Source organism: Triturus cristatus, chromosome 2_2 (genome assembly GCF_964204655.1).
Source record: "Triturus cristatus chromosome 2_2, aTriCri1.1, whole genome shotgun sequence".
NCBI classification, from domain to species: domain Eukaryota; kingdom Metazoa; phylum Chordata; class Amphibia; order Caudata; family Salamandridae; genus Triturus; species Triturus cristatus.
The window spans coordinates 1,087,718,028-1,088,871,460 of NC_140582.1; the positions used below are offsets into that span (position 1 = coordinate 1,087,718,028).

The 1,153,433-nt window shown below is 46.7% G+C and overlaps 3 protein-coding genes and 1 long non-coding RNA gene across 4 annotated transcripts in view; 3 read left to right on the forward strand and 1 right to left on the reverse strand.

Annotated features, from left to right (window-relative positions):
- Window positions 1-160,491: 160,491 nt before the first annotated feature.
- On the reverse strand, window positions 160,492-765,031 carry POLR1A (RNA polymerase I subunit A). Its single transcript, XM_085642615.1, has 34 exons — window positions 764,816-765,031; window positions 742,957-743,161; window positions 651,144-651,293; window positions 644,643-644,750; window positions 643,665-643,750; window positions 642,993-643,105; window positions 615,347-615,433; window positions 607,688-607,796; window positions 574,560-574,722; window positions 557,701-557,874; window positions 545,648-545,770; window positions 468,708-468,935; window positions 459,167-459,421; window positions 455,752-455,943; window positions 447,696-447,845; window positions 401,129-401,312; window positions 400,423-400,505; window positions 389,332-389,490; window positions 388,374-388,472; window positions 387,593-387,745; window positions 382,000-382,082; window positions 362,213-362,378; window positions 309,722-309,943; window positions 267,659-267,873; window positions 230,496-230,663; window positions 224,545-224,680; window positions 224,061-224,218; window positions 220,911-221,037; window positions 218,431-218,547; window positions 213,247-213,558; window positions 191,030-191,230; window positions 167,486-167,603; window positions 165,997-166,161; window positions 160,492-160,959 (listed from the first exon to the last, which is right to left on the reverse strand). Exons 1-34 carry the CDS (start codon window positions 764,908-764,910, stop codon window positions 160,859-160,861), a joined length of 5,205 nt encoding a protein of 1,734 aa, XP_085498741.1. The 5' UTR covers window positions 764,911-765,031; the 3' UTR covers window positions 160,492-160,858.
- LOC146863184 (uncharacterized) lies at window positions 322,721-331,169 on the forward strand. Its single transcript, XR_014978568.1, has 2 exons — window positions 322,721-323,100; window positions 329,546-331,169. It is a non-coding gene; the product is annotated as an uncharacterized LOC146863184 (long non-coding RNA).
- Window positions 765,032-765,677: 646 nt separating the features above from the next.
- Window positions 765,678-821,440, forward strand: MRPL35 (mitochondrial ribosomal protein L35). Its single transcript, XM_085642616.1, has 5 exons — window positions 765,678-765,795; window positions 768,707-768,756; window positions 781,225-781,384; window positions 783,667-783,811; window positions 818,856-821,440. Exons 1-5 carry the CDS (start codon window positions 765,713-765,715, stop codon window positions 819,042-819,044), a joined length of 627 nt encoding a protein of 208 aa, XP_085498742.1. The 5' UTR covers window positions 765,678-765,712; the 3' UTR covers window positions 819,045-821,440.
- A 92,158-nt stretch (window positions 821,441-913,598) lies between these two features.
- Window positions 913,599-1,153,433, forward strand: part of PTCD3 (pentatricopeptide repeat domain 3) — a 367,594-nt gene continuing 127,759 nt past the window's right edge. Inside the window, exons 1-17 of the mRNA XM_085642617.1 lie at window positions 913,599-913,789; window positions 984,227-984,273; window positions 984,365-984,404; window positions 993,215-993,260; window positions 993,351-993,419; window positions 996,484-996,588; window positions 1,013,283-1,013,406; window positions 1,023,051-1,023,163; window positions 1,023,554-1,023,621; window positions 1,046,021-1,046,108; window positions 1,046,219-1,046,279; window positions 1,046,714-1,046,796; window positions 1,070,284-1,070,428; window positions 1,071,095-1,071,145; window positions 1,071,235-1,071,324; window positions 1,087,563-1,087,591; window positions 1,087,734-1,087,840. Coding sequence (XP_085498743.1) covers window positions 913,686-913,789; window positions 984,227-984,273; window positions 984,365-984,404; window positions 993,215-993,260; window positions 993,351-993,419; window positions 996,484-996,588; window positions 1,013,283-1,013,406; window positions 1,023,051-1,023,163; window positions 1,023,554-1,023,621; window positions 1,046,021-1,046,108; window positions 1,046,219-1,046,279; window positions 1,046,714-1,046,796; window positions 1,070,284-1,070,428; window positions 1,071,095-1,071,145; window positions 1,071,235-1,071,324; window positions 1,087,563-1,087,591; window positions 1,087,734-1,087,840 — 1,370 coding nt within the window. The 5' untranslated portion in view covers window positions 913,599-913,685. The remainder of the gene's footprint in view (window positions 913,790-984,226; window positions 984,274-984,364; window positions 984,405-993,214; window positions 993,261-993,350; window positions 993,420-996,483; window positions 996,589-1,013,282; window positions 1,013,407-1,023,050; window positions 1,023,164-1,023,553; window positions 1,023,622-1,046,020; window positions 1,046,109-1,046,218; window positions 1,046,280-1,046,713; window positions 1,046,797-1,070,283; window positions 1,070,429-1,071,094; window positions 1,071,146-1,071,234; window positions 1,071,325-1,087,562; window positions 1,087,592-1,087,733; window positions 1,087,841-1,153,433) is intronic.

Genomic DNA, 1,153,433 nt, shown 5'->3' on the forward strand with positions numbered 1-1,153,433 from the left:
AGCACCAGTGCCATGCTGGCTTTTAGCAAAACTGAAAAAAATATGTAAACGTTTATACTGACTTTCAGCAGCAACTTGTACATATGTATATGCCACGCAGACCCTCGAATCTTAAGCCATTAAGCACAGCACCATGGACGGTGATTGCTTTGCAGTTTTGAGAATCGTTTTAATGTCATGAACCTTGCCAGCACAGAGGTGCCCTCCTCTAAGGCAGTGTTCATTGACTTTACCATGGAATGCATAAAATGTTCTGAATGGGGAGTGCGAGAGAGTTGGCCTTTGTCACCTTGATAACTTGTATGAAGCCCTGTGTGTTTGTTTTCATTTATATTTTTTCCGCTGCTGTCAAAGGTCCTAAACAGACTACAATTAGTCCAAAATGCTTCAGCCCGAATTTTACTGGGAATCCCGAAGTTTAAATCTATTACACCATACATCAGGCATCTACACTGGCTCCCAGTTAGAAGCCGGACAAAGTTTAAGGCACTATGCATCGCGTACAAAGCAGTTAATAACGTTGGCCCACAGTTCCTCAGAAGTGCTTTTCGCCCTCTTGAACACTCCAGAACACTCCGTTCCTCCTCAGCTCACTTACTCAAAGTGGCACGAACCAGGAAGGTCAATTGGGGTGACAGATGCTTTACGGTCTCCACAGCAAAAATTTGGAACACACTGCCTACTCATGTCAAAACTGCTCCTACCCTCTTCAGTTTTAGGAAGAAACTGAAAACTTGGCTTTATTCACCTTGATTTACTTGCTGTAGCACCATCTCCGTCCCTTGAGCGCCGAGACACCCTTGGGTAGTTGCGCGCTTTAAAAATTGCACAAACATAAACATAAACATCTCCCTGCGCGTGCCTGCCCGGAGCAAGCACCTTTGCACCCCCTCTGCTTTGGTAAAAAATGGCTGGTGTGATTATAAAATCTTGCGTGGGGTCCGGTCCAAAACCATTGTGCTTTTCTTTTAAACGAGCAGGAGCTGGAAAATAGTTTGTAATCTCTTGGCTCCAAAAAACATACCTTCGCTTTAACATATTGTTCAAGTGATATCTCTGACCACATTTTTGTTATGTAGACGGCCTGACGCCTCTACGTTTTGTTACCTACACCTCTTGAGGTGAAGTGTTTTGCCAAAGATCACACGGCTCGAACAAGGGCGAATGCTGGGATTGGCATTCGTGTCCCCGGTGACACGATCGATAATTTAGCGGCTATCACATAAATGCCACCTCCCTAAGTGTCCTGCATTGCTTATGTATAAACTGGTATAATGCAGTGAAGGGAGTGCAACATTTCACTGGACGTGGATGCATTCCAGAACATTCTGGAAAATATTGCGCTTTGCCTCTCTGAAAATCTACGTAAAATCAGTTTGAATAACCGATTGCTCCTGCTTCATGGTGTAGACATGCTCTGCTTCCTGTCACCTCGCCGTGCCCTCCCTGCCCTGAAACCTCAGCACTCACCATCAGTAGCAGCTGATTCTCGTACCACAGGCCGCAGCATAAGAAAGCAGCACCAGGCTTGGGCATGTTCAGCTCGGAGGGCCGCCAGTGCCAGGAAGAGCAGCGGGAGCAATCAGTAACACAGGATGCCAGCGATGTGGAGTGCTGCGTGGCGGGGCCATGCTGCTCTCAGTGTCGAGACACACAGAGCCCAGGGGCCCCTCAGCTACCCAGAGAAGCCGCCAAGCCAACTGCTCTACCTCAACCCTTTGCTTATTACAGTACAGTGGTTGCTCCAGGGGCTTGTAAAGGCAGTCCTGTGGCACCGTGGCTGGAGAGGGCCGGAGCCACTGTATTTTTAATATTTTCAAATGTTCCCTCCATAAAAGAAAATACACGCCGTGTGCCGCTATTCAAGTGACGTCAGAACAATGGCAGTGGCAGGAAGCGGAAGTGGAGAGGGGGGCAGAAGTTAGAGAGTGGGGGGGGGGGTGGAGGTGCCGGTTCGAGAAGGCTGATCTTCCCTGGAGGGAGTGGAGACTGCGCTGCTTCTTTTAGGCAGGAGGGACAGGACGGGAGTACAGGCGGAGAGAACGATGTTCGTTGCATTAGGCAGGACCATGGGCAGGCATTGCTTCCCCATGTGCTCTCGGGCAGTCCCTCCCCAGAGAGGCGGAATGTGCCTTATAATAAAGGCATGCGTCCATGCGGCATCCACTTTGAAATATTTGAGGGCGTTCACCGGGAAGACCCGTGTGAACTTAAATGAGTCAATATTGAGTGTAGACCCGGCCCTGAGAAATATGTGCCGGTGCTAAGCACCGGAAAGCACTGGCACAAATTAAGCACTGATCCACAGCAACACCCATGGAACGCCCCTTTCACGCAAAGTGCTGCCTGCAAAGGGGCCATATTTACAAGGACAGGAAAAGTCATGCAGGGTGGCTTTTCCTGTCCTTATAAAAATGAGGCAGTAAAATGCGATACCGGTGCGTCACAAAAAGTGATGCAACAGTGACGCAGGGGGCTTGTAAATCGGCCCCTTTTGTGATTATATTCGAAGAGCTGCAAAGACATTTCCTAAAAGAACAATGTTGTCTACATTGTCCCCAACCTACCTTGTTTTTTTTTTTTTTGAAACATTTTTTTATTATTTTCAAAGCAACCACACAATACAATTGCTCAACGCCCTCCATCCCCCATCGGAGAGTTTATACGAAACCGTGACATCAAGTGTACAAAAGAAAAGTCACCCATCCATCACCCGCAGCAAGCGTCAGATCGAAGTGGCCGTGTTACGCCGGGGAATAAAGCCCGCCTGATCTGTATGGATCAGGGCCGTCATATGGGACAACAGGCGTGAAGCCAATACCTTACTCAGGATTTTGTAGTCCACCGTCAGCATGGAGAGCGGGCAGTACGCCGTGCGGGCACTAGCATCCCCTCCGGTTTTCAGCAAAGGTACCACGATTGCCTCCCGGGCGGAAGCGGGCAAACCCCCAACGCGCCACGCCTCACTGTAAAGGGCTTGCAACTGCGGAGCCAGCAACTCCGTGAATGCCGCATAAAACTCGACAGGCAGACCATCCGCCCCCGGGGTCTTTCGCCGGGCCATATGCTTGATCGCGGCGCGGATCTCGCCCAGCGATATGGCATCCCCCAGGACTTTTCCGTGCTCTGGGTCTAACCGGGGCAGCCGAGCCGCCAATAGGTATTCATCCAAGCCGTCAGGTACCCCCTGCATGGTGCTGTCGTACAACCCTGCATAATAACTAGAGAACTGCTTATTTATCTCTGCCTGAGAGTAGACCGAGGTCCCCCCAGCCGCGACCAGCGAGAGTATCGGGGCACCACGGGCCGTCGGGGATGCCAACCAGGCCAAGAGGGAACCCACTTTATCTCTCTCCGCATGTGCCCGGGTGAGGTAGTCCTTGTAATCAAAGCAACGGAGCTTCTCTACCCGCACCGCCACTCCCTCGCGCGCCTCGACGACCGCGGCCAGCTCATCCTCTCCCTCCTGATGCGCGCGTTCGGCCGTACGCAGTCGGGCCTCCATTCCTTCAATGTCTTTCAGCAAAGTCTTCCGCACTCCGGCGGTGGACGATATACAAACCCCCCGGACGACCGCCTTGAATGCGTCCCATCCACCGCCCGACTCGACGCCGTTCCCGAGTTATTCCCAAAGTACTGCTCTACGCAGGCGCTAACCTCAGCCCGGAAGACATGATCCTCCAGCAGCAAGGGGTTTAGACGCCAAGTAGGGATCGCCTGCCACGGCCTGGCCCATTGCAGCACCCCCACGCAGGGGTTATGGTCCGAGATGGTCTTCGCCAGGTATTTGGTATTTGCTATGCCGCATCAATACTTGGGCATCCGGGGAGCACAGTATACTATCCAGCCGGACATATAACTCATGGGGGGCTGAGTAGAAGGAATAATCCCGGTCCAGCGGATGATGGGCCCGCCAAGTGTCCACCAACCCCCAAGTGTCCTGCCAGCCCGTCTACTGTTGGCCACCCGACGGACCGCCGACTGAGCAAGGGGGGGGGGTGAGACCTATCCAAATGTACGTCAATAACCGAGTTAAAGTCCCCTCCCAGTACCACCGTTCCCGTCAAGTAGGACGCCAGTTTCCCCGACAGTCTTGAGAAGAAGGCGGCCTGGTCTATATTAGGCGCATACACACTACATAAAGCCATGTCCCTCCCATCCAGACGTCCCTGCACTGCTACAAACCTTCCTTCCGTGTCCACTAATGTTGTCAATGGTTGGAAAGGGACCCCCGCTCTCACCCAGATCAGGGCCCCCCGTGCAAATTTCGAGAAGGTAGTATAGAACAATTGGCCCCGCCAGCGCCGATGTAATGCCTTCCCCTCCTCTCGATCTAAGTGGGATTCTTGGAGGAAGGCCACCTGGACCCCTCTCCGCACTAAGTAAGCGTGGACTTTATATCTCTTCGCCATAGAGGTGAGCCCCCCTCACATTCCAGGTCAGAAATCTCAATTCAGGTGGGGTCCCCATCCCAGCGCCTAACCAAATACTGCCCTTTCCTGGCCTTCCTAGGCACACTGACATTCCCCCAAAACCGTGTAACTACCCAACTCCCCAAACTCCCTCCCTTCCCCAGAACAGGTGCTAAACCGCAGTTACCCATCCAAATACCACCCCAAAGAACCAAACACTCTGGTAGCCACCAGGGTCTCACAACGTCCGTGAGGGTGAGGTGGTGGCTCAGCGCCAGCCGGGCTTGTCAACTGTCCCTTTTGGTGCATCCATGCCCAGTCTCTATGGATCCTCCCCCGGTGTTCCTCGCCCCCCAGGCCCCCCGCCCCCGCCTCCAGACCTACCCAGCAGACCATACCCGCAATCCGTCGTCAATTACCGTCAGCACCTCCTGCACCACAGGGCGAGACTCGGCCCCCCCTCCCCAGGCATCTCCCGCCCTGCACATGTCCCTCTTACGGTATGCAATCGAGTCCCGGAGCTTCAAGCGTCTAGCATCTCATCCGCCGTCCCCGGGGTAACAACAGGCAGCAACTCCGCGCCCCCTCCAGTGCCATCGGAGAGGGAAGCCTCAGACCCCTTCCGGGATCCCAATTCATCACTGGGTCCGGATGCCGCGGCCTCCGATATCACGGAGACAGCCCGCAGCGCCGCCCTCTGCTCCAGCGCCGTTTGGGACGCCCCCGGAGACCTGACCCTTGCCGTCCTTGTCCTGGGGGGCCGGCTACGACGGGCCCTCGCCGGGGTCCCCGAGGACTCTCCTCCATCTGCATGTGCCGCGGCTCCAGTACGGAATGATTCCAGCCAACTCCAGGCTGCTGCAGGGTCATTGAAGAAGGATGTCTTACCGTCCAGCACGACCCGGAGGCAGGCCGGAAACAACAGGGAGTACTGCTGACCCTCGTCCCGTAGTGCCTTCTTCACTGCCTGAAAGGAGGAGCACCGGCGCTGGACTTCCATGGAGTAATCAGCGTAGATAGAGACTGGGACATTCTCCACTTGGTAGGGGCCCATTGTCCTAGCCCTCTGGAGAATAATATCGCGGTCCCTATAATGCAACAGGCGTGCCACCACTGGTCTGGGGGGCCGGCCCGGATCCGGGGGGCGAACCGGGACCCTATGCGCCCGTTCCAACGTGAAAAATTGCGTGAGCCCCCCCGGCACCACTACCTCCTTCAGCCAGTCCTCCAGATAGGTCAACATGTCGCCCCCTTCAATCTTCTCAGGCAGACCCACCACGCGAATGTTATTGCGGCGGTTACGCCCTTCTGCGTCCTCAGCCCTCTTCTCCAGGAGCTGCACCCTCCGCAAAAGGTCCACCGTCTGAGCCTCCGATGCTTTCTGTGCTGGGACTACCAGCTCCAACGAGTCCTCCGTCCGCTTGACCCTGTCTGCCAAGTTCCTGTGGTCTGCCCGAAGCAGTCCCAAGTCCGTAGCCACCTGCGCAATATCATTCTGCAGCGCTGCCCGCGTGTCCGATATGGCCTGCAGGATTTGGTCCAACTGGCTTTGTTGGAAGCCAGCCGCGGGCGCCGTGCGTGCCCCTCCGTCCCCACCGCCAGTGGCGTCGGGCACAGGGTCCGTTGGGCTTGGCCCTAGCTTGGGTCGCGGCTTGCCCATGCTCCCAGGTAAGGACGGACACCAGGAGGCCGCAAATCAACCCTCCTCCAGGGCAACTCTCCGAAGCAGCGGTCCCAACGGGGCACCAGGGTTCCCCAACCTACCTTGTTACCCCAGTGTGCCCATATTCACCCCATCCTGACCCAGAGGGACACACAGGTTTTTGTCAACTGCAGTTCTTGGGGTTACGTCCTTCAGGTTGCAGCTGGTTGCTCTGTTTTGGGAACCACTGGATTCAATCTTTAGAATTTTTTATTTGATTTTAGCATAAAAGCCAAAAAGTCTTTAGGGTGCTCCCTCACCTTGGAAACCTACCACGACCAGCTTATTTTGAGATAGGAACCTCTGCAATGTAATATAGTAACCCCAGTGCTAGTGCCATCCAAGCAACTTGTTCCTTTCCAAAGATTGAGAGACTGGGTAGGTCTTTAACTGGTCTCATCCCAGATCTAAGTCTTTTGAGTTTCAAATACCAAATCTCTGGTAGCCCATGAACCACATTAGAGACTGAAGAACTGGGTATAGAACCCTATAAACATAACCAATAGATTGGATTGAACCCTCTTTTGTCGGATTCTGTACATTGTCACATCAGACCACTGTTATCCACCTTAAAACTTTCAAGATCTGTTTGTGGCACTCTAAAACCTAAACTGCAGCACTAGTATGTGACATCTGCTCTCGTATAGATTTTGGGTTCTAGAGTCAAGAGATATTTGGACTGCTTTTGGTGGAGAACAAGACAACGGTGAATTAAAGTCATTGGCCAGTCTAGCCTTGCACCCAGAGCTACAGAGACAGTAAGGCAAAGGGCTGACAATCCATTTGGATGCATTTTGCCATCTTGTCTGGCACCCGTGACTCAGACCCACAGTAAAACTTTTGAAATAGTTTTCGATCCTCCGACCATAGACATTAGTGAATTGAGGTAATCTATCATTCACCTATTGACTAATCAATTCCTGTATCCATTCGAAAACAGCCAGGAAGAAGAAAATAGTAGATTTCCTAGTATCATTTATCACTGATCAAATGTCTTCCAATCCAACACCACTAGTTTTATTGACAGGTGACCTTATTATGATCTTGCTGTAGGCTGCTGCGCAAGACGATCAAATAGTGGACATTCAAAATCAGATCTGACCGATTCTATTGCTTCATTCATGGTGGCATAGGAAGGACCGCAGGGCATGGCCTTTGTCCAGGACCTGGAGCATCTGGAGCGGAGAGCCCTAAACGGGCATGTAAGTCCAGACATGCGTGCTCAGCCAGCTTCCACTTGGCAACAGTGAACTCGAACTTGATTATAGCCTTATAACCCGCCGTAGCGGGCTATACCGGCTATTAAAGGCCCACTCCAGCGTTAAAGGCCCGAGCCGAAGGTGAGGGACTTTAACAAGGGAGCGGAACTTTAATAGCCAGTTAAGTCGAGCTATGAAGGGCTATAAGGCTATTAGAACATTCTGCCACTAGAGGGCAGAATGGTCTAACAAATTAAACAAAGGCTTCAGGGACCGCGAGGGGATTGAAATCCCCTCAGGCTCCCTGAAGTCTTTGTTCACAGCCACAACTACCAGAGACTAAATTGGTCAACAAGATCTATCACTCGTCTGTAAGTCCAAGCTAGGATCCAATGGGAAGCCATTCCTAAGGTGCCAAAGAACCTCCTGGAGCAATGGTTTAATTTCTCAGCCCTCCTCTTGGCTGATCAAGGGCACCAATCGATAATACCAATTCCTCTATCTGAAGCCCGCCCTAGGAGGCCCACAGATTTACTAACCATAGCAAAAAAGAAACTAAATCACAATCCCAGGCTCCTTTGAAATGCTACCTGAGCTGAGAGCTCTCCATAAAAAAGCAACACAGGAGTCTGCTAAATCAGAGTCTGACCAGTTTTGGCATAAGCACTTCATAGCTGTCAAAGGAAAGTATTCCAAGACATTTTGAAGACTGGTGAATCACGCGACAGGCGCTAGACCTACCCCTGCATCTTCCAGCTTCTCGGAAGAAGTATAGATTACTAATCTTCAGGGAATATTTGGGGGCAGCAAGACCGTTTCGGTTTACCGGGAAAGCACTATTACAATCTTGTAGGACAACAAACGACATGATCCTATCCTGTCAGAAGACATTCTGAAAGTAATCCCATCAGGGTACTGTGACGCAACCCAGGCTCTAAAGGCCTACCTCCCGCCATCTGGAAAGAAAACTCCTAACACTGGGCTAAACAAACTCTGTGGCCTTTACAACTACATCATTCTTATCAGGCTGAACCTGACAGCTGGAGGAGAGCGATCAAAATGGGTTGGAAGTCACTGCCGTCAAATTATCGGCTAATAATCCTGTTAGATGGAGAGGCAAAGTACTTTGCCAAAAGTTTGCTCGCTGAACTTATCGAATGGGCAGCTTAAGACTCGATGGTCCCTGTGAACCAAAGTAGCTTCGTCGAAAATACAGGAACAATTACAAACACAATCCCAAACACCCTAATGCTTTCCTTGCTAATTGATAAAACCAGGTCTTGCTCTCAAAATCCACATCTTTGCTTTGTGGATTTCCGCTCCGCCTTTGATGCACTTCAGCGTAACATTCCTTGGCAGAAGCTAAGCCTGGGGAATTCGTCGGACTCTCATCAGAGCCATTCAGTTGTCATACACCAACACATGGACACAGGTAAAGCTGGGCACCGGGTCAACTTATACACCAACAAAGGATTGAAGCAAGGATGCATACTTGCCCCACTCCTGTTCAAGCTGTATCTGGCGGAGCTGGCTGTAATGTTGAATAAAGTTAACTTGCATGCCCCTACAATGCCGTTTTGATCATCTATACCATGAGTACTCACAAAAATGTTCTCAAGAGCCAAAAAGTTTGGTCTGTGGTGTGGCTGAGGATCGCATTGATGCCAGCAGAGTGGTGGAGGTGCTGTTGGGTACCGTAAGGTGGGTGTAGTGGAGGTGAAGCATGCACTGCAGGCCGAGCCACTCGGGCCTTATCCGTCACTCGAGGTGCTTTCAATAGAGTCATGAACTCAGCAGCTGAGAACTTGTCCTCCCTCAGGGACAAAGCCTCGCTGTCAAAAAGATCACAGGCATGGATGACAATATCCTGATAAGGCCTCTCAAGCCCCAGCCATATTTAGGTGAACTATTGGGATTGTGGGCAAAGCTAAAGGCTGGACTGCTTTACCACCTTATGCAACTCCATGGCTTGGCTGTGACAAACCACAGCTACCGCATGCCGGCTGTGCCAATATGTAAATGAGCACATATGCCATATTGTCTGTATCTGCCCAGCACTGAAGGCCGAGAGAAAGACACTGCTAAACAACATATTCGGAGGAATGGAACCCGCACGTGCTGATCGGCAGTGATCGCCTGTTTACAAGAAGTTGTGCTCGGAGGGAAATTCCCGAGGTTCATGACACTGGCTGACAGAAAACGCACTCAGCAAGCCTCACAGTGACAGGCACCACCCCTTTTGCCAGTGTGCTGTGCAACTTTTTGTAATTTGTAAAAACAATTAGTTTATAGTCAAAGCAGATTGCACTTTGCTGTGGGCAGGATGTAATCTTTTTATTTCTGCTACTCATCTTGTAGTTTGCGAAAACAAATAGTTTATTGTCAAAGCACTTTCCTCTAGGGACAGGATATAATCTTTTTACGCCCATGCACTGATCGCACTCTTACCCCCCCTACAAGCCGGGTTTAGAGCTAGAACATCTACAAATTGACCAAATAGTCACGCTACAGCCGATATATTGGAAACCTGTCTACATTGAGGGAGGCAGCCTCTATCTTATTTTTGTAGATTTAAAATCTGCCTTCGATCTGGTACCAAGGGACAAATTATGGGCAATTTTAACAGACCTGGGAGTACCAGAATATCTGTGCCAGCAGCTAAAACGTCTTCATGAGGGTAATTTTGCTCGAATTAGATATGGCAAGAGCGGTGAACTCTCAGCCCCCTTGCCCGTAGAGAGAGGCGTTCGACAGGGCTGTGTCGTGGCCCCAACATTCTTCTCCCTCTTCATTAATGGACTAATAGATTTTTTGATTGCAGGGAAGAACTTTGATGCCCCCAGGTTGGTGCAGAACAAGATCCCAGCCCTGAAGTTCGTAGATGATACGCTCCTGCACGCAAAATCCCCTATGGGAATTCAGAGGACTCTTGACAACTTCAGTGCCTTCTGCAAACACCGGGGTCTGGAGATTAACCTGCAGAAAACTAAGTATATGGCATTTAATGTAGGCAATTCCACCGGCCCCAACCCTTGCTTGGATGGCAGACCCCTGGAGAGAGTAACCATCTTGGAGTACCTGGGTTTGACGCCGACTGAAAGAATGGATTGGAGTGCCCCCATTAATAAAGCAGGGTTGAAACTAACTCAAACCACAGGGTAGTTTAAAACTATATAGGAGCTGCACTGAAAAACTGGTTAATTCAGTGGTGGAAATTTTTAAAGTTCAGGCCAGGAGTGCTGCTCTCTATGGAGCAGAACTTTGGGGTCATTGCGCATCGGGCTCATTAGTCCGCACTGAGAACTCTTTTATCAGACACCTTATGGGCCTCCCTATTAGTACACCGCTAACACCACTTTGCTTGGACCTTGGGGTTAGACCCATTGCGGACGAGATTGCCCTCAGACCTCTTCTTTATTGGCGCCGTCTTTAGTGCACCCCAGAATTAGCTGCATATAGGGATGAATTGATTGATGTTATGGGTCTGCGAGGTTCAGGGAGGATACCTTGGTTGGCCTACATTAAGAGTATTTGTGAGGGTTTGGGCAGGGGTAATCTATGGAGCAACGCAGAAGAAACCTCCCAAATAACTGCTAGAAGGATTTTGGTAGAGAGCTTTAGAGAGCTTAAGTTTAACGAGCTCGAAAGGAGATCCACTGCTGGCCGCCTGACGGCGAAATTCCTGGTAGTAAAAAACAGGTACAGCTTAGAACTGGTGCTGGACGATATCCAGCCACTCCTTGCAAAAAATCTCTATGTACAGTTTAGATACGGAGTCCTCCCGCTGCGTTCCTTTACTAGTAAGTGGGAGGGGGTCAGAAATGGGGGGTGTCCGGCATGTAACGCCTCGGACGAAACGGAACTCCACGTGCTATTTTTTTGTATGGGTTATAGGAGGGCTAGGTCACGCTGGTTACTCCAACTTTGTAGGAACCTGGGTTCTAGACATTGTAGCGAAGTATATAGGCTACTGAAATCTGATACACAAATGCCCATTGTCTTCTCCATTTCAAGGTTCTTATTTACCATGTGGTTCACCGGAAGGGCCATCCTAAAAAAGATGGCCCACCAGAATGGCAATGCAGAATCTGTATGACCGACTCAAATATTGTATTTCTCCGGTCATAATTTGGGCTTGTGGGAGGAGCTACACCAGAAACTGGATCATTGATTATTTTTATACCAAATTTTAATATCAAAATTTTAAACTGTGTACATTTTCTATGAATTCAATGTATTATATTGGGTATTTTTTTTTTTTTTTTAACAACACTTTTATTAATCAAGAAGGCAAAGTCTGCAGGCCCCTGTAGAACCAGGGGATCTGCCACATAGTAAATAGCAACAGCTCTTGATATTTTTACCATAACAAGGAACATTGGAGAGCTATTCATACATCTGTCAAGAAAAACCCCTCCCTTCCCAACACCCAACACCCTCCCCCCCGACCGCACCACCGCCAGAGTCCACCAGCACCATCTCTATACAATTAGTACTCAGCGGCACACTTGACACTCAAATAGGCCCCAAGTCTCCATCCGTAGGGACCGGGTCAAGGAAAATGCCCCTATAATCAGCCCACCATTTCCAGATCTTGAAGTGTTTCCGAGGACACCCACGCGCTTTAAAGATCGGCAACTCCAGGCCCATATTGAAATCTAAACCTAGTTTCCAAACATTAATAGAGGGAGCCGCCGGGGCCTTCCATGCCCGGGCGAGATCCCGCTTGGCTGTCGTTAGGCCCAGAAGCAGCAAGTGACGCTTATAGATATTACTCCCAATATCGGCCATAATATGGAGCAACACCAATTTGGGGTCTACTGGAAGATCCCAGCCCAACACCTCCGATAGGCACCCTAACACTCCCCCCACAAAACCGGCGCACTGCAGGGCAGTGCCAGACCGTGTGCACCAAAGACCCCACCTCTCGCCCACACCTAAGGCAGTCCGGGGAGGCTATAAGACCCGCCTGCCACAGCCACTGCCGTGTGTAATAAGTCCTGTGTAGATACCGAAATTGGACGAGTCGCTGTCGGATCGCTATACTAGCCTCACGGGGGGAGGCCAGCGCCTCCCTCCAATCTGTCTCGTCCAACGGCCCCACAACCGCCTCTCACCGCTCACGCAGACCCTGCAGGGATGGAGCACTATGAATCACCATAGACTGATAGATTTTAGAGACTCTCTTATCTTGGAGATCCGACCTAAACACCTTAGCCTCAAGGGGACTGAATTCAGGGATGGATTGCATACCCTCCAGTCTAGGGGCGAGGGCGTGGCGCAGCTGGATGTATTTAAAGAACTGCGTCTGTGGCATTTGATACTCATGCTGTAAGTCCCCAAAGGATTTCATCACACAGCCCTTAACCACCGATCCCAACGTGGAGATACCAATTCTGTCCCAACCCCTAAATCCAGAGAGGGTCGCCAACTTAGGGAGCAGCCCGTTCTGCCACAACAGGGTTTCTCGGGTAAGCCTACCCCACCAGCCAATATGACATAAACCCCGGCGCCACACCTGAAACACCACCTGAGTGACCGGTGGCAGTGCCTCTCGCAATGCAGTCGCGTAAAGTAGGGTATGTACCGTATGTGGGTCCATGAGACGCCTCTCCACCGCATACGCCGGGTCCCCCCTATCTCCATACCACCATTCGTTTAGGACCAATAAATGGGAGGCGTAATAATAGGATAAGATATCAGAGGTAGCCAGTCCCCCATCATATACCGACATAAAGCAAACCCGCAGCGATACCCTGGCCAGACCCCCTTCCCACAGAAATTGGCTCAGCACCGCATTAACCTTCCGAAACCAACTGGGAGGAATCTCATATGGGTGGTTTTGGAGCTGGTAAAGAAGTCGAGGCAGTGCCACCATCTTAAAGATGGCAGAGCGGCCACAGATAGTGAGAGGCATACGCGCCCAGAGCTTAACATCTCAACATACTTTCTCACATACCGCCACCACGTTGCGCTCCCAGGCGATCGTCGGCACGTCGGTCAGGAATACCCCCAGATATTGCAGCCCACCGGCCGCAACCTGTAATGACGCCGTCCACTCACCCTGTACGTCCCGACCGCCCAGTACCCAAAGGGTGGATTTCCTCGGGTTCATGTATAGTCCCGATGTCTCCCCAAAGACCTGCATCATGCGGAGCAGCCGCGGTCCCGTTTTATCCAGATCCGAAAGGAAGAACAACACGTCATCGGCATATAGGGCAATGCGATCCGAGAGTCCATGTTCCCACTCAAACCCTGTGTATTGCGCATCCATACGAATCCAGGAGGCCAGCGGTTCCATGGCTAAGGCAAATAGGTAAGGCGACAAGGGACAGCCCTGTCGTGTCCCCCGGTTCACCGGGAATCTTGCCGAGGTCACCCCTGCCAGCCGAACCGAGGCCGTAAGATCCGCATACAGAAGCGTTAAATAGGATAAGAAGCGTGGCCCCAGGTTTAGACGTTGCTGCAAGGCAAAGAGATAGCGCCAACTAAGAGAGTCAAAATCTCTATCTAGGTCGGCCAAAAGGAGAGCTGCCCGAGCCTCTCGCCGCTGGACTGCAGCAATCGCCACATGTGCACGCCGGATGTTGTGACGCGTTGCCCTATGTGGCATAAACCCGGCTTGGTCCGGGTGGACCAGGGTATGAATATTTGGCAAGAGCCTGTTGGCCAGGGCCTTGGCCAGAATCTTCGCCTCCACATTAAGAAGGGAAATCGGCCGATAGGAGGCATGTTGTTCAGAAGGGCGGCCCAGCTTGTGGAATACGACGATCTCTGCATGTCGCCAGTCGGTCGGCAAAACCCCCCGCTCACAGACATCCTCCACCACCGCATGATAATGGGGCCCCAGTTGCATAAAGTATTTTCTAAAGAACTAACTCGGGAACCCGTTCGGGCCCGGGGCCTTCCCTAGGGACAAGCTCCCCAATGCCGTCCCCAACTCATCTACCGTCAGCGGTCGGTCCATGTCTGCACGCACCTCATCCGAAAGGGCTCTAGGGGGAAGATCATCGAGGAACCGATCTACAAGCCCCCCAGGTATGGTCTCCCGCGATCTGTACAACTCCGCATAATATGCTGCAAAGCTTTCCGCTAAGACGCCAGGGTCTGTTAGCACGTGCCCCTCTCTATCTGTGATCCCCGGGAGGGTCTGTGCTTGATGCTGCCCCTAACACAGCCTATAAAGCATTGTCCCCGATTTGTCCCCCCACTGATAAACCCGGCTCCTCATAGCTAACCATGCCTGCCTCGCCTCGTCCATCAAAAGCGAGGCGTGTGTTTGCTGGGCATATTGCAACTGACGCCGTGTGGTACCACCTGACTCCCCTCGGCTTCTACTCTCAAGTTCCCTAATCTCGCCCTCCGCCTGGACCAATCCCGCATCACGCGCTCGGCGGGCCGCCGCACTATATGAGATGTCAACTCCACGCAGCGTAGGTTTCCAAGCTTCCCATAAGATATCAACTCCCGACACTGAGCCCACATTCCGAGCCCAGTAAAGATCCAGAGCCTCCGTCATGCGGGCACAGTAGTCTTCCTGCTGAAGATGCCAACCCGAAAGGCGCCAGCGAAATTGCCCACTGACCCCCCCGAGCCGCATACGAAGCGAGACCGGGGAATGATCCGATAAACCACGTGGGAGGATATCCGCCTCCACCCCCCGTGCCACCGCGGCCCCTGAAAGGAAAATTTAGTCTAGCCGAGAAAATGACCCATGAACGGCAGAGAGGTAGGTATACGCCCGTGTATTCCCATTAAGCCGCCGCCATGCATCCACCCAATTAAGACCGTCAGCCAACGCCTGTAGTTTGGTTGGTCGATCGTCGCCTCGCGCACCACTCCCCGAACAGCGATCCCGTGACACTACCATAACATCATTCCAGTTGCCGCCCACTATACCTGCTGCCAACGGCATCTCTGCCCATACAGTCATGATCTTGTCAGCCAGGGTCCATGATCATGGGGGTGGGGCATAGACACTTCCGGAAATCACTACTTCCGCCCCAAACTTCCCTTGAACAAAAATATACCGCCCTTGCGTATCCGCCCATAAGCGTGTGTGTGTATATCGGACCCGCTTGTGAAGGAGTATGGCCACACCACGGGAACCCCTAGTGAACCCAGAATGAAAGACCTGAAGGTACCTGTATCTCTGAAGACAGGGAGCCTTAGTACCCAGGAGATGTGTTTCTTGCAAAAGTAGTACATCCGCCGATGCCCGCTTGGCATACTGCAGGACTGCCCCCCGTTTAATCTTGTCAAGCAGGCCTCTAACGTTCCAACTCAAGACTCCCATCGACCCTAGTAGCTGTATCTGCCATGATCAGTCAATGTAGTCCACTGAGCCCCATCCAGAAGCATCCCAATTCCATTCCTCTCTGGCAGCTCCCACGGGTGTGTGCGGTCCAACAAACCCCATAACCCCAACAACAACAATTCTAACCCCCCCAACCCCCCACCCCATACCTCAAAACCACTGAAGTACCTGTCGCGGTGGATAGCATCGCAAGACCCCAACCTTGAATCTCCAACTCCCCACCAATGGATCCCCAACGCAACCCCACCAACAAGTCGCAGGTGACTACCCCGCTCGCAAGATGCTACAGCGGCACCTGCCCATTACGTACTCTCCCAACCCAGGACCCCCCTCTCCCCACACATCATCGATTACGACACAGTCTACAATGTGATAGAGTCCCCCGCCAATACGGCCACAGCAATCAAGGAGTGGAGCAGCTCCCCCAGCTTCAGGCCTCACTCCACCAGATTTGGAGCGGCGGCGCGACCTGGACCGCCGGACCCATCTCGCCTTCTGCCGACAGCCAGTCTTAGATGCCTCATCATGCGAGGAAGTAGAGTCTCTGCCGGGGGGAGTGTGACAATGAAGTTGCACAGTTTCATCCGTCCATTTAAACACCTCCTCGGGCGTGTCAAAGAACAAGGTCTGGGATTTGTATATCACCCGCAACCGAGCCGGGTACAGCAAGGCGTAGGAGAGCTGGAGTTCCCGCAGCCGGGCCTTAGCCGCCAGGAAGGATTGACGCTGCTGTTGGACCAACCTTGTATAGTCCGGGAAGATAAGAATGCGGGAATTTTCAAAGTGGAGTGGTTCCTTTGCCCTGGCTTGCCGGAGGATGACGTCTCGGTCATGGTAATTAAGGACCCTGGCGATCACCGGTCGCGGTCGGGCTCCCACTGGCGGTTTTTGGACCAGCGCACTATGCGCCCGCTCCACCACGAAGCAGCCGGTAAGAGTGTCGGGGGGAGCCAGGACACCAGCCACTCTGTCAGGAAACGCTCCATGTTGGTACCTTCGCATCCTTCCGGAAATCCTACGAAGCGCAGGTTATTGCGGCGAGCCCTCCCTTCCGCATCTTCGACTCGGCCCACTAAGTTCTTATGGGAAAATTCCAGGGCCGCCATCTGTTTTTTTTTTTTAAGAGTCGCCACGTCGTCCTCCACACCCGAGACCCTAGTTTCAGCCTCCGTGATACGGGCCACGGCGTTCCGCAAGTCCTGTCGCAGCAATGTTACATCGGAGCCCACCGCACCAATCTTCGCGTCTAACATGTCCCTGGACTGGGTACTGGCCGCCAGCAGGGCCACGTTGTCCGGAGCTGCCGAGGCCGCACCCCCGGCCGGGCCCGGGCCCGTGAACTAGTCGAAAGGCCCTTGTTTGGCCGGCACCCCACCAGCTCTATCTTTGGTCATGCTGCGATCGTCTCTCACCCCCGCACCTGGGCACACACCAGGGGACCTCCCGCCACAGAGTCCGGACCAAAACCAAGAGTTTGCTGCCCCCACTCCAGGCGCACTGAGAAGCGTCTGCCAGGTCCCGGAACCACAGCCGAGAAGGGAGGCCCCCGGTGGGGCGAATGGAGGCCGAAACAAACTGCAGTCCCCGGAGTGTGGCTCACCTCCCGCAGCGCACTGCCGGCCACTTTGCCACCACGCACCACCAGTAAGACCCTCCTCGACCGCCGCGACCCGAAATGGCCGCCAAGCACCCGGGCTCTCACTCAAAGCACTACAAAAGGGGGTGGTGATGGACGGAGCATCAGAACCAATCAAACACTCACACCCAGTCCACAGATCTGGGTTTGATCCATCACCGTTCTTTAGCCCACTCTGCCACCCCAGTTCAGACATGGCCATATGCAAATCAGTCTGACCCTGTGCCTCATGGGAACAGTCCAGCCCGAACTGCCAAGCCATGCCTTCCCTGGACCGGAAACAAGCTTCCTAGGACCGGTTTCTGGCATTTCAGCCGTCTTCAGCCAGGCTTGCTTGAATCCAGTGGCAAAGTGAGCAAGGGACTCACGTCTGAGCATACCCTGCCAACTTATGGCGAACAAAGCGGTACAAAAGGGGGTGGTGATGGACGGAGCATCAGAACCAATCAAACACTCACACCCAGTCCACAGATCTGGGTTTGATCCATCACCGTTCTTTAGCCCACTTGCATATGGCCATGTCTGAACTGGGGTGGCAGAGTGGCCTAAAGAACGGTGATGGATTAAACCCAGATCTGTTGACTGGGTGTGAGTGTTTGATTGGTTCTCATGCTCCGTCCATCACCACCCCCTTTTGTACCGTCTCACTCAAAGCACTTCTAGGAGGGTGGCAAGAGGAAGGGGGAAGAACCAGTCCAGTGTCTCCGTTGCGGGCCCTGTACAGCTACGCCATCCGGGGCCCGGCCCCACCAGCCTTGACGCTCAGTGCCGCCGCCATGTAGCCCCTTCACCACCACCACCACCACCACGCGGCCCGAAATGGCCGCCGAGCCCCCGGCCCACCAACAGCTGCAGGCACAAAGAAATAGGTGCACCTGGTGGGGTGGGGGAAACGCCCGCCATCGATGGCCACTCACCGCTACTCCTGCGGCACTGCTCTCCGCACCCCCGCCGGGATACCCGCTGGGCAGCGCCACTCCTGCTGTCGTCCGGATCCAATCCCGGGGAGCCCCGACCTCCGGGCTCCCAGTACACCTCCACAAGGATCCACCTAGGCCAGCGCTCGCCGCCCCTGTCCGGCGGTGGACCGCAGCTCCCAGCTCTCCGCATCCGCCACTCCATCCGACGGGACGACCTCCTCTGCTGCCCAAATCGAGGCCGCGGCTTCCGAGGCGCGGCAGGCCCAGGCCCCGCTCTCACTCCCGGCGCCACCCCACAGACCCCGGGAGACGTCGGGGCGCCGGGGCACCACCGGATGCGGCCACCAATGACCACACACCCCTACCGCTACAGGGGAGAGCCCTGGGTCGGGCAAAAGGATCAATAAAAGGATATTTATCGGCGGGCTGGACGGAGCCGAGCTAAGGCGCGTCCGCCATGCTAGCCTGCCAAGCCACGCCCCCATATTGGGTGTTTTAATTACGCTTTTATGGCATTATGTGCCGAAATAACGTTTTTATGATTGATTGATCGCACTTTGCTTATATATGTCCTTTATTATGCAACATGCAGCAGCAATTAGCGCTCCGCCATACTATATTCCCAAATGGACAGACAGCACTTAGTTCAACCTCACCTTTTTATTGAGGTATTTGCAATTGCTTCTGGCTTTTTATTTCTTTAGCTAGCTGCTGACATTAGGAGTGCAATAACAAACTGTTAACTGCCAGCGCCCTGCCCATACTTACCTTTTTACGCTGCGTGAGCATAGCTAGGTACTCTCATGCAACAAAGAGACCAGCGGCCTACGTCAAATGATCCTAACAGGATCACGGGCCTGGGCACTTTACAGTTAGTTGCTGTTCCCCGTCCTAATACTTTGCCCTTTTAACGCACTTTGATATGCACTAGGTACTTTTATGTAATAATGTGATAATGGTGTGCTCACTTCTCTCATTTTTAATGTGTTTTAATTGTAAGTTTGAACTAACTGAACAAAGTTTTTATTTCATTCATTCTATTGACTAAGATTGGCTGTAGGGCTCTATGCTATTTATTTTGTAGCACCCAGCAATTAAAATACATGATGTTAATGTTTGCTTGCAATTCCAACTGACAGAATCATCGTTTTTTTGTATACATCCTAATTTTAAGTGCCCTATTTTATTTACCTGTAAATAAAGAACTTCAAGATGTGCGCTGTATGATTTAATAAACTCTAATGTTATCCATGTATATTAGCAACCAAGGCCACCCAAAGAGTGCACATAACAAATAACTTACCTCTTAGTTCACTATTGCGATTGTTGTCAGTGTGGGTGGAAGGAAGCATGAATGTTTCTTAACCCGTTGCGTGATTCTGTCGGCCAACGGCCGTCGCGCACCCTACCTCTGTAGTGCTGCACACGTCCGTTGGCCAACGCAACCCCACCCACTGATCAAAGGTGCCGCACCGCGGCGGTAAAAGGGTTAAATTCAAGTTTGAAAAATATTACTTTAAGAAAAACTCTTCTCAAAGCACTGATATACATAAACATATGTACTAAGGTGAGCTGCAAGTTAACGAAATACACTGTTAGAATTTTGAGGAAGCTTTATCATAATTTCATAGGTTTGTTGCAAGATGTCTTTTAAAATTAAAGGGGGAGATTCTCAAGAACGTGTGATAACCATCGCAAAAGTTACGTAACGCAACCCTCAACATCGCAGTCCATCGGGGGGTAATTTATGCCGTGTTAACCAGGTATTCACAACACGGCGGTACCATGCGATAGTCACAAGATAACACGTCAACTGACCGCGTTAAAAATCAAATTCACGCTGCCAAAATGCGAAACACGAACACCAAAAAAGCTGCGATGAGGCCAATCGTGATACAAAAAGCAGCGAAAACCAGCGGCAGGCCTGCAAATCCCACACGTCGGGCGGGATAATGCACTATAAAAGCAACAAAAACAACACACCAGAAAGAAGCCAAAGTGCATAGCAACATGGATGCACCCTGACCGAGCGCAGAGGCCAACGCGAACCCCACAAGCCCCACAGACCACCAGCAAGGAACAACGGGTCGGGGAAGGCCAAGGATAAGAGGGAGAGGAAGACGGGGTGCAGTCCACAGGAAAACAAGACCAGCGTCACGGAGCACAACCAGCAACTGAACCATAATCAGACTACCTTCAATGCAGCCGGAGTGTCAAGGAGGAATGGAGGAGGCCAAGAGGCGCTGGCATGAAAATCTAAACCAGGCACAAAGCCGCTGCCAACAGGAAGGCAGCAACGGGGACAGAAGGTGGGAGTCCTTTGCCACAGGAGGAGCTCGAGGAAACGGAGGCCACAGTCAACAGTGCGGAGAAGGGCGGGGGCGTAGCTTGGCGAGCCATCATGGCGGACGTAAGCTGAGAGCTCTCCGTCCAGCCTCACCTTTATCCTGATTTGATTCCTGAGCAGCCCTGTGTCGATCGGACGCCAAAGACCAGCGCCTGGGCTGGTTTCGGTGTCGCGGGGTGCCCCGTGATGGTTGTGCAGCGCCCGGAGGGGGACGCGGCCTGCCGGTGATATTGCCCTGAGTGCAGCCGGGGATTCGCCCGGCTTCTCGGCCGAGGCAGTGTGGTGGTGTTGGTGGGCCGCGCATTGGAGGTCGCTGGAGCCCCGGCCGGTGTCAGCGGGGCAGAGCTCCTTTCATGCGGGTGGGCTGCCCCCCCCCGGCCCTGAGGTCTCCTGCGGAGATCCAGTACAGCTCGGCAGCCATTTCAGGCCACAGTGACAAGGCATTAAGGAGAGGGTGTGCGGCGGTCGGCTGGCTGCCATGTTGGTCCCGTGTATCTACGCTACGGCAGCCCGGCCAGATATTCCAGGTGAAGGGGCTCTGTGCAACGTCTGGAGCCCTTTTGTCCCAGCGCTTGGCTGGGACATGTGAGTACTTTCGTGCCTTCTGGAAGGCAGGCCCGGCAGTCGCCTGCACCCCCATTCACCCCTGGGCCACGGCACCTCTTTTCTCTCCCCCCCTTCTCACTGCACAAGCTGGCTGGGGGCTCGGAAGTCTTGCCGGGTCGCAGGGGGGGACTGCGCAGATAAGCCTCATCGAGGGGGACCCTAGGAGCTTAAGGGGGCAGGGAGATACCGAGAAGTGGCCATCCAGCATATTGGTGGGGCTAGTGCCCATTGCCTTGTCGTCTCCCACCCCTTCATATATCGGACACCGTCGACCGGCAGCCGGTCGGGCTGTGCTGGGGGTGCCACAGGGGGCGGGTGGCCCCCTGGTGTTGAGGACTCCTGTGTGTGGCGCTACGTGGCTCAGCGGTGTTGAGGTGCTGTGGGGTGTGCATGGCGAGGTTGACTGGCCGCTGTCCTGGGGTTGCATCGTTGAGTGGCGGTGGTCTGGCCGGGCCTGGGCTGTGAAGGAAGCCCACTACGGCATTTGGGGCCTTCCCCATCCCGGCGGGTGGCTGGGGCCCGCGCCCCCTTCTACATCTCTGAGCTTCAACCTTGCTTCCCCCTCCCATTTCTTCTTGTCTCTCTGCTGGGGGTTCGGTGGTCTTGCCGGGCCGCGGGGGGGGGGGTGAAGTGTGCGCTAGGGACACCTTAAGGTGGTCCCGCTGAGTGCCCCTCTTGGTGGGTCAGTGGGCCCCATGGACTGGTGTAGTATTCTGGACTCCGCCTGCTCTGCCGTAGGGTAGATTGTTGGGTCCCTGGTGCTGCCGAGCGAGGGGCGGCGGGGCAGAGGTATTACGTATTGCTCGCCTCTGCTTGACTGCGATCTGTCTGCTCACTTGCAACATGGTGTTGTGATTGTTGGTGACCTCGGCTTCGGGTTCGGCGGGGGTGAGCGGGCCATCATGACGAGGGACAAGCCGGGTGGCGGCCCTACCAAGCAGAGTACGATCGATAAAGTCACGGGTCAGAGATCCCAGGCAGCGACGACTGGGGGGTCCCCGGGCACGGTGCCAGACAATGCCGCCCTCATGGCCACCATCACGCAGTCCAGGGATGCCCTGGAGGCCAAGATCAGGGCAGTCGGCTCCAATGTAATGCTGCTGCGCCAGGACCTGCGGAACGCTGTTGCCCGTATTACAGAGACGGAGATAAGGGTCTCTGGAGCGGAGGATGTGGTCACCACTCTGCAGCAAAAGGTATCATCTCTGGAGACCGCACAACGGGGCCTAGCGTCAAGGGTGCAAGATGCTGAAGGGAGACTGCGGCGCAACAACCTGCGCTTCGTGGGCTTCCCGGAGGGCTGCGAGAGTGGAAACGTGGAGCAGGTTCTCACAGAATGGCTTGAGGGCTGACTCCCCGCTGGGGAGCGGTCAAGATGCTTTGTGGTGGAACGGGCACATAGGGCCCTGATGCAGAAGCCCCCACCGGGAGCCCGCCCGAGGCTTATCATTGCTAGGCTTCTCAATTATCATGATTGGAACGTTATCCTGAAACAGGCCCGAATCAAGGAACCGTTTCTATTTGATAACAGATCCAAGGTATCTTACCGAGACAGGTGCAGCAATGGCGGCAGTCTTTCCTGGCAGCTAAGGCCCATCTCCGGGAGCTCAAGCTCCCTTACACCTTGCTTTATCCAGCGTGGCTGAATGTGGTGTACCAGTCCCACACCCACTTCTTTGATACACCAGAGGAAGTATTCCTATGGACTGACGAGACGGTGCGGCTGTGTCCTCATACGCCACCAGGGAGGGAGTCCAACTCCTCCTCAAGTGGGCCCGCCCGGAATCAACTCAGGGCGAGGGGGAGAGGTGGCAGGCGTTCAAAGTCTAGGCGTCGGTCCCAGTCGGTTGGTGCTTCGACACGTGAGGGATCGACCTCTAGACAACATGCTTTGGCAGACTGATCGCAGGAGGACTGTGTAACTTCTTCAACTTTAACTGTTTGCATTGACCGGAGAGGCGCATACGAAGGCCGGTCTCTCCGTGGGGCTTTACGTACGGAGAGAGAGGGCCAGCTGATGATGGGATGTGTATTGGGGATCCATTGGCGGGTGAGGGGTGGGACCTCCTGTTGGGGTCAGCCTGTTCTGTCTGCCGCGACAGGTACTTCACTGTTCTTGAGGTACAGGGTGGGGGGTGTCAGTTGGGTTGAGGTTGGGGGGAGGTTTGTTGTGTTATTGCACTGCCTATTAGAGTTCCGGAGCTTGTCAGCCTATATGGAGTTTTGTTGCAACTGCCATTGAGTTACATAGGGCCTGCGCAGGATAGGAATGACTGATAGTACACGGGAGGCCTCTGGGCTCCTCCAGGTCCTCAGCTGGAATGTTCGAGGGGTGCTTGATAAGATCAAACGGGGGGCTATCCTGAAATTGGCCAAGCGCGCCAATGCTGACATGTTGATGTTACAGGAGACTTACCTCATGGGGACTAAGGCGTTGTGTTTCCAGCGCTTTGGATTTGTCCATGTCTTTCACTCAGGGTTTGTTAGGGGTTCCCGGGGGGGTCGCTATTCTAATACATCGTAGAGTTGCATACACACATGTTAAGTCGTGGGGGGATATACAGGGCAGATACCTGTTTGTGCATGGTACAGTAGGTGGAGATACCTTAGTTCCGGGAAGCGTATATGCCCCCCCGCCTGTGTCCTGGGGGCTGGTGGAGACAATTATGACCATATGGGCAGATATACCAGAGGGCCTGGCGGTCGTTGGTGGTGACTGGAATGACGTGCTGGATATGGCCAGGGATCGATGGAAGTCGGGGTGGTCAACTTGAGGGCCGACACCCTACCAAGTTATATTCCCTAGTGACAAGTCTCGATTGGGTCGACTCCTGGCGTAGGCTGCATGGTACAATGAAGGGATACACCTATTTTTCGGCAGTTCATAACTCCTTCTCCCGCCTTGACTATTTATTTGTTCCAAGGGCATTTGATTCCAGGGTGGTGGCAGTTGATATTCTCCCATGGGGGCTTTCAGATCATTCCCGAGTGGCCCTCACTATACGGGCTCGAGGTTGCCCGTGGGCCCGTCCGGTGGCGTCTCTCAACCTGGAATCTCCAAAAGGAGGATTACAGGGAACAGTTGGAGGATGCCATAGATCAGTACTTGACGGTCAACGTATGTTAGGTTCGGGGGCCGGCTACCCTGTGGGAAGCAATGAAGCCCACTATTCGTTGGCTGGACATTTCTTTCTGTGTGGCATCCCGTAAATCGCGAAGAGAAGCCCTGGTACGGGCGGAGACTGCTATCCTTGAGCTGGAGGCGTGTAGTGGGAAAGAGGAAGGGAGACAGGCTCGACGCCAGATGCTGCTGGCACAGCAGGAATACTCTCATTCTCCTAGACGTGGCTCGTCAGGCGTGGTTGGCTACCCGTAGCAGGATCTATCAGTGGGGCGATAAATCTAGTAAGCTGCTGCATAGGTTATGTCAGGGGTCACTTCGCCCCCAGGCTCTACCAGGTATTGTGGGGTCGGAGGGGCTACCCTTTTCGGATGCGTCGGCTGTTGCTGGTAGCTTAGCTAAGTATTACGCTGCCCTGTACGCCCCTACGGAATGCATATCAGCGGAAGTCATCAGTCGTTTCTTGGACGACCTTCCGCCTAAAGCGCTCTCAGATGAAGTACGAGAGGAATTGGAATACCCACTCACAGAGGAGGAATTTGGGGTGGCCCTGGGGGACCTGAACCCTGGCAGGGCTCCTGACCCGAATAGCTTCCCGAGTGAATTCTTCAAAAAATATTTTCTGCAATTGGGGCCCCACTATCACAGGGTAGTGGAGGAGGCAAGGGACCAGTGGGGACCGCCTGAGGACTGGAGACATGCGGAGGTAGTAGTCTTTCACAAGCCCGGCAGACCACCCGTGCACCATGCCTCGTATCGTCCCATCTCCCTTCTGAACGTTGAGGCCAAGATTTTGGCCAAGGCTTTAGCAAATCGTCTCCGGCCCCATATAGCCTCGCTCGTACATCCGGATCATGCTGGGTTCATGCCCCAATGGGCGTCCCGCCACAATATTAGATGGGCTCATGTTGCGGTGGCGCAGATCCAGGGACTGGGGGTGCGGGCAGCGCTTTTATTGGCGGACATGGATAGGGCCTTTGATTCTTTGAGCTGGGTTTATCTATTCACTCTTCTGCGACAATTGAACTTTGGACCCCAATTTAGGTCATATTTAACCCTGCTGTACATGGACTTAACGGCGTTGATGCGAGTTGCGGGCTTTGTTTCCTCTACATTTCCCATCAGGCGGGGTATGAGGCAGGGGTGTCCGTTATCTCCCTATCTATTTGCCCTAGCAATGGAGCCCATGGCCTCTTGGGTGAGGATGGACGCTCAGGTGTCTGGCTTTGAATGGGCGCATGGATTGTCCGATTGCATAGCTCTGTATGCCGATGATGTGTTATTCTTTCTCTCCAACTTAGATAGGACGGGCCCTTGACTGTTGCACATAAGGCAGATTTTTGGGGAAACCTCGAGATTATATATGAACCCTCGGAAATCCACCCTGTGGGTCCTGGGAGACGGGGGCACGCTTGGTTCTTGGGCTTCGTCAGTGCAGGTGGTCCAGGGGGGACCGAAATATTTGGGGGTGTATCTGTCGGACTCTCCCGCCATGGCGTGGGATCGTAATCTTGCACCCGTATGGGACCGCGTGCGTGAGGCCATTAAGACCTGGTGTCACATGCCCTTATCTATTTGTGGTCGGTCAGCCATTTTTAAAATGGTCTCGCTCCCGCACCTTTTGTATCAACTGCAGAACCATTCCTATCCAATTCCCTCGCAGTGGTTTCGTCCGGTGAATGCGGCCTTGGGCCAGTTCCTCTGGGATGGTGGGGCGGCTGGGGTGGCGTTACGGACCTGTTTCCAATCTACATATTGCGGGTACTGGCAACCTCGGATATTTGGTCTTATTATATGGCATCGCACCTGCTAGTCTTAAATGAGTGGTGGTATGGGGACAGGACGGACCCGGCAAATGCTGTCGAGCGACGGTGCATGGGGGATCATACTCTACATACGATTCTATACTCCGCCCCACTGAGACGCTCGTTATCGTCTGCCACGCAGATTGTCTTTCAAATCTGGAGGCAGGCGCTACGGAAGATGGGTTGGTGGAACAAACTGACTCGGGAGTCCCCACTTTGGCATAATGGTCGCTTTCCACAACTGGCGTCCCTACATGGGTTACATGGGTTACATGATTGGAATAATATTGGGATTTCCACCTTGGGTGACGTTATGCAGGGCCCGATCCTAAAATCCTTTCAGGATATCCAGAAAGACTTTCAGATGCCAAAACCCAATTCTTCAAATACTTACAGTTCAGGCACGCTATCTTCCCCAGCCTGGAGCGTTTGGAGTCCCTGCCGGAGTTCAGCCCAGTAGAAGCCAAATTATTTATGGGGGACCTCCTTGACCATAGGATCTCCAAAATCTACCAGTCCCTGGTTACACATTGTTCCCCTTCACTACAGCGCTTAAGGGAGGCCTGGGAGGGCAATGTGGGTCAGTTGGAAGAGGAAGACTGGACAGAGTACTCTGGCATCTCCGCGTGGGGCAGCCACTGCAATGAGCCTACGGCTCATTCAATTTAAGTACCTCCATAGAGTTTATTATACTAGGGTTAGGCTCTGGAGGGTGGGCTTGGTGGCCTCGCCGCTGTGTCTCCGATGTAATCATGAGGATGGGACCCTGTTGCATACTATCTGGCACTGCACGGCACTGGCGAGGTTCTGGAGGGGGTGTTGGCCTGTCTCTCTGAACTGCTGGGGTGGGAGCTCCCCAATTTGCCGAAGCTAGTCCTCCTACATGTGATGGAAGGGATTGGGGGCAATATCTACAAGCGCCATCTTATGCACCTGGGCTTTATCCTGGCGAAGAGGGACATAGCTAGGGCCTGGAAGGCAGCAGTCGCTCCCTCGATCTCCGAATGGAAAAACGGTCTAGACTTTTGTATGGTCCTGGAGATCCCGGTGTTTGAGTCCAGGCGATGTCCCCAGAAGCATTTCAAGATCTGGAGGCGCTGGGCTGATTATCGGGGCCTGGAACTTGAGCCGCCCCAGGGAGATCAGAGTTGAGACCCAGAGCGACCTCTATATTTCCTGCTGTTTGTTCTTCTCTTTTCGTTTTGTTTTGATTTGTGATTCATTTATGGCCCTTGGGCAGGATAGTGGTTCATGGCTGATGATGTCTTATTTTGTACAATGACAGTTTGTGTAAGAGATATGTTGCTCTGGAATAGATGGCAGTGTGTGGGGGTGGGAGGGGGGTTGTTCTAAGGGTTTGATTTTATTTGCATTGCCTTTCATTTTCTCCTAATCTTTATGAAAAATGGTCAAATTCTATTTTTGTATCTTGCATGCGGCTGGTGTCTCTGGGGCTCAGAGATCTGCGTCATATGTGATATTTTGGCAAATAAAATGTGTTTTTTTTATTAAAACAGTGCGGAGACGGTGCAAGGAGTCTGGAGTGCGGACACAGCTCAGGAGGACCTGACACAACATCAACAGGGTGAGTAAAGACCAGGGACTGGGGGGACTGGGGGAGATGGGCACAATGGCACACATGCACAAATAAGCAGAGCACACTGCACACCCACAATGACCCTGGATCATGTCCCTCATCCCCGTGGCCCACTGCAGCACACACACATAGCAGTAACAGCACATCCACATTGACGACAATGTGTTACAATGTGCAACCCCAACACTGCAGAACAGAGGACACAACTGACTCCGCACACGCGCAGAAACAGCCCCATTACATCTGACATAGCTGGAAACTGTGAAATGGAAATGTACGCGTAAAACCTCACACCCATCATGTAGTCCAAATGTACACTGTCCCACATCTAAATCCTGCACCTCCAAAACAGTCACAATGTACATTGTCATACAGTCTGCATGTAAACAAGAACAATGCGCCAACACACGTCAACACAATGTCAACATGCATCTCCCCTCCACATTGCAGCGGGACACACAAAACCTACAGCAGAGCACAGAAGACCACACATCAGTGATGCCGGAGAGGACCACCACACCTTCGACACCGATGCCCTACAACAGCCCATGGACATCCCATGCAACCCACCACCAGGACCAGGGCAGCCAAGCTACTTAGAGGAGAACCCAGCCCCTGCAACAGACCACACAGCATGAAGCACCCGCAAGCGGTCAGCGCGGGCCAGACGCGGTTCAGCGAGCTCCTACCGGAACTCTAACACATGACATTGACATGACATTTGGGGGTGACTTGTGGTCGACGGAGGCAAAAGCACCAGAGCCAAGCAGGTGTTCAGTCAGCGATGATGACGTGTCCTGCCTGGTACGGACTGGATTGGTTTGGCATGAGGCCTGCAGTGAAGTCAGACGGCATAGTCATCAAGGGCCCACAGACACGTGCAGTTGGGATGCCAGGCACATACTTGGTGTCACCACATCGAAGGGAGTACAGTGATGTAAACTCTGCATTAATGTGCATACTCGGACAATGTCTGATCAAGATTAAGTCCCAAATGTGTGACCTACTCGCCCGTAGCGTAAGCCGGAGGCAGCGGTCAGCAAGAGCCCACAGCCAGTTAGTGACACCAGGGCAGTTGTTGGTAGTGTTTGATCATCTCCACAACGATGATCCTTTTACCCTCGGGAAGGAAATGCATCATCCTCTTACACCTCTCCTTGCGTGCAATGATATGTACTCTACCATTGACAAATCAAGACTCAATCCCACATGTGCGAATGACTCGAACGCAGTGTTGCCCGAGGGCAGTAGTCCGCTTGGGCCCACGGACACCTGTGGATGGACTGCTATGCACAGACTTGGTGGCACCACATCCATGGGAGTATGGTGAGATAAAATCTGCCATAATTGATGTTCTCTGCCATAGTGCAATCAAGACTCAGTTCCTAATGTGTGACCTACTTTTCCCCTGTGCATGCAGGTGGAGTACCTCAACGAGAAGGGAGTACAGCTTGCCGGTGTCGCGGAGACCGTGATGGTCTGAGAAGGCTGCCAGGGTCGTGGCACTCGGGCTTGGAGCTTGCACCGGCATGTGGTGGGCACTCATCGACACACGCCGGTGTCAGCAGGTGTGCATTGAGGCCTGGGTGAGCCGGGCCTGGCCGGACTGGTACGGGGACCTGCGGCCCGTGGTGCAGCAGGCACACAGGAACACAGTCAACACCGCTCACGGCGACGGCCTCGTGGCGGGGTGAGGGGCGCCGTCCTGGCAGAGTTGTTGGGCATTCCGGAAAAGGACCACGCCCAGAGCTACGTACTTTTTATTCACACCCCTACGTGTGACCGGTGTACGCCGGGCCAGCCCACTCCGCTCACGCTTACAGGGGGGGACGTAACAAGCTACATTTCCGGGATCTTCCCCACTGGATGGGGTGACATGGTTGCGTCCACTGCACTCCATACACCAGCGGTGTATGTTGACATGGATATGCGTGTGGTCTGCATACTGCAGTCTGGCCATCGCTTTGATGCCACAATTGGCATTGTGTACACTCTCGTTCATCGGTCAGTTGCCTCCTTCGCCCATGCCTGGTCCCCACCTCTTCGCACAATCTGCTATCGTGTGGCTGGGGTTCCATGCAGTTGATGGCTTATGTGCATGGCTGGCCCAGGTTGCCAGAGTGAGTTGTGCTGTCGTGTCTGGTGGGTGGGCATGTTGTATGTGAGTTTGTCAACACAACAGAAGTAATGCCAGTGCTGCATTAAATTAAGAAAACAATTTTCACCATGAACTGAACAGAACAGTTACACTCTCAACCACTTTTTCCGTTGATTTTAATCAAAATTATATTCGATACTGGATTAACTCATTAGTTTGCACGGTTTCATTAAGACAATTGTATCATTTCAAGAAATAGAAAAAACAGTACACCATTGATATTTACATTACATAGACATATGAAAACGACACAACCACTAACATACTAAAATCAAACAACAACACAAACATACTTATCAATCATACATATAGGACACTTTATTGTGACAATCAATAACAATTTTGAAAGAAGGCCATCGAGAAATGGTATTTGACAAAATTGAAATAGTTGAAGAATATTGAATTTGATTGTTTAGTGCATGATTAGCCCAAGGCGAAGAAGGGGTCTACGCGTTTCGAATCCCTCAAGTTGTGGGGATTCTCATCAGGACCAAACGCTCTCTAAAAAATAGATGGAAAGCTTAATTAGACCAAATGACCCTAACACACTAAAACTGCCTAATCACACGCCTTATTCTGGAATCTTACCTGTCATTGAGTAAAAACAAAGGAGAGACTTGGGAATATGGAAAATCAAACTTTCGAAATCTTAACAGAAACAGAAGAGAAAAAAGATCAATGAAAGTATCGCCTAGAGCGCAAAGTCACAAAGAGACAGCATTGAAACAATGAGAGAAGTCTTACTTGTCAGCCTAACGTTGTGTCTCTATCGTGTATCTGTCACCTGGCGGGAGGGTTTGAAGGGACTGCGTGGCCCGAAGCGGTCTCAACAACTTTAGATGAATGAGTATTCTTGCTTGGAAAGGTTATGGGTTTTCTCTGGAAAAGACCGACCAACATTTGCATGAGGTCTTTGCGCTAGTTAAACATATGAGCGGCTCGCAGGATTTTAGCAGTGCTGCTGGAGAGAGTGTCGCTTACCTTCCAATAATCTTTGTAAGGTTTATGTGGAACCCTCGATCCGTGCGTGTTGCGCCATTGAAATTGAAGTTCTATTTGGAACAGGAAAACCATCTCTTTTCACTTCCTGTGTTTAGACCAAGGTAGGAGTCTGGGAATTGTAGTTTCGTTGAACGTAAAAACTGGTTGGAGCCTCATGTCAGACGGCTTTAGTAAAGAGATTCCGGGGCCGATTGTGGGCAAAGATGTATAGAGGCTCATGGGAAATGGAGTTTAATGAAAAATTTTGACAAAACTTTCTTGACGAGACCGGGTCGGCCAATTCGGAGGCTCATAAGAACTATAGTTGGAAATTGAATTGAACAAGGATGTTAATTATGTATGGAGGACCACTTATAATATAAAATTTATTATAGTGGCCAGGTCCACATGGAAGCTGTAATTTAGCAACAATGTGATTGGCGGGTGTTTGGCCAAACTTAAATACAGATGGTGGATGGCCGGGAAGCACCATCAAGGCCAGGTCAGCATTACATTAAAGTGATAGTGATAGGCCTGGAGAAAATCGTGGATGTATATAGTTCATGAAGACAGTGTTGACATACTAGGAGCCTAAGTTAGGTCAAAAGAGAATTCACAAATTGAAGATCTCTGAAATTTCATTCAAACCGTCAACGGACGTGTTGAATTTGATGATCAGCATCGCTTCCCTTTTTAATAATTTGGCATCCAGGTCTCCTCCTCGACTGTCTTGTGTAACTTTTGAAATGACAGTCCACTTTAAATCTTTTTCTGTGTGATTATTGAGCTGCCAATGGTTAACCAAAGGGGCGTTTTGTACATTCTTGCGTATTCTGGATTTGTGCTGTTGAATTCTGAACCTTATCTCCTGATTAGTTTTTCCAATATATAGTTTGTCGCATGGACATAGTATTCCATAGACTACAAATTTCGTTTTGCAATTTGAAAAGGAATCATGTTTCCAATGAATTTCCTGATGGGTGAAGTGGTTCCCTTCCAAAGTGGACTCACAACATACACATGTTCCACATTTATGGTGGCCTTGAATTGGAGGGAGATTTAGAAAACTTCTCATATTTGGACTTTTTGTTTTAGGAAGAGCAGCTCTCACAATCTGATTGGCTATACTTCTGTCTTTCCTGAAAGCGAATAATGGGGGTTCTTTGAGTGAGGAATCAAGATTTTTGACCAGGTGCCAATTTTGGGAAATGATCTTTTTGAACAAATTGGACGTGGGGTTGAAGGTAGACACAAACAATCCTGTCCATTTTGGATTTATCTCTCCTTTCAAAAAGTACCTCATGCGGGGTCCACCAAGCACGTTTAATGGCTCTCTTCAGTAGTTTTTTGGGGTACCCTCTAGCTAGGAGGTTGGTTTTTAATTTTTCAGCGTGAAGAAAGAATTCATCCTTAAATGTACAATTCCGACGGATTCGCAAAAATTGGCCATAGGGCAAGTTGTCCCTTAGGCTGCGTGGATGGTTGCTTGAATAGAGCAAAGCTTTATTTCTATCGGTTTTTTTCTTGTACAATGTGGAGACAAGGTGACCTTCGCTGGGGTAGATTTCGACGTCCAGAAATGGTATTTTAGTTTTGGAAAAATTGACATTGAACTTTATGTCTGGTGTTCTATTGTTCAGCCAATTTACAAAGTCTTGCAGTTGGTCTTCTTCTCCAGTCCAGGTAAGAAAAACATCGTCGATGTACCTTACCCACTGTCCGATGTAAGTTGAAAAAGGATTATTGTTGTATACGAAACGATCTTCATATTTTGACATGTAAAGGATAGCCAGCTCTGGGGCGAAAGGACACCCCATAGCGACGCCTTTAATTTGTAGAAAGAATTCATCCTTAAAACAAAAGTAATTAGTTTTTAAGGCGAAGGTGGCTAGTTCCAAGATAAATCGTGTTGGGACTTTTTCGGGCTTGGGTCTGCTGTTTAGGAATGTCTCCAAGACTGCTAGCCCTTCGTCTTGAGGAATCTCCGTGTACAAAGAAGTCACGTCTAGAGTGACAAGGAAGTATATGTTTTCTTTAAACTCCATTGTACTCAGTTTGATCAAGAAATCCGTGGTATCTTGGATGAACGATTTAACCTCTTGCATGAAGGGTTTGAGGAAGAAATCCACGAATTTCGAAATTGATCAGTTAATGACTCACAGCCCGAGACTATTGGACGACCCGGGGGAACATTTTGGTCCTTGTGTACTTTGGGGAGTACATAGAAGATGGGTATGCGGGGGTTTTTATTTGTTAGGAATTCATATTCTTTTTTGCCTAAAAACCCTTCGTCTAAACCTTTTTGAAGAATATTGAATAATTTGCCTTGCAATTCGACCGTTGGATCTTTGTTTAACTTCCTGTAGTATAATTCATTTGAAAGTTGCCTCATAACTTCTGCCGTATAGCGTTCAGTGGCCCAGATGATGAGGCAAAAAAGAATATGAATTCCTAAAAAATAAAAACCCCCGCATACCCATCTTCTATGTACTCCCCGAAGTACACAAGGACCAAAATTTTCCCCCGGGTCGTCCAATAGTCTTGGGCTGTGAGTCATTAACTGAATCAATTTCGAAATTCGTGGATTTCTTCCTCAAACCCTTCATGCAAGAGGTTAAATCGTTCATCCAAGATACCACGGATTTCTTGATCAAACTGAGTACAATGGAGTTTGAAGAAAACATACACTTCCTTGTCACTCTAGACGTGACTTCTTTGTACACGGAGATTCCTCAAGACGAAGGGCTAGCAGTCTTGGAGACATTCCTAAACAGCAGACCCAAGCCCGAAAAAGTCCCAACACGATTTATCTTGGAACTAGCCACCTTCGCCTTAAAAAATAATTACTTTTGTTTTAAGGATGAATTCTTTCTACAAATTAAAGGCGTCGCTATGGGGTGTCCTTTCGCACCAGAGCTGGCTATCCTTTACATGTCAAAATATGAAGATCGTTTCATATACAACAATAATCCTTTTTCAACTTACATCGGACAGTGGGTAAGGTACATCGACGATGTTTTTCTTACCTGGACTGGAGAAGAAGACCAACTGCAAGACTTTGTAAATTGGCTGAACAATAGAACACCAGACATAAAGTTCAATGTCAATTTTTCCAAAACTAAAGTACCATTTCTGGACGTCGAAATCTACCCCAGCGAAGGTCACCTTGTCTCCACATTGTACAAGAAAAAAACCGATAGAAATAAGGCTTTGCTCTATTCAAGCAACCATCCACGCAGCCTAAGGGACAACTTGCCCTATGGCCAATTTTTGCGCATCCGTCGGAATTGTACATTTAAGGATGAATTCTTTCTTCACGCTGAAAAATTAAAAACCAACCTCCTACCTAGAGGGTACCCCAAAAAACTACTGAAGAGAGCCATTAAACGTGCTTGGTGGACCCCGCGTGAGGTACTTTTTGAAAGGAGAGATAAATCCAAAATGGACAGGATTGTTTGTGTGTCTACCTTCAACCCCACGTCCAATTTGTTCAAAAAGATCATTTCCCAAAATTGGCACCTGGTCAAAAATCTTGATTCCTCACTCAAAGAACCCCCATTATTCGCTTTCAGGAAAGACAGAAGTATAGCCAATCAGATTGTGAGAGCTGCTCTTCCTAAAACAAAAAGTCCAAATATGAGAAGTTTTCTAAATCTCCCTCCAATTCAAGGCCACCATAAATGTGGAACATGTGTATGTTGTGAGTCCACTTTGGAAGGGAACCACTTCACCCATCAGGAAATTCATTGGAAACATGATTCCTTTTCAAATTGCAAAACGAAATTTGTAGTCTATGGAATACTATGTCCATGCGACAAACTATATATTGGAAAAACTAATCAGGAGATAAGGTTCAGAATTCAACAGCACAAATCCAGAATACGCAAGAATGTACAAAACGCCCCTTTGGTTAACCATTGGCAGCTCAATAATCACACAGAAAAAGATTTAAAGTGGACTGTCATTTCAAAAGTTACACAAGACAGTCGAGGAGGAGACCTGGATGACAAATTATTAAAAAGGGAAGCGATGCTGATCATCAAATTCAACACGTCCGTTGACGGTTTGAATGAAATTTCAGAGATCTTCAATTTGTGAATTCTCTTTTGACCTAACTTAGGCTCCTAGTATGTCAACACTGTCTTCATGAACTATATACATCCACGATTTTCTCCAGGCCTATCACTATCACTTTAATGTAATGCTGACCTGGCCTTGATGGTGCTTCCCGGCCATCCACCATCTGTATTTAAGTTTGGCCAAACACCCGCCAATCACATTGTTGCTAAATTACAGCTTCCATGTGGACCTGGCCACTATAATAAATTTTATATTATAAGTGGTCCTCCATACATAATTAACATCCTTGTTCAATTCAATTTCCAACTATAGTTCTTATGAGCCTCCGAATTGGCCGACCCGGTCTCGTCAATAAAGTTTTGTCAAAATTTTTCATTAAACTCCATTTCCCATGAGCCTCTATACATCTTTGCCCACAATCGGCCCCGGAATCTCTTTACTAAAGCCGTCTGACATGAGGCTCCAACCAGTTTTTACGTTCAACGAAACTACAATTCCCAGACTCCTACCTTGGTCTAAACACAGGAAGTGAAAAGAGATGGTTTTCCTGTTCCAAATCGAGCTTCAATTTCAATGGCGCAACACGCACGGATCGAGGGTTCCACATAAACCTTACAAAGATTGGAAGGTAAGCGACACTCTCTCCAGCAGCACTGCTAAAATCCTGCGAGCCGCTCATATGTTTAACTAGCGCGAAGACCTCATGCAAATGTTGGTCGGTCTTTTCCAGAGAAAACCCATAACCTTTCCAAGCAAGAATACTCATTCATCTAAAGTTGTTGAGACCGCTTCGGGCCACGCAGTCCCTTCAAACCCTCCCGCCAGGTGACAAATACACGATAGAGACACAACGTTAGGCTGACAAGTAAGACTTATCTCATAGTTTCAATGCTGTCTCTTGTGACTTTGCGCTCTAGGCGATACTTTCATTGATCTTTTTTCTCTTCGGTTTCTGTTAAGATTTCGAAAGTTTGATTTTCCATATTCCCAAGTCTCTCCTTTGTTTTTACTCAATGACAGGTAAGATTCCAGAATAAGGCGTGTGATTAGGCAGTTTTAGTGTGTTAGGGTCATTTGGTCTAATTAAGCTTTCCGTCTATTTTTAGAGAGCGTTTGGTCCTGATGAGAATCCCCACAACTTGAGGGATTCGAAACGCGTAGACCCCTTCTTCGCCTTGGGCTAATCATGCACTAAACAATCAAATTCAATATTCAACTATTTCAATTTTGTCAAATACCATTTCTCGATGGCCTTCTTTCAAAATTGTTATTGATTGTCACAATAAAGTGTCCTATATGTAGGATTGATAAGTATGTTTGTGTTGTTGTTTGATTGATTTTAGTATGTTAGTGGTTGTGTCGTTTTCATATGTCTATGTAATGTAAATATCAATGGTGTACTGTTTTTTCTATTTCTTGAAATGATACAATTGTCTTAATGAAACCGTGCAAACTAATGAGTTAATCCAGTATCGAATATAATTTTGATTAAAATCAACGGAAAAAGTGGTTGAGAGTGTAACTGTTCTGTTCAGTTCATGGTGAAAATTGTTTTCTTAATTTAATGCAGCACTGGCATTACTTCTGTTGTGTTGATTATATATGACTTGGCCTTGCTGCTTTTTTTTTTTTTTTTTTTTTGGAAACCGTTTATTACAAAACTCAAAAAAATATACAAAGATGGGCCTACAACCTTCCGGCCGGCCGCTAATCGACAAAAGGAGCATATGATACACATTGTAGAGCGTGCGTTGCGGCTGAGGAAGATGTACAGGAGTTAGCAGCATTGATAGCCACCCCATCCGGACCCCACTGTACGGTTTCATTTTACACTGAAAGAAAAACAACCAGAAAAAACAAACCCACAAGGCAATCCACAATCCGAAATAGCAGCATGTGCTCCCCTGAGAGGGGGACTCTACCAGTCCATAGGAGTATCAAGAAGGGGAAGAGATCAGGACTAGGGCTGGGTAAACTCAATGTCCGGAACAAGGAAGATGGGTCGGCTAAGGGGATGGAGCAGGCGACGGATCGGGCAATAACGGCGGAGCACAAATTCCCCCTCGGTAGGCGTTCCAGGGGCCCCATACGGCCTTGCTGCTTTTTGAGTCAAAACCCAAGGCTGTTCCTAAGTATGTGAGTTTGTGACATGTGCATTCCCAGTGTTGTGAGTTGCATGGTTGTGGAGTTGAGGTGTGTGGTGTGTTCATTTGGACTTGCCAACGAGCAGCACAGTTACGTAGGTGCCAGCCAGGAAGCGCCGGGTGATGATGGGCTGTTGGAAGATGTAGGACTCATGCACTCTGAATTGGTGGTTGGCGCGAGGTTGGTGGAGATTCCTAGGTGGTCCACTATTGCCTGCACAGTGATGGTATGCGTGTGCTTTCGGGTTGCGGATATTGTATAGTGTCACCAGGGGGCACAAGTAGGACATGTGTGCATTCAATTGCCCCCTGACACGTTAAGGAATCCAACTATGGCTTTGACACCTTGCTTGGTCTACAGCTGTTCCTGCGCAGTGTGGGGGAAGGATAGGTAGTATCGTACCAAGCTGATGATGGCATCCAAGACTATTGGGGGGGGCTTGGATGTGGCTGGCTGTGAGACTCCTCAGACTCTGAAGGTTGTTGGTTGGTAGGTACCAGAGGCCAACAGGTGCGACACAGCCAGCAGCTTTGTCTGCGGAGGAATGTTGGTTGTCCGCTGTGTCGATACTGTCGGCCTGTGGACAATGGTGGCCAGGATGCATAGGATGGTTGTCCTTTTGAGCCTGTGGTGGGCAATGACGTTCCCAGGTGTTGGGTCTGTGAGGTTGGTGCGTTTTCCAGGTCGCGGTCTTTGTCTGCGCTGCCTCAGTGTTGAGCTGGGTGGGGGGGGCCTGGTGGTGGTGGCAGTGGGTGTTGTTGCCCTATTAGGGCTCCGGGCTGCATGTTCAGTTGCCCGGGTGCATCTGTTCTTCATGTTTGCCTCTGGTCTGTGCTCCCTGGTCTGTTGCCGGTTAATTTCCTGCTGCTAACGCGCCTTATCGCATGTTTTGTGATCTTATCGCTGATGTGGCTGGTCGTTGAGAATGTTGTGGAGTGGTGTTGTCGTGGCTTTTTGCACAGGATTGCCTACTCTGCATCTCATTAGCGATAGTTGCCGGGGTCATCTGTGGCGATGTTTTTTGCGGCTGCTATCGAAGGTAAACTGGTGCTATGGCCCGTTAGCACCAGCTTGTGAATGGGGTGATAAATTGATTGCGACTTCGGCTGCGCTAATATGCTGTTAACTCAGCGATAGGTCCTTGAGAATATGCTCAAAGTGTTCCTAAAGTTAATTGGGTGCAAGAAACCTTAGTTACTACCTTTCTATAACAAAAACTTTGTCAGTTACCAAAAAACAAAGCCCCCCACCAACATTCCATCTAGAAGGCTCACCCTTGGAACCAGCGGAAGAGTACTTTGGGGTAATTTTTGACACAAGTGCTACATTCGCTAGCCACTGCCCTTCAATCCTGAGGAAAAGTAATTCTCTGATGTCAGCTTTTTCCTCACTGAAGAACACCTTTCCTTTCCCCCGCATTTCAGGGAGGACATCTGGCCTGAACGCTACCCTATGCCCAGTTCCTCAGGGTGCCCGGCAAAAAATCTGGGGGTTTGGTTCGGTGAGGATTTGAAATTTCTCCCCCAGATTAATAAATTGGCAGGTGTGTGTTTTGGTACACTAAAACGCTTAAAGACGTTTCTGCCCCTCTTGCTGCCTGAGCAATTCAGGAAAACGCTGGTGCAGGCCCTTGTCATGAGTCGGATTGACTATTGTAATGGTCTCCTACTTTCTGCAAATGAGGGAGTACTGAATAGACTTCAGGTTATACAGAACACCGCGGCTCGCCTCGTTCTAAATGCCCCCCCAAGAACAGCATCTAAGCCTCTGTTAGAAGAACTCCATTGGCTTCCTATCCGTCAAAGGATAAAATTTAAAACTTGCTGTTTAATACACAAGAGCCTACATAGACAAGGTCCACTCTATTTGGAAAAGAAATTTATTCCATACATTCCATCTAGAATGCTCAGATCCAGTAATGGGCACTCACTGGTAGTGCCGCGTGCTAAGAAAGCCAGGCACGGAAGTAAGGCACTCTCAGTGTTGGGACCTAAATTGTGGAACTGTCTTCCTGTAGCCATTCGCTCCTGTTCTGAACATTTGGTGTTTAGGAAACATCTAAAAACTCTGTTGTTCACAAATGCAATCTAATGCCTTCCACATGCTCCACTCTTGATATAGGATTCTTATGCCAGTAGCGCAGAGATACTCCAGTTGGAGTCGATTCTAGCGCTTTACAAACCTGCAAATAAATAAATAAATAAATGGCTAAGGAGATGGTGACCCGCTAGGTTACGCCAATGCCTTGTACATTGGTCTCCCGGCGTATCAGTTAAAAAAGCTGCAGATTGTTCAGAACGCCACTGCAAGAACTTTGTTGGGTATGCCTGGTGGATCCAGTGCTAGTCAGAACCTTTGTGATCTACATTGGCTCCCGTTCGAGCAGCGGGTTCTGTTAAAGGCTCTCACACTTGTTCATGGTGCCCTTTATAAGACAGGGCCTCAATATCTTAGGAGGTGTTTTTCATTCTACGTACCACCTCGACAGCTTCGATCTACAGGCCAATCCCTTGCTGTTGTTCCTAGGTACCGCCAGATTAGATTAGGCGGCAGTTCCCTGTCGGTTAAAGCTGCCTTGGCTTAGAATGCCCTGCCCTTTGGACTACGCAATATTGAGAGCCTTAGGCTGTTTAAAAAAACTGTTAAAATCCCTGCTATTTAAGTAATCTTATGTCGGGCCAACCTTTTTTTCCTTTTCCACCATTTGGCATTCGCGCCGGGACACTTCCGAGTAGCTGTGCGCGCTATAAATGGAAGCTAACATAACATAACATAACCTTCAAGGGCTTGACTCTCCAACCTTTGTTGTAGGTCATGGCTGCTAGATTCTTAGCCTCACTAGCATATGGAGTAGAAGGTATGAGGGGAGAGCAGTCAAAGTGATTGAGAATGCAACAGCTGGCACCTATCGGGGGGGGTTTAACCTCCCACCGCACACTTCCCCAGGCCATGGAAGACTTGAATTTGGCTTAGAGAGGCAGAACCTTATCAGCCTTGATTTAAAAATGTGCTATAAACTGAAAAACGAGATGGGAGGCACACTAAGTAGTACTGAGTGGAGAGCCATAGACGATCCTAACAACTCCCATACACATGATTATACAACTCTAGCCTTAACAACACTGCAGGCCGAGCCACTCTGGTCTTAGCCCTCACTCGAGGTGCTTTCAATAGAGCCATTAACTCAGCAGCTGAGAACTTGTCCTCCCTCACTGACAAAGCCTCGCTGTCAAAAAGATCACAGGCCGGGGGGGGGGGGGGCCGACAGCCGACAAGTATGGCCGCTAGCTAAGGGAGCTCCCACTTCCCCGCCAAATATCCTGACTAATCCGGTGTCGTATGGTGTGGTGAATTCGCTCCGAGAGTGCAACACAGCCTGGGAATCCAGAAGTGGGTGAAGCGACGGTTAAAAAAGCCATAAGGGATACGCTTAGAGTGAGCCAAGCGGACGTGGAGGAAGGCTCCGACATGGCGGCACCCAGACAGGCGACTAGGGCGTATTGTTTCCAGTAGTGCTTCCACGCTGAGGCCCCGTCGAGGCGCGCTTGCATCAGAGTGCGGGTTGGAGGAGGATGGCTGACCCGGCGGAAGGATTGAGTGGGGCCCAACATACAATATCGGCTGACCCGAGGTAAGGTGGTGGATGTACCGGGGCGGAGGCTACAAATCGAGGACCCGGCTTTAAAGACCGGCTGGACCTTGACCAGACCCAGCCGTAGAGAGACTGTCTGCGGAGCGGGGGAGACTGGATAAGGAGATCGGAGTGCCCAGGGGGTAGAAGAAAATGTTTAATGGGTGCTGGCGCGGCAGTCCAGTAGCAGCCCCACCCGCCTCCGCGAGCAGACTGAAACGAAGACCGGGTCCCTGCACCGCAAGAGGAAGCATTAAATGACCTGTCTGACGCTGTGAAACCCAAGCGGTCCGATCATGCTCAGCCTCCCTCCCATGTGAACTCTGTTTTACTGCGGTCTCAGGGCCATTTGAGGCGAACTCTGGTGATATTGGGGATGCAGGCGAACTCTGGTGATATTGGGGATGCATGAATAAAATCCAAGCAAAGCACCTGAGGCTGGATCAGCAGCGAGTGGCAGAGTCCCTGAACCGGGGGCGTCCCAGAGGCTGGCAGAGTAGCCTGGAAGGGTCTAGGGCACAAGTGGAGACAAAGGGTGAGCGTCACCACCACCACCGGGAGCGGTATGTACACTGAGCGACGTGGGGCTTCGCTCCCCCACACCCCCTCCTATCTTAGTCAAAGAAGCCAGCAATCTCCTAGAAGATAGTTCCGTGTATCCAGAAACAGCCCGATCCAGGCGCAGCTATAATTGCAGAAGGAATAGACGACAGCAACACCTCTCCTGACCGGTTATATTCGGGGGGTGAGATTGGGGTGCGGCTGGAGTGAGAGGAGACCTGCCTACTTGAAGTTGGAGAGAAGGGACCCTAGAGAAACCCGACAGGCCAACGGCGAGACTGTCTAACTCGCTGAGTAGGTGGCGGGGATTACCGAGGCTTTCCCCGATCTTGTGATCTGTCTGTAAGACTCCAAGACGCACCCATGGCAACAGGCAGGGGTCCAAAGGCCAACGCACAAAATAAACTTGCTAAATTCGCCTGGAATAAAGCAGGGGACGATCGAGAAGCGCATCTAATGGACAAAACAGAGGCGCATACCACCCCTAAGCCGGGATTGGAGCCAACGCTCCACGACGTTATGGCGGCCATAAACGGAGTATGCACCTCTCTGGACTCAGTTACCGGAAAGGTATCTCTCCTTAGAGCAGACTTTCGCAAAATGGACAAAAAAGTGAAGGACCTCAAGATTGTTTCGACAGTGCTGCAGACGGACACTTCCCAACCCCAAACAGCAGTGGCAGGAGCGAATGGCGCAGCAACTTGATGAATATGAAGGACGGGCCCGTCGCAACAACATACGTATACTAGGCGTTCCGGAGCGGGCTGAGGGGCCAGCTACTGACCTCTATGTAGAAGAATTGATAACCATGCACCTACAACCCAAGACCCTGTCAAGATACTTCTCGATAGAGAGGGCACATAGGGTGCCAGGAGACAGGCCGAAGCCCGCCAGCCCCACCCCACCCTCCCCCGAGACACCTCATTGCCTGTGTCTTTAATTATCAGGACAGAGATATCATACTGCAGTAGGCAAGACCCAGCCCGCCTCTCAGGATTGACAACAATGAAGTCACATTCTTTCCGGGCTTCACGACCAAAGTGCAGGCCCAGCGACGTAGCTTTTAAGCAGTGAAGAAGGAGCTCTGGGACCGGGAGGTGAAATGTTCATTTTCTCAATGTTTGGTAGATCTGCAACGTTATAATGGTATATTGCAAAGTACAGCTGTTCTAGCCGGTTTCAACAGCTGGGGAAATATGCAGGGGACAGTTAATCAGGGTCAGCATGTATTGCTCACAATTTGTCTATTATTGTTGAATTACTCTATTGTGATTTCCATCATGAGCTCTCCGTTCTCACCTGGAATGTGAACGGGATGGGGGATTAAATCAAACGGGGAATTGTCCAACAGTACTTGAAGAGACAATCTCCAGACCTCATATTACTGCAAGAGATGCATTTGGTCGGGAATAAAAGCAAAGCCCTTACTAGGTGGGGGTACAAACTCTTAATACATGCAGACCACACCACAGGCTCCAGGGGAACCGGTATTCTGGTTAAAAGAAATACACCTCTTATAATGCAACGTACGTGGGCAGACCCGTGGGGACGATTCGCAGTCTTGGAGGCCCAATGGAGGGGAGAACGCTTAACGTGATTTCGCTATACCTGCAGCCAGCTTTAGGTAAGGAAGCCCTGGTAGACCTTGGTAGTATCCTGATCGATCTTCCGGTGGGCACCACAATCTTGGGAGGTGACTATAATATGACGATGGATGACACAATCGATAGGCACCCACAACGGCCAGGAGCGAGACCGAAGGGGCTCATGGCAAAATTTACCATAGCAATGGGGCTGACTGATGTGGGACGAGCACTACAACTGACCGGCACACACTTCACGTATTTCTCCATTGCACACAAAAGTTTATCTCGTATCGATTATTTACTAACACATACAGCCTCATTAGGTAATTTTAGACACCCCCAAGTCCAGCCGAGAGGCATTTCAGATCACTCAGGATTGAATTCACGCACTGGGAACGACAGACAGTTCCCACTATCGTCCTATGCCTGTGGCTACTGAAAATTCTTGATATAAAAGAGGAATTATGTACACAAACCGGTAACTATTTTAAAGAAAATCTGGGTTCAGTTAATTCGGCACAAACCATATGGGAGGCATATAAAGTGGTTTTGAAGGGGCAATCCTTGTCTTTAAAAACAGGGTATATTCACAAGAAGCGCAAATTATTGGTTCAGGTGGAGTCAGATCACGCTAATAGTCCATCGGAAAGCACCCAACATCGTTTGACACTTAAACAGGAAGAGTATAGAATTAAAAGTAGAGAACATATGAAGGCTAAACACCACGGAATTCAACACAGATTGTGTGAATTAGGGGCCAGGGCTGGTAAAACCCTAGCAAGGTTGGAGAAGCGAGAAGAGGGAACAAGATGGGTGCCCAGGTTAACACTGCCAAGTAATGAGACACTTACCCACCCTAGAGACATAGCAGAGGCATTCGCAGACCACTTGGAGAAGCTATACTCCCCCTCTACTAATTATACAGCAGAAGACTCTCGACAACTCCTATCGGACAGAGACTTGCCGACGCTCTCGGACTCAGAAAGAGATACCCTTGAGAATGACTTAACGGATGACGAGATTCAACGGGCCATCGGTCTAATTAACTCTGGTAAGGCGATGGGGCCGAATGGCATCCCCGTTGAGTTTCCAAAAGCAACAGCATCTCAAGTAGCCCCACACCTATGGGCTAAGTACAATGAAAGCTATGAGAAGGGACAGCTGCCCAACGACCAGCGTCTGGCTACCATAGTAGTTGTTTGCAAGCCTAGGAAGCCTGGGGACAGTTGTGGCTTGTATAGGCCTATCTCGTTGATTAACGTAGAGGCTAAAATCCTAGTGAAAGTCCTGGCCATGCGGCTAGTTGCAGTTATCTCCTCCCTAGTCCACCCTGATCAATCTGGATTCATGCCAGGGAGAAACACAGCACTTCATATCCAACGTTTCCATAACATGCTGGCGCTCAGACATTTTTTGGAGGAGGATGCAGTGGTGCTGTTGTTGGATGCCTCCATGGCATTCGACTCTATAGAATGGCCAAACTTATTTGAGGTGCTCAGTAGGGTGGAATTTGGCCCCAGATTCCTGGGTTGGATTAAACTGCTCTATACCAATATACAGGGACAAGTGAGAGTCAACAACTACACGTCCTGCGCATTCACGCTTCAGAGGGGTACCCGACAGGGATGTCCTTTATCTCCACTGATATTCTCCCTCATTTTAGAACCCCTCACTGCGTGGATACGTCGTAATGTAATGGTTTGGGGGCTGAGGTGGGCAGAGGGTCAGGAAGACCAAATATCCCTGTATGCCGACGACATACTATTGTATCTTGCCTCCCCCTATAAATCTATACACGCTGTTTTGAATATATTCACAAACGTCGGAAAATATTTGGGATATGCAATTAATTGGAGCAAGTCGGTATTGTTCGTGCTTAAAGGGCAGATCCCCCATTTTCCAGTTAACTGTTCCATAGAAGTGGCTAGAGAAGTGTTCCAATATTTGGGAATATTTGTAACATCAGGGTTAGCGCCCCCGCTGGCCAGGTTACGAGCGGATGTAAAGCATTGGCAGTCCCTACCCTTGTCACTAGTGGGCAGCACTGCCCTCTTCAAGATGCTGGCCCTTTCGCGCTTCTTATATATTCTTCAGAATTGTCCAAACCGTGTCCCAGATGCATATTTTACAGCAGTGGAAAGTGAGGTTCACACACTGCTGTGGGATGGTAGGGCTCCCAAGGTGGCACTTAAAAAGCTAACTAAAAGTTGGTATGACGGGCGCACTACCAGACCTTAAGCTTTACTATTGGGCCTCACAATTGATAGCGGTGAACCATTGGATGTATCACCTCCCTAACGATCCGGCGTATGCTCTAGACAGATACCAGACAGACCGATCGGGCTATCTGGGAGCCCTATCTTCCAAAACTAGGAAAGGTAGATATTTTGGACCTACTGCACACACACTAGGGATTTGGCATCAAGTGAACTCACAACTGGGCTGGGCTAGCACCCTCACCAAAGCAACGCCATTGTGGTACACCCAGAAACTTGGCATGCCATGTCATCAACCAAGATTCGACAAATGGGACATGATTGGAATCTCAGTGGTAGGAGACTTGGTTAAAAGGGGTTCTATCATTAGATTTGAGGGACTCCGGGAACATCATCAGATAGCCCAAGGGGAACTATTTAGGTACCGGAAAATACGGCACACCTTACAGACAGCTTTTCCCAATCTCAAAGACATACCAGAATCATCTCCATTAGAAGATCGATTGTTAGATGGGCCACTACACTTGAAAGCCATATCTTTAACGTATAAAAAACTATGTAACAACCTGCCCGACACCTTTAGTACACTTAGAGAGCAGTGGCAGAGAGACGTGGGACCCATTGACGATGAGGATTGGCAATCTGCCCTAATGTCCCCCAGAGAAGCAGCCATCACACTACGCTTTCGACTAATACAGCTTAAGATTCTACATTGGTCCTACATGAGGGGGTTCACCTTGGCTAAAATAGGCGCAAGACCTGATGATCTCTGTCAGAAAGGGCTGCCGTCAACCAGCCACCTACTATCATACTATCTGGGACTGCCCTGCTAGCCAGCATATATGGAAAAGAGCCACACACTACATGCAGACCGCTCTGGGGAAAGAGTTGGCTCTCATACCAAAGCTGGGACTACTGAATATCGGGGCAGCGACTGAACTTACGGAAATTGAACAACAGTTGGTGACGCTAGGGTACACACTTGTGAAGCGGGAACTGACGAAAGGACTGGGGGGCAACCACACCATCCACTCCGGTGTGAGCGAAAGAACTTGACAGGTGCATGGTAGCAGAGAAGAAAGCATTTATCACCCGTGGATGCCCCAAAAAATGAGACAGAAAATGGTCTAAATGGAATGTCTATCACGGAGATATATACATATCCCCAATGGTGGAGTTGGAAATGCGTAGAAGTGAGAATAGGAGGATATTTGATTAATGAATATGTTTTGCTGACCCCTGCATAATATATAAATGTTGGGATAACTGTACTATTTGCATATTGATATTGTATATATGATGACTATTAAAATCAATAAAAAGATTTATAAAAACAAAAATCAAAAAGATCACAGGCATGGATGACAATATCCTGATAAGGTCTATCAAACACCAGCCATATTAAGGTGAACTATTGGGATTGTGGGCAAAGCTAAAGGATGGGTTGCTTACCATGTCATGCAACTCCCCGGCTTGGCTGAGACAAACCGGCTGAGCCGATATGCCAATGAGCACATATGCCATTTTGTCTGTGTCTGCCCAGCACACAAAGCCGAGTGAAAGAGACTCAAACAACACATTCTGCGGAATGAAACCCGCACGTGCTGATCGACAGTGATCGCCTGTTTACAAGAAGAGGATCTAATGCTCTGTGGGATATTCGAGGTTCATGTCACTGGCTGAAAGAAAACTGACTCAGCAAGCCCCAAAGTGGCAGGCACCACGACTTTTGCCAGTGTGCCAGGGCATCTTTTTGTAATTTCCAAAAACTATTGGCTGACAGTCAAAGCACTGATTGCACTTTGGTTATCTTTGTCCTTTATTATGCGTTCCGCAGCAGCAATTAGCGCTCTCCCATACTATATTCCCAAATGGACAGACAGCACTTAGTTCAACTTCACCTTTTTATTGAGGTTTTTGCAATTGCTTCCGGCTTTTTATTTCTTTAGCTAGCTGCTGACATTAGGAGTGCAATGACACGCTGTTAACTGCCAGCGCCCTGCCCATACTTACCTTTTTACGCTGCGTGACCATAGCTAGGTACTCTCATGCAACAAAGAGACCAGCGGCCTAGGTCAAATGATGCTAACAGGATCACGGGCCTGGGCACTTTACAGTTAGTTGCTGTTCCCCGTCCTAATACTTTAACCTTTTAATGCAGTTTGATATGCACTAGGCACTTTATGTCATAATGTGATAATTGTGCGCTCACTTCTCTCATTTTTGATGTGTTTTAATTGTAAGTTTTAATTAACTGAACAATAAAGTTTTTAATTCATTCATTCTATTGACTAACATTGGCCGTAGGGCTCTATGCTATTTATTTTGTAGCACCCAGCGATGAAACTACATGATGTTGAGGTTTGTTTGCAATTGCAGCTGACAGCATCATTGTTTTTTTGTTTACGTCCTAATTGTAAGTGCCTTATTTTATTTACCTGTAAATAAAGACCTTCAGGATGCACGCTGTATGATTTAATAAACTCTAATGTTATCTATGTATAATAGCAACCAAGGCCACCCAAAGAGTGCACATAACAAATACCTTACCTCTTAGTTCACTATTGCGATTGTTGTCAGTGTGGGAAGAAGGAAGCATGAATGTTCCTTAAATTCATGTTTGAAAAATATCACTTTAAGAAAAACACTTCTCAATGCACTCATATATAAACCCATGTACTAAGGAGAGCTGCATGTTAATGAAATACAAATTTGAAGAAGAAGCTTTATCACATTTTCATAGGTTTGTTGCAAGATGTCTTTAAAAATTAAAGTGTTCCTAAAGTTAATTGGGTGCAAGAAACCTTAGTTACTACCTTTCTATAACTTCAACAAATCTGAAAACAAATGCTTGTCCGTTTATTTAACATCTTTTTAATGTTAGAGCTGATTGGAGTAAACAGCAGCCCAGTGCTACTGTTGACCAGGGGGCCGCTTTTAAAGGTCAGGAGGGCCGCATGTGGCCCCCGAGCCCTACTTTGAGTAACACTGATCTATATGAAGGTTGGCCTGCAAAGGCTAATTAATGCTACAGCGACATATGCGGCATAGCATGGGCTCCAAGTGAATCTGAAGAAAACAAAAACTTTGTCAGTTACCAAAAAACAAAGCCCTCCACCAACATGCCATCCAGAAGGCTCACCCTTGGAACCAGCGGAAGAGTATTGGAGGTAATTTTTGACTCAAGTGGTACATTCGCTAGCCACTGCCCTTCAATCCCAAGAAAAGTAGTTCTCCAATGTCAGCTTTTTCCTCCCTGAGAAACACCTTGAAGGGCTTGACTCTCCAACCTTTGTTGCGGGTCATGACTGCTAAATACTTACCCTCAATAGCATATGGAGAAGAAGGTATGAGGGGGACAACAGACAAAGTGATTGAGAATGCACCAGCTGGCACCTATCGGCGGGTGTTTAACCTCCCACCGCACACTTCCCCAGGCCATGGAAGGCTTGAATTTGGCTTAGAGAGGCAGAACGTTATCAGCCTTGGTCCTTCCTTAAAAACGTGCCATAAACTGCACAAGCATTTGCAATGCAATAGGTCTCGCATTTACTCGATTTTGAGCTATTGGCATTGTAAATGACAATGCTTTCTGTTTATTTTTTGGTTTTTAAAGCATAAAATAAAAGGCATTGTCAATTACAATGCCAATAGCTTAAACCCACGTAAATGCGAGACCTATTGCATTGCAAATGAAGTATAACTGAGCCAAAGTAGTGTCACATCAAAATTACACTGAAAATGAGTGCAGCAGTATAAGCGCTATCCTTTGTATGCTTGGACTGGGGTCAAGACTAGTAAGCGCTACTTTCATGCCTCACCTATTTCAGAGAAGGGGAGTCAGGTATGTGGGTAGTGTATTTACGATAGACGGCGCACACTCTTTAGAAATGATTTTATTTATGCTAGGGGTCAGTTCTTTTTCATGCACAGTGCACACAGCAAACTGAATTACTTGCAGGCACTTACATGGCAAAGCCAGTACACTTGAAGCGCATACTCGACTATGGCGAAGGAGTCTGTGACGTATTGCATGACAGAGTACAGGCAGGGTGGCTTAATTCCGTTCAAAGCACCAAACGCTTTAAAATTAACTGCCGGCCAGGTTCGAGTCTACGCATTGGCTCAACATCCTGTGATTGTGAGTAAATCACTTAATCGCATGTTACTTAAACAAACACACACAAATAAATGAATATAACAAATGTGTTGCTGTGCCCAAATAATTATAAAATAATAATACAATGCTGTAAGAGAAACAAATGCTGATTAGAAACCAAATACGAAACGGGTAAAACCAGGGGGCATGCCATGAGAAGGATCTCCCACCTCCCTCACCCTACTGTTGATGCATCTAAGAAGGAAAGTTTTGCAGTCGTGCCTCAGACAGCGAGGAATTTTCCCTCTGAACAGTCCCATGGTCAGGCTCGAGAATCTCTTCAAAAAATACTGATCTCTGCTGAGCTGCTGGGCAGAGGGCCAAGGGGGGCCAGCTCTGGGAAGCACTAAACTGTGCAGCCCAGGTTATCTGCCCGCACAAAGACCGGGTGGAAAACAAGCGTCAGGGGCAAAGAGACAACGGAGTGTGAGGGAAAGACGGCGCACCCTCCAAAATACGTTAAAATAAATATTTAAAAATCATGATCTAAAACCAAGTGGGAGCGTATATGCAGTGACATGGGAGGAGGTGGGAGAGACAAATTCACCCACCAAACACAGGCAATCAGGAACACGAAGTAACACAAGCAGAAAAGAAAGTAAATAATAGTCCCAAAAACAAGAACATAAACAACCACAACGTAACGATTCAGTACGTGGACGGTACTGCATGGGAGGAAACAAACCACAAACCAGGGAGCAGCGCCTCCCTCCACGCTCGCTCTCACACAATAACCCCGGCTGTTATTTCTGTCACGTTGAAATACAAGCACGTGAGTGGTGCGCGCGCCACACCGCTGCCATGTGGTTTCAATTATTGCGCCCGTGTCTGGGCACGATAATTGAAACCACATGGCAGCGGTGCGCGTAACAGACACCAATAGGCCATGGGCGGAGCAATGCACCCGCCTTTGGCCAATTGCGTGCTGTTTTGGATAAAAATATGCACGCAAAGGCCAATAGCGTGGCCCAAAAGGAAAAGCACACGCACGAGCGTGTGCGATTCCTAGGGCTGTTTTCAAATACCCTACAAGAGGTCTCTCACTGCGTGAGCAGTGCTGCGCACAGCAACGCTAGGCACGAGACCTAAAAACGAAATGGGAGGCACACTAAGCAGTACTGTGTGGAGAGCCATAGACGATCCTAACAACACCCGGACACCTGATTATAGGACTCTAGCTTAAACAACATTGTAGGCTGAGCCACTCGGGCCTTACCCCTTACTCAAGCTGCTTTCAATAGAGCCATCAACTCAGCAGCTGAGAACTTGTCCTCCGTCACTGACAAAGCCTCACAGGCATGGATGACAATAGGCTCATAGGCCATATTGTCTATCTGCCCAGCACTGAAGGCCGAGAGAAAGACACTGCTAAACAACATATTCGGAGGAATGGAACCCGCACGTGCTGATCGGCAGTGATCGCCTGTTTACAAGAAGTTGTGCTCTGAGGGAAATTCCCGAGGTTCATGACACTGGCTGACAGAAAACGGACTCGGCAAGCCTCACAGTGACAGGACTCCACCCCTTTTGCCAGTGTGCTGTGCAACTTTTTGTAATTTGTAAAAACAAATAGTTTATACTCAAAGCAGATTGCACTTTGCTGTGGGCAGGATAGAATGTTTTTAGGTCTCGCCTGCGAACGCAGCGCGAAGCGCTGCTTTCGGGGAGATCTATTGTTGCCGACTTGCCTCGGAAGTGGGACAGGAGATGTGCACGCGCAGGCTTTTGGCGGATTTGAGTTGGTGTACGCGCTTACAGCCACGCGGCGTGCACATCTCCTGTCCCCCTTCCCTCGCAAGCCAGCAAGCAGTTTCACTTTCGTCCTCACCAGCCTCGTAATTTTTTAGGTCTCGCTCTCGCTGTGAACGCGCTTGCGCGTTGAGTGCCTGCTGAGTTAATTATAGGTCCGCAGCGTGGGGCGCCTGTCGGCATGCTGTGATAATGACCTTTGGTTTTTTAAAGCACGAAGGCTGTGTTTGCACTTTTTTTTTTTTTTTAAATAGGCGGACACGTGCAGAGAGACCACGACTGATAGAAGAACTTCCGGCAGCAAGGGGGACCAATAGTTAATTTCCCGTGATTTCGAAGATACCAAGTTTTGCCAAAGCGCAATAACAATGCTTCAAAATAAACTATTTTATGCACATCGCGTTACAGTTTTCAACCCGATAACTAAACAGTTGACAGGCTTATCTACCACCGCTTATCGCTGCTTAAAATCATCCCCCAGGGGCACAAAGAAAACAATATCCGCGGAATACTGGGGGGGAGGCAGGGCTGACCCTGCTCCCTGAGGGCACAGTCCACAATGCCGCAGATCACAGGCAGTTATGGGGGAGGGACAAATGGTTGTAAGAAGGCTGAGGGACAATATGGCACGAAAAACGTTTGAGTTCCTACCCATACCAGGCGCACCCAACCCTCCCTCCCCAAGATGCCGCGGTACTCACAGGGATCTCTGCCATGGCCAGCATCAACTCTTCTTCCTCCATAGCTGCTCCCACGGGTGCAGGCGCTCACACGCCCCGGCAGCAGGGATTCCGTGGGCGGGGCTTGAGGCGGGGAGGAGCGGCCACGCGCCGGGACTCACGCGATTCTTGTGATGTGGCGGTTGGGGTCCAAGCGGCTGGAACGGTAGACAACGCGCACCCTCCGTACAATCCGCCACTTGCTGGGATGGGGGCGGAACCGCTGTACACTCACCCCCGGCCCGAGCGGTTGAAATCCCTGCCCGCAGTGCCGGATCCGCGGGAAAGCAGAGGGGGTCTACTGCATCACAGCCAAACCAACTGCACAGTTTGCTGACACAGGGAGGAAGTAGCCCAACTAATGCCCGCGTAGAGCAACAGCATCGACGGGCTGGTAGACGGTTGGTGACCGGGGCTAGTTTCAAAGTAGCTCCTGATGTGCACCTTTTAAGATTATTTTAATGGCAGGTCTATTGTCGAAGTGTGCCCAGGGTTTTACGTGGGGTGCGTCCTTCCGCTTCTCAGACCTAGCAGTAATTAACAAGCATTTGCCATGCAATAGGTCTCGCATTGACGCGAGTTTGGGCTATTGACATTGTAAATAACAATGCCTTTTCTTTTCGTTTTCTTTTTCAAAACAAAAATAAAAGGCACTGTTATTTAAAATGCCAATAGCTCAAACTCGTTTTTAGATGTCATTGAAGAGCTTTCTGCCAGGTAAGCCTGCATTGTGTTTTTGGGGAGATAGTAATATGCAGACGTGTTTTAGCGATTGGACGAATTTTAAGTCTGGTTAAAATGAAATAGCACACGTTTCATAACTTAGTATTACTTTGCACAGTTGCTGTAAAGAGTTGGTTTCCCAGGCTTTTTGCACGTTTAAATTGTTTAGCACTCGGTGAAGCTTGACAGAGTGGGCGGAAACTCGTTTTCGATCTGCTTTTCTCAAGCTGGGGACATAACAATAATTTAGTGAGCCACGTTTTGCAATCTTGCATTCATGCCAAAAGCCGATAACACATGATTCTTGCAAAAATTGCTGTTTGGTCAAGCAGAATTCCAGACGTAGCTTTGCCTGAGATGTGGAGGTTGGACAAGAAACAATCATTTGCAATGCAATACATCTCGCATTTACGCACGTTTATGCTATTGGCATTGTAAATGACACCGCCTTTTATTTATGTTTTAAAAACCAAAACATAAATAAAAGGCATTGTTATTTGCAATGTCAATAGCTCAAACTCGCGTAAATGCGAGACCTATTGCATTGCAAATGCTTGTTATATCTGCTACTCATCTTGTAGTTTGCGAAAACAAATAGTTTATTGTCAAAGCACAGAGTGCACTTTCCTCTAGGGACAGGATATAATCCTTTTACGCCCATGCACTGGTCGCACTTTGGTTATCTTTGTCCTTTATTATGCGACCTGCAGCAGCAATTGGCGCTCTCCCTTACTATATTCCCAAATGGACAGACAGCACTTAGTTCAACTTCACCTTTTCATTGAGGTATTTGCAATTGCTTCCGGCTTTTTATTTCTTTAGCTAGCTGCTGACATTAGGAGTGCAATAACTCACTGTTAACTGCCAGCGCCCTGCCCATACTTACCTCTTTACGCTGCGTGACCATAACTAGGTACTCTCATGCAATTTATATTTTTACAAATTAAGCACTGCTGAGGTCCCTGCTTAGCCTGTCTCTTTGCAATGCTGGTATACGTTCACATCCATGTTTAAATCCGACCCGGCAGCTGCCACTTCTAATTCCCTGATGGTTCGTGTTTGTGAGCTTTAGTCCTCCAGGTGCGCTGCATCCTGCAGTAGAAATTAAAAGAGCGTATGGGAGGAGCCAGGAACCCGCGTTTGAGCACACCCATCGCACACAGGGAGTCGCACTACAAACAAAACAAGCATTTGCAATGCAATAGGTCTCGCATTACTGGAAGTTTGAGCTATTGGCGTTGCTTTAATATTAGCAATGCCAATATCTCAAACTTCCAGTAATGCGAGACCTGCAAGGAGTGCTGAGACTGTTCTTTTGTCTAAGTGGAGAGAGAAGAGAAAGAGAAAGAGAAAGAGAAAAGGGCGCCTGTCTGAAACTCCGTGGCGGCTGGTGAAATTTGAAAGTGAAGGGGCACACATCACAAAGGCTCTTTACACTAGAGGGCCAGGCCTCTTCTCCGCCTTAACTTGGTTTACACATCGTTATTTTTCTCAACACGCATGCATATTAGCAGTGCTTTGACTAAGAAGTTCCCTTTTCAAAGCGCTTACTATAAATCACTGCTGCAGAAGTCATTACTGAATTAGGAGTCTTCTCACTGGAAATATTACCACGGTGCCCCTCTGGCACTGCTTAGCTGTTACTATTTCACTCTGCAAACATGAAAACACTGGAAGGTCACACATGCAAAATACTGCAAATGAACATTGTTTAGGAGGCTCAGAATAAGGCTAAAGGATTTTCGAAAGGTTATTATCATGTAACACAAATAACAGGGTTAGCTCAATATGATAATTACTATTATCAGCCTCTTTACGTTTGCAAGTTATTTTCCACGCAACTGTTATCGGAGTCATATTAAACAGCTCAAGGGCTCTTAAACCAGGTGGCCTCTTCTCCAACTGTGTCTGCTCTGAATATTACACTCAATTAAGACCAGCTGGATTATGGTTCAACAATTAACTAAGCATTGAAAAATGTGGCATAACACAATGAAACGCATAAAAACAAATCTATTCATGGGAACGTTAACTGCAGCTGGATTGTTATTTTCTTAAGCCGAGTTAACTGAGTTTTCGCTACTGCGAGGTCTGGAGAGGGGTGCGATGGCGGGTAGCAGCAGGCCTCTGCAGCCTCTTCCGTGCAGGACTAAAATGCGACTCTCAACTCACAGACCGAGATCAAACTTAATTGCATTCACCAATTCAAATATGTTAACTTTTTTTTTTTTTTACACTGCAGTGTCCGAGTCCTACTGTCTGCCTCACTACAAGTGCTGCCTTGCAGAGTTGTGGACTGACTTGTGGCGATGGCCACGCATCCTGGGTCAGAACATGCGAGGTTGAGAGAGGTGACGGTCAGTTTAGAAGGAGGAACATAGGGTATCTACGTCCTAAATCCGTTCTTAGCCTGGACCTTCGACCCCCAGAATGCCTCAGCAGCACCCTTGACCAGCTCTATAAGTTGGCTGGCAACGCCCCTTAAATGCACCCGCAGCTTTTGCAATTTGAACCAAATGATCCATACCTGTAGGTGCCAGCACCCGCCCCGCGAGCACACCCCGACTCTCACCCTCTGCACCATGTGAGCCAAAGCAGCTTGCCTCCTTTGCGACTCTTGTGTGTCCAGACCGGAAGTGATCATTAACAAAAAGCAGCGGTCTTCAGATTTATTATGCAGTCTCCTTCATCAAAAAATGAGGTCTCCCCTCCCAACAACACAATACTTAATGTTTTCGTACCTCAATTTGCTAATTTTCAAATGTTTTGCTACATTCCAGTCACAGTGCCTCGCCAGCCCCTCCCCGAGACCTTCTGTTGCATCCCGCATTTTAATGACCATAGTTTTAGGATTAAGCATGCGTGCACTGTTCACGTCAGTACCCTCCAGCCGTTCACTAGAATGACCCAATAATGTCATAGCTTAATGTCCTTAAACGTGGGGCACATTTATGGCAGACTCTCCGCTCAGCAGTCGCGACCGGCAAGACGGGGGGGGGGTGAGGGGGGGAGTTTGTTGGGGGGGGGGGGGGAGAGGACGGTAATCTAAATAAAGTTAAAAAACGTACCTCCTTTCTCCCACTGCTTCCTCCAGGTCACTGGCCACCGCCTCAGCTCCTGCTGCTCCCGCCGGACTGCGTTTAACCTAGGCAGCCTCCCTCCCGCTCCCTTAAGCCAATCACATCGCTGCAATGGCAGCGTTGTGATTGGTGTGGCGAGGCGAATGGCGCCCTACCAGGCGCCCGTAGGGCAGGGAGCCATTGCCTACATAGAGAACAAGCATTTGCAATGCAATAGGTCTCGCATTTGTGAAAGTTTGAGCTATTGGGAGTCTAAATGACAATGCCATTTATTTATGTGTTTTGGAAGCCAGCAGCCGGTGTGTAAACACACTTTGTACTTGTAGTCCTTGCTTATGAGAAGCAAGGTTGGCAGTGAAAGAGGTGCACTTGCTGCCAGCTTTGCATTGCAAATGCTTGTTTATTTTTTATATTTTACAAAGCACACTAATGCCTTCATGGTTACCATCCCACGAAGCCCACCAAAAACAGTACAGAAAAAGAGTAAAGCATGTCTATTAATCAAGAAAAAGAAATTTAGAAACAGATTTAGTGACAGACTTGTAACCTGAAGTAAGATTCAACAAAAAGTTCAAAAGTTATTACACAAGAAGAAGAGTTTTATGTCCTGGCCGTTGCTTAGGAAAAAGACCTACCTACACCTCTGCATTTACAAACTTTATGAAGAACTAATAGTCCAGCTGATGCTTCAAGTTTGGTGATGCAGAGCCTAGACCTCCAGAAAGATGGTAAGGAATGGTCAAACGCAAGGCCATTCTCAACGCTGGCTTTAGGACAAATGCACTACATTTTTAATTGGACATGCTTTCAAACGGGAAGCCCTTGACTTAATTGACATGTCGGTAATAAACCTGCCCGTGCCCCTTGGTATTGGTTGCACATAATGTGGGCAGGTCTCTCTCTAGATGGAACTGTAGTCTGCTTAGATTCCCCAGTTCCTATGTCCACCTAATGTACCTTCACTCTCACCAAGGTAAAGGTTTAAGGTAGTGTGCCACCTATCGAGTAGTTCACCCTGGTGGTAGGTGGGAGGAAAGGTGTAAGGGTAACCGGAAATAGAAGCGCCTGTCAGGTGGAGGGGGGGGGGGCTTGCAATTTGAATACCTTAAGAAGACTTTCGGTCACAGCATTAAGGATCTCAAAGGTCCTCAGCAGCAGAATGACTCTACCTCTGTTACAGCACTAACACAGTGGGGTGTATTCTGCTGTTTAGAACTGCTGGTGCTGAGCACCGGTAGGACCCGACACACTTAAAGCCCTGCTTCCACCTATGACTACTATGGAAAGTAACCTCTTTTATTTCAGGATACTGAAGCTACAAGGTCATGTCTGTGCCGAAGAGGTCAGAAAGGCACCCCTGCTGACTTTCAATACACATGCCTTCACACCCTGTCACCCCCGAACATCAGTGGTCACTCATCCCGGTATCACAGAAACGGTGCCTCACCAAGACGGCCCATGCCGGTAACACGTCATTTCCCTCAGATACAAAGTCTCATCTGTGTGTAGGTGCGCACTGGTGATGTATTTGGTATTTTAGTCTCGGCAGGATCATGCGCCACAGATCTCCAGTGAGTGGAAACTGCCCCCTCTGTTTAATGTCCGACCATGACTGTGTACAGCCGCGGATGGGTGCAGACATCTATTTCTTTTCTTTTGCTATTATCGCGGCACCCGCGCTTTACGTGCCGCGATTATAGCAAAAGTAAACATACTTATAAGGTCCCAAAAGCGAGACCTATTGGCTATGCCAATGCTTGTATCTCTCTGATGTCAATAATATATTCCAAAATTGTAATGTTGACCGCGTGGAAATATAATATTAGGCTGTTTGTTTTGTCTGCATCCTTATCACCTGTGTCATGGAAAACTTTGGCAAATTCAGTACTTTAAAAAAAAAAATGGCCTTCAATACCATCCCAATTCTGTATTCCACTCATAAATAAGAATAAAGGATGTATGGATTCTTCACTGCTTTAAATGAGGCAGAGATTGGAGTTGGATGCAAAGATTAAGGTGACAACACTGTTGCTATTGGTTATCTTTAAACCTATATTGCACTTCAGTTTAGTGGACTGACTGAGAGCACAGTATGTTTGTTTTTTGTGCAGTTTCATTTAGCGCTAACTCGACCCGTAGGTATGGGAGCGCTTTAAATGAGCATCAATTAGTCTTTACACAAGGACACATTCATTTTTGTAAACACCGGGAGATTAAGAGGATGTGGTCCGTCGGCTTAAACTGCCGACTTTAGTGCAGGAAACCAGGGTTCGAGCCTCGAGGTCGCGTCCACATCCTGTGATTCTGGGCAAATCACTTAATCTCCTTGTGCCTGAATGTGTAATGTAAATACGGTGCTCATGTAAAGCACTCCAATACCTTGGGTCGAGTTCGCGCTATATAAATATGGCCCCAAAAAAAAGGTGTTTTGCCCAGAATCACAGGATGTTGAGTCGACGCCGAGACTCGAACCTGTTTCCCCAGTTCCAACGTCGGAAGCTCTGGCCGTTAGGCCACAGCTGTAACATACACACCTCCCCCCAGATTGGGAGGAGGGAGGGCAGGGGATGTGTATAAATGTCCACATAGCTAATTCGCTGCCTCGGTCTTTATACGGTCTGGCTCTATTAACCTGCCAGCGTCATGGAAGGTTTATTGACAAACAGCTGTGAGAGTGTTTAGCGTGGGCTAGGAGCTGCTAGTGAGCTCAGAGGAAAACGCGGGCAATGTCCCGCGGAGAAGGCCGTGGAGGTGCCGATTTTGAGTCGGGTCTGCTGCTGCAATATTCTGCCGACTCCAACTGAGCTAAGCTGATGGGAAATAGCATTATCCTTTTTGTGTGGACTCTGTCTGCTTCTGTTGTGCTCCATCGAGTACGCCAAGTTGTAAATGAAACTCACTGGGCGGGATACAATTGTGCAGAAAAACACAAAATTAAAGCAAATGGAGACTTGCATCCAGGGCTTTAAGTGGGTCAGGTCCTCCCGCTGCTCTGCACTGCCAGTTCTAACAAGCAGGAAGTGGGATAAGGGAGGGGGTAGGGGAGAGAGGCACGCAGGCTGGCAAATGTTCTCAGTGGCCGCGCGGCTCACTGAGAACATCAAAGCGGCCGAAAGTGATCATGCAGGCTGCCAAATGGTGCGCGCGCCCGGCGCACATGCACTGTATTTGGAGGCCTGCAAAGCACTAGTTTGCACTTCCAAATCCCCCATTTACAAAAGCTCTCGCGAGAGCAGCGCTAAAGCGCTGGCTCAGGCGAGACCTAAAAAGAGAGAGCGCTCAACTGCGCATGACTGGTTTGTTCGGCCCTGGGGCCGAACAAACAGTCAGCACCCAAAGACATTGGGTTAGCCACGCCTCCCCTGCACTCGAGGAGGAACGCCCACCCGCCCGCCCCCAACCAGGCACTCCCGGCACTTCCGCTTTCTCGCCCTGCGAGAAGCAGAAACATGAAATGGTAGTTTAATCATTTCATGTTTCCGCTTCTCGCACTGCGAGAAAGCAGTGGGGCAACGCCCCCATAGAGGAGCCGCCACTGGGAGTCACTGACTGCGCCCGCCTGCAAGGGGAACTCTAATCCCCTTTAAAAGTGGAGGCGGGTGCCGTCTGCACTGTGAAAACACAGAGCAGCTTCAAAGCAGCTGCTCGTTTTTCACCTGAATGCACTATTGCGCCTGGCCTGGGGGTAGCACATTCATCAAAATATGATGCATATTCCTTCATTGCGCTGGGCGCACCTTTTACAAAAGGTGTGATCAGCGCAATAAAGGAAAATGCGCTGCATGTATAATGCGGCCCCAGATGTTTCTACCTGGCAAAGGCGCAATGACTGGCATTACATCATTCAGAAAACTAGTTTAAACGAGTAGTTTTTAACCTTATGACTTCTAGGGACCCCCACTGAATCATTATTGGAATATGGGGAACTTTACGGAATCATTTTTGGAAGGCTTGTGGTCATGGGCTAACAATTTTCGATGATTTTTACTGCAAAGCTATCCACAAAAAAAACGAAAAAGCATTTATCAAACAAATACACAAATGATAAAATATTCTATTTAATTCACAATTTTTTTGTTAAAAATTGCAAACGGAAGGTTGGAGCGTGTCAAAATTTAATAGGGACCACTCATTGCCTATGCTTCATTCTGTTTGATGCGCTTGCACTGCTCCCACGGATCAATCGGAGGATACCAACAATTTTTAGGCACCAATTTCAAATTCCTTCACATTTACACAGAACGTTTTAAAATTCTCAGTTTTACAGTTCACTTCTTTATTTAAATACACTTTATCATTCGTCTAATTTTCTAAGAAGCCATGGGCCCCCTGAGTAGGCTTTGCGGACCCCCAGGGGTCCTCGTACTACAGGTTAAGAGCCACTGGTTTAAACCATTGTTTTCTCCCCGATGGGATTTGTGGTGGACACCAGCAGGATACTTTGAGTTGGATAAACACAGCTTTGCCTGTGGCAGGAATACCTGTCTGGTGTGCACCAGGTGCGTCTCTCATACATGACATTTTATGGTAGATAGAAAATTTGCTATTGATTAATGGTCATTGATACTGTGGCAGAAACATCAGTATTGGAATATTTGTGATTTCCCCTTCAGAACGGCCTATCATACCTTTGCACTGTTTTGTCCATCAAAGCTTCGTTGAGGCAGATACCCCTCTCAAATTAACTTGGCTGAGTGGGCTTTCTCTCTCTCTGATCGCTCGCCCTATCCAGACCGTGGCTGGTAGTTTATGCCCCATCCAGTCTCCAAGTTCACCACTGGCCGCAGCTCTAAAGCTCCCCCTCTCTCACGTTGCGTTGAGGCTGTTGAGTGAGGATTGAACGGCCTCCTCCCAACTGGTGCTCTATGCCCACCTCTATGATATGATTTACCCACTCTGCAGCAGGTGACAGAAGCTAGCAGCAGGAGTATGTCAGCTGCCCTCATCCATCCAGGCTCCCAGCCTCCTCTGCCACGTGGCCTACCAATTGGAGACCAGGTATTCTCCTTCTGGATCCCATTACTGGCCTGTTTGTGAGAACCCTCATGGCTTCTGGTTCACGCTGCACCCCATGCTAAGGAACTGACAGTGCTAACAGTGGGAGGTGGCAAAGAAGCCACGCACCAAGAGCAGTAATATGGGCATTGCCCTTTGCGAAACAGTTCCATTCATAAAAACATGTGGCGGTGAGTCCGTAACACTGTGAGCGCAAGATAATTCATCAATGTTTCTTTGATAATGCTTTCTATTAATTTGGCAACACTAAGTTCATATGTATTGGCTTGTGCTTGAAAGACATGCGTAAGCCCTTTTCTGATGCCCCCAAGATCTGAAAGCAGCCAATTACATTACTCTTCTTTTCTTCTTAGAACATTCTTGGAATCTTCCATCGATTTACGACTCAACTGTTAAAGAGCGGGTGTCATCATGACTAGATCATGGCAGTCCTCTACATGCTGTTGTACCTAATGAACTAATCCCCTGAAAGGTGTCCTTCATATCACCAACTTAAAATGTCAATCAATTCATACTGGACTAGACCTTCTCTGGCTCTTCTTAGAATAATAGGGTTTCTTCAACTTCCTGCACTTGAACTACAAGGCCCATTACCAAATTCAACCAATCTAACCAGATTACTAGGTTAATGCGGAAGTGAAGAACCTGAGGCTAGAAAAATCTAATTGCCTGATATAGAGCTTGATGGTAACAAAATATTCTATGGTTATATGTATGTGTGTATATGTAAATATACTTATTTAAGACAAATTGAATTGAATTGAATAGGCTCTTATATAGCGCATGGCTACTCGAAAGCATCCCAGCGCTCAACAAGGATCACCCAAGGACAAGAAAAGTACCATTAACTAGAGCACGGCTCTATGTCCTCGGAAAGAGCCAGGTTTTCAACTTCTGCCGGAACACAAGCAAACAAGGCTCCTGGCGAAGAGTCAGAGGAAGGGAGTTCCAAAGCTTGGAGGCATTTAATGAAAAAAGACGCCCACCAGAACGAGATCTATTTATTCGAGGGATCACAGCCAAGTTTTGATCATTGGACCGAAGATTTAGAGGGGATTTGTGGGGAATGACCAAATTTTCTAAGATGGGAGGGCCTTTCCCATGGAGGAGTTTGTGTGTCAAACACAAAGATTTAAAGAAAACCCGCTCTTTCACCGGAAGCCAGTGAAGGGATTTGAGAGAGGGTTTGGCTGATGTGCGGTGGTTGACACCCATTAAAAGTATTGCCGCCGCATTCTGAACGACTTGAAGTCGCTTAGTCGTAGAGGCTGGTACTCCTAAGTACATGGCATTCCCATAATCTATCCTAGAAAGGATCAGAGATTGTACTAAGATTTTTCTGGCCCTTTCTGGCAGTTGTGGGAGGATTTTTCGTATGGTTTTTAAGATCCCAAAGCAGGTAGCAGCAACTTTTCTGGCCTGAGTTCTGAACGTAAGTTCCGCATCGAGCCAGAGCCCAAGGCTTTTAATTTCTGATTTAGAAGTAGGGCCCGGCCCCATACACGCAGGCCAGAAGGTTGCGTTGTCAAAGCTAGCCTGCCGTCCCAACAACAACAGCTCTGTTTTCCCACCATTCAGTTTGAGGTGGGACTGGTCCATCCAGCGTGCTACAGCCTCTAGACAGTTACGCAGCTGCAGCGGAGACTGTCTAAACTGATTCAAAGAAAGCACCAGCTGAGTATCGTCGGCGTAGCTCACCAGCTGGACCCCGAAAGGGGCCACTATCCCCGCCAGAGGAGCCATATACACATTAAACAACGTGGGGCTGAGGGACGACCCCTGCGGAACCCCACATTGTAATGGAACCGGACCAGAGCAAAAGTCATTCTCGAAGACCTTAAAAAATCTGTTCTCAAGGAAAGATTCCAGCCACTTAAGAGCCTTGCCCGTGATTCCCACATTACTAAGACGGGTAACCAGAGTGTGATGGTTAACTGTGTCGAAGGAGGCACTGAGGTCCAGGAGGATAATGGCTGCGCTGCCACCGTCATCCAGAATCCTCCTGGCATCCTCCACCACCCTCAACAGGGCTGTTTCTGTTCCCTGTCCTTTCCTGAATCCAGTTTGTGATGGATGAAGCAAATTATAAGTTTCCAAAAAGGAAGCTAATTGTGAATTGACAAATTTCTCAGTAAGTTTACTGATGCCCGGTAGTAAGGAGATAGGGCGATAGTTGGAAAAATCCCCTGGGTCCAAACTAGGTTTCTTAAGTAAGGCCCTAACCATTGCTATCTTCCATTCTCTAGGCACAATGGCAGAGATCAAAGAGGCATTTACCATATTCACAATTGATTTGCTAACAGTTGGAAGGACAGCATTTAAGATGCTCATCGGGGCAGGATCACACGGGGAGCCACTCTTTATGGCATTCAGCAAGGTAGGCAGGAGGTCCTCCCTGAGAGGAGAGAAAGCGGAAAGCCTAGGATGATCCGATTGATACTGACTAACAAATGGCGCTTTAGAGTCGATTGAGGAAAGTGGGGGAAGCGTATCAATGATCTTTTTAATCTTGGTACGAAAGAAAATCGCCAATTCCTCACATCGACTAGCTGCTTCATCTGAATCAGGCCGCGGATCGGGGACTTTAGTCAGTAATTTCACTAGTCTAAATATCTCCCTGGGAGCATTGGCAGAGGACTCGATTTTACTAGCAAAGAAAGCAGATTTAGTATTAATCAGGGCGGTCTTGTATTTCTTTAGAGCCGCTCTGTATCTGCTTTTTTTTTCACTGCTATACTCTCTCCTCCATTGCCTCTCTTCCCTCTTACACTCTTGTTTGAGAGCTCTTAGCTCCTGATTAAACCACGGATGCTTGGTGAGGCTTTTCTTAATTGTGATCGATTTTTTAGGCACCAAACTGTCCAAGGAGCGTTCTATCCACAGGTTGAACTCCTGATTAGCTCTCTCCACGTCTAAGAGGATTGAAGGTTCAGTATGCTTCAAGATGTTTATCCATTTAGAGAGGTCGAGCTTGGACCAATGCCTAGCTAGCCCTTTACAAAGATTTGAGGACGAGCTAGGCTGAGCCACCTTCCAACCAAAAGGAACCACCATATGGTCTGACCAGAGGACCAGGACGGGTACCTCGATGACGAGGCCAGGAATATTACAAAAAAACAGGGTCCAGCAAGTTACCCTTTGAGTGAGTAGGATGTGATACCTTTTGGCTTAGGCCATAACTACCTAGATCCTTTATAACTTCTAAACCTACCTAAGGTGCAGATTAATGCGGATCATTACCAAGAACCCTGGGGTTCAACTCAAAGTCATTTATTGCAGGACGGATACCATAGGTATATCATGTGAGATCGATGAGCTCTTTGAAGAAAACCAATCTCCTACTTATTTCTGTGTTGCACGAGGACAGAAGCAGTTCTGAGGTGAGTGGAATCTTGTTCCACATCCTGGTTAGGAGGATGGGGAAGTCCTGCTTTCTAGTCTTGAGGCACCACATTCTGGTTATAATACCTTGGCACCTAGGCCTATTTTGCACAATACTAGCACCAACTCATGCTGCACATGGCTCATGTACTGATAGAATTGGCTAGCGTCCATCACATTCCTGTTACCTCCTTGGTAGACATGCCACTTTTGCAGCTGCCTAATGAAAATACAGTTGCACTGTCAGAGCATGGGAGGGACTATGTATGAATACAAGGTGAGCCTATATGTATTCACCTGACCTGTCCTTACGAAACCGCCCGCTAATGCTAGCCACACAAGGCCTGCACACAGACACTCTGGGTACGGTGAAGTGGGGTGACCTATATCTGAAAAGAACATTCCGCACACTGGTACAATTCTACAGGGTGCCTTTCATATGACCCCTGGAAGTCTTCCTGTGCCATAGACTGCAGGGAACCTGTCGAACAATAGACTTGGGGTTCCCCTCTGAGCCGCTTTTACTACCACCACTGGACACATTACATGCTCACTCCTCTGCCAGACACCTGGTTTCCAGACTCCATTGGGTGGAGCTGGAAGCATTGTCGGAGATGGCAAAACCGGTGAAAACTGAGTGAGAAACTGACACTGGCTCGGAGGTCACTCCAAGAACATGGCGATATTGCTGTACTTAAACAAAACAAGCATGCTGTCAACAGTAGACTGCAAATCATGCACTTTAAGTTCCTCAACAGGACATATTGCACCCCGAAGACCCTGCACCGCTTTAGGCTCTGGACGTTCTTGGAGCACGCGCTGCGGAGCACCAGAGGCAAACGTCCTTAATTTGGCTTGGTTGTGCCCCCTGGTAATGGCATACTGGATCGACACAATAGACACTCTGACTGCAACATTCCTTTAGACCCAAGGATAACCCTTTTTTTTTAGGCAGAATCGAACAGATTAACACACCCTACAAAAAACCACTGGTGCTGGCGATGATCCATGCTAAGCGGCAGGTGCCATGTCGCTGGGGGCGTTGTCGATGTACCAAGCTCAGACAATGGCTATATGAAATGACCTACTGTGATGAACAGCTGGAAATCTATGCAGAACTCATCCCCCAGTCCTCTGGCAGAGATATATGGGACCTGTATAGGTTCTATCTCGCACAGAGAGTGGGGAAGGGAGAGGCGCAGATGCCGATCCCAGATGGACCTACCCCATTGCATGAGGAAGACTGGATTGCGGAGGAAGGAGAAATTGCGATTGGATCCCAGTTGGGAGAGGCTGTGACTAGCGTCAGGACAGAGACCACATAGACAGGTCCTGACTTTGAAAGACAATTACAGAAACTCGCGTCCTGGCTGATCCCAGACTGATGATAACCGCCGGCATGAGGCAGAAGACACAGACGCAAGATGTTACAGCAAAATGCTCTCTAGGCTGTTCAAATGCTGTCAATGAGCAAATAAAATAACTAGCCCTATTTAATAAAGCAATCAATAAGCATTTGTAGAGCACAGCACTGTCACCCCTAGGGGTGTCTGGGCACTCTGTTCCATTGAAGAGCCAGGTCTTGAGGCTCTTTCTTAAGCCTGCCAGGGAGGGGGCTGTACGGAGCTGGAGGGGAAGGTCGTTCCAGGCAGGCCCGGACTGGCCGTAGCGGGCACCGGGCAATCCCCCGGTGCGCCGCACGGGTGGGGGCCGGTTTTGGCCCCTTGGGGCCGTTTTTGTTACAGGGCCGTTTTTGCAGAATAGCTGCAAAATTGGCCCTGTAACAAAATCGGCCGAAAACTGGCCCTGGCAAAGCGCTCGGTGGCACCCCCAAGCCCGGGGGTGGGGGCCGGCCGAGCACTTTGCCAGGGCCGGTTTTGGTTCTCAGTCCGGCCGTGGTTCCAGGTTTTGGCAGCTATGTAGGAGCAGGATAGGTTACCGCTACGACGGATGCGGGGTTGTGTGTGGGGCAAGTGAAGAGGAGCACAGGTGTCTAGCGGGTTGGTGGAAGGTCAGTCGATGGTTGAGGTAGAAAGGTCCTAAGTCGTGCAGGGCTTTGAAGGAGTGAGTGAGGAACTTAAACTGGCATCTTTTCTGGTTGGAGAGCCATAGAGGTCTCTCAGGTGGGGGGTGATGTGGGTTTGTTTGGGGAGGGCCAGGCGGAGTCTTGCTGCAGCATTCTCTATGGTATGAAGTCTTGAGGAGCTGGTGTGGAGATGCTGGCGTGGAGGGCATTGCCATAGTCGAGGCAGTTTGTGACAGGGCCTGAGTGACGGTCTTTCTGGTGTTGGTTGGGATCCATCTGAAGATTCTGCGGAGAATGCGAAGTGTGTTGAAGCAGGAGGAGGCAACTGTGTTAACTTGTCGTTTCATGCTCAGTTGGCTGTTGAGGATGATGCCGAGGTTGTGTGCGTGGTCAGCCAGGGTAGGTGTGGGTCCGAGTTCTGCAGGCCACCAGCTGTGGTCCCATGCAGAGGTATTCTTCCCGAAGAACAGTACTTCAGTTTTGTCAGAGTTCAGTTGGAAGCAGTTGTCTCTTATCCATTTGGCTATATTGGTCATGGCATTGCAGAAGTTGGTTTTGGCATTGGAGGGGTCCTTGGTGAGCGAGAGGATCAGTTGAGTGTCATCTGCGTAGGAGATTATACTGAGTCTGCGGGATCTGGTGACGTCTGCTAGGGGGGTCATGTAGATGTTGAACAGGATGGGGCTGAGGGATGATCCTTGTGGTACGCCACATGTGATGTCTTTGGCTGCAGAGGTGAAGGGAGGCAGTCGGATGCTCTGTGTGTGTCCTGTGATGATTGCAAACATATTTTTGTACCTGTACATGAAAAATGCTAAATAAAGAATAAAAATAAATTAATTAATTAATGATGATAATATTCGTGAAAATATTCTCCACAAATGCCTAATACGAGTAATAAATATCGTTTGAACATCACATCAATGTTCTAAACTTAAGATACCCACTGTTGGTACAGAAATATTCTCTGCATGCTGTACTGGCATGTTTCCCTGCCCTAAGTCAATAATTGCATGTGTATCGGGTTTCCTGACTTTTATTTTAGCCATGGTGTCAAGCCCATTTAGTGTGTGTATAGAGGTTAAGGGCTGTTCCTGACTATGTGAGGTTTAGGACCTCTCCTGTGACCCTGAGGGGCATACCAAGCATGCCCTCATGAAAGACAACTGTCTGTGTCTAGGGTGCTGCGCATAAAGCAGCGGTGGCAACAAATTGCACGTTGACAATACCTTTTATCCGTGTCAGTGAGACCATGGTTTACTCGCACTTCCTGTGTAAAGTTCTGCTGCTATGTGAATAAATTGAACCTTGTGATAAGAGAGAGATAGAGAGAGAGAGAGAGAGAGAGAGAGAGAGAGAGAGAGAGGGGGATCCAATTGAAATGCCTGTGGTTCAGTATAGCACAAGATGGAGGATTAGGACAGGTTCCTCAGTCAGTGGAAATGTATTGCCTGCATTCCCGATGGCCTGCTGCAGAAGGCTTGAGATTCAGATACTAGTGAGGAGTGGATCGAGGCAGGGCTCCCTTTGGAAATTCCATTTAGAGTTGTTTGATTAGTTCTTCCTGAGCACTGCCATTTTGTGGGCGGTGCCAATGGAAGGTGGGGCTCCTTTTTCTGTTAGGTTAAGAAATGTGTCAGGCCTGTCATTTTGTCTATCATCCAGGAACTAAAGAAATATGTTCACATCTTGCCCATCCTGATGGAAGTCCATTGTCTCCGCTTTCTGGCTTACACCATCTTCAAAACCAGTGGCATCATATCCAAAGCCATCACAACCAGAACTCTTTTTTTGTTTGCAGACAAGCGCATCATCTCCAGTGGTTCCTGGAGCACCCACAGCCAGGACACTATTAGACTAAGAAGTGTAAAACAAGGAAACAATGAGGCAGCAGACCTTTTCCATCTAAAAATCCAGGGGCAGATTTACAAGCCCCTTGTGACACATTTAGCCGCTGTTGTGTCACTTCTGTGACGCAGCGGCGGTGTAAACCATGCGCCACGTTGCGAGTTATTTACAACGTGTGCATCTAGGGAGATGCGTCACGTTGTAAAGCCCTGCGCCACATTAAACCTGCGTCAGGTTTAATGTATGCAGGGTGGGCGTTCCATCATAAAAAGCTTCATAAAAGTGACGCAGTGAAATTTACAAGATTTCACTGAGTCACTTTTTAGAGGCCGTTGCGACAAAACCTTATGCCTGCTTTAAGCAGGCGTAAGGAGTGGCGTTAGTAGTGGAGTTAGGTATGGGCAGTCCCTGAACATTGCTGGAATTACGTCACGCTTGCGACACAACTCCAGCAATGCGCCGCCCTTACGCCATCAGATGCGACACGCATCTGTCTATCCCTGCGCCATGGTGCGCCGTATTGTAAATGCGGCTCATCCGTGGTCCTGCAAGGGTAGAATTGCGTGTCACATCGGTACTGGCGCATCTCTGCTAATATGCAGGGATGCGCTAGTCCTTGTAAATCTGCCCCCCAGGATCTGAAACAACATCCCGTATCCATCAGGACTGCTTCAGTTTAAGAAAGAGTTCGAGACTCACATCTTGTAAGAACACAACATGAGAATGCAATAAGCGTCCATAACCCAGCTACTGCTTCGATTACTCGCTAACTTTATGGTTGTCTCTGACCTTTGCAACCCTCCGCTGCTTTTGATTTGGTTCACGCTATAAAAAATTCAATATAATACGTGTCAGTGTTTATATAAATATATATATATATATATATCCACAGGAAAACTGCTCTCCCAGTAAGGTGCCTGAATAAAGATGGTAAAGAATTTACTTCGTGTGAGGCGCCTTACTGTGAGAGCAGTTTTCCTGTGGATATATATATATATATATATATATATATATATATATATATATATATATATATATATATATATTACCTACTGGCGGTCGCCAGTAGGTAGTTATAGTTAGGACCACGTTTCCATAGGAAATCCGCAACATTCTATTTTGAATAACTTTGGCGCCGGTTGACGAATCCTCGCGAATTTTTCAAAATAGGTGGGGCGCTACGCTCCGCTCCTACCCTGAAAGTCTCGGGGGGATTCGTCAAGCGGGGGCTGAGATAAAAGGGGGGTCCCAAAACGCGTTTTTCCCATGCATTTTTCCATAGGACCTTTAGACACAGCTACAGCTCGAACGGCTGAACAGAATTACTTGAAATTTGGCAGAGAGGTAGTCCTCAGGTCAAGGAAGTGCCTTTTGTAGGTTTGGTGTAAATCTGTTCAGTAGATTCTGAGAAAATAGCCTTTAAATCAATATATATATCTGAGCCAGCTTACGGTGCGCTTACGGTACGCTTACCGTACGCGTACGGTGGCGTGCGCGAGCGCGATTCTGATTGGCCCTTAGATCTTAGTAAACATTCGAATCGGTCGAAACCAGGAAGCGGCGGCCGCCATTTTCTCTCTCGCACTCTGAGGGGGGAGCTGATAAACAAATGCCAAAAACATATAAAGGGGCTGTTTAGACAGCGCCCATGCACATAACCATGTTAGTTGAGTCTTCAAAGATCCCCCAAGGCAAAAAACGGTAATTTTTTATTTTTCGAAAATTTTGCCGATTACGCTTACCGTACGCTTACCGTACGCGTACGGTAAAAAATGATTTAAAAAAAAAAACCCACTCTCTCCACCCCGTGTGCAAATGGTGGCCGAAGGCCACCAATTGTGCATGGCATATAAGATCACAGCATTTCCCCCAAAAATTTCAACAGATTACCTATCACAAGGAAGCGCATAATATGTCCTCCATGTGCGCACGGTGCGCGAAGCGCATCGTGCGTACATGGCCCATCTAGCGTAACGTGGGCACGCGGTGCGCGTAGCGCTCTGCGTGCCCACCATGCGTGCACGGCACTAACTGCGTAAAGTGGGCGCGCGGTGCGCGAAGCGCACCGCGTGCTCACTGTGTGCGCACGGTGCGCAAAGCGCACCGTGCGCGCACGGAACGAACTGCGTTAAGTGGGCGCGCACGCCACGAATGGCGTAAAGTAACTTAGCATTTAAAAAAACGTACAAATTCACTGAAAAAACCATAGGTTTCACACACGTTATAGTTAGGAATTAGCATTTAAAAAACCTTGCAAATTCACTGAAAAAACCATAGGTTTCACACATGTTATAGTTAGCGGAAATTTTACTGATAAAAAACCAATGAAATTCCCCCGTTATAGTTAGTGCAGGAAACTATAACTCACGCGACCGCAATCTTCTGCTGATGACATATGTGTCTTTATGAAAAAAAAATATTTGTAATATATGTATAGCTAAAAATTTATGGAAGAAGACATGGGCAAATAAGTGTCTAAATACAGTATTAGCATCAGCAGAGGATTGCGGTCGCGTGAGTTATAGTTTCCTGCACTAACTATAACGGGGGAATTTCATTGGTTTTTTATCAGTAAAATTTCCGCTAACTATAACATGTGTGAAACCTATGTTTTTTTCAGTGAATATATATATATATATAGGTACATACATACCTGCATACATACATACATTCATGCATATCCCTGATTACTAATTCAGAGGGGCTGATGACAAAAAGGTGCAAAGTGCCATGTGCCTATGTTGTGCGTGCTCCAGTTTGAAGGCAGCCCCAGTGCTATCTGCTATATGAAGCATTACTTTACACCAAGACTGTGTCTGGGGAGCAGCACTTGAAAGAGAACCACCTCAAATCACTTCTGACATTTAAAAAAATGGATGCACATCCCTTGTCTAGAAACTTGCATTAAAGTGGGACAGAAATCATCACACTTTTTTCCAGTTCCATGTTCTTCATGATCAAGGAAAGAAGGGAGCGCTCCACGGAATCCTTTTTGGACTGTTGTGTAACCAACCAGTCTCCCTGGGGTGCGTGGATATCACAATTTCTTCTGGAAGAGCTGAGGGTCTGCTTCGTAACTAGATGCCTGATTCCCTGCTGCGACAGGGATTGAGGACGTCTGACCCTTCAGGATAGAGAGAGTGTCAAGGAGGGGGAGGCCCAGCATTTTCTAGGTTGGAGGAGGCCAGGGAAAGTGGATTCCCTGAGAGCTAAACTAGGAGTAACCCATGCTGCAGAGAGTCTGACGGCATCTCCTCACTTCCTAGCGAAGACCCTGAAATGTCTACATGCTTCTGAATAGCTGCCCAGTCGGGCTGGAACTGCCTTGGTGTTTGCATTGGCCCAGCCAGGGCTAAAACAGAGATGGTGTTCTCATCAGCCCGGTCCGGGGCTGCACCTACCTGGATGACCTCGCGGGCATGGATGAGCAGAAGCTGCTGAACCTGTACCTGGACGGTGGTGCCTGAACTGCTAATTGACACCATACTCATCTGGGCAGCAGCATGTAGAAAGACACAGGCTGCATCTTGCCTCCAGTGACTGCACCCAATCAACGCAGGCCTCCACTTGCAGTGAAATCAAGTCAAGGATTTTGTGCTAATCCAGGGCAAAGAATTAAGAGATTAAGGGCCTGATGAATACTTTGGCAGATGGGTTTCTCTGTCACAAACACAATGGATATTCAGTCCGCCATATTACAAATGACATAGGATATAATGTCATTAGAATACTGCGGACAGGATATCCGTCACGTTTGTTATGGAGTATCCTATCCGCCAGAGTATAAGGCCCTTAATGTCTACCCCTAACCAAGCATAGGTAAGAATTTGACCAAACAAGTGAACTGATTCTGCATTCAACCTGTGGGACATTAAATCTGCAGCTGAGCTTTCTACATGCTTCTACCATAATTTACCGCGGGGCAGCTTCATCAAGGTTTACCCAGGAAGGAGGTAGCACGAAGGGTGATTATGTGTATAGTGCCATCAGAGAGTCTTGACTGGATTTACTACCTATATACTGAATTGGACTCTGCAGTATTGAGTACTAGTGGGAGATTAAAAAGTACTTTCTTTTCTAAAAAGATAAGCATTGGACAGGACATTGAAGTTATTGAGTCTGCTGGTTGATTTGTGAGCTTGTGCTCCACACACTATCTCCCTGAGAAACCTGTGACTGCTCCCCTCGCTACACTCACAGCCAAGGAAGTAGCCTGAAAATTAAAACACCCCCAACATTGAAACAAAAGTCTGATGGTACCAAGCAAGCAAAGCAAGTGAGCCCGAACCTCTTTAGAGGAACTCCCTTGTCTTTCCATCCATCCAAGAGTGGAAGAGGTTTGGCGCTGCGGCCAGGGCGACTGACTCTGGAATCTGGGGATCACGGTTCGATCGCCGGCGCCAGATTAGCCCAGCACCATGTGACTCTGGGCAATAGCTTGCTTAATCTTCCCAACGGCCCCCAGCGCCTAGAGGCCCTTGCGGGTGATTGTTTGCGCTTTACAAATGTGGATTATTATTATTTATTATTATCCACCCACAATGCTTTTTTCAGCCTCCCACCCATGCCTCTCTATCCACCACTTCACCTTTACATTCTGTCGCCCATGTATTCTTTCATCCATCATTCACTCTTACACCATTCAATCCATCCATTGACCAGTACATCATCCAGCTATGCACATATCCATTATATATGCATGCACCCATTAATACATCAATCCATCCACCTATCTGTCCAACCATCAACGGAGCCTTTTTCCATTAATTGATCCTTTTGTCCTTACATTCAACGATTTGTCCATCCTCTCAGAGTTCTAATTACGGTGCTATCCATCTATCCTCTTAGATTTCCATTTACTATGCCATTCATCCTCTCAGATTTCTATTTACTCTTTCATTCACCCAACCATACTCATATTTAAATTTACTCTGCCATCCTATCATGCACTCACCCATGCCTTCACCCATCCATCCACCCATCATCTATCTTCTTAGATTTCCATTTACTTTGCCATCCTTTCATTCACCCAACATCATCCTCATATTTGAATTTACTCTGCCATCCTTTTACACACCCATACATGCTTTCACCCCCTCATCCATTCATCCATCATCTCAGATTTCCACTTACTCTGCCATCCTTTCACTCACCCATCCATCCATCCATCTATCCTCTAAAATGTCTATTTACTCTGCCATCCTTTCATGCACCTATCTACCCACCCTCTCACCCAGTCATCAACCCATCCTTTAACCCACTCATCCATGCATGCTTTCACACACCCACCATCGTTTCACCCACACATTCCATCTTTTCACTCACCCATCCTTTCATCCACTTATACATCCTTAATTTTACCCAATCATGCATCCTCTTGTCCATCCGTCTTTCTTTCTTAATCATAGCTTTAATTATAAGCTTTTATCTGCCAAGTTGCCCACCCCACTGCAGCTGCTAAAGCAGGGGTTTACAGCGCCCATGCTCACAGCCAAGTATGGAAAGGGTTCTGCTTGGCCCATGACCTAGATTTCCGAGCCATAGCAGAACGGGCCATAGTAGCCAGAGGCAAATGGCCTCAACTATGAGGGTTGAGACCCAATAGCACCGGCCTGCCCTCTGCATGACCTCCCCCCACCCCCGCGACCTCGGGGGCCCCCGTGGTGCACTTGTTACGTCACTGGCGAGGAGCCTTTCACCTAGTAATGCAGAAAAGCAGGTCTTTCTAAACATAGATGGCGCACAATAGAGGAAGTGTAAACAAAGTCATAATCACATGATATGGCAAAGGTTTGCAAAAAGAAATACTAGAAGCTGTCATTTGTTCCACATGATGTGCTAAGACTTCCTTGATCTTGTGTTTGTAACTATGGAAACATTTGTTAGGCTGCCAGAGTTAAGCGTTTTCAATACTTTTGTCTAATTGTAGGACATCATGTCTACAAAAGCCTGAGTGCAGTACTAGCTAAAAAGCTCAACCCGGCAAAATATTTTAGTTTTTAATGAAAACTTTATTTTCACATGTTAGCAAATCGAAAGTGCTTTTTTCTATGATGGGGAGTCAAGAAATAGGAAATAGTTCACTTTTAAGTGCTAGTATTTCATTTTTCTATTTTAGCCTTATTGGGATAACTTTACCTAGCAAAGAATCTTAGGCAGAATGGCTTGTGAGAGTGCTTAATTGCAACATGATGTGCCACCAGATAATATGAGAGGGTTTTGCATCATAATGGCTATCCCCATCATGTTTTTCTACAACCTTTGGATTATGCTGCCTACATATCAATCAATCAATCAATTCAGTTTATTTCACATAAATACACATGCTGAAAAACTCAATCAATGGGACAAGTTGATCATATACGAAGTGCCAATACAATACAACCCATAAGTCACAAGCAGTTTAAAAACGTATTGTGGCCCAGTCCAAACTATTTTTGCGCACAACATAGGTGTCCAAAAAGCATAATATGTGGCACAAACAACAGATCTTGATTTTTAGGATAATGATCGACAAATACATATGTAAGCAGATGTAATTCACTGAAAAAAATCAAATGTAAATTGATGTTATAGTTAGGAATATAACATTTTCTAGCTATTGTAAAGGAAAGTTTTAAATCTATTAAGGACGAGGAGGCAAGGATTATGCTTTATGCTTTCTTTCTTCGCATTTATTAAACAGCAGCCATGTAACCACCAGAAAAACTACTAGTCCCATGAACACTAGGGAAAAAGTTCCTCAGAGTTCAACAGGTGTCAACCAATCAGGACATCACAAGGCTATCATAGTTTCTCCATTAAGTCCTTTATTTCGCTTTCTTCACGTGACAAACACCAGAACAAACCATTAATCATGTTTGCTTGAGCCATTTTCTGTGATATAGACAAGAGAATTGAGTTTATGCCCTAAAACATTGGTAATAATTCCATAGAACATGAGCAAGTTATATAAATGTAACTTTCCTTTAAGATAGCTAGAACATTTTATACTCTATGTCAGGACCAGAGGCAAGGATTATGCTTGTTCAAAGCTTATTTACCACCAATGATGCCATAGTATGAAAAGGCTTGAAATAAAAGTTCTTGAATACCAAGTCTGATGACCAGTCCGCCACGTTCATAATATCCAATAGCTGGCTCCTAAGGAAAAAGCCTCAGAAGTCATGGCTCCTCTGGTGGAATGAGCTCTGAAAGTCTGTGTATTGATGCCTGCCTCTTGCATCACGCATCTGACCAGGGCCAGACTGGTCGTAGCGGGCACCGGACGTTTTCCCGGTGAGCCGGAGGGGTGGAGGCCGGTTTTGTCACTGGGGGCGGTTTTGCAGCAGAGCTGCAATAAAGCCCTCTTGTAAAAAAAAAGAGGGAGAAGTATTTTTAGGTCTCGTGTGTCATGGCAGCACATGCGCTGCTCGCCTCGCGAGATGTATTGCTAAGGAGTAGTTTCAGAAAAGGGCTTTAAGCCCTGCCCCTCATTTCCATTGGCTGGCGTCACCGTTTATGCTAAACGGTGAGCCTGACATTGGAAATGAGGGTTTTGGGTTCCTGCCCTTTCGCCTGGGAGCCGGACTGGCTCGCCTGCTTGCGTCTGTCGTGAAGACATTTCTTATCAGCTTGTTTATTTAACAAGATGATAAGAAATGTCTTCACAAGAGCCGTGAAGGAGCATGCACCAGGCGTCCTGCAACCAAGCTGGCTTCACGCCTGGAGCATGCGCCAGTCAGCTCTCTCATTGGTCTGTCGGGGCAGAGAACGCCGTGGAGTGGAGCTGCGGGTCTGTGCTGAGAGACCCACTGTATGAGACCCAGCTGCTCTGCAGCAAAGATGGAAAACACCGGCTTCTTTAACTAGTTAATCTGGACACGACACGGAATGGGCAGTGCTGATGCATGCACCAAACTTTGCAGATGACCACTCCTGTTCATGCGTGCTTTCTTTCCTTGCCGCAGGCTGAAGGGTTCCCGGCTGGATCATTTGCCAATGATTTTTTTGTTTTACTGTGCAGTGCTTTTGTAGCTCAGCATGGTGCCCACTTCATAGATGCCGTGCTCTCACTTTTACATCTCTGCTCACAACCCCCCTGCGCTCTCCCGCACCCCAGGCCTTTCCAAATTTACCCCCTATCATTTAATTTCATTTTTCCCAGCGCTATGCCTCTTTCACTTTTATAAAGGCGCACGCTCTTGTGCACACGCATGGCGTCGCTTCATTTCTCTATGCTGCCTGACAACCCCCCTGCTCTCCCGCAGCCCACGCCTTTCCAAACTTACCCACTATCATTTAATTTCAATTTCCCAGCACCATGCCGCTTTCACTTTTATCAAGGCGCACGCCCTTGCTTTACAATCCGGTAGGAAGAGTGTGCAGTCAATGCAGCGCGCTCAACAGTAAGGCTACTGTGACCTTTAATACTTTACTAATTGTAAATCATATTTCCTGCACTGCTGGCAGTTTGTGGGTAGTTTACTTTTTCCCACGTGTACCGTAGAATGAAAGAGGCTTGTAAAATAACTTGTGTGAAGCTCGGGGTTAGCACCTGATAATAACAAACGGAGTTTGACTGCCGTCTACACAGCGTACTCTGTGGGGCATATCAGCAACAACCGGCGATAATTATCACGGGCTAGCGTGGATTTTTATCGCTGAGATAGCGTGCTATTAGCAACGCTTATCTCAAAAGCGATAAAAAGCAGCCCATCAAGGTTTTGCCCTTTGAAGGACACATTTCGCTAAAGTTGGCCACCTCACACACCAGTAAAGGGCACCTTTTCCCAGCCCTCCTCCCCACCCCCTCCCGTGCGGTGCGCCCCAGGCGCTTTCTGGGCCTGGTTGCCTCCTCACACTTCAAACCTTCCTTCGCCGCCCGAGGAGGCTCTCAGAAAGGGCTTTTCTTTCAGTCTTGCAATCTCAATGAAAGTTGCGACACAATACACCAACAAGCATTTGCAATGCAATAGGTCTCACATTTACGCAAGTTTAAGTTATTGGCATTGTAAATAACAATGCCTTTTATTTTTTTTTTTAAACGGAAACAAAAATAAAAGGCATTGTCATTTGCAATGTCAATAGCTCAAACTCACGTAAATGTGGGACCTATTGCATTGCAAATGCTTGTTTACTCTGCATTTTGCATCTTGTCTGGGTGACACGCTTCAGGTGCAGCAGCTTTGTGTGAAGTTTGCTTTGCCAGCCTGCCCCCAGCAGGAAGGGGGTTGAAGGTTTTATTCATCATCACGTTGGTGCCCATTCATATTGGCCTGTAAAAGCTTCTTGTTGAACTATCTGTATGGCAAAGCATTCCACCACACACAGGACAGCAATGCCACTGCCAAGGAAACAAGCATCCAGCTCTCAGTGAGCCGCACTTTCTACAAGCTTTTGCAATGCATTAGGTCTCACTTTACTAAACGGTTGAGCTATTGGCGTTGCAAATGTAAAACCCCTGAAGTGACAGCTTTACTTATTTCTAAAGGTTAAAATAAACTCAACAGCTATTGCCTCTGCGTTATTTAGATCATACTACATCACTCCACCTACCTACAGATCTTTCAGTATATACTATATACATTTGCAATGCAATAGGTCTCGCATTTATGCAAGTTTGAGCTATTGACATTGCAAATAACAATGCCTTTTATTTTTGTTTTTGTTTAAAAAAACATAAATAAAAGGCGTTTTCATTTACAATGCCAATACCTTAAACTTGTGTAAATGCGAGACCTATTGCATTGCAAATGCTTGTTTTACTAGTAACCCTCCCCCCCATCACTCCCAGGAGCGGTCGAGCTGCCATCTGCCAGGGCTGGTTGCTGTTCCCAGTACGGCCCTCCATCACACCCATCTTGCAATGGTGGGGGATTAAACTACTTGTGCGGTTTTGTTAGACTGATCAGGAGTTGTCTTTCTCCATGGGGACGGGGGTTATCCGTCACAGCTTCATAAGCCTTAATGCATCGGACCCGGCATAGTTTGCAAGAGTGCAGCAAGTCAGATAGGAGATTAACTTGGAGTTGGTCTTAGTCGGTCTGGTAATATAAAAAGTGATGACCTCTGGAGACCCTGCCAGAGATTTCCAGGTCCCTGACATCGGATACCCTCCTACAGGAAATCAGACAGAACAAGGATGCTAGTTTGGCTGACAACTGCTTCCTGGACAGATATTTGCTCCTTGGCCATGAGAGGAACAGATTGAGAAGCACATTCACATCCCAGAGTGTCTAATATTTTGGCGTTGAAGGATTGGAGAGGCATAGTTCTCTAAGGAGTTTCCATATCATAGGGGTTTCGCCTACCGGAAAGCCCTCGATAGGGGGATGACCGGCCGAAATCACGGAACAGAAGGTAATGATTTTTTGTAGGCCAGACCTTCCGAAGTCAGAAAAACTAGAAAATTCAGGACATGGACAATGGAGGTCCCCAGGGGATCCAAAACTCATTGATTACACCAGCCATCTGGACCAAGCTGATCCATAACTTTCAGTGGTATTGTTTGCCCTTTCTTTGGAGAGGAAATCTGCAGCCTGGTGCAAAAGGGCCTGACCCCGGTAAACCTCCACGCAATGAGCTGCAGGGAACCCACCGGGACTAGATGATGGGGATTGCTGGAAGCATCCCGGAGAAGAGTTTGATACAATGGTAGACGGATTGGAGAATCCTAAGAAAGTTACATCAGAACTGGAAACCATGTTTGAGACCTCCATAGGGGAGTGATCACCACTAATTCAGCGCCCTGTCGTCGGATTTGCGTAAACAGCCTCTTTATCTTTGAGACGGGAGGGATGGCGTAGCCCTTCTCCTCCCAATCTTGGGTGAATGCATCGGTCTCAAGAGCCAATGCATCCGGTCTCCAGCTGAAGTATTTGTCTAACTGGTGGTCCAGGCTGGATGCAAAGAGGCCCACCGTGAAGGGGCCCCAATGGCGGTTCGGCTCCTGAAAGTTAGAGGGGTCGAACTTCCAAAGGCTGAGGTCTCTCAGGTGGCGGGATTGCCAGTCCGCCACCTGATTGTCCACGCCTGTAAGAGTCTCCACTGTGACCGAAATCTGATGATCTAGACAGTATTCCCAAAACCTTCTCACCAGGTCCGACAGGGGTTTGGATCGTGTCCCCCCCATATGATTTATGTACCTGACCACTGCAACATTCTCCATCTTCAAGAGAACATTGCATTGAATCCTGTCATTTGTAAAGCATTTGACTGCAAACAAGCCCGCCATTAGCTTTAAGCAGTTGATGTGAAGAAAGCTCTCTAGTTCTGACCATCTGCTTCCTGTGGAGAAATCCCCACACCTAACCCCCCAGACTATTCCGCTGGCATCCGACTCTATAACTAGGTTCGGTTAGGAGCAAAAAATGGCACAGCCGTTCCACTCCTCCATGTAGGATAGCCACCATTAGAGTTCCACTTTTGCTTCGTCGGACAGAGTCACTGACTCTGAGTATGTCAGGACTCTCTGTAAGTGAGAAATCTTGAGTCTCTGGCAGGCCCTGTAGCGCAGTGGGCCTGGGAATATTGCCTAGATAAATAAGGGGAGAAGGCTGACTACTCTCGTTATGTGGCGGAGAGAAGTGGATGGTTTCACCAGGGTGCGGACTAGCTTGTGTCATATCTTGGCAATGTTGCACGAGAGAAGACTTAGAGTCGCCTGGATGGAGTCCACCACGAAACCCAGGAAGACAATTGACTGGGTAGGCACCATTATTGACCTTTTCTTGTTGATGGGAAAACCCAGTAATTGCAGGAGGGGCACTGCCTATTGGAGATGATACTGTAAGGCTCTCGGGTCTTGATTCATCAGAAGGAGATCGTCCAGATATATGATGAGGCGAACTCCCCTGGCTCGAAGGTGTTATACCACTTGTCGAAGAATCTTGGTGAAGCACCAAGGAGCGAGGAGAGGCCGAATGGTAGGGTAATAAATTCGTAAGTGGTCTGGAGTCACTAAAACTGGAGGAAGCAATGGTGAGGGGGAAAAATAGACACCATCAGGTATACGTCCTTTAAATCCAGCCGGACGAGCCAAGGGGAGGAGTAAGTCTTGGAGGAGGTGAATGCCCTCCATTTTGAGGTGGCAGTAAACCAGCCACTCAATAAACTGTTTGAGATTGATCACTGGATGCTTGCCGCCATTGTGTTTGCCTACCAAGAAGATGTTGCTGAGGAAGCCAGGATGGCATGGAATCATTTGGACAATGGCTTCTTTAGCTAAGAGCTCCTGGCTCTCCACTTCCACCAAGATGAATTGGTCTGCAGAGAAGTGAAGCAGCTGAGGGGGATTGAGCTGTAAAACTCGATATGAAAAACTTGGATGGATTGTAAGACCCAAGCATCAGATGTAAGGGCTTTCCAATTGTGCACAAACTGCGCCAGTCTGCCCACCAATTGAATGTGGGAGAATGGGATGACACTCACCATGAGAGTTCAGTTGGTTTCCACCTCTGGATCTGCTTCTAGAACCACAGTGCCGAGAGTTTGAGAGGGTAAATTAGAAACCTCCAAACCTGGACTGTTCCTGATACTGTCCCCTTCTAGATGCTACTTCCCAGAACAAGGCCTGCTGTTGCCCGTGGCCACCAGGAATTCCCTTCCACGGCGAGCCCCTTTGAAAACCCAGGGATAAAAGTTCTTTTTAGGCGAGCGCTGCGTCTTGTCCAGGGAATTAACTGTTGCAACAAATTTGCTGAGCTCATTGATCAAGGGCTCACCAAATAAGCCACACTGCACTATGTGACCCGCCTCTTGTCGTGTAGTTTCTATAAACCTATACAGTGTCTGCACGTTTAGACATACACTGCAGGCTTGGTGTCCAAACTGATTATGGACACCCCCACCAAGTATGTCAGCCTGTAGCTCATACGTTCAGTAATGCGACACCTAGTGCATTGCAAATGCTTGCGTAGTGAGCACCACCCATGTGCGCTGACATCGCCTATTTTCTTAGGCTGTCTTCAGCTTCAGATGCAAAGCCCATCAGCAGATTAGCATGACCAGTGTGCAGATCTCTAGATTGGAACCTTTTTAGATGTAATAGGAGTTCAATTCACAGAACGGGGAGGTGGGAGGGTCGGTGAGGAATCTGCTCTTAGAGTAGCTACCAGAAAGATTGTTACTAAAGGTAAGTAAGTTGTTCTTCTGTTGTATACTTCCAACTGCAGATTTTTCATATTGTGAATTGATCAGTGGTCGAAGTGGGCGGGATCAGAAGGGCACGGCGTGCCCCTACTTCTTCAATTCCAAGGATTCCGTTCCCCTACTTTTTTATTTTGAAAACGCGTCCCGGGACGCAAGAAATCACCATCGCCTTTAAATAAAGCTGGACGTTTCCTGGCGTTGGAGGACGGGCGGCAGAGAAGTAACAGGACTCTGTCTTTTCCTTCTTGCTCAGAGAAGAAAAATACAGTGTCCACTTCTGCTATGCCGCTTCAGCTGCCCCCCCCCCACTCTTTCATTCTTCCCTCTCTTTCTGTCTAGCAGTTCTACTCTTACTGAAAACCGTGACTTCAAGATGGGGTTCTCACTCTCTTTCCTCTCCTTTCTTTTATTTGCTCCCCTGTGAAATGGATCCAAAAAAGAAAATCATTTTTGCTGGAAATGTCGTATTTAATTCCAAAGTGCAGCATCTGTAATAAAAGGTTAAAAATATGAAAAATAACTTAATAAAGTAAGACAGAGTGATAGCAAACTGGCCAGATTGGTTTTATTCACACCCAAACACATTAGCGCCACTTTTACAGAGTTTGCGAGTGAAGCGCTATTTCTGTTTTCTTGTCTTTGTTTTCCCTGGGCTTGCAACTAGTGCACCAATCCTGGAGGTACTGCAAAGTGTGGATTGGAAAACAAAATGTGTACTGCAGCTCTGCGTCCAGGGATGTGGTCTTTTTACCATACTGCTAACGTTTTGTAAGGATATCAGCAATGGACATTGAAATGGGTCCATTCAAGGCCCTGTAGTCCTGTCCTTAACTTTTCAGGCAAAAGCACTCACTGATTTCTGAATAGTGAGTGTAAAAGCGTTAAGGTAACCATGTTGTTCCTGCTTACATTTCACATGGTTTGCTAAATTTTGCATCCCCCTATGAGTGTTTGCTTTTTCCAGGATGATGTTACTTTTTTTTGTAGGCCGCATATTGCTCTTGTCTATTGTGTCATTTAAATTGAGCCTCATCCAGGTGTTTATAGCCGGCAACAATCGGGTTGTAGTTGAAGGCAGTGTGAGTTTTTCTCAGTGGGGCAGTATGGTGTTCAGTGGGGGAGAGGATGTGGCACTATGGCCAGAGCTGCTGAATTTGGAACTGGGGAACCAGGTTCAGCCTAAATAACCAGTCCACCAGACCTGAGAGAGCACAATCCCATGCTAAACCTTAGAAGGCTTTGCAAGAGCTTAGAAGCCCTGGTATCCTAGCCCCAGCAGGTGGACCCTAGCACTGGCAAGTCTGGGTTAACCTTCAAGGTTTGTCCACCACAATCCATACTGAAGTTCACCTCCAGTCTTGCTAGCAGGCCTATGAAGCAGCACAGCCAAGAACAACAGTGACTCTGTCACTGAGGTCACAGGACCCTTGAGAAGGGCCAGCTCTAGGGCAGTGCAACCGGTGTGACCGGGCACTGACTTTGGGTGGAGGCATTATGTTTGCAAGTATATTAAGGTTTTAAAAGCGCTTGCTGCCTCCTTCCTGGCCTCCACCAATTTTCGGCAACAATAAAAATGTCATGATGACTCTGGTGTTTAATGTTCTTCCTAGAGAGAGATCGGAGTTTTGTCTAGTGGAAGTTTTGACTCATGGAAAGGTAGCACATAGGGTTAATGTGCCTGCTGCAAAGAACATGTACCATGCAGATCACAAAGTGCACATAATGTAAATAGGTCAGTGGGCTGCTGCTTTTGTCGGTGAAATCCTTTTGTTGCTTGCAGTTTATAAGTTAAAATCCTAACATAGAACAGTGGCTATTAACCTATATGGCCTATTAGTATGGTTGTCATGTGACTCCTACACCTTGTAGTCCTTAGTCTTATGTAACATTTTCTATACAGTGATTTACACACATATTGATTGTCTCTGAGTAATGTGTGGGATGTAAAGTGCTCTGACACCCTACACTGGTATGAGCGGCGCTGTAAATCAAATTAAATGCATCAGAGAGAGTGTGGTTATGGAGACTTGAGGGGCACTGTTAAAGGGTGCTAGTGAGGGAATCCATGGCAGAGGTGGTCATTGGGGGGCAATAACAAACATTAATGCACAGGGCACCACCAGTGCTAAGGCCGGACCTGCCCTTGAGGCCAGTCTGCCTCAACCATAGGTGCCTCCATTGGCCTTGTTTCAGAGATAGTAGCTGCAACTTACCAGGGATTGGCAATGCAGAATGTGCACGAACACCAAATTAAGTTCGCAAACTTCATAGTCTCTCTGCTTCATTCACAAGCACTTTTAACATGTGCTGCTTGCTGTGGGGCCACTGGAATCAATTATGCAGCAAAGGAGGACAAAATTATGCCGCTGTGTTGACTAAATTATGCATTAAAAAAAAGGCTACAGCGTAATGCAGTATATTTTCTGATATTTTATTATTTTGACATGTGTACACATGCTAACAGTCTCTGGAAAGATTTTGCCGTATTAGTACCAGTGTAACATACACATGCAACAGTGAGAAAGGTGATCAGTCAACCTTTGCAATAAGCCATCTACTCCGCAGCAAAACAAGTCACATTTTTTATTAACGTTTGATACGTTTGAGCTATAACCAATTTATTAGTTTAAATGGGCAGATCATTCAGCAGATCTTGCATTATGAGCCAAATATGGCAGAGCCATAATTATATAGAAAACATTTGCAAACTAGGATATTTTGCCATTCATGTTTGAACTGCTGTAGTGGAAAAAGGGAGAAGTGCTGATGACAAACTCCTTGGCTCGGCGACAAATAGCCTGTGCTTCCACATTTTATCGTATTTGGGACATTCTGTGATTAGAAGCATATCCCACTTTGTGAATGTGTTTTAATGTCAATAACTCATTATAACCTTAAATAATCATGTGTATCCATTGGTTGATTAAACTGGGCAGTGAAATGCCAAACAAATACTAAAAATTGGAATGTCTGCGCATTCTGGCCACACCTCCGACTCCGCCCACTGATCCAATCCTTGGTTTATTCCCGCCCTCTGATTCTCCGCCCACAGTTCCCCTACTTTTTTTCCCCCACTTCGACCACTGGAATTGATACTTTAACAGTACCTCCCCAGGTGGTGGGTCTGTGTGCTGGCTCAGAACAAAAAGTCCTTCAGAAACAGGTGGACCAAATGCCGTTCACAACGGACCTCATTGTCGAGCAAGGAACATGTGCATCTGTGCCCACATAGCCGCTTGACAAATATTCAGGACAGGCATTCCGTATGCCAGCCCAGTAGTAGCTGTACAAAGTATACAGGGTTGGGCCCATAGTCCCCAAGGCTGGGCCACTCAAAACTCAAACAACACCAGAATTGCCAGTACTGACACACATTCACAAACTCACTTATATTCGTGATCACACAACTGAATCACTGCGATCACCATTTATTTAAACAATTTTAAAGATTTTTTTAGAGTCCGTTTAACACAATCAAAAACAATTTCACATGTTTATACATATACATCACAGACATAGTCACAATAATCATAACAGTGCATCGTCAATACAACAAGAACATAAGCAAATATGTAGAAAACAACACAATATAATGCTCAAAGAATTACTGTACTCAGATTCTGACATTTTGTGTTGTTGCCCAGTGGTAGCACATTAGCTCTGGGGCAATGAGCTCTGAGGCCTTTTGGTGGCTGTGTCCGCTAGGGCATAGCTGACCTTTATGCACAGAACAATCCACTGGGAGAGGATCTGTTTTTGCACTACCTTGCCCTTCTTTGCCCCAGAGAACACCATAAAAAGCTGGTCATTCACCCGATTTTCTGTGGTACAATCTATCTAAAACCTAGTCCCTTCTTATGGTCCAAACAACGGAGTCTCTCTTCCTCAAAGAGATGAGGTGAAGCAAGCAACACCAGGAAGGTGACAGACTTAATGACATGAAATAAAGTGACCGCTTTCATCAGAAAAGAAGCTGGGGCCCTCAATGCCAACGTATCTGGGAAGAATAATATGTAAGGAGGGTGAACAAAAAGAGCTTGCAGCTTGCTCACACCTGGCCAAAGGTATTTGTAATGAAGTATGAAAGAATGTAGGACATCAGGTAGGGATACTTCAAGATGTGTGTTTATTAGCCACAGCTGCTGCAGTCCAGAGTAACTCACACAGTACATTCCACATTCCAATGACATGTCACCATGATGGAATGAATGCAAGATCACAACAGTATTTCTATGAGAAAAAACATTTTCAAAGTCAAAAGTCTCAATGGACAACTGTGCAGCAGATCAAAAGCAGCGCACATCAGAAAAGTGAGTACTGTGGCATCACAAAGGGATTTAGTGGAAATAAATGTTGCAAACCTTTTCAGAATCTCACCACAACACGTCACTTAAACAAAGAAGGCTGTTCCAGGCACCACAAGCATGCTTAACTGGCCCAAAAAAATAGCCTTTAACAGTGCCCAAAGTAATTCCTTGCTGGCACAGGGACAAAACAAACAACAAAATATCAGATAACTTGGCTTGTGGTGCGTCAATTGGATAGGTGCCACATCAAGCCACAGAATGTTCCAACAACTGGTAAACATCGATTTTCTTGATGGGCGGCTCACCGACAAGATGATAACGATGACCTCAGGCCCAGGGAAAAGATAGCTATTCTGGCCTCGAAAAATATCGACAGAGTGAACCTAGATAAGGCCCTGAAAGATACGGTCCCTAATCTCCCCAGTAATGTAGAGGAGGCCACGGCGGCCTACGTGAATTGGATTAATGCCGCCTGTAACAAATTGGCCCCAGTCAAATGGTGTACCCCTAGGCGAGGACTTCCTTCAGCTCCCTGGTTCACTCATAACCTGCAGGAGCATAAGACAGACTGAAAGAGGTTGGAGCGGGTCTGGAGGAAAGGGTACAGAATGGCTAATAAGGAAGCATATAAAGCAAGCCTCACAATTTACAAAAAACTACTTCAGGAAGCAAAAAAAAATATATTTTTCTGAACAGATCACTGAAGCCAAATCCTCTGCGAAGGATCGCTTCGGAACAGTGACTAATCTCATGACCCCCCCCCCCCCCCAAACCGATTACTCACAGTAGTCCAGCTTTCTGTGATGCTCTAGCCTCTTTTTTTCTGAATAAAGTAGAAATCATCTTCTCCTCATTCAGCAATCAACAGGGTGAGGCCAGGGAACTGGCTGTCGGGATAAGGGCAATCAACAATTCTCCCACGTTTGACAGTTTCACCCCATTGGAGATCAAGGAGGTTACCAACCTGCTGTTGGGATGCCGCTCCGGATCCTCCTTGGACCCCTGTCCGGCAACAGTAATTAAAAACTCCCCTGCGGTCATTGCTAACACCCTGATGCCTTTATTGAATCTCATATTGGAGGCAAGTCATTATCCAACAGCATGGAAAACTGCCTCAGTTCTGCCACTGATTAAAAAACCTAATCTGAAGCCTAGTGATCCGAATAGCTATAGACCCATCTCCCGACTTCATTACCGGCGAAAATAATGGAGAAGGCTATTAATATGCAACTCAGTTTGTTCTTTGAGAACAACAACACGTTGGACCCTTCTCAGTATGGGTTCCGCGCGGGACAAGGCGGGACAAGGCACAGAGCTAGCATTGATTAAGCCACGGAGGAGGTTCCCGAGGACCAGGGAGGTTCAGTCATCTTGATCATGCTGGATCTGTCGGCAGCCTTCGATACGGTCCATCACGAAGTGTTGATGGGCCGATTATCGAAGGCGGGGGCCCAGGGCAAGGCCTGTAACCTACTGATATCATTTGTGGCTGACAGAGTATAAACGGTGGATCTAGGAAGGAACAGGTCAAAACCGTTCTCCCTCCCCCGTGGAGTGCCTCAGGGGTCGTCTCTCGGTCCAACGCTTTTTAATATATATGTGAGCCCGCTGGCTGCCCTCATAAGATCCTTTGGGCTGCTATTAACTTCTTATGCAGACAATACACAAGTCGTGCTGTCCTTCAGTGGGGCAAAGAAGCGGAAATGGCCCCTAGTTGTCACGACTGCATGTTAGCAGTAACTGGCTGGATGTCTGCGAACTGCCTGAAGTTGAATGCAGGCAAAACAGAGGTGAATATTTTTGGGAATAACCCCAACCTCTGGTCACCAGCATGGTGGTCCAATGAAATGGGCAACCCCCCACTCCCTTCACTGAAAGTCAAGAACTTGGGGGTGATCATGGACAACACACTGATGTTTGGGGACCAGGTCAGCGGGGTGGTTTCATCAAGCTTTTTCATCCTGAGAACCCTGAGGAAAATAAAATTCTTCCTTGCAGAGGAAAGCTTCAGAACAGTTGTCTCAGCCCTCATTCTGTTCCGTCTGGACTATTGTAACAGCCTGTATTTGACTATTCAAAAGAAACATCTTAACAGATTACAGATGGTGCAGAATGCGGCTGCCAGGCCGCTAACGGGCACACCAAGGTTTATTTTGGTTAGAAATGGCCTATGATACCTTCATTGGCTCCCGATAAAACAACGGGCTCAATTTAAAGCACTATGTACGTTTTTTAAGTCCCTGATGGGTGTCGGCCCAGAAGACCTAAAAAAGTGCATTCAATGGTATGTCCCGGGGAGAATGCTGCGCTCAATGGAAGCAAAGCAAGTGATCATTCCAAGAACAAGGCAGGCTAATTGGGGTGGTAGGAGCTTTGTCCGAGGTGCCACCAATGCCTGGAATGACCTTCCTATACATCTAAGGACTGCCATGGATCTACTTTCTTTTAAGAAAGGTCTGAAAACCTGGTTGTTCTCAGTTTAATCTCAGTCTGAGCTCAGGGGCAGAGGAGTACCAGTTAGATAGTGCTCAGCGCCAGGACACCCTTGGGTAACAGTGCGCTTTATAAGCCTAAATAACATAACATAACCTCAGGAGGAAGGTCAAATGCTGTCAACTGCCACTGCTCAAACCCCAAGCATGGACATGCAAACTGGGGAGTCCCGGGTGCAGTACCCTGCCCAGCTGATGGGGCTGAAGCTGCTCCAAAAGCAGCAGCTAGATCAGAGGACAGATACTCATGGCAGGAGTTCCAGCAAGCACACTTTCTTGGCTCAATCCAGTGCCACTAAAATGTCTTGGGCCCAGTCGTTCTTGTTCTTCAGAACTCAGGTTAGGAAAGGCTGCAGGAGTCCCGAGCTCCACTCCAGGCAGACTGAGCCTCCAAGAGAGAGCCTTCTTGGGAACTCCAATGCACAGAAATGCTGTTATTGCACATTGTCAGCAGGGGCAAAAAGATCGAGCCAGGGTTTTCACCATTGATGGAAGACCCCGCACCTCCTCCTGGTGTAACTGGCATTCGTAGCCCGCTATACATTGGCGGCTGAGTTGGTCCGTCCTGATGTTAACAGATCCTGCCAGGTGGTTCCCTTCCAGAGCAATTCCCTGGAGGCCTAACTACTTGCAGAGGCAGAGAGCCTCCTGGCACTTGACCCAAGACCCCACCCTTCCCTTCCCTGATTGTTACAATACCAAATGGCAGTGGTATTGTCCGTGAGCATCTGTACCAGTCTTCCTCTAATGCTGGGCAGGGAAGCCTTCAAAGCCTTTCCCAGATGGTCTCCCCAAACCAGAAGCGCTGCATCCGTCACCGCTATTAAATCAGAGTGAGGTAAGGAGAGGGGTCTGTCACTGACCAAATCAAGGTCCAGCAATAACTACTGCAGGTCTTTTCCAATCCCCTCTGAATCCTACAGATTCCCCGGATGCTGTGACCACTGAGATTTCAGGTCCACTGCACATGTCCATATTTCTCCAGCAGGATGCAGGATGCCAACTGTCTCAGCAGCCTCAGCATTATCTGAACTGAGATCCAGGACAGAGCCTGAGACATTGGGATCATAGCAAAAATTTCCTGGACTCTCCACTCGGGTGGAAAAACACTGAACCGTACCATATCCAAAATGACTGATGAAAGGAAACATCTGCAAAGGATTCAGGTGTGACTTTTGCACGTTAACAGTGAACCCCCAACTATATGAGCAGGTTTATAGACATCTGATGGTGGTTGATGACTGCCTGGGGCGAGCCAGCCTTCAGCAGCCAATCGCTGAGTAAGGAAAGACTGGTACCCATAATCTCTGAAGGTGTACTGTGACAACTGTCACCACTTTAGGAAATACCGAGTGTGTCACGATGGCCGGGGAATTCTCTCCTCAGGATGACGCTGAAGTTAATGGGGTCCACCTCCCATCCGTCCCCAGTCCGGAGAACGTGTAACACACACGGACTATGGAGACAGGTGGGCGAGGGAAGGAAGGGAAGGAGCAGCTGGGAAAGGGATCTGGAACGAAACAAGCACACCGTCAGACACCCGTCAGTAGTGACCCACTTGTTGCCTCCCCCCTCCCACTTTGCAGTGGTTCCTCACCTGTCACCTTCCAACCCGGGGTTTTGAGGGTTCTCTGGCCTGGCCTGCGTGACGCTCAGTTGAGGTTAGCACTGACGTATCACCGCAGAGCCCGGGCGAACCCTTGGGATCGTACCGGACGGGCAGAGGGACGCTGCCCCCTGGGAGCAAAAGCCAGCACTTGAACGGCAGTGCTTGATGCCCCCCAGAGCGCGTCCTGGATCAGGGTCACTTCCAAAAGAACGAGGAAATCGCCTCCCAGAAGGCTAAAGGAAAGAACAGTACTCACAGTTGTGCAGTGCTGAAAAAAGGAACGGGCGCTGCTACTTAAAACCCGGAACTCCATGGGCTGAGGAGCGCCCCAGTTCGCGCTTCTACTCTGGACCCGGTTCTCCGTGGGCAGAGGAGCGCACCAGTCCGCGCTACTACTCTGTACCCGGAACTCCGTGGGCAGAGGAGCGCGTGGAATGGATGAGGGACGAAAACAGGAACGTGGAAAGTTGTTCCGACGCGTACCCGCGTCGGGGCTCACCGGCGAGGTTTTCACCTTCGCGCTACCACTCTGGACCCGGTAATCCTTGGGCAGAGGAGCGCTGATGGGGTTTCCCTGGAGTCTGGAACGTTGAAGCTTGGGAGCTCCCCGCGGTCTTCCTTGCTTCAGGGAAGGCGGCGAGGTAACACTGCTGGAGACGGAGAGTCTGGATACAAGGACGAGGGTAAGGCCGAGGACGCAAGGCTGGAACGTTGTTTCCGAAACAAGAGTGCGAACAGGACTGGCTGGAATCATCGGCACCGCTTGGTGTCTGTTGGCGGTTTTAACCGCTGTCGCGCTCAGCGCCGAACACGTGAGGCGTGTTCTGCCGGGCGTCCTGGGAAACGTAGTTCCCCCGCGTGGCGGGGATGCGAGCGGTGTACTACCGGTTCTCGCCACCTGACAGTACACCCCCCTCCCCACCGAGTCAAGCACCGCGAGGGGCACCGGGCTTCCCGGGGCAGCGGCGGTGGAAGGCAGCCACCAGGCGGGGGGCGTGGTTCGCCGACGCTGGCTCCCAGGAATGCTCCTCCGGCCCATACCCCTTCCACGCCAGGAGGTACCACACCCTGCCCCGCACCAGCTTGGAGTCCAGCACCTTCTCCACCACGTACTCCCGCTCATGCTGCACCCAAACCGGAGGAGGAACACGTTTCACAGGACAAAAGGACGGTTTGAGCAACGAGACGTGGAACACGGGGTGTATGTGCATGTGTGGTGGGAGGCGGAGCTGTACGGCCACGGGGTTGACGTGGCGAACCACCGCATAGGGGCCTATAAACTTGGGATTGAACACACTGGGTTTCTTGAAGGTGATGTGTTTTGTGGACAACCATACTTTATCCCCCTTACGGTACACGGGATTGGGCCTACGGTGCTTGTCGGCCTGCGCCTTGTACCTGTCCTTTGCTATGCGGAGGTTTTCGCGGGCCGTTGTGAGGGTCGAGCGTATCTGCGCGAGTCGGTGTTGGAGATCGGGCAGAGTGACGCCAGAGCGAGGGAGCAAAAAAGGGGTGAAACGAGGGTGAAACCCAGAGGAGAGGTAGAAGGGAGTGTGTTTTGTGGATGCATGAACGGTGCTGTTATAAGCTATCTCAGCCACCCATAACCACTCCACCCAGGCTTCCGAGGCTTTGTTCACATAGCAACGGAGGTACTGCTTCAGGGTTTGGTTGAGGCACTCGGTTTGACCATCGGATTGGGGATGGAAGCTGGTGGACAGGGACGATTGAATCCCCAGCTCGGTGCACCAGACCTTCCAAAAGCGGGCTGTGAATTGGGACCCCCTGTCCGACACGATCTCCAATGGAAGGCCGTGTAGCCTTACGATGTCCTTCAACATGAGTTTCGCCAAGGCCCCCGCTGTGGGTATCTGCCTGCACGGGATGAAATGCCCCATTTTGGTGAGGTAATCGATGACAACCACTATAGCCGTGCAGTTCTGATCTTTCGGCAGTCCCACTATGAAATCGACGGAGATATTTTCCCACGGAGTCATAGGGGTCGGTAGTGGACGTAGGAGGCCTTGTTGCTTGCAGTGGTCGGTTTTCATCTGAGCGCAGACGGTGCAGTGCTTGACCCATCGTAGGACATCCGGTCGAACCGACGGCCACCAGAACTGTCGCAGTACTTTTTCCAGGGTCTTGGAGCCACCCATGTGACCGGCGCGGGGGGCGTCGTGACACCAGCTGAACACGAGCTTTCGGAGGCGAAGTGTAGGGACCAGAACTCGGGAGCCACACAAGGGGATGCCTTGCAACAAACGCCACTCCTTGTGGCTGCGCAACCAGGACGATCAGGCGAACGATTTGATACCCCGTTTCACTCCGTCGAGGAACGATCCGGTTTCCACTCTCCCCACCACGTTGTCGGGGGTAATGATGGCTCGTTCGGCGTCTGCCAAGGGGAGACAGGTCATACCCTGGCGGGATAAGGTATCCGCCTTTTGGTTCTGGGTTCCTGGTCGGAACGTGACGAGGAAGTGGTACTCCGCGAAGAAGAGCATCCACCGTTGTTGTCTGGGGGTGAGATGCCTAGCAGACCGCAAAAACTGGAGGTTGCGATGGTCGGTATAGACCGTGACCTGGTGTTGTGCCCCCTTCAGCCAGTGTCTCCATTCCAGGAAGGCTTCCCGAATTGCTAGCAGTTCCTTTTTGGCGATCGTGTAGTTCTTTTCGGCGGGGTTGAGTTTCCTGGACAAGTAGGCCACTGGATGGAGGTGGCCAGTGTCTGGATGCCGCTGTGACAGAACCGCCCCGACTGCGATGTCAGAAGCGTCCGCCTCCACTATGAACGGGAGTTCAGGTTTGGCATGGCGTAGGACCGGCGCGGTGGTGAATGCGGTCTTGAGCTGCTCGAACGCTCTCTGTGTCTCGGGTTGCCAGGAAAACGGAACGCCTTTGCGAGTCAGTTTCGTAAGAGGTGCCACCAGTTGGGAGAAATGATGGATGAAGCGCCGGTAGAAGTTGGAGAAGCCGAGGAAGCTTTGCACTTCCTTGACAGTTGTAGGTGGCGGCCACTTCACCACTGCTTGAACCTTCCGATCCGACATGACTTGTCCGGCGGGAGTCAGGAGAACACCCAGGAATTCCACTGTCGTCACGTGGAATACACATTTCGTGAGCTTGCAGTATAAACGGTGCGCGCGGAGGGCTTGCAAGACCTGTCTCACGTGGACGACGTGTTCTTTCGCGTTGGCCGAATAGATAAGGATATCGTCGATGTAGACAATGACGGACTTATCCAGGTAGTCTCTTAAGGCCTCGTTGAGGAAGAACTGGAAGGCGGCAGGGGCGTTGCAGAGCCCAAAGGGCATCACGAGGTACTCGAATAACCCATACCGCGTCTTGAATGCCGTCTTCCATTCGTCTCCTTCTCTCATTCGAACCAGGTGGTATGCCCCACGGAGGTCCAGCTTGGTGTACAGGGCTGCCTCCCTGACCTGCTCGAGCAGCACCGGGATCAACGGCAAGTGGTATTGGTTCTTTATTGTCACTGCGTTGAGCGCGCGATAGTCAATGCAGCAACGCAACTCACCGTTGGCCTTTGGGATGAAGAAGAGCGGAGAGGCTGCGGGCGATCGAGAGGGGCGAATGAAACCCAACGCGAGGTATGTGTCCAGATACTCTCGGAGGTGGCTCGTTTCGGGTCCAGTGAGAGCATAGACACGGCAACAGGGGATGACAGCTCCAGGTTCCAGGTCGATGCGGCAGTCATATGCCCGATGGGGTGGCAGCTCTTCGGCCTTCCGTTTGTCGAAAACGTCTGCATAGGCGCTATACCAAGCCGGGAGCACTACGTCTTTCTCCGCCGCCGTGGCGATATGTTGCTGAGAGACCAACAGAGTGGGTGGAGGCGAGTCAGGCACCGTACAGTGTTGACGGCAAAAGGTGGAGCAAAAGGAAATGGTGTTCGCGGACCACTCTATGGTAGGTTCGTGTTTTCTTAACCAGGGTAGCCCCAGAATGAGTTTGCACCGGGGAGCTTTGATGATGTTTAAGGCCAACCATTCGCCGTGGGTCTTCCCGATGGTCATCCAGAGGGCTGGGGTAACATAACGGATGGGCCCCGAGTCCAACTCTTTCCCATCTACAGCATAGACGAGTTCAGGCGTGTGTTTGGGGAGAAGAGTGACCCCCAGCTTCTGGGCTTCGGTCTCGTCCAAAAAGCATCCTGTGGCCCCAGAATCAATCATGGCCCGAATGGTCCGTGTGGTATGGTCTATCACGACTTGAAGCGTGAGGAAGAAGGGGTCCGGCTCTGCCTCAGCATCGGCTTCCACCGAAGGGATGGAGTGGTGGCTTGAAGGCTTCCCTTCGAGGTCCTTCAAGCCCGGGCGTTTCCCGCCTCCACTTCTCCCGTCACTGCCGCGGCTTGGCCTGCGCGAGGCCTCCCGACCTTAGGACGAACGGGACATTCTCTGAGGTAATGGCCTTTCTTGCCGCAGTACAGACAGAGGCCCTGCTTCCGGCGGTAATCCTTCTCACTCGAGGTTAGGGACGCTCTCACTGCCCCTATTTCCATGGGTTCGGGCCGGGCTGGCCCGTGATCAGGTGCTCGTGACAAATCCGAGGACGGAGGGGGCCTTTCCTTTCTCCTGTGGTCTCCTTTCCTTTCTCGGAGGCGGTATTCCAACCGCGAGGCAAGTTCCATCATCGCGGCACAGGAGCGTGGTTGGGGATCTATTTGTGCAATGACGTCCTTCAATTCTTCCGTCAACCCCCGGTAAAAGATGGCTGACTGTTTTGCTTCAGGCCAGTCAGTTTCCGCTACCAGCCTCCTGAAACTGTTGAGGTATCCGAGAAAATCGGAACTGCTCTGTTTGAGGTCGAGAAGATCGCGATCCGCGGAGAAGGTATCAGCTCTTCGGTCGAAGGTTTTCTCGAACTCTTCGCGGAACGTATCCCAATCATAGAGCAGGGCGTCGTCCCTCCTGACGATAGGAACCGCCCATTGGGCCGCTTCTCCTGACAGGTACGAGATGAGGAACGCTACCCTAGCCTGGTTAGTAGCGAACAGCTTGGGTTTACAATGGAAGTTGAGGAGGACCTGAGTCATGAAGACCTGTACTTTCTGCATATCCCCATGGAACCGTTCAGGAGGGGCCAGGGGAACATGTGCGGGCATCTCTACCACTACCTGGGGCGTGGAGGCTGGGCCAATACTCCCGGCATCAAAGGGATTCCGTTGGATACGGTCCATCCGGGAGTGTAGGGCAGCGGTTTGTTGACGTGAGGTGGCTAGTTCACCCTGGACAAGAGGCAGGGCCGCCACTACGTCCTCTAAGGTGGTCATCCCTTATGACAGCGTGATCGGGAGGAGCGGTAATTCGTGGGCCGATGATTCTGTCACGATGGCCGGGGAATTCTCTCCTCAGGATGACGCTGAAGTTAATGGGGTCCACCTCCCATCCGTCCCCAGTCCGGAGAACGTGTAACACACACGGACTATGGAGACAGGTGGGCGAGGGAAGGAAGGGAAGGAGCAGCTGGGAAAGGGATCTGGAACGAAACAAGCACACCGTCAGACACCCGTCAGTAGTGACCCACTTGTTGCCTCCCCCCTCCCACTTTGCAGTGGTTCCTCACCTGTCACCTTCCAACCCGGGGTTTTGAGGGTTCTCTGGCCTGGCCTGCGTGACGCTCAGTTGAGGTTAGCACTGACGTATCACCGCAGAGCCCGGGCGAACCCTTGGGATCGTACCGGACGGGCAGAGGGACGCTGCCCCCTGGGAGCAAAAGCCAGCACTTGAACGGCAGTGCTTGATGCCCCCCAGAGCGCGTCCTGGATCAGGGTCACTTCCAAAAGAACGAGGAAATCGCCTCCCAGAAGGCTAAAGGAAAGAACAGTACTCACAGTTGGGCAGTGCTGAAAAAAGGAACGGGCGCTGCTACTCTAAACCCGGAACTCCATGGGCTGAGGAGCGCCCCAGTTCGCGCTTCTACTCTGGACCCGGTTCTCCGTGGGCAGAGGAGCGCACCAGTCCACGCTACTACTCTGTACCCGGAACTCCGTGGGCAGAGGAGCGCGTGGAATGGATGAGGGACGAAAACAGGAACGTGGAAAGTTGTTCCGACGCGTACCCGCGTCGGGGCTCACCGGCGAGGTTTTCACCTTCGCGCTACCACTCTGGACCCGGTAATCCTTGGGCAGAGGAGCGCTGATGGGGTTTCCCTGGAGTCTGGAACGTTGAAGCTTGGGAGCTCCCCGCGGTCTTCCTTGCTTCAGGGAAGGCGGCGAGGTAACACTGCTGGAGACGGAGAGTCTGGATACAAGGACGAGGGTAAGGCCGAGGACGCAAGGCTGGAACGTTGTTTCCGAAACAAGAGTGCGAACAGGACTGGCTGGAATCATCGGCACCGCTTGGTGTCTGTTGGCGGTTTTAACCGCTGTCGCGCTCGGCGCCGAACACGTGGGGCGTGTTCTGCCGGGCGTCCTGGGAAACGTAGTTCCCCCGCGTGGCGGGGATGCGAGCGGTGTACTACCGGTTCTCGCCACCTGACAGAGTGTCAGTAGTGAGGCCAAAAGGTAGCACCGCAAACTGAAATTGCTCCTGGCACATTGTAAAAAGCAGTTAGCACCTTTGGACCTGCATTAAGGGGATATGGAAATAAGAATCCTGCAGGTCCAATACCACCATCCAGTCTCCAGGGTCTAGGGCAGACAGGACCTGGACTAATGTGAGCATCTTGAAAGTTAGTGGATAAAGTTTGATGCCTGGGAAATATTCCCAAGCTGTGGAATCTGCAGTTAGAAGTATACATCAGGAAGCGTGCGGCGGCAGCGATGCAAGATGGCCGCTCCCTGAGACGCTCCGAGGCATCGAGCTCCGCTCGTTAAAAAAGGCTCTCCTGGTTTGGTCAGTGCAGTTTCAGTCATTGTGTTTGACTGTTATGATCTTTACCACATCTGAAAATTGTTAACTTTTTTTCTTTTTGGATTCTGTTGTCCTTCATTTCCATAACATGTATTCCTCTACTTTTAATAAGTAATCGCAAGCATCCGGTTCTACTATGTCTGGCCGGAAAAACTTTGGCAATGTTAATAAACGTGCCAAGAAAGACCCATCTTCTCCGACGAAATCACCTATCCCGCTGACTTTGGAGGATATTATGGATGAACTTCGCAATATTCGTCCTTTTTTGTCAGAAACCACTGCGACACTTCAACGAATTGAAGAGAAATGGTCTGGTCTAGACTTGAGGCTCTTGGATGTCGAGCAAAGGATTAGTGATTCGCAAGATGTTGCTGCCAAGGTGGTTACTCTTGCCCGTGAGGTGGAACAGCTGAAGAAAACCACTGAGGATTTGGAAAAACGAAATAGGCGCAACAACCTTCGTGTTTATGGTGTTCCGGAGGGTTCTGACGGTTCAGACATGATCTCCTTCTTGAAGATTCATATCCCTCAGATCGTCGGTTTGCTGAAATCTACAGATCTTAATATTCAAAGGGCCCACAGGATTGACCCCCATCAATCCGCCTCCTCAAACAAACCAAGAGGAATTATTGCTTATTTCCTCCTATACTCTGATCTTATGGTGACTCTCAACGCAGCAAGACAACACATACAGATGCTCTGGTCTGGTCATAAAATCTTTTTCAGTCAGAATGTCTCTAAACTCACCGCTAACCGCCGCAAGGAGTTTCTCGATCTTAGACCATCACTGCGCTCCATGAATGCTTGCTACGGCTTGATTCACCAATGTTTCTTCAAGGTGACTCACAAGGACAGAACCTACTCCTTTGATGATCCGGCTGCTCATAGGACATGTATTCATACTCACAGGGAGGATGCCATGGAATTGAGTAAAGTGTGACTGTTCTCTTTTATGTTTATAATCCATAGGCTTTCCCTCTGAGTTATGTTGGATGTTGCCACTGGCCCTCGTACTGTTTAATTGCTCTATTTAGTATGCTTCACTGTGTGCTTAGTATTGCCTGTTTCATGCATGTTTCTTTAAGGTCATTTACACAGACTGCCCTTAGTATACTTATTTAAATTCTCGGGTGGAGGCTGTGACATTCAATACAACTTGTATTGGTTGCTTACACTTTTTACTTTTTCTTCACAGGCTCCCCTCCTTGTGACTTGTTGGGTGGTGCTGTGGTGTTTCCCTACTAGTTATTTATTTTGTTCTGTAAGACTACATTTGTTGTGTTATCCCCTTCATCGTTCGGTAAGTTCCCTTAAATTTTGTATGTTCTCATTTATATTCATAGTTTTTTGGAATACTTTTGTGGTGATTATATTTATTCTTCTTGTTGGGGAGGCGGAGCTTGCAGACGGCAAGATGACCGCTTAAAAGCCCGGCTCCAAGAAACTGCCACACAATCCGCCCAATATCCTCCTTCTAATGCCCTCGACGACCCTACTCTGTCGCTGCACTTGACACTGAAGAGGCTGGCACCACATGGAACTGTTCGGGACCTTTCTGCCAATCGGCATCCCGCTGATAATGCGAAGCGCTCAGCTGCGGCCTGCACAACACGCTGAAGCACTGGCCTAAAGTGAGTGGCGTCGGGTGCGCCACGGTGCAGTGCAGGCACCCGCAACACCACATCCCATCGGACATCCGATAGGCTACGAGCGGCAGGGAATGGGCTATTGATGCCGAGATCGGACTCTGCGGACTGCCGCTCGAGCCTTGACGCTGCTTTCAGCCACCAGCATAGCACACTATGGATCTGAGATCGGGCTGCTGACAGAGTCCTGCACCGATCCCTGCTGAGGTGATGAGGTGAGTGCATAGCTGGGGACGAATAAGTTGCTGCGCTGGTGATATCAGCGCACTGAAGACCGCGTGAGTAGGGGCCCTTATAATCAAAGTGAGGTGACCCAACCCGGTGGGGAGACCAGAGCAGCTACATTACTGTGAGTTGGCTGTCTTACAGTGAGCTCCGGGGTGACAAACAAGCTTTCCCACGCAGCTCCTTGTACTACATGTCCCCCCAGCAAGACATAGCACGATCTGCATAGACTGGCTGAGATTACGATAATAAACTGAACCAGCCTATTACAGTGACGATCGGGCAGCTGACTAATCGAAAAGAGCTACCGGCTGAAGCATAAAGGAGCTGTTGAGCGCCACTTCTACCCTGTTATTGTTTCCTAACTACAGGCTGGGCCGTGACAACATTTGCGAGCCCGCCATTGCCCGTGCAGCACCACACATGATGGGCAGAGTTGATAGAAATCAGCCCAAGCTCACATTTGACCATAGAAAATCCAAAAGCCGAGACACTGCGGTGGAGGAACAGGATACCGCTCTGGACCAGCCGCACGACATGGCGGAGGGCGATATCCGCTCCATGTTGGTCACAATGGAAAAGAATCTTCAAGGCAGTCTGGCAGGCCTGGGCAATAAGATAGATGCACTCTCTTACTGTATGGACAGGATGTCCGAAAGAATAGACAAACATGCGGAGAGATTAGACATGGCAGAGCGCAGGATCACCAAGGTGGAAGAGGCACAAACATCGCTCGACACGAGTCACCTAAAAATGGAAAAAGCCCTGCAAGCCCTTCAAGACAAGGCCGAAGATTTGGAGGCGTGTACGTGATGTAACAATCTGCGCATCATGGAGGTCCCAGAATCGACTCCAACGGGCAATATGGAGAAGTTTGTTGAGGCGCTGCTGACCACACTACTAGGCAAGGAAGTGTTTTCTAACATTTTTGTGGTGGAGAGAGCGCATAGATCGTTGGGCCCACGCCCTCCTCCCAGTGCGCCACCTCGGCCCAATAATAGCACGATTACTGAATTACAGAGACTGTGACTTGGCATTAGCCACAGCAAGGTCCAAGAAGGCTCTGCAATATGAGGGGTCCAACATCTCCCTATACCCAGACTTCACGGCATGTGTGCAAGAAGCGTACAAGCAATTTGCTCCATTTAAGCGCCAGATGAGAGACCTAAATATAGACTACGCCATGTTATATCCAGCCAAACTTCGAGTTAACAGAAACGGCTCTTCACGGATTTTTACTGAACCTAAATCCCTGCAAAAAGCTCTGAAAGAGTGGGCCAAGGAGACTCTGAGTAGCCAGACACAAGTAGTACTGGAGGGAGCAGTCGGCGGTAGCCTTGAGGAACAGGACTGAGTTGGACATTGCGATATTTTCAGTGAATGTTTGCGGGGTGTTGTGAGCAGTTGGGGCTCGGGTGGAGGGCGGGGGTCTGACCAATGAGAGATTACGCTATTGAGAGACAGGATATCAGTTGCAGTAATCTCGATCTATGGTTGCCAAATGGGCGCACTATGTGCAGCATGGGGAGAACCCTTGGAGGTATCATTGCATTTAACAAAGTATCAAAATGCGGGGGAAGTCTTGGTTACGAAGGCTAGTTCATATTGGCGGTGGATTGCGCTGTGTGCTGGGGATACAATAGGTAAGAAAATTAAGAAAGCATACACAAAGTCAAACGATCAATTAGGTACACTGTTATTTAATCACAATGAACCTGTAAATTGTGTCTTGCATAAACATTACATCATTTATTCGTAAAGATGTAAGTGCCCCAACAAGTGAGGGGGAAGGGATGGGGGAGAGGGTCGGTGAATTTGCGTGCAAGGATTTACGGGTATTTGGGAAGGGAGTACAGTGCAGGTCAAGTGACCCTTATCAAAAGAAAGTACAAATAGCTGTCTTTCACATAGAGCCACAATCAAAACAACAAATGTCAACAATTTTTACATCACCATGCTTCAAGAGCCTTCGTGAACGTATTCTGACTGAGGCGTGAGCTGGCAGATTTAGAAGGTTGTCGACGTTTCGACCCCAAAGCATTCTAGGTATCAGTGAAAACCTTAATGGGGGTCTTCCTCAGGACAAGAGGGACGAGGGGTGGGGCGGGTACCTAAGGTATGGACAAAGACAAGGAATTAATTACTGAGGACACAAGGAATTGAACTATAAAAAAGACTGAGCATAAAACAAAGGTTTACCGTGATGGGGTTATCACGGCGAGTTACTCATGGTCAAGTGGGCGCGTGGGCTCCACATTAGAGAAAACGGATGCGGCAAAAGGATTCCCTAAAACAGACAAGGGAAAAGGGAAAACGGGCTCAGAAACCTCGGAGAAACATAACTTCAAGGGCAATGAAACAAAAGTGGCTGTATCACATACACATACAGGGGATGGAGTGAATCAACCGTTCCTGCAAAGGAAGTAATCACTTGAAGGCCGCCATGGTCGGTCAGCCCAGCTGCATAGATTCTAGGGATACATAAAACGAGACCCAGCATTTGAGGATACAAACACCCTAATGATTTACGAAAAGAAGATTTGCGAAATCAACCACCCCTCGGTTGGCATGCTGAAATACCTGAAGGCGGAGAAATGCTAGTCAATCGGCTGCAAGCGTCCCGAGGATCACAAGGCAGTACCCGTGCAGATGAAGAGGGCCGGCTGGATGACAGGGCCGATTATATGCAAAAAGGGATGCTGCGCGCTTGCACGTAGTGGCGCGCTGTATGCGTGCTAGTCATGGGGGTAGCAGGTGAGGAAAGACTAAGCGGCCCCAATCGGGGGTGATTCTAAATTTAAAAAGTAGTTGCACCACAGAGATGGCCGCCTGAGCCCTCGGCTCCGCCGACTCGTCCGCTTCCCTCCCGTACCGCTTCTTCTCCTGATTGCGGAATCGTGCCTGTTGTGCGGTAACGGGTCTGGGAGGCGACGCTGCATCCGATGGTAGGCTCCCCGTCGTTCCTCCTGCACCGGGAATGAAGAAATGCCCTGAACTCCTGCAGACGGCTGCTGAGTGGGTCCGGTCCTTTGTTCTCGGCAGCGTCCGGCTGGAAGGCAACAGCAGCGGCCATTACATGAGAATCTGAAACCGCCGGCGAGACACGACAAACCACCGAGATCCTCAGAAGTGGCGCAACAGTTTCTTTTGGAGTCTCGCCGCTACGCTGCTTTACTACCACCGATGCAACAAATGTATCCCCCTTTTTGGAAGTTTCTCTTTGATTTCTCGCTACGTAGTGTAATGGAAGGGGCCATTTGTATTGAGTGATCGGCGCTTATACACGGCGCCTGGTTGGACCGTCACTGTGCTGTCCCTGTGCGTGGCGCTGGACTAGAGGTTGCTGCCCTGTCCCCGTGGCTTGGCCCTGTCTTTCTGGGAGCTGACCTACTAAACAACGCCTGGACATGTATGCTAAAGACTGGGCTCGAGGGTCGCCATACGCTTGCGGATTCCGGGGACAGGGAGCTGGCATCTCTTCCTCTCACGTTATGCCCGTGAGCATCGGCGACGTCCTGGAAGCTTTGGCTGCTATGCGAGCTGCTTTTTGTTCCAACGCCCGTGACCTGGAGCGCCGGTTGGACGACGCTGTGCCCGTTCTCTCCTTGGCTGACCGGACGGGCGGCTGTGCGCGGAGCGGATCGCCGAGCCCAGGACTCGGCAGTCGTGTGCAGCCTCTCCGGGGAGACGTAGAGGAACTGACTGTGAGTGCACTTAACATCACCGCCGCTCGGACTGTCGCAACTATGGAGGACACAGTGCATTCTATATTTGGACGGAAACTAGAAGTTCGCCGTCGGATGCCAGGACTACCACCGCCAGCGGGTGCTGCTGACAAGATTGCTCTGCTTACTTTGAACATGTTGCCCGGGAGTGAGTTGCCTAATTTCGGTGGGCTATCACTGTACGCCTGCCCGTACTGCACTCTTGGGGATACCACTGTCCTGCTTTGGATGGCGATTACTGGCTGTTGCCATCTCTCTAGGTGGTCACATCGGATGCTCTTCCTACTCTACGGGGCTACGCCGCAACTGCACTTTGCTGGCGCACTGGAACGTAGGGGTCAGGGTTGAGTTTGTCTTTTTCTTGCCTTGATACCGGTCACTACATTCCTGGGACTGTGCTGGACTGACGAGGAAGCTGGACTTTGGGTATGGTTTGCATAGGGGTCCGGGAAGCGATGGCCGGATACACTCCTGTCGATTATTTTTGTTATCATGGGTTGGCCCTCCTCCGTCGATAAATGTTTTGCACCGTTCTGGCGAGTGGGGCAGCCGGGGACCTAGTTTTCTCTGAGTGACCGGGACATGTATCGGTGGTGCTAGAAGACTATTGCGGGGGCTTACGCTTATCAATCATGGCTTGAAGATTCCTTGTTGATATTTTGGATGTTTCGGTTGGGTGTTGCTGCCTTACTTACCCTGCGCGCTGCTGCTGTGACCCCAGTTTTCTCGTCATATTGGGCATGTTATTATTATTGGGTGTCAGACTACTGTTGCTATTATTGGTGCGAGATGGCGGAGCTGGGGGACGAATAGTGGGCTCCTCCCCACCTTTCTCAATTTTATGAGAGTCTTAGGCTTCTATCCTTTTCTTACTTTCTATATTTCGGGACTCCTTTTCTTGGGCGACAGGCACACTGCTAGGGGGGGACAGGCCGTAGCCAGCTGCAGGGGTGCAGGGTGGGGGGTACTTGGGGGGTGGGGTTGCTTTCTTTTTTGTTTTTCTTTTTTGTTCTATGGGCCTTCTATTCTTTGTCCTTTTTCCTTCCCTGGGGTTTAGACGTTCCTTTCTGGGTGCCACGCAGCGACTCTGGTGTTTTCTTCTGCTATAAGATTATCTATCCTGATTGTCCAACACCAGTATTGACTTGTTGTGCTACGATATCCTGCTTATGTCTATCCTACAAGGAAAACTTTTAAAACTAGACCTCAGTCCTTCTGTAATGTATCCTCTGTGCTTTCAGTAAGTTGTAATGTACCGTATGTGTGAGCCCCCAGGGCTCTTTGTTGATTTGTATTTGTTTTTTCTCTCAATAAAGGTCTTTCAAAAATAAAAAAAATAAAAAAATAAAAAGTAGTTGCACCGAACATCACTGGAGTACATATGTGCATGAATGTGAAAAAGATCATAAAAGTGGGGCAGATTGTAGTGATGCCTGAGCAAACTCATAGTGAAAGACTCGGAAAGGCGCCTGGTGACTATAGGAAAGGGGCTGGCTTGTAGGTGTGGGAGAGCAAGGCACTGGGACACAACTTATTGTTAAGGCGGGTATAGAACACACGGGTGGCGTTGTATGGGCCAGTGTTCGACATTCGGAGAAACATATGTGTGCAGATTCATATAATCAGACAGGATTACAGTGTTACAGCCAATAATCAGTAAGGCGCGTACCTCTCACACAGGAGGGTAAGGTGTCTGCGAAAATAGATTACGGATAACCCTTAATGACCATAAATGACTAATGTACACCTCTTCACACAGGAGGGTGAAACATTGGAGGGAGCCTCAGCTCGATCCTTACTGTGTGCATGTGATTGTAAAATTGCGATATTCCTACAGTTTGCAAGACGTGTACCTCTCAACACAGGAGTGTCTTAAGGAGGCCTATCCTTTAATGGCCATAGATGCCCAGACGTGCACCTCTCACACAGGTGGGTGGAACATTGGGGGGGTTTCAGCTCGATCTTTACTATGTACATGTGATTAGATTGCGATGTTCTAACCAGTTTGCAAGACGCGTACCTCTCAACACAGGAGGGTAAAGTGTCTGGGGGAGACATGTTCCGATGGTGAAGGTCTGTAGCAGTCTAGGGACAGAGTGTGGCTAATTGTGCATGGCTACTATCCACTTCGTTGAGACCATTATTGATTGAATCAAAAAGGGACATCCTCTTATATTCCCTAGTGTTCAATATTTGTTCAAGGCTGCCCCCTCTGGGTCCCAGAGTGGCCTTTTCCAGGACCAACCATTGTAGATTGTCAGGGGCATGTCCCGCTCTTCTGAAATGGTCTACTAGAGGCGCTCCGGGTACCTCACAGCGTATACGGCTACAATGTTGTAGTACCCTTACTTTGATCTTCTGCTGGGTCTGGCCGATGTAAATCAGGCTGCATGGGCACATAATCCCGTAGATGACATTACTTGTGTTGCAGTTAGTGTAGCTCATTCAGAATGATCTTGTGTTGTTTGTATTCGAACTCCTTGGTCTGAATGGTGGTAGCGCATGCCTTGCATTGCCCACAACGATGTCCCTAGACCTTCACCATCTGAACATGTCTCCCCCAGACACTTTACCCTCCTGTGTTGAGACGTATGCGTCTTGCAAACTGGTTAGAACATCGCAATCTAATCACATGTACATAGTAAAGATCGAGCTGAAACCCCCCCAATGTTCCACCTTCCTGTGTGAGAGGTGCACTTCTGGGCATCTATGGCCATTAAAGGTTAGGCCTCCTTAAGACACTTTCCCCTCCTGTGTTGAGAGGTACGCGTCTTGCAAACTGTGAGAACATCACAATTTTGCAATCATATACACACAGTAAGGATCGAGCTGAGTGTCCCTCCAATGTTTCACCCTCCTGTGTGAAGAGGTGTACATTGGTCATTTATGGTCATTAAGGGTTAGGACCCGTATTCTATTTTCGCAGACGCCTTACCCTCCTGTGTGAGAGGTACGCACCTTACTGATTATTGGCTGTAACACTGTAATCCTGTCTGATTATACGAATCTGTACACATAATGTTTATCCGAATGTCGAACACTGGCCCACACAACGCCACCCGCGTGTTCTGTACTCGCCTTAACAATACGTTGTGTCCCAGTGTCTTGCTCTCCCACACCTACGAGCCAGCCCCTATCCTATAGTCACCAGGCGCCTTTCCGAGTCTTTCACTACGAGTTTGCTCAGGCTTCACTACAATCTGCCCCCCTTTTATGATCTTTTGCACATTTATGCGCGTATGTACTCCGGTGAGGTTCGGTGCAACTACTAATTTAGAATCACCCCCGATTCGGGCCGCTTAGTCTTTCCTCACTTGCTACCCCCATGACTAGCACGCATCCAGCGTGTTACTACGTGCATGTGCGCAGCGTCCCTTTTTGCATATAATCGGCCGTGTCATCCAGCCGGCCCTCTGTATCTGCACGGGTACGGCCTTTTGATCCTTGGGACGCTTGCAGCCGATCTACTAGCATTTCTCCACCATCAGGTATTTCAGCATGCCAACCGAGCGGTGGTTGATTTCCCTAATGCTTCTTTTCGTAAATCATGAGGGTGTTTGTATCCTCAAACGCTGGGTCTCGTTTTATGTATCCCTAGAATCTATGCAGCTGGGCTGACCGACCATGGCGGCCTTCAAGTGATTACTTCCTTCGCAGGGACGGTTGATTCACTCCATCCCCTGTAAGTGTATGTGATACAGCCACTTATGTTTCATTGCCCCTGAAATTATGTTTCTCCAAAGTTTCTGAGCCCGTTTTCCCTTTTCCCTTGTCTGTTTTAGGGAATCCTTTTGCCGCATCCGTTCTCTCAAATGTGGAGCCCACGGGCCCACTTGACCATGAGTAACTCGCCGTGATAACCCTTTCACGGTAAATCTTTGTTTTATGCGCAGTCTTTTTTAATTCAATTCCTTGTGTCCTCAGTAATTAATTCCTCGTCTTTGTCCATACCTTAGGTACCGCCTCCCCCCTCGTCCCCCTTGTCCTGAGGAAGACCCCCATTAAGGTTTTCACTGATACCTAGAACGCTTTGGGGTCGAAACGTCGACAACCTTCTAAATCTGCCAGCTCACGCCTCAGTCAGAATACGTTCACGAAGGCTCTTGAAGTATGGTGATGTAAAAATTGTTGACATTTGTTGTTTTGATTGTGGCTCTATGTGGAATCCAGCTATTTGTACTTTCTTTTGATAAGGGTCACTTGACCTGCACTGTACTCCCTTCCCAAATACCCTTAAATCCTTGCACGCAAATTCACCGACCCTCTTCCCCATTCCTTCCCCCTCACTTATTGGGGCACTTACGTCTTCTCAAATAAATGATGTAATGTCTATGCAAGACACAATTTACAGGTTCATTGTGATTAAATAACAGTGTACCTAATTGATCGTTTGACTTTGTTTATGCTTTCTCAATTTTCCTACCTATTGTTTTCTTGCTTTTAATGAACGTGTACTGGGACCCCTTTCTCAATGTTCCGCTATACACCCAGGTCCCAGGGACATTAATTGGGTATATCCTTCTCGGTAACGTGTGCTGGGGATAGCCATTGCTTATGTTTTTCTTCTGTGCGCAACATCTGCCCTCGTGTGAATCACACTGTTCCTGTTTAAGTTGGGATGAAGAGGGATGGGAGACTGAAATCAGTTTAAGCGAATCTGCATATGTTCTTTTGCTTCTTGCTGGGGTTGGGTGGGGAACAAATTGTCGTTCGGGCCCAGTTGGGAATAGCCTGACTTGGGTGGCGGGAGGGACAGTATTGAGACTCTCATGGATTGTTTTTACTAGTGTGGCATTTTGCGGTGTATTGTACCATACGCATATCAGACTGATGGTACTAACAGTATGGGAGCTATGCGTGGAACAGACCCATGACAGATACGACTAGATCCCGTAGGGACGATTGCCCGGACACTGTTAACGCGCTCACATGGAACGTACGAGGCCTAAATGACCATAGGAAAGTTCGCAAGATTTTAAGTTACCTACACAGGCATGACATAGATATCACACTATTGCGGGAAACGCGCCTCCCGCAAGACAGCCCTATGCTACGCACTAGAGGGTTGCAGGGCAACACACATGCAGCTGGATTTACCACTCATGCTACGGGGATTCTCACATGGGTGAACCCTAAAAAGGCGTTCAAGTTGGAGCCCTCAGGGACTGACATGTTGGGTAAATTTGCGATCACTAAGTGTAAAGGGAAGGGGATGGATCTGCTTTTGGTAAATGCTTATGGTCCGAATTTTGATAATCCCGACTTTTACAGAAAATTGTCCGACGTGGTGCACCTACGCACATTTGGACGTCTCTTATGGGGAGGGGATTTTAATTTTGTTAGGGACCCTACTTTGGACAGGTCTAGGGGACCGGAGAGATGCATATCAGCTTCAGCTAAAGTTATGGGCACCACATTGGTGAGTTTAGACATGTGCGATGTCTGGTGCCAGCGACATCCGGGACAAGGGGGATACACACACTACTCTGCGTACCATGATGTTCACACTAGGATCGATTACTGGTTTGCTACTAGGCAACTGCTTACAAATATTAAGGCATGCAAGATTCTTCCGCGTACTTATTCTGACCATTCCCCCCTCTTATTGGTACTTGACGCTCCTAGGGCGCGTATTCCCCCCTTTACCTGGCGATTCCCCCCCTATTCCCTGCTGGACGCTGTCTTCAAGGAAGAAATGGCCACGGCTATTTAACTGTTCTTCGAGAAAAACGTGGGGTCGGTTGACTCTTTCCAGACTGTATGGGAAACATTCAAGGTGTATACAAGGGGTGTAGCTATATCCAAGCATGCGGGTGTCCTTAAGTCGATTCACAACCGACTTACTGATCTAGAACGCAAGATAATGGCTTTGGAAAAGTCCCTGCTAACTGGACCTGTTGAAGCTCTCACTCAAGAATTGAAACTGACCCTAGAAGAATATAATTCAGAGGCTGACACAGAGATTAAACACTTGGGCATGTATGCCACTGCCCGAGTCTATGGTGAAGGGGAACGCCCAGGGGCGGTGCTTGCGCAGCTCCTAAAGCAGCGTAGAGACAAGACGGTATTCCCAGAACTCAGGACTGAAAATGGGGATACCTTATTGTTGGAAGCGGAGGTTGCGGAGCAATTAACCCAATACTACTCGGAATTATATGCCTTGAGAAGTGGAAGTACGGAGGAGCAAATGCTTGACACATCGGGAATTTTTGATGCGGCCCATTGAAAGGGGAGAAATACTGCTTGCCCTATCTCATATGAAAGCGAGAAGTGCGCATGGGAGGGGATGGCCTAACAGTCGCCTTCTACAAGGCGTTTCTCGAACTCTTATTACCCCACTTGACAACGCTTTTTGAGGATATGTGTGTTACCGGTACGATGCCACCTTCTATGAGAGAGGCGATTATAGTTGCTATCCTCAAGCTGGGCAAACCTCCGAAAAATTGTGCATCGTATCGACTTTTATCCCTTATGAACATGGATACAAAAATCTTTGCAAAATTGCTGGCCAACCGGTTAACCCCTCTTGTGCCCACCTTAGTAGCCCCGGAGCAAGCAGGTTTTGTGCCGGGCAGAAACCTGACGTATACTAGGCCAGAGATACCTGCCTTAGCAGTCTTTCTAGATATGGAAAAGGCGTTCCACTCTGTCGAATGGCCCTTTTTACGACAGGTTCTCCTTAGGATGGAAGTAGGTCTGGTATTTATTCAATTGCTTGGGGTACTGTATAATTCTCCCACTGCACGTATAAAGCTCCTTGGTTACTAAAACTATCCAAATAACCAGAGGTACTAGACAGGGTTGGCCCCTGTCCCCTATTTTATATGCCCTCGTGGCTGAGCTTCTAGCTTGTGCACTTAGGGAATATCATAACCACAGAGGCATACGTTTCCCGAACTATGACCTGATCGTCTCCACTTACGCAGATGACACATTAATGTATGTCCGCAATCCTGAGACCAATCTGTCTCCGGTACTGCGGGAGGTTGTGCTCTTTGGTTCCATGTCTGGTTTGCATGTCAATTGGACTAAGTCCATTATGTTTCCCCTAACACCTGCCACAACGATTTTTGAACCCGAATACCCACTGCAGTGGTCCACAGATGCGGTGCGATATTTGGGGGTTAAATTGCACACAGACTCTGAAGTGGTCTTCAAGGAAAATTATGGTGTGGCAATTAATAAGCTTGAGGAAGACATTGCACGATGGGTGCGCCTCCCATTGTCCTTGATGGGCAGAGTGTCCCTTATGAAAATGGCCATACTACCACGTTTCCTATTTCTTTTCGCGAACATCCCTATGGTATTATCACAAGTGTTTTTTCAACCTCTACAGTCCCTTATCATACACCTAGCCTGGGCGGGCAAGCAGGCCCGCATCACGTGGCGAATACTTACGCTCCCATATTCAATGGGGGGACTAGGGGCACCTGATTTGGACTTATACTATAGAGCCGCGCAGAGTGCGCAGGCATACCATTGGATACACGGACCTTTTGACATACCACACATCCATATAGAAATAATAGTTGCGGCTCCTAAACCTCTTTCGTCCTTGCTGTTTATGCCCCCTGATAGGCGTACAGGGATAATCGATTCACTTAATACTGTTACGCACGCTTGGCAGTACTTACTGAAATTACAAGCAGGGGTCATACTGTATTCCCCAGTGGCCCGACTAGACTGGTGCCGATGGCTCGCGCCGTGTATGGATAAAGGGGTAGTGACAGCACTCCAAACGCTTGGTGCACAACATATAGGTGATCTCTTCATAGATGGTGCGGTTAGGAAATGGGGAGACATGGTGGTGAATGAGGACTCACTGGCGCTTCTCACAAAATTCCAGTTCCATAGAGTTAGACATGCACTTAGTGAGCTACTTGGGGACGACATGGCAGAACCCCCGAGATGCAGGCCTTGACAAACCTCATTAAAGCACAGCCACCCACTAGGATGGTATCCAGAATTTACCACGTCTCGATGTTTAGCAGAAGGCATGAATACACTAAAGCTAGACTTACCTGGCAAGGAGACTAACAGAGCGACATTGCAGACGATATATGGACATACTGCTGCATGAGCACAAAGCGTATATCCTTGAATGGGAGACATAGACTAATACATTTTAAATTTCTTACTAGGGTTTATTATACTCTGGAGCGACTGTATAGATATGGCTTGAGAGAAGAGTCTACATGCGATAGGTGCAATGCCCAGTCTGCTGACTTCTTTCATCTGGCCTGGACATGTCCAGGGATAGCTCACTTCTGGGGACAGATTTTTACTGAACTGAACCGAGTTACGGAGCTGTTGTTAACGCCGGATCCGAAGCTCACACTGCTTGGGTATTCCAAACCTATCCCCAAGGCAAAAAGGAGGCTAATAGATATGAGCTTATTATTAGCAGAGATGTGTGGCAGTATGCTGGTCGCGTGGACCCCCTCCTACACTGACTCAGTGGTCAAGGGATATTCTGTATTGTAGTACCCAAACTGAAAATTATAGCGACATGTTACCATCACGTAATAGGCCAAAAAACTTCTGGGCTTTGTATAAAGCATTTATGGCAAACAAGGATTCAGCTGAGGTGAGCGCTGGTAACGCGGTACAAGATGCCGCTCCATCTGGACCCCAAAACGGCTCGTAGAATTGACACTATATTGTATGTATTATAAGCTGAAATGTTATGCCCTCATGATACGACGAACTTGGGTAAGAGAACGTGAGTTGCGGCAAGATATAACGGTGGTCATGTGGTCTGTATTACACTTTATTGATGTAAGTGTGGTACTGAACTGTATCTAAGCGAATTGCCACTGTGATGACAAGATTATTGTATGAGTCTCATGTTATGGTTGTATAAAATCAATAAACATATTTTAATTTTTTTTTATATTCTTCTCGTTGTCCTTCTTGGGGTGGCCTCTGTACTTCTCGCCCCTCCCACCCACTTAAATGTTCTTCTTTTTTTTGTTCATTGTGACTAAAGTCTTCTGGCTTCCCGTCATCTCCTCTTTGATTATCGCTCCGGGGAGACTGTGTTCTACTTCCACATTCCTTTTCTTATTATTATTTCCTTACTTTCCTTTAACATTTTTCGCTCTACTCTTCGTTGCAGCTTTTTTGTGGTATTTTGTCTCTTTTGCTTTTGTGGTTCTTTATTCCTCTTTCTCCGATAAATTTATTTGGTTCCTTCAGTCTTGTCTTTTATTCTCTTTCTCACTTTCAATTCCCTTTTTTCATGAATGGCCTGTTTTTCTTCCTCTCCTTTCCATATCCTTTCTCATTCGACGTTTGTACTTCTTATCATTATTCTGCCTTCCCTTTCTTTTTTATTTCTCTTCCTCTTAACTTTTCTTATTTTACTCAATTTACCATGGAGTAAGCTTTTTTATGACTGGTTTACGCATAATTTCTTGGAATGTTAAAGGTATTCGTAATCCAATTTAAAAATAGCGTGTCTTGTCTCATCTTGCTAAATTGAAATGTCAAGTAGCGTTACTACAAGAAACGCATCTTAAAGAACAGGATTTATCTTCATTACGTAAACAATGGGTGGGTGATGTTTTTTGCTCCCCAGCAGTTGACAACAAAAATGGTGTAACAATCTTGTTCCATAAATCTTTATCTGTTTGTTTACAGCAGGAGGTCAAAGACAATAATGGTAGATGGCTCTTTTTGAATGTTAATGTTAATAATACTCCACTTTCTTTTTGAAATATGGATGGTCCCAATGGTATTGATTTAGATTTTTGGAATGACTTTTCTATCTCCTCATGACTCTAAGGATTTGATTTTGGGGGGTGATTGCAATCAGTTGATGGACCCCTTTTTAGATCATAAATCCCAATCTAAATTTATCCCCAATAAAATGCAAAAGTCTTTCCACAGAGGAATTACTTCTAGAGGGCTTTTGGATGCTTGGAGAATTGCCCACCCAGATGTTTTGGAATTTTCTTTTTTTTCCCCAGTTCACAAATCTCATTCACTAATTGATTATCTTTTCCTTACCCAATCCTCTCTCCAATGTATGACGCACATTGAAATTGGTTCTATTCTTATCTCGGATCACACTCCTATTATCATGGATATGGATTTTCTCTCACACAGATCCACTGCATGCAGATGGCGTTTCAATAATGCTCTTTTGTTGGACACTCTCTTTGTTTAACTATTCTCACAATTCATGCAGGACTTTTTCGATAATAATCTCTCCTCTGTGACACAATTCCACCTTATTTGGGACGCTTTTAAGGGCACCGCTAGAGGGTTTATCATTGGCTATGTCTCCCGGAGAAAGAAGAAGGCACTCTCGGCCACCAGTCTACTCCTCAAACAAATTAAGACCCTAGAGCATGAATATTTTACCACTAATTCTGCTACCACTTTGTCCACTCTTATTTAAACTAAAATGTAATATAACAAGCAGTCCTGGGATTGAGCATATAACAATTTACTTAAATTCAATGCCAAAATGTATGGTGTTCGTAATAAAGCCGGTAAATCCCTAGCCACTTACCTTAAAATGAAAAAACTAAAATATAAGATCGCCGGTATCACTGACAGTAGCGGTTCTAGACACATTACAGACACTAAAATTCTTGAATGTTTCACTGATTATTACTCTTCCCTCTATACCCCTGAATTAATCCCTTCTGCTGATCAAATCGACTCTTTTTTCCAATCCATTCCTAAATCCTCTGATAATCAACCGGATCTCGCGTCCCTAGATGATCCTATTTCAGAACAAGATCTTATCAATGCCATTCTCCATCTTCCTAAAGGTAAAACTCCCGGCCCGGATGGATTTATTGTAAGTTTCTTTCTTCAGTTTAAACAATTCTTGGTCCCTCACTTGCTCTCCCTCATAAATTATTTCTTAGCTTCGGGTATTGCTTACGGCTCTTTCACTCAAGCTATGTTATGTTTACGACCTAAAAAGGATAAAGACCCTTCCTTGTGTAAAACTTATCGACCCATTTCTTTAATTAATACTGATTGTAAGAATTAGCCCTTCGTATCAATTCGGCCATTCCAGATTTAGTCAACATATACCAATTAGGATTTTTACATTGTAACATTATACATTTGGCTTCTAAAGTGGCTTTACCAATTGCAGCAGTCGTGTTGGATGCTGAAAAAGCATTCCATAGGGTAAATTGGGAGTTAATCTTTGGAGCACTCAAATGGCATGGTTTTAGTCCAACCGTTATCAGATATATTAAATTGCTTTATTCTTCACCTTCTACTTCCATTTGGGTTAATGGTTGCCAATCCAAATATTTTCTACTTCACAGAGGAACCAGACAAGGTTGTCCCTTGTCACCCCTTTTATTCATTTTGGCTTTGGAACCTTTTTGGGAGAAATTACGTCGCTCTCCTCACTACACAGGTTTCCACTTCAAAGATACTGAAATTAAGTTTACTGCTTATGAGGATGACATTTTAATATATCTCTCCAATCCCACAACTTCTTTGCCAACCTTCTTTTCTATTTTAAAAGAATATTCTCTTGTTTCTGGTTACAAACTCAATCTTGACAAATCCGAGGTTATGCCACTAAACAAACATTGCTTTTCTCATTTTTTTCATTACACTGGTTTTAAATGGAGCGCTAAACATATTAAATGTCTTGGTGTCCTCTACACTAACAATATTAAAGAAACTATCAAAATCAATCTTGCGGATATCCTTAAAAAACTCTCTGCTCTCACTGATAGCTGATCTCCACTTTTCTTGTCCTGGTAGGGCAGACTGGCTATGATTAAAATTATGTTACTTCCGATTATTAATTTTTATCTTTCCATGCTCCCAGTTCAAGATTTTTTATTTAGGGAGATCGGTCTTTTAATAAAACAAAAACCATTACACCAAATGACATTTAAAAATAGTACTACTACATACTTATATAAACACATAAAATCATTAGTAGAATTTTACTCTTAAGGTACTTTTGTGCAACAGATGTTTAAAATTTCATTTAAAACAAAGGTTTAAGAAGTTCATGTCCTTCTAACATCCTTGTTTTTAACGGCATTTAACTCTTCGAAATTTTTCTGCTTGTCCAATAGTATTTGAAAATGTATTTTGCTCTCCACAGAGTTTCAACCGATTTCTTTTAAATACACATTTAAAAGTTTCACCCCCCTGCATACTAGGGGGATTGAGGTCCCGCTGAGCCAAGTGATTACAGCTTCTCTACATGATCGTATAATTCAAACTATTCAGTAGTGTTTTTAATAGTGACTTCCATTCTTTTAATAACTTTGGGCATACACAAAAAATGTGTTGAATAGATGCGTCTTTGTAGCCGCATAGTCTGCAGTCTCGATTTTCCCTTTTATCCTTTAATGCTGGGATTAAGTCTTTTGTTTCCCACATGCCAAGACGCAGCCTCATAAATTGATGTTTTAGGGTAAGTGAGAAAAAGGCTGATAAATATTCCTGAGGCTTCCTTTTCCCATATGAGCTGATAACCGTCCAGGCATGCTGTCTTTGTAGTAAGGTATTCTCATCCGTTGCGTGAGACAAGGATTTTATTGTTGTGTTTATTAGTTTATTGAACGCCTTTTTCCCTATACTGAGATTCCAAATGTCTTGGGCAGAGAGGTCCTCTATCACCTGGTTTAAATAACTATCCCAGGATCCTTGCTTTTTCTTTTCTTTTTGTCTGTCTATTTCTTTCCAGCATAGGTGGTCAATGGTCCCGTTTTCAGAAGCACGCAACCTCCAGCATAATTTCATGAAGGCGCCTTTGCTGCAAAATTCCTGATTTAATAAGCCAAACTCTAGCCGCACCTGGGCAGGCGATGCACTTTGTTGGATCTGAAAAACTTTTTTGTAGACTTTTGTTTGTATTTTATTCAAGGCGGGAATGTCACATCCTTTCATTATTTCAGTGCCATAGGTTTCTGTTTGCATTAACTGTGCCTGAATGACTGTCAATAAATTGCCGTATGATGGACAGCTTAGTTTCTTTTTGAATACGTTAAAACCATGTATCAGGTTTTGAGATTTTGACCTCATTGAGATGAGCTGTGATTTATAACTCAATTTTCGTTCTACCGAGAATCCAAGATATTTGTAGGAGGCGACTGCATCGACTTTTTTCCCCTCTATGCTATATGAATTTCTTGTTTTTGTTTTTGGCATCCACTAGCCATATGACCTTTGTTTTTAATAAAAATCAATTCTAGCCCTTGTGCTGTCAAATATTTTGCTAAGGCACTCTTTCCTCGTTGTAAGCCGATTGGAGTCTGACTTAAGAGTACTAGATCGTCGGCGTACTGAAGACACCTAATTTCCTCATTAATTAACGACTTAGGATGACTATTGATTTCCACGAGGGCATCTTCAAAATCAGATATATACAGATTAAAAAGAGTAGGAGCTAACACGCCCCCCTATTTCAGACCATTTTGGGTATATATTTTCTTTGCTATCCACCGGCCATCTCCTAACTTTACCCAGCTCCATGTGCACGAATATAATTCTCTGATGGCCTTTAACAAATTTATGGGGATGCCCCAGCTGGCCAGTTTATCCCATAGACAGACGTTTATGGGGCACGCTGTCGAAAGCTTGCTTAAGGTCCACAAAACAGGCGAACAGGCAGGTGTTCCTAAATTTAGCTTTTTCGGTTAACAAGGTTAATGCCGTTAGGTTTGTTAAAGTGCCTGCTCCAGCCAGAAACCCTGTTTGAGATCTTGGGATGCAGTTGTAATCATCTGACCATTTTTTCAATTGGATTAACAAGCAGCTCGCATATAACTTTGCTTCAACATCAATTAATGCGATTAATCTGTAGTTTATCGGCTTTGTTGAGTTCCCCCTTTAAAAATTGGCTGGATAATACTTCCCCTCCAGGATTCAGGAATTCCATTTGTCTTAAACAGCTCATTAAAGAGTGGGGTGAAGTAATGGGCCCAATATGAAGCTTCTTACTTAAAGAAAAGGGCATTGGGGATTCCATTGGGACCTGGTGCATCTTCTGAATTTAGTTTCTTTACGATTTTTATTAATTGACTTACTTCCATTAATTTGTCGGAGTTTTTACATTTCGGGGCGATGGGTTTATTGTTCGCATTGATGACCTCAAGGACAATCTGCGTTTTTTGTTCTGCACTCCTCCTGCTGTCCTTTTTTACTATTTGACTTACTGGAGTTGATATGAGCTTTGGTTCTTTATACATACTCATTATGTGAGCTACCCATGCATCCTCATTTATCCCTGCGTTTTGATGTCTATTTTTTCCGAGTGTCTGTAAATTTATCTGATACCAGAAGTGTTTTCCGTTCCGTTGTTTACTGGCCAGAAGGAGTTTATGCTCCGCGGTGCCGGTGGGCCGGGGCACCAGACAGGGATGTCCCTTGTCCCCACTACTGTTCGCCTTGGCGATGGAGCCCTTAGCGGAGGCTCTGCGGACGACCCTGGACGTTGGGATACCACTGGGAGACGCGGTTCACCAGGTTTCGCTTTACGCGGACGATCTGCTGGTGTACGTCAGAGACGTAGGTAGTATGCCGGAGCGCCTGGCCCCGCTACTGCGGTCATTTGCCACTATTTCGGGGCTTCGCGTTAACGCGGGTAAGTCTTGTCTATATGCTTTTAGCGAGGAGACTGCGGACCCGGGTTACAGCCTGAATGGCACGCCGGTACAGTGGAGAGGCGGCACCTTCCGTTACCTGGGGATACACATTTATCGATGCCCAGTCGACTTGTTTGATGGCAATCTGGGGAGGGCGGTCGCGGCGCTTGGGTCGCAGGTGGCCTTCTGGAATACGCTTCCGCTAACCACCACGGGCAGGGTGGCGCTCGCCAAAATGGTCATGCTCCCCCGTCTACTCTATTACTTTGTCAACCTGCCACTGTACGTTCCGCCCGCCTTCTTTGGCAGGCTCAACCGGATGCTGCGGGACTTTGTCTGGGGTGACGCCAGGCACAGGTTGGCGCTCGCAAAGCTTTTCCTCCCGACGGATAGGGGTGGGCTGGCGGCGCCCTGCTTTGAACATTACTACCTGGCGGCACAGCTGCAATGGATTGCCCGCTGGTTAGCCGACAGGGGCAGGGACGACACAGCCACGGGGGCTGCCCCCTACTCATTAGAGCGCGTGACCGGGCTTTTCCACCCCCTGGCAGCGGCGGCGGGGCCGATGCCACTCCTCCTGGCAGTGGCGCACAGGTGCTTTAAGAGGGCCTTGTACCTCACACGCGCGGTGGTGCCATATGCGCCGGCGATACCCTTAGAGGGTTCACCTGGAGGTGGGGGGGTGCTCGCGGCCCCCGTGCTGACGGACTGGTGGGCGGCGGACGTGCACACGCTGGGAGACCTATACAGGGATGGTGTGCTGATCCCGTACGAGACCTTGGTGTCGGAGGACGGGCTCCCACCTGGTGGATTCTTATTGCACCGCTCACTACTGGCGAGCCTGACCGCCAAATGGGGGAACATGGCCACAGAGCCCGCTCAACATCTGACCATGCAATATCTGCATGTCATGGGACGGGGCGGGCACTTGGTCCGCTGGTTTGCCGCCTCGTTGCGAGAGCACACGGCGGTTGATCTGGGCCCACATCGTGGCAAGTGGGAGCTGGACCTGGGACGGCCGCTGACAGACAGGGAGTGGGAGAGGGTGCTCAGGAGCCCAGTGCGTATCCCCCGCAATCTGCGGTTTCGCCAAATTCAGTTGTTCATCGTCCACAGGGCCTACCTCACACCAGAGCTGATTAACAGGTATTTTCACCGCGTGGATGCGTTTTGCCCCAGGTGCCGCGAGCTGGGGGCGGGGTTGCTACACATGCTGTGGGGCTGCCCTGCGCTGCACGCCTATTGGAGGGCGGTTAGTGAGCAGCTGCAAGGGAGTGTGGGGCGCAGCGTTCCCTTTGACTGGCCCGAACATATCCTACACCAATTCACCAGATCGCCCAAAGACAAGGTAGTGTTCAGATTTCTAGACCTGGGGCTCGTAGTGGCGAAGCGCCTCATCACCAGGAGATGGAAGGCGCCTGACCCGCCGCACGCGAGGGCCTGGAGTTCATCGTTTCAGGCGTGGGCCACAGCGGAGGGGACGGCCATCCGCAGGGAGGACACACTGGGGCTGCGGAGGGAGCCCATGGCGGACCGCTGGGAACAGTTGCTTGCCGAGTTCCGGCGCTCGATGGGGGAGGGCGCCACAGGCAGCAGGGATGGGGCCGGGCAGGACGGCAATGGCGCAAGCGGCGGCGTAGTGTAGGCAGCCTCGCTGGCGAACCAGTGCGGCCCCCCCCAATGTCGCAGGTCCACTGGTGAGGTGGTAGGGAGCGATTGGGGACACCTGCGCCTATTAGAGCTTGGAGGGGTGCCCCTGGGGCTGATAGAAAGGGGGGGGGGGGTCGGGGCGGACTGGGGGGTGGGAGCACACCAAACACGTTCATACACGCGCTGCCTTTGTTATGGGTTCTTTCCTTTATGTTGCATGTCACCTTTTTGATTATATTGCCGCCTCAGTTGCACTGGCGAGTCTAGTTTTCCTGAACGGCTCCATGGCTGGTGGGTGGTGGGGCTGGCCCCCTCTAACGAGATGACATCTGAACTCCTAAGGATGAAGAGACTGGGCCTCGGGAGGGCGGTGGTGGGCGCGCTAGCAGGCACCTGACTGCTCCCTCCCATCCCCCCGACAGTTGGCATGATTCACCAGTATGTCTAAATTTCTGACTTGATGTCTATGTAATGTGATGCCGTATGATATGCTTATGTACTATGATCTAAAAACTTAATAAAACAGATTTGACAGAAGGAGTTTATGCTCCCAGTCACTCTCCCACTCTCCTTTTTTAACCTCATTAACCGTTCCCTGACCAAATTCCTTTGGAATAATCGTAAACCTAGGATCTCCCTTGCTCGACTTCAACAACCTAAAGATTTAGGAGGGGTTAATTTTCCTAGTATCGGGTGTTATCATTCTGCATTTACCCTCAAACAGGTATGGATTTTTCTCTCTGACTCTTCACATACACCTCTCACGGCTTGGAGTTCATTGGAACAATCTCAATATGCCCCTTTTCCATTTCCTGTGTTTACTCGTTTATCTCAACCTCCCAGATGTTTCATATCGCCTATACTCACACACTCTATTTCTGTAGTGAATTCCCTGCTTAAGGTTCATCCTACCCATTCTGATACTTTTTTACTTACTCCTATTTGGTACAACAAATATTTAAAGATTAATAATCGAGCCTGGTTCTGGAAAGAATGGATCGATAAAGGTATTTTTATTTTTGAACACCTCTTGTGCAATGGGTCCTTCATGACTTTCGCGGAGGTTCAACATAAATATAACTTATCTCCTTCCCATTCTTCTCATTATTCTGCCCTCCTATCAGTCCTTGCTTATATCCAATCCCAACACTCTTCCTTCTATCAAAAATTCTCAGCCATCCTCTACATCCATGGACTTCTCCAATCAATTTAAGGCTTCACACATTTCCAGGATGTTGTCCCATTCACCCGTTCCTAGGTCCAAATCCAGTGTTGAACTATTATGGGAAGAAAATCTTGCACAAGAATTTTCACTTTCCACTTGGAATTCTATTTGGACATAGATTCATACTTTCTCACACTCTGCTAGTACTACGCAGACCCTTTATTATTTTTACAATAGGCTTTTCCTCACTCCCACAGAACTACATAAGTTCAAATTATTGGATAGTCCAAAATGTTGGTCCGTCCCTCACACTACCAGTGATTTTTTTCATATATTTTTCTATGCCCTAGGGTTAAGACTTTTTGGTCTCTCATTTGGAGGATGTTGAATGAGATTTTATTTACTAATGTTCCTTTTGAAGTTGTTCATCTTTTTTTGGGCCGGTCTTGGGGCGCTCAGGGAAATGTTTGTAAGTTAATTGATTTATTTATAGCCATTACTTTTCAGATTATTACCACCAATTGAAAGGACACTTCCAAAATGTCATATCAAGCCTGGTGTCATCACCACAGACTGTATCGTGCATTTGCTACTTCTACATCCCTACTGATTAAAAAGGACATACCTTGGTCACCACTTACTACTTATCTTTCCAGGTCACATATTTGATTTTCTCTTTACTTATACTGTTAGGAACTGTTTTAATAAGATTATGTTCTATTTCATCCATACTGTAATTTTCTTTCCTTATATCATTATTTAGCTGCCTTTTCTTCATCTTTATTTCTCTCTTTTCTTCTTTCCTCTTTTTCTTCCTTTCCTTTCCTTTTTTATAAAACCTTAACATTGCATTTGTCTAGGTATTAGCTTTTATAGTACATTTTGTTATCATTTTTACACTTCTATCATTGTAATTTTGTCCTTCTTGTTACTCATAATTGTTTTCTGATTATGTTATCCTTGAACCTCTGCTGTTGTATGATATTTTGTTCCTTATACCTTGTTTTTCAATTTAATAAAGCATTTTAAACTTAAAAAAAGAAGTATACATCAGACATTCTATGTAAATTGAATTGCACTGTTGATGGCATTTACCTAAATGTACCACAGAGCAGGGAAGATGAGGTCCTTTCTCTGCTGTGTAATAATAATTGTCAATCTTTTGCTGATAGTTTTAAGGTGTCTGAAGATCTGCCTCATTTACTTGCACAAGTGCCTCTAACTTTATGCTCCCCTTGTGCTAAGGACGTAGGTTGCATCCTTTCTATTGTTCCTGTAAGAATAAAAATAAACCTCATGAAGAAGTTACCCAATATTCCACAATATCCTCTGAAGCCTGAATTCGACAAGTCATAGCAGACCTTCTCAAAAAGGGCTTTTGGTACCGATTGTTAGCAGATGCAAGACTCCTATTCCCCCTATTGAAAAGCCCGGAAACACCAGTGTGTACAGCATTAGTCCAGGATGTGAGAGCTACCAATAATATGGTTATCCCTAGCCTTCCTTTGGTCTCCAAAACCGCGATCCTCCTTTCCTATATTCCTGCAAATGCTCAATGGTTCCATGGTGGATATGTGTACTGCTTTTCCTCCACATCTATTCATGAAGATAGTTAGTTTCTTTTTGTTTTCTCATCCTGTGGATCCCAACTTGCACTGAAGAGGCTTTGTCAAGGCTTGACAGAGTCTTCTTTAATCTGTTCCCAAGCATTAAAGAAAGATTTGGATACCTTGGTCTTTCCCGTAAACTTCACTTTGGTTCAATAAGTTCATGATCTCCTATTACCTCTGTTACCTTAGACCAATGCATGATCTCCTCCCCAAATTGGCGTATAAAGGGTACAATGCTACTAAAAGGCACAATGCTTCAAAGGAAAATACAATTTTGCCTTTTTCATGTATGATATCTAGGTCATGAGATCTCTACAGGAAAGAGTGAATTGAAGTCACCAGGTACAAACTTTCTTGGGAATGGCTGGGCATTGTAGACATTAGATCCTTTGATATTCCACAGTGAAAAAACCTTTTGAAGAATTGGGTTAAAAAGAACAACTCTGAACCCTTGCAATGCTCTAAAGAAGCTGAATATGTATTCTTTACAAATAAAGCAAACTCTCACATTTATGAGCCCCTGACGGCTCCTTGATTACACCAAACAGTTTATGGTCTTTTGTGATGAAAGAGATGGAGATCTCATAGTGTCCTAGCGCAGGATCATTGTTGCCAGATTGCACAGAAATGAAATTCTATTTTGTTGGCCGACCAGAACACCTTAATTTTCTGCACCACTCTAAATGCCCATATGCAAGCAGAGACAGACCCAAGGATGACCACTCCCGCTGCCCATCCACCATCTTTCAGCCCCTTTGTCCAACTGCTCTCCTCAATATTCCAGAACTTCTAGCTACACTATGGCTCGCTTGGTACCAAAAAGTAACCTACTTTCTCCCAGGTGGCTTAGCCACAAGCTGATGTTCTAGGATGTTGCCACTTCCTATAGATTTTCCAAGGATTTGCTGTGATTGGGCCCAACTCCTCAACTGAAAATATTTAGACCTTGAAAGGCCTTCTCCAACTCTATCTCTGAGTTGTTCCCAAGACATAAGAGTGCCTTCAAAGGCCAGGTCTCCCCAGACCATCAGCCCAGCTTCTCTAAGAGGTAGTGCCAATCTGTCTCTCAGACACTCCGGAGCGCCGGGAGAATCCCAAAGCGGGGCCAAGCTAGAAAAATAGTTGAGTCCAACCATGCTTTTAAGTTTGCCCATGTTTTGGCAAGACCCTAAAGAATCTTCAGCTTAACCTTTTTTTTAAAAATGTGGGTCCCCAAATTTAAACAGATAGCCCTCCTCAGGTAAGTTAGCTCCTCTAAGCATGGCCAGGAACATCTCACCTACTCCCATACTTACTGGCATTTTCAAGAGCATACGTGAGTGTGAATGCTGAAAAGCCCAAGCATAAAGCTGCAAATCTGGCAGAGCAAGGCCACCTTTCTTTCTCCTATGCCTCAACTTTTTCCAGGCTATTCTTGTTGCCCTATAAGCCCAAACAAAGGAATTTATGTCCCGCCGTAGCTTATCTATAGCTGATTTTTCAAAATGAAGAGGGATACAATTGAAGAGAAAGGTTACATTAGGTAATATCGTCATCTTAACCAAATTCACCCTCCCAAGAATGGTTAAAGGGAGATGGGCCCAGGACTTCATCAGCTTCTGACACTCTTTAGCCACCAAAGTTAGATTTACCTCAGCTATCTTTGTTATATCTTGGACGATTCTAGTCCTCAAATATCTCACATTGGAACTAATCTGGTGCTGGGTCCTCTCAAGATTCCAGGCCATAATTTCAGTCTTTGCAGTATTGTTCTCATAACCCGAGACCAACCCGAAGTCTTGTGCCAAATCAATCACTGCTGAAAAAGCTGGCAACAGGTCGGCAGAAAAAACTAAAATATCATCCGGGTACAGGGCCACCTTCCTCTCCCAATCCCCAAATTTGAAAGTCTGAATACTAAGATCTTCCCTGAGCCGTTGGGCAAGCGGCTCAATATACAAGTCAAAAAGGAGAGGGGAGAGTGGGCAGCCCTGCCTGGTCCCCCTGGATATCTTAAAGGATTTGGTGATATTACTGTTAACCAGAAGTCTAACTGTTGGCTCCTTGTATCAGTTGGACAGTTTGGCAAAACTTTTTTCCTAAGTTAAACTTTCCCAAGACCTGCGACAAGTAGATTCAATTAACCCTGGGAGAGGGAGAGGAGTTGGCCTAACGGCTAGGGCGCTCGACCTCAGACCTGGGGAACTAGGTTTGAGTCTCGGTAATGACGCTGAACATCCTGTGATTCTGGGCAAATCACTTAATCTCCCCATGCCTAAGAAAGAATGAATGTGTGTCCTAATGTAATGTAACTGGTGCTATGTAAAGCGCTCTGATACCTGATTGGATTCGGATCAAGTTCGCGCTATATAAAACTATGCAAAAAAAAAGAAGAAAAAAACCCTGTCGAAGGCCTTGGTGGCGTCTAAAGTCATAAAAGCTAAGGGAAGTGAGTACGTGGAAGCCAGGTCAATCGCCCCTATAAGATCGTAGATAAGGTCCGCTAATAGCCTTCCCTTGACAAAGCTCTTCTGATTGGAATGAAGAATATTACCAGCCACAAGCCCTAACCTGGCTGCCAAGATTGAAGTGAAGATTTTATAATCCGCTTTCAAGAGCGAAATGGGCCTATAAGAACCACAGCTCGATGGGTGTTTTCCAGGTTTCAAGATCAAAATGACTGTGGCATCATTCCAAGATATTAGGAGTTTTGTAGTATCTCATTGAAGAGCCTCGTCAAGGTAGGAACGATCGTATCGCTTATTAACTTGTAGAGCTCGGCTGGAAGCCCATCAGGCCCTACAGCATTCCCTCTCTTACAAAGAAATATAGCCTTCCTAACCTCTTCTTGCGTAAAGTCCTGATCTAAATAATCCTGCTGTTCAGGTTTCAGGGAGGGGAGTGAAATTTTATCCGGCCAATTCTTGGCTTTAGATCTATCTACCACGTTATCATCTTGGTAAAGATCTTGAAAGAAGTTAAAGAAGGCATCTCCAATGTCTTCATCCGAAGAGAGAGTGACAACTTCGCCTTCGATAACAATTTCTTTAATCTGATTTCGTAACCGATCTGATTTGGCTTTCCAAGCATGGAGCTTGCCTGCCCCTTCACCATATTCAAAGTGGGCAACTAACTTGCCTCCTATCTTCGAATAAGCCTAGAATGCAGAATACTCTACAGCTGTTCTTTCAATTTATTAAATTTAATCAAGTATTCTTGCTGTATTTCGGGTGCAGCCTGGCTATTAAGGTCAACCTCTACTCCCTTCAATTTAACCTCAATTGACACAATCTCCCCTTTATACTTTTTATTTCTAAAGCTCATCCTGCTTGTAATTTGACCCCTCAAAAATGCCATTAAGGAATACCAGAAGGCCGATATTGTAGCTGAATCTAAATTTGCTTTTAAAAAGAATTCGGTTTCCTGTGATGAGAAAGATATCTCTTCCTCCTCCAAGAGTAAGGATCGGTCAAAAGACCATGTTCTAACCTGGTGAGACTGTGGCCACTCGAAATTTATTAAAATACCGGAATGGTCTGAAAGATGAGATGCCAAATAGGTAATGTGCTTTACTCCACCCCTTAGAGCTTGACTAATCAAGATATAGTCGATTCTTGATTTGCGGCGGTATTTGTTGTTACAATAGGAAACACCCAGCTGCTGACCAGATCTTTCTCTCCAAATATCAGAGAGACCAGTTTGCACCATCATGTCTTTTAGGTAAACCCGAGATTTAGATACAGCAGCAGCTCTGTTGTTTGGAGATTTGTCTAATATAGGATTAAGTACGATGTTGAAATCTCCAGCTAAAACTACCGGGGCTGGAAAATCTAACAGGTGAGAAAATATGGTTTTGAGGAAAGAGGGATTGTCTTGATTGGGTCCATAATAACCAACCAAGGTAAACTGGAACTCCAAGATAATAACTTTCACAATGACCCATCTGCCACATGTAACAGCCTCAGGTACCGGCTCAGAAATTGCTGTATCTTTATGAGGCAGCTCCTGCTGTCCTCTCTGCTCGCCCCCCGGGAAGTGAAAGCCGCTGATGCGGTCTCTGCCACTGCTAACCCGGAGGAGCCTGCGAGCAACCGCTCTGCGACCCCTCCGGAGCTCCAGGGCGGCCTCGGACCAGAGGGGCAAAACGGTAAACCTCGGAGCCGCTTCTCCGACACACATCCCCGACCAAGTGTCCTCGGCAGCAGCAACGATGTGGCCAGAAGAGATATCCACAAAAAGACGCGGTAAGATAGGGCATGAAGGACTTGAAAGGGTTTTGGAAAAAAAAACAAGTGGCGGGAACGGGAGCTCCGGATGCAGGCGGCTTTCAACACGCAGTCGCCATGTTCTCTGACCACAGGTGAAAAAAAAAAAAGAAAATTAATTTGTTGTTAATTAATTTTTATTTGGTAATTAATTTGTATTAATTATTATTTATTGGTATTTATCATTAATTTATTGTTTATTAATTGGTAATTATTTTTTATTACTTTTTTATTGGTATTGATAATTAATTTATTGTTTTTTAATAATTAAATCATTATTTATTTAAAGAAGTTATTTTAATTATAAGTATTTTATTTTTAACCCCTACTCTGTCCTACACTTTCCCTACTGTTGCACTCACTGGATTGGGAATAGTAATTTTTATCCCTACTTTATCCAACACTTTCCCTACTGTTGCACTCTCTGGAGTGGGAATAGTAATTTTTACCTCTACGCTATCCCACACTTTCCCTACTGTTGCACTCATTGGAGTGGGAATAGTAATTTTTACCCCTATGCTATCCAACACTTTCCCTACTGTTGCACTCTCTGGAGTGGGAATAGTAATTTTTACCCCTACGCTATCCATCGCTTTCCCTACTGTTGCACTCGCTGGAGTGGGAATAGTAATTTTTGCCCCTACGCTATCCCACACTTTCCCTACTGTTGCACTCTCTGAAGTGGGAATAGTAATTTTTGCCCCTACGCTAACCCACACCTTCCCTACTGTTGCACTCATTGGAGTGGGAATAGTAATTTTAACCCCTATGTTATTCAACATTTACCCTACTGTTGCACTGTTTGGAGTTGGAATAGTAATTTTATTCCCTGCACTATCTAATATTTTTGTATTAGTTTAGCTAATGTAGTATATAATTAATTTTAAAAAGATTAAAAATATTTTTTTTTTCATTTGTTACATATATTTATTTAATTGTTATTTATATTATTGGTTTATATGTATAGATGTATTTATAATTTATATAGTTTTTAATGATTTATGTTATTAAAATAATTATTAAAACATATTAATAAGTAAGTGTATATATTATATGTATATATTGAATGTATTTATAAATTATATATATATATTTATAATTTTTAAACATTTTAAAATATTTTTAACTATGTTTATTTTAATTATAAGTATTATTTACTTTATCTTACTTTTTTTTTTAACTAAAAAAACCCGATATTTTTAACAACAATATTTTTGGGGGATATTTTTGTACTTACCATAATGTCAATATTCTTGACTTCGATATTCTTGCTGCGATATTGTTGTAGGTCGATATTCTGTCAGTGATCCGCACCCAACATATGAAGAAACTCCAGGTGATACAAAATTCAGTGGCAAGACATGACTAAAAAGCCCTTGCGCGAATAAGAGCCGGCATTCATCAACCACCACCTGAACTTCCACCAACCGTCCAGAGACCTTGGCTCCGCCTCCCTCGCACAGACACTGCACGTCCGCCGAAGCCTCAGTGAGGCCTTTTCTTCTTCTACCTCACCGCCACGTCCTGGAATCACCGTCCCCTCCACCTCTGGACATCCCCCTCTCTGACGGAATTCAGGACAAGACTCAAGATCTGCCTTTTCGAATGAGCTTAGCATATTGATTGATTGCCAATGCTTGTTTATCTTGTTGGTGAAGTGGGCATTCCAGCCTTTCGCGTGTGTTTCCTGACAGTGGCCTTGCCCACGGAAGTCTGGTAACCAGTTCGGTAGTGGTGAATACCTGCTCGGTGACTTATTGTCCACATACCTTTTGACTACAAGAATAGCTCGACGGGGCAAGCGAGCGAGGATGGGTTTCTTTGGGAAGCTGTAGTTAATAGTCGTTTGTTTTTATTTTTCCGCAGCTGTTCTGCTTTGAAATTTGTATGTTTTTGTCTTAATTGCCATAACGTAAAAATATGCAGCGAATGTTGGCTCCGCCACAAAGCCTAGGCAAATTCAATTGTGTTGTTCCAGAGCTGCCGACTTTGGATGTGGTGAACCAGGTTCAAGGCTCAGCTCGACATCCTGTGATTCTGGGCAAATCCCTTAATCTGCCCATGACTACCAACAATGAATATGTCCTTGTGTAACGTGACTGATGCTCCTGTAAAGCGCTCCAATACCTTCGGGTCGAGTTTGTGCTATATAAATCTGCAACAAAAAAATGCGTTAGGTTGGGCTGGAGCTGATGGCCTTGAGGCCAGTCAGTCACATCCGAAACTATTGCTCTTGTCGGCAGTGAGGTTTGCGGACTCCGTTGCCCTCTGTTTCGTATTCTGTGAGCACCTTTGCTCGCGCCTGTAAACCTAAGCTTTTCAGCTCCAGGGTAACGAGCGGTGAAGTGCAGTGTATAATGTCAGTGGGGTGGAGGTGTGAAGTCACAGCAGGGCCGACTCTGCTCTTATCACATCTTTCCTCATTGACAAACAATAGGGGTACCAAGCAACCACCCACAAAACCAAAAGACACAATGAGCTACCTTTAAGTGGTAATTAAAACGTCGACAGGGACCTGACAGAAAGATGCTGCCTTCCCATGGATAATTATGTACTCTTAGGCGGAGGAACTTGAACATGCATTTGAATGGTGCTTTTACTTTCTTTGACCTGTAAGACCCAACATAAAGAGCGGCGCTATTCCACCTACAACTGAACTAAAAAAGATTGCATTCTGAAATCTGGTAAAAGAGACGGCTATACATAATGATAGGTCATGTAGTGCTCGCAGCTTTATGTAGGTGGGCACAGAGGCCAGGACTGAGCCCCCTGCAGACATCTATGTGAGACTGCAGCAGGGTTATCTCATCCATGTTATCGCTCTCAGAAGGATGAAAGGCTGGTACACAATTCATGTCAGAACACTTGTATTTACAGAGCTTGAAAATGAGCACAAGCGGTCCTGGGCTAAACATTATAAAGTTGTTAAACGTAAAAAGGAAAGGTTTCATGAAAGGTAAGGCTCCAAAAGCTATAGACAAAAACACCTAAAGAAACTTCTTTAAAATAGCAAAGCGCATCAGTTAAGGTGCTTTTAGTAAACAAATAAAAAAAATCACAGCACTAGACAAGAATAATGTACAGTTGTGTTGTGGGGTAATGTAACGCCCTGAACGTCTCAGGATCGTTTAACAGACACGACAATGAGGACGCAACCACTTGTGAAGGGTTAGTTCTTTTAATGAAGGCAAATAAAATACAAAGAACAAACAAAAGTTATAGTCACTGGAATCCTCCAGGCTAAGTACGTTACCAGCCCACAGCACGGATGGTCCTAACCGTCCTCTGCATATACGCCGGTCCCGGCGTATGCCAACAGAGGGCAGAAATGAAATGGCCGACAATGCCAATCGGTAGGCTGTGAGGGGCACGAAGAGTGTTGGGGAGAATCGAGGAGTCAGGGAAACACCCAGCCGGGGTCTCTACCTGAAGGGAGCAGCCGCTCAACCTCTTCCTCAGACTGCACCGGGACGCGGAGTCACCTCCTGGTGATGCGTCACCGATACCCCAATCACAAGCAAGAAGACTGAACCGAGAGCAGCCGCTCGATCGATCCTGTGGACTTCCGAGTCTGTAACGCGGCAAACACCTCCTGGTGTGCGTTACAGCTGGCAGTCCCTGTGTCTCTGGTCGGGCTGGGAGTTACGACTCCAACCAGCAAAAGCGCCACTGCGCTTGGACTCAGCCGAGTCAAAAAGCGAAGCTCAATGGTTGACCGGTAGAGCTTCCGGGTCCTTCACAGGTGACGATGGGGCAAGACACGGCCCAGGGAGTAACGACTCGACCTACCTCCGTTCTTGCCTTACTGGAGCACCACTCCGGAACACTGCTCTTCACGAAGCAGGTACGTCGGTGTGAACACAATATCCGACAGCGTTGTACCTCCCGGTTCCTCCCTTTATAGGGCGTGTTTTCCTTGAGTTATGTAACAGCTCTCCTGTTTACATAAGGGCGTGTTTCCTTGAGTTATGTAACAGCTCTCCTGTTTACATAAGGGCGTGTTTCCCTTGAGTTATGTAACAGCTCTCCTGTTTACATAAGGGCGTGTTTCCCTTGAGTTATGTAACAGCTCTCCTGTTTACATAAGGGCGTGTTTCCCTTGAGTTATGTAACAGCTCTCCTGTTTACATAAGGGCGTGTTTCCCTTGTATGACAGGAATTCTTGACAGGTAATAATGGACATTCAGAATTCAAAATCGTTTTTATGTAGCAGGGTATTTCTTCATTAAAGGGTACGGATTTACTTCAGTGCACTTGCAATATATTTTTAAAGTGTTGAAATCAATACCCATTGCGTCTTTTGACACCCTTGAAAACTAGTAGATAACGCACGGTACAGTTCTGTCATGTCTGAATATGTACCCTTTCTATGTTTGTCAAGTAACGCGGATGTGCATGCAATATTGAGCCCAGTACACAGCGGTAGTAGTAAACCTACACAGAGAGATATACATCCTCCTTCAAGCGTAGATATGCCTGTTTTTTTAAATTCACAAATTCCGTGGCGGAGAGCTCCGCACGAGGGGAATGGAATTGCCTATGTAAATGCATTCATAGTATCTCCTCTGGGAATATTTCTTCTCCAGGTGCAGATTCGTTTACACCCACACCGAATTTGGAGGTGAGACATTTCCCTTCCCACCCTAGAACAGGATTTACGCCCGCCTTTGACTGGAGTAAAAATATGCCCCTTTACAGGCTGTACATGGAATTGTGAGAAGTTTGTCGATACTCACAACAAGGGTAACCATGCCCTGAAATGCCCAAGAGCGCCATACATCCCCCGTTGACTGATTTGTGGGTGAGGCGAACTCAACATTCATGGCCGAGATCTCTACACCTGTAAAAGGGCTTGCGACTGCCAGAAATCCTTTTGTGAAATCCTGACAGGCGGAAGTCAGGTTAATTGGTTGTAAACTTGGGTTTACAACCACATTTATTTGTTTGAATATGATCCATTGTGTTTGTATAAATATGCGATTGCGATTTATTTGCTTTATTCGAGATAAAAAACTCATAAAAGCATGAAACATTTACAACATATTTACAATCTCTTATAAAATCTTTAAAATGATAAAACATCATGGCATCAATAATATTAAAATTCATCAATGAAAACTAAAAATCATGTCAAATGCAGTTATTTAGCCAGTATAAACACAAAGAGACTAGGTTCTCATTGACTGGTGGAACGGGCAATGGGCTAATGTTCATTTCACCTAGCCTACTATTAGGCAAGAGATTTCCTTCTAATGGCCCAAGCCCAACCCAGAAATTCAGCAACTGCCACAGCAATGAATGTTGAAGGACTAGTGCGAATGATCCTAAGAGCGATGCCGCTCTCTCTCGTGCCTAGCTGTTTGCACATAGCCCTCAGCCAGACACGTCGGGGGACTGAATAAGCCCCACACACAAAGAGTAAGTGGGCAGTGGTCTCGGTACTTGTTTTACAGACTGGGCAGGCTTGGGAACTACCCTCTGCCCATCTTCCAGTTAGTGATCTAATTGGGAGAGACCCCACTCTAAGTTGGAAATATAGCTTCCTATCCAGGGGTTTGGTTATAGTATCCCAATAGGGCTCAAGGAAAGGAGAAGCTTTTACTTCAAGAAATAGTCCCTCCATGGTAGAAGAATCGGCTTCATTCCAATCCCGATGTTCTACCATTTCCCAATACTTTGTTTTTATAACTGCTTTGGTCGGGAACAAGGCCTCCTCTGGATTCTCCCATAGCTCATTCATGCCTAGAATCCCCAGCATTCTGCGCAAATCCCCCAACCAACCTATTTTGTGGAACTTATCACAAGTAATTAAATCCAGGAAGCCCCTTGCGTAGTGAGCGAGTTCAGGAGTGACCCAAATGCGCCGCCAGTATAAAATGGGTCTTAGTCTAGCCATATCTGAAATGGCTTTCCTGCCTAACTCACAACGCAGAGGCCTCATGGGTGTACTTTTGGGAAGGCCGATGAGGTTTCGAAGAAATTTGTTCTCGGCCAGCGTTAATGGTGCTAGATTGCCATTGCCCCAAAGCTCTGAGCCATAGAGCGCCGAGCTAATGGCTTTGGCCTCATATACTTGAAGTGCTGGCGCAATAGGTTTGGTCAAAGACCTTTTGTGTTCAGCACTTATAACACCAGTGTTTTGGCGAAATTTAAGAGCCGCCACTTCTGTGTGTTTTCCCCACTTTGCGCCCTTGGCTATGTGGATGCCCAGATAAACAAAATCCGAAACCATTTCTACCTTTTGGCCATCCATGAAGAAGTTCTCTCTAAAGCTGGAGTGGGGATTGAATGTCATGAGCTTTGTTTTGGCTACATTTACTTCTAGGCCTCGATCAATACAAAAGCCCTCGAAGATATTCAGGGCGCGCTGCAGGCCGCTGGGAGTTTTGGATAGAATGAGCGTGTCGTCTGCAAATAATAGGATTGGCGTTTTCGCTCCATCCAATGTTGGAGCATCTACAGAAGCAGACAACATACGCTCCACTACTCCGTTAATATAAAGGGAGAAGAGCATCGGGGCCATGGCACAGCCTTGGCGTACCCCCCGTTCTACCGGGAACTAATCAGATATTTGCCCATGTCTCCCCCACTGGATCCTTGCAGAGTTTGACTCGTGCAATCTCATCACTAGCGATAGAATTTCAAGTGGCATACCCATCTCAGCTAAGACTTTCCATAACAGGGAGCGAGGGACTAGGTCGAAAGCTGCACGTAAGATAAATATGCTTTTTTTGAGGGCCCTGTGATTTATACATGTTTAGCTGCCTTCTTCAAATGTCTTATTGCTCGGATACTGTATGAATGTACATTTCATTACCCTAACTTCGAGGACTTTCAGTGGTAATGGCTTTCTGCAGTAATGCACGATTCATGTTTGTGTGTTTCTTTAGGTCTTGTCTGGCGTAGGCTGCGCACATGCGCAGTCTCGCTGACGAGATTTAATGATTTTAGGGTATTTCTGTAAAGGGCATTAAGCCCCGCCCCTCTTTTCCATTGGCTGGTGTCACCGTTTATGCTAAACGGTGGCCAGCCTTTGGAAAAGAGCTGTTGGTGACGTTTTTGCCGGGCTTTTTGAGCCGTCCCATTTGGACGGGCTCCTCTGCCTTCCGTGCGTCGTGAAAGCTTTCTAATCTTTATAGGGCCATGTGTTTCAAACACATGGCCCCATAAAGACAAGAAAGTTTTCACTATGGACGAAAGTGAAAGTGGACCGTGCTTGATTTATGTATGAGACCGCGCTGTAAAGCGTCATGGGCGCGCGCTGCTCGGACAGTCGTCCCTCCTTCTGGGAAGCTTGACCTGGAAAGAGGAAGATTGGCCTTCCCATTGGAGGAAGAGGTAGGTTTGGGCAGGGGCGTAACAAACACTCCCGCAGCCCCCGCGGTGCGGGGGGGCCCCCACTCTTCAGTAAATGAAGGGGGCCCCCTCAGCTCTTCGGTAGAGAGCTGTGAGAGAGAGGCTTGCTCTAAATCAAGCCTCTCTCTCTAACTAAAGCAGCCTGCACTGAGCTCCTGCGCTGACCCAGGACTGAAGAGAAACAATGTAACAAGTTACATTGTTTCTCTTCAGTCAGAGCCACCAGACAGTCCCGGAACAAGGTTGGGGGTGGGGGCCCCAGAGAGAGCAGGAGGCAGCACAGCATTCCCCACAGGGCACTGCCTCTGAGAAGGGAGAGGACAAGGATGGGGGTGGGGGCCCCAGAGACAGCAGGCAGGAGGCAGCACAGAGGAGAGCTGACAGGGGAATGGATGGGGGTGGGGGCCCCAGAGACAGCATTCACCACAGGGCACTGCTTCTCTGAGGCAGCACAGAGCTGGTTTCAGCCAACAAGTTTGCAGCTCCAGAAACAGGATCTGCTGGGACACATCAGAAGGTGAGAGTTAGAGCTATTGATATTGTATTGGACAATGTATTTTACCTATGCGTTTTCTGTTTGGAGTGGAGGGAATGTGTGTGGTGTCAATTGGACATATATGGTTTGGATTGGAATTGTTGGTTGTGGAATTGTGTTGCGTGGATTGGATCTGTGTAGTGAAATAATGTGGCATGGTGTGCAGTGCAATTATGTGGTATTGAGTGGAGTGGGATTGTGTATCTTGGAGTGGGATTATCTGGAATGGTATTTTGTGTTGTGGAGTGGTATGTAGTGGAGTTTCCTTATGTGGTGTGCTGTTAAATATTATAGCATGATGTGGAATTTATGGTGTAGATTGGATGTATGTGGTGTGTTATGCATTTGTGGTGTTAGTCTGAATTATGTAGCTTGTTGTGAATTATGTGGTGTGGAATGGAAATGTGTAGAGTTGAATTGTGTGACGTGGAAGTTGCGGTGTTGAGTGAAATTATGTTGAGTGGTATTATGAGGCATGGTGTGAAGTGTAGCTATGTGGAGTGTTGCTACGTGGCATAGACTGGATTTATGTGGAGTGTATGTATGCAGTATGGAGTACAGCATAATTATGTGGAGGTTAATTATGTGGAGCTGAGTGGTATTATGTGGAGTGTTATTATGCTGTGTGATAAATTGTGTGGAGATGAATTGTGGAATTGTGTGACGTGTGGAATTATGTGGCATGGTGTGGTGTATAATTATGCGCAGTGGAATTATGCAACATGTTGCAGAGTTGTATTTTGTGGAGGGTAATTATGTGTTTTAGAGTTGAGTGTAAATATGTTGTGTGGAGTGTAATTATATGGTTGGGAGTGGTATTAAGTTGTGTGGAATGTGACTCTGTGATGTGGAATTATGTGGTATGGAGTGAAGTGGAAATATGTGTATTTTTTGGATTGTAATTATGTGGTATGGAATGTTGTAGGGTTAAATTATTTATAGTTGAATTGTTCAGTGTGGATTTATAAGCAGGGGCATAACACAGGCCCCCACAGCTCCCGTGTTGCGGGGGGGCCCCAGCGCTCCAGAGGCCCCCTCAGCGGTGCCAGCAAGCACCACAAATCCGTGACTGTCTGGGATAGGTAATTAATTAATATAGGTAGGTTATGTAACTTACGCTTGCTCTAGACTTTTCTTTATAAATTAAATGGTAACATTTAAAAAATGGTAATGGTGCACACTGCGCAGCGTGCAGATGTCTCCGTCGCCGCGGTCTTACTCTTCACCCTTAGGGTGGGGCTGGTGACCAATTGTCATGCGCATTGCTGACTGGTGAAGCGAGGAGGCATCCCAGAGGCCAGAGTGGAGACAATTCAGAGGTAACGTGCGGCAGCGACTACCTGCCATAATTTAATTATTTCTCTGGCTAGCCTTGTTTGCCCTGGCTTCTGCGGCTCGCGCAGGTGAGTCTGTCTGTTCGCCCAGTCTATGTCACCCCCCCCGCAGACAAGTGCACCCCACCCAAAATTAATTGCAACGACCACTTGTGTGCGTAAGGTCTCCAGTTTAGTGTGAAGGCATTTAGTAAAAGAAAGGCGCCTTTGGTACATGAAGGTTGTTTGGAAAATATGGGGGGGGTTATGTTACACATTAAAGATTAAAAGTGCGTGTCATCAGTTTCACCTGCGATTTATATTGATTTGCGGATTTTACAGAAAACACAAAAATCGTCATTGAAGTTTGTGGGCGCAAGAAAATATACCCTTCACCTATGAATTTACACCTTAGTCTGTGACTTTGGGAGAAGTTTCCCGGTTTCGCCCGACTTTGTCAAGGTAAAGTGATACCCACTTCCCCCCAAAACTGACCCGATTTCTTGTCGCTGATTTCTAGTTGTCAAGTGATGTCGGTTCTGAAGGGGCAGGTCCAGCTGAACTGGACATCAGGGTGTGAGTGGGGCAGAGAGGGGGAGGATTGGGGCTGTGGTGGCAGTGGTGCTACATAAATTGCAGCTTGCAGATAAAATGGTTTCTAGCTGAAACAGTTAAAAGTTACTAAAATACAGCAACATGCATTGCTGCACAGTCGAATGCCCTTCGCTAAAATTGACAGGCCATCTTTCAGTTACTCTTTGTTGTTTGGTTGTTAAACTGAGACTGAGGTGAAACATTTGCCAGAACAGTCTTAAAAGGTGCAAAAATTACAAAAAATTAAGTATAAGTATCACAAAATGTGCGGCATTAGACCGCATAATTTGCCTTTTCCTGCTGCATAATTGAGTACCTGCAGCATAATTCTCATGGCACTGCATACCATGTACTTCCCCTCTGTTTACTGCTGTCGCAAACAGCCACCAATCCTACCCCATTGATATGAAAGGAAAAAAATAACATTTACAGCCTTTCTATGTTACCAGAGGTTGCACGTGACTTTCGTGGAAACAGGCACCAACGTGTGTAACTCTCTTCTCTTTCTGGACTTTTTTTTAACACCAGCACAACCTACCTCACTTGCGACCTTTGAACTGTGGGGCGCTCCATGCACTTTCCCGCCCTGAAGCCGTTGTACTCCATTCAGTAGCAGTAAAAGGATCAATGTTTCTGGTCCATAAATGGCTCCAAATCCCTGACTCTGTGGGTGTGACAAGATCACCCAGCATCCTGCCCCAAACACCTGCCAGCCCCACAGACCTCTCCAGGCAGAGAATCCTGCCAGCCCCCCAGACCTCTCCGGCCACAGAAACCTGCCAGCCCCACAGACCTCTCTGGGCACAGAAACCTGCCAGACTCACAGACCTCCCCAAGCAGAGCAACCAGCCAGCACCACAGACCTCCCCAGGCACAGAGACCTGCCAGTCCCACAGACCTCTCCGGGCACAGAAACCTGCCAGCCCTACTGACCTCTCCAGGCACAGAATCTGTCATCCCCACAGACCACTCCAGGCAGAGAAACCTGCCAGCCCCACAGACCTCCCCAAACACAGAAACCTGCCAGCTTCACAGACCTCCCCAAGCACAGAAACCTGCCAGTCCCACAGAACTCAAGCAGAGAAACATGCCAGTCCCACAGACCTCCCCAGGCAGAGAATCCTGGCAGTCCCACATACCTCTACTGGCATAGAATCCTGCCAGACCCACAAACCTCCCGGGGCAGAGAAACCTGCCAGCGCCACTGACCTCTCCAGGCACAGAATCTGCCATCCCCACAGACCACTCCAGGCACAGAAACCTGCCAGTCTCACAGACCTCCCCGGGCACAGAAACCAGCCTGTCCCACAGACCTAAACAGGCACAGAAACCTGCCATCCCCACACACCTCCCCAGATAGAGAAACCTGCCAGCCCCACAGACCTCTCCAGGCAGAGAAACCTGCCAGTCCCACAGACCTCTCCGGGCACAGAAACCTGCCAGTCCAACAGACCTCCCCGGGCACAGAAACCAGCCCGTCCCACTGACCTCCCCAAGCACAGAATCCTGCCAGTCCCACTGACCTCTCCAGGCAGAGAAACCTGTTATCCCCACAGACCTCCCAGGGCACAGAAACCTGCCAGTCCCACTGACCTCCCCAGGCACAGAAACCTGTTAGCCCCACAGACCTCCCAGGGCACAGAAACCTGCCAGTCTCACAGACCTCCCCGGGCACAGAAACCTACCAGCCCCACAGACCTCACCAAGCAGAAAAACCTGCCAGTCCCACAGACATCCCCAAGCACAGAAACCTGCCAGTCCCACAGACCTCCACAGGCACAGAATCTGCCAGCCCCACAGACCTCTCCCAGCACAGAAACCTGGCAGTCCCACAGACCTCCACAGGCACAGAATCTGCCAGCCCCACAGACCTCACCTAGCACAGAAACCTGCCAGCCCCACAGACCTCCCCAGGCAGAGAAACCTGCCAGTCCCACAGACCTCCCCAGGCAGAGAAACCTGCCTGTGCCCTAGACCTCCCCAGGCACAAACACCAGCCAGTCCCACAGACCTCCCCAGGCACAGAAACCTGTTAGCCCCACAGACCTCCCAGGGTACAGAAACCTGCCAGTCCCACAGACCTCCCAGGGTACAGAAACCTGCCAGTCCCACAGACCTCCCCAGGTACAGAAACCTGTTAGCCCCACAGACCTCCCAGGGCACAGAAACCTGCCAGTCTCACAGACCTCCCCGGGCACAGAAACCTACCAGCCCCACAGACCTCACCAAGCAGAAAAACCTGCCAGTCCCACAGACATCCCCAAACACAGAAACCTGCCAGTCCCACAGACCTCCACAGGCACAGAATCTGCCAGCCCCACAGACCTCTCCCAGCACAGAAACCTGGCAGTCCCACAGACCTCCACAGGCACAGAATCTGCCAGCCCCACAGACCTCACCAAGAATAGAAACCTGCCAGCCCCACAGACCTCCCCAGGCACAGAAACCTGCAGCCCCACAGACCTCACCTAGCACAGAAACCTGCCAGCCCCACAGACCTCCCCAGGCAGAGAACCCTGCCAGTCCCACAGACCTCCCCAGGCAGAGAAACCTGCCAGTGCCCTAGACCTCCCCAGGCACAAACACCAGCCAGTCCCACAGACCTCCCCAGGCACAGAAACCTGTTAGCCCCACAGACCTCCCAGGGTACAGAAACCTGCCAGTCCCACAGACCTCCCAGGGTACAGAAACCTGCCAGTCCCACAGACCTCCCCGAGCACAGAAACCTGCCAGTCCCACAGACCTCCACAGGCACAGAATCTGCCATCTCCACAGACCACTCCAGGCAGAGAAACCTGCCAGTGCCCTAGACCTCCCCAGGCACAAACACCAGCCAGTCCCACAGACCTCCCCAGGCAGAGAAACCTGCCAGTGCCCTAGACCTCCCCAGGCACAAACACCAGCCAGTCCCACAGACCTCCCCAGGCACAGAAACCTGTTAGCCCCACAGACCTCCCAGGGTACAGAAACCTGCCAGAAAGAAACGGGGAGATACAACCGGTCTACTAGTGTAGTGCTATAGCACGGACCGCCTCTAATGCGGCATCGAGGCACTCCAACTGTCTCAACCGATGACAGGTGAACCCGTGTGGTTGCCGCATAACCTATGTGGTAAGAGCCGGAGGCGGCGCGCGAAATCCTCGACGGGCTACAATAGTGCCAAATGTTGAGCGCCTTGATCTATATGGGGTGAATCAATCCCAAAGCTGGACACAGTGTCGCCCCCTCCTGGAAACACGCAGACTTGTCCTTGCAGCTCAGTGTTACGTAACAGCCAGTAAGATAGCTGAGTGGGTTAACAGCACCTTGTGTAGAGACCCGTGTGCCGTCAACATAGCATATCTGCAGGTTTCACTATAGCATGTTGCACGAATTCACCAACAATGCATTATGGTAGATGTAGTTTGTTTGTTTGTTTACAACTTAATTGTTCACCCATGCTTCATTTTCTCCGGTAGTTCAGTAATTGGTCAGTCAGTGCTGGTAGTGTCCTGGCAGGTGCCGTTTCATCAGAGCCGAGTATTCCTTCCATTCGGGTGCCTCGGCCTCCATGCAATTCCGCTTCGGTTTGATGTGCTGTTAAGAATGTCTTCGTTGGGCTGTGCTCCTGCGCTCGCAGTCTCAGCCACACACAGAGCCTAGGTGTAGGCCCAAATCTCGGGAAACCAGATAGATCCTAGGGGTAGGCCCAACTCTCGCGACACAGCCTGTGCTCTCTCGTGGAAGCCATTCAGAGAGTCGAGGGAGCAGAAGCAAGCCTAAAACAGTACTTAATTTGTGGCAATGGTGCAGGTGCTGGGCATCGGCGTTCATTTGGGAGCGTGCCACCCGGACTTGCAGAAAAAAAGGACACTAAGGCAGAAAAAGAGGAAAATAAGGGGAATAGAAATGTGTGAAAAACGTGAATAAGGGAGAAGGCAGGAGTGAAGAAGAACCCGCACAAATGAAATAAAGAGACAGAAAGTGTAGGGCGGTGGAAGAAAGAGGGGTGAGGTGAAATGAAGTCTAGGCAGCCTTGGTATCCGTCAGACCACCTCAGCATTCAGTGTTGCTGGTGGCGGGCTCCTAAAACCTCTGTGGCTCAGTGAGTTGTAAGCAGGCCTCACCTGATGAGACTGCTTCGACAGGAAAGGCTGCCCTCACTTCACCAGGGATAGACGGTGGGTTTGGGAGGAGCAGCAATGTAGGCCCAACTGTCCTAAACTCGCGTAGTTCAGTTCAAGTCAAGTTTAAGGTCCTTCCTCTCCTAACTGATGGTTGCTGCCTTTCCCAGAACCGGCCATCTGTTCACATTATGAGATTCTGCAACGGGCCAGACCTGGTTCTTGAGTAACTTTGTATGAAGTCTTGGGCGCTCATTCCCTCCTCATCAGTCGCTCCTCGTCCCAGTGTTAGCTGTTGAGGTTCTACCTTTCAGTCCTGGTCCTTGCTGGGTGCAGTGACCAGCAGGGTAAAAAAAAAAAAAAAAAGCATTGAAAATGCAATAGGTCTCGCCTTTGATCAAGTTAAAACCATTTGCTTCGCTAATGGTATTGTATAGCATAGCAAATGGCTTTAACTTAATGAAAGGCAAAACCTATTGCATTTTTAATGCTTGTTTTCTTTCCATACACACCCAGAATAGGGGTATGTCCTGAATACATGTAACATCCATGCTTCCCAAAATAGATGAGTCAATGTTACCGCCCAATCTGGGTTTTGTAATCCTTGTGCATGGGGGGGGGGGGGGGGGGGGGGGAGGAGTGATGGCTGGAAGTGGTTTGCTGCCGCACTCATAACAGGGGTTCTTGTTGCTCCGTCCTCCTAATCTGCAGAGGTTCAGTGCGGTTCTGATGACTTATTTTCGGGCACATGAAGACAGAATGGGTCTGGCTTTTGCTGCCTCTAGACCAGGCTCTCAAAGGCTGATTGCAGGTAACCAGTAGTTTTCAGGTTATCCTGCAGTAGCTTGCTTGTCAGTGGAGTTCAGGAGTATGCGGCCGCCCTTCTTCAGTGTTTCACATTAGAACACTTGTGCCCACTTACGAGAGGCTTCCAAACGGTACAGTGCAGGAGCAGCACACAGCCCAGCCTCTTCTTAAATAATCAATGTAGAGGTGCTGCCTAGTACGAAGCCTGACTTCCAATAAGTGCCTCCAAGTAGATACTTTGATCTGTTTTTCTGTTATTTCTTTGGCTTCTTTATTTCATTCTTTCTTCATTTTTGCCTTTCTCTCTTCCCTCCCCTCTGTCTCTTTCTTTCTCTTATCTTTGTTTCTGTTTTTATTCTCATTATTTTCCTTTTGTTGTTTAATGCTCTCCCCTCCTTTCTGTCTCTTCTTCTTCTTTCCTTGTTCATTTCTGTTTCTATTTGCTCTCTCTCCTTCACTCCATCTCTTTTCGTACTTTCTTTTCCATTTTTTGCTTTATTCTCACTTGTTCTATCCCATTGCTCCTTTCTTCCATCCCTTCTTTCCTTCACTTTTCACCTTTGTTTCGTTCTTTCACTTTGCATTCTTGCTTCTTTCATTTTTCAATACCTGATTTTTCCTTTCTTTCTTTCCTCTTATTGCACCCATTCTCTTCATCCATTCTTTCTTTACCATCTTTCCTGTTTATGTTCTAACCATCCGTCCTTTCTTTCCCTTTCCTTCCCTTCCGTCCTTCCCTTCTTCTATGTTCCATTCCTGTTGTTTTCTTTCGGTACTTTGCTCCTTTATCACATTCGTTGTTTCTTCTTTTCTTTCTCTTCCCATTTCCCTCCTTTCTCTTTCTTTCTCTCACCCTCTCTTCTTCTGGCATAATAACCACTAAACTTCCTAAATTAAACTTATCATTCATTAATTTGTCTTTCCTCATTGGTTCAGAGGTATTCGCATGGGGATGGAGATAGAGATATGTAGATGTTTACTTAGTTAAGGGTCCTAGTTAAAAATGTAATGTTTGTTTTTTCACTGTTAGTGTCCCGGGGAGTAAACCGGCATTTTACCCTATGGTATATAATACCCGTGTCTATGAAACCTATACTGACCCTTCCAGTAGTAATTCTTAATCTTGAGTCATTATGTCTCGGCCTGTTCCTGGTCAACAACCAATAGACTTCAGCACACTTAGCTAGATGAGTGGTATTTTTTGGGTCCCAGCTGACATAATAAGAGCGGTGTCATCCAATGTATTACATGAGAAAGACCACAAACCCCAGTGAAACACTCACCACTCAGAGGTGGGTCACAAGTAAGAACAAAGGGGACTTCACAGGTAAACCTGCCGGATACAGCTCTGGTGGCCTTGGTGCTCTGGGTCCACTGCATCAGAACTGAGAGCCCTCAAAAGATGGAGGTAAAGTTGCCTCATCCAGATCAGGGTGTAGCTCAGGATGCTTTTCATTGAGCAGTAGTAGCTCTCACTGTACACATGGATGGAGACCTCTATTCTAGACAATCCATCAGTTGGTTGCAACAATCTTGTTAGAGGCATATTGTTACTCAAAATCAGTGCTTGGTAGTGGTGTCATGCGCTCTACAGGTAAAGCCATCTGCCTCATAAGTCCAAATCTTAGCCTAATTGTGGACCTTGCATTTTCAGCATCTATGCTGGCAGCACCTCTTTGCCACATCTGGCAGCTAATTCTTTAGTGCCTACTCTGGGATCCCTGGGTAGCATCCTAACATAAGGTTACCATCCTTTGTGGGGTGCCTGTACCAATCTGATTGCTGACAACACATTTCTGTCACCTTTATTTCATTGTCTTCCTGGAGCACTTTGTTTCTGGTGCTTCTGTAAGTATGACTGGGACATTGCTGAGTCTTTATAGGGTTCACCATGGTGGAGTGGCCCTGTGAGGTTGCTTGCTGCTGGAGTTTGGACCCTCATCTGCCGTATACATTATGGACTGCATAGAGTGCCACTCTTTGTGCTGACTGCAGAGCACTTACCATCTGCCATCACCAGAATGTTTCTGCTCCTGTCTTGTTGCTCTCTCTGAGCCCTGCTGCCTTCGGCCATGACTGTTTTAACACCTTGACTGTCTACATCTTGTTTACACATAGACGTCCTGTGTTTAAATCTGGCAAAGTCTTCCCCTCCATCAGTGCAAAATTAGTTGAGCAGCAGAGTTTTTGACACTCTGTAGCTGTATTTGAGACTTTTTGAAGCCCCATAAAGGGTGTTGCCTGAATCTATGATATTCTCTAACTCGTGCCCACCCCATAGACCATACATGCTCTTGTGTTGGAAGGGAAGTGCATTGTGCAGTGGCCTGAAGTCTGAGTTCCAAACAAAACTTATGTTTTTAATACTCTCCTTTAGTTTGGTCGGACCCCCGATATTGCTCGCATTTGTGAACCCAGTGCAGATGAAATGACATGTTTAGAACCCAAACAAAAAACTTCCATTCTGACACTTGAGATAACATCATTCTATGTATCTTTGGGCCATTGACTAAAGAGTACATTCAATGCTATCAACATATGAAGCTAACTGAGGCCTGTTTGACTAATAAGCCCTATTAAGGGGCTGACACAGACATTAAAGAAAAGGAGACCCAGCACTGACCCTTGGGGACCCCTCATGTGATGGACAGGGCTGCAGAGATACAGGAACAGAGTTTGACTCACTGGGTTATCCCTGTGTTTTATTTCACTAGGGTAATGTGTTTTAAAGCAGTACCATATAATAATGTTCTATATAGTAGAACACACCCCCAGTCTAGAAGTATCATTGGTTTAAGTCTGTAATTTAAGGTGACTAATGTAATTTTCCCAAATTATGAAGAAACAAAATAATGGTTATACTGATCCATTGAAGCAATGCCCTTCATGCTGCACCCCAGTAGACACCAGTATGTTGGCTGCTCAGACTTTTTCTCACACTAGGATTAGTCAGATTAATTCATAGCTTTTTTCAGTGTTTCTGGTTTAGATCCAACTCTCCTGGTAAACTTCAGTTTGATATATTAATCATTCTTTTTGGAAGTACTTTGCTATACTACTACTGAGCATTACCCCTCCCCAAGAAGTCTTAATGAATGATTCCTGGGCTTTACAAAAGAACTCTATTATGTATGCAAAAAGTCCACATATTTCGGTTGTACTTGCGAATCTTCATGTACAGTTTCCGAATATTGCAGCACAGGTTATTAATATTTGATATCCTAGTGTTTAGGAGTATGGTGCAGGTTTGGGTATTGGACTGCAGTGTACTTTAGTAAGATACCAACAGGAGCTGAAGTGACATCATACCATTTGACCAGAAGTGACATCACACACCATTTGACCACCAACTTCATCCAGCGGGTGACCCGATGAGCCACCCTCAACTATTTAAAACCTCCTATTTATACCCTAAGGATAGCTGGAGGCACCAAAGTGTAAATAAAGAAAGAAAACTGGACTTTTAGAGCTGTGTTGACTTTCTCATATCCTTTAGTGAACATTACGACCAGTGATTACGATGGCAGTGCCAGGAGTATCAAATGTCAACCAGTTGTATCAGCTCTCCCACTGCTAGATGCCTATGTTTGAGGCCAATGTTCACTTTGGAGGGATCATGGATGTTCACATCTGGCCAGCTTGTATAATTTTTGTGTCACTTGTACCAAAAAGTCTCGAACACGAACAAAAGAGGCTCCTCCTCTTACATCATATTTGTACATCTAAGAAATCATCCAGCCCTGGCCCTGAGGAAAACCTATAATATATATGGTTTGAAACGCGTAGACTATTCATTTTGGGGTTTCATGTTCAAACTACACTAATATTTAGGACGACTAAGGACTTTCTATGAAAAGCAATTATTTTTCTTTCATTTTCCATATTTGATGATTTTGAAGCCCAGTATCGACACCAAGAGCGTTAAAAGGGGTTGCTCTGGTTTATAACTTTGGACTGGTTGAACACACTGATTGGTGCTATTTTTGATTCGTGTCATCTTGTTTATTATTGTGTGATTTATTTTGGAATATGGAAAAAGTTTGTATAGGTTTGTGATTCTTTTTGCTATCACTGTTCTTAAATATTGAGCAATGTTATGTTAGTATGATAAAATGTTATGTGTCTACGAATATATGACAACACTTAGTGTATAACTCCGAGAATGTACGAATGTCTTGTCATAAATGTTTTAAATGTTAATAAATATATATTAAAAAAATTATAAAATGTTATAATTGATTTACAGGTCATGTTTATTAAATAGAATGATCTTGTGTGAAAAGTAAAAAAAACAGAAAGAAACACAACCACCAACTGCTTTGGTTTTTGATTGTATATAGAGGTCCATGGTGGTTGCAGGTAAGGCCCAACCCCCTGTTGTTGTTTTTCAGCTTTCTAAAAGTGGCATATCTAAAATAGTAATGTGAAATCCAACCTTACTAGTAAAGAGGATTTATCATTGCCATTCCAAAGATGTAAAACATGACAAATGTATTCCTTTCTAACCAGGAAATACAGCTTAAAGGAGTCTATTAAGGAATTCCCAATGTTAATCTATGAGAGGAGTAGGCCACACAGTAGTGAATAATGAATGTAGGTGTTTATTCATTACAATGACATGCAAAACTTAAAAGTACATGTCCTACCTTTTAATAACATAGCACCCTGCCCTATGGGCTAGCTAGGGCCTACCTTAAAGGTGACGTATGTGTAATAAAAGGGAAGTTTAAGGCTTGGTAAGGGGGTTTTAATGCCAAATTGGCATGGCAGTAACACCGTGCACACAGGCCCTGGAGTGGCGGGCCCGAGACATGTTTAAAAGGCTTATTGTGTGAGTAGCACAACCAGTGCTGCGGGCCCACTAGTAGCATTTTAATTGACAGGTTCCGGGTATATGGTATACCACTGTACAAGGCACTTACAAGCAAATTAAATATGCCAATTGTGTATGCACCAATGTTACCATGTTTAGGGGAGAACCACATGAAATTTAGCACTGGTCCGCAGTGGTAAAGTGCTCGGAATCCTTAGGCCAATAAAAAGAATCAGCAAAAAGAGGAGGTAAGCATGCAAAACATTTGGGGGAAAGACCACTCTAAGGCTGGCAGGTCTAATCGTATGGTATATAATTCTGTGTGTGTGTTTGAGTATTGAAGTCAGTCGTATCCCTTTTGGAAGACCCTGGTTTAGCAGGGCACAAGAAGGAGAGCTAGAATAGTTTCTCAAACACTGGAATTTTGTTGCCTGTATTCTTGTGGCTGGACGGTGGGGAAACACTTAATGCATCGCAAAGTATACAACACAATACATAAACGTTTGTTGTCTAATCTATGAGAAGCGTTATTGCACATGGATTATATGAGTGTATAATGCACTCAAACTGCATTAACTTGCACAAAAGTGGAAGAAACCGTATGAGATAAATTTGCAATAAGTATTAGCCTTGTGTGGGATGCTCTCAAAAATGAGATGTACAGTGTTTGTGTGGAAGAGATGCTTACCAATGAAAAACAGGCTGCTGTCCGAGACACATATGAGATGCTCACAGAAGATAGGTATAGTGAGATATGCAGGGTGTGGGCAAAGCTCAGATATAAGGTGTTAGTGATGAACACCAGAAACATAATGTTTGTGTGTGAAGCTTACAAATGAATAGTGGGTAGAAGGTCACAAATGAGTAGTGCGGGGATGCATTAACGCACAAAAACTTTGTTATATGGGAGGTTCACAAAAACTAAAATGCTCAGAACTAGCAATTATACCTTGTGCTATCATTATTCGAGCCAAAATATTGAGCATTTCATTGAAGCAATGATTGAAGGCATGGAGGCCTTGCTCAAGACTGTGATGATTTAGTTACAAGTGACATTGGAGAGTTGCGTGTTAGCAGTGAAGTATTCTTTGGAGAATAGTTATCGCTACCAAGAAAAGGAGTGAACTGGTTTGGCAGGTTTGATATGGACATCATTTTCTTGAGGCTTGTGTATGGTTGGTGTATTTGCTTTTATGTTCAGAAGCTCAGAGGAAAAACACACCCAATGTGTGATAACATTTACAATATTGGGACGTGAGGGGGAAGATTATTGGTGCCTTGCCACTCTGAGGACAATATTTGCCAAAGGTTACAGAATTTAGAGATGCATGTTTTGATTGCTCAGAGAAGCTGGAGTGAAGATGTCCTTTACCTGGTAGAATTAAAAAAATTGGGCCATGGAGGGGTTACTGATTCACTATGCCATTGTTAAACACTATTTCCCATATTTTATGGAATAGTGCGTTATTGATACAACCAAATAACTTCTCATTTGTGGCTGCAGTACTTGATGGCCTTGTGTATTTAACCACCTCTTTGTAGAACTGTTTGTGCTGCTCTTAGGCTGATGATTTCTGTCTTGTGCGACAAATAATGTACAACGAGTTTACTATGAGTAAATATACTATATATATATATATTCACGGAAATAACCATAAGTTTCAGGGGTGTTATAGTTAGCTGGACATTTCCCTCATACAAAACCCTAGAAATTCCCCCGTTATAGTTAGTTCAGCTAACTATAACTTGCGCGCCCCCGCAATGCACTGCTGATGACGTCACATATTATATCACTCATGACATGGTCAGTGACATCACTGATGACATCACTGATGACATCTCAAATGACATCACTGATGACATCACTGTTGACATCATCCAGTGAGTCTGTGTTTCTGTAGAGTTTTAGTATGTTTAATATATATAGGGAAAGACCTATGGAAGAATGAGTGGGTGTATAAGTGTCTGAATGGATGATTTTCTAGTGTGTGTATAACTGTATAGGTGAGTAAATTGGAGTGTGCTTAATTATTTGCATGATTGACTAGGTGTGTGAGTATGTCTATGTCTATAGATGACAGGCGGTGTCTAAATAGGTGTATAAATGCATATGATAGTCCTGTACTGAGTGACTGTAAGTATGAGTGACTCTACAGATGAGTGAGTGGAGGTGTGTGTAGACCTAAGAGTCAATGAGTGGGTATGTAGTTATTGGTATTGTAGTATCTATGGTTTTGAGACTGGCCGTCTGAACTTTTGAGTCGGTGTATCAAAGATTATATTAGGGCGCGAGAAGATGCACTAATTTATTACATGGATGACGACATCAGTGATGTCATCAGTGATGTCACTGACCATGTCATGAGTGATGTAATATGTGACGTCATCAGCAGTGCATTGCGGGGGCGTGCGAGTTATAGTTAGCTGAACTAACTATAACTGGGGAATTTCTAGGGTTTTGTACGAGGGAAATGTCCAGCTAACTAGAACACCCCTGAAATTTATGTTTTTTTCAGTGAATTTCTAAGGTTTTTTAAATGCCAATTCCTAACTATAAAGTGCATGAAACCTATGGTTTTTTCAGTGAATTTCAAAGGTTTTTTAAATGCTAAATCCTATCTATAATTTATCTCAAAGCTATGATGTTTAATGATTTTCACTGAATTTCTAAATTTTTCAATTTCAGTGTGTCAATTCCTTTAATTATGTTTTTTTAAAATACTTTTTTATCACCTTTTTTAAACATATTTTTTCAATTAATTCTTTTAAAAATTAAAAAATAGTTTTTGTTTTTATTGGGTTTTTTTAAAAAAAAATTGTTAATGTTTTAAAATATATTTTTATATTTTTTAAAATAATTTTTAAACAATTTTTTCAAAACTTTATTTTTTATTTCCATTTTTTTGGGATCCGCGCACCCAACGCGTTAGGAACCACGCACCGTGCGCTTTTCGCCGTTTGTTTTTATATAAAAAAAGGGGGCCCCAGCAACACTAGAGGGTCATGGCTTTTTAAAAAAAAATTGTTAATGTTTTAAAATATATTTTAATATTTTTTTTAATAATTTGTAAACTATATTTTCAAAACGTTATTATTTTTTTTCTCCACGCTAGGAACCACACACGTGCGCGCATTTCGCCGTTTAAAAAAAAAAAAAAGGGGGCCCAGGAGGTCCTTCTGGAACCCCCTAAGCAACACTAGAGGGTCAGTGTATTTCTACCCTGCCCCCTTTACATCTTTCACACACTTATTTCCCTTACTTAAACAGCCTCGCTTCTACCGAGGCACAAAATGGCTGCCAACAGTTCCTGGTTTCGAATGTAGACAGACACTTGACAGCCAATTAGCATTCAGCGCGTGATCGGGAGGGTGCGCGTTTGGTTCGGGGAGGGTGCGCTTAGGGTGTGCGGATCCTCCGAGGCCATAGATATATCTATCTTTTTTTAGTCTAATTTTCTCAGGAACTACTGAATGGATTTACACCATTTATGCAAAAGGCACGAGTCTGAACTGAGGACTACCTCTTTGCCAAATTTGACGTAATTCCGTTCAGCAGTTCGGGCTGTAGCTGTGTCAACAGGTCCTATGGGAAATTGCAAGGGGGAAAATGCGTTTTGGGACCCCCCTTTTTTCTCGTCCCCCCTTGACGAATCACCACGAAACTTTCAGGATAGGAGCGGACCGGAGCTGGCCAAAAGTTTGGAAAATTTCGCGAAGATTCGTCAACCGGTGCCAGACTTATTGGAAATAGAATGTTGCGGATTTCCTATGGAAAAATGGTCCTAACTATAACTACCTACTGGCGACCGCCAGTAGGTAATATCACAAATCCAATTCCAATTACGAAAAAAGGATGCAGCACACCAGAGGATAGCACAATAAACTATCGTGTTATCCTCTGGTGTTCCAACCCTTTTAAAAATAAACATTTAAATTAAAGGACATCTAAAATACAGAACCTCCTTTGCTGTATATGTACTGGAATGTCCGTGTGCAAAACAATATTTGGGGAGCACTACGCTTCCAGTACACAAGTGCATATTACAGCATTTATGGGCAATTATAAACAAGGAACGCAGTTATCCGGTTGCGTGCCATTTAAAAAAAAAATACACCATTGTGATCCTACTGACCTGACATGCTGCTGTTTAGCCCATGTCCCTGTGAGAAAAAGAAGGGGGGATGGGGAAAAGGAATTGCGTAGACTGGAGATCGACTTCATTTTAGAACTAGATAGCCAGGAACCTCACGGTTTCAACATAGATGAAGAAATTTACACTTTTTTGGGGTAGCCTGCCCCTACCCTTAACACACTCCTTTTGAATGTTCTTTTGTCTTATCTGTTTGCTTTATTTTGGTTGGAATTGACAATACAGCAACTTAATGTTTTTCAGTAAAATACATCTAAAAATAATTTTCTGAGAGAGAGAAGCATGTAATATGTGGACATAGTCAGGATAACATGTACCCACGGGGAATTTGCAAGTTTATATGTAAAGGATTGCAGTATCCTGTGGCACTTGCCATCTCACACTATTTTCAGTCTGAATGCACTTGTATGACAAGAGTATTAGCAGTATTTAAGCATTTGCACTTTATTGATCCGTAGATACGGCATATATTAATGAACTGGAGCATAGTATCCTTTGATGTATTCTGGCACTTGCCATATTACAGCAGCTTCATGGGGAAAAAAAACCTTTTCCCCTTGTTCTATGTCAATTAATGCATTTGCACTTTATTGATTGTATTCCTGATCGCCACAATTAATTATACTTGTGTGAGATAATATTTATTCTTACATTAGAATGATTATCTTTTGCAGCAGTCGTGTTTAAATGTAATAAGTATTTGATATGCTTTGCATTAAAACGGCAAGTTTAATTTGACAAATCAATAACGTATGATGGAGGAATTCCTACTATAAGATGGCATCTATACATACAATCACCGTGTTAGACCTTTGTTAGTTTCTATGTGTTTATTGTTTGATCACATGATATATACATAAAGAATGACGATGCTCCTATGTTGTGAAGAAAGGTTGTAATAAACAACCGAAACTCGTGCACTAGTGTTCATCTGAAATAAAATATCTTTAAGGAGCCACTACTGGCTATATGACATATATATATATATATACGCAACTACAATCACGTTCTTCTTTTGGCGCACCGAGTTATGTTTACAGTGCCACTATTGATGATGGTATGATTCCAGTCATTGTAACTAAAAAAATAAAAAGGGCATTCCTTATGGATGTTTTGCATTTCTGCTCGTGAGCACCTCCTAGGGTGTACACTCTTGAATGTATGATTTGGGGGAGGCCTTGTGGAATGGAAGAGCTAAAAACCAAGGAGAGTCGATGTTTTGATCGATTCGTGTTGTCTGTAGTCTATTCCCCAATGGGCCTTGAAGCTACTTCAGCATTGTACATGCTGCCAAGGTATCTTATTGTTGTAAATACCTACTGCAATAAAACTGAAAGAGTTCAAACTTTCTATTAGTAAAAAAATAATTTTATTGTAAAAAATAATTAATTTGGTCTCATTTTTCTTAACCTTTCGTTAGAGTGAACAGCAAAATGTTTGTCTTTAATTAGTGTAACTGGTGCTCATATAAAGAACTCCAACAACTTCGGGTCAGGTCGAATTCATGCTGTTCAACAATGCTCTCCCTCCCTTAGCCTTTCCTTATACTGAATGGCAAAATGTTTTTCTTAAATTAATTATGTAACTGGTGCTCCTATAAAGTGTTCCAGTACTTTCGTGTCAGGCAGAGTTCACACTATATAAAAATGCAAAAAAAGAATAAAGACTATCCCAATCACAGCACGAGCAGAGGACGGACACTAATGAAGAGTTATAATGCTGCCAACAAATGGAAAGTAACAGACGGGATAAAATCCCCGTTTTAGGTTATTATTATTTTTAAAGGAAGAGTAAGTCGCTAAGAAACAGTGCATGCACGCTGCCTGCAGGCTCGACCTAAAAAGGAAGAGTATAGTTATGTTTCTGATGAACCTGTGGGTGCTTATGTGGTGATGAACTAAATTACCTGCGTGATATGGTTTTAGTTGTGGAGAAGAGTACATTGAAGAAAGGTGATTAGCCAGAAAGTGTAGATCTGTATGTTGATGTCAAGGTGGGTGACAAGACTTTACACTGGTTGGGGGACTCGAATCGCAATGATCATCCGCAAGCTGTTTTTCGAAGTAACCTTGTATGATAAAGAATTAGAAGCTCCAGATCGTTCCCTTATGTGTCACAAAGGATGCAAAATAAAGCTGTTAGGATTACTCGAGGATATTTAGGAATTCAGGGGCAGGCAGGCGCATACAAGGCAAAACTTATGGAGGCGTCACAGGGCTCACCGTTCTTAAGGTGGTTCAATCAAGGCATCTTTGGTATGGTTTTGAGACCGGGTGTTAAAGGAACAGGCGTTGATCATAAGGGGAGACAACTTACCCAAGATGTTTTTGGGTGATCTGGGAAAAAATAAACGTTTCTGACAAAGGATTAAAACTAAAGATAGCACAGTCCGAGTTGAACATAAGATAAAAGGGGTGCCATTCAGTGTTCAAAATGACTTGGAAAAAGAACTTAAAGTGATGCGTGAGAAAGGAATCATTGTGCTGATAGAGTTTTCATTGTGGATATCACCTTTCGTGGTGGCTCGTAAGTGCAGTGGAGAGTTGAGCGTGTTGATCTCCATATTGTAAGAAAGGAAATCTGGATAGACTCCAACCCCTTGCCCACGATAATCGAAATGTTGGCTGTGCTCAGGGATGCTAAATTGTTCTGCAAACTAGACCTTGTCTCAGCCTACCACGAGGCTGAGCGTGCCCCCGATTCCAAGCATTCCATGTGTTTTAGATGCCTGTCTGGTACATTCCAGTACTGTTGGATGCTGTTCAGGTTAGCCTCAGTGACATCAGTTTTTCAGCGGGCTTGTACTCTTATTCAGCATGTCATCCTGCAATGCATTGCAGGATGGCGTAATGTTGAGGCAGGTCTCACAGTTTGTTTGGGATGGGTAGCCCAAAGAAAAGAGTGTTTATGCAGGGTTACAGCCTTTTGAAAAAGCTGCTGATGAATTGTATGTGGAGGAGGGTTTGGTTATGAAGGCTAATTAATACGTTTGTGCCCCCAAAAACTTCAACTCTGTTATTATCACAAGTGCCCAAAATGGGCAAACAAAGGATGACAGGGGTGCCATTCAGTGTTTACCCCCTCCCATACAATTAACTCACCAACTTCAAAGCTATGGGAGAAAGTGGGGATTGACATAGTTAGACCATTTAATTAATTGTTGTAAGGAAGTGCCTCTTTTTGCATCACCCCCAAATATTTAGATACATGCTGCTGATTTTTCAACTGCGAGGGTGCACCGAAACTTGATAGTAACACCTCAAGGCAAGTATTCTAACCCTTTGCAAAATGTATGTTGAATTTGCTACCTCCAATTGACATAAGCTTACTTACTTAGACGTCCCTGGTATATCTTACCAAGGGTACCCATGGCATGCAAGACAGTGTGCCCCTCCAGGGCTGTAGCACTGGTTTGCCCCATTGTGTGTGACAAAGTACAAAATGGCCCCCAGCCTGCCAGTGGAGGCTGGAAGAGCAGTTTTAAACTGCTAGTGCGACTTTACCATTCAAACTAATGGCAAAGCCCCCACTTCCCTTAGTAATATATAGTAGTCTCCCCTAAAGGCGGCTTATGGAATCCTAAGGCAGGGAGCTGTATCTTCTTAAGTGGGACATATGTTTTTAATATGTCCTAACAGCATCACTTCCAAATTGCTGTTTTTGCTGTGAAAAAGTTACTAGCCTGTAAGAAAACAGGGCTCTTTGTAGATGCCCCATACTTTGTACTCCCATTTGGACTACTATATGTTGGTTTTCGACTCTGATCTTGCACTGAAGCCTGCTAACCAGGCTCCAGTGCCAGTTCTCTCTCCCTAAAACTGTTATGCATGAATTTGGCAATCCCAAATGACAAGGACTTTACTCCCTTATAAGTCACTAGTATATGGTACCAGGGGTACCCAGAGCTTAGGTGGTAAAGGGGTCCCCAGGGCTGCAGCACAGTTTTGTACCACCCTGAGTGACCCAAGTAAACTACTAACAGCAGGCCTGACACTGCAGACTGCAGGAGAAGTGCAAACTGCTTGAATTAAACTGTGCTCCCATCATGTGTGGCACAGCAAGATAAACTATCTTTAAAATAAGTCAGGCACCCCTAAGGAAGGCCTCCTCAGCCCAGGAGGCAGGGTGCAGAATATTTAAGGTGAGGACTTATTAGTGCAAGCCTATATGTCCCTATAGTCGTTTTTCCCATTGGAAACCACCATTACGTGTTAGCGGTCCATTCTGTATGTACATTGTAAATATCAATCATGACATTAATACATTTTTTTAAAAGTGTTGGTAGTCCATAGGAGATCCTGAGCTGAGAATTTAACACAACTGGAAATAATTGTTTTCGACCGAAAAGTACTGATGCGCTCTAGTTGTTTACATTATCACAGAACTGGAGAATGGATGTAATACATCATATCCAATCCCCACATGAGAGTTTAACATAACCGGAAATAGTTGTTTTTGACAGGAAATATAGATACACTCTAGTTGTTTCTTTAAATCACCAAACACGTTATTGCAATTAAGCCTCTAAAAAAGCAGCGCATCGAGGATTCGGCGTTTACAGACCCCCCTAGTGAACTTGAGTTATCGGCTATTGTACCGGTAAGTCACTGATATGGATTTAAGTAGCTTATCATAGGTGTCCTGAGAATGAGCGTATTACTTTGGCACTGTATTTGTTTAGCTTAGTGTAGTAATCAGTGACCACGCTGGAGATATTAAGTTAACGTAGATTTATTCAGGTAGCAGGTAGGCAGGTAAACAAGTAGAACAAATCCAGGTATTCAAGGCTTGTAGATGGTAATCAACAGCCCCACCAGGAGCAGCCTTCTCTCGTGTTTCTTTCCCTCTCGTGGTGCGGTTTTCCCGCCATCCCATCCTCATCGCCAAAAATAAGTGTAGCAATCAGGGACCAGGTTGGAGATATAAAGTTAACGTAGGTTTATTCAGGTAGCAAGTAGGCAGGTAAACAAGTAGAACAAATCCAGGTATAATGCCACAGCAACCCCACCGGGAGCAGCCTGCTAGCTGCTCAGCCCCATTCACCAACTGTCACTCCTCATCCAGTCACACAAGCATTCCACAATTATTCCACACACCAAACATTCCACTCAGAACACTCACACAGGCTGAGCAGCCAGGGACAGGGAAACATGGGAGAGGCAATCCATAACATCAGGATACTACACTGTTGTAGTCATAGTGGTCTGAATTTCGAGTAAGAGTGTTTGGGTTGCCTCTTAAAGATGTGCATCATTTTCCGAGTGATTCCTAAAGATGAGCGAACGTCTCACCACATTAAAGGGTTCAGCGACTGACTGTATTTGTGTTTGTGTACTACTGTTCACACGTCCCCGCGCACTTCTTCCATAGCACGGGACCGGTAAGTTGTAGAAACACCTTTTATTACGGTCAACAATTTAAGTAAGGAGTAAAATAGACATGATTACTCCAGTGTAGTACATTGATGGCTTTGCATCCTAAGGGATGTGAATTTAGTTTAAACTGCGTTCGGTTTATAAATATGAGTGTGTGGTTTGTTTGTAATAAAAGGTATTCCATCTTTCGTGTCAAGTCGAAAGACTTGCGAACCTCTCTCTGCACTTAGAACTTGTGTAGATAGTGAACACCTAGGCAGTCTGTCACCACCATTTATTTAGTCACACTTCAAGCTATATTCAAATAATATGAGTGCATCACTAAATTGGGTTTTCCATTATACTTTTACCTTTTTTCAGATAAGTGTGGCGCTAATCTTCACCCTATCATCCAAACACAACATGTTTGTTCAAAATGTGAGTACTACACTATGTGCCCTTCACCTTCACATGGTGTCTAGTTATGAAATTGGTTCTTTTCTCGCTATTATTGCCATTATTAAAATCATGACCTGTTGATAATACAACTATTAATTTCTCAGCTTTAGGATCAAGATTATTATTTCTTTGCCATACCGTGGCAAGTGTTGAAGATTGCCAGAGACAAATGGATTCCCTCATTTGCATGGAGCATGCCCTCATGAAAATGAGGGAATTACTCCTAAAGGTAGCGCCCGCGCTTTATGTATGCCAGTGCTATTGGTATTACAGAACGGGTTGCACAAGTGTCTGAGGATCCTTCTATGCCCCAAAAGTGCCCTGGGGGCGTGCAAAGCAGGCAGAAATTACCATACCGCCTCCACGGCACTTTCATAATACGGCCCCTGTTGATCTCACCTGCAACTGCATAGACGTAGCTTTTAGTGTCCATCCGTTTTTTTGATTCCCTGCCTATTTTTCTGGTGTCTGTATGACGTCCTCCCCTTATACTGCCCTTGGGTTTCTTTATTAACACATAGTGCTGCTCTTTATTATTTTTACCACTCGTGTATCATTACGAGAATATACTTGGGCAACAATATCTCCCGCTCTGGTCTCATCTACATTTTTCACCTAATGTGCGGTCTCTCTCTTAGCTTAATGAGTTTGTTTTGTTTTATCGTGATAATCTTTTTGACTGCTATTGAAGAATATTCATATTAAATTTACAATTTATTTTCTATTGTGTTTTTTCCCCCAAATTCTTATTATATTTTTTGTTTTCCGTTACTGTTCTTTGTGTTCTTTCTTCTCTAAACATCTATATGTTTAATATGGTTGTATAATTTGTTCGCATCAATGCTGTGTTCAATTAACAGCAATAGTGAAGTATGTATGCTTTGGCCCTGATGAAGCAACATGTTGTCATGAAACACGTGTTGGCCTATGAAAAAATCTTGAACCAACAATAAGAAACTCATGATTTTTTCATCATTTTTACTGAGTATCAATCTTTTAGCCACAAGATCTCAAAATATAGTCTGTATTTATCATAACATGGGCTGGCACCGGAGCATTCTTGAGGATGGCAGCTCCATTATGGTACAGCCGAAATATGTCCTGTTTGGTATCACACAACGTGCCTTGTCACCCCCGACACAAATCTTTTGCCTTGGGTAACATGACATGCACCTAGGTGGCTACCTCAGAGGTTGCCAACCTGGGTACCTCAGTTTCTCTGTGCTCTGGCTGGAAAGCCCACATTTTCCAGTGCCTGCAGCTGCAAAGACAGGATTCTGACATCCTGCCAGGCAGTGTGATCACTCCCAAGAGTCGGGAACAAAGGCTTGAGCAGAAACGGGCTCACACCTCCCTCCTCCTAAGCAGACTAGTGAAGTGGCACATCAAATCAGAGAGTTTCAAGGGCTGCAACACCTCTGATATGCATCAGGGCTCACTTCCAGTGGAGGAAACAGTCCTGCCCCAGGCACATTTGCATCTGGGCAGGTGGGAAATTAGCTATGCAGGGAGGTGTACACCCACAGAAGGCTAGCCACATCTCCAGGTTGAGCAGCCTGGTAAGTACATCACAATTTGATTTCTGCCAGAATAGAGGATTCTGGGTAGAAAAGGTTACCTCAACCGACTGATGTGGTCACCTCAGGGTCAGACACACTGCAAGATCTAGCTGCCCATTGGCTACTAGATCCCACACCCCTAACTCCTCTAAATCTAGAATTTAAGGGAACCACCTCCCCCGACACCAGAACCTCAGAACTGAACAACGTGCATCAAGGACGGAGAACAGGATCTTGCCCACAGCACCAAAGAAAAAGAGGGATACTTTGTCCCTATGGGAACCGACTTGGAACTGAGTGAACAACCATCGTCCTTAGCTAAAACTCATAACTAACCTCCGCACTGGATACTGCATCTAATAATAACACTGAGCAACCTTCATCCGACATCAGCAGCTATCTGTTTTGTTTTTGTATTCTGTTTCTTGCAGCACCATGTAAGAGGTAATATCAGCATCCCAACGGCTCCTGTTCGGTACCAAGGACAGCCAGGAAACATCTACACCCGAACTCCACGGGCGGGGTAAAATTCACTTGCCTGCATAAGGATTCCACGTAACCTGACCTGCAAGTGACGGATTGTCATTAGTGTTTTTTCCCAGTGCACTGATTTGATATTGCTTCAAGAATCTATAACTCCGGTTATATGTATGGTATTCCGTTTGTTTTGGTGTCAAAGTTAAGATAAATACACTCTATTTTCATACATTGGTGTTAGATTTCGCTCGAGTCATATACATTACTTATCTGTCATGTTGGTTAAAATACATAACATATTATCCTCTACGAAAGCCTGACTGCTCTTTGCTACTCTACCAGGACTAAGCTGAGGATTTATTAGTGTGAATCCAGGGACCATCTTTGGGGTATTTAAATAGTATTACACGGTGTGGTCTAACCTCCAAACCCAATAATACTCCACTTTCCTACATAGCCCTATTTGCTAACACAGAAATTTGGTCTGACCACTCAGTCTGGCTAACTTCGGAGTGGGACTACTAATGGGTACGAACTTCAAGGTATCAAATTATTTCTGGCATTAAACCGGACTTTGAATTTAATGTCACTTTTAAGGAACTGCAAATTTTAGATGGCGGCCACTCTATTGCCAGTTTGACCGGTGGCCTCGCACAGTAGCTGGCCACCAGACAGCCATCTGCCCTCCTGGGGAGTTGTGTGAACAATTCCCAGGTTTAAGACCAATGGAAGCCTGATACAGAGAGTTATTATCTCCCCCTTGCAGGAAGTCACTCAGGGTGTTGGACCAAAAGTCGAACTTCAAAGGCGAAACAGCCTTTGGTGGGCAAATGGCGATCACACTCCTGAAGGGTTGTCCCTTTGTTCATGTAGACAGGCTGGCAGCGGGATTAGAGAGGGGAAACCAGTAGCCAAACCGGTTTTCCCATGGGCGTGTAGCCTACGGGTAGCCACCGCCCCAGGGTAGTGACCAATCTCCTAACATCCAAGGAGGGTTCAGACTTCTTGAAAATGGGCAGAACAGGGCACTTTGGTATTGCTAGATGCCACACATAACTGTAAGTTGTCACAGGCCAGGAGTGATCCTGGTAGCCCATTGTGTAAGAACCGCTTCATACACCCAGGGCACTTTCTAGGCATAAATATGGCACCCTGAACCTCAAATCACGACGGAACTGGCAAAAGAACCTAAGGAGGACTGCCTTGCTAACCCCTAGACCTGGCAAGAGAGGCTGCACTGATTTCTGGACTGCACCTGCCACACCCGAGACTAGCAAATAGAGGACTGTGTCTGTGGCTCCTGGCTTGTGAAAAAGTCGATCCCGAGCCCCAGTAAGGTGACTCCAAGGGTCAGTCGGCAGACCCCTTGGAACCCGCGCCATCAAAGCTGAAGAAGCCCATCCCAATAAATCAGTAGGCACCTTCTTCGAATCACTGCTGGGCAACCCAAGGGATTTATTTATTTGAAGAGTTTTTTATAGCGCGAGCATGACCCTAGCGGGTATCAGAGCGCTTTACAATTTTTAGAGAGGATACAGTTATGCAATGAAACATGTAGAAAAGTGAGAATAATTAGAGCATTACAAGATACAGCAACACTCCAATAAGAGGGTGGTGACCTTTCAGTGATATGACCAATAGATTAAACAAGACAATACTATAATAAGCAGGTAGTAAAAATGGTATCATAATCTAGAACAGTACAGTCTGAGACAACACACCAGCTGAGGGTGAACATTTATAATTTTCACAATTCTGGAAAGAGTGCAACATGTCCGAAGTGAAGAAAAAAGAAACCACAATTAAAGCATAGTGGGATCAATTCTCGATGGCCAAAAGTTGCGCCGGAGTCTGCTTGACAGGGAGTATTGTCTGAGTCCAGACTGGTCACCAAAGAAGGACACCATGCTTCACCTTAGAATACCACTCGACCAACTGTGTATGGAAATCAGTAGCCCAGCCGTGGCTAGTCTTCTACTGGCTCAAAGAGGACTTTGAGGGACACTGACCCATGTAGCCAAAGTCATGCTACCTTACCCATGGACTGAGAAATAACCACAAGGACAATCCTGTTGACTGCACAGCACCCGAAACATCTTTCAGCATCCTCAGAATTCTGCATTTCCAGCATCAAGACCACTCCATTGAAGTTTATGGTGGTCTGGAGATAAATTGTGGAACTGGAATTGAGACTGCTTTGGTGACCAGGTATCTGTCCAAATATTCCTTAGTGTCCCCCGTGACCTTCACTCTGCTGGATTTGGTCGCTCCACTTGGAGCAGAGTAGGCAAACACAACTCTTATAAACTTTTTGAAAATTTCTAAACTATACAGTTAGCAATGCTTGTTTGCACTTTGGGCTAAAAAGCTGAGATGTACGTTTTACTTAAACATCTATATCTCAGAAACCCTTGGGTGAAATTGCTCATCTTGGTGACTTGAATTCATAAAAATATCTATTTTTTATTAATTGGTGACGAATTTCTTTTATGTAGTGTGATTTTCCTATTTTGCGGTTTGGTGCTTCTATATGCTTTACACTTGTTTCTTGGTTTAAGTCTTGCAGGTCGAAGCCACAGCAACCCATGGTTGAGCTAAAGGTTTTACAAATAGGCCTGACTACACTTTAGACAATTTTGTGAGTGTATTACACAGTAAGGTCGCACAACCATACCATTTAATACACTAAAATCCTTTACAATTGTCAGTTAAGTCCCGCATTAGTCTTCTTACACTACTAAAGTAAGTGGCTGGAAGTTAGAAAGAGCACCACAGTTTGTGAATGCAGAAGTAATTCTTTTTACCATCCCAAAACCAGCAGTCTTGTTGAACGTATGAAGAGGGTGTTTGGGAAGTGCATTCAACAGGCCTTGACCAATAAGTGTGTGGCACTAAATGATGTGAGGCCTATGCTGTGGTTTTCACCATACCTCACCAGAATCTGCATCAAAGGTGTCGCAATTCAAATTGCTGCGAGTCAGGAATCCCTCAACAGTGTTTGGGTCGAATGTGGTATCTCAAATCAGAATTTTTATATTCTTGTCAAAAATAATGTGCAGAATAATCAGGCAAGACAAAAACTATCCTTTGATATGAAGACATGTGGTAAGTATAAAGAAAATGAGCCATTTTAAGAAGGGGAACATCAATTTTATAACAGATAAGCATCTGAGTGTTCCTGTCTGTGACTAAACATGATATGTTAATGGTTGCAGTGGAGTAAGAAGGTAGGTAGTCCTTGGCTTTGGGTGGCTTATCTGCTCTACCTTCCACCACACTTAATTAACTTATATGAACTGAATTCTGAACAATCTTTTGCTAAAATTACAGAATCCTAACCTTCAAATGTTAGATTTGTATTCTTGGATGATACTGTGGAGGAGCTGTCCTGACCAATTAAATTAAGAAAGGAGGGAATGAAAGATTTAGGATGTGCTTACAAATATAAACAACACAGCCTTAAAAAGGGGTTTGCATTCCTGGGCATCACCTCAGTTATCAGCCTGAAAAAGATAATCTAGGGGAAGGACACAGAAATCTCTTCGAAAGGGGGATGCTTTCTCTCAACATCACATAACATGTGCATTTGCAATGCAGATGTTCACCCAAGTTTGGTCATTTGGTGTTGAAATAACAGATGTTTATTGTCATACAACTCGAAGTTACTCATTTATCAATATCGGAAGGATGAAAGGCTGAGTAACATTTACATTGTAAAAACAAATGGGGGAAATGGCTTCCCTTTTCCGGCAACACTGATCTGCGCACTCCTAGAAACTCCCAAAGCAATACTAATACATAAATAAAATAAACTAGGCTTGGGCACTGACAATCTTTTCCTTATGAGAGTTTTTTTGACCAACTCACTATGCGAATACATTTGGACGAAAGTCACGGATGGGCTCTCTTGGCAGATTTTGATTTTTCTATAATACAGTCTGCATGTAATTTATATATAGTGCTCCAATAAAACACATGTACATTTATTTGTCAGTTGTTTTTTTAATAAAAATAAGCAACATAACTTTTCTTGGCACGCCACTAACTTGTATTAGTTTGCCACTACATCTCACTTCTGTTTAAAAATCCCATAATTCAAAAACTTGACTCTCTCCTGCATACTTCCATTGGAGTATCCAGCTTCATTTGCATATACTATGATATATTTTACACGGGCTTTCATTTATACACAGAATACATCCATTAATTCAGCTTTCAATTCATGAGATTTTGTTTATAAATAGAATATGTATGTATATGGTACATTTTGGCTTGTACATATGGCATATATAATATGACTTTGGAGGGCTCCAGATAATCTTCCAGCCATATTGATGTTTATGGGCAAACTATTTCAAAGGTTGTTTAAGGTCAAACAAGCCAGTGCCTCCTTTCACGACTTTTCCTACAACAATACAAGCAGAAGGGGAGCGAAGGTCATCATGGGCTCCTGAAAAAGAAAATAAACAAAGTCATTAGATGTGAAAACTTGACTAACAATGGAATAAGCACGTTTGATGAACGTATAAAAGGTGTTGAGAAAATCAGGACCAAAATTAGGATGTGTAAGACTTTTGAAATACAATGGCATTTTTTTAATTTAACTGCTTGCTGAAATATGAGAGGACTTGAGGTCGCAGACGATTAGAACAGAGAACAAAAACGCTTGGGCTCGAAATGAGTTTGGTTTAGCTTGAAGTCTTGTCAGTTTATTAAAAGGTGCTCACTCTAACATTTTCATCTGAAAGAACAGGACAAGACAACAAGCAATCCCAGACACAACAGCACAGTAACCACAAACTCAAAATTTGAGAAGGAGTAAGCCAGCCAAAGCATTAAAGGACTATTCGAGGTAATCAGGGTAATATTTGCACGTGCTCTAACACACGGCAACAAGGCTTATCCTGGTAAAATGAACAAATGGTTCAACAAGGTACATTGCAAAAGTTTTACATACATTTTTAAATTACAAACTACAATCGTTCAATCGCAATTTAGGTTATAATTTTATTTCAACAGTTCTTTTCGGTGGATGCTAATTATTGGGTGTGTGCTTCAGTTTCAAGAGTACCCATAAAGTTGGCCAAAAATCGTCCCTCTAGGCTGACATGCATCTTGACATGGGATTTGCAAAAGTTCAGGGACTACTGTATTACATAGTGCACTGAACTCATATGATATGCATGAGAACTGGAATAAAAACACTTTTCGAATCTTTAAATTCCACCTCAAACAGCAGCTGAAGTCAAGGTAATTTGAGACCAATTTGAATACCTTAGGTCTCTAAAACAGGGATCTTCAACCTGTTTAATTATTAGAGCTATTCATGTTCAACAAACAAATCCAGAACTCCTAATACAAATGATCAGTTTTACAATAGTGACCACTTCAGACAAGATTCCATTAGTGGCCACTGCATGCAGGATTACTAGCAGAGACCACCTGAAATACACAATGCCTCTTGGCATCTAAGAAAGGACACCAGTAAAAGGACTTCCCAACACAGCATATTCAAAAATCAGCCATAAACAGATTTGTTATACAAACATCAGCTTATCAGTTCTTAAAATACACAAATGTTAGTTTTAAACACATCCTTTTCAATTTTTTTAACATACCTATAACCAAACAAAAGCTTTTTATTTGCAAGGTTGAGCTACACACAGATGAGCTATTTTCTAGCAGCTAGAGAGCTACCGGTAGCTCACATGCACAATCACTGGAGATTCCTGCTCTAAAATATGTTCTATCTGATTCTGCAATCTGATGTATGAAACAAACTCCAGCCTTATTTATCTCCCCTCATGCATATATATATATACGTTATTTAACAGCGATTTTCTGCAGTGTTGGAAATATCCAATTTTAGACAACAGTTTCAGGTTCTGTCATAATCAACAATGCCACCTGTACCATTTATGCCCCGAAATTCAAGGCGAGAAAAGGTGGTTCCAATAATGTCATCTGTGCATATTAAACATTACCAGTGCAATGTGGCAGCTGAAAAGTGTTTTAACAGCAAATACAGTGAGCTATTTAAATTTGAGTTTCCTCCAAGGCAGCCAGAAGAACTATAGAAGCATTAGGTGATTGAAACAACCTCTCTAAGTTTATAACCCCATACTGTTTAGCTAACTAAACCGAGAAAAAAACTTGAATTCGTAAATACCTTTAATTATGCTAACAATTTGGTAAACTGAAGTTTTGTCTGACGTTGAATCAACAGTGGTGTAATTATCTTCTTCTATATTTTAGTCAAATTGTGAAATTTGTGCTGAATATTTACAATTCATAGGATTTGTTTGCATTTACTTATCTTCTGTATTAATTTTACTGGATGTATGAACATCTACACATATATATATATATTTTTAGTAGTTTTATAGGTCCTGATGTACTAAAAGACTCGTCGCCAAAATTGGATCCAAATTGTCCCCCAACTTTTTGGGACCAGTTTTAATTTATTTTTGCAATGCAACCTATGTACTATTAGGTTGCATCGCAAAAAAATGCCAGTTGCAGGCGGGCACAGAACAACCTCCTTAATGAATAATAATTAGACTAATGTTTGTGGTCGCAAACGCAAACCAAAACCACTGATACATCTCATAATGAATCATAATTAGGAGGGGACGCCCTTTTACACCGCTGACTAATAGTGAATCAGTATTGGCCAGTTAACCCACTGCGCGAGTTTGAATTGTTTTTCTGGCTTGGAAAGTGGGTATAATACATATCAAACAGCCATTTTGTTGTTGAAAGTTGTGTGATTTTGTAAATTGCAGGGGTTGAGACCACAAGATGGCTTACTACATCAGGCCCATACTACATTGTCTGATGGCGTATCCTGCAATAGTTTTAGTTAAGCAAGCAATAAAGATTTACACTGATTATGAAAGAAGCACAGCACCAAAACAGCACTCATCGCTGCCACTGACGACATTTGAATCATCCTGAACTGAGGAGAAACAGCAGCTGTCATCCTGCTCGACCTCTCCGCAGCCTTCGACACTGTCTCCCGTAACACCCTCATCAGAAGATTCCACAAGATTGGCATAAAAGGATCTGCTCTCAAATGGATCTGTTTCTACCTCACAGGAATAACTCAAAGGGTCAGACTGTCACACTTCACATAGGAGAACAAGAGATTGATATGCGGAGTCCCGCAGGGATCGTTCCTCAGCCCCACCCTTTTCAAAATATACATGACAATGCTTGCCAACATCATCTGATCACTAGATATCACCATCATCTCCCACGCTAATGACACTCAACTCATCTTCTCCCTGACGGACAAGACAACCACCACCAGGACCAACTTCCAACTTGACCAACTGCATGACCACAATAACATACTGGATGCAAACCAACTGCCTGCAGCTCCAACCGGACAAGATAGAAGTACTGGTCTTTGGCAATAAGACCGCCGCATGAGACTATCTGGTGGCCGTCGGAGATAGGACCAGCACCCACACCCACAGACCATGCAAGAAATCTAGGGATCATCCTAGACAACAAGCTCAACATGACGGCTCAAGTCAATGCAGTGTGCACCTACTGCTTCCACATCCTACGCATGCTATGAAAAATCTTCAAATGATTGCCTCAGAGCACCAGAAGAACCATCATGCAGGCTATACTATGGCAACACCCTTTACGTCGGAAAATCCAAACAACTTCTACATAGACTCCAGAACCAAATGCGACAAGACTCAAACTTGACCTCCACGCCGCACCCACATCAGACCAGACCTCAAGAAGCTTCACTGGCTCCCCATTCACTAGCGCAGCCAATTCAAACTTCTGACGCACACATACAAAGCCCTACACAACACAAGACCAGAATACCTGAACAGCCACATTTTTACCAACCCACCGGACACCCATGCTCTGCCTCACCCTCACACATTACCTGCATCCGAAGAAGCAAAACTGGAAGTTGCTCATTCTCCTACATCACTCCTCCTCACTTCCTGAGTTCCGCAAGAAGCTGAAGACCTGCCTCTATATATAAGTGCCTTGAGGACCACACACCTACACACCTGATCAAGTGCCTCAGGTGATTAGTGCACTATATAAATCAATATAACATGACAACATTTATTCATATGGTCAAGTATTTTATTCTCTACTCTTATTGACTGTGATCATCAGCAGCAAGTGGAAGGATAGAAGAGGGCATGTAGCAGCAGATACATGCTGATAACGGTAGGCATCAAGAAAATTCTGAAAGTGTTAGGCAGCAAGTATATTCTGAATGTGCCGAACACCAGTGGTCTGGTGTATGGTGGAAGTAGTAGGTAGCAAGAAAAAACATACTGGAAGAAGTAGTAGGATTACTGGGAATTGGGATGCAGAAAATTGTGCTGGAAAAAGAATACAGCAAGAGGATGCTGGAAATGATAGATAGCAGGAGTGTACATAGTAATAGTAGGAGAGTCTAGAGATAGGCGGAGGCTGAAGTCCACAAGATTAAGATGCCAGTCAATAGTTGAGGTAGAAAGAGGGAGTTAAAGTAGGTGAAGAGTAGGAGGAAGGCAGGTGCAGTAAGTAGTGAAGGCACACTAGAAACAGTAAACAGCTATTGAGAGCTCTAGAATGTAGTCAGTAAGGAGATGTTGGAATCGGTAGGCTGAAGGAGGTGGGGAAAGAAACAGATGACAAACAAAAGTGTAGCAGGGAGAGACCAAACGGCACATGCACAAGGCAAAATAGTTGAAAGAGAGAATAGAAGACATATGTGCCAGACAGCAGCTACGTGTATAGAATAGGAAAGCGAAAGATGTAAAAAGTATAGTGTAAAAAATTATATATATCAATCAACAGGGTACTGGAGGTGAAGAGCAGCAAAAGGGTGTTGCTTGTAGCAGAAAGATGTAACTAGCAGGAAGCTTTGTCACTGGGACTCAGCAGAGAAGTGGTGTTTGTGCAGTTAGGAGGAGGCCCAGTGATCGCAACGGTAGGCAGATGGGGTGACAGAGGCAGTTACAGATGGCAGACATGGTTAGTCATAGGCGTTGCACTGTAGAGCATAAGCCGGTGGTATACCAGAGGCATAAGGCAGGAAGTCAGAGGAGACCTTACAGGAGCCAAGCACTTCTGTCACTCTGAGGTCTGTAGGCCCTTACCATGGAAACGCAAGCCCCAGCTTTGGAGTATGGCAGAGACTTCAACTAGTGAACCCAATTTTATAACAATATAGTGGAAACAGCAGAAGAGAAACCAAAGGTGTCTGAACTCAATATGAATACACCTGCCGGTACTAAGTGAAAATTAGTGCAGTGTGTTATTCCCCCGAGTGGCGGCACTGTTACACGAAAGCAATTCTTCACACTATTCCAACACTTAGAAGTCACGCATTAGGCTCTCAATTATTTCAGTTATTTATTCTTCCTGGCACGATAGAGCTCTAAAACCTTTTACCTTCAAGCCCTGTAGGTATGGTCAACATTCCATGGATAATATGAATGCACTAAATATTATGTACCCATCATGGTTGCTTGCTTCAGGAACTTGTAGCTGGTTTCAAATGTCATCTGCTGCAGAGGAGAGGAGTTGGATTGCATTCCCAGACGATTTAATGGCTTATAAACTCCTTCAAAGCACATGTAATCTGCCACAAGCGACAGATGTCGCGGATCGACTTCAATACCTGTATTAAATAATAAAAGGAAGCAATGAAGCGGAGAAGGAGCTGTGTCTTGTATTTCTGCACTTTTTCTCCTCCGTAATACAAAAATGATTGGATTATCAATGATTTCACGCTGCAAAAGTTTAGGGGGTTTCACACTGTGCAACATAATTTTATTTTGTGACTAAGGTCATATTTATGACCACAATCAGGATATACATAGAGCACACATTTTACATTGATCTTTAAACAGTTCAGCTAGCAAAACATATTCAGACAGCTGCCAACAATGCACCTATGAAGAGTAACAGACCACCTAAGAAATGAAATTATACAGGCCAAAAAGGACTTGTGCAAGTCTACACACACAGGATCCAGATTACAAAATTGCTCAGACAACACCATTTGTTGTCCATAATGCACACCAGGGCGTCTGGTGTGCATTATGATGCTTGGTCTGCACACTCAGTAGCTCACCCTAAACGTTCTGTTGCAGTGAACTGGATTGGTTAGGTTTGTACCTTTTGTGATTGGCCATTAAAAACTATCCTTTACTTCTGATACCAGGTGTTGTTTTTGCAACCTTTCTAAATGTAACTGCTTTGAGACACATGCAACGCACAGGGTACTCTCGCTCAAGCACAAAGATTCAATTGTGTGAATAACCTAGCAAACAGGCAACAGTTTTTGAGTTTTGCCACCATCATCAATGAGCAACAAAATCAGACAAGATTCATTTAAGGAGCGCAAAGTTGACATCTAATAACAAACACTCAGAGCCTCTTTATAGAAAATGAACCCTAAAGAACAAAGCACATTTCAAAGGGATGGTTGGGAAAAAGGATCATAGCAGAGTAGTAAAGGGCTAGGAGGGGATGGGGTTGGGAAGTTTGACAGCCTGCAAAGCCCGGAACAAGAAAGGTGAATCGCTTAAGGCGTGATGATCCGGAATTATAGAAGTTACAGATTGGTAAAGTGTTGCTTGAACAGCAGACTCTTGAAGTCTGCAGTGAAGACTCACCAACTGAGATGAGTGTGCGTGTGTGTGTGTGTGTCTGTGGGAGACTGGGTCGGATATACAGACGCGGAGGCTTTATATATTATCTAACAGGAGTGGTTTTATTTTCAGGTGGCACAAACGTCATCCTTGCCCTGAGGGATTCTGGTCCTTGTAGTGGAAAGGGGGAAGTAGTCGTTCTCTCTGGGCTCTCCCTCTCACAGTGTCCCACTCATGAAGAACATGGGCTGCTAAACCCATTCTGGTCTTTAGAGTCATTGCAAGGAAGGATGCTGCTTGGCTTATGAAATTCCCAATGGTTTCAAAATAACTCAAGCGATGACTTACCATACACAGCAAATACATCTTTGATTTCCTTTTCAATAACCCTGAGAGCCGCTTCAATTCCATAGGTATTGGCCATGGCATGGATGTCATTGGAATAAAGTCGTCGGAGGTCCAGAATCTAGAAGCAAGATTGAAGAAGCTGTTAAGTGAAGCTTTCAATCATCAGCATACTACTCAGCCAAACGGTATCCACAGGAAGGGATGTGCTTCAGAAATACTGTGACTACACAGACTGGTGGATCTCTAGAGCCCAACACCAGCTGCTTTGAGGAATGCGCAGAATCCTTGGACACATTGGGCCTGATTCATAACTGCACTTTTGAGCAGGTTTACTCACTTTCGGAATTCTCACACTGCATTTCTGTAGTAACTTACACTGTTGTAGAACGGCCAGCTATCTGGTTCGAGTCAGAACTTAAGAAGCTCTAAGACCCTATTATTGAATCCTCCCAAATTCAATAAGAAAATAACTTACAATCGTGCTTTCTCTGGTCCTGCTCCAAGAATATGGAAAGTTCTTCCACCCGAGATCAGATCTGACCCATCTACTGCCTCTTTAAAAAAACTTGTCAAATCGCTACTCCTGAATGACCATCAACAGCATTAACCAGGATACCATCTCAGTCTACTTCTTTCTCCGGTCCTCTTACTCTTTTTACCGTGTTTCAATTGGTATTATGCTCTTCTCACTTGTCCTTTTGATCTACTTTGACCTGCTGAAACCTTAAAGGTCCCACCAGATTGGCTGACTGCCCAAGCCCCCCTCTGACCTTGTGTGTTCTCCCCTTTTACCTTTTGGATGTTAAAAAATAATGGAGGTAGGGGCTTAAAATAAAACCCCATGGGAAGTAAGGTTACATTTATTTAAATTACTTACACGAAGGTAAAAATATAAATAAATATAAACAAAATAGGACATATTTTCAATTTAAAAATAAAATATGTAATAATTAAGTAATACATATAATTAAGTACATATTATTTCTTTCTAGAATATGTAATAATTCTTTTTTTTTCCACAATGCCTGTTCTGAATTTAAAGAAGAAAGTGAGACTCATCTCGCAAGATGCAACACAGATTGAAAAGCAGATAATAGAAAACGAGCATGTTACTTACCTTTGGTAACTCTCTTTCTGGTGGATACTTCTCACCTTAGAATGTTTCCGAGATGCCAGAGTGGGTCTGGAGAATCTTTCATTGCAGTGCTCCTGCACCTCACTAGGTGGTGCTTTGTGGGTCTGCACTGGCTCAACACCGCCCTGGAAGTTATGGAGCGGAGTTGCAACTAGGTGCCACCCCTGTGTGCTGATTTCAGTTTCTTATCGTTTTACCTTTCCGTGCCCTCAGACCCATAGTGTGAACAATTGGAGGTTACAGTGTGGTGAGTATTAGGTGGGTGGGAGGTCAGTGAGGAATCTGAGCTTAGAGTATCCATCAAAACGAGCGTTACCAAAAGTAACTTGTACTTCTGATGGATACGTCTAACCCCGGATTCCTCACCTGAAAATAGTAACAAAAGCAGTTCCTGCCCAAAGTGGTAGGTCCATATGGAATGGACTCGGACAAGGAAGTCTTGCAGAACTAGGTAGGCAACGTGTCCTTCCCGCCAGACCTGGCTGTCAATGCAGTAGTACTTCATGAATTTGTGTACCGATGCCTGTGTTGCAGCCTGGCAGATATCAAGGATAGACTATTCTCATGCCAATGCAGTGGTAGAAGCCTTAGGCCTGGTGGATTGGGGTCTTAGACCTTACAGGGTCTGCTTCTTGGCCAGTGTTTAGCAGAACTTAATGTAGAGGACTAACCCCTTTGACAAGGTCCTCTTCTGCACAGCCTTTCCTTTCTTTGCTCTGGAGAACCCCACAAAAAGCTGCTCATCCACTCAATGATCTGTGGTACGATCTATGTAAAAGCTTAGCACACTTTTAGAGTCTAACTGAGGAGACTCTCCACCTCTTTGGAGAGATAAGTGGGATCCCAAAAAGCTAGTAGAGTAATAGATTTGGAGTTGCAACTTTAGAAGACCGCCCAAGATCCCAGCGAGACAATGTTTGGTAAACGGTGTTGTATGTAGGTTGCACTGAGGAAGACAGTCTTCAAGGTCAGAAAATGTAGAGGGAAGCTACACATTGGCTTGAGAGACTTACACATGAGAAACCTTAAATGAACCTCATTACAACAGGACATTTGAATAAGGATGGCTAGTCAGGCAAACGTAGAAAGGCAGAAAGGGCCAAAAAGTAACCTTTTATAGTATCCACTGCAAGGCCTTGCTGGGCCCCAAATAAAAGGGCATGCTACAGCTTAGTCTGTTGTAAGGGGCCTGTACGTTGAGTACCACACCAGGTGGCAAATTTGTCCCAATACCCGATATTAATAGATTTTTTTAGGAGAGGCATCTGGTGGCAAGGACTACATCCACCACTTCATGCGGCAAATCAAAAGAAGTCAATTGTCAATCTATACCTCCAGGTGTGGAGCTCAATCTCCATGCCTGGAGGTATAGATTGCATAGATTCAAATAAACAACCCTGCCCTGTTGCTGAGACAGGAGGTCTTCTTGAAGTGACAGCCTCATCTGAGGACAGATGCTCATTCTCAGGAGGTCCGTGTTTATACCACACTATCTTGGCCCAACCCAAGGCCACCAGAATGATTTGAGCACGTTGGAGAGGAAGGGAAGGGGTACAGGTCCCCCTAGTTCCATTCCAGCCAGAATGAGTCTCCTAAAGAGTGCACTTGGTGAAATACCGATGTGCGAAACTGGTGACAATGTGTGTTTGATGGTGGTGAAAAGATCGAGCAAGGGGTCTCCCCACTGGTAAAAGATGCCCTGCTCCACCGCGAGATCGAGCCGCCACTCGTGGAATGCCAGATGACATCTGTTTAGTTCTTATGCCCCTGGCATTCATAGACCCACCGCCATGTGATTGGCGACCAGGAAGAAATCCTGATGCTCCAACCATCTCCACAGACATAAGACCTCCTGACACAGGACCCATGACCCCACTCCACACTGCTTGTTGCAATACTACATGGTGATGTTGCCCGTGAAAATCTGCACCAGCCTTCCCTTGATGGATGCAGGAAGGCCTTCAGAGCCAGATGAATGGCCATAGATCCAGAATATTGAAGTGGGGCTAACTCTCCACTGGAGACTAGATTCCTTTGATTTCCCCCTACCATAGGTCATCTCCCAACCCAACAGTGATGCGTCCATCACCACTATCAGCTCGAGGAGGGGAAGTGAGAGTGGACTGCAGCAGGACAACCTATGGTTGGTCAACCACCACTGCAAATCCTGAACTATCTGATCTGAGACCTGGTTGTTGTTGGAAAGACGTCCTTGATGCTAGGCCCACTGGGATTTCAGGTTCCACTACAGGGCTTTCATATGTCACCTGGCATAGCAGACAAGGAGAATGTAAGACGTTTAGAGGCCCAGAAGACTTGGAGCCACTTTCACCTAGCGCTAAGAACTAGCCTGAAACATTGGAATCACAGCCCGAATGACCTGGCCTTGTTGCTGTGAAGGGAAAGCTCTGCATTCCACTGTATTCAGGATTGCCTCAATGAATTAAAGCCTCTTAGGCAGAATCAAGTGGATTTCAGCTTGTGTATGGGGAAACCCAACTATGTCAAAAGGTCCACCGTTGTCTAGAGGTGGCCTATGACTGACTGAGGCGAACTTACTTTCAGCAGCCAGCCGTCGAACTACAGAAATACAGTGGTTCCTGATCTCTGAAGATGGGCATTGATCACTGCTACTGTTTTCATGAAGATCCGAGGGACGCAGCTGAGGTCTAAGGGAAGCACGGAAAACTGAAAATTCTCCTGGCCCACCCTGAACTGCAGGTAACGTTTATATAAAAACATGTGTTCTGCAAGTCCAGGGACACCATCCAGTCACCCAGGTCCAAAGCAGATAGGATCTGTGCTAACATGATTATCTTGAATCTGACCCTCCGTAGGAGGCATTGAGAGGATAGAGGCTTAAGATAGGCCTGAGGCCTCATCCTTTTTCAGAACAAGGAAATAGAGAGTAACAACACAACCTTTCTCTGAGTCCGGTACCGTCTCTATGGCACCTTTGGAGGGCAACAGGTGCACCACCTCCTGTAGAGAGATAGACAGATGCTCCTCTGAATGTTGTTCTGGTGTGTGAGAGATACTGAGTGGGGTGGATAGAGAGTGTAGGGCATAACCGTTTGGAATAATTTGTATGAATCACCTGTTGATGGATCGGCAACCAGGTAGTAAGTGCCGGATCCTTCCTCCCACTGGGTCGGCATGAGCCTCTGAGGACAAACTAGAGTGGTGTGTTGCTGGTGTAGCAGGGGAGGAGGATTGGGAAAACAGGCGTCCTTGCTGAACTGCAAGTTCTTGCTGATTTTGTGTCCGTGGCTACGAAAGCACTGGGTTGTCTGCTGCATCACTGAATCTGAAGGGTGTCTTTGTCTTTTAACCAGCCCTCTGGAGTAGCCTCTAAATTTCTGAACCTTATGTAACAATGTTTTGCGACATCTCCTAGGAAAGTTCTGTATCTCTACCATTTTAAAGCACCCCAAAGCGGAGTCTGCCTTCTCACAGAACCCAGTGGACCTCCTGCAGGCTTGTCAACTAAAAACCACGTTGTTACCAACTGCCCAGTCTAAGTACCCTCTAGTATCTAAGCCTGCATGGATTACAAAGTTGGCTGCGTCTCCCTCATGTAGCATCTAGGCCAAAGAGACCCTCAAATCTTCCAGGTCTACTGGAAATATCTCACTAGCTATGTCTCAAAAGGCAGGAGTGTAATGTCCCAACAAGCAGACTGATTGACAGACTGCAGTGCCAGATTAGCTGAAGAAAACACGTTTGCCAACAGCAGCAATCCTCTTAGGTGCCCTATCTGGAGGATGGAAGGGAATGAATTGGGATTCACATTACCGGTCGAGGCCTGCTCTGAGGTGGGATGCTTGGTGAGAAAAGCTGAGTCACCAGACACTGCTCTATGATGCATGGCCACTAACCTGTTCACAGGTGGACAAGAACATGGTCTTAAGTATCTGCAAGAGCATCATTGAATGGAAGCAAGGGCTCGGATGTTGTTGGCTCAGGCTGTAGTATGTACATCAGAATAATTGTTTTAGTCTCGCACCTCGGCTGCCCTTCCAAACTACCACTGAGAATGAGTCACTCTCCTCTGTTGGTGGCCTATGTGGCAAGTGAAGCTCTGTCTTGGGGCAGTGTCAACCTTCAGGCATTTTGTAACTTAAGGTATAACTTGGCAAAAGTAATATAGGGAGCTGTTAAGTCTTAAGGAGTTAAACATGGTTTAAGAAAGTAGGTATTAATTAGTGGCAATGGGTTGCCAGACGGAGAAGCAAATGTGAGAAACCAAGAGGGGAAGAGAAGTAATAATGTAATTAATATTAATGCATTGACAAAAAGTATAGATAATATATGGCCCTATTTCCCAGGACAATGTTAGAGACAATCGCAGGAGATCAATCCTACGAAAGCAAATGTGACTGTGCAGACTGTCATGTGATATCGAGGTTAAGGCTGGGAGACAAGCACGTTCTGCTGTGCCAGGAATGGGCAGGTAAATTAGCAGGCAGCATATGCTTGGCAGACCGTATCTCTTGGCAAATTAAGCATGTTAAACATTTTAGGCATCTGTTTTGGTGATCAGATCTCCGTTGCTAAAGAATCAGTAGACAGAAACTTTCTACCTCCAAGACTCCTTTGACTCTCCTTATATATTCAAAGATGAAGAATGTTTCAATTAGCTCAAAGACCCCCATTACTAGTACATACTATACCTTAAGGTTGGATGAAAACCTATTTTAGGTGCATGAGATATCTGCACCTCTAAAAGAGATCTGAGACCTGAAGGACCAGGTTCAAAATCTGCTATTCTCATTGCTGAGGGACTTATAAAGGTTTATTCGAAGGTCCGGATTATTGAGAAAAAAAGGAGTTAAAAAAACGTGCATGCTGATGTTGCTGACCCCCTCAGTTGTTTCCTGGAGTCCTTTTAAATAATGGACTCCTAAGAGACCGAGCACTGGAGATCTGGAGACAAAGCATGCCATCTGCTGATGCCACAGCACTTGTTTATGAAAAGAGCATGTGGAACTAAGGGAATGATAAGAAGAACACCATGCTTTTGCACTGGGACTGGAATGTATGTGATACATTTCCAGATTGTGGAAAATGTGGAAATGGTGACAAATGGTGGCTTAACGTACCACATTCATTAATTACTATGAGTTCGAGATGGGCAAATACTTCCTGAGTCAGGTCTACTGCAAATTCTGGAAACACCTGCACAGTTGCAAACTGTGGGTACGTCTGTCCTAGAGGGGCGTTCATCTTCCTGGAGCGTCCTCCCTGTTTGCACTTGCCGATGTTCTCAATGGTTTAACAGTGCATCCAATGGGTTGCTCTACTTCTGCTTCTTTGTCATTCCTGGGTAGACTCTATGTAATAATGATACTGCCCAGCACAAAAGATGGTACATATGTGCCAGTGGTGCACATCAATCCTCACACTTGCAGCAACCCTCACTCAACACACATTCCACCCACCAGATCATTAATCCTCATGCACCTCATCAGACCAAACGAGAAACCCCCTTTCAAATATATACTTGACGGACACCCTGGAACCTGATATCATTTTGACCACTGGATGACCCATCACCGCATGTCTAGCCTGACACGAACACGGGGTCTGTTGGCTGTGGTTGTTCATCTTTGAGATCTTCATTTATAGCCATTTCCAAATAATCATAGGATAGAGTCGTGTTCATAGTCAAAGGCAATGTCAACATACAATTTACAGCCTTCACAGGCTCTTTATATAAAGTACAATGCATTACATCTTGGACTGTTGTGAAGGGGAGAGTAGAGCGGTCAGGGGTAGAGGAAGAGGGGGAAGGGTTATGGGGCAGCTCTTATTCCAGGCTTAATGATAGTTAAGGTTGTTCATTCTTATTCTAGAACCGTTACAATCTCCTCACTAGATCGCACGGTTCGGGAAATATCAAGGTTTAACAGCACAAAGAAGGCCTAACTCTAAATCTCAGGCTCCCCAAGTGTTACTTGGGTCCAGTGGGGATACGGGACCCAGTGGACACTACTGCGTACCCCAAGTATCAACGACGACTATTCAATTTTGAGATAAGGGCCCCTACATTTTCTACCCACAAGAGACCTGCGGTGAGTGTTAGTCCATTTCACAGCATTAGTTTTCCTCCTGTTCTGACGTTGCAGATCACTTCGAGCACTGAATGGTCTTCCTTCATCTTGGCCGCAATGACAGGAGACAGCAAAATAGGACAAAGGCAAAACCTATAGGTTTTATATTACCATACTTAATGCAAACTAATATTCCAGCTGGCATACTTGATACGCTATATCATTCTATCTGGTTACTGCAGTTCCATTAACAGCGTCCTAATGAAAAGCGCATAGCAAGAGGACTGAGCAGAGAACAGTGTTTTACAATTCACCCAGAAGGTACTTAAACCTCTTGCGCCTGTATTACAATAAGTGCTGTGCGCACCCCCCTCGGGCACTTTGGTATTACAGAAGGGGCCGCAGACGCTTGTGCGTCCCCTTCAGTATTACTGATAGTGCTGGCGCACTTAAAGCGCCAGCACTACCTTCAGGGGCGTTCCCTCATTTGCATAGGGGCTTGCCCTATATAAATGAGAGAATTTCTTTTTCCTCTACGCCCGCGCCATATTGTAGATGCTGGAGCAGAGGCAAAGAATCTATCTTTCCAATGGAGAAGAGAAAGCGGGTCCCATGGACCACCCAGACATCCCTATGCAGGAGGGTGCGGTCTCTGACTACACCCGTCTGCAAGGGGATCTCTAATCCCCTTTAAAAGTGTAGGCAGGTTGCAGCCTGCACTGTGAAAACATGGAGCGGCTGCCAGCAGCCACTCCGTGTTTTCACATGAATGCGCTGCCCCCAGGGCAGCGTGAGTGCGTGGCTGGTCTAGGGGCAGAGCATACATAGTAATAGGGCACCTTTAAAAGGTGCGCCAAGCGCAAACAATGACAATGCGAAATACAGCCCCTTGTTGTTGATATTTTAACTGTTGTACGTGTTCTACATATAGATCAAGGTCTATTTTTATTGACTTTGACTGACATGAACATGTGTTGCAGGTGATCGCTTTCTCATACATATCTGTGTTACAGAACTACTAGCACATCCTGAAGTAATCCGAGACTACTCACCCTGCTCTCATCAGACGGAGTACAAACAGGGTACCTTGGTTACCCAGTTCCAGTGCAACCATACTAAAGCCCTGGGACACCAGATATAAAAGAAGGTACTCCCCACAGATACAAGGTAATAACAAGTGATTGGCCCAGGCCTCTCGAGATTCAATACAAAAGTCATCAGGTCCCAACGCATCTACCATTATTAGTAGTTAAAATACAGAAAAAGCAATGTGCCCTTTAACAAGCATCACACTCATCTGTCATAAATAATTCGATTTTGAAATTCAAAGTAAGTACATTCCAATAAGTCAAAGCTTTGATGTACAAGTTACTTATCTTCGGTAATGCCTTTTTGGGTAGAGATGAACAAGTTACTTACCTTCGGTAACGATGTATCTGTAAGAAACATTAGTTAGTTAGATTCCTCACCTTAGAATATCCCCAGGCGTCAGACTGGATCCGGAAGATTTTTCGTCAGCAATACCCCTTGCGCGCCGCTAGGCGTCGTCTGCGGCTCCGCATCCGTCGTCGGCGTCGTGCGCCGGAATGACGTCGTCGGAGTACTTAGACGCCACCCTCGCGCGCTGACGTCAGTTCTTGTACATAGCCTTCCGCGCCAGGAACGCAGAGCCATGCAAGATACCGACACTGGTGCCAAAAAATTCTAGGGCCCTGAAAGGGATAGCCTTAACCCTCGATGTCAGTTCGCAGAACGGGGAGGATGGGTGGGTCGGTGAGGAATCTAACTAACTAATGTTTCTTACAGATACATCGTTACCGAATGTAAGTAACTTGTTCATCTGAAAGAAACACGTTAGTTAGATTCCTCACCTTAGAATAGATACCCAAGCAATACCAACCCCGGTGGTGGGTCTGCGAACCAAGATCACACCAGAAAGTCATGGAGGACAGAACGGCCAAAGAAGCCATCCCTCCGGACTTGGCTGTCTAGGCAATAATGCCTGGCAAACGTGTGCAGCGAAGCCCACGTTGCCGCCTGACAGATGTCCTGCAAAGGGACCCCCCGTCCCAAAGCAGTAGTAGCCGCTGTGGCCCGAGTAGAATGGGCGCGCAGCCCAACAGGCGGTTCCTTTTTTGCCAAGGAATAACAGAGTTTTATACACAAAACGACCCACCGGGAGATGGTCCGTTTGTGTACAGCTTTTCCCTTCTTTGCACCCACGTAGCCAATGAAAAGCTGGTCGTCCACTCGGAACTGTTTAGTGCGGTCCAAATAAAAGGAGAGCGCACGTTTTGGGTCCAGACGGTGTAGCTGCTCTTTCTCTTTGGAAGGGTGCGGAGGCGAAAAGAAGGTGGGCAAGGTGACAGATTGCCCAAGATGAAAGGGGGTCACCACTTTCGGTAGAAAGGAAGGACGAGGCCGAAGGACAACCTTGTCCGGATGAACAGATAGAAAAGGAGGCTTGGACGATAGAGCCTGGAGCTCACTCACCCGTCTAGCCGAGGTGATGGCTACCAGGAAAGCAGTCTTAAGAGTTAGAAGACGAAGAGGACAATTGTGAAGAGGCTCAAAGGGAGCGCACATCAGGAATGTCAAGACAAGATTCAAGTCCCACTGAGGCATTACGAAAGGGACAGGAGGGAACGTGTGAGTAATGCCTTTAAGAAAGCGTGACACTACAGGGGACTTGAAAAGAGAGGGCTGATCTGGAAGCCGTAAGAAGGCAGAGAGAGCAGCAAGATAACCTTTCAAGGTGCCCAGGGCAGAGCCCTGCCGGGCCAAGGAAAGAAGAAAGAGGAGAACCTCAGAAAGAGGGGCGGAAAGGGGATCCACAGCCTCTGCTGTGCACCATGCCACAAATGTGTTCCACCGGCAGGCGTATACCGTCTTTGTGGAGGGACGCCTGGCTGCCAGAATGATATCACAGACTTCAGGAGGCAAGTCAAATGGCATCAACTGCCGCCGCTCAATCTCCACGCATGGAGGTGGAGGCTGGACAGGTTCGGGTGGAGGACCGTCCCCTGCTGCTGCGACAGAAGATCCTCCCGAAGGGGCAGACGTATCGGAGGATCGGTCAACATACTGTGTAGCTCGGGACACCAGTACCTTCGTGCCCCATCCGGAGCCACCAAGATGACTCGGGCCCGGTCTCGCTTGATCTTCTTCAGCACTCTGGGCAGAAGTGGTATAGGCGGAAAGGCGTACAACAGACCGCAACTCCACTCGCGACGAAAAGCGTCGCCGAGCGAGTGCCGCCTTGGAAATTCCAACGCGCAGAACTGCTGACATTGCGCGTTCTCGTCGGTGGCGAATAGATCTAACCAAGGCTCTCCCCACTGCTGAAAGAGACCTTGCGCCACCTCGGGAGTTCAGACGCCATTCGTGATCCATCATGCACCGGCGGCTGAGTTCGTCCGCTCTGGCGTTCAGAGAGCCCGCCAGATGGTGAACCGCCAGGGTGATGCCCTGGTGTTCCAGCCATGTCCAGAGGCGCAGAGCCTCCTGACAAAGGGTCCACGACCCCACCCCGCCCTGTTTGTTGCAATACCACATGGCGGTGGTGTTGTCCGTGAACACCTGCACGACACTTCCCCGGACAGAGGGAAGGAAGGCTTTCAGTGCAAGTCGGATCGCTCTCAGCTCCAACAAGTTGATGTGGAAGCGAGACTCCGCCGGAGACCAGAGGCCTCTGATCTCCGCCTCTCCCATATGGCCACCCCATCCCAGGAGGGATGCATCCGTCACTACGACATGCTCCGGTAGGGGTAGGGAGAGGCTCTTGCCCGTGACCCAATCGCGGTCCGTGAGCCACCACTGCAACTGCTGTGCAGTGCCCTCCGAGATCAAGACATGGTCGGACAGGTTGCCGTAATGCTGGGCCCACTGAAACTTCAGGTCCCACTGCAGAGCCCGCATGCGCCGCCTGGCGTGATGCACTAGTAGGATGCAGGAGGCCATCAGCCCCAGAAGCCGCAACACTAGCCTGACCGAAACCCAGGATAGAGGCCGAAAGATGGGAATCAGGGCCTGGATATCCCGGACCCGCTGTTCCGGTGGATGAACCCGGAACTGCGCCGAATCGAGAACCGCTCCGATGAAAAGGAGCTTCTGAGAGGGGCTCAGGTGTGACTTCGGCACGTTGATGGAAAACCCCAGCAAATGCAGGAGATCCGCCGTAGTCTGGAGGTGGGAGACGACTGCCTGGGGCGAGCCCGCCTTCAACAACCAGTCGTCGAGATAGGGGAAGACTGGAACCCCTGATCTGCGCAGATGAGCTGCGACCACCGCCATCACTTTCGTGAACACCCGAGGGGCACTGGTAAGGCCGAAGGGGAGCAGGCTGAACTGAAAGTGCTCCTGACCCACCGTGAACCGCAGGTAACGCCGGTGGGCCGGCAGGACGGGGATGTGGAAATATACGTCCTGCAAGTCCAACGCTACCATCCAGTCTCCAGGGTCGAGGGCAGCTAGAACCTGAGCCAAAGTTAACATTTTGAACCGTTCCTTCCGGAGGAAGGCATTGACGTTCCGGAGGTCCAAGATAGGGCGTAGGCCCCCTTTGCCCTTCTTGGGAACCAGAAAGTAGTGGGAATAACAACCACGACCTACTTCTGGGCTCGGAACGCGCTCGACGGCCCCCTTGGCCAAGAGGGCCGAAACTTCCTCGTGGAGAAGATTCAAATGATCCCCCGAGATACGGTGGTGCTGCGGTGGCATGGCTGGAGGGGTCGTCTCGAAGGGGAGGGAGTAGCCCCTTCGGACGATTTGCAGCACCCACCTGTCCGACGTGATGGAACGCCAGTGGAGCAGGTCATGGCGAACTCTGCCGCCCACTGGCGTGGAATGGGCCTGAAAGCTCGGACTAGGAAGGCTTTGAGGTGGATGCTGCCGGGGTGGATGTGGACTGACCGCGTCGTCCTCCAGTACCGCCTCGGCGGAAACCACGTCCGCGTGCAGGCTGGTTCTGCGGCCGGTGGCTAGGCGGACGTGAGGAGGTGCCCCTTCCTTGGCCACAAAAGGAGCGAAAAGCGGAAGTTTGTGGCCGCGGGGCCGAGAGGCCCAAGGACGTGGCCATAGCCCGGGAGTCCTTAAAGCGAGCCAGCGCACTGTCCGCTTTGTCACCAAAAAGGCGAGCGCCATCAAAAGGCATGGGTGCTCTGGACATCCCCTGAAAAAGACGTGGACCGCAGCCAGGCGTGACGTCGAAGCGCCACCGTGGTAGAAATCGCCCTACCCAGCGAGTCCGTAGTGTCGAGTCCACATCGGATTGCATGGCGCGCTGCATCTCTCCCATCGGCCAGGGCCGAGGAAAGCCGCCCCCGGGCCTCCTCCGGGCACAGTGGCAGCACGTCCTCCACCGCATCCCACAGAGAGTGGGAATAACGGTCCAAGAGACAGGCGGTGTTCAAAGACCGCAGGCCCAAACTGAGCGAAGAGAACAGCTTCTTACCAAACTGTTCCAGTCTCTTGGAATCCCGGTCCGGAGGAGCGGACGGGAAGGAGGATTGGGAGGTAGAGGCCTGGATAACCAGACTCTCGGGGGTGGGGTGTTGGGACAGGAAACTGGGGTCGCCCGGAGCAGGGCGGTGGCGCCTGGCAACGTTCCTGTCCACAGGAGGAACTGTGGAGGGCTTGGACCAGGTGCCCTGCAGAACGTCAATGAGGGCCTCATTGAATTGCAGCAGAGGCTCAGTGGAGCTTGCTGCAGACTGAAGCACCTCAGTGAGGACGTTAGTCCTCACAGCCACGGCAGGTAGCTCGAGCCCACGGGCTGCGGCCGCCTTGCGCAGCACCACAGAAAAAGCTGCACCCTCCTCCGAAGCCACAGTCGGAGGAGAGATGAATCCAGTGTCCGGTGAGGTATCCAAACCACTGGCCTCCCCCAGTTCATCTGCCCAGTCCTGTGCAAGTTGGCTCTGAAGGGCCATAGGGTCATCAGACCCCTCCCAGTCGCCCCGTCATCCGATTCCTGGTAAACAGGAGGAATGATTGGAGCCGGTCGATTGACAATATGTGTCTCTAGCGGCGGCGGGCGGCGCCGCATCGGCGTCGGGACCGGACAGGGGCTGAACCGAGGATCGACGTCGACCGGAGCCGGCGTCGGGGGTGGTATCGGTGTCGGCGCCGGCGGAGGAGGTGTAACGAGGTCGACCGGCGTCGACGGGGGCCCAGGCTCGGGCCCCTCGGGGACCTGCGGCGTCGGGGCCGGAGCCTCCAACGGCGCCGGGGCTGGAGCCGCCGGCATGCGAGGTCACCCAGTCGAGTCCGCGGGGCCCGAAGGCGCGCCAGCGGGCGTCGACGGCGGGGCCAGGCTCCTCATGGCCGAGGGGAAGGCACTGACCTCCGCCGGCGTCGCGTCAGTCCCAGGGACCGTCGGGTATGGGGACTTGCGCGGAGCCGCGGGGGTGGAACCACCCGGACCCTCGGCCGAGTCGCGCAACCGTCGAGGGGAGTCCGAAGAGCGGTGTCGCTTCTTGGACTTCTTGGAGTGCCTCGACTTACCCGAAGACTTCGAGCCAGACGAGTGACGAAGCCGAGTGGCGAAGCTCGAGAAGCTTGCGGGACCGCTCCCGCCTAGCTTTCGAGGTCAGGGCCATACAATCGGAGCACGACGCCGCGTCGTGGTCGAGGCCCAAGCAGTACAGGCACCGGCGGTGATGATCGGTCACCGACATCAGTCGGTGACAGTCGTCGCAGGCCTTGAAACCAGGCATCCTACCGGCACCAGAGTCGAGAAGTGACCAAAAAGAGTCAAAAAAGTTAGTCAAAAATTGACTAAAGGGGTAGCTCTCCCGGATCTGCGCTTACTGGCGCGGAAAAAAGAAGAACTGACGTCAGCGCGCGAGGGCGGCGTCCAAGTACTCCGACGACGTCATTCCGGCGCACGACGCCGACGACGGACGCGGAGCCGCAGACGACGCCTAGCGACGCGCAAGGGGTATTGCTGACGAAAAATCTTCCGGATCCAGTCTGACGCCTGGGGATATTCTAAGGTGAGGAATCTAACTAACATGTTTCTTTCAGATTATTTTTTTACTGTAGAATCCTCACCTGGCGAATATTCCCAGGGGCCAGACTGGAACTGAAAACTTTTGCTAGGTTTGCTTTTGCAGGGGGCATCCTGTGGCTCCTCGTTGGATACGTACTGGCCCGGATATGACGTTGGGGCCCCAACATATGTGCCACCTACGCACACACTGGCATCAGTTTCTTTCTGGTCTCTGTCCGTGCTGTCGGACACGCAATTGGTGAAATCAGACTATGGCAGTGCACAGATTCAGATTTGGCATCTTATTAATGGACTGAATGAGAAACTTCCACAGAACAGGGAGGGTCGTTGAGAAACCTGCAGTTAGGTAGTATACCAGGCAAGGTGTTACCGAGGGTGAGTAACTGTTCTTCATATATAGACTTCTAACTGCAGATTCCTTACCTTGTGTATAGATATCAAAGCAGTACCTCCCAGGTGGCGGATCTGTGGAAGGGCAAGTAAATCACACAGGACAGGTTGGGCGAAGTGCCCATCCTACAGAACCTGGCTGTCTAGGCAGTAATGCTTCGTGAACATGTGCAGGGAAGTCTATAGCTGCCTCAAAATGTCCAAAACAGGCACACTGTGTGCTAGTGCAGTTGTAGCAGCCTTCGCTCTGGTGGAATGAGGGCACAATGCCACTAGAGATCTTGAGGCTTAACACAATCCATTGGGAGATGATTCTTATCCGCTCCAGGGGAACCAATGAATAGCTGGTCATCTTGTCAGTATTCTCTGGTCCTGTCTATGTAGACACCAAGGGCCCTCTTTCCTTGGAGGGATGGGGCAATGCATAAAAGATTTGCTAAGCAACGTATTGCTCTATATGGAAGGCGTGACTACTTTTGGCAGTTAGTCTGGGAAGAATGAAGTGTATGGCTTTGCCACAGACAACACCTGAAGCTCCCCAACTCGCCTTGCAGATGTAATGGTGATAAGGAACACCATATTGATGGTAATGAGATGGAGAGGGCAGCAGTGCAGTGATTCGAAAGGAGTGCACCTCAGAAATGTGAGGACCACATTAAGTTCCCCCTACGGCATGACAAACCGTGCTGGCAGGAACAGATGTATCAGCTCCTTCAAAAACTGCATCACAACCTGTGACTTGAAGAGGGATGGCGGATCTGTCAAACGTGAGAAGGCTGAAATGGCCAAAAGATAACTATTAAGTGTCACCACAGCAAGATCTTGCTGAGCTAGGAAAGGCAGAAAATTAGAAAATCAGACAACTGTATTCAAGGGTTGAATGTTGTGAGAGGAACACCAGATAGCAAACTTCTCCCAGCGTCCTGCATAAACAGTTTTGGTAGATGGCCGCCTGACCTCTAACATGACGCCAACCTCTTTGGGAGACAAATCAAAGTTCAGTAATTACAGCTGTTCAATCTCCAAGCATGCAGCTGTAGGTAGGGTCTGGTGGCATAATGGATGGACTAATGCGTCTACTGTAGGGGCCGGTGTTTGACCTCATGGTCACAGGTTCAAACCCTGGTGAGTCCACTCAGCCTTTCATCCTTCTGAGGTCGATAAAATGAGAACCACTGATTGGGTAACAGTAAACATCTGTTATTCAGCGCAAGATACCCTTCTGGGTAAATGAGCACTTTACAAATACACGTTTAGTGGTTGTGCAGACTCGGGTGTAGGACCCTTCTTGGCTGTTGCGACAGGAAGTCCTTCCAAAGCAGCAGTCGGATTGGATGATAGGTGCTCACTGCCAGAAGATCTGGGTACCACACTGTTCTTGCCCAGTCAGCGGCAACTGGGATGACTTGGGCCTTTGTTTTCTGATCTATTTCTATACACTGGGTAGGAGAGGCTGAAAAGCATACAGGAGTCCCAAGCCCCAGTTCAGACAGACTGTGTCTGCCTTGAGACCTACATTGTGCAAATGTTTTGAAAGGGCTCGTTCTCTGCGGTGGCAAACTGATCGAGCCAGGTCCTGCCCGTTGTTGGAAGATGCCCTGTCCGAGTATAACTGAAATTCACTAAGCAACGTCGGTTGAGTTTGTCTGCACTGGCATTTAAAAGTCCTGCCAGGTGATGAGCAATCAGGAAAATGCTCTGTGCTCGTTTCCCATTGATGGTTGTGCGGAATGCCTTTAGTGCCAAGCAAATTGCTCATAGCTCCAGCAGGTTGATGTGGAGGCGCGCTTCTACAGAAGACGAGAGTCCTCTAATCTCCCCCTCCCCTAGGTGGTCTCTCCTACCCATCAATAATGCATCTATCATGACTGTCAGCTCTGGGTGGGGTAGTAAGGGTAAGCCGCTGGTCGGACAGCCAAAACTGCAGATTTTACGCAGTCTTCTTCACTGTGACACCTGGATGGACTCTTACACGACCCCTTGGTGCTGAATCCACTAAGAATTCAGATCCCACTACAGAGCCGGCATTACCCATCTGGCATGGTACGCTACCAGGATGCAGGAGGAATAGAGTACCAGACGCCTCAGGCTCACTCTGAGACCCAGGTCAGGGGGTGAAACATCGGGATCATAGGCTGACTTTCCTGGACCCGTTGAGGAGTAGGGAAGGGAAGGCTCAGAAGAGTACTATATCCAGGATGGCTTTGATGAAGAGGAGCTGTTGTGAAGGAGTCAGGTGTGACTTAGTCACGTTGATGGAAAATCCTAATGTCGCTAGCAGGTTGGCCGTCTTCTAGAGTTGGCTCACAACTGCTTGTATAGGAAGACTAGTATTCCCAATATCTGTGAATGGGCTGCACCCACCACCATCACCTTTGTGAACACCTGAGGTACACTGACTGGTAAGGCCAAAAGAGAGCACTGAGAACTGTACGCGCTCTTGGCCTACCTGAAACCAAAGGCAGCACCTGTGGGTTTGCAGGATGAGGGTGTGGGAACAAGCATCCTGCAAAGTCAACATCACAATCCAGTCTAGTGGAACCAGGTTGAGCTTTTGAATTGTCCTACCGAAAGAAGTTGTTCAGGGGTGAAGATCTTTCTTTGGCACCAGGAAATAACAGGAGTAACAGCTAGTCACTATTGCTGAAGCCAACACCCTCTTGATCACTCTCTTGAAGAATAAAGCCTGGATTTCCCAGAGGAGTATGGACAAATGAGGTGTTGTTGTGTGGGAGGCATATCTGGGGGCTGAGACATAAAAGGTAGGGAGTAGCCCTGTTGCCCGATGTGGAGGATTCGTTGTTTAGATGTGATGTTTCTCCATTCGTTGGGGTGAAAGGTGATGCGACCGCCGATCAAGTGACGGTGTACCTCGTGAGCAAATTAAAGTGGTTTTGCTACGACTGTAGAAGGGGATTCTGCGGTCTGGGAATCACACTGCCCTGGGGGCCTGGATATTGTCGACCTAACCCCAACCTGTTCCCTGAAAGAACTGGGAGGCAGCTGAGGTGCATATTGGCATTGCCTCTACTGGTATCTCCAGCTAAAGGCTCGACAAGGGTGAGGTAGCTGGGGGGACTTAAGAACAGGATTGACTAGGCCCAGAGAATGAGCAATAGACTTGCTCTATTTAAACCTTTCTAAGGCAGCCAGCCTACACTCCAAACAGCCTACAGCAGTTGAGGAGCATGACCATCGAGGGGTGTTGGACGTCTGAGAAAAGCATTTGGAGCAAGTCCAGGTATGGCACCAAAGCACCAAGTTGGTCCCAACTGCCTACCCATACAGTCAGTGTTGTCCAAGCCCTAACAAGTAGAGTTCTTTGCTATGTTCTAACCATACAAAATCAAATCTTGTAATATTGGTCGGATTTCCTCTGGGACAGCTGGAAAGATGTCTGCTACTCTGTCTCATGTGCAATCACATGCCTAGGAAGCACAAGGTATTTATGGACTAAGAGCGGAGGAGAACATCTGCTTGGCAAATGTTTCCACATATTTAGATTCCCTGCCAGGGGAAGTTGTGGGGAATTTATTATGGTGTAGGCGACTAGTGGACACCAAGCTATCAGGTGGAGAAAATCCACATCTCCAGGAGTAGGCCTGTGCCATCTCGCACCTGCCTATTCACTTGAGGGCAAGATGCTGGTTTCAACCAGGCATCCACCAGGGCGTCATTAAATGGTAAGATCATTTTTTACCTAATTTGTGCGGGGACGAGGACCTAGGTAAGTATGTTGATTTTCACCTTGGTGGTCACAGTGGCAAAGAAGGTGGATTCTTCCGTAGCCATATCCTGGGTTGGAATGAAATGCCAATATCCGGGGATGTATCCACCCCACTGGCATCCTAAAGGCCATCAAATATATTGTCTTTGTTATATTGGTCATCATCACTTTCTCCATCATCATTGTGGGGAACATATGAGTCAGATTCTGATTAGGCATATTGCCGAGATCTGAGTGGAAGGTTGTAGCATCGTTGAAGTTCCATGGAATTCAGGCCACATCAGCAGCAGAACCTGTATCGATTCTGAGGTTGAGGCAGACTCCATGGCCTAAAGGTGTCTGGTGCACCACACGACTCCAGGTGGTGTGAGTGGCGGGACGATGGAGACCCATGATTCGAGGACTTCTTATTTGGCAGTTTTTGACTTATCAGATTCCGTGACATCAAAGAAGATTGATCACAAGAGCAGCAGCGTGTGCGCACCCTCAACTTTGACTGGGATCATTTGTTCAACTTGGGAAGCTCGGAGACAACAAGTTTCGCTCTGCAGTCACAGGTGGCCTTATGGTTGATTTTGGTGCTGCAGTCACATGAGGTCAAGTTGTGTTTGGAGCTGAAGCACCAGAGACACATGTTGTTGGTGTCAGTCACTTACATTTGGTGATGACAGTCATGACACGTCTTAAAGCCTCTTGTTTTAGAAGGAGACATACTGCACGCTGACATGTTTTTAGAGGGAAACTAGTTTGACAGGACTCAAAAGGGCATGATCCGATTTGGAAGGCACAGAAAGAAAAGAACTGACACCAGTGCACGGAGCGGCGCATATATGGGGGCCCCAACGTCAAATCCAGGGCAGGATGGATACAATGCTGAGCAGCACATTGCCACCTGCCGTTGTGTGGGGGAATTGCTAGCAAAAGTTTTCAGATCCTTTCTGGTGGCTGGGAAAATTCCAAAGATGAGGAATCTGTGGTTCGAAGTCTCTATCAGAAATGAAAATATATAATGGACACTGTTAAATGTTATGTTACATTATATGTCTTTTATAAAGTCCAAACATCAAACAGTTTTCTTGGCGGGGATTCTGTATATACGTTTCTACTATAACCAAAACAACACTGTCCACCGGCATACAAACAAGCTGCACGCTTTCGTAGGTGGGCAGATAGGTGGGCACTGACGGATGTCTGGAGGGCGCGTAACCCAACAACAAAGCTTTACTCCTTTCACTCCATCCCGCACAACCTGAGAGTTAGACTCGACAGGATCCTGTGCTCCGCGATACTTCTGACCAAAATACAAGACACAGACTATCTAGGCAGACTAGTATCGGATCATGATGCGCACACAGTCGTCCTCAGATGGCGACAGCCTCATCCCCCAATCCCAACATGGAAGTTACCCCAAGAGTGCCTCACTGACCCGGCATTCTGCCAAACCCACGGGGAATATATGCGGGAACACTTTCTACGGAACGATGGCACGGCATCCTCCAGATCAATAGAGTGGGACGCATTTAAGGTTAGCGCCAGGGGACATTGCATCCAACAGGTGGTGGGGGTAAGGAGAGTGTTGGATAATGCCTTACAAAAGGCAGAGGCTAAACTAGAGGAAATATCGAAAAGTATAGACCAAGGGAAAGCCACACCGGCACAACTGTCCACGGCGAAATCCTCCCACGCTGAAAAGATGCGGGATCTGCGCAAATACAACTTCCGCGCTTAGGCGGCTAAAACACACCGGGAGGGCAATAGAACGGGGTCACTTCTGGCCTGGTTAGTCAAACAAGACACAACACCACACCTCATCACAGAACTTACGGCCACAGACGGACAGCCCAAACACTCCCAAATCGACATATTGCACACATTTCACGAATACTATGCGGAAATATACCGGGCCCCACAGCCTGAGCTGCCGAGAGACCTTGTCCGATTCCTAGGCCCATCGCCCATGCCCAGGATCCCCCCCCGCAGACAGGAAGGAACTAGATAAGAAGGTCACACCCGCTGACGTAAAGCACGCGATCAAGTCTTTGGCTCGCAAGAAGGCGCCGGGCACGGACGGATTCCCACTTGAGCACTATAGCACATTCGTGGCCCAGCTGGCGCCCCGACTGGCTTCCATATATGAGGAGGCATTAACCAGAAAGATACTCCCGGAATCACTGAGGACATCGATCCTAGTGACCTTCCTGAAGCCACACAGAGACTCCACACTCCCTGCTTCCTACCGGCCGATTACGCTCCTAAATACAGACTGCAAGATTCTGGGGAAAATCTTAGCGGATCGCTACAGTCAAATACTTCCGGCATTGGTACACCCTGAGCAGTGCGGGTTTGTTCCCCGGCGCAATACCTCACACAATCTACGTCGATTATTTCATCTCCAAGATCAAGCAAAAAATCGATTCCCACGAGCAGCATGCCTGATTCTAGATCTAGAGCAGGCGTTCGACACCCTGTTGAGGCCATACCTGTTCGCGGTCCTGCAGTGCATAAACGTCGGTTCCATGCTCATGGAGTATACCCAGCTCCTATATAGAGGTCTCACCTCCAGGATGCGAGTCGGTAAACTCATATCGGCCCCATTCCCAGTGACACGAGGGACCAGGCAGGGGAGCCCCCTCTCCCCTCTCCTTTTCGCTCTAGCGATGGAACCCTTGGCCATAAGATTACGTCAGGAGGGGGAGACATGGGGGATTCCCATAGCGGACACAACCCATTGCGTGTCACTATACGCGGACGACCTCCTGATATATGTTCGTGACATCTCGGATGACCTCACTCCGATATGGACCACGTTACAGGAGTTTGGGGAGGCCTCGGGGCTCAAAGTAAACTGGGGGAAATCATCGATCTTCCCTTTGGGTGCCCAAATAGCGCCCTTGGAGATCACACTGGGCACCCAGACACTGACATGGGACGCGACAGCCCCCAGATATTTGGGAGTGCGGCTGTACCACTCCCCCCAAGGACCTCTTCGAGGGTAACCATCGCAGGGCGTTAGCAAGCCTGCGATCGGCGGTGGGCTTCTGGAAGACGTTGCCATTGGCACCAATTGGACGTGTAGCCATAGCAAAAATGATCATGGTACCGAGAATGCTCTATTACTTCGCAAACCTCCCGATAATCCCGACACGCTCCTTCTTTCGGGAGTTAGATGCGCTGTTAACAGCTCTGATTTGGGGCGGCGGTCGCCATAGAGTGGCGCTGCGCACGCTATACCTGCCTATGATGGGCGGAGGACTAGGAGCTCCATCCTTTGAATCATATTTCTTGGCGGCACAGCTCCAATGGTTGTCCCACTGGACAGCAGAGAGGCATGTGGGAGAGACAATAACCGAGAGTGGCAGGATGCCCCTTCCCGCGATCAGACGAATGCTATTGCCAGGTACTAAACCGACACGCACGCACCCCCTACAGGCTTCTGTAGCCCGCAGATGTATGATGCGGATACACTGTATGTCGAGGGGACGACCACTATACTCTCCCTTGCTCCCCCTGGTGGGATTCCCTCGGAAAAGCGGGTACTACACTGCGGGAGCCCTACGGGTATGGACCGATCACGACATTACAGAGATGGAGGCGCTGTTTCACGAAGGACAACTGAAGACCTTTGCTCAGATGGTCGAGTGGTAGGACCTCCCGCATGGACAGTTTTTACGACACAGACAAATCTTAGATAGCGGTAGCCACCACTGGAATATGCGGGACGGGGAGCCCCCGACACATCCAGTGTTACACACGATACTGCGCACGGGGGTAGGCGGGCACCTAATCACATGGCATTACAAAGCGATCCGGGAATTGACGGATGTTTCCCTGGATGGGCTCCAAGGGGCATGGGAGGACGACGTGGGCCGAGCGTTCCATGACACAGAATGGCGCCAAGCTCTGGAATTTCCCCAAAAGGTATCCAGGAACGCGCGATTCAAAAACATACAGTTTAATATCCTACATCGAGCGTATCTTACACCGGATAAGCTTCACCGGTTCTACCCCGAGGCGCAATTCCTGTGCCCCCGCTGTCAGACACCAGAAGTAGACTTTAAACATATGTTTTGGCCCTGCCCGTCCATACAACGATATTGGGACAGGGTGCACCATGCAGTCCGAACGACGACCAATCTCCCGAACATTTCCACATGGGAGGCGTGCGCTCTGGGGATAACCCAGAAAAAGAAAACTGCAAAAGTACAATGGAAATTCGCATCCCTTGCCATTCTCTTAGCGAAAAGGAATATAGCTATGCATTGGAAAGCTCCTACGGGGCCCTCGGAGGCAGCTTGGGCGGGAGCACTACTCAAATGGGGTGCAGCAGAGGAAGAGACACTACGAGAGGAAGAGGTAAAGGGCACCCGTAAACATCCAATATCCATGGAATGGGCGCAGCTCCTAATTCACTTCAAGCAGGAGAAAGCAGATGGGGAAACACTGGAAATGACGCAGCCTGCTCCCCACACCCCCTCCCTTTCCCCCACCACTCAGGACCCCATAACAATGATAGCGGTACAATAGACGAGTAGAAGAATCAACTAGGAGAGATGGGCGAGACCCCCTGAGTTTATCGCTCGCCCTTATGAAGGACCACTTCCCCCCTAGATCACCTCGGGACGCATCCGACGTACCTACACACAGTCAACGCGCCACCCACCACGACTGCTTATCCTTGCCCGCCCTACATGTACTCCCCCCCCATGCTCCTCTTATTCATTTCCCGCCTCCCCCTTTTTTCTTTATCCTTCTTTATTGTTTTTCCTCTCCTTCCCATAGTTCATAGTTAATTCCATCGGCAGTTCAAAAACCGATACACTAGTTAAACGGAATAGATGTTCACATACGTCAGAAGGGAAGAGCTACACAGACAGAAACGGGGAGAACGAGCTAACCCTAGCTATCACGTGACACACCGGTACAGTCGCAATGGTGCACAATACAGCCCATTGGAACAAACCAGTAGTAGATATATGATCTTAGCAAGGTCAAGGGGTTCCAGGAACTAGGCAACCAATGCAATCACCCTTTGTAAACAGTAATGATACTTAACAATGATGTAAAAAGTGATTCATCGATGATATATTTGATGTACATTATGGAATGTTGTATGCAAAACCCTAATAAAAAAATTCAAACATGAACCAAAACAACACTGTCAAATGTCAGACTCAAAAGTGGTAATACAGTTGCAGAAGGAACTTGCAAACTATCTGCAAACACTTACATCAGCGTATCTGAAGAGTTCAGGTAAGTTGATTCCTTCAGTGTTCAACATAAGTTCCCGGTCTCCATTTGGTTTGGTAGAATCATTTAAAAGACACCTGGTGATTCCCTTGGTCTCATAGACAACAGCAGTTTGAGCCAGCGTGAACACAACAGAGGAAATGTCAAAGTGAACCTTTATCAAGGGCAGCTTCAGTGTGATCTAGAAAAGAAAAGAAATGGAGTTTTCCTAATTATTACTATTAGTGTTTCCAATAGGGTAAAGCAAACCATGACTAGATGATGCATTAGCTAGGTTACAGACAAAGGCACAAGTTTCTTATTTTGTGTCAACTTTACTTTTGAACCCACCTCAATTTGAATCATGAGCGAATGCGCTAATCAGTCTGCAGCCCTCCAACATCCATCCCCAGCAAGCTCAGTCTCCATTAAGTTATGAATGCATAAAGAGATAGTAGAGGAGTGGGTGGACAGAAGTAATATATTTGTGTACTGTACCATTATTTTACAGTACATACTGCTCCCATGTAACTGAGGACTAATGGAACGACTGATTTCCCCAAGACCCCCATATCTCAAATCGGGTGAAGGTAGCCAGAAATATACTAAAGAACTAGAGAAAGATTCCCTAGCATGGCTTAACCAACGAGAGGTTCGCATCTGTAAAAGAGAATGTTTCCTTTGTAAAGTCTACAAAATGCATTAGGTGTAGCACAAGTAGCAGCACTGTAGGTCACATTCCAGGACACATATCTGGAAAGTCATTGATATTGCTTGATCTTGACTGCACATGCATGAATACCATCTGGGGAAGAATGCAATTGCCTGAGTGAAGCACTTGAAAGGAAAATAGGAGACTGGTGACCATAAGCTATCTTAGACCAGTTTTTCTCCCAACATAGCCATTATACATTACAATTACTCTGTAGGTTTATCTGAAGGCATTTGTGAAATCAGAAAAGAACCAGAGTGCCATGCAGATTGTAAAGTGCCCTTCCATCATTGCAAGCAGGCTTTTGATACAAGCATTGGCAAAGCCAATAGGTCTGGCATTAGCTACCAACCCTCTGGCTGGCTTTTGTCAATGCATGTTTTGTTTTCTTATGTTTTTTGTAAAACTTCATTGTTGGAAGAGCTGAACGTCTCTAGACAATATATAAAAAATAACATTATCTAAAAGCAAAAATATTTTTGGGGTCTCAGAAACCATACATTCCCATAATAATCCATGGAACTGAAAGGAACTACTATATGTGCGGATGAGCCCTTGTGAAAGTGCTGAATGCAACCACTCATGGTGACGTTAGCCGACAGGTGAAGTGGGACGACCCACTGCCCTTTATTATATGCTGAAGTAGGTGGAAGAAAAATTCACAGCCACAACAAAAGATCAATGAAAAAGAGTGCTGACTGAAAGCCCCTTTATGCATTTACATGTACAATTTCAGTAAAGACCAGACCTAAAAAAAACCAATCGTTAGGATCTTTGAACATTTAAATGGTGATTCCTGTAACATGCACAATACCTAAAACAATACACATCATAGGAGGTACTACAACACATTAAACTCCTTACCTGCCATCACTGCAATTATTAACATGACTTCCTCTTACAGTCTTCTAAGAGATAGAATGATCTACATGCTCAAATACTGCTGAGTTATTAAAAAGTGAAGATTGTGTTGTGCAATTGATGCTCAGGAGAGAAGTGGTTTTGCCTCTTGAGCACGTCCACCTCAATGTTTTAAATCCTTGCTTGGTGGATGACAGACAAGCAGATTCTGCCAACATGAATGCTTGTCGATATACACTATTATGAGCTGAAGAAAGCGAGAATGCCTACTTGTTGATGTCAATCATTGCAGTAGGGGTGCGGGTGGCAAGAGGCAGAGTTAACATAGTTATGGTGGCCACTGCTGGCAGGGAGAAGGATACCGATCACTGCCAATTGCCTTTTTTCGCTGGGTCTCCGTCAAGGAAAGGCTAGACTTCATAAGCACCCAGTGGAGCAAAGTGTGGAATGAGGCAGATCCACGGGTTCAACATAGGAGTACCAAGGCTATTCCATAGATCATGGCATTTAGTTAGTAACCCATACCCTCTTTCATGAAAAATGCTCTTGGCAAGGAGCAAATTAGTTTCTGTCTGGAGAGGTTGAGGATGCACCCCATTGCCATCCTCAATATGGGCTGATCTCCCCTTAGCCTTAGAGTTCCTTACAGGGCTCGATTCAGACACAGATGTACATTAAAGATATTATGCCTCAAACAAGTCATAGAAGGACAGTAAGAGTTGTTGAGCTTGGGCAAATAAACTAGGAAAGCATTACCATTTCAGGATTTTACTCAACACAGCACAGTACTAAGGGACTGATATACAAAGAAAGTGGTTAAAAAAGGAAGTCACAAACTGCATGATATTGCCAACCAACCTATGTTTTAATAGGTCTGCAGACAAAATAATGAATCTCAGGGACTTGGTCGCAGAATGTGCCAGGCGCAACTTGTAACCCGCAAGATGATTGGCAATCAGAGGGCTGGTAGCTTGCAAGGGACAACACACTGCCATCTCTATGGTTTTGCATTCCAAAACAGATTTTTTTTAAGGTATCCCAAGTTCCTTAACGGAACAGAAGCTGGTTTTAAGAAAAAAAATAAAAAAGCTTTTTGTTTTGGAAAGTGTTAGTGAGAGCAGGCAGTTGTCCCCTTCACCACTAGCTACACCCGCCTGAAGCAGCCACCTTGATTCCCAAAGGGGAAGTGGTCCAAACCAGACCACTTCCCGAATCAGTTACCACCACAACCTAGGAGTCCATAACTGTGCGTGTAATTAGTTTCTTGTGTAGAAATTACAATAACATAAAAGCATTGAAAATGGATAAATTAACTTGAGAAAATAAAATAAACATGATAAATATAAACAAATTAACAAACTATATGATTGAGATTAATTCTTCAGTAAAAAAGTCACAGACGTATTTGGAGTAACAGTCTTTTGTAAACGAGTGAAAGTGATAAAGTGATGGTGCTTCGAGGGAAAGCAGTTTCTTCCATGCCCGTACGGATGACTATCTCAATGACTGATGCCTGCAGATACTCTTTTATTAAATCCAGTCATTAAGTGATCAATGGTTTGAATCTGAAATTATGGTTGCAAACCACTGACACATAGGATACCGAATCACAATTTGGAAGGAAAGCCCCTAACAATGTGCAATCAAACTTTGAATTTGTAATGATTCTATAACCCATGTGTGAGTCGGCAAAAAAACATTCAAACTGCAAAATTGCAAAAACCCTTTGTATGTCTGGCCTTAGGTTCCTAGTGGACAGAAGATTACATCTATACATGTAGACGCGTTCGCTGTCAAATTCTAGATAAAAGACATGCTTTTCCCTGGGAACGCTAAAGAAACAGCATTACTGTCTTCTTGAAGAAGCCCTACAACATGCATCAAGGCACTTTTCGGATCTCAATATTTTCTGAATTTCACCATAAATGATAGGTGTCGCTCATGCCTGAAGCCACACGGAAGGCCAAGGCTGTATACAGACGTGCTTCTTTTCTGGCTCAAATGAAATAAACAAGATTTCTACATTCTCATTCAGTCTAAGCACCGCTCCACATGCCTAATGCTAAACTAAGCAATTCCTCATTTGCTGCTGGCTACATAGACATGAACGGACAAATAGCGCCCTACACACTTCAAGCAGAGAGGAGATCACCTCTTATTCTTTATTTATAAATACATTTGACATAGACAGAAATATTACTGCAAAACTCACAATGGCCACAATTTGAAAGAGGCAAATAAAGGCTTATGAGCAATAATGACTTTTCTGATAAACTGGAATAAGCCCCCTTGTTTTTGCCTGGTCCAACCAGAATCGGGCCCCTCGGAACACATACATAAGACAAAGACAGGATAAAAGCAAATCAGAACCATAACCTCAGAATTCATTTTTTGAAGACATTGCTAAGTACAGAAGTTTTCAACTTCAAATAACATTATGTGCAATGCAGATTTAAAGAAATACAATTCCTTTCAATAGAAGCTGGATCAGTTATGTCACTGAGAAGTATTTAAATTTACGGATAGTGACTTCATTTTTTAAAGATGCAGATAGACTACTCAAATACAATTAGCCATGGGAAATTAGGCTATGCTTATCCTACTGGAAAGAGTGGTTTGGATCGTTTCTAAAGAACAGACCGCAATCAGTCTAGTTGAGTGCTTTTAGGACCTGCCCCCATCTATTCAAATGTGGAGTCCCTCAAGGCTCCTCTTTGAGTCAGACTCTTTTTAAAATGTATGTCTCCTACCTAGCAAAGCTGGTAAGGAAATGTAGCTCTGAGATCTGCTCCTATGTGGACGACAGTTAACTGGTAATATCCATGGGTGAGAAATATGAGGAAACCTGAGATAACCTAACCAATTGTCATTTAGAAGTAGCAAACTGGATGACCGAGCAGTGTCTGAAACTTAATGGCGACAAATAAGACATCTTACTATTCGGTGGAGCCCACAGAATATGGGACTCTCCTCGGTGGCCCACATGTCTAGGAGAGTCACCGATATCCAAGAAATCAGCAAAAATATGGGGATCATCATTGATGACTCACTTTCAATGCACGAGCAAGTTAAGGCCACTTGCGGGAAATGCTTTGTTATTCTTAAATTACAGAGACGAGTGTTCCGATGGATACCGGTCGACTGGCGTAAAACTATAACACAGGCCCTAATAACCAGCTTGTTGTATTATGGCAATGCCCTGTATGTGGCTATGGCTCATCACCTCTTTGCCAAACGTCAGTTGATTCAGAATGCGGGGAGCAGTAATTCCGAATTACTTTTGAGATTACCTATTTAAATACACTGACAGATGCAACCTCTCCTTCCTCCTTTTTCTCTCTTATCCTTTTCAATTCCGGCTAAGAAAAAGTCTGCATTCTTCTAGCTGACTAAAATATAAGAATATTAAGATTATTAAAGAAAAACTTCATGCCCTTGGTGAATTACAATGATGTCGGTGATAATACTCCAACCACAATTTTCAATATGATATTGGCTTTAAAAGACATAAGGCCAGATGTACAATTATTAGGAATACGATTTCCTAATTGATATTATCTCCAAAATAGAAATTCGGAAATCAGTATTTCTAATGTATCAATTTTTGTATTCCTAAATAGCAAATCATAGTAGGTCGCAAATCGACCTACCTCATGAATAATAATGATTTCCTTAAAGGAAAAACAGGATGTGATTAAAAAAAAGAAAACAAAACGTTTAAGTTTCATATTTTAATGAGCAGGCAGTGGCATATTTTTTCAACATTTTCAAAGAAGGGACTTAGGAGGGCCCCTACCTATTTAACAAACCGTTTTTAAACTGGCGATAAAGTATGATTGTTTTGCAAACGGAATTCAGTTACTGAATCACATTTTGCCTTTTGTACTTTTGAAAAAGCATTTTTGCAGTTTCAAATCGCCCAATGCAGCGAATAGAGCAGTTTGTGATCGCAAAAATGCTTTGTACATCTGTCCCAAAGTCCTTTTTTTTTTAAAGAAAAATGACATTAAATGCCAAATCATATCCAGTGATATGCTATTAAACAGTATACTAAGTACAGCTTGAGCCGAATTATATTTCTTAACAGGCAGACTACTGCTCGAATTACCAAAATGAATAAATTGATTATCCTTCTCTCTCACCATAAAACCATAAAACATAACAATGGAAGAGTTTGAGGTGCAGTATAATCTGATCAACACAGACTTTGAAAAATACAATTTGCTCGAAGAGAAACTTTTATATGAGTCATTAAACATATTTGCCCGACCTGACGAGACAGCATCAGTTAGTGGCTTACAGTACAACTGACTGTTTCATCACAGATGAAACAACATCTCTTTCCAGCTGTCAACTTATTGCACCAGCTGCTGGGTTCTTCTTTGCCCTGTTTCATCAAAACTATTTTAGGAAACTAATTGCAGTCACTCCGATGCCTTCAATGAACAACTTTAAATAAGAATTTGTAGCTAACAACCCTACATTAGAGTCTAGCATTTTAGCAAGTAATCACTTCATCAGACCTTTCGGAGCATTGTGATGTGTGCCAATTTTTCTTCAAGAAAAAAAAGCCAGGAGTGCTACAAGTTAAAAAGGAATTTAACATATATGTAATTTTGGATTTTATTTTTAAATACGTGATCTCGGGGTATTTACAATTTGAATTTTGTAGAATGCAGTTTACTGGAACCTCCCTTTGTTATTCAATGGTTTTAATGATGTGCCAAGCTCCAGGTCATCCAAAACTACGCAGTCGACTATCAATCAAACCTGGACTAAAGAACCTCCATTGGCTTAAAGTTAGGGAAAGAATTTAATTCAAGTCCCTGTGCATTGCCCACCGAGCCCTCTGGAAGACAGGCTCCGCCATTAATCAATCACTGATCACCCCCTACCACCCGAATAGACAACTCAGATCAGCATCTAACTTCCTCGCCACAGTACCCAGGATAAAAAGAGCCAGATGTGGTGGCCACTCCTTTTCCTATAACTCGGCCAGACTCTGGAACTCCCTCCCCTTCCACCTGCAAACAGAGCCCAATTTACTAGCCTTTCGTAAGCTTCTAAAAACTTTGCTCTTCAATAAATCTGAATAGTCTTTAACTGTCCGCCTGCACGCGTTATCTGTAGTGCTAGGGCACCCGAGGGTAGCGATCGCGCTTAACATTTCATTTCAAAATATTTTTTAATGATCAGTAGCTTCATTCAATCACAAAAGTAGAGAAATGAAAATTACAAATCACCCCTCATTTTTTTATTGCACGCCAAGAGATGGTGGAAAAGCCAAAGTTTTAAATTCGGATACTTCAAAGAAAAATCTCTACTGACATGAAATTAGTTCACTTTATGGCTAAGTGACACTGACAATCGCCCAATAATAATATTTTCTCCGAATTCAATTTGACATTGTTTCCATATGGTTACTGTATGCACTTGTTTGTATGCAAAACTCCTAATCTGTATTTACCTTACTGAGCCTTTTTAATATAAGTGTTGAGATTTGGGATCCTCCTTTCTTTTTGTCATACTTTTTTTTGTGGTAGCTTCACCTGAAGTTATTCAGAATTGTCTGTTAACACCACAACCATTCACCAGCATATGAAAAACCTATACAATACCACAAGCTTTATGCTAGAAAATAACATGCAAATCGTTTTTTGGCGCAAATCTGTTAAATAATAAAGCGGATGAATCTAAATAACGTAACAGTTACACATCAATGATATCAGATAACTTTAATTTACCATAAAGAAAAGCAATGACCAGTAAGGGTATGTGGGCCGTTCACTTCTATGGCTGTGACCACGGGAACCTAATCTTGCGCCAGGATAGCACCTAGTCCTAGTTCTGGAACTAGTCTGTAAGGTCCTTTGCAGATAGTGATGTGTATATCCACATTTCACCACGGAAGTCAACCTCTTTCTTAGGAAGAAGATACAGTCTGTTCTGAGGAGCCCATCTGATCTTTTTTTTTTTTTTTTTTTTACAAAGGTAGAAATTGGTTTTAAGTGATTTAAGGCGTGGCTTAAACTTTCGATTTACTTCTCACGGTGGAGTACAAGAAACAAGAACTGGCTGACTGACACAGAATGACTCCAAAAATCATAGTGAAATCAGCAATCTGGAACCATGTCAGACTAGTATAAGGATCTTTATATCCTAGATGCCTAAAGTTCATTGTTGAAGATCACGATAATGCTAGACGGCTTTCTTAATGAAGACATTTTGTATTCCCGTTTTCTAGTTACAGTCTGAATGCCCTATTGCCTCTGATGGGCAGCCTACTTCTACGTCTGTCAGTCAAAGATCTAACTGTTGTGTCTACTGAACATAGCACATCTGTTAGGCGCAGTACAATAGTGTCTCATGCTTCTCTTAGCAACAATCATGATATGTGCTATAAAGTAGAAGGGGCTTTAGTCCTTCTCATAAGTCAAGAAAGACCGGTGTCATAAATAGAGTTGGGGTAGATGAAAGCTAGTATCCAATTGGCTGTTATCCCAAACCTAGTCTTGTGATGATAACAGCTACCAGGCACACCAGTGCAGTGTGGACCTTGTCATATGCCATTTGTTATGTTGTACCAGGTGTCTCCAACCTGTTGATTGCAAGCTACCATTAGCTCTCAGACACCTTCAGAGTACCTCACAGTCTTGAGTTAATGTTTACATAAGCACATGGTCATATTTTCCTTTTAAAGTTCATTTTACATTATCGTCACCAGGCTGCAGATAGCAGGGCCTGATAATTAGCAGTGCTCGCCAGATTGGTGACCCGGGCTGAGGCTGGATCACAGAGGTGAAGATTTGAAGCATTCAACTCTTGAATCAAAGTCCTTGGAAACTCAGTATTGGAGCTGTGAACAAAAGGATGTTTCTGAATGCTTTTAAATGGAAGAAAATGTAAATGGAAAGTTACCTTCATGATTTAGTTAACTCTTCATTTCAATTTTGTCCCATTTCAAAGTGTCCCATTTACAAACAGCAGGCCCAGTGGCCAATAGACACTGTGCCATTAGTATAACAGAAAAATCCAGCATTTTTTTTAATGAGAAAATGTTTTAAGTACAGCCAAATGTTCCATATTATGATTTTTTCTGCAGATTATTTTTCTGCACATTAAATTTCTCCCATTTATAAAAAAATAAATTCTATGTTTGTGCAATACATGTAACGGTGCCACATATGGCTAAAGGTATATCACATTCATATGCACATATGTTCATACATCCCGAAGACTGCACTCTCACTGGCAGCCCTTTCATAGTGCCCTGAGTCATAGTATTTTGTTCAAACCATAGTATGGACATTAAAGTTAAAGAAGCTAGGCGTGGGGGTATCTGGTAACAATGCGCAAGTTGTTTAGCCTTTAGTAGCTCATGATGATTTTCACTGATCAGAAGCAGCTCTCACTACAGACAGTTTTGGAGACCCTTATGTTACACTAAGAATATTATACAAGGCAACATTTGCCAAAAGTGCCCCTTTGGTGCTTGTAGATGGAAACATTGCTTTGTCAAGAAGGGGAGCCCAAGATAAAATATAGTCTGGTGGACTACACAAAGATTAAAACAGGAGTCTTTGTTATACTGTAGGGAGGCACAGATATGCGTTGCTCACTCAGACACGTTGAGGGAGAACGCAGGTCAACGATTCCTGGAGAAAGACTGAATAAGTGAAGGATATTTTCAATGGTTCTATGATTCAAATAAATCGATGCTAACCACACTTGAAATCTGAGGAACTAAATACATTTTTCATCGGCAAGGAAATCCAGATTACTTTTAATCATAACAGATGCGGGACAAAAGCCTGACTGATGAGGACACACATTTACTGGCCAAGCAGATGATAATCCTACAACATAATCTCTGTGATTGCGGGATTTAGCATCAGAAAAAATGTGCTCATCAAATGTCTAACGACAGGTGGAAAAGTTAAGGTGCTTCTTTTAAAAAGAAGGTTAGGCTCAGATGAAGCTCAGTATCATGATCGCAGATAAAAAAAAGGGCCATTTATTTCCGTTTCAGATCATCTAAAATAATTTATTACAGTACTATAGTAATTCGATACATGTGGACATTAATAATTTATTTTAAGCTTTTGCACATGAGGCTATAACTATCCTTCCAAAATTATAACAAAGTTCTATAAGGTTACCAGAGCTTGAGGTGGTAATTGAAGACAACGGTAACCACTCCAAATCCATGACCCTTAACACTTTACAGTGATTTTTAAAAGAAACATTTAATATTTACTCATTGGCTTGCCCACGCTGCTAATGTGGAGTGCTTGCACATGATCTGGGATTGTCCAACTTTGCAGCACTTTTGGCATACCATTCATGCAACAATGCAAGAGGTCACAGGACTCCCGGACATCGATTCCTGGGAAGCTTGCTCTCTAGGCGTATTTAGGTGTAGGAAGCAACTCAAAGAGCAGACACGCTTTGCAGCCCTGGCCCTTCTTTTAGCCAAGCGAGCTATTAGCATGCCCTGGCGTGCGCCAGCAGGCCCCCCTCTAGTGGCCTGGGTAGGGGCTGAATGCAAGTGGGGCACTGCAGAGAAAGCCCCGCTCTGAAAAGAGGAGGTGCATCGGGTAGGCCGAAGCCCCATCTCCCCTGAGTGGGCAATACTGCTCATGCGCTTCCACCAAACGACTGCCAAAGATGCTACACCCCCGCCGTCAAAGAACCCAGAAGGCTTGCACAAATAAATGCCCTCACAAGGGGTGAGAACTGCTTTCCCCATGAGGTCCCTTAAGTCTCACTCTGAAAGTGCCTCTGCTGTAGTCAAGGTTGCTGGGACATCACCGCGCGCTTCCCTGGTTCAGCGCCTGTGCCCCCCGTTATCTCTATTGCTTTCGCAACAATCACCTCCTGGATCCCCCACCTGGGCCCCCCCTCCACCGCACACTCCTGTATTTACATCTCAAGTTGACAGTTATGTTTCCTTTCTTGGGTATGATGCCATGAGGCAACGCTTCTCATAATGGTAGCTTCCAGTTTCTTTGGACCCTAGTAAATGCTTCCTGAAGCCTGACAAGTAACTATTGTGTGCAATACTTCGCCTCGAATGTATCACTGTATCTTCCATGTATTGCATGTAATTTTGTGTGGCAAATTATGTAATGCATTTTCGCATCGAAATCCCAATAAAACGTTTATTTAAAAAAAAGGAAACATTTAATATTTTGCATTTAAAGTATGCAACTGAGTTTTAATGGTGTGGAATGTCATGCTACTGTTGAAAATCGTCACCTGATTCAGAATACCCCAAAGCCACTTTGGAGAGAATGTAATTCTATTTTGGCACTAATTCTTTGGTCTCTTTTCAAATAAAAATGTTTATGTTGAAAACAAGACATGTTGTATCACAGGACAGCCTCCACTTTCTTCCAAAGCTTTGTGTCACTGTTTTGATGTAGCAACTTTGTGGAAAACCCATCTCTTACAATTAAATGTTTACAGACTCGCTGAATGAAAGCGGACTGAAGTCTCTCATGGACTACAGAACGACAGTGCTCAAACTACCAAAATGAAGTCAGAGGATCTACTAACGAAATGGTGCAGTGGTCCAGATTTCCAAGATCATTTAAGTGTTCATTTCTGGTTTTTACTCGGTCATTCTATTTACAAACTGAGATGTTAAAGCTAATGTTTGAGCTGACGGGTTGGCTGTTAGACCAAGTAAGCACAGACAGAAGTGAGACATGGAAAGGTCTACTCTCTGAATTCAGGATTACATCTAAATTCTGTAATGCTTTGTGAGTTAGCGTAGCTACTAATGACTGAAAGTGACATGCTTTCATACAAGACCGGAACACGTTTTGGCTGGGTTAACGTTGTGCATTTCGCCAAAAGACTGAGCTGGTTTAAAACACTGACTTCATTTTGCTCCATTGAAAATTATTTGACAAAGACCGATCAATAGGGACTCTAGGTGGCTTTTAGGCCAACAAGAATAAAATACTCCCAATGCCAGGTTCCAAACAAAACTAAATATCAACTTATCTTATTATGGCTAAATTCACAACATCAAACATATGTTTTGGACCAGAGTATATATTTAAAAGTATACAGTTCAGGTGAGATACTGTGACTGCTGAAATTCAAACAAATGCCAGACTTACCAGAAAGCTGTAGGTATGGGTAAGCGGCTAACATTTTATTATTATTAAAGCAAATCTCAATTTTCTTATGCAGACATACATGTGGGCACCACAAGTTAAGAAGCTCCAGTAATACGTACACATACTGGTCATGGAGGAAGGAGTGCCTCTAGCTTCTAGGCCCACCTTTCTACTGACAAGATGAGAGGGCCTTACACTGGACGCGGTCTGCTGCCATTCAATGTTCTGAATAATTATTTTTGTAAGATTAATGGACAAATTTTGCTATAGCTAGGTAATAAAGAATGCTTCATCTTTAGAATTTACATTTTTAGACATGAAAAGTACTCAGTGTAATATTTGTCCCAGCGCATCAGAGTGACATCACTCATTGTATGGTGGAGATATCAGAGGGATCACTGAGCCAGACCTTTACCTTCTCTCCAATGAGGCTTTATGATGCCAAGCAGGACTGGATGGGCAAGAGCACTGCCATGAACAACTTCACTCTAATATTTGTGTTTTTTTATGAGGGCTAATAGTGTATGGCTTGCCTATTTTAGAAGTTGGTTATGCCAATTCTAAACCATCTGGCTGCATGCATGGAGTGGGCCACTGTTACTCTGTGCCGAGTGCAATGGGACATGAACCTCCTTTTTCAGAGGAAACTGTTCAAGATGTTTCAGTCCAAAGCAACATAGCTTTGCCCACGGTTTTGTAAATATTATCAAGAGGGACTAATTACAGTCTAAATATTCTGGATTCTTGACTTGTGACCATAGTCTCAGTTCTGGTCATGAAGATTGTTCTTTTACAGTAGTTTTGGAGGCTGACAGATCAGTTTGCAGGTAGTTTAACTTTTATGGCTATTGCAGCATGCCTTGTGTTTTCTGTAAGGCCAGGAAATGACCCATGCACTTTTCCATGCATCTTTTCATTGTACCAACAGAAAAGGTTGTGTGCAGACTTTTTCCAGCAGAAAGCTGACTAGGGGGTGGTCAAAAACTGGTATGCGGGTGACAAGCGTTTTAGAAAAAAAACCAACAAAAAAACCCTACATCACTAAAGTCGAAATGTAATGATGATCAACGGGTTGGTTGAGCTCCTTCTCAGTTATTTTCTTCTGTGTTCCCTAACAGACTCATAGTCATTGGAAAGATTTTAGGTTTATTCGTTTTTTCTTTATTTTAAGGCTACACATGCTATCACTCACAACCGACTGCCCTGCAAGGAGCATATTTCTCATAAACAGAAACTAATGTATATATCTTACAGCTCTCTCTCATATCCCTTCCCAAGTTCAAAACTTTGAAATCAGGGATGAATATAAAGTGTGTTGTATTGTAAAAATGTCTCATCCAACCTCACTCTCTAGTTCTAGTATAGTGATGGGTCTCTCTAGGGACTGTGTTGTATTGCAATTTGGGAGATGTCCTCTTTGATTGAATACCCCAAAGTATACTCAAGGTATTGGAATTCCCTGTATCCATAGGACAATACCTACATAATAGGATCCCAGCACGCCTTGCATGCCTCGAGTATGATGTGTACAGAGAGCAATTGTCTCCATAGCTAATATTGCCCACAGTTTTTTAAGCCAGGTCTGTAATATGGGTGCAGTGTTTTACCTCATAAAGCTAGGATCACTTGTGTTGCTGCCACCTGTGTTTTAGTTGACGGTTTCAAACTCAGGACTTCAGAGAATCCAGGTGATGGACAGGACCAACCCAAAAGGATCACATCCGTCTCATCAACACTTAAAGATAAGCTTACGCAGGTAAGCGTCTGCGCCAGTTTGCTATAGCATAGTTTGTAGAAGGTGGCTGCATGCAAAAACATTTGGTCATACTGGACAGCAAACTCGCCATGAAACGACAGATCAGCACAGTCTCCTCAGCCTGTTTCCACACTCTCCGCATGCTCAGGAGAATCTTCAAATGGCTCCCCACAAGCAGAAGAAAAACAGTCACGCAAGCTGTCTGGACTACGGCAACACACTGTACTCCAGTGCCAGCATCAAACTCATGAAAAAGCTCCAGACGATACAGAACTCAGCGGCCAAACTGATTGTCAGCTTGGCCAAACAGACCCACGTCACCCAGCACCTGAGAAACCGCCAATGGCATCCCTTCCAGAAAAGATGCCAATTCAAAATACTGACACACACCTACAAAGCCCTTCAAGATCTAAGATCAGCATACTTGAACCACCGCCTGAACTTTCACCAACCATCCAGAAACCTTTGCTCTGCCTCCCCGCCCTGGCTCAGACACCATGCATCCGCTGTAGCCACATGGAGGATGCTCCGCCTCCCACCTCGCCGCCATGCCCCCCCCTCCACCTTTGAGCAGTACTATGGTAGTGTTTAATTTATGCTGTTATGCAAGTATTTTGAGATGTCTTAACAAAACCTCCTCCCTGGTGTAAAGTTGACAGTAAAAGGCCTGAAAGGTCTCCGCTATCGCTTCATCATTAAGAGTTGTATCTCCTTTATGGCAATAATTTTCTGAAATCTGCATTATTTTTAATTTTCAGCTGGGTGAACAATAGTCTCCATCCCTTATTGCCAGAGATATAGTATTTTTGTTTGGTTCTAAGTAAGGCATATTCCGCTTAATCCCAATCCAGGGCTTTACGTCTAACTTTGAGTGCCAGAATTTTGCACTTTAATCTACTGGAGGTGGTCCTTTTGTGTTCTCTCCCTACATCTGCTAATGAGTTTTCCAGGGAGACTCGGACATCAGCCTACACCATCCTGGATTGCTACTCCCGGAAGGAAGATCCCTCTAATGTAAGGTACGCTTTCCAGGAGTCTTAAAGAGTGGCGGTAGAGTCATCCTGTGAACCATTCTCAGTCCATATCTCAATAGTTTATTCCTCACCTTCAATTTGATAATTTGGTTGTGAAGAGAAGAATCAGTTAGAAGCTAAAATGTAGTATCAATTGCGAGAGTGATCATGGCATAGCTTGCATTGCAACCTATTTCGCTACTTATATATAGCTGGCAGCTGATCTGTGCATGTTCTTAATGCACTGCAGGAACCGAGCTGCTGCTCGTTTTTAATACTGCCTCGTTTGTGTCATTTATTTTAATTTTTCATTTATTATACCCTGCTTTTAACTAGCGCTTATTGCACCTGGCCCTTACTTGCATTTAAATTGGGACACCCACCGCTGTTTGGCGGGTCCGCTTCCCGGCGCAGGTCCGTTTTCAGCGCCATCTTGGATAGGGATGGTTCAACACTAACGCTGATTGGCTGGTATCGCGCTCTAGTCGCCAGGAGGACGCTAGGCGGATACTTAAGAGAGGTAAATCTCCTGCTCTCTCTCTATAGCTGGCAGCTGATCTGTGCATGTTCTTAATGCACTGCAGGAACCGAGCTGCTGCTCGTTTTTAATACTGCCTCGTTTGTGTCATTTATTTTAATTTTTTATTTATTATACCCTGCTTTTAACTAGCGCTTATTGCACCTGGCCCTTACTTGCATTTAAATTGGGACACCCACCGCTGTTTGGCGGGTCCGCTTCCCGGCGCAGGTCCGTTTTCAGCGCCATCTTGGATAGGGATGGTTCAACACTAACGCTGATTGGCTGGTATCGCGCTCTAGTCGCCAGGAGGACGCTAGGCGGATACTTAAGAGAGGTAAATCTCCTGCTCTCTCTCTATAGCTGGCAGCTGATCTGTGCATGTTCTTAATGCACTGCAGGAACCGAGCTGCTGCTCGTTTTTAATACTGCCTCGTTTGTGTCATTTATTTTAATTTTTCATTTATTATACCCTGCTTTTAACTAGCGCTTATTGCACCTGGCCCTTACTTGCATTTAAATTGGGACACCCACCGCTGTTTGGCGGGTCCGCTTCCCGGCGCAGGTCCGTTTTCAGCGCCATCTTGGATAGGGATGGTTCAACACTAACGTTGATTGGCTGGTATCGCGCTCTAGTCGTCAGGAGGACGCTAGGCGGATACTTAAGAGAATCATGCATACGCGCTGCGGATACGCGCTGCGGGGACGCCAGACTGACGCCGGAGTTACGCCAGAGTTCAGCCCGTCTGCGCCCGTCCGCGCTGAGGACGCGCTGCAGGACGGGCTGGACCCTGGGCCCTCCGACGTTCATCCTTCCCCTCCACTAGAGAATCTGTATGATACTCTTCTTTCTTTGAGACCTTGTGCACTTTGTTGCCATCACCGGCTTAGACCAGAAGTTCTGAGCCGGGCCCGTTTATGTCCCTCTTGCAATAGCTTTTTTACTCGTCCTACGCAATCCGGTACTCGTGCTACCCCTCTTCAGTCTACCAGCCACATCAGTCAACCCAAACAGGGTTTTTTGATCAATGCTCGTTCCCTGATTAAGCATGGGATCGAATTTCATGATTTTGTCAGTTTGAGGAATCCAGACTGGGTCTTTGTCACTGAAACTTGGGCTTCTGGGTCCGCTGGTCATGATCTGCTTTTGGCTATACCTGAAGGATACACCTTTCTGAGATTAGACAGAGAACGTTGTAGAGGAGGTGGAATAGCCATTCTTTTTAAATCTACTCTCTCCTGCATAACAAAACCTGTATCAGTTTCTACAGATCCTTTTGAAGCGCTTTATTTTTGTATTACGCATACTCCGGTGAGCTCTTTTTCTGGCATATTACTCTATAGACCCCCTGGGTCTAGAGTCAACTTCTGCCCAGAACTTTTTAGAATTTTAGAACCCTATTTTGGTAGGCCTTACTTTACCATTTTGGGCGACATTAATTTCCATTTAGAGGATTCTATATCAAAAGACACCTCCTCTCTTATTAATTCCTTGGAAGCATGTGATTTTGTCCAACTCGTTCTTCATCCGACCCACCAGGCGGGGCACACCCTTGATGGGATCTTCACCAACGATTCCAGACTAGAAGTCGGTTTGCCGGTACCAATTACATGGTCTGACCATTTAGCAGTCCCGCTGTCTCTAGACATTTCCTGTCCTGATGTCACGGCTGACACCGGTAAAAAACAATCTAAAAGGAGCTTCAAAAACTTTACTAAGGAGACACTTGCACCTTTTATCCGCAACATCAGTATTTCAACTAAACAGAAGGTTGATGACTCGGCTCAAGATTTAACTGATGCCATTATCAAAGCTGCTGATGAGCTAGCCCCCCCTTCCTTTAAATCTGCAGCTAGACAGAAGCCATCCGCCCCTTGGTTCTCTGCCGATCTGCGGCTGCTCAGACAAAAATGTAGACAGAAGGAACGTGGCTGGCGTAAATCTTGGGATTTAAAAGATAGAGAAGGTTATAAGAGTCTACTACGGGAGTATAGAAAGCGAATCATTAAGGAAAAACAGGACTATTTTTCTAACTTAACCTGTTCGTTAACATCTTCCAGAGAGCTTTTTAAAATTGTAGACTCCCTTTGCTCCCTTCAGGTTCCTGATCCAGTAGTTGCTTCCCAGGAGCTGTGTGATGATATATCGAATTTTTTCTATACAAAGATAGACGATATTTACATAGCCCTAAAGACGCAGAGGAACTCACTCAGTTTGGAGGATTCCGTGCAAATCACACGATTGGAGGCCTGGAATGTAGATTCCCCTCAGTCCCTTGCACATTTCCCGGCTCTTACGCTAGAAGATCTCAATAGCCTGCTGGATAAAACTAAATCTTCATCTCCCCTTGACCCACTGCCCCTCAAGGTGCTTAAAGACTGCAGAGAAATCATTCTTCCTCCGATGCTTGAGGTAATGAATGGAGCCTTGGAACAGGGCATTTTTCCATCACTTTGGAAGAGAGCCATCGTAAAGCCGCTTTTGAAAAAGACCACCTTGGACCCTGGAGTGCTGAAAAATTTTAGACCCATCTCTCTGCTGCCAGCCCCTGCTAAGATGTTGGAGACCCATTTGAACTTCCATCTTTCGAACTTCCTCGACGCCTCTGGCTTCTTGGATGGGTCCCAACACGGCTTTAGAAAGCTACATAGCACGGAGTCTGCATTGACAAAAGTCATGGATAACATCCGCAGAAAAGTAGATTTGGGTCTTACCTCCGTTCTGGTGCTGCTTGATCTTTCAGCAGCTTTCGACACCCTGTCTCCCCTGACTTTAACATCTAGGTTAAGGGAGGCAGGGGTAGTCGGATCAGCGCTCAGTCTCATTAGCTCCTTCTTACAACATCGAGAGCAACGTGTCATGCTAGGTGAATACCTCTCCCCTGTCAAGTCGTTGCAATGTGGGGTGCCACAGGGGTCGGCATTGAGTCCGTCCCTGTTTAACATCTATGTGGCCCCCCTTGCAAGACTTGTAAGATCTCAGGGGATGGAGGTAGTGTCGTATGCGGACGACACGCAGATTATGGTATCCCTGACCCACTCTGTCAGTAAAACTGCCTCTAACTTTAGGGCCTGCATGCAACTTGTTGCAGATTGGATGGTCTCCAACTCCCTAAAGTTGAATGGGGACAAGACAGAGGTCCTGGTCTTTGGCAAGGACCAGGACATATGGTCAGATGACTGGTGGCCCCCTTCTTTAGGCAGCTGCCCTATGCCTACCAAATCTGCTAGAAACCTAGGTGTCATCTTTGACACCCAGCTCTCCATGGAGCTACAGGTGAATAGAACGGTGGCGACCTGTTGGGGTGTCATCAAGACCCTAAAAAGGATTGTGAATTATCTGTCCCCACAGGCGCGGAAACAGGTGGTGATTGCCCTTGTTGGCTCAAGGCTTGATTACTGTAACTCTGTGTACGCCGGGGCCAACAAGGGCTTGCTCCAGCGTCTACAGATCGTACAGAACGCTGCAGCGCGGTTTGCCCTCGCTTTGCCTTGGTTGTCATCAATGACATTAGCGAGGAAGAACCTCCATTGGCTCCCCATTCCGTCAAGGATCACCTTTAAACTTCTTTGCCTTACATTTAAGGCTTTAACTGCAGGCTCGGCTGATGCTCTTGGTTCATTACTTACCAGATATGTTCCGAGTAGATATTTACGTTCCAGCGAGCAATACCAACTGGTAATCCCCAGAGCCAAGAAGGCTAGATGGGGGTCCAAAGCTTTTTCCATATTGGCACCTCTTATGTGGAATTCACTCCCCCTTGAAATCAAACGACTTCCTTCCCTTGACCTCTTTAGGAAGTCCTTGAAAACTTGGCTCTTTATTAAGGCATACCAGTAGGTTCTGTTTCTGTCTGCTATCAGCTATATATTTTGGTTTAGGCGCCTTGACGCCCACTGGGCATAGCTGCGCATTATAAATAATATTTCATTCATTCATTCATTCACTTAATATCTCCCCTCAAATTCTAGTGCTAAATAGAAAGTGGTCAAAGCGATCATATGACTTATGGACTGTGGAGTAAAACGTAAGATCTATATTGTTTGGAATTTTCTCACTTCATAAATCCAGTTCTTGTAAGTGAGCAGAGGACCAGCTACCACTTTCAAATTATTGGTGTGATCGGCCCTTTTGTTTGGTCCCTCACAACATTCATGCCACTGCCAACAATTAGGTCATACTGAATGTACTACATAGCAGTGGAAATGGTTAGGAATGGTTCCTTAGAAGCATATAAATATACTATACTCTTTCAAGCCCATTTGTATTAATATCACTAGCATCCTGGCAAACTCATCTGGGAAAACTGCTTTCATGATCACGGTAAATGCAGACTACAAAATATGGCTACTAACGCTCTCTTCGTGGTCCCCAAGGGAAAGTATTGGGCAGGGAAAAACTGCGACCTTTGTCTATGCCAATCACTCATCAATAAGTGGTTCTCCTCCAGTAGACACAAGTATACACCAAAATATTTCAGGATAGCCAATCTTTTAGCCGGTGTGTTCAATCTTTTGACGTTTAGGCTGATTAGCTGAATCCTTGCTGTGGGGTGCTATGAACTGTGACTCAACATTCACCCACATAATGCAAAAACCATTCTGGCACTGGTTTAGGAAAGTGAAACCTCCTCCCACTGCTAGGCTGTTATCTGAGTGTGTCGACCTTCCCTTCCTTCCCCCCTCAGATCTAATGAGCTACTATGCGTAGTAGTAAACAATAAGCAAACCAAAACATGAACCCTCCTCATCACCTGAGCAATGTCCTATTGAAAATCAAATGATGCACTGAAGTTTCTTGCTTATACCAAAATCGTGTCTTAGACCTGATAAGCCTGCAGCATTTAATTGTACCTCATCTTAATACAGATGCTCCTGGCACACCTCCTACTCCAAAAGCATCAGTCATTTTCAATCAGGGGTCTACTCTCCAGAGCTCCCTCCTGTCCTCTTCTACTATGTCAAGTAGCCACCAGGTAGGCCTGTCAAACCAACCACTTTGACATCGGGCATGGTGTTGCTACCAGGAGACTAGTGACTTTCTTCACCTCACTCATTACTTCCTGTTTAGCATTTTCAAGGTCCTGGAGTGAAAGTGACTTCTTTCTCCGGCCTCTTTTCACCAGTCTTGGATTTTATTCATTGCACAGAGCTCAGGAAAATATTCCGGCAACCTAGCTACACCCGTTGGTCACGACTCAAACTGGAATATGGTGTGGCAAAACAAGTATTAGCTAGCAAACCAGCCACACTGAAATACTATATCAGGATCGGGAAAGTACCAGCCAACTCACTAAATACCCAACTGAAAATCATCTTTGAGATTCAAGGAAACCCCTAGCACCAGTATCTGCACAATGCCATTATGTCCCTCCAAATTGAACAATTGGCGCTAAAGAACAGGGAACTGCCCTACACAGCTGAACACACCAACGGAAGGGGGGAAAGGCAAATGCCCTCTACTCCGGCCTCCCCAATCACACAATTATAACACAAATGGGGGAGTAGCAAGTGGTATTAATAGTGTGGCTCATGCTCAGTGTGAAAATACTGCCCTCACTCACAAAATTGTAACATGCTTCATCATTGGGCTGGCTTCAATACACCCTCGTGCAGACCAACGCCTGGGATGGAGCAAAAGGGAGGTGGAGACAATACAAAAACACACAAATAATGTACAGATATATTTGGGATCACCGAAAGAAAAGTGCAGTGAAGGTTAAAACTAGTACGGTGGTGCCTCTGCTCAACAATTTATTCCGGGACCCACCGGCCAAATCTAAAAACATGACGGATGATGGTGATAGGAAAGGATTATGAGTTCCTTCACACTGCCAAAGCTTCAACATGTTTCTGCCATGTTGCAAGCGCCCACAGTGTTGGGTCACACCGGCATTCCTCAGGACTTTCCTGATCCCAATAGCATATTACGCTCTGTACCTGGAATATGGTATCCTTGGAACCAGTGGTTTCCAGAGTGAGAGTACCCCTAAGTAACTAACATCAGTTAATCGAGTTTACATAAGAATTATGCTAAAACTGGCGAGTAAATGGAGTCAAACTTTCGTCAAGGGTGGTGCTCTGCCAGGCCGAAGTTCAATTACCGCTGTGGAGGTATTTGTGTTATAACTGCCCTACACAACCTGGAAAAAGGTTATGAATAGGCAGGTGAAAACAACTGCGAGAGTCCAGGATTTAACTTTAGTAAAGAACTCGATTACCATACTCTCCCATGAACAACTCCCTGGAGAGAAAAACTCAACCATATCTTTTAGAAACTATGAACGAAAGGGTCCATACAGCGCTTCTGTATATGAGACTATTTGTTCTTCCAGTTGCAGAATATAATCTAGCATGGACCAACCAGGGTGAGGCAGGGCCTGCAGACTCTGCGATTACAAACACGAATCATGGTTGCGCCTCCTGAGCTGCTGTCCCACGCTAGATCAACCCAGGAGGAGACTGCTGAAGCCAATCTTTCTAGCACATGGCATTCACGCCTACCAAGAAGCAACAGCGTTCTGCTTTTCTCAAGCCAGTCCATGTAGCTAGGAGTGGAAGGTTTGTAGATGAACTCAGAACTCTGTAGCGCCTGCAGGCAACCATGGCACAAGTTCCCAGGATTGTACAAAAACTGATAACTGATTATTACAGTCATCAGGTCTGAATGGTCATTAGTCTGCTAAGAGGGTATTAGCCAGGTTTAGGGTGCCAGAGGGAAGGCCCAGGGTAAATTGTGATTACAACTACCCAACGGTGTGGCTGCTAGTGGAGTGTGAAAAGTACGATCAACAACTTCACTATCCCACCGAGTTAACATTGCCCTCAACAGTTCCCACAACCACGCTACACCTATCTCTACGTGTATCAACAAAGAATCCTGTGAACTCACTCCAAATATCTGAGATGTCATGATATAGCTTACGGTGATTTGGCCAAAGCTTTCAGTTTAAGGGGCGCACCATGGTTACAGAATACCCATTTGCCTGTTAAGAAACATTTTATTGCATGAAACAATAGGATAAGAATGCATGAGGCTATGACCCAACTCTAGTCCAAACAACTAAAGGAGGCACATTCACATGCTATGTTTGGGGGGCACACGCATGCACAACTACAAAACATCAGCTGTTGTTGAGTCCTCATCCCTGTCTTCGGCCACCGGTACTATTTAGAGTGCAGACTTTTGAAAAACAAGATGCGAAAACACAAAACGCTGCTCCACTCACCTCGCACCACAATCCGTTTTCTGTATCATATGTATAGCTCTCCACAGCCTGCAGACTGCTCAGGACAGCATTTATTCTGAGTTCCTTTGCCTCCTCAGTCTGAGGAGCCCTGATGCCCCCCTTCTTTGTTGCTTGACTAGAGAGCAAAGAAGCAGTTTCAAGATGTTCTTCATTGACGGCTGCACCAATGTCCTCATCTTCATTCTCCGCATCGGAGCGGCCTTGCCTAGTATGGGATGGTTGGTCATCCTCATTCGGTTCTTCTGCATTCTCCTCACTGCCATCACATTCTTCCTCGCTCTCATAGTCAATCTGCAGGGGAAGAAGTAAGCAAAATATATATTCGGTTTTTAAATAAAGGTGTTTGAAAACCATGACAAGTATTGGAATGGAGGAAACGTTTCAGGAAAAGGCTAGTTATGTATCTTTAATAACAGTGTTATGGAGGAAACCTTTCAGGAAAAAAAGGCTAGTTATGAACCTTTAATAATAGTTTTAAAGCTAAATGCCAAGTTATTGTTTTGGTTTTTAACAACCCTTTCTTTGAAATCTTTGCAAACAGGGAGCTCCAGCTTGAAAATAATAACCCGTTCTAGCTGTCCATGAACACAAACAGAAGCTATTGATGTTCAACATCAAAGTCGGCTTTTCTCCCCTGGCTTGAAGGCCTTGGAACCAACAATGGCTCAGCCTGTGTGTCTGTATTCTACTGTGGTTGGATTAGGTTAACTCTTTCATCTTTAGGATGTAAATAAGAATTGCCGCCTATATTAGGACACGTTCATAAGAGTTGCAATTCTTTTGTTTGTTGTACAGTAGAACAATTGAGGTTCTCTTTGTGGAATATATTTAGCTCCATGACCTTTTCTCCAATGGAGGGTGCTTCAGGACTATATTTAGCAGCCTCATGTACCGCTGCAACTGAGAGTAGTGATCTAATTACATTAAGTGGTGTATGTTAGATCAACGTAACAAGACGAATTTTGTACCTGAATTTTCCTACATTAGGAAGAAAGAATTTACAATACATATATACAGCAAATGGTTTAAGTTCTTATCTGATTCAAATAATTGAAATGTTCACTGTTTCTGGGTGGTTTCAGTGATTGATGTGTTACACCCAGGTCTGGCATCCTACTGTAAAGATGCTCTTTTAATACTGTGACATAAATGTTGTTAAAACACTGTGAACAGTTAAACACAACCTTACAAACATCTGATAACAAGACCTATTAAATAGCTATACTGCAACTTAGCTAGTTTGCTAAAACTACAAAAATAAACCATCTACTTTACTGCTCCGAACACCAGAGTGAAGCGACTATATGAAAGCACTGTGTAAACACCTTCTATAGGGGCAGACACCACAGTGGACTTTCTTCGTGCCCAGCGACTGGTTCAGACATGCTCCTGTAGCCTATTTTTATCAGCCCCCTTCCCCAAACTGTGACACAAAGGCCTGGCACCAAGTTAACTTTCCATAACTGCAACACAACTGCAGAATCCTTTTCTGTGCTGTGCCAACGCTCCGGGATACAATTATATTTCCCGTTCGGGTGATAGTGCATCTACAGCCATTCAAGGGACTGCACAATATACAGGTCTGTATCATGGATGAAATGATGGCGAATCCTATTCTTTAGACTGTTAAAGAGAAAAACATCTCAGACACCATCTCAAGAACCAGTGCTTTATATCCAAGTTATTTGAAATACAATATGAAAACAACTGCGTATGTGCCTCATAATTGCCTGCTAAACACATTTAATTCTTCATATTGAACAATTGATTGATAAAACGTTGGACGCTGCTTCTCAAAAATAGTCCTCAAATAATTATTAATTGAACTTAAAAACTACTGAAATGGTGACGAAGGTGAAAAGAATGTTGGGCCATGGGATGTGGAAGTAAAGGGATTTGGCTAATAAGATGTCAGTCAAACTGCTTATACCTTCAAACAGTTTTTACTTTCACATCTGGGTAGAGGTGGGAGCTTGGAAGCCCAGGATGAAGGCATCAGAGCAGTGGTATCACAGGAAGTGTAAAGGGAGTGGGACTCTTGCACATCAAACGGACTTTACTGGGATTCAAGGAAGAAGTTGACACAGAGAAAAATACATAGTGAAAGTTGATGCTGCTTTGGTGGCACAAGGGCTGATCAAGAATGCCTAGTGCATCCCCATCTCCAGTTACTCGTCACGGTTCTGAGGACGAGCATTAAATCTAATACTCAAGCCAACTGTAACCGGGCATCCATAAGGAATGGCTCCCAGATAGGCAACTTCAGCATAAGTTAGCGGATCTAATAAGAAGACTTCAAATAAATATCTTTATACGACAGAGGATGTTCCAAATTATATACAATGCATGAAACCAACCGTCTCCGATTGGCAATGGCAAAATGTTCCTGGAGGTACCAGTCCTGATTTGTGTATTCTGTGTGGGATCACAACTGTATGTGAAATCTTAGGCATTACATAGCTAGCGAAATTATTCACTTAGAGGAGTTAGTGCCAGATGTGCCACAACGGGTCTTCCGAGATAGTGCTAGGACCATCTAATGATAAATTCCTTCTCGAAGCTGGCATAGGTTTTAGTTAATAAACATCTTTCAAGCTGCGTAAATCCAAGGTTAAGCTTAATATGGTAAATGCACATTAGAGGACGGAATTTAGTGAGGCCTCCCTGCAATGTTGAAAATTTATAAAATTACCTTAGGGAATACCAAATCTATAGTGCAGCTGTGCAAAGAGGGTTGTGCAGGGCTCATGAGAGCTGACTTGGGAAACTTGAACAGAGCGCCACAGTCTCCAATTCCATATTCATTTTAATATTTCTAGTTATACAATGTAAAGCCATGTATCATAAACTAGTGATATTGTTACTCCATTTATTGTCACTAGCAGCAGATTGTGGGTTTAAGATAACAGTATCCAATATTTCACACCGAATCAGTCGTATCCTATTAAAAGCCATGTACAGAATGAACAAGTTACTTACCTTTGGTAACGCTTTTTCTGGTGGATACAGTATCTGCCTGTGGATTCCTCACCTTGTGAATATCCCCTGCGCCAGCAACATTCGGAAACTTTTGTAGCAGTCCACGCCGATGAGGTCGAAGACGACGTCACAGAGACACGGCTCCGCTCGCGACTCCGCTGACGTCACCGGCTCCATAAGAAGACCTAGTCGGCGTGATGACGTCAGTTCCGCCCTTTTTTCCGTGCCTTCGAGGCACACGGACGGACTGACAGCAATATATACACAGTATACACAGAACATAATGTACAAGCAACACACATAGTGTGGAAAAATAAACAGAAAGGCAAAAGAGATAACACACTGCCTTTGATAGTAACAAATACATTTTGAAACACCATCATATACTTAAGGTATACAAGGGTGGACAACGGGGAGGCGGGTGGGTCAGTGAGGAATCCACAGGCAGATACTGTATCCACCAAAAAAAGCGTTACCGAAGGTAAGTAACTTGTTCTTCTGATGGATACATCTGCCAGTGGATTCCTCACCTTGTGAATAGATTCCCACAGCAGTCCCACTCCCGGAGGAGGGTGTCCACCCTTCTATACCAGAAAGTCCTGAAGGACGGAACAAGCAAAGTGTCCGTCCCTCCTCACCTCAGTGTCTAAGCAATAATGTTTTGCGAAAGTGTGGAGGGAGGCCCAAGTTGCCGCCCTACAAATGTCCTCCACAGGAATACCCCTAGACAAAGAAGAAGTGGAAGACTTAGCTCTAGTGGAATGGGCCCTTAAACCCTCTGGAGGTTCCTTACCAGCCAAAGAGTAGCATATCTTGATGCACAAGACAATCCATCTGGAAAGGGTGCGCTTGTGCACCGCTCTGCCTTTCCTGCAACCAACAAAGCCCACGAAGAGCTGGTAATCAACTCTGAAGTCTTTTGTCATGTGCAGGTAGAAGCTCACCGCCCTCTTAGGGTCCAAGCGGTGAAGTCTCTCCTCCTCCTTGGAAGGGTGAGGGGGAGGATAGAAAGTAAGAAGGGTAATGGAATGCCCCAGATGGAAGGGAGTTACCACCTTAGGCAGAAATGCAGCCCTGGTCCAGAGTACCATTCTTTCAGCATGAATGGTCAAAAACGGGGGTTTTGAACTTAGAGCTTGAAGCTCATTTACCCTCCTTGCCGAGGTGATTGCAATGAGAAAAAACGTCTTAAAAGACAACAATCTCAAGGGACACTTGTGTAAGGGCTCGAAGGGAGAACCCATAGGATAAGTCAAGACAAGGTTTAAGTCCTATTGAGGCACAATAAAGGGAGTAGAAGGAAACCTGCCCATGAGGAATATAATTCTTCGCTGTCATTACTACAGTTGCTGTGGTTCAGGTTCAGCTTCTAAAAAGTATGAATGAGACTATTTTTGTTATTTCTTCAATTCAAAATAATTTTAACATTCATTTCACTCATTTTCAGCAAATCTACTTTAAAGAAGGTGCACATCTAATTGAAAGGACCCCGGCACTTCCAGATCTAACCTACGTACAACATCCCTAGGTCAATAAAGATTTACCACTTAATTTCAGACTTCAAACATACCAGGCATCAGCATCAAACAATATATTGAAACTAGGAATTTATATATTGATTAATGTGAGATGTCACTGAATTTAACTCTCAAAGATAGGTGTCGCCCAGTATATTAATGTTCTTGATGGCTCATTATATCCCATTCATCAGATACATGTTGAATGAACATATCTAATGTACTGTACTTTCAAAACAGGCCAGATTTTGCGGCCTCCAACTGTTAAAGCAGAACAATATAAAACATTACAATATACAGTGTACATTATACTCCACAATCGACAAAGAGGCGTAGACAATGAGACTGGCAGGAAAAGAATATATGCAAGGAAAAGTAATATGAAGCAGCCTTCTATGCAACATGACAATCAGCAAAGGTAGACGGAAAAGCAACAAGCAGGACCAGTGTAACATTAACTGTAATGTGGCTTTTCACAATATATCCTGCTGAAACATGTTAAGGATGAAAGTGTCTGTTCTATCATTTCAAGTCAATAACTTTCACACTTATGTTTGGAACACTTTACACTAACACATTATTCATAGAGTGTTACATGAACCAATACTCAAAGCCAGGTATTGGAAAAAGAAGTGCACACTCTTTAAGTACTAGACAATGTATTTACCTCATCATCCTGTTTCTCTTTCCTTTTCGCATCTGTGGCATCATCATCCCCCTCATCTGCTTCTGCATCTACAATCCGAACGTCATCGTCCCGCTCGGCTTCGTCGTCATCTTCAGGCTGATGAGCAACAACATCCAAGAATGAATTACTTTTGTAGTTCCAGTTCACATTCCTGGAGACATTCACTTTAAATGATATGTAGTGCGAATGATGTATGTTTCTATAGGACAGGTTATTAGTGGGCCGAAATAGGCAGCAACCAGCGTGGCTACCACCGTTTCCGTCTAATGTCCCACGCCCATAACATTATTGCAATTCAATTAGTCGGGCAAGTTACACATTTGGGGCACTTCAATCTCTCAGAATAGTGGGGCTTACTCTAGGAGTAGGTAAGGGTTAGACACTCAGAATCAGTGTGAAAAAATAGATAACAGTCAAAGACAGCAACATCCTATTATACTTTACATTAATGACCAAGTAACTACATATCTCAACTGAAAATGAAAATATACACAAAAAGCACCACCCAAGTCTGGTATACAATCACAAACATTATAATTGTGGCTTAGCGTGAGCTGCATGATTTCTGTTAATATTGAGCCTATGGCAGTGCCAACCTAAGGGGCTTAGTTTGGGCAGACACAAGCAGCTAAGTGTCAAACTCTCGTAAAAAGCCTGAACGTTTGGCAATGGGTCTCCAGATAGCCCAACGTTTTTCCCTGGCTACTTCTCAGGTACCAAGAGGTCACTCCCTAAAATGGGAAAGTGTCATAGTGAAATAACTTAGCTCTAAAAACAGATGCAACCTAAAACCCCCACCAGTCAAACAACTGCGAGCACACCCAGTCTCCTGGTGTGGATATCTCAGTAACCTCATTATCCAGTCACTAGTATCTGGTTAAGGAGACATCCAAATGCCCAACAGGTGGTGCTGGATTTTGGTAAGGACTAGAAAGACTAGTGAGTAAGCACTCACAAGGGTGATCTTTTTACGTTTACGGCTTCTGTCTTTAAAACTATTAATTGTGGTATCATCTGTAGGTTTTGCCTTCTAGACAGAGCATGTGCTGTCGGTTGCAATACATATTGTGGGCTTACCAACAACATACAGGTGCTTGTAGCCCATCTACTGCTTACCCCTAGCTGGCTTTCTTGCCACTCTCATTTGCCAGATTCTTGTTTGTGTCTCAGCTTGTCAATCTTGTATTTGTCTCTCCCAGGTAGCATTTACTCTTTACCATAATTTTGATTGGTTAGCTTTTATGCTTCAACTTCTTGTTTTTCAAACACTATTTTTTTCTTTTTGGTTAAGCACTCCATCACAGTGCATGTTTTTACCAGCTGTCTTCCTCATATACTTCTCTCCCCTGCACTTCATGTTGCTTTCTGACATTTATGTGCTTCTCCTCACCCTCCTCCATGTTGCACTTGCCTTCATGTACGAACACTGTTGCTCTCTCGCCTGTGTGCTACTCCCTGCCCCGATAGTCTCTCATTCGCTGTGTCTCCTTCTTACCCACTCGCTCCCCTCTTGCCCTTTGCTTCTTCACCCCAGCCTCGTACTCCCTTGCCTGTTCACCCTTATTTATTTATTTACTTTGAGCTTCTCTGTAACCCTTTGCACTCTGCTTTCTTACTCGCTGCTTCTCCTCCATTCCCCCGTTTGAAAAAGAGAAAGAAAAAACACTTTTGCGCATCTTTTTGCTTTTATCTATGATCCATATTGGATCAGCAACTAAACAGAAAAAAGCCTAACCCGCATCATTTTGCAGGAGTGCACATGCATGGTGTGTGTCCGCACAATATTAGTCCAGTAGCCGTGTAAACTTTTTTTGGTGTTATTCTTTGGCCATGCTGTAGAGCATCGGGGATGCTCTGCAGCATAGCTAAAATCTTTTGACAAAGCCAATAGTTCCCAAAGGTGAGACCTATTGGCTTTGCCAATGCTTCTTATGGTAGTGAGGGTGCCAAACAGGACCATGGGTAATCATTAAAGTCAGATAGTTTAACTACCACCAACCAGGATCTGGTCCTTTTCGAAGTTGATATGTCTTCAACCACCAAAACCTCTGGAACCCTAAGGGCTAGAAAGATGGCTTAAAACATTCTGGAATTATGGCAATCTCTACCAATTTGATGCTCCATCAGGAGATGACAGAAATGATGTATAGTTCCCTGGATCCTTGCTGGGCACGATAACAGTGAGGATTGATATGCTTTAGGGGGAATGCACTGACTGTGTACAACGCAGTGAATGATAAATACTATCCCTGTGGATGTTTTGGATAAGAATCATGATATAGAATTGGCTTGCACAGCTTTTTCTTCCGCTTGCTCTGTGTTATAATTCATGTACAAATTATAAAATCCAATAAAAAACAGTAGAGACAAAAAGCACCAAAACAAATAAATCAGAAACTTACTCACATTAACTGAAATTATGGAATGGCAAACACTTTCAACATTGTTCATTTTCTTACCCTAATTCCTTGAGATTCTCCTGCACTGTCGAGATCCTTTCGCGTGGCTTTGCGAGTGTTCACCACCCGTAACGAAGCTGCCTTTGCACTTTTTCTCTTTATGACATCCAGTAAGAGCTTAAAGAACCTGAAAACAGAATAAGCGGTTGAGTCTAGTTTTTCTTCTTTCACAGAGCAAAGCATAGAAACCAAGCAGGCCCAGCATCTCAATCAAACACTTTAGTAAAGTGTCAGATGTGCCTAAAGACCCTTATCCAGATTATATTAACACAGGCTCTGCGAATCGAAAGCACTTGGTGGGTGCTGTGAGGAACTCCAGGCACGAATTACTAAAAATGCCTAATCAAAGCTGTTGTGGATGGCGGTGAGCACTCATCCCAGGTACATGCCCTCACATATGGGGGTGGGGGTAAAGCACCACAAGTCTCATCCCATCTCTGTTGCTTCTCAATCCGGTGCCCTCAAGCTGCAAGTAACAGGATGAGTCTGGAGACATTCTACTCTGTATTGAGATACGAGGCAAGAGACATTATTGAGACAATGCATAACACATATGGATGGCACACCACTGGCTGAGCTACTACAGGACCAAACCCATGAGGGTTAGGACAAAGTTCAATATGAAAGCCAGTAAAGCACATCTAGTAAATCAAATCTCTAGTGACCTGCTTTAAAACCAGAGTCATATATCATACACAAACAAGACCGGACCATGTTCCGGGTCGTTTACACGACTGAAGTAAAACCATAGCAAAAATCCACTCATTTCTTTGTATCATGCAAACCTTTATAATCCCCAATTTCAAGTAATGCCCCCATATGCGGGTATCCAAGAGACATCAGATCCCTTGGCAGAAATCGGATATTTATAAGAAAACCCCAAGATTTGTAACTAAATTGTACCAACTATTGATCATTTAAATGTTTATTTTGTTTTTAGGCACAACAAAAAAGGATAGGCACCTACATGGAAAATATTTGCTAATTCACTCAATTACACCTAGACGATGGAACCTTTAGTTGTCTATATGAAACGTATTCATGATGTTGATAAACCGAGGCAGGGCAAATGCAAATATGGTTAAATAGACTGACAAGTTTTTTACTGCCCAACGAAATCACACTTCGAAAAAGAAAAACTTCAATGACAGCACAACTTCTCTCTAAGGGGCTGCATTGGTACAGCTCATATTCTTTTTTTTCAAGACCTTTTTTGTAATGTTCTACTCAATATTTACACAACAAGAGGAATAAAAGAACACCTTTGCATCTTAAGTCTTGATTATGAAATGGCTGGTATGGGATTCGACAGTTATCTCAACTGATAAAATTAGGTACCTCTAGGTTCTGATTTTACCATTTACCTAATCTGATTTCTGCCCTTCAAAATGGGGCATAAAATGCAAAATTTAGTGTTTTCTGAACCTTATTCTGCATTTCTGTCTTTTTCACCCCTCAAAATCTTTCTGAAATTTATCAGGGTTGTTCACTTCAATGATCTTGTTAGTTACAGGGAGCGAATAAATCTGTACAGTTCAAAATTTCAGTCTGCGCAAATGGTTAGGAATTTTCCAGTTCACCCATAATCAGGGCATTAGTACCCTCATCCAATTACTACTTTTAGGGAGAGAAGGCAGACATCCCAAAAGTCAATGAGTGGTAGCTGGCCCACTTAATATTCACCATAACACCAGTAACAGGTAGCAGTTTGTGAGCCATTTCTGACAGTGCTCGAGCAAAATAAATATTGGAAATAAAATTATACCAATTACCTTTTTTAATTCTCAAGCACAGACTGGGAGTCATAGGGAGGAGGAGACCCCTCTTCAAACACAATCACACAGTATACCAATGCCCATCTTTCCACTAACTGCAGAAACCCGGTAGATGAGCACCTATCTGTAATTAATAGGTCGAAACATTAAAATGCTGGTTATTGGAATTTCAACCTATCTGCTCTCAACCATGTATCTGGGGAGTCAGTAAGCGCCCACCGTCTAATGCAGTGAAAAGGCGTGAAACGTAGGCTCTTTGTTTGTTGCCAATCTGGTCCTGGAGTCTAATCACAGCAGTTTTACAGAGCCTTGCTTAGCTCAGCTTAACTTCAGTAGAAGAAAGTACATAGGTTTCTCAAACAGAAAATAAGAAACTATTAACAATGAATACTAAACCCATAAGATGGCATTATAAAGACCTTTCATCCACTTTAAGGGAATAACTGGAAACTACTGTGCGTCATTCATAGTGACATGAACAACAGTATTCCTCCACAGGATCTCAACATTGACAAGCCACCAATGCGGACATTGACAACCACATACTCACCCTCCCTCTTTCCCACATCTACAAACACAACGTCGGACAATGAACCATGTGAGTCTAGTCTGAAGTATGAACTTAAGTCCTCAAGAAGGACATCTCTTCTACTATCAAACAGTACACATGTCTTATTGATGTCCTTAAAGCCAAAAGTGCTACGGTGACCGAATAACTAACAACATTGCTCACTAAGATACAACCCTGGTTACAAAATTAAACTTCAAGAGACAACCTTCCCATTGCCACAAAAAAGTTTTTATCATCAAACTTCGGCTTTTATCTGGCAATTTGAATAATTCTAAGAGGGCCTCACATCCATCCACTTGTTCAGCACCTGGATACCATCAGGGGTGATTAAAGTGCTCTAAAAATACCTTAACATACCATAAGTATATCCCAGTAACAACTAGACTTAAAGACCACGATTCATATTCTCTACAGTTGTTGTTTTGTTGGGAGAACAGCCTGAAAAACGATTGCTACAGGCTAGAGGCAGGAGCACGTTATTTCCACGTTAAACTAGCAGAGCAATCTAGCTCTTCAGTGAGAATCAATATTCAAATACATGTGCCTGATCTGCATATCACCCTTCAATATTGCTCCACTATCAAAAGGAAACTTAATCATACATGGACTTGATTACTATTATTAACGCCCTAACCATACAGACCCTGGGGTGTACCTCAATAATGCAGATGACTTCTACTTCAATCCATCCCAGGATACAGACACCTTATAGAAGAAACTTTGGAATTTTAAACAGAAGTCCATACCCACATAAACAATATTTTTTAAAACAATCTCACCTCCCAAATGTAAGACAGTACTCACTTGGTTTCCATGTAGCGTAAAATATCATTTGGCCTCAGGCACTTTTCCTGTTGATAAAATCCATGTGGCAAAAAGTGAAATTTTATACAGCAGACATTGAATTTGCTGAACTTGCTTTCCACACGTAATGTGTCCTCCACTTCTATCTTCTCCAAAACCTGAAAAAGTATGCAGAAAGTGGTTTTATTTTCGATAAAGCACTGGATAGTGTACCCAAAAAGGTATGTAGCGGGGTTGTATTGTTTCTGTGACCTCGATTCTGTGTCAGGATGCTGTCCACAGTGAAGAGAGAATCAATTCAAGACTAGGTACAGGTGCAAAGCCTCGGTGTCTGGGAACACTTATCGCTGACTCTGGTCAGAGCGTATCCTTGGACTGTAAGTTGATATCATGATATTTAAGTAGTGCAAGGAACCCTAAAATAGGAAATGGTGGTAGGAAGTGCAGGAGAATTCAAAATAAACATTAAAACTCTGAAATTTACCTCTCCCAGACAAACTCGGGTGAGCTGTTTCTTCAACCTTTTCACCTTCTTTAGGGCTCTCTTGCTGTTGCACACAGGCACGCTCATCATAGGAGTTTTAATGTTCGCACTAGCTACCATAAGAATTTCCCTCAATCTAGAAACAAAATGTAATGTATTATGAACGCAATTGAGTTATGCACACAGTATTTCACATATATATACAGTTTTGTCTACTTTCAAGAACGACCTGGCTATTTTCTCCGGTCTTCTAAGCTGGGTAGGTTATGCATACATGCAATAACAGTAAGGAATCTTGGGCCAGATGTACTAAACATTTTAATAGTACCTAATGCTCCAATTCAGCATTTGTGACTGTTAAAAACCATTTTCATAAAACATATTTCGACTCCTTAAATGGGATTCTGAATGGATATAGATTCGGTATATGGCAGGGGCATGTTGTAGGCATCCCACCCAAATACTGAATTGGTACTTAATGACTTTATGTTTTGTGACTGAAATCTGGTCACAAAACATTGACAATTTACTGACACGGCAAAGGAGGTGGTAACGCATTCTCAAAAGGGAAAGGATCCCCTTAGAACTTCTTCCCCTTAGTGAATATAAAAAAGAAACTTTGAACAGTAGGTAGTGGTCCAGGGGATCATTGAAAACTCAAATAAACTTTTAAAAAACAGAAAACCTTGAATTTACAAAAACATAAAAGGTCTCTTAAATTAAATGCAAACACAGACCTAGTGGTTTGCTGACCCCGGCAAGCCACCATCCATGTGATGGCCTCCAATCGTAATGGTTTACAATCTACCTCATTAGTATTACAATCCACTAAAATTGTAAATTCTAAGAACTAACCAATTATTATATAAGTTGGTTCTTAAATTCTTTACGGGTCACCAATTGCGATTAGTATTTTGCGAGCAGCAGGTAGTACATCTGGCCCTAGTTCCTGGGTTCACGGTCCAGGTTACTAATTATTCAGATTAACTGTCAGTACTTTGGTCCTCCCTTGTGTCAAAGTGGGTCTCTTACTGAAGTTTCTAGGGTCCTTTATTCTGAATCAGCTACTAGTATAGAATTGAGTGTCTACAGTGTAAGAAATATTTTGCACCTAATCAGCAGAATAAGTTGTGTATACATTTTGAAATAATACAGTGGTTTGACCCAAGTTTCACCATGTAGTATCTGGGGAAATATGTGCTGGAGAAAAGCCACAAGATTCTGAGTTTTGGAGCGCAGAACGGGGAAAATACATAATACTGCAGCATTATTACACACAATATGCATCATTGGGAAGTAATATTGCAACTTGGAAAAATGCGGCCTCAAGCAGTATTAGTGCTCCCAAACCCTGAGCCACTCATACTGAGGGCCAATGTGTCTTCTCTGGTTGGCCCTATCCAAATGTTTTTTTGATTTTTGTTGTGTCTTTTAGAGAGTACCTTCTCGCTGGACTGTTTTAAGATCATATCATAAAAGTTTCGGACTATTAAAATAAGTCTAGCAGAAAGAAAATGAGATGCAATTATGTTGATCAAAATAGACCTGATTACATTTCAACCTACTGTTTTATAAAAGAGAAAATATGGGATCTAAAATTACTCACTTCTACAAGCGAATTAGTCAAGCTCCAAATATGTCAAAGGAGCTCTTATATGTAGTATGGGAATTAATGGCCCCAAAGCCATCCATCAGGTTTACCATTCAATGACTTTTCAACACATTTCCTGATTTGTCTCATCCTCTATAAGCAAACAAACAGACTGTAAAAAAAGCTTCCCTCTAGCCCATCACTGACAAACAGTTAAGTAATATTATACGGAATTGACATTCTTCAGGGTCACCTCATGACCTATGTTCAGGTAACATCATGAAAAATCTACCTTGCGTTATAAAGGATCTGCTTTCTAATTATAACCGCTCCTTAGCTAAAACCATAAAATATGCAGAAGTGAAACGTTGTGTAAAAGAACTACAAGACTTGAGCAATTTTTGTCATTTTTCAATTCTGCCTTTTTTAGGATCACTCAAGGAAAAAGTTGTCTTTAATAAACTTCAACAATATGCTGAAGTGAAAGGTCTTTTGCACAAGTGCCAAGCAGATTTTAAACACAGTTTCAGTACTGAGATTTTACTCATAGCTGCCTTTGACAACCTGAAAAGGTTAGCAGCTGGTGGTAGAGTAGGAGCCTTGTTCCTGTTGGACCGGTCAGTGTCATTCAACACCATCACCCCCAGTATCCCTTTGCACACATTACACACATTTTTTTTGTCAGGTACAGTCATTAAATAGATCTCTTCTTTCCTGTCACATAGGACGCAGCTCGTGGCAATGCTCTCATTCACTTCGGCAATTCGCAACCTGAACTATGGAAACCCACAAGGTTCCATCTTTCCAGCATTTTTGTTCAATCTTTAAATGCAATCCTTTGGCAACTATGCGCCACCAGGTAGGGGAAATATTCCACGTTTGCTGATCAGCCTCCAACTGCCAAGCCATTAAGAAGAGTTAAAGTCTCTTTCTATTGACAGGTGGGTAACAGCACTAACGTTTATCAAATTACATCCTGCTAAAATGAAGACCCTTTCCACTACACCCACCCTCTAGTAACTAGGGTCTCGCCAGCTGACCCATGCCACATGTGTTCTCCTCTAATCCAGTTCAAAGCAGTTTGAAAGCTTGGTGTTCAGAAAGATCGAGGGCTTACTCTTGTTGCTGCCTCAGGCTTCTTCAATTGTAGCCTCTCAAGAAAATCATTATATACACTCACAAACCTCTCCACACTCATGTTGTAAATGCACTTGTTCAATATTGATGGATTGAGCAAATGCTATCTACCTCGCATTGTCTCAGAAAAACCTTCATTACCTACAACTTGTACAAAAAGCAGCAACCAGATTAATCACCAAAATCCCACTTCCATCCCCATCACCCCGGTTTTGAGGTCTTTACACTGCCTTCCCATTTAAGCCCAAGACTTCGGCCATTGTCCACAAAGCGGAAATTAGTTAAACTGACTTTCCAACAAATTCACTCTCCCCATTCTCTCCCTCTGTTCTATAAACCTTAATCATCAATCTATTCAGAGATCCCCACAGTCACATATGCAGATCCAGCCTTCTCGGTCATGACAGCCAAGCTGTGGAACATGCTCTTTCCTTCAATTCATTAGAGCAGAAAAAAAGTCTGCATATCAAGACATGGATTTTTAATATGCAATTCTGAATTATTATAGGTTTGTTAGCTTAATATAATTGCTCCCTTCCATCCTCCTATAGGATTTAGCTTGGCATAAAGTATTTAAGTACAGTGACAGGAAGCTATTCTTCAAACATGTGGCAAACAAATAAAATTAACATAACATAAAAACTGGCTATGCCTTTGAGAGAAGTGAATCGCCCACTGAGCTTGGTTTAAAACACACAATTTGGTAATCAGTAAGCCCCATTTGCCTCTGTACCTCCATAAACGGTGGGTCCGATAGCCCTGTGGACTAATACACCACAGGAATCTTTTTATGATCCTACTCAGCTTATTCAAACCAAATCAATAAATTTGTAATAGTGAGTTGGTGAACAATAACTATCTGACTTAGCTCAAAGAAATCAATGGGTGAAGGTGTGAATCATAAATGCATGTTATATAGGCACGTGATCTAAAATCACCACTTCTGATGTGATTTTATGTGATTTAGATCTGCTGTGACCTAGCAGCATCTGTTTCTAGCTAACTATACAGAGTCTCCTTCAGCAAACCCATGGTGCTCTGAGCTGTAACCCCACTGGGGATGCTATCACCATCTTCAAGCAGATACCCTTCTCTCTTATTTCCTTGTCACTTTTGCCGAACAATTTCACAAAATGCTGGTCCACACTGATAATGGCGGCCTGAACCACTCTGATGTCATGATCAGGGACTCACTTTGCAGCACTCGGTGAGCGCATTAGCATCATCTTCCTAGCTGGCCCACGCTAACAGGATTCAAAGGAAGACAAGTCTGGAGGTTGTCACAAAATGTCAGAGATGATCGGATAAAGGCTTTGCATGTCATTTGTAGAGAAACAAACTTTGATAATTTAAACAGGGCTGTGGAATTTAATAAAATATCTACTCTTGAAGGGATGGCTGCCTCAGAAATCAACCTATAACTTTTAGAGTCATTCATGGAGATGAGAAACTATGGCAGCATTCTTTCTATATTACAGCTCAGGTAATTGCCTCTCAGAGTATGCTAGAACTAGTAGGGGTGAAATGGTACTTCTGAGAATGGATGCCACTGCGAGTCTGTGCACATCCACATATTTAATGGTATTCACTAACACCTCTTCAATCTCCTTCCACATGGGAAAAGGTTTGAAATGTACTCCTGACAAAGAAAGGAATACAACTTTTTTTAGGGTGAGGAAAAAAAAGGAGCGTAGGGAAGGAGAATTTCACTAGAACAGAATTTTGCATCAGCAATGCATGCAGATCTGCTCACGCAAAAACAGAATTTACAAAACTCTGATGAGAGTATGGGTTCTCGGCCTACTTGTGAAAACTCTTATGAATGATGCAAGTTGTAAATCGAAACTAATGCATGGATATATAATTGTGGGTCCCTTCCAATAGGAATCTGGCTCTTAAATTATTTTCATTTTGATCAGAATGTTGCTGTAATGGTTTTACACTAATTCTCTTTCAAAGATCTATACTGTGATACTGTAAACAGGCAGCCAAAGATTTTGTTTGTGGCCTCAAACAATATGTATGTGGGTGGGCGAAAGGAAATCCACACTACAGGTTAAAGTTTTGAGTCTGCACTACCTTGAGGCAGTAGATAACTATAATATTTGTTGAATATTCCTGGATCCGTTATATGGAGCAACTGAAGATATTTCTTCTTACTTTTAGAAAACTGTTAAAATATTCACAATGCACATAAGGTTTTTAAATTACTGGTGAGGTTAAGGGAAGAAACTAATTGATATTCAGTGTGAGTTATATAATATTGTTTCATTTGTATTGCATTAGCTGCAGCAGAGAGCATGTACTCACAATTAGATGGTACTTGCCCTTATAGAGAGTCAGAAGGTTATGCTCAAGGATGAGTACCACATTGATTACACAAATATTATTTATCTTCTACTTTTCAAGACTACCAGTATTTACACACAAATCCTAAAAACTAGAGATTTATTCTCATCAGGTCTATAGAAAGGGATAGATCATTATCAAATATTAAATGTTCATCTTGTCTTCAGATATCCGCTGTGACTCACAGACGTGAATGACCAGAAGAGTGATAAGCCAAAGTAATGCTATCCAGTGTCTTTGTTTTGACCTTTATCCCATTCCTCTTTCTCAGTACTGTTAGCTTAGCCTAAATGCGGCAAATGTGTGGTTCCCTCTGGATTTTATGTGGAGATTGACCAACACATGCATTGCTCCCTTTGGATTCAGACTAGAGAGCTAGTGCTTTCTGATGCAGGGTCTTTTAAGAGTTCGGCAAGGCACATTTCTGGCTAGGCTACAACAAGACCGATTTTTAACACATTTTCAGTTTACATTTGAATTTTTAAAAAAACAGACACAGATAAGCGAGAATAAAGCACACAAGTAGCAATAAAAGAAAGAGGAAAAAAGAGAATGGGGGAGCACAATGCAAAATGGGAGGCCAGAGATGGTAGGCCAACAACCCCCTCACCCCACAACCCCAACTAGGGTAAAACAAGAATAATAATTTAAAAAAAGACGCCACAACTTACAAACACTGAATTTCATTGTTAGTGTTCACAAACAAGAGGTGGCTGTTTGCTGTGTTTTTAACTGCATGCAGAGTTTGTGCTCCAATGGTGTAATTCAACCTATAAAATCTCTTCTCTATTGGGCTAGAAGACATTTGCTGTTTGTGGTAAAAATCAAGAGAGGTTGTGCTGAAAAGATAGGAATAGGAAATCAATCTTCTCACCTAGGAATACCCAGCGTGACATTCATTTCACCACGCCCTGCGAAGTGGAAGGTGTTCAGTGTCATCTGTGTGGAAGGCTCCCCGATACTCTGGGCAGCAAGAAGCCCCACTGCCTCTCCGGGGTCACACAAGGCCCGCTGCCATTTCAAATGAAGCAAGGTCTTCAATCTGAAACACAACAAAATAAACACATGTAACCTTATGGACAAGACCAGTTCAACACAAGGCATTTAAGCACATCACTCCATATTTGTACGTTTTACATTCTTCTCTTGCTCATCTTTTTGTGCACTTTGTTCCAGCTCTATGTAATTTTGCAATCCATTGATTTTCAAAACACTGTTTATTTTGATGATTGTGCTTCTAGGTGACCATCAGTTCAGGCAGAGGGAAAGTGGGGTGGGGGGGCAGGGGTTTTCAGGGGTAGAATGGAGGTAACCAGAGAGAATTAGAAAATATAGGACTGGAAGAAAAACAACTGCCTGAAACTACTACTAAAGCATATTCTTCCCCAATGACTAACTAAGCTGCAAGATAAATAAAATCCACATCCTCTTTGGAGAATAACCAGAGATTGCAGAAAAGGCAGTAGAATGCCTTTTGGACTGCAACACCAAACGACATAAGTGTAGAAGAACAAGTTACTTATTCCTTACCTTAGAATTATTCCCAGGCCTCAGACTCGAACTGGAAATTCTTCATGAGCAGCACCACTGTGCGCCGATAGTTGGCCTTATTCGGCTCAGTTGACTTAGCCTGTGCCGGAACTGCCGTTCGCAGTACCTATATAGGTGCCCCCATGCGCACTGACGTCAGTTACTTTTCATGACTTTCCACACCAGAAGCACAGAGCCACGAAGTATACTGACCACTGGTATGGATAACTAGGGCCCTGAAAGGGGAAAGGAAAATGATACTTACCAGTATGCATCTGTTCTTGGCATGTAGAGCTGCAGAGTTGTGCACTTTTGCATAGATCGCAATCTAGTTTTGGGCTCGGATGCTTGCACCTTGTTGTTGTATTGGAAGAAGTCTTTTGTAGTCACAAGATAGGTGACTCCTCCCTTGTACGATAGTGCCCATGGGCATCGACTCCATCTTCAGATTGTTTTTCGCCATAAAGGGGAATGATGGAGTTAGTAAGAAATATAAGAGATGTCCATGTAAGTGTATCTAATTTAGATAATACTGGAACAGATACAGGTCCCTGGGAGGCGGGTGGGCATGTACAACTCTGCAGCTCTATATGACAAGAACAGATGCATACTGGTAAGTAGCATTTTCCGTTCAAGGCATATGAGCTGCAGATTGTACACTTTTGCATAGACTGTATAGCAGTGTCTCCCCTAGCGGTGGTCACCTGTATCTGTTGCAGTGGTTTGAAAAAGTGTGTCAAGAACAGCCTGGCCTACAGAAGCCTGTTGCTTTGCCTGCACATCAACACTTAACTCTACTGATTGGTTAAAATGAAAAGCAGAGATTACTTTGGGAAGGAATTTTGGGTTTGTTCTAAGAACCACCTTGTTACGATGTATTTGTAAGAATGGTTCTTGTATGGTTAAAGCCTGGATCTCACTTACTCTCCTGAGAGAGGTGATTGCCACTAGGAAAGCTACTTTCCATGTAAGGAACTGCAATTCACATTTGTGTAGAGGTTCAAATGGTGGACCCATGAGCCTAGTAAGGACAATGTTTAAATTCCACACCGGAGAGGGTGGTGCTCTGGGAGGAATTACTCTTTTAAGGCCTTCCATAAAAGCTTTAATTGCAGGTATTCTAAACAGGTACAAGTGTTGTCTGTTGTGTAAGTAAGCGGCAAGAGCTGCTAGATGTAATCTTATGGATGAATATGCTAGATTACATGTCTGTAAATGCAGCAAGTAGCAAATGATGTCCTGGATTGAAGCATCCAGTGGGTCAATTTTATTGTTATTGCAGTAAATAACGAATCTTTTCCATTTTGCTGTGTAACAGGCTCTAGTAGTAGGGCGTCTAGCTTCTTTAATGATGTTCATACAGTCCGGTGGAAGGTCTAGGTAACCAAACTCTAGGGCTTCAGGAGCCAGATTGCGAGATTCAGTGGACCTGGATCTCTTATGTCTCCATGGTTCTGGGTTAGTAGTTTTGGGGAGAGACGCAGTTTTTGGTGTAGAACCACTGAGCGTTCTAGAAGAGTGGTGAACCACAGTTGCCGTGCCCATGTGGGAAAAACGAGGATCATTATGAGAGACTGTTGTCTGAGCTTGCGTATTACTAGCGGAATGAGTGGGAGTGGTGGAAAAGCATACGCAAATCTGCCTGACCAGTTCATCCATATCGCATTGCCCTTGGATGACGGGTGTGGAAACCTGGCGGCGAAGGTTGGGCATTTTGCGTTTGCGTGTGTGGTGAACAGATCTATGTCTGGGTGGCCTCACATTTGGAAAAATGGTTGAAGAACCTGTGGATGAAGTTCCCATTCGTGAATTCATTGTGTCTGATGACTGATCAGATCTGCAATCTGATTGTGTACTCCTTAAAGATTTTCTGCAAGGAGATATATGTTTTGCGGGATGGCCCATCCATATGTGTTGCGCTAGTTGATAAAGCTGCAACGAGTGTGTTCCTCCTTGTTTTTGTATGTAAAACATTGCTGTCATGTTGTCCGTCCGGACTAGGACAGTTTTGTTGAGGAGATGTGATTGGAAAGATTGTAACGCCAGGAATATTGCTAGTAATTCTAGGTGATTGATATGGAGCACTTTTTTTTGAGTGGTCTATCTGCCCTGGACTGTGTGGTTTAGGAGGTGGGCTTCCCAGCCGGTGAGGGATGCCTCTGATGTTAGTACTATCTGTGGAACTGGCTCTAGGAACGGCCGCCCCTTCGATAGGTTTTGTGTGTTCCACCACTGCAGATAGCGATGTGTACGGCTGTCCACCAACACTAGACCTGTAAGTTGACCTTGAGCCTGGTTCGACTGACGTGCTAAGCACTCTTGTAAAGGGCGCATCTGGAGTCTTGCGTGAGGGACAATGAAAATGCAAGAGGCCATCATTCCCGCTAGCTGCATAAACACTCGAGCTGGAAGGGAGCGTTGAGGTTTAAACCTTTTAATGAGGGTTTGTATACTGGCTATTCTGGCTGGATTGGGGTATGCCAGAGCTTTGAAAGTGTTTATTGTGGCCCCTAGATACTGATGTATGTAGGAGGGTTGCACGTGGGATTTGGTGTAGTTTATTGTAAACCCCAAATTGTGTAGTAGCTGAATTGTTTGGTAGGTGTGCTGTACACACTGCTTGTGTGACGTGACTTTTATTAGCCAGTCGTCCAGTTACGGGAACACATGAATGTGTTGTCTTCGCAAGTGTGCGACTACTACCGCCAGACACTTTGTGAAGACCCTGGGTGCTGTTATTACTCCAAATGGCAGGACCTTGAACTGATAGTGTTGGCCGTCCACTGTGAAGTTTAGATATTTTCTGTGAGCAGGGTGTATGGGAATATGGAAGTAGGCATCCTTGAGATCTAATGTGGTAAGGAAGTCAGTCACCTTGTTGAAGCAGTGGAAGGACTTGCTGAGGAGTGATCATGTGAAAATGATCTGACTGAATGTAGAAATTTAGGGGTCTGAGGTCCAATATTGGTCTGAGGGAGCAGTTATTTTTGGAGATTAGAAAGTACAATGAATACACCCCTGTTCCTTGATGCTCTAGGGGAACTGGTTCTATTGCGTGTTTTTGAAGCATGAGAAGCGTTAGATGTTCCAATGACATGGGACGCTGTTTGGGTGGTATGTTGGGGGGAGTAGCAGTAAGTTCCAGGCAGTAACCATACTGGATAATTTGTCTTACCCACCTGTCTGTGGTGATGGAGTTCCACACAGGTAGGAACTGTGATAGTCTTCCCCCGACTGGAGTGGAATGGTCTGAGGGAAGTCACTGTTTTGTGGTGGGGGAGTTGCGAGTGTTAGCCCTGCGTCCTCTCCCTCTGCTGTTATTGCCTCTGTAATTTCCTCTAGAATAACCTCTGTTAGGGGAGGTGTGGGTGGGATTTTTATAATTGGAAGAGGTGGTGTCCTTGCCAATAGATTTTGAGGGTCCCCTATAAAAGGAGCGATGAAAGGAACCTCTAGTAGTGGTTGTCTGTAGAGCCCCCATGGATTTGGCTCTTTCAGTGTCCTTTTCCATCTTTTCTAAAGATGTGTCCACAGTGGGTCCAACAAGTGTTCCTGATCTATGGGTTGGTTGAGGATGGTAGACTGCACTTCCTGCTTAAAATCAGAGATGCGCAACCATGCATGTCTACGCAGTAACACACTCGTGTTTATTGTGCGGGATGCTGTATCTGCTGCATTAAGAGCACATTTTATTGAGGTAGTAGTAATTAACTTTCCCTCCTGTATAAGGTTGTTTGCCTTGGTTTTATATGCGTCTGGCAGGTGTTGAATGAGTTTTTCGAGCTCATCATAGTGGGCCCTGTCGTACCTTGCTAGTAAAGCTTGTGAATTGGCAACACGCCAAAAATTTGCTGATTGAGATGCAACCCTTTTGCCTGATGCATCGAGTAACTTGGACTCTGTCTGGTGGAGGGGCCTCCCCTGTGGTTTGGGAATTTGCTCGTTTGCAGGCATTTGCTACAACCAAAGAATCCAGAGGGAGCTGGCTTTTAATGTAAGCTGGGTGACTTGGAGCTGGCTTATACTTTCTCTATTCTAGGGTTAATAACCTTAGCCCTAACTGGGTCTTTGAAAATGTCAGGGGCATGTTTGATCATCCCTTTCAGCATAGGGAGAGTGTCTGTTGACTTTTGAGGCTGAGCGAATGTCTCCAGTAAAATGTCCTACTCCTGGGGGTCTGAATGTAGGTGGACCCAATGGTATTGTGCAGCTCTATTTATTATTTGCGCAAATCCTATACTATCATCTGGGGGGATGGTCTGGAGGGGTATGAATCTGGCTGGGGCACATCTGGGACATTGTAATCGTCCCCAGGGTCCCTAGGTGTAATACTGTGGATATCATCATCATTATCTGTATTATGTGGTGAGTGTGTGTCGTCATCATCACCTCCAATGTCATCATCGTCCCCTTGTGGTGAAAAAGCAGGCACTGGAGAGTGTGCTGGAGAAGGTACAGTGTTTAAAGGCTTTGGAGAGAAAGGCCTCATAGGTGAGGTGGAAGAGTCTTTCTTCTTGGAGGGTATATCAGGTGTCCAACTCCCTTTTGTTAGGTGGAATAGAAATGACCTGTTCAGTAATGGGGTCAATTTGAAGTGTTCTTTGTTTAGGATCTGGTAGATCTGGATGAAAAAGTTCTTTGGATCCACTATCTATTTTTGGTGCCGAAGACTTCGGCTCAGAGTGGTGTTTTGACTTGTCCTCTTTAGCTTTAGGAGGTGTTTTTGTCTCATTTTGCCGTGGTGGAGTTTTCGACCCAGACGGCTTAGCCTATATTTTGGGTTTCGAAGGTTTGTGCTTCGGCGTCGACGAGTCGACCTTGGGTTTCGGTGCCGAAGATTCTGTCGTGGGCGGGACCTTAGGCTTATGCTTCGGTGCCAACGATGGTTTGTGTGAATCATGTAATGGCTGGCTCGATCCCGAGCTGCCTGAAGGCTTTGGATGCTTCGGAGCCGGGCCCGGAGGCGGGGGCTTCTGAAGACTTATCTCGTGCCGACCGAAACCCGAAGGTGAGGGTGTGACCGGAGCCTTTTGTTTTTTCGGGGCAGGGGCGTCAGTACTCACGCTCCGTTGACCTGGAGTAATCATCCAGTCGTCTGATTCCGATTCGTCTCCTTCGGAGGTGTTCGTCTCCTGTGTCTGGATCATCTGAGCCTGCCTCGAAGGTGTTCTCTGGCGCCGGAACGGTTGACCTGGACATTTCGTGTCGTCGGGCCCGGCAATCACGTATAGTCTTTTTGGACCTGAAAGAGTCACAGGCCTGGCAGTGTTGACTCTCGTGTTCTGGCGAGAGACAAAGGTTGCAGACCTCGTGGAGATCTATGTGTGAGAATTTAGCCCCACATTTCTTGAATGGAGTCCTTTCCATAAGCTGGTTGATGGCGCCGATCGGCCCAACAGCCCACGTAGACGACCGGACTCGAGAATGTCTTCTGAACCAGATGCACTTGGAGAGGGATTTACGATCGAGAAAATACCGTAGAGCGGTGGGAGTTTTCTGCGCGTCGAAGGGGAATCGAACGACGTCGACCCGGAGCGCAGCAAATTACATCCGAACCCGATGGCGGAAAAAGATGGAGTCGATGCCCATGCGCACTATTGTACAAGGGAGGAGTCACTTATCTCGTGACTACAAAAGACTTCTTCCAAGACAACAACAAGGTTCAAGCATCCGAGCCCAACACTAGATGGCGATCTATGCAAAAGTGTACAATCTGCAGCTCATATGCCTCGAACAGCCCTGTTCCTAGAAATCAGTCGGCAGAGTGGGGAAGATAGATGGGTCGGTAAGAAATCTGTGTACCAGATAAGGCATTATCGAAGGCAAGAAACTTGTTCATCTGCTAGAGACTTCTAGCAGCAGATTCCTTACCTTAATACAGACACCCAAGCACTACCGTACAGGAGGTGGGTCTGCCGACCAATTTCACATGAGTGAAGTGCTGCAGGACTGAACGGGCAAAGACCTGACTCTTTAGAAAGTAGTGTTTGGTGAATGTGAGCAAGGAAGCCCACCTTGCTGCCTAGCAGATGTCCAGGAACGCACTCTGCAAGCTAACACGGGATGTTTATGGATTTAAAAAGCACATTAGTGCCCGAAGGCTTCCCAGCGCTGGGGAGAAGGTGCAGTCAGGTCGAAGAGGTAATCGGGGAAAGAGCCATGTTTTACATTTTTTCCAAAATACCAGTTCATCTTTTAGCAGTCATGTTTCTTTAGGTAGGGAGTTCCACAGGCTAGGGGACAGATGTGCGAAGGATCTTTCTCCCCTTTATCCTCGTCTTTTTCTTGAGCAGATCTGATCTGAGGATTTTAGAGATCTACCAGGTACATAAGGAACAACAAGCTTTTTTATTTGGGCCGGGCCTTTGTTGTTCATGGCTTTAGAGACAATAAAAAGTGATTTAAATTTAATCCTGGCTTGGATCGGGAGCCAATGCTGTATTTTCAGGGCGACTTTCGCCAAGTTTTGTCTGGGAATGCCTAGCAGTATCCTGGCGGCAGCATTCTGAAACAGCTGTAGTCTGTTCACTACATATTGGGGGGCCCCCAGATAGATCAACCGTGATATCACCATGGCCTGAACCACAGTTCTCCGGGTTTGTTCCGGGATAAGCGGTAGAATCTTCCAGATCATGCAGAGTATTCTAAAACATGTGGCTACCAGTTTTTTGGCTTTTGTCTCCATCAAAAGGCTGTGGTCTAACTATATTCCCACATTCTTTACAGAATCTTTTGGGACTGGGGGGTTGCCTAGTTCTGGAGGCCAGAGGATGAAGATTCTAGGAACAGACTTATTTCCCAGGAACATAAGTTCTGTTTTTTCTCCATTCAGTTTTAGGCTGCACTTGTTGATCCATTCTGCTACTTTTACCATGCAGGGGGGCAAATTGGTGTGTATGGTTTGTGGGCCCTCAGACACTGATAGTACCAACTGGGTATCATCTGCGTATGGTACAACAGATAACCCAAATTCATGCACTATTTTTGCCAAAGGTTGCATGTACAAATTGAATAGTGTGGGACTCAGGGCGGATCCCTGTGGTACTTTACACAATATTTGCAGGATATCTGAGAGGTGCACACCTTCCATTATCTGGAAGGATCTATCTTCTAGGAATGAGGACAGCCATTTCAGCACAGTGTCTGGGATGCACGCTTCCTCTAACCTGAGGGTAATGGTGTTGTGATCAACCATGTCAAAGGCTGCACTTAGATCCAGAAGCAAGATTGCCGCTACACACCCCTGATGTAGGATTCCCTTGAGTTCCTCCGTGACCACCAGCAGGGTGCACTCCGTACTATGCTGTGCTCTGAAACCCATTTGGGTGTGGTGCAACACCTCATTTTCTTCCAGAAATCGGGACAAGGTCTGACCGACATGCTTTTCTGCTTTTTTGCCTAAGAAAGGTAGAAGTGAGATGGATCGATAATGCCCCGTATCTAATGGATCTAAGTGAGGTTTCTTCAGCAGTGGTGGAACTATGGCGTGTTTCCATGTTTTGGGAATTACCCCTTGTCTGAGAGAAAGTGCGAGAAGTTCAGCTGTTGTATTCATTGTAGCTTTATCTCCCTGCAGTAGGATGTGTGGCGGAACCGGGTCTTGCGGAGAACCGGATGTAATATTCTATAGGATCAAGGTCATGGCTTCCTCATTTAACTCTGTGAAATGATCTAAACTTGGCCCCGTTTCGTTCCTGGAATAGCAAGGATCCCTGTTTGCTCAGCAGAGTTGTCTGAATCAGTGTTCCCTTGAAGGGAATTGTATATTTTTTTCACCTTGTTTTTAAAAAACCTTGCGAGCTCGTTGCATCTTTCTTTGGAGTAGTGGCAGCTTTAGCTCTGGTGGAATAAGCACACAAACCCTCAGGGGGTTGCTTCTTAGTCAATACGTAGCAGATTTTTATGCACAGTACAGTCCATTGTATCCTTCTGTACTGCCCATCTTTTCTTCGTTCAGACATACCCCACGAAGAGTTGGTCGTCCATCCAGAACTGTCTTGTGCAGTTAAGGTGGAACGACAGCGCTCTTTCTAGGGCCAGATGGTGAAGCTGCTCTTCTTCCTCGGAGGGATAAGGCAGAACGTAAAAAGTAGTCACAGTGACGGTTTGGCCCACATGAAATGGACTGACCACTTTCGGAAGAAAAGAAGTTCCAGTACAAAGCACCAGTTTCTCTGGGTAAATGTTAAGATAAGTGTCCCTGAGTGAGAGCTGCCTTGGAAACTCCAGCGAGCAGAATTCCTGACATTGCTCATTCTCATTGGTGGCAAACAGATCTAACCAGGGCTCTCCCCACTGCTGAAAGAGACCTTACACTACCTCTGGATGGAAATGCCATTCGTGATCCCCTAGGCAGCTTCGGCTGAATTTGTCCGCCCTGGCATTCACAGAACCCGCCAGATGTAGAACCACCAGGGATATGCCCTGCTGTTCTATCCCTGTCCAGAGACGCAGGGCCTCTTGACAAAGAGTCTACGACCCCAAACCACCCTGCTTGTTGCAGTACCTAATGCACTTGCCTTCCCTGGATGGAGGGCAGAAAGGCGTTCAATACCAATCGGATCGCTCGGAGCTCCAACAGGTTGATATTGAGTCCGGGTTCCACCGAAGTCCCTGTTCTCCACCTCACCCAGATGGCCGCCCCATCCCAGCAATGAGGCATCAGTTACTACAGATCTGGCTGTTGAAGGGAGAGGGGTCTGCTGCTGATCCAATCTCGGTTTGTAAGTCACCACAGCAGGTCCTCCACAGTTCCTTCCAAGATCTGGACCTTGTCGGAGAGATTCCTCTGATGCTGTGCCCACTGTAACTTCAGGTCCCACTGCAGAGCCTGCATATGCCAATGGGCATGTGTGACATGCAGGATGCAGGAGGCCAAGAGGCCCAGCAACCTCAGAGTCAGTCTCACCGATATCCAGGATAGAGGCTGAAACATCGGTATAACAGCCTGAAACTGCACAGTGTCCAGAACAGCTCAGATGAAAGGAAGCATCTGAGAGGAAGTCAGGTGCGACTTTGGCACGTTGATAGCGAACCCCAGTGAATGCAGGAAGTCCGCCGTAGTCTGGAGGAGGGTAACAACAGCCTTTGGTGAGCCCACCTTCAACAGCCAGTTGTCGAGATAGGAGACGACTGGCAAACCTGATCTCCACAGATGAGCTGCAACCACCGCCTTCAGCTTGGTGAACACATGAGGTGGGCTGGTGAGGCCAAAGGGGAGCACAGCATACTGAAAATGCTTGTGGCTCACCGTGAACCGCAGGTAATGCCTCTGGGCAGGCAGCACGGGAATGTGGAAATATGCGCACTGCAAGTCCAATGCCACCATCCAGTCTCCCGGATCCAGGGCAGACAAGACCTGAACAAGAGTGAGCAGCATGAATTCCTCCTTCTTGAGTAAGAAATTGATAGAGAGGAGGTGGAGGATAGGACTAAGGCCTTCTTGGGCACAAGAAAGTAGTGGGAATAGCAACCATGACGTATTTCTGGCGCCGGCACTCTCTCTCTGTGGCTCCTTTGGCCAAAAGAGCTGTCACTTCCTGGCGGAGAAAAGTGGTCCTCTGTCATAAGTAAGTGGCATGAAGGGTGGGGAAGTCTCGAAGGGGAGGGAGTAACTACTTGAGACAACCTTTAAAACACACGTCTAATGTTTAGGGCTGCCATTTGGCAGGTGATGTTGAATCCTGCCACCCCCTGGATGCCCATGATGGTACACGGGCAGGCTAGGAAGGTTTGGAGACGACAGCTGCTGGGGGTGGCGAGGGGACTGACCTGACCGCTGGCCACCCGACCCACAGGGCCAGTAAGTACCACATCCACGGCCATGCAGATGCTGGAAAGCTTGCACGCATCGGTGGCTGGGCGGGTAATGACGCAGCTGCACGCCATTCTGTGGCCGCGAAAAGTGGATCACAGAAAGGCTCAAGGACCTGGCCGTAGCCCTGTTGTCCTTAAAACACTTCAGTGCCAATTCCCCTTTATCTTCGAAGAGACAAGACTATCAAAAGGCCTGTCCATGAGTGAGGGCACCTCCAGAAAAGCCAGTAGTCCTCAACAAGGCGTGGCGTCGCAGGATCACTGTCGACGAAACCACTCTGCCTATTGAGTCGGTGCTCTCTGGTCCACAGCAAATGGTGAACTTAGCAGCATCCCTCCCTTCGGCAACAGCCTGGAGAGCAAGGCCTGAGCCTCCTCCAGAACTGTTGGCAGCACCTGCTCAAAAATATCCCACAGGATGTGGGAATAGCAGCCCAAAAGACACACGATGTTCACAGACCGCTGTGCCAAGCTGGCGGAAGAAAACATCTTCTTTACCAAATTGTACAGCCGCTTGGATACAATGTCCAGGGGTGGGGTAGGGAATGCACCAGAATTTGCATGGGACATTGAGGCTTGGGCCACCAAGCTCTCCGGGGTAGGGTGTTGGGTGAGGATGTTTGGGCTCCCTAGAGCAGGGCGGTGGTGGCGGTCAATCGTCCTATTCTCAGGAGCCCCTGAATTGGGCTTGGACCAGGTCCCAAATTAGACGTCCGTTAGGGTTTCGTTCAACAGGAGTAGCAGTTCTGAGGGGGACACTCGGTTGCAGAACCTCTGTCAAGATATTTGTCTTGACTGCCACTAAGGTCAAGGACCTCAGCCGCCCTCCACACCGCCATAGCATAGGATGTTCCCTCCTCCTTAACCATGGTATGGGTGAAAGCCGGCCAGTATCTGGAGACATGTCCAGTCCACTGGCTTCACCCAGATCCTCACACCAGTCCCTATTTCCTTATAAAGCTGGTATTCGTCAGGGTCCAGTGACCCTTCCCATTCCTCCCGGAGTCCTAGCCCGTAAGACTAGGGCTCAGGCTCCAGTCGGCACCGGATGGCGCCCCATCGGTTCAGTGTTGAGGATGAGAGTAGCACCAGCGGCCCCGGGAGTGTCAGCCTCTGGACCGGCGCCAAGAAAGGTCAGGATGGTATGATCAGTGCTGGTTCAGTTGAATCTGTGGATCCCTGTGGCTTGACTGGCACCGGGGATGTAGCCGCCGATGTGAATCCAGAATGGGCCTTTCTGAACCCTCGGGCCCAAATGCGCGTCGGAGGGAACAGCCGTCCATTTATGAGCTGAACAGCCTCATAGAATTCGCTGAGTTGGGCGAGGGTTGGTCCAACACCCAGGAACTCGGGAAGGCGTGGAGACGGTCTAGGCGCAGACTGAACAGTGTAGCCAGACCTCAACTGGCGATGCTCCCTTGTCTCGACCTGGAGTGCAACAACCACTTCAGGCTCTGCGACTGCTCCCAGGACCTTTCTATCAACCAGGACCTTAATCGTCGTGGCGTAGCATGTCAAGCCACCAGAAGCTTGAGGGTTAAGATCACTCCCTCAAGGCCTTGGGGTCTATGGCACAGCAGTCAGGGCAGGCCTTTGGCCGTGATACCGCTCGAGACACCAGAGGCAAACAAGATGCGGGTCAGTTACCGACATCTGTGGGTGACAGGCGCTGCAGGGCTTGAAGCCGGCCTTCTTAGAGGAGGTAAGACCTCAAAAAAGACTTCGACACATCGTCCAAAAAACCTAGTAAAAAAAATTATTAAGTGGGTCTGCACTGGCTGGCGTGAAAAGAACAGACATCAGCACGCCTGGGTCATGCCTATATAGGTGAACGTAATTTCCGGCGCGGGCGGCACCAACACACGAAGCTGAACAATGCTACCTACCATCACACAGGGATACTGCTCACAAAAAATTGCCGGATGAAGTCTGATGCCTAGGGATAATTCTATGGTCCGGAATCTGCAGTTAGAAGTCTCTATCAGATTTATATTACAAAACCTATGAACATCCAATGAGTTGAGCCAATAAAGTGACATATCATTGAATTGAAAAGGTTGTTAATGGGAGCGTGAAAAACACAGTGCAGAGAAAGGAGAGGTAAAGAAAGGCTTGTGAAGCTTGGGGCTTGAGCAATTTGCCCTAGTAATAAAGGAAAATGCTACTTACCAGTATGCATCTGTTCTTGGCATGTAGAGCTGTGGGTTCGTATACTTGTGCATGGATCGCCATCTGGTGTTGGGCTCGGATGTTTGCACTTTGTTTTTGTCTTGGAAGAAGTCTTTTGTAGTCACGAGGTAGGTGACTCCTCCTTAGGACGATAGTGCCATGGAGGGTTAGGATGGAGTTAGTAAGAAATAGAAAAAGATGTCCATGTGTAATGTATCTAAGTGAGATAATACTGGAACAGATAGAAGTATCCGGGGAGGCGGGTGGGCGTATACGAATCTACAGCTCTACATGCCAAGAACAGATGCATACTGGTAAGTAGCATTTTCTGTTCGAGCCCTATGAGCTGTAGATCGTATACTTGTGCATAGACTATACAGCAGTTACCTCCTTAGCGGTGGCTACCTGTATCTGTTGCAGTGGTTTGAAAAAGTGTTTTTAATACAGCCTGGCCCACACTAGCTTGTTGCTTTGCCTGCACATCTAGACAATAGTGTTTTGTGAAAGTGTGCGGTGTAGCCCATGTTGCTGCTTTACAAATATCATTTATGGGAATGTTCCCTAGGAATGTCATAGAAGCCCCTAGTTTGCATGTGGAATGTGCTCTAGGGGGAATGGATAATGTACGCTTTTCTTTTTGGAAGCATATCTCGATGCATTTAACGATCCACCTGGCAATTCCCGCTTTTGATATAGAATTGCCTTTATGTGGTGGTCAAAAAGCTACAAAAAGTTGTTTAGTTTTTCTGAAAGTTTTTGTCTTTTCAATGTAATCAAGGATAGCTCTTTTGAAGTCAAGTGTATGAAGAGCCCGTTCTGCTACTGAGTCTGGTTGAGGAAAAAAGACTGGCAGTTCAACAGACTGGTTGAGGTGGAAAGCAGAAACGACTTTTGGTAAGAATTTAGGGTTTGTCCTAAGAACCACTTTGTGGTGATGTATTTGCAAAAATGGTTCTTCTATGGTTAATGCCTGGAGTTCACTAACTCTTCTGAGAGATGTGATCGCTACAAGGAAAGCTAATTTGCATGTGAGAAATTGCAACTCACATTTATGTAAAGGTTCAAACGGAGAACCCATGAGCCTGGTAAGGACAATGTTTAGGTTCCACTGTGAAGAGGGTGAGACTCTGGGAGGAATTATCCTTTTGAGGCCTTCCATGAATGCTTTGATGGCAGGTACCCTAAACAATCACAAGTGTTGTCTGTTTTGTAGATAAGCGGCTATGGCAGCAAGATGTAATCGTATAGATGTGTATGCGAGATTACATTTTTGTAGATGCAAGAGATAACAAATAATGTTTTGGATTGAAGCATCTAGTGGATTGATTGTGTTTTTATTACAGTAGATAACACATCTTTCCCATTTAGCTGCATAGCAGGTTCTAGTGGTAGGACGTCTAGCCTCTTTAATGATATTCATACAGTCTGAGGGAAGGTTGAGGTAACCAAACTCTAACACTTCAGGAGCCAGATTGCTAGGTTCAATTGAGCTGGATCGGGATGCCTTATCTCTCCGTGGTTCTGCATGAGAATCTTTGGGCAAAGGTGCAACTTTTGATGTGGAACTACTGAGAGTTCCAGCAGGGTTGTGAACCATGGTTGTCGGGTCCATGTTGGAGCAACTAGGATGATTGTGAGACTGTTGTTTGAGCTTGCGCACCACTAAGGGAATGAGAGGGAGAGGCGGAAAAGCGTACGCAAATCTGCCTGACCAGTCATCCATATCGCATTGTCTTTGGACAATGGGTGTGGATACCTGGAGGCGAAGCTTGAACATTTTGCGTTTAAATGTGTGGAGAACAGATCTATGTCTGGGTGGCCCAACATCTGAAAAAACAGATGAAGGACTTGCGAATGAAGTTCCGATTCGTGGATTTGCTGTCTCTGACGACTGAGCAGATCCGCAATTTGATTGTGTTGCCCTGGAAGATGTTCTGCTAGGAGGTATAATTTTTGAGGAATGGCCCATCTCCATATGCTTTGCGCTAGGCGGGAAAGCTGCAGAGTGTGTGTGTGTCCCCCTGTTTTTGTATAGTACATTGCTGTCATATTGTCCGTACGAACGAGGACAGCTTTCTGTACGAGATGGTTTTGGAATGATTTTAAAGCTAGAAAAATCACCAGTAACTCGAGGTGATTGATGTGGAGCGGTTTTTGCTGATGAGTCCACATACCCTGAATGGTATGGTTTAGGAGATGAGCTCCCCATCCAGTGAGTGATGCGTCCGTCGTGAGCACTATCTGTGGAACTGGGTCTAGGAACGGCCAACCTTTGTTCCACCACTGCAGAGAGCAATGTGTGCGGCTGTATACTAACACCAGATCTGTAAGGTGACCTTGAGCCTGTTTCCACTGACTTGCTAAACATTCCTGTAATGGACGCATTTGGAGTCTTGCATGAGGTACGATTAAAATGCAAGAGGCCATCATCCCTATTAGTTGCATAAACACTCGAGCTGGTAGTGAGTGTTGAGGTTGCACTTTTGTTATGAGAGCCTGCATGGTGGCTATCCTGGCTGGATTGGGGCATGCAAGGGCTTTTGAAGTATCTATTGTGGCGCCTAGATACTGTTGGGTGTGGGATGGTTGAATATGTGACTTGGTGAGGTTTACTGTGAATCCCAAGTCGTGCAGCAGCTGGATTGTTTTGTGTGTGTGGTGTACACAATCGCTGCAGGACTTGGCTTTTATTAGCCAGTCGTCAAGGTAAGGAAACACATGAATGTGTTATCTTCGCAAGTGAGCTGCTACTACTGCAAGACATTTTGTGAAGACTCTGGGTGCTGTAGTCACACCGAAGGGGAGCACTTTGAACTGGTAGTGCTGGCCGTCCACTACAAACCGTAGATATTTCCTGTGAGCAGGGTGAATAGGAATGTGAAAGTAGGCGTCCTTGAGATCTAAAGTGGCAAGGAAATTGCCTTGTTGGAGCAATGGGAGGACCTGTTGTAGAGTGACCATGTGAAAGTGGTCGGATTGTATCTACTGGTTTAAAGGTCTGAGGTCTAATATTGGTCTGAGAGTACCGTCCTTTTTTGATATGAGAAAGCAAAGGGAGTAAACCCATGGGCCTTGATGGTGTATGGGAACCTGTTCTATTGCGTGCTTTTGCAAGAGAGAGAGAAACTCTTGATTTAGAAGCGTAAGATGTTCTGTGGACATCGGACGATGTTTGGGTGATATGTGTGGAGGGGAGGAAGTGAGTTCCAGGCAGTAACAATACTGGATAATTTGTCTCACCCACCTGTCTGTGGTGATGGCGTTCCAGACAGGTAGGAACTGTGACAGTCTTCCCCCGACTGAAGTTGAATGTTCCAGGGGAAGTGGAGGGAAGTCACTGTTTTGTGCTAGGGGAGGAGCGGGTGTTATTACCGCGGCCTCTTCCTTTGTTGTCATTTCCTCTGTACCCCCCTCTCAAATATCCTTTGTTAACCCCTTGAGTGCCCATGACGAGATGGTCTCGTCATGGGCCGCGGTTGCGCTGTGCCCATGACGAGACTATCTCGTCATGAACCCCGCCCGCTAATTCAACACCCGGCACAGGGCGGGGAAAGGGCGGGGCACACAAGGGGTTAAAGGAAGTTTGAGTGGGGCTTTTGTATGAAGAGGAAGTGTTGTCTGTCGCAATGGTTTTGGAGGCGCCCCTATAAAAGGAGCGACAAAAGGAGCCTCTTTTTGTTGATAACTGTAAGGCCTCCATGGATTTAGCTGTTTCTGTGTCTTTTTTCATCCTCTCTAAAGATGTGTCCACACTAGGCCCAAATAAGTGTTCTTGATCAAAAGGCTGATTAAGAATTTGAGACTGCACCTCCTGTTTAAAGCCAGATATGCGTAGCCATGCGTGCCTGCGCAGTAATACGCTTATGTTAACGGCACGAGAGGCTGTGTCCACTGCATTGAGAGCACATTTAATAGAGGTATTCCTAATTAGCTTTCTCTCTTGTATGAGGTCGTTAGCTTTTGACTTGTATTGATCTGGAAGGTGTTGCATTAGTGTCTCGAGTTCATCATAATGCGCCTGTCATACCTGGCTAGCAAAGCTTGGGCGTTGGCAATGCGCCAGTAATTTGCTGCCAGTGACGCAACCCATTTACCAGATGCGTCCAATAATTAAGATTCCTTATCCGGAGGAGGGGCAACACCTGTTGTTGGGAATTTGCCAGTTTACGGGCATTTGACACACTAGAGAATCTAGAGGAAGTTGCCCCTTGATATAAGCTAGGTCACTTGGAGCTGCTTTGTATTTTTTATCAATCCTGGGGTTGAGAACTCTAGCCCTGACGGGGTCTTTAAACACATCAGGGGCATGTTTAATGATACCTTTCAACATAGGTAAAATACTTGTGACTGTGTGAAAGTCTCTACTGAAAAGTCTTACTCCAAAGGGTCTGAGTGTAATTGTACACCATGATATTTGGCTGCCCTGTCTATGAGTTGCGCAAAACCTATGTTATCATCTGGAGGGGATGGTTTAGATGGGTGTGAGTCTGGCTCAGGTATACCTGGGACTTTAATCGTCCCTGGGGTCAGGTGGTGGTATACTGTGGATGTCATCATCCCCTTTTGGGTCTACATCCCCATTTCCATCCCCACCACCCTAGTCATCCTCATCATCTTGTGGTGCAGGTGAAGGAGGAGGTAATGGAGAGTGTGCTGGAGAAAGTGGTATAGTTGGAAGAGCTGGGGGGGAGAGGAGGGTCTGAAAGACGATGTTGCTATGTCTTTCTTCATTAAGGGTACCTCAGGTGCTTCAGAGGTGTCCAATTTTCTTTTTCTAGGTGGTATTGCGGTTACATGACCTGTAACCGGGTCAATGTGTAGGGTTTTCGGTTTCAGAACCGGTGGATCTGGTCGAAACAGGTCTTCGGAGCCAGTGTCTTTTTAAGGCACCGATGATTTGGGTTCCTTAGATTTAGTCTCTTTAAGAGGGGTCTTGGTCTCCCTATGCTTTAGTGGAGTTTTCGATTCCGAAATCTTCTTCGGCTTCGAAGATTTATGTGGTTTTTTGGGGTCCGAGGGCTTGTCCTCAGTGTTTTTCGGTGCCGAAGGGCTCGGCGTCTAAACCGTCTTCGGTGCCAATGTAACAGGGCGTAGCACTGTGTCTGTTTTCGGCTTATGTTTCGGTGCCAGGGGTTGTTTTCCGGAACCGGTACGCAGCTGACTCGATCCCGAGCCGCCTGAAGGCTTTTCTTTGTGCTTCGCAGCCGGGCCCGAGCGCGTGGCATCTGAAGGATTATCCCGGTGTCGACCTGAGTCGGAAGGCAAAGGTGTTACCAGAGCCTTATCTTTTGTTTTAGATGGGGCAGAGGGGTCGAGGTCGGTACTCACGATCCGTTGACCTGGAGTAACCGTCTGATCCTCTGCATCTGGCTCGTCTTCCTCGGAGACGTTGATGTCTTCATCCTCTGTTTGTTGTTCTTGCTGAACCTTGGGGCCTGATTCGAAGATGGCGCCAAAGCAGTTGATCGGGACATTATGTGACATCGAGCCCGGCGATCACGTATAGTCTTCTTTGATCTGAAGGAAGCACAGGCCTCACAGTCTTTGTCCTGGTGTTCTGGAAAGAGGCAGAGGTTACAGTCCTCGTGGATATCCGTGTGTGGGAATTTAGCACCACACAGGGGGCTTTTTTTAATGGAGTTCTTTCCATTGACTGCAGGGCCTGGTGGCGCAGATGGGCCCAACGACCCGCTTCGACGACCGGAATGGAAGTTTTTGATGATTTTTTAGATGAGTGTCGAAAGGGAACGTGATTGAAACAATACCGTTGAGCGGTGAGGGGTTGCGCGTCAAAGGGCGGCCGAGCACGATACCGACCCGGAGCGCAGCAATTCACATCTGAACCTGATGACGGAAAAAAACAATCTGGAGATGGAGTCGATGCCCATGCGCACTACTGTCCCAAGGAGGAATCGCCTACCTCGTGACTACAAAAGACTTCTTCCAAGACAAAAACTAAGTGCAAACATCCGAGCCCAACACCAGATGGTGATCTATGCACAAGTATACGATCTACAGCTCATATGCCTCGAACACATATTTTTTTTAATTCAACTGTATTTTATTGAAATATCAGAAGGCAATGCAAACACAACCAGGTAAAGTGCATAGAACATCACATGTTGATCGGACAATCAAGCGAACCAACTTTTAGAATTAGACTTATATAATGAAAACAGGAGATCCTCCCTCCCCCACCAACCTCGCCTCCCTCTCTGTCAAGTCCCACCCAATAAATCCACAATAGTTCTAGCGGTTCCTCCCACACAATACTCACAGATGAAAAGTGCATCAGCCCGCTACACAATCCCATGGCTGATAAAGGTTCTCATATCATACCTCCATAACCTCCAGTGCCCCCCTCTCTCCTAAAATATAAACCTCAGGGAATGCAACCATCTTGGACACTGTAAGAAGCAGGACTTCTCTTTGTAGATATGCCCCCACTTTTAGCCCCCATTTAAACTACTAGATGCTGATTTTCAACTCTGACAGGGCTCTGAGGCCTGTTAACCAGGCACCAGTGCAAGTGTTATTTCCCCTAAAAACAAAGAGCTAAATTGTAACCCCATTAGCAAGGACTTTGGTACCCTTGTAAGTCCCTGGTAAATGATACCTATGGTATCCAGGGCATGGGTACTAAAGGGGGTCCCTATGGGCTGCAGCATGTATTATCCCACCCAAAGGGATCCACACAAAAACTATATGCAGACGGCCATTGCAGGATGTGTTAAAGGCCGCAAGCCCTTCTGAAAACACGACAATGTCCACTCCCTCTGAGCAATGCCAAAGTACACTTCATGTACTATATGTAAGTCACCAAGACAGAAGGCCTTGTGAGCCCTAAGGCAGGATGCATTGTAATGCATGTGATCGCATATATGGATAAGCAGATATTCCTCTGTGATACCCGATTCCATTACTAAGGCATTGCAAGTGATCAGTCAGCCATGTTAAAGGTATGTACTGGGTACTAGTCATTATGAGTCTCCCAGCTCAGTATCAGATTTATTGTACATGCATCTAGAGGGCACCTCAGAGGTGCCCCCTGAAGCCCTACTTGTTCTCAAGTGTGCTGGTAGCAAGTGTGCTGGCTGACTGGTATCGTCCAGCCTGCCACCACAGACACGTTTCTGACCCCCTGTAGGGGACAGCCAGTGTTCTCAGAGGCCAGAAATAATGCGTGCTCCGGAGGAAGGTGTTCACACCTCCTCCAGCAGAATCGCTAGTGAAATCAGCAAATCAAGGACAGAGGCTTCAAAGCCTCAGCCGCCTTGCGGTGGAGACCATGGCTTCCCCCCAGACCTGGGGAACGCCACTCCCCTACCTGGAGGCCCATTTGGCATCAGAGTAAGCAGGAAATTAGATAGTTAGGAGATGTGTTTCACTCCCCGGCTAGGCACACCTATAGTGGACAGCTGGTTAGTCTGTCAGGAATATGCTCACTCTCCACAGGAAGTGGTCATATAGAGGGTGTAGTTACCATAGGGGTAATTATCCCATTGGCTACTAACCTACCCTCCCCTAAATGCCCCTAAATTCAGTATTTAGGGGTGCCCTTGACACCAGGAACTCAGATTAGTCGACTGGGAACCAAAGGAAGGCTAAAGAAGAGTCGAGGTCGTTATAACAGAGTTCGTGCACCGAAATTTGCGACAAACCCTACCTGGCTGCTTGCACCACGACAATTACAAAGACGACTCATACCGAAGCTGTACCGCCTCCCCAAGTCCTTGGACGACTATTCTCCCCTTCAACAACCAAGCAACACCTCCCTTGGGGAGGAGGCGCAACCCCCCTGTATCTGCAGGCACCGACCGCATCAACACGGTATTTGGTCTTGCGGGCCACCGGGCCCACCCAGGGAGCAACTCACCAGGAAGAGGTTGTCGTGAGTCCAGGAGGTCAGCCCTGTCACGTACACCAAGTTTTGAGACACTGACCCCTCCAGGAGGGTCTCAGGACCAATACCATGGCAACTACCAAGGTGTGTTGCATTTCCAGACACCACTGATGCCAACACAGACCTGCCATTGAGGGACTACAGGATCCACAAGGCCTTCATCGTGAGTGGCCCAGCTTCCCTGTTTCCTCTGCCTCTCCAGGTCACCCAAGACAACTGAGAGCATCTAACTACAGCAACCCGCCGGACAAAACACTTCTGTACCGCAGCCCCCCAGCCTGGGTGAAAACAAATCGACTGTGTCCCTGTGCTCCAGAGATCCTCAAGAGCTGAGCCCCCACCTCCCCCTTTGGGTGAAGCCGTACTTCTCCCCAAGTCCTCACTTGCAGCCTTTCTTTGGCAGGTAATTCTCACACAGACGTTAACATGTAGAGCTCGAGGCTACCAAAGCAACCAGCACCTCTGCAACCAGACACACCAGGGCAGGTAAAACTGAACTGCTAGGGGTTTTTGGGACCTTGGCCCCTAAGCACCTTAAGTCCTAGAAGACATCATCCAAAAACGTTTGCAAGTATTTCTGTGCAGTGTATGTTTCTCCCATAGGATAACATTACCACATTCGAGGCTCATACCTTAAAACAGGTATTCAACTGTACTTTTCTATTTCTACAAAAATTTATAGCTCTGAAAGTAGGTATCTGATTCCGATGATCTTGGTGTCTAAAATTCTATAAAATTCTGTGTTACTTTTCTAAATTGGTCTAAGATTTCCTTTTTGAGTGTGTGACTCATATCTATTGGCTCTGTGTGTACAACAAATGCTTAACACTACCCTCTGATAAGCCTAAACTGCTGGACCACACTACCACAAATAGAGCACTTGGGATTATTAATTTAAGCCCTGTAAACCAATAAGGGTTGTCTGTACTTTTTGCATGGTGGGCCCTTACACTGGCACTACTACAAAACATAGAACCTCCTTCCAAAAAGGGGTCAATTTGGAACGGGACTGCCATATCTTTTCAAGCACAACCCATCTGATAGCCCATACATATGCTGCAGTTGGTGTGGAGTGGTATACCATAGCCTAGAATCATTAATTTATACAGAGGTTCCTCCTGTTGTACACTCTAACGCAAGGATGGGATATCTGCTCAAAGGGTCTGCCACTGCTTCAGATGTATTGGATGCGTTAAATATTGGACCAGTGTTTCATATAGGACTAGTCTGGTTCCCAGAATACTCCCAGTAGGAAGTAAATCTTGGATATAAGGCCCTTGGGGCCAGCATAGATTCTAAAAGCATGCTGCCATTGGGTCAAGGGACGATTAGCTGCTATTTTATTAGGAGGAAAAAGGACCCAATGGTGTCGTTGAGAATATCTCATGCTCTCTGTCTCAGCTAGTAAAAAGTATTTCTTGCACTGCTGGAAGTCCATAGCGTCACCACCATGGTACAGATCTCGCAGCATTCTGCACCCCCTTTAGACCAGGAGGAAATATCTTTTACAATAAAAAGCAAACTGCAATAAAACACTCAAACGACTTGTAATATGTATAAGAAATAATGTTTTAAAACAAAGCACAATAAAATTATTTGACATCAGAAAAGTGTCTTTTGAATTAAATTATTCAGATTAAACACTAAGGCCCTGGTTCCAAGTGGGCTGAGAAAGGGTGGAGAATTTACTACAACCGATAAATACCATTACCACAGATGCACTAGGTGCGCAGATTGTGTTTATCCATCAAGTCCCACATGTATCAGAATGTTTTCACACACGTTCTCTAAAACACTTATCAGAGGAAAATAGCGTGGATTGCATGAATTACTGCAAATATCTGAAGTCTACTCCCTCTGAACTCCCTTTGTGAAAGGATCAGAATTCACTGTTCGCAATTTGTAATCAAGTCCATAAAGTTGCAATAAGCTAATTAATATGAATATACTAGTATGTTTGTCTGTGAATATTTATCACACTTTAAAAGAAGATGTGGACGGAATGTTTCTAAACAACATGAAGCTAGATCTAAAGAAGATCATTGGTAAAGCGGATTTTCCACTACGAAAATAATAACATCTAAAGGAGTATAAAATGAACTGGGTATTTTTAAAACATGCAAGCCAAAATATTTTCCCGCGAAAAAAAGCGTCTGTTACCATCTAACATTTTATAGTGATGGCTTAGAGAGCATGGACTCAGGTCACTAAGGTTTCTGCATCTAAGAATCCCTATTTGACATAATATTTCTCTCTTTTGAACAGCACTCCCTACTTGGTGAACTTCACCACATGAGTAAGTTCAGACTGGAGAAAGGAAAACTGGAGCAGAGGACAGCCAGGGAGCTGGCCATGCAAAAACCTGATAAAACCATCAAAAGTGTGTCCAGGTGGTCAATTGGACACAATCCATGCGGTTTTTAACGAGAAAAACAAGTAACACAGCCACAAAAATCGTTTTAGTCAACGTACTCAGATTATACACTATAATATGCAGGGCACAGAGGAATATCTACTGTACATGACAGTGAAGGAATACATCTTTTTATTTTTAGTTTTTACAGAGTTTTATATAGCGCGAAGTTGACCCGAATCGGGTATCAAAGCGCTTTACATAGCACCAGTTGCATTACATGAGGGCACATTCATTAAAAAAAAAATAATAATAATTTATTAGGCACGGGGAGATTAAGTGATTTACCCAGAATCACAGGATGTTCAGCGGCATTGCCGAGACTCGAACCCAATTCCCCAGATTCAAAGTGTCAGCCCTAGCCATTAGGCCAACCCCTGTCCCCGATAGTACCTGAATTGCTAACAAGCAGATAACTAATTTTGAAGGATAAGATCCAGAGAATCGAGCTGTAATGTCTAATAGTAGATGGTAAACATCTTGGCGAACCACATTTGGCAAGTCAAAAGGTGTATTAAAGCATGGATCATCTTCAAGACCGGGCAAGGATGGTCACTTAAAGTGCAACGAAGTGTCTTGAAAAAGGGAAGGCCCAGGTAGGCCCTCTTCAGGCATAACAGTCCTCAATCACATTTAGAAACTGAGGCAGCCTAAGGAGAAGAATGAGAGCACAGCGGTACTGAGTGTAAGTAGGGCACTTGAAGTACTAAATAGCGTGCAGTAATTTAGTGCTGCCCAAAGGGAAGGAATCAGGCACAGAGTAAGGAGTCCACCTAATGAAACATCTATAAAGCTCACTGGCTTAGACAAGTTAGGTCTAGAGTGACCATCAATGTTCGCGCTGAATGCGTTCATATTGTATATTTTACAAAGTATTGTTTCATATGGACTAACTTGTCTTACAGAGTAGCAGGTAACTCCTCAATCACATACCACAGGCATTCCAGTGCCGGAGGAAGGTGGAGAGCTTTGCATCGGATGTGAAGTCACATGTCACAATGCGTGGGTTACAGTAGTGCAAAGGGAATGTTTACAGCCCAATAAGGAAACTGTGCACCAATCCGGAGACTGAGGTGCAGGAGGTCATTATTGAACTAAAGATCGATTAATAATACACAGAAGTGAGGGCTGAGCAAACATTCACTCTGGATCCTAAGGAGGGACTTAGAAAGGAAGCCATTTCAGTGACGCGGCACAGGGTCATTAAAGATGAAAGATTACTGGAATAAATGATATAGAGTTAGTCACAAGAGGTAAGAAATTAAAGTCCTACGCAGAAGGAATACAAATTGCGAATAGGTGAGAGAATTACAAGCGTAACTAGAGTCTAATGGCAGAAGTGGTGAAGTGAAAATAGATTATTTCTAAGTGATAAACAGATCCTAAAGCAAACAGCAGAATACACTGGAAAAAGACTAACTGAAAAATGAAGGAGATGAAGACAATCAATGATTTGATCAGAGGGTGAAGGGGTGGCAGAGGTCAAGCGGAGGGAAAAGGAATAGCGGAGAGGATGTAGCCTTGCGGCTAGAGCAGTCGACCTCAAAGCTGGGGAACCGGGTTCGAGTCTCGGCAACGACGCTAAACATCCTGTGATTCTGGGCAAATCACTTTATCTCCCATGTCTACCAAGAAATGAATGTGTCCTTCTGTAACGAAACCGGTGCTCATGTAAAGCGCTCGGATACCTGATTTCTCGGGTCTAATTCGAGCTATATAAAACTCTAAAAAAAAAAAAAAAAAGAGAGGATGGGCTAACTTGCAAAGAAAGGTGAGAGACATTACTCCAGGTGGTGGAAGTTGAGGTGCAGACTTAGAAATAACTTAGTTTTAGACAGAAGGCAAACATGAGAAGAGACTAACAGAGAACTGACACAAACAGAGAACAGAAAGGAGCCAGCTACAGAACCTTGCAGGATAGCAGGTATTGGTTAAAGAGTGTGAACACAGACACAGTGTGTGTTCATTTGAACAGACAAGAAGAGCACCAGAAATTCTCACCAAAAGGAAGACTATAACAAGCATTTACAATGCAATAGGTCTCGCAATGACACTGTTGTTAACTATTTGCATTGAAAATGTTATTGTTTTCTTTTTTACTTGGTGAAGCATTAATCAAATGGTGTAATTGAAAATGGCAATAGCTCACTTTGTTGTAATTGCGAAATCTATTGCATTACATTTGTACTATAGTACATTCTCTCTCGAAACTTCATATTCTTTTACAACACGTCAGCAAATATACCAATATACCTATATTAGTTACACCTGGATGCAGAATTGTCAAGTCTTATTAGGTGTAGCCTTAAAAAATTGTGAATTACTGGTGGAATCAGTAATTCTGTACCTAATTCCACGAGCTATTTCTCATTTTACTGGGACAATTAAGCTTTCATCAGCGCAAATATCTGGTTAATTGCATAGGATCCACGGTGGTCCCACAGAGCTTGTTATTTCAATGGGGCAGGTAACTAATGAAGTAAGAGGGCACTGGTAATAAAGAGTCACTGCATCATTTTTGGTAGTATACTTATATTTTTCTAAAGAAATGTTAAAAAGTAGCAGGGGGTAGTAAAATAGAGAGGTTGTGGTAAGCAGGTGGAGTAGAGAAAGCAACCACAAGAGGTGAGATTGGGGGGCTGAGGGACGAAAGACAGAGTTGAAAGTAAAGATGCAGGTGAGATCTGAAGCAAGAGAGAGGAGAGACTGAACTGAAGGCGGGGTGGGGAATAAGTGGAAGGAAGAGGGAGACCGAAGGAGATGTGTAGATCAGAGTGAGGGAGGAAGTGAGGGGGAGGGAGCTGGAAGGGGTTGTGAGTGAGAGGCGCGGGAGAAATAGGATGGAGGAAGGGGGAGAAATAGTGTACTTTGGGAGCTCGGAAGAGGGGGCACATATGAGGGACTCGAGAGTGACGCGAGAGTGTGTGAAAGCGACGATGGACTTAGAGGCAAAGGTAGGGGCAGATGAAGCCACATGGCAGGGGTGTCAGTCTAGAGATGGGGTGAACAGAAAGGAGAGATGGCCTCGGGTAGGGGGGCAGAGAAGGAAACGAGGAGAGAGTCAGGACGAGGAGTGAAAGGGCGAGAGACACAAGGCAGGGAAAGAAAGAACGAAAAGCAGGAGAGGGGGGTTAAAGGAGGGAAGAAGTGGAAAGAAGAAGGCAGTAATGAGACGGATAGATGGAGAGAGGCCCAAGCAGGGTGGAGAGGCTGCCGAGTAAACCCGAGTGGAGAGGCACCCGGAGGTGGTGGGAGGGTGAGAGGCAGGCCCGGCTCCAGGAATTTTTATTTGGGTGGGCCAAGGGTGCATTTGGGTGGGCCACTGCGGGCTCGATTTGTTGCAAATATGTCTAGGCATGCCTGCTTCAGGGCCCTCCTTTATCTCTTCTTAGTCTTACAAGGCCCAGTAAAACGCACTCTTTTCCAAATCTCTTTCTAATTATTAGCACTCTCAAAAAGTGTTTTTTCCATGTAATATTCCTTTGATGGGAAGAGGAGGTTTCTGAGGTGGGAGTATCAGGCAAGTGACACTTCTCAGGCTCCCTTTCTGCAAGCCTTCAGTGAGAATCCCTCTTCATTACTACCTCCACCTGACCCCGGACTCAGCAACGCACTCCCTTACAGGCTTGATTATCCACTACTCCTCTCCAGTGCACCTTATCTCACAGCTGACCTTGGGCCCCAGCCCCATATCAGGCACCATCGGGCTCCACTTTCATTTTTCCCTCTAAAAACATTAGTAAAATCACCTTCAAACGTAAAACATTGAATATAGCGGTAAATATAATTAGCACGCATTTTAAAGTATGTTCCACAGTAGCCCTTATGACCCGACTGCTAACTAAATAAACAAAAACAGAAAGTCCATGACAGGGCCGGCTTCAGCGCTGATGCGAAAGTCTTTTTTGGCGGCACACCAATAACTTCTTTCTCTGTAAATAACCTTTACTACCACCTTCCAACAGTGCCCCTCATCCCTCCATGGCCCCCCTATTGACCTCCTCCTCGGATTCCCTCACTGCCACCCTCCACCAGTGCCCCTCATCTCTCTGTAGCCCCTCCCCCTCATGACCTCCTCCTCAGACTCCCTCACTACCACCCTCCGCCAGTGCCTCTCGTCTCTCCCTAGCTCCCCTCTCCACCCCATGACCTCCTCCTCGGATTCCCTCACTGCCACCCTCCACTAGTGCCCCTCATCTCTCTGTAGCCCATCCCCCTCCTCCTCCTCACACTCCCTCACTGCCACCCTCCAGCAGTGCCCTTCATCTCTCCATAGCCACTCTCTCATATGCATTTCATTTGTTGTATAGCGCAACTCATATCAGTGTAGTGTGTGTCAGTACTTTACACCATGCACACATTATACAGAGAGAATGAATCATACAAGTATGTAAATCAGTCTACGGGGAATGTCACATAAGCCAATGAGGATTACAAGGTGTATGAATCACATGTCATCCATACTGGTGGGCAGTATATTTTAAGAGGGTTTGGTCTGGGGAAACACAACCATATGATTTAAAGAGTATTCCATGGGGCTCAGCTTTACTGATAAAAATGTATATCTGCCCAAACATACTCATTTTAGCAACATTAGAATAATGAAAGACTGGGAAAGTTCTAAGTATATCACAAAAATAGAAGGCGAAGTTCTAACTATACCATTCAGGTTTCTACGCAGCTCTTTGATGACAGTTCATTGGTCACTGTCCTATGTTAGGATTGTAACTTCTGAACTGCAAGTAACACAAGGATCTCTGTGACAAAGGCAGTAACCCACTGAGCTTCCACATTAAATACAGTTCATCTGCATTTAAAAACCGCTAACAGACAAATGATTCCTCTCCAGCAGGATCATTTATCACCAGCGTTATCTGGGCATCTTTTATTGTCTTATTGTTGTCCTGCATCTGCATCGGCCATGATAATGATAAAAACTGTTTAAATGAAGCGCACACGAAGTATGCGTCCTGCTGGGCCTGTGCAGATTTTAAAAAGAAAAACAAATAGTAACACATTCTCTTACCTACTTCATTAGTCAAACTTTGTGTCGCAGCCTGATGTGATAAGCAGCTGCAGGGGTCAGGAAAGGTGAATAGGAATAAACAAACTTCTTTTCTCCTGCGCTGCATAGAAAAAGAAATATCCACGCAGCAGAACATTGTCGCCTTTGCCGTGTGGAGATGAAGGGGTGAAAAAATAAACAAAGTCTCGTTAACATGTAAATGGTCTTTTAAAGACCTGTGAAGTACTCGGGTGCGGCTGCGATAATCTCTAAAACAGTGTGTGTGCGCGCCCGGGAAGCTGTCTCGCCCGGGCTGACACTCACGACGTGTGCTTTGCGCGCCTGCCTTCAAGCCCTCACTGCAAGGGCCAAGGCTCCTGTTTGGGTGGGCTAGGCTCATGTTTGGGTGGGCCTGGCCCACCCGGCCCACCCGCTAGAACCGGGCCTGGTGAGAGGATGCAGACATGGAAGGCAAGGCGAGAAAGACGGAAGGTGGGGCCGAGGGAGGGTTCTAGAAGAGTTAAAGAGAGGGGTCCAGTCCATCAGAAACTTTAAAAGTTGGTAGGTAGTCGTAGTTTCGAAGAGGTTTCTCCATATCTGTAGTCCCCATTCCCATCTATGCGCCTCTCTTCACCGGCGCTGACCCTAGATATATGTCTTAAAAGCAGCCAGTACACCCACTAAACGTGTCTACGCGAAATCCCTCTCACCTTTTAATCCACTGCTTGAAGAAGTGGAGTTCAGGCCTCCTTAGCACATCCGGGTTTTGCTGGCAGAGGGTGCAGCAGCTTGGGTCAGCGTGCGCCTGGCTGGGGGGTGCAGTCTCAGGGAGCAGCACTCGCTCAAGCAAGGAAGCGATGCGAGTACAATAAAGTTTTAGGATGGAGACTAGGGCTTGGGAGCGCAGGTGGTGGTGTAAAGAGACAGTGGGTGATGGCGGGGTTTCTGGGGCGGGGGGCTTAAGCTCGGAACAGCCGACCTTGGACGGGGGAGGGGTGGGTTGGGTCTCGGAGTGGTTCAGGAGCCATTGGCCCGCAGGGGTGGAATGGCGGCAACGGTCTGGCAGTTTAGGAGGGGGGGCAGTGTGCTCGGAGCTGCCGACTTTCAGCGGGGGTGGTATTGGGTTGAGATCTGGGTGTGGATCGACATGGTGTGAGCGAACTGGCCACGGCGGCCGATGTGCTCTGCCTCCCGCTGCTCTTCTGCTTGTTGGCGCTGCGGTGGGAGACCCTGAGTGAGTGTCAGAGACCGGGGGGAGGGTGCAGCACTCCGAGGGGGACTTCAGTGGGTGCATGAGGGGGGCCCAGCTGTGCTCCCAGCCCTGTCTGAAGGAGGGGCAGTTTCACAGCCTGTCAATGCTAGTTTCAAATCACATGCGTTCGCCGCGGAGAGATCATTGAGAGGGGGCAGGTTCAGATGAGGACAATGCGGGTCATGACAAGACCCCCCTCCCCCCACCCGTAATAGATTTGTCTTTCCCAGTGCTTGCTTCTGGTGGATACCTGGCACGGAGGACAGTGCGGGGTGATCTGGGGTTCCATCCGGAGTGATAAAACAAGCTCTTAAAACAGTGCTGGTTTGTTACCGTCCTGTCTCCATTTGAGACGGCCCATCTGGACTGGATCTCACGGCTTGTTTATATAACACGCCCCCTAAAAATAAGAAATTGCTTTGCAACAGCTGCAAAGCAGACGAGCCAGTCCGGATGGGCCGGACGAAAAGGCAAAAGGGCGGCAACAAAAAAACCTCATATCCAATGGCAGGCCACCGTTTAGCATAAACGGTGATGCCAGCCAATGAAAATGAGGAGAGGGGCTTCAAGTCCCCTTCTCAAATCTACTCTCTCACTAGATGTCTCGCCGAGCGAGCAATGCATTCGCTGCAACGATAGGCAAGACCTAAAAAAAGACATGGGGTATAGAGTTCTGACACTCAAAAATCTGCCCTAGATTGCGGAAGAGCAGGATAAAGCATAGATTTCCATGTTATTATGATTGTTTAAAAGTAAGTAAAAGAGAAAGATAGGATGACTTGGGAAAGAAGGGAGGTTTGAGCAAAATAAAAGCCAAGAAGAGAAAAACTGCTATAGAGAGGTAAGAATAAAGAATCAGACAGGTCATCAGGATATAGGCCGCTAGAAGAGGAAGAGCAAGAGAAGGGGTAAATATTTCACTTGGCTTCAATAACTTCCAAATTAGTAACCACAGAATCCACAGGTACAAGTGAAGAGCTCACAGGCGCACCTTTAGAGCAGAGGTTACAGGCCAGGTCAGATGTAGAAAGAGATGAGGGCGAGGAGCAAGAAAACAACCACTGGGTTGGACAAAGCAGATTAGGTGTGATGAGAGGTGAAAATGGAACCAAGGCACATAAGGAAAATCATAAGTGGGTGATTGATGAGAAGGAAAACAATATGATGTTGCTATACAAGATAAAGATAGCAGTGTTTAGGTTAAGATATGTATGGTTACAAGATTATGATGAAACATGTTTCTAGACATTCCTGCTTGTAGACCATTTCTAGGGGCGGTAACACAAGTGCCACGAGAGTGCAAATGTTTGTGCCTATTTTTGCACCATGGAGCTCTTCAGCTTCAAAGTAGGGACAGTAGAGGTTTATGAGGCTACTTCTGTAATACTGTTAGCGTAGGCGGAAATTCGGCACCTGCGCGATCCCATAGAGGCATTTCATCATTTGCACTGAGCTGTGACTCCATGCAAATAAATGAATGAGTGACATGGGCATCTGGGCAAGGAGGCTAATGGGTCACTTAGGACATAGAGGCTAGAGGGCAACCTAGAAAGCAAAGCACAATTACTGCTCCTCCAAAGAATCCTTTAGGAGTGGGGCAAGGGTGCTAGTGACAGCCATTAGCATTCCTATGTAACAAGGCATAGTCACAAGCTGCGCTTCCCTGCGGGATTGTCTAGCTCATTTGCGATCAAATGCCAAGGTGATGGAAGGAATGCTTGAATTAACTAACTTCAGCTGCCAGTGGTCCTATCAGGGCCACATTCCAGTACATTGTTGGACTCTATGCCAATCAATACAGACACCTGCCATATGCAAATAGCCTTGGTCCTGCTTCAACAGGGATGGTCCAGCAAGAACTGTCGGATCCACGTATGCACTTAGGGTGTCTACTGCAACAAAGTGATGGAAAGCAAAATGATGGAAGGAATGCCTGAATTAATATCAGCCACTAACAATTGCACATTGGCCATCGTTTTCACTAGTATTTAAAAAAAAAGGAAAAAAAAAGCAGAAAGGCTCCAGGGGCATGCTGCTTGGGTGCTCACAATTTAATAGGCCTGGTCTCCGTTTCTGATGGTAACAACTGCGGCTAACACTTCTCTCTCACGGATACCAGTATCTGGGATCCATCCATCTCATATTAACAGATTACTGATAAACAGTAACATTTTGACTACTGTAAAAGGCGTGTAAAGACTTCTAATTCGCAAACAAACTGTAATGCGATTCTACACTGCAAGATATTGGCACTTCACAACACATATCGGTCATCTATGGACTTGTGCAACGTGACAGTAAGGAGCTGCATGCTGCATGTTCAGGCCTGCCATGATTGACTCTTACATGACAGTTTGTCTCTTTCTACTCTGCTAAACATCTCACTGTACCTTGGAGGAGGGCTCACCAAGAGCATGAGCTTTCACTAGTGCCACAGGAGGTATCTACCACCCCTGATGACATACTTTAGTAAACTCACTGACAGAATTCTTTAAAGAATGAACCATATAATATCTTGTGAATCTCCCCTGGTTCAGACGCATCATTGGTAAGTTCCTTTAGTTTCCTTCGTTGTTGTATTTTCTTTAGCACAGAGGCCGCGTTATGGGCAAACACAAAGCAGACAAAGAGCAGATATAATGCACTTTGGCCTGAAGATTGTTGTGATGATAAACCAGATTACCAAACTATAAACAAAATGCTAGACAAGTTGAAAATTAACTTTGAGTGCCCCTCGCCACCCTTATCTAGTTGCACAAACAGAACTTTTATCTATAATGGTGCTAGGCTTTGACTGGCACCTGGAGATAGTGTCTACAGCCACCAACTGTCCTTCAGGTTGTGGAATTGTCAACAAGCACAAATACAGAAGACAACTTTGTAAAGCAATGCAAACCACTAATGACTAGGATAGAGATCAAGTAGATTTAAAGTTGACTTGCTTACAGACAGTCCTCAAAAGCACACAATAAGGCAGTCACAGTGTCATCAATGATTAACTCGACTATAAGCATCAACATTACACCATATACAGGTTAATGGTGGTATAGAGCGGTTTAGCTTATCCACTTGATTTATTGCGGGAAGGCACTTGAAAACCATGGAGGGGTATGTGCCTTTACAACTGTCTTGGAATACAGATGTTTAGTGATGGTCACAAGCTGCAACTCAAGAAAGCTGTATGGCTGAGGAATTCTTAATATTTCAATACGTTTCACATGGACAGTGACTCAGACTTGCTGGTTTACTGAGTTGGCTTCAATACTAACAGAGCTATAAGGACACAAAAAAACAGCCACAAAGAGTTAGATACGCCAAGTGATCCTGCATTTTCAAATGCTGCCTGTCCAAGTTATCCCTTTGGCCATACCCTGCAAAGCTCCAGGCAGAATTAAATAGGAGCATGGAACAAGACAATATTGGAAATTATTAGACATCACATTCAAAAAATGTTCACAATAAGCAGTACAAAGGTGACACGGACAACACAAGGTAAGACAATAGGAGCTCAATTAAGAGATTTAATTTGCTTTAATTGGATTTGGCAATTTAGATCATGACATATGCCAGCACAGGTGGCGTTGCCAAACATATATCAGAAATTCTGATTTTCTTGCTAATTAGACCAAGTCCATATTTTGGAAATGGGTTCTGAATTAAGGTAGGATGCCCTCAAAAGAGGAGGCCTGTAGAAGGTTAAAGCCTCCTTACAGCTCCTGAACCTCCAGGAAGCACTGTGATGAGATGTTAACTGTTCAGCCATCATTAGTAGTAGGATGGCCCCCGAGTCATCACGACAACTTGTACAGCCTCATATCATATTTTAGCTTCTTGACACACTTCTAACTTATATGCTTATACATTATTTCTGAGAGGAAAAACTACTTGTAAAGGCCTGACAACTTCAGAACCTCTATAAAGCTCTTTTGAAAGGGGAAGGTCTTTAGTCTGGACAGAGTTTTAGTGCAATCAGTGCATGAAGGCGATTTGTAAAAAACGTTTATCAATATCTAGACTTACAAAGGGGCCTAGCCAAAATGAGTCGCCTTTTGTGGGGATTTAGCAAATGCCTGATTATCAGAACACCACCATGGGTCCGTAGGGTATGAAGGCCCTTAACGTGAACATCAGAAAACTATCAACATCCAACACTGGATCCTTATTAGCCGAAATGTCATACTCTCTACAGATCCATCAATATTATGTTGGAAAGTTGATAAATTAAATCAACTCTGCCACTTCAGAACAGCTGTCCGGGTTGAAGAGGGGATGTAATGAAGAGGGGGCGAGATACAAAGAAATCAGATCTCTTGTAACATATAAATTCTCTCTCTTACATGTAATAGTTTGATATCATTGCTGAACACAACTCTTGCCAGCTTTCACATGGAGAAAATCATCAGAATGGCCCAAGGCATCAGAAAGTCAGGCGTCTCACTGGGTTATGAAGCTGGGCCGGATTGCAGACTCAGATGGGTGTTTTTGTCTCTTCCTTGTGGCAAGAAACTGCAGGATTAGGAAACAAAAACGACTTCTCTCCCTCATAGACACTCGTTTTGACTGGGAACCAAATAGATCCTTTAAGACTAAGGGTTAGCATCTCTTTTTTATGGTCTGCAGGTCCTGTTAGCATTGTGGGGATCTCATGTTACTCATGTCCTGGAACTCATACACAATAGAGTCCCACACCATCACGCCTTTTGTTTGCGGCCAGTCAAGTAACAATTTCACGTTGCCTCCTATTCCCTGGTTTTGTCAACCCTTTATCTTTATTTATCTTCCCATCAACAATGCTCTTGGTGGGCAAATTGGAGGCTCATATCATAGGCCAAGAAGGATCACTTACACCTTCAAGGAAAACGCCCTAAAAAACTGTTTGACCTCTGATTTTAACTCTATCACCATCCAGGTCCGGAATTACCAAGATTAATATACCTACACCATTCCCTTTATTTGCCAACAGTGCTTCTTAGAGGAGTATGAACAGTCCATAAATCTTCGGTCCCCAAAGCAATATCTCAATGTTCCTGCACTGTATTTCCCACACCTGACACTTGACGGTTCAGGATCCTGATCTCACTTTCTGCGATCTCAATGCAGCTTTTTCAAATGTTCAAAGCATCGTATGCTGCACTTTGTTTTTAAAATGCCTCGGGGTCCTCTGCATATCTCTCAGGTGGCCATGATATGGGGCTCTCACCACGTGAGGACAACACCCACATTAGCAGGCTGTTCTTGGTCTTCGTCTAAACAATCTATGGGGGGCAGGGTCCTTCAGAAAAAGGAATCTCCCTTTTCCTTCACTGGGCACTGCTTATTCTCTTTTAGACACACATTTCTTTGTCAGCCACTGCCACTGCTCATGTTGGCAGCGTCTTGTGATGTCAAATGTGGGGCAGGTCATCACTCCATGAAGGACTGGGCTGCATCATAGCCATCCAACTCCATACTCTTGTCTTTCACTTTCCCCGCACATCAGTGACACTACCATCTCCTCCAATGAAAGCTCCCTTCAGAATCCAGTTCAATCAGGTAGGGGACTCACCTGGGCCTCCAGAACTCTCAATGTTGATGCCAGGACACTGGCAGACTAGACGTCCAGGAAAGACTGCTGCTATCTTGGTTGTTGTGGAAGACGGTGTTACTATGGCCTCTGAAGGCCGACAGCACCATCCTCATCGACTGCAACTTCCAACATTGTGGTGAGTACCACAACTGGGTTTGTACCCCACCAGTTACAAACGCGCTTCTGACTTCCAGCCACACAATGCAGATCCAAGGGTGATTTCATGCAAAAACTTCACCAGGAAGTGGTCATCTTGGTGCTAAACAAGTTCAAATGTCCCCTTCTCCCAAAGAGGGATAACCTTTTAAACTCTTGCCATTATCATACATGGAGGAATTAATTGTAGAACCAACTAAGCAGATATAAGTAGAATTCTAAACTGAGGTGCATTATTAGCCACTGTCCCACTAAACTTTATAGCTGCTGACCGGTATCAGGTCCTTGTTATCTAAAGACGCTTGCCAGTGCTAGAAAAGAAGTCCACAGTAACCTCGGGAACTGAACCCAGCCTTTGCACATAAAGAAAACAGTATCTATTCACCAGCACATGGGCAATATCCAACTTTATGCACAGATTTCATCTACTTGTGACACGAATGTGTTATATTGTTGCACCAATCTCCAAGATTAGATGTTGTCAATCTCTTTAAATTAAAACCAGAAAAAATGAATCTATTCTGATCAAAGATCCAAATGACTATAACCCCAATGATGAATGTTAGAAAGACTTGAGTTAAGATGTTTTCTCACTAACGTAGTCAAAAAAGGTCAACTCCTAAGGCATTTTGACTGACCCTCACCTATTGCAAACCTTCACACTGTAAAAAACACTAAAGCACTTTTTGCAGCCTCTCTCAAATTGATTACAGTACTCCATCCTAGCCAGCATCATTATGCTCTTTAAGGGCGATTATACGGTGTGTGCTAGACTCATTTCTGTATCCAAAGAATATGATCAAATCATTACTATATTAGAAGCCCACCATAAGAAACCAGAATAAAATTTAAATTGCATTGCATCACCTACAATAGCACATTTGTGAGACACCTAAATACATGTGTTCTTTATCAGTGGTTTCTAAAGTCTCAGTAGCATCCAACATACCATACGATACTTACAGTGACATGTTATATGTTTCTTTCTTTATGTTCTGTTCAGACCATCTGCTAGCACCATAGTTATTATTGAATATAGGTGTCTGCATTGAAAGGATGTTGATATTTCAGTCACAATTTCTTCCAATGGAGAAGTTTTGATTCAAAATATAACCTTTACTATTTCTTGTTTGAAATGTTTTGTTTGAAAATGTTTTGAGCTTGATACTAAAAGTATTTTGCACTGCAATTTTCAGCTCCATCACAGAGAAAAACACATGCAAGTGTAAATTCTCATTCATTATTTGACAGTATTGTAAGAATCTTTCCCTAACAGTATGTTGCCATTTACCCAAACGCAAATTGAGCTTTGGTGTGGGTTCATGAACATTTCTCTGTGTGTCCTGAAAAAGTAGGTAAAAGCGGTCACCCATAAGCTCGTGGGCATTTACACTTGTAGTTAGTTTCTCATGATGGAAACAGAAGAAAATCTGCTCGTGTCAAAGTAGGTTTCCAAGGCAGAAACTGGACCATAACACTCCAACATTTAAAGGGGTGTAATCACAGTGTAGACAGTGGCAACAAATTCTGCATTTTGATATTTCCACCAAGAGGAATGTCTCAATACACAAACATTTTGCAAGAATTATTTCATGAGTGTATTTTTTTGTTTTTCGAATCATTAGTTTGGCTTGGAGCTATACTGTAAAAAACTCCCAAAATCTCATTTACTCATTAACGATTTTCTAATCATTACAAAATGTAAGAGAGCAAGTATCACGCTGAAGTGCTACTTTTGTAAGAAACAAAATGATCAAGCAATTTACTTATTTCAAGCAAATAGTTTCTCTTTGACATACATCTGGGGTCCTGCAAGGGTTTGCAAAGTATACAAAGTAGCTGTACTCGATGCCATAAACATGTCTTTCATCAAACCTAAAAATGATACAATCTGAGCTAGAATTGCACACTTAAAATCCAATATTTATTAATCATTATTGATACATCGGTTAATTCATGTAGCTAGTAACATTTAAATTGATAGGACACTATACTTCATTGTAAAAGTGCAAATCATAATAAAATGAATCTTTCAGCATTATACCTGTTACCAACTAAGTGGATGCATTACAGTTTGTACTGACAACTATACTCTTAAAATGTTGATTGTATGGAATTTAAGGGATAGTGTTCTTGCAGTCAACCCAAAAACGATATTCCTTCAAACTTTCACAACTTTACAATTTTGACCACATTGTGATCCTTAGGAAACACAAATAAACATTACCTTTCTAAAGACAGGTCCGAAGAGACACAGCTTACACTTTTCTGAGTATCCCATTCGCTGATGTAGTCATCAACTTTGCGTTCAAATGTTTCTGATACAGACCCAAAATAAATATCAGGTTGAAAGATTGCCAGGCATGGATCAGGCAAAGGAGCTGCTCTTTTAAGATATTTCCTTCTGCTCTTTTCTTTCAAGGAATACCACTTTTCCAACAACTATAATTAAAAAGAATGCAAATTGTTATCGTAGAGCTCTACACAGGATCTATTGATGGCCTATTTACAAAGGTTCTAATTGGCTTTTTTGAGGCCGATGCCCACTAGAACAGGCTATTAAGTGTAAGCAGTACATTCTAGCAGCTCAAAGAAATCAGCAGCATGAATCTACAGCACTTGTGTGTGCCCTTGTGTTTTAGGCAATTTACAACCCTGTAGTCCTGCTCATCTTATAGACTAATAAATTAAGAAAATAATCAGCTGCAGGGGCAGTGCAATAGTGAAGGTACATGGGTACAGAGTAGGACACAACCACAGTTAATACATGGTTTAACAGGTTCTGTCCCCCTTCTCACTACCAATCACAAGACAAACATCAAGGTTAGAAAGACAAAATGCAGCTGACCATGGTTCAGCACTTCAGTTTCTAAATAAACAAATTAGTAAATTGTCTGTGCAACCACATCCGGAGTTCACCGCACTTTACTCCACTGGAAACCAGATAAATAAGTTCATAAAAAGAAAATCCGGATGAGGGACTCCTACCGAGAGCGTCGACACTGACCAGGATTGTTGGCCGCTACCCTGGCCCTTGGACCATTTAAAATGTAGAGTTACTAGTGTTTTTCTGACTTAGCCCGAAGGTGAATACGGAGGACCTGGGTTAACATCCTTCAGACGAATTGGTCTGCTTGGAAGTCTGTGGGACGCTGAAACTTGTTTGCGATTTGCAAATCCAGGCCCCTCCCGATTAGGATTAACTTTTGGAATCAATTGACTGTCGTTTACCGATTAAGTGAACCAAGATCAAGATACTTCTGCCCTGACGAAGTTCCATTCGGAACGAAACGCGTTGGCTGATGTCCAAATTTTAAACTGAAAATATTATAAAGGATATATTTTGGAATACATTTGGTGCTCTCCTACTTCATCCTGGTGCACCTTCCTACTTTTTATGAACAAGACAAACATCAAATTGTGAGATTTGGTATCAGAAGCAGAAGTCGACCGTAGTCCACTTCTCCCAACACTCTCTCAAACTTGGTATTTGGGACTTCCCTTTGTACCAATTTACAGTCTAATACACTTCCACCATATTCTTCCTAGTCTCTGGCCTGTAGTGTTCCAAGAGGATGGACTGGTCTTTGTTATTTTATCAACATCTATATACAACTCTAGGTCAAGAACATTAACACATAAAACAATTATCTTTGAGAGGCGGGGCTTGGGCGTCAAGATGGCGGTCGCACTCTAAGAGTGCTCTGGACCCTCTCAGTCATCCACCTTACACCCGTCGCCAACAGCCACCATCCACCTGCAACTCTTACTGATACCAACCTGCTGGCATCTCTCCTACACTTTGGGTCGGTTTCTGGATCCTTTGACATCTTGGCTGACCTGTTTCCACTCCCCTGCCACGGCCACGTGCACGAAATGGCGGACCCGTCGGCGGCCCGGACCGGGGCTGCGGATCTTGGGGGCCGGTGATCTTCCCTTCGCCGCTCCTGTCCAGGCGTTGGGTGTACTCCTGTGAGCCGGTGCTGCCGCATTTTGAGAGGGGCGTGGAGTGGCGGTGGATCCGGGGCCACGAGGCGGGACCTGCCGCAGAAGCTGCAGATCGTCTGAGGGGGATCGGACCCGCTGCCCTGTACTGCGGTGAGTTGCGGCGGCTGGAGTTATATCTCCCGCAGAGGGGACACAGTAATATCACCAATGCTGACGGCGGGAGGAGCGGAGGGCTGAGGGCGGCCCGCCGCTCTGTCTGCAGCCTGCTCCGCCCTGAAGGCCTTGGGCGCTGCTGCCACCTAGTTCCGGGCGGACTGCCAGACAGGCCCTGATTCACCCATACCGACTGACTCGGCCGTCGGGATAGGGCGGCAGCGCATCAAAGGGGGGCGGGCTCGGAGGCTCCCTGGGCCCCCGCTGGGCCTCTGATCTGCCACGGTGTGGGATCCCCTGCTCCCCGGTGAGGGATCATGTTGCTGGGCGAGTCTTTTGCTGGCTCCGGCTGGGCATCTCTGCCCACACAGACGTCGACCTGTGAGGCCCGACCCCCATCGGCTGCTCAGAGGGGTACGAGCGGCCTCGGGGCTGGCTGGACCTGGTGTGTGGGGGCGAGGGGCTTCTTCCCGGACAGGGCCTCGCTCCCTTCGGTGAAGAGTCTGGTGACCTGGTGAGAGGCTCCTCTGAAATCCTGCGACATGTCATGTCGGACTCTGACCTGTCCCGGAGCCTCGAGATCCGTAGTTCTGGCAAAGATGAGAACACTTGAGCGGGGCCATGTGGCTGGAACTCTGGAACTCTGTATCTCGCCTTCAGATAGCTTCTACAACAAGATTGTCCCCGAGGTTCCCGCAGCGGGCGGTTCTGCTTCATGCTGCCTCGAGTCTGGTGACTTACTTTCCACCTCAAGTTCAGGTTTTGCTGCTTATAGTTCTGATAACACTGTTGTCCTGACTGTACAGACAGCTGTTGACGACTCTCTTATCCGGATACATGGAGGGGGGTCCATCTCTGTCATGCTCCAGTTTCGCTAACCGTTTTAGATTAGCAGTTAGCCTCATTGTGGAGTTGTTGGTTTGAGTTGCTTTCTCTTTTCAGGGCGACAGATGCTTCCTTTTCCGAAGTATAGGGTGGGGGGAGTTGGGGAGCGAGGGGGGGGGGGGGGGGGAGGGGGGGAGACCGTTGTCTCCCAACAGTTTGTTGTTTTTAGCTGCCTACGGGCCGCTGTTCTCAGTTCTACCCCAGGCCCTACAACGTCGTTTCACAGGGGTTCCGGGCCTCTTCGCGTTTGCATCCACCCATCCATGCACCGCTCACCTTGATGGCGTCCACCTTCAGTAGGGCCCTCCACATCCTGTCCTGGAATGTCAACGGCCTACTTGACCGTATCAAACGTGCTGCTGCCCTTCGTAGCGCCTACCGACATGCCCCAGACGTCCTGTTTCTGCAAGAAACCCACCTCCTGGGCTCCCAATGAAACTTCCTTGCCAGATACGGGTTTGACAGGGTCTGGCACTCTGGTTTTACACGAGGTTCCCGGGGGGTGGCGGTGCTGCTTCGGCGGGGGCTTCCCTTTACCCTGACATGCACTGAGACGGACACACACGGCCGCTATGTGGCCCTGTCGGGTACGATCGAGGGCCAACCCCTTAATCTCTTGTGTACATATATTCCCCCGCCACCATAGCCTCTACCCTCCATCGCCTCACGCCGATACTTTCATCCTTCCCACCGGGCCTGACTGTTGTGGGGGGCGACTTTAACGAGGCACTCCAACCCATGCGCGACGCAACAGGTATTCCATCGGCCTCCCGTCTGGCCTCTGCAAAACGTCTATCTGACTGGTCCTCTGCCTAGGGTCTCTGCGATGCCTCGAGGGTGTGGAACCCCCGTAAGGAACAGTATACCCACACTTCGGCAGCCCACCACACCCACTCCTGTATCGACCTGTTCCTACTGCCTGCCATGGACTGTCAGCTCCTGTCCGGGGTCACTGTTTTGTCCAGGGGTATCTCTGATCACTCCCCCGTCTCCCTCCGTCTTGGTACCTCCTTTGCAAGCCCCCGTGCGGCATGGTGGATGAATGCTTGGTTCCTGCAGGATGCCGAATTTGTCACGGCCCTCGGGCGGGAACTGAGGCTTTATTTCTCATCCAATACGGGTTCTGTCTCCTCGCCAGGAACATTGTGGGAGGCCGGCAAGGCCGTCCTACGCAGGGGAGGCTAGAGGCCTGGTTCACGCGAAGCGTAAGGAACAGACCGCATGACTCGCGCAGCTGGAGGCCAAGGCGGTGCAGTTAGAGGAGGCCCAGGCTCCCAGCGACAGCGACGACTCCGCTCGGCGACTTACGCTGCTCCGCGAAGAGATCTGTCAGATCTCGCTGGAGTCTACTAAGATGCTATGGCGCTCCTCGGTATGGCGCTCCTCGGTGGCGCGTGTGTATGGCTAGAGCGACAAAAACGGCAAACTACTTCACAATTTAGTGTCCTATCCCAAAGCCAACTGCATTATTCCCGAGATTCGGGCTGAGACTGGAGCCCATCACGTCACATACCCGGCCATCGCCCGAACCTTCGCCGGATATTATGCGGCCCTCTATGCGGCCCGCCCTCCTCGGAGCTCCTTGGCAGATTCGTTGGCTCGGACTGATACTCACCTGCCATGCCTCTCCCCACCGGTCTCGGAGGCTTTGGACCTCTCCTTCACCTCGGAAGAGATCCATGGGGCTATCTCACTGCTGCACTCCGGCAAGACGCCCGGGGCCGATGGATACCCCCAAGAATACTATGCGGCCTATGACGACATATTGGTCCCACACTTAACAGCTCTATTCAAACACATGGTAGATGAGAGGTCCTTCCCACCAGAGACGGATGTGGCCACCATTGTAGTCATTCCGAAGACACAGCCACCCTCCCTTGACTGTGCGGATTACCGCCCTATTTCCCTCATTAATACAGAAGTCAAAATCTTTGTCACTGTGATAGCCCAACGGCTCCGTCCCCACCTGCAGGACCTGATCCATATGGATCAATGCAGTTTTATGCCTGCCCGGGGCACCCGGTATTGCACATCGCCATAAGCTCACCCCGTACCTGGCGTTGCTTTTTATAGATTTTGAAAAGGCGTTCGATACGGTGGATTGGAGTTACCTTGATGGGGTGTTGGAGAGGTTGGGTTTTGGCCTCCCTTTCCGGCACTTTATTCGGGTCCTAGACCCAGGGCACGGGTCCTTATTAATGGCGTGTTATCTGAGACATTCCCCATCCGGAGGGGCACCCGACAGGGTTGCCCGCTCTCGCCGCTCCTCTTCGCTTTAGCGATGGAGCCCCTGGCCTCTCTCCTCCGTCAAGACTCCTTCATCCGAGGCTGGACCTGGGATCCGAGCCACACTGACAAGATAGCCCTGTATGCCGATGACGTCCTTCTGTTCTTGGCAGACCCAGAGAATTCTGGCCCACGCTGTTTGGACGCCCTCTCAGCCTTTAAACGGGTCTCCGGCCTCAGGCTCAACCCAGCGAAGTCCACGCTGGTCCCCCTTCATCCATCCCGGGCATGCTTTGACTGGCAAATGAATATACCCTTACGCAAGCAATCGTTCAAGTACTTGGGGGTGTGGGTCGCCCTCCTACCGGAGCTTGAATGGGCCCTGAACATCAGGCCCTTGGTCGCCAGGGCCAAGGCCGACCTCAGGAGGTGGCAGTCCCTCCCCTCAACCCCCTGGGCAGGAGTGCCCTTTTCAAAATGATGGTCCTACAGAATATCACCGCCCACCTCCCTGGCAGTTGGTTCTGGGAAATGTACGGCGTCTTCACTCGATTTTTATGGGGTGGCGGGAGGCCGCGATTATCCCTGGTCCACTGCCGCATCCCTCCCTATGACGGGGGCATGGGGGTCACTAATCTGCACCTCTACTACTTGGCCACGTGGCTCATTGTGATCCACGACTGGTTCGCAGGCGGCTGATCCGACCCAGCGTATCGGGTGGAACTCAGGTCAATGGACCTTAAGCAGGTTCAAGCTTACCTGTATGGAAGCCCAGTGCCACAGGCTCTCCTCCCCGTCACTAGGACGGTACTAATGGCCTGGCGTACCGCACTACGCCATGTAAAGTGGGACCGGACACTCACCAGACAGACGCCCCTATGGAGCGAAGCATGGTTGAGGGAGGTATCATCTCTCCAAGACTTCTGTCACTGGGATCTTGTTGGAATCTCACTCTTGGGGGACGACTGGGTGGGTGATCATATCAGATCCTTTGCTGACCTCCAACAACGCCATTCCCTCCTTCCTTCCCAACTTTACAAGTACTTACAACCCAGACACGCCCTCCATCTCCCACTGCATTTCCGGAATTTAGCCCTTTGGAGGCCCAGGTAATGATGGGGAGCCTTGGCAGAGGTGGGGTGTCTCGGATTTACCGTTCCCTGATGAATAATGGTCCCGCGTCCCTGGACCGGCTCTGGGCCCGATGGGAGGGGTGGTCAGGCCCCCTGGAAGAAGCGGACTGGAGAGACGCCATTATGGCCCCCAAGACTCTGACAACCTCCTCCAAACTGCGCCTCGTTCAACTCTATTATCTTCATGCGGCATACCTTACTCCAGCAAGCCTGTACAGCGCTCATATGCGGTCCTCTCCAGCCTGCGCGCGCTGCCGCCACACCCCAGCAGATTTTTACCATATGGTGTGGCAGTGTCCCGGTCTCGAGCCATTCTTGGGGCGGTGGAACTTGAGCTTACGCGAGCCGTAGGTTGGGAGGTCCCCCGCGACCTGCTGCGCCTGCTCCTGGGGGTGTTTGATGGCCTTGATGGATCCCGGGCGGACAAGCGCTTCCTGGGTACAGCGGTAGCGGTGGCGAAGCGGGACATAGCGGCACTCTGGTCCCAGGCTAAACCGCCCACTGTGAGGAGGGGGAGACGAGGAGTAGATTGGTGTGGAGTCCACGAGGAGCCCCTTTTCGCAGCCCGGGGCTGCCCCGAACTTTTTGGTAAAATATGGGGCACGTGGTTCCACTTAAGAACCGCCTGAGGGGTCTGTGTGTGTTGGATACGCATATTTCGTTAAGTATATGTCATGCCCATTTCAAAGGTGTCTTATGAGTCACGGTCGTCTTAATTTGAGTGTCTTTTAGCCCAATTATGTGTTTGATTTGCTGCCGATGAATTCTTGTCTTTGTTATGAAAATGCAATAAAGTTGATTATCAAAAAAAATTAAAAAATTATCTTTGAGTTATGTGGATAGCATGCATGTTTTTATTTTGTAAAACATTTTTATTGGCATTTATAAACAGTTACACATATAGGCACAGATGATATCGCTATTGTCATATAGGCTTACATAGTGGATAGCATGCATGTTATCCTGAGGCTGCAGGGTCTAGGAAGTAGTTCAACCAACCATTCAGTCGGGTGCCTGCAAGTGACTGCTGGAAGCAATAATTACCTCAGGCTAAACTTCAGTAGCAGAGGGGACTGAATTTACTTTACTGCTCATTCATCAACGCTAGACCATTATAGGTCATTCACATTCACCTGCCTGACACTGGCACGACCATGGATTTTTCAGAAGCTAGTTTTGAATCAATATTAGTGACCATTAAGTGACCTTCAAATTTTAAGTTCTAATTTTCTCGGCAGTAAGACACCCTCAAGCAAAGCAGTATCAAACACCTCAAAAAGTGTTTTCTATGAAACTACAAGTGCCTCAGAAGTTTGCAGGGCCTGGGTCTCATGCCCCACAATGCCCAGGACTCAATCAGGTGTCTGCAAACCATCCGTCCTCTAGCTTGCTCTAGGGCACAAAGGATGGCTGATGTGACCCACAAAGTCCACCACTCAATGCAGTGCCTTAAGACTGTCAGGTCATTATAGAAAAGTCAAGGCATTCACAGCTAAGGTCAGACAGAGATGCTTGGGTGTCTTCCTGTTCGCACAACTTGCATAGCACACGGCAACAGCACTTTCCATCAATTAATTTTCCCTACCTCTCCAGGTAGCACATTTACCATCTCCCGAACATGCTCCAACCCTGCATATACCCACGTGCCTGCAACTCAAACAACATTAGCCATTAACCAAAGCAACCTCATCGGCACCAAGAACAAACACACTGATCACATCAGCTGACTCAACTCATCAACACACTCAGTGGTCCTGCGCACTTGGCCAACTGGCCAACACAGCTGGCCTAAATTCGAACAATCTTGAAGCTTATGGTCATCAAAGAAACCCAACTTATCCAAAAACGACTTCTATCATTTATGTCCTGTACTTGCAAGTCTACAGCATCCACCACATTGACAGGCCAAATTTACCAGAAATGACAGTGTGGCAGAAAATATTACAGCCCTGCACACTCCAGGAGAACTGTTGTATGCTACCTCCACTATATTGCCATCAATACATTGCCTCCATTATATTGACCTATCATCACTCTATTGCCATTATATAAATTACTATAGAACTACTTTTAATTAAATAGCTTTTAATATTAAGCTACTTAATATAATTTACCTTGTACTACATATTGGCAGGTGATTTAGTGGCAGGTTGATGTAATGGAGTCTATAAAGTGGGGGTGCACTGTTCGGCATTCGTGGGCTCCACATCAGCCACTTTTCGCTGACCAAAACAAAGACTGTCACTTTTCACTTTATTGACCATTCAGCACAAACCAATCATTCAATACCAAGATGTGAGAGTGCATCACTGCAGCTGCACTAGCTTTGCATACAACTGCTTTCTTCATGCCTTCAACTTTCTTGGTGACACATCTACAGAAACCTTGAAATACACCTTGTGTCATGGAGTTGGAAATGGACTTAAAGGAGCTCATTTGTACACGCTATTTTCTGTTTTTCAGGCTCAACACTGAACCAACACACAATGACACAGTTGAGGCCCATTTGGAGGTCTAAGATGTTAAACATGTCATAAGAGCAAACCTGGACGTTTATGCCAGAAAATGGTACCCAAAGGCCACATACATGAACATGAAGTTCCAGGGAGTACTACTGGCTGACAACAATAGCAGCATCCACAAGTATGTGGAAGATTTCCAGTCTGCCTTAGTATAAAATATGGTCAATACACTGCCCAGATGAAGTAGGTCTTTACACCCAGCACTTTTGCCCTGAATCATACAAAATTTAAATGATCAATCAATCATTTGCATTTATAAAGCGCGCTACTCACCCGTAGGGGTCTCAAGGCGCTGGGGGGGGGGGGAGGGGGGGGGAGGGGGGGGGGGGGGTGTCAGTGCTCGAAGAGCCAGGTCTTGAGCTGCCTTCTGAAGGAGAGGTGGTCCTGTGTGGCGTGCAGGTGGCTGGGAAGAGAGTTCCAGGTCCTTGCTGCCAGGTAGGAGAAGGACCTGCCTCCGGCGGTGGCTTTGCGGATGCGAGGCACGGCTGCCAGGGCTTGTCCGGTCGGGTGCGAGGAGCGGTGTAGAAGGAAACGCGGTGGTTGATGAGTTTTGGTCCGATATTGTGCAGGGCTTTGTGTGCGTGGGTGAGGAGTCTGAAGGTGATCCTCTTGCTGACTGGAAGCCAGTGAAGTTTCTTCAGGTGTCCGGAGATGTGGTGGTGGCGAGGTATGTTCAGGATGAGTCGTACGGCCGCGTTCTGGATTCGTTGTAGTTTCTTCTGTAGCTTGGTAGTGATGCCGGCGTACAGAGCGTTTCCATAGTCCAAGCGACTGGTGACGAGGGCGTGGGTGACGGTCTTCCTGGTGTCGGTGGGGATCCAGCGGAAGATCTTGCGGAGCATGCGGAGGGTGTTGAAGCATGCCGAGGTCACCGAGTTGACCTGTCTGGTCATGCAGAGGGATGAGTCCAGGATGAAGCCGAGGTTGCGTGCATGGTCGGTGGGTTGGGGAGTGCTGCCTAGGGCGGGGGGCCACCAGGAGTCGTCCCAGGCGGTGGGAGTAGGGCCGAGGATGAGGACCTCCGTCTTCTCTGTGTTAAGTTTGAGCCGGCTGTCTGCCATCCAGAGCGCTACTTCCTTCATGCCTTCGTGTAGTCTGGTTCTTGCTGAGGTGGGGTTGTTGGTGAGGGAGAGGATGAGCTGGGTGTCGTTGGCGTAGGATATGAGGTTGAGTCCGTGTTTTCATGCGATGTTGGCCAGGGGGGTCATGTAGATGTTGAAGAGGGTTGGGCTGAGGGAGGATCCTTGGGGGACGCCGCAGATGATCTCCGTAGTAGTGGATCTGAAGGGGGGAAGGCGGACTCTCTGGGTTCTTCCGGAGAGGAAGGAGATGAACCATTCCAGGGCCTTGCCTCTGATGCCGGCGTTGCTGAGGCGACGTATTAGGGTGTGGTGGCAAACTGTGTCGAAGGCTGCAGAGAGGTCCAGGAGTATGAGGGCCACGGTCTCTCCTTTGTCAGTCAGAGATCTGATGTCGTCCGTGGCTGCGATGAGGGCGGTCTCGGTGCTGTGGTTAGCTCTGAAGCCGAATTGTGAGGGGTCGAGTGAGTCGTTGGTTTCCAGGGCGGTGGTGAGTTGAGTGTTGACGATTTTCTCAATCACTTTGGCGGGGAACGGGAGGAGCGAGATGGGCCGGAGGTTTTTGAGTATGGTGGGGTCTGCTGTTGGTTTCTTTAGGAGGGTATTGAGTTTGGCGTGTTTCCAGTTCTCCGGGAAGGTGGCGGTGGTGAAAGATGCGTTGATGACGTCTCGGAGGTGGGGTGCAATGATGTTGTCGGCTTTGTTGAAGATGTGGTGCGGGCAGGGGTCGGATGGTGATCCTGAGTGGATGGAGTTCATGATGTGGGTGGTTTCCTCGGTGGTGGTTGGGTTCCAGGTGTGGATGGCGGTGTTGTCGGTGGCGAGTTCTGGTGGTGGGTTCTTGTTGGTTGTGTCGAAGCTGTTGTAGATGTCGGTGATCTTGTGGTGGAAGAAAGCTGCGAGGGAGTCGCAGAGATCCTGTGAGGGGGGGATGGCGTTGTTTTCGGCATCGGGGTTGGAGAGTTCTTTGACGATGCCGAATAGTTCCTTGCTGTTGTGGGCGTTGTCGTTGAGTCTGTTCTGGAAGGCTGATTTTCGTGCGGCGCGGAGGAGTTGGTGGTGTTTGCGGGTGGCGTTCTTGAGAGCAGACATGTTCTCGTCGGTCTGGTTGAGGCGCCAAGACTTCTCGAGGGTGCGGCATTCTTTTTTGGAGTCCTTGAGGGTGGGGGTGAACCAGGAGTTTTACTTGTGGTTGTTTTTGTTTGCTTGGGTCTTCAGGGGGGCCAGGGTGTTGGCGCATTCGGAGATCCAGTTTGTGAGGTTGTTGGCGGCTTTGTCGGGGTCTGTAGTGCTGGCGGGGGGGGTTCTGGGAGAGGGCTGCTGTGAGTTGTTCGGTGGTGATACGGTTCCACTGCCTTCTCGGTGGTTGTTGGACGTGGTGGTGTACGGTGGTCTTCTTGAAGCTGAAGTAGACACAGCTGTGGTCCGTCCAGGAGAGTTCGGAGGTGTGGCTGAAAGAGATGTATTTGCTTGAGGAGAAGATGGGGTCGAGAGTGTGTCCGGCGTAGTGGGTGGGGGTGTTGACCAGTTGTTTCAGTCCGAGGTTGGCGAGGTTGTCCAGTAGGCATAAACGGTTTACATTTCAAAGTTAAATCGATAGACACATATGAGTAAAGTCTAAGGGGATAACATGAACCTGTGGCCCTGCTGAGATCTACAACTTGTTCAGGCGGTATTTATAAAGTGTACATTACCAACCGAAAATTAAAATAAATATCGAATGCTAACATAATTATAGTATGGGCTGGACAACAGACTCCATCAACACCTTGGGCGACAAATTCAGAAAAAGACCCTTGAGATTATTTCTTTTGGATTGACGTCAATATGAGATTACTAGGCCAAATAGATCACTCTTTAATACAAGAATTGAGAATAAACTCTTACGGGCCCCCTCTATTCTTTGAACATTAGAACTATACGCCGGAACCTTTGTTAACCTGATTTGTTAATCAGCATGCTTCATTCTTTCGAAAAGGTTTGCTATGATGATTTACACTTTAAGAAAACTCACCTGTCAGAAAGAATAAAGAAAAAATAAGAACAACAATACAGTGGTTACAACATCAGATGGGCAATGTCTTTTCACTCTTGCAAGCAAGCCTCCTCCAATGCCAACATGTGAGGTGATTAGAAATCAGAGAACAAACAGGAGCGCAGCAGTAAGACTGCCCAAATTTCATGTCTGCTCTGAAAACAGTATTGAAGGAAGTAATTCGATCAAAGACCACATGCATCGCCTATGGACACGGACAAAAAACTATGAATTAATAGAATGGGGGCATTTATGTTTTCCAGTTGAGATGCTGGCTTGATTAAAAACTGCCTCTAATTACTTTTCTAAAACGAACATATCTCCTTAGAGCTGCTTCTGAAGGCACCAATAGCAGACAATATTATCTACAACAATATTGAATGTCACAATGGGAAACAGAAAATCATCACTGGATTGTTAATCTTTGTCAAATTAATTATTATCCCAGAAGACAATGAATTGATGACAATAGTGGTGGCAGACAGAGGGGAGTCAGCCTACCAACATGAGCTCGGACGACTCAGTCTATGCAAGTTCCAACTAGAACATGATGCTAATTATTTGTAAATGCTTATTTTTGGAATTAGCCCACTTCACTCATAAATGGTGAAGAATAGCATTTCCTCAAGATAATGAAGATTGTGTGAATAAGAAGGCTTTCTTTTGGCTTGGTTTATGGGAAGTCATTGGGAAGTCAGTAAACGGCAAATACAATATGTTGTTTGAAAATGAGAACATTTGCATGTGAAAACAAACCACACAGAATTTGGACGGGCTACAATAGGTATCAAGATAGAGACCGTTTGGGAAGGAAGAGGTATGTACTACAGATTGTTTGCTAGGATTTCCCTTAATTGTCAATTTTTTAATAAGTCTATTTTGAAGTTTCCACCTCCATTTTGATTAATTCAATTATTAAACGTATAGATTTCATACTGTAGGGGCAGATATCCTACCCTCAATGCCACAAATTGTCTGATGTTTACAGTTTTAGCATTCCAGTCATTGGTTATCAGAAATAGATAGGCAAACGTTTTTTTGTGAGCAATTTTGGCAGTCCTGCCTTTTATGCAAAACAGTAAACAATTATGTTGGAAATGACAATTTATTCTGTGGTATTCTTCCAGTTGTATTCCTTGACTGTTTCTGTTGCCCATAGAACTCTGTACAAGTTACCCCTCCCAAACAATATTTCAGTGCTCATGCTCCCCTTTTAATTATGATGAAATTAGTAAATTCCAGAGTGGCATATATTACTTTCCTACACCCCTCCATTATATGGTATAACCTGGGCCTGTAAGTTAAATGTCACCAGTGGGCTGCGGCACATATTGTGCTGCCCATTGCACTGAAACAACTAACCCGACCCGAGACCTACCATTGTAGCCTGACAGAGCAGTTTTGACCCTGTCAATTCTATCTGTCAAAATAAACCCTGGTCAAAGGCCTAAAATCTTTCTTTTATTAATTCTCCCCTAAAGTAGACCGTTGTGCCCATAAAGGCAGAGTGCATAGTATTTAAAAGTAGGACATTACAAAGTTTAATGTTCCAAATGTCCGTACAATGGCTAAAGCTAGCAGGTTGGATGTTCTATAGGAAAGCACTGGGTTGCAATATTAAATACTAACACTGTATCTTGGCGATGGGACTAGCTATAAAAATAAACAACTATTCTGATGGTAACTAAAAAAAATAGTTATGAAAAATCCAATAAAATGGAGAAGTCATATTTTTTTCTAGATATGCCATAAAAGTAACATTCAATACATTTTCCCTGCCTGAAGTCCCTGGAAGCTAAATCTGTATTTTGCTCGCCAGCGTCTGCCTGCCTGTAATTGGTATTTGGTGTGAATAAGGTGTAAACTTGCTCCAGGACACTGACAAGGCATAGGTTGTGGGGAGGTGATGTTGTGCCACAGAATGGCCTGTGGGTTGGGCCCCAGGAGTTGATTAACGTCAAAGAGGCCTATCATGTCACAAGCAGAGTTTGCTAACACCCAGGCCTGCACCTTTCTGCTGTCTCCCCAGCCAGTCAGGGCCCTATCACAGTGGGCCTCTTGACATTCCCACCAACTAGTTTGTGTTAAGAATAAATATGGCATCTCCAGACACTCCAGGACCCGAGGAAAATCACAAAAGGACTGAACCAGCCCTGGAGAACTAGACCTACGCTTTCTTTTGTACCCAGGGAAAATAAGTGGACTCAAAGGGTCACAAACTTACCTCTACCTCAAGCTACAAGAGGCTTTTCCTGCACAGATGATCAGTGGCAAGTGGACCTGGACTGGACTCTGCCTGTCTGTAAGTGATTCTCTAAGTGTCTCCCCTGAGGTCCTGGGGGGCTTTAGAAGTGTACCCTGTGATGAACTGGGACTTAAAGGACTAAAGTCAGAAGTTAAAATATTTTTCCAGGTTGAACTTGGTTCAGGTATCCGACCCATGCTCCTCCACCGTCGGCATCAAACTGCACCTAGGGCCCGGGCAACGGCAACCATTAACTATCATTGTCACTTTGTGTTTATACTTAAAAATTCATATCTAGGGTTCCCCTGATCATTTTTTTTTCATTTTGTTTATTAGATGTCGCTCCATTTGCAAAATTCATTTTGAGATTTTTATTGCTTTGCACTTCGACTTCATTACTGATTTAGTACTGCATCAAAACTTTGCCTCTACATTAAGCCTGTCTGCTCTGTGCCATAGCTACCAGGGAGTTGAGCTTAGGTTTATTTAGTGACTTTAGTGGTTCACCCTGACATGGAATATGGTTACCACTTGAAGTTGATACTTAACCCATCCTCAACTAATGCCTGAATTTCTTACAAACCATAGAAAAATATTAAACAGCTTTAAATGTATTTTTTTTTTTTTTTTTTGCATTAAATTGAAATGTACGTTTATTTTGGGGTGCGTTCCAACAAGTTGGTTACATTTCCAGGTTGTGAGCAGAAGCAGCTTAGTTAGTTATTTGGTGTCCTAGGCTTTACTGCTACTGTAGTTCTACTGGCTGCTTAAGATGCAAGACACCCACCCGTCGTTGCCAGGTCCACCGTCACCGGAATATTGTGGTATATAAGGTTCTGTAGGGATATGATTTTTGAAGTTTCCTGAAGAGACTTTGGAATTTACTTTGTTGTCAATTAGCTACTGTCAAGCACAAGGAAAAGAATGGCATCCGAGTCATACTCGACATGTCCTTCTGACATGAGGATGTGCTCAATTGTTTAACTTAATTTGGTATACACGGGTTGAATGCAAACAAAAATAAACATTTTACACAGTTCTATTTAGTGTAAAAACGTGGAAATGCTGTGAGCGGTAATGCAGCAAGACAACTGCCTTTAATGAGTGTAACTGTGAGTGCAACAGCTGCAAAGCCTTTCACTGGCTCTATATATCCTCCGTGAGGACATCTGGGTGGTGACAATGGTACTGCAGTCTTACAATGGCCCTGCAAGACTGCCAGAAATAAGTCTTACTTGTGAGTTAAAATGGAGCACCATTTTATCTCTATGTGATGCAAATGTGTCACTCCATAAATGAAGCCAATGACCACATAATTTGAGGTGTCATGCATGTAATCATGTGTGACTTTAATAGCAGTGCATTGAGAAGGCCTTATGATTGCACAGTTAAATCTAACTGTGGAATGTCTGCGATTTTATAGGTTTTACACTGAACCATAACAACCCTTCAAATTATATAACTTCCAGGAAATACAAGTTGGGTGTTCATTAATAACACAAAATAACAAGGATTAAAACAAACACTACAAACATCCTATTTGATGGGATATTATATTTAAAATTCAATACCAAAAAGCCATAATTTAACTGTTATGGTGAGCTAGCAGCCATAACTTTCTCCAAACACTGTGTAGGATTTCACACAAACCGTCCTTGATGACATTAAAACTTTAAATTCAGTTGTAAGGCTTGAGTACTATCAGCAAAAATGTGTTGTTGCAAAGAATATAGAGAAGAATGGCTGCTGTAAATAAACTCACTCTAATTGCATATTCATATATACTAACTGAGTTGTAAGGGGACAGTACAAGGTATCCTTACACAAGAGACATAGAAACAAAGATATAGTGCCATTGGCAGGGCTTTAAGTGGGCCGGGTCTCATCGGTGCTGAGCACCAGCAGTTTTTTAAAGGGGGCCTCGAAACGGGTCTCTATCGGGCTCTGTTTTGTGCCCTGGTACAGGTGGTCTGTTTTGTTCCGGGCTGCAGTGACAGCAGGCACATCGATGTGCGCGTGCTTACTTCTCACTAGTGGAAAAGTTATGGAATGACGTCATGCCAGGTGAGCGTTATAGAGGAAGGGAAATCCTTTAAAGAAAGTCATTTTCTCTCTGGATTTACCTTCTCTTTTTGAAACTCAGGAACAGCAACATTGTTGTTGTGTCACCAGGGCTTTAAGTGGAAGCTTTTTCAATATAATATACAAGCCATAGTTGCTGCTTATTTATCTTATGCAACTAGCAACCTTTGACAAAGTCAATAGTCCTGACTTGTTGTAGGTATGATGTTACTTGTAGTATCACACATCTAGATGCAATGACAGAAACAGCAAAATACAAGTCGGGTGGCACACTATGCTAAGCACAGATTTTTAGCTTATTTGTTTTTAAGCTACGCCCTTAATTACATTGGCCACGCACCTTTGAGCACCCCCCCCCCCCTGTTTTTTCATCCCTCTTACATCCCTGTCCATTGTCAAGCAAAAGAAGTAGGAAGAGTAATCAACCACAGCTTCATTGAGTTTATCAATGACATCTACGATGAAGTGTTATGTGATGTCATCAGTGGTGTTATTTGTGTAATTTCCTAAGAGCATAAATACAGTTATGGTTGCACCAAAACTGAAAACCACGGAAATTCGCAATTTAAGGTTAGGAGCACAATCTATACAGCCATACAACCCATAACTTATAAACCAAATGCAATGCTGATGTGAACAACACAATTCACTTGTGACTTCACTAATGCAAATGATTATTATGCTGGTATCATGCAGATGACACCCAGCAGCACAATGTCCTAATAGGGTAAGACTCTTTTATATTTCTTTCTTTCTTTCATTCATGAAATGATTTGTAATGCACCTGTGATGCCTTTGCAGAATCATAAGCAGTGCATCACTATAACCATACAATGTTGGATTTTATCTATACCTCTCTATAAAATGAAGGTTTTGGAGGACCTTTTATGTCTTTCACAAAACACATTATTTTGCGCTTTGAATAAACAACCATAGTGCAGCCTTTATTTTTTTAAATGGATTCCCTGGGTTTTGCCATAACATCCTTTGACCATTGACTGAAGTTCATACTTCGTATCCATCAGACACAATGATTGGCAGACTCTGGGTCCTGAGCAAGACTTTCAATCAAGCCATTTACTCACTCGCCCAACCGGCCACATATCCGGGCCCTTCACACCTGGCACAAGGTGTGACCTTCCACCTGTTACACACTTACGTCCTGTGACTGTGGCCACATCCAGCAGGTACAAAGCGCACAGGGTGTCATTTGTCCATCCCCTAAGCTCCTCTTAGTCCAAGCTTCAGCCGCTAAATTGGCACTGAACAGACCTCGTCGATCTTCTGCATCTAATGCAATGATGGAACTTCACTGGCTATCTCTGAAACAGAGAACAGCCTTTAAATCACTCTGTATAGTCTTCAAAGCACTTCAGGGTAAGGGCCCAGTGCCCCTACAAAACAGATTGAAAAGGTACACCCCAGGAAGATGTTTCCGCTCAACAATGACAAATCTTATCTGCATTGTCAAATTTCGGAAGATAAGACAGGGAGGGCGGGCTTTAATAGACAGAGCAGCCCGCTGTGGAATAAGCCAAAAGCCTTCCTCAGAACTTCAGTTGATTTATTGCACTTTAGAAAGGCCTTGAAATATTGGCTGTTCCCCAAGGTACCCATTTGTGAATTTCTCTGTTTAGGTCGAGCCTAGCGCAGCACGCATGCGCTGCCCTATGGGAGGCTTCTTGTGAGTACTCCAAACTTCCCCAAAACTTCTCTGTGTGGGTGTGACTCCTCCCACACATCAGATTGGTGTTTGCGTGTGTCTTTCAATAATGAAAGCACGCAAATGGCCAAAGGCGGGTGCATGCCCCACCTCTACTCCAAAGATTCACACCCACGGCGTTTGAGTCTCAGGAGCGAGCACCAGCGCACAGGCTGGCAGCTACTTTCCTCCCTCGTTGTGGATCAGGTTACTAATTAAACACAGCGTGGGCGCTTTCACTATCGCGGCAACGCTTGTTTAATCAAATAGCTTTTTTGTGTTAAAAGCACTCATTTGCCATGAGCTTGTTCTCATGGGGATTGCTTATGTTTAGTTTCCTGTCCGTGGTTTCTCTGCCCACTTTAATGCTGTGGTGGAAAGAGTTAATTTCTTCTTAGTTTAAAATACAAATATGAGAGGAGCCTTTTTTCATACTGGGTGGCTCAGATGCGCAATTGCTAGTTGCAGCATTTACAGCGGTGGCTGCATTCACATGAGATGGTGTCATGTGACTGCAACAATATACATTGTGTCAATTTGACGATAGTGGAGTCAGGAAGTAGTCACTCGTGAGGTGGGCCACGGCGCAAAAGAGCGGCAGGTACGCTTCTTTAGTTTACGTGCGTGCACAGCTCACATTGCTGCCTGTGCCTCATCAAGCTGCAGCGTGAGCGACTGGACCGAACAGCGGTCACACAGTCTTCATCACAGAGAGACTGCACAGACAATCTTCATTACAAAGAGACTGCCGGAAACTAGTCATGGCCGTGGTTCACTCATGTGATTTACTGTTCTCCGTGAACGCTGCAGGGTCCGGACTCGGCGCAGCTTGCGGCAGCATGATGTGTTTTTTATTGCCTGACAATGGACCTGGGCCCCCGGAAATTGCTACCACCGGCCGGAGTTTGAGACTGTCCTTCCTGACATCGACAGACGGACACTTCAGGGCAGCCCGACGCTCGCTGCAGCACAGAATTGTGAGACTACAGGCCTGGCTGTCTGTGAAGGTTGTTACAGGCTTTCCTCGAAGTGCATGGGCCTCTCCGTTTCCCATAGTTTTTATGGTGGTTCGACTTCTAAGGTAGGAACCCTGGTTTAAAAAAATAAATATTAGAGTACTGTTTGTTACAGCTGTTAGGCCCCGCATGTTGCATTGGCCAGGTTTCCCTCTCCTGACGGCGTTTTCAGTTTGCTTTTACTTTACGTCATGCAGTGCAGAGGGGAGGGCCATGTGTTATGTGTATTTTAAGCAGTAGTTGCAGCCAGTGTTGGGACCGCTTAATTCCGTTTTGGTGGTTCCACCTTCGAGTGAGAAGGACAGGGGAATCGGCCCTTTTAACTACGACCATGTGCTGTGCAGGTGCTGTGTTTTCACAAATAAAAACCACGTTTGCCGAACTCCTTGTGTGTCTAGGAGTTTTCTGGCAACAATTAAAATCATGCCAACATAACTCTCCTGTATAATGTTCCTGCTGGACCAATATCAGTGTTTTGTATTGTGGCAGTTTTCACCCAACCTGAAGCAGCACAGAGGGTTAATGTGCCTGATGTAAAGAACGTGTACATGCAGATCACTAAAGTGCATTTTACGTGGTTAGCTCAGTGGGTTACTGTTTTTGTCACAGAGAACCTTTTGTTACTTACAGTTCATAAGTCACAATCCTAATATAACACAATTACTTATGAACTACGATGAAGGGCCTGTATTCAAACTGTGTGTTATAGGTTAGAGGGCTGTTTTTTTCCCCCAGACTTTCATTATCCTAATGTTGCTAAAAGGTTCTCTCTCGATTTAAGAAATCTGGACATTTCGCCGTCCAGATGGCAGCCATGATAACAAAATGTAATCTTATGTGTCTGGTGTTGGCTGTGAAGTGTCCATGGTATAAGTTGAACTGTTCTTTGCTTACAAGCGAATATTGTAAAACATATTGTGCGTGCAATGCTTCAATCCATGGCGGCACAGCACCCAGGATAATGTGCATGACTAACCACTTATAAGGTCCCAAAGGCGAGACCTATTGGCTATGCCAATGCTTGTTATTCAGTTGCAGCTGCTTCAGTCCCAGTAAAGGCCTGAGCGCCAGGATAACAGTATGGGGATAGTGTCCTTTATAAATCTTTTTTTCTTAAAAAATAAGTGCAGCTATTGTGAGAATTTCAGGGGGGCCTATTAACTATGGAGCTGGTTTCAGACTCTCGCATGCTTCCTCTTACCAACTTTCTGTTCCGCTGCAGATTGTAAGCATGGGGTCCTGCCTGCTACTGGTGCTGCAGCACTGTCCTCTTGACTCTTTGCTGGCCACTTGGGGGAGGGAGGAGAGAGATGCTATTCCTCACCGTAGAGCTGATGTGTTGAATCAGTCCACACAATAATTATCCCTTTTCCACTTCCGTTTTCATGCAGCTGGTAAAACTCTCCCTTCCAGCTCCAGGTACTGGAGAATTGTCTGTCCACGCACCTGGCACATTACATTGAATCAGATGGGTCCTTAGACCCCAGTGCTCCCATCGTTCTTTTTTGTAGGAGCTTCATGCGGAGTGCTTTTATTTTGCAAAGGTGCAAGGTTCTTCTAATGCAGGTCGAAATACTTCTTGTAACGCGCTCTGTGATATCTCTGGGCTTTGACAAGACCTGTGCTTCTCAGGATAGGGCGAGTGGGATCAAAGCACACATGGTGTCCCTGTCAAAGCACAGAAGGTGTCCCTGGAAGAACAGTTTGAGCAGACCAGCAAGAGCATATTTAAAAAGAAAGGAACCTCACACATTAGAACTTTCTTGAAAGGAAAATGCATCATCACAACCTGTATTCAATGATCTACTGCACAGTCAAGCTATCTTTGAGCTCATGGGGCCAATGTATTTAAAGTGTCAACATAAATTATTGTGACTTTAACATCAGTCAGCGGCTACTTTTGTCTAGCCGCTACTCAGGACATCATAAGCAAGCATGTTCAGTTTAGTGTCTTACATACACTGGATCCTTCCATGGATGTAGTATGTTAGTGGATTGGTGGAAGGGCATGTCTCCGAGTGAGGCCCAAACATTTGAACGTCTGTTGGTAGCATGAAGTTCAGAGATGTATCCTAAAATGTTCAGGAATCTATTACACAGACATCTGTTCTCCAAGGGTTATTCTATCTAAGCAGGCGACCCTAAAAGTACTGAGCTATTTTGAGTGCATTCCCAAAACTACTCTATTAACCAGCGGCATTACTTAGTTCGTTATGCTCTGTATCACTCTTCTGTATCACTCAATAAGACTAAAGAGGCCAGGTCGCCTACTTGACAAAAATGTGCTGCCTTCTGTAAGACATTGTGAGGTTACTCAAGAACACGGAGGGCCTTGGTACCTGCCCATTGCCTACCATAGGCGAGCTTTACTGTCACTAGCATTTGCTTGCCTCTTATTCAATGGCTTGCCTTGCCCACCTGGTGTCTGTCCCTCCTCTGCAGCATTGTAAATTTACTTGTATCCTTCACATGCTTACTTTTAGGGAGCTACTTTTTTTATTTCCTCTTAATCACTCCATCTTCCTAGAGGACTTCTCTTCCCCACTCCAAGTTCATCTCTCACCTGGGTTCTTCTCCCCCACCAGGGTACTTCTCCCCCACCTTCTCCACGTTACTCTCTTGCCTGTTGCTTCTCCTAAACCACCACTGCGCTCCTTGTTGCTTAGCCTCACTCGTGCTCTCCTTCTCTCTCGCCCGTTGTTTTTTCTCCCTAACCCCATACTTGCCCCGTTGCTTCCTCTCCCCGTGCATCTACTCCACCCACCCAAAATTGCTCTCGCTGCTGCTTCTCCTACCCACTCTAATCCTCCATGTAGCTTTCCCCTACCTAGGTCCTTCTGTCTCATCTGTTGCTTTTCCTCCCCACCATGGCTCTCTGTTTTGCTTCCGTCACACCAATGCTACTTGCTACCACCCCCAGTTGTGATGATTTCTCCTTGCATCCGGCACTCCATGGTGACCCAACCCAACCTGGCCCTTCATGTTGCTTTACCCCCCGCCTTTTGTGTTGCTCGCCCATCACTGGCACTTCAATGTTCAAGTATGTGTAATTTTGTATGAGCGCACGAGTGGTGCTTGTGCCTGAAAAATTACGCAATTGCTGTGTCACAGCACCTTTTGATTATCCACGCTACACACCATCAGATATGCTCTACAGGATGGCTAAAAAACATTGACAAAACCAACAGATCCCACAGGTAAATCCTGCAGACTTTACCAATGCTTGTTTTTGAAAAGTGCTATTTCATGTCCCAGGTCATAAGTGAAGGCAGTACTTGGTGTATATAACTTTTACTGAAGTATGCTAAAAGCAGGTTTCTGGAGGTAGTCATGGGTGGCCTTTTTTGTGGTGGCAACATGTTCTGTTGGTGTTTGTGCTGCTGTGATTATGTACTGCAGTGAGGTGTTGGGCTGTAGTGTGGGTGTTACGTACTGTTTTGACACTTCTGTTGTGTTTTTCACTATTATGTTTTAATTGGATTTTTATGTTACTTGGGTATGTTACTGTGTAATGTTCTACTGTTTACCTTAGATACGTCAATAAATATAGCTACATAACGTTCCTATGTCTAGCAGCCTTTTACCACTAGGCTGGTAAAATACCTCCAGCTCCTCACCTATTGAGACACCAGTCAGCCCAAAACTGGCAGACGAATTAGCACTTGCTGTGTTCACTTCCATGTGAGACGACCCAAGGAGGTTTTAGCTTTCATCAAATGGCCAATGAGGACACATTTCAATCTTTAACTATATTCAAGAGGTGAAAGTACAAGGCAGCTGTACTGTATATATTTCTGTTTCTATTTCGTGCAGTCGGTGCAGAGTGCATGCAGCTGTACAGCAGATGAGACAGAAGTCTTCTATTTCTGGCAGAAGTCCAGATCAGAGCATGAATAACGCACCAATGAAAGCGGCCACGAGAGACAGGAAGTGAGATCACCTGCCACAAACGTGAAAAAGGATGCAATACGTGCCCGACTCGGATCACTTGAACCGCAGGCCCGTGACAAGCAATGGATGGGCGGAAACTGCGCCTTCCTGCCAGTAGCCACAAGCTGAAAGGAAGAGCTTTTGCTGGGGAAATGTTTTTGCTGTTGCAGTTTGTGACATATTCTACAACTAGCGCCTCATCGATCAAGGCGCTCGTTAAACTCAAATGGCGTGACACAGTCAGTTGCGAACAAAATGCTTCTTGAACCCCTACTTTGCAATAAAAGGGGCCGCCATGCTTGGGTGAAGGGTGCTGTCATTTTACTAACCACAAATGTAGGTAAAATGGAGTCGGACGCTAACTGAGAACTGCATGAAAGATGTGTAAACATTGTGATCATATTGTTGCCTGAGTGATTAGTGTGCACTGGTGATCGCTGTGAGGCGCTGCCACAAATAACCAGTGTGAGGAGCAGACGATACAGAAAAGTGTGAGAAGCTGGCACTGGTTGACTGTGAGAATGTACACAGGTGGGCAGAGTGAGAAGCAGGTACTGGTTGGCCGCCAGACCAGCGAGCACTGGTGGGCCCAGAGACCAGCGAGCACTGGTGGGCCCAGAGACCAGCGAGCACTGGTGGGCCCAGAGACCAGCAGGCACTGGTGGGTCCCAAGACCAGCGGGAGCTGGTGGGCCCCAAGACCAGCGGGCACTGGTGGGCCCCAACACCAGCGGGCACTGGTGGGCCCCAACACCAGCGGGCACTGGTGAGACCCAAGACCAGCGGGCACTGGTGAGACCCAAGACCAGCGGGCACTGGTGGGATCCAAGACCGGCAGGCACTGGTGGGATCCAAGACCGGCAGGCACTGGTGGGATCCAAGACCGGCAGGCACTGGTGGGACCCAAGACCAGCGAGCACTGGTGGACCCCAAGACCAGCGAGCACTGGTGGGCCCCAACACCAGCGGACACTGGTGGGTCCCAAGGCCAGCGGGCACTGGTGGGTCCCAAGGCCAGCGGGCACTGGTGGGTCCCAAGGCCAGCGGGCACTGGTGAGCGCCAATACCAGCTGGCACTGGTGGGCCCCAATACCAGCTGGCACTGGTGGGCCGCCAGACCACCGAGCACTGGAGGGCCACAAGATCAGCGGGCACTGGTGGGCCCCAAGACCAGTGGGCACTGGTGGGCCCCAAGACCAGCGGGCACTGGTGGGCCCCAAGACCAGCGGGCACTGGTGGGCCCCAAGATCAGCAGGCACTGGTGGGCCCCAAGATCAGCAGGCACTGGTGAGCCCCAAGATCAGCGGGCACTGGAGGGCCCCAAGACTTGTGAAGTCAATGATTTGACCCTAATACTAAACACAAAGCAAATAGTATTTCTTTTTACCTATACACAAAACAAGTGCACCACGTCAGCAGAAAATCTCGGTGCGTCAGCATACTTTAGAGCAGGTGTTCAAATGTGGGATATAAGGGAGGCAGCCATATCAGATTTTCAAAATAATCCTTCACTATGCAAATTATTCTCATATGTGTTTCATGTAAACTTAACAAACAAGTTACTTACCTTCGGTAACGCTTTATCTAGTAGAGACAATATCTAGCCGCAGATTCCACACCTTTGAATTCTCCAGGCATCAGACTGAATCTGGAAGATTTTTCTTCGAGCAGTACCCCTGTGAGCCGATAGGTGGTGGCGGTCATCTACGTGTTGTGGCGGCAGTGGCGGCAGCATTGTCCTCGCCAGAAGTGATGTCCGTGGCCCTTATATAGGCACCACCTTGGCACGCTCACATCAGTTACTTTTCATGACTTTCCACACAAGAAGGGCAGTCATAAAGTGTACTGACATTGGTGTGTTTGAGAACAACTGCCCTGAAAGGGATCAGCTCTGACCCTAGAAACCTATCCACAGTGTGGGGACGATAGGTCTATCGATAAGGAATCTGTGGCTAGATATTGTCTCTACCAGATACGACCTTACCGAAGGTAAGTAACTTGTTCCTCTGAAAGAGACATATAGCCTCAGATTCCTTAGATTCCCAAGCAATGTCATCCCTGGAGGAGGGACTGCAGACAAATTTCAGAGTAAAAAGTCCTGCGGGACCGAACAGGCAAAATGGCTGTCCCTGTCGACCCAACAGTTCAGACAGTAATGCTTGGTAAACATGTGCAGGGATGCCCACGTTGCTGCCTGACAGATATTCAGGACTGGCACTCCACGTGCTAACGAAGTGGTAGCTGCTTTAGCTCTGGTGAAATGAGCCCTTAAGCATTCAGGAGGCTGCTTCTTTGCCAGCGCATAGCAAAGCTTGATGCAGAGAACAACCCATCGTAAGATGGTCCTTTTCTGCACCGCCTGACCTTTCTTCGCACCAACATATTGAGTTGGTTGTCCACACGGACCTCTTTTGTGCGGTGAGGGTAGAACAGCCCTTTCTTTTTGGGTTCAGGCGGTGGATTCACTCCTCTTCCTTACAGGGATGTGGAGGAGCATAGAAAGTGAGCAAGGTGACAGATTGTCCCACATGGAATGGTGTTACCACTTTCAGGAGGAAAGAGGCCTAGTGCGAAGCACCAACATGGACGATGAAGACTGCAGCTTACGCATTATCCTGGCAGATATAGTTGCCACTAAAAAGGTTGTTTTAATGGCGAGTAGCAGGCAGGACATTTATGTAGGGGCTCGAAAGCAGCACACATCAGGAAGGTGAGAACCAAATGAAGGTAGCACTGAGGCATAATGAAAGGAGATGGTGGGAACATATGTACATGAACTTTCAGAAATCTAGGAATCTATGTACAACTGGTGACTTAAATAAAGAGGTTTGGTCTGACAGCATCAGGAAAGCAGACAAAGCAGAAATATACCCTTTCAGGGTGCCTAGAGCAGAGCCCTGCTGGGAATGGGTCCAAATAAAAAGCGAAACATCAGAAAAGGAAACAAAAGAGGGTCAATAGACTTTTTTGTACAATATATTACAAATTTTGGCAGGCGTATACCGTTTTGGTGGAGGGACGCCTGGCTGCCAGAATAACATTACCAGCTTCGGGAAGGAAGGTCAAAAGCTATCAACTGCCAACGCTCAACCACCATGCAAGAAGGCAAAAGGTTGACAAGTTCAAGTGGAGGACCCTCCAATGCTGCTGCGACAGAAGATCCGCCCAAAGGGGCAGCCTGATCCGGGGATAAATGCTAATTTGTAGAAGCTTGGGATACCAGTCTCTCCATGCCCAGTCTAGAGCCATAAGGATGACTAAGGCCCAGGCATTGCTGATCTTCTTGAGAACTCTGGGCAGGAGTGGTATGGGCGGAAAGGCATACAAGAGGCGTGAGCACCACTAGAGACGAAAAGCGTGTCCGAGCGGGAGCCGCCTTGGAAACTCTAGCGCGCAAAACTGCTGACATTGCGCATTCTTGGCAGAGGCAAATAGATCTTACCAAGGCTATGCCCACTGCTGAAGGAGACCTTGCACCTCCTCTGGACAGTAGCGACCAGTATCTGTGCTATGTGGCCGGGTGGAGGGAGGGGGGAACCGGAGATGGACAACAAAATAAAAAAAAGAAAGAAATAACTTACCACATACTCTCTCTGTTCTGGCTTCGACGCTCCTTGCACTGCAGACACAGGCTCCCAGAATCCCCTGTGGCCAATCTTAACGTTGCATGAAACAGTGTCAGGATTGGCGTGAGCGCCGTAGGTTTGTGCTCCCAGATAGACTGGGAGCCTGTGCCCTGCTCTTTCCAATCAAGCAACGCAGCTGGGGTTGGACAGAGCTTCATTGTTCATAACAGACTGGTCGGCCTGAGACGGCCAGCCAAACCGTCATGCACACTGATTACAGTCCAAAACACTTCTCCACTAGCCAGTCCTCTCTGGCTCCGCCCCCAAGCCTCGACTCCGACAGCCAAAATAAAATGATAAAACCAACAACCGTTTATTATCGTTTTATTTTTCATATGTTTGCCTGCTGTAAGGGGTGGGGGGGAACGCCACTCGTGATCTGCTGGCCATCTACGGCTGGGTTCGTTTGCATGGCGTTCAGGGCACCCGCCAGGTGTTGAACCACAAGGGAAATGCCCTGCTGTTCCAGCCATGTCCAGAGATGCAGGGCCTCTTGACAAAGTGTCCACAACCCCACCCAACCCTGTTTATTGCAATACCACATGGCGGTGGTGTTGTCCGTGAACACTTGAACTAGCCTTCCCTTGATGGAGGGTAGAAAGGCTTTCAATGTCAATCGATCACTCGAAGCTCCAGCATGTTCATTTGGAGTCCGGATTCCGCCTGAGACCAAAATCCCCTGATCTCCTCCTCTTGCAGATGGCCACCCCCTCCCAGGAGTGACGTATCTGTCACTACTGGGAAATCTGGTTGGGAAAGGGAGCGGGTTCTACCTCTGTCCCAATTGTGGTTCGTTAGCCACTACTGCAGGTCTCGTGCAGTTCCCTCCGAGATCTGGACCATGTCGGAGAGATTCCTCTGATGCTGCGCCCATTGGAACTTCAGGCCCCACAGCAGAGCCTGCATATGCCATCTGGCATGTGTTACTAGCAGGATGCAAGAGGCCCATAGCCTCAAAGTCATTCTTACCGATATCCAGGACAGAGGCTAAAACATCGGTATTGTAGCCTGAATTTCCTGGACTTCCCGCTCTGGATGATAGGCCCGAAACAGCACTGTGTCCAGAATGGCTCAGATGAAAGGGAGCGTCTGAGAGGGAGTCAGGTGTGACTTCGGCATATTGATCGTGAACCCAAGCGAATGCAGGAGGTTCGCCGTAGTCTGGAGGTGGGAGACGACAGCCTGGGGTGAGCCCACCTTCAGCAGCCAGTCGTCGAGATAGGGGAAGACTGGTACCCCTGATCTGCCAAATGAGCTGTGGCTACCGCCATCCCCTCAGTGAACACCCAAGGGGCGCTGGTAAGGCCAAAGGGGAGCATGGTGAACTGAAAGTGCTTGTGGCCTATCTAGCCCACAGGTAGCGCCGACGGGCAGGCATAACGGGGATGTGAAAATGGGCATCCTGCAAGTCCTTCGCTACCATCCAGACTCCGGGGAACAGGGCAGACAGGAACTGAGCTAATGTGAGCAACATGAATTTCTCCTTTTTGAGGAAGTAGTTGAGAGATCGTAGGTCTAAGATAGGATGAAAGCTCTTGTCCTTTTTTGGGACCACAAAGTAGTGGGTATAGCAACCACTGCCTACTTCTGGTGCCGGAACTCTCTCTATGGCTCCCTTGGTCAAGAGAGCGATGACTTCCTCCTAGAGCAAAAGTAAATGATCCTCCATCAGCCGATCGCAGAATTGAGGCATGGAGGGAGGGGTGATCTTGAAGGGGCAGGAGTAGCCCCTCTGGATTATCTGGAGGACCCACCTGTACGATGTAATGTTTTGCCAGTGAAGGAGGTGACGGCTGATCCTGGTACCAACTGGACGTCCATGGCCTTGAAGGGCGAGACGAGGAGGGCTTGGAGGCTGAAGCTGCCGGTGGAATGGTGGTTTAACCGGACCTCTGTCTACCCGACCCACGTGATTGGTACGAACCTCACCCTCATCTGCACAGGGCTTGTGGAACTTGCGCAGTTTGGTGGCTGGGACAGGACTGGCGTGGTTGAAAGCTCATTCCATAGCCAAGAAAATAACGAAAGGCAGACTCGGGATGATGGGTGCAGCTGAGAGGCCCAAGGAGGTGCCCGCAGCCTGTGAGTCCCTAAAGCGCTACAGCACTGAGTCTGCTTTGTCTCCGAAGAGACGGATGCCACCAAAGGACATGTCTATGAGCAAAGCCTGGACATTCCCTGAAAGCCAGATGTCCTCAGCCAAGCGTGGCGTCTACCAGCCACCATCGAAGAAATTGCTCTGCCCAGCAAGATGGTTGTGTCTAAACCAAATCTAATCTAATCAGGAACTTTTGCTGAGTCTTTCCTGTCTGATACTGTTTGGGAGAGAATGGCCCGGCCTCCTCTGTGACCTGTGGCAGCACTTGCGCAACCATTTCCCACAGAGAATGGGAATAACTGCCTAATAACAATGCGGTCTTAATGGACTAAAAATCAAAGCTGGCAGAAGAAAACATTTTCTTGTCCCAACTGTCCAGCCTCTTGGATTCCCGATCCGGGAAAGCTGCAGGGAACGAGCCATAGGAAGTAGAGGCTTAAACTACCAAGCCTCCAGGGTGGGGTGGGTAGTGAGGAAGTTTGGGTCGCCCGGGGCACGGCGGTGGGCAACCGTTCTGTTCACAGGAGCCCCTGTGCTGGGTTTGGACCAGGTTCTCAGTAGGAAGCCCATGAGGGCTTCATTAAATGAGAGCAAGGGTTCTAAGGACGAAGCTCCTAGCTGTAGCACCTCTGTCAAGATGTTAGTCATGACCTGCCACTGAGGGTAGCTGAAGGTGAAAGACCTCAGCTTCCCTCCGCACCATCATTGCATAAGATGCTCCGCTCTCCAGAGCTACAGTCAGGGGGTGGGGTGAATGGGGGGGAGCATGCCAGTATCTAGTCCGCTGGCCTCACCCAATTCGTCATACTAGTCCATCTCCTGATCGTAGTGCTGGTATTCTAAAGGGTCCAGTGACAACTCCCATTCTTTTCCCAAGTCTTGTCTCTCCGAATAAGGCTCAGGGCACGACCTAAGACCTGCGGGTCCTGTTGGCACCAGAATCAGCGTTGGTCAACACAGCTCCGGCTCCGTGTCGTCTGAGATTAGAATAGAGCTGTTGCGGTCGGTACCGGCGTTGGGGACAAGCGCAGAGGCAGATCCATGGGTGGGGCATCAGCATTGGGCATGGAGCCGCTGGCGTGGAACCCAATGGTACCCACGGGGCCCAAAGGCGTATCGGAGGGGCCAGGCCACTCAAAAATGAGGCGCATGGGCTCATAAAGTTCATTAATTTGAGCGGAGGTCGCTCCAATGTCCGGAAAAGTGGGGAGGAGCAGGGTCGGCCCAGGCATAGGTTCCGGAGAACGAAGCCTCGAATGCCGGAATTCCTCCATCGCATCAGCTGACAGACAGGGGGGGAAAGTCGAAGCACATATTGGCTTCTTCTGCTTTTTGTGCATCTTACCGGAGTGTCCAGATGATCTTGAGTGGGATGAAGAGGACTTTGGACTTTTGGAGAGGTTCTGTGACCATCCTTTCAACCAGGATCGAGATCTCCGAGGAGTTGGGTGTTGCGTCGCCTGCTGGGCCTCGAGCAGCTTCAGGGACCGCTCCCTCAAAGCCTTCGGTGCCATGGACTGGCAGTCAGCGCATAACTTGGAGTCGTGGTTGAGTTCCAGACACCACAGGCAAACCCAATGTGGGATTGTCACTGATATGACGCGGTGACAGGCGCCGCTCAGTTTAAATGTTTTCCTCAATGACATGACTCCTACACACCAAATAAAGGGTCGCCAAAAACAAAAAAAACCCTGTCAAAAAATGACATAGGGTAGCTCTCTTCATGGATCAGTGCTTGACTGGCGCTGAAAGAGAAGAAATGGCACCTATATAGATGATGTGGACGTCACGTCTGATGCTGACGATGCCACGTGGAATCAGCCAACACCACCTGGCAGCGCGCAGCGGTAATGCTCAAAGAAAAATCTTCTAGATCCAGTCTGATGCCTGGGGAATTCAAAGGTAAGGAATCTGCGGCTAGATGTCTCTATCAGATTCGAAAACTTAACCTGAAAATCTGGCATGGCTCCAACCCTAAATGACCATTGCTGGACAACCCTGTTCTATAGGCAGACCTCCTGTGGTCTCTAGGAACCTTGTATCAAGGCAAACTTTTTTGCCAATTCTCACCCTTACTGAAGCAACAATCAACGTAAACACCAGTGAACCTAGGAAGCTAATATACTTTAGAAAAGCCATATGAAAGACATGAGCTTTTCTAAGGAGAAAAGAGTAGGTTTTTCAAAGTATGTTAAAACATTAGCCACTCAAGGCATTTTTTGTTTTTGTTTTAAATATTTTTTGTATTTTGTTTTGAACAAGAAACAAAACGTCAAACAAAGCATGAATACACAATACACAGTGAATGTCAATCCAGCACATCATTGTAAAACAGTTAGAAGGGCAAAATGTCTTCAGCAGGTGGGGCTGTGGCCGGGCTGGAACGACCTGGGCGCATAATAATAAAGGGTCATATTGACAGTGCATGTGGGTACCAACATTAGGGTCAAACATTACATCTTTCAATGCTCATTTCCCGGCCTTTCTGGCAGTGATCCCCTGTCTTCTTCCTCCCCTCCCACTTCCAGGTCGTAGTATGCTATCCATGGAGTCCATATTTTCCGAAATTTCCGCGGGCAACCCCTAGCCTTGTATGTTACTTGTTCCGCCACCATATACAGATCTAGACTTGTCCTCCATTCATTAAGTGTAGGCGGTTGCGGGCCCCCCAATATTTAGCTATATTTCGTTTGGCTACTATCAACCCGAAGTTGGCTAGTATAAGTTTGCGTCGCGGGATGTCCACATCTGTCTGAATTCCCAGAAGGAGAAACTTTGGTTCCAGCTCCAGTTGGACTTCCAATATGTTACTGAGCTCTCCCACAATCCTTCCCCAATATCTTTGGATTGCATTATATTCCCAAAGGGTGTGTATAAAAGTTACACTTTCTGTGTGACATCTAATGCAATCCGGGCTTCCAGTTCTCCCTATTTCATGCAGTCTTGCTCGGTCAAAATAGGTTTGGTGCAATATTTTGTACTGGATGAGGCGCAACCTTAGTTTAATCGCCACCTCACGGGGATCCATGAGTGCCGCCTCCCAATAAAGATCATCCATGACTCCAGTGGTTCTTTCTCATTTCGCTCAAAGTGGAGCCTAGTTGTCTGGCATATTATTAAGTAACGTTTTATAGGTAAATGAAATGGCTTTAGCTGGGATCTCCTCCTGCAGGAGTCGACCCTCTAGCGGGGCATATTCGGGTAATGTCTCTCCATCCAGCCCCTCTGCCGCCCATGCATGTTTCAGACGGAGGTATGCATATGCCCGAGTGTCATGGAGCTGGTATCTGGCCTGGAGTGTGCTAAAAGAGGCCAACTCCCCTTTCTCCAAGACATCTCCTACTTTAGAAATACCAATTAAGTTCCACTGCCTAAAACCTTTTAGCTTTCCAATCTCTGTTAATCTAGTTCCCTCCCATAGTGGGGTCTCCCTGGTTGAGTTTCGGTCCCACTTCATTTGCCGCTCAGCGCTTTTCCACGCCTCCAGCGTCCTTTGGGTCACTTGTAACAGTCGGCTACTTCCCTTACCGCCATAAATATAGTGTAGGTGAGTGCATTCTCTAAATTGCAGCCTTTCCTGCCTATACGTCGGGTGGTCCCCAGGTGCGGGAATCCACTTACTGATTGCAATGAGGTGGGACGCTCTATAGTATACCCTTGTGTGAGAAAGTGCCATCTTTCTTGCATGGTATGCCCCCACCTTTTGCTGAATTGCTGAATGTACTTTGACTGAGTGTGCCCTGGACTCCTGCCAATCAGGTGCCCAGGGCCTATGTTCCTTCCCTAAAACCTAAAACACAAATTGGCAAACCCTGGCCACATGTCAGCCCCTGGTAAATGGTACCCAAGGTACCCAGGGCCTTGTGACCAGGTAGGGCCTTGTGACCAGGGAAGGCCTCTAAGGGCTGCAGCACGTATTGTGCCACCCTTAGAGGCCCTGTACTCTAACACAAACACACTGCCCTTGCAGGCTGAGTGTCTGGGTACAAGACAAAACAAAGAGTCGACATGGCACACATCCCTGTGTGCCATGCCCACAACCTACACTGCCCTGGCATACATCAGCCACCCCTCTAGCTGGGTGCCCTATGCTTCAAAGGCATGCAGCCTTTGTGAGCTTCTCCAGGTCACTTGCTGTACTCAGCAACTGGCCCCCACCGGTTCTGTCCCCCACTCTGGTGGGAAGACTGTCCGGTAACTCCAAGTAAGGACAGGGGATGTGCCAGCCCTGCCAACCCCACCCCTCAGGTGGGGGAGGCGAGGTGAAGCACATCTCCGGGCCCTCGCCATCTTGAAGATGGGGAGCCCTACCCAATCAGGACTAGGCCACAGCCCCCCTCCCACAGGAGAGTGGCATGATAGGGGGTGTACCCACCCCAGGACAGGGACCCAGTGGTCCCTGCCCTTTACCTACTTGTAACGCCCCTAAATGTAGTATTTAGGGGCACCCTGAACCTTCCTTCCTCAGATTCCAGATTCTAAACCAGCAAAGAAGATCAAGAACAAAGAAGACCTGCCGTGCAGCTGCTAGGAAGAGGAAGACACCAACTGCTTTGGCCCCAGCCCTACCGGCCTGTCAACCCTCGAACCTGCACCTGCTAAATCCCGGCACCTCCTGTGGCCAGCAACCTCACATACCCCGGAGGACCTGGCTACCTTGTGACTCTGAGCACCTGGGACTCCCACGAGCAGTGGCTCTGCTCAAAGCAAGTATCTAACCCCTGGCATCAGCCCGGAACCGCTAACCCTGCACACTCTTCACCCGCCAAGACTGGCCTGTGCCGGAGTGGACAAAGACCCCAAGGACGTCCCCCCGGCGACTGTGACCCCGAATCCGGCACCCAAGGACCCATCTCGACGCTCCTGACGACGCCTGCAGCCTCAGAACCAGGGACCCCCCCCCAACCGCGATCAACAGAGGGTAAGATTTCCCAACACCAAAAGGCACCCCTACACCCGGCGCCCTGCGACCCCCTGTGCCCGACTCCTGGGTACCTACCTATCCTCCAACTACCCAACTTACCTCTCGAAGTGGTGGTGGCACCTGAAGAATCTTCGTCCCCGAGCTTGCAGCCTTTGTTCGTCCTTGAGCTTTTCCATAGCAATCCATTGAGCGCCCGAAGGCTCGAAAGCACCCAGCGGCACGAGTGGCCCAGGCAGTGCAACTTCTACTCCTATCTACTTCCCCATTTGGCCTGAGCAAGTGACCAGTAGCCCAGCTCCCACAGCCGCGTGGCCTGCTAGTCAGCAGCCACCAACCAAGGGCCCCCTGCCTTCTATCGGATAATATTGGGCCTAACTCACTCTGCACCCAGCTGCCCCTGTGCCGCTGAGGATGCAACAACTGTACTTACCTGACCCTGGGAGACCCCTGAGTCTATGCCCAGGACCTTAACTCTGCCAGTCGAGTACTTACCCAAAAGCCGATAACTCACTTTTCTTACATAGGGTAACATTGACTGGTACTTTTGAAATTTCTTATAAGTGAGGAGTTTCTAAACTTTAAAATATTCACCTAAAATCACCCGAGTAACGAAAACGGAAATACTCACCTGTTATTAGGACAGATCCCATGCTGGATCTTGGTGCCCGGCACTGACCCTAAAAAGTACTTACGACCGAACTTACCACTAACTACATTTTTTCCCATAGGAAACCATTGAGTGTTCTTCAGTGAAATTTCTTCTAAGTGCCGATTTTTGCAAACTACAAATATTCTTTAAAAATCGTACCAACTGTGAAAACGTAATTACTTACCCGTTTTCGATGGATGCGCCAGTACTGAGCCTAGGAGCCCAGCACTGGATTACAAAAGTAACAAGAACATACTTTAGCCGTAACTTGAATTTTCTCCCATAGGAAACCATTGACTGTTTTTCTGTGAAATTTCTTCTAAGTGTCGATTTTGCAAACTTATAAATATTCCTTAGAAATCGCCTGTATAACTTAAACGCAGTCTCTCAATTGCTTACAGGTGGTACACTAGTGCTGGATCCAGGATCCAACACTGACCTAGAAAATGTAATCGTAACCCCACTTACCTGCTAAGTGAATTTCCTTCCATAGGATAACATTGGTAATTTGATCAGAAAAAGTTTCTAAGTGTCAACTTTTAAAATAGCAAAATATTGCTTAAAAATCACAACAGTAACTAAAACGAATTTACTCACTTGTTTCCAAGAACTGTCCCAGGGCTGAATCTAGGATCCAGTCCTGGAGTTAGAAAAATAATCCTGAAAGTAATCAATTGCATATAACTTAAAATTCCCATTGAGCTCAATGTATTATTGTGTTTGAGATTGTGTTGCCTATAGCAACAAACTGTAACTATTATCTACAAAAGTCAATTGCACATTGCAAAGTATTTAACTAAAACATCTCATTCTGAGAAAGTATATTTTAATACCTATTGTTGGTTCTAAAATAAAACAACAATATATTTTTATACAAACCATTGGCCTAGAGTTCAGTTCTTGAGTGTGTGAGACCATTTGCTGACTGAGTGTGTACATCAAATGCTTTACACTGTCCTCTGATACTGCCTTACTGCTCAGTCGACCATCGCAAACAGCTAGGGTAGGCCTGAGGCTCCACTAACCCCCCCCCACTGGGTACAGGGTGGATTTATTCCAGTTGATACCCCGCCTGACGCCCATAGTCCTAAAGAATCTGTAGGATTTGAGGGAGTGTCTCAGTTGGATTTGTCACATATAATTGAATGTCATCCGCATATAACGATATGTGTTCTTCGTCAAACAGTCGGGCTTCATCCACTAAACCACCCCGGGACGGCCCTGATGACACAGGCCAAGGGTTCTAGTATAAGGGCAAATAATAAGGGGGAAAAGGGCAAATAATAAGGGGGAAAGGGGCATCCCTGCCTAGTCCCCCTTTGAATCGGCAAGGTTCACCCGAAATCGAGCTTCTGGATTCGCGTATAACAGTGCCACCCATTACCTGAACCCAGGGCCAAATCTGAATTTCTCCAAAGTGTGTCTCATAAAAGGACAATGGATGGGGTCGAATGCTTTTTAGGCGTCTAGTGAAAGGAGCAGGTGAGCCTCCTCTCGGTCTTAAACAGCATCCATCCAGTTAGCCACACATCGCAAATTGTATCGTATAGCTTGTTTTGGCAGAAAGCCGGATTGGTCTCCGTGTATCAAAGAAGTAATAACAGTTAGGAGACGCATCGCGAGGATGGGAGCCAGTATCTTGGTTTCTATATTTAATAATGAGATGGGACGGTAAGACCCACACTCATCTGGGGGTTTCCCTGATTTGGGTACTACCACCACTGTGGCCATTCTAAGGTCGGGCGAGAGCATCCCATTTTCTTTAGAAGCCTGGAACATTTTAAGTAAGGGCCCGGGGGTTTTCCGGACTTGTCGACCAATGGCCTCTACAACCTCTGCCAGGGTAATATCTTCCTCCAGCCTATCCCTCTCGGTTTGTGCAAGGCAGGGGAGTTCAATCTCATCAAGATACTGGGTTATTTGTGTTTCACCCATTTGCGCCTGTGCTGCATAGAGTGTTGAGTAGTATCAGGCAAAGGCCCCCGCAATATCTTGGGGTGTGATGTAAGTATGGCCTTGTTTCCAAATAGATGTAACCCACCTCGACTCCTGCTCCTTCCTGCCTAACCATGCCAACAGCTTACCCGCTCTATCCCCTGTCTCGTATAATCTATGCTGAACCGCAAGGTGATGTGCCCGCGCCTTTTTATTGACCAGTGCCTGGTATTCCCTTTTGGTAACATCAATTTAACGGAGGGTATGGTCACTCAATGGGGGGGAACCACTATTTTCGAGGTCCATTAGCCTGCGCTCCATCTCCAAAATCTCACGTGTTTCCCGCCTTTTTTGTGGGCAATTATATTTTGGGCCCAATTACGTAGCACCGCCTTTAAAGCCTCCCACAGAGTAACGGCCGACTGCACCGAGCCCACATTTTCTATGAAATAGAGCTCAGTTTCTACCCTAAGTTCTTTGGCCACCGTTTCATCACTCAAAGCCCAAGTATTCAGTCTCCAAGAAGTACCCTGACCTCTCCTGAGCCCCCCCTCCCCCCCACCCATAGGTAGAGTGGCGAGTGATCCGAGATACCCTGGCCAAATATTCCATCTCATCTACTTGCTCAATCTCACCAGCAGGGGCAAGGAGATAGTTCAGCCCCAGAAAAATATGAGTATGCACGTGTTGATGGGTGGTGGCGCCTCCAGAGTTCAGTTAACCCAAGGGCCGCCTGGAACCTTGCCAGGGCAGTAGTTTTATGTGACCCGGATCGAGTCAGTGTACGATCCAAAGAGGGATCACTCACATCATTAAGTTTGGCTGAGAACAGTAACATGTACTGGATCCCGAGGGCTCTAATTTTCGCTTTAATGGGATCAGAAGTGCATCTCAGTTTTTGGACATCACACGAATAATCTGGAAACACCCTCACTCTTGTGTTTTCGTACTTAATCTCCCCCTTCTTTCGTATCTCTCCGAGTATGACATCTCTGTCCTGAAAATTCAAGAATCGGGCTATCAGCCGCCTAGGGGGAGCTCCCGGTGGCGGTCGAGCATTGGGCATCCTGTGTGCCCTCTCTATTACAACGCATGACGAAAACTGTGTCTCCGGGAGAGCGTCCTTGAGAAACATCTGTAGAAAATGTCCCGGATCAGAGCATTCCGCGTTCTCTGGAAAACCTATAAATCTCAGATTATTCCTGCGGGCTCTATTTTCGGCATCATCGACTCTCCAAACCACTTCCTTCATTGTCGCCACAAGTCCCGCAACTTACGTACGTGTAGATCGGGAGGAGTCCTCCAACTGCGAGATGCGCTGCTCTGCCTCTGTGACCCTTTCGGAGACCCGTTGCAGGTCTTGGCGCAGGAACGTGACCTCAGTCCTTATCTCTGCCATCTTACCTTCCAGGCGTTCCCGGGAAGCATGTATGGCCTGTAGTAACGTGTCCCTGTCTGGAAGGGTGGCAGGTCCTCCCTCTGCTCCCCCAGGCGCTGAAGGCACTTTAGTGAAGCGATCGAGCTTCCCTGGTCTTGATGTCTTAGGTTCCTTATCCCTTGGCATCTTAGGCACTCTGTTAGCAGGCCGCAGCCGTTGGTCTCTCCCAACTCCTGCAACCACCGTTATCGCCAGGGATGGGCTCCTTGCGGCTCTCCCCCCGGACTGTCAGGGAGCCCTCGGTACAAGAGTGTCTCCATTGACTTAACCTCAGAGCTCTCTCATATGTGCCCCTTCACCTCTCACAGTTTACCAGTAGTGTGTCACCTGCCCACTGGGTGCCCAGCAGGGCTAGTTCCGGGCTGGTGCTTCACACAAGCACTACTTCAGGAAGGCCCACTGCTCTCTCAGCCACTCTCCTCTGCCCCCAGCACAGTCTTTTCCATGGGCAGTGCCTGCCAACCCAGTGTAGTTAACAACTTCGAGCCTCACCGTGGTGGGCACAGAGTGACGACCAGGTGGCCTTCAATCTAGCACACTATCTTTAAGGGTCTCGCTGGCCTTCTCAGGCCCTGCTGGGGATATTGCGTTGACGTAGGCGAACATCGTTGGAAAAACACAAATCCACCCTCGGCCCAATGACTCAGCTCCGCTACCGGCAATGTCCCGTCGACAGGGTTTCAGGTGCACCCAGCCCTGGACGAGCTGTTCCCTCTGCCCCACTGCGTGGCTGCTAGGATCCAACAAGGGTGAGAGAAGTGGAGCGCTGACCTCCCCCTCCCTGAGTCTCCTACCCGTCTCTTCCTGATAGGAGCAGACTTCGGCCGGGTCCGCTCGGCCGCAGGAGTCTCTCAGTCACCGGTGAGTGGCGACTTTCTCTAATACTCTTTATGGCAGGTGTCGGCACCAATGCATCACTGCTGTGGTCCCTCTAGGCGGGCGGCGAGCCTCCGTCTCTGCCGCCGTAGGGGAGGGTGGGGACACGTCTCAGCGCTGCACAGAGCTGCTTCAATCATCTCGCTGCAGGGCTCACTGCTATCGCGCTGGTTAAGCGTGTCTCCGAGCCGGCCTTCACCTCCAGTCACTCCCGGCAAGCCGCCATCTTGCGAAGGCGCGCATCGGGCGCCGTACTGGAAAAGCCTCGAATCTGCGCGCAGTGTTGCCAGATTTTTAGACCCGTCCCAAGCCCAAAGCCGCTCAAATATAAGCCCAAAATAAGCCAAATCAGACCAGTTCCAGCCCAAAACCCAGCCCAAATTAGCAAGTCTCCAATTATGCACAAATTGTCATCAGAAACAATTTTAACGACAAATATACATTCTATTCAATATACAGATGGTGGGAGGGTGTTAACTGGGCACCTGCCTTAATGCTATTAATTTTTAAGACCAGTTCTCACTGCGACTTCTAAGAGCCCCTGCAGCTCCACTCTGCCTATTGCTTAAAGATTCAGCCCCCCCACCCCCCCCCCCCCCCGAAATCAGCTCCAGTTTGAGCGGCAAACAGTGTGCGTCAGTGTGCGCCTTGGCATCAGCAACGTGGTGAAGCACGGAGTGTCAGATCCATGCCAGGACAGTGGTAAACAGACGCACGCGGTGCTGCCAGCAGGTGTGTGCGAGGTTGGGTGGCCCCTGCACGACCGTTTTCGAACCAGGGCTGGCCTACGAACAACTGATGTGGTCAGTTTTGGTTTGGGTGTTAAAACACTCTTTACCTACGTCAACTTCCTGGCATCTATCAATATTCATCACTTCCTACAAATAGGGTGACCAACTGGTATGGGTGCAAATTCAGGACGGTGAGTGTAAAAATTCAGGACAAAGGGTCAAAATTCAGGACAAAAATTCAGGACGGGAGGTCAAAATTCAGGACAAAACTTTGGGACAAAAGGTACGTTTTACAGACACATCATAGGTGGTCGCGTAATAGTGTATAAGTAATTCCATCTATATCCAAACATTCATCCACTTGAAAACGTACGTATCTTTCCATCCATCATTTCACTCATCCATCCCTCCATCCACACTTTCACTCATCCATTCATCCACCCTTTCACCCTATCCATCTGTACACTCATGCATCCACTCTTCCACCCAACCATCTACTCATCGATCCAGCCATTTATCCACTCACCCATCCAGCCATCCTTTCACTTACTCATCCATCCACCCAGTTACTCATCCTACCACCCAGTCCCCTTTTCAGTCATCCATTCATCCTCCCTTTCTCTCTTCTTTGACCCTTTCACTTAGCCATCCTTTCTTTCTTCGATCCACCCATACTTCAAGTCATCCACTCATGAATCCATCCATTGACCCTATCACTCATCCATCCACTCATCCATCCACCCATTCACTCACCGATCAGCCACCCTTTCACTCATCCATCCATCCATCCATCCTTTCGCTCATTATCCATCTATTCACCCTCCCATTCATCCATTCACCCTTTCACTAATCCATCCAGCCATCCACCCCTCCCTTCACCTACTCACTCGCCCACCTTTTCCTCTTAATTATGAACTGAGCCTTTGTCTGCAGAATTGCAGACAGAAGAGGCCCATCAAGAATTTCGCCCTTGCTGTCTTCCTAAAGAAAGGGGTGGGGTGGGGGAGGGTTCACTATGCACCTGCACATAGGCAATCTGAAAAAGTGGAAGTCATGAGTAATGCTAGATGCACAGCGATGCACAGGTGATTGTGACATGGTGTTTCCAGGGCTTTAAGCGGGATGAAAAAACTGGGGGTCTCTCCAAGGGGCGTATCTGATGTAATTAATGGTGTTGCTTAAAACAACTAAGCTAAAAATCTGTGCTTAGCATTGTGTGTCGCCGGACTGGTATTTTGCCTCTTCTGTCATTGCATCCAGATATATATCACAACAAGTAACGTTACACCTACAACAAGCCAGAACCATTTGCTTTGTTAATGGTTGTTAGTTTCATAAAATAAAAATGCAGCAACCATGGCTTAATTGAATATAATATTGAAACTGCACTTTTCTAAAATGATGAGACGGAAAGAATTCCCTGCCCCAATCTCCACTCTGTCTATTGCTTAAAGACTCAGCACCCCCCCGCAAAAAAATTTCTTACAGCCACCCACCCCCCCGCCCGAAATTTGGCTCTAGTTGCGCCTCTGACTCACTCACATGAGGTCGGGGCGGGCGTCGAAGTCCGACTCCGGACTCAGCAACTGGCCTGGGTGACCACCAGTGGACCACAGTGGGCGGCAGCAGCAGGGACACCACGTGCGTCCGACTCCAGTCCGACTCCATAGTCTGGGATCCCATTTTCCTGGCTTGCACTGGGGCCCATAGCACCCTCCTACACCACAGTGTGCACCTTCCTTCCTGGATGTAGGGAACTTTCACTATGGCAGACAGTCCATCAACAGAGGAGCAGAGAGGCCAAGATCTCCGTTCATCTGGCGGACTGCCACCTGGGACCTCCTTGTTCTGCACAGGACTCAGCAGAAGGCTCCTTTAACTACGAAGCTTTCTCCAGGACAAAAACAGACCCGTCGGGGACACAGTGGCGTTCTTTTTACCCCTCCCTCCTCCTCCTCCACACGTTCTTGCTGACTCTAACACTGCTGACGCAGTTCAGAACAATGTGTTTTTACCATCAAACAGAACGATACACCCAGCGTTAAGCATCGCATTCATGAAATAAAAAAGTTAGATTACCCCTATGCAGGTAATCTCTCCCAGATCAACCGCCAGCATTGGTACAAAGTGTTCTCGTGGCCCAAGAAGCAGCTGGCCTATCCCGGCCCACCCCTATAATGCGTCTCTTGCCAGATGCTTTCGAGGATAGGTCAGGCTTCAAAGACGCCATTTTATATGTCGCCTCTCAGGTGTTGCGCGGCTCTTTTCTGTTGAATTAGGGTGATGACAGCCAGGCCGCGAACCATACAGCGGCAGGAGCTCTCTGAACATGAAATGTATTGTCCTCTGGCGCGGCATTGATGATTGATGAGATGATGCGTCCTGGCGCCGAGCCGAAAGTAAGAGCTCCGTCAGGCCGAGGTCACGCACCGTGACGCACGCACGCAGGGGCTGGCCAAAAAATGATTCCCAGGGCCGTCATTGGTAGCGTTTTCGCGCGCTACTGGATTGACGGCCCTGGGGATCTCCACATTGGCCCGCGCACTCACGCGACTGACTCCTCCTGGTCGGCGCCCGCCCAGGCCACAAAATTGCGCACAACCTTCCAAAACTAGCCCAAAAAGTAGCCCCCCGCCAGGCATGGTTTTTTCCCGCACAACTGGGAAAAAAGTCGCCCAATTGTGCGGGAAATAGCCCAATCTGGCAACATTGTCTGCGCGTAAAGCGCTCCTTAACACCCTGGCAGGTGCCCCTCCCCCGATCGCTGTCGTCTTCCGACTACTGGTGCATTAGTTTAGGGCGTCGAGGATCAGGATTACGGTCAGGATTGAGTTTGGGGCCAGCGGAGCTCACGAAGAGCGCAGATACCCGGCCAGGTTGTTGGCCATGCCCCCCACTCAAGGCATTTTTTACCTTTAGGAGAGCAAGACCTAGAGGGACAAACTTAAAAAGGCAAGAGATATCCTAGACTGCACCTGTCATAAAGGGCAAAGTGGTAGTGCAGACAGATGTATACATTTGGCAGAGGTCACACAATTAACCATATTAAAAAAAAATACCTGTTGAGTGGCAAAACTTCTTCCATTTATCAGTTCTCCCATCTGATCCTCCGTCTGGAGCTCAGCCATTTCTTTCTGACTATACATCAAAAATGCACCTTGCCGTGATACACGCACAGGATTCTTGGCTCTCCACCGCTTGATGAGTCTGAAATGTTCATTCGCCTGCTCTGGAGTCATTTTGGCCAAAACTTCATCTAAGTGCTTAGACATTTTTATCACCTAGTAAACAGGTCCAAAGAATGTATGATGTTGTTAATAGCCAAAAACAGTAGCTTGCATATGCAAAGTGAAAAGAAATGTATTAACAACCTGAAATATATTTTACTGCAATAAATGAATGCTTGGTTCCACACAAATACCAAAAGGAAAGGTCTCATTACGTTTGGAGCTACTTAAATCTGAATATCTTATTTTATATCGGTAAATAAAAGACACAATTACAATTTTATTCACAACAAAAGTACAAAAAAAAAAAGATAGGAGACCCCTTAAACAATGGCCAGTCCGACAAATACAAAACATAAAGACTAACCTTGTAACTGCTGCAGACACATCAAGTCTCTCATTTTTTGGGGGCGTGGCCTGACAAGATGGAGGAGTAGATGTGCTTGAGCAGAGCTACTGCACAAAAATAAAATTTCCTGCAGTATCCTGGCAGAACCGATATCAGAAACCGACCCCTGAACTGCTTGACGTATGACTGCACCTCCAACAACTTCCCTATCGGACCGCCGTACACAGCCCCTGCATTTTTGTGCTCCAAAGTCAAAAGAAGAGAGACGAGTGCGGCATGCCTGATCCGGTAACGGCCTGGCCTGACTAGTGTTGCGGTGGGCACTGATCCGGGGGATGGTGGCATGAATCTAACACCACCCCCCGACTTGGGCGACGGAGTTGTGGGCTGCAGATCCAGCAGGGGACTGCACAGCTAGGGCCAGCGGCACCCGCACGGAGGCTGGGTGATTTATTGAGTGGACGGCCCGGGACTGCGACGCGCCCGACGACAGATCAGGGCGGGGAAAAAGTGACACTTGAGCTGGTAATAATTGGAGACAAAAGAAGGAAACAAGACCTCGTCTGCAGCCACTCAATTGGTGGGGGCCGGCGCGAGTGGCCAGGACTGGAGGCGCGAAGAGGGCCTGGGCCGGGTTATGGCAGAGTGGGGCGGCCCTCCTGCAGTGAGGCCAGACGGACTGCATGGGCCAGCTGGCGGGTGGGCCTATAAACGGGGGGATACCTGTTCAGAGCTGAGGTGTAGAGGGAGCCCTGCAAAGTCCAAAGGGGAGCGGCCTGGTGGCCTAGAACAACTGAGAACCCCAGAGAGAGCCACGTCGCAAGGACCAGGAGGTGAGCAGCACTGGGAGTACAAGCCCACAGCCGGAACATCGTGGGTGTCAATTCCCCTATACCTGTGTATAGATGAGGAAGTGGAGGATGGTTTGATGCAGTTTACATCCCACTTGGGGTCAAAGTATACATTAATCTGCATGAGTGGGCTCTTCCCCTCCCCTAGTTGAAGCGAACCAGAACACATAAGTGCAGAATATGGTCTATAATGCAATGAATGCTGGATTCGGAGAGGAACAACAGGGCCACAAAGAGACATAAAATCACATCTTATAGTGACACACAGCACCTAGCTAATGAGGGAGGAGCTACTGGCATTGAGGAACAACTGTTGGCGATCAAAGATGGTCAAAGACAAACCCCAGAGAGGCGCGCAGGTCAACAAGATCGTACAGTACACTGTCCCGGGCCCTGGAGAGCATAAACAAAGAGAAATAATGGACCCGGAACAACAAAGTGCACAGGTGCGAGATAAGACGGTTATCCTGGAGGCTATCATAGATTCGCGAGTGGCCCTGGAATCCAAGATGTACAGCAGGGCAATCGAAATCAACCAATTACGTCTCGATCTCGGCTAGGTTGCAGAGACAGTCACGAACAAGGAGGAAGAGGTTATGTCACTCCGCAAAAATGTGCAGAAGCTCCGCGACACGGTGACAACTCTCCAAGCCAAAACAAATTGGATGGAGTAGAAGACGCAGAGGGGCGGTCCAGGAGGAACAACCTCCGGTTCATAGGCTTTCCTGAGAAGGCCGAGGGGCCAATGGCAGAATAATCTTTGGAGGAATGGATTGTGTCAGCCCTTGCCAATGTTAGATTCTCTAAATTATTTTCAATAGAGAGGGCGCATTGTGCACTGGGTCCACCCCCACATCCAGGAACACCTCCTTGTGCCCTATTAGCATGCCTGTTTAATTACAGGGACAGAGACATAATCCTGCAACACATCCGGACCCATGGCTCCCCCGGATATGAGGATTGCCCCAGTCAAAATTTACCCCGACTATACTGGAAAGGTCCAAGTTCTCCAGAATGGATTTCTGAGAGTCAAACTGCAGCTGCGGGAACAAAACATCAAGTACAGCCTAGTTTTCCCTGCAAGGCTACAGGCACAGCATGAAGGCAGGGTCCACTTCTATAAATTCTCCCAGGAGGCAATGGAATGGATGGATTCCTTGGGCCTGGGGGGCTGGGAGCAGAACCAGGAATAGAGCGAACAACGGAGGAAGAATAGAAGACAAAGGAGCTGGCTTAGGAGTGTAATGGAGAAGAGGCCACCCACTCAAGAGAAACAGACCAGGGGCGTACTCTGGTGGGAGCCAACGGTGCTCTACAGGCAGACATGGCATGGTTTCCAGTGGAGAAACAGTTTTTGCCCCTTTGTCTAGTACAGGAGACCCAGACAGACGGTACCCCTGAAGACTGATGAATAAGGGGCTGGATAAAGAGCGCTTGGCATTGCTATGGACTGCATGTGACCGGAAGGAAAGTCGTGAGTAGTCACATTAAGTTAATGCTGAAACCTGGGTAGAGTGGGCACTGTTGACACAAATGACACTAGAGCAAAAAAGAAGGTTCTGCCACCATAAACTACATAGGACAGTCCAGCCACCACACATGTGCACATGCGGAGTCCATGACATGGACTTGCAGGACAGCACTGGGTCTGGTAGACTGGTTAAATTGTTGGAAGGTCTTAACTGGGTTATTGCTGAATTGTTGAGGAGGGGTATTTGGGAGTGGGTGGGACGTTATTGCATTGCGGCAAGGTTTCCTGCACTCAAACATCCTGTGATTCTGGGCAAATCACTTAATCTCCCCATGCGCAGAAATTGATGTGTCCATCTGCAATGCAACTGGTGCTCATGTAAAGCGCTCTGATACCTCCAGGTCGAGTTGACGTTATATAAAACCGGAGAAAAAAAAACATGACCCGAGATGGAAGGAAAAAATACCTTGAGTGCTAGGAGAACAGCCATCAACTCCAGAACTCTGATGTGCATGCTTTGTTCCGATTGGTCTAGTACTATCATCTCCCCTTCTTGAGTGGCCCAGGTCAAAAAGTCCTCTGTAAGAACTGTGGCCTAGAATTACGGAGGACAGAAGAGACAACCCACTGTGAGGTTGGAGAGACACAACCACCAATTGAGGTCTGCAAGTGCATATTGGAAGATCCTCAAACAAGGGGAGAGACACCGGTGATGTTGAAGCAACTGCTGTCTGAGGCCCTACTAGAAGTACCTCATGCTACACAAACTGGATGGCACTAGACGGATGCACAAGATCATTACGCCCAGCATTTAATAAACCTTCAAAACTAGAATCGGAGTAGGAGTATGAAACATCAGGATCATACCCTGAATGTCTGAGATCTTACAAAGCAAAGGAAAAGCAATTATGCAAGTAGAGTACTGGATGAAGGTCAGTGTCTGAGCAAGGTCAAAGTAGGACTTCTGCAGGTCACTGGAGTCCCAGCCTATGAGACATGATCAGGGTGCTCCCCAGCTGTTTTGAATGTAGTGCAGGGAAATCTGACTACACCAGCCAAACTGCCAAATAGAGAAACATATTGACTTTGAAATTGTCTGCTGCCACAGATAGCACTCCGTTGGAGCACTCCGCCAGCTGAGAAACACCCCATAAAAAATAAACCAGTAATAAGGCTGGGAGTGGGAAAGTGGGAGCAAACCACCAATGAAAAGGAGTGTGAAAGTAGCCACACACATTGGTGGCGAGATTCAAGACAGCTACCATGCCAATTTGAAAGAACAAAGGGGGAGCAAGACTTGGTAGTTAGAGGATCGCATATGCAAACAAAAAAAACAAAAAAAGGACTGAAGCACCTCAAGAAATACAGTACCCGGAGTGACTAGAGACAGTAGCGTATAGAATCCGTAGTTGTTAGAGCCTGACATTAAAGAGTCAAGAAAGTGAGAAGTGAAGTCTACAAGGCTATGACCAGAAAACAAACTCTTCCAATACGACTCCAAATCTGACTTGCAATACGTCTCCAAATCTGCACACAAAAGGGCATCTTTGAAAACAATGGCCACAAAAATGGCATTCATAAAACATACACTGCATCCCCAAAAGCTGAAGCTCAAAGTCCAGATGTGCAGAATCCCACCAGCCTAGCAAGGATGCTGATTCCACTAATACAGAATTTCATGTGCCGGCCACCAAAGGAGACATTGTTGCTACTTAAGGATTTCCAGAAAGATATACCGTTTCTATGCCAGGAGTATGGTAAAGTAATCTGAGATCTGGGTCATTCTCTTCAGAAGGCAGAGATGAGATTAGATCACATTGAAAATATTCTGTCATAACAGTCACATGAGTGGGATTAGCAAGCAGCCAAACTAGACACTCTCGAAATAAAGCAGAGAGACCTGTTCAATAAAGTCTATGACAACAAAAATCATTCCAGAAGGAACAATATCAGAATAAGAGGCATCAATAAAGACATTATTAATGGAGATCTGGAAGCTCATATATAAGCCCTCTTCAGACACCTCCTTCAATATCCTGACAATGACATCTGTTTATATCACATTTGTGTTCCCTCCTTATCAACAGCGACAGAATCTGTCTCCCACCATAATGACCTACTACATTACTTTACAGAAAGGAGTGTATCCTATTGGCAGCTCACAAGCAAAAACCACTGAATGTCAGGGGAGACACAATCTCGATTTTCCTGGACGTCTCTGCATCAACACTAGTGACAAGCAAAGATTTCAAAGACTCTCTGCTTAAGACAGGAAAAAGTCCCATATCGGAGGGGTTACCCATTTAGATTAAACTTTTGATACAGATAAAGCAGCACATGTTGAAAGAATTAAATTTAGGGATAGAAAATCTGTGAATCAACAAAGTAGAAGAAAAATAAAAAGAGATTGAGATTGTTCAGCCAAAGAATACACGGGGAGCATGGCAAACCAGAGATTGAGCAGAGAAAATAAAGCGACAAAAATGACATGCCATCAACAAAAGAAAGCAGTCTGGCATCTGATGTGACCAGCATTGGATGCTTAAACTCCTCAAGTCAAAGGCAAATTCAAGGTCCAATCCAGACACCTGCATCAAAGCTAGAATGAGACATCGGTTCTACTATAATCAGTAAGACTCAAACATAGATCTCAAACAGACTGTATGTCAAGAAGCCTAGTTTTTAACAAGACAAGTGTGGAACCATTGCCTGATCAAGGGGTTCTCAACTGCAAGACAAAAGCTGATTGGCTAACATGGCTGGGCAAGGACTGGGTGCCTTACACGGACACTGCCATTACAGCGACTATGATGACTGGATTAACACGGTCACTGCAGTAAAATAATTAAAAGTGAGGAAGCAAGGCCGGTCACAACAGATGATGTTTTGTTAATGTTATAAAGGGTAGAATACTTTTCACATTTTAGAGTTAAGGCATACAATCTTCAATAAAGGGAACAAGGGAACATGATGAGCGAACTAAATGAAATATTAGGTGGAAAGAGCATGCAAGCTTTCAATAGAAAGCAAAAAATATACCAGGTAAATGAAAGCCACAGAAACTAGACGAGGGCGAAATTTCCATTATGATGGTGTAAACGGAGTGATTGTGGGGATTTCGAGTTGCACTTGTTTTGCAAAATTCCTGAAATTATGCCATTACACCATATCGCTTAGTTATGCCGCAACTTTATAGCGTGGGGACAAAGCAAATGACCAGAGCGCAAGTGGCTGTCATTTGCACAACTTGCATTTGCGGCACTATGTTTTTTATAAACACAAATTTACTCACACCCAAAATAAATGCACAGGTTTATTTCGCACTAAATGCCAGATTTTGCCTTACACGTTAGTTTTCGTGAACTTTCACGAAATTATGCAAATACAATAGCAAATTACAGAAATTTTGCAGACACCTACTAGACACCCACCAAAAGAGAAAATATTAACCCAAATACATTATAGCTATAAAGGGTGTTATCCTTCTTCATCCTTTAAATGTTATTTGGGGATCCATGCAAGAATGACACCTACCCACTAACCACAAGAGTCAAATTAGTTCCCCACTTATTGCTGATAGCAAATGCAAATACAATAGAAAATTACATACATTTGCACACACCTACTACAAACCTCCCCCAAAAAGAGAAAATATTAACCCAAACACATTACACCTGTAAAGGGTATTACCCTTCCTCTTCATCAGCTAAGCCAGTAATAGAACATCTGGAAACTCCAGACCACTATACCAATACATCTGTGGAGAGGAAAGGTATAAAACATACTTTCCATGGAAGAAACGATCTGTCCTCGTAAACGACAGTATGAATACGTTTGAGAGAGTCTGGACTCCATATAAAACTCATATAAAAAGAACTTATGTCTCTCTGGGTGGGTGGTGAGGGAGCGGGGGAGCGTCTATGTCCCACATATTGCATCACTTCTTATGATGCGAAATGTCTACATCGTCTCAAAGAGAACAATTCAAATTAAACAACAAAGAGATGTATACAAAAGATGAATACAAACAATATGAAAGCGTACTTCAGATTTTGACGATAAATGATGTAAGTCAAAACATCCCTGTAACTGAAAAAGAAAATAATCTAAAATAAAACTGTTGAAACAAAATAAGACCAAATGCAGCCCGCAAACTGGTAGTGCTGGACCCACAATGAGGTGGAGGTAATGCTTATGAACGAGGTAAATCGGCAGATTAAATTAGGCGTACTGGAGATGCAAGAGCGAATCCAAGCCTGTGCACTCAACGTCAAAAGAACTAGAGTCAGGGACAGCATCCTGAATTTGCCCTGACAAACAGAGTATTTGAATCTCAAGTCCAGAATGGGCCTGTGCTCTTCTCCTTCTTGGGGCCAAGAAATAGAAGGAATAAAATCCTGTGCCCCTCTCCTCCACATGCCTTTTTTCAGCAACACCAGTACTTCCGCCTCCAAGAGTAAGGACACAAGATGTTCTGAAGAAGTAAATAAAAAGAAGACGTAAACCCTGCAGAACAACTGAAGCACCCACAAAACCTTGGCAATTGGCTCATAGTGGCCCAAAAAATGCAAAGGCAAATCAATGCAGCTTTGAGGCAGCTAAACCAGTGGAGGAATGGAGGGTCTGGACTTGCTACGGTTTAAATCCACCTCTCTCAGACAAGAAGTGGGGTTTGAACCAACTAAGAGAATTGCTGGGAAGGTTGACACCTGGAAAAGTAGCAAAAACAATGCTATAGCTGGTGGGTTTTACCCAGGAGTTCAGTCCTAGTGAGGGTGCAGCAGTGCAACTGTTGATGAAGCACAACGAGGACCAGTCTGCTTTCTTTCAATTCTCTCACCATTCAATGGCAATCTATTAAGGAAGCCTGAATGCCGCCAGAAAATTCAATGGAGTGCATCCATGATTGCCTATCCAAGGTAACGGCAGTAATGGAGAGGGCCATAACGTCGGCCGGGTCTAGTCCACATTTCAGGATCTGTTTTGCAGCACCAAGGTCATCTTTAATAAACTCAGAAAATAGACATTTAATATGATCTAAAGGGCTAATTATAACCATCTTCATCATTTCTGATAGGACGTGAACACCCAATCCAAGAAGACATGTGGCATTGGTGGTGTGTACAGCCTCACGGCCCAAAGCAAAGTTTTGCACCTTTGAAGTCAAATTGTTTGGGCTCACGATCCAGCTATGGTGTACGCAAAGCATTTGAATTCTTTTTTGCAGAAAAGTCTTGAACAACCATGCTATAAGGACAAGAATGAGGCAACATCAATTACAAATCAGAAGGCATGGACTTGTGGCGTCAATCAATCTGCCCGTTAACTGCTGGGCCAGAAAAGGGTTTTACCACAAGCAGCCAGCACCCTTTCCAACAGAACGTTGTTGAAAGGTAAAAGAGTAAAAGGTAAACGAGGTCTTACACCACATCCTAAGGTAAGCTTTGGCTGCTTGACCTTGCTACTCAAAGACTGAGTGCTAAAATGAAGTACCTGGTCAATCTGCGTCAGTGCCACGGTATTGTGGCCGCAGGACACCACTATTTTAAAAAATATATATTTTATTGATTTTTAAGTGATAGGTCAATGTACAGACTATTACCGTCCAACAAATAATATGAGCATCTTGCATATACAGTAACATATTGTATTAAGAGTATAATATTATGCAATCAACCATAGGATTCTGACCGAACAATCAATACCATACCACCTCTCTACATCAAATATCTATTTCCCTCCCTACCCCAGCTCGCTTCTATAGTATCACATCTTATGTATACCCGGACACGTATGGCTTCTCAATTATGGTCAATGCTCAGTCCACAACCTCGTTAATCTTGGATCTTTAGGGGTTACGCAATGTCCATATCTACCGAGCACTCTGCTTACTTAGTAGTATATGTACTATACATTAGTCAGTGTAGGGAGGGTTTCGCAGAGACAAAGGATTCAAGGAGAGCATCCCACTCCAGTGAGATCAAGTTTGTAATCCCGCGGTGTCCGCCGGCGGGATTTCCAACTTGGCGGCGGGAGTAGGACATCCGGAAGAGGGGGTCAGTGTTCCAGCTTCAACAACGGAAGCAACGCGGTGTGGAAGGGCGGAAAGACACAGCCGGGAGAGAGGAGTAAAGGAGGAAGACGCCGAGGACCACGAGGAGGCAGGAACGAGGAAGAATACAGAGGAACGGCTACAGTCAAGACCAGAGGACACAGGAGGCTGCGAGGACCGGAGCAGGAGCTGCGAGGAGAGCAGGTCAGCGGAGAGCAGCAGGACAGCGCCCGGAGGCACTACGCTCAAATCAAACCGGCCAGAAGGAGAGCAGGGCGGCGTGACTTCCCCAGCCATGACCCAGGAGGGCCGTGGCTTAAGGCAAGTACCGTTTCTTAACCTCTTTTCCCTAGGAAGATGGAGGAAAGGGCACCACTAGGGTTTTGAGGGCACTTTTTATGCATGTGCATGGACACAGAGCACTACGGAGGTGTGGGCGTAACAAGGCACTAAAGTAACTGATTGCTACTCGTGGTAAAGAGTCTGCAACACTGAAGTGAAAGCACCGTGGGTGAAGGCGACGGCTGACCCTTAGATTACGCTAGCCATACAGGCACCTGACCTTTTCCCTGTCTATTTTGAGGGACTTAAACCACCGCTCCTCTTCTTCTGGGACGGCCAAGAACCAGGAGCCCGGGAACCAGGAGCCCGAGAGAAAGGAGTTCTCCTGGAAGGGCCCAGTGAGGAAACTGACCCTGCTAAAGACACTGTTAAAGACCCAGCTGAGAGTACTCTTTTTCCTTTCCCCATCCCCTTATTCCGTATCGTACTCACTTGAACTCTGCTACTTTACTTTAATAAAACAATGCAGATACCAACTGTCTGAGAGTCATACATGACCTGAGTGACCAAAGGGTTCTCACGCAGGCCTCTGTTCTCCTCTCTCCTAATTGCCATACTTTCATCCCTGCCCCAGTGAACTACTTAGTCATGCCACGCCATTGCCGATGGAGGTTTTGCTGACTTCCATTTCATTGTGATGGAGCGTCTTGCCAATATTAGTGCCAGATTGGCGAATCTAGTTTGTGTGCCGTGTGTTTTGCGCTTCTTGCCTAGGCCCAATATACAGCATTCTACTGTGTCGCCCCCCTGTTCAGGAGATGATTCTATAAGTAGGTTGTCCACTATCTCCCAGAATAGAATTGACACCACTGGTTAAAGAGAGTAACCCTAGCAGATACTGACCAGTAACCTCGAACTGCAAAGAACGGTACAAGACAAGTCTGTACTTAGAGGCCCTGAAGCACAATCTGCGGATAGCCAACAGATTTTTTAAAGAATTCATAAAATATGTATATGTGCCAGGAAAGAATAATAAAATTCAGTTGCCAAAAAAACCTATCAGAGAATTAATTATTACAGTTCTTTTTGCTACCCCTGAGGTTGCTTACTTAAAGCCTAACATTGTCCGACAGGCAGGCAAACCCTAACAATTAACTACATGGCTAAGGTTTTGACAGAAGAAACCTAAAAAAGTTTAAAGAGAATACAGTAAATTCACATTTAATAACTACTGCCTTATAATTACCACCAATCAAGGTCTTGTAATGAATATGCCAAGAGTTGAGGACCACTGAGGTTCATTCTCCTATTAAGCTCAGATAATAATGATCTCACTGTAATCACACGAGGGGATGAGCATTCGGTCTCACCTGATGCAATAACAGGACACGCAACAAGCACCGCCTAATTATGCCTCCTTGTATATCTTGTCCTTCTTCAAAAAATATTACTAGACTATCATCAGATCTTTTTACATTAATATGAGATAGACATTAACCCTCAACTAGACAACTTATTCATTTGTAGCACAGACTGACTCCCCCGTATGCTTGGAAACTGACTATTGTTGTAACTCCTCAGTCCCGCTGTTGGAAGGAAAATCAGGAGCTCAGTATAGGCTTCAAAGTGTCTCAGCAGTGTCATGTGTCCCCAATGTGATCATATCTCAGCAAAACAGACAGCTGGAGTGTCTACAGAGAGTCTCATGGGTCCTCTTGTCTCCAACAGCAGGGAGGGATACCTAGTGATGGGACAGGTAGCTAGGGAAAATGCACACGTAAGCCTCCACGGAGCAAAGAGACAAGAAGCCTTAATTAAATCGTCTTTGGCATCATACCAGGTGATCACAAGCATCTAGAGATTAGGCGTTGGCAGATGCTACAGAAACATTTGGGCCCATTGCAGCCACTGTTCCCAAGACACGATGCTCAGCATCATAGTTGGCCAAGCCTTATCCACGTAAAGCTGCCTTTGGGGGGGAAAATGGTACAGGCATGATAATGTCCACTAGAAAGATCGTATCCCACAATGTTGGACAGCTTATTTGCTACGGATTCATCTTGAATACAACAAAGGCAGAGGTGTATCCGTTCTAGTAATTTATGAGCTATGCATGACCAAGCCTATAAAGTCAAAGTGACTTAAATCACCCTTTCTACACAACCTCTACGAGCAGGGAAACCTACCACTGCCTGCTACAATTACGTCTTCCTGCTACCTGCTAGTTCTAGATCCAAAGAAGCTGCTTGTGGCTCAAAAGCCAACAGTCCAAGACTCCCCCGTCCCCAAATGGATGTGATGTACGCTTGTAAGATAAAAAGAGGTAGCGACAACAGGATGCCTACTTATAAAGAAAAGAGTTTGTACACGTTTACAGAGCCAAAAGACCTGGAATCAGAAATAGTATTAAAATCAATGGTAAAATAGGTAAAGGTAGTTAACAGTGGCGCCTGCTGCAATGTCTAAAACGTGCATGACCTACCTGAGCCATTAACAGATACTAAGCAATATTCGAACCTTCTATGGAATGCAGACAATGGCTTAGCCAATCACAAGGCTTAGATTTATCTAGCTACTGTTATTGCCTGCATTCTAAGCTCAGTGAGCGTGTGATCTAAAGACATTCAGCAAGTAGGCATAGTCCGTCTGTTTGTCTACCTGTGCTGGGCCCATTAAGGTGTTTGGGTGCCAATAGCCCAATTGGCAACATGCTGTCGAGGTCTACCCAAACTATGGGCCTGATGTAGGTAGACAAATAGCGATCGCAAACGCAGAAATTTGCAGAATTTCCACGTTTGCGATCGCAAATAACCCATGTGAAATGTAGAGACAGGAAAACCGAATCGCTAAATAAAGATTCGCTAAAAATAAAAGAAAACAGTTAGCGATTCCTTATTTAGCGAATATGCCACACCGACTCACTATTTTGCGAGTCGCTAAATAAGGAATCGCAATATAAAGTCGCAAACAAATTTACAAAAAATCGCAAATAGGGAGTAGCAAATTAACACTGACTCAAAGCAGGTGGTAACCAGGTGCACTGCATATAAACAGCCCCAGAATGCATCTGTGTGAACACAATGGCGGCCCTCTATGTCATTGCATGGCGGATGCAGATGCAAGCAGCAGCACTGAGGATCTGGAGACAACAGGAACGCGTATACAGATTGCGCATCACACTATTCCAACTCAGAGAGGCAGAAATCCATGAGCAGTACAGGCTTCACCCCAACACCATCCTAGACCTGATACATGACCTGCACCCAATCCTGGACCACCACATGTACAGGTCCTTTGTTGCCTGCACCTACATGCATCAGGTAGCTACCAGGGGGTCATAGCTGTGGCTGGGGGTGTCTCACAGAATTGCCTGTCACGCTTCTTCAACACATTCCTGGATGCCATGATTCAAAGAATGCACCACTACTACCGGTTCCCCAGCACACAGACGGAACTGCATAAGACAAAGACGGATTTTTATCAGAAGGACCAGTTCCCACATGTCATAGGGTGCATCAATGGGACACATATTCCAATCTGCCCCCCCCTCTGCTACTGAGTACATATATCGAAACCGCAAATCAAAATATTCAATCAACGTACAGGTCATTTTTGATGCGTCTCACATCATCACCGATATTGTTGCAAAATTTCCAGGGAGCATGCATGACTCCTACATCTTCAGGAACAGTGGGATCTATACACGTCTTGCTGGGGGTGAATTTGGAAAAGGATACCTGCTAGGTAAATCAATGTGACACACCCTGATGTATACCGTGAATGTATCTGTTGCTGACTGTGAATGATGTGTTTTCTTTTACCACTTAGGTGATAGCGCATATGCGGTGCGGTCATTTATCCTGACTCCATATCTCAACCCATCTACCCCAAGTGAGAGGAGATTTAATGTGGCGCATAAATCAACGTGGAATGTGGCGGAGCGTCCATTTGGACTCCTGAAAAGCAGGTTCTGCTGTTTCCACAAAAGTGGAGGTGCACGGCCGTACCGCCCTCTGATCTGCTGCAAGATAATAGCAACATGTGCCATGCTACTTAACCTGGCCACAAAGAAGGGAACACCAGTGGAACTCAGTGAATCAGAGGATGATGATAAGGAATGTCCACAGCCACTGCACCGCCAAGCAGGTGTCGCAGCAGCGCCAGATGGGAGACAGACGGGCTGAGATCACACGCAACTATTTCTGAGTAAGTAATGAGACAAAGCGAGTAATTGCAATTGTGTAACTGTGTTTTATTGACCTTATGTCAGGCAACAGGAATGCACACCGCCGCACCATATGGGCCCCTCAGTGCCTCAACAATCCCAGCATGGCATTGATACACTGCATGCTCATTGTCATCCCTTATAGAACAAGTTACTTACCTTCGGTAACGATGTATCTGTAAGAAACATTAGTTAGTTAGATTCCTCACCTTAGAATATCCCCAGGCGTCAGACTGGATCCGGAAGATTTTTCGTCAGCAATACCCCTTGCGCGTCGCTAGGCGTCGTCTGCGGCTCCGCGTCCGTCGTTGGCGTCGTGCGCCGTAATGACGTCGTCGGAGTACTTAGACGCCGCCCTCGCGCGCTGACGTCAGTTCTTGTACATAGCTTTCCGCGCCAGGAACGCAGAGCCATGCAAGAGACCGACACTGGTGCCAAAAAAGTCTAGGGGCCTGAAAAGGACAACCTTAACCCCAGATGTCAGTTCGCAGAACGGGGAGGATGGGTGGGTCGGTGAGGAATCTAACTAACTAATGTTTCTTACAGATACATCGTTACCGAAGGTAAGTAACTTGTTCATCTGAAAGAAACACGTTAGTTAGATTCCTCACCTTAGAATAGATACCCAAGCAATACCAACCCCGGTGGTGGGTCTGCGAACCAAGATCACACCAGAAAGTCCTGGAGGACAGAACGGCCAAAGAAGCCATCCCTCCGGACTTGGCTGTCTAGGCAATAATGCCTGGCAAACGTGTGTAGCGAAGCCCACGTAGCCGCCTGACAGATGTCCTGCAAAGGGACTCCCCGTCCCAAAGCAGTAGAAGCCGCTGTAGCCCGAGTAGAATGGGCGCGCAGCCCAACAGGAGGGTCCTTTTTCGCCAAGGAGTAACAGATTTTGATGCACAAAACGACCCACCGGGAGATGGTCCGTTTGTGCACAGCTTTTCCCTTCTTAGCACCCACGTATCCAACGAAAAGTTGGTCGTCCACCCGGAACTGTTTTGTGCGGTCCAAATAAAAGGAGAGTGCACGTTTTGGGTCCAGACGGTGGAGTCTCTCTTCCTCTTTGGAAGGATGCGGAGGCGGAAAGAAGGTGGGCAAGGTGACAGATTGCCCAAGATGAAAGGGAGTCACCACTTTCGGTAGAAAGGAAGGACGAGGCCGAAGGACAACCTTGTCCGGATGAACAGATAGAAAAGGAGGCTTGGACGATAGAGCCTGGAGCTCACTCACCCGTCTAGCCGAGGTGATGGCTACCAGGAAAGCAGTCTTAAGCGTCAGAAGACGAAGAGGGCAATTGTGAAGAGGCTCAAAGGGAGCGCACATCAGAAATGTGAGAACAAGATTCAAATCCCACTGAGGCATTACGAAAGGAACAGGAGGGAACGTATGAGTAATGCCTTTAAAAAAGCGTTGAACCACAGGGGACTTGAAAAGAGAAGGCTGATCAGGAAGCCGTAAGAAGGCAGAGAGGGCAGCAAGATAACCTTTCAAGGTGCCCAGGACAGAGCCCTGCCGGGCCAAAGAAAGAAGAAAGAGGAGAACCTCAGAAAGAGGGGCGGAAAGGGGATTCCACAGCCTTTGCTGTGCACCATGCCACAAATTTGTTCCACCGGCAGGCGTATACCGTCTTTGTGGAGGGACGCCTGGCTGCCAGAATGATATCACAGACTTCAGGAGGAAAGTCAAATGGCATCAACTGCCGCCGCTCGATCTCCACGCATGGAGGTGGAGGCTGGACAGGTTCGGGTGGAGGACCGTCTCCTGCTGCTGCGACAGAAGATCCTCCCGAAGGGGCAGACGTATCGGAGGATCGGTCAACATACTGAGTAGCTCGGGATACCAGTACCTTCGTGCCCAATCCGGAGCCACCAAGATGACTTGGGCCCGGTCGTGCCTGATCTTCTTCAGCACCTTGGGCAGAAGTGGTATAGGCGGAAAGGCGTACAACAGACCGCAACTCCACTTGTGACGAAAAGCGTCGCCGAGCGAGTGCCGCCTTGGAAATTCCAACGCGCAGAACTGCTGACATTGCGCGTTCTCTTCGGTGGCGAATAGATCTAACCAAGGCTCTCCCCACTGCTGAAAGAGACCTTGCGCCAATTCGGAGTTCAGACGCCATTCGTGATCCATCATGCACCGGCGGCTGAGTTCGTCTGCTCTGGCGTTCAGAGAGCCCGCCAGATGTTGAACCACTAGGGTGACGCCCTGGTGTTCCAGCCACGTCCAGAGGCGCAGAGCCTCCTGACAAAGAGTCCACGACCCCACCCCGCCCTGTTTGTTGCAATACCACATGGCGGTGGTGTTGTCCGTGAACACCTGCACGACACTTCCCCTGACAGAGGGAAGGAAGGCTTTTAGTGCAAGTCGGATCGCTCTCAACTCTAACAGGTTGATGTGGAGGCGAGACTCCGCCGGAGACCAGAGGCCTCTGATCTCCGCCTCTCCCATATGGCCACCCCATCCCAGGAGGTACGCATCCATCACTACGACATGCTCCGGTTGGGGAAGGGAGAGGCTCTTGCCCATGACCCAATCGCGGTCCGTGAGCCACCACTGCAACTGCTGTGCAGTGCCCTCCGAGATCAAGACATGGTCGGACAGGTTGCCGTGATGCTGGGCCCACTGAAACTTCAGGTCCCACTGCAGAGCCTGCATGCGCCGCCTGGCGTGATGCACTAGTAGCATGCAGGAGGCCATCAGCCCCAGAAGCCGCAACACTAGCCTGACCGAAACCCAGGATAGAGGCCGAAAGATGGGAATCAGGGCCTGAATATCCCAGACCCGTTGTTCCGGCGGATAGACTCGGAACTGCGCCGAATCGAGAACTGCTCCGATGAAGAGGAGCTTCTGAGAGGGACTCAGGTGTGACTTCGGCACGTTGATGGAAAACCCCAGCAAATGCAGGAGATCCGCCGTAGTCTGGAGGTGGGAGACGACTGCCTGGGGCGAGCCCGCCTTCAACAACCAGTCGTCGAGATAGGGGAAGACTGGAACCCCTGATCTGCGCAGATGAGCTGCGACCACCGCCATCACTTTCGTGAACACCCGAGGGGCACTGGTGAGGCCGAAGGGGAGCACGGTGAACTGAAAGTGCTCCTGGCCCACCGTGAACCGCAGGTAACGCCGGTGGGCCGGCAGGACGGGGATGTGGAAATATGCGTCCTGAAAGTCCAACGCTACCATCCAGTCTCCAGGGTCGAGGGCAGCTAGAACCTGAGCCAAAGTCAACATTTTGAACCGTTCCTTCCGGAGGAAGGCATTGACGTTCCTGAGGTCCAAGATAGGGCGTAGGCCCCCTTTGCCCTTCTTGGGAACCAGAAAGTAGTGGGAATAACTACCACGACCTACTTCTGGGCTCGGAACGCGCTCGACGGCCTCTTTGGCCAAGAGGGCCGAAACTTCCCCTCGCAGAAGAATCAAATGATCCTCCAAGATACGGTGGTGCTGCGGTGGCATGGCTGGAGGGGTCGTCTCGAAGGGGAGGGAGTAGCCCCTTCGGACGATTTGCAGCACCCACCTGTCCGAAGTGATGGTACGCCAGTGGAGCAGGTGATGGCGAACTCTGCCTCCCACTGGCGATGAATGGCCCTGAAAGCTCGGACTAGGAAGGCTTTGAGGCGGATGCTGCCGGGGTGGATGTGGACTGACCGCGTCGTCCTCCAGAACCGCCTCGGTGGAAACCACGTCCGCGACCGCATGCAGGTTGGGTCTGCGGCCGGTGGCTCTGCGGACGTGAGGAGGCGCCCCTTCCTTGGCCACGAAAGGGGCGAAAAGCGGAAGCTTGCGGCCGCGGGGCCGAAAGGCCCAAGGACGTGGCCGTAGCCCGGGAGTCCTTAAAGCGAGCCAGCGCACTGTCCGCTTTCTCACCAAAAAGGCGAGCGCCATCAAAGGGCATGTCCATGAGAGTGCTCTGGACATCCCCCGAAAAGGACGTGGACCGCAGCCAGGCGTGACGCCGAAGCGCCACCGTGGTGGAAATCGCCCTACCCAGCGAGTCCGTGGTGTCAAGTCCACACCGGATTGCATGGCGCGCTGCATCCCTCCCATCGGCCAGAGCCTGGGAAAGTCGTGTCCGGGCCTCCTCCGGGCATAGGGGCAGCACGTCCTCCACCGTATCCCACAGAGAGTGGGAGAAACGGTCCAAGAGACAGGCGGTGTTTAAAGACCGCAGGCCTAAACTGAGGGAGGAGAACAGCTTCTTGCCAAACTATTCCAGTCTCTTGGAATCCCGGTCCGGAGGAGCGGACGGGAAGGAGGTGTGGGAGGTAGAGGCCTGGATAACCAGGCTCTCGGGGTGGGGTGTTGCGACAGAAAACTGGGGTCGCCCGGAGCAGGGCGGTGGCGCCTGGCGACGTTTCTATCCACAGGAGGAACTGTGGAGGGCATGGACCAGGTGCCCTGGAGAACGTCAGTGAGGGCCTCATTGAATGGCAGCAGAGGCTCAGTGGAGCTTGCTGCAGACTGAAGCACCTCAGTGAGGATGTTAGTCCTCACAGCCACGGCAGGCAGCTCAAGCCCGAGGGCCGCGGCCGCCTTGCGCAGCACCACGGAAAAAGCAGCACCCTCCTCCGAAGCCACAGTCGGAGGAGAGATGAATCCAGTGTCCGGTGAGGTATCCAGACCACTGGCCTCCCCCAGTTCATCTGCCCAGTCCTGTGACAGTTGAGCCTGAACGGCCATAGGGTCATCGGACCCCTCCCAGTCGCCCCCGTCATCCGATTCCTGGTAAACAGGTGGAATGATCGGAGCCGGACGATAGACATAGTGAGTCTCGAGCGGCGTCGGATGCGGCGTCGGTGGGCGCCGCATCGGCGTCGGGTCCGGACAGGGGCTGAACCGGGGAACGACGTCGACCGGAGTCGGCATCGGGGGTGGAACCGGAGTCTGCGCCGGCGGAGGAGGCGTGACGAGGTCGACCGGCGTCGACGGGGGCCCAGGCCTCGGGGACCTGCGGCGTCGGGGCCAGATCCTCCAACGGCGCCGGCGCGCAAGGCCGCCCAGTCGAGTCCGCGGGGCCCGAAGGCGCGCCGGCGGGCGTCGACGGCGGAGGTAGTTTCCTCATGGCTGAGAGGAAGGCACCGATCTCCGCCGGCGTCGCGTCAGTCCCAGGGACCGGCGGGTATGGGGACGTGCACGGCGCCTGCGGCTCCTGCGGAGCCGCGGGGGTGGAACCACCCTGACCCTCGGCCGAGTCGCGCGACCGGCGAGGGGAGTCCGAAGAGCGGTGTCGCCTCTTGGACTTCTTAGATCGCTTGGACCTACCCGAAGACTGCGAGCTAGACGAGCGATGACGTCTGTCGCGGCTCCGCGACCGATCCTTGGACCTCCTCCTGGACCGGGATCGAGAAGGGCGCGGAGCCGAGTGTCGGAGCTCGAGAAGCTTACGGGACCGCTCCTGCCTAGCTTTCGAGGTCAGGGCCTTGCAGTCGGAGCACGAGTCCACGTCGTGGTCGAGGCCCAAACAGTAGAGGCACCGGCGGTGGTGATCGGTCACCGACATCAGTCGGTGGCAATCGTCGCAAGCCTTGAACCCAGGCATCCTACCAGCACCAGATGTCGATTGACAAAGATCAAAAGGGATCAAAATATTTAGTCAAAAAAGACTAAAAAGGGGTAGCTCTCCCGGATCGTCGCTTACTGGCGCGGAAAAAAGAAGAACTGACGTCAGCGCGTGAGGGCGGCGTCTAAGTACTCCGACGACGTCATTACGGCGCACGACGCCTAGCGACGCGCAAGGGGTATTGCTGACGAAAAATCTTCCGGATCCAGTCTGACGCCTGGGGATATTCTAAGGTGAGGAATCTAACTAACGTGTTTCTTTCAGATATTTGGTTACATGGGTTACCTCACCCATCTCCCAATGTCAGCTGAAGCATGGCTTCATTTCCTGCACCCACGCACAACACTGCTCCGCTCACTCTGCACACTGCCCTCCCTGGAGGACTGTCCTGCGGCTGGACCGTGCCTTACACTGTGCCTCCTGGACTCCGCTATTGGTGGCGTGATGCTGCTGCGGCTTGTTACCTCCTCACTTTCACCACCATCCCCAGACCCTGTGGCAGCGATGTGTGTTGTCTGGAGCTCTTCCAACGCAGTGGTGACAGTAACCAACCCCCTGGCCACATCACGGCTGCAGTGGGCCATCTCCAACTGCATGGCCACTGAGCGTCTGCTGAGGACAGAGGTGGCATTGCATAGCCGGCTCACCGCCTTTGTGTACCCTTCCATGCGCTGTTTCTCCCTGCACCTTGCCCCACGCTGCATGTCCATTTTGCTGCACAACAGCCTTACAGCATCGGCCATGTCCCGCATGCCCTCTGCAACGGTGGCATTTAGAGAATTTATGCCCTCCTTCATGTCCCTCATATGTCTGTTCATGTACACCATCTGGCGTTGCATTGACCGCATTGTTTTACCTTGCAGCCGCTGCACCTTCAACATGTTTCCCTCCAGACCTGCAAATACACTGGAATCTCCTCCCTGTGCATCTGGACTGTGTGCCCTTGGTTTGCGTCGTCGGGCACTTGTGTGGCAACGCTCCATGGGTGACTGTGTCTCTGGAGTCTGTCCTGCCTCTTCCTGCATGGTCAGTGGGGCTCCCGTGCTCTCCTCCTCTGAACCTTCCATCTCCTGAAGACTACCCACTGTATGCCTCCTGCGTCTCGGTGGTGTTGGTGGTGGCGGTGGTGGTGGTGGGGGCCTCATCATCCTGAGTGTTGTGTTCCCTAGGTGCCTCTTCTGTCTCCCTCTCAGCAGTCTGGGGCGCAGGTTCGCCTGTGGATACATCTCCCAAGATGCATTGCTGGTTGTTAGCAAATCATGGACTGGAGTGGGATTCATACTTGCTTAATGGGGATCGGGGATTGGGGGGGGGAGGGGGCTCAGCATGCTGTGCATGCTTCTTACCTTGTCAGTTGTTTCCTCGGGCTGAGCTGTCCGCGTCTCCGATGCCAATGATGCTCTCTGGCTGAAGGGTGGACTCCACCATTTCCTCCAGGGGTGTTCCGCCACCTGTCTGATTGGCTTGCTTGAGCCTGTCAGCCACCCTCTCCTTTGCACGTTTGCGGAGGTCATACCAGCGCTTCTTGAGTTCGTCAGTGGAGCGCTGGGTGACACCAATGGCATTAATTTTTGCCTGTATTACGAGCCATATCTTCAGTTTCTGCGATTCCGGAACATGCAAAGAGTGCTTGCCAAACAACTGGTTGTGATCCTTTACCACCTCCTCAATTAGGACTTCCAACTCCTTCTCAGAGAATTTGTGTTTCCTCTTTCCCTCTGCCTGCTCCTTTCCCTTCTCCTGTGTGTCCATGCTTGTTTTTGGAGTCTGTTTGGGGATTACTGTGCAGCTCCTGGGTCTGTGCTCCTGCTACCTGCCTCTCCCACAGCTTCAGGCTCAGTGAAACAGTATGTGTCAGGCCACTACCTGGTTGTGAGGTCATCAGGCTGCACCTGATTAGCGGATTCGCTAATTAGCGATTTTTTTAAATTGCGATTTTGCAAATACCGATTCGGTAATGCGGATTCGGTATTTCTTTTGCGATAATTACCGAATCGCTAACTTTTCACGTTTTTTTTTTTCTACATCGCTTTTTGCGAGTTCTTAATAGCGATTTGGTAATAATCGCTATTAAGAAATTCGCAATTTGGGTTTTACCTACATACGGCCCTATATCTGCCTGATGAATCCTTTACTGTCCTAGATTATGATATAATGATCACTGCTTGCTTTTATGTTTTTGTCTTGCCTCATCCAAATTCTCCGAACACTCAGGCTGTTGTCTCAGACTCTACTGTTCCGGGATTATGACACCAATTTTACTACCTACTTATTATGGTATTGTCTTGTTTAATCTATTGGTCAGAACACTGAAAGGTCACCACCCTTTTATTGGGGTGTTGCTGTATCTTGTAATGCTCTAATTATACTAACTTCTTTACATGTTTCATTGCATAACTATATCCTCTCTAACAATTGTAAAGCACTCTGATACTCGCGCTATATATATATCTCTTCCAATAATAAATAAATAAATAAGTATATCACTAGGGGTGAGCGGAATTTGTGAAATTCACGTTCGCAAATTATTGCGAAAATGTTAAAAATCTCCGCAAACGCACGGAAATATCGCGAAGATGTGGACGTTTTTTACCCGCCCGTTCGCGGTATTTTCTGCGTGGTCGCGGCTCGCCAACTTACCCATGCGGTTGCTCGCGGGCGCGGCCATCTTGTTTTCACTTGTCTCGCGGTGCATGATCGCGAGAAGAAAGACGTGATCGCGCGACGAATGACGTTACTACTGTGGTAAATAATTTAATTACCGGGACTTAATTTGATACAGAAACATAATAAAATAGCTCAGTAAATAAGAGGCAGAATCCGTGGTATTAGAGGTTCGGAATGGGCTTTATTCCAATGGTCGATTATAATCGGTTGCTCCAGGTTCCATCACCACGAAGGTTCAGGAAGTGAAGTACATACATTATTAACAATCAATTACTTTTATACAATAGGCATTACAGTGAGACAAATACAAGAGGCGTAACAATTGATAGTGATGATAATATATTCATACGTAGCAAAAATAGGCGTAACTGGGAGTGATGAAAGAACGTCATCAAATGTGATGTCATAAGAGGGTGGTTACATGAAAGAATTTCGCAATGTCAGCAGAAATACTTGGCAGATATGCGCGCGCAGCAGCATGATGTGTAATTGACGTGCAACTAGGGGGTGAAGGGGACTTGACATTTAGCTCTACATGTGGCGACAGAAGTCTGGAGGGTCAAGTCAACCTAATCCCAAATCATATCTAACATCCTATGTTTAAAGAACTAAGTTATCCAAAAGAGAGGTCTCTTAGAGTAGAATCTTATTCTATACTGACTATACTGACTGTTAGTGCGTGTACAAGCGTCTAAGTGTCTACACTAGATGCGAGGGCGGAATCTTCCATAGTAACAGGGCTATGAATTACTTGCATGAAGACAGAGAAGTCGGGCCTTTGCTTGGTAGCTGGAAGAATGTTTACTTAAACTACTAGACAGGAATGCATTGGGCAGGGAGCGGAGCAGATAATTTTCGAAGGTGAAATACAGTTCTTGGCAGGCAGCAAGCTGATGTCAGGCTTCATGAGCCGCGCAGGGAATGAGACAAAGTTCATGGTCACAGATGCAGGCTCGGACTGGAGCTTCAGAGACAGAAAGCAAGAAAAGCTTGATGACAGAATCAGGGCCTACTTGCCTGGACTGTAAAATGGCATAAGTGAACCATATAAAGGCGGTGGCCTTTCGTACTTAGGAATGGAATATCCGGCCTATTCATGGCGGATCTGACAGAGGACATGTTAACGGTGGACGCACATATATTTGCGTCTTCATAACTGGAACTGGAGGGAACATACATGTACTTGTAACATGCACATAGAACCGTTGGGGTCCAAGATAGGGGACATAACTGACCAGAAAAATCCATATTTCCACATTCCCTCCTTGTCCCCTACTTGCCCGTCAAGAGATATCGATCTTCATTAATCCATTGATCTGTTCATATAGCATCATTTGTTCTTCTTTCTTCTTCCGGGATTTTGAATGAAAATCTTGATGTGGAATGCACGATGTGGCACACAGACCACAAATCGCTGGTCCACATTGCAGGCATAAGCAGCAACTGAATAGTATGAGAAGGCCAATACCTAGGAAGGATAGGACTCTCCATCCCCAGGCTGATAACACGCTCCAAAACCAACCGGACCAAGTCCAGGTGCCTGGATTCTGGTGTATCTGGCTTACAATCTTATGAAGGCGAGTTATGGCTTTATATACAGATGGTGAATTTTCTGGTATGAAAATGCAACAGCTTGATCCGATGACCCTACAAGCTCCGCCCCTATCGGCCAGGATGACGTCTAGGACAAGACGATTTTGAAGCACAACAATCCGCATAGCAGACTGTTCTTCGGTTAAATTGCCTATGGCGGAAATAGTTTCGTTCACTACTGCTTCAAGGGTTCTAGTTAATCTACGTATCAGCTTACTATTAGTAACGGTACCTATATAGGGAAAGAGACCTTTATTGAAATCTGTGTATTTTTCCCATGCCGTTTCAGTGTAATCGACTATTGGGAGATCTCTCCTTTCTCTATTGTGTACTAAATGAGTATTTCTGTGATAATCAGGAGGAGCTAGAAAAACAGGTGGCAAAAGGAATCCAATGTAGCAGGTACCATCCCAATCTAGAGGCAAACGTACATATGCCGTCTGACCACATATAAAATAGGAATGGCGGGAAGCTCGAAATGTAGACTTGCCTTGATCACTAAATTCTACTACAGTGGTGCATCTACTATGGCCCATATGTATGGAACCATTCTTTCTTACACATAATTCACCTTTTATTGGAAATATTGACATAGCGGGCAAAATTGGAGTAGCTTCGGATTCGACATTTAGGATCATAAGATTAAGCGTAAAATTACCTAATCCATATACTTCATTTTCTAGATCAGTTCCTGTTTTTTTTTTAAATCCCTCCTTGTTAGGATAGCAGACCTTAAGTAAAACTAAATTCAAATTTCCCCATACCCAGTTGTCTTGATAAATTGCAGAATTCGAATCTAGAGAATTAATTAAACTAAACCATGCTCCACAGGAGCCGTTGTGTGTGAACGGGTATGGAAAAAGAGGTAGAATTCCTTTATAGTTCTGATAGGGAGGGAGTCGGCCACATATCCAACAATTTGTAGCATTGCTAACCTGATGGGAATGATGTAACATACTAATAAAAGTGTTATTGCGCAGCGCAAATCTGTATGACAATTCAAGCGGAGGTAATTCACTAAAAGAATGTTCAGCAGTAACATTGTAAACATGTCTAGAAATAGGATAATATATGTGCAATAATGTACTTGCAGTAATTATTAAAAGACTTGAGAAAAACAAAATTAATAACGTTACTATGCAATGACTACGCAGTGATTTACAGTACGCCTGTCGTTTCAACATTTTTCGGGTGCTTTCTCTATTCAGGTCCAAGGGATACATGTCAGAGACAATTCAACCGCTTCACCTTGGTGAGGACTTAAACAATCAAATTGCTCGACTGATTGGGACTGAGCTTTAATTTATAAAGTTCGGAATCACTTTTTTCCACAAAAGGAAGTTTTGAGTCAATGGGTGAAGACACACAAGGTGTGGTATTCACATCTGATTTTAGTCCATGAAATTTCTTGATATGACTTGAATGAATCCATCCTTTTCTGCCTTCGATCTTCACGGCTGTTCTTGTGGTGAGCAACACCAGCTGAGGTGACCTCCACCTAGGTTCCAGCTGAGTCTTTCGATCAAAGTTCCTCACGAGGACCAAGTCTCCCGGAACCACATCATGGGGTTTCACCTCAGTGTTGTCAGGAAAAGCTGCGGCTACCTGTGAACGACAAGATTGTAGTGCAGACATCAAGGAAGCTAAATAATCTGTCAGCATGTTACAGTCAATATCAGTTATTTTGCGTGGTATAGGCGTCCCCCACATATTTGGTGGTCTGCCGAAGATCACTTCATACGGGGATAGCCCTGTTCGAGAGTGTGCTACCATTCTTGTGTAAAAGAGTGCAACTGGTAATGCTACTACCCAGTCGACACCTTTCTCTCTGCATATTTTGGATAATCTTATTTTCAGAGTCTGATTATGTCTTTCTACGAGACCTGCTGCTTCGGGGTGTCGGACACAGTGGAATTTCCACTGATAGCCTAACAAAAGTGAAACGTGTTTCATTAATTCGGATGAGAACGGCTGGCCGTTATCTGAGTGAACAACACGTGGTAAACCGTATCGTGGGAAGAATTCTCGAACCAACTGTTTGGCAGTAGTCGGGGCAGTGTAATCTGAAACCGGGTATGCCTCCGTCCAACGGGAAAGAGCACACACAACTACGAGAACATATTTGAATCCTCGACATCGTTCCATCTGGATATAATCCATCTGGAGGACTTCAAAAGGATGATCAGGAGGATGAAATCCACCCTGTTCTACGGGAACGCTTTTTCCTGGGTTGAACTGACAACAGATCATACAGGTACGAACTTTTTGTTTCGCTGCTGCTCGTAAATGCTTGTTGAACCAAATATGTTGAATGCTGTCTAGCATAGCTTTCTCTCCTAGATGCGCTGGACTATGGATAGTGTTAATAATGACTTGGACCATTGAATCAGGAAGGAACCACACAGACTTTTCCTTCATCAACCATCCTTGATCCGTTTGGATCCCTCCTAATTCAGTCAATTTCTTTATTTCTTCTGATGTAGCATGTGTCTGTATATCAATTACATCAAGAGTAGGATCTTTAACCGTCATACAATGTGTTGGCGTCGGGACTATTGTCTTTGTCATGTCGGATGTTTGAGTTTGGGCAGTCTGTTTAGCTGTTCTGTCAGCTAAATCATTGCCTTGAGAAATGATATCAGTAACTTTCGTATGTGCTTTGCATTTCATAATCGATATTGCAATGGGTAAATGTATTGCATCTAATAAGGCATGAATGAGGGGTCCGTGCTGAATGTGGGCACCGTGAGAAGTTAAATAACCTCTCTCTCGCCACAGCACGCCGAAGTCATGTACGACTCCGAATGCATAACGTGAATCAGTGTATATGTTGACTTTTTTATTTGTGGCTTGAATACAGGCTTGTGTCAGAGCGACGAGCTCTGCTGCTTGAGCGGACAAGGTATTTATGCAATTTGTTTCAATAATTTCAGTATCTGTTGTGACTGCGTAAGCGGCCACTAACTCTCCTGTACTTGTTCTCATACATGAACCATCTACATACAACGTCAGGTCTGGGTCTGATAATGGGACATCGGTTAAATCTTGTCTGGGTTTCGTCGTGATTGTAATAACATCAATACAGTCATGGGCTAGTGGGTCTGTTCCGTTTACTGGTAACAGTGTGGCAGGATTCAATGTGTTACAACGTCTGATTTCTATATGTGGCTGAAACAGTGTTAGTTCATACCCTGTAAGTCTTGCTATAGTCAAATGTTGTGTTTGCGTTCGATTCACAAGAACCTCCACTGCATGTGGTACTTGTACTGTCAATGGATGTCCTAACACTATGGCATCGCTTTGTCTGATTGCTAAAGCTGTCGCTGCCACTGATTTCAGACACGCAGGCAGAGCCTGAGCTACGGGATCTAATGTACTAGAAAAATAAGCACATGGTTTGTGTGCTCCTGCTTGTTCCTGTGTGAGTACTGACAAGGCAGTACCTTCGCGTTCTGTAATAAAAGAGTGTAAACTGTTTACTGTAACATGGTGTTGCTAAAACAGGTGCTTGGCATAGAGCTTTCTTTAAGCTTTCAAAAGCTTGTGTATGTTCCTGAGTCCAAGGGAGAACAGTCGATGTGGCTGCCTCCTGTGTTGTCAACTGAATGAGTGGTTTTGCTAGAAATGCATACTGAGGGATCCACTGCCTACAATATGAAGTGAGGCCTATGAAAGCCCGTACCTCCTTTTGTGTCTTGGGTATTGGCATGCTAGCTATTAACTGAATGCGATCTGGTGTAAGCTGCCTTCCCTCCTTGGACAGCGAGTGTCCAAGATAAACAACTCGCTGGACACAGAATTGCAGCTTAGAAGGGGACACCTTGTGCCCCTTTTCGGCTAGAAATTGTAAAACTGTCAGTGATGCTTTCTCACATTCGGGTTCGCTTCTAGCGGTGATCAGCAGATCGTCGACATATTGAAGCAAGGCAGTGTTAACTGGCATGTGAATACTGTCGAGTTCTCGTTTCAGTGCTTGGCTATAGATGCTGGGGCTTTCTGTAAATCCTTGAGGTGCGCGTGAGAATTTGAAGCTACGTCCATTTAAACTAAATCCGAACAAATATTGGCTTTCCGGATCTATTGGGACGCTGAAAAAGGCATTTTTGAGATCAATTACAGTAAAGAATGTTGCTTCGGAATCAATAGCTGTCAGTAATGATGAGATATCGGGGACCACAGGGAATTGTGGCACAATACACTTGTTTAATTCGCGCAGATCTATAACCAATCGATATACTGGCGGGGCCTTCGGATCTGTTCGTTTGAGAATCGGAATTATCGGTGAATTACATACATTGGAGTCTGTTTCTACAACCACTCCTTGGGCAATGAGCTCGTCAATGATTTGTAGTAAAGCCACTACAGCATCTGGTGGTAACTTGTATTGTCGCATTCGTGGTAGTACCACTCCTGCCTTTAGTGTAACTCGATATGGTGTAATATTCATGCAACCAACATCAGTAGGGCCTTGTGCCCATAGATGGGTAGGTAAAGTCTGCAATCGGGGATCCATGTCTCTAGACACATAATGACCTTTAAAATCACGTAAAAACAATCTTACTCCTTCCGGAGAACAACATATTATAGCTCCTAGAGCTTTCAATGTCTTTATTCCTAACAAGTTTTCTGGACATGATTTAGTAAGCAATAAATCTGTAGTTTGGGTCAAAGGTCCTATCGTAAGTGGAAGAGGTTGTGACACTTCATTAACAATAGGTTTTCCTGAAAAACCAAGGGAAATATTCTGTGAGCCTGAGAGGGGTGCCCCTGGAACTTCACTACGTTTTATAGTTGTTCGACTTGCCCCTGTATCGAGTAAAAATTTTCTGTCTTGGCCTAATAATTCACTATGTACATAAGGTCCTTCTTGATCTACAGGGATCTCGATAAGGGGTAAGTCAACTTCCCTCTCTAGGCTGGTTCATGCATATCGTTGATAATCAGGATAGTCATACTGTGCGGTCTGGTACAGTTGTCGTGTCGTGGTTTGCGTGGCAGCAACAGGCATCGCTGGTGCAGCTGGCACAAACTGTATAGTCGGTTGTGGAGCTGGCATGGACTGTGCATGCTGCAAGGCTCCTTGTTCATTCTGATCCTGTCTAAGTGGCCGTGGTCTTTCTTTTGTGATACCCGTGGCGATATTACGCTTCAGGACTGGACAATCGTGTACATGATGACCTAGTTGTTTACAATAGTTGCATGTCCCTTTTACAGGTCCTGCTAAATCGCCAGAATGTGTCGTACCCTTTTTATGTCCTTCAGCTGGAACTGTCTGGGAGACTAGCATTTTCATTTTCGTGTCTTTCATGCGTCTTTGTTCATGATCTTGTTCCTCTCTAATTCTATTGTGATGATACTGTAACATTTGTAACATTTGTGATGGAGTGTTACCTTGCCAGGTACTCTCGAATTTTAATACTCTATTCTTCACTTGGGGCAAGGAATTTTCAACTAATTTTGTCACAAACAGATGTGGGTAGGACTCGCTACTTGCTTTTATACCACTATTTATACCAAAACATTTTTCGAATCGGGCATAGAAATCACTAGTGTCTTCATCTTGCTTTTGTTTACAGGCTGAAATTGCACCCCAGTCTTCCTTTTTCGTGGTTAATAAACGTGGCAGTACCTGTACTAGTAGACCTGGTAGTGCTTTAGTTTTGTCCCCAAGCCCTGAACCTGGACCTCGGGCCTTTTCTTCATTTTCTAATGCTGTCCAATCTATCTTTTGGTCTCCCACCTCCCACTCTTTTTCCTTGAGTTTTTCATAAATGCCAGCAGGCATTAATACCTTTAATATTGTCATAATGTCGGGATAGGTATACTCTCCCATGAGTAACATGTCTTTAATTTCTCGGTGGAAACCCGCTGGGTCTTTGTCATGACTGGGTACCACTTTCTTCATTTCTAACAATTCTATTTTCGATATGGGCGTATATACATATACACGTTTAAACTCATTGTCCTCGCCCTTTATTGGGTGCACTTCTCGTAAGGGATTCTGTCTGTCCATGTAATACGTGGTTCTTTCCTTGATGGGCAGTGAGACATGTTCTGGGCATATAAAAAGAACGTACTGCTTTCTTGATTCTAGTATCTCTTTAATTAACTTAGTACCTGAACCTCTCCATCTATTCTTGAGTAATTCGGTCAATATATCAGGTAAGGGACCCGGATCTGAATGTTGGCTTTTATATAGTATAAGAAGTTGTTGAATCATATAAATCCCAGCTAAACGCTGTTCATCTGGGGTGAGATTCAAAAATGTGTGTGCTACTGTATCATCACTATACTTCCCGGGACTGTCAACCCAATGGACAGCTGACCTGGCTAATTCTTGTTCATCCATAGAATCGAGAAAATGATAACCCCTTCGTTCTCGGAGTAATTTATCAGCTGCTTGGAATGAATGCTCGTTAGACCTTATATTTATTATTGGTGTTTGAAAATTCCTGTTATTTTCTAGACATATCGGACGTATCGGATCAGTAAGACATCTAGTACTATTACGAGATCTTCCTCTACCTACATAGGCTATAGTTTCTGACTGTCCTGTGAGCAGTCCTGATGCTTCTTCCTCGTTTTGTTCGAACTGGTCTACCGCTAATCTTTCTTCGTGTAGGCGTTCTATTTCTTTACGGATCTTTCGGCACATGGCTATTATACAGTTTTGCTTATCATGTCTCCCTTCTGATATATTCTGGCTCCATCTGGTAAGAATCTGCATTGCTTCCGGGTCTACCCCCGGTCGGTCTTGATTTCTGATCACACAATTTATGAGGAAACGTAACAGTTCCCCCTGTATTTCCACTTTCTGGTATTCCATAGCTCTGTTAATACATTCAGAATCTCGCCCTGTTTGGACAAAATGGTATATATTATCTAGATGTGCAGTCATTCCTGGTAACTTCCCTAAATACACCGCGGCTCGTCTGATACGTAATGATGCTAAGGTCATTTCGTCCTCTTTTCCGGGCACAGGGTCATATCTACAATCTATAAGGAGTTCCTTAAGCGTACGGGCATTTATGAGTTTGGGGGTACGTGAATGTGCTGACTCTTGAAAGGTAAGTTTATTTATTCTGGGTGGCGTAGAAAAAATATTGGTAGCACCTCCCGTAGCCCCATCTGGGGTATCGGGCGTGAAAGGATTCGTAGAACGTGATACAGCAACTATAGGTGTGGACACAGCTATCGAAGTAGCTGTAGGAACAGATGCAGAAACAGATGTGCTTGCCGGAACTTGTGTCAGAACTTGTTGCTGTAAAGATACGGGTACTGGGTCTTGGCGTTGAATATCCCTGGCAGGTGATCTATGCGGGGCGGGATTAGCATACTCGGGAGCTGCGTCATCTAAATATGAGGAAAGAAAAACATCTTCCGCTGTTCTAGGATGCCCCTTAGGATGTACCTTTATTGGAAATAATGGGGGTGGCAAGTCTTTTGGTATCCCCGCAGTAGCCTTAGGTAATCCCTCGGCCAGAAGGGGATACATACCCTTCATAAGGGCATGTCTTTGTCTGTCTACTTGTTCTGATTTTACTCGTGTACCTTCTTCAATTAATAGATTTTCTTGAACTTTATTTGAATTCTCTTTACTCTTCTCTTCCTGTCTACGTGCTTTTTCTGTGCGTCTATACGATTCTTTACGCCATAATTCAATGGCATCTTTCTGTGATTGTCTAGCTTTCTTTTTCCATAACTCTTCCTCTACTTTCACGATGCACTCTGCATCCCAGGTCCCAGCTGCGGGCCACCTCTGACTTTCTGGTAATTCCTTAGTGTAGTCCACCCATAAATCAAGAAATAATATAGCGTCTAAGCCATGTTTATGATACATGAAGTACCCTGGAGTGTCCCTAGGAGGAATAGGAACAGCTTCTTCGAGTACCCCTTTTCTTGTTGTGATCTGTCTTAATTTCGAAAAGAGCGGCATATTGAAAACTGATCTGATACTTGATTTTGAACAAACTTAATACAATAAACACAATAATGAACAGTCATTCATACCACAATATACAGAACGTATTTAAAACATTTAACATTTAACATTTAACTGAGCAACGATGATCTAAGAAAAACTTAATCACTAAACATAATACTCGACTTGAACTGAATTATTCTGAATTTATATACTTGATATACTAGATATACTGCTAAACAGTACAGATACACTGCTGAAACAGTGCAGACCGGATTTGTGTACCCAAACCCGTCTGGACCGGCACAACTTATGTGCACGCCAGAACGCCTCCCCAGTAATGGTACTCACCGGGTAGCTCGGAACGGAAGGCCTCGGAGACTGAACTGAACTTGAACCGGACTGGACTCGACTCGAACACTTCGGACACTGGACTCGACTTGGGACTTCGGAAAACTGGTGGGCCTCTGTATACCTCGGATCTTGCTCTCTCAGCTAGGCTCTGGTCGAGATACTTCGCACTTCTCACCGCCTCGTCTGGGTGTTGATCGCAGCCTCAGTCGCCCCCGCTTGACCGGAGGGAGATACAGGAAATCCTGCTGGTACGCGTTATTGTCCGTCCAGCTGTGGCAGGAGACCGGGCCTGCAACGCACCACCGGCGCGTGAGATGAGAAAGTGTCCCTGTTCGGGCGCCATTCTTGTGGTAAATAATTTAATTACCGGGACTTAATTTGATACAGAAACATAATAAAATAGCTCAGTAAATAAGAGGCAGAATCCGTGGTATTAGAGGTTCGGAATGGGCTTTATTCCAATGGTCGATTATAATCGGTTGCTCCAGGTTCCATCACCACGAAGGTTCAGGAAGTGAAGTACATACATTATTAACAATCAATTACTTTTATACAATAGGCATTACAGTGAGACAAATACAAGAGGCGTAACAATTGATAGTGATGATAATATATTCATACGTAGCAAAAATAGGCGTAACTGGGAGTGATGAAAGAACGTCATCAAATGTGATGTCATAAGAGGGTGGTTACATGAAAGAATTTCGCAATGTCAGCAGAAATACTTGGCAGATATGCGCGCGCAGCAGCATGATGTGTAATTGACGTGCAACTAGGGGGTGAAGGGGACTTGACATTTAGCTCTACATGTGGCGACAGAAGTCTGGAGGGTCAAGTCAACCTAATCCCAAATCATATCTAACATCCTATGTTTAAAGAACTAAGTTATCCAAAAGAGAGGTCTCTTAGAGTAGAATCTTATTCTATACTGACTATACTGACTGTTAGTGCGTGTACAAGCGTCTAAGTGTCTACACTAGATGCGAGGGCGGAATCTTCCATAGTAACAGGGCTATGAATTACTTGCATGAAGACAGAGAAGTCGGGCCTTTGCTTGGTAGCTGGAAGAATGTTTACTTAAACTACTAGACAGGAATGCATTGGGCAGGAAGCGGAGCAGATAATTTTCGAAGGTGAAATACAGTTCTTGGCAGGCAGCAAGCTGATGTCAGGCTTCGTGAGCCGCGCAGGGAATGAGACAAAGTTCATGGTCACAGATGCAGGCTCGGACTGGAGCTTCAGAGACAGAAAGCAAGAAAAGCTTGATGACAGAATCAGGGCCTACTTGCCTGGACTGTAAAATGGCATAAGTGAACCATATAAAGGCGGTGGCCTTTCGTACTTAGGAATGGAATATCCGGCCTATTCATGGCGGATCTGACAGAGGACATGTTAACGGTGGACGCACATATATTTGCGTCTTCATAACTGGAACTGGAGGGAACATACATGTACTTGTAACATGCACATAGAACCGTTGGGGTCCAAGATAGGGGACATAACTGACCAGAAAAATCCATATTTCCACACTACGGGCGCGAACTGTCGCGAGACAGCGCAAATGGCTACCAACAATCCAACATCTCGTGGAGAACGCGACCGGATCGGGAAAACTTGTCGGCGGACGCGGGGATTCAGGTAAGGCGATCGCGCGCACGCGAGAATGTATTATTTTACAGCGCGAGCAAGCAAAAAATGTCCGGTAAAATGCGGATTGTGGAAATGTTGACATTTTCGTTCTCTCCGCAGAACGCGAGAAAAATGTCAAATTATCGCAATTTCTGCGAGCGGAACGGAATTTTAGCCCAAGCCTATATATCACATCAAAATAATACTGCATCCATTACATTACAGGGTAGGTATAGGTAAGTTGAGGTGAAGGTAAGAAATAGTAAAGATATACTTATCCTGTGATATAGCGGCTAGGGTGATGTAGTGGCTACGATACTGCTGTAGGTTGATGTTATTGATCTCAATGTTACGCCATACAACCACTATCTAGCATTGGTTGTTATTTGCTCTTTCCCTCACTATAATTACTCGCCTAAGGACTGGGCTATGACTGCAAGAAGATCACTTATTAGTGGGTAACTCTCTCTGCAGAGGGTGCTAACAACAACTAAAACTCTGAGACCTCAGCAATGAGGTTCAATTCTATACTTACATTATCCGTTTATTGAAAGTGTGGCACAAAGACTTGAAACAGACTAGGAAAGCAGGCACGCGCCTGTTGTGTGGGTTAGATTAGGTGGGCAGGTGACAATAAACGTATTGGTTGAATGCCTCAAACGCAGCACATCAAAAAAAATGGATCCGTTTCTGGGGCCTTGAAAAAGAGCCTGCAGTATTTGGAACTGCTTGGGTGGCAATTCTCTTTCGGATCGATATCTGGATTAACATCCAAGGTACTCAATATTTGTGTCAAATAAGTGGATTTGTCGGCTCCTACCCAACATGCTATATAACTGAGCCAATAATGGACCAACTAGGAGGGGTTAAAAAACAACTCCTGAACTCACGGGCCAAGTAAAAAAATATATAAAACGCACACTCTATATCTCTCTCGTTTTCTCTCTCTCTCTCTCTCGAAACTTAATTTAATACCTATATTCATTTCAGGTCTACGCACTTCTGGGAGTCATGTGGAAAAGGACAGCTAAGTTGCAGAAACAAATCGCAAGTCTTCATTCATTTAGGAAAGGAGAATCCCTAGAGCAAAGGTTCATACCTGTATTTTGGGGACCCCTGAGTGCCTGTGACGCCTATTCAGGGGGTCCGTGGATGGTCATAAAATTCATTAATATTACCTCATTAATAAAGTATTTACAGAAAGGTTTCAAACGTTCTGTGTATGTGAAGAGAATTGAAACCGAAAGCTAAAAGTTAAGTTGATGTCATTAGCTTGATTTGTGGGAGCAGAGCAAGAACAGCAAACAACATTTTGTGTGGAATATTGGTAGCATCAACTGAAACAGCAATGGTATCTGCCGACAAAAAGAGAGCATGCCTTGGGAGGAACACAGGACAAAGTGAAATACTAGAGTCTTGCATATTACTTCGTATTTTAGAAATCAAATTAGATTTTGAAAAGCTCCAACTTTCCGATTACAAAGTTTCGGTTTTCATGTGTTTTTTGTTTGTGAATTAAATATTGGTAATATGGGGGTCTGTTTGATTTATACATGTTTTACATAGTGCTTCAAGGTACAAATCATAGAAATTGCTTTGAAGAGGGTGCTCAGCTTCCATCACCATTCACTGGGGGTTCGTGGAGGTCAAAGGTTTAAGAACTGCTGCAGAGTATCACCAACCTTGGTCTGGCTGTGCATTAACAGGAGGTGGGTACATCATGAGTGGCAGAAATAAAGTTCAGATCAAATCGGGTTACATATAGAAATGGCTATGGCAAAAATGCCCCAGGGTTCTTTGATATTGCTCCACGAACCCAACTGACTTCCTTCTGTGTAGTGCAAGCGATGCGGCTTACCAAAAGAGATGTGATTGACTGCCAAAAAGAGAAGCTTACTACCTACACATCGCCATGGATGTCACTATTGCATAACCAGAGTTTTATCAAAGAGCAGACACTCAACTTCTTCCAGCGATGGGAGGAGCATAGATTCAATAGGACGGCCGATGTTTGCCAGGGACATTAATAGACAGTTCAAAAGAAATAAAGACCAATTTCGAAAACCAATCCAGTGACAAATGAAATATGTGCCAGTTAGGGGCAGGCCGGATCTGGTTGCTCGGAGGAATAACGCATCCACTGATCTGTGTGTGACCTCGTGGTCCCAGGTTCAAGTCCTGGCTAGGCAAGTCAGCCTTTCCTAAAGAGGTCACTATGACGAGTCCCACTCAGTTGAGTAACAAACATTTATTATTCAGGGGCACGGCATGCTAAGAGATGAGCAGGAGTCTTACAAATACACAAGTTATAATTTATGTATCATACACCCTTAAGTAAAATAAATCCACATGCCCCCACATTTGGTTTGCTGTGGTAACTGGATAATGACAGGGGGTGTCATTTCTTGGCTTAATTGCCAAGCAGCAAAGGAGAGAAAGCCCTGGGCAAGATGTGTGCTAACTACGTTTGGCCAGTCATCTAATCTACAATATTCTGTATAGAAGATGCACTCAGCAGTGACATTGTGCATGAACTGTTTATAGGAAGAACTTAGCACTAACCAGAATCAAACATATTTACAAAACAGCATCAAATAAGTGTTAAAGAAGATGTTAGAGGGAGAGATTCATGCTTCCAAATCGTGTTGCTTGTGGATCCTGAAAGGATGCAATTACATTAATCGAGGAGATAAGTGTCTTGTACCGTTGAAAGAGAATCTGGTAATCCTTTTGGGGGTCCCAGCAAGAGGTGCATATCATGATATTCGGATTGGCAGGCTAGACACCGTTTGGCTAACTGGTCCTTCGCTGGGTTGGTTTAGATATTTTCTCAGGGGTCTGACCCCGGTGGTGGCTGAACATGTTTTGTTCAGTTTAACACCCTACGTCTCGTGGTGTCACACAGGACTCAGCTCATTCTCCCAATTTATTCTGTAAATGTCTGTAAGTTAACCTCTGGGTGAGGTCATACAGTCATCCAGTTTCAAGGCACTATATCAAGGCCAAGACAAACAGCTGCTGCTTAAATCGGATCACCATTGGTCTGGTTGTGTGTGCATGCTGTGAGGTGGCCTTGCTGCAATCCAGGATCAGAAGATCTGCAACTATTAGAATAGAATAAAGATAAGATAAAAGTCTTGATCGTCAGAGGGAACCATCCTGCCTGGTCCAGAAGGTTCTGGTTCCACATCTTGCACAAGCTTCCATCCCTGATTGCAGAGCTAAAAAGCAGGGTATTCTGTTTGAGTATGCTATATCTTTTTGACACACAGCTTCACAAAATGTGGTCTTCCTGTTCCCACTTGTGCTGAAAAAGACCCTCCTTTTTTAGTCATTGGTTCCAACTGAGCAACCTGAAACTACTATAGAGAGTGATTATTCTTGAATAGGAGGCAAGAAAACCTTGCTTTTTTTTGTTGTGGAGGGAGAAACTTAAACAAAGCGCTGTTATTCAACAATTATTTAAACTTCAGTCTTCAAAATGAAACTGAACTACTCCTGCCTATGAGGACAACAGGCATATGGCATTCCTTCCATTATTTATCTTTCAATCTGCTGATTTTAGGACCTTCACAACCCTACATGAAGGAACGCGTTACTTACCTGTAACTGCGGTTATCCAGTATTGGTATCTTTCATAGATTCACATGCCTGAATCATTCCCCGTCGTCGGGATGGGAGTCACCGGTAAATAACAAAGCAATGTCTTAGTAGACGTATATAGTAACAGGCCCCAAAAGGCCTTAGCTTAGTAAGCTATCCAAGTCCTTATGTAAAAAGGACCAAAGTTTGGCCAGTAGCCAATCAGCTAGCACCCCCCTCTAGAACCTTCCTGGAAGGAGCTCTAGTCCCTCAGATTTTCGTAAGCACAGTGCTAAGTATTTGTATCACTGAGAGATCCAAGAGAGCCCTTCCAGGGGAGGTGGGTGGGTTGCATATGAATCTATGAAAGATACCAATACTGGATAACCACAGTTACAGGTAAGTAACGCGTTCCTTATCCAGTATTAGGGTATCTTTCATACATTCACATGCCTGAATCAGAGTAGTAAGCAATAATAAGCACATTTCGAAAGGTACAGTAAATATACAGTCACTAGATAATAACATATCCATGTGAAAGATAAAAGCACTAGAAACAATGACTCAGCCAATGTATACATTACAGTGCGAATTGTGCGTAAAGAGGCAAGGATGGTGGGATGAAAGGAAGGGCTCACCTCTACTGAAATAGATGACGGAGTACCGCTTGACCCACTGCAGCATCCTTCATGATGTCCGTGTCCAGGCAGTAATGCTTGGTGAATGTATGCGGCGTCTTCCATGTGGCCGCTCTACAAATGTCCACAATGGGCACCCCTGCAAACAGTGCCATGGAAGTAGACATTGCCCTTGTGGAATGGGAACGAACTGTTGATCGCAGTGGACGTCCTGCCTGCTGGTGACAGAAGGTGATGGCTGAAGAAATCCAGCGGGAGATACTCTGTTTGGTGAGCGGTAGCCCTTTTCTAGGCCTACTGTACGCTACGAAGAGTTGATTAGACTTACGAAATGCTTTCGTTCTATCAATGTAAAACTTTAGGCAGCGCTTAATGTCCAATGAATGTAGAGTTTTCTCCGCCACTGTTTGTGGATTCGGGAAGAATGAACGTAGCACGATAGGTTTGTTAAGATGGAACTGAGATGGAACTTTAGGAATAAACTTCGGATTTGTGCGAAGAATGACCCTATCCTGTTTGAACTGAAGGAACGGGTCTTAGATTGAGAACGCCTGGAGTTCCCCCACTCGCCTTGCCGAGGTAAGGGCCAGCAGGAGCGCAATCTTCCAGGATTCATACTTAAGGTTTGCTCTGTGTATTGGCTCAAACGGGTGTTTCATTATTTGACCCAGAACCGTGTTGTGCTGCCAAGTCGGTGGTACAGGCTTTACTGGAGGAAATGTTCTAAACAGTCCTTTAAGGAATTGCTTAATAAGTCTATTAGACCACAAAGATGGACCTGTAGAGGATCTCCTGAAGCGTGATATTGCTGCTAGGTGGACTTTAATGGAGGCATGAGCAAGACCAGATTTTGCCAGGTGCAGGAGGTACGGCAAGATTTGTTCCGGGGTGGAAGAAAGAAGGTGTAACCTGCTTGTTTTGTACCAGATACAGAATCTCTTCCATTTTAATGAATACGTTTTGTTGGTACTATCTGCTCGAGCCAGAATTTGTCTGCAATCCGGAGGAATGTCTAAGCCCTGAAACTCTCTGAACTCAGGAGCCATGCTGATAACTTGAGAGATGCCGGATCCGGATGCTGAACTTGCGGATTGTTGAGCATTAGAAGAGATGGAAATGGCTTCAATTTGATTGGAGGTTCCAGGGAAAGGAGGTGAAGTTCCGTGAACCAGTGTTGGCATGGCCAAGCTGGAGCTATCAATATGAGAGAGCAGGGCTCTGCTTTCATCTTCCGTAGCACCCTGGGAATCAGGGGAAACGGCGGAAAGGCGTACGCAAAGACGTTGCACCATGCGATTGAAAAGGCATTCCTCAGAGACCCTTGTTGGGGATGCCAGCTTGCAAAGTGTTGGCATTTGGCGTTTTGCTGGGTGGCGAAGAGGTCCAGAAGAGGGGTGCCCCATTGAGCAAATATGTTGCTGAGAACTAGTTGATCCACCTCCCACTCGTGGCATGCTGCCTGTCTTCTGCTCAGTGAATCTGCCAACACGTTGTGGGCGCCTGGAACATAATCTGCTCGGAGAGAGATGTTGTGACGGAGCAGCCAGTTCCAAATTTTTTGCGACTCGCGAGAGAGTGTTAGCGAGCGAGTTCCTCCCTGTTTGTTCAAATAGTGCATTGTCGTTGTGTTGTCTGTTCGGACAAGCACAATGGAGTTTTTGATTCTTGGAAGGAAGGCCACCAGAGCTAGATAGAATGCGCGTAGCTCTAGAACATTGATATGAAGTGCCTTCTCGGAAGGGGACCACTTCTCGCTTATCTGCAGTTCTTGAAGGAAAGCCCCCCAGCCCTCTAAGGAGGCGTCCGTGGTGATTATACGAGGAGCAGCAGGAAGCAAGAAAGGCAAGCCTTGAGAAAGGTTCTGGGGGCAAACCCACCATCGTAGAGCCTTTTTGATCACAGGGGTCACCTGGATGACGTCGTCGAAAGACCCTGTACACTGGACCCATTGATCCGAGAGTGCTTCTTGAAGGGGTCGTATATGAAGACGACAATGCGGGACTAATAGGATGCAAGAAGACATCATCCCGAGTAGGGATTTGAAGAGACGCACTGACAGCATCTTTTTGGACATTATCCGGAGCGCTAACGACTGAAGTTTGTCTTTGCGTTCCTGTGATGGGAATGCTTTCCGTAGTATGGTGTCTAGTGTAGCGCCCAGAAAATTCATGCGCTGAGACGGCTGAAGGACGGACTTGTCGTGATTGAGAGTTAGCCCCAGTGAATTGAAAAGCCTCAGACAAGCGTTGGAAGACCTGGACGCGCCTTCTAGAGATGGAGACTTGACAAGCCAGTCGTCTAGATATGGGAAGACCTGATGATGATGATGGCGTAGATATGCAGCCACTGGAGCTAGACATTTGGTGAAAATGCGTGGCGTCGATTTGAGTCAAAACGGCAGAACCCAAAACTGGTAATGTCTAACCGCCACCATGAATCGTAGGAATATTTTGTGGTTGCGGTGTATTGGTATATGAAAGTAGGCGTCTTGCAGGTCTAACGACACCATGTAGTCGTTCGCATTGAGTAAATGTAATACCTCCTGAATGGTGACCATACGAAACGACTGCTTTTTCAGAAACTTGTTCAGATTCCTCAAGTCCAATATCGGTCTCCATTTTTTCTCCTTTTTTCGGATGAGGAAGAAACGGGAGTAAACCCCTTTTCCTCGTTGACTTGGGGGAACTCTCTCTATAGCTCCCTTTTGGAGCATAATCTTCACTTCTAAGAGTAAAGGACGTAGATTTTTGTGAAGCATTTGGCGGGGAGGGGTTTGAGGAGGGATCTGTATGAATTCTAGAGAATGGCCGAATTGAACTAATTGTAGGACCCAACGGTCCGTAGTTATTTTTTGCCAATTTGGGAGAAAGTGGGAAATTTTTCTGCCAATCTTGGAGGGTGGAGAGAAGTTTGAGACCGGCTGCAGTTGAAGGTCATTGCCGTCTAGCGGCGCCCTTTTGTATTCCTCTCTTGCCATGAAAGGAAGATTTTGGGTATGAGGATTGCTGTCGCTGTTGGTATTGCGAACGGTATTGCTGGGAGGAAGGGAAGGAAGAACGTTGTTGAAAATCTCCCCTAGTTGAAGTTTGACCTCTCCCTCTTGAACCTCGAAAGGAAGGGTTCCGAAATTGTAAGGTACCCAAAGCTCTGGCAGTATCAGTATCTTTCTTAATACCCTGTAATGCCTCATCAATATGTGCGCCGAAGAGAAGTTGGCCATCATATGGCATATCCAGCACTTTGGTTTGGACCTCCGGCCTGAAGGAGGTTGCCTTTAGCCAACCTTGGCGTCGAAGGACCGCTGCGCCAGCAGGTTGTCGAAATCCGGTCGAAGCAATATCCATTGCGCAGTCTATAAGTTCAGAGGCAGATCTTTCCCCCTCTAGCAAGATCTTCTTAGCCTCTTCTTTTGACTCCTCTGGTAAGTCTGCCAAGTATGGCGCAATATCCGCCCACATCTGACGATTGTAACGTCCCAACAGTGCTAGGGCGTTGGAGGCACGCACTGTTAAAGCCGACATCGAGGAAAAACGTTTGCCTATGTTTTCCAGTCGCCTACCCTCCTTATCTGGTTGAGCTGTCAACAGAGCAGCTGGGTTGTTTGACCTCCTCTGTGCGGACTGGGTAATGACAGAGTCCGGCTTTGGATGGCCTGTGAGACAAGCCGGAGCAGTGTCTGGCGCATTATATTTTTTATCCAGCTGTGGTAACACTGGAGGGGCCGAGGAAGGATTCTGCATAATCTTCATGCCTTGTTCCCAAATGTAGTCTATGATAGGAATTGCACGGACAAACTTCTTAAAAGGTTCCTTAAAATCGTAAAGGAAACAGTCCTGTTGGTGCGAGGGCATTGGAATTTGAAAGCGCTGGGCCGCTCGCTCTATGATATTATGAAAGCCGCCAATGTCCTCTGGCGGCGAGTCGGCCGTGGTAGGGGCAGGAGAAACTGGGCAGGGAAGGATGTAGTCATCCCATTCTTCCTGGTGAGATTGGACATCCTAAAGCTCTCCTTCTTCAGGCTCCCCGTCATCCTCGTCATCTGTGGTGGGAAGAAGTGGCGATGTGACAGGCTCTGACTGCAAAACTAATGGAGGCGGTCATGGCCTTGGTGTTGGAGGCCCAACTGGCATCGGGGAAGGTGCCGGCGTCGGAAACCGTTGCTTATAATCAGATATCAGGAATTGGAGATCCGTGACCAAAGACGCAGGCAGACAAACCATGGACGGTGGGGGCTGCACATATTCCGGAAGTGAAACCTCCTGATATTCTTGGTCAATGTCCTCATAGTCAGAGATATCCTGATATTCTACGTGCAGTTGCGATGGACTCGTCGCAGCAGGGAATATACTGCCGTTATCTGAGTCTTCCTCGTCAAAAAGTTGAGCTGGAGGCAAGGTTGGGACCCTACTGGGTGAAGTGAGGGCCGGAGTCAGTGCCCGTTTAGTTATTTTGAGGTGCACATAAGTACTTTGCACATCAGAGTCCATATCCGTCGACGGGCCCGTCGACAGTAGAGTCGTAGACGGTGTAACAGGTATTATTTGCATTTGAGACGTCGTCGACGAGGTCATCGTCAGCGACGAAGATGATGATAGTCTCTTCGTCGACGACGAAGGCTTCGTCGACGGTGTCCTCGTCGACGACGATGTCGACGACGAAGGTCTCGTCGACGGTGTCCTCGTCGATGATGATGTCGACGACGAAGGTCTCGTCGACGGTGTCCTCGTCGACGATGATGTCGATGTTGACGAGGGAGCTTTCGTCGATGGTGTCGTCGTCGATGCTGCCGTCGGCAGTTTAACTGACGATGATTTTTTAATTTTTAGCGTCGACGAGATAGCTTTACCAGCCGTCGACGATGGAGTGGTCGTTGTCGACGTAGTCATAGATTGGGATGTAACAGTAGATATTGTCGCCGTCGACGAGGTAACAGACTGCCGTCGATGGAGATCTCCTCGTCGTTGAAGCCACCGTCGACGAGGTCGTCGTCGACGGGGTGGAGACTGGCTTCTTAAAGGTATGTGGCACATCCTGAGGAGAAGCCGTCCCTGGCAGAGGCGAGGCCAGGACCTCTGAAGACTTTTTGTGCGTCTTCTTTTGAGGTGGCTGCGACGAAGGGCCCGGAGATGACGCCCTTGGTCTTTTATGTGAGGAGTGAGAAGAGATAGTAGAACCCTCACTTTCCTCAGAGGACACAACAGTTTCCTTGTCCTTTAGTCTTTGCAGCCAGATTAAAAGGCACCCTTCTCGGTCTTTCAGGGTCTTAGATGAAAAGGTACGACATACCTTACAGTCTTTCGAATTGTGGCTAGGATAAAGACAATAAAGACAGTCTTTATGCTGATCGTCCACGTGAAGCCTCTTTTTCCCACAGGAAGCACAGGATCTGAAGAGTCCCTTCTTTGGGGTATCAGCCATGACGAAGCCAAGTAAATTTGTAGCAAGAAACACTGGAAATCCAGAAGCAATGAGCAGAGCTCAGTGGAGACTCCCTTAGCACGACGTGCGGTAGAAAATCTGAGGGACTAGAGCTCCTTCCAGGAAGGTTCTAGAGGGTGGTGCTAGCCGATTGGCTACTGGCCAAACTTTGGTCCTTTTTACATAAGGACATGGATACCTTACTAAGCTAAGGCCTTTTGGGGCCTGTTACTATATATGTCTACTAAGACATTGCTTTGTTATTTACCGGTGACTCCCATCCTGACGACGGGGAATGATTCAGGCATGTGAATCTATGAAAGATACCCTAATACTGGATAACATACAACTATCCTGTAAGGATACTGCTCATTGGGTACCTTGAATGCGAATTTTTCTACAACTCCTATATATTCTTCACAAGCCCTTTTCTTCTCATTTTTTGGGGGGGGCCGGCAATTTTATTGATTTTACAATTGTGGTACCACATGAACAAGTTATAAAAAGCGGATCCAGGATTACATGAAAAGTCATAATAGTTTGTTTTCCCTATGGGTCGCAGCAAATTATGATATTGTGCATATTCCTTCAGGTGACTTTTTTCTTCTCTTTTGCCCATATTTCTCCAGTGAGTGGAATCAACTTCCATCCCCACAAAACCATACTTTCATCAAATCTGTTTTGTGTAACAAAAATTGTCTTGAGTGCTCCCTCACTAAGCAATTTCTAAATCAGCAGTGTCTTTGTCACCTAGATACTGCTATCATCACAACTCACTGAACTTTATTTTTGTTCTCACTTCCATACTTTGTTTGTTCGATCATTCACATGTATTCTCATAGGTAAATGTAAGTGCCAGTCACTGAAAACCTACAAGTCCACACAAAGATGTGTTGGAGCTATATAATACAGGCTTATGAAAAGTCAAGATGTCCTTTCAGAACTGGCACCGTAACGCCTTATAGTATTTTAATCATTTATCCACATATCTACTCTAATAAATTCCAAGTGAACACAATATGCCAGAAAATTTAGGAACAAAAAGGTTTTAGTCAGTCACATGACTTAGAATAAAAATTATGTAGGTTCATTCTACTTCGTAAAATATTAAACAAACTAATGGGGAATATTGAGACAAGAGTTATGATCCAGAGACAGGTCATACCGTATGTTAGATTGGAACTGTTCTCTTCTCCTCTTTTTCATGGCTTAGACCAGGAATAACAGAATTGCCTTTCGGTTGCGAGAGGTCTTGTTCTTCCTGGCTTCAGGTGCTAGGGTGCACTTCTCATTTCCACATCTCCTTGCACAACTAACAGTGCCACCTCCATCCGTCGATGTGCACTCTTAAAATCCGACAAACTCTTCCTATGAATCCTCTATTTGTTTAATTTCAGCTCACAGGGCGTGAGCTGCGCCTCTATATTAGCACTTTATTCTGTATTCCTGCTCTTCATGTAGTTAGTGCCTTCGTTTTGGCTTTCATTAGCAATATCCTAGCATATGATTTTTTTGGCAGCAGCCGGGGATTCCGCTCACTAGGCTGCTGATTCCAGATAGAGCTCAGCTAGGAGGCAGAGGTGAAAATTAAACACTGAGGCTCCCTGAGTTTTTTTGTGGAGCTCTCATGTGAGCCAGAAGGAAGAAGAACCTGGATGCAACAACCCTTCACACAGCCCTCTGTTGCCAGGAGTGGAGCTGGCAATGGAGCCGAACCCAAAGGATTATATCTTGGGCCCATTTCAACAAACACCTCCCCTGGAAGCGTGAACCTCTTAATAGAGATGCTACATAAAAATGCAATATAACAGAATGAGCAGTAACTTCTCATCAATCCTTGGGCAATTCGCATGTGAGGAGGCTGCTCTCAGAAACCCAGCTTGGAAGGTTAGTTGGGAGGTGTTGGGAGCCATTTATCCAGCTGGTTTCCAGGTCTGTTTAACATGTCTTTTATTAGAAGTAGTTATAAGGTGCAAACGTAGCACCAAAGGCTTCGGAGCCCTGTACATTGCAACCAGATACAATATACGAGGATATAGGAGTGTGCAGGTACATGCACAACAAGAACTCAGGACAATACCCACATCTGAATAAAGAGTAAGGAATATGCTACTTACCAGTATGCATCTGTTCTTGGCATGTAGAGCTGCAGAGTCACACACTGAGGATAAGATCGCCATCTGGTGTTGGGCTCGGATGATTGCAGGTTGTTGTTGTCTTCGGAAGAAGCCTTTGGTCACGAGGTTGGTGACTCCTCCCCTGGACAACAGTGCGCATGGGCATCCACTCCATCGGCAGATTGTTTTTCGCCATGATGGGAAAAGATGGAGTATATAGAAAAGAAAGAAAGGATGTCCATGTGTAATGTCTAAGTAAGACGGATGCTGGAACAGATACAGGTCCCGGGGAGGCGGGCGGGCGTGTGTGACTCTGCAGCTCTACATGCCAAGAACAGATGCATACTGGTAAGTAGCATATTCCGTTCGAGGCATATGAGCTGCAGATCACACACTGAGGATAGATTATACAGCAGTGCTCCCCTTAGCGGTGGTCGCCTGTATCCGTTGCAGCAGCTTGAAATAAAGTTTTTAGGACAGCCTGGCCCACGGAGGCCTGTTGTTTGGCCTGCACGTCAACACAATAGTGTTTAGTGAAGGTATGCGTGGTAGACCATGTGGCTGCCTTGCAAATGTCTTCTAAGGGAATATTGCCTAAGAAGGCCATAGAAGCCCCTATTTTACGCGTGGAGTGCGCCCTAGGGGGAACTGTAAGTGTACGTTTAGCCTTGAGGTAGCATATTTGGATGCATTTAACTATCCACCGGGCTATTCCTGATTTGGAGATCGGGTTGCCTTTGTGTGGTGGCGCGAAAGCAACAAAGAGTTGTTTTGTCTTTCGAAAAGGTTTTGTCCTGTCGATGTAATAAAGCAAGGCTCTTTTGACATCTAAGGTATGTAGGGCCCTTTCAGCTACCGAGTCTGGATTTGGAAAAAAGACCGGTAGTTCTACTGATTGGTTAAGGTGGAAAGGGGAAATCACTTTTGGAAGAAATTTAGGGTTTGTCCTAAGAACCACTTTGTTACGGTGTAGTTGTAAGAAAGGTTCCTCAAGTGTAAGGGCTTGTATTTCACTTACTCTGCGCAGGGAAGTGATTGCGATAAGGAAAGCTACCTTCCATGTTAGGAATTGCAATTCACATTTGTGCATAGGTTCAAATGGGGGGCCCATGAGTCTTGTTAGAACCACATTGAGATTCCACACTGGTGCAGGTGGCAATCTTGGGGGAAGAATTCTTTTGAGACCTTCCATAAAGGCTTTGATGGCTGGTACCTTAAAAAGGGACAGGTGTTGCCTATTTTGCAAGTAGGCTGCCAAGGCTGCTAGGTGTAAACGTATAGAGGAATACGCTAGATTGCATCTTTGCAAGTGTAGTAGGTAGCAAATGATGTTTTGGATGGAAGCATCCAATGGATGTATGTCATTATTAGCGCAGTAGATGGCAAATCGTTTCCATTTAGCGGCATAACACGCTCTAGTAGTAGGGCGTCTGGCTTCTTTTATGATATTCATACAGTCTGGAGGGAGATTGAGGTAACCGAACTCTAGGACCTCAGGAGCCAGATCGCTAGATTCAGTGTTTGAGGATCTGGGTGTCTGATTTCTCCATGGTTCTGGGTTAACAGATCTGGGGAGAGGCGTAGCTTTTGATGTGGAACTAAAGATAGTTCCAGAAGTGTGGTGAACCACGGTTGACGTGCCCAAGTGGGAGCCACTAGTATTAGTGTTAGTGACTGTTGTTTCAGTTTGCGTACCACAAATGGAACTAGTGGGAGAGGCGGAAAGGCGTACGCAAATCTGCCTGACCAGTTCATCCATAGGGCATTGCCCTTCGACTGTGGGTGTGGAAACCTGGCGGCGAAGGTTGGGCATTTTGTGTTTTCGGGAGTGGCGAACAGGTCTATGTCTGGTTGTCCCCACTTTTGGAAGAAGGGGAGTAGAACCTTGGGGTGTAGTTCCCATTCGTGGATCTGTTGTGTGTGGCGACTTAGGAGGTCGGCCACTTGATTGTGGATCCCTGGGAGATGTTCTGCTAACAGGTAGATGTTTTGGGGAATTGCCCATCTCCAGATTTGCTGTGCCAGTTGGGACAGTTGGAGAGAGTGTGTCCCTCCCTGTTTCTGTATATAATACATTGTCGTCATGTTGTCTGTGCGTATGAGGACAGTTTTGTTCTTCAGGTGAATTTGAAAGGATTTTAGTGCTAGGAACACTGCTAAGAGTTCCAGGTGGTTGATGTGGAGCAGTTTTTGTTGACTGGTCCATCTGCCCTGAGTGGTATGGTGAAGGAGGTGGGCTCCCCACCCCGTGAGAGATGCGTCTGTAGTTAGCACAACTTGTGGAAGAGGCTCTAAGAACGGTCTCCCTTTGGACAGGTTGATGGTGTTCCACCATTTCAGTGAGCGAAGTGAGCGACTGTCCACCAACACCAGATCGGTAAGTTGTCCGTGAGCTTGGTTCCACTGTTGTGCTAAGCATTCCTGTAAGGGACGCATTTGAAGTCGTGCGTGTGGGACTATGGAGATGCATGACGCCATCATGCCTAGGAGCTGCATGAACACTCTTGCTGGAAGAGATGGATGAGTTTGAAATTGAGAGATGAGATTTTGTATACTGGCTATCCTGGCAGTGCTGGGATAGGCAATGGCTTTGGATGTATCTATGGTTGCTCCTAGATACTGATGTAAGTGGGAAGGTTGTAGGTGGGATTTGGGGTAGTTGATAGTGAATCCCAAATCGTGGAGAGTTTGAATCGTGCGATGAGTGTGGAGAACGCATTTTTGGTATGTATTGGCTTTTATGAGCCAATCGTCCAGATAGGGGAAGACATGGATCTGTTGTCTTCTGAGATGCGCTGCCACGACTGCTAGGCACTTGGTGAACACTCTGGGTGCCGTGGTTACTCTGAATGGGAGAACTGTAAATTGATAGTGTTGCCCATCTACCACAAATCGTAGATATTTTCTGTGAGCGGGATGCATAGGGATGTGAAAGTATGCGTCCTTGAGGTCCAATGTGGCGAGGAAGTCTCCCTGTTGTAAAAGTGGGAGGACTTGTTGGAGAGTGGTCATGTGAAAATGATCCGAATGTATATACTGGTTTAGCAGTCTGAGATCCAGTATGGGCCTTAGTGTTTTGTCCTTTTTGGGAATGAGGAAGTATAGAGAATATACCCCTTTTCCCTGCTGTTGAAGGGGGACTGGTTCTATCGCATGTTTTTGTAACAGGGATTGAACTTCTTGTTTGAGGAGAGAGAGATGATGCGAGGACATTGGACGTTGTTTGGGTGGTATGTTTGGGGGGGATTGTATGAGTTCGAGGCAGTAGCCAGACTGGATAATTTGTCTTACCCACCTGTCTGTGGTGATGGAAGTCCAGACAGGTAGGAATTGTTGGAGTCGCCCCCCGACCGGAGTGGAATGGTCTGGGGGGAGTGGTGGCAAGTCACTGTTTGGTGGCTGGTGAGGTGCGGGTGTTGTTGTTGTTGCCCCGCCCTCGACCTTTGTTATTGTTTCCCCTATAACCTGCCCGGAAATAACCTCTGTTAGGGGATGTTTGTCCAGAATTTTTAAAGGTGGACGTGGTCTCAGTTGATGTGTTTTTGGAGCCTCCTCTATAAAAGGAGCGACGAAAGGAACCCCGGTTTTGAGGAGACTGCAGTGCTCCCATAGACTTGGCAGTTTCATTATCCTTTTTCATTTTTTCTAATGCAGTATCCACTGCAGGGCCAAATAGCTGCTCTTGGTTGAAAGGTTGAGCTAGAATTGCGGTTTGAACCTCCGGTTTAAAACCGGAAATACGGAGCCAGGCATGTCGTCTGAGTAAGACGCTAGTATTGACCGCTCTAGAAGCAGTGTCTGCTGCATCTAAGGCGCATTTAATGGAGGCATTAGATATTAATTTGCCTTCTTGGATGAGGTCAGAGGCCTGGGACTTAAAGGGTTCAGGCAGATGTTGCATAAGGTCCTCAAGTTGGTCATAATGCGCTCTATCATACCTGGCTAACAGGGCCTGGGTATTCGCAATACGCCAATGGTTAGCCGCCTGCGCGGCGACCCGTTTGCCTGAGGCTTCTAAAAGCTTAGACTCTTTGTCTGGGGGAGGCGTTTCTCCAGTTGTCTGTGAGTTAGCGCGCTTCCTGGCATTTGATACGACTAAGGAGTCTAAAGGGAGCTGGGCCTTAATGTATGCAGGGTCTTGCGGGGCTGGTCGGTACTTTTTTTCGATGCGTGGGTTGAGAACCCTAGCTCGAACAGGGTCCTTAAAGACTTCAGTAGCATGCTTTATAACCCCTTTGATCATGGGCAGTATGTGCACAGTCTTTTGTGACTGCTCAAAGGTATCAAGGAGAAAGTCCTCTTCAAGGGCGTCTGTGTGCATTGTGACGCCGTGGAATGTTGCTGCCCTATTTATAAGTTGGCCGAACCCTAGGTGGTCATCAGGAGGGGAGGGCTTGGAGGGGTAGGTAGTGGGGTCAGGCATGTCAGGTATAGGATAAGACCAGTCATCCATGGGTGCTGGGTCTGGGAACGTAAAAGGGTCGTTTGGATCAACAGGATCATTAAATAAATCAGGGTCCGCCCCTCCCCCTAAGTCATCATTATCATCCTGTGGAGGAGGTGAATGATAGGGAGATGGTAAAGGTAAAGGTAAAGGAGAATCAGGAGGAGGAGGGGGGGACGGGTTAGGAGGTAAAACAGGAGAGGAAGGACGAAGTGGTGAAGTAGCACAGTCCTTTTTCCGTATGGGAGCTGGGGGAGGTGTAGTGTCCAGCTTCCGCTTTTTATATGGGATGGCAGTCACATGTCCCGTGTTAGGGTTGATGTAGATCCGCTTTTGAGAAGGATCTGGTCGAAAAAGTTCATCTGGCTCCGAAGGTGGTGTCTGCGATGTCCGCTTCGGGTCTTTATGAGCTTTTTTCGGCGGGGACGCAGTTTTCGGCGCCGATGATTTTTTCGGGTCCGATGGATTTTTCGGAGCCGACTGAGTTTTCGGTGCCGACTGAGTTTTCGGTGCCGACTGAGGTTTCGGTGCCGACTGAGGTTTCGGTGCCGACTGAGGTTTCGGTGCCGACTGAGGTTTCGGTGCCGACTGAGGTTTCGGTGCCGACTGAGGTTTCGGTGCCGACTGAGGTTTCGGTGCCGACTGAGGTTTCGGTGCCGACTGAGGTTTCGGTGCCGATGGACTTTCAGGCATCGATGTTGAAGAACGTCTCGGTGCCGGTGGAGACTTCGGTGCCGAGGAACGTTTCTGTGCCGAAGGAGATTTCGGTCTTGGAGCCTGTTTCGGTGCCGACAGTGGGATTTTGGGTGCCGAGGGTGTTAAAGGCACAATCAGGTGAGGTTTGCTCGAGCCCGAGCCACCCACAGGCTTAGATGTCTTCGGAGCCGGGCCCGAGGGCGGGGCTTCTGAAGAGGATTTCCGGTCGCGACTGGGCCCAGCTGGCGGAGTCTTGACCAATGCTTTTTTGGATGGGGCAGGGGCAGGGGGGGTGGTACTCACACGCTGCCCTGGAGTGATGAGGTCATCGGAATCGTCGGCCTCGGACACGATCTCGAGATCTTCGGTGTCGTCTTCGGGAACATCTTGAGCAAAGATGTCCTCCGGTTCTGGAGCTGGTTTGGCCATAATATGGCGTCGAGCTCTTCGGTCCCGGAGGGTCTTCTTCGAACGGAAAGCGGAACAAGCTGGACAGGTGGACTCGTTGTGTTCCGGCGACAGGCAGAGGTTACAAACCTCGTGGTGGTCACTGTGGGGGAACTTCGCTCCACACTGGGGGCATTTTTTGAAGGGTGTCCTGTCCATCAGCCGCTTGCGGAACCGGTCCGAGTTGAGTTCGACGTCGATGGAATGAAGATTAAGTATTTAAAATGATTGCTAGAAGTTTTCTGCTGGAGCGGAAAAAAGTTCATCCGAACCCAATGGCGGAAAAAAACAATCTGCCGATGGAGTGGATGCCCATGCGCACTGTTGTCCAGGGGAGGAGTCACCAACCTCGTGACCAAAGGCTTCTTCCGAAGACAACAACAACCTGCAATCATCCGAGCCCAACACCAGATGGCGATCTTATCCTCAGTGTGTGATCTGCAGCTCATATGCCTCGAACATAACAGTATCACAAAGGAGGGCTGGGTGGTGGCAGGATTTAGAGCATACCTGCATTACAAGAAGGAAGCAGCAAGTCTGAAGTGCAAAAGGGAGGTTGTTGTAGAGTCAATCTTGCAAACGCAAAAATCTGAAGACTACATATAAAAAGAGCCAGGAACCTATAGGTCTTCATTCCATGTACATGCATCATAGAGTTTGGTAGTGACCGATAGAGTCAGTGCACACAACTCTACGCACTCTCAGCCTCTCGCGCTCACAAGGAGCATTACTAGCTGGTCTGAACGACCATCACGCTCAGCCCCCTACAAACAGCTTGGGTCTGAAGCAATTCAGCAAATAGCTGGGCCGTAAGAACAGAGAGAGGATAAACCTTTAGCAGTACTGCTTTGTAGTTCCATGGGCTTAATACCTACCTAGATACCTGCAGGTCAGCTTTGACTCTAGCACACTATGTCAGAAGTGACTGCAAGGTGACAATATTAGCGTGCTACAAACCACTGTAAAAAATATATAAATGACCACTACCTTTATTATGTGGTTGCATTACCCGCTCACATAAATGGTGGACAAACAGCCCTCTCTCACTCTTGCTCACAACAAATGATGGCAGGGCCCTTGACTTAGAATGTGGTACGAACCCTGGAATCATGATGGTACAACTGCACATATGAATGTTTAAGAAACGCAGCGCAAACGATGACCGTGCCAAACAGGAAAACAATAGAAAGGGTCCCAACATCCACCGCACATATATTATACAAAGTCTGGTCCTCGAACATCTGGCAGACAAGATGGCTACAATGACCACAAACTATGCAAATGGTATCAAGCATAAAAAAAGAGCAAAAGGAATTTTGAAGTGAATTTGTCTGCTTTGTCACGGTAATGGTGTTTTCATGACTACATACAGCTCGTAACAATCATCAACAGGCCGTTGGCATATGAGCTGGCACACAAATCACCATGGCACTCTCAGTGGCACAGTACTATTTAGTGTGACAGATTATGATAGGTTGCTTACCGACATTCGGCATCAAACTGGATATTAAAAAACATGAATTCTGAGTGGGTAAGTACGTCTCCAAAATGTGAGCTGGTGAATGATTGTTCGACGCCTCTCAATGTGCCTCTTACACTGTTTCATACATAGATATGTACATGCGAAATACCACTGTGAACTAGTACTAGACACACTAATGATGATAAATAATTATACATTAGTATTTAACTAATCATACGCATCAATGTGTCCTTAGAATACATTAATTGCCGATTACAAGCAAATTAAAGAGAGAATAAGAGCTCAAATTCCAAGAATAATGGAAACCTTCATTGTAGAGAACTAAAATACACAGAACTTGCAGTACAAGGAACCATTTTCAGTCATAAATTCAGGGTTTCTTTGAAATGTGCTGCAGAAACTAATCACAAAACCTATAAAGTCTATCTCCCGCCACCAGACTAGATTATGCCCAGACCCCAGGCCTGTCTCTGCTCTTCCTCTCAGTTTGTTTGTCTAGGGCCATTCTCTCAAAGAACCTGGATGTCCGCCCAGGTTTTACCTCATAGTTTTCAGCGATAAAAGGAAACTGCTTGGGCTGCAGGAACTGTGTCTTTGGGATGTCCAAGCCATCTTCACCGTAAAGGAATTGAACAACGCTTCCATCACTGTCGCGTACTGTAAGGTCGTACTGTACCACCAACCCTTCCAAGTGTTTTATAATGCACCTGAGGGAGAACCACAAGGTAAAAGGATATTTTTGTCAGCTTAGGATAAAAAAAAACAAATATTACATCCCATACCAACAAATTAATGAGAGCATGTTAGAGACATAAATCACACAGTCTGGTCCATTGCCCACATAGGCAGTGAGAATTCCACGGATACTCAATGGGACAGGTTAACAGCCTGCAAAGTATCACAACAAAAAATGTATTGTGTTGGTGCCATTACTAATACAGATGTGCATCCTATACAGTACATTATATAGACCTCACTGTTAGACAGTACACATTTCCAGTCAGTATTCACCTCTATGACCTGTGTGCTGCCTTTCATCAAGTATCAAAGGTCACACTTGAGTTGCACATGCTGTATTGCTGCATTTCAATCTACTCGTCGTATAGCGTGATTCCAAGCAGCCATCCTCAGCCCCTGCACACCAGCATTTCAACTATGAAATCCTGCACTAATCTAACAACGCAACACAAGTTTGTTTCTTCTGACCAAAGAGAATAGGTACAAGAGACAGAGCAGCTAATGAAAACAGTACTACAGGCCCTCGTAGTCTCTAGACTGGACTGTGGGAATTCTCTTTACCTAGGATCCTCTAAGTATGTGATTAAAAGGCTGCAGACGGAGCAGAACGCAGCCGTGAGGCTCCTGCTTAATCTTCATAGGCACACCCGGTAAGAGAGTCCCTTACACAGCTCCACTGGCTACCAATCAATGCTAGGGTAAAGTTTAAGTCCCTAGGCACCGCTCACAAGATCTTGAATAGTAAAGGCCCGGACAAACTCAAAACCTTGATATTCGCGCATGAGCCCACTAGACTACTGAGGTCGTCCCACCTGCATCTTTTACGTTCCACCAGAATTAAAAAGTCTGGGTGGGGGGAGGGAGAGATCCTTCGCCCATCTGATTCCTAAATTGTGGAAGGATCTTCCCCTTGAACTGAGAGTATTGCAAAATGAATTGGCCTTCAGAAAGAAGCTGAAGACTTGGCTGTTTCCCCACTCTCATTAAGTGGACTACACTCCCACCACAGCACTTTTGGTCAGCGCGGGGAAGCCTTCCGGTAGCCAGGCGTTCTATAAATCCCAAAATCAAATCAAATCAAAGACTGAGCAGGACTGAGAAGGAAGGGGCGGGTGCAACGATGTAGCTAAAATGGGAAAATCGCCCGGAGGAAAGTAGCCACGTGCTGGGTAGGTACCAACAGAAGCAGAGGAAGGAAAGCCATCACACAAGAAGTAAGCGAATGAGACGGACAAGCATGTCTCACAAAGAACCAAGGGCAACTTTATTCACTGTATTGTACCCAGCAGATCTTTCGACAACAGATAGCTAAAGCTGTCTACGAGCAATACATAACAAACATTGGCAAAGCCAAGAGGTCTCCCCTACGCAAGTACTATTGGCTTTGCCAATATGTTTTAGTCACGTTGTATACCAGCATGCCTGCTGTTCAGCATGGCTAAATGTTAATGGGGTAAAAGCTAGTGGCGTGGAGTGTCGTAGAGCAGGGTAGAGTGGAGCATTATGGAGTCGCGTAGTGTGGTGTAGAATAAAGTTGAGTGAAGTGAAATTGAGCATTATAGAGTTGTGTGGAGTGTTGTGGAGGGAGTAGAGTGACATAAGGTAGAAGGGCGTAGAGTAAAGTGGGGTGGCATAGTGTCGTGGAGTGGTGTAGAGTGGAGTGGCGTAGAGGGGAGTAGATTGTCATGGATGGGAGTGGCACAGAGTGGAGTAGTGTAGAAGAGTGAAATGGCAGAGTGGAGTAGAGTGTTGCAGAGTAGAGTGGCATAGGGTGGAGTGGCACAGAGTGTCGGAGTGGAGTAAAATGGAGCAGTGTGTCGTAGAAAAAAGTGGCATTGAGCGGCATGAAGGGAGAAGCATACAGCGTGGTAGAGTGGAGTACTGTTGTAGAGGGGCATAGAGTGGAGTTGTGTGTTGTAGAGTGGCATGGCATAGAGTCGAGCAGAGTGTCAGAGTGGAGTGTTGTAGAGTGGAGTGTTGTAGAGTGAAGTGGTGTAAACTAGATTGGAATAGAGTGTAGGGTCATAGAGTACATTGCTTCTGACTAAAGTGGCGTAGAGTGCATTGGCATAAATTTCAGTGACATAGAGTAGATTGCAGTGGCATAGTAGAACGGTGCAGGGCAGAGTGCAAAAGTGTAGACTAGAGTGACGTAGAGTGCAGTGCCGTAGAGCAGAGTGGCATAGAGTGTAGTGGCATGGCATGCAGTGGCGCAGACTGAGTGGTGTAGATTGGAGTGGTGTAGAGTGCAGTGGCATAGAGAAGAATTGTGCATAGTAGAGTGGTACAGAGAGCAGTGGCACAGAGTACAGTGGTGCAGATTGGAGTGGTGTAGAGTGCAGTGGCATAGAGAAGAATTGTGCATAGTAGAGTGATACAGAGAGCAGTCGCACAGAGTACAGTGGTGCAGAGTAGAATAGAGTGGCGCAGAGTGCAGTGACATAGTGCCAAATGGAAAGAGTAGGGTAGTGTGCAGTGGCACCGCATGCAGTAGAGTAGAGTGGCGCAGAGTAGAGTGGCGCAGAGTAGAATAGCGCAGAGTAGAGTGGCGCAGAGTAGAGTGGCACAGAGTAGAATAGAGTGGCATCAATCAATCAATCAATCAATCACTGCATTTGTAAAGCGTGCTACATACCCGAGAGGATCTCAAGGCGCTGGGGAGGGGGGGGGGGTGCTGCTGGTCGAAGAGCCAGGTCTTGAGGAGTCTTCTGAAGGCCAGCAGGTCCTGGGTCTGTCGTAGGATGGTGGGGAGAGTGTTCCAGGTCTTGGCGGCGAGGTAGGAGAAGGATCTGCCTCCGGCGGTGGTTTTTCGGATGCGAGGGACTGTGGCGAAGGCGAGGTTGGCTGAGCGGAGGCTTCGGGTGGGGGTGTGGAAGCGGAGTCGGTTGTTGAGGTAGGTGGGTCCGGTGTTGTGCAGTGCTTTGTGTGCGTGGATCAGGAGGGATAAGGGGCATAGAGTGCTGTGGCAAATAGTGCAGTGGCATAGTGTTGTAGAGTATAGTGGCGTAGAATGCAGTGGTGCAAAGTAGTGGTGGAGAGTGCAGGGCTGTAGACTGCACTGATATTGGCGTAGAGTTACATGGAGTAGATTCTTTCAGAGTCGAGTCATGCAGAGTAGAGTGCAGTGGCCTAGAGTGAAGAGTTGCAGAGTAGAGTGACATGGAGTGGAGTGGCATACACTGGAGTGACATAGACTGGAGTGGTGAAGAGAGCAGTGGTGCATAGCAGAGCGCACTAAAATAGAGTAAAGTGGTGCAGGGTATAGTAGAGAGGCATAGAGTGGGGCACAGTAAATTAGAATGGCGTAGAGTGAAGTGACGTAGAGAGCAGTGGCACAGAGAGCAGCAGAACAGAGTGCAGTAGAGTTTAGTAGAGTTCAATGGTGCAGAATAGAGTGCAGAGTAGAGTGGCGTAGAGTTCAGTTGCAGAGTAGTGTGTTGTAGGGTCCAGTGCCGTAGAGTGCAGGGGGTTGAGTTGTGCAGAGTAAAGTGATGTTGAATGAAACGGTGTAGAGTAGAGTGCTGTGGAGAGGAATAGAGTGTTGCAGAGTATAGTGGTGTACAGTGCAGTGGTGCAGAGTAAATTGCTGTAGAAAGTATTGGAGAGTGTACCGTTTTTTTTGTAAAGTGATGTCGAGTGCATTGGCGTTGAATGCTGTGGCGTAGAGTGGTGCAGAGTGGAGTAACGCAGGTGGGACTGCACTGGAATGGTGCAGAGTGGACAGATTGGTGTAGAGTGCAGTGGCTTAGAGTAGACTGTTTCAGAGTTAAATGCAGAGGCGTAGAGTGCAGTGTCGTAGAGTGCAGTGATGCAGAGTAGATAAGAGTGGTTCAGAGTGGATGGGCATAGAGAGGAGCGATGCAGAGTAGAGTGGTGTAGTGGCATACAGTGCACTGGCACTGTACACTTTGGGACCTCCCAGGCGTGTGTTTGTAACCCCACATACCACAGCGGTGCAGGTCCCAGTTGGTTTGTCCAACTATTGGCTGGCATAAAGTGAAGGCTTTGCCCAAGCAATTTTCCCATATTTAAATCCCTTTATAATTTGGGCTTGCCATGGAATTTGAGGAAGGGGATTATTTTGAAGAAGAGGAGGTTACCTACCACTTAGTAGATGACCACTTTTGTGAGGTAACGGATGCCTCTATCCTGAGGGCCGTGTCTCATGTGGTTTAGAGGAAAATTTCAGCGCTCCAAGCGCAGTGCTCTAAACTCCTTCAGGGAAGGGAAACTATGATGGGTCCGCAAGACCCCTTACCTCCAGGCCAGTTGGCTACCCTGTCCCTCACCCCTCCTCAAAGCATGGAAAAGCGCAAGCGTTCAGAAGACAGGGGGTGTTTGACTTAGATGCGTTTGTGTGCCTTATAAAATCGTTCCTCGACGCCCAACCCCAACTGGACACTCAGGTCCCTGGGCCTTCAGGGTTATCCCCTTCTACTACCCTAGTTGACCCCGTGGAGGGCGACAATTCCCCCAACACCTCAGACAGAGATGGTTCTAGACCATGGCGCCCCTAGACTAATGCCCTACTTGACGCAGTCACCCCCTCTGACCAGGTGCATGACCAGGCACCAGACCTATTAAACCCTGACGATTTGTTGCCCCCACGCTCGGCAGACTGGTGCCCGGCACCAAAGGTGGCAGCCTACATGGCGGACCAATTGAGGAAACCCCTCGATGAGGAAGTTATAGGGTGCCTTAAGGCGGGGTGCCCCAGACCATCCTTGGAGGGGAAGGCTGCCTCCATGCCGGAAATAGATCCTAAGATGGCACCTTCCACATCAAGTTTGTTCGAGGCCCTAAAAAAGACATGGACACCTGACACCTGAATTTTTTGGCGTTCGTGCCAAGACAAACTCTTGGACATGGACGGACCTCTGGCCAAAATTATGGATATAGCGGAGGATGCAAAAGCCTCTGAGGCCCTGGTTTCTCCCAACGCCCTATCAGGCTGAGCTCAGAGAGCCATCATTTTCTTAGGGAATGCCAACTGCGTATTATCCACTGAATGGCGCTGCTCTCTATTAATTAAAATTGACCCCAAGCTAGGGGAGCCCACCATATCCGAGGCAGAGGCCATAGCTCAGGGCAACCTGTTTGGCGATCCCTTCATCCGTGAATTGAGCAAGTTTGTCAACACCTTTGCTTCGCTAGATAAAGCTCAATCCTCCATTAAGAGGATATTTACCTCTTGTGTTTTTGCCGCAACCGGCCGAGGTAGGGGGCGCTCGACAGAAACTTCCAGCAAGCCTCCAGAGGTGGCGAGTCCCATCTTAGCCAGTGGCAGGATCCTAAAAAGTTTGGGAACTTCTACCAGACCAAACCCAACCCGCGACGTTGCGGGGGTAGAGGACCCAGAGGCGGCAATTTCACCAATGCTCAAGGTGAGGTGTCAAAGCCCCGGGGACATTCAGTTTAGAGGTCGTCTGGCTCTTTTTCGAGCGAACTGGGAAAAGCTCTCCTCCGACGCTTGGGTCCTTCAGATAATCGAGGGTTACCACAGAGTTTTATGGCAGTCCATGCCAGACCCACCGTCCAAGGCCTTTGACCTTTTCAACGGAACAGCGAGAGCTAGTGGCTCAAGAGATAAACCACCTTCTCAGGAAAGGGGCAATCGTAAGAACAACGATTCATCCCCAGGGCTTTGTCAGAAACCTTTTCTTGGTAGAGAAAAGGGACGGCAGACAGCGCCCGGTGATAAATCTCAGGGATTTAAATTCCTGGCTCCTATATCTTCATTTCAAGATGGAGAGTATCCATCTGTTGAGAGACCTTCTTCAGGGTTCAGATTGGATGGTTAGATTGGATCTGAAGGACGCCTACTTAGTGGTCCCTATATTTCCTCCTCACAGGCGTTTCCTACAGTTCCTCTGGGAATGCCAGGCTTTTGAGTTTACATCTCTTCCTTTTGGGATATCTTCGGCCCCTTGGTGTTTCACCACGCTCATGAGACCAGTCGTCGAACATTTGCGGGCTCACGGGGTGAGATTGATTGTATACCTCTCCATTTAAAGATGGCAATAGATCTTCTGGAATCTCTCAGCTTTGTGATCAATTCGGAGAAGTCAGCTTTGGTCCCGTCCCAATCGATGGCATTTCTGGAGTTCCTAGTGAACTCGATCGAAGCGTCCCTGAGCCTTCCAAAGCGGAAACTGACAAAAATCAGACACGAGCTCAGGAGAACTATCTGCAAGACTCAGATCTCTCTACGACACTTGGCAAGGATCGTAGGTCTTCTTTTGTCCTCTATCCAAGTCATCTTCCCGGGTCCTCTCCATTACCAGGCGATGCAGAGAATGAAAATAGAACACCTACGAAAGGGCCTTTCTTACTCCCAGTTAGTTCCGCTCTCAACCAAAGCAAAGGAAGAGATGAACTGGTGGTTAACCCACATGGAGGCCTGGAACGGCCGGGCAATCTTCGGTTCCCAACCTGTCCTGGTTATCGAATCAGATGCCACCGGTTCAGGATGGGGCGCTCGTTGTTGGGAGTACTCCACCGGCAGAAAATGGTCATCCACAGAGCAGTCGTTGCACATCAATTGTTTGGAGCTAATGGCGGGCTCCTTCGCACTCTGGTGCTGAACCAAAGAGAAGGTGAAGTGTTCCATCCTGCTGAAGATGGACAATGTAGCGGCAGTCCACTACGTCAATCACTTGGGAGGGACACGTCCAAAACTTTGTTGGATTTAGCTCAGACACTGTGGGAGTATTGTCTGACCAACCAGATTTCTCTGTCGGCAGAGCATCTCCCAGGGCATTCCAATCAGGTGGCAGACTGGCACTCTCGCCACTGGAGGGACACCAGCCTCTGGAAGCTGGACCTGCACTGCTTTCGGCAAATACAAGCCCGTTGGGGCCCCTTTTCCATGGACCTCTTTGCATCGCGCCTGGATGCACAACTCAACCGTTATTGAAGTTGGAGACTGGACCCTCACTCCAGGATTGGAGCAAGGAACAGGCCTATGCCTTTCCGCCATTTGTAATGATAATGCGATTGACGGTTCAGGTGCGGAGGCAAGAGGCGGACCTGGTAATGGTTACCCCAATATGGAGATCGCAAGCTTGGTTTCCAGTGATGATGGAACTTTCTTGGGATTTGCCAATCCCACTACCCCCGATTCCCAATCTTCTCCGGGATTCCCAAGACAATACTCACCTGCTGGTCCTGGCAGGATCCCTTCCGTCTAATGGCCTGGAGGGTTACAGGCAAAGATGGGAAATCCCGGGCCTTTCACAAGAAGCTGCCTCCCTACTTGCTAGAGCATGGGCAGACGGTACGAACAAGCGATATCAATCTGCCTGTAATCGGTGGACCAGTTGGTGTATTCAGCAACAAGTAGATCCCATGCAGGGAGAACTTAACCAAGTCTTACATTTCTTAGTGAGTCTGGTTTCCCAGGGTTTAGCTTATCGAACGGTGAACACCTTTTGGTCGGAAATTTCCGCAGGTCACCTTCCAGTGGACGGTCAACCAGTAGGAGAACATCCGCTGGTCTGTAAACTTTTGAAAGGTATAAGACTTTCCATTCCTCCTGAGCCCACGTATTCGACCTTTTGGGATGTTAATAAGTCCTTTCTTTGTTTAAGTCTTGGCCCTCAAATAAGTATCTGTCGGCGAAGGAGGCCTTGTTGTTATGTTTGATCTTATGCCGACGAGTTTCAGATGTAAGAGCCCTGGACATTACAGGTAAAGTTTACACCCCGAAACTTTCTTGCCAAACAAAAAGTAGTTCTAAAGTGGTTTCCTACCCGGCCTTTCCACAGGTTCCTAATTTGTTTGTGGTTACAGACGAAATTCATCCCCATGGTGAAAGACAGTTGTTGATTGCTCTCACAAAACCTCACAAAGCGGTTTCATCTCCTACAATTGCCAGGTGGGTCATGCAGGAGGCAGGTATTGATACCACACGGTTGGGAGCCCATTCAGCGAGAGGTGCTATGGCATCTAAGGCATTTGGGTTGGGAGCCCGTCTTGAGGACATCCTTAAAGCTGCTGATTGGTCCTCGGACTCCACCTCTAAGACCTTTTACTTTAAGCCGGTTCCTTCCCTGGCAAGCGTAGTGGTGAATAAGCTTTAAACCAGCCTAATCCTCGCCTCCGGGTCCTGCCATAGAATGAAAAATTTCCTAGCTAACGTAAAGGGAAGTTTCAATTCTATTAAGGACACGGAGGCGAGGATTAGCCCACCCGGACTGCTCAGGTATATTACATTACCGTCTTTTCCCTCGCTCAGTGGATGGCCGTGGTACTTTAGTTTATGAAAACGAGTATGTTGTAGTCTAGAGGTTGGCTCATGTGTTATTTGATGAAAATGTGAGCTTCTTGTTCTTCTTTGTATGGTTTTTCTTCAAATCTGCAAATAGCGGATGATAGACATTTTTCTTTTTGATCCATCTAGGTTCAGAGACTAAACAAGAATAATCGGAGTGACAAGACGCCGGCTACGCAGGAAAAAAAAGGAACATAGAAGGGCTACGGCTCTATTGTACCACCCGCTGCACTCCGATTGGATGGACTGTTCTGGAACTTCTCCCTAGTGTTCATGGCAGCTGTAGTTTTTTGTTGTCTTTTTATCTTAAAAAATATGACTGCTGGAGATAAATGTTATAAAAGCAAAGAGAGTTACAGCCCAATCCTCTCCTCCGTGTTCTTAATGGAATTGAAACTTTCCTTTAAATTAGCTAGGAAATGTTTCATTCTTAGTCTAACAAATGTAGACTAGGGCTGGGTGAAAATTTCCGCTCTGCTGGAGTTATGCCAACTCTGCGTACCTGAAGTTCCGGCACAACTCTATCAACTGCCGCGTGGATGCATTTTTTCTCATGCATGGCTCACCAACACGAAGTTGGAGGGGTGCGAATTTGGGTCCCCTAGTGCAATTTATGGGCGCTAGAACACCTTCTGGAGACATTTCTCAGCTCAGGCATGTAAGAAAGTGCCATCTTTCTTGCATGGTATGTCCCCACTTTTTGCTAAATGTACTTTGACTGAGTGTGCCCTGGACTCCTGCCAATCGGGTGCCCAGGGCCTATGTTCCTGCCCTAAAACCTAAAACCCAAATTGGCAAACCCTGGCCACATGTCAGCCTCTGGTAAATGGTACCCTAGGTTCTCCCAGGGCCATGTGACCAGGGAAGGCCTCTAAGGGCTGCAGCACTTATTGTGCCACCCTTAGAGGCCCTGTACCCCAACACAAACACACTGCCCTTGCAGGCTGAGTGTCTGGGTACAAGACAAAACAAAGAGTCGACATGGCACACATCCCTAGGCACACGTCCTAGGCTTTCACATCCCCATGAACACACCGTATAAACACCAGTTTCCCATGACACACCTGTCCTGGTTGAACCAAGTCTCCCCTGACTACGGACTGTCTGCACCCGGAATCAAGGAGGGCGGTAACTGGTTTGTGATTTACGCACAGACTTACATAAAAACAAGTCCCCATTTCCTCGGTGTACAACAGGGGACGGGGTACGTAGCTGACATCCATCGGCCCTTCCGTCCGTTTTTTCGGACACGTACGTGAGATGTGTCCCAATCCCCACACACGAAACACTGGGGTCCTCGGTTTATGGGGATCTCATATCTGGGTTGTTTTACGCGGTCGGGTTCTTTAATGGGGCGAAGCGGTTTCCGAGGAGCAGGAGGGGTCTTGTGTGTTTTTCCGTCTCCCAAGAGGATCCTCTGACCTGGGCCCTAGAGAAGGAAGCTGCCATCTCGACAGCCTGTTCGGGGCTTAGGTTGTTATGTTGACGAAGCCATCGTTGGGTGAGGTATGGCAACGCCTCAATGAATTGTTCCAAGTATATGGCATTCATAACTTGTTCCTTAGTGTTTGCCTCCGGCTAGAGCCAGATATCAGCGGCTATCTTCAGCTTAAAGTATAGGGTTTTTACCGAGTCCCCGGGAGACCCCCTCTCTTTGCGAAAGCGTAACCGATAGGTTTCAGCATCTAGGCCGAGATGATCGAGTATGACCGCCTTAACTTCTTTGTAGGGAGTGACTCCAGCGGGGTTGGCTACCTGGTAAGCTGCCTGGGCATCCCCCGTCAGGAGGGGCGCCAGAAAAAAAGGCCATTTGGCCACTGGCCAACCCGACGCCCTTGCTGCCCTTTCAAAATTCATCAGGAAGGCGTCTGGGTCTTCGCCCGCTACGTATTTCTGAAGTGTAACTGTAGGGACAGAAGCCATAGTCCTGTTTGTCTTTTGGCCAGCAGAGGAATGGGCTGCTCCCCAACCTGCAGTATTGCATCCATCTGTCCCTTCATGAGGTCCTTAAACATTTCACGGTCCGCCTGCGCAGATGTGAGTTGTCTCTCCACAACCCACTCCAGTTTTTTCTGTCCCTCAACCATATGTCGAATTAAGTTCTCCATTTTCGGGCTCCCAATGGAGGGTAAGAGACAGGGCAGAAACACCACGTGTCACAGTGAGGAAGTGGAGAATACGAGGATTTGTTAACGGTTGTCTCTTTATTTCAAAGTACAAGGACATTTTGGACAGTTCACGGAATATTAGATGTCCCTTGGTGAAGCCTTCAGGGATCGTCTCCGTCTTTCACCACACCGCCACGTCCTTGCTCTCAGGATTTCGGGAGGGCTCAGAAAAAAAGAAAGGAGCACGTATTAGTGTACTCTTTAAGGTCAAAGTTATGGGGAAGGGAGTGAGGGAATACAACACCTCCTGCTTTGCTGAGTGCGGGATGAAAAGGGGGGAAAAGCCGCCACCAGGGAAAACTAGGCAAAACGGGTCAGAGTCTACACGCGGGCGGTCCTTGATATTTATAGACCTGCCGTTGCGTACTTTCCTCCCTTTTCCTCTGAGGTCGACAAACCCACCCGACTCCTGTTGAAGCCACGACCCTCCATGCCGTGGCGGGACGATGCGTCCTCCTGCTGGTCTCGGGGCTCGTTCAGCCGGCAGTCGTCTGGAGCTTCTCTCCCTGTAAACGCCGGTTCTCGTCCTCCGGTTTCGTCGGGGGTCCCGCTGGAACCTCTCTCCCTCTTCCGGTCGTCGACGACGTCTCTCACACCGTCGCGGGTTATATGGCTCTCCGGGATTGGTCCTTCCGCCTTCCAGGGGGCGTACCCGGTCTCTGTAGCTGAGTCCTTAAAGGTCCAGGTGCTTTCCTCTCCTCGGGTTCTCTCGACCTCGGTTGTCGTAACTGTGGGGAAAAGATACCGCTAGACAGAAATGTCTTCTCTTTGACCCCCTCAGGCTCCGGAATCTGACACCCTGGCAGTGCAACTTCTACTCCTATCTACTTCCCCATTTGCCCTGAGCAAGTGACCAGGAGCCCAGCCCCTACAGCCGCGTGGCCTGTTTGTCAGCAGCCACCAACCAAGGGCCCCCGCAGCCTTCTATAGGATAACATTGGGCCTAACTCACTCTGCTGCCCCTGTGCCGCTGAGGGTGCAACAACTGTACTTACCTGACCCTGGGAGACCCCTGAGTCTATGCCCAGAACCTTAACTCTTCCAGTCGAGTACTTACCCAAAAGCCGATAACTCACTTTTGTTCCATAGGGTAACATTGACTGGTTCCTCTTGAAATTTCTTCTAAGTGTGGAGTTTCTAAACTTTAAAATATTCACCTAAAATCAACCGAGTAACGAAAACGAAAATACTCACCTGCTGTTAGGAGAGATCCCAGTGCTGGATCTTGCTGCCCAGCACTGACCCTGAAAAGTACTTACGACCGTACTTACCACTAACTCAATTTTCTCCCATAGGAAACCATTGACTGTTTTTCTGTGAAATTTCTTCTTAGTGCCGATTTTTGCAAACTACAAATATTCTTTAAAAATCGTACCAACTGTGAAAACGTAATTACTTACCTGTTTTAGATAGATGCCCCAGTACTGAGCCTAGGAGCCCAGCACTGGATTACAAAAGTAACGAGAACATACTTTACCCGTAGCTTGAATTTTTCCCATAGGAAACCATTGACTGCTTTTCTGTGAAATTTCTTCTAAGTGTCGATTTTGCAAACTTATAAATATTCCTTAAAAATCGCATCTGTAACTTAAACGCAGTTTCTCAACTGCTTACAGGTGGTACACTGGTGCTGGATCTAGGATCCAACACTGATCTAGAAAAAGTAACCATAACCCCACTTACCTGCTAAGTAAATTTCCTTCCATAGGATAACATTGGTAATTTGATTAGAAAAAGTTTTTAAGTATCAACTTTTAAAATAGCTAAATATTGCTTAAAAATCACGACAGTAACTAAAACGAATTTACTCACTTGTTTACAAGAACTGTCCCAGGGCTGAATCTAGGATCCAGTCCTGGAGTTAGAAAAATAATCCTGAAAGTAATCAATTGCATATAACTTAAAATTCCCATTGAGCTCAATGTATTATTGTGTTTGAGATTGTGTTATTGAGGGAGGTAACAGCAACATTACAGTGGCGACGAGACTGGGACGTATCTGCAACCAGGGACAGCAGAGAAGCCCCGACCCACCGCCTGTGAGCACAGGCCAGAGCAGCAGTAGCCAGCCAGGGAGAAGACAGGAGTAAGACCACTCCCAGGAAGAAAACACACACAGAGAGCGTGGCAGAGGCAGCGAAGAAGGTAACCGACCACGTGTAGAGACCAATAGGCGGTACGAAGCTGCAAGAGGCAAACACAAGGCCTAGTCACTGAGAACCTGGTGGAAGCGTCAGCACGCGGCGACGATGGGGTCGGAAGAGGCGCAACAGGAGCAGGCGCAGCCAGAGAGGGGAGACACACCAGACAGTCCAAGAGGCCCAGGGGCGGCGCCAGGAAGACGGGGGGAGATGAGCACCCAAGGATCTTCGCTGACGGCGCTGATACCATTTCTGCCAAGACCAGGAGAACCCCAAATGAAGTGGGAGGATTGGCGGGAATATTTCAAGAACTACCTTGCGGCACCTGAAGATGAAAATGGAGAAGCGTTCCCCAGCGCGAGGAAGAAAAGAATACTCCTGCACAATTTAGGCCCAGAGGGCATAAGGGTGTACCAGAACCTAGTACCGCAACCCCAGCAAAACGCGGACGATGACGTATTGAAACACGCCATGGAGGACCTCGATGCCCACTACTGCCCAGCAGTGAGTGTTTCGATAGATAGGTACAACTTCCAACAGAGGAAACAAGAGCCGGGAGAAACCATTGATGAATACGTAGCGGCATTGAGGAAGCTGGCAGTGACATGCAAATACGGAGCATTGCACGATGAGTTCATCAAGGACCAAATCGTCATGCATACTACCAACAAGAGCATACAAGACAAGTTGTGGGCGAACAGTGAGACGCCACTAAAAGAAGTGATCGCGATGGTGAAGAAAGCAGAGTTGACAAAAAGGTGCGCGGAAGCGGCAAAAAGGGAGGTGCTCCCGAAGACCATGGTGAACAAAGTGGATGATGCAGAATCGCAGGGAAGAAGCAAACCCTCGCCCCAGGAGAGTAAAGGACCTCCGAAATGGAAAGGGAAACAAGGACAAACATGGAAGCAGAATAGGGACAACAACGGAGCTTGCTACAGATGTGGCAGCCTAGCGCATACAGCTCAGGACAAACGATGCCCAGCGTTCCGGGCGAAGTGCATGTTCTGCGGCATAATGGGCCACTACGAGAAAGTCTGCCGAAGGAAGACGAAGAGGCCCATGGTGAAGTACGTGGAACAAGAGCAACGGGAGGAGGAAGAAGAGCAAGAGGAAGACGTGGAGGTACTTTGTGTCGATGACCAAGTGCTGGGGATAGACGGGAAGAGAACCCGCAAACCACAATGCGACATGAAGATAGGAGGGGTGAGAATCCAGATAGTAATAGACTCGGGATCCCCGTATACCATCATCCAGAAAGCAGTATGGAAGTAACAATTCGAACCCAAGTTGGGAACAAGACTAGAACCGCCAGACATACGTCCAGTATCGTATACAGGGGAACCGATACCCATGGTGGGGTACAGGAAGTTGACCTTCGAATTCAGAGGTAGACAAGCCGACTGCAAATTGTACATAGTGGAGAAAGGCCCCTCCGTACTGGGATGGATGGACCAAGGTGATCTAGGGATCAAACTAGACCCAGGAGGCGACACACAAGTACTGATGACAGCGCCAGGGAGCTGGCCGGTATTGGAAGTAATGAAGAGCAAATTCCCGAAGGTGTTCGGAGGGAAGGTGGGGAAGCTGGAGAAATTTACAGACAAGATAGTACTCAAAGAAAACTCCAGACCAGTGTCCCACAAAGTCAGAAACATACCCCTAGCGGTGAAAGACGCAGTGCAGATGGAGCTACACAGACTGGAAAAGGCGGGGATAATAGAGCCGATCTACAGCGCAGAATGGCTCGCCCCCTTGGTAGTGGCGATGAAACCAAACGGGAAAGTCCGTTTATGTGTGGACCTTTGGGAACTGAACAAGTGTCTCATAGTGGAAAAATTCCCGTTACCACGCATTGAAGAAATGCTGGCCAAGACCAAAGGGGTAAAGTGGTTCTCCACCATCGACCTAACGTCTGCCTATCACCAGATAGACCTACACCCGACAAGCCGGAAATTGACATCGTTTATCACACCCTTCGGGTGCTACCAATTCCGAAGAATGCCGTTCGGTCTCGCCTCAGCAGCGGCGGTGTTCCAAAAATTGATGCATCGCTTATTTCAGGACATTGAGGGCGTCCAGTATTTTCAAGATGATATACTGGTGATGGGAACAGATAGGAAAAACCACGATGAGAGGCTGGAAAAGGTACTCAGAGTACTAGAGAACAATGGGCTGACTGCGGAATGGGAGAAGTGCCAGCTGGGGATGACATCTGTCACGTATCTAGGTCATGAGATAGGAGGACGAGGCATCACCCCTAAAAGAGCAAATGTAGAGGTGATATGCAAGGCGATGGCCCCCAACAACAAAGAAAAAGTGAGGTCCTTCTTAGGGATGGCAGAGTATTACAGCAAGTTCGTGCCACACTTTGCCACCAAGACACATCACCTAAGGCAACTAACGAGGGACAAAACGGCTTACAAATGGACTGATGACACACAGAAGGAATTTGAAGCCCTGAAGAATGACATCAGTCAAGCGGTGCCCTTGCAAGGATATGATCCACTCGGCCGGTCAATACTGACGACAGATGCCAGCGAAAAAGGCCTAGGGGCAGTACTCATGCAGGAAAGGAGAGATGGAACGATGGAAACACTCAGCTTCGCGTCCAGAACACTATCGCCCACCGAACAGAAATACAGTGTGATTGAGAAAGAGATGTTAGCTGTGGTGTGGGCTATGGGAAAATATCGCCAATTCTTATGGGGCACAAGATTCCTACTTAAGACGGACCACAAGCCCTTGGTCAAGGTACTCACCTCTAGCGGGCATGCTGGCGCCACACCCCGCATAGCGAAAATGACGCTCAAACTGCTAGAGTACAGATACGATGTGGAGTACATTCCAGGGACGAGGAACAAGGTAGCGGATTACCTTAGCAGGGCAGCAGCCATGGAAGGAGCCCCGGACACGGCTACAGAGGAGGAAGAGATGGTGGCAATAACGGAAGACCCAGAAAGGGTAATAAGCAAACAAGACTGGATACAGGCGTATGGAGAAGATGAGGAAATTCGCAAAGTCAAAGAGTACATAATACGGGGATGGCCGGAGAAGAAGCGTCTAGGAGAGGCACTCCGAAAATATTATGAAGTCAGAGAAGAATTATCAGTGGGGAACGAAGGAACATTCTTGTACAGGAGAGACAAAGTGGTTCCCCCGGCAGCGGTGGTCCCCCGATTAATTGCAATACTACACGAGGGACACTTGGGAATAGTAAAATCCAAGGCGAGAGCGAAGCACATGTACTGGTGGCCAGAAATGGACGCTCAGGTGGAAAGACAAGTGAGAGAGTGCAACCAGTGCCAAAGAGCAGACAAAACACTGGTTCCCCTACGACCAGCACTAGGGAAATTCCCTCTACCGAGTGGGCCGTGGGAAGACGTGGCGGTGGAAATCCTGGGGCCAGTGCTGGACACCCATGGTACGCCCCAATACCTATGTGTCCTGGTCGACAAGTAGTCCAAATGGCCGGAAATACACATACAGGAGGAAATGGAGGCAGAGACAGTGATAAAATTCCTCACCTCGGTGTTCCTAAGAGAAGGCATTCCTAGAACAATCTTGAGCGACAATGGACCCCAATTTAGATCCGAAAAGTGGAACAAGTATGCGGAACGCAATGGGATTAAATTGCTACATACCGCTGTGTACCACCCGTCGAGCAATGGACAGGTAGAACGTTTCAACAGGGTGCTCATGGGGTCCATCCAAGCAGCCATCATGATGGGGAAAGATTGGGAGAAAGAGATACAGAACACGATGTGGGCCTACCGCATCACCCCCACAGGCACGGGGTATAGCCCATTCCAAATCCTGAGGGGGAGACACCCCTTCACCAAGGACAACGTAATGTGGAGGGAGAAGACGATCACCAGCAAATGGTCTCCAGCGGTAGTACAACACAACCTGGAGAAGGCCCAGAGAGTGTACACGGAGTACTACAACCAGAGAAGGAAGGTCAAAGAAGCCACTCTTGAGAGAGGGGAGTGGGTGAGAGTCAAGTTAGTGGTACGAAGGAAGAAGGGAGACAGCAAGTACAGTCCACCTCTACAGGTGAAGGAGGTGTATAAGAGAGCCGCCTTACTCAGCGACGGGAACGTGTGGTCCCACGACCGCATGGCGAAATGCAACAAGTTCCTAAAATGGCCAGAGGAAGAGAACGAGAAATTACCCCAAGAAACATTTACAAAAGACAAGGAAGGGAGTAAACTTCCTGAAGGAAGAGATATACAGGAGGGAGAGAACAGTGAGGAGCAGGAAGATCCGGGGATGAAGGAGTTGGAAGAGTTACCGGCGGAGGAAAGCCGCAGCCCGGACAGAGTGGGGCGGGGTGACCCCCGAGGTATGGAGGGGAGCCCAGCTGGAAGTAGCGATCCTTGAAATTCCTGCACCCCGGTAAGGCGCACCGGAGCCGGCAGAGCGATTGTGAGGCCTAGCCGCTTCAGAGACTTTGAGCTAGATGGAGGGTGTATACCCGAGGGGCTGTGAGGACTGCATGTTCGTTGGGCCATGGAAAAGGAGGGAGATATGTAGTGTGCGCTCTAGTCCTCGCACACTACGTGGCTACGTAGCGCGCGAGGGCAGAGCGCGCAATAATGCAATGCGCATGCGCGAACCGCGGGAACGATATAGAGCGGAGCCGCGGCAGCGAGTAGGTCGTGCTTGGCCCGGCGCTCTCTTGTGTATGAACAATAAAGTATAATTGGAGTTCCTGCAATCCCTGGAGTCCTGTGCTTATTGAGGGAGGTAACAGCAACATTACACAAATGAACTACATTTACCACATGATTGTGTGTCAGGCTGAGACAGTCCTTGGTTTTCACTCATCACATCAGTGCAGGCTGGGAATTGCAGCTTTGGTTTAGTTAAATGGTACTCATTGAACAGTCGAACACCTGAAACCAGTTATTCATGAATGGAATGTACAGAACCGAAAAAGGAGCGCCCTCGGACATGGAGACGGAAGGTAAACCTGTTTAAACATGATCTGTCAGCAATGTATGCATGACACCTTCACTACAATTCTTGGAAACTCCACAGCGAATTCGAGGGAAATGCTACACGAGTACAAAAGAAACAGTAAAGAATTTCAAATTTTTTTCTTGAGATAACTGTCTTTGTTGAAACAAACTTCACAATTTTGCAAAGCGGATGAATTAATCAGTAGGTTTAGTTTTTATTGCTCATTTTAAAGTTGTTCGTGTGTTTAACACCGATCATGGCATCTAACCTCTTAGCAGTTCCAGTTTAATTTGGAATTGTGCAGGGACACGACTGTCTGAAGGGCGCTTCTTTTTCAAACACTTCCTTATATGACTCAGACCGGTTTCATTATATCCCACTTCAAATCTCTTTCCAGAGTATTTCTTTTTGACAGATACTGTCAGATGAAAGCCGCTAAAGCACGTCTACAGGGCGGACCTGATGTTAACCACACGCAATCGTTGAATATTGCAGAGACTCGCTGAAAATGGCCCGAAAGTTTTGCCCTCACCGGAAACCCCTCCGTAAGCAGGAAGCAGCAGACGGCTGTTCGCAGCAGCTGCGCGCGCGAGATGAGGCGCATAGAAGCTTCGAGAGCATCCTGTGAGGGTAAGGCACAGCACCCCTGGCCAGGCTGTGAGTTGTTAGGATTCAGACAGCTTAATGTTCGGAGAGCACCAGAATCGCGGCTTTATTCGGCTGCATTTATTTATTGCAAGGTGAGGTTACAGGGTTAAATGTGGGAGTGTACACTGCTACAAGTAATAAAATACTCACAGCCAGAGAGCAAACCAATACTAGTACAATGCGAACGACCGAATATGGCATCTGATATAATTCCATTCGATCAAAAAGCACATTATTTCTTCTGATTAATGGCTTTCTTTTGAGACTCTGGTAGTGTATTAAAGAAACAACAGAAGGCAAGTACTACTGGCTAAGAAACCAACCGAGGCGATGGGGCAACTGGAATAAACTGCAATGTTGTTCATGGGCATACACTGCTAAAGGCACACAACGACATACAGGCAAACTCATACATACACTCCTAAACATACATAAACTCATACATACACCTATAAACTCATACATACACCAATAAACTTATACATACATCCATAAAGACCCACATACACCCATGAACACATACATACACCCATAAACCCATACATACACACATAAACCCGTACATAGACCCATAAACTCATACAAACACCCATAAACATTGATACATGGCCACTAGCATACAGACACACACCTGTACACACAGACACATATAAACAGACACACATCCACATCAAAAAAGTCATTAAAATGTATTTTAAAAAATGAAGGAACTTCTTCACTAATTGCCTTATTTGTGTTCGTGTGGATTGTTAAATGGATAAATGCAAAACAGGGTCAAAGGGTGGATGGATGAGGGAATTACTGGGTGCCTGGATGGGTAAATGACTGGGTGCCTGGATGAATGAGGATGACTGCGTGCATGTATGAATGAGTGAGTGAGTGAATACAGGGTCACGTGTGGATGGATAGATGAATGAATGGGCGTATAAACTAGCATGATGTTGAGTGGGTACATGGTAGTCCAAAGTCATGGTTGTGGGAGATAGGGAGACTACTTTCCACTCCTGCTGCTCACTCCCTCAACAATGCACTCAGTTATTCAACCAAGAATCAATCAGCAATCACTAGCATACACAAACGTGCACTACCCTGTGTTACTTGACTCCCCATCAACAGAACCCTCAAACACACATACTCACCCATCAGTTACCAAGCACTTTTACTAATAGAAACCCAGACCCACTGCCTTGTCGGTGCTGCATTTTTTCAGCTATGCCTCCTCACGCTTCCCTAAATCTCCTACACGTAAAGTACCATCTCTGGGAGGAGAACTCGAAAGGTTCAGTTCACTAGAAAACACCAGGTTATGAAAGAAAAGGGTCCCTTCAGAAGCTTGATACCAACCAAAATTCACAACAAATCACACAAAGTGGGGAGGGTCACTGGGAATGAGAACTTACCTCTGAAGATATCCAGAGCGGCTGGTTTTCACAGCTGTGTCCACAAGACCTTCCCTACCAGCCATGCAATGAAAGAAGAATTCCTGAAACAGATACAAATACAATTACCATGGCAGACTCCGAATAGCTTTACAATCTCAGGGGGAAGGTTTTACAGTTTGAATATTGGTGATAGATAAAATGTCACTGGAAGACTGGAAAGGGGAAAGTTGGAAAGACAAGGGTTAATGTTACTAAGCACACGAATCAAGCATGTGCACAACCTCCCATTGCCATCTGTTGGGCGCTCAGGGTCCTAAGGAGAAAACGGACAAGTTTGTTAACGCCTTATCTGGTAGAGACATGATCTAGCTGCAGATTCTCCGCACCTAGCTTTGAAAATCTGGAGGCCAGGACAGACCATGCCAGGATGATGTTCCGCAGCTGGGACACTGTCCCAGTCTATACCCGCTGCACACCTCATCGTCCGCCCTTACAGTGTATCTACAAAGCCCTTTATACACTTGATGCTTTATGCTTGGATCTCACCTCACAAGCGCCCAAAGATACACAAACAGTTCTAGTCCGATGATCCAACAAATCTGAAGAAACCATTGAATTCACAACCTCCAGGACATGCTAAACATTAACCACAAGAACTGGTTCTTTCAAGAACAGTAGAGTGAATTTCAAGTCAAATATCGAAATTCTGGCAATGTATACACCCACACAATCATACTGCTTTAAATGTTGAATGGCCACGGATCTATGCTCTACAGTTCTCAAATTCTTTAACTTCCTAAAAAGTTATGTACAACATGTGGAGGTGATGATCTGCCTGTAGAGAACTCTTAACTACCAAACTGTTCACCGGGCAAATTCAAATGCACCTACGTATCTACTGGTAGAGTCAACTTTAAAAACATCTATCATAGACTCAGAGGATAGTGACGCAGCAGAATAGTTGGGGCATGGAGTAGCGGGATGGAAATGGAAAGACTGCAAAATTTAACGAACACAGCGGGTAAAGGGGTGAAAGCCTAGAAACATGAGAATGCTACTGTTAAGAATGTGCCCGTGCAGTTCGTGTCTTGCAATAATATAAAGATATTGTCATAATGTGCAAGTTGTTGAATAAAAAGAATTTACAAAAAAAAAACATCTATGAAGAGAGCACATGGTCAAAGTAATGACTGAAGGCTTGCAAAGGTCTCTGTGAGGCAAGGCTGAACTTCAGCTTCTTCAATGCCCTCCAGTGTACTCTGGCTGCTCTCAACCCTAATTAACTGTGCAGGAAATACTATAAGCCACAATGAATTGGTCCATGACTTCCGGATCGGCCCTAAGCTACAACATTACTGGACTGACATTTGGACTAACATGAGAGATGCACGTGGTTTGGACTTCAAAACATCTGCTCTGCTAGTATTGCTCCATGATGCGTCAGACGTGCAATTTGACGAGAGCTTCAGGAACCTAGTTTTAGTTGTCCAACATATATGAAATCCTCAAGATTTAGTCTTTATGTAGCGCTTCATACTGTGGTTTCTGTAACATTTGAGGGCTTCAAATGATTGGTGTTACTATTACCCAATGCCTTTCATAAAGACTGAGAAGAGTTGATCAGCAGGAGGTCAAGTTAGGACACTGGGTACTTTCTTTTAATAGAAATGAGATGTAGAGGGGAAAGATGGTAACAAAGGCCAAGTTGAGAGCAGCTCCGCTAGGACTCCTCTCCCTTTCCACAGGTGATCCATGAGACTATCTTACAGGGGGTGCGAATGGGGAGCATACAGAACATACATTTGTAGTAGTCCTGTCCATCATGCAGAGTTTTCCATCAGTGTACACAATAAAGCTTCATTATTGCGCTCTGGGAACCGCTCAATATAAACATCTTCATTGCGGGCAGATTCCTATATATAATTCTAATAAATATTTACCGCTTCATAGAATGTTGAAGAAAATAACAGTTTTGTAGTGTTGTAAATTTAAAAAGAAAAAGGAGTTTCCAACTTATGTTATGTCACGGGGTTTTATATAGCGCACAGCTGCCCCAGCAAAGGGTTGTCCCAGTGCTGACCGGCAGAAGATTGGGAGGCCGCAGAGAAAGGGCAGAATCTAGGTCAGAGGGAAAAGGTGAGTTTTCCCTCTGGGCCTTGCGAAAAGTCAGGTAGTTGTCCATACTACGGATGTGCACCAGGAGAGTTCCAAAGTGTAGCCACCAGCGTGCAGAAGGAACGCTCACCTGCGCGCACCTTCCTCACCCGAGGGACAACCGCCAAATGCTGGCCCATAGATCGAAGTTGGCAAGTAGGTGTATAGGGTGAGAGCAAGTTTGCCAGAATGCTAGGGGAGGAGAAATTTATAATTTTGAAGGCAATACAGAGGAACTTGAACTCGACGCGCCTAGCCACCGGCAACCAGTGGAGTTGGCGGATGGCATTAGTCGTGGAACAGGTTCTAGGGAGGCCAAGGAGAGTTTTAGCAGCCACGTTTTCAACCCTCTGCAATCGTAGAATTTAAGCCTTGTTAACCCCAGGTACAGAGAGCTGGCATAGTCTAACCTAGACATGATGGTGGCCTGGATGATGACTTGACGAGTGGAAGGGTCGAAGAAACCAAGCAACGGCTAAAGCCCGCGCGGGAGAACAAAACAGGTCCCCACAACCTTTTTAGTTTGGACCTGAAAACTGAGGGCCATACACCCAGATTTTTAACCAACTGTTTGGGGGTGGGTGCACCTCCCAGAGACGCCGGCCACCAGCGCTCGCTCCACAGCTCAGAGTCTTTCCGTACCAGCAGAACCTCAGATTTGCTGGCGTTGAGCTGGAAATAGTTAGCAGACATCCACTTCGCGACAGCTGCAATATCGTTACGAAACTTGAGGGCATCCTGCATGGAGTCGTCGGAGAGTGCTACTACCAACTGAGTATCATCAGCATATGATACCTCCGTTAGTCCTCTGCTCCTGGCCACAGCCGCCAGCGGTTGGCCATACAAATTGAATAACGTAGGGCTCAATGCTGAGCCCTGTGGAACCCCTTGTTTCACAGTAAGTATCAGGGAGGCGAAAGGGGGGGCCGCCACCTGAAGGGTTCTCTCAGCAAGAAAAGAGGAGAACCATCCCAGGGCCGAGCCCTCGATTTCGGCCTCCTCCAATCATTGTAGCAAGATCTGTTGTGATACCATGTCGAACGCGGAGCTGAGACCTAATAAAATCAGTGCCGAAGTGCTTCCGGTATCTAAGGCTGCCCTCAGATGTTCGGTCACAGCTAGGAGGGCAGACTCCGTGCTGTGACCCGGGCGAAAACCATTCAGAGAAGTATCAAGCGTGCTGTTGCTTTCCAGGAATCCTGTCAGAATGGAATTGATATAAGCCTCAGCGATATTGGACACCCATGGCAGGAGAGAAATGGGGCGAAAATTCTCCGATTTGGCGGTATCCAAAGTAGTTTTTTTTTTTAACAAAGGGACCACCCTGGCTTGCTTCCAAGCCCTAGGAACGACCGCCCTGGACAGGGACATATTAACCAGTTGACACAGAGGTGTAAGGAGCAAAGGCAGGGATTTGAGGAATTGCTGGGCTTAAGTGGATCTGTTGGAGAGCCAGATTTAATTCTACTACATAACATACGCAACTCTTCCTGGGAGATCGAAGTGAACGCAGCGAGAGTGCAGGTAGTGAGGGGGTCTCTGGACGGGGCTTGAACTCATCGAAGTGAGGTGGAAGGTCCTGTAGATGTTTTCTACCTTCTTAATAAAGAAGGTGGCAAGATCCTCACATGGTCAGATGAGATCAGAGGCGCTGTAGATTACCCAGCCGCTTTAGGATCTTCAAGTATCTAAAAAATACTTTTAGGGGGGTTGCTGCTACTCCTCATTTCACCCGCAAAATAGGCCGCTCTACCCTTCTGGATGCCCCCATGGTATTTTTTAATGGCTGACAGATAATGCCCCTTCAAGACCAGGTCATAATCCCACCTCCATGCCCGTTCCGACCTTTTGCATGCTTTCCGCTTAGTAGCGAGCTTACTATTATATCATGGACTGGGTTTGCTATTGCGACTTTAAGACCACCTGGCAGGGATAAGTGCGTCAAGAGGATGCCGAATCCAGTCAGATAAAGCCTTATCAACTGCATCAAGGTCATCAGGCAAGCTAAGAGTGTGCTTGGAAAGGAGGTCATGGAAGTGATCAGTATTCAGTTTGTGCCACGGACGTTTGAAGGATGACTTCTGAACCACCCTCTGTAAGGGCTCTACCCCAGAGAGTGTCATAGGTATCAAATAATTATCCGACCAACTAATCGGGATAGGAGTATTAACTGTGAGGGCAGGAAGATTAGAGAAAATTGGGTCGAGCAAGTGGCCTGCAGAATGGGTGAGGCCTAAGACCAGTTGTGTCAGCTGACAAGCAGCAAGATCTGTTAAAAAACTGCCTGTTTCTACGTCATGTGGACTATCCAAGTGCAGGTTCAAGTCACCAATGTTACTAAAATTGGCAGATCTCATAGCCAAAGAACTAACTACGTCAGTGAGTGCTACCCTAAACTCTTTTGATGGCCCCAGCGGGCAGTATATCAGTAAACCAGACATAGTATATTTAGCGTTAAAGGAGATCCCAAAACACGCACACTCACACCCAACCACAACCTCTTTTGCGAAGGTGCAGGTGTAGCAAGATTTGAAAATAACTGCGACACCGCCACCTCTCGTCTCTCTATTGAGAGTCGCAATGCTGAAGCCCTGGGGAAGTGCCAGGCCTCCAAGTGTTGTAAATTTAAAAAGAAAAAGGAGTTTGCAAATTAAAAAGTTCAAATTTACAGCAACACAAGAACGAAGAGTCAAGGAGGCATGAATTGAAAAGAAAAGGCATGTAGATAATGCCAAGAGTACCCAGTCGGGATGAAACCTTCCATTTAAAGCCAAACAATGGACATTGAAAAATATCTGTAGCAGAAAGCAGCTAACTGGGAGCTCCAGAAGAGTTAGCTAGATGACTAACAAACAATCACATTGGATAGGAGCACACATCAACGACCTAAGAAAGAACACAGAGAACACAACCCAGGTGAGGAAACACAATAAAGAAAGTCAATAAATTGAAAACAAATTAAAAAGCAGGAGCTGACCTAAGAAAAACGCAGATTTCGCACATGTATTTGAGTTTGAGCTGGAGAGTCATACAAAAAACGAGAAGACACATATTGCAGTTATCTTACAATGGCCTTTTGCCAGGCTTTCGATATAAATACGGAACTCTGTAAAGTTATTATGCTGTCTCCCTGTTGGTGCACTATCTTGCTGCCTGTTTTGCTGATTGCACCACAATTAGGAACTTCTTAAATTGGCTGATTAACACTGCAGACAGTGGAGAGGAGTCTACAATTGCGGTCTAGTCAGAAAAACCAGACCCCAAAATTATCGTCTTCACCACAGCGACCAAAAGACTTGAAATTGAGGGAGCAACCACAAAAATCATCTTGCAAAAGTTCAAAATTAACCTAAACTTGACAGAAAGGGCATAAGAGTATACTTATCAACATGCATTTTCCAGCATGTAGTAACCGATTATAATAAAAGAAACATGGTTACATGTTTTGAAAACTCACATATGGCTTAATTCCAGTAAGAAAGCGGCCAGTCACGAAACCTCCTGATCTAGGCGAGAAGTCATAAGGCTGGAAGCAGGGCAAAGATTTACCAGATGCCATCAGTGGGGGGCGCCGGCCTTCTAACTCAATCTGACCAAGGAGGCAGGAAATCTGCAAAGGAAAAAGAACAACTCTTAAAAGGAGACCTTAAGCATGAATACTTTGTTTGCCTTTCAAGAGGGACAGACACAAAAGTGAATGTACGCACTCTATAGACCAGGTCATTCGACAGATACAAATAAAGACTACAAAACTAGTGTTTGAAATGTAAAACATAACAAATAGAAAAAATACACATACAAGTAAAGAACCACTTATACAGCTTTGCACATCAGCAATCAATCAGCCAAGAATATGCTACTTTACACATTTTAGGGCACAGTCAAAAACAAGTTTTAGGAGATTGTAATATCCTTATTCAGCCCTTCAAAAAGTCGTAAGGATTCAGACGTCTACACTTTAGAAAGTGATTACAATGTCAGTCTACGTTCCCCATGTCACGAAGGTGGCATCCAACAGTCCTAGAACTCCAGCCGAAGGCTGGAGCATGACGAGATTTGTAGATCTGTATTTCCAATGATAAAATGTCCTTTCCCTAGCTGAAAAACTTGGAATGGCTGAAGGTCAGCCTCATGACATGGGTCCAATAATATGAAACAACACTGTACCAATGAGCTTCAAATCTATGTACACAAACCCTGAATATATTAAGTTGACAACTTAAAAGAGAACACAATACCTGCATAGTATTTACAGTTGACCCCTTGGCTCCCGACTGCACCATCATCTGTAGGTTGTTGTCAGGGAAGGATCTGTGAAGCCCCAGGGGCATGCACACCTAGATTTAATGATAAACACAGGCAATGTTAGGTAAAACCCCAACTCGCACACTGGATGAAGACCAACCTTCTAAAGCTGAACACTGACAAGACCGAAATCACAATCTTCGGGAAGAACACTTCACCATGGGACTCCACCTGGCAACCAACAGAGCCAGAACTGACACCAGCCCCACCACCCACGCCAAGAATCTTAGGATAGTCATTGACAGTAAACCCAAGATGACCGCCCAAGTCAATGCCATCACAGCCTCATGCTTCCATGCCCCGAATATGCTGAGGGAGATTTTCAAATGGCTCCTGATCAGCACCTGGAAAAGCGTAACGCACACTCTGATCACAAGTAAGCTGGACTATTAGAGCACCCTCTATGCTTGTATCAATAAAAACCTCACCAGAAGGCTGCAGACCAATTAGGACTCAACAGACAGACTCACTCTCAACCTCCCACACCGAACTCACATCACACCACACCTAAAGGAGCTCCACTGGCTCCACATACACAAACGAGCACTATTCAAACTCCTCACTCACACTTTCAAGGCCCTACATAACACTGGCCCAGCATACCCTAACAATTGCATCAGATTTCACAGACTTTCAATACACCTCCCCTCGCCCGGCCTCCTAACTGTAAACATCCCATGCATACAGAAAATCAAGCTGTCAAGACTTCTCCTACATCGCTCCTAAAGCGTTGAGCGACCTGCCACTACACAAAAGAGCCTCCTCCTTACTTCTTGAATTCTGCAAGAAGCTAAAGACCTGGCTTTTCAAGTAGTCACACTAGACTATGTTTCAATGAAACATGTTGAACACAGCACTTCTACTGCTTCAACACCATCCATGCATCCTAACCTTGTTAATCTCATTGCTGAAATGGTTGACCTCTTCCTTGAACTTCAGATCAACCATGTTGAAGTCCCTCTGTTCTTTGCTGAGATGGGCATCCTCCCACTTCCCTTGGATCTCCTCTGTTGACGCAGTTTCTGGCAGGTTGAATGCAGCTCTTACAGCCTGAAAGAAATAGGTGACTTGTCTGAATCATGGGTATTGAGTCATAAGTCCACAACAGAAAATCTGGTACACTGCCCAATTTTGCTAATTTTTTGATTGGTAGCTGCGTCGGCCAGCTGACCTGACTCTTGCGCTCAATGGGAGGTGCACCTATGTTTTTAGGTCTCGACTACGCAGCGCGCATGCGCCGCATAGGAGGAGACCTTTAGGAATCTATCCGCTTTTTCGCCCAAAAACATGCACGCTTTGCATTGCTTTCAATGGCAACGCGTGCACGTTTGGCGATTCCCTTGTGGGAGCGAGCTTTGGCGACATCTGTTAGTAATTAACTTTCAAACAGGTGGTGCCCCTGCTCGCTCCCGCAAGGGAAACGCTGTGTGGCCATGTCAGTTGCCTTTCAATTCGATGCCACCTCGCACACTCCCTGTCTTGCGTTAGTCTCGAACTGTTCTCACCATTCCCTAGCAGCTGCCGCCAATGCCACAGACGCTCGTCTCTCCTCCCTCAGAGACTTCAGTACTTCTCACGCCCCCGTCGGTGGTCACTAGCACGCGACCACCTCTCTTGTGTCTGCCCCCCGCCGCTCCACTATACACAACATAACCCATCTCGGCCTGCCTACTTTGAACACCGGCATCAACCTGCCCCCTACAGATCCAGGCACACAACCTGGCCTCCTCTCCCACACGTGTCGCAAGAAAACACGCTTCTCAACACGCCCACACCAAGCGGCGGCCGAAGCCCCAACCAGCCCAGGCTTCAGCGACTTCATGGTGTACCCGTGGTGCTGGGGCGAGAACTCGCACAACGTGACTCTTAGCCAGGGCCCCCGGGGAGTGGTTGCGCGAGATCCTTGCAGAGGTGCGAGTGGCCCTACTCCAACTGCTACTGCCAGCCCCTGCTGCTCCCCGGAGTCGTACAGTCGAGCACCATGGGGAGAAGGGGGCTGCGCTGAGGGTGAATCTGCCTGCAGTCCAGACAGCGCCAGCTACAAGGTAAGATTGACCCTCCAGGAGTTCATAGTTTATTATGTTTTCTTTTTTTTTACCATACAGGCACCCTTAGTGAATGGATTTAAATATGTTCTGGGGGCGGTATTAGCTGGGTGTTTATGATGTCACCTCCGCACGCCAAATCACTCCAGTGCATCTGAGCGTGTTGTCGGGTTGCTATGGACATTTTTCCAACAAGTTCCGGAACCAAGTGCGTAGAAGACACAAGAGCGTACATCTGTTTAGGAGGCATCACAACTGTGCGCCTTCCTGCTCCCACCAGGAGGGTGGGCTATAGGCTAAGCGAGTGTAGGGCTTTTTTATAGAAAGATTACATGCCACATCACTGACTTGCAGAGCAGGGCTCTGCATGTGAAGTTGTTAAGCTGACATTGCCTGCATGTTTCTAGAGTGTAAGTTGGACTGGTGAATGACAGCTATTGATTTCACTGGGCTTTGCCAGCTATGAGGCATTGTAATCGTGTTGTGTACATGATGGTGTAGGTCTATCTGAGATGAGTTTTGATTCTATTGATTAGTGGGGAGGAGTGCAAAAATGGTATGTGGAGTTTTACTTAATGGTAGAGTGCTGTTGGATGACAAATGAAAGCCCAAACATTTGTGTTGGTTGAGTGTTTTAAGCAATGTCCATTTCATTTTGAATGCATATTGTGTGTTGGTTTGGACGATTAGAGTAGTCATGTAAAAATCTTAATTCTCCAAACCGCAGTCACTTTTACACATTTATGTGATGTTGGTTGGCGCCCCTAGCCACAATACCTTTTATACATTTGTGTGCTATTGGTTGGTTCCCCTTCAGAGTGAGAAGTTAGATAGGCTGCCCTGTTGGAGAAAAGCAGGGGAGGAAGTGCAGTCTCCACTGACATAAAAATCCAAGTGCAGTCATGGTCAAAGCATTAAAACACCAAATAAGTGATAATCAAGATATTTTTTAAAACAAGCATTGGCATTGTCAATGTCTCGCCTTTGGGACCTTATAAGTGTTTAGCCATGCAACAGTTGATGTTGTTGCACCAAGGATATTGTGCTGCATAAGTAAATACTTATAAGGTCCCAAACGCGAGACCTATTGGCTATGCCAATGCTTGTTTGGTATTGCGTTCTCTTGCACAGTTCCATTCTCTGCTAGACTAACAGTACCGTCCTGCTAGAGGGTGGCTAAAATACCCTCACCAGGCTGCCTGTTACCAGCTGCTAGTAATAAATTGCAGGATACAAGCAGAGCTTAATTTGAGGCAGTGGTTGCAGGCGAGGTCCACCAGCAGTTACTTTTGGGTACTGGAATGTATTGTTCCTCATCAGACTTATACCCAAAGCAAGAGAGAGAAAAACACACACAGGATTGAGAAGTAAGCAGATAAAGAAGGAAAAACGGTGACAAATGGAGGAAGTATGTATGAAAAGGACCTAAAAGAGTGAGATAAAGAAAGACTGATTGCCTGATGGTAGATTAAAGAGGCATACGGTTTAATTAAGACTAAGCAACCTTGGAATTTGCCACCTTTGCCTTCAATGGCACTGGCTGAGAAACTTCTGAACAAAACATTGAGCGCTAGCAATGACTATATTACAAATTAAGCACGGGATACAAGCCTTCTGTCCTGCATGTATGACAAAGTGGGTACAGAGTATATTGGCCACAGCAGTAAACACATATCAGTCACTCATTACTCCTTCCTCTCAAAGCCATGTGGTGTATGTGCAGTGCAGTATGTATGATATCCTTTTAAAAGGACCCAGTGATCACAAATGATTAGCCTGAAGGCCACTCTGGCATGTGACCCTTAGAATAAGTACTTGACCCTGGCCCTGCATTTACTGTGCACCCACAGAGAGCATGTTTTCCTTTAGTCGATTGTTAATCTTCTAGCTATAGGTCTGTCCACCAAATACAGTGCTGTGAAGGTCTTCAGCTCTTCTAGTGGACGTAGGCACAGCCTCTAAAATGTGACTATCTTTGACTAAGCTTGAACAATGGAATTTCTTGGATGAGTGGACCCAATATACCTCCCAGACCATCTGGTGCTTTCCTACCATCCACCTTGTGTTTGTTTGGAAGCTAGCCCAATTACATCAATCATATGGTCACCTGAATTTCCAAGGTGGCAGCCCCTACGATTGGGCACTGGGTTTCCCTCTACTGCACACAATGTTTGTAAAAATGTTTTAAAATTTTTTATTGAACAGAAAAGGTAAAAGAAAGCACGACATACATAAAGTTAACTTACAGGCTTGTCAAGGCACCAGCGATCTGTAAAAGTACTTGCACATCAATTGGATACAAGGCAATACAAGGTGTGACATTAATTCTATAGCGACTAAATACACACTTTACATATTAGTATTTGATGTCATAATAGGACGGTTTTGTAAATACGCTGACAGAGGTTTCCAGTAGTCTGTAGGTTTGGACCCCATGGGCAGTTCTTCCTCGTAAGTCCGTAACGTATCCTTGCAATAACACAAGTCTTGCAGCCACTGTTCAAGTGTGGGGCATTTCCTACTGTTCCAGTTCATAGATATCCGTCTTTTCGCCAATAAAAGAGAGATTACAGAAAATTTACGTACTGCACACAATTGCTGAAAAATACTGGCACCACTGAGCTCACGTTTAACTTCTAAGCTCTTAGTACTTGCAAAGAGGAGTGTACAGATCAGCCACACAACTCTGTTGCTACAACTCTCAAGATAAAGAGTAGGCCTAGAACTGCAGAGCCTCTCTGCTGCTGTAAGTTGCAAGGAAGAGGATACAGACTGGCATAACGTGATGATAAATGCACCCAAAGCTTGAGCAACCGAGAATTTGGCAAGTTGTGCTGCGTCTAGGTGGTGTTAGAATGTTGTTTGGAGGACATAGACCCCACCCCCAACCTCCTCTGGTGAAGGAGAATTCTGTAAGCCTCTATAGACCTGTAACCCTGTCTCATGGTAACACTACTGAAAGCCTTCTGAATCACTGCCATTGCTCTTTAAGCTTCTGAATACTGTATAAGCGCTATTTTGTTGTAACGTGCTCACCACGCAAAAAAAATGACGAATTAAACACAGATCTTTTTGACTCAGGGTGAATGTTTGCATTGTTCAGCATTCTGTCCATCATCTGTTCCTTTCGCTTTTGTGGCCCTAAGTGGGACAAATATGCCCAGATCTGGGTCATGTGCTCCTGTGCCACTGGATTCAAGCTAGCCTGGCTGATGAGGGGTGATACCCCAAAACCTGTCCCAGGATGCTTGTTTCCGGTCCAGTAATGGCCTGTCTTGGCAGTTCGGGCTGGACTATTCTCATGAGGAGGAGGGTCCAGACCGATTTGGATATGGCTGGGTGTTATATCCTAGGTTTTATACTATGCATCTTCCCTGTTTCTCTGCCTCAGCTGCTCAGCCAGTGTGAATGGTATGGGTAGAATGTTGGTGTGGATGGTGAGGTCATTGGAATGTGTGGTTTGCTGTGAGGTGGAGTGTCAGTTGAATCCTGGGCTGAGCAGCAGAGAGACTGCTCCTGGTGGGGCCTTATTTCATCTTTACTGGGAAACCTACTTTTTTTTTAAATGAAGTTTTATATAACGCAAACTTGACCCGGAGGTATCGGGTATCAGAGCGCTTTACATAGCACCAGTTGCATTACATGAGGCCACATTCATTTTTTTGTTATGCACGGGGAGATTAAGTGATTTGCCCAGAATCACAGGATGTTCAGCATCAATGTCGAGACTCGAACCCAGATCCCCAGATTCGCGGTCGATCACCCTAGCCGTTAGGCCAACTCCTCTTCTCTCCCCTCCCCTCTCCTCTCCTCTCTCTACTTAAAATCGTAGAATAATAAACGTATTCATCTGTAACCTAACCATGTCTACTGGAACTTCTTACTACGACACAACACTGGGTCCAAACTAGGGTGGCGTGGGGAGCAAACAACAATGGATTAAACGCAGATCTGCGACTGGGGGTGAATGTTTGCATTGTTCAGCATTCTGTCCTTCATCTGTTCTTTTTGCTTTTGTCACCCTAAGTGAGAAGGGTATGCCCAGAGGTGAGTGCCGTGCTCACTGTGCCATTAGATTCAGGCTAGCCTGGCTAATGAGGGCCGATACCCTGAAACCGGTCCCAGGTTGCTTGTTTCCAGTCCAGGTAGGACCTGGCTTGGCAGTTCGGGCTGAACTGTTCCCATAATGAGCAGGGTAAAGACTGATTTTCATATGGCTGGGTCCAAACTGGGGTGGTGTGGCGAGCAAAAACACAATGGATTAAACCCTGATCTGTGACTGGTGGTGAATGTTTGCATTGTTTAGCATGCCATCCATCATCTGTTCTTTAAACTTGGAAGGCCACCCAAACAAGAATACAGCCATAGAAGAAAGTATTAATGAAATGAGGGTCTGTTATGTTAGTTTGATAAAGGTGGGGCAGACTGCCAAACTGCCACATGTTTGGTAATGATGAACTCCATTTGTGTACACTGATGTCATATATTAACCAAGGAGACATACTGTGTATGTATACACCATGCACCTTCACAACTTAAACTGAGAAACATAACCACCAATTAACAGCGTTATAGTAACAAGAGCAACATTTGTGGAAGATAAATGTTGTGTGCACGGATTCTAAACAGGACCGTTTTGCAAAGCTATAGTCGCTGCTATGACCGTGACAGGGCACGCATGTAAGCAGCCTCACAGTAAATAAAATGCATAGAGAACGGAAACCGCTCTCTTACTCACTGGAGTGAAACTCCTGCGTAACGGGCGCTTGCTGGGTCCTTGAACAGAAGGAACCCTCCCTTTAAAAACAACAGGAGTGACGCAGGAGGTGGGGGCTGTTCAAAAAGAAAGATTGTTCGGTTTCCAGAGTTTCATCCTGAGGAATGCAGGTGTAGAGAGATTCTACATTAAAGGAATTCAAGAAGTCTGTAGTGATAACAAAAGGCAGATGCTCCAAGATATTTAGGGTATCATTGGTATCGTGAAGATAAGAGGGTCTCAGAAATACCCCCAATATAACTGCTAATACCCGAGATGGGACACGATTTTGGTTTCTGAAAAACATTGGGTTTTTAGATTGAAGAGTCGTGTGTGGGCTAAATGATGATATCCCTTGGGCTGATCTGCCGTAGCTTGCCACAACTATGCAACATATTTTAGATCTTGATTCTGCTGACATGATGACTTCCTTTATTTGGAGAACAGCAACAAGACCATTCCCTGAAGATCACATCCTCGCTTCCCCACGGCTTAGGCATGTTGATTTTTACTTACTGTGAGGCAAAGAATGAGTCTTTTTTAAATTTTTACTTTTTCAGATAGATGGCTTTGTGGCCCTCTCTAAGAGGATGGAGAACGACCATCTCGCCAAATGTCCAGAGCACTGTAGGAGTCAAAGTCTTGGGATGAAAATACCTTTTCCCAATTTCCCAATCAAGAGAACTAGAAAAGGTATTTGATTTCAGCTTTCTCGATGAAGCGTCAACTACAAAGCTGTCTGATGAGAAATGAAATAATTTGATTACTGTGTCCCAGTCTGTGTTTCTTTTGTTTTGCAATTGTTAATTAAGCAAGGTATGGAATGGGTAAACGTCATCAGACAGTCAGATGTGACAACTTCGTATAGCAGTAAACAGGATGGGATGATACATATTAATAAAAAGGGAGGGGGGGTAGGAAAATAATCGCGGGGTGAGGTAGGAGACAATGTCCAAGGGCTGCTACAGGACACTAACAGATGCTCTTAAGTAGTATCAAAAACCAAGGATGAAGGATGGTAGCCAGCGAGGAGAAGGACAGTAAAGGATTGTGTCGCTGGCATAGGGCTAACCCCCAGGGGCTGCCTTCAACAGTGCTTGTAGGGTCACAAGCTTTCGAGTGTGGGTAGGGGAAGGTGAGTACACTGGGTAAGAGGCATCTCCTGTATCGAGGGGTCAGGTGATACAGGCAGCATGTGGGGCAGAGACCAAGGTTGTGATGTAAAACAGGGAGAGAGAAAAGGAGACACTCCAGTCCTGCTGTCAGTGGTATAACCATGTATTGTTAAAGAAATGGCTGGTGACATAGTAAAAGAGGTTAAGAAGAAGAAAGGAGGAAGACCGGGCTGGTGGGGCTGGCGGGCTCGTCTGCTATCTCCGGTGTGGGGAGGGGGTGGATCATGCCATTTGGTGGTTCTGCGTGTCCAGGGGGAGAGAGGGAGGGATAAAAAGTAAGAGAATGGGGGGTTGGGTCAGGGGTCGGTCAGGGGAGGTACTAGGAGGGACAGGGTAAGGGGTCCATAATAACATGGGGGGGGGGATGGGAGGTAGCGATAAGGGGGAAGAAAAAAGGAGGGGAGGTTGGGGGAGGGAGTTAAGGAAGGGTAGGGTAGGGTAGTGGTGAGGGGGTGAGGAGGGGGTAGGGATCGGCATTATGCAAGTAATAAAGGTAGGGGAGAAATGAAGGAGGGGAGTAAGCATTCTGCGTTACAATAGTAGTCAGTTGTACGATTCAGTATGGCCCCACGTGGGGGTTTGGGCCTTGGGCACCTGAGGCAGGGTGCCTGTCAGTGGTCTCGTCATGGAGGAAGGTTGTCCACATCTGGAGGAACAAATCTAGTCATGCAGATTGTAAATGACGTGTTCGTGTGCAGCTGTTTGGACCATGGCCAAGAGCCAGGCCTCCTGTGACGGGGTGCGGGCGACCTCCATTGGCAGAGAATACATATCTTGGCAGTGGCCAGGGCTGTATGAAGGAGGCGACGCTGTGGGCGACAGAGTTCCGGTGAATTCCGTACATCGTGAAGGAGGATTACTGAGGAGGTGAGTGGTAGTTGTAGAGGCACTCAAGACTGATTCAACGCGAGACCAGAAGGGTTGGATCGAGGGAAATTCACAGATGATATGCGTTATATCGCAGGGGGAGTTTGCGCATCTCCGACAGTTTGCATGTGGGAGGAGACCTGCTCTGTTCAATTTTTTTAGGTGTCCAGTGCCAGTCATGTAGTGTCTTAAAAAGACAGAACTTCAGACGGGCCTCCCTCGTACCCCTGTCCAGAGCTTCTAGGATGTCTGCCCATTAATCGTCTTTGTATGTGGCTAGCAGACGGGTGTGCCATTTGGCACGATGAGCTTGTGAAAGGGGCTGCGATGAGAGGTGGGAAGAAAACATGCCTGGGTAGCCCTGACATCACCACTTTGTGTCTCCCCCATACGTTCAGATAAGATACTACAAGGAGGACTGTAGGGATCATGGTCGGAGGCCCAAACAACTAATCAGGCAATGCTGCAATTGCATGTAGAGCCAGGTTTGTTTCGGGTGGAGGCCGAATTCCTCTTTCAGCTGATCAAATGGTTTGAGGTCTCCATTCAGCAAGAGCTGGTCTGAAGTGTGGATACCCCCTTCCCTCCATTGAGTCCAGGACGGTCTGTCCGTCTATACACATGCTGTTGTTGCCCCACATGGGGGGTTTGTCATACACTCGTGTATCTGTCTCGAGCAGGTGGTGTGCGCGTTGCCAGGCCTTATGCATAACGTGCAACAAAGGATGGGTAGGGCTGTCTTGACGGGTGTGGGCCCCGAATTGGATAGAATGGCCTGTGCCAACGTAGAGTATTTCCCATTCAATGCGGACCCAGTGCGGTGGGTCTGGGACACCAGGCAGCAGGTATGCCAGTTGGGAAAGCTGGAGAGCAAGGGCATAATGTTCCACAGATGGGAGGCCCAGGCCTCCAAAAGAAGGAAGCGCCATCAACTTGGTTGCGGCTAGCCTAGGTTTCGAAAATCCCATACGAAAGACTGAATTTGGCAATCAATGAGGCGTATTGTAGGGAGAGGAACGTGGACGGGGAGCATCACAGGCATTTACGTGAAGCGTGGCAGTGTTACAATCCGTATTGCCTGCACTCTGCCCTACATGGAGAACCCCAGGGTAGAACACTTCTTGAAATCTCGTTTCATCTGGGCTATTAGCGGGTCTATGTTGTCTGGGACCATTCCCTTTGTGCCCCTGTTCACCAGTATCCCCAGGTATTTAAGGCGGGAAGGTTACCAGCAGAAAGGGTAGCCGTGTATGGCCGCTTTAGTGGTACCGGACCAGATTGGAAGGGCTTGTCCCAGTTTACTTTATAGCCAGAAAGGATCAAGAAGTCGTCCATGACGACCAGTAAGGCTGGGAGGGATAATTGCAGATCGGTCAGAGTGAGTAGGACATCGTCTGCATAGAGCTATATCTTGGAGTGACTGGCTGGGAGTGGAATACCTACTATAATGGCAGAGTTGCGGATGGTAGAGGCCAGTGGTTCCATGGCCAAGAGGAAGAGGAGTGGTGAGAGGGGTCATACTCAACGTGTGCCCCTTGGAATCAGAAAAGGGTAGGACAGGAAGCCCCCGCAGTTAACGTGGGCAGTCATACAGCAGCCACAACTTAGCGATGAATTGGTCTACCAGGCAAAGTGTTCCATTGTAGCAAATAGGTAGTTCCATTCAATGTGGTCGAAAGCTTTTTCCGCATCAAGGGAGAGGGCCAGGGCATCCGTCGGGAGGTCTTCGGCTGTCCAGAGGGTAGGTGCTAAGGTACGAAGATGATTTCTGGAGGACAGAGTCCCAGTCTGTGTTGACAGGCTGCCTTTCTATTGAAGATAACTGCTTATTGAGGCAACTCTCAAGCCACCACTCTGATCTCTGTCAGAGCTACATTAAAAGGAAAGAATGCTCTGGAGTGTATTCCTATAAACAGACAAAATGTAGTTTTAACGGTAGAATACTAATAACAAAGGACACTGTACAGGTTAAAAGTTTCCAACCCTGTAACCGGGGTCTCTGCATCAGAAAATAATCCCAACGCTATTTTACAGCAGATTTTAAAATAATGTCCATTATAGGCATAGGTGAAAACTCACAAGTCAAAGCCCACAGGCACAGATTTGACACTGCTGTTGCTGACCGCAGTGCCACTGCAGCAGCTCCCGACATTTCTCACACAAATCTTGAGGCTACGAGCACCATCACAGACACATCACTTTAAGTAATTTTGTTTCAATCCATTGACCAGTATCCTGAAAGCACTGTAACTGGAGTAAAAGTATGGATGAAAATGAGATCTAATCTGCCAATGAAGGTGCCTGTGCTGTCACATTGCCTAAATGCACCTATTAAAGGTGAGGAACACTTGACCAAGCTTGAAAGATCAAAATACTGATCATGAGCTGTCTGGAGGCCTCGATTAGCCACAGGATCGGTAGGCGAAAAGCTTACCTGCATCTGAGAGTGACGTTTTTGGAAGACGGGATTGCAGTTTTAAGAAGAATCAGACTGATCTTCATGGGCCGCCTATATTTATGGGCAAATCCTTCCGGACGCTCTGACCTATGGTACTTATTGTAGCAAGGATGGGAAATTGATCCTTCCCTGTGAGGAGACTAGCCCACAGTAGTAATTGGTCGGCCCGGTGAAGTGTGAGATTTAGACCTAAAAATCCATTCAACGTTTGCCCACCTGTAGGAGGCCATGCGGACCAGAGGTCCCTACAATAAGCTTGTCCCATAACTCACACATGGGGAGTGTTGGTCGGACACAGATATTTACCTCCTGCATTATGAACAGCCTGAGGATTAGCAAAGCAATACTGTGTTTGTTAGACTCTGATCTGTAGATAAAAAGCATTAGAAATGAACAGTGAGTCTTCACGTAGATAAAAACTAACTGACATTTACCACGCCAAGGGTGTCCTTTATGTACCTGCAACTTCATTCTCTGTCAAGGTATCTGACAGATATGTTGTAGGTGCTACAGCAACACTACCTACTGTCAGAGAGGTGAATTACTTACATCCATTCTGCAGCATGAAGACAATGGTACATGAAAAATCTATTTGAAGAAGTATCTATAATAAAGTAAGATAAGTAAGACATAAGAAATTTCCAAAATACAAAAAAGAGATATCATTAAGCAAAACGTTACCCGGGCACCACAATGCATGGATTCTTCAATAATTTTACGTCTTTTCACATTTGCTCTGCGTCGGACTAAAATGTCTTCCACGTCTGTGATAATAGAAAGAAGAAAATCAAATGAAAATATTACCTCTTGAAAGATTGCCTTATGCCATTCCATCAGCTTTTAAAATTCCTGCAAAGTTTAACAACTATATTTTACACAAAATACCTTCAAACTGACCTGTGTTACTTTACACACCTATCATTCGGCTACAGCCTAAGGGTATTGTGTCATAAAAAAAACCTGATGATATAGCTGCTGAATAATACACCCACTTTGAGCAGAGATTTTATGCTGTTTTGCGCCATGAGTGAATATCTCATTGAAGCTGTTTTACTTGCATCATGGGAATTGTAGTCCTGTGTTTATAATGGCAATAGCAAAATTAAAAGTACCAGAATGCAAAGAATAAAACCAGGACTGGTTAAGCTACTCCAGCTTCACACGGAACAACTTCACAGCGGTTTGTGATGGGTAACAAATTTGGAAATGTTGCTGTTGACAAGAATGACTCAGTCATTCATCTTTCCAAAATGAAAAATGAGTCACAATTGAACTGTTAGTTAATAGTAGGGTTATATGGCCGATAATACAAATCTGCCAAACTCCATTTAAGCTTAAAATTACTATTTTCAATCACCAATGACACAAACTTCCACTGTTCCCTTACCCATTGTAAATCCTCGGTAGAGCTGTAAGTACGCCGTGAAGAGCCGAGCCAGACACGTGAGCAGCTTACCACTGGTTTCACCCCCATACAGTTCATAGCAACAGTGCACCAATCCATAAGCTGAGCTGCCATAGTGTGCTTTGTCCAGAACACCGCAGAGTAACTCCCCTTCCCTAATAATAACCTGGAGAAAAACAAACGTATGGGAATGAAGAATACATGTCCGCTTCACCTACAGAAATACCACGCAGAACATTTGATAAACTGAAATGAATAGGACAAAATATTTTTAAAAGGTAGAGGTCTATAGTGCAAATGTTAATGTTAAAGACATTTATAGAGTGCTACTGTTACCCAAAGGTGTCCTGGCCTTATGTAAAGTCCTCCAACTGAAGCATAGGGAAACAGAGAGTGGGGCTCGAGTTGTATAATAAAAAGCCAGGTTTTCAGGGCCTCCCTGAACGCCAATAGATTTGTCATACTTCTAAGATGGAAAGGCAGACCTTTCCGCACACTGCTTACACTACAAGGACGATAATGTGGCAATCAGAGTGTGAGGACAGATCAACGCCTAGAATCTACTAAGGGAAGGCCAACCGAAGGCAGCCATCTTGCTGTATGCACTTTCTCTGTGGCATGGAGGATATACAAGCCACAAGATGGCCCCTTAGGTGGCCTACGTAGTACAAGTGGCATCTATACTATAAAGGGTGTCTAACGCATGCAGGCAATGAGCAGTATGCCATCTAATCCAATGGTTATTAACCTTTTGACTTCAGTGGACCCCCACAATCATTATTACCCCCCTTTAGCAGCTACAGGGGGTGGGGTTCTTGATGGTCCTCTTCTGTCTGCAGATCGGCAGACAGGCTCATATTTAGCGTGAAAGGGTGGGAGGGTGAATGGATAAGTGGATGGGTGGATAGATTTGAAGATGGACTGATAGATTTGGATATGGAGGGAGCAGATGAACGGACGGAATGATGACAGACTGAATGATGGATAAAGATTGAATAGATGACAGAATGTACAGGTGAAATGGTGGATATAAGTGGGTGGATGGAAGAATGAAAGGTTGACTGATAGATACTTGGATGGAAGAGACAAGCGAGCTCTTCTGAGGATGGCTGCGATTACTTGCTTTATGGTTGCTTGCTTGTGCCACACGAACTTCGGTTCAAAGTGAGGGCGTTGGGGGTATTTTAATTTTCTTAACGGTCTTGATTGAGGCCATCATCCAAGGATGCTAAAATAATTTTTACTCTCCAATTTCAAATTCTTTAACATTTAGAGAATTTTATTTAAATGTCAACTTTATATTTTGCTTCTTTATTGATATACACTTCATCAATCTGCTTATATTATTCAATTTTCTAAGCACTAGTGCACCCCCTGAGTAGGCTTCGCAGACCCCCCAGGGGCCCGGGGAGCACAGGATAAAGACCAACTGATCTAATCTACTACAGAATGTAACTCCATATTTTAGGAACACACAAGCGAGCTGAAACTAGGTACAAGAACACCTGTACCAACGTCTTCTGAACAAACTAAATAGGTGTTCGAATAACTTTACTTCTCATGCACAGTGGAAGTTGAAAAACAAGATAAAGGACTGAAAAAAGATGACAGCGTAAGAAAATAAATTGCAACCAGTATTTGGTGATTACTGATATTCACAAATAGTTTACACCTGGCCCAGTTTGAACCTAACAGTCCAGGTTTGAGCTGATTTGTAAAAATTCGAGAAAATGCCTGCTCGGCTGTGGCAAGGAACGATAAAGAAAATGACATACTCTCAGAGCATGTATCATGAAGAACATACAAGGAACACAGGAACAGGGAGAGGACGGGTCAGGGAGCAAGTGGACAGACTAGTTAAGACAGCACCTACAGCGACGATGAAGGACATTAACAGCAAGTGTTACCAGTGCCAGGCGCAATATAAAGATGTCCAATCGAGGCAATCAGACACATACACTGCTACCAACCCCAAAGAAGGTGCAGCATTTGTAAGGTTAGAAAAGCCTGTATGTTAACTGAGTATACCACAGACATGACACCGGTTAGGTCAAGCGTCTTAAAATCCACAGTCACACTTCATTACATTCCAAAGTAACAACTCAAAGATGCCTCATGAGTGTGGTTGGCAGGTCCTCTTGCTCCCCCTCTTACTTCAGAGCACAACCACAAGGTAAACTTAACATCTACCAAAACACATCATGCTGGGCAAGGTCTGTCCACAGGCACCACCAGAGAACCCTGCGGCGGGGTATACCCACAACCACCAACATACACCTTGGTATACTAAAGGGCCACTAATTGGTGTGGATGCCCATTTAAATACCATCATAACATACATGGGTCCATGTAACTGGGACAGCATGTTTTTAGTCCTTCGCTTTCTTTCAACACATCATACTTTCAGGTGTGTTAGTGTGATTGGTCCAACTGAGCTGAAGCCAAGATTATAAGAATTTCACAGTAATGAGGTGTGACTTGGAGAGCACTAAGTTCCCGAAAATAAAGCCCTGGGCAGGATACATTGTGCCCCTGTGGTGTTGTTACCTTAGGTCTGGAGCGTATTCGCCTTGCTAGATATTTTATGGTGTTCATGCCTGGCTTGATCGAGAAGTGTTAACTGTATTTCCCCAAGATCCTGACACAACAATTTAAGTGCAACTGCTCCCTCAGAGTCATTTCATACTGATGGAAAATGCAAGCCTGTGCCCAAGGGTCCATCATGGCTGCCACTCGAAGCAGCGGATCCTGCTGTCCTAAAACAAGAAACGCACAGCGCAGTTGCTCTGTACTGCAACCTATGTAGTAAGGTTGTCAGATGTCCCCATGACTCCAAGGACACAATGCTCCAGTCTTGAGATCATCTTTTACAAATCACTGATTTCAGGTGTGCTAGCTCTAGTGCGTTAACTGAAGTGAACCAGGAACACAACTCCCAGAATGCACAGGGCTAGAGAACCACGTCTTTAGCGGCACGCAGTCTTCTGGCAACCTTGCAACCCAAAAATTGTACTAAGTCGGATGAGTACTAAATTGCACCCACAATACGCGAATGCGGATCAGCAGAATATTCTAGTGAGGGAAACAATATTCTCTAGTAAAACCTTATGAAAGTATGGTAGAGCTTCATGTGCAAGAGTCATGTGACCCGTGGGCGGTACTGAATAACGCCACACTCATTGTATAAGATGTGCAAGAGAAAATAAACGTACCAGGGGAGCTCTGGTGCCTCACGGAGTTTTATGAAGTCACACCAAACTACAGTAGGGTGTGCCACAGCACATGTAATACCTTCTCCAAAGACCCTACCCTCAAATGGTGCTTGTACCAAAGACAGATTCATGGACCTCCTGCACGGCGAGGCCTCGTTCAAATATTTGATCTCTGGGACCACGGATGTTCCAGGGAAGACCAGGTGGGACGGATACTTTAAGCATTCCACGACTCACTAAATCCCATCTTAGAGAGCATTCCCTATAGCTTCTGACTTCTAAGGTGCGCACTTAGGCTTGGTGGAAAAAATGGATTGCTTAAGTGTGAACAAATCCCAAACAGCTCATAAGTATAAAGGAGTGCGAGAAAGGCTTTTCTCCTAATAAAAAATAATTCTTCGACAATAAAGTCAGATGCTCAATTGCACTTTTTCGCCACACTTACACGTAGGGACAAAGTAGCGAGGCGCGCAGGAGCATGCATAGAAATGTACGACATGCTTACTGCTGGAAACTTTACTCAGTCGCTAAAAAAAGGTGTGATACCAATAGAGTCCAGAGGAACAAAATCAGTGATATACATGTTTGCAATTATTTTCCACAGTGTGATTTGGGCCCAAGAGTATGCATAAATTAAAAACACGATCAAAAATCCAGCGTGCGGAGGAAGGCAGGGTACACGAGAAATTTAAACATAGGCAGAAAAAGAATTAATACGTTTAAAGCAAAAATAATGGCTGCTTTATAAATCAATCTTTTATGTCCATATGTGACTAAATCATTTGTGTCCCGTTTTTTTAATAGGGCATGCCACATAAATGTAGGACTCCAAGTACCAGAATTCCTAGAGTAAAACAGGCCTGACTAAGTTACACGTGGAATATGGAAACTTCCGCGCTGTGGTTCCCGTGCGGAAAGGTGGCGCTGTGATGAGACACAACACAATGGTCTCAGGCTGCACGTGGCTTTAGAATGTTCTAAACACATCTTAACAGTCGATCAACCACGCAGTTCATGATACAACCCTGGTAGGAAGATGCGCGCTGCGTCGCTAGTTTTCCACCCCCACTGGTCATTTTTTGTGAGGGTTCCTCTAGCAGATGAAGCACAAGCTGCCTTTTAAGGCAAAACATTTTAATGAAGATATCGCGTGCTGGATACAAAGACAGCTCACAAACCAAACCGCGCACTTCCCGTGCGCACCAGAGCGCTGCGGCGGCGGCCCCGCAACCTCAGGCTGGAAACTGAGCCTTCGACTTAAGAAAACCACGTAAACAGCACGGGAGGCACAAAGCAAAAGGCGGCTTCTGAAGTACATAAAGGTCGCCAGAGTGAGACGTGGTGGAGTTAGTCAGTGGGCTTTCAGCGGGATGAAAAAAGGTGATGAGGTCTCTTAAAGGGTCGGGCCTGCTTCTGCGCAGTAAACATTACTGAGGCCTGTGTGGAAGGGGTGGCGGTCTCCAGAGCGTCTCAATCGCGATTATGTTCACTTGGTTGTGTAGTCCATCTACACATCTCTTCCCTCTTCAGCACACCCTTATTACTCCCCTAAATGCACTTCCTCGCTTCTCCAATTCACCACAGGGACGTAGCTACCGAAAGTGCAGCAGGTGCGGTGGTACCGGTGCCCAAAGACATTTAGGACGGACCATCTGAACCCTTTATTGTTGTATTTTACTAGCTGTCCAGCACTAAGAGGACCCGTTTGCCTTTTTTGGACTTGGCACCCTTGCTTCGCCACTGCTTCACCGTCCGACAAACACACAACGCACCAACTCACCTGTAAGCACTGCGTTTTCTTTTACATTTGCCTTGTCAATATTTTGACAACTCTGTACCTCCCTCACACACATTTGCAGAAAACCACAAATGCAAGTGGAATACGTCACCCTTGCTCTGTGCATTCTGCAGAGAGACCAAGGATTGGAAGACTATGGAACTTCTTAGGAGTTCAATCAATCAATCATTGCATTTGTAAAGCGCGCTACTTACCCATGCCGGTTTCAAGGCGCTGGGGGGTGGGGGAGTGCTGCTACTGCTTGAAAAGCCAGGTCTTGAGGAGTCTCCTGAAGGTCAGCAGGTCTTGGGTCTGCTGTAGGTGGATGAGGAGGGTGTTCCATGTCTTGGCGAGGTAGGAGAACGATCTGCCACCGGAGGTCGCTCTTCGGAAGCGGGGGACTGTGGCGAGGGCGTGGTCGGCGGAGCTGAGCTCACGGGTGGGGGTGTAGAAGCCGAGTCATCTGTTGAGGCTTGAAGGTTATCCTCTTGTTGATGGGAGGAGTTTGGTGGTTCTACAGCGGCAGCAGTCCTCCACCATCCGCTGGAAGACGCCAAACCTGTGGTGTCACCGGCCGTCAGATCAGGAGTTAAATCCTGGTCTGACTGCGGTGGTCTGCAAGGCTCATAGAAGAGCCTATAATGGAGACTGCCGCCTGCACCTGCCTGCATGTGTGGCATACATGCCACAGGGAGGCACTAGATGTGCCCCCCCTACATGCTCCCCATGGGCACTGAGGCTGTGGGGTGCCCTACTAGGGTCCCCATAATTGCCTCGCCGCCACCCTTTTCATGGCAGGCTCACCGCCATGAAAAGGGTGGTGGTGAAGCAACTCGAAATATTGCTTGGTGGTACTGTCGCGGCACTGCCAGCACATTTCTGCCTCTGACCACTGCAGAACACCACGGGATCCTAGGCTGCTACGGGCGTCAGTCAATACGCAGTCTCTCAGATATGACTAACCGCCATTTTAATTATCTGCATTATTTTAATCTTTTTAAATTCTTTTTAAGCTCCCTTTATTTTGCTCACTTACCTAGTATTAGCAGGCTGCACCCGGTTTCCCCACCACGGTCCATCGCGGCTGTGTGCCGTTTGTGTGGAGGGCGGGGCATGCAGCATCAGGGACTCCGGTGAGGCGCTTCCGGTCCAGGTGGGGGCCGAGGAACTTTCCCACGCTTCCCCCTACATAGGGCCGATGTGTCAGCATTTGCGCAGCAGACGTGCGCAGCGGGCGCGCCAAAGGCAAGCCCGTCTGCGCCCGGCCGAGACCAGGGGCCACGACCCCTGCTCCCTCCAACCCTGCATAGACAGCCATAAGCACTGTAGAACACTATTCAAGGGAGTCTTTGTTAGCGATAATCCCTAAATCTGAGTTATAATAAAACACTGCATGAAAGCCCACCCAGGAAACACAGAGGGCCCGTTTTCCTGCCATGGCTGTAAGTGGCAAAGTTTAGCGTCTTCTGACCGCTCCTACACAGAGACAGACGATTAGCAAGCACTTAGATGTTTATATTTTAATGCCAGGTCGATACCTAGACATACTTCCAATATCTGGGACACCTTAAACGAGAGAAATCCCGGCCTGGTTTTCATAACTGAAACATGGTTGGGTGATAACAACCTCCCTGATATCGCCAACGCCCTACCCCCCAAATATAAAATACTGAAACAAGATAGACAGGGAACGGAGGGGAGGGGAGCTGACTATCTTGTTCAAAGACTATCTCGCCTGTCTCCACCCTGAAGTGGTGCCATTTGGAGAGCACGAAGTACTAACGTTTCACGTATCCAGCGAAGGCCACACTTTGCTTGGGGGAGCAGTAATCTATAACCCTCCAGACCACCAAACCGAACTGAGTGCTAAACTTTTTACTCAACTATTACCTTTATGCCTGAAATATAAACATTACCTAGTTATAGGAGATTTTAATGTACACTTTGAGGAAGCACACAGTACCGCAGCAAGGCAACTCGAAAGAGATATGCATAGTGCCGGGTATACCCTAGACCTATTATTTTCCAACATAGAGTCAACAAGCATCCAGGAGATTACGCCCGTATCTTGGACAGACCACTCACTCATATCTTTTACACTCAACCTGCTGGCGAATGCAACCAAACCCCTCAAGACTGTACGAGTGGCAAACAGAGCCTGGAAACTGGTCATTGAGGACCTGTTCCAGGCCCATTTTTCCCCAGATAACTTAACCACTCAAGATACTCTTCCAGCTAATGCGGAAGCAAGAAGACTTGAATCTGAGATCGCCAGTACCCTAGATACCTTCGCCCCCAAACTTAAACCTAAACTAACAAATAAACCTCTATCTGAGAAGTGGTACTCACAGAATCTCAAGATACTGAAAGGGAAGTGTAAATCATTAGAACATTCCCGGAGGCTGTCTAAACAGGAAACAGACAGAACAAGATTTAGGGCTGAATTAAGGATCTATAATAATGCCATCAAGAAAGCAAAGAAGACTTACTTCGCACAACAGATAAACGAGAATTGCAACTCGGCAAAATAATTATTCAGAGTAGTGAAGGAGCTCTGCAAACCAGCCAGCTTGTCTCAAACTTTGTCTCCTTCAGAGGAAAATTGTGAAAAGATCAGCAAATTTTTCGCTGATAAGATCAGCGAAATGTATTCCTCATTTGACACTAACCCTTCCTTAGCCGCAACCAACTGGGAACACCTACCCCCACATCCAGAGGTCGCAATACGGATGGGCAACTTCTCCCTTCTTACAGAACTAGCGGTTGAGAGAGCCATGCTGGAAGTAAAATCAAGATCCCCCCCTTGACCCATGCCCCCACTTTTATATTTTCCCAGATTACATCGACAATATGCCCTTACTTCACTCACCTACTTAATAGATCCCTGGACACAGCAGTATTTCCAGAAATAGGGAAACAGGCCGTAGTGACTCCTCTGCTGAAGAAAGCCGGAACAAATATTCATAACCCAGAGAACTATCGGTCCATTTCTTAGCTCCCATAAGGTCTTAGAAAAGCTGGTGAACAGACAACTTTCCAACTACTTGGAGGTCAACGAACTACTGGACAGTTCTCAGACTGGCTTTAGAGACACTAACAGTACAGAGGCCACCCTCCTAGCCGTCCTAGACGACATAAGATCACTGACTGATCAAGGAAAGGCTGTTGCCTTGATCTTATTGGACCTCTCGCAAGCGTTTGACACGGTCTCACACAATTTCCAGGTGGAAATTCTCTATGAAAAGGGTATCCACGCCAAAGGTCTTCAGTGGCTTAACTCCTTTCTGAGGAACAGAACTCAGATGGTACAAATGGGCCAGTTCTCCTCGAAACCAAAAAACATCAGCTGTGGTGTTCCCCAAGGAGCCTCCCTGAGCCCAACACTTTTTAATGCCCATGTGTCATCTTTGGCATTGGTAAGTAGGAAATGGGGCTTCAGCATCTGCTCCTATGCAGACGACACAGAGCTGATGATAACCATTGAAGACAGGCATGAGGACACCAGGGATAAGTAAAATAACTGCCTCTCAGAGATGGCAACATGGATGTCCAAACACTGCCTTAAGTTAAACGCAGGTAAATCAGAAATACTGCTTTTCGGAGGAGCTAACTTAATCTGGGATGCCACTTGGTGGCCACACTCCTTGGGGGATGCCCCAGCGCCTGAACAATGTGTAAAAAACTTGGGTATAACCATCGACAACACCCTGTCCATGCAGGATCATGTGCGGGTTCTGTGTGGAAGAGGTTTTGCGATTTTAAAGCTCCTAAGAAGGTTTTTTCCTGTGGATCCCTTTAGAATGTAGAAGGACGGTTACACAGGCATTACTCATCAGCAGATTCGATTATGGAAATGCACTGTATGTAGGCATGGCAGACTACCTTTTCTCATGCCTACAAGTGTTGCAAAATGTGGCTGCTAAGCTTTGTGTAATAAAAGCAGATTTAGTTCAGCGTCTGCATGCATGAAACACTCCACTGGCTACCTTTGCACCTAAGAGAAAGATTGAAGCTGCTGAGTCATGCACACAAGGCACTGCATAACCTTGGGCCTAGAATTCTCCAGAATAAAATCGAATTCTACGTCCCCACGAGGTGCTTAAGATCACGACACCAAGCACTAGCCAGGCTCAGGCGTATAAAGAAAGTAAGAGCAGGAGGCCGATCATTCTCATACCTGGCGGCTAAACACTGGAACGAATTACCTCAGGACTTGCGTCTGACCGAGAACTATATAACGTTCAGGAAAAAACTAAAATCCCAGCTTTTTCCTATGACGTGTGAGCAGCTGAAGGCACTCAATATAACCTACCATGTGTTCCGCAAGACAGCGCCGTGATATCAGTCAGGATGAATGTTGCGCTTTACAAATAAATAAAATAAATAAATGATAACACTGGCATATATTAGGTATCAACTGGTGCACTGGCGTCAGTTTGACACGCATTTTCCGCACCCCATGGAGGAAGAGGCAGCCCACTATCAACATTTCGAAAAGGCGCAGCACTGAGGCTGGGACTGCACAGGGTCTGGTGCAGGCACATTCAAAACCTTTTTGAAGAGGTTGGCACCAGGCACCTGTCTAGAGCCTAGTTACTTAGGCTGTGGCTGGGCTGCTCCAAATAACCACTACTTCTCAATGCGTGTAATGTCTCTACATAAACTGCTGGCCCCCAACTGTTAGTAGCAGTCTTTGAAGATGGTGGCATGAAATAGCACCTAAGTGACAATAGTGTCAGATCTCACGTATTCACACACTCATCCACCTATACATGTATGAGTGTTAAGCACCTGCCCCAGAGAACTGTATGTAACCTGTATGTCACGCTACCTTAACTGTAGATAGTCTGTGAATGAGGAAAGCTTGCACTAGTCAGTTCTGCAGAGAATGCAGATTACACTTGCTGCCTTCTGTAATAAAGGGAAGCTTGCTTTGCTACTGCCATACTGTACCTGTTTTTTGAGGAAGAAAATCTTGCACTGCTGCTGGCTAAATGGCACTTGTAGTGTGATGCGGGAAGCTTGCGCTGCCCTAGCTGAACTTGTCCTCTGAAGGACAGAAGCTTACGCTGTTCTTGCCCAAGGGTTACCTGTTTTATTAAGAAGGGGGGTTTCCACAGCTCGGGCTCCAGCTTATGGAAAAACACTCACTGCTAATGGGTTAACATTAAGACTCGTTGGTAAAACAAACCTGTACTTAAAAATATATTTACCAGAATAAAAGAAGCAGCATCTGGCTGTGTCTGAAAAAGGAAAAAGAAGCTGCTATCACCCCTTAGTCCGATCTTATCTTCGGCCTACAGGTGGATATGATTAATTTAGACCACCTGTAACACCAGTGTGATGCACCTTGCCTTGAATAGGTGCAGCATGTGCTGCACTGTGACGAGCATCAGTGTATCGGGGCATGCGGAAATGATCCAAGCAAGCATTAACAGCAGCAGGAATTACAGCACATAAGTTTAAATACCTTGGTATCAAATTCAAAGAACTAACTTATCAGGGGAGGAGCAAAGGCAGAGCATAATTTATCTCTTCCATCCCCAAGTCAAATTGGAGTTCCACAAGGATCAACTCTATCCCCATCCCTATTCAATCTGTACATTGAGCCACTCACTGAAGTACTGCAGCGGGCTAGCATCTCCTTCCAAATGTATGCAGAAGACACACAGCTGTATATGAAGATTACATCACTGGAAGAGATCAACATAATGAACCAAGCACTACAAAAGACCGTTCAATGGCTATCTAGCAATCATCTTAAGCTTAACTAGCAGGAAACAGAATTCCTTCTGATCTACCCCCCGAAATCCTCCACGATGATCAAGGAATGGACCAAGATGATCAACGCGTTAAACTGTACTCGATTCTAGTTGATTCTACCAAGTCTCTTGGAATCACGCAGGATAAGGAATTAAACATGCGAACCCACATCAACACTATGGCAAAAAATGCTGATTCCATCTGAGCTATCTCAGAAAACTGAAACCGTTCATCGACACTGCTGACCTTAAAACAGCAGTCCAAGCTTTGGTAATCTCAAGGATTGAGTACGGATGCACAAATCTAGCATGGCTTCCTAAGATTTCAACAGCTCCACTATAAACTTGCCTCAATGCTGCAGCAAGACTCTTAACGGCTACAAGAAAATGTGACCACATCACTCCACATTTGAAAGCTCCCAAATGGCTACTGTACGAGGCAAGAATACATCTAAAGATGGCTTGTATTACACACAAAGCTGTACACTACAAAACACCACTTTAGCCTGCACAGAAAATTACGATTTCCAGGGGCATTAGATGGTCGAGGGGGTTCGCAGATTTCTTACTGAAACCAGCATTCTTCCATAAGAGGAGAACATATGATAGAGCGTTCTCGGGAGCTGTACCAAGAATTTGGAATTAGCTTCCGCCGAATATTAGAGGAATCAGCTCTGTCTCGCGATTTAAAAAAGAGGCTAAGGCCTTTCTCATGAGTAAACTCCTCCCTAAACTAACAGCGGTCAACTCTTAGGATCCTTCTGAGACCATCAGACAATCCTTGATCTTCTACATTCAGCTGTTCTAGTAAGTGACGGTAAACAGGAGGATAGTCCTGCTAATCTCAGAGCAATTAATCTGGAGATAGTACAAGTCAGTTGGCTTTCATCGATTCATCGCTATTGGCTACAATCAGCTCTGTTGGATACTGTAAATTCCTTTGCAAGATTACATGGACAATGGCTAATGAAAGGTACCTCTATCAAGCCACATGGGTATTTGACTGGACTTGTAAAATTGTATCCAGTTGCGGACTCCTAGTTTTCTTTAGGAGGGGTATTAATTTTAAATGCAAGTATGACATGACATGTACTACTCTTACCCGAGTTGAGGCCTAGTAAGACTCAATATGTATATTATTTGTACATTTTAAGCTGGTGCCAATGTTAGATGAATACGTATACCTGGCTGTAGGCTTCAAGGAATCGTACATAGAAGGAAACTGATTGCTGTTGAATTGTAAAGCGCTCTGACACCCAAGATTGGGTCATGTTCGCGCTACAGTAAACACAGACTAAGAATAAGAAGAAGCACAATCTGCAAGACGATTACATTTTCATCAGAAATGAAAAGTCATTACAGAGGGAAAATAACTTTTCTTCTAAAGGGTACATCTCCATGCAGATTTCTCACTTGCACAATAAATCTCAAAGTAATACTTCCCTGGGAGGCGGCAAAGTACCCATCACTGAATGCCTGAGCCAGGACATAGTAATATTTGGCATAACTATGCTGGGATTACCATGTGGCACCCTGCAGATAGAAGCCTCCGGGAACCCTCTTGAAAGAGCTGTGTATGCTGCTAGGCGCCAGTGCAGTGGGCACAAATGCCTTCATGGCCACAGTGTTAACAAATCTTGATATAGAGGAGGAAACAGCCGCAAATGTTGCACAGTGCCTTTGGTCACAGCCTTACCTTTCTTTGCTCCTGCAAAGCCCACATCATCCACTCAGTCCTGTTGAGTGCAAGTTATGTGGTAGGACACAGTACATCTGGTATCCACTTTATGTACTCACTCCCCTTCCTTGTTGAGATGAGGAGGGGGAAAACGGATGGATGAGTGATAGATTGACCCATGAGGATAGACCAACATCACCAATGCTAGGAAGGCTTGGCGGGTACGAAGGATCAACTCATCTGGGTACAAGACCATAAAAGGTGGAAAATCCGAGAGGGCATGAAGTTCTCCGACTCTATTGGCAGTCTTTAAAGTGAGACGTCAAACTGGGCTACTGCGTTTCAGCTCAAAAGGAGATGCAATTGACCATTAGCTGCTCACACTTTTTATTCCTCAGGGTTGATTCCTTTTTCTGATGCTTGGGGCACTTTGTGCTCAGATGTCAGAACTTTAATTTCACAAAAAACATCCAGGCCGAAATTTGTATCCTTTTATCACACATGTTGGCGAGTCTAAAGGTACCCAAAGTTTGTAGATTACCCTGAAGGGAATCCAGAAAATAGCCAAAATTTAGCGACATTTGTTTTGGGATAAAATAAGAAAATACTACTGTTCAAGAAAGTATATGTTATTTTTTTCTAAAATGGTATCAACAAAAGGTTTGTGTGTGTACGGGAAGATCCCAGCTTTCAGAAACAAAACAGATCTGTTAAAGAAAATCTCCTCAGTTGCATTTTTCTAACTTGCTGTCCATTTTTTCTACTTTTTGTGCTTTCAACCTACTTCCAGTTTGTAGTGGAAACCGGAAGGAAAACCATGAGTGAACCCAGAAAGCCATACATTTCTTAAAACAAGACTGTAAAGACGAGAAGGTCCAGAAGGTAAGTAGGTTTTTTTGAAGCTTTATTTCAGAGCATCACAGTACAACCAGATAGGTTAAAATGGTCCAACTAACTGACATTCGGTGGTTCCAGAACACTGAACAGCAGGCATACAAAGCACGCAGTAATAATTCCAAGAGCGTGACATGAAGAACAACAAGAAGGCAAAAGCAAGAATGCAACCGAGACAAAATTCAGAGTGGTGTCAGTTGTGTAGATCACTCATGGTTTACCCCAAAAAAGCAATATTTGAAATCAAAAATAGTATTATAACATTTTGAAAAAAATAGAAATAGCTGATAAAGTTTTCATCTCTAATTTTTTGTCCTGATGATCAATTTACAAAAGCAATATACTGTTACTTTGCAAGACCCTTTAGGCAATAGGGTATGTAGTGTATTGGTGTCAAAATATGTGGTACCCAGAGCCATCAACTGCAACTTATAATGCTTTTTTATTGTGTACCCACTATGCTTCAATTCATACAGTAAAATCTATTGAATGAAAAACAGGTATAAAGGAAACCTATGCATTATGGAAATATGCCCTAGATACCATGTTTTAGAATAGTGGTGATTTGTACAACTCTAAATTTGGGGTTAACCATACTGTCAAGGGACCCAGAGGGCATTTTGAAAAATGTGTTCTTTCTTGCGCACTGGCTAACATATCCAGATAAAAACAGTACCCCATTTGTGTGGGTGGGCCTAGCACTCCGGCAGGGAAGGTCCCAGAACACAACACAGAGTTTCAAAATCAAACCATTTTGTCAATGTGGGTAGCAATTATATCTGGGCCAGGGCTTAGCCGCCACCCAGGGAAACCAAGATTTTTGAGTAATGATAGTAAAGCCCAAGTTATGGGGAAGAGACATCCTGAGATGAAGTTGCAACTCGACCAGAGGTGGGGACTGGTTTGATCTAGTCAGTCTTCCAAGTATGATAATACAGGGACTCCAGACCACCTCAATAAGCCGCCTCAACAATCAGCCCTTTCTTAAAAACACAATACATGGCTGCCAGCCTGAATGGCACAACCATGACTATGAAATCTCACCATGAACTTCAGGTAATGTCTTTGGGCTGGGAGAACTGGAAGGTGAAAATAGGTGTAATGGAGATCCAAGGACGCTAAACGATATCCCACAATCAGGCCCAGAAAGACTTTGCTTATGGGTAGCACCCTGAACGTGCCCTGCGGATAAGTGCCTTAATTTCTGCGCCTTTCCACATAGATCCAGAACTCCACTCTCAAGAAGTCTTGTCAGTGACTCGGTGTCACAATGTCTGGAGGTGGCGTAACACCTCTGTAGACTCACTACTGCACTACGTACCAGTGTGCGGGAGAAATTGCTGAAAAAGTTAAGATCCAGCCTTGCGACTGGTTGAATTAAAAAGGTGAGGAATGTGTGGTTAGACATATCCATTTGAACAGCACTATCAGGGATGCTTCGAGATATACAGCTATATTCCATATCCTGATGTCAGCACTTGTAGGAAATTGGGCTTTTGCTGCAGTGGTCCTTCACCCCCCACTTTTTGCTAGACAATTGATGCAACTTGGACTGAAGTTCTCTGGGTTCCTACTAACCAGATCCCCAGTGCCAGTGTTCTTTCCCCAAAACAAGTTCACTGGTCAACTGATCCCCAATTGACGAGGCCTTTAGCACCTCTATAAGTCCCTAGTAAGTGGTAACCCTGGTACCTCGGGCATAGGCAGTAAAGAGGGTCCCTAAGAGCTATAGCATATATTGTGCCACTCTAAGGGACACAGCATCAAACCCATGCAGATTGCCACTGTAGGCTGCGTGACAAGGTGCTCTAAAAAATTGAAAACACAACATGGCACACACCCTGTGTGCCATGTCCCTTAACACTGCATGTAATGTTTGTAAGTCACCCCAACAGCAGGCCTTACAGACCTAAGGCAGGGTGCATTATATTACATGAGAGGACATAGAGCAGATATGCCCCTATACTGGCCAGTTCAATTACTGACTACAAGTGAACAGGGAAGCCATCTCAAGGTATGTACTGGGCACTGGTCAAAAAGAGTTTCCAAGCTACATAACGGCTTCACTGAAACCTATAGTGCTTGGTACCAAACACCTTATAGTAATAAACCCAAACTGATTCAAGTGATGGATTTATTAATACTAATACAAGCACCCAGAGGGCACCTTAGAGGTACCCCCTGAAAACCTACCAACCTCTAGTGTGTTGGTTGACTGGTCCTGTCCATCCTCCCACCACAGACGTGTTTCTGACCCCTGGAGATGAGAGACCAGAAACTATGCCTGCTCTGGCAGGATGGCTGATAACTGCATTTCAAGGAAGGAGGCTTCAAAGGCATCCACCGCATGTGGTGTGCAAACCTGGCTTCCCTCCGACAGGGGAAATACCACTCCCTGTCCAGGGCCCAATATGCAGTCGCACAGGTGGGAACATTAGCTAGTCAAGAGGTGTGTTCACCCTCAGGCTAGTACCACCCCTATGGTGGGCTACCTGAGTGAACAAGACAGGAAAATTCCACCAGCTTGGTTTTTGATGGAATGAGGTCCCCTGGGTTAGGGTTATGACCACTTCCCAGAGGAAGTGGTCATATAGAGGGTGTAGTCACCCTTAAGGTAGGTAGCCAATTGGCTACCACCTGACCTGCAATGCCCCTAAATACAGTATTTAGGTGGCATCCCTGATGCCAGGGCCTCAGATTTCAACTGACACAAAAGATGGAGTGGACAAAGACTGCTGGCCTCAGAACCGAAGAGCATGACTGAATGGTCACCAACCCTGCCAGCCTGCCTACTGCACCCGACCCTCATGGAGTAACCGACTCATCCTGTCTCTGTGCAGAATCTCTAGGAGTAGAGGAGCTACTCCCCTGCAGTCGCAAGCACCAAACAAAGCAATGACTGGTTCACCGACCTGCCACTCAGCAGGACTACCGATACGGCAGCCACCCAGGAAGAGATGGCTGTGTTCCCACAGGTCAGATCCGTCCTCCCTCCAAGTGTGAGAACGCCAGGACTTACTGGGGTCACACAGTACAAATGCCTGGGGTACTGGACCCCTTGCAGCAATAAAGGCTTCTTGTGTCCAGCCCGGACATCAACGCTGAGGAAAACCAACTTGCTCATCCAAGGACTTCAGGGACAGTGAGACCCACAATGTAAGTTGCCCAGCTGTCCTGTTTGCCCCCTTAAACCAAAGATAAAGAATGAGTCCCCGACCGCCGCCACCAGACACCTCAAAGCACCTCTGCACCCACACCCCACAGCACGAGTCCAGAGGAGGTGACGGTGACAATTAGGTCCTGACTCCCACAAGTATCGAGCCCATCCTTGGGTCTGGCCAGACTGGACTTCCCGTCGCCGCCTGTAGCCTCTTTCTGCAGGACCCCTCCAAACGCGAGTGATTCCAGCACGCCTCCCCACACCAAAAGTCACCACTCCACCCGAGTCTCACAGTCCAAGGAGAAGTGGACCAAACAGTGTCCCTGCGTGCTAGAGCATCTCAAGAGTCGAGCCCCCTGTGGGTTCCACCCGGACTGGCCCCCTAGTCCCTGCTTGCAGTCTGTTTGACCAGACACATCTCCATTGAAGTGCATGGGGCACCCGACGCTGTAACACACCTCTGCACCTGGAAGCCCTAGAGTAGGTGACACATTGGTGTGGGCTTGGACCTTGCCCCATACTCATCTTAATTCCCAGAGAACAATCCCGTAAGTCGCTGACAAGTGCCTGAATGCAGTACATGTTTTCCCTCATAGGATAAAATTACAGCCCCAAAAACTGCACTGTCATCTTTTAAAAACTGTAAATATTCATTACTCGAAAAGTACTTACCTGATTCCAATGTTCTTGGTATCCAAATTCATATAAAAAGAAGTGTTATTTTTCTAAATTGGAGTGAGATTTCTTTATTGAGTGTGTTTCACACTTACTGTCCTTGTGCGTGCAATAAATACTTAGACACTACCCACTGATATGCCGAACTGCTTGCCCACAATACCACAAAAGAGAGCATTTGGGGTGTCATTTGTGCCTCTGTGATCCAGCTGGGGTTTGCTCGGACTCTTTACACAGTGTACCTCATTTTGGTCCACTGTATAAACAGCCAGCTTCCTACAGCAGTCACCTTGATCTTGTCTTTCTCACACTTGTGTGAAGGTTGAGATAAACTCTATTAATGAGCCTGCTCTTGTGAAGTAAGCGGGGGGGGGGGTCAAATATGTATATCGTTTACCATCAGGAGACAGCATCTGGGATGTCTTTAAGAAAAGGAAAGTTCATATTCCTTTCACCTTTTAGTTCCGAGATGAAGTCATTTACAAAATATAGTTCTGCAATAGCAGCAAACATCAAAGCACAACTCAATATAGACCAGAAGCCTTGAACTCCATGTGAGAGCACAATAATGTGCTGACTGCCTGGCAAAAGAGAACAATGAACACAATAACTATGTTATAACATCAATATGGAACGCGTTACTTACCTGTAACTGCGGTTATCCAGTATTGGTATCTTTCATAGATTCACATGCCTGAATCATTCCCCGTCGTCGGGAATGGGAGTCACCGGTAAATAACAAAGTAATGTCCAGAAGACATAAGACAGCCATAGGCCTCAGAGGCCTTAGCTTAGTAAGCTATCCACGTCCTTATGTAAAAAAGGACCAAATTTTGGCCAGAGCCAATCAGCTAACACCACCCTCTAGAACCTTCCTGGTAGGAGCTCTAGTCCCTCAGATTTTCGTGAGCACAGTGCTAAGCAGCTGTATACTGAGAGATCCGAGAGAGCCCTTCCAGGGGAGGCGGGTGTGTTGCATGTGAATCTATGAAAGATACCAATACTGGATAACCGCAGTTACAGGTAAGTAACGCGTTCCTTATCCAGTATTAGGGTATCTTTCATAGATTCACATGCCTGAATCAGAGTAGCAAGCAGTGAAAAAAGCACATTTCGAAAGATATGGATAACATACAGGTATTAGATAACCACATCTATCTGAGATAAACAACAGTGCTACTGTAAAGCAATGAATAAGTAATGCATACATTATAGTGCGAAATGTGCATAAACTCAGGATGGTGGGATGAAAGAAAGGGCTCACCTCTATTTAAAAAGATGACGTAGAACCGCTTGACCCACTGACGCATCCTTCATGATCTCCGCATCCAGGCAGTAATGCTTGGTGAAGGTATGCGGCGTCTTCCATGTGGCCGCTCTACATATGTCCACAATGGGCACCCCAGCAAAAAGAGCCATGGAAGTAGACATGGCCCTTGTGGAGTGGGCACGGACCGTTGTTCTCAACGGACGTCCTGCCTGTTGGCGACAGAAGGAAATGGCCGAAGAAATCCAGCGGGAAATGCTCTGTTTTGTGAGCGGAAGCCCTCTTCGAGGTCTGCTGTAGGCTATGAATAGCTGATTTGATTTACGAAAAGATTTCGTTCTCTCAACGTAAAATTTCAAGCAACGTTGAATGTCTAGTGAATGTAGAGTTCGTTCCGCCACTGTTTGTGGATTTGGGAAGAATGATTGTAAAACAATAGGTTCGTTGAGGTGGAAGTGAGATGGAACCTTGGGAATGAAAGCTGGATTTGTGCGGAGAAGGACTCTATCCTTTTTGAATTGCAGGAATGGGTCCTGGATAGAGAACGCTTGGAGCTCCCCCACTCGCCTTGCCGAGGTAAGAGCTAGTAGAAGTGCCACCTTCCAGGAAACAAATTTAAGGTCAGCTCTGTGGATGGGCTCAAACGGGTGCTTCATTAGTTGAGCTAGAACTATGTTAAGGTGCCAAGCCGGTGGAACAGGCTTTACTGGAGGGAATGTGCGAAACAGTCCTTTCATGAATTGCTTTATGAGTCTATGAGACCATAAAGAGGGGCCGGAAGAAGATCTTCTGAAACGTGAGATTGCAGCTTGGTGAACTTTAATGGAGGCATGAGCAAGACCAGATTCTGCCAGATGTAAAAGGTAGGGTAAGACTTGTCCTGGGGTGGAAGAGAAAGGATGCAACCTATTCGTCTTACACCAGATACAGAATCTTTTCCACTTGAGTGAGTATGTCTTGTTGGTACTATCTGCTCGAGCCCGAGCTAGAATTCGTCTGCAGTCTGGAGGAATGTCTAGGCCCCGAAACTCTCTGAACTCAGGAGCCAAGCTGATAACCTGAGAGAGGCTAGATCCGGATGTTGAATCTGCTGATCGCTGAGCGTCAGAAGAGATGGAAACGTTTTCAGTCTGATCGGAGGTGAAGTTCCGAGAACCAGTGTTGGCGTGGCCAAGCTGGAGCTATCAATATCAAAGTGCAAGGTTCCGCCTTCATCTTCCGTAGTACCCTGGGGATCAGGGGAAATGGCGGAAAGGCGTATGCAAAGACGTTGCACCATGCTATCGAAAAGGCATTCCCCAGGGATCCTGGTTGGGGATGCCAGCTTGCAAAGCATTGGCATTTGGCGTTGCGTTGGGTGGCGAATAGGTCCAGCTGAGGTGTGCCCCATTGGGCGAAGATATTGTTGAGGACCTGCTGATCCAGTTCCCACTCGTGGCACGCTGCCTGCCTCCTGCTTAGATAATCTGCCAACACGTTGTGGGTGCCTGGAACATAATCTGCTCGGAGAGAGATGTTGTGGCGGAGTAGCCAGTTCCAGATTTTCTGTGATTCGCGCGAAAGCGTCAGTGAACTAGTCCCTCCCTGCTTGTTCAGGTAGTGCATTGTCGTGGTGTTGTCTGTCCGGACAAGCACTACTGAGTTCTTTATCCTCGGGAGGAAAGCCACTAGAGCTAGGTAGATTGCTCGGAGCTCTAAAAGGTTGATATGAAGCATTTTCTCCGAAGGGGACCACTTTCCGCTTATCTGTAGCTCCTGAAGGAAAGCTCCCCAGCCTTCTAAGGAGGCGTACGTGGTGATTATATGAGGAGTAGCAGGAAGCAAGAAAGGCAAGCCTTGCGAAAGGTTCTTGGGGCAAACCCACCATTGCAGAGCCTGTTTGATCGCCGGGGTTACTTGGATGACGTCGTCGAAAGACCCTGTACACTGGATCCACTGGTTCGACAGAGCCTCTTGTAGGGGTCGCATCCGTAAGCGGCAATGTGGGATTAATAGAATGCAGGAGGACATCATCCCGAGGAGGGATTTGAAGAGGCGCACCAACAGAGTCTTTCTTGTCCTTACCTGGAGTGCCAGAGATTGAAGTTTGTCCTGGCGTTCCTGTGACGGGAATGCTTTCCTGTGGATGGTGTCTAGTGTAGCTCCCAAAAATTGCATGCATTGGGATGGTTGCAGGACAGATTTGTCGTGGTTGAGAGTGAGCCCCAGTGACTCGAAGAGTGTCAGACAAGCGTTAGAAGATCTTATCACGCCTTCTTGAGATGGGGACTTGATAAGCCAGTCGTCTAAATACGGGAAGACTTGGTGGTGGAAACGGCGTAAGTACGCCGCCACTGGTGCTAGGCATTTGGTGAAAATGCGTGGCGCCGATTTGAGCCCAAATGGCAGAACCCGAAACTGGTAATGCCTGCCCGCCACCATGAAACGCAGGAACTTCTTGTGGTTGCGGTGTATTGGGACATGAAAATAGGTGTCTTGAAGGTCCACCGACACCATGTAGTCGTTTGCGTTGAGTAAATGTAAAACCTCCTGTATGGTAATCATTCGAAAACGACTGTTTTTTCAGAAATTTGTTGAGATTTCTGAGGTCCAATATGGGTCTCCATTTTTTCTCTTTCTTTCGGATGAGAAAGAAATGGGAGTAGAACCCTCTCCCTCGTTGGCTTTGGGGAACTTTCTCTATAGCTCCCTTTAGAAGCATAATCTTTATTTCTTGGAGCAATGGGCGTAGGGTTTTGTGAGTCCTTTGGCGTGGAGGAGTTTGAGGAGGAATTTGTATGAATTCCAGGGAATGGCCGAATTGTATTAATTGGAGGACCCATCGGTCCGTAGTTATCGTTTGCCAATTTTTGAGAAAATGGGAGATTTTTCCGCCAATCTTGTAGGGTGGAGACAAGTTTGAGACCGGCTGCATCCGGAAGTCATTGCCGCCGCGCGGCACCCTTTTGTTTTCCTCCTCTAGTACGAAAGGAAGTTTTGTGGTAAGAAGACTGTTGTCGCTGCTGATATTGTGGACGGTACTGCTGGGAAGAGGAGAAAGAGGAACGCTGTTGAAAGTCTCCTCTGGTGGAAGTCTGACCTCTTCCTCTTGACCCACGAAAGGAAGGGTTCCGAGATTGCAGAGACCCCAGGGCTCTGGCAGTATCTGTATCTTTTTTGATACCTTGCAATGCCTCGTCAATAAGAGAACCGAATAGAAGCTGGCCATCATAAGGCATGTCCAGGACTTTTGTCTGGACCTCCGGCCTGAAAGAAGTTGCCTTGAGCCAACCCTGGCGCCGGAGAACAGCCGCACCCGCCAGCTGCCTAAAACCTGTGGAAGCAATATCCATTGCACAGTCTATCAGTTCCGTGGCAGATCTTTCACCTTCCAACAGAATCTTCCTTGCCTCTTCTTTTGATTCAGAAGGCAAATCCGCTAGGTATGGGGCAATGTCCGCCCACATTTGTCGGTTGTACCGTCCCAATAGTGCAGTAGCGTTGGAGGCACGTACTGTTAAGGCTGACATAGAGGAGAAACGTTTCCCTATGTTATCCATACGTCGTCCTTCTTTATCCGGCGGAGCTGTCAACAGCGCAGCTGGGTTGCTTGACCTCCTCTGCGCAGCCTGAGTGATAACCGAGTCCGGCTTTGGATGGCCTGTAAGACAAACCGGAGCAGTGTCCGGAGCTTTATATTTCTTGTCCAGGCGTGGTAGAACCGGTGGTACTGATGAAGGGTTCTGCATTATTTTTATGCCCTGGTCCCAAATATAATCAATTATCGGGATTGCCCGGACGGACTTCTTGAAGGGTTCCTTAAAGTCATATAAGAAACAGTCTTGTTGATGCGAAGGCATCGGGATCTGGAAGCGCTGGGCCGCTCTTTCAATGATGTTGTGGAAACCGCCGATGTCGTCGGGCGGTGAGTCGGCTGTGGTAGGGACTGGCGAAACCGGACCTGGAAGGATGTAATCATCCCATTCATCTTGTTGGGATTGGACGTCCTGGAGTTCTCCTTCCTCTGGTTCCTCCTCCTCGTCCGTGGTGGGGCGAGGCGGAGATGCCCTCCTCTCCGGTTGCAAAAGTAGTGGAGGCGGTCGTGGCCGTTGAGTGGAAGGCCCCGCAGGCATCGGTGGAGGTGCTTGAGTCGGAAATCGCTGTTTATAGTCCGATATTAAGAACTGAAGGTCTGTGACCAAGGATGCCGGTAGACACACCATGGAAGGTGGAGGCGGCATGTATTCTTGATGAGGAACCTCCTCATAATCCTGGGGAATGTCTTCGTAATCCGAGACATCCTGGTACTTTACATGGAGCTGTGATGGACTAGTCGCCACAGGAAAGAGACTAGCGTCGTCCGAATCCTCCTCTTCAAAGAGGCGAGTAGGAGGCAAGGTTGGGACCTTACTGGGTGAAGTGAGGGCCGGAGTTAATGCACGTTTCGTTATTTTTACATGCACAAATGTACTCTGGTCTTCCGTGTCCATACCCCTCAAGGGGCTCGATGGTATAGCTGTAACCGACGTTACAGGTATCAATGTCGTCGACGGGATCGTCGTCGGGGTCGTCGTCAGCGACGAGGACGATGAAGACGGTTTCCTCGTCGACGATGGCGTCGACGACGGCGTCGATGGTGATGTTCTCGTCGACGGTACCCTCGTCGTCGACGGTGTCTTCGTCGTTGGCAGCTTCGTCGACGGAGTCCTCGTCGTCGACGATGTTGTTGTCGACGATGGAGCTCTCGTCGACGGTGTCGTCGACAGCTTACTCGACGACGATGACTTTTTTATGGCTAACGTCGACGAGATTGTCTTGCCTGCCGTCGACGATGGAGTTGTCGTCGTCGAGGACATGGAATGAGATGTCATCGTCGATAGAGTCGTCGTCGACGATGTAACTGAAATCGCTGTCGACGGAGATTTTCTCGTCGACGCTAATGTCGACATTGTTGTCGTCGACGAGGTGGCAATAGGCTTTTTGAAGGTGTGGGGCATCACCTTAGGAGACGAGCTCCCTGGAATAGGCGAATCCTGGACCTCTGAAGACTTTTTCTGCGTCTTCTTTTGAGGTGGCTGCGACGAAGGGCCCGGCGATGCCACCCTTGGTCTTTTACGTGAAGAGTGAGACGAAACTGAGGAACTCTCACTCGCCTCAGAGGACACCACAGCCTCCTTGTCCTTTAGCCTTTGCAGCCAGATTAAAAGGCGCCCCTCTCGGTCTTTCAAGGTCTTAGAAGAGAAAGTCCGACATACCTTGCAGTCCTTAGAACTGTGACTGGGATAGAGGCAATACAAGCAGTCCTTATGTTGGTCGTCGATATGTAGCCTCTTCTTTCCGCAAGAGGCACAGGGCCTGAATAAACCCTTCTTAGGTGTATCAGCCATGCTGAAAATCCAGAAAGTTGAGAAGAAATACTGTTAAATCCAAGGAAATGAGCAGAGCTCAGTGGAGACTCCCTTAGCACGACGTGCGGTAGAAAATCTGAGGGACTAGAGCTCCTACCAGGAAGGTTCTAGAGGGTGGTGTTAGCTGATTGGCTCTGGCCAAAATTTGGTCCTTTTTTACATAAGGACGTGGATAGCTTACTAAGCTAAGGCCTCTGAGGCCTATGGCTGTCTTATGTCTTCTGGACATTACTTTGTTATTTACCGGTGACTCCCATTCCCGACGACGGGGAATGATTCAGGCATGTGAATCTATGAAAGATACCCTAATACTGGATAATTACAGACATTTGTTGGACACGGTACCTGAAACGTGGTGTACTTACTACATAAATAACCCACCCACAAAAGAGGAAGTCAATTGCTATTCACAAACTGCACTTGTAATTCTACTACAGTAAAATGGTGCCTAAACACTAGTAAATGTACTCCAGCTCAAAGCTGGAGTGAGTCCAGTATTACGCATGGGCAATCCCTGGTACTGCAACACCCTCCCATGGAAATCAAAGGAGGTAGAGAGTCAAAAAACACACCCATAGGAAATAATGTTAAATTACATTATTAAAACTATTTTAAAATACAAATACATTTATTGCTAAAAAAAAATACAACTGTGAGTGACTCAGCTTAAGGAGAAAGTAAAATTGACCTACTGCAGACAAGAACTAGAGAGTTTCTTGTTTTGCAATGATCACATTTGAAACATGGTCTACTGAATGGACGTGTGGCAAAACCTATAATTATTTATAGCACTACACCTACGCAATATTGTAATCCTCGTCTTCCCAACCCTTGCTTGTACTTCTGTTGTCTACCTTACTCTATTAGATCTATCGTTTTTTTGTTTAAATCTATATTATTGTTTTTTTGGTTTAACAAAATTTCCCGAAGAGGAGAAGGGTGATGCAAATGATATACAAGGATACAGTGAGCGAGGCAGGCATTCATTAGAAGAAGAGAGGGAGACATAATTTAAAGTACCAGAAAAAGGCTTACAATGTCATTTCTGGAAAACATGCTACTAAATCTCCGTACATTTTTCCTGCACAGTTGACTATCAGCGACAAAGCCACGGATGAGGGCCCTTTGCAGGTCAATGGCATAGCAATACATCACAGCGTTAAGAGAAAGGAAAAAAAAGAGGACTTTAAATAAGGCTAAATAACAATGATTCGACCCAACTTGGCTTTCCCCGGCTCCCTTCCACCCTAGCAATCCCCAATGAGAAAAGAAATATGAAAATATCATTGTGTACAATTGCCATTAATGTTCATTGCAGCTCATGTTTAATTGAGTGGGGCTAACCCTACATTACCGTCTCAGCTACACAGTGTACCTCAGTACATTGGGGTATCATGTCCGCCCCAGTCACCTCTGTTGTCACGTCCTCATGTCCTGAGTCCAGCATATTATCTTGTCAACAATCATGCAATATGGTCAACCAGTAAGTGGCAATAGGTGTCTTATGTAGCCCCATACTGTCCTCTCTGTGTAATGCAACGCTTTCAGTCTGGGCCCACCAGCAGTGACTGCCGTCATGCCTGCAATGAGTGCAGTTCAGGCGATTTCCATCGCCTGGTGATTAATCGTTTGACTACTATCAGTCCCAGGTTTAGGAATCTGGATGTGACTGTGTCGTTTGCTCATATGAATGAGCCCCAAGATGCATGCCTCCCATGTGTGTAGGTTTGTGCAACCCGAGTACGTGGCTAGTTTAGTAGTGACATGTCACCAATAAGCAAGAAGGTGAGTGCATGCCTATAACATATGTAGGAGATCTGGGGCCAACAAATTACATCTAGGGCAGCATGCGTCTGTTCACCAATAATATCTGTTGATTTTCTTTTCGCTGGCATGATATATGCCTGCTGAGTAATGTAATATTGGATAAGGCAGAAGCGGGTGTTTCGGGGAATGTGGGTCAGGTCCTTCAGTATGGAGGCCCATTCAGTATCTGTGTAGAGCTGGGTCAGCTCCCCCTCCCAGCGCCTCCTCAGGGGTATAAGAGTGACTGCTGTGTGTTGTCGGAGAGAGGCCGAAAACCACCTCATAAGATGTCGCCCTGTTCCCATAACATGTCGATACTGTATTGTGAGGTACGTGTAGGGCTCGCTCAGCACATCTGCCCACTTGTCACCAAAAGCTGCAAACAGAGAGGGGTGGAGCACCTCCTTGTTTGCCAATGTATTATATGGTACTAACTCGCCGTCTCGATAAAAGTCTCCTAGAGAGTGCAGTCCAGCGTAAAGCCAAGTTGCGATCTCCGCTGACGAGGTGATTACATCGTCTCTGGGTGTGCCTGTATCGCGGGTGCATATGGTGTTATGGAACTTGTAAGGTATAAGCTACGACGGTAGAATTTATAGGCCGCCCCTGTTAGGAGAGGCTTCGGTGCCTTCCCGCACGCACAAGGATGAAAGAGTCGGAGCACCGCCGGTTGATCAGCGCTGCAGTGTCGGATAGCTGTTCCCCGCCACACACTTGGTCACTCATGGGAGCCGAGAGGCTAGGTAATACTGCTGCATATTTGGTACTGGGAATTCCGCCCTGATCTGTGGGAAGGTACAATTTTGCTAGTGCTACCCTACACCAGGATTTGTTCCATATGAACTCATACATGAACCCTTCCAGGGCTTTGAAGTATGGGGGCGCGAGATAGAGATAAGTTAGTGAAGAAATAGAATAGTCTAGGTAAGGCCACCATTCTAAGCCAAGTTACCCATCCCATGGTGGACAGCGGTAGTGTGCGCCAGAATGACATTTGGGATCGGAGGGCAGTGGTCGCCCTTTTGAGACTGCAGTCTAACAAGTCAGTAGTTTGATGGTATGTCCAGACCCGTGGGTAGCAAAGCATGTGGGGTCGCCATTCAACTGGGACCCCATTGAGAATGAGGGCAGGATCGGAAGAGGAGGGGGCAAAGGGGAATAAGCCTGATTTGGCCCAGTTAACCCGTAGTCCAGAGAGGATGGCGATCTCCGTAAGTTTTGCAACAAGGGCATAGGGCACCAGTCTCGTGTCCCTAAGATAAATGATGAGGTCTTCAGAGTATAATGAGATCACATGGAACTCATCTCCCAGTGGGATGCCCCAGACGACCCCCCGTGCCCGGATTGCTAAAGCTAGCGGTTCTATGGCCAAAGAAAAAAGCAATGGGGAGAGCGGGTGCCTCTGTCTACAGGGATATGGCTGGATATTGAAGCTACTGTTTTGACATGAACTAGAGGCTTAGCGTAAAGCAGTTCAATCAATTGCAGGAGGCATCCTCCCATACCGTAACGAGGTAAGACATCAAATAGGTAACCTCACTCCAGCGAGTCAAAAACTTTGAGGTCTAGGACCAAACCTCCAGAATGTGGCCAATGATGCATGGAGTACTTGGAGACCCTTAAAAATCGCTGTACGTTCAGCGACGTGCTTCTGGCTGTGACAAACCCATCCTGGTCTTTAAGGACTAGTTGCAGCACCAGTGGGTCAGGTGGTCAGCCAGGTTTTTAGTTAATATTTTATCATCTGTGTTGATGTCGATACGAGCCCAGCGCCGCAGGATCTCTATCTGCTTTAGGTAAGGAAATAAGTAAGGCCTTGCGTAGTGACTGAGGCAGGGAGTGTGCTGCAAGGGAGGAGCCAACAACGGGGCAAATGCCTTGTAGAATTCGGCAAGTGGGCCAACCGAACCTGGAGACTTGGCTCTAATAGCCCCCCTATTTTCTGATAGAGACACGGGTTCGTTCAGTACCTCACATTGTTCAAGTGTGATTCTGGGAAGGTGGATCACAGAATGAAAGGCCTCCAGCCGAATCGGATCAGGGTCCACCACCCACTTGTAGAGTGAGGCGTAATGGCTAGTTAATTCCGCATGTATTTCGTGCTGAGTGTGAAGGGGCTGCCCCATGGACGAGTTGAGCGTGAGAATGAGCTGTCTCGGCTGGGCCTGCCTTATCAACCACACAAGTAGTCTACCAGTACAGTCGGACGTCGCATGAGTTCACGACTGTGCATAGTTCAGGCACCAGAGCTGCTCCAGTAAGTAGGTATGTTCACATCGTGCCTCGGCAAGCCGCTGGACATAGTCTGGGTCTATTACAGATCATGTTTCGAGACGCATGAGAGTGCGTTCACAGTGCGCAATGTCACCATCCAATTGTTTAAGGGTATTCCATATTAGACCTAGGCAGTGTCCCCTGGCGGTTACTTTAAAAGCGTTCCATTCGATCTGTTTGTTAGTGGCGGTGTTAGCATTAAGCTAGAAATATTCTGCTATGGCTGTGCCCAGGGTCATGAGAAAGGGTGGGTCTTCAAACGCAGAGGGGTGGAGCCGCCCCGTGTAAGCTGTAAATATTGAGGATTATGGCCCAAGTGGGTGCGACCTAGCTAGTCCATGTCCCAAATAGTGGGAAACAGATTTAGGGACCCAACAAAACGATGGAGCCTAACATGTAGCCTGTGCGGTAAGGACTAAAAGGAATGTGAGAGCCTGTGCATTTGAGGTAGCCGGTGTATGCGACAAGGGAGGGAATGAGCTGTCTAGGGCTATGTCAATCGCAGAGTTAAAATCACCTCCCATGGGATCCCACTCCAGTCGGACAATTTATAAGACAGTGTATGCAAAAACGAGGGTTGGTCAGTGTTTGAGGCATATATCGTTCCCAATAAGAGGCGCCGTCCATCTAAGTGTCCATGCAGTAGCTCTATTAGAACTATCGTAGTAAACTATTACTCGTTTATAATGCGGTCTGTTGCTCTGCTGATCTAAAAAACATACTTAGACCAGCCTTGAGAGGAAGGTCTTGCAACAAAGAAAATGCCACAATACATATGGAGGGTACTATTTCAAATGTGGACTAAGCCTAAACTTATAACAATGAAAAACTAACTTCACAAATTTAAGATATCACAGGGCCCTGGTTTTTTTATTTTTAACTTCACACGGAACATGCATGTCATCATGACTAATAGGAGTAGATGGGTTTGTTGGTTTCCAAAGTCACGAAATACATTTCAAAAAGGAGGTTTGTGGTTCTAACACATCTGAAAACATGTTGCACAACTGACAGATGACAAGATAGCAAAGCCTGGATGGTGTCAAACCACAACTAGAAAGCTTTTACAACCACAGAGCCGGAAACCTCATTAGTATAGCTCTAGGACGGTGAGCTCCCTATTGCTTGCAGTGTAAACTTAACTTCTACTGTAGAGAGCAAGCCTTCTTACTGGCTAAAAATCCAAAGGTTTTTACTGGTAGTTCTGAACATTTCACATCTTGTGGGTGTAGGGACACAAAACTTAGTATGGTTTTGAAAATCTGAACGACTCTGCTATTTTTTTTTTGCTGACCTGCCTAGGCTTTTTCGTCCCAGTGGACTAAAAAATATCTGGATTTGGCCTGTGCGGGGTTTAGAAGTTTAAGCAAAGACCCTAGAAAGTACTGGTTTGGCGGGGGCTGTGCACCCAAAGTAAACTCCCACATGGGTTAGTGTGCATAAAATAGACGTTGCTTTTGTTTATTTATTTGAAGAGTTTTAGATAGCACGAACATGACCCTCGCGGTTATCATAGGGCTTTACAATTGTTAGAGAGGATATAGTTATGCAATGAAACGTGTAGAGAAGTTAGAATAATTAGAGCATTACAAGATACAGCAACCCCTCAATAAGAGGGTGGTGACCTTTCAGTGTTGGGACCAATAGATTAAACAATACGCAAGTAGTAAAATTGGCGTCATAATCTAGAACAGTACAGTGCAAGACAACACCCTGACTGAGGGTGGTATCATCTCAGTGATAGGACAATTAGATCTGGCAAGACAAAAACATAAAAGCAAGCAGTGATCATAATATCATAATGTAGGACAGCAAAGGATTCATTAGGCGGCATCCCCAATAAGGGTGGGGTCCACTCAGTGTTGAAACAGAGAAATCATAAGGACAATAGTGGAACAGGCTAGCAGTAATCTTAAGGTGTGGTTGATGAGTATAGACTGCTCGGAAAGGGAGTTACTAGGGTCCAGGGCAGAAATCTGCTCACGAGTGATAGTTTAACTCCTTTCTCGAAGGATGTGGTTGTCCTTAGTTCTATTTCCAAACCAGCCCACCTTTAATGTATTCAAAAGTTTCCTTCCTGTGTTATACATTGAATGTCCACATCTTAGCAGCAGATGCCTGGGCCTCACCTACAATGAAAAAGCTTGATGTATCATTCACTCTATCCTGGCTGGAGATGTGTCAGGACTTTAAACAAGTTTGTACACTGGTGGCTCTGGATTCCTGCTAGTGCTCCTAAAATAGGGTATGTAGGATATGTACCCTGTCCATTGGGCCAGTAATGTATCATTCGCAGTGATTTCAAGGAGACTCTATGCTACAGGTAAGCGACAAAAGGAGTTTGCCAGAGACTGGAACTTGTTGGTAACCAACTGACACACCAGATCTAAATTGTAGAAAAAGCTGTTACTGCAGGAGAGCAGACTGAAATTGCCAATAAGAGGAGAGGAGAAGACCCATGACCAAAATGACAAAGAGCAAGGTTCAGCTGACTGAAGTCTGAGAACAAACTGTGTTCAGTGAAGGAACTGCCCAGGAGAATCAAGTCCAACTAGCGAGAATTGACAAAGCATCTGCAGCGATACCTTACAAGGCAGTGAGCGTGTGGACCTATAGGAGCCCACAGCTGCCCAAATGCAGTTTAAACAGAGTCCATGAGGTTCTTTTTCACTGTCCTGTGTCTTGGGGTAATGGCCCATTGGCTGTAGCCAGAATCACTGATTCAGGACCACCCTGAAACATGCCACCAGATAGGAATTGACTGGGTTTGAGGTCTGGAAGACAGTATCCAGGCTGTGCAGGACTAAGAGGTCCCCACTACACTGAAAAGACCCTCAAAGAAGCAGGCGCTAAAAGAGTTATCTGGGCTACTGGACTAGTTTAGTATGAGGCACCTGTACTGTGGACTCCTTACTATGGGCAGTTCATTAATTTTTTTATTTTACAGGAGTTTTATATAGCGCGAACTTGACCCGACGGTATCGAGTATCAGAGCGCTTTACACGAGCACCAGTTGCATTACACAAGGACACGTTCATTTTTGGCAGGCATGGGGATATTAGGTGATTTGCCCAGAATCACAGGATGCTGCGTGTCCTTGCTGAGACTCGAACCCGGTTTCCCAGATTTTAGGTCAACTGCCCTAGCCGTTAGGCCAACTCCTCTCCCCCATTCTTCGGACAGCAGAGTTGGTACCTTCATGTATTGTTAATGGCAAAGGTATGGAGCATTAAATGGCCTTTATCAATGGCAGATTACTGACTGAGAACAAGAACATGTTTGGGACACCCCAGATGTGCACCACATGAAACAATGCCACTGATCACCACAAAACACCAATACTGAATGGCACTGGAGGAAAGACAAGAGAAACACAGAAAACATACACACTCACATCCACAGTGCTGCCTGGGTTCAGCTTGATCAGCATATTCTTTCTGGGATCAGCTTGAAGCATCACTTAACGTCTGAGAGACCATGGAAAGAACATACACATGCCAGATTGGGAGAACTGACAAGCACACTCAGTGTACATAAAACGAAAACACATCCATTCAATTTTTTTGATGAAGACCCGTATGTATTAGCTGAATTGTGCCGTGAAGGATTATGACTGGGAGCAGAGTGTATATTTTCAAAGGAATATACAATCTCCTTCACATGAAATGGAGATTGTCTATCTATTATAAGTGAGAAGAAGCAAGATTATATTACCAGGCTTGCTCTCAGGAAATACAAATGTAAATATAAGAAATTGGACCAGTCCACTTGAATTCTCAACCTTAGTGTATTCAACCTGTTAGATTATGCTTGTTGATGCTCTTTAATGCCATGTAGAAATAAGCATTTGCTAAGCCATTTTCTTTTTCAGGCGCCATTGTATGCACTGTTCGAAACTAATCCTGTTTGATTCCAAGAAATGCCCTTGCTAAGTTTCGTTTCTGTAACAAGGAACTGTTTGTGCCAGTGCATAGCTTTCTCTTTATAAAGAACTTTTCCCACCTGTCTGGCAGTTTGATCGCAGGGTGGACCAGCCTTGAAAGTGTTCTGAGCTGGGCAAGATACGAGAGTAGAAACCTTTTTTATGTCTTTACGCTGTTCACCCAAATCTGTTGGGAAAATTCCACTGTGAGTGTGTTATTAGTTGACCATGCAATGCATATAATATATCCTTATGCTTACTGTTCCTCAGTTCCCTCTGTAGTACTCTCTCGAGACTGTGCAGACTGAGCCCCGCTCTGAGCGTATATAATAAAATGATTATTGGTGTATATTCTCCAATGTTTCTCTGACTCTTCACTTACCATGGAAGGCTGAAAGGTGGTCCGAGGTGGCCCTAAGTGGGTCACTTCCTTCAGTTGGCGCCCAAACATGTGCTCCATCGGGGCATGACACATCCATTTTTCACAGACCGAGGGTAGGACGAGGATCACATCAGGTCAGATTGACAGCTCAGGGATCCCTGCAGGAAGAGATACTTTTCTCGCAGCTGCTGCCTCTGTCCCACCTGAGGGTGCCTCGCCCAGCGGTCATCCCGGCTGGAGTCCTGAATGGCGAACCCGTGTTCTGACTGTTTGGCCCAAAGAGTTGGCAGTGGAGAATTGGTGCACCTGACACCAGGTGAGTCTGTTTCAGTTTATGTGGTACCACCGTAAATAGACTTTATTTCAAGGACTGTTTTGGTGAAAAGTGTTTGCAAATACTTTGCCAGGTAAAATAAGGGCTTTGTTTCTCTTTTCATTGCAATGCCTGGTTTCAGTAAGATTTGGAGTTTGTGCTGCTGTTGTTTTAAAGATGCACGGTTAGAAGAATCCCAGCCTGCACCTCCTGAAGGTAGTCCTAATTTTGATATGTATATAAAACATGGCCTTGGCCCCATTATGTTTAGTACGTTATGGCACAAATATACGAAGGACATTGAAGAGTTGCAGAGGCCTTTGACCGGCTCCTTTGATGAACAAAAGATAGGATTTCTTCAGGAACAGTTGTTTAAAAGATGCAGTAGGCAGTCTATGTTTGTCTCCCTTCACACTTGGCAGAAGGAGGCCAAACAGAGGCGATTAAAAATGAAGAAACATGCCAGAAAACGGAATATGCAGACCCTTACACAAAAGGCTGTAGCTTACGGTAAGGACAAGCAGGAAAAAGGAATAGAATGCAAAGATAGAAGATTTTGGTTGCAAATTGATAATACCTATATGCTCAGGAAGATGGTGAGCCTTTTATGGAGACCTTATTAGCTACCCGACCCCGCCACCATATACCCCAGAACGGATATATCCCGGTGTTACCCATTAGCAACAACAACCCACACCAGGTGCATTAGTGTTCCAAGCTGTTACACCTACCGCCCCAGTTAACGTACCCTACTCCTTCTCTTCCATCACAACATATGACTGCGGCAATCCCCCTTACTCCCATTACAGTCACTCATCCTTCATCAGCACTAGTTACTGACACACCAGTGCGTGGTCCGGACGATAGAGATTTGATGGGATTCAGGGAACGGTTAGGTCCTTTAATACGATCTGGTGTGGGGGAGGAAGTGAAAAAAGTAATAGCGAAACAGGCAATACAGTGGGCTCGCAACCCAATTTACAGTCTTGAGGACATATGGCAATTAATGCGAGACTTTCACCCTTTTATACAGCAACATGCCCTCAAACATATGTCCGCCGCACTAATTGACCTCTGGCGCACACACATCGAAAAGGAAGCACCCCAAATACTATTTGATATTAATGAAGGTACTTATGTAATTAACATGGAGCCGGCCCAAATGTTCAGGAACATTTCAACTCTAATTACTTATAGTGGCAGACTACATGATAAGAGTCCCACTCAGATAACTCAGTTCCCGATGTTATGTTATGTATGTTATGTTACAGGATATTTATAAAGCGCACGTACACCTGAAGGTCTCTTGGCGCAGAGTATGGAGCTACCGCTAAAGTTGCATCTGGCTGTAAGCTTGAGTAAAAAGCCAAGTTTTCAGTTTTTTTATGAAGCACGTGTAGTTAGTTGTCTGTCTAATGGTGATTGGCATGGCGTTCCAGAGATGAGGTCCCAACATGGAGAAGCATGAGCCGCCCATTCTTTTGCGCTTAAATCTGGAGACTAAAATTAAGTTAATTTGCGCCGATCTGAGATTGCGTTTTGGGAGGTATGGGTGGATCTTTGTAGAAAGAAATTTGTGGCCTCTGTTCCTGATTGCTCTAAAGATAATGCAACCTGTTTTGAACATAGATTGCTGTGCTCCTGGGAGCAAGTGAAGCTCCTTCATCAGCGGCTTAGTATGGCAATGCCTAGATTGTTGGAAGATGATTCTGGCAGCTTGATTTTGGATTAACTGTTGTTTGTAAATTTTATTAATGGGGAGACCTAGGTAAATGGTATTGGCATAATCAATTCTAGATAGTATAAATGCCATGATGATTAATGTGCTGGCCTCCCTACTGAAGAATCTTCTGATTTTTCTAAAATTTCTCAGTTAGTAAAAGCAGGACGACGTGACCATGCTTATCTGTGATTTCATGGAGAGGTCAGCATATTTGGATACAAAGACATTTTACAGCACTCTTAGGGTCAGGTGGAGTGCCTAATGTTTTGGGCCAGTAGGTTGGAGTCCAATGGTTAAGTTTGTTATTGGAGATAATTATCTCTGTTTTATCAGAGTTTAGTTTTCGCTAGTTGTTATTCATCCAACCTTTAATGAATAACATGGTGTCCTGAAAGAATACCTTGGAGTCCTGTGTCTCATCAATTGTGAAAGTCAATTGCATGTCGTCTGCAGAACTGTAAATTTTTACCTTAATTTGTTGGAGGGAGTATATCAGGGGGCGGATGTAGAGATTAAAGAGATGGGGGGACAGGGAGGAGCCTTGGGGTACCCCATAGTTCATGCTGACTATGTCAGAACTATAAGGTGCGAGCCTAACTGATTGGGTTGGATCTTTCAGGAAGGATTCCATCCATTTTAACGCAGTGCCCCCAAGACCTGCTGCAGCCAATCTATCTGCTAGTATCGCATGATGAACTGTATCAAATGCCGCCGACAGGTCCAGTAGGACCAATGCTTGTGTGGTGAGAAGTTCACCCCATTTACCACCCGAAAATCCCGGCAGTAGTGGATCAACATGGGGTGACTACCAGACCGGCTGTAGCTGTCTGCTTTCAGGAACAATGGGTTTATACTCTATGGAAAAGAAGTGAAGTTCTGGCCCTGAAGGCTACATTGCCCGATCCTAGAAAAAATCCTACTACTTATTATAAAGAAATGACAGAAGCTGCCTCTTCTAGTGTGAGGACTCTTGCGGATATTGACATGTTTTTTGGTCTACTAGTCCCAGTTGATATTTGGCAACAGGTCCATACCCAAGATCATATTGCTGAGTTGGGCGGAACGTGGGACGTGATTAAGGGTTGAGACAGAGATAGAAGGCCAGGAGACAGACCAGGTGCTGAGTTATTGCCTTACCCGGTCACATAATAACATACATGCAAACACTAATTTCTCCCAAGAAAATTAGTTGGGACAGACTGACTGCCTGCTGGCAAAAGAAAGACAAAAATATTTCTGAGTGCATCACCAGGTTTGGAGAGACGTTTTTGGATTATAGTGGGCAGGATAGGTCTACAGAGGGAGGAGTCCATCTATTCGTTGATAGGTTTGTCACTCATCTCCTTCCCGAAATAATGTCTAAACTTCAAGCATCTGAAAACACCTGGTCTACGTCTTCCCCTTCTGTGATTCTAAATATGGCCCAATATTACGAGCATAGGGATAATGAAGAGAAAAACAAAACTGATAAAAGAAACAGCCAGTGCCCTGTACGTTTGCACAATGTTTTGTCCACTAGAGGAAGGGGTCTTGGAAAAAGGGGTCGTGGGACCAATCGACAACAACACACTACTACCTCTGTAGGCCGTCCTGACAATTATTTCGATGACACCAGGGAAGGACAATAATACAATGACGATTATGAAGTTGATGATGTGACATGGATGTCTTTTAGCTAGGATAGCCAGGGACAGGGTAAGAGACCAGTTCACATACCTGTTGATCAGCGTGGCCCTTATGTCAAAGCGGATCTGCAAGGATCTACTAAGAAATTCTTGGTTGATACAGGTGCCACAAAGACACAATTTCCCGACACTTGGTCCCTGGGGCGGCCCCGTCTGGCCATAATAATGTTTCAGTGGGTTTCTCAGGAGAACCAGTTGTAAGCTCCATCTCGTGCCCTCTTGCTCTTACTGTTGGTCCTTTTACCGTGGATTCTCCATTTCTTTTAACATCTAATTGTGGTGAAAATGTAATGGGCTTGGAAAAAGAAGTTGCATGCTACCACATATTGTTCACCAGATGGTGTTTATATTACCATGGGTCCTGACGTGGGTACTAGACAAAGCCTATCTAAAGATGTTCCCCTTCCACCTGAATTTGATCCAGTACCATCTAGATTATGGGCCACTGGTGACACTGATATAGGCTTATTGCACATACCCCCAGTTTCTATACAACTGAAGGACAATGCCACATTACCACACACTCCCCAGTATAAAATACTAAAGGAAGGAGAGCAAGCTCTCCTTAATATTGTTCAGGACCTCATACATAAGGGAGTTGTCGAAGAGACCACCTGTAACATATGCAATAGTCCTATTCTTCCGGTCCTAGAAAGTGCGCCTCTAGACTCTCCCAACAGTGCTGGTGATGTATATCATTTTGTGATTGATTTGTGCAAGGTCAATAAAATAGTGGTCCCGCAATTTGCAGTGCTTCCTGATATCCCCACACTTTGAATAATGATTCCATCTACCGCTAAGTTTTTCTCTGTCAGTGATTTGAAAAAATGCATTCTTTAGCATTCCCATAAACCCAGACAGCAGGTATTTGTTATGATTTTCACTGGCTGGAAAAAGTTTCCGATTCTGTAGAGCTCCTCAAGGCTATACTGAAAGTCCTAGCATTTCTAGTGAAGTATTGAAAGGTCAGTTAGATTCACTCTCCCTTTCTCCAGGCAATGCATTGGTACAGTATGTCGACGATTTGTTAATTGCTTCTGATACTGAACAGGATTGCAAAGATAGTACGATGAAATTATTGTTGCACCTGGCACACCATGGTCACAATGTTTCTCTTTCGAAGTTTCAGTATTATCCACAGGAGGTCACCTATTTAGGTCACCTTCTGTCGAAGGAGGGTAGAAGGTTAACGCCAGACCCATCAGTACCATTAATAAAATGCCCTGTCCGCAAACTCAAAAGGACGTGCATGCTTTTATAGGCATCATTTCCTACTGTCGACAGTGAAACCCTAACTATTCCTTACTGATGAAACCCCTGCTTCCAATAACAATAAAAGTAGTCCATGAGCCTTTACTTTGGATGCCATATTGTCAGCAATCTTTTGGAGAATTAAAAACTGCGCTTTGCTCTACTCCAGTACTAGGCACGCCTGACTATAACAAGCCTTTTGTGTTATACGTCCACGAGTTGGCTGGTTGTGCTCTCTCGGTCTTGACTCAAAAATTTGGCGATAGACCTTTTTTCTTTTGCTTTGCTCGATCCTGTCGCAAGGGCCCTTCCGAGTTGTCTGCGAACAGTCGCGACCATGGCTACTTCCATCAGACAATCAGCTGGACTCGTACTCCATACTGACCTCATAGTCATGGTATCCCATGCTGTGGACACACTTTTGAATAAAACAAGGACACAGCACCTCACCAGAGCACGTCTTACTGGTTATGAATTGACATTGTTTGCCAAACATATTACGATTAAAATATGTGCCACTCTGAAGCCATTCACGTTACCAAGCCTCCCTTCTGAGAATGATGCAGTTGACAAACATGATTGTATTTTCCTAGCAGAGGAAGAAACGAACGAATGGGTAGACCTGACTTGATGTTCCCTTATCTGATCCCAAGGAGAACTAAATGTCGATGGCTCTTGTTTTAAATGACCAAATGGTACCACCACCGCAGCTTATGCTATCACTACATTACACACAGTGGTAAAGACATCACGGGTCCTCTATCAATATGCCCAGGCAGCAGAACTTGTTGCCCTTATACGAGCTTGTGAATTGAGCGAAGGGTTAGTTGTCTATATTTACAGAGACAGTCAGCATGCATTTGGGGTTGTGCACAATTTCGGGCACCTGTGGGCAGAGAGAGGGTTTCTTATCTTGCATGGTACTAAGATACAACATGGACACACTTGATATCACGATTACTATATGCAGAACCACTTCCTTAGAACATGGCTATTGTGAAGTGTAGTGCCCACAAGAAAGTGACAGATGATGTAGGTAGAGGGAATGCGTTCTCTGATCAGACAGCCAAAGAGACGGCTCAGAGTAAGATGAAGAGAATGCTTGTAACAGGCCCAGCTAGTTGGGTTCCAGAGAAAACTATGTTTGAAAACACAGTTGAGAGCGTGAAAGAGACCCAAAGCGAGGCCACAATAGAAGATTTCGCTGTATGGCAAGAGAGTACAGCACGTTTAGATGAAGAAGGATGTTGGATTGATTTGTCCAGAAAACAGAAATGGATGTTACCTGATGCATACGTGCTCCCTGTGGTTACTATGGCTTATGGCCCAGCTCATATCAGTGCAAAGGGTATTTGTAAATTATTGGCCCCAGTTTGGTGTAATGACAATATTTCTAAAACAGGTGCACTCTTAGTGAAAAACTGTATGATTTGTTTGATGCACAATCCTGGGAAAGGTACCCCCACACCATCTGGTAACTTTGCACCACCTACATTCCCCTTTGAAGTCCTTCAAATGGATTTCATTGAGCTAGAACGTTGTAACAATCTCACATATGTTTTAGTGGTCGTATGTGCATTCAATAAATGGGTGGCGGCTTACCCCACTACAGCTATCACAACAGCGAAGGTGCTTATTAAAGAGTTATTTCCACGTTTCGGATTGCCCAGAGTTATTTGGAGTGACAATGGCTCTCATTTTAATGGGAAAGTGATTAAGCTAATATGTGAAGGCCTGCACATTAAACTGAAATTCCATGAAACCAATCACCCGCAGTCAGCGGGATTGGTCGAGAAGTATAATGGCGTACTAAAATTGAAATTGGCACAAATTCAGGAGATGACATGGTTGCAATGGCCAGATGCTCATCCTTTGGCCCTTTTGTCCATCAGGACTACAGCACATTCTAGAACAGGCTTGTCCCCTTATGAAATTGTCTTTGGCCGCCCAGCAAATGTCTGGGGGGTCCCTAGACCAAGAAAGCTTTCTGATTTTGAATATCCTGTATTGCTTTATTACCTTGGGCAATTGACAGAAATGTTGCCTTCTATTCACCAACAGGTGCAAGACTCCTTACCTCCTAAGCCAGAGGGTCCTGGCCAGAGTATCCACCCTGGGACTTCATTCTAATCTGAAATTTCCAGAGGAAGAAAAATCTAGAGCCCAGATGGAAAGGTCCTGAACAAGTCCTTCTGGCTACACAGACGGCTGTAAAGGTTGCTGGTCGAAAGAATTAGGTCCACACGACCCACTGCAAAAGAAAACCTTTGCTGTTGCCTTACGACCAGTGGGTTAAGGAGGGAATAGGAGACGTTGAATGTGAGCAGGTGCCCAGATTCGTGCCTTTCAGTGATGCAAAGTTGGTTTGGACACAAACAGACGAAGAGAACAACGACGTTTTGAATGAGGCTGTCCTATCAGAAATACTAGCTATCCTCTGTTTAGTGATCACACAGTGCCTGGAGCTGCCAGGTGCAACTTACGTCCTCAGCTGAGGACCACCGAGTCCAAGGAAAAGAAAGACTAGGGATGGACAGAACAAGGTAGGAAAGTACTGAGTAGCAGTACCAATGAGGGAATGGAATAAATTAAAGAGTTGCATCTGTTTTGCTCTTTTTGTTAGAACATTAGACAGGAAAGTATACTTTGAAAAGCATACCACCTTTATCGACGTGGGATAGATTAGGAAAGAGCTTAGGGTGGAGCAAGCTCCACTGCTGGTGCTCAAGAGCACCAAATGATGGACGATAAGAGCCTGTACCAGTGAGGCTCTGATGGACACTGGGAACACTTACATTTCTTATCATTTTTGCTTTTCTCCTCTTGTTTCGTTATGCATCCTTTTGGTAGACAAATTAATGAGGAGGATCAGCCAATTGCCCCTAGACAACGCAGTGCAATTTGGTCTATACAAAGTAAATTTGCATGTGTCAATGCTCTGGTAATGGTGGTTGTAATAATATGTGGGTTATCATGGTTCCTGGAAGATACACATAGTATACCCCCACACAACATGGGTGAACACATTCCTCCGAGACGTGATAGGATGGCTGCCATAAATAACGTGTTTGTGAAAACTTATAGGGGATTCTTTGGGAAGGGGACCACCTGCTATCCTATCCGCTCTGTCACTAGCCTTTGGACTGCATACCTATTGTCACTTGTTAACTACACATACACTCGGCCACCACAGTTTGTGGAAGTAAAGGGAATGTATGGATTTGGTTGCCCCTGACCATGTCTGTACTACGGAAAACCACAGGGTGAGGGTTACCCTGGCTGTGAGAACACATATTGTGATAATTTTTATAAGGAAGAACAGAATATAACTCTTGTGGGTTGGCATTATAAACAATTGACAGTACCCCGAGAGGCTGGTTAATATGCTGCTTATTGCCCCGCAGTGAACGTTACAGATACTTCTTTGTACATTGTTCAGGCACAATAATGTATAAAAGCCCCCTTTTCCTAGTAAATAAATCAGATCTAAGTACTTCTGGAATGAATTCCAGATAAGCTGCAGTGGATTATGAGGGGCCGATACATGCCCACCCAGGGTTTTTATTTCTGTCCAATGGGACTTGTTTAAATGTCTACAATGGTACTGATGATGTAGCTCTTGGAATGGTACTGGCTTTAAGTGTTGCATGTAAACACCCCCGACCTAATACAAGATGGGTAAAAGGACACTAACAAACGAATTTTGTGAAGAGGTAACAGAGTTGAAAGTGAATTGCTATAGCAACGGTATAAGATTTGGATACATCCTGTCCTCCATATTTACCTGGGGTGGCACTGCTTTGGCCAGGGGTGAAAAAGCTAGAGAGTATTTCGGATGTAAATTGCAGATTCTATAAAACTCTACAGTGGCAGCCTTGATAGCTATTACTACTCAGTTAGAAAGCATGCAAGTGTATTCGGAACAGACTTGATATGCAGTGGATTGTATGTTGGCCAGGAGCGGAGGTGTTTGCGCACTAATTGGGACCTGTGTGTTACGAGTATAGAGAATTGGGAAAAGAACATAACACAACACATTATAGATATCATTGATAATGTCAAAGGCATGGAAAGCGGAAATTGGAGTTGGTCTTTCTTAGGTAGCTAGGGTTGGATTCTAAAGTAAATAGTTTATTTCAAAGCAGTATTAATATTCTGTTGTATTCTCATTCAATGTCTCCCGCTTTGTTGTTCCTATTGTGCCACTGCTGTAACACCCAAACAGAAAATATCTGCCTCTGTTACAAATGCCGCTATGATGTTACAGAATGATATCGATGACCTTATGAATATAGACGAGGGAATATTTGAAGACATCACTCCATGCTGTCCAAATATCGGACATCAACTATAAACTGTGCCCAGAGCTCCACAGTGATCACATGTCTAATTACGATGCTGTATCAAATAATGAGAATGTCACAGTTTCCCCTGAATGTGTGCCAGCCTTACCTACTTTCTAAACAGAAAATGTATTAAGCTCATGCTAAAAGAAGGGTTTGTTAGAATATGCTCGTTGATGCTCTTTAATGCCATGTATAAGTAAGCATTCCCTACACCATTTTCTTTTTCAGGCGCCATTTTATGCACTGTTCAAAACTAATCCTGTTTGATTCCAAGAAATGCCCCTTGCTAAGTTTCATTTCTGTAATGAGGAACTGTTCGTGCCAGTGCATAGCTTTCCCTAGATAAAAAACTTTTCCCACCTGTCTGGCAGTTTGATCGCAGCCCAGGGTGGAACGGCCTTAAGTGTTCTGAGGTGTGCAAGATACGAGAGTAGAAACCTTTTTTATGTCTTTACGCTGTTCAACCAAATCTGTTGGGAAAATTCCACTGTGAGTGTGTTATTAGTTGACCATGCAATGCATATAATATATCCTTATGCTTACTGTTCCTCAGTTCCCTCTGTAGTACTCTCTCGAGACTGTGCAGACTGAGCCAGGCTCTGAGCGTATATAATAAATGATTATTGGTGTATATTCTCCACCGTTTCTCTGACTTTTCATTTAGCATGGAAGGCTGAGAGGTGGTCCGAGGTGCCCCAGGTGGCCGTAAGTCGGTCACTTCCTTCAAGCCAAATCCCTGGGCCTTAGCACTGCTGGCATTCTATGCTTAACTGTTCATCTATCAAATGCATCTACTCAGAAAGATTGTGTTCCTGTACAGAAAGAACTTGGTCTAACAGTTTAGGCTGGGCTGTTCCTATTGGAACAGGGCCAGGACACATCTGCAAATGGCTGGTTCTAATCTGAAGTGGCATAGTGGACAAAAGAACGGTGGGATAGAATGCTACCCTGAGCGATCGCCAGCGGTTAGACTTATTGCAAGCATCCTCCAATCACCTTTTGTGTGTTTGATCTACTCAGAAAAAAGTCATCCAACCAACAAAAATATTTCTTATATCTCAGATAAGCAGACAGGATACCCTTCTTGCAGATTTAACCAAAGCTCCTAATGATTGCGGGCCCAATGATAACTGGGGCCAAAAATAAGATAACAATATCCTTTTAACTAATTAACCCCTGCAGTGCTAAGCCTCTTTTTGATGTTTGGGGCTGTTCACTCTCAAGCCTTCCTAATAATTTTTCCACATAAAGTATGCAAGACGAATTTGTGTCCTTTCTCCCCCAACCCCCACGTGTTGGGTATTCTAAATATACACTAAAAAATCACCAATAAAATAGTTACAAGGTAGAAGTTTTTTATTTTGGAAAAATATGCTGTGCAATAAACGTTTTTTCTCAAGAACTGCATCATTTAAAAGTTTGCTGTGGCTAGAAGCTTCACTAGAAAAAGAATGGCAGTAGAAGCTCCCGGAAGGCCGAACCCTGAAGCAGCCTGATGTAACTGCCTAGAGGTGGCGGAATAGAGACAGCGGATCTGGGAGTGCTATCCAGGTATCAGGAACCCGGAGGGAGTGTAGAGACTTGGAACTCTGGCCAGATGCTCCAAGGTGATGCTGCCCGAGAAGGGAACTGGGGCACACAATTCAAGACACGCCCGGCGGGTGGGGGTTTCGGGAATGGGGGTGGGTGGGATGGGGGATTTGCCAAGTGGCATGAAGCAGGCATAAGCTGTTTATAACACATAAGCTGTCACCTTCCAGAAGCTGATAATGGGGGAAGAGTTCATGCACGGAGATCAGCCATACCAAAACTGAACTTGGACACAATGGGGAACTGTGGGATAGGGAATGAGAAGGTTAACGACTGGAATGTACTGAAATGTTAGCTAGGTCATGAATAAATCTATACTGGTGCCTGTATGTTGACATATGTAAAAGATTAATAAAATCGGTTTACAAAAAAGGTTTGCTGTGCTAAAACCACCTTATTCTCAGTTTTCAGGAACAGGCACTGTTTAGAACATAAATAAATAACTTTTCACCAGAGTTTTTGCCATTTTCTAAGCAGTAGTCAATTGTTCCTATGCTTGTGGTTTATACCTACTTACAGTTACTCATGGAAACCGGTGTAAAGGGTGAACACAAAAAAATATATATTTCTGAAAAGGAGGGACCATTCTGAATTCAGCTAGGGGTCAATTGTGTAGATCGTTCATCGCTTGGCTAAAGAAAATAATAGTTGAAATAAAAAAACGAACAAAGGAAAACACTGAAATAGGTGACAATGTTTTCATCTGCGATTCTTTCCCCCATGGGCGCTGTAGGAAACTGAAATTTTGTTGCAGGTGTCCCCCCACTTTTTGCCCCCTTTGTAACTACTACATACTGGTTTTTAGCTCTGACAGTGTACTGGGGCCTGCTACTTAGATCTCAGTGGCAGTGCTTTTCACCCTAAAACAAGGTAATATGGATGGCCTAATTGTAACAAACTTTAGCACCCCTGTAAGTCCCTAGTAAGCGGTACCCCTGGTACCTAGGGCATGAGTGCTAAAGAGGTTCCCTACGGGCTGCTGCATTTTTATATAAAGGGTGGCAGGTGGATTATACCACCCTAAAGGACCCCCATACAAATTGCATGCAGGCTGCCATTTCAGGCTGCATATCATGCTGCAAACCATGAGTAAAAACACGACATGGCACACTCATTGTGTGCCATGCTAGCGTCCCTGCATGTAATATATGTAAGTCACACCTATAGCAGGCCTTGTAGCCCCAAGGTAGGGTGCACTATATTACATGTGAGGGTATATCTACATGAGCAGCTATACCCCTGTGCTGTCTAGTTCAATTACTAGATAGTACAAGTGGACAGGGAAGCCATCTTAAGTGCATGTACTGGGCACTGATCATTATGAGTACTACTTAAGTACTACTGGGCTGCAAAATTGGTAGCAGTTAGTGACGTGGTATTTACTGATTGTAGCGAACCGGCCTACCTCATGTGGCAGCGGGTCACAAGATCTCCTGTTGCATGCCCAGACTGTGGTTCGTGTATGGAGGGAGGCCACCGACTATTTGGGATGGTGAGGAAGCAAACTAAACAAACCCCACTATGGGACAGCGACTTACTGCAAGAGGTGGGTGGCCTGAAAGGTTTTCGAAGTGGGCTTGATTGGCATAGAAAGCTTGGGGGATATCGGGAGAGGGCAAGTGCTAGTAGGGATTGTGGTCCTGCAACAGCGGTATGAACTGACAGAGACTGAGCGGTGTAGATACTTACAGATTGGGCATGCCCTTATGAGACATATAGTAGAGGAGGAACAACTGCGGGATGCAACGCCGCTTGAAGACCACCTTCTCATGGAGCCTATAACTGTTAAAGCCATCTCTATAGTCTAAAGAAAATCCATAATTCCCCGACCCTATAATGGCATTAAGAGAGACCTGGGTGATTTGGACGATGACAACTGGACATAGGCCCGCCCTCCAAAGCCTGAAAGAGGTAGAGATTCATATCGGTTTTCAACTGGTGCTGCTAAGAATCCTACACAGATCATACTGATCTAGAGTCCTACTTCAAAAGATAGGAAAGGGGAGCTCTGCTCTCTGTTTGCAAGGGTGTGGGCAAGAAGACACATTCTTGCATATCCTTTGGGAGTGTCTGATCATACAGCTCTATTGGGGAGAAGTGATTCGGAGAATGTCTCGGGTATTAATTCTGGAGGTTCCCCTAGACACAAAATAAATGGCTTCTTTTGACTAGAACAGGGGAGGCAGCCTGGCCAAAATATCAAAAGACCTGGCTGGAGGTTGCAGCTGGGGTGGTTAAACGTAAAACTGAGCGGACCCGGGGTGCAACAACTCCCCCTCGGATAGAAGACTGGGAGTCCAACTTAATATCGGTGCCAATGCGCAGAGCAGGTGGTCTATGAAAGCAGGGGCTGCCCGAAGAAGTGGGAAAAAGTATGGGGTAATTGGCACAATTTGAGGGAAGTGAGTACGGGGGTGGAGCCACGGAGGGAAGGATGGACATTGTCCCTTGGAAGTCTGCTACATCTATATACTACAAAATGTCATTGCCCATAAAGGCTCCATTTCAAATGTATAATCATGCTTTACTTTTGCAATTTACTGCTTTAATCGAAATGTATACTGAATGTTCGCTTGTCATTCCTGTGCCTTCTGTATGCTGAGCGGTGTTTCAATAAACAAACAGAGCTCACAAAAAAAATGAATGTTTAAAAAACTAATTTGTTGTATTTTGTGCATGATGTTAACCATGGAGTTGTACAGTATTCGTTGAAATTGTGTAGTCCAGCTTCAGTAACTGAGGTACTCTCATTGCTTACATTTGTCATATGCATACTGTCATTATCTTGATCTTGCATCAGTCTTTGCAGGACTTATTTTAGAATCTGCGATCACTCACGCCACAGTTGAACTGATTCGAAGAAGCAGGAATCAAGATCAAGATTAGGATCAAGATAGTCTTTTGCAGTTTCTGCACCGTCTCACGCAGGTCTGTTGAAAAGCTGAGTGCCGTCAGACAGCCTCCAAGATGCCTGCTGTGCCTTCTTACAGGATTCATGGTCTTGCAAGGACTGCTTGTGATCAGCCATTGGCTATAGACTGTACGAATTGATTTTAATTTAAAATGCACTACGTTAAACTATAAATAAATAAATGTTACTAGAACCCACATTAGATGCTTGGCACTGGACAATGGAAAAGAGAACCCGGTCCACCCAAGTATGTGCCCAATAGTACTACACTGAATCAACTATATGTAAACCCAGTCTGTGTTGGAAGAGACCAACGAATCAACTCCACGCACTACAATACCACACTAAAGGCAGTTATCACTGGCACACTATACATGAACCTGTTAGCATAACATAACAAAGTTTGAGTGTATCCAGATCATTTAAACACCAATTACATCATGGCAATGCAACATTGTAAAGAGATGAATCCTAAAAACAATGATGAATCTGTGTTGCTGAATATACCTTAAGAGCTACTCTAAGAGTACCCACCTGAGATTCACTCATGGTCTCGGGGTCGAATCCGGGAGTCGGGCGAGGGTGTTCCTTCACCCATGCCTTCCCACTAATTTTCGCACTCCCCGTCAAATTGAGTGGAACATGATGCTCTGGGATGACATTTAAAAGCAATGTGGAAACGACCTGAAAAAAGAATAGGTTTTAAACACTTTATTTAAACCTTCAAGAAAAAAAAGACTCAACAAAATGATTATGCGTAATGAACAACATCAATTCCAGATGACCGAAGTGATCAAAAAGAGGCTTGAAATTTGTATACAAGAGTTATAAGCTAGCAAAACAACAGCTTGGCACGTAGAAGGATTTTTGTTTCCCTCTAAGAAATGACATTTTGATCAAATCACAATGTTCTAGGTCAGCTGGTCTCCGAGACAGTGACCCGCAACTGTCTTGAACTTTAACAGCATATCAGAGAAATGTTGTTTTGTTAATGCAGAAAATGATGAGGGACAAAGGCCTGACAACCCAAGATGAGATGATCTAGTTTGTGCATCCCAATTCTAGGGAAGGCCATTGACTTTAGTAATATAACTGAACAAATTATTTGGCATAAACATTCCCTTTTCAAAACTTCAGTCAGGATTCTCTTCTGGCTGTGGCCCCAGAACTGCCACCTTATGAATTGAAAATGATGTTCTCTGTATTCCAATGAAAGGCAAGGCATGCTTATTTATTCTCCCCAAAGTGAACATGACCTTCAACACCATGAATCTTTACACCCTTCTTACTATGTCACATACGCATACAGTCAGTGACGGCAAGTTTGCAAATAGTTTAGATCATACCATAAATGTTCCTACTAACTTGTAAACAAGCATGCAATTGTAACCCTAAACCCAACATGGTCCCGCAAGGGTCTTACTTGTCCTCACATTCTTTAATATCTACAAGGATCCTTCTGGGAATTTACATTCAACTTGGACATATCCATACATCACTAAACTAGCAGGTACTCTCTAGAAAATCCAGGAATAGATGGCTGAAGTCCGAACCATAAATTTCCAAACTCTGGAGTTATTTTTCCTCTACTCTTCTTTTCCTCTTGGGTGTAATAAAGTGATGCAGATAATATACACCTCCGGGCCGTGTCATTATTACAGGCCTAGTGCAAATTTACAGCTATGTTTACAGGAGGAAAGCTGTGTGGTGTATTGCTTCGTTTATGTGATACCCCATGTACAGATGCGTTCTTATTCATTTCCTGAAGTAAATGTATGCTTAATATCAGAGCACTGTGCTGCTAATATGTTGTTTTTCATGTTTTGATCAAGGTGGCTGATACTTTCATTCAAAAATACCATGCATTTCAACCATAGTGAAGCGTCCAATTTTAGCATGAGATTGGTGTTGTATTAAAGAAGAGAAACAGTTTAAGAACTCCACTATCGATGCAGCATGGCCATGAAGATATAGGTCATTCTTTCTTTAGCTCTGCTGCCAAACCTCAGTAATCCCCCAATATCCTGTGCATCCAGGACATGCTGTGCCCACCCCAATAGCAGGAAAGATCTACTGATGAGTAGGTGGCACGGTTATGCCCCATTTGTGGTCCACTGTTCCAACCAGTCTTGGGTGTGCCGAGGCGTGCGTAAGTGCACCAACCAGGGAGCTTTAAACGATGCAGATAGGCTGCCAGCCCGGCAGCTGGTAGGGTGGTTGTGAGGGTGGAGTCACAGCGCTGCTTGATGACGGCCAAGATCCATAACTGGAGAGAGACAAGGCCCGCCTGCATCCCTCGACCGGCAGCACAGATTCGCTGAAGGCCTGTTGGCGTGCTGGCACCCCCTCTGTGGTGCTGCGCGTATACCAAGCACAGTGATCAGCACCCACCCCAACACCCAGAACCACGCACGCCGCAGTGTGAGAGATGGAGTAGAGGCCATGGCGAGGCAGAGTATGGTCTTTCCGCTAAGTAGGAAAAGTAGGACACTCCAAACGTGCAATATGCACAGCAGCATGGTACAATGCGCACGGCAGCATGGTACAATGTGCACGGCAGCATGGTACAATGCGCACGGCAGCATGGTACAATGCGCACGGCAGCATGGTACAATGCGCACTGCAGCATAGTCCACCTTAAAATCCTGCTGTAATTCTGGGATACTCCTCTCACTACTGGCCGCGCGGTGAGACAGAATGCTGTGGAATACCACTGACCCAGGGCTATGTATGGATTGACCTCTGAAGGTAAACACTGAAATCTCACCCTTATAGGAGGAGTAGAGGATTGGGGATTCAAGAAGTGAAACACGACCCTACAGGCAGGGCAGCAGGGAGCGCAGTGATCGTCACAAAGGACCGCCCTGAGTCCCAGTGAGCAGGAGTACAGCCTACCTTCGTGCTGAAAAAGAAACCAGGTAGGGTGTGGTGTGGGTGAGGAGTGGGACCGTGGCAGACCTGGTTCAGGGATATGGGATCTCTAGCGCCAGGGGAAGAGTAAGGAGCCATGGCAGACAGACCGTGCTCGATGTGCAAGCCACCAGGCGGGCCTGAGACACCGCTGCTCTGCTGGATGAAGCCACAGGAGTTTCAGCTTCACCCAACAGCGTACAAGCACGTGTAGCATCTTTCGCCTCAGTGTCTGCGGCAGGCAGCTGTGACGGGCCATGGCGCGGGAGAGCCTGCAGCCCAGAATGCCAGCACTGAATGTGGAAATGAGGCAGGAATGCTGGACGGATCAAGGCGGAACGCACGTTCTGTTGCTTAAACACCTGACAAGGTGGGGCGATCAGATGCATATAGAAAATGAAATAACCAGCTCAGTACATTTGAAAGGTGCTCGTGCTAGGTGTGAACGCCACTTTTACATAAGACAACTCATCGAGGTGCATTGAACAGCCGGACGATAAAGAATGGGCAGAGACGGGGCTTTGGTTACAAAATGGATTAATATAGACTTCCAGCTCCCGCATTTAGGGAGACCTCAGGGAATAGGGTGCTTGTCAGCAGCAAACATGGCCAGCCAGCAATGATATGCTGCAGGGAGAATCCAGGTCGATGAACTATTTCATGGTTAATGGGCCCATCCAGTGCAGAAGAAAAAAGTCCATCTACCAAGCTTTACGCCAGTAACCATGTACATTCCAGAATGTTCCTTTGTTTGATGATCTCAGCTTGGGTTTTGAGAAACATTTTGACATCATTCATTGGATGGCCCTTTTAAAAATAACTTCTGAGTCCAGCTGGGATGCAAGCATAAGACAAAGCGAAAGAGGTAGCGCCGAGAATGAAAGAGGGCCTTTATGGTGGAGGGGGCAACATGCACAATCCTGGCAGGGCCATTAAAGGCTGAGAGGTGATATGAGTCTACAGGGAATCTTTAGACAGACTCTTGTTGAGCTCAAGTGAATAAAGACGTGAGACCCAATGGTGAACTGTGCTGATGAACGCTACCGACTGAACAAGGATGCATCAATTCAGACACCAAAATGGGTACAATAAACATTAATCTAAAAAGTAACATCGCTTTATTTATGTCTGCTCACTACTAAAAAGAACACAGCAGGTGAAAGGGGCGTCTTTATAACCAATCAACAAAGTCATCTGGGTTACAGAAATATTTTAGGACTAAATATCTCTTATCAAAGAAAAAATGCTAACGCAATGGCATGCGAATAACCAATAAGTCATGGTTGCATCCCACCAGGATTACTCATCTTTTCATCTTTCGGAGGCCGATAAATAGAGTACCACCCAGTCTGATAATAGTACCACCCGATACTTGCAAAGCTAGAAATGGGGGAAGAGATTAATTATCATATTGAGCAACCGCAATAAGTCAAAATAACAAATGTATAAAAATCACAAAGTTGTATAAAAAAAAATGTCAGTTATTGTATGGAAAGGCCTGGTGGGATGGCGTGGCTCGGAAGCAGTAAACCTATGAGAAACCAGTTAAGAGTTTAATTGGGGCTAGACGGGCCCACGGTTCTACCAGGGAATTACCAACGCACTGGCTCTATTGTAAAGGTCCCTGTTACGTCTGCGCGGGCAATTCAAACTGCTGAAAACCAGCCGCACACACCTGTATAAAAGGATTGCGTACGCTTCAAGACACACCATTCAGTAAGTGAAATGTGACGAGGGGGAGGAAACGATAACTGACTCACCTGAGCTAATGCAGTCAGACCAATTATAGTTAATTATGCGGTCAAAGCGCTAGACACGGAGAGCGGCGTAACTCGAGCTTCAGATGAAATCCTGGTGGACTGCCCGCTTTTTAAACTACCAAAATCACCAGGCTTTGTGCGATTTAATTGGGTAATGATACATCACGAAGAGCAAGCTTCAAATTACAGGAGCGTGAAAGGAAGTGCTACATAGGCAGTATTTTATTTTAATCTCAAAACGTCACCTATTCGGAAACATTAAGTGTAATAGCAGCTATCTACGAACGGCTTTATTCTGTGACAGACAGCTATGACCACAAATGAACAGTAAGGCATTAACCTTAAGCTTCGGCCAGACATCCACTAACACATACCGGTAGCATCGAAAGAGAAGCTCTACTCCTTGTCAGAGGGTTATTACAGCTGTCAGCCATCACAGTTCGGGCTGGACTGTTCCCCTTGGGTGCAGGGTCAAGACTGATTTGCATATGGCTGGGTTCAAACTGTAACGGCATGGTGAGCAAAAAAACGATGGATTTAGGCCCAGATCTCTGTACTGGAGTGAATGTATGACATTCTGTCCATCAACTGTTGTTTTTGCATTTGTCTCCCAGAGTGGGACGGGTATGCCCAGATGTGGGTCCCGTGCTCTCCATGCCACTGGAGTCAAGCTATCCTGGCTGATGAGGGGTGAAACCCTGAAACCGGTCCTAGGTTGCTTGTTTCCAGTCCAGGGAAGACCTGGCTTGGCAGTTCGGGCTGGAATGTACCAATTGGGTACAGGCTCATGACTGATTTGCATATAGCTGGGTTGTGAGCAAAAAAATATGGATTTAAGCTCAGATTTCTGTACTGGGGTGAATGTATGACATTATTCTGCATTCTGTCCATCAATTGTTATTTTTGCAGCCATCACTGTAGAACATGGGAGATCTCCAGAGACATCAGGAACTTCGTGAGAAAAGCACACCGACACCCCACTGAGCCTGGAGTGGGACTAGTGGCCCTAGGGGTGGGGGCAGGGAGGGCCCAGTGAACCACCAAAACAGAGAAGGCAAAGTCCCACTGAGTCTATAGCCACATCGAGCAGAGTAGGCAGTCAGAAAAGACAAGCATTGGTAATGCATCGGTTTCGCCTATGTAACGAATAAAGAGCTGTTTTCATTAATCATCGTCTGGCAAAAGGAAAGAGCTCCATGACAGATAACACTGGAGTGGGGGTGATGTGGAGCATTGGCCAGAGCTGCCGACTGGCGAGCTAGGGATCCCGCTTCGAGTCTCCGTCCCCGCAAAATCCTGTGATTCTATGCCAATCACTTAGTCTCTCCAGGTGATAAATTGTTATATAAATATGCTGCAAGAGTAAAAGGCAAAACTGTATGAAAATATAGTTTCACCAAAGCAGATGTTAGCAGTATTTCGGAGCAAAAAAAAAGGTTAAGAGACGCCGACATGGAACAAGCATTGGTAAATGCAGGAAAATATGCTACCGTCAATAGAAATGGAGGAGAGGTAAGTGGCATGCACATGAACCAATGAGAAGCCAGGAAAGAGAGGAGGAGGGATGCAAGTCCCTTTTAAGTTTAAATTAAAAACATTAGATTTCTGAAGTACAGCGCTAGCGCTGTGCAGGCGAAACCTAAAAACCAGATAAAAAGGACGAAGGAAAAGTAGGACAACCTACATCTTACTAACAAACCCTGGGGGAGCGGGGAGGATTTCGACATACGACGATGAGGCAAAAATGAATTCTTTATTTAACTTTCCCTCGTGGTAGTCTGTCGAATCCCTTCCCAACCCAGCTCCAGCGCTTTTACCTGCACGAGCCACGCTGGAAAGAAGGTGGGAATCAGAGATGGTGAAAATCCCCCACGATGCAGCCGAACTACTGCGGAGCATTGGCAGCCGATGCTATCCAGACGTGGTGGCATGGAAAGATGTGAAAACCAATTCCATGAAGAATGGCCCCCAAGGAAGGCAACACATTAGTAAACACCTCAAGCGGTCCAGCGCCCCAGGGGAAGACAAGAAACATATAATGTACATTTGTGACAGCACTGCCATGAATTCCAATGGAGCAAGAAGGCGACATGAAGCAGCCATCAAACATGACCATGGAAGGTACGGAAGCCACCAGAAAGAACATCAGAAAAATCCTCTTACGGTTTGCTTGACATTCAGGAAGCAATTGATGTGATAAACCCTAAAATACTCAGAAGTCAATTTTCAAGTGGAACTCCCCCGAAGAGTTGTCACAAAGATGAAAGCATACATCACAGCCCTCATTCATCATAATTCAGGTGCTCATTGGGCAAAGGGATCTGAAGTCATGGAAACAGACAAGCCAAAAGTCTCGGACCTATAAGCCAAACCACATTCTGCTACCATAAGCCTGCAAATGGTTGCCTTCCCACACTGGCAAGTGGTTTTTGAGAGAATGTAAGAACTAGGACAGGAAAGTCAAGATTGCTGTGAGTCGGACGAAAAAGGCAGATTGGCTCGATCTGCATGGACAAAGCCCATTGTCCTCCACCATCACTGATGAAAACAAGGCCTGGATAATTTACAGTTAAGAAGTGGGAAATTATGGGTCATCTTCAAGACTGGAAATTGAGGCAGGACAAGACTGAAACCTGATTTGCCACATGATGACGAAAAGCAGTGAATAACAGATACCTATTGTAGGGTAGAAATAGCCAAGGCAAAATGTTCCTTATACAGAGTAAAATCCACCTTCCTATTAATTTAGACCAATGGGATAAAGCCACAGACTAATGCAGGTGTGGACTGCAAATCGACTTCAAATGAGATAAGTACACAACTCCTTTTAAGGAGTATGCTTTATGCCAAACCTACTAGGGAGCAATGTCCCGACAGGACGTTTCTACCAACAGGACTATGAGAATCCTCTGTTGAAGGGTAAGAAGAACAGGAAGGTCAGTCTCCAAGGCCAGACTGGCTGTAGGGGGAATGGGCGTTTCCCCGGTGGGCCGACGGGGTGGGGGGCGGTTTTGTGGTCGTGGGGGCTGGTTTTGTCACGGGGGCCTGTTTTGCAGCAGTGCTGCAATATCATCCCCCTGTAACAAAAGCAGGAGCAGTGCTTCTTACCAGCAACACTCCAAACTGCACCCCGCTCCCAGGGCCAGTCGAGCAGCAATCTGCCAGGGCTGGTTGCTGTTCCCAGTCCGGCCCTGTCAGTCTCTATCAAGACTATCAGCTTGCTGAGTACTTTCCTGTGATGACGGGGGAAGACCCTAGGACCCAATGTTTTCATCCCCTTTAGCAGAAATGAGCATCATAATACCCTACGGTCTTGCTCGAACGAGAGTACCTTTTGGACACAATGTTAGGGCTGATTCTAGAGGCCATAGACCCTCCCCAACATCAAAGTCAGTAACATCAGCCAACACAGAAACTGGCCAAGAGGGAGCAAGGACATGAGCATGGGTTATCAAAATGAGGAACGGTAGGACAAGAAATACAATGACAGCCCAAGGTGCAAGGGCTTGTAACAGTGGGACAACAACCAGAGGAGCAGAAGGAACTTGAGCCATGTTGAAGGCACTGAGGGCACTTGTGGCAGTATCTGTTCCCACCTCGGAAGAGATGGGTAAAGGTCTTCAGTCCCCCACAGAACACAGAGGTCCTTTTACACCAGCTGAGATCCATAAACCCCTCCCACAGCACAAAGATCACATTGGCGGTATAGCATGACAACAGAATTTAAACATGTGTGGTCCTCACCATGGCAATTCATGCCTAGCATCTCCTTGCTGCCCCACTGCGTACAATTATTTGACACACAACTCATTATGACATCATCTTAAAAAACAAATATATTCAAAGTATAATAATTACAGCAGTTCCAGACACTATAAAAAGGATTCATATCTGCAATTTCTGGGGAGATTTGGTATTACCTGTTTTCCTGTCCACAGAGGACATGGTTTCAGAATAGCAGGTGACAGCATTTTTACACGCCCCTTCTTGTCAGTCAGTCCTCGATAAACCAGAGCCATGTACTGATCTCTTGAAAAGAAGCATCCTCGAATTGTCATGCGTGTCCCAGAAACCATGTGATCTTGAATCAAACCTGCCAGTGGCTTTCCATCCTAGAAGATATGAAGCAGGTAAACACAGTGGAGTATGAGTAGGGAAAATGTATATGATAATATAACGCTTCCTGCCAAAGCCATTAACAATCATTGCCAATATCAGTCACTGATATCAGCAGTATTAGTGATAAGCACCAGGCCCTGGCACCATGACAAGGCAGTAATAGTCCACCACTACTCTTAGAAACTATTTACTCCTGTATCTTTGGCTGCAACCATGTTCAATACTCCACTGCCTTCAGCTAAATTTGCGCTAGTCAAATACCACATACATACACACTGCAGCAGAACATGGTGACCAGTGAACATCTCTGGCCATCATTGTAGTGAACCCTTGCTGTGGGGTGTATGTGAGTTGATGGTCAGTGGCAGGGATGAATGACAATGGGATTTGTTGCATGCCACCTATCAGTGGGAGAAACAATATCTGATGCAGTCTCTGCAGGGGGCTAAATATTGCACCTACTGAGTTAAAGCTTTTCCTTCATGCTACTTTTTGATGAGCGGTATCATTTTAACCATTTAAATGGCTTTGCTTCCATAATATGAATTAACGTAGACTCCTGGATGGCATTACCACCATCTCAGCTGACCTACAGCAAGAGAAGTATTCCATTAGGCTGAAGAAGAGATGTCCCAGCAGTCATATAAAAAAAGCACACATGGACCATACCAAACCCTCACTGCACACACCACCAGCTTTCATGGAAAAACTTTTCCTGTAACTCTTATCCCATAAAACGTACACTTAAATAGCAGATCTCAGCTTTCAACCCAAAACCTGTTGCTGCATTAAAAATACAAATACCTTGGCACTACAAAAAAATGTCAAAAGTCATATTTACATCCATGACTGAAAGTCTCAGATCTACAATCAGCCATACACATGATCCCTTGGATGGACTACTCTGCAATCCCCTTATTAGCCCTATTTTACAATTCTTCTTAACAAGCACCCGCTGGACCAGCTCTGTAAAATAAATATTAATATCACTCTACCAACAGCACAATCCTGCTCATCAAAAGCACAGTACTGCCAAACCCATCTGATGTACTCCATTTAATTCTTTCATAATACAAATTGCAGAGCCAGTTGAAATCCAAGGCACTCTCCAAAATGAGGAACAGCTGGTTCAACAGGATTGAACTACTTGGAAATTATGTAAACACAACCATAAATAGTATACAACAGTACTATCAGAACGGAACAAAAATAAAATAAATGTGGTCCTTATGCCATTCTAAATCATAATCCAGTCAGAGTCAACCTACCATGACCATATATCTAACAAAGTCAGCAATAAACATCATTTTATTGACACGGTCACAAAACATCAATACTCTAATTTAAAGAAAATATTAAGATCATGCTTCTGTGAGTGCTGGGATGAGGGAGTATGACATGGCTGCTTTGGGAAAATTCACGCCTTGCCACCTGGCACCATCACATTTCATCAAAGTCTTCAAAGCCTGCACTGCTGGCAACTTCATAAGTTGTTATCTCACTACTTCAAGTAATCATGCAAAGAGCAAACTGACGTGGTCCCTCTCACAGTAAGCCATGCTCACTAACACCACCATCAACAATAGATTCACCACCCAACCAAATCCAAGATTCTGAAACAAACAATGCCTTCCAAACTCTAGAGTCACTTCTACAGTTGAGCTTCTTAAATAATGGACTATATACCTTCTGGATGGATGATGGAACTGAAAGTGAATTACTGAAGGCCTGGGATAAAGCTCTTAAAGTAGCAACAGGGACGTGCCTTCTTAGCTTCAAGATCTCACTGTGGCCTCAAGCACCCGAGAAGCTAATCTCTCCAAAGTAGCACAAAGTATGGACAGCTCCCTCCCTAGTTGCTCATTTGTTTTGTCTCAGAGAGTTAAACTGCATTCTTTCCTGTCCAACTTCCACTCATATGGATGCGACTTAGTTCAATCTATGGAGCAACCAATGGGAAAGCCTAACATTCCGCCTCGGAAATATGGTGTCAGCTACTGAACCTTGAACTGAACATAACTTCTATTCAGCAACAACGAAGACTACTAAACCTCCCTGTAAATCAATCTCATCTACTTCTTGGCCTGTAAATCACACTGTTATCAAGGTCAAACGCCTTCTAGCCAACCTCAAATCATAAACGGTAGCCAATGCTCACATTAAAAATGTGACTGGCATATCCCACTACGCAATTTGCTAACTCTGAAATATGCTCACTTTCTTTCCAACCAAAGGCAATTCTATCAACTCTGCACCTAGTAACTTTACCTCTGCTTTCCAAAATACCAAATCTCCAATCACTAGGTGGTACAGAACTCCATATACAAATTGGTAAAAGAAAATAAGTCTATTATTGCAATTCAGCAATATGACTCCGTTGAAATGACCATGTCAACTTCAAGGCTCGATCTTTGATATCTTTAAAATATTGTGATGGAGAAAAAGAGAGAACTATGTCACCATAACCATAAGCATGAATATAATAATGTTTATTTTTAAGACATTTTCTAAAGTGTGCTAGTACTCAGAGACTGGGGGTCCTGGCAGTGGGATTGATAAATGGAAGAGTCATGGGATACACATTAAGACCTCAAATTACAGCTCGGAGGAGACAGTCAAAGCTTTAGGATTCTTCCCGAAAAGAAGGTGACCGTTCAATTATCTGACCTGGTGTGACTCCAGGCACTGGGAAGGCAAAATTGCCCAAGTCACAGTGATGCAATGTGGGGACTGCCAGAAGTTTGGCCAAAAGCAACCTCAGGTTCAAGCTTTGGGAATAAACCTATGTGCTGTCTCAGAACATAAGTAGAGTCAAGGACAGAGAAATCCCTTGAAAACGGCCCATTCGGCCACCAAGAAGCAATTTACAGAAATAAGATGATTGGATGAGTGGGCTCATCTAGTAAGTCCAAGCAGAAATCACACTGCTGAGTTAGAAGTTGGTGGCGCTGCAACAGAGGAGGTATCGCGGAAGCAAAACCACTTGGTCTAACCATCACAAAGCACTCATTCTTTTTAGCTCTAACGATAATGATAGATGGAGAAGCTACAAATAAATGAATATTAGAGGCCTTCTATGAATAGTGAACAGTCCATGATATCCTATGTTTAGTGATCATGGAAGACACATCCACAATAATGTTGCTGGTCCAACTTTAGACATTACCTGTTAGTTCAACAGGGAAAAACTGAGATTGAAACCAATAAAATACCTGCCTTGGGTACCAAATACTGTTCATCTGTGCATGCCAAAGTATAGGCTTCAGCCCGACCCAACTCGCTCTGTGGAAAGTGAGCGTTCATCTCATCACCATCGAAGTCGGCATTGTAAGCCTTGCAGTTGGCATAATGAAGGCGCAGCACCTTCTCTCCAGGCAGGACCCTGGCGCGGTGAGCCTGGATGGAGGGTCTGTGCAGGGTGGGCTGCCGATTTAGTAACAGGACATCACCATTCTTTATATGGCGGCATACCTGCAAAAAAACAAACATCAATTAGACACCACCATTTACTATACATTTAAGTAAGATTATTTTTTACATTTGCAAATATATTTTCAGAAAATTAAATAGCTATATACTTTAGATATATATTTTTGGTCTGAATCAAAAAGCAATCTTCCTGAAACACAATACTACTGAAAACAAGAACCAGACTAGGAACAATGATCCATTTGCCTGAGGTGAAAGTGCTCTATTGAAAAATATTTATGTTTGTAATTCATAGGATGATGTTTACTAACTGTGCTGAAAAATGTGTTAAACAAATTAATGCAGTTTCAGAGACTATAGTGTCTACTCTAATAAATCATTTAGGTCCAGCACATCATTTGACCACTGTAGAAGTGACTTTGGAGTAACTTAACTCCTCGAGTGCTGAGCCTCCCTCCTGTCTGCTATCCCACACCGCCCCCTCATTGCTGAGCTCCTCTTTTGTATTTACATGCTTTAATAGGCATGCAAGTAATGATATATAATATTGCATTGATAAGCGTCAAGTGACTTATACAACCCGGATCAGCGTACGGCATTTTCCATAACATTTTTCTATTAAAGAACAACAGAAAACATGGATTGGCAGGCGAATCGTAGCGGGTCATGAAGGTATCTCAGTAAGTAACCTAAATCTGTGTCCAAGGCTCATAAACATGACAAAACAATGAAAATATGAGAGAAATAAAGTAAATGGGGCGAGTACAGTTCGTCTATCGTTGCCTCGTTCAGCCTGAAGCGTCTGAGCCCCCATTTGTTAGGAGTCCTACACCTCTCAGACGTCAGGAGTCCACTCATAGCATCTACCCATGACATACCTTTCAGAAGTCTCAGGTGCCAGATTCTCTCTTCCCCCTTGTTGTGGCCACAGTCAGGGGCTGTACTCCTCCCCGGCCATGGGAGGCTGTATGGGATAGTCTTGTTAGTGGAGGTGAGGGCATCTGTGACCAAGATTGGTCTGAACTATCTGGGGTTGTTATTCGTGTCCGGGGGGCTCAAGGGTAAGGGTCAGGGCTCAATGATAGTCCAGGTAGTTTTGGGCCCGTGTTTCCAGTGTGTGAATATTACACAGAGATATGAAACTGCCCAAGACACAAATTTCCCTATCTGGTCCTGGACCGGCTAGATCACCTTTTCATTCATATGTGGCTGTGTTAGGGTTCAGGGGGTCCTTTATTGTCGTAGCATGCAAGTTTCACAAGCGCTGTAGCAAACCATCTTTGCTTCTGGTGGATGACCTCCGGATAGTCTATGCTATCATGCAGAAGGGCCCTGGGTCTCCAATGTCCTGCACATTTCCTTCCATACTTCCTGCCCATAGTGATTCAGGGAGGGACATTCCCACAGTTTATGCACCAGGCTGCTCTCCACAGAGAAACTCCTCCAGCATGTGGCGCCCGACAAGACAGATGTGTGGAGCTGTTATGGGGTAAACTTCAACTTAGCTCCCTCCGCGCTTTATCATGTCCCACCATGAGATCACGCCAATGCTCATCTGAGTAGTCCTCTTGAAGGTGTTGTGACTACCAGGTCTTTAAGGTGCTGTGATGTAGGGGAGGAGAAGGAATGATCATTGAGTATGTTTTATATGGCGGACTCTGTACCCTTGTATGTTCCCGATTTTGGCAAGTATTGTTATATGGTTGAGTCAGGGAGTTGTGACAGCGTGTAATCGGGCAAGGTGGGGAGGCAGTGATAGAGTCTGTGGAAGTCCCAGAAGTGCTTGACTTTGAAGTGAAATTTCACACAAGCTTTAATAAAGGTTAAACAAAGCGATACCAAAGGGGATAATGGACGGAGCGCTTGAGCAAATCAAACACTCACCCCCAGTCAACTGATCTGGGTTTAATCCATCATCATTCTTTAGCTCACTCCACCACCCTAGTATCCTGGTTGAAGAGGGGTGAAACCCCGAAACTGGTCCTAGGATGCTTGTTTCCAGTCCAGGGAGGACCTGGCTTGGCAGTTCGGGCTGGACTGTTCCCATGGGGCACAGGGTCAAGACTGATTTGCATATGGCTGGGTCCAAACTGGAATGGCATGGTGAGCAAAAAAACGATGGATTTAGGCCCAGATCTCTGTACTGGGGTGAATGTATGACATTGTTCTACATTCTGTCCATCAACAGTTCTTTTGCATTAATAAAGGTTAGCAGCTTTTCACCAGTGTGGAAATGGTGGATCGTTCTTATGCCTTTCACTATGAAATGATACCAGCGTGACTCCGTACCGCCTATAAATATTTGTCCTCTACACCATATTGGGGCTTCCCTGTGTACTACACCATATTGGGGCTTCCCTGTGTACAGCATGGTGTTTGCCCATGCTTTTATGACCTTTTCTCCAGGCATACACCATTGTGTGTAGTATCGGGCTGACCTCCTTTTTTGATGTTTGGGACAGTTCTCGCTTCGTAACGTTTTCCATAAATGGTATCCAGGCTAAATTTGCATCCTTTTCTCCCCACATGTTGGAGATTCTAAAAGTTCCAAGAATTTGTAGATTCATCTAGAGGGAACAAAGAAAGTAGCCAAAATCTAGCAAATTTGAGGGTGTTTTTTTAAATGTGCTAAAAGCACCATCTGCTAGCTCTCAGAAACTGGCAGAGTTGCAAAATAAAAAATAAAAAAGTTTTGTCAAATACGCGTTAGCCGATTTTTCCTATTTTTCAGTATTTTTACTTACTTGAAGGTGTAACACCCAAGAATGAACCTGGCAAGCAATACATTTCTGAAATGTAGACAATTCTGAATTCAGCGATGGGTTAATTGTATACATGGCTCATGGTTTTCTAAAGAAACTAACCGTTGGAATCAAAATGTAAAGAAAATAAGTTGGGAAAAAAAGAAATAGGTGACCATGTTTTAATCTGAAATTCTTTGCCCAATGGCCGATGTATATGGCGTTTGATAGTTGTCCAAAAACACAAAGGTTACTTAGCTTTAGGAGTACTTTTGAAGCGTAAAGAATTTTCTAAATTCACATGCTGTGCATTATTCCGCCATCTAGGGTTGGGTCCAGAACTCTCCTCTTGTATAGTAGTCTCTTTTCTCTTTCCCTCTTTTTCTTCTTTTTCTTTTTGTTGTTGTTGGGAGTGGATGGTCCTCACCATTTGGTGCTTGGTCCAGCCTCTTCTGCCTTCAGGCGCCCTCCCAGAAGTCTCCATGTGTGGTCGCCATTTTCAGATTCTTTTTTCCTCTGATTGTTTTGTCTATTTAATGTCCTGTGGTCTTTCTCTATGCTGTACCTTCTTTATGTCCCATGTTTGCTTATTTCGCCTCATTTCCTGGGGAGGCGGGTGAGTCGCATGAGAATCCAGAAAATTCTTCAAGCTCCAAAACTACTCCTACAGGTAAGTAACCATTTTGTTCAGCAGCATGAATCTTTTTTAGATTCACTTGCTTTGCATTGATTTCATAGTAGTTTCTTCATTGTGGTGGCTAGGTTGAAACTGAGGTTGAGCTTGTAAACAAATGCTTCAGCACTCCCACTTGTGCCTCTCTGTACACCTGTACGTCGATACAGTTTTATGAACATGTGTACTGATGACTATGTGGCTGCCATACATTTGTCATCAATCGGCACGTTGGCCAAAAAAGCTATTGGAGCTACCTTCTTTCTTGTCGAATGTGCTCTTGGTTTAGTCTCTAGCTGTATTCCAGCTCTTTTGTGACACATTTGATTTGTCTGGGTTATCTACCTTGCAATGGTGTTCTTGGTGACTGGTTCTACTTTGTTATTGTCTGGGAATGATACAAAGAGTTGCTTCCCCTTCCTGACTAACTGTTCCCTCTATATAATACATTATTTCCTTGTGGTTGTCCAGTGTGTGCAATGCCCTTTGTGCTTTAGTCTTTGGCTCTTGGAAAAACTCGTTATCTGGATAGTTTGGTTTATGTTAAAGAGGGATATGATTTTCGAAAGGTACTGTGGGTTGATCCTCATGACTACCCTGTCCTTGTGTATTTGCATGTATGGTTCCTGTATGGCTAGTGCTTACAGTTCCCTTACTCTGCAGAGAGAAGTTTTCTGCGATTAGAAACGCATTTTAAGTGTGATGAATATCAAGGTGGCCCTGTGAAGTGGTTCAAATGGTTCTTTCTTCATCTGGGTCAGCACCACGTTAAAGTTCCATATAGGCATTGGCACACTCCTTGGTGGGGCTATCTATTTTGCCCCTTCCAGAAACCTTTAGATCACTGGTGCAGTGAAGAAGAAGCTTCCTATGCATCCACTTGTGTAGGCCATTATCGATGCTAGATGTACCTTTAGTGATGCATACGTTTGTTTTCCGGTGTGTAAGATATCGGAAGACTGTAGTATCACAGGTCCTGTCCTGAAAAAGGCCACATCTGTGGTGCCATCTCTCCCATTTGGCTGTGTAACATTTCCTAGTTGTCGGTCTTCTGGCATCTCTGAAGACTGCCTCCACTTTCTCTGGCAGTCGCAGATGACCGAATTCTAAGTCTTCAGAAGTCATGCTTCTAGGCTCAGTGTGCTTGGGTCTGGATGATGAACCTTCACCCTCCCAACCACCCCATGGATGGTAAGCAGGTATTGCAACACTGGCAGTCTCTGTATGTTGTGTGCCATCCCTATCAGATTTGAGAACCAAGTTTGTCTTGTCCACTGGAGAGCGATCCGTGATTGTATGCACTTGTTAATCACCACTGATGCAGGATAGCGGGAAAGCATAAGCAAATTTCCCTGCCTAGTCTATCGACAGCTCATTCCCTAGGGAGTGAGGGTATGGGTGTCAGGATAAGAAGAACTCTCATTTTGTGTTTCCTGGAGCTGCAAACAGGTCTATTTCTGGTGTCCCCCAACTTTTAAACACCTTCCCGACCAATGCCTGATTAAACTTCTACTCGTGTGAGGTGGATGCTTGCCTTATCAGTTTGTTCACTTCCACTTTGTCTACTACCAGTAGATGTAGTGCTGTTATGGTTATCTGTCTTTGGATGGCCCAACTCCATATCTCCTGAGCTAGCCTCGAGAGGCCGAAGAATTTTGTTCCACCATGCTTGTTGAGGTAGCATATTGTTCTTGCATTGTCTGTTTGAACTTATATTGATATTTTCAACAACTGCTTAAGAAAGGCTTCAAGACCCCTCTTATGTTGAGCTTCCCCAAATGAGCTCCCCATCCCATGTACGAGGTGTCCTTGGTGATGTCACAGTTGGAGTTGGTGGTATGAAGGGTCTTCCTATTATTACATATGTCCTGGACTCTGCGAAACAACCACTATGTCTTACCAGCTCCCCGCTGCCTGTACCATTGGCCTTGGACCATGAGTGAGAACCTGCTTTCAATTAGCCTCCAATCTATATATAAGCCTTTGATTTTGTCTGTTGGCTTGACTGGGCAACAGCAGTTAATTGATTAGCAAGATGTTATATATAGTCTGTACAAATTAATTTAACAAATGAAATAATAATGTAAGTAAAATTACATGCACTAGAAAATAATAGGATTAAAAAAACCTATGTTTCACAACATTCTGGGCTTTCTGGATGATAACATCTGTGTCGAAAATCGCCAGAATAATGTTGAACATCTGGCCAAGGATACACTGAGTGGCCCTTCTACTTTATCACTCTCCCCTCTTTTATTTCCCACAACAGCACCATCAATTTAAAGACAAACCTGTAGTTAAAGAATCCATTGAGATAATGCTGATAGCTGTTGAACTCAGAAAATCTCTCCTTTCTGACACTCCCTCGGCATCACTGTCAATGATTTCCTTATCTCATTTCTATTACCACAAATGTAATTATTTACTTAAAGAAGACACCCTACCACCTTCACCACATGGTAATTAAAACCTCCCCAAAGCTAGGATAGCAAGGTAGGGTGTATGAGCAAGGATTGTTGGAAAAGAAGGGTTCAAGCCCATCTACTGAGTAAACCGAATTGTGGTTTATGTGATCAAGGGTATGGTCCCTTCACGAGGGTCACATATACATCAAAATCGAGCATACTTCAAACCTTTTCGATAAAACATACACTACCCACAACACTGTCCTTTGAAACAAAAGTATATATGTTACAGCATGTGTCAATGGAAGCGTCAATCACAGAAAGAAGCCTTTTTGGGGTAAGGATCAATGGCATTCACACTGTAGAAGATCAACTGACTGACACTGACCAGTTATGAAGCTAGCCAGTTTTGGCTCCGGAAAATCAACGGGGAGCCCATTAAGCAAAGCACAGAAGTACTTTGCTGATCCAGCATAAATATCTGGTCCCTATCAAAAGATTTGATAAACATTGCTGGTTTGTATACAAATAAAAACTGCCTGGGCATATATGTCACACGGGAGGCCACGGAGCTCTTGAGAAGGAACCTCTATGAGCTTCTTGACAGGTTTCAGCAGGATGTGAGTCACTGGTGGACTCTGCTGCTGTCCTTAATGGGTGGGGCTGCCTTATACAAAGATACAGCATTTCCAGTGCCTCCGGCCTTCTTTCGCAAAGTAGACCAAGAAGTTTGCCTTCATCTGTGGGACGGGGGTAGTGCCAAGATAGCCCTTCACAAGCTGCAGACGGGGGATTATGATGGTGGCCTTGCTGTCCCGATATCCTTAAATATTACTGGTCCTCGCAGCTTGTGGTGATAAATGCGTGGGTGTATGGAGATCGACAAGAGCCGGCGCTCCAGGTTGACAGGGAGGCGATGGACCCCAGGGACTACTCTGTGCTACTAAGTAGGTGAGGGCGGAGAGAAACTCTACCAGTGCATACTCGGACAGTGGTGGAGATGTGTCAGCGGCCATGAAATTCCTGGGATGGGCAGTGGGGGTGACAGAACAGACCCACCCTGTGGGGCAGTGACTTACTTTCGGAGGTGGGTGCCTATCGGGTTTCACTCGCTGGAGGCTCCTGGGCATGGAGTGTTTGGGAGATTTGTGGAAAGGGGCGGGCCCTCGCCCTTCGAGACACTTCAGAGTGAATATAGTTTGGCGGAAACGGAGCAATATCTACCTACAGATGGTTTATGCCCTAAGAGTACACATCACAAGCCAAGTACAGGTAGTGGCGTCCTCCCCCTTGGACGACAGGCTTCTACTTGATCCTATGCAGGACAAGGCCATATCGCTAACATATAGGCAGATAATGAACAACACCTCGGATGCGCTGGGTTCCCTGAGAAACAAGTGGGTGGCTGACCTGGGGAGATGGGTGATGAGCAATGTGAGAGGCGTTACAGGGCCCCAGAGTTATAGCAATAAGAGCGGGGTTCAGACTGGTCCCGCTCTGCATCTTGCACAGGTCCTAATACTCAACAACACTGCTGCACAAAATAGGGAAGGCAACCACTTATCATTGCGTCGGGGGCTGAATGCGACAGGGCACATTTCTGCATATTCTGTGGGCATGCCCAGTTACCCAGACCTTCTGGGAGAGCGTGACAAGAGTAACGTCAAGGTTTGTGGCAGCTGAGGTCCCAATGGATGTCAAGTGGCTTCTTCTAAACATACATGGGGAGAGTGACTGGCCTAAATACACAAAGTTGTGGCTAAAAGTGAGGGCTGGGTGGCTAAAAGGAACTTGGTGTGGTCATAGGGCCCATGACCCCTCCTAGGATTTGTGAATGGGAGAAAGACATGGACTGGTGCCAGCAGGCCAAAAGAGTTGTGTATCAGAGCTGGGTTTGCCCCAAAATATGATCAAAGTTATGGGGCGGCTGGAGTGCCTACCGTGAACATGGAGTAACCTAGGGGTTGATGTGCTGAAGCCATTATGATGAGGATGCCTGATGCATTGGGGTCAGGGTGTTGGGGATGTGCAGTCGTTTATGTATTTTTGATTGCCAATGTGTCACTATGCTGTATTGCTGTATATCATTCTAATGTCGTGCACTCTGAAATATGTATCCACTGCACTGTATGTTTATGGTTGTGTTGAAATAAAAAGATGTTAAAAAAAACATACTAAAAACAAATGGGAAGCCTAGAAACAAATGTCAGTTCGAAACACCAGGATTGTCTGTCCTAGTTGTATTCCAGATAGAAGTCATCACAGTCTATTGAAAAAAGCCTGATTAGTGTGTATATCTTGAGCAAACCTACCAATTACTCACTGTGCCCTTGATAGCATTAGGAAAGAATATGGGATCGATTAGGCATCAAACAATCTAAACTCCCTCAATCTGCTTTCCTGCAAAAGGGAAAACGAATCAATACAGGATTACTTCCCAGAAGCAAACACAATTTATAGTGCAGAGACCCGCTTCCCTGATTCCTAACTAGGAAAGTGTCCCAAGGATAAGCAACGCAAAGAACAAGAGTGAAGGTAAAGGTGGAACTTTGCAGTAAATGTACCCGCTCCTTACTTCTCCCCTCACCTGCCAAATGCAACATGAACAGAAATATATGCACTTATTACAAGCTTTTTCACTAGTGCTAGGCGTCAGACCACTACCAGAAGTGGAGGGGATGTCTAATGGGGACAGAGGTAAATTAAGGTCTGCTGAACAATAAATGTAGTCTTGCATGGTAGTTGGCAAGAAGGCTAATATGAAGAGACTGATTCAGCCTGACTTGGAATTCTATAAAATGATATTCAACCCTGAGTTGGAGAGCTTTAGTTGGGAAAGCCTTGCAATGTGGAGGGATCTCCACTGAACCTCCTTCGCTTGACCAGGTGAACAACCATCAGGCCGTGGGAGGCTGGTCTTGGGCATCTGACTAACATGGGAACCTCTCATTTCTTTGTAGCTTTCCCAACACATAAACAAAAGTACTTGGTTCAGTGCCAATATTCATCAGGGCTTCCATATCAGACAGCTTCCTATGCAAACCAAATATGTGATCTCCTGTCTCTCTCGTACATCTCAGTCATCCTCATTCCTCCCATACATCACCTCACCTCACTCCAGAAATCATGTAGGAAGAACTGACCTGAATGCTCCAAGGTGTTAACTAAATATCTGAAGCTAAGAGTGTATATCAGTAGCCCATCGCGGTGAGGATCAGTGCTTCACATTTCATTGCTGCAACCCCGGGGATATACATTTGCCTATTTAATAGACAGCCTGGAGGACACAGATGCTACAAGAGAACAGGTATGATGTGAACTCAACTCACACATAACAACTTTCTGAATTATGTACTAAAGGCTTACAGGGATAAGAAAACGAAGGAAAAATAGGTCAAATGCATCTTTCCTTGCCTAGCACGTCAGGTTCTATCACAATTTATTATACTACAGACTGCTGTGTTTAAATATTTGAGCGTTCAAATATATACAAGATGGTAAGTACTTACAACTTTCATTCCAGTTATCTGAACACCAGTTGGAGGGGTCAGGAGTTGCTTGGCGATGGCCTCCCTCTGTGCCGGGTCGGTCGAGCTCAGGGCTGTACGAGATCCATCTTCATTGATCACCATGGAAGCGCCGGGGTGAACATTTGGACCATTCAGAACAGCTTTCCGCAGCTCCTGAGCATTCCAAGGGGTCACAGGCTGTGGGTATGTCAGTTTGGTAGCAAATACCTGCAAGAGGAGCCATCAGACCAGAAGGCTTTACTATGACACAAAGGGCATACAACTGACTACAACCTATGACTTAAGCACATACACATTTTTAGAGAAAATAGTGCATGCTAAACTTCAACGTAAGTATTTAAAACATTATTTCATCAACCTAAAGAAGAGAGCTCAAACCCTTAGTATTTTTTTTTTTTAAACTAATAGTTTTATTTTGGTACATTCTTTGAAACTTCACAACACAAAAAGTCAACAATGTAATGGCCATAAACTTTCTTCCACACAACTGAGAAGAAACAATTTAAATGTGCTTTTCTAGAAGATCTGAAAAACAGGCGAATCCCATAGTTACATCCTTAAACTCCATTCTTCATGAACAATGCTCTATTCTGTCCAAAAGCTGTTGCTACATGATAGAAAAGAACGGCATCGTGGATAAAATAGCATACAAAAGGATTAATGGAGAGCCCTTAAGGCTGCACCCCACCCATGCTACAAAAACATTTATCAGTATCATGTTACAGATAAACCGTGGATTGCTCTATCTAAACTTAATCCATCAGCAAACGAGCAGAAAATCTTTTCTTAACAAAGGGCCAGAAGATCAGCAAAATAAACAACATATTTGTCAAGAGCCTCACATGTAAATCTTAAAGTTTATTAGATATCTAATATTCATCTGTCTGGACGCTAAGTTCCAAAGTTTTATATTTCAGCAATAATTTTAGTCATACAATGAAACCGATCATCCATAATAGTTACACCAAACATGCTTTTAGCCACAGATCTTTGTTCCTCATCTTATTTTCACCCCTTTACATATTTAAATCTCAAGCCAACATAACACAGATTTTGTTTGGGGGACCATTTTCAATGTTACTGCAGGAAAAGATCCTGGGGCTGCTTCCTGGTGCAGCTAAAAAAATTAAACTGTGGTTCAAGCCCTCTTGGTGTCCAGATTGTCCAGTGCTCTACCTCGGTATTACCAAAGGCAGAATGAGAACGCCCCAACGTGTCCAGACTGCGGCAACAAGGGTGTTGCTTAACATCCATAGACTCTCTTCCGCAGCCACTGCCCTTTGAGAATTACACTGGCTTCCTATGAGGGTAAGGATCTCCTTTAAGGTTCTATGTTTCTGTCATAGAATTCTGAACTCAAGGGGTCTCTGTTATGTATCCCCCCTGATACAACCATACCAGCCCAATCGCTGCTTTGGTTCCCAGGATAGCTCGAGCGCGTCTAGGATGGCGCTCTTTCAGCTGTCTTGCAGCTAAACTTTGGAACACGTTACGGTCAGATCTCAGGCAGAAGTTAAAAACCTGGTTTTTCATACAACTCTAAGACGATAATCCTCTAGGTAGAATCCTTTGTAGCCACCCTTTTTGTAGAATCCTAGCACGCGGGCACTCCGTTGGAGTAACCATTGCACCCTACAAAATGTCAAATAAATAAACAGATGTGGTTATTCAAAACTGTGCAGGGACTGAAACACTATACATAGTAAACCTTTGTATGTATGTGTAAACTCTGGAAAAGTGGTACAAACAACAGGTTTTTGGTAACCACACACACACACTATTATTATTTAAACAGCCGAAGACCTCAAAATGAATAGCTAGGTCCTTTGGGAACAAATTAACCTTAAAAGGAGATTTAGCAGGTAAAAGGAGGGAATCTGAAAACGCACCAGGTACTCACCTGGTTATCCCCCTGTATAATTCTGAAGGTCCACATAACTTTGCTAACTAATTTCAACATAAAGGGTCAGATTTACAAAGGTTACACTTTTGTCACAAAGGTAAACTTACACTTTTGTGTAAATTTACTATTGTTTGCTACTCACAACGGGGTTTACAAGTAATAGCTTTACGAGTGCAGTCTCCGCACATAAAAAGTCCTAGATGGCCCTCAAAAAGAACAAATAAAAAGAAGCATTAACATGTAATACTTTGTAAATGTTAAATGCTGTAATTTGCTAAAAATGTGACTCCTGCAACAATGAATACCTATCAATAGTAAGGGCCTTATTACGAGTACGATGGTCCACAGGACCGCCGTACTTGCGGTGGCGGTCCGACCACCACCACACTGCCAGCCCGCTTGCAGTATTACGAATGGGGCGGTCGGACTGCCGCTGGACCACTGAGGATTCTGGGTGGTCGCGCACCGGTCAGGAGCAGCAATATGCTGGTGGTGCCGCTGCGGCACCGCTGAGCCACCACCAAGCATTTTCTGAGTTGCCCTCCCACCGCTCTGTTCATGGCGGTGAGCCCGCCATAAAAAGGGTGGCAGGGAGGCAACTAAGGGGGCCCTCTTGGGCCCCCTGTGCTGCTCCTGGATCTGGAGGGTGCATGCAGGGGGGGGCACATGTTGTGACACCCCTATAACTGCACCCCAGTTGCTGCAGGCACTCTATCTAACCAAAGATCCCTCATATTGTGAGTATCCCCAGGTGCCATAGTGGATCCAGAAACACAAAGGCAGTGTTCCTGCTCGCCAGTAGGTGGCACTATTCGACTCCGTGTCAACCTTGCTCTGCTTTAGGAGTGATAAACGGAGGTGCATAGAAGCGCCACCCATGTGTGCCGACATCAGTTTTTTCCATGCACTTGTCTGAATACTCAGTTGAGGAGCCCATCAGCGAATCAAAAGAACCAATGTACAGATTTGTAAACTGGAACATTTTAAGATGGAAGAAACAGAAAGGGGAGGCATGACAAAGGGGAGAAATCTGCGTATTCTCCAGAAATAGTATTACCAAAGGAAAACAATTTGTTCCTCTGAAGGATACTTCAAAGCGCAGATTCCTCACCTTGTGAACAGATACCAAAGCAGTACCTCCCAAGTTGGTTGGTCAGTGGAATGGCTTAGACTAAAAAGTCCTGCAGGACCGAGCAGGCAAAATTCCCATCACAAAACACCTAGCTGTAGAGGAAGTACTGTTTGTGAACATGTGCACTGATGACTACTGTAGGAAAATGCTCCTTTTTGCATGGTCACTCCCATATTTTTAGCTGGATTTTGTTGCTGCGTTTTGACTCTGCACACTGGGACACTAATGTCCAGGTCCCATTGCATGTGCCATGACCCCCTAAAATATGTCAAAATGATCTACACTTAGGATTGGCTTATATAACTTACATATAAGTCTCTAGTATATGGTACAAATGTGTACTTAGGGGCTGCAAGTTCAATTTTCACCAGTGGACTGCAGCACATATTATGCCGCCACTAAGGTGACAATGCAAAGTATGTCTCAAGGCCTGCACTTGCAGCCTGGGTATGCAGTGTTGAAACTGCTAATTCGATCTGGCATAATAAACCTGTTGCCAGGCCTAAACCTTCCTTTTTAATACTTAAGATGATCCATAAGGTGGACCCTAAAGGTTCATAGGGCATGGTGCTTATTTAAAAAGTAGCATATGTATATTTGACGTTTTACATGTTCTGGTAGTGAAAATCCTCAAAAGTCATTTTTCACTGTGTTAAGACCGGCCATAAAAAAAGCACTGAGTTCCTTTACAACACTTTGTAATGGTTAACTTCAGTTTGGGAGTAGCTAGCAAAATTATTGAAGGACTAATTTTAATGGTAATTTCAAACCCAACCTAATGGTTAAGTTGGATTCTATAATACTATTTTATGAATGACACTTTTAGAAAGTTGTCTTTTTCTTGCCTGAGCCAAATGTTCCTTTTTGCTAGCGTTCAGGGTCATCCAGGAGCTGAATGGCTCCTGGATTAGGATTGAAGTGACTACCTGAGCTGAGACAAAGGGAGAGGGGTTGACCCTCTCCTGAAATGATGGGCATCTATGCTGTAACCAGGAACTTAATTACCTTCAAAGGATGCCTACCCTGTCACTGGCAGATGTAGGTCACACCTTGGCCTGCCTCCCTTTATTGCCCAACAGTGACGGATATCCCAATATAATAGGATTTATATTTTGGCGGACGGAATATCCGTCACCGTTGTGACGGTGTAACCCGTCTGCCGAGATCTAAATGAGGCCCTAAGTTAGAAGGTAAAGCTTAGGACTTCTTTTCAGTTTCTGAATCCAGTCAGGCACCTGGGGAAATTCACAAGGTGAGGATCCTGCAGTTGGAAGTATCCATCAGAAACAGAAATATATGAAAATGAGTTATTCAATATTACAAAGAAAAACATCCTATACAAGTGTCAATATGGATGTTGGTTATTACCTAGACTACTATATACATTAAAAACAAGGTCTCTAAATGTCCGGCCTGTGATTGATCTGCCACACACAGTAAAATGCTGGACAACTCCTTTGCCAACTTATTAATATTCCATTTTTTCTATTGACTGTAGAGAGAAAAGAAACTATGTCCGCCAAAGGCTTGCAATAACATTAAATAACAGTACGGAAGGTACTATATCTGAAGCCAGTAACTGGCTGAGAAAAGAAGAGCAGCAGTATAAGGTGAGCTACACTTATCATAGTTAGAACTGCTAAATGGTTTCTAAATGGAGAGCTTTTAAATCAGCTGGACTGTGGTTGTCAGCTAAGTGATGCTATCTTAAGAAATAGGCCTTACCTTTGTGATCAACATGGCCAAGGTTATTTAACTCAGAGATCCAAATAACCACAAGGCATGCATTAAGGACGATATGTCACTAAACAATTGATTTGATGTTTCACTCCATGGGGTGAAGCATCCATTCACCTCAGCATAAGAAGAATTTATTTTAAAAATCTTACATGATCAACTCATACGAGGAAGTTAAAATATTGAGCAGGAAATATAAAAGAAGGATTACTGCAAAAAAGGTTTCAGGACAACACAAATGTTGGAAATCTATGAATGAGGTAATTAAAGTAATTTGAGATTCAAGAGTCTTTTGGACGACGGTTGCTAAGAGTGGCAGGTGTACGCAAGCGACATTGATACCTTAATCCATGCATGGGCTTTTCCACACAGCCAGGGAGAAAAAAAAACGTAATACAATCCTGGAAGCAGGTTCACTTAACACAAAACTTCGATAACCAAACAAACCCTTAATTCCTGTTGTACACCTCATCCAAACTGAATTCTGATTGATCCTATGAAACCGGATCTAGCCATACGTAATTTATTATAATTACTCTAGTATTTCAACAAACGGCTATTGGAGCAGAGAATCCAGACCCTTGAAATGGCAACCTATTAGCTCACATTTAAGACAAGCATTTGCAATGCAATAGGTCTCGCAGTTACGCAAGTTTATGCCACTGGCATTGTAAATAACAATGCCTTTTATTTATGTTTATAAAAAGAAAACAAAACTAAAAGGCATTGTTATTTGCAATGTCAATAGCTCAAACTCACGTCAATGCGAGACCTATTGCATTGCAAATGCTTGTTTTTTTTGGGTGGAGTTTTATATAGCGCGAACTCGACCCGGCGGTATCAGAGCGCTTTACATGAGCACTAGTTATGCTACAGACGCACCCATACATTTTACAATAGCGATCGCTTTCAGTGCCGCTTGTTATTGCAGTCTCTTGATTGGTTGACAGGCCAATTCCTGTGTACTAAGGGTTCGTCCCCCTTATAAATCTTTTCGTGACGTCCCGTTCCAACAATCTTGAAATGTTGTGATCTGATGATTGTTTTATAGTCTAAGTTTTAAGGGATCAATTTTTCGAAATAACTTTATAGTGATGGAGCTACGTGAATCACTGCCAGGGGCAGATGCCGGGGGCCATCAGGTGCGGGTCACGAGAGAGCCTGGCACATATCGCCAGCTCGCACCAGTATCCGACCGCTGCTTAGCGCCTGGTTCAAGTTCCCACTAAGTGGCACTACAGGTGGTCCTTGGAGCCAGGCACAACTCTCCAGCTAGCGCCAACGTGTCTTTCTGGCAGCGCCTCAAAGCCAGCCAGTTAGACACCACCCTGACACCCCGGGCTTCAAGGATTAACGTTTCGGGGGGGGTGATCCACAGGGCTGCGCACCCACAGAATCCCATGATCCTGCCTCACGTGACACTACAGATATGGAGGATTCATTCTGAAAGTGAATGAACACTCCGGGGGAGTATAAGCGAGCAGAGCCCCTCTGCGCCCCAACCCTGGCCCTGGCTCAGTGCTTCGAAGGGACCAGCTTCGGAGGCCAGGCACAGGCCATGAAGGCTGTCCTATGACCACATGTCCTCTCTGAGGCCTTTTCTTGGGAAGTCGGGGGACAGTTTTCTAGTGTGTACTAGACGTGCAGAGGAATGTAGTCCCAGCAAGCAAGGTCACCGTATTCCTTCATCTAGATCCGCAGCTAAATTGTTCAATTTGAGTTAAGCCAGAACTACAACTCCCACAATACTTTGTCGTCTACTTAAGGACAAGACAGGAACATAAAGTCTCTGATGACGTGGTGGCCAGTCACCTTAAGGGACCGGTCTGTAGGCGCGCGCCTTACACAGACTCCTGGGTAACAAGCCGGTACAGAAAAACGAAAGGAACAGAGGGCAGAAAGGCACGAAAAACGAGTGGCACAGAGGGCAGAAGGGCACAAAAAAACGAGTGGAACAGAGGGCAGAAAGGCACAAAAAAAAGAGGGAAACGAGTGGAACAGAGGACAGAAAGGCACAAAAAAAGAGTGGAAAACGAGTGGCACAGAGGGCAGAAAGGCACAAAAAAGAGTGGCGCAGAAGGGCACAAAAGACGAGAGGAGCAGAGGGCAGAAAGGCACACAAAAAACGAGTGGAACAGAGGGCAGAAGGGCACAAAAACGAGTGGAACAGAGGGCAGAAGGGCACAAAAACGAGAGGAGCAGAGGGAAGAAAGGAACAAAAAAAAAGAGGGAAAACGAGTGTAACAGAGGACAGAAAGGCACAAAAAGAGGGAAAACGAGTGGAACAGAGGGCAGAAAGGCACAAAAAACGAGGAAAAAAACGAGTGGCACAGTACAAGAGCGCACTGAAGCTGACGAGGAGGGAGTGGGAGGGGGGAGTGGGGGCGGGCGCAGTGGTGCGGGCCGCAGTTGTAAAAGGCAGGGAGAGGGTGAGATTGAGGAAGGGAAAGATAGGGATCAAAGGAAAAAACAAGGGGGTGGCAAATGGTGTGCACTTTGATGTCCTCAGTGGCCCCGCGGCTCACTGAGGACATCAAAGCAAGTGATCAGGCAGTGCTTTTCAGGCTGCCAAATGGTGCGCGCGCCCAGGGCACATGCACTGTATTTGGAGGCCTGAAAAGCACTGTTTGCACTTCCAAAACTCGCTTACTATAAGTCTCGCCAAAGCAGCGCTAAAGCGCTGTCTCAGACGAGACCTAAAAAAGAAGCTAGAAGCTGCCCAAATTATTTCTGTCTTGCGCTCTCTTGGATTGCAAGTTAGGCAAACTACAATTAAAGTATTTAGAGAAAAGGGGCAGCACACACCTAATATGTGTATTGACCAAGCAGGATTTTTTGCATTGACAAAGCAGGATTTATTTTGCAGGACTGAACAAGTACATAAAATTACTTAAAGGCTTTACACCATCATTGTAACTCACAAGGGATTTGTACTCAAACAAAATGGTGAAGATGGGATATGGTCCTAAAAGAATGAAACTATGAGTGGATTTAAGCAGGGCTTGGATACCTAACTCTATTCTGTTCAATCTCAATACTGTTCACCTAATGTAGGAATTAAGTAGTGTTAGAAATGGGTGTCTCTAGTTGGCAGAGGTAGGTACCTTTGTCGAAGTAGGGGGCCCTTGCTGTGAGAAAGTGGCTCTGTATGTACTGTTCCCAAATAGGTACAGGGTGTACAGAGTCCACAGTCTCCAGAGGTTTGGCAGAGGCTAAAGTTAGATATATCCTTACTCTCTAAAGTGGTAGCTTGGTCGACCAGTAAGGCAGTATCAGAGGACAGTGTAAAGCATTTGTTGCACACACTCAGTCAGCAAATGGTCTCACACACTCAATAACTGAACTCTAGGCCAATGGTTTATATATAAAAAAAATATGCTTGTTTTATTTTAGAACCAACAATAGGTATTAAAATATACTTTCTCACAATGAGATGCTTTATATAAATACTTTTGCAATATGCAATTGATTTTTGTAGAAAGCTACAAGTGGTTGCAATAGGCAACACAATTTTACTGTTATGATTTTTAGACAATATTTTGCTATTTTAAAAGTTGACACTTAGAAAATATTTCATAGAAAACAGTCAATGATTCCCTACGGGAGAAAATTCAAGTTGCAGGTATAGTATGTTCTTGTTACTTTTGTAATCCAATATTGGGTGCCTAGACTCAGTACTGGGACCTTTATCCAAATCAGGTAAGTAATTACGTTTCTCACAATTTATACGATTTTAAAGGAATATTTAAAGTTTGCAGAAATCGACAGAAGAAATTTCACAGAAAAACAGTCAATGGTTTGCTATGGAAGAAAATTGGGTCCAGCACTGGGAGCTCACCTAATAGCAGGTGAGTATTTTCGTTTTCGTTACTCGGCTGATTTTTGGTGAATATTTTAAGTTTTGAAAAATCCACAGAAATTTCAGGAAAAACCAGTCAATGTTACCCTATGGAGAAAATTGAGTTATCTGCTTGAAGGTAAGTCCTCCACTGGCAGAGTTAAGGTTCTTGGCATAGACTCAGGGGTCTCCCAGGGTCAGGTAGGTACAGTTGTTACACCCTCAGCGGCACAGGGGCAGCCGGGTGCAGAGAGAGTGAGGCCCAATGTTATCCTATGGGAGGCAGGGGGGCCTTGGTTGCTGGCTGCTGACTAGCAGGCCACGCGGCTGTGGGAGCTGGGCTCCTGGTTACTTGCTCAGGGCAAATGGGGAAGTAGATAGGTGTAGAGGTTACACTGCCAGGGCCACTCGGGCAGCTGGGTGCAGGGTGCTTTTGAGCCTTCGGGCGCTCAATTGATTTCAATGGGAAAGCTCCGGTTTAGAAAAAGACTGCAAGCTAGGGGACGAAGATTCTTCAGGTGCCACCACCACTTCGAGAGGTAAGTTGGGTAGTTGGAGGATAGGTAGGCACCCCGGAGTTGGGCACAGGGGGCCGCGGGGCGCCGGGTGCAGGGGTGCCTTTTGGTGTCGGGAAATCTTACCCTCTGTTGATCGCGGTTGGGGGGGGCACCTGGTTCTGAGGCTGCAGGCGTCGTCAGGAGCGTCGAGGGAAGTCATTGGGTGCCGGACACGGGGTCACAGTCGCCGTGGGGTCGTCCTCGTGGTCTTTGTTCACTCCGGCACAGGCCAGGCTTGGCGGGTGCAGAGTGTGAAGGGTTCGCGGTTCCATGCTGATGCCAGGGATTCGAAGGAGATTTTGAGTAGAGCCTCTACTCATGAGAGTCCCAGGTGCTTAGAGCCAAAAGGTAACCAGATCCTCTGGGGTTTGTGAGGTTGCTGGCCACAAGAGGTGCCGGGTTGTAGCAGGAGCAGGTTTGAGGGTCAACAGGCCGGTAGGGCTGGGGGCAAAGCAGTTGGTGTCTTTCTCTTCTTAGCAGCAGCAGGGCAGGTCTTCTTTCTTCTTGCTCTTCTTTGTATTTCAGAATCTGGAATCTGGGGCAGGAAGGTTCAGGGTGCCCCTAAATACTAGATTTAGGGGCGTTACAGGTAGGTAAAGGGCAGGGACCAATGGGTCCCTGTCCTGGGGTGGGTACACCCCCTATTCTGCCACTCTCCTGTGGGAGGGGGGCAGTAGCCTTGTCCTGATTGGGTAGGGCCTCCCATCCTCAAGATGGCGAGCGCCCGGAGATGTGCTTCACCTCGCCTCCCCCACCTGAGGGGTGGGGTTGGCAGGCTGGCACATCCCCGGTCCTTATTTGGGGTTTCCGGCCAAGCTTCCCGCCAGAGTGGGGGGTTGCAGTGGCCTGGGGAAGCTCACAGAGGCGGCATGCCTTTGAAGCTTCCCCCTGCCCATCCTGGGGGAGGAGATATAGCACCTCTCCCAGGATGTGCATTGTTGCAGGCCCAGGAGAGCAGGGGCTCTCCTACCCAGGGGTCCAGCAACATGTCTGCTGTGTGGCAGCCTGGGCAGCCTCTCAGACCAGACGCGGATTGTAGGTTAGGTTTCAGGGGGCATCTCTAAGATGCCCTCTGGGGTGCTTGGTACATTAAATCCCACACTGGCATCAGTGTGGGTTTAATGTGCTGAGAAGTTTGATACCAAACATCTCAGTCTTCAGTGTTGCCATTATGGTGCTGTGGAGTTCGTGTTTGACGAGCTCTCAGCACCATGTACTCTTAAATGGCAGCACTGCACTTACAGTGCCCAGGAATGGACCTGGGTACTGTAGGGGCACAGGGCTCCTGCGCCCACACCACTGGCATAGGGCACCCAGCTAGAGGGGTGGCTGATGTATGCCAGGGCAGTGTAGGTGATGGGCATGGCACACAGGGATGTGTGCCATCTCGACACTTTGTTTTGTCTTGTACCCAGACACTCAGCCTGCAAGGGTGTTAGGGTACAGGGCCTCTAAGGGTGGCACAATGAGTGCTGCAGCCCCTAGAGGCCTTCCCTGGTCACAAGGCCCTGGGCACCATTTACCAGGGGCTGACATGTGGCCAGGGTTTGCCAATTTGGGTTTTAGGTTTTTAGGGAGGGAACATAGGCCCTGTGCACCTGATTAGCAGGAGTCCAGGGCACACTCAGTCAAAGTACATTCAGCAAAAAGTGGGGGAATACCATGCAAGAAAGATGGCACTTTCTCGCACTTGCTTCTAGTCAGGGTAAAGGGGATACACTCCTAAAATAACCCCTGCTCACCACCTTGGTAGCTTGGCACGAGCAGACAGGCTTATCTCAGAGGCAGTGTGTAAAGCATTTGTGAACACATACAGTAATACAGTGAAAACCATACAAATGGACACCACACCAGTTTAGAAAATAAGTAATCTTTATCTAAACCAAAACAAGACCAAACGACAAAAATCCAACATACAGTATCAAGAATATCCTTAAAAATAGTTTATACACTTAAATAAAGCTTGTAGCAACAAATAAATCTAGTTGCAGATATAACAACGTCGTGACCAGTGTAAACTCCAAAGTACGGCGCCGACCGCAAGCTGGGCTGCGTCGGGCACACAAAGAACGGTACCTTGGAAACTATGAAAATAAAAGACAGTTCACCGCATCAGGGAGGCGATGCTTCGTTGGCGCCGCGGGGCATCGGTTCCTTACCACCCCAGGGGAGGTGAAGCCTCTGTTCCTTACTGCAGCGCAGGGGAGGCGAGACGACTGTTCCTTACTGCGTCGGGGAGGTGATGTCACAATGGCGCCGAATCTGTTACTTACGATGGTGCGCTGTTGATGGATTCGGGAGTCACCCACGTCGAGGATCAGCTCCGCGATGATGAAGTCGGCTTCGGAGTCAAAGCGGCATGGCAGCAGACGTCGGGCCTACGTCGCAAGTCTGAGCAGTGCTCACGGCTTCGGTGCAGGTTACGGCGTCGCTCACCGGCGTCGGTGTTGCAATTTCCTTCCATAGCAACTGAAACAGCAGTTCCAGATGCAGAGAGACAGAAGTGGTGAAGTCTTTGTGTTTCTGAGACTTCAGAACAGGAGCACAAACTCTGTTTCAAGCCCTTGGAGATCTTTTCTTCAAGCAGGTGACAAAGCAAAACAGCAAAGTCCTTCTTCTCCTTTCCTTGGCAGCAAGCAGCCACTGCAGGCCAACCACAGACAGCAAACAGCAAAGGGGGAGTATTCGTCCTCAGCTTCTCCAGCTCTTCTTCTTGGCAAAGGTTTCCTCTTGATTTCCCAGAAGTGATCTAAAAGTCTGGGGTCTGGGCCCACTTTTTATACACACACATCCTTTGTTCTCTGAAGGCAGAGAGTGTCTGTAACCAGCCAAAACCAGTTCTGTCCTCACTGGTGCAGCTTCCTGGCAGGAGGTGGAGACAGCATTGTTGAAGGCAGACCAGGCCCATTCAGGTGAAAATTAAATATCCTCCCCCTACTCTAAATGCAGCCCATCCCTATTCAGCCCAGCCCTGACTCATCAGACTTCTGGAGCCACTGCCCTCCTCCAGCCCCTGTCATCCAAAAGCCAGGCATGCAATACACAAACCTAGCAGAGGCACACTGAATGGTTAGGCAAGAAAATACCCACTTTCTAAAAGTGGTATTTTCAAACACAGAATGAAAAAGTCATCCTCACTAAAAAAATGCACTTTAACATTCTGAGTTCAGGCATACTAAATGTAGGTCTTGGCCCTTTTTGGCTAAAGTCCCTAAACTTTTTGCTTCCCCCCTAGACCTTTTTTGTGACATGGTGTTGCCAACTTAGATGCTTTGGACACTTTGCCACTGCTGATCGGTGTCAAAGTGCAAATGCTCCCTGTATAAAAGTGCAATGGTAATTGGTTGTCCATGATTGGTATGTTTGCCTTACTAGTAAAGTCCCTAGTAAAGTGCAATATGTGTGCAGGGGCTGGCAATGCAAATGCTACTAGTGTGCCTGCAGCACTATTTGTGCCACCCACACAAGTAGCCTTAAAAAGGGAACTCAGGCCTGCCAATTCAGGGCCTGCGTGCAGTTTGGTAAACTGCCATGTTGTTCTGTCAAGTGCACTCACTTGCCAGACCTTACCCTTCCCTTTCTATGCACATCAGACACCCCTATGGTAGGTCTAGGGTACCCCCTGGACAGGGTGTAGTACATGTGAAAGGTAGGACATGCACTAAGGTGTGTGTCATGTCCTGACAGTGAAAAAATCTCCATTGCGTATTTCACTGTTGAAAGGCCATCTTGCCCTTAGGACAGAATGGGAAGGCTGTGTAATATGTTTTCCAGCCTATCTTCCCAAAGGCTTAAGATGGAAAGGTGAAGTTTAGTATGCCTGAACTCACAATGTAATAACACATCTTTTTATGAAGGTGTTTTTTTTATTTTGTGTTTAGAAGCCACTCTTTTAGAAGTGGCTGAGTTTTTGTGCTCTGACATTTGTGTGCGTCTCTGCCAGGCTGTGGATTGACTGTCTGGATTTGAAAGTGATAGGATCTGGGAAATGTCTTGACCCAGGGGGAGAGGTGAGACAGCAACAGGCTGACCTGCATCTGGAGTGTAGGGGGAGGAGAAGCCCCTAGAGGTGAAGAGGCCTGGGTTGCTGCTATAAAACAATTGGCTCATCTCCTGCTGAGTGATTGAGAATCCAGACCCCCACTAATCAAAGGAAGAGAGGTGTCACTGGCAGGGAGGCACCCAGAACTGGTTTGAACAGGGGTCAGTGCCCCCTGAAGCAGAAAGACTTCAAAGCCATTAAGGGGTATAACTATGAGAGCTGAAGCCCCTGAACCTTGGAGAATGGCTTGATCAAGTGTGCACAAGACTGGAGCTACTTCGTGGTCAAGAGGACCTTTGCCAAGGAAGAAACAACTGAAGAGACTGAAGGATAGGACTGACCCTTGCTGTGTGTTCTGGGGCTGGCCTGCAGTTTGCTGTTTTAACCAAGGAAAGGCTAAAGAGACTTTGCTGTGTGCTGTGTCACCCTGCTTGAAGGACTTTGCTGTGTCCTGAAGTAACTTATCCCCAAGGGCCCGAGGTGAGCTGGGTCCCTGTTCGGAAACACAGGAACAAAAAAGTTTCCATGAGAGTCTCAGCAGTACTGTGTGTGTGTGTGTGTGTGTGTGTGCTTGCTGCAGCTTGAGACCCTCGTAAGGCGTGCACTGTGATCGTGGGCACCTGGAGTTCAAGCAAGGATCAGCGACGCGGTGTGCGTGTGCTTTGTGCAGCCTGAACCCCTTTGTGAGTATTGTCCAGTGATCGTGTGCACCAGAATTCAAGTGAGTCTCATCGATGCTGTGTGCGTGTGCGCAGTGCACAGTGAGACCTTCGTGAGGATGTGCCTTGTTATCGTGTGCACCGGAATCCAAGTGAGTCTCATCTACCCTGTGTGCGTGTGCATTGTGCACCATGAGACCCTTGTGAGGATTTGCCTTGTTATCGTGTGCACCGGAATCCAAGTGAGTCTGATCGATGCTGTGTGCGGGTGTGTTGTGCACCGTGAGACCTTCGTGAGGATTTGCCTTGTTATCGTGTGCACCGGAGTAAAGTGAGTCTCAGGGACGCTGTGCGTGTGATCTTCGTGCAGCTTGAGACCAGTGTGTGGAGTGCCCAGTGATCGTGCACCCGAAGCGCAAGGAAGACTCAGTGACGCTGTGTACGTGTGCTTTGTGGCAGCCTCAGATCTTCATACCTGAAGCGGCCCGGACAGGCAGTCCCAGAGGAGCTGAGTTGCCGGCCCAAGCCGCCGTTGCAATTTCACAAAGCTGCATTGGAGGCCCAGCCGCTGGACGAGCAGAGGAGAGTGAGTTTGCGCTCCCCAGGTAATGTGTTTCGACTCCTGGGGCGGGGCGCGGGCTCAGAGTGAGACACTCTCGGCCTCTCCATCGTGTTGGCAGCGCAAGCCTCTGCTTCGGCTCGTATCGCGGCCCGTATTGCCAAGGGAGTGGCGGTACAGGGGCCGGAGTGCGAAGCTGCACTTTTTGATTGAATCGTACCGTGTTGGGGGTAACTGTGAGGAGCTGACTGAAAGTTAGAAGGAGAGGCGGAGAGACCGCCTAAGGCCCGGTGATCAGGGCCTGAGTGTATTATGCATTATTCCATTTCTGCATAACGGAGTACCTGATTAGAGTATTACGCATTGCATTATTCCTGCATAACAAACTACCTGATTAGTGTATGACGCATGGCATTTTATCTGCATAACGAACTACCCGATTGTCGTATGACACATTGCCTTGTTTCTGCATAACGAACTACCTGATTAGCGTATTGCGCATTGCACTATTCCTGCATAACGAATTACCTGATTAGAGTATTACGCATTGCCTTATTTTTGCATAACAACATATCTGGTGGTTGTATTAGGCATTGCAATTATTTTACCTTGCAAAGTGCCTGATTGTTGCGTTACGCATTGCATTCTTTTCATTGCAGAGTGTCTGAGTGCTACGTTACGCATTACAGTATTTTTTACATTGCAAAAGTACCCGATTCTAGCATTACAAACTGTATGACATGACATTAGGAGTACAGGAGGAATATTACACAACCTCATATGTTGGTTTTATATCGTGTGGTCTTATAATAGTATATCTTTTTACATAAAGTTTATACTCATTTTTAGAAAACTCGTGCGGAATCTATTTGTGGTGTGATCATTGGATTATTGTGAGCGTGGTTGCAAATACTGTATACATTTACCTAGAAGATAAGCCTGGCTGCTCGTGCCAAGTTACAGAGGGGGGAGCAGGGTTATCTAAGAAGGTGACCTTCCTTTCCCTGACGTTGGAACGCGGGTCCCTACTTGGCCTAAGGTACCTACCTCAGCCAACCAGGGATCCCGGGTCTAACATTTGGTGGACAGCAGTGCGGGATTTGAATGTGTATTTGCAAATTCACTCACAGTGATTGGTGTACATCATAAACAGCGCAGACCACGACGCAACCACATATTGTGTTCTTGATTTATTGATTCTAGTTGGTTTTGTTTTGAGCAACCTTTAAGCCACACATCAGGTCTCAGAGGAGTCATGGAGCCAGTGAGGCTGCAGAATTAGAGTTCAACATTGAGTTATTGCTCACCTACAAGGTTGATCAATTGAGGCAATTCTGCAGAGCTTTGGGATGTCCCATGAAAAGTAGCGCCAAGAAGGAGGAGCTGCAAACGGACTTGAGGGCCTGGTGGGTAGCCAAAGGGACTTAGGATGCGGGTAATGTTGAGGTGGATGAGGATGACCCAGGGAATGGATTTGGTCCACGGAATTTGCCAGTGAAGGGACCAGCATCAAGGGCTGGTAGTAGCCATTCAGGGAGGAGTTTTTCACCAGAGGAGTTGGAGGAAAACCAAAGGGTCAGAGAGCATGAGTTGGATGTGTTAAAACTTAAAACTCAGGCAGAGGAGAAGAAGCTGCTCATTGAAAGTGAAAAGCGAGCAGAGGAGAGTAGGAATGCTCTCGCCTTGGAAGAGAAAAAGATTCTTTTAGCTCATGGGTTAAGCATGAGGGAACCAGACTTTAAGGTTAAAAAGGCAGAGTCCAGTTTGAATGGTGGCAGCGTACAGCCAGTGGCAAGTGTGGATGAGTACAAGCGTGCACTGGTTGACTGGGTGTTGGTGAGCATGGTAAATGATTTGAAGGGGGTGCTCAACCTTACCCCTAGGGAGCCTAGGCTCAGTAATTATCTTCCAGGATTGCACCAACCCGTGTTAGGGTGCGGGCTCTTTGATTCCCGGGAGCTGGCACAAGAGCCGGACCCTTGGTGATGGGTCCAAGTGCCTGAAAAGGTCCTAGAGAGGGAAGAGAGGCTAAGTGGAACCGGTAGGTCCCAGAGTAGTGGGGGGGCAAGCGGGCTAGCGTCCTGTCTCAAAGGAGAGGGAGGTAGTCTGAGCTGCGTCCCCAGGGGTTTACCACCCCAACCCAGAGACTGGAGTATGAGTTGCCTGCCAGTGGGTCATTAAGGTGTTCAGACTACATTCCCATCCAAACCTTGCCCTCTGCAGACCAGAGAGAGCAATGGCCACCTTACTGGGAACACCCATATGCAGCTTAAGTCGAACGTCACAGTGAACATTAGACCTACATTTTTTCTCATTGTGATCCCGTATGTGCAGTGGTTATGCCAGATGCGGATCCTGTATCTCAGTGGGCCATAGGATCCAAGCTGCCCCTTACTGGTAAAGCACAACAATATGACCCGGGCAGAACATGTACTTTGCAAGTCCTGACAGTGAAGCACACAAAACAGCTGTTTTACTGTGGAAAGACTTGGTCACCCAATTGGCGAGTACAGGGTTACACGCTGACACCTCAGCTGTTCTAACCCCTGAATGGTGTGACCGAAGTATGCGCACTAAGGTATCAGACAATTTGTTACATTAAGCCAGACTTGTATCTCAAGTCGAAATTAATGTAACTTGTTGCAGTCTGTAGCCTTAGCAAAGCTGCCACTTTGATGCCTTTAAACCAGGGAGTCAGCCCCATGAGAATACTTTCTGCCCTCCTTATTGAGGTAGACTGCCTGACACAGGACGCATACAGAAGTAACCAGTTGCCAAACCAGTTCCCTCAAGGGCGTGTAGCCACACCATGGGGGGGATAGTGAGGTCTGGACACTAAAAAAGAGGTCTCACCGTCTTGGGAGTAGGCAGAATGGTGCATCCTGGGATAGCCAAGAGGCTACACTCCACAGGAAGAAGTCACCATTTTGGGAGGGTACCTGTCAGCCCATTGACTAAAAACTGCATCCTGACTTGAGGGCACTTTCCAAGCATACAGAAGGCACCGCTCATACTTAGATCTCAGATCTCTACTAACTTGGAAGAAGGACCAAAGGAGGACTACCCTGCTGCACCGAGGGACCAGCAAAGAGAGGCTACACCGACGAGAGCTGCACCTGCTTGCTGGCAAAGATAAGGACTGTGCCTGGTGTGTCCTGCTCAAGGAAAAGGGGTCTCCAGGGCCAGTCAAGCCAAGATAACTCCAAGGGCCAGCTGACTGGCCTCCTGTTTGCAGCACAGCGACACAAAAGCTGAAGAAGCCTGCTGGGGCAAGATGGTAGTCCAAAGTCTTTAATCTTCTACTACCGCACCGTGCAGCACCGAAGACCAAGACCAGACACACAGAGTTGCACCTGAGACCACTGAGCCCAGGAGTGCTGTTGGAGTGTTGCAGGGACCCTCAGAAGGTGAGTTATCAAATCAGGAAGGATTAGCCTGTGACCTAGAAACTGGAGGCTGGTAGTCCAGTGGCATCCAGACTTCGGCTAGACCAGAGACCCTGCAACCAGTACCCCATCACCATCTTCGTGGACCAAGGAATCTATGCAGGATGACCTCCAACGACCACGTTGCATCCGCAGCATCCTTATAGCATTTTCTGCATCCTTCAACACTTGCATCAGGACCACTCCATAGGGATCCATTGCAGAATGGATAAAGCACCTGGAACTGCTCAATGACTGCTACTTCTCCGAAAGTAACCGCTCTGGAGGACCTTGCTGGATCCCTTGACTAGCTCCCTACAGGAGTTGGTCACCCCAAGTACTTCTAACCAAACGCGTTGACACTTTTCTAAGTTTTCCTTGAAAAACTTTTTAAGTGTGCAATTCGTTGACTTTACCAAGGCTTGTTTGAGGTTGAGTTAAATTGCTTTGAATTATTATTGCTTGTAAAATCTATATTTCTGTAACCCTCCAGTGGATCTTTTACATTCCAGTGTCTAAATTCTTTTATAAATTGGTGTCTGATTTCTTGAGTGTTGTGTCCATTTCTTCTTTAATTGTTTTTTGTTCCTCTCAGTGCACAAGCTACCCAGGATTGAGCTGAGGGTTTGGCAGACAAAGCCCAAAGGTCCTAAAGGGGTTGGTGAGTATATTGCACGGTGAGGTGGCACAACCACACCATATAATACACCCCGTTTCCTCACATTAGCCATACCCTGCAAAGAACTGATGCTTTTAATACACACTCTGATAAAGTTCAGTGTAAAATCAACACCACAGACCTTCATACATAGTAAACTGGGCAAAATGGCAGTTAAGAGAGCTACTGGATCTATCAACCTGGATGTACAGTCTGAGTACAAGGATGGATGCACCAGTTGAGAAGTCTAGCAAATGGGAATAACTTCTCAAGTACATGCTAAGGCAACATTCTTTAAACACGCTGCAAGAACATTATTAAGAATATAGCTAGAAAGTCCCCTCTGTGATAAAATATGAAACAGGTCATGGAATTTAGAGTAGCTAGTTTCTGGCACATTCTGTCTCTATATTTAAACTGAAATCCTATGTAATTTCTCTGGCAAACAGGATGTGCCCTGGAATAACAGATGCTGGGGAACACATTTATTTATAATTATAGGATAGGAGATCCCTCAGTAGACATTACGGCTAATGAGTATGTGACTTTATAGCGGATACTTGTAGTGTGAAGAAGGGTTTGCAGTACTATATTAAGGATATATCTTTTTTTTAGCTAGACATGGGTATATTCTATGAACATGACTAAAAATTGTACCAGACTCATGAATGTATCAATATTAAACGTAAAACTTACTGTAGTGAGTGATTCATTTAAGATTTTAGCTTCTGTTAATTTTGAGTAATTGATCTGAGTCCACATTTACTGGTTTAACTAGTACTTAATGAGTCGAGGCCCTGGTGATTAATATAAATTTAGCTCTGTGACCAGCAGAAGTTTACGGTTCTTGAAATAAATGCTTGATTTTATTGTAGAATTACAAAGATTATTAAAAGTATCGAATCAAGTAAATATACCAAATTAGAAAGATACTCCGCTAACTGGGAGAATTCAGTTGCCATAGATAGGTCCTGTAGCCCTAGCTGAACTTCACTGATAAGACCAAAAAAGACTGAAGTACAAATATGTAGTTGAAGGTCTTCTTCCACAGAGAAAGTTATGACCTAGCTGTTCGGACTTTACTGTCCCTTTTTTTGGGGTGGGCATAAGACTAATTTGCATATGGTTTGTCCCTGCCTGTAGTGTAGTGGCACAGTGAGCAAGAAAGTGATGTAATGTACATGAAACTGGCACATCTCTACTAGCAGCAATGTCATGCATTTATGTGTAATATAATTTCTCTTTTACAGCAAAGCAACAATAACATTTAAGAAGGATGTAGGTCTTGCTGAAAACACAGCCTTTAAGTGTTGAGTGACTGGAGATGTCCTGGCCATAGGCCAGCCTGCTGAGTGGCAACAGTTCATGCACACTAACACACCTCTCTTCAGCAGAGCACGTATAGCTCATGAACCCAGCAAGAAGCAGAGAATAAAAAGAAACCAACGCAGCATCAAAATACAACCAGGGGCAGTAATGACACCAATATACCGTACCTGTGGAAGTCCACCTATATAGTCAGTGATAAAATGTGCTACAGCTCTTACAGCCCCCACTGCCACAAGACCCTCTTTATGACACCAAGACAGACACACTGCAAAGAGGAGCACTCAAAAAGTATTAGAATGTCCGAAAAATGACAAACATCAAAAAAGGGGAAGGTCCGATATATATCCCAATCCAAATCCATTCTTCATTCAGTCCATTCAGATTACTTGAGCCAGTGCCTGTTAAGCACAAAGTTTCTATTCTTCAGAAAAAGATTGTCAACCCAAGCCAATGCGTTTCATCCAACAAATTGGACTTCATCAGAGATCCTATTAATAATGAATGAACAACAATCCTTAATCTCCCAGTACTGCAGGGTTCATATCCAATGCATAATTTAGCTCCTCTCTCAGTATGAAATCAACATAAATCCCCTGCTCAGTCGTAAAATATGCCATTCTGTGTCAAGCAAATTGGGCCAGAAGCAAAAGCTGCAGCATTCAACACTATGAAATATTTTGTAATAAACATTATGAGCATACTACAATAAAACAAGTATCCTCCTATGCAACAGGTGTGAGCTGGGTCCGGTGGCTCAGTGGACAAATGCACCCACTGCAGCTGTGTTCGAGCACATGGTCACAGGTTCAAATCCCAGCGGGTCCACTCAGCCTTTCATCCATCTGAGGTCGATAAAATGAGTACCATCGAGTTGAGTAACAATAAATATCTGTTATTCAGCGCCGCGATGCCTACGGGTGAACTTGCGCTTTATAAACACATGTGATCTTATCCCACCCTTGCCCTAGAACAGGGCATTGTCAAAAACGTATCCAGAGACAGGTTTGGCTTGGCAAACACATGACATCACATTACATTTCAACTCAATAACATCAAACAAATGTATTTTAAGATGCATCCTACCTATATTTACATAATGGTAAGATATTCCTCATGTAGGTGTAAATGGCCATTTTACTTAACACAAAATCAAAGCTAATTTTTGATCTGCCTTCAGTAGCACACGCTCAAGCATGGTATGCAGTATGCCTTTATAACATGCACAGAAACAAACAATTACTTTATTGGTCTTCTGCAATGGGCTTTTAGTACTAAGGTAATCTACATGAAAAAGCAACATAGTGCACAAAATACAGCCACTACCATCCCACCAGTCAACTGCTACCACTCACTAGCCTGTGTCAATTCTGCAGGGTTAACGATGATAAGAACAGACCTGGAAGGTGGCACACTATTTTGCGCAAACCGCCATAATGTCATGAATACAGCTAGACAGCTAGACAGACAGACAGCTAGACAGACAGACAGCTAGACAGACAGACAGACAGCTAGACAGACAGACAGACAGCTAGACAGACAGACAGCTAGACAGACAGACAGCTAGACAGCTAGACAGACAGACAGCTAGACAGCTAGACAGCTAGACAGCTAGACAGCTAGACAGCTAGACAGCTAGACAGCCAGCCAGCCAGACAGCCAGACAGCCAGCCAGCCAGCCAGCCAGCCAGACAGCCAGACAGACAGACAGACAGACAGACAGACAGACAGACAGACAGACAGACAGACAGACAGACAGACAGACAGACAGACAGACAGACAGACAGACAGACAGACAGACAGACAGACAGACAGACAGACAGACAGACAGACAGACAGACAGACAGACAGACACACACACACACACACACACACACACACACACACACACACACACACACACAAAATATAATACAAAATTGCCATTGAAGGGGTTCCGGTAACTCATCAACCACAAGGCAGAATGTCACCAGAACCCCAAGATTGAAATAGATCATATTATAGGTTAACCATTTGGGGTACCTTATAGTACATGTTTATTTGGGGGGATTCCACTTGAACAAGTTTTCTTCAAAGCGCAGCTAACAATGAGCACCGAGGAGAATTAAAATGCCTACGTTTACCTTTTATAGATAAATTGTTGATACAACAGAAAATGGTGGAGGCCAGTAGGTTTATGCGATTCTGTGGCTGCTGCCTTTACCACATAATTATTAATTTACATATTATACATTATTTTAAATTTCATTTAAAAAATTGCTTCTTGCTCAAAGGGATAAAAATAATACGGCTAGATTATGAGCCACATCATTTGCCTGTTTTGACGCCCAATATAGATAACCGTGGTGCCTTACTTAGGATAACTTGCCAACATAATCCTAGTGGCCCGACAATGGTAAAGCTCTGCTGAGCAGTGTGGGGGACTTTTCATTATGAGGATCAAACCCATATTTCACAGGGAACCAAAAAATATTTCGCACATTGCCTTGTTCCCTGTGAAATAAGGGTTGTATACCACTGGATTTTGTGCAATAAATTCTTATATTATATATCATATATTTTACTAGAATATACACACACATACTCACTGAAAAAAAGAACAGGTAAAGTGATGTTATAATTATGTGGAAATTTTAGTGACAACTTGTACCTAGAAAATTGCAGCAACTTGAAAGGCGTCACAGGTCATGCCGATTCAAAAAAAGGTCAACCTTTCCAACTACCGTACAATCTCGCTGCTTCCTCTTTTGGGCACGTTTTTGGAGGGCTAATAAATAAACAACTCACAGAGTTTCTAGCGATTAACAAGTGTCTGGACCCATCCCAATTGGGGTTCAGACCATCAAACAGCACCGAGACAGCTCTAATAGCAATCATTGGCCATATCAGATGGTCACTAGACACTAACCTATCATCCATGCTGGTGCTGCTGGACTTGTCTGCAGCATTTGATGCTGTGTCTCATCCTAGGCTACTCAGTAGACTGCAGGAGATGGGTATATGCGGGACAGCGCTACACTGGCATGGCCACTTTCTGTCAGATAGAAACCAGACAATAACCTTAGGTTCATTCAAGTTTCGCACTTAGGTGTTGGACTAAGGGGTTCCCAAGGGCTCCTGCCTCAGCCCCGTGTTGTTGGATCCCAAGGGCTCCTGCCTCAGCCCCGTGTTGTTGAACATATGTTGCACCTCTAGCCAAGACAGCTTTATAATAATATAGCACGCAGACGATACACAGCTCTTAATCTCCTTTGATACAGATCTGACCATAGCAAAAGAAAATGTTTCTGCTGGAATGACAGCAATTGCTGCCTGTATGATTGAGAATTGTCTCAAGCTGAACATGCAGATTTTTTCCATATGGTGTGGGCATGCCCGATGACTGTTGCCTTTTGGCGAGACCACAGGACCCCTCACACTGCCTCCTTCATACTGGAGTGGTGACTAGGAGGTCAAAGCAGCTAATGCAGCAGATGCTTAACAGGGGTCCTTAAACCCGAACCAGATTACGACTAGAGGGGAGGCAGGATTGCTGGCCTGACGGTGAGTCGGTCGCCTGGGGGTGCAGGTTGTGCGTACGTGGGAGCGGAGGTCAGGGGGATACATGGTGCTGGTGTTGGCGAGCGGCTACACACATAAATGTTTGTCAGATATGGGTGGTACGTGCTGGAGGAGCATGCAGCAGGAGCTAGTTATGTTGGGCTATTTGACTGTTCTACTGTGATCACATGATTTCTCCTTCAAGTGTGAGAGGTCATCCGGTTATGCTGCAGTACTCCTGTACGTTTCCTTTTTGCTTTTCTTGGGACTTGCATTGCTGGGTGCCTGGATAACCTTTGCCTTACTGCTAATGCTACTGTTAATGCAAGTACAAGGAAAATGATATGATAAAAACAAAAGATAAATGGAAAAAAACAAAAATCAAAGGTTCCTTGTTTATCATTCTCGACTGGAGCAGGTACATAGGAGTACCGTGCATAGACAGATGCGATACATTCATTGTCAAAATTCGCTTCATCAGAAAATCCCACAAATAATTTGAGTTTACAGGGTCAAATGCTTTTCCTGCATAGATTGATAATAGATAATTCGGGTCCTGAAGTATTTGCAATGTCTATAACATAGACATATACAACGATTTCACCTTGATGCATCAAACATGATTACCTTTTGAGTACTTATGAATGCATTAATTTAAAGTCAATTAACAGGTATGGATACCTACCAGGTTACCGAATAGTATTTTTTATCACCATTATTTATCTAGTCACTGTTCCAACTTGCAAATTCTCCTCTATTGCACATATTTACATAGAGTGAGTACATTCTTGAGGAGCTTTATAGATAAGGATTTTATATTGTTTTCCTACCGCAAACATCTTTCCTGTGCCCCTGCCAAACCACACTCTATTAATCTGAACTCTTCGCCCTCCCTCCTGGAGAGACAATATATGCACCCAGAGGGAGGCCGAGTCTCGGGGAGGTCATTGTATGAGGAAATATTAACCATTTGAATGAGAGTACACCTATATTTATGCCAATATTATTTTAAATATATAGTTTTAAAAAGGTCTTGCTCAGTAAGTAGAAACACAGTATCGTTTCCATGGGAAACATTTAAGAATTGTACTGAAAAACACAGTATTAATTCCAAAGCAAAATCTAAAACCCCTGAAATGTGTAAGTTGTGGTTCTCCGCCGTGTTGTAATTTTCATACAGACATTGGAGAACTTTCGGATTCCTTTAAACTCTAAACCAGGTCCTACGTGGCTGGCAAACACACACTAGGGTCTCCATCGACTGAATACATGATTCCCATGTTGGCATGTACTTCTATTTCCATTTGCAGGATTAGCTCAGACAGTAACATTTGCCTATAGCTTCAATTGTTACAATTACTCTTAAGACCAAGAAGACATAACCTTACTTGCAGTCATTGGCAGTGTATGGGTGTGAGTTATGCTCTGTGTAGCAATAACATAAATTCGGAATTATCAGACCCCTTCAACTGAGTTTTTCCAGTAAATGTATGCGGGTTTTTAGTTTTAAAAGGAACATTAGAGGTTGAATGGAGGGACACCGCGGGTGCGTCCATAGCCCCTGCTTCACATTGCCTTTGGCAGTGTGCAGCACGGGTTGAACAAAGGGGCAGGCGTCTGGCTAGCCCTACGCCTACCCTCCTGGGCATCCTACCTTCTGGACACGAGGCATCGATGTATGGCGTGCGACTAGACCCTCAGTCTTCATCTGTGCACAGCAGAAGATGGACCCGGGCTTGTCTGTGCATGTATGGCGTGCGACTAGACCCTCAGCCTTCATCTGTGCACAGCAGAGGATGGACCCGGGCTTGTCTGTGCATGCAGCCGCTGCTGTGCATGGCCTTTGGCCAGGCATTGAAACCTGCAAGTACAAGTGACTGGAAGAAAGACCTTGGCCTAAGGCCAGAGCCTGCGCACTCTTGTCTGTACGTCCTAGCAGATGGAAGCGACCAACCACCATGCGTCCAGTCTCCATAATACCCTTCGGCCATGTACAGTTGGATACGGCACATTGTTTGGCCCGCAGCTAGGTACTTCCCCAGCCGCCATGACTGTGCAACTGATGTACTTGCCTTCAGCAATTTTCAACAGGTTCTGAGCACAGAGCTTGGCCGCGAAGAGGCTTTGCAAACTAAGGCACAAGACCACAAACCACACAAAAACCACTGTTTGCTTTTAGGGACACTGCCTACACCCTCTGTCACCTGCATCCTCGCAAATGCTCCCCAGGCCTCTTATTCCTCCAACATTTCTTTTCAACATGCAAGCGTTCGTACCTAGCATTCTCGAATACATGTGGCACAGTTAATTGCATTGGATTGAACCCGAAGGAGGAGAAAGCCAGGGAGACATTATTCTTATGAAGGTGATTTGTATTTCTTTTTTTTTTTTTTTTTTTTTTTTTTTCGAAACCGTTTATTGCAATCTCAAATAGTTACAAGTATGGGCCTACAACCGTCTGGCCGGCCGCTAGAGTGGCAGAAGCATATGACATACATACAGAAAAATCTCTTGGCGGTGCAAAAAGGGTAAATCAGGAGATATCAGTAGTGCAGGCCACATAACTCCAAACCCACAATACAGTTTCCTTTTGTCGAAACACAACAACACAAAAACAACCACACCCGCAAGGCAACCCGCAATCCCAAGTGACAGCACGCGCTCCTTAAGTGGGGGACCCCAACCAATCGCCAAACTCTGAAGAGGGGAATGAGAACAGATCAGGGACTGGGGAACCACGTGCCCATGGCTGGGGGAGGGGGCCGGCTAGGGGGACGGGGCTGGTGAGGCAGCCGGCAGCAGCGGCGGCTCGCAAATACCCCCGCGATAGGCGTTCCAGGGGCCCCAGATTTTCACCCACGCCCCAGGCTTACCCCTCGCAACATACACCACCTTTTCACGAAACATACACCAGTCCATGTGTTCTTTCCAGGCCGACACTGCCGGAGGCCTCTGGGATCCCCACAATTGAGCAATGTCACGCTTAGCTATCATGTATCCCAGAGTCACCCACCGCGTCTGCGGAACCGAGTAGTCAGTTGGCTCCCACACATTCAGCAAGCATCTCCTCGCTTCAGGCAACAGCACGACACGCGTAACCACTCGCAGGACCTCGTGCACACCACGCCAGAATCGCTCCACCTTTGGGCATTCCCACAGAATATGCAAGAAAGTTGCCAAAGCACCACAGCCACGCTTACACAGTCCATCCTCAGCAAAGCCCATACGTAGAAGCCTTGGCCCCGTCACGTAAACCCGGTGGAGGATCTTAAGCTGGACGAAGCGAAGGCGAGCCGGGATGGCCACCTCCTTCGGAGAGGCCACCGCGGACATCCAGTCCTCGTCGTCCAACTCCAGCCCATCGGCAACCCAGGCCTCGCGGAGGCCAGTCAGCAGGCCCGATCGGTCGTTGATCAGTTTTTTATATATAAGGGAGATCGTGCTGTCTGGGACATGGCCATCCAGCACTCTGTCCTCCAGGGGGGAAGACTCCGGAATGGACGCGACATCCGGGAAGACAGAGCCCAGCGCGTGGCGGACTTGTAAGTACCGGAAGTACTCACTGCCTTGCAACTGAAACTCCGTCTGCAGCGTCTCGAAAGTTTTGAATCCCCCCCTCGTCCAGAGATCTCCCACTGTGCTGATGCCGATCGTGTCCCACTTCTCGAAGCCCTTCGAGGTCCACAGGGAGCCCAACCTCGCCGACGCATATAGCGGTGACGCCCGGGTCAAACGGTCCTTCCACCCCATAGCTGCGTTAGCCGCGTGCCATACACGCACCATGACACGCGTCGGTCCCGTCAGGCGAGGGTCCGGCGCGCCAGAGTAGAGCGCTCGATTGTAGTCGCCACCGGGCAGGAGCATCTTGTCCATTTCAAATACCGGGTTCAGGGCGGGCCCGTAAAGGCCATGATTAATCGCAGCTAGCTGGGAGGCCCAGTAATACCGTTTAATATCCGGGAGGGCGACCCCCCCATCGTACCACGGGAGCGTCAATTTAGCCAAGGCAATACGTGGCCTCCCGTCCCAGAACAGGCGACGCTGCAAACTCTCCACCTCCCGGAAGTAGCGCGCCGGGACCAAATCCATAGTGTTCTGGAGAGCGTACAGAAAGCGCGGCAACGACATCATCTTAAACAAGGCCGCTCGGCCGAGCGGCGAAAGCGGCAGACGCCGCCAACGCACCACGTCCTCCCTCAAGCGCTGGAGGGGGGGCAGCAAATTCCGCTCGTAGCGGGCCTCCGGGTCCAGAGTAATATATATACCCAGGTACCGAAACCCCTGGGAGGCAATCTGGATCGGACAGTCCCGTGGTAGGACCGGAGCCTCCCCGGCAAGCACATATACACAGGATTTCGCCCAGTTGATGACGAGGCCTGAGTTGCGACCGAATGAGCGCAAAACATCAACTAGGACGATCAGTGATTTACGCGGGGAGGCGAGATATAGAAGGATATCATCAGCGTAGAGGGACACACGGTCCTCATGCTCGGGGGTCCAGCGGAGACCACGGATGGAAGGGTGCCACCGCAGCCACTCCGCCAGGGGCTCCAGGGCCAGTGCAAACAGGAGAGGCGACAGGGGACAACCCTGTCGCGTGCCCCGTCCCAGTGCGAATGGGGCCGAAACTCGTCCATTCACCACCACCTGCGCCAATAGGCCGGAATACAACAACTTGACCCAGCTGATGAAGCCCGGTCCGAAGCCAAACTTCGCCAGCATCGCCCAAATGTATGGCCACTCGAGCGTATCAAACGCCATGGTGGCGTCCAAGGACGCCAAGATGGCCGGTTCCCGCACGAACGGGACACGCGCTGATGAATACAGGCCCCAGCTAGGCCCGCAGGACACAAGGGTTCGCTCTCCTGTAATGGAATCTATAAGGAAGTTGGCACGGAAACTGCAAAGTACAAAGACAGCATTTATTAACCCTTAAGGGTGGTCCTACAATCCACACAACACTCTTCAGTATTGCATAGAGTAGCACAAAGAACATTCGTACATGGTCCCCTTTTATACACAGTAGAGGGGCTCATAAGTGGGTGGATACAACATGAAGACGAAGAACATTACCATTTATGGTCATTTTCGATACTGAATCAATATGTGGGCGGAGCTAACGCACTCCTTGAGCCCGCGAAAACATGGTCAAGCAAGGCTAACTGATAACAGATGTGGTCAAGTCTGGGCATGCGCCAGATGGACAAAGGAGCTATTTATAGACTGTTACTGGGCAGATTACAAGAGCAACTAACACAGAGGTTGGACTCTTCTCGTGGGGAACACGTGGAGGCATGACAATACAAAATGGAGTCCAAGCTTCGGTCAACATAACAGAGAAAACACGATCTATAACAGGGGAATTAATGTCTTTAGTAAATGCTTAATCACATCGTTGTTTCAATTTACAACAGACGACCCTTTCAGCATTTACTGAAGACATCCGGCTTGTTAGGATAATCATCATATATGTCAATTGTCATCATTCCTTCAACTTCTTTAGCTAAACGTTTTTGGTGGGCAACATCAGCAATAGCTTTCTTATCAGGGATACAGAATGATACACATAATGAGCCGAGTAAGGGACCACATTGAATACAAATACAGCATGAGAACAGAACCGCTACAATAATACAGAGACCAGTTAGAACCTTCCATCCCCAGGCAGTAATTAACGCCCAAAACCATCCAGAAAAAGACCAAGTGCCGTTTTCTGTATGGATCTCAGCTGCAATTTTATGCAGTTTATTGATGGCATTATAAACTGATGGCGTATGATCAGGGATAAACACACAACAGCTACTTCCAATAATTTTACATGCTCCTCCTCTATCAGCTAGCATAACGTCTAATACCATACGATTCTGCAATGCAACAATTCTTGTGATCTGCAATTCCTCCGTAAGATTCCCAAGAGCAGCAGCAGTCTGATTTGTCACAGCTTCTACCACTCTTGTTAATCTTCGGATCTTCCTACTGTTCAGGGCAGCTCCAACAAAGAAAAACAGTCCTAAGTTAAAATCAATATACTGTTGCAGACTGGTGTCAGTCTGATCTATATCATCAATTGATAAAGTACGTTTATACCTATTTACAGTCACATTATTCAATAATTTCAAATCCTTATGATAAGATGCAGGAGCTAAGAATACAGGAGGTAATAGAAATGATACATAACATACCCCAGACCACCCAGCCGGCAGGCGGTAATAACCTTTATTTCCACACACAAAGTACGTATTATGGGAGGCTAAGAAGGTACTATTGTTCAACCCATCAATATTCAAAACAGTAATGCAATCACTAACACCAACAGGGATGAAACCCACACTCTGGACACACAGGTCCGCTTGAGCTTGTGCTACTTGAATCACAAACTTATCTTTTCCCACAGTGTCTCTTGTGTTCGTAAAGATGTAGGGAATGGATTCATTGTCTGGTCGGTACTCTTCCCACTCCCAAATTGTCCCATTCGCTTGTGGATACCCATTCTTGTCTTGATGGCATTCTTTATTGAGTCTAAAAAGCAATCGTCCCACTGTCGGTTTCCGAGTGGCAAAAAGCAAAGTATACCATGCTCTACAAGAGCCATTATGAGAGAAAGGAAGGGGTATAAATGGCGTTCCTCCTTTCTTCTGATGCGCTGGCATCATCCCACATATCCAACAGTTCGTAGCATTCGTAGCAATGTGGGTATGATGCAGCATCTGGATGAAAGTGTTATTCAAGTAAGATTGTCGATGCTTCAACTCTTGATACGGTAATGTATAAAAGTAGTGCTCCTCAGGCACCGGAGTTGTCAACACAAGAATCTTCCGAGCGGGAGTTACATCCTCCACGAACCATGTGGTTATCCCAACAATGGCTACTGTCAACATGAACCCTAATGCACAAAGGATTTTCTTTTTCTCCATATCAAGGTAAAAATAAAACCCAATATCTTCCTGAAACTAAAAGTCTGTCAGAACTCTTCCCCTTGGGCAGCGGTTGATTTCTTCACCAGCGGGCCAAGACGGGTGTCGCTACACTAATGCAGGGCTGATCCCCCCCCCTTGCCTCATCGGCTCTCCGTTTCACTAACCCAAGGGCCGTTCTGACAGTATGTCCCGCTACTGGAAACTCACTTCCTTGGTCGAAGATGATATCGCCTTCCTCCAGGAGTCGCGTGGTCCGGAAAGAGCTCCTTAATGGCGTTTGGCTCCGCAGCACGGCCTGTCTCTGCAGCCAAAATTTCTCGTTGATCGGTCAGCACGGCAGGTTCCACCAGTCCGGGCGGCACCTTCCTGCAGTGCAGAGAGTGGATCCAATTCTTTCGGTTGGAGACTCGCACAGCCGTCCTCGTTGCGAGGAGGACCTGCTCAGGGCCCACCCATCTCGGCTCCAAACTGTTCGTTCTGTCAAAGACTTTCACCATGACATGGTCACCAGGCCGGAGACCATGTCCTTCGCCGGTAGACCGATCAGGGAGCGCCTCTCGGACCTGTTGATGGATAGAAACCAAGTTATCCGTTAACTGTGCCAGATAATCGCTCATCATTACACAAGGTACATCATACACAGCCTTAGGTCTTGGTGGACCCCAAATATTCATTGGGCGTCCAAAGACAATCTCGTACGGCGTAAGGCCAGTTCGAGAGTGCGGTACTGATCTAATTGACAATAACGCCAGTGGCAGAGCGTCTGGCCAAGTCAAAGACGTCGAAGCTTGAATTTTGGCGATCTTAAGCTTCAGTGTACCATTATACTTCTCAACTAGGCCTGCAGACTGAGGGTGAAACACGGCGTGGAACTTCTGAGTGATGCCTAGACCCTTCAAGACATACTTTATAACATCCGCTACAAAGTGAGGGCCATTATCACTCCACAGAAGTCTACAAACGCCATATCGGGGGAAAAACTCCTTTAGCAGCAGCTTCGCAGTAGTCATTGCAGTATTGTCTTTCGTAGGGTACGCTTCAACCCATTTGCTGAAAGCGCAGACCACTACTAGAACATACTTCAGATTATTACAGCGCTCAAGCTGGATGTAATCCATCTGCAGAACCTCAAAGGGTGCAGTGGGTGTCACAAACCCTCCTGCTGGAGTTCGAGTCCCCTTTCCTGGGTTGTACCTCAGGCAGATCATACAGGTCTGCACCACCCTCTTTGCCGTGCTAGCAATCTCTGGATGCTCCCAGACTTGGGTAAGCAATTTCACAATTGCGGAAGCTCCAACATGTGCTAGCCCATGTGCCATCTGAACCATAGGTTGTACAAAGGCCGTGGGTAATTTCCATCTATCCATCTGCTTATTTCTCCAGCAACCCTCGTCATCCAGTTCTCCCTCGCTAGCCCATTGTTCCCGCTCTTTGTCAGAAGCGGTCCTTTGCATTTCTCGCACTTCCTCCTTCGCATCATGCCATCTCTCCACCTGTGACTTCACTACATACATGGCAGTAGTACCGGGCTGCATCGCAGTCTCCCGTGCTACTCGATCCGCTAACGCATTCCCTTCTCCAACTTTATCAACCACTTTCCTATGGGCGCTACACTTAACAATGGCAATTTTCTTTGGGTATGTCAATGCAGTTAAAAGATTATGAACTAACTCTCCATGCATTATCTGTACCCCATGTGACGTTAAAAACCCTCTCTCCTTCCAGAGTAGGCCGAAGTCATGCGCTACTCCGAAGGCATAGCGGCTATCTGTATAAACATTCACACATAATCCTGTACTGAGCTCACATGCTCGTGTTAATGCTATCAGTTCCGCTGCTTGAGCTGATTTCTGTGGTATGCGTGCTGTCTCCACTATCGTTTGTAATGTGGTAATTGCATATGCTGCTGAAGCCGTACCATCTGGTAGCTTCAGACAGGATCCATCCACCCACAGTTCTCCATCTACATCTGGAAAGGGCGTATCCTGGAGATCAATACGACCCTTTGTTTGTTCCTCAGTCACGAGAATACAATCATGCGCTTTCCGCGCCTCTGGCTGGGTTTCGGGGTATGGCAGCAATGTTGCCGGGTTTAGCGTTACGCACCTTTTCAACGTAATATGAGGAGCCAAAAGCGTCAACTCATATCCCGTTAAACGGGCACTGGTCAAATGCTGCGTCTTTGTTTGATTAAGCAGGGCATCAACAGCATGGGGGACTAATACCAACAGCTTATGAGATAACACAATTCCCTCGCTTTGGCGTATTGACACAGCTGTCGCCGCAACCGAGCGAAAACAACCAGGTAATGCTCGGGCGACAGGATCAAGTACAGCCGAAAAATATGCGCATGGGCGCTGCTTATCACCGTGCATCTGCACTAAAACTGACAATGCACATCCATCTTTCTCATGCACATACAACGAAAAGGGTTTTGCATAATCAGGGGTTCCTAACACTGGTGCTGAACAAAGGGCCTGTCGTAGTTGCTGAAAGGCAGTGTCACACTCATCTGACCAAGGGATTGGGATAGGCGTGTCCTTTGTCAAGAGGGCTAACAACGGCTTAGCTATGTGCGAGAACCCCAATATCCACTGTCTACAAAAAGAAACAAGGCCCAAAAATGCACGCACATCCTTCTGTGTGGATGGTCTCGGTGTATCCAAAATTACTTGGATACGATCCGGTGTGAGTGCACGTCCCTCCTTAGACAAAAGGTGACCCAGATAAGTCACCTTTGGTCTACAGAATTGCAATTTCTTCCTAGATACCTTATGATTGCGGGACGCTAGAAAGGAAAGTAAGGACAACGTACTTTTTTCACATAACTCCAGGGTGTCAGCCGCCAGCAAGATGTCATCAACATATTGAATGAGGGCGACCCCCTCGAGCAGAACAAAGGAATCCAATTGTCGTTTCAAAGCCTGACTGTAAATGCTAGGGCTTTCTGTATAGCCCTGGGGAATCCTACAGAAACGATAAGATCTATTATTCAGTGTAAACCCAAAAAGATATCGGCTATCAGGGTGAATGGGAATGGAAAAGAAGGCATTTTTCAAATCAATCACTGAGAACATGGTCGCCGTAGGCGGGACCAAGGTAAGCAACGTCGTGATATCGGAAACCACTGGGTATTGAGGTATCACGATCTTGTTCACTTCCCTCAAATCAATTATAAACCGATAAACTCTGGCATCCGTATCCTTTCTCAGTATGGGAAGAATCGGACTGTTACAAATGTTGGAGGGGACTTCCTCGACTACCCCAACCGTTATCAAATCCTGCACTATCTGTATGAGAGCCTCCTCGCCCTCCTGGGAAATACGGAACTGTGGGAGGCGTGGTAACACCGCCCCCTCCTGGACGCTAATGTGGACCGGCGGAATCACCATTTGTCCCACATCAGTATCCGAAGTTGCCCACAAAGCATGAGGGAGGGTAGCTAACAGCGCATCCTCTGACATCGTACACATCCGTTCAGATCGGGGGTAATTGTCATTCAATATTACCCGCACACCAGCAGGGGAGCAGCGGATAGTAGCCCTACAGTGCTTTAACATATCAAGACCCATAATATTGTCCGGTGTGTACGGGGCAAGCAAAAACGGACAGGGTGCAGAAAAAGAATCAACCTTAAACATGAGGGGCTGTGAAAGAGGGCTTCGGGAGAGTGTACCATCGAACCCTACCGATGTGACCATTAAGCCGGATGGGGGAGCCCCCGGAACCAATTGCTTAGATAGCGCACTACGTGTCGCTCCAGTATCCACTAGGAACTGATCAGTAGAGCCCAGAACCTCAGCCGATACATAAGGGCCCTTCTGATCGACCGGCACCTCAACTGATTCTAACCCCCATCCAACGCAATCCTATGCATGCTGAGAGTCATGGTACCCCGACCGGTCAATTCCTGATGCTTGATACTGATGCTGGCGATCGAAAACATTTGATCTATCTCGGTGCTGCCCCGCAGACTCAAAACGAGCCTGTTCGTTAGAATTCCCTCGAAAGTTCGAGAAACCCCCTCTACCTCGCGGGCCACCATGGGTATGCCCCTGGCGCGATGCATGCAACACCGGGCAGTCCCTAGCCCAATGACCCGATTGCTTACAATACGCACATTGATTCCTATTCAAATCAGACCGGCCCGTGGGAGGACCATAAGATCCTCCCCTGCCTCTACTACTACCCCGTCGAGGCGGGCCATAGACTTGCGCCAACATCACCTTTGTTTTCAAATCTTTAGATTTCTTTTCCTCCTGGCCCTTTGCTTCTTGTTCCTGACGCTCATAATACTGAGCGATAGTCAGGAGGGCCGTCGGCGTAGCGGAGGACCAAGAACTTTCACTCGCTTTCAGACGGGCCGCAACTGCCGGCAGCAGATTAGCTACATATTTATCCGCAAAAAGGTGGCGCCCCGTATCGTCAGTAAGCGACTGTCCACTAAAATCATGAAACGTCTCCTCAAAGCGCGTAAAGAAGTCCGCAACTGACTCATCAACTTTCTGTTTACATGCAGCTAACATATTCCAGTCAATTTTTTTAGGGGGGATAATTGTCTTCAACTTAGCCACAATAGCAGCAGGGAGATCTAAAATATTCTGGGGCGGTTTCTGCGCAGGCTTCCTCTCCCTATCCTCATCCTCCAGTTCAGACCATCGAGCCTTAAAAGTGGCTACATCATCTACCTTCCGCACAGATCGCCACATGTCTGGTGGTAGAATAAGCCCAAAGAACAAATCTATGTCTGCTAAAGTCATGACGCAAGAATTCAAGGCCCCCTCAACTTCTTCATAGAAGGCCGCTGGATTCTTGCGGGGGTCAGGCAGCGCATTCTTCAATGCCATAACATCAGCTCTATGCCACGGAGTGTAAACCCAATTATACACGAAATATCCCTTAGCATCGGCGGAGGTAATGTCCGAGCTAGTCCCCGCTCCTTTAGGAGGAACATACAAAGGCGCCGCCTCTCGCATTGGTTTAACATGCACTACGTCATCCTTATCTGACTGGGAGGTGGATAAGTGGCCCTCTGCTGTGCACGAATCCGACTGCTTCTCCTTCCCTGCTCGCTGGCGCGCTTTCTCTTTATAGACCAGCACCTCGTCCCGCAAGGCGAACAGCCGCCGAACCGTATCTGGAGCCTTAGAAAAAGAGAAAACACCATTACGCAATGCTTTAGCATCCGATGATACTTCGTCGGGTTCAAAAACACCAGAACGTTTCTGGAAAGCATCAATCACTTCATCCGCGAAATGACCCAGAAAATACAATTTATCTCTCTCCTGCCACGACCCCCAAGTATGAAATAATTCCTCTATAGATATCTTGCCGTTAAGTGCACGGAAGGAAATTTGCCGAAGCTCAGCCATTTGGTCGGCTGATAACATGGACCGCGTATCTACCTTACCCGTACCCGGGACAGAATCTTGCGGCCTCGGAGCAGATGCGCCGACATATGGGGGCGGAGGGCGATCTAGTAAAGAAAAATCATCATCGAGATTATTAAGGACAGGATAAAGTGGCTGCCGAACAACGTATTGACCCGAAACTTGTAGCCTACGCTCCTTCTCTTGCCTGTCCGTCTGCTCTCTGTCCTCCCGACGCTTCGCTTCCTGTGCTCGCACATGATCATTCTTCCGTTGTTCTTTATCAAACAGCGCTTTCTCACGCTTCTCTCGCTCACGCACCTCCTTCACCCACAACCGCACACACTCAAACATATCCTGACGAGCACGCCGCTTACACATACACTGTTCCACATACTCAATCTTACGTATATCAAACGATCCATACAAAGGCCATCGCAACTCAGGATCCTTCTTTGTATATTTCCTCCATACTGTGCTGTACATTATGGAGGAAAGACCATGCTTCACGTACATATCCCTATTAGGAGTCCCCTCTGGGGGAGCTGGAGCAGATTCCTCGAGGTTCAACCGGTTTCTGAAACAGCAGCACCACTTACGGAGTGCGCTGAAAGCAGGCATGCTCAGAAATAATGCAAAATATGCAATATTATAGAAAAATGGCACTTAATCGTTGCGCCGTTCAAAGTTACACAGCTCTGGAGAAATCTCTCCACATTACCTGCCTATATGTGTTGCAACGCATATATATTCACAAAGACAAATCCAAAATATGACTAGTCATCACAAATCAAACTCAAATAGCCAGATCAGGCTTCAAAAACTCGGAGCAAGTACCGTACACCGGTTCTTACCAATCAAGAGTCCAGATTCCAACTGCCAAGCTCCACAATCGCCCAAACGGCTTTCACGGCAAGACCGACAGAAGAGGTCTCAGTCGAGGACCGGCGCCACCCAGACGGTCAGCTCGGAAGGGAAGGAAGAAAAACCTTGGGAAGCCAGGGCTAAGACGCCGCTGGCAGTGATCACGTCCCCGGCCCAATTCCTCACCTTCGTCGCGACCAATCCTTCGAGCATCCGAGTCGCCGATGAGCCCCACGTGACGGGCGCCAATTGATGAATACAGGCCCCAGCTAGGCCCGCAGGACACAAGGGTTCGCTCTCCTGTAATGGAATCTATAAGGAAGTTGGCACGGAAACTGCAAAGTACAAAGACAGCATTTATTAACCCTTAAGGGTGGTCCTACAATCCACACAACACTCTTCAGTATTGCATAGAGTAGCACAAAGAACATTCGTACATGGTCCCCTTTTATACACAGTAGAGGGGCTCATAAGTGGGTGGATACAACATGAAGACGAAGAACATTACCATTTATGGTCATTTTCGATACTGAATCAATATGTGGGCGGAGCTAACGCACTCCTTGAGCCCGCGAAAACATGGTCAAGCAAGGCTAACTGATAACAGATGTGGTCAAGTCTGGGCATGCGCCAGATGGACAAAGGAGCTATTTATAGACTGTTACTGGGCAGATTACAAGAGCAACTAACACAGAGGTTGGACTCTTCTCGTGGGGAACACGTGGAGGCATGACAATACAAAATGGAGTCCAAGCTTCGGTCAACATAACAGAGAAAACACGATCTATAACAGGGGAATTAATGTCTTTAGTAAATGCTTAATCACATCGTTGTTTCAATTTACAACAGCGCGAGCACCCCGTGCAAGCGTCTCAGATTAAGGGCCGTGTTGCGATGGGGTATGAAGCCGGACTGGTCTTGGTGGACCAAGTCGCCCACCACGCCGACCAGCCGGTTGGCCAGCACCTTGGCGAGGATTTTGGGCTCCGCGTTCAAGAGCGAGATAGGCCTATAGGATGTGACCCGCTCACGGGGTCTCCCCTCCTTGTGGATCACCACGATCGGGTGATTTGTATTTCAATCAAAGAACATGTTGGACATATTGATATTCATATTTACAGGCACAGGAGGTGATAGCACTGCGTTACATTAAATGACATGTAACCATAAAGATACTGTGCACAAGTGCTCGTGAAGGGCTGAGTGACTGCGCAAGTCACATGTGATGTATATACAGCGGTTTGCGGTGGGCGCAACAAGGTATGTGAAGTTAAAACAATTTCTTTACAGCGCTCTGACCCCTGACTGCCGACTCCTCGAGCAGCACCTTGGTGCTCTCCTGCCTACTGATTGATTCGTCGCTGCTCACCTGACTCGCTCAGCTGTTTGCTTGGGACATCGAGTGCCCCACCGTATTGAGCCCAACCATGAATGTTTACAATGCATATCAAATATCACGTAACCTGGTCCTGATGATGGCCTAACACATCTACAGGCCGAAACGCCATCGACTCCCGCAGCGAAAATCTTGGCGCTTCCACCAAACGAATACCCTATTCAAATCAGTATAATTTTGTAACAATTACTGTTGGGGTATTCCAAATGTAAAGAAATTGTTTTAACTTTACATGCCTTGTTGCGGATACATTTCCTATGTTCACCTTAAAACCCAGGTACAGCGGTGGGTGCACGGCTACTTTAGTGAAAACGGAGGATGCCGGGAGCTGGAGGTACGGTTGATATATGAAGGCAGGGGTACAGAAGAACATTGTTTTCTTACTCGACACACTGTGCCTGAGTCCTGGCACGCCCTACTGCCCAAGGGAGTAGCAGTTGCAAACATCTCAGAACTAGTGTAGCAGAAACTAGTCATTAGCAGTGAACGATAAGATGTAAGAGTTGCCATTCTAGTCACTTGGGATCAGCACCGGAGACCTGCCAGTCCACCGGGAAGGAATTATGACAACGGTGCTACTAAGAGGAAGCACGTGCCTTCTTTACAGAAGCATGCCATAAAAAAAGCACTGGCACACTTGATTCACAAATGAATAAGAGACAAGAGCAGGAAAGGCTAGGGCAACAGGGCAAAATAAAGTACAAAGAAAGGCATTCAGGTATATGATAATGGACTGAAATACAAAAAGTAACCACTTGGCTTTTTACTAAAATCTAATCTCATTCTCTCTGTCCTCCCACTTTAGCACCAAGACACCTCCGGGTAATTGTTTGTGCTTTATAAAATTAAAATTAACTATTAAAACATTAAGCACTGAATGATGTTTTTCGTAGTTGGGGGATCTACCACAGGCTGGCATGAGGGTGGAGGGGATATGTAATTACACCAGAATCACAAAAGGGGAGAAAAAACAGGTGCTAGAGAGACTATAAGGGAAGAACACATTACTGAAAAACAAAGGAAAAAGGCAGACAGGCGAGTGGTTCATTGGTAATATAAGGTCTGTCTGACCCAGGTCACTTATCTTCAGCACAGGAGGTGCAGTAGCACTGTTCCAAGGGGTGGAAGGGTAATCCGCACACATATGGTGGCATTCTTCACTACCCAGCCAAGAGGGCAGGGGTTCATTTTCTCTCTAGCATTAGGGTCAATGGCATGCTTGGTACATCACGGGCCCCGACCCCATCCACACCCCTCCTCCAAAAGCCAACAAGTGAAGCTCCCACATCTGCCCACAATGCAAAAAAAAGAGAAAAAAAGCAACACTTGTGATAAATGAAAAATGTCATGTTTCTAACAGAGAATGCAAAAAAGTTTATACCAAGCTTCTCCAAGCAGTAGCTCTCCTATGTGCAGCCCAGCATATTGAATTAGAAGATTTTGCTTTGTAACATATATATACTAAAATGGAGAGTGTGTATTTGAGACGAAAATGTGTGTATTTTCAGAACTCATAAGCTGGGGTTTGGAGAAAAATGGATAAATGTCCAAAATACATTTAAAGCTGGAATTAGAGTGATAAATCATGTGGCGTTGGGAGACTTATTACCAATATTAGTACCTTCGTGCCAGGGGAATTGGAGCTATGGCTATGTATTAACCATGAAGAGGAATTTCAAATTGATAAAGCCTTTTTTACTTACATTACTGCTGGCACCCTACCCGATGCACTGAGGTGATTACGGATAGTAATCTTGAATAGGGCGACCGCTACTGTAATCTTATCTTATATGGCCACTATTACTACACTAACAATATTAGTAGCTCAGGATAATTTTCTTTGAAGATAAGTAGCTCTTACTATATAAAAGGTTGGAGCCCCCTGGTTTATACTGTGTAAAAGAGGTGTTTTGTAATCCTGTTGCCCCACAAAAAAAGTAATGTTATTGTGCATTACTTTACTGCAACAACAAAAAACACGCTTACAAAACCATTGCAGAACTGAGTTGCTGATCCAGTGAACAGCATCAAAACTAACAATATAAGAAAATGCTAGTGTTTATGTAGATTTGCTAAGTCACCCAAAGGAACAAGACAGTCTTTGGTGACTGCAACCTGCTGTAATCATCAGATAACTTATTACCCAATATTGTAGACCTAAAACAAAGCTACACCAGATATCACAGAAATTCATATCCCAGCCAGGGTTGGAAAGAAGCACAAGCAGCTTGGCGCGCCCCCAGTTGGCGCATGTGCAGTTTAGATCAAGCGCAGCAGCGTACCACACTTGCAGACTGTCTAAGCACACAGGAGAATACAGGGCGCGATTCTTGTTGTCAGGAGGGGAGTTACACAGAAGCTTACATAGAGATAAGCGAGCTTCTTGTAAATGAGATGCGTCATACGTATTGCACTGGGGGGGTGAGGTAAGTAAGGCCTGGCAACTCGTGTGGGAGAGACAATCAAATAGCAAAAGAGTTCCACGACTGCAAAGAAAAACACAATCTCACATTAGTAAAAGTTCTAACACCCATGAATGAGAGAATAAAGGAAGCAGTAGGTTCTCTGTAACAAATGCTTATAGAAACACATACATTAACACCATCAGATGACAGAAGAAAAGCAAGGCGCGTGTTTAGCTACTGAATAAACACATAGCTGAAGAAAAACAGAAAGATGGCTACACTGGCTCCTTAGATATGGTAGGGGCACTTTACAAGTTCTTTTACCCACATCATCTTACCCAGTTCCACATTTAACATTTGTATCTGTCATCGGGATCTTTAATCTTTCTTTAGCTCTCCTTCTGAATCTCTATTTAAAGTCAGCCTTCCTATTTAAAAGCAAAAACAACAGTTGATGGACAGAATGCAGAACAATGTCATACATTCACCCCAGTACAGAGATCTGGGCCTAAATCCATCGTTTTTTTTGCTCACCATGCCATTCCAGTTTGAACCCAGCCATATGCAAATCAGTCTTGAACCTGTGCCTCATGGGAACAGTCCAGTCCGAACTGCCAAGCCAGGTCCTCCCTGGACTGGAAACAAGCATCCTAGGTCCGGTTTCGGGGTTTCTCCCGTCTTCAGCCAGGATGGAGTAGTTTCTTACCTGTAACTCCAGTTCTGTAGTGGGGGTATCTCTGTTATAGTCATAATCTGTGAATAGTCCCGCTCATGTGCGTGGACCCCGGAGCAATCAAAATAGTCTCTTAAGATGTCCTCTTCTGCAGTCCTGCATAGACACTTAAGAGAAAATCAAAGACAAATAATGCAGCCTGACATTAACAAGGCTACACTGGCCAGCACTTCATCCTGAAGTGACAAAAAAGATAGCCAAATAATGTTTAAATGTACACATTTAGATAAGTTTCACACCAAGAGAAACTACCCTTCACAAAACTCCTTTGTCATGATAGAGAGGAAGGGTTGGACAGACAAGCTCCATAGGCTGCCATTATGTGTCTGGAAAAGGGATACCGTGCCTTTAAGGAACCGTCTAGAGACCCTCGGTATCCCATGATGCACAGCCAAAGGCAAGTTACTTTCAGTTCTTTTTGAAGGTGTATAAAGCTAGGTCTGTAGCATTAATGATGTCGATGTTTCATCCACCGGGGAGGAGGGCGGGTCGCTTATGAATATAACCGAGATACCCCCACTACAGAACTGGAGTTACAGGTAAGAAACTACTTTTTCTGTAGTAGGGGATCTCTGTGTATAGTCATAATCTGTGAATAGATTGGCAAGCCCATCCCAAACAATCCAAACCCAGCGGTGGAAGAAACGTATAGAATCACTACTGTGCAAATAAATTCCTCAGCAAAGCCTGCCCAACCTGCGCATCTGCTCTGGCATCAGAGTCCAAGCAGTAATGCTTAGCAAAGGTATGGACGGACTTCCAAGTGGCAGCCCTACAGATGTCTGCAATGGAAACATTACGTAGCAAAGACGTAGTAGCCGCTTTGCCCCTGGTAGAGTGAGCCTTAGGCTTACCCCCTAGAGTCTTGTTAGCTTTCTGGTAACACAATTGGATACAGAACAAAATCTGCCTAGAAATGGACTGTTTAGAGGTGGCAAGACCAGTCCTGACCGATCCATAATTAACAAATAACTGATCCGATCTATGAATCTCTTTGGTTTTATCTAAGTAGAATTTTAATACCCGTCTCACATCAAGTGAATGAAGGGACCTCTCCGCCGGAGAGGAAGGATGTGGAAAAAACGTTGGTAAGGTGATCGTTTGATTGACATGGAAATCAGATATCACCTTAGGGAGAAACTTCGGGTGAGTCCTCATGACTACCTTAGATGCATGAAATACAGTATAGGGCTCTTGGCAACACAGAGCCTGGATCTCACTCACTCTGTGAGCCGATGTTATAGCTACAAGGAAAGCTGCCTTCCAGGATAGATGCTGTAAAGAAGCCTTATGAATAGGCTCAAAAGGCTCCTTCATCAATCTAGACAGCACCAAATTAAGCTCCCACGGAGGCGAAGGACGCCTAATGGGAGGAAACACCTTCCTCAAACCTTCCAGAAAATCTTTGATGAAAGGGATTTGGAAAAAGGAAGTTTGTGAAGGGCATTTCCTATATGCAGTTAAAGCTGCGAGGTGAACCTTAATAGAATGAAAATTAAGGCCAGATTGAGCCAAATGCAGCAAGTACGGAAGTATGACATCCTCCTTGCAGGATGTAGGGTCAGCATCTTTAGAGGCGCACCAAATGCAGAATCTCTTCCATTTGTATGCATAGGAAGCCCTCGTAGATGGTCTCTTTGCCTCTTTCAGTATCGCCATGCAGCTCTCTGGAAGATTTAAATGTCCATACTGCACTAGTTCAGGAGCCATGCTGCCAAACTCAACGACAAGAGGTTGGGATGCACCATCTGCCCTCCGAACTTCGTGAGAAGGTCCGGCCGACACGGAAGCCGAAGATGCGGCAGGAGAGACCGGTGTAGTAGGTTGGTGAACCACCACTGCCGAGGCCATTCCGGAGCAATGAGGATCATCTTGGCCCGTGACTGGGACAGTTTGATCAACACTGTCGGGATCAGGGGAATGGGTGGAAAAGCGTAGAGAAAGCCGTTCGACCAGTTGATCCACGGTGCATTCCCCAGCGTCCCCGGTTGGTAAAACCTGGAGGCGAAGACTCAGCATTTGCTGTTTTCCGCGGTGGAGAACAGATCGATGTCTGGCGTGCCCCACCTTGCGAAGATGTCTCCCAACACCTTGTCGTTTAAGACCCAATCTTGGTTTTCTTGAACGAGCCTGTTTAGAGCGTCTGCCTGAGCATTCTGCACACCTGGCAGATGGGTCGCCGTTATCGTCAGTCCCCTGGCCAACAGCCATTTCCAGATCGCTTGCGCTTCCAGAGACAGTGTGTGCGATCTTGAGCCTCCCTGCTTGTTGAGGTAATACATTGTTGATGTGTTGTCCGTCTGTACAAGCAGGGAATTGGTCCGAAAGGACGGGTGGAAGGCTTTCAGCGCCAGATGAACAGCTCTGAGCTCCAGAAAATTGATGTGATAAGTGGATTCTGTCTGAGACCACGTGCCTTGGATCTGAAGGTGGTCCGAATGCGCTCCCTAGCCCTGGAGAGACGCATCTGTTACAATGGTCTGAGTCGGTATCTCCTTGTGGAATGGAATCCCTTTGAGGAGATTCTCCGGTGAACACCACCACTTCAGGGATTGTAGAGCGTGTTGAGACAGTTGGATCCTGTCCTCCCAGCTCCCTCGTCTCTGGTTCCACTGATCTTCCAGACATTCCTGCAACGGCCTCATGTGGAGTGAGAAAGATACAAGAGGCCATCGACCGCAGAAGAGAGGACACCGTCCCCACCGTCAATGATGGAATGGACATGAGAGTCTGAGCTTTCCGAAGGATCGATAAGCGTCGCTCCTCCAAAGGACACACGCTTGCCTTGAGAGTATCGATGGAGGCTCCCAAGTACTGCAGACACTGAACAGGAGTCGGGACCGATTTGGATAAGTTGATGTGCAGGCCCAATTGGTTCAACAGAGCAGCCATCCTGTTGAAATGTAGCTGTGCCTCCTGGAACGTGGATGCTTTGATGAGCCAATCGTCCAGGTACGGATATACAAACACCTTGTTCTTTCTTAGGTGTGCTGCCACCACTACCATGCACTTTGAAAAAGTCCTGGGAGCAGACTTCAGGCCGAACGGAAGTACTGTATACTGATAGTGGTTGGCACCGACCAGGAAACGCAGGAACTTCCGATGCTTCTTGGCAATGGGGACATGGAAGTACGCGTCCTGCAGATCTACGGCGCAGAGCCAGTCTCCCCGATGCAGCTGAGGATAAATCTGATGCAGGGACAGCATACGGAACTTTTCTCTGCTAATTCATTTGTTTGCTTGCCGCAAATCCAGAATGGGCCTGAACTCGTTTTTGTCCTTTTTCCGCACAAGAAAGAACCTTGAGTATAGACTCTTTCCTCTTTGAGATGGAGGAACAGGCTCTATCGCACTTTTTCTTAACAGGGTATCGGCCTCCGCTTGGAGTTCGCGTAGCAGATATTGTGAGCGAACTGGTGGAATAGCTGGAGGAGGGCTGATAAAGCATAGACTGTATTCATTGCAAACAATATTCAGCACCCACTTGTCCTGAGTAATTTTTCTCTACTCTGCCAGGTAGTTCTGAAAGCTTTCCCCCACCGGAGTGGGTAACAGAAGACGGGGGAAGTAATCCCTCAGGGCTTAGACCCAGCCGGGCCCTTGTTCCCTGATGTGGACTGTTGGTTGCCTCTGCCCCTTTGACATCTCTGGAAAGGCTGCCTCTGAAACTGCTGCTGCTGTCCAGCCGGACGACCCTGCCCGCGTTAGCGCTGGGAAGAATAGCGTCGTTGGTAGGGGTGGAAAGTCTTACACTGTTCCTTGGGCTTCTCCAAGCCAACAGCCTTAAGTATCTCAACTTCCGCCTTCATGCGAGCCATTTCCTCGTCTTCATGGGCACCGAAGAGCGTAGAACCCGATAAGGGCAGATTAGCAATTCGCTGCTGTGCCTCCGGTTTCAGGGAGGTAAGCCGCAACTAGGCGTGTCGTCTCAAAGTCCCACCGTGACAGTATTCATGGGCTGCCAGGAGAGAGGTGTCTGCAGCCGCACTGATGATTTGGTTTGACACCATCATGCCTTCATTAAGAATCTCCTGAAAGTCCTCACGCTTGTCCCTAGGTAGGAACTCAAGAAATTGCTGGAGAGACTCCCATAAGGAGCGGTCATAGCGGCCCAAGAGGGCAGTCGAGCTTGCTGCCTTCATGTAAGTGGCTGCTGTACTGCAGACCTTCCACCCCGCCGAATCCAGTCTGCGGCTTTCTTTGTCCGGTGGTACAGTGGACGATGGAGCCGTAGAGTACTGCTTCTTAGTCGCCACCACTATAACCGAATCCGGAGGAGGATCCGTTCGCAGGAATGCAGGGTCAGAGTCCGGGGGCCTGTACTTCTTCTGAAGCCGTGATGGAGCCGACTTCACAGAGGCAGGCGTCAGGAATAGCTCCACAGCCGGTTCCTCCAAACCGGCACTAGAGGAAGCAGAGGATGAGAGAGTTGCTTCCGTTGTAGTGTCTCGAAGATGACCGAGGTGGACGGGGCAGGCACAATCAGTGCGATCCCTAGCTTAGCCACTCCTCTCAACAGCAAGTCTTGAAACATGGCGATGTCATCGACCGGTGACACCCTCGTAGGAGGAGAGTCTGACAAGGTCGGCAAGTATCTTCCACCACTAGAAGAATCCATGTCTCTGGTGTACCTGGAACGTGACCGCTCCCGGCGGTGACTATGTCGAGACCTGGTAGAACATCTGTGCCGGCTACGAGAGCGATGTCCTGACCTGGATCGATATCTCGGCCTTCTGGGCACAGGCTGCTGAGGCAGTGGTGGTGGCGGAGGCGGAGGCAGAGCCGGAAGAGGCGGAGGAGAAGGAGAAGGAGGTGGTGGAGGAGGAGGAGGAGGAGGTGTCGCCGTCCGAGGTCGTGGAGGCAACAGACTTGGAACCACAGGCTGGGCTGCTTCCGGAGACCTAGATGGTGAATAGGTCCTGGAGTATTCAGAGTCCGAGGTACGAATCCCTCTCCTCCTCTTACGGGCAGGCCTTGAAGAGGGCGCTCTGGAGGCAGTATCCCCTGATGGAGAACGCCGGTGCCGCCTGGACCAGTCTTGACCCTGTGCTTCTTAGGAACAGTCCAGCCCGAACTTCCAAGCCAGGTGAAGAGGGGTGAAACCCCGAAACCGATCCTAGGATGATTGTTTCCAGTCCAGGAAGGACCTGGCTTGGCAGTTCGGGCTGGACTGTTCCCATGAGGCACAGGGTCAAGACTGATTTGCATATGGCCAGGTCTAAACTCGGGTCGCATGGTGAGCAAAAGAATGATGGATTTAACCCAGATCTCTTGACTGGGGGTGAATGTTTGGATTTGTTTTGCATTCCGTCAATCAATTGTGTGTCTTTTGCTTTCTCGCTCTAAGTGCGCCAGGTATGCCCAGACGTGGGTCCTGGGCTCACTGTACCACTGGAATCAAGCTATCCTGGCTGAAGAGGGGTGAAACCCCAAAACAGGTCCTAGGATGCTTGTTTCCAGTCCAGGGAGGACCTGGCTTGGCAGTTCGGGCTGGACTGTTCCCATCAGGCACAGGGTCAAGACTGATTTGCATATGGCCAGGTCTAAACTGGGGTGGCATGGTGAGCAAAAGAATGATGGATTAAACCCAGATCTCTTCACTGGGGGTGAATGTTTTGATTTGTTCTGCATTCCGTCCATCGATTGAGTGTCTTTTGCGTCCTAATTAAAAGAGTGCGCAGTATGAACCGCACAAAAAGAAGAACAAGAAGGGGACGGGCAAAGAGTATGAATGACGTCAGAAAGAGAGAGTGAAACAAGAAACCTTAAATATATGCTGAGCAACTGGGACCAGGGAACCAGAGGGGTTGCCTCTGGGAAACTGAGTGGGGCACAGGAAAAGGGTGATACAGAGACATGAGCCAGGTAGAACTCCAGAAATTAACTATGGTGGAAGACCACCGGAACCTCTGCTACTGGAGGTGGCCTATAAATGCTTTTGCCGTAGCCTTTACATTACACATGCCACCACCCCATACGTGCCTGCATTGCCTCTGCCGGAGAATCCCAGGAGAGACAACATTACCTAGTCAGCAGAGCTCTCCACTTGGCTTGAGGCAGGCCTACACATATTAGGGGACCTCTTCCGGGAAGGTAGGTTGGCACCTTACGACACACTGGTGAAAGAAGAGTGAGTACCACCTGGCCAGTTCCTTCTCCATACCCGATTGATTGCAGCGTTGGGGGCTAAATGAGGAGACATGTCAAGGAAACACCTCACTATTTAATACTTGCACGTTCTTGGGATGGGGAGACACCTCACGAAATGGTTTGCGGACTCCTTGCGCCATCATACTGCAACCCCACTCACATCTCTGCGACAACATTGGGAAACAGACCTAACCCGTCCGTGTGCAGATAAGGAATGGGCTGCTTTACTTGAGAGCCCAGTTCACGTCCTTCCCAACATTCGCTTCCACCTTATCCAATATTACATAACCCAGACAGCCTACAAAACCCCATCCAAGATAAACAGATACTTTAACTGCACAGATGCCCACTGCCCCAGATGCCACTTGCTGGACGCTGACCTCCTTCACATGCTATGGGCATGCCCCACTCTTACAACATATTGGCAGCAGGTCATGACTCAAATATCAGAATGTGGAGGACGCACAATCCTGCACGCCTGGGAGACATGCATGCTGGGCCTGTTTCACAGATGCAAGAGTCAGAGAGTTACCTCCCGTTTTCTTGATCTAGCGCTTAATCACCAGGCGTTGGTGGTCCCATGAGCCACCCCCTTTGATATCTTGGAGGGCGTCACTACTGATTTGAGCCCAGACCGAGAGTAGCGCACTGGACTCCGCAAGATCCTGATCGCTGCGAACTGGGGCACTATACTACTTTACTTCCAAACGGTCCCACACCAGCCCAGGCCATCGAAAGTTGACAGTGCAACAGGAGGAATGGATACAACAACCCCACACATCATGTCGCAAGTAGGAGACGTTATGATGACAGTGAGTCTGCCCCGTACACATTCTGGGACCTGAAGTCCTTGTAGAGAGGAGGAATGTACGCTGAGGCCTCATTCTTTTTAACATTGGGGAAAGCTTGGTGGGCCGTGGCGCCCAAGCAGGGAAGAGTTTTACCCTAGTTTCTGTCCCCTCCACCCCCCCCCCTTTTTTGTCTCCCCCTTTTACCTCGTAATCTTAGACCCCCACTGTTATTGACACCTTACTGCCAACTTTATGCAAACCAACTTCAACAGGATGCTGTGGGGGTTCCCATGCATAGAAATCTCTACACACACGGTACAGATGCAGATAGCTACACGTTTAATATGATCCTCACCACCTCTGGATTTCATGTCTGTTGTAGCATGTTGACTAACTAACACGTATAGATAGAAGTGACTCCAGCAGTTTTTAATTATCACTGGCTACTCGGTACAATGGAATATGAATATGTCAACTCTCTACCGTGTGTGTGTGGGTGTATATTCTGGTTTGTTTTTATTAAAAAACAATTAACAGATTCAAAAAAAAAATCTAAGGAACAGAACAGGTAACAAATTAGTATTTCACTCCAGGTTTTAAGTGTAAAAACACCTTCACATGGGCAACTAACATCATACACAGCACCTGAACACCAGCACAATCATTCACCTAATACATAAGAAAGTACAGCTCACCAAACTGCGCATTAAAGGGCCAATTAAGACTCCACACAAAGGAGCACACCTTCACAACCAAAGGAGTGTGGTCAGAACAGACAGCACCACTGCGATGCTTCTCACATGGTCAGGCCAAAAATACATCACGATACACATAGCTGGCCGCGGCGGAACTCAATCGCAGATAAAAGCCAACACCCACTCTACACCACGCTCATTCATCTTACCAGTGGCACCCTCACGAAAGAACTGTGGTGGGCAACTCCCCAATCGCAGTCTGGATCAGCAGCAACAACAAAAAACATTAAAAGGACAAATAATTGAGAAATAAACGTGCACCACATATAAATTGCTGAACAAATCATCTCAAACTCTCATTTTCAATTCTATGTGCAGTTATGTAAAGCAGAGGAGGATGTGTTAACAGTCAATTATGTTTAATATATGACGTCCTCCGTCATCCTCAACAGCAAGTTTCTCTAGTAACTAATCAGATAAAGAACTGGGGACGCTGCAGACACAATGCCACATTCACTTGGCATCAGGGCTGGCGAGGACCAAAATCGGTCCCAGCAAAAATGTTCAAAGCAGCCCCACGCTACAAGATGCAGCCACTAAAATGTGGCCATTGGGGAATGGATGGGGTATGTCCACTCTTCCTTCTCTGAAAGAATCCAACTGGAGAAGGCCAGCCGGGCTCGGTTCTGCTTTTGAGACTCCCTGACTGAACTACCTGGTTAGGTCCAGCCTAGCGGAAGCGTGCATGCGCTGCTCGCTCTGCGAGGCATGTTGTATTTGGGCATGCGCTGGAAGCCCCTCCCACTCTCCACCCACATTTGTCATTAGCTTGTGTCAATGTTCTTCGTAAACGCTGGCTTCCGATTCATTATGAGGCTTGTTAGTCCCTCCTTCGTACCGCCTTGTCTCCATTTGCTATCGCCCATAACGACTGGACCTTTTACTTGGCTTGTTACACGGTCTGCATTATAAGTGGGTGAGCACTATTTTGTTTATTAACAGTGGGGACAGTGGCGGAAGATTTTCTTATGCAGCGCTATGCCCTCTAAATTGTATGCTGAGCGCGGCATCCGCTGTAGGGACACAGCTTCAGTTTAGATTTTTTTTTTTTTTTTTACTTTGATGACCTTGGTGCCTGCTGTTTTTAGTTTGCAAATCGGAGTGCCTCAAGTCATCATTATTAACAACCAAAAGAATGCCAATACGGATACCCATTCAGACTCAACAGTTATACCAAAATCCAGATGACCTAAACACTCAGATAAGAAAAAGTTAAATTTTATTTTTATTTTTCCAAGTATTTTTTTTCTCCTTCTTATTTATTGAATTGAATTGAATTGAAATAAGCTTTATTTCGATAAAAAAATATCTTAAAAAGCACATACAAATATAAAATGTACAAACATGTGGCACCAACATAAGAATCATGTAAATGTAAACTCATCATATTCCCAAGATCTACAAGGTTCCTATAAAAAACATGTAAACATTATAAATAAGACAATATAAAAAACGTACGCAGGCAAGTAGAAGAAACAATCAGGCTACTTAACCAAGAACTGCAAGGGCTTTAGATCTTAAGAGCCAGGCCCACCTTAGAAATTTTGATAAAGCGCAGACGTACATAGATCGCGTGTCTGATTTAAGAATACGTAGCGCTATGAGGTGGTCACGTGTGCCCAAGCTTCTACATAGTGGTTTGAGCCAATATGACCTTGGGATTTTATATTCTGGACATGCAAAAAGCACGTGTGCAATGGATTCGATTTTGGTTTCACAGAAAGGACAAAAAGGTGAAGTTTGAGAGGGATATTTCCAGCGAGCAGTCAGCTCGCGCACCGGGAGGGTACCAACCCTAAATTTGAAATAAAGGGCTCTATCATATGGCTTCTGAATAATATCGAGATAAGGTTCAAAACGAACAACATCTTTGAGAAGAAGGAACTCAGTGGTACATCTACCGAATTCTGAACTAGAATTCCTTTTGCCTATAACCCAACTCCAGTAGATTTTCTTCAACTCAGCTTTCGGGGGCGAAGTTCTGTTTATCCAGGCATCTCTAAGACCAAGGTCGTAGAGAAGGGTCTTTACATCTTTCAGCCATTTAATTTTATTCCAAGAAGGCATAGAAAGTATGTCGGACAAGCCCGCCGCATACTTAGTTAGCTCCGGGGTCCGCCAGAGCCGTGCCCAGAGGAGTAAAGGGCGTACTTTTGCCAGATCTTTCAGCGCATGGCACCCTAAATCCGATAATAAAGGCACTATAGGTGTACTCTGTGGAAGTGCCATCAGTTCCCTATAGAAACTGGAATCAGATTTGGCAAGTTCCTCAATATTATTTGAGCCCCATAGTTCAGCACCGTAGAGTGCCAAGCTCACGCCCTTTGCTTTGTATATATCCAATGCTGGGGCTATTGGCCTAGTTGAGGAGGAACGATGTTCTCTGAGAAGGGCACCAGTGACCCTCTTGTGGGTTAAGAGCATCTTTTGTACATGAGATGTCCAGCTCATAGTATCTGTGATGCGAATGCCCAAATAATCAAACTCTTTGACCCTTTCAAGAGAAACTGCATTTAAGACTGGAGGCCGACCTAGTTTCTTCGGGGGATTCAAAATTAGGTATTTTGTTTTGATGGTATTGATAATAAGGCCTCTGTCGTTGCAGAAAGATTGAAAACTGTCAAGAAGAGTTTGCAAGCCCATGGGTGTCTTAGACAGGAGGAGAGTATCGTCAGCAAACAGGAGAGTTGGAACCCGTTCGCCCGCCAGGGAAGATGCATCAGCAGGAACTTCCCGCAGGTGGTCCACCACCCCGTTCACATAAAGTGAAAAAAGGGTGGGAGCAAGAACACATCCCTGGCGGACGCCCCTGTTTACTGGGATTCTCTCAGTTTTCTGACCCTGGGGACCCCAACGTACTTGGGCATAATTACCATCATGAAGTTTTACTAGCAGGGCCAACAGATAGGAAGGGATGTTCATATTGGTCAGAACACGCCAAAGAGTATCTCGGGGAACAAGGTCAAATGCTGTTTTTAAATCTATGAAGGCTAGATAGAGACTGCCCTTTCCGAGAAGGACGACCTTCCAATAGATAAGAAACAATCTAAAGACCTGTTCTATAGTGCCTGTTCCGGCCCTAAAACCTGCTTGGTAATCAGAGAGGATACCATTATCATCCACCCAAGTTAGTATCCTCTCCAATATCACTTTCCCGATGACCTTCTGGGAGGAGTCGATCAGGCTAATTGGCCGATAATTAGCCGGATCGTCACGAGCACCCTTTTTGAAAATGGGAACGAGCTCGGCCCCCTTCCAAGATTCGGTGACCGGGGCGCCATTAATGATGGCATTAATAAGGGTAGAAAGTAGTTTCCCCCAGTTGGATGGATCAAGCTTAAGAACGTCACCGGGAATACCGTCCGGGCCAGCTGCTTTCTGCGGGATAATGGATTGGATAGCACTGTGAACCTCTCTTTCCGAGAAGGGGTCGATATTCAGGACGTCCACGAGGGGGAATGCCCCCTCGGGGAGGAACTTCTCCACATTCTCAGAACCGGTGGAATATAATTTGGAAAAATGCTCGTACCATGCTCTACCAGTGATATTATATGTCAAGAGTTCATGGACTGGTCTATTCTTTAATCTAATAGTATCCCAAAAAGCGCCAGGGTTGCGCTTAAGGGAAGCCTCCCTTAGGGTCTGCCAATACTGCTCCTCCCAGGACTTTTTGGCATTAGAGACAGAGGTCTTATAGTCTTTCCTAGCTTTCTGTATCACAGATGCAATCCCGCTTTTTAGGGCCACTATTAAAGCAGATTTCTTAATTCTGCAACTGTGCGTATACCAGCCGTTCTTAGGGATAGGTTTAAGGCCTCCCTTCGATGGGCCACCCTTGTTATGTACTCGAAATATGTTTCCTAGTTTGTGAATGGTGTCTTGAAAGACAAAGGGAGCCCTGTCAAGGGCAACCTGAAGGATATTTGTTTGAGTCAACTCAACTTGTGAAGCATATAAGATTGACCTTATTAATTCAACTTTTCCATCATCCAGCATGACTTTGCGCCATTTAAGGCGCCTCCCACAGTTGGCAGGATAAACCTCAGAGGTTTGTAGAGGACTAACTGCTGGAGGAAACAGGGACCCATGTGGATCTGCCCATAGTGATTTAATACAAAGAGATAGCTGGTTATGGTCGCTATCGTGAGAAGGAATTATTTCCATGTCCACCATGAATGTCCAAAGTTTAAGGTCAAGAAATATATAATCGATCCTTGAGGTGTGATTAGGCCTGTTGTAGGTGTGCGCACCCTGGGGGTCAGAGGGTGTTCTACCATTGGCCGCCCTTAAGCCAAACTCCAAGGTCATGGTGTTCAGGAATACAACAGATTTAGTCCATCTCTTGATAGGAGGCAACGTTAGTAACGGAATCCCACGTTTAGCATCATCCTCAAGTAGATCAGGAAGATCTGCTGAGGCTAGGGGCTCTAAGGAGCAATTAAAGTCTCCTGCTACCAGGACGTAAGATGCATGATGGCACTTGCGTAGTTCGCCCTCTAGGAGTACAAGTGTGGGTGACAAAGCTCCTCCACTGAGGCCCCTTGCGTAAACATTAAGTATTTCAAGAGACTTCTTTCCCTGAGCTCCCTTGAGGGTAAGTCTTAATATATCAGGGGAAGCAGTATGGGCCTGCCTAATGGTACACCCAAGGGAAGTACTGACCCAAATCAACAGGCCACCCGAAGGACGTCCTCTTCCTGTCAAGGGTGGAGTAGCCGGTATGCAAAAGGTAGTATAGCCAATCATATGATGCGGCTCTATTGCCCAAGTCTCCTGGAAAATACAGATACTATAAGTCGTAACAAAGGAGTTCCAATATGGGAGGTCTAATTTGTTGGCGAGGCCAGCTACATTCCAGTTTACAATCCTAAGAGAAGGAAAAGTAGTAGCTGTATCTTGTAATGCAGGTGAGTTAGAATAATTTGGAGTAACCAAGGTCAGAGTGCGAGAAGAAGGTAATAGGAGGTGGTTAGTATCCTGGGAGATTAAAGTAAGGTGGGGACAGTGCTGCTGTGCATGGGGACTTAAGTCGGTTTGAAGGGGATCCCTATCAAGGTCAATAGCTACTTCGAGATCTTTTAAATTGACATGGATTCCAACAGGAAAAGGAATATCTACCACTGCTGGGATTCCGTGTCAATAATGCTCATAGCAGCTATAAGTATCATGGTATCGGCTGGGGGCAAAAATAGGAAACGCCTTTTCATTATTGTTCCCAACTCCCTTGAAATAGCCATCATAAGATGGTTGGAAAAAGGAGTGCAAGTAGTAAGGGTAAGCAGTATCAGAGTAGAAATGGCTTAAATCTAGGCATCCTATGCCACTCATAGTGGATTGTTGGTAGTTGCAAATTAATCTTATGACCCGGGGATCCCTGAAATTTATGATGACACAATCACCAGGCGTATTTTTCGGTTTGTTGCCCACCCAGGATACCCTTCTGACATGGAGGACATGCCCATCCAGGTGTTTTGGGAGTGGCCTATTGGTATTCAGCCAGTGTATTGTTTTGTTACGTAATTCGATGTATGATTCTGGCTTGGCAGCTTTAGGGCGCGGAACTCCAGTCAAAATGGCAATAAAGGGTAGGCACTCCGGTGGAAGATTAACACAAGGTAAGGACTGCTCAGAGCCGGTAGGGGGGACTTTAGATTGAATTTGTATGGATTCATTATTGGATGATTTTAAGAGATTCTGAGCAGATTCTGCACTGCATCCCAATACCCCGGAAATTGGACGGCTACCAGTCGGGCCAGAGGCTTATTTTTTATTTGTGGAAGAGCTACCCAAGGATGATGTGGGTATTGAAGGCCTTAAGTCTGGTGGAATAACTCCATTCTTTGGGCCTAAGCTTGAGGCAACATTTGGGTTCGACAAGGCAGCTTGAGGCATGGATTCATTAGGGGTAATTGAAGAAGGGTCAACAATGGTATCATGATCCTGACCTAACTTTGAATACAACTTAATTAGGGACTTAAGAGAAAAGAAATTGTCAAGAGAGGCCTGCTCAAATCTCTCGAGCCTCTCGGACAATAATCTTACTCTTTCCATCATAGGAAGTAACAAAGATTTAATAGATTTTTCAAGTTGACCAATAAGGGCTAGTTGAGGGTCAAGGTCATTTTGGGATGCAGATTGTTGAAAAGGTTGCTCTGCAAAAGTGTCGGTAGCTAAGTTGACCGGATGAACAGGGGATGATCATATCCTGAGCTGGTGGGGTATAGGCAGAACTGGTCGACCCACTTTCTTACCCATGCCAATACGTGATTTGCTTTTGCTTTTCTTAGGAGCTTTTGTGTGATCCTCCCTGTTGCCACTACCCGCTCTTTTCCTTTTGTTTGGAACAGTTTTTGGGTCCACTACAGTGGATGGCTCAGTGCTCACAAGGATTACAAGAGATGAAGTGACAGTATTAGCAGTATTAGATGTACCTTGGGAGGCAACTAACAGGGGAGAGTATGAAAGGTCCAGCAGTGTCACAGGGGCAGAATCATTAGGCCCAGAAGAATTTGTATCCACACTCGTCAGTAGGCGTGGTAAGTTCCCTGTTAAAGTGTCAACCACTTGAGTATTGGCTTTGGCGGGTGAAGTAGCTAGCGCAAATGCGCCCATTGAGGAGCGTTTATCTTTTATAGCGTCAAGGGAGAGGCGCCGCTCTGTAATTGCAATTTCTTTCTCTAATACAGAGCAAGCACGAATTATAAAGTGGTCAAGAGTGCCACTTACAGAAGTCCCTCCTAATGTGCTTCCCTTGCCCGAGCATGTGGACATTGCCATAGCTAATAAGTAAACGAGATAGTCACAGCATGAAATATAATCAAACAGTCTGTTGTAGAGCACTACACCGAGTCAATCAAGCAGCAATGTTAACGTACCAGTCAGGGGCGTGATGAAGGAGCAAGAGGGGTGGCCCAGCCCGGCCTCAGACGGCCCCTGACGGCCTCAGACGGCCCGCCCTTTGTCCGGGCTTCGTCCGGCGCCCGCCCGCGCGCGTCCCGCGACGCGGAGGGAGCGGCGTTCTTTTGAGCGCCTCCGGGCTCTTTGGTGACGTCGATGGGGCGCTAGGGCGCCTGGGAGCTGAAGTCTCCTCTCACTGGGACAGCAAGATGGTATAGCGGCGACAGCAACGGCAGGGTGAGACCCAGCGGAACACCAGCGGAACTGCAAGGTGAGCGAGGGAGGGCAGGACACCAGCAACTTCCCCGTCGCAGACCAGGCTCTCGGCGATATCAGGGCTCCAGGTTCAAACTTCCCGCTCCACCGAGGGAGCGGCGTTCTTTTGAGCGCCTCCGGGCGCTTTGGTGACGTCGATGGGGCGCTAGGGCGCCTGGGAGCTGAAGTCTCCTCTCACTGGGGCCGCAAGATGGTATAGCGGCGACAGCAACGGCAGGGTGAGACCCAGCGGAACACCAGCGGAACTTCAAGGTGAGCGAGGGAGGGCAGGACACCAGCAACTTCCCCGTCGCAGACCAGGCTCTCGGCGATATCAGGGCTCCAGGTTCAAACTTCCCGCTCCACCGAGGGAGCGGCGTTCTTTTGAGCGCCTCCGGGCGCTTTGGTGACGTCGATGGGGCGCTAGGGCGCCTGGGAGCTGAAGTCTCCTCTCACTGGGGCCGCAAGATGGTATAGCGGCGACAGCAACGGCAGGGTGAGACCCAGCGGAACACCAGCGGAACTTCAAGGTGAGCGAGGGAGGGCAGGACACCAGCAACTTCCCCGTCGCAGACCAGGCTCTCGGCGATATCAGGGCTCCAGGTTCAAACTTCCCGCTCCACCGAGGGAGCGGCGTTCTTTTGAGCGCCTCCGGGCGCTTTGGTGACGTCGATGGGGCGCTAGGGCGCCTGGGAGCTGAAGTCTCCTCTCACCGGGGCCGCAAGATGGTATAGCGGCGACAGCAACGGCAGGGTGAGACCCAGCGGAACACCAGCGGAACTTCAAGGTGAGCGAGGGAGGGCAGGACACCAGCAACTTCCCCGTCGCAGACCAGGCTCTCGGCGATATCAGGGCTCCAGGTTCAAACTTCCCCTTATTTATTATCTTTGTGTTGATGAACAAATACTTTTAGAATTCAACAATACAAATGAAACACAATTATATACATACACCGAGGACACAACAACACTTAACACAAAAAGACACACTAATGTGATACGAATAAAATACAAATCTATGTACAATTGACAAATTATTAATACAGCTTTTTCTAAACAGGTTTTAACCTTCACGTTTCGAAATGAACAGTGCCTCCGATTCTTTTGATTATATACATAGCATTTTTTATTTATAATTCAGAGGTCACATCCAAATGGTGGACTTACCAGGCTCACTTAATATTTTCAACTTTTAAATGCACCTAATCAATAGTGAGCAACATGAGGTCTTCCCATCTTAGTGTACACTCGACACGTTTCGAACCCTTGAGACATTAATGTTGGGTTCTCTTCAGGACGTAGAACATCAAGCTCAATCTTTTCTTAAACGAACATCGATCTCCTTAGTCACCAGCCGGTGAAACAAGTCGCCATAAGCAAGTCATCATTATGCACAGCGCTTGCCCCGTTCTCAAGGCACACCAACATCGCCCGTATCAGCAGTACGAATATAAATACAGGTACTAAGGGGTCCCGAGCGATCTCGACTGCCTGAGTAGCGGAGGGAGGAGATCCGGTTTATTGACATTCCGATCTCTTCGACTGGGATACTTTAAACAAGATTACTGTAAAGGCTCTAAACCGAGCCCTGTTGATTTTATTGCACACTACTGTAACGGTGAAAGTGCGTATCCTGTCACTAACTTTAAAAATATATATATATTTATGTTTTATTGACATTTGCATGGCAACAACACTTTTAAAAGAAAAAGGCATATCACAGCTATTACCATGGTCTTGATTCCAAACAATCGTATCCTGTCACTAACTTAATGTTATTTTTTTTCACCAGGCAGCATTATTACTCCTGTTTTCCAGGTTTTTTTTTGTTGCTTAGTAAAACACCTCCTGTCTGCGCCACAGACTCCTGCTCAGGCATGACGCAGCATCTTAAGCATTGCATGTCTGTTCGTGGCTGCACAGTGCAACCCGATCCTCACAGGGTGCCTTGGACAAGCACTTACACCGCCTCTCCCTTCCCTCTGCTGTGGGATGCAGGACACTGCCTTCCTGTGTTAGTCATGCCAAATGCAGTATATTTGTTTCCGCATGACAAAGAAAAAATACAAATGGAAAATGAACAGTTAGTTTTAAGAGATATATAAAAATGTAGGATATCCCACACGTGCAAATGTATAATCGAGATATTAATACTCGTAGTGTTTGAAATTAATCTATTATTAAACTACCAAACAATCATAGTTTGGAGGGTATAACTTTTCATAAAGCAACATCAGAAATAATTGTATGGTTAAATAGGATTACAATGAGGCCTTCTAGGGGGCTGAATTCAGAAACAAATCATCTTGTTCAATTCGGTGCCCTGACACTGCCACAACCACCACTACAATACAATTGTATTTTATAAAGCACTTTATACTATGGGTCTACCGTTTCTAAACCCCGCAAGTAACAGGTGTTAACATTATCAAATTTGCCAGCCGATTTAGCAGACTCTGGGACGCTAGCTTCTGACCTGCAGAGCACTGCATGTTTCAGCAGTGAGCGTTCAACTCACTGGCTTATCTTGCGGTCGAATATAATTGCCAACTACCTAAAATGAAGTAACCAGAAGTGAAATAACACACGTGGAGACAGGATGAGCCAGTGCAGTCCCGGTAACTGCAGCACAGCCTCTCCCTGTGCAGGCATAGCGCCTTCAGTTCAGTGCGCAAGGTGGAAACCCACAGAAGCTACACAGATCCGGAGGCGTCTCTCGTCTGCTCCTAATGTACTTCCATGTTACCTCAGCAGGAAGTCGTAACAAAGACGCACCAGCAGTTCAGAGACAGAAATGCATTCACCAGAGTAACATGATGTGCGCCCAGACACACACACACTGCACAATTTTCAAATCATAACATTTTTAAAACACAGGAAACGTGTCAACGTAGCATCAGCAAAGCACAGGAGGATACAAGAACACACCTACAATGTTTATTAACACCACATGAAAGATGCAAAGCCCACACTATACACTGAAGCTACATCCGAACTACAAAAAAGCAAAGTGTGTCTACCATCACCAACCTCCATGTTGTAGCCTACCAAGAGTTAACCCTTGCCCAAGTAAGCAATAAGGTGACCGGGTGACAAAGCCTACCTGTGTGTGTGGAATTGGCTTGGGCAAGGCCTCCTCTGTGGGAGATCTTTAACCAGCCAGTCTTGATGTGGAGTTTTAAACATGTAGCGGTCCTTGTGCTCCATTGACACCCATCTGGGAACCCTAGACCCAGTCCAAAAGAGGTCCCATGGCTACTGCACCCTGCAGCATCGGCAGGTAAATAAGCATGTGTAATGCAATAGGTCTCGCATTTGTTAAAGTTAGAGCTGTTGGCGTTGAAAATGACAATGTTTTTTACTTTTGCGTTTTCTACAATCGCGCTATGCAAACATAATTATTCAACTGCAAAGGAAGAAACAAGAAGTAAAAAAACATTGTCATTTTCAACGCCAACAGCTCTAACTTTGATAAACGCGGGACCTATTGCATTGCAAATGCTTGTTTGAACATGAAACGAGGGTCAGAAGGGGCGTTACAGCGGAGGCAGAAGCCATTAAAGGGTTGAAAACCAATAACGAGGAACACTGGACTGATGGTTCACAGAACGGTGTGAAAGGCAATAATGTGTCACAACTAAAAATAAAAACACTGAAGATGGGGAAAGCATGACATCAGATTTGTTTTTAGATGCCTCCAGCAACATCCTGCGCGCGGCCCTTGAGGTTTCTGCCGAGTCACGCACTCGAAGAGCCCGAGAGAGGTCCAACAGAAGAAGAGGTTTGTAGCGACACGGCACACAGGTCTCTGCTGCCCCCTGCTGCCGACAAGACAGATTGTCTCTCTGTCGCCCACACAGGTCGATGCCAGATTATCAGTACTATAAATTGAGCGCTGAACAGCTGCAAAGCTTCCCCTTTGGTTATGTGTGGTATTTGCATGGCTGGTTGAGTGTGACATTTAATGCCTTACGTGTGACACTCTGAGTAATTCTTTATCATAATCTAAACAACGTAGTTAAGTCTGTGCAATAATGTCAGTCAAAAATAACTTTATTCTGCCAACACAATGATGGCATAAAAAGTATTCTACAAATATATCAAATTCCATTATTATTATAAATTAAAATTACGTATATTACGACAAAATTGTTAAAAGAATAAAATCACGTTAAAACATTATTCCTATTATACAGATGATGGTAATTCATAAATATACTCATAGTTATTGCGTAATTCAATGGCTTGATTTGCAAGTTGAATAACAGATTGGCAATTTAGTCTTCTTCTCTTCAATGCAGATAAGAGGAATGATGCCAAAGAAAAACATGTAAATGGATCACACAAAAACTAAGTAATATAAAGCCACACAACACTGTTTAAAATTCATTTTATGGATGAGGGGGACAATAAATCTTTGCCTTTCTTCACCATAGAATTTACAAAAAAACAAAAAGTGTCAATCATTCTGAGCGGATCGATTGTCGCAAGAACAAGGCGCAAGTTCGGACATCACATAAGTGTTCATAATGTTAATTTCAGAATTGCCTTTTTGTGCTATGTAAAGGCCCAGAAAGGACCCATGAGCACGTGCAACACATCTAATGTACTGTGACAGGTTTGTGCCCTTCTCCCTTCACTTTACTTCCTACTGAAAACCATGGGGGCAACATCAAAATATACGACAATAATTTTTTAATAGTACTTCAGTAAAATATGGGCTGTCATCTGTAAACGACCTCTATCATGTGTCACACAGGTAGTTCCCAAACGGCAAAAAACCTCCTTGCCTGGATTCAACTGCCTATCACTAAATCATGATAATGAAACATGTTGTAAATGATATAAAGGTTCATGAAAAACGTCACTCTAAAGCAGAGATCTTCTTATATAACTGAACATTCACTCATAAACAGAGTCCCTGTGAACATGGCTAGCCTGCCTGTTGAGCGTTCATCCTTCACACATTATTATGCTGCTTGTGCCACAGAGGAAACATGTCAGCAGAAGGGCCAGGCCGGCTCAGCCATTTAACAGGTTCTACTGGGGAGCCCATTGCCTGCCAGGTGCAAACAGTGACACTGTCAGCTTCGCAGAAGCTACAAACAAAGTGCATGGAAATGGCATTGATTGTATCTAGAGAAACGAGGGGCCCTCTAAATGTGCCCCAGCGTGGTTTCGGCAAAAAATCAGATTGCAAATCTAGGGTCTCCCTGTGCCACTGAGCTGGCAGCCCTGCAGGAAACAAGAGAAGTGGGGTTACCCGAGTTAAGAAGACTTCAGTGAGAATTCACTGCAAGGCAATAAAGGTGAGACCGAGGCCTTACACAGGCACATTACACCACTGGAGATGTGTGGGTCTATCTAACTCCCGTCTTAGAATGGGGGCTCACGAGTCTGCGTGTGCCACTGCGCTGTCGCGGCATGAACTGCGTAAACCCGTGGGGCCGGTCAGAGGTCTGGATGATTAAGGAACTGAGTCAAAAAAGGAAAGGTAATGACACGTGCAATGGTACTGCAGCAGCTGGTGCATCTGAGGGTACATTAAAAGGCGAGTATTCATCAGACTGAGACTGCAGTGCAGCAAGAAAGCTATTGGCAGAGTTTCAGGGAATGCTCATCACAGGAGGCAGTCCGGCTTTACACTGTCCCTCAGCTTCATTCAAAGTGAGATCCGCGCACCCTGACAGCGCAACACGACGGCCGTAGAGCCGCAGAGTTCTTGGACCGAAACTGCGATACCCTTCATCATCGCACTGATGCAGACGAATCTGGCAGGGGCTCGCCGCCGTGGTGAGCCACCCGGCCTCTACTATTCCACATACATCCCATGGGCTGGGCACGACCCCGAGGGTTCAAATAAAGGGTGCTGCAACCGCTTCTGGGGACAAAAGCAAAACAAGAATTGGCATAGCCAATAGGTCTCGCCTTTGGGACCTTTTAAGTGTTTAGCCAGCAACTAAATACTTATAAGGTCCCAAAAGCGAGACCTATTGGCTATGCCGTGCGGCCATGAAAGTGAACACGATTGCGATCGCGACAAACATCAAAGCGGCCGTGTGGCCGCGAAAATGAAAGTAATCGCGGTAAAGCGCTGTAGCTCTAGGCTGGCCGGTAGCACTTTTTGGAGCCCTCTCAATAAGTCTCGCCAGACCAGCGCATGCGCTGGGTCAGGCGAGACCTAAACAACAATTGATGGACAGAACGCATAACAATGGCATACATTCACCCCAGTACAGAGATCTGGGCCTAAATCCATGTTTTTTTTGCTCACCATGCCATTCTAGCTTGAACCCAGCAATATGCAAATCAGTCTTGACCCTGTGCCCAATGGGAACAGTCCAGCCGAATTGCCAGGCCAGGTCCTCCCTGGACTGGAAACAAGCATCACAGGACCGGGTTCAGGGTTTCACCCCTCTTCAGCCAGGATAGCTTGACTCCAGTGGCATGGAGAGCACGGGACCCACGTCTGGGCATACCCGGCCCACTCGGGGTGACAAATGCAAAACAACAATTGATGGACAGAATGCAGAACAATGTCATACATTCACCCCAGTACAGAGATCTGGGGCTAAATCCATCATTTTTTGCTCACCTCGTGGTTGAGCACGTCACCACCCTATTGACCCTCTCTAGTGTCTGTGTTGCTGCATGAACGTAGGCCCAACACCCTACTGACCGTGTCCGGTGTCTATGTTGCTGCATGAACATAGGCCCAAGTGAAGCCTTTACTGAAAAATTCACCTCCGATCAGACGGTCCCTTGCATTTGCCCAAAGCATTCCCTGGAGGACAAAGGCCATTAGGGCCGCCAGACCCTGTATGCCTAACTATTAGCAGCATAAAAGCAGGACCTCTGCCTGACCCGATCAGTGGTGTAACGAAACTTGAGGGAGACCCCCTGCAAAGTATATGGAAGGGGCCCCATGCTTCGAACCCAGTCGGGAGCTCTCAGGCCAGGGGCTGTCGCTCGTGCACAGAGCCGGAGGGGACCCCTGGTTTTTAGGGGACCCCGCTCTGGGATCTGCTGGGCTGCAGGGGCTGTTGTTAGTCACTGGACCCGATTAAGATGGCGGCCGCAGTATAGCAATCCGCGGCTGCAGAGAAATGCGGAAGGAAGGTAGATTTCTTCGAGACGAATGGCCCATCGGAGACGTTCTGACTGTGGCCTCCTGGACTAACTAAGTGCATGCATACCTGCCAACTCACACGATGCCACAGTGTGTCACATGATTTCGGCTCTTTTCTCACGGTCACCCGGTGAGGAGCCAAAATCACACGGCGGCAGATAAGACGAGGTGAAAACCACTGTAACCAGTAGATTTTCAGCTAGTTTTTAAAGGCTGTAAGTAGCCGATGTCCATTAAAAGGTTTGTAAACACCCCAGGACATCGGCGACAGCCTCAATGACCCTTTGTTTCTATTTTTTTCTGGGAGAGGGGTGGGGGGGCTTGCTGTGGTGCAGCAGGTCTCCTAGATAGCTCTCGGTACGAGGCCCCATGCCTTCCTCATACGGTTGCAAAAACAACAATTGATGGACAGAATGCAGAACAATGTCATACATTCACCCCAGTACAGAGATCTGGGCCTAAATCCATCGTTTTTTTGCTCACCATGCCATTCCAGTTTGAACCCAGCCATATGCAAATCAGTCTTGACCCTGTGCCCCATGGGAACAGTCCAGCCCGAACTGGATTCAAGCAAGTCTGGTTGAAGACGGCTGAAATGCCAGAAACCGGTCCTAGGAAGCTTGTTTCCGGTCCAGGGAAGACATGGCTTGGCAGTTCGGGCTGGACTGTTCTCATGATGCACAGGGTCAGACTGATTTGCATACGGCCATGTCTGAATTGGGGTGGCAGAGGGGGCTAAAGAACCGTGATGGATTAAACCCAGATCAGTTGACTGGGGGTGAGTGCTTGCAATGTTCAACACTCCGTCCATCACTTCCTTTGGTTTTTGCTTTGTTCGCCATAAGTTGGCAGGGTATGCTCAGACGTGAGTCCCTTGCTCACTTTGCCACTGGATTCAAGCAAGTCTGGCTGAAGACGGCTGAAATGCCAGAAACCGGTCCTAGGAAGCTTGTTTCCGGTCCAGGGAAGACATGGCTTGGCAGTTCGGGCTGGACTGTTCTCATGATGCACAGGGTCAGACTGATTTGCATACGGCCATGTCTGAACTGGGGTGGCAGAGTGGGCTAAAGAACGGTGATGGATTAAACCCAGATCAGTTGACTGGGGGTGAGTGCTTGCAATGTTCAACACTCCGTCCATCATTTCCTTTGGTTTTTGCTTTCCTCATACAGTGGCATTAAATTGTACTTTGGCAGGTATGTGTATGCTCGTTTCTTGTCTCCTTGGGGTCTGTTCTTGCTGCTTCAGTGTCCGAGGTCCTGCCTTTGGGGCCGCACAATGTCTTCTCCATTGCCACGGTCGGGGATCAGTGCCTCCAATCTTGCGGGGAGGACAGTTGAAGAAGTGCTAAGACTGTGGTACCCAAGAGGGGATACTGGGGGAGCGTCCTCCCAACTCCCAACTCCCCCCTCCCCTCCCCCCAATGCACAGTTAGAAAGGGTTTAAAAACGTGGCTGCTTGGGCACAACGCTTAATCTATCTGAGCCGAATCCGTCTGCCTTTATGTATAGCGCATAGACACCTTAGGGTATTGTGCGCTTTATAAATACTTTGTCGTCATCATCATCAGTGATCCCCTGGAGGGGGTAATACAGGGGTCCAGAGAAGGACTCTTAGAGAGGATGAACGACTCCCCCCTACCTTCATTGAACGCTACCACAGGGGCGAACCGCGCGGCCCGTGCCCCGAGCAGAGAAGGACTAAAGGTGCCCTGGAGTTCCAACCCACAGCAAATGGAATAGTCGCTGGGGCCCATACTTTAGCATTACTTGTCTGGCGTGAGCTGCGAGTACTTGGGACGACCAAGGGGTGAATCAGTCCTTCGACTGAATTACTGCTTTGGAGAAGCTGCAGAGTTTCTCTATGGTATGAGACAAATGATAGCAGATGGCGGTTGCCACCCTTTTTTAGGGGACTGGCGAGTGCTGGGGGGATATATTATGGTCCAACACTCCCAAGGCACCAAATGCAATTACAACTGATTTACCCAGAATCACATGATGTTGAGCGGACGCCGACATTCGAACCTGGTTCCCCAGCTTTTGTTAGTTTGGTTGGGTGTTAACATGAAGTTGGGCGACTTATGTTTCTAGGGTGGAAGTATAGGGTGGGGGTAAGAGAATACAGATTGTTCTTTTTATTTTAAGTCTGTTATATGGTTCACCTAGGCACTAAGCAGATTCAAAGCCGAAATCGTTTAATGTAGAGATGCTACTTAACAAAGCTTGTTCAGTTCAAAATCATGTCATGGATTGTTAACGGGCTCCTCTACAAAAAAAAAAAATCAAACGAGGGGAGGTCCTGCCATACATTGAAAGACATGTATCTGAAGTTCTCCTTATTCAAGAAACTCATCTCCTGGGCACCGGATGTCCTTCCCTGGGGGAATATGGTTACTCGAAAGTCTACCATGCAGGCTTTGCATAAGGGCTCTTGAGGGGCATAAACGATCTGGGTAGATTAGTTATAGTAGAGGGAATATTGGATGCTTATGCTCCCCACTCGCTAGCAGCCCCTGCACTTCAGGTATTGGCAGCTAAACTCCTAAATGCTGCTGGCGGGGTGGACTTGAACATGCTAATGGATAATACCCTGTACACAGAGTCACGCACAGCAGCTAAAAGACCTCAGTCCCTGCCAAAGTAGGTAGCTTCTATGGGTCTGATCGATGTATGGCCTGCCCGATACCATTTTAGCGAATATAAGCATTACTTAGCCTCACATAACTGTAACTCTAGGGTAGACCACTATTCTTACAACTGACATGTATTGATCATGTTGTGGTAAATTTAAATTACCTAGACTTAATTTATGCGGTAAAATACAATACGAATAACTCAGTAAAAATAAGAGGCAGAATCCGTGGTATTCGAGGGTATAATAGGGAATTTATTCCTTACAAAGGAATGATGGTTTCGAACCAGGCAATCGAGTTCCGTCACCACGAAGGTTCAGGAAGGGATCAGCAATACATTATTGACAGGTTAAAGCATATATAGTAATGTATTACAGTAAAGACAGATGCAGGAGGCGTAACAGCTGATAAGAATACACATACGTAATAGAAAAGGCGTTACAATAGGCGTGCATAGAGGCGTATACTAAAAACGTCATTATGATGATGACACATGTGGGTGGATCCATAAGAGAATCCTGCAAAGTCAGCAAAAATACATGGCAGAGATGCGCGCGCAGCCGCATGACGTGTGATTGACGTGTAACTAGAGGGTGAAGGGAACTTGACATTTAGCCCTACATGAGGAGACAGAAGTCTGGGGTGTCAGGACAACCTAGTCCTAAATCATATCTAATATCTTGTGTTTAAGGAACTATATTATCTGGAAAGAAAGGTCTTCTCGGACAGATCCTATTCTATACTGACTGCTAGTGCGTGTACAAGCGTCTAAGCGTCTACATGAGATGCGAGGGGGCATGGGCCTACCATGGTAACGAAAGTCATGAATTACTTGCACGGGGACAGTAAGGCCGGGCCCTTTGCTCTGCAGCTAGAGGGATGTTTACCTAAGCTACTAGACAGGAATGCATTTCTTGAGGAGCGGAACAGATAACTTGAAGGCTGAATACAGTTTTGGCAGGCAACAGGCCGGGCTAGGCACCGTTAGCCGCGCAGGGAGTAAGACAAAGTTCATGGATACAGATGCAGGTCCAGGCTGGAGCATTCAGAGGCAGAAGCAGGAAAAAGCTCGATGGCAGAATTCAGGGCCTACCTTGCCAGAGCTGGAAAACGTGAAAAGTATACCATATAAAGACGGTGGCAAGGCATACTTAGGAACGGAATATCTGACCCATTCATGGCAGATATGAAAGAGTACATATTAACGTTGGACACAATTGTATTTGCGTCTTCATAGCTTGAAGTGGAGGGAACATACATGTACTTGTAGCATGTACATGGAGCCGTTGGGGTCTAGATAGGGGACACAATTGACCATAAAAATTCATATTTCCTCAATGTGACCAGCATTCACAGTCTTCCTAGAGATCTCTATATCACAGTGATTACAATGAATCTCCACACCCACTTAGGGGGGCTCCGGGGGCATCTGGCCGATGAACACCTGGTGGCATAAAAAATGGGTTTCACAGAAACCATTTATGAAATAATCGAAGAATACTTTGATCTTAATACACCTTTGGTGTCCTATCCGATTAGTCTTTGGGGCGCCTTTAAAACGGTGATATGGGGCAAGGCTCTTTCCCTAGTAAGTGGCAAAGAAATACACACGGAATTGGAGCACAGATCCTCAATCTCGAGTATACGTTAGCCTCAGGTGGAACAGAAGAAAGCCAGGTGCTCATCGTACAACTATATACAACACTCCAACACAGGCTTTTAGAGACGGCTAAACAGGCCATGTCCAAGTTCAGAATATATGAACATGGAGCTAAGGCAGGCAAACTTCTATAATGGCTAGCTCAAGAAGAAGACGTACTAGGATAATCCCCTGGGTCTACACATCCACGGGATAGCCGGTCTGCAAGTCCCAGCGACTCCTGAAGTACTTGCGGACTATAACACTGATCTTCACCATGAACGTACCCCCATCCACCACCAATTACTGAAACAGCTGTATCCCATATTAAAAGACATCTCCTTTCGGTCCCTTTTGACGGCGGACTGTCAATTGCTAGACGATTGCTGGAGGAGATACAGGCTATAACGGGGCCAACCTCTGGCAAGACTCTGAGGCCCAATGGTGCTCCAGAGGAATTGTTTTTATAAGGAGTTTCATTACTGGCTTTGCACGTACTCAACCTTTAAAACTTGTGGGCGACTCAGGCAAACTACCTGACGACCTTTGCTGAGCAATAATTTCAATTATCCTCAAACTGAATAAAACATCCCAGGACTGCGCCTCGTACTGACCTCTATCACTCTTTAACGTAGAAGTTAAAATCTTAGCCATGTTGTTGGCATGCGGGTTGTAGTTGGTGGTGAGATCCCTGGTGCATGAAGACCAAAACAGCTTTATGTCAAATAGGAGAATGAGAATCTGTCTACAGAGGTACCATGTGGCTCCAGGACACCTGGAAGAACTACAGGGCCAGATGGCACTCTTAAAAACAAAAAAAGCATTCCATACAGTACAATGACCCTTTCTGTTTGAAGTTCTCCAAAAGATACATATTGACCCCAGATTTATAGCATTGATAACCTTTACAATACCCCGTGGCACGGGTTCAAAAGAGTGCTCTCATCCTACTTCCCTATTCAACGCAGCACACGGCAAGGCTGTCCTCTGTCACCATTAATATCTGCGTTGTCAATGGAGTCACTGGCAGAGCGGCTTAGAAGACATGCATCGCTGCAGGACTTTCGTGGGCCAAGGCGAGCGGAAGAGAGTAGCATTATATGCCAACAACATGCTATTCTAGTTGTAATGTGGTTCAGTGGTATTGTTTTATAGGGCTAGTGGCGCACTCGGAAACGCAATGGTATGGACATCCACGTAACGGAGATTAGGACTCACGTTTAATTACGAGAGAGATTGACGAAGAAGAAAGCCTTGATAAAGTCGTGGGACGAATTCCCATGTTAGCGGCGAAACACGTGTCGGCTGTTTGAAGATCTGAGGAAATAATAAAAAAGAAAGGAGAACAAGAATACATATACTGGTGTCGAATTTGTGCTCACATTTTGCACCACATTTGTACCATATTTTAATCGTGTGCTGGGGATTTGGTGATTTAACATGCTATTCTACCTACAGCAGCCACAGAATACACATTACAGCGCCTATGGCATTTACTCTGAGTTTATGAGGAGGCCTCCACACCAGTTGTGTATTGGGGCAAGTCCTGGGCGGTAAACGTAGAGGCTTGGAATCATGGGTCGTGATGCTGTTACACCTGATGAGGAGGGTGGCATTATATAAAATGCTATTTTTTCCTCCGTTACTCTCCATTCTACAAAATCACGCATTTGTTGTACCACCTGCATTCTTCTGGGATCTCCAGGCTTTGATCACCCGCTTAGTCTGGGAAGGGAAAATAACCAGGGTCTCCTTTTCAAAGTTTGAGCTACCGGCACTCATGTGAGGTGGGGCCTGGCGCTTCGGGATGTGTGCCTCTATAACTGTGCGTCACAAATGGTACCAATAGGGGACTGGCTGTTTGGGAATCAAGAAGAATGCTCATGGCGCTTGGAGTGGACTACCCTTAACCCCTTCTGTGCCCATGACGAGCTGGACTCGTCATGGAGCACAGTCGCGCTGTGCCCATGACGAGTCCAGCTCGTCATGAGGCATTCCTTGGGGAATCCCTCTGGTGCGGGCACCAGAGGGATTCCTTTTAATTAGAGGCACCCCCCTGCTTTCAGTGTAATGACGATCGGCGCGCACGTCGCGCCGACGTCATTACACTGAAAGTGAAACTGAAATGAGCCAAGAGGCTCATTTCAGTTTCACTTTCTACGTGCTCAGGGGGCTATCTCAGCCCCCTGAGCACGTAGAAAGACAGGAGAGGTATCGTTGGAAAGGGGAGAATCTCCCCTTTCCAATGGTACCCCTGCTTGGGAATTGCCACAGGAGGGCGATCCTCAAGCAGGGATCCACCCACTAGGCACCAGGGAGGGGGGAGCGGCCCGATGGGCAAGGGCCTTTGCTCCCCCCAAATAAATTGGCACCATTGAGTCTTTTTGCCCCCCCCCCTGGGGGGCAGCTGGGGGCAGTAGCCCCCAATCTGCCCCCCCGGGGGGGCAAAAAGCCCACTAGACACCAGCAAATTTTAAAATAAATAAAAATAGGGGTGGGGGCTGCCCAAAACGGGCAGGCCAATGCCCCCACCCCCCAATTACTACAGTCTTTCTGCCCCCCGGGGGCAGATGGGGCATGGGCCCCTAATCTTCCCCTTCGGGGGGGCAGAAAGCCCACTAAATACCAGGGATTCGGGTTTAGTTTTTTTTTAGGGTGGGGGCTGCCCGAAACGGGCACGCGAATGCCCCCACCCACCTGCCACCATTACAGCCTTTCTGCCCTCCCTGGGGGGCAGATGATGCATTGGCCCCCAATTTGCCCCCCCGGGGGGGCAAAAAGCCCACTAGACACCAGGGAATTAAAAAAAAACACTATATAGAGGTGGGGGCTGCCCAAAACGGGCAGGCCCATGCCCCCACCCCACCCCCCCAATTACTACAGTCTTACTGCCCCCCCGGGGGGCAGATGGGGCATTGGCCCCTAATCTGCCCCTTCGGGGGGGGGGCAGAAAGCCCACTAAATACCAGGGATTCGTTTTTAGTTTTTTTTTTAGGGTGGGGGCTGCCCGAAACCACCCACCACCAATACAGCCTTTCTGCCCCCCCTGGGGGGGCATATGGGGCATTGGCCCCAAATCTGCCTCCCGGGGGGCAAAAAGCCCACTAGACACCAGGGAATTAAAAAAAAAAAAATAGGGGTGGTGGCTGCCCACAACGGGCAGGCCCATGCCCCCACCCCCCAATTATTACAGTCTTTCTGCCCCCCGTGGGGCAGATGGGGCATTGGCCCCTAATCTGCCCCTTCGGGGGGGAAGAAAGCCCACTAAACACCAGGGATTTGTTTTTAGAAGGTTTTTTTGAGGGTGGAGGCTGCCCGAAAACAGGCATGCTAATGCCCCCACCCACCCGCCACCATTACAGTCTTTCTGCCCCCCCGGGGGGCAGATGGGGCATTGGCCCCTAATCTGACCCTTTGGGGGGGGCGGAAAGCCCACTGGACGCCAGGGATTTTTTTCGCGCAATTTTTTTTAGGGTAATGGATTTTATTTAGGGTGGAGGCTGCCCGAAACGGGCACGCCAATGCCCCCACCCCCGCCACCATTACAGCCTTTATACCCCCCCTGGGGGGCAGATGGGGCAGCAGCCCCCAATCTGCCCACCCCCAGAGGGGCAGAAAGCCCACTATCCACCAGGGATTTTTTTTGCGCAATTGTTTTTAGGGTGTGGGCTGCCCGAAACGGGCACGCCAATGCCCCCTCCCTCCCCCCCCACAAAAATGACAGTCTTTCTGCCCCCCAGGAGGCAGATGGGAGCTGTAGCTCCCATTCTGGCCCCCCTGGGGGGGCGCAGAAAGCCCACTAGAAACCATGGATTTTTTTGTTTCATTAGTGTAGGGGTAGGGGCTCCCCATAATGGGCATGACAATACCCCCACCCCACCCCCAGAGAAACTCCAGTATTTCCGCCCCCCGGGAGGGCAGTTGGCGGCAGCGGCCCCTGATCTGCCCCCTGGGGGGGGGGGGGGCAGAAAGCCCACTAGATGCCAGCGAGTACGCAGGCTTTTTTTATGCATGGAGGTGGGGTCTGCCCAAAATGGTCATGCCAATGCCCCCACCCCCCCCCCCCCCAAAAAAAACGCCACAGTCTGTCTGCCCCTTTAGGGGCATATCGGGATGAAACCCCCTTCCCTGATTCCCCCCCCAGGGCGGCAGAAAGCCCACTGGGCCCCGACTTTTTTTTAGCAATTTGCATACCTGTGGATTTTGGGCCCTAGCGCAGTTGGCACGTAGGTAAACCTAGCAAACCTGTACAGTTTTTAAAACTAGACACCGAGGGGAATCCAGAATGGGGTGACTTGACCGGCTCTCACCAGGTTCTGTTACCCAGAATCCATTGCAAACCTAAAAATGTGTCCAAAATAACACATTTTCCTCACATTTCTGTGGTGGAAAGTTCTGGAATCTGCGTGGGTCCACAAAATTCCACCCACCCCGCGTTCCCCAAAGTCTTCCGAGAAAAATGGTACCTCACTTGCGTGGGTAGGCCTAGTGCCCACGTCAGGCAAGGGCCCAAAACCAATTGAGGAGACATCAAAATTACCTATCACAAAACAACCTGGTTTTGCAAAGGGGGTCCCATGAGTTTTTGGCCCCGGGCTTGGCGGCTATCTAGGGAAATCTACCAAACCCACACATTTCTGAAAACTAGACACCCGGGGGATTCCAGGGAGGTATGGCTAGCGTGGATCCCCCAACGTTTCCTTACCCAGAATGCCCTGCAAACCTCAAATGTAGATGAAAAAATCACCTTTTTCCACACATTTTTGTGTGGGAAAGTTGTGGCATCACCCGGCAGACACAAATTTCCTACCACCCAGCGTTCCACTGGGTCTCCCGATAAAAATGGTGCCTCACTCATGTGGGAGGCCCAAGTACCCGCGACAGGAAAGGTCCCACAACGTAGTGAGGTGACATGAAAATGCCTATCTTAAAACGACCTGGTTTTGCAAGGGGGTCACTTGGGTTTTTGGCCCGGTGCTCGTCGCCACCTAGGGAAACCTACCAAACCCACACATTTCTGAAAACTAGACACCCGGGGGATTCCAGGGAGATATGGCTTGCGTGGATCCCCCAACGTTTCCTTACCCAGAATGCCCTGCAAACCTCAAATGTAGCTGAAAAAAACACCTTTTTCACACAGTTTTGTATGGGAAAGTTGTGGCATCACCGAGCTGACACAAATTTCCTACCACCCAGTGTTCCCCCGGGTCTCCTGATAAAAACGGTGCCTCACTCGTGAGGGAGGCCCAAGTACCCGCGACAGGCAAGGTCCCACAACGTAGTGAGGTGACATGAAAATTGCCTATCTCAAAACTACCTGGTTTTGCAAGGGGGGGGTCACTTGGGTTTTTGGCCCGGTGCTCGGCGGCCACCTAGGGAAACCTACCAAACCCACACATTTCTGAAAACTAGACACCCGTGGGATTCCAGGGAGGTATGGCTTGCGTGGATCCCCCAACGTTTCCATACCCAGAATGCCCTGCAAACCTGAAAGGCGCACTACGTATAAGACCCTTGCCTGTTGAGGCGCACTACGTTTTGGACCCTTGCCTGTCGCGGGTACTTGGGCCTCCCACACGAGTGAGGCACCCTTTTTATCGGGAGACCCGGGGGAACGCTGGGTGGTAGGAAATTTGTGTCAGCCCGGTGATGCCACAACTTTCCCACACAAAGATGTGTGAAAAAGGAGATTTTTTTCAGCTAAATTTGAGGTTTGCAGGGCATTCTGGGTAAGGAAACGTTGGGGGATCCACGCAAGCCATACCTCCCTGGAATCCCCCGGGTGTCTAGTTTTCAGAAATGTGTGGGTTTAGTAGGCTTCCCTAGGTGCCGGCAGAGCTAGGGTTAAAAAACTACAGCTAGCCACTTTGCCAAAAAAAGTACATTTTTCACATGCGAAATTGAGGTGTGTCCATGATGCGTTTTGCGCCGTTACCTGTCGCGGGCACTAGGCCGACCCACACAAGTGAGGTACCATTTTTCTCGGAAGACTTTGGGGAACACGAGGTGGGTGGACATTTGTGGATCCACGCAGATTCCAGAACTTTCCACCACAGAAATGTGGGGAAAATGTGTTTTTTTGGACAATTTTTTAGGTTTGCAAGGGATTCTGGGTAACAGAACCTGGTGGGAGGCAGTCAAGTCACCCCATCCTGGATTCCCCTGGGTGTCTAGTTTTCAACAATGTATAGGTTTGCTAGGTTTCCCTAGGTGCCGGCAGAGCTATGGTTCAAAACCTACAGCTAGGCACTTTGCCAAAAAAGGGTCATTTTTCACAGCGAAATTGAGGTGTGTCCACGTTGCGTTTTGCGCCGTTTCCTGTCGCGGGCACTAGGCCGACCCACACAAGTGAGGTACCATTTTTCTCGGAAGACTTTGGGGAACGCGGGGTGGGTGGAAATTTGTGGATCCACGCAGATTCCAGAACTTTCCACCACAGAAATATGGGGAAAATTGTTTTTTTGGCAATTTTTTAGGTTTGCAAGGGATTCTGGGTAACAGAACCTGGTGGGAGGCAGTCAAGTCACCCCATCCTGGATTCCCCTGGGTGTCTAGTTTTCAAAAATGTATAGGTTTGCTAGGTTTTCCTAGGTGCCGGCAGAGCTATGGTTCAAAAACCCCAGCTAGGCACTTTTCTAAAAATGGGTAATTTTGCATTGTGAAAATGTGGTGTGTTCACGTTGGGTTATGAGCCATTTCCTGTCGTGGGCACTATGCCTACCCATACAGGCGAGGTACCATTTTTATCGAGAGACTTAGGGTAATTCAGATTTGTAAAGGAACGGTTATTACCTATTGACTTTCGATGCATTTCTGCCTTCCAAATGAAAGACATTGTGTAAAAAAGAAGTCATTCTAAAAAATGACTGATAATTCTCATGCTAGTATGAGTATTCCTAATTTCGGAAATGTGCAAATATCTACTGTTTCTAAACTCTATATTTTGTTCCCATTTCAGAAATACATAGGTGTCTTTCATACCGATTTTTCCATGTACACATTTTTACAGAATAATTACTATATACCCGGTACATAATAAAAAACCATTGCAAGTTGCTGCTCAGTTTTTGGCTCTGGGTTCGTCGGGTTCTTGGTGAACCTACAAGTCCTATATATCCCCACAACCAGCAATTTCCAGCGGATGTAACGGTATATTGCTTTCAAAGAGCTGTCATAATTAGAAGAAGTTACAGGTGAAAACGTTGACACAAAAGGCATTTTTTTCAACAAATTTTCAATTTATCCTATATTTAACTGTTAGTTTCTATAAAGAAACCTTGATGGATCTACACAAATGACCCCTTGCTGAATTCAGAATTTTGTCTACTTCTCCAAAATGTATAGCTTTCCAGGATCCATTATTGCTTTTGTACCCATTTGTACCATTAACTGGAAGGAGGTCGAAAGCACAAAAAATAGCAAAAATAGGCTATGTCCCAGAAAAATGCCAAAACTGTGTAAAATATGTTGGGTTTCTGACAAAAGTCTGGTATCCTCTAAAAGCTGGGAAAAAGGTGATTTCAGCCCCACAAACCCTTTTTTGATAACATTTGCAGGGAAAGACCCAGATGCTTTCATTTGCAGCCCATTTTTCCCAAAAAAAACTAAATTTTGCTGTATTTTGGCTCATTTCTGTGACCCCTCCAGGGGAATCCACAAACCCTGAGAATCTTTAGAATCCCCATGATGTTGGAAGAAAAGGACGCAAATTTGGCGTGGATACCTTATGTGGTCAAAAAGTTACAGGGGCCTCAGCGCGCACTACCCCAAATAGCCAAAAAAGGGCGTGGCACAGGAGGGGGAAAAGGCCTGGCAGCGAAGGGGTTAAGAGACCATAGATTTATTGTATGGTGGTCCGCTCCACTCACTTCAAGGTCACTAGGCGTTCTTTCCTAAGCCGACGTGCAACCCTCACTCACCTCAAATGGTCAGGCAAACTTATAGCACATGACTAGGCTTGCAATGCAAGGAGGTTTTCCGAAGATGAAGCATGCCACCTACAGGTGGGTGAGGAGAACTGTCCTATAAAAGGAATACTCCAGCACTCTTCAACTCTATTACTTCATTCTCTGTGTAGACCCAGGGGCCTTGCTGCGTTTCATTTCTAGTTTTGGGGAGGTGGCCCCTGCAGGTCTTTAAATATCCTCAGGCTCTCCTTTGTGTGCTTATTTTAAACTTACAACACAAACACTCACTTTGGCTGGAAACAGGTTGAAGCGGGTCACAGGAGTGGAGAGTTTCCACCAGAGGAACCTTATGGGAATCATCAGTGGAGTTTGAGCTCGACAAAGTTTCACGGTGCCTTCAGCTGCATCACGCCCTACACACATATTGAGACGCAGTACATGAACTGCCAGTGTACTACCCCCTTTGAAGCCAAACTGACAATGGGGCATTGGTTAGGAAGACATGTATAACACAAGAAGGGGATCGTTCCTCTATTCAGGCAGTGCACTGGGGGTTTCTACCAGGCCGAGAATCACGTCGCTGGAAGATCTGAATTTCAGATCATAACGCCCTCACACACCTGTTAGGGTGTCGTGCTTCATCATAGGGTGCTCCTCGTCAGACCGGCGCTGCAATGTCTGACAGGCCTGGTGGCTTCTTTGGCAGAGTTCTTCAGATCTGAGGACGCCGTATGTGGTGAGTGCACGTGGGAACAATGCATTGAGTAGTGGTGTGCAAAAGGTGACTAAAATTAGTCATCTGAACCCAGAGACTTTTAATTTAATATGGGTCCAAGAGTAAGTAAAAACAGTGGTGCTATCTAGAGGTCCTAAGGTACCAGGATAGCTTATGTGTGCGTGGTCAACATGTTTCGTGCCATTGGAGCCCAATCGTCGGGCGGCACTTCTTCAGGATCGTTATAATCAAAAGGAAAAGAAAAGGCCCCCTAGTGGGGCCGCGGGACTCCCCAGGAATAAGGGATGTCGGATTGAAGTGTGTCTGATCCTAAGAAGGAACCAGATTGACGTCTCCACCTCAAAGGTGGGGTAGCACTACTTCATAGGCGAAAGGGAGGTACCCGACCACTGTAGGGGACACCTGGAAAAAGGAACAGGCAGTGCCGTCTCACCTCCATGACTCTCCCGCGTCTGGATAAAGGAAGGAAGAATGGCTCTTGTGGAAGAGATAGAATGAACGTTGAAATCCTTTTGTTGTGCTGTGTGGATAAACTAATCAGGGACTAAAAACTCAAAGCTTGGCACTAGGTAGGACTGCCACTGGTTACAACAAAAAACGACATGTACTCCAGCTGTGCATAGACACCCATACCTGGATGCTGATTTATTCCATACATACTACAAAAGGCACAGAGAAGGGCACTGCTCCTTGCCCCACTGACAGTTAGTAAAGACACTCTACTCACCTATGTATTTACAAAGTAGTATAAGATCAAGAATGGCACTCAGACAGGATATGAAGTGTTTGCTTGACTTGAAGCAACATAAATGTATCTTAACCTTTAAGACAGCTCTTTTTTAAATGGACACTGGCATCCTCACATGGAAAATGCATTCCATATCATATGACACATGCATACACCAAGGATATTAGCATTCCAGCAACAAGGCATTTACCAGGTATGAGCACACTATGTTTACTTACCATAGGTATCCCAATCTCATTGGTGTTTATGTACATGTCAGGGCAAATAACTGAACGTGCCGCGTAGTCCACACGCTTCCCCATCATGTGCTTCCGGAAAAGACCATCCTTCTTCTCCAAGATCTGCAAGTGTATAAAACACGAATCAGAGAAAAATCACACATAAAGCACAGAACACAACAGTGTCTTGCAATTGAACCAGCCCATCCACCAACAGTCAGCTGCCCAAAAAATCATTCTCAAATTCCTGACGATATGAACTTTTTATTTGGCTTTCAAACTTCATCATTTTTAATAGTCAGCAGATCCCCTGCTATCCTCTGCATACCGCTCTGGACTAGCAATGGAAGGCCTGCAGTTTTAATTCTAGATGCACCCGGTGTACATAAACTTCCATATCCAAAGTCTCTTTTTCTGGTAGCGCGGTCTTATGACAGTTTTTAATGCTACAGCCCTTAGTGTGGCCAAGATCTGCTATGGTAACTATGGCTCATGACAACATTAACAAGCGTTGGCAAAGCTAGTAGATGTCACCTTTGGGACCTATTGACCCTAGGTGCGTGCATGCATGATGCTTATACACGTGCATGGGTCAAGACGCATGTGCAAATGTACTAAATTTGAATTTACAATCCATGATAATTCAGGAAATAGAAAAATGAAATTTGAGTAGCACTACAACGTTTTTTTTCGTAAGGTGAAAGCGTTGACAGCAATTTCCTGCGGCACCCTCAAAACATTTTTACAAAAAATAATTCAAATAAAAAAGGACCGGCAGGGGTATGGATAAGATGGTAGTGGGTGCAGGTGGCTGAAACGTAAAAAGGAGTGGGCAGGAAAAAAAAAACTGGTTGGAAAAAGAGGGGAGAAGCAGCACACAAGGGAGAGAGCAACACAGGAGATGGGAAAGAAATACACAGAGGAGAGCAAACAGCACATAAGGGAGAGAGCAACACAGAGTGCAGGGGATGGGTAGTTTACTGTAGGAGAAGCAAATAAGGGAGAGAGCTGGAAAACACATCCACTCTCTTCAAAACGCTTAACAAAGAAGAAAAGAAAAAAAGTAGTTCCCTAAAATTGGACTGTGTAAGAATACAAGTCAACCAATCAAATGGATGATAAAGAGGAAATGCTCCATGGTTGGGACATGCACAAAATTGACAAGATGGGAAAAAGAAAGCCATTAAATAAGAAACAAGCAGATACAAGTGTCAATAAAGTCAATCAATGGTTAGCTATGGGCAGGGTGTAAGCCCATTGTAACTTCCTGATAAGTTGTGCTGTCTGGTAGACAAGACCTAAAACGTATGCTACTCTTCCACTATACAATGCATGCTTGGACCACTCTGTAACCAAAGTTTCATCAAAGGGATGTGGGAGGTTCAGTTGTCTTAAAACAGTTTTTTGTATTCTTTGGCAAAGTTTAACACAAATGCATTGGACACGTTGCTAGTGTTGACTTCAATGTTGAAAATGAAATGCATTTAAAGCAGCGCACCAGTACCAAAAGGAGGAAGGCTGTGTGGCAAACCATGCTCTCTAAAGGAGAAACTGCATCCCTAAACACAGTAGTTCAGGCTTTGGTAAGTTCAGGGCTGAATTATGGCAATGCCCTCCTCAAAGACCTCAAAGCAGTTCAACATGAACCAGTAGGGCTGATCCCAGTATGTGCCATCTCATCCAAATCTCCCCAGCTCTGACCACTCAGCATCAATGTTCTGTTGCCGCCAATAACACTCCAGTCCAAGCGAAGATGAGCACAAGTTCTTTTATTGGCTTCAGGATGTGAAACATTAAACTATGAACTTTACAACTTGGTCGCCAGCTGCAAATATTGGAACCTCAGTGAGGACACAACATCTTAAGTTCTACGGATGCCTTCACTGGCAAAGCCCACAGCTAATCCACAACACACACACAATTCCCTTATAAAATGATCACAAATAGTTACTAAGATAACCTACACATAAAAGCAAGAACATTAATTAAATAACAAGAATAGCTATGCAGGTACACATTAAGAGAACATTACTTCAGAAATATAATACTTCATGCACATAGACCACCCAACCATTTTGGCCTCCAGTACCTCCTTTACCAAGTCCATACCTTTCATCACAGATAACATAAGAAGCCGTGGAGAATTTGTTAGGAATACCTAGAGCATGATAATCAGAAATTGTCCTTGTGCCTACAATCACCTCTTGAAATTGCAGCTTTGTGTTAAAATTACCCGCCGGACATACTCCACACATCACCTGTGTCAAGAACCAAAACATCCTATGTACCTCAGTATAATGAAGGGTCCCATATAATTGGACTCTTCTTACCTATTGAACCTTCTTTTTTCACCACAACAATATCACCTACTCTCCACAATATTTGTTTCACACACTTCTTGTTAATAATCAGGCATTATATTGTCTGGGATACACTCCTCTCCTGGCAAACAATCTCCCTTTCATTTGGCATTCAACCTCTTTGTTCTTCCTACTGCTGGCAACCAGTCAATCTGGGTTGAGTTTGGAATTGGGGATCCTACCCTTCAAGGCTAAGAAGGAAGGCTTCAATTTTACAGATTTGGGGATATTGAGATGTCCCCTCCAGGTTTCTTACATTACATCTTTCAGCAGAATCATGGTATCTACTGCTCTTTGTACACATGCCTTGGCCATCCTGCGTTTTTGTCCCACCAGGTCACTGACTTGTGGGAAAAAAGGGCAGGTCTTAAAATGTTCAATTGACAAAATGGTTTAAAAAAAAATCACTCGTCTAACTGAAAAAATTGCACTTCACTATCTCGGATGATAAATGTGGGAATTCCCTCATGAGCAAATCCATCATTCAGAAATTCAGTTACCACTTGGGTATTCACTGGACACACACACACACACACACATTTGGTCACTACCCACTCTGAGGTGTAATCGACAAGCAGATGGACAGAAGATTCCTTCTGAAGCAGAATCTCAAACGGGCCATGGATGGCCAAGCCCAGCATCTTCCAGGCTTCAGAAGGAATTTCTGCAGGAGAGACGTACCGAGTGATCTATTTTGTTCTCATCATTCTTGGTTACAAAGACAACAATCTTTTAATACTCCTATTTGCCACCAGCATTGTTTACGCACCCTGGCATTAGTTACATTCTTTCCAAGTGCCTGTCATGTGCTAAATTTTAAAAAGTCTCTTAGGTCAACTGGAGGAACTAAAAGTGTGCCTCTAAACTTTTCCACTCTGTCAGGTTCAATTCTTCCCTTACATTCCAATATCCTTTGACTAGTTCAGAAAGACTTAACGTCTGAACCATACACTAACTACATTTACTTTTCTGTTAAACCTGACAACTACAATCTCTCCAAGACACACTTATAAATCCTGCCATGATCTTCTCTGTCTCGACCCAACAGCAATATAATGCTTTGGAAGAAAAAGGCACTGGAAAAGCCTCTAGTACATTTTTCTGTACTCTGTGAATTTTCAAAGAGTACAGGTGAATGTAAAATTCAAGTTGAAATGAAGATGCTGAGTTTCCAAGTAGCAAAAGCAGTATTAGGTCTATTCCAGTAAAGTGATCCCATCCATCCAGCAGAAGATGTCAGGTGCAACTGACAGCAAACTGCAGAAGCATCATCACACCAGGTTCTATCACCATGGTGCACCTTTAAACATACGCAAGATGTCTGTAATCATTAACATATCAGTGAATTAAGTAACAGTGAATTAAGTAACTTCAGAATATTACAGTAAAATGCTTAGGTTCGGCAAGCAGGGGCACTTAATAGGTTGATGCTAAATAAGTGCTGCTGAATAACGTGGTTCCTCTAAGTACAGTCTCTGAAATGTTTGGAAGCGATTGGCGACCCACCCAGAAGTGTTTGTAGAGGTCCCTGAAGTCCACACACATTTTATGCTTTTGCTGAAAAATGTTTACTGCCCACAGCAGCAAGATATGCATCGAATACACACCAGTGTGTTTAATATTAGACTGTTCCCTGTGTTTGCAACACTTTATTGAACAAAGTATTGTGAGCACAGCCTTTGGTAAAGAAAAGCAACTCTGAGACCTGATGCTTGTCCATAAATGCTCCGGCAGCTTCAGCATCTTACAGAAGCGCGGCAAGCCATCGAGTAAGAGGCAGGCAAATGAGTTTTGTTGAAGCAGTAGATCTCTGAGATCCATTACTTCAGTCTTTTATGAGATAGTTTGCCTTTTGTGGATGTCGGCCTCGACTGATACAGGGTTAGCCAACATGCTGCAGCACGCAGGAGCTGCAGACAACTCGCCCAACCCCATAGGCCGTTACTCCGAGGTCTCGAGCAGGCAGCTTCCACTGCCTAATTGGATATGTTCATGTAGTGCAGCATCAGCAGAAATGATCAAAAGGGGGAAAAAGGTGCAATGACTCAGCTGGCGGTCGCATCATTTGGCTGGCACGAGCATGAATCATGCTGCAAGTGCCTGACGGGTGATAGTTTTAGTTTTTACCAATCCGAGACGGATTGATATATAAAAAGAAAGAAATATTTGATAATGAAGTAGCTCAAAAGCGCTTTTATTCATAAAGGAGAGGGTCTGGCAGCAATTTGCTGCCTGGCCCCTCCTAAAGGAAAACCAAAAACTAAAAGAATGATGGGGGGAAAAGCACACAGACGAGAAAGTAGCAGAGCCCTGGAGGGAAGAGAAGTGCATGAAGGAAACAGATGAAAAACACATGCATTCTCATGAACGGCTGAAGCAAAAAATAGAATAAAAAGAAGTTGCTTAAAAGTGAGCAGTGCGAGGACCCAAGTAAACAGGCTATGCTCCAGGGGAGAGATCTAATAAAGCCATCTAATAAAAGGCAATCAATTGAGAGTGACAAGGCCAACCAAGCAATGGGCATTAAGCAGACTGTAACTTCTTGTTAAGCTGACAAAATGTCTTTTTCAACCAGACAGCTCGAGCCATCTGATAGGAGACAGACAGACAGACAGACAGACAGACAGACACGCGCGCCTCACACGTTCCTCATGCAAATGAAGGAATAACTTTGCCTCTGCGCCCGCACAGTATTACCAACACAGGCCCAGCGACAAGCATGCCCTTAGGAGGCGCACTGAAAGTTACTGGCTGCACCCATATTTATTTGTAATACGAGCCCAGGACACGCTTTAGTACAGTGCGCCCTATATGTAATACGAGCCCAGGTCACGCTTTATGACTGTACAATGCCACATAACTTTGATGAGAGATGTACATCACCCAGGTTTGAAGGATGTTGATCTAGAGGCTCCATCTGTTGGCCTAGAGGGTGAAAGTTTGGAACACTAACAGTAGGGACTTTCAAAGGGTGTAGCAGTAATTGCCAAGGCTTCTACAAATCCTGCAACACTCAAGACTTCTGATCACACTGGGCATCACTTAGATAGTGGTAAAATAATTGAGATGGATTAGTTACTTACCTGTAATCCTAGTTCTCTTCCAGGGGTATCCTCATCAAAGTCATAAGCATTAGAATATTCCCGCCCATGCGCAGGACCCCGGAAACACTATACTATATGTGCTCCACATATATATCCATATATATATACATATATATAGACACACCTATATATATACATACATACATACATACATACATATATAAAAACAAGCAATTGCAGCCTACTAAACACCAGAGCTGAATCATGCCATAAGGAATTTCTACCATAAATGAAAAACATGCATTAGAAACAGGAGAAAACAATAGCAAAATTTGTTTACAAACTATTTTAATGCTCAGCACAAGGTAAAAATCCTCATAAATCACTGAAAGCATAGGAAGCTCCCAGGCTGCATTGCAAACACCCAGTCTAAAAAGACTGAAAAGCTAACTTGTAGCTGCATAGCAATAAACTGACACCGTGCCTTTAAGGCACACCTGACCCCCAACTTCCCATCATGCCTCAGGGGTGACAGTTAGGTCAGTTGTTCTTTGCGGAGACTAAAAAAGCCATGGCACAAAGAGTTAACAACATCTTCAAAAGATAACAATCCTTTGCCCGGGGAGGCGGGAGGGTTGCTCATGACTTTGATGAGGATACCCCTGGAAGAGAACTAGGAATACAGGTAAGTAACTAATCCTCATCAATAGTCATAAGCATTAGAATAGAATAGCGAGCCTCACCTCATCTCCCTGCGGGCAAAGGAGAATAAACAGAAAATGATCAGTAGGCTTAGAAAGAAAAACTAAGCTACCCAAATAGATTCCTCAAGGAAGCTTGGCCTACTTGAGCATCAGCCCTGGAATCAGATTCTAGGCAGTAGTGCCTCGTAAAGGTATGAACCGATTTCCAGGTTGCCCGCCTTGCAGATCTCTGACATTGGGACGTCATGCAAGAAGGCAACTGTGGCCGCTTTCCCCCTAGTGGAATGCGCCTTAGGAGGCAACGGTAAGGGCCTTTTCAGCAGCCGGTAAGCTAAGGTAATGCAGGACACAATCCATCTCGAGATGGATCTCTTAGCAGCTGGGAAGCCTGTTCTCATGGCGCCATAATTGACAAATAACTGATCTGTCTTCCTTATGCCCTTGGTACTTTCTAAGTAGAACTTAAGTACCCTCTTGAGGTCCAAGGAATGAAGCTACCGTTCAGCCGGGGTCGCTGGATTCGGAAAAAAAGAAGGAAGGGAAATGGACTGATTGATATGAAAATCAGACACTACCTTAGGGAGAAAAGATGGATCCGCCCTTAAGACCGCTTTGTTATGGTGAAAAACAGTGTAAGGCTCCTTGGTACACAGCGCCTGGATCTCGCTTACTCTGCGCGCCGATGTAATGGCTACCAGAAAAGCGGCCTTCCAAGACAAATGCTGCAAGGAAGCTCTATGGATTGGCTCAAAGGGCGGGCCCATCAATTTAGAAAACACCAGGTTCAACTCCCACGGAGGAGAAGGGTTTCGAACAGGGGGATACACCTTCTTCAACCCCTGTAAGAAGTCCTTGACCACCTGCATCTGGAAAAAGGAGGGCTGACTAGGAGATCTCCTGTACGCTGTAATGGCAGATAAATGGACCCTGATAGAAGCATACTTTAACCCAGATCTTGCTAAGTACAGAAGGTAAGGGAGAATGACATCCTCCTGCCCCTTCGTAGGATCAAGGTGATGTTCTCTACACCAAAGAAAAAACCTCTTCCACTTGAACGCATACGACGCTCTTGTGGAGGGTCTTTTCGCTTCTTTCAAAATATGCATTCAATCAGGGGGCAGTTTCAAATGTCCGTATTGCAGGACCTCAGGAGCCATGCTGCCAAGTTCAGTGAGGGAAGGTTGGGATGAAGAATCCTCCCGCCCATCTTGGTCAGCAGGTCCGGCCTGCAAGGCAGTCTCCTGTGTGGAAGTACTGACAGATGAAGAAGGTCCGGGTACCACCACTGCCGTGGCCAGTCTGGAGCAATCAGAATCATCGTCATGCTGGATTTGAGTAGCTTGGACACCACCTTCGGGATCAGGGGCAGAGGAGGAAAGGCGTAGGCATATGTGCCTGACCAGTCCATCAAAAGCGCATTCCCCCTTGTCCCTGGACGGTGGAATCTGGACGCGAAGGCATGGCATTTTGTGTTTTCGTCGTCTGAGAATAGATCTATCTCCGGACGACCCCAACGATGGAAAAGGTCCGCCACCACCTTGTCGTGCAGCACCCAGTCTGGCTGGTCTTCGAAGTGCCTGCTGAGTGCGTCTGCCTTGATATTTAGCTCTCCTGGAAGGTGCACTGCCACTACCGAGAGGTTCCGGGCGAGAAGCCAGTGCCAGATCGCCTGTGACTCCAGGGAAAGAGGACGTGACCGAGTTCCACCCGGTTTGTTTAGGTAGAACATGGTCGTCGGTCTGGACCAGGACCGAATCGGACTCTATTGCCGGTAGGAAAGCTTTCAGAGCAAGGTGGACTGCTCGGAGCTCCAGCATATTGATGTGGTAGGTCTGTTCCTTCGCCGACCACCGCCCTTGTATCTGAAAGCACCCCATGTGTGCCCCCCAGCCTTGCAGAGACGCGTCTGTCACCACCGATTGCACTGGAAGTGGCTGGTGAAAAGGGACTCCCACCATCAGATTCCGCTGCTGAGTCCACCATGTGAGGGAGGATCTCGCCGCCTGGAAGAGACATATCTGATCTTCCCAGCGACCTGTTGACTGATCCCACTGGTCCTCCAGAGTTTGTTGCAAAGGCCGCATCCTCAGCTGTGCGTTGGGGATGAGAAAGATGCAGGACGCCATGGATCCCAGCAGGGATTCCACCTGCCGGACTGACGGGTTCTGCACCTGGAGTAGGAGCCTGCACTTCCGTTTCATTGAGGACAGTCGCTCCTCTGAAGGATACGCTCTTCCCACGCTTGTGTCCAGAACGGAGCCAAGGTAGTGGATGGTTTGGGTGGGCTGCTGCACTGACTTCTCCATGTTGACATGAAGGCCGAGATCGTGCAACTGTTGCAGGCAGATCTGGAAGTCTTGCCTCACCTGCTGCTGGGATGGACCTTTCAGCAGCCAGTCGTCTAAGTATGGGTAGACGAAGAGACCTTTTCTGTGAAGAAAAGCTGCCACCAATGCCATGCATTTGGTGAAGACTCGCGGAGCCGACTTGAGTCCAAAGGGTAGGACCTTGTATTGATAATGCTTGTGGCCAACCACAAACCGCAGGTACTTGCGATGACGCTTTGCAATGGAAATGTAGAAGTACGCATCTTGGAGGTCCACCGAACACATCCAATCCCCTACTTGCAGATGTGAACATATTTGATGAAGTGCCAACATGCGAAAATTCTCCTTGACTATGACCTTGTTCAGAAGACTAAGGTCCAGGATCCGCTGAAATTTGTGCTCCTGATCTTTTTTGGGGACCAGAAAGTACCGGGAGTACACTCCCTTTCCAATTTGAGAAGGTGGAACCTTTTCGATAGCCTGCTTTTGAAGAAGGGCCCTCACCTCTTTTCGAAGCAGCTGTAACTGGTGAGGACGGGACTTCTTTGGTGGTATGTCCTTTGGAAGCGCACGGGAATTAAGCGTATATCCATTGCGCAGTATATTCAGCACCCAGCGATCTTTTGTGATGCTGTCCCACTCTGCCAGATGTTGTGAAGCACTTCCTCCCACTGGAGTGGGCAACGGCGGCAGAGGAAGCCACTGCTCATGACTTCCCTCCTGCTCTCGCCGTGGTAGAGGACTGCTGTTGGTGGCCCCCTCTACCTCTGTTGGACTTTCCTTCCCAATACTGTGACTTTCCCTGGGCCTTATTCTGGGACCACTGAGGGGTTTGAACCCTCTGTTGAGGCCCCTTGCGCTGGTTGGGTCTGTAGCGGCGTCTGAACTCCTTCTTTTTCTCCAACCCAACCGCCTTGAGGGTGTCCAACTCGGTCTTCATGCGACCCATCTCTTCATCAGCATGCGTGCCGAAGAGAGAAGAGCCAGAGAATGGAAGATTCTCTGCTGCGCATCTGGTTTCAGCCCTGTTAGTCTCAACCAGGACAATCTCCTGGCGCATACTCCATGCGCGTAAGAATGCGCTGATAGCACCGCTCCATCCGCCGCCATGCTAATCGTCTTATTAGCCACCAAGGATCCCTCAGTGACTATCTCCTCGAAATCCTTTTGGTCCTCCTTTGGGAGCTTGGATTTGAACCGCTCCAAAGAGTCCCAGAGAGCTCTGTCATAACGGCCGAGCAGCGCAGCCGCACTGGAGACCTTAAGGGATGCCGCCGCCGACGTGCAGGCTTTGCGACCCCACGAGTCCTGAGCTCTGCTCTCTTTATCTGGTGGGACAGAAGAAGATGACGATACTGCTTGAGTCTTCCTTGCCGCTGCTACTATTACCGAGTCTGCAGGAGGGTCCATCTTAACAAAGACCGGATCAGAGGAAAGCCGGCTTATATTTCTTATGGATGCGAGCCGGCACCGCCTTGATGGTTGCTGGAGTTAAGAAGGTGTCCATGACAGGGTCCAGGATCCCAGGAACCAATGGAAGCAGCGGTCGAGATGCAGTCTTCTGATGCAGAGTCTCGAAAATCAGCGTCGTCGTGACTTGCGGGACTGACATCTCAATGTTGAGTTTCTGAGCACCCCTCTGCAGAACCTCATGGTATGTGTTGATATCGTCTATGGGCGAGACCCTGGACACTGGGCTGTCCGATAGCGTGGGGGGAGTAATCCCTCTTTGAGGACCGGGTGGAGGAAGTCGAGGAAGTAGATGGCGTTCTTCTACCTCGTCGATGATCACGGGTCCGTGATCTGACTGCACGATCTTCTCGCCTGGGGGAGCGCGACCTAGGGCGCTGTCTCTCAGGTGACTTCTCGCGTGCTTGCCTGGGAGGACTCACTCTGTCTACTTCGTCCACCAATGTTTGAAGCGGAGATCTATGCGCCAGAATGGCATACTCTTGCATCCTCCTTGTCGCCCCTGAGTCCTGCCAGTGACGTATGGGCAGCAGCCATCTGGGCGACAGTGGAACCGCAGAAGTGGTCTCGCGTTGTCTTGAAGGAGACCTGCGGACATGGCTAGCAACTTCTCTCCGTGAGAGACCTTGCGGAGTAGCTGACCTTGGAGAAGCCCCCTTGGATGAGTGCGAGGACGAATGGTGCGAAGCTGACTCCATCACTAGGACCACCGATCCATCCTCAGACCTCACCGAGGACTGTCTCGACGTCGAGCGTGCTCTCGACGTCGATCTGGGCTCCTGCCTTCCTGCTTGTCGGGCCTCTCGTCTGCTCGACGTTGAACGCCGTGTCGACGGCGACCTGTGCCGATGAGCAGGCGAAGAATGTTGCCTCGACGTCGAACGGTGATGTGAAGCCGACGACGGAGGGACTCTCTCTCTCGACGCCGAACGTGGTCTGCGTCCAATCTCGTCGTCGACGGTCTGCGCGACGACGGCTGAGGGGTATTTCTCGCCCTCGAAGCCGAACGCCGTCGAGACGACGACGGAGACCTCATCCTCGACGCCGATCCTTCCTGAAGGAGCCGGAAAGAACAACTGACCTAACTGTCACCCCTGAGGCATGATGGGAAGTTGGGGGTCAGGTGTGCCTTAAAGGCACGGTGTCAGTTTATTGCTATGCAGCTACAAGTTAGCTTTTCAGTCTTTTTAGACTGGGTGTTTGCAATGCAGCCTGGGAGCTTCCTATGCTTTCAGTGATTTATGAGGATTTTTACCTTGTGCTGAGCATTAAAATAGTTTCTAAACAAATTTTGCTATTGTTTTCTCCTGTTTCTAATGCATGTTTTTCATGTATGGTAGAAATTCCTTATGGCATGATTCAGCTCTGGTGTTTAGTAGGCTGCCATTGCTTGTTTTTATATATATATATAGGTATATATATATGGATATATATGTGGGGCACATATAATATAGTGTTTCCGGGGTCCCGCGCATGGGCGGGAATATTCTAATGCTTATGACTATTGATGAGGATCCCCTGGAAGAGAACTATGCTTTTGAGATTGTACCCGCACAGACTTTGATATTTTTTGTGGGGTTTCAGTTACAATTAGCTTCTCCAACCTAACAGTCCAGTGGCTGGTAATTAATAAGCATAGGTACAGGAAAAGTAGGAAGGAGGTGGCGAAATATTCTGAGGTCTAAATTCCTTGAAGGGCTTGACTCCATTCCTTTTATATTCCTAGCCAGTGCAAACAGGCAGAACATAAACATATAGAAAATAGAATATAACATTATGTGGCATTTTAGATATCGAATACCTGCCAAAATTGTGAGTGTTTAGAAAAAGCTGATCTTAAGGAGTCCGATTCAAAAAGCAGAGGTTGGAAAAGTTAGAAATCTACCCTTGTAGGTATCCTCCTATGTATGTTTGTAAAAGATTTCCAACTTCAATGGGGGTCACAAAAAGGTCTGTGATACACATAGATTTCCAAGAGCATACCAACTCGCAAAATGTATTTATGAAGATTTTGCAATAGATGAGAAATCTGATGAATACGTTTTCACATGTAGCCTTATAGCTTTCTCCACATGGAGAATATTTTCTAAATGTGCAAAATCCCTTCCACAGCAACCCGATGAAATATGGGGGTGTTCAGTTCCTCACCTGGCGAATCCCTGGATATTTTTCAGTCATTAATCTATCCATGTCGCTGTCGAATACAATGTTCACGTGGCTCTGCAGATAGATCCAGGCACTGTACAGCTTGTCTGTCAGAGTCACCCCTACGAGATTGGCCAGGAATGCCCGGTCCATAGTATCCAGCTCTTGACTGTCTACCTGTGACAAAAAGGAAAACACAAACAGTCACTACAGGCAGGAACCACAAACACTTCACCAGAAGAAAGAGCTACTCCCCACAGGCTGAAGGCTGAAGTTCATTGAATTCAGATGAAGCAATTATGCATTTCAAGGCAATCTGCTCCAACAATTCTCTCACCACAGGCTTACGCAGTAAGGATGCTCTCACTACAGGCTTACACAGTAAGGATGATCTCACTACAGGCTTACGCATTAAGGATGCTCTCACTACAGGCTTACACAGTAAGGATGCTGTCAGTACAGGCTTACACAGTAAGGATGCTCTCACTACAGGCTTACGCAGTAAGGATGCTCTCACTACAGGCTTACGCAGTAAGGAAGCTCTCACTACAGGCTTACGCAGTAAGGATGCTCTCTCTACAGGCTTACGCAGTAAGGATGCTCTCACTACAGGCTTAAGCAGTAAGGATGCTCTCACTACAGGCTTACGCAGTAAGGATGCTCTCACTACAGGCTTACGCAGTAAGGATGCTCTCTCTACATGCTTACGCAGTAAGGATGCTCTCACTACAGGCTTACGCAGTAAGGATGCTCTCACTACAGGCTTACGCAGTAAGGATGCTCTCTCTACAGGCTTACGCAGTAAGGATGCTCTCACTACAGGCTTACGCAGTAAGGATGCTCTCACTACAGGCTTACGCAGTAAGGATGCTCTCACTACTGGCTTACGCAGTAAGGATGCTCTCACTACAGGCTTACGCAGTAAGGATGCTCTCACTACAGGCTTACGCAGTAAGGATGCTCTCACTACAGGCTTACGCAGTAAGGATGCTCTCACTACAGGCTTACGCAGTAAGGATGCTCTCACTACAGGCTTACGCAGTAAGGATGCTCTCACTACAGGCTTACGCAGTAAGGATGCTCTCACTACAGGCTTACGCAGTAAGGATGCTCTCACTACAGGCTTACGCAGTAAGGATTCTCTCACCACAGGCTTACGCAGTAAGGATGCTCTCACTACAGGCTTCCGCAGTAAGGATGCTCTCACTACAGGCTTACGCAGTAAGGATGCTCTCACTACAGGCTTACGCAGTAAGGATGCTCTCACTACAGGCTTATGCAGTAAGGATGCTCTCACTACAGGCTTACGCAATAAGGATGCTCTCACCACAGGCTTGCGCAGTAAGGATGCTCTCACTACAGGCATACGCAGTAAGGATGCTCTCACTACAGGCTTATGCAGTAAGGATGCTCTCACTACAGGCTTACGCAGTAAGGATGCTCTCACTACAGGCTTACACAGTAAGGATGCTCTCACCACAGGCTTACACAGTAAGGATGCTCTCACTACAGGATTACGCAGTAAGGATGCTCTCACTACAGGCTTACGCAGTAAGGATGCTCTCACTACAGGCTTACGCAGTAAGGATGCTCTCACTACAGGCTTACGCAGTAAGGATGCTCTCACTACAGGCTTACGCAGTAAGGATGCTCTCACTACAGGCTTATGCAGTAAGGATGCTCTCACTACAGGCTTACGCAATAAGGATGCTCTCACTACAGGCTTGCGCAGTAAGGATGCTCTCACTACAGGCATACGCAGTAAGGATGCTCTCACTACAGGCTTATGCAGTAAGGATGCTCTCACTACAGGCTTATGCAGTAAGGATGCTCTCACTACAGGCTTACACAGTAAGGATGCTCTCACCACAGGCTTACACAGTAAGGATGCTCTCACTACAGGATTACGCAGTAAGGATGCTCTCACTACAGGCTTACGCAGTAAGGATGCTCTCACTACAGGCTTACGCAGTAAGGATGCTCTCACTACAGGCTTACGCAGTAAGGATGCTCTCACTACAGGCTTACGCAGTAAGGATGCTCTCACTACAGGCTTACGCAGTAAGGATGCTCTCACTACAGGCTTACGCAATAAGGATGCTCTCACTACAGGCTTACGCAGTAAGGATGCTCTCACCACAGGCTTACGTAGTAAGGATGCTCTCACTACAGGCTTACGCAGTAAGGATGCTCTCACTACAGGCTTACGCAGTAAGGATGCTCTCACTACAGGCTTACGCAGTAAGGATGCTCTCACTACAGGCTTACGCAGTAAGGATGCTCTCACTACAGGCTTACGCAGTAAGGATACTCTCACTACAGGCTTACGCAGTAAGGATGCTCTCACTACAGGCTTACGCAGTAAGGATGCTCTCACTACAGGCTTACGCAGTAAGGATGCTCTCACTACAGGCTTACGCAGTAAGGATGCTCTCCTACAGGCTTACACATTAAGGATGCTACATTTAACAAGAGCCGCTAGTTGGGTAAAGTGACTTATCAGACCACTTGCACTTATTTGATCCCTCTTCCATGCCTGTTGATTCAACAGAATGCCTGGGCTAGTAGAGGTGACATCATGCAAACTTTGACCGAAATGAAAAGCCTGATCCTTTGTAAGACCCATATCTTCTTGACGGCTTCCTATTTGCTGTCGAAGGGCTACAGAAAGGGCAAGGAGTAGAAACTGGACAATGCAAAGAGGGCTGGTACAAAAGTGGTTTACCTTATGTTTTTATTGCTTTCTTTTTTACTTCAGAGACCAGGGAAAGCAAGGACAGGTCTCACAGTGTCCACCGACGCAAGGGTAACTGAGGAGCAGCTTTTCCAAACAGATGTATTTTAGCATCACTCCAAAGTTGTTGGAGTGAACGTTTATTCACAGCTCCATTGGTAAGGCTTTCCACACTACCATGCCACATCAAGATAAACGCCCCTCATTTTTTTTTTAAGTGGACCGTTTGATTGATGGTCGCTGGTCTCACTTTAGGTCTGAAGGATCATCATACGGTTAACTCTGTTCCCATTCAAAGTGGACCAGACTTGCTACTTATTTTGAACATCTTTTGAACTTAGCAGTAAATGCACCGTGCATATACAGCACTGTGCAGTGAATGCACTGTCCTGCCTGCATATACAGCACTGTGCAGTGAATGCACTGTCCTGCCTGCATATACAGCACTGTGCAGTACATGCACCGTCCTGCCTGCATACAGCACTGTGCAGTGAATGCACTGTCCTGCCTGCATATACAGCAATGTGCAGTGAATGCACTGTCCTGCCTGCATATACAGCACTGTGCAGTGAATGCACTGTCCTGCCTGCATAAACAGCACTGTGCAGTAAATGCACCGTCCTGCCTGCATATACAGCACTGTGCAGTATATTAACTGTCCTGCCTGCATATACAGCACTGTGCACTAAATGCACCGTCCTGCCTGCATATACAGCACTGTGCAGTAAATGCACCATCCTGCCTGCATATACAGCACTGTGCACTAAATGCACCGTCCTGCCTGCATATACAGCACTGTGCAGTAAATGCACCATTCTGCCTGCATACACAGCACTGTGCAGTAAATGCACCATCCTGCCTGCATATACAGCACTGTGCAGTAAATGCACAGTCCTGCTGGCTTATACAGCACTATGCAGTAAATACACAGTCCTGCCGGCTTATACAGCACTGTGCAGTACATGCACCGTGCTGCCTGCATATACAGCACTGTGCAGTACATGCACTGTCCTGCCTGCATATACAGCACTGTGCAGTACATGCACCGTCCTGCCTGCATATACAGCACTGTGCAGTACATGCACTGTCCTGCCTGCATATACAGCACTGTGCAGTACATGCACCGTCCTGCCTGCATATACAGCACTGTGCAGTACATGCACTGTCCTGCCTGCATATACAGCACTGTGCAGTACATGCACCGTCCTGCCTGCATATACAGCACTGTGCAGTACATGCACTGTCCTGCCTGCATATACAGCACTAGCAACACTAAGACTTCGGGGTGTTGGAGACTACCTTTCAGAAATGAGGGAGAATGAATAAGTCTTGATAACTGAAGCACACGGAGGCAGCGCGAACTGCATTTAACCTTGAACTGTTCAAAACAGAAAGGTTGCGCTGCTGTACCATTTAGCAGAATGTCAAATGAATGAAAAAACAAGATCACAGACCATGGTTCCAGGACCCCCGAGGACAGCGCATCAGCAACAGACCCAATCCCCAGATGTCCAGGGATGATTCATTTGCAAGCCACGTCTCACAATGTTTCAACAGTGGCGTGTGGTCACACAGGGATCAATGAAGGACTTGGTCATTGGTACCAGATGGCCATAAGTGCGGCACTTGTGCTGGAAACGCACAGATAAAATCATAATGTAAACCTTTGAATGATGAAGGTGTGTACCTGTCACACGTAAAACGTCCATTGAAAGAACACGGTAAACCGTGTAAGGAAGGCGGAGCATGCGTGGAGTGAGATTGGTATATAATCTAATGCATTTACATTACAATTAAAAGCCTGTAGCTAATATCATGTAAGTGGCACTATGAAATGTGTATTGACTAGAGGGCTTAGTTACTCATGCCTGAGTGGCGACCACATTTGCAGGTGTACAACCAGAGGAATATACATCATCAGTGTTGCCAATGACGGCGATCATCACCCCACACCCTTCAGTCATGTAAGAACACTCTTCAATTACTCAAACACAATATATATAATATCAAAGGTCTGCCTAGCCCATAATAGGGTCAACAATTCCAGTCTGTTTAACACAGAATATTACAATCCTATTTCCTTGAGACTATTACAGCGACTGACCACCGCATCAACCTGACCATTGCATGGATAATGACCCCTGGGCACTGACCCTCAAAGGATTCGCTCTGTACATCTGCTGAGTAAACACAAAGGCAGCCTCGGGCAGTGGTCATGGCCCTGGCCAAGGAATCAGTCAGGTCAATGTAGCGATCAGTCACTGTAGTGGAGGACGAGGCTGGCAGATCTGTATCCAGAGAGCACGCATGCCAGCGTGGCAGATGAGTGCTCAAGCGACCAATGATGCCATCCTTGGATGATCAAGAAGTGGAACAATATGAACAGATTCGATGAGGAGTCTCTCGAACCGGACATGTTCCTGGCTCTGTAGCTTTGCAAACCTTAGCCTCATGTTATGTTATGTTAGGAAGGATTTATAAAGCACTCGGCTACTCAAAAAGAGTGTCCCGGCGCTGAAAGTACCTGCCGAACAACAAAAACTCACACACGGCCTATTAGCCTGTCAAGGCGCCATATTACAGTCTAAAGAAGAAACAGCCAGGTCTTAAGATGCTGTCTGAAACATAGAACAGCATAGTTTGAGGCACATTCTCCTAACCAGATAACTACGCCTCTTCTTACTTAAGAAGGGAGTTGTCAGGGAGGGAAGCAGGTTATAAGTCTGTTGTAGTTCTAGTGAAGTAAGACCATGACATGGAACAAGTGTTCACTGAAGCTCCTGTGCTCATTACAACGGGTTTCCAATAAACCTCCACAGCTTTCTTCTGCTTCATTGTGATTCACTCTGGAGAAGACCTTACCTTTCATGCAAGCCATCCTAATGAATGGTTTTGCCAAAACGGACAATGGAAAAAGATTGCCAAGGAATTTTTCAACATCAGGTGCCTTGGTGGGTCGGCAGCTTTCCGTGCCGATTGGTCTTTCTATGCCGCTGTGGAGCTCTTCTTCATAAACCGTGTTGAACTGGTTTTTGCCATCGACTTCCCGTGCCTTTGATCCTCTCTCAAGGTCCAAGCAGGATTTGATGGGTTGCCTCCATTAGGGTCGTTTGTCTTGGACCGTGTGGCTCCTTGAGCTTCACTCTGCCCTCCAGCTTCGATGGTTTTGTCGCCGTTCCCGATTTCTTAGAGTCTGCAGGCCTCGGTTTAACTGTGTCTTGACTCTGAGGAATTACTTTTTGTCTGTTTTTCTCCCTCAGCGTTTTCTTGTGGCTCTTGTTTTTTTGGCCCTCGGTGATATGCTCGAGTTCTGGTTCTTCCCCCTGGCCCTCCTCCATCTCCAGGATGTCCTACTCGTCGTTCAACAGGCCCAGGTCTTTTAAGGGCTCTTGTTCCCTCTGCGGTGACATTATTGCATAGTGTTCCTACCTTTGATTCTGGCTTGCTTTGATGGTCGCACACGTGCACAGTCCTCTTCGCAGTGGTCCTTAGGGAGGCAGAGGTTACAGACCTCATGCGTGTCTTTTTGTGCATACTGATTAATTCTCCCGCACAGGCGGGGAATCAATCGCGCGTGGGCGCATGCTCGTCATGAGCATGGAAGGGGTTAAATATGTTTACTCTGCCTTTGGAGTTCATAGTCCAGGGGAACGTAGCGCTCACCAAAGGTGAACAGAGTGTTCCCAGGCTAGCCCTCAGCTACTCACATTTGTAACTGTACCAGGAAACATGGGGGTGCCATTGCATTTTACCAGGGCTTGCCAAATTATTGCAGTAGTATTGACACGAGGTCCACTTCATTGTGGGCGCATTCAGAGAGGGCGCATTCAGAAAGGGCGCATTCAGAATCCCTCTTCTGGGAACATTTTCTTGGCTGATTTAGAGTACCAAAACCATTGGATCACCCATTAACTCCGAACAGCCACGTGGGGCGTCAGCTGCTGGCACTGAGGCACCCGCATTATGTGCTACCCTAGACAACTCGTTAATGGCAACTATTGCTGAGAACGTGCTAAACTGAAGAACTATCAGCCTGTGGCACATCGTGCGGTGGAAAAGCCTCATTTACCAACTAATAATTTACTGCTTCTGCAACAAATTGCTGAATTTTCCTATGCCATCCGAATCTAAACGAGGCCCTTCACATGTAAAAAAAACAAAGTGTCCCAAATGTACGTTTTTGGTTAGAAAAACGAACTGAGATGATAATGTATCACCTCCGATACTACCTTAAGAAGGAGTGTGGCATGGGAACGAGTTAACAAAATCATAGGAGCTGGAGTCTATTAGCTCCTTGGTACATCATGTAAAAAGCAATTTGAAAACGTTTCTGCATTCCTAGAATTTGTTTTAAAAATCGATCAATTTAGGTTTGGTGAAAGGTAATACACACAAATAAAATCCATCATTAATTAAAAAAAAAAAGAAAGAAACATTGAAACAGGCAGAACATCATCTGTAAACCTACCCATGGAAGAGAGAAAACGGTATATTCTGTCACCAGACTAAACTCGCCTCTATAACTTACAAAGATTAATACTGAAATGCACAAGCTAGGTGAGGCGTGAGGAAAAGGACTCAAGTCTTAAGTGACAACCAAAGAATACCAGGAATTACAAAACAGGCCTATTTTCTAGTAAGTAATCCAGCTAAGACATAGGTCTAAAATGTAAGGATAAGAACTAACCAAAAATGAATCTAGGTCACTACAAGAATGTTTTGGGGCCAGCAGTACAATTGATATCCCATGTTTCTCTGTTTGGGATCCTACATTTGGTTTGAAGTGACAAAACATCACTTCAGACCTAAAATCTTTACGATGGAACACTGTAAAAGAACGTGTCACCTTAATCCAATTGTCTAGACCATAAAATGCTTCATGTTCGAACACTGAACTATGTAACTACACTGTTCACTCCTTTCATCCTGACTGGAAGCCTCAGGTCTGTCAAAACCTACCCGACCGACCAGATACAAGAGAGAGTTGGTCGCCAAACTGTACATGTTTAGGGCTTCTCCATATTGAATTACTGAGAGACTTGAGGATGGCTTTGTTTGTTTCCAAAAATCCATGAAGACTCACCTTTCCTCTTGGCATTTGGATAATCAAGTCAACCCCCAGTTGGTTCTTACAGTCCTAGCTGGTCAGACACCTAAGACCAGCTGCCTCCTTCACTGATTGTATTCAGGGCCCTGTCCTTCAAGGGAATGTCATATTTTCAGACACATCTGATAAGGAAGTCCTGGATATAAACTATCTTATCTGATAGACAAACACGTTCTTCATCACCAAGATCTGCAAAGCACTATACTACTGACATTTTTGTACACCGCAGCACTCTAAACTGCTTTTTACGCCTTTGTTGAGTGGTTTGTAGCACTTTACAAAACATGAACACTTAAATGAATAAATAAACCAGCACAGCGAGGATAAAAACAAAGCTGAACTATTAGACTGATAATCAGCAACCAAATGAGAGCTAGCCAACAAACACATTAAAGCTAACAGAAGTCAGAAGCCCATGAGCATGCCAGCTCATACTTCCAACAGACATCAGCTACCCCACTGATGGAAACCAGCAAATGTGTGGTAACCATCTGATAAGAGTTATAAGCAAATATAAACTAACTAATTGATAGAAGACACAAGTAAATGTAAAAAAACAGCCGCCTGGAGCAACTTCGGGACCTCTAAAATCGTGATCATCAATATATCTGGTTCTGAAATCTTCTAGTCTAGAAAAAGAAGGATAGTCCCAAAGAGACTTAGGGCCTGATTCAGATAATGGCGGCCGGGTTACTCCATTACAACCGTGACGGATATCCTGTCCGACAAAACATAAATCCCATTATATCCTATGGGATTTCTATTCCGGCGGACGGGATATCCGCCACCGTTGTGACGGAGTAACCCATCTGCTGATATCTAAATCAGGCCCAAAGTACCAAAGAGATTTTAAGAATCTTGATGTGAAGTCGGTTCATTTTCTCTCTATTGATCTATCTATTATCAGTGCCCGCTCCAGCTTGGATATTGAGAGTAGTATGGATAACCATGCACACAGATCATGTCTGGAAACACTATTTAACATAGGGTAACTTTAAAGCAGGCTTTTTTTTTTTTTTTTGTCCTTATTTGCCAATACCTCCATCTACCCACGAGAGCCAACCACCAGACGTCTGCCTTAGACTGATTTTGACGGTCTATCCGCCATATCGTATTCCAGGCAGGATTTGTTGAATAAGGCGGGAGACTACCTCATTAGGCAGAAAAACGGAGAAGCACCAGTCAGTAGTAACAAGACCCAGAGCTTACATGTGAGGGGGACCGCTTCCCAGGATCTTCTGGAGCCTAGTTGACATAATCATCGGACCCGGGGAAAAAGGAAAAAAAAAAAACCCCGGTATCCTAGCTCCAATTTATTAGGAGATCCCAGAAAGACAAATTCTTATTGGAGCATGATCTGGCCAAATCAATCTTGGAAGTTTCATACAATGATGTCAGCCAAGCTGTGTGTGATGGGGCTTTAGCTTCTACCCAAACTTTGCATATTTGTCGTCTTGCGAGAATAATGGAGTAAAAAAGAAAAGACTTTGCCTGTCCATTTATGTTTTCCTCCAGTCCAAAAATTATTAACGGGAGAGTAACTTTCAGTGATATACTTAAAATAGATTCCAGAGTAGCTGTTACTTCTTCCCAAAATAACCAAATAACCGGGCATTCCATAAACATGTGTATATCTGAGGCAGCCGCCAAATTACACTTATTACATTTCTTCCCTGGAAGAAACTTGGACAGCCTTAGAGGTGAAAAATAGGCCCGGTGCAGGGTAAACAGGTGGTTACGTCTTAGCCAGGCTGGTTTCACTATTTTATAAAGAAAGGAAAAGGATCTAATCCATAAATCCTCACACTGAAGGGCAAACTCATTTCCCCATAACTTATCTGGTAAGATGAAATCTCCATCCGCCTCCTCTACCATAGACCAGTACCAGACAGCCACTTCTTTACCCCCTTCTTGCTTTTCTACAAGTTGTTTTTCAAATTGGCTATATTTCCCCACTTGAAGACCCTTCCTATTCTGTGCACATACCCACCTGTCCAACTGTAAATATTTAAACCTAGAAAAGGCCATACCCACCTTTTCCCGCAACACCTCCCAATCTTGTACCCTGCCATCCTCCAGTAATTCTCCCCATCTTTGAATCCCAGCGTCCTTTAACGGAATTGCTAACATGTCCTGCATACAAAGTGGGAGCCCGGGAGAATCCCAGACCGGCGCAAAGTTTGAGTAATAATGTAGCCTGACATTTTTTCTAATCTGAACCCAGTTTGATATGGCTGACTGCAAAATCTTTAGTCTAACTTTCTTGAAGTATTTCATGTCTCCAAACTTAAATAGAAAGCCATCCGGTAGTATGTCTACTCCCCTTAACATGGCCCTGAACATAACCCCCAAAGATGATATTGCGGGGGTTTTCAAAAGCATCCTTGAATAGGTTAGCTGAAATGCCCATGCATAATATAACAGGTCTGGCAAAGCCAACCCCCCCTTTTCCCTCCTCCTTCTCAACTTTTTCCAGGCCAGCCTAGCTGTTCTAAAATTCCAGATGAAGGAATTTATTTCTCGCTGGCATTTCTCCAATTTTTTCCGATCGAAGGACAGGGGAATTGAGTTAAAAATGAAAGTAAATTTTGGTATTATGGACATTTTAACTAGATTTATTCTCCGAAAAATCGAGAGTGGCAGAAACGTCCATGATCTCAGAAGTTTCCTACAGTCTGTAGCAACCCGATCTAAATTGATCTGTGCCAAGCTTCCTATATCCTGAGTGATACGTATTCCCAAGTATCTCATTGATGTTACAACTGTAGACTGTATATTTGGAACGTTCCAACACATAATCTCTGTTTTACTGGGGTTGATGTCATATCCAGAAATTTGCCCAAATTCTCCTGCCTTTTTAATTACCATCGGGAAAGCTCTCCGCGGGTCTGACGTATACACCAGGATATCATCCGCGTAAAGTGCTGTCCGCTTCTCCCATTCACCAAATACAAAGGGAGGAATGTCCACTTCCTCTCTCAGAGCGTAGGCAAACGGCTCAATATAAAGGTTAAATAATAATGGGGATAACGGACAGCCCTGTCTAGTGCCTCTAGTAATTTTTATCGAATCTGTTAAAGTGCCATTGACTAATATTCTGGCGGTGGGGGCACTATACAATATCTCAATTACCCGACAAAAGGGATCCCCCAACCCGAATCTTCTCATAACCTCCGCCAGATAGGGCCAGTTGACCCTATCAAAGGCTTTTGTGGCATCTAGGGTCAGGATGGCCAATGGGAGAGAGAAGGTAGTTGCAATATCAATTGCCCCCACTAAGTCTCGAGTATGGTCAGCCAACTGACGTCCTCTTATAAAGCCCCTTTGATCTTGATGGATTATTGATCCGATTACCTCCCCCAATCTTTTTGCTAAGATTGATGTAAAGATTTTGTAATCATTATTTAGGAGGGAAATCGGCCTATAAGACCCACACTCTGAAAGCTTTTTTCCAGGCTTTGGAATGAGAACAATCGTGGCCTCTTTCCATGTTTCAGGGGAATTCTCCCCTCTCAAAAGAATCCCATTAAAAAGACTTGTCAATATTGGGGTAATTACGGGGCTTATCACTCGATATAATTCTCCAGGTAGGCCATCCGGACCTGCCGCTTTCCCCTTTTTTAAATGGCCAATCGCAACTCCCACCTCCTCTTCTGAAATCTCCTTTTCTAAGCTAACCCGTTGTAATGTTTGCAGGAGTGGTAAATCGATGTTATTTAACCAACTCTCCCTGGCTTCCGGGTCGTCCCGGACCTCTTCCTTGTATATTTCTTGAAAAAATTCTTGGAAAGCAGTTCCTATTTCCCGATCTGAAGTCCTGATAGTGGTCTCTCCATGTTTTTGGATTTCTTTGATATATTTTCTAGCCTGTTCTTTCTTAACCTTCCATGCCAGAACTTTTCCTGCAGCCTCCCCAAATTCAAAATCGGAAATCTTGCTCGCCTCCCATCTTTTAGTTAATCTTTCTTGTAATATGGTTTCAAGCTGACATCTCAGATTAGCCTGTTTTTCTGCCACCCCCAAGGAAGCGATGTTAGGACCCAGCTGTTGCTCTATTCTAGCTAGCTCCATCTCAATGTTTTGTATCTTCTGCCGATAAAGTTTCCTTCTATAGGTAGCTCTATTAGTTATGCAGCCCCTAATGAAAGCCTTCATGGTATCCCAAACTAAGTTAATATTTGCCGAACCCAAGTTTATATGTAAGAAGGACTTCACTTCTGTTAACAGGAAATTGGTCTCTTCTACTTCCAGTAGTATCGTACGGTCAAAAGACCAGGAAGATTCTTTCTTAAAGGTGGCCCCTTGAAGATCAAAAATGGTGGCCATATGATCTGACATATGTGAGGGAAGGTATTTAAGCCCTGTTAAAGAATCTTTTAAGATGTAGCTGAAAAGGGCATAATCAATTCTTGATTTGTGTTTATATTTAAAGTTTTGAAAAGAAACCCCCAGCTTATTACCTGACCTTTCCCTCCATACATCTGCTAAACCAAGGTTTTCCATAATATCTAAGAGAGCCAATCTTGATTTCGATAGGACAAGTGCTCTTGAACTAGTGGATTTATCTAACAAAGGATTAAGGGCAATGTTGAAGTCACCAACCCATATAACTGGATCCTGTGAAAGTATAAGGTGTTCCTGAATTACTTTCAAGTGAGAAGGGTCATCTTGATTCGGTCCGTAATACCCTACCAATGTTAGCGGAATACCCTCCAATAGTATCCTTGAAATTAACCATCTCCCACTGCGATCCTCCTTACATTCCAAAATCTGAACCTTGACTGGTTTTTTAAAGATAAGTAGTATCCCTCTGATATTAACCGCTTGGTCCGTGCATAGGAATGTCTCTACCCAACTCTGTTTTTTTAATATCTCAGAGACCTCTAGCTTTAATAAATGGGTTTCCTGGATGACGATGACCTGTGCAGAAGAATCTCTCAAGTACTGTAAGATTTTATGTCTACGGCTTTTCACTCGCAGGCCATTGACATTCCAGGATAGAAACCTGATAGAGATCATCATCTATAAGGGTTTATATTATTCATTCTTTTTTTTTTTTTTTTTTTTTTTTTTTTTCCTCCTTTTTCCAGCGTTGCCTTCGACTGCCATAGAAAATATGATATCACATGTAATGCCACGAGCTAGAATAGACCCTTTCTCTAATGGTGTAAGGCTTATGAAAGGTACAAAAATCCTATCCTTTATGAAGTCTGGCTCTTGAGAACTTTTTATTGCTTTTCCCCACTTCCCCCTATTCCCCCTGTGCCCCCCCCCGCCCCCCCCCCCTGGAAAACCCTACCTTCCTAACTCTTGCCAGATGTATAGCAAGGTTTACGTCTCTCCCTCCCGTCCCGCTCCTTCTTTTAAAGAAAGAAAAATAGTTTCTGTGAGTCCAGGATCTCTTTTCCTTGGGCTCCTCTCTTACGTTAGAGTAAAAAATCGGAGACAATACCTAGAGGGGAAAAAAAAGAAAGAAGAAAAAAAAAAAAAAAAACTAGTGCCTCCAAACGGAAACTTTGCTTTCACCCCATTGCCCCCTTCCTGTAACAGGGAAAGTAGGGAAAGAAAACTACTTGAAAGAAAAGAAAAAATAGAAAAGAAAACTGGAAAAAAAAACTACTTAGACCAGACGTTAAACAACCGTCACTTCAATTTGATCCAATTTTTCCTAGGAATTCATCTACTTGAGTAGGGGAACGAAAGTTATGCATCTTATTGTTATACATGACCCGCAGAAATGCGGGGAATCGCATCTGAACGGAGGCCCCAACCTCCCTAAGCTTTTGCATCCTCTGGCCCAATTCCCACTGCCGCTCCAGTGTTACCTTAGACAAGTCTGACCTAATTTCACAAATGAAGTCAGGACCCTTGAGAGACTTTGATTTTAAAGCAAGAGTCAGAATTTTTTCTTTCAAGGAATAAGTCTGAAAGTTAACCAGAATCTTACGCGGTTTAGTTCTGCCAAGATTAAGGCGGAAGGGGTCACGGTGAATCCGTTGTATATCATTTTCTAGCACCTCTGCGGTCTCATCGAGTTTAAGTGAATCTCTCAAAAGTGTCACCACGAAGGCTTTTAAGTCCCCCCCCTCTCTTCCCTCAGGAACCTTAAGGATCCGCAGATTATTCCTCCGTGAAAAATTCTCCAGCGATTCGACCCTCTCCTTCAAAACTTCCCCTTCCTTTCGTAAAGCTTGAATCTCTCCCTCAGTATCCTCAAATTTTGCTTTTAAGGTCCCTACCTCTACCTCCAAAGAATCTGTTCTGTCACGAAGGATATCCACCTTTTTATCGAGTGTATCACAGACTGCTCTTATTTCCATCTGATTAGTCTTGGATATTGCAAAATCACTCCGAATCTCCTCCCTCATAGCTAACATAGCTGACATAATAGACTCAAGAGAGTAGTTTGACTCTCCTGCCCGTCTCCCACCCCCACCCCCCGTAGAGCCCAACTTGAGCCCTGCGCTCTCTGTGTTTAATGCTTGCATGAGAGTTGTATCTATATTGTCAGAGGGAGCAACTATAGAAGCGGGGGTAAAAGCAGGGGTGGAACCGATAGTAGGGACGGAAATGTGTTCAAGGGTGGTGGAAGAGATGGGAAAGGGAAGAGGGGAGTTGGGGACTACTAGGCCCCCTGAACTAGGGGCCCGTAGCACTTGTAGAGGCGAGAAAGTTGTGGGGGGAGCTATGTAAACTCCTTTGTCCGGGACATCACATACCTCAGGCTGGTAAGCCTCAGCCATACCTGCCCTTTTTGTTAGGCTATCGGGGCCCTCTACGTTGATGTTCAGAACCTGGGGAAGTACTTTGAAGAAGGAGCGAAGGGAGGGAGTTACCCGCACTACGCTATTTGCTCTGCTGTTATTTTTGCCCCTTCTTTTTTTTCTGTTTCTTTACTCAAATCACCCTCCCTGTTTTTATCCGTAAAAAAGTCTGAGCCCCGGCCACATTCAGCTTGATCTCGCCCAGCACAGGAGGTCACGGAGGATTTCTCCACTGCTGATTTACTCAGACCCTCTTTAATACCGGATTTTAAGCATCTTACACTTTTACCTTTTCCCTGTCTTTTCCCTTTGCTTTTTGTGGGAGACCCCCAGGTATTCTCTTTAGGTTATAATCTCTGCTTCTTGCCTCAACCTCCTTTCTCCCCTCCTCGTCCCTCCTCCCCTCCACGAAGTCACACTTCCCTTGAGAAGGGACTGTAGGGCCCCCCTGAGCATCCAATGTGGCAGTCAATGAGGGGGCCAACCCTCCTCCTGCTCTCCCCAAACCTCTACGCAGGAGTCCACGAGCCGCCGCTCTACGTCCTCTCCTCAGCTCCACGGCTGCTTCTCTCCACTTCAATATATATGAGGGAGGGGGAAATCCCTGTAAAGAAGCCAAACACATCCGCTCCGATTCACCATCCACCGGGTGGGGTCCGAAATTACATAGTAAAATCACCGGAGTCAGGTTTGGGTGTCTTGTTGAGGCGGAGTGAATATCCTAGATCATATTTTATAACTTCTACCTAGTAGTGCCTCGCTGTTTGTAGTGAGACTTATGCAGAGAACAGATAGAGGCTTATGTGATGTTGGAGGATTCCCTTCAGAGAGTCAAACCCCGTGGCTGACAGCGGCTGACAAAGGGGAAAAAAAAAAAAAAAACAAAAAAAAAACGGCATAAGGAAATTTGCTGAGTGCTCGGCTCCGTGAACCTCTCAGTGGAGGGGGGGGGCTGGTGGGAGAGTTCACCAGTTCCACCGGCTCCCCTTAACTGCAGTGCCAGCTTCTCCCACACTTTCCCGCACACTGCACCATGAAAAGAAAACTTGACACAGCAAACAGCTCCCCAATCTATGGGAAACTTGAATCTGGAAGCGGGAGGTGCTTCAAGCTGCTTGCAGTGCTCCCCCAGCTACTCAGCTGCTCTGTCACGGCAACACCGCCAACAGCGCGGGTCCGTAACTAGGAATCCCAGAAAGCACTAAAACCAACAGGGTCAACAAAACAACAGTCACGGTAGAATCTCCAGAGTCACCAGAGTCGGGCATTCACTCCGTTTCACAAGCCGCCGGGTAGGACTGAATTGCCTCTGTCAGGCTCCGCGAGGGCAGCCCTCTCCCCCGTCTCTGCCACAAAGCAAGAAAGCGACCACAACCGCCGAAAAACCGTTCCGCAAGACTCCCGGCACTCCAACAAGCCCCGCAGCAGGTAACGTGACAACGACGATCGAACCGGATCCCGACTCACCACCACCAGCAAGAATGAGCGGAGCAGGGTCGGGAGCTCCAAGAGAGACGTGCGCACCGCGCTAACCCGCAGACGCCATGTTTTCCCCCCAGCGCCCCCGTGAGTACTCCATCAACTTTAAAGCAGGCTTGTCTAATTCATTTAAGCCTTGACGGCAGCCACAGCATTCTTCTAAAGAACGACTAGTCTGGCTATCCAAACAGGTCAGTCAAAGACGACACAACATATTTCAGGATTTAAAAATTTACAAGGCCTGCCAAATGTGCAAGAGCAGCCTCTCTGGCGAGCCCAGCCATGAGGAAATCTGCCTGAGGATATGGATTTCCTATGCCTGTGGCCGAAATTGCCAGAAAGTTTTGTTCAGGCATTGCAGTGCTATATTCGCAGTCACTCACCACTAATCAATAACTACATTTGAAAAATGTAAAAAATGATAAGCATAAAGCGTGCTCGCAAGCATCAATGCAATTATTTTCCAGTGCAGGATGGAATTAATTAGCTAAGAACAGCAGGTGCTGTCACCATACTGAGTTAATAAGATTAAGTGTGTCAAGAAATTCAATCTATTGTGTGAATCTGGAACAGGCATATGGAGGGAACATCTCATTAGTGTAACATACGAGTATGAAATTATGGGATAATACTGTGGCAAAAGCCTCATCCACCAGGGACCACACAAAGATGAGTTTCCACAAATCGCCATGCTACTCTGGTCTCCAAACAGCAACATAAACACATTCTCTCTTCACAGATTTTACACTGCAGAAGTTTAAACCTTGACCACCCTTACCGTCTGGATTTCCGTCTCTGTCATATCTGGTGGCTTGGTCTGCTCCTTAGCCATCAGTGCCAACAGCTTCTGTATCACCGCAACATCCTTCATGACAGCTTGCAAATTCACCGTTTGACCATTTGTAAACATCTGATCCCCCATGCGGTTCACAGGACGATACCTGCAATGGAGGAAAAACATTCTTTCATTCAACTTATACAAGCAGTTTTATTTTGGAAAAACACCTTTCAGAACATAGCAGCATATCCTAAATGATGACTGATGATTTTTCTCAATTTTTCAAACCTTTACAATATTTGATACAATAATAAACTTCTTTATTATTCACTTGCTCTCGCCTACAGTGGGGAATTGTTTAAAAAAGTTATTTCTATAAATGGCTATAATTTGGGCTTCTATTGCCAACTGAATGTGCTACATAAATAGAGCATGTACATGCTGGCTTATGGGGGTGCTACCTTCGAGAGGGACTTTGTGGTATGTAATGGGGGACCTGGGCCAGTGCCACATTAATGACACCTTAGCCAGCTGCTTTATATCTTCAAATAACAAGCTACTTATTTGGGGTAAAGCTCTTTCTGTTAGAAACTATCTAGCTGCAGATTCCTAACCTTTTGAATATTCCCCAGACGTCAGACTGGATCTGGAAACTTTTCAGCAGTACCACTGTGCACCGGTAGGTGGCACTGCGCAGCTCCGTACTGACGCAGTTCCTCTGTGGAAATGACGCATGAAGCCTATATAGGAGCCACTTCTGCAAGTTAACGTCAGTTGCTTCAGAGACTGTCTGTGCCCCCAGATTCATAGCCCCAAAAGCAAACTGATTTAACCAGTAAGCAGATTCCTGGACTTGGGATCTTATTAAAGAATAGAGTCCAGTCACAGAATGGGGAAAATGGCAGGGTGTGGGAGGAATCTGCAGCTAAATAGAGTCTTTACCAGAAGGAGCTTACCCAAGGTAAGAAATCTGTTTTGCTGATAGAGACTTCTAGCCGCAGATTCCTCACCTTTTAAATAGACACCATCAGTGTCGAATTGGAGGTGGGACTGTCAATAAGCTCAAACCAGAAAGTCCTGTAAAACTGTTGGGGCAAAATGCCGCTCTCAGTCGGCCGGACTGTCTAGACTGTAGAGATTCATGAACGTATGGAGGGATGCCCATGTAGCCGCCTGGCAAATTTCTAGACCTTAGACTTTACATGCTAATGCAGTGGTCGCAGCTTTGGCCCTGGTAGATTAAGTACACAGCCCTACCGAGGCTGCCTTTTGACCAATGCATAGCAGATCTTAATGCAGCTGAAGGTAGTTCTCTTCTGCACAGCCTACCCTTTTCTCGTTCCAGAGAACCCCTATAGGAAAAGGCCCCTTTTTTGACATGGTCACCCCAACGTTTTGCCTGGTATTTGATGCAATTTTGACTGAAGTGCTCTGGGTTCCTGCTACCAGGTCCCCAGTGCCAGTGCTCTTTCCCTAAAACAAAGTAACTAATCAATTGTTCCCCAATTGGCAAGACCGTTAGTACCTCCAAGTCCCTAGTAAATGGTACCCCTGGTACCTAGGGCATGGTTACTTAAGAGGGTCCCTAAGGGCTGCAGCATGTCTTGTGCCACCCTAAGGGACCGACCACCAAACTCATGAAAACTGCCACTGCAGGCTGCGTGAAATGGTGCAAACAAATGTGAAAACACGACATGGCATGCACCCCGTGTGCCATGCCCACAGACACTGCATGCAAAATTTGTAAGTCACTCCTATAGCAGGCCTTATAGTCCTAAGGTAGGGTGCATAATACTACATGTAAGGACATATCTGCATGAGAAGATATGCCCTTGTGCAATCTAGTTCAATTAATAGATAGTACAAGTGAACAGAGAAGCCATCTGAAGTATATATGCACTGGTCATTACAATTTCCCGAGCTACATGATGGCTTTACTGAAACCTATGGTGTTTGGTATCAAGCACCTGGTCTTAACAAATCCAATCTGATGCCAGTAGTGGATTTAATCAAACATGCACCTTAGAGGTGCCCCCTGAAAACCTACCAGCCTCTTAGTGTGCTGGCTGACTGGTATAGTCCAGCTTGCCACCACAGACATGTTTCTGACCTCTGCAGGTGAGGGCCCATGCTCCTTGAGGTCAGAAACAATGCCTGCTCCGGAGGAAGGTGCTCACACCTCCTCCAGCAGGATGGCTAGCGATTTAGCATATCAAGGCCAGGAGCTTCAAAGCCCCTGCCGTCTTTGATATGCAACCCTAACTTCCCCCAGACCTGGGAGATTCCACCCCCTGCCCTGAAGCACATTTGCCACCAGGACAGGCGGGAAATTAGCTATGCATGTAGGCGTGTTGCGTTACTAGGCTAGTCACACCCCTAAGGTGGGCTGCCTGATGTCTTCCACAAAAGAAGGGCTCTACCATTTTGATTTTGGTGGAATTAGAAACTCTCAGACAGGGTTATACCCACTCCCTACAGGAAGTGGTCATAAGGCGTGTGTAGTGCCCTCAAAGGTAAGTAGCCCATTGGCTACTACCTTTCACTTACCTTAACGTCCCTAAATTCAGCATTTAAGTGGCCCCCTGAACTCCAGTAACTTAGATTCATCTGACTAAAGTACAGGAAGTACAAAGCAAAGCTGAAGAAGTGAGAACTGTGGACTACCTGCCGACTTTTGGTGCCAAACCCTGCCGCACACTGCTCCTTTTTTGACAATCCCAGAGAACTCAACTCGTCCTGCAGCTGTGCATCCTCCAAAAGCCTCACAGAGCTGCCAGCACTTTCCCAACCAGCCAGCATCTCCCTCGAAGTGGTGGAGCCACTTCCCTGCAACCTGCAAGCACTGACCACAACGTCCAGTTCAGCGTTCTGATGACCACCAGGTCCACCTATGCAGCAGCCACCCAGGAGGAGATCACCATGCTCCAGAGGGTCAGATCCGCCTCGCCACCAATGTGTGTGATGCCATGACCCCAGGAACAACCCTGCACCAATACCTGGAGTACCGGACCTCTTGCAGCAACCAAGGCTTGTTTGAAGTTCAATCCGCACTCCAACACCGCAATGACCGACCTGCTGATAAGGATATCAGCATCACAGAGGCCAGCACCGAAATTGGCCCAGCTGTCCTGTTTTGCCCCACTCTGCATGTCTGACCGAGAGACATGAGTGCCTTTGATACACGGGACCAGACGGCCAAAAATCATCTGCACCCGAGCTCTCTGGGTCCACGAACACCAACTGTGCACCCTTGCTCCCAAGACCCCCATGAAAAGAGCCCCCTATTGGGAACTACCAGACTTGTCCCCAAATCCCCCTCTGCAGCTGTTTCTAGGTGGCCCCCGTTCCTGGTCAACAGAGTAGCGCGCAGGCTACCAACCCGTCCAGCACCTCTGCACCAGGGCACTCCAGGGCCGGTAAACCCGAACTTCTGGTGATTCTTGGGACCGTGACACCGTAGCGTCTTAAGTCTTTAAGGTGACCCCGGGAACATGATTGCAAGTATCTATATGCAGTATATGTTTCTTTCTCCATAGGAAAGCATTACTGCGTAAAAATGCATTTGTGTGACATTTTTACTTACCTATAAAAACGGATATCTTGAAGTACTTACCCAATTACGATGTTCTTGGTGTTAAAATATATATAAAAGTACCTGTTATTTTTCTTAATTGGTCTCATGTTTCTTCTGGAGTGTGTGTCTCATTTATTGACTCTGGGTAATCAACAAATGCTTAACACTGCCATCTGATATGCCTAAACTGCTTGCCCACACTTCCACAAAAGAGAGCTTTTAGGATTAGTAATTTAAACCCTGTAAGCCAAAAAGGGTCGCCGGAACTTTCTACATAGTGTATCACATTTTGGTGCACTACAAAAAAAGACAGCTTACAACAACCCAGCGATGAGCTGAACATCCACCTGGTGTTCTTTGGTACAATCTATGTAAATGCTCAACGCTCTCATAAGGCCCTAGAAATGGAGTCTCTCCAACTCCTTAGAGAGGCGGAGCATAGAATGCCGGCAGGGTGATGGTTTGATTGACTGGAAACGGCGTCACAACTTTTGCTAAGAAGCAATCAATCAATCAATCAAGAAATTTGTATAGCGCGCTACTCACCCGGAGGGTCTCAAGGCGCTGGGGGGGGGGGTGGGGTCCGCTACTGCTCCAACAGCCAGGTCTTGAGTTGCCTCCTGAAGGAGAGGTGGTCTTGGGTGAGGCGGAGGTGGATGGGGAGGGAATTCCAGGTCTTGGCTGCCAGGTAGGAGAAGGATCTTCCTCCCATGGTGGTTCTTCGGATGCGTGGGACGCCGGCGAGGGCGTGGTTGGTCGATCGTAGTTGGCGGGTGGGAGTGTAGAAGGTCATGCGGTTGTTGAGGTACCAGGGGCCCAGGTCGTGGAGTGCTTTGTGTGCGTGGGTGAGGAGGCGGAACGTGATTCTTTTGCTGACGGGGAGCCAATGCAGGTCTCTCAGGTGTCTGGAGATGTGGCTGTGGCGGGGGATGTCCAGGATGAGTCGTGCGGAGGCGTTCTGGATGCGTTGGAGTCTTTTCTGCAGTTTGGCTGTGGTTCCGGTGTAGAGGGTGTTTCCGTAGTCTAGTCGGCTGGTGACAAGTGCCTGGGTGACCGTCTTCCTGGTTTCGGTGGGGATCCATCTGAAGATCTTTCGGAGCATGCGTAGGATGTTGAAGCATGAAGATGAGACGGCGTTGACTTGTCTGGTCATCGACAGGGAGGAGTCCAGGATGAAGCCCAAGTTGCGTGCGTGGTCCGTTGGTTTGGGTGCGCAGCCTAGGGCCGGGGGCCACCAGGAGTCGTCCCAGGCAGATGGTGTTGACCCAAGGATGAGGACTTCCGTCTTGTCTGAGTTCAGTTTCAGGCGGCTGTTCTTCATCCACTCGGCTACTTCTTTCATCCCTTCGTGTAGGTTAGTTCTGGCGGTGGCGCGGTCGTTGGTGAGGGAGAGGATCAGCTGGGTGTCGTCGGCGTAGGAGATGATGTTGAGGCTGTGTCGGCGTGCAATGGCTGCGAGGGGGCTCATGTACACGTTGAAGAGGGTGGGGCTGAGTGATGAACCTTGTGGTACGCCGCAGATGACTTCGGTGGCCTCAGATCTGAACGGGGGGAGGCGTATTCTCTGGGTTCTTCCGGCGAGGAACGAGATGATCCACTCCAGAGCCTTCTCTTGGATTCCGACGTTGCTGAGGCGTTGAACTAGGGTGCGGTGGCAGACAGTATCGAACGCTGCGGAGAGGTCCAGGAGGATGAGGGCCGCTGTTTCCCCATTGTCGAGCAGGGTTCGGATGTCGTCAGTGGCTGCGATGAGGGCGGTCTCATTGCTGTGATTGGCTCGGAAGCCGGACTGTGAGTGGTCGAGGGATCCGTTCGTCTCGAAGAAGGCGGCCAGCTGTTTGTTGACGGTCTTCTCGATGACTTTGGCGGGAAACGGGAGCAGCGAGATGGGGCGGTAGTTCTTGAGGTCGGTGGGGTCTGCCGATGGCTTCTTCAGGAGGGCGCTGAGTTCGGCGTGCTTCCAGCTCTCCGGGAAGGTGGCGGTGTTGAAGGAGCAGTTGATGATGTCCCGGAGTTGGGGTGCGATGACGGAGTCTGCCTTGTTGAAGACGTGGTGAGGGCACGGGTTGGTTGGTGATCCGGAGTGGATGGTGTTCATCGTCCGGATGGTGCGCTCCTCCGCAGAACCAGCTTGTTTGAAAAGAAGGTGGAATACAGTGCATTGACACATAGAGCCTGAAGCTCACTCACCCACCGTACAGATGCAATGGTGAGGAGGAGCATGGTCTTGAGGGTGTAAAGCCGGAGGAGCACACATCAGGAACGTGACGACCAGTTAAGGTCCCATTGTGGGAGGTAACAGATGTTGTAACCATTTTAAAAAACACATAACAGAAGGAGACTTAAACAGCAAATGCTGATCCAGCATCTGCAAAAAGGCAGAAAGAGCCTAAAAGATGCCCCTTAACAGTGCCCTAAGCAAAGCATTGTCAGGAAAGGGACAGGACAAACATCAAAACATCAGGCAGCTTCCCCTGGAGGAGGGCTTTCTGGCAAGTGAGCAAATTTGTCCCAACAGCAGGCATATACAGTTTTAGTTGAACGACGTCTGGCTGCCAAGATTACATCAACCCCTTCTGGAAGAAGGTCGAAGGTGTCCAGCTGTTGCCACTCAATCTCCCGACATGAAGGTTGCGATTGCACAGGCTCAGGGGCAGAACCCTGCCCTGCTGCTGCGAAAGCAGATCCTCCCTGAGGGGCAGCCTAATTGGAGGACAGAAGCTCAAGCCCAGGAGTTCTGGATACCATACTCTCCGTGCCCAATATGGAGCCACTACGATGACTTGGGCCTGGTCGGTCCTGATCTTGAGAACTTGGGGCAAAAGTTGTATTGGTGGAAATTTATACAGGAGTTGTTAGTTCCATTCGAGGCAGAAACCATATACGAGCAAGTGATGCCTTGGAAACTTCTGCGCGCAAACATTGCATGTTCTTGGTGGTGGTGAAAATATCGAGCTAAGGTTCTTCCCACTCGCAGAAGAGACCTTGCACCACCTCCATTTGTAACTGACTCTTGCTAGGCGCCACAGATTAGCTCAGTAAACAATCCTGACAGACGATTCTCCATCAGAAAGAGTCCTTGGCAGTCCAGCCATCTCCAGGGGCACAGGGCCTCTTGCAAAAACAACAGTTGATGGACAGAATGCAGAACAATGTCATACATTCACCCCAGTACTGAGATCTGGGCCTAAATCCATCGTTTCTTTGCTCACTTTGCCATTCCAGTTTGAACCCAGCCATATGCAAATCAGTCTTGACCCTGTGCCTCATGGGAACAGTCCAGCCCGAACTGCATTTGACCCAAAACACATAAAAATATGGTGGCTTTTACAACACAATTTTTATCAGTGTTATGATATAAATCAGTGATACGTAATTTCCCAAGATTCTGGCGTGCATCGGGGTAAGCCCAAAAGAAGAATATTGGAAGAGAAAGTCTCACTCACATAATGTGACATGCTTCATCATAGGCAAACTCTCCCCACCCTGGTAGGACAATACCACAAGGGCAGACTCGGCCTGCTAGTAAACCCGATGGAGGGAGTTCTTAAATAAGATAATTTCCTGGACAAAACAGGAGGATACAGATCCATTTAATAAAGTTCCTAGAGGTAACCGGGTTTTCATCTTTTATAGTGGTATCCTCTGAGGCATCTAAAACCGACTACTCGATGGAAAGAGAGCACAATGACTCAGACCATCGTCTTATCGCCAACATATTTCTGCCCTATTCTAAGTCACCTATATCAGTCAGGGGCATTTGTAAGGGCTAAGGCTCCCTAAAGACATAGACTAACAAACCGTCAATAGTAAAAAGTAAAAACCATGACCAGAGTGAATCCTACTGGTCTTAGTGCTAGTAAACCCTCACTAAGGGGATACCCGCCATCCAATCTGGGGAAGGACGATGTCCTTTGTAGTCATACAATCATCAAAAGGCACACCATGTAGAAGCACCTATCATCCATCCTCACTCAGCCGCAGGCACCGCCAGCTTAACCTTCAGGTCCCACTGTAGTGCTGCATATGCCATCTGGCATGCTTGACCAGCAGGATGTAAAAGGCCATCAATCTCAGCAGTCTTAGAATCAACTTCAATGAAATCCAGGACAAAGACTTAAAGATCAGGATCATAGCCTGGATGTCCTAGACTCTCTTTCCTGGGGCAAAGACATCAAACTGAACCATGTCCAAAATGGCTCCTATAAACTAGAAGGTCTGAGAAGGAGTCAGGTATGACTTTGACACATTGATTGCGACCCACACAGATGACAAGAGGCTCGTCATAGTCTGGAAGTGGTTCATGACTGCCTTGGGCGAGCCGGCCCTTAAAAGCCAGTCGTCAAGGAAGGGGGAAGACTGACACCTCTGACCTCTGAAGGCGTGCTGCCATCACCACCATAACTTTCGTAAACATCCGAGAGGCGCTGATGAGACCAAAGTGGAGCACACCGAACTGAAAATGCTCCTGTCCCACCACAAACTTTCGATAGCGTAGATCGGCGGGCAGGGTGGATATATAAAAACAGGCATCCTGCAGGTCGACAACACCATCCAGTCTCCAGTGTCAAAAGCAGATAAGACCTGAACTAGGGTGAGCATTTTTAATTTTTTCTTCTGAAGGAAGACGTTGAGAGGGTACGGGTCTAAAATAGACCATTTGGCCAGAAGGGCCTGCACTTCTTGCCTCAAAATGGAGAGAAGGTCCTCAGTCAGTTGCTGGGGGGTCGGTTGAAGATGTAACAGACGAGAGGAAGGGTAAGGCACAGCCCCTGTGAATGCTGTACAGGAACTACCTGTTTGAAGTTATTGCTTGTCAATCCAGGAAGAATCGTTGGATCATGCCTCCCACTGAGTGGCTGTGATCCCCTATGAGCACACTAAAGCGGCTTTGCAGGTGGGGCTACGAGGGGGTGGTAGACTGGATGACCTGATGACCTTGGCAGCAGCAACGGTGTTCATTGTGGCCTTAACTGCAGAACTGTTTCTTGCTGAGGTTGGGCAGGTTGGCGGTACGGGATAGCTCTAAAACAAATTTGCATAAGGAGTACCAAGGGTGGTGCGGTTGGCGATGTGGGCGGAGAGGCCGAGAGAGAGTGCAGTATCCCTGCTCTCCTTAAAAAGCATTAAAGCGGAATCAGCCTGGTCTCCAACCAGGCGAGTCCCGTTCAAAGGTATGTCCATAAGAAAGGAATGGATATTGCCTAAGAACCCAGTAGAGTGGAGTAAAGTGGCATGGAGTGTTCTCGAGGGTAGTGTCATAGTGGAGTAGAGTGGCCTAGTGTGAAGTAACACAGAGTGGAGTGGAGTGGAGTGTCGCGGATTAGAGTGTTGTGGCATGGAGTGTTGTAGAATGGAGTGGCTTAGAGTAGAGTGGAGTAGAGTGTTGTAGAGTGGAGTATGTATGGCGTAGTAGCACACTGCCATTACAGACAAGACATTTTCAATTGAAATGACCATTACATTTGCACATAAACTTTTGCCGATAAAACTATGCAGTGCACAAATGATAATATACAGAAATAGCATAAGCTAGTGTACTGATTTGTTTTGATTGTATTAAAATGTTTCCACCACACTCCCAGTGCCTGGCAAGATGTCATATAAATCCTCTCACTTTGAAGTCAGTGAAAGAAAAGTACACACCAAGCTCCCTCGGATCACACAGCGTGACACTGACCTCCGTCTTTAAATGCACAGCAAATGTGACAACATAAGAACACATTTTAAAGGGCTGCTTACAGAAAGCGAGGACTCATGGAAGAATGCAAAGAGCGTTGCTTAACAAGCTTTGTTCCACGGGAGCGACGACTACATGCTGGACAGCCTAAAACAAATAAAGCTAACAAACAGAAAGCAAGAAAATGTGAGTTACAAACTGCAAAGCCAATGGTAAGCAATGGGCAGCATGCATTCCATTGGAAGCTTGCAGAATGCCCACAAGAAGTCTTTTTTGCAACAAGATCTGGTAAGCTTCGACCCTAAAACAAAGGCTGGTGACGTACCAGGCCTGTGATCACATAGAAAACAAATTATGCAGCTCCTAATATCAGGATCCAGGAGCTCTTGAATGAACCCAATTAACGATGTTCAACTCTACTGATCATGAAGATAACTCTTATGTGGTCTGATGAAACTGCCTGTAGAGGGATTTGATCTAATTAAGCCATATTGTACAAGATGAAGGACACACATGTTACCAAATAGAGCAATGGGGCTTTCAGGGCATGTACATGGCACATTCATTCCCATGAAAGGAGGACAGCACAGGGCATTATCTCACCCTGGGTGAGGGGAAATAGCCAGATGACTGACTGACTTGGGCTGGGTGGCTTCACTATACAGAATGCCTACGCAGGCAGACACTACCCATCAATAAGCAACTCAGGTGAGCTGGAACTAAATTAATTTAGCACCAGCAGTGCCAGTAGCTGCGTCTCCTGCTTCATGTCTATGGTTTTCCTTGCCAATGCCTCAAGCAGCTTCAGCTTTAACCTCAGCACATCCTTTCAAATCTTAAGGACAGGCATATAGACAAACATTACGGTCAGCATGAAAAAATATTGCCTTATTCAAAGTGAAAAGCATTCTGTTGAAAATGGCAGATTTCGATTGTCCCTCCTTATGAGCCAAAAGGAAAATACAACCAACACCAAACAGGATGGATTTTTTAAACTGAATGACCCAGCAAAACAACGAATATTAGGGGATTGTAATTCATTTATTCTTGGACTGGACTCCACAAGCTCATCCCCCCACGTTCGTAACACATCTGTCGGAGGATGAGTACAGAACATGGGTTTGTGTGAAATCTGGTGCATCATGCACCCTCATCGCACACTGTACACATAATTACCGCCCCAGCGAACCCAGTCTAGACTGGACTACTCTCTCGCTCCAGCTGGCCTGCTCCCGGAGATCATAGACTCAAGCATTCTTCCTAGATGTCTTTAGGACAATTCCCCTATCATACTTGTACTTACACTTCTGAGAGGGGGCGACTGGTCCAACTGGCGCATGAATACTTGGCTCCTCTCAACAGATTGAGGTAGTCAGAGGAGCTCGGAAGACAAATCTCTGGGAGCGGGCCACAATGGAAATATTGGCCTCAAAATATAAAATATATGAGGCTTTAGACCAGGCTGGGAAGTTAATTTATTGGCTCGCAAATAGGGAGGCCGAAGTTTGATTTGTTCCTCGCATCCAAGACCCCGAAGGGGGTGTTGTGACTAGTGCTCAGGAGACAGAAAACATGTCTACCAAGTATTATGCACACCTTTATGAAAAGTGCGAGCCAACAACTGGGACAAGAGATAGGCCCGTTCTCAGGGAACTCCCCCTTACCGAGCTGACACCGAGGACAGTGCAGCACTGGACCTTCTCATTTAAGGAGAGGAAATCTTGGGAGGCCATCAGAGATATGCCTGCTAGAAGGGCTCCTGGTCCTAATGGATTCCCATGGTATTCTTCAAACGTTATCCCTCCCACCTGGTCCCACAACTGACAGTGATATTTGAAGAGACCCTTGGGATGAAGATTTAGCCATTTGACTTGAGAGGAGCCAGTCTGGTGGTTCTGCATAAACAGGGCTGACTCCAGCTGGAGTGCGTCTCTCAGAGGCCCATTTCGTTGATAAATACGGAGACAGATTCTGGCTGAAGAGCTGGTCAAAAGCCTGGTGGGGGTAATTCAGTCATTAGTACACTGGGATCAAAATGGATTAATGTGTAACAGGTGGAGTAGACGCTGCATCAAAAGGCTATAGGTGGCGCTAGATTTGGCACAATGATCCCCTACTCAACTGTACTCCCCGAAGAAGTGCAGTTCTTGATTGATTTCGAGAAAGGGTTTGACTCAATAGAATGTTTTTTTTTATGCAGTCCTTGAGAGTATGAATGTTGGTCCGATGCTCAGGTACTATGTCCATCTGCTATATAATCTCCCATGAGATAAGAAAAGGGTTAATTGGTAATCTTCCACTCCCTTCCTGATACAGTGGGGCACCAGGCAGGGCTGCCCCATCTCCCCTCTTCTTTTTGCCTTGGTTTTGGCACCATTAGCTAAATGGGCGAGATCTGAAGAAGAGGCGTGGGGGGGGGGGGGCTACAAGGGTATCAGGACCACGTGAATGATATAGCACTATCTGCTGATGATGCCCTATTATATGTTCAGCACCCCAAGACTTCTATCTCTCATCTTATACAAATCTTGATGGTTTATGGAGAAGTTTCAGGTCGCAGAGTGAATTAATGTTTCACTGGACGCGAAGACGTGCTGCAAGTTCAAGATTGCCCCTTTAATTCACCAAATGAAGACACACTTCGGGCTCCCTGTCCGCGAAAGAGTCCTTTTTAAGGCCATGTGTATCATCTTTAGGGCAGTTCACAAGATGGGCCCGATGTTTCTTCAAAGAAAAATTAAAGCATATGGACGGATTAGAGTGCTAAGATCTTACTTTGCGAATTTCCTTGTGGTGTCAAATTGAGGAGATTCAGAATAGGAGCCCGGGCCTTTTGGTTAAAGCAAAGATCTTTGAAGACCTGGCTGTTCCTGGTATAGTGATTGTTAATGCTCATTTCTGTATTTGGTTTTGTTCTGGGCTAGAGCCACGATACCTTTTAGGTCGCAGCTGCTCTTTATAAATTTTTATTTAATTGAATTCACTTCCAATTCTGGAGCAAACCGCCGAAGTGGATGATGGACCCGTGGAGGCTTTTTCAAAATGGTAGCCCTCCCCACATATTAGTACACTCTCCATAATTACCCCCTCCCTCTCCCAGGAGACTTTTTCAACCCTCTCCAACGCACTATTCTTAATTACATATGGGCAGGTAAGGCCCGAAGGGTGCCTGTAATATATGCATACATTTCATATGATGGGGGGTTGGGACTTGTAGACATAAGATGGTATTATCTAGCTGTCCAGTTATTGCCAATAAAGGACTAGTTGTTTTCTGACAGGACTAACTCTGCAATCGAATTTGAGGTTGTGGCAATGGGTGTGCCACTCCTCCTAGCCTAATAATACAGCTACCAAGTGGACAGGGAATTGGCCATCGGGTGCTCCGGGATAAGGAGCAGAATAGTCAGATAATGAAAGAAACTCACCCAACCCATGCCCCTGGCATGGTAAATGGCTACCGCAAGCCTCCCAGTTGTCTGGATTTTCCAGATGGGATACCATCAGGATATTTAGGGTAGGGGACATATGGGAAACCTTCAGTATAAAAACATATGGTCAGATACAGTCTGATTTTGACTTACCAAGTCACAATTCTTCCACTATCTTTAAATCAGGTACGCACTTAAAGGCTCTAGGGAGTGCCTGCAGAGAGTTTCTGACTTCAAACCACTCAAGATCAAATTGATACTTGAACAATTAGCCAAAAAAGAAATGTTCAGGTTATATAGAGCCTTAATATTCAACATGCCAGACCCCATGCAGATTCTCAGGGATTGGTGGGAGTAAGATCTGGGCTCCCCAGATGACAATGAACAGGCTGAGGCAAAGATGGCTGCTTGGGAATTGGTGATCCTGGCAAGGCTCCACCATTTCCAATTTAAATACTGCCACAGAGTTTATTTTACGTCATCTTGCTTCCATAGAGCAGAGCGTAATCGCTGCCCAATTTGCACCCTATGTGGGGGTAACGTGGGTACAGTTCTTCATATGATTTGGGAATGTACGGTAGTGCAAAGCTATTGGTCCAATATCCACTCAACCCTGGTTCGGGTGACTTGTGTGGGCCTTGAGATGGACCTGAAGTTTCCATCACTGGGGATTAGGTTAGTGTTAGATGATAACTGGGCTGGAAGAAACTTGTGGCACTGGGACTGCTAATTACCAAACGAGAACTTGCCCTTATGTGGAGGGCCATGTGTAGGAAGCTGGCTCTGTATTTACTATGCCAAAGTGAGGGATAGTGTGCACAGAGTCCAGTGGAACCCAAAGGTAGGCGGAGGTAAAAGTTAGATAGCACCTCACTGTCTATTTGTGGTAGTGTGGTCGAGCAGTAAGGCAGTATCAGAGGACAATGTTAAGCATTTGTTGTACACACTCAGTCAGCAAATGAATTCACACACTCAAAGACTGAACTTCAGACCAACTGTTTTTGTATAAAAAATATTCTTTTGGTTATTTTATTTCTAGAACCAAGCAAGCCTGGCACAGGTAAGCAATAAATATTTTACAGTAATAAATACTGATTGTAAAACAGTTCAATTGCAATTGTAAATGTACGATGGTTTGACTAATAGTATTGTTTCAGAGAAATGCAATCACTTGTAAATACAGTACATAGACATGAATGGGATTTTCAGAAAAGGTAAGTTATTTTTGGATTACTTTTCCTACTCAGTGTTGTATGCCTGGATGCAGCACTGTGACATTTCCTGTAAACAGGTGAGTAAAAGTGTTTTTGTTAAATCATACAATTTTAAAGAATTTCTTTAGGTTTCAAAACTCCACACTTAGAAACTTTTTCAGGAGAAAGTGTCAATGTTATCCTGTGGAGGAAAATATGGTTATCGTTTTTTAGGTAAGTATTCAGTAGTGGGAGTTGAGGTTCTGGGGGTAGACTCAAGGGTCCCCCAGGATCAGTGATGCACTCTTGTTACACCCTCAGCGGCACTAGGGCGGCCAGATGCAGAGTGTTGAGGCCCTATGCTATCCAATGGGGGATAGGGGGTCTCCGGTTGGTGGCTGCTGGCAAGCAGGTCACTGGGTTGTGGGAGCAAAGCTCATGGACTTTAGCTCAGGGCAAATGGGGAAACAAATTAGCACCAAATGTCTTAGGTGTGGCGCTTTTCTGTGTGGTTGGTCAACATGTTTCTTCGCAATCCTACAAGTCTAGAGGCGATTCATCAGGACCTAAAGTTAAAAAACTATCTACACTAAGGTGGACCGAAAAACAAGAATAAACTAGAAATGTATGCCACCATGACTTACTGTCTAATGACTGGTAGTACTGGTTCTACCCTATTTGGGATATACTACTGCTTCATCAATCCCTGGCAGGTCAAGATATGAGGAACTTCCCCATATAGTTTGCTTAATACGCAATATGTCCAAGGACCTACCCACTGCTGCCGGTACTTGCGAAGAAACATGTTGACCAACCACACGGAAGAGCGCCAGACCTAAGACATTAACTTAACATTGCACCTTTCCTCTTTATTTTAATCAGGGTAGGAGACCCCACAATTAAAATTATTTTTGCTGGTACTCCCAACCCTGTTTTAACTCAAATAAACATCACACACCACTCTGTCATCTACACTCACTAAATCTCTCACTCCCACAGCACCAAACGGCTATTTGGAAAAAGATCTCTGCAAAAGTGCCCCTCATCGGGAGCCCGTCAGGCACTGCAGCACCGGCCAGACGAGGAGCAGCCCGATGATGAAGCATGACACCCAACTGGGTGTGTGAGGGCATTATAGTCCAAAGAAATGGATTCCCATCTCTTTGACTCTGTAGCCTACTGTCTTTGGTATATTGCTACATTCTAGATCATTCAGGAACAGCACATCTCTAATTTTCATATTAAATTTGGGCATCTGTGCTGGAACTTATGTATAAAAGCCCTTTGTCCCTCTATTTGTGAACACAGGGATGTGTGCCATGTCGACACTTCACTTTGTTCTGCACCAAGGCACGCAGTCTGCAAAGGAAGCGTGTGAGTGTCATGGTACAGGACCTCTAAGGGTGGCACAGTAAGTGCTGCAGCCCTAAAGGGCTTCTCTGGTCACAGTGCCCTGGGTACCTAGGGTACCATTTACCAGGGGCTGACCTGTGGCCAGAGATGCCAATTGGGTTAGTTTTGAGAAAGAACATAGGCCCCAGGAACCTGATTGGCAGGGACTCAGGGCCCATCAAGTAAAAGTGCATCAGTAGTCTGCCAAAAAGTGTGTGTGGGGGGGGGGGGGGGGGGGTTACTGCAACAGAAACCCACTTTCCTACACCATGGCTGCCTGACTGGACCAGTTCAATGGAACTTTGAGCTGCAGTGAAGGAGAGGATCTATCCGGGGAAAGGTTGCACCCACAAATATGCTAAAATAGGAGTAGCATGGTGAGCAATGTCCTACCGTACTGCTCAATTCTATATACATACAGGGAGAGTACGGCGTGATTGGGTATCAACAGATGAAAAGTCTTCTGCATGTATCATCCTTTGTTTTCTTTTTTAATTATGACGATATATATATAGGGGTGAGCTGTACCGTTCTTAGTTTGCTGCAATGTTTTCCTGCAATTTATGAAATGTAAAACTCAATAAAAGGATTGCACTCTACAAAGTGCCTGACCCCACTGTGACAGGGCGCCTTCGGAGGATGACCACCAGTGCCCCGGGGGTACCACAGAGGTGTGTTTTGCGTCCAAGAAGGGGTGGTGTCCTGGACCTCAGCCAGACCCGAAAGTGGCTTTAAGTATGCCAACAGCACAGAAGGAGGCATTCAGCGACAGCGAAGACCAAGCGGGACAAACAGCGGGAGCCAGAAGAAGCGAGTGCATAGGCCACAGACCAGACGAGCAACAAGGAAGCGAGGGCGGAGGCCGTAGACCTGACGAAAGAAGAGGAAGTGAGCAGCGGACCAGTGGCAGATGTTTCCCCGGGGGAAGGCTCTCTGGACGAGGCAGCCGTGGCTCTGTCAAGGTGCCACGGCTTCAGGCAAGTGACCTGAACGGCTAGGCGTTTAATGGGTGGGTGGGTTTTCACCCACCTTATTTTACGGGCCTGTAGAAAGGTCAGTACGGCACACTGGAGGGGGGGACAGAGACCCCTGGTTTGGATAAAGGGTGGTATCTGGGGTCTGACTAGGCACAGGACATTGGTCGAGGTGAGGAGAAAACCCAGAGCTAGGAGTCACCAGTAGCATGGGGGCCACGTGAAGACTAACGTTCCCTGCACTTCCCTCACGACCACTTGAACCTGGGTTGCTTTGTTTTCTACCTATTATCCCTTCACTCTACTCAGACAGTGTGAAGCAACACTTTGAGTCCCTATTCCGCTCTCACCCTATCTTCCGAGGGAATGATATAGGGTTATCTAGCGTAGTGAAAAGCAACAGGAACACTGATAGCCTCTCCCTTTCTTTTCTCCCTGAAGGGAAGCTCAACACCAGAGAAGACCGCAGAAGAGGAACCTAAAAACGGAGAAGAAGTGAAATCCTGTAGGAGAGAAGACGCAAGCCGAGACGGACTTTGGGACTAATCTCTTACTGTGTGAGCCTTAAAAGTGGGCAAACACCAATAAATACCTCTTGACGTCATACCTACGGCCTCTCATTGTGTGTTGTTCTGTGACACCCACTAAAGCCAATGTGAAGCTAAATAGGCAGATACCACTACCCATCTGCAACAATAATCATTCAACTCATAAAAAAAAGCAACATCAAATTCACAGATCCAAAACCAAATTTACCACGGAGCATACAATAGATTCTTGCAAAACCAAGAAATCAACATGAAAATTTACAGACCTAATTACCTCGCTGATCGAAGTGTCTAGATACACTCTAATGTAGCTGTAAAGGCCACATGTTCAATGCATTTCATACCCTCTATATAAATAAATCTAATTGTAAAGATTCCAATTCGGTAAAACAAGCATGCAGAAAGTCCCACCTACCACAATAGGGCCATAAGCTCAGAGTGGCTTTGCAACTTATTCTTATATTGCTTGTGTTATTCTAACCTTTCTGCAACTCTTAGGTTTCTGCTTACCCTGTTACTTACACTTAACCAGTGTTTCATTTGAGCCGCTGATTGCCACTGGCTTTCATTTTTGAGCACCGACATTAATTTTTCTTATTGGACATATCGGAGAGCAAGAAAGAGTAAACTAACAAAGGGGAAAGAAGGAGAAAGACGGCAAATCCTCACAAAGGGAGTAAACAGGAACATTCAAGAGTGAGAAAAAGGGGCGGGGAGTGGATTAAAGAGGCATGAGGTGGATTCCAGACTACACAGACTTGCTGACAAGTATTAGCGCTGGCCACGGGCTTCTGAGGTCTTAGGGCACCGGCACTCTTTCTTTTGCAAATAAAGCACTGCCCTTACCCCAGCATCTGTGTGCTGCTTGCAAGAGCGCTTGTACTGCTGCTACACCCGCCAGTTTATTTAATTAGTCTACGTTAACCAGGTGGCCATTGTATCATAATATATCACATATTTCTCCACTACAAAGGATACTTATAATCTCTTTTCTGCAGTGTCGCTTGTCTTCTTAAGATTTCAATTATATAGTCTTTTGTATACTATATAATATATTATACATTATATTTCATCATGACCAGCACTCTGTGGGATCAAATTTATGGTTTATTAATACTATCGAGGTTGCCTGTCAAGCTTTCAGAGTGCAAAGCCTCCTTACTGTAATTCTTCTCATGTTCCTTACTATTGTTAATTCTGATCTGTTCCAGTTTAGTTTCCTTACTTCTGATTTCCTCATTTCTTCACTCCAAATAAATATGCTCTAATTTCTTCTGCCTCTGGGGGAAGAGAGAATTCCACAAACTAGAACATATCCAAATATATCTGTAACAGTAGTAAAAATGCTTCACGCTTAAAATACCTCTTCAGAAAAGTGTTCTGCTCAGGCAGCAGAATCTTTTCAGGCCCTCTTGTATGTGACTATTTTAAAGTTTTCAAAGTTTTTGGCGGAGATGCTTAGGATTTGATGGTTAGCTAAAAAGAAAATGCTACTTACTAGTATGCATCTGTTCTTGGCATGTAGAGCTGCAGATCCACACACTAAGCATAGATCGCCATCTGGTGTTGGGCCCGAATGTTTGCACTTGTTTTTGTCTTGGAAAAGTCTTTGAAAGTCACAAGATAGGTGACTCCTCCTTTGGATGATAGTGCGCATGTGCATCGGCTCCATCTTCAGATTGTTTTTCGCCAGCAGTGAAATGATGGAGTTTTGTGAGAAACAGAAAAGATGCCCATGTATGCTGTATCTAAATAAGATCATACTGGAACAGGTAAAGGTAGCCGGTGAGGTGGGTGGGCATGTGTGGATCTGCAGCTCTACATGCCAAGAACAGATGCATACTGGTAAGTAGCATTTTCAGCTCGAGGCATGTGAGCTGCAGATCACACACTAAGCATAGATTGTATAGCAGTACGCCTCATTAGCGGCGAGCACTAGTATTCTGTTGCAGTAGTTTGAAATAATGTTTTGAGTACAGCCTGGCCCACACTAGCTTGCTGTTTTGTTTGCACATCTACACAATAGTGTTTTGTGAATGTGTGCGGTGTAGACCATGTAGCTGCTTTGCAGATGTCATGTAAGGGAATGTTCCCTAAAAATGCCATTGAAGCCCCCATCTGTCGGGTAGAGTGGGCTTTAGGGGAAACTGACAATGTTCGTTTTGCTTTGTGATAGCAAATCTGTATGCATTTGACAATCCACCTTGCTATCCCAGATTTTGATATGGGGTTGCCTTTATGTGGTGGTGAGAAGGATACAAAAAGCTGTTTTGTCTAGCGAAAAGATTTTGTTCTTTCAATGTAATAAAGCAGTGCTCTCTTGACATCTAAAGTGTGGAGAGCTCTTTCTGTGACTGTTTGAGGTTGCGAGAAGAACACGGGCAACTCTACAGACTGATTGAGGTGGAAGGGAGAAGTAACTTTAGGAAGGAATTTAGGATTAGTTCGTAGAACAACCTTATTATGATGTATTTGTAAGAAAGGTTCCTGAATAGTTAGTGCTTGGAGCTCACTAACTCTTCTAAGAGAAGTGATGGTCACTAAAAAAGCAACCTACCATTTTAAAAACTGTAGCTCACAGGGCGTGGCTTGGCAGGCCAAGATGGTGGACGCACTCTAAGAGTGCTCCCGGACCCCTCCACCATCCGCCCGCAATCCTCCCATCTACTTGGCCATCCGGACCCGTTACCTGCTGCCGTTTTGGCACTGCGCCGCGGGCTGAGCTCTTGACCGGCTTAATGGATCTTGCCCTTTTCTCTGGTTGTGGGGCATGTGTGGAAGCGGCCACCATTTCGGGCGGCGGGAGCTGAGTGGGCCCTCTGTCTCCCTAGGTGTCCCAGCAGTACAGCTCACCTATTGTTGACGGCGCTGCTCTACGGGTGACGCTGGGCGGCCCTGGGAGAGGAGACTGACCTGCGGCGCCTCCCGGGTGCATTGTTGAGATTCCTGTGTGCCCGGCGCTCTCCCGCGGTGTGCGGCGCTGGGGAGGCGCCCGATGCATTCCTGCCATCTGCACCGTCTGCGGGGTGCCCGTGGATACAGCCGCCATATCGGGCGGTGGGAGCTGGGTCGCCCTCCTATCTCTCCCCCAAGGAGTGTTTGCAATCTCCTGTGCCCGGCCCGCCGGAAGGAGGTGGTGGGTGGTGCTCTTGGTGACGGGCGGAGGTGACAGCTGGAGTCCTCGGGCCTGCTCGCACCCGCTTCTAATTGGGACCTGCCTGGGGAAGCGGCCGCCGTATCCGGCGGCAAGAGTAGCGGCGATCGGCGTTGAAGCTTGGCGAGGCTCTGGTGGTGCCTGGTGAACTGGGGTGAGACCCGCGTTGCAGCGGCTGGGTCCTGGCGGCGGTGGGGTCCGGGACGGTGGAATTGGGGCCCCCCCGTGCGCACAGGCTGCCACAACCCTGTGTGGTTCCCCGTGTTGCCTCGCTTGATCTCTCTCGCTCAGAAGGTGCACGGCTTGTCTTCGTTTGGACAAGACTCCGGTCTCAAGCCTATGGGCCTGGACGTTTCTGCGACCCCAATTCGGCCGCGGCATCGAGCGGCGGGGTGCTTGGGGTGGACCCTTTGATGTCAGGGAGGTCCTCCTTGGCCGACTGATGTGTCCCGTTCGCCTTCCCACCCTTCAGCCATCCCGAGAGACACCCTTCGCTTACGGCCCTCCTGTTGGGACCTTCAGCGGCTTGCCCCGGGCGGGGCCTGTCTGGGCGGGCTTGTTGGTCCGTAGTTACAATACTGAGCAGTGAGGGCCTTCCCCGCAGCCTCCCCGCGGACGGAGATTTGGACTGCACGGTGCTTCGGTGCTGATCGTTTTGCCTGCTCGTCTTTGGGCCGCCCGCGAGGGGTGTTGCCCGCTGTGGGACTTCTTTGAGGGGGCCCGGGTGCTTGGGCTCTCAGGGGTGCTATTATGGGCAGGACGGATAGGTCCTCTAAGGCCCCTGCCACCCAAACCAAAATGGACCGTTTCACCACCTCGGAGGCGGGTGCTTCTGGGGGGGCGGCGGATCAGGAGCCCCCACCCTCAGCTGAGTTGTCAACCATCCTGCAAGCTATCCACGCTTCGCAAGCTTCGGTGGAGGGGAAGATCACGGAGGTGCGTGTGGACGTGACCCTTATCCGGCAGGACCTTCTTAACGCCAACGCCCGGATCAAGGAAGCCGAATCTCGTATCTCCACCGTTGAGGATGACATCCAGCAACTCAAGGGGCAGGTCACTCGTCTTCACTCCCAAGCTCAGGAGCTGCACCGCTGGGCAGAAGATGCGGAGAACAGGTCCCGGCGTAACAACCTTCGCCTGGTGGGGTTCCCGGAGGGGGCAGTGCAGGGCCGTATGGTGGACTTCCTCGAGAAATGGCTCAGATCGTGGGTTCCCAAAGGTTCGCTCTCCCCCTGGTTTGTGATTGAGCGGGCCCATCGCTCCCTGGCCACGAGGACTCCCCCGGGTGGGGCCCCCAGGCCTATCATAATGCGGGTCCTGAACTTCAAAGATCGGGACGCCATCCTGTCGGAAGCCCGCAAACAGGGGAAACTCCTGTACGAGAACTGCACCATTCTGATCTTCCCAGATTATACTCGCGAGGTACAGGGTCAGCAATGTGGTCTCGTCACCGGACCTCGACACGACAGGCCCCCATCCCCAAGTAGAGTCGCGCAGGCCAAGCAGCTGTGGTCATGGTCCGCCTCTCTCGGTCTGTGCGACGCCTGGCGACTGTGGCATCTCCACGTGAGACAGTTTACACACACCTCGGCGGCCCACCATATACAGGCACGCATTGACGCCATCTTCGTCCCGTCGACGGACTGCCTTCTGATTCAAGAAGTCTCACTTCTTCCGCGAGGTATCTCGGACCACGCGTAGGTGCCGATTTGCGCAGGGCCCCCTCCCGCCTCTGCCCGACAAACATGGAGGCTGAACGCTTGGTTTCTTCAGGACAAAGACTTTAGGAAGGTGGTGGGGGTGGAGCTCAGGCAGAACTTTCTCTCCAACGAGGGCTCAGTGTCCTCTCCGTGCACCCTAAGGGAGGCGGGTAAGGCCACGATCAGGGGGGGTCGCTAAGGGCTGCCTCAGGCTCCAGCGCCAAGCCCTGCTGGAGCAGATTACCTCACGGAAGGCACAGGCCCTGCGCCGCGAACGAGCTGCGACCCGATCCCCAGACGACTCCAGCATGCGACTTCTGGCCCGGCTTCGGATGGAGATTAAACAGCTATCGCTAGATGCGGCGAGGCTCCTTTGGCGCTCTTCTGTGGCCAGAGTATATGGATGGGGCGACAAAAACGGTGTACTCCTTCACCGTCTGGCAACGTATCCCAGAGCGAATCGTATAATCCCTGAGATAGTGACGCCGGAGGGGTCGCCGTGCCGCGCCCCATTGGAGATGGCGCAGGCATTTGCTGCCTACTACCGCAAGCTCTACGAGGCCCGGGTCCCGACCCTCTCCCTTGCGGACCTGATGGACGGTGAGGGCGGCTGCCTCCCGCAGCTTGATGCCACAGTCCAAACCGCCCTGGACTGTCCCATTTCCCGTGAGGAAATTGGAGACACTATCGCTCTCGTCTCTTCTGGCAAAACTCCGGACCCTGACGGCCTCCCCCAGGAATATTATGCCTACTACCGGGATGTTCTCATCCCTCATTTAGCAGCGTTATTCCTTGAGGCCATGGAGAAGGGTTCCTTTCCCCAAGAAACCGATATCGCCACCGTTGAGGTCATCCTGAAGTCCCAGCCCCCTTCGCCGCAGTGCGCGGACTACCGCCCCATCTCCCTCATCAATACTGAGATCAAACTGTTTGCCACCCTCCTTGCCCAACGACTCAGGCCCCATCTGTCCACGTTGGTCCTCCCTGACCAATGTGGGTTTATGCCTTCCCGTGGCACCCGACACTGTCTCCGCAGACTGCATCCCGCCTTGGCTCCCCGCCACCTCCTCACTCCTTACCTTGCGCTACTCCTGGTGGACTTCGAGAAGGCCTTCGACTCTGTGGACTGGGGCTTCCTTCAAGATGTTCGAGGCGATGGGACTTGGTCCCCGCTTTCGGGCCATGGTCAGGGTCCTGTATGCCCTCCCGCGGGCTCGTGTCTTAGTAAACTGGGTCCTGTCGGAGCCCTTCCCGGTCCGCAGGGGAACACAGCAGGGTTGCCCCCTCTCCCTCCTGCTTTTTGCTTTAGTGATGGAGCCTCTGGCGTCCTTGATGCGGTCCTGTGACCGGATGCGGGGATGGGAATGGCCCAGCGTCGAGCCAGATAAAATCGCCCTTTACGCGGATGACGTTCTCATCTACCTGGCAGATCCTACCCAGTCTGGTCCCCATTGTCTTAGTCTCCTGAACCCCAATAAGTCGGTCCTGGTCCCCCTGCACCTATCTCGGGAATGCTTTGACTGGCAGTCCGACATACCCCTGCGCCGTCAATCATTCAAATACCTGGGTATTTAGGTGACCCTACTGCCCGAACTTAGCTGTGCCCTCAATGTCACTCCACTGGTAAAGCGAGCCAAGGCGGATCTCCAGCGGTGGCAGTCATTACCCCTCAACCCCATGGGGAGGGTGGCTCTCTTCAAAATGATGGTGCTCCCCCGCTTCCTTTACATGCTTCAGAATGTCCCCATGTGTTTTCCCAGGGCCTGGTTCCGTACGCTGGATGGCTTCATCACCAGGTTCCTATGGGGGAAAAGTAGGTCCAGATTGGCGCTCGATACCTGTAGGATCCCTTCGTTTGACGGGGGTTTGGGGATGACTCACCTCTACCTCTACTATTTGGCCACCCAACTCCTTTCCATACATGACTGGTTTAATGGGAGATGGTCCGACCCGGCCTACAGGCTGGAGTTGGGGGAACTGAGCCATGACAGACTACATTCCTTCCTCTACAGGACCTCGATTTCATCCCGTCTCCCGGAGGTGACACGTTCAGTGCTGTTGGCCTGGCGAGCCGCACTGTGGCACGTCGGCTGGACACGCACACTGACCCGCTGTACGCCCTTGTGGCGCGGGACCTGGCTCAGGGAGGTGTCCAGGCTGCGGGCTTTGAGACCTGGGACCGCATAGGCATTTCACAGCTGGGGGATGTTTGGGGGGGGAGATCACATGCGTTCCTTCGATGATCTCCAGGCCCGGTACTTGCTGCACCCCTCACAATTCTTTTATTACCTCCAGCTGCGGCATGCCCTCCACTCACACCTGGCGACGGGCACACGCTTGACTGACCATAGCCCACCGGAAGCGCAGATTATGTTCGGGGACCTGGGGAAGGGAGGCATTTCCCGTATTTATCGCACACTGATTAACAACACCCCGACTTCCTTGGACAGACTGCGGGCGCAATGGGAGGGCTCGGTAGGCCTCTTAGAGGAAGAGGATGCCCTTATGGCTCCTAGAATGGTCACCGCCTCCGCTCGACTGCGCTTGGTGCAACTTTACTACCTGCACGCAGCATATCTCACCCCTGTACGTCTTCACTGCGCAGGGCTTCGTCCGTCCTCAGCCTGTACCAGGTGCGGCCATGATCCCGCAGACTTCCTGCACATGGTGTGGGCCTGCCCCCTCCTAGCAGGATTTTGGGAGGGCATTGAGGTTGAGCTTTCGGAGGTTCTGGGGTGGGAGGTCCCGCACGACCCTAAGCACACGATCCTGGGCATTACGGATGGATTGGATGGGTCACGCAATGACAAACTGTTCTTTAATACGGCCATGGTGGCTGCTAAGAGAGACATTGCGGCCTTGTGGAAGTGTCCTAACCCTCCCACCGTGGGACGTTGGCGGAGTGGGGTGGACTGGTGTGCCACGCAAGAGAAGGTTATGTACGCAGCACGGGGCTGCCCCAAGAGATACCGTAGAATTTGGGGGAAGTGGCTGGGGGGGGGGGTGGTCTAACCATGAGGGGCTTGATTGGTTCCATCGTTTCCTTGTCTCGTTATATCTGTATGCGGGGGAGGGGGGATTCTGTGACGGTCATTCTCGATCGTTGACTTATGGTGTGATATGGCTGGTGCATGTCTTTTGGTAAAATGAATAAAGTTGTTTATCAAAAAAAAAAACTGTAGCTCACATTTATGTGGAGGTTCAAATGGAGGACCCATTAGTCTTTTGAGAACGATGTTTAAATTCCTCACGGGTGAGAGTGGTACCCTGGGAGGAATTATTCTTTTGAGGCCTTCCATAAATGCTTTGATGGCAGGTACTCTGAAAAGTGATGAGTGTTGCCTATTTTGTAAATAGGCCGCTATGGCAGCGAGGTGCAACCTAATAGATGTATAAGCCAAGTTACACCTTTGGAGATGTAGTAGGTAACCTATGATGTGTTGGATAGAGACATCTAGAAGATTGATGGTGTTGTTGTGACAATATATAACGAATCTTTTCCACCTGGCAGCATAGCAGGCCCTAGTGGTGGGACGTCTAGCCTCCTTAACGTTCATACAGTCAGGGTGAAGGTTAAGGTAACCAAATTCTAAGACCTCAAGAGCCAGATCGCAAGGTTGAGCTGAGCTGGGTCCGGGTGTCTGATCTCTCCACAGTTCTGGGTTAAGAGGCGTGGGGAGAGGTGCAGTTTTTGGTGCAGGACCACAGAGTTCCAGTAATGTGGTGTACCATGGTTGTCTGGCCCAATTTGGAGCAACTAGAATGAGAGTCAGTGAGTGTTGCTGTAGCTTTTGCACCACCAATGGAATGAGTGGGAGAGGCGGAAAAGCGTACGCAAATCTGCCTGACCAATTCATCCATATCGCATTGCCTTTGGACAATGGGTGTGGGAATCTGGCGGCGAAGCTTGGGCATTTGGCGTTTTCGTGTGTGGCGAAGAGGTCTATGTGAGGTTGGCCCCATATTTGAAAAATGGTTGAAGAACTTGCGGATGACGTTCCCACTCGTATCTGTTGCGTTTGACGGCTTAACAGATCGGCTATGTTGTTTTGGACTTCCGGGACATGTTGGGCAAGGAGAAAAATGTTCTGCGGTACAGCCCATCTCCATATGCTTTGTGCTAGATGAGAGAGCTGTAGAGAATGTGTCCCGCCTTGTTTCTGTATGTAATACATGGCTGTCATGTTGTCCGTGCGGACTAGGACAGCCTTGCCTGATATCTGCTTTTGGAATGCCTTTAGGGCTAGGAATATGACTAGTAACTCCAGGTGGTTGATGTGGAGTAATTTCTGTTGAGGAGTCCACCTGCCCTGCATGGTGTGATGTAAAAGATGAGCTGCCCAGCCGGAGAGCGATGCGTCCGCTGTCAGGACAATTTGTGGAACTGGCTCTAGGAACGGTCGCCCTTTGGAAAGGTTTTTGGTGTTCCACCACTGCAGAGAGCGGTGAGTGCGACCATCTACCAACACCAGATCTGTTAATTGACCTTGAGCCTGGTTCCATTGGCGTGCTAGACACTCTTGGAGAGGACGCATCTGGAATCTTGCGTGAGGCACTATGAATATGCAAGAGGCCATCATCCCTATGAGTTGCATGAACACTTGAGCTGGAAGAGTGTTGACGCTGAAATTTGGTTATGAGGGCTTGTATGCTTGCTAGCCTGGCTGGACTGGGATAAGCAAGTGCTTTTGAGGTGTCTATTGTGGCCCCTAGGTACTGTTGTATGTGGGACGGTTGTAGATGAGACTTTGCATGGTTTACTGTGAACCCCAAGTCGTGAAGTAGTTGAATAGTGGCGTGAGTGTGTTGTACACACTGACTGTATGAGCTGGCTTTTATGAGTCAGTCGCCTAGATATGGGAAGACGTGAATGTTCTGTTTTCTTAGATGGGCTGTAGTTATAGAGTAGGGGGTGCGCTCCTAAAGTTCATCAAATTATTCACGCTTAATGTGGTGCTGCAGCAATCAAGAGTTGTCAGCTGATGCTATAGGAGACCAAGTAAATAACAAGTTTGAAAGCTTGTGTTTGCTGCGCACAATTCACCTGGTGTGTATACACCGCTATGTAAACATAATTTCACAAATGTTCGTTTTATTCTTAGGAATTCATTTTCAATTCAAAAAGGTACATATACTTCTATGCAGTTACACAAAACATTTTTAAAAAAGAAATTTTGTAAACATTGTACATCTGTTACTCATAGATGTAGGTTTCAAGCAAATTTATACATGTACGTCGATTCATAGACGATATTTTCCTGACTTGGATGGATTCTCGCGAAACACTAGAAAACATGATACTGACCAGCAATTCTTTCAACCCCAGAAATCAAGTTACCTACAAAATTCATGATAACACAATTGAATACCTTGATGTGACAATCACCAAACAACTTGATGGTACACGGTTAGAAACTCAAATCTATACAAAACCTACGGATCGTAATAATGCTTTCATTCAAGCTTCCATCCTAGAAGTCTTAACAGAAATCTACTGTATTCTCAATTCATCAGAATTAAGCGAATCTGCTCTAACCCTCAAGTGTGCACAGACAAGATAGAATAATACAAACAAAGGTATAAACAAAGAGGATACCCGGAAAAAATTCTACAAGAGGGTCTACAGAGAGCAGCCAACAAAGATCGCAAGGTATTACTCACCACAAACCCGGCGGAAAAAAAACTAATAACATCGTATTTGTATCAAAATACACGACAAGTTCCCCAGCTATTAAAAGAATAATCAACAGGAGATGGGAACTATTGGCTAATGAGCCAGACTTCAACAATATATTTCAAGAACCTCCATTACATGCTTATACTAGAGGGAAAAACTTGGGAGAATTATTGGCTCAAACTAATGATTATGATACTCCTACATCACCTAAGGGTACCCTCAAATGTTTCAATTGCACACATTACAATAATGTAATTCCAGGAAACATCCTGACACACCCCACCACAGGCAAAGCAATACATTTGAAACACACGAGTGATTGTAATACCAGCAATGTTATATATGGCATAACATGCCCGTGTGTCAGGACCTACATTGGTAAAACAGAACGAAAAATTAAAATAAGACTCACAGAACATAAAAGACGAATAAGAACCAAGAATCTAAATTCAGCATTGGCGGCACATTGGGTAGAAGCAAATCATTCTATTTCTCAACTTAGGTTTCAGATCATAGAACGGGTTAAGATCCAACCAGGAATAGATAATAACATTAAACTGCTCCAACGAGAGGTGTATTGGATTAAGCCTTTGGATACCATGATCCCGAAAGGGATGAATGACAGATTAGATATGTCATGTTTTATTTAAGATTCAAATATGGATGGGCAATGTAGACTTAACCGGCTAAATAATTCACAAACAGGCGCACATACAGACTAAGTTAATAACACATAAATAGGGCACTTGATGATTACTTGTAACACTATCGTGCAGAAACAATTGTTTTCAATGGAACTGGAAAACCATTACGGAGCACGTTTAAAGATACAGAACAACTGCGTTGGGGAGCAAGCACTCTTAACATTTTCACTCATAAAAAACACCAAACACTAGAACATAGTAGGCATGTTACCGCCATGACGGGCATCCATAGTGGCCATAACGATATAGAGCATCGAGCACCATGCATCATGATCTAGACTCGGTAATATTTTATACATCAATCCCAGTTTATACTAGCGCATCATGATAGGAGTTATTCTTATGTCAATATCTTTTTACTGATTTTGGCACTGGTATTGTATTAGGTTTATTATTAGATATAAACGATAATACTCGTTAGCGGCCCGGTTTTAAAACTTCTAGTGCATTTCGTGTGTTTTCCTTCATTTTTTACTTCCTCCGTTAGTTCCCGTTTTACAGGTAGAACAAATCAGCAAGTATTTCAACACAAGGGGTCCATGCTATCATGGCGCTCAAGGATTAGGCGTCACAAAACTGGTATGTTCGATTTAGTCCATCGTCTCGGTTTATGAATATCTACGAACTCGCATGGTTGAAAACGCAAGCACTCGGGGTGATTTTCGCTAACCTACAACACGATGATCATACGTTTAACGCCAAGACCATTTCTTCAGGTATGGAATATATCCGGCATAGATCGTTAATAGATTATTGCGTGACGCTACATTTTACGCTGGGGGGGGTCATCTGATCAGTATTTTTCTTTAATTTTTTAGATATACGTTAGAGTGTGTGCCTTAAAGTTAAGGACGCTTTCTAAACACGTATGTGGGCGGTTCGCCTATTTGCGTGAATGGTAGACTTCAATGTCTTCAACCTCCGATATAGATTGACGTTTTGTTTTTGATGATTTATGTTTCAGACCGCTTACAAGATAAACCCTAGAGAGGTAAGAATAAGCAACGGAAGTGCATTTTTTAACAGATTACCGGTTTGTTTATTTCAGCATGAGCACCAATTGCTGGGTGTTGCATCTAAAGTGATATATGGCTTTTTTCAGTTTTTATCTATTTGGAAAGCTGGTCTTTGACAGTTAAGACTGCCAACCGAAGGTATGAATTTTTCCACACATAGACACTTTACATCATCACATTTGGGTAACATTACCTTTACACCCATTAATTTAATCAATCATGAGACCATACAAAACACAAATATTGTGTTTTTGAGCCTCCATATGGACAAACATTGACAGTTTATCGGTTATTTTCATTTCAGAATTGCCCCTGAGGAAGGAACAGTTAGGTTCCGAAATGCATTGGGCATGACCACTCATCATTGTACATGTATAAATTTGCTTGAAACCTACATCTATGTGTAACAGATGTACAATGTTTAAAAAATTTCTTTTTGAAAAATGTTTTGTGTAACTGCATAGAAGTATATGTACCTTTTGAATTGAAAATTAATTCCTAAGAATAAAACAAACATTTGTGAAATTATGTTTACATAGCGGTGTATACACACCAGGTGAATTGTGCGCAGCAAACACAAGCTTTCAAACTTATTAACTTGGTCTTCTTAGATGGGCTGTCACTACCACCAGGCACTGGGTGAATACCCGGAGTGCTGTGGTGACTCCGAAAGGGAGTACCTTGAATTAGTAGTGTTGACCGTCCACTATGAACCTGAGATATTTCCTGTGAGATGTGTGAATGGGAATGTGGAAGTAGGCGTCTTTGAGCGCTAGAGTGGCAAGGAAGTTGCCTTGTGAAAGAAGAGGAAGGACCTGCTGAAGTGTGACCATGTGAAAATGGTCTGACTGTATGTAGAGGTTTAGGGATCTGAGGTCCAGAATAGGTCTCAGAGAGCCGTCCTTTTTTGGTATGAGAAAATACAGAGAGTAAACTCCTGTGTTTTGTTGGTGCTGGGGAACTGGTTCTATAGCACTCTTTTGTAGGAGGGAGATGACTTCCTGCTTGAGCAGGGATAAATGTTCTAACGACATTGGGCGCTGTTTGGGTGGTATGTTTGGGGGGAGTAGAGGTGAGTTCTAGACAATAGCCTGATTGAATAATTTGTCTCACCCACGTGTCTGTGGTGATGTTGGTCCAAACAGGCAGGAACTGTTGTAATCTTCCCCCGACTGGAGTGGAATGGGCCGGGGGGAACGGTGGGAAGTCACTGGGTAGGGGTGGAGGCAGAGCGGGTGTTGTTGGTCTTGCCTCTGTAGCCACCTCCCTGGTAACCTCTGGTGAATGTAGACAGGGTGGGAGTCTTATAAGAGGTGGAGCAGTTGTCAGAAGAGTAGCCTCTGGAGGTGCCCTTGTAAGAGGGACGATGAAAGGAACGTCTGGGAGCTTGCGATTGCAAGGCTCCCATTGATTTAGCTGTGTCCGTGTCCTTTTTCATCTTTTTAAGGGAGGAATCAACATTAGGGCCAAGTAAGTGTTCCTGATCGAATGGTTGGTTTAAGATGGAACTTTGTACCTCAGGTTTGAAACCTGAAATGCGTAGCCAGGCATGTCTACACAGGAGAACACTTGTGTTGACAGCTCTGGAGGCGGTATGTGCCACGTCCAGCGCGCAAAAAATTGAGGTGTTGGTGATGAGTTTCCCCTCTTGTATTGGCTTTGTCCTTATATTTGTCCGGGAGGTGTTGCAATAGGGTTTCAAGTTGGTCGTAATGTGCCCTATCGTACCTAGCTAATAGTGCTTGAGTGTTGGCGATACGCCATATGTTAGCTGCCTGTGAAGCGGTTCTATTGCCAGAGGCGTCTAAGAGTTTGGACTCTTTATCGGGGGTGGAGCGTTCCCTGATGTTTTAGAGTTGGCCCTCTTTCTAGCATTGGAGACTACAAGAGAGTCTAGTGGTATGGGGCCCTTAATGGATGCTTGGTCAGCCTTGTATTTTTTCTCGATCCTGGGGTTTATAACCCTAGCCCTGACAGGATCTTTAAATACCTCTGGTGCATGCTTGGTAACTCCTTTTAGCATGGGCAGAATAGTGGTGGACCTCTGTGGGTTATCAAATGTGTCCATAAGGAAATCCTCTTCCACAGGGTCAGTATGTAAGTCAACCCTGTGGTATTGGGCAGCTCTGTGTAGAAGTTGATGAATACCCATTGTGTCCTCCGGAGGGGAAGGCCTGGAGGGGTAGATGTCATCCTGTGGAACATTAGGGACATCTGGCGTACTATAATCATCCCAGGGGTCAGGGGAATAAGGTGGATCCCCTAGTGGCTCATCATCCGCACCTCTTCCTGTGTCATCAGAGGTGTCATCATCATCATCCATTGGTGGAGGAGATGGTGTAGGAGAATGGTGTGGTGGGGGTGGGGAGGAGGTGGAGGAGAAGGTGGGGGAGGTGGTGGAGAAGGGACCCTGAGGGGAGATGTGGCAATGTCCCTGGTGGAGCCAGTACAGGCATATCCAATGGTCTCTTCTTTGTACTTAAAGTCAGCTGACCAGTTTTAGGGTCTTTTAGAAGAGTTTTCTGTTTAGGGTCTGGTTTAAATAGCTTTACTGATAGAGGTTGGTCTTTCGGCACCGACCGTTTTGGTTCGGAAGACTTGCGCAGCACCGACTCTGGAACTGTTTTGTGCTCCTTTGGCTTAGAACTGTGGTGTTTTATAGTCTCTGTGGCAGATTGTGGAACCGGGTGTTTTTTCGGATCCGAGGCTTTTTTCGGCTCCGAAGGGTGTGAATCTGAAGCTTTAGGGATCGGCTTTTTGCTCGGCTCCGAGTGTTTTTTCAGAGTCGATGGGGCGGTGCCTGTAGATTTTGGTGCCGAGTGCTTGGATGTGGAGGCAGCGATCGGCATGGAGGAGGAGGGCGGTTTCTTTTTCGGTGCCGGTGTCCGCTCGGTACCGATGGTAGACTGACTCGAGCCCGAGTTGCCTGAAGGCTTAGTAGGCTTCTTTGCCGGGCACGAGGGCGGGGCATGTGAAGCAGTCTCTCTGTGTGCACCTGGGCCCGAAGGTGAAGGTGTGACCGATGCCTTTTTCGATGGTGTAGGGAGGGGGTCTGGGTCGACGTCTCTACTTACGACCCGCTGCCCAGGAGTGATGTCCTCGATGTCGGAGTCATCGGCTTCAGAGGCGCTGACGGGGCCTTCTTCGATGCGCTCCTGTTCAGGTACATCGACACCCTCCTGGAAGATGTCATTGGGAATGGGCGCCGACGAGCGAGCCATTGTTCTCCTAGCTCGATGATCTCGAATGGTCTTCTTCGAGCGGAAAGAGACACAAGCTACACAGTCTCTGGCCTCATGCTCCGGAGACAAGCAGAGGTTGCACACCTCATGCAGATCGGTGTGGGGAAATTTCGACCCACATTGACGACATTTCTTGAATAGCGTCCTTTCCATGAGCCAGATACCAAGGCCCAGGTAGGCCCGAAGGCCTTCGTCAACGGCTGGAATCGAGGACTTCGATGTTGAAGAGATGTTCGACGACTAGGGATCGCGATCGAAAACAATACCGGAGAAGGGTGAAGGATTGCGCGTCAAGAGTGGAATCGGTGACAGTTCCAAACTGAACCGCGAGAAACACATCCGAGCCCGATGGCAGAAAAAAACAATTTGAAGATGGAGCCGATGCCCATGTGCACTATCATCCAAAGGAGGAGTCCCCTATCTTGTGACTTCCAAAGACTTTTCCAAAACAAAAACAAGTGCAAACATCCAGGCCCAACACCATATGGTGATCTATGCTTATAGTGTGATCTGCAGCTCATATGCCTCGAACAGAAGTTTATTCCCAGAGAAACTAATGTACTGTAAAACTAGACTATTATTGTAAAGATACAAATCGAAAATTACTGACATTAAAAAAAACTGTCTCCTATTAGAATATACACTAATATAAGATCAGTCCTAGTATATTGGAGGGCATAAACTTGGTGGTTGAATTCGGTTCAGACAAAAATTAACATAGGTAGTTATTTTATATGGCCTTAATTTTGCAGTCTATAAAATCTTTATGACCCACAAGGAAGAAGGTAGTCATACAAACGTAATGCCTTTAGTAAATGGATGAAATCATAAATGCAAGTTTACCTAGCGGGTGGAACAGCAATGAGGTCGAGAAAGAACATGTCAGGACTGAATTCAGACTCCAAATCTCCACTATTTTCAAGTCCAGAGAAGATGCGATTCAGAAAAAACCCTAGGAAAAAAATCAATCAAGATTACTTGGAGAAACAGTCAAAGAGTGGCACTGAAGAATATATAAAAGATCGGATTATGATTTATTATACTGAATGTTACTCAATAATGGATATATGAGTTTTTATTGAAATAAATAGTTTTAAAAAAGTCAAAAATTTCAGACATTAAATCGAGTTTCTTCCAAGTTGAATCTAGATTTTTTCGAGGAGACCCCACAGAAGACCTGTTTTAGAAAAGGGTGCTCAGAGCAAGATGCGATGCACGTAAAATGTTATTGCTTTTTGGACAATCAAATTATCTATTTGTGTGCAATCATAGGTAAGTAAAGTAATGTAGCAGTGTTAAGCACTGGATGGATCACCCATACCAGGCCTGAGAGGAGGAATTAGCATTCTAGAAGACAAAAGATGGCATTTGTTTGGAACACTTGCAAACCAAGAGTCGCTGCTCTGCCAAAAGAAATGAAAGATGCATAATGTGTGAACATTGTACAGACAGTGCCTATTCCACGTTTTCTATGACACATTAACCGTCACCTGCCATCTGAGAGTCAGATGAAGAGCTAGGTTTAGCAGGCTTGGACTATACAGAGCATTGTCGGAAAATGGGAGAAAGAGGGCAGCAGCACTGATGCAAGCCAGTCACTCTGACCCAGAAGTACCTCAAACCCACCACAGAATTTCTGTGGTCTAGAGTAAGCTTATTATTCAGTGTGTAACAGGTAATACCTTCTTAGCGCCATCATAAGCTACCTTAAACTCTGTAAGCTGTTTAGCTTACTTGCATCTCGCACTCATTGTGCTTTTAAGAGGAGGTGCATGGCTCCTGTTTTGAGCACCATCTTATAAGGGTTCTTCACGCAAGTCCATCTGTGCCCATTCATGCTCATGCGCCCGCCAGCCCCCCCCTGCCTGTTTGGGTCCCCATTCCTTTCCCAACAGAGTCTATTCTAGGGCAGCACTTCTTGGACTGAAAATGAAAGGTAAGTTCCAGTGATGTTTATGTTTAGACCCTGGCACTGCCGTTCAGGACAAAGTTCTGGTTTCCACTAACTGTGATAGCACCTTCACATGGTTAAATGGAAAGTGCAATAGTGAAGTTTGCCCAGTCTTTGGTATCGCCACAGTCACTTCCACCGAAGGGACTTTCAAGTGTGCCCTTCTTAATGGAAGATCCCTGATAAAACATGTTTGAATTATTGGATTTCATAGATAACCATCAATTTGACACTTTATGGGTTACTGAGACTTGGGCAGACCAAACATCAGGACTGGATTTAGCGGGAGCGACACTTTCTAACTTCATGCTTCACCTTGTAGATGGACCCCTGAAACGGGGTGGGTTCTTGCTATGATTTGTAGGGACAATCTGCCATGAGTCTTTAAACAATTGCCCATACCCGAATATGAAGCCTTCAAATTTAATGTGGCACTTTCTAATACACAATCTTTTAGGGGCATCTTAATTTATCGCCTCCCAGGACCCAGAAGTATTTTTATAGAAAATCTGGGTACTCAGATGTAGGTTTGACTTGCCCACTTTATGGCCAATTCACGTTTGGCAAGTAGCAGCACTATAGCAAACAAACGGCACTTGGATTTAGGGAGATCATAAATATAGCCTAAAGAAGCCAATAAGGGTGATGACGCAATCACAGCCTCCACTATCCGGGACAACTCCCTAAAAACCGGCCTCCAATAGTCCTCAAGTCTAGGGCAGGTCCACGCCATGTGTGCAAAATCCGCCTCCGAGGAGCGACATCTCGGGCATGTGTGCGGACGTGAGGGGTCCATACGATGCAGTTTACTTGAGGACATGTATGCCCTCCACAGAAACTTGAAGTGTAGCCGTTTATGCCTATGGTTGGGGGACACGCGGCGCGTTTGTGTACAACACCACCTCCACTGTGTATCTGTCAGGGGGTACCCAAGGTCGCGCTCCCACGCTGCCCGCACATTCACATCACGGCATGGGAGCAATGCCACAGCTGCCTTATGCATTCGGGCCACTGAGTGGCTCCCATCACCATCTCTAATAACCCCAGTTAAAATAGAAAAGTCTTGCGCTTCCAACGGATAACTATTCACACATACACGCAATGCCCTCTGAACCCTCAGCAGTATGAAATGATCCATCAGAGAGGCCGAGCGGAGACAAAGATCTCCCGTGCGCGAGGAAATGTCCCCACCCGGGAACAGGTCGCCCAATGTGGTCATGTGGAATTTGGCCAATGTATGTTTTACCAAGGCCTCCTGTAGGATGGGAATCTAGCTATTTCCTGCAAGGGCCAGTGTGGGGCTGTTATAAGATCCTGTGGGCTGGAACTTACTTCATATGCTGACGACACCCAATTGGTTGTAGCTATGTCCTCATCTATTAACCAAATGTGTGTACATTTTCATGATTGTATGGCAGCCATTGGCAACTGGATGGAACTTAACTGTTTAAAACTTAATTCAATTAAATCAGAGGTCCTCCTGTTTGGTAACAATCCTTCTTTAAGGGTCCCATCCTTGTGGCCAGAGGAGTTGGGTGCCCTTCCCACCCCTGTCCTAAGGTCAGAAACCTGGGGGTGGTTATGGACAATCATTTAACCTTTGGACTACAGGTTAAGGTGGTCGCGTCTTCCACTTTCCTGGTCTTAAGGATGCTCAGAAAGATTTTTCATTTCATCCCCATAAATGTCCGAAAAGCAGTGATCACAGCACTAGTGCTAGCAAAACTAGATTACTGCAATGCCTTATTGTCTAACATGCAGAATCAACACCCCAATAGACTTCAGGTCCTACAAAATACAGCGGCCAGAATGTCAACAGGGACTCCCAAACACAAATCAGCATCTCAAGCCATCAAACTTCTTCATTGGCTGCTTGTTAGGCAACGCATCAAGTTTAATGCCCTTTGACTCGCACACAAATCTCTTCATGGAACTGGCCCAAAGTTCCTTAAACAATCTTTTAGATGGTACAGCCCAAAGAGAAATCGGAGCTCTTCGGGTGCTAGGGAAGTGGTGGTCCCAAAGTTTAAACAAACCAAATGGGGGAGAAAGGAGCTTTGTGAACACCACATCCATTGAATGAAACCTACTTCCCTCCCATATTGGATCTATCCCTAACCTGCTCCATTTCAGGAAGGCACTGAAAACTTTGCTTTTTACCAAGTAATTCTGTTAGAGCTCATGTTTGTTCTCCTGCAGTGCTAGCGCCTTGACACATTCGGGTATTTGTTTGCACTTTACAAATCACTGTAATATTAACATTAACATTTCACTGAGTCAGCAAAAGTGGCATGCAAGAGCAATTAAACTGACAAGGCCTTTTAGGCCCATGCCTGTCGGAGCCACAAGTGATACTCATGATCAGAAGCCAAACCTCGTGAATGTGATTTGCTCTTCCATACCACTTATAAAAGGCTGTTGTTCCCCATAATGATTGGTAGTTTGATAACATGTCTAGCTCATATGATTGCTTTCATGAATCTACTCAGTACTGTGCTGTGAAGTAAAGAATAACATCGCAGCCTGTTGCAAACTGTTTTTCAGGCACAGGGAGAAAAGGAATGCTGCCTCCTGGATAGGGAAGTGCCCCTTTTTGACATGGACACCCCAACAGGTCCCCAGTGCCAGATCTCTCCCAAAAATGTACAATTGTTTCCCCAATTGGCAATACCATTAGCCCTCCCTGTAAGCCCCTAGTAAATGTTACCTCTGGCACCGAGGGCAGGGAGGCGGAAGAGGGTCCTTAAGGGCTGTGGCACGAATTGTGCCACCCTAAGGGACCCCTCACGAAACACATACAGACTGCCACTCCAGGTTGCGTGTCTTGGTGCAGACAAACATGAAAACACGACATGGCACACATCCTTGTGTGTCATGAACACAGACACTGCATGCAGTATAGGTAAATCACCCCTACAACAAGTCTTACAGCCCTAAGGCAGGGTGCACTATACTACATGTGTGGACATATCTGCATGAGCAGATATGCCCTTTGCTGGTCAGATACATTACTGTCAGTCAAGTGACCAGGGAAGCCATTTTAAATAAATGTGTTGGATACAGGTGAAAATGAGTTCCCCAGCTACATGATGGCTTCACTGAAGCCAAAGATGTTTGGCATAAAACATTTTGTATTAATAAGCCCACGCTGATTCCAGTGATGGATTTATACATGCACCCAGAGGGCACCTTAGAGGTGCCCCCTGAAAGCCTACCAACTACTAGTGTGCTGACGGACTGGTCTTAGCCAGCCTGCCACCACAGAATAGTTTCTGACCCGCCCCAGGGAAGAGGGCCTTTGCTGTCAGGAGGTCTGAAACAAAACCCTGCTCTGACAGAGGATATTTACACCTCTCCCACAGGATGACCTGCAAATAGCATTCCAAAGCAGGGAGCTTCAAAGAGCTCACCGCCTTTGATATGCGAACCTGGCTTTCCTCACAGGAGAGGATGCAGACCCCTCTTGACCAGGGCCCGTTTGGCACCTAGACAAGGCAGGAAAATTAGTAGTCAGAGTGGTGTGTGCACCTTAAGGCTATTTAGGCTACTGGAAGTGAATGCGAAGTTTTAGTCTGCCATCTTTGTGATGGCAAACTTAGTAACTCTGGGACAGGGTTATGCCCACATCCCACAGAAAGTGGTCATATAGGGTGCCTAGTGACCACAGGGGTAGGCGGCCCATTGGCTACTCACCTATACTCCACTAATGCCTCCAAATCTAGTATTTCGAGGAGCCCCTGGCCCCAGAAAATCATACCCTGACGACCTGGAAAAAGAAGAAGGACATTAAGAGTCGCAAGAACACAGGACCAGCAACTGACTTGACGCCAACCCTGCCAGCCTGTCTGCTGTCCTTGACAATTGCACCAAAGACGACTTGTCCTGCAGCTGCTGTGTCTCGAAAAGCCTCGGAGAACGGTCAGCACTTCACCCACAAATCAGAAACTCCTGTGGAGCAGCAGAGCTGTTCCCTGCATCCTGGAGGAACCCAAAGAGACCTGAGGGGACTCCAGACCACCAAAACCCGACACCAGAAAGCACCACTGCACCCATGCCGCCTAGCCCGAGCTGAAGTGGGTAAACTGTGCGAGCGTGGTCCCACAGCCCTCCAGAGACAAAGCCCACCATGGACTTGCTCATGTGGACTCACCAACGCCACTTGCAGCCTCTGTTTGCAGGCACCCTTGACTGCAAGTGCTCCCGGTGACAAAAATCCGACACCTCCAGACACCTTTGCACAAGTCGCCCCTGGCCAGTGGAGAAGAGGACCAAAGTTGTACCCACGTCCCTGAGCATCGCAAGACCTGAGTTCACATGTTGGTTCAGTCTGACTGGACTCCCAGTCCAAATCTGCAGCCTCTTTTTGACCAGACCGATCCCCATTGACTAACATTAGGCACCCGAAGCGGTATTCCACCACTGCATGTGGCTGCCCTAGTGCTGCTGGAGGTGACCTGCTGGTGCTGCATTGGACCTGTCCTGTAATCACCTTACACCCAGGATTGGTCTCATAAGTCGCTTTAAAGAACTTATATGCAGTATTTGTTTTTCTTCCATAGGATAAAATTGCCGTTTGTGTTAAATGCACTGTGTCCATTTTTGAAACATAAAAGTATTTCTATTTCGAAATATACTTACCTGATCATATTGATTCTAATGCGTAAATATATAGAAAGATAAGTTACTTTTATAAGATACTGTGTATCTCGTTATTGAGACGTGTGTACAATTGTATTGTGTGCGTCCTTATTTGCAAATGTCTAACACTCTACTCTGATAAGCCTAAGCCTGCTCGCCCACAATGTCCCCTAAAAGAGCACCATGGGATTGCTAGACCAAGCCCCTGTCCACGTATAAGGTAATATCTGGGCTCTTTGCGCAGTATACCTCTTTTTGCTATACTATATAAAGAGCCAGCTTCCTACACCCTGTACTCAAAAGGAATAGTTCTAGGGGAGTATTGCAGCTCGATTTATTTTAGATCATTTTTTATCTATTTTCGAAACATAGTAAACAATTCAGATAAACATCTGTTATGTTCCTTCAAATACGTTACTCCGTGTATCACGCTTATATGGTCAGGCACGAGCTTACCAATAGGCAGCCGACTGGGCCACCCAGTTGAATTATCTTAGGCTTCTGGTAATAAGTGCCATGCAGGAGTGTGCAGGCCCTTGTTCCTATTACTGGGGTGAACAGTATAAATAATGGAGCATTTTTCATGAATCAGTGAGGAAAGACTCTGCATGTACTCACCTTCATAAGAGGCTCCAGATGGAAAAAAGCATTGGCAAAGCCAATAGGCCTTGCCTTTCCTACCCATTGGCTGTGGCAATGTTTACAAAATAAAAAAGAGAAAAAAAGGCACAAAGATGTGGATGCTGCTGGTGCACAAACATGATGATGTACGCATGCATGCTGAAGTATGCACACATGTGTCTCTACATATACACGCACATATGGGATGATGCAGGAGCCATTTTCTATTTTTTTTGTACTGAACAAAGATGACAGACACCACTTGGATCAGTAAATTACAAAACAAAAACAAAAAAAAATTTACTTGTACAAAAGCACTTCTTGAAAGGGCCCTGCTGCAAAAAGCATTGTCCAGATCCTCAAAAATAAAGTAATAATATAATATTTAATTAAAAAGACTGCAAGTAGCAGGGAAGCAGTGAAGGAGCAGGTGGGGAAGCAAGGGAATGAGGAAGTCAAGGAGGTGCTTGAGGCTGGATCCTGGGGGTGTGAGGTAAAACAAATGTGATGACTGATAGGTGGGGAGTCTGAGGTGCAAGAGGGAATGCATGCTGGTGTTGGTGGGGGGTTTGGGAGGTAACAACACACTAGGGAGAGAACTAGAAAATGTGCACTCCTATGGAGTGCTGGAAAAAAAAGAAAAAGTAATTTCCTGAATGGGAGTAGTGTAATGGTAGAAATCATCCAATCAAAATAATGGTAAATAAACAATGCTACAGGGAAGGGACAAACAAACAAACAGGAAGGATATCCATTAAATAAGGAGCAAGCAAATGAGGGTGAGGAGTAAGTGGGCTGGATCTAAATCCACGGTACGATTCTGGTATAGTTCACAAAAAGTAATTTGTAAACAGATAGCTAAAAGCATCTGTTGACAAGACCTAAAAGCACCTTGCTGGAGAATGCTGGGGAGAAGGAGGCGCAGAAATGGAGGCAATGAGCCCAAATTTGCAAATTCTTTGTCCATCTGTCATGACAGTACATCTAGATGTGGAGGTTTGTCATTTGTATGTCTCCCTATTTCTACCCATTTCCCACTAATTAAGTTATTGTAGTCACAGCCATGCTTCTAGATACAAATTTACCTATCTCTAAAACCAACATAATTTTCATCAAAAGAACATTAATGAGAACACCACAAAATGGTATCTTCATTAAAAAAAAGTATTAACCTAAATCTTGCAACAGTCTTGCAACCACAAACAAAATGGAAAGAAAAATATTTAAATTAGAAAATTTACAGATGTTGTTATACAAGACAATAAACACAATAACACAGTCTATAAACATACCTTCATTTTCCCACAAAGACATGATGTGCTCTCTGGCTGTGCTTGGTGTTAAATAACCTCGCTTGTCCAAAGGAGTGTCATCAATCGCTAAGGAAGAAATATATAATAAGTGTGGTCACATTTTCCATCAAATAAGGAGTTTAAAGTTGTCAGATTTAGCAACATTAATGAAAAATGTTATCATCACTCTATTAACAGTCCGTATGAAGACCAAATGTCTTTCTTAAACCTCTGGGTAATTTTTTTGAGGCTACTATTTTGTAGCATTTGCCTGAAAAAAAGGTCATCTAGAAATATATTGCAATGACAAAATTCAGGTGGATAAACAATTATAAAAAATAAACACAAGTACCTTCAATAGTTCAACAGATTTATCAATTGTATCCAGGATAAAAACCCAGAACATGGAAGAATTTCTGAAGTGGTTATTTGAAGCAAAAAACGTGATGGAGCAAGATTACTTTTGTTTCTTAACAATTAGGAGAGCATGGTAGACAGCTGAATAGAATCACGTGGTTGTTTGGTCTCTTAGTGTAATGATCTAGTTTAAACCAAATAAAGTTTAAGAAGCAGTCTATACTTCTCCAAGACTAACATATTCAGCAGGTGGGTAGACCCAGTACCAGCTAGGGCTTAACAGCTACCAGTCTTCTGACTGGTCAAGACTCTTAAGGCTCCCAAATCGCTCCTCTCTCTCTCTCTCTCTCTCACCCACTCCCTCTTTCCCTCTCACTCTCTCTCTCACCCACTCTCTCACTTCACTCACTCTCTCTTCACTAAACTCTCTTTTAAACCCTTTTATTGCAATTGTCCTTATCTTCTGCACCATCAGTCTTGTCTCTGCTGTCCTCAAGAGTGCCCTCTCTTTTCTCACTATTTCTCATCCTTCCGGCCTCTGTCTTAGGCACTGCATGTCACTGTTTTTCATCGTTTGTGCCCTTGATTTTTGCCACTATTGGTCACCGTTCTCGTTGTTTGTGCCCTTGTTTTTTGCCACTGATTATTACTGTTTTGCTATTGTCACAGTTTCTCTACTCATTTGTGCCTTTTGATTTGCCTCTGTTGCGTCCTGGGCTGCTGTCTCTTGCTCCTTCCCATCCTTTCTGCTTATCCTCCCTGCTGCTCTTTACCTGCTCCTCAAGCCGTGAACTGCTCCATACCCACTCACTGCTCCCGGAATCGATCTCCCCTCCTGGGACCTACTTAATGGTGGCTGCAGCTGGCGCTCCAAAGGCAAGCCTGCCTGTGCCTGTCCACACCTAGCACCAGGAACTGTTGTCCTTCCTCGACCAATCACCATCCCACTACGTTCTTCCACACCTGCAATGCCGGCCACCACTCACCGTGCTGCTGCCACGCCGCACCAGAGAACATGGAAGGAGCCTTCACCTGCAGCACACCTACACTCATCACTCCATCAACCACCAATAACACACCAACAGCTCCCAAGTCGCTGACGCACACACAAACCAGGCTCCACTTGCCTCACTCCTCACTCTCATGCATACTCATCAACACCCACTCACCCAGAAAACATACCACAGAGATCTGGGACCTGCTACGCAACTCTGCCAAGACCTCCCTTTCTCATGGAAACATGGCTGACCCCATCTTTGGCTCGGACATCTCCACAGCCATCCCCCATCAGACTAAGATCCTTAGGCAAGACCGCCAACACAGGCCTGAAGGAGGAATCGTCATAATTTTCAAGGATGCCATTTGCTGCACCAACATTATGGAAACCAAATCCAGCTACACGGAGCACCTCATCTTCAAGTTGCGTATCCCAGCAAACTTCACCTTGTGCTGGCCCTGGTCTACAAACATCCAGGGGACCCGTGCCATCTTCATCAACATCGTAGACTTTGTTACCCCTTTAAGACCTCAACTTTCACCTAGATGGCCTCCAGGACCCAAACTCAGTCACACTCATTGAAAGGCTCTGACTCACCCAACATGTATCCAAGCCCATTCACACCACCCATCATATCCTGGCCATAGTCTTCACTTCATTCAACATCACAGTCAACAAACCTACACCCCTTCCCCACACCCTGCCCCCCACCTGGAATGATTAGGATGGAATTTTAGCCCTCTCCCAAAAGCTCCCAGAGAACACTGTCAACCTACCAGACAACATCAAAAAAGTAAATAACTGGATCTCCAACTGCGCTGACACTGTGGACCCTCACAAACAAATCCACCCTGTAAAAACACGCACCCAGGCCAGGTGGTACATAGAAGAACTTAGAATGACCAAGCAGCACCATAAACAACTAGCAAGGAGGTGGAGAACAAACCTGGAAACTGTGGATAAGGACACCTTCACATCTGCCCTAAGGCACTACCACCAGCAAATTCGGGATACCAGATTTCCTAGATGACAGCATTGATAACAGTTCAAACTGCAACAAGGCGATCTCCTCACTTATCAAGGAGTCCAACAACCCTGCAGCAACCGTTCGCAACACCAAACCATCTCAACAATGTGCACTGACCTCTCAGACTTCTTCAGCAGCAAAATCACAGCCATATACGACAACTTCGACCATCAACCTGACCCCAAAAACCTCACAGTCAACCAGCAGATCTCCGCCAGAAAACACATATTGATCTCCTGCGACACCACCACCACAGACGAAACCATCACGATCATGAAGACTATCCACTCCATAGACCAGTCAGACTCCTGCCCCCCACCACGCTTTCCACTAAGGATCCACAGCAATCAGCACAGCACTCACCCACATCCTAAACACCTTGGTCGACACAGCAACATTCCCAGAAGCCTTGGAGCATGCTGCTGACAACGCTCTCCTGAAGAACACCACAGCAGACCTGGCAAAAATGGCAAACTACAAATCGATCTCCGTCCTACCACTCAGCCAAGGTCCTAGAGAAGGACATCAACAGAACCTTGTGAACCACCTTTTCAACCACCAGCTCCTCAACACCACATAATCGGGCTTTAAACCCAAACAGAACACAGAGACAGCTCTCATAACAGCAACAGATGACATCAAGAGGATGCTACACAGAGGAGAAACCGTGGTACTCATCCTACTGGCCCTCTCAGAAGCCTTTGACGCATCCTGATCAGACAGCTGCACAAGACTGATATTCAAGGACCAGCCCTCCGATGGGTCCTAACCAGAAGAAGCCAAACAGTAACCCATATTTATACATTGAACACGGACAACCCTAGCTACCCATGAGAACTGGGGTAACCATATTATGTTTTAACAACTGTCCCATGGCAGTAATTTCTTAAGGAAACCTTGTATGTGACTCTGAGGTATCCAAATCAACTATAAATATCAATCTTAACACTGGAATTACTTGGTATTAAGAACAGGACAAACTTTGTTTCTTTCCAAGATTTTTTTATGAGATCCATTAAAAAAACCAAGGTGTAATTCAAACAAAGGTGATCATAGTGCAGACGACACAGTGCTCAAATTGTGAACATATTTACAACAGATACGGCCAAAGACACTGTACATTGCCAAAGTACTATAATAATGGCCTAATACATTTGTGAAGTATTTAGAATATAATTTCTTGATATTTGATGATAGATGAATGACAAACGTAGAAAAAGAAAACAGATTACTCTAAGTCCTTAACGGAATGGTTATAGTTGCAACTGGCAAAAGTAATGAATGATACAGCATCAGAAACTGATGGAAAGCATTTTTGTATGCCAAGAGCACCTACAGTGTTTGGCCATTTGGCAAGATCATAACCTGAAAAAAAGCGGAAGGGAGTAGGATAGATGCAGCATTAAGCTTTATTTTTTATTCACCTTTCAGCTCCCATTTGTAACAGTAATCGTCGCTGTCAATGGTTTGCCACAAAAGATGGAATAACGAAGGGTTGTAGAATCTCTTGAGGCGTCATTCAGCTTCGGCATGCCAGAGGACTCTCCCTTTTCTCTTCTATATCTCTTAAATTGGTGTATTTCTCCCAGTTTCATTGACTGATCCAAATACAGGCAGATGATACACAGTTGGAGGTCCAGGTGGAGAAAAGTAACAGTTACAACTAGTCTCAGACTTGGTCTCAGGAAGCAGAGGTGGAAATAAGGCTTACTGCGGATGGTGTCTTAGTGGGTACAGATGTGCCTTTCACCAAACCTGCCCACGCTGAGTCCGTTCAAAGGTGGAGAGGTGGGCAGTGTTTGAGACTGCATCCTCAGCGAAAGGCTTTGTCCATGTGGAAAAGACGCTATTTGATGATGTTGGACTGAAGACTACATTTCCCACCAAGCCATAATCTCTTATGATGTTTGAAGATGGTGTCGGTCATCTTGGAAACTCTGGTATAACTTTCCTGGTCACCCCTGCTTGGCATCTTTGTAGGCAATTTGTGATTTCAGTTGGAAACAGAAAAATGTCCTTGAGAGCATGCTGAACAAAAATTCTGTTCCAGAGGAGTATTCTAAATATCAGGTTCAGTTGGAACTAGTACTTTGAACAGTACATAGACATTAATATTTAAAGACTTTTGGAATTAAATAATGTTTGCTCTAGAACTTTGAATTATTTTTTGAAGGAATAATAAGAAAGGAACTTATGAGCACTTCAGTTGTCACATTTCTCACTACATTTCATTTAGGTCAGCTACATATCAAAAACACAGAGAGTTGGTTACACAGAGACATTGTTAAGGTATATTCTTTCATTATTTAAGATAGACGCACAACAATCCTGGGAGATTAATAAGTGCTTCTATTTCCGTTAGGGTACTCATTCCAATATGCGGATATTGATGCACAGCAGAGTGACGTGACAAAGCAGTAATCTCTAATTTTCCGTTTTTCTCTTTTATCCTATTCACCTTACCTGCTATATGTCCATCATATGATACTGTGTGGACCATTTTGATGTGGTGCAGGGGTTTATAACTTCCGTCAAAACCAGAGTACAAGATCAATGCTTTCTGACATTTGGTCATAAATACCAAGTGTAGGAATGTGTCCCTTTTTTACCTGCCATCTGATGTAATTGTGACAAAAGTGAACTCTGGGTTCCTGCTATCCGGGTCCCCAGTGCCAGGTCTTTTTCCCTAAACTGTATAATCTTTCCCCCAATTGGCAATACCTTTAGCAATCCCTGTAAGTCCCTAGCAAGTGGTACCCTGGGTACCTAGGGCAGGGAGGCTAAAGAGGGTCCTCAGGGGCTGCAGCAAGTATGACACTACACTAAGGGACCCCTCAGCACCAACATGCAAACTGCCATAGCAGGATGCGTGTCTTGGTGCAGATAAAAGTGAAAACACCACATGGCACACATCCCATCGTGCCGCGCCTGCAGACACTGCATGCAGTGTAGGAAAGCCACCCCTACAGCAGGTCTCTCAGCCCTAAGGCAGGGTGCACTATTTTATATGTCAGAAGAACTGCTTTTCGCCTCCCACCGATGTCTTTTCAGCAAAGTAGACACAGACCCGTAATTGCGTGCTTAGAGTTGCATTTTAATGTCGGCCATTACGCGTTTCAGTCCTCTGCGGACCTTGATCACATGACAACGCTGTAAGTATCCATAGACCATTTAAAGTGCTACACTTAGACACGTGACTAATGATGTGCAATAGAACTGAAATAAATATTCGCAGGTTTTCATTTCAACAGTCAAACCTCCATTTTTTCCCATCGGGGAAAGAAAACAATTACCATTTATTTTTTACGTGCCCGAAATACCTTTACAATCAATAGAATAGTCACCATTGATGAAGTATTAATAAACAACCTTAAAAAAAAATTCAACATTAAATAAATAATGATATTATTAGAACCATGTATAAAAATGTTTTAAATACATATCAAATTTTAAAAAGGTTTCTAAAAGAGGCATTAATATGTAAAACATATAAAAAAGTGGCCATTCAATGTAAACAATGTAGAGGTTAATCCTTGGTTTGAAAAAATCATAATCGCATGAATACAACGAATATGAAGACCTTCTGTTCTATATGAGTTTCAAAAAAGTGCTGCGTGCTACCTAACCCATCGTATTATTCATCCTCAATTTAAAATGAATAAAAAAACTTGTGTTCTTCTTTGTTTGTTCTTTTCTTTTAAAATTTAAAATATTTTTATCCTGCCTAGCTTCTGAGTTGCCGAGAAAATCTCCTGTAACCCTGCTGAGCCTCTGGGGATCAGTCGCTGCTTCGTGATGTCACGCAATTGACATGCATATACTAGCGGCCGGCCCTGGTGGTTGTAGGCCCATATTTGTAACGATGCTATTTTGCACAATAAAGTTTTTCCCAAAAAAAAAAAACTTGTGTTCTAAACGTGTAGTTCATCTTGGTGTAGTAAATTAAAAAACCATAATGTTATCTGGTTAAAGTGGTTTAGCAGCCTCTGCTTACGTCATAGATATAGATCCCATTTGTTTGGACACAGGTAAAAATCAGCTTCACAGCTACATGATGGCTCCCCTGAAATCTATGGTGTTTGGTATCAAACAGCTAGTATTAATGAACCCACACTGATTACGGTGGTGTATGTATTAATACATGCACCCAGAAGGCACCTTAGAGGTGCCCCCTGAAAACCTACCAGCCTCGAGTGTGCTGGCTGACTGGTGTTGATCAGCCTGCCACCACAGACAGGTTCCTGACCCCCTGCAGGTGAGAGCCTATGCTCTCTGATGGCAAAAACAAGGACTGTTCTGGCCGGAGGTGTTGTCACCTCCTCCAAGCAGGATGGCTAGTAATCAGCATATCAAGGTAGGAGGGTTCAAAGGCCTTTGATGCATTTGATATGAAACCACGGTTTACCCAGACAGGGGAGATGCCAACACCTGCGGTGGGCCCGTATGGCACCAGGACAGGCGGGAAATTAGATATGCAGGAAGACGTGGTGCACTCCCAGGCCAGTCACACCCCTAAGGTGAGCTGCTTGATGTGCCCCCTTTAGGAATATTTAGGAATATTCTGTTATTTTGGTGTTGGCAGAATTAGGAACTATGGGACAGAGTTATGCCCACTTTCCACAGGAAGTGGTCCTATTGGGGGGTGTAGTGACCCCAAGGGTAAGTAGGCCATTGAATATCGTCCTTCTCCATGGCCTAGGAAAGCAGATTATGTCGACTTAAGGAGAAGGAGGAGGACACTGAAGAGCCGTGAAGAGCAGGAACTTAGGAGCAGCAACCGACTTGGCACCAAACCTGCCGGCCTGCCTGCTGTCCCCGACAATTGTACCAAAGACGACTCGTCTTGCAGCTACTCTGCCTCTAAAAGCCTGGGACGACTGCCAGCACTTTAAGGAGCAACCAGTATCACCTGTGGAGTAGCTGAGCTACTTCCCTGCACCCTGCAGGCACCCAAGGCGAACCGTGAGGACACCGAACCAAAAAAACCTGACTACTGGAAAGCACCACTGCACCCGTGCCCCCAGCATCAGCTGAAGTGGTCCAACAATGCCAAGGAGGTCCTGAGACCCACAAGAGTAAAACCCCACCTTGGGTTTGGCCAGACTGGTCACTCAGTTGCAGCCTCTTTTCGCAGGCCCCCTTAAACCGTGAGAAGTCTTGATGACGCGACCCCGCCAGACAAAGCCCCACTACACACACACCCCCTATCCCGGGTTGATGTGGACCGATGATGGCCCTATGTGCCCAAGACCCCCGAGAACAGAGCCCTCCTATTGGTTTAGCCGGACTGGCCTACCTACAGCCTTTTTCCAGGACTGCTTCACATTGAAACCAATGGGGCACCCGATGCCGAAAAGTACCTCTGCACCCAGACGACCCAAAGACCTACCGAGGTGACCTGTTGGTGCTGGCTTGTTCTTTGCCCCATACTTACCTTAACTCCAGAGGATTGGTCCTGTAAGTCACTGCTAAGTATCCGTATGCAGAATATGTATTTTCCCCATAGGTTAACATAACCGCATTAGAGACAATACAAATTTATTTACCAGTTTTCTTTAAAACTGCCATTATAAAAAGTACTTACCCAATAACAAAGTTCTTGGTGTCAAAAATTACAAAGTTCTTGGAGTCAAAAATGATATAAGATATGTGTTATTTTTCTAAATTGGTGTGGATCTCCTTATTGAGTATCATTTATTGACTGTGTGTATTTGCATATGTCTTAAACTCCTCCTTGATAAGCCTAAGGCAGCTTGACCACACTACTACAAAAAGAGCACCTTGGGATGTATAAAGCAAGCCCCTGTGAACTCATAAGGGATGCCTAGACTCTCTACACAATATACCTCTTTTTGGTGTATTACATAAAGAGTCAGCTTCCTACACCTAGGTGATCTACCATGCTGGATGCAAATTAACTGACTAAAAGTCCCCAATTTAAAGTTCGGAGCTGTAGGTTTGGGCTGTCTTGCCTTACAGTCTTAAAGTCGAGGACTCCCTGGGCTGACAAGTGGAGAATACAGCTTAACCCACCTCCTTAAAATGACTTGCATATAAGTGAATGTTACATCCCGAGTACCCTGACTAGAGTATGTTTAGTCCTGTACTTTTGCTGTAATGCTGAGAAGTATTGTGGGGTGCAGAGCGATACTTTAACTGAAGCATGCACCCTGCTACGCCTGCTCCTATGAAATAGTGCACATATAATTGCTTCTATAGTACATACAATAGTTTCTTTAAAAAGCTTCACTTTAGCACTAAGGATTGGTTCCATGATTCAGACATGCTTAGACTATAGTTTCAAAGTTGTAGGCACTACAGAAGCTCCCTTAGCTTATCTTCTAGTCGCTTATATTATTTGAATGTGAAAATAAAACTCCATAATGGAATAATGGTATATAGTTCCCCCTTTCTTTATGCAAATCAAACACTTGAGGGCTGATTCACAAAGGGCCTCTGCACTCGTGGCAGAGGACAGTCAGTCGTCTGAGCAGTCCTGCACTCGTGGCGGGACCTCGACAATGGGTAACTGCAGTACAGAGGTCTCGCCAGGAGTGCGAGGCCTCTACCACGAGTGCAGAGGCCCTTGATGAATCGGGCCCACAGTGTCCCTTCAATTATAAAAATCCTACTCTCAAATTGGTAAGAACGTTTACCCCCCCCCCTCACCCCCCTCCCCCCCACCCCCACCCCTCAAAGAGTTGGTTTACCACATTTGGTGACTAACCAGTTGTCATGCAATATCCAACAACAATGTGATCCCTGTGCCATTAACTCTGCAAACATCATTAACTGGACCCTTTCTAAGTTAGTCAGTAACTTAACAAGACGGAGATGCCAGCAAGCTCTCTCTCCATGCAGGATTTATTATTGGAATGCATGGGTGCTAAATCAGATGGGATCTTAATTCAAACAATTACAAAATGGGCACACAGTTTTACTGCAACACAACTGAACCATGGGTAACACTATTATCACCCCAAGTCATATTCAAAGTTTCATTTCTGGATCTCACTGTACGATCAGGTGCTTTCGGGGATGTTAGGGATTTACCCCAGAACTGCATCACATGGTCCTGTTTTCTTACAGGATGCTTTGTGACTCTGATTTCCCAAACCTAATAAAGTATCACTGCCTCACCTTCTTGAAGCCTGAGTTGAAGCCAAGGCTTACTTGGAGCAAGGTGCCCAAGCTCAACAACTCAAATGAGCAATGCAATTATTAAACATACACTAAACTAAGGCTCAAATCCATGAAGTTCAGAAGAAGGAAAGATGCATTAGTTAATTATAACAAAACTTCAAAATAAACAATAAAGAGAAATGAAAGAAAATGTAATTCTTTTACCATGCCAATGAAAGTGAAATGAAGCAAACATGATTGCAAAGAAATAAAGCAAAAGTATGAAAAACAGATCATACTCATTCATGAAGTATTTAGAGATGGTGCCTATAGAGATGGTGTCTAAGTCCCAATGAGCAAAGTTTATTTAGGAATATTCTGTTTTCAGTGACAACACCTTCTAATTGAGGGGGCACAGAGAAACAACTTTAACAAACAATTAAATGGGATTCCCTTACATCATAAAGGGGATTTTAATCGTATATTTTCATCTAAGCTAGACAATAGTTTCCATATAGTCTTTATTCGAATTTAAAAATAATTCATACAAGACACAAACATATACAAAAACACATAATTATTACTGAACACATTCACTATAAAATGTATAAAATCATCCATTAAATACCTAAAATTTCAGTTTAAAAAGAGATTAAACAAGTCAGCAAACTGATGAAATACTGATAGAATAAGACTACGTTTGGAATTAAAAAAGAATTTTTAACCAATGTCCCTGGAGGGAGAAGCCCTACGGGAGAACTCCCGCAGTTTCCCTGAGAGCCCTGTGCCTTAAGACCCATGCCCATCCCAGATATTTAGCTAGGGCAATTGAATGGGCTGGAAAAGTGCTTGTGCTTAGGATTCTCAAAGCAACAGCGGAACTCCTTGTAGCCAGTGTTTTGCACAATGGAGACAGCCATGTTCGTCTAGGGTTGGCATATGTTGGACAAACAAACAGGAAATGGGCAATTGATTCCTCTTGAGCACCACAAACGGGACAAGGTCCTACACTTACACCAAACCACCCATTAGTTAGGGCCCTGAGTGGGAGAGAACCTGCTCTAAATTGGAAATATAGTTTCCTATCTCTGGGTCGGGTGATCAAATCCCAGTAGGGTTCAAAAACTGGAGTTACCTTTGCCTCTAAAAATCGGCTAGTCATCGTGGGGGAAATAGAATCACTCCAGACCCGGTGGATTACCCGCTCCCAGTAAAGCATTTTCAAAAGCCTCTTTGTGGGAAACCTGGCAGCAACTGGGTCACTCCATAGCCCCTCCAGACCCAGGTCTTTCAAAGTTTCCCGGAGATTCCTAAGCCACCCAATCTTATGAAACGTGTCGGCCTGCATTATATCCATGAGGCCCATTGCATAAGGCTGAAGCTCCGGGGTGGTTCAGAGTCTCCTCCAATAAAGGACTGGGCGGAGTTTGGCTAAATCCTTGATGGCCTTCCTACCTAGATCGTAACGCAGTGGTACCATAGGCGTACTCTGCGGGAGACCAACTATGCTGCAATAGAATTTATTTTCAGCGACTGTTAAAGATGACAATGCGTCGAAACCCCAGAGCTCTGCTCCGTACAACACTGAGCTTAGGGCCTTTGCCTCATATACTTGGAGCACGGGTTTGACAGGCTTAGAGTAGGATTTTTTATGCTCTCTAATCAAGGTTCCTGTTATCTGCGTGAGTTTCAGTGTGGACATTTCCAAATGTCTATTCCACTTGTTATCTTGTGTCACGTGCATGCCCAGATAGACAAAATGTTTAACCTTCTCAAGTATTTGCCCATTCATTATGAGTTTTCCTGCTCTATAACTTGGGTGCGGGTTGAAGGCCATGAGTTTGGTCTTGGTTACATTCACTTCTAGACCATGATTATTGCAAAAATCTTCAAAAACTGTCAGGGCCCTTTGCATGCCGCTCGGAGTTTTAGATACTATAAGAGTATCGTCAGCAAACATCAATATTGGAGTAGTCACTCCGGCCAGCTTAGGAGCGTCGGTGTTGACTCGGAGCATATAATCTACTACTCCATTGATGTACAGGGAGAAGAGCGTGGGTGCCATGGCGCAGCCTTGTCTCACACCTCGCTCAACCGGAAACTCGGAGGTTATATCCCCCGGGCCTCCCCACTGAATTTTTGCGAAATTGGGCTCATGGAGCCGCCTGATTAATGTCAAGAGTTCCAAGGAAAGCCCAAGCTTTTCAAGGACCCTCCAAAGTTGCTCACGAGGAACAAGTTCAAAGGCAGCTCTTAAATCGACAAACGCGACGTAGAGACTGCCTTTGCCTAACGTGACTACCTTCCAGTGCAATTGTACAAAGCGGAAAACCTGATCCACAGTGCTGGTAAATTTACGGAAGCCGGCTTGGAAACTGGAAAGTATCCTGTTGTCTTCAATCCAGGCCAAAAGCACATTCAATACCATCCTCCCAATGACCTTTTGAATTGTGTCTATTAGGCTGATGGGCCTGTAGTTTCCTGGGAAGGTTTTATCCCCCTTTTTAAAGATAGGGATTATAATAGCACCCCCCCAAGATTTGGGCACTGGGGCGCCTTCGGCCACCGCGTTGGTCACTAAGGCAATATACTTGCTCCAGCAAGGTTTGTTATTAAGGAAGAGATCAGATGGGTCCCCATCCATACCCGGTGCCCGCCCAGCAGCTACACAGGCCAAGGCAGCTAGAACGTCCTTGGTGCTAAAAGGACCATGCAAGTAAAAGACATGTGATATTGGCCCCGGACATTTGTATAGGGAATTGCATGCATATTGGGGTTTGAAATACCCTATCCACTCTTCTTGGGAAACATGATTGGATGGATTTTCAGGGGATCCGCCTCTATTCCACTTAATCACATTCCAAAACATTCTAGAGTCCCTGGCATGGCAAGCCTCCTTCAGGTCTTGCCAGTACAATTCATCCCATCTTTTTTTCGCTTGGGCAAGGCACTTCTTGTAGGAGTGTCTAGCTAGTTGTATACTTATTTTGCTCCCACTAGAGAGGGCTTGTGTTAAGTTACCTCTAGCTCGTCTACACACCCCATCATACCACCTCAATCGCTTAAAGAGAGGCTTGTTGCCTTTGCTTATTGGCTTAAGAAAAAAGCCACGTAGCCCCTCAAAGAAGGACTCGTGTAATCCAGTTGCTTGCTCATTACTTTCTTTTACTCCCACGACATCCTCCAATCTCGCGGTAGTTTGGGAGAGCTCTATTTCAATGCTAGCAATGGCCGTGGCATTGGTCTTTACCTGTGTCCACTTAAGTCTCCGCATGTCGTTTGTAGGGACACAACCGGGGATAGCCAGTTTTGGGTCCTCTCTCGCCGAGCTACTTTCCCCCCACCAAGAGTGGGTAACACAAATGGGGTTGTGGTCGCTCTCAATTCTTGTCTCCACCACCATGTCAGTAATATGCTGCCACAGCCTCATACAGCAGAGGACATAATCTATCCTACTTGCTGAACGGCCATTATCAAAGGTGGGGGCACCCTTCTTGTCCCCTGGGGTCCTGCCATTCAGGGCCCTTAAGCCTTTCTCGTAGCAAAGTGCATTTACCTGCACTGCTACCGTAGACCACCTCTTAATAGGAGGGAGCGGGAGGACTGGTATTCCCCACAACCGATCTTCTTCAGGGTCGAGACTCCATTCTGAGTCCGGGTCTAAAAGGGGTTCAAATGTAACATTGAAGTCTCCTGCAACGATCAGATCCCTATTGCTCGAATTGGTTTCTATGAGGCTGGTCAAAATGTCCAATACCCGTGACTTCTTCCCTTTTGTCCCCCTAAGGTATAAATTGTAAATATCCAGTATACCCGTGTAGCCAAAGGTAAGTCTCACTAATTGAATATCCGGGGAACCCGTATCAATCATGGCAGCACTTGAGAATAAGCCCTGGCGGGCCCAGGATGGTTAATCCGCCCATAGGACGACCTTTCGGACCTTGAATCGCTGGGACGTGGAAATTCAGATATCCCAAGAGGAACTGGGCCTCACAAATCCATGTTTCCTGAAAGAGGCAGATTTCGTGTTTATTAACAAAATCGACCCATTCAGGAGAATCTAGTTTGGTCTTAATACCTGCTAGGTTCCAGGACTAGAGGGTGCCTGGACTAATACCACACTGAGTATCATGGTGAACAACGGTCTGACTTAGTACAATTGCACTCGGACCCGTCCTACACTGACTCAACGATGAGACCCTGGGGGGAGCGGTCACCCCGGTGGGGGCCGGAGAGGCTACATCACATACACTAGTGAAACCGCTTTCTATTGCCCTCACATGCTTAGGAGATGTGATGTTTGTTTTACAATGCTATTGTCAATACCGGGGGCCTTGATCGTAAAAAAAGTTTAAGTTGTGCACCTCTATTCCTGATCTAGGCCCATACGGTAAATATTCAGTGATGAACCTCGAGATTCGTGTGTCCGCGAAATTGACGATAATACAATCGCCCTGGGTGTTTTTGGGTCTTAAACCTACCCATTGTACTCTTCTGACAAATAGAATCCTCCCGTTCATGTAATTTGGGATTGGCCTGTGTGTATTTAGCCAGTGACTCACTTTATTTTTTAATTCCCGGAAGGATTCAGTTTTGCTATCAGGTAATACGGGGACTCCAGTTAGAACTGCAACATAGGGGAGGGATTCGGGTGGCAAATGAATTTGAGCTAAGGGTGATCTAGGAGCATTACCTTGAGTGACTAGATCAGTGGCTACTCTCATGTCCCCAGATTCCTTGATGTTGTTACCCAGAGATTCTTTGCTAGGCCCTCCATCCCTCCCTGAGGACTGATGAGTGTTTGTCATTAATATGGGTGAGTCAATACCTGGACCTATATTAGTTAATATGGGGGGTTTATCAGTTGGAGGCTGTACAGAGGCCGGAGAATTTCCAGCGTGCAGGCAGTTGGTTTTGCCAATGTCCTTAGTGGACAATTTGACAACATTCTTTAATGAACAAAAATTGTCCAGAATGGTTTGTTCCAGCCTGTCAACTTTTTCAGTGACTATTTTAACCCTTTCTAATAATGGTAAAATTAGTGAACGAACAGCCTGTTCTAGCTTAGGAATCAGGTCACTACTAATTAGCAGGGGAGAAGTTCTCATACTGTCATCGCCCACAATTGGGCAAGCCGGTGGGCTTAAAGTACCGGGGTTAGCAATATTTTTAGAGACCTTTGCTATTTTCGCCTGCTTAACACCATCCACAGCCCCACCCCTTTTCCTTTTCTGATTGGCGGATCTAGAAGATTTAGTCCCAGCCCTTGTTTGCGGGCGGGTGGCTTTAGACTTGGGTGGGGCTATTTCTTCCACTGCAGATACACCGTCAAATATGTCAGAGCCTTCTGGCAATCCCTCTGAAGATGTTGTCACATTATGCGGTATTTCAGCCTCTGCGAGCGAATGTACGTCCCCCCGTGTGAGGACTCTAGATTTGTTTGGCGATTTAGACAATGCTAATGGACCCAGTGAGGAGCGTCTCGAGTGCATGGGATCAATTGAGAGACGTCTTTCGGTAATGGCAATTTCATGTTCTAATACCGAGACAGCTCTAGTAATAAATTGATCCATGGTGCCAGACACAGTCGTAGGAGCCATGACACGCTTCCCCTTTCCAGCCATGTAACACGATGTTATTAGGCACCCAATGTATGGAGAACTAGCAACGTGATGCAAGTAACAAAGTGCAAATAATAAGTCCACGGCCACTTTACTTCTAAAGCTCACTGAAAGAGGGGTTGCCCAGCCCTGGCCAGCCCCGGACGGCCACAGACGGCCCGCCCTTTGTACCGCGTAGCGGTCGCCGGCAAGGCTTAAGTAAAGCGTCAACTCTCTGCGGCGAGTGGGCGGGGGGAAGCACAGGTGGTGCGCCGCACGGACTGCTGGGGATCTGAGTCCCGTGAAGCTCCTTCTCCCCTCGGTGAAATCTCCTCACCCGGCAGCAGGCAGCAAGCTAAGCCCCTCCTGGGGCAGCAAACCAACAGGTAGCAAACTGAGTCCTGGTAAGTGTGATGGCAAAGCGGGACAATAGTAAAATTCATTGTGTGGCATAAATGTTTTGGGTACACAAGGACATTTAACACACCACGGAAATAATAGAGTAGGACGATGCCTGGTGGTCTGAAAATGTGTAAAAGCAAGAGTATACAGTGTACTTAGGCTTTCCTGTTTTCAGTTTCTATTTTTGGCAAATTCTGGTGGGGTTTTTTCAGTGTTTTCAAGTGATTTTAAATACCTTAAAAAAACAGTGGTTATCAGTGGTTACACTTTTTCACGCAATTAAAAACTACAGAAACAGTGTTTTTCCGGTGTTTATGGAACTTTTTGAATTTATTATTGCTTGCTTTCTGCACTGATAGTGCATGGTATATAGAAAGTGTACATAGAGTGTTAATGAGGTCCAAATACATTTTTACAAACCATACTTATCGTAGTACACCATACAATACGTCTTCAGTGAGTCTTTGGTCATGCACGCTCGCTCTTTCCTTCCCATGTAAACTTGTATCTGTGAAAAGGCCCTCTCAACATTGGCACTTGAGACAGGCAAAACCAAATTAGCCAGTATACAATTTTCTAACTCTGGCCACTGACATGGCTTTCCGCGCCAATACTGGTGCACCTGAAGATTGTGATTCTCTGCGACAGGTTCTGCAACATATGCGTTGAACTGGGCGCATATGGCCTCAGAGTTATTGAAGCAGTCAAAAATGCGGCAGCACTTTTGAAACTCCGAAGAAAATCTCCCTTTACAGAAGGGATCTATACCTTGTGCAGAGTACCACAGTGAGGCTTCATTGACTTCAAATGCCATGGTTGGTGAAGGGCTATTTCTCATACATTGTAAAATAAACATTCCTGAATTGCTCCTCAACATTTCTTTGCTTACCAAGTGGCAAGCACTCTAACATGGAATATGTTGCAGTGCCAAAGTCACTAAAAGTGTCGCCCAGCCTACTCTCAAGATGTTTCACATCTACACCAATTACTCTAGTTTTTTTTTTATTATGTTCACTACAGCAGTCATGCTTTCCTGTAAAAATCGAAGAATGCAGTAGAGTGTACTTTTTACAAATCACTATCAATATGTGATCAAATATCCTCACATTTCTTGCCTTTGGCATCATTACTCAGCAAAAGTTCTGTAAACAGTTGCCACATGGATAATATAGCATTCATGGCCTCTAGGACTGAGAACCACCGGCTAAGTGACACAGTTGGGATGACTCTTTCTTTGATGCCACACAAAGCACAAAATGAGAAATATTTGTGTTTTAGTTTCCATGCATGTCAGACCTGGCACCATTGGCGTGGGTCTGCCTTCCATTTTTCGCTGTTGTCTCCTCTGTTTTTGCTGGTAATGGATGCTCTGGGCGCTGTGCCACTGCCATTCAGTGCCACACCGCGAATGCTCACTGTGTAAAGATGACATGTGAATTGGTATATCCATGATTGGCTTATTTGGTTTGCCTATTAGTCCCTAGTAGCGTGGCCTGTGTGTGCCCAGGGCTGGTAAACCAAATGCTGCTGGTGGGCCTGCAGCGCTGGTTTGCGCCACCCACAGAAGCAGCTTGTAAAGTGTGTCTCAGACCTGCCACTGCAGTGTCTGCGTGCAGTCTAGAAATGCCATCTTGGCTGTGAAGTGCACCCACTTCCCAGCCCCTGAACCTTCCCTTGGCATCATGTAAGCCACCCCTATGGTAGGGTGCATTGTATGTGTAAGGTAGGACATGCTCTGATGTGTGTAGCATGTCCTGGTAGTGAATTACACCCAATTTCGTTTTTCACTACTGTAAGGCTACCTGTTCTCCACAGGCCAGAATGGGAGGTTTGGTTATTACATTCTATAGTCCTAACTGACCCACAGAACATGGTAGAAAAACGAATTTAGTATGCCTGAGCTCAGAATATTAAAATACATCTTTTAGTGAAGTTTATTTTTATATTCTGTATTTGAAAATACCACTTTTAGAAAGTAGGTATTTTCTTGCCTAAGCCTTCCAGTGTGCTCTGCTGTTATGTGTATTGGCTGTCTGGTTTTGGAGGGACAGGGCAGGCTGAGTCACACCTGGGTTGAATAGCAAGATCTGCATTGGAGTATGGGGAGGGGTAGCTCCTGGACCTGAATAGGGCTGTGCCTGGCAAGGTGAATGCTGGCTCCACCTCCCACTGTGCATCTGATGACAGACCCACACATTCTGAAAGGAAGGATGCAGCCTGGTAAACAAAGTGCTCCAGGGCTGGGCAGAACTGGTTCTGGCTGGGTTCAGTGACTTGTAGCTTCTGAGAACAAAGACCTTTGGGGTATAAATATCTGTGCTGAAACCCCTACAATTTGTATTGCTCCTGGACAACAAGAAGAACCTCTGTCCGTGTAACTGAAGGAATCTGCAGGAGAGGACTGTCCTTGTGCTTGTGTGCTGTTACTTGGACTGGCCTGCAGTGGTTACTACTGGGCTTGGAAGAAGAGGTAAAGGACTTTGAAGGAACTTTTATTTTATCTTGCTACAGCAATCACCTAAGGGCTAGAAGAGAGCTAGCCTCCTGCAGGAGTCTCAGGCACATCAGACTCCACCACCAGCCTCCTGTTTCCTCCCAGCGAGGATTTCTATCTGCAGGTGAGGCTCCTGTGAGTTCCAGGGCCTCTAGTTCTACTGTGGAGAAGAGTGCTGAAAATCGTTGCTAACGCCCGTTAGCGAGCCACCGCAGCTGAAGAGCGTAAGGAAAATCATTGCGCTGCTGCCGCTGAGTGCTCGCTACCGGAGATCATCACATCACTCGTTTGTGGTCTGCCAAATGCTCGCTAACCCGAAGATTATCGCATCGCATGTTTGCGGGCCTCCAAGTGCTCGCTAACCAAAGATCATCGCATCGAGTTCATCGCTTCACGACATCACAGCGCGGACGCCGAGCGTTCGCCATTTTCATCGCATCAGGATTGTCGCTCCCTTGCGGGGCGCCATTTCTTTTCATCGCACACGCAACAGGCTCGGCGCATCATCCTCCCTTCGCGGCAAGGATTTCATCGCATCGCCGGCTTAGCGTGTAGAAGCTTGTCGCTTTGTCCTGCACACAGATCAGCGCATCATCCTCCCTTGCGGCAAGGATTCAACGCATCGCTGGTCACGCGTGAGGAAAATCATCACTACAACTCCTTAGCGACATGTTGGTTGCTTTGCTACAGAATCCAGGTACTTTGTAAGTAAAAGGGTCGCAGAGACCACTGCTTTGAACTGAACTCCTCTTTGCACACTTTGAACTATTTTTACAGCATTTCAAGAGTAACCCTATTTTTCTAGTATTGTGGCTTTTTACTGTTATTGGTCTTGTGTTAAGTCTATATATAAAGATACTTATTTTTTATAACTACTTGTGTGGTATCCCTTTGTAGTGTTCCTCACTGTGTTACAGTGTATGGTCATAAATGCTTCACACACTGCCTCTGAGATAAGCCTAACTGCTCGTGCTACGTTACCACAGGGTTGAGCAGGGGTTATCAAAGGGTGTAGCCCGCTTACTCTGACTTAGGAAGAAGGGTCCCTACTTGGACAGTGGCCAGCCATTGCCAACTAGAGACCCCCATTTCGAACAATGCATAACAAAACAGTGCACCAGAATGGACTAAAAAGTCAAAAGCAGTCTTCATTAACTCTGAAGATTGTAAAGATACTTTCAGCATGCCATCTAACAAGTGGCAAGGATCTCTTACAGGGAAGCACTTCAGCTCAGGTATTGATTGTGACAGGTCATCACTCAACTTTTTCATATACGTAGCTGAATCACTGCAAATACAAACAAAATCACTCCAATCTTTGTTGAACGTGGTAAGAACTTTTTGCAGCAGCATTCCAAGTGACACTGCTTTCCATGTTTTCCAAGTGTGGTGTCATGTTTTCACCAGTATCCCAGATGCTTTGTGACTGCACTCTTTTCACATATACCTATCACTATACCTTGCATTGAATGTTTTAAGCCTGGGGTGTTTGGCAATTCACCGATCATTACTGACTTACTAGAAAGGGGGGCTGATGTATTAAGGGTTTTTACCCATTCTCTGTGGGTAAATGTGAAGGTACATATTGGTAAAGATTCTTATGAAACCTACATTTTTGCTATCAGTGAAAGACTCAAATGTAGCCAAGAAATCAAATATGATTTTGATATTTCCTGATCTGATTCTCTACAGTTTATAAAATAAATAAACAACACTTACACATGCTTTTAACCCCTATATCTTTAGACCAAAGACCACAAAACTAAACAACGGAAGAAACAATATTTTAGTCACATCCCTAAACAACAAAACTCAGACAGAATAATGTTAGCTCAGTCTTTCTTACTGCTACCTGATATAACAAAGTTACATTGTATTAGAAATTACTTTTTCACTCTCCTTTTCCTTTCTTTGAATAGCATTTAGTTTGTGGTTGTGCAGGTGTTTTTTCAGTGTTTATATGTTAACACTGGTGTGGGCTATTTCCCTTCCGGTGGGGTTTTATCAGTTATCATAGGTTTAAACCTACAACCGGACAGCCTAAGTGTACTGTAAACCACATTTGCTGTACTCCTTCGTAAGTGTTCACCAGGGCTATGGCAACTTTCTCAATCTAGGAATCAGACATTTCTCAGGGCTATACTATCCTACACAGACTTCATTACTTATCAGGATGGAAATCCAAACACTAGACTGCACTAGCCCAATGGATGTGTATCTAGAACTTGTAGGGGCATACAACCTGCTCACTGCTTACCACTGATTGACTTTGTCATGTGCATTTACTAGCTTCTAATTGAATTGCTTGCCTTGTCCCAGGTTGTCAAACTTGTGTTTGGCCCTCCCCTGGAGCATGGCCTTTTCACCATCTCTCATTGACTGGCTTCTACCCTTCCACTTCTCACTTTTAGGGACCTGTTTTTCTTTTTGGTAAAGAACTACATTAGAATGCATGTGTTTCCCAGCTGCCTCTCTCATTTGTTTTCCTTCCTATGCACCCCATGTTGCGCTCTCTCACCTGTGTGCTTCATCCCCAACCAGAGTTCAGTGTTGTGCTCTCCCTCATGTGCTTCTAAAATCACCCCATGTTTTTCTCTCCCTTGTGCTTCTCCTTCTGCTCTCCCTTCCTCATGTGCTGCTTTTGCCTTTCTCCCTCCACCTTTAATTTTACCTCCTCTGTTGCTCCCTCCCAAAACCATGTAGTCTTATTTTATAAATATTATTTATAAAGATCCCATTAAAGTCACAGTTTTAGATCAATCAAGCAATGACAAAATGGAAATTCTTGTGTTCAGAATTGATCTACATGCACAACTTAGCTGGAAAGGAGCCCTAGTATATCGCGCCCCCCCCCCCCCCGGGACCATTCCTCGATTCCGTCACCCTACTCATGGACTTGCTCTCCCCTTATGTCATCTCATCCCAAAATTGTTTGCTTCTCGGTGATCTGAATGTACATAGCGATCTTGATGCCTCCTCCCTCCTGAAAGAGCTATCCACACTTGAGTTGACCAAAATCAACAATGAACCTTCTCATGTAGCAGGGCACACTCTAGATTTAATCCTCTCAAACTCGCCCAATATTGTTTGCGGAATAACTTGCTCAGACCACTCAAAAATCGAATTCTGTATAATGGGACCTAAAGAGAATAATGCCCCTAAAACACACACCATTAGGAGTTACAGACAGTGGCACAAACTGACGCCCACTCTCTTCCAAGATACCTTTGTTCCACCACAGTATTCCGACCCCGACAATGTAGAAAAACGTCTTATAACCATCCAGGCAAGCATGAAGTCCACAACAGACATGCTGGTACCCCTGAAAATTTGCCCTGGGGTCTCTAAACGCCCACAGACACCTTGATACACTACTAATCTACTGACTGAAAAAAGCCAATGCAAGAAACTAGAATGACATTGGCGACACACACACGATCCCCACGACAAAGAAAGATTCAAATCTGCTCTGACCAAATACCATAGTAACCTGAAAACTGCCCGAAAAATGCATATTGCAAATCTCCTGGATCAGGCAGATTACTCCCCTGATCCTCAGGTCCTCAAATCATTCACCAACCCTAAAGCATGTAACACAGAAGAGGAGCCATCTCAGACTCTATGGGACAATATTACAGGATATCTCACATTAAAAATAGATAATATCTACAACAAGATCACTGCGGCTAATGGCTCCCGATCAAGCCACATATCTGACCCCCCCCCCCCCCCTTACTACGCCTAGCACATATAAATTAGAGGAATTTCCTATATTCTCTTCTGAGGAAACTGAATCTTTACTAAAAATGACTAAATCTAGCTCCCCTTTAGACCTAATCCCAGCCAAGACCACCGGCTCGCTCGCCAATCAGCTCGCTGCCCCCATTTGTTCCATTTTAAATAGCTGCTTAAAGGAAGGTAGACTCCCCAAGGAATGAAAAGCAGCTCAGATCCTGCCCATCAGGAAAAATGACAAACTTTCTCCAGATGATGTCGCTATCTACCGTCCCATTTCATTACTCCCCCTGCTAAGTAAACTACTAGAGAAGCACATTAATAAACACCTGTCCGGATTCAAAGAATCCTCCAACTGCCTCGACAACTCACAATCAGGATTCCGACCAAGACACAGTACGGAGTCGGCATTGGTGACCGTCACAGACAACATCCGAATGCTAGCAGACAATGGTCAGGCAGTACTCGTTATACTGCTTGACCTGTCTGCAGCATTCAATACTATCTCCCACCAGATATTGCTGGGGAGACTCAAGAGATATAGACATCCAGGGGAACGCACTAAAATGGATGACTTTCTGGCTGAGAGAACTCAAACCATCAACCTCGGCCCTTTTAGATCACAGACCACCAATGTTACTAAGGGAGTACCCCAAGGCTCATGTTTAAGCCCTACCCTATTTAACATTTATGTTACACCGCTTGTGAACCTATTGAGGAACTCAGGGTTCATACCAATTTCCTATGCCGACGACACAACTGCTTCTCTCTTTTGACAAGAATAACACCAGCATTCAGACTACCTTCTCGGAAGGCATGAAAACCATCACTGATTGGATGAGTAACAACTTCCTTCAGTTGAATGCTGAGAAAACAGAAATTATGGTATTCAAAGAAGCAGTAACAAGGTGGTCGCCCAACCGGTGGCCAGGAGAACTGGGCCCAGCCCCATCCCCAAAACAAGTGGTAAAAAACCTAGGAGTCCAAATTGACCAGAAGTTAAGCTTGGAGGAGCATGCCACCTCAACCACAAGGGCCAGTTTCCATATACTAAGCCTTCATCACAGAGTCTTTCCCCTACTTCTGTCATCCACATGGAAAACCCTGAAACAAGCATTGATTTTAAGCTGTCTGGACTACTGCAATGCTCGGTTGATTTCAGCCAAGGAATCTTGCTTAAACAGACTGTAAGTAGTCCAGAACATGGTGTAAGAAACTGCCTCTATATATACTGCACCAAAGTGAGGTACAGTGTGTGTATAGAATCCAAGAGTCTCCAGAGGTTTGGCAGAGGTTAAAGTTAGATAGAACCTTACTCTCTTAAGTGGTAGCTTGGTCGAGCAGTAAGGCAGTATCAGAGGACAGTGTAAAGCATTTGACATACGCACTCAGTCAGAAAATGGTCTCACACACTCGAGAACTGACCTCTAGGCCAATTATTTTGTATAAAAAAAATACTGTTTTATTTCTAGAACCAAGCAAGCCTGGTACAGGTAAGCATAAAAATACTTTGCAGTAGTAATTTACTTGGTTGAACACAGGTCAGAATTGCAGTATAACTTGTACTGGTTTTGGTTACAATTCTATGAAAGCAGTTTGCAACACATTGCAGGTATAGTACATTCAATTGAATGGGCTTTTTAAGTAAAATGCAGTTAATTACTTTTCAGATTACTTTTCTAACCACAGGACTGAATCCTAGATTCAGTCCCGAGACATTTCCTGAAAACATGTGAGTACATGCGTTTTTATTAAAGGTACGATATTTAAGGAATATTATTGCATTTCAAAAGTTGACACTTAGAAACTTTTTCACATAGAATCACCAATGTTATCCTACGGGAAGAAATTCACTTAGCAGGTAAGTTAGGTTATCGTTACTTTTTCTTACTCAGTGCTGGATCCTGGATTCAGCACTGGGACATTTCCTGAAAACAGTTGAGAAAATGCGTTTTGGTTAATCGGCTGATTTTTAAGCAATATTTGCAGTTTTCAAAAGTCGACACAAACTTTTTGGGAGAAAAAGTGTGAATGTTATCCTATGAGGAAAAATGAGTTATCGGTTTCAAGGTAAGTAATCGGTCTTTTGAGTAAGGGTTCTGGGGTTAGACTTAGGGGTCTCCCAGGGTCAGTGATGCACTGTTGTTGCACCCTCAGTGGCACTAGGGCGGCCGGGTGCAGAGTGTTGAGTCCCAATGTTATCGTATGGAGTATAGGGGGACTCCGGTTGGTGGCTGCTGGCAAGTAGGCCACAGGATTGTGGGAGCAAAGCTCCCAGGGTTAAGCTCAGGGCAAGTTGGGGGCCAAGTTAGCACAAAAGGGGCACCCTCAGCGGCGCTAGGGCAGCCGGGTGCAGGGTGCTGTTTTGAGGTCGGGTGTCATGTTGATTTCAATGGAGATTCTCCGGGACAAAGAAACACTGCAGGCTCGGGGACGAAGATCTTCCTGGAGTGACCACCACTTCGAGGGTTAAGTTGGGATGTAGAGGGATGGTTAGGCACCACTGGGTTGGGCACACAAGGCCGTGGGGCGTCGGGTGCAGGGGTGCCTTTGGACGTCGGATTTTTTTTACCCACTGTGGTCGCGGTAGGGGGGGGGGGGGGGGGAAATCTCCTGGATTGAGGCTGCAGATGTCGTCTGGAGGCTTGAGGCAGGTCAGGGGTCGCCGGATCTCGGGTCAGGATCGCCAGGGGGGACCTCCTCGTGGTGTTTGTTCACTCAAACACAGGCCGGGCTCGGCGGGTACAGAGTGTGCTGGATTTGCTGTTTCTGGCTGGCACCAGAAGCTGCAGTTCAAACACGTCCAGTGTTCACGGGAGAAACAGCTTGGAAAGTGAATGCAGGCAGGTCCTCAGGGGTTTTTGAGGTTTCTGGCCGCTGGACACGCTGGGGATTTGCAGGAGCAGGTTCGAGGGCAGACAGGCCTGTGGAGCTGGGGCCAAGTCAGTGGGCGTCGTCCTCTTGTTAGCTCTGCACGGCTTCTTGTCCTTCTTCTTTTCTTGTGGTTGCTGGATCTGAGGAAGGAAGGTTCAGGGTGCACCTAAATACTAAATTTAGGGGCGTTACAGGTAGGTAAAGGGCAGGGTCCAATGTGTCCCTTCCCTGGGGTGGGTACACCCCTTATTCTGCCACTCTCCAGTGGGAGGGAGGCAGGAGCCTGTCCCTGGTTGGCTGGGTCCCCCATCCTCAAGATGGCGGGGACTCGAGGTTGTGCTTCACCTTGCCTCCCCCACCTTGGGGGTGGAGTTGGCAGAGGTGGGCACACCTCTCTTCCTCACTTGTTTTTCCCGCCGGTTCTCCCGCCCAAAGTGGGGGGTAGAACCAGTGAGGACCAGTTGCTGAAAGCAGCAAATGGTCTGGAGAAGCTCACAAAGGCGGCATGCCGTTGAAGCTTCTCCTTCGTGAACCCTGCCCATCCTGGGGGAGGAGGCTTGGCACCTCCTCCCAGGATGTGCATTGTTTCAGGCCCCCCCCCAGAGCAGCAAGCTCTCGACCCAGGGGTCCTGAAACATGTCTGGTGGCGGCAGCCTGCACAGCCAGGTCACTGGGAGTTGGTCGAGTTTCAGCGGGCATCTCTAAGATGCCCTCTGTCGTGCATTTTACATTAAATCCCACACTGGCATCAGTGTGGGTTTAATGTGCTGAGAAGTTCGATACCGAACTTCCCAGTCTTCAGTGTAGCCATTATGGTGCTGTGGAGTTCGTAATGACAACCTCCCAGCACCATATACTCTTAATGGCAGCACTGCACTTACAGGGCCCAGGAATGGACCTGGGTACTGTAGGGGTACAGGGCTCATGCACCTGTACCCTCACCACTGGCATAGGGCACCCAGCTAGAGGGGTGACTGATGTATGCCAGGGCAGTGGTTTGTGGGCATGGCACACAGGGATGTGTGCCATGTTGAGTCTTTGGTTCTGCACCTAGACACCCAGCCTGCAAAGGCAGTGTGTGTCAGGGTACAGGGCCTCTAAGGGTGGCACAATAAGTGCTGTAGCCCTTAGGGACCTTCTCTGGTCACAGTGCCCTGGGTACCTATGGTACCATTTACCAGGGGCTGACATGTGGCCAGAGATGCCAATTGGGTTTAGGCTTCAATGCAGTTTTAGGGAAGGAACACAGGCCCTGGGTACCTGATTGGCAGGAGCCCAGGGCACACTCAGTCAAAGTACATCAGCTATTCAGCAAAAAGTGGGGGCATACCATGCAAGAAAGAGGGCACTTTCTCACACACGGCACTCAGATTAGTGACCAACGCCCCCTCCAGACCAGCTTCACTCCCCCTACTGCGCAAGCTGCATTGGCTACCCATCCGCAAAAGGATTACATTCAAAATTTGCTGTTATGGTTTATAAAGCCCTACACAACTTGAGACCAAGGTACATGATAGACAAGCTGGTCAGGTACACCCCCTCTAGGACTCTACTTCTCATACCTCGCATAAAACAGGCTTGGTTGGGGGGGAAATTATTCTCTTATTTGGCCCCATTATATTGGAACAAGCTGCCCATACACCTACATCCCTGCACCAACCTCCTTTCCTTCAGAAAGCTGTTAAAAACCTCACTGTTCTGCTCTTTCCCATACTGGTTGTCAAGGGCCGTCATAGCGCGGAGATACCTCGGTTGGGGTGATTCATGCGCTCTATAAATGATATAAATGAATAAATAAATAAATGTCTGTTTCATAGAAGTACGGATTAAGGGGGTAATAAGGACCACAGGGCATGAACCAAAGTGGAAAGATTCCGGAGGGGATTGTGTAGACTGAGGCTGTGGAGGTGTGAAAGCGCATGGAAGTGGCAGTGTTCCTACCCCTTCTGGGCTCTGGAGGTGTAGGAATGCTTAAAGGGTGACTTTTCCTCTTTGAAGGCCAACTCTCGCTTTTTGATGATATGGGAGGTTACATGTACGAGCTCGGGAGCAGGAGGCTTGGCAGGACTCTTCCTCGTGGTGGGGTAGATGAAAATCTTCTTTTGCCTTCGGTCGTGGACGTCTGGCAGCTGCAGAGGCATCAGATCTCGGCATCATGGGTTCCATTGGTGCTAGTCTCATGGCTGGTCTGGGTGGTGCTTTCAGGTCCAAAGATGGGTGCTCAGTGCCTTGATGGAGGTTGGCTTGTTGTCAATGGAGGCTTTTGGGGTAGAAGTTGGACTTGGAGCTAGATGCCCAATTTCCTTGGGAGTATTGCTCTTCCTTCCAGAAACTCACTGTCCGGGCTCTCTGCCTCTTTTGAATCCCAGCCTCAGTATTTGGCACCCTTTAAATCCTCACACATCTCTCTGTGACAAGTCGTAATTCATACTGTAGCGAGCCATTTAAAGAGGGTGGGTTGGCCTAGAGGTACTCTTCAGTAATCCTCTTTTCCTTTTCTGCTTCTTGGTCAGCATCTTCTGTTCTTCATTTGTGCTGTTTAAATTGACTGGAGGAGCAATAGTATAGAGACAGCAAAGGAAGAGCGATAGGGACATGGGCAGTATGTAGAATAATAACGAGTAAAAAAATGCATGGAGGGATAATAATCAGCCGTTAAACTGCCATTTATGAGAGGCGTGATCTTTTAATGGTATACTATTTTTTATTTGTTATACTAAAAATAAACTGCCTGGTGGAACATACACTTGCTATGACACTTTTCTACTACAACAGCAGGAAGATATATATATATATATATATATATATATATATATATATATATATATATATATATATATATATATATATATATATATATATATATATATATTGCCCTATTTGTAAGTTTATGTCCTGGTTAAAAAAAATCTGAAAAGAAAATGGTGCACCCCACACAAATATGGAGGCCCAAAAATATCTTAAGTCTTTCTGAAGACAGCAAATACTTAAATATGGTAATCACATGGATGGACATTTTCAAAATCAAGGCCCCTTACTGTCCATCTGCTGAAGCCCTCCTTTCGGATTCTTCTGGGTTCTGTGGACAGTAGCTGGGTATGTGATGGTTAATTTGCTGTTGTGTTCTTTTCTTACAACAGATCTTCCAGTTCTGACAAATAAAAAAGAAAGGAAAGAGTTGAGAGTATTTTAGAATATTGATACCCCAGTGCCACCTCTAATTAGCATCACTTCTTTGAGCTCGCTAACTGACACATTGAACCACATTACCAACTTTTCCAATATTCATTCTGGAGCTGGTTGCTCATGTTCTGAGTTGAGGTCACCAATTGTATTCTTTACCACTGCTTAGGTTTTAGAAACTAAGCAAGAGACTGAGAGAAGAAAGACGGAGATGGGCCAATATCAACAGAATTGCATTAAGCCTACAGGGGTCTCATTTTCCTCACCTTAATTTCGGGTACATCTAGCATTCCTAGTATAATTGATGTCTTGGTCTATCTGTGCACTGTAATCAAGCGGTCTCGTCATTTACTTGGCCTCCTGGGCAGAGCAAGTACTGAGGACATCCTGACCAGAGCTGTGCAGCAAATCACTGCTGTACCACTCAGCAGCAGAGCCTAAATGCATCAGCACTAAATATGACTCATTCAAGAGAGCACACTTTCCTCTATGTTCTACCAACCAGAACAAACTTTAACAACGCTTACTTGCAGTGAGGACACCTCTTGGCACTCATATGTGCCTTCCAAAATTGTCCAACCAGATTGCTTTTGCACTCACAGACATTTTTCACCTGTTAAAACATGAAAAAACATGTGTTATCTTGAAGTTGTTGAAATAGTGAGTAAGGCATTAAGTGGAGAAAAGCTGATTATTATGGCTGCACTTTCCAGAACCTTGCAATTAATGCTTACAAGGCCCAATTGCATGTTAGATGAAAAGGTAAAATGGAAATAAAAGCAGTGCGTGCCACTCGATTCCAACCGTATCTCTGAGGTAGTTGGATAGTTTTCCTGATAGCTGAACAATTAATAGGACAGACTAAATAAAATACATGCATGAAGAAGATGCCTGCATACAGAAATACATATTGGGATGCTTGAAAATACATATTTATGACCATAACAAGACATGTGGCAGGGGCAGGGGCGGAACAGACTACTGTAATCTAAGAATGCATTTCGACCAAACCGTAAGGCAAGACTACATTGGATAGACTATGGTTCTTTTCTGAGACTTGGTTCAGTGGCTGCTTGAGTATTGTGCATTAAGCCACTTCGCTCTCCTACACCTCCACTAGGCCTGAGGCTGCCTCATACTAGAAAACATGCAATTGATGCAAAAGTAGTGCCGGTGGTTTAAAAATCCTGCAGCAAAGACCTATTTATTAGCTAAAGTTCACAGGTGAAATCTCTCAAGGTATGCCTATGTCTATCATAGACTGGCGTCATCCTCTGTGGTTAATAAAATTAGTACTACTTAATTTTAACATGTTATCATTTTATTGCTCTAACATGTTTTTATTGCTTTAAAACTTGTTTCTCTTTTTACCTACTGAACCTTCAATAAAAATAATTTTCATTTAAGATTATATAGTTGAAAAAATAACATCCAAGGTACAAAATGTATGCTTTATTGTGTCTGAATTGCATTTGCAAGATATTTTCATAAAATAATTCCCTTACTTGTGAATTCTGGGGACCGGCGTCATAATTCTGTAGTATTTCCGATGTAAACGTATCTAGTTCTTCTTGAATGTCATTGCCAGAGGCGTTTGGATTTCCTTCCAGGAACTAAAAGAAGAAAAAAAAGAGTTACCAAATGAGTGAATAACCTCTACATGAAGGAAGCATTTGAATAGGATTGTCACTCCTCTTAAGAATGGAACAAAGATAATTTGAAAATATATCTCTGTACAGATCACGGTACACTAGTTTAACATGCATTGGCATAGGGTATGGACACAACAAAGGAGTGCGTAGAAGATAGGTGCAGGAGAACCACCAGAGGAGGAATATTTAAGAAGGGGGAAGCAGCAAACAAGAGAGCAAGAAAACCTGCACTCTCATGGAATACTTAATGAAAAGAAAAAGCAGTTCCAACGATGTGAGTGATGACTGGATGCAAGCCAGCCAAAAAAAGGTAAGGTAAACAGGCTATGCTCCAAGGGAGGGACAAACACAAGAAGAGGAAAGAAAAACATAAGCAAAGAAAATAAGAGGGACAGGCAAGCCAACCAATAATAAGCAGGCTCTAAGCTCACAGTTTGATATGTGTAGGAAGCTGGCTCTTAATAGAATATTCCAAAAAGAGGTATTTGTGTTACGAGTCGAAGTTTCCCTTATGAGTGGACAGGGGTTTGTGCATACGGATTGAAGCATTGCCCTTCCTGAGCGGGTGACTTAGGTGATGGTAGGCAGGTGCTTCATGGTGGCTTCCCCCTATGCGGATGTCTACTTTCTTGAACTACGATGCCAGATGCCCTACAAGATTAAATAACACTCAACACTGAGAGTTGGACGATGGAGCGATATGTCTGACGGTGGGAGGGGGGTGGGTAGAGTTAGGGGGGGGTGGTGAGGGGGTATTTTGTTAATCCATTGCCTGTTGGGATGGATATGAGTGAGGACTAGCACAGATGCATATGAAATTGACTCCCAAGATAGAGATATAGATCACAATTCTCCTGGGACTGTTGTTAAGATAGATGAATACAGGAGCACTTTGCGAAGCGGTGCCGTTAGACAAGACGATGTTTATAGGAATGTATAATCGTTAACGTAAATGACGCTAATTAATTCAACCATAAGTGGGCACTGTTTCATCCTTGATATGGCACCTAATTGAGGAGCTGTAACTGAATAAGGAATATGCTACTTACCAGTATGCATCTGTTCTTGGCATGTAGAGCTGCAGATCTACACACTTTTGCATAGATCGCCATCTGGTGTTGGGCCCGGATGTTTGCAGTTTGTCTTTCCTCTTGGAAAGTCTTTGGAAGTCACGAGGTCGGTGACTCCTCCCTTGGTTCGTATTGCGCATGGGCTTCAGCTCCATCCTCAGATTGTTTTTCGCCAACAGGGAAAGATGGAGCGTAGTAATCACAGTGGAGAAACCCATGTGTGTTGTATCTAAATAAGATAGACTGGAACAGATACAGGTAGCCGGGGAGGCGGGTGGGCGTGTGTAGATCTGCAGCTCTATATGCCAAGAACAGATGCATACTGGTAAGTAGCATATTCTGTTCGAGGCATATGAGCTGCAGATTACACACTTTTGCATAGACTATATAGCAGTTCCCAACCTTAGCGGCGACCACCGGTATCTGTTGCAGTGGTTTGAAATTGTGTTTTTAGTACAGCCTGGCCCACACTAGCTTGTTGCTTATTTTGCACATCTACACAGTAATGTTTAGTGAAAGTGTGCGGTGTTGACCATGTGGCTGCTTTGCAGATATCATCTAATGGGATGTTCCCTAGAAAAGCCATAGAAGCCCCTATCTTTCTTGTATAGTGGGCTTTAGGGGGAACAGATAGCGTGCGTTTTGCTTTGTGGTAGCAAATCTGTATGCATTTCACAATCCACCTAGCTATCCCTGATTTAGAGATGGGGTTGCCTTTATGAGGTGGAGAGAAAGAGACAAACAGTTGCTTTGTCTTCCTGAAAGGTTGTGTTCTCTGGATATAGTAAAGCAAGCCTCTTTTAACATCCAGTGTGTGTAGAGCCCTTTCTGCAACAGTTTGAGGTTGCGAGAAAAAAAACGGTAATTCTACCGATTGGTTTAGATGAAAGGGTGAGATGACTTTGGGTAGGAATTTTGGGTTGGTACGTAGGAGAACCTTGTTCGGGTGCATTTGGAGAAAAGGTTCTTGTATAGTAAGTGCTTGTATTTCACTGACCCTTCTAAGGGAAGTGATGGCTACAAGGAAAGCTGTTTTCCATGTGAGGAATTGCAGTTCGCATTTATGCAAGGGTTCAAAAGGCAGTCCCATTAGCCTTGTGAGCACTATATTTAAGTTCCACACAGGTGAGGGTGGCACTCAGGGGGGAATTATGCGTTTTAGGCCTTCCATAAAGGCTTTAATGGCAGGCACTCTGAAAAGTGATAGGTGCTGTCTGTTTTGTAAGTAAGCAGCAATTGCTGCGAGGTGTAGCCGAATAGATGTATATGCAGGTCGGTGGACTCCCCGGCTGTTCTCTGGGGGGCCCTCAAGGTCACCCTGAGTGGCGAGATTATCCGCTACAACAAGGGGCACAGGCCGAGCTTAACAAACGGTGGCGGACCTGAAGTCTCCAGTCCTTGAGCAGCGCTATATAGCTACAGGAGAGGACTTAATCCTGTGTGACTCCCTACACACTCTAACGCTGTTAAGGCAGGAACGCATGCAGGAGGCCCAAGAGGCATGGATGGCTACGCCTAACCGAATTTATTAATGGTGGACAAAGCGAGCAAAACGCTGCACTGACAGTGCACCCCTCCTGCCTCCGGTGATCCCATAGCTTACATCAATGTAGATGAGGGTTCACACAACTGCCAACGAGGCCATAGGGGAAGCATTTGCTGTGTATTACCAGCACATCTACGGTCCTGACCCTGTAGGCCCACATACCGACTTGTACCAGTTCGTGGCGGACCTGCCGTGACCCATCTGACCCCATCGGACCGAGATCTCTAGGAGGCAGATGTCAACCGGAAGGAATTAAGGGAGGCCCTTGTGCAGCTTCAGGCAGGTATAGTGCTGGGGGCTAACAGCTTACCGGAGGGGGTTCTGGAGGCTTATATGGCCTAAGGCAGGCATGCTTTTGTTGCAGACCTTTAGTGAAGCCCTGAAGAAGGGTGAGCTGCCTAGGGGCCTTTGAGTGGCGGACGTAGTGGTGATCCCGGAGTCAGGCTTGCGCGGAACCCACTGTGAGGCATAGAGACCAATATCTCTGTTGAACACAGAGGTCAAGGTGTGGGCCAAGGTGTTAGCTAATAGACTGCCAGGTGTGATAAGACCTCTAGTTCATCCTGATCAATCTGGCTTCACGCCCAATCAGGTCACTAGGTACAATATACAAAGGGTTAACAACGCCATTGAGTGGAGCGCCAACCTACCTGGTCATCAACCTTTACTACAGGTAGACTTTCAAAAGGTGTTCGATGTGGCTAACTAGGACTACCCGTTTGCCTTATTGACCAGTCTTCACTTTGGGCCCAAAATCATCAGCTACGTACAACTGCTGTACACAGCTCTCCAGGTGAGGGTACGCATCAGCTGGGCTGGGTCCAACTGGTTCAATATAGAGAGGGGTGCCCACCAGGGATGCCTGCGTTCCCCCTTGCTTTTTGCCCGGGCAATTGAGCCCCTGGTGACTTGGGTGAGGGTGGATGCCTTGCTTCATGACTTTCAGTAGTCCCCTGTGGTCAGTGACCGAATATCCCTGTACGTAGACGATGTCTTGCTATTTCTAGACAACCCCACAAAAACGAGCCCCCTTGCCCTACAAATCCTCCACATTTTTGGGATCTACTCCTGTCTTCGCATGAACAGGGCCAAGTCGCCCATTTACCCTATTGCCCATTACCCGATGGCCTAGCCATGGGCACGGGAGTTACAGGTGCTCTCTTCGGGGGCTTTAATTACCTGGGGGTATTTGTAATTGAAGACAGGGCCCTAGCCTTTGAGGCCAACCTACAATCTTAACTGGTGGGTCTGGAAAAAGAAGCATCATTTTGGTAATCCCTTTCGCAGACCCCGCTTAGGCGTTCAGCTGTATTCAAAATGGTTTCCCTCCCTCAACTTTTGTACCAGCTCCAAAATGACCCCTTCATGATGGGGTGAGGCTTCTTTACTAGGGCCAATGCTCTGATAAGGGATCTTTTGTGGGGTGGGCTGGGGTTCCCCGGATTGCTCTTCAGAAGTGTTGTAGACCTGCATTTGAGCGCGGCATACCCATCCCAGATCTGCGGTTATACTACATGGAGGCTCACCTTTTTATGCTTAATGACTGGTGGTTCGAAGCATTTTGGGTCCCGGACTGTGCAGTGGAGGGAGGGGTTATGGGCCAAGATAACCTCCTGCATTAATTGTATGTGGAGAAATCTGACGCTCCCGGCCTGCTTCCACCTGGATAGTGCGGTCTATTTGGGCGGTTGCAGCGAAGGCCACGAGTTGGGCAGGCAGATTCATGTTGGAGACTCCGCTATGGAGGGAGACTAGTCTCGTCCAGGTTTCACGACTTCGCTAGGTGGGACACCATTGGTATAACGGCCCTGGGAGACGTAATCCACAAAGGGTCTCTTAGGTCCTTACAGGAGCTGCAGGTGGAGTATCACATGCACTCCAGCTCCAACACATACTCACGCCATATTTACTGACCAACGCGGTCATCCCCAAATACTCACCCCTAGAGGTGAAAATTCTGCATACCGCCATCAAGGAAGACAAGCTGTCGGTCCTCAATCAGATGTTAATACGCAACCAACCGGATCCCATGGTCAAAGGAGGGAGGCGTGGGCACAGGATTTGGGGTCACTGGAGGACGAGGACTGGAATGAAGTGGTGGCCGCCCACAAGGAGGCTGTGATAGCCTCACAGTTTCGTTTGATATAGCTCAAATTGTTGCATCACACATACCTCACGAGAACATGGCTGTTCAGAATAGGGCTGGTTAGCTCAAGATGCTGAAAATCACTGCAGGGATCCAACAGGGGACCTGTTACACACATTTTGTTGCTACCCAGCCTTGCTCGACTCCAAGCTAAATACACAGTCATTAAGTAGATCCATCTTCGAGAAGAGACTGCTGCACTGTAAGCGATGCTTAAGTCTTTATTTAGCCTATATTACACAGTGGTGGCGGGCCGTTGGCGAAACCCTGATGAATTTGGGGACATCGCGTCAATCACATTTTCAAAGAATAAAACAATTTTATTGGCTGGATCAGGGCTGAAAAATCATTTTGTTTGTCACCGCAAATCTCGTGACTAAAAAAAATGTAAAAAAATGTGCCCCCTATTTTAAAAGTTTGAACTTGTTCCTGGGGGAGCATGCTGCCCCGGGGACAAACACAGAGGAACAAAGTTAATAAAAAGGCGCAGCGCTGTGCTCTTACAAGCTTTGTCCCTGAAATTCCCCAGTTATGCAACGGACACAACACACACATAACTCGCATCACCCACCATAGCGCCATGTTGTTATCTTGATGGTTCCTTTATTTGTTCCTGTCATTTCCCCAAATTGGTGTTTTTAACATGGAGGGTGGCACGAGTTGTGTGCATTCTTATCCATAACTTTCAGTGGTTTAATGAGTCTGATCCTGAATCCTAACTCACTTTTTAGCTTTGTTTTTTGAGTGACTGCATATATGTTACAAATATTACTGTGGGTCTCTAAAACTAGAACAGCAGAAAGGAATGCACCAGCATCTAGCACATGTGCAATAATGTTGGCAGCCGTTACAAGATGCAAACTTTTCATAAAAGAGAAGTGCTACTCTACCTCTGTGACTGGAAAGACCATAGTAAGGGTACTGCAGAGTGCTGGTGCCCAAGAGCACACCAGGGGTAAGATGCCACACCATCTCTGTGAGCCGCACGGTTGCAGTGGCATAAACCTGAACACTGCACAGATCAATGTCAGGTCAGTCAGGTCAATGCCGCAATCCTACTGACTGACCCTCCCTGGAGCAGGGGTCAGACATACTGGCTATTGCTAATCAGGCTTACAATGAAGTATGCAAATAGGTACTAGGTGTGTGGGACTGGAAAGTCAAACATGTGCTGACATTTTAATAAAAACTGGAAACTCTGGCTGGCAGCTTTAACGTTGTTCTGAAAGGAAGCAACCCGGTGCACCACCACATCTTTGCAGAGACCTCTACTTGCGGATAGCACTGCACTTTTTATCCAGGATGTGCATATCCAGTTACTAATACAGACTGAAGTGTTTTTTTAACTTAAGTGCAGGCGGTAGTTAAGAGTACCCCCTGTTGAATGGCTAAAATAAATCATTTAAAGGTGGAGAGTTCCTCTAGCTCAGAAAAAGCAGTTTTTAGACCCAGACTTCATAACAACCATCCGATATGAAGACATTCTGTTTCTTGGTGCCCTAGAATACGTTCATGTAAGTTGCAGCTATGCAATCACAGTAACACTAGAGATGCATGGTTGACTCGTAAGTACAATGTAAAGCCAGCCCTACCCTATTGAGTGCAGCCTCGATCTCATACACTGCATGAAGGTTTCCCACATCCAGGGCCTTCAGCTGGTTCAGCAGCAGGTGGATGACGGCTCGCGGGCACGTCAGCATATGGCAGCTGAAGCAGGAACCACGAACCAGCAGGTACAATTTCTGAAAGGAACAAATGTGTAGAATAAATTAATCTTATTAAAAGTGTGTCTGGCTATTAAAATGCACATATGCCACTCAAAACACTTATGTCCTTGTTAACTAGTAAACAGGATCAATACAGAACCAACAATTTCATATAAATAAAATGTTACAGTTTCATTCTACATAGAATGGGGCTATTGAGAGATCGATAGGTTCAGAGGTATTTTCATGTAGTGACTTAAGATGCGTGTGGTCCAGTATTAATGAAGGCAGCAGGGGAGTGACATAAGCCAATGCCACCCATTTTCGAAGGCTGTGATCCCATCCCATACTGCTGAGGTAGGACTAGAGGTGTGTGCTGCTACAAAGCCCTAATCAAAAGAGCCATGCATTATGTAGAGACATTCTCAGGAGCACTGTCCATTATCACAGCCGATGCCCGGATTGCAATAATTAAATCGATGAAAGACCAGGAAAGGGCTCTCCGCTGCCGCCAGATATACTATCCAGGACTTTTTTCAGAAACTGAGAGAGCACAGTTTGAAGCTTTTAACCTTTGCCCTCACATACATATCAACTTTACCAGTGAATACCAATGACTAACACGTTAAAATGTAGCCGCAAAGCTTTTCGGCAATATCAGAGGGTGCAGCCGCCATGCAGAGGACAAGCTTCAGGATAATGGAAAACAGATTTACTGAAAATGGCAGGTTACTGGCACAGGTGGGAAATCACCACAGGAGGAGTTAGCGCATCAATGGCGAGGCCCTCAAGAATTCAACTGCATCTCCACTGAGGAGGATATCATCACGGAGCTTACTGTGGTTCTGTGTACGATTGTGCCTTATAATGTTAAAGCATTCACTGGCACACCACAAACGTGATTGAAAAAGGTGTATTAAGTATGTCAAAACGGTGTGTTCCAAAACCATCTACGGAGTATATTAATTTAAAGTTTACTCTAATTGTTAGTATTTAGAAATATACCTTACTCGGAATCCATCGCAGACAACTGCGTGTGAACAATCGGAGCATGCGCAAAAGAAGCAAGTTACAGGTTTGTAATACTTATGAGCAGGACTGCGTGTGAATAATCGGAGCATGAGCACACGAAGGTTTGCAATACTTATAAGCAAGACTGCGTGTGAAACAATCAGAGCATGCGCAAAAGAAGCTACAGGTTTGTAATACTTATGAGCAGGACTGCGTGTGAAACAATCGGAGCATGCGCAAAAGAAGCTACAGGTTTGTAATACTTATGAGCAGGACTGCGTGTGAACAATCGGAGCATGCGCAAAAGAAGCTACAGGTTTGTAATACTTATGAGCAGGACTGCGTGTGAACAATCGGAGCATGCGCAAAAGAAGGTACAGATTTGTAATACTTATGAGCAGGACTGCGTGTGAAACAATCGGAGCATGCGCAAAAGAAGCTACAGGTTTGTAATACTTATCAGCAGGACTGCGTGTGAACAATCGGAGCATGCGCAAAAAAAAGCTACAGGTTTGTAATACTTATCTAGTGTGAACAGTCCGAGCATGTGCATATGTAGCTATATCCTATATGTTTGTAATACTTATCCGTAGGTACAACATTTGGAGCCTCGGCGCAATAAAGGGATTTGTTCACAAAAGTGCTGGAAATTGACAGGGAGTATAAGTTAAAAAACATTTTTTTAAACGGAACAGACTGCTATTTAGCAAAAAAAAAAATCAACAGACCTGGTTACCACTTGCCAAAGCAGAATAGAGGGCTTAATAATAGACTAATCATGTTTCTGTCACTTACGGTGGGAGTGGTAGCTAACACCACGGTCTTCAAGGTATGGCTATACCTATGGCAGTGAATGTCATTTCAAAACGTTAGCCGCCCAGCGGTGCTGTTAACAACTACGGAGCGTCTTTAAATCATGTAGGGAAGGAACAAGGACGTCTGAGTTCCTAAGTGGGATATCTGGTCACATGGCAAACCATACACTAAGGAGTCCAGAGTCCTACAAAGTGCTCACAAAACATGTGAAACAGTTAATATCCCTAGGCGAGTGACTAAGGGAAAACAATGCAATTAATGGCCAATCCACACAGACGGGTACATGCCACAGAGAATTTGGGGATTCATGAATCTGTAAATAATGTACATGCCTCCAAGCATAAACCTTTTTTAAAAAGTAGACAGAACATAAACATTTCGGGGGCTTAAGTGGTTGGAGCCTGGATTGACGTCTAGTGCTTACATCCATAGTTATCCTATTCTGAAGAGGCCTCCTATATATGGGCACTGGTTGACTCACTTGTTTACATATGAACGTTTGTTTTTTACTCCCCCAAACAGTGCAGAGGCGGTCAGTGAGAGTAATTCAGATAGAAGTCGGCGTTTACTCCTGAATACACGCGACAGAGTTGAAGTTTGAATACTGAATAAATATTGCACACTTTTTTTTTACCACCACAGTATTCGTGAATTCCTATATTCTTGTATGGTTTAAAGCAATTTTCATGCTGTTGTTGTGTACCAATAAAAAACAATTTCAATAGTAAAATGAATTGGAATTCACTTTAGGGGTGGAAGTTGTACTCTAAACAAGTGGCATCCAACGTATTGCTTTAGAACAGCATGTCAATCAATCATTCAATAGCACTTGTAAAGCGTAGCACTGTCAGCCCTGGGATTATCTAGGCGCTGAGGATGCTGTGACTGAGTCGAAAAGCCAAGTCTTGAGTCTCTCCCTGATGTCCGTTGGGGAGGGCGATGTTTGGAGATGAGAGGTAGGTCGTTCCAGGCGGCGATGTCGAAGTAGTGGACACCTCTACCGCTGGTGTGAGGTGTGAGTGAGGAGGAATGCAGATGTCTGGAAGACTGATGGAGTTTCAGACAATGGTTGAAGTAGGATGGTCCTTGATCATGGGGGGCATCGTGGACAAGCGCAAGGATCTTTTTAGTGTTGAAATTTTTTATCAGCATTTATTAAATATAATACAATAAAATACAGAAATGTGCAATATGGTAAGATAAATTACATTGGAATTAAGGCATAAATAATTAAATATAGGAATTCATAAGAATGAAGACCGTATCTTATTGAAATACAAGTAATACTATAATAGGATGTGAGAAGGATAAAAGGAACTCAGTTGTGAATAAAACAATAAGCTATTTGATAGAAAAACTCTAGTAACGTAGGGTGAAATAGAGTAAATTTAAGGCCAAAAAGATCAAGAACGTGATACAAGCTGAAGCATAAAATCGCAATTTAGTAAGTGGGAGAAAAACTGAAAATGTGAGTAGAAAGAAAGTGAAGAATAATAAAGGAAAAGTGGCAATGTAATAAAATATAAAAGAATAGAACGTATAGTATAGAAAATTATATAGGGAAATTAACCAAAGATAGAAAGAAAGAAAGTGGAGGAAATGAGATGAAAGCGGATTTAATTCATGTTCTCAGTGTTGGTATGCAAGTCTATGATAGTAAAGGTGAGAAAAGGGAAGAAGAGAAGAAAAGCAGAAGCAAGAGTAAAATAAGAAGAGGGAACAAGTTATGATACAGTGGAATCCACTATGGAGCGACCTGAATTGTCCATCACAGAAGGATTATTCAATTGTAAAAAGGGAGCCCATATTTGATTAAATGATTGTGTCTGATCATACAAATTGTAAATAATTCTTTCCTAAGAGGCAGTTTGGATCATAGGCACCAGCCAAGATTCCGGAGAGGGTGGAGTCGGGGATTTCCATTGCCGTAGTATGCATATTTTAGCTGTGGTTAGAGCGATATATAAAATACGGCATTGTGGTTTGGAAAGGTGTGGTAGAGCTCGTAAATCATGCAGAAGAATGATGGCTGATGTTAACGGTAAATCCAAAGGTAGGGTATGCTGCAAAACCTGACCTATGTAGGACCAATAGGACTGGATGATAGCCATAGTCCACATCCTATGTTACAACCAGAAGAAGCACATCTCCAACAATTAGTATGAGGAAGAAGTCCAGCTTTATGCAGTTTAGATGGAGACCAATGCCAATCATGTAAAAGCTTGAACAAGCAAACTTTCTGTTGCGCTTCTCGGACTCCTCTGGTTAAAGTTTCCAGAAGAGCAAGACAGTCTTCATCATCATATGTAAGTCAAAGGCGTGTTTGCCATTTGAGACGAAGAGCACATGATAAGGGTTGGGAGAATAAATGAAATATGAATATTTTGTATAAACCAGTAATAACCTCTTTATGAGTTCCCCAAGTATATAGATAGGATATGATTGGCGAAGTTTGGAGAGACCATGGACGTACCCCCAGAGCTTTGGTAAGACAGAGATGAAGTGGAGTATAATTCATGAATTGGTGCAAACGAAGACCAAATTCTGCAGCTAATTGGGCAAAGGGTTTAAGTTCACCAGCATATAAAGTTGATCTAGAGTAGAAATACCCGCCTGTTTCCATTGAGGGCAGAAGATGGTTTTCCCCTTGACACGTATGGCAGTGTTGTTCTATATTGGAGCTTTAATATGAATGCGAAGGTTAAAACCTAAGAGGCGATGAGCTCTCTGCCATGTTTTACGCATTGAAGCCAATAGTGGATTGCGAGGGTCTTGGCAACTGGTACCTGTGGTATAAAGAACTGAGAGACCAGGTTCAGCGGATAGAAAATGACATTCCACATGCACCCATTGTGGTGTATGAGAATTATCTTGAAACATGTATATGAGTTGGGATAATTGTAATGACAAATGGTAGTGTTCTATGGATGGGAGGCTTAGACCTCCATGAGAATGATGTGCTTTCAGTTTTTGTATAGCTAAACGGGGTTTAAGAGAGCCCCAGATAAAGGATTTAATTTTAGAATCTATAAGGCGTTGCGAGGATAAAGCTATGTGAAGGGGGAGCATACCAAGAGTATAGAGGAAACGCGGGAGTGTGACCATCTTTACAGCTTGAACCCGTCCCCACATAGATAATCCTAATATTTTCCATTTGTCAAAATCATGCTGCATCTGTGTGATCAGGGGACCGAGATTATCTGCAACTATTCCAATCGTTCCCTTATTTACCAGGATACCGAGGTATTTTAGTCGTGAGGGTTTCCAGTGGAAGGGAAAGTCCTGAATGGCTGATTTATTAGTACCATTGGATATGGGAAGTGCTTCACTCTTATCCCAGTTAATTTTATAACCAGAGAAAGAGGAGAACTATGATTTGAAGTAATGAGGGCAGAGAACGCGGTAGATCAGTAATAGTGAATAATAGGTTATCAGCGTACGGTACATTTTTGAGTTCCCCACCGGAAGGGAGATGCCTACAATATCAGTTGATTGACGAATTGCTGCTGCTAAAGGTTTTAAAGCAAGAAGAAATAAAAGAGGGGATAGGGGACAGCCTTGACGTGTTCCTCTAGAAATTGGAAAGGGGTCTGAAAGGAAACCTCCACAATTCACTTGAGCAGTAGGGTGTTGGTATAGTAACTGCACTTTTTGTATAAATTGGGATCCTAAACCAAATTTTTCCAATATGTGAAAAAGATAAGGCCATTCCACTCGATCAAATGCCTTTTCGGCATCAGGAGACAGAGCCATGGCATCATTCTGAAGAGATTTGGCGGAATGGAGTGTATGTGCCAAAGTATGCAGATGGTTTCTAGAGGAACGTCCAGGTACAAATCCCACTTGGGTGTGATGAATTAAAGAAAGCAAGACTTTACGCATGCGAGATGCGAGGATACTGGTTAGTATTTTAATATCACAATTAAGAAGAGATATGGGTCGATAGCTACTACAAATTAATGCATCTTTACCTGGTTTAGGTAGGACTGCAATGATTGCTTTATTAAATATACAGCCTAGGGAGGTTGTGCGGTTTGCTTCCTGAAAAACAGCATAGAGACTGTCAATTATTTGTTCACCTGACCAACAATAGAATTCTGCAGGGAAACAGTCTCCCCCTGGGGCTTTGTGGTATAGGAGCTTAGCTATTGCTTGTGATATTTCCTCTTTAGTAATGTCCCCTTCAAGAAATGCTCTGTCCTCGTCAGATAAAGAAGGGAGATTTACTTGGGAAAGCAAAGAAAGCATTTTGTTGTGGTCTATCAGTGCGTCTGGGGTATATAATGATTGTTAATAAGAAGCACATTCATTGACAATATCCTGTGGACGAGACAACATAGTTCCCTCAGATGTTTTAATGGCTGGAATAGCCATTGCAACCTCTCGTTGTCGCAACTGAGCCGCCAAGAGTCGCCCTGCCTTTTCCCCTTGCTCATAATGCCGTCCTTTCATTTTTTGTAAGGCATACTCAGCTTTGGATGTAAAAAGACTATTCAATGCCATACGTGCCTGCTCTAGGGACTTGCGATGTTGTAAGAGAAGTGTTTTAGTATATATTTGAGTAAATGTTTCAATATCCTGTTCTAACTCTGTCGAGCAGCATTTTGTCTATTGGCCTGTGCAGCGTCTTTCATAAGTTGACCCCTGATGGTAGCTTTGGCTGCAGCCCATAGGGTTCTGCTTGAATGCACAGATCCGTGATTAAGGGAAAGATATGTTTGAAGGTGGGTTTGTAGCTGCGATTTACCGAGAGGAGTTTTAGAACGCTGAATACTCATTCTCCAAGGTTTGCGTCCCGGTGTTGTTAGGCCTGGCTGAAGGGATAGCAAAACTGGAGAATGATCAGAGATTGATGCCTCCAAAATCCGAGATTCGTGGACTAACTGAACAACCCTTTGAGAGATTAAGAAATAATCCAGTCTGGAGAGAGTACCATGAGTGGGAGAAAGAAAGGAATATTCAGTAGCAGTTGGATGTGAAAGGCGCCAATGATCAATTAGACCATGATCTTCAATAATATCACCCATAAGAGCTCTGTCCGCTACATTATTCTTGTCTAGCACTGGATCTCTGACTAGGTTCCAATCCCCGCCTATCAGATACTGGGAGGCATCCATCTCGGACAAAATACGATTTAATTGAAAAAGAAATGATTTTTTTGTACCCGTTGGGGCATAAACTGAACCTACACAAAGATGTGCTTCGCCGATGAGCAGTTTGACAAACACCTATCTGCCATCTGGATCTTCCCAAGTTTTTGAGACTGTAACCGGTAAAGATTTACGGATCAAAATTGCCACTCCACATTTACGAACGGGTGTAGTGTCTAAGGATTTGTCTGTATGAATACTGCTGTGATATACTTTACCCACCCATTCTCTGCGTAACTTTTCAGATTCTGATGCTTCAAGATGAGTTTCCTGAAGGAGAGCCACATCTACTCTTTTTGAGTTCAGATAGGAAAGGACTTTTTTCCTAGTGTGTTAAACCATTTACATTCCATGTTAGAACCCGCAGAGAATTAGTAGGAGTCATACTCCAAGTGGAAACCAGAACGCTTGAAAAAGTTAAGGAACTAATGAACTAAGATGAAGGTAGAAATGAAGTAGAAAGCAAGCGTAACATTTATTAAGTGATTAATCCAAGGTGTAATGTAAGAGAAAAGGGGGGGAGGGGAGAGAAAGAGAGAGAAAGAGTATTAATAGAATAACGTGCAGTGTAAGGGAATCTAGTAGGAGAAAAGAATCTAAAGTAAAAAGATGTCAGAAAAAAAAATTGTAAAAATTAAAAGTGTGAAAAGGGAGGGAAAAAGAAGAACTTTAACCGCGGGTCTGGGCTCACTAGAGCACCGCTGTGGGTAGGACCTTCGTCAGGAGGGTTGAAACATGACTAGGACTATGTAAGAGAAAAGAAAGGATCTGAAGGGCAAGTGTGTGTAAAGAAGAGGGAAAGAGCTAAGTATATAGAAGAATGAGCGCTGAAAGGGAAGAGACACAGGTTGATAAAATACGGAAAAATATATAACAATATATACATGAATTCCATATTGCCAAAAATATCAAACAAAATACAGAATAAGCTATTGATTATTAATAACCGTAAATAGTATTCATTAAAGAGTAAATATGCGCAAATGAGATAGAGTAAGGGAAAGCTAAATACAAATATATATATATAAAAAATAAAAGTATATAAATAAAAGTAGTAGCGAGGAATATGGAGGGAAATATCTGTAGAAGAAGATAAGTGAGAACTGAGAGAATATAGAAATACACAATAAAGATGCATAAATTCATGAATGTGTAAGTAAAAGCACAAAATATATAGCAATTAACTGATAATGGACAATGGTAAATAAGATACGGGAAGTAATCAATATGTTTGGTTTAAAAGAAGTAACATAAGCTTATTTAGAAATATAAAGAGAGACAAGCAAAAAGAGTAAAAGAAAAGAAGGGTAGAAAAGGAAATAACGAGGGCCAATAGAGTGTATAGATAGATATAAGATACATAGAAATGTAGGAACAGAGAAATATAAGCACGAAGTAGAGAGAAAGGCGAGTAAGAGTATATAAATATAAACAAGGTACAGGAAATAAAATAATAAATGCACATATTAGAAAATAGTAGCATAAATTTGAATATAAATATAAACAGTATTTAAGTTCAATATTTAGAATTTCAAGAAAATAGGGAAGATTAAATAAGAACCAATAGAATACAGATGTATATAGTAAAAGATACGTTGATCTACGAATGCATAAGTAAAGGCATAAAATGTGCAACCATTGACTGATAAGTCACAATATTAAAGAAGATAGAGAACAATAAATATGTGTAGTTTAAAAACAGTAATAAAAAGGTAGATGTGAATAGGAATAGAAAGATGAAGGAGAAAAGATTAAAGGAAGACATAGTTAAACACAAGAGACGGAGGATGATAGGAACAAAAATATAAACAGAGTATAGAAAGAAGTGTTGAAAAGTATACAAACAAACGAGATATAGAAAATATGATATTGAGACTTACATACAAATATGCATATCATTAAATAAATAACGTGGTTATAAATGGAAATATGTATCTAATACATAATAGTAACATATGTAACAGTAACTTGTTGAAAGGGAAAAGGTGAAGCTAATAAGAGGTAAAAAGATACAATGAGATATCTATCTATCTTCTAATGTATAACGAAGAGCAAGTAAATTATTTGTTAATAATGACACAATAAACATTAGCACTTAATATCAAATAAGGCAACATTGAAGAGGGCATTTCAATAAATGATGGGTAGTAAGTAGACCTATGATTGTTCTAGAGTGAGAAACAATTGCGTGGAGAAATTAAATAACCTCCACAGTAGAAGATAAACTCCGATATGGGGAGTTTGAAGAGATTTGTAAATAGGACATGAACGATCATTCAGATCAGTAGTGAAATATAAATGACATAAAGTTCATTCTTCATCCGAAGCTGATTTTATAGGAGATCGGGAGTTGTCCCTATGTTGATTCTGTGTAAAAGTGGATACTGTTAGAAGCGGTGAGATTTTGTCTTCATAAGGCCTAATTAATCGCTCAGTGTCTCTGCCACGATGACGAACTTCACTAGTAGTGCGGCGATGAATATCTGATGTCTGTTGAGGACGTTGAGGACCATGAGGAGACTGCGTAATAGGGGAATGTTGTATGTCCATGTTCTGAACGTGTAGATCATCAATAAAGTGTCGCAGATCGTCAGGATTATAGAAATCTTTGGATTCGCCATTTTTTGTGATGCGAAATCGGGCAGGATCAAACAAACCATATTTGATGTCCATTTTCCATAACTGCGGTCTCATAGAGAGGAAAGCCTTTCGTCTTTCATTATTTTCTTTTGAAAAGTCAGCCGCAATGTGTATTTGGTGACCATCATAGATATATGAAACTTGTGTGCGTGCTGCCATTAATATTTTTCGTAATTGTTCATGTCTCAAGAAGCAAGCAATTAGGGGTCACGGCCTGGACTCTGATACAGCACGTGGAGGACCAATACGATGAGCACGTTGAATTTCAAGCAGTGGAATGAAGGTGATGCCCAACAGCTTAGGAAGAACATTGCATAAGATAATTCTAGCATTCTGACCTTCAATTTTTTCAGGAAAGCCAAAAAAGGGAATATTATCTCGTCGGCTACGATCTTCCAAATCAATTAGCTTGCTGCGAAGAAGTGAGAGTTCTTGATCTCCATTGTGTATGGAGTCAATCCTGTGTTCCACCATTGTTAACCGTTGGTCCAATCCAACTATTGTAGTGTTAAATTGAACAATATCTGTTCGAATAGATTTGGTTTCCGTGGTTAGTGTAGAAATATTAGCGTCCATTTCTGTTAGGCGAGAACTGATATATTTCATGCAGAATACGATCCATAGTGTCTCCTGACATTGTAGAGGAGGTGGCCAAACACGAAGGAGTCACCGACGAAGCGGAGCTTTTTACAGTCACACTGTGTGACTGTTTGAGAACGTCTACAAAGAAGGGTTGCTTGGAATTTTTGTTTTCGTGCTTATGGTTAGGCATCGGAAGGCTGTCTGTTGTATGTTAAAAGTATATTAATAAGGAGTAGTGCGAGACCGCTGTGTTATATTAAAGCAGTGGTGAAGTCTGACAAAATGAAGTATGTGTAATATAGGGAAATCAGGGAGAGAGTAGTAATGAGAGAATGAGCTGTTGTAGGAGCAGAAAAGCCCTGAAAATCACAAGTAAAGTGCTCGTTGTATATGTGTGATAAACACCGTATTTCCACCTTGTTACGAACACTATAGTAGTAGTGACACAGCCAATGTAAAATTTATATATCAGAATGAGGTCAGAGTAAAGTATGTGAAGAAATACTGTGAGCACTACAAGCTGTGAAAAATTCAAAATTGTAAGGTGCTTCACAAATAAATGGTCATATCATTGCACTGCAGATGTTTAAAAAAAAATAACTCAAACCAAAAGCCATAAGCACTAGAAATTAAGAAAACACTGTATGAGAACAGTAGTAAAGCTGCCGGTAAATAATGCATAATGAGCTCCAAGCACAATAAGTTAAAATTGAGACGTCCTGATTACTTCCTCAAATAATGGCGTAAATATGAAGAGCTGCAGGTTAATTCATTCATGACTGCCTGAGAGAGTAGACATCTCAGAGATGTTAAGTTGCAGTGTATTTAAAAGAGTCTGTTTAATTAATGCGGCGTGTAAAGATTCCAGAGGAATATAGATGTTGAAAACAAAAATATTGAGTGTTCAAAAAGCAGCTGACGAAAACGATTTATGTAGGCTCCAGAGAGGCATAGGAAAAGCTGTCTAGAGATACTAAAGCCTGCTGACAGGAGACGATTTATAAAAGCTCCAGATAAGCATGGGAAAGCTGTCTGGAGTTACCACAGCGTCGCATAAATAAGTCCATGAGGAGGCCTTACCAGCTTAGCAGAAGGAATGAAAGTTCAATGTAAATGCAGGTTCAGCGCCGCACTTGCTGATAAGGGCCTCACAGAAGTAGAGTGTGGCGCGCGCCAGCCACTCAAGAGCCGGGGATTCCCCAGTCAGAAAAGGCCCAGCATGTGTTCTGTGAGAAGAATGTCTCGTCGATAATGGGCACAAAACGAGTGCAGAGACTCGTAGAAACTAGCCCATGTCACCACCACATTCCGCTGTTTGAAGCGCCGACGCCGGGGTCCCAGACGCGTTTAGCAGGGCAGCGCCTCCGTTCTAAGTCCCGTCCGAAGTGGAGCTCAGCGCTCAGGCGGCCATATTCCTGCTTGGCGAGACCATGCCCCCAAGCGTGAGGATCTTGAGCTGGCATCTCTTCTGGATGGGGAGCCAGTGGAGGTCTCTGAGGTGGGGGGTGATGTGTGACCTTTTAGTAAATTCCAGGATGAGTCTGGCTGCTGCATTCTGTATGGTCTGGGTCTCCGGAGCAGTTAGGTGGAGATGATGGCGTAGAGAGAGATGTCGTAGTAGAGGGGCCTGGGAGACTGTCTTTCTGTTGTCGATTGTGATCCATCTGAAGATTCTGCAGAGCATGCAGAAAGTGTGGAAGAAGGAGGAGGTGACTGCGTTGACTTGCTATTTTATGGGCAGTTGGCGGTCAAGAATGATCCCTAGGTTGCGTGTTGTCTGTTGGTGATGGAGTTCGTCTGAGTTTAGCTGGCTACCAGCTGTGATCCCAGGCGTACGTGTTGTTCCCGAAGATCAGTACTTTTGTCTTGTCTGAGTTCAGTCTGAGGCAGCGGCCTCTCATCCAGTTGGCTACATTGGTCATGGCATTAGTGAAGTTGGTTTTGGCATTGGAGGGGTCCTCGGGAGTAAGAGGATGAGTGGAATGTCGTCGGCTCTGACCGTGGCCGTGGGATCTGACAATGGCTGCGAGGGGGGCCATGTAAGTGTTGAATAAGGTGGGGCTGAATGATGATCCTTGAGCTATGCCGCAGATGATGTTCTTGGATGTGGAGGTGAAGTGAGGCCGCTGAATACTCTGTAAGAGTCCTGTAAGGAAGGAGGCAATCCACTTGAGGGTGTCTTATTGTATACCAATGTTGTGGAGTCTGCTGATGAGGGTGTTGTGGGAGATGGTGTCGAACACAGCAGTCAAGGAGAGTTCTGATGTTGTCCGTGACAGCAATCAGCACGGTCTCAGTGCTGTGGTTGGCATGGAATCCTGACTGTGAGGTGTCCAGTAGGTGGTTTTTCTCCAGGATTTAGGTGAGCAGTTGGTTGATGGCTTTCTCGAGTACTTTGGCTAGGTAGGGGAGCAGGGAGATCGGTCGATAATATTTTAGATCACTGGAGTCAGCGGAGGGTTTCTTTATTAGGAATTTGACTTCTGTGTGTTACCATCTGCTTGGGAAGGTTGCTGTGGTGATGGAGAGGTTGAGGATGCTGTTGAGTTCCGTACTGATTGGGTTTGCTCTGAGGTTGAAGAAGTGATGGGGGCATGGGTCGATGGGCATCCTGGAGTGGATGGAAGACATGATGTCTGTGGTGGTCTGGGTGGTGAGAGGAGACCAGGTAGTGATCGTTTGTCTGGTGTTCGCTGGTTGGTGGAGGTTGTTGAGGCGGAGAGTGGTGGAATCAGGGTCAAAATTGCTGTAGATGGTGGTAATCTTGCTGTGGAAGAAGTCTGAGAGGGTGTTGCACAGCTCTTGGGAGAGGTGGATGATGTTATCTGTGGCTATTGGGTTGGAAAATTCCTTGACTCTTTTAAAGAGTTCTTTAATGTGGTGGGCCACAGTGTCAAGACGGGCGCCCGTGATGGCTGCTTTCTTGACTTCCTTGATATGCCGGTGATAGATGCTGAGGGATGTTTTGTGAGCGACTCTTTCACCAGAGGTTTTCGTGATGCGCCAGCGCTTCTTCAGTTGGTAGCAGTTGTGCTTGGTGGTCCTGAGCTCGGGGTGTACCAGTTGGCTTGCTTTGAGGTTTTGTTGGCTTTTGTAGGTTTCAGTTGGGTGACTCTGTTGGCACAGTTGGTGATCTAGCCGGAGAAGTTTCTGGGTGGCCTGGTTGAGGTCTGTTGAGACGTGGGGTTGGGTGGTGTTGAGGGACTGTGTCCACTGAGTTCGGGTGATTTTCCTCCAGCTAGGGTGGGAAGCAGTGATGACATGCTGTGCTGGGCTTTGGAGATGGTGAAGTGTACGATGGCATGGCCAGTCCAGGGAAGTTCTGTGGAGTAGCTGAATTTTATTCTGTCGCTGTAGGTGACGATGAAGCCAAGTGTGTGTCCATCCTTGTGGGTGGGTTTGGTGACCAGTTGGGTGAAGCCACTGTTGTTCAGGTTCTCCAGGAGGGTGATGGAACCAGCATCGTTGGGGTTGTTAATGTGGAAGTTGAGGTCGAGTAGGACGTAGTGGTGGGAGTCGAGGGCCAGGGGGGCAATGAGGTTGGAGCAGTGGCAGGTTCTGACAGTCGTTTGTGGTAGGACGGGTGGGAGGGAATACAAACAAAATGGAACATAATTAAAATAAACAAAATTGCACTTACCTGCCGCTCCGACGGACACTGCCTCGCTCCTCTCTGGCGATCATCAACACAGCTGCACACTGTGCAGGCTCCCAGATGCCAATTCCAGATCCAGGTTTACCGTTCAGACAGTAACTGGGAGTGTGAAGCGTTTCTCCAGCCCGGCTATGCAACACAGCCGGGTTGGAGAAACCCAAGTAAGCATGGCGGTTTGGCTGGCCGAAAACGACCGGCCAAACCGCCACGCGCACTTAAAATGGCCCACCACCACTTTCCCTGCCATACCTGTCACAGGAGATTACCTGGCCCAGCCCCGCTATAGACTCATGTCAGTGCGATCAGGCAAGGAAAAATAAAATGCTTTTATTATCATTGTATTTTTCATTTTTAGCAGGGGGGCAAGCGCTTCTCCTCCATAATGGAGGAGGCACCCCTGGTTTGGAAATTCTGTTTTGGGAAGTTGGTCAGGGTCCCAGGGGGTCTGTAGGCGAGGGTGTCTCTTACGTGGTCCTCACATGTCTGTAGTTGGAAGTTGATGTGTTCCATGAGAGGCATGGGGTAGTCATTGGTGACGGTGCATCTGATGGTTTCCTTGAAGATGATGGCAATGCCTCCACCTTGTTTATTGGTGCAGTCTTGGTGTATCATCTAGTAGTCACTAGGAGTGATGAAGCAAGGACTCTTAGAAAAGAGACTTGCTCGTAAGCGATCCTCTCGTTTAACTCACTAACATGTTATTAATTACGTTTTGTGTAAAATTAATGCGCACCACATAAACACGCAGGTTAGTGAAGCTTGCTTATGTGTTTACTCATGCGAATAACACGGACAAACGACTAAACAGCTTTTAATGGGGAAATCTTTACTGCGCATGCATCAACTGCATTTACGCAATGTGATGAAATAACTCTTTGAGGGAAATTCTTGCGCATGAGCAGAAGGCACTAACATGGAGTCTTAAAGACTCGCGTGCATGGCACCTGTCAATTAGATTTCGTATTTTTACGAAATTGAAACTTTAGTGGGTGGAACATCCAGAATGAAAGGTATAATTAAGGTAACTTTAGTTAGTTAGTTAGCACAAGTGAGCCCGATTTGCTGAATGCTGCAGAGGGGAGATGCTGTCGGTGTAGCGGGTGATGCTGATGCTGAGAGAGACGCTATGAGATGCTGATGAAGAAGTCGAATGCAGAACTTTCTATCCTAATTTAATTGGGGTTAGATAAGAAGATCGCAGAAGAATCTCGAGGAGGAAGAAAGCGTCAGAGAGGGGTGCGGCGCAATCGTCGGTATTAGAGAGGTCAACTATCCTGTCCTGAAGTCTTTGTCGCCTGAACTATCCCCGGGGACCTTACCAGGCCTTTGGCCAGGGGGTTGGTCTTCACACCATTCTTGATAATTATTATTTTGTGTATTTGCAGATGATCTTTTCTCTCTGTCCTCTCCTTTTCTAGGCAGAAGTCATTACAAGTGTTCCAAGTATGTGTTTGAAGATTAATTAATTGAATTTTCTCTCCTAATGAGTGAAGGTGACATTACTGTACTTTTGAAGTGATTCACATGCTCCAAAATGTAGATAACGTTTTAAAATCTTAAAGGATTCTGTGGTTATTACATTTAATTAAAGTTTAGGTAAGTTAGTTTTTTGTCATTATCACCATCAATTAGTTCAACTAATGGTCCATCAACCAGAGGAAATAACTTTTTGATCAGTGAAAGGAGGTTAGTTAAGGATAATGATTAACTAAACCGGATATTGTGATCACACATATAAACTTTGACTCCAGCGGTTTACTCAATTTGTGTGTTTATGGGCCCAGGTAAGTATATGATAGTAGAGTATCTGATGTTGGTACGACGCTGGATCCGTTTTCTGGTAGCAGAATTATGGTTATTATTGACTAGTTTGGTGATAAATATTGATTATTGAGTTATGTTTAACAAAAAGAGTTAGCGTCTCGTTTTATGTTGTGTAGAAATTCCCGAGGAATGAATAGCGGGTGGTGACAGAAGTCACACTGCAGAGAGGTTACTCGTCTGTTGGAATAGCACTGAGAAGCTACGCAGGGCTGGCAGTGTTAAATTAGGGACTATTTTGTATAAAAGTTGAGTGTGAGTGATAGCAGAGAGTTCGCTGGTGAAACTTTGGTCTAATTTCCGAGTAAGGGTACCACTGAAGGAGTAACAGGTTCTTCTGAGCTTGAATGAAGGGTAAACAGAGGTTTTTACTCGTAGTAGAAGAGGAGCCATTCTGAGACTCCAGAATACGTCAAAACCTATCCTTTGTTTAGTGGAACAGGCAGAGTAGCGAATGTTTTTATGTTGTTATTAACGAAAAATGTAATGAAAAGTATTAAGAAATAAGTTTTCGTATTACCTTGTGAAGGGAGGGTCAGTTGCCGGAGTTGCACTGACGTCACAGAGAGCTGCGCTGGGATTGGTTGAACCAGCGGGCGTGTGACAGAAGCAGATTGTCAGGGGTGAGGAGTTATACTGACGTCACAAAAGGCCACGCTGGCATTGGTCAGACCACGACGTGAGCCTGAATTTGATTGGATGATTAGTTAGAAGCCGCGCTTGGATTGGTCAAAAGAGAAATTGTATGCAGGATTCTGATTTCACTGGCAGTGTGAGTCACGCAGATAGAAGATTTCAAGGGTTTGCAGAATACAATTTCATATATCGTTCAACTAGAATGTATGGAAAAAAGAGAAATATTTTGTTAATAAAGGAAATTAAACATTTCTTTAAGAAAGATATGCCTGTATTGACTAGAGTGGGAATGCCTATTCCGCCACCGAAAACACCTGCTACTTTTATGATGATGGAAAGAGGATATCACACTTGTGTATGGTTGGAAAATTGGATACAATATACGAAAGGTGATTGAGTGCTAGCTTTCCCTGAAAATGGTACGTTTAATGGAAGAATGCTTCAGAATTTGAGGATGAGAATGAATGATTTGGAACTGAGACCTAGATTAACTCAGTATGAGGATTTGGAAGAATGGGAGACTGAATCATATGAACGAGAGAAATGCCGAGGTGGGAGATATAAGGGATTTTTTCCCCGATATTTGCGTGAGTCACGAGATGGTCAGATGATGCAATGGAGAACAGCTATGGTATCAGAGGGTTTATATCCAGTGTTAATGGCAGAGGAACAGTCTGGAGGCAAGTGTTAGGAGAAAACAAAACACTTGAATGTGACCGGATATGGTGAGTCAGATGATGAATTGATAGAGGATATTTTAACTAAAAATCCTCCACCGTACCAAGAAAGACCCAGTAGAGTCAAACCAAGTGCACCGGTAATGGGAACACCCTTAATACCTCAAGTTTTACATGATAGATCAGTCAATAGGGTGCTTCAAGACAAAGAAAGAGAAGCATTAAATAGAAATAGGGAGGAATTAATACAAAAAACAAAGTTAATTGAATATAAATCCTGACGCATTGACAGAACCAGTGACCATAGGTCCTGTTACCCCATTATATGGAGATAAAGTGAATTGCTCAAAATCCCAAGCTGTAACAACTCCTTTGAGTAATCCAAGAAAAGAGATAGTAATAGCTGATGATCGGGTCAGTGAGTGTGATTCATTCAATTCATTAATGGACCTTAAAATAAGGGAATATTTAACCGAGACCCCTAAAAGAATTACACCCGGAAAGTCAAGAGAAAGACCATGGTACCTTTAGGAACTGGAAGTTTGACAGCGGTCACTCCAGAAGATTTAGAGAGATGGGCACCGGGAATAGAAAAACAAAGCTCAGTACCAAAGATTTTAGAAATTTACAAATTGAAAGTGGAGTTGGAAGAAATGATTGCTGGGAATGTGGGAATAGATAGGTTGAATCTTTACAATGAGGAGGAGTTGTTTATATGTAGGTGCATAACCAGAAATGCGAAATTTTTTCAGGAGAGATTGACAGAGCTTGCTTCAGAAATTGGAGTGGATATAGGGAGATCAAAATTGTTACAGAAACCATACAGAGTGGAGTTTACTGATAAAGATTTGGAGAGTATGAATGTGTCTGAAGAAAACTACAGGTAAAAGAATTAATGAACATTTTGCAGAAGTAGGGAGATATTGACAAGTGGAGAACTAGGTGGACAAGAAAGAAGGAGGAAGCACAGGCAAAGGAAGCGTCATCTGCATTCTTGTTAAAGGAATGAGAAAAGGAAGAAATATTGTGTCCCTTGAGAGAAGTTCCTGGTGGTGGATATTGTGAGAAGTTGGCCTGATGTATGATGTCACTCGTTCTAGTGTACACCTTATATCAGTCCAAATACCCTTATGGTGATTGGTTGTAAAGTCAACCTTATAGACCAGCTATCCTACTGGTAGCATGGACAAGAGCAGTCTTAGATTAAACTCTGAATGGCATGTGAAGCCAGCTGTTATACCATATATAATCCCTTGAATACCAAATGAAAGGACACCACAACAGATATATATCAAAATAAAGTGTATTTATTCTAGACAAACCCTCAGCACTCTTTATGAGATTAGAGGCAAGTACAACACAGTCTTATTTATGCATACATTAAGTCACACAGGTAAGTAATACAGTTAGGCCCTAGGGGCCACGCAAACCACATACTAAGTAAGTGGTATAAGAACCACTGTCACAGAAATAGGATAGGCCTAGGCCTAGGGAATCGCTGGGGCTACACTATACTACCAAAGGTTAGGAAGTGGGAGGCCCACGGGATTCAGGTGCAGAGTGGAAACACTCACGCGTAATGCGTATAATCGATAGAAATAGTACAGTTTTGAATTAAATAGATTTAGGACACTTCCGGAGTAGCTAGGAAGTCGAGACTGGAAAACTAGACACTAGGATAGTCACTACCCTCATGAGCACCGGAGTACCCAAGTTACCTAGCCCACAGGCTGCGGGTGCATAGGGGTGAAGTTGCGTCGGGTTTCGTCGTCGACTCCTATGGATGCCTGAAGAAAGATGCTGACAGGCAGTCAGGGAAGAGTGTCCGGTGGATCCCAAGGCTGGGATCAGGGAGAAAGGATACCTGCAAGCAGAGGGGACAGAGTCAAGGTCACTAGCCAGTGACCACGTGGAACCAGGAAGGAACAAGGCGATGTCGTGAAGATTGCAGGTGAAGGTGAAGCTTGTCGCTGCAGCCACGAGGACCAGGGAACGTCGAGGACGACCAGGACCAGGAGGCGAGCTGTCCCACTACAGGTACATTTGTCTCTAATCTAGATCCCCTTTTGGGACAAAAACAATGATTATTGTCCAGTAAAAACTATGTCTTTCTCCTTAGAACTACTACCCCTCCCAGAGAACGTATAAATGGTCTTTCCAACAATCTGCTTGGAAACTACATTCTGACACATAGGTTAGTATCTACAAGTTTAGACTTATAGGGAGCATGATTTGACCCCTCACAACCTTTGAAGTAAAAACGTTAACCCTTGTTCACTCCTCACATTACTAACTCTAGTGGGCACAGCACATCCTCTAACTTTTGGTGCTTGCATCCTTCACTTGGGATTACCTATGCTTATAACTATCATACATACTTACCGCCACTCTGAGCACTATTAGTAAACAAAGAGAATAATCTAATAGAATCATATATATAAAAAGAACACAAGGATGTATTACCTTTCAAATTGAATTTATTTCCTCCTTTCCTGCCAATGTCACTATCCCCTTGTTTTGTTTTTTATAGACATCCTGGAAAACATATACATAATTTTAAAAAACTCCTGTTGGTCCTGAAGAAGGTGGTCTCCCACTGAAACGCGTGTTGACCACGAATCGATGTCTCAGCAAAGTGGTACTGGAGACTTCTGTCTCCCATCATGGCGACTTGGAGAAACGAATGATTTAGCTCACCAGATGATGACTTTGAGACCTACTTGAGGGTCCTCCGCTGTTTTTCCCTTCCCTTCCACTTTTAGATAACATATTATCTTTGTGTATGATTGGAAGTATGAATGAGTATGTGAGTGATTTTACATGTCTAGGATGTCTCTTTTGAAATGTATAGCACTTTAAGTGTATATCTAAGAAAAATAGTGAATTTAAAAAAAGAAGAACATTTTTTTTCACTTTTGGTTATTCATACATGCTATCATGCTTGACAATAGATGTTGACATATATATAAAAAAGAACAATAAAATATGATCCAAAATTAAATAAGTCCAAAAAATTTCTTGTTCGTCTTAAGTGATATGAGGATATTGTATGATATATAGCAGGATTTTATGGCAATGTAGAATCTATTTAGATCACCTTTCAAACTGTATAGGCCAGTATAGAGGTTCTTTCTTGCCACCAGCTCCTATGCCAAACTTTGTGAACACAAAAAAGTACAGTACCAGCGCCGGATTTCAAGAAGAAAGCGGTAAGAAAAACTCTGTAGTTTCACAATATCTTTTACAGAATAATAATGACGAAGAGAAATACTTGCAATGACGGTGCCTGAGGGGGGAGGAAGAGGAGTGCATACTTGGCGCATCCTTGCCGGTAGATCAGTCAGGTCCATTTATTGATGAGAAAGTGGAAGGAAATGATATCACTTTTCTATTGGATACTGGTGCTACCCGGTCTACAGTGAGAACAGCAGACATCCAAACCTATCCCTCTCGGCAGACAGCATTCAAGTAGTTGGAGTGTCAAATCAACAGATTAGAACCACAATCACAAAGCCAATGGAAGTACATAATGGAAATTTTAAAGACATGCATCACTATGTAGTGTGTGATTCTAGTCCAATAAATCTGTTAAAATGAGACCTACTGTGCAAAATAAATTGCACAATCTATTGTACACCGGATGGTGTCGCTTTCTAAACCCCTGATGAGGACGTTAAATACAAGATGTTGTTAGCCAAGCAAGGTACAGAGGTAGATGGAATGTTTTCATTGATGACTGAAAGTGAATTACCAGAAGAATTGAGAACCACAGTCAATCCCGGTGTATGGGATTTTACAGGAAAAGATATTGGGCTCATGGCAGATGTAGAACCAGTGAAAGTAACGGTGAAAGAAGGAGCAGTTTACCCAAACACACGACCGTACAAAATGAGTCCAGAAGAAAAAGCAGGAGTTGCTCCAGAAATTGACCAAATGATTAAACAAGGCATTTTGAAAGAAATAATGGAGTAGCCCTTGCAAGTCGCCAATAATAGGACTTAAAAAGCACAGTGGGAAGTACAGAATAGTGCAGGATTTACGAAAGATAAACAAAATTGTTGTGCCTTGTTGCCCCATAGTGCCAATCCAGCAGTGATTCTTTATCAGATATCCTGGAATGCAGGCTGGTTTACAGTAATTGATTTGTGCCAAGCCTTTTTCTCTATTCCTTTGCACCCAGACAGCCAGTATTTATTTGCATTTAAGTTCGAAGACCGTATCTTGGCATGGTGCCGAGTTCCTCTAGGGTATACAGAAAGTCCCTTGATTTTTAATCTAATCCTGAAAAAGTGTCTGGAGAAATTAGTCATGCCCAGAAACTCAGTCCTGGTTCAGTACATTGAAGACCTACTGGTGCCATCAAAATCACAAGAAGATTGGGTCACTGACACAATTGCATTACTGAACCATTTGGCCGAAGGAAGACACAAGGTGTCTCCAGAGAAATTACAGTTTTGTCAGCAAGAAGTAAAATATTTAGGCCACAAAATAGAAAGAGGAGTGAGAAAAGTTACCCCAGAAATAATAAAAATAATAAAGCAGATGCAGTTACCAAAGACAAAAATGGAGATGAGAATGTTACTCGGAGTAGTTGGGTACTGTAGGTAGTGGATTATAGGGTTTTCCCTGCTAGCAAAACCATTTATTCAGTTGACTCGAAAGAGAGCAAATGATCCAATTGTCTGGAATGATGCGTGCGTGGAAGCGTTGGTGAAGTTGCGAAATAGTATGCGTGAGGCCCCTGCCTTAGGCAAGCCTGATTATACTTAAGAGTTTGCATTTTTCTGTTGTGAGAGAGAAAATTATGCACTTTCAGTGCTCACTCAAAGACATGGATTAAGCCGACATCCAGTAGCATATTTTTCTGCTACCTTGGGTCCTGTGGCTTCTGCTTTACCTGGCTGCTTAAAAGCAGTAGCTGCTACTTGTATGAGTCTGGAACAAAGCGAGTCGATTGTGATGGGACATTCAATCAAAGTCTATGTTCTACATTCAGTTGAGATTCTTTTAACAAGAACTTGAACATAGCACCTTACCCCTAGTCGGATGACTAAGTATGAAAGAGTGATTCTGGGAGCAGAAAATGTGACAGTAATCAGATGTACAATAATGAACCCTGCTACCCTATTACCAGAACCATACTGTGAGGAAGTGAAAGACGATGTAGATCATGATTGTCTGGATATGACAGAAATGTGTACCAAGCCCCGTCCCGACATAAAAGAAATGCCCCTGAAAGAGCCAGATCATGAACTATTTGTAGATGGCTCTTGCCTGAGAACAGAGGAAGGAGGACTCCGTGCAGTTTACACTGTGTGTAAAGTAACAGGGGTCATTGAAGCATCCTGTTTACCAGGAGTCAAGTCTGCACAAGTAGCTGAATTGGTGGCCTTAACAAAGGCATGCAAAATTGGGAAAAATTGGAGAATAACCATATTTACTGATAGTCAATATGGTTTCAGGGTTGTGTACGACTTCAGCCAGCTGTGGATGCAGAGGGGTTTTCGGACTTCTTCAGGGTCTCTAATACGAAATGGCAAAAATATTAAAGAATTATTAGAAGCAATATAAATGCCAAAAGAAATAGCAGTGGTCAAGTGTGCTGCTCACCAGTCAGGAAATGACTATGTGGTGGCAGGTAACTGATATGCAGACCAAATAACCAATTATTGTGCGAAAAATAAAATGGCACTTAACCGAAAGATTGAAACAAGTGAAATCAGCTGCCAACTTATGCTTTTCTCAGCTCTAGAAACATGGGATGAGGTTAAACAGTTGCAGGAGGAAGTTGGGGCGAAGGAAAAAGAGATCTGGATATGGTCAGGTTGCGAAAGAAGGACAGGAGAGGATGTTTGAATGTACACTGATGGCAGACCTGTCATGCCAGATTGCTTACTCTCTCAAATGGCAAGAATGTATCATGGGGACACACATGTTGGTAGGGATGCCAGGATTAGATTATTCAGACAAAATTGGTATAATCCAAAGTTTAGGGTAGTCGCAGAAAGTCTTTGCCAGAGATGCTTAATTTGGCAGCAGCTAAATTCAGGTAGGACGACGGTGGTCAGTTGGTGAAAAATTGGAAAGGGAGAGGGCCCATTCACAAGATTCAGGGCTCGACAAAGCCACTCGACCGCTCGCATTTGCGAGGTAAATTTTATGAGGTCAAGCTATTTTTAGGTCCTACTCGCCCTTTCTGGCGAGTAGGAAAACATACTAACTTTTGTCCTCCGTCTTTGAAAACGGAGCAAATGTGACAAGATAACAAAATTTAAAGGCCTTTTTATTGCTCACAAAGCAAATGAGCAATAAAAATGCCTTTAAATCTTGTTATCTTGTCACTTTTGCTCCGCTTTCAGAGACGGAGGTCAAGTAGGTCACTGTTAGGGCGAGGAGATTTTTGGAGGTACTAGACCTGCAGGACTAGAACCATTTTTCAGATTTTTCGAGCCCTGAGATTGCAATTAGATTTTATTGAGTTACCCCCACACCAAGGATTAAAATATGTACTTGTCATAGTGTGCCTGTTCTCAAGATGGGTAGAGGCATATCCCACCAGAAGAAATGACAGCCTCACAGTGGCTAAATTACTGCTGAGGGAACTGATACCTCGGTTCGGTTTCCCAGTGACTTTGGAATCAGATAGAGGACCTCATTTTATTAATGAAATAATTCAATTAATCTGTGAAGCATTCAAAATTGAACAAAAACTGCACTGTGCATACCGCCCAGAGGCTTCTGGAGTGGTTGAACAATTAAACGGCACAATCAAGTCAAGGTTAGGAAAAGTGTGTTCATCAACATCACTGAAATGGCCAGATGCATTGCTTCTTGCGTTAATGGGACTCCTGACAGAAACACAGGATTGAGTCCCCATGAAATACTCATGGGAAGGGTAATGAGACAGGCATACATTCCTGAAAATAAATTGATGAATATAACTAATGATTTGGTATTGGACTATTGCAAAGGATTGGCTGACCTAGGGTGTTCTGCCTCTCACCAGGTTGGAGAAGACGCAGTTGCCAGGCAGCCAACGCAGGCGCATGATTTGAATCATGGAGACTGGGTGGTAGTGAAGACACACACCAGAAAGTCGTGCTTAGCACCCAGGTGGGATAAACCACGTCAAGTCATACAGGTCACTATTACAGCAGTGAAGTGTGCAGGTTTACCCAATTGGATACATGCGAGTCATACCAAAAGAGTTCCAGGCCCCACTGAAGAAGAACAACAACTGATTGAACCAGTTGAGACTAATGAAGGTTGTGAAGTGGGAGAATCTATAGTAATAGATTCTGAAGTGATATACGAGGAACAACCGAGCACAAGTCAGGGGGAATGGATACCAGTGATTGACATACCTGAAGTTGTTATTCAAACAAGAAAAAGAACAAGATTAGAGAGACAGGAAAGTAGTAAGGAACAGATAGGTGTAGAAGAACACGCTCAGGAAGAAGTACTCGAAACCCTAAGCAGGACCAGACAGGGAAAGAGGAACATACTCAGACAAACAGAACTATTCAAAAATCTGAGCAGGGATAGACAGGAAAAGAAGAACACGTTCAGGCAGCAGAAGAACAAATAGTAGTAAGACCTGAACAGGACCAGTTAGGAGAAGAAGAACAAGTTTGGGGAGAAGAAAAATATAAATTTGAACATAGGCCCGAACAGGACCAGATAGAGGAAGAAGAAGAGGTTCAGGTGGATGGAATAAGACCTGAGCAGGAACAGGTAGAAAATAAAAGAACTTTAGAAAAAGATAGAGAGGGTGAAAGTGCAGTTCAGATTAAAAGGGTCAGAAAAGGTGACAACTGGCCAAGTGAAGTGAAAAGATTGAGATACTATCTGAGAAAAACAAGCGAAAGACCAGAGCAAGTGAATGAGGTTACTAGTCAAACTCATTCTAAACAGTCGACTGTGAGAAACACTCGAAAAAGCCCAAGACTGAGAAATTTGAACAATAAATACAAGGGTCCTGAGTGGACCTATGTAATATTGGAAGAATTTGAAAATTTAGACTTAAGTGAAGAGTCTGAAGAAGTAGATGCCGCACAGATTGTTGAAGGGAAAGTGAGGCCACCTTGAAAGCAAAAATTTTAAATTCTTAGCAAAATAAAGAAAAGAAGAGAAATCTTCTTAGACTAAAAGTGGCTAAAAACGAAGTCACTGAGCGACCAAAACAAAGTTTTAAACAAAGATACCGTAGAGCTTGCATATGTAGCATTTTGTTAGTGATCTCAGTATGTCTATTTCTAACAGTAGCAGTTCCTTATTTTATGATAACAAATCAGAAAAATTATACAGATACTAATGGAAAAGCAGATACAGTAAAAGGAGATTGAGTAGAATTAGAAGCATCAGATGAGACAGATTTTCATCACACAGTATTAGATAATGATACGTCTTTAAATGTTTTCACAAAATTGTTATTTCAGTATGTAGATAAAATGAAGATTAATGATTGTTATGTTTCTATGAAATTACCAGCGTCAGAGTCAGAAGGTGTCACATATCACCATTTACCTTTAACATATGGTATTTCATGTAGTGTACTAGCAAGTCTGTTTTATAGAACAGAAAAACTTCAGTATTGTTATTCAAACTTAGATGTAGTATTTTCAGAACTTCCTATTCGAAAAAATATTAATCCAGTATTTAGTCGTCCAGATGCACAGTTTATGAGTGAATTTTTCTTAACAATGAAGTCAATAGATATAGTAAAGGCACACAAGAATACCTTAACATGTACATTACGTGAGGAAGAGAAAGTGTTTTGGAATTTAGTTAAAGAAAGGAGACAGGATTTTAGAAAGAAAGCTGCTGAACAGAAAACCCATGTATCTGCATGGGCTGAGAAAGAGGGAATTTATACAGCTGGCAAAGCTCATGCTGCGATGTCCCTAGACTTTGTAAAGAAAGAGAAAACCTGCCTCCATAGATTAAAGACAGACTATGATGACGTATTCATTGGTTCCAGTGAATGTGAACATAACTTCCTAATTTTGGGAGGTTGGGGACTAAAAGGGGGAACTGATCCAGTATTTCCTGAGGTTTACTATGTGTGTGGGAATAATGCTTACTATAAGTTGCCTGCACGGTGGTACGGAAGCTGTTATTTTGGGATTGTATTTCCGAAGATTTAACATGTAAAAAGAATCACTGGAAGCAATGAAAACACTAATGGACTAACACGAAAAAAGAGAGCTCGTTTTTCAGAAATAGTAGGTGATATATTTGGTACATTGATACCTTCAGTGGGAGTCATTTTGAATTCACACAGAATTTGTAAATTGTCAACAGTAGTTGATCGTGTTTCGACTGATACTGCTGGGGGTTTCTTAATGATTAATACAGAAATGGTTGCGATTCGGTCTATGATTTTACAAAACCGACTTGCGCTTGATATCTTATTGGCAAAAGAGGACAGAGTCTGTAAAATGCTGAAAGTGCAACATTGTTGCACTTACATACATGATAAAAGTACGGAAATCAGAGGGTATATTAAAAATATTACAAAACTTCATGAAAATTTGAAACCACTGGAGGTTGACGGTATATGGGAAAGACTAACAAAAAGTATTTCTTCAATAGGGACTTAGTTTTCAGATTTAGGGTAAAGTATTTTAGGTCAAATAATTCTTCCAGTAGTTGGAATAACAATACTAGTTTTGACAATAATGATTTGGTGCAAATGTTGCAGAAACAAAGGAAGAGTAAAAAAATATAAAGTGAATGGGAAAGGAAGGAAAAGAGAGAGAACATGATGAGATTCAAATGGAGAAAATGAAAGGAAGGATCTATAAACGATGAGAGACTTGGAAAATAAAGATGAAGATGAGTAAGTAAAAGAGGAGAATGACAATGAGAAATACTGAAAGTTGGCATCTGGTTTGGGATGGGTAATTTTGTGATGGCTCAAACATGCCATCAGAGAGGGGATTGATGGAGCAAGGACTCGTAGAAAAAAAGACTTGCTCGTAAGCAATCCACTTGTTTAACCACTAACATGTTATTAATTAAGTTTTGTGTAAAACTAATGCGCACCACATAATCACGCGGGTTAGGGAAGCTTGCTTATGTATTTACTAATGCAAATAACACGGACAAAGGACTAAACGGCTTTTAACGGGGAAATCTTTACTGCGCATGCGTCAACTGCATTTACGCAATGTGATGAAATAACTCTTGGAGTGAAATTCTTGAGCATGAGCAGAAGGCACTAATATGGAGTCTTAAAGACTCACGTGCATGGCACCTGCTTAGCTGCAGCGAAAACTAGCTATTTTACTAATGCGGGGAAAGTATTAATAAGTAAAGGGGAATAGAGTAGAGATGGGTGGTATACAGTGAAATCATTTATTTTTTAAAGTAACATTTGTCTTTATGACTTTATTATTAGTGCGTATTTGGGCCTCTTGTGTGTAACTGAAGTAAGCTGAGCCATGTGACTGAACTGTACAACTGCGCATGCCTACTGAAAGTGAGCCCGGAACGATGACACTGATCTGAACCAGAGCCAAGGTCGCAAGATGACTGTGTGAGAATGGACGGTGAAAAGTTCAGCAGAATGAATCTACATGTTGAAGTTTTAACAAATGTTAAAAATATGATGTGAATGGGGGTGGGAAATAAAATTTATGAATACAAATTAAGGGGATGGATTTATGAACAATGGTCTACCTGAATAAAGTGACATGTAAGCATGGTGTGATGATCTTCCCCCTTGCCTGACCAATTAGATTTCGTATTTTTACGATTTTAAAACTTTAGTGGGTGGAACATCCAAAACGAAGGTATAATTAAGGTAACTTTAGTTAGTTAGTTAGCACAAGGGAGCACGATTTGCTGAATGCTGCAGAGGGGAGATACTGTCGGTGTAGCGGGTGATGAAGAAGCTGAATGCAGAACTTTCTATCCTAATTTAATTGGGGTTAGATAAGAAGATAGCAGAACAATCTCGAAGAGGAAGAAAGTGTCAGAGAGGGATATGGCGAAATCGTCGGTATTAGAGAGGTCAGCTATCCTGTCCTGAAGTCTTTGTCGCCTAAACTATCCCGGGGGACCCTACCAGCCCTTTGGCCAGGGGGTTGGTCTTCACACCATTCTTAATTATTATTTTGTGTATTACAGATGATATTTTCTCTCGGTCCTCTCCTTTTCTAAGCATAAGTCATTGCAAGTGTTCGAAGTATGTGTTTGATGATTAATTAATTGAATTTTCTATCCTAATGAGTAAAGGTTACTGTACTGTATTTTTTAAGTGATTCACATGCTCCAAAATTTAGATAAAGTTTTAAAATCTTAAAGGAATCTGTGGTTATTTGATTTAATTAAACTTTACGTAAGTTAGTTTTATGTCATTATCAACATCAATTTATTTAACTAATGGTCCATTGACCAAAGGAAAGAACTTTTTGATTAGTGAAAGGTTAGTTAAGGATAATGAATAACTAAACCTGATATTGTGATCACACATATAAACTTTGACTCCAGCAGTTTACTAAATTTGTGTGTTTATGGGCCCAGGTGAGTATATGATAGTAGAGTATCTGAAGTTGGTATACCGCTGGATCAGGAGTGAATATGGTGATGTTGGGGTTGGAGGAGGGGTTGACCACGTTTTCGTGATGAAGGCAAAGTCAGTGGAGAGGGTTGTGATGGTCTCCCAGATTTCCATGGCGTGCTTGCAGAGGGAACAGGCATTGAGCAGGATGCATTGGAGCTATCCCAGGATGTTTGTGATCCTATGGGTGGGAGTGGCACAAGGTCTTTCATAGGTTGTGTTGCAGGAGAAGTAGCAGTGTCGCCAGGCACGGCTGGGTGCAGACAGGGTTGCCTTTGGTGTGCCAGTGGCACGCTTGCTGCACGCAGCTGCACTGTGGCCCCCTTTTATATTCCTGAGAGGGGGGGGGGGGGGGGGAGAGTCTACCAAGGAGGCTGAAGTGTGGGGATCGGGGAAAGGGGGCGAAGCGGGACGTCCCAACCAGCAACCCTGGTTGGGACGTCGCTTTGCAGGGTGGTCGGAGGAAGGTCTCAATTAGACTGGCTCATGTTATCTGTGCCCTTAGAACAGCTATGCATATTTCTGGATTAAATATTTAAAAACGAATACCCACGAGGTGCCGATTCTTTATTGAAGCTTTGTTCTGGGTCCGTGAGTGGATTGATATATATATATATATATATATATATATATATACACATATATTTAGAAAATCACCAAACTGCCTGTCCGGCAGTAGCAGGCATCCACAGCACCCCAATCAGGACTCAAAGCAGTTTTAGATTATCTTATAATTTATTCCATCACCAAGGTAGGGGATACAAACGGTCTACGCGTTTCGGCGATGTGCCTTCAACTGGACCATATACATATATATACATACATATACACACACACACACACACACATATATATATATATATATATATATATATTCACTGAAAAAACCATAGGTTTCACACAAGTTATAGTTAGCGGACATTTTACTGATAAAAAACCATTGAAATTCCCCCGTTATAGTTAGTGCAGGCAACTATAACTCACGCGACCGCAATCCTCTGCTGATGCTAATACTGTATTTAGACACCTATTTGCCCATGTCTTCTTCCATTAAATTTTAGCTATACATATATTACAAATATTTTTTTTTCATAAAGAAACATATGTCATCAGCAGAGGATTGCGGTCGCGTGAGTTATAGTTGCCTGCACTAACTATAACGGGGGAATTTCAATGGTTTTTTATCAGTAAAATGTCCGCTAACTATAACTTGTGTGAAACCTATGGTTTTTTCAGTTAATTTGCAAGGTTTTTTAAATGCTAATTTCTAACTATAACGTGTGTGAAACCTATGGTTTTTTCAGTGAATTTGTACGGTTTTTTAAATGCTAAGTTACTTTACGCCGTTCGTGGCGTGCGCGCCCACTTTACGGAGTTCGTTCCGTGTGCGCACGGTGCGCTTCGCGCACCGTGCGCACACAGTGAGCACGCGGTGCGCTTTGCGCACCGCGCGCCCACTTTACGCAGTTAGTGCTGTGCACGCACGGTGGGCACGCGGTGCGCTACGCACACCGCGTGCCCACGTTACGCTAGATGGGCCATATACGCACGATGCGCTTCGCGCACCGTCCGCACACGGAGGCCGTATTAGGCGCATCGTTGTTAAAGGTTATCTATTGATTGCTCAGTAGATATATTTGCCATGCACAAAAGGTACGGTAAGCGTAATCGGCGATTTTTCATAAATAAAAAAAATTAAATTTTTGGCCTTGGGGGTTCTTTTGGGACACCATAACCATGACTAGGTGGTTGGGAGCTGTCTAGCAAGCCTCTTTTAATGTTTTCCGACTTTGATTTTCCTCCCCCCCCCCTCAGAGTGCGAGAGAGAAAATGGCGGCCGACACTTCCTGGTTTCGACCGATTCGAATGTTTACTAAGATCTAACAGCCAATCAGAATCGCACTCGCACTCGCGCACGGCACCGTACGCGTACGGTAAGCTTACCGTAAGCGCACGGTAAGCGCACCGTAAGCTGCCACAGATATATATATTGATTTAAAGGCTATTTTCTCAGGAACTACTGAACAGATTTACACCAGACCTACAAAAGGCACTTCCTTGACCTGTAGACTACCTCTCTGCCAAATTTCAAGTAACTCTGTTCAGCCGTTCGGGCTGTAGCTGTGTCTAAAGGTCCTATGGAAAAATGCATGGGGAAAACGCGTTTTGGGACCCCCCTTTTTTCTCAGCCCCCGCTTGACGAATCCCCCCGAGACTTTCAGGGTAGGAGCGGAGCGTAGCGCCCCATTAGTTTTGAAAATTTCACGAGGATTCATCGACCGGCGCCAAAGTTATTCAAAATAGAATGTTGCGGTTTTCCTATGGAAACAGGGTCCTAACTATAACTACCTACTGGCGACCGCCAGTAGGAAATATATATACACATCTCTGCAACAATCTATTCCCAATAACTTTGGCGCCGATTGACGAATCTTTACGAAAATTTCAAAACTTTTGGCCAGCTCCAGGCCGCTCCTATCCTGAAAGTCTTGGGATGATTTGTGTAACGGGGGCCGAGAATAAAGGGGGGGTCCCAAAACGTGTTTTCCCCATGCAATTTCCCATAGGACCTTTAGCCGCAGCTACAGCCCGAACTGCTGAACAGAATTACACAAACTTTGGCAAAGAGGTAGTCCTCAGTTCAGACTCGTGCCTTTTGCTTAAATGGTGTCAATCTGTTCAGTAGTTCCTGAGAAAAGTACAGTTACTTCGGTAACGCTTTTTCTGGTGGATACAGTATCTGCCTGTGGATTCCTCACCTTGTGAATATCCCCTGCGCCAGCATTCCACGGAACTTTTCTTCCCCAGCATTCCACGTCGACGTGGGCGACGTCACAATACATCGGCTCCGCACGCGACTCCGTACGACGTCATCGGAGCCATAAGAAGCCCACGTCGGCGTGATGACGTCAGTTCCACCCATTTTTTCCGTGCCTTCGAGGCGAACAGGTGAACCAACGACAATCCCAAGTATACACAGTATATAGAAAAACCAATACATATACATAGCATACAAAACAAAGGAATGCTAATCAAACAAGCATTACCTACAAATGTACAAGAGAAAATATAAGCATTTCAAACAAGACCTATTTCATGGTATACAAAAGGTGGACAACGGGGAGGCGGGTGGGTTGGTGAGGAATCCACAGGCAGATACTGTATCCACCAGAAAAAGCGTTACCGAAGGTAAGTAACTTGTTCTTCTGATGGATACATCTGCCAGTGGATTCCTCACCTTGTGAATAGATTCCCACAGCAGTCCCCACTCCCGGAGGAGGGTGTCCACCTTTTTATACCAGAAAGTCTTGCAAGACAGAGCGCGCGAAGTGGCCCTCCCTCCTCATCTCAGAGTCCAAGCAATAATGCTTTGCGAAAGTATGGAGGGAGGCCCAAGTCGCGGCTTTACAAATATCTGCCACAGGAACACCCCGGGCCAGAGCAGATGATGAAGATTTAGCTCTAGTAGAGTGAGCACGAATACCCTCAGGAGGAGTCTTACCAGCCAAGGCGTAGCAGATCTTGATGGTCAGTATAATCCACCTTGACAGCGTGCGCTTGTGCACCGCTCTACCTTTAGAACGACCAACGTAGCCAATAAAAAGCTGGTCATCCATACGAAAGTCCTTGGTCCTGTCCAAATAAAAACTCATAGCCCTCTTCGGGTCAAGGCGATGGAGTCTTTCTTCTTCTTTGGAAGGATGAGGGGGTGGATAAAAAACAGGGAGGGTAATAGACTGCCCCAAATGGAAAGGAGTAACAACTTTTGGCAGGAAAGCAGCCCTGGTCCTGAGAACCATCCTTTCAGCATGTAAGGCAAGAAAAGGAGGTTTGGAACTAAGAGCCTGAAGCTCACTCACCCTCCTTGCCGAGGTTATGGCCACAAGAAAAACCACCTTAAAGGACAACAGCCTCAAAGGACAACTATGAAGAAGCTCAAACGGGGACCCCATTAAAAAGGTTAAGACAAGATTAAGGTCCCACTGAGGCATTACAAATGGAGTAGGAGGAAACATGTTCGTAAGGCCCTTGATGAACCTCAGAACAACCGGAGATTTAAACAGTGACGGTTGATCTGGAAGACACAGAAATGCCGATAAGGCCGAAAGGTAGCCCTTGACCGTGGCCACAGCACAGCCCTGCTGAGCCAAGGAAAGAGCAAACTGAAGCACATCAGAAAGATGAGCCTTTAAAGGGTCAATGGACCTCTCTCCACACCACTTTACAAACTTAGACCACCTGTAGGAGTATATGGACTTGGTGGAGTGTCGCCTGGCCGATAAAATAACGTCCACCACATCAGGAGGGAGAGAGAAGGAACTCAGGTTGCCCCGTTCAATCTCCAGGCATGAAGGTGTAAGCTCTGGAGGTGGGGGTGTAGAACCTGCCCCTCCGACTGCGAGAGGAGGTCTGCCCTCAGAGGGAGACGGAGCGGAGGGCACGAGGAGAGGTGGAGAAGATCTGTGTACCACACCCTTCTTGGCCAGTCCGGGGCGACCAAAATGACTTGGGCCCGGTCTTGGCGAATCTTCCTCAGAACCCGAGGAATCAAGGGTATGGGAGGAAACGCGTAAAGGAGTCGTGAGCCCCAACTCAACTGAAACGCGTCCCCCAACGCCCCCTGCATCGGATACTGGAGACTGCAGAATGACGGGCAGTGCGCGTTCTCTCGGGTGGCAAACAGGTCCACCCGAGGAGTCCCCCACGTCCGAAAGACGCGACGAACCACCTCCGGATGGAGCCTCCACTCGTGGTCGGCGGAGAACTGCCGACTGAGACTGTCCGCACGCACGTTCAGCACCCCGGCCAGATGATTTGCCATCAGACAAATCTGATGGTCCTGAGCCCAGGACCACAGACGCAGGGCCTCTCTGCAGAGACAAAGAGACCCTACTCCTCCCTGTTTGTTTATATACCACATCGCGGTCGTGTTGTCCGTCAGGACTTGAACTGACTGACCGCGAAGGGAAGGGAGAAAGGCCTTGAGTGCCAAACGAATCGCCCGCAACTCCAGAAGGTTGATATGAAACAACCTCTCCTCTGGAGACCAAAGACCCTTGATCTCCAGATCCCCCAGATGAGCTCCCCACCCTAGGGTGGAGGCATCCGTTATCACTGTGGCCACCGAAGGAGGTAGATGGAAAGGCTTTCCTTGGGACAGATTGCCCTCCACGCTCCACCAAGACAGATCCGCTGCAGCTTCTCCGGAGATCTTGATCGACTCCCCGAGATCCCCGCTGTGCTGATACCACTGCTTGCGGAGGCACCACTGGAGCGCCCTCATGTGCCAGCGTGCATGGTTGACCAACAGAATGCAGGAAGCGAACAGACCGAGCAGGCGAAGGACCTTCAGAACTGGAACAACCGCTCCACTGTGGAATAAAGGGACCATCTCCTGAATGACGAGAATCCTTTGAGGAGGAGGGAATGCTCGACACACAGTAGTGTCCAGTACTGCCCCTATAAACAGGTTGCGTTGAGAGGGCACCAGGTGAGATTTGGGCACATTGATCGAAAAACCCAAGTCGAATAACAGCTGAGTTGTCACCTGCAGATGACGCTGCACCATCTCTGGGGACTCTGCCTTCAGAAGCCAGTCGTCCAGGTAGGGGAAAACCGGAATCCCCGACCTCCTGAGATGAGCAGCCACCACTGCCATCACCTTTGTGAAGACTCGAGGTGCAGTAGTAAGACCAAACGGGAGGACCGCAAACTGATAATGTTGCGACCCAACCGTAAAACGGAGATACTTCCTGTGCGACTTCAGGATTGGGACATGGAAGTACGCGTCCTGCAAGTCGAGCGACACCATCCAGTCTCCTTGCTGCAACGCTTGAAGAACCTGCGCAAGGGTCAGCATCTTGAACTTCTCCTGTTTCAGGTAAAAATTCAAGATTCTGAGGTCCAGAATCGGACGCAATCTGCCGTCCTTCTTGGGGATCAGGAAATACCGGGAGTAGCATCCCTGACCCCTTTCCTGCTCCGGAACCACCTCTATTGCGCCCTTCTGAAACAAAGCTTGAACTTCTTTCTGCAGGAGAAGCAGGTGGTCCTCCGAGCAATAACCTTGGCAAGGAGGGTAAGGGGGAGGAAACTCCCGAAAGGGAAGGGCGTACCCAGTCTCTACGAGGTTCAAAACCCAAAGGTCGGTTGTAACAGATTTCCAACCCCGTAGAAAGTAGGACACCCGACCCCCCACAGGTCTTACATGATCCGGGATGGGGGATCTAGGGCTGCTTCCCTGAAGCCTCATTTGGAGCAGAGGAGGAGGAGGAAGAAGAGGGGTTGCGACCAGAACCTCTCCGACCCCTTTGCTTCCCTCTATAGGAGCGATAGAGAGGATTCTGCTGCTGTTGTTGCTGCTGTTGTTGTGGCTGTCGGAAGGAGCGAAAGGATGACCTTCCGAATCCCCTGGCCTTACGGAAAGTTGAACCTCTCACAGGAACCTGCAGACCCAAGGACTTCGCCGTTAATCTACTGTCCTTAAAACGTTGAAGAGCAGAATCTGCCTTCTCCCCAAACAACTTTTGTCCATCAAAGGGCAGATCCACCAGCGTGGCCTGGACATCTGCAGAAAACCCTGAGGAACGGAGCCAAGCTTGTCTCCTTGCGGCAATGGACGACCCCATAATTCTCGCCACAGAGTCCGCCGTATCCAGCCCAGACTGGATCACCTGCCTGGCAGCTGCCTGAATGTCCGCCACAACCTCCATGAAGGACGACTTATCCCCCTCAGGTAACTTAGGGGCCAGAGTTTTTATAGAGTCCATCAGGGCATGAACATAACGCCCCAGCAAGCACGTAGCATTTGATGACTTCAACGCCATACTTCCTGAGGAGAAAGACTTTTTGGCCGCCTGATCAACTTTCTTTGACTCCCTATCAGCAGGAGATTGGGGGAAAGCACCCGAAGCATGTTTAGAACATGAAGCCTGCACCACTAGGCTCTCCGGAGAAGGATGCGTGGATAAAAAATCCGGGTCTCCTGGCGCAACCCTGTATCTCCTTGCCACCTGCCTGCAAACTGCTGGAGCTGACAGAGGCTTCTTCCACACCTCCAACACTGGTTCCAAGAGAGCCTCATTGAAAGGCAGCAAAGGCTCCGAAGCCGACGTCGGGGAGTGCAACACCTCTGTGAGCAGATTGGACTTGTACTCCACAGAGGGCAGCTGCAGATCTAACAACTCCGCGGCCTTCTTGATCACAACATGATAGGGCGCCAATTCCTGTGGTGGAGAAGACCTTGTAGAAGCATGCTCCCACTCCGGGGTGGTATCCAAACCACTTGCTACCTCTATACCTCCAAACTCATCCGAAGAAGAGTCGACTTCACCTTCTTCCACCTCAGCACGAAATCTTTCCTCCTCCAAAACCCTTTGGGCCTCCCGCCTCGATCGATTCCGGGGAGCCGGCGTCGTCGACGTCGTACGCGGCGTCGGTGGAGCCAAAGGCATCGGCGTCGGAGGCGCTACAGGTGGAGTCGGCGGCGCCGGATGCGGCGTCGATGGAGTCGGCCTCGGCGTCAAAGAAGGCTCCGAAGATTGACCATCCATCCGAGGTCGAGCCGGATTCCCAACCGGCGCCGGAAACTGCCAAGAAGGCGCCATCGGCATAAAAGGCAGAAAAGGAGCCTGAGCGTATTGCTGCGGCACTCCCAGAGAAAACGCCATCGGACCCACGGGACCTGCTGGTGCTCCGGATGGGAAGGATGCTCTCTGAAAAATGCCATACATGGCATTCAGAAATCCCGAAGGATCCGTACCTGGAGCCGGGAATTGGGGATAAGGAACTGCCCCTGTATCCTCCTGTGGAGCCACCGGCGTTGGCTCCTCCGAATCCTCCACCGGAACCGCGGAGTCATCAGGCACCGGGACAGACTCTTCCTGCTCCTGCTCCACATCAGATTCCACCCGACCCGGAGTCGAAGCCTTGGACGGCGCCGGCGACGGCGTCGGGGAACGAGCCAGAGTCCGCTTCGGAGAGGGAGACTTCGAAGACTTATCCGGAGAAGGCGAAGGAGACAAGACCTTGCTCTGACGTCGACGAGGCGAAGCAGACCTCGACCTCTTAGACTTCGAGGACCGACGCCGAGAAGAATGCTTCCTCTTCTTATGGTGCTTCTTCGACTTCGACGACCTCGAAGTTGAAGACTCCCGCCTGGACTTCTCCTTCTTCCTCCCTCTCTTCTCCTCACCGATCTTCTTCATGAAGAGTTTGGTCTTCCTCTCCTTCAGTGCTTTAGGATTCATGCTCCTACAGCACCCGCACTCATCCACATCATGATCAGAGGAGAGACACCATAAACAATTCTGATGCGGATCCGTCATGGACATCAGGCCTCCGCACTCCCTACAGGGCTTAAAGCCCGACTTCCTCGTCGAAGACATACCGATTTTAACAAGAATACACCACTAGATTACAAAGTATCTAGAGAGCACTGGGAAAAAACCGTTGCGCGTCGACGGCGCGGAAAAAAGGGAACTGACGTCATCACGCCGACGTGGGCTTCTTATGGCTCCGATGACGTCGTACGGAGTCGCGTGCGGAGCCGATGTATTGTGACGTCGCCCACGTCGACGTGGAATGCTGGGGAAGAAAAGTTCCGTGGAATGCTGGCGCAGGGGATATTCACAAGGTGAGGAATCCACTGGCAGATGTATCCATCAGAAGTTAAAAGTACATATATATCTGTGGCCGCGCTGGGTCCGCGCACCCTGAGCGAACCCTCCTGATCACGCACTGAATGCTAATTGGCTGTCAAGTGGTTGCCAACATTCGAAACCAGGAACTGTTGGCAGTGTAACGCCCTGAACGTCTCAGGATCGTTTAACAGACACGACAATGAGGACGCAACCACTTGTGAAGGGTTAGTTCTTTTAATGAAGGCAAATAAAATACAAAGAACAAACAAAAGTTATAGTCACTGGAATCCTCCAGGCTAAGTACGTTACCAGCCCACAGCACGGATGGTCCTAACCGTCCTCTGCATATACGCCGATCCCGGCGTATGCCAACAGAGGGCAGAAATGAAATGGCCGACAATGCCAATCGGTAGGCTGTGAGGGGCACGAAGAGTGTTGGGGAGAATCGAGGAGTCAGGGAAACACCCAGCCGGGGTCTCTACCTGAAGGGAGCAGCCGCTCAACCTCTTCCTCAGACTGCACCGGGACGCGGAGTCACCTCCTGGTGATGTGTCACCGATACCCCAATCACAAGCAAGAAGACTGAACCGAGAGCAGCCGCTCGATCGATCCTGTGGACTTCCGAGTCTGTAACGCGGCAAACACCTCCTGGTGTGCGTTACAGCTGGCAGTCCCTGTGTCTCTGGTCGGGCTGGGAGTTACGACTCCAACCAGCAAAAGCGCCACTGCGCTTGGACTCAGCCGAGTCAAAAAGCGAAGCTCAATGGTTGACCGGTAGAGCTTCCGGGTCCTTCACAGGTGACGATGGGGCAAGACACGGCCCAGGCAGTAACGACTCGACCTACCTCCGTTCTTGCCTTACTGGAGCACCACTCCGGAACACTGCTCTTCACGAAGCAGGTACGTCGGTGTAAACACAATATCCGACAGCCTTGTACCTCCCGGTTCCTCCCTTTATAGGGAGTGTTTTCCTTGAGTTATGTAACAGCTCTCCTGTTTACATAAGGGCGTGTTTCCCTTGAGTTATGTAACAGCTCTCCTGTTTACATAAGGGCGTGTTTCCCTTGAGTTATGTAACAGCTCTCCTGTTTACATAAGGGCGTGTTTCCCTTGAGTTATGTAACAGCTCTCCTGTTTACATAACCTCTCAACCGCTAAGCATCCTGGGAGATGTAGTCCGTTTTCGCTGGTTACCGTTTTCCTCCCCTCGTATGACAGGAATTCTTGACAGTACATCCTCCCTCTCAGCGGCTCCCCACGGGTCCAGCGCTGGCAGGAAAACGCCGATGGAACAAGGAGACCAAGCGCGGAGCATGAACCCCTTCAGCCGGTTCCCATGAATGCTCCTCCGGGCCATAGCCTTTCCACGCAACCAGGTACCACAGCTTCCCCCTGCGCCATTTGGACGCCCGTATGCCCGACACTTCATACTCCACCTCCGACTCCACGCATACCGGCCTAGGTGTCCCAGACGGCTTGGAGGGTGTTGGTTTGAGCAATGATACATGAAAGACAGGGTGTATCCGCAATGACTGGGGCAAGCACACCTTCACGTTCACGGGACCCATACACTTGGTAATTCGATAGGGGCCCATGTACTTGGGATGGAACACACTGTTCTTTCGAAACCTCATGTTTCTTGTGGATATCCAGACGTAGTCTCCAGTGCGGTACAGTGGCCCGGGCCTTCTCTTCCTATCTGCCGCAGCCTTGTATCTTCTCTTGGCCTCTATTAGGACAGCCCTTGAGCGCATCAACGTGTCTTTTATGTGTGCCACCCTGTCCGCTGTGGCGGGAATCCTGTGCTCTCTGATCGGATGTAGAAATGGCAAGAACCTGGGATGTTGGCCATAGTTGCTATAGAACGGAGATGACTGTGTGGAGCTGTGAGTGGCGTTGTTATAGGCTATCTCTGCAACCCATAGCAAGTCGACCCATTCTTCCCTGCCCTGGTCCACAAAACATCGCAGATACTGTTTGAGCGTTTGGTTCAGGCGCTCGGTTTGGCCGTCCGTTTGAGGGTGGTAGCTGGTGGACAGGGCGGTCTGAACATGCAGCGCAGTGCACCAAGTCTTCCAGAATTGCGCAGTAAACTGCGACCCCCGGTCCGACACGATCACCCCAGGTAATCCATGCAGTCGTACCACATTCTTTAGGAGTAGTGACGCCAATTCCCCGGCCGTAGGGACTCTCTTGCAGGGGATGAAGTGCCCCATTTTCGTCAAGTAATCCACCACCACCAGTATTGCCGTCATCCCCTGGTCTACCGGTAGGCCCACCACGAAGTCCAGTGATATGCTATCCCATGGTCTATCCGGGGTCGGAAGTGGATGTAAGAGCCCTTGGGTTCGGCCATGGTCGGCCTTCATGGTAGCACACGTAGGACACTCCTGTCCCCACCTCCTGACATCCACTCTCATGGTTGGCCACCAGAAATGCCGTCCCATGCTAGCCACCGTTTTTTCAAAGCCCAAATGACCTGCGCATGGAGAGTCATGGCACCAGATGAATGCTTGTTTCCTTAGCCTAGGCGTGGGTATCAATAGGCACCTGCCCTTCAGGGGTATCCCGTCCTTCAGCTGCCATTCTCTGTGACTGAGGAGCCACCTCCGCCATGCGAATGACCTGATCCCTCTCTTTATTCCCCTCAGGAAAGTATCCGGTTGGATAACCCCCAATACCATCCTCGGGGAAATGATGGAACGCTTGGTTGCAGGCAATGGTTCCTTAACTACAGATTGACGGGACAGGGCGTCCGCCTTCCGGTTTTCCGTCCCCGGCCGATATGTGATGCGGAAGTTGAACCCCGCAAAGAAGATCATCCACCGCAGCTGCCTGGGAGAAAGGTGTCTAGTGGCCGTCATGAACTGTAGGTTCCGATGGTCCGTGTACACCGATACCACATGTCTTGCCCCCATCAACCAATGCCTCCATTCGGTGAAGGCGTCCTTGATTGCGAGAAGCTCCTTCTCCGCAATATGGTAGTTGCGTTCGGCGTCGTTGAGTTTGCGGGACATGTACGCAACGGGATGAAGCACCCCTGTGTCGTGGTTGCGTTGGGACAAGATAGCCCCCAGCGCCACATCCGACGCGTCCGCTTCCACCACGTAGGGGAGATCCGGATCGGGGTGAGCCAACACCGGCGCCTTACCAAAGGCGCTTTTCAGGGCCTCAAAGGCTTTGTTCGCTTCAGGGGACCAGACAAACTCCTTGGACTTCCTCAGTAGCTGTGTGATTGGGGCCACCACTCCTGAAAATCCATCTATAAACCGCCTGTAAAAGTTGGCGAAGCCAATGAAACTTTGGACGTCCTTCACGCTTTGGGGCACCGGCCATTCTTTGACCGCCTTGATCTTTCGTTCTGCCATCTCCTGTCCCTCTGGACTCAGCATCACTCCGAGGAATTCCACGGATGTGACGTGGAAGTCACACTTGCTGAGTTTACAAAACAGCATGTTTTCCCTCAGCTTTTGGAGCACAGCTTTGACGTGGTGTACGTGCTCCTCCACACTGGACGAATAGATGAGGATGTCGTCGATATATACGACCACGTAGATATCCAACTCCTCTCTGAATACCTCATTCAAAAAATACTGAAAGGCTGCCGGGGCGTTGCACAGACCGAACGGCATGACGAGGTACTCAAAAAGGCCGAACCTGGTCTTAAAGGCGGTCTTCCACTCGTCTCCGTCCCTCATGCGCACCAGATGGTATGCCCCTTTCAAATCCAACTTGGTGTAGATACGAGCTTTCTTGACCTGTTCCAGAAGTACACTGATGAGAGGCAAGGGGTACCGATTTTTTATGGTTATCGCATTCAATGCCCTAAAGTCCACACAGGCTCTCAGCTCCCCATTAGCCTTCGGGATGAAGAAGAGTGGCGAGGCGGCCGGAGACTTGGACGGGCGGATGAATCCTAGCCTGAGGAGTTTATCCAGGTACCCCCGGAGATGCACGTTTTCAGGCTCCGTCAGGGCATACAGCCTGCCGCTGGGAACGCTGGCCCCTGGCACCAGGTCGATCTGGCAGTCAAACTGTCTATGTGGTGGTAGCACTTCCGCCTTCACCTCATCAAATACATCCTCAAAACTGTGATAAGCCTGGGGGAGAGCCACATCTTTTTCTGCCGCTGTAGCCACCGTCTGACTCCCGCTCTCATCTACGTCAAGGGATTCCGTTCTTATTCCACAATGCAGGATGCAATACGGTGAGGTCATTTCGATGCGATGTGTTGGCCAATCCACAAAGGGGTTGTGTTTCTGTAGCCACGGCAATCCCAATATGACGCCATATTGGGGCGCTCGGATGATGTTAAAATCGATTTGTTCCAAATGGTTCCTCCCATATCTCATCGGAAGGACCCCCGTGTGCTGTCCGATGGGCCCCGTCACCAATCGCCTTCCGTCTACCGCATAGACGTCTTCGGGTACTGCTTTGGGAAGAAGCACTAGCCCTAGCCTGCATGCCTCGTTGTGGTCCATAAACATGCCAGTGGCCCCTGAATCCACCATGGCCACAACGGGTATCCACTGGTCATGCACTCCCACGTGCACCGTGATAACGTTACCAGCCCACAGCACGGATGGTCCTAACCGTCCTCTGCATATACGCCGATCCCGGCGTATGCCAACAGAGGGCAGAAATGAAATGGCCGACAATGCCAATCGGTAGGCTGTGAGGGGCACGAAGAGTGTTGGGGAGAATCGAGGAGTCAGGGAAACACCCAGCCGGGGTCTCTACCTGAAGGGAGCAGCCGCTCAACCTCTTCCTCAGACTGCACCGGGACGCGGAGTCACCTCCTGGTGATGTGTCACCGATACCCCAATCACAAGCAAGAAGACTGAACCGAGAGCAGCCGCTCGATCGATCCTGTGGACTTCCGAGTCTGTAACGCGGCAAACACCTCCTGGTGTGCGTTACAGCTGGCAGTCCCTGTGTCTCTGGTCGGGCTGGGAGTTACGACTCCAACCAGCAAAAGCGCCACTGCGCTTGGACTCAGCCGAGTCAAAAAGCGAAGCTCAATGGTTGACCGGTAGAGCTTCCGGGTCCTTCACAGGTGACGATGGGGCAAGACACGGCCCAGGCAGTAACGACTCGACCTACCTCCGTTCTTGCCTTACTGGAGCACCACTCCGGAACACTGCTCTTCACGAAGCAGGTACGTCGGTGTAAACACAATATCCGACAGCCTTGTACCTCCCGGTTCCTCCCTTTATAGGGAGTGTTTTCCTTGAGTTATGTAACAGCTCTCCTGTTTACATAAGGGCGTGTTTCCCTTGAGTTATGTAACAGCTCTCCTGTTTACATAAGGGCGTGTTTCCCTTGAGTTATGTAACAGCTCTCCTGTTTACATAAGGGCGTGTTTCCCTTGAGTTATGTAACAGCTCTCCTGTTTACATAACCTCTCAACCGCTAAGCATCCTGGGAGATGTAGTCCGTTTTCGCTGGTTACCGTTTTCCTCCCCTCGTATGACAGGAATTCTTGACAGGCAGCCATTTTGTGCCTCGGTAGAAGCGAGGCTGAAGAAGTCTGTGGAATAAGTCTGCAAAACGTATAAAGGGGGCAGGATAGAAATACCCTGACCCTCTAGACCTGCTTAGGGGGTCCCAGAAGGACTCCCTGGGCCCCCCCCCCAATTTTTTTTTTTAAACCGCAAAGAGCGCGCAGTGTGTGCGGATCCTGCCGTAAAAAAAATAAAAATAAAACTAAGCGGCAAATCCTGGGGGCAAAATTACTGCTCCCCCCCCCCCCCCCGGGCTACAAAATAAATTGGCAGGGGTGCGAAAGCCCCTCCCAGTATAATTTGTGGGGGGGGGGGGGCTCAACGGCCCCCCCAAGCCCCGGGGACCACCACCCCTCGGGGCTTTATGTATTGAGGGAGGGGGCTACGTGGCCCCCCCTCCTGGAGCCCTCGAGGGCCCTGGGGACCGTCACCCCCAGGGCCAGCTCCTGTAGTGTCCTGGGGAGTCTCCCGCCCTCCCATAGCAAACTTGGTTTGGATTTTGAAAGAGAGAGCAGGGAAACCTGCTCTCTCTTTCAAAATCCAAACCATATTGCTTTTCCACACAGGGAGCGACATGTCAGCAGCTCCCCATGTGGAAAAGCAATGCCGGCTCCCGAAGGACGCGGGGAGCCGGCAGGGAGCGTGGGGGCATTGAGGACCCCCCCACGGTCCCCAACGTTTTTTATAAGCCCCGGGAGATGGGGTCCCCGGGGATAATAAAAATTAGTGATAGGGGCTATTTTATTTTTTACGGTAAAATTAGGAGTCGCACATCCATCGCGGCCCCCTGGTGTGCACGCATTGGATGAACGACTACTAACCTGTAGGGTGCGCGACTCCAGCGCGTTTGGTGCATGACTTCTACGCATTGGATGCACGATTCGAACGCGTTGGGTGCGCGACTCAAAAAAAAAACAAAAAAAAAAAACAATAAACAAATAATATAAGTATATTTAAAAGAATATAAAATAATAAAAAAATATATATATTTTTTTTTAAAATATTTAAAGATAAGGAGATTTAAAAAATGTAGTTAAAGAACATAAAAAAAATTAGAAGAAATACATTTTAAAAATATCATTTAAAAAACCTTTGAAATTCACTGAAAAAACCACAAGTTTCAGACACTTTATAGTTAGAAATTAGCAATGAAAAAACCTTAGAAATTCACAGAAAAAAACATAGGTTTTAGGGAAAGTTATAGTTAGTTGGACATTTCACTCGTACAAAACCATAGAAATTCCCCCGTTATAGTTAGCTCAGCTAACTATAACTCACGCGTCCGAAATCCACTGCTGATGATGTCACAAATTACATCATTCATGACATGGTCAGTGACCTCACTGATGACATCTCAAATGACATCACTGATGACATCACAGATGACATCATCAAGTAGATGTAATATGTGACGTCATCAGCAGTGGATTGCGGACGCGGATTAACTAACTATAACGGGGGAATTTCTATGGTTTTGTAGGAGTGAAATGTCCAACTAACTATAACTTTCCTAAAAACCCTAAAACCTATGGTTTTTTCAGTGAATATATAGATTACCTAATGGCGGTCGCCAGTAGGTAGTTATAGTTAGGACCTATTATCCATAGGAAAATCGTAACATTCTTTTCCCAATAACTTTGGCGTTGGTTGACGAATCTTCGCGAAATTTTCAAAACTCGTGGGGCGCTCCGGTCAGCTCCTATCTTAAAAGTTTCGGGGTGATTCGGGAAGCGGGGGCCGTGAAAAAAGGGGGGTCCCAAAACGTGTTTTCTCCATGTTAATTCCCGTAGGAAACTTTAGACACGGCTACAGCCCGAACTGCTGAACGGAATTACACCAAATTTGGCGAAAAGGTAGCCCTTGGTTCAGAAAGATCCCTTTTTGTTAAATGGTGGTAATCCGTTCAGTAGTTCATGAGAAATTAGAAAAATAAAAAGTTTCAATATCTGGGTGGAACCTAACGACACATCTCATCGTGAGATCTGATTGGCTGTCAGCACTTCATGCTGGAATTGCTGGCAGCCATCTTGGGACCAATATACATGATAGTACCCCATTGAAATGCATTGTAGTGAATCGAAGATTTTGAGGGTTACCAAAAGGAGAACTATAAAGGGTGATAACAGACTTTAGTTACATTAGAATTCATTTGGTGATGGTACCATACTAATTTCAGGAATTGCGGTGTGTTCTAAGGTGATTTTACCCAGTGAAAAACCTTCAGCTGGGTTATCATGAATCGTGTTTGAGAGAAAACTGAGAGCATATTTTCTGTAAATTCACATTATCTTTCTCAGTCATGTGAGAATGAAGTCTGTCATTCTCAGTAAATCATGTACATCCAACAAGGGCAGAGACTGTCAGTTGATTCATTTGTGTTCAACTGCAGCTTCCCAGAGTGCTCTAAAGAACAACTAGAGCGCTAACAGCCTTACTTATGACAAACGTATGGCACACAGGAAGCCATCTTGATTTAAATAAACTGGTAAAACTTAAAACATTTAATTTAAAAAGGAACAAAATGATGGGGTTCATTTCGTCATAGAAATTATGGTTAGTGCTGTAGAAAGAAAAATTAGGACATGTTTCAAGTGTGATCTCAAATGTCTTCCTCTTATATTTCTACAGGAGCAGCCTGTCAGTTGATGCCTTTGTGTTCTACTGCAGCTTCCCAGAGTGTTCTAAAGAACAACTAGAGAGCTGTCTTACTTATAACAAAATTATGGCACACCTGAAGCCATCTTGATTGGAATAGACTGGTAACACTTAACACATTTAATTTAAAAAGGAACAAAATGAGGGGGTTCATTTTGCCATAGAAATTATGGTTAGTGCTGCAGAAAGAAAATGTAGGGCCTTTTTTAAGTGAGATCTCAAATCCTCTTCTATTTCATTAGAAAATTCTGACATGCAGACTGAAACAATCACTTTCAAGCAGTAGACTTCCAGTTAACTCCCAGGTGAGCAGTAGCTTTACTACAGTGATCAAATGAACAACTAGAGTGCTAACATTCTGAGTTTATGGCAAATGTGTGACACATCTGAATGCCTACTTGATGGAATCAAAGTAAAAAACTGAAAGCATTTCCTACTGAGGAGACTGCAGTAAATGAGGAAATTAGGAAACTTCATAACAAATAAGTCTCCCAAGATGGCCACCAGAGAAAAAAAAGAGCCCAAATGTAGCACAAATATCACCCAGATGTAGCCCACATATAGCCCAATGACAGAAGTGTGCAAAACACTTTATTTTTAGTTTTTCTGCAGTTTTATATAGTGCAGACTGGTCAGACATTGGAGCGTTACATCTTACTTGGACCCCTTATTGCGTATTTTGCACTAAGTACATGAGTTTGATCTTGCGAAACATTGAACTTTACGATTCTGTTAACCTGAAGTTGCTCTGAACCGGCCTTTGTAACACCCGTTTTTACTTACTGGTTTTAATTAATTCTCATTGTATTGTATTAGGAAAGAGGATTTACTGTTTTTATGTACACTTTTATGATCTATGTTTCTAAATCAGATCGAATAAAGTTTAATGAATTCTATGGCAGGATGAAGGCGAGGATTATGTACATCTTTCCTCATTTTATTTGCATAGCAGTTCAAAGAAAATGTAACACAACAATCATCAAACAAAAGACTACACAACCCATGAACCATTAGGGGGGTAGTCTCCAAGGCAACTATAGTCCAATCATATCACAGTCCATTGCATATAATATCGTGACGTCCCTTCCGTTTCCTCTTTCTTCACTGCTCGTCAGTTAAGTGCATTCCTTACATTCTTGGTTTAATCTGACGTTGTTTCTGTTTGTATAGCGGTTTCTTGTGCAATTTATCAGCATTATTGCCTTGGTATTGTTTCATATACCCTGCGCAGCAGGCTCTTGCCTGAGAGCGTTCTCCCCCGCGCAGTTTCTCCCGCTGTGTGCTCTGCGCGCAGTGAGATCCTGTCAGGCGCGTCTGGTCCGAGCGAGGCAGCTCCGTCGAGCGCTCCCGCTGGTCTTTATGCGCGTTTGGGAATCCGGTCACTCCTTTAGTGTCCGCTTGATTCCTGACCAACCCTCGCCTAATTTTGACACCGCTACGAGGTGATTTCCCCACACGCCACGTTAGTGATTGGTAATTGGTATTGCGCCTCAGTGTATTCTTATAACAGCTTCGGGGAAAGCCCAGCTGTTGGAACACTGGCGAGGGAGCTGCCTTAAGGATTTTAAGGGCATTTGTTCTGTGCTCACACCCTCTGCTATCATGTCTTCTCCAGAAGACCATTTTTACTCCTCCTACCAGGAAGTGGAGGAGGAATGGCCCCCCAACTTCTCCCTCCAGCAGTGGACCAAGACCTCTCTCAGGCTATTTCTAGGGCGCTGGCTCCTCTTAGGGATCAGTTTGATAAGCTGGCGAAAAACATCCCTGGGGTGTTCACTGACCCAGATCTGGTGGTGGCGGGTCCCAGTAGCTCCCAGATGGGGAATAAAAGGGCTGTTAAGCATAACGTAGGGCACTTGGAAGGATTTGATAAACTTACGGAGACCTTCCTCAAGAGTGCGCGAATGCTAAAACATGAACCCTGCAGGGAGGAGGAGGAGTCCGGAGAAAATTGCGATGCTGTCACCACTATTGTAGACCCCGACGGCGGGTTTCCCTTAGAGGGAGAGGGTGTATCGGAGGACAATTTCTCCTCCGATGAGGATAAGGACTCGGGGCGTCCCTGGCATCCAGAGTCCCACTCCTCTCAGTCCTGGGTTGGGGATGGGGTCCACTCGGACATGTTCGAGCCTACCCAAATTTACCATCCTAGGTCAGCGGAGTGGACCCCTGACACCAAAGTGGCAGAGTATGTGGTGGGGAAAATCCATCAACCCCTTGAAAGGGAGGTCAGGAATAGGATGAGGGGAGAATGCCCTAGGCCCTCACTGAAGGGGAAGGTGGCACACGCGCCTGAAATGGATGAGAAACTATGTACCTTTTTCTCCAAGTATATGAGGGATCCCAAGAAAGGAATTGATGGGTCTTGGGCGTGGTAGGGCCCTTGACCCAAATTATTCAATTGGCGGAGCGTTCAAAAGAGTCAGGATCCCCTTTGTCCACTGATATTGTGGCTGGTTGGGGCACACTACCCTAAACCCTAAAACACTACCCCCTCCACTACCCAAACACCACTGCACTACCCTAAACCCTAAAACACTACCCCCAGTACGACACCCTACACTACCCAAACATAACTGCACTACCTTAAACCCTAAAACACTACCACCAGCACGACTCCCTACACTACCCAAACACCACTGCATTACCCTAAACCCTAAATCTAGCCCCAGCACAACCCCCTACACTACACAAAACACCACTGCACTACCCTAAACCATAAAACACTACCCCAGCACGACCCCCTACACTACACAAACACCACTGCACTAACCTAAACCCTAAAACACTACCACCAGCATGACCCCCTACACTACTCAAACACCACTCCACTACCCTAAACCACTACCCCAGCACGACCCCTTACACTATCCATACACCACTGCACTACCCTAAACCCTAACACACTACCCCCAGCACGACCCCCTACACTACTGCACTACCCTAAACCCTAAAACACTACCCCAGCACAACCCCCTACACTACCCAACACCACTGCACTACCCAAAAACACTACCCCCAGTACGACCCCCTACACTACCCAAACACCAATGCACTAACCCCTAGAAAACAATCCCACCCCATGCCCAATCTCCCTTACCTCTCACTCCTCGTGGTTCCTCGTCTCTGAAGGGCGGTGCATGTCGGTGTGAGGAAACGGAACAGCCTCCGTTTCCTTACAACAACGTGGATCGTCTACATGTTTTTTAGAACGCATGATCATTTACCATACATACCTTTACAACAAAATGTGTTGTAAAGGCATGCGTGGTAAATGACCATGCGTTCTAAACAAATGTGTAGTAATGACTTCGCGATGTACAACACATGCGTGGTAATGCATGCGTTGTAATGGTATCGCGAAGTAAAAAAGTCGTTGTAACGGCTGTTTACCGATCAAAGCTGGCCCCTGTTCTTCAGTGAGACGTTTATTTGATTAATTAGGAGGAAGGAATGTGTTTTTTTACCGAAAAGTGTATTCCCAGCTGTTGTATTGTGAAAGTGTCCACGTGGCCTGGTTTAACTTCCAGGGAGAAAGTGGAAGAGTCCGTTTGGATCTAAAGGAGTTCTGCTGTTGGACGGGGCGGGCGCGACACGTCATCAGAAAACATAGCTAATGTAAAGTGTCCTCCCTGAAGTGTGGAGCAGTGCCATAGAGGTCAACGAGTGTGCGTCCCACCGCAGTATGAACGTACCACGTGACCCATGTGCCGCCTCCACGGTACGGGAGGCAGAAGCGGCATCGCAGGTCCTTGCGAAGACCGTTGTAGCATTAATTCTATATTTTGGTACTAGGGCATTTTACCTTTGTTGTTCCTGCCAGATACAAAGAGAAGATCCTGTGTTATTCAGTGCCCTCGTTACCTTTTTTGTGGGTTGTGGTGCTTGTCACTTCGCTGCCCCGCCGGTGCACACGACTGGGCACCCCACCTCGTGTGCCATCTGCAGGGCCCTCTGCCCTCGGATCACTGGTTTCAGTATCTGAAGTGGCAACATAAACAGTTGCTCCCAAAGGACAAGCCTGAACACTTAGGTGAATATCCCCTGCACCAGCATTCCACAGAAATTCTTTCCTAGCTCTCCCACGTCGACGAGGACGTCATAATAGCACGGCTCCGCTCGTGACACCGTATGACCTCATCGGAGCCATAAGAGGACCTCGTCGGCGTGCTGACGTCAGTTCCACCCATTTTTTCTGTGCTACCGAGGCAAAGAGGCGGACCGAGACATTTTCACATGTATACATAGTATAATATATATATATATATATATATATATATATATATATATATTCCATCAATCAATCCTTTGCTCATAAAGATTGCGCCGAGCCCCAATTTGTTTGTAACAGCGTGCTTTATTCCATCAAGTTTGTGGCAAACAACTCCCGACGCGTTTCGAAGCCCTCCGGTTTCTTGGTCACGGGTCAATACGATGTTGACACTCGTCACATGATATAGTACACAGTGTGTAAATGATATAAACAAAGGACTACATTGCTGCCTGGTTCACATAGCTAGCATGGGTGCCATCTTTAAATGATATAATGATACTGAATTTTAGCAGTTAATTTACAGCGTTTTGCTTAATTTGCAGCATATTCAATTGGACACCGTATGACGTCATCGGAGCCATAAGAGGACCTCGTCGGCGTGCTGGCGTCAGTTCCACCCATTTTTTCTGTGCTACCGAGGCAAAGAGGCGGACCGAGACATTTTCACATGTATACATAGTATAATAAATATATATATATATATATATATATGGATATATATATATATATATATATTCATTCACTGAAAAAAACATAGGTTTGAGGCATGTTATAGTTAGAAATTAGCATTTAAAAAACCTTAGAAATTCACTGAAAAAAACCATAGGTGTCAGGGGTGTTATAGTTAGTTGGACATTTCACTCGTACAAAACCATAGAAATTCCCCCGTTATAGTTAGTTCAGCTGACTATAACTCGCGTGACCACAATGCACTGCTGATGACATCACATATTACATCACTCATGACATGGTCAGTGACATCACTGATGACATCTCAAATGACATCACTGATGACATCATCCAGTGAATGTGTGTTTTTCTGAAAATTAAATATGTGTTATATATATCTCAAGGTCGAGTGAAGAACAAATGGGTATATAAGTGTCTAAATGGATGATTTTATTTTTGTAAAATTGATTGTATAACTGACTGATTAAGTGTATCTTAGTGAATACATGGGTTAGTGAGTAATGTTTAAATATGTAAATATCTGTATCAGTCTCTTACTTTGTGTATAAGTGGCTGCATGGGTTGGTGAGTAGCTACATGAGTGTCTATATGGGTTATTAGTTGTTTTTTTAGTATCAGTATGAGTGTCTGTATGGTTCGGTGGGGGGTATTACTTAGTGCATAGATGAGTGACTCACTGTATGTGTTGAAGACAGCATGTGTGCAGGACTGTATAGGTGGATGAGTGTGTGTATGGGTGTGTTAGTGAGTGAATGACTGTCTCAATAGTATCTTTATATGAGTAACTACATATGTTTTAAACAAGTATATGTGAGTATTGGTGTACATAAGTGAGTATAAGTGAGAGTGAGAGATTGGAAGAGTTCCTGTACAAATAAATAGGTGTTTCTATAAGTGATTGTTTAAGAGAGTAAGTATGTGTAAGTTTCTGTGGAAGTGTGGTAGTGTGTGTATAACTGTATATGCAAGTAAATGGATGTTTGATACTTTGTTTGCATGTGTGACTGTGTGTGAGTAACTATGGATGAGTGGCGGTGTGTAACAGGATGTATAGGTGTATGAGTACATATGATGAGTGAGTACATGTATGCGTGACTGTATAGGGACTGTTGGTGAATGAGTGGATGTGTGTGTAGATCTTTGAATTACTGAATATGTGTGTTGTAACTGGTATTGGTATGTCCATTGTTTTGAAAATGTTAGTTTGTATTTTTGAGTGTGTGTATCAAAGGTTATATTAGGGTGAGAGGAAGTCTGCCACTCTATCACAAGGATGATGTCATCAATGATGTCATTTGAGATGTCATCAGTGATGTCATGAGTGATGTCACTGACCATGTCATGAGTGATGTAATATGTGACGTCATCAGCAGTGCATTGCGGGCGCGCGAGCGAGCTATAGTTAGCTGAACTAACTATAACGGGGGAATTTCTATGGTTTTGTACGAGTGAAATGTCCAACTAACTATAATGCCCCTGAAACCTATGTTTTTTTCAGTGAATATATATATATAATATATTATCTACTGTCGTTCGCCAGTAGATAGTTATAGTTAGGACCGAGTTCCCATAGGAAATCTGAAAATTCTATTTTGAAGAACTTTGGAGCCGGTTGACTTATCTTCGTGAAATTTTCAAAACTAATGGGGCGCTCCGCTCAGCTCCTACCCTTAAAGTCTCGGGGTGATTCGTCAAGCGGGGGCTGAGAAAAAAGGGGGGTCCCAAAACGCTTTTTCCCCATGCATTTTCCCATAGGACCTTTAGTCGAATGTACAGCCCTAACGGCTGAACAGAATTACTTGAAATTTGGCAAAGAGGTAGTCCTCAGGTCAGACATGTGCCTTTTGCTTAAATGGTGTAAATCCGTTCAGTAGTTCCTGAGAAAATCAAAAGTAAAATCACATGTATATCTGGGCGGAGCCTAACCACACATCTCATCGTGAGATCTGATTGGCTGTCCGCACTTCATCCAAGATGTGTTGGCAGCCATCTTGGGACCAATATACATGATAGCACCTCATTAAAAAGCATTGCAGTTAATAGAAGGTTTTAAGACTTTAGTTACATTATAAATCATTTGTTGATGGTACCATACTCATTTTAGGAATCGTGGTGTGTTCTAAGGTGATTTTACCATGTGAAAAAGCCTTCTGCTGTGATATCGTGAATCATGTTTGAGAGAAAACTATTTTCTCATGCTTTTCCCACAGAGGTTTGGAAGGTGATCTATAAGATAACTGAGAGCATATTTTCTGTAAATTCACATTATCTTTCTCAGTCATGTGAGAATGAAGTCTGACATTCTCAGTAAAACATGTACATCCAACAAGGGCAGAGACTGTCAGTTGATTCCTTTGTGTTCTACTGCAGCTTCCCAGAGTGTTCTAAAGAACAACTAGAGCGCTAACAGTCCTATTTATGACAAACGTATGGCACACCTGAAGCCTTCTTGGTTGGAATAAAGTGGTAATTCTTAAAACATTTAATTTAAAAAGGAACAAAATGAGGGGGTTCATTTTGCCATAGAAAGTATGATTAGTGCTGCAGAAAGAAAAATTAGGGCACATTTTGAGTGAGTTCTCAAATCCTCTTCTATTTCATTAAAAAATTCTGACATGCAGACTGAAACATGCACTTTCAATACCAGCAGCAGACTTTCCTGGTGAGCAGTAGCTTTACTACAGTGATCTAATAAGCAACTAGAGTGCTAACATTCTGAATTTATGGCAAATTTGTGACACATCTGAATGCCTACTTGATGGAATCAAAGTAAAAAACTGAAAGTATTTCCTACTGAGGAGACTGTAGTAAATGAGGAAATTAGGAAACATCATAACAAATAAGTCTCCCAAAATGGCCACCAGAGACAAAAGAGCCCAAATGTAGCCCAAATATCACCCAGATGTAGCCCAAGTATAGCCCAATGACAGAATGTCCCAGAGTGTTCTAACGAACAACTAGAGCGCTAACAGTCTTACTTATGACAAAAGTATGGCACACCTGAAGCCATCTTGAATGGAATAAAGTGGTAACACTTAAAACATTTAATTTACAAAGGAACACAATGAGGGGATTCATTTTGCCATAGAAATTATGATTAGTGCTGCAGAAAGAAAAATTAAGGGCACATTTTGACTTCTCAAATCCTCTTCTATGTCATAAAAAAATTCTGACATGCAGACTGAAACATGCACTTTGAATACCAACAGCAGACTTCCCTGGTGAGCAGTAGTTTTACTACAGTGATCTAATGAGCAACTAGAGTGCTAACATTCAGAATTTATGGCAAATGTATGACACATCTGAATGCCTTCTTGATGGAACCAAAATAAAAAACTGAAAGTATTCCCACTGAGGAGACTGCAGTAAATGAGGAAATTAGGAAACTTCATAACAAATAAATCTCCCAAGATGGCCACCAGAGACAAAAGAGCCCAAATGTAGCCCAAATATCACCCAGATGTAGCCCAAGTATAGCCTAATGACAGAATGTCCCAGAGTGTTCTTAAGAACAACTAGAGCGCTTACTGTCTTACTTATGACAAAAGTATGGCACACCTGAAGCCATCTTGATAGGAATAAACTGGTAACACTTAAAACATTTAATTCAAAAAGGAACACAATGAGGGGGTTCATTTTGCCATAGAAATTATGATTAGTGCTGAAGAAAGAAAAATTAGGGCACATTTTGAGTGACTTCTCAAATCCTCTTCTATTTCATTAAAGAATTCTGATATGCAGACTGAAACATGCACTTTTAATACCAGCAGCAGACTTCCGTGGTGAGCAGTAGCTTTACTACAGTGATCTAATGAGCAACTAGAGTGCCAACATTCAGAATTTATGGCAAATGTGTGACATATCTGAATACCTTATTGATGGAATCAAAGTAAAAAACTGAAAGCATTTCCTACTGAGGAGACTGCAGTAAATGAGGAAATTAGGAAACTTCATAACAAATAAATCTCCCAAGATGGCCACCAGACACAAAAGAGCCTAAATGCAGCACAAATATCACCCAGATGTAGCCCTCATGTAGCCCAATGACAGAAGTGTGCAAAACACTTATTTTTTGTGTATTTGCAGTTTTATATAGTGCAGACTTGTCAGGTATTGGAGTGCTTTACATGAGCATTGGTTACATCACACAAGATCAAATTCATTTTGGTTGTAGACATGGGGAGATGAAGTGATTTGACCACAATCACAGAATGTTGAGCTGAAGCAGAAAATCCAACCTGGTTCCCCAGTTGCAAAGTCTGCAGCCCTGGAAGTAACACCACATCCTCTCGCCAAGGTGCAACATTTAATCAAGTGGTCAACTGGACAAAAAACATAAAGATTACAAATAATTTAAAAGTTCTTTGTCGCTATTTGAAAACTCAGAAAATATGTCCTCATTTTAGTTTTTTAGAGCACTAACCATAATTTTGATGCAAATAAGACCCTCTCATATATGTAATTTCTAAAGGAAATGCTCTAGGTATTACAGTTTTGATTACATCAAGATGACATCAGGCGTTCCACACTTTTGTAATAAATATAGAGTGTTAGCAATCTAGTTGTTCATTGGGATACTGTTGAGAGGCAGAGGCCAGGGGCACGGACTCTGAAAATTGAAGGCAGGTAGGAGAGTGCAGAGGCAACAATTTGACCACACTGGGCAGGCAGGAAGGGCAGTCGCAGCACAACAGACTATGGAGGGCAGTGGAAAGGGGGGCAGGGGCAACAAACCAACAATACAGGACTGGCAAGAGAGGCTGTGGCAATATAATAGACCATTGTGGGCAGAAGGAAGAGGCAGTGGTAGTACAACCATACATGCCAACAGACCCGTTTCAGCCAGGAAACGTCCAATGTTTTTAAGCTCAAATGGGCTTTATTTGATCTGTCTCCTGTCTACAATCTCCTCTTTTTCAATGTAACTCAAAGGGGAAAATCAATACCCCAGTTTTTTTTCAAAATCTCCCTCTTACCAAGTTCAAAATGTTCGCAAGTATGGTACATTGAATCATGGTAGGCAGGAGGAATTGGGGTAGGGACATGGACTCGGATAACAGACGACAGGAGGGACATGGAGAGGTGCACCAAACTGACCCTACAGGGCAGGCATCAGGGTTTGCAGCCGCACAATACACCACACAGCGCATGCGGGACGGGAGTGCAGCACAACAATCCATAGTAAGCAATAGGGAGGGGACAACACCATGCACATGGACAACAGAGAACAGATGGGAAAGAGGCAATGGTAGCTAGCTGACCATAATGGACAGACAGGAGAGAAAGCTGCAGCATAACAGACCATAAAGGGCAGGAGGGACGGATCAGGGGCATTACAATGGAACAGACAAGCCAGGAGGGAGGGAATAGGGGGTCTGCACATGGAAACAGAGGGCTGGGGGCAAGGTGGCAGGGCAGGAGCAGCAAGATGACCATGGAGGTCAGGCAGGATGGGCACAAGACACACCATCGAGCGCAACAATGAGCGCAACAATGAGACTATGGTGGCATACACACAGACCATGGAGGGAAAGTGGGAGGGGGTCAGGGGCAGCTAGCTGACCACACAGGGAAGGTGGGAGGGGCCATGGCAGTACAGAAGACCATGCATGGTAAGCGGGAGGGTTAGTGGCAGCACAATGGCTATGATGGGCAAGAAGGAGGGTGCAGGGGCATGCACAAAGGACCATGGAGGATAGAAGGGAGGGTCAGGACCTGGGCACAGACAAGAGAGTTCAGGGGAAGGGGCCTCACAACAGACCGCGCGGGGCAGGCAGGAGGAGCAGTTGCAGCACAACAGATCAGGGAGGGCAGAAGGGTGTGGCAGTAAAATGGACCATCGAGGACAGGATGAAGGGGATAGGGGCATGGCATGTGGACAGACAGGGTGGAGGTGGCAGGGACAGGTTACAGTCATCTGACAATGCTAGGCAGGTGGGAGGGGAGTGGCAGCTCAACAGAACACTCAGAGTAGATAGGAGTGGCAGGTCTATGGAACATAGTGGGCAAAAAGGATGGAGCAGGGGCATGCACAAAGACATCGGAGGGCAGGGGGAAGGAGAATAGGGGCAGCAAGCTAAGCACAGAGGCTAAGCAGGAGGTCAATGATGGGCCGTTGAATTGGGCAATGGAGGGCAGGAGGAGTGGACTGGTACATCATGCTAAATGGAGGGCAGTGGCAGCACATCAGACCATGAATGGCAGGAGGGAGGAGGCTAGTCCATGGATTCAGACAACAGAGGATAGGGAGGAGGGGGATGGGGCAGCAAGCTAACTGTTCAGAGAAGGTGGGTATTAGGAACTTTATTGTTTTTAAAATGTGTGTCTGTGCGAACTACTTAAAATATGAACCAGTATGCAGCATAATCTCACTTTTATTCAGGAAGAAGAGGACGTTTGTGACTGTGACTCCGGGCTCACTTGGGAGAAACACCCCCTGACCCTCCACCCCCATCACAAAATGTAATGCCCGTGAAAAGGGTAGGTGGACGCAGTGTTATATAGAACATAGTCCTGAGAGCACGATTGAAAATGAAAACTAGATGTAGTATATGGTATAAACTATGCACCAAAAAGTGTGATATAAGATGAACCGGGGCGTGAAATATAATATGCAATACATTGTGCGCAATGACAGATTCATTGGAGAGCGCGAGATAGCACAGGCACTAGCGCGTGCTATGCGATATGCGCCTTGGAGTGTAATATGCACAGGGCAGTGTTGTGTAACATAACTAGTATCTAAAGTTGTAATATAAATATGTGCTGGGGAGTGTAACGTTGCATATGCACTGTGACAAAGATATGGATCCCAGATTGTAATATGTATGGCATAGCGCTGTGCGTTATAACATACACATCGAGGAAGGCACGTTAGATGGGGCAATATAACCCGTGCGAAGGCAAGTGTGGCATGACATATTCACGGGGTGGTGTTACAGTGCACATGGGCTAGAGAGTGTCATAGCATACGCACTAGCTGGTGGAATACAACACAGAGGTGTGAGGCAATCGGAGGGCACTGGTGGGTGTAACACAGCATTGGGCTCAGCCAGGAGCACGCTGTGACTCTCAAGTGAGGTTCGTCTCCTTTCCAGAGAGTAAAATAAAAAGTATTACACATCCGGCGGTGGATGTGTTTTTTATTAATTGTGAGGGGGGTTTCTTGCATAGTTTGGTCGAATTTTTGTCGATTCCCCTTTGAATGGCTTGTTGTGCGTGTATATTAAATGTGCCCGTCAATAGCTACCCATGTTTGTATAAATAAACGACAAGGGTGTCTACTTGGAGAGTACCCACCGGCGGGGGCGCCGGGATTAGGCACGGTACGGCGTCAGACACGTCAGAGCTTCACTAGCGGTGCAAATACATTCCATGTGGATTCATTCTATGCATAGTCGCCTTTTAATGAATATCACGCAAATCGTCATGGTGATAGGTACATACGGTTTGTCCAGCATGTCCTAGGTGTTACTATAAATATATATATTTTTAAAATAATAAAAAACAAAGGCCGGCCCCGGGGGATGGAGTCCCCGGAGCCATAAGTGGCCTGAGGAGGGGGGCAACGCAGCCCCTTCCTAAAGAATTTAAATTTAAAAAAGGCCATGACCCGGGGGTTGGGGTCCCCGGGCCGATTAAGGCCTTGGGAGGGCCAAATTTATTTTTTTCAACAAAATAAATTAGGGTGCATGCCCTGGGGGATGGGGTCCCCAGGGTCAGTAAATTAGAAAAAGAAGGGGGGCCACACAGCCCTTCTTCTTAAAAAAATAAAATAAATAAAAGACCGGCATCGCGCTGGAGGCCACGCCCCCTCCTTGCAACACTCTGCAAACGCGCCCCCTGGCCAGTTGTAAGTTGGGGAATTAATCCCCTTCAATACTGAGGGTCCCTGAGGGCCAACTAGCCCAAAAGGTATCTCCAGTGTGCGCCAGGGAGCTGCGTTGCAGACAGGTGTTCTGAGGCCACGCCCCTTTTTACACCTCTATGCAACGCAGCTCTGTGGCGCTTACTGGAGGTACCTAGAGGGCTAGTTTGACCCTAGGGACCCTTAGGATTCAAGGGAACTTAATCTCTCAACTTAGAACGGCCACAGGGCGCGTTTACACAGTGGTGAAGGGAGGGGACGGGGCCGGAGGTGACGTGTGCAAACACGCCCTGTGGCGCGTTTTAAGTTGGGGAAATAATTCCCTTTCAATCCTGAGGGACCCTGGGGGCCAACTAGCCCACCAGGTGCTTCCAGTAAGTGCCACTGCTCTGCGTTGCAGAGAGGTGGTGCAGGCCGTGCCCCTTTTTACACCTCTCTGCAATGGCGCTTACTGGACGTACCTAGTGGGCAATTTTCCCCTAGGGATCCTCAGGATTCAAGGGGACTTAATCTCCCAACTTAAAAAACGGCCACAGGGCATGTTTACACAGTAGGGAAGGAAGGGGACGGGGCCTGAGGTGACGTGTGCAAACACGCCCTATGGCGCGTTTTAAGTTGGGGAAATAATTCCCCTTCAATCCCGAGGGCCCCTGGGGGCTAACTAGCCCACCAGGTGCTTCCAGTAAGCGCCACTGAGCTGCGTTGCAGAGAGGTGGTCTAGGCCGTGCCCCTTTTTACATCTCTCTGCAACGCAGCTCTGTGGCGCTTACTGAAGGTACCTAGTGGTCTAGTTGGACCCTAGGGACCCTCAGAATTCAAGGGGACTTAATCTCCCAACTTAAAACGGCCACAGGGCGTGTTTACACAGTGGGGAAGTGAGGGGACGGGGCCTGAGGTGACGTGTGCAAACACGCCCTGTGGCGCGTTTTAAGAGGTAGCTTTAATCCCCTGCCCTATTATATACTAGGGGCTTACAGAGGAGGTCATGCTGATCACAGGGGGACCCCAACGCATAGTGTTCCCTAGTGTATGTAGGTGTTTTCACTGTATTCTGAGTGTCTTTTAACATAGCACTGGCTCTGGGACTGGTTAGTCAGACTCAGTTACCACCAGTATCCGTCTGAAAAAGTTGAGGGTACAGGATGATTTTGCAACAAGGCTTCTTGCTGCTCTTTCTGCACGTTATCCTTCTTCCTGCACTTTTCTTCGTCTTTGAGGACTTCTGTTGCTTCTTTCTGCATTTCTTTTTTTTCTTTCTGTGCGTTTTTTCTTCTTTCTTCACATGTCCTATCTCTGTAGGCATAGTTCGAAATTAGCATTTAAAAAACCTTTGAAATTCACTGAAAAAACCATAGGTTTCAGGCACGTTATAGTTGGGAATTAGCATTTAAAAAACCTTAGAAATTCACTGAAAAAACCATAGGTTTCAGGGGCGTTATAGTTAGCTGGACTTTTCACTCGTACAAAACCATTGAAATTCCCCCGTTATAGTTAGTTCAGCTAACTATATCTCGCGCGCCCGCAATGCACTGCTGATGACGTCACATATTACATCACTCATGACATGGTCAGTGACATCACTCATGACATCACTGATGGTTTTTCCAGTGAATATATATATATATATTTATATTTATATATATAAAAAAAAAATCGATGTCATATCCAATTCATATGTTTAATATACAATACAGCAGGTCGATATATTAAAGTTTAGTTCATATTGCTATCACTTTGCCAAACACAGCTACGTCAGTAAGTTATCTTGTGGTTCAGATCTTGCTCAAAACTTCCGATTCACATACATATGCTGGAGGAGAAAGGTATAACTTCTTTAAAGGATGTCTAAAAGCAAAGACTTGCACAATAATATTGAGAGACGGTTCAAAGCAGTTCATGGAAGAAACTGAGAGATTGTTGCATGATGCCATCATGATCGTTATACGAGCAATCAAGTTATGGAACAAACCCAGAGGGTATGGCATTTTTTTTGTAGAGGCATTGATTACATGTGTTCAGGTTGTGAAAAATGTACCATAAAGTTTGAAGATCTCTGACCATTTTGCAAACTGTTTGCATTTTAATGTCACTGCGCGTATTTTCCCAATTTCCCCTTGATCGCTGAAGGCTTCTCCGTGTTACTGTTATGTCATTTCTAGCTTACAGTTCTGCTTTCCGTTTTAGGTCTAGCTTCGGCAGCGCATGCGCTGCTCTGTGAGGTATGCTGTGTTAGAGTATGAAGTTGCAGCCCGCCCACTCTCCGCCCACTCTCCGCCCATATTTTTCATTGGCTTGTGTCATTGTCCTTCGTAAATGCTGGCTTCCGATTCGTAATTAGGCTTGTTAGTCCCTCCTCAGTATCGCCTTGTCTTCATTTGTAACCTCCCATGGGCACTGGCCCTTTTACCTCTGTTGTTACACCATAGGTCTTATTTAGTCTGTAGGCATTATTTTCTTTAACAAGTTTCTCCTACTGCAGGCATGACATGCTTTCCTGCAACATTCAGCGCACCATGCACGATTGATTTCACTTTCCAAGCAGGCTTCGTCTCACATTTACGAGAGTTTGCGCTGTTGCCATTATAAATGACAATAGCTTAAACTCTCCTATTGCATTGCAAATATTTGTCTTTGGATGCCCGAGCCTAATTTGAATCCCAATCCGATCTTCAGCGTATTATTTTTTTTTTCTCGCCTGTTCTTCGCCGCAGCGCATGGCGCTGCTTAGACTTTATTTCCACTCCCCATGCCTTCCCCCAGCATCCCCTCCTGCCTGGAGTGTGCTTCTCATTGTGAAATGATGGTAAAGGGCTTCTCTGTTCATTTGCACAGCATTCTCGCCTGTAAATCTTTAGCTGTTTCCTCCCCCTCCTGCGGGTGTACTTTACTGGCTGCCAGGGAACACTTTAACCTTCTCCAACCCAGCACACCCTTGCAGATCAGCCTGGGGTGTTTTACGCCAGCGGGCTGCGACATCCTTCTATTCTAAAAATGATCGTAACCCCCTCTCCCCCCCCCCCCTTCAGTATAGGAAAGCCCAGAATACTTTATTTTTTAGCACAAAGTCCTACACATTTGTAATGTAAATACAGAGTGAAACACATTTAACCATTCATGCATTTCCAAGTACTTCACAATGAAACGCGGAACACATATCAAAGCCATTGCCTTGGCTAAGAGACTATAAAATCTGCAAAGAGGTGGTGGGTGTTCTGCCTTACAAATGCTGACCGGGCGTGAACCTTCCCTAGCGCCCACTGTACTAGAATTTGTGCCTGAATATTTTGAAGGGTTGCTTTGGGATTTGAAATGTTTTCACTAAAGAAATGAGTCAGGCATGGGCCTTGCAAATGAGCATTTCTTATTATTGGTTGATTAGGTCGAGCCCTGAGCCAGCGCACAAGCGCTGCTCTGGGGATGATCTGTGGTAATTAACTACGTGAGGGGAGCCCAGCCCACTCCCCTGCCCACTTTTTCAATGGCTTGTGTGTTTGTCCTTTGTAAATCCTCCCTTCCGATTGGTTTATAGGCTGCCAGTCCCTCCTTACGACGGCCATGTCGTCATTTGTATCCTTCCATGGCTACTGGCCCCCTTACTTCGTTTCATGAGCACTATTTTCTTCCTGTGCCCCCCCCCCCCCCCGCTGTACGTGCCTTCTCTCTGTTTTTAACTTGTGTCCGGTTCTGTTTTGGCTACGTTTACTTACATGAGACGCTTGGGCTCTGTCCTCCGTTTCATCCACAGTTCGTGCACCACCTTCTTAAATCCGGCATACTGTAGTACAATTTCGACAGCACAGCCTAATTCATAAATTTGCCTGCACTGTTTATATTTGTGCACACGTATGGCCCCATGGTGTAAGCCAAACAAGTGTAAAAGTACAGTGGCCTCTTAGAGTGAGACGCCACAAAGATGAGTCTAAGACAGGAAGCGGTCAAGGAATGGGAGAGATAGGCACACAGCTGGGGGGGACTCAGAGTGGCCAGAATGTATAGGTACACCATGGTTTCTTGTTGCAATGTTATACATAAAACACCCGGCAAGAGAACAGAGCACATGTCTTAATTAGTGATGCCATATTTTACTGTATGTGTTGCCCTATATTACTTTGTTGTGTTAATGCTTGGTTTTCTGTGCATCCTGATAGGTTATAGACCGGGGCTCATGGTGTCCACCCCTGCTTGGTGCACAGGTGTACGTTTGGAGGCATTGCATATATCTCAAGGCCCCTTTCGCCAATCTCTTGTCCCAGTTTTACCTCCTATATTTATCCCCTCTCTCAAATATCCACAGCTGGCCATGGACAGTACAACCTACGAAAACCTCCCTGAATATCTCGAGGTCTGCGGTACTACAGTCTTGCCCCATAGAGTGATGGCCACATTCTTGCTGTGGACCCATTAGCCATTAAACCGAGATAGAGAAGCCTTGGTGTACTCGATGCCAATTGTAGTTGTTTAAAACAAATTCTAGCTCACAGCACGATAAATGAGAGGCATTACCAAGCTCAAACTGTTCATCATATGGGAGCAGTGATTTGGCACTGCGGCTTGCACAGTGGCAGATCACATGACCACCTTTATGACCAGCAAAGTGGGGTGCACCCAGTTTTCTGGGATGTCACATTTCCTCGGTGGTTCAGGTACTGTCTCCAATTACCTTGTACTAAAAGTTTATGCCAAGGCAGGGAAAGCAGGGAACCTCTTCAAGAGAAGTTTAATGTAAAAGTGTTCTTATTTAAAATGATCAACATTGGATCGTTGATCATCAGTTTGCACCTTGTAGCTCTGAACTCTGCTTCCCTCTACATACATTTCTCTGATTTGAGGTTATGTATAGATCATCAGAGTAGTTCAATCTTTGACGGTTTTTTTAAACTACAAAGGAGCATTAACTCAATCATGGGTAGCGTGACAATGTCCACAAAGCATTTTCATCATCCCATATACTAGTGCACATTGCACTAAGATGCTCTATTGCAGTACAATCTGCCCCTAGGTCAAATTCAGAAAGAACCACAATGGTTGCACTTAACGTAGCAGTTTTTTTTTAAAAAAGTACTCTTCGTAATTGTATAAATTTAAAGGCACCTTAGGCAGAACATTCAGTGCTGTTTGTTGCTTTTGTGGGTCACCATTGCTCAGAACCAAACTTAATTGTATAGGCCTTATGTTGTAAGGCAGGGGAGATATGGACTTGTTTATAGGTGGTGTCTTATTTTAGGGATGGGCTGGATTGTGCAGATGTGTGTTTTGTAGGTTAATGTTTCATATGTAATTACATCCTTTGTTTTGCTGTAAAGATAACCACTCCACAACACAAAATACGACCCCACATAATTATATTCCATAACCCACAATACCACTGCACATAATTTCAGTACACTCAATATAACATAATTACTATCCACATAATTCCACAGCACACCATGCCACATAATCCCACTACACAAATCCACATCACACTATTCTACGCCACACAATTCCACAAATAACTAATCCAATCCACCCCACATAATTCCACTACAAATCAAATAAATACACTCCATAGCACATAGGTAAAACACATTGACCTTTACAATGCAAATAGTTCTAAATCAAACAAATGCGAGACCTATTGCATTTCCAATACTTTTTATTGTTGTATTGAAGATATGGCTGAAATGTAGGACCTACCTCTTTATCGCTGTTGTAGGCGAATGGCTAAAATTCTAGTCCACCACTCAGATTTTCAGTGATAGTGGTCTATTTTAATTTTGTCCTTTAAAATCTATCCCTCCTTTTTTGTGTGTTATATATTTTTTTAATAGGCAGTCTACCTTTTACATCTCTCATTTTAAATGACCAATCAAGGAGGCAGTTCTTTCTAACTTTGCTTCTCATGTTTAGGAATAAGAAGAATGGAGTATACATGAGTACTTATGATGCGCAGCACTACTAAAGGAAAATGTGTCATTGTACATTGAACTATACTTCCCATTATAAGCAGATACATTTATAGAAGGGAACAATTGTATATTACACTACAAGATACGTGGGTATATCACACCATGTCATGATTGCTGCTTCTATGAAAACCCTTAAGAAATGTCATGGAAAAATGTGCATACCTCACCACAAAATAAATGTGCACATCACACCAAGTAAATAGTGCTGCTTCAATGCAAATATTGGTATTCATATAGAGGAGTTTTCTCCAGCCAATAAAACTTTACCAAGTGTCATGAGCCTATATGTATGTATGAGTTAATTTCATTTTGTGTAATAAAAAGTCCTCCTTTCAACCTTGTCCCATCCCTCCTCTCTCCGACTCATCCCAAACCTGCCAGACTACTGTGAACTCCCCAACACCCCTCCCCCTCCTTTGTTACACATCACCCCAACTAATACACACAACTACGTACCAAAAAAAACTTTCTAACTCCCCCCCCCCCTTTCAAATCAATTCCCATCGTTCTATCCCTTCTCTAAAATCTCCTAAACACACACGAACTTAAGAGCACAACCTAACACAATTAATACATCAAGCATACAAAACATCTATTTCTAATTTACTAATGATTAACCTCTAATATTGGATTCCAGAGTAGCCCTTTAACACCTTGTCAGGGGTAGTAAGCGCTATATAAATATAATTTACAATTACAATATGTTGCTCAGTGCCTACGAAAGGTTCCCTGGAAGATCCCTGCTCTAAATCATTTAACTGCATATTTTCCATTCATTGTATCAGTTTCCACAGCTGAGGACTCCAACTGGCCAGCCGTCATGTACGCAGCTCCTTCTCATAGGCACAACCTCTAGTGACACTGCATAAAGGCGTCTTAGCAGGGGGGCAGGTAAGCCTAGGGAGATTGTCCTTACGTCTTGTTTCACTATTTTTGTCCTGGAGTTGTCGAGTGATTCCACCATTACCCCAAATCTACTGTTATCCCCATTCCTTAACCTTTCATCCAACAAACCACTATAATCACTACTCTCATAAACCCTAGACGTACCTCCACAGAAAAAAGCAACAAACTATGCACCTCGACAGACCAAATTCAGTGGAAATATGATGAAGCAGGATCTACACATTTCCAAATCAGAAGCTTCACACATGCTGAGCATTTAGGCACTCAGGGAATCCTCAATCATATACTGGATCTTGCTGGTCAGATTAATTTAACCATGTTATCTGAATGAACAACTATCAAGCAGTGGACACTCTTCACCACTCTCATGCATGTGGACACGGTGGCTCCATCCTGCATAGGAGTACTCTTCCTTAGCGTTATATTGGGTAAACTATCGCTAGTCTTTTCAAAACCAAATGGAGAAGAGAGGGCCATTACTTGTTACAGACTCCTGATTGCCAAGGGGGCACTGGAGCAATTAAGCAGGTCTAATACAACTAACTGTTATAACAGTATTCAGTCTTGGGACACTATTTAATGCCTCTTCCATAACTTTTATTTTTCGTTGGATTTTAGGTATTTTCTACTTTTGTACTTCCAGTCTTATAAAGGAGAAGCTTGTTCCTTATTGTTATCCAATTAGTCCATCTCTGGAGGGTAACTTTGAAGGTCCTGAATGGATGAAAGGTCATCTATAAGAGCATCTTACAGAACAGCAGTCTTCCCCCTTAGCAGAAACATAGAATTTCCACAACCTCGCCTGTTGCTTGCGGATACCCCACCTGCCTAAAAAGATAGAACGTAATTTGCAAGAGAACAGCAGTCTTCTAACCAACTGGTAGAAAGTCCAGTATACGCACCAGCGTTGCCCATGTCCCACCACCCGCAATTAACGGTAATGCAAGAAAAGAACATGCTGTCCTTACTGGGGGAAATGGGCCCAAGCACTAGGAGTAATATATTCCCTCATGGTCAATTCATATCGCAGTCTGATGTCTCCCTTAGCGCACACTGCACAACTTTAAATACATTCGCATACTTGCGCCTGCGTATGGCAGTGAGGGAACTACACCCTTCATTTCCAGGCGAACCGCAGACACTTAATGCACTGCAGATCCTGTTGACGTCACCTACACGCCAACGCTTAGTAACACGCCTGTATAATGCGGCCCAGAGTGAACAGGTCCGTGCACAAAATAAAATGCTACAGAGATGGGAGGAGGTAATTGGCAATTCTATCACTAAAGAGGACTGGGACTATGGTTGAGTGCAGATGCAGATGCTTACACCGAACTGCAACTTGCGCATTATTCACTTCAAATGTATACATCAAGTATAGTACACACCGGCGAAACTGCACAAATATGGGTTACGAATAGATGACAAATGCAAAAGATGCGGCTCCACTGGTGCGGATTTCCAGCACATGGCGTGGGCATGCCCCCAGCTTCAATCATACTGGAAAGAGGTGACTGACGCACTAGCTCTAATGCAGTCGGAGCAGATACCCAATGAGCCGTTAGTTTGCCTGTTGGGATTGTACAAGATCCGGCAGGTCCGGAGGCGTAAGTTTCTGGCTGTGGCAACTATTGCTAGCCAAGAGACGCATAGCCCTTCATTGGGGGAGCAGGCGCCTGCTGAGATACCAGTACTGGGTCGCAGACATGACGTATTGCAACGAGACACTGGAGACATATGCAGAAAATTGCCGCAGGCCTCTAGACCTAGAGATTTTTGGGAACTACTTGTACAATACCTCCGATCCACACAAACTGACGAATGACTGTATAATACAGCAAATTAGTAACATTTAAATGCGGGGTTTCTATGGAACAGAGGAGAAGGGATCTGTGGAAAAAGGGTGTGGTGGAGCATAAAAAATGTAGGCTGAGGACACATGGGACAGGTCGTGATTAGTTCCCAGGATGTAGCTGGGTAATATACTTTAAAAAGACAACAGAGTAGGATGTACATGTCAATACGTGAAATGCCACTGTAATATGAAAATTGTGTAGTATTGGTAGCTATGCTGTGTAAATCTGTATTCTTTTTTGCTGACCTCAATAACTAAAACATTTTTAAAAAGACAAAGAAAAACTAACTGGTAGGAAGACCTGGATTTTATAGGGTCCTACCAAGGTTTATCCTTCCCTTTTAACTCCATCCCAGTTTCTTAATGGTGTGTCTCCAAGGGGTTTCTTCCCAGTTCATAGTCCCCTTCATACTGCTAACATGGAAAACTGGACATGCCTGCTTTAAAGAGGCCCCTTCCCCTGTTGACATTCCTCATGCATTTGTTGTCATGGTGTTCAGTTCTGTCAGGGGGTCCCTGCCTGCCACAAGCCGGGGGAGGACTTTCATTCCTGTTCGTTTCCGCCCCGCTTGCAGGACAGCCGTGGTCCCTTTAAGAAGGACAGGCCATTCCCGGAGGAGGAGACGCCGCCTCTGACATCACCGGCCGTCCTCCAATCAGATGTCCTGTTGCCATTGAAAGAACGACGTCAGGACGAACACGGCGCGACACAGCCCGAGATGAGAAGCCGGAAGAAGCAGTTGCAGGAGTGTTCGTGAACCAGGAGACGAAGGTATCCGGAGCAGAGCCGTCGGAGCAGGCGAGGAGAGACGATCCGGAGACGTTGGCGTCCCAGGAGACGAACAAGCCAGGAGGCCAACGAGACCACGCTCCGCCCCGCCACACTTCTGGAGAAGTGTGGCACCACAAGGTACGAGCCCGATTAAGGGGACTCGTTTTCTCACAGGGAGGGAACCGGTAGGGGTGGGTGACGGTAGTCAGAGGGCGCTTGGGTGGGCTTTTCACACTGTCAAAAGAGCACACCTCCCCTGCACAACCATATTGTTGCACGGTAAAGGTTCCCTGGTGATCCCGTCACTTCCCCTCCCCCTCCTTTCACCATCGGGAATCCCGACATTGGATTTAACCCCGGGTTTTGTTTTCTTTCTATCCGAGAGACACCTCTGGGCCCTTGTCGGCCTCAAGCCAGAAGAGTACCGAGCTGTGACCAAGAACGACCAGACAGGACTGTTGAGATTCCCGAGTACTCCGTCTTCATCCTAGACTGTTGCCTTGGTGGTCTGATTCTTTCCTTAAACTGGACCCCCGTTCAATAAAAGTCTTACCTTACTACTGTATCCTGGTCCTTACGTTCCAGGGAAGGGTGACCCCTCAACCCCCCTCTTACAAGTGGCGAGCCAGATAGGAGGTTAAGACCGTCCTCTGATACAAGATGGAAACCATTATCCAACAAATGAAGGAAGGACAGGAAAAACTCGAATGGGCGATCGGACAAACAGCCACTCAGCGGAAGCCGACCGCACAGCGTTTACTTCTGCCATACAGACACAGGCTGCTAGCCTTTTGAAGCTGGCAGAGGGTCAAAACCAACTTGTGGCAGCGCTAGGACAAGGGAGAACCAGTGCCCCTCTCCCAGGAACGGTAGTCCTGTTACAAAAGTTCACTCAAGGGGATGATCCTTTGGCTTTCTTTTTGAATTTCGAAAGGGCCGCTAGGGCCAGCGCTTGGCCCGGTGAGCGGTGGCCTTTTTATCTTGCCCCTCTTTTAACAGGGGAGGCGCAAGCCACTTATCAGATAGTGAATAAGGATGGTACTTCCGAGTACGCTTTGGTGAAACAGTATATACTCGACCGGCTAGGGGTGGATGAAGAGACCCATCGCCTCAAGTTTCGCCAAGAACGCGGCTCCCCAGGTGATCTTCCAAAGACTTTGTTCTTCAAGTTGAAGGCAGCCGCCGACCTCTGGCTCAAACCCCAGGAAGGTAATATGGAAGAAGTAATGGAGAAAATATATCTGGAACAGTTTTTGGAAGCATTACCGTATGGGACACAACGGTGGCTGAAACAACATGCAGGCTTAACCCTTGACCATGCTGTTGAGATGGCTACGTCTTATGCGAGGGCCCAGGGACGACCCCCTATAAGAGAAATAGAGAAAACCAATAAGGCCATCCCGGGAAAACCCGAAAAGAAACTTACAAAGCCCCCTGTAGAGCCTTACCGACCACGACCCCTAAAACCAGACTTTCAACCCAACTCCGGTCCACAATGCTATGACTGTGGGGAGTGGGGACACATCTCCCGGTATTGCCGAAAACGAAAGGAAAAGGAAGAAGAACCTATGGATGTGAGCTATGCTCCCTACTCACTTTTGTACGCCCAAGAAACAGGCCAGGTCTTCTATGTGAGTGTAACTGTATATGGGAAAGTGGTTCGCGCCTTACTTGACTCGGGATGCAGGCACTCGGTGGTTAGAAAAGAACTGGTCCCCCCCTCATGCCTCATACAAGGGAAACGGGTACACATAAAATGCGTACATGGTGATGTCAGGGTGTATCCCATAGCCAAAATCGTCATTTGCACGGCCTCAGGCACCAGAACCGAAGTAGTCGTTGGGGTTTTGCCTACTTTACCAGAACCTGTGATCATAGGTACCGACAATCCGGGCTTCGTCGCTCTCATGTCTGAGGCTTTGCAAAACACTCCCCGCCCCACTCTTCTTGCTTCTGAACCATGGGCCAGGGATACCCATTTTCGAACAGCCCAACTAAATGACTCCTCCCTTACTAATGCTTGGCACATCGCCCGTTCAGGTCAGGATCCTGTAACAACCACGTATCCCACCTTCATTGAAAAAAACGAGTTGTTATATCGGCTGGCCAAGTCAGATGCAGTGCCCCAACTCCTGGTACCGGTTGCCTTTAGGGACCAGATTTTATTCTTTGCACATGCACACTTACTGGCAGGACACTCAGGGGTGGAAAAAACCGGGCAGGCCATTTTGCAACACTTCTTTTGGCCAGGGATTTACGCACAAATACAACGATACTGTCAAGAGTGTCAGATATGCCAACGTAGAAACCCCTATGTTCCACCTCCGGTACCTTTGAACCCGTTACCGATCATAGGCAACCAGTTTGATAGAATAGGCATGGACCTTATCGGTCCCTTACCTAAGTCGGCTAGGGGCCACCAGTATGCCCTGGTCTTAGTAGACTATGCCACTCGCTACCCCGAGGCTTTTCCACTCCGGGCGGCTACATCAACAGCCATCGCCCAAAAACTCGTTGAGGTGTTCGCTAGGATGGGTTTTCCTCGCGAAATCATTACTGACCAAGGAACGCCTTTTGTCTCCCGCTTAATGACACAGGTCTGTAAACAACTCCAAATAACTCACATAAAAACGTCTGTTTACCATCCCCAGACGGATGGTTTGGTCGAAAGGTATAATGGTAGCTTAAAACTCACCCTGAAGAAGCTCCTCTCTGGGGATGGTAAAAATTGGGACCAACTGTTACCATTAGCTCTTTTTGTCCTTAGGAGCCAAAAACAAGCCAGCTTAGGCACATCTCCTTTCGAGTTGTTGTTTGGCAGAACCCCAAGAACCCTATTGGAAATAACAAAAGAAAGCTGGGAAAAGGAAGGAGTACAAGAAGCAGAAGCCTTGCTAGATTACACCCGACAGCTCCAAACCCGGTTACACAAACTGAGGACTATGGCACATGAGCACCTAGCCATAGCCCAGACAAAACAAAAAACGTTTTATGACAGAGGCAAGAAGTGGAGAGAGATGGATGTTGGGGAGTGGGCCTTGGTTCTGCTGCCCTCGTCAACACATAAAATGAGGAAAGAATGGAAGGGCCCTTTTAAAATCGTTAGGAAAATCGGTAAAACCACATATATCTTACAAGTCCAAGGTAACAAAACACAAATGTGCCATATAAACTTGTTGAAAAAATGGCTGGGAACACCTCCTCAAGCGGTCAATTCTCTTACCTTAGCCGAACATATCGTGTACGACACCCCTATCAACTCTGACCTATCCCTGGACCAACGGGAAGAAATACTAGCCCTTCTTCTCCAGTATGCAGACGTCTTTTCTGATCAGCCAGGGAAAACCAACATAGCAATGCACTCCATCCCTACGTCTCCGGGGACGGTGGTCAAACAAAAACCCTACCGTGTCCCCGAAGCTAGGAGGCAGGCCTTCCAAGAAGAGGTGAATCAAATGTTACGCTCTGGTGTGATAGTACCCTCCCGCAGCAACTGGTGTTCTCCAGTTGTCCTCGTCCCCAAACCGGATGGCAGTATTCGATTTTGTATTGACTTCAGAGCAGTGAATAGGGTGTCCAAACAAGATGCATACCCCCTTCCTAGGGTAGACGAATTGCTAGAACGCCTTGGGGAGGCTCGTTATATCACCACTATAGACCTCACCAAGGGGTATTGGCAGATTCCCCTTAACCCTGAGGATCAAGAGAAAACCGCTTTCTCTACCCCCTCTGGCCATTATCAGTTTACAGTCCTACCATTTGGACTGCACGGTGCTCCGGCAACGTTTCAAAGAGCCATGGATACGGTATTGTCGTCCCATACTCTCTATTCTTCTGCGTACTTAGACGATATTGTCGTCTACAGTAAAACGTGGAAGGACCATATAACACATCTGAAAAACATACTCAGCAGTTTAAGAACAACAGGCTTTCACATAAATGCTAAAAAAACTAGAGTAGCCTTCAGAAAGGTGAAGTATCTAGGATACGTCTTGGGAAATGGTAGGATAGAACCACAGCTCGAAAAAGTCAAGGCTATCCTTGAAGTTCCCTATCCTAAGACCAAAAGAGACCTACGAGCTTTTCTGGGCCTAGTGGGCTATTATAGGAGGTTTATTGCTCAATTTGCTGACTTGGCTGGTCCTCTTACAGACCTTTTAAAGAAAACTCAGTCGTCACCTAGACTACCTGCTCCTACTCCCAGAGAGACTCGTGCATTCGAGGCATTGAAAACCATCCTCACCTCTGCACCCGTGTTGATCACCCCTGATTTCTCGAAACCCTTTATCCTACAGACGGATGCCTCAGGGGTGGGTATTGGGGCGGTCCTCTCCCAGGAGGATTCAGAGGGATCGGAAAGACCGATACTCTTCATCAGTCGTAAACTGTTCCCCAGGGAAGTGGCTTACTCCACTATCGAAAAAGAGTGCTTGGCAGTTCGTTGGGGAGTGGACAAACTCAGGTATTATCTGGAGGGACGACCGTTTATTTTGTATAAGGACCATGCCCAGTTAACCTGGCTACAAAGAAACCGAGGTCACAATGATCGCATTCTTCGATGGTTCTTGGCTCTGCAACCCTTTCAGATCGAGGTTCGGCATCGGAAAGGACTGGAGCAGGGGAATGCGGATTATTTGTCTCGATTCCCCTTTTCCCCCGATCGGGGAAATCTCGGGGGAGGGATGTGTCAGGGGGTCCCTGCCTGCCACGAGCCGGGGGAGGACTTTCATTCCTGTTCGTTTCCGCCCCGCTTGCAGGATAGCCGTGGTCCCTTTAAGAAGGACAGGCCATTCCCGGAGGAGGAGACGCCGCCTCTGACATCACCGGCCGTCCTCCAATCAGATGTCCTGTTGCCATTGAAAGAACGACGTCAGGACGAACACGGCGCGACACAGACCCGAGATGAGAAGCCGGAAGAAGCAGTTGCAGGAGTGTTCGTGAACCAGGAGACGAAGGTATCCGGAGCAGAGCCGTCGGAGCAGGCAAGGAGAGACGATCCGGAGACGTTGGCGTCCCAGGAGACGAACAAGCCAGGAGGCCAACGAGACCACGCTCCGCCCCGCCACACTTCTGGAGAAGTGTGGCACCACAAGGTACGAGCCCGATTAAGGGGACTCGTTTTCTCACAGGGAGGGAACCGGTAGGGGTGGGTGACGGTAGTCAGAGGGCGCTTGGGTGGGCTTTTCACACTGTCAAAAGAGCACACCTCCCCTGCACAACCATATTGTTGCACGGTAAAGGTTCCCTGGTGATTCCGTCACTTCCCCTCCCCCTCCTTTCACCATCGGGAATCCCGACATTGGATTTAACACCGGGTTTTGTTTTCTTTCTATCCGAGAGACACCTCTGGGCCCTTGTCAGCCTCAAGCCAGAAGAGTACCGAGCTGTGACCAAGAACGACCAGACAGGACTGTTGAGATTCCAGAGTACTCCGTCTTCATCCTAGACTGTTGCCTTGGTGGTCTGATTCTTTCCTTAAACTGGACCCCCGTTCAATAAAAGTCTTACCTTACTACTGTATCCTGGTCCTTACGTTCCGGGGAAGGGTGACCCCTCAACCCCCTCTTACAAGTTCCCAGCTGGTTTCTCTCCTCCTGGTGTCCTAATGAGTCCCAACACAAGATAAAGCAAGGGGCAAAGTTATGGTGAGTAGTGGGCTGCTCTCAAAATCCCACCCAAGTCTACAGCTGCGCTCACCAGAGTAATCGGCAAAGCAGTAACTGGTTTAAGTCACAAGGGATCAGTGGCCTCCACTATCCCGTTCAGTAGTGGCGACAAACCTTTCCAGGCTCTCCAGTAAGACCAGTGTGCAGACAAGTATCTGCTCTGGGCGGAAGACTGTTCTTTATCTCCCTAATGACCACCTCCATGCAGACCAGGGGAACCAGGCAGAATGGAGTAGTCCAAAAGAAGATGCAAAGCTCAGGCCTTCAATCACAACCTTCCTCAGTATCACGGATTTCTTTAAAAAAAAATGTTTTTATGATTTTTAAACAAAGAAAAAAGACAATCAAAGCAACAGAAAAAGGCAGATCACAAAATCCAGAATCCCCATTGAAAGAATACACCTATGAATACAGAGGCATATATAAAAGTACATAGAAGCAGCCTAATATACAACGATTTTACATTTTACTGGCAGTTACAGAGAAACGGTCTAGGAGGCATGTCCTAACCAACTGGAGACAATATTAACATATCCACAGTTTACTGAGGAGGCATTCACAATGATCAATAGTAGCAGCTCAAAGAGCATCATTCCTGGTCAACATCAGTAGTTTGTCGTGCTAATTGGTATTGTGTAAATAGACCCCAGAAACCCTTCGGACGGCAGCGTGGTGGAAGCCATTTGTTGCAGACATCTGATTGGGTATTACAATATACCATATTGTTTTCCCACTCTGTAATAGTAGGTACAGGACCAAGCATCCATCTCATGGCAAGTCTACGTTTTGCTGGAAGAAGACCTATAGCTACCAGCTTCCGAACATTCTTCCGAAGGGGCTTCGTATAGCCTAGCAGTGCTGTGAAATAAGCCAGTAGTCTATGCATGTGTGAATATCGTAGTGCGCCGAGTAGTGTGTAAATCCGCCCCTAACACTGGATCTAGCTCTCCATACATCTATCAGTTGCAGCTGTAGGGCTATATCAGCAATGGCCTTAGCAGAAGCAGACATGGGTCGAGGGGGGCTCTCGAGCGGTCAAGAGCTGGATCTAAGACACAATTAAAATCACCTCCCCAATACAATGACAAAGGATGACGGTCTTTGAGAAGTGTAAAGATGGACTGGTAGAACTGTGGATCATCATAATTCGGGCCATAGGAATTAACAAGGAAATTCAGCTCTGTGTTATAACATCTGGATATGACGTACCTGCCAGCCAGGTCAGTCTCGCAATGTTCTAATTGAAACACCGATTTAGGATTGACCCATGTCACGTCCCTCTAGAGTGGGACGTGAAACAAGCAGCATGAAAAGCCCCTGATAGCTTACTACCAGTGAGTAACGCACATCCAGGGGGAAGGTGCGTTTCTTGAAGCAAACCAATGTCTATCTCCCTACACTTCAAGTAAGCTATGATCTTACGCACCTTTCTATGATCATTTAGGCCCCCGACATTCCATGTCATGAGGCTCAGACTCTCAATATGGCCCATTCTAGGGTGTCGACCTGATATGTAGTGAAAAATTGCCAGTAAAATTGCCATCCTGTAATGCCTCGTATTGGACCCTGCTCATAATGGACAGATAAAAATGCGTGATCTGCAAATAAAGAAATACAACAGAAATTCCCATTCCACCCCACACCCAAACTAAGCAAAGGTGAGCTTCAGCCCTCCCTACCGCAGCAAAACATTCAAAGATTGCAAATATACTGCACAGATGCAACAATAAACCCCTGGAAATGTAGAGAAAAACAGCGTGTAACGCATAGGGGTGAATTTTACCCAGCAATGTCGAACGAGTCTCCCTCCGCCCGCCACCGAACATCAATCATAAAGCTTCAGTTACAACAAACAATGACAATTAGGAAACACCCAAATAGTGTGAGTGTCCATTGCCAGAGCAACAGGCAGGACGCCCCACATATAGTAGCTCAAGAAACCACAGACAAGTAGAAAACGGCAATCGGTCACAAACTAATTGAGCCAGGCCAAAGGAAACCCAGCAAGCTGCACAGAGTACTAACATCAGATTCAACGACAATGCACTCCGTATGTAACCCAGCATAACAATAGTGGACACATCGAAGCAGCGGAACATATTATGCCTAACTTCCGCTCCGCAGTCATTATCATCCAGGCTGCCATTACCACCATCCGCACTGGGAGTGCTATTCTGTCCCTTACCACGCTTACCGGACTTTTCCCAGTCTTTGAGAGCCTTCTGTAGGGACTGTGGGTCCGAAAATATCTTGGCCTTACCATCAAACAACACCCTTGGACGTGCCGAATACAGCATAACATACCCTATCTTCTGGTCTCGCAACTTACTTTTCAGAGAAGCAAATTGCCTCCTGGCCTCTTGAACTTTAAAAGTGAAGTCAAGAAATAAAGAGATAGAAGCCCCCTCATATTGTAAGCTGCCAAGTTCTCTTGCCTTTCGTAGCGCGGCATCCCGGTCGCAGTAGTTCAAAAGTATGGCAATGATGGGCCGCGGAGGGGCACCTGGCTGGGGTCTGGGGCCCAACGAGCGGTGCGCCCTCTCTACGACAAAACATAGAGGAGAAGGTATCAGCACCCAACACTGTCGTAACAATTTCTCAACGAAGGACTCCATATTGCCCGTCGCTGTAGATTCAGCCAGGCCCGTAATGCGGAGATTGCTGCGCTGTGATCTGGCTTCTAAGTCCTCGGCTCTGGCCTGCATGGCAGCCAAGGCCCTCTCCATACTCCTGTGGGCGTTGCTAGAATTAGACTGGGCCTCCTCTGTCTCAGCGATCCAGCGTGCCGCCATGTCGAGGCGCTCTGAGTGTTTGTCGACCCTCTCCGAAATTCTATCCATTCTATAGGCCAAAGTATAGATTTTGGATTCAATGGCCAACAGACCTTGCTGCATGGACGCTATGATCTGTTTAATATCACCGATAGGATCATCCGCTGGCTTATCAGGCTCAGACATCATGGACTCCGCCGCGTCCTCGCAGCGCCTAGACTTGCGCTGCTCGAAGTGGATCTTTGGCTGTGTCTTATCAGGTTTGCGCATCTCGACACCGTAAACACACAAGCTCCCCAGGCACTTGTGCACAGGGCCTAGTCACCAGAAGTTTGCAGGCCAGGTGCGCGTCACCACCACACAGCAGCCACGCCAGGCCAGAGCAGCAGTACACCAAGGTGAGCAGCGGCAGTCTGCACAGGAATGGGGCTACCTCCTATCCCTCCATGTACTAGGCAAGGACAATTGTGTCGTAACCCCACAGCAGGAAGGGACGCTTATCAGGACGGGCCACACGAGAAGGGGCGAGGAGGGGCCAGTCGGCAGCACCAGTCGGCGAGTCCACTAGGTACGGGGGTGCCTAAGTCAGCAATAGAAAGTCAGAGTGATAGTAAGGCCAGGGGCCAAGGCCAAGCAGCACGACCCAGCCTCCAGCACCCTCCAGCCCAGGTCGGGCCGCGCAACGCTATCGGCCGGGCAGCAGAGCTCACCGCACAGCAGCTGATCTTCAGGGACACCCCTGCTGTAAATCGCAGCACCGCAGTCCTCCAGCCGGGGGCCACACCGAGCAGGGCCCGCGCTGCACACTTCACAGATATCAGCCACGGTGAGCCGTTGCGGCGTAGGTCGTCACTCCCATCGGCCACGCAGATAGGCCGCAAGCCGGCGTGCACTTCTCTGGCCCATACTCTGGCAGTGTTCAGGCACACCGCTACATGGGCACAGTCACGGGATCAGCAAGTAATGGGCATCGTCCGCCCGGTGTCAGGTTTGGCATCTGAAGCTGCTAAATCCGGTCGGATAGGGCCGGTGGCTGGCAGAGCTCGATTACGGAGCGACCATCTTACGGCCAGGCAACCCCCGCCCCCCAGTATCAATGACTTATAAAGACAGGCACCATGTACTCTGGTTTTGCATTCACAAACGCACACAAGCAGATACAGAGTGCCTGTGAGCTATGTAGTCTGTAGGTGCTATCTGAATCTCCATGCAAATGTAGTTCTGATGACACTATAATCTGAGCTTGCCTTCAACTACTGTCACACTGCTGCTATGAAACCAATAAATGTGTGATTATTCAAACCATATGTAGTCTGTAGGTGCTATCTGAATCTCCATGCAAATGTAGTTCTGATGACACTATAATCTGAGCTTGCCTTCAACTGTCACAACTGCTGCTATGAAACCAATAAATGTGTGATTATTCAAACCATACTCCATAATGAACGGGCAATACCCATGGATAGTAGCCTGGAAGCAATGCATACTATTCAAAATGAACATCAGAGGCCTTAAAGAAAAATTAGGAAACTTCTTTACGCTTTCCACAAAACTACGGCAAAAGTACACTATACATTAAAATGGCATTGCAGGCTCTTCGGTCAGTCTTTAACAAGATTACATATATCCCAAAAAGGTGCATATAAGCACAAGCTCTACTGTCTGCATGCCCCCCGCAAAGTTTTCTTAAAAGGACATATACAACAATTTGTATAAAAATAAAAAAAAAGAGATGGAAAATGAGATGTTGGCTCTGAAACACCCGTATGAAGAACGCTAAATGCAGAAAAATTAATACACAAATGAATAAATTCAATAGAAAGACACATGGGACAGCAACACATGCTGTATATATATATATACTATAACAAAATAGATTGCATTTAATAGGAGGGGGACAGGGTATACGGCCACTGAGCAGTCAAAAATAACAAATTTATCCTGATAACTCCCAATGCAAAAGCTATTTTTCAAGCACAGATAATAATGAAAATAATCTAGATGCATGTAAAGCGTGTACTGAAAATTGAACTAAGTCCATAACCATGTGTACTAAAATATAGAAAAATTATAACGGACAGAAATTCTTAACTAAAGATCTTTCAAAGACAAACAGTTATCACTTAGAACAGAAATTATATTTTACACTGCCTTCTGTTTTCAGATATTTTAGTCTGTATTCAGTATTATAAAAAACGTAATTACTTGTTTAGATCAAGAGGCTTAGCAATACCCAATTCATGCATGCTCCAGGTTTCTACATTTACATTTTTTGCCAAATGAAAGATCTAAAGATCAAAGAAGTAACCTAAGAATGAATCAACTTTTCTTAATATGGTTGCCTTATTTTATCCATGCAATGTTGATGGACACTGAAGCATGTGCATTAATTAGCCCTGTTACAGACAAGGGTTGAAAAATCTCAAAATTATTGGCTGGATTGGTAAAACCAGAAACATGGAATTGAGAAATGGCACAGATGAGCTAGAGTGATTCAGTGCACCCAGAGGAATTCTAAATGGTTAATGGCTGGTTTAAGGGTTTCCATCCTTCGATATTCTAGCCTAATTGACTCTCCCCTTTAGCAGCATGTGTGAGCTGATATGTGGTTTGCAGTGCCTAGAGACTAAAATCCCCCTCATTGATGAGACCCAAAAAAAAGACACTGTGAATCTGTGATACCATGCAGAAGACACGTGACTGGCAATTGAGGCTGAGAGGCATGTTGGGAGCAGAGCTAATAATCTGCATATGGTCAGGGTTATTCTGTAACTGAACACACAATGTAGAAATACCACAGAATGGAAGTTATCTAAGCAAAATCCCAGTGGTTAAGATCTATATACTCTAGTGTTGTCATCCAAAATGTCTTGGTTGTCTCAAGGAGTTTAACGGCATGATCAACCGCAGCAGGGGTGAATAATGGTTTCTCAATTACTGCAGGATGCCTGCAGCATGTATTGTCAAACATGTTTAATTAAACCTGTCTTACACACAGACCAGAATTGCAGATCCATATTCAAAATGCGCTGATTTTAAGGATTGTCAACACCAATTTAGTGATAAAAGTCCTTTGTGTTACTTCTGAAGTCTGGCAATTGTGCACCATCATATGGGAATATCACATAAAAGAGTTCCAGGCAGAGAAAAGCATCATTGTACTGGTGCTTTCATCCAAATGTGGTAAGATGGCATGTGACTGATCGACGTGATGGACCCAGTTTCAAGCTCCGGCACCACATCTCGCAACCTGCCCAACAGCCCTAAACGAACTCAGGCCCACAGGTCCCATCACACTGCCAAAGGAGAGCAAATGCTGCAAACCCTTAACCCCACATATGAGCGAGCTCAGACTAGCAAGAAAGAGGCATTGGCAGCTGCGCACTCCTTTAGAGACGACAATCTCAAGATCGCAACGGACTCATCCGAGGACAGCACCATTCATTCGGACTCAGAGGGCAGTATCAAACTGTTCCCATCGGTGACACCTCAAACAGCGGACAATTTGCTGGGATGAATCACCCGGTATGGATCACAATCTCAGTCATTAGACCGCAGGAGCAGATGATGCTCAATGAATGCTTCCTGCGAACAAATGTATTCTTACTTTTACGCACTATCAAGATGTCAACTGTAGATGTCATGGGCTTGCTGGAGCTTGTGGAGCGGGCAACTGCATATGCAGAATGTAACAGATGTTACAGTTCAAGATACTGCAGCAGCTGATAATCAATATATGATTGTATGGACTGACATTGCCCTTTTCTCTCATATAGCACTCATGGTGGTTAATTAATCAGAGAGTAATGAGATATTTCCCGGGTTCCGTAGAGTTCACAAAGCTAATACTTGTTTGTAAGCAACATGATGTAAGCTAGTTTTATGAAATTAACAGAAGGTCTCTAGGCTTGAATGGGGAACCCCATACCGTAAATATCAGCTTAGGTGAATCACATCACAGGATCAGCTCTGCTCTGTGTCTGGAAAAGGTTTTCTCCAAGTGTCTTAATCATGCATGCAAATGCAATATTAAAGGCACCCGAGTTTCAGAAGTTTGCAGCTGTGTGCGTGTTATGGCTAGTGCGTGGGCCGATCAACCTGAATTCACAAGCATACATTGTTATTTGACCTTGACGGTTTCTGCACACAGTGTTCAGACTAAGGTCGCGGTGCACGTCTAGGGATGTGAACAACAGACCGTTCTCATGTGAAGCAAAAGCAAGCAAGCAGTTTTTCTTGCAATAACAACTACCTGCAGTGTCGTGTTCAAAAGCAGCAAAGTGGCAAGATTGCGTTTTACATCTAAGGCGCTTATGCTAACATAGCAATGTGTGTACATGGAACTCAGTCTCCACTACAGTTTGTATGATTCAGTTCTCTGTTTGGCCCAGCAGAGTTCAATGACTGAGCCGTGTATTGTTATTTCAAAGGGAATCTGGGGGTTCATACCCACGGCAGGGAATTGGCTCCAAATTAGGGGGAGCAATATTTACACTACTGTTATACGCATCACAACTCCACTATGCTAGGTTCTTATAATTTAATCACCTGGAATGTGCGGGGGCTCGGAGTCCATGCGCAGCTACTTAGACGCAAGGCGCAGATAGTGTTCCTGCAAGAGTCACACCTCACTGAGTCAGAAGCTGGGAAGGTACGCAAGAAATGGAGGGGACAGATTTTCTCTACTAACTACTCGGCCTTCGCAAGGGGGGCAATCATATGGATTAGACATGGGGTTCCATTTATTGAACTGGAACGATGCACTGATGACCAAGGTGGATATATACTGCTGCGTGGAATGCTAGATGGCTCGCTAGTGGTACTGGGTAGCATCTAAGCCTGGAATTTGGATCAGGACAATTTTTTTAGTTGACTGAGCACAATGTTGGCTGGATGGGACATGTACCCGTGGCTACTGGGAGGTGATTGTAACTCAGTGATGGATATATCACTAGATAGGTCACACCCTCCACTAAATGGAGCGGGAAGCATTAGGCAAGCTGAGGCCCTATGCCACTAGACTGCTGAGTAGGCACTGGGGATGTATGGAGAATGTTGAATCCAGCAAGTAAGGAATACTCCTCTTTCTCACCAGTCCACCAACTACACACACAGATCGATAGAATGCTATGCTCCCTCAATATCGCAGCACAAGTGACTCATGCCTAGGTTTTCCTGTTTTCAGTTTCTATTTGGGGAAAATTCTGGTGGTGTTTTTTCAGAGTTTTCCAGTGATTACAATACCTCAAAAAAATAGTGCTGTTCAGTGGTTACTCATGTTTGCGCCATAAAAAACAACTGACACAGTGTTTTACCGGTGTTTATGGAACACTCTGCTTTTATAATTGCATTTTACATTTTTCTTCAGAAATTGTATACTGCTCTACATTTCAGAAGCTTAATACAGTCATGAAATACTTTCCATTGTCCTTTGATTCTGCAGCTCAGATTTAACAAGCATTTGCAATGCAATAGGTCTCGCATTTATGCGAGTTTAAGCTATTCGCATTCTAAATGACAACGCCTTTTATTTATGTTTTAAAACCCCCAAAAAAATAAAAGGCATTGTTATTTGCAATGGCAATAGCTCAAACTTGCGTAAATGCGAGACCTATTGCATTGCAAATGCTTGTTTAAATGAAAGCGTGAATTGGTCACTCAGCAAGTTGGAAGTTACAGTCTGTGTTCCAGAGTCGCTACCCCTCTCCTGCTCAGAGAGTGTTGCATTGCATTGTATCATCGATATAGCGCCCTCATACATGTTGTGTGCGCGAAGCGCTGTTTGGCACTTCGTTTGGTGTCTTTCAAAGGAATGGCTGACTGCGCATATATTGCGTTGTTTACGCATGGGTATCATTGGCTGCCTGTGCCATAAGAGTCAATATCTAAATATGGTGCCCCACCCCCCAGCTCACATATAGCCCCAATAACTTCGGGTCGAGTTCCCGCTATATAACACTGAGGTGGCTGCTGAAGTGAATGGAGTGTGAGGTCTATTGCGACTGCGAAGGGTCTGAAATACACGGGTACTTCAATTATAGCCCTGTACTGTACAGCTCTTAGAAACGGCTGAAGTGCGGTATGACGTGCCACATAAAACAAGCTACCATTTATATTGTTATTAAAGTGAATTGATACTTGGAAGAGAGGTTCACCTTACTTACACCCTCTGAAGAAGAGACAGTTCTGCTCATGAGCCCAGTGTGCGTAGGCGCTAGTCCCCCAGAAAGATCCTACCCTGGGAATGGAGGTGCTGTTTGTATGAGATTTGACTGTGTTGTGCAGGATTAGGAGGGTTTGCAAAGATTGATTCTGCAGCATAGCCCTGGCTGCTGAGCTACCGGGCTATAATTTGTTTGGGAACTCACAGGGACCGTTATAGCAATTCGGCACTGAAGTCAAGATTTGTAAACACGAGCCACATGTACTAGCCTGGTTTTGATATTGCACGGTATAACACTGAGCAAAGTAGTACTCTTTGTGAATGCAAAACCCTAAAAAGCAATGTATTAGGTGACACGGAGTTGCAGGATTTTACGTATGGCAATGCTGCCAAGTTAGGGCTCCTTGAGTTGCCATCATATGATCTGGACCACAGTGGCGAGGCCATGAAAGTACCCCATTACCATAGGGCTTTATTCCCTTCATTAGGCGCCATCCATTTGATTTGAGAATCTCTGCATTGATAACAGACCACCCCCATAATACCTGCCTTGAAATCATTATGAAGACATGAATTAACTAGATTTCCAAATGCTCACTATGTTCCAAAACTCTTGGATGCCAAGTAGTGCCCTCTTTCTGTCATCACAAAACTCTTGATTGGCCTTTTAGGTTGCAGGCCCCACTCCCGATTGCTGTATCTAGGTTATGATTTATATGTAGATTCGTGAATTAGATGTGTAAATTTAAAGGAAAAAGATGAAGGAATAGGACAAATTACACTTTTAGGCTACAACTCTGCAGATATGAAAAGAGAGTGCCTTTAAGGGCTCACAGCCCACAAGTAACCCACCATGCCCAGTAAGTGGCAGTTACCACAGTTCTTTTTTTACCGAGACAGTGGTAGTACTTAAAAAAAATTGTTTTTGTTTTCACTGGTACATAACTGTTCAGCACGAACATAATCAACAACTCCACATCTATATTAATCTTTGCCAACATTTCCCATACCGTAGGTACACCCATCCCCCCTTCTCTACATCAAGTCACAGATTTTGACATCTTGTTCATATGTCACAGACTGCCAAGAGGACTCCTCCATGCTGCGCACCCCCCATTGAATCGCAAAGTCACTCCTCGTTCCCAGCAAGCAGCACCCAATACCTCCACAGTTCCATAACCACCCCCTGACCTCCCCAAGTACTTTCCCCTGCAACTATCCCTTCTCCAGACTAAACTCACCCATTCAGGTCTCCTGTTACTTCCTCATTCTCCTGAAAAGCCTCCAATAACCCTGCCCAGACACTCCCCCACGTTCTTGTCCAGCCTAGTCATCCGGATGTGCTGTTCCCCGGCCGCGGCCCACTCAGATGTATCCCTGCACCATATGGCCACGGAGGGAGGTCTCCCACCAAGCCACCCTGTTGCCACCAGTCTTTTGGTTATCATTAATCAATCCATGTCACCCTCTCCCCTGTACCACCGTCCAGAATGCCTGCACCGATGGACTGACAGGCCACATGTAGAAAGAAGGCCGCCACCGCTCCACACCTTGGGCAGTCCGCAGTCCTGCCAGCATACATTCTGCTCAATTTAATCGGTGTCCGCTAAACGTGATGCAAGTAATTAAAACGCTTCAATTTGAACCTGGCATTTCAAGACACCCTCCGGGTAAGTGCGCAGGCTTCCTCCACTCTCTCATTCATATCATCTACACATTTCCCCCTCCAGACTTCCTTCGCCGGAATAGTCTGCCCAACTCTCTCTTTTAAGCGCCCCATAGTACAGGGACCCTGAGCCACGCTCGTCGCCCAAAGATAGCAGCAGTTGCTGAGTGCCCGACCCCCTAGGGGCCGCAGGGAATCCTGTGCCAGTGGCAGTATTAGCTAGGGAAACTAATTCTCTATTAACCATCTCTGTTTCTTCCAGAGAGGAGGAGTTTTACAAATCTATGATGGTACTATAACATAACAGGTGTCCTATAGTGACAACTCCTGGTGCACACCAATGATTTAAATCTCAGAGGGTTAGGTACCCCAATGTAGTCGGGAATCTCTTCAAGGGACTCGATGGTGCAGAAGCCTGAACCAGCTTTGTGTAAGCCACACTCTGCCTCAGTTCAATGAAGACGGGGAATCGCTCACATTTAAAAAAACAAGCAAGAAACTTGAGCGTGCCGCCTCTTCCCCTATCGCCCACTCCTAACAACAACAAAGCCTCGTTAAGTAAATGGTCTTTTTAAAGACCTGCGAAGTACTCGGGTGCGGCCGCAGTTAGACAGACGGCAGACCACAACAGCACCTCTCCCCCCCCATGTGAGCCAGGCAGGGGGCCTGGTGTTGCTCTGGCCCTTGGGCCATTCACACATGGGCTCCCCATGTGCAGAAGCAGTGTTTTCCCCTGACACCTCCATGCCAGGCCACCACAGGCAGGCCAATGATTTGTAGTGCTTTGGCTCCATCAAGTGGCGAAACAACTATGAAAATCAGTGACACTCGGTTTAAACCGGGTCAGCTGATTTTCATCCGGTAGGGTACTGTCAGGTACAGTCGGTTTTAACCGATTTCCGGACAGCCTACTCATGCCACATACCTAGCAAAGACCTTCTCTGATCATAACCCCCTGGAGATCCGCATTACATGGGGCAGAGCAGAGGCGCAACTAGAGCCAAATTTCGGGGGGGGGGGGGAGCTATTCAAAATTTCGGGGGTGGGGGGCTGATTCTTCCAGCAATATGCAGAGTGGAAATGCAGGGGCTCTAAGAAGGGGTGAAAACACAACAAAGCCTCGTTAGCAAGTAAATGGTCTTTTAAAGACCTGTGAAGTACTCGGGTGCGGCTGTGTGTGTGCCTGGGTAGCTGTCTCAGCCGGGCTGACACGCACGACGTGGGGGGGGCTGAAGCCCTTTGAGCTCAATTGGCGTTGCACGCCTGGGGCGGAGTATCCACCCCAGTCCCCACATGGAAGCTGTGGCCCCAGATGCTAGACAATCTCTTCCGCAGCACGCTATCCACAACGATCACAAATTATTTTCTAGAAAATTGAACACTGCCTCCTCTAACTTGATTGAGTGGAATGCACTCAAGGTGGTGGTGAGGGGTACCGCGATAGGCGCCACAGTAGGGGCCCGGCAAGAAATACAAAGAAATCTCATCAGAGTAGAAAATGAAATGACGGGCCTGGAACAGGCAGCAGCGGGCGTACCCACACACATTGACGATTCACTGATTGACAATTTCTTAGATGGACTACCCTACCCGCAGCTCACTGCAGACACACAGAAAAGCCTAGCAGGTCCAATTACAAGAATGGAAATAAAGGCGGCCATCAGAGAGCTCCCACGAAACAAAGCGCCAGGCCTGGACGGCCTGCCCATAGAATTCTTTGACTCTTACTCAGAGGTTCGTATCCCTAAACTAGAGGAATTATACAACAAAGCGCTGGAATTGGGCCACTTCCCGTACACCACTATGCAGGCGCTGGTGATATCACTTCCCAAGCCAGGTCGGGACGGCACAGATCTATCGGGCTACCGCCCATTGTTGCTCTTAGCATCAGAATATAAGATCCTAAGCAAAATCCTAGCAAACTGGCACCTACCCCACTTACATAAACTGATACACAGGGATCAATGCGGCTTTCTACCGGCGCGTAGCACGTCGTTAAATATCAGACGGCTACACCATATCATGGTTATGACCGCGAGGAGTATGCAGATTCTGGCTGCATTGCACTTGACCTGCGCCAAGCCTTTGATACTATCACGTGGGGTTATATGTTTACAGCCCTGGAGAGGTTTGGGCTTCCCCTTGCATATCTCCATTGGGTTCGGCTGTTGTACACAGCCCCTACGGCAAGAACACGCACCAGCAGCCACATATCACAAGAATACACAGTGCACAGAGGTACGAGACAGGGTTGCCCCTGTCCCCCTTATTACTCGTGCTATAGAGCCGTTGGCACTTACATTGCGACGTGTGGCTGACCAATTGGGGGTTCCGATAAGCAACACAGCGCACCCGATCTCAGCTTATGCAGACGACCTCATTGTATATCTATGGGACCTCACGGACCGGTTAGAACCACTCCCCAGTATTTTCTCCAATTTTGTACGTGTTTGCGGACTCGCCCTTAACGAAGGGACAATGCCCTGACCAACTACAATTTAGCCGGCTACTCAAAACCACTCTTTTCTGTCTTTTATTCTGCTGTAGTAGCACTACATCCATGTTGCCTGTCTAAAGCGCAGAGATACCCCTTCGGGGGTCAATTCAGGCGCTATATAAACAAATAAAATAAAATAAATCAGCTTGACGGCAATCTGTGTAAAGCAATATGCGTGGTGCATGGTGCGTTCGAGAGTGGCATTCTGGTCGTCGCTGCCATTATCGGTAATGGGACGGGTTGCCATATCCAAAATGGTGGTCCTTCCCCGGTTGTTGTATTATTTTGGCACTTTACCAATACTAGTCTCACCATCCGTATTTCGCGCCTTAGACAGAATACTGCTAGACCTTCTATGGGGGACTGCACGCCGGAGGGTGAGTCTTAAAAAGTTACAGTTGGAACCGCATAAAGGAGGGCTGGAGGTTCCTGACTTCAGAGAATACTACTACGCTTGCCAGCTGCAGTGGCTGTCCGGTTGGACCATTGGCAGGAATCTACAGAAAATAGGGTACATAATACAGGACATTGACCGGGGGTCACTCCACACACTGTTGCTGCCAAAAAGCAAACTCCCCCCATGCGCACCACCACTGCTAAAAACGGCACTCCGGTGTTGGAAAAAAAAAGCTGCTATACATACCCCGCTCCATCCCCTACGCTGAGAACACCCCACTGCTGGGGATACCAACTTCTGGAGGTAGACTCATGAGGCACAGACTGCAGGCTTGTGCTGAAGTGGGAATAGAAACTGTAGGAGCCCTATTTAGCGACAATACCCTTCTAGATCACGACAATTTCATACAGGCTACAGGGTCGCCTGGACACTTATTTTTAACGTATGGTGTTGCATTATGTAAAGAAAAATTGGGCCCCTCAACGACTGGAGCCCCAGCCGCATGAATTAGTCCACACACTATACTATATAGGAGAGGGGCGACACCTTATAAAATGGCTATATATAGGTATTCGTGCTCAGGCGTCAGTCACGCTCACAGATTTCAGAACAAAATGGTCAGATACTATTGAGCAAGACATATCTGATAAGGCTTGGGCTAATATCCTGGAACACCCCAAAGAGTGTCTCGTAATGCAAAATTTAAATTCATACGATGTATGGTCCTGCACAGGTCCTACTTAAACCCGCGCCGGCTACACCGCATGCTCCCAAGCACCAAACATTACAATACTGGGAGGAGGTATGTGGCGCTGTGAAGGGGGGTCACATACCTGCAGATTGAAGACAACATAGGAGAATGCCTGCTAGGGCTCTGCAAACGCACAGGCGCCCAGAAAGTCCAGCTTCGCTTCTTAGACCTCGCTTTTATATTAGCAATACAAGCTATAACGATGAGGTGGAAATCTGTGAGGCCACCTGCATTACCCACATGGTACAACGAGATGGTGCGATGGAGTAGCGCATAAAGTGCGGCAATCAGGTGAGAAAAGGCTCGGGGGATGCGCAAACACCCAATATCTATTGAGTGGGATATCATACTGGAGGGTTTTAAAGCAATAGACCTCAACCCACATCATACCATCCCAGACTCACAGTAGCTAGTAATTTGTATCACAATGGGCAGCGCCGTTAGAGGGCGAAAGGAGAACACACATACTCGCACAGAGGAAACAATGGAGCACCAAGCAATACCCAAATGCGCAATTATTATGCCAGATAGCAGATATAACGGGCCAGGACGTGGGTGAGGGGAGGGGGGTAAGTGGGTAATAGTTAATTGTTATGTTGATAGCCTTATTACAACTTATGCATCTTTCTCATGGTAACAACATACAGAATGGTATTGTAACAATTTGTACCCCTGTTGTACCTCTATGTACGTACTGCTATGATCTTGCTAGCACAAGCCTGCTATATAAAAACTAGAAACACCAAAGTGAAATGTTTGCAGCTATCGAATAATACTTTATGGTAATCAGTAAAGTCTGTTTAAAAAAAATGGCATGTGACTATGAGTGATACTGTACCTAAGGACCAGTCTCAGGGGTGTCGAAATCTATAAAATATCTACTTGTCCGTGTCCTGTGAACAAATCTACTGTCCCTTTGGTGCCGCGATAAATTATGGCAGCAATCTCATTAGATAAGAGCGCACATAATAGCCTCTCTGATTATGCCAGGGCTCATGCTATAGTAGGGTTTGAATACTAGCAATTCAGTTTTGCTACCTTTCCACAGACCTACACACCGAGACTGGAAGTAGTGGGAAGCAATAGTTTCAGCGTTGGAATGCCTGTTTCAGTCTGTGCGGACCAACTAATTTGTATGATTTAGAGGTTTTTTTAACCAGCTGTTCTCTAATCTTTTTCAATACTTCTAAAGAGTGAAAATGTACTCCTGTCAAAGACAGAAGTAAAACTTTTTCCACAGTTGAGATAAAAGTGGTTGGAGGAAAGCGTACTTGTAAACACTGAGCAGATTTTCAAATGAGCAAATCTACACATGCAGAGTTGCTCAAGCTAAAATGCAGTTCACCAATATTTTTTTAGGAGTAGCTTTTCCTAGCTTACTTCTGTAAATTCTTATAAATTCATGAAAGCTGTAATTCTGCACGAATGCTAGGACATTTACCATTCGGTGTACTTTTGTGACTATCTTTAAGAACTGGGCCTCTAATTAGGTCTTGTGTTACCCACGACCTTTTGTTTTTTATAAAAATTCTGTCTCTCTCGATCTATATATCAGCTGACTCCATTCTGTTCTTTCAGAAGTAGCGCATTGGCACACAAATATGTTTTGTTCAGTGCAAGGTGCTACTGTGGTAATGTGTGTTTTTCGAGATCAAAAAATACTTTTGCTTTTTGCCAATGTTTGGTATAATGGGGAGGGCGCAGCAACCCCCAAAACAAAGTTTTACAAAAACTATGTCAAAACAAGAAACGCATTAACAAAACTAAAACACTGACCAACAACGGCGGCACTACTGACTTTGCCAATGCTTGTTTATTTTCATGTCTCCCCTAATCTTGTTTAAACTGGCTACACTTATTTTCCGTATAAAGAACAATGGGGTGTCCCTGTGTCCCTAGGAACCTGGGTATTTAACGCATAAAGAACAATGGTTCCCTTGGGTAGAAACAATGCGTATTGTAGTTAGCCGTAGTTACTTCAGCATAACATATAATACATTTCTGAAAGCAAAAACATTTCTTGAACAAAAGGGGAAAGAGGAACAAGAACACACAGAAAGGATTTTCATTGATTTATGTATCAGAATTGATAACATTCGATAAACAGAAACACATTGCAGAATTTTAGACTTCCAAATTCATACAGTGATACAAAATAGTGAGATAGTGGTGCTCAGTGGTGATATAAATACATAGTGCAGTGAGGTGAGGGTGGGAGAATGTGGTTTGTTTTTGAAAGGCCAGATTCAAAATGCAGTAACAAGTAAGTTAAACAAATTAAATAGTTGGTAACAACTATGTCCTGCAATCTGTGCCACAATAGATCGTCGACGTTTCAACCCTATGGGCGCTTGGTGGAGTGTCACAAGCGGGTCTTCATCAGGACTGTGGAGGAGGAGGCCTATGGGAAGGAGTATTATAATAAAGAGTGTTCAAGTTCCTAATATTTGACAGTAATTAAATTAAGAATTGAGTTGAATTACATAATCTCACCCTAGGATTTTAAGGGCGGTCAAGGCAAATTGATTGGAGGGGTATGGTTATTCTAACAGGATGTCTGTGAAGTAGAAAGGTATTATAAGTGCTGACTCAGATGTGAGTAAAACACAATTTTGAATCTGGCCTTTCAAAAACAAACCACATTCTCCCACCCTATAGTCAGGGGGCAATGGTAAAACTCACCAAAGTATGATTGTTTTCTTGGGCTGGTAACACGGAGTCCTCACGAAACACTGCTTCCTGGTTGTGGAGCAAGTGAGAAATGAGCTCTTAAATACTCTAGGCCAAGGTTCCAGCTGGGAGCTTAATGATGATTGACAAGTGTGTTCAAAGGAGGCATCCTTGTGACTGCATTTTGAATCTGGCCTTTCAAAAACAAACCACATCCTCCCACCCTCACCTCACTGCACTGTGTATTTATATCACCACTGAGCACCACTATCTCACTATTTTGTATCACTGTATGAATTTGGAAGTATAAAATTCTGCAATGTGTTTCTGTTTATCGAATGTTATCAATTCTGATACATAAATCAATGAAAATCCTTTCTCTGTGTTCTTGTTCCTCTTTCCCCTTTTGTTTAAGAAATGTTTTTGCTTTCAGAAATGTATTATATGTTATGCTGAAGTAACTACGGCTAACCGCAATACGCATTGTTTCTACCCAAGGGAACCATTGTTCTTTATACGTTAAATACCCAGGTTCCTAGGGACACAGGGTCACCCCATTGTGTTAATATATACACTTATTTTCCATCATGAATATTTTGGGAAATACTAGCATGCATTAACACATATTACTAAATGATGCTTCAAAGAAATGGTACCTAAAATTTCACAGTAGGTTAGCAAAACGTTTTTTTTCCCCAGTTGCATTTTTTATTGTGAACATTTTATTTTGAAAACAAAGAACCATCAATCTTGCTTTTAAGCTTCTGCAAATATTTGCATCTAATCGGAGAGCATTCTGGGAGCATTATACGTAGCCTCCTATCGTTAACCTTTGCAAACATGTATACACATTTTTATACTGGAACCACTGTCAGTAGTTCAGTCTGAGCTTAGAACACGTCCTTAGAGCGCTCACCCTAATAATAAAGGCTTTGCATTAATGAACCATAAATATTAGGTCGAACAGTATTAACATATGAACACAAATATTACCTTATCTCCAGTTAATGCCCTTCACTGATTCCTAATGCGGTACTGTGAACTGGCAGCCAAAGGGTTTTTGCTGCTGGAGGTTGGCCCTACTTGTCCTTTAGGACAAAATAAACATGAAAACTGGTTGTCCTTGACCCCAAACAATATGTACTGGGCGTTGGGCTGTAAGAATTCCACGCTCCTGCAGTCTGGTTTTGTGCATGTGCAATAGAAAACGTAACACACGACAAAAAAAGAACTGCGAGAATCAGATAAATAAAGTGAAGAAAAAAGTTGGTTTCACATTCGAAGAGCATCTGGAATTTACCAATCGCTCTAACACATTATTTACAGGCTTGCCAAGGTTCAAGGTTCACGGTTCATCTAATCCAAAATGAATCAATCTTTTACAGAGTTTAAAAAACATGACAGGCTGCATTGGGAGGAAATATTTATGAAACAATTTTTAACGTGGGTAAAAGGGATCTATTTTAGAATAAAGTCAATATTTAGCCTCCAATTGAGTACATACATACTCATTTCAACAAACCCCCCCCCCCCTCATCTGACTTTCATCAGAAGAGTTGAACTCAAGAACCCTTACTGGAAACTAAATAGTAGATCCAACGCCCGCAACTATAGCACAGTAACAAATACCAAACCAGAGAAAGGCTTTGCACCTTGAGTAAAAACACTTACATCAAAAAAGAGAGGATTGTAGACTGGAAGTGGGAGATCAACGTGTCCCATATGTCCAGGGCAGTTGTTAAAGCCCTGGGCGCAAGTACTGCAGACTTCTTTGTTGTCTGCAGGCCCCAAAGACAAGTCATAGAGTCCATTCACTGCTGGATTGCCAACATTGTCCAAGTATCGCGGGTTAGTTACGGCCTTCACACTCAATTTCCTGTCAGAGTGGAAAAAATAAAGTGTTAGATTCACCAAGAAGACATTAAACTCCATCACAGTGATGGCAAATAAATTAAATGTAGCCCAATACATTTTACTTTTGTAAAGTGCAAGCATGAAGAGGCACATAACATACTGGCACATACAACATGCATACAAAGATACAGTCCTTAATGCACATTAGACAACAATCATGTACACTATCTCTGCACATCAGAGAGCACAAGGGAATGCATTGCAGGGGATAGATGACGCACAGTAGAGGCCCACAAAGCAATGCTCAACAGGGGCCACAGGTGATGCACCTCACTGGGGCAAGGAATGAGGTCTTCACGGAGACAGTGAGCAGAGGGCATCCAGTGATCTCTGGAGTATGTACCAGTCAGGCACACCTGGCTACTGCACCCTATTTTTGTTGCTGGCTTTAAAACATTGTGACGGTACCCCTGCTAACCAGTAGTAAAGTGCCATAGCTACCCATTAAAACATGGTTATATTGGTTTACTCCTAATTGGAACCTTTAAATTGCCTATAAGAACCGTTGTATATGATATATGGAAGTTTACTTCACTTGTAAACTGCAACACTTACTGTCCAATCCACTATAAATCTATGCAAACATGGCTTCAGGCTTACCTTGTGCAGCCTGACTGCTACAATGTGACCTTCAGCCCGAACTGTCAGTAAAAACCTTTTCACTGGAGAAAAACTCCCTTTTAATATTAATAAGTCACCCCTATGGAGATCTTGCCGCCCACAAGGCAGGGTGCATGGTATTTAAAAGTGGGGCATGCAAAGAATTAACATAGCCATGCCAAAGCTCAAAAAGCTAATTTCACTGTGACAGGTGTAGCTGTCCAGTGTAGAAAATCAGAGTGTGGATTAAATACTAATACTGCTAACTCAAGGAAGAGATCAGCCGGAAAAACAAACGATAGAAAGTCTGATCAATATCAAAGATCAAGTAAGAGTCGAAGTTCTGAGAGAAGCTGAGAACTAGAGACTGTCACTGAAAAAGTAAGGGCTGAAGAAATTCCCAGGAAGAGAACTTGCAAGTGGAAACTTTGTGAGCCAGAGTTAAAAAGACAGAAAAATAGTCACCCTGGGAAATTAATGAGAGTAAAACATCGACTGATAAAATATTAGAGAGAAGGAGAGTTCTTAATCGGAAGTATGCTTCACGAGAGTGGGTATATCTGGCTACAATTCAGTGGATGACACAGATAAAGATGATTACATCCCACTGAACGAGTGCCATGATTACTATGAGAACGCCAAGATCTCAAATCTTATACAGATACAGAGGAAAAACCACCTTAATGATGTAAGAAAGTGCCCTCTTTTTTGCATAGTTGCCCCCACTTTTTGCTGAACAGCTGATGTACTTTGACTGAGTGTGCCCTGGGCTCCGGCCAATCAGGCACCCAGGGCCTATGTTGTTTGTCATTACGAACTCCACAACACCATCATGGCTACACTAAAGACTGGGAAGTTTGGTATAAAACTTCTCAGCACATTAAACCCACACTGGTGCCAGTGTAGGATTTAATGCAAAATGCACAACAGAGGGCATCTTAGAGAAGCCCCCTGAAACTCGACGAACTTCTAGTGACCTGACTGAGTGGCTGCTTAGGCTGCCACCAACAGACATGTTTCTGGACCCCTGAGTAGAGAGCCTGCTGCTCTCGGCGGCCTGAAACAATGCACATCCTTGGACAAGGTGCCAAGCCTCCTCCCCCAGGATGGGCAGGGTCCACGAAGGGGGAGCTTCAAAGGCTTGCCGCCTTTGTGAGCTTCACCAGGTCTTTTGCAGCTCCAAGCAACTGGTCCCCACTGGTTCTGACCCCCACTTCGGGCAGGGGAAATGGCGGCAAAACCAAGTAAGGAAGGGAAGTGTGCCCACCTTTGCCAAACCCAAACCTCAGTTGGGGGAGGCGAGGTGAAGCACAACTCTCAGTCCACGCCATCTTGCAGATGGGAGGACCCAGCCAACCAAAGTGAGGCATATGTCCCCCCCCCCCCACAAGAGGGTGGCCTAATAGGGGATGTACCCACCTCAAGGAAGGGACCCATTGGTCCCAACCTTTTACTTACCTGTAATGCCCCTAAATCTAGTATTTAGGGGCACCCGTGAACCCCTGAACCTTGCCTTCTCAGACAAGCAACTACCAGGAAGAAAAGAAGGACCGAACAGCCATGCCGAAGCTAAGAAAAGGAGGACGCCCACTGACTTGGCCCCAGCCCTCCCGGCCTGTCCCCACCTCGAACCTGCAAAAGCGAAACTCCGGTGTGACCTGCGGCCACGGCCTCAAGAACCCCAAGGATCTGTCCTGCCTTCCAAAGAAAAGACTTTGTCTCCCATGAACACTGGATTTGTTCACCCACAGACTCCAGCTCCGGCCAAATCCGCTAGTCTGCACCACTCTGCACCCGTCACCCACAGCTGAGTTCAAGTGGCACAACACCACAAGGAGGTCTCCCCGGCGAATCTGATCCGAGATCTGGTGATCTCTGACCTGCCTCAAATCTCCCAGCGAAGCCTGCAGCCTCTTTCTGGAGGCTCCCCCCCCCCCCCCCCCCCCCCTGACAGCAACAGGAGCTGGTAAGAGAAACCCGACGCCTAAAGACACCCCTGCACCCAAAGCCCCACGGCCTTGGGTGGCCCAACTGACGGTGTCCCAGCATCCCCAGGCATCCCAACTTACCTATCCAACTGGTGGTCACCTTCAGAAGATCTTCATCTTCGAGCCCGCAGTCTTTACTGAAACCCGAGAATCCCCACTGAAAATCAACAGTGCACCCAAAACCAAACCAGCACCCTGCACCCAGCCGCCCCTGTGCCGCAGCGGATGCACTTTTTGTGCTAAACAGGATCCCTCTTTGCCCTGATCCTAACACCAGGAGCTTTGCTCCCACAACCCAGTGGCCTGCTCGTAAGCAGCCACCAACCGGAGGCCACCTATCCCCCATTGGATAACAATGGGCTTCAGTACTCTGCACCCGGCCGCCCTAGTGCAGCTGAGGGTGTAACAAGAGTGCATCCTTGACCCTGAGGGAACCCTTGTTCTTGCCCCAGAAACTCAACCCCAAAGAGAGAGTACTTATCTGTGCACACTATACCTCATTTTGGTATAGTATATACAGAGCCAGCTTCCTACAAACGATAAATTAGAGACTTTGAAATATTGTATTTTTAATGAAGCCCAAGATAGGATAGGGGAATGAATGCGGTTGAAAGTTTGAAAATACTGAAAGAGATTACATGCAGAGAAAATCTTATGAACTGATTTAGTAGAACTTATTTTGATTTTAATTTTTTACATTAACAAGAAATTAGATTTGAAGCTGAAAGAAAAGGCAAAAAAAGAAACTAGATATTTTTGCTTTATGTTTCCTGCCCGTGCTACAAGAAGTTTGTTTTTGCTTTTGTTTTATTTATTGGTCTCTAACCTGTAGATTGGATACAGCACTTCCTGTAAAATTTTTGGGATGCCATTATTTACTTTAATATTAGAGATAGAGTTGGCCTGTTAATGTGCCTACTTATTCCTCTGGGAAATGTTTAAAAACATGTAATTAGTAATGCTGCAATTAGAAATAACCATAAGGAATTAGAGATACCAGTACATGAAAAAGCATTTAGTTAGTGGTTTTAGTACTAATGTATGTACAAAGATGATCAGAGAATATGTTAATATTATGTGGGCTAATAACTGCTTCGTGTGCATTTTCCTACCCAAGTCAGCTGGGGAAGGGGCAATGTATGAGCAACTGGACCTTTCATACTCTCTTCCTGCAATGTGTTTGTTGCTGGCTATAGTGGAGTGATCGATTGATACATTAGTAACATAATAATCTGACAAATGAAATTAAATCATTAGAAGAGGCAGGTGTCTGGGAAAATGTGGTGTCCTGGATAAAGAAATTAGAGTGGTTTTGGGAGAGTAGGTGAATACCTAAGTAGTATTGGTAATGGAGTTCTGTAAGCTTCCTAACACCAATAATAATATAGATCTGTGTAATTTCTTTGTTATTGTCATTAAAACTAATAAAGTGTACAATGAAAGGATACGATTAATATAAAGAAAAGAAATAGGTGATAAAGTCTCGAAAAGGGAGGAGATCAGAGAACTATTTTGAGCTAGATAATTATCTGGATTGAACGTTTTAACAGATAAGAAGAATGGAGGAGGACACTTGGAGAACTAAAAAGCTGGAGACATTGAATTTGAATTTAAAAACATTTCTATAGCGCACTTTTACCATGCGGTTTCTTGGCGCTGTTAGATTGTGAGAAGCAGGCAGGAGCAGAGGGGAATTTAAGCATTGTAGGCTCGGGGAAAAAGAAAAGTTTTAAGACCCTTCCGGAACTCAATGTAGGAAGATGACATACGGAGTTCCGGGGGGAGGGAGTTCCAAAATGCAGGAGCAAGCACTGCGAATTTCGTACCGCCAGTCTTTTTCTTGCTGAAGCGGGGGATGGTTAACAAAGCCTGATGAGTAGACCTAAGCTCTCGTCCAGGTATGTAGGGGGTGATGGCAGAACAGATAAATTCCGGGGCAGTGCCTGTTTTAGCCTGGAAAGTGGTGCAGCCAAGCTTGAACAGAGCACGCTCTTTCACCGGCAGCCAGTGCAAGGCCTGCAATAGGGGAGTAGCTCTATGGTATTTAGGCAGGCCGTGAATCAGGCGGGCAGCCTGATTCTGCACTAGCTGCAAACGGCGAATGGCGTAGGCTGGAGCGCCATTGTAAATGATGTTCCCATAATCGAGGCGCGAAAGCACCATGGCCATCACTATAATTTTTAGGGCGGGTAAAGAAAAAAAACGAGAAATCTTCCTGATGATTCGAAGGGAAAAGAAACAGGAGGAAACAACTGAATTGACCTGAGAGTGAACAGAAAGTGAGGGATCCAGGAGGATACCAAGGGTCTTGACCTTAGGAACTGGGAGCGGGGGAACACCAAGTGAGGAGGGCCAGTGAGAGGGGGACCAGGGACTGCAACCACCTCTGGTCAAGACTAATTCCGTCTTGTCCGGGTTGAGTTTGAGGTGGTTGCAGTTCATCCAATCCTGGATGAACAGCATGACGGATTGGACATTTGAAGCAGAGGAAGAGGAGTGGGAAAGGTCAAAAATTAGCTGGAGGTCATCGGCGTAATTGAACACCGTGACCTCGAGCTGCTGTAACATAAAAACGAATGGTTAAATTAATAAAGTCATTAATGGGGTTTGTAGTGATCATTAAAATAATCAGATAGGGGAACTGTTATGGTATTTTTTTAACTATGGTAAATGTGCAAATACTGCATGTAAATTATTTTGGAATAATTTGAGTTTTAATGATCTATAGAGTTGTAACCGATTACCTAATGAGGTTGCACCTAAACAAGTTATCTACATCACTTAGAAGCGCAAATAATGCTATGAATGAATGAATGAATGAATGAATGAATGAATGAAATAATGCTATGGATTATTATGCCACATTTCCATGTTTTAAGCCATTATTTTTAAATTGTTGCAGTTTCTTGTGTTCTATTGATCTTCTCCTGCTTGTTCCTCTTCCCAATCAGTGTCCTGCTGCAAAGCCATCTCTCCCCATGTTTCAGCAGAGCATCAAGTGAATTACATCAATATATTAGCAATTTACAAGTTTTGTTAGAAAATGTGTATTGTAAATTAAGCTTTCATGATGTACCTAAAGTATCATTAACAAGGAATTGCAATGGAAGTGTTGTCGAAGACGTGTTCTTTTGTATGAGCTATTGTTTAAGAAATGTTTCATGTGGGGGGGCGTGGCCAGCAACTTTGCCGACTAGCCGCATCTGCCGGAGCTCTGGCTGCCCGACACTAATCCTGGCCTGTATCCTGTCTTCTGACCACATCCATGACTCGGATCTGCCGGCCGAGTTCCATTTAACCCCCAACCCTGCGGAGGAAGCCCTTTCTGTGGACCTGAGGGGAGATCTGCGGCTGGTACGGGACGACCAAGACAACGAGTCCCGGCTGCCAAGATGGCCGCCCGGTCCCGATAGCGGTGACCAACACTATCAAGGACGTCGAGACACAACCGCTGCCGTCCATGCCATGTGGAATCGATCGGGGGCGAGTGAAGGCACGGAGAGGACGCGCCGACCCCATACAGCCGGAGCGGCCGCCCTCACTGCCTGAGACAACATCAAGGTATCGACGGCAGCGCAGCGGGGTGCGGTTTCCCTTCTCCCTCTCCATCGCTCTGCTGCGAGGAGAGAGTCTGCTTTGAAATCCTGTGGGGGCGTGTGGCCTTAGGAGGACTTTGGGCTCGCTGCGCCTCCGTGCTCTCTGCTAGTGGAGCTCGGGAGACCACCCCCTGCGTGCAGAGAGGGAGCGAGATCGCCCCGGCAGGGCTTTGCGGGAATGGACCCTGCGCTGCCGCCCCCTTAGTGCCAGGCTGGTTGCGGCTGCGGAGGGCTGAGCGCAGGGAGGAGGCGCACATCACGGCCTGCGTTGCTGCCTGCAGCGCGTAATCTGGAGAGAGAGGCGGGCGGAGACCACACAGACGCCCGGCGGAATTACCAGGAGAGATCGCGCTGCAGCAGCGGAGGCCTGAGACACTGGGCAGGACTGGCCGACCATGAGAGCCTCGCAGAACCTGCTAGATAGTCCCATACATGGACACCACCACTAAATGCATTGCTGGGGGGACCGAAGTGGGGGGTAGCAGCCTCTGGAGATGTGATCAATCCTAACGTGAGGCTCTCACTGACCCCAGGAGCAGAGGCAGACCCGATCAGCCTTCCAGAGACCTGCTAGGCTAGCCCCATTAGTTTACCTAGCTTGGTCAAGTGGGATAGAGCCAGACGTAGCCGCATTGTCAAGACTGCTGTGGGACCCCACCGTGCAACGCAGCCGTGACTGCAGGCGCTCAGTTGACCCCCGGATGATGTTGGGCCTTCAGCACTAATTGGCCTGACACAATACTGCAGATTCGGGACACCGGAAAGGGGATATGGGAGGAGCTCTGTGGCCGCCATACTGTAGATTAAGACATTGACGTGCATGTCATTGACGCAAAAGGGAGAAAGGTCCATGGGGCCACAGATACATAGCATCTAGCGTGTGCTAGGAAATCCCCCCTGAACGTGCTTGCCCTCTGGAGAGACCCTTCAATAGCGTGATCCGGGAAGAGGACGCTGGCCGGGAGGCCCTGCCTATACTGCCTGCACGGGAGAGATGAGACGCGCCTACCTCTAACACGTCATTTGCTGCCTCCACGACACGAGCTGGAGACCTCTCCCCCTCGCACCCTGGCTGGGTAGTCGGCAGTAGCAACACCTCCCACTCTGGATGATGGCTAAAGACAAGGAACCCAAGACGCACCGACAAGGGAAGATGGATAAGTACACTAAGGTGCTTCCTGCACACACAGATCCTGAAGGGGACAATGCGAGTGTGCTGGATAATGCAGCCATCCTTCAGGCGATCCATGCTTCGAGAGACGCCATCGAAGGCAAAACAGCGGAGATCAGGAAGGAGGTGTCCCTTCTTCGACAGGATGTACGAAACATTGCACATTGCGTCACTCAAGCGGAGGCCCGCATATCCAAGGTGGAAGACGTGATGCATACCTCCAAAGGTGATATCAAGGACCTCCAGGCTACCATAAGAGAGCTTATGTGGAGGGTGGATGATGCGGAGAACAGGGCTCGGAGAAACAACCTCCACTTCATCGGGATTCCCGAAGGACAGGAGAACGCTGATCCTGCTGCCTTTTTGGCAACGTTGCTGCGGAAAGTTCTTCCAGGAGCTACCTTCTCCACTTGCTTCCTCATTGAACGAGCACACAGGATGCCGGCTGTGAGACCCCCACCTGGAGCCCCACCACGTCCCCAGACCGCCCGATTCCTAAATTATCAAGATCGAGATGTAATACTGAGGGAAACGCGGAAACTGGGGCAACTCAAATTGGCCAATACCAGAGTCATGATCTTCCCCGACTACTCTAGGGAAGTAGAGAAGATGCGGAAATCCTTCGACTCCGAGAAAGTCAAACTCCGGGCTCTCCACATCCAATACATGCTTCTCTTCCCAGCCAAGCTTAAGGTGATCTTTCAGGATTCAACTCAGTTCTTTCAAACACCTGAAGACGCCTGGGCATGGATTGAGGAACGCCGGAGACCAGTAACACCACATCACAACCAGGAGCTCTACAACCAAGATGGGAGACTAGACCACAGAGAACAAAACCGAGACGACGCCTCACTGCAAGGAACCCGAAGCGCTCCAGGACAACACAGCCTGGGACCCCTTATAGACAGAGAGGGGGACCACTGGAGGAAGAACCGAGGGGAGCCCGGGCCGCAACTGGAGACTCGAATCATGGGGACAGTACTCATGCTGATCACTCCGACCAGGACTCCCTTGACGATACTGATGGAGACCACCCTCTGCTTCGGTCTATTCGCAATGCAGAGGGATCTGGGACGTCAAGCCCGGAAGTGGCGGCTGATCGCCAACGACAACAAAACATAAGTGGCGAAGAAATGTGAATCACAGGCGTAACGGAAGAATCTGCCGGCGGCACAGCGATGGCGAGGAGGCCATCCCTCCTAGACTTATCTGTATCAAGGAAGAGTCTGGGCAAACTCTCTTCCTGAATAAGAGAAATATCATTTGTAATTTTGGTTGTTGTTGGGGGGTAAGGATGGGAAGGGTGGGTACAACAGACACCTCTGTGGACACCTTTGCTTGTTGGTTTGTGGACAGTTGAAGGGTCGAGCGTAGGGCGTGTGAGGATGTGGGGGGGCACAGGGTGGGGAAGGGAGGGGAGTTTGGTGGTTCTCGATTTCAGGTTTTTTCGCTTTCATTAGTAACAGCAGGTTGTCTTACACCACAGAGCCGGAAGTTATTAGGCAGGGACTGGCAAGTGAGAGGCCATTTCCTATACCACCCACATGAGCCACAAATGTAATGCATGACCCACCGTACACTGTGTTGACAGGGAACGTTAACGGTTTGGGTAGTAAGATTAAGAGGGGCTTGGTGAACAGGTATATCAAACGGATTAAGCTGGATGTAGTTCTCCTACAAGAAACCCATCTCTGAGGTACCCGATGTGCATTTATTGGGAGAGGGGCATACACCACACTGGTACACGCTCGGTTTTCCCCTGGAGCCCGTGGGGTCACTGTTCTTATTAAGAAAACCCAACCCTTCCAAGTAGCCCAGACCTGGGTAGACCCTGGGGGCACCTATGCAGCGATCAGGGGTATATGGGGCCAGAGAGAGTTTAACCTGGCGAGCTTGTATGCCCCGCCGCGACTGCAATCCCCGACGCTACAGGCAGCTAAGATACTACTAGATTCAAACTCCTCAATTCACCTAATAGGGGGTGACTTTAATGATGTGATGGACCCACGTCTAGATAGATCTCGTACTGCCGCTAGCACTCAGCCACCTACCTCGCTATCAGACTTTGCACGATCCCTAGGGCTGACCGATCTTTGGCGCCGACACTGCCCACTCGACCGCAGCTACTCCTACTTCTCAGGGGCACATAAGACCTTCTCCCGCATTGTCTACCTTTTCGCCTCGGCAGGAGTGATTCCTGTCATTGAGGACACGGACTATCTGGCAAGAGGTATATCCGATCACTCACCTCTACAGTTAAAGTTGGGGGGGGGGGGAGGGGGGACACAGATCCAAGTCAGACTGGAGACAGAACCCCTGGGAACTGCGCGACAAAACGGTAGCTGACACTGTTGACATTAAGACTAAATTCTTTTTCCAAGAAAACAAAGGCTCCGTGTCCTCGGAGGCCACCCTTTGGGAGGCATACAAAATAGTCCTTAGGGGGAGGCTGCAGGACGTAATCTCTCGAAAGCATAGGGAGGAAGCCTCGCATATCTGGGATCTTGAAGGCAAACTGCTAGAACTGGAACAGAATATATCCCCGGACAATGAAGCTAGGATGCTCCGACAGTCGGAGATTACGCGGAGAGAACTCCGTGCTTTGGTAGAAGGGGAGGCCCGGGCCCAAATTCTAACCACTCACCACAGATTATACGAGACAGGGGACACGGCGGGGAAGCTGCTAGCCTGGCTGAGCCGCAAAGGAAGGGAAGCAAATTGGGTAAACCTGATAGAAGAGATGGGGACATGGCATAGGACGGCACCCACAATTGCGGCAGCATTTGCTAGCTACTATACTGCTTTATACGCAGCCCGTCGGACGATGCCAGAAGATGACATAGATGACTATCTCGCAGCCATAGATATGCCCGTCTTACACGTTGATGACATGGCGGCCTTGGACGAAGAGATTACTCTAGAAGAAGTGCAGGATGCAATTGCCAAACAGAAGGTGGGGAAAACCCCGTGGCCGAATGGCCTTCCCGGGGAGTTCTATAAGCAAAACATTAAGGCCCTAGCCCCAAGCTTATTAAATCTGTTCTTAGCGGCAAGAGATGAGAGAATGCTTCCCCCGGATCTCAGTCAGGCCACAGTTGTGGTCATTCCAAAGCCGGACAAGCCCCCAGAAAAGTGCGGCTCATATCGCCCTATATCGCTCCTTAATGTGGAGACTACGATATTGGCCTCTATATTGGCCATGCAGCTATTGAAGGTCATTACGTCACTAGTACATAAAGAGCAGTCGGGCTTCATGCCTAAGCGTGCCACACGCCTCAATCTCCGTAGGCTAGCGAACAGGTTGGACACGCTTAAAGGGAGGGAGGCTCCACATATGCTCCTATCGCTTGATGCCGAAAAGGCATTTGATACGGTACACTGGCCTTTTCTGAAGCGGGTCCTGGTAAAATTAGGTTTTGGGCATAATTTCCAAACATGGATCGATCTTCTATATACGAATCCTAGAGCACGAGTACGAGTTAATGGAGTCAAATCAGTTGAGTTCCCCATTCAGCAGGGGACTAGACAAGGTTGCCCGCTATCCCCCTTACTCTATGCGCTTGTACTGGAGCCATTGGCGTGCCTGGTTAGAGCACACCCAGATCTGACAGGGTTCCAAGACATCCAGGATCGGTTGTTGGATAAGCGGATCTTGCTTTATGCGGAAGATATCCTTTTATACGTTACCGATCCAGACAAGACACTCTCTATTGTCTTTCGCGTAGTTAAAGACTACTAAGCACAGGCGGGATACAAAATTAACAGGGGGAAGTCGACCATATACCCAATTGGGGGCCGCCTGGACATGCAGTCCGTACCGATGCGTCTCCCCATTGCCAAAGAAGGTTTTAAATATCTGGGACTCTACATTTCAGGCAATGTGGCAACCTGTCGGACCCGCAACATCCAGCGCGTCCTAAAGGACTTCTGGGAAGATGTGATCAGATGGAGGTGTCTTCCCCTGACATTATTAGGGAGGGCGGCTATGTTTAAAATGATAACACTACCTAAGCTACTATATATTTTTCAAAATACGTACTGTAAAATACCGGAGGTTATCTTCAGGGCGATAAACGCTGAACTGCGAACTTTGCTATGGGACGGAGGTCACCCTAGAGTGGCGCTACAAACGTTGCAACGAAGCCACTATAATGGGGGGAATCTGGCTGCCAGATGTTAGAGCATATTATAGAGCAGCACACCTTGTGGTCATCAACGAATGGGGGCATGCCCCTCAGGACCACCCCACATACGCCCTAGAGAGACTCCAATTTTCCCCACGATTGCACCTTCCCTACATATATGAGGGCCACGGGAGGAGAAGCCTGTTGCCAGCGACTCAGAGGGCAATGAAGGCTTGGTGAGAAGCCGAAAAGGTAAAGAAATGGGAACAAAGACTAACCAAGGCCACACCACTATGGGAAGGTACATGGATCCCTGAATTTGCAAAGCTAAAAGGTTTTAAGGGGTGGGATACCAACGACGTTGGGGAAGGGTGGGAGAGACGGGTTAGTTTAATTACTCCATTTCATTTATCCTTTCCCCTAGTCTACAACTGTTTCTGCAATACAGCGAGAATCGGACCACTTGAAACTACATACGAACAATACTGTTTATCAAGCACTGGCCAACAGGAAAATGTATGTTGTTAAATACATACGGTGACACTACTATATCCACAGTGGCCTCCCTAAACCAGACTGTATTGCGAAATCTGATGTACTTAATATGCATGTCTATTTCCTAATGGATGTAAATTGTTAAAGAAAAACCCCAATAAAATGTGTTATAAAATAAAACAAAGGGCTGGGATACCATTGGGATCACTACTTTAGAAGACATACGAGACAGGGCGCCCTGATGACGTTCACAAATTTACAAAGGAACTATCTCCTGACAGACATGCAGCATAACTACCTCCAACTCCGACATGCCTGGCAGGCCCACAGATATGATATCACTACCCTCCCGGAATATGTCCCGCTGGAAGGGCGGCTGCTCCAGGAAGAGATACTGGAGAAAGCGGTTTCCTGAACGTAAAAAACCCTGATAAACAATGCACCCGATAATCTACTAACACTTCGGGGTAAGTGGGAGGACCTTGTCAGCACATTGGAGGACATTGATTGGGGGACTGCCCTAATGCACCCTAGGCAAGGTGGCGATCAAGCTTAGACTACGACTGGTCCAGTTCAAAATTCTTTATAGGGTATAACATGATAGGGCAAAATGACATGCGATGGGCAGGGCGGAGACGCCAGAGTGTCTGCGCTGCAGAACAGAGCGTGGCTCCTTCATAGACACGCTGTGGGACTGCGAGCCAATTTGTGGCTATTGGGCACGGATCGTGCAGGAACTAAATAATGTACTTCACGCGCATATCCCGATAGACCCCAAGTTCGTCCGGCTAGGCATCTATACGGAGGTTGATATTACAAGGCATCAACTCCTGCTTTGCAACTTAGGCCTCATGGTAGCTAAACGCGACATAGAGAGTTATTTGGGGAGACCGGAAATTCCCACCCTGAAAGAGTGGCGCACTGGCATGGACATGTACATGGGAGCCGAAAAGACGGTATACAAAGCGAGGGGGTGCCCACGAAAGTTTATGAAAATCTGGCGGCCATGGCTGAATTACTATCACCTAGAGACGGAGGAGGAAGACACGACAATATTGCACCCCGATTGAACTGGAAGGGGGTACATTGCGCTAGACGCTTACCTAACTGAGGGACCCAGAAGATCATTGCTACAGGGGGTGGACGACACTAAGAGGGGTAGGGAGAACGAACATACCAGTCTTTGCTTTGTACCTTTGCTTCTTGTAACTTTCGTTGGCCATAATCGATGGACTCGGACTGAAATGCACCTGCTGTGTTGTTTGTTGTTCTATTAAAATATATATATATATATATATATATATATTCCCCTCCCTCCCCAAAAAAAGTAATGTTTCATTTTCTTTATACATCGCCAGTGCAGCTGCTGAGGAAGCAAGTGGAAGATTTCCCTTACCTTAAGAAATGGATTAGTGCTAAATAACTGCATAGTTTTAACTATTACGTTGTTGTTTCTGATTTGCCAAATACGATTGATCATTTAATGCTGAATGTGCAGAATTTACTAATTGCTTGTGTGATGTGTCTATAAAACCTCTGAGATTCTGTATTTCAATTTTTTATTTACCATTTTCCTCGTAGATGACTTGCTATGCTGTCAGTTCTCTTTATGAGTCTGACACTTAGAATTTTTGCTTAGAATATGCCTAACTAGGGATTGTATAGAGTTATGATTTTGGATTTATCTGCAATTCTGTATTAGGCCTTCACGGCAATCCATACATTTCTCCTCAATACCGTATTTTTTTTTATTCTGTAAGAAATATTCTTTTAGCTCTATTATTGATCTAGAACTCTGTGCTTTATGCGTTTAATATTTTATTCCATTTAACTTTGCTAAATTGTGTTTTTGCTGATGAGGAGTGTAGTCCCTAACCGCTAGATGAACAAGAGACTCCGAGGCCGAACTATTTTGGTAAATATTTTGGTGTGATGAAATATTAGGACTCAGGTGAATATTGGAATTTTGTTCCCACACCTGTGAGCATCTTGTGCTCCACCCTTAAACCCCCCCCCCCCATCCCCCCCAAGAACCAACTGGCACAAATAGCAATGTAAGCCACCCACACAATATTAAAACTAAACAACATCAGATACTTCAATGCGGAATAACGGAATAACGGGCAGGCTGAAGAGCACTATGGACCATAGCCCTTCAGAAACTGTTCAATATTCAAAAGGCCATCCACATATAAATCACTGTGCTCATCCTCCGCCCTCATAAAAATAAAACGGCTAATTGCAACTACTACTCAAAGCTACTGTTGAAAACCAAAATAGGGGGGCCTTGGTCGAGAGGTTTCTAAAGAATCATTACACTGCCAAGTGAAAGAAGCAGTTCAACACATCAACTGAAATGATGCAGGTTACTTGCTCTAGCATTATCTCGGTTACTTGCTCTCGCTTTAGCTCTGTCAGTATTTCCTTTAATTCAGGCAGCGGTCCCACAAATTGCTCGCCACACTGCTGTGATGCACCGCAGGCAAACACAGCATTCTATACTACAGCCTGGGCAAAATAAAGGTAAGGCATAGACCACTTCTGAACGGTAAGGGACACTGCTCTTGGCTTTAGCAGCACCATGCTGACATTTCACAGGGTTTTGGAAATCTAAGTATCAGTTGCAGCAATCATAGCTCTGCTAACAACACGCAGATATTTAATTACAGGTGATGATTCCTTGTCGCTCGAGCAATCATGTTTCAGTGTGTAGCTTTAATTTAACAATGTAATGCATTTTAGTATATCAAGTAATTAAGTTAACTCAGTGGACTGAATAACAGGTGACAATGTTGAAACGAAAAGCCAACATTTGACCAGATGTAATCAATTGAATAGCCATATGCATCTGGCACTGTTATGGATCTATCTGCTTCGATACTTACAAGAAAGGGAGAAGTAGTAGCCACCCGGGAAAAGCAGAACAGTCACAAGACAGACTAGTACATGCCGGAGACGATTTTAAAACATGAAAATGCAACGTACATAGCAATAAATAGTAAGCCGCTTCTGCTCTGCTTTGCGGATACAGGCCCAGACCAGAGACAGGGCTCTAGCTTCAGTGTAGTTCCATCGCTGCTAACGGAACCTTTTTGCATGTGTGGCTTAATGGTCTGCATGTAGTACGCTGAGACTTCTAGATTCACACTTAACCTCAAGAACATGTACATTTGGGCAATATGTCTCAACTGGAAATAGAACAGGGTATCCAACACGGCGAATGTACAGTTGGGAGCATTTCCTTAAATAAAAGGCTTGAGACATCTACGCTCCTGTTTTCAGGAGAGATAGAATGTGAAACAAGAGAAGGGGTGCGCCACTTGCAGGATAGTTTCATTTGAGAACAGCCCATAAGAGGTTGTAATGTTGGATAGCTTCCACTACGAGGACTCCCAGCTACAAGGAAAGGGAACTTCGAGGACCCTGCAGGTAAACACCCTCACAAAACAGGCAGCATTACTGACACTGAACTTGGCTCTTGGAAAAAGGTAGATTACGTACATTATTGTCCCCTCATCCAGTGCTTTAAATTGGTAGATCTAAGGTTGTCACTACTTGGCCGATTTTATACCAGAATTACCGGTATTTGGATGTCCTTGCCGGTGCTAAAATTAGGAAAATCATCAAAAGCCGGTATGTTTCCCTTTGTAAGTCCAATCTTTAAACAGTAAATATAAAAGGGAAGTGTAGTATTCTTCATTATTTGGTATTTTGTACTGTTTCTTTAATTGCCATGATTCTAGGTTAGAACCAGGGTTATGTCATGTATGGTAGGATTCTACCAAGGCAGTTATCTGCTGACCTTAAACTTGTCAAGTCGCTTTCTTGTCAGCCTTGCTTCCCTGTAATTTCCTTTATTGGATGTATGGCCAATAAATCTGCTTTGGATCATAACAGCGTCTTCTCAACTTTGTGGACAACCACCTTGCTACAATTTGGTACCAGGAGTGGGGTTGACGATCTATGGTGATCTCTGATCGACAGAATCTCACTGGATTACCTACATTGGGACTGAGGAGCGTTTAAGCCTTTCGGGAGGAAGTCGGTTGGGAACTGATCTGCTTTGTCTACTGCGTGTGTTCTTCCTGACCCGCAGGTTCAACTTTGAGTCTGCCCGGTGCCTCTGCAATTTACACCGTGTATGCCTTTGACTTTCCGACGCCGGCGGACCCCGTCAAGTAAGTTGGGGATTCTCGCCAATTTTGGGGAATTTTGTTGATTCCGGCGTTGCCTTGCTTAAACGAGGGACTGTTACAAAAAAAAAAAAAATAGCATCATTCAAAACACACCGGCTGACACCGTTTGCCTCGTGACATCGTTAGAAGGAGGAAACATAAAGCAGCATTCTTACCCATTATTCCAGCGCTTCAAGTAAATTCCTTTTCTTTCCGTCTCACCGCATTGCATTGTGGGAGACGCATTGACGGATTGACGTCACACGCACGTTGGCGGCCATCTTAAATTGGGAAGGAAGAGTTTGTTCGTTTTTTTCCTCAGCGCTTAGGATATTGAAAGCGACTTCGCATGCTCAAAAGAGATAAACTCCATACGTCTGTGAGACACAGTGTTCCTGCACACACCTTATGTTCCTGAATTGTGTGACAGTGAGTTATGGAAATGCTTTATAGACATACTTTCTTGACCTTTGACTGCAAAGTATATACTTTCATGTGAGTTATCTTCTCAACGTTTCAAGGAAGATTAATTCAACTTTGTTTAGCAGCAGCAACTAGACATTTCTTTCACTCCAATGGCTTCCAGTCAAGGTGTTATTCAGCCGGCACCATTTCTATTAAAAGCAGGCAAACCTGAACTGAAATGGGCAGAAAGGCTTAGGGACTTTGAAAATTACCTTACAGCCATTGATGCAGACAATTACTCGCCAAAAAGAAAATTAGCTTTATTGGTCAATCATTTAGGCACAGCAGGTCGTAGAGTTTTTGATAACCTGCCAAGACATCCTGCCCCTACTTCCGAAGACACAGTTTGAATGTTTACACTGAAGGGAAGCTACGCATGGCCAAACAGTATTCTGACACTTCAAGTGTCCTAATGGAGAGATTTAATTTTGCAATGTGTAAACAATCCTGTGAAGAATCAGCAGAGGATTATATAGCGACTTTAAGAGTATTAGCTGAAAAATGCGAATTTGGACCCGAGATTGATACTTACATTAGAGATCAATTTGTATTTCACTGTTTTTCAATGAAAATTCAGGAACGGTTACTTACTTCACGCAATCCTACTTTGGCTGAAACAATCGACATAGCAAAGAACATTGAGAGGTCGATTGTTACATCTAAAGTGTTGTCTAGCCAATCAAACCAGACTTTGGTTTCCCCTATGCAGACATCTGGGCAACCTGCGTGTTCCTCCAATGTGAGTTTGGTTTCTAATGACAATGCTGTGTGTGCTGTTAATAACAGACAGTCATATAACAAGAATAGGAATTATAAGAATCAATCTCCAAGAGGCCAATTGGTTTGTTTTCAGGGTGGTTCTAGAAGCCACATAGGGAACAATCCCAGTTGCCCTGCTTTGGGAAGAAAATGCACTAAATGTCAAAAGGTTGGTCATTTTCAAGGAGCCTGTAGGAGTAACATAAATTCTAATTTAAACAGAGTCAGGGTATCTAATATTTTGTTGGAGAATCAAGATGTGCAAGACTGTACTTCACAATTTGAAAATGTTGTGGTCACTATTGAAGTACCAGAGTCACTTGGGAAACCAATTAAGGGCCCATTGGTTGACATGTCTATAGATGGGAAAACAATTTTAGCGATGGCTGATTCTGGGGCTCTTGTTACTATTCTCGCGGATTGCACATTTTACCAGTTTTGGCCGAATGAAATGTCACTCATTGCTCCTGATATCAACCCCAAAGCTTTTGGGGAGCAAGATATAGAGCTTTTAGGATATTTTTGGGATAAAGTAGAGTGTCTTGGAAGAGCTGTTAGGACAAAAATCTATGTGGCTGTTAGAGGAAGAGACATCATAGGTTGGAAAAATCTTGCTCTCCTGGGTATTATATTGCGCCCTGGACAAGATCCTCCGATTGTACTTGGTGATCTTCCTTCAAACATCTTGGCAAGTATTCAATCTGATATGGAGGTCGAAAATATCATAAGGTCTTTCCCAAATGTATTCAAGGATATAGTGGGAGTAGTAAAAGGTTACGAACATAGCATAATGTTGAAAGAGAATCCTGTACCAATAATACACAAAGTCAGGCCTGTACCCCTTACTGTCAAGAGAGGATTTGAAAGCTCTACTTGATAATTTACAAACCGAAGGAATAATATCGCCAATCGATTCCTCAGAATGTATTTCTCCGGTTGTTTTACGGAAAAAAAGGAATGGGGATCTTAGGTTATGTGTAGATTTAAGGTCTTTGAATCAAAATATCCTTGTAGACTGTCATCCCTTACCTCTCATACACAAGATGTTGGCAAAATAGGGAAGTCCAAGTTTTTTTCCACCATCGATTTACACTCCGCTTATCACCAAATTAAGCTCGCCCCAGATTGCCAAGCCCTCACTGCATTTGTGACTCCCTTTGGAGCTTATAAATATTTAAGATTGCCATTTGGACTTGCATCGGCCGCAAGTGTATTCCAAAAACTAATGGATAATTTGTTTGGTGACATCCCACAAGTACAAGCATACCAAGATGACGTATTGATCCATACCGAAACTGAAGAGGAACACATATTAATTCTAAAGAAAGTATTGACCATTTTACAAGACAGAGGTATGACAGTTAAGGCTAATCAATGTAAATTGTTGGTTAACGATGTTGAATATCTAGGTCACAATATTTCACGAGAAGGCATTAAACCAACATTTTGTAATGTAGAAGCAATACGTGATGCACCACTTCCTACAGATAAAGAGGACTTGCGCTCATTTCTTGGCTTATGTGAATACTATGCTAGATTTGTACCAGGATATGTGCAGGTGATTCAACCATTAAGGTGTCTCCTTAAGAAAGGTATAAAGTTTGAATGGAATGACATGCTACGTGAGGTTTTTGGAAAAGTGAAATTATTAGTGATCAATGCCCCAGCATTACATCCATTTGTTTCTAACGCAAATTCTTTTGTATCGGTGGATGCTAGTCAGAAAGGCCTTGGTGCAGTTTTTGGACAATGGATTGATGGTAAAGAACAAACCATCGCCTTTGCTTCTCGCACTTTAACTCCAACTGAGTGCAACTCCAGCACAATCGAACATGAGGCACTTGCCATTGTCTGATCAGTACAGAAATTCAAAACATACATTTGGGGCACTCAATGTGAGGTTTTCACTGACCATAAACCTTTAGTCTCTATATTGTGTGGTAATGGTCTGGGAAAATCTTCAGCAAGACTAGTCAGACTACTATCTAAACTACAGGAATACAATCTCAACATCAAGTATATTCAAGGAGGTAAGAATATCCTTGCTGACTGCCTGTCTCGAATACCTCTGCCTGATTGTAGTGAAGGTGAGGATGATTTCCACAAAGATTGTGTAATTGGCCTTATAGATGCTGTTGCTAAATGCAATGGCAGCATATCACAAGAGGAATGGGCCTCTGCAATGGCACTTGATGAGACTCTTAAGAAAGTGGAAATTTTTAATAAAAGTAAATGGCCAGCTAATAAGGGGCTGAGTGACGATATAAAGAGTTTTGCACAAATTAGTGAACAAATATCATTTGAAAATGGAGTCTGTGTAAGGAATGGGTTGTTTGTTCCTCCTATATCTTTAAGAGAAAATATCATAAATATTGCACACAAAGGTCATTTAGGCATTTCTGCAACATGCAAGACTCTCAAAAACATTTTCTGGTGGCCAGGTATGGACAAACAAGTAGCATTGTTCATAGATAATTGTCCAAGTTGTGTTGTTTCAGATAAACATTGGAAAGTTCACACGAAACCTTTGATTACTGTTCCTTTTCCAGAATTCCCTTGGGATAAAATTGCATTAGATTTTTCAGGACCTTTTAACCTACTACCCGCAGACAAAAGATACTGCATACTTGCCAAAGATTACCATTTCAAATGGGTATATTATTCATTTGTACAAGAAGCCAAATGCATTAATGTTGTTTCGTTTCTTCAAAACATTTTTAAAATTGAGGGCACTCCTAACTATGTCGTTACTGATAATGGCCAACATTTTAATTCTCAGCATTTCACTAATTTTCTTGAGAGTGCTGAAATAAAACACTGTCGTGTTGCTCTCTATAGTCCTTCCTCAAATGGTTTAGTTGAGAGGGCTAATCGTTTCATTAAAGAAGGAGTACAAACTGCCATTGCAACAAATGTTGATGTAGGCACCTTCTTACAAACGTAAGTGAGTGCCTATCTAACGACACCTCATTCCACAACCGGAGTCACACCTTTCAAAGCACTTAGGAGTAGGGAAGCTAGATCTAAACTGGTGCCGCATTGGTTCATGGACCTGAAAGCAGGCTCCTCCTTACTCAATAAAAGGAACACCATGACGGATTATCAAGAGGTTAAATCTAGAGTTGCTCATAAGCAATTTCTTCAAAAGAAATCTTATGATGGTAGTTCCACTCATCATGTTCCTTTTATCAAAGTAAATAATTGGGTTATTATTAAAAAACCTTTTAAAGTCTGTAAAGGTCAATCTAAGTTTACTTTACCAGTTAAGGTGGTCTAAGTTACTATATCCTCTGTATTTCTAGGAAATAGAGGTTGGTGGAATAAGAACAGTGTTGTGAAAGTTTCTAACAATCAAGTTAAGATTTTCAACAAAATATACACAAACAGATGTGATGATGACGGGTTTATTTTTGGTCCTGACTTGGATAACAACTCTAATGCAGATAATGTCATCATTAATCCTGCTTTGAGTTCTACAATAGACTCCCCGAGTCAATCTTCTATCTCCATGGATGTTGTATCTAAGCGTGATCATCGCGTTTGCAAGATGCCACAAAAATTCAATGATTATGTATTGTATTAATTGTTATTATATTATTTTTGTTTGTTTATGGGGGGAGGGTATGTATTATTCTTCATTATTTGGTATTTTGTACTGTTTCTTTAATTTCCATGATTCTAGGTTAGAACCAGGGTTATGTCATGTATGGTGGGATTCTACCAAGGCAGTTATCTGCTGACCTTAAACTTGTCAAGTCGCTTTCTTGTCAGCCTTGCTTCCCTGTAATGTCCTTTATTGAATGTATAGCCAATAAATCTGCTTTGGATCATAACAGCGTCATCTCAACTTTGTGGATAACCACCTTGCTACAGAAAGCCCTTAAAATGTGTTCTACAGCTGCCTTAATTACCTCAGACTGACAAATAAAGTAAACGGAAGACAAAAATGCCATGAACACGTACAATCTCATAGAAAGAGCTACTTAAGAATCATGTCCGGGCCTTTGCAGAATCTTCAAAATTGAACAGACAGCCGATATCTTTCTATGGGAAAGGTGGTAAGCCCAGCGAGAACCATCAGGTACCTTCACTTCTTTAGTTTACAAGGGACACTATCGGCACTTTTCAGCACTGATTCAATGTTTTTAATGGGAAAGTGCCGGCACTTCTCAGCAGCAAACAGATGTGATGCAAGGAGTACCTAACTGCACTTCTAGATTTCTAACTCAAGAGCTGCCCTCACCTGATCTCATCGGCTGAGTAGATCCCAAAAGAGATCCCTTGCAAGCGTCTCCAAGGTATGTCTTTGCCGACCACCATGGTGGCTGCCGGTGGCATCCGGTGTTATACTACCAAGAGAGAAGTCACCGATTTACATGTTGAAAGTTAGCAACAAACATGCCCAGGGCACATCCACATGGAGCTATGGTACTGGACTGGATTGCTCCATCCTGTACGTGAACCGCGGGGGTGCCCGTTTATGTCCTTTGATACCACCAATGAAAGTAGCAAGACGATATTATCAATTGTCGTGCTATACAGTCAATTAATATACTTTGGGGTGTAATGTTTATAAGATGTGAGACTCTCGTGTTATGGCATCATATATCATGCGCACGTTTACTTCCCCCACCCCGCCGTTAGAGCAGATAGTTGCGCCCATGTCTGTCACTGTCCATGTCCCATTCACCGAATCATAGACATAGAAAACTTCGCCAAAGGGTGAGGGAGTAATAAGCTACCCTCGGTTTAACGGCCATCTTTAAATATGTCGAGATCAACTACAAGTAAACTATGTTGAACTTCTATTAAAAAAATATTTGAATGTAACGTTGTTGGTTTAAAAAAAAGGTGAACATAATGTGAATTTTAACAATTATTGGCACAGTGTTTGCAGAAGTAATGTATTTCTTATATTAAACTTTAACTGAGAACATTATGTTTTTCAATTTTATATATTCGTGTGTTTTTGAAATCCAGTTAGTAAATGGTTGTATTTCTCCTTATATAGCTAAAAAGATACGTCCTCTAGGACGATTGCGATGTTTACGCTCCGTGGGTCTACTTTATCCAATCGTTTATCTTCGCAGCTATCTGATAGGTCGGACAATGTTTCCCGACAGGCTGTGCGGCGACAGGCATGGCGGTAGCTGGTGCCGTTCGCTTCGGCTTGCTGTTGAGCAAAGGTCGGTGCTGGTCACAGGCTTTGAGGCTTGGCACCAGGTGAGCTATGTAATTGGAATAGCGGTATCCGGGGGCATTGTTACGGAGCATTCGCGGTGACCCGATTCCGATGTGATCCCATTGGACAAACTCCATTGGAAGGGTGACCTTTGAGTTAGTAGCGGCACGGCTTACCTCTAAGTCGGGTGCTGAAAATCTTGTCTGCTGTACCTTGTAGGGTGTGTGTTCAGAGCAATGCTTTAAGTGGTAATACTGAAGTGAATCTACTCACTATCCAGTGTACTTGTCTGATTTTAGGAAGTGCCGGTATTTTAAATGTGTTGTTGTATAGCTCAGAAATCCTGGTTCTCCCCCTTTCAAATTAAGGCATTGGAGGTACTCAGAACAGTGTCTGTAAAAAGATGAATGAAAGCTCAGCGTAGGCAAGATGATTGAAGAGACCCTATTCCACATGTAAGCAAACCCACGAAGTGGCACGTACTTTTGATGCGGATCCCAACAGCTAACTGCTTGCTGTCCTGTCCTTGCTAATAATATAAATTAGCAATACAGAAATTAATATTTAGTAAAGATTTACCTAATGTCACTAATGGTCCCGATTGCCGAGCACCGTACTCTCTGCACTCTCATGGCCCTACATCATGGCATTGCAGTGTTTGTGTGCCATCCAGGTAGTGTGTTGGGCACCCGGCCATCATTTACCTTATTGCTGTAGTATTGTGTATGATGAGTTAAAGTCACGATCTCAGCATTTCACGATATAGTAAATTAACCCGCACCAATTAGGTTAAACGTTATTAGTCAGTGGAGGCTATGTTAATTGAAGTGAAAGTAGCTGGTTAGGTAGTGCCCAGGGTGATGCATACCTAATTTACAAGAACGTCCGAAGCGTTCCACTGCACCTTTTTCTGCATCACTCCCCGGCAGGGACGTTGCAGATGTATCTGTCCCCTTCCCAGCAATCGTCTTTAAGGAGTCGGCTGCCGCTCAAACATCTGGAAACCAATGAGCTTTGTTGCTCCATGTAACTTTTAGCCTCGCGCACTGGAGCATGGGTTACGTGATAAGCATTCTTTGCAAAATTTTCTTTAGATTGATGAATTTGCAGTGGGCTACACGTGCCTCAGATGTCAACTGTGTGGAATGATATCTGGGACTCAGCATATTGCCCTTTTTATCTTGCCAGTCTGAGAATTGCATCCCTGTCTTTATAGTTTACCAATACGAGCATTAATAATCTTTGGATGATGTCCAGGCATTGGTCTGTATGAGCCCATTTATGTTCAGTATGTGTTTCCATCTTTCCGCAGACTTTCTGTAACTTTTTGTACAACTACTCAGCAAGCTACAACTTCCAACAAAAAACAGCTTATTTTTAATCACATAGGCGAAACCTAATGCATTTACCAATGCTTATTTGTTAGCGTATGTGGGTTTTCACTCCTCGTCTTGTTTGTGCCTCCCCTGGATCATGGACACATTACTTGTGTACTTCCACTGCTCACTTTTCACCCACATTTTTTTTTATTTTTGTTTAAGCACTCCTCCAGGGTATGTTTGTTTTTCCAGCTATCTTTTTAGTACTTCTCTCCACCATGCTCCGTGTGCCTAATCCTGACTACTTGCTGTCTCGCCTATGTGCTTCTCCTTGTTGTTCTCTTGAATATTTGCTCCCCCAGCACTCCACTTTGCTGTTCTCCACCCTGCTACCTCCATTTGCCACCCGCCTCCCAGTGTCCCCTTCTTGCTTTCATCCACCCGTGCCTCTATGTTTCTTCCCTCACCTGCATTTCTTCCACCACTTTCGAAAGAAAAAACCTTTAGCTTGTTTTTTTTCCTTTTTGGTTGGAAATCCAACTCTAATTGGTATTAAAAAGCTGTGTGTATGCACATCTACTATACCTGCCCTGTCCAATACCTTTAAAAATATATATATATATTCTTTAGCCATGCTACACTGCAAACCATTGGCAAAGCCAATAGGTCACAAAGGCAATACCTATTGGCTTTGCCAATGCTTGTTTTAATTTTGTGACTGATAATTCTGATGACTAAATTAGCTACTTATGAAACCCAGAGCTATTAAAACAGAGGGCCAAATATATTATAGCATTGTTGATACTTTGTTATACTGGCCACTCTGTCTTATCAACTGTAGCATCAGAGGACTATTTCTCAGCAACCAGACAAATCCTACTCCTCGGTGTTGGCCTAAGCAAAGCCCCTTATAATGACATTGGTTACTAATAGTATGGAAAATCTAGCATCTAGGGTTTAACTGGTATAAGTGTTTGAACCTATATTTGGGTCTCAGAAGGTGGTAGAACCTGCTTCCTGTATCATATATTTACTGTTCTGTAATTTATCCACAAATAAAAAAAACACCTCCTATTTTAAAGATATGGCAGTGGCTGAACCGCGAGTATAATTTACAGTCATGCTGCATCTGATTTAAAAAAAAAAAAAAAAGAGAGAGAAAATTTGCCCTACCACCTGCTCGAGTAAACGTTCAGGGCTTGGCTCTACTACCACAGAAGGTCAAATGCCAAAAAGGGAATAACTTAGTTTGAGTCCAAGATCTTTGTGGTACTTGGCACATTGTTAGTAAACAGGGTTCCTGATACTGGCTAATAGCTATTGACCACCCCAGAGCCCCAAAATAAAGGCCTCCGAGTAGACCCCTTCCTAAATATCTGTGACTGGTTTGACTTGGTTGTCTGTACACACTTTAACTGTGACTCTCAACTTCAAATGGTACTTCTGTGGATGGCAGCAAGAGATGTGTGAAGTATCTGGATTAAGGATGCATAAATAGTGCCATTTCCTTCAGTGCACCAGCACTGCAATTTTATGAAATCTTACTGCAAATAATTGATATGAACTGTTGGAGCATTATCTTATTGCCTTTCACTATAAGAATATTTGATTGCATATTGTTTCTCTTTTCTAGGCTTTGCTCTGGAATTCCAAATCTTCATGCAAGGGCAGCGGTCACAACAGGTATTTCGTCGTAACACCGTGCTGGAGTCAGATGGTGGTAATGGTTTGCAAACTGTGCGTCCATAGGTTAACAATGATGCTAACAAATCTGCAAGAATAATTTATCATCAAACAAAATTAAAACAATTTTTACATTCTAAGCAATTGTCTATCTTACAAGAACTCCATCAGCCCTTTTCATTTTGTTTTTGCCAATTTATTTTTTACTTACTGCCTGTACCGTTTGACAACCTATGGTAACGCCTCACAGCTACAGAAAGAGATAGACACACTCTTATTTAATGACATTACCATGGCATTTGTATGATAAATGAGCATTGCAGACCCATCCCTTTTACCCTTAGTATTTTAAACTTGATTTCCCCAGTACTGCTAAGCCAATGGAGGCTATCTAGGTGAAAGCCATATTGACTGTCTAGTGATCAGGGCTTGGTTTGAACAGTGACTAAATGTGTGCAGGCAAGCTTGGAATTTTGAATAGTGTATATTTTCCTCATTTTCTTTCTGGGTTCTTCTAAGTAGAGCCCTGTTCTTTTGTCCAGTTGCTTCAAGGCAGTTTTGAGATGATTGAGTTTAGATGTCCCTGTTTGTTCTTTACAGTAATCCTGTTAATCCTCACCCCCCTTATGCTTCTCCTATGTCACTTCCTCACGTCCTCTTCACCTGACCCTCTTTCTTCCTATTACAATACGATGGTTTACAGTCTACCTTTCACCTCACTGTGATCTTCTTATCTGTTCCATGTGCTGGATTTGTATTTTGTGCCCCTGGGTTCTAGTGTGTTATGTAAGAATGCTAAATATCTAAATTTAATACAATTAATTGTAGTCTGAATATGGTACCGTCTCACCAGTGGCCTGTGTCTAGATCATAGTGGATTGAGGTTTTTTCTAATTGTATTTTAGATTTTTGTTAACTATGCTGTTCCTTAGGGAACATAAGTGCACTTTACAAAGTATCCATAGATTCCTTGAAAAGGAGAAAGTAATACAGAGAAGCCATTGGAAAGAATATGAAATATCAGGAGGGAATAAGACATTGGTTGAGATGGAGCCAGCACGGTTGAGTTTTCAGGCGCTCTAAATTCAAGCAGACCTGGTTGGGTCCAGGGGACAGTTGAAGGGAGTGCCAGAGACTGATTGTGACCCAATAGTCCAGTGTTTGTGGGAGGAGTGAAGGGATTTGTGAGCCAGACAACAGATTTTGAATTGTATTCTAGCTTGGATCGGTAGGCATTAGTTTAAGAAGGGTCAACATTTATCGAATTTCCTCTTCAACAAGATCACCCATGGCGTGAAAGCCATTGTTGATGGTAGGACTGTGGGACCCGAGCGAAACAGCATTGCTTTATTCCAGGTGACGGATAATTAGTGCACAGGCCACCAGTCTCAATGGGTCAGGAAATGCTTGATTTTTAGCAAGGCATTAGAGAATCGATATTGTCTCCCTAGTTGCAGCCCATCCTCCTTTAGTAGAATTCCTTTCCTTTCTGTTTTTTAAACCATGTTTTTTTGCAGTAAATGCCTGATTGTAAATTTTTCAAACTACCTAAAATAATAATCTTATTCTCCTTATAATATGATGTGCTCATAAAGGCTAGCTCAAGAAAACAGTCAAAGGATCCTGAGGTTCACGGATTTAGAGTGACTTAGAATGGGAGAGGGTCCCCCTGAAGTGCCACAAAGCTGAAGTTCCATTAGTTTGTCTGCTTTACTAGCTTAACAACACTTAATTAAAAATGTGATTGCCGGGGGGCGTGGCCTAGCTGCGAGGCAGGATGGACGCGTAGTGCCTCGGCTCCGCCGATAACCTCCTCCCGTTACACTATCCTGTAATTAATCCTGGCATCTTCCGCCTCCCCTGGCTGTGCCGTGACTGGAGGAGCCTGCCCCGGCTTGTTGGTGCCCGGCGCTGCCAATACCTTGAAGTTGCGGGTCCCGTCACCTTTGGCCCGGGGGTGTTCCTGAGGCAGGGGACTGAAGTGCGGCTGACGTGGGCACGCCGCGATTGATGGGCGGATGAGAACTGCCGGAAGCTCCCGGGGCAGCGGTGGAGAAGCGTCTGGGCTACGATCGCTGCCAGAAGGTGGGGGGGTGCATGCCATGTTGATCATCGACGCTGCCCCCCCTCCCCCCCTTCCCCACGGCGCGTCGGGGACATAAGAGAGGCGGCCTGAGTGCTTGGGAGGCGTCCGCTGCCCCCCTCCCCCGCCGTCTGGAGGCCTCTCCGGAGCCCCTGGTTTTGCTGGCCGTGGACTGCGGACGTGAGGCTGCTGGTGGTCGCCGAGGCGGCAAGTTCCACGGGGGCGGACTGCTGCGGGCTCAAGTATCGGGTACGGTGCGGGGGCGCGGCGGCGGGGGATCTCGGTCTGAGACGCTCTGGCCTATGCTGCCTCTTGGCCGATGTGCTCTAAAGCCCCCCACCTGAAACATCGGCGGCGAGACTTGTGCCCCTGGCGCTGAGGGGGGCCTGCCACTCGCGACCTCCTGGAAACACTGACATTCTGGTGTGTGGTGACTCCCCGTTGCGCCTGCCGTTCGAGCCACGAGTGTATAATGGCTGGGAGCTTGACGAACTTTGGTGGACTGGCTGTCCCTTACCGGGCCCCCGCATACGCGAATTGACCAGCCCTTCCTGGTTGGGAGTGGTTCATTGCGGACTTGTTTGCCCAGCGGGGGGCGCGGTGTGCGGGGAGGCGCCATCTTGCACCACAGCGCGCCAGTGCTGGGCGCAGGGTGCCCCCCCTTTGGGGCGGTGTCTGCTGCGCTGGCTCGATTCTGACCTCCCTCTGATCACTTCGGGAAAAAGCAAAACGGAAAACAAAAATAACCGCCCTCACCGCCTCCATTGGCCTAACAGGGGGCTCCAGGATGTCTAGCGCTAAGGGAGCCAGGGCATCCCAACAAAGTAAACTGGATCGGTACACATGTACGAAAACGGACCTACCTGATAAGAGTGCAGGGTGAGGTGCCCCAGCATGGCGCGGAGCAGGTCCAGTCTGAGCCCACGATGAAAGACCTTATGGCAGCCATCACTGGCGTTCGTGCATCCGTGGACGCTCTATCCTCAGAGATGACGCTGATCAGGGCGACTTCGCTAAGTACAGGGAGAAGGTGCAGCAGCTCGAGCTCACCACAACGGGACTCCTGGGCGATACCTCCCAGCTCCAAACCGAGATCGCGGAGCTGCAGGCCTTCCGGAAAACAACAGAGGACAAGCTCGACGACTATGAAGGGAGGATGAGGCGCAACAACGTACGCGTCTTAGGGGTGCCTGAAAAAATGGAGGGCCCTGCCGTCGACCTCTTCATCGAGAACTTGATTTACGACCAATCTACAACCTAAAGGCCTCTCCAAGCTCTTTGTTGTTGAGAGGGCACATAGGGTGCCGGGGGGCCGCCCGGGGCCCCGCCTCGCCCAATTCTGGCCCGTCTTCTAAACTACAGAGACATTATCCTCCAGACTGCTAGGGTTGCCCCCCCACTCCGCCTGGATAATGCCACCATTACTTTTTTCCCGTACTTTACTTGAGGGGTCCAGATGCGTAGGCGCACGTTCCAGGATGTTAAAAAAAGACTACGAGCCAATGACCTAAAATATGCCATGCTCTTTCCTGCACGACTGCGTGTGGAAGTGGAGGGGAAAACGTATTTCTTCGATCATCCGGACTCCGCGTCGGAGTAGCTGGACGCCCGGGGGGGCTCTCCGGGGACATGCCTCATCGGACAACTGAGCTGCGGAGGGTGGCAGCATTGAACCGCCTGTGCGAAATTGGTGTCATGGACTCCTACTGTGGGCAGCGTCTCCTTGGGGGGCGCCGTGGCGGGGCCGGGTGCGGAACCGGGTGCCTTTTTCAGATACTACCTGACATTGTTCGACCTATCCTCCCTAAATAATGATGCAGATGTATGTATACCTGGGAGTGAGGATCAGGGCACTGTTACTGCCTTCCCCCCCCCACGTTCTTCCTTTAGCTAGTTTTTTTCTTTTCTTCCTTTTCCGATGGGCGACAGGCACTCTGCAGCTTTGGTTTGTATGGGCAGTTTGAAGCCCAGATTGCAGGGAAGCAGGGAGGGGGGGGAGTTGGGAGGGATTGTTGCTTCTTTTGGTTGTTCTTATTGTTCACGTCATCGACATGGTACCTAACTGCAAAGCACCAGCGTCTACACTACGGACACGCAAATGGGTATGCAACGTAACAAGGAAATTAAAATCTTGAGTTGGAACGTTAACGGATTGGGGGATCAAATCAAACGTAGTGTGGTGACCCAACACATTAAACGGCTTTCCCCCGATATTGCTCTCCTCCAGGAGACACACCTGATAGGTAACAAATGTGGGGCAATGTGCAGATGGGGATACACTATGGTGGCCCATGCGGGCTTCACGTCTGGATCGAGGGGTGTGGGAATCATGGTTAAAAAATCTTTTCCGATGTCAATTGTTTCAACCTACATAGATGACATTGGGCGATACGTGGGTGTGTCAGGTACATGGGAGGGCCGAACCGTAACCCTCCTCTCAGTTTATGCACCTCCAGGGCTGCAGTTGACAACGCTGACGGACCTTAGTGCTTTGCTACTTACATTACCTGTGGTGCAGCTTGTCATAGGCGGGGACTTCAATTCGGTCGTATCAGGTGTGCTAGACAGACATCCACCGCGCCTCGTACCCCTAGCGGCACATTCGTTCTCTAATTTCCTGGACGCAATGGGCCTAGTGGATGCCTGGAGAACTTACCACCCAGATAAGATGCAGCACACTTTTTACTCCCATGCACATTGCAGCCTCTCCCGTTTGGACTATATCATCGCCCCCGCCTCCCAGATATCTAACATCCACGAGATCAGACACTTACCTAGGGGCATTTCTGACCACTCCCCCCTCTGGGTTCACCTCCTCCTCGATCATGCGCAAGTCGGTCGTGTCGCCCCCATAAACCCGTGGCATTTCAAAAATCCCAAGATACGCAGGGAACTGGTCAAGTCCATCGATGCCTATTTTCTAGAAAACGAACACACCGTTAACTCCCCGCAAACACTCTGGGAAGTTTAAAACTGTGATCCGAGGGCAGGCTTTATCTCTCATAGCGGGTGCAAGGAAGGAAAGGTTGAAAGATATCTCCGACATAGAGCATAGAGTCCACAGACTGGAGAACTCAGTTAACTCACACCCCACGCCCGAAAAGCTACATGAATTACGTCTCTGTCAGGAGGAATACAAGGCCTTGGTAACTGATCGCGCCAAACTCATGGGGCAAGAAAAACTGGGCCGTATATATGACGGGGGCGACAAGGCGGGGAAATTAATAGCCTGGCTTGATCAAAGAGAGCGTGCTAGCCGTCTGGTGCCAGAGCTGCATGGGACAGGCGGTCACTCCGTTACAGACCCCCAAGATATAGCTACTCAATTTGCAGCCCATTACTCGGTGGTGTACAGGTCTGTGGCCCCACACACGCTGGAGGACTCGGTCGGGCTTCTAAGAGATATCTCCCTCCCGACCCTATCGGAGACTGATAGCCAGTTCTTAGACAGCTCACTCTCTGCTGAAGAAATCGCTCTGGCAATTCGAACACTCCGACCCGGTAAGGCGCTCGGCCCCAACGGTATCCCTATCGAGCTGTACAAGCTCCGTCCTGACAAGCTGGCACACTATCTCCGCTCCATGTATATTTCCAGTCTTGAGACGGGGACGCTGCCTGTAGATCAGCGCCTTGCCACCATAGTCACCATATATAAGGAAGGTAAGCCCAAAACGGATTGCGCTTCCTATCGGCCCATCTCTCTCCTGAACGCCGAGCCCAAAATCCTAGCTAAAGTGCTCGCTAACAGGCTGATCAAGGTGATAGGGGACCTTGTCCACCCTGACCAATCAGGCTTCATGCCTCGGCGCAATACTGCCCTGAACTTGCGCAGGGTCCACGGAGTATTGGGTAGGGCCCCTACCATACGTGAAGATGCCGTCATAGCGTCCTTAGACGCTACTATGGCCTTTGATACAATTGAATGGCCTTAACTGTTTGCCGTCTTAACGAAATTCGGACTTGGCCCGATCTTTATTAGTTGAGTGAAACTCCTCTATGCTGAGCCCATGGCGCAGGTGGTCGTTAATAATAAAAAATCCGCCCCATTCGTACTTGGTCGTGGTACTAGACAGGGCTGTCCCCTCTCTCCCCTACTATTCGCTCTGGCCCTCGAACCCCTTGCAGCGTGGATACGAAACGATGTCATCCGCGGGCTAAAGTGGGCGCCGGGATGGGAAGATCGTATATCCCTCTACGCAGATGACGTTCTCCTTTATCTTGCCTCCCCCAAGAGATCCCTTATTGTGCTGCTCGACATCCTTGACGTCTTTGGCAGATATTCCGGGTTCCGGATAAACTGGCAGAAGTCTCTCATATATGTCCTCAGTGGAGACTCCCCGCAACTACCTCGCAATTGCCCGATGTCTGTGGCCAAAAACGGATTCATCTATTTAGGCATCTTTATTTCCCTTGATCCAGCTCTCCGATACACACGCAACTTGATCCCACCCCTACAACGACTTAAAAGCGATATCGCACACTGGAGGAAACTGCCAATCTCCATATTGGGCAAGGCTGCGTTGTTCAAAATGATGTCCCTGCCTCGCTTCCTCTATGCACTCCAAAACACGGCTGACCCTGTACCTACCTCGTATTTTAAAGAGGTGGAAGGCCTGCAGAGAGACCTCCTTTGGGATGGACGGCCTCGAATTGCCCTACCAAAGCTCACGCTTGGGTGGTATGACAGGGGAATCGGATTGCCGGACATTAAAAAATATTATTGGGCTGCCCATCTCATAGCCATTAACCACGGCACTTATGGCCCCCCCCCCCCGACGCCCCGGGTTTCCGTACGGACCGCTGGCTCCTTCCCGGCGGGACCTACGGCCGAGCATTATACTCCGCACCGGGCGGGTTTCCCTTAACAGGGCCCACCAAGCACACGGTTAAGATATGGCACGACGCGGCAAAATCACTGGGTTGGGCAAACAGACTACCGCTAGCGACCCCGCTGTGGAACTCACAAAAACTAGGGTACCTGGGCGACTCAAAGGGGTTTGACAAATGGGACCTTATTGGTATATCTGCTATCGGCGATCTTTGGGCTGCGGAGGCAGTCAAGCCTTTTAGCACACTCCAGACTCAATAATCACTTGCTGATTCAGAGTTGTTTAGGTACCTTCAGGTCCGACATGCGCTGCAGGCCGCGATACCAAGGGGTGATGCTTTACCACAATACTCCCCGCTGGAGGACCGACTCCTAGATGGGTACCTACCTGAGCGGGCCATATCCCTTACGTACAAGAAAATAATTAACAATATGAGTAACCCCCTGACTCTTCTGCGAGAGAAGTGGACCGAGGACGGAATGGAACTGTACGACGAGGGGTGGCAGGCAGCGACCTCGTCCCCTAAAACGGTAGCAATTTCGGCACGACTCCGCCTAGTACAGTTAAAAATCCTGCATAGAATATATATATAACGGGGCCTCAATTGATGCACATGGGGGGGCACACAGACTGGTCCTGTAGGGGGGTGTGCTCCCAGCCGGGCATTTTCATAGATATCCTTTGGCACTGCAGGTTCATTCAGGAATACTGGCACAAGATTCACTCAATCATTAATGAAACCCTAGAGATTGAAATCCGGCCGGAGGCTCCTAGATGCCTCCTAAACATCTGGGAACCCACAGATCTCAATGCCTATGCAGTACAATGGGTTACACTTGCTTGCATGATTGCAAAGAGAAATATCGCCCAGCTCTGGGGGGCATCCAAGGCACCTACAATAACAGACTGGAAAAAGGACCTTGACTGGTGTATGCAACGAGAAAATCTGTATTCATTGCAAGGGGCTGCCCCCAGAAATGGTCCAAGATTTGGACCCCCTGGAACTTGTATAGAGGGGAAATATGTACCCCCCCCCCCCAGACTTCAAGATGTAGATGTCTCCCCCTCTCCGTGACTTCAACAATGTCGCTACACTTTGTATTGATAATTCCTTGTGCTTGCATCTGCCTATGCTGTACTGCTGTGATACTATGCCTTGATGTCGGTGTTTTTTCTTTAAATAAAGAGTTTAAAAAAAAAAAGGTTAAAAATGTGATTGCCACTTGAAAGTGTTTGAGGAGCTGTGTAATTTAGTTACATGTGCTGATCCTTCCGTCTCTGTGCATAACACACTTCAGCTCTGATCTTCTGAAGCAGTTCTTTCCTAATAATCTGCCGGAGGGCTGTCTGTTGCAACTTCCCTTAATGCATGTGAGGCATTTCCAGACTAGGAATATTTGCCTCAGATTTATGTGCAGAACATAGAACCGTAACTTTTGTTAGTAATCTCAAATAATATACATCTCAAGTAAAATATCTTAGCTACTAGATGCAATTGTAAGCTCACCAGCGATGGAATTCAGCTTCAGTGCATCACAAGTGAACTCCATCAAGATGTCGGATTAGTTGGTGCTACACCAGCTCTCCACAAAGTCGAAATATAGCACAGCAAGCAAATTTCTCCACTACCACCACTTGTTGAAAGTACAACCCAAAGCAAGCAATTTATTAATTTTATTACTTCAAAAAAAAAAAAAAATTGTCGTGGCAAAGTTTAACTATGGTTTCAGCCTTATCTTTACACATGTATTGAAAAAGCTAACGTGCCTTTCTCACCATAACACCCATAAAACCATACTGCCATTTTCCACATTTGCAAAATCACACTACAGTACTGTAATAGCCTCCTTTTGCACCTTGCCACTAAACCTTTGAATACTAAGTCATAATTTGTGGGCAGCAGAGTTACATCACTGGACCCCAGCGGGGGTACAAGACGTGGGGGACCTCTTTCAAGAAGGCGCTCTTATTCCATTCCAGGACCTCATAGTAGGAGAAAATATACCTCCAGGGCAGTTCTTATTGCACAGAGCACTCATAGCCTCATTAGCATCCAAATGCGGTGCGCTCGCCCAGGAGCCTCCCATACCTCATACCTTGCAGTACCATCACGTGATGGGGAGGGGGAAACACCTTACGTGCTGGTTCGCATCCTCACTTCAACATACGGAAGCAGATCTCGCTCGTCTTCGGCTTCACTGGGAGGAGGCCCTGGGTAGAGCGTTTACTGATAGGGAATGGCTAGCTGCCTATAGCGGTCCGACCCGCATCCCACGGAATCAATGGTTCCGACAGATACAATATTTCATACTGCACCAAGCCTACCATACCCCAGTCCAAATAAAGAGGATCTTCCTCTGCATAGATGCGGCTTGCCCCCGCTGCCGACAATTGGATGCCGACTTGATACATATGCTTTGGGGATGCTCGGTCCTGACTGACTACTGGCACACCGTGACAACCACTCTCATAAGCTGCACAGCCCGCACCATTCCCCCGACATGGGAAGCTCATATACTGCACCTCTTTAGCAGGAACAAGAAATATAGAGCTGCCACACAGTTTCTTGACCTAGGCCTAATAACAGCCAAGCGCCTGCTCACCAAGCGCTGGAAATCCCCCTCCACCTCACCCTGTTGCTTGGCACCGGTCCTTCTCCAACTGGGCGAGGGCGGAGGGTGCGGTGCTGCGCAGAGAAGATCTGCTTGGCATTCGTATGTTCCCCCTGGCGCCTCAGTGGGATGCAGTGGTCTCCAAGCTTTCGGGGGCAGACACAGACATGGGATCCCTGCCTGCATCACAGAGGGCTATCACTCAGGTTGCCCCCTCACCGACGCGACTTAGGTCTGACACCAATACCCAGACTGCCATTACCCTTCTGTCGTGGCATGCAGCGGAGTCTTAGGGGAGTTTGAGGTCCTCCAGCAAATTTAACTATGGCGGCAGGTCTTGCGCGACTCTATCCTATCCTTCGTTCGCTTTCGTTGCCCTCATTTTTGTTGTGCCCTATGTCCCCGGTTACGTTTGAACTGCACTGCTCCTGCATTACTCGCACATTACTCGATGCTGCGACTTGTCAACACCACTCTCTTTCCTGAGATATTGCCGCAAGCTTTAACGTAATTACCGCGCACTGAATGTTTCATGGTCATGTAGCTATCAACTCAGCTGTACACTGGCAATCTGTTTTCTTCCCCCCCCCCCTTTCTCCGCCTGTTGCATAAGTGGTGTCCCACCTATATGCCCTGCTAATTATATTCTTCACATATTACCCAATGCCGTGCCTTGGCAGCGCTACCCCCCCATTTCTAAGGGCATTGCCGTAAGCTTAGATGCAATTAATGTACTCTGAATTTTCATTGCCAGGTTGTAATCAGTCCAAGTATGCCTAGCCGCTGGCAATTCATTTTCTCCCGCCCTCTCCCCTCCCTCCCTTTTTTTTTTTTGTTCCTTTCTCATTTACATGAGTGCTATTATGACTACGTTTTATTGAGCAATGTGCAAAAACAAACAAAAGAAAAAGTTAATAAAAATGATTTAAACAAAAAAGTCATTTGTGACACCGCCAGTTTTCTCAGTCTTAACCTCTTCAGGCATCAAACACAGTGGCATTTGATGCATGACACATTGTGTAAAATGTATCGCTCTGTGAGTTTTATTTTCTAGTGTTACAATCCTTTGGTGGCTTTCACCATCCAGTACATTCTGGCTTCACTCATTGATTTCATGAAAGGCACTGTTTTTCCTTGAGATGCGGTCTTTTTCTTTCCAGATACGCTTGAATTGCTCCTCCTTCAACTTTAAAATTCCCCTAGAAGTCATTATTGGCCCAGAGTTCTTTATGATTAAGTTTTCCAGTTTAAAGTGAAAATGTATTCAAATAACCTGACAAAACCGAAATTGGCATTTTCGGTGTAAACTGTATTACACACTGACTGAACATTTCAAGAAGGTTAGTGCATATGCCTTTTGGTCATGTAGGCCTTCAGCAGTGCCAGGCAAGGCTGCAGAGATCCTGGGTGTGGGGGAGGAGGGGGTACAGTATGCTGCAGCCCTCCTAGTGGCTATCTCTACTCTGCACAACCATTCACTACTGTGACTCTCGAAGATAGGCTCTAACTTTAATCACTGCACTCTTTCTTTCTTGGGGACAGCTCCCCAAACTCTGCAGATCTAGTCTGCTCCTGTTAGGCCACAAAGGCTAACCCTGTCCTCTCCAGCTACCTACAGCCCGTGACTTCAGCTGTTGCTGGTTCTGCAGGCAGCAACTATCCATGTGACTGTTTTTGGGCTTTCATTGCGTTTCTCCCACTCACTTTCACCTAATAATGTCTTAAGTGCTACAATGCTGTGCTCTTGTGTTCCAGACACACCTAGTGTTCTCTGCACTCTGCTTCTGGTAAAATGGCTACACCTCTTTCACTTCCCCCAATAGATATTTAATATCTTTCATTGTGTGACCTGTTTCTGCTCGGGGGTCACTGGGTTTAGCCAATAAAACCTTGGACAGGTCAATGCAGGATGTTGCATTGGTAACTTAGTGAAGGGGAGACTGTGCAGTGGTCATAATGGAGGGAAAGGGCAGAGGAGCGGATGAGCAAAAGGAGCAGAGAAAGGGAGTTAGCTTTCATAATGAAGAGAGGCTAACAGAATAGGGAAGAAAGGGTGAGTGGATGAGAAGGGAAGGATGGGGGGAGATGAGCCATGGTGGGTAGAGGATGATAGGACAAGAAGATTGGGGGTTGGAGGGTGGAGGGAATAGGTAGTAGGATAGGAAGAGTTCAAGAGCAGATGGGAGTAGAGGCAAAAAAAAGATTCCTAATGGAGGGGATGATGGAAAGTGTTGGTTGATGGCTTGGGAGAAGAGTCCTAATGGAGGGAGAGGATGGGTCTGTGCATGAAGGAGAGAACGTCTGGTTTCAGTTGATTTGACATCACAGGGCTATAGATAATAGTAATTTCCGTTAAAACCATAATGCTAATGTGTAATTTAGAAACCTAAAAAACTATCTATTTGGTCTATTGGGCACATTTGTCTTCCACATTCTAAGTCACATAAAATAAATACTGAACTCAAGAGATCCTGGTCATTATCCTTCAGTGAATACAAATGTAGAATTGCTGATTTGACACCCAATTCATAAATGCGGTCTCACTGAAGCACTGTCTGAGGGATCCTTCCACATTCATGAAATGTGGGCTTGGTGTGCTTGGAACTGTTTTTATTATTAAACTCTGGGGATTTTCAATTAGATTTACAGGCTACCCAAGCAGTGGCACAATCACATTAACTTTCCCCTTTTAAGTGAACAGTGGGCACCTATTCTAAGGTAATTCAGACTTTTCTAGGAGAGAGTGCGGTCTTTCCGGGCGTTTGAACTCTGGCAATCCTCTGGCAATCTCTTGCAATCCATGATTCTATATACTCTACAGTGATGGAGAAAACTTTCCTAATTACAGCTGAGAATATCTTATGGTTACTTTGATTCATCTGTTAATGTTTAGATTGATTGATTTTCATATACTAAATGAAGTACTGCATGTTTTTCTTTATAGGATGTTCGAAATTGATTCCTCTGACCCATAATAACATTCCACATGGTGTTCGCTTTGCTTCTGGATTTTCCCCTCTTCTATACAAACCCAGCACATCCTCCACTATTCTGACAGCTACGCATCTGAACCCTGTGACAGGGAATGTGCCTGTTTTAAAAAGGTATGTTCTATTAGTATTAAAGTTACAGTTATGCCCTTAGTGGGATCATTGAGTACAATTTAAAAAAAAAAAGGAAGTAAAACCAGTATTTATTCTCCTGCTGCATTTTGTTTCTTTAACTTCATATTGTCGTAATTTGACGGTCATAACAATACTATGTTAAACCAAAAAGACGATTTGAGACTCTTCTCAGAAGGCGTTTTTGGCTCGGGATGTAATAAATATTCAATCAATGAAGATAGGTTTAGGCTCTCCCCTTTGTTGTCATTCTTACTTGCATCATCTTCATTGGGCAGTTGTGTTAGTAACAGGAGGAGGATTTGCAAGGTGTAATTACAAGACCACTACAATAGGATGTGTTTTGCATTGAGTTCTTTGTTCCACACCAGAGGAATGTGCTTCACATTGTTTAATGCTAAATGACTTTGCACCACACCTCTAGTTTCGGAATGGATAAAGCAGCAGGCTCCAAACTCTCTTTGAAATAAGAGCTACTTAAGTGCAATGAAAGTCCACCAGAGCTACTATTACTAGAGATGTAATAGTAACTGCATCAGACAAGGCTATATTAGTGGCAACCATTTTCAAGATTATCAACCACGATAACCTCCGCGCAACAAAAATGCATGGTCCATGTGGATGCCTATACATGGGTAATACAGAACCGCCATAGCTGCTGTGTCCCTAGAACCTACTTGATAGTATTTCTCATAGTCTCCCCAACACAATTTGATTTATTTTTCTTCTTCTTCAATGCAGTGTCCTCTTTAAATATGTTTTGGAAATTCAGCCATTTTCTTCAAACATCTTACAATTCTGGAAATTCAGCCATGTTCATTTCAAAAACACACTTTTCAATTTTGGTATACATATATTAATTCAACCAAGCAAAAGCTTCTAATTTAATTCACTGGGCTGCACATTGGAGAGCTACTCATGATTAGCTTTTGAGCTACTAGTAGCTTAAGTGCTACTCATTGGAGAACATGCAGTATAGCGCTTTTTTTATTTTATTTTAAACTGTGTACTTTAGTCATTTGTGTTTATGTTCTGTGTGAATTAAGATACGTTTTCCTTTAAAAATTCTTGCAGAACTTTGGTTTATTACGAGTTGTTATTTGCAGAGTTCTCACCTCCATGAAGTAAACCCTGGACTGCTCTGCTTTCCTACTACCTTGAGAGTCCAGTGCTAAACGGGTGTTCCTGATTCTCTGCTTGGGTTCAGTATAAAATGGGCCCTTGGCTTTGGAGTCTTTGATCTGCTTTATGGGCATTTGATTGAGCAGCATGTGAATGTGTTCCATTGCTCACAACTGCTAGAGAGAGCATTAATGCAGACCCTGTGTCAATTGCAGTATAAAAGGGTGTTGCTTGGTGTGACCATTGTAGCATGAAGGGGCTTTATTTACATTGTGTACTCTCCGGCAAACTGAATAGGAAGGGGGTTTGCATGAAGTACTTTGACAAATACATTAAAAAGTTGTTTTACGTTATGAATTCCATTTTAAATGCCATTGGACGTGGTTTTACACTGTCCAACATGGAGACCTTCTTGAACAGATTTCTAGTTCAGTAGTAACTAGAGAGGTCTGGTCTGAATTGTGTACCTTTTGTCATTTTATGTTTGTGTGTGAATTTTAATTACTTTTTCAAGTAAAAGTGAGCATTGGCTGAGTTTTGATGTAAGCGTTATTGTGTGCTCTACAGAGTTCTGAGTTTTTAACTCCACCTCCCTGAGTAAGTCTTAGACTGCTCTGCCTTCCTACCAAGAGCTGGGCGATCCGCGTTAATGATAAATGTGTTTTCTTGGCATATTAGGTTGTCAGATTGTGTGTGAGGTGGTTCTTAAAGTGCTTGTAGCTCTTTCTTAGATGAAACAGAAGGACCGTTTATTACCAGTGGTGGTGTTTTTGCCATGTAACTCGGAGCATAATGTTAAATGTTCTTGCAGCTTCAATACATTGCCTTGTGAAGGGAGTGTAAGCATACAACAGAAAAGGCTTTGATTCTCTGTGTGGACCTGTCAACTTTATACCTGGCGGCAGCACTGTGTGTTTTGGTTTTTTTTTTGTGTTTTTTTTTTTTTTATCAACACCAAAAATGTCTTAGAAAATCATTATCGCATCCCGATACTGCTTGGTAGTATTTGTAATGACTAAAACATTGCTAAACATTGTTTGCCATCGTCTAGCGATTTTGACAGTTGCCATTTTAATGCTCTCAACATGCTTATCCCATAATGTGTTGCTCTGTTAATGCATCTGCCCGTGTTCTCATTTCAGTGGGACTTCTCTGCTCCCCAGCGTTATCCAGCAGCCAGTGAGATCGTTAACATATTTTGGTTTCCGTAAGGGAAAAAGAAAAACCGTGAAAGCCGTTGTGAAAAGGTTTCTCCGATTGCACTGCGGTCTTTGGATAAGGAGACAGGTAAGCGCATTTCTCCTTTATTTGTAGCATTAAAGAGCCCATACCCTAATTGTTTTCAAGTTGCTGATACACAGATCATGTCAGTAATATGGTAATGTTTTGCTTCCATATTGTTCTAGAAGATCCTGCATCTATTAAGCTGCTGCAGAAAACCAAAAGTATTTTTGTACACTAGGTAAAAGGTCTCTTGCCAGATCCCAAAATGTAAGGTTACTCCTGCAACAAAGTTGAACAAATTAATTAACTCCCCGCTGTACCCCACGGCATCGCCGGGGGTCTTCAGAGCCCAATCACAGCAGCAGAATGGCGGCGGTCAGTTTCATCTGCCTCTCCCAGGTCACCGCCTTGTTTCCTGTCTCTCCTGTGCCCCCTGCCTTCATTCCGGTCAGTAGGTCTCTTCAGACCGGGGTTGGCGGGAAGAGACGTCCCATGCTGACAAGCTGCTGTCTGAGCCATTGTCAGCTGGCTTTCCGCTCTCAGGGGCAGTGAAGGTGGGTGACAAGAGACCAGGTATTTATTTTTAGGTCCCGCCTACCGTTGCTGCGCACATGCGCAGCTCTTTCGGCGAGATTTATTGCTAACAAGGACTTTCAGAAGAGGGCTTTAAGCCCCGCCCCTCATTTCCTTTGGCTGGCGTCACCGTTTATGCTAAACTGTTGCCTGTCATTGGTTGCAGCCTTTTAATTTTTTCGTCCTGGCCACCCAGACTCGATCGCCTGCTTCACGGCTGTCGTGAAGCCATTCCTTATTTTTATAGGGGCCATCTGTGGTTCTGTAATAGAGACTTGTTTACTCCGGGCAGGCACGGAGCGAGGCAGCAGCGTGTTCATTTTCACATTGCGCTTTCACTTTCACTTAAAGTGGAAGCGCGATGCTAAAATAAACACGCTGCTGTGTGCGTAATGGCGACAGCTTGTTTTATTAATGCGAGGGGAGCGAGACGGTGATTGCTGAACCGACAGCACAGAACCAAAGGTGGCCTTTAATCCCTCATGATAGTTAAGAGGCAGCCCAGAGGGTTTCTGCACCTTCTGTCACGTGTGCACCCCTTGTAGGAACCCGGTTGCAAGAGATGGACTCGGGCTTTCACCGTGCTACAATGATTAATCAGGATTTTGTGCCTTTCTCGAGTCTAGGCGGAGTACACATCATTACATATTATCAGAAAACAAAGCCTCTCTCTGCACAGGCCTCCGACTGATGGACACACCCCAGTATCTAGAACTGGAAGAGAATGAAACCTACAAGACAGTAAGGGAAAAACTACTACCACCTACGGCACGAGTGCAGCCCGCCCTTTTACTCAGTCTCTGCAGTGGCGCCAGTGCAGGTAGTGAAAATACCACGGTACTGTTCTTTAGGTAGGAAAGCACAGCATTAATCGGGGCTTGATGGGCCTATTGTGCCCCTTACTCCGGTGCCACTGCACCCGCTGCACCACGGCAGCTATGCGGCCGGATCAGCGTCTTGAGAAACGCTGTCTCGAGGTACCCGTCTGTCTGCCGCTCTCTTCTGCCCCACACCCTCTGCTCTCCCTTCACTTCTCTCAGACTGAGTCCCCCGCTAATACCCTTTCTAGTACCCCTCTCCCCACTCGCTCATTCTGTGCCGCGCTCTCTCTCCCTCATGCCCCCCTCTTTCGATGGCTCTCATTCTGCCGATCACTCTCTCTCCTTCATGTTCCCTCTTTCGATCAGTCTGTTTCGGCACATCTTTGTCTCGTCCTCTGTTTCGATGGTCTCTCTTCCCTCATTTCCATCTAAATCCTCCCTGCGCTCTCTCTCGCCCTTAGGGCCCCCACCCACCTCTCATGTTCACTGTTCCTTCTCTCCCTTCCTCTCTCGCCCTCTCTTTCAGTCAGTCTCTTCCTTCCGGTCTCTTCCCTCTCTATTCATCCAACTCTTCCTTGCGTGTACCTCCTCTTCGAGCCCATCCACCCTCCCTGTCTCTAGCTCTCATGTACTCTCTTCCATCCCTCTCTGTCCCAGCTCTCATCGTCACTTTTTTACCCCTCCCTGTCTCTAGCTCTCATGGTCACTCTTCTACCCCTCCCTGTCTCTAGCTCTCATGGTCACTCTTCCACCCCTCCTTGTCTCTAGCTCTCATGGTCACTCTTCCACCCCTCCCTGTCTCTAGCTCTCATGGTCACTCTTCCACCCCTCCCTGTCTCTAGCTCTCATGGTCACTCTTCCACCCCTCCCTGTCTCTAGCTCTCATGGTCACTCTTCCACCCCTCCATGTCTCTAGTTCCCATGTTCACTCTTCCTTCTCTCCCTTCCTGTCTCTCTCTCTGCTTGCCTTCTTTGCACACCAGCTTGAACATAACATCTTTACTTGCTGTACACGTGCACCCCCTCCCACTGGCACACACGCATATATATTCACAAACTCACTCCGAGTACACGCGCGCGCACCCACACAACGAAACCTACAAATACTTAAGCGAGATGGACACACACACACACACACACACACACCTGCAAGCATTTACATCCCTACCCCCCCACACAGATACACCCCAGAGACCCCCCCCACACAGAGACAGATACACCCCAAACACAACCACACACAGATGCACTCAAGAGACATACACACATACAGCCATACACATATACCCAAGAGACATCCACAGATAGAGCCACCCAAGAAACATCCACACATACAGCCACAGATAGATAAACCCAGAGACATTCACACATAGATACACCCGAGACATCCGCACATACAGATACGCCCAAGAGACATCCACATATACATCCACACATACAGCCACCCAAGAGACATCCACACATACAGCCACCCAAGAGACATCCACACATACAGCCACCCAAGAGACATCCACACATACAGATATACCCAAGAGACATCCACACATACAGATATACCCAAGAGACATCCACACAGATACACCCCACACACGGCCACACTCACCTGCCAGTCTATTTGACAGTGTAATTGAATTAGACACCACCTTCTCTTGTTTTCGGGGGGGACGTACGCCGTGTGTGCACCAGGAGAACCTGTAAAATCGACTTGATTATCATAGAGAGACGCGAGTCAGAAAATAAATGAGACGTTCGACTAGCTAATGGTGCATATAGGTTACCACTCAGATCAATAGACGTATGCGCCTATATAGCTATATGTTCGAGGCATGTGGGCTGCTGAATTCATATCTGTGCATAGATCGCCGCCTAGTGTTGGGTCCGGATGTTTGCACGTTGTTGTCCTGGAAGAGTCTTCGAAGTATCCTGGGATAGGTGACTCCTCCCCTGGACTACAGTGCACATGGGCATCCTCTCCATCCTCAGATTGTATTTTTCCGCCATTGGGTTCGGATGTGCTTATCTTGACTCAAGTTAGGAAAAACTTTTTCGAGGCCAAAAGGCCTTTAGTTCGCGTCGGTACTGTTCCCGATCGGTATCGATAGTATCTTGTTAGTTTACTAACTTCCAGAACCAGCTTTTTCGCATCTTACCCGACCATCGACCCGTCATCGACGATGGAATCGAGTACACCATTCAAGCGGTGTCCTGTGTGTAATGCGAAATATCCCCACATCGACGTCCATCCGGTGTGCAACAAATGCCTTTCACCGGATCACGACGAATCAACATGTATGGCCTGTGCCCGATTCCGATCCAAGAAGACTCTCCGGAATCGACGAGCAGCAAGACTCGAGGCGCAGCAAGCGGCACCGGCCCCGGCCGACATCTTCAGCGCCGACACCGAAGATGTCGAAGACTTGGAGAACCTACCCTCCAGTCCCGCTTCCGAACATGACTCCGGATCGGAAGACGTCGAAGAAAGACTCTTTTGCAGAGATGAAGACGACACCGAGGTAGGAGACTACAATGAGGCCCTGGGGGCCGAAGAGAGTAGCTCCGATAACGAGCAAGGCCTACCCGTACAGACTGAGGATATCCCAGTGCGCCAGTCTATGGCTCCGGTCGAGGGATCGCCTTCAGGCCTTACCCAAGACCTATCCCGCAGTTCTTCGGCCCCGCCCTCTGGCACGGCCTCGGACATTCAGCAGCAGCCATTAATATCCAAACCGGCTGGTTTCCCTTCTTTGAAACCGAAACCAAAAGCTGTATTGGTTCAATTGAAACCGAAACCGAAAGTGATGCTGGTCGGATCGAGGCCCACCACACCTTCGACGCCAGCGAAACCCGTCGGCACCGAGCGCACCAAACGAGACTTCGGTGCCGAGCTTGCAGCGGCCGACGTCGGAGTCGACATAAGGAAAAAGACCTTCGGTGCCACCAAACCTACTCGGCTCCCGGCACCGACGCAATCGGCTCCGACCCCAAAGGTCAAACCGCCTGCTGCGTCTCACACCGCTTCGACACCACCACCGAAGGCACACTCATCGAAGACGTCGACGGCCATTACCGCCCCTCGACTCGATGACTCACCGGCGGCGAAGAAGTCCACGCCCGCCTCTACGGAACCGGTCGGCGCAAAGGAATCGATGGCGCTTCAGGTGCGACCCGTTGCTGCGCAACGCACCAAATCAGTCCTCCAGGACACGTCGGGCTCCGAGCCGATAAAAGCTCCAACAGCCTCCTCGGCACCGGCCAACATTACTTTTGGCCTGCCACCATCCACGGCCCCGAAACTGTTCCAAATTAGGACACGGGTCACCCACACCACGATCACGCCTACCGAACGCTCTCCTGCGTAGACGTCTCCATCACATCTCATCGACGCCGACACCGGCAGGATGATGCTCCATAACAGGAGAATAACTTCTGAGCCAGCTTTGGACTCCTTCCGGATCCCGCTTAAGAGAAAGCTGCCAGTGGCTTTGGAACCAGTTCTTTACGAACCTCTCCATTCTCCCTACCAGGATCCACAGTCCTTCTCTCCCACACACTCCGACACAGATGTTTTGGAGTACTACATGGGTGACCAAGTCCCCTACCCCGGAGAGATGGACCCTGAAGGCCAACAGGACCCTGATCAAGCTTGGGATTACCCTGTAGACTCAGGTGCACCTATGGATGCACAGACCCGCAACTCTATGGAGCAAAAACATCTCCCACAGAGGACACTGCCGCGTTCAACGCTCTAATTTAACGTGCTGCGGCCAATCATGGGGTGCAACTTCACTCTGACACCGTCGAGGACGACTTTCTCATGGATACTTTCGCATCCTCAGAAAGGAATATAAAGACTTTGCCCATGTTGAAGGGTGTCCTCAAACCAGCAAAGGACATCTTCAAAGAACCCACCAGGGCAAGAGTGATAAACCCCAGGATCGACAAGAAATACAGATCGGCGCCTGGGGACCCTACTTACATTAGAGGCCAGTTACCTCTGGATTCCATTGTAGTTGCGAATGCTCGCAAGAGGGCACACTCGCAAACAACAGGTGATGCTCCTCCCCCGGACAAAGAGTCCAAGGTGCTAGAGACCTCCGGCAAACTGGTTGCCGTCCAGGCAGCTAACATATGGCGCATTGCCAATACTCAGGCGCTCCTCGCTCGCTACGATCGAGCGCACTACGACACATTAGAGCAACTACTCCAACATCTCCCTGACCAATTCAAAGAAGGTGCAGAGATCCTCATCAGGGAGGGACAACTGCTCACAAATGCATCCATTAAGTGTGCACTGGATGCCGCGGATACAGCTGCCAGAGCCATAAACACAAGCGTCATGTTGCGACGACACGCCTGGTTGCGAATCTCCGGATTCAAACCTGAGGTACAAAATAACATCCTCAACTAACCTGTCCACCCCGACTACTTATTCGGGCCGGAGGTTGACACCACCCTAGAGAAAAACAAAAAGGACACAGACACTGCAAAGTCCATGGGGGCCCTACAAACGCAGTCCTTTCAGAGCGGCTCCTTTCGTCGCCCCGGAAATAGAGGAGCAGGTAGAGGACAGGGGTCACAGCAAACATACAACAAGGGCAACACACAAAGCACCTACGGTAAAAACACCCGGGGTGGATATCGTGGCTCCAGCACAAAGGGCAGAGGACGCGGCTACGGCAACACCAGGTCCTCCCCCAAGAACAAGCAGTGACGCCCTCTCCCTTCCTCCCGACCACATAACACCTGTCGGGGGAAGGCTACAAAGGTTCCTGTCCACGTGGAACTCCATCACCACGGACAGGTGGGTCAAAGATATTGTCAAATACGGTTACTGCCTAGAATTAACCTCAACTCCACCCACAATACCTCCAAAAAACCGTCCTATGTCCTCAGAGCACTTAACGCTATTACAGCAGGAGGTGCAAAGTATGCTACTAAAAGGCGCAATAAAGGTCGTACCCGTCCACGAGCAAGGTACGGGGGTGTACTCCCTGTACTTTTTAATACCGAAAAAGGACGGGTCGCTCAGACCTATCTTAGACCTGAGACCCCTAAACCAGTACATTCTTTCCGAGCATTTTCACATGCTCACTTTACAGCAAGTCCTCCCGCTGCTCAAGCAGGGAGACTTCCTGGCCACACTGGACCTCAAAGATGCGTATTTCCACATACCCATTCACCCCTCACACAAGAAATACCTCAGGTTCACTGTTCAAGGGCAGCACTACCAATTCAAAGTCCTTCCCTTCGGCGTGACAACAGCACCCAGGGTGTTCACAAAGTGCCTAGCTACGGTGGCGGCACATCTACGGAGGCAGCACATACACGTCTACCCTTACCTGGACGACTGGCTCGTTCAAGCGAAGTCAGCCCAGCAATGTGCCAGCCACATGTCCCGCACCATTCACCTCCTTCACAGTCTGGGGTTCTCACTAAATTACCCAAAATCCCATCTCCAGCCCGCACACGTACAACAGTACCTAGGTGCGACTATAGACACTCTGGCGGCCACAGCTCAGCCAAATTTAGTGAGAATCGACAGCATCCTAATGCTGATTTCCAAGTTCAAACCACAACACTCCCTCCCCGCGCGAGTGTTCATGCAGTTGATAGGCATGATGGCCTCCTGCATTTTCATAGTCCCACACGCGAGACTACATATGCGCCCGCTTCAGGAGTGCTTAGAACGTCCGTTGCACACAACGCAATAGACACAACATATGTGCAGATGGGCAGGCTGTCTTTGCGCCCCCAGCATACTAAAGGTTCAAACGATTTGAAAGATGTATTCTCCCAGTACGTCCTGTCCCATATGTTAGATTGGATCTGCTACACAATTACAACGGCTTTGTTTATTTTATTTATCCCAAAGCAAACTGTTCTTGACTGGATAAAATGCGTACCACGACCGCCCGCGATAACGTTAGTTATTTACAGCGCTTGGATATCACCCGTGGGGTTACGGCGCTACACACGCGGACGGAATGTTGACCTATTAAATCCTCCTGCCCTGCTGAGCGGTGCCACTGAGAGGCGACGCGCGCTACGGAAAGCAATTAACTTCAGAGAACAATATTATTGTGTGTGCGCGGAGCCAAGGCAGGCAGAGCCGCGCAGCCCTCCAGCACAAACACCCCCCACCCAGAGTAAATAGTCCTCGTCAGCACAGCACCCCCGCCTGGCAGGGTGCCACTCGGCATGGACTCGGCTTCTCTAGGAAACGTCCCCAACCAGACTTCAGTGATTCAGCTGTCTTCCAGCCCCCACCCCACACACAGACCGTCTCAACCACCTTCGACCCTCCACAGAGAGAAGCTATGGCTTTGTGTTGTATCCCTCCGCAAACCAGTCACATCTGTGGTTTAACTAAAAAAAAGTGCACCACCCCCACAAAGAGCGTGCCCCCCAGCACCTCCCGCTCTGGCAGCTGGTGGCACTGTGCATTCCAGCTCAGGGTGCAGGTTTGCACACCCCTGAGATCCCATCTTCCTGCCCCCAGGTTGGCAATCGAGGAACTCGACCCTCTCTCCAACCCAACTGAACCTCTCTTTTGTTAGGCAATATGTCCGGCGTAAAAGAAGCCCAACCTATTGCATTTCCAATACTTCTTAGAAATATCAGATCCATGAATCACAGCAGTAATTTTGTAGTGAACAATTACAATTGTAACAGGTTCATATTCTGAAAATATGAGACTTACTTAAACACTACTAATGTCTGTGGAATGTTAGTGGTCTTTTGAGTGTCTGTCACTTCTGTTCTCACCTTCGCACCACTTTTGTCTGCATTCTCTCACTCAGTTTAGCCACTAAGACCCATTTTCTTCCCCATCTTTCTGAAATCCTCCATATGCGTATCTCCTACCGTCCCCCAATCCCAGTTGGCACATATGAAACCATCGCTGTGTGCGCTCTGCAGAGAGGCCAAGGTTTGGATGTGCATGTAAACTACACACCTTTATGACTCACTGACAGGCACTGAAAAACTCATGCTGCCTTCACGTCAATTTCAGAGGTCTCAAGTGCTCCCTGTCATAAACATAATAGGGAAATAATGCCGTTCCTGCCCCCAAATAGCAGGCAAACAGTAGTTGCGAGACTCGTACTGTCGAGGTTGGACTACTGTAATAGTCTGTACCTTAATGCTCAACAAGGGCTTTTGAATAAGCTCCAGACGCTGCGGAATGCAGCAGCCAGACTGATCTCTGGAACACCTCGGTTTGCACCCATTACCAAGGAAATAAATAAATTGCACTAGCTATCTGTGAGAAATCAAGTAACCTTTAAGGCCCTTTCCCTAGTTTTTATGGCGCGGCATGGTGCAGGACCTGACTATTTGAAACAGCGTTTCCAGTGGTGTATAAAGAATAGACCACTTCATTCATCAGAGGCCAGATGGGTCGCAGTACCACGCATAAAGAGTTTGGTAGGGTGGCAGGAGTTTCACCCACAATGCGGCTAAAGCCTGGAACAACCTGCCATTTCATTTAAGGTGCATTACTAACCTATTGGCCTTCAGGAAGAGCCTTAAGACCTGGCTTTTTGCCCAATAAACTTCACTACTTTTTCAGGCTCAGGAGATGTAACTAGCGCCAGGACACCTCTGGGTAACAGTCTCGCTCTATAAATGTCATGAACATAACATCACATACAGCATAAACTTATAGAGGACTATAATGATGTTTTCCAACTCTGGATTCGGAGTGACACTATAGACAACTCTAGCTTTGTGCTCATTTATTTGTTGGCACTCAAAACCATTTTGTGAAAGCATGCGTGTGCAAAACCAATAGTCTCGCCTAAAACAATGTGTTTTTTACCATGTTGCACAGCAGCATTGCTGAAAGTAAAAACCATGTAAGCGATAGGACGCGGTCCACAATGGCCACGTCAGTGCCTTTTTTTTTCTTTTTTTTTTTTTTGGTGTAACTTTTACCATGTTGCAAAGCCAATATATCTCATATAGGTAAGACCTATTGACTTTGCCAATGCTTATTTCTACATAGCTTAAATTTTTCACTATTTCCATCCACAACTTATCAAGCACATTGAGAATGTATCACAGCTGGCTGCATAGTGATGTGCTGGGCACCGGGCATCAAGGTTGCGCTAGGCAGGCAAGCAAAACAAGCAAATGTAGCCGTTTTAGTGCCACTATGGCTAGTTAAAGGTACCCATAATTAGGGCTCAGTGGGTCCTTCACACCGCCCTTGGTACCAGTGCACCTGCTGTGCTACTGATCTCTACCCACTAGGTTCACTTAAGTCATGTGACCTGCACGAGGACTGGTCAGCACTGTGGACTCGAGCGGCCGACCTCTTCAGTGGGTTTTGTCGAGGCGCTCCCTCAAATGATGCGAAAGCTAAGTTGGTTAAGTGACTGTTTTTAAAACCTGCGGACGAAATGTGGACCACGAGCGCAATTTCGGAGGCATCAACTTCGGGCTTCATCCGTTTAAATTAAATGTCTGACTTTCGTTTCAGAATAATAAAACCCAGGTTTCAGTACATTAAAAAATGTATTGAAACTGGAAGTCTTTCCCAATGAGCATTAGATGCTCCATAAAATCTATGATTATTAAAAGAATCTTGTCAGACTAATAAATTGATCACAATTGATAGAAGTTATATGGTTCGGCAGAAATGTCCACTTATTTTGAGTACTCTTCTTAGAAGACCACACACTTGAAGCAGGCTGACGGTATTGCCTCACTTTTTTGTTAATTCTCGTGTGAGCTATACAGAAGGGGTTCCAGAGCGCTTTGGAATAATGTACAGTAAAGTAGTTGCAAAAATGATACCTATTTAAATTGGTCAGGTCCGAGAACTTTTACTTTTTCCAAGTACTTCAATCTTTATCCGCGGCTCTTGCATCTGCCTGAAAATCACACTATTGCCAGGACCTTGATTCTCCTGTCCTCAGCCCTTCATTAAAATACAGCGTGGAGAGACTGTATGCAGTGTGCTGCCCCCAGGCTTCTTTCCTGGCTGTTAATCCCTGTAATTAAGATGAACTGTGTTTCCTTTGAGGCGAGTAACCCCTGTGGAGTGCTTCAAAATAGAATATGGTTTGAAGTGGCCAACTAACAAGCACCAGGTGTATCATCTAATAAGTACTTTGTTTGTGGCTGGGTAGCTGTCGGTTGTGTGTGTGTGTGACTGTGTGTGACTGTGTGGGTGTGACTGTGTGGGGGGGGGACTGTGTGACTGTGTGTGGGGGGGACTGTGTGACTGTGTGGGGGGGACTGTGTGGGGGGACTGTGTGGGGGGGGACTGTGTGACTGTGTGGGGGGGGGACTGTGTGACTGTGTGGGGGGGGACTGTGTGACTGTGTGGGGGGGACTGTGTGACTGTGTGGGGGGGGGGGACTGTGTGACTGTGTGGGGGGGACTGTGTGACTGTGTGGGGGGGACTGTGTGACTGTGTGGGGGGGGACTGTGTGACTGTGTGGGGGGGGACTGTGTGACTGGGGGGGGGCTGTGTGACTGGGGGGGACTGTGTGACTGGGGGGGGACTGTGTGACTGGGGGGGGGACTGTGTGACTGGGGGGGGGACTGTGTGACTGGGGGGGGGGGACTGTGTGACTGGGGGGGACTGTGTGACTGGGGGGGGACTGTGTGACTGGGGGGGGGACTGTGTGACTGGGGGGGGACTGTGTGACTGGGGGGGGACTGTGTGACTGGGGGGGGACTGTGTGACTGGGGGGGGACTGTGTGACTGGGGGGGGACTGTGTGACTGGGGGGGGACTGTGTGACTGGGGGGGGACTGTGTGACTGGGGGGGGGACTGTGTGACTGGGGGGGGGACTGTGTGACTGGGGGGGGGACTGTGTGACTGGGGGGGGGGGACTGTGTGACTGGGGGGGGGACTGTGTGACTGGGGGGACTGTGTGACTGGGGGGGGGACTGTGTGACTGGGGGGGGGACTGTGTGACTGGGGGGGGACTGTGTGACTGGGGGGGGACTGTGACTGGGGGGGGACTGTGTGACTGGGGGGGGACTGTGTGACTGGGGGGGACTGTGTGACTGGGGGGGGACTGTGTGACTGGGGGGGGACTGTGTGACTGGGGGGGGACTGTGTGACTGGGGGGGACTGTGTGACTGGGGGGGACTGTGTGACTGGGGGGGACTGTGTGACGGGGGGGACTGTGTGACGGGGGGGGGGACTGTGTGACGGGGGGGGACTGTGTGACTGGGGGGGACTGTGTGACTGGGGGGGACTGTGTGACTGGGGGGACTGTGTGACTGGGGGGGACTGTGTGGGGGGGACTGTGTGACTGGGGGGGACTGTGTGGGGGGGACTGTGTGACTGTGTGGGGGGGACTGTGGGACTGTGTGGGGAGGGACTGTGTGGGGAGGGACTGTGTGGGGAGGGACTGTGTGGGGAGGGACTGTGTGACTGACTGTGTGTGGGGGGACGACTGTGTGTGGGGGGACGACTGTGTGTGGGGGGACGACTGTGTGTGGGGGGACGACTGTGTGTGGGGGGACGACTGTGTGTGTGGGGGGACGACTGTGTGTGGGGGGACGACTGTGTGTGTGGGGGGACGACTGTGTGTGTGGGGGTGGACGACTGTGGGGGGGGGGGGTGGACGACTGTGGGGGGGGGGGGTGGACGACTGTGGGGGGGGGGGGACGGACGACTGTGTGGGGGGGGACGGACGACTGTGTGTGGGGGGGACGGACGACTGTGTGTGGGGGGGACGACTGTGTGTGGGGGGGACGGACGACTGTGTGTGTGGGGGGGACGACTGTGTGTGTGGGGGGGACGACTGTGTGGGGGGACGACTGTGTGTGGGGGGACGACTGTGTGTGGGGGGACGACTGTGTGTGGGGGGGGGCTGTGTGTGACTGGGGGGACTGTGTGACTGGGGGGGACTGTGTGGGGGGGACTGTGTGACTGTGTGGGGGGGACTGTGGGACTGTGTGGGGAGGGACTGTGTGGGGAGGGACTGTGTGGGGAGGGACTGTGTGGGGAGGGACTGTGTGACTGACTGTGTGTGGGGGGACGACTGTGTGTGGGGGGACATGACTGTGTGTGGGGGGACATGACTGTGTGTGGGGGGACATGACTGTGTGTGGGGACATGACTGTGTGTGGGGGGACATGACTGTGTGTGGGGGGACATGACTGTGTGTGGGGGGACATGACTGTGTGTGGGGGGACATGACTGTGTGTGGGGGGACATGACTGTGTGGGGGGACATGACTGTGTGTGGGGGGACATGACTGTGTGTGGGGGGACATGACTGTGTGTGGGGGGACATGACTGTGTGTGGGGGGACATGACTGTGTGTGGGGGGACATGACTGTGTGTGGGGGGACATGACTGTGTGTGGGGGGACATGACTGTGTGTGGGGGGACAGACTGTGTGTGGGGGGACACCTGTGTGTGTGGGGTGGACGACTGTGTGTGTGGGGGGGATGACTGTGGGACTGTGTGGGGAGGGACTGTGTGGGGAGGGACTGTGTGACTGACTGTGTGTGGGGGGACGACTGTGTGTGGGGGGACATGACTGTGTGTGGGGGGACATGACTGTGTGTGGGGGGACATGACTGTGTGTGGGGGGACATGACTGTGTGTGGGGGGACATGACTGTGTGTGGGGGGACATGACTGTGTGTGGGGGGACATGACTGTGTGGGGGGACATGACTGTGTGTGGGGGGACGACTGTGTGTGTGGGGTGGACGACTGTGTGTGTGGGGTGGACGACTGTGTGTGTGGGGGGGACGACTGTGTGTGGGGGGGACGACTGTGTGTGGGGGGACGACTGTGTGTGGGGGGACGACTGTGTGTGGGGGGACGACTGTGTGTGGGGGGACGACTGTGTGTGGGGGGGGCTGTGTGTGACTGGGGGGACTGTGTGACTGGGGGGGACTGTGTGGGGGGGACTGTGTGACTGTGTGGGGGGGACTGTGGGACTGTGTGGGGAGGGACTGTGTGGGGAGGGACTGTGTGGGGAGGGACTGTGTGGGGAGGGACTGTGTGGGGAGGGACTGTGTGACTGACTGTGTGTGGGGGGACGACTGTGTGTGGGGGGACATGACTGTGTGTGGGGGGACATGACTGTGTGTGGGGGGACATGACTGTGTGTGGGGGGACATGACTGTGTGTGGGGGGACATGACTGTGTGTGGGGGGACATGACTGTGTGTGGGGGGACGACTGTGTGTGGGGGGACATGACTGTGTGTGGGGGGACATGACTGTGTGTGGGGGGACATGACTGTGTGTGGGGGGACATGACTGTGTGTGGGGGGACATGACTGTGTGTGGGGGGACATGACTGTGTGTGGGGGGACATGACTGTGTGTGGGGGGACAGACTGTGTGTGGGGGGACACCTGTGTGTGTGGGGTGGACGACTGTGTGTGTGGGGGGGATGACTGTGGGACTGTGTGGGGAGGGACTGTGTGGGGAGGGACTGTGTGACTGACTGTGTGTGGGGGGACATGACTGTGTGTGGGGGGACATGACTGTGTGTGGGGGGACATGACTGTGTGTGGGGGGACATGACTGTGTGTGGGGGGACATGACTGTGTGTGGGGGGACATGACTGTGTGTGGGGGGACATGACTGTGTGTGGGGGGACATGACTGTGTGTGGGGGGACGACTGTGTGTGTGGGGTGGACGACTGTGTGTGTGGGGTGGACGACTGTGTGTGTGGGGTGGACGACTGTGTGTGTGGGGTGGACGACTGTGTGTGTGGGGTGGACGACTGTGTGTGGGGGGGGCGACTGTGTGTGGGGGGGACGACTGTGTGTGTGGGGGGGGACGACTGTGTGTGTGGGGGGGGACGACTGTGTGTGTGGGGGGGGACGACTGTGTGTGTGGGGGGGGACGACTGTGTGTGTGGGGGGGGACGACTGTGTGTGTGGGGGGGGACGACTGTGTGTGTGGGGGGGGACGACTGTGTGTGGGGGGACGACTGTGTGTGTGGGGGGGGCTGTGTGTGTGTGGGGGGGGCTGTGTGTGTGTGGGGGGGGGCACTGTTTTGGGGGTGTGTGTGTGTGTGGGGGGGACTGTGTGTGGGGGGGGGGACTGTGTGTGGGGGGGGGGACTGTGTGTGGGGGGGGGGACTGTGTGTGGGGGGGGGGACTGTGTGTGGGGGGGGGACTGTGTGTGTGGGGGGGGGACTGTGTGTGTGGGGGGGGGACTGTGTGTGTGTGGGGGGGGGACTGTGTGTGTGGGGGGGGGACTGTGTGTGTGGGGGGGGGACTGTGTATGTGTGTGGGGGGGGACTGTGTGTGTGTGTGTGGGGGGGGACTGTGTGTGTGTGTGTGAGGGGGGACTGTGTGTGTGTGGGGGGGGACTGTGTGTGGGAAGGTGGAATCTGACTGCATGGTTGCCCCCACTCTTTTTCCTGGTGTTATGCTGGTTTTCGACTTAGGCTGTGGTCCTGAATAGTAGGATCCCAGCCAGACTATCTGCTTTCTCCCTTTAATTGATTCCCAGTACTTTAGGTACACTCCAGAGGCCTGCCAGGGGCTGCAGCATGTATTATGCCACCCCTGGGAAGCCTTCCAAAATGACACCACATGACTGCTACTGCAGCCTTGGTAAGGTGGTGCATGCACCCCTTACTGAAATTTAGGTACACTATATCTCTCCATATCACTGTGCATATAAACCTATATCAGTCACCCCTATGGCAGGCCTTACTAATCCTGAAGGCAGGGTTGTTTATGATGCAGCCAAACCATATTCTCTTAAGTGTATTATAACCAAACGGTAAATGTTAACTTTGGAATGGCTGCACGGAAACATGTTGTGTTTGTTGTCAAACACCTTGCAATCATACCCCCACACTAGTAACTGGTGTGAGAGTATGATCCCACCGTTCTAGAGGGAGAGACATGACAGCACCAGTATACCCGGTACCAGCTAACAGAGCCCTGGCATCACAAAATGGATGCTGCCAGCCACAGACAGGAGTCTGCCCTCCTGCTGCTGAACGAAACTCTGGCAGGGGAGGCCTGGACAATAGGTTTCCTGTCACAGGGAGGTGTCACCACCTCCCAGACAGGCTTTAGTGTATTGGGGCTGGGTGGGTGCACTCCAAGAGTGCTTTGAAGTTCAGAACTGGGGGCACATCTGGTGTCCCTGTGCATAGTCCAGTTCAAACCGGTTGCAGGGGCTAAACTGGACAAAGGAAATGGGTCTAGCCACCCCTCTTTCCTGACCCTCCCAAAGGTGGGTCCCTAGTGTTTGTCTAACCTCTTCCTTGGGTTTAAGTAAGGAACCCCTGGCTACAGGACTTTAGATTACACCTGGACGAAACTCTGATACCGAATCCTGGAACTTCGACGATCTACAGTGAACTAGATGACGGAAGAATCTCCCTTGGAGTAAAGGAGTTACTCCCCTGCTTGGCAGGCACCAAAGACGCATCTGTCTGGTTTGCATCTCCGAAGCTCCCGCCGGACTCCGAAGAATTTTGCAACACAGGAGGTGGGTTTCCATGTTCTCTGAGATCGATCTGTGCACTCAACAATTCTGAAGCCTGGATCACTCGTGGAAGACCGTGCAACCCAAACCCCTGGACACCGTGACCATTTGCAGAAGCATCAGCTTTCCAACGACTCCTACAGCTGAGCTTTGGGTTACTTGTAGCCCTGACCCCGAGCAGCATTTGCACCGAAGATTGGCCGCCTACACTCCACGAGTGTTCCATGAGCTGGCCCTTTGTGTGTTCTCTCGAGGTCCCTTCGCGATCCCTGGTCCTTTGACTGGTGGGTCCCTGTGAAGGTAACTTTAACTTTAATTGGGCTTACCTGGTTGCTCCAGACATACCCTGACTCTCCATCGCTTGGGGAGACCTTGCTGGTCCGCACCAAAGCATCTTTCTTCTTCCTGCGTGGGTTGCTGTTGCCAAAGCTTGTTGGGTCCAATCCGTGCACCGACACCGCAGCACTCAACATCCTTCGTGGGACAGCTCGAGTCCAGCTTCTGGTCGTCATGGTCCTCGTGGCTGCAGAGTCAAGCTTCACGTCTTTGCACCTGAAACACCCGACATCGGTGGGCATTAGTCTATTGTGTCCCTGGTCACTGGCAAGTGACCCAGACTCTGTCCCCTCTGCTTTCAGGTTCTTCTGATGTTGGATCCAGGCTTGGATCACACCAGACTCTTCTCTCCTTCCCGTCAGCAGCACTGTGCAGCAGATCGCCATTGAAATCAATGATGATTCCTGACACCATTTGACACCTATGCACCCGGCTTCCCTGGGTGAGGTAACTCTAGTAATACGGTGCTCCCGTGGGTGCTGGCCCCAGAACCCCCCAAGTCTAAAGGGGTTTGCTCAAAGTCTTAGGTGTCCTTAACTTCTAAAATTCCAACCGTGACTTTCCCATAGAATAGTATGGGGCTCGCGGCTGTGTTCTCACACTGCACATGTCCCCCGTGGGTCTCCTGTGTCACTACCTTGGGTAGTTACTTGGGGTCCCAGCGATTCTACGTGCTGTAGGCACTGCGTCTAGTCAAGTCGTGGTTGTTCTACCACTTTCTTAATATATGGTTTGGACCGCCCCTAGGGCTCATTGTATATTGTGCTGTTTACTGTCGTTTCAGATCTGTATTATTGTGTGCCTGGCTCTCTAATCTCCTATATATAGAGAGAGAGAGACTGTGAGAGAGAGAGAGACTGTGAGAGAGAGAGAGACTGTGAGAGAGAGAGACTGACTGTGAGAGAGAGAGAGAGACTGTGAGAGAGAGAGAGAGAGAGACTGTGAGAGAGAGAGAGAGACTGTGAGAGAGAGAGAGAGACTGTGAGAGAGAGAGACTGTGAGAGAGAGAGACTGTGAGAGAGAGAGAGAGACTGTGAGAGAGAGAGAGAGACTGTGAGAGAGAGAGAGAGACTGTGAGAGAGAGAGAGAGACTGTGAGAGAGAGAGAGAGACTGTGAGAGAGAGAGAGACTGTGAGAGAGAGAGAGACTGTGAGAGAGAGAGAGACTGTGAGAGAGAGAGAGACTGTGAGAGAGAGAGAGACTGTGAGAGAGAGAGAGACTGTGAGAGAGAGAGAGAGAGACTGTGAGAGAGAGAGAGACTGTGAGAGAGAGAGAGACTGTGAGAGAGAGAGAGACTGTGAGAGAGAGAGAGACTGTGAGAGAGAGAGAGACTGTGAGAGAGAGACTGTGAGAGAGAGAGAGACTGTGAGAGAGAGAGAGACTGTGAGAGAGAGAGACTGTGAGAGAGAGAGACTGTGAGAGAGAGAGAGAGACTGTGAGAGAGAGAGAGAGACTGTGAGAGAGAGAGAGAGACTGTGAGAGAGAGAGAGAGACTGTGAGAGAGAGAGAGAGACTGTGAGAGAGAGAGAGACTGTGAGAGAGAGAGAGACTGTGAGAGAGAGAGAGACTGTGAGAGAGAGAGAGACTGTGAGAGAGAGACTGTGAGAGAGAGAGAGACTGTGAGAGAGAGAGAGACTGTGAGAGAGAGAGAGACTGTGAGAGAGAGAGAGACTGTGAGAGAGAGAGAGACTGTGAGAGAGAGAGAGACTGTGAGAGAGAGAGAGACTGTGAGAGAGAGAGAGACTGTGAGAGAGAGAGAGACTGTGAGAGAGAGAGAGACTGTGAGAGAGAGAGACTGTGAGAGAGAGAGACTGTGAGAGAGAGAGACTGTGAGAGAGAGAGACTGTGAGAGAGAGAGACTGTGAGAGAGAGAGACTGTGAGAGAGAGAGAGACTGAGAGAGAGAGACTGTGAGAGAGAGAGAGACTGTGAGAGAGAGAGAGACTGTGAGAGAGAGAGAGACTGTGAGAGAGAGAGAGACTGTGAGAGAGAGAGAGACTGTGAGAGAGAGAGAGACTGTGAGAGAGAGAGAGACTGTGAGAGAGAGAGACTGTGAGAGAGAGACTGTGAGAGAGAGAGAGACTGTGAGAGAGAGACTGTGAGAGAGAGACTGTGAGAGAGAGACTGTGAGAGAGAGAGACTGTGAGAGAGAGAGACTGTGAGAGAGAGAGACTGTGAGAGAGAGACTGTGAGAGAGAGAGAGACTGTGAGAGAGAGAGAGAGAGACTGTGAGAGAGAGAGAGAGAGACTGTGAGAGAGAGAGAGACTGTGAGAGAGAGAGAGACTGTGAGAGAGAGACTGTGAGAGAGAGAGAGACTGTGAGAGAGAGAGAGACTGTGAGAGAGAGAGAGACTGTGAGAGAGAGAGAGACTGTGAGAGAGAGAGAGACTGTGAGAGAGAGAGAGACTGTGAGAGAGAGAGAGACTGTGAGAGAGAGAGACTGTGAGAGAGAGACTGTGGAGAGAGAGAGACTGTGAGAGAGAGAGACTGTGAGAGAGAGAGAGACTGTGAGAGAGGAGACTGTGAGAGAGAGAGACTGTGAGAGAGAGAGACTGTGAGAGAGAGAGACTGTGAGAGAGAGACTGGAGAGAGAGACTGTGAGAGAGAGACTGTGAGAGAGAGAGACTGTGAGAGAGAGAGACTGTGAGAGAGAGAGACTGTGAGAGAGAGAGACTGTGAGAGAGAGAGAGACAGTGAGAGAGAGAGAGACTGTGAGAGAGAGAGACTGTGAGAGAGAGAGACTGTGAGAGAGAGAGAGACTGTGAGAGAGAGAGACTGTGAGAGAGAGAGAGACTGTGAGAGAGAGAGACTGTGAGAGAGAGAGACTGTGAGAGAGAGAGAGACTGTGAGAGAGAGAGAGACTGTGAGAGAGAGAGACTGTGAGAGAGAGAGAGACTGTGAGAGAGAGACTGTGAGAAGAGAGAGACTGGAGAGAGAGACTGTGAGAGAGAGAGAGAGAGACTGTGAGAGAGAGAGAGACTGTGAGAGAGAGAGAGACTGTGGAGAGAGAGACTGTGAGAGAGAGAGAGACTGTGAGAGAGAGAGAGACTGTGAGAGAGAGAGAGAGAGACTGTGAGAGAGAGAGAGACTGTGAGAGAGAGAGAGACTGTGAGAGAGAGAGAGACTGTGAGAGAGAGAGAGACTGTGAGAGAGAGACTGTGAGAGAGAGAGACTGTGAGAGAGAGAGACTGTGAGAGAGAGAGACTGTGAGAGAGAGAGACTGTGAGAGAGAGACTGTGAGAGAGAGAGACTGTGAGAGAGAGAGACTGTGAGAGAGAGAGAGACTGTGAGAGAGAGAGAGACTGTGAGAGAGAGAGACTGTGAGAGTAGAGACTGTAGAGAGAGAGACTGTGAGAGAGACTGTGAGAGAGAGAGAGACTGTGAGAGAGAGAGGAGAGAGACTGTGAGAGAGAGAGAGAGACTGTGAGAGAGAGAGAGACTGTGAGAGAGAGAGAGACTGTGAGAGAGAGAGAGACTGTGAGAGAGAGAGAGAGACTGTGAGAGAGAGAGAGAGAGACTGTGAGAGAGAGAGAGAGACTGTGAGAGAGAGAGAGACTGTGAGAGAGAGAGAGAGACTGTGAGAGAGAGAGAGAGACTGTGAGAGAGAGAGACTGTGAGAGAGAGACTGTGAGAGAGAGAGAGAGAGACTGTGAAGGAGAGAGAGAGACTGTGAGAGAGAGAGACTGTGAGAGAGAGAGAGACTGTGAGAGAGAGAGACTGTGAGAGAGAGAGACTGTGAGAGAGAGAGACTGTGAGAGAGAGAGACTGTGAGAGAGAGAGACTGTGAGAGAGAGAGACTGTGAGAGAGAGAGACTGTGAGAGAGAGAGAGACTGTGAGAGAGAGAGACTGTGAGAGAGAGAGACTGTGAAGAGAGAGAGACTGTGAGAGAGAGAGACTGTGAGAGAGAGAGACTGTGAGAGAGAGAGACTGTGAGAGAGAGAGAGTGGAGAGAGAGACTGTGAGAGAGAGAGACTGTGAGAGAGAGAGACTGTGAGAGAGAGAGACTGTGAGAGAGAGAGACTGTGAGAGAGAGAGACTGTGAGAGAGAGAGACTGTGAGAGAGAGAGACTGTGAGAGAGAGAGACTGTGAGAGAGAGAGACTGTGAGAGAGAGAGACTGTGAGAGAGAGAGACTGTGAGAGAGAGAGACTGTGAGAGAGAGAGACTGTGAGAGAGAGAGACTGTGAGAGAGAGAGACTGTGAGAGAGAGAGACTGTGAGAGAGAGAGACTGTGAGAGAGAGAGACTGTGTGAGAGAGAGACTGTGTGAGAGAGAGACTGTGAGAGAGAGAGACTGTGTGAGAGAGAGACTGTGTGAGAGAGAGACTGTGTGAGAGAGAGACTGTGTGAGAGAGAGACTGAGAGAGAGAGACTGTGTGAGAGAGAGACTGTGTGAGAGAGAGACTGTGAGAGAGAGAGAGAGAGAGACTGTGAGAGAGAGAGAGAGAGACTGTGAGAGAGAGAGAGAGAGACTGAGAGAGAGAGAGACTGTGAGAGAGAGAGACTGTGAGAGAGAGAGAGACTGTGAGAGAGAGAGAGAGACTGTGAGAGAGAGAGAGAGACTGTGAGAGAGAGAGAGAGACTGTGAGAGAGAGAGAGAGACTGTGAGAGAGAGAGAGAGACTGTGAGAGAGAGAGAGAGACTGTGAGAGAGAGAGAGAGAGACTGTGAGAGAGAGAGAGACTGTGAGAGAGAGAGAGACTGTGAGAGAGAGAGAGAGAGACTGTGAAGAGAGAGAGAGACTGTGAGAGAGAGAGAGAGACTGTGAGAGAGAGAGAGAGAGAGAGACTGTGAGAGAGAGAGAGAGAGACTGTGAGAGAGAGAGAGAGAGACTGTGAGAGAGAGAGAGAGAGACTGTGAGAGAGAGAGAGAGAGACTGTGAGAGAGAGAGAGAGAGACTGTGAGAGAGAGAGAGAGAGACTGTGAGAGAGAGACTGTGAGAGAGAGACTGTGAGAGAGAGAGAGAGACTGTGAGAGAGAGAGAGAGAGACTGTGAGAGAGAGAGAGAGAGACTGTGAGAGAGAGAGAGAGACTGTGAGAGAGAGAGAGAGACTGTGAGAGAGAGAGAGAGACTGTGAGAGAGAGAGAGAGACTGTGAGAGAGAGAGAGAGACTGTGAGAGAGAGAGAGAGACTGTGAGAGAGAGAGAGAGAGACTGTGAGAGAGAGAGAGAGAGACTGTGAGAGAGAGAGAGAGACTGTGAGAGAGAGAGAGAGACTGTGAGAGAGAGAGAGAGACTGTGAGAGAGAGAGAGAGACTGTGAGAGAGAGAGAGAGAGACTGTGAGAGAGAGAGACTGTGAGAGAGAGAGACTGTGAGAGAGAGAGACTGTGAGAGAGAGAGACTGTGAGAGAGAGAGACTGTGAGAGAGAGAGACTGTGAGAGAGAGAGACTGTGAGAGAGAGAGACTGTGAGAGAGAGAGACTGTGAGAGAGAGAGACTGTGAGAGAGAGAGAGAGAGACTGTGAGAGAGAGAGAGAGAGACTGTGAGAGAGAGAGAGAGAGACTGTGAGAGAGAGAGAGAGAGACTGTGAGAGAGAGAGAGAGAGACTGTGAGAGAGAGAGAGAGACTGTGAGAGAGAGAGAGAGACTGTGAGAGAGAGAGAGAGAGACTGTGAGAGAGAGAGAGAGACTGTGAGAGAGAGAGAGAGAGACTGTGAGAGAGAGAGACTGTGAGAGAGAGAGACTGTGAGAGAGAGAGACTGTGAGAGAGAGAGACTGTGAGAGAGAGAGACTGTGAGAGAGAGAGACTGTGAGAGAGAGAGACTGTGAGAGAGAGAGACTGTGAGAGAGAGAGACTGTGAGAGAGAGAGACTGTGAGAGAGAGAGACTGTGAGAGAGAGAGACTGTGAGAGAGAGAGAGAGACTGTGAGAGAGAGAGAGAGACTGTGAGAGAGAGAGAGAGACTGTGAGAGAGAGAGAGAGACTGTGAGAGAGAGAGAGAGAGACTGTGAGAGAGAGAGAGAGACTGTGAGAGAGAGAGAGAGACTGTGAGAGAGAGAGACTGTGAGAGAGAGAGAGAGAGACTGTGAGAGAGAGAGAGAGAGACTGTGAGAGAGAGAGAGAGAGACTGTGAGAGAGAGAGAGAGAGACTGTGAGAGAGAGAGAGAGAGACTGTGAGAGAGAGAGAGAGAGAGACTGTGAGAGAGAGAGAGAGAGACTGTGAGAGAGAGAGAGAGACTACACACATCTCCACTCACTCACCTGTACAGTCACTCATACTTACAGGCACTCCGTACAGGACTATTGTGAGGCTCTGTATATACAGTTCCTTAATAGGTACAGGGTGTACAGAGTCCACAGACCCCAAGGGTTTAACAGAGGTTAAAGTTAGATATGACCTTACTCTCCAAAGTGGTAGCCTGGTCGAGCAGTAAGGCAGTATCAGAGGACATGTAAAGCATTTGTTGCACACACTCAGTCAGCAAATAGTTCCACACACTCAATAGCTGAACTCTAGGCCAATGGTTTGTATATAGAAAAATAAATGCTTGTTTTATTTTAGAACCAACACTTGGAATTAAAATATACTTTCTCGACAGGAGATGTTTCATAAAAATACTTTTGTATATGCAATAGACTTTTTAGTAAACAGTTACAAATAGGTGCAGTAGACAACTCTATTTCTAAACCCAATACATTGAGCTTAATGCTAAATTCAAATTATATGCAACAGATTACTTTTTAGATTACTTTTGTAATTCCAGGCTTGGATCCTAGATCCAGTCCTGGGTCAGTTCTCAGAATCAGCTGTTGAAAGTCGACTTTGATACTGTAGTGATTTTTAACTAATATTTAGCTATTTCAAAAGTGAGCACGGGTTCGGCGATGCGGGTCTATCTGGCATATGGCTGAATGGAGGACGAGTTGAAAGGGAACCCGTGATTTAAAGACATTTTACCGAAATTGACTGCGTCCAGCTCACTAGAGCATTATTATGCAGGACTTCTGTTCCCAGAATTCATTCTGATTGTATACTCACCTGAGTGTGATTGAACCGAAATAAAATGAGGGAGAAACAATGGATGCCTGAAGTGAGCAGTCAATTTGGTAGCAGATATACCTCTGACGAAGGGCGCATGCCTGAAACTCGTTGGGTCTCTGCTAACGCCGAGTGACCTGGCCTCTTCCTTGACCTGAAACAAGCTGGATGTAGAGTGCGCCCCGAGCTGTGAGCACAGTGTGAACCTTGATGTAAAACGGCCTGCTCGGCCGGGGGGCGCTCCGCCGCGGATTCAAGCGGTCCTCCTGCTGGTGGCATTATCGGCGATGCGGGTCTATCTGGCATATGGCTGAATGGAGGACGAGTTGAAAGGGAACCCGTGATTTAAAGACATTTTACCGAAATTGACTGCGTCCAGCTCACTAGAGCATTATTATGCAGGACTTCTGTTCCCAGAATTCATTCTGATTGTATACTCACCTGAGTGTGATTGAACCGAAATAAAATGAGGGAGAAACAATGGATGCCTGAAGTGAGCAGTCAATTTGGTAGCAGATATACCTCTGACGAAGGGCGCATGCCTGAAACTCGTTGGGTCTCTGCTAACGCCGAGTGACCTGGCCTCTTCCTTGACCTGAAACAAGCTGGATGTAGAGTGCGCCCCGAGCTGTGAGCACAGTGTGAACCTTGATGTGTGTGTGTGTGTGTGTGTGTATGTATATATATATATATATATATATATATATATATATATATATATATATATATATATATAAATTCTTTTTCCTTGAGGAAATCACGGGCTTAGACCTCTTGTGATACCAAACAGTTTGATTTATTTATTTCCCAATGTCCAGACGCGTTTCGGCCGTCCAAGCGGCCTTGATCACCTGACCACACGCATTGATAGACCCACTATTTAAAGTGCAAGTGCTCATTACATTTCTAGTAGACATGGAAGAAATACTACTGATCTCGTCATTTATACATAATCATTTTTTGCTAATGCATAGTAAATATCTAAGTGTGTATTTAGAAATTTAAAGGCCTAAATGCCTATATTTATAAGCTTCAATATTTCTAAACATATCCCCTTGTTGGTAATTAATGACAATAAAGAGTTCATTCCATAACATGTAACTACTAATATTGTGCTCACCTAACCGTATTTGAAGATTAAAAAATAAAAATTAATTTATATACATTTCCACAATAGTCCAACACTATACTTAACGAGTTAATCTAATAAGGTGCATAAATGCAACAGTGCTATGTGGACATAAAGTGACTAATGCTTAGAGGTGCAAATGAGGCAATCTTTACGAACTGAGGTAGGAGACCTAGATATATGTAGGGCAGTAAACAAGCTAACATGAGATTTTAAAGTGCACTAGTAAGGTAATAGGCTAAAATGTGGCTTGTGACATATTTAAAATGATCAATAAAAAAGACACTTGGTAAATAAAAACCTACCCTGCAGTATCTTAAAAACCACTCACTAAAATATATATGTTCATAGAAAACAAGCCCAAGAGCCATCAAATGCAAATGTTTAATTTCCAGGAGAAGAAGTACCCCATATCTATATACTTCTGCCAGACAGATTAATTTGACTCATAAAAAAGTGTAAAGGTCCTCCGTTACATTGAGACCCCCCGGCCATTTTGAATCAAACTCTAATATATACTGGGTTTCCAAGCCGCGTAAGATGGCCTCTCTATTGCCACCCCTTCGCTTCTGGGGAACTGATTCAAGGGCAAAATACCGAAGGCATTTGGGGTTACTTTCATGCACTTTTTCAAAGTGTCTGGCTACAGGGTAATTCTGGTCTTTATTGACAATGGCTCTAATGTGCTGCAAAATATGCTTGTGGACTGCCAGCTTGGTGCTACCTATATATTTTAAACGGCAGTCACATTGTACCACATAGACACAGTGATCCATTTTGCACGCAAGATGTTGCTTAATTTCCCTTTGTGTTTCAGAAAATGCTGTGCAGTATGTCTTCGTATTTGCACCAAACTGGCAGGCCTTGCAGGATGAGCATTTAAAAAAGCCTTTTCTTGTAGGTAACCACGTCTGCTTTTTAAAGCTCTCTTGGCTATTGTCAGTTAACATATTCCCCATGCTTCTAAACTTACGGAAGCTGATTGGAGGATTTGAGGGCATAAGGCAACCAATCACTGGGTCTTCACAAATCAAATGGCAATTTTGTTCTCATAATGCTCCTCAACTCTTTCTTGTTTGGAATATGTTAAAATAAGACGCACAGGCTCACTGTTAGGGTCTGAAACCTCTCTTTTTCTGTATTCTAGAAGTTCTTCCCTAGGTTATAACTGGGCCTTTTTCTTGGCGGCTTCCACTACTTAGTAGCTATACCCTCTTGCTAAAAACCTAATCATGCTTTCCCTTTGTTTTTGTTCCACATCCTCAGGATTGCTGCATATACGACGGATGCGGAGCATCTCCCCATAGGGTATACTTCTTATTAGATGCGGGGGATGTGAGCTGGTGGCATGGAGTAGTGTATTGCCTGCCGTAGGTTTTCTAAAAAGGGTAGTAGTTAAAATGTTGCTAGATACTAAAACATGTACATCTAAAAATGTCACTGAGTCCTCACTGATGTTAGAGGTAAAAGAAAGATTAAGATCATTACAGTTGATATCCTTGACAAAATTCATTGCACTTTCCTTTGTACCTTGCCAAATGATAAAAAGATCGTCAATATAGCGGAACCAAGAAACAACATTTTGAGTAAAGACATGTTTGTATTGGTGTCTGACCACCAACTCCTCCCACCAGCCCATGAATAAACAGGCATAGCTGGGGGAGAAGCTGGCCTCCATTGCTACCCCTCGTATCTGTTGATAAAATTGCCCATTGAACAGAAAAAAAGTGCGACCGGTACGCGACTCCCAGCCTATACGCGACACGTTTGATGTACGTAACGCGGCGTTTACGCGCTTCCGCGATGCGTCATCTGCGTCTGACGCGGTAGGTGCGCGGATCCCGCAAAACATTTAACATTTTAAAAAACATATATGTGTATTTCATGTGAATATTAATTGAAGACAAACTTTAAAGTAGTCTTAAAACTAATATATTTTTACATCCAATCCTATAATTTTTTTTAATTCAATTTCGCGGATGCGCGCTGAGTGCGCGGATCCCATGTGACCTGCAAAAAAAAAAAGATTTGATTGGTTCATTACACTTCCTATTCTAACTATTGAAAGACCCCACCCATTTCAATCATTCTTTGAGCTTCTTTCGAGGAACATCTCACACCTTAGAACTAGAAGAAACGTTTTGGGGAAGATTTCCACAGCTGCAATTTTTCTGAAGACAATGGCTTCTGCACAGCAGCCACCATCAGAACAGACCATTCGTCCGATGAGGAATTTGTTGTGGAACCTTCACGCCCAGAAAGATACACCTCTGTGGTGTGGAAAATTTTTTCCTTCCCGGAAGGACAAAATAAAACTAATTCAACTAAAGTGACATGTAAAATATGTGAAAGAGTGCTTTCCAGAGGAGATCCATAAAAAAAATACTCTTGTGGGACTGCAAGTATGTTGAAACACCTGAAGACTCTGCATCCCGTGAACCTGGCCAAGCAGGAATGCAGAAGACTCCGACAGCAGTGGCAAGCACTTCTGCAGCATCACCATCAAGCACTCACCCGGACATACGTCCAGAATTTGGAAAACTAAAAATTAGTTGCATTAAATGCAACAAACTACTATGTTACGGCGAGCAGTCAATTGAACTAATCTGCCGAGCGCAGCAAAACCACAAGTGCTAAACTTGTGTTTATTTTTTTTTTTTTGCAGAAGTTGACTGTTTTGTTCCTCCTGTTGAATTTTTTTTTTTTCTTTTGAAAAAAACAAAAAAATAACATTGTTCCACAAAGTACAAAAAAATTAAACAAAAAAGAAGAAAAAAAACTTTCCTGGTTTAAAAAAAGAGCTAAATTTCTTTGTTAGTGTGTGAAAGTTTAGATGAATGTATGTGTAGTACGTAATTGACTGAATGAATGCATTAGTAGCGTATGGTGATAAAAGTGCAGAACTATGAGGAAGTGCTCAGCATCACACAGTAACCTCTTTAACTGCAGTGTGCTGCAGTACTTCGGAAGCACAGGGATGCAACATATGTACATAAATATGTTGCAAATCTATGCTTCTCTCTGCACGGCTGCTTAAACTGCAGCCATGTGGTGACACAGGCACCCTTGCACCATAGTGCAAGGATATCTGTGTCATGTGCTGTTTGTTTTTCTACAGGAAGACACAGCTTCCTGCACAGAAACAATGAGAAAATGCATTTTTCTCCATCAATGTATGCTGAACATTTCAGCATGCATTGAAGATATAAAAATGTGGAGAAATTAAAACAATTCTCCTTGTTGTGCTTTCCTACACCAATTTTAGAATGGTGCACTATTCACACACACATCGAGATTTATGATTTCTGATAAATCTAGACAGGTCTTGTTCTATGAGTATTAAGTGCAATCCTGCACAACAACACTTATAGAATACCCTTTCAACACAAAGTGGTCTGCATGATGAGGTTGTATTTACATGGAGTATAAAAAGTGCACATAGTGCCCTTTCCTCTCTTTGTAAATATGAAAGAGTATCTTACACAATAACTATGTTACAAAAAGTGACATATTTCCGTTTTTAAAATTCCTTGCGAATGATAAAAGGTAAGCACAGAGTTTTGTCTGCCAAGATGTTCAAAGAAGAATTATTGAAATAATTGGGGTCCTTCAATAGCTAAAATGGGAAATATTATGAACCCCTCTTTTTTGCAGGTCACTTGATATCTGATTATGGTCAGATTTCAAAACTACATAGGTATAAACAGTGTTTTTAGAAACATGTTTCAACTTTGTAGCTTCTTGCAGACCTCCTCATTCTGCATATTGAGACTTAGTTAAACTTACCTTCACAGTAATAGGAATAAAAAATGGTATACATTTTTTTCACATTTTCATTCCAATCTAAATTCATAAAAATTGCTTATTTTAAAATTTGGATCTGTGAAAGAAAAGGAAAAAAAAATTATAACATGTAATAATACATTTTTTACAACACAGCAAAATTTCCACAAAGTAATATTTTTGCCTTGTTTGCTGTTCTCAGAATACATTAAATTTCACTAAAATAGTGATTTCAATCGTACTCGTCACTTAACAGCGGGCAAAAAAAAACAATCTCAAAGATTGTTAAAAAAAAACATGCTATTCTCAACAAAATAAAACAAGATACAAATCACAGATGTATAAAATGCATAAAGCTAACAAAATGTTACGAGTTTAACTTACAAAAACGGTAAATGTTGTCGCTTTAAAATATTCACTGAATCTAAGGATGAATTTTTGGAGGATGCACCACGTCCACAACGTTTTCCTTCAGTGGTGTGGAAATTTTTTACTTTTCTCGAGGGGCAAACAAAGACCAATGCCACATTCATCACGTGCAAGATTTGCAAAAGAGTTCTGTTGCGAGGGGATCCTAACAAAAACTACTCGTGCGGCACGGCAAGTATGATGAAACACCTAAGGACCCTTCATCCAAACAATCTTGCACGAGAAGAGTGCAAGCAGATGAGAAACACTCCTGTTCTGTATCTGTAAAAAAATCACAAATAAATGTATATTAATAACTTTCAAATGTATACTATTCCATTACTGTACAAACACATTTTATATAATAACTGACTAAGAAACTATAGCCCTGAACCAAAGTGTGACGATCGTTAAAACACTACATGCATAGTGCATACTACTTGGTAACTGACTAAATGATTACAGTGCTATAAGGAGACACACCGGGTAAGTGACAGGGTGTTTGCTAGAAGTGTATGAATACTAACTAGGGAATTGAAGGTGTGAAAGAATACTAGCTAGGGAATTGAAGGTGTGAAAGACAACTGTGTAGGTGATTAGAGGCCTGCATGCATAGTGAATAGGCATTTGAAGCAGTCTATGTGCTAAGGCCTGGCTCACTGCATGAGTACTTGGGTACTGACTGAATGATTAGAGTACAGCAAAGAGAGTGCCTAGGTGAATTTATAAGTGGTAGGTTTTTCGCTCAGGGAATGGATTAGTACTTGGTACTGAATGGGTCACTAGAGGAGTGCAAAGGGAGTGACAGGATGTTTGCTGGACTGTATGGATACTGACTAGGGAATTGAAGGTGTGAAAGACAAGTGTCTAGGTGGTTAGAAGACTGCATACATAGTGGATAGGGGTTTGAAGCAGTCCATGTGCTAAGGCCTGGCTCAGTGCATGAATACTTAGGCACTGACTGAATGATTAGAGTACTACAAAGATAGTATCTTGGTGAATTTATAAGTGTTTGGGTTTTGGCACAGTGAATGGATTAGTACATGGTGCTGAATGGGTCACTAGAAGACTGCAAAGGGAGTGACAGGGTGTTTCCTGGAAGTGTATGGATACTGACTAGCGAATTGAAAATGTGAACGAAAAGTGTATAGTATGTTAGAAGACTGCATGCATACTGCATAGACATTTGAAACAATCTATGTGGTAATGTATGGTTCACAACATGAGTACTTGGAAACTGACTAAATCATCAGACTACTGCTAGGTTAGTGCCTGGGTAAAACTTTTAAATTTTCAGTTCTGGCACAGTGAAGAGAATAGTACATGGTACTGCACTTTAGTGTCAAACCCTGACTCATTTTATCAATGCTTAAGCAAAGAATAGCTTCTAAAGCTACTAAAACTTGACAACATGACCGATTTTAAAACGGTTATCTGTCATCAAATACACTGTTACCAAATGCTTCTCTCACAATCCTTCCCCAAATGTACACAGACTCAGTGTGATTTTAGACAAGCAACACTATCCCTAGCAGTTTACCAAAACGCATTCACTAGTCTAGAAGAGGTAATGGTACTGCACACAATCTACATATTTAAGTACAGCACATTAGTGTCAAAGCATGACTCATTTAATCAACGCATAAGCAAAGACTGACTTCTAATGCTACTAAAACTTGACAACATGACAGGTTTTAAAACAATGATCTGTTAGCAAATACACAACGTTACCAAATACTTCTCTCACAGTGGTTCCCAAATGCACACAGACTCAGTGTGATTCTAGACAACAACCACTATACCTAGGAGTTTACCAAAACTCATTCACTACTGTGGAACTGATAAGGGAACTGCACACAATCTACATATTTCAGGACTGCACTTTAGTGTCCATGCCTGACTCATTTAATCAACGCATAAGCCATAACTGTCTTCTAATGCTACTAAAACTTGACAACATGACATGTTTTAAAACCGTTCTGTCAGTAAATACACAATGTTACCAAATGCTTTTCTCAGTGGTTCCCAAATGCACACATACTCAGTGTGATTCTAGACAAACAACACTATCCCTTCCACTATACCAAAACACATTTCTTCATCTAGAAGGAGTACTACATTTTAGTATAGAAACATAACTCATTTCACAAATTCATAAACAATGACTGGTTTCTAATTCTACCAAAATATAAAAACAGCACAGTTATCTGTCTGCAAACACATGAAAAACACAAATGCTTATCACAGAATGGTTTCTACATGCACACACACTGTCAATAAGATTGTAGAGAAAAAAAGTACTCCCTACACTTTAGCAGCAGAAATACATTAGTATGATTAAAATCAAAATGGTCTACTCTACATACATCCCCTCACAATTAAATAACTCACCTTTCAAGTTGTTTTGTAGATTAAGAAGTATATCAGTCACACACCAGATTTTCTTTTACAGAATCTGTGCACTGTGCACCTCTCAGCAAAAACAAAGAATGGAAAAGTTTTCCTTTCATTTTCCACACCTATAAATGCAAACATCAAATCACAATCCTTCACACAAACTCAAAAGCAAACACACATTTCTATTGGTTAAACATTTCAACCCTTTCCAGCTGAAATACATTTCAACCCTTTCCAGCTGAAATACATTTCAACCCTTTCCAGCTGAAATACATTTCAACCCTTCCCCCAATCTGACTTCTGCCTGTTACCATAGAAACAGGTCATGAAACACTGCACTGAGCACACAGGTCACAAGTTCAGCACACAATGTTGCTAAACAAGACAGGAAGTGTGCTTGACTTTTCAACATACCAGTTTATCATATATAATGTTCCTTACAATCTGTTTTTCTTAACCAATAAGAATCATACCTTTAAAAAAAACTGAAATATACACCCTACCTTTCAGTGTAGAAAGTAGTCATGCAACCAATGATTTCTTGACTTTTTTCCCCAAAAAATTCCGTGGATCCGCGCACCCAACGTGAGAGAATCCGAGCACCCAACGCGATAGGATGTGCGTGCATTTCGCCGTTTTCTTTTTTCTTTCTTTCTTTTTTTTTTTTAAAGGGGACCCCAGGGGGTCCTTCTAGGACCCCCTTAGCACCTCTAGAGGGTCAGAGTATTTCCACTCTGCCCCCTTTATATGTTTTACACACTTATTCCCCTTGCTTCTTCAGCCTCGCTTCTACCGAGGCAGAAAATGGCCGCCAACAGTTCCTGGTTTCGAATGTAGACGGACACTCGACAGCCAATTGGCATTCAGCGCGCGATCGGGAGGGTGCGCGCTCGGTTCGGGGAGGGTGCGCTTACTGTGCGGGTAGGGTCCGCGGATCCTCCCCGGCCATAGATATTTATGTACTTTTAGCTCTAATTTTCTTAGGAACTACTGAACGGATTCACACCATATATGCAAAAGGCACGAGTCTGAACTGAGGACTACCTCTTTGCCAAATTTGGTGTCCGTTCAGCAGTTCGGGCTGTAGCTGCGTCAACAGGTCCTATGGGAAATTGCATGGGGAAAACGCGTTTTGGGCCCCCCATTTTTTCTCGGCCCCCGCTTTACGAATCACCACGAAACTTTCAGGGTAGGGGCGGAGCTGGCAAAAAGTTTGGAAAATTTCGTGAGGATTCATCAACCAGCTCCAGACTTATTGGGAATAGAATGTTGCGGATTTCCTATGGAAAATAGGTCCTAACTATAACTACCTACTGGCGACCGCCAGTAGAATTTTTATATATATATATATATATACACACACACACCTTGTGTGGTTCTCCTTTCATTTAGTGATTCAGGAGGTTATAATCTGGTAAACCAAGCTACTTTACATTCCTTAAAGTCTTAGCCTGAAGGCTGCTCTCCATAGCTACCACTAGGATAGCTTTTAATAAAGGTTGCCTTTAAACCGATCATCAATAAGGGTTGTTTGGACTGGTGCAAGGTGCCCACTATAACTAGTGGACAGCATATTCCAGGCCAACTTGTGTGTGTGGAGGAACTGTGTGTGTGTGTGTGTGTGTGTGTGTGTGTGTGTGTGTGTGGGGGGGGGGGGGGGCATGTGTAGAAATGTGTGTATGATAGAATATTATCTGGCGGGGACTGCGGGGGGGTTCTAAGCACAATATTGTCCGTTGGTCAACAAGAAAGCTCAGCTTACACTGGACACAAGCGCTGCTTCTACCCAATGTGGCCTAGATGTGCCGAAAGAGTGCACCTCTGCGACTGTTTCCATCTTCAACTTTGAGGCGCATATAATGAAAGAATAGTTTCTGCGGTTCTGTGTTTCACAGGCTGAATCTACACTTTCCATGTGAATGGGTTGTTGTTTTTAAACACCGTAAGTAACAAATCTCATATTTAACTTACTTAATACACCGACCTCACAAAGATGGAAAGCTGTTTCAGCTCCTTCATCCTGTCCGCAAGCGGGTGGCACTAAAACTAAGGACTCGTGTAGGGTGCCAGTGTGTGAGGAGGGGGTATGGGGAAAGATAGCAGGAGTGGGGAAGAAGCAATAGTGCCCGAATCGCAGTGGACGTGCACTAATTGAGTCTAATCAATCTGTGCTTGGTCTGTGTGCCTCCAAGGAAGTGATGCTTGGCATGAGCTTATCAGTTAGGAGTCCGCAAAAGAACAGACAATAAAACCAATGAATGGTAAGCAATGGGCGGCTCTAAGCCCTTTACTGTACAAAATACGCAAAGTGTGTGAGCAATTTAGGCTTATCAGATGGGATTGCTAAACATTGGTTGTGCTCACTGAGGCAATGAATGAGATGCACAATTCGAGACCAATTTAGAAACATAACTTCTATTTTTATAAACATTTTGATACCAAGAACTTCGTAAGCATGTAAGTACATTTTTAAATATTGAATTTCACAGGTATGTAAAATGTTCACTTATATACATCTTTACACGTAATGCTTTCCTGTTAGAAAGACCTGTACGGTATACAGGTTCTTGCAGTAGGTTTCCGGTGGGGTCCCCTTCGGGACTTAAAGTGGTAGGGGAGTAAGGTCCAAAGTACTACCAGCAGGTGGGCTTACCTGTCCTGGAGCATCCAGATGCAGAGGTGCAGGTCTGGTTGGTAGCCTTACGCACTACATCGAAAGGGGGGGGGGGGGGGTGAGCAGGGCCTAAAAACAAGATTACAGAGGGGGACTTGGGGACAAGTCTGGGAGCTCCCCACAAGAGGGCTCTTTTCAAAAGAGTCCTGGGAGCAAGGAAGCACTGTTTGTTCTCACAATCTAACATAATAGGTCAGCTAGACTGATGTGTCACAGGGCCTTGTGGTTGTTGGTCTCGCCAGTTGAGTGTTCACAAATCAGGACAGCGAAGCGACTCTGGAAGTGGGTCTCTGCGGTACTGATGTTCCTCGACTGTCTCGGTGTTTGATTGCTGTTTTTGGTACTTGGCAGCTCCAGTTGGTCCTGGTGTCGTCTCACTTGGTGGGGAGCTGGATCTGATCTGAAGCACAATGACCTCTTCCTGGGTGGCTGCTGTTGTTTTGTTGCCTGCGGACAGCAGGGGAGTAGCGCCTCTTCTCCAAGGGACATAGTTGGCAATTTGCGAAGGGCTGGGTGTCTACTGGGGTTCTGGGCAGATGCTCAGCTGCAGGACAAATCGGTTTCTTCACAATTGTCAAGACTGATGCATGCAAGCAGGCAGGGTTTGGTGCCAAAAAGTCCACAGTAAGTCTTCAGTTTTCGTTTTAGCGACTCTTCTTTGTCCTCCCCTTCTGGGTCTGTTGAATCGGAGTTCCTGGCATCAGCGGTGCCACCTAAATATTCAATTTATGGGTATTAAGCTATTACCTGTCACTCCCCTTATTGGCTACTTACCTTTTGGGTGACTTAACCAACTAGATGACTACTTCCTGTGGTTCCTGGATATTAGGAATCCTGTCAAAATTGCATCAATTGCCTGGTAAAAAGTTGTACTTTTCTACAGTGTGCACCCCTGAGGATTTCCTGAATGCATCCAGAATCTCCAGGGTTCTAGGTATAGAATGTGGCGGGTGTGCTAACCTAAGGTGTATGTCATCTGCTTAATGACATACTCCTTCCCGAGGTCCTTCTTAGTCCGCAAATTTGTGCGTCTATTCTTGCCTAGTTCACCAATGGCTTGGCTCTTCATTTCTGGTTCACATAGTATTTACTAATGCCTTTATTAAGCCTGACATGGCTGCCTAATCAGAAGTCAAGTAGGTGGCCCAATATCTCATGCCTAGTTTATATTTTCTTTGGAGTTTTTAGAAAGGCAATTTATTATTGCACTATGTCAAACATTTTTTTTGAGTAATGTTTTTTTCTTATAATTAATCAGTTGCTATAAGCTTTGAAAAATGCTTAACCAAATGTATCAATACAAGTTTTCTCACTGAGACATTTATTGTTCAACATACGATAAGCGAGACTTATAGAACTATTGGGCCTCCTTTATTTCTTGACAAGCAAGCAATTATCCGCCCAAAAAAGACGCACTGTCATTTAGGGAAAGGTTCAACAAATGTACATGTATTTTCAAATTCATAATCTGTTTTCAGTGTTAAAATATAGTTACAATTGTTTCTATATATATTGTGGTGAAGGGTATTGTACCATTTTAGTTATTCAGTACTTTTTATTTTCAATAGGCTGGTTACAAGAAGAAGTTATGGAAGAAGAAACCTACAAGAAAAAGGCGCTTGAGAGAAATAGTCTTCTGCAATAGAACACAGAGCAAGCTATTGGATAAAATGACCACTTCCTTCTGGAAGAGAAGGAACTGGTATGTGGATGATCCATACCAGAAGTACCACGATCGGACGAATCTAAAAGTTTAGACACTGCAGGTTAAACACCGGATGTTATACCGAAAAACTTAATACTGCAGTCATTGGCCAAATATATGGATGTGTGTGGCTACTTGCTACATTCAAAAGCACTGATGTTTGTAAAGGCTAAACTCGAGTCCTCATGTAAATAAAATATAAATTATAATTTAATATGTTACACACGAACCATGAGACGATGAACAGATGTTGAACAGTGTGCCTTTGTGAAACTCGCCTGGTTTGTTTTACTTTACAGTGGTTATTGTTGAAATCGATATTTCCTTTGACTGCTAAGTGAATAGTTACCACTACTGTACTGTCATTTGCATGCACCCTACTTTACTGTCATAATTTTATATTTCAGAGGCCACTCCTACTTTTGAATTTTCTTATCGCTGTACACAGGAAAACAAATTTAACAGTGTCCCACTGTTACATCAGAGAGGTCTGGACCCCGCATTTTAAATTCGATTATTGGAGATAAATTTAGAAACACAAATACATAAACAATCTGTGCTGTATTATCTCTTATGTCTATCGTTCTGGCCTCCATATGCATATTTATCCAGTTGAGGGACGTCTCCTCTTAACTGTGATTTGTATCCAATTTTATTGGAGGTTGGTGCCTGTGGTTGCAAACCGTTGATCGAGCCCATCATCCAAGTTAGAGTAGTGTCTGATTCACAATGGGGCAGCTGTCCTCGCGGGTACATTACCTGTGATTCAGGTAATGTTGCCTCGGAAGGGGGCTATGGTAAAGTTAGTGGTCTAAAGGACTTCATGAACTAAGAACTTAACCTTGAGCAATGTCCGCTTGTGTATGAATAGCAAGAGGTTTTCCAGCGGAGAAGAAAGGCCTGGATTGAATTTATCAGAAACAAAGGAGGTGAAAAGACTCATCCAGTGCTTGTGGGGGATTTTTGGGAAATAGAGACTGAGTAGCTGTTCAGTTCACAGGCTGGGAAGGAGTCCTGGTGCCATAGTACATTAAGAAGGAAGGGTTTCTTGGCAATCTTATTGGTGAGTGTTGCTTGTGAATGGAGAATCGCAGTGTTTAAAGAGTATTGGTGCCCAACACTATCATAATGTATATGCAGACGTTTCTTTATCATATGCCAAACAGTTCATACTTGGGTGGCGGCGGGCAGAGGAACTGCTGCAACATAACATGAATGTTGACTTATGGCTAAAAGAGCCTTATGCACATGGCGAGGCCGGGGAGATGGAGCCATGATATGGAGACTTAGTTGGAAGAGCCAAAAGAGGTGATGCATTCCCCAGAAATAAAATTGTCCGCACCCTGCGCTCCCTAAAAGAGTAGTTTATTTACAACCACCAGCTGCTTTCGTTCCTGCACAGTATTTACCGGCAACAGTGGCATATTCACTTATTCTTTTATTGGAATTCGACTTTAGAAAACCTAAAATATGTTAAATATTCCCCTTGCGCCACTGTGCACAATGCCAGAACCTATACTCCACAAAAAGCTTTGTGTTGAGAGCATTAAAAACATAAAGTGCCACAGGTGTAAACTTGGAAGTACTGCAAGAGCAATAGGTGGTGATGGTTCTTGTTAGACCTTTTATGTCTGGTTGTAGTGAAGCTTGACTTAGTATGGTGGGGCATGCAGTGAAGTTAGCACCTTAACTTGGGAATTGCCCCTTTTCAGCATAGACCAAGAGAGACTCTGACCGCTGCCACCTGATGCCTCAAAGCACCTGTGCCCCACAGCCCGAGTCAGAGGGAGGTGACCGTGCCATTGGGTTCCCAAAACCCTCTAAGGCTGAACCCACTAGTGCTTACCAAGACTGGATTCCCAGTTGCAGCCTGCTGCCTCTTTCGGCAGGCCCTCCTCCAGCCATGAGTGACTCCAGCACTGAACCAGACACCAAAAGATACCATTGCATCTGAGCTCCACAGTCTGAGGAGAAGGGGACCAGCTGTGCCCAAGCATCTCAAGGGTTAAGCCCCCCTGTGGGTTCTCCCAGACTGCCCTCTCTAGTCCTAGCTTGCAACCTCTTTCTGACGGACCATTTCCCCATTGAAGTGAATAAGGCACCCAACACTAACACGGATGCCCCCGAGCCTCCTGAGGTGATCTGTTGGTTTGGCTTTGAACCTTGCCCCATACTCACCTTAGGTCCAGGACAATGGTCCAGTAAGATGCCATTAAATGGCAAATACAGTACATGTTCCCCCCTCCCCCCAGGATACCATTACTGCCCCCAAAAATTGCCTTGTCAACTTTTGAAAACTGTAAAATTCATAACTCGAAAAGCACTCACTTGATTCTGAGGACCTTGGTATCTAAATTCTTATAAAAGTTTGTGTTTTTATAAATTGGTATCAGATTTCTGTATTGAGTGTCTTGCTGCCTTTGTGTGTGCAATAAATGCTTAGCACTACCGTCTGATATTATAAATTGTTTGCCCACATAACCACAAAAGAGGGCATTTGGGGGTGTCATTTGTGCCTCTGAGCCAACTGGGGTTTGCCTGATCTCTACAGTGTACCTAATTTTGGCCCACTTTATAAAGAGCCAGCTTCCTTCACCTTTCAAAACTATATTGTAGAGAATATATGAATATACATTATATAAAAAAAAGTACAATGTCAGAAATAGAAACTTGACAATAAGCTGAAGAAACATACTGCCAGTTATTTATTACTTCGAGAATATTTCAAAGTAGACACAGGCACCACCCAAGAGTCAGTTATAAACATCAACGTGTGACTAAAACCATACTGTAACAGGATGGCTTAGTATATGGTGCACACTTGTGTAAGTGTAGCACCCTGAACTAATCCAGACATCCCTTATGGTGATTTTAGTGGTCTTAGACAACCTTAGAGTGCTCTCTAAGTGGTAGCTGTGGAAAGCAGCCTTCGTCCAGAATGTGTATAAAGCAGCTTCTTTTACCAGTACTTAATCTTAGGGTGTGGGTTAAGTGGAAAAGAACCACACAGTGTAGTTATAAAAATATGTATTTATTATAAACACTCACCAACACATTGCAATATATCCTACCCGGAGATATAAAACCAATACCTGATCATAGACACATAAGTGGCACAAATACACCGTGGTCTCCAGGGACAGACCAAACCATATACTAAAATAGTTAAATGTGAACTACGACATAAGTTGAGAATGGAGAAGATGTAAAAGAGTCTGGTCCCAAGGAACCACCCAAGGTGAACCCCACAAAGGCTGTGTGCCGAGTGCGAACACCACTGCATGCTCAATACAAGTCAATGGGTAAGTCAAAGTTGCAATTTTAAAGACAAAGAACCCTTCCCAGTGGACCGTGAAGAAACCCCAAAGAATATGGAAGGTTGGAGAGTCACCCCACTTGTGGATACTCCAGGATACCTATACCAGGTAAGCTGGGTGCATAGGTGCGAAGTGACGTCGGAATTCGCCGTAGACCACAATGGAGAACTTCAGTGAAAATGCAGCTGGTGAAAGAGTGCGGTGGAACCCAAAGGTGGATTCAAGATGGGTACCTGCAAGCAGAGGGGACAGAGTCTATGCCACTCAGGAGTGACCAGGAGGCACTGAAGACGAATGCCTACCGATATCGGAGATGAGGGAGAATTGACCATGCCCTTGAAGTTGCAGCTGTGCGGACCAGGCAACGCTGTGTAAGACCATGACCCGGTCACAAACTGTCCAATGTCAAGAGCCACGTGCTCAGTGTCCGGAAGGGTCACCAACAAGCCTTGGCAATAGCAACCAACGTTGTAAAAAAAGATGCAGTGTGGGGACCAGCAAGGTCCAAGTGACTCCCCATGAGCAGGTAAGTCAGAGCAGGCCCGAGGAAGCCGGGGAGCCCACAGAAGCCAAAGAAGACCTTCGAGACAACCAACGGTTCAGAGGCACAGGAGTAGCAAGAGGACATTGAGCAGCTCACCACAGGATGCGGTGCAGGTGAAGATCTTAGCTGCAGGAGATGTTTGAAGCTGGAGTCCAAAGATCTCCGGTGAGGAGAATCATCAAGCCTTGGCAACAGCAGGTCGACATGGTGCACGGGGGGTACTGCTCCAGCTGTTCCGACAAGGGATACTGGCTTCAAACTCGCTGTGAAGGCCGCGCAGGCCTCGAGGGAGTTTCAGAACGTTGCAAAAGACTGGTAGGACGACGAGACCAGGAGCATCAGGAGTCGTCCCAGTTGCAGTCTCAGTTCCCAAAGTAAAATCGAAAGTGCCCAGACGGTTGAAGTGGTTTTGGATCTGAATCGTGTCCCACGACAAATCTAAGGATCCACCCACAGGAAAGCCATTAAGCACCCTTTGGAAAGGCTTGGGACGACTCTGGGATACCTCCAAGAGGAGGGGCTGGACAGTGGGGAGGATACTCCCATGTCCTTTGTCCAGTTTCGTGCCAGAGCGGGAGTCAACGGCTATCTGAACTGGTTCCAACTGGATTATGCAAGGAGGGCACCAAATGTGCACTTCAAAGCAGTTTAGTGTCACTGACTAGTTTCCCCATCCTGCCCCAATACACTAAGTCCTGTCTGGAGGGTGTTCAAGCCTCCCTGTGACAGGAAACCTATTGTCCTGCTTTCCCCTGCTCAAGCTTGACTCAGCAACAGGAGGGCAGAATTGTGTCTCTGGTCGGCAGCAGCTATGGTTTGCTGTCCGGGTCTAGAAGACTGGCATCGGGAGCACGGAGGGCTTCTCGGAGGAGCTTTACAGTGTATGTAATCATACCCCCACACCATACGTTTACGGTGTGGGGGTATGATTCCAACATGTTTGATACCAAACACAACAGGGTTCGGTACAGCCAGTTTAGAGATGGCCAGCGCGTAATGACGCATGGCCACTCTATGTATCGTAATGGCTGATGCACTTACAACCCAGGAGAATGCACTCTGAGGGTTGTAGGGAAGTCCTGCTCATGCTGGGGCACCCTCACACTTAAAACCGTGCACCCTGCCTTCAGGATTGAAATGCCTTGCCTTAGAGGTGACTTACAGGTTTTAAGTGCAATGATCTCAGACATAAGGAAACATATCTGATTGAAGTGGTGCTAGCACCATCTTACACAGTCTGCAATGGGGGCCTGTAGTCTCTATTTGAGTGGTCTCCCATGGGTGGCATAATGCATGCTTCAGGCCATTGGGGACCCCTGGTGTACCTATGCCCTGGGTACCTTAGTACCATATACTAGAAACTTACAAGGGCAAGCCAGTAGCCGATCTGGAGTTACCCAAGTATTCACCATGTCCAATTTAGGAAAGAAGCACAGACTTACGACGTGGCAGATTATAACATTACACAATGCAGTTGAATTGAAACTAAAAGCTGGTCTCATTTAAATGATAAATATCACTCAACATAGCTTCACAATGTTAACAGTGATGTAGATCTTCAATTCACTGTCTATCAAATAGCTATCTAGTCCATATTGTCAACAAAGGAAGTTTAAAAAAACACTCTGCCAGTTTACACACTACTAATAGAAATAGAGTGCGGTTCTTCACTACCCCGAGGAAGCCTGGGACTGGCTGGACGGCTGGCGTACTGTGGGTCGCCGCAACAACCAGGCCCGAGGCGGGAGGATGGATGGAGACGCCCGAACCCTGGTGGTGGATCACTGCAAGACTTGTCTGAGGCGGCGGGGGGTGCCAAATAACAGGTCTATGTTTTTTCCCCCCTTTTTTTCCCTTTGGGATGTGGTACGGTTTCAAACCGACAGAGGGCTGTAGAAACACAGCTGTTTCCACCACTGGCATCAGACTTTGATCATCTTGTGTTAGATTGTCACTGCTTGCTTTACTGCCCTGAACTCCTCGACACTTGCCTGTTGACCAGATGGGGGTGGCTGGGTGTTTATTAGGTCCTTGCGGGTGTTGTTCGCACACCAAAGTCAGGTTATCATTGTTTCTGTCGAAGAAACGGAATTTCCAGAGGCGGATGCTCGGTTAGGCTACACGAATCCGTACGTTTTTGGAATGGTGGGCGATAGGCACTCTGCTAGTTTGGGGGACGGGAGGTTTTGTTACCGCCGAGCAGGGAGGGGGTGCTGAGGGAATGTATGTTGGGTCTGTGGGGTGGGTAGGAGGGGATTGCATTTGTGTTGGGGTTTTGGTATTCTTGTTTTGGCAGGTCTTGTCTGATTGGTCTCAGATACAGGTTGCAGTCGGTACAGTGTTTGTAACGCTCTCATTGATTACAGTGCTTGGGAGTGTCATGGGGCCCTTCCCTGTCTCCACCTCGCCTTGCTTCTCTCTGGAACACTGTTCACCTTTGACTCACTGTGATGGGTACTATGTGTAGACAGAAACCCACTTTGCTTTCCTGGAATGTAAATGGGCTGGGGGACAGAATATAGAGAGGGGTGGTCCTCCAATATCTGAAGAGACACTCGCCAGATGTGGTGTTCCTACAAGAGACCCACTTGTTGGGCAACGGTTGTAAGGTCCTGTCACGATGGGGTTTTCAGTTGGTAGCTCATTCCGCTTTCAGGTCGGGTTCCTGGGGGTGGGCATCCTTGTCCGTAAATCCTTCCCCTTGACTATCAATATTCACAGCTCTGTCTGGGATTTGGGAGGGCGCCACCCGTAACCTGGTATCAGTGTACATCCTGGCAGGCCTGCATACGCAGGCCTTTATTGATCTCGGCGATCTGCTCCTGGGCCTGCCAGACAGGCGCTTATTGATCGGGGGCGACTTCAACTCCATTGTTTCTGAATCTCTAGACCGATGGCCCCAGAAGGACCTGCCATTATCCCGCAAACAAATTGTGGATGTCTGGAGGTGCCTGCACCCTGTGGAGCTCCAATACACATCTTTCAGGCCCCCATGGCACCATGTCGCATATTGACTACGTGCTCACACACCATCTACACAAATTCAAAGATATACGTCATTTGGCTAGGGTAATTTTGGATCATTCGCCCGTCCTGTGCAGGCTGGAGGTGGGAGAGCCCATGATCGGCCGTGTTGCACCGATCAACTCATGGTATCTCACAATTCCCTCTGTCAGAGAGAAGGTTCTGACTGAATCTGACCTGTTTTTCCAAGAAAACCTGTGATCGGACAGCTCCTCCGTCTCGCTTTGGGAGGCCTATAAGACTGTCATTTGGGGGGTAATCCTGGGACAAAACGCGGGGCAACGCTAGGAGAGTACTGCTGCCACAACGCACTTGGATGAAGAGATCTTAGCGCTGGAACGTGCAGTCCGCTCGCAGGAGGAGGTGCGCCAACAGCTCCGCATTAAAACTAAGCAACTTTTAGATCTAGCCACGGATGCGGCTAAGACACACCATAGGGCTACCCTTAGCAAGGTCTATGATGTGGGCGATAAGGCGGGCAAACTGCTAGCCTGGTTGGATCGCAGGGATGGGGCGCGGCTCGTTGTGGTCGAAATTGCCATTGACTCACATTCCCGTATAACTGCTCCGCAGGACATTGCGGACGCATTTGCTAAATATTATCTCTCCCTGTATACTTCCAGCACGACCCACTCCGAGGAGGATGCTTCCTCCCTCCAACGGGATATTCGACTGCCAGTCCTCACCGAGGATGAAAGCTCCGACCTTGACAAGGATATCACAGTACCTGAAGTGGAGAAAGCCATCCACGATTTGCAATGGGGGAAAGCGTCTGGCCCTATCGGGATTCCCATAGAACTATTTAAACTGACAGCGGGTGTGACCGCTCTTTTTATCAAAGCGATGTTTCGGGAGAGGGGGATTCTGCCCGAGGCTCATAGGTTGGCCAATATCATTGTCATCTACAAAGCGGGCAAACCCGCCGCCTTGTGTTCCTCATACGGGCCCATCTCGCTACTTAACTGCGAGGTCAAGATTCTCGCGAAAGTTCTTGCCACTCGTCTGTTACAAGTCCTTCCCAATCTGATGCACCCGGAATAGTCCGGATTCATGCCGGCGAAATACACGTCCCTTAATCTCCGCCGACTCCACGCTGTACTTTGCAGGGCAGACACGATTAAGGAAGATGCCGTGGTGTTCTCTGGACTCCGCTTCGGCCTTTGACACCATTGAATGGCCCTACATGTTTGCAGTTCTTCGTAAGCTGGGATTTGGCCTGGAATTTATTGGATGGGTGCGTCTCTTGTGTTGTCAACCGTTGGGGCAAGTAGTTGTTAATAACCGGAAGTCCCCTGTCTTTGCTCTTGGCAGGGGCACCAGGCAGGGTTGCCTCTTGCCACCGCTCCTCTTCGCCTTAGCGTTGGAGCCTCTGGCAGCATGGATCCGCCAGGACCCTGCCATTCGGGGCCTTAAATGGACGCATGGGTGAGAGGATCGCATATCGTTGTATGCGAACTACATCCTGCTTTATCTAGCCTCCCCAGCGGCGTCTCTCAACGTGGTGATGGATATATTTAAAAATGTTGGCAGGTTCGCGGGCTATGTGATTAACTGGTCTAAATCGGTGCTCTACGTTCTTAGTGGAAGGTGTCCTCGTCTTCCAAGGGGTTGACGGAGGCCGTCGGCAGTTTCAAGTACCTGGGAATGTAAAGACATGTCGAGATTTTATGACGCTAACCTTCGGCCACCCCTAGCATGTCTTAAATCAGACGTCTTGCACTGGAAGTTGCTCCCCTTGACTCTCCTGGGACTTGCGGCCCTATTCAAGATGATGTCCCTTCCCTGTTTTTTGTACATGTTACAAAATACTCCCTTGCCGGTTGTGGCGTCATACTTTAGGGAACTAGAGGGCACAGTGCGGGATCTGCTATGGGAGGGTAAACCCCCCCGCATTGCCACAAATAAACTCGCGCTGGGGTGGTTTGATGGGGGTATTGGTCTCCCAGACATAAAAAGATACTACTGGGCCTCACAACTCGCTACCATTAATCAATGCGCTTATAGACGGCACGATGACCCGGCATTTCAGATCGATCGTTGGCTCCTCCCGGGGGGCATTTTGAGGGAGCGCTGTACACGAAGTCCCGGAACATCATCTTGTCCGGCCCGACCAAGCATGCAGTGCAAGTATGGAAAGACGCTACTAAAAGCTTGGGTTGGGAAGGCAGGCTTACTCAGGCTACACCGCTGTGACACTGTGACCAGCTGGGTCGGCTGTTGCGCTGCCTGGGCTTCGACAAGTTGGAAACCATTGGTATTTCCAGGATAGGGGATCTTTGGAAATCGGGCAATGTTATACCATTCTCCCAGTTAAGGCAAGAGTTTGAAATGGCCCCCACAGAACAGTTCCGGTATTTCCAAATCAGGCACGCATTGCTCGCAGCTCTCCCCAAAGGTACGGTCCTCCCTGATTCCTCCCCTCTAGAGGATAGGATCTTAGATGGTGACTTGCCAGAAAAAGCCATATTACTCGTATATAAGAAGCTTATTAACAATATGACCGACCCCCTAACCTGCCTTACAGATAAATGGGACCATGACGTCGCGGACCTGGAGGATGAAGAATGGCCGGCCGTGGTGGCTTCTCCACGTGAAGTTGCCATCTCTTCCAGACTCCGATTGGTCCAGCTCAAAATCCTCCATAGGACGTATCTGTCCGGATCCTCGCTGGTCCATATGAGCTACGCTCAAAACGGTGGCTGTGCACGACAATGCGGCCAAGAGGGCACCTTCATCTATATACTCTGGGAATGTGTGAAAATTCAGAAGTTCTGGGAGAGGGTGGTTCTCATGATGGAGGAAGCAATGGGGCAGAAGATACAGTGCAATATCAAATTGATTTTGTTGAATATTTGGGACCCCACTGACCTTGCAGCTAAGGAGAGGATCTGGGCCACTTTGGGCTTCATGGTAACCAAGCGGAATATCGCACGATTGTGGAGGGCTCCGGGCCCACCGTGTATAGCTGCCTGGGCCAGGGACATGGATTGGTGTATGGTGACAGAGATACCTATTTATGTCTCAAGGGGATGCCCACAGAAATGGTCGCAAGTATGGGGGCACTGGAACACCTGGTGTGCTGTCACCAAGTTCCATTTTTATATGCGATACAGTCCATGGATGAAATTTGAATGACAGTCTGACCTTTTTCCTATGGTGTCTGTTTCAAACAAGCTCTTGATATCTTTTGTTGATGTCTGGTGTAAGGGCATAGTGACCGATATAGGTATGTTCTTTGTTAGGTCTTGCCTACATAGCGCGTGTGCTGCGAAACGTATTGTTTACAATTCAGTGGGCTAAAAACCCACCTGAAACAGCATTAGTTCTTTTCATTGTCACTCATTTGCAATCATTTGATTGCTTAGGTCCTGTAGTCTTCTCATCCTTTCTTGTGAGTTCATCCCTTGAGGATGTACCAACCACTTTTTCTTCCTTGTCTTTTTGTAATGCACTGTTATTTTGGTATTACTCCTCGACGTGCAATCTGCTTTCCTTCTTTTAAAAAAGGGATGTGGCTTTCTTATTTATGTTGCTTTCAGCCTAGCTGCCGTCTCTATTGAAGCTTTGGTTACTTAGACCCACAACTGTCCTACTCTATGCCACTGTGCTCTATGCTATTCCACTCTACGGCACGCTATGCCACACTACACCACACTACCCTATTCTACGCTACTCAACGTCATGGTACTCCTCTTCACTGCACTCAATACCACTCCTCACCACACAATGCCTTTCTATATCACTCCACTGTGCCATGCCACTCTACTCCAATCCATGCCATTCTTTGCTACTCTACGCCACTCCACCCAATGCCACTCTAGTCACTCCACTCTATGTTACTATACTGCAGGCGCGGTGCGTCCATTGGGGCGGGGGGCGTAGCCCCCCCGCCCCCGCACCTGCCCGCAGCCGCAGCTCCCTCCTCGTGAATGTCAGTCAGCATGACGTCGGGCCGTGGGCGGTCCGGCGTCATGTTGACTGACATGCATTGTCAGACGCCAGGGAAAGGCAGCACAAGTGCGCATGAGTGGGCATGGAGCTTAATTTTTTAGCCCGTGCCCAGTCATGCGTACTTGTGTTTTTACTGCCTTGCGCATGCCCATTAGGAGCCCCTCGGTCTCCTAATGGGCAGGCAGCGGGCGAGGAGTAGGCTGTGCCCTCAGCCAATCCTGGCGCTGCAGCAGCGCCAGGATTGGCTGAGGGCCGGGTTGCCAGTCACTTACGTCACGTGGTGTTCTGGACCGGTTTGAAGTGGCAAAGAGGCGCCAACGCGGACCAGGAGAAGAGGCGGTCGGGTAAGTGTCTTTTAGTTTTAGGGTGGTTTGGCTGGGTTGGGGTTGGGGTTGGGAAGGCTTGGCTGGATTTGATTTTGATTTGTTTGGGTTGGTGTTGGGAAGGTTTTCCAATGGTTTGGCAAACTTCGATCGAGATTTGGCTGATTTTGGGGTGTTTTTGTGGGTTTGTGGGGGGTGCGTGTTTCATCGAAAAGTCGTACCCCTTCCACTGGATGGATTTGTGTAATTCTTGGTGAGAGTCTTCGTAATCGCTGGAACTACTGTCCCAGTGAGTTTCAAGAGGATCGAAGTAGGGGAAGTGCGAAAAAAACGCTTTGTTTTTAAGGCTCGAAATGCAATGTTATCCAACGGGCGTTTTTGAGGTGGTGGAGAAGTGGTTTTTAGGGTGTTCCAGTTGCTCGAGATGAACGGGGCTGCTGTGAGTGGTAGGGAGGGGGAATTCATGGGTGTGCAGGAAGTTTGGGAGGAATCCATCAATGGGAAGGGTGTTTTTGTCAAAGTCGAGGAAGGAAGGAAGGAGCTGCCATAGGAACCCATGTTAAATGTGAGTGTTTACATGTTTTTGGGGTTGGATTGTAGGGTGAACTCCACATCCGTGTACCTTGAAAATATATGTATCGTCAAGTAACGCAGATGTGGAGACAGAGGAGTTAAGAATAGCAAATCTGTCTGTATACCTTCACGATATTGTAATAGGTGTGGATATTTTGTTGTAGGACCATACTTAAAATGCGATATTCTGATAGCTTAACCTATTGTTCCTAGTGCAGGACTTATCTGTGCATTTGTTCTCACAACCATGGGTTGCACTGGGGCTGGGCCACCTGTTACGTCACGCTGTCCAGTTAATCCCAAAGAACAGTCTTGCGTCACGTTTGAATTTATTTGTGCTGCTGTAAAGTGGCATTAGAATAGCAAAGGTAATTCTCTCACATTGTTTTGTGATGTGAATCGGAGCTAACTTGTACTATCCGTTCCGTGGCAGTTCGTGTTAACTATAAAGGGTAGTCTTCAGTGTGTGATCCCATTACCACTCGTTCGAGATCGGAGAGCGCTTTGCTGGAAAAAGTGACACCATTTTCACACTAGGAAATCAGATTGGATGAGTCTAGTAATGTACCCTGGAAACAGTGGTTGCTTGCGATCCATAGAGGCCATGATTAATTCCTTGGTTAATCTGACCAACGGCCAACTATCCATTTAATTTCTTAAGAGCTCTAAGGTTTTCCGATGAAGCATACAGACGGTATGCACAGTGCCGATGTCAGCACTACATAATGTACGTGGGAGCTTACCAATCGGTGTTTAACCAAATGCTTGTGTTTTGTTTGCCTGCCAATAATTGTATATGTGAAGGATCCGTTATGAATGCCAGCCTAATTTAACTATTCCTCATGTTACTTCAGTGTTGTACGACGCATGTGGGTTCTATCTGCAGCCATAATGAACTCCTCATGTAGTTTATGTGTAAATGTATTTTTGTGTCACCAGAGCGCATAAACATTCACTCTTGCAAAATGTTATTTGCGAAATGTTACACACAGTTTACTATGGACAGTAACTACCATTTGGCTTGGGCTACATTATCGACCCATGCAGGCGAAATCGAGAGCCATAATGAACCCACCATTAGGTTTATGTGTAAATGCATTTTCCTTGTCAGCCGGAACGCAAAAATATTCATTCTTGTGAAATGTTGTTTGGAAATCTCCCATGCGGGCGAAATCTACAGACAGAATGAACCCATCATGAGGCTTTTGTGTAAATGTATTTTCTTGTCACAGGAACGCAAAAGTATTCATTCTTACGTAATGTCATTTGGGAAGGTTACATGCAGTTTAATTTGCATACTTCACAAGCACTCTGCTTGACCCTGGAATTTGTGTACTCCCTGTGGTGGCACTTTTAAATTAAAATGCCAATTCTTGGGTTCTGCTTTACTGTGCCCGGTGGTTGTGAATGCCCTGCTGAAACTCCTTGTGATTTGGTGAGATTTTATAGAGCCCATCGTGTGCTGCAAGGTAGCTGAATGGGCTCCGCGCCTACTGCAGACACCTGTTTACTTTGCAACAGATATTTGCTACGGGCCGCAGGGCACACATTTGCGAAGAGCTGGGCTGCTTTAATTTTCACAGATAGTAACTTAAATGGATACTGAATAAGTAGCTACCTGCGTCATTATACGAAATCTCTTTATTGTTGCCATAACCACACTTTCACTATAGCTTTATTAGCCTTCTTGGTATCTCAAATATCCTCGACAATGCACCATTTGCACACTATTTTTACCCCCAAAAATTGGGGGGGTTCTACCTTATGATGGTCGGGCTTGCTCGCTGAGCGAGCACACCAACAGCCACTGATCCCAAACCTTTACGCCCCACTAATTTCAAATGTCACCAGCCGCCCCTGCTATACTGTAAGCCACTCCACTACCCTCTTTACCAATCTAATCCACTCCACTTTTCTCTATGCCACACCACGCCACTCTGCTTCACAACAAGGCTAAAAGACATTGGCAAAGCCAATAACGGTCACAAAGGCAAGACCTATTGGCTATGACAACGCTTGTTACTTCTCCAGTGTTGTAGGTGCCTCATCTGGAGTTTGGAATTCAGGTGGGGTGGTATAGTGTGAGCAATTGTCCTGTTAATGCACAACTGGACAGGCGGACATCCGATGGTTCACTATTCCCTCAGCAACGCATACAGTGCCTACTCCAGGTTATGACCGGCAGCATGAGAACATTGTGGAGGCTAAGCTGGAGACTTTTGGTTTTTACTAAGGAGTAATCATGATGTGTTGTTCTTTGAGTGATCAAGAAACTTTTGTCTTATTTTTTTATGCAGTTCATTATGAGTGCATCGATTTTCATTTATTTATTTTGACAGCCCATGGTTTCTGCTCCTGCCTCATCAGCAGGGGGCGCTCGAGTGCTGCCAGTACCCTAGGGGTTCTACCGCACCATTGTAGGAAACTGGCTATATATATACTACACCAAAATGAGGTATAGTGTGTATAGAGTCCAGGTGACCCCAGAAGTAGGCAGAGGTTAAAGTTAGATAGAACCTTACTCTCTATTTGTGGTAGAGTGGTCGAGCAGTAAGGCAGTATCAGAGGACAGTGTTAAGCATTTGATGTACACACTCAGTCAGCAAATGAATTCACACACTCAAGAACTGAACTCCAGGCCAATTTGTTTTGTACAAAACTATATACTGTTGTTTTATTTTAGATCAAAGTAAGTCTGGCACAGGTAAGCATTAAATACTTTTCAGTAATAAGTTACTGGATATAGAACAGTTTGAAAATGCAATATAAATTGTAATTTGTTTGATTTACAGGGGATGCAGTAGGTTGCAACACTTAGCAAATACAGTACATTGAAATGAATAGGCTTTTTCAGTAAATTACAGGTAAGTTACTTTTTACGTTACTTTTCTAACTCAGTGCTGGATACCTAGATTCAGCACTGGGACATTTCCTGCAAGCAGGTAAGTAAATTTGTTTTGGTTATTTGTGCGATTTTCAAAGAATATTTTTAGATTTCAAAACTCCACACTTATTAACCTTTTGGAAGAAAATTGTCAATGTTATCCTATGGAGGAACATTGGGTTATCAGTTCACAGGTAAGTAATCGACTGTGGTAGTTAAGGTTCTGGGGTTAGACTTAGGGGGCCCCCAGGGTCAGTGATGCACTGTTGTTGCACCCTCAGCGGCCCTAGGGCGGCCCGGTGCAGAGTGTTGAGGCCCAATGTTACCCAATGGGGGGATAGGGGGCATCGGTTGGTGGCTGCTGGCAAGCAGGCCACTGGGTTGTGGGAGCAAAGCTCCTAGGGTTTAGGTCAGGGCAAATGGGGAAACAAAGTAGCACAAAAGGTGCACCCTCAGTGTCACTGGGGTGGCAGGGTGCAGAGTGCTGTTTCAACGTTGGGCGCCTTGTTGTTTTCTATGGAGAACCTCCGGTTTGTAAAAGCACTGCAGGCAGGGAGACGAAGGACTTCTGGGTGCGACCACCACTTTGAGAGGTAGGTTGGGAAGCTAAGGGTTGGTTAGGCACTGTCGGTTTGGGCACATAAGGCCATGGTGCGTCGAGTTCGGGGGTGCCTTTTGGGGTCTGATCTTCGTCCTAGAGAACCATATTTATATATTAAGCTCCATAATTCGGAACAGGCGGTCACACCTCCTTCGGCCGTGTACCTATTTCACACAAACCCCTTTTTGTGGCGTCTCAGGTTCAGTACCGGGGGTACAAGATGACCCAGCTTTGAGAGCTTGCAATGCGAGAACCGACAGACACTGTGCCTTCCCACTCCCTGGGCGCAAAATAGTAAAGGCGCAATTAACTGCCACCACGGGAAACTGGAACAAATAGTGAAAAAAGACAAGAAATTTGCGCAATGCCGCGATTGCACTGGAGGGGCACGATCAACATAGGGGCAGAGGGTAGCAGGAAATAAGCGGACGAGGGAGGCGCAGACAGGCCCTCCTACTCAGGTGAGGGAGGGGAGTCTGGCTGCGCACTGCCCCAGACAGGAGTGTTCACTGTCAGAGTGCCAAGTTTTCTGTTGACATCTGTGACCTTTTCATGTATATGTACCTTTTGTTTATTTTTACCATGCCCATACCATTATTGCAAACCCCGCTGAATTTGTTGTCAATGCAGACTACTGTCTAATGTCTAGAATGCAAAGTCCTTCCAAATGTCACCAGCCGCCGCTGGTACCTAGGGCAGAGATACCACATAGGGTCCCTAAGGGCTGCAGCAAGTCTTATGCCACCCTAAGCAACTTCCATGCAAATGGCATGCAGACTGCCATTGCAGGCCACGTGACATGGTGGTAACGATGGTGAAAACACGACATGGCACACAGCCCTGTGTGCCATGCTCAACTCACTGCATATGATATACGTAAGTCACCTCTACAGCAGACCTTACAACCCCATGGCAGGGTGCATTATATCCTATGTTAGGACATATCTGCATGAGCAGATATGCCCCTGTGGTGTCAAGTCCAGATTACTAGATATTGCAAGTAAGCAGGGAAGCCATGTTAAGGTATGTAGTGGGCAATGGTCGAGTTACCCAGCTACATAATGGATTTGCTAAAACCTATGATGTTTGGTATCAAACACCTTGTCTTAATAAATCCATTTTGATTTAAGTATTGGACGTATTATGACATGTGCCCAGAGGGCACCTTAGAGGTGCCACATGAAACCTATTGTCCTCTAGTGTGCTGGCTGACTGGTCCAATCCAGCCGGCCAGCACAGAAGAGTTTCTGACCCCAGGGGTGAGAGCCTGTGCTCTCAAGTGGTCAGGAAACATGCCTTCTCCAGCAGGACGTGTTATCACCTCCTCCAAGCAGATGGCTATCTCTGCATATAAAGGCTAGAGTCTTCAAAGTCTCTGCCGGCTTTGAGTGCGACTCCGGCTTCCTCCAGACCTGGAGAATGCCACCCCCTGCCCTAGGCCCATTTGGCACCAGGACAGGTGAGAAATTAGCTATGCAGGAGGCATGTTGCACACACAGGTTAGTCACACCCATAAGGTGGGCTACCTGATATGCTCCACGAAGGAAGGGTTCCACTATCTTGTTTTTGGTGGAACTAGGAACTCTGGGACAGGTGTATGCCCACTTCTCACAGGAAGTGGTCATAAACTGGCTATGGTGACCCCAAAGGTAAGTAGCCATTGGCTTGTACCCTTCAATCCCCTTAATGCCCCTGAATCTAGTATTTAGGGGAGCCCCTTGTACAAGAGAATCAGAATCGACTGACTCAAGAAGATGAACAAAGCAGAGCCCAAGAATCAAGAACTGAGGGCGTGCAACTGACCTGGTGCCAACCCTGCCAGCCTATCTGCTGCTCCCGACAATTGCGATGACCTGTCCTGCTACTGTGCGACCTCCAAAAGCCTGGGAGGCCTGCCAGTCCTTCGTTAAGCAGCCAGCATCTCCCGTGAAGTAGCAAAGCTACTTCTCTGCATCATGCAGGCATGGAAACGCAAGCTCTGATTTACAGAACTGCAATCCCCCTGGACTCTCCGACACAGCAGCCACCCAGGAGGTGGTTTTCTGTGCCACTTAGAAGTCATCCCGTCTCCCCAGAGAGTAACGAGACACTAGACCCTCCAGGGCCAAGGGTACCTGACCCCTGGCAGCAGCCAAGACTTGTTGGTTGTCCAATCCAGACGCCGACCCCGCAGAGACCAACCAGTCAAAGAGGGACATCAGCACTGCAGAGGCAGCACAAAGTGGCCCAGCTGTCTTATTTTGTCCCCATCTCCAGGTCGACCCAAGAAGTAAAGTTCTGTGACTAATGCAACCTGACACCTCAAAGCGCCTATGCACCTAAGCCCCATAGCTTAGTCCAGATGAATCGATGGTGCCTACTCTTTTGCAGGAGACCGATAACCGCAAGAGCCTCCTGCAGCGTGACATTGCTGGACAAAGCAATACTGTACATGAGCCCCCAGTCCGAGTACAGATAAACTGACAGTGTCCCTGGGACACAGAGACCCTCTTTGGGTTCAATCGGACTGGTCCTCCAATCCCCACTTGCAGCATCTTTCTTACAGGTACTTTTCCCATTGACTTAAACCGGGCATCCAAATCTGAAAAGCATATCTACACCCTGACGCCCCAGTGCTAACCGAGGTGACCTGAACTCGTTGACAAGTGCAGGGTATGTTTTCTCCCATAGGTTAATATTACTGCAAATACATTGTTGTCTATTTAAATGCTAAACTAAAAGTACTTACCTGATCACAAAGATCTTGGTACCTAAAATAATATAAAAATCTGAGTTATTTTTATGATTTTTTTATAAATTGGTGTTTGATTTCTTTATTGAGTGTGTGTCCCATTTATTGACTGTGTGTGCACAACAAATGTGTAGTAAGATGCTGGAAGCAGGAGTTGTCTTGAGTAGATTTATTATAAGGTTACATGGAAGAGGAGCTAGCTTGGAAGCAGCCAGCTCCAACAGACACCAACTCAAGAATAATTAATGTACATTCTAAAGTAACTAAGCAGCAGGAGAACATTCTAAAGGAAGCCAATACACTACAGTTACAGACTAACAATATTAGAAGGATTTCATAAAACTGAGTTAAACATTAATTGACTAAACAGATTACTACAAAACGCTCAACACTCTCTTCTTAAAACGCCTAAAACTGTTCGCCCACACTACCACTAATAAAGTGTTTTGGATTTGTTAAAGCCAGCCTCTGTAAATCAATAAGGGTTTCCTGGACTCTCTACACAGTGTACTTCATTTTACTGCCTACATAGAGAGCAAGCTTTCTACATTGGTTGTTCAGCGGTTCAATACATGGGATTGCATTTACTGGAACCACTCTGTGAATAGGTGATACCACAGAGGAATACTCAATTGAATTTAGCTAAAATATATTTATGTAAATTGTTTGATCCCTCTTCCCCCCATTTTGAATCTGCCCTGTCAGGGCCTTGTGTTAACTCTCCCAGTCCTATTGTATTAGAATTGTAAAAAGTGTACTAGTCAGTTAAGCCTTAAAAAGTCTATTAGAATTTTTTTTTGTATGTTTAATTAGGTCCCAACTGTTCTAAACAAGCATTTTTGATAAAGAAGGTAATAGCCAGGAGCTCAACCTGGCTCCCCACAAGAAACTTAAGTCACTGCAACTGAAGAACCTCTGCAAGGCTTGCAATGTCGCCACTGGGCCTAAACCAAATAGGGCACAATTCAAGGAATTGCTTTCCAAGCAGGCTATAGCATTGGCATAGAAAAAAATGTTGACAATGGAGATGATGACCCAGTCAGTGATGATGACACTTCATCAAATGATCTTACTGATAGCTCAGCTACCAGTACCCCAGAAGGAGTAGAAGGTGAAGACTTAGAGCTTCAGAGTCTAGCCAAAAGAGTAGCCCTTCAGGCCATAGAAAAAGAAAGGGCTGAGATGGTTCTAGCACCCATGAATGGTGGCAGCAAAATCAAATCAAATGGGGAGAAAGAGGAAACGTTTTTTTGAAAAACATTTTATTGATTTTATACTTCCATCACAGAGAGCGCAACACCAAAACATAGAATCCCACGCACATTGCATTTCGATATTCCAACACCGAACGAGATAGGGACATCTCTGTACATGACATATGGTATCTAGTCCTCCAGTCCATCTCTTCTCTTTGACATCCCCCCCATCTTCCAAGGATCTTGCCTAACATGGCTCCAGATGTATTCCCCTGTACTCTACCCAATCCTTCCAAATCTCAAAATGTTTCTGCGGGAAATCCCTCAACAAAGAAGTTCCTCGTTCCAGACCAATACAGTGGTCCATGTCCATGGCCCACCTGGTCTCTAGCGGGACTCTTTCTCCTATGCCCCGATGATGTCCCTCTTCGCAATCACAAGACCCAACCATAAAAGCGTCTTCAGGTATCAGTTACCCCACAAATCATCAGTTATATGCAACAGAATACGTTTGGGGTCACAGGGGATCTTGCATCCAATCACCCATTTGAGGTGACTCAGCATGCCCCCCCCCCCCCCCCACGGAAATGGGCCAGTCCTGGAAAGTGCCTGAACATATGAATTAAATCACCCCTCGGGTCGTCGCACCTCAATTCCCCAGTGGGAATCGAGCCCTAGCGGCACAACTGCTCCCTAGTGAAATAAACTCTATGATGTATCTTTAGTTGGATTAACCTGAATTGAGCAGATGTCACCGCTTCCCAGAAATAGGAAACTTTTAACCCTAAAATCCCAAAAGGGATTGTCCCAAAATATGTTGAGGGTGATGATATCACAAAATGGTTTACAGCCTTTGAGAGAGCTTGTAAAATTAGAAACCTCAGTAATACGTACTGGGGCTCTTTACTCAGTGAGCTTTTCATAGGGAAGTGCAAGGATAGACTACTGACACTTAATGAGACAGATGCTGAGTCCTATGACCTCATGAAGGACACCCTGATTGATGGCTTTGGACTCACCACTGAAGAGTACATTTTAAGTTCAGGGTTACTCACAAAACCTAGAGACAATCCTGGGTTGATTTTGTAGACTTTTCAGTCAAAACACTAGGTGGCTGGTTAAAAGGAAGTAATGTACAAGACTATGAAGGGCTTTATAATCTGTTGATGAAAGAGCACGTGTTAAATAACTGTACTTCTCTCCTCAGGAGTTGGGGAAGAAGACTGACCATTGGATCAAAACCAGTGTGTCCACAAAGGCCCATGGTGGGGGTGACCAAAAGAAAAGGGTTGCTACCTACCCTTACCCCCGCTCCCCCAAGGAAAGATGTGGTAAGAAAAAAAACACCTGTTCAGGAGGGTGGGCCCAGAAACACTTCACAAAATAAGTGTGGGTACCAGGGTAAAAACAGGGATCCCAAAACGATCTTAGGACTCTACTAGTCCTAAAAAGGCTCTAGGAGAGGTGAGTCTCCAGATGGGATCCTTGATGTGCCCTGACCAGGTCAATGTGCACACTGAAGCTACCTTAGTTTCGGAGGGGATGGATGCTGCTACCCTGTCTGACCTAGTAGTCTGGAGAAGTGCAGACAACAGCCACTTATTAATGGGGTTGAGGAAGTATCTCTGAGGGATACAGGTGCAAGTGTCATCATGATGACTGGAAAACTGGTATGCCGAGAACAGTATCTGGCTGGACAAACTTATCCACTCATCATTGCTGATAATATGACCAAGGTTCATTCCATGGTTATGGTGACCTTGGAGTGGGGAGGAGTTACTGCCCAAAAGAAGATGGTTGTATCCTCTGCCATCCCAGTAGAATGTTTGCTTGGTAATGACTTGGCGACTTCCGGCTGACGGTGAGCTCAGGACCTATGCAGCCATGCTGGGAATACCTGAATGGGCGTGTGTGCAAAACTCTAACACAGTGCAAAGCCCAGGGTGAAAAACGGGTGTTGGATCCTGAAACTATGGACCAACCCTCTGAGAAAAAAGGTAAGAAGTCTGGGAAAACAACTTCTGTACAGCCACAAGCTCAGGTCCTCTCTACCCAGAGAGAAGACCTGTCAGCCCTTGAGGGAATTGAGCCCCAGGAACCTGCCCAGTGGGACCCTCGAGAGAAAAGCGGTGCCAGGGACAAAGGACTTGTCTCACTCTTGAGAGCCTGAGACAGCAAGCTGCTGACCAGGAAGAGGAAGATGTCTGTGGCTCCCACAGGACCTATTCGGATGAGGGACTCCTGTACACTGAGGCCAGAAACACCCAGGCTGGTGCCACTAGGAGAGTTGTAGTGCCTCAGCAATACAGAGAAGTTCTCCTCACCGTAGCACGACATCCCCCTTGCTGGGCATCTTGGCCAGACAAAAACATGGAGAAGGTTATTCGCCAACTTCTACTGGCCAGGTAAGTTCCAGAAAGTAAAGGAACTGTGTAACCCATGTGTTACCTGTCAGGACAATGGCAAGACAGAAAACAAACCAAAGGCTCCCTTAATCCCACTTCCAGTGGTTGGGGTACCATTTAAGTGGGTAGGGGTTGACATTGTTGGACCCCTGGACCACCAAACAGCAGCACGGAACAGATTGATACTGGTGGTGGTGGATCATGCCACCAGGTACCCTGACGCTATACCCCCTAGGACAATCACTTCTTCTGCAGTGGCTAAAGCCCTCATAAGTATCTCTACTAGAGTGGGCTTCCCTAAGGAGGTGTGTCAGACAGAGGTAGTAACTTCATGTCTGGCCACCTGAAAGCCATGTGAGATGAGTGTGGGGTGATGTATATATTGACTACCTCATATCACCCACAAACCAATGGTGTAGTTGGGAGATTCAATGAGACCATGAAAGGTATGATCATGGGACTCCCTGAAAAGCTAAGAAAGGGACGGGGTGTCCTTTGGCCATGACTGCTTTTTGCTTAAAGAGAGGTGCCACAGAAGGGAGTGGGCTTTAGTCCCTTTGAACTTCTTTTTGTACATCGCGTAAGAGGTCTACTGAATTTGTCAAGGGAAGGCTGGGAGAAGCCTCTCAAAGAACTCAAACTGGACATAGTAGACTATGTGCTTAGCCTTCGTTCCAGAATGGCTGAGTGCATGGAAAAAGCTAACAAAAAAATCAAAAGGCTGAACTGGTAGATTTCCAACCAGCCCATAAGGTGTGGATTTTTGAGCCTGTGGCAGCTATGGCCCTCCAGGAACAATGGAATACACCCTACCCTATCCTTAAAAAAAAAGGGGGGGGGTCCCCTATCTGGTGGACCTTGGCACTCTCAGGAACCCCAAGAGGGTCATCCATGTGAACCGCCTTAAACCCTGTCATGACAAGGCTGATGTGACCATGCTGATGGTCATTGATGAAGATCAGGAAGAAAAGAGTGAACCTATCCCTGACCTCCTCGCTCACAACCCTAAAGATGGGTCATTGGAAGGAGTTGTCTTTTCAGACAACAAACTGACTGCAGGCAAGTTCTGCACCAGTATGCTGAGCTCTTTTCATCGGCCCCTGGTGAGAAAAGTTGGTGTATACATGATGTGGACGCATGGGACAGCCTACCAGTCAAAAATAAAATATACAGGCAGTCTGAACACGCGAAAGAGAGCATCAGGGCTGAAGTCAGCAAGATGCTAGAATTGAGAGTGATTGTTCCCTCTAAGAGCCCCTGGGCCAGCCCAGTTGTGTTAGTCTCAAAACCTCATTCCAAGGAGGGGAAACCAGATCTGAGGTTTTATGTGGACTATAGGGGCCTCATGACATAACCAAGACAGATGCACAACCAATTCCTTCAGCTGATGAACTGAGTGACAGGTTGGGGGCAGCCACATTTCTCAGTATTTTTGGTTTAACTTCAGGGTATTGCCAGATTGGTCTATACCCAGGAGCGAGAGAGAAGTAAGCATTCTCAACCCTAGATGGGCTATATCAGTTGACTGTGATGCCATTTGGCTAATAGAATCCCATAACACTTTCCAAAGGTTGGTGAACAAAGTCCTGAATGGGTTGCAGTCTTTTAGTGCAGCATATCTTGATAATATTGCTGTCTATAGCGCCACCTAGCAGGGTCACCTGATCCACCTGGGAAAGGGTCTTTAGGGTAGTATGGCTTATAGGTCCATTGTCGACATTTGCTCATTTAGCCTGAGCTTCGCTGTCGTAAGGCTGCTTTTGCGCACAACACTGCATGCATATATTTCGCAAGACCCTGCTTGTGCCCCTTTCATATGAGAACTGCCTACCTTGCACGTTCTCTGCTGTGCTCTGAGGTTTAGTCTGCACACGCTGTTCAAGGCTAAACAACACTGCCCCTTGTTATTCCGTTCTGGTCAGTCCCTCGCACCTAGACATAACATGCTACCCATAGCTGCACTACTGGAAATCATGTCCTTTAATATTGCAAGCGCAACATGTTTTAACACACTTGGAGAGACACCTTTCCGAAGAGAAGAGCTGTGCTTGTTCTGCGATGTGAACATTGCATCTAGGCCTTGAGGTATGGGGGTCTTCTGACAAAGCCCAGAGGTCTTTTTTTTATAATAAGCTATCTCTTGTCACGGGGAGGGTGGTTAAGTGGTTTAGCCCTTTTCCACTGTTTTTTATAACATGATATCCCCGTTTGTATTCTATGGTATTGTAACAATGCTGACTATATTGTGTTTATGCATTTTGCTGCTAGTATTGGCACGTGTGCTGCACCATAGAACACGTTAGTTGAAATAAATATTTTAATCTATACCGCGTCTCTAAATACTCGCATTGTGGATAAGTACGAGTGAGTGAGCGAAAGAGTGTCTGGCTCCCGCGATTCCCAAGATAGAGTGACGTGTTCTGGGTTGTCTAATCATTGATAGCTTCGCTGTAGACAGAGAACGAATGAGACACTATAGCTAGTCGGTTTGGGATTTTGGGTACTAATGTGGTAGGTTCGTACACCCCTATTCACTGTGGTCCTGTTTTCCTGTACATTGTTCTGTATATATGCAGAATCCCCGCAACATTAGGTCCTGCAGAAAGCAGGCGGTGCGCAGTAAAAATATAACATTTTTAATATCGACCTACACTAATATCGAGTTTTTAATATCGTAGGGACAGAATATCGAAGTCAAGAATATCGTTTTCTTTTTTTTTAAACATACTTTATTGAAAACCTTATTCGCATAAAAGGATGACCGTTTTGATACATAAGGTATTTTGTTTTTTGTTGTATCCGACTTATACATAATACATATTTGGCCATGGTATAACTTCTGGTTCGTCTGACGTCCGCATTTGCGGTATGAGAGGTATGTTCATATAAGCAGAAAATAATATTACATTGAAATCAGTAATACCAAGCATGTTTTTTTTTTTTTTAATTTTTTTTTAAATTTTTAAACAAACCTTTATTGACCACATATAGATCTGACACAGCCATGTGCCTACATCCCACCGGCCGGCACTGCGTCTCGTGAAAAGAACACTCATGTGCCTGGATGAAATATGTCGCATAAGGCAGTGCACACAAAAGTACATTTACCCTATCATTGAAGAAGCTGACACCTTTTCTAAGAAGCCACAGTTAGAAATAAATGGTGTTGCAGAAAGTACATATACATGTGCCACGGAGGTCTTGATGTCTTGACACTCGTTAGTTCGTATCACCAACAACAAAGGAGTCTCACAAAATCCAGACCACAGTGGCAACATGTATATGGAGAATCTGCAACACCAATTAATTCTAACAGTGGCTTCTTTGAAAAGGTGCCAGTGTGTTCAATGAAAGTGGAAATGTCGTTTGGTGTGCACTTCCTTGGGAGATATCTTTCATGCAGGCACATCATTGTTCTTAACACAAATCATCAAATTACCACATTTAAAACATGAAGAACTGTTGACAAGTGCTGTGAGTGCCAAGGTACAATTTATTTAGAGTAACAACTTGAATTATGTCATTTGTCACATGGCTATCCGTCACCTGATTACACAGTTGGCCTCACATATGACCTACTGCCTGTCATCTGGAGTGGCACACATGTCCACACCCAGGACAATGCATAAGCTAATGGGCCTGCAATTGATTTGTGAAAAAAGCCTAGCTGTACTGTGGAGACACCCTCATGGCAAGCCAGAATGTACACACAGATGTCAGCACACAAAGTAAAAACTGCGTTGCATCTGAACCACACACAGGTGCCAAAAATGTATGAGCACGATACATGTTTGTAAAAACTGACACAGGCTGCAAAGCACGAACATTAAGCACTGGCCACCATCACAGGGGCACTGCACATTGATTTACTGTACAGCCAATTCTCACACACAAGTCAGACCTGTCAATGAAAAATCAGGGTTGCACATGCATGCCCCTCCCGCACCCCCCCATACCTGAGTCAATGTGACTGATACAGATCAAGAAGTGACACCTCTTAGTCAGGGATGCTTGAAAACTTGCTTCATTGACACAACATCACCTCGTGGGGCTGGCAACACATATTTGTGACAAACAACCATCAACAGATTGTTGTGAATAGCCACACAGGCACTGCCCAGTGTGAGTATGCACAAGCAAAATGGTGTATCCCTGTCCAGTGGACACATGTAGCACACATTTGAAAAATACAAACTAGGCCAGGTTACAATGCCACAGAGGCAGACCTATGCTGAACCCACAGTGAATGTGCACAGTGTAGGATGACACAAATGATTAGGAGGCCAGGGTGTCTCAGGGGACTATAGTGGGCACACTGCTCCGTGGTCCTGGAATGAGCTGACTGTACCATGTTCAACCGTCATGGCACTATGCATATCTCCCACTCATGCACATCATGTCTGAGGCCACAACATTGGTCATGCATGCTGCAAGGGGGTTCAGTTGAAAGCTCACACTCCTATGTTGAGAATCATCATCAGTGACAACAGATATGGACCCCCAACATAGTGAACAGGTCATGGCACAGGCAAGGTACCAACACAAGTCACAGACCACCCTCCAACATGATGCAGAAAGCTATGTGGACTTAGATTCACTGGCACCCTAGATGACCATGTGCAAATGTGATTACACACAGACCAGGGGACACATGTCAAGGAGGGGAAGGGATGAAAAAGAGCCCCAGGTGACAATGGGGAACAGAAAATGCACTGCACATATCAACTCTGGGAATATATTCATGCGAAAGAGCACTTTCAAAAGCAGGCGACACATAACACAACCAAAAGCCATGTACCTACCCCCTCCTTGCTGCAGTCTCTCCTGTAACTGCCTATCGAGGTCAGGGAAGACCACCGCCAGGACACGTCTCGTGTGGGGGGTCAGGCGTCGGCGGCCGACGTGGGGGCGAGGACTGTCGAGCCACAGCTGGACCCGGGCGATCCGCCGGGTCCAGCACCGGATATCCTGCCACCTCTTGCGGACCTGTGGCAGCTGCCGACTACGCTCCCCCGCAGTTCTCAAGGCCCTCACGACGCTGTTCCAGATCACCCCCTTCTCGTAGGCAGTTACCTGTCAGGATGACAATGTGACACAACATCAATACACCTGCTCCATGTCCCAGAGACACACATTAGAGCATCTTTGAAATATTGAACAGGGCATAGGATGCTGACATGAATTGCCTCATTCACAACAAGAAATAGCCCTGTGTGCAAGCGTCAATGCACTACATGGCATTGAAAGTCAACAGGTGCCATGAGGGGTGCAACACACTCACTGATCATGCCACACACTGTGCAGCACATGCAACAGCAGGCTGATGGCCAACACGTACCAAGCAGTCACATGTCTCACCACAGGTCCACTCAACTCATACACATGTGTGGGTACAGTCACCTGTCACACCGGGGGGACCACTGAATCACCTCAGGACAACAGGAAAAAAAGCCACCAAGGATTTGCCAGGCTGAATGTGTCATGCACTATGCAGTAAAAGTCACTGTAAGCACTATGCAAGTGAGGAGTGCACACAGGAACTACATAATGCTCTGCATGAGAGCCAAAAGCATGACCCCCCCCCGGGACACACTCTAAACAACATTGCATGTGTGTCCCACCTGGACACTATATTGACTGTCACTCACCAGTTGCATAGGCAAAGGTAGTGGAGTCAGCACTCCCATACAGGCTGGTGTACTGTGGGAGGAGGACGTCCAGCAAGGCCTCATTCTCCTCCAGGGTGAATGACTGGGCCCTCTCCACAGTACGTGACATGGCCAGAGGAAGCAGCGACAGCAGCAGTGTTGTCGACTCTTACGTTGTGCAGGCAAGTGCCCTCTCCTGGGTTCTGGCTGCCTTATATCTGTCTTGCTGAGGGGCATTCATTTTGAGGAGTACATAGTGATTGGTCTGAATCATTCGCATCGTATGTTTACTCCAATCCCTTTAAACATACACCAGTGACAGCATTTGCATCGTTCAAAATTTGAGCATCATGTCAAGTCAACAACCACTTTGCAACATTGTATTTTGTGGCCAACTGACTTTTCCAGGACACCTGATGGACAAATTTCAATTGAAAACTCGGTATCCATGACAACCAGCATGCATTTATGGCCTAACACTTGTCCCTTATGTGTCCCCTATGTAATTGTGAAATCCACACACAGGTACTGTGCGTTTCACACGTACCCCTACGGCACCAGTTGTACAGTACGTTTGACACGTATGTGTACGCACTAGTAGTACACGTAAGCCTACTACTATTGCGATCCCCTTACGGGTACGCACTAGTAGTACACATACGTGTACTACTAGTGCGTACCCATAAGGGGATCGCAATAGTAGTACACGTACCTGTACGTACTAGTAGTACACGTACGTGTACTCCTAGTGCGTACCCGTGTACTACTAGTGCGATCCCCTTACGGTTATGCACTAGTAGTACACGTACGTGTACTACTAGTGCGTACACGTACGTGTACTACTAGTGTGTTCCCGTAAGGGGATCGCAATAGTAGTACACGTATGTGTACTACTAGTGCGTACCCATAAGGGGATCGCACTAGTAGTACACGTACGTGTACTACTAGTGCGTACCTGTAAGGGGATCGCAATAGTAGTACATGTACGTGTACGCACTAGTAGTACACGTACGTGTACTACTATTGCGATCCCCTTACGGGTACGCACTAGTAGTACACATATGTGTACTACTAGTGCGTACCCATAAGGGGATCGCAATAGTAGTACATGTGCCTGTACGCACTAGTAGTACACGTACGTGTGCTACTAGTGCGATCCCCTTACGGGTACGCACTAGTAGTACACGTACGTGTACTACTAGTGCGTACCCGTAAGGGGATCACAAAAGTAGTACATGTACCTGTACGCACTAGTAGTACACGTACGTGTACTACTAGTGCGTACCCGTAAGGGGATTGCAATAGTAGTACACGAACGTGTACGCACTAGTAGTACACGTACGTGTGCTACTAGTGCGATCCCCTTACGGGTACGCACTAGTAGTACACGTACGTGTACTACTAGTGCGTACCCGTAAGGGGATCACAAAAGTAGTACACGTACCTGTACGCACTAGTAGTACACGTACGTGTACTACTAGTGCGTACCCGTAAGGGGATCGCAATAGTAGTACACGTACCTGTACGCACTAGTAGTACACGTACGCGTACTACTAGTGCGTATACATAAGGGGATCACAATAGTAGTACACGTACGTGTACGCACTAGTAGTACACGTTCGGTACTACTATTGCGATCCCCTTACGGGAATGCACTAGTAGTACAGGTACTTGTACTACTAGTGCGTATACGTATGTGTACTACTAGTGCTTACCCGTAAGGGGATCGCAATAGTAGTACACGTACCTGTACGCACTAGTAATGCAGGGACCATAGAATCCAAAGTTCACAGGGGGAGATGGGATCCTTGGCATTTGAAGTCATCAGAGTCCAGTCCACAGTGTTTGGCATCATTGGTCAGACTATGACCAGCAAGTCCATGTGGCAGATGATGTCAGTCAATGAGGTGATGCTGTTGCACATGAAGGACAGGTGACCTGGGAGATGTGGATGGGCCGCTGCCTCTCATGGTCTTTTTCGTGGATGACCCACCTTCCTCGCGGGACCCTCAGATGCAGGCCTTGATGATGCTTGGGAAGCTCCGTCAGACGAATCCTCCTCCTCCTCCTCCTCCCTCCCTGTGGCTGGTGGTGGTCTGCGCCTGGTGGCACAGGGAGGGTTGCCCATGTTGTCGGCGATCCGACGGAGTGAATGGCTTATGTCCCTTTGCACCGCCAGGAGCTCAGCCAGTCTTGCCTCCATCCTTCCTTGGTGTTTTTGTTGACTGGCGTATTGCTTGGCCTGCTGGTTCTTGATCTCTGTGAGGGTCACCACTACCTGGCTGAACTCCCTGGTGTCACGCCGTTATGCCTCCATGATGTTGTGGATGTGTGACATATCGGTCCCTTCAGCTGGCTGGTCAGGTTCTCGCCTCCGCCGTCCTCCACTCCCACCACCCCTGCCCACACGAGCCTGGCCTGCCGTTGTGGGCACATCGGGTCTACGGGAACCCTGAGGGATGGCAGTGGCGGTGTTGTCTGCCTCCTCCTGGGTGCCCGCCGCACCTTGTCCCTCCTGGTCAGACTAGCTCAGTTGTTCACTGCGGGCAGGGCTCCTCGGTGTCTCCTGGGATGTGGCAGGAATGGGGGTGGTGGTTGGCACAGATGTTCCTGAACCAGGTTCTGCAGGGGCTTGGACACCAGAGGGTCCAGGTCGGTCGGGGTCATCCGCGGAGTGTTGCGAGGCATCGCTGCCGGTGGGATCAGGTTCCTCCCGAGCCTGTTACTGTGATTCTTCCCCCCATTGTTGGGGGGATATTCATCACGTTGCCCTGTGTGTGGGAGACAGACAACGTTAATGCTGTTTCATGCAACATGCATGTTTCATACACATTCAAGTTTGCACTGTTCCTCCAGGTAGTTGTATGTGCCTAGCATTCTCCTCAATGTTCACTTGTGGATGGGTATGTTGCGGGGGACAGATTGATATGTTCTCCTGAGTCTTTGACATGTCGATTTGTGGCTTGGATGCTTCTTCGGCTATGTATTGGTCTTGTTGTGTTGCATCCATTGTGACAGTGGGTAAATCCATTGCCTGTCCTGGTGGTGTCTGCTTGTGTAAGGGGTGTGTGTGACAGGGCCTGCTGGTGGGTGTAGTGTGATTTGGCCCTGGGGCTCCCAGGTGATGTAGCTGTCCCCCCATGGAGCATGCTGCCATGACAGTGAGTGTGAGTTCCTGTCCTAGATATCTGACCTTGTTGTCTTGGTGTTTGTGTTTGCTTATATACGGTGTGCGAACACCCCCATCGCTATGTACGGTGCATACACCCCCATTGCTATGTACGGTGCGTACACCGCCATCGCTTATGTATGGTGCGTACACCGCCATTGCTATGTACGGTGCGTACACCGCCATCGCTTATGTACGGTGCGAACACCCCCATCGCTATGTACGGTGCGTACACCCTCATTGCTATGTACGGTGCGTACAACCCCATTGCTATGTACGGTGTGTACACCGCCATCGCTTATGTACAGTGCGTACACCGACATTGCTACTGTACGGTGCGTACACAGACATTGCATATGTACAAGTCATTCCCCGTGTACGGGACGGACGTTTTCCGTACAAATCGTAAATCGGAAAGCCGGTCCGGATCGTACTAGTACGTTCAGACTGCATTTTTACGATTCGTACGGAAAAGTGTCCGGGTACGTCTCGTACAACTTTTCCCAATCTGATTCGTACGGATAGGGCTGATTCGTATGTACTGGTCACAGGAGGGCCTTGTGCTGCCTACACCAGGGTCAAGTGTGAGCTAGCTTGTCAGTACTTTCCCAATCCCCGTGCATTGCGCATGGTGCATGGGTATGTAGCTGGGCCATATGGGATGAGGGCAATTGTGTCTGATTTATGATTCAAACATGCGTTTTGTGCCACCCACCCTCCCAACATACCGGACATCCATTCTTGGGTTGGTGCTTCATGTAGCATGGGACATAGCATGGCCTTGCTTTCTCAATGGAGCATACACATGTTAGTGGCATTAGCGTTATTTTTGACTGTGGTTCTGGCCGGTGAGGGCTTGGGGGTAGTTGCGTGCATTTTATGTAGTTGGGTTGTGGATGCCATTAACCCCATGTTACATAAGTTGTTTGTGTACTCACCAGTCTCTGGAAGTCCTTGCAGTCCATGTACTCCCACCGGCGGAAGCTGGGCCATCACCTTCTCCTCCCAGGGATGGTAATGTACTGGTCTGCGGGGCGCACCACCTCCAGTGATGTTGCTCTGGGCGTAGTCATCATTCATTTTGCGCTTGACCGCCCTCCGCAGATCGTACCACCTGGCTTGGCATTTATTCCTGGTCCTTCTGATGGGTGCAACAGCATTCACCCTATCGACAATCCTCTGCCACAGGCGTGATTTTTCAGCTATGCTGGTCTGTCTGACCAATGTTCCAAACAGCTGTGGCTAGACTCTGATGACTTCATTGACAAGGATCTCCAGCTCCTCCCTTGTGAACTTTGGATTCTTGTCTGTGGGCATGGTGTAGGGTTGAGGGTGTGGATGGTAGTGGGTCTGAATGTGACGGTGTGGGTGTGAATGTGTAGAGGAGGTATGTGTGAAGGAGGCTGTGTGAAGGTGTATATGTTAAGGTGGATGGGTGCAGTTGTTGGTGTGTGCTCTCTAGCTGCAGTGAGTCTGTTGCAAAGGCTCATGGTTTGTGTGTGTGGGCCCTTTTTTTTGGTCCATTTGTGGGTGTGGCTCAGTTTGAATTTTTGGTGGGTGTGTTATAAGGGGTGGTTGTAAGTTTGCCCCTCTGTTTGCCTGTTTGGATGTGTCCAGGTCAGTCCTTTCCATTTTTTGTGCAGTGTAGACGTGTTTTGTGGTGTTGTGCGAGTCGAATAGACCCTCCTTGTGCTGTTTTACAGTGTCCGTGGTTCAGTACGGTACAGAGGTACGAGTCGTACAGACACACACCCCCATGCGTTAAGTATGTAGGGTGCGTACACCGCCATTGCTATGTACGCTGCGTACACCGCCATTGCTATGTACGGTGTGAACACCCCCATTGCTATGTACGGTGCGTACACCGCCATCGCTTATGTACGGTGCGTACACCGCCATCGCTATGTATGGTGCGTACACCGCCATCGCTTATGTACGGTGCGAACACCCCCATCGCTATGTACGCTGCGTACACCGCCATTGCGTATGTACGGTTCGTACACCGCCATCGCTTATGTACGGTGCGTACACCACCATCGCTTATGTACGGTGTGCGAACACCCCCATCGCTATGTACGTTGCGTACACCCCCATTGCTATGTACGGTGCATACACCGCCATCGCTTATGTACGGTGCGTACACCCTCATTGCTATGTACGGTGCGTACAACCCCATTGCTATGTACGGTGTGTACACCGCCATCGCTTATGTACAGTGCGTACACCGACATTGCTACTGTACGGTGCGTACACAGACATTGCATATGTACAAGTCATTCCCCGTGTACGGGACGGGTGTTTTCCGTACAAATCGTAAAGCGGAAAGCCGGTCCGGATCGTACTAGTACGGTCGGACTGCATTTTTACGATTCGTACGGAAAAGTGTCCGGGTACGTCTCGTACAACTTTTCCCGGTCTGATTCGTACGGATAGGGCTGATTCGTATGTACTTTTTCCCATACGAATCGTACTTCACGGGTCGGACCTGACTTGTACGATTCGTACGGAAAAAAATACGGATACGAGTCGTACGGGAAAAAAAAATACAGGATCGGAATCGGCCCCATAATGTCCCATTCCATAGAGATAGGCTGTTTCCGTAACCCTCTTGACTCCTCTCTTCTAAGCGCCGTGCTCTCAGCACCACCCCATTGTATCATATCATCTTGCCAACTAGACAATGTCGAGCATCTAGGGGATTTCCATCTAATAGTGAGGGCCCTAATGGCTAGTATAGGGGCAAGGTCCAGAAAACGTTGTTGAACTTTTTGGGCTTTAGTGCGTATACAGAGCACCATAAGGCACTCTAGGGCATTGTCCTGAACCGTTCAAGCGTGTAGTCTAGCCTTCGTAAGCTTGCCCCCAGGGGTGGGAATACCCAATAATGGGATATTGGCCGAGTAAGGGGTTACTTCTGATGTATACATCAGAGCTTTCTTCCAGGATTGTAGTGCAGCCTTCAGCAATGGGGGTCCCTCCAGGGGAATTTTAGCTTTGGGCGGGATCAGGGAATGTAGCATACCCCGGTCAATATCCCTTGACGTAAACCCGATTTCTTGTAGGTTCCTCCCTGCTGTCCAATAGGACAGCCACTGGATTTGACAAGCATAGTAGTATGCCCTGAAGTCGGGGAACCCTAGGCCTCCCTTGTGGGATTCCAGTTGTAGTTTCTGAAGGCTCACTCTTCTGCGACCCACAACCCAGATGAGCTCCACCAAAATTGTGTTCAAGGTGCGGAATATGGATTGTGGAACCACTATGGGCAGGATCACGAAAAAATATAGTAACTGAGGGAGCACCACCATCTTAGAGATGGCAATTCGTCCCATCACCGAAAGGGGCAGGGATGTCCAAAAGGCCACACTTGAGATCAATGCCGTGATGGAATTCAAGAGGTTGCCCTCCAGTTGATCCACCTGTGATCTATATACCTGCATTCCTAAGTATTTTAATGTGGTGTGGTTTACAGGTAGAGTATAGGTACCGAATTGCAACTCATCTGGGCGGGGCCCCTCTTGGAAGAAAAAGGCATTTGATTTCCTTGGATTAATAACAAGGCCTGAGATCTTTCCAAAGGTCGAAAGAATAGTGGGGAGGGGTGTGGTTAAAGTCAAGAATATCGTTGACGCTAGCGGCCGGCCTGAAGGTTGTAGGCCCATCTTTGTATAATTTTTGAATTTTGTAATAAACGGTTTCAAAAAAAAAAAAAAAGAATATCGTTGACCAGAATATCGACCTTAAGGTAAGTAATATCGATATTTTTAATATCGAACTAAGTAATATCGAAGTAAATAATATTGTAAGCAAAAATATAGTTGTAAATAATATCGATTTTTTTTAGTGTTATGTATTTTAGTATGTATTTTATATGTATGTTTAACATACTTTTTAAAGTTTTTTTAATTATTTTTAAATATATGTGTTAAATGTTTAGAAAATAGTAATTTTTTTTAAAGTAAATTTTGCATTTTAGTATCTGAGCGGGTTGTGGGTTTATAGGGGAATAGGGTGGGAAGTAATTTAATTATAATTAATTCATTATTATGTTCTTATTTATTGTGATTGATTGTTAATTTATTGTTAATTAATTATTAATTGGGAATTAATTTATATTGTTTAATTTATATTTATATTAATTATAATTACTTTTTTATTTTTTGTATTTATTGTTAATGTTAATTAATTATTGTAAATTAATTATTAATTGATCATTAATTTTAATTAATTGATTATTTGGTAATTAAATTAATTATGTTATTTTTAATGTGGGAATAGGGTGGGAAGTAATTTAAATATAATTAATTAGTTAATATGTGTTTATTTGTTATTATTGATTATTAATGTATTGTTAATTAATTATTAATTGGTACATTTAAAATTATGTTAGTTATAATTAATTTATTATTATTTTTTATTTATTGTTATTGTTAATTAATTTATTGTTAATTAATTATTAATTGGTAATTAATTTTTATTAATTGATTAATTGATATGTAAATTAATTGTGTTGTTTTTTATGTGTATCGCGTTGTGAGTTTATAGGGGAATAGGGTGGGAAGTAATTTAATGTTATTTAAGTAAGTATTAATTTAATTTAATAGGTATTTATTAATAATTATTTTGTTAAATAATTATTAATATGTTGTAAGTATGTTAATTTAACCCCTACGCTATCCTACATTTTCCCTACTGTTGCACTCACTGGAGTGGGAATAGTAATTTTTACCCCTCCGCTATCCAACACTTTCCCTACTGTTGCACTCACTGGAGTGAGAATAGTAATTTTAACCCCTACGCTATCCAACACTTTCCCTACTATTGCACTCACTGGAGTGGGAATAGTAATTTTTACCCCTACGCTATCCAACACTTATCCTACTGTTGCAGTAACTGGATTTGGAATAGTAATTTTATTTCCTCTGCTAACTAATATTTTTTGGATTATTTTAGCTAATGTACTGTATAATTAATTTTAAAAAGATTAAAAATAAGTTTAATTTTTTTAATTTGTTATATATATTTGTTTAATTTTTATTTATATTATTGGTTTATGTGTATATATGTATTTATAATTCATGAAAAAAATTAAACAATTTATAAGTTAATAAAATAAATATTAAAACATATTGAGTGAGTATATATAGTATATATTATATGCATATGTTTAATGTATTTTTAAATTATATATATTACTTATAAGTTTTTAAGCATTTTAAATTATTTTTAACTATGTTTCTTTTAATTATATGCATTTTTTTATTTTTATAAACTTTATTTTTGAATTTACAGATTACAAAAACATAAAAAAAGAAACATTTGGCATCAATTCGGCATCTGTAGGCATATTGTTGACATGATCAATGACTTATAGGGCAAAAGGTGGCATCCGGGAGGGAAATGTACTGTGGGGAAAGGAGAAAATCAATTACAATCATTTCACAGTGAGGGAAGAATCCGGGAACACTACTGAAGTCTACTGCCTACATTACTAAGGTCAACTCTGCTGCCCCCCATCGTGATCAGACCCCCCAGCAATATCTAACCCACTCCCCTCCTCGCTGTCTGCTGCCTCTTGCCAAGAGGATCCCCCTCTGCCAACCCAGAATGACACATGTCACGCCAGAGTATTAGATCTTCTTGCAACTTCTCATCTCTTCTTGTAAGTTTCATGTGGACCTCCTCAGCTAGGGACCATTCATGGACACCTTTGAGCCAGATGGCCACCTCTGGGGCCCTTTGCCCCATCCAAGTTAAAGCTACCCTGCGCCTGGCGAGCACCAGCATAAATTATAAAAGCTTATATGGGAACTTCTTTTTCTTAGGCTTCCGAACCAGCGCCAACAGACAATACCAGGGTTCAGGCATCATCCGAAGGACAGTGGCTGCTACAATCCTACCCACCACCTCTATCCAGAACTGCCGAACCATTGGACAATCCCATGCCAAGTATAAGAAACCTGCCTTCTCCGCGGCATATCTAGGGCAGCTATCTGCCCTATCACTTGAGATATGCTTTAGGGACATTGGGGTTAAACAAGTTCGGTGTAGGAAGTTGAAATGCGTTAACTTAAACCTGGCGTTGCATGATACTGAGCGTGTGAGGGAACCTATGTGTGCCCACTGTGTATCATTTAGTTGGATTGCAAGGTCCCTCTCCCAGGCTGCCTGAGACGGCGGTGCTGGGGGGGGTTGAGTCCTGTTTCATCGCTTTGTATAAGAGTGAAATCAATTTGCGGCCGGCACCGCAGGAGAGTATGATATCTAATGTGTGTGTCAATGGTGGGATGTCCGGGTACTGAGGCCAAGTGACCTTCACTACATCCTGAATTCCCCTGAATTGTAGGAATTTGCCCTGTCCAAGTCCAAAATTCTCCCCTGCCTGCTCGTAAGTGATGAAGGTCTCGTTGGGAAAGAGATCGGCAAGGACCTCACATCCACCCTCCCTCCAAGGTTGAAAGGACATGTATTTCCCCATATCTATGAAGGGGGCCAGGATCCAGATCAGGAGCTCCCTGTGAAAGGGTACCCTTGTTAAGACCTTCTCAACAAACCGCTGCCATATAGCGGGTGTGTGCCGTACAATATAAGGAAGAGACTTGTCCGTCCCTCTACCCTGCATCAGAGCTTCCTGCAGCGACTGAGTGTCTACCCTTCCGGAGAGGAGGCGTTTCTTCCAATTATCTGCATCGGAAAACTAGCGTGCCGCGGGTTGTAGCTGCGCCGCGTAATACTACAGGTCAAAGCGTGGAGCTTCCAGTCCGCCCTACTCATAGCTGCAAACAATAGTATGGAGGGCTATCCTACTGCGAGACGTAAGTAAGGTGTTGAGAGTTTTGAAAACTCGTGGCGACAACGGACATAGTGAGTTCTGAAGTACGTACAGGGTCCTAGGAAGCATCATCATCTTAGAGATGGCTAACCTGCCCATCAATGAAAGTGGGAGGGTGTTCCAAAATGATATCGACTGCTGCAACAAAGCGATTGTACGGTCTACATTCTGGGCTATCGCCTGTATATCCGTCGGGGCCACCTGTATCCCAAGGTAGCGAAACCCTTGCCGCTCCCAATGCAGCCCGAGGTCTGGGAGGTCCTCTGGGGGCACTGAAACCAGCCCCGCTAGTGGGAAGATCAGGGACTTACTGCGGTTAAGTCGCAGTCCAGAGACCTCCCCAAACCAATCTAGCTGGTGTAGCAGTGCCGGCAGGGCATCCCGAGGAGAGACCATGTAAAACAAGGCTTCGTCAGCGTATAGGGAGATAATATGCCTTGTGTTCCCTACTCTAATTCCCCATTCTTCCATCGTGGTCCGGACCCGCACCGCGAAGGGCTCTATGGCCAGGGCAAATAATAAGGGCGAGAGAGGACACCCCTGACATGTCCCCGTTCCCAATTGCCACTCTTCTGACCTCGTGCTCCCTAGTTTTACTTTAGCGCGGGGAGCCGTGTAGAGGATGCGAATCCATCTACAGAAGTTAGGGCCCATCCCCACAGCGCGTAGGACCTCAAGAAGGTATCCCCAGTCCACCGTGTCAAACGCCTTGGCAAGGTCAATAGATACTAATACCAAGTGTTCCTCCCGGTCCCGCACCTCATGTAGAATGTGGTTCAGCCGTCGCAAACTCATAGCTGTATTACGTCCTGGTATTAAGCCACACTGGTCCTCATGGACAAGTGAGTCATGTGCGGCACTAATCGGGAAGCCAAGAGTCTGCAAAGGATTTTAACATCTGTGTTTAGCATCATAATCAGACGATACGATGAGGGCTCATGGGCGTCATCACCCGGTTTTAGAATCACACATAGTTCCCCCTGCGTCATGATCGGAGGGAGATCTCCGCACTCAAACGCCTCGAGATAAACCTGCAACAGGAGTCGGGGAAATGTACCCACGAGCGCCTGATAAAATTCAGGGGGGGTACCCATCACTTCCCGGAGACTTGGCTTGTGGCAGGTGCTGGAGGGCGGATTGTACCTCAGCCAGCGTTAGGGGCTCGTCAAGTTCCTTCTGCGCCTGCTCAGGTATGGATCGTAAGGTCAGGTCATGGAGGTAAGGGAGATAGGAGGTCTCGCTAATTGCGGGGTCCGCGGCATAAACCAACTCGAGAAGGGACTTAAGGACCCGTAGTAGTCCCACCTCGGAGTGTACCAAGTTTCCCGTGGGCTCCCGAAGAGCCACAATCGCATCAGGGGCGCCTTCCCAGTGGAGAATCCAGGCCAACAGGCGGCCCGATTTATCTCCTTCCCTATGAAGGCATTGTCTATACTGTGTGAGGGTGTATTTGTCGAGCCTGTCCCAAATGTCCTGAATGCGTTCCCGAATGTCATGTTCCTCCTCCTTCTCCGTTGCGTCAGGTGCCTCTGATGTCTGTACCTCCAAGAGGTGGCGTCGCTCCTCCTGCAGCTCCCGCTGGAGCTGCTTTCGAACCCCACAGGTGAGGCTTATGCTGTCAGGCGCTGATCTAGTGCGCCTACCGAAACTGTAACCAGACCACAACTTCCAGAAAGCTTGGCGGTAGAGGGCGTGGCCTCCGCTATTTAGTACGGGAGAGGAGGACCAATCGGAGCGCGTAATCCTGTTCACTTGAATTCCGTTCGGTGGGTTCCGAACGAAACGAAGAACCGCTGAAGCTCGCCAGCGCGGGACGCTAGAGTAAGCGTCGCGCGTTATTCCGAACCCAGAATTTACCAAGGGTGAAGGAGCACTCTTCACTCGCGGGACGCTGATGCCAAGCGTTGCCGCGTTACTTCGAACCTAGGATTTGCCAAAAGGTGTAGGAGCACTCAGTACTCGCGGGACGCTGAAGCCAAGCGTTACCGCGTTACTTCAAATCCGGGATTTGCCAAAGGTGAGGGACCAATCGCGGGACGCTGACGTAAGCGCCGCCGCGTTCCAGGAGTTCGGGACTGATATCTAAGCCTCGGACCAAAAGAGGCACTAGGAGCGGACACTTCCTCCCTGGCCGTGGAAGCCGGAGCGGTGCCATTCCCCGCCGGAGCCGCAGCCTGCTAATAGCAAGGTAGAGTCGTTCTAAGGAGGGGCTGCCTTGTGCGGGACATTTCTTGACTTCGACGAAGCCACCAGCCTGGTGTAATAGGGGGTGTGCGTGACTTTAACTCTACCTCACCTAAAGGGCTAAACAAGGGGGTCAGGGAAAGACTATAGTCACTGAGTCGTTTAGTATTGAAGCACTGCAGAACTATATCGGGTGCTACCACCTCTAAGGAGCCTTAAGTCAGGGGGAACAGAACCCAGAGAGCCATAATCAACCTGGGGTGTGTTAGATGAAAGGAGGAAGCCTCTTGTTGTAACTTGTGGCGATTTCGGCAAGGTTATTGGTGTTTGTTGTGTATGAGGTGACACATTGGGGAGACATAGTGAGACCTAATGAGAGTAGGTTGCCCAGTGTGGTTGTACTATGTATTATGATTTCCTTCTGTTACAGATATCCCATTCCCCGCTGTTCCCTTCCTAATTCCCCATCCCTCGCCTGATTGCCCTGGTACTCTGTGTTCACATTCAGAGCCGGGGACGTCGGGAGGTGGAACTCTTGTACTTCATTCGCTCCCACAGAATCCACAGAGGATCGCGACAGAATTACGCGCCCAAGAATTATTTCTGTGTGTTCGAGTCAAGCACAAGTATGGCCTCCCTAGACGATGTATTGCAAGCCCTCCTGTTGGTCCAACAGGAATTGGCTGCCTCAAAGATAGAAGCAGCCGCCCTGAAGGATAGAGTAGAACGACAGGGGCGCAACCCGTTTGATGCCTCGCAGTCAATATCGCCTATACATGTGAATGTATCACCACCCATCCCCCTGGCGAGCCCGGAGAGGTTCTCGGGTGACCCCCTCAAGATCCAAACCTTCCTGACACAAATAGCTTTACATTTTTCATGCAAACCCGCTTCTTTCCCCACCAATCATTCGCGGGTAGCGTTTGCGATTTCTTATATGACGGGGGACGCTGCCAATTGGGCAGTTCCCTTGGTTAAATACGATGATCCCCTGTTATCCGATTGGAACGCCTTTAGAGACGAATTCGAGCGAGTGTTCGATAGAAGGGCCACCACGTTTTCGGCGGACAGAGAGTTATTGGGACTCCGACAGGGCAAACATGAGTTAGTGACACATCTGACCCAGTTCAACCGGCTCATAGCCGAGACGGCGTGGCCAGAGGAAAAGCGTATGTCCCTGTATTATCAGGGCTTACATGATGATATGAAGGACGTACTGGCGCAGATCGATCCGCAGCCTACTACTTATACAGACCTGATGAACCTCACGTTACGGTTAGACCACCGATTGGCTGAGCGGAAGGGAGAGAGGGTGTACGGCCACGTCGATAAAACGGAGAGAGGACCCAGGACCACAGGGGTATCTCCGGAGTCTCAGGCAGAACCCATGGAGGTGGGTGCGATCAGGGCCCCGTTATCTAAAGCCGAGAGAGAAAGTCGCCGACTCGCTGGTCTCTGCATGTATTGCGGGAAGAAAGGCCATTATGTTCGAGAGTGTCCGGTTAAACCCAAGAAGAGCGGGTATGCCGGGGCTAAGAAAGTGGCTGTGGCTTCGTTGCCGGCGTTGCCATCAGGTAGGCAAACCTCAGAAGTACTGGAGATGACAACCGAACCTCGGGTTATGCGGTTGCCTTCTTTGGCCGTGATAGAGTCGGTTGCATCCGAATCACACGTAGTGTTAACCATGCGATTGACCGCGGGCGCTAGCGAGCACGAGATAGGGGTGATGATTGATTCCGGGGCCACTGGGAACTTCGTGGATAGTGGGTTAGTACAGCGGCTAGGACTAAAACGCCTTCCGAGAACCAGTCCCGAGATAGTTTGGGCGGTGGATGGGAAGCCTCTTAAATCAGGGCCCATCACAGAAGTCACTGAATCTCTAACCCTGACCAAAGTAGGACTCCTGGGGGATCATGTGGAAAGGGTGGCCTTCAACATCATCGAGGCTCCGCAATACGAAGTGATATTGGGAATGCCGTGGCTGACAACCCATAACCCCACGATCGATTGGAAGCAGAAATCGGTGGAGTTCGACACCGAGTACTGTAGAGAGGAGTGCGCCACGGCGCATCGAACCCATCTTCTAGCCCTCACTCATGGTTTTCACCTCGGTACCGCAGCTGAGAAAGAGACGGTTCTCCCGGCGGCCTATGGCAAGTACAGGGAGGTGTTCAGCGAGAGTAAGGCGGAAACCTTGCCACCACACCGCGTTTACGACTGCCAAATTGACTTAATCCCAGTCATCGGCAGTCATGCCGTCTTGTCGAGTATACGCCTTGTCAGAGCCGGAGACAGAACATTTACGACACTACTTAGACCATTACGTTGAGTTAGGGTTTATTAGACCTTCACGTTCTCCAGCGGCTTCACCCCTGTTCTTTATCAAGAAAGCCAATGGTGAATTACGAACGTGCATCGACTATAGAGTACTGAATAAAAACACAGTGCGCAACCGCTACCCTCTTCCTCTCATCCCAGTCTTACTAGACCAGGTGAAGGAGGCGTCCATTTACTCTCGCTTGGATTTGCGAGGGGCCTATCACCTGGTCCGGATAAGAGAGGGCGATGAGTGGAAGACGGCATTTAAGACGCGGTACGGGCTATTTGAGTACAGGGTGATGCCGTTTGGGCTGTGCAACGCCCCAGCCGCGTTCCAATACTTCCTAGATGACGTTCTCAAGGAATATATTGATAAAACTGCAGTAGTATATATCGACGATATACTAATATATTCCTCAGACCCCAAAGAGCACATCACACACGTGTCACAAATCCTACACATACTACAAGAGAACAATTTGTTTTGCAAGTTGAGCAAATGCGAATTCAACGTAGAAGAGGTAGAATTCCTGGGGGTGGTCTTGAGTCCGTTAGGGTTGAGTATGGCTGAGAGAAAGGTGGTTGCAGTGCAGGAGTGGCCTATACCGAAGAACGTGAGAGATGTGCAGTGTTTTCTGGGATTTTCTAATTATTATAGAAGGTTCATCTCTCACTTCTCGCAGCTCGTCTCGCCTATCACTCGTTTGCTACGCAAAGGTCATCCGTTCTCTTGGTCTCAGGAGGCCATGCAGGCGTTCTGTGACTTAAAAAAGGCCTTCACTACTGCCCCAATCCTGCAACATCCTCGCTCAGATGTCCCATTCATAGTAGAAGCAGACGCTTCCGACATAGCGGTGGGGGCCGTGCTGTCACAGAGGGAAGCTCTAACAGGACAGTTGCATCCAGTGGCCTTTCTGTCCCGGAAACTGACTCCAGCGGAAACAAACTACACGATCGCCGAAAAGGAGCTCTTGGCCATCAGGAAGGCGTTTCAGGAATGGAGGCACTATCTGTGGGGGGCCAAACATCCGGTAACTGTTTTCACCGACCACCGGAATTTACAGTACCTAAAAACGGCCCGGCATCTCACGCAAAGGCAAATGCGATGGATGCTGTTTTTTGCTGGCTTCGAGTTCATCATCACGTATCGCCCTGGGTCAGAGAACAGGAAAGCGGATTCACTTTCACGACAAGACGGGGGGCAAGAACACCGCTCTGAAGTCATCGAGGCCATCATACCCCCAGAGAAGGTGATATGCGCGGTACGGGCAGACTCGTTTCTGGACTCCGTCAGAAAACACCGCACGTTAATGGATTGGCTCCGATGGGAGGAACAGGAGGCGGACAGGCGCATAAAAGGGGGTTTGCCCTTTTATCAGAATCGACTGTTCGTGCCTTCAATGGAGCTACAAAGGCAGGCCTTCGCATGGTGCCATGAGTCCCAGATAGCAGGACACCCCGGTTGTACGAAAACGCAGCACCTGATGCAACGACACTTTTGGTGGGAACACATGAACCAGGACATCCGTCTGTGGATACAGCAGTGCGCGGTATGCGCTCGAGCGAAAGGAGATCACTCGAAGGCTAAGGGCAAGCTGGTTCCTTTGCCGACTCCTGCGGGGCCCTGGCAAACCATAAGCATGGACTTTGTGGTGGGCCTACCGCTGGATCAGGGATGTGATGCGATTATGGTGGTGGTGGACAGTCTCACCAAAATGGGACATTTCGTCCCGTGCAGGAATCTACCCTCAGCCAGCCAAACAGCCCAGTTGTTGTTGTCTCACGTGGTGCGCTTGCATGGATTTCCAGGAGTCATAATCTCGGACAGAGGCCCGCAGTTTGTTGCCAGGTTCTGGAGAACATGGTGTAAGGCACTACAAGTGGAAGCGGCCACGTCCACCGGGTTCCATCCCCAGACGGATGGCCAGACCGAACGTCTGAATCAGACGCTGAAGACGTATCTCCGGTGCTATGCTACAGAGGCGAGTACGTCGTGGGTGTCGCTTCTCTGGTTAGCCGAACTCTCCTACAACAACGCGTGGCACAGCTCCACCAAGGAGTCCCCCTTTCGGGCTAACTACGGATATCATGCCAAGGTGCTCCCTTTATCCTTCCCTGCGGAGGTGCGCGATCAACCTGCCATTTCTGCTCGTCTACAGGAGTTGAGTAGGCTGCAAGGCCGCTTGAAACTCAACCTGGATCGGGCCAAGCGGTTGTACAAGGCGTGGGCGGACCGACATCGGCAGGATGGACCCCGGTATCAACCGGGCGACAGAGTGTGGTTATCCACGAAACACCTCCGGTTCAAGCTGCGCAGCATCTTCCATCCTCGTTTCATAGGTCCGTATCTGGTGGTGCGTCGCGTGGGTGCCGTGGCGTACAGATTGGCGTTACCTGCCTCTTTGCGCATCCACCCGGTGTTCCACTGCAGTCTGCTAAAGCCGGCGTTGGGGGCTCGGAGGGTGGCCGCCCCGCCAGTGTTCAGAGATGGTCATTTGGAATATGAAGTACGTAAGGTGTTGGATTCCAGGTTCCGGAGGGGTCGTCTGTGGTACCTCATAGCCTGGAAGGGGTACACCGCTGAGGTGGACTCCTGGGTTCCGTCTTCGGATGTGCACGCCCCGACCGCGGTGCGGTTGTTTCACGCCCGTTTCCCGGACAAGCCTGATTCTAGGAGGCGCGCGGGAGGGGAGCATACTGTCAGGCGCTGATCTAGTGCGCCTACCGAAACTGTAACCAGACCACAACTTCCAGAAAGCTTGGCGGTAGAGGGCGTGGCCTCCGCTATTTAGTACGGGAGAGGAGGACCAATCGGAGCGCGTAATCCTGTTCACTTGAATTCCGTTCGGTGGGTTCCGAACGAAACGAAGAACCGCTGAAGCTCGCCAGCGCGGGACGCTAGAGTAAGCGTCGCCGCGTTATTCCGAACCCAGAATTTACCAAGGGTGAAGGAGCACTCTTCACTCGCGGGACGCTGATGCCAAGCGTTGCCGCGTTACTTCGAACCTAGGATTTGCCAAAAGGTGTAGGAGCACTCAGTACTCGCGGGACGCTGAAGCCAAGCGTTACCGCGTTACTTCGAATCCGGGATTTGCCAAAGGTGAGGGACCAATCGCGGGACGCTGACGTAAGCGCCGCCGCGTTCCAGGAGTTCGGGACTGATATCTAAGCCTCGGACCAAAAGAGGCACTAGGAGCGGACACTTCCTCCCTGGCCGTGGAAGCCGGAGCGGTGCCATTCCCCGCCGGAGCCGCAGCCTGCTAATAGCAAGGTAGAGTCGTTCTAAGGAGGGGCTGCCTTGTGCGGGACATTTCTTGACTTCGACGAAGCCACCAGCCTGGTGTAATAGGGGGTGTGCGTGACTTTAACTCTACCTCACCTAAAGGGCTAAACAAGGGGGTCAGGGAAAGACTATAGTCACTGAGTCGTTTAGTATTGAAGCACTGCAGAACTATATCGGGTGCTACCACCTCTAAGGAGCCTTAAGTCAGGGGGAACAGAACCCAGAGAGCCATAATCAACCTGGGGTGTGTTAGATGAAAGGAGGAAGCCTCTTGTTGTAACTTGTGGCGATTTCGGCAAGGTTATTGGTGTTTGTTGTGTATGAGGTGACACATTGGGGAGACATAGTGAGACCTAATGAGAGTAGGTTGCCCAGTGTGGTTGTACTATGTATTATGATTTCCTTCTGTTACAGATATCCCATTCCCCGCTGTTCCCTTCCTAATTCCCCATCCCTCGCCTGATTGCCCTGGTACTCTGTGTTCACATTCAGAGCCGGGGACGTCGGGAGGTGGAACTCTTGTACTTCATTCGCTCCCACAGAATCCACAGAGGATCGCGACATATGCATGCTCCTCTCACCACCGCTTTCAGGGCTTCCCATTTCGTGGCTCGCGACAAATCCGACCCGCCCCAGTTTAAGTCTACATAGTCAGTTATGACCGTTTCTAGGTGATGTTTCCCTACCTGGTCCTCGAGGATCTCTGCCGGCAACCTCCAAGTTTACGAGCGACGCAACGGGCCCCCCAGCTAACCACACCTGTTACAGGGGAGTGATCAGATAGGAATCGCCCCTGGTGGGTCACCTCAAGGTGCATGCCTGCATCAGGATTCGCAAGTAGGACCCTATCTAAGCGACTGTACGTGTTATGAGTGGATGAGAAGCAGGTGTACACTTTCTGTGTTGGATGTGTTTGGCGCCAAACATCGTGAACTCCTACATTCCCCATGACCTCTCGGAGCTTCATTGTCATTCTTGGTTTCGTGCCAGTACGAGGTGGGAACCTATCCAGGACGGGGTCTAGGACGCAATTGAAATCCCCCAACCAGAGTAGTAGCACCTCCAGTTCTGATACCAGGACCTCCTGCAGAAAATGAAAGAAGTCCGGGTCATCGGTGTTTGGAGCATAAGTGTTCATTATTGCCACATCCCTTCCATCAAGTTTAGCTCTGAGGAGCAGATACCTTCCATGGATGTCAGCCTGCACATATTGTATGGCGAATGGAACCCCCAGGGGCCACCCATACAAGGGCCCCGCTGGCATAAGTAGAGAATGAAGAATGGAAAACCTGTTCCCGCCATTTCTTCACCAATTTCTGTGCCCCTTCATCCGTGAGGTGAGTTTCTTGGAGACATGCTATCGAAACCCGATGCCTTCGGAGAAAGGAGAGGACCCTGTATCTCTTGGTGCATGTTTCCAGCCCGCTCACATTCCAGCGTAAAACTTTAAAGCCCATGTACGGTATGGTAACCAATCCCTGTGTGTTACGTGCCCCGCGTAGCCACCTAAGCCCTTTGCCCTAAATGCGATCCATACAATGCCTAAACAAAACCAACAACACCCCCGCTAAAACACCCTACCCCCTCCCGCGAGCAATTCACTGTCAACAAACCATGCAGAAATGCCCTTCCCCTGCTGGTGCCAGGACGTGCACAGCTGCCCCATTAGCCCAAACGGGGCCAGAACTGTCCTACAAAACAAGAAGAAAAAACCCCCACACCCAAATCAGCTCCCGACTCAACCAGCCGCCCAATGGCATAATGCAAAGTCCCAACCCGCCCACGTATGGATCCATGGCCTGTCATGGCCGAATGATATATTAACCCCGCCAAATGAGTGCATCAACATTCTATTACAACAAGCAATTCTCCCACGTCCCGGTGCGGTGAGAGTCACTAGTCCACTCAAGTCTGGCCCCTTCCACCTGCACAATAGGAGAAAAGACAAAGAGATAACAGAACAAAGAAGGATATCATCTTCAGGACGGTGCTGTATTGGGTGTCAATGGGTCCAAGACCGTCTCCAGTACCACATGAGTGGCCGACAGAAGCGTTTCAGGTACCAGGTTCTCTTCAGGAGACTCTGTCACAGTCGGTGGGGAAGGGTCATCGGAGTCCGATGATTCCACGCGTAGGGCCCCGTCGTCTCACACTGTTATCCGCTGTCTCTCTGCCTGAGCTGCGCCCGCTAGCTGACTCCTACGTCTGCCCCTGCGACTCCCAGGAGGTCTGGTTCCCCAGGTAAGCCGAGATCACCATGGCTCGCGTTGGGGGAGGGCCTCTCCCCTAATCTCAAGCCATTCCCATACCTCCTCCGGAGAGTCAAAGAAATGGGCCTTCCCATTCGTTATTACCTTGAGCTTCGCAGGGTACAGTAACATGTACTGCAGGTGGAGTTCACGCAACTTCTGGTTGATGCCAAGAAAGGATTTCCTGGAGGAGCCTAGCGCGCATCCAAGATGGTCGCGTGAGCACAGGGCTCCCCGGACCCTTGCTGCTCCTCGGAATTTATCCTGAGAATATCCTGATGTGGTTTATGGAATCTGGCAGATGAAGACCGGCTGAGCACGTATCTCTTTTCAGAACTCGAATCGGACCTGGGAATCCTGAGTTGTCGTTGTTCGAACTTTTGGGACCCACCCGACGGAGGTGCCCGGGGCGAGGGTGAACCGTGGAGCCGTGTCGTAATTGAACAACAGCGGCTGCAGTGCGGTGCCAGTGGCCGCTCTACCACTTTCGGTTTCACTTTCGGACTTCAGGGGGCTGGCCTGCGAACGCACTTGATGTGGCGGGGTGTTTCCTTGGCCTCTGCACGAGGCCTTGTCTCCACCTGCCACTAGTGTGCTCATCGCCTTGGGTCCCCCCGCACCGCTATATTGTGGTCCCTGGTGAGGCGCTGGTCTGCGGTGCCGGTGCCCCTACGACTCTTGATCGGCGGTCCCCCTCGGTGTCCGTGACCACATGGGGGGCAAGGGGGGCCCCGAGGGGCGTAAGACTAAGGCCTCCCTCCGTGGGGGACCGGTCCAGGCCAACAACATGGACCGCTACACTCAGGGCAGAGGGTCCCCTGGAGCGACCGGCCCCCCCCCGGATGCCGCCGGCGGTGGCACGACCGTCTCTCCGGAGCTTTCCCTGCAGGACATCATGGGCGCCATTGATGGCATCAGGGAAACCATCGCCACGCAATACGAGGCCCTGGCCCGTAAAATCGACACGGTGGCAATCGATGTCACCTTAATTCGGGCAGATCTCTCCAAAACTAACGAGAGGGTTCAGGCTCTCGATGCGCGGACCTCCACCCTTGGTGCGGATGTGTCGGACCTGCAGGCCGCGCTTGGTGACATTAAGGCGGTCAACGATCGGATGGCTCGGCAGCTGGAGGACTTCGAGGGACGGGCCCGACGTAACAACATCCGTGTCATAGGCGTACCGGAGTCCTCCGACAACCGCCCGGTTGACCTCCTGGTCGAGGATCTCATCCTCCAACAGTTGGCCCCTGCAGGCCTAAGTAAGTTCTTTGCCGTGGAGCGGGCCCATCGAGTTCCGGGCGGTCGGCCACGGCCGGGGGCCCCCCCGAGGCCTATCGTGGCCAAACTGTTCCACTATAGAGACCGAGATGCGATTCTGCAGGCCTCACGGGTCCACGGCCCGGTTCGTCATGAGAACTCATCCATTAACTTTTATCCGGACTTTACCCAACTTGTCCAGAAACAGCGGATGGGATTCCAGGGGGTGAAGCGTCGTCTCCGTGAACTGGGCCTAAAGTACTCTATGCTCTACCCTGCAAAACTCCGAGTGGAACATGAGGATCGGACTGCCTTTTTTGACTCTCCAGTGGCCGTGAGTGACTGGCTGGACTCGCTGCCGGACAGAGGTGGCCGTCCCGGGCCCTCTGCAGGCGCCGAAGGTGACGGGTCCCCTTTGGAGTGACTTTTGGTCCTTGATTTTGCCATTTTGCACTGTTCAGCTGGGTTTTACTTCTTTTGTTCATTTTGTCTCACTAGGACCTGTGTGGGGGGCGGGCGGGGACGGGTCCCTTTCCTCCTCCGGGGTCTTTTCGTAGAATGGGGTTAGTAGGGCGACAGGCACACTGCAAGTTGGGGGGGTTTTCTGGCCCGCAGGGGTGCAGGGTGGGGGGAGTTGGATTTGGGGGGGGGTTGGGGGGAGGGAGGGGTTGTTTTGCTGTGTGTTTTTTGTTTGCAGGGCGAGGTACTGATTTTTGTCCAGATTCGGGAACTGTGCTACTGACCGGGGGGCCTTTGATCTATTGGAGGGGATGGGGGGGGACGGGTTGAGGCTGGTGTCATGGAACGTCAATGGGTTGGGGGACCGTATCAAACGGGGTGTAGTACTGCAGTATTTGCGTCGTCTGACTCCTGATGTGGTGTTTATCCAGGAGACGCATCTGGTTGGTAATGTTTGTCATGCAATGAACAGGGGGGGATACCGCCTCGTGGCCCATTCTGGTTTCACAACTGGTTCCAGGGGGGTGGGCATTCTCCTGCGATCCTCACTTCCGTTGGATATCACTAGGGTAATCTCGGATGACAGAGGGCGCTATGTGTGTCTGATTGGGAGGTGGGAGGGGCAGCCCCTTTCCCTGGTCTCAGTTTACGTCCCCCCGGGCCTCCAGAACTCCACCTTCGCGGACTTGGGTCGAATGCTGCTTGAACTTCCGGATAGTCTTTTGCTTATGGGCGGGGACTTTAATTCGGTGGTTTCGGGTGACCTGGATCGTCACCCACCCAGGGCCCTCCCCGCTGCCCAGGCATGGCTTGGTGGACTGCTGGAGACCTTCGGTCTGGTAGATAGTTGGAGATTAATGCATCCGACCCAATGTCAGTACACCTTTCACTCTGGGGCGCATGGGAGTCTTTCTAGGTTAGACTATTTCCTTATGCCCGCGGCACAGACTGGTCGGATACGAGAGGTTCGGCACCTGGCGCGGGGTATCTCCGATCATTCCCCGCTGTGGCTGCTCTTTGACACCGAGTCGCGGTCTGCAGGGCGGATCGCTCCCATCAACCCGTGGTACCTGCGAGACCCTACGACTCGCGACAGCCTGGTTAAGGCTATGGACCAATACTTCCTTGAAAACGAGGGGTCGGTGTCGTCCGCAATGTCCCTGTGGGAAGCCTTTAAAACCGTAATCCGCGGACACGCCCTCTCCCAGATAGTGGTGGCTAAGAAGCTCAAGAGTGAGGCAGTGGTGAAGCTGGAGACTGACATCTCGGGGCTGGAGTCGGCCTTGGAGACGGGTGTCACTCCGGACGGGCTCCATGCCCTCAGCCTGAAACAGTTTGAATACAGGTCTCTTGTCACTGACGCTGCCAAAACGATGTATAGGGAGCAGCAGGGTCGATTGTATGATGCCGGGGACAAGGCGGGAAAGTTGATTGCGTGGCTGGATAAGAAGGAGAGAGTGAATCGTGTGGTCCCGGAGCTGCGTGTCTCGGATGGAGTGTGTGTGACTGAGCCTGGTGAGATTGTGGAATGTTTCGCTGACCACCTCCGGGCCGTGTACTCCCCGGTGACTGATAGGGATGAGGAAGACTCTTGCCTTCTGCTGAGGGATATTGCTTTGCCCTGCCTGTCCGTCGAAGACCGTGAGCAGCTGGACGCCCCCTTGTCTGTAGATTAAATTGCAACTGCGATTCGGTCCCTTCGTTCGGGCAAGGCGATGGGTCCCAACGGTCTGCCTATTGAATTATATAAGTTGCGCCCGGATAAACTCGCGCCCTTCCTCCGTCGTATGTTTCAGGAGTCCCTTGAGGCAGGCTCCCTTCCTGACGACCAGCGTCTGGCTACGATAGTCGTGATCCCCAAGGACGGTAAGCCACGAGACCGCTGTGCCTCCTATAGGCCTATTTCACTGCTAAACGCAGAGCCTAAAATCCTGGCTAAAGTCCTTGCCAATCGTTTGTTGAGCGTCATCTGCGATCTGATTCATCCTGATCAATGCGGCTTCATCCCTCACCGTAACACCGCTCTTAACTTGCGGCGTCTTCACGGCGCCCTCGCCAGGGCGGAGTACCTCTCCGAACCAGCCGTGCTGGTTTCTTTAGACGCCACGATGGCCTTTGACACCATCGAGTGGCCATTCCTCTGGGCTGTCTTGACCAAATTCGGCTTTGGGGACGGATTTCTTGGCTGGGTGAAGCTTCTTTACACGGGACCCATGGCTCAGGTGGTGGTTAATGGGCGGGTCTCTCGGCCCTTCGCTCTCGGTAGGGGTACGAGGCAGGGGTGCCCGTTGTCCCCTCTGCTCTTTGCTCTTGCCCTGGAGCCGCTCGCTGCTTGGCTCCGCTGGGAGCCCTCGATCAGAGGGATCCGGTGGGCCCCGGGCTTCGAGGATCGGGTCTCGTTGTATGCGGACGATATTCTCCTGTATCTCACCTCGCCGCGGCAGTCGCTTAATGTTCTCTTTGATGTTCTGACTTCCTTTGGGAGAAACTCGGGTCTAACGATCAACTGGTCTAAATCCTGTGTCTATCCTATCTCCGGCGACCCTCCTCTCTTGCCGCCTCGGCTTCCGATCCAATTATCTCTGTCCGGCTTTAAATACCTGGGAATATACGTCTCGATGGACCCGGTGGCTCGCTATGAGCAGAATCTCCTGCTTCCACTTCGGCGTTTGAGGGAGGACACGGCTCGGTGGTGTAAGCTGCCCTTGTCCCCGCTGGGTCGGGCAGCACTGTTTAAAATGATGTCCCTTCCCAGATTCCTCTATGCACTTCAGAACTCCTTCGATGTCATTCCTGTGTCCTACTTTCGGGAGGTGGAGAGCCTGCAGAGGAGACTGGTGTGGGACGGACGGGCGCGTATCGCTCTGGCAAAGCTTACTCTCCCCTGGTACGACGGGGGCATCGCGCTTCCCGACATTCGCAGGTATTATTGGGCCTCACAGCTATCGGCCATTAACCATGCCACGTATGCGCCTGGCTTGAATCCGGCGTATGAGATGGATAAATTCCTGCTTCCCGGCGGAAACTATAATAGGGCACTTTACTCCAGCTCGGCTGGACGGACCCTTACGGGCCCTACTAAGATTGCGGTACGGATCTGGAAGGCGGCCAATGTAGCCATGGGCTGGAGTGAGCGATTAACATGTGCTACTCCCCTGTTTGCCTCCGACCGACTGGGAAGCCTCTGGACAACGAAGGGGTTTGAACGTTGGGACACGATTGGTATTAGTAGAGTGGGAGACTTATGGATTAAGGGTGCGGTTAAAACATTCGCGGCGCTCCAGAGCGAATACGAACTTACGGAAAGGGAGTTCTTCCGCTACGCCCAGGTTCGGCATGCCCTGCTCTCTGTTTTTGGGGAGGGGACCAAGATCCCGGCTTCTTCGCCCCTCGAGGACCGCATACTCGATGGTCATGTCCCCGACAGTACTATCTCTTTAATTTATAAAAAACTTATCAATAATCGGGCTGACCTCTTGGTGCGCCTCCGGGAGGCGTGGACGGGGGATGGGGTGGAACTGGACGACGAGGACTGGCAGTCCGCACTGTCGTCCCCCAAGGAAGTCGCCATTCCAGCCCGTCTCCGCCTGGTCCAGCTTAAGATTCTCCACCGGGTGTATGTGACGGGTCCCCGTTTGGTCTCGATGGGATTTTCTGAAGACGGGCTCTGTAAGCGGGGATGTGGGCTCAGTGCCTCCTTTCTCCATATCCTTTGGGAGTGCCGCGAGGTGGCTGAATACTGGCGCCGGGTTCATGTGGTCATGGGACAAGTCACCGGGGTTGCGCTGTTGCCGGAGGTGCGTCGCTGTGTCCTGAATGTGTGGGAGCCCAATGATTATAACGCGGCTCAGACTCGGTGGGCGGCCCTGGGGAACATGATTGCCAAGAGAGATATAGCGCAGCTTTGGGGTTCCCAGCGGCCTCCCACCGTGTCCGTATGGAAGGAGAACATGGACTGGTGCATGTTCAGGGAGAAGACTGTGTATGTGGCTCGTGGTAAACCGGGGGCATGGGGTAGAATCTGGGGGCAATGGAACGCGTATCGTGGGGGTATCTGTACTCCCCCCCTAGTGGACACCGATATTGCTTTGTCCCCCTGACCCTTGATGGTTCCTTGCGACTTTTGGAATAACCGAATATAGACGTTCCTCTCCCGTGACCCCCCCCCCCCGACCTATCAGTACCCCTTCCTCTTGATAGCTATTTGAAGGTCTGAAGTAGAGTCCCCCGGAGGTAGCCGGACCCACACTTTTTGCCCTTATGCCTCGCCTTTTGTTTTTATTTGTTATTTATGTTAAACCTATGTATCCTGCTTCCCTAGGACTATCCGGAGCCATGTAAGGGGCTGGGCCCCGGGAGTCGACTACCGCCTTAATAACTGTATGATCCTTTCTGAATCTAGCGGCCGGCCCTGGTGGTTGTAGGCCCATGCTTGTAATTGATTTATTGTCCAATAAAATTTTCAAAAAAAAAAAAAGAAAGGATTTCCTTTGTTCCTGCACCTGGCGGGTATAGTCCGGATAAATGGACACCTTGGCATTGTCAAAAGTAAGGTATACCACTTCTCGTGCCGCTTTCAGTATACAATCTCTGTCCTGGTAGTTCAGTATTTTGGCAATGATGGCCCTGGGGGGAGCCCCCGGCTGCAGCGGAGGGACCAGCGCCCTGTGGGCTCTTTCTACCACAAAGACTTCTGACAGTCCTGAAGGGCATAGTCTAGCACGTATTCAGTTCTCCAGAAATCGATCTGCATTACCTTGTTCCGAGCGCTCCGGGATGCGTAGGACCCTCATGTTACTTCGACGGGCCCGCCCCTCCGCCTTCTCCGCTCGTCGCTCAAGTGCTCCGGTGGTGCCGGTGAGCTGAGAGACCTGTTGCTTCAAAGAGGCGACCTCCCCTTGTAGCTGGACGATGTCCCCCTCCGCCGTTGAGACGTTATCCGCCACCTTCCGGAGATCTAATCGCAGGAGATTTACATCGATGGAGACTGTCTCAATTTGTTTTTCCAGGGCAGTACGGGACCCCTGTATTGCCTCCAGGAGCTCAGCTCGTGACAGCTCAGTGGAGACATCTCCCTCCCCATCCTGTCACGTCTGACGAGTGATGCGCTGTGGGGCCAGACGTTGCGTGGTATATTGTGTAATAGTGTTGGTGTTGGAGGCACGAGGCAGCCTGTCCTTGCCCATGATGTAGCTAGACAAGCGCAAGAGGGCAGTTCCCCCACCCAGGAACTCCAGGGAGCACAGGAGCGCCGCGTCCAGAGGGAGGGTCAGGCAGGCAGTCTAGCAATGGTCCTAGCGCAGCTCACCTCAAGGTTGTCACCCGAGTGCTGCGGTCCAGGCAGGCGTCCGCAGGCCAGGGCCCCCGCCGCACACCTGGACAACCATATCGCGTGCACAGCTGTGTCTGGCCCGGTCGTCCGTGTGTATGATCCTAGGGGGACCTCGGCATCCACTCGACCCCCGGCAGAAAAGGGATGGGTCCAGACGGGTGTTTCCCCACGGGTAGCAACGGGTAAGTCCTCTTGCTCCAGGTCGCCTCCGCACCATAGAACCTCCTCCAGTGCATGTCGTTGTACCCCCCAGGACCTCCCAGAGCTAGAAGGCCTCTAGGCACTAACAGGGAAGTCCTGGATGTCTCCACCCAGAGTAGGGAGTGGGCAAGGGTACGCGTCCCAAGAGTTTAATGCCACAGGACCAGCCGGTCCGAGCGTAGGCCCCTCGGGCAGCCACCACCGAGTTCAACCCCCGACGACCCCTGTCCAGGATCGCTCTACAGCCCAGTCCCCGAGCCACTGCACCCTCCAGGGCCAGTGGGAGAGGCTGCTTGCCCACAGAGCAGTGAGAAGGCTCCAACAGCGGCAAGCACCCCGGTTGTAGTCTTGAGGGCCCCGAGTCAGGTGATGTAAGGCTTGATCCCCAGGCTCATCATAAGGGGATCCTCAGTGCTCCGTAACGCCCCCAGTGGGGCCGCACAGCTCCCCAAGGCTCAGCTGTAACGGCCGGCGACACAGATTCGGGAGGCCCCCGATGGCAGAGGGCGCCTCCCCGGCAGTCTCCGGTGTTGCTGGGCAGAGAAGAGGGGCTCAACTCCCCCAGGACCCGCTCACAACCCCAGCCAGCAGATCACAATTGAGCTGGCAGAACGGAATCCTCCGCCCCGCGGGTCCCGAGCCGACGCAGATCTGGGCAGCCAGCTCCCCCGCTGCGGGCGCCGGCGTCCCGCGCAGCTCCTCCAGGATCGCCCAACTCCTTACTTGCAGAAGGAATATCCAGGAGGCCCCCGTGGCAGGGGGGACCCCCCGGCCGTCACCAACGTCGCCGGGCACAAACTAAGGATCCGTGGTCCTCAAGGCCGACACGGATCTGCGGTCGGTGCAGGCCGCATCCTCGCCCTCTCTTAGCTGCAGGCGACTGGGTCGGCAGATGCAGAGCCCTCGGGCCGCTCCCAGATGCCACCGTCGTCTCGCACTCCCCCAGGGTGCCCCCGCAGCGTTGACTGAACCGGCAGCACAAGGGGGACCACCGTGGGCGGTATTGGGCAGGATAATTTAGGATTTAATGGCCAGCCGGTCGGGAGCGGAAGGAGCTCCCGTCCTGTAGGCCATGCTGCTCGGCCACGCCCCCCCCAATTATATGCATTTTTTACTTTATTTTACACTATTTTTTAACTTAAATAAATGACGATATTTTTAACAACGATATTTTTTAAATCAATATTTTATCTGTCGATATTTTTGTACTTACCATAATGTAGATAGGATGTCGATATTCTTGACTTTGATATTTGCGATATTTTTGTAGGTCGATATTGCGACCTTCGATATTTAGTCAGTGATTCAAGCAGGCCTCACTATCAAAGTGAGCAAGTGCCAGATAGGGCAGGGCTCTGTTGTATACATGGGCCGCTTTGTAGGCGGAGGCCAAGTTCAAACTTCAAAAACCCAAGATCCAGACAATTCTGTACTGGGAGGCTCCAACAGCCCAAACCCAAGTCAGGGCATTCCCTGGCTTGACTGGGTACTAAATGAGGTTTGCGAATCTACACTATTGTGGCATCCCTCACAGAATTGATCCCAGAAAAACAACCCAAGAAAGTGAACTGGACAGTGAGCTGTCAAAAGACTTTTGACACTGAAGGAAGCAATGTGCTCAGCACCCATTCTGAAAGCTCCAGACGATACCAGGCAATTCATTGTTCAGACAGATGCTTCTGAGCATGGGTTAGAGGCAGTTCTATCCCAGACCAATGATGATGATGGCCAGGACCAGCTTGCTGCTTTTATTATCAGGAGGTTACTCCCTAGAAAACAGCTTTGGAGTTCTATGTAGAGGGAAGCCTTTGCTGTGGTTTGGTCCCTGAAGAAGCTGAGACCACGTGTTTGGTACTCACTTCCTAGTTCAAACCAACCCCTGGCCTCCCAAATGGCTGATGCAGAGGATAGGTGAAAACCCCAAACTGCTGAGGTGGTCCATCTCCCAATAGGGAATGGACTTTAAAGTGGAACACAGGCCTGGGACTGACCATGCCAATGCAGATGGCCTTTCCATGTTCTTCCACTTAGACAATGAAGACTCTCTTGGGAAAGGTTAGTTTCATTCTCTTTCATTGTGGGGGCTTTGTGTAGGAAAGTGCCCCTTTTTGTCATGATCACCCCCTCCTGCTCACCAATACTGATGTTTTCGATTGGAAGTGCACTGGAAGCCTGCTAGCCAGGCCCAGGGTGCCAATGCTCTTTCCATAAAGAAGGTAAACTGATACAATTGTGGTACAATTGGCATACACTGTAGCACCCTTGTAAGTCCCTAGTAAATGGTGCCCAGGGCAGCTGTACCAGAGAGCGTCCCTAAGGGCAACAGCGTGTCTATTGCCACCCTAAGGGACCCCATACAAATTGCATGCAGACTGCCATTACAGGCTGCGTGACATAAACACGACAAAGCATACTCCCCTGTGTGCCATCCCCAAGTCACTGCATATGATATATGTAAGTCACTCCTACAGCAGGCCTTACAGCCCTACGGCAGGGTGCATAATATCCTATGTGAAGATATATCTGCAAGAACAGATATACCCTCTGTGATGTCTAGTCCAGATTACTAGATATTACAACTAAGCAAGGAAGCCATGTTAAGGTATGTCCTGGGTACTTGTCATTACGAGTTACCCAGCTATCTAATGGCTTCACTGAAACCTATGGAGTTTGGTGATCAATCCATGCTGATTCCATTATTGGACTTATTATGCCATACACCCAGAGGACACCTTAGAGGTGCCCTCTGAAACCTATTGGCCTCTAGTGTGCTGTCAGCTGGCCACCACAGACAAGTTTCTGACCGCCAAGTGGTGAGAGCCTGCACTCTCAGGAAGTCAGGAATAATGCCTGCTCTGACAGAAGGTGTTCTCACCTAATCCAAACAGATGGCTAGTGGATCTGCATATCAAGGCCAGAGGTTTCAAAGTCTCTGCCACATTTGATGTGCAACCCTGGCTTCCTTCAGACCTGGAGAATGCTCCCCCCGCCCCTGAGGCCCATTTGGCATCAGGACGGACGGAAAATTAGCTATGCAGTAGGCATGTTGCACACACAGGTTAATCACACTCCTAAAGTGGGCTACCTGATGTGCTTCATGAAGGAAGGGTTCCACTATCTAGTTTTCGGTGGAACTTGGAGCTCTGGGACTGGGTTAAACCCACTCCTTACAGGAAGAGGTTATATAGGGGGTGTAGTGACCCCATGGATAAGTAGGCCATTGGCTGTTACCCTTCACGCTCCTAAACGTCCCTAAATCTAGCATGTAGGTGAGCCCCTGGCACCAGAGAATCAGAACAAACTGACTTAAGAAGAAGGGCAAAGAAGAGCCGAAGAAGCAAGAACTGAGGACCTGCAACTGACTTGGTGCCAACACTCCCAGCCTGTCTGCTGCTCCCGACAACTGCACCCGACTCCTACTGCTGCTGGGTGACCTCCAAAAGCCTGGGCGGAATGTCAGCCCTTTGCAAACAGTCAGCATCTCCTGTAGAGTAGCGGAGCTACCTCCCTGCATCCTGCAGGTACCGAAACGCAAGCTCTGATTTACCGAACTGCTGACCATCGGACTTTCCAACACAGCAGTCAGGAGAAGGTTTTTACGTGCTCCCAGGGGTCAGCCTCATCTCCACAGTGAGCAACATGATTATAGATCTTCTAGGAGCCCTCCAGCACCAATACCTGGGGTACCGGACTCTTTGCAGCAGCCAAGACTTGTTTTGGTCCAATCTGGACACCGACCCCATAAAGACTGACCAGCTGATGAGAGACATCAGCACCACAGAGGCCAGCACTGAGAGTGGCCCAGCTGTCCTGTTGTGTTCCCATCTACACGTCGACCCCCAAAGTAAGAGTCTGTGACCACTGCGACCTGACACCTCAAAGAACCTCTGCACCCGAGCCCCACAGCCCGAGTCCAAGTGAACCAACGGTGCCTATGGGGTCCTGAAACCCTTAAGAGCTGAGGCCCCCTTTGGGTTTAACCGGACTGCTATCCCAGTCCCCTCCTGCAGCCTCTTTTGCAGGGGACCGATGACTGTGAGAGCCCCCCACAGTGCGACCCCGCTGGACAAATCAACGCTGCATACGAGCCCCCCAGTCCGAGTACAGGTGAACCGACAGTGTCCCTGGGACACAGAGATCCTTGTGACCTGAGCTTCCCTTTTGGTCCACCGGACTGGTCCCCCAGTCCCCACTTGAATCATCTTTCTTACAGGTATTTTTCCCATTGACTTAAACGGGGCACCCGACACTTGAAAGTACCTCTGCACCCAGATAACCCACAGCTGACTAAGGTGACCTGTTGGTGCTACCTTGGACCCTGGCCCTACTTACCTTAAGTCCAGAAGAACAGTCCTGAAAGTCATTGACAAGTGGCCACATTCCCAGAATACAGTATTGTCTATTTAAATGCTAAAAATCTATCTTAAAAAGTACTTACCTGATCACGAAGATATTGGTGCCTAAATAATATAAAAATCAGGTTTTTTTAAATATATTGGTGTTGCATTTCTTTAGTGAATGTATGTCTCAATAAATTGACTCTGTGTGTACAACAAATGCTCAACAGACCACCCTGATAAGCCTATAACTGCTTGCCCACACTACCACTAATAGAGTGCTTTGGGATGGCTTAAGCCAGCCCCTGTAAATCACTATGGGTTACCTGGACTCTCTACACAGTGTACTTCATTTTAGTGTACTATAAAGAGAGCCAGCTTCTATAATCGACAACAACTGCTGCCGCACGTCTCCACGCACCACCACAGGACAATTCTCCTGCCAACACTGCTGCTTTACCTCCAACACTGCAGCTTTACCTCCAACACTGAATTAACCACCAACGCCAGAGACACAGCAAACACGACTGAGTTCAGCACGCCAACTGAGACCGCCATGGCACAGCGCATTCCACTCAATACATGATCGCTCAGCACGCATGACATGGAGATCTGGGACACAATGTCATTCCTCGCCCAGGACATCATCATCCTCACCTGGCTGAACCCTGGCTCTGCGCCGGACATCGGGATCGCCATTTCCGAAGGCTACAAGATAACACACCTGGAACATACCAATAAACACAGAGGTGGAATTGCCCTCATCCACAAGGACAGCATCTGCTGCACAACCTCCTCAGACAACTCAACACCGATAATGGAGCATCTCGCTCTTCCAACTCCACTCAGACAGAAAAAGCACAATCAGAGGCACTTGCCTCAGCTTCTGCAATGCATCCCTGACCTCATCGCCCTGATCACCATTGATTCCGAGTGCTACATCTTCCTAGGTGATCTTAACTTCTACCTCGAAGACCCCTGCAACACCAACACAACTGACCTCATTGAAAGGATGAGCAACATCTACCTCAAGCAACTTGTACTAACCCTATACACAATGTAGGACACACGTTCAACCCCATTTTCATGTCCAGCGACAGAGCAACCATTTCTCCCAGCTCACCTGGACTGACCACTACAGCGTCCACTTCCTCATCTAAAGACCTGCCAACACTGGCACCATGCCCCCTAGCTCCATGCACAGAAACTGGAAAAATATATCAGAAGACCAGTGGGAGAACGCTCTCCACTCCCACTTCCCAGACACAGCATCCAACCCAGAATAAGCAAAGAACTTCTCCCAGTGGATCACAGAATGCGCCGACACTATCACTTCTGCCAAGCCAGCTAAATCCAAAGAACCTGCCAGAAGTTTACCACCGAGCTGAAATCCACCAAATGCAACTGCTGGCAACTAAAAATGAAGTGGCGCACCAGCTAAGAGACAGGAGACCACACCACCTTCAAAACAGCACTCAACCAGTACTTCTGCCTCCTGAAAGAAACGAAGAATGCCCCAGCAGACCATATAGAAGCCAGCACAAACCGCAGCAAGGAGCTCTTTGCCATCATGAAAGAGTTCTCCAACCCCACAGCTGCTGAGAACGACATCAACCCCTCCCAAGAACTTGCAGACTTCTTCCATGACAAGATCTTAGCCATCTACGAAAACTTCAAACTCCAACCCCCTGCCTCCGACAGAATCAGCCTGCTAACACCCACGAACACAAACCCCGAACACGTGCTCACCCATTGGGACCCTCTCACAACTCAAGCCACAATCTCCATTATGAACTTCTGCACTCAGGAGCACCCACGGTCCCCCGTCCCCACCACGTCTTCAACCTCGGGAGCAAGATGATTGGCAACAAGCTCAAGGAAGTCCTGAACACCTCCATCACCTTGGCCTCCTTCCCTGAGGACTGTAAACATGCTGAAGTGAGGCCCCTCCTAAAGAAACCATCCGCCGACCCAGCAGAACTGAAGAACTACCGACCCGTTTCCTGCTCCCCTTTCGCGCAAAGGTTCTCGAGAAGGCAATTAACCAGCAACTCACCAAACACCTGGAGCACAACAACCTCCTGGCCCCTCTCAGTCCGGATTCCGGTCAACCATAGCCCCTGAGACACCCCTGATCACAGCCACCGACGACATCAGGGACCTCCTAGACTACAGCAAAATGGCAGCCCTAATCCTCTTGGACCTGTCAGCCATCCTCGACACCGTCTCCCATCAGATCTTGATCAACAGACTCCACCACATCGGAATCTAGGCAGATGCCCTCAAATGGATCACCTCATACCTCACCGAAAGAACCAAGAGAATCGGTCACCCACCGTGCACCTTGGAACCCACGAAAATCATCTGCGGCATCCCCCAAGGATCATCCGTCAGGGCACCACCCTCTTCAACACATACATGACCGCCCCTGGTCTACACCGTCAGATCGCGCAGACTCAACAGTATCGCCTGTGCTGATGACACCCCTGCTCATCCTCTCGCTGTCAGAAGACCTCTCCATCACCATAGCCAACTTCCACAGATGCATGATGAATGTCCCCGACTGGATGAAGGACAACTGTCTCAAGCTCGTCACAGACAAGACGAAAGTCCTCATCTTTGGGAACAATGATTGGTGGCCTGCTGAAGTCGACCCATTCCCCGCCTCGACAGAGCACACCTGCAACCTCAGCATCATCTTGGACAGCAAGCTATCTATGAAGAAACAGGTAAACGCAGTCTCATCCGCCTGCTTCCACACCCTGCGCAGGCTCCGCAAGATCTTCAGGTGGCTCCCAGTCAACACCAGGAGGACCATCATGCAGGCCCTCATTACCAGCAGGCTGGACTAATGGAATGCACTCTACGTAGGAATCACCGTATGGATCTTGAAGAGACTACAGACAATAGAAAACTCAGTGGCAAGACTCATCCACGACCTCCCCAGACAGACCCACATCACCCATCACCTCACGAAGCTACGTTGGCACCCAATCCAGAACAGATGCCAGTTCAAGATGTTGACCCATGCATACAAAGCCCTGCACAACGAAGGACCAGCATACATCAACAAACACATGTACTTCCACCAACCAACTAGACACCTAGGATCCGCCTCCCTCTACTCGCAGGCGCCACCACCCGCCGAACCGCTGAGGTAACAGCGGAGGATGCTCCTTCTCACACCTGGCGGCCAAAGTTTAGAACAACCTAACCCCTGCACCTCAGGACTGCCTCATCACTACGGAAATTCAGGTAAGGACTCAAGACCTGGCTGTTCGAATAAACAGATCATCACTAAGTAGTTAGCAACTCCAGCAGCAAGAGACCCTCTCAGGTGATTTGCCAGACTTTATAAATCCTTGATTGATGTACCGTGCTAAACACCAGCACCAGATGCCCTCTAAAAAGGGTCACTGTGCTGTTCACATTGGAAGTGTCTGGGAGTGATTCCGTTTTGTGTGGTGTGCTGCGTCGCACAATGCTCCTCACTCACATGAAAGCCCATCTTTCCACCCCATTAGTCTACTACTGATACCTCAGAAGGTGAATGTTTGCTGTGTAGACCTGTGTGTATAATTCGAAGGTTGTCGGCTACAAATATTGAGTGTACCTTTATACTTCTGAAGTAAATAAACTAATAACCAAACCAATTATAACTTATACGCAACAAACAGGTAACATAGCTTGTGTAGGCATAAGGTGATGGAGGACAGGCATGTAAGAGTGAAGAATGTTGCTTAAAATCTGTATTTTTCAGTGCAATATATATGTTTCTGTAAAACAAATACTTTTCATTTTTAGAAAAGTGGTATGCTATATTAATTATTGACTGACAAAGAAAGACCTGAAGTCACATTCAGAAAGCTAGCTCAGTGGAACAATGCACCAGCTGTGGAATATGTGCTAAATTCAGGATTATTTGGAAACTGGACAACATTGATAACTGTTAATCACCTAACGTTTATGCTACAAGTCAGTTATGACGATCAAACAAGGTGGCAATGTTAATACTAGGAAGAAATTGAGGAAAATCACCGCAAAAATATGGAAAGTAAAGCAGTCATCACAGCCTATCTGTTCGTATGTGTCTGGATGCCACCTCCTGTTCACTTAGAGCAGCCGCGCGGGAGATGCGCGCGCTCCGCGCTATTCAGATCTCGTGCTGACACTGTAAAGTATTTATTGTGCTTTCCACTTGGGTATCAACCAAACCATGCAACGATCCCTTGTCCGTGTGACAATAAGTCAGATCAAACTGTGCTACATTTCTTATTGTTCTGCAAATTCTATGAATTGTATACACGGTTATTCCTAATTACATTTTTTTTTAAAGAAATACAGGGACATCAGAGAGTGTAGAGCTATGTTTTCTCGTGTTATTCTTCTGTCTGACTTTGAAAAATGCCTGCATGTAGGATCTTTCTTAAAGCATGCAGTCAGGGCATGTAGCACTTTTCCATTTTGATAAATGTTGTCGAACTATGTACATCTTGCAATTTAATTACTTGAAAAACAAAACTTGTCGCTCCTGGTGTCTTCATGATATACTGTGAAGCCCTGTAAACTTTGTTGCCACCACCATTGGAAGGGGGAGCAGGAGCGGGACAGGACTCAAGGTCCCAGGCTCCCTTGCGGCTGCTACTGCCGTCGACGCCCGCATCACGCGCCTTGAGGCGCTTTAAAAACTCAGCGCCCTGCCCTTCCCGCAGCACGTGAAGCCCTGTAAACTTTCTTGCCACCACCATTGGAAGGGGGAGCAGAAGCGGGACAGGACTCAAGGTCCCAGGCTCCCTTGCAGCTGCTAGCGCCGCCGACGCCCACATCACGCACCCGGAGGCGCTTTAAAAACTCATCATGGCTAAGCCCTGTAAACTTTGTTGCCACCACCATTGGAAGGGGGAGCAGGAGCGGGACAGGACTCAGGTCCCAGGCTCCCTTGCGGCTGCTACCGCCGCCGACGCCTGCATCACGCGCCCTGAGGTGCTTTAAAAACTCAGCAGGGCTCCCGCAGCACAGGAAGCCCTGTAAACTTTGTTGCCACCACCATTGGAAGGGGGAGCAGGAGTGGGACAGGACTCAAGCAAGGTCCCAGGCTCCCTTGCGGCTGCTACCGCCACAGACGCCCGCATCACGTGCCCGGAGGCGCTTTAAAAATTCAGCAGGGCTCTCGCGGCGCGTGAAGCCCTGTAAACTCTGTTGTCGCCACCATTGGAAGGGGAGCAGGAGCGGGACAGGACTCAAGGTCCCAGGCTCCCTTGCGGCTGCTGCCGACGCCCGCATCACGCGCCTGGAGGCCCTTTAAAAACTCAGCAGGGCTCCTGCAGCGCGGGAAGCCCTGTAAACTTTGTTGTCACCACCATTGGAAGGGGGATCAGGAGCGGAACAGGACTTAAGGTCCCAGGCTCCCTTGCGGCTGCTACTGCCGCCGACGCCCACATCACGCGCCTTGAGGCGCTTTAAAAACTCAGCAGGGCTCCCGCAGCACGTGAAGCCCTGTAAACTTTGTTGCCACCACCATTGGAAGGGAGAGCAGGAGCGGGACAGGACTCAAGGTCCCAGGCTCCCTTGCGGCTGCTACAGCCGCCGACGCCCTCATCACGCACCCGGAGGCGCTTTAAAAACTCATCAGGGCTAAGCCCTGTAAACTTTGTTGCCACCACCATTGGAAGGGGGAGCAGGAGCGGGACGGGACTCAGGTCCCAGGCTCCCTTGCGGCTGCTACTGCCGCCGACGCCCGCATCATGCGCCCAGAGGTGCTTTAAAAACTCAGCAGGGCTCCTGCAGCGTGGGAAGCCCTGTAAACTTTGTTGCCATCACCATTGGAAGGGAGAGCAGGAGCAGGACAGGACTCAAGGTCCCAGGCTCCCTTGCGCTGCTACCGCCGCCGACGCCTGCATCACGTGCCCGGAGGTGCTTTAAAAACTCAGCAGGGCTCCCGCAGCACAGGAAGCTGTCGTGTCTCTGCCGCTTCCAATAACGACAGACACGATGGGTTCTCGTTGCACTCTTTATTCGCAACCGGTCACAGGCATGTCCCTACTCTCACTGCCGTCCCTCAGCTCCGCTCCGCCCCTTCCTGCCGGCCAGTCCTCCTCTTCCTCCTCCCACGACACTCCACCCTCAAACCACTAGACCACCTCACATCTCTACATCTCCCCCTTTGTTAGCAAAACGAACTGAGTCACCGACGGGCTACATTTCTTCAATTAGCCGCTTGGGCTGGCGGATTGTCTGTCGGGGTCTGAGAGATCGTCCTTCAGGCACTACAGTGGCGTTGGCACCGAGTTCCTTGCCCGAGTGGGTGCCGTCCTCGCCTTGCGCTTCAGACTGTCGAACTCTTGGTGGCGTCATCCGTGACTCAAGCGCCTCTTGCAGAGCTGGACTACACTTTTGAAAGTGAGACACGTTTCGGGTGACGCGCCTGTTGTCCGACTCCGCTGTCAGCATGGTGCCTTTCTGTCGAGTGACTGTCAGAGGTTCCGCTCTGAACTTGCTATCCGTCTTCTTGCATTGCTCCTGCTTGACTACCACGCAGTCACCTTCGTGGAACGAGAGAGAGCGAGCTCGTCTTCTGCCATCCGCATACGTCTTCATGCTTTCTTTTCGAGCTTTGTCGGTAACTTCCACTTCCTGATGGACGTGGCTGGGGGATATCGGTCGTAGAGCTCCCTCCCAGGTGGGTATCCGCGTCCTAACCGGGCGCCCCAGCATGAGCGTTGCTGGACATTTGCCTGTGGTGGCGTGCGGCGTCGTCCGGTACGCTCGGAGCACGTCGTTGAGTGCCGCCTGTGGGTCTCTCTTGTCAAGAGCGGCCTGCTGGAATGTCTTCTTGAGGGTGGCCATGAACCTCTCAGCGGTGCCGTTGGCCTGAGGCCATAGTGGTGTTATCCGTCGATGTCGAACATTCATTAGTTTCATGAAGTCACTGAACTCCCGGCCATTGAAAGGAGGACCATTGTCCGTTTTCACCTCTTTGGGTATTCCCCAGGCTGCAAAGACTTCATCCAAGATAGTAAGTGTGGCAGCTGCGTTAGTGGATGTCACAAACCGGGCGATAGGGAATCTCGAGTATTCATCTATTATTACTAACACATATTTGCCCGACGGCATGGGGCCATAGAAATCCATCGCCAGTTCTTGCCACACTCCTGGCGGTAGGGGCGTCATCTGGAGTGGGGCTGGCGGATCTCCTTGCCTTACCACTTGGCACTGCAGACAGTCCTTCAGAGTGTGTTCTACCATTTTGTCCAGGAAGGGGAACCAAACGCGCTCACGAAGGGCCCTTTTCGTTGCGACCACTCCTCGATGGCTTTCGTGCGCCAAGTTGACGACTCCTTGCCGCAATTGCTGGGGGATGACGATTCGGTGATCCCTCAGCAGCAGGCCGTCTGTTGTGACGGATAGTTCCTCGCACACGTTCCGGAACGCTTGCCACTCCTGATGCATTGTTGGGTCGCCGCTTTCATCCTCCGTGTCTTCATGCCGCCATCGGTTTGTTTGAACTCTGCGAATCACCCGTTGCAGCATTGTATCCTGCGAGGTGGCGTCTTGGATGACTTCTAGGGGGACCGCTGGTGGCCGCGCCTGATCCACTACAAAGTGGATGTATTCGTCAGCAACAGATGGTGTGGGGCGCGGGGAAGCTTCGGGGTGTCGCGACATATAGTCAGCTGGGTTGGCTGCCTTCCCCGGTTTGTGCACAATGGTGAACGTGTATTCCTGCAAACGGAGTCCCCAGCGCTCGATGCGGGGAGGCATTTTGGACCGCGGGTTTCCGTAGATGGTGATGAGTGCTTGGTGGTCCGTCACCGTTGTGAAGTGTTTACCATAGATAAACACGTGGAAGTGTTCGCACGCCCACACCACCGCAAGGCTTTCCTTTTCGGGTTGAGAGTAGGCCTTCTCTGTGTCGGAGAGGCTTCGGCTGGCGTGGGCCACTATGTGGCGTTGGTCCGTGTTTTTATCGTATTGGGCCAGGATGGCACCTAGCCCGACGGGGCTCGCGTCCACGGTGATTTCAGTCTTGCGGTCTGGGCTGAAGTATGCCAGGCTCTCCACCGTGCCCACGGCCTGTTTGATTTCTTGAAACGCTCGCTCGCACTCCGACGTCCACTCAAACACTTGTCCCTGTTTGGTCAGCATTCGAAGGGGGTGGCTGAGTGTGGCGTAGTCCTTAATGTACCTTGAGCAGTAGCTCGCCATGCCCAGGAAGGACCGTACATCGCTGACGTCTTGTGGACTCCTGGTGTTGTTCAGAGTGCTCACTTTGTCAGGGTCTGGCTTCATCCCGGCTCCAGAGAAGATGTGGCCAAAGAATTTTAGCTTCGACTGGTGGAACTCACACTTCTCTCTGTTGAGCGTGAGGTTGGCTTCTAGGAGGGCATGGCAGACTCTGTCCAAAGCTGTGTCGTGGTCCTGGATGTTCGCCCCGTAGACTAAGATGTCATCGCTGTAATTCAGCGTGTTAGGGATGTGATGGATTGTTTGTCTGATAGCTTCTTGAAATATCTCTGCGGCTGATGAGATGCCAAAATTCAGTCTCTTATATCTGAACAGCCCCAGGTGCGTTGCAAATGTCGTAATATATCGGGAGCTTTCGTGGAGTTCCAACTGGTGGTAACCTTTGTTAAGGTCTAATTTGGAAAACACCCGTGCCCCGTTTAGTGCCGCTATCATGTCACTTAAGTGGGGCCCTGGATGGCGCTCCCTCTCGATGGCGGTGTTGGGCACCCGCATGTCCACACATAGTCGGACCTTCCCTGGTGTTCCTTTCTTTGGTACGACCACTACTGGAGATACCCACAGCGTGGCGCTTTCTGTCCGCTCGATGATGTCAGCCTTTAGCAGATCTTGTAGCTCGTCTTCCACAGCTTGCTGGAGGTGGAAAGGTACCTTCCGTGGATGCTGGGCAACTGGGCGGATTTGTTCATTTATGTGGAGGCGAATTTGGCCTCTGTTCATTTTGCCGAGCCCGGAGAATAACTTCGGGAACTTGTGAATGGTATCGTTGTCACTGCTGACACGGTAAAGTATTTCTACCAGTCTTAGCCGTTCAGCCGTCGGCAGGCTGAGGAGACAGTCTGCTTCAGGCCCCTCAATGACGTGTACCACGGCTGGGACAGATGTTGTTTGGTGCCTCAGCGTCGTCGAGAACTTCCCAAGACATGGGAGCGGTTTCCTGGACATCCAGGTGTAGACACGGACATGTGCAGGGCTTAGTCGGGGCCGAGGGTTCATTTTCTTATACTCTGTCACCGGGATATAGTTGAGTGATGCCCCACTGTCCATTACAAACTTTGTGTGATGTGTGCCCACACTGATGTCCAGTCGAGGGTATTTCTTCAGCTGGTCTGGATCAGCAATCATGTTTGCATATTCCACGGAATACTCTCGTTCGCTTGACGGTGAACCAGAGTCTCTAGACGGTGACCTTCTCGACCACCTTGAGGATCGTGACTCCCTGCTAGACTGGGAGGATTTGGACGATGACTTCCGACGGTCATGTACTGCTCGCGCATGGTGTCGGCGCGTTTCACCTCTTGGCATCCTTGTTGTATTTTTGTCTTTCTCACGGCGGTACTCCCCGCACATGGTCTCAAAATGATTACTCCGGCCACACTTGTGGCACTGCTGCCCTAAGGCGGGGCATGCTCCGCTGTGTGGGAAGTCATACCCACATCTATAGCACCTTCGCACTGGCGTCTTCTTCCCGTGGTCCTGGCGTCTGCTCCTCCTTCCCGAGTCTGGCCGCCGATGTCCAGGGCGGCGGTGCCTCGACGGCGGTCGGGCGTGCCGCTCTCGTTCTCTCGATCCCCGGCGGGAGCGTTCGGTGTGTACTTGACAAACTAGCTCCTTGCGCTCCGTACGCCCTGCCTCCATGGTCTTGGCCTGTTCCTCTGTTTGGTCGTGTAGTCTCGTGAGTTCCTCGATTTCATCTAAGGTGTGGCTTTTCTTCAGTAATTTCCCGCGAAGGGACTCTGACTGACAGCCGTCGATCACGCGCAGCCGTATTGCATCATCTGTCGAGAATGTTTCAAAGTTGCAGTGGCGCGCCAATCGCCGTAGTCGCGTTATGTACGAGCCCATTACCTCATCTTTCTCCTGTCGCGCTCGCTGAAACACATACCGTTCGTAGTCCACATTCTTCTTGTGCAAGAACTTCTTATCCAGGGCCTCTCGCACCTTGGCATATGTTCCCGCATCTGCGGTAGGGATTTCTTTTATCATCTTGCTGATATCCTTCCCCACGAGATTTCGAAGTGCGATCAGTTGGTCCTCATCCCCCATTACCTTGGAGCCTTTGATATAGTCCTCGAAATCTTCGATCCACTCTTCCCAGCGAGGGCCCATGCTACTTCCGACCACGAGCGCCAGGGGTTCTGGAGGGCGCAGATGCGACAGCCCCATGACGATTGGTTTCGCTTCTTGGCGGACTGGGGATCCCTGTTGCGACATCGTGTTTCACGTGAAGCTAAGTCTACTCTGAACACTTGTTTTTCCCTTTGTTTGTTCGTTAGATGCTTGTCTAGTTGTTCTTTCCTGTCTTCTCGCCTTTTTTTATTTTTTTTTTGAGTTATCTGCCCCTTTTCTACTCGTGTGGGGCTTTGCTTTTGCTTGTGCTTGTTTATTTCTTATGGCGCCTGACTTCAAAATGGCCGCCGGGTATACTTGAATGGGACGTCTTGCACTTCGCCTGACTTCAAGATGGCCGCCGGGCTGGTAACATGCATGGGGCTTCACACGTGCTGTTGTCACTGTGAGGCTTCACTCATTCCCGGTCTGTGACCTGCTCATTCAGCCTCCTCACGTCCTCCGCTTCACTCGGGGGCTTCGCAACGGGGTAAGTGAAGAATCCTCACGCTTGGTTCTCACCTTGAGACGCGTGTGCCAGCGTCGTCAGCTTCTTCCCTTTACTTCGAGCGCTGGCCCTCTTCTGATGCAGGGTGTGTTCCGCGCTCTCGCTCCTCACCCTGCTGGGCTCTCTTCACGCTCGGGTGCGTTCTGTGTGCGGCGGTGCTCCCGCCGTCTTCTCCCGCGTCTAGCCCTCCGGCAGTCTCGGTTGCACGTCAGCGTTTTGGGAGAGCATTCAGCTCCATCCCACTCTCGTCGCCAGCTGTCGTGTCTCTGCCGCTTCCAATAACGACAGACACGATGGGTTCTCGTTGCACTCTTTATTCGCAACCGGTCACAGGCATGTCCCTACTCTCACTGCCGTCCCTCAGCTCCGCTCCGCCCCTTCCTGCCGGCCAGTCCTCCTCTTCCTCCTCCCACGACACTCCACCCTCAAACCACTAGACCACCTCACATCTCTACAGAAGCCCTGTAAACTTTGTTGCCACCACCATTGGAAGGGGAAGCAGGAGCGGGACAGGACTCAAGCAAGGTCCCAGGCTCCCTTGCAGCTGCTACCGCCGCCGACGCCCTCATCACGCACCCGGAGGCGCTTTAAAAACTCATCAGGGCTAAGCCCTGTAAACTTTGTTGCCACCACCATTGGAAGGGGGAGCAGGAGCGGGACGGGACTCAGGTCCCAGGCTCCCTTGCGGCTGCTACTGCCGCCGACGCCCGCATCATGCGCCCAGAGGTGCTTTAAAAACTCAGCAGGGCTCCTGCAGCGCGGGAAGCCCTGTAAACTTTGTTGCCATCACCATTGGAAGGGAGAGCAGGAGCAGGACAGGACTCAAGGTCCCAGGCTCCCTTGCGGCTGCTACCGCCGCCGACGCCTGCATCACGTGCCCGGAGGTGCTTTAAAAACTCAGCAGGGCTCCCGCAGCACAGGAAGCCCTGTAAACTTTGTTGCCACCACCATTGGAAGGGGGAGCAGGAGCGGGACAGGACTCAAGCAAGGTCCCAGGCTCCCTTGCAGCTGCTACCGCCACAGACGCCTGCATCACATGCCCGGAGGCGCTTTAAAAACTCAGCAGGGCTCTCGCGGCGCGTGAAGCCCTGTAAACTCTGTTGCCGCCACCATTGGAAGGGGGAGCAGGAGCGGGACAGGACTCAAAGTCCCAGGCTCCCTTGCGGCTGCTACCAACGCCCGCAACACGCGCCTGGAGGCCCTTTAAAAACTCAGCAGGGCTCCCGCAGCATGAGACACACGCGGGCGTGCCCTGGGAAAGGGCGGGCCCGTCAGCGACTGACAGAGGCTGGGCTGGGCAACCCCTCTGATGCGTAGAAGCCAATATGGATACGCGTAAATTGCCTTGTTTTGACATTCTGCCAAAAACCAAAGCCAAGATCCCACGGAATTGTGCCTCCATAATGTCTTACCTAACTAGTGCAGTGGGGGCAATTACCACAGAGATCCACAATGTAGAAGCCCAGCTGGGTATGGGTGAGGCGATTACGGTTGGAAATATCCCCCCCTTGGCAGCCTCACACATCTCAGGAACTGACATTGTTAATGAAACTACAGCAGGGGGCGATGGTTCTACTCATGAAAATGAAGCTATACCAAATTCAGGCCAGAAAACGTCTCTGGGGATTGGTGAAAGTATACCTGTGTCCTCAGCAAGGGAACTATACGCACCTTTGGAAAAAAAGACCCATGGGAGGCTTGTACAAAAAGGATATTTGTCTCCCAGGAGGGACTCGGAAGTCACTGGAATATGGAAGAAAGGCAGCCCGCTCACTTGGGAACTACTGCTACGGATATATTTCTAACCCATATTGACACTTTATTTGAGACATTGAAAGTGGAATTAATTAATTATATGAAATATGGGATTATGAAGAAGCTGTTACATTTTGAGAGAAAATGGGAGGGGTGGCCTGTCCTAATACTATTGAGAAGGAGAAGGGCGAGAATGGAAATTGGATAACTTCTTGTAAAAATATCAATCCAAATGAAGATAGGGTGTTTGCCACCGGGGAAAATGCTGCTAGTACTTCTGGTCTTGGCCCCCAGAAGCTTAATGAACCCGCCCAGGGCCCCAAAACAGATCCTAATCAGCTGAATAATGCTGGAGCTCACGGGAGAGCTGATGTTAGGACCAGGACTAGCACAACCAACCTGATTGGTATGAATAATCATGTAAGGCTCCATCTACCCCCGGAGGCCCCACCTTTGGTAGCAGTACTAACTGGGGTACCCCCTCTTAAGATGAATGTTGGTGAAACAACAAGACAGTTAATAAGCATAGTCAAATCTTGGTGTTCTAGACACTCTGAGGGGGGCCTGAATGCGTCATCTCACATTATAATGGCCAGACGGGTTGACTGGGTTGGCCACCGTCACAAACATATTGATGGAGATTGCGTTGTTGTAAATTTTGATATGAAGGATGTAGCAGGTTGACTTTTTGAGACCGCTCAGGGTGGTGACATAGTGGGAATAAAAGCATTTCCTCTGGGTTTTTTTTATCCTCCCAAAGTGGTTGAGAGGGCTAACTGTTTATCTCCCCCTTTAGGGCCACAATGGAGAGAAAAAAGGCATAGAGTGGGTATCAGACCAAAGTCGAGTGGAAATCCCTCCCTCATGAGTGGGACCCCTATAACTCTTTTAACTGTGGGGGGCACCGTAGGGAAAAGCCCAGCTACTAGTGGGGTAGAAATAACAAATCGATTTGAAATATTGAGAGAGTTGGACGGCAATGATTGACTAACCACCGTCCCTCTTGTTCAGGGGAGGGAGGAGGGTATACAACGGGAGCCCACAATAAACATTACACAAGTAATCAAGCCCACTGTAGTAGGTTCAGTTAAAATACTTAGCTGGAACATTGCAGGGCTGAGAAATAAAATGGAGGATGCTATATTGAATAATTTCTTAATGGAATATGAGATTTTTGGGCTTCAAGAATCTTGGGAAGTGGGTAATACCCTCTGGTTGGATGGCTACACTACCGATTTTGAACCAGCGAGGACCTCAGAAGTAGGAAGACCAAAAGGGGGTTTGATTACTTTAATATCCCTCAAGGTTACAGGTACTCGCCGAAAACTGGAAACAGGGCTAGTAAATTGTTTAGCTGTTGAAATTATACCCGCCAACTCAACTAAAGTTTTAATTGTTAACTTCTGTAATTCATTTACTCAAACCACAGTTATTGAACATTTGTCTAGTCTTAAAATCTATTCGGAAAGTTATAAGGAGCAACAAATCACATCTTTTTCGGTTGTTATTTTAGGGGATTTTAATATACATTTATGTTCCAAGAGCTGTTATGTTACCAATAGCTTAGGGCCTGGCTTGTATTCAGATGCACATTTCGAACACACACTGTAAGGAGAATTTTTGGAACAAACCCTTGCAGATTTGGGTCTTTAATATCCGAATGATCTATGCGATACGGTTGCTATTCCAGCCTTTAAAGGTAGGGAAATGCATACAACTGCTCCAGCGGAAAGGTCAAATTTACATATCCTCCCTGCGTCACAGACCCGTCATCACGTTTAATCATTCATACACTCTTTCATTGGTGGGGCCCATAACACCAACACTCATACATCTCACTCTGAATCTGCACACAGGAGGACAGAAGCGCTGGACATGTGGGGGTACCTTATTACCTATAGGAAAGGAAATTCATTACAGTATATACATATTTACATCAGTACCTATAGAATCCTAACCTTACCATCAAGTCACTCCACCACTTGGTCGACGGACCAATTAGTTGGACTGGTTGATGGTGATTTAGAACCAGCTAAAACACATTTAAAGCTTCAGAACCTCTAAAACAACACCTTATTAAAAGAACCACAAACACATTTTCTGTTAATCAATGTTTAATTTATCTAATTAATTCGCTTCATTGGCATAATCTGTGGGATAGTCAAGATAGAATTCAAATTTGATTATTCGGCACAAATTATCATGACAATTATATTCACCTAAATCTTGATATCGGTGACCATTTCTCAAACCCTGTTAGCCCTGCATAAATCAAATCTCTTCGGGTGAAATTGTCCAATCGAATGCAGGCTAATACCCAAATAATAATTATACAAAAAATGGGGCGACCCTGTGTCCCTCAGAACCTGGTATAACGTGATATTGAGAAAATGGTCCTGTCGGGTTTCAAAGTAATTAAAAAAATGCGCATTAACATGTCACTAGAGTATCTCAGAATGCCTAGATAAAGAGCGGGTCTTCTTCAGGACTGAAGTGGGGGTGGGGGAACAGCCCTAAAAGGCCCAGGGAGGATCCTGGAACAAGTACAAGTGGTACGATTAATGAAACCACTGGCGGTGGTGATCTTGAGAGGCGGCTGTAAGTGAATACGGAGCTCGACGGGAGAGCGTAGGCAATCGTCCTATCTCTTCGCTGCAAATAGAGGGCTGATCCCCCACCCCCACTCCAGTCCTGAAGTAGACCCGCTCTTGACTACCTAAGGGAGCATAACAGGGTCGAAACGTCGACAACCACACTAGGCCCGGATCATCCCAAGGTGCTGCCCAAGGAAAGAATCACCTTCCGACAGCCCCATTGTTTTTCCTTTGTATTCTCCGGCCCATTACCCACATGTAAATACCTTTACCACCCTGTATATATTGCACTGTTCACTGAGCACCAATGTCACTACCACCTTATTCACCAATTGTTTATCTTATTGACAGCCCTCAATGTATGTGTAATGAATGTGAATGCTAACATTTGGATAAAACGTACGCACTATACAGCAATCTGAGTTTTGTGCTTTATTGTTTATAAAGGTATTATCTTTATCTAGGCATTCTGAGATACTCTAGTGACATGTTAATGCGCATTTTTTGAATTACTTTGAAACCCGACAGAACCATTTTCTCAATATTACGTAATACCCAAATAAGTCCGGAAAACGTTCCTTTTCGCTCGGCACGACACAGTCCCAAAGATATCCAAAGGACCAGGCAATCGTGCAAGCAAATCGATCAACACAATTTCGGGACACCCTTCTGGAACGCACTAGTCTACACCCTTTTCTACAGTTCCCCTTTCATAGTGATTTCAAAGGTAATCGGCAACAATTTCTAAAATCTAAACACTCCGATTGGCTAAGCCCCTCAATTTTGTAATTTTGGACATGTTTCCCATGTTCCTGGGTTCTCAGGGAAACGAATATGACATTCTTTAGCTGGTACAGTTCTCATGCGAAAGGGTCCGAAGTATCAATATGTAGACCTCTACGGACAGGTTTCCATTGTCTTGTCTGTAATTCACACTAGTTGAGTTTTGGCAGTCCTCCACGTTCCTATCCTTGACGAGGAACACTGTGCCCTGATCGGGGGACACCTGGAGCTCTTCAGAGCCCTCCGAGTCTGCGCAGTAGTCATCGCGCTCACACGACGGTGGCCACTTCCGAACTCCATTTTGAATATCATGGCCTAGTAGGCCCGAATGCCAACTTAAGCAAAACAAACATAAAAAATAATTAACCCCTTCCATGCTGCGCAAATTCCGCCGCTGTGCTGACGGTTTCTTGCGCGGGCGTGGTCATGACGGAACGGTTCCGTCATGAGCACAGCTCAACCGTGGCTCATGACGGAACCGTTCCGTCATGAGCACCGAAGGGGTTAATATACTGGAATGAAGATTCTAATGTTTACACCCACACTAACCCTTTTATATATTAGTATCTTCCTAGCTTATAGCAACATTTAAAGCAATAATACTCACCATTCCGCCATACCAGGAACGCAAACCATTACAAACCAACATAAATCATGCAATTTCTATCACATCACATTCTATCGTTAATATGCGTACCACCGATAGTCATTAAAGTTATTTTGCCATGCAATTAGCATTTAGTCCCGCGTGTAATTTGAGTTTATTAAGGTGTAATGTTGATTAGGTATACCACGGCAAAAATTAATACAGGTTAATATTTAAATTGATTACGTAATTAGTGTTTTCATGCAAAATAGAGAAGGTATACAAAATTTTCGTTCTACCTGCTCCACCAATCCCCCCTTTGGTGATTTTTAATATCACCACAAATCCCACTAAATTTTAGTTAAAAATTTACGGAAATGAATTCTCAGTTCTCTTACATTTGGTTATGTCACATCATTGTTTCCCCCATCTCATCCTCTCTTGTTTTCTTATACATATTTTCTTTCCATTCTTCCAGTTCTATATCTCCCATTTCTCTTTCCTTTCTTTCTTTCTCTCTTTTCTTAGCGACTTCTCTTTTATTTTATTTTTTAAGTTTCTTCTTTTTATACACACACACCCTAATTTCAGAATTAATACTAGTATTACCACACAAGTTACTGGAATTAGAATCTTCCCTACAAATGAACTACATAATTTTACTAAGAAGCTTTTGATAGTAAAAAACCCTTTTCCAATCTTCTCCCAAACACTTTCAACCTCCAATGGAACAATTTCCTCATGCAAGTCTGTTATATTTTTAATATATTTCTTTAAATCTTGACTCTCGTCAGGAATATAAGTACAACAATGTTGCACTTTCAGCATTCCATAGACTCCTCCCTCTTTTGCCAAAATATTATCAAGAGCAAGTCTATTTTTCATAACCATGGCTCTCATGGCAACCATTTTGGTATTTACCAGTAAGAACCATCCAGCAGTGCTTGTCGATAAGCGATCCACTACTGTAGACAATTTTCTAATTTTATGTGCATTCAGAGATATTCCAACGGCTGGTATCAGTGCTCCAAAAATATCCCCTACAATTTCCGACCAACTTTCCCTCCTTCTACGTGTTAGTTGTCTACCTATCTCATGCACACCATCTTTTCCCCTTCCCACATGAAATATCTTTGGGAAGACCAGGCCTAAATAACATGTGCCATACCAATGGTCCGGCAATCAATAATAAGCTTTGGTCCCGCAGATGAAATATAATCCAAGGAATACCAGATCGTTCTCTCCTTTAAATCCCCATCCTCCCATGATTCTATATGTATCATGGCATTCACCTGCACCAATAAAATAATTATCATACACAGTTTCATTTCTTCTGATACACAATTTTCCTCTCTGAGGCCAATCTAAAGCCATTGTGGGACTGGTTTCTCCTTTTAAATGTTTCTCGTTTTCTACATCCCAAACTGTCTTTTCTCCTTTTCCCTCAGGTATCTTTCTTTGCATCTTGATTCTCCTCTCTTCCACCATATCCAAGAAGGTATTTTCTTCCTTCTTCAGACTACAAGTAAGATTATTCTTAAACACTGCTTCTAATGTCAATTCTCTTGTTTCTGAGAAATATTCACCTAAAGTCTTACCAGGTTTTATCTTATTCAATTCAGGAACTACAGGTACTTGTGAAAAAATGTTATCTGCGTCAGAGAAATAGTATTCTAATTTTCCTGTCTTACAAAACAAACTTGCCAGCACACTACAGGTTATTCCATATGTCACAGGAAGGTGGTGATATGTAACACCTTCAGACACCGATGCAGGTAACTGCATGCAAACATAACAATCTCTAACGTCCATAGTTTTCACATATTCATACAATAATTTTGAAAAAACATTATTAGAAAATTCTGTTATAGATCTATCCTTATGCAGATCAGTCCTATCTATCAATCTAGTTACGTGAGTATCATGAATCTTTTCTATATTAGTCTTGTTCTCCGTATGACCCTCTACCATTTTGAACGTTACTTTACATGAAATTATTAAAGCCAATACACTCCACAGATTTTAAGAAAAACAAGGGTACCCCAATACGTGAACCTGGGGTGAAATATGCGGTAAAAAAACAATGGTTCGGGTGTGGCCAAAAGGTCCAATAATAAAGTGATCCTAAGGAGAGCACTTATGAGTAGAGAGTTGAAGATTAATTACTTTAAAGGAGCAAAAAAATTAATAATGTACATAGGGACATAAGTCAGTTCATGTGAAACATTTATTTCCGCACAATAGAATTCAGGTGCTCACACAATAAGTGAAAGAGGCGTGACATACAGAGTGATGGTGAAGTTTAAAATAACGGCATCGCATTGACAATAGTATAAAACTCCTCAAGCAACTTTTATAGAATAGGAAGAGGTTTTTGTTGTAAAGGGCCAAGGGCTTTTCGATCTCAACTGTTCGAGATCATCATCAGGACATATAACGGGTGAGCAAGCTGAATTGATGCAATTATTCGTAGCGCAAGGAAGAGCAATTGAGGGCTTCAGAAAACAGCTGATGGTAGACGAGTTCACCCAGATTAATTAGCTGAAGGTACGAGCACGAGTAAACTTGAAGGGCAGGGTCAGCTGTATAAGTTGCGCTTAACGATTTGCTGCCAATATGTTTAGTTAAAGTCAGTCCCAGTTTATATTTGGAAAGTCTTGGGAGAGGAGCTCAGCGCGTCATGCTGCTTGGGCTGTCCGCGAGATGCTTGAGGAGTTTTATACTATTGTTGTCAATGCGATGCCGTTATTTTAAACTTCACCATCACTCTGCACGTAGCGCCTCTTTCACTTATTGTGTGAGCACCCGAATTCTATTGTTGCGGAAATAAATGTTTCACATGAACTGACTTATGTCCCTATGTACATTATTAATTTTTTTGCTCCTTTAAAGTAATTAATCTTCAACTCTCTAATCATAAGTGCTCTCCTTAGGATCACTTTATTATTGGACCTTTTGGCCACACCCGAACCATTGTTTTTTTTACCGCATAATACACTCCACAGAAGCATCAGTAATCCTGTACAACAACAACACACCTTGCACCATCTTCGAAGGAACACACACGTAGATTTTCTACCTTCTGTGTTTGACATTTCGGAAATGACCAGTGTCTTTTGACTTAGCCTCTTTTATCTACAACTAACTTGGTCTAAACCCAAGGATCTAAGCGCCTACTTGGTACTTTTCGGTTATAGATCTTATCCGGTAATTTAATCTCTCTGTACCTCCTTTTGCCACTTCAGTCTGGCATTTGATCGTCGTTGTTCTCGGTTTCACAATCTTGATTCAGAATTTCCTGAACATCCGTTTCTTCTCCGATATCAGACAAGATATCACACCTAGACTTTCTTGACTGTCTGCTTCCTCTTGTACTTCAGGAAGTGCCACATACGTCCACTCTGGTGACTTATACTTCTGGTTGGGTCTCTTAATTAGTTTTTCTTTCTTCACTTGTGTCAGATCAAGGTCTTCTGATTTTTCTTGGCTAGACACCTCATTTACTTGTTCTGCTTTGTCTGCTTTTACTCTCGTTAATCGATACCTCAGTCTCTTTATTTTGTTTGGCCAAATTTCTTCTTTTGCTGGCCTTTTCAACTTATTTCCCTTCTCACCTCGCTCGGTTTTCCAAGCTCTCTTCCTGAAGACTCGTCCTTCTGGTGCTTCTCCTTCGCTTTCTTCAGATTCGGTCTCAAGGTGACCTTTACCTTCTTTCGACTTTTCTCCTACAACTTCCTGTTTCCTGTCTACAGTTGTCCCTCCTCGTGTTTCTTCCACACAATCTTCCTGCTGAGTAACTGTCCCTTCTTCTACCTGGATGTGTGTTTTCCCTATGCCTCCTCTGGGGTCTTCCGCAACATTCTTACCCTCACTCTCTGTATCTAATTCCTCACCTTCTACTTCTATGACCTCAGGTGGAATTTCTCTTGTGCTTGCATGTGGGGCTTCTTAATCAAGAATTTCTGTGACAGTCTCTTCAATATTTTCTTTTACGTTTTCCCGTACTCTCACCTGTTCGGTATCTGACTCAGAGCTAGTATCAGAAATCTCCAATCGTCTTCCTAATGGAAAATTCTCTGGTTCTGTAACCTGGCTTGGATCCAGCTCTCCTCTCCTTGGAGTTGGTCTTGTTCTGGTTTCTTCGGATTCTGACTCAGAATTGGTATCGGACTCTTCCAGGTATTCTTCTTCAGGTCTACCTGCAGGACTCGCGATTCGGAGAGTATGACTCGCATGAATCCAATTCTTTATTCTGGCACATTTCACAGCCGTTGTCGTGGTCAAAATCACTTGACGTGGTTTTCCCCAATGTCGGATCAGACAATTCCTTCTTCTATGCACTTTGATTCTCACCCAGTCTCCTGTACTTAAATCATGAGCTGGCTGCTTTTCAAGGGTGGTTGCATTCGATCCAACCTGATGAAACACAGGATGAACGGAATCAGCCAACCCCTTGCAATAATCCAACACAAAGTCATCAGATATAGGCAGTAGTTTGTTGACAGGAATGAAAACATGTCTCATCGTTCTACCCATAACAATATCATGGGGACTCAGTCCAGTATTTCTATCAGGAATAGATCTAATAGTCATAAGTACTAGAGGCAAGACATCGGGCCATTTTAACCCTGTGGCCAAACACATCTTTCCCAATCTGTTTTTAATGGTGCCATTCATTTGTTCCACTACTCCAGAAGCCTCTGAACGGTAGGCACAATACAGTTTCTGTTGTACATTCAATGCTTCACAAATCCATTTCATGATTTCATTCTGAAAATGCTTTCCTCTATCTGATTCAATCGTCACTGGAAAACCAAACCTAGGAATTAATTCTCTCAATAAGAGATTAGCTACTGTAACCCCGTCACTCCTTCTAGTTGGGTACGCTTCCACCCAGCGTGAAAACAGGCAAACAACTACTAGAACATACCTTAGCCGATTACATGGAGTCATTTCAATTAAATCAATCTGCATTCTGGTGAAAGGACCTCCCTCCCGTCCTATTGTTCCCAAGCTCACCACTGTTTTTCTCCTGGATTGTATTGCTGACATATGAGACATCTTTGACAAAGGCTCTCAGCTACAAGCCAGAATTTGGCATTATACCATGTCTGTTTGAAAAGTCTGATCATAGCATCCCAACCCACATGTGCTTGTCCATGGTACATTCGTGCCATTGTAGAGATCATGCTATCAGGCATTACTGGTCTTCCATCCCGATAAACCCAAACTCTGTCTGCCTCTCGTGGTGCACATCCTGATTTTATCCACAGTTTTTTTTCCTCATCTCCTGCCTCTTCCTGTAACTGCCTCACCTCTTCCCACGTGTTCACCGTGTTAGTTAAAAGTAAGGGACATGAGTTCATTTCCTTTTCCCGGTTTCGATTTACCGAATTTTGGTTGTGCGCACAATATTGCACCATGTCATTTGCAAATTCATTCCCAGCCGATACGTAATCAGCACTCTTCGAATGAGCAGCACACTTCACTACTGCCAATTGTTTAGGCAGCTGTATCGCCTCAAGCAGCTTCCCAACCACTTCAGCATTCCTTATAGGAGGTTCACTCGATGTCAAGAACCCTCTTTGGGACCAAATCTGCCCAAAATCATGCACAACTACGAATCCCTACTGATTATCAGTCATCACAGTGACTCTCAGATTCTTTCCCACTTTGCATGCTCTCGTTAACGCAAACAGTTCAGCAACCTGAGCTGATCTCACTCCTCTCAGACAAGACGCCTCCAATACAGCCGCCACAGTACACACTGCGTATTCTGCACTCAAAATTCCTTCTTCTGTTCTCAAACATGACCCATCCACAAACATCACATAATCACTTTCTTTCAATGGCACATCTTTTATGTCAGGACGCGGCTTGGTACAAACGTCAAGCACTTCCAAACAATCACGATCCACGTCATCCTTCGCTTCCACATTTACAGTATCAGTCAACAACATTGAGGGGTTTACATTGAGACACCTCACAAGGCTCACATTCGTTGCACCCAAAATGACCTTCTCATACTTAGTTAGACGACTATGCGTCATACATTTTCCATGTTTCTGTACCAACACGGAAAGCGCACACCCATCTTTCTCACTGCAGTAGAGCTCAAACTCTTTTTCATAGTCAGGCATTCCAAGAGCTGGGACTTCACACAAGCTGTCTCTTAATTGTTTAAAAGCCTTCAACTCTTCCTTGTTCAATTCAAGGGGGTCTTTCACATCACTCTTCGCCAATCGCACCAAAGGCTTTGCAATCAGTGAAAAGTTGCTGATCCACTGACGGCAGTATTCAACCATTCCAAGAAACATTCTCACTTCTCTTTGAGTCATTGGTGCTCTCATTCCCTTGATTATTCTGATCCTGTCTGTAGTCACTTTTCTCAGCCCTTTCTCAATTTTATGGCCTAAATATTTTACTTCCTTTTTGCAAAATTGTAATTTCGATGGGGATACCTTAAGTCCTCAATCCGCCAAATTATTCAGTAATGCAACCGTATCTACCACACAGGCTTCTCGGGTTCTCGATGCCACCAGTAGGTCATCGATGTATTGAACTAGTACTGAGCTTTCGGGCATTTTTAAATCTTCCAGTGATTTCTTCAAAATCGGATTGAATATCGATGGACTTTCTGTATACCCCTGTGGGATTCGGCACCATGCCAAAGTACGTTCGCCGAACCAGAACGCAAAAATCTGTTGGCTGTCAGGGTGCAATGGGATGGAAAAGAAAGCATGACACAGGTCAATGACTGTGTACCATTCTGCATCATGAGGAATCTGATATAGGATCACTGAAGGGTTTGGTACAATGGGACAACATGGTACAACCATTTTGTTCACTTTTCTCAGGTCTTGTACTATCCTGAAAGTTCCGTTAGGCTTTTTCAGACCCGTGATTGGTGACTTACATGGACTACTCATAATCTCTTTCAAAATGCCTTGTTCAATCATTTTGTCTACGATAGGAGTCACTCCTGTAATTATTTCGGGTGTCAATTTATACTGGGGAATATTTGGGTAACTTATTCCTTCTTTTACAGTTATTTTTACGGGATCTACGTTTCTCATCAATCCCATGTCTTCTCCTGTGAAATCCCACACCTCGGGTTTCACTGTTTTCTTCAATTCCTGAGGCAATTCTTCTGGGTCAAATACAACAAATGTCCCAGTAACTTAGGGTTCCATATTGGCCATGGTCATTTTATACAGTACATCCTCATCAGTAGTTTCAAAAGCTATGCCATCCGGAGTACAGAAAATCGTGCAATTCATTTTACACAACAAATCCCTCTCTAACAAATTTACAGGGCTGGTATCGCACACGACAAAACGGTGCATGTCAGAAAATGTCCCTATTTTAACTTTAACTGGTTCAGTAAGATACGTTTTTATCTGTCTGTTTGAGACTCCAATTACTTGGATTGTGTCATCCGAGAGAGGAAGATTTTTGACGTCAGCTGATCTAACAGTTGAACGAGTAGCATCAGTATCCACTAGGAAAGTAATATTTTCATCATTTACTTTTCCGTCTAGAAAAGGGCCTGTCTGGTCTACCTCTAGTGTTGCGCCAAGTACGCACTCTTCTTCCTCTCCTCGGCACCGTCAATAACTCTCTTCTGACTCACTCTCATCGTGTTGCAGCCAATACTGCGAAACAGCACTAGCGCGCGGTGCTTAGTTACCTGTTCCTCGGTGTAGAATCCTGTCTCATTACTGTATCTCTGAGGGTTTACGCTCTGTGGAAAATGTCAAGATGTCACTCTGCAGGATCCAATCGCAGCAATAACCTCCACCTCCGGACCTTCCAAACACCCTGAGTCACAGATGTATACAGGGTATTTGAATGATACGGCGAGGGAAAAAACCCCAAAGGGGAAAAACCACAGGAAGGGAAAGGAAGGGACGGCAGGGAGAGGAAGCTGTAAAATAAAACACATCGGTTAATACATAGAAATTTCCTACTCTCAATAATGTCTCGCTAAAGATGAAGTGGTCACCTGAGCAGCCTCTGGAAGGAGCCTCAAAGCGATGGTGCTCTCCTTGTCTGCCTGATCCTACATGATACAAGACAAAACCCCATTAGTAGGAACTAGTGCGTTACTTTCTGGACAAAACACTTATATGCTGGTAAGCCACGTACCCTTCCGTAATGTACTTAAGTAATAGTATGTATCCAAATATCCAAAGTCGTGGGCTAAGTAATTTGTTCCTTAGTTCCAACCAAGACGATACAAGCAAATGATATGGAGGTTCACTGTGTATATTCCTTCATATACACTGGAGCCCACGTAACTCCTCCCCTCTCAATTGTCCGCCAAATACGGCAGGGCGTAGTGTATTTACTACCGCCGTCCGCTTTGGCATTTGTAATCCAAGAAACAATCGTACCCTCTTCGTGTCGGTAGTGCGGAGTCGTCCTCCCCCAGCACTCTGACACTTGCACTAACCTAACACGAAATCCTGTACACTTTAAATCATGGCTTGTGACTTCGCCATGAAAACAGACGAAACATCAGCTGCTAAATGTTCGGAAGGTAGACAGCCTGCCTCCTCCTTAAATATTCGAGCATTCCGCTCCGAACCAACAAGTACAAACACGGGGTCTCTCCCGATAGACAATACCCTTGCAGGACGCTGGGAACCTGCACAGATCCTCCGAGAAATGCTCCGCCTAGAATGGAAGCCCGAAAACGGGAGCAGCCGCTCCCGCAGTGTTCACCAAAATCACGAACACTTCCCAAGCTGCCACGCCTCCCGATATCCTGTCCGGTTGCTCAGGCTCCTGGGAAATGTAGTCGCAGCCCCGTTGGTCATGGGAACTGTAGTTCAGGCAGGCGCCACAGCTACATCCTGACAGAAAAGGTGGCTTTGGCACCTGACACTGTTGGGCAATAACCTGCTGCTGTCGTGGCGGTTGACAACTCACCTCGTTCTGCACCTGTGGATTTAATGATGCATTATCGCCATTAGCACTTGGGGGCAATTTACACTCGGATTTCCAATGCCCTACCTTTCCGCAATTATGACATGGCCACTTCTTTTTGGCTTCGTCTAGACTAATCTGTCCCTTTCCTTTTCCAATATTAGGTTTTTGTCTTACATGGCCCATGCCATTTGCCTGTTCAATCAGTTGGGCTTTCTGCCTTTCTGCTACCTTAACGTGCGCCCACATGGCCTTCTCTTTTAACTTGCGTTGCTTTGCTTCAATTTTGTCACTAAAATATTTCTCATGTCTCAGTACCTCATCTATCTTTTTATTTTGCCAATCCACCGTATGCTGTTTAATCATTTCACTTACCTCAGGTCCCAACCCATACACGAACCGATATACAAAATGACTTAAATCACTCAATTTCTCATCACCACTGTATTGCTTAAAAGCCAATAGAAATCTCTCACAATAAGCATGTACCGATTATTTTACTTCCTGGTGAGTTCTATCAATTTTCACCCAATCAGTTTCTTTCGGAGGTACTTTATTTTTCAAGAAAGTAATTACCTGTTCATACTTTCTCATTACTTCTGGATCAGGGGCAACTGTTTTAGGATCCCTAGGGTATTCTTGAGTGGGCCAACCTACTGTGAGTTTACACTCCGCCCATAGATCTGCCGGCACAATTATATCGAACAGACCATTCAAATCTATCCATAGTACTTTTGATAATTTGACAAACCTTTCTACCTGCCGGTACTATTCCACCGGCTTCTCCCGGAGCCTGGGGAAGTCGTTTGTAAATGACAAAATATCCTGTCTAGTCCAAGGAACATGCACATAACCTCCTCCTGGAATCTCCCTCATAGGGCATTCCGTGACTACAACCTCCTTTTCTCTCACTGGAAAAGCTGAAAAAGTCTTATCTATTGCATCGTCTCTTTTCAGAAACCACCTACTTTTCCATCTATCTACATCACCCCATTTCCTTAATAATGCAATCAGTTCTTTGATTTGAGTTAATCTTCCTGCAGTATTCAAATTCTCAACATCCCGTTCAGAGAATTCTACTGTATCTCTGAGGGTTTACGCTCTGTGGAAAAGGTGGCTTTGGCACCTGACACTCTTGGGCAATAACCTGCTGTTGTCGTGGCGGTTGACAACTCACCTTATTCTGCACCTGTGGATTTAATGATGCATTATCGCCATTAGCACTTGGGGGCAATTTACACTCGGATTTCCAATGCTCTACCTTTCCGCAATTATGACATGGCCACTTCTTTTTGGCTTCATCTAGACTAATCTGTCCCTTTCCTTTTCCAATATTAGGTTTTTGTCTTACATGGCCCATGCCATTGGCCTGTTCAATCAGTTGGGCTTTCTGCCTTTCTGCTACCTTAACCTGTGCCCACATGGCCTTCTCTTTTAACTTGCGTTGCTTTGCTTCAATTTTGTCACTAAAATATTTCTCATGTCTCAGTACCTCATCTATCTTTTTATTTTGCCAATCCACCGTATGCTGTTTAATCATTCACTTACCTCAGGACCCAACCCATACACGAACCGATATACAAAATTACTTAAATCACTAAATTTCTCATCACCGCAGTATTGCTTAAAAGCCAATAGAAATTTCTCATAATAAGCATGTACCGATTATTTTACTTCCTGGTGAGTTCTATCAATTTTCACCCAATCAGTTTCTTTCGGAGGTACTTTATTTTTCAAGAAAGTAATTACCTGTTCATACTTTCTCATTACTTCTGGATCAGGGGCAACTGTTTTAGGATCCCTAGGGTATTCTTGAGTGGGCCAACCTACTGTGATTTTACACTCCGCCCATAGATCTGCCAGCACAATTATATCGAACAGACCATTCAAATCTATCCATAGTACTTTTGATAATTTGACAAACCTTTCTACCTGCCGGTACCATTCCACCGGCTTCTCCCGGAGCCTGGGGAAGTCGTTTGTAAATGACAAAATATCCTGTCTAGTCCAAGGAACATGCATATAACCTCCTCCTGGAATCTCCCTCATAGGGCATTCCGTGACTACAACCTCCTTTTCTCTCACTGGAAAAGCTGAAAAAGTCTTATCTATTGCATCGTCTCTTTTCTGAAACCACCTACTTTTCCATCTATCTACATCACCCCATTTCCTTAATAATGCAATCAGTTCTTTGATTTGAGTTAATCTTCCTGCAGTATTCAAATTCTCAATATCCCTTTCAGAGAAATCTACTCTATATGGTTTCTGTAATGATTTTATTTTCTCAAAATCAATGCCCATTTCACTCGCTACTTCTTCCAATTTTTCATGCAAACTTCTCGCTCTCCAAGTTATACTTTTACAAAGAAACATTAATTCCTCGTCCTGATATGCTTTTAATTTTTCAGTTGGAATAGTCCCTACTATTAATTCCTCCAAAGTTATTTTTAATTTTCCACATCTAAAGGTTGAGGTTCTGCATCTTTTCGCTGTTATCTCCTTAACCAATCACTTAGTTCATCAGAAGTGGGACCTACAGGAATTGTTCCATTCCTTGCTCGCTCTATACTTCTTTCTGGGGACTCAGGTGCCGATTCTGTTGTCATCAGCGTTTTACTTGCTGGACTTTGATCATTGTCAGCTTTTTAGGAGTACTTAACCCTGAAGTTCCTACCAATTTTCCCCATGGACTCTCTCCTGAATTTCTTTTTCCCGTCTCAATTTGTTTATTACTATTGTAAGGAATCGTTAAACAATGCTCACTATCTTTCTGTTTATCAAAGACAGGCATCACTGGTCCTATCGTTACAGGAACAGTTACGACTTCCATATTTTTGGTCAATTCCCTAATTTTCTCAGTTAATTCCAGAGTAGTTCTAGCCAACTCAGCTGAATTCTCATTTACCATCCTAACAGGTTGTGCTGTTTCAGATTCTCTAAATGGATTATTTTTCCCTATATCCGGTGGCGTTTGCTCAAAAGTTTTATTTCGCGACGTTTCTTTTACTGGCACACTCAGCGTCAGTAACGTGGAGTTTGGTTGATACGGGGGGAGAATTTTTATAAAACATCTACTCGAGCACATCATCCTCCGACTCATTCACACCATACTTTTAACCTTCTGACCCTGTATTGTTTCCCATCAGCCATGTTTGCACTCCACCACCTCCTCATCCTGTCATCATGACTTTCCTGTCCACACGGTCTACCAAACATGTAATTATACCTTCCGCCACTCTGCTGTCGTTCTCTTTCATACATGTCATTCTCCCATTCCGTTAAAGCTTCAAACTGGTTAGGTCTAGGTTCTAATCTCATCATCCTTTCTCTTAAGTTTCTTAATACAGACAAACTAAAGGAACCACTTTCAGGAAATGCTAAAACTCCATCTTCTTTAGTATACTTTGCCCAATTATCTAGCCAAATACATGTATGGTACCCATATTTCTCCACCATAAAGGATACGGGTGATTTCGGTGGGGGAAGTAGCTGTCCTTCCCTAGTCACAATTGGCTTATTCTTTTTAAATAGGTTCTTGATTTTCCCAAACCATGACTTTTTCTCTTTCTCTGGTGGATCGTAATACATCATTTTCCTTATCCTGTATCGCTAGATTTCTTGAATCACTCCTCTATGACTATTCTGTTTACTGTCTAATCGTAGCGCGACTCACACTAACTTTCCAATCAGGAGCATCTACGTTACACTGAAATTCTCCAATCCCAGTGCGACTCACACTAACGCACCAATCCTGAGCGTCTACGTCACACTGGCAATTCTCCACTCCTAGCGCGGCGTCAACCAACGCACCAATCCGTGAAAACCTCGTCTCTTAATGGCTGGCCAATCCCAGCGCGGTCTTTCTGACGTCAGCATTTCTCGCTACTCCTGCTGCTGCTGACCCCTCCTTTACAAAAGTTATCGGCAAACCTTGCTTACGTTTTCTTTTATCAAAATCCGTTAGTAACAACATAAAAACACCACCATTGCCTGTTCCACTAAACCGAAGAGATAGTTTTGTCCAATTACACAAGAATCCTGTATTTCTTGAGAGCAGTGCTTACCTCTGCCCTTCCACAGAATTATCCAGTTTCGCCGATAAAGTAGCACTTCCCTCTACCTTACCCTTCTAACAAGCAAAAAGGCTAACCGTTTCTCTGGGGATAAAACACATGTGGAGACTACACTGCTCCTGAGAATTAAGGCCAGAGTTTCACGAGAGATCCTCATGCACTTTTACACAGAAATGTCCTGAACGATAACACGTGACGATGTTATCAAATCGAACCCAGACAATGCGTTGTGAGACTCCAATCGCCACACGTTTTCCCCGAGTACCTACAGGGCATCCAACTTACTACATCCCGGAAGTCCTTAAAAACAACATAGAACGCGACGCGACTCAACATAGAATGTTAGTACATAAATCAAAATCAATAAGCAATAATCACCAAACTAATGCAAAAAAAACATAACTCTGCTACCAGAAAAACTGCTCCAGCGGAAAGGGCAAATTTTCATATCCTCCCTGCGTCACAGACCCGTCATCAAGTTTATTCATTCATACACTCTTACACTCATACGTCTCACTCCGAATCTGCACACAGGAGGACTGTAGCGCTTGACATGTGGGGGTACCTTATTACCTATAGGAAAGGAAATTCATTACAGTATATACATATTTACATCAGTACCTATAGAATCCTAACCTTAACATCAAGGCACTCTACCACTTGGTCGATGGACCAATTAGTTGGACTGGTTGATGGTGATTTAGAACCAGCAAAAACACATTTAATGCTTCGGAACCTCTAAAACAACACCTTATTAAAAGAACCACAAACACATTTTCTGTTAATCAATGTCTAGTTTATCTAATTAATTCGCTTCATTGGCATAATCTGTGGGATAGTCAAGATAGAATTCAAATTTGATTATTCGGCACAAATTATCATGACAATTATATCTACCTAAATCTTGATATCGGTGACCATTTCTCAAACCCTGTTAGCCCTGCATTAATCAAATCTCTTCGGGTGAAATTGTCCAATTGAATGCAGGCTAATACCCAAATAAGTCCGGAAAAAGTTCCTTTTCGCTCGGCACGACACAGTCCCAAAGATATCCAAAGGACCAGGCAATCGTGCAAGCAAATCGATCAACACAAGGTCGGGACACCCTTCTGGAACGCACTAGTCTACACCCTTTTCTACAGTTCCCCTTTTATAGTGATTTCTAAAGTAATCGCCAACAATTTCTTAAAATCTAAACACTCCGATTGGCTAAGCCCCTCAATTTTGTAATTTTGGACATGTTTCCCATGTTCCTGGGTTCTCAGGGAAACGAATATGACATTCTTTAGCTGGTACAGTTCTCATGCGAAAGGGTCCGAAGTATCAATATGTAGACCTCTACGGACAGGTTTCCATTGTCTTGTCTGTAATTCACACTAGTTGAGTTTTGGCAGTCCTCCACGTTCCTATCCTTGACGAGGAACACTGTGCCCTGATCGGGGGACACCTGGAGCTCTTCAGAGCCCTCCGAGTCTGCGCAGTAGTCATCGCGCTCACACGACGGTGGCCACTTCCGAACTCCATTTTGAATATCATGGCCTAGTAGGCCCGAATGCCAACTTAAGCAAAACAAACATAAAAAACAATTAATATACTGGAATGAAGATTCTAATGTTTACACCCACACTAACCCTTTTATATATTAGTATCTTCCTAGCTTATAGCAACATTTAAAGCAATAATACTCACCATTCCGCCATACCAGGAACGCAAACCATTACAAACCAACATAAATCATGCAATTTCTATCACAACACATTCTATCGTTAATATGCGTACCACCGTTAGTCATTAAAGTTATTTTGCCATGCAATTAGCATTTAGTCCCGCGTGTAATTTGAGTTTATTAAGGTGTAATGTTGATTAGGTAATGGTATACCACGGCAAAAATTAATACAGGTTAATATTTAAATTGATTACGTAATTAGTGTTTTCATGCGAAATAGAGAAGGTATACAACATTTTCGTTTTACCTGCTCCACCACAACCATTGATTATATTTTTATAAATACTGCCCTGGAAACCTTTGTTAAACCTTACACAGCTGTGTATTCACAATTTAGTGACCACAATCCCATACACCTGATATTGGGAGGGGTATTGGGCTCAATTTGGAATCCGATAAATGGGTACCAACAGCAGTAATTAAGAATAAAGATCAGGGCCGTAGACTAAAATGGTGTAGGGTCATCCCTGAAGATTTTTGTAATAACTTAGTTACCAAAGTGGGATCGGAAATAGAGCTATGTCTTAATAGTGGGGCAAGAGAAAATGGGATTTTAATCGCCTATGGTAAAATTTGCTTGCAGGTGGCAAAAGACCTTACGTATGACTGCAAGAATTATCCCAATAGAGGAGAGAGGTAGTTTGACCATAGATGTTCAGTGGCACGTCAGAAGCTGATGGCCGCTTTAAAAACAGCCCAAAGATAAAAATATAGTAGTTGCCCTTAGGAAAGAGTATAAATCATCTATTAACACATGCAAGTCATACATTAAAAATGATGCCTTGAATGAATTAATGTCAATTAATGCAATACAAAATAGTGCCAAGTTCTGGAATGTTGTGAATAGACCATTCTTCGCGGATAACAAAGGCAGTCTGCTGGAGTGTAATATTCCTGAAGAGGATTGGTTCAACCATTTTAAAAATATATATGAGGACCAGGGTGATTTGGAACTCAGGTGTCCACCATATATAGGCAGGAAATATTCCCTAGTTTTTACGGAGAAGGAAATAGCAGTGGCTATAGATCAAATGTCAAGGAATAAAGCCCCTGGTCCGGACGGCGTTCCAGCTGATCTATACAAAGCTGATATAACCATATGGTCTAAATTATTAGCTAATGTTTTTAATAAAGCCTGTGAATCAGGTTTAACACAATCTTGGTCACAATCGGTTATAGTGCCGGTTTTAAAAAAGGGGAACAGAGGTGACCCGCGATGCTATAGGCCAATTTAATTGATAGATTCAGCCGTGAAGGTTCTAGGCAGAGTGGTTTTAAGCAAGCTCACAGAGTGGCTCAATGACGCTAATATCCTCTCAAACTTACAGCACGGGTTTAGGAAAGGGAGAGGAACTATGGATCAGTGCCTACATTTGCTTCTATTATCTGGAAAATACACAGTTGTGAAGAAAGGTTCACTCCACTTGGCATTTATGGATCTTTCTTCGACATTTGATCATGTTAATAGATCCAAATTGTGGCACCTGCTACTAAAACTAGGCCTAGATGAAAATATAGTACATTTTTTAGCGGATTTGCATCAGGATCTTACAGCCACGGTGAAATTTGACCAAAAAGGTAACCTTACACGTAATATTTACATTATCAAAGGAGTGAGACAGGGTTGCATCCTAGCCCCACTTTTATTTACTATATATATTAATAATCTAGATACGGTTTTAATGGGTGCTAGCTGGGACATTCCTCGTTAGGTGAGCGGCTAATCCCAGCTCTCCTATACGAGGATGATGCTGCCCTTTTAGCTAGAACGGCAATTGGACTACAACATCTTTTAACATCGTTTGCTGTTTTTATGAAGTCTTTGGATATGGATGTTAATTTTTCAAAGTCTCACACCATGATCATGGGGGTGAAATCCAAGAAATATAAAACTCACTATTTTGAAAGGAATATAATAACACAGGTGGCGTTGTTTTTATATTTAGGAGTGTTATTTGATGAGAAGGGTACATGGGTCCCACAAATGAGAGCCAAGAGAAATGCAATGGCTAGATCTACCTTTGCTGTCCTAGACTTTGCACGTAGACTGAGATCGAAGCCAATGCATTCCATGTTAAACATCTATAGGGCTAAATGCCTGGCTATAGCAAACTATGGCTCAGGTCTCTGGGGATACAGAGAAGCGGGCGATATCCAAATAGTGGAAAATAATTTGTTTAAGAGTCTTCTATCTGTGCCACAATCAACAGCTACTTATATTATCCCTCAAGAAACAGGTCTAGGTTTCTTATCAGATACTATAGGTATGGCACCTTTACTTAAATGGATAAGCATTTGGACAAACCCAGAGCTCGAGATGAACCACGATATTATTTGCGATTGTTTAGCTCTTGACCGAGCAAATTGTATCCCCTGGTTAAGTTACGTGAAAAGGACCGCATCTTATTTGGGAAGACCAGAGTTATTTAGCTCCCCAGAGGAACTGCGAAAGGTGGACATGTGTTGGGCTAAAAGCATGTACCTGCAATTATCAGAAATAGATAGAGAGGCTGTATAATTAACCAAGCCCCCTGTGCGGGCACATCAGCTGTTATCCACCTCACGATCAATTGAACCGTATCTAAATATGGTTACTAACCACCATCATCGTTTCCTCCTGGTGAGATTTAGATTGAATCAACTACATTTACTCCTTTCAGAACCAATGGGATTGCAGAAGCCAAAGGACCTGAATGTTTGCACATGTGATAATTTTTCCACTCAGGACTCAATGCATTATATCTTATTTTGTGAGCACTTTTTGTCCATCCGAAATCGGTTAATTTTACCCATTTTAAAAGGCAAAGGTTTTATACAGGCCAGACCTGCTTTTGTATATCTGCGAATGTTGTCCAATGTTTGGGAAATCTTTAACATAACTAGCTTTTTGACCGCAGCAGTCAGAATACGGAAAAAAAGAAGGACCGCCATTACTTAGTATATTTTAAATTTAATGATTTATTCTTGTTCATTTTGATGATTTAGATTCTGATTTCTCTGTATTTTGTGATGTTCGTGTTTTTGTAATATTTTTAAGGGAAACTTTTATTGTGATTTTAATGTAGTATGCTTTTATGGTTTTAAATAACCGAATAAAGTGAATTTGACTGACTGACTGACTACTGTGAAGGTACATGGTACTTTATCTTATTTTAATCAATGTTATTTGCAATTTTAACTTTTTGATAACATCTAGGGGTCTATTAGGATGGCCACAGCCCGCATGGCGGTGGCGATCCACCCGCCATTTCCGTCCGCCCGCCTAACATTTACCCCCCCGCCATATTACGATGGCCAGTTTTCCGCCGGTAGGCAATCCGCGCGATTTCCTACCGGGCGGAAAAGACCTGCAATATGGTAGGGGTGCCTTCCAGGCACCGCCATCCATATTACGATAATGGCGGTCTCATGCCTTTCCATGGCGGAGACTCCGCCATGGAAAAGCATGCAGAGAATGCCTTTGTGGGCCCATTGCGGGCCCCCAGGAGGTTGGGGGGGTGGGTGGCTGCACTTGGGGGGTACCCATGGTACCCCCGACATTTGCATGGCCAAGGTGGCAGGCACCCCGCATGCAATTGCACAACATGCTCTTTTGATATTGTGGCGGGTGCTGAATACAGCACCGCCCGCCACAATGTTAAATATACAGGATGCGACCGCCATGTTGGTGGTCACATCCTAATTGGCACAGCGGGACCGCCGCACCACTGGCAGCCTGTCCCAGCATCATCCTTATAGACCCCCTAGTGTGTTTTAAACTGAATGAAATGTAATTGTGATTTGTTGTTACTTTTATGGATGGAACACCTTTTGAATAAAGTGATTGATTGATTGATAATAGATATATTGCCCAGTCGAAGCCTATCTTGGGTATTACATATATTAAAAACTTTGTAAGTTCACCTTTCATGCTGCACCCCAGATGTAAGAGGTGTAAACTGCTCTACAAGTAAAGAGGAATAAGTTATTCCTCTTAACTTGTTATTCCGAATAACGCTCCTATAGAAAATTAAAAAAATAATTAAATTCTGAGACTCACAGCCTGGGGTATTGTAAAAGGACAATACCAATGTAAATCTGAAGATTCATGAGACAGTTATTTCATTACACGCTTACAGCGTGAATGGCTTGCGTAGTTGAAAGCAACATTTATATTGTTAATGTGTATGACTAACGGAAGCAAACAACTCCGCGCTTAGCATTCCACACTTCTGCAGCTGTAAACAGCATCAGAAAACCTACATTTGTATCCTTTTTTTTTTTTTTTAGAAAGTTATTAATCACGAACCAGTTTTGCTCTGCAAATTAACCTTGCTTCTCAGTCGAAGGGCTGAATTTTACTTTAGCCCTGCTTTATGGTTACAGATATAGTCCACAAGCTAAGTTAGCATTCTAGTTGTTACTCTAGCACAAACGTAGCCGCCGCGGTGACGTTTGCCGCATGACCCGCAGACACAACGCTTGTCAGTGATTGGAGGGCATGGGCCTCCCGTCATGCTGTGCCGTTTGACCCTTGCCGGTCACTCTCACAGGTTACTGTTGTACACCCGGCATGTGCGGTGGCAGTGATGGCTACAGTAGGATCAGCCGGTTGTGTGCGATGTGGACTGTTGCTCGGGAGTGCCCGAGCTTGGTTTAATGGTACCAGCACCACACCGAACGTGTTCCGCAGGTGAGGCATGCATTGGCTCTGTTGTACCTGCAGCCAGGGAAGACTGTGAGGGGTTTATGTCCCTGGAAGGTTTCTTCAGTTACCAGAGCATGTCAACAATGCCAGTCTGTGGATGAGGTGAAAGTTGCTTAACGACTTCTCCACGTGATTTCTAAGGCTGTATTTAGCTGTTGCGTTAACGCATCTCAAGCATCAAACACGGAAAAGTATCTAAACGTTGAGTTTTAATTATGATTTTGAATTTTGGATTTTCATCTTGTCCATTAGGAGTGTGTGATCCTGAGCTTCCCCTCTGTCCCTTACATCTCTTACATGGCACGTTTGGTGCACTTTCAAGCTGTCTAAATGCCGCTGCGAGGCATTTTATGCACACATCGTCTTTACATCGGCTGGCTATAAAACATGTATGTGTTGTGTATGGGATATGTAAGTAGGCACACATTTAGATCACATTTTTTTTCTCAATGTGCTTGCTACATATAATTTTACAAGAAAATTGGTTCCTACCCAATGTGGAAACTGTCTTGAAATAAAAGTTTACTGCCGGGAATGTAGTAATTTTGAAATCGTAACTTATTGACTGTGTATATAAATCAAGACAGCTATTCAGGCCTAGAATGTTGTATAAATGATCTAAAAAAAGGAACAAGGGAACTTTGGGTAGCTCCTAAGTTTAGGCGGAGAGATGTTATAATTTCCAGGTTGGCTTGGGTAGTCTATCACTCAATCAGGATTTATAAAGTGTAGCAAATCCCGAGTGAGCGTCTCAAGGCGCTGGAGTTTCTAGCTGCTTTGGGGTGATTTGTTCATTCAGACAGGCAGGTCTTGAGCCCTCTCCTGAATTTCTGGAGTGGTGAGGCAATTGTGATGTGCTGTGGAAGGTTGTTCCAATCCTTGGCTGCCAGGTGTGAGAAGGTGCGTCCTCCGCTGTTACTTCGGGGGATCTGGGGGGCGTGGGTCTGCCAGGAAGAGAGAGGCAGATCGTAGGTATCTGGTTGGTTGGTGAAAGTCATGCTTGCGTTTGATGTATGCTGGTCCCTCGTGCAGCGCTTTGTGTGTGTGAGTCAGAATTTGGTACTGGCATCTCTTCCAGATCGAGAGCCAGTGTAGCTTCTTGAGATGCGGTGTGATATGAGTTTGTCTGGGGAGTTAGAGGATGAGTCTTGCTGCTGAGTTTTGCATTGTCTGTATTCTCTTCAGGAGGCGTGCAGTGATTTCTACATAGTGTGTTTATTTAGTCCAGCCTGCCTGTGATGAGGGCCTGCATGGTGGTTCTTCTGATGTTGACCGTGAGCCACCTGAAGATCTTGCAGAGCATGCGTAGGGTGTGAAAGCAGGCGGATGAGACTGAGTTTACCTGTTTCTTCATAGATTGCTTGCTGTTCCTGATGATGCAGAGTTTGCGGGTGTAGTCTGTCAAGGTGGGGGATGGGCTGAGTGACACAGGCAACCATGTGTCATTCCATGGAGAGGTGGTGTTCCCAAAGATGAGGACTTCTGTCTTGTCCGTGTTGAGCTTGAGACAGTTGATCTTCATCTACACGGTGACATTCCTCATACATCAGTGGAAGTTGGCTCTGGTGGTGATAGGGTCATTTTTCAGCGAGAGGATGGGCTTGGTGTTGTCGGCGTAGCAGATAATCTTGAGTCTATGCGATCTGACGTTGTTGGCCAGGTGGGGTCATGTATGTGTTAGAGAGGGTTGCGATGAGGGACGATCTTCGAGGGACGCCGCTGATATTCTTCTTCGGATTAGAGGTCAACGGTAGGGGAGGGTTTCTCTGGTTTCTTCTGCTGAGCTATGAGGCAGTCAATTTCACTGCATTTCCCTGGTATGATATTTCACCAATCCTTAGATGTAATACTGTGCCTGGAGTGATAAAATACTTTTGTAATTTCTCAGCTTGGCATGGATGGCACTATGCTTAAAGACCTTGCTGTAAAAATGGCAAGAGGCTTTGTCACGGTCTAGCTCAATGTGGATTGCGCTGTGCTAATCGTATGCTTAACACCTGCTTGAAAAAGAGACATTTGAGGCGAGGAGATTCAGTGTTGGTGATATTGTAGGGTGCTCCATATAAAGAAGTTGCTCTCAGCCTAAACTGGGGAATGGAAATAGATAGATAGATCTATCTATCTTGATCTATCTATCTCATTCCTTCACATAGGAAAAATGGGTATAACCACAAGCTTTTCCATGATTAAGGTTTAATTGGAGCTGAAATGTGTCAGAAAGATTAACAGCTCAAAGTGGCGTCCTGCCACTTGTGAAAGTTAATAAAGCGCCTGGTTTTAACCCTTGGAGTTGGGAATGATAGTTATGTATAGCGGGTGACCGTCTCCCACACGTTGGGGACCGCCCTGTGAGAGTCTAAGACTTCCTTTTCAAACGGACATGGAGATGAGAAATATATATATATATATATATATATATATATATATATATATATATTCACTGAAAAAACCAAAGGTTTCACACACGTTATAGTTAGGAATTAGCATTTAAAAAACCTTGCAAATTCACTGAAAAAACCATAGGTTTCACACATGTTATAGTTAGCTGGACATTTCTCTCATACAAAACCAATGAAATTCCCCCGTTATAGTTAGTTCAGCTAACTATAACTCGCGCCCCCGCAATGCACTGATGATGACGTCACATATTACATCACTCATGACATGGTCAGTGACATCACTGATGACATCTCAAAGGACATCACTGATGACATCACTGATGACATCATCCAGTGAATGTCTGTTTTTCTGAAAATTACATATGTTTTATATATGTATATCTCAAGGTCGATGGAAGAATAAATGGGTATAAAAGTGTCTAAATGGATGATTTGTTTTTGAAAAATTGATTGTATAACTGACTAAGTGTATCATAGTGAATACATGGCTTAGTGAGTAATGTTTAAATATGTAAATATCTGTATCAGTCTCTCACTTTGTGTATAAGTGGCTGCATGGGTTGGTGAGTAGCTACATGGGTGTCTATATAGGTTATTAGTTGGTTTTGTTAGTATCAGTGTGAGTGTGTGTATGGTTCGGTGGGGGGTATTACGTAGTGCATAGGTGCATGAATGAGTGACTCACTGTTTGTATGTGTTGAAGACAGCATGTCTGTAGGACTGTATGGGTGGATGAGTGTGTGTATGGGTGTGTTAGTGAGTGAATGACTGTCTCAATAGTGTCTCTATGAGTAACTACATATGTTTTAAACTAGTATATGTGACTATTGGTGTATATAAGTGAGTATATGTGAGAGTGAGAGATTGAAAGAGTTCCTGTATGAATAAGTATGTGTTTCTATAAGTGATTGTTTAAAAGACTAAGTATGTGTAAGTTCCCGTAGAAGTAAGTGTGGTGGTGTGTGTATAACTGTATATGCAAGTAATTGTATGTTTGATTCTTTATTTTCATGAGTGACTATGTGTGTCAGTAACTCTATGGATGAGAGGCATTGTGTAACAGGATGTATAGGTGTATGAGTACATATAATGAGTGAGTACATGTATGAGTGACTGTACAGGACTGTTGGTGAATGAGTGGATGTGTATGTGGATCTTACAATTACTGAAGAGGTTGTTGTAACTGGTATTGGTATGTCGATTGTTTTGAAAATTTTAGTCTCTATTTTTGAATGTGTGTATCAAAGGTTATATTAGGGTGAGAGGTGGTCTGCCACTCTATCACAAGGATGATGTCATCAGTGATGTCATTTGAGATGTCATCAGTGATGTCATGAGTGATGTCACTGACCATGTCATGAGTGATGTAATATGTGACGTCATCAGCAGTGCATTGCGGGGGCGCGAGTTATAGTTAGCTGAACTAACTATAACGGGGGAATTTCATTGGTTTTGTATGAGAGAAATGTCCAGCTAACTATAACATGTGTGAAACCTATGGTTTTTTCAGTGAATTTGTACGGTTTTTTAAATGCTAATTTTTGAATTATTTAATTAAAAAATTTTTTTTTAATATTAAAAATAAAATTCCTATGTATTGATTTATATATTATCTGTATCCTTTTATTTGTTTTTGCTTTTTTAAAAAAATTTCAATTAGGATAAAGTTGAACAGTTTTTTTTAAATTTTTGCAATTAATTTTTCTCCACTTTTTTTTTTTTAATATAAATTCTTGGGGTGCGCGCTCTGAGCGCGCTCCTAGTACAATTTCGTAAGTTTTTTATGAATACCGTCGTACGTTATTTACGTACGCATATATACGTCATAGTGCGCGCTGGGAGCGCGCACCCAGTACGTATACGTACGTACGCATGCGTGCGTGCGTCCTACGCGCTCCACGCGGTTTACTTCCGCATACGCTTAAATTACGCGCAATAACGTTCGCGTATACGCGTGTTCAACGTATGCGCGCTACGTACGCGCATATGATGTATGCACATGCGCTCCTACGCGTTCGCGCATGCGTAATCACGAGGTGCGCGCTCGGAGCTTGCGCAGTGCGCGCACCTCGGGTTATATGCTTAATAAAACAACACTTCTTATTGGTTATCATTACTTTCAGTTTCTGATTGTTTCAACACCACACCCAATCCCCTCATGGCAAGTCATGTGATCAAGAATCATCACTTTTGATTGGTTTGAAGTACTTTCAGTTCCAGATTCTTCCCAAACCACACCTACTCCCCTCATTATTAGTTCTGATTCCTTTGGAGAAGGAGCTATTCTGTTGTTGAGAGACAATGGCTGAACAGCAACCATCTTCAGACAGTGACCAGGACACTCTTGAGAGGCAGAGGAGCAGGAAGCAGAAAGACAGCTTTATATGGCAGTTTTTCACTTTTCCAGAGGGACAAAAAAAGGGAAATGCACCTAAAGTTACATGTGTACTTTGTCAAAAAGTCTTGTCACGTGGGAATCCTAACAAGAAGTATTCTTTTAGCATTCACACTATGTTGAGGCATGTTGACAAAATGCATCCAGTGACTTTTCGTCGAGCTTCTGGAGCAAACCCTCCACCTGCTCAACCGACGACATCTGCAGCAGCTCAGCCGAGCACATCTTCGGCAGCTCAGCCGAGCACTTCTTCTGCAGTGGTGCCTTTGCCTTCTTCCACACCTCGTTTTGGACCACCTTGTTTTGCGAGGTTGTCCACACGCTGCACTGATTGCGGTAAACTTATTTCTGTGTGTGAGACCAGTCTTGATCTCATTCAGAGAAAATTTGATGCGCATGAGTGCAGTAGGCCATAGATGTTTTTTCTTTTTTTTCGTTTTTCTCTTCCTGCTTCCCTCCATTAACTCAAGGGCTCTTTTAAGAGCCACTTAAAAACTAAACCCCAAAAATTTTTGGGGGGGATTTTTTTTTTTTTTTTTTTTTTGGGGTGCGCGCACCCTGCTCGCACCCAAGGTTTTATTGAATTTTTTTTTTTTTTTTTTTAAATTTAATGTACAAAAAGAGGTGAAGAAATGGAAGCATGAAAAGGGAGGATTGAGAAATACAAATATTTTTCACTTTTTAAAAAAAAAAAAAAAATTTGAATTTTTTTTTAAAAAGTATTTTGCAAGGGAACAGAATTTTTTTTTTTTTTTTTTTCTTTCCAGTTCTGCAAAAAAAGAAAAAAAGTATTAATATTCAATCATACATTACAAAAAGCATTACATGTTTTTACATATTTTACAAAGCAATTTTTGTCCTTTTTTTGCTGTTTTCAGAATTTTTTATTTTTCACTTAAAATAGTGAAAACAATTGTATTCATCATTTAACAGCGGGCAAAAAAAAAACAATCTGAAAGATTGTTTAAAAAAAGCCCTAAAACTTTCCTCACTAAAATATACCTTGTTAGAAATATTACATATATATTACAAGTACTTTTCTAGATGAATAAAATTTTTCTAGATAAACCGTCTTTAAACCTTGTCGCAAAAGCACACATGCCAAAATAATTTCTGTCAAAGGAGTCCACAATTGTTTTTATTACTTTTCCTTTAGGCCAAATAGTAATTTCAAAATCCTTTTTAATTGATATCTTCAATTATAATCCTTTAAAATTACAAAAAATGCTTTGTTCAGATGCAGTTTTTACTTTTCAAAATTTAGGTTTCAGAAAAATTAAATAAGAATTGGGTAAATCATAAGGCAAACGTTGCTTGAAAATCAATTGGGAATCATTACACAGTGTCCAGCTTTTTTCACATTTAAGATACACTTTGTAATGTCCAGAAGTTACAGTAGGTCCTTCATGAAAAATTATTGCAACTGTAACAAAAGTTTTTCCAGAAATTGATAATTGTTGTCCTGTAAACTTCTTTATTAAAGTATCCAATTTTGAACCATCAGCTCTACAACGTTGCATCATTAAAATTACATACTGACCATATTTCTGTAAAAATAACGTGGAAAACATGTCAGATTTACATTCAGAACATTCCATGTTGTGATTGGCATCTTTAACTAATTTACTAAAAGTCGCTGATTTACTTTGTGGTAATGGTAAAAATATGAACCTTTCTGAATCAACATTACTACTACATGTGTTCATACAGTTTTCACAGCAATGTTCCCATTTGTAAGAGACACCAAATAAGTTTTCTACTTCTACTCCTTCATCTTCAAGTACACTCAAAATATATATTAAGAATTCCTGTGCATCTTGCTGGACATTTTCTTTAAACTGTGTAGAACCACAAAATACATCTAAAAGATTTCTAACATCAGTAGCACTTTCTATTTCAGTTTTATCATTACTCAGCTTCTCATAAAGGAGACTCAGCAGAGAACACAATCTTTTTCCATGATTTACTATTATCTGTTCTAGCAACTTTTCAAGATAAAATACAACATTCAGCACTACATTTGCATAGCAGTTGACACCAGAGCTATTTTCAAAATGGCAACCAACAACCTCTTCAACACTGTCCTTTTTCTTTTTTCTTGCTATCACATCACTGTCCTTTTTTTTTTGTTCTGTTCATCCACATTACAGATATTTTCAAATCTCCTTTTCCGAGAAACAACATGTTTTTCAATCACAGGATACTGACCTAAATGAGGAGCATAGGTTCTTCTTAATCTATTATACTCCTTTACACAGTTTGTATCAGCACTAACTTTTGAGTCATCAAAGTCTATCATAAATAAACCAGATAATGTTTTCACTCGTGACAAAGCAACATATGCCATACCTTCTTTGAACACAGTAGAACCAATGTTTACAAAAGCACTATCTACAGTCAATCCTTGAGACTTGTGAATAGTTACAGCATATGCTAGAGAAAATGGAAACTGCTTCCTACGTACATATGTCTTTCACAAGCATGAAACGAACTGAACAACGACAAATGTCTTTAACTTCTTCTATCTGATCAAATTTTATTTTTAAAAAATTCAATTCCTTCTTTTTTCTGATAATTAATAAAACCCACAACTCTTCCCATAGCTCCATTCACTAAACCTTTTTCTACATCCAAATTTCTCCTTAAAATCACTCGACAATTCATGCAAACATATAGATTTTTTTCTAATCCAGCTGTTTTGGAAATGTTCTTCTCTAGTGAATCCAATTTATTTTTCAGTTTGCCTGTTAATGTAAAAGTAATTCTTTCATGCTGAATTTTGTCCTCTGCTTCCATTTTCTTAATCTCTTCCTTTTCCAATTTCAAAAGTTCCTCATTGAATATTGAGCACTCACGTAGTGTTGGCATTAAGCAGATTACAGTATTTTTTTCTGCAATGTTGTGGTATATTTTCTCTGCAACTATTTCTTCATTTGGAAATAAATTATGTAGCAACCGACTCTGTAATGCTTTTTTGCCAACTTCTGTGAGTAGTCCAATTCTGATATCTTTCAGAATACTTGCATAATCTTCGTCGTTTGCTTGTCTCATATTGGTAGTGAGTTCTTTGTACTCAAAGAACGACCAAATATTTGCATTACCAATGCTTCCTAATGACTTCTTCGTGTCTTCATGTGTCACAGTATTAAACACTGGTTGTCCTTTAACTGGAGTGAGCTGTAAAAGATCTCCAAAAACTATGACGTGTTTACCTCCAAATAACACGTCATAGTCTCTCTTAAGAATTTGTTGCATTCTTAAATGCACAAAGGCAAGCATTAAATTTGAAACCATGCTCACCTCATCAATAATGAGAACTTGCATCTTCTTCAACACTCTTGAAACTTCGAAGCATGCTTCTCCAGTTAGCTTGTGGTATTCTATTTTGTTCTCATGCTCCACTGGTAACATTAGCAAGCGATGTAAGGTAATTCCTTTTATGTTATAGGCTGCTAACTCAGTTGGAGCAGTTACCACACAAGACCAATTTGAAGCTGTTTTTTGCTGTAGGTAGCTTCTGATGACTTTTATTAAGAAACTTTTACCAGTTCCAGCTTGTCCACTCACATACATCCTGATTGGTTCAAATGATGTGCATGAGCACTCTTTCTTTTCATGTAGTAATCCATGATCAATTTTTTTGGTGACTTCTTCATAAATTTGTTTTTGTTCTTCATTCAGTTGTTGTTCCAGATTTAGTAAGTCAATTGAATCTTCCTGTGCTTGATTCATAGCCGTTTCTACTTCAGTCATGGCTACTGCAGCTTCATTTTCTATGATTGGTTGTCCTAGGGGATCTTGACTAAGTGTTCCTGAACTTTGGCTGTCTTGAGAACTGTCTCTAGCTACTTCAGCTGCAATTTTTGCTTCCTGTTCATTTTCTTCATTTAACATTTGGACATAAGTTGTGAAAGTACTGCATTCTATGCTATCTTTGCTAGCATTAAAAGAATCTTCATGGCTTTGAAATTCTCCCAGTAGTTCGTCCTCTGAACGCCATGGTATAAACAGCTGTAAAAGAGCCAAGTAGTAAAATTCCTTTTTGTCAGTAGTGTCGCAACTCAGCTTCCTGTGATTTATCAAACTTCCTTTTGTTTGCTTCACCAAACATCCTTCCTCACCAATGACTTTATATTTTCCATTGTTGATGTCTTCTGTGGCTTTCCGTGAAAAAATGTAGTTCTGCAGCACTTCATAGAGACACATGTTCTCAAGATGATGACTTCTTTTTGGGTAATATGTGTCCAACATGTTTGTTTTCAAAATATCTGTACTTTCTGGGTCATTCTCGGCCAAATATTCAATTTCTCCAACAGATTTCAGTACCCGATTTCTCATTCCTGCAAGGCCTAAGCTTACCCAAATTATTCTTCTGGATTTCGAGTAAAGACTTGCAGATGATAACCTATCTGAGCATTCGTAGGATCCAATTTCTCGATGCGATAACATCTTTAAACTGAAACTGTACAGCTTCTTACTGACAGTCTTCTCGTGAGAAATCTCTTCCCACATTTCCTTCAATTCTGTTTTCTCCGATTTAGTGATGTAAGATGTGACATACCGAGCAACAGCAATAGAATTGTCTGCCACATACTGAATATCCATGTTAGCATTCCACATGGATAAAATGACTGGGTTGAAGTCATTTATAAATTTTAACGACTCTTTTCTTTTTAGGTTGTATGTATTTTTGGGAGATTTTCTGGTTATAGTATGTCGCACAGCTGACATAAAACTGTTGACTCTTCCTTTTGAAAGAACAGGTCTAGGAAATCCAAATCGACACTTTGTGTAGAATTTATCTTTGGTCTTGTACTTCCGTCGACAGTATTTTCCACACCGATGACTTTGGAAACGTAAAACTTGTTCTTTTAACTTTTTCTCTTCTGTGCTTTTAGGTATAGCACATGTTGCATATTCTTCAATGAAAGATAACACTGCTTCATCAGCATCTGTTCCAAACTTTGGGGCATCCTTGATCCACAACAGCATATGAATATGAGGAGCACCTCTTGCCTGGTACTCTTTTCTCCAAAAGAAATCCACTACTTCTCCAAGAGGTGGATTTTTTTTATTGCAGATGAAGGACATCATAGCCTCAAATCTATGATTGAAATATCTGCAAACATTAACTGGATCCAATGAGCACAGTTCTCCTGCTGTCTTGTATTCAATGTTTTTAATGTTTGAATTTGCCTCTCGTAGAAAATCCAGTAAATCATCCCAAGCGTACTCGGCACAGCTTAGGGTTAGAAACCATGTAGGAGTTCCTAAATTCCGTAACATGCATTTTAATTCTCCATGGCGTCGGTACCAATATTCATTTGTCCCACGCTGACAAGCCATCAGATTGATCAGTTGTGTTTCCAAATGATCATCTCGGTGCTGCACTTTCTCCATAAAATCCTTAGCAGACACATTATGTAGATGTACTCCACTTTTTAAAATGTGATTTACTGCATAAGATAATGCAGACAAGTCGCTTTCAAATAAAAGATGAAACAAATAAGGAATACTTTGACGAAATCTTGAATCTTCAGCATATAGTCTTGTAGTCCGATACTCAGAAGCTGGAATCTGTTCTGGGCATTCATCGTATCGTCCACCTTTTCCTGTAGGAAACAGCTGAGGAAAACATTGAGCTTCCAAGCTCTTCTCCCATACGCTCACGGGAGTTCCTTTTGCTTTCTTCATCTGAAACAGATCAATAGTGTCTCCCATAACTTCTTTTGAATGAAGAGGATGTATGCTAAAATGTTCATAAATTTCTTCTTCCTTTGACTTGTCCACTTTTTCAATTTGTCCAGTTGGTGTTTCTGTGTCTTCTTGTAAATCTTCTTCTTCTTCATCTATATAAATTGATTCATACCATTTTTATTATTCCTTTTCAAATATAAATTTGCTCTTTGTACTTTCCGTACATCTACCAGCTCCTGCCAAATCTTCTTATTCTTTGTAGGTACACCATTAACCAGAATAACTAATGGTTCAGTTTCCAAAGTATCTGCATCAATAGTTTCCATATTTTTTTTCAAATCCAAGGGCAAATACACCACTCTTCCTTTTAAACCTCTCAGTAAATCAGAAGGAGGTAATTTACCAGTTTTGGGCTCCATACGTACTATGGTCTGGAACGGATGAACACATTGAATGAGTATAGACTCATATGTATTTAATTCAGAAAGTTCGGCAGGAATAGCATCCAATTCTAAATTATTATGTACAGCTCTGGTCGGCATTCTATTTTCTTCTAACTTGTTATAACAGTATTTACAAATACGCTGATCTTCACCCAATTCAAAACAATTTTCAAGAAATATATATGTTGCAAAATCCTTCCACTTATAATTATCTTCATTTTCACTTTTTTTATACAGATCAACATTCCTTGTTTGAATTTTATAATGGCTTCTGCGGCAACAAATACAAGTAATATTTGGTCTTTCATTAGAGATGATAGTAAATTTTGTCATTTCATCCTCAAAATTTTTAGTAATAATGAGTTCTACATTCTGTTCCTCTTTAACTGTGTCCTTTTCTGCACTTTCTTGTTCTGGACCAAAGTAACAAAACTGAATCTCATCAGTAACCTTCACTACATCTGATACAGATCCATGGAACAGAGCATTATTCAACTCATTTAACTTTACTTCTGGACTTTTAGCAAAATACAATGTTCTCACAAACTTTCTCATTTCAGTATGATGAACAGCCAGCATCCTAAAATGATGAAAAACACTTTTACACACTTTTCTAGATAGACAAGCCAGAGAATGTCCCTGCAAACCAGTTTTCTCTCTCACTCTGCATGGATCTAGTGTTTGAAGCACCTTCATCTTCTGTTTTACACTCTTTTTACTATATTCTCTTAGAAAGTCACGTAATTTATCAATAGATTCCTGACGCACAGTACAAATACTACTACAGTTCCAAGTGTACACTGGGGCTTTTGGACGTCTCCCCATAGCCTCAGCAGCCATTACTTCTTCCTCATTTCTTGGGACCATTTTCTCTTTTTCCATCACACAACCATCCTTAACTTCATATGCTCTACCATTGGTGTCAACTGCATGCAACAAACTATTACTTTGAAGATAACTCTCTTCATTAAAAAATGGTTCAGTACTTGAACTGTTTTTCCATTCTCCGAAGAACACTTTACAAAAGTTACTTTTTTTCACTTCTCTTTTCCTTTTGCTTTGTGACTTCATTGCATTCACTAATTTATCTAATCTACGCATCCTATTAAAAATTAGAATAAAAAGTTTTCTTTTTATTTCCAAAGCCTTGCTTACAATATTTTCTATACATTTTTTTTTCTTAAAAATTTAGATTTTTCTTATATTTTTTCACATCCTTTAGCAAATTTAACATCACTCTTCTCTGAAACATTTTTCGACGAATGTTTTTAAAATCTAATTTTCGTGTTAAATCAGTTTGACATACTTCTGATTGTACATTAGCTTTTGTTTTTTGCTGTTGACTCTGTTGTTGCTTTGTACATAAAACACTGTTTGTTTTACATTTATTTTTGCCATTTTTTTGTTTTTTGAAAATCTTTTTTAAGAAATCTCTACTCTGCTTACCAGTAGACTTTTTCTTTTTGCCATCACCAGCTTCTCCTCCTATTTTTTTTTCCAGTTTTGTCCAGATATACTTGTTGTTGCTTTTCTTTCCTCTTTCTTGTCCTTGAAGGCATTTTTTTATTTTCTCACTGTTGCTCAGCAATACCTGCAAGAAACTTAAAAAAAATTCCTTTTTGTAATTATAATTCATTAAAATATTTTTTTTGCTTTTCATTAATTTCAAATGTTTTTCCATTTGCCTCTCATTTCTGATTTACTAATTTGTGCACAGTGCTAACCACCACAGTTGAAAAAAAACAAGCTGCCCCTTTCCTGCAAGTGCATGTTTTACAGAACAACTGCAACACAAATTATATCTGTGGCCACAATTCCTGTGCGCACACAGCCTCATGGTGTGCTTCTAAGCAGAAAACAGAATTTGATTTGCAAATTCAAAGCACATTTACTACTCTGGTAGATCAAGTGATAATTGCTGTTACAGCCTGACACATTTTCTTTATAGTTTACAGAGACAGAAAACAGCACATTTCCTAACAGCTACTTCATACCATAAGCATCTGCAACCTGGGTGAGTGTTTAGAGTAGAGCAAAGAAAATGAGGCCTTGGTGACGTTGAATGTGTTTGCATTACACACAGACCTGAGTACTACGCATGGGAGTGTTGGAGAAGCTGCTGCGTGTGTGCCAAGAGTGTGTTTCTGCAGACTATGTATTGTCAGCTGCAAGAGAGATGAGCAAGGAGACTTTCAGAACTGCATGAAGACTGCAGGGATGTATGTAACAGTGCATGTGTGCTAAGGGATAATTTGTGTAAACACAACAGGCTGCCCCTTTCCTGGGACTGCAATTCTTACTGAACAACAACTTCACAAATTAAATCTCTGCCCACAATTCCTGTGCGCACACAGACTCATGCCATCATTTTAGGCACATAACACAGGCTGCCCCTTTCCTGGGACTGCATTTCTTACTGAACAACAACTTCACAAATTAAATCTCTGCCCACAATTCCTGTGCGCACACAGACTCATGCCATCATTTTAGGCACATAACACAGGCTGCCCCTTTCCTAGGACTGCAATTCTTACTGAACAACAACTTCATAAATTAAATCTCTGCCCACAATTCCTGTGTGCACACAGACTCATATCATCATTTTAGGCACATAACACAGGCTGCCCCTTTCCTAGGACTGCATTTCTTTCAGAACAACAACTTCATAAATTAAATCTCTGCCCACAATTCCTGTATACACACAGACTCATGCTATGTTTTTTGGAACAAAACAGTGTTCCAGAATAGTACCAAATTACTGTTACAGCCTGACACATTTCCCTTATCATTTATAGAAGCAGAAAACAGCACATGTCCTAACAGCTCCTTAAGACCATGACCATGTGTTACAGGGTGAGTGATTAGACTAGATCAATGTAAATGAGTCCTTGGTGACGTTGAATGTGTTTGTATTACACAGTGCTATCTGAAACATCACACAGAGCGGACTACTACACATGAGAGTGTTGGAGAAGCTGCTGCGTGTGTGCCAAGAGTGTGTTTCTGGAGACTGTGTATTGTCTGGTGCAAGACAGATGAGCAAAGAGACTTCCAGAACTGCATGAAGACTGCAGGGATGTATGTAACAGTGCATGTGTGCTAAGGGTTATTTTCAGTTTTGAACATATGGCATCTACATGTGCCTTTGCTATTTTGAAAGGGAAATCTACCCTGTTGGTTTCAAATGTTTTAGCTTTTGCCTCCCATTTGCGATTAAGTGATTTCTGCTGAGTGCTAACCACCACATTTGAAGAAAACAAGCTGTCCCTTTCCTGCAAGTGCATGTTTTACAGAACAACTGCAACACAAATTACATCTCTGGCCACAATTCCTGTGCGCACACAACCTCCTAGTGTGCGTCTAAGCAGAAAACAGAATTTGATTTGCAATTTCAAAGCACATTTACTACTGTGGTAGAACAAGTGATAATTACTGTTACAGCCTGACACATTTTCCTTCTAGATCACAGAGGCAGAAAAGACCACATGTCCTAACAGCTATATCATACCATGAGCATGTGCAATCTGGGTGAGTGACTACACTAGAGCAAACGAAATGTGCCTTGATGACGTTGAATGTGTTTGCGTTACACAGTGCTATCTGAAACACCACACAGACCTGAGTACTACACATGGGAGTGTGAGAGAAGCTGCTGCGTGTGTGCCAAGAGTTTGTTTCTTGAGACTGCGTATTGTCTGGTACAAGACAGATGAGCACAGAGACTTCCAAAACTGCATGAAGACTGCTGGGATGTATGTAACAGTGCATGTGTGCTAAGGGTTATTTTCAGTTTTGAATATATGGCAACTACCTGTGCCTTTGCTATTTTGAATTGAAAATCTACCCTATTGGTTTCAAATGTTGTAGCTTTTGCCTCTCATTTGCGATTTAGTGATTTCTGCTGACTGCTAACCACCACATTTGAAGAAAACAAGCTGTCCCTTTCCTGCAAGTGCATGTTTTACAGAACAACTGCAACACAAAATACATCTCTGGCCACAATTCCTATATGCAAACAGACTCATGCTGTGTTGGTAGGCACAAAGCACAGGCTGCCCCTTTCCTGGGTCTGCAATCCTTACAGAACAACAACTTCACAAATTAAATCTCAGCCAACAATTCCTATATGCACACAGACTCATGCTGTGTTGGTAGGCACAAAACACAGGCTGCCCCTTTCCTGGGACTGCAATTCTTACAGAACTAATGCTAATTTCAAATGTGCTACCATTTTCCTCTCTTTTCTTTCAAAGTGATTTCTGCTAAATCCTAACCATCACAATTAAAAAAGAAGCTGTCCTTTTCTTTCAACTGCAAGTCTTACTTTTCAACAGCAACACAAATTAAATCTCTGTCAACAATTCTTCTCTGCACACAGACTCATGGTTTGATGGTAGGCACAAAACAGTATTCCTCATTGTTACCAGTACACATTAACTTATGGTGAAAACATACTCCTTAATATCTTACAAGTTCAAGACAGTTAAATATCTCCCAAACCTCAAAATGTAAAACATAACTTTTGAAGAAGATTCACAATTCTAATATTTTTCTCAAAAATCACCACATACTTCCCCTCTCAAACTCATAACTCACCTTTAAAATTAGTTACTTGTGAAAGAAATGTGCCACTCAAACAACAGACTATCAGAGCTCTACACCTCTCTCCTCTCTGCAGAACCAGTAAATGGCAATGTTTCCCTCTCTTTTTTCACACATATACATGTTAATTTCAAATCTCAGTGCTTCCCACTTTTTTTCAAATGAAATCACACATTTCTATTGGTTGAAAACTTCAACCCCTTTCCAAATGTACCCTTCCCCCAACTTGTCTCCTGCCTGCTACCATAGCAACAGGTCATGGAACTCTGCTGTGAGGAGAGAGGTCAGAAGTTCAGCAGACAATGTTTCATATCCAAAGAGCAAGAGTGCTTGACTTTTCAAACCTAACAGCCAATCCATAGTAATGTTCTTTGGTAACACATTTTTCTGTACCAATACAAAACATGCTTTTTAAAATTTAAACATACAGCCTAGTTTTTAGTGTAGAATGGTTTCAAACAGCCAATGAGTTCTTTTTATAAAAAAAACTATGTGTGCCCCCATTTTTCAACTGTCTTTCATTTCATATTGCCTTTCTACTGAAAGACACCTCCTGAGTGCATCCAGATCTCCTTGGAAGATGTTGACAGTGTGGATTGTAGGACACAGCTATGTCTTCTGGAGTGAAGAATTTGCAGAAAAAAGAGGTATGGTGAGAGACCTTGCTTTGCCAAATGTAGACATTAAATGGATTGGTCAGAGAGGGTTAAAGTGGCACCAATTAATGCCTTTGGTGAAAACCTTTCTACATCTCCCACAGCCTAACCTTATTATTGTGCACTGTGGTGGTAATGACCTAGGCACTTTAACTGGGGTAGGTCTGGAAATGCTTATTAAGGACACCTTTGTGCAATTGATGTCACTTTTTCCACAAACTGCCTTTGTATATTCTAACATATGCCAAAGGCAAAAGTGGAACTGGTCCAACCAATTTTGTCCGCAGATTGACAAAGCAAGGAAGCACGTCAACAAATCTATTTCTGCTTTCCTCAGAGACTATGGTATGGGTTCTATATACCACAACAACTTGCGTTACAACATGCAAGACATTTATAGAGGAGATGGTGTACACTTCACTGATGAAGGCAACAGAGTCTTCCTCTTGAACTTTAGACTCTGCATCGGTACTTACTTGTAGGTACCAAAAAACACACAATAAACACAAGGGCTCTTTTTAGAGCCACCTTATATCTTTTTACTTAATTGCGAATTTTTAAAAAAATGTTTTGTTTTTAAAAAATTTTCGGGTGCGCGCTGGGTGCGCGCACTCGGCGATATTTTTTTTCAAAATATAAATCTTTTTTTTTGCCCTACAAGGTCCTACTGTGACCCCCTTACAATGCCTAGTGGGTCAATATCTCCCCACTCTGCCCCCTTTTCAAGTTCTCCCCCTTTGTTTCTCACCCCCTCTTTATGCGAGAGACAAAATGGCGGCCGCCGCTTCCTGATTTCCACCGATTCGAATGTTTACTGACATCTAACAACCAATCAGAAGTGCGCTCGAATGTTTACTGACATCTAACAACCAATCAGAAGTGCGCTCGCGCACGGCAAGGTGCGCGCACAGGACTTGCTCAGTGCGCGCACGCTGCACGCTTACAGATATATATTGATTTAAATGCTAATTTCTCAGGAAATACTGAACAGATTTACACCAAACCTGCAAAAGGCACTTCATGGACCTTATGGCTACCTCTCTGCCAAATTCCACATAATTCTGTTCAGCCGTTCGGGCTGTAGCTGCGACTAAAGTCCCTATGGAAAAATGTATGGGGAAAACGCGTTTTGGGACCCCCCTTTTTTCTCGGCCCCCGCTTGACGAATCACCCCGAAACTTTCAGGGTAGGAACTGAGCGGAGCGCCCCATTAGTTTTGAAAATTTCGCGAAGATTCGTCAACCGGCGCCAAAGTTATTCAAAATAGAATTTTGAGATTTCCTATGGAAACACGGTCCTAACTATAACTACCTACTGGCGACCGCCAGTAGGTAATTATATATATATATATATATATATATATATATATATATATATATATATATATATATATATATATATACACACACACACACAAATTAAAGGGTTGGTTTGAGAGAAGCTTATTGGACTGAGAGGTATTGAAATATCTTGGTACAGAAAATGCAAGAATGGCAACCTTTTATCTATTGCCTAAAATTCATAAAAGTACAGGAAAAATCAAGAAAGGAATCTCTTTATCCTCAAAAGTCTCAGGAAGAGAACAACAGTGATACTAAGAGGATCTTTTTGGAGTACAACTTGGCACAATCAACCGTCACATCAGTCCTCAAAAAACACTGGTGTGTGCTGAGAAATGATGAACATTTAACAAAAATCTTTGAAAATGGCTCACAAATTACATCAAAGAAGGTACGTTGCCTAGGTGACATTTTAACCTCTAGTCACTTTATTCCCAGGAAGAACCAGCAGGAAATGGGTTCATGGTTGTCAAAGAATCAGGAATGCTTTGTGAAATATACCTCATGCAAGGCCTGCAAGTATGGAACAAACAGTAAAAACTACCGCGCGATAGATGGCCGCACTGTACCAATAAGAGAAAGAATAACCTGCAATACGGAATTTGTTATTTATGTATTAAAATGTGTCTGTAACAAACTATACGTAGGCAGTACAAAAAATAAGCTGAAATTAAGGATTTTACAGCATATAAGAGCGAACAGAAATGGGGACAAGACCTACCCAGTAGCCTGCCACTTCGACCAAATGCATAATCGATCTCTGTCTACTTTCTCTTATTGGGGCATCAAGCACATCAAAGCCCATCCAAGAGGGGGAAATCGAGAAAGTGAGCTGCGGAAACAGGAATCCCGACTGATACTATTGTTGGAAACAGAAGTAACTTGGGGCCATAACAAGGATGCAGAACTGATTGTGCATTTATAAAGAACTATGGATAGGTGAACCACGTTATGATGGAGTGACAGTATGTGAAGTTCTAAATGTGCAGTATGATTTTTTCTACGTGCATAGATATTGAAACATTGAGCTGTTTTGAATGTATCTTATATCAAGGAGTAAGACATAAGGAACATACATATACATGCATAACACATATGTTTTTACTGAAGCAGAGATAATGAACCTTAGAAGAGAACAAGGGCTATCTTCTATTAATGGGCATTACATCATAGATGGTATTGCACTATTGCATGAATAATATTCCCTTGTAAAATGAAATGTCGCACTAGCACTTTATTTAAACGCTTTGCACTTTATGATGATCAAATGAAATGGGATCTCCTAGAAGAAAAACAAAGAGAAATTGAGTAATATATACTGTATGATCCCATATGATAGAAATAGTACAATCTTCAACTAGGAGGGGCCGAATAATAGCATTTTGCACTTTAATGGGAAATACTTGTGATTAAGTGTAATCTCAACAGAGCACATGTCACTTTAAAATTGCCTAAGGGAGTTTATTTATTAATTTATTGAATAGAATCCAGAAGTGGAGCTAAATAATAGAACATGACACTTTATTGAGAACCACGGGCAGTAGTGGGTAACCACTATTGAGAAGCACATGGCACTTTAAAATAAAAAAAATGTTGTGGGATTTGTTTGGAAAAGAAATGATAGAGATAATGTTCTTAATCCCCTGTGCCCTTTTGCGCACTTTTAGGAATCCATCTTTTAAGGCTGTATTAATTATACCCTCACATGTAGACCATTTTCCATCTTTGATTGTGCATAGGTATTAAAATGTGAAGATTTACATTTTACATTTTGAAAGTTTAACAAATGGGAAGTGCAATAGGGAGAAACATTATTAATTTATGTAATAATTGATTTTTAATCCAATATCTCTACTCGCTTTGGCCCTTGTATGTTGATAAAATGTAGCACAAAACGTGTGTTTAAGGAAAAGAATCAGAATTCATTACATACATTTAGGGGGGAAAAATGGAGTAAAATATATATTAAATTGTTTAGGAATATAACAATATAAATGTAATAAGACTGTATTCTTGTGATGAAGTGAATCACTAATGGCGGGGATTTTTGGCCAAAGTAAGATTGAGAATGGTATCACTCTAGTTGCAACTAGGGATTATGGACATGGAAAAAGGACATGTAATAAAATGTGTGCAATGTCGAACCCACAGTGACCCAGTAGAAGGCAACTCGCCGAAACCCGTTGTTCCGGGATTGTGAAGTAAAGGACTGTTTATTGTCTATTGTTTGAGCCAAAATAAATATACAACATTTTTTTTTTTTAAACTGACCTGGAAATTGTCCAAATTGTGTTTGTTGGACGTGTGCCGCCGTGGGATCGGTTGTCCAGGAAGAGGAACACCTAACGGGGATGGATATATATATATATATATATATATATTACCTACTGGCGGTCGCCAGTAGGTAGTTATAGTTAGGACCACGTTTCCATAGGAAATCCTCAACATTCTATTTTGAATAACTTTGGCGCCGGTCGACGAATCCTCGCGAATTTTTCAAAATAGGTGGGGCGCTACGCTCCGCTCCTACCCTGAAAGTCTCGGGGGGATTCGTCAAGCGGGGGCTGAGATAAAAGGGGGGTCCCAAAACGCGTTTTTCCCATGCATTTTTCCATAGGACCTTTAGACAGGGCTACAGCCCGAACGGCTGAACAGAATTACTAGAAATTTGGCAGAGAGGTAGTCCTCAGGTCAAGGAAGTGCCTTTTGTAGGTTTGGTGTAAATCTGTTCAGTAGATTCTGAGAAAATAGCCTTTAAATCAATATATATATCTGAGCCAGCTTACGGTGCGCTTACGGTACGCTTACCGTACGCGTACGGTGGCGTGCGCGAGCGCGATTCTGATTGGCTCTTAGATCTAAGTAAACATTCGAATCGGCCGAAACCAGGAAGCGGCGGCCGCCATTTTCTCTCTCGCACTGAGAGTGATTTTTAAAATATAAAGCCCAAAAACATGTAAAGGGGCTGTTTAGACAGCTCCCACACACATAGCCATGTTGAGGGAGTCCCCAAAGATCCCCCAAGGCCAAAAACGGAATTTTTATTTTTTCGGTAATTTCGCCGATTACGCTTACCGTACGCGTACGGTAAAAAATAAAAAAATAAAAAAAATTATCCACACTCTCTCCACCCCGTGTGCAATTGGTGGCCGAAGGGCACCAATTGTGCATGGCTTATTACACCTGAGATAAACTAAAATATTTTTAAAAAAAATAATAAAAAAAAAAATTATCCACACTCTCTCCACCCCGTGTGCAAATGGTGCCCGAAGGGCACCATTTGTGCATGGTTTATAAAATATACGAAAAATTAAAATATTACCTTTCAAAACGAAGTGCATCATATGTCCTCCATGTGCGCACGGTGCGCGAAGCGCATCGTGCGTACATGGCCCATCTAGCGTAACGTGGGCACGCGGTGCGCGTAGCGCACCGCGTGCCCACCGTGCGTGCACGGCACTAACTGCGTAAAGTGGGCGCGCGGTGCGCGAAGCGCACCGCGTGCTCACTGTGCGCGCACGTTGCGCGAAGCGCACCGTGCGCGCACGGAACGAACTGCGTTAAGTGGGCGCGCACGCCACGAATGGCGTAAAGTAACTTAGCATTTAAAAAACCGTACAAATTCACTGAAAAAACCATAGGTTTCACACACGTTATAGTTAGGAATTAGCATTTAAAAAACCTTGCAAATTCACTGAAAAAACCATAGGTTTCACACATGTTATAGTTAGCGGAAATTTTACTGATAAAAAACCAATGAAATTCCCCCGTTATAGTTAGTGCAGGCAACTATAACTCACGCGACCGCAATCTTCTGCTGATGACATATGTGTCTTTATGAAAAAAAAATATTTGTAATATATGTATAGCTAAAAATGTATGGAAGAAGACCTGGGCAAATAAGTGTCTAAATACAGTATTAGCATCAGCAGAGGATTGCGGTCGCGTGAGTTATAGTTGCCTGCACTAACTATAACGGGGGAATTTCATTGGTTTTTTATCAGTAAAATTTCCGCTAACTAGAACATGTGTGAAACCTATGGTTTTTTCAGTGAATATATATATATATATACATATACACATATACACACATACACACATACACACATACACACATATACACACACACACACATACACACATACACACATACACACATATACACATATACACATATACACATATACACATACACATACATCTGGCGGTCGCCAGTAGATAGTTAGGACCCTGTTTCCATAGGAAATCCGCAACATTCTATTTTGAATAACTTTGGCGCCGGTCGACGAATCCTCGCGAATTTTTCAAAATAGGTGGGGCGCTACGCTCCGCTCCTACCCTGAAAGTCTCGGGGGGATTCGTCAAACGGGGGCTGAACAGAATTTAATGAAATTTGGCAGAGAGGTAGTCCTCAGGTCAAGGAAGTGCCTTTTGTAGGTGTGGTGTAAATCTGTTCAGTAGTTCCTGAGAAAATAGCATTTAAATCAATATATATATCTGTGGCAGCTTACGGTGCGCTTACCGTGCGCTTACGGTAAGCTTAACGTACGCGTACGGTGACGTGCGCGAGCGCGATTCTGATTGGCCGTTAGATCTTAGTAAACATTCGAATCGGTCGAAACCAGGAAGCGGCGGCCGCCATTTTCTCTGTCAATTTTTAAAGCCCTCCAATGGGCCTTGAGATGCGTGTAAGCCATAAATCCCATTAGTCACTGGTTCACTCTTCAGACTCTGAGTGATTCTGTGCCCCGTGACCCCCACTTATCACAAGGTGGTGTGATCCTTCACGGCCGGGCTTCCGCGTATTACATCAAGATGAACACACCTTGGAGTAATTTGCGCTGTTTTATTATTTAGTGTTAGATTAACTTTGTAGCCCTGGGTAATATTGTGATGGTTACTTACAAGTATTCTTGACCGTTGTCAGTCCTACTTGTCCTCGTCATAGTCATTACTTTTAGGTTTAAATTGCTTTTATTGATGTTACACAAGAAAAGAACAAACGAGCCAATGTGCTCAACAAGCATCGGGTTACAACCTGGCTTATCGCTGTCATGTATTTCAGGCATAGACAAATACTGAAGAGGAAAACAGACCCCCCCTGCCCCCTCCCCTCCTCCTCCTCAAAGTAAAGCCAACCCGATAAAATAAAGGAAAGAACGCCGGACTAATGACCAATCCCCCATAGTTTACTGAGTGACGGGTGTAGCAGAGGCAAGCGTTGAGGGAGGATCCGCCAATCTTAACAATCTAAGATATTTGGACAGGTGATCTCTGTAAATTCGGATGTCAATAGCGCGAGGAAGGGTGCCCACAGGTCGTGAAAGGAAGCCCCGGGGTTGGTTAAAGAAAGAGAAATCTTCTCCATCCCTAGAATGGACCATAATCTATGAAGCCAGCCTAGGCGCGTAGGGACTGTCGTGGTACCCCAGTGCGTCAGGACATTTTGGACTGCCGCACCTAAGGTTAACGCTATCTGTTTGCCTTTCCTAGACGTAAGCGGGAAAGTGATGGCGTTGGGGAGGCCCAGGAGAATGTACACCGGGAATCTCGGGATCTGAGTATCAAAGTGGGAGTCGACCTCATCCAGGATTTGTTGCCAATATGTCCCCAGGACGGGGCAGTCCCAAAGTAAGTGGGTAAGGGTGCCTGGTGAGCCTCAGGATTGCCAGCACAGCGGGCTACGTGAAGGGTTACCCCTGTGAAGCCTCACCGGAGTTAAGTACCAATTGGTGGCCAACTTAGTGGCCGTTTCGATAGATGCGACATTGCGGGCCGTGTGGCGGGCCCGGTAATAAATATCCCTCCATTCCTTCGGTGTGAGTTCCCTGCTAACTCCCCCTCCCAGCGCAGCTGCCCAGGGGATTTCCCAGTGTCGGAGGTGTTTCGAGTGAATTTATACAGATCTGATGTCAATCGTGCATTGCTGTACCGTGTGATTAACCATTTCTCAAATGGTGTGAGCAGTCTCTCTGCACCCTCCCTCATCTCCCTGTGGAGCACCAAAGGTCTGATCTGTAGGTACCGGTAACGCTCCGTTTCGGGAAGTCCGTGATCTGTACGAAACTCAGCGAAAGGGCGTGGTCCGGAAAGGTCAAAGAAATGTCATATGGAGCGGCAGGCTTCCGTCGTCAAATGGTGAAATTCCCTATAGTCTAGGCCGGGTGAAAAGTCTAGGTTTTGTACAATGGGCGTAATAGGAGATGGGAATGTCTTGAGCCCCCTGGTGATAGCAGTCCTATCCCAAGCCAGCAATGTGGGCCGGGATACCTCCGAGAGGTACAGGTTGCGAGGGCATCCCTTGCGTGAAAGAAAGGGGACTCCCCATAATGGCTGGACAGCCAGGGACCTATCTATAAATAACCAGTGTTTCTCGGATTCAGGGCTTGACCACTCCACCAGCGCTCTCATCTGAGCTGGCTGCCAGTACGCCAAGAGGTCGGGAACGCCTAGTCCCCCCTCCACCGGGTCCCTATAGGTTAGACCGCGACGCAACCGGGCCCTCTGGTCCCGCCAGATAAAGCGCTCTATGTCCCTCTGCAGGGCCCGTATAACTCCAGACAGGGGTATCAGTGGAAGAGTATGGAATAGGTAGAGAATCTGGGGCAGTAACACCATTTTCACCGCCGCGATCCGGCCCAACCACGAAAGGGAATGGGGTCTCAAGTTGCGGAGGGAATCCCGAACTTGTCTCAAAAGTGCTGTGTAATTCGACTGTCTAGTGGCAGCCACCCAAAGGCCTAGATAAGTAATAGAATCTTGGACCCATTGAATCTGAAAGGTGCGCTGTAGAAGTTCCAGTGTCTCTGGCTCTAATGATAAATTAAGAGCTGGCGACTTATGCACATTGATCTGAAAGCCCGAGGCAAGCGCAAACCGAGCCAGTTCATCTAAAAATGCCGGCAAAGATTCCCGAGGATGCTCCAAGGTCGCCACCACGTCATCAGCATACAGACAGAGTTTGTGCTCCGAGCTCCCGAAGTGTGCTCCCTTAATGGTTGGATCGTCTCAGACTCTTTTAGCTAGAGGCTCCATATCAAGAACGAAGAGGAGTGGCGACAGCGGGCACCCTTGCCTAGTTCCCCTGCGAATAGAGAAGGGCGCTGACGCCACACCATTCACCACCCGCAGCATAGCTGATAGGTTCGCATAGCTCTGGAAGATGGCGAGAATGTCTAGCCACTTAAATTCCGGTAAAGATCTTTAGGTCCACGTTGGGTAGGGATATGGGGAGGTAAGAGCCGTTTATCTTTACCTGGCTTAGGAATTACTTTTATTAAAGCCTCCAACATGGAGGGCGGAAAGGAAGAGGCTGGTGACGACCTGACTAAGTTAAAAACGTGCACTAAAAGCAGGGCCAATGTCCCACATAACGTTTTATAAAAACCGGAGGTGAACCTGTCAGGGCCGGGCGATTTGTTAAGTTTCAGGCGAGCAATTGCCGAGATGACCTCCTCCAGTCGAATGGGGCCCTCTAGGTCAGCTGCCTGGGTCGGAAGCAGTCTGGCTGTAGCTACTTCACAGAGGTATCGAGTCGGTTCAGTCTCAGGCAGGGCTTGGGCCGAGTATAGCATTTCACAGAAGTACCTAAAAGCCTCCACAATCTCCGTGTCCTCGCCACACTCTTTCCCCGGGGGTCCCGTACTTCAGCGACTCTGTGAGCCTGTCTTTGCACTCGAAGATGGTTTGAGAGAAGACAACCACAGCGATCTCCTACATAAAAAGCATGTTTGAGGCGAAGAGCCGCATATTCAGCTCGGTTGACATTCAGTCCCGCTAGCTGGCCCGGGCCGTCTTTAAAAGCTTCCAGACTCTGGGAGCACCAGTCCACTGATGGACGCGCTCAAGCTCAGTGACCTCGCTCATCAAACGGTCCCGTTTCTCCCGTCTATCTCTGTTGTCGGCCGACGCTATGCCAATGAAGACCCCTTGAATCACCGCCTTCATCACCTCCCATAAAGTCATCAAGGATATGTCTGGTGTGGTGTTTGTGGCTAAATAGTCGACTTTGCTCTTCTGAATCTGTTGCACTACTGAGGGATGCTGAAGCATAGTCTCACTAAGGTGCCAGAAGCGGCGGGTAGGACGCCGCGGGGGAAAGGTCAGAGAGAGCCGCAGCGCGGAGTGGTCAGAAAAGGGACTGGGGAGGGCCTCTACATCACGCACCTGTTGCGTCAGGGGGTCGGAGGTAAAGACATAGTCAATTCTGTTGTATGTTTTGCGGGGTGTGAGTAAAATGTGTATGACCTGGTGTTGGTATGTCGAAGCCTCAATATATCGGTAAGTCCAGCCTCCACTAGTTAACGTTTCCCCGTGTTAGACAGGGTCCCTGTCTGGCCCCATCTTTGCCCAGAGCGGTCCATGTCTCCATCTAATACCATATTAAAGTCCTCCCAACCACCCCCCCCCCCTCCAGCAAAATCGCGTTGTCTGGCAGACCTGTGAGCTCCTGAATTACTGTTTTAATAAAACCCTCTTGCCCACTATTGGGAACATATACCGAGGCTATCGAGTATGTGCGTGCATCTAACATGAAGGTGTCAGCTAAGAACCTCCCTTTAATTTCAGCCTTTTTGCTACCAACATGTCCCAAAAACCTAGAAGATACCAAAATAGCAACCCTAGCAGTTTTGGAAGTGGCGGAGGAGAACATATGGTGAGGGAACGCCCTTGACCTCAGCCGATGGGTATTAGCAGGGAGCAAATGCGTGTCCTGGAATAGGCAAATATGGGCATCTGAACGCTCAAGGTAGGACAGGAGGGCTCCGCGCTTAGTGGGATTATTCAGTCCCTTCACGTTCAGGGACACAATATGAACTTCAGGAGACATAGGGGTATGGACTCAGACTCACTATACTTAAAAGCACTGCCCCTGCAGGGTTGGAGACATGGTGGGATAGCATAGTACAACCCGCAATAAACATCGGAGGAGGAAACCCGAAAGAAAAAGCCCCAAACAAAGAGAATAAAAGAAGAAACATTTATATGAATAGTCCACTAATGTCCCAGGCGGTCTGCCCGTGGTGAGACGTGGGATGGATAGCAGGAGCCCCCGCTGCCCCCTCCGGACCTGGCCATAACAGCCGATTTAACCCAACAGAAAAGCAACAAGCATTTACAATGCAACGGTCTCGGCATTGTTAAAGTTAGAGCTATTGGCATTGCTCATGACAATGCCGTTTCTTTAAATGTTTTAAAAACATAAAAATAATGTCATGAGCAATGCCAATAGCTCTAACTTTACCAATGCCGAGACCATTGCATTGTAAATGCTTGTTCAGAATATTTCGACTGATAGGAGTGAAATGGTGTAAGGTTGATGATACACAAGTGTCTGGGGTTCGGGCGAAATAATACGTCAAGCGCTTATAAATGTCCAAATGTGTCTTTTACGTGATGGACAACGTAGGGGGGCCCTGCCGCCCATCTCTTTCCTGAACAGAAACAAATGTTCGGGGCCATAATCCCAGCCCGTAGCGTGTGGGCACTCCATGGCGCGCGGCCAAGCCTCTCTGACCTGACCTTAGGGTTAAGGGAGACTTGTGGCGTCACATCCCGTGGAATGGTGGCTGTGCAAGCCCTGCTCCGAGTCACAAATTAGACAACCTAAGAGAGGGGGAAGGACCGGGACAGCCAGTGACCCCTGAAGGCGGATTAACCTCCAGTGGACCCTCATTAGAAGGCACTTGCTTGGATGCGGACAGACGTCAGGTGTGACCCTCGGCTCACAAAATCTCTTTATTAAAAGACGCATGAAGCACGCTCCCCTCCACCCGAGGCTTTGAAGTCAGATCAGTGCCCGAGTAAGAGGGATTTGAGGGGACAATGGGCAGTCCTCCCCACCCCCCACCTCTTACTCTGGGGCTGCAAGCCCCTCCCGCGCCCACTGCCACCTCATTAATTAAGATTTACACATGAAAGTTACAGAACACTGACATTTTCACCAGCCGGGACCGGGATTAAAAACGCGTGAATCTCACCCTTTTTGGAGCTGCCAATATTTTATAATGTCACTCAAATAAGAAAATGATCATTAAATCCGGATTTTAGCGGCCAAACAAACGCCAAAGGCCTGACAAGTAATCACGAGCGTTTTTTATATCCCATATACACGAGCAGAGCCTTTAATGTAACCCTGATATTAAAAGTTCTGATTAGTGTAGTGGGTGCTAGCGACCCCCCCTCCACCTCATCACCCTCCACACACACACCCTCATTTTCCCCGCCCTAAATACAAAAGTCAAACAATTAATGACTGGTTCATTCAATGCGCTTTGAGCTGAAGCGCTTCTCCCTAGCGCCTGGTTCATTCAATGCGCTTTGTGCTGAAGCGCTTCTCCCTAGCGCCTGGTTCATTCAATACGCTTTGAGCTGAAGCGCTTCTCCCTAGCGCCTGGTTCATTCAATGCGCTTTGAGCTGAAGCGCTTCTCCCTAGCGCCTGGTTCATTCAGAGGTGGCGTCGGTGAGTGATGCTCGTTTTAGATTAAAAATTGGGGAGGGGTTCCTCAGCGGCCGCCACGACAGGGAACGCTCAAAGTGGGGTATGCATATAGGGTTTATGGGGATGTATATAGGGTTAATCTAGATGCAAGGCAGGGCCGTATAGAGTCCGGGAGCTGCTGGTACCCGGGGGCTGGAGGCAGAGAGTGCGTGATAAAGGGGCAGAGGCTGGAAACAGGGCAATGGGTACATGTTCTGTAAAAGGCAAAAGGGATGGGGCAGAGTCAGTCGAAGACAAGGCTTCCACTGACATGGTGCTTAGGGTTCACATAACCGCAATGACGTTTTAACCTTCACAAAAAGCCAATAAAAAAGTCAAACTTTAGGAAGGTGGTGAAGTTTAACGCCTTGCCCCGCCCACAAGAATGTAACCCCCGGTTTCTTATCTAACTCTACCAGCCTGGGTCTCAGCACGAGCCATACCGCACAGACAACAGTTGTTGCTTTTTGTAATGTAAAAGGCATTTCTTAAAGCGCTCTGTTACTCCAAGGAGCGTCCAGGCGCTCTGCGCCTCCAATGGGATGTAGCTGAGAAGTAACATCACTCTTGCTTAAAACCCCATGTTTTCAGTTTCCTCGGGATCTAAGGGGAGGGGGAGGTAGACGAAATGTACCTTCACTCCAAAGGGAGTTTGTTCCAGAGTGAAGGTCCCACACATGAAAGACACCACCGCCTTTCTCCGAGGCAGAGCAGAAATGCCTCGGAGAAACGCAGCGTCCTTTTCGGATTCGGGGGCGTGTTTTGCTGTTGTCTCCTCCTTGAGACTTCTTGCAAAAAACACGCCCCCCGATCCGAAAAGGACGGGGCCTAATCTGAATGACTGACCTCTTCTCCAATGGCTGGCCAGCATTCAAGAGGCCAGCCAATGGAGAACAGGGGAGAAGAGGGGCTGGTTCAAGCCCCTCTTCTCCAAGTCATTAAATCTCTGACTTCCTGTTCTGCCTTTCGGCAGACCGGACGTCCTCGACCTAAAAACCGGCACCACCAGAATTATAGGTCAGTCCATGATGTTGGAGTCTTCTGACAGGGACTGAAGAACTGCCAAGCGTTCTTTGTCGATCACATCTGGGACTGGGCGAGAGCCCAGCGGCGAGGTTCCGACTCTCTGCCAGCGCTTGTTGTCAGCTCGGCAGTTAGAGGCAGTAGGTTTCTCCGGTCCGGTATGGTCGGCCTCCGGGAGCTGAAGGAGAGAGATCGCTTTCTCCAGAGAGCGTAACTGGCGGAGTCTGCCCTCCCATTTGAAAATGAGACGAAATGGATGCCCCCAGGAGTAAGAGATCTCTTTAAGGTGGAGAAATGTAGTAATGGGGTGGAAGTCGTGTCGTTTCTGCAGTGTGGAAGCCGCCAAGTCCTTGAAAAGAAGAGGCCTGCAGGAGCGGAATTCAATGGGGTGATTGGACCGTGCCTCGTGTAGGATGCGCTCCTTGAGTTTAAAATCGTGAACACATGTCAAGATATCTGGTGGAGGGGCCGTTGGCGATCTCTTGAGGCCCACTCGGTGTGTTCGGTCTAGTCGGATCTTCTGGTCTGGGGGACCTCCCTGAATGTGACGGAATAAGTCTATGACGAAGGCCTCGATGTCCTGCTCCTCTGCCCCCTGAGGTACCGCCCTGATCCTTATATTATTGCGGCGAGAGCGGTTCTCCAGATCCTCCGCAAGGGATTGAAGATCTAGATGCTGATCTTGTAGCCGCAGCATCTCCTGTTGGAGCTGGGACACCTCTTCATCTCTGGCCGCTGTCTGTTTCTCCAGGTCGTCCACACGCTCCCCCACGGAATCTGTCTTTGCGCATCTCGCGGATTTCAGCAGTGAGGTCTTTTTTCATGGTGTGGAATTCTCTTGTGAGGTCCGCGAAGAGGGATTCCAGGATGCTACGGGTGACGGGCCCCTCGATCCTCCGGTCCCCTCCGCTCAGCAGCCCCTCCAGAGTGCGGCATCGTCTCGGTTCCACCAGCACCTGCCGTAAGTAACAAGTCCCTAACAGATCGGTCCTTGCGAGCTCTGGCAGCAGCCATTTGTAGGAGCCTCCACTCCCCGCCTGTGGCTAGGGGGTCACGTGCAGGGATATCGCGTGTCAGCGAGTTCGGCGGAGTAGGCCTCAAAGCCCGGCCTGCAAGAGGGCTCCACCAGTACCTGGGCCACGTTGCGAGGGGATATGAAGCGCAAGTCTCAGGATGCACTCCCTGGGGGGTACGTCGTGCGTGGTTTATCGAGCAGAAGAAGGTACCCCCACCCAGCGCTCGTTGCCAATGTCCGGTGGATAGGGAAGGCCCACCTCCTCGTTGGTGTCCCAGGGATGATGGAGGAGTATCAAGGTCAGTAATTCCCAAGCCCTGGGTGTGCCCACCGGATCCGGCCTACCTCCTGGGTCTGTAGCAGGTGAGGACCTCGGGGCTACGGTGGGAAGGGGTGCTCGATCCACACACCGCTGTCTCTCTCAGGCTCTCACTCACCGTGTGGCTCCTGCAGGTGCAGGGCTTCCCCGATCTGGTTTCTCCAGGACAGTGTGGCGCTGTTTAACTTCCAGTTGCCCTCTGGGAACCAGCCCTGCCTCACTCACTTCTGGGCCAGAGTCAACCCAGACCCCCAGGCCTCACTCTGCAAGGGTCCCGGCTCCGGCCCCCGTCGCCTCCAGCCACAGTTGTTTAGGGCTCAGCCGTCCCCCAGTGGAGGAATTCGAAACTGGAGTCAGGGATGACACAGGCAGCCGCAATGGATATCGGGGCACTTGAATGGCAGCTCACCACCAGGCCGCACCGGTAGGGACCGCCGCGCCATTTCACCGCTCAGTCAGGCAAGACACTATGCCGCCTCACGTCATCAGGTATGCCGCGCCTCCTCATTCGTCATCGTCAGACACAGGCTGTGCCTCACACTCCTTGCCACTAACCCTTGGGGGGCGAGCTCCGCCCGCCGCTCTAGGCAGATCGCGACCTCGATCGCGGTAGCGCTGCCAGGCTCCGGAGTCGGCTGTCCCAAGCCCCTGCCGCATCCAACAGCTGTCAACGGTGCCGGGGCGATGTCTGGACCCCAGGAAGGTCCGAGGGTGCGAGCCGGGTCACTCTGGTCGAGGCTATGTAAGCTGGGCCCGGATGGCAGGACGGAGCGGCGAGTAGACACGTCCTACTCGCCGCCATCTTGGCCATGCCTCCCATAGTCATTAATTTTGAGGTGGCTCCCACAACAGTCAGGAGAAAAACAGAAAGTAAACGTAAACCCCAAAAACACTGTGCACTCTGTCAGAGAATAAGTTACCCACAATCCTTCCTTATAATATACTAACCCAACATACTCCTAGCAATCATGGCAGGTGAGCTGGTCATAATGACTGTGATGAGGACAACTAGGACTAAAGATAATGAAGACTACCTATAAATAACCAAGGTCCTGTCCTTCATCATAGTCCCAGTCATTACTTATGAGGTGTACCCAAGCTCGCTTGGCCAAAAAATGCATAAGCTTAACAATCATCATGCTATTTGTTCATTAAGAAGAGAATCGTAAGCAAGTTGCGTTTTCAAAACTAAACTGAAAACTCCTTCAACAAAGGAGTGTTCCCCCAATCCAGCACCTACAGTCATGTAGTGCCTGGCAAAAGTGTCCACGGAGTCCCAGGCAAGTGCTCTATAAACCTCAGTCCATGAAACTCCTTCTTTTTCAACCCACGATGTCGCTACTCTCCTATATCCCCCTTAAGGATCAGAGGATTAGACAGAGTAAACCGTGGATATCTTCTCTTATCTTAGGTTATCAGTGCTCAGCGCCAGGACACCGTGTGGTAATCGTGCGCTCTAGAAGTAATAATAACATAACATATAGTTGAACAAATCAATCAGAAATATTAGCTGTCTTGTTTCTCTGTCCACAATTAAACAAATGATCTAAGCTTCTAAATGTTGTTGATCTTTCTAAATATATTGCTACCACCCTTTTCACATCGCGCTATTGACATAATTCTCCTTTCCTAAAAGGAGCAGTGGAGGAAGAATTACTGGAAGCAAAACCTCCTGTTCTCTGTGAAATCTGGGAGATCTATTTGAAAGAAAAGCACTAATAGGTCTCAATATAATCCCATCCTCCAAAATTCTCAAAGAAAGTGATTTGCATAAGTGGTCCCCGTTCGCCAATCCTTTTTTCTAAGGTGATTGCTGCCAAAAATATTACTTTCATTGGTTTTTTGTTGTTTCTTTTTAAATGTTTTAAAATTCCACCAATACAGGAACTAGGTTATACATTAAATGCTAATCTACATTAGAGAAACATATTTCAAGTCATTTTCTGCATTACAGTGATCTTTATACATATCATTTATGAATTAAAAATGCAGCACTCTTTGCCCCTTCAATATTCTCCGTGCAGGCACATCACCTTTCTGTCATTATAATGACATATTGGTAATTGACCCTTTCCTTACTAACCCACCACTGTTTTGGTAGTCGGATGTGAAATCTGATTCACCATAGCCAACCAATCCAGTTAATCTTGACACACTACAGTATGGATTATAATTATCATCTTCCTCATGATGGCCTATCAGGTTGCTCACCATGTCTGCACACTTTTAAAAAAAAATCTTTTTATTGTTCATTTTAAATTTTTTCCTGTCGCACATACAGTTTAGTATGGAATCAGTAAACATCAAACACTTGTCTGCACTGCTACACACTGTACAGTTATTAATACCAGGTCAAGTAGTACAGAGACATGTATGTCAGCGGTTAACAATGGTGTATATTCCATGGGACAAAGGAAAAAAGAGCATACAATTCCGTAAGTATTAAAAACATGAAACATTTCATAACTTCAAAAGTTAGAACTAGCCCCCACCCACGCAGTATGTGAGGAAAAACAATGTGACTATAGAGCACGAAAATTTACAGCTCTGGAGGAGGGAAACAACAGCATTTGTTAGATAATGCCCCTACCGGGTAGGATTAACAGTCATCATTGGGCACTGGAAGCAGATATAGTCCCACAGATATGCATTGCTTTCAAGGATAGAAGATGATACTCTGCCCAAGTTCCAGCCTTCAGAGCTTTTCGATGCAGTGATATTGATTTGGTTCTTTCTTCTGTTTCTGTAAGACATCACCATATTATCGAGTCAAGCTAAGATGTTGAAGATTAGGGTGGAACTATATTAATGGTTGATGTAATGCTGATAACTTTATCTAATTAGAGGATTTCTCTTTGGCATGCCGCTTTTCCCAAATTGACATTTTTACTCATCCTTTTGAACTGACATCCGATGTCACATTTTTCTGGGCCTGGATGCAATGGAAACCTTTTGACAAAGACACTGAATTCAGCCACCGTTGAAGCGACATCGTGATTTGAGGAGTCACAGGAATCATTTACTCTAAACGTATTGATGCCGAGTCCCAATATTTTAGATGTATCCAAAGTAGTCTTTTTTTCAAACACCTTCATTGAAAAAGAATTGCACTTCAAGATTACAGTATTTGTAGGTGGAGAGTCCGCAAACAAAGAGGAAAACTACATTCGTTGCATACATCAAGTCAAACATCATAAATAAATGGCTCATTGCAATACACAGAGAGAGAGAGGTTCTGAAGCAAAGCTGAGAGAATGGGTGAGAGCGCCCAGGAAAAGCCTGACGCAGATTGAGGAGGACTCTGGGGGCGAGAGGAGCGCGTGGGCGGGGAGGTAGCGCCTCACTGGTCAACTCCGGCGGCCGCCACAGGTGGAGTGCCGGCGGGGAGCGCAGGAGAGGTCGCGGAGTGTAGGGAGTTGAGGCACAAGAGGTAGGAGACAAGGGGACCCCCAAATATCAATCGGGCTGGAAGTGGCCGGCATCAGGTCCCAGAATTCGGATAGAAGTGTCTGACCGCTCGAAGTGTCCTCAAGCCAATCGCTAACCTTGGGCACAGACCTTCAGCCCCAGCGCATGGAAACTCTGCGCCGCGTGAAAACAAGAAGCATCGCAGGCAGCCGACGTGTAGCATCTGGGCAGAATTCCACAAAGCCTAGGAGGCAAAGCAGAAGATCCGGCTGGACCAGCTTTGAGGTGATCTCAGTGATAGCGGCGCATACTTCGCGCCAGTATGTTGAGACTTTGGGGCACAGCCAGGCAAGGTGAGAGAAGTCTGCCGCGGTGGCAGAGCATCGCAAACGTCTGTCGTTGGGGATGAGGCCCATTTTGTGCAGCTGAGCGGGGGAGTGATACAATCTATGCAAATATTTAAAATGAAAGAGGCGCAGGCGGTAGTTTGGGTATAAACGTTTGGTCTGTTTGCAGCAGTAGAGCCAGACCTCCTGAGAGAGGTCAGCGCCCAGATCTTCACTCCACGCCGTACGCGCACGGTCAGAGGAGATGGGGGAGTCCGCAAGCGCAAAGGCGTAGATCTTAATGACCAGCTTGTGGGGGGAGGGGGATGTGTATAGAAAATTGAGGGCAGCTATCGCGGTCCCCAGTGCCAGATCTCTTTCCCTAATTCGGTACAATTTTCCCCCCAATTGTCAATACCTGTAGCACCCCTTGTAAGTCCCTAGTAAATGGTATCCCTGGTACCTAGGGCAGGGAAGCTAAGGAGGATCCCTAAAGGCTGCAGCATGTACTGTGCCACCCTAAGAGACCCCTCACCACAGCCATGCAAACTGCCATTGCAGGCTACGTGACATGGTGCAGAGAAAAGTGAAGACACAACATGGCACAGCTCCTGAGTGCCATGCTTGCAGACACTGCATGTAATATAAGTAAGCCACCCCTACAGCAGACCTAACAGCCCTAAGGCAGGGTGCATTATATTACTTTGAGGACATATATGCATGAGCAGAAATGCCCCTGTGATGTCCATGTCGATTCTTTGACATAAAAAAGAAGGGGGGGACTGGGAGCAAATAAAGGTCCAGTATCCACGCTCCTAAAACACTTAGACACTAATGTCTGGAGGTACTTTTCGGTAGTGGTGGACGAATCCATGGGAATCCTTAGGATTATTTCTTGGTGCCCTCACACATCCAAAAGGATGTCATGCTTCATCATAGGGCGTGCTCCTTGTAGGGCCGGCGCTGCAATGTCCTTTGGGCCCCGCATAGGGTCACTTTATCGGAGATATTTTTAATTTAAGCCGTAATGAAGTATGCATTTGTAAGAGTGTAGAACATGTGGGGTGGAATGAGTGTGTGAAATAAGGCGAAATGAAGCTAAAACTGTCTAAGGGGTACCAAATTAAGTTTTAATGTGGTGGTTCCCTTGGCAGGGTTAAAATAGACAAAGGGAGGATATTGGGTCTCAATGTACACAAATAGCCTAAATGAGTGGGTGTGGTTAGGTCGACATGTTTTGCGTCTTATGGTCCATCTGGATCCTCTGCGCTTCCTCAGGACCTAGAAAAGATCCCTATCCCACACCTATGAAGTAATATATAGTGTTGGGTACTCCCTATAGTAAAATACCTTAACAAAATGGTTTTTCAACCTAAATAAAAAAAGAAATATAAAAAGACATTCGGCAAACCAGTTGGCATATTATATGGTCATGTGCTTCTCAAGTTTCGCACAATATTTTATTGTGTCTCCTGATGGTAGACATCCTCATGCTATTATTGGCGCCAACAAGTTGACAAACGTGAAGAGGTGTACACATATACAAACACAAAACAGATCAGGCAAGTGGACACACGTGGTACAAATATGTCAAGCTTGTATTAAGACATATAGAATATAATGAATGGTGAGTTGTCCTCAGGGGAGAGCAAAATATCTTACTCTTTAGCTCAATCAGTAGTTTCCCTTAGGTTAAAAGCAAAGGGTAGCACACAGGTACTAAACTGTTGAAAAATGGCAATAGTAACAATAAAGGTATAGTAAATCAAGAAAACAAGGGAGAGACCTCAGACACTGGAAGGTGAAGGTCAAGTAAGGCTCAAAGTCACAATGGTACTCACGTGGTCCTGCATGGAGAGCACCTGAGACCTACCCTCATCTGCTTGCCTGGATCAGGAGTGAACAGAGGTAAGCAGGCGGTATATGAAGTGCCCATGATTAATAACATTGTAGCCAGCTGGTATTGTTACAGTCGCAAGATTAGAGGGTAAGGGTCAAGGCATGGGTGCACGGTGACCAATGGGCAGAGTTGTGAGCACTGTGGAGGTGTATCAGGGCTAAATGTGATGAATTGATAGTGTGCATGTATTTGCATGGATTCATCCACTGCTTCTTCCTTCTGCTATAGGAACTGTACCTCCATACATTAGATTCTTGGACATTTCCAGTGAACAGGGAAGCCATCTTGAGCATATGTACTGGGCACTGGTGAATAAGAGTTCCCCAGCTACATGCTGGCTTCACTGAAATCTATGGTGTTTGGTATCGAACATCTCTTATTAATAAGACCACACAGATTCCAGAGATAGATTTATTAATACATGCACCCAGATGGAACCTTTAGAGGTGCCCCCTGGAAACCTACCAATCTCCAGTGTACTTGCTGACTGGTGTAGACAAGCCTGCCACCAGAGGCAGGTTTCTGACCCCGTGCAGGTGAAAGACCACGCTCTCTGAGGGCAGAAACAATGCCTGCTCCAGCCGAAGTTGTTGTCACCTCGTTCAAGCATATCAAGACAGGAGGCTTCAAAGGCCCAAGCTGTCTTTGATATGCTACCCCAGCTTCCCCTAGACATCAGGGCATCGGGGCAGGTGGGAAAATTAGTTAGTCAGGTGGGCCTGTTCCCTGTCAGGCTAGCTCCACACCTAAGGTGGGCTACCTGATGTGAGCATGTAAACTATAATTCCACCCTCTTGGTTTTTGGTGGACTTAGGCTCACTAGGTCAGGGTAATGTTCACTTCCCAAACGAAGTGGTCATATAGGGGGTGTAGTTACCCTAAAGGTAAGTAGCCGACTGGCTGCTACCTGTCACTCTCCTTAGCGCCCCTAAATTGAGTACTTAAATAACACCACTGATGCCGAGAACTTCGATCCAACAAATCCAGAAGAAGGGGACAAAGAAGAGTGTCGAGAAAACGAGAACTGAATACTTGCTGTGGACCTTCGGCACCAAACCCTGCCTGCACCAGTCTCGACAATCATGACCACGTGACTCATCCTGTAGCTTAGCATCTGCCAAGAACTCCGGTAGACTACCAGCCCTTCACAAATTGCCAGCAATCTCCCTTGGAGAAGAGGAGCTACTCCCTGCAGTCCACAGGCACCAAAGAATCCGAGTTCAGTTCACCATGTTGCCCCTCCCTGTTCAGCCCGCCGCAGCAGCCACCCAGGAAGAGTTACCTGTGCCCCAGAAGGTCAGCTGTCCGTAACTACACAATACAAATTCACGGGGTACTGGACCCCTTGCAGCAAACAAAGCCCATGTGAAACTAATCTGGACTCCAACTGCACCAAGACTGAGCAGCTATTGAGGGACATCAGCACCGCAGAAACCCACATCCAGAGTGGCCCAGCTGTCTTGATATTTGCACCCTCAATCCTGCAGGACCGACAAACGCAAGGGCCTATAACGCAACCAGCCGACCTATCTACTCTGCATCCCAGCCCAGGTTACCAAGAATCGACTGTGCTTTCTTGCTCCCAGGACCTTTGTGACCTGAACCCCCTGTGCAGCATGTTTTCAGATGGCCCCCTTCTTTCCACCAGTGTGGTGTGCAAAGCTACCAATCCGACCAGCACCTCTGCACCCTTTTCCCCCTGGGCAGGTAACAAGTAACTGCTGGAGGTACTTTGAACCTTGGCCCCCTAAGACCTTAAATCCTGAAGGAGACCCCTGGAAACCGACCGTGACTAACTGTATGCAACCTATGCCTTTTTTCCACATAGGAAAACATTGCTGGGTAAAGATGCATTTAAGTGAATATTTTACTTACCAGTAAGTCTATATTTAAAAAAATACTTGATAACGAAGTTCTTGGTATTAAAATGTATATAAATAGACCACTTAAGTTTCTAAATTGGTCTCAGATTTATTCTTCAGTGTGACTCATTTCTTGCCTTTGGTAGTACAACAAATGCGTAGCACTACCCTCTGAGAAGCCTAAACTGCTCTCCCACAATACAACAAAAGAGAGCATTTAGTGTTATTATTTGCCATCCCTTCAATGCTAATTTCTTTGCTCGAGCATGCAGGACTCATTCATCCACAAATGGGTAGATGTTTTATTCCTTAATTTGTAGAGCTGCTATTAAGGGCTCTTTTGTCTTAAACGCTTTTGGAGCAGACCTGGTTCCAAATTGTAGGACTCCGAACTGAAGGTGTTTTCCCAGTAAGCAAACTCTCAAAATCTTTTCCTCATCCCTGTAGAAAAGTAGGATCTGGTTCTTATGGTTACCCCCACTTTTTGCTAAATGTAATACTGTTTTTGATAAGTCTGACTGGGATCCTGCTGGTCAGGGCCCCAGTCTCTCTGATTTCTCCCTAAACTGTTGTGTTATGTACTTGGGTACACTCCAGATTTGATACTGGGGTACCCTTGTCAGTCCCTAGTATATGGTACACAAGTACCCAGGGCATAGGTACCCCAGAGGCCTCCCGTGGGCTGAAGCATGTAGTATGCTACCCATGAGAGGCCATGCAAAATGGAACTACAGGTCTGCCGTTGCAGCCTGTGTAAGTTGGGACATGCACCACTTACTTAAGATATAGGTTTACTATATCTAAGGGTCACTGCACTTAAAAACTATAAGTCACCCTTATAGCAGGCCTTTACAATCCTGAGGGCAGGGTGCTTGGTTCTAAGTGAGAGGGTGCCCCTGCATGAGCAGGACACCCCTGCAGCCTATGGAGTCCATTCTCCTGGGTTGTCAGTGAAGCAGCCATATACCATATATAGAGGGGCGTTACGCGACCGCATGATGACCAACTCTAAAATGGCTGAAACGAACCCTGTCGTGTTTGGTGTCAAACATGTTGGAATCATACCCCGACACCAGTAACTGGCGTGGGAGGTATGATTCCACCCCTCAGAAGCGAGCTTCGTGGGGTCCCTGGTGTTCCCGGTACCAGCCTACTGGTCCCGGACAGCACAAAATGGTTGCTGCCGACCAGAGACCCATTTCTGCCCTCCTGCTGCTGAGCCAAGCTCAAGCAGGGGAAGGCAGGACAATAGGCATCCTGTCACAGGATTTAGTGTATCGGGGCTGGATGGGTGCTCTTGCAAGCGACTGAAAGTCTGCATGAGGGGCACATTTGGTGTCCCTATCCATAGTCCAGTTCAAACCAGTCCTGGGAGGCGTTTGCTCCCGCTCTGGAACGAAACTGGACAAAGAACAGGGGCGTAACCTCCCCATTGTCCAGACCCTCCCCTGAATCTGTCCCACTCTTTCCTGTGGGTACTTAAGGGCTTACCTGGCTGTAGGACCCTAAATTCGATGTGGACAAGATTCTGAACAAGAAACCACTGCACTTCGACCGTCTGGACAATGTGGACTTCGCTGGACTTCGTTTGAGCCAGACTTCGTCTCCCTCTCAGTCTGCTGCATCGTCTGTGCCCGTGCACCATACAGGATCCTTGCAGGACCTGTGAAGCATCAAGGACACTAAAGATATTCTCCCTTTGAGTGAAGGAGTCACTCTCCTGCATTCGCAGGCACCTCAACACTGCTGACCAGTCTGCTGATCCTGAGCTCCTACGGACTCCGAAGGGTCCAGCAACACAGGAGGTGGGTTTCTACGTCCCCCGTGGCCCGAGCTGCCCTCTTACCAAGTTTGAGGTCAGAATCCCTTGTGGGGGCTGCAATACCCGACCCCTGTACACTGCGTACATTTGCAAGTGCATGCGCTTGTTGGCCGTTCCCGAACAAGTGCTTTGGGCTACGAGTAGCCCCAACCTCTGGCACCATTTCCTACCAATATCTTCGACCTCCTCGCACTGTGTGCTCCGTAGCCTGTTGTTTGGTGAAATCGCTCGAGGTCCTCTGGCGACTCCGGTGCCTCCGGCCTGTGGGTCCAATTGAGGGTCAACTTTGCTTTTCTTGATATCCCCTGGTTGCTCCAGGCTCCCCCTGACTCCCCTGTGTGTAGTGAGTCCCCTGGACCTTGCTGGTCCGAACCGTACACTTTCTTGACCTTCTGCGTGGGTTGCCGTTGCCAAGGCTTATTGGTGCTCCTGCCGGACACCGACCCCCCTCAACACTCGACGGCATTTGTGGGACAGCTCTCATCCGGCTCCTGGTTGTCCTCGACGTCTCCTGGTCCCTGCATCTGCAGTGTCAAGGACTCCATCAACCAACCTGAAGCACTCAACTTCGGTGGGCATTCGTCTACCGAGCCCCTGGTCACTCTCCAGTGACCCACACTCTGTCCCCTCTGCTTTCTGGTACCCTTCAACAAGAATCCACGTTTGGATTCCAACTGACACTTTTCTTCCTTCCAGCAGCAGCTCTTCTTCAAAGTCCTCCATGGAGTTTGATGGCGGCTTCCGATGACACCTCAGACCTATGCCCCCGGCTTCCCTGAGATAGGTAACTCGGGTACTTCGGTATCCATGGGTGGGGTGGCTCCCCAACCTTCTGTGTTCCACGGGGTTTCTTCCTAGTAGACTGGGAAGGGTTCTTAAACTCTAAAACTCCAACCGCGACTTTCCCATAGAGTTGTACGGAGCACGCGGTCCTGTTCCCACACTGCACCCGTCCTCCGTGGGGTCCCTATCTACTCACCTTGGGTGGTTCCTTGGGGTCCCAGCGATTCTACGTCCTCTCGATTCTTTCTTGACTCTAGTCATGGTTCTTATACCACTTTCATAGTATATGGTTTGGTCCCCCCCTGGGGAGCACTGTGTGTTAGTGATATTTACTGTCATTTCTGTGCTTAAGTATTATGTGCTTTATGATTATCTCTGTGTAGGAGATACTGTATCGTACTAGATAGTGTTATATGAATAAATACATATTTTTATACCTACTGTGTGGTTCTCCTTTCATTTAATCAATACTTTAAGGTTGCATTCTGGTAAAACAAGCTGCTTAACATTCCTGCAAGACTAAGCCTGAAAGCTGCTCTCCACAGCTACTACTTGGATAGCTTTCTAAGGTTATCTTTGACCTCTTAAATCACCATAAGGGTTGTTTGGACTGGTGCAAGATGCCCACTTTAATTAGTGGATAGCATATACCAGGCCAACTTCTCACAATCCCCTAATATTGGAATGTGAAAATATGAATCCCTCAAATTCAGGGTAGTCATGAGTGCACCTTTCTTAAGGGAATCATTTGTTGTAGTATTTCCATATGAAGGGCATCTTCTTCATCCATTTGTTGACCTCTTAGGAGACCAATGACTAACCTGAAATACCTAGATGCTTTGAGAACTAGGAAAACGATTGAATAATTGCCTTTGCCCGTTTCCTCTTGAGGTACCGTCATCATTGCCTTCCTCAGCAGCAGGGAATGGATCCTAGATAACCTAGCCTCCTTCTTGATCGGATTACAAGGACATGGCATAATAATGGTACCTGTCTCTGGAGGGACCAGCACAAGTTCTATTTGATAACCCTTCCTTATAATCCTTAACAAACAAAACTTTAAAGTCAGAAATTAAAGCTTGAGATTTATATGCTCCATACTTTCCAGCTATAAATTAGCACCTTTATAGCCTTTCTTCAATGTTGAATCAATATGTTTATCTGTTATGGCTTTAGGAATGCTGTTCTTTGCCATAAGGTTAAGACCCACCAATGAATCAACAACCACAGATTCAGAAATACTGTTGTCTATATCCTCCAGGGATAGTCTAGTCATACCTCTAGGATCACCTAATTTTACCTGGATTTTTCTATTCATGCATGATCACAACCATTGCATGCTAATGAGTAGGCAGCCCTAAGGCTGGAGCACTTTGGATCTGAAAGAACCCCAGCTCCGAAGACGTATAAGGCTGTTCTTCAATAGGGAAAGCCATATTCTGGCACACACTGCATAATATCTCCGGTAATAGCTCTGTCAGTCTTTTTCCACCTTTTGATCTGAAGTGGTAAATATCAACAACCTCCTCCTCATACTCTTATCCAGAGGACTGGACATGTTGATGCGGGTCTTGAGACATAATACATGAAGAAGGCTGCATAGATGACATAGTTTAAATGGCAATCCTTCTGATCCTAGCCTCAAAACTCTTGTAAGAATTGTCAACTTGCCCCTTACTGATCTTTCCTGGAGGCGAGAGAGAGGGACAGGAAGAATGATTCTCAACAGAATGTCTTTTTGCCCATTTTAAAAAAATGAGGATTCCCAGACTGATGCCCAGTGTTCCCCACACCAACTGATCACCACCACAAACATAAGCTTGCAACCTGTATGTCAGGTATATCTTAAACACATACTGAACAAGTGCCTTCAACTGAGAGTATGCTCAGCCCACCTGTGCTACATGTGCAAGCACTAGACAGTCTTACAGTGCAGATACCACTCCCGCTTGCTTCTGGACACATTCTACCCAGATTTTCTACTTAATAGTACACCTTTGATTAAAGGGCTTGGTCAGCGCATCCTTTACTGTTGACCCGTGCTTAATGGACGACCTAAAATGCATGGAAGCTATCAGCTTAACTCCTCACGCATGCGTGTGACTACGCCACTTCATCTAACACCGTCACACTTTGCACATCCATAAGAACACTACTTAGCAGTAGGATAAATTACAAAGTAACACTTTACTCTGTATCATGCTGTTTTCTTTCAATTGGAATACACCCTTCTCAGGAGCCAGGACCACCCCTCCTCCTGCTCCTCCTATAGCGCTGTCTTGCCTAATCCCTCTGTTGCCTGCACACAGGTGATCACTTCTTACAGAGAGACTGGGGCTCCCAAGTTGACCGATAAACTCTTTTCCTCTTACCTACTCAATATAGAGTTACAGCAGCAGCCAGCACAGAAAGATCCTGGCGTGACAGTGGGCATCTAAGCTTGGCAAGGATCCCATCCAGCCATTCATGTCCCAAGCATGATACAGTAGAAGACAGAGGAATTTTTGTGGTAAGCTAGTTTTACACAGCATCTACAGGCTGGGAACATTACTTTTACTTCCCTGTCCTTTCTCCTGTTTGTGATGGAAGCCTCCTCAAAAGTACTGACTGGGATGAAGGATGTAGGGAAAATGCAGAACATTAGCTTGTATCAAGAGAATTGCAAAACGTTGAAAACTTCCATTGTGCTTTAAGGACTGTATTAAACTCTTCAGCTTGCTGTAGGGTAGGCACAAAAGCAGGCTGGTGACTTCATTCCACTGCTAGACGTTTGATGCAGACTTGCTCAATGTGGTGTTCACATCTCCTGTATAGGTTGATTCTTTATACATCTTTACCTATCTGACTATGAGGGCAGTACTGTTAAAGCTGTAGTTTTGTTGAGCCACTGTAGGAGAATGATCCAGAGTGAGGGTACAAAGCTATGAAGTGGGAGTAGGGTGTCTTATCAGTGCTGCGTTATCTCAGCACTTTATGCCGCTGGCCTGTAACTATCCAGATTGTTATGTAGGAATAATGATGAGAATGCTTCTTCAAGAGATAGGTTTTATGCTCGGCTTTGAAATGCAAGAGAGGTCAGAGAAACAATGTAAAATGTTCTAGCTTCCTTACGTGGAAGTTTTCAGTTGTATTAAGGACACAAAGGTGAAGATTAGGCACGTTTTTTTATTTGCATTCTTTTTATCTAGTTTAAAACTCACCAAAAAATCAATGCAACATAAACGACTACATATCCCAAAAGGCTGTCATAATATATATATATATATATATATATTTTTAAATCTCAAAATGGTATCCACACTGCAGCCAACTGGGACAAAGTATTTTGAATAAAGCTGCCCTGTATGGTTGTACGACGGTACAACGCAGGTAAATACCTCGTTTTGCCTTTACCACAAATTTCTTAGCATGCATATTTTTACCGCGAATATGCATTTACAACGCACGGCAATACCATGCATTGTTTTTAGATTGAAAAACAATGTATTTGTGGGGGGAGACCCCCCCCACCCCACCAACGTACCTTAAATGCGTGGTATTGGCATGGGTTGTAAATGCATATTCGCTGTAAAAATATGCATGCTATAAATGTGTGGTAAAGGCACAACGAGGTAAAAGACCTGTATTAACCAATTGTCCCGTTTTCACTGCAAAACAAGTGCATAATGAAACTCTCATTACCTCATTCTTGCTTGTTATCAACACCTAGTAAATAAAGCTTATATCAAATTGATCTCCAAGTCTCTTCATCATAAAGAATCTATTAAGGTTTTCAGTGCTTCACAACTTTCTTAATACTCCTTCTTACTTAACATTGGTGGGCATGAATCTTCAAAGCAATCCCTACAAAGTTGCTTTTCAAGAGAGCTCTGGGAAGGAAAGTCCTCGCCTCTGTCTCCTTAATAGAATTTGATACATACAGACACAAAGACAAGAAAATCATAAATTCTGTGTTGTGACCGGAGGGGACAGCAATGTTTGCTCATAGCTCACTGATCATATTAGCCATATTAAATACAAGTTTGTAATAAAACAACTTAAATACTTTTTTGGGAAGACTTGCACATTTCAGACTGTTCCAGCAGCAGCTAAGGGCTTCAAGGCCATAGCGCCCCTCATTGATTGTGCACCTTGGATGGTAGATGTAAAGTTCCAATAAAACAAGAAGCAGGAATGCAAATGAAGGTAAAAACTGTTTAATCTCAGGGCACAGTACTCTTTAGTTAAAGTCAAGGAGCAGAATGAGAGAGAGATTCCAGATCGAACTGTAATCACAATAACAGCAAGCAGGTGCAGAAGTTAAAGGAATACAAAGACATTTAAAGGGGCAGGGACACAATATATATAAAGAGACAACAATATAATAGGAATATAACACTAGTGTCAACCCCTGCTTCCACCACAATCCACCTGGCCAAAGTGGCTGCTGAAATCAGAGCAAAAAAGCTCAAAAGGAAATTCAAAGTTGTTTGACATTTCTTGGACTGTACTCACAAATTTAATTCATACTGTTTCAAGCATTGAACTGTCAAGTTGCTATTGTGTAATTCATACTGTTTCAAACATTGAACTGTCAAGCTGCTATTGTGCAGGGCCCAGTTCTTTGGTTCCTGTCACCAGCCTGATCCTATTTTTAGCTCTTCTCAAGGAGTGGTCTCACTCTCAATTTGCTGCTGGTACGCTGTTGCCATCGTGCTACGTCTGGTCTTCTGGATCCAGTCACCTGCCTAATCCTGAGTATTGCGGATGCTCTTAACCAGTGTTGGATAATTTTTCCATTCTGGTAGGACGTCCCTGACGACTCCCATGTGCCCTGCTTACCTTTTGGACACCTGGACCAACTCCCTACCAGATATTGCGCCCTGGCAATTCCTATTTCGCCAATGTTCTTGGAGTGTCTTTAAAGGCCCTTCTGTACTGAATCTTGGGCTCCGCTGTATCTAAGTGAGTCCGGATGATGATCCTGCCATTTTCTTAGTGACTGAAACGTTGACTTTACTCGCGTATCCTTTTCTAGGTTGTTTATTAACTGAGAACAGGCAGTGCTATTCTTGCTATTTAGATACTCACCTTTGATTCCCATTGTCACGTGTGTGTGTATATCACTGTTGAGAGAGCATAGAGCAGGTTTGTTTTACCCACACCCATTGCGCCGCTGTACATTGTTTTTACAAAGAAATATTCTCATGTTAGTTGTTTTGAATAAATAACCATATGGTTGGCATCATTGATAAACTTGTGTGTCTAAGGGCCTCTGTGTTGAATCATAGCATTTATTTGGGGCCCCTGACGGCTCTCTAATTTACTTGTTTTGTAGAAACTCAAGCATTAAACTGTTGAAAGATTCAGATGTTTGGGAATACTATGGTAGGAGATGGCCCTAGTAAATGTCTTTGTTCTCCTAGCAATGTTTTTTCTTTTTTTTAAATTCTTTTTCTTTTGTTCAGTATTATACATAACCTGACAACAGTGGCACAGTACCAAGCAGTTATGCAATCATAGATACATAGCATATCAGCTACATGGTTAACATTGGTATGAGACCGTATTAGGTTGTGGTGTGGCTGATTCCTAAAATATGGCATAGTTCCCATTCGACGTGTAACAACACTAGTGATCATCCGGATACACCAACATAGGTGGATCAGTAATAATTACGTTGGAGGAGTATCCTGGGGTGAGGAGGAGAAATTTCATCCTGCAAGTTTGCCAAATATGTTTTTAAAGGGGACCATATGTCCTCTGGCATAGACCTCATCAGCTACATCACAGCAAAGAGGTTGGCTTATGGTTATAGACAGTAGCACTCCTAAGCCATGTATCCTGTGAGGGGGGAGCGTCCGCCCCAGCTAGTGTAGGGCCAGTTCACTTCTTGACAGCAGTAAAAGTACCCCCACTAGTCATCTTATGAGTTACGGTACTTGGTCTACATAGCCTAGCAGCACCACATATAATGTCTGGGGATCTTCAAGACCCTCACTCGAGCCAGCACACCCAGAACATCTCTCCAGTATGTTGCAGTGACCTCACATGTCCATGCAAGGGGAAAGAACTCAGCCTAGGGCTGATATGAGCAGAGGCATGCATTTGCCTTTGAGCTATCAAGTCTGTGTAGCCAGCAGGAGTGTAATATAGTCTGTGAAGGAACTTAAATTGGAAGAGCTTATGTTTGTAATTCCTCTAGCAATATTGATGGTTATCCCTTCCTGAGTAAAGATCCTACTTCTGACATCTATATCCCTGATGTCAGACACACTCCTATATGACCGCATGCGAGGCAACCATGCCAACTACGTTTGATAAATCTGTGTTTGTTGGCCAATGTTTTAAGAATGACAAGAACAGGTTCACCACCCATATTTTAGTTTGACTTGGTTTAGGAGAAACAGGAAACCTAACCCCTTTAGAAAGTTTGCAGACTAGAGGATGTTGCCCCACAAGGATGCCAGAGATTTGTACTTGACCCACAGAGATAGTGAACTTGTTATTTAAGTTCCTATTGCCATTCCAACCTCTGCTATTTCAGATAGAAAATGTATGACCAATATCTGCTTGTACCTGATCAAGGTCCTGTTCCAGACACCAGCTATTCCAACATCTCCAAGCTGAGCTTTAGTGATTGCAGGTACTGTCTGCCTAAGCGCGCAAGATGTACGAGACAGCTCGTTATGAAAGTCAAGACATGTGCCATTTACTCAAGTGGCCAGGGCCACCTCCACTAACTGCCAGCGAACCTGAGCTGTGATCTTAAGGAGCATAATGAGAGATGGAAAGACATGCTACATGGTTTCAAACTAGTTTTGGAGAAGATTATCCGTAGCTTTTGCCTCCAAGTCTGGTCTCCAGATAAAAAAAAATAGGGCAACTTTATTGTTTAGGATAGGTGCAAAGAGACTTAAATAGCAGGGCTCACAAACTTCACATTGGCATCCAGTTGCTGTTGTCTACCAAGAACCTGATTTCCAGTCCACATTCAGATATAACTTCCCTGTAAAATGACTGGATCTTGTGGCACAGGCAGTAATGGAAAACTACCAGGGCTAATTTGACCAATAGTGTTGTCTTCGTGCCGCCCAGTTTGTTTATGTGTTAGTCTACTGAAATGGTGTCCATCTCCAGTAGGGCACAGCACTTAGACCTGTCCTTCATCAGGCAGTTCACTGCAAAAGATGCTACAAAACAACAATTGATGTCTAGCTTCAATTCTTTCTCTGATCAACCCCACCTGTGGAAAGGGAACAGCATCTGGCACATTGGCTTTTCTTGCTTGCATCCAACTCTATAACCAAATCTGGGAGAGATATAAATTGTCTGGCCTTTCCTTGCTTCCATGTGGTCCAAGCACCATAACATCTCTCTTCAGTGGAATTGTTTGTCATGCAAACCCTATCCCAGTACGATAAACCCCTGTGTAGGTGCGTGATCTTCAACATCTGTAGAGCCCTGTAATGCAGGCATCTGGGAAAAATGCCCTGAATCAAAGCAGATTGAAGATTTACAAATCTTACCAACTGCCATAGGGAAGTTTGACTTGTCACCAGTCATTCTGAAATTTCTGTTTAATTATCTTTAAGTGTATCTTTTGGGGTGTGGAATTTAATAAACTATTTACTTGTCCATGGGACAGGATGCTTCATAAATCTGTCCTGTAAAACAAATGCACTTGTCCCTTAGGTACCACATAGTGTGGCGACAAATTTTGGCAGCGATCTCATTAGATAGGAGCTCTGATAATAGCCTCTCTGATTATGCCAGTGCTCATACTATAGTAGGGCAGTACCCTTATTTTGCAACCTTTCCGCAGATCTAAATAATGGAGCTGGAGTTAGCAGTAAGTAATTGTTCCATATTTGGAATTACCTTTTGAGGTGTGCTAACATACTAACTTGCATGTTTTAGGGGTTTTCACCACCTTTTCTCTAATTGTTTCCCATACTGAAAAAGCTTGGAAATTTATCCTTTACAACGACAGAAATAAAAGTTAGTCTAGGGTTGGGAAAAAAACATGGTTGGAGGGAAAGTGAAGTTGTAAACGCTCAACAGATTTTCATAAGACCAAATCCACACATGCTAAAATACAGTTCACAAATATTTTCTAGGAGTATGAATTACTGACCTACTTCTGTAAAATCTTGTGGATTCATGAAAGCTGTAATCTGCACCAATGCAAGAACATATACCATGGGTGCACTTTTGTGATTTTCTTTAAGAATTTGACCCCTAATTAGGTTTAGTGTTGACCAAGACATTTTGTTTTCTAGCTCTCCATCAACTGCCTTCCCTGTTAGTGATCGCGTTCTGCTGTTTCACAAGGAGCATATCATCACTCAAAGTAGTTTGTTTCAGTGCCAGGAACTGCTGTGTCAATGTGTGCCTTTTGCAAGTGTTTGTTATAATGGTGAGGGCCTGGCAGCTCCCGCAACAATACATTTTAGAAAAACGATGACAAAACCAAACGGCTGACCACCAATGTCAGAATTATTGGCTTTGCCAATGCTTGTTTATTTTTATGCTTCCTATAATCTTATTGAAACTGGTTGCAATGATTTTTTTTCCATTCTAAATATTTATGGGAATATTAGCATGCATCAACACCTTTTACTAAATTAAGCCTCCAAAAAATGATACCTAAAACTTCACAGTAGTTTAGGAAAACTTTTATTTTTCTTCCCAAGTGCATTTTTCGTGTTCATTTTATTTTGAAAGCAAACAATCATCAAACTTGGTTTTAAAAGCACAGAATCAACAATCTTTGTTATTTGCATCTAATTAGAGAGCATTCTAGGAGCATTACGCGTAGCCTCATATGTTACATTTTTGCAATTGTGTATGCACATTTCTTTACTGGAACCACTGTCAATAGCGCAGTCCGAGGCACTCGCCAAAATAATAAAAGCTTTACATTAATGAACCACAAATACAAGTTCGAACAGTATTAACATATGGACACGAATGTTACCTTAACTGCAGACAATGCCCTTCCCCGATCCTTTTCGTGGTACTATAAACTGGCAGCCAAAGTGTTTGTGCTGCATTAGGTTTTGCCTACTTGTCCCAAGGACAAAATCAACATGAAAACTTGTTGTCCAAGACCACAAACAATATGTCCTGGACGTCGGCTGTAGGAATTCCACTCCCCTGAATTCTTCGTGACCTGAATTAACCTGAAAACCCAAGAAAATCAGTTTTTTAATTTGAGTTTACTCTGATTTTAGATTATTGATAAAAAAAATCCTAGGTCTTTCAATTAGAAGATTAACATGGCATTCTGCTGATCTTGTGACATGAGGAGCATATCGTCCAAGTACATAATCAGGTAAATCCCCTTGGTTCGTATTAACTGTTACCAGTTTTAACAACTTGCTGAAACAACAAGGGGCATGTAAAAGTCTGAAAGAGGGGAAAGTGAACTAGAAAACCTGTCCCAGCCAGTGAAACTTCACAAACGTGCAATGTGGCTTGAACACAGGCTTGCACAGACCAGTATCTGGCGCCCTCTCACATGACGTCCCTCAGTAGTTGGATTCCCCTGTCTAGAAATGGTTACAATTCAGCCAAGAATTGAACTGCTCAGGAAGCCTCAAGGATTGGTTTAAGATTCCTGGATTGCTCCTTTCTAAACAAGCTGTATAGTTTCCTAGGTAATGGTGACGTTATGTAGGAAGATAATTTTATTGTCTTAGGAGGCAATATTGCTGTTGCAATCCAAAACATTGCAGCCATAAACCTTGCACAATCTGCAAGACCCATGCATCCTTCATCTTGCCATCAATAAAGAAACCTAGCCCACCACTCTCCCAAAGGATACTTGGGGATAAGTGGATAATTCTCTCTGAATCTCTTGGGAATTTCCTCATGAACGTAAGTCTATCTTGGATGTAGCGGAAACGTTTAAGAACAGGGAAGTTCTGGGGCATTCTGCTGACAGTGCATTTCTAAGTGCTTGGTCCTATCTAAGCTGGGACTGCACATGAACTGCTACTTTTGTTGAGGGTGACCAGTTCAAAGAAATGGGATAGACAAGAAAACCGTTCAAGAATTAAGGTAAATTTGGTGCAGCGTCTCCAGGACCCTCTGAGTGCTTCTCCTTACTCCCATCCAATTGCCTCTTGTGGTGTCGCTTACTGGAGGTGCCCATCAATATCTTCCATCTCCAAAATAATCAGCCGCATGCTCCATGGCAAGATGGCCGCGGACGGGCTGTGCTGAGCGGTCGCTGCTGACCTCTCTCCCATCTGAAATGAAATTGACAGTTGGCTGGTTCTTGCTCCCCTGTGGATTTTGATATGGACATGGTATCCAGATTTGCATATTCGTCCACCGATGTATCTATCCATCGCGGAGATTAAACACAATATATTGGAAGAGCTGGTCCGGCTTAAGGAAAGTTGGGGAAGATTTAGTAGGATTATTGACTGTATAAAGGCACGTTACTTACAGTCGCTCAGAATGCCACCTCGCCCGGCCAAAAATGACAAACCAAAAGGGAAGGAAAAGGCGAAGGAGCAAGCAGAACTCAGTAAACACCCTTCAAAGGGTCTAAATGAAGAAGTAGCACTAAACGCCAAGGAGCCAGGGGCGATACGGAAAGTGGCATCGCAGTTAAATAAGAAGACGATGGAGAAGCAAGGGGGGGAAAGAAATGTTACAGTCGGAGGTACTGAGACGGGTAGCCAGCCAGGCGGCTGCAGTGAAGTAAGGAGCAAGCCGTCTGCGAAATACGCCGAGAAGGCTGAAAAATCGACAGAGGTGACAAAATTAAATCAAAAAACAGAGAGACCCCCCTCAGTCAGTCTACCTTGTCAGAAGTATTTTCCGTATGTCCTAGAGCACCAGGCGATCAATCGCCAAACGAAAGCAGCAGAAGCGGCGGCAGATCCAGATTCAGCGATCCTGGAGGCGTCCTCGAGGACGTTGGAGGCACGTCAATCGCGGACGCTCTTGCTGCTAGGCAACAACAGCAGCAGCAGGTACAGCGGTCCGCGGGAGAATACGAACGAGAGAGGCTGCAGATTGAGTTGGGCTTGGCTTCTGCAACAGGCTCCCCTCTGGTATGTACTGAGCAGGGTCAGGCTCAGTCAGGGCTTGTAACACCAGGCGAGAGGGGAAATGTGGGAAATATGGATACAGACACAGACATGTTGGGCGCCATCATGGTGCTGGAAGCAGAGTTGCTAGCCTCCAAGGCCTCCAAAACCCCCCCCAAAAAAACCCTGACTACTTGGGGAAGCTCTGTTAGCCTGACAATAAAAGAGACAAATAAAGAGAAATTACCTGATTTCAGAGTGGAGGGAGTAACTGAAAAGGGTGAGGTGGGCTCGGGGGAAGGAGAGAGATTTTTCTCTCTCAATGAAGATTCGGACTCAGTACACCCAAGTGAGGAGCTCTCAGAGGATGAAGATGATGATGATGAAGCGGAGGAGGTCTCGTTCTCAGGCTCCAGTTCCTCTGGGGGGGATACAGGCACAGGTAAAGATTCGACCCTGAGGAAGAGGCAGTTAAAGCCAAAGCTAAGTGCCCAACAGACTGGATCACTAGGAGGCACGGAAAAGGGGTTGCTCTGGGACTATTCAGGCACTTCCCAGATATATCAGGTCGAGGACGCCACTGGGTCACCGAAACAGTGTGCTCCTTTTGACATCCTGTTTAATATGCTGAAACAGATGCAAGCAGAGGCTAGAGCCGTGAGTCGGAAAGCAAGACAGGATGCTAAAAAAATACAATCTTCATTAAGGAAGACCAATAAATTGTACGAAGACTTGGTGGGAAGAGTCACCGAGGTGGTAGAACGTACAAGTAAGCTTGAAGATGATCTCGACAATTGGCAAAACTTTAAATCGGCTCAAGAAAAGATGACAGAGGACTTGCAATGGAAAATGGAGGATTTTGAAAATCGCCAAAGGCGAAACAATATCAGAATTTTGGGTGTGGCTGAGGGAGTGGAAGGGCAGGACACAAGGCGCTATGTGATCAATTTACTTAAAGGGGCATTCCCGGAGTCTCAGTGGCAGTGGGACAGGGAAGTCCAGAGAGCGCATAGATTTCCTTTTACACTCAAAAAAGTGCATGGGGATGACGGTGGAGGTAACATGTTTTTTCCACGGGCTATTTTAGTATATTTAGGAAATTTTCTCTTAAGGCAGGAAATAATCGAGAAAGCTAGACCTGATAGCAAAAGATCATTTGATGGTACCTCCTTCTTCACCAGGCCGGATTTTTGCCATGTGACGGTCGAACTAAGGTGGAGATTGAGACAGTTGATCTCAAAATTCCAGGGGCTAGGCTCAGAGGCCTATTTATTGTTCCCTGCTAAATTAAAAGTAATCACTAAAGGAAGAGCTAGGATGTTTTTCTCAGAGATTAAAGCCCAGCAGTTTATGGATGACTTGAAAAAGCAGGGTCCGTAAGGGGAAAGCTATCTTCAGTCTGATCTAAGATGGGGGATGGGAGAGGGGTGCGACTGTCGCAGCCCAAGACCGGTCACATATAGGTCCTGCGGACCTATTTGCCTGTACAGGGGGAGGAGAGGGAGCGGGTGGGTGTGGAAGGGTGGGTGCTGGGAGGGTATGGGTGGGGGGTTCTACAACTTGGGTTAAAATTCCTTGACTTTTGTGGTTTGATAAAGCACATTTTTTGTCTATTTTTCCTTTTGTGTGGGACATGGTACATTAAATTCAGTTGGTGTAGACAGTATCAAAGGAGTGTAGGTTGCTGTAACTTTATGCTAACTACTATCGGGTTGATTATGAGTAGGAATTTCTTGGATATCCCTTAATGCCTTGCAAGATCGCTTCAATTAATGTATGTAGCCTTAATGATCCTAGGAAGAGAGCGAAGGTAACAGGATTGCTGAGATCTTTACAGTTGGACCTGGTATGCCTCTAGGAGACTCATATTGAAGTATCACAGTTATACCTCTTGAAACAACTGGGATTCGATCTATTAGCAGCAAGTAAGCAAAGCGCTAGAACTAGGGGGGTAGCAATATTAGGGAGAAATAGTGATTTAGTGGTGTATAGGAAAAAGGAGGATCAGTGGGGTAGGTGGGTCATTGTGGAATTATGTTTCAAAGGAACGCGGTTTACACTAGTTACTATATATGGATCCACGGAAGATGATCCTGATGTCTGGCAGTTTATGGATATGGAATTGCCGCAGTGGCCGGAACCTATTATTTGTTGCGGGGATTTTATTATTCATGACCCAACAAGCTCCTTTGCAGAACCAGGGGGGAGGTACTTAGGGAGAAAGAAAAAGTCACACAGAGCCCTTGCCGATATGGTTCAACATAATTCCCTTGGGGATCCGTGGCTGAAGTCTCATCCTCTTACAGACGGCAGTACCTTCTTTTCCGTCCCACATAAAGTATTGGTTAGGTTGGATTATTTTTTAATCTCCAATTCTTTAATCCCGCACTCAAAAATAGGAAAACAACCCAGAATTATCTCTGATCATAGTCCTCTGGTTCTAACGCTAAATACCACTCAGGTAAATGTTAGGAAAACCCAGTGGACCTTTGAGCGTATTCTACTAAAAGATGAGGCTTATCGGAAACATATGGAAGGTTGGATACAAATTTTTGGGGAAGTTAATAGAGGTACGGCGTCCCCTGGCGTGGTTTGGGATTGTTTTAAAGCTGGGGCTCGGGGGGAAACGATGAGTTATGTATGGGCAAGACGGAAAAGAAAAAGAAGGTACTTGGAAGATATAAGGCTTAAGTTACTTACATCAGAAGAAAATCTTGCTATAGCTATATCACAGGGAATCCCACTTGAGCCTTATATACTTAGGTTAGTTACCCTTAAAGGAGATGCTATGGAGGGTATTATCTCGAAAGCCGCGGAGAAGTATCTTGCACATAAACAGGATACCTACGAGCTAAGTGAGAGAGTCGGACCATATTCTCGCCGTTAGAACTAGACAGCGTACAGCCATGGCTGATATCAAGGAGATCCAAGATTCCCAGGGAAACTTAGTCACTGATTCTGATCTCATTAGGGAAGTTTTCCACAAGTTTTATACTAAGCTTTATACTTCGGAGGATATGAGGGGCCCAATTGAGGTAGGTAGATACCTTAGTGACATTGTGGCTCCTGTTTTATTACCAGATAATAGAGAGTTATTAGACGCCCCCTTTCAGCTGGATGAACTTAGAGGTGCTTTGGAGAGTGTCCCCTCGGGGAAAGCTGCTGGGCCAGACCAAATCCCGGTGGAATTTTATAAACTTTCAGAATATTTTGCTCGTCGAGATTTTTGACATAATGCTACATACGCAACGGGGTGGTTCTCCTCCGGAGTCTTGGGGGGGGGCAGATATTATAGTTATTCCAAAAATAGGAAAACCCCCGACACTCCCTGGCTCATACAGACCTATTACCCTTATGAACTCTGACGTCAAAATCTACTCAAAAATACTTGCGACAAGGCTTGCAGGGAATATAGAGCAGCTTGTAAGCTCGGCACAACATGGCTTTATTCCAGGCAAGGGAACTACCCAGCATGTAAGGACAGTCACTACAATGTTTGACGCCGCAGGAACCCTGGGTGACCCTATTGCAGCACTGTTCTTAGATGCTGAAAAGGCCTTCGATAGGGTCGCCTGGGAATACCTTTGGGCAGTCTTGAGATGGAGTGGTATAGGGGAAGGCTACATAACCGCTATTCAAGCCTTATATAAAGGACCAACAGCTAAAATTAGAGTGAACAGAGGGCACTCAGATGCAGTAAAAAATTTTAGGGGAACGAGACAGGGCTGTCCTTCATCCCCTTTCCTATTTGCGCTATTTCTTGAGCCCCTATTGCGATGAATGGAGAGAAATGGTGGGATTTCTCCAATGGTTTTGAATGGTCGTGCAGTAAAAATGTTGGCATATGCCGACGATGTGGCTATATTAACCCCCACCCGGATTTGGCTATAATAGAGGTCGAACGTGAAGCTACTATATTCGGGCAATTTTCGGGTTACAGTTTGAATAAATTGAAGACCCTGATAGTTAAGAATAAATATGCCGTCTGTACCGACTCCAGGGTGGTTACGTCAGCTATGTATTTAGGTATAGTAATAGTAGCTAACCTTGATGCTATCGTTGAGGTTAATATGACCCCTATTTTAGCCAAAGTAAAAATAGATTTAGATAGTCAACAATTTACATCTTTCCTTACTAGGCGTTATCAACGTGGTGAAAATGATGATCTTGCCAAAGTTTCTCTATTTATTTAGAGCAATACCATTATTTTTTGAAGCTAAATGGTTTAACATACTGGAAGGTATCTTAAATAGGTTCATATGGGCGCATGGAAAAACGCGTAGAGCTTATAGATTTATGTCTCTACCTAGAGAAAGAGGAGGATGGGGTGCCCCTGATTTTAGATTATATTATTTGGCAACTGCCCTTCAATACATGCAGGGTTTAATTGGAGGAGCGGGGATCCTCCAGAAAATTACCTCCTCATCTACAGATGTTTATGCAATTTTGTTAGGACAGGAGACAGAAAACTGTTTATTATACTATACTGATCTTGGGTGCCTCAGAAGGAAACAGTTTAGGACTCTAGCCGCGGCTATTAAAATATGGAATGCTTTTCTGAAAAAGATGGGGTTGGGCAGATTTAACAGATACATCAAATTATATAATAACAAGTCTTTTCCTTCCGAAATTTTTCCAGATCCAGTTATGGCCGCATGGGACCAAAAGGGAATTAAGCAAATTGGGGACTTAAGAGACTCTAGTTGTATAGTACAGTTTAGCGCACTTGTAAATACATTTGATTTAAGCAATAGGGACTTTAAGTACCTACAGGTTAGGAGTTTTTTGGGCAATAAACAGGGTGGTGCAGTAGGGTATAAAATGAATGACTTTCTGGAGACTTTAACTACTGGTGGTGCACATACAATAAGATCAGCGTATGGGTTATTAGTTAAAACTAAAGTGGATGACTTGGACAAGCATAGGCATAAGTGGGTTGAGAAACTTCAAGGAGAACTTGATGATTTTCAGGATTCGTTGGATTTGGGCTGTACTATACTGTGCTCGGCTCCTCTGCAATCCCAACACTATAAAACACTATTCTCATTGTACCATACGCCAGCCAGAATTGCTAAATGGGGGGGGCACGAATGGGATTAGCTGCCCTCGCTGTAGCTCAACTGATGCAGATTTAATTCATATGTTTGCTACCTGCCCTCACTTATACACGCTAATTAAGGACATTGAGAGTTTCCTGGCTAGGGCACTTGGGATACAGATATCACTAACCCCCTTGTGGATATTGCTGGGAATTGGACATGATGAGAACAACAGTAATTTAGACAAAGAGTTTTTGTTCATGACTATGGCGGTGTATAGATTAACTTTAGCCAGGGCATGGCTCGATAAGACCCCTCCGTCTATGCAAATATGGTTGGCGAATCTAATTGCTACATTTAATTTGGAGAAACCCATATACGCTAGAAAGGGAAGAGCAGGGAGAGCTCGAGGTTTAAGAATTTGGGAACCATTAGCACGGTGGAGGGACGGGATTGGGTAGAGGGTAGAGGGATTTTGTGTTGGAGATGGGATTATGGATCGTTAATTATGTTGAACAAGTCCCAATTATGTGTATGATATTTTTGTTGGAAAAAGTGCATTGTGGAATCATTAACCAACTGATTGTTATAAAATGTGCACTATTGAAAGTATAATAAAAAATATATTAAAATAAATAAATAAATAATCAGCCGCATGCAACCTCAATAGATTTAGACTCCGGTTCATTTGGGTCTGGGTCCTATGACCTTGGGTTGCCTGGGTGATCTTCTTTGGATTTGGCAAGTAAAGCAGATTTAACTTCTTGAAGATTCTGTTTTGCAGTGTGCTACGGTTTCTGTTATTACTATTCACAGCCATCTCTTGGCGTGGCTGACAACACGCTGCGCATGACCTTTGGCCGTGCCCTTCATGGGGTTGACTTCAGGGGCTGGCTTGCAGCCAAGCTCTGCATCCAACTCCACACGGACAGCAGACTGCCCAGGAAACAACAACCCCGCCACATATGTTCATGTGTGTGGAGGGGTGGGGTGTTAAATGTGTGTGTGGCCAACAGATTGCCACACACATACACCACTTGTTTTTTTGAGGTACCGCTATCCTCCGAGAATACACAGGGACTGCCCTGAGCGACCTACTGCGGTACAGTGGCACCAAATTCTTAAATCTGAAAGAAACACGTTAGTTAGATTCCTCACCTTAGAATATCCCCAGGCGTCAGACTGGATCCGGAAGATTTTTTCGTCAGCAATACCCCTTGCGCGTCGCTAGGCGTCGTCTGCGGCTCCGCGTCCGTCGTCGGCGTCGTGCGCCGGGATGACGTCGTCGGAGTACTTAGACGCCGCCCTCGCGCGCTGACGTCAGTTCTTCTTTTTTCCGCGCCAGTAAGCGCAGATCTGGGAGAGCTACCCCTTTTAGTCTTTTTTGACTAAGTTTTTTGATCCTTTTTGATCTTGTCTCGACTCCGGTGCCGGTAGGATGCCTGGTTTCAAAGCCTGTGCTGACTGTAACCGCTTGATGTCGGTTACGGATCATCACCGCCGGTGCCTTTACTGTTTGGGCCTCGACCACGACGCGGAGTCGTGTTCGGACTGCAAGGCCCTGACCTCGAAGGCTAGACGGGAGCGGTCCCGTAAGCTCCTCGAGATTCGCCACTCGGCTCCGCGCCCCTCTCGATCCCGGTCCAGGAGGAGGTCCAAGGATCGGTCGCGGAGCCGCAGTCGACGTCATCATCGCTCGTCTGGCTCCAAGTCTTCGGGTAAGTCGAAGCACTCCAAGAAGTCCAAGAGGCGACACCGCTCTTCGGACTCCCCTCGCGCGACTCGGCCGAGGGTCAGGGTGGTTCCACCCCCGCGGCTCCAGCGGAGCCGCAGGCGCCGCGCAAGTCCCCATACCCGCCGGTCCCTGGGATTGACGCGACGCCGGCGGAAGTCAGTGCCTTCCTCTCGGCCATGAGGAGCCTGGCTCCGCCGTCGACACCCGCTGGCGCGCCTTCGGGCCCCGCGGACCCGACTGGGCAACCTTGCATGCCGGCGGCGTCGACGGCTCCGGCCCCGACGCCGCAGGTTCCCGAGGGACTCGCCCCCGAGTCCCCGTCGACGCCGGTCGACCTCGTCACGCCTCCTCCGCCGGCGTCGACACCGGTTCCACCTCCGACGCCGGCTCCGCTCGGCGTGGAGCCCCAGTTCAGCCCCGCTTCGGATCCGGCGCCGTTGCGGCGTCGATGGACGCCGCGTACGGCGCCGTTAGAGACACATTATGTCTATCGTCCGGCTCCGCTCCTTCCTCCTGTTTACCAGGAATCGGATGACGGGGGCGAATGGGAGGGGTCCGAGGATCCTATGGCCGTTCAGGCTCAGCTGTCACAGGACTGGGCAGATGAACTGGGGGAGGCCAGTGGTCTGGATACCTCACCAGACACTGGATTCATCTCTCCTACGACTGTGGCTTCGGAGGAGGGTGCTGCTTTCTCTGTGGTGCTGCGCAAGGCGGCCGCAGCCCTTGGGCTCGAGCTGCCTGCCGTGGCTGTGAGGACTAACGTCCTCACTGAGGTGCTTCAGTCTGCAGCAAGCTCCACTGAGCCTCTGCTGCAATTCAATGAGGCCCACATTGACGTTCTGCAGGGCGCCTGGTCCAAGCCCTCCACAGTTCCTCCTGTGGACAGGAACGTCGCCAGGCGCCACCGCCCTGCTCCGGGCGACCCCAGTTTTCTGTCCCAACACCCCACCCCCGAGAGCCTGGTTATCCAGGCTTCTACCTCCCAATCCTCCTTCCTGACCGCTCCGCCGGACCGGGATTCCAAGAGACTGGAACAGTTTGGCAAAAAGCTGTTCTCCTCCCTTAGTTTGGGTCTGCGGTCCTTGAACACCGCCTGTCTTTTGGACCGTTATTCCCACTCTCTGTGGGATACGGTGGAGGACGTGCTGCCCCTGTGCCCGGAGGAGGCCCAGACACGACTTACCCAGGCTCTGGCCGATGGGAGGGACGCAGCACGCCATGCAATCCGATGTGGGCTTGACACTACGGACTCGCTGGGTAGGGCGATTTCTACCACGGTGGCGCTTAGATGTCATGCCTGGCTGCGGTCCACGTCCTTTTCGGGGGATGTCCAGAGCACTCTCATGGACATGCCCTTTGATGGCACTCGCTTTTTTGGTGAGAAAGCGGACAGTGCGCTGAATCGCTTTAAGGACTCCCGGGCTACGGCCAAGTCCTTGGGCCTCTCGGCCCCGCGGTTGCAAACTTCCGCCTTTCGCGGCCAAGGAAGGGATGCCTCCTCACGTCCGCCTAGCCACCAGCCGCAGAACCAACCTGCGCGCGGTCGCGGACGTGGTTTCCGCCGAGGCGGTTCTGGAGGACGCCGCGGTCAGCCCACATCCACCCCGGCAGCATCCGCCTCCAAGCCTTCCTAGTCCGAGCTTTCCGGCACATTCCTCGCCAGTGGGCGGCAGAGTTCGCCATCACCTGCTCCACTGGCGTACCGTCACTTCGGACAGGTGGGTGCTGCAGATCGTCTGAAGGGGCTACTCCCTCCCCTTCGAGACGACCCCTCCAGCCATGCCATCGCAGCACCACCGTATCTCGGAGGATCATTTGAATCTTCTGCAAGAGGAAGTTTCGGCCCTCTTGGCCAAAGAGGCCGTCGAGCGCGTTCCGAGCCCAGAAGTAGGTCGTGGTTGTTATTCCCACTACTTTCTGGTTCCCAAGAAGGGCAAGGGGGGCCTACGCCCTATCTTGGACCTCCGGAACGTCAATGCCTTCCTTCGGAAGGAACGGTTCAAAATGTTAACTTTGGCTCAGGTTATAGCTGCCCTAGACCCTGGAGACTGGATGGTAGCGTTGGACTTGCAGGACGCTTATTTCCACATCCCCGTCCTGCCGGCCCACCGGCGTTACCTGCGGTTCACGGTGGGCCAGGAGCACTTTCAGTTCACCGTGCTCCCCTTCGGCCACACCAGTGCCCCTCGGGTGTTCACGAAAGTGATGGCGGTGGTCGCAGCTCATCTGCGCAGATCAGGGGTTCCAGTCTTCCCCTATCTCGACGACTGGTTGTTGAACGCGGGCTCGCCCCAGGCAGTCGTCTCCCACCTCCAGACTACGGCGGATCTCCTGCATTTGCTGGGGTTTTCCATCAACGTGCCGAAGTCACACCTGAGTCCCTCTCAGAAGCTCCTTTTCATCGGAGCGGTTCTCGATTCGGTGCAGTTCCGGGCTTATCCTCCGGAACAGCGGGTCCGGGATATACAGGCCCTGATTCCCATCTTTCGGCCTCTATCCTGGGTTTCGGTCAGGCTAGTGTTGCGGCTTCTGGGGCTGATGGCCTCCTGCATCCTACTAGTGCATCACGCCAGGTGGCGCATGCGGGCTCTGCAGTGGGACCTGAAGTTTCAGTGGGCCCAGCATCACGGCAACCTGTCCGACCATGTCTTGATCTCGGAGGGCACTGCGCAGCAGTTGCAGTGGTGGCTCACGGACCGCGATTGGGTCACGGGCAAGAGCCTCTCCCTTCCCCAACCGGAGCATGTCGTAGTGACGGATGCGTCCCTCCTGGGATGGGGTGGCCATATGGGAGAGGCGGAGATCAGAGGCCTCTGGTCTCCGGCGGAGTCTCGTCTCCACATCAACCTGTTGGAGTTGAGAGCGATCCGACTTGCACTGAATGCCTTCCTTCCCTCTGTCAGGGGAAGTGCAGGTGTTCACGGACAACACCACCGCCATGTGGTATTGCAACAAACAGGGCGGGGTGGGGTCGTGGACCCTTTGTCAGGAGGCTCTGCGCCTCTGGACATGGCTGGAACACCAGGGCATCATCCTGGTGGTTCAACATCTGGCGGGCTCTTTGAACGCCAGAGCAGACGGACTCAGCCGCCGGTGCATGATGGATCACGAATGGCGTCTGAACTCCGAAGTGGCGCAAGGTCTCTTTCAGCAGTGGGGAGAGCCTTGGTTAGATCTATTCGCCACCGAAGAGAACGCGCAATGTCAGCGGTTCTGCGCGTTGGAATTTTCAAGGCGGCACTCACTCGGCGACGCTTTTTGTCACGAGTGGAGTTGCGGTCTGTTGTACGCCTTTCCGCCTATACCACTTCTGCCCAGAGTGCTGAAGAAGATCAGGCGCGACCGGGCTCAAGTCCTCTTGGTGGCTCCGGACTGGGCACGAAGGTACTGGTATCCCGAGCTACTCAGTATGTTGACCGATCCTCCGATACGTCTGCCCCTTCGGGAGGATCTTCTGTCGCAGCAGCAGGGGACGGTCCTCCACCCGAACCTGTCCAGCCTCCACCTCCATGCGTGGAGATTGAGCGGCGGCAGTTGATGCCATTTGACTTGCCTCCTGAAGTCTGTGATATCATTCTGGCAGCCAGGCGTCCCTCCACAAAGACGGTATACGCCTGCCGGTGAAACAAATTTGTGGCATGGTGCACAGCAAAGGCTGTGGATCCCCTTTCCGCCCCTCTTTCTGAGGTTCTCCTCTTTCTTCTTTCTTTGGCCCGGCAGGGCTCTGCCTTGGGCACCTTGAAAGGTTATCTTGCTGCCATCTCTGCCTTCTTGCAGCTTCCTGATCAGCCTTCTCTTTTCAAGTCCCCTGTAGTTACACGCTTTCTAAAAGGCATTACTCACACGTTACTCACACGTTCCCTCCTGTCCCTTTTGTAATGCCTCAGTGGGACTTGAATCTTGTTCTCACATTTCTTTTTTTTTTTTTAAAAACCTTTATTTATGTCAGTCTGGAACACAGCTATTCAGCCGACATCCCGGAGGATCGGCAGCCAATTAAGTACAACACATGGAAATGTCCATAGCTCTGGTACAGGAAAATACAAAGGTTCCTTTTTTTTTTTTAAACAACCTAAAGTAAATAACACAAGCAAGGCAGTATACACAATAAACTCGTGCCAGTTCCCGATGGGGGCGCGGCCCCATTCCCAAAGTCAGAACAAAGCCACCGGTCGGGTGGATGAGGGAGAAGCAGAGGTGCTAACATTCTAGCATATACTCATCATAAAAATCCCAAGTTGGAAGTGAAGCTAGGGGGAAAGCTGCTCCTCTAACGGTTCAGTGGCCGGGGGCAGACCTATATCACCCCTATACTGGTTCCATCGTCCCCATATCTTATGCCATTTCTTAGGCCGCCCCCGGGCACTATACACCGTTTTCTCCCTAAACATGCTCCAGTCCATATTTTCCATCCATGCTTCTATAGCGGGAGGTCTCTGAGAACCCCACAGTCGCGCAATATCACGCTTCGCCACCATATTTCCTAGGGTCACCCATTGAGTCTGCGCCGCATCATAGTCAGTAGGACCCCAGACATTCAAAAGACAGCGCCGTGCCTCTGGCAGCAGTGCAATACCCGTGACCTCCTGCATCACAACATGAATTTGCTTCCAGAACTCCGTGATCACACCACATTCCCATATGATATGTAGGAAGGTGCCCACCATCCCACAGCCCCTCTTACATAAGCCATCCTCGGAGAAACCCATATGAATCAGTCGGGGCCCTGTGACATAGACTCTATGAAGTATCTTAAGCTGGACCAGCCTTAGTCGTGCCGGGATCGCGACCTCCTTAGGAGAGGAGATGGCATACTGCCAGTCCTCATCATCCAGTTCAAGGCCGTCCCTAGTCCACTGATCACGCACCCCTAGGAGGAGGTCAGTCTGGACATTAACAAGCTTCTTGTAAATTAAGGAGATTGTATTCTCCGGCATATGGCCATCCAGGATCCGATCCTCCAAAGGAGAAGACTCAGGCACAGTCTCCCCCTCGACCAGGACGGACCGCAGAGCATGGCGTACCTGTGCATACCGGAAATATTCCGTACCCTCCAGATCGTACTCCGTCCGTAGCTCGTCAAACGATTTCACTCGTCCCTTAACCAGCAGGTCCCCCACCCTGGATATCCCGATCAGGTCCCATTTCTCGAATCCCTTCGTGTGCCAAAGTTTCCCCAACATATCGGAGTCAAACAGCGGAGTAGCGAGGGTAAGCCTATCCTTCCAACCCAGCGAGTTCGTAACAGCCTTCCACACGGGCACCGCCGCCTTGGTTGGCCCCGTGAGGGACCCATCCGTTGACCTGGAGTAGAGTGCTCTAAAGTAATTACCCCTGCGCAGCAACCACCGGTCCATAGCGAAGCCGGGGCTCAGCGCCGGACCGTAAACTCCATGGTTGATCGCACTCAACTGAGTGGCCCAATAATATCTTCTAATGTGAGGAAGCGCGATACCCCCATCGTACCACGGAAGGGTCAGCTTTGCAATAGCTATACGCGGTCGGCCATCTCACAGCAACGAGCGCTGGAGGCTCTCGACCTCCCGAAAATAGCTGGCCGGGACCAGCTCCAGGGTATTCTGCAGGGCATAAAGAAAGCGGGGAAGAGACATCATTTTGAACAGCGCGGCACGGCCTAGGAGGGAAAGCGGCAACCGCCGCCAACCCGCCACATCCCGCCGCAGGCGCGTCAATGGAGGGAGCAGGTTTCTCTCATATCGAACAATTGGATCGGTGGAGATATAGATCCCTAGATACAAAAAGCCCTCCCGGGCGATCTGGATCGAGCAATTCCGCGGGAGAACAGGGACGTCTCCACTCAGGGCATACAGATACGACTTCCCCCAGTTAATGGTGAGATCCGAGTTCCTGCCAAAAGAAGTCAAAATGTCACAGACTACTATGAGAGACTTCCTGGGTGAAGTGAGGTATAGCAAAATGGCGTCGGCATAAAGAGAAATGCGGTCCTCATGATCTGGTGACCATCGGATCCCCCTTATGTCCGGGTGCCATCGTATCCATGCCGCCAGCGGTTCAAGGGCGAGAGCAAACAACAACGGCGACAGGGGACAACCCTGCCTGGTGCCCCTCCCCAGCTCGAACGGGCAGGACGCCCTACCATTGACCGCGACTTTAGCCAAGGGTCCTTCATACAGTAGTCTCACCCAGCCAACAAAGCCAGGTCCAAAGCCGAATTTTGCAAGTGCAGCCCACAGATATGCCCACTCTACCGTGTCAAAAGCCATCGTGGCGTCAAGTGCAGCCACAATGGTCGACTCCCGCAGCGTCCCCGTCCTTGCGAGCACGCCGTGGATGCGCCTAAGGTTCAACGCAGTGTTGAGGTGCGGGATGAAACCGGATTGGTCCGGGTGGATCAGGTCCCCGATCACCCTGATCAAACGGTTGGCCAGTATTTTAGCGAGGATTTTCGGCTCGGCATTAAGTAGCGAAATCGGCCTATATGAGCTGCATTTATTCCTGGGCTTGCCATCTTTGTGTATGACCACAATTGTCGCCAGGCGTTGGTCGAATGGAAGGCATCCCATCTCCCGTGCCTCTACAAACATAGCTCGCAGATGTGGAGCGATCTTCTCCGGCCGGAGTTTATAGAACTCAATTGGCAGGCCATTCGGGCCCGAGGCCTTGCCCGGGCGGAGTGAACGAATAGCACCCGCGACTTCGTCAGCTGTGATGTCACCATCTAGATCTTCCCTGTCTATGTCAGAGAGGCAAGGTAGAGCCAGATCGCGCAGAAGTTCACACGAGTCCTCCACCGGCCTGTCCGACACAGAGGTATAGACCGTGCGGAAATAATCTGCGAAGCACTGGACTATGCCATCCGGCTCAGTGACAATAACGCCACCCTCTGTTACTAGTTCCGGCACCACACGATTAACCCGCTCTTTTTTATCCAGCCACGCTATTAATTTCCCGGCCTTGTCCCCAACATCGTACAGTCGCCCCTGCTGCTCCCTACTCAGGGCTTTGGCCGCATTCGTCACCAGGGCCTTATACTCCGACTGCTTAAGGCTCAATTTATGCAGCGTTGCTGCCGTAACCTCCTCCTCCAAAACCAACTCTAGAGCCGCTATCTCCGCCTCGATCTGTGCGACCTCCGCATCCCTCCGACGTTTGGCTGCCGCTATCAAGGAAAGGGCCTCTCCTCTCAGCACAGTTTTAAACGCTTCCCACAAAGACACCGCAGACGTGACCGAGCCTAGATTTTCCTGGAAGTAGAGATCGACCGCCTTCAGCACCGCGCTACGAGTCCTAGGGTCACGGAGATACCAGGGGTTAATCGGAGCCACCCTGCCCACCACTCCTCTACCAACATCCATACAGATCCACACCGGCGAATGGTCAGAAATACCCCTAGCCATGTGCCTAGCCTCGGACACAAAGGAGGCGTGTGCAGCCAAAGTAAGTACATAATCAATTCTAGAGAGACTGCCATGCGCCCCGGAGTGGAAAGTGTACTGCCGCTGAGTGGGATGCAGCAGTCTCCAACAGTCAACCAGACCAAGGGGATCCACAAAGTCTGAAAGCCATTTCTGCGCCCCCCCAGAGCTTCTTGGCGGGTGTCTATCAAGCAATCCAGAGCCAACCGCATTAAAATCACCACCCACCACCAACATTCCCTCTGGGAGATCCAACAGAGCCCTCCCCAGGTCCGCAAATGTGGAGGGCTGCAGCGCAGGAGGGACATAAACCGAAACCAAGACCAGCGTCCTGCCCTCCCACCTCCCCGCCACAGCCGCAAATCGCCCCCTATCATCAACAGTGGTGGAGTCAACCTCAAACGGCAGCGAGGCCCTAACAAGTATTCCAGCCCCTCTAGAGCCCGAGGAAAACCCCGAGTGTGCAACGAATTTGTAGCCCTTCCTGTTGAGTGCGTAGCACGTGTTACCTATCAAGTGCGTCTCTTGCAATAAAACTATATCAGGGGAGCATCGCTTCAGAAATTGCAGGACAATCCCTCGCTTAATACGATCCCCTAAGCCGTTAACATTCCAACTGAGTATCTTTAAGCCCCTACCCCCCATCCCGAAATGTAAGGAGACCTCCACCCCCCCGTAGAACCGCACTCGAGCTACAGAAGCTTGCATCACTACGCCTTGCAAAACAAAAAACCAACAACAACCACTTCAACAACCCCAATCCACCCCCCACCCTGCACCCCTGCGTAAGCTTAAAAAGCCCCCCCAACTTGCAGTGTGCCTGTCGCCCTGTTCTAAAACGAATCTACAAAAAGAACCCCAGAGGAGGAAAAAGCTCCCTTCATACCCCCGCCGCCCCCCAGGCTACTACCCTCCCGGAGAAACCGAAAACTGTGATTCACTGTCCTGGGCAAAGTCAAAATGATCTAGCACCAGAGTCCTCACTCTTGTTCATCACGGCCACCTTCTGCTCCACCGGCATGTTCCCCGCTAGTCCGTCGTTGGGGCAATGTGTCCAGCCAGTCTCCGACCATGTCAGGTGATTCAAAAAAGAAAGTCCGCTCTTCATACACCACATGCAACCTGGCCGGGAAGAGCATGGCGTACTTCAGTCCCATCCCTCTTAGCCTTCTCTTAACCGCCAGGAAGCTCTGCCTTTGCTTCTGCACCACCTGGGTAAAGTCAGGATAAAAACTCACTGTGGTGTTCTGGAAAGTCATCGGGCCGGACACTCGTGATGCTTGTAGAATGGCGTCGCGGTCCCTGAAATTAAAAATCCTGGCGACAATCGGTCTCGGAGGGGCCCCCACCTTGGGCCTCCCACCAGGGACTCTGTGGGCCCGTTCAACAGTAAAGAACTTACTGAGGCCTTTGGGCGCCAGATGGTTTACCACCAAGTCCTCCACGAACGGGTCCACCGACTGTTCCTCCGAGTTTTCCGGGACCCCAATAATGCGCAAGTTATTGCGCCGTGCCTGGCCTTCAAAGTCCTCCAGCCGTCGGGCAAAGAGGTCGTTTGCGGTCCTCAAGTTACGGACTTCCAGCTGCAGATCAGAGACATCTCCCATGAGGCCAGAGGTTTTAAGGTCCAAGGATTGAACCCGTTCATTGGTTTTCCCCAGGTCTGCCCGAATCAAGTTGACGTCGATCGAGATTGTGTCCACTTTATGTGCCAGGGTCTCGAATTGCCGCCCGATAGAGGACTGCATCCCCTCGATGGCCCCCATGATATCCTGCAGGGTTGGTTCCGTAGCGGGGGGCAAACCATTTTTCAAGGCTTCCAGTGGCCGTCCCGATCCGCCCGGTGACCCCTTCTGCTGGGCATAACGATCCATGTTGTTGGTTTGGGTGTATCCTCCCCGCCTGGTATTCTTGGGCTTCTGTTTTTCGGCTTCCGATTTGGCCGACATCGTGATCTGCTGCGGAAACAATCCCCTTGCCCATCCAGAGAAGACGACCATGCAACAAGTGACCGGCGCGACTCACTCCCAGGCCAGGGCGCGATGAAAACAGGAAAGCGAAAGTGATGACACCGTTCTTCCGATGGCTCGCCCCTCACACGGCCGCTGTTGTTCAATTAGTGCTCGGGCACTGTGCCAGCGCAAGCCCCGGGCATCTTCCGGGGAGTAGGCCGCAAACTTCCATGTGGCACAACTTCGGCCTCCGGTGAGCGATTTCAGTCCGGACAGCGACGATCACCTCAGCAACGGCTCGCCTCCAATATTCCAGGTGTTAAAAACAGGATGCTTCACAGGATATTTGCCGGAGGGAGCGAGGGTCTCGGGAGCTCTGAGCTCACGCGGCCATCTTGATCACGCGCTAGGCTCCTCCCTCTGTTCTCACATTTCTAATGTGCGCTCCCTTTGAGCCTCTTCATAATTGTCCTCTTCGTCTGCTGACGCTTAAGACTGCTTTTCTGGTAGCCATCACCTCGGCTAGACGGGTGAGTGAGCTCCAGGCTTTATCATCAAAGCCTCCTTTTCTCTCTGTTCATCCGGACAAGGTTGTCCTTTGGCCTCGTCCCTCCTTTCTTCCGAAAGTGGTGACCCCCTTTCATCTTGGGCAGTCTGTCACCTTGCCCACCTTCTTTCCGCCTCCGCATCCTTCCAAAGAGGAAGAGAGGCTCCACCGTCTGGACCCAAAATGTGCGCTCTCCTTTTATCTGGACCGCACAAAGCAGTTCCGGGTGGACGACCAACTTTTCGTTGGATACGTGGGTTCTAAGAAGGGGAAAGCTGTGCACAAACGGACCATCTCTCGGTGGGTCGTTTTGTGCATCAAAATTTGTTCTTCCTTGGCAAAAAAGGACCCTCCTGTTGGTCTGCGCGCCCATTCTACTCGGGCCACAGCGGCTACTACTGCTTTGGGACGAGGTGTCCCTTTGCAGGACATCTGTCAGGCGGCAACGTGGGCTTCGCTACACACGTTTGCCAGGCATTATTGCCTTGACAGCCAAGTCCGGAGGGATGGCTTCTTTGGCCGTTCTGTCCTCCAGGACTTTCTGGTGTGATCTTGGTTCGCAGACTCACCACCGGGGATGGTATTGCTTGGGTATCTATTCTAAGGTGAGGAATCTAACTAACGTGTTTCTTTCAGATGAACAAGTTACTTACCATCGGTAACGATGTATCTGTAAGAAACATTAGTTAGTTAGATTCCTCACCGACCCACCCATCCTCCCCGTTCTGAGAACTGACATCTAGGGTTAAGGTTATCCTTTTCAGGCCGCTAGATTTTATTTTTGGCACCAGTGTCGGTCTCTTGCATGGCTCTGCGTTCCTGGCGCGGAAAGCTATGTACAAGAACTGACGTCCGCGCACGAGGGCGGCGTCTAAGTACTCCGACGTCATCCCGGCGCACGACGCCGACGATGGACGCGGAGCCGCAGACGCGCAAGGGGTATTGCTGACGAAAAATTCTAAAAGATTCTAAGGTGAGGAATCTAACTAACTAATGTTTCTTACAGATACATTGTTACCGAAGGTAAGTAACTTGTTCTTTGACCCAACAATGGGCAAGCGGATAAAAGTACTCCTATCCTGCCTCCTTATTTCTCCTTTCTTTTTGAGGACACAGACACAAGTCCTAAAATGGCAGGCACAACATTCTCTTCATATCGCGGCCTGCCAATGAGATCACTTGCTTTGAGCTTGTGGTACAGGGTGGTAAAATATATATAAATCTCTAGCCTTAATTTCTTAAAAACAACTGAATAGATTTATGCCAAATCACAAAAAGCAGAACTCCCACACCCCTGTCCACCCCCTCCCCACTACCTATTTTTCTTGGCATCTCTGAATAATTAACCTGAAACTATCCAGGAAGGAGCTGAGGTGGATACGATTTTTTTCTTTTGGGGACAGTTTTGTTAAGAGTCGTCAAACGGTGCCTAAATATCAGCAAACCAATAAATCCTTTTGCAATGGAAACCCAGTCCTAACTATAACTACATAGTTGTGTCCTCCACTGTATTATGTAATATTTGTATTCTGCTAATATTTAATTTTCTAAACAGTTGCGGACCTACTGAGTGTGCATCTCAGTTTAAGAAACCTTGCTCTGAGGCCTTTCAGGCAATGTTCACAATGTTTCTGTCTGTGAGACTGATGTGCTGACGGACTACAATGTAGCGGTCTTGCTGTGATTTTTGTTTACCCTGTGTATGCGTGTGTGATGAAGCCCCACCTACCAAGTTTCCAGTAAAAAAAATATATTTGCTACACTCAACCAACAAGTATCTCACCTTCCAGAGAGCCCAAAGCTTCAGCAGTTTAAATGGGGAACTTGTCATTATAGTTGGGGACCAACTCAAACGCAAAATGATACAGTGCCTTAAACCGCAATGGCCCATGCTGGAGATGCCGAAGGGACCAACTATGTACTTTACTCCCACTGGGAGTTTCAACAGTCAGGTAAGCTCTTAACTTTCTAGAATGCGTAGGGCAAATATTTACTGTCCCCCCTTCTCTGAAGACCGACAATCCTATCAAGTGTAACACATCGAAGAGCATCCCTGCAAGGTGTCCATCAGGCATCATTTTAGCACTAAGCTAAGTGAATGTAATCGCTCCTATCATACTCTTTGTATGAGAATGTTAATAAATGTAACTTTTATGTATATGATGCATGTTTTCGAATGAGTATTTGAAGTTGGCTTGTTTATGTGACATTTAGTCTTAGAGCTCTTTAAATGCTTGCTCTTGTGTTGCAGGTTCTCTTCTACGAATGCATCATCGCAGGCCCCGGCTGCCTTCTCTGGTACTTTTTGTTTCATTAAGAGTCTATACTTTCATTTTAACCATGCAATATCCAATATAATGCTAAGAACAAACTATTTTTTCATTCCTAGAAGTCTCAGAAGAAATTGTTATTCCGAGAAGAAAAACCTGGTTAGTATTCAAATGATGTTTTCCATGAGTCAATCTGGTTGAAATGAAATTATAATGAATTGTTTTCTGGCGCATAGAGCATGTTATGTGTATTTGTAACGTGCATCCGTGAGGGTATTGTGGCGCTGACAACCTGGAGCATGACTAACTTCAATCACCATTATACTGTTTATTAAGTGATGACAAAGATATTTATAGGGATAGACCTGCTTTCTTACTGTCCAATCCATATGTCTCTCTAAGCTTTATTTGCTGTTCAGCCCCAATTTAACTGTGTGTTATGCCCTTGAACCTGGTGTCTATACTGGTATTGCCTCTCTTGCACTTGGTTTAATCGTGCAAGTGCCATTTTTGTTGAGTTGAAAGAAAACTTTGACTTGCAAGACACGTCTACATGCGCGCTCATCAGACACCAGATGCAGGATAGCCCTGGCATTGGTGTGTGACTTTTGCCCAACTCAATGCAGTCCTATCCTAGCTGTTTTAGGGCGAGTCCTATTAGGTTGAGCTCATTTGTCTTTTGGGGATTTGGATGGGGAGTAGTTGTTTACTTTTAGTGTAGTTCAAAAACCTTGCAAAATTGCACAGTGGTTAGTTTTGACTTCTCATCCATGCCTGTGAGTTTATATGACCTAGAACGCTGCTTAACTATATTACATTTTGGAGAGAGTAATGAAGAGCCTTTTTTAAAAATGGTTTTCAACCCTGTTTTGTGCCCCTCTAGCTTGAGATTTTCAGTAAAGCGAACTTAAGTCCTATTTCCCAACAATTCCTTGCCATGGCAGTACTTTACACAATGAAAAAATGTGTAGTTGGCATAAAAGAGGTGTTTGTCACTTTGATGGTAAAATTATTTTTAAATTAATGCCAGGAAGTTTGGTGAGAGCTGTACCTTTGTATTTACCTGAGGAAATGGGTGTAAAAAGGCGGACACATTGAAGTTGAATAGTGCCTAAAATGTTTGACACTGAGGTATTTCTCCTTGTGATTGGAAGTGCAGTGCTAATGGAACACGATGGCAGTGGTGTGCGTTCCAAGCTTTAGATTTTGTCATATTTGGGTAGTTAACACTTTTCTTCTATTTGCTGTCCTTGTAGTCATTAAATGTATCCTCTTTATACCCCTTTCTGCAAAGAGCTGTGAATAGCATCTCATATTAACATGAAAGGTTAGTAAAGAACCCGGGCATCTATGGGGGAAAATGGAAACTAATAAAATATGCCTATTGCTACTGATGCCTACATCTACTTAGTCAAGCAGTAAGTGATGCCATGATGACTAGAAATTGACCATCTAGACTAAAAACACAGCATACTCCTCCACTGCTGCAGGGCTATTTATGGAAAATGTTTCACGTAAGGCTTGCTGAGCTGCCATGTGTGGAAGTCTGGGGTGAAATTGAAGTCCAAGATGAAAAAATATGAGACTCAAGTAAGGGGATTTGATAGCTCCTCAGTCAGGAAAGAAACTGGAAAAAAAGAGGGCGCTCTAGTAGGGTAAACAAACACAAGGAGAAGGCAGAGGAGGTGGGGAGGAATGGGGAAAAAGTATTACATGTAAGGCAGCATTTTGGCGAGGAATTGGCCATTGGTGAAACCTTTATTAGAGTAAGTTATAAAACATATTCAAAAGCTTGAGGGAATAGACAATGCAATCTAAAGTCTCATAAAACCAGTATGTATGAGTGAGACACAGCGAGTGGAGGGTCAAGAAGAGTGTGGTAAGGACCTGGCCAAAAAGGCGATGCATGCATATATTCCTTATTCTGAAAATGTCATTGACGAAAAAGGACCAACTCTGATGTAATAGTAATAAACGAGCATTGTACCGATTAACCGTGTTAGATTAAACCATGGTATAGCTGTGTAAGATTATAGGGGCAGTATTAGTTAAAGGAAATAAATCTGTACCAAATACCAACGATAAAGAGAGTTTAGCTCGAGCATTCCATACTGCATTATACCTGTTTAAAATATATCTTTGGAAATAGAGAGCAAGCTATAGGTTATGGCACCCAATGCCTCCAGCAGGGTTAATAAATTAGATTAAAATTATTTTCAAAATAAATAATGCTTCAGAGAAGAAAGACGTAGTGAAAGTTAAAAAACTGGTTGTTTTGATGACTATTCACTCTAGAAAAACAGAGGTAAAATATAATGTGGATGTGGAAACGCATACTAAACAACTATTTTTAAATAAGAAAGTTTCATGTGGAAATAGTTTTCAACTATTGGCAGAAAATGAGATGTACCCAAAGTATTCAGAACAAGTAACTGTTTCTCAAACCAGAGAGCTAAATGTCAGTCTCTCAGACATGCATCACTGGTTATTGTGGACATTAAAATGTATTAGTTTAATATTGCTAGTACAGTAGCTCCAGCAATTCTACAACAGTAGTTGAACATAAGCATGTCTATATAGTGGGTCGGTATGTGTATGACCATGTACAAGATCACACGATTGCCACATCAATTAAAAAACATTTCCAGTTCTGTCCGACGGTGAAGGGATCTTGTACTGTGGTGTAGTTTGGCAGGTTCTCTCGGTTGTAGTGAATCAGATGTGCTTTATTGATAACTGACTTACAAAGAGAACCTCCAGACTCCCTACTGTAACTCACCACCTCTATCCCCATTCACAAGGAAAATAACAATCCTGTCTTTTGTGCTTTTATTGAAATGCTTGCTCTCCTAGTTGGATATAATAAGAAATTAGAGAGCCTCGATGGATGAGACCCGAAGTTGGCATTAGTTTGCTGGTGATCTATTAGGTTATTCTATTAATTCCAATAAAATAAATCATTTTGCAATATTATCTCTATATTCTGCTTAACAGGATCAAACTGATCATTTAAATTGCTCAAATACTAATTTGATACATACAGGAAAGTTAATCATAAAATTAAATTCTTGACTATTTGGATTACAGAGTCTACTAAGAATATTTTGGAATAAGTAAGGAAGTCTGGTTTAGAGCGGTTGTGATGCAGGAGGAAGAAGGAAATGAGTCGCATAATAGAACAAGCATTTGCAATGCAAAAGATCTCGCATCAGGTTGAGTTAGAATTATTGGATTTGTAATTTACTGTTGTTTATTGGTGTTATTTTGAGTTAGTGTGTGCATTGTATATGTAAGAACGGGTATTTATGTGTGTTGTAAGTATGTGGTTGTACAATTCTTGTTGCAGCTTGTGAATGGTAATAGTAGAAGTAGCTTTAGTTTGCAGTGTTGAGTACTGCAATGAATAGTTGCTGAGTTTGTTAAAGTATATGTGTTTGTGTATAGCAGTATACAATGTAGTGTATGTTTTTGTATGTTGTAGGTATGAGCATTATAGCAGACACAACAGTTATTAAATGCAAAACAACGATTAAGTAACTGGCAGATGCAGCTAAGGCGTGTTCCAGCCAGTTTTTTTAACAACCTGTTTTTTGTCATGTTAGTTGCAATTGAATGAAAGCCTCCACGGACAAGGGACAACTGGCATCTTGTGATTGAGAAACTACAACATGTTGCTTTTAGCAGCTAATTGAGACACACAATAGTTGGTGTGATAGATAAGATCAGGAAATTAGCCTCCGAGACAGCAGAAGAAGGCCTGGAAGATATGTGTCTGGGCCGACTGTTTATAGCTTCGCCACAGTGCGAGTAGCACTGGTGTGCAATGGAGAAAAAAGGGCTGGTCCAGGAGGAGGGTGGTTTGGGGGGAGGAAGTGAGCGAGCGAGAGGAACGAAAATTGTTGTCTGAAGGTCCTACAATGCAACGTGGGATGTAGTAAAAAAGAAAAGTGTTTTAGGGCATGTGTGCAGTGTTAAAAAGTATGGAAGGTAAAAGTTTCCAATAAGGGCACATTTAAAGGGAAAAGCCTATTAGTAAATTGGTAGTATGCTACCTAGTAGAATAATGCTGTGCTGCAAGTTGATTATGGTAGCACTGTGGCTAGACGCAGTGACGCGTGGTATGTATAGCAGTGTTTTGTTTTTTAGTAGCGGCGTGAAACATATACAGTGGCAGTGCATAGCAACGTTTGGCTTTGACCAGCCTTCAGAAGGGACCTGATGGAGGGAGAAAAGGAGGGAGCGAGTGGGCAAGAAGAAAGCAAATAGTAGCGGCATTTAATGGGAGCAGAAGGGGCCTGATAGAGACAGGGAGGGAGGGAGCAAATAAATAAATCCAGTACTTGTATAGTGCACGAATCACCCCCGAAGGGGTATCTCGGCGCTGGGGGCGGTTAGGAAGATTAAGCGAGCTATTGCCCAGAGTCGCATGGTGCTGGGCAGACCCCTGCCACTGGAGCAGGGGATCGAACCGTGATCCCCAGCGTCAGTCGCCCTGGCCGCGGCGTCCCACCTCTTCCCCAAGCAAGCAGGAGTTGTGTTAACGCCGCGTGCCCGTGCATTGCAATGTTTGGCTTTGACCTGCCTTGAAACAGAATGGAAGGTGGAAAGACTGTAGGGGAAGGGAAACAGGGAGTAATAAAAGGGTGAACGGAAGGCTGTATGGAACGGCGCTATTGTGTGTTGAGGCCGTACAAATTAGCGTGCGCAACAGGAAAATAGTGTCAAAGGGCAAGTGTGTGGGCATGCATTGATGCAGAAGGGGCGGTTTATAATGAAATCATTATGGTAGCACTGTGGCTAGACGCAGTAACTGAACGCGTGGTATGTATAGCAGTGTATTGTTTTTTTGGTAGCGGCGTGAAACATATACAGTGGCTGTGCATAGCAACGTTCGGCTTTGACCTGCCTTGGCACACAATGGAGGGTGGAAAGACTGTAGGGGAAGGGAAACAGAGAGTATAAAAGTGTGAACGGAAGGCTGTATGGAACGGCGCTATTGTGTGTTGAGGCGGTACAAATCAGCGTGCACAACTGAAAAAAAGTGTCAAAGGGCAAGTGTCTGGGCATGTATTGATGCAGAAGGGGCGGTATATAAGGAAAGCATTATGGTAGCACTGTGGCTAGACGCAGTAACTGAACGCTTGGTATGTATAGCAGTGTATTGTTTTTTGGTAGCAGCGTGAAACATATACAGTGGCCATGCATAGCAACGTTTAGCTTTGACCAGCCTTCAGAAGGGGCCTGATGGAGGGAAAAAAGGAGGGAGCGAGCGGGCAAGAGGGAAAGCAAATAATAGCGGCATTTAATGGAATCAGAAGGGGCCTGATAGAGACAGGGAAGGAGGGAGGGAGCGAATGAGCAGGAGTTGTGTTAACGCCGCGTGCCCATGCATAGCAACGTTTGGCTTTGACCTGCCTTGGCAGAGAATGGAGGGTGGAAAGACGGTAGGGGAAGGGAAACAGGGAGTAATGAAAGGATGAACGGAAGGCTGAATGGAATGGCGCTATTGTGTGTTGAGGCGGCACTAATTAGCGTGCACAACAGGAAAAAAAGTGTCAAAGGGCAAGTGTGTGGGCATTTATTGATGCAGAAGGAGCGGTATACAATGAAAGCAGAAGGGGTCTGATGGAGGGGGAAAAGGAGGGAGCAAGCGAGCAAGAGGAAAAGCGAATACCTGCGGCATTTCATGAAAGCAGAAGGGGCCTGATAGAGACAGGGAGGAAGAGAGGGAGCAAGTGAGCAGGAGTTGTGTTAACGCCGCGTGCCCGTGCATAGCAACGTTTGGTTTTGACCTGCCTTGGCGCAGAATGGAGGGTGGAAAGACTGTAGGGGAAAGGAAACGGGAAATAATAAGAGTGAATGGAAGTCTGCATGGAACGGCGCTATTGTGTGATGAGGTCATACAAATTAGCGTGCACAACAGTAAAAATGTGTTAAAGGGCATGTGTCTGGGCATGTATTGATGCGGAAGGGCGGTGTATAATGAAAGCAGAAGTGGCCTGATGGAGGGAGAAAAGGAGGGAGCGAGCGAGCGAGCAAGAGGGAAAGCGAATACCAGCGGCATTTAATGGAAGCTGAAGGGGCGTGATCGAGACAGGGAGGGTGCGAGTGAGCAGGAGTTGTGCTAACACCACGAGCCGTACGCGTGCACATCTCCTGCCCTCCGTATGCGCAGACAGGGAGAGAGGGAGGGAGCAAGCAGGAGTTGTGCTAACGCCGCAAGCCGTACGCGTGCACATGTCCTGTCTTCCATACGCATGCACATGTCCTGTCCCCGTTTGGCAAAGAAATCGACAACACTAGATCTCGCCAAGGCGAGCAGCGCAAGCGCTGCGTTGCTAGGCGAGACCTAAAAAGAATAGAACTTGTATCGAAATATTTTGAATGTTCCAGTTTTAGGACACATTTTGCAGTGTGTATTTTAGATACAATACAATATCACTAAGACTGCTGATGCATTTCTTTGCACGTTTACACTTTGATAGATCACTTGGGCCTCTGCAATACTTATTGGATACTGCTTAAAATATCCCTTCGCGCTGGCGGCCATTTGGTCTCTCGTGGCTGGGCCGCGTGGCAGCGCTCAAAATGAATGTGCTCCTGAAGATATTATACCTCTTTCAAACGCTACCAGCAGAACCGTCCCCTGGTATGCTGAAATCTTTTCAGCGAGAATTCTACTGTTTCGTTTGGGCGGACAAAAACCCAGAATTAGCAGAGACCTAAGCTATTGACCCCCAGGGGAGCGCGGCCTTGGGTTTCCTAACATTGAGCGATACTATCGGACTACTCAGCTGCAGGTCTTGTTGGAATGGTTCCAAAGGAATCTGAGATGCATTTGCTCTTTATGGAGCGAGCCCTGGCCGGCCAACCCCTGTGGAGAATTCCTTTTATTCGTAAATCCTGGCGCCCAGTGGGGATTTACAGGTCACCGGGCACCCGGGCGACCCTGAAGGCCTGGGAGGTGACCGCTGTTCGCTGTGGCCTCACCACCTTTCTGTCGCCACTCACACCTATAACTAACAACCCAGAGTTCCCCTTGCCTCGATCTGGCGGCCTTTAAGCCCTAGGGCGGGGAGGGGCGCTGATCAATCGGCCACTTCTTCGATGCAGAGGGTCCCCTCAGTTTCAAAGACTTCTGCTCTGATTTCAAGCTCCCGGAGACAGAGAGGTATCACTTTCAGTAAATCCGTCACTGGGTTATGCACCCATTCATACGTGAGGGGGCACAGAGGCCACTCACTCCATACAAGAAGTGGTTACATACTAAAAAGTCAAGCAAGCGCCTCATCACAGAGCTCTACCACCTCATGAGACCCCTGGAACAGTTGACTAAATCTGCAGGGCAGAGGCGCAGGGAGGCAAAACTTCGGCGCTCACTAACACAGAAGGAATAGGGGAACACTTTTTACAGGACCAGACACTCGGCTCGCAATATCTCCACATGGAAACGGCTACTAAAATAGTGACCTATTGGTACCTTACTCCCCCCAAACTACATAAGAGCAACCCCGATCGACCTCCGGGCTGCTGGAGAGGGTGTGGGGCTGCTGGCACACTGACGCACCTGCTGTGGGAATGCCCAACACTCAGGTCATACTAGAAGCGGATCCTCAACGAGATAAACCAACACGTCAACACACAGATACCGCGCTTCCCTTTGTATGTACTCCTAGGCCTGCCCATTACGCTTACTTTCCCCCTTCGGCTCACAGAGGTAGGCAGATGGGCATTGCCTTGGGCGCAGCCCTGCAACATATTCTGTCCCACTGGGGCACAGAGAGGGCTCCCACGTTCCATGGGTGACTGCACAGGTTATGGCACGTATTAGGGATGGAACGCATTACCTTCTTGCTCCAGGGAGACGGTACTGCCTTTGCAGAGCTGTTGTGTCCTTTCATGACTCTGCACATCACTGACTGTTTGAGAACTCACATGCCCCAGATACTTGCAATTACTTCGCCTGCCTGAGCTGACCCAAGATCAGGCCCGTTCTACACAGACATAAGACACTAGGTGGCTTACCGAATTTCCCCTTGCTGTCAGCTCGAGTGGGAGGGGGGTGTGAGTCGGGTGTGGGGGGGACCAGGGAGGAAACTGGGGGGTGGGGAGGAGTTGGGGGTTATTTTCAATTTCATGCCAGGTTGTCCTGCATTTTCGCATGATTCTCTACAGACGGCATTGTAATGTTTTATTGCAAATATTACTCGTATCAATAAAAAAGATTTTAACTTAAAATATCCCTTTGCCATATAGGAAGTATAACAGTGATGGCTGCTACTTTTTTTGGGGTATATATTTTTTGGGGCATTTTAAAATAATACATATCATCACTTTAGTAAGCAATTCCAGGCATACAAATATATCGACATCTTACATCTGTTACAGTTATTATCCCTGCTATCTTCAGGAACATAAATTGTGATCATATATAATAGAACATCGCATATATCACATGAGATTACCCTTTTACTGTAACATTGCTGGGTCGTATAGTGTCTTTTATCTTATTATGTGAGTTTACTTAGTGTATGCCATAATACTGTCAACATGTAGGAAAACTCGCAAATAGGTCAAAATTAACACAGTAAAAGAGAAGTTCACACTAAAGCAAATAGCGCAGGGAGGGCTGCACACATGTACAAGAATCTATCAGAAATGCTGTACTCCTATTTCCAGCGTCTATTTCCGTGATGTCAGCTTTGTCAAGGCCCATCTCTTCAAGTTGGGGGGTCACAGAAATGGCTGCTACTTGATTTTCAAAGAAAATTATCCAAGAGTGAAATGGATAAGAAATTATTGAAATGAACTCCCCATAGGAAGCAAAAGGGGCTAAAGAGTGTTAATCACTCTAGCAACATTCAAAGGGAGTCTTCTATTAAAATATCAAGCTCCATTGGAAATTAAGAAATACTTCTTATTGCATTGGCCTTAATCACTCTATTTGTCTTTCCCCCTTTTTTATTCAGGAGTAAATTGGCTGTTTTACAAGCACTTTCTTCCACTGTGAATAGGGTAGGTACCTTGCAGCATCCATTGATTAGAGGTTTTGCATTTGTGGTTCTAGGAAGTCATGTAAATGACGTTTTGTTATTCGATTTCCAGGACCCAACAGCTGCACATTACATGTTTCAAGATGATTCCTATCTGACACCTAGAACATCCTCTGAATTTGTGAGTATAGTTGTAAGGCTTATTGTGAGTGTGGTATTGAAACTTTTAACTTTTGCCAATGAATGCATGTGTTTGTATGCACATGGTGTGATTGTTGCATTTTCTCTTGCAATTTATTATCCGTAACTTATGGGAGACTGCATCTCTTTTGTAAGGGTATGTCCTCCCCCACCCCCTTCTCCCTTCGTCTTTCCTCAGAGCATTTTACCTCTCTAAATGTCAGAGGAAATAGTGATACATTTAAGGAGTATCCGATTGCCTGCCATGCGATGTCATGTTATTTTAATTTGATATTGCGCACAAATCACCCCAGTGGGGTATCTCGACGCTGCAGGAGGACACAACAGCAAGACCAGTAACAGCATAGTTAAAATAGGAAAGTTTTCAATAATTTCTTAAGTTTGGTGTATTCAGAGCATATACAAATATGAAAAGGTAAACGATTCCAATAGGTAAGGGCCAAGTAAGGGAAAGGTCTGCCTCCACACCTTAAATGTTGAATGCGGGGAATAGTAAGAAGCTCTTAGTCCTTAGATCCCAGATTCTTGGCAGGGATATATCATTTAAGCTTTTGGTGTAAGTATCTTGGTCCTTTCCCTTCTAGAGTTCTGTGGGTAAGGCAGCGGATCTTGAATATAATATAATTCACTTTCTGACTGGTAGCCATTGTAATGCTCTTAAAAGTGGAAGTGATGCAGATCTGGAAGGAAGATTGCAAATGAGCCTTGCAGTGGTGTTCTGCATGACACGTAGTTTAGAGAGTAGTGTCTCATTGGCAGAAACCCAAAAAGCTTTGCCATAATCAAGCCTGCTAACAACAAGAGCCTGTACCAAGGTTTTCCCATCCGCAAGCAGAAGAAAAGGCAGGAATTTCCTTAAAAGCTGCAATATGTGAAAGCAGGTACCCGTTCTTGTTGGGGCTTGATCCAGTTTAATGCTGAGGTTTCTTATGACGTGCCAAGGGGTGGAAGCACTATCTAATTCAGGTGGCCACCAGTTGCGAGCCCATATTTGTTGCACTTTTCCAAAGAGCATAATCTGTTTTTTTAGTATTAAGCTGAAGGTAGTTCTTGGACATCCACTCTGCCACCACTTTCATCCCATTTGAGAAATGTTCCTTCGCTTTGTCCACATTGTTAACAAAAGAGATTACCAGCTCAGTGTCATCAGCGTAGGGCAAGATTTTAAAGCCGAAAGATCTAATGAGTTTGGCTAACAGGGCCACATACATATTGAACAAGGTGGGGCTCGAGAAAAATCCCTAGGGTACACCTTTATCAATCGTTATAGAGCGTGACTTAAAGTCACCCAATAATCACCTGAGATCTATTCGTCAAGGTTTCCTAGAACCATTTCACTGCATTTCCATATATCCCTCTCTCATTTAGCTTAAGTATCAGCTTTTCATGTTGCACAGTGCCAAAGGCTGCATACCGGTCTAGGCACAAGCATTGGGGGAAGGAGGTGTTAGCATCCAAAGAACATCTTATGGAACCTGTCATGGTAACCAAGGCCGTCTCTGTGCTGTGCTCTGACCTAAACACAGCTTGAGAAGGGTCCAAGTTATTATTTTCGTACAAGTAGCCTGTCAGCTGTTTGTCGAGGAGACCTTCCAAAATGTTACCTGGATATGAAAGTAAAGAAATAGGCAGATAATTAAAGAGGATTGAGAGATATAAATTGGCCTTTTTTCAATAGGCATGATCAATAGATCATACACATGGAGATGGTGGACAGAGTGCTGAAACTTTTCACACACTCACCCCCCCCAGTCACAGATCTAGGTTGAATCCACCATCGGTCTTTAGCTCACTTTCCAGTCCAGGAAAGACCTGGCTTGGCAGTTCGGTGTGGACTGTTCCTATGAGGCACAGGGTCAAGACTGATTTGCATATGGCTGGGTCTTAACTGAGAGGGGAAGTGGGCTAAAGAACGATGATGGATTTAACCCAGATCTGTGACTGGGGGTGAGTGTCTGAAAAATGTCAGCACTCCGTCCATCATCTCCTTGTGTTTGGTATGTTCAACAGATTTCCAGGCCATAGGGAATTTCTCTGTCTCTATGAACTCATTAAACAAGGATCTAATAGCTGGTGAGATCTGCATGGCAAGATGCACAGAGATCCTAGCTGGACACAAAATTAGCCTTGTTTATGGCATCATTAATTTGTTCGAGAGCAAGAATTTTAAACTTTCCCAGATAGTGTCCATCTTTCGAGGAAGGAGAGTTAAAATTCAGCTTAGTCTGATTAAAATGGCAGGCCAGTTTTTAGTCTGCAAAGAATTGACAACTTGCTCGACAAACTTCACCAGATACACTGGTTACTTGTCCATAAAAGAATTGCTATTAAAATGGCATGCCTGAGTCAGCACAACGATAATGATTTAAGGGCAAATACTATGAGTTTTATTTTGTTCTTTTTATAATAAAATAACTACCTTTCCATCCTAGAGGTCAGATGCTAAGCATCTTTTGGGGTTCCATTGATTTAACCACTACAGTTTTGGAAGGCATGTTTTGCAGAGTAGAGACTGGAGGGAGCACCAACTCCTTGGTTCCAGGAATTGAGTGTTCCCTTCGAAAATCTCAGAAACTTAATACCTCACCTAATTCTAGCTAGTCCCTTGATAGCTGTGATCAAGTTGCTGTGTGTCCTATTGTAAATGTATTGTTGTACCACGAAGAGAATGTTCTGTGGGGATCATGTGCACTATATAAAGAGCCACATAGATGGATAGAACATAGGGATAATCTTCTGAGGTCTCCTACATTTCTTTTGCTACTTTATTACAGACAAAACAATGATCCAAATATAGTTTTGATTGGCAGCCTATGCAGTATTTGCATGGTACAGGCATATTATATAATTTTCACTGCAGACATGTCTTTAATCCCTTTAATCTCCATAATATCACAAAGTATTAAAAAGAACCTGCTGTTCAACTTAAAGCGCGTAAAATAAAAATTGTGTGTGAATAAAGTAATTGATTTATGTCAGACTATTGTATTGTTTTTGTTTTCCAACTAAAAGCTAATGACATGCATAACTTTTTCTTTCTACAGCGCTTGTATTCCTTGTCCAAAGATTCTGGGCACAATGCAGCCAAGTACATCGTTAACACATACCCTAAATTCTTTCAGAAAGATTTTGCTGAGCCACATATTCCGGTACGTTTCTTGTATGCATTTTGATTGTGGAGTTTTACAGCTATTTCATAATTGTGGAACACTGTTTCACAGCCTGGTTCTAAAGAAAGTTCTGTCAGTTTCTTGATCCCATTCATGTATTGTAGCATATTGGATCGCATAGTGGAATAATATACCTCAAGAATATGGGGTGGGAGGCGGATTGGCTGAGCCTATCATCAAATTGGCAGGGGAGGGCCTGATTGAGCCTCTCATCAACCCTAATTGTAAGCACAAAACTGCTTTCAACAAACTCACTGCAATGGCTTATTTGCAACAACATGTGGAATACACATCTGTAGGAAAGTGCCCTTTTTTGTCAGTCACCCCCACTTTTTGCCAATCGTACTGATGTTTTTCAACTGATGTGCACCGGGTCTCTGCCAACCAGACCCCAGGGGCAGTGCTCTTTCCTTAAAACAAGATAAAATGTTACAATTGTAACACAATTGGCATACACTTTGGCACACCAGTATGTCCCTAGTAAGTGGCACCCCTGGAACCTAGGGCATGGATAGCAAAGAGGGTCCCTTAGGGGTGCAGCATGTATTATGCCACCCTAAGGTATCCCCATACAAATTGCATGCAGCCTGCCATTGCAGACTGCATGTCATGGTGCAAACCATCATTGAAAACACAACATGGAACACTCGCTCTGTGCCATGCTAAAGACACTGCATGTGATATACGTAAGTCAACCCTACTACAGGCCTTTTAGCCCAAGTCAAGGGGCATTATATTACATGTGAGGACATAACTGCATGAGCTGATATGCCCCTGTGCTATCTAGTTTAATTACTAGGTGGTAGAAGTGATCACGGATGTCATCTTGAGTATATGTCCTGGGCACTGGTCATTACAAGTTCCCCAGTTCTATGATGGCCTTACTGAAACCTTTAGTGTTAGTTATCAAACACCATTTTTTTTTTTTTTTTTAAACATTTTATTGGCATTTTGTTATACCTATTAACAGTATTTTTCTATCGGCTATCCGTTTGTACGTACAACAGACTATTAAAAACATATTGTTCAGTGGAACAACGTTACGTAAGTTACTTAGCCTCTGGCCCCCAAGTGTCCGCGGTATTGTTATATATTATGACATACATTCCGTACCTTAGCCCCCCAGACATCACTCGATGTCATCCGACACCTGTATCTCCGACGGGGGTTCACAGATGTCACCACGGAATCTGTTCCAGTTTCCCCATTTCCGGCCCCATCTTTTGGGGCAACCCCGGTGGATGAATACCGACTTCTCTGCTATCATCGTGATGTCCATATCACAGCACCACTGTTGATGTGTTGGGGTCAGTCCTGAGCCCCAGCGCTGTGCTATGTTACGCTTTGCCAACACTAGTCTCAGTGTCACCCAGGCTTGAGCTGCGTGGTTCAGATCAGTGGGTTCCCACATATTGAGCAAACATCTCTTTGGTTCAGGTGGGACTTGCACTCTGGTGACCTGTGATATCGTACGTAGCACTGCCTCCCAAAAGTGAGTGATTACCGGATAGTCCCAAATCGTGGAGTGGAGTGTTCGCCCTACCTAGTTTGTGTAGCAATATGCGTGTGTAGTAGATGCGATGCAGGACTTTCAGCTGTACTAGTTTTAATGTGGAAGGTATCGCCACTTCCCTTGGGGATGCCAGGGCTGCCTGCCAGTCCTCCTCATAAAGGTCGCCCATGTCTGTTTTCCACCGCTCCTTAAGTGCTGTCAGGGGGTCCGGCTGATTATTAATAATTTTTTTGTATGTCAGGGAGATAGCTTTTTCACTTAAGTGGTCCGTGAGGCCTCCGAGAGTTGCGTGGTTGGTGGAATCACTGCCATGAGCGCGTGTCTAACCTGCGCATATCTGTAGATTTCCGTCTGTGCTAGTTTGTTGGTGGCTTGCAGTTGGATAAAAGGGATAACTTTGCCTTTTTTACATACATCTCCCACCTTAGAGATGCCTGTTAAGTCTAATTTTTGGAATCCCTTAGTGTTGTGCAATTTCCCTAGCTCTCGGTTGTCCCATAGTGGCGTTGCCTGTGTAATGGTTCCCTCCCAGCCCAATGTTCTCTGCGCCGCATGCCAGATTTGTAGCGTATGGGCCATGGGGCCTGGGTGAGTCGTCTTTCTAGTTCTATTATACAGTGCCCCCATAATCCCTTCTTTTTCGAGTAGATGCCTATCCATACAGTATGCTGGGTCCTCCTGTGGCACATGTAGCCACTGGTTTATTACAATGAACTGGGACAACCAGTAATACGTTTGCAAATGTGGGAGAGCTATACCGCCGTCATACCAGCTTCGTACTAATTTCTTCATGGCAATACGGGCCAATGGCTGTAACACCATTGCGAATAAAAGTGGGGACAGTGGGCATCCCTGTCTCGTTCCTTTCCCAAGGGGGAAATCTGCAGAAATTGCGCCAAAGGTTTATTGTACAGTAAGCGTATCCAGTTGCAGAAGTTGGGCCCGAAGCCCAGGTGTTGGAGAACCGCAAAGGGGAAGGGCAATTCAACCATGTCAAAGCCATACGGGCATCCGGGGACAGAATATCAAACACCATTTCTTAATAAATCCATACTGTTCCCAGTATTGGATTTATTATGAACTGCACCCAGAGGGCACCTTAGTTGTACCCCTTGAAAACTACTAATCCTCTAGTGTGCTAGCTGACAAGCTGACTGGTATTGTCCATCCTGCCATCACAGACACGTTTCTGACCCCTGCAGGTGAGAGCCCACACTCTGAGGCCAGAAATGATGCCTTCTCTGGAGGAAGGTGTTCAAACCTCCGGCAGCAGGTTTTCTAGTGATTTAGCATATCAAGGCCAGGAACTTCAAAGTCCCTGCTGCCATTGATATGCAGCCCTGGCTTCCCCCAGACCTGGGAGATGCCGCCTCCTGCCCTGAGGTCCACTTGGCTCCAGGAAAGGGGGGGATTTAACTATTCAGTCTTGCACCACCACGCTAGTCACACCCCAAAGGTGGGCTACCTAATTTGTTCCATGAAAGAAGAATCCCACCATCTTGTTTTTGGTGGAATTAGTAACGGAACAGGGTTATGCCTACTTCCCCCAGTAAGTGCCATATCAAGGGGTGTAGTTGACCCCAAGGGTAAGTAGCCCATTGGCTACCACCCTTCACTCCCCTAAACTCATTATTTCAGTGGCCTCCTGACACCAGGAACTCTGATTCACCCGACCAAAGAATAAGAAGGTGAAAGAAGAGCTGAAGACTAGCTAAAGACTTAGTGCCAAACCCTGCCTGTGCCTGCTTCTGTCACGACAATTGCAAAGACATGACTTGTCCTGCAGTTGTGCATCCTCCATAAGCGTCAGAGGGTTGCCAGCACTTTGCCAACCCGTTAGTACCTCCTTTGAAGTGAGGAACCACTTCCCTGCAGGTACCGAGCGGTTCATAGAGCTGCTGACCACCAGGTCCACTGACGCAGCAGCTGCCCAGGAGGAGGTCACAGTGCTTCAGGAGGTAGGATCCATCTCCCCACCAAGTTTGGAAATGCCAGGACCCTAGAAGCCTCTCTGCACCAATACTGGGGGCACTGGACCCCTTGCAGCAACCAAGGCTTGTTTAGTGTCCAGCCTAGACACCAACACTGCCAAGACCGACCTACCAACGAAGGACGTCTGCTTCATCGAGGGTGGCCCTGCTGTACTTTTCTGTGCCCATTTCCATGTCTACCTAACAAGTGAGATCCTACAACTCAAACGACCCACCGAAAAAAAAACACCTAAAAAAAAAAACACCTCTGCAACCGAGCTGCACAGCCCTAGTCCGAGCCAACCGACGGTGCACCCTTGCCCCAGAGACCCTCAAGAACCAAGCCCACCTTTGGGTTCTGATGGACTTGTCCCCAAGACCCCACTTTCAGCATTTTTCTGCCTGCAGGTTTCTTCATAGACTTCAGCTGTAGCGTTTGAGTCTACCCATGCTACTGGCACATCGGCACCCAGACACCCCAGGGCAGGTAACCCAAAACTGCTGCTGGTTCCAAGGACCTTGGCCACAAGTTACCTTAAGTCCATAACAACTACCATGTAAGTCATTTGCAAGTGAACCCTATACAGTGTGTTTCTCCCATAGGATAACATTACCGCTTTCAATGGTCATGCCTCAAATGTGACAGCTGTGTTTTCTAAGTATCTGAAAATCGCTAACTTGAAAAGTACTTACCTAATCTCGTAGGTCTTGCTGTCTAAATAAATATAAACATTTTATTTTTCTAATTTGGTGTGTCTCATTTATTGACACTGTGTGTGCAGCAAATGACTAACACTCCCCTCTGATAAGCCTAACCCTGCTTGACCACACTACCCTAAATAGAGCACCTTGGGATTCCTAGAGCAAGCCCCTGTACACTAATAAGCAATACCTGGACACTGCACAATGCACCTCACATAGGTACACTATGTAGAGAGATAGCTTCCTACGACATCTTCAAGTTTTTTTTTTTGTTTGATCAGTTCTGAAGTCAATACAAAAATCCACAGTGCAGCATTTTATTACACACTGTAGACATGGTAGATACCGAAGTAGGGAGCTCCAGAGGAGGACAGAGAGCAGTGGGAGGGGACACCCAGAAGCCAAGCATCCATCTATTCATACGGCGGTGAGGGAGCAATGCATAAACCTAGGTCATTTATATTCCAGAAGTGGTCCCGCTAGTTATGGAAGGGGTATGTGAGCATATCTGTAGCGGTTGCTGCTTAACCCGACTAGCCTCCAAATCGAGTATGACAAAGACTGCGCATCCTCCCTCTGGTTCTAGGCGATACCCAGCCGCTACTCTGGGCCGTGAGATTCCTGCCTAATGTTTCCAGCATGTCACCCCAATACTCTAGGTCTCTTTCATTGTGTTCGTCATTGCGTACCCTCTGGAGCGGTCATTCCTCCTTAGCTCCCCACTCCAAAGAGTCATCCCTCCATTTCGGTAGAGTCGGAGGGTTATGGCTAGCCCAGTATGGGGCTATACGCCATATTGCCAGCACCAAGCCCATCTGGGCAAACTTGTACTTAATTTTTCTTAACTTTGTGGAACGAGGCAATAGTCCTAATAAATAATGTCGCTGTGTGGTCCACCACCGCCGTCGTCACTCAGCACACTGCCTGTTGTACCCCACCCCAAAATGTCTGTAATCTTGGTGCAGTTCCACGCAATGTGTCCGAAATCTGCTCGGGTATCTCCGCACCTAGCACAGCTCACCGGCTGGGTCGGGAAAATCCTGTGTACGCGCGTTGGAGTCAAATAGGCTCTATAGAGAATGTAAAAGTGCACTAACTTAAATCTGGCGTTGCGAGCTACTTTCCGCTCCAGCGTCTGGGCTCCGCGCCATTCCCCATCTGTAAACTGGGACTCCAACTCTCCATCCCAAGCGGCCTGGTTCAGTTTTGTATTTGTCTGACCATCGTGTTTTAAGGCTGTATTCAGTCAGTAAATGATGCCCTTGAAGGAGCCAGGGTGTAAAATCACCTGTAGCACCAGGAATTGCTCTGGTTCCTCAGGGAAGGAAGTCCAGATTTCACGGACAGTGCAAGATATGCGTGCATATTTCAAAAACTGTCTCAGCTTGATGCCATAGTGAGTTTCATCCTCTTTATCTTCACTTCTTTAATAGTCTACCAATGTACTGGGAATCTTTTGAGGGTACCGAAGTACATTTCTGTTGTTCAAGAGAGTTCTCATTTAGAAGGGTAGCTGATCCCGCAATATTTACATTTTCATTTTGATTGTATCTCTTAATGCAGTGTGTTTCTATGTCTAAGTTTTTGTTGTCACCTATGTTGATGCCTTCCCACATTCATAGTTTAACTTACTTTGGGTTTAAGTATTGCTTTTATTATTTCACCTGTTGTAGGGATTCTGCGTATGCACAGAACTATGCGCAGGAAACCAGAACCTTAGAGAATTGTGGTGTACCAGAAACTCCCCTCAGAACTAAGAACCCCTTATCCGACTAGCTTAGTGTCACATTCGTTATCCGAGATTTAGCTCGGCGGTCCCAATGTATAGACAACCCAGAACATGCGACTTAGTTATTCTCAGGAATGGTGGGAACCCGAAATACCCGTTTGCACATATATATCAGTCCACCACAGAATAACTAAGACACAGTAAAGTTTAAAGAATTTATTCATAAACCTCGAGTCCTGTTATACAGTACTTTGGCTAACATAAGTAGACAAATGGTTAAGATCATTACCATTAACATTGTTACAATACCATAGAATATAAAAGGAGCGATCATATTAATAATGACAGTGGAAAATAACCACCCTCCTTTCTCTAGCAACTAATAAAATATTATTAGACTATTAGAAGGTCTCATAGGCTTGCATAGGGGACCCCATACCGTATAGATCAGCTCAGGTGTATCACATCACAGGATCAGCTCAGTGTTCTCTGCAACAGCTCTTCTATCGAATGCTCTAACAATATGCTGCGCTGTGATATTAAAGCACAAGACTTTCTGGTATTTGCAGCTGCGTGCATGTTGTGACTAAACAGTGGTACGATCACCCTGAACACAATCAGCCGGCACCGTCTAGTGTCCCAGAACAGTTCTTTACTCGATGTACAGACCAAGGGCACTAGCAACTGTTAAGGATGTATAAATAACATTCCCTTGAGACAAGAGCGGGTCTGCATTTCTCAAATTAATAACATGTAACAACAGTGTCGGGTGCAAAGGCAGCAAAAGCAACAAGATGGTTTTCCAACAGCTAACGTGATTAAGCTAACTTAGCACTGTAAATAGGGAGTGGCCTAAAACCACGTGACATCCCCCTTTGATCGAACCACGGTATAACCAGGGGCGAATATTTCTACAGAACGCAGAGTTCAAGATCAACGATGCAGACTAAAGAGCTTGAAGTGTGAGTTCAGTAAATGAGAGGAAGAAAAAACTTCGAAGAAGAGAGGAAAGAAAAAAATGTAAAAACACAATCCATCGTCCATAGAGGATTGCGATCGTTTGTGAGAAGATAAAAAATTCACCCCATTGAACTTGCCATCAGGCAGTTAATTTTGGAAAGTATAAGCAGCATATGCGGCTGCAGCTTCCAGTAGAAAATCATTTGAGTCATCCGCAAAATTGGTTGACATCCAATCCAGCAAAGAAAAAGAACACACGTGTTCCACAGGGAAATGAGCATCAAGCACTCCACGTGGACAAGAAGCAGGCATCCCGATGTAACTTCGTGTCAGGAAGTCAACTGCTGCTTTCTCTATATCCCATAATCCAAGGACTCCTTGCGCCGCACCCAAGGCCATAAACCCGACTCCAGAACAGTCAAACTCATGAACCACTAAGGGATACACCAGTCGATCAAAATCCAGGTCAGGTGACACCAAGTTTGACAGACACATATCCAGAGCCCATTGGAACGGACATTCGAGACAGTGAAAGACAGGCTGTACACAAGTGAAAAACTGGAATCGGAAGGATAATCCATAAGCGACACTCAAGGTAGCCAGTGGCAAAGTCCCATAAGCTTCCCACATCCGGCTACGCAGATGGAACATGCTGAATCCGTGGTCGAGTAGCGCAAGTCGTGCAGCCATAGCGTAGTGCGCAGACCAACAGGAGTATGCCAGCAATTAATGCGAGTATCAGAGGAAACCCTCCGAAAACCCCAGAAAAAATAGAATGAAAAATAGCTGGTATTATACCAAAGATAGACTGGAAAGACGTCACAAGGCCAGAGCCTATAATTCTAAAAAAATGGACCAGACCAGTCGTAGAAGAAGCATTGAAGATAGTGTGTATTAGTGTGCCAAAATGTAGGGGGAGATCAGTATTCAAAAGCGCTTGAACTTCCGTGCGAGTGTTCGCAACTTGAAGGAGAAATGTTTCTCGTGACGAAGTCAGCGCAACCTCCTTTTGAGACAAAAGAGCCCTTATTCTGCTCATCCTATTGAACTCTGCTTTCAAGGTTGGAATCGTCGGCCAGATGGATATATCCAGTCGACCTTGCGGGGGTGGGAATAGCACGTTATTACAGCAAATTAATCTTCTTGAAACCGAAACAATATAGGGAATTCCAGCTAACATCCCACAGCAAGCCTCACTATTTAAAAGCAGATAACTACCATTAGCAAGCAGCGTAAATGATGGCGTTATAACAGGCACAGGATTGCCCTTCAAGACGCAAGCCAAATTAGGAGCATCCATGTTACAAGATCTATGTAATTGGATATGTCTACATACTACAGAATGATCAGGAGCAGACGTACACTCCTCACCCTTCAAATAAACTTCTTTGCCGTTTCTCTCACATCGATATGTAAATGGGAGAGACCAAACTTCATGCAGAAATGCGGAACCAAGTTTTTCAAATCTGCCTAAGGCATAATGTTTCATGCACGAACTAAACCTATACATAGAAATTGGTAGAGTTAACATTCCATGAACGAGCCATACTGCATAATCCGACTCAGCGACAGAAAAAGGCAAAGGTTCTAATTTTTCTATATGCAGTAGTGAATACGTAGCATCTTTCATGGACATGAATTGTTGCTTTGCTGACAGATTAAATGGGCGGAAAAGAGAAGAAATATTCATGTAATCCCACGGTACTTTCCCCGCCTTTAACGTCTGCAAAGTCCAAGCAAATTGCATAATTGAACGTAAATGATTTCGACCATGATACAACACAGACACATCGTCCTGGACAATATCTACAACAGATGAAACAATGTTATCCAATGTATATATTCTTGAAGATAAGGTATTAATACTATTATCTATTACTGCCAATACTTTTTCCATATTGGCTTGGTCAATAGCACGGAGTCTGGAAGCAGCCTCAATCTGTGACAACTTCCATACCTCGTTGTAAATAGCATACACCCATCTTTTGGATCTTCCTAATGCGGGACCCTTAACAAAATCATTCAAATCAATGTTGTCATGCAAACGTGACAAGTGAAGTTTAACAGAATCTAATGTGGAATGTTGCAACCATGTCTGACATAATTTACCTACCGAGTAGGTAGTGACAGTATGTGAGGACAGAAAACGTGGGTCTACTCTATCCTGTATGTACCCGGGAATTAACCCCAAAAATCTACGTTGACAGGTATCCGAACTTTTTTGCCATATCAACCAACCTGTAGGGTCTAATGCACTAATACTGAAGGTGGAATTGGAAATAAAAGACTGCAACATAGTAAGGGACAGATCTGTGTGATTTTCCCAACCAGGATAAGCTCTCAGGCCTGGGATCGAGGGGGAATTTAATTTTTTAGAGCTAGCCAATCCAAAACAGGTTGTCTGAAAAATAGTAGAATTTAAAAATAACATGTGGTTTGGGATTAGGCAGGCACGATGTAAAGCTTCTGTACCTTGTACTTGCCAAGATTTAGTACCCCAAACCGATTTGAGATCAATAGCATGTTTCCAAACGTCATACCCACCAATTGCCAAATCGTCCATGAAGGACTTAGAAAACAACAATTTAGTGTGGGTCAAACGCACCTTTGAAACAGGTTCGTTTCTAAGCTTAAAATAAAAAGAAGCATTATTAGATACACTAAAATCCGAAAAATATGAAAACTTTCCAACCAATGTTTTTGAACTACCAATCTTCGGGGCAGGGCAATGTTCCCACTGTGTAAAGTTGACTAAACTACGAAATGTGTTTGCCCTATGTAGAAAATGTGTGCCATAATGTTGATAACAAAACTGCTCTGCATAGTTTTCATTATTCAAATACAAATCCTCAGCATCAAATGCGGCATAGTATTTTAAATCAGAAAACAGTGTCTCTATAGTTTTAACATCCCAATCATCAGATCGAATGTCTTGCTTCACCACATCACCCATAGAAACACGATATACAGATGGCACATTAATCACTTCCGTGGGCCCATGAATTTGAAATTTAACTGCATCCCATGCTATTCCATCACGAACAGGCCAGGCGGTGATATTTACAAAGGTCTGGTCCCTCTTCATGATGTGCGACGATGAATGTGGGGCCAAAGTTCCATTAATTAATCTAATTGTAGAACGTTCATTCAGGTAGTGTCCATTTATCAACCTAAAAAACACTACCACAAAACCAATGGACATGAACAAAAAAATGCAAATGAGCACCAGCCAGATGTAAATCCAGGGGGGAACCAAAAATTGTCTCTTGAACCAGGCAAAAAATTTAGAAAATTTGGAAGAGGCAGTGGAAGTCAATGATTCAGTTCCAAAGGAAGAATTAGACTGGACAATGTCAGTTGAATGCAAAAGGGGCAATGGGACATCAGTAGGATAAGAATATTCAGCATCATCAGGTAAAGCACCATCCGCAGGTGAAACAGCAGAATCAGAAAGTACTTGCATTTCAATGGCAACCTCAGGTACTACGTCAGATGGTGGCACCACAACAGCACTGCGCATCATTGAAGGGCAAGAAACTGAAGGTGTCAGACTATGGAGTATCGGCCACCCTGTGTAGCTTGACATTGTCAACCGAAATGTACCTGTTGTCTCTGTGACCAGGAAGTGGAGGCAAAACAATTGTGCGGGTACCCTCAACTCCAAGCACCGGCACTGGTGCACGATAAGAGGGTCCAAACTCCTTCTTCTTCTCCACCTTTTCACGGACCAGATCACCAACTCGGGGTAGCCAGCCGACTACCGGAATCTGAAGTCCAGCCTCGGTCGCAGAAGATACGTGCTCTTTTGCTAGAGTGTCTCTTGTTTCTTGAAGATTCTGTAAAACAGTACAGTGGTCATCTAAGTCAAAAGGCGCGGCCGCCGCCGCCATGTCGAGACCCTCAAGGTCAGGGGCAAACATTCGAACTCCGAAGAGCATCATGTACGGGGTCCTCCCACCCAGAGACCTTCTAGGGAGATTATTAAGTGCACGTTGGACGTCATACAAATGGGCTAGCCAGTTTTTGCCAGTACCTAACACCCTGGCTGTCAATGATTGCTTTAGGTCACGGTTCATTCGTTCCACAACACTATTGCCCTCAGGCCGGTATGGAGACAAATTTGACTTGGACCCCCAAAATTCTCATAGCTTCTTTGTAAGCCTTAGAGGCGAACGCAGGGCCCTGATCAGAGTGAAGGGTTCCACATGCAAAACTCCCTATAAAGACACGCAATGCTTTGATGACAGTCCGGGCGTCAGCACTCCTGTGTGGCCACACCCAAAGAAAACGTGTGCACGAATCTACTGCAACCAAGATATACTTGTACGCAGTGTCCGAGGAAAAAGGACCGCAGTGATCTAAATAAACACACGCTAGTGGTTGATTAGATATATGCAGCTGCGTTTGTGGTGGTCTTGCCACCGTAGATGGCTTTATTTGTTGGCAAATACCACAATTGAGGACATAAGTCCGCGTATGTTTGTACAAACCGTACCACCAATAACGCTGTTGCAACAGTGACACAGTTGCGGACACTCAGGCGTGCGCTGACGCAACACCCTCATGCGCAGCTTGTACCAAAGCAGGCCTGCAGTCCGAATTGGGAATAACCCTATCCCCAACTTCATTAATCCTCACTAACGGGACGTTATCAGGACTTAAGTGATAATGGTATCGAGAAGGGAAACCTCTAGGGAAGTTTGTCCCAGTCTCTGATGCAGCAATAGCTGCCAAGATGTCATCATCGATCTTACTTTTGGATCTTGTAACTGCTGCTACTAAGTATGTTGCCACTGCTGTTTTAGCTGCCTCGTCAGCCAAACTGTTACCGACAGCATGGACACCAACTCGTTGGTGACCAAGAGTGTGTATAACACTCACAAGGGGTAGACTGCCTTTTAGTTCAGCCACCCTAGCCCAAAGCGATTTATGCTTCACTGTGCTACCTTTTGAATCACGAAAACCATTCGTGATCCAAAACATCAGATTGTCGTTGTAAGATTGAACACAATAGTAAGAATCACTCACTATAAGAGTTGTGACTCTGTAATCAGCAAACTCCAGTGCAAGCACCAGAGCTCTAAGCTCCGCCAATTGTGCGGTACAATCACCCAAAGTCTGCGTATGCACCGCATCCTGAACAAATTCTCCATTCACGAAAGTACCAACCACAATTGCGCAAGCCGCTGAATAAGCGTGCCTTGATCCAGTTGCGGGCTGCGCGGACCCATCAGTGTATATGACACAATTGAACTCCTCCAAAGGGCGCAATGTAAGAGGAGCCGGATGAACTAATTCATACTCCAAACTCTCTTGAGTCTGTAGCCCTGCGTCAAAGATGTATTCGACGTCAGGCGAGGCTAAGGAGGTAGCCCATTGTATCCACCTTGGATGCAAAGCTTTAGAATTCGGCACACTTTCTTTAGTGACTGCCTCTAGGGCAGGAAATGGTGTTACCACCATCATGCGTTTCCCCTGCGATAGCGCTCGTTCTTTCAGGATTGCCATCTGAACCGCTGTCAAAACTTTTTCGACAGTGGAGAAACGCATTTCAGCCGAAGTATATAAATGAGATTTGTAAGCAATGGGGACAGTGTCGCCTTCATTGTATGTTAAGTATGTGAACCCCTCCACACCCGGTACAATTCTTATGACCAGGTTTGTGTGGTTATCACGAGTTTGTAAATATTTCGTAGTAAGAAGGTCAGACTGCAAAGAGTGTAATACAGCCGAATGTTCTGGCAGCCAGCAAGATTTGGTAAAAGTTGGTTGCACCAAGGCATATAATGTCTTGATACGCTGGGCATATTCAGGAATGTAGGTACGACCGAAATTCAGAAAGCCCAGCAATGATTGTAGTTGTTTCAGTGTCGTAGGGATACGAAGGCGTGCGCATTTCTCAAGGAACTGCGGAGCCAAGCCTCGGCCCTCATTGTTGAGTTCGTACCCCAGGAATAAAACTGTGTACTCGGCAATGTGGGACTTCTTAAAGTTAAACTTGTAACCAAAGTCCGCAAACATAGTAATTATGTTGTCCACGCGAGCAAGGTGTGGAAGCAACTCGTCGTCAGTTAAGTAGATGTCATCAACGTACGAGTACGCCTCCGGGTCTACCATCTCTAAGAGAGAGACCACACGGGCAGCAAAAACCCCAGGACTATTTTTATAGCCCATTGGAAGCCTTTTGAACACTTTTTGTTTACCACCCGAAGTAAAAGCGGTCCACTCATAACTATGAGGGGATATGTTATGGCAATAAAAACCATTGGATAAGTCGAGTGTGGTTTTGAACCTTTTTCTCACAAGACTATCTACGAGCGCTGAACTATGGGTATTTTGCACCGCACAATTCCGGCAGTGCGAGTTTAAGTGCCGGTAATCCAAAACTAGGCGGTACGATCCGTCAGGCTTCGTTACAGTGAATAAAGGATTATTCATGGATGACACACACGTTTCAATTACTCCCTGATATTCCAATTGTTCAAGGATAGCCGCGACGTGAGACCTAGCCTCACGACGCATAGGGTATTGGGGTTGAGGCTGGGGGTCGGACCGCAATGGAAATTCATGGAGGGTAGAACTTTTATCCCACCCCACCTGATTACGATACAACGCAGGTGCAAGCACCCGCGCCCACTCCTCGGCCAACTTCTTAGACTCCTCCTTGGGCACTACGTGTCCAAAAGAAGGAAGAATGACTTCTTCCCCCCTTGGAGCGTTTAGGACGAAAGCCGGGGGCCAATCTTTCTCTGCCAATAGTATATCATAGGTGGTTGTTAGATTATCCCAAAATACCGCGTTAATTTTGCGTTGTATGTCACCCTCAATATTGAGGACTACGTCAAATAATCTCTCAGGGGGGGCTACGCGAGTATCAGCAGTTTCTACTGTTACATAGATTTTAGTTGCTGTCGCCTCCAGAAATGGACGCAGTGCTCCCCGCACTACTGTAACTTCCGCCGCGCTGTCTAGCAGCGTCAAAGCCCATTTCATGTTCAGAAGCTGTGTCCGCACCATCTGAGGCATACTTCGCTGAGATAGCAGCAACTTTCTTTTTCTGAAACGGAGGACGCGGACGTGCAGAATCCTCCTGCTTGCCTTTTACGTCCGCCTGTCTGGGTTGCTCACGTCCTTGAGCACTCCGGCCTCTCCCACGGTCTCCGCCACCAAAGTGTGAAGCCGCCGATTCCTGTGAAGAACGAGGAGAGCGCTGGTCAGGAACCTGAAACCTATCAGGTGACTTAATACGAGAACGATCACGCAAATCATAAGTGCGTTCAACATATGCCTGAACTGGGGACGCTGGACGAGTCTCCTGTTTCTGTTGCTGTTTATCTTGTTTTTTGGCTCGCCAATTTTGTTTTGGAAAGTTAGGTTTATCGTCTTTTGTAGACGAACTCACTTTAGTGTGCTGTACTACATCAGGAATTTTGATGACGGGTTTCACGCCTAGGGCACTACGTCCAACCATCCTATAGGCTTTTGCAATAACTTTTGCAAACTCCCTCGGCTTATCCTCATCCGCAATTAGTTCCATCATGTTTCCCACTTGAAACTGCATGGCATCTCCTTTGAGATTTCCCATAATCATGGAACATACCACATCAAAGCTGTCGATAAGCCGCATTCCCAATTCAATAGCTGCTTCCGCCCCATGGTCCTCCTGGACTTTCTTGATAACGGAAGGTAGTACCGACATAGACGTAGTACCGAAGCACTTCGAATAGGTCGCGGCAAAGACCTTGCCCCAATTGTCACAATCGACAATGTCTGGGACTAGTTCTTTCGGCAAAGTAATAGTGAGTATCCTGTGTTTATCCACAGGACTAGTGTTAGGAAACACGGCTTCTAGTTGATCAAATTTTTCTGCAAGCCAATAAGGATACTCATCCTTATTCTGGGGACGCTTGCCAACAACCGCGTTTACCATTACAGGACTGATCACAACCGCATGATGGTGATCAGCCCGTGTCCCGCAACTGCAGGTGCCCCCACCTGTACAGTGCGCGACACATACTGCACTAACGCCCTATGGACCGTAATCAGGGTAGTGTGTAGTATACGTAAGCTATCCACTCCTACCGTCAGGTAGCGTGGATGAGGTGTATGTCCGGCCAGTACCGGCCAAGTAGCTCCTTCAATAGACAAAGGACCCAGTCTCGCCGGGGTGACCGTGTGGGGGAGGGCGCCATTAAACCAAATAGTGTGTTGCCAGGTTGAAATAGGGATTTCCAAAGCCATATATGGGGTATAACGTAGAGGCACCGGCGTGGCAGTGTATTTGTGGAATGTTTTATCGACATCTTCCACAGCCTCAAAGGTAACCCAAGAGTAAAACAACTCATAAGGGTAAGTGGCACTTGCACTTACGACAAACACCACCGCCATCCCGTCATCAGGCACCCCATACGTCCTCAAATGAACACGTAGAGACACCCTACTATGAGCGGGAATTCCTACCGCCATTAGGACTAAAAAGAAGATACAACGAGATCTTTTGTAGCACTTGGGCTTAGATTAGTGTAACCTTTTTTATTATCAAGCTTGAAAGAACCTATAGCCTAAAACCTAGGTAGGTTAAACCGTCACTCCCGTTATCCGGAAACCAGAGTGAGGGTGTTGTGGACTAATAAAAAGCACTACTAAGGCATCTCAGATATTAAGACCAAACGTTAGGTGCGCCATGTTGTAGGGATTCTGCGTATGCACAGAACTATGCGCAGGAAACCAGAACCTTAGAGAATTGTGGTGTACCAGAAACTCCCCTCAGAACTAAGAACCCCTTATCCGACTAGCTTAGTGTCACATTCGTTATCCGAGATTTAGCTCGGCGGTCCCAATGTATAGACAACCCAGAATATGCGACTTAGTTATTCTCAGGAATGGTGGGAACCCGAAATACCCGTTTGCACATATATATCAGTCCACAACAGAATAACTAAGACACAGTAAAGTTTAAAGAATTTATTCATAAACCTCGAGTCCTGTTATACAGTACTTTGGCTAACATAAGTAGACAAATGGTTAAGATCATTACCATTAACATTGTTACAATACCATAGAATATAAAAGGAGCGATCATATTAATAATGACAGTGGAAAATAACCACCCTCCTTTCTCTAGCAACTAATAAAATATTATTAGACTATTAGAAGGTCTCATAGGCTTGCATAGGGGACCCCATACCGTATAGATCAGCTCAGGTGTATCACATCACAGGATCAGCTCAGTGTTCTCTGCAACAGCTCTTCTATCGAATGCTCTAACAATATGCTGCGCTGTGATATTAAAGCACAAGACTTTCTGGTATTTGCAGCTGCGTGCATGTTGTGACTAAACAGTGGTACGATCACCCTGAACACAATCAGCCGGCACCGTCTAGTGTCCCAGAACAGTTCTTTACTCGATGTACAGACCAAGGGCACTAGCAACTGTTAAGGATGTATAAATAACATTCCCTTGAGACAAGAGCGAGTCTGCATTTCTCAAATTAATAACATGTAACAACAGTGTCGGGTGCAAAGGCAGCAAAAGCAACAAGATGGTTTTCCAACAGCTAACGTGATTAAGCTAACTTAGCACTGTAAATAGGGAGTGGCCTAAAACCACGTGACACACCCAACCCCTTAGCCAGCAGGTCTTGTTGCCTGTTTTTGAAATGCACGGTCTTGTATGGAATTTGGAGATGAGGAAGCTTGTTATTGAGGCAGAGCCAGTCCGCTTTGCTTCCCTTAAAACCTGTTAAGTGATAAGTGCACAAAATCTTTTTTTATTAATCGGGAGATACCTTGCTTTCAGTGTTTGATGCCTGAGGATCTTCAGCCTCAGATTGAAGAGGTGAGTGAAGCAGGTTTGAAGGAACGTATCCAGCTCAGGAGAGTGAAAGATTCAGTGGACATGTTCGACCAGCTTCTGCAAGCAGGTGATATTTCTTTCTTGGGAATTTGCCTTCTAAGCTGTGCCTTGGTCAATTGGTGAGCTACTCTGGTAACATTGTGGTTGCCGTGGAAAGCTTTGCATGATTTCTGGGCTTATTTGAAACTTTCAGTACGAATACTGTCAATTTTTAAGAAATAATGTATGTGCAGTTAGTGAATGTTAATCCTGGGCCTGTGATAAGCAAATATGTATTTATCCTTTGCCAATTTGTACATTTATTTGCCTTGAGCAGTTGAACCAGTTTGAAGTTAGGAAATGTATATGTGAGTTGGGATGACTATTTAGTATAATAATGTTATTGTTTTTCAAACTTTTTTTTCAGTTTATCAAAGTATAACAGTTGAGTTTATATTTATTTTCTAGTTCATGAGCACATACACCACTTACTTGACCTTTGATTACGTTTATCTTTTATTTGTGGTTGCATGGTGATCATTTTCTGTGCATGCCTAATCTTTACTTTTAAACAATATCTTATTAACAGTCACAGGTGAGGTTATCTTATTCAGGACAACAGAATGTTTTCTTTTTTATAAAAAAAATAACAATACAGTCAGTAACACATTTGTGTAGGAGGGAGATGTTTGAACATGCCCAGGAGTTAATGCCCTATCCAGGGCACTTTCCTTAGTACATATCTTAATGTTTATGACCGTACATCAGGATTGATTTACAACTTTCATCTCTATTTCTCTGAAGTCTAAATTTGTTGATTTAATATTATGTTGCTCTCCTGTATGTCATGGTGGCATGTCCTCATTTTTATTAATATCTCCTTAGAAGATCTTCAGAAGGTCGTCCCATTTCTGTGCAATAGGGCTTCAGGGGCTTCCATGGCATTGGTATGGCTCTCCTTACTAATAGCAATGATAGATCTAGGAATCTTGACAGAGCACTGCTACATGTGTGCTCCAAAATAGGTCTAGGATACATGCCTCCATCTTACACAGGTCTGTAAATGCTAAAAGTTATGGATAATGTGTCTGTAACCTCCTCCTAATATCGTGATATTTTCAGGCATGCCCACATCTTATGTAGACACCCAGCTTGTGACACTGTACATAAAGATAATTCGGATGTATCCATAGGTATATCTTATTTGTATTCCTTGGGCTAGAATAGGCGCTTTGTGGAAAGTTGAAGTGGATTTATAATCGTCTAAACCAGTGCTTTTCAATAATTTCTGAACCACAGAGCCCTTTTTAGAAGAACAAACTTTTGCAACCCATCTAGCTTTAATGGATGCAGTTTTTTTTTTAATGTAACTACAGCATTATGTGGCAGTTTAATGATAAAACTATTACTCACAAATGATGATGTGTGGAAATCGGGTTTCCGTGAATATTTATCTTTTTTGCCTCACCAACTAGTGTCTTGATTTGTTTTAATTCTATTAAAATATGTTTCCGTCATACTTCAGAGTTGCAAAAAAGTGCTTCATTTTGGCTTTCCTGACTGCTGAATGTGAACAATTAATCTACATGTGTTTACATTTTGTGTTACAAAAAATACATCTTACTGCCTTACCGTTCACACTTCCTGTATGCTAGTAAGATTGACACATAATTCACTTTACTTTTCTTTCTCTGACTGCAAAGCTAGAGCAGTTTGTAAACATCAATCACCAATCCCCATTAAAAAAAAAAATAAGCAGCATTTTGTTAGAGGACATAGCCTGACATTTAACTTCTGTCTTTGAAGGGCAGCAAATGTGACAATAAAATACAGAATTTAAAGGCATCTTTATTTATTGCGGGGACATTCATGAACCACCTAAAATGGACTTGAGACCTACCAGTGGATCACAACCCACAGTTTGTGAATCACTGCTCCAAACATGTTTGTTGCTTGTCCAGGTCTCCTGCCCTGTGGCTTTGCAGCATGTATTCATTCATCATTTATCTTTATTTCGGTCACTCGGACCATAAAAGAGTACAAAAAATACAATAAAATCGTAACAGTATAAAATAGCGTCATTTTCAGTTTCGAATTTAAACACAACACAGTTGAACTAAAGTCATCACGTTAATTCGTTCGACTGGAGTAGTTTAAGACCATGCATGCGAGTGAACCACATTGATGTTAAGAATTTGGCAACTGCAAATACAATTGGAGCCGACAGATCTGTTTTCAGTATTCTGAAAGCTGGGAAATGCTGTCTAAAGCCCAGCTTTCTAAGGAGAGGGCGGAGCCAATAAATCCTTGCTCTATAGTACACTGAACAGAAAAATATAACATGCAAACCTGTCTCACGTGTGTGGTTGCAAGCAGGGCATATAGCTGTGTGGTCCGAGTGTGCCCAAAGAGCCGTGTACGCCCTGAGAGGGAGGGTACTGTAGCGCCATTGCATGTAAAGCTTCCTTGTGAGTGGCGGGCCCATATCATTAAAGATCTGCTCTAGGTGGTATGAGTCTTTAAAGGCCAGGAAGTGGGCGGTATGGGACCCCCCGCGCATTCATGATGGCATCTCGTAAGTTCTGCTCATAATATGCCTTCGAAATAAGTTTGCGTGAGACCCTGGAGCATGCCGTCTCTGGGTCACGCCACAGGTCTGGTCTGCCCAATAACTCGCAGGTGCGCTTTATGTAACTTAGCCATGGAATTTGCATGTTATTATAGAGGCGCAAGATCTCTGACAGCTCCGCTCTGTAATTAGAAAGTTCTGGCGAGGACCATATTTTGCACCAAAATGTTAGGGGTTTAAGGCCCAGCTCCTCTGAGATTGGTCTTAGCCCCAGATCTAGTCTGAGTGGCAAAAGGGGTGTACTTACAGGCAGGGCTGCCAACTGCCTGAGAAAATTATTCTCCGTTACCTGGAGCTTCTGCGTAGGTGTATGGCCCCATATTTCGGCTCCATAAGTGACGGCCCCTCTGTCCTGGACTTTATAAATTTGTATGTGTGGGCCAAAGGGTCTGTAGGTCAGTCCTTTGGTCATCCTAGCAATTCCACCCACCAGCTGGGACAATTTCATGTTTGCCTTTATTTTGTGGGAATCCCAAGTCATAGACTGGTTGATAACTATTCCTAGATATTCAAAGGTGTAGACCCTCTCTAATCTGCAGGACGCTATAGAGGATCTCGCGCGCGTCGTGGGGGGCGGATTGAAGATCATATACTTGGTTTTAGCAGCATTGATCTCCAAACCGCGGTCCGCACAAAAACTCGCGAACCCATCCAGCACCCGTTGTAAACCCATAGAAGATTTGGAAAGCAGCAGGGTGTCATCCGCAAACATAATTGCAGGGACCCTGCTGCCATCCAGCTTGGGGGCATCGATGTTACTCAGGGCGCTAAGATTGTTTATAACCCCGTTGACAAAGAGGCAGAAAAGGGTCGGAGCAAGGACACAGCCCTGTCTGACCCCCCTGTCAACGGGGAAAGCGTCCGAGAGAATACCTCCTCTGCCGCATCTTACCTTGGCGAAATTTCCCTGGTGCAGTCTTTTCAGAATTGAGAGAATGTCTGCGGGAACCTCGAGTTCCGTTAACACCGCCCATAGTTTGTCCCTAGGCACCAAATCGAAGGCGGCACGCAGGTCCACAAAAACCGTATAAAGGGTGCCGCCCTCGATCAGCACCGTCTTCCAGTATAGAAGATTCAAACGGAAGATTTGGTCGGTGGTAGAAATGCCTCTTCGGAACCCCGCTTGGTATGGACTCATGATCGCGATGTCTTCGATCCAATCCTGGAGGCGATTTAACATAAGTCTGCCAAAGATCTTCTGTGGCACGTCTATGAGGCTAATAGGTCTGTAGTTGGCGGGGAGCAGAGGCGAACCCTTTTTGAAAATTGGGACGATCTCTGCACCCAGCCAAGTACCCGGCATAGCCATGCCTTCCAGGATGGCATTGAAGAGAATCGTGAGATAAGGCGACCAGACATCCGGTTCCTGCTTAAATAGGTCGCCCGGCAACCCATCTAGCCCTGGTGCCTTTCCTGATGCCAAGCCAATAACAGCTGCACGCACCTCCTTAGTTGTAAACAGCTCACCAATCCCAACGGGGCAATGAAGTTGTCTCGAATTTACCCTGTCATCCTCAGGCGGTTTATAAAGGGACTGGAAATGGTCCTGCCATGCCTTGGCTGAAATATTAGGTTCTATGGCGGATATCAATTCCTCCGAGCCTGTATTGACACAGCGCCAAAATTTGCGCGAGTCCGCACAGGCCAGGGAATTGGTGAGTTTGATCCATTTGTTATGTTCCCACTCGCTTTTTGCATTAGAGATCAAAAACTTATAGGTGGATCGCCTTGCCCTGATTTCCACACTGCCCTTTCCTTCTTTAATTGAAGTCATGAGATCGGTTTTTGCCTTACGGCAAGCACCTTTGTACCAGAGGGGGCCAGCTGTTATTCCAGAAGGCCTAGTTGATTTTTTGGTTAGGGATTCAGAGAGTGATTTAGCGAGGGAAGCATGTAACTGGCCCATTTGCAGATGTACGTCCTCGGTGGTGCCTTTCGTTGTAAGCGCCTCAACCTTTTCTAGTAGGTGAACTGCCTGTGCATATAGGTTAGGTATCACCGCCGGGTGGGAAGCTACTAGCTCCCACTTCACTCTGCGCCTGTTATTCTCGAGGACCAAACTCTCCACGGTTGCCTCCCTATATTTCCCCCTGGACATGGGCCCAGGATGATTGTATGTTAATGCTAAAGCATTGTGATCACTGTCTACCCTGGTAGTGACCCAGAAATCTCTGATGTACGACCAGGAGGACAGGGGAACCAGGACATAATCCAGCTGTGACTCACTGCCCACTCTATTAAAAGTGCATCTTGCCAGGCTCTCGGATTTAAACCTTCCATTGCAGGCCCGGAGGCCGTATTTTAAGGTTAGGGAGGTAATTTGTAGGGCCAGGGGGGACCATGTTCTTGGGGCCGGAGCCTGTGGGGGCGGTATGTGCCACAGAAGGTCCTCCTCCAGGGCCAGGCCTTCCATAGTGCCTGAGAGGGGCTCGTAGTGGCAATTAAAATCTCCTCCTATGAGATAGGGGGTGCCCTCCATAATGTCATTCAAGGCAAGGGCAAGCTCCGTGATGGTAGGCGACTCCTGTGTGATGTTGGTTGGCCTAGAATAGATATTTATCAGCAGGAGGCTTTGGGCATTTGGCCATTCCAGGAGTACAGCAAGGATATCTGCCGTATTCGTTGGGAGAACAGTAGCCCTGCAACCCAAGTCAGTGGCCACCCATATAGCAAGGCCGCCCGAAGGGCGCCCTCTACCCCCCCATGTTGCACATGTTGAGAATGTTGCAAAGCCACTGTGGGTGGTGTCTTCTCTTGCCCATGTCTCTTGGAGCAGACAAATGTCTTTTTGCTCCATGAAGGAACTCCAGGCCGGGTTGTTCAATTTATTGGCTAGGCCTGCCACATTCCAGGATATAATCCTGAGGGGGGAAGAGTTATTTGACGCGGGGGGATGAATTGGGTGTACGGCCTCACCCAAATCCGTCCCCCGGAGAAGGCTTGTCCCAGAATGATTTCCATGGATAGTCCACTCGGGTGGCATACCAGGTGTGGAACGAATGATCCCAGGGCCTCCCTCACCATTAGCTTGAGTATACACAGAATACTCCTCCTTAGGAAGTACTGATTGGTTGTTAAGTGTTTTGTTCTTATTGTGGGTCGTGGCACCACCACCCTCCGGGACAAACGGTCAATCCACCATGTCTAAAGTACTGAATCTATTATAAGTTGGAAAATGATCAGATCTGGAAAAACCTGTAGTCATGTAGTCCCTGCTAGCCCCTAGACCCCTTCTACCTCCTCTCCTGTCTGCTAAGTCCCAGCCTTCCTCATCCTGTTCAGTGCTTGTAGGCGGATAAAAGAATGATAGTGGGAGGGGTTGGATAGAAGATCCTGATGTGATGTGGGGCCAGCTACATATGTGTGATACTGTGCGGGGGTCCCTGAAGTTGATCAATACACAGTCGCCCAGAATAGTTTTTTTGGTGTTTCCAAGCCACGGAAGTCTCCTCACCATAAGGACCTCTCTATTTATACCTGAGGGGAGAGGCCTGTTTTTAGAGAGCCAGTGGATGACCTTGTTTTTCAGAGCCTCGACTGGTTCTCTGTTGGATGATTTAAGTTCGGAGATATCGGCTAGAATGACTGTGTACGGAGCTGCCTCCGGCGGTAAATTGACTGTCCTGTGTCTACTATCTTGACCCTGTATCCGTACTGCAGATGATGTTGTAGTGACATGCGGGCTAGGAGTTGGTATGCAAGGTGGAATCGGGGGCCTAGATGTTAGGGGAATGGATTGTCTGGGGAGGTGTGGATGTGCAAGCTTTTGTGGGCAACAACCTTCCCTGGCTAAGGGTGCTGTCGTGGGGTTCAGGTTTGTGCTGGCTATTTTAGAGGCATCCACTAGTTGATCAATTCCCTTTTGAAAATTCGTTAGGCGTAATTCTAGGTTTGCGAGGCGATCTACTAGTGGAGTGAGCATTTCCTTCATAAGAGATTTTATGACTGAAAGAGAAATGTCACCCATGCGGGTGTAGCGATGAGGCTAGGTGATCTGTGGTCCTGGATTAGAGGTGTATCTGGCCCCATACAAACCGCACCATATTGGTTGGCTTCACCCCTCGGGTTGTGCTTTGGGGTCTTAGGCCTACGCCCCCCTGCAGTTTGAGCCCTTCTTTTTCTTTTAGGAATTGCTCCCCCCCGGTCCCCCTGCGTTGGCTGAGTAATTGTGTTGGATCTATCGGTGGAGGGAGCATCAGTAGAAATACCTGCTTTGCAAATAATTTGAGCAGGGGGAAGCCTGGATGGTGGAAAGGGTAGTATGCTCAGATCAACAGAGGCAGAGATGTCACAGTCTACAGTAAGTGGAGTCAAAATATTTGGCTCCAATGCCGCTGAGGTACCAAGTTCCCTCCCCCACTCGATAGTAATAGTTTCTAACAGTTTTACTGGGGAGGTAGCATGTGCAAGGGGACCCATTGACGATCTTCTGACCCAGTCAATTTCCTGAGAAATGCGCCTCTCTAAGGTTGTTATTTCATCGATCAACAAAGAGCCAGCCTTGGCAAAGTACATGTCCAAAGTACCTGTGGGCTTTCCTGCAACCTGCGCAGTTTTACTCCGGGTCTCTCTTGCAGACATGTTCCGTGGTTCACTCCTCAGATCAGTCCCTTGTGATCTCTGTCGAGCATAGGAGATTGGCCCTGTCCCCGCCTCTCCCATACTCGAACGGCCACAAACAGCCCGCTCTTCGCCCGAGCGTCGCCCCGCGCGCGTCCCGCTAGCGCGCGAGCGTTCGTGGTATTAAATAGGGGGAGGTACGGAGGAGGAGCTGACGGGAAGAGGACCCAGCTGCAGCGGTGATTTCCTCGCTGTGCGCGCTGGTCCTCGCAGTCCTGCTGTCACAGGGGCCTCGCTGCACAAGCTCCCAAGATGCAAGGAAAATCCGTAGTGGCACAGATGAGGGCCCTGGAATCTCAACCCAGCACAATGTTCAGGTTAGTCAGCAACGAGCGATTCTAAATGCTGCAAGTAATGATTATCTGATCAGGGCTTTAAAGACACTTATGCTGAGATTCCTTGATGCAACGCCCATACTTGACTGGGACTAGCACTGCCCAAGCATCTCCACGTTGGTGTCCCAGTAATAAATTATTGAATGGCAGTTATAAGACAATAGGGAACTTTGTGTGACTGCCCAGGAGGGAGCTTCCTCCATTTTAACCTTAAATATGTATGTAAAAATCATAAGAGTTCACAACCCTATTTCTCTTATTCAGACCAAAGATGCAAATCAAATGCTACATTCGGGAGGACTGGGAGCAGCAACATAGGATGATCGTGGGATTCTTTTCCTGAGACAAATGAACAGGAGTTTCCCCTCCCCTCCTCCCATGTGGCAAGTAGTTGTTCCAACTAGGGCTTGACGTTTGGAAGCTATTTAGGAAACGGAGTGCGGCCTTTGCCACACCCGCACAGTGGTATTTTCTTGCTACTTGTTGGTAAGAACGGAGCCCCCAGTTTAAACTTAGGTCCTGATGAATGCCCTGGACCCACTCGTGCCTACATGGCAGAAACATGTTGACCATCCACGAGACGGTTAGGGGACACTAAACACCCCACTCGCCGTCCTTTGTTTTTAGCATCATATAGTTATTGGGCACATTAAAATTTACCTTCTGGTAACTATAATGATTTTTAACTTCACTTTCCGTTTCACGGGCCCCCACTCCTTAGTTTAGAAGTGCATCCCTGTCTCCAGGTGTATGCCCACCCTTTATCAAATGAAGGTTTTAGAGGGCGAGGACTGGCCGAAGATGAAGCATGACACCAGGTGGTGTGTGAGACCAGTCCGTCACTTTTTGTGAGCTGTCCCCACTCACAATGGTTTTATAACTGTAGTAGGGTCTAAATTTACTAGGAGCAGCTATTTTGTGGTAAACATTTAGTAATGGAGGCCGCTTGCTCCTAGAACCCCACGCCTCCTGTTCCCTCCTCCACACATTGTGGAGTCCTTTTGTGATTACAAATCAAATGCTACTGCCTAAAACTTTTTAAATAAATTGTTGCTTTTCAGGTTTGAAGATGAGACCTTTTTTCCGTATTCAAACCTGCAAAGCTTCTTTTTCTAGCTACATTATTTTAACTTTCTGAATATTAAATGGATAATTATTTGCTATAACTGTCATTTGTTACTGTGAACATTTCACCTTTCTGCTTTTTACTGTCCAAACAGTGGCAACTGTTTTGTCTAGAGAGCAGCCTTTGGTGTGCAGTCTGTAGTGAGTAGAACATTATTACTTGAAGCTGCCTCTAACAGCGTCAAATATGTTTGGGGGGTTTAGACTGTGAATGAGTTATTCTATACCATCATAGTTTGTTGTATTAATACTTTGTAAACCATGCATTATGCTTGTTGCTATTAAGCATGTTCCTTAAAAGACCAAGTAGAGCATAAAGATATAAGTTATTTTTTTTTAATGTGAAGATTGGCTTCTTATCTGAAAGTGGTCTCTTCTATCTCTGACCTTGCTGTTTAGTCTAGTTAACATAGTTGGATTATTTCTTGGTAGGGAAATGCTGCTGTGTGTACCTGAAGTAAGCAAAAAAGTGATGGATGGAATGCTTGAATTGATCTAAGGCCTTGGTAATTACTGAAGTCTGCATCCTAGTCCATTGTTATTTTTCATACCATACCACCTCACTTTTGAGCCAGCAATATGCAAATCAGTCTTGACGCTGCTCTAATGGGAACAGTCCAGCCCAAACTGCGAGGCCAGGTCTTCATTGAACCCGAACATAAGCAACCTAGGACCAGTTTTGCCCTAGTTAGGTCTCATCAGCCATTTATAACTTAGTTTCAGTGACACTGTGTGCACAGGACCCACTTCTGGGCATACTTGTCCCACTTAGGGTGACACACTAAAGTATACAAAAAAGCGAAGGATCAAATTCATCTAAGCTTCTGGTAATTACTCAGGCCGCATCCCAGTCCGTCGTACCTGGAACCAAGCCATATTTGAAGTATTGAAGTATTTGTTTAAGCTAGTTAGCTATCCTCTGAAGTCCTATGTTTTCAAGGCTCCTCCTAACCAGATCAGTGGACTTCGTCTGAATATTTAAAGAAATCATGCAACCTTAAACATTTGTAAATTTGCTTTTAGGTACAACATTATCTGTGGAAACTACAAACAGTCTCTTGGATTTAATATGTTTTTATGGAGACAGAGAGCCGCCTCGTGGTGACCAACCAGAAGAAGCGGAGGCCATCGAGCTGGTAGGCAAATGTTGTTTTTTCTTAACATCACTGCTAATGGCATGAAAAATGCGTATTGTAACCATAATGTAGTAAACCGGTATTTTTGTGTGCTTGAAGAGAATGCACTTTGTACTGACAGCCATCTGTGTAAACATCAGTGGAGGGGTAGACACGCAGATTCCGCAGCAAGTCTCATCCCGTTCTGGGATACTAAAGTTCTGCCTCTTTTTCATAGGCTTAGGAGGATGGTGGTTGGTGGAATGAAACTGCAGGTTGTGGGCTTTTATTAGGTGTGTTACAGAAATGCCTCCTTAAAAGCCTAACCTCTATTGCATTTTTAAATCATATTTGATGTGCCTGCTATCCTTGCCACTCCTCAAAAAAAAAAGTGTTGCAAATATTTTTCAGGAAGAAGCAAATCATAAGAAGCGGCCTGGACCACTTAGAAGAGCTGGAAATTCATTTGGCATGTGGAGGTATTGGACTTTTTCATGAAACAGCTGCATGTAGAATACTGATGATTTATCTATAGGTTTGACCCCATTAGTATTACTAATTAGCTATTTCTTTTTTAAATACAATCTATGGATTCCCAACCTCCTTTGGGAACATTGGTTGACGTATCTTTAAGGAATACCACAACCTTCATTGCAACCAATGTTGCAAAATAGCATTCACACACAAATGAGTGCTTTTCAAAGCAACTAAAATAAACAAATGCATTAGCAAAGCTAATTTTGTTTGGGTGGGGGTTTCATCCCACTACTACTCCAAAATTATGATCAACAAACAGGACATGGCCTTTTACGGTTAGGGACTGACGGCAACTAGAAATTACTATTTCTCTGGCATCACAATTGCTATGAAGAGAATTGCCATGGTTCTGGAATCAAGACACACAGATGATGATCCGAATACAGAGCAAATGACACGTTCACTTCCAGTCAATAGATCTGGGTTAAATCTATTGTTCTTTTGCTCACAATGCCACCCCAGTTTAGACACAGCCATATGCAAATCCGTTTTGACCCTGTGTCTCATGAGAACAGTCCAGCCAGAACTGCCAAGCCAGGTCCTCCCTGGACCAGAAACAGCCATCCTGGGAATGGTTTCGGGTCATCACCCCTTATTAGCCAGGCTAGCTTGAATCCAGTGGCTCGGTAAGCCCGGGACCCACGTCAGGGCATACCCGGAGCGAGAAAGCAAAAGAAACACAGATGATGGACGGAATGCAGAGCAAATCAAACATTCATCCCCAATCAATAGATCTTGGTTAAATCCGTCGTTCTTTTGCTCACCATGCCAGAGAGCAGGGTCAAGATTGATTTGCATATGGCTGGGTTCAAACTGGAATGGCATGTGGAGCAAAAAAAAATGGATTAAGGCCCAGATCTCTGTACTGGGGTGCATGTATGACATTGTTATGCATTCTGTCCATCAATTGTTCTTTTTGCATTTGTCACCCCGAGTGGGATGGGTATGCCCAGACGTGGGTCCCGTGCTTTCCTGCCACTGGAGTCAAGCAAGCCTGTTTGATGAGGGGTGAAACACCGAAACCGGTCCTAGGAAGCTTGTTTCCAGTCTAGGGAGGACCTTCCCTGGCAGTTCAAGCTGGACTGTTCCCATAAGGAGCAGGGTCAAGACTGATTTGCATATAGCTGGGTTCAAACTGAAATGGCATGGCGATCAAAAAAACGTTGGCTTTAGGCCCAGATCTCTGTACTCGGGTGAATGTTTGAAATTGTTCTGCATTTTGTCCATCAGTTGTTCTTTTTGCATGGTTCTGGAATCAGCAAGACCTCCTTAAGGCAACAGGCAAATGGCTGGGGTATAAAAACTAACTGCTTTCTGGAGCTTATAAAGAGAAGGCAGCCACTCTCTGCCTTGGGTTGAAGACCTGACAAGCTCCCCCTTGCATCAGCGAAAGTGCAATAATATTGCAGCCCTGAACATTATTCATAAACTACAGTTCCCAATAACCTTTGACTGGAAACTGGACACTTAATAAATAACAAATAAGTTTCTCTTCAGGTACAGGAAACCTACCCAAGAGAAAGGAATTGGCTGGATACCCCTTGTTCTCACTACCCTCCCAAACTACAGATTTTAGTCAGAAGTTCTGCCAAGTGTGTATGTATTATTGAGTGTCCAAGATGAGCAAAGCCTTTATACACTAAAGAGAGCATCTTTTAAAAAAAAAAAATTTTATTAACACAAATAACATAAATACCCTGGATACACGAGTTGCGCGAGTAGATGCAAGACATTACAAAATTTCATAGACAACAAAATGGCACGGCAATGTTACTAACGGAGGTCACAGTTGATTCGGTCATCATAAAACTACAATCAGGGAAGGTTATATTTATACAGTGCAGGCCTGTCAGTGAGAACGGGGAAAGCCTATCTTCTCTCATTGCCTGGACCTTCCTGTGTTGGGCTTATTGCATCCTCCTCATCTCCCATCTCCAATCCATAGTAATTCAACAAGTGGGTCCATATTTTTTTAAATTTTCGGGGGCAGCCTCTAGCCTTATATGTTACTCTTTCTGCTACCATGTATTGATCAATGCAGGCCTTCCGTTCAGTCAGTGTAGGGGGACTTGGGGCTCCCAAATATTGAGCTATGTCTCTTTTGGCCACCACCAATCCGAGGTTGCATAGTGAAAGTTTGCTACGCGGCAGGTCCATTTCAGTGGGGATACCAAACAGGGCATACTTAGCCTCTAGTTCGAGCTGCGCGCCAAGTATTTTGTTCAGTTCCCCCAGTATCTGGCCCATATGATTTTTATACTGCTACACTCCCATAGTGTATGAATATATGTGCCCCGCATGGTCTTACATCGTAGGCAGTCGAGTGTGTCTGGTCTTCCTATGGTATGTAGAGGTGCTCTGAAAACGACATTAAAGTAGACACTGAAGAATCTTAAATTGTATGAGATGCAACCTCTGTTTTATGGCTACCTCTCGTGGGTGCATCAGGGCCGCCTTCCAGTCGATATCATCTAGTAGTAGCTTGTCGGGGATGTTCTTAAGTAGTGTTTTGTATGTCCATGAGATGGCTTTATTAGGGATTTCCTCCTGTAAGAGCCTACCCTTGGGGGGGGCGTGGGGGGGGGGGGCAAATTCAGGGATATCTGTTGTGTCCAACCCCTCCACCCTCCATGCATGCTTCAGCCTGAGATAAGCATAGGTTTGAGTGTCATTTAGTTGATATGTGATCTGGAGTGTGGCAAAGGTGCCTCCCTCTAGTATATCTCCTAACTTGGAGATTCCGATCATGTTCCACTGTCTAAAGCCCTGGAGTTTACCAATCTCTGGCAATCTTGCTCCATCCCACAGGGGTTTTCAAGAGTTTTTTTGTCCCACTTCATTTGTCTCTCTGCTACCTTCCAGGGTTCTATCACCCTCTGGGTAGTGTAGGTGTGTATAATGCCGAAATTGAAGCCGGTCCAGCACGAATGTGGGGTGGTCTATTGAGGTATGTCCCCACTCGTTAATGACCACTAGATGGGCGCCCTGTAATAAGCTCTTCTATCAGGTAGCCCAAGGCCCCCATTATACGGGTGACGTTGAAGTGTTTGCAGCACCACTCTTGGGTGCGCCCTGTCCCACAGAAGTGTGCGTAATTTGTTATTTATTGTTGTAAAAATGGCCTCGGGTATCTTACAGTAGGTGTTTTATAGTATGTACAACAGCTTGGGGAGCATAATCATCTTCTACTTGGCGTCCTTACCCATTATTGTCAGCGGAAGTCGTCTTTATTCTCCTGAAATTCTGTTAGGACCCGTTTTTAATGTTCTGCGTCAAGTTCGCTACCTCATTGGTGGTAATATAAAGGCCTAGGTAGCGGAACCCTTCTTGGGCCACCTGCAGGCACCCTGGGATCTCCTGACTATCAATGGGTCTCCCTACTGAGTATAAACTAGATTTGTCCTAGTTAATTCTGTACCCTGCATGATGCCCATATTCCTCGAAACTTTGTAGGACCGGTGGAAGCTTCCTGGTTGGGTCAGTGACATATAGTAGGATTTCATCCACATAGAGCGACATTCGCTCGTCGCCCAGTAGCTCCCCTTCATCCTTAAAACCACTAGTTTCCGGATGGGATCCGATTTCACATGCCAGTAACTCCAGGACTAAAGCAAAAAGTAGTGGGGATAGGGTACATCCCTGCCTAGTACCTCTTCTCACAGGCAAGCTCGTCGAGGTTGCCCCATTAACTGGAACCCTAGCCTTGGGATTAGTATAGCGCCACCCAGGTCACAAAAACCTGCCCAAATCCAAACCTCAACTGTGTTTGCCATATAAATGGCCAGTGAACTCTGTCAAATGCCTTCTTGGCGTCAAGGAAGAGGACCACATGAACTGGCTCTGTGTTTTACCGTATCCATCCAGTTGGCAAGCCGGTGAAGGTTGAGACGTGTGGCTCGTCTTGGCATAAAGCCAGATTGAACCCAGTGTATGAGGGAGGTGATAACCATCAGGAGGCACGTAGCCAGGATGGTCACCAGGACTTTCGCCTCTACATTAAGTAGCGGTATAGGCCAATAAGACCGGTAGTCATCTGGGGTCTTCCCTGTTTTATGGATCACCACCACCGTGGCGGTATGATGATCAGGTGGGAATGTCCCCTCTTCTTTTGCTGCTAAAAACATATTTAACAGGTGGGGGCCCAGCAGGCTGGCATTTTGCTTAAAGAATTCTGCGGGCAGCCCGTTCGGGCCCGGGGTCTTCCCCGGTTTCTGTCTACCAATGGCATCCAACACTTCCTCAAGGGTCAGCTCTTTCTCTAGCATGTCTCGGGCCTCCCGCAAAAGTGTGGGAACAGCTATTGCCTCCAAGTAACCACTAATTTGTGTGTTGCCCGCTAGTTGCCTATCTCTGTATAATTCTGTGAAGTAGCGGGCAAAGGCACCCGCTATGTCTTGGGGTGTAGTGTGGGTCTCGCCCTGTTCCTGTATGACCGCCACCCATCTCGCTTCTTTCTATTTTCTACTCAGCCAGGCCAGGAGCTTCCCTGCTCTATCGCCCGCCTCGTATAACCAATGTTTAGTGGCCTGAAGTTGGGTTTTCACTTCGTGGTTCACCAGTGTCCTGTATTCCCCTTGTGTGTGTGAGTGTGTGTTGGTTGGCCGCGGGACCCTTAGTCCTTTCTAATTCCAACAGCCTACGCTCCAGAGACTCAATCTGTCAAGTCTCCTTTCTCTTGTTGTGGGCTATAATGTTTTGCGCCCTATCCCGTACCAAGGTCTTAAACGCCTCACATAGAGTGACTGCTGATGTCACAGAGCCCTCGTTCTCGCTAAAGCATAATTCTGAGTCAATTCGGATTTCACTGGCAACCTCTCAATCCTGTTAGGCCCAGGCACTTAGTCTCCATTCCTTTCTGCGTCCACTTGTTCTCCTTCCCACTATCAGCCAGAGAGGTGAGTGATGTACCCCTCACCAGATACTCCACTCTTTCCACCATCTCCACCTCTCCTGCCGGGGCAAAAAGGTAGTCCAGTCTGGAAAATACCCTACATGCGCCTGAGAAGCAGGAGTAAGTGCACTACACTGGATGGTGTAGACGCCACATGTCAGTCAGACCAAGCGTGTCTTGGAATTGGGCCAAGTGAGTGGGGCCACGTGTCTCAGGATTTCCATGCGTGCGATCCTTGTGTGGATTTGTGACATCGTTAAAGTCACCACCTATGATGTGTGTAAAGGGCCTTGACTCCAAAAGTATCCTGGCTACTTTGTCTACTGTTTGCTGTTGCAGCCGCGGGGGTGCATAAACACTAACCAACATGAGCTCCCTTCGACCCCATGCCCCTTGTACCGCTACAAACTTACCATTTGGATTTGTCCAAATCTTGGTAGTATGGAAGGGGGTGATTTTTTAATTAATATGGCCAAACCTCTCGATCCCGTGGAAAATCCGGTGTGCGCAAGTGTAGTGCATTGTCTCCTTTTCGAAAGGAACAATGTGTGCCCATCAAATGTGTCTCCTGTAGGAGGACAGTATCAGGTTTAAGTCTTTTGAGGTATCTAGTTGCCAGCCCTCTTTTAATCTTATTTCCTAGCCCATTGACGTTCCACGTCATTGTGTAGTTTCCCCCACCCAGTATTGATTTGTATGTTTTTCATGACTATTCTGGTGTGTTCTGTCACACCTACAGCTGCTCCCTTATATGCTCCTGCTCTCACTACCCATTTGAATATTTTCAAAGTATAACATCTCCTTTCCCCAACACATATCTTGACATCTCTCATCTCCCAACATGAACCCTACCCACCCTACACTCTTCCACTACCCACGCCGCCCCCCAACTCGTCAACATGACAACTGCAGCACAGGTAAAGCTTAAGAGGTCTGTCTCCCTCCCCCAAAACAATCAACTATTGATCACGTACTATGTATCTACTATCGGTCCTACAGGCCTTTGGGCTGAACGATATAGTGTCTAGTGGGCTCCTAGTTGTCTCACTGTCTCTCAGCGGCCATCTAACTCCTGCATTTCAATCTTTTTTGCCACTTTTAGATTGTTGCTGCTGCTGGATCTCCAGGACTGTCGATCTGTTGAATGTCTTTAAGAAGTGGGTGGTCACTATCCACATCAGACGAATATTCTCTTTCCAATGGTTCGGAGGCTACTCAATCCCAGATTCTCTGCTGCTTCTGTCCAATGTTTCCTCTCGAAGCTTCTTCCTCTGACTCTGAATTCTGTTTCCTCTTGTCTACGGTCTATTTAGGGTCAAAAAGTGTTCCCCCGTTGGCCCTGTGTGCAGCTGACGAGTGGCACAGTCTCTTCCCGCTGGGTCTCTCGAAACCCGACTTCTCCTGTTTGCCTACCTGGGGCGTTCCCGTTGGGTCCAGTCGATATCTCATGGGGTGCACTCCTCAATCCATTCCCACGCCTCATATGGGGTCTTGAAAAATTGTGAGGTGCCCTTGAAGATTACTTTACGTTTTGCTGGGAAGAGCAGCATATATTAGATCTCAATAGTCCTCAATTTTGCCTTGACTGCATCAAAGCTTCACCGTTGCTTTTGCACTTCACAGGAATAATCAGGGAACACAATTATTCGTGTATTAGCATGTTTGATTTCCCCCCTTTGCCTCAGCTCCTGAAGTATCAAATCATGTTCTTGGAAGTTTAACAAGCAATTAAAGATCTCTAGGGGACCCAGGCGGCGGACAGAAACTTGGCATTTTGTGGGTTCTCTAAATTATAAAACCGGGTGAGAACTGCACCTTTAGGAAGGAATCCTTGAGCTATGTCATTAAAAATTGTCCCGATCTGTCCCCCTCCGTTCCCTCTGGAAATCCACTGAAACTGAGGTTGTTCCTACGGGCCCTATTTTGTGTGTCGTCCACTCTCCAGGACAACTCTTTCAGCAAGGCCACCAGCCCCAAAACTTTGTTACGCATAGTGTAGGACACATCCTCCACCTCGGAGATACGATTTTTGGCTTCAGTCACCCTCTCCGAAACGCAAATCCTGGCGCAGCAGCATCACCTCCAAGTGCATTTTGGCCATCTTCCCCTCCAGGGCTTCTCTGGAAGCGTGTATAGCCTGTAGTATGGATGCATTGTCTGGAAGGGGTGTGTCTTCTCCCTCCGCTCCAGTTGTTGGTGGTAGCACTTTCGCATATCAGCCCATTTTCCCCTGCTTCGTTGGTTTGGGGTTTTTATCTTTCGCCATCTCGTTTGACGCGATTCAAGTCCCCACTTATTTGTTCTGCGTTGTTCTAGTTGGTCTCCTCCGTGTATGTGGTGCACAGTGCCTGGTTGTGTCACCCACGATTGAGGCAGTTAATGCCCTTCTTTATCTCACATTTATCTTCCCCTCTAGTCGCGGTCCACAGGAGCCCCATTGTAGAGGAGTTACTCTGGCTCGCCCTGCCCTGCGCTGTACTAGTGCCTCAGCCCTCTTCGTTAGGTATATTATTGCCCACTTAGCAGTGCAGCCTGTGGGTTGTTGGCTCCCGTGTCTCTGGGGTCGCCTCTCCGCTTACCGAGGGTGTGTGCTATACTCTTAATTCTGGGCAGAACTGCCAAGGAGATCAGGGGAAGGGGCATTGCATCGCCAGTGCGTGACATTGCGCTGTTTTCTGCCAGTGCCCTGACGTCCTGTTGCCAGATGCGCGTGGTGTCTTGTGTTCCTCCAGTCCTTCGGCCAGCACTCTAGCTTCCAGTGCTACAAAATGTCAAAATGTCTCTAAATGGCGCAGAAACTGAGTCGGTGTTCTTTCTCGGTACCCTCTATCAGTGCCTGTGCCTGGCCACACATAACAGTCTAACATGTATCCCAAAGTATGCACACAGTCCCTTGCTTTTCAGCAAAGTGCGTCTCTGTTCCCTCCATGATCTTCTCCTTGAAGCCTCTTTATTTCAAATACTATGGGTCTATCTCCAGGGGCAACACAAACTGTTGGGTCCCTCCAATCTCACCCCGACCGAGAAGTGATCGGCATTGCCCCTCGCATTGTGCATCGCTGCCTGAAATGTTCCTGCGCTCAGGTGGTTGGTGTAGATATAACCGAAATGGGAGAAACTTTCATGTGGTGCAGAGAAATGCGTGTACTGTCTTTGTTGCTGGTGGTGCAGCCTCCAAAGGTCTTCCAAACCCAACTCCCCCATGAAGGGCCGCAGCGGTCCCTGCATGGCAGCACAATTCTTCCTGTCTAACCCCAGCTCCATCACTGCATTTATGTCTCCCCCAGGACCCTCTCAGGCATGTCCAGCACCAGGGCGCTCACTTCTGCAGTGTTGCCGCATGAATACGCGGTGGAACGTTAAAGGAGCCGATAATGAGTGTACACCATTCCCTTGTTCCTGAAATGGCAACATATCGACCCTGGGGGGTCTTGCCCTTTGCGCTGTATTATGAATGCTACCAAATGCTTTAGTAGGATTCCTAAGAGTCAGTGGTGTATCCCGCATGCACCACTAATTTATAGCCAGATCTATCAAGGGCCTTGTGTTGATTTCCCAAAGATGTATTTCCTGGATTAATATGAGGTCCGGGTCATGCCTATGTAGATGCTGAAGCACCAGTGTTTGCTTTGTCTTGTTGCCCAGACCATTTACGTTCCAGGTTCAAATATCCACCTCACCCTCTATGTGATCCCCCTGCCCCCACCCCATTCGTATGACGTCACCATGCCCGTGAAGCTCTGCCCCCCCTTGTAGGCTGCGCTATGTACATTGCCCCTCGATACTGCCTCATTGCCCCCGACCGTTCTGTAGACAAGCAAATACTCAAGTGAGTTGTCATAACGGTTCAAATTAACCCTGTAGCTCGCCCCTCCCTGCTACGCGAGTAAGACACCACCCATTGCCTCGAATTTAAGAGTGTCTGTCGCCCAAAAGGAACATAGAAGACAAACTCATGCACTGAACCTAGTAACTCACCCCTCCTTCCAGCCCTGAGCCTGGAACTGCCCACATACCCAACTTGCAGAGTGCGTGTTGCCCCTTGGATACAACTAGTAATGTGGGTAGGCTGCTCTCGCCACCTTATTGTACGTACAGATAAAAATTCTCACTATGTGATCATTTTACGTTGGATACATCACAGAGGCCCAGTTCCAGCATCTTATGCAGATGGTTCCTTTGCCCCTCAAAGCAAGCCCTCCTCCCACCACACCTAATCTTTCCAAAGTTTTAGGAGTTGCACTGGTCAGTCTCGCATCAATATCCCCAACATTATTACTTTATGTCCCAGAGACTCTGGCCTATATGGGCTTATGCTCACATGTCCGTGGGAGTGTCTGAGGAGCGTTGTCATCCAGGAAAGGTAGGCCATCATGACACCTTTCCTGCATCCTGGCGCTTATTTTTGCAGTCCATCGCCCCTTTTCGTCCAACCGTTCGCCAGTCCTCCATCCAGTTGAATGCCTCTTCTGGGAAGGCAAAATGGCACATCTTGCCCTCTGCAATCACTCACATCTTGGCTTGATACATCATCATATACTTAATCCCTTAGTCCCACAGTGCTCTTTTGACTTCCCTGAAGCTCCGCCGTTAAATTTGCACTTGTAGGGTGGAATCAGGGAAGAATCTGATGGTCGTGTTGTCGATCTTCAGGTCCCCATGTACTCGAGCACTATGGAGGAGCGTGTTGCAGTTTCTGTAATTGAAGATTCTGGCTATTATAGTGCGTGGAGGTGCTCCCGGCTTCAGCGGGGGGCCCCAACGCTCTGTGTGCCCTAGTTTGGCATTGTTGTTTATAAGTGTTTCAGGTGGTTACAGACAGACCTATATGTGTGATGGGAGGGATGTGACTCTATCATAACCTTCTTTGGAAGAGTTGTGTGTGATGTGTAAGGTTCTGCATGTGTTCTTTTCATGTTGCGGCAACCTTGACACTGCTGTTGTATGTGACACTGTTTATAGAGGTTGTTAGAGTAATAGAGCACAATTTGTATAGTATATATTCTTATATACCTGATCAAAGAATTGCTGACTGGTGGATGAGCTGCCACTCATTAGTTGCAGTGATAGTGCAACCTATGGTATTAAGTATAACCACAGTTTACAGGCCTTTGGGGTTCACCGGGAAGCACCACTCAATGGGCGCAGGTGGTAAGCCTAGTTCCGGTGTCTGCAGCCTGTCGATCGCGAGCTACCTGTAGCTCCCAGAGACCTTCAGAGTAGCTCACAGTCTTGAGTTAATTTTTAAATAAGCACACAGTCATATTTTCCTTTTGCAGTTAAGGGAAGGCTTTGTTCATTTTACATTTTTATCATCATCAGGCTGCAGATAGCAGTGCCGAGTCAGATTTATGATCTAGGCTGCGGCTGGGTAACCGAGGTGAACAACTGAAGCACCGAGGTATTTAACTCTTAAATAAAATTCCTTTGCAACTAAATATTGAAACTGTGAATAATATATGATGTTTCTTGAATGCTTTTAAGTGGAAGAAAATGTAAATGGAAAGTTACCTTAATGATTAAGTTAACTATTAATTTCAAATTTCTCCCATTTCAAAGTGTTGCATTTACAAACAGCAGACCCCTTACGCCCAGTGTCCAGTAGACAGTGCCATTAGTATAACGGAAAAATACAACAATTTTGTGCAAACAAATTTTCCATATTATGAAATCCTATGCAGATTATTTTTCTGCACTTTAAATTTCTCCCACTTATAAAAAAAAAAAAGATTGTATGTTTGTGTAATACATGTGACAGTGAACAATGCTGTGGATAGTGCACTCAATTTCTTATCCGTTGGTTGCGTTTATTAATGGTTTTTAACCGATCAGTGTGCTACGTTAGAAATGTGCCTGCCTGGCATATAGTCTAACAAATATGAAGTGGCCAAGTCCCCTTGGGTAACTTGGACTCTAACGTGCACTACTATGTGTGATATACACAAAATCATCTATATATACCAATTTTTCAGATTTCTCAACAATTTTTTACTTGAACTCAAATAGCATTTCAAGTTAATACAATTCAAATGTTTGAGAAAAAAAAATACAAGAAAAAATATATGATACAAGCATTTTAGGAATGAATCATGTTTATTATGTGGGCACAAAAACAGATGCACAGCTATACTGCCTACATCTATGCGCCGCAGAGCGAAAACTGTAGAAATAGACACAGCGTATAGTTCTACATCTCCGAGGCCAACCTCGCAATGAAAGTAAGTCAGAGTGAGCCAGGTAGGCGCAAATGGAAGCACCACTTTTATCTAACAAAAACAGGAATAAAGAAACAAACCCCCCACCCAAAACTTCCCCCCACCCACCCTCCGTATCAGTTCAGCTCAGACAAGGCCGTCAGTCATGTCTCCAGCTAGGTGTCGCCAAACCAGTTAGTCACTGCCCACTGCGCCTGGAGGTTCAAGAGGTACAAAGCACAAGATTTGCAAATATTTCGGACCCGTGACTTCCCTCAAATCTTTAGTGAGGATCTGCAAAAAGGGAGCCCACAGCTTTGGAAAGTCCGTGCCCCTCCCCTCTACACTGAGGGACATCCGTTCCATCGCTAAGAGTTGCCAAAGTTTCTGGATCCAGTCTCGAGGATCTCGGACCGTCAACGATCCCCAGTGCGCCAAGACCACCTGTCACGCTGCCAGCAAAGCCATCGCTATTTGTTTACCTCTTAGCGACTTCAGCGGGAAAAACTTGGGATGGGGAAGACCTAGCAAAGGTGTACTCGGGCGCACGCGGCAAAAGTATCTGGAAAGCGGCATCGATATCATTGATTATTGTAGTCCAATATCGCACTAATTTGGGGCAGCGCCAAAGCAAATGCACCAGAGTGCCCACAGAACCACATCCACGCCAGCAAAGATCCGACTTGGAATTGTCCCATCTCTTGATGCGCGCTGGGGTATAATTCCAGTGAGTAACCACCTTATAGGTAGATTCGGCCCCTACTGTGTTGGAAGTGGTATGTTGTGCCCTATAAAAAATGTGATCCCACTCCTTGGGCGACAAGGCCCTCCCCAGGTCAGTTTCCCATCGAACCTGCGCTTTGGTGCGGCGCCTCTGCGCTTGAGAGGTGATGAGGGCATAAAGTTCAGAGATGAGTTTACGATCATCCGACTTACATCCCAGCCATTTTTCGAAGGAGGTCAGGGGACGAGACATTAACGCGAAATTCTCCAGCCGCGTAACCCAGTGTACTACTTGCGCGTAGGGATAGGCATCGGCCTCCAGCAAGCATGAGCAACTGAGGAAAGGGAATCAAAACCCCGCGATCGAACAGGGCACCCACCCGCTTACAACCCTCCTCCCTCCATCGCTGGAAGACCTGGGATGTGCAATCTGGTGGAAAGTCTGGGTTATCAACTATAGGGGACAAGGGAGAGGAAAACGTCTTCCACCCCTTCGGGACCGCAAGTCGGTCCCACACTTTAAGAGTCGGGGACGTTATCGGAGAAGAGTACAGCCCCCACGCTCTGTGCCGACGTGGGAGCCATAGCTCCCGCCATATATTCCTGCCAGCCACCGTCTGATCCATAAAATTCCAGTGCTTGCTGGAAAGCGGTCTGTTCCACTCCGCTATGAAGCGAAGACTTGTTGCCTGGTAATAGGCGTGTACCATCAGGAAGCCAAGCCCTCCCTGCGCTTTCGGGGAGGTCACATGAGCAAGCACAAGGCGTGGTTTCTTATTGCCTCACAGGAATCTATTAAGCAGCCCCTGGAGTTTGCAAAGGGTACCCGGCGGCGGGCTCAAAGCTGGCATTTGAAAGATATAGTGGATGCGTGGCAGCACCGTCATCTTCACCGCCGCCAGTCTGCCAAACCACGCCAACTTGAGACGAGACCAGGTCGCCAGGGCCTTGGTCGTCTGTTTCAGCAACAGAGAATAGTTAAGAGCGACTGTTTTAGCGATAGAAGGGGTCAAACGAATGCCGAGATAGGTAATATCCGTGGATACTCACTGAAAGCGAAAGTCCCGCTGAAGGCCCTGAACTTCTGTCTCCGGGATAGAGATGTTAAGAATTTGAGACTTAGAGAAGTTCACCTTAAACCCCGCCAACCTTCCAAAGGAAGAAAGCTCAGTCGTTGGGAACCGCAGAGTCGTTCGCGGCTGCGTAACAGAGAGGATGACGTCATCAGCATGTATGCTAATTTTATGGGTGTCTGCCCCGAACTTCAAACCCACCACATCCGGATAGGAACGAATGTGCTGAGCGAATGGCTCCATATAGAGCGCAAACAGGGGGGGGGGGGGGGCGGGGATAAGGGACAGCCCTGACGCGTACCCCGGGCAATAGGGAACATGGCGGATTTGCAGCCATTAACCCGAACCGCCGCTCTGGGGGAGGCGTATAGGCAGCGCACCCATCGAATAAAGTTGTCCCCAAAGCCGAATGCACGGAGCACTGCAAATAAGTAACCCCAGTCCACCCAATCAAAGGCCTTCTCCGCGTCGATGGACAGCAGGAAGGCCGGGGTACGCGATCTATGGACATAATCGATGAGGTGAAACAGCCTCTTGGTGTTATCCCCTCCTTGGCTTGAGGGTATAAAGCCGGATTGGTCCGGGTCTGTGATGGCATCCATGAGGGGATTAAGACGGGAAACTAACACACCCGCGAACAATTTTGCATCCATATTAAGGAGCGAAATCGGTCTGTACGATCTGCACACCGTGGGATCCTTCCCCGGTTTGAGAAGCACAGAGATGGCCGCCTCAGACATGGAGGGCGTCACCTCCCCGGTATTGAGGAAGGAATTAAAAAGTTGTGCTAGAAGAGGAGCCAGTTCCACACAGAACTGCTTATAGAATAAGGCCGAAAAGCCATCCGGGCCGGGCGATTTAGCCACTTTGAGCCGCGCAATCGTGGAAATCACCTCCTCGAGATGGATAGGCGAGTCTAGGTCATCAGCCCAGGACTTAAGTAAGGGAGTGATATTACTAGAAGATAGATAGTCGCTTGGATCAGGCAAAGGAGCGTTGTCCGCCGAGTAAAGGTGCTGGTAAAATTGACGGAATGTGTCAGTAATCAGTGCATCCGTGGTATGCTCCACTGCATTCGGACCCCGGATGACAGGGATGGGCAGACCTTTGCGCCTGCGCTCGTCATCTATGCGCCAGCATCCTCCCACCCTTATCTCCACTGAGGTAAAATTTATGTCGCAGGAGCGCATATTCAGCCCGGTCCAAATCCAAGTGCTTCAGCATACGGCGCCGAGTTTCCAAATTCCTCCACACCCTCGGCGCCCCAGTGCGCTTAAGAACCGCTTCTAATTCCCCAACCGCCGCCTCTAGCTTCCCGCGCTTCTGCTTGCGGAGTCGCGAAAGGGACGCAGCAATCGCAATAAATTCCCCACGAACGACGAGTTTGAGGGCCTCCCAGACCGACGCAAGGGACGTACCCTCGTGCACATTCTCAGAGATATAGTGCTTAATAACGGTTCGGATCTTTTGAATGACGTCATCAGAATGAAGCACGGAATCACAAAGGCGCCAGCCCAGAGGGGTAGAACGCGCACAACCTGCCAATAACTGGACCGAGAGGAGGGCATGATGTGAGAGGGATCGGAGAGCAATAGTCGCAGCACACAAATGAGGGAGAAGAGATGCAGAGGCCAGAAAGTGATCAAGACGCGCATATGTTTTGTGTGCAGCAGAGAAGTAGGTGTAGTCGCGGTTGCTCGGGTGCTGAATTCGCCACACATCACCTAGACCGCAGTCAGAAAGCCACTGTTTTCCAGCAGTTGGCAACGCCCCCGCTTGGTTAGATCGCAGTCCCGACCTATCGACCTCCGGGTCCATTACCAGATTTAAGTCTCCCCCAATCAGAAGCGCTGAATCTGGGGAAGCAAGAGCCTCAGACAGGGCAGAGCGCAAGAAGGACTCCTGACGTTCATTCGGAGCATACAAAGATCCAACCGTAAAATGCATATCCCCCCACTGCACCCTGACTGCCAGGAACTGCCCCTTCAGCTCCGCTTTCGTAGAGACCACCTTGCATTGCGACAGCGCACTAAAAAGGATCCCCACCCCATTGTGTTTGGACTGGCCTGAGGACCAAAACTGCTGCGGGAAGCACCTGTCTCCCATGCGCGTGGTATCTTTGGCCAGAAGGTGGGTTTCTTGCAATAAACAGATATCCCCCCCTAGCATTCTCCAAGAGGGATAGTATGGCTAACCGCTTGACCGGATTATTCAGCCCTCGTACATTCAAACTAACAATCGTCAGGCCCCTACTCATCGATATGAAGAAGAAGGAAGCATCTATACACCAGCCCCAACCCCCTAGGATCAACCCTAACTGAAATCAGCCTCACCATTAGGACTATCAGCCAAGCACGGCCTAGAACTGATGCGGAGCCCCAAAAAAAAAAACCCCTACCACAACCCCGAACAATGATACAAAAAATCCTGAACATATCGGAAACAAGGGAAGAAAAATACAGAACAATGAGCACCCAAGGAAACGGATGGAATGTCGTCCCCGAGAAAACCCCCACCCTCCAAGAGGAAAAATCCCGAAGGCAAAAGGCAAAAACAGGTACTCAGAGGAAAAGACAACAGTTCGTCGCAGTGAGCAAATGTTCAAGGGGCCGCAGCTCATCCTTAATCCGAACCACAGAGTACCGAACAAGTCCTAGGCACGTCCGGTCTCAGAGAAAGTGTGTGCCACCGGATAACTCCCCCCCTCCAGCGCCAACAACTGAGCCCAAAAAGATGCCAAGGTACATATATCAGGGGACATCAGCGCCATCGGTCATCTGCGATACCGACGAAAGGACCGCCTCTCGCTCCAGCCGCCTGACAGATGCATCCGGTATAGAGCTAGACGAGGGGCCCCCAACCCGCTGCCAATTGGAGGAGCCCCTGTGCCACCACGGGCGAGTGTGTGCAGGTTCAGGAGGAGTAGAAGGTCGGTCCAAGCCCAGCGCGGAGCAGGCATCCTCAAGAGAGCGCAGTTGCAGGAGCTTGCTATTGAGCTTAAAGATGAGGCGGAATGGATGCCCCCAGGAGTAAGGGATACCCCGCTCTCTGAGATGAGTGGTACCAGGCTTAAACGCTCTGCGCTTAGCCAGCGTGGAAGCAGCCAGGTCTTGAAAGAGAGCAGGCGGATGACCCCTGAAATGCACCGGATGTAAGTCTCTGGCTTTGCGGAGGATTCGCTCCTTAATTTGGAAATCGTGCACACAAACCAGGATATCCGGAGGGGGGGGCCTTAGCACCGTGCGAAAGACCTACCCGATGGACATGATCCAAATGGACCGCCCGACCCTCCTCATCACCCAAGATCTGCTGAAAGAGGGCACTGATGTAAGCACAGAGGTCGTCCCCCTCTTCTTTCCACGGAACCGCCCGAATGCGGATATTATTATGTCTGGAGCTGTTCTCCAAATCCTCCGCGTGCGCCTGTAAATCCAGATTCTGTTCTTTGAGTTGGAGCATCTCCTGTTGAAGTTGGTGCAAGTCATCCTCCCTACCCAGGTCATGCTCTTCAAGAGTCGCAACCCGCTCCCCTATGGCGTCGACATCCCTAAGCTCCGAGGAGAGCTGGGAGCGCAACTCCTGAATGTCCTCTTTCATGGAGGAGAACAACTCTACCATAAAGGCTTTGGTCGCGGGAGCATCCGCATCATCCACCTCAGGGGGCCCGTCGACGGGCCGTGTGGCCGGTGGACCAGGAGCGGCTAGAAATTGACCCTTCAGGGCCTTGTCCCTGTTGCCTTTATTGGACGACATGGTGCAGGAAAGCGGGGGCGAACTGTCGCAGGGGAGCCCAGACTCAAGCAAGGGGAAGAGGCCGAATCCACCGTCAGCAGGCCCCCCCCCCCCCAGTCAGGTCGCCGGCAAGTAAGGGATGAAGGAGCAAGGCCGACCGCAGCTAAGAGGACCGCTCCGGCAAAGAAGCAGGCACTCCAGCTCCGCAGCGCCCGGGATCTAGCCAGCGCAGACCCAAGGGGGAGCACCCCCGGAGAGTGAGCCGTGACTTAGCGATAGCCAGGCCTAAGCACCAAAGTCCCACCAGTGGGGTCCCAGCCACTTGCGCTCAGAATGGTCGCACTGCTCGCTAAATGCCTCCGTCCGTCAAGCCACCGCTGACCACTAGTCACACAGGAGCGGGGGCAGATCATGAGCCCCCAGCCGCAGAGGCCGCTCGCCACACTCCAGCTGACACTTCTAGGACGCGGCCGATCCGCAGCTAACCTCCCAGGCAAGTAGGGCGGGGCGGGGGGCCCCAGGAGCCAACAGCCCCCACCCGTCCCCCACTGTCAGCAATAACGCTGTCCACCGGAATGCGGACCGAGCCCCACCACTGGCGGCACCCCGCTCCTCTCACCTCCACCGGATGCACAACAGATGAGGGGGTCCGGCGCTGCTCCCTGCACGCAGCTCCTAGCGTAGCCGGACCATTGGCCCCCTCCGTGCCACCGCTGCCAACGCAGGCGCAGTCCGCCGATCCTCGAACCGATCGCGCCCACTACCCCACCGCTCCTCACCTTATCCGCTCCGGTGAACAGCCAATGGTAGTGGTGGGCCCCTTCTTCACTCGCCGCTCATCTAGGCCCGAAGGCCAGCCGCCATTACAGCGCCGCCACGCCACAGAGGAAGGAAAATGGCGGGCGCACCGTGTCCGCCGTAACAGAGCACATCAGGGAGCGTCACTGGGCTGCACTTTATGTCCAAAGCAGCGCAAGGAGGCCTCAGGCAATCAATGTCTCCACGTACGCCCCCATGCACGGCAGCAGCCCGCCGCAGCGCCGCCGCGCTCACCTCAGGGTCCGCCGGGCCGCCTCTCGGGGAAAGACACCAAAGCAGCAAGCAAAGAGCCCGCTGCCCATGACAGGGGGGCAGCAAGCAACAGGCGGCCGGCGAGCACAGTGGGGCACTTTGAGAGCGCTATGCAAAGCGAGTGTCGGGCGGCGCCGGAGGGATAGGAGATTGCGTCCTATCGCGCCGCCATCTTGGCCACGCCCCCCGATACAAGCATTTTACAATAAATTCAAGCCGTAATCAAATTTAGAAAAACAACGCCTAATGCATTTCAGGATGAGCTGTCCCTTCTTCAGGAGCAAACCTGTGGATTTACAGGGAAACTCATAAGTTGATGTGCAAATCAAATAATAAATGGTAATAGTCTACTTATGAATACTTTGTTTTTACAACAGTCATAATCCCATAATGCCAAACACCAGATATTGGTCTTTGTGTCTCAAAGCACCCTAGTGATACCCCCTGCGTGGCATGCTTTTAAGAAACACTTACATCTTGCGAGATGACAGAACAGAGTTTCCTGGACACACAGGTGACCTAACGACAGAAACGTGTGAACAAGATATCTTTATTCTGTTCTAACTCAAAAGATCTGGGTTGTATTTCTCACTTGCTTAAAATCCCCGCGTACCTTGAAAGACTGAGCAGAACTTCAGAATCACCTGTAATTGTAGTTGTGTGCTGTAAATCAGTTGAAATAGTGAAACCTGATAATCGAAAAAAAACATGTCTTTGTCACTTCCACTTATGTACTCTGCAGAACCTTCACATTACATTCCGATTGCTCTCTCACTTCTCCACGTACCTTAAAAAACAAATATGGGACCTCTCTTTGTTTGTTCCCAAAAGAACACCATGAACTGAAAACCGGTCGTAATCCTGAAACGATAAGGGCACCCCCTCATTATTACTCCTGAACAGTTTGCTGAGGAAGATACCGAACTGGAACAATACCCCTCAAAATGCTCACCTTACTTAAGCTAAGCTCATGTGTATCATTCAGCTCTAGTTTCAACGATGTAGGGAATGACAGCTTCAAAAGACTGTAAAAGTTAAAAAGCCACCATTACTCCTCGAGAACTAACTGCAAAGAAATTCTCTCTAAACAGACACGTTGTGTTTTCTCCGCTTACCTCTCCTTCTGATCTCCGCATAGGACGCTTCCCCACCGATAGTCAAACGCGTCTCCGAGCTCGCAAACTGCTATAAGTTCACTGTCCTTAATCTCGCAAGAGTACCCTCTGTACAATAACGTGCCATCTCAAAACGGCCAATAAATGCAGTCTCCAAATGCATGCGGTACCCGTGGTGAACAGTTGTGTTCAACCGGAGATGTGGCTTCCGTTTGACTTAATTCCCATAATGGTATATTACAATAATAACGAAACAACGTGCTAATTAAACAGACTCTGGTTCACGACGCTAGACCTCAGACTCCATCTTGGAGCGGTGTGGTTTATATGCAATGTGTGAATGGGATCCAGATAATGCACATGTATGTCTCTTTGTCATTTAAAACAAATACAATTAAACAACAATGTTTATCGAGTACATAGAACTCGAAACTGAATATTGCAATAATGCAGAATTGAAACTCAGTGCTCATGTTATTATACCACATACTGTAACACATTCATTGGTGTTAAATCTAGAGTGTGTGTTGATATGGTAACCATGTAGTGTGTAGGTATTTCAAAGTGGCGGTGTATAAGGGGGAATTTAGAGATAGTCTGTCATTATTCATGTAATTATAGAATTATAAAACACAAGCCATTTCAAATTTATCATTGAGCCTGTTGGGCATCAGGGTGTATAGCCTTTTTATCCAAAATGCCTCTCTCTAGCAATTTTTTGGAGTTATCTGCGCCTTCTAAGGTTTTCTATGTAACTAAGACTCTACCCTGTAAAGCGCTCTGATACCCGCAAGGGTCTGGTTCGCGCTGTACAAAACTCTCAAAATAAAAAATAAATAAAATAAAAATGGTGTTTCGACTTTGCTCCCAATGTGTAGCCAGACTTGAGTTAATATTTTTGTTTCTGATTTTACTTTTGTGTTCTGTCAAACACACTTTCATTTTCCTCTCAGTTTTCCCGATATGCAGTAGTCCGCATGGGCATTTTATGGAATATACCACGTTTTGGGAATTGCAATCTGTAGTACCAGTCAATCTTATTCGTTCTCCAGATCTTGGGGTAGTAATGTTTCTCCTACAATCACGTTATTACAGTGGATGCAGTTCCAACATTGTTTTGTACCTACTTTGCCTGCTGGTATCCTTTTTCTTTTTTTGGATGACAAGAACTGTTTTAGGTTACGTGCTCTCGACTATGCAAACAGTGGTTTTTCATTAAATAAAACATTGAAGTCTTTCTGATTCCAAAAGTTCCCAACGTTTGTTGATGGTCGTTTTGATCTCTCTTGAAGCTGTCTAAAACTTTGACACAAAAACTACCCTGTTGGATGTTTTTTTAGGTTTCTTTTGTAATAATTGCTCTCTTGGGGTTGATAGTGCCACATATGTTTAAAGGTATGTCCTGTGCTGCAAGTACATATGACACAGACTCTTAGTCACCCGTACAAATATATCACATTCATTCCGCACATATGTTCATACATCCCGAAGACTGCACTCTCACTGACACACATGGTAGCCCTTTCATAGTGCCCCTTAGTCATAGTTTTTTCTTCAAACCATAGTATCTGGCTCTATGGACATTAGGTTTAAAGTCAGTGACGCAGGGCATGGATGTATCTGGTAACAATGCGCAAGTTGTTTAGCCTTCAGTAGCTCACAAGGATTTTCACTAATCAGAAGTAGCTCTCACTAAAGACAATGTTGGAGGCACCTGGCCTAGTCCAACCAAGGGTCAACCCAAGTAAATGAGTCTTACCTTTTGCCTTAGTGGTGTTTCTGCATCAGGAGTTACATGTCTGATGCATCAGAACTAATAAATGTCCGGGTGTGCAGCAGAGCCTGGCCCATGCAGCTAAATAGCTTCTGTTGTGGGGTACACAAGAAATGCAGTTTCACTGAGCTAATCTGAAAACCTAAATTGAGAACTAATTTGAAATTATAAATTGTCAATTTAAGGGACGGTAACCACCTTCCCCATGTAACTTAAGTTTTGAGGGAGTGGCTCTTGAAAAGGTGAACAGGGAGGATCCCATAAATAACTTTGACAAAGTACACAAAGTCTGTAGGTGTAACTATAACTTCCATCTTGTGCAGCTGTGCATAGTTTCCCAAATGGGCACTTTCCATTAATATGCAAAGCAGATGGAATAAGCCCTCATCCAAGAATTCCAGTTGTGGGTGAAAGGGGTGGATATTTTCACTGGAGCACCAGTAGCCCAACGAAGCAAGCCTGAGCTCAACCCTTCCATCTATTTGAATGGTGAAGTCACGCCAAGGGACTCAAAGATTGACCACTCTACTGGAGGTAAAACATAAATCATGTAAAAAAAAAACTGTCCAACAGTGAAGCATGGGTTTTCCAAGCCATGCAGGGATGTGCTGTACAAAAGTCTGTAATTCACAATACTTTAACTTAGACTTGCATCTCATCCACTATTCAGTATATTAAAACCAAGACTTAGTAGTTAACCTGAAAGACCCGCCTGTTCTTCAGAATTTAATCACAATGTCCATTTTGTTTTCCTGTGATAATACATACTGCTATGTGGACAGTGGTGGGAGCAGAATCTAAGAGGCCTATGAGGAGTGCAGTTCTTCTATTGGTATAGAATAGCATTAAGATTTGAATTGTTTATGAAATGAACTATAAAAGATGGGGACAGACCATGTAGAAGTAATTTATTAGAGTCTGAGTGAAAGATTGTATGACGGATAAATACATTCCCTTGCAACAGTTTTTACCACGCACAAAATACCCGACCACTGCCCTAATCCCTAAAAATAGACCTCAGTGTGACCCCCTCCTGACCCCCAGCCCTTTAAAAAAAAACAAAAAAAACACAGCCCCTGCCCTAACCTAAAAAATAGACCCCACCACGAACCACACGCTCTTTTAAAAAGAATACCCGACCCCTGCCCAAAGGCCTAAATTTAGACCCCTCCTTTCCCCCAGCCCCTTTAAAACAAAAAAAAATAACAGCCCCTGCCCTGAACCCTAAATCCGCACCCTGGCGCGATCTCCCCCCTGGCCTATAGTTCCTTTAAAAAAAACATCCCCAGTCTAAAGCCCCAAATCCATACCCACCCACCCCAGGCCCAATCCCCCTTACCATAACAGGACAACAACGTAGCACAGGTAATCAAGGGGAAGCAGAAGGATCTCTTCGCTCCTCTTGCAATGCCGATAGTCTTGACCACGCAGGTGGCTTTACACCGTTACCAGCATATGCCCTCACCACATAGGTTGTAAAACAATGTGTGGTGAAGGCTATGCATGGTAACAGTGCATGCGTTGTAACGCATCCGTGGTAAAGGCTCTGCATGGTAATAGCCACGTTGTAATGGCTCTTTTCCAGAATGAAATGGTGAAGATAGCATTCATTCACCAACTTCTAATCTGGTTTGTGGTTTTCCACTGGTAATGAAGACAAATATAATGGAATTGTACTTTTTAGAATGTGCATGTTACAGGTGTTTCATTCGAAGCAGTTTCCCTTTTTTTCACACCAAAATTTATGTTTTTGTTTCTTTGAGTTTAGAGAGAACAATAATGCTGAGAGGATATTTAGTCTAATGCCTGAAAAAAATGTTTCCTCCTTCTGCACGATGATCCGAGGGATGGTGAAGGTAAATTCAAATTTTGAAAATCATATTTATATTCAAAATAGGAGTTCTCAATCTTTGTCTGCTATGGTCAATCTTCATCTAATTGGGTGTTCTTTCTCTTCCTCCTTCAGTATGGTGCCTACAGCAAGGCTTTCAGCATGTACACAGCCCTGCAGAACCACAGGCTGACTGGTGAGCAATTGACATACTAATCAGAATGACACAGGCTGAAGAAATAATGTGCTATTATCTACACAAATGGCAGGGATGATTGCACAGAGGTACATACCTCATCTGGATCATAGGAACAGAGTGCAAACTGTCTATTCAGAATGGATGATATGTGGCTGTCTGAGGAACGTCTGGTTAAGAACTTTGCATGTCTGAGCATTTCAACAGCATTAGGAGAAAGGGGGAAATTTCCATTCAACCAATCCATTAATTGTTAATTGGTATAATAAGCTATATGAAGAGATGATTTCTGTATGGCGTGCCATTTGTTTGCATGTCTCTATAGTTTACTTGTGGTAGCAAGGGCATTACACAGTGATGTTTAATTGTGTGAGAATTGCTTGAAAATAGTTTGTTATAGATTGCAGTTGAAAGATTATTTCTTTCTATTCCAGCTGACGTGTATGCTTTCAATGCTTTGATAGCAGCAGCTCCAGAAGTCAGGGACACATACATTGAGAAATGGGATCTAATACAGGTAAGGAAAAATAGATATCTTGTTATCTTGTCTCTTTCAAATTGTAGATCACTCTGTAGTTCTCCTGTGAGTAACTAGTACAAATGAACAGATGAGACCGGTTGGAATCTTTAGCACAAATGAGACGATAAATAGACTTAATTCTTTGTTTTTAAGAGCTTTCTCCCTAAGAGGCATCCAAAAAGATGCATGTCCTTGAGTGATGGATGTGAAATCCTAACAAGGACAAAGATGGTGTCTTAGTCTTTAGTAGTGGTCTTCAAACATTTTAATGCGTTCCCCACGCCACTTTCGCTATATCATTTCATTGAGGTCCCCTCAACATGAAAAACATTTTCTCACAATTATTTTTTAAGACATTTAATATTGAAAGAGAACTTAATTTTAGTTAAGCTGGCAGGCACAACATCTAACAAACAGAGAAAAAGTATATACAGTAGGGCTTTCCAGTTTTCCTGAAAAGAAATACATGAAAAGTAAATCCTAAGAAACCATACGTTCCATGTAAGATTGCAGGATTTTTAAATAATAGCCCAAAGCTTGTTAATATTTTCTCATAGTGAATATTGTGTGAAGTAAAATTCAACGTTATTGCACTATACACCACTCCATTGTACGCTACTCCACTCTACGCTATTCCACTCTACGCTATTCCACTGTACGCCACTCCACAGTACACTATTACACTGTATGTCACTACAGTCTGCCCCATTGCCATCTACCCCGATCCATTCAACAGTGTTCCACTCTACAGCACTCCACTATATTCCATTACATTATACACCACTCTGCACTATTCCACTGTATGCCACTACTGTACCTCACTGTACCTGTACAGCTACACACTACACTGCTACTGTACGCTGCGCCACTCTGCACTATTTTACCCCATGCCATACCCGTCTACCCCACTCCAGTGAACTCTATTCCACAGTATGCCACTCGAGTGTACGTGACTGCACTCTACGCCACCCCAGTCCACTCTATTCCACTGTATGCCACTGTACCTCACTTGTGAGGGAGTGCCTCTTTTGGCATGGTTAGCCTCCCACATTTTGCCTGGAACATTATGTGGTTTCAAGTGTGTGCACAAGGTCCCTGCCAACCAGGTCCTCTGTGCCAGTGCTTCTTCCCTAAAACTGTTCCACAGTTGGCACTTCAGGCCCCCTGTGGGTCCCTAGTAAATGGTACCTGGGTATCTAGGGCTTTGGGACAGAAGGGATACTCCGAGGGAGCCCCTCACCTAGGCCATGCAGACTGCCACTGCAGCATGCATGCCCTGGTGCAGACAAAACAACAGTTGACATGGCACACTGCCTGTGTTCCATGCCAACTAACACTGCCTAAGGTATAGGTAAGCCACCCCTCTAACAGGCCTTGCAGCCCAAGGCAGGGTGCACTATATCACAGGTGTTGGAATATCTGCATGCGCAGATATGCCCGTACAATATTCAAGTCTGTTCTTAGATATTGTAAGTGCCAGGGAAGCCATAGAGGGTACATGTGCTGGAAAGTCGATAACTCTAGTTCCACAGCACCATGATGGCTTCTCTGAACACAGGAGTGTTTGGTACCAAATTGCTCCTCTCAATAAAGCCACACTGATGCCAGTTTGGTATTTATTGAAACATGTACTCTGATGCCAGCTCAGAGTTGTCCCCTGAGGACCTAATAACCTTGGTGTGATCACAGACTGGCTTAAAGCAGCCTGCCACCACCAGACCTGGCCCCCTGGTTAGAGAGCCCCTGCTCTCTGGGACCGGAAACAAAGCACATCCTAGGCGGAGGTGTCACACCTCTTCACCCAGGATGGGCACAGTGTTTGAGAGGGAAACTTCAAAGGCCTGCAACTTGGTAATACGACCCCACAGCATCTGCTGCCAGTTAAGACCTCCACTTTGGGCTGGAAAACCGGCAGGAAAAACTAGGAAGCTGTGGGGGGCGAGGTGAAGCACATCTTTCAGTCCTCGCCATCTTGAGGATAGTGGGACTTCTCCAACCAGGGCTAGGACTATGCTTCCTTCCACAGGAGGGTGACATAATTGAGGGTGTAGACACCCCAGGTAAGATGCCCATTGGCCTCACCTGTCACTCCTTTAAAGCGCCTCTAAATCTAGTATTTAGCCCCAGCCCTACCGACCTGCCTGCAGTCCTCAAAGATCCTGTGAAGAAACTACGCCTGTCCTGCAGTCTGCGACCTCCTCAACCCCTGGGAGGAGTGCCTGGCTGCCTTTGAAGAAGACCAGAACTCCTGAGGACAGTGGCACTGTCCACAAGAAAGCAACACCAAGGACTCTGGTGCTCTCCGGATCTGCGATCCCGGACCACTCTGCACCCATCGCCTACAGCCGGTGTCCAGGTGACCCACCGCTCCAGGAAAGGTTCCCCAGTGTCAAGAATTCCTGTCACACAAGGGAAACACGCCCTTATGTAAACAGGAGAGCTGTTACATAACTCAAGGGAAACACGCCCTTATGTAAACAGGAGAGCTGTTACATAACTCAAGGGAAACACGCCCTTATGTAAACAGGAGAGCTGTTACATAACTCAAGGGAAACACGCCCTTATGTAAACAGGAGAGCTGTTACATAACTCAAGGGAAACACGCCCTTATGTAAACAGGAGAGCTGTTACATAACTCAAGGAAAACACGCCCTATAAAGGGAGGAACCGGGAGGTACAAGGCTGTCGGATATTGTGTTTACACCGACGTACCTGCTTCGTGAAGAGCAGTGTTCCGGAGTGGTGCTCCAGTAAGGCAAGAACGGAGGTAGGTCGAGTCGTTACTCCCTGGGCCGTGTCTTGCCCCATCGTCACCTGTGAAGGACCCGGAAGCTCTACCGGTCAACCATTGAGCTTCGCTTTTTGACTCGGCTGAGTCCAAGCGCAGTGGCGCTTTTGCTGGTTGGAGTCGTAACTCCCAGCCCGACCAGAGACACAGGGACTGCCAGCTGTAACGCACACCAGGAGGTGTTTGCCGCGTTACAGACTCGGAAGTCCACAGGATCGATCGAGCGGCTGCTCTCGGTTCAGTCTTCTTGCTTGTGATTGGGGTATCGGTGACGCATCACCAGGAGGTGACTCCGCGTCCCGGTGCAGTCTGAGGAAGAGGTTGAGCGGCTGCTCCCTTCAGGTAGAGACCCCGGCTGGGTGTTTCCCTGACTCCTCGATTCTCCCCAACACTCTTCGTGCCCCTCACAGCCTACCGATTGGCATTGTCGGCCATTTCATTTCTGCCCTCTGTTGGCATACGCCGGGTTCGGCGTATATGCAGAGGACGGTTAGGACCATCCGTGCTGTGGGCTGGTAACGTACTTAGCCTGGAGGATTCCAGTGACTATAACTTTTGTTTGTTCTTTGTATTTTATTTGCCTTCATTAAAAGAACTAACCCTTCACAAGTGGTTGCGTCCTCATTGTCGTGTCTGTTAAACGATCCTGAGACGTTCAGGGCGTTACAAAATATCCGACCTTAATAACACTAACTGTCTCCCGGTCGATAACAGACATGGCAACACTTGATGATGTGCTGGCTGCTTTAGCGGCCATGCAAGTTGAAGTGGCTGCCTCTAGGCAAGAAACAGCCGATGTAAAAGCCAGACTGGATGCTATCCAATTGGACCCGCTCACGCCCAGCACCTCCCTCACGAACCAGACCCCTGCGGTAGTAGTGGAAATGCGGGTAACCATCCCCTTGGCAACACCAGAGAGGTACAGTGGGGATCCTAACACAGTGCAGGTATTCCTCACACAAGTGGCGCTACATTTATCGTGCAAACCAAAGGCGTTCCCCACGAGTCAGGCTCGTGTGGCTTTCCTTATATCCTATTTGGCTGGAAACGCGGCACAATGGGCCGTACCTCTGGTGAGCAGGGACGACCCCCTCTTATGTGATTGGGGTGCTTTTCGCGAGGAATTCCTGAAGGTATTCGACAGAAGGGCTGACTCGTACACGGCGGACCGTGAAATGCTTGAGTTGAGACAGGGATCCAACGACCTGGTGCAGTATCTCAACGCGTTCCGAAGGCTGGTTGCGGAAACCAAGTGGCCTGTTGCTAAACAGACGGCGCTCTTCCATCAAGGGCTGTGCGATGAGCTCAAGGACGCCGTGGCTCATATTGACCCTCAACCCAAGACATGTGAGGGCCTTATCAACCTGGTATTACGGCTGGAACATAGGCTAAGTGAAAGAAAGGGGGATCATGGGAGAAAAGGAAAATCCCTTCCATCCTATGTGACGGTGGGAAGTCCTGAAACTTCCACCGCATCCAAGGGAGAACCCATGGACATCAGCGCAATACGAGCGAGCCTCACAGCCACGGAGAAAGAGTCACGCCGTAAACAAGGATTGTGCCTATATTGTGGCAAAAAAGGCCACTACGTACGTGAATGCCCTGCCAAACCGAAGACGTCACGTTATCGGGCCAACCGGTCGGTAACAGCCGTGGTGGACATACCGGCGGAAAACTAGAGGACTCCAAGACCAGAGAAGGGGCATCTCGGAGTCACTCATCCATCCCTTCACTTTCCAACTCGGTCACTAAGGGACAACGACACCTGTTTATCACGGTGCACGTGGGAGTGCATGACCAGTGGATACCCGTTGTGGCCATGGTGGATTCAGGGGCCACTGGCATGTTTATGGACCACAACGAGGCATGCAGGCTAGGGCTAGTGCTTCTTCCCAAAGCAGTACCCGAAGACGTCTATGCGGTAGACGGAAGGCGATTGGTGACGGGGCCCATCGGACAGCACACGGGGGTCCTTCCGATGAGATATGGGAGGAACCATTTGGAACAAATCGATTTTAACATCATCCGAGCGCCCCAATATGGCGTCATATTGGGATTGCCGTGGCTACAGAAACACAACCCCTTTGTGGATTGGCCAACACATCGCATCGAAATGACCTCACCGTATTGCATCCTGCATTGTGGAATAAGAACGGAATCCCTTGACGTAGATGAGAGCGGGAGTCAGACGGTGGCTACAGCGGCAGAAAAAGATGTGGCTCTCCCCCAGGCTTATCACAGTTTTGAGGATGTATTTGATGAGGTGAAGGCGGAAGTGCTACCACCACATAGACAGTTTGACTGCCAGATCGACCTGGTGCCAGGGGCCAGCGTTCCCAGCGGCAGGCTGTATGCCCTGACGGAGCCTGAAAACGTGCATCTCCGGGGGTACCTGGATAAACTCCTCAGGCTAGGATTCATCCGCCCGTCCAAGTCTCCGGCCGCCTCGCCACTCTTCTTCATCCCGAAGGCTAATGGGGAGCTGAGAGCCTGTGTGGACTTTAGGGCATTGAATGCGATAACCATAAAAAATCGGTACCCCTTGCCTCTCATCAGTGTACTTCTGGAACAGGTCAAGAAAGCTCGTATCTACACCAAGTTGGATTTGAAAGGGGCATACCATCTGGTGCGCATGAGGGACGGAGACGAGTGGAAGACCGCCTTTAAGACCAGGTTCGGCCTTTTTGAGTACCTCGTCATGCCGTTCGGTCTGTGCAACGCCCCGGCAGCCTTTCAGTATTTTTTGAATGAGGTATTCAGAGAGGAGTTGGATATCTACGTGGTCGTATATATCGACGACATCCTCATCTATTCGTCCAGTGTGGAGGAGCACGTACACCACGTCAAAGCTGTGCTCCAAAAGCTGAGGGAAAACATGCTGTTTTGTAAACTCAGCAAGTGTGACTTCCACGTCACATCCGTGGAATTCCTCGGAGTGATGCTGAGTCCAGAGGGACAGGAGATGGCAGAACGAAAGATCAAGGCGGTCAAAGAATGGCCGGTGCCCCAAAGCGTGAAGGACGTCCAAAGTTTCATTGGCTTCGCCAACTTTTACAGGCGGTTTATAGATGGATTTTCAGGAGTGGTGGCCCCAATCACACAGCTACTGAGGAAGTCCAAGGAGTTTGTCTGGTCCCCTGAAGCGAACAAAGCCTTTGAGGCCCTGAAAAGCGCCTTTGGTAAGGCGCCGGTGTTGGCTCACCCCGATCCGGATCTCCCCTACGTGGTGGAAGCGGACGCGTCGGATGTGGCGCTGGGGGCTATCTTGTCCCAACGCAACCACGACACAGGGGTGCTTCATCCCGTTGCGTACATGTCCCGCAAACTCAACGACGCCGAACGCAACTACCATATTGCGGAGAAGGAGCTTCTCGCAATCAAGAACGCCTTCACCGAATGGAGGCATTGGTTGATGGGGGCAAGACATGTGGTATCGGTGTACACGGACCATCGGAACCTACAGTTCATGACGGCCACTAGACACCTTTCTCCCAGGCAGCTGCGGTGGATGATCTTCTTTGCGGGGTTCAACTTCCGCATCACATATCGGCCAGGGACGGAAAACCGGAAGGCGGACGCCCTGTCCCGTCAATCTGCATTTAAGGAACCATTGCCTGCAACCGAGCGTTCCATCATTTCCCCGAGGATGGTATTGGGGGTTATCCAACCGGATACTTTCCTGAGGGGAATAAAGAGAGGGATCAGGTCATTCGCATGGCGGAGGTGGCTCCTCAGTCACAGAGAATGGCAGCTGAAGGACGGGATACCCCTGAAGGGCAGGTGCCTATTGATACCCACGCCTAGGCTAAGGAAACAAGCATTCATCTGGTGCCATGACTCTCCATGCGCAGGTCATTTGGGCTTTGAAAAAACGGTGGCTAGCATGGGACGGCATTTCTGGTGGCCAACCATGAGAGTGGATGTCAGGAGGTGGGGACAGGAGTGTCCTACGTGTGCTACCATGAAGGCCGACCATGGCCGAACCCAAGGGCTCTTACATCCACTTCCGACCCCGGATAGACCATGGGATAGCATATCACTGGACTTCGTGGTGGGCCTACCGGTAGACCAGGGGATGACGGCAATACTGGTGGTGGTGGATTACTTGACGAAAATGGGGCACTTCATCCCCTGCAAGAGAGTCCCTACGGCCGGGGAATTGGCGTCACTACTCCTAAAGAATGTGGTACGACTGCATGGATTACCTGGGGTGATCGTGTCGGACCGGGGGTCGCAGTTTACTGCGCAATTCTGGAAGACTTGGTGCACTGCGCTGCATGTTAAGACCGCCCTGTCCACCAGCTACCACCCTCAAACGGACGGCCAAACCGAGCGCCTGAACCAAACGCTCAAACAGTATCTGCGATGTTTTGTGGACCAGGGCAGGGAAGAATGGGTCGACTTGCTATGGGTTGCAGAGATAGCCTATAACAACGCCACTCACAGCTCCACACAGTCATCTCCGTTCTATAGCAACTATGGCCAACATCCCAGGTTCTTGCCATTTCTACATCCGTTCAGAGAGGACAGGATTCCCGCCACAGCGGACAGGGTGGCACACATAAAAGACACGTTGATGCGCTCAAGGGCTGTCCTAATAGAGGCCAAGAGAAGATACAAGGCTGCGGCAGATAGGAAGAGAAGGCCCGGGCCACTGTACCGCACTGGAGACTACGTCTGGATATCCACAAGAAACATGAGGTTTCGAAAGAACAGTGTGTTCCATCCCAAGTACATGGGCCCCTATCGAATTACCAAGTGTATGGGTCCCGTGAACGTGAAGGTGTGCTTGCCCCAGTCATTGCGGATACACCCTGTCTTTCATGTATCATTGCTCAAACCAGCACCCTCCAAGCCGTCTGGGACACCTAGGCCGGTATGCGTGGAGTCGGAGGTGGAGTATGAAGTGTCGGGCATACAGGCGTCCAAATGGCGCAGGGGGAAGCTGTGGTACCTGGTTGCGTGGAAAGGCTATGGCCCGGAGGAGCATTCATGGGAACCGGCTGAAGGGGTTCATGCTCCGCGCTTGGTCTCCTTGTTCCATCGGCGTTTTCCTGCCAGCGCTGGACCCGTGGGGAGCCGCTGAGAGGGAGGATGTACTGTCAAGAATTCCTGTCACACAAGGGAAACACGCCCTTATGTAAACAGGAGAGCTGTTACATAACTCAAGGGAAACACGCCCTTATGTAAACAGGAGAGCTGTTACATAACTCAAGGGAAACACGCCCTTATGTAAACAGGAGAGCTGTTACATAACTCAAGGGAAACACGCCCTTATGTAAACAGGAGAGCTGTTACATAACTCAAGGGAAACACGCCCTTATGTAAACAGGAGAGCTGTTACATAACTCAAGGAAAACACGCCCTATAAAGGGAGGAACCGGGAGGTACAAGGCTGTCGGATATTGTGTTTACACCGACGTACCTGCTTCGTGAAGAGCAGTGTTCCGGAGTGGTGCTCCAGTAAGGCAAGAACGGAGGTAGGTCGAGTCGTTACTCCCTGGGCCGTGTCTTGCCCCATCGTCACCTGTGAAGGACCCGGAAGCTCTACCGGTCAACCATTGAGCTTCGCTTTTTGACTCGGCTGAGTCCAAGCGCAGTGGCGCTTTTGCTGGTTGGAGTCGTAACTCCCAGCCCGACCAGAGACACAGGGACTGCCAGCTGTAACGCACACCAGGAGGTGTTTGCCGCGTTACAGACTCGGAAGTCCACAGGATCGATCGAGCGGCTGCTCTCGGTTCAGTCTTCTTGCTTGTGATTGGGGTATCGGTGACGCATCACCAGGAGGTGACTCCGCGTCCCGGTGCAGTCTGAGGAAGAGGTTGAGCGGCTGCTCCCTTCAGGTAGAGACCCCGGCTGGGTGTTTCCCTGACTCCTCGATTCTCCCCAACACTCTTCGTGCCCCTCACAGCCTACCGATTGGCATTGTCGGCCATTTCATTTCTGCCCTCTGTTGGCATACGCCGGGTTCGGCGTATATGCAGAGGACGGTTAGGACCATCCGTGCTGTGGGCTGGTAACGTACTTAGCCTGGAGGATTCCAGTGACTATAACTTTTGTTTGTTCTTTGTATTTTATTTGCCTTCATTAAAAGAACTAACCCTTCACAAGTGGTTGCGTCCTCATTGTCGTGTCTGTTAAACGATCCTGAGACGTTCAGGGCGTTACACCCAGCGATCCTGAATCCAAGTCCAATGTTGGCGGACCCCTCCTGAACTCCACGATGACGCCTGCAGTGTGAATCAGAAGGCTCCCCCTGACCGGCCCCGGTAAGAGAAACTGAATACCAAAGGACATCCCTGCACCCAAAACGCCTGGGCCTTGAGGACCTCGACTGGTGGTGTCCCTATGACCTACAGCATTTCCACGTACCTCTGCTGTCACTGGTTCCTACCTGCAGCCTCCAGATCCTCGCCTACAGCCTGTTTTCCAATACAAGTTTCTCCATTGAATTGCGTTTGACGCTCGATACTGTGTTTGCACCCTGAACCCGGCCGCCCCTGTGCCGCCGCTGGTGGTGTATGTTTGGTGCTGCCTTGTGGCCCCCACCCTGTGGTTAATTTAACCTCCAAAGCTTGACACCTGCAACCGATTTGCTTACCTGCAAGCAGTGGATCTTCATACACCCCCAGTCTCCATTGGGTAATATTGGGCCTGCTCTTTAACTTTTACCTCTTCACCCGGCCGCCCCTGTGCTGCTGCGTTTGTGCTTACCTGAACCTTGCCCTCTGCGGACTCTGCATCCTGAAGACTGGATCTTTAAGTTGGTTTCTTAACTGTAAAACCGCATTATTGTTTTCCTCCATAGGTTAATCTTGCAAAGACTGAAAAGTGTTCACTTTTAAAACTAAAAAGAATTTCTATTTAAAAAAGTACTTACCTTTTTGCGGAGATCTTGGTCTTAAAATGAACATTGAGCAAAGCTTATTTGTATAAAATTAGTGTGGATCTCCTTTTTGAGTCATGTGTCATTTATTGGTCATTTTGTGCACAAAAAATTTCTTAAACTCCCCTCGGTTAGACCTAAGGCTGCTCAGGGCTGGACTGGCCGTAGCAGGCACCGGGCATTTCCCCGGTAGGCTGGAGGGGTGGGGGCCGGTCTTGTGCCTGTGAGGGGCAGTTTAGTCATCGGGGGCCCCCTGTAACAAAAGCAAGAGCTGCGCTTCTTCCACCTGACACCCCCCCACCCCCCCAACCATCCTCACCCTGCTCCCACTCCCAGGGCCGGTCGAGCAGCAATCTGCCAGGGCTGGTTGCTGTTCACAGTCCAGCCCTGAGGCTGCTCGTCCACGCTACCACAGCCAGAGCACTTTGGGTTTGCATTGAGCCCTTACACTTCTGAGGGAATCTCAGGACTCTGTGCACTATACAACCACCTAGTAGTGTACCATATACAGAGCCAGCAACCTACAACTATAAAACACTCCATTATACGCCACTCCACTCTATGCTATTCCACTGTACGCAAATCCACTCTACCACACTCCACTGTACGTCACTGCACTGTACAATGTCGTGTGGTCACAATCGGTCCGGATGGGAACACTACCATTTTACATTCTCACATTTAAACTTGAAATCTTTTCTTGTACGTTGACACTTGACACACTTTTGCTTGTGTGCTTTTACGGATAATGTTCCATGAAATAAACTTTGCTTACATTTACACATCTTAGTAGGCACTTTATCACGTCCTTGAACATTCTGTATGAAAGCTAATGCAACCTGCGCAAAATGGTGCTGACAGCTTTGTCAGTGTAGAATCCTTAATGGCAGCCTCACTGGGACTCCGGCATGGCAACGTGGATGATGTTTATTCAGATCAGATAATACGTTATTTTGCAGTGAAACACAGCCAAAAAAGCACATTACAAATATAGAAACACTATTAAAATCACACATCATGATTATCTCAATAAAACAAGTCTAAAATCATCAGATAAGATAATTAATAAAAACACAATCGGAGTCCCCTTCAAGCAAAATAAAGGAATCCTGCCATGGGGCTTAATGCCTCACGGTCATCATATAAACAGATCAAACTGGCAGGATCAGACTGTCAAAACAATATTTGGTTTTTCCTGGCAATAGAACCCTTTACAAAAGAACAAATGGAGATGCAAAGTGTACTGGAGTTTAACCTTGGTAGTAAAGCAAGGTCTCTGTGCATCTTCTAATAGCACAAGCTAGGATTAAAGGAATTAAAAACATTTTGGAGAATACCAAGTAGAACTTACAGAAAAAAGTAAAATGAAACAAACTCTGGGGTGAAGACTCGTCATAAGGACAGATTAAAACTGTAAGGAGGATCGAGGCCCAGACTAGTGGTATGGAAGAAACCAGTCGATCTGTGAGTTATTTTGGTGGATACTGTTTATTTGCCACAGTATGAGGGAGGCAGTCTGTGTTAAGAAAAACAATCTGAAGGGTCAAACAATAGCAGCCTCCGAAAAGTATCACTATAGCGTCTGGATTGAAAGGTTTAGTCCCGCTACCACTCCTTTCTGTATTCCAGGTTGTCGGTGCCTTCCTGTTTCTCTGTCTGGTTTCGCTCTCTCCGGGGACCTCCAAAACAGGGTAGCAAAAGAAAAGAAACACTCGGGTTAGGCTTTATCTCTTCCTATTCCGTGATTGTGCCACCTCCACCATAACGCCGTGAGGGAAAGGAATATGGGGAGTCAGGGAGGGACCTTTAAGGGTTGAGAGGGGTGTGAGGGGTTATACAGACTCCGGTAGCGTGCGGCTGTGTTTAAACTCCTCTTGGGCGTCCCAGCTACCCCACCAAAAAGACCCTCTGAGCGGCACTTGCCTGAGGCCACGACCCGTGAACAGGGCCGTGGCAGCTGGACCCGGGGCGTCCTCTCCTTCTCTTGAGCCGCCGGGTTTGTAAGCGGTGTACTCCTTCTCCGTGGTTGTCGCGACCTCCGTGACTTCTGCGCCTGGTTCTCCGGCCTTCTCTGGTCGTCCCCTCCTCCGTGGATCTTCGGAAGCGCCTCCGCCCCTCCTCTCCCGTACCTCGGCTTCTTCTCCTCCTGTTGCTCGTTGTTCCGCTGTCCTCTCTCCTCGGATACACTCGATCTCCGCGTTGCTCTCCTCGCCCTCGTTCCTGGTTCCGCCCTTCTTGTTCTCCATTGGTGGATGCGTCCTGACGTCACGCGTTCCTAGCGCGACTAGAACGCGAGCTGTTTCCGGTGTTTCCTCCATGACTCCGTCCGTGTTTCCCGACTTCCGCTGGGCTGAGCCGTCCTCCTTCTTACAGTCCCCCCCCCCTTAGGAATGGACGTTGGGGCCATTCACAACACGGATGTCTGGACAAATAATCCGCACTCAGCTGCTTCATTCCCGGCATGTGGAGGGTCTGAAACGAGAAGGGTTGCAAAGCGAGAAACCATCGTAGTATGCGGGAATTGGTGTCTTTGTTTCGTGCGAGCCATGTCAAGGGAGCGTGATCGGTTAGGACAAGGAAGTGTCTACCTAATAGATAGTATTGCAAAGATTCTATAGCCCATTTTATAGCTAAACACTCCTTGTCTATTGTTGAATAGTTCGTCTCCCGGGGGAACAGTTTTCTGCTGATGTACAACAGGGGTCGCAGTTCTTCACATGAGTCTGGTTGAGATAAGACAACCCCCAGCCCGTGGTCCGAGGCGTCAGTTTGAAGGACAAAGGTACGTTCAAAGTCGGGGCTTCGTAAGACTGGGGCGGTACAAATAGCTCGTTTGAGGGCCTCAAAGCTGGCTTCTTGTGCTGTGTTCCATGTCTGAAGGCGTGTGGGATGTGCTTTGGACAGGAGTTCGGTGAGCGGACTGGCTATGGATGAAAAATGGGGAATAAACTGCCTGTAATATCCTATAAAGCCCAAGAAGGAACGAATTTCCTTCTTGGTTTGTGGCCTGGAAATGGTGCGGATGGCTTCAATCTTATCAACTTGGGGCCTGATGTGTCCTTCTTGTATGGAATATCCCAAATATTGTATTTTATTGGTCCCTAAGAGGGATTTCTTTGGGTTGATGGTGAGGCCTGCGACCTGTAATGCTACAAATATGGATTTGAGGTGTACCAGGTGTTCCTCCCACGTGTGGCTGAAAACCACGATATCGTCAAGATAAGCTGCTGCATACTTCTGGTGTGTTTTTAGTACCCTGTCCATTAGCCTCTGAAATGTGGCTGGGGCCCCATGCAACCCGAACGGGAGTACCTTGAAGTGGTATAGACCTGAAGGTGTGGAAAACGCAGTTATTTCTTTGGAGGTGAGTTCTAACGGGATTTGCCAATACCCTTTCGTTAGGTCAAGGGTTGACATGTATCTCGCTTGTCCCAGACGTTCTACCATCTCGTCCATCTGGGGCATTGGATAGGTGTCGAACTTTGTGATGGCATTCACCTGTCGGAAATCAATACAAAAGCGCAGACTGCCGTCTGGCTTTGGTACGATTACAATTGGAGAGCACCAATTGCTCTGGGAAGGCTCTATGATCCCTGCCTGAAGCATGTCTTCCACTTCCTTTTCCACTGCCTCCCTACGGGCTTCTGGAATACGGTAAGGCTTCTGTTTTATGACTTTAGGGTTCAGGGTTACTATTTCATGTTGGACCAGGGATGTTAAACCTGGGTTTGTGGAAAACAAGTCTGGGAAGATGGTTAGCAAAGCGCCTAGTTCGGTTTGTTGTTCAGTGGTGAACACTTCTCCGAAGGGAACAGAGTGACCCAAGAGGTCGCGGACCGACAGGAGAGGGATGTCTAACTGCGGGGAGCTGCAGGCCAGCAAAGCGGGATTGTGTCCTCCAGGGGGCTGGGATTCCTCCCATTTTTTCAGGAGGTTTATGTGGTATATTTGTTTACCCCCGGCTCTGTGGGGCAGTAGTATGCTGTAGGTGACAGGGGTGATCCGTTTTTCAACCACATACGGCCCTTGCCACTTCATTAATAATTTGTCTTCTGTGGACTGGAGTAGTAAAAGGATCTTGTCCCCAGGTTGAAACACCCTAAGCCGACTGTTACGGTCATAATATCTCTTCTGTGTCCCCTGTGCTTCCTGCATGTTCTCATGTACAAGTCCCCATATGTGGTTTAAGGACGTTTTCTGGTCGGTAACATACTTCAGTAGGGGTTTCCCTTCCTCCTCTTCCCCTTCCCACTGTTCACTAGCCATATCCAATAAGGTTCTGGGCTTTCTCCCAAACAGCAGCTCAAACGGGGAAAACCCGGTGGATCGCTGCTCGTGCGTCCGTAAAGCGAAGAGAACCAGGGGAAGCTTAAGGTCCCAGTCTCTCCCCATGTCAGAGACGACCTTGCGGAGCAGGTTTTTGATTGTTTTGTTGTACCGTTCCACAAGGCCGTCTGTCTGTGGGTGATAGACTGATGTTCTTATTTTCTTTATCGCGAGTAGGGAAAAAATCTGGCCCATCATTCGTGACACAAACGGGGTACCCTGGTCGGTCAAGATCTCAGAGGGAAAACCGACTCGTGAAAACAGGGTTATCATGGCTTGTGCCACAGCAGGGGTAGTCATGCGAGACAACTGGAAGGCCTCGGGGTATCGACTGGCATAATCGACTATGACGAGTATGTACCGGTGCCCACGGGATAAGGGGGTTAAGGGCCCGACTAAATCCATTCCCACTCGTTTAAAGGGGATGTCGATGATGGGGAGAGGTTGTAGGGGTGCCTTGGTAATGGGTCCTGAGCTCGTGTATTGGCATCGCGCGCAGGCAGCGCAGTGTTTGGCAACATCCCTATAGACACCCGGCCAGTAGAACTTCTCTAAGAGGTATTTCAGGGTATTTTCCTTACCATAGTGCCCACCCCCCATTTTGTTATGGGCCAACTGGAGCACATGTTCCCGGAAGGATAGGGGAACAAGCAGTTGGGTTTTTCTACAGACTCTTTCTTTTCGGCTCTATACAACAATCCCCTGTTTGCAATAAAATAAGGTCCTACCTGGTCTGGTGGCTCTTCCTGGACCTGTTCCCAGGCGTGTACGAGCGTTTGGTCATCCCGTTGGGCTGCCCGGAAACTATAAGGAGTTGTTCCATCGGTATCTGCAAGGGAAAGGGGAAAGGCAGTCCGTGATAGTTGGGAACAATAAAACTCTTTTTTTATCTTTTCGCCTTTCCCTTCTACTTTTCTTCTCTCGGGTATCTAGGGCTTCGATCTCGGCAGTACAAAAAGGTGCTTCGTCTAGCCATGTGTGGGTATTTCTCTTTGTTCCTTCTATATAGGCTTCGAATTTTGGGTGGTCGGTCCCTATGATAACGGGTTCTGGTAAAGAGGGAATCACCCCCACCCTTTTAAGGTGAGGGTCGTTTTCAACGTCCAAGACGACTTCCGCTGTAGGGTACGACTTCGTATCCCCATGGACGCAAATCACCCTCACATGCTCTGTGGTTTGCAACTGGTGTTCCCCAACCAGGGATCCGTCTACCACTGTGACGTGGCACCCGGTGTCTAACAGGGCCTGTCGCTTCTTGCCGTTTAAATACACTTCCGCTCTGTAGTGTTGAGAACCCTCCCTTGTTAACAGGATCTTGCCCCTGGTATACCCCACTTCCATGGGTTCAGCGGATGGTATTCGGTGAGGGCATTGTCTGTCTATATGGCCCCACTCAGCGCAGCTGAAACATTGAGGACCTTGTCCGCTAGCACCCGCAGAAACAGGGGAAGGTTTTGGACTAGGCCGAAGGGGTGGTAACGGCCTTAGTTCGGGTTTTAGGGGAGGTCTAAAGGAGGTATGCAACTGGGGTCGTGAGAGTGGAACTGGAGTCTGGGGTCGTGTAGTGCCTGCTCTAAAATCTGGGGCCCTATGGAAGGCACACGCTATTTCCACCGCTGAGGCGGTGGTGAGGTGCGGGTGTTGTTTCACCCATGACTTTGTGGTGGGTGGTAGGGCATCCAGAAATTGTTCCAGGAACACCTTTTCAACTACCTCTTCTATAGTGGACATGTGGGGTGTCAGCCATCTGGTACCTAAGTCCCTTATTCGATAATACAAAGCCCGAGGATTGTCCCCAGTAGTCCACTTTTTGTTCCTGAATTTATTGCGCTAATGTTCTTGATCGAACCCTAGTCTCTCTAGGATCGCCTTCTTTACGTCTACATAAGCAGTAGTCCCGTCGGGATTGGCGGCTTGGTACGCAGCCTGTAACTCTCCGGATACAAGCGGGGCGATGTATAGGCCCCTCCTCTCTTGTGGCCAGGCTGCTGTGGATGCCACTCGCTCAAAATTCAGAAAGAAATAGTCAGGGTCTTCCCCTTCCTTATACTTTTGCAGGACCGTTCCTGGTACAGTGGGATGGACTCGGGTATGCACTATAGCGTCAGTGAGTCGTAGGATTGCCGTGTCCTGCACCTGTTGATTTGAGGCGACTACCGTTGCCTGATCCTTAAGGGCTCCCTGTAACGCTTCTCTCTCTAGTCTAGCAGCCTGTAACTGTTGCTCATACACTAACTGTAAGTGTCTTTGACCTTCGGCCAACTGTGTGAGCATATCTTCTAGAGGCACGGGCTGTGTCATGGCGTCGACACACAGGGACCGGGACTCAAGGATCCCACTTCTGACACCACTTTGTAAGGAGGCTCGAGGGCCCGACTAGTGGTATGGAAGAAACCAGTCGATCTGTGAGTTATTTTGGTGGATATTGTTTATTTGCCACAGTATGAGGGAGGCAGTCTGTGTTAAGAAAAACAATCTGAAGGGTCAAACAATAGCAGCCTCCGAAAAGTATCACTATAGCGTCTGGATTGAAAGGTTTAGTCCCGCTACCACTCCTTTCTGTATTCCAGGTTGTCGGTGCCTTCCCGTTTCTCTGTCTGGTTTCGCTCTCTCCGGGGACCTCCAAAACAGGGCAGCAAAAGAAAACAAAGAAAAGAAACACTCGGGTTAGGCTTTATCTCTTCCTATTCCATGATTGTGCCACCTCCACCATAACGCCGTGAGGGAAAGGAATATGGTGAGTCAGGGAGGGACCTTTAAGGGTTGAGAGGGGTGTGAGGGGGGTATACGGACACCGGTAGCGTGCGGCTGTGTTTAAACTCCTCTTAGGCGTCCCAGCTACCCCACCAAAAAGACCCTCTGAGCGGCACTTGCCTGAGGGCCGTGGCAGCTGGACCCGGGGCGTCCTCTCCTTCTCTTGAGCCGCCGGGTTTGTAAGCGGTGTACTCCTTCTCCGTGGTCGTCGCGACCTCCGTGACTTCTGCGTCTGGTTCTCCGGCCTTCTCCGGTCGTCCCCTCCTCCGTGGATCTTCGGAAGCGCCTCCGCCCCTCCTCTCACGTACCTCGGCTTCTTCTCCTCCTGTTGCTCGTTGTTCCACTGTCCTCTCTCCTCGGATACACTCGATCTCCGCGTTGCTCTCCTCGCCCTCGTTCCTGGTTCCGCCCTTCTTGTTCTCCATTGGCGGATGCGTCCTGACGTCACGCGTTCCTAGCACGACTAGAACGCGAGCTGTTTCCGGTGTTTCCTCCATGACTCCGTCTGTGTTTCCCGACTTCCGCTGGGCTGAGCCGTCCTCCTTCTTACAAAAACCTTATTGGGATCGAGCTGGCCGAAAGACAAACCCAAAATGCCATTCTAAATCTGGTTAAAAGGACGCTGTCCGAGGTGGCATCCACCCAAGACCGATATGTCTCTATATTGGAGGTGGTCTGCAGGGGCCCATATTCCCTCACTGAGGTTTTGGCTAATTCCTGTGTCTCTCCAAGTCGCATGTTCCTGGTAAGAAATGCTTTTTTTACCAAGGTAACATCAGCCTTGATAAAAGCAGAAGTAAAAGAAAAGAGTTCTGGTCTCCCCAAGATAGACAATTCCTGCTTAACATATTGTAGCCAGGGTATGGCCAGGCCTCTGTCGCAGGCTAGGCAGTCTGAAATCACCTTCCTATAACACCTGTGTGCAAATTCACCCACATTTTGCACCAAGGTGATGTTTATTATATAAACTGCTTTGTTTAGTTAGAGGAGCTGATTCCTGTTTACCTTCTACGCTGGATGAAGCTCCGCTCTTCAGCAAGACGGGCTCCCTGATGACACTTAAACACGGGTAACTGGGGAGTTAGCTCACCCTACCGGGATTCTGGCAAATTCATCCACCCTAGGGACATTAGGATAGGGAGCTCTAGGTAGGAGCATAACTATCACTATACATATATGAAAGCATATATCCTATGTAATGACACAATGGTTGAATTGTTTATTTTCTTAGTCGTTCTTCTAATGCTGATCACGTTATTCTGTTTCCTTATATTGATTCTTGCAACACATATATTTTACACAAGAATCAAAATGCTTCAATAAATATTGAAACACCATATTGGGTCTTTCTTGTGTATCTCTTTGGGTATGCATGAGTGACCAAACAAAAAGGTTCCAGATCCTTTTCCGCAATTTTCTTGGGGAGTTGGGGGTTATTCATGTTCTGAGTTTTGATATTCCACCTGTTCCCGTGCCTGGGTAGGGTTACAGATGGTGCACTGTAAGCTAGCAGGACTACGGCCAACATATCCTGATGGTGTGCGTAGAATCAGTCTTGCACAGTTTTGAAGTTTGTTGTCCATCTAAAGCACAGTTATACTGAGAAAGTAAAAGCCGACGACAACACCACTATAGTGTATGCCAGCCCACTCTACATTATTTCACTGTATGGCACTCCACTCTATGCTGTTCCACTCCACTGTACACTGCTCCACCATACCCACTCTAATATACGTTATGCAACTCTGTGCCACTCTACGCTATTATACTGTATACCACTACTCTGTAACTCGCTCCACTCCACACCAGTCCACTCTAGAAAACTCCACTGTATGCCACTTTACTCTATGCTATTCCACTGTGCGCCAGTCCACTCTGACACACTCCACTTCACGGTACACTAATATGCTGTATACCAATTCACTCTACACTATTCCATTGGACGTCACTCCACTCTATGCTATTCCATTGTATGCCACTCCACTATACCCACTTTAATATATGGTATTTAACTTTACGCCATGCCACTCTACGCCATATCCTCTACGCTAGGCCCCTCTATGCTACTCCACTCTCCCCACTCCATGCCACTTCACTGTGCGCCAACCACTGTTAGTTTACTGTATGCCACTGAACTATGCCTCATTCCACTGTACGCCACTCCAATCTACACCACAGCACTCTACGCGAATCCACTGTACGCTATTGCATTCTACTACATTACACTCAATGCCACTCTATTATACGCTATTCTAATATACTCCACTCACTGTAAGACATTCTTCTCCACTCTACTGTACCACACTCCACTTAATGATACTCGACGACAGTAAACTCAACGATTTCACAAAAAGTATTTGAATAAAAAATCCTTTGAAATTCAATGGAAAAAACAAAGGTTACTCCTTTGTTACGGTTAGGAAAGCTTTATTTATTCTCTCTATACAAACCAAACTTAAAGTGCACAATCATTAGAAATTCTTAAGCTATAGCTTTTCATTACATTTGTAATATACACAACACCTTATAACTTGTACATCTCCATACGCAGTGTATTCAAATCAGTAGCCACACTACATTAACTTGCCACTCTACCATGCACTGTGTTCTCACAAATGATTTGGTTTGCAATGTCATAACTGTTCTTGTAAATGCTATTATTTCTTATGCTATAAGTGAGCTAATGTAAAACGATGTAAGCAGTGCATGGAGAAGGCACGAGTTATAGTTAAGGTAGTGTGGTTACTGAGTTGAATACTCTCCTTATGGCGGTGTTGGAGAAATAACAAAAATATTAAATATGTCAAAATTTACGATACACTAAACTACACTATTTCCCCTTAAAACCCATAACGCACACTAAATGTAGTCTAAACATTATGGCTGCCTTTTAATTTTGTAAGGGTGAAATTCTGTTTACACCACTCTTAGTCTACGTTCTGTGTTTTAATTGGCGATCTAGTGTAACACAAAGTTAAGTACCGCTTTTTTCCCCTAGATACTACTGTAAAACTCCGTAAACATTTTTAAAATATAAAGTAAGAAAATGTCTTTTCCGTACTGTTACAGACTTACCTAAAGTGCCTCATACGTACCTATGCACTTACAAACCACAAGTACCCTATATTTCCACTTAAAACATGAGGGAAACTGGGTTTGTTTTGCAGTACCCATTCACTTTTTGACCCCTTTTAAGCTTCTAGATGCCTTTTTTTTTTCCACCTCTGACAATGCAATGAGGCCTATTAACCAGACCTCAGTGACAGTGCTCTTCTCTTAAAACAAGGTGATGTCTAATTGTAACACAATTGGCAAAGGACTTTAGCACTCCTGTAAGTCCCTAGTAAATGGTACCCCTGATACCTAGCGCATGGATACTAAATAGGATCCCTAAGGGCAGAAGCATATCTTATGCCACCCTAAGGGACCCACACACACATTCCACACAGACTGCCATTGCAGGCTGCGTGACATGGTCCAAACCATGATAAAAACATGACACAGCACACTCTCTTGTGTGCAATGCCCTTGTCACTGCATTTAATATAAGCAGGTCACTCCTACAGCAGGCCTTTGAGCCCTTAGGCAGTGTGTATTTTATTTTATGTGAGGACATATCTGCATGAGCAGATATTCCCCTGTAATGTCTAGTTCTATTACTAGATAATGCAAGTGAACAGGGAAACCATCTTAAGGTATGTACTGGGCACTGATCAAAATGAGTTTACCAGATACATAATGACCTCACTTAAACATATGGTATTTGGTATCAAACGCCTCCTATTAATAAATTCGCACTGATTCCAGTGATGGATTTATAAATACCTGCACCCAGAGGGTACCTTAGAGGTACCCCCTGAACCCTACTAGTCCTGTAGTGTGCGGGCTGACTTGTCCTGTCCAGACTGCCACCACAGAGGAGTTTCTGACTCCCTAGGAGGTGAGAGCGCCGCTTTGAGGTCAGAAACCATGGCTGTTCTGGCAGGACATGTTTATCGCCTGTCCAGCAGGAAGGCTACTAAATCAGCTAATCAAGGCTAGAGGCTGGCTTCCCCCCAGACCTTGAGGATGCCACCACCTGCCCTGGGGCCCATTTGGCACCAGGACAGGTGGGAAATTAGATAGTCAGGAGGCATGTTACACTGCCAGGCTGAACAGACCGCTAGGGTAGGTAGCCTGAAGTGAACACGTAAAAAAGGATTCCACCATCTTGAGTGTGGTGGAATTAGGAACTCTGGGACAGGGTGATCCCACTCCCCACACACAGTGATCATCTAGAGGGTGTAGCGACCATAGGGGTCCCTGGCCCATTGGCACTACCCATCACTCCTCTTATTGCCCCTAAATTGAGTATTGAGGTGGCCCCTTGACACCAGGAAATCAGATTCGACCACTGGAAAGGAAGAAAGGACCGAAGAGAGCAAAAACAGAAAACCTGCACCAAAGATTGGCCTGCCAGGCTGCTTGCATTTCGACCATTGCTGGGTACTGACCTCGCAAAGAGTTGGACTTCTCCCCAAAACCCTTGGAGAACTGCTCAGCACCTCAACAACCGGGAAAGATCTCCCTTGAAGTAAAGGAGTTGCTCCTCCTTATCTGCAGGAACCGAAAAGCATCTGCCCCGCCCTCCATGTTGCCAGCCATCCGGCCAACAGAAAGAGCAGCCCAACAGGAGAAAGTTTTTTTTTCTCCAGGAGGTCAGATCCGTCTCCTTATCAAGTTTGGAGATGCCAGGACCCCCAGGAGCCGACCTGCACCAATACCCTGGGTACCGGAGCAGTTGCCGCAACCTAGGCTTGTTGGTGGTCCAGTCAGAGGTCCAACAGCACAAAGGCCAACCTACCATCTAGGGAAGTCAGGATCCACCAGGCTAGCACAGAGTGGCCCTGCTGCCCTGTTTCTCCTCTTCACCAGGTCACCAAGACACAAAATGAGTCTGTGACTGACACGACCTGGCACCTCAAAGCACCCCTGCACCCGAGCCCCACAGCCTGAGTTAGAGGGAGGAGATGGTGCCAACGAGGTCCTGAGACCCTCAAGGGCTGTGCCCAACCTTGGGCTTGGCCAGACTGGTCCCCCAGTCGCTGCCTGTAGCCTCTTTATGCAGGGACTGAGAACCCGAGAGTCTTCAGCAGTGCAACCTCGCCGGACAAAGCCCCACTGCACACGAACCTCCCAGCCCGAGTAGACCAACGGTGTCCCTACGTGCCCAAGACCCTTGAAACCAGAGCCTCCAGAGGGTTCAACCAGACAGACCCCCCAGTGCCTGCTTGCAGCCTTTTTTCAACAGGACCGTTTCCCACATACTTAAACGGGGCACACAACACCGTAAAAGCACCTCTGCACCTAGGTAGCCCAGAGCCGACCAAAGCAACCTGTTGATGCTGCCTTGTACCTTGCCCCATACTTACCTTAATTCCAGAAGAACAGTCCTGTAAGTCAGTGACAAGTGACTGTATGCAGTATGTTTCTTTCCCATAAGGTAATATTACCGCTTCAAAGCTGCAAATACAAAAATATTTCATGTACTGTAGTATATAGCGGCCCAATATATCACTAAGATGTGTTTTGTTCTGCTCGCAGCTGTAGTGCATCCTGAATTCCAAATTGGGACCAGAGGCATGCTGGTCAATAGAGTCCAAGCGGCAACCCGTACAGTGAGGGGCTGACGAACACCAAGTGGTGTGTCTCGTAGACCTTTAGTTCTCTGATACCAACTTCGGCGATGTAATAGCTGGAACCCGGTGTTGCCCCTGCAGTAAAATACTGCATCCTCTCTCCCCATATGCGGCACATCGAAGCGAATGCTCTTTAAGCCGCTTGGGGGGTGACACGCTGTATACACATACGAAACATCCAAAAGATGCTGGCTCCCGTGCCACGCCAGATCGAGAGGGCATGTCGGTAGCCGGTGCCTGCGTTACCGGCAAAACATGCTAAACCAATGCCCACTCAGGAAAAAGAATGAGCCCGACATATGCTAGGGCAACACCAGGGTTTATTGCAATAAAAATGGAGGCACAAGGCATGCAGAAGTCCAAAAAGGTCTGGAAACACCAGGCATACGCGTTTCAGCATTCCTGCATTCTTCAGTGCCGGTTTGAGTTTCCAGGCAGAGTCTCTGGCTTGGGGGTCTGTTAGGAGTCCTGTGATGCTATCATTGGCTCTGTGTTTTGTTCTGCCCCCGGCTCGCAGCTGTTGTGCATCCTGAATTCTAAATTGGGACCAGAGGCATGCTGGTCAATAGAGTCCAAGCGGCAACCCGTACAGTGAGGGGCTGACTAACACCAAGTGGTGTGTCTCGTAGACCTTTAGTTCTCTGATTCCAACTTGGGCGATGTAATAGCTGGAACCCGGTGTTGCCCCTGCAGTAAAATACTGCATCGTCTCTCCCCATTTTTTTGTTGGGACTGTAGACATAATGATTTTGCTGCCATTCGATCTATATTTTGGACTGAAAGAGCTGTTAATAAGCAAGGGGTAAATTGATGCAAGATAAATATATTGAATGCATTCTTTGCCTCACTGCTTCTTAAACCCAGTCTTTCTTGGTTTTGTAAATACCTGGAGGTTTGGACCTATGTTCTAGAAGGCACCCAGAACATCTTCAGCCTTCTCCCCTTCATAATCCTATTGGTTGTTTAAGTGACTAGTAACAAATGGTGGTATTTCTGCTATGTGAGCCTCTGTTTCGTTTTTTAAACTAATAATCTTATGTGACCCTCTTTAGGAGCTTTTAAAGGATATGGCGCAGCAGAAGGTGCAACCGAACTTGCTGACATTTAATGCTGTGCTGAAAGCACTGAGAAGATGTAGTGCAGTCGGCAGGTCGCCAGCTTTGCAGATGTTGGGTGAAATGAAAGCCCTTAACATAGGTAAAAAAATCTTGACCTAGCTGTCACACAATCCATCTTTGGTCATTGTAAACTGAAGTTAAGGAAAATCAGACTTATTCAGACTGGGAAAAATAGGTGTCTGCCCTTCTTATTGAACTTGAGTAGTCTGTTTTGTTCTACCTCTCCTGCTGCAATTTGATTTCATACATGGACAAAATGAGACGTGCAGAACTTTTCATGTTATGTCTGAGCATTACCTGCTGCCAAGTATTTGTTTTTAAATCACTCTCAGACCCTCAATTGGAGCCAGGATAAGGTTTTACTATTCCTTTATTCCAGATGCCTTCCTGTTCAAGAAGTCACAGGAGCTAAACGTTTTAGTTTGGTACCTAGGTACTCTTTAGACAATAATTCAGTCTTGTAATCCCACCTGATATAATACAGTCTTGACTGCTGTGTATATATGTGTAGTTAAGATTACCAGCTATAAATTTTGGAGCAATACATGCATAATTGTTTTGATGCATGAAATTTGCATCGTTCCCACCATCTCTATACAGCCACCTGTATATTTACATTTGATGTCGTGATTGTTCAGAAATAGCTGCTAAACACATACACTGAAGTAACTTTTAATTTTTCCAAGCTGGTCAGTATATGGGTGCTATGAACAAGTACTTTAGCTGTCTTTTCTCCTGATTTCAGAACCAAGCCTTGCTTCCTATGATCACCTGATCGGAGTTTTTTATAGGAATGGTATGTATTCATCACAAAATATATTCCTCAATTATGTGAAACCTAGCCTTGAGTGTTGTAGAAACATTCATATGCATTTATTTCCTCAGTTGCTACTGCAAAAGGGCAAACCGATATCCTTGCAGAGGTGCTGGATGAAATACAAGGGAAGAGCTTTGTTCCCAAGGATCCAGATGATGGTATGTATGTGTGCTTAGCTTAATGTCTAGATTTACTCAGCAGCTAAGTCATACTCTCCTGTGGCACAGCTTATGGGATTTTGGTTTTTTAATGTGATTGATATATTGATATGTTTTTCTGTATTGGAGCTGTAGGACTTACTGAATCTTCCATCATTGAGGCCTGCTCATCTACGATGATAGAACTGTTCCACAGCTGTCTAGTTACCATTTAAAAGTCCCCAAAGATAGTTTTGTTTAACGTTCGTCTTCCTCTACAACTTGCATCCCATTTAATAACTTAAATATGGAATATGATTTAGGTAAAGCTGCAGTAGTTCTGCCTTTCGCAGGGTATTTATTTTCTCTTATGATCTATAGCCTGCCTCCAATTCTTGAATATATATGATGGCTGCTTAAAAGAATAAACCTCATTCACCTGCACTTCACCTTGTTTGTGTACATCTTGGTTTGTAAGGCCAAACAAGAATAAACATTTCTTACGTTTGTCAATCCATCAGCCATCATTTTGGCTGCTAAAGTAAAGTTTCTAGTGCCACTGTTTTATTTTTTTAAATTTCTTTATTAAGTATTTCAAATTAACATCAACAATTTATGCTCATCACATATGTCAAATGGTAAAAAGAAGAGAGGGTAGTTTGACCATTCTATCATTATATTTGGGTATGTCACACCATTTACATGTATTTCACAGTATAAGCTATGCGTCAGCAACAGGACACTGGTCATCCGGGAATTACAGGTTCTGGTACTGTAGAGACATGTATAGCCTGACACGGCTACTGAACTAGACGTCAGTCCATCTCACCCCGTTCCATATATGATAGGTAGTCACGGAAGGGGGTCCAGAAATCCTTGGGGCGTGAGCTCAGGGGTTGTAGCTGTGCATAATCCTTGCCCACTTTCTCACACATATTCTCAAGCCACCCCGAGGCAGTGGGGCGGCGGGAACTGCCCCACCGTAGTGCTATTTCTCTTTTAGCTAGCAGCAGTGCCAAGGATATCAATCTACAGGCACTGCGTAGCACCTCGAATGTATATCACATGAGTGCCATTAGGGGACAAGGTGCAAGGGTCATAGCAGATATATGTTCAAACACTGTTATCCAATATTTACGCACAACTGAGCAGGTCCAGGCGAGGTGTGCAAAATCTGCTCCCACATGGCAGCATTTAGCACAGGTGTCAGATCTAGTGTGGTCAAATTTAGCAATGTCTGATGGGTATAGATAATATTGATGCAAAAATGTAAAGTGTAGTCATTTGTGGCATTGACAGATGGAGATACGTTGTGTCTGGGTACAACAATATGTCCACATTTTGTCTGTAATTTCTACCCGAAGTTCTGTTTTCCAGACCTATCGCACTTCTATGTTAGTATCGGGTTTTAGTTCTAGACAAGATCGATATATTCTAGAGATCATAACTTCCTCCCTCGGTAGTTAACACTGTGAGTCAGTGGGGCAAAATCATCAGGAGGAAGGGGGTAGGAAGGGAGAAGCGATCGTAACGTATTGCGTAATCTCCTGAGGATGAATTGGTCCATGTATGGTATGTCCCTGTCCCGTAGTCCCTCCACAAGGGGTGTAACATGCCCATCCGGGAACAAGTCCCCCATAGTATGAAAGTCATATCTGTGTAGGGGGCGTTGTACTAGATTCTCCCTGGTGAGTGGGATCAAGGAGTTCTCATGCAGTGGGAGAGCTTTAAAGTATAGGGGGCCCCCTCCCAATGTGCGGCGCATATGGCGCCATGCCCAGCAGGTAGTACACCCTGTGTGTATGTCCGTATCCTCGAGTGGGATTCCCTTGGGTAGAATCTGGGTGTGTGTGATTGTCGAGCAGCGCTCGCTCGGGCATAGATAAGGTAATCGAGCATCAGGACGATACCAATGGTATGTATAATGGCACTGAGCTGCTAAATAATATAAAGTTTGGGTCGGGGAAACCTAGGCCGCCCTGCTCATAAGGGAGTGTGAGCGTATCCCACCGGGGACGAGTCCCTGCCCATATCAACCGCAAGAGTGTTCCCCGTAGTATGTTGAAAAAATGCTGTGCTAGTGGAGTAGGGATATTTGCAAAAGGGTATATAAAATGAGACGGGAGGACCATTTATATTATGGCAACTCGCCCAGCTATGGATAAGGGTAGTTTTATCCAACGCTCCACTTGTGTATGGAGATTCGTCAGTGCCGGCCCATAATTTTGTTGCAGAACTTGCTCCCTTTCTCTATAAATGTGGATGCCCAAGTATTTGGTTCCATCTGGTGCCCACTTAAGGGGAATCTCAACTGGGGTGGGGGAAGGGGGGGTGGGAGTGAGGGTGAGTGTTGCGTCAGTTAACGGGAACAGCTACAATTAGGCCCAGTTTATTCAGATTCCCGACAAGTCACCGAATCTGGCTATCTCCTGCATAATAGGGAGGAGGTTGAGGTGGGGGTTGCGGATGAACAGCAAAATGTCGTCTGCATAAAGTGATATTAATAGTGACCCTTGTGTAAGTTGATTTGTTCCATTAATAGAGCCAGTCTGGTTGCTAGCACCTTGGCCAATATTTTATTATCTAAATTTAACAGCGATATGACGCACAACTACTAGGATCTTTACCGGGTTTCAGCAGTAGAGTGAGGACAGCTTCTCGGAGCGTAGAGGGTAGTGTGCTGACTTGTATTGCCTTGTTGTGTAATGCCAGCAATCTAGGTGCTAGTTGTTGCTTATATGCTTTTTTTTAGAAAAGGTACAGTTTTATGAGTTAGGATACAGGTACCACGTGAATAGAAACTGTAGCATGAAAAATAGCAATGTGTGCCCCAGTTCCTATCAAAAGCATGATCTCTTTGCGTGGATTATTAATACTGCATAGATTCCAGATAACTACGCCTAGGTCAATGGACTTGACCATGTTGTGAAGCTAGCATGAATCGATGATACATAGCCCATGAATCTTGTGACGTCTGACAGTATAGTTGATGAATGCTAAGCTGTGATGTGCAGTATCGATAGATCTATTAACTCCAATAAAACATTCCCAATGCGGTACTCCATCCCCTACCCACACTAGATTCAAAATTATCCAGTGAATCTCATTTGACTCAACAAGAAATAAATAAAAACATAACCCGTAACAATCAAGATTGGTGTTCACCATGGGGCACATGGGAACGACAAGCGGTCCCTAGAAAGTATGGTATCAGAGCTAGTGCTTGGTACTCGCGTACATAGATTTAGATACGTAAGAGGAGGGATAAACAATTGAAATCATTTGCTAACATATATGTAAACAAGGGGACACAGCAGTAGGTATCAAACCTGGCAGCCAGCCAATGTAAGAAAGTTGGTTTCTGTTGCAGTAACCCCCTTTTTTGCCTAATAGCTGATGCACTTTTCCTTGTTGTGCCCTGGGCTCCTGCCAATCAGGTGCCCAGGGCCTGTATCCCTTCCCTAAAAACTGCTTAACAGCCAAAACCCAAATTGGCAAACCCTGGCCACATGTCAGCCTCTGGTAAATGGTACCCAGGGCCCTGTGACCAGGGAAGGCTGCAGCACTCATTGTGCCACCCTTAGAGGCCCTGTACCCTAACACACACACACTGCTCTTGCAGGCTGAGTGTCTGGGTACAAGACAAAACAAAGTCGACATGGCACACATCCCTGTGTGCCATGCCCACCACCTACACTGCCCTGGCATACATCAGCCACCCCTCTAGCTGGGTGCCCTATGCCAGTGGTGTGGGCACAGGAGCATGAGCCCTGTGCCCCTACATTACCCAGGTCCATTCCTGGGCACTGTAAGTACAGTGCTGCCATTTAAGGGTACATGGTGCTGAGAGCTCGTCAAACACGAACTTCACAGCACCATAATGGCAACACTAAAGGCTGAGAAGTTTGGTATCAAACTTCTCAGCACATTAAACCTGCACTGATGCCAGTGTGGGATTTAATGTACCAAGCACCCCAGAGGGCATCTTAGAGATGCCCCCTGAAACCTAACCTACAATCCACATCTGGTCTGGGAGGCTGCCTGGGCTGCCACACAGCAGACATGTTGCTGGACCCCTGGGTAGGAGAGCCTCTGCTCTCCTGGGCCTTCAACAATGCACATCCTGGGCGTGGTGCTAAATCTCCTCCCCCAGGATGGGCAGAGGGAAGCTTCAAAGGCATGCCGCTTCTGTGAGCTTCCCCAGGCCACTGCAACCCCCCACTCTGGCGGGAAGCATGGCCGGAGACCCCAAATAAGGACAGGGGATGTGCCAGCCTGCCAACCCCACCCCTCAGGTGGTTGAGGCGAGGTGAAGCACATCTCCGGGCTCTCGCCATCTTGAAGATGGGAAGCCCTGCCCAATCAGGACTAGGCTACTGCCCCCCTCCCACAGGAGAGAGGCAGGATTGGGGGTGTACCCACCCCAGGACAGGAACCCATTGGTCCCTGCCCTTCACCTACCTGTAACGCCCCTAAATCTAGTATTTAGGGGCACCCTGAACCTTCCTTCCCCAGATTCCAGATTCCGACATCCGAAGAAGAGCTAGAAGAAAGAAGACCTGCCCTGCAGCTGCTAAGAAGAGGAAGACACCAACTGCTTTGGCCCCAGCCCTACCGGCCTGTCGACCCTCGAACCTGCTCCTGCTCCAACCCGGCATCTCTTGTGGCCAGCAACCTCACAAACCCCGGAGGACCTGGCTACCTTTTGACTCTAAACCAAGCCTGGCCTGTGCCGGAGTGAACAAAGACCAAAAGGACGACCCCACGGCGACTGTGACTCCGAGTCTGGCACCCAAGAACCTCCCTCGACACTCCTGAAGAAGCATGCAGCCTCAGAACCAGGTGCCCCCCCACCCGCGATCAACAGAGGGTAAGATTTCCCGACACCAAAAGGCACTCCAGCGCCCCGCGGCCCCCTGTGCCCAATCCCGGGGTACCTACCTATCCTCCAACTACCCAACTAACCTCTCGAAGTGGTGATGGCACCTGAAGAATCTTCGTTCCCGAGCTTGCAGTCTTTTTCTAAACCGGAGCTTTCCCATTGAAATCAATTGAGCGCCCGAGGGCTCAAAAGCACCCTGCACCCAGTCGCCCGAGTGGCCCTGGCAGTGCAACCTCTACACCTATCTACTTCCCCACTTGCCCTGAGTAAGTGACCAGGAGCCCAGCTCCCACAGCCGCGTGGCCTGCTAGTCAGCAGCCACCAACCAAGGCCCCCCTATCTCTCATAGGATAACATTGGGCCTAACTCTCTCTGCACCCGGCCGCCCCTGTGTGTGAACCAACTGTACCTACCTGACCCTGGGAGACCCCTGAGTCTATGCCCAGAACCTTAACTCTGCCAGTCGAGTACTTTTTTTGTTTTTTGTTTTTTAAAAGATCTTTTTATTGGCATTTATAAACATTACATACATAGGCACGTTTGGTAATGCAGTTGGTATATAGGTGTACAAAGCAGGAACGCCCATTCGCGCCCCATGTGGATTCCTGGTCTCGTGGGCCTGTGGGATGTGCGTCTCTACTCTGTTTTAAGCTGCAGACAGGTGTCCGGGGCCCGCGTCTGGGTATGCCCTACTAGTGCGTATGGTGGCCGCATGCCAGTCGAGTACTTACCTTTAAACCGATAACTCAATTTTCTCCATAGGGTAACATTGACAGTTTTTTCCTGAAATTTCTTCTAAGTGTGGACTTTTCAAAACTTAAAATATTCACCAAAAATCAGCCGAGTATCGAAAACACTCACCTGCTATTAGGTGAGCTCCCAGTGCTGGATCTTGGTGCCCAGCACTGACTCTGAAAAATACTTACAACTGTACTTACCAGTAACCCAATTTTCTCCCATAGGAAATCATGGACTGTTTTTCTGTGAAATTTCTTCTAAGTGTCAATTTCTGCAAACTTTAAATATTCTTTAAAAATCGTATAATTTCTGAAAACGTAATTACTTACCTGTTTTGGATAAAGGTCCCAGTACTGAGTCCAGGCCCCCAGTACTGGATTACAAAAGTAACGAGAACATAGTATACCTGCAACTTGAATTTTCTGCCGTAGGGAATCATTGACTGTTTTCTATGAAATATTTTCTAAGTGTCATCTTTTAAAACAGCAAAATATTGTCATGTTCATTCTTTGGAGATCCAGCAGGGAGAGTTTTGCAGTAGGTCTCGGCACCTACAGGGGTGTCAAACATCCTGGACCGTCCCTTATGTTCAATACGCAGTCGGGCGGGGTATAGCATGGAGTAACGGATATCCAGTTTGCGGAACGCATTCTTAACACTGTTATATTTCCACCGAGCGTCCTGTACCATTTGGGTGAAGTCGGGGAAAATGGAGATGTTCGAGCCTTGGTATTGAAGGGGACCCCTCTCCCAGGCCAGCCACAGCACGTATCTCTGTCCCTATAGTTGAGCAGATGGGCTATAAGAAAGCGCAGCGGGGTGCCTTACATAGGCCGCTGGCTCAATGAGCGGTGTGCTTGTTCGACGCGAATGTGATAGAAAAACTAGAGCTATCAAAAAGGGCCAGCAGCAGTTGCTCAGGATGTCTCATGTTGGTGGTCTCTGCAATTCCCGAAATACGACCCCACAGGCTTTAGTTAGTATCGTGATGCTTCTCAACACGCAGTAGGCGAATCCAGGTTGGGTCCCAGCTTTAATGGGGGAGGGGCTCCAGGGCAGCAGGTTTCCAGTAGGGAGTTGCGTGAGGTGGCACTGGCCGGGCGCCTAGCGTTGCATCCGAGTCTGTAGAGCAGGTGATAGATCACAGCCGCTACAGCCACACAGTCTTTTCATAAGTAGGTCGTCTGTCTCAGGCTCCCCAACTCCTAATGTATTCCGGCACAGATGTAGGTCCTCTCCTGGGGTTGCCATACATTAACCAGTGGGTCAGTATGTAGATAACGGGGGCGATGGAGGGGGGGGGGGGGAAGTGTGCTTAGTGGTCACCGTTAATTACACTAAATTTCACCCCTGTCTTCCTCCTAACAATTGGCGCTCAGGATCCTATATTTACCTACTAAAAGTGGTGTAGGGGAAAAACACTTCATAACACGATGACAATATCAGACCTGAAAGTACCACAGACTCCGACTTTAGGTTTGTCAATTTATATTAAGGCCAAGAATAACAAGATGTATACACATCGTAAAATTAGCATATAGAAATATAGGAAAATCAATACAGAGCCAATTCTATGAATATAAGTAATTCGGCATAACAGGAATACAATGGTGAATTCAAGGATCAGGATACAGCTCAATATAGAAGCAGAGTCTAAATCCTTTTTCATTAGAAATAAAAACAAATCTGTCTCTACACTATACTAAAAGGAGATGCTATCTAATACCCTTCCATCTATTCCCAAAGGTGTCAGCACGTGTTGACTTCCTGAGAAGTACTCGCGTCTAGGCTAGGAGCGAGTTCTAGGATGCTCCTTTCTCTCGGAAAGCTAGCAGAAGTCTGGTGTCTGTCCCTGCGGATCATACAATATAGAATTTGATTCTTGGTTTCATCCTAGTAAAATTTTCCATTGCAACTTTTTCTATGTGGGGAGGTTCACGCTCTTAAATTAAGACTTTTGTTCAGCATGGTGACCTTGATTCTCAGACCAGCCAGACACGAAAGATATCCTCCCTTCTCGCTTCCAACTGTCTTCAAAGCATTCCTTGTATCTTCTCCGATCTGAAAACAACGAGTTGGCATTCCAATACCTGCAGTAGGATGAAAACACTGCTGTTTCTTGAAAAAAACATGCATTTCATTATTTATTTCTCGAAGCCAAGGAGGTGCGAAAACAAGTACAGTCTTGGGCCTAGGAAGTCGGGCAACTTAAACAACAAACGGTTACATTATATGGTTATAAACTGTTTTGCTCTCTGTATATGCAGGCATGACGATACATACATATTCATAAAAGACTGCAAACGATATACTTGTGTCTAGGTGCATGACAATCATGACTATAGTGTACCCATACAAAATAAAGTGCTAAAAGCGCTCTATCACCGCCCTTGTGTATCTTCACCCCACAATGTGATCAGACAGTGGTTGTCCAAAGGAGCTCCCCTCCAAGTGGTAAATAGTCCAGGTTACCGTCCCTGGGGGGTACCAAGCATTCAAGTGGGTGTATCACTATTCCCCGCACTGCCTTACATGTGCCAATGATGGAGGTTTTGCCAAGTCCCTCCCGGGTCACCAAGTAAGACCCACCACTGCTCAACTGCAGCAGTGTCCGGTGGGTAATGGACGCAGGCCGGTACTGGGCCCCAGCCCACTGCCACAGGCATCAGCCATGGTGAGCTCTGCCAGCCGCTCTGGCCGCACAGCTCCCATATTGCGGCCGGGCCACAGCAACACACCCCCAGGATCGGGAGCAGAGCCATACACCAGGCCACTTGGAGCTGATCACTCCGCAGCCGCAGATAGGGAAGAAGAGCAGGGGAGAGCCAGCAGCTGACGAGATTGGACGATCTCGGCCTCAGACTCACCCGTGGCCCCTGTCACCGCGGGGCCTCCGAGGCGGTGTCGGTGGGTCGGTGGCACCCGCGAGTCTCCTGAACCTCAGCACTCTGCGCCGCAGGTGGGCATCGCCTCGACGTCTCCCCGAGTCACAGCACTCCTGGTATGCCACGGGGTCCCCAGAACCAGAATATAGTGGCAGCAAGTAGTGTATCAGGGACCACCAAGTCCGGAGCTTCACAAAGATACGACCATCTTGGTGGCGGTCGTGGTCATGCCCACTAGTGGCACTGTTTTAAATCATGATAGTAGTATCACTTTATTTGCAAGAATGAAATCAAGCAAATGTTCAGAATACAAAGTGAAATCTAAGTATTCACCTCTTCTGCGTTAATTCTTGTTTAGAGTTGTTCTTTAATGTTAGAATGCTCTTCAATTTTCTGAAAAGGTTGCACTTTTTATTTTCAGGATAGAATCTCTAGAGGCCAAAGATATGTTCGAGGCATATGAGCTGCAGATTACACACTTGTGCATAGATCACCATCTGGTGTTGGGCCCGGATGTTTGAAGTTGTTTTTCATCTTGGAAAGTCTTTGGAAGTCACGAGGTCGGTGACTCCTCCTTAGGATCGTATTGCGCATGGGCTTCGGCTCCATCCTCAGATTGTTTTTTTCCGCCATCGGGTTCGGATGTGATCTTCGCGTTCCGGTTCCGAACAGCTTCCAGTTCGACAATCGACGCGCAATCCTCAACCCAATACGCGGTATTGTTTTCGATCGCGATCTCCCCACTCGACGCGGCTCTCATCGGCAAGAACCTTCAATTCCGGTCGTCGACGACGGCCTTCGGGCCTACCCAAGCTCCGGTCCTGGCTAATGGAAAGGACTCCATTTAAAAAGTGCCCTCGATGTGGATCCAAATTCCCCCACACCGATCTCCACGAAGTATGTAATCTCTGCCTCTTCCCTGAACACGAGGCTCGAGATTGTCCGGCGTGTAAGTCCTTCCGGTCCAAGAAAACCATTCGAGACCAAAGGGCCAGAAGAACCATGGCACACTCGTTGACGGCGATTCCGGACGACATCTTCGGGGAAGGCGTCGACGCTCCAGAAGAACACCACACCGACGAGGGACTAGTCAGCGCCTCCGAAGCAGACGATTCAGATGTGGAGGACATCACTCCGGCACAGAGGGTCGTGATTACTAATCTACCCCCCCACCCACACCGGCACCGAAAAAGGCTTTGGTCACGCCTTCACCTCCGGGCCTAAGCAAGACCAAAGACACTGCTTCCCACACCGCACCTTCGGGACCGGTAAAGAAGCCGATTAAGCCTTCCGGCGGCTCGGGCTCGAGCCAGCCCACCGTCGGTGCCGATTAACACTCTTCGACACCGACAAAAAAATTGGCCTCCGCTTCGACACCGAGCCCCGCACCGAAACACTCTGTGTCGAGAACCAGCTCCAGCTCCTCGGTGCTGACACCATCTTCGGCACCGACAAAAGCACACAAGGCCAACGGCACTGACACTTCGAAGCCGAAATCCATCTCGGCGCCGACCAAACAATCAGACTTTTCCAAGCATAGTTCCAAACAACGAACCAGTGCGGATACAGCCAAAAAACCACCGGCCCCGACGCCTTCGCCGCCGACGGACCAACCAACCTCACCAGAACTCTTTACACCGGATCCATTACAAAAAACACTAACCAAGGATCCTAAAACCGGACATTTGATGTTCTCCATCAAAAAGAGACAGCTGGAAAAACCTGCTCCGCCTCCACCTCCAAAGAGGAAGGACTCTGCTACCTCTCCTTTCAGAATACCTTCCCCACCTCCACCGCCCCCTCCACCTCCTCCACCGTCTCCACCTCATCATTCCCCAACACCCTCTCGGGATGATGATGATGATGATCAGGGGGACCCATATGATGACATAGGAGACGTGCCCCAAGATTTACCTACTGGGGACCCCACTCCCACAGGCTCCCCAGACCCATGGGACGATTATTATATCCCTGACATCCCTAACATCCCACAGGATGATCTCTACCCTTCCAGACCTTCCCCACCAGAAGACTCACTGGGGTTCAACCATCTACTACAAAGGGCAGCACACTATCACGGGGTAGATCTCCATACCGACCCCGTGGAGGAGGATTTCCTCCTCGATACATTTGACACCACACATAGGACTACCTCCATATTGCCTATGCTCAAGGGAGTTATAAAACATTCGTCAGAGGTCTTTAAAGACCCAGTCAGAGCCAGGGTCATTAACCCGCGCATTGAAAAGAAATACAAATCCGCCCCTACAGATCTCTCCTACATTAGAGGGACAGCACCACTAGATTCTCTGGGAGTGTCCACAGCACGTAAAATGGCCAACTCCCAAGCGTCAGGCGAAGCACCACCACCTGACAGAGAGTCTAAACTCTTGGACGCATCAGGCAAGCGTACTGCATCCCAAGCTGCCAACATATGGCGATCGCTAATACACAAGCGCTACTAGCCAGGTATGACCGAGCCCATTATGACGAATTAGAAGCCATAATGCAACATCTCCCTGATAAATTCAAACCTAGGGCCAACGAGCTAATTCAGGACGGCAAAACCATTACTAATACCTCCATACGTTGTGCCCTAGATGCAGCAGACACCGCCTCCAGGGCCATTAATACTAGTGTCCTCCTCCGTCGCCATGCCTGGCTAAGGATCTCAGGTTTTAAACCGGAGGTACAAGCCTCCATCCACAACCATCCCTTTGACCAGGAACATCTCTTTGGCCCAAAAGTGGATGAGGCCCTAGAAAAGATGAAAAAGGACACAGACACGGCAAAATCCATGGGAGCCTTACAATAACACCCTCCCAGGCGCTCTTTTCGCCGCTCTTCCTTTTGGAGCACATCCAGAGGCTACTCCTCCGACACCGCTTCCACCCCATATAAGGCCCCTTCCCAGTCCACCTTTACAAGGGGCTACCAAAGAGGCGGCTACAGGGGAAACAATAACAAAGGCAGAGGCAAGACAAACACCGCCCGCTCTGCCACCGCACCTACCCAATGACTTCCCTCCACTCCCCCAGACCATCCCACTCCGGTCGGGGCAGACTCCAAAATTTCCTCCCTGTCTGGGCTACCATCACCTCAGACAAATGGGTAACGCAAATAATTCAGGCTACTGCCTAGAACTAATATCTACCCCCCCAAACATTCCACCCAGACAACGCCCAATGTCACAAGAACATCTAACACTGCTAAAGCAGGAGGTAATCTCCCTCCTACAGAAAAGAGCGATAGAACACATTCCTACCAACCAAAGAAATATGGGGGTCTATTCCCTATACTTTCTCATACCAAAAAGGGACGAAACTCTGCGGCCCATCCTAGATCTCCGGCCCCTGAACAGATACATACACTCAGACCATTTTCACATGGTAACGCTTCAGCAGGTACTTCCACTGCTTTCCCAAAACGACTTCCTGACCACTTTAGACCTAAAAGACGCTTATTTCCACATTCCAGCACACACCGCTAACAGGAATTCCTCAGATTTGTAGTGGACGGGCAACACTACCAATTCATAGTACTCCCGTTCGGAGTCACAACAGCACCACGAGTATTCACCAAGTGCCTAGCAGTAGTAGCAGCACACCTCAGGAGACAACACATCCATGTCTTCCCATATCTAGACGACTGGCTAATAAAAGCCAGTTCATACAGCCCGTGTGTACAACACACGTATGCCACTATCCAGATACTTCACCAACTGGGCTTCAAAGTAAACCACGCAAAGTCCCATCTACAACCATCCCACATAAAACAATACCTCGGTGCCACCATAGACACCTCAAAAGCACTAGCCTACCCCAATCCTGCCAGGATTACAAGCATTCAGGCTCTACGCGCAAAATTCATGGCACAACACTCCCTTCCAGCTCGAGTGTTTATGCAACTAATAGGGATTATGGCCTCTTGCATCGTCATAGTACCTCACGCAAGACTCCAGATGCGTCCTCTCCAAGAGTGTTTAGCGCGCCAATGGAACCAGGCCCAAGGTCAATTAACAGATCTGGTGTTGGTAGACAGTCGTACCCATCGCTCTCTGCAGTGGTGGACCACCACAAACCTTTCCAAAGGTCGACCGTTCCTGGACCCGGTTCCCCAGATCGTACTAACAACTGACACATCGCTCTCCGGCTGGGGAGCTCATCTATTACATCTCACCGTGCAGGGCACATGGACACCGCAACAGGAGTTACTCCATATCAACCATCTGGAGTTACTAGCAATCTTCTTAGCCCTAAAATCTTTTCAAACGCAGATTTCAGGCAAAGCAGTTCTAATCCGCACAGACAACATGACCGCCATGTACTATATTCAAAAACAAGGCGGCACACACTCTCCACAGCTCTCTCAGCTAGCACAGAGCATATGGAGATGGGCCATACCCCAGGAAATCTTTCTCCTAGCTCAACATGTCCTAGGAGTCCAAAACACTATGGCAGATCTGCTCAGCAGACAAACACAACAAATCCACGAGTGGGAACTTCACCCACAAGTTCTACACCCGTACTTTCGAATGTGGGGACATCCACAGATAGACCTCTCCGCCACCCACGAAAACACCAAATGCCCAAGCTTCGCCGCCAGATATCCACACCCATTGTCCAAAGGAAATGCAATATGGATGAACTGGTCAGGCAGATTTGCGTACGCTTTTCCGCCTCTCCCACTCATTCCACTAGTGGTGCGCAAACTACAGCAACACTCCCTCACACTAATCCTAGTAGCTCCAACTTGGGCCAGACAACCGTGGTACACCACACTGCTGGAACTATCTGTAGTACTGCACCAAAAATTACGCCTCTCTCCACACCTCTTAACCCAGAACCATGGAGAGATCAGACACCCGGACCCAGCTCAGCTCAACCTTGCGATCTGGCTCCTGAAATCCTAGAATTCGGTTATCTAAATCTTCCCCCTGACTGTATGAACGTCATCAAAGAAGCTAGGCGACCCACCACTAGGGCGTGCTACGCCGCCAAGTGGAAACGTTTTGTTGTCTATTGTCACAACAACGCAGATGACACGCAACTCCTCTTCACCTGCGGAAAAGATCAGGCATTTGATGGAGAGAGTATTCGGGGGTGCTTGGGAATGGTCTTCGACTGGTTCCAGCGGAATAGCCTGAAGGCCAATTCCAGCAAGTCGGAGGTTTTATTCTTCGGCTGTGCTACTGACCCGGAGTGGCAGGAATGGTGGCCGTTGGATATGTGTCCTCCTGCACAGTCATCGCTGGTTGCCAAAAACCTGGGAGTCAAGCTGGACAATAAGCTTATGTTGAGAGCGCATGTTCTTGGTCTGGCTGGCACCTGCTTTGGCATTTTGAAGATGCTCCGCAAGTTTCTACCATTGCTTTCTGTGGAGCACAGGCGGATCACTGTGCAAGCTCTTATTGGATCCAGGCTGGATTATGCGAACGCCCTCTTCCTTGGCCTCCCGGATTATTTGGTCCAGCGCCTGCAGGTGGCGCAGAACTCTGCCGCTCGTGCCATTTTTGGCCTTCACAGGCGAGCAAGAGTTTCTGGGCTGCTGCAGACGCTTCACTGGTTGCCCATCCGGAAGCGGATTATGTTAAAATCCTTGACGCTGATGCATAAAGCACTTTTTGGCTCTGGCGCTTGGTATTTGCAACGGAGGCTGTCTTTTTACCGTCCAGCCCGTTCACTGCGGTCAGAATCTCTTTTCATGGCCGTGGTTCCGCGTGTGAGGAAGGCCCGCACTAGGGGGCGCTCTTTTAGCCTTAAGGCCCCTCAGCTTTGGAATTCGCTTCCGCTGGTTTTACGCAGCACTTCTAATTTGCTTCAGTTTAGGAAGAGCCTGAAGACTTGGCTTTTTAACCTTTAGGTTTTCTTTTCTCCTTTTTTTTGCCTTGTGGTCTGTTATTGGTCTGTTGTGTTATTTTACACTGAGCTGCATGTGGAAAGCGCCGGGACACTCTTTCTGAGTAGCCGTGCGCTATATAAACACAATATAACATAACATAACATAACAACACCATCAATCCCCTAGACGTCTCCATTCAACACATCATAGGCTACTTACTCCACCTACAAAGGTGCAATCTAGCCTATACGTCCATTCGCCTGCACCTCGCAGCCAAAGCAGCTTACCTACAAAACAGGCAACATCCATCACTCTTTAGAGTACCTGCCATTAAAGCCTTCATGGAAGGCCTTAAAAGAATAATTCCCCCCAGAGTGCCACCCTCACCTGTGTGGAACCTAAATATCGTTCTCACCAGACTAATGGGGCCTCCCTTCGAACCACTACACAAATGTGAACTCCAATTTTTAACGTGGAAAACCGCTTTTCTCGTAGCCATCACTTCCCTCAGAAGGGTCAGTGAGATACAAGCATTTACCATTCAAGAACCTTTTCTACAAATGCACCATAACAAAGTTGTTCTCCGTACCAACCCAAAATATATCCCCCCAGAAGTCATTTCTCCCTTTCACCTAAACCAATCTGTAGAACTACCAGTATTCTTCTCGCAACCACAGACCGTTGCAGAAAGAGCTCTCCACACACTAGATGTCAAACGAGCCTTACTCTACTACATCGAGAGAACACAACCTTTTCGTAAGACCAAACAAATGTTTGTCTCTTTCTCTTCACCACACAAGGGCAACCCCATCTCCAAGTCGGGGATAGCTAGGTGGATTGTCAAATGCATTCAGATTTGCTACCAAAAAGCAAAACGAACGCTATCCGTTCCCCCTAAAGCCCATTCTACACGTAAAATAGGGGTTTCAATGGCTTTTCTAGGAAACATCCCATTAGATGATATCTGCCAAGCAGCTACATGGTCAACACCGCACACTTTCACTAAACACTATTGTGTAGATGTGCAAACTAAGCAACAGGCTAGTGTGGGCCAGGCTGTACTCAAAACATTATTTCAAACCACTGCAACAGATACGGGTGGCTGCCGCTAAGGATGGGTACTGCTATATATTCTATGCACAAGTGTGTAATCTGCAGCTCATATGCCTCGAACTGAATATGCTACTTACCAGTATGCATCTGTTCTTGGCATGTAGAGCTGCAGATCTACACACGCCCACCCGCCTCCCCGGCTACCTTTATCTGTTCCAGTTTATCTTATTTAGATACTACACACATGGGCCTCTTCACTGTTATTACTACGCTCCATCTTTCCCTACTGGCGAAAAACAATCTGAGGATGGAGCCGACGCCCATGCGCAATACGATCCAAAGGAGGAGTGACCGACCTCGTGACTTCCAAAGACTTTCCAAGAGGAAAAACAACTGCAAACATCCGGACCCAACTCCAGATGGCGATCTATGCACAAGTGTGTAGATCTGCAGCTCTACATGCCAACAACAGATGCATACTGGTAAGTAGCATATTCCTTATTGGAGACAGCTTTTCCTGACTGACCTATTTCTCTCTACATTGATCAAGTGTGCATTGTCTGTTGTGTCATGAATAGTCTGTTTAATTGACCATTTCTAACCCTTTTACTTAACTTTTTAAAAAGTATTTTAGCTACTAGTATATTCCAAACTGAACAGCAGATTGTACCCAGGCTTCTGCAGTCTCTTCCCCTCCTTGCCTCTCTCTGCTCCAGTGCTGCTGCATGCTAACAATCTTCTCCCCAATGGTAATGATGCATAGGAAAGTGACCATTGCCTTCTCACGAATTGTGAACATTCTAATCGATGAAACAGATTGGCTTTTCTGAAAATAATGTTATTTATTTCCTTTCTTTTAGTTTATTTCTTTTCCAGTGCTATGAAAGTGGTAAGTTGTTTGTCATCTTTTGGTATTTACACAAGTTGCCATTTTTGTCTGTGAATGTGGCAGCTGTATGGCTACACCTTGCTGTTGTTAATGTTTGATTTTGATGTCCTTTTTCTTTGCTTCAACTTTTCCATTTGGTCAGTGTCTTGATCTGAAGGACATTGAACTTGCATACAGGCTACATGAGCTATTAGAGACCGGTGACAATTGGAAACTTCTTGGAGACCAGTACCTGCAAGCTACCTACTAGTAAGTTTGACACAAAGGCATTTCTTGTAGAATGGATATATCATTTAATCCTGTCTGGCTAAGTACAGTTTGAGATGTAGTTTTTGAGTATGTTTCTGTGTATGCTATCTGAAAGACAAAGCATTAAGATAAAACTGCTTCATCAGTTGCTGTTCTGAATCCGCTTACAAGATGTGGAGGGACAAGGAAACAGCATTCCCCATTAGCCGCTCGGCTACCAGTGCACACTGTTGTGTAATAGTAGGACTTTCGGATGGAAGGGCTGCACCTCCCGTCCCCTGCCTGAGATAGTTCAATTGCCTTACCTCTGTGCACAATGCTGTTTGCGCTGCCAGGGTCAGCAGATAATGGCATCTTGCTGTTTGTTGCTATATGGACACATCATGATCATGCCAACCCCTTCCTTTTATCTAGTTTGTCTAATTGTGATAGTTATTAAACATTCTTGGGATCTTGCACCACTTCCTGACTGGTCCAGTCCTGGTTCACTTTAATGGCATCATGCCACCAAGAAAATCCCACTGTGCCCTAAATTGCACTTTAATGCTAGGCAGGGGTTGCCAGGGGTCGCAGCTGGGGCCTCTGGCTTGCCCTTTGTGACCCCTGGCTTGCATTTGCGATCCCTGGCCCCAGAGGTAACATAATCAGTGACAGGAACAAATGGGCATCTCTTCCTTAGGGTCATTGTTCAGGGCTCCAATCTTGTTTATTGTCAAATGTTTTTTTTTGTTGCACGGATAGTGAATAATAGTATATTATTCACTATTAGTGCAATTAAGAAATGAAGTACAATTACCTGAAATATGACCCTCCATGACATCAGAAGTAAATAAAAAAGGCTTTTAAATGTATGTTGTTTGCCTGCCTGCTGCAGGTGAGCAGAGTGCTTATGTGAGTGAGTGTGCTTATGTGTGATTGTGTGTATGTGTAAGCATGTGTGTGAGTGAACTCTAAGGCTAAATGATGTGTGATGTCACTTCTGCTGTACCGGGCCTTTTGGTGAATTGACGTTCATGATGTTAGGACCCCTGTAAAGCACTGTCTTAATCACTTGGCCTTCAGTAATTCAGATGTTGATATCTAGCATCTCATGTCAAACCCCCCAGCCACTGACATGCACAGACCATGCCTCTATTGAATTCACTATTCAAGGTCCGGGGTGGCTGCTGCTCCCCCTAACCTCCCACAGGGTCTGCAGACAATGGCATAAAATCTCCCCGGACATTCTCCAGGCTGCTTTTCCGGGACCTTGGGAAGCTTAACCCTCTAACACGGAGGAGGACCTAGCCCAGTTCAGTTTGGCTGTCAAAAGTGCCATTGACCTGCTTGCGCCCCTTAAACCATTACCTAATTCAGCCAGGCGCACTCAAACAGCCAGGTTTTTCCCTGAGCTCCGTGCCGTAAAACTGCAGTGGAAAAATCTGGAGAGACGTTGGCGTAGGTCCCAGGAGGCGAGGGACAAAGACCGTTTTAAGAGAGCCCTGTCCACCTATCATAAAAATGTAAAGGGAGCACGGAAAGCTTTTATTGCCTCACAGCTAGCTAAGGCAGAGAATGCCCCCGAAACTTTATTTCAGATACTAAAATCCTTTACTAGCCTTAAGGCATGTGACAATCCCGAGACCCCATCCCAAGCTCTCTGTGATGATTTTGCCCAGTATTTCGCGCACCTCTTGATCCGCCAGCATCCGTAATTAAACAATTGCTGGAGAGCTTTCCCACTATTTCCGTCAATGAGGTGGAAGCCTTACTTCGCACAGTAAAATCTGGCTCCCCCTTGACGTTATTCCAGCTAAAGTAGTCGCCTCCCTCTCCAAACAACTGTCCTCGCACATAGGCACAATTCTCAACCTCTGTAGGAGAGAGGGCTACCTTCCCCGGGAATGGAAGGCGGTACAGGTCATCCCTAGTCGGAAGAACTCCAAGGTCCCTATGGAAGAGCTTTCCAATCTCCGCCCCATCTCCTTACTACCTTACCTGAGCAAAGTATTGGAAAAAAATATATTAATAAACAGCTGTCTAACCATGTCGAAAATACAGGTAGTTTGGATTCCTCTCAATTTGGTGTCACGCCCAAATACAGCACGGAGTCTGCCCTGCTGGAGGTCACGGACAACATCAGGATGACCTTAGACAGTGGCCATTCAACTATTTGCGTGCTGTTGGACCTCTCTGCCGCGTTCGACACGGTATCTCACCAGATCCTGCTCAGGAGGTTGGAGGAGATTGGACTAAGAGGACCAGCTCTTTAGTGGATGACGAGCTTCCTGTCCTCCCGTTCCCAGACCGTCAATCTGGGCCCTTTTCGGTCGAAGTCAATGGAACTGACCAAGGGAGTTTCCCAGGGCTCATGTTTGCGCCCTACTCTGTTTAAGATCTATATTGCTCCCTTGGCCAACCTTCTCAGATCCTCTGGCTTTACACCCATTTGATATGCTGATGACACTCAGCTCCTCTTCTCATTTCACAGATCTGATATGTCGGTTCAGTCCACATTCTCTGCGGGTATGACAGCCATCGCAAATTGGATAAAAAGCAATTTTCTCCAACTTAACGCAGGGAAGACGGAGATTATGCTCTTCGGAGATGCACCATTGCTGGGTAATCCAGACTGGTGGCCGGTAGCCCTTGTCCCCCCAACCCGGCCCTAAGGCCCTTGTTAAAAACCTTGGCATTCGCCTTGACCGCGCCCTGTCCTTGAAGGAGCACGCTGCTCACACCGCCGGATCCTGTTTTTATGTGCTGGGCCTGTTACGACGAGTTTTCCCTCTCCTCCCGGATTACAGTTGCAAAACCCTTATTCAGACTATGGTTATGAGCTGGCTAGACTACTGCAACGCTCTCCTGGTCTCAGCTAATGAGTCCACGCTCAGCAGATTGCAGGTGGTCCAGAATACTGCAGCTCGCCTTGTCATGAGTGCCCCGCCGAGAAATGCCTCCCTCCCTCTTCTTCAACAGCTCCACTGGCTCCCAATCCGCAATCGCATTAAATTCAAAGTTTGCTGCATCGTACACAAGGCTTTGCATTACAAAGGTCCTCTCTACATCTCTTCGAAATTCAAGCCTTACGCCCCTTCTAGGACCCTCAGGTTAGGAGACAAAGCGCTCCTCTTAGTCCCCCAGGTGAGGAAAACAAGGCTAGGTGGAAAATCTTTTTCCTACCTCGCCCCCTTCTATTGGAACCTGCTCCCTATTTACCTGAGACAATGCCCGGACTATCTACGCTTCAGGAAACTTCTCAAGACTGCTCTATTTTAATTAATGCCGTCAGCCTGTCTAACAGCACATTCCTAAAGCGCAGAGATACCCCTTCGGGGGGGATTCAGGCACTATATAAAACCTACAAATAAAATAAAAATCTTCTGATTGTTTTTTAAAAAATGTTTTGGGGTATTCAGTTGTTTTGGCATACTGAAACGATCTGTGGGATGAAAATTACACCACGATTTGTCTTGATGACAAACCTTCCAATTTCCTTACATATGTTGCACACTCATATCCCTAGAGTAATCAATCTTTTTGTCTATCACCGCAGCTGTTGCTGCATGCTCGGTCTTAACATATAGACTGACTGAATGTCAGTGAACTGCCCAACAAACCCTGGCCCACACCCCTTTTTCCTCTAATTGCTCCCTTCTAATCTCGCTCACCTTTTTAGAGACCTCAATCGGGAGTGTAGATGATCTCTCTCCCCCACATTTTGCAATCCTGTAAGCTAAACTCTTTTATTTTTCCTTTTTTGCATCCTGCATTTTCTGGTGGACATGAATATGATATAATTTACATCTCCCTGAGATGTTTTGACTGAGGTGCTTCAGCCAGTTGTCACCTCATCCGAAGCCGCTTCTCCAGTCTAACAAAGCCCTCACGGATGTGCTACTGGAGGCCTTGTCCAAACCTTGCACAGGAGCTCTTGTGAATAGGTTGATTGCATGCCGCCATTGCCCCGCTCCAGGGGACCCCAGTTTCCTCACAACACACCCCACTTCGGAGAGCTTGGTGGTATAAGCCTCCATTTCCTGATTAAATCCTAGCACATTCCTGTAAGAAAGTGCCCTCTTTTTGCATGGTTGCCCCCACTTTTTGCTAAACTGCTGATGTGCTTTGACTGAGTGTACCCTGGGCTCTTGCCAAACAGGTACCCAGGGCCTATGTACTTTCCCTAAACTGCATTAAAAGCAAAACCCAAGTGGCACTCTTTGGCCACAGGTCAATCCCTTGTAAATGGTACCACAAGTACCAAGGGCACTGTAGCCAGGGAAGGCCTCCAAGGGCTGCAGCACTTATTGTGCCACCCTTAGAGGCATTGTACCTTTACAGACACCCACTGCATTTGCAGGCTGCGTGTTTTGGTGCAGAACAAAGTGAAGAGTCGACATGACACACATCCCTGTGTGCCCTTCCTACAACCCACTGCCCTGGCATAGGTCAGCCACCTCATACCAGTGGTGAGGGTATAGGTGCATCAGTCCTGTACCCCTACACTGTCTAAGTCAATTCCTATTGTGGCGACTGGTCAGGGATAGACAGGACTCGAATGGTAGGTACTGTCGGTTTTATTGACAAATAGCTTTTCTTTCTACAAGTCTTTCTTTCCTTGGGGTCCGTGGTGAAGGGACTCGGGTTTTCTTCTCCCCCCTCTCCTTTCGGCTTCAGGCTTTCGGGGTTGTCAGTTGGGAACGTCACTGGCTCTCTCCTCACTCGTACAGGATGGGTCCCAGAAATAAAAAGAAAAACAAAAGGATCGTTCAGGAGAATAGTCTCTTTTGGGGAGGTACACCCTAATACCAGGGCCGGGGGTGAGGGACTACCATAAGACTGTGTCAACGTGCCACTCAATACGTTCTACGCCTCCGTGTGGGGGTTCGTAGTGAAGGTAGTGCGGGTTTAAGGTCAGGTGGGGTGATTAGGGAAACACGGGTCACACAGGGGGATTGGTTGGTTTCGCCCCTCGGCCCATCCACCCTGCCATACGCCCTCGTACCTGTCTGAGCCACACCCCTCCCCTGGGAGTGTGGCGGGGCGCTTCGCGGGGTCCTGAGCCTCCGGGCGTTTTCCGACTGTCTTCGCTCCTCTCCCTTCCGTCGTTCTCCTGACCGGGTCTCTCCTCCTTTTCTCGGGACGTCTCCTCCCAGCCGCTTCGCTCTTCCCGTCCACCGCTGTCCTCCTCGCCTTCGTTCTCCTCGCTCCTCTCCTCGCCTTGTCGCAGATCGTCTCCTAAACTCCTCCGGGGATCGCCGTCCCTCCTGTGCTGACTCTCCTTCCCTTTTGACGTCTCTCGCGTCCTGACGTCACTCTGGGGCGTGTACCAGCTGTCATCGTGGTTCCACTTAAAGGGCCCGGCGTCGTCTGTCTCTAGAGGACTTCCCCTGTCCGGCGACGGAATCCATTCTCTCTGCTGGGGGGGGATAAGAGGGTGTAAGTTCGTATTGGGCACCCACCAGTCCGCTACCCCCCCTTGATCCTCGGTCCCTGCTCCGTCACACCTTTTTTTTTTTTTATTGATTTTGTTGCTTGATTTCACAAACCTAAACAAAAAGTATCAGTATCATTCAAGAATAAATTGAGAGTTTGGCATATGTCATCATTTAGAACAGGAGAGGAAAAGAAAAGGTGAAAGGGGAAAAAGAGGGGGACATCCACATACACAGAGATGAGGATCGTGTGAGAAACACGACAAACTGTTTCTAAGGAGGATGCTGAGAGGGTGAGGAACGTGCAGGCAGCTGAGGCAACAGGTTCAATGGAGGTATGGGATCCTAATTGATCAATTATTAGGTTGGCTTCGGGGGGCTTCTGGGTAGGGGCCCATCCAGGTCAGAAAGGTGTGTGGGTGAAGGGGCTGCTGAAACCTGGCGTGTTAGTTGCAAGTACTGGCGATATATATGCCAGATATCTTTAGGTCGTGAGGCGGGGGTTGGAGTGTGGCGTATGTGTCGGTCTGCTGCGAATCCATGCTTCCTTCTTGGGGCATTGTTTAGTGCCCTAGTGTAATGCAATTTCGCTTTTTGCTAATAATAGTGCTATAGCGAGGAATCTGCTGTAACAGAGTTTAATGCTACTGACTATTCCCAGCAAAGCTAACTTAGGGAAGGGGGAGAGTGGAATGGAAGTTATGTTGGAGAGCACTTGAAACACTTCAGTCCAGTATTCAGTTATGGGCAGGCACTTGTGCAAAATCAACGTCAGGGGCTTGACATTTGGACCAGTTTGAGGATTTGGTGGGATCGTATTTCGTCAGTTGCCACGGCGCGATATATATATATATATATATATACGATGTATAAACTTGAAGTGAATTAAGTTATGTCTTTGACTGGGGGATACCCTCTTAATTTGTTCCTGGCTGCAGGCCCATTCTTTATCGGTCAACGGTTGACCCACGTCCTCCTCCCAGTGACATCGCACCCCCCTGTCCTGAACCTATTTGAGCACCACACATGCCTGATAAAGCTTGGCGATCAGATGGGTACCATCCTGGTCGGTTATAAGCATCGTAAGAGGCGTGAACTCTTCAGCAGGAAGAGGAAAAGGAGTGGCTGAACGGAGAGCACCAAGCAAGCTGGTCGCTATAAATTTGTCCCTGTAGGACATCTCTGTGTGGTTAGGTCTGCCATGGTCATCGCATGTCCGTCAGGGACTAGGGAGCCAGTGGTGTATAATTGTAGTTTGTTGAGGGTGCGCTGAACCACCTTTTCAGAAGTGAGCGGTAGAAACCGGTTCTGCTGTTGCGGGAGGTTAGGGGAATAGAAAGCGCCAGAGCTCAGTAGAAGGCTGAGTCTGCACCAGGCCCAGCAGGTAGTGTATAAGGGTTGTAAATCCTTTTGGTCAAGCGGTATGCCGAAGGGAAAGGGGGCTGACCAGTCTCGCTCGGGTTTGGTGTAAGGTATGCGAGCGTCTGGGTGAAACCAGTGGTGCGCAAACTGAGCTTGTGCGACCAGATAATAGAGATGTAAATCGGGAACCGCAAATCCCCTCTGTGAGAAAGTGCCATCTTTCTTGCATGGTATGCCCCCACTTTTTGCTGAATTGCTGAATGTACTTTGACTGAGTGTACCCTGGACTCCTGCCAATCAGGTGCCCAGGGCCTATGTTCCTTCCCTAAAAACACAAAACACAAATTGGCAAACCCTGGCCACATGTCAGCCCCTGGTAAATGGTACCCTAGGTACCCAGGGCCTTGTGACCAGGGAAGGCCTCTAAGGGCTGCAGCACTCATTGGGCCACCCTTAGAGGCCCTGTACCCTTACACACACACACACTGCCCTTGCAGGCTGGGTGTCTGGGTGCAAGACAAAACAAAGAGTTGACATGGCACACATCCCTGTGTGCCATGCCCACCACCTACACTACCATGGCATACATCAGCCACCCCTCTAGCTGGGTGCCCTAAGCCAGTGGTGTGGGCACAGGAGCAGGAGCCCTGTGCCCCAACAGTACCCAGGTCCATTCCTGGGCACTGTAAGTGCAGTGCTGCCATTTAAGAGTACATGGTGCTGAGAGCTCGTCAAACACGAACTCCACAGCACCATAATGGCAACACTGAAGACTGAGAAGTTCGGTATCAAACTTCTCAGCACATTAAACCCACACTGGTGCCAGTGTGGGATTTAATGTACTAAGCACCCCAGAGGGCATCTTAGAGATGCCCCCTAAAACCTAACCTACAATCCACGTCTGTTCTTCGGCTGCCTAGGCTGCCACACAGCAGACATGTTGCTGGACCCCTGGGTAGAAGAGCCCCTGCTCTCCTGGGCCTGCAACAATGCACATCCTGGGCGAGGTGCTAAATCTCCTCCCCCCCCCAAGATGGGCAGGGGGAAGCTTCAAAGGCATGCCGCCTCTGTGAGCTTCCCCAGGCTACTGCAACCCCCCGCTCTGGCGGGAAGCTTGGCCAGAAACCCCAAATAAGGACAGGGGATGTGCCAGCCTGCCAACCCCACCCCTCAGGTGGGGGAGGCGAGGTGAAGCACATCTCCGGGCTCTCGCCATCTTGAAGATGGGAAGCCCTGCCCAATCAGGACTAGGCTACTGCCCCTCTCCCACAGGAGAGAGGCAGGATAGGGGGTGTACCCACCCCAGGACAGGGACCCATTGGTCCCTGCCCTTCACCTACCTGTAACGCCCCTAAATCTAGTTTTAGGGGCACCCAGATTCTGAAATCCGAAGAAGAGCTAGAAGAAAGAAGACCTGCCCTGCAGCTGCTAAGAAGAGGAAGATACCAACTGCTTTGGCCCCAGCCCTACCGGCCTGTCGACCCTCGAACGTGCTCCTGCTCCAACCCGGCATCTCTTGTGGCCAGCAACCTCACAAACCCCGGAGGACCTGGCTACCTTTTGACTCTAAACCCCTGGGACTCCCATGAGTAGAGGCTCTACTCAAAATCTACTTCTAATCTCTGGCAGCAGCCCGGAACCGCGAACCCTTCACACTCTGCACCCGCCAAGCCTGGCCTGTGCCGGAGTGAACAAAGACCACGAGGACAACCCCACGGCGCCTGTGACCCCTAGTCTGGCACCCAAGGACCTCCATCGACACTCCTGAAGAAGCCTGCACCCTCAGAACCAGGTGCCCCCCCAACCGCGATCAACAGAGGGTAAGATTTCCCGACACCAAGAGGCACCCCTGCACCTGGCGCCCCGCGCCCCCCTGTGCCCAATCCCGGGGTACCTACCTATCCTCCAACTACCCAACTTACCCCTCGAAATGGTGGTGGCACCTGAAGAATCTTCGTCCCCGAGCTTGCAGTCTTTTTCCAAACCGGAGATTTCCCTTTGAAATCAATTGGGCGCCCGAAGACTCAAAGTACCCTGCACCCAGCCGCCCGAGTGGCCCTGGCAGTGCAACCTCTACACCTATCTACTTCCCCACTTGCCCTGAGTAAGTGACCAGGAGCCCAGCACCTACAGCTGCGTGGCCTGCTAGTCAGCAGCCACTAACCAAAGCCCCCCTACCTCTCATAGGATAACATTGGGCCTAACTCTCTCTGCACCCGGCCGCCCTTGTGCCGCTGAGGGTCAACCAACTGTACCTACCTGACCCTGGGAGACCCCTGAGTCTATGCCCAGAACCTTAATTCTGCCAGTCGAGTACTTACCTTTAAACCGATAACTCAATTTTCTTCGTAGGGTAACATTGACTGGTTTTTCCTGAAATTTCTTCTAAGTGTGGACTTTTCAAAACTTAAAATATTCACCAAAAATCAGCCGAGTAACGAAAACGAAAATACTCACCTGCTCTTAGGTGAGCTCCCAGTGCTGGATCTTGGTGCCCAGCACTGACTCTGAAAAATACTTACAACTGTACTTACCAGTAACCCAATTTTCTCCCATAGGAAATCATTGACTGTTTTTCTGTGAAATTTCTTCTATGTGTCAATTTCTGCAAACTTTAAATATTCTTTAAAAATCGTATAAATTTTGAAAACGTAATTACTTTCCTGTTTTGGATAAAGGTCCCAGTACTGAGTCTAGGTACCCAGTACTGGATTACAAAAGTAACGAGAACATACTATAACTGCAACTTGAATTTTCTGCCCTAGGGAATCATTGACTGTTTTCTATGAAATATTTTTTAAGTGTCCACTTTCAAAACAGCAAAATATTGTCTAAAAATCATAACAGTAATTAAGTCGACTTTTATCACCTGATTCCAAGTACTGACCCAGGGCTGAATCTAGGATCCAGTCCTGGAATTCCAAAAGTAATCCTAAAAGTAATCTGTTGCAAATAACTTAAAACTTCCTTTGAACTCAATGCATTATTGTGTTTAAAATTGTGTTGCCTATTGCAACCACTTGTAACTTTCTACAAAAGTCAATTGCATATTGCAAAAGTATTTATATAAAACATCTCATTCTGAGAAAGTATATTTTAATACCTATTGTTGGTTCTAAAATAAAACAAGCATATATTTTTTTATATATAAACCATTGGCCTAGAGTTCAGTTATTGAGTGTGTGAGACCATTTGCTGGCTGAGTGTGTGCAACAAATGCTTTACACTGTCCTCTGATACTGCCTTACTGCTCGACCAAGCTACCACTTTAGAGAGTAAGATTATATCTAACGTTAGCGTCTGTCAAACCTCTGGGGACAGTGGACTCTGTACACCCTGTACCCATTTGGGAACAGTATATACAGAGACACTTTCTCACGTTGGTGGTCAGCGGTGGGATACAAACTTGCATTTGTTGGACTACTTGGTTACCATCTGATCACACGACAGAACTCTTAAAATTGCCTTTAGAATTCTGATTGGTCTTGTCCAAAAATACTAAAAGTCTTGCTAGGGCCTTGCTTAAGTCCCATTAGAATTTTGGAAAAATAAGTCACTATAGTCAGGGTAGAGGATTAGAACTGTCAGGTTAGAATGACTCAAACAAACCCAGCTATTAGTGAAAATAATAACATGGACCTGGTGGAGGAGCTCGACCTCACACCTTACTTACACTTGTCTTTCAAGGAATTGAGGTCCCTATGCAAATTTAAAAATATACCAATGGGCCTGCATCCAACCAAATTAGGGCTCCAGGAGCTCTTGGCTGAGTATGCTAAGGACCACCCATCTGAACATGGTGATGGCGAGTCAGATGAGGAAAGGGAAGAAGAGGAGGTGGATAATAACCCCCCCCCCCCCCCCCCCCCACACACACACACTATTCCCTAGGGAGGAGAGGGCCCCCATACCCTTCAATCCAAGAATTAGCATCTGGGGACCTAGAGATCACACAGGTGACTCTGGTACCAGAGAGATCACTGGGGGACCCACCAGTGAAGAGGACAGCCTTTTATAAGGGCTGGCCAAAAGATTAGAGCTAGAGTCCAGGCTCCTGGCTCTAGAAAAAGAAAGGAGAGAGATGGGTTTAGCAACCATCAATGGTGGCAGCAATAATAAAAGCAAGTATAGGGAGGGAACTTCTGACCTTTAAAATCCCCAAAGGGATTGTCCCTAAATTTGAGGAAGGTGATGACATCACCAAATAGTTCACAGCCTTTGAGAGGGCTTGTGACATTAGAAGAGTAAAGAAACCTCTCTGGGGGGCACTCCTGTGGGAACTGTTCTCTGGTAACTGCAGAGACAGGCTTCTGACCCTCTCTGGGCCAGAAACAGGATCCTATCACCTCATGAAGAAAGCTCTGATTGAGGGATTTGGATTCACTACTGAGGAGCATAGAATTATATTCAGGGGGGTTCACAAAACCCAGACCCAGTCCTGGATCGACTCTGTAGACTTCTCAGTAAAGATACTGGATGGTTGGTTAGCTGGACATGGTTTGCAGGATTTTACTGGATTGTACAATTTATTCATGAAGGAACATGTATTAAGTAACTGCACAAATGAAAAGTTGCATCAGCATTTGGTAGACCTAGGTCTAATTTCACCCCAAGAATTGGGAAAGAAGGCAGACCACTGGGTCAAGACTAGGGTGACAAGGACAGCCACTGGGGGTGACCAGAAGAAGGTGGTCACAAAGCCTCCCCAGGGTAAAGGTGGTGAGAATCCCCAAGATAAAAAAGTCTAAGTCTTCCAAAGGGCCCCAAAAACCTGTTCAAGTGGGTGGGACCCAAACTACTCCCTATGTGCCTCAACCTTAAAGGGCTGGTGTAATAACTGCAAGAGGTCAGGACACCTAACTGTAGCTAAATCTTGCCCCCACAACAAAGCCCCTAAGGCACCCAGTACAGCTACTCCTGGGGCAGCAAGTATGCAGATGGGATCAGAAGTGTACCCTGAGCAAATCTGGGAACACACTGAAGCATGTCTAGTCTCCCTGGGAGAAGTGGAGTTTGCCACTGTAGCTGTGTGGCCACCCAACTTAAAAAAATATTTACAGTACCCCTGGGTGAATGGAACTAGGGTAGAAGCTCTGAGGGATACAGGTGCCAGTGTCACTATGGTGAAAGACACACTGGTTTCCCCTGAGCAATATTTGTTTGGGAAGTCTTACCTAGTCACCAACGCTGACAGTGTCACCACTAGTCATCCCATGGCCATGGTGATATTAGGCGGGTGGGGGGGGGGTTACTGGCCTGAAACAGGTAAACAGGTAGTGGTCTCTCCAAAGTTGCCAGCTTCATGTCTGCTTGGAAATGATCTGGAAACCTCAGCCTGGGCTGAGGTTGAGCTAAAGGCTCATACAGCCATGCTGGGCATCCTTGAATTGATGTGTGTGCAAACCAGAACACAGAGCAAGAGGAAGGGTGAAAAAGTAGGTCTGGAGCCTGAAATAATGTCCCAACCAACCAAGAGAAAAGGTAAGAAGACTGGGGAACCAGCTTCTGTACAGCAAAACATTCAGGACCCCTCTCCACAGGGAGAGGATTTGGATACCCCTGAGGGAACTGAGCCCATGGAGCTTGACCCTTACCAGGTTGAACTCTTTGGCCCAGGGGGACCCTCTAGGGAAGAGCTGTGCCAGGGTCAGCGAGACTGTCCCACTCTTGAAAGCCTGAGGCAGCAAGCTGTTTCAGAAGCAAAGGGAGATGTCAGTGGTACCCACAGAGCTTATTGGGAAGAGGGATTACTGTATGCTGAGGCAAGAAACCCCACTCCTGGAGCCACCAGGAGGGTGGTAGTACCACAGAAATACAGGGAGTTCCTCCTAACCTTGGCTCATGACATCCCCCTAGCTGGACATCTGGGGCAATCCAAAACTTGGGAAAGGCTAGTGAGTCACTTTTACTGGCCCCAGATGCACCAAATGGTGAAGGAGTTTGTCAGCTCCTGTGTTACCTGTCAAGCCAATGGCAAGACAGGTGGCCACCCAAAGCCCCTATCATCCCACTACCAGTGGTGGGGGTACCCTTTGAAAGGGTAGGAGTGTACATTGTGGGTCCACTTGAACCTCCCACATCCTCAGGGAACAAATGTATTCTAGTAGTAGTGGATCATGCTACTAGGTACCCTGAAGCAATTCCACTTAAGACTACTACAGCTCCTGCAGTAGCCAAGGCCCTCCTGGGCGTTTTCAGCAGGGTAGGGTTTTCTAAGGAGGTGGTTTCAGACAGAGGTTCCAACTTCATGTCTGCTTACCTGACACACATGTGGAAGGAGTGTGGAGTGCATTTCAATTTTACTACACCCTACCACCCACAAACCAATGGCCTTGTTGAGAGATTCAACAAGACATTGAAAGGTATGATCATGGGTCTCCCTGAAAAACTCAAAAGGAGATGGGATGTCCTGTTACCATGCCTGCTTTTTGCTTACAGGGAAGTACCACAGAAGGGAGTAGGTTCTCACCCTTTGAACTTCTGTTTGGTCATCCTGTAAGGGGACCGCTTTGTCTTTTAATAGAGGGCTGGGAGAGGCCTCTTCAAGAGCCCAAACAAGACATAGTGGACTATGTGCTTGGCCTAAGGTCCAGAATGGCTGAGTACATGGAAAAAGCATCCAAGAACCTTGAGGCCAGCCAGGAGCTCCAGAAGCACTGGTATGACCAAAAAGCTGCACTGGTTGAATTTCAACCTGGGCAACAGGTGTGGGTTTTGGAGCCAGTGGCACCAAGGGCCCTCCAAGATAAATGGAGTGGCCCTTACCCTATCCTAGAAAGAAAGAGTGAGGTCACCTATTTAGTTGACCTGGGCACTAGCAGGACACCCAAAAGGGTTATCCATGTAAACCGCCTTAAGCTCTACAATGACAGGGCTGACATCACCATGCTGATGGTGACTGATGAGTAACAGGAAGCAGAGAGTGAACCTCTCCCTGACCTCCTCTCCTACAGCCCACAAGATGGGTCAGTAGATGGTGTGATCTTTTCAGACACCCTCTCTGCCCAACAGCAGACTGACTGCAAGCAAGTCTTGGAACTGTATGCTAGCCTCTTTTCCCTGACCCCATGTCTGACAAACTGGTGTACCCATGATGTGGACACTGGTGACAGTGCACCTGTCAAGAACAAAATCTATCGGCAGTCAGAACAAGTCAAGGAAAGCATCAAAGCTGAGGTCAGCAAGAGGCTGGAGTTAGGGGTCATTGAACCCTCTGAGAGCCCCTGGGCTAGCCCAGTTTTTCTGGTCCCCAAACCTCATCAACAAGGTGAATAGAGAGAGATGAGGTTCTGTGTGGACTATAGAGGGCTCAACTCTGTCACCAAGACAGATGCTCACCCTATGCCAAGAGCAGATGAGCTGATAGATAAATTAGGGGCAGCCCAATTCCTCAGTACCTTTGACTTAACTGCAGGGTACTGGCAGATTGGCATGGCCCCAGGAGCAAAAGAAAAGACAGCATTCTCCACCCCTGATGGGCATTATCAGTTTACTGTAATGCCCTTTGGGCTAAAGAATGCCCCTGCCACCTTCCAGAGGTTGGTGAACAATGTCCTGGCTGGCCTGGAATCCTTTAGTGCGGCTTATCTTGATGATATTGCTGTTTTTAGCTCCACCTGACAGGATCACCTGATCCACCTTGGGAAAGTTTTAGAGGCTCTGAAAAAAGAAGGTCTCACTATCAAGGGATCCAAATGCTAGATAGGGCAGGGCACTGTGGTGTACTTGGGCCACCTTGTAGGTGGAGGCCAAGTACAACCCTTACAACCCAAGATCCAGGCCATCATGGACTGGATAGCTCCAACAACCCAGACCCAAGTCGGGGCATTCCTTGGCTTGACTGGGTATTACAGGAGGTTTGTGAAGGGATATGGGTCCATTGTGACCCCCCTCACAGAACTCGCCTCCAAGAAGATGCCCAAGAAGGTTAACTGGACAGTTAATTGCCAAAAGGCTTTTGACACCCTGAAAGAAGCAATATGCTCAGCACCAATTCTAAAAGCTCCAGATTATGCAAAGCAGTTCATAGTGCAGACTGATGCCTCTGAGCTAGGGATAGGAGTGGTCCTATCCCAGACCAATGATGAAGGCCAAGACCAACCTGTTGCTTTTATAAGCAGGAGGGTACTCCCCAGAGAGCAGCGTTGGAGAGCCATTGAGAGGGAGTCCTTTGCTGTGGTTTGGTCCCTGAAGAAGCTGAGGCCATACTTGTTTGGTACTCACTTCCTGGTTCAAACTGACCACAGACCTCTCAGATGGCTATTGCAGATGAAAGGGGAAAATCCAAAACTACTAAGGTGGTCCATCTCCCTACAGGGAATGGACTTTGAAGTGGAACACAGACCAGGGACTGCCCATGCAGATGGACTTTCCAGGTTCTTCCACTTAGACAATGAAGACTCCATAGGGCAAGGTTAGTCTCATCACCTTTCGTTTGGGGTGTGGGGGGGGGGGGGGGGGTTGTGTGAGAAAGTGCCATCTTTCTTGCATGGTATGCCCCCACTTTTTGCTGAATTGCTGAATGTACTTTGACTGAGTGTGCCCTGGACTCCTGCCAATCAGGTTCCCAGGGCCTATGTTCCTTCCCTAAAGACACAAATTGGCAAACCCTGGCCCACATGTCAGCCCCTGGTAAATGGTACCCTAGGTACCCAGGGCCTTGTGACCAGGGAAGGCCTCTAAGGGCTGCAGCACTCATTGTGCCACCCTTAGAGGCCTTGTACCCTTACACACACACACTGCCCTTGCAGGCTGGGTGTCTGGGTGCAAGACAAAACAAAGAGTCGACATGGCACACATCCCTGTGTGCCATGCCCACCACCTACACTGCCATGGCATACATCAGCCACCCCTCTAGCTGGGTGCCCTATGCCAATGGTGTGGGCGCAGGAGCCCTGTGCCCCTACAGTACCCAGGTCCATTCCTGGGTTCTGTAAGTCCAGTGCTGCCATTTAAGAGTACATGGTGTTGAGAGCTCGTCAAACACGAACTCCACAGCACCATAATGGCAACACTGAAGACTGAGAAGTTTGGTATCAAACTTCTCAGTACGTTAAACCCACATTGATGCCAGTGTGGGATTTAATGTACCAAGCACCCCAGAGGGCATCTTAGAGATGCCCCCTAAAACCTAACTTACAATCCACGTCTGTTCTGAGGCTACCTAGGCTGCCACACAGCAGACATGTTGCTGGACCCCTGGGTAGGAGAGCCCCTGCTCTCCTGGACCTGCAACAATGCACATCCTGGGCGAGGTGCTAAATCTCCTCCCCCAGGATGGGCAGGGGGAAGCTTCAAAGGCATGCCGCCTCTGTGAGCTTCCCCAGGCCACTGCAACCCCCCACTCTGGCGGGAAGCTTAGCCGGAAACCCCAAATAAGGACAGGGGATGTGCCAGCCTGCCAACCCCACCCCTCAGGTGGGGGAGGCGAGGTGAAGCACATCTCCGGGCTCTCGCCATCTTGAAGATGGGAAGCCCTGCCCAATCAGGACTAGGCTACTGCCCCCCTCCCACAGGAGATAGGCAGGATAGGGGGTGTACCCACCCCAGGACAGGGACCCATTGGTCCCTGCCCTTCACCTACCTGTAACGCCCCTAAATCTAGTATTTAGGGGCATCCTGAACCTTCCTTCCCCAGATTCCAGATTCCGAAATCCGAAGAAGAGCTAGAAGAAAGAAGACCTGCCCTGCAGCTGCTAAGAAGGGGAAGACACCAACTGCTTTGGCCCCAGCCCTACCGGCCTGTCGACCCTCGAACCTGCTCCTGCTCTAACCCGGCATCTCTTGTGGCCAGCAACCTCACAAACCCCGGAGGACCTGGCTACCTTTTGACTCTAAACCCCTGGGACTCCCATGAGTAGAGGTTCTACTCAAAATCTACTTCTAATCCCTGGCAGCAGCCCGGAAACGCGAACCCTTCACACTCTTCACCCTCCAAGCCTGGCCTATTGCCGGAGTGAACAAAGACCACGAGGACGACCCCACGGCGACTGTGACCCAGAGTCTGGCACCCAAGGACCTCCCTCGACACTCCTGAAGAAGCCTGCAGCCACAGAACCAGGTGCCCCCCCCAACCGCGATCAACAGAGGGTAAGATTTCCCGACACCAAGAGGCACCCCTGCACCTGGCGCCCCGCGGCCCCCTGTGCCCAATCCCGGGGTACCTACCTATCCTCCAACTACCCAACTTACCTATTGAAGTGGTGGTGGCACCTGAAGAATCTTCGTCCCTGAGCTTGCAGTCTTTTTCTAAACCGGAGAGTTCCCATTGAAATCAATTCAGCGCCCGAAGGCTCAAAAGCACCCTTCACCCAGCTGCCCGAGTGGCCCTGGCAGTGCAACCTCTACACCTATCTACTTCCCCACTTGCCCTGAGTAAGTGACCAGGAGCCCAGCTCCTACAGCCGCGTGGCCTGCTAGTCAGCAGCCACCAACCAAGGCCCCCCCTACCTCTCATAGGATAACATTGGGCCTAACTCTCTCTGCACCCGGCCGCCCTTGTGCCGCTGAGGGTGAACCAACTGTACCTACCTGACGCTGGGAGACCCCCGAGTCTATGCCCAGAACCTTAACTCTGCCAGTCGAGTACTTACCTTTAAACCGATAACTCAATTTTCTCCATAGGGTAACATTGACTGGCTTTTCCTGAAATTTCTTCGAAGTGTGGACTTTTCAAAACTTAAAATATTCATCAAAAATCAGCCGAGTAACGAAATCGAAAATACTCACCTGCTCTTAGGTGAGCTCCCAGTGCTGGATCTTGGTGCCCAGCACTGACTCTGAAAAACACAACTGTACTTACCAGTAACCCAATTTTCTCCCATAGGAAATCATTGACTGTTTTTCTGTGAAATTTCTTCTAAGTGTCAATTTCTGCAAAAATTAAATATTCTTTAAACATCGTATAAATTCTGAAAACGTAATACTTGCCTGTTTTGGATAAAGGTCTTAGTACTGAGTCTAGGTACCCAGTACTGGATTACAAAAGTAACGAGAACATACTATAACTGCAACTTGAATTTTCTGCCCTAGGGAATCATTGACTGTTTTCTAGGAAATATTTTCTAAGTGTCAACTTTTAAAACCGCTAAATATTGTCTAAAAATCATAACGGTAATGAAGTTGACTTTTATCGCTTGATTCCAAGTACTGACCCAGGGCTGAATCTAGGATCCAGTCCTGGAATTCCAAAAGTAATCCTAAAAGTAATCTGTTGCAAATAACTTGAAACTTCCATTGAACTCAATGCATTATTGTGTTTAAAATTGTGTTGCCTATTGCAACCACTTGTAACTTTCTACAAAAGTCAATTGCATATTGCAAAAGTATTTATATAAAGCATCTCATTCTGAGAAAGTATATTTTAATACCCATTGTTGGTTCTAAAATAAAACAAGCCTATATTTTTTATAAATAAACCATTGGCCTAGAGTTCAGTTATTGAGTGTGTGAGACCATTTGCTGGCTGAGTGTGTGCAACAAATGCTTTACACCGTCCTCTGATACTGCCTTACTGCTCGACCGAGCTACCACTTTAGAGAGTAAGGTTATAACTCACTATAGCCTCTGCTAAACCTCTGTGGACTGTGGACTCTGTACACCCTGTACCTATTTGTGAACAGTATATACAGAGCCACTTTCTCACACCCTCCATTCATAGGGTAGCGTAAGGGTGTCCCAGGCCTCCGCCCAGACCAGTTGAATGAGTAAGCCACAGAACTGTGTGAAGAAGGCCTTAGTTAATGGGATTGGTATGTTAACAAACAGGTACAGGAATCGGGGGAGGACAATCATTTTAATGAGGGCACTGCGTCTGGCCAGGGATAACGGCAGCAGTATCCATAGTTCGATCGGCGAAGCAAGCAACTCTATGGCTGGCCCATAGTTAAGGCGGATAACTTGTTCTTTGGTGCTATGTAAAGCAAATACCAGGTATTTGTAGTAGTAACCCCCGCCAATCAGAGGGTAATGCCGTCTCCTGTCGGGGTATTCGAGTCAGTGATCGGGATGAGTTCCGATTTTTCCCAGTTAATTCGCAGCTCGGACATTTCGCCGAAGCGGCATATCTCGTCCATGAGAGGTTGTAGATTTGTACTGGGGTCTCTAATAAAGAGCAGGATGTAATCTGCGTACATGGATAGTAGCAGAGGCAATGAGGGGAATTCGAGGCCTCGAAACATGTGTTTTTCTTGTAGATGCCTGACCAAGAGATCCATTGCCACTATAAAAAGTGAGGGGGATGAGAAGCAGCCATGGCGAGTGCCATGTGAGACCGGAAAGGGGGGGGGGAGGGGAGAGGAGAGGGCTGTTCACTCTAAGTCTGGCCATAGGGGAGGAGTATAACAGAGCAATCATAGCTATAAAAGTTGCCAGGATACTAAGCTTACGAAGCGTGGCAATGAGAAATAGCCATTCCAGAGAGTCGAGGGCCTTCTCTGCGTCTAGAAGGGCCACTGCTGCTAGGACGGTCGGCGATATCCTATTTATCACTGAGAACACAGTCCAGAGATTCAAGGCAGTGGATCTGTGTGGAATAAAGCCTGATTGCACCGGTGAGAGGATTTAGTCCAATAGCAATGACCGTCTGGTGGCTAATATTTTTTTTTCCAAATTAATTATGGTGATGGGGCGATATGGGGTGCGATTAGTGGGTTCCTTACCCAGTTTTAACAAGAGGGTATGGCTGCTTCCCTCATTGATTGGGGGAAGAGTGCCTTTTTTGAGCACTTCAGCATGTACCTTGAGAAGATGCGGTGCTATGATTGTTTGAATGTCTTGTAGAAAACCACCAACAGACCATCAAGGCCAGGGGCCTTCGATCCGTCTAGGGCGTCTATGGCCTGGGTAATCTCCTCGACGGTAAAGGGTTCACTTAGAAATTGTGCCTGCCCTGTAATTAACCATACCATTGTGATCTCCTCCAGGTAGGTGAGGTGCTGTGTAAAACCTGCGGGCAGTTCGGTCGCATATAGAGACCAATATAATTAAATTGGCTATGTCATTATATCTGCATTGTCAATAGCTGTAGAGTTGCCAGGTCGTCCCAGCGCCAAGATATGCCCAGCTCCCTGGGGGGTCACACCAATCTCGCAAGAGTCCTGCCGGGGCGCTCCCCCTCTCTATATCTACGCGCCGCATGGTATTTGCCCAATAAAGTTGCTTCTCTATCTGCGTGTTCATTAAATTCAAGTATGAGGGCGTTGCGTTTGTCAAGAGTGCTTGATGTCATGGGTAGACTGTCCAGGCATGTCAATTTGGTTTCAACTCTGGCAAGACTACCACGTATTGAGCGCACGCCCCCGGCCTGTTTGGATATGCAAATACCGCGGATGTATGCCTTGAAGGCGTCCCATAGTGTTGCATACTGTGGAACTGAGCTGTGGCCGGGAATGACCATCTGTGCTCCCACCCGATATAATGTGGAATATTTAGATGGAGAAGTACTGGAGCATGGTTTGACAGGGTATGGGGTAGAGTTTCTATGTCACTGGCCCACTGACAACCAAGTGCGTTGGTAAACCAGTAGTCTATTCGTGTCCAGGTCGAATCTGGTGCTAAATGAAACTTTCTTGGTGTATCTGGATGGTGTGTGCGCCATACGTCGCGTAGAGTAAGAGCTTGTGTTTGGTCCCGGAGTGCCCGACAGGCACGCGGTTTTGTTTTGCACAGGGCTAGAGGAGTCGCAGCTGGGATCAAGCCTTACATTCAGATCTCTGCCAAGGAACAGTGTCATACTCATGGTGTTCAAGCAGAGTATGGAGATCGGAGAAGAAAGTGGGGTCATCTGTGTTAGGTGCGTGGATGTTGAGAAGCATGACTACTTTGCTTAGCAGTGTTCCTACCACTAAAAGGTACCTCCCTTGCGCATCTGACACTGCAAGTTTGTGCATGAAGGAGAGGGTGCGGTGAATAAGGAGGCAGACTCCACGGGAATAGGTTCCTTGGCATGAGAAATATCTATGGGGCCCCAAAGAGGAAGCGAATAGGCGGAGGTATGTGGGGGGAGGTTGGTTTCTTGTAAAAATGCTATTTTGACGCTATGTCTCTAGGCTAGCCCAAGTTTGCATTTCCTGAGATTAAGTCCCCGCACGTTCCAGGTATTTAACTCGGCCTCCACATTAGTGCCAGAGATCAGTGCCATGGGGTAGATTGTATGTTTGTGTGTGTACATCCAATGTAGTGTATGTAATGTGCTGCATATGGAGAGAGGAGGAACCGAAAGGGAAGAGATTAAAGAGGGCAGATAGAGCCAGAAAGAAGAATATTCAAAAGAGAAAACCCCCTAAAACAACTCCTCCCACCCTCCACCCACTCTAGAGCTCAAGGGTCTGGCGAATACCCAATATCTCAACACGAAACAAAGATGTCTCAAAAACAAGTCATTCAGAGTCATCCGTGGGGGACGGACAACGCCTCGGGAGCCCTACGCCCATTTCTGAAACTATGCAACTTGCAGAAGAGGAATACAAAAACAGTAATAATACTTGAAGACGCCATTGTCGTTATTTAGTTCTTGATGAGTGTTCAATATTAAGGTGAAAGGGGTCCATGGGGCTATCACCCCAAGGGAAAGAGCTTAGCACTCGCAGCCAGTTGTCGTTCAGGGGAGGAATGTCCAGAGGAGTTGGTAGGGCTTCTACGGTTCCTGCTTTGTTGCTGTTTGCAGAAGGCCAGTACATCGGCTTGGTTTGTCGCCCACTGTCATTCAGGGTACAGCATAGCATACTTTAGACCGATTTTGCTGAGCTGCAGCTTGGCATCTGAAAATTTGCCACAGGCTTCTTGTACTGCGGCCGTGTGGTCTGGATAGAAGGCGAGTACCAAGCCTTGATATTACACCGGCGCATTTCTCGGGCCAGGCGAAGGATCCTGTCGCTGTCCCTGTAATTGAGCAAACAGGCGATTATAGGCCCCGGTCGGGCTTCGTGGGGGGGGTGGGGATGGGGGTGGAGAGGGCCCAGGGATCTGTGTGCTCTTTCCACAATAAGGGTCTTGGAGAATTTCTCCACTCCAAATAGATCGGTAAGTAGTGATTCGACAAATAGCTCAGGGCGTCCTGTGTAAGTAGATTCTGCAAGACCCTGGATACGAATGTTGTTTCTCTTCGTGACCGGGCCTCTAAATCCTCATTTTTAATGGCTATGGCCTTAAACAGTCGCTCCATTTTCTCAAGTCGCGGGTAGTGTCCTTAGCCTGGTCTTCATGAGCAGAAATCGTTGCTCCGCTTCATCAAGCTGGGTGTCTCCCATTCTGTCCAGCCTTTAGGTGAGGGAGTGAAATCTAGAGTCCATTGCACGAAATCCAGCACGGAGCTCTGCCATTCTAGCTGCCGCGCCCTCTAGGGGGAAGGCTGTACATTCTGTTCCGACTCGCCATCTTTATTAAGACTTTGGTCTGGGCGCTCCAATGTGCCCAGCTTGTCAAAGGTCAGCCTCTCTGCCTTGGGTCCCCCCGTCCCATGTTTGTAGTGCAAACAAGGTTATCAGCACACCCCTGTAGTGATAATGTGGTGGAATCGTCGCAGTGAACTAAGGTAGGCATGATGATGCCAGCCACCGCGGGGCAGCAGAAGTTCAGCGAAATCCCAGAGAAGGGTAAGTCCCAAGGGGATAGGTGGGTATCAGGCTGTCTCTGCTTCGGATTGCAAGGGCTAGGGTTCAGTGGTCAGCAGGCCAAGGGGAGGTCACTCACAAGATTTAGCTGGTACCCTCCCTCGAGCGCGGGCCTAACCGGCACAGATGAATATGAGGGAGGCAGAGAAGGAAGGCATACAACTGGTCCCCTGGTCCCCCACCGCTCCTAGTCCGCAGCGCTGCAGTTGGCTTTTTGACCTTAGGTGGAGGAGGGAGAGGTGGAAGTCCGCAAGTACCCCACTCCTTGTACCTGGCAGTTCGCGGAGCCGCACGCACCAGATGAGGGAGGAGAGTTGGTTGACGTCGTAGCCTCGCAAAGACACTGCAGCGCTCACATCCCAGGAGGTTTGTGTCTTTGTTGTTTGGGCCCCAGCTTCGGAATGGCCGTGCTCAGCCTCTGTACAGCAGGGAAATGTGGGCCCCAACCAGCGCCACTCGTCGCCCACGTAGCCAGCTTCAGGGCCTCTTTCCTAAGTGACTCATGAGCTCTGCACCTGGATGGAGGGCGCGCGTGGTACGTGTGCAATAGCACAGGGCTGGCCCGTGGACCAGCAGGGATGGCGTTCTGTCCAAGGTGGGGGCGAGGCGGGGTGGGATCTGGCCCACGTGGACCTTGGGGCCACGCGCGCCGCATCCCCACCTGGATGACTCACCCAGGTCACATATGCAGATGGCCTCCGACGTTGACTGCAGCAGTCCCAGCGATGATATCCCTCGTGCCTCCAGAAGTAACGATCTAGGTAAGCAGGGGGCCCAGCGGTGCACCGCAGCTCCGGCCTCAGGCTCACCCGGGGTCCCTATTACCGTGGGGCCTCCGAGGCTGGCTGGATGTCCACACACCTCCCCTCTCCGCAGCGGGATTCGGAGTAACACAGGATCTCGCCGCCTTCAGCAGAGTCGTTGCAGTGTAGGGCGACCAAAGCATGGCATTTCCAATGGTGGATCAGGGCGGTTTTGTTAAAAATAGAGCCGGTGGGCACCGTAGCTTCAATACCGTGCTGCCATCTTCGTCGACTGCTCAGCCACGCCCCCCGTCTAAGTCCATTCTTTGACATTGTAAGTGCAGTAATGCCATTAAGAGTATATGGTGCGGGGAGTTTGTCATTACGAACTCCCCAGTACCATAATGGCCTTACTGTAAACTGGGAAGTTTGGTATCAAACTTCTCAGCACATTAAACCCACACTGATAACAGTGTGGGATTTAATGAAAAATGCACACAGAGGGCATCTTAGAGAAGAATGACCTAACACTAGCGTCCAGGCTGAGTGGCTGCTCGCCAGCTGCCACCACCAGACATGTTTCTTGACCCCTGGGTCGAAAACCTGCTGTTCTCGGGGGTTGGAAACCATGCATATCATGGGACGAGGTGCCAAGCCTCCTCCCACAGGATGGGCAGGGTCCACAAAGGGGAAGCTTCAAAGGCTTGCGCCTTTGTGAGCTTTCACAGGCCTTTTGCTGCTTCCAGCAACTGGCCCCCACCGGTTCTGACCCCCACTTTGGGCGGGAGAATCGGCGGGAAAACCAAGTGAGGAAAGGAGGTGTGCCCACCTTTGCCAAACCGACTCCTCAGGTGGGGGAGGCGAGGTGAAGCACAACTCTCATCTTGGCGATGGGGGGGACCCAGCCAACCAGGGTGAGGCATATGCCCCCCTCCCACTGGAGGGTGACATAATGGGGGGTGTACCCACCCCAAGGAAGGGACCCATTTGTCCCAACCGTTACCTACCTGTAACGCCCCTAATTCTAGTAGTTGGGGGCTACCCCGAACCTTGTCTCCTCAGACAAGAATCGCCCAGAAGAAAAGAGGGACTGAAGAGCCATGCTGAACTAAAAGAGGAGGACGCCCACTGACTTGGCCCCGGCCCTCCCGGCCTGCCCCCACCTCAAACCTGCTCCAGCGAAATCACGGTGTGTCCTCCAGCCAGCAACCTTGAGAACCTGGAGGACCTGCCCTGCCTTTTACCCCAAAGATTGTGTCCTGTTGGCACCGGATTTGCTCACTCACAGGCTCCAGCCAAATCTGTGAGTCTGCACCGTGCTGCACCCGACAACCACGGCCCAAGTTCAAGTAGCCCAACATCACGATCCTCGGTGATCCTGACCTGAGATCTGGTGATCTCTGACCTGCCTCGAATCTCCCAGTGAAGTCTGCATCCTCTTTCTGGAGAATCCCCCTGACCGCGACCGGAGCTGGTAAGAAAATCCCACGCCTAAAGACACCCCTGCACCTGAAGTCCCACGGCCTTAGGAGTCCCAACCGACGGAGTCCCAGCATCCCCAGGCATGCCAACTTACCTCTCCAACCAGTGGTCACCTCCAGAAGATCTTTGTCCCCGAGCCTGCAGTCTTTGTTGAAACTGGAGAATCCCTATTGAAATCAAAAGGGCACCCGACACCAAAACAGCACCCTGCAGACAGCTGCCCCTGCACCGCTGCGGGTGTACTTTGGGTGCTAAACCGAATACCCCCTTTTGCCCTAAGCTAAACCCCCGGAGCTTTGCTCCCACAACCTTGTGACCTGCTTGTGAGCAGCCCAACCCAAGGCCACCTATCCCCCATTGGATAACATTTAGCCTCAACACTCTGCACCCGGCCGTCCTAGTCCCGCTGAGGGTGTAACAAGAGTGCATCCTTGACCTTGGGTTAACCCTTGTTCTAACCCCAAAAACTCAACCCCAAACTTACCTGGTAACCGTTAACTTCATTCCTCTCCCTGGGAACCTATTGACTGTTTTTTCTCTGAAAAAGTTTCTAAGTGTGGAGTTGATTTGTAGGGTAACCTGAAAAATTACAATTGTGCAAAACAATTGTACTTACCATTGCTCTAGGAAATGTCCCAGTGTGATATCTAGGCATATCATACTGAGTAGAAAAAAGCAACTTTCAAAGTAATTTAAGCGTAATCTGTACAGTAATTTCAATACCTTGACTTACCTGTATTTCTAACAACTTCATTTGAACTTGCATTAACTTGTAAACACTGCATAATATTTTGCACAGCATTTATTTCACTTAACTGTGCCAGGCTTGGCTTGGTTCTAGAAATAAAATAACTTAACAATATTTTTTATACATCAAAATTGGTCTGAGTTCAGTCTTTGAGTGTGTGACAGCATTTGTTGATTGAGTGTCTACAACAAATGTTTAACACTACCCTTGGATAAAGCCTTATTGCTCGCCCACACTACCACAAATAGAGAGTTAGGTGCTATCTCATTTTACCTCTGCCTACCTTTGGGATTCCACTGGAGTCTGTGCACCCTACACCTCATTTTAGTATAGTATATACAGAGCCAGCTTCCTACAATTCCTTACCACTCCCTGGACAGGGAATCTGTAGGAAAGTACCCCTTTTTTAGGTCGCTTGTGCTGTCACTCGACAGGCTGTATCTATGTTGGTGGACTTTCACCATGCCCACCACTTTCATTAGTCCCTTGGCCTGCCTTCCCAAATTCAAATGGTTTGTTTAGTAGATGCTTTACATTTGTTCCGCCTTTGGCTGTTTTGTTCCCGCCCCAGAGACTGCCCTGCTACATGGATCCTTTCACTATTGGCCATATGTTTAGTTTCTGCGCACTCCTTAATTAGGTTTAGCCTTTGTTGCAACACAAATGTACTTCATCTAATTTCGCCGGAGCTTTCCTGTTTGAGCCGCTTAAGATAAGTAGTATTATCCAGATGTGCTTCTCTGCACATGCCCCCCCTTGTTCTCTCCCATCGTAGACTTCTCTGTAACCCCTGCGCTCCATGAGGCTGTGTGTTTCCGTGCAGCCCAAATCTGTATTGCCCTCTCTTGCACCTCTGGTTCTCTGCCCCCTCTCGCCCCTCTAATTTTCCTACTCCTCTGTTTCTTCCATGTTTCTCTCCCCGCCCTCGAGTTGCTTCAACCCTTCCCCTGACCAGTGTAAACTGGTGCGTGTTCAGCACAAGGACCCCACTCACTGTTAGCTTGGTGTTAATAGCGCTACAGAATAAATGCATGGTTAAACTGTTCATTGTAGTTCTTAAAGGATCTCCTTGCACCGGTGTCAGAAGATGTCCTCTTTGATCCTGAATTCTAATTCATGCTTCTCCAGTATGCATCAGTGTGTGATCCTGACTCAACACATTGTTTTGCCATGTCTGAGTCCCTTTTTCAGAATGCTCAGACTTAGAGACTTCAGACTTGGACCATTCCCGGTATCCAGTCAGATATCACCCCCTGTTGAAAAGTTTTTTTCCAGCTGAGATTTGGTATTCCTATCTTACACATGTGCACTGCTGCAACAGTTTTATCAGCACCGTGCTGCATGGCAACCACTTTTGAGCAGGTGTTATTTGCCGAGGTGCCCCATGGGTGGTGGTGCTACCCCTTTGCCCCGGGTCAGGCTGGGAGCCCAGCCCTCCCTGCGTGCATGCACAGCATTATCACAAGCTTGCAGGCAAGCTCTGTTTGCACTTACTTCCTTTCAGAGAAGTGGCTTTTAAACCACTTTTGTCATGGAGGGCGGACAGCAGCAGCACAGAGCCCACATTTTAATGTCTGCTGCAGACTTCCAACCCTGGTGAGTAACATCTGTGAAGAGGATGTGGGAAACATATGCTTCTGTTTTCTGCCGCGGTTCACTCGTAGCTCAGTTGCATGTTTACATGTGCGTTTGCCTCAACATATGGCAAGGGTAGGCTGGTGATAGGTGTGTGTGGGATATTACAGGTTTAAATGCTGTTGCACTTTTGTAAACTTTGCACTTATATTCTGAGAGGTAGCAATGTTATCACACTGCATCTTTTGCTGTGTTTTTCTGGTCTCTTCTTGCGCAGGCACATTGCTTTTTATTTCTTTTGTAGACTTTTTCCTTTCCCCGGATCCCTTCCTATCTTCTCATGTTGGATTGAAGTGCCTGTCCTGTTTTTTCCCTTTGCATTATAGTACTTATAGCTTCTACTTTGTAAGTGCAGAGCAACCAATGGTAGATCACAAAGAACGAAAGAAAAATAAACACTCTAACTAAGACTGACATGAGACAACATGAGACCTGTGTGAACGCATTGTGTGATCCTTGCCTGGTAAATGACTTTATCTCCCTGTCTCTCAGTTCCATTGACAAAAGCGAAGCATGCCTTTTAGAATGCCATATTTGTTTTGGAAAAGGGAAGCACCGGTACTTTGTGGATGCAATGTTGCCCACAAAAGTTTTGTTATTTAGCCAGTATGTCACATTTCAACAAAGTTGATTATGTCCATAAATGTTTTCTGAGGCAAGCATGTATTCCTAAATCACTTTGCATGACCCAGCCTGTAGCAATTGTATAGCTCTTCAATCCCTGGCAGCACAACACCCAGGAGTATCTGCGGCAAAACACTTGTAAGGTCCCAAAGGCGAGACTTATTGGCTATGTCTTTGCTTGTTGACATGGCCACCCCCACGTTTTGCCTGGTACATGATGCGAATTCGACTAGAAGTGCACTGGGTTTCTGTTAACTAGGTCCCCAGTGCCAGATCTTCCCCAAAACTCTTCCACCAATTGGCAGTACCTTTAGCACTCTCAATAAGTCCCTAGTAAATGGTACCTCCGGTTTGTCGGCCTGAGGTACTAAAGAGGTCCCCCCCAATGGCTGCAACACAAATTGTGCCACCCTAAAGGACCCCTCGCTAAACTCTTGCAGGGCTACTATCACAGGCTGCGTGTTTTGGTGCAGACAAAAGTGAAAACACGACCTGACACACATCCCTATGTGCTATGTCCCTTAACACTGTATGTAGTACTTGTAAGTCACCCCTACAGCAGGCCTTACAGCCCTAAGGCAAGGGTGCTTAGTTTTACGTGTGATCACATACCTGCATTAGCAGATATGCCCCAGTGCTGGTAAATCCCACTACTGCCAGTGCAAGTGAACAGGGAAGCCATTTTAGAATATGTGCTGGACATGAGTGAATAGGCGTTCCCCAGCTACATGATGGCTTTACTGAAAAAAGGGATGTTTGGTATCAAACATCTCATGTTCACAAACCCACCCTGATACCAGTGATGGATTTGTGAATACATCCATACAGAGGGCACCTTAGAGGTGCCCCTGAAAACCTACCAGCCACTGGTGTGTTGGCTGACTGGTTTCTGCCAGCCTGCCACCTGAGACAGATTTCTGCCCTCCCAGGGTGAGGGCCTTAGCTCTCAGTAGGTCAGAAACCAAGCCTGCACGGGAAGAAGGTGTTCACACCCCCTCCCTCAGGATGACCTACTGATTAGCACTTCTAGGCTGGCGAGCTTCAAAGAAGGGCCTGCCTTTGAAATGCGAATCAGGCGGCCCTCACAGGAGAAGAGGCCGGCCCCTCTTTGTCCAGGGCCCTTTGGCACCTGGCACCTGGACAGGCTGGAAATTAGCTAGTCGGGTAGGCATGTCCACCTCCAGGCTAGTACCACCCCTAATGTGGCTTAACCCAATGTGGCCTAACCTGATGTGGGTGTTCCTTTTCAGAAGTGGTCACATTTGTGTTGGCACACTTAGGAACTCTGGGACAGGGTTATGCCCACTTCCCACAGGAGTTGGTCATATATGTGGCGTAGTGACCCCAAGGGATCAGCATCCAATTGGCTACCACCCCACATTCCCTTAACGGCCACAAATGTTATATTTAGGGGAGCCCTTGGCACCAGGAAATCAGATCCTGTCGACCTGAAAGACAAAGAAGGACGTGAAGAGTCTCATCCTGCAAGAACTGTAGACCCAGCGACTGAACTAGCGCCAACCCTGCCTGACTGCCTGCTGACTTCGACAGTTGTGCCAAATGTCGACTTGTCCTGCAGCTGCTGGATCCCCAAAGCCCGGGAGACTGGCCAGTACTTCACCCAGTAAACAAGATCTCCCTAGAAGTAGTGGACCTGCTTCCCTGCAACCTGCAGGCATCCAAAACCTCCCGTGAGGACTTTGTGACCACAGAAACCGATGCCTGAATACACCACTGCACCCGTCGGTCGAAGCCTGAGTTGAAGTGGGCCAACAGTGTCATCGTGGTCCCCCAGCCCTCCAGAGACCGAGTCGACTGTGGTTTTACCCCCACTGAAATCTCCGATACCTGCTGCCTCTACACACATGCCCCCCTCTACTGTGACTGCTCCCAGGAAGAAAAACCCCAACGTCTAAAGATATCTCTGCACCAGTAGCCCCTGAGCATTGGAGGAGAGGAGTAAAGGTGTCCCTACGTCCTCGAGCATAGTGAGGCCTGACTAACCACCCAGTGCAAGCCTCCAGACTCTTTACGCGAAGACGATCCCCATAGAGTGCCATTGGGCACCCAACGCTGTTTTGCACCTCTGCACCTGGCCGCACTAGTGCCGCTTACTTGCAACAGATTGATGGAGGACCACATCTCATTACTCTGCCAGGAAGGGCAGGCTCTTTTGGCCAAGGGAGCCATAGAGAGCGTGCTGGCATCAGAAGTAGGTCGTGGTTGTTATTCCTGTTACTTTCTGGTGCCCAAAAAGGACAGAGGCCTTCATCCAATCCTAGATTTGCACCCTCTAAATTTCTCCCTGAAAACAAAGAAATTCTTACTCTCTCTCAAGTCCTGTCTGCCCTGGTCTTGAAAGACTGTATGGTTGCGTTGCACTTCCACATTCCCATCCTGCCTGCCCACAGACGTTACCTGCGGTTCACTAGCGCTTTCAATTTGCTGTGCCCCCTTTTTGTCTTACCAGTGCTCCTCAGGTGTTCACCAAGGTGATGGCAGCAGTTGCAGCTCATCTGCGGCGTTCAGAGGTACCAGTCTTTCTCTATCTCCACGACTGACTGTTGAAGGGAGCTCGCCCCAGGTGGTCGTCTTCCCACCTTCAGACTACGGTGGACTTCTTGCACTTCCTGAAGTTCACTATCAACGTGCCATAGTCTCACCTAATCCCTTCTCAGTCGCTCCCTGTAGTCTGCTCTTAGGCAGAGATGGTCACACCTTTCCCCCGTCAGGATCTGCTGCGGCTGAAGATGGTACTTCAAAAGACATGCCGCCTTTGAGCCCGGCCCCAAGCACTCTGCTGTTAGACGCAGATGGCAACCCCTGGGTCCTGCTCCACATACTGTGGGAGAACTGGCAGGAAAATTAGGTAAAGTAGGAGGTGGGTCTACCTTCACCCTGGACCCCGCCTCAGGTGGGGCTGATGAGGCAGACCCCACTTTTCACTATCTGCCACCTTGAGCATGTGGATAGTAGTCTATTAGGAGTCCGGGTATGCTGACCCCCATGTGGGGTGAGCATAAAGGGGGTGTAGGCACCCTACAGGTAGGCAGCCCATTGGCTACTACTTAGCCCCCATAACCCCTGAAAACTCCCCTAAATTCAGTATTTAGGTGGCTCCCTGAGTACCTGATTTGATGGATGAAAAGAAGACAACAGAAGAAGACCGCTAACAGACCAGGAACTGAGCCCTGCTGCAACAGAAACCAGCAAAAACCTTGCCAGCTGCAAACTGACTCGACAACCAGACCGACTGTCCTTCCTGAAACCTACAAACCCTCCAAGACACCCCAGATTCCTTCCAGCCGTCATCAATTGCTACCAACCTCCCTGAGGGCTAGAGGCTCTACGCCTGTAAAGAAACACGGTGGTTGAGGACCAGTACTTGTGCTGACGTGACTCAACACTGTAAAGAAACTTTGCAGCACACCTCCATCACCTTGAGGGATCCTCTCAGCACAGTGATCAATGCTGGAAACTGCCGGCTCCTGAGAGCCCGTACCCTCCTGCTGGTGGCCCCGACAGCAGAAGCAGCAACATTGGCACCACTGCCTCTCATCCGTGATAGTCTGCCCTGCAACCAATCTGTGGCATGACCACTGTAGGTGAATTCCGACATCCAACACCCACGACTACTGGTACTCCTGCTCCAGGTGCATCTCGACTGCTGTATTTGAGTCCTGGGTCTCTAAAGACCTTCATCTAGCCGATGAAGGAGACCTCCAACTGTCCCAGGTAGCATGGTCCTCCGGAACTCCTCGGTGGAGTCCTCCTTCCAGCGACCACTATGGTAACTGCATCGATGATACTCTACCATCCAAGACCACACCTTCTTTCCAGCAACCACGACTGCAACCCGTGGTTGGCAGTGCTTCCATAGAACTACAGTTACCTGCTGCTGGTGACCGCAGCGGTAACTGTGTTGGCTGTCTACTGACCTCCATTAAAGATATATGCCTCATGGACTTCCTCTGCTGACCGAGTTGGTAAATATTTGACTGTATCGAATGCTGTATGCCTAGATATTGAAAGTACTGCATACTTTGAACTGCATTGTCTTTTATTCCAACTACCACAGTCTACAAAGTATTTGTATTGAATTATTTTAAAACTGTACCAAGTATATCTCCAATTTGAAGTCTCACTTCTCAAAACATATATACAGAAACTTGTTATTTTTATACAAAATTGGTCTTCGATTTATTCTTAAGTGTGTGTCACATTTATTGCCTCTGTAAGTACAGCAAATGCTTAACACTGCCCTCTGATAAGCCTAACTGCTCGCTTACATTACTACAGAATGAGAGATAGTATTATCTTCTTCTTGCCTCTATCTGCCTCTGGGGATATCTCATACTCGCTACATAGTTTACTTCATTTTAGTACACTGTACAGAGAGGCAGCATATTACACTCCCTTTCATGGGAGCTGTCCTGGACATTATTGGGCTTATCCTCCCAAGTGGCGAGTCCAGGATGTTCAGGCTATGATACCGATGTTTCGGCCTCAATCCTGGATTTCAGTCAGTTGGGGTGACTCTCAGGCTGCTGGGCCTCGTAGCCTCCTCGGTCCTGCTTGTGATGCATGCCGTTTGGGATATGCGGGTTTTGCTGTAGGAACTTAAATTTCAGTGGGTGTATCATCCGGGGAATCCTTCTGACATGGTCCGGATCTCAGAGGGCACTGCAAAAGATCTGCAGTGGTGGCTGACGAACCACGATTGGATCAATGGCAGGCCCCTCTTCTTTCTCCAACCAGATCTGACGGCAGTGACAGACGCATCACTACTGGGCAGGAGCAGCCATCTGGAGAAAGTGGTAATCCGAGGACTGGTCTCTGGCAGAATCTGTACTCCACATCAACTTGTTGCAGCTCCGAGCAATCTACCTGGCATTGAAAGCCTTTCTGCCCTTTATCAAGGGAAGGCTAGTGCAGGTGTTCAGGGACAACATCACTGCCATGTGGTACTGCAACAAACAGGGCAAAGTGGGGTTGTGGACCCTCTGTCAAAAGGACCTGCCTCTCTGGAAATGGCTGGAATGTCTGTGCATTTCTTTGGTGGAACACCTGGCAGGCTCTCTGAACGTTAGAGCAGACAAACTCAGCCGAAGATGCCTAGAAGATCATGAGTGGCATCTCCAACTGGAGATGGTTCAAGATCCTTTTCAGAAGTGGGGAGAGCCTTGGTTAGATATGTTCACCACCACCTAGAACTCGCAATCTCAGCAGTTCTGCACTCCGGAGTTTCCATGGCCGCTCTCCCTTGGATACGTTTTTTGTCTCGAGTGGAGCTCCGGCCTTCTGTATGCCTTTCCGTCATTACCACTCCTGCCCAGAGTTTTCAAGAAGATTAGGAACTACCGGGCCCAAGTCATCCTTGTGGCTCCAGTCTGGGCTCGAACAGTTTAGCATCCTGAGCTGTTGAGCATGTCCATCAGCCCTCCGATCATGCTGTCCCTTTGGGAGGATCTCCTGGTGCAGCAACAAGGGAGGGTTCTTCACATGAACCTGTCAACACTCTGCCTTCATGTATGGAGATTGAGCATAGACAGTTGACAGCTTTTGATCTTCTGCCCGAAGTCTGTAATGTTATTTTGGCAGTGCTCTGTCCCTCCACCAAGACGCTATACGCCGGCTGTTGGAGCAAGTTTGTGGCTTTGTGTATGGACAAACAGGTTAACTCTTTATCTGCACCACTTTTCAAAGTTCTTTTGTTTATACTTACCCTAGCCCAGCAGGGCTCTACATTGGGCAGATTGAAGGTTATTTGTCTGCTATCTCAACTTTTCTGTGGCTGCCAGATCAGCCCTCCCTTTTCAAGTATCCTCTTGTAAATAGGTACCTTAAAGATCTTCAGCACGTTTCCTCCAGCTCATTTTGTTGTGCCCCAATGAGTCCTCAGTTTGGGTCTTACTTTTCTAATATGCTCTCCCTTAGAGCTGCTTCATTACTGTCCTCTCATGCTCCTCACCATCAAGGCAGCCTTTCTGGTGGCAAATAATCTGTCCGGAGGGTCAGTGAACTGCAGCCGCTGTTATCTCAACCTCTGTACATTTCTTTTTACCCAGATAAACTGGTCCTTCGGACTTGAACATCCTTCTTGCTGAAGGTAGTTACCCCGTTCCACGTAGGCCAGTTAATCACCTTGCCTACCTTTTATGCTCTGCCTTATCTCTCTAAGGCAGAGGAGGGAGTACACCATCTGGACCCTTAAAGCGAATTGTTGTTCTACCTTGACCTCACACAACTGTTCAACACTTAGTGGTGTATGTCGGAGCCTAGAAAGGGAAGGCTGTGCAGAAACGAACCATTTCCTGATGGATTGTTCTCTGCATTAGGATCTGCTACGCATTAGCCAAGGAGCAACCCCCGGAGGGTTTGAGTGTTTATTGCACCAGAGCAAAGGTTGGGACCACTACATTAGCACGTGGAGTTCCAATCCTGGACATCTGTCAGACTGCAACGTTAGCTTGATTGTACATGTTTGTGAAGCACTACTACCTGGACCGTCGGGTCTGTCAGGATAGGTATTTTTCCCGTTTGATCATGCAGCACTTTCTAGTCTAAATCCGGTTAGAAGACCCACCTCCGGGAAGTTATTGCTTGGGTATCCATTCTAAGGTAAAGAATCTGCAGTTAGTCGCTGTCAGATGAACAAGGTATTTACATTTGGTAACGCCTTATCTGGTAAGGACTCTATCTAACTGCAGATTCATTACACCCACTGTTAGACCTGTCAGCCCTTTGGGTGGTCCCTCCTCATCATTATTTATTTTGTCCCACTTTTGCCTCAAACCCTGTTTGAATTTTTCCTTTTTGGGAACCACCAGACTTTTTCGTGTTGCTGCAGATTCAGGGAGCCATTTTAGCTACCCCTGAAACTTCTGTCTGGAGGCCTGAAGCACAAAATGGTGGCCACCTGTGACATCACCAGCATCCACTGGAACCTACCAGCACCTTCCAGAACATTCCAGAACCCTGTGACAGTTGGAGGCGGTTTAGAATGTTGGGGAGTTAAGACAGAGAGTTGGCAGTTGGAGCTGGCAGTTGGCACCTGACTGGTGAAGAGAGAGCAGCAGAAACTTGAAGGAGGAAGGAGTGAGGCAGCAGGGGTGGAAACTTGTGCCTGGAGTGGGGTCCATAAACCCACCCTTGATACTAGTCCCTACTGACTGAGCCCAGCCTGGAGCCCTGTGTGGGAAGAAGTCAGAAAAACCATCCTAAGGACCTGGACAGCAGGAACAGGCCTTAGAAACAGAGGACAGCAAGATCCTGACCTGGAAACTGGTTTCCCTGAAGTCCGACGTCGAGTAGCCTGAGACCCGGAGCCCGAGGTGGAGAAGCGGCGCCGACTGGAAAGCGGACGTCGTGCCCGGAGTCGCCAGAGGTCGAGAGAGGGCGCCGTCAGAGGTCGTGAGGAATACCAGAGGTCGAGGAGGAAGTCACCGAGGTCGAGTGAGCGGCGTCATCGGAGGAGTGAAGTCCGCCCTCCGGAGTCGTCGGAGACCGAGGTGAGGGGTAACGGAGGTCGGGAGTGAGGATCGCACTCCGGAGTCGCCGGAACCTGTGAGAATCGTGCCGGAGGTCGGGAGTGGAGGTCGCACTCCGGAGTCGCCGGAAACCTAAGGAGAGGAGCACCGGAGGTCGGGAGTGAGGATCGCACTCCGGAGCCGCCGGAAGTCGACATCGAGGCAAGGCCGGCCGACGTCATCGAATCCGAGGTCGCCATCGGACCGGAGCCGCCCGAAGTCGACATCGAGGTAAGACTGCCCGACGCCATCGAATCGGAGGCCGAGATCGAACCGAGGCCGCTGACGTCGAGACCGGAGCCGCCGCCGGAGTCGTCAAAGAACTGACATTGTGCCGAGGCCGCCGACATCGAGCTGGAACCGCCTCACGGCATCGACCCGACTCCAGCGGCGTCGGAGCATCAGAAAAAGGGCAGTAAGTGGAGTAGAGGGCGCCTAAGGCCCTGTGGAGACCTGAGAGACTGCTCTAAGGGGCTAGGGAGGTGCTGGAACCAACCTGACTGTGCCAGGGGTGAACTGGGACTAATTTAGAGAAGTTGTGTGGAGAGAGAGAGCCAGGTCTCTGGTATTTCCCCCCTTTATCTACCTCAGTTTAGGCCTCAGCCTTGACCAAGCCAGGGAGTAGACACCCCCAAGCCTTCCACATCCCCACAAGCTGTGCCTGGGCCAAATCAGCCCTTAGGAATTCAAAAGTGATCTGAATCCATGAGTGTCACTGTCAGCTTTTAAGTATTTATTAGGGGCACTGGATTTATTGTATTTAACCTATTTATTGCTTCACTGTATTTATTGGTCTACAGTATTTATTGATGCACAATATTTATTGGTTTACAGTATTTATTGCCTCAGAATATTTAATTGCCTGTATGTATTGCACTTATATTTATGCCTTCCTTATTTATGATCACCCCTATTTATTGAATCATTAAGCCAGTATTTATTTGTCCTGCACTTTCTAAAAAGTTTGTATATTGTGATTGTTATTTATTTTCTCCAATCAGCAACTAAGAGAAAAAGCAGATAAAGAAAGTTATTTTCATAATTTTTACGGTGTAGAGTCGTTTTTGGAACGGATGCACGCATGGTTATTGTTTGGTTATGTTGTATGCTTAGCACGGAGCCTGATTCCTGACCACTCGAGCCAAGCTACCACAGTGTGTCCGGAAGACCACCACCACCCCTTCTAGTGTGGGAGTGGTTTTCCAACATAAATTGGTGTTCAGCGGTGGGATAGAGCTGTGCCTACGCATACTCAACAATAACTGTGGGTAGTCCATAGGCCTACACCGGGAGTTTTCTCAAGAGCGGCCTTCCTAATTGTGGGTTTTTGTTTTTTCCAAATTTACTCTGGTGGTGGGAGGAGGTATTATTAAAGGTACCCCCCTACATAGTTACTGCACAAAAACCTGTCCTCTAACCTGAGTGGGCAAGATGGAGTTTGTCCTAGAAAATCTAGAAACGTACACGGTGGCCCAACTCAGGGAGTTTTGCCAGCGGGAGGGGGTGTACTGTCCTCCAGGAGCAAAGAAGGGTGCACTCCAAACCAGCTTAAGGGCATGGGGGGAGGCATGCCGAGAAAGCAAGGCTGAGGAGGAAGACAGGGATGGAGAGCCTGACCCCGAGGGGGCTGAGATGTACCAACCTGAGGTGGGGAACCTGTCAGCAGGGCCCAGAACCATTTCTAGGAAGGGCAGCAGTGCCTCTAGCGGTGGCTTGTCTGAAGTGGAGCTAACAGACCGGAGGGAGAAAAGACAGCTCACATGGGACTTAGCAAGGCTGGAAAAGGAGAAGGAGGAGCAGAGGATGGCCCATGAATTACGACTGAAAGAAATAGATCTTCAGATCTTGAGAATCGGGGCACAACCTGTTCCTAATGGTGGCAGCCAAACCCAAGAGATCACCAGGGAACCTAAACCATACCTGCCAAAGGACATAGTAGCTAGCTATGGAGTGGGCGACGATATCGCCAAGTGGCTAGCGGCCTATGAGGTCTCGTTGAGGGCCCATGGGGTTCCAGAGAAGTACTGGGGAGGGGGATTGTACAAGTACATGCCTCCAGCTGGTAGGGATGCTTTATTGGCCCTCGAAGAGGATGAGCAGACCCACTACCCCACCATGAAACTGGCGCTCATCAGAAAGTTTGGACTAACACCTGAAAGGTATAGACAGAAGTTCAGGGGTAGTCACAAACTGGGCACGCAGAATTGGGTGGACTTCCTGGACTATACGAAGAAGGCACTGGAAGGTTGGATTCAGGGCAGTGAAGTGAGGAACTACGAGGGGTTGTTTGACCTAGTACTGAAGGAACACCTGCTCGAGAAATGTTTCCCTGAACTGCGGCAACACCTGGTGGATAGCAAGCTGACCAGTCCCCGGAAGCTTGCTGAGGAGGCGGACATTTGGGCTAGTACCCGGGTGTCCACAAGGGGGACTGGAGGGGATACTCAAAAGGCCGGACAGGGCGCCCCCCAGAAGAAAGAGGGAGGGGAAAAGAAAAAGGAGTTCTCCAAAGGCCCCCAAAATAACTTCCAAGGGAAGGGAACAGGATTCACCCCTAAGGCTAACCCGCCCAGAAACCCTAATCCTGGCCAGAGTCAGCAGCCAAGGGTTGTCCATTGCTATGAGTGTGGTGGCGTTGGACACTATAAAGGAGATCCGAAGTGCTTGAAACGACCACCCCCTCCCACTGGAGGAAAGACCCCCGGAGTAGCTAGTGTAGTGCTCGGGGAGGAGATGCCCTTAACTAAGGGAAGGGAGTGGGCGGGTGTCACTTTAGTGTCCCTGGGAGAACGGGAGATGGTTCCTAAGATCCAGGTGCCCGCAAATACCGTAAAGTATGGGCAGTGGGTCACCATCAATGGCCAAAGAGGGGAGGCTCTGAGAGACACAGGAGCCAGTATGACTATGGTACGTAGCCAACTGGTGTCTCCAGAGCAGGTAATTCCCGATGTACTCCACCCAGCCGCGATGGCTGACGGCAGAACAGGCCACTATCCAGTGGCCGAGGTTCCCTTTGAATGGGAGGGGGTTGCAGGTTCACTTCGAGTTGCCGTAAGCCCTGCCGTGCCAGTTGATTGTCTGCTGGGGAATGACATGGAGCACAATGCTTGGAAGGAGGTGGAATACCGGACTCATACTGAGATGCTGGGTACACCTGACTGGGCCTGTGTTAGCACAAGGTCCGCGACTACCCGGAGAGGGAGTTCGTTTCGGCTGGAGCCTGGAACAAAGGCCCAGCCGGCTGCCAGTCAAGGGAAGAACCGAGGACAGGAGGAGCCTGCCTCGGCGTCCGCACCCCGTGGGACGGATAGGCCACCGGAGGTGGTGGACCAGGAGTCTGCGGTGGGGGACGTTACCAACCTGGAGGACCTACCCATCCCGGTCGAGTGGCACGTGGAGGGAGGCCCGTCCAGGGAGGAATTCTGCCAGGGCCAGAGGGAGTGCCCTACCCTTGAGGGGCTGAGGCGACAGGCCGAAGCCCAGGCAGCAGGGAACGTTGAAGGGAACTACAGTGTTTACTGGGAGGATGGCCTCCTCTACAGTGAACCCAAGGCACCCCTACACGGATCGTCACGAGCCTTGGTAGTTCCTCAACGTTATCGAGCCTTCCTTCTGGAGTTGGCTCACGAGATACCATTGGCAGGACACTTGGGGCAAGACAAGACCTTCGCCCGTCTTGTCCCACACTTTTATTGGCCTCAGATGAAAGTGTCGTCCGATACCTACTGCCGGACATGTGTGTCTTGCCAAGCCAGTGGGAAAACAGGGGTGAAGCTGAAAGCTCCCCTGGAACCACTTCCTGTCGTTAGCACCCCCTTTGAAAGGGTGGGCATCGACATTGTGGGTCCATTAGATCCGCCAACTACAGCTGGTCACAGGTTTATCCTGGTTCTGGTGGATCATGCCACACGGTACCCAGAGGCAATACCTCTGAGGACCATAACAGCACCTGTTGTGGCAAGGGCCCTGATGGGAATCTTTACCCGAGTGGGTTTTCCCAAGGAAGTTGTGTCCGACAGGAGGACCAACTTCATGTCAGCGTATATGCGGGCAATGTGGAAGGAGTGTGGAGTGACATACCGGTTCACCACTCCTTACCACCCCCAGACCAATGGTCTGGTGGAGAGGTTTAACAAAACCTTGAAGGGCATGATCAGAAGTCTGCCTGAAAGCCTGCGGAGGAAATGGGACGTCCTCCTACCCTGTTTACTTTTTTCCTACAGGGAAGTGCCACAGAAGGGAGTGGGCTTCAGCCCCTTCGAGCTTCTGTATGGGCACCCTGTACGTGGACCTCTCAACCTGGTGAGAGACGGATGGGAAAGAACTCCCAGAAAGCTTCCCCAGGATGTGGTGAGCTACATGCTGGCCTTCCGGAGCCAAATGGCTAAGTTGTGGAAGCAAGCTTCTGACAACTTGGAAGCCAGCCAAGCAGTAATGAAGGCGTGGTATGACCACAACGCTCACCCGGTGGAGTTGGAGCCTGGCCAGAAGGTGTGGGTGATCGAACCGGGAGAGCTTAGTGCCCTCCAGGATCGCTGGTCAGGACCCTTTGAGGTGTTGGAGAAGAAGGGTAAGGCTACCTACTTGGTGGACCTGAAGACCCCTCGTCAGCCCCTGCGGGTGCTGCATGCCAACCGCCTCAAACCCCACCACGAGAGGCCCGAAGTCATCTTGATGATGGTGACTGACGGAGGAGAGGACGTGGAAAGCGAGCCTCTCCCTGATCTGTTTGCGTCTCGAGAGAAGGATGGGTCGGTGGAGGGAGTGATTCTCTCCCCATCTCTAACTCCTGAACAGCAGGAGGACTGTCGCCAGGTCCTGGGGCAGTACTCCTCGTTGTTCTCCCTTGTCCCGGGTAGGACTCACCTGTGCGTCCATGACGTGGACACAGGAGACAGCCCACCTGTGAAGTCCAAGATCTACCGGATGTCAGACAAGGTGAAGGCCAGCATTCACAGTGAAGTCACTAAGATGCTGGAGCTAGGAGTGATCGAACCTTCTAGCAGCCCCTGGTCCAGTCCGGTGGTGTTAGTACCAAAAGCTGCACCACCGGGTGCCCAACCGGAACTGAGGTTCTGTGTGGACTATCGGGGACTGAATTCAGTGACCAAAACTGATGCTCATCCGATCCCTAGGGCGGATGAATTGATTGACCGGCTGGGAGCTGCCCAATATCTAAGTACCTTTGACCTTACTTCAGGGTACTGGCAGATCTCTTTGACTGATGGAGCAAGGGAAAGGTCAGCCTTCTCCACGCCCAATGGCCACTACCAGTTCTGTGTGATGCCCTTTGGGCTCAAGAACGCACCTGCCACGTTTCAGCGCCTGGTAAACCAGATCCTCACCGGAATGGAGAGTTACTCCGCTGCTTATCTGGATGACATAGCCGTCTTCAGTAACAGCTGGGAGGATCACTTGCGTCACCTGCAAGCTGTTCTCCAGGCCCTGAGACAAGCTGGATTGACGATCAAGGCCAGCAAGTGCCAGATCGGGCAGGGGTCGGTAGTGTACCTTGGACACTTGGTGGGTAGGGGAGCGGTGCAACCCCTCCAGGCGAAGATCGAGGCCATCATGGCCTGGGAACCCCCCAAGACTCAGACTGAGGTCCGAGCATTTTTGGGCCTCACGGGATACTACCGCCGCTTCGTGAAGGGGTACGGTACCATCGTAGCCCCCCTCACGGAGCTCACGTCCAAGAAACAACCTCGACGGGTAGTCTGGACGGAGGCTTGTCAGCAAGCCTTTGTGAGATTGAAGAAAGCCATGTGCGAGGCCCCGGTCTTAAGGGCCCCAGACTTTTCCAAGGAGTTCATTGTCCAGACAGATGCATCAGAACATGGCATTGGGGCAGTGTTATCGCAACTCAACGAAGAGGGTCTGGATCAACCCGTGGTCTTCCTATCCCGGAGACTACTTCCCAGGGAACAGAAGTGGAGTGCAATAGAGCGTGAAGCCTTTGCCGTGGTATGGGCTCTGAAGAAGTTGCGGCCATACCTGTTTGGCTCGCACTTCCTTGTTCAGACCGACCACAGACCCCTTCGTTGGCTGATGCAAATGAAGGGGGAGAATCCCAAGTTGTTGAGGTGGTCTATCTCCCTACAGGGAATGGACTTTCAGGTGGAACATCGGCCTGGAGTGGACCACGCCAATGCAGACGGTCTCTCAAGGTATTTCCGCCTTAGTGATGAGAACTCCCAAGGGGTTGGGTAGCTCTCCCCACTTTCAGCTGGGGGGGACGCGTGTTAGACCTGTCAGCCCTTTGGGTGGTCCCTCCTCATCATTATTTATTTTGTCCCACTTTTGCCTCAAACCCTGTTTGAATTTTTCCTTTTTGGGAACCACCAGACTTTTTCGTGTTGCTGCAGATTCAGGGAGCCATTTTAGCTACCCCTGAAACTTCTGTCTGGAGGCCTGAAGCACAAAATGGTGGCCACCTGTGACATCACCAGCATCCACTGGAACCTACCAGCACCTTCCAGAACATTCCAGAACCCTGTGACAGTTGGAGGCGGTTTAGAATGTTGGGGAGTTAAGACAGAGAGTTGGCAGTTGGAGCTGGCAGTTGGCACCTGACTGGTGAAGAGAGAGCAGCAGAAACTTGAAGGAGGAAGGAGTGAGGCAGCAGGGGTGGAAACTTGTGCCTGGAGTGGGGTCCATAAACCCACCCTTGATACTAGTCCCTACTGACTGAGCCCAGCCTGGAGCCCTGTGTGGGAAGAAGTCAGAAAAACCATCCTAAGGACCTGGACAGCAGGAACAGGCCTTAGAAACAGAGGACAGCAAGATCCTGACCTGGAAACTGGTTTCCCTGAAGTCCGACGTCGAGTAGCCTGAGACCCGGAGCCCGAGGTGGAGAAGCGGCGCCGACTGGAAAGCGGACGTCGTGCCCGGAGTCGCCAGAGGTCGAGAGAGGGCGCCGTCAGAGGTCGTGAGGAATACCAGAGGTCGAGGAGGAAGTCACCGAGGTCGAGTGAGCGGCGTCATCGGAGGAGTGAAGTCCGCCCTCCGGAGTCGTCGGAGACCGAGGTGAGGGGTAACGGAGGTCGGGAGTGAGGATCGCACTCCGGAGTCGCCGGAACCTGTGAGAATCGTGCCGGAGGTCGGGAGTGGAGGTCGCACTCCGGAGTCGCCGGAAACCTAAGGAGAGGAGCACCGGAGGTCGGGAGTGAGGATCGCACTCCGGAGCCGCCGGAAGTCGACATCGAGGCAAGGCCGGCCGACGTCATCGAATCCGAGGTCGCCATCGGACCGGAGCCGCCCGAAGTCGACATCGAGGTAAGACTGCCCGACGCCATCGAATCGGAGGCCGAGATCGAACCGAGGCCGCTGACGTCGAGACCGGAGCCGCCGCCGGAGTCGTCAAAGAACTGACATTGTGCCGAGGCCGCCGACATCGAGCTGGAACCGCCTCACGGCATCGACCCGACTCCAGCGGCGTCGGAGCATCAGAAAAAGGGCAGTAAGTGGAGTAGAGGGCGCCTAAGGCCCTGTGGAGACCTGAGAGACTGCTCTAAGGGGCTAGGGAGGTGCTGGAACCAACCTGACTGTGCCAGGGGTGAACTGGGACTAATTTAGAGAAGTTGTGTGGAGAGAGAGAGCCAGGTCTCTGGTATTTCCCCCCTTTATCTACCTCAGTTTAGGCCTCAGCCTTGACCAAGCCAGGGAGTAGACACCCCCAAGCCTTCCACATCCCCACAAGCTGTGCCTGGGCCAAATCAGCCCTTAGGAATTCAAAAGTGATCTGAATCCATGAGTGTCACTGTCAGCTTTTAAGTATTTATTAGGGGCACTGGATTTATTGTATTTAACCTATTTATTGCTTCACTGTATTTATTGGTCTACAGTATTTATTGATGCACAATATTTATTGGTTTACAGTATTTATTGCCTCAGAATATTTAATTGCCTGTATGTATTGCACTTATATTTATGCCTTCCTTATTTATGATCACCCCTATTTATTGAATCATTAAGCCAGTATTTATTTGTCCTGCACTTTCTAAAAAGTTTGTATATTGTGATTGTTATTTATTTTCTCCAATCAGCAACTAAGAGAAAAAGCAGATAAAGAAAGTTATTTTCATAATTTTTACGGTGTAGAGTCGTTTTTGGAACGGATGCACGCATGGTTATTGTTTGGGTATGTTGTATGCTTAGCACGGAGCCTGATTCCTGACCACTCGAGCCAAGCTACCACAGTGTGTCCGGAAGACCACCACCACCCCTTCTAGTGTGGGAGTGGTTTTCCAACACCCACCCATTCTCTCCACTCTGCAAACAGATTTTTAGGTACAAGGCTGTTCCCTTTTCAGGGCCATAGTTTCACACACCAGTGGTCAGTGTTCTTCATGGCTCCGCTCTCCTGTTGTGGTAAGTGACGAAAGATACTGATTTCAGTGCGCTGTTGTGGTGACTATATAGACACTGTGTACATCACTTGCAGCGTGGACGGAGACACATGAAGCCAAACGACACCTGTAGGAAGCTGGTCCTTTATATAGTACATTAAAAAGAGATGTACTTTGCAAAGAGTCCAGGAATTCCCTTCTAAGTGGACAGGGGCTTGCTCTAGCAATCCCCAGGTGCTCTTCTAAGGGGTAGTGCGGCCGGGCAGCCTTAGGCTTATCAGAGAGGCGTGTTAGACATCTGCAAATACACACAATAGTCAATAAGTAATGCACATTACTCAAGAAGAAGATCCACACCAATTTATAAAAATATCACGTATCTTTAACCTCTTCCATGCTCATGACGTCTCCCGGCCGTCATGAGTCACAATGGGCGTGTGCGGACGACGGCCGGGAGACGTCATGACCACGCCCACGAATGGAATGTCCAGCACTGAGGCAGCGCTGCGGCGGAATTTGCGCCGCAGCGAAGAGGTTATATATGCTTGGGCACCAGAATCTACTCGATCAGGTAAGTAAGTTTTGCAAGAGACATACTTTTACGTTTAAAAAGTTGACAGTGCATTTTTCAGAAGCTGCAAAGTTATCCTATAGGAGGAAAAACATAGGACCGGTAGATTGCACCCTCTCATCCCCAGGTGAGCCTCTTATAATTTGTCAAAAATGCTGGAAGGTTTTCCTTCATTTTAGCCCGGGTATGTGGGACTTCTCTCAGTGCTGAGGCAAAGTCATCTTTGGTAATGCATTGTCTTGGTCCAGGACATTTCTGAGCACCTCCCTGATCTTTCTGATGGGTATGCCGCAAGTTTGAATGATTATGAAATTTGTCTCCAAAAGTTGGATTTGCATGATCTTCCCAAGGTCACTACTGTTCTGTAACGGTATCACTTTGGAAGGAGAATGTAACGCCAAGGTGAGACAGTAGAACAGTGCATCACTGAATTGCGCAAGTTGGCTGCTACCTCATTTTGGGGTATCTCTGGAGAAGCGCCTGAGGGATCAACTGATGCTGGGGAGTGTGTTGGACAAGGCTCAAGACAGCATGTGGCAAAAAGATAATCCACCCTTACAAGAGTTCCTTACCATTACTAAAACACTTGAACACTCAAAAGCCTGTGTGGATGTCATATTGAAAAATGCTGCTATTGTAGACGAGTTCTGTTGAAAGAGTGTCTTTAAAAGAGCTGTAGAAAGTTGTTAAAGAGAAAATTGCAAAAGATAAGTCCTCCAGTAGTATGAAGCCTTTTGTGCAGTCGTTTCAGGGCAAGTGCTTTCGGTGTGGCAATTCTGGGCATGTTGCAAATTACTAGATTGTCCTGGCCACAAGATCACATGTAAAAATTGTGGCCTCAGGGTCACTTTGCCAAGAGCTGTTGGTCAACAAAGATTTGAAGAAGGTGAGGGAAGTGTAGTTCAATAATGAGGATGTGGAAGAGATCAGTATTCTCTTAGTGAAGGAGTCACCAGGTGAAGTTCTGTTGGACGTGGCAATGGTCAACAATCAGCCTGTTAAGATGCTGTTTGATTCTGGCGCTAAAATAACTCAGCCCATTGATTTGCAGTTAAATTCTGTGCTGGTAAAATGCCTATAGTTCGAGGCATGTGTGCTGTAGATACACTTGTTTTGCATACTTATTTCTGTAAAAGGAGACTCTTGTAATAGCTGGTTTACCCAGCGTGATCTATATGTATACTTGGACCCGGTGAAAGTCCAACTGTGTGTGTTAAAGAAATGCCACCAGTCACGTCTGTTTCAGTGGGAAGCGAGATTTGGGCAAAATAATGTTCGAGGCATATGAGCTGCAGATCACACACTGAGCATAGATCACCATCTGGTGTTGGACCCGGATGTTTGCATTTGTTTTTGTCTTGGAAAAGTCTTTGGAAGTCACGAGGTAGGTGACTCCTTGTGAGAAAGTGGCTCTGTATATACTGTTCCCTAATAGGTACAGGGTGTACAGAGTCCACAGTCCCCCAGAGGCTGATAGAGGTCAAAGTTAGGTATGACCTTACTCTCAAAAGTGGTAGCTTGGTCGAGCAGTAAGGCAGTACCAGAGGACAGAGTAAAGCATTTATTGTACACACTCAGTCAGCAAATGGTTTCACACACTCAATAACTGAACTCTAGGCCAATGGTTTATATATATAAAATATATGCTTGTTTTATTTTTAGAACCACAAAGGGGGTAAAAATATACTTTCTCAGAATGAGAGGTTGAATAACATAACATAACATATAAATACTTTTGTCTTAAGCAATAAATTTGTGTAAACAGTCACAGTTGGTTGCAATAAACAATCCTATTTCCTAAACATAACAATGCATTGAGCTCAATTGTAAATTCAGGTTATTTGTAATAAATTACTTTTCAGATTACTTTTGGAATTCCAGGTCTGGCTCCTAGATCCAGCCTTGGGTCAGTATTCAGAATCAAGTGATGAAAGTCGACTTAATAACTGTAATGATTTTTAAATAATATTTAGCTATTTCAAAAGTTAGCACTTAGAAAATATTTCAAAGAAAACATTCAATGGATCTCTATGGCAAGAAATTCAAATTGCAGGTAGAGTACTTTATCGTTACTTTAGTAATCCAGGACTGGGTACCTAGACCCAGGACTGGGGTCCTTATCAAAAACAGGTAAGTAATTTTGTTTGCAGAAATGGTACGATTTTAAAAGAATATTTCAAATTTGCAAAAATAGACACTTAGAAGAAATTTCACAGAAAAGCAGACAATGGTTTCCTATGGGAGAAAAATGAGTTAGAGGTAAGTATAGTTGTGAGTACTTTTCAGGGTCAGGGCTGGGCACCAAGATCCAGCACTGGGAGCTCACCCAGGAACAGGTGAGTAAATTCGTTTTTGTCACTTGGCTGATTTTTGGTGAATTTTTACAGTTTTGAAAAGTTCACACTTAGAAGAAATTTCAGGAAAAAGCCAGTCAATGTTACCCTATGAGGAAAATTAAGTTAGTGGTTTAAGGGTAAGTACTCGACTGGCAGAGTTGAAATTCCGGGCATAGACTCAGGGGTCCCCCAGTGTCAGGTAGGTACAGTTGGTTCACCCTCAGCTGTTTCAGGACGGCCGGGTGCAGAGAGAGTTAGGCCCAATGTTATCCTATGAGGGATAGGGGGGCCTTGGTTGGTGGCTGCTGTCTGGCAAGCCACGTGGCTGTGGGAGCTGGGCTCCTGGTCACTTACTCAGGGCAAGTGGGGAAGTAAGTTAGTGTAGAGAGTGCACTGCCAGGGCCACTCGGGCGGCTGGGTGCAGGGTGCTTTTGAGCCTTGGGGCGCTCAATGGAAATCAATGGGAATGTTCCGGTTTGGAAAAAAAGGCTACAGGCTCGGGGACGAGGATGTTTCCGGTGCCACCACAACTTCGAGGGGTAAGTTGGGTAGTTGTAGGTTAGGTGGGTACCCCGGGATTGGGCACAGGGGGCCGCAGGGCGCCGGGTGCAAGGGTGCCTTTTGACGTCGGGAATCTTACCCTCTGGTTGATCGCGGTTGGGGTGGCACTCGGTTCTGAGGCTGCAGGCTTCGTCCGGGATGTCGAGGGGGGTCCTTGGGTGCCGGACTCGGGGTCACAGTTGCCGTGGGGTCGTCCTCAGGGTCTTTGTCCACTCCGGCACTGGCCAGGCTTGGCTGGTGCAGAGTGTGTTGGGTCCGCGGTTCCGGGCTGCTGCCAGGAGTTAGGAATAGGTTTCTCGAGTAGAGCCTCTACTCATGGGAGTCCCAGGGGCTTAGAGCCAAAAGGTAGCCAGGTCCTCCGGGGTTGGTGAGGTTGCTGGCCACGGGAGATGCCGCGCTGGTGCAGGTTCGAGAGTCGACAGGCCGGTAGGGCTGGGGCCAAAGCAGTTGGTGTCTTCTTCTCTTTTTAGCAGCTGCAGGGCAGGTCCTTGGTCTTCTTGCTCTTCTTGTAGTTTTCTATCTGGAATCTGAGAAAGGAAGGTTCAGGGTGCCCCTAAATACTAGATTTAGGGGCGTTACAGGTAGGTGAAGGCCAGGGACCAATGGGTCCTTGTCCTGGGGTGGGTACACCCCCTATCCTGCCTCTCTCCTGTGGGAGGGGGGCAGTAGCCTAATCCTGATAGGGTAGGGCCTCCCATCTTCAAGATGGCGAGAGCCCGGAGATGTGCTTCACCTCGCCTCCCCCACCTGAGGGGTGGGGTGGGCAGGCTGGCACATCCCCTGTCCTTGTATGGGGTTTCCGGCCAAGCTTCCCGCCAGAGTGGGGGGTTGCAGTGGCCTGGGGAAACTCCAAATGGCGGCCTGCCTTTGAAGTTTACCCTTTGCTCATCCTGGGGGAGGAGATTTCTCACCTCACCCAGGATGTGCATTGTTGCAGGCCCGGGAGAGCAGGGGCTCTCCCACCCAGGGGTCCAGCAACTTGTCTGCTGTGTGGCAGCCTGGGCAGCCCCAGAGCAGACGTGGATTGTAAGTTAGCTGTAAGGGGGCATCTCTAAGATGCCCTCTGGGGTGCTTAGTACATTAAATCCTACACTGGCATCAGTGTGGGTTCAATGTGCTGAGAAGTTTGATACCAAACTTCCCAGGCTTTAGTGTTGCCAATATGGTGCTGTGGAGCTCGTGTTTGACAAGCTCTCAGCACCATGTACTCTTAAATGACAGCACTGCACTTACAGTGCCCAGGAATGGACCCGGGTACTGTAGGGGCACAGGGCTCCTGCTCCTGTGCCCACACCATAGGCGTAATGCACCCAGCTAGAGGGGTGGCTGACATATGCCTTGGAAGTGTAGGTGATGGGCATGGCACACAGTGATGTGTGCCATGTTGACTCTTTGTTTTGTCCTGCACCCAGACACTCAGCCTGCAAGGGCAGTGTGTGTGTAAGGGGACAGGGCCTCTGAGGGTGGCACAATGAGTGCTGCAGCCCTTAGAGGCCTTCCCTGGCCACAGGGCCCTGGGTACCTAGGTACCATTTACTAGGGGCTGACAAGTGGCTAGGGTTTGCCAATTTGGAGTTTGTGTGGTTTAAGGAAGGAACATAGGCCCTGGGCACCTGATTGGCAGGAACCCAGGGTACACTCAATCGAAGTACATTCAGCAATTTAGCAAAAAGTGGGGGCATACCATGCAAGAAAGATGGCACTTTCTCACACAACCCCCCCCCCCAAAACGAAAGGTGATAAGACTAACCTTGTCCTATGGAGTCTTCATTGTCTAAGTGGAAGAACCTGGAAAGTCCATCTGCATTGGCATGGGCAGTCCCTGGTCTGTGTTCCACTTCAAAGTCCATTCCCTGTAGGGAGATGGACCACCTCAGTAGTTTTGGATTTTCCTCTTTCATCTGCATTAGCCATCTGAGAGGTCTGTGGTCAGTTTGAACTAGGAAGTGAGTGCCAAACAAGTATGGCCTCAGCTTCTTCAGGGACCAAACCACAGCAAAGGCCTCCCTCTCAATGGCACTCCAACGCTGCTCTCTAGGGAGTAGCCTTCTGCTTATAAAAGCAACAGGTTGGTCTTGGCCTTCATCATTGGTCTGGGATAGGACCGCTCCTATCCCTAGCTCAGAGGCATCAGTCTGCACTATGAACTGCTTGGCATAATCTGGAGCTTTTAGAATTGGTGCTGAGCACATTGCTTCTTTTAGGGTGTCAAAAGCCTTTTGACAACTAACTGTTCAGTTAACTTTCTTGGGCATTTTCTTGGAGGTGAGTTCTGTGAGGGGGGTCACAATGGACCCATACCCCTTCACAAACCTCCTGTAGTACCCAGTCAAGCCAAGGAATGCCCTGACTTGGGTCTGGGTTGTTGGAGCTATCCAGTCCATGATGGCCTGGATTTTGGGTTGTAAGGGCTGTACCTGGCCTCCACCTACAAGGTGGCCCAAGTACACCACAGTGCCCTGCTCTATCTGGCATTTGGATGCCTTGATAGTGAGACCTGCACTCTGCAGAGCCTCTAAAACCTTCCCAAGGTGGATCAGGTGATCCTGCCAGGTGGAGCTAAAGACAGCAATATCATCAAGATAAGCTGCACTAAAGGACTCCAACCCAGCCAGGACATGGTTCACCAACCTCTGGAAGGTGGCAGGGGCATTCTTTAACCCAAAGGGCATCGCAGTAAACTGATAATGCCCATCAGGGGTGGAGAATGCTGTCTTTTTCTTTTGCTCCTGGGGCCATGCCAATCTGCCAGTACCCTGCAGTTAAGTCAAAGGTATTGAGAAATTTGGCAGCCCCCAATTTGTCTATCAGTTCATCTGCTCTTGGGATAGGGTGAGCATCTGTCTTGGTGACAGAGTTGAGCCCTCTATAGTCCACACAGAACCTCATCTCTCTCTTTTCACCCTGTTGATGAGGTTTGGGGACCAGAACCACTGGGCTAGCCCAGGGGCTCTCTGAAGGCTCAATGACCCCTAACTCCAGCATCTTGCTGACCTCAGCTTTGATGCTTTCCTTGACTTGATCTGACTGTCGATAGATTTTGTTCTTGACAGGTGCACTGTCACCAGTGTCCACATCATGGGTACACCAGCTTGTCAGACCAGGGGTCAGGGAAAAGAGGCTAGCATATTGTTGCAAGACTTGCTTGCAGTCAGTCTGCTGTTGGGCAGAGAGGGCGTCTGAAAAAATCACACCATCTACTGACCCATCTTTTGGGCTGTAGGATAGTAGGTCAGGGAGTGGCTCACTCTCTGCTTCCTGTTCTTCATCAGTCACCATCAGCATGGTGATGTCAGCCCTATCATTGTAGAGTTTAAGGCGGTTCACATGGATGACCCTTTTGGGTGTCCTGCTAGTGCCCAGGTCAACTAGATAGGTGACCTCACTCTTTCTCTCTAGGATAGGGTAAGGGCCACTCCATTTGTCTTGGAGAGCCCTTGGTGCCACTGGCTCCAAAACCCACACCTGTTGCCCTGGTTGAAATTCAACCAGTGCAGCTTTTTGGTCATACCAGTGCTTCTGGAGCTCCTGGCTGGCCTCAAGGTTCTTGGAAGCCTTTTCCATATACTCAGCCATTCTGGACCTTAGGCCAAGCACATAGTCCACTATGTCCTGTTTGGGTTCTTGAAGAGGCCTCTCCCAGCCCTCCTTTACAAGACACAGTGGTCCCCTTACAGGATGACCAAACAGAAGTTCAAAGGGTGAGAAACCTACTCCCTTCTGTGGCACTTCCCTGTAAGCGAAAAGCAAGCATGGTAACAGGACATCCCACCTCCTTTTGAGTTTCTCAGGGAGTCCCATGATCATACCTTTCAACGTCCTGTTGAACCTCTCAACAAGGCCATTGGTTTGTGGGTGGTAGGGTGTAGTAACTTGTACTGCACTCCACACTCTTTCCACATGTGTGTTAGGTAAGCAGACATGAAGTTGGAACCTCTGTCTGAAACCACCTCCTTAGGAAAACCCACCCTGGTGAAGACACCCAGGAGGGCCTTGGCTACTGCAGGAGCTGTAGTAGTCCTAAGTGGAATTGCTTCAGGGTACCTAGTAGCATGATCCACTACTACTAGAATGAATTTGTTCCCTGAGGCGGTGGGAGGTTCAAGTGGACCCACAATGTCCACACCTACCCTTTCAAAGGGGACCCCCACCACTGGTAGTGGAATGAGGGGGGCCTTTGGGTGGCCACCTGTCTTGCCACTGGCCTGACAGGTAACACAGGAGCTGACAAACTCCTTCACCTTTTGGTGCATCTGGGGCCAGTAAAAGTGACTCACTAACCTTTCCCAAGTTTTGGATTGCCCCAGATGTCCAGCTAGGGGGATGTCATGAGCCAAAGTTAGGAGGAACTCCCTGTACTTCTGTGGCACTACCACCCTCCTGGTGGCTCCAGGAGTGGGGTCTCTTGCCTCAGCATACAGTAATCCCTCTTCCCAATAAGCTCTGTGGGTACCACTGACATCTCCCTTTGCTTCTGAAACAGCTTGTTGTCTCAGGCTTTCACGAGTGGGACAGGCTCGCTGACCCTGGCACAGCTCTTCCCTAGAGGGTCCCCCTGGGCCCAAGAGTTCAACCTGGTAAGGGTCAAGCTCCATGGACTCAGTTCCCTCAGGGGTATCTACATCCTCTCCAGCGGGAAAGGGGTTCTGAGTGTTTGGCTGTACAGAAGCTGGTCCCCCAGTCTTCTTGCCCTTCCTCTTGGTTGGTTGGGCCATTATTCCAGGCTCCAAACCTACTTTTTCACCCTTCCTCTTGCTCTGTGCTCTGGTTTGCACGCACACCAATTCAGGGATGCCCAGCATGGCTGCATGGGCCTTTAACTCAACCTCAACCCAGGCTGAGGTTTCCAGATCATTTCCAAGCAGACACGCAGCTGGCAACTTTGGAGAGACCACTACCTGTTTCAAGCCAGTAACCCCCCCCCCCCCCAGCCTAATGTTACCATGGCCATGGGATGACTAGTGGTGACACTGTCAGCGTTGGTGACTGGGTAAGACTTCCCAATCTAGTATTGCTCAGGGGAAACCAGTGTGTCTTTCACCATAGTGACACTGGCACCTGTATCCCTCAGAGCTTCTACCCTAGTTCCATTCACCCAGGGGTACTGTAAGTATTTCTTTAAGTTAGGGGGCCACACAGCCACAGTGGCAAACTCCACTTCTCCCAGGGAGACTAAACTTGCTTCAGTGTGTTCCCAGATTTGCTCAGGGTACACCTCTGATCCCATTTGTATGCTTGCTGCCCCAGGAGTAGCTGTACTGGGTGCCTTAGGGGCTTTGTTTTGGGGGCAAGTTACAGTTAGGTGTCCCTGCTTTTTACAGGTATTACACCAGGCCTTTAATGGATCAAAGTTCTTCCCCCTATATGGTTGGGGCACATAGGGAGTAGTTTGGGTCCCACCCACCTGAATAGGTTTTTGGGGCCCTTTGGAAGACTCAGACTTTTTATCTTGGGGATTCTCACCACCTTTCCCCTGGGGAGGTTTTGTGACCACTTTCTTTTGGTCACCCCCAGTGGTTGTCTTGGTCACCCTAGTCTTGACCCAGTGGTCTGCCTTCTTTCCCAATTCTTGGGGAGAAATTAGACCTAGGTCTACCAAATGCTGATGCAACTTTTCATTTGTGCAGTTACTCAAAATATGTTCCTTCATGAATAAATTGTACAATCCAGTAAAATCCTGCACACCATGTCCAGCTAACCAACCATCCAGTGTCTTCACTGAGAAATCTACAAAATCAATCCAGGACTGGGTCTGGGTTTTGTGAGCCCCCCTGAATCTAATTCTATACTCCTCAGTGGTGAATCCAAATCCCTCAATCAGAGCTTTCTTCATGAGGTCATAGGATCCTGCTTCTGGCCCAGAGAGAGTCAGAAGCCTGTCCCTGCAGTTACCAGAGAACAGTTCCCACAGGAGTGCCCCCCAGAGAGGTTTCTTTACTTTCCTGATATCACAAGCCCTCTCAAAGGCTGTGAACCATTTGGTGATATCATCACCTTCCTCAAATTTAGGGACAATCCCTTTGGGGATTTTAGGGTCAGAAGTTTCCTCCCTATCCTTGTTTTTATTATTGCTGCCACCATTGATGGGTGCTAAACCCATCTCTCTCCTTTCCTTTTCTAGGGCCAGGAGTCTGGACTCTAGATCTATTCTTCTGGCCAGCCTCACAAGGCTGTCCTCTTCACTGGGGGGTCCCTCAATGTTGTCTCTGGGACCAGAGCCACCTGTGTGGTCTCTAGGTGCCCAGATGCTATGTCTTGAGTTGGAGGGTATGGGTGCCATCTCCTCCCTAGGGAATAGTATGGGGAGGTTGTTGTCCACCTCCCCTGTTTCCCTTTCCTCATCTGACTGGCCATCACCATGTTCAGATGGGTGGTCTTTAGCATACTCAGCCAGGAGCTCCTGGAGCCCTTGTTTGGTTGGATGCAGACCCATTTGTAAATTTTTGAGTTTACATAAGGACCTCAATTCCTTGAAAGGCAAGTGTAAGTAAGGTGTGAGGTCGAGCTCCTCCACCAGGTCCAGGTCATTATTATCACTAATAGCTGGGTTTGTTTGAGACATTCTAACCTGACAGTTCTAACCCTCTACCCTGACTATAGTGACTTTTATGTTTCTAAAATTCTAATGGGACTTAAGCAAGGCCCTAGCAAGACTTTTAGTAATTTTGGAAAAACCAATCAGAATTCTAAAGGCAATTTTTAAGAGTTCTGTCGTGTGATCAGATGGTAACCAAGTAGTCCAACAAATGCAAGTTTGTATCCCACCGCTGATCCACCAATGTGAGAAAGTGGCTCTGTATATACTGTTCCCTAATAGGTACAGGGTGTACAGAGTCCACAGTCCCCCAGAGGCTGATAGAGGTCAAAGTTAGGTATGACCTTACTCTCAAAAGTGGTAGCTTGGTCGAGCAGTAAGGCAGTACAAGAGGACAGTGTAAAGCATTTATTGTACACACTCAGTCAGCAAATGGTTTCACACACTCAATAACTGAACTCTAGGCCAATGGTTTATATATATAAAATATATGCTTGTTTTATTTTTAGAACCACAAAGGGGGTAAAAATATACTTTCTCAGAATGAGAGGTTGAATATAAATACTTTTGTCTTAAGCAATAAATTTGTGTAAACAGTCACAGTTGGTTGCAATAAACAATCCTATTTCCTAAACATAACAATGCATTGAGCTCAATGGTAAATTCAGGTTATTTGTAATAAATTACTTTTCAGATTACTTTTGGAATTCCAGGTCTGGCTCCTAGATCCAGCCTTGGGTCAGTATTCAGAATCAAGTGATGAAAGTCGACTTAATAACTGTAATGATTTTTAAATAATATTTAGCTATTTCAAAAGTTAGCACTTAGAAAATATTTCAAAGAAAACATTCAATGGATCTCTATGGCAAGAAATTCAAATTGCAGGTAGAGTACTTTATCGTTACTTTAGTAATCCAGGACTGGGTACCTAGACCCAGGACTGGGGTCCTTATCAAAAATAGGTAAGTAATTTCGTTTGCAGAAATGGTACGATTTTAAAAGAATATTTCAAATTTGCAAAAATAGACACTTAGAAGAAATTTCACAGAAAAGCAGACAATGGTTTCCTATGGGAGAAAAATGAGTTAGAGGTAAGTATAGTTGTGAGTACTTTTCAGGGTCAGGGCTGGGCACCAAGATCCAGCACTGGTAGCTCGCCCAGGAACAGGTGAGTAAATTCGTTTTTGTCACTTGGCTGATTTTTGGTGAATTTTTACAGTTTTGAAAAGTTCACACTTAAAAGATTTTTGAAGAAAAAGCCAGTCAATGTTACCCTATGAGGAAAATGAAGTTAGCGGTTTAAGGGTAAGTACTCGACTGGCAGAGTTGAAATTCCGGGCATAGACTCAGGGGTCCCCCAGTGTCAGGTAGGTACAGTTGGTTCACCCTCAGCGGTTTCAGGACGGCCGGGTGCAGAGAGAGTTAGGCCCAATGTTATCCTATGAGGGATAGGGGGGCCTTGGTTGGTGGCTGCTGTCTGGCAAGCCACGCGGCTGTGGGAGCTGGGCTCCTGGTCACTTACTCAGGGCAAGTGGGGAAGTAAGTTAGTGTAGAGAGTGCACTGCCAGGGCCACTCGGGCGGCTGGGTGCAGGGTGCTTTTGAGCCTTCGGGCGCTCAATGGAAATCAATGGGAATGTTCCGGTTTGGAAAAAAAGGCTGCAGGCTTGGGAACGAGGATGTTTCCGGTGCCACCACCACTTCGAGGGGTAAGTTGGGTAGTTGTAGGTTAGGTGGGTACCCCGGGATTGGGCACAGGGGGCCGCAGGGCGCCGGGTGCAGGGGTGCCTTTTGACGTCGGGAATCTTACCCTCTGGTTGATCGCGGTTGGGGTGGCACTCGGTTCTGAGGCTGCAGGCTTCGTCCGGGATGTCGAGGGGGGTCCTTGGGTGCCGGACTCGGGGTCACAGTCGCCGTGGGGTCGTCCTCAGGGTCTTTGTCCACTCCGGCACTGGCCAGGCTTGGCTGGTGCAGAGTGTGTTGGGTCCGCGGTTCCGGGCTGCTGCCAGGAGTTAGGAATAGGTTTCTCGAGTAGAGCCTCTACTCATGGGAGTCCCAGGGGCTTAGAGCCAAAAGGTAGCCAGGTCCTCCGGGGTTGGTGAGGTTGCTGGCCACGGGAGATGCCGCGCTGGTGCAGGTTCGAGAGTCGACAGGCCGGTAGGGCTGGGGCCAAAGCAGTTGGTGTCTTCTTCTCTTTTTAGCAGCTGCAGGGCAGGTCCTTGGTCTTCTTGCTCTTCTTGTAGTTTTCTATCTGGAATCTGAGGAAGGAAGGTTCAGGGTGCCCCTAAATACTAGATTTAGGGGCGTTACAGGTAGGTGAAGGCCAGGGACCAATGGGTCCTTGTCCTGGGGTGGGTACACCCCCTATCCTGCCTCTCTCCTGTGGGAGGGGGGCAGTAGCCTAATCCTGATAGGGTAGGGCCTCCCATCTTCAAGATGGCGAGAGCCCGGAGATGTGCTTCACCTCGCCTCCCCCACCTGAGGGGTGGGGTGGGCAGGCTGGCACATCCCCTGTCCTTGTATGGGGTTTCCGGCCAAGCTTCCCGCCAGAGTGGGGGGTTGCAGTGGCCTGGGGAAACTCCAAAGGCAGGCCGCCATTTGAAGTTTCCCTTTGCTCATCCTGGGGGAGGAGATTTCTCACCTCACCCAGGATGTGCATTGTTGCAGGCCCGGGAGAGCAGGGGCTCTCCCACCCAGGGGTCCAGCAACGTGTCTGCTGTGTGGCAGCCTGGGCAGCCTCAGAGCAGACGTGGATTGTAAGTTAGCTGTAAGGGGGCATCTCTAAGATGCCCTCTGGGGTGCTTAGTACATTAAATCCTACACTGGCATCAGAGTGGGTTCAATGTGCTGAGAAGTTTGATACCAAACTTCCCAGGCTTTAGTGTTGCCAATATGGTGCTGTGGAGCTCGTGTTTGACAAGCTCTCAGCACCATGTACTCTTAAATGACAGCACTGCACTTACAGTGCCCAGGAATGGGTCGTAAATACTGCCGCTGACCCCGACCCCCTACCCCCACCACCGAAAAAGGCTTTGGTTACACCTTCACCTTCGGGCCCAGGTGCACACCGAAAAAGTACTTCTCACGCCCCGACTCCGGGCCCGGCCAAGAAGCCAACAACAAAGCCTTCAGGTCACTCAGGATCGAGTCAGCCTGCCATCTGTGCTGAAACTCTGACCCCGGCACTGAAAAAGACACCACACTCCTCCGCGGTGCATCGATGCACTCGGCACCCAAAACTACCGGCACCACTCCCTTGACTACGGAAAAAGCATCGGAACCGACCAAAAAGCCGATACCGAAGACTACAGACTCTCAAACTTCAAGGCCGAAAAAGCATTCGGAACCGAAAAAACAACCGGTTCCACAAACCCCTACAGACACCTCAAGACCTCACAATTCCAAGCCTAAAGAGTACAAAACCGCTCTACAGTCAGTGCCGCGCAGGCATTCGGAACCAAAAAAGTCAGCACCGAAGGTCACGCCTCCCACAGAAGAGCTTTTTAAGCCAGATCCCACCCAAAAGACTCTTAAAGATCCAAAGACTGGTCAACTGATTCTCAGTTCCAAAAACAGACCACTGGACTCACCTTCAACCGGCTCCAGCACCTAAAAAGAGGGACATTGCGACATCTCCTCTCAGGATCCCTTCTCCACCTCCACCCCCTCTTCCACCACCTCCTCCACCACACCACTCTCCTACACCATCTCCTCCACTGTGGACGATGATGACACTTCTGATGACACAGGGGAGGGTGCAGATGATGAGCCACTAGGGGATCCTAGTCCGCCTCATACCCCAGACCCATGGGATGATTACAATACACCAGATGTCTCTAATGTGCCACAGGATGACAACTATCCCTCTAGACCTTCCCCTCCAGAGGATACCATGGGCTTCAACCAGCTTGTTCACAGAGCTGCACAGTACCACGGGGTTGACTTACACACAGACCCCGTGGATGAGGATTTTTTAATGGATACTTTTGACAACTCACAAAAGACCCCCTCCATTTTACCCATGCTGAAAGGGGTCATTAAACATGCACCTGAAGTGTTTAAAGACCCCGTTAGGGCTAGGGTTATCAACCCAAGGATCGAAAAGAAATATAAAGCCGCCCCAACAGACCCAGCATACATGAAAGGCCACGTTCTGTTGGATTCGTTAGTAGTCTCCAACGCCAGAAAAAGGGATAACTCTCAAACATGAGGGGATGCTCCATCTCCCGACAAAGAGTCCAAACTCTTGGACGCTTCCGGTAAACGCACAGCATCTCAAGCAGCTAACATATGGCGTATCGCCAACAGTCAAGCCTTGTTAGCTAGGTATGATAGGGCGCACTACGACCAGTTAGAGACCCTATTGCAGCACCTGCTTGACAAATATAAAAACAGGGCTAACGACTTCATACAAGAGGGTAAGCTCATCACTAACACCTCCATTCGCAGCGCTCTAGATGTGGCTGACACCGCCTCCCGAGCCATAAACACAAGTGTCCTCCTGCGTAGATACGCTTGGCTACGCGTTTCCGGTTTTAAACCCGAAGTACAAACTTCCATTCTCAATCAGCCATTTGACCAGGAACACTTGTTCGGACCTAACGTGGATTCATCTCTCGAGAAGATGAAAAAAGACACTGACACGGCTAAATCAATGGGAGCCGTGAAATCGCAAGCTCCCAGAAGCTCCTTTCGGCGCTCCTCTTACAGAGGCAACTCCAGAGGTTATTCCTCAGACAACCCCTCCACGTCTTACAAGACTCCCACCCAAACCACATTCACCAAAGGTTATCAGAGAGGACGCTACAGAGGCAATAATAACAAAGATAGAGGCAGAACTAACAACACCCGCTCGGCCTCCACCCTTACCCAGTGACTTCCCTGCGCCCCCCCCCCCGGACCATCCTACACCTGTCGGGAAAGATTACTACAGTTCCTTCCTGTCTGGAACACCATCACCACAGACAGGTGTGTGAGGCAAATAGTTCAAACAGGTTACTGTCTGGAACTCATACCACCCAGACAGTACCCAATGTCATTAGAACATTTATCACTTCTAAAGCAGGAGGTAATCTACCTAGTTGAAGGCCAGCACTACCAATTCAAAGTACTCCCTTTCGGAGTCACCACTGCACCCAGAGTATTCACCAAGTGTCTGGCGGTAGTTGCAGCTCACCTGAGAAGACAACACATTCACGTCTTCCCATATTTGGACGATTGGCTCATAAAAGCCAACTCATACAATCAGTGTGTACGTCACACTCGAGCAACAATCCAGCTACTCCACAACTTAGGGTTCACAGTAAACAATGCAAAGTCTCATTTACAACTGTCCCACATACAACAGTACCTTGGTGCCACAATAGACACCCCCAAAGCACTTGCTTACCCCAGTTCGGCCAGGATAGCAAGTATACAGAAAATCCTAAAAAAATTTCAGCCGCAACACTCTCTTCCAGCTCGAGTGTTCATGCAGCTCATAGGGATGATGGCCTCTTGCATATTCATAGTACCGCACGCAAGACTAACAGATCTGGTGTTGGTGGACGGCCGCACTTATTGCTCTCTGCAGTGGTGGAACACCAAAAACCTTTCCATAGGGCGACCATTCCTCAAGCTGGTTCCACAGATTGTGTTAACAGCGGACGCATCGCTCTCCGGCTGGGGAGGTCATCTATTACATCACACCATGCAGGGCACGTGGACTCCACAACAAAAGTTACTCCACATCAATCACCTGGAGTTACTAGCGGTTTTTCTGGCCCTAAAGGCATTCCAAAAGCAAATATCAGGCAAAGTTGTCCTAGTCCACACTGACAACATGACAGCCGTGTACTACATACAGAAACAGGGCGGGACACATTCCCTACAGCTCTCCCAACTAGCACAAAGCATTTGGAGATGGGCTATTCCTCAAAACAGAACAGAATCGCCGATCTGTTAAGTCGTCAAACGCAACAGATTCACGAGTGGGAACTTCATCCACAAGTTCTTCAACCCTTTTTCCAGTTGTGGGGGCAGCTAGAGATAGACTTCTTCGCCACACACGAAAACGCCAAATGCCCAAACTTCGCCGTCTGATATCCACACTCATTGTCCAAAGGCAATGCAATATGGATGAATTGGTCAGGCAGATTTGCGTACGCTTTTCGGCCTCTCCCATTCATCCCGCTGGTAGTGCACAAACTGCAGCAACATTCACTAACCCTCATCCTAGTTGCTCCAACATGGGCCAGTCAGGCGTGGTACACCACATTACTGGAACTGTCTCTAGTCCTGCACCAAAAACTACACCTCTCCCCACGCCTCTTAACCCAGAACCATGGAGAGATCAGACACCCGGACCCAGCACAGCTCAACCTAGCGATCTGGCTCCTGAGGTCTTAGAGTTCGGTTACCTTAACCTTCCCCCTGACTGTATGAACGTTATCAGAGAAGCTAGACGCCCCACCACTAGAGCCTGCTATGCAGCCAAGTGGAAAAGATTTGGGATATATTGCCACAACACCATCAATCCTTTAGATGTGTCAATTCAACACATCACAGGTTACCTTCTGCATCTTCAAAGGTGTAACTTAGCCTATACATCTATTAGATTACACCTCGCTGCCATAGCAGCCTATTTAAAAAATAGACAACACTTATCACTCTTCAGGATACCTGCCATCAAAGCATTTATGGAAGGCCTCATAAGAATAATTCCACCCAGAGTACCCCCCTCCCGTGTGGAACTTAAACAGTGTCCTCACAAGACTAATGGGTCCGCCTTTTGAACCGCTGCACAAATGCGAACTACAGTTTCTAACATGGAAAGTTACTTTCCTAGTAGCCATTACTTCCCTAAGAAGAGTCAGTGAGCTACAAGCACTAACTATTCAAGAACTGTTCTTACAACTCCATCATAATAAAGTTGTTTGCAGAACCAATCCAAAATTCCTCCCTAAAGTTATTTCTCCCTTCCACCTCAACCAGTCTGTTTAGTTGCCCGTATTCTTCTCGCAACCACAGACAGTTGCAGAAAGTGCTCTTCACGCTCTAGATATTAAAAGAGCACTGCTTTATTACAGTGAAAGAACAAAACCTTTTCGTAAGACCAAACAACTTTTCGTGTCCTTCTCACCACCACATAAAGGCAACCCCATATTCAAATCTGGCATAGCGAGGTGGATTGTCAAATGCATACAGATTTGCTATCACAAAGCTAAACGCACCTTATCTGTTCCTCCTAGAGCCCACTCTACTCGAAAGAGAGGGGCTTCAAAGGCATTTTTAGGAAACATTCCCCTAGATGACATCTGCAAAGCAGCCACATGGTCTACACCGCACACATTCACAAAACACTATTGTGTAGATGGGCAAACAAAACAACAAGCTACTGTGGGCCAGGCTGTACTCAAAACACTATTTCAAGCTACTGTAACAGATACTGGTGGTCGCCCCTAGAGGTGGGTACTGCTATACAATCTGTGCTCAGTGTGTGATCTACAGCTCATATGCCTCGAACGGAAAATGCTACTTAACAGTATGCATCTGTTCTTGGCATGTAGAGCTGCAGATCCACACACGTCCACCCGCCTCCCCGGCTACCTTTATCTGTTCCAGTATTATCTTATTTAGATACAGCATACATGGGCATCTGTAAGAAAGTGGTTCTGTATATACTGCACCAAAGTAAGGTTCAGTGTGTACAGAGTCCAACAGTCCCCAGAGGTTTGGCAGAGGTTAAAGTTAGATATAACCTTACTCTCTAAAGTGGTAGCTTTGTCGAGCAGTAAGGCAGTATCAGAGGACAGTGTACAGCATTTGTTGTACTCACTCAGTCATCAAATGGTCTCACACACTCAAGAACTGAACTCTAGGCCAATTGTTTGTATGTAAAAATATATTGTTGTTTTATTTTAGAACCACAAGTAGGTATAAAAATACTTTCTCAGAATGAGATGCTATAGTTGAATATTTTCAATAAACAATAGACTTTTCAATGCAATAGACACAGTTGTTGCAATATGCAACACAATCCTAACACAATAATAACATTGAGCTAAATGGGAATTTTAAGTAAATGCAATATCAATTACTTTGCGTATGTTTTTATTGGATCCTGGATTCAGCCCTGGTGCATCTCCTGTAAACAGTTGAAAGAAATCGTTTATAGTAAACAGGTGATTTTTAAGGAATATTTGTAAGTTGAAAAAATCGACACTTAGAAGAATTTCTGGTGAAAACCAGGCAATGTTATCCTATTGGGGAAAATCAGGTTATCTGAAAATCACAGTTGTAATTACTTTTTAGGGTCAGTGCTGGGCACCAAGATCCAGCACTGGGATCTCTCCTGGTAACAGGTGAGTAATTTCGTTTTCGTTGATCGGATGATTTTTAGTGAATATTTCAAAGTTTCAAAACTCGACACTTAGAAGAATTTCCAAGTGAAAACCAGTCAATGTTACCCTATGGAGAAAATGTAAGTTATCGGCTTTCAGGTAAGTACTCGACTGGCAGAGTTAAGGTTCTGGGGTTAGACTCGGGGGTCTCGTAGGTTCAGGTAGGTACAGTAGTTACACCCTCAGCGGCACAGGGGCAGCCGGGTGCAGAGAGAGTAGGCCCAATGTTAGCCTATGGCGGGTAGGGGGCCTTTGGTTGGTGGCTGCTAGCAGGCAGGCCACGCGGCTGTGGGAGCTGGGCTCCTGGTCACTGGCTCAGGGCAAGTGAGAAGTAGAATAGAACAGAGGTTGCACTCCCAACGACACTGGGGCGGCTGGGTGCAGGGTGCTTTTGGGCCGTCGGGCACCCAATGGACTTCAATGGGAAAGCTGCAAGATGAACAAAGGCTGCAGGCTCGGGGACGGAGATTCTTCAGGTGCGACCACCACTTCAAGAGGTAAGTTGGGAAGCTGTAGGTTAGGTAGGCACCCAGGAATTGGGCACAGGGGGCCGCAGGGCGCCGGGTGCAGGGGTGTCTTTTGGCATCGGGAAATCTTACCCTCTGCTGGTCACGGTCGGGGGGGTCCCTGGAGTTGAGGCTGCAGGCGTCGTCAGGAGCATTGAGGGAGGTCCTTGGTGCTGGATTCCTGGTCACAGTCGCCGAGGGGACATCCTGGTGGTCTTTGTCCACTCAGGCACGGGCCGGGCTTGGCGGGTGCAGAGTGTGCTGGATTTGCGGTTCCTGGCTGGGACCAGGGGTTGTAGATCTTTGAGCAGAACCACTGCTCATGGGAGTCCCAGTCTTTGGATGAGCAAGGCAGTCAGGTCCTTGGGGGTTTTTGAGGTTGCTGACCACAGGAGACGCCGGGGTTTAGCAGGAGCAGGTTCAAGGGTCGACAGGTCGGTAGGGCTGGGGCCAAGTCAGTTGGTGTTGTCCTCTTGTTAGCAGTTGCACGGCAGATCTTCTTTCTTCTTGTTCTTCTTTGTAGTTTCAAAATCGGGATCTGCGGAAGGAAGGTTCAGGGTGCCCCTAAATACTAAATTTAGGGGCTTTACAGGTAGGGAAAGAGTTGTGCTTCACCTCGCCTCCCCCACCTGAGGGGTGGGGTTGGCAGAGGTTCGCACATCCCCTTTGCTCCCTTGGGTTTTCCCGACAGTCTTCCCGCCAGAGTGGGGTCAGAACCGGTGGGGATCAGTTGCTGAGTACAGCAAGTGGTCTGGGGAGGCTCACAAAGGCGGCATGCCTTTGAAGCTTCCCCTGCCCATCCTGGGGGAGGAGTCCTAGCACCTCGTCCCAGGATGTGCATTGTTGCAGGCCCACGAGAGCGGGGTCCAGCAACATGTCTGGGTGGCAGCCTAGGCAGCCTCTCAGTCAGGACGTGGGATGTGGGTTAGTTTCAGGGGGCAACTCTAAGTTGCCCTCTGTCGTGCATTTTACATTAAATCCCACACTGGCATCAGTGTGGGTTTAATATGCTGAGAAGTTTGATACCAAACTTCTCAGTCTTTAGTGTAGCCATCATGGTGCTGTGCAGTTCGTGATGACGACCTCCCAGCACCATATACTCTTAATGGCAGCACTGCACTTACAGTGCCCAGGAATGGACCTGGGTACTGTAGGGGTACAGGGCTCATGCACCTGTACCCACACCACTTGCATAGGGCACCCAGCTAGAGGGGTGACTGAGGTATGCCAGGGCAGTGTGTTGTGGGCATGGCACACAGGGATGTGTGCCATGTCGACTCTTTGTTTTGTTCTGTACCAAGACACTCAGCCTGCAAAGGCAGTGTGTGTGTGTCAGGGTACAGGGCCTCTAAGGGTGGCACAATAAGTGATGCAGCCCTTAGGGGTCTTCTCTGGTCACAGTGCCCTGGGTACATAGGGTACCATTTACCAGGGGCTGACATGTGGCCGGAGATGCCAATTGGGTTCAGGTTTCAATACATTTTTAGGGAAGGAACACAGGCCCTGGGCACCTGATTGGCAGGAGCCCAGGGCACACTCAGTCAAAGTACATAAGCAATTCAGCAAAAAGTGGGCGCATAATTTTCTCACAGCATCTTATCTGTTTCTCACAAAACTCCATCATTTCCCTGCTGGCGAAAAACAATCTGAAGATGGAGCTGATGCCCATGCGCACCATCATCCAAAGGAGGAGTCACCTATCTCTGTGACTTCCAAAGACTTTTCCAAGACAAAAACAAGTGCAAACATCCGGGCCCAACACCAGATGGCGATCTATGCTCAGTGTGTGGATCTGCAGCTCTACATGCCAAGAACAGATGCATACTGGTAAGTAGCATTTTCCTTCCTGAGGTATTTGCTAATAAGTTGGGTTGTTTTGAAAAGGTATTATCTTATAAAGCACAAACCCAATATTTCACAGAATTTGGTCAAGGTCAGGAGTGTTCAACTTACAGTAAAAGAAGGTATGAGGAATGAGATCAACAAACTCAACATAGCTGTGGTGTTGTATCACTATCCACTACCCAATATAAGTAAAATGTTGAGTTCTGTTGCTGGCGGTAGGTATTTCTCGTCCTTGGACTTAACCTTTGACTACCAAATAAGGTTACACTCTTTGTCCCAGGAATTGACAGCATGGGTGACACTCTTTGGCACCTTTCAAAATTTGGCTGATTTCAGCTGCCTCTGTATTTCAGGGTGCGATGGAGTGCATTGTTAAGGAAATTGAAGGTGCCCAGGTTTATTAGGATGATGATCCATAGGAACATGATGGCAGGCTAAGAAAGGCTTGTCAAGGCCTTGTGATGGCTGCCTGACATTGAGAGCTGAGCAGTGTAAGTCTGATGTCCAGGAAATTTAATATTTGGGACATTTAGTAACGAAGTCTGAAATCAAACCATAGCCAGCTCATGTGAATACTATTTGTAGTCTACATGCACTCCAAAATAAGGATGAAAATTCCTTGGGATAGCTGAATTTTATAGCAAGTTGGTGCCAAAATGTTTGGCGAAAACTTGCTGCATGAATGATTTGCTAAAAGAAGGGAAATAATTCATCTGGAGTCAGGAATGCAATAGTGACTTTGAACGTGTGAAGCGGTGTTTGAGCAAAGTCCCTAATTTGGGAAGCTTTTACCGAGAAATGAGTCGTATGTTATGATGGATGCAAGTTTGAAGGGACTAAGATGTCCTTCTGCAAAAGGTAAATGGGAAGGAAAGGACTATTTTATTCATTTTTAGAGCTTTGAAGGGTGCAGAGCTTAATTATTCGGTGGTGGAAAAAGAGGCGCTGGGAGTTTTCTGAGCAGTGAGTAAATGAAGAAGTTTCTTTGGGGAAGGAATTTTCAAATCAAAATGGATCATTAACCCCTGAAGGAAGTGTTTATGAGCAAGGGGATAGATTTTGTCTCACACAGAACACAAATATGGGTCATCGCCTTGCAAGAATTTGAGTTTGTTGTTCCCTACTTGCCGGATTCCAACAATATTTGGCGGACTGTTTATCTAGAATGGGGGGATAGCGAGAGTGAGGTTTCGGAAGAAGGTGATTGGTTCAGTGGAGAGGATTTTGATGAAGAGGTCAATGTGTGTTGGATCACTGAAGGAATTGTTTCAGAAGAAGAGTGGAGAGAAGGTTTGATGGCCGATGGTATGTTACAGAAAGTCATGAAGATGGTTTCTACTGGATGGTGTGGAAAAAGAGTATGA

Bases quoted from the DNA above. Each gene is read 5' to 3' on its own strand.
- POLR1A (XM_085642615.1), bottom strand. From the start codon at position 764,910: ATGCCACCGGCAGCCACCATGGTGGTCGGCAAAGACATACCTTGGAGA. The intron at 389,491-400,422 runs GTAACGTTTTGC...TATTTCTTTCAG, and splicing joins CCATGCATTGTGGTGCCCGG to GCTGTAAGAGCTGCATTCAA. The intron at 388,473-389,331 runs GTTAGGATGCAT...CATTAAATCTAG, and splicing joins TCAGCAATGAGATTAACAAG to GTGTGCATGCCCCTGGGGCT.
- MRPL35 (XM_085642616.1), top strand. From the start codon at position 765,713: ATGGCGGTAGCTGGTGCCGTTCGCTTCGGCTTGCTGTTGAGCAAAGGT. The intron at 765,796-768,706 runs GTGAGCTATGTA...TCTCTTTTCTAG, and splicing joins GCTTTGAGGCTTGGCACCAG to GCTTTGCTCTGGAATTCCAA. The intron at 781,385-783,666 runs GTATGTTCTATT...TTCTCATTTCAG, and splicing joins AATGTGCCTGTTTTAAAAAG to TGGGACTTCTCTGCTCCCCA.